The following is a 1,000,890-nucleotide window of genomic DNA, read 5'->3' on the forward strand; positions in this document are numbered from 1 at the left end:
CACGTGAAATTTCTCAGACTCTACTGCTTCATAAACCTTGCAGGTTTACAAGAACAGACAAAATTGCAAAACATCAGTAGACTGCCTTTAATAATAAAAACCTTCCTAGGTTGCTTTCATCCCAGTTTCAGTGAAGGTGGGATTAAATCTGTGATGTTAAGATGGAGTTTTAAGATTGTCCAAAGCAGCAACTTATTCCTGCCTTCCCTTGCTTTTCTCCCTCTGTAAGGACAGCACCCAAAAGCCAGAATTTTCATGTGCTCATGTAAGCTAGAAAGCCTTGTTGTGCCCATTTGTCTGTTATCAAACTTGGCTGCTTTGTTTCTTGCTCTTGCAAGAGAACACCTTATGAGACTTCTTTTTCCAATAAAGAAATTTTTCTCCTTGAAATTGTGTAATATTACCCATTTTATAATTTTATTCACATATCTCTGCTTTCATCCGTCATGTCCTTTTGAAAATGCTCTAGTAAAATCTTTTGTATCACCATATGAATAATTTTCAAAGCATATTTTTTGCCAGATTCAAAGCTATTTTCTCCCTGTGAGACTGTAAAAAGATCTAAAGATGATACCACAGGTGGTAAAACTGGAACAAAGCTACTTAATTTGACTAATATCCCTTTCCCTAATACATAGTGTTTAGGACCACACTGCATTCATATCCTATTCCATTCATGAATAAATCATGGGCCTACTGGCAGTGTTTGTGGGTTTCAGCTCACAGTATTTATTTCTGAGAGTGACATCCAGATTTAAATAATGCAGCATACCCCGTGTACTGCCAGCCCTGAGTGGTTTTGTGGAAGGAACAGCTTCCTTCTGTATGGAGCTGGAAAGGGCAATTGAACTGGTTTTGCTGGAAAGGAGCAAGGCTGTGATCAGGCAGTTAATTAAGCAATCAAACTGTTTTGTTTATGATACTGCAGGGGCTGTCAACGCAAATTATTTGTTAGATTCGTTTCACTGGAGATGAGTTGAGACCTAAGGGTTGGTTTCTGTTTCTCTCCTGGAAACCAGCAGCAGATAGCTGGTGCAGAGCAGTCTTCTTTTCAGGCTCCTGGTCCAGAAGGCAAGGGAAGGGAACTGCAGTGTTTTAGCACTGACGCAAGGTGTGCTGCTCATCAGTCTAAGCTTTTCTCTCTCTGATACCTTGGCAAAGGCATGGTTCTGTTTCTGTGCATATCTATCCCAAAAGAACCGCCCCCTGCAAAATGTGATTATTTTTAGCTTAGAGCAGTTCCCAGCTCTGTTTCACCATACTGCCCTGGCAAATGGTTAATTTGGCACACTGAGAGTTGGTGTAGATAAAGGAATGGGGGTGAGAAAAAGGGGTCAGAGGCTGCTTAAACCAGCAAGAAAGACTTGTCACTCTGTGCCCATGTGTGGGGATAATATAAAATCCTACCTGTGGCCTTTTAGAGGAACTACAAGTTGAGTTTTCTTAGAACAGGAGCAATCTCTGAAGTATGAGATACAGAAATTTTAGTAGCTTCAAGAGAAAGGACCGAAGAATGAGTGAAGAGAGAAATAAAAGAAAATTAATTTTAAAAAGTGAAAGATAAGATTATACCGATATTTCATGTTAAAAATCTGCAGTGCATGAATAATTTAGATTCCTACCAAGTAATAGAATAAGTTTTAGGTGCAGAGACACCCTGCTATGAAGAGTGATGAAATATAATCTACATTAATCTTTTGCAGCACTATACTGTCTCTCAAACAAGCTTGTCACAGTGCTTGAAAAATATCAGTTAATAAATTCTCCCAGTTTATTAGCCTGATAGAACTAATCACATTTTTCCTAGGAGGAAAACTGAATATTTCAGATATGCTTAGGTCATACAGGAAGTCTGTGGCAGTACAGGATACAAACCAGACCTTCTGAATCCCAGCCCTGCTATTTAGCTATGAATTCAGCTTTCCTATGACTTGACTTGGTCTCAGTCACCCATACTCACCCCACCACCAAAAGAAAAAAAATATTTGCAATTCAAAAAAGGATTAAGGGTATGATTTTTTGTGGATTTAGGAGCTTTTGGTGAAAATATGCATGGAGGCAAGCCTCAAATTTACCAGCAGACCAGCTGGCTTGGCGTTGATAAAGGAAGAGAGAAACAGAAACTTCAAGAAAAGACATTTTTGAAAGTTTTAAATTGCATGTGAAGTGTACTAAGATGAAGCATGCTGTCATTAACACCGTCTGTTCCCTTTCTGGATGACAACAAGGTCAAATTAGCCATTTGTCTGCCAATTTTCTCCTTTTCAAGAAATATGTACAAGTTTACTAGAACCTTTGGAGACAGCCCTGGTCTATTCTTGTGAAATCATTCTGGAGGGAATAATCTGCAACATGATTTTCTTGAGAGATGAAAATTCTTAATCTCCATTCCTTCCTTAACTGCTATCAGAGTATCAGCATGATGAAGTCTCTCAAATCGTACATTACTCAGACCTCTGGAAAAAACATAAGACCATAACATTGCACTGTATCCTTCAGTACAGATGGCAGCAATCCCAGAATCTCCTCTACATTAGATTTCTTGATCTTTTACTTCTCATCTATCTTACTTATTTTTTTAAATGTTAATTTTCCACTAAAGCTTGATTTTGTTTAAAAACCTCACAAATGTTTTGTATTTTATGGCACACTTAAAATTAAAAGGTCTAGGCAGATGCATCCCAAATCCTGTCTGACTCAGAGTCCTATCCAGCTCTTTCAGCATCTCTTTAAGTCAAAATTAATCTTTCCTGAGCACAGGCTACCACAGCTGTACAAAGTGTCCCATTTGGAAATCCACATTTTCTCAAATAGCTTCTTATTTCTACAGGAAATACCTTACCAAACACCTTCTGGGACCACAAGTTCTTCCTCATAGTAGCAATGGCAGTTCATAGTCAGTGATGTGTCTAATAAACGACCCTCATTCTTTCATTCATTCTCATAGAAACATAGAAATGTGGTTGGAAAAGATCTCTGGATCCCTGGTCCAGTCCTTTCAGAGGGAAACTGTTGCCACCCTGGTTGATGACAGCTCTAGCTTTGTCTAGCCAAGCCTTGGAACCTCCAAAGATGTCACTTTGGTTCACAGCCAAAGTTTATAGTAGCAGCCCTTTGCTCAATGGGCTTCCATCTCATGTTATGTTTAATCCCATTTCTAATAGCTTGATCCTCAAATGCCATGTAACTATATTTTCTTTAAACAACAGAACCCTCTATAAGGGTAATTTTTTGTGACTTTGTGTCATCAGCAGTTTTCATAAATAAACTCCTACATTTCTGGACTAAGGCCTTATGAATTTAGTTCATGATTACTGTTAAATAAGATTAGTCTCAAGACTCAAGGATTCCTGAGAATTCCTCTGGTATCTCCCCCACCCTGAATAGGATTGCCTGCCATTTCAGCTTTTTTCTACACTGCTTATACTAAGCCTCATTTTCACTGCCTAACACATTTTTAGGCAGTCACATACCAAACATTTTGCACTAATTCAGGTACATGTAGCACTCTCTTTGCCTAAGGGATCAGCTGTTATCAAACATGGATATTGGATTTTTCAGCACAGATAGCTTCTTTTTGATTTCCTCCTGTATTCTATTTATTCTATCCCTTCAGTTACTTCTTCCTTTAAAATAATAATAAAAAGGGTGTTTTAAAGCTTTGCACCCTATTCAAGTCACACTACTCCTGTAGCTGTCTGATATCCTTTCCTTCCATATATATAGTTACTAAGTCTGCTGTTCTCTAGATGTGATGTAAGTTTGGTGCTTTGGACTATAAACTTTTTACTAGAGGACTTACAGTTTTGTGTGACAGCTTGTGATATGAGTTTGTAGTCGGCACTGTCAATGGCAAGTGACACTGACCTTGGGCTGAGTCCTGTGTTGATGAACTAGTTCAGACAATTTAATGCAGTTATTCAAATCTGTTTCCCAGAAACATCTATGGCTACATACTGGTAACTATTTAAATTACTAGAAATGCATTTGTGCTTCTTTTCTGGCCATAAAAGGGTCATTTTTTAAGTCTCTAGCTCCATATTCTTTTTTATAGAAACCAATGGAGATTTCCCTGAAATGTGTACTATTGTAAATGAGGAGAGTTGGTTTACCAGTTCCTATGCAGCTATGGCAATGGGAGCATTTTGCTGGAATACTTGAAGTGTGGCAATGCTTCTGGCCCTTTCATGTGGTCAAGAGCCATGAGTAACATTCCACATACTCTAGATAACTAAAAATAAGGAGGTCTCAAAGACGATGTGAATGGGTGACATAGTTTCCATGGCTTCCCCTGTTTCCATCCAGTCTGAGGCTTTTCAGGGTCCTATGACAACATCATGGCTGGTCCCACTGGCTGTGACTGGCTCATTTCCACTCAAAACCCACTCAGTTTATCTGCCAGGCCTCCTGGCAGTACCATGGGGCTGTCCTGCCATGCCAGCACACTCAAATGATTTGCTGGCTATAGGCAGCTTGAAAACAAACCTCATCATTTTTGAAAGTTCCGGTTAGAATTTTAAAAGTTAATTGAAATAGTATTTGAATGTCAACTTGTCCTCCTTTTCTGCTTGCTTCAGCTGGAAAATATACAGAGCTCTACCTGTCTCCAAAAGAAGCAAAGTCAAAGGCATGTATGACTGGTATGCACCTAGCACAATTCTCCATGACAGTGCAGCCCTGCAAAGCAAAGTGGGGGAAACTGCAGGGCATCACAACATCAGCTAGTGGCTGAGCTCATCAGGGTACCTTTCCTGCATCTTTCAGAACCTCCTTGACTTCTACTCTCAGTGGCTTTTCTCTGCTGGTCATAGTTGACCTTCACAATTATGCTGGACCGGAGGCACGGTGTGGCTGACTTGGCAAGCTATCTGTGAAAGGGACACATTCCAGCCTGGAGAAAGCAGGAGTTCATTATTGAAGGCTTGATAAATAATGACTTCCTCATAAATAACAAAAATGGAAGTAGAATAGCTTGGAAATTTATGAGCATTTTGAAATGGCAGGAGCCATGTTACCCAGCACCTAAAATACATTTAAATTACTATAAATGTTGCAGATCAATGATTACTAAACTGCATATTGGAAGGAAACTAGTGTTGTAGAAGGGAATGAGAAAAGCCAGAACTGAACATTAGTAATTTTCTTCATAAAAAGCAGTTTTCCATGACTCATCATATACATGAATTACATGTGTTTAGAGGCTGAATTTTAAGATTAAAATAGTCAACTAAATTTAACTGTGCCATTATCTTTAAGTTCTTGCAGAATTGTTTTGCCTTGGCAATTGCAGAGAACAGCAAGGTATTCTGTGAGCATCAGTTATGGTAGCATCTGCCCATAAACTGCATTTACTGCTTATAAAAATGTGTGGATAACATTGAGGGGTTTTTCCATTCTTCTAAATATTTGCTTGCCAAGGTGACGCTGTTTAATTCCCATCTCCAAAGAGTTTTATTTTTACACATGCATTATTAGTCTTTTCATAAAGATGTTAGTTATGTGCCAAGCAAACTGAACCTCCTAATGTCCTGGACTGTGATGTTTAGAGATGGCTGCAGCCAGGTCGGCTCATGCTAGGCATCATGGTTTTCACTTCCTCAGTCTTGGTTCATGTTCACCTATGAAGAACTTCTTGGAGAATAAGAACATAAATGCTGTACTATATCAACTCAGAGATCAGGTGATCAATCTGTCTCTGGCACAAATTTGTAACGGATGAAGGGGGGAAAGTGATGGGAAGAAAACAATGGATAAAATTATTCTTTCCGCTGTGTTTTCTCCTAGTTTTCAGATGGGATATTAGGAAAAACGTCTTCACCAAAAGGGCTGTCAAGCACTGGAACAGGATACTCAAGGAAGTGATTGAGTCACAATCCCTGGTGGTATTTAAATATGGCACTCAGGGACATGGTTTAGCAGTGGTCTTGGCAGTCATAAGTTTACAGTTGGACTTGATTTTAAAGATCTTTTCCAATCTAAACAATTCTATGATTCTATGAGTCAAAGTTGCATCCAGCAGCTGCTTACTACTTAATACTCACTCTTAAATTTGCTCTCCCTAAATTAGATTGGACACAATTACACCTTTTTGACTGCCACAGCATCCTCAAAGTCCGAGTACTACAATTTCACTATGCATTTTATGAAAAAGTAGTATTATGAGAAGGTGTGAATAATGTTTCCCTTATTCCCCATTTGTGAGTTGACTCTAGGGTACCTCTCTGTGGTCATCATCCTTCAAAACCAGAAAGCACTAGGATATTGTCCTGGATTTGGCAGAGGTAGAGGTAATTTTCTTCATAGCAGCCTGTAGAGTGCTGTTTTGGATTTGTGACTGAAACAGTGTAGATAATACAGGAATGTTTTCGCTATCGCTGAGCAGTGCTTACACAGTATCAAGGCCTGTTCTCCTCACCCTGCCCTGCCAGTGAGTAGGCTGGGGTGCACAAGAAGCTGGGAGGGGACACAGCTGGGATAACTGACCCCAACTGACTAAAAGGATATCCCACACCATATGGCATCATGCTCAGCGATAACAGCTGGGGGAAGAAGGAGTAAGGGGGGATGTTCAGAGTTACGACATTTGTCTTCCCAAGTCACCGTTACGTGTGATGGAGCCCTGCCTTCCTGGAGGTGGCTGAACACCTGCCTGCTAGTGGAGAGCAGTGAATCAATTCCTTGTTTTGCTTTGCGTGTGCATGCAGCTTTGGCTTTACCTATGAAACTGTCTTTATCTGAACCCATGAGTTTTCTCACTTCCACACTTCTGTTTCTCTCCCCCTTCCCACTGAGGGAGAGTAAGCAAGCAGCTGTGTGGGTTGGGTCTGAGCTGCCTGTCGGGGTTAACCCACAACAGCTATTTAATCTGTCTCAATATGGTAGATGCTCTGTCCCTCTGATCGTGTTCTTCTTCCCTCTTTGTATCATCTCTAGCTTTGCTACATCCCTTTTACAATAGGAATCAGAGCTGTACAGCGTGATAAAAAAAAGTGGGTGTACCATTGATTTGAACAACTTGGTGATGATTTCTGTTTGTTAAGAAATACATATTAAAGGATCTTAACTAATGATGATTATTTAATATTCTCTTTGACTTTTGATCACCCCTGAGCACCAAGACAGAATTTTCATGAGATTATCTAAAGGCAGCTTCCTGAGTGGCTATGTCTCATGTATGTGTGGCTATAGCCATATATACATGCAGTTAAGGGTTTGATTCCCCATCCTCAGTCTTCTCTCAGTGACAGTATCCAGAATAAAAATGAATTAAAGCAAAACAAACCTCAGAAAAGAATACATCAGAAATCTGTGAACCCTGTCGATAAAATTCAGTTTCTTCTTCTTAGAACGCCCTACCTTGAAAGCCTTACAGCACAGAAGTCCTATGGATTTACATGAAATATTTGAGCAAATAAGAATTGTTGAACATGAATCTGAACCCTGCTATCAATCAGCACTATATTCTCTTCTGAAGCATTTGGTCTCTCTTTTCATTACATGGCATAGCAAGAGTATTTTCAGTTGATTGAAAAGTAATTTATAATCAGTGGAAAACAGAACATAAAAAGCTGAATATCCATTTCTTTTCACATTCATCTCCCGATGAGCTCTCACTTTTTTCTCACATGATTTTGCTCCATCTTAGGAAATACTGCAATTACTGTCAAGTAAAATCAGTGCAGCCCTTAATTAGAATAAGTTGATTCCTAAGGAAATGGGGGAAAAAAATACCACCAATGCCAATAAGTGAAACCAGTTACTCCTGCTACGGATTTTTGGTATGGCTGTATTTGGACAGCTTGTAACAGAACGCCTTTTCCTTCAATAGAAATTGTTTTATCTAAATAAATTAAAAAACCCCAAAAATCCTAATTTTCAAATATTATCCATTAGTCCTTTTACTAACGGTCATGCTCAGAAATGGCTGAGAGATGGTGAGAGGAATTTCAGTTGAAAGGAAGTAATTTCTGTTAGTTTATCATGGATTATCAGAACAGTTGATAAAATGGGAAAATATGAACAGGTGAATAATCACATGGAATTTATTTTAATTAAACAAGGTGAATAAAAATAACCTAATGAAGGACTTCTCTGGACACACATAGGGTAAATGGTGTTAGGTCTTTTAAACCTAACAGAAATCCTACTGATTTTCTCTTTACAAATATGTAGCCATTTACAGTAAATAATAAGGCTATGCCTTATCTTCAGGAACATCTGAGAGCCTAAAGTAAGGCTTTCTAAGCTCAGTTTGACTGAATGACATGATCAGCTTGAAAAATATTATGGTACATGAGTGTCTGTGGTTGCTTCCTTTCTCTGCCAAGTCCTGATGCGTCAGGAGCAACAGATACCTTTGGAGACACTGAACTGCAAAAGCCAGCACTGACGTGGATGAGGAGATACCTCTTTAATCATTTTTATTTTGACTAGCCAGGATCCATCTTGCCAAGTCCTCCCAAAGACTGGTTTAATAATGAAAATAGTGGGTTTCCCATTCTGTTTCTGTCTTCCCCTTTTCTTCCACATTACAAATTCTTTCCTTGCTCTTTCTTTTTTCCTTTATCTAGTACTGATTTGATGATCATTCCAAGATGAAATTCCTATAGCTATTCTGACTTCGGCTTTTTCATAATTGCCATGCATGTACAATTATGATACTTCATAATTTCAGAACTTGTGAAGAACAAACCCACAATGATGGAAAGGTCATTTTCTGCAGGAGCACTGAGGGGGATGAATACAGACTTTATTTTCACCTCTTTATATAGTTGGCTTGACAGTTCAGGTAATATTATTTGGGGACACTTCAGTCATTTGTGGCTGTTATTTCACTGTTTGTTGCGTATTTTGCCATTGTACCTACAATTCAACTTCTAACAAGACAAGATTTTAGTACCATATACCCAAGTGACTCTAAATTCTCTGGTTGTGATTTTCCCCACACCAGATGATTTTATACTGTCTTTGGCATTGTGATAAAAATCCTCAAAGCAACTTTATACTGGCAGTTTTGATTTATCTTTTAGTCACTTGACTCTCTGTGGTACTTCTTTTGTTTCTCTGGGGTTTAGCAGTGGTTGTGGTATTTGTGGAACAAATCTGAATGCTATACTGATGCCTTAAATAAAATGGAATTCCTCTGGTGTACTTAAGTCTTTTTCATGCCTAATTATTAAATAAAGTCTTTAAATCTCGAAAAAACATAACCAAAAAACCACTGTTTCTTCCAACATGTCCCTGCAGGCCTGGTCTGCAGGCAGAGGGTCAGGGCCCTGCAGTTTGGCAGCTCCCTGTGGAGGGCATTTGGGGGCCACAGGGCAGGCAGGGCCTTGCAGGGCCCACGGGGCAGGCAGGGCCTGACAGGCAGAGCAGGCAGGGCTAGCAGGGCAGGCAGGGCTCATCCGGCAGAGCTGGGCAGCACCCATGGGCAGCCCCAGCCCCAGGCATCAGGCACCTCCCTGAGGCCAGGGACAGCCAAGACACCCCACCCCCCCCCCCCCCCCCCGAAAGCCCAGGGACAGGGACACTCCCCCCCCCCCCCCCCCCCCCGAAAGCCCAGGGACAGGGACACTGGCAGCCCCAGGCAGCAGCAGCAAAACCCCTAACACAGGGCCCCTTTCAGAGCCATGACAGCTCATTTTTTTCTGGATTTAAGTAAGGATTATTCTTGAACAATGCCAGATAATAAATTTCTCTCTTAATATAAATTATTTGTAACATTCTTCATTAAGAACCACTCACAGCATTCAAGGCCCATTCTCAGTTGCCCATTAATCATGTATTACGCACATAGCAAGAGTTCCCCTGTGTGGGTTTGCTTGATGAAGATTTCCATCAAAATGCAACGTGTTTGTGAACGTATTCTCAGCAGACATTTATCTATGAATATTAGCAGGTCGTTACTCCAAAAGTAATCTATGAAATATCTCATCTGCTGAGTACTTCAATGAACTAAGTCAAGGCATAAATTGTCAAAGTAAATAAATCCATTCAGATAAATCCAAATCTGCCTGCTCTGATAGTTTTGAAACAAAGCCTGTATTTGCAGTGTCTTGCTGTCTGCAGTTGTGTTTGTTGCATGCCATTTGCAGAGCAAGTAATTAAATTGCTTCATGGATAGTCTCAAAATTTGCTCAGTGAGTTTAAAACAAAGCTTGGGCTTATGATCATTTCATACCTCAGCATTAATAAGATTACTGTGAGATCAAACACCAAGGGAAGAAAAACCATGCATAATTTTTTTAAATTTATTTAATTAGCTGCCCAAAGCAAGCAGAATATATGGATTGTTAATTTCACATTCAGTAGCTCATATGTAAACTGATGCATCCCAGCAATAAAAGTCCTAGTAAAACACACTAGTTTGTAGGGACACCAGGGATAACTGACGATGAAGACCTATGCAATGCCAGCTTAGCTGCTGCTGGGTTGCTACAAAGCTATTTAAGTTAATTTAATGGCACAATATCCCTGGTTTAGTGTATTCGGTGAATTAGTATTGAATTAGTTCAAGTTACAAGGAAGTGCCTCAGAAGCCAAGCAGCATAAGATAATTACCATTATGTGCTGACAGGATAATCTCTGTTTTTTCATAGACCTTGACTGAGCAAATCACTCATGTGCCTGCTTGCCTGGCAAAACATTTATAGTTGATTAAGAATCCCATATACATGAAGCATGTTCCTGAGATACAGTATTGACCAGTCATCACCTGTTTTTCAAGAGATTTAAATAGACTTTGGATCAAGTCCCAGACTGCAGTGGTCTAGCTCCTTACAACACTATTAACTGATAGAAACCTCAAAAGGTCCTGAAATTTTCTTTTATAAGAGCAACATAACTCAACAGAGTGAAGAGAGGGCATACAACACTCCATAAGGTTAAGCATTAACATGCTACTTCCTGGTCCTGCAAATTATTATTATGTATTGCTAAAAATATTATCTTCCATCGGTTCTGTTTTCCAATTCTTTGTGCTCATGGTTTGGTACTAAAAGTAATACTCAAGAAGAGGCTTAAGTGTTCTTTGGGCACAAATATTCAGCAGTGTATGTGTCACTCAAGCTGGGATGTTTTCAGGCTGACCAGGGAAGTCAGTTCATAGTTATAATACATGTTTTTGTGTGTGCTACTGCACAGTTTACATGTGCAAATAGCCACTTGCATAGTTTACATGACTCAAGGTTGAAGGTCTTTGAAACTGACCTTCATAGAGCCTAAAATGAAAGAAAAATCAGAGTCGCAGAATGGCATCAAGAGGTTTTCACTAATAAGAACTGTGGTATCGGCTTTCTACTACAGTGAAATAGCAAATGCAAGAGTTATTTCCTTTGTTATCCTTCATTTGAGATATATTGCTAACACAATACTGAGGATATGTGTGAAACAAATCATTTCACACACAGCAGTCACTGAAGTGTCCATTTATTTTATCTTGGTAAGAAGTACAACCCATATCCTTATGCTGTTGAATTAAATTAATTTTGTTTGTCTCTTCATCTTGCTGCTTTTATGTTTGAGATTTTTGACATCCACAGGGGTGGATATCTTTAGGCAAGATGCATCATTTAGTGTTCTATAATGAAACAGCACTGACCGACATACATGCCATCAATAGCATAAGGAACGCTATACAAAGCGTATCAGAAGTTAATTTCCTCCAAATATTACTTAATGAGTTGTTTGAAAATGTTTGATATATTGTTGGTAGAGGCTTATATGTATGTGAAATGTTTCATAATTTACAGGGAGAACAGACCTTTGACATTTGTTTCTGCAGAATGTACTATAACCAAATAAGAGGGGCAGTACTGCTTAATGCAATATAGTTATACTCAGTATTAAATGCCTTTTGGTTAATATACTAACAAGCACTCCACACAGCCTTAGAACAGTGACAGAGATAAGAAATTTGTATCCGTAGCAGCAATTCACAGTAACCAGTCTGTTTCTACTTACTGTCTCTTGTAAGGAAACTGCATAAAATGTTCTGCTCAGCAGGGAGGAAAGAAACTAGCATCCCACTTGCTGATTTTGTTAATAGGAACATGGAGTGATTAATCATTAGAGAACAAAATGTAATATATTTTGTGGGAACAATGATGCTATCAGTAAGAGCAACACAAAGGGCACGTACACAAGTAACAAATCCATGCTAAACAATGCTGGGGGTTTTGGCATTTGGGATAAAAATCAAGACTGAATTCCTAACCATTTTCAAATCTGTTAACGTTTTCCATTTTTTTAAGTTCTGTGAAAGTGCCTTGAGGTACAAAGAACATCTTCTACCACCTCTGAAACCAAACTCTCAAACATGTTTTGTGATATTGATTCCCTCTTTAGAAGAGAGGTTTTACCCTGCAAAGTAATAATGTTCAAATGATCTTATTCAGCTCGCCACTTTACTCAGCTGTTCAGTCCAAGAAGAATATTTCAATTCCATACTGTTAATGTGTCTTTTGGTTTTGTCTTTTCATTACTTCTTTCAATTAGATAGAGTGTTCTATGATTATTCCTGCAACAGCAGACCAAACAGACAAAACCCACAGGCACTTAGAGAAGAAGTGGAAGATATACCAAGACAGTAACTTTTAGTGCAAGAACCCAGGTTGTTAAATTAGTTTTTTAGGTTGGAATCATGAAGATAGACCAATGGTCCCTTTTTCTTTAACCTAAACTAGAGACTGGGATGTTAATCACTTTCTGAAAAGCTGCTTTCAAATATCCATGTAGAGAGAGGGAGAGGCTTTTTTTCTCATTCTCTGCAAGAGAATTCTCTCATTCCCTTTTGCAAGGCACAAAGAAAGGCTAATAGAGAAAATAAGATGGAGACATATGTTTTAGAAGTTATCAGGGCTCCAGTCCTGACTCCCACTGCTGCTCATGTCTTTTGTGCTGAAGACCATTGACTAAAAGACATAGGTGATTAAGTGTCACCATACCCCAAGTCTCTTCTCCCAGAAAGACTACTCATCCACAAGCAGCACTTTGGTTCCTGTTTTGTGACTCTCCCTTTCCATTTCAGTCTAATGGCTTAGCTTCACTAGTAGGGATGAAGGGCTGACACATTTTATAATCTGATGTTAGTCTTAAGAGAATGATAGCACTTATGCATGTGACTGAATTGTCTAAATGTTTAATTAAAATCGAGACAGTGCTGTACAAAACAGCTTCCAAGTGTTGCACAGTTATAGCTCCTTCTGTAGCTGGCCTGGGACAGAAATGACAGGAAGACTGTGACTCTAGGACTATCTCCTTTCTGTTGTCCTCACGAAACCAGGAATCCATGGGCCCCTCTTTTTCTTCATGGGACATTACAGATCTTCAAAGAAAGTCTGTGTTTATTAACATGCATTGCACTCATTTCCATCCTCCAATTATACTGAATTCTTTTGCACCCAGGACCACCATTTCCTTGAGCAATGACATCTACAGTTTGATAGAACAAGTCACAGGGTTTAAAGCAAGTACTAGCTTGACACGTTTTCTTCCTTTCCTAGAAAACTTTGGCTTTGGAGTCTCCAAAGCATGGGAAGACATCAGGGATACCTATTCACTATACTGATCCGGTGCATGCTTAAGAGACTTGTTTAAATTCTAGCAGCCTGGGAACTGGTTGTGCTATGTATCTGAAAAGATAGAGTAGGGTCATTAAGTTTACAATGGAACAGACGTATCTTAGTTGTAATATTCTCTGGAAAAGCGCTTCAAAGAGCTAATTCCTGGAAAAAGTGCATGAAGTCACAGGCGATAAATACAGCTAATGTTTATAAAATCTGTAGAGTTTTGAAACTACTGAATAAAATATGCTCACAGAAAATCAGACAGAAAGAAGACCTTTTGTTCTTGGCCTTACAGTTTGTTTGGAAGTTCAAATGAAATGTGAGGTGAGGGACACTCCCACTGTGCCAAGGGCAGGAGGTAAAAAATTCACTACTGTAGGCGTGGGCTGTCCAGCGTCATGTCTAGGGCATAGAGTAAGAAGATGAGGGAGTTAATAATTGTTTTTTTCTGAGGCCCATAGCCCTTCTCATTGGTCTCAAGTAGTTCATTCTGTTCCAGGTCCTTTCTGAAGAGGTACAAATTCCTGAAGTTTTTCTGTTAATGAAAGGTCAGAGAAAAATTTTGCTCATTGTGTCCTTCTGAGGTCTGAGAGGTCACTCTCTGCCCATACTCAATTTCAGCAGACTGAGACATGGCAGGTCCAAAAAGAGTGAGAGATCACCAAAAAGTGCTGCCCAATGAGCCAAGGCTTGCTGTAGACCAGAGGAATGGCAAAACAGGGTTTTCTCCATTTTGTCTAGAACAGTCCTGTACTGGATGTATGGGACCAAAACCACTGTGGCCATAACTGTAAGATACTGGCCATGGGAATGTTTTTCATTTCAGCCTTTCATAGGGATCTTCTTTTTGAAGGACTTTTAGCTGTTCCTGACCCTGAGGTTGTCTAGCAATGGTCAGCTTTTGAAATCGCTGTTTCATTGTGGTCTTTCGGTGTGTTTTTGTTTGTCTTTTAACTATAAAAATCTTTTTTCTTCTTAATAACCTGAAAATAAAAAATTATTTTGGTCACTACCAGGCAAGTCCTGTCTCCTGGTGCGAAGTTGTGGCTTCTTAGCAACTTTGTTGATCGAGCCATTTGGCATGAACCTGTAGAGACATAAATATGTTATCAGATGCCAGTAGATGACTGGGACCACAGAGAAAAGACTCATCCTTCCAGATACATAGGTACCACTGAGGACAGGAAGATGCTTTAGAGAAAACTGCAGCTTCAAATCACAAAAATAGTTCTGATGGAATGTTAAAATTGCAATATATCATCAATGAACACATTGCAGGGGACTCCAACCTGATCCACGTCAAACCCTGCCATCTCTTTTCCCCAGAACACCCAACAGTTAAGCCTTGTACTCTACCTGAATCAGGACACCCCACACTTAGCAAGGACATTGTAGTACATACCCCATGGGGACAAGATAAAGTCTATTATCCATCAAGGCCATGCAAATTTCTGTGCATTTAAGTAAAATATTATTATCTCAAATATAATTTCCATAAACAGCTACAGAAACACCATCCTTTAAGCTCCTGATGAAAAGTACTCTTCTACTTCTATTTATACATACATATATATTACTGTGTATTCACATTGTGCACACATACATGGAAAAACACCACCTACATGCAACAGATGGTTTCTTAATTCCTTTTTGTTTAGTAAAATGTCTATTCAAATAAATAGTAAAGCCTATTGAGTCATAATCTCCAAGACTTAAAAAAGGTGGCATCATAGTCTCTATTAATTAATAGAAATCTTAATAAAATAATGCAGCATCTTTAACAGCAGAAAAAGAATTGAACCTAATAATCAGTTGTAATTAAATTGAGGGCCACATAGGAGATTTTGATTTGGAAATAACTTTTATATAGAAAACAGAGTAAGTCAAGAAATCAAAAGAAAGAGAAACTTAGTACATAGCTCACAGTTCAAGAATGTTTTCTGCAGTGATCAGTGGTAAATGTTTGTTCAGAGATATATCTCTCTGCAGGAGGGAAAAACATCTAATGGAATATATGCTGCTGTACAGAAAATTAGCAAGTAAGTAACATGACATATATAAAAATTAATCAGCATATTGATACATCAACACCATGATATTAGCATTAGCATATATATGTAAGAAAAGAAAGAAAATTTCTTAATTATATTCACACTGAACTCTAAAAAAAAATCCCAGAAAGATTATTAGAAAATTTGTTCTAGTCCTAGAGAGTTCTACCTTGTAATTTTTAATTCTTAACTTTTCCTGCTTAATTCGACTGGTTTTTTAAATAGATCATAGAATCATGGAACCCCCAACTTTTTGTAAGAAACCAAGAAATCAATTTGCAACTTCTGTTGTCAAGGATCAACTGAGTCTAAACCATTACTTCAGCATCATTGTGGCATCAAGATTGACCAGGACCTGTCCTGATAAACCTTGCTAAACAATTTCTGAAGCACATTGTCTCATCTGTACTCAAACTTTTCCATTAACAGAAATTCAGAGCCACAGGGTAACTGCTAAGCAGCCTTTTTCTTTTTATTCTGAAGTGTTCGATATCTTTCAGGCTATCAGTCTCCTTATAAACTATTTTCTGCTGTAATAGACATAGCAGTTTACAGACATGACTTTACAATTAAATTACATTTAGGGAGTCCAGTGTACAGCTCATTTATACTTCATTCTGAATTTTTACAGAAATACCATGTGGCAACTGCAATAGAGGAGATGGAAACCCCTTCTTAAACGATGCCATATTGTCACCCCATAATATTTCCCAGGACTTCATAGTCCTGCTTGCTTTAAAAAGCTCAATAGAAGAGGGAAAAAAGGAACAAATGATATCTTAAATTCTCACTGCTTAATTACTTTCACTGACATTTACATGGCAGTACTTTTCATATATTTCAGTTTCCTAAATAGAGGACTTTGAGAAAATCACTTAAATAATCATTAGATCGTTATTACCATTCAGAGAGAAAGCATTCAAAATGTCATTGCACCGCTTATCCCATAAATAAAGCACTCAAAAACTGAGTACAGTTTTATGAGGCCCAAGCAGTATTTTGCAGTTAGCATGCTTTCCTGACAATGAAATATAAGAGGACAGCCCTATTACAATCAGAGGTAGCCTCATTTTTTATAGGAATATGTTCTGTATCACTGCCATAGCTTGACTATTCTCTAATTTAAACTCAACTCAACAGTGCTTTCTTAATGACTGTTCTCTATTTGTTATACTTTACAGTTTGCTCTTGGATGTAACAAACATGCCATATATCTTGCACAGCACTTGAAGAAATACTACACTTCCCATGCCGTCTTCCAGACTACACAGCTCTGTAGCCATGAGCTGAATACGTTTTGTCTTTCTGCTTGCTTCACTTAGTTTTGAAGTTTTCCCTTCAGAGTTAGAGCTCAGCTAGTCAGTACCACCAATTCACCCACTCACTTGTCCTCTGTGCCAGAGATGCTCCATCCATTTGCTGTCTCATGCTCATGTAGAGGTTGTTTGCATTTCACAGTTATTAGCAAGTCAGCAGGTTGTGCTGTGAAAAATTGCTCCATTGGGTATCATTTACTATCATTTCAAGTAATATCAAATACTAATTTCTGCCTTGTGCTCTGCCTCTGTTTTTCTGTCACATACTTATTTAAAGACGTGATACAAGAAATAAAACTCATGTTGGAGATGACAGCTTCCAACATTTTTCATGGCTGATAGTAGTAGAAAGCAAAGAGAAATTTACATTTATGTATTTTGCCTACCAGAAAGAGCACAAAGATGCCTCTTCATCACTGGTGAGAGCAGAGCTGATTTCAGCTGGCTCTGCCTCCAGCTCCTGACTGCCCATGCTGCTGTTGTCTCTGACACAGGGTCTGGGCTGGGGTTACCGTGCCCTATGCTCAGGGTCACTCTCTGTGGTTGGGGTAAACTCAGCTGTGGGTATTTCCTTCCAGCTTTGAGTGCAAAAGCCCAAGCCCAACCGGACAACCTTAGCACATGCAGAAGTATCCCTGTGAGTGCCCCTAGTCTCAAACTAAATCTGGACCTGAGTGCATTTGCACGTTAATGGTGTGGATGGTAAAGGAGGCTGGGCTTTAGACCAGGCTTGGACATTCGTTTAATGAATGGTGTAAGTATATGGGAGAGGAAGATGAGCAGAGAGTCTGGTCTAAGTAAGTTTGAACATGAGGTCAATAAGATAAGTGCAGTTTGGAACAAAGAAACAGTAAAGAAATCTTTTCCAGAGATGGAGTTATCCTCATTTTCCCCACAAGTTTGAAATTTTATTTCCCCTTCACCTACTGAGGTGATAATTACTTGGGATGGCTATCAGAAGTTGAGCACTGATTTTTCTAGATAGTGCTCCTTTCTCAGGAAAGTAGCTGCACCCATTCTGACAGCACGCTCCAGTGTCATTAAGGACAATCAGCTCAGCAAGAAATAACTGTTCTGCCTAGTAACAAATCTTCCATTTCCTTTGTTATCCAGACAGCTTCTTTCCACTGTGGCCAAGGACTGTGTGTTCAGCCATGAACAGAGAGCACAGGCCTGCAGGAAGGGGAAGATGCATAATTTACGCTGCAAGCCAGCAGTGTCTCACACACTTTAAAACAAGCACTTCCTATTTCATGACTTCAGCCAACTCCACAGCTGGAGAGGGTTTCTGTCCCATTGCACGTAAGCCTCTGTTCCATATTTCAGTGTCTTAGTCCTACAGCAGAATTTCTTTACTTAAAAGGAAACGAAAATTTTCTTCATTCTGCCAGCAGTCTCAAGATAAATGTCTTGTCTTTTTCAGGCAGCTGCAGAGAATGAGCGCTAGCCCAGAAAGGGAAGGATATACCTCTGTTATGGGCACAAATTCTAGTAACTGGAGAAATTATGCCCTCATCTTTGACAGCAATTAATCTGTGGGAGGACATAAGTGTTTTATTTTCCTCATTGTTCTGTTATATCGGACGTCATTTCAGCCCCCAGCCGTGGTACATGTAACCCCTCTTGCTGCCCAGTGAAGCCAGTAAAGATGTGAGCCTGGTCAGTCATTCAGATACTGAAATGCAGACATGTTGCATTTCAATCTGCCTTTGCAAGTCTATGCTACTTGAAAGACGCTGTCAGTACTTAGGGAAGAAAACAAACCAGGATTAAATGGTAGCCAGCATACCTGAAAGACTGGTCCTTTTTCCTCAACAGGATCCAAATAACACCACACAGACTGATGCCATGGAAGGTTCTTGCTGGACAGGAACAGTAAGAAGGCAAAGAAAACCCAGGATAATTATTTTATGAATTGTCTTTTCATTAATAATATATTAAGTGGTGCTATATTACTGGCAGTGGATCAGTCCATGACAGATTTCCTTTGCTCTGTACTCAGTGAGAATTGTGATGGGAATAGTTAACAGCATTTTGAAATAATTTTATTTTCAGTGCAAGTCATTCCACATTTTCATTCCCTTTATACAGCTTAATTTATTTAATGGAGAGTTGTTGCTGTAGTACAGCATTTTGCTTTGGACATTTCACTTAATGTTCTAGACAAATGAGAAAATTTAGAGGAGAGAAAAAAAACCCCAAAACTTCTAAAACCTTCAGCCTCTTAGAAAAATTTGGAAGAATTATCTTTATTCATTTTAGACCAAAGAAGTGCCACAGAAACGTAATAGTCTTCATACATATGCAACATTGTTACAGAGTAAGATAACCCATGTTTTTCCATCTCCACCAACGCAAAATAAGATTGAATCAACTACATTTGCAGTCAGAGGAGTCCGGGTTATGAAAGCATTTGTGCTGTAAGAACTGATAGATCTTACTGTAGATCACCAAGGGGGATGAAAGAATCTCCAACATGTAAATATACACTAAGATTGATGGATTATACGTTGTGTGTACATGTCTTAGACATATACCTGCTAAAGATGTCCTGGTCTTACAGATGCAGAATGGGGTAATGAAATTACAGGCCTTTCCCAGTCCTCCTTTCCTAATCTATTTGAATTTATAACAGGGAAACTCAAAACAGAATCCAGCCCACTCAGCAGTTAGAAAGGCACATAAATTACAATAAATCTTCTAGAGGAGATTTAGAGCTTTCACTCTTTAACCTATCAATGCCTAGACAGATACTGAGTGATCAAGAAATCAGCTTGCTGATTTTTTAAGCAACATAAAGACATGAAAAGGTTGTCTGTGCTGCAGCTCCTACAACATTTACTCTAATCTGATTACTCTACTTAGGGCTGATGGAAAGGTTGAGAAGGGTGGGTTGCTTTTCCTAAGCTGAAGGGACTGACTCATGCCTTGGTTTCCCATCTATCAACTGCAACAGCAATGGGCATGTCATAGAGTAGAAGATGAGCCCCTGAGTAACACCTTCTCTCTAAACTGTTCCAGGTTATCTCAGAAAGTTCAAATTGAAATCTTATGACCATTGAATTTGATGGGAAGTTTTCCATTAACTTCACCAGAATCAAAGTTTTCCTCTCACATCTGGGTTGAATACCTTCCAGAACAGAGGATGTTTAGCTGTGAACTGTCTCCAATAACTCCATCACTTTCAGCTGTGGGAACACAATCTTGCTTTAAACTAAATGAATAATCTGAATCTGTGGAGTCTGTAAAGGCTCATCAGATCAGACACGACAGCTGTGAAGTACTTTCACTGCTCGAGATAGGGAATACCAAGCCTGTACACTGTACCATCAGGTTCTTGTTTTGAATGTAACCAAGCTGCCAACTTTTGTAGGTAGTGGCTGCATTTGGAATAACTTCAGAAAGTCAGCGGGAACTAAAAATCCCTGGAGATCCTCCTTAGCTCCCTTACTGGCCTCTAACATGCTCATTATATAACACAGCAGCTCCATGCAGGTTTATATACTTCTTTCATCCCCTCTCAGTTCCTGGTACCTGCAGCTCTCCACTATGGGATCACCTCTGCCAAATGACCCGGCCTGGGTTTCATCCGCCCCATATACAGCAACGATGCAACTACTAAAACAGCAATGCAATGTACTACACCTACCACTACCAGACATCTATCTTCCTTATATGTGTGAACTAATGATTCATGCATGAGACAATGGTACTTTCCTTCACTGGATATAAATTTACTCGATTAATCTTCAATGCAAAACGTGCTGCCTGGCACTAAGTATGCCACTGGCCTTTAATTCCTTGCCTGGCATTCTTTTCAGGATTTCACCCAGCATTTTCTTTTCTTATCAATTCCAGATATCCCAGAGCTTGGAAACAAGTGTGATTGCCAAAATGTGCAGTTTAATCAAACCGCTTTTGAAGCTAGAGCTATACCATGGTATTCACCTCACTGACTTTCTGACTTTCTTAAACGTTCCTAAGAATCTGCTAACAGAATATATGTATTCCCTTCAGCTGCATTCAGTCAGTCAGTAATTGGTGTCAGACCCAGTAGGTACCTACGAACAATTCTTCTACAGTCCTCCCAGCATGTTATAGAAGGGAACATTTGAAAAGATTATTCCTTACTTTAAGACTCCCCAAGATGCTGTGAGGTGCTCAGAAAGCAGACTAACATTGTAGTTTGTTTATGAGTTTCTCAGGAATATTTTACTGACTCATTTTCACATGTAAGCTTTCTATGGAGTATACCTATCCTAATCATAATCTCCTCTATGTTGTTTGAGCTCTTGACTTCTGCCTAAACTGGTATGCCTGCATGCAGTGATGTAAACTTTAATCACCCTTTCCTTTTCCATTACTTACCATTGTGTATTGAGATGTTCATAGCCATTGCATTATTCTCTTGAGTAACTCTCCTTAAAGTCTACCTGCACTATGATTACTAAAGACAGTTTAACAAGAGTTTCATAGATGGAGTCACCATATGTTATTTATAAATTGCTGTTCTAATAACTTCAGGTACTGACATTGTTTATGAGGTATGAGATACTATTTTTATAATGAAATATAATAAATCTTCAAAGGTCAGCTCGGCAAAATAGTGTCTCAACAATGGAAATCACTAAAAAGAAATACATGAAATCAAGCGAAGCAAGATAAAACCGTAAACAGCATTTTGACAAATAAAAATAACCATCCAGGGCTCTAGTAGATATGCCAGTGGTAGAACAAAGTAGGAGGAGCAGAAACCAAGCCACGTTAATAGGAGAGTATTGCTGCTGATACTGGTTAGCAACAATGGATGTAAGAAACCTTCATAAAGGTATTTTGAAAATAGCCAGACACAATAGAATAGTATAGAACAGATTTTTCATTTTAAAAGTTGTTACTGCACTTTTGACTTATAAAAGAATGAAAAAGAAGTCCTAAAGAAGTATCTTGCAGGACACATATGAGTTATGAGTTCACTTGGTTCCTATTCAAAAACTGAGAAGCTCAGAAAAGCTGCAAACCCACACAACAAAATTTAAGCTAGCCTTCCCATCCCTTTGCTGTAACAAGAAAAAAAGAATTGCATCAGTAAGAGGAAAGAATTTGCACACCCCACTGTTTCATATTTCTTTGTTTGACCTTACTGCATTTTCCTCTGGGATGTCCTGTCATCATCAGAAACTGAGCTACTATTCCCCGGTGCTGCACTTGCTTTTTGCTTACCTTAACTGCAAAGTTAGCTTAAACCACCCGACTTCTCTCAGCACCTTTGGGACAGTCCAAAAGTCAGTAAACAATCAGTTACAGCAGCTGAAATCTGCTTTGCTGCTTGCAGCTGAGGGTGTAATGTGAATAGTTCTTCTGATGCAAGGACTGTCCAGATGCTCAGCATTTATGACTTCTCATACTTGTTTGAAAAAAGGCATATGCTTAGACTATTTTTCGTATGTGAGCTCCCTTGTTTTTAACCCTGAGTACAGCCCATCTACGAGAGTTGAGCAGTGTTGTTTCTCCTGCGAACAGTCCACACAAACTGCCACCATGGCTACCAACAATAAGTAACAAGAGGAAGCTTATCATAACACTTTAGCATGGGCACAATTACACAGAGTTAACTGCTTTGTTCCATCATGCTGAAAGACAACCAGCTTTGCACCAAAACCGTGGCCTCTTTGCTGTCCATGTATATGCTGGTTCACACTCAGGCTCTTCTCTGACACAGGTCAGATAGCTTGAGGCAAGGAAATACAGCTGGGACTGGTGGCTGGACCTTTCAGAGATTTCTGCTCTACATGTAGCATGGGTGTGACCAGTGACCAGTGTACAAAATCAGCTATACTCAAGGAAAGGACCAAAGCCACCTGGCACAGATTCAAAGATCTAGCAGAGATTTAGTTCTTAAATAGTGGAGAACAAGCAATGCTTCAGCCACGCACTGCAGCACATACTTGCTTTCAAGTGAATGCTTAAAGCCAACCTTAGCCAAAAAAAGTTTAAGTTTACCTATGGTTTGGTGAATCTTTACCTGAATCAATGTCAAAGAAAGCCAACTCGCCTCTAAGGTCTCAGAAGGAGTTGGAGAAAAATGTGTTCTCCCTTCCTTCTATCCAAACCAATTTTTGTGCACACTAATAATGCACTGCACTTTAAAAAAGTGATTGATGTGTTACACAGAGCAATCCTATCCAGGCATTGATTGTGACAATCTAACACTAATATGCAGACATTCAGATTTAGCTATTTTTCAATTTGTAACAATGATCAATAACTGTTACCAACCACTGAAACCCCCACGTCTGAAGGGGTATTTATGCCCTGCTGGGCATTTACACAATGAACATCACTGTGTATATGAGTGTGTGTGTTGTGTGCAAACTCCACAGAACTGACAGCCAAATCAAACAGAGCTTAACTTCACTCCCTGACTCTGCAATGATTTCATCCTTAATAGCTCGTGCTGAGCTTTTCTAGTTTTTCATTCTGCTCTGATATCATCAGCCTCCAGAGGCAGCTGATGGGACTATGAACTTTGTTTGTGTATTTGGGTTATTTCTGTTCTGCCACAGGAGCACCCAACATTGCATGCCAGTTACCTGCTCCTGGGAGTGTGTGGGCTGGAGGAAGAAGACGGACAGAAGTTCAGACACCAGCAAGAATCAGGAGCACCATGCTGTGCTCTTAATAGCAAGTGTCAAAAGACATTTCAAAGGATACTTCATTCCAGCTTGTACCGTGAGGTGGTGAAAAGCACTGAGCTGAAAATGAGTGGGATGACCTATGTGTTGTTTTTTGCAGAGGAAAGAATTTCAGCACTCAGCGGCATGTCATGCAGTGGTTCTGCATGATCGGTGGGTACAGCACAATCAAGGCCAAGAGGGATGGTGATGACATGGGCAAAATAATTTCATTTATTACTTCAGTATATCAGCAAGTGCTGTTCCCAGAGATGAGCAAACGGCACACTCGCTAGCAGCAAATCATGTACACGCAAGCAGAAGTTACTAATTCCACTTAACCCCACTTCCCCAAAGGAAAAAACATTTCTGAGTTTCATTGGACCTGAAATCAGAGCCACACATGAGTAGCCTGGATGACTACGGTTTGGATGAGAAGTGAGATTAGCTGAGTGTAGCCACCACACTCCAATGGTGACTTCCTTTGCTGTGCTCAGCTCCAGAGTTACTCCCCCATGACCAGTCATCAAGTCAGGTCCTGCCTCTCATCATCCTCTGTCCCTTGGGCAGAAGTTTCAGAGAAATAAATCAAATCACAGTCTCGCTGATGGAAATCTTAGACGCTGATGGAAATCTCTGGAATTGGCTTCAGATTGTACCTACAGATTTCAGAGGTCTTTCCAACACTGCTTACCATCACCTGGCTTGCTGCATTTGTAGAAAAACTGAAAAAAAGAATCCTCTCTTTCTGGCCATTTCTCAGAAATCGTTTGCCCAAATTGGTCTGAATTTTGGGTGACTCCTACTTGCTGTAAGCTTTGTGAAATAGAGGGTACATTAACCTCAGTACAATAACCGCGCATTAGCCCTAACCTTTAGTTTTTATCCATGTTGATGTTCACTTAGTGAGACTATTATCTGCTCCATTTTCCAGCCTGTCCAAAGCTGTTAAGTAGCATTCTAGCAATTTAGGGTCACATCTTCATTCTTGTTTGTGTTATCTTGGCATTTTGGTTTCCATGAAGGTATTGAAAAATGAAATAAATGCAATTTGTAATTAAAAGGTTGCCCATACTTAGAGCTTCACAAATGCAACCTGGCCTGTGGAGGGGGGACTCTGATCTTACACATCTGAGACAGAAGGTGAACAAGCTTTTGATTGTCAGTGGGGAGATGTGAGAGGACAGTTTGTCCCGTCTTAAAAGAATTATTGAAGATAGCCCCTCCCTTCCTCACTCCACTTAATAGGATCCGTATTTGTGTGCTGTTAAGGGTTTTTTTGCAGCGCTTTGTTCCACCTGACAGTGGAGTTGCTCCAAGTGGCATGGTTCCACCCACACACAAGTGAGACAAATCAAGGAAATTGTGTTATGTGACTCTGATATTACCAAAAAATAAGCTGCCTGCAGACAGATGAGGTTAGATGACAGCAGTTGTCTTCTCTGTAGCTGTATTTTTTAAAGGGAGAGTTCTGTAGAACTAGTAACACAACACTTCAAATTTTATTGCATATATATAAGAATTTACTTTACTCTCTTGTAAAATTTAGGAAAACTGTGAGCTGATTTTGGCCTTGCAAGTGGCCAAGGTGAAAGAATAGCAGAATAACTTTCTCCTGTGTGCACAAAGATGAGCTGCAGCCCCAGCACAGTGCTATCCCTTGGGCCCAGGAGCCTTGGGCTGCTCTCCTGACCACTCACTCCAAAATGAGCCCTTCACTTCCCAAATCCAACAGAGACACCAGAGACTACAAGGATCATAAGCTAAAAAAGACTATTTCAGACAATCTAAGTATAGCTGCTACTGCCTTTCACCCTCCAGACCCATCTGGAAATCTGCACATAGCCGTAAATAATGCCTTTGCTGCTGGAGGGTCAGTGCTGGAGAAATCACCATCACTCAGGCACAATATGCAGTAGCCTGGCAGACGTCCAGAACCCTCATCTGGGACTCACACCTTACACAAACTGAGAACAAGGCAGTTTTCTGGCTTACACATGGCATGGTTCGCATGAACACATTTATTTTTAGAAACAGCCATAAAAAGACTGGCTCGTTATTAAAAATAAAATAAATAAATAATGAATAGCTAGAGCATTTCAATTTCAAAAATAATTGAAATAGCATTTTCCAAACAGCTAAAATTCTCCTTCTAAGTCCTGACCCCTTCCTGTTCTATCCTAGGTGGCAGACAAATGGTATTTAATTTGCTCTATTTGTTTATTTGGAGGAGCAGTGCATTACAAAGTGTATGATTTATAAGTGAATGGCAATTTTTTACTTATCAAAATATGAGTAACATATATTTTTGAATATTATTATTTATTCAAGACTATTACCACTTATGTATGCCTTTTTCTCCCTTATTTATAGTGATATCTTCAGACATAGCACATATAATAGGCATTAATCTCTGGGATTGAGTTCAACCTTGTCATACTATGTCCCCTCTGGTTATGGTGCTCAGAGGAAAGTCCTGTACACCTCACCCTTTGCCATATAAGTACAAAGGTCTGGTGCAGGGATGATGTAGGTAAAGATCTCAAAATTCAGCTTTCCTAAATGATACCATAAATCAAATATCTTTTTTTCATATTTTAGCACTGCTTGTGTTTGCAGGAGGGTGAGGAATGTGTGATGTCCCCCACCACACATTGGCTTTGGGCCAACATGACTGCAGCCACTGGTGTTTTGCTGATGCCAGTGGACACCACAATTGCTGTGATTCCTTCTCTTAGCAAACCTCAAGCTATAAACTCCTTGTTTCAAATGCCAGACAACTTTCATCGTGAGATAGGTGCAGCCAAGACATGACACAGCAGCATTCTAGGTGCAAAACTAAGTTTAAAAGTTTTGAAAGTGACACTTGAAGAGAGAGTGGTTTGTACAGGTGCAGTAGAACATACTGTTAGGTGACTGTTGGTATCTTGACAGGTCTGCACACATCTTGCAATTTTCTGAGCACCAGTGGCACTTTTAAAATGGCACAAAAATCACTGCAATGTTTTTGAAATTTCTACCTACTTTCCCCTGCCCACCTCTTGTGATTTCCTGTGCTCAATGAAAATGCTTTCGTTGCCTCTCTCCAATTTATCTTTTTTTTTTTTTCCAGTCCCAAGGTCATTAAATGATAGTTGTCCTAAATATTGAATTATAAACCTGTTCTGCTGACTCTGTTGTCAGCTGCTACTCCAGAGTGGCACTCAGTGCTCTTGCTAAAACAGAAATAGATGGCAATAACCCAACTGCAGGCACCGCAGGAGGCACTGCAGGAGCTGGCACCCACCCCCTCCCAGGGCATGGCCTGCCAGCAGGCATCACGGTGGCCTCTCCACCCCCTGGAAACACCTCCATTCTCAAGCATTTGAAAAATACGTAAGAAGCGTTATTGTGTACTGTTCACCAGCTTCCTTCTTCCTCCAAATCAGCTTGTATTTTTGAGGTAATTTCATCACAACAACACATTTAATTATTTCAGCCATTTTGGTGTGTCACTTTCAGCACAATTAATTGCTCTCCATTATTCGTTATTCATGACAGTGACACAATTTTTGGAGATAAAAGGTTTTCAATCACAGTTTATTAGGTAGGCAAGTGCAATCAAAGAGCAGCTGTCATCAGAAAAAACGAAGCACAAAGGCCGCCCGGCTGGGAATGCAAATGAAGCAAGCCACACGTATGAAATGCAGGCGCCATCGTATCAGACCACGAAACAGCCCCTCCCCACCCACACGTGCTGCTTCTCCCTCAGTGCTCAGCCCGCAGAGGCTGGGAGGAGGAAGACACCCATCCATCCGAGGGGAGTTTTCCTGCACGTGGCTCTTTCCCTCTGCGTGGCTCTTTCCCTCTGCGTTCGCTGACGACGGAACCATTGCTGGCCCCAGAAGCTCAGGACGGGTTTGCTGGGAGAGCAGATAAGGGATAAAAGCATTCTGTAATGATTTTGAAGTTAAAAGCAGGTCGTGACTACCAGGATAATCCAGACCTGAAGCACAGCATAGATCATGTCCATGTCTTTGCTGAACTCTCCCTCCTGACCCTGCCATGTGTGTGCAGGGAAGCACTGCTCTTCAGCATCCCCTGAGCTGCCTCCCGTTGTCCCTTGTCTCCTTCCTAGGCACCCGCTGGGCACAGACTGTCCCTGACACCTTTGCAATAGCTGAGCCTGGGAAACTGCCCTCCCCCCTTAAGGACACACTTACACACCATGGTACACGCTTTTCCCACAACTCCAGCTTTCCCCACACCGCACACTTACAATTCATCTTCCCGGGAACCTTAATAGCTGGGACATACAAGCACAAACTTCTTTTGTGAAGGACTTTTAATTAGTCTTTCTTTACTTTTGATATCACAAGAAATGAATTGGATCCAAGCACACACCCATGCGCCAGTTTTGATTTTAATTTATTTAGTGCCTGATAGGACCCGTGTTTTCCTGTGGAGTTTAACGTTCTCCCCCCCACCCCATCCCCACCCCACTGAACTTGTTTCTTGTGTTTTTTACTGGAATATTTATCTTCCCCAACTCATGTCAGTTTTCTTTGGCTGGGCCTATCATCGACAAGTGTCCATCTCCTCCTAAAGGCTGTGCATTTGAGATTATAACTTTTCCCCTTTCTTACAGATGGAAAGCTGAAGTGATTACCTCATTTGGGCTGCTTTCTTTCTCCAAATAAACCTTGTCAAGGAAAATGAAATGAAAATGCCTGTGACTGACTTTTGTCCCTGAAAATCCTGCAGGGTTGGTGTATTAGGAAGCGTGGCATGATGTAAATGGTATAGAATAAGGGATGGATGCCATCCTGGTTTCAGCTGGGATAGAGTTAGTTTTCTTCTTAGTGGATAGCTGGGGTTAAACCAGACAAGAAGAAAGGCTGGCAATGGAAATGGGGTGTAGTTACATACAAAAGGTATTCCCATCCGCTCCTCAGAAAGGGCACAACCCCGCAAAGCCTCACATCCTTTCCAGCAGCACAGACGTGCGGGCAAAGCTAGCGTGGTCCGTCATCCAAGGATGCCCAGGTGGGTATTGCAATCCCAGCAGGTACTTCTATGTAAATTGAGTGGAAAAAGGTCAGTAATATCTGCAATACTGATAAGCCATTGGATTGTGGCACTTCATTACACTTTCACAGCTATCCCAAAGCCTTTAATATTTTATTAGCATTTTAATAAATGGAAATGATGCAAACACAGGCAAATTCACAGGTGTTAGGCAGGAGGGGGTTTTTTCTGCACACTTTTATAGAACTAGCCCTTAATCATGATGATATATATGTGATATCCATGATGTGCTTATCTCCTGAGGTTGTAAGGCTGAGCTGGCAATAGCCAGTTTTTTGCATGAGGTACCTATCACTTACTATTTCCATTCAAGCTCAAAGTGTCACAGCAGGAGCTTTCCTGTGGCAGAGCAAGCAGCAGTCCTTGCCAGCCTTCACTCAGTGCTGCTGGGCATTATTTCTGAGAAAATTACCAGGAGTATATTGTGAACTTCAAACAAAAGTCGTGTTCAAGCTTTCTTCAATGGCCCAGATGCAAAAGACTACTGCCATTGCTAGCTGAAGTTTCAGGCATAAGGCACAGCTAAATCATAGCAGATCTGAGGTGGGACATAGATTTCACTCCAGAGCTGGGTGTTGTGAGCTTGTGTGGATGCCTAAATGTTAGCTACCTGTAACCTCAAGGCAAAGCAAAAAGGTACTCAGGGACCTTTTTAGGTCAGCAGGGACTATGTGATATCAAGCCCCAGGTGGGATGAAGGTGGGACTCACATTCCAAACCTTTTTTCTCTTAACATTTAGTAGGACTGACTGTCTCTGGTTCCTAATTCATTGCAAAGTAAATCAGTGTGACAGATAAAACTCAGAGAAATGAAACACCATGTGTGCTTTGCACAGCAAAAAAAGCTCCCAGTTTCTGCTCCAACCTGCCTGCTTTCCACACCAGCCCGCTACATGAGGATTGCACCATTATCCTTCCATCGTCACCACTTATTTCAAGATAAACAAGTGCCACTTTGGTGAATGACACAATCCCTATCCTCATTACTTTTCTAATCAGATAGACTGTCACCATGCTATCATTTATGGTATTATTACTCTCAGACTTTTTTTCAGCACCCTCATCATAAATCTTTGTAGCCAACGCTTTTGGACAGCTCTAATAAAATGCTGGAGATTTCCGGGTTTTGCAAACACTGCCTCTGCCAGAGGTTTGGGTTCTTTTAGGAAATTATTCTCTTTAGGAATAAAAATGTATTTTACCACCTAATTTCAGGCAGATGTGAGCATCTACCACCCTCTTCTTACTGGAATAAAGGCTGTTGTGCTAGAGCGTGTCTTGTAGTAATTGCTAATGTCTCCATGACTGCATGTATTTTATCAGTGCTAACAAGATTGCGAGATACTGTGTTTGGGGATGAGAAAGTGGCAGAAAACTGAAAATCTCGAAGACTTATTAGGCATCAACACTCTAACATTTAGAAAATTCTGGGTTTCCTAGTGATTCATAGTGAGGCGTGGATGTTTTATCTTTACAGTTGTGTATTGAAAAATACTGATTCCCTGTTACGCATTTCAGCAGCAGGATGAAAGCACCGGCTTTTCATCGGGGTGAAAAAAACAGAAATTGTGCATATGCCATTTGCAAATCAGAATGGCAAGTTCAGAAAGGGATTGCTTTATTTCTCCCTTTTTATAACGTCAGAAAGTATTTACCTCACAAATGCTGCATCATCCAGCACTCAGGAACACTTTTCCTTTTTGCCCTATTTAATTTACTCATCCATTTGTTGTTATTGAGGTCAAAGTAATGGGAATTGAAATAACCAAGATCCAAAACAGTGGGAGGATATTGTCACTGTAGGTGTATGGAAGAAGAGGACAGACCATATCTTAGAGGACTGTAGCCCTCATTTAGACAGACTGATTGTGAGGATGCTTGGAGGATGCTGTGGAAAGATGACTGCCAGGTCTGGGGCCAGCCAGACAGGTGGGACAGCGGTACATAACGTGCTGCTGTAAGGAGGTGGCCAAGGAGAGTGAAAGGTGGGAAGCTTAAAAGGAAGGCAAATTAATGAGTGTGAACACAAAAAAAAGTGCTGTCCAGTTGAAAAAATAATAGGTTCCAGCCCATAACGATATACTGAGGAATTAGACAGAAGAGCTGAATCCTGCCAAGCCCAGCACCCAGCCCCTCTCAGGGCTCGTGTCCTTCCAAGGCCACCAACAATAGGTCCCAATCTGTCAGCTCCTCACACCTTGTCTGGTTCCTTTGAATGCATGCAGAACTAGAGGAAGAGAGGCTGCTAGAATTTTATGCTTATTTTCTTATTTCTTATTTGTAGGTATTTATAGGTAGATATTTATTATTATATCTTACTTACAGGTATATATGTTCTTATTTGTAGGTATTTTATGTTCATTTTCCATGGTGCAATACTTAAATTTCTGCTGTACATCATTGCAGCAGCATAGCAGTATTGCTCTAACACCTGTGCTGAATTGTTTTCACAGGGTAACAACTGGATGGTCATCCTGGGAAACTGGATTAAATCAGCAAGGATGACTGCACTGTTCTATATAAAGTCTTTTAAGGCAGTAGTTTCCATGGTGTTTAAGCATTTAATGCAGCAAGTGAGATTCCCACAGCTCCTTGCAAGGCTGCTGGGCCGTCACTGCAGTTAAAGGTTGAAAACACATAAAGACTTTCATTCACATGGTGCTCAAAACTTGATAAGGCAAATGGAAAACAAATGGTAGTAAATCCGTGATGTTTTTATGCGTGATCCAGCATGACAGTCTGTTCAGTCTATGAATGTGTCAAGACATATTTCACTAAACTTCAAAATTCCCTGTGGGCATCTTTTTACTTTTGGATATATCTACCTACCCTTTAAGCAAGCTGCGTATAGTATCTCCCCTTTCTTTCCTTCCTTCTGTTGATGATTTTATTCTATCTTAGAAGCATTTTTTAACAAAATGTGAAGTGATGTTGTTGCTACTATTGCAAATTGATATATGTGCTATAATGCCAACAGCCCATGGGACAGTCACTGCTCTTTTGACTACATTTTGAAGGCATCACAGTGATTGTTAAGTAGGCCATTATGGATGTTTGTCTTTTTAAAATGTATTGATTTAATTTATGTATGTTAATGCACCTATCAACATTATAAATGTAGTTTGAAGCAACCTACTTATAATATATGAATGATAAGCCATAAATAATAACTATGGCTGTAAATTAAATTACGTGGTTATGCTGCAAAGATGCACTCTAATTTGGAATGGAGAATTACTTTGAAGTGATTTCGGCAGCTGATAATGCTTTTAGAGCAGCAGAGCTATAAGCCTCAGTCTTCAAGTCAAGTATCAAACTTTCGGATGGTTGTTGCCTACTAACCTGGTTTGTTGGGTATTGTCATGCCCTGAATGCAATGGATGTGACAGACTGACAGACTGATGAGTGAAGGCATTTATTAGCCAACGGAAGTGCTTTAAATCAAAAACATGAATGCTTTTCTGTTAGAAAGCAAACAACCCTGGGTCAGGTATCAGTGAGAGCTACCCTCTGAGAAGGGCCTTAATTTTGAGAGGCAACAGAGACCCATTGTCTCTAAAGGAGTTACAGATACCTTGGAATTTTTGAATATGCACAAAGAAATAATAGTATTATAAAAAAAACGATAGCAGAATTTAATATGAGGCTCTGAAACACAAGCTGAGCAGAAATGCAACGCTTCAGCACTGCTTCACTACCTCTATCATGTTTTACAGATTCTGGATGAATTTCAATAGATAGAATAACCAAAATTAACTTACCAAACATGGACCTCTGTACTCAAAAGCTGCTTTGGTAGTTTGCATGTACCTAAATGGAAAGGGATGAGGTAGCAGGAAAGTACTGGAAAGCTTGTAGTCAAGGAGCAGCAAGCCTCTTCTGTATATCCCAGGTGAAGTACTGCAGCTGCCTTAAAATCAGAGGGGAAAAACCTGGGATTATTAAGGCACATGGTAACTGCTCAGAGTTTATGTGGAGTTCAGGACAGTGGTAGAACTGCTCTACACCCATAAGGACACTCCTTTTCAAACCTTCTTGGTACTAAGGACTCCCTAGACACTTGCTGGGGCACATATCTACGTGCCTTGGGGATTGATACGCAGTGTGATAGTGGGTTTTGTGATTTGTGAGCTTCTCCTTCGGAGTCACCACTAAGACGCATTAGGCAAGGGCAAAACAGCAATGATTCATCTGTGCTGGACGAGCAACCAGATTTCTCGTTACAAAGTGACAACAACTAATAAACAGAATACAAAACAATTCCACTTTAAGCCTAAGAATTGTGGGTATCTCTAGTTGTTTAGTGCATATATTTTTTTTCTAATCCAGTATCTCTGAATGTCCCAGCTATTAAAATTAGGGTTTGGGGTCCACATCTTCCTTCTGAAATCTGCCACTACATCTGAACCTGGACACCTTTTACTCTGAAGCCAATTACTAAGCACTTTGGGTGCGGGTTGGTTTTTTCCCCTTTAATAAATGCAAATGCTGGAAGATGGTGTGATCATACATCACAAGATGTTGAAGCATTCAACAGTGTTTAAAGTAAATGGGAGTCATTTGTTTGATCTCTCAGCCTGATGTTATAAGACATTCAACAGCAAGATTTGGTTTTTTAATTATATTTTGATTTCTCCTCTGCATGATCTGGTTGAGCAACATCGGTTCTACAAAGGAACAAATCAGAAATTTGGAAAGCTTCATCAGTTAACCATTTGTGGGTTCTAGTTTGGGCAGTTAAGAGCATATGGGCAAGATGTGGAAACGTCTGGTGTGAGAGAAGAGAATGTGCAGCACAAATATATCCTCTCCATATAGCACTGGCTTGCCTTCCTGCCCCTTCCTCCTCACCAGCTCCCCAGCTTCATGCCGTTCTTCATCAGTAGCAGCTCCCCAGGGTTCCTCTATCCCATGGAGAGGGTAAGGAGGAGAAAGTCCCTATGATCCTGATCCCCTTTGACAGCAACAGGGGCACCTTTCCTCTCACTACCTCCTGCCATGCCATGTGGAAGCTTTGGCCTTCATCTTTACCATGGGATGAAAGAAGTTAAGGAGGCAGAACAGATGCTTTAGGCTACACCCTCTAGATGCACCCCTGTCACACCCTCGGGCCTTCAGCCGCTTTCTCAGCAGCCACTGCAACTGTATCACTGACACCGGTGGCCCCAGCAGCCAACCCCGCATCCTGAGATTCCCCTCAACAAGCAGCAGTACTTCAGGCAGCACTTTCAGAGGACCACTTTGCCAGCTGTCTGAACAGAGGTGCTCAGTCTCAGAGCTCCCAAGGTGCAGTCCACAGGTCACTGGCTGAAGTGTTTTCCAGTGGGATTCTAATGCAAATGCCCTGAATCTGTGCTCATGTTTTATTCCACTTCTGGGACACAGTAGCACCACTTCCCTCCTCTGTCATGCCCTGCAAAACCCATGTTTTTTAATGCAGTCTGTTAGACTAGTCATGGGGGTGATGAAAATACAGATTTCAAATCCAAATTCACACAAAGGAAGACATTTATGAAATGTACGTACCTAATTTTGACTCACTGTTTCATTTAATTTGAATCATGTCACTTTTACTAGAAATTTTTCACGACCATTCTTGGAGATCAGACATTGAGATCCCCTGGGAGGGTGTGTTCCAGGTCTCACTCAGCTGCTGAATGATGCAAGTTATAGAAATGTTGCAAATTAATACCAACAGCCAGATCTGCATAAGCCTGACGTGGCAGATTTTCCTTTTGTTAGCTGTCAGCCTTTTAGATGCCCTCCAGCCTATTTGCTATATGTACCTAGAGTCCCTGCCCATGGGGACGGTATCAGCTTCAGCCCAAGCTGGCTAAAAGGCAGAGCAGCGAGCAGCTGCGTAGCGCTTTTTAAGGCAGTGTCCATTGCTCTGCACCTCAGTATTATGTGTTTTATCTCTATGAAATGTGTTACAGAGAAACTACAAAAATCATGTTTCAGAAACTGGTTTCAGCACCTTTCCGTGATTGAATTTTTATTGTGGAACTGCTGTCTTGTCTCTGTTGTTTGAGATCTGGAGGTAAATTATATCGTTATAATGAATTCCCTACTCTGTCAGACTGACAATGGGTTGGGGAGAGTAGATTCCAGATCCGCACTGACATTGATAGAGACATTTATAAGATTTACAGTGACTGATATTGCCTCAGTCTCTCCTCATTTCGTTTGAATCATGTCAATTGTACCGTGCCACTAAAAGCTCCAAGAAATGTCACAGAGTAACATTTTTCTCCCTTTTTGAAATATATCACCCAAAAGTCCATTACCTTGGGAGATTCCAGGAACATAAGAGATGGGTAAATCCTAAATCTGGCTTGTTTTGCTGGTATTATTTTGCATAAGTGGCACCTCTTGCCTGGCAGAGACACCAGTAGTGCCTGTCCCTAACTCGGAGCTGAGGTCCCTTGAGTAAGGAGAAGCTTGACCGTGACCGGAGGGAATGGCCATACAGCATGTGATGCCTGTGTTTACAAAGCATTTTTTAAATTTGAATCTAAGCAGGTTTATAATCTAATCTAGATATCAGGTGTCTAAGTTTTTCATACAGAAAAATGTATACATATACATATATATATTATTTAATTAGCATTCATATTTAAAACTTCCATTGATTGATTTTTCCCATGTTCCTTTCTCATGTCAATATTCTACTAGTGTATTTGAAATTGTGTTTTAAAACCAAGATGAGTATACTTTGTCTTTGGTTCTTTCTTAGGAATTGAATGATGCCTGTGTTCTCCATGACCTTTTGACTTCAAAGACCAATATTGATCAATACAGACCAACAAATTGTGGGTTTTTTTCCTACAATTTCCTACAAACTGTTTAAGAGCCAAGAAAAGGAGAATTGCTGTCTTCTATAAAGTCAAAGATAATCTGTTTCTTTCTAAATAATCACAGCTTTTCCAGTGCATTATGCAGAGGACTCATTCTCCCCACAGACTCTAGCAAGCCTCCTATAACTAGCTCAGTCTTGGATATCCATTTAGTTTTATTTTTGCACTTTGAAATGGAATGTCTCTCTCGAGACATTGAAAACCAAAACGCTATAAGTACACACACATTTATAGTTGTCAAAATAAATCTTTCTAACAGTCAGTCAAGCAGTCGGCACCTGAGACAAAGATAGTCCATCCTTTAACAGATGAGCCCTACTGGATACACGTACAGCTATGCCGACAGACCATCAGGAGTCACAAGAACCTGGAGTTTGTCTGTCCCTGAGGTGTGTGCAGATTTGGATCCTGCCACTTAAGAGTTCACAAGCCCAAAGTTTCCACTGGATCACAGGGCATTTGTTCTTTGCCAGGTTCTTTGTCTAAGGACGGTAACCTCTCCACTCACTTCAGCGGTCACTTGTCCTGCCCCAGCTGCGATGTTCCCTCCCTTCTGCTCTGCTTTGGAAATCTTCAATCTCTAAATGAAAGCTAGCTTTCTCGTTTCTCTGGGGGGATCAAATGGTTGACCTACCACATCACTAGCCTTACTCAATGCCAAAATATGGATTCCTTATTTTAAAAAGTGACCACTTTTAAAATAATGACGTATTCTGTTACTGACCTTTACTGGAGTCAAATAAGCTACATCTACATTGTGCACAGGCTGAAGCTCCCAGGCTTCGCTTGTGGCTGGTTTCAACACACACCTACTTTCCTTATCTAAACAAGTGTCTTTGAAGCAGGGTCTGACACAATTTACTGGTATATCCAAGTGTTACTGTTACTAAAAACACCTTTGTATTTGAAAGTGAGAGAACATTTGAGCCTAAATTGTGCTTTAAATGCAACCCACCTCAACACAGAGATGAATGATGAATATTTGGAAGAGTTTCTCTATGTGGAGTCATTAATAGAGATAGTATGGGAAATAACAATTTCCCTATTTATATCCGAGCTAAAGTTTCCCTTTTCAGATAATACAAGATCTAGGGCGTAGTTAATGAACTGATCAGCTGGTAGGCTTAAACCAGAAGCATTTATTTACACAATGTAATTATTTGGTGGAGTATATTGCTACACAATTTTTGGAGGCCAAAATAAAAATAGTTTTTAAAAGCTATTGGATGAATTAATGGGAAAAAATGCCTGTCTTTCTCTTAAGCGCTGTGATCTGCTACCATCTGAGTCAGAAAATTCCTATGCCATAGATTGCCAGAAGCCTGGAAGACAGACCATACTTGGAAGCAAAGTGTCATTGCATGCTTCCTGTGTTATTATCTATTTCTTTCTTCAGCATTTGCTGTTGGCCTATGTGGATGGGATGAGATTGGCCTGCTGTCTGAATATGGGTATTTTCATGTATGGAGAGATTATTTTAGACAGACCTTAAACTTCAGGGATCAGTAAAGACACTAAAGTGCAGGTTTTTGTTTTTGAAGACATGGGTGTAAGGACATGTAATGTAGTATATGGTGAAATCCTTATCTTTGTAAAATATGAAAAGAATGCAAACTGGAGTTTAGACAAATGTAAACTACTCAATGTCTTTGAAGATTGTGGAGAGGTAGTTTTCAGACGTATCTGTACAGCATGGACCCCATGCAGCCACAACATAATTTGTAGTATATTTGCTTAATTAATTGACCTTGCTGAACTGCCAGAATGCCAAGTATTGAGCAAGTCAACTAAAAGCCTAGGAAACTTAGGGAATCTACAGTAATGGACAGTCTTTCTGTAACCTAGGTCCTGCATTCCAACCCCAACAACCCCAGCAAAGGAAATTCATTATACTCACTGTGAATTTCATCATTTTGGATAAATTAATCTTTAAATGAGGCCCTTTGACACGGTCTTATAATGTGAAAAATAGTTGGATATCTAAAGTAACCTCAGTATTCATTAATTTTCTAAATGAAGGTTAGAAAGGCAGTTTCAGATCCATTTTTTCTTGATCCTACTTTTCAGTATTAGTCTGTTCTTTGACTCAACTGCATAGGCATTAAGAGTATTGTCTTATCATTGCAAATAAATGCGGCAATCAAAAAAAAATATCTTTTCCGCCTATATCATATATGCTCTGTGAGACAAATACTCTTTTCTTGGTCACCTCAGTATAATAGAACTTGACTCCCAAATGGTTGTCAAAACTTTTGTAGATGAAGGAAATTTATTAAAATTTTCTCTGAATTCTTTGGTCAGAAAATACAGCATTTGAAATCTGCAGTACTGAGTGCAGCCATGGTAATTCACATCTATATGTAACTCATTGTAAGGGTTCACTGTTTGACTCTTCTATTTCAAAATGACAGCAAATATCTGATTATGGACTATCCATCCTCTAAGCCTCTAGAGGATGTCTCTAAACAACTCTATTTTACACAGCTCTCTGTTTCTCCGTCTCCAGAAGAACCAACTGAATTAAAAATGTGGCTTTTAAATTATGTGTCTAACCAGCTTCTGTGCTATGTCTTTTTTCTACAATAGAGAGAAAAAACATTTCAGTTTGAGATAAGAGGCAAGTTATGAAATCCCTAATGTGCCATAAATGCGGTCTAGATGAGTTGACCAGTTGCCTGGTCACAAGACAGACAACATAAAAGAGGAATAGCAGTGAAATTATCGGCTGGTAAAGCAGAACTTCTGGCTAAGAGGAAAGACTTCTTAAAGAACACTGTAGCTGCCTCAAGGCTTGACTAAAAAACCTAATAATATATTCCAACTGCTTTTTATTTATTGTATTAAATCTACTCAGCAGCAACAGATTGACTGACCTGTGCATGGGATTAGTTTCCAATGAAGCTGTCATATTTCAGATTCCTAAAAGCAAAAACCACTTGACATTGGGAGAAAAGGGCAACAAATATATTAAAAAATGTAATGAATCCAGTAGAAGCAAGGGTTCAACTAAAGGTGAAAAATAATCATGTTATAAATATCAATGGGTAGTATAGGCTATTACAGTATTACTTTACTCCTGCTTTTACTAGGGTATCATCGCTGTTTTCAATTGGGTTGCACCAGCGTAAAACTGAAAAACTGAGTGTGGGGGTTTTTTTAATTTATTTTTTTTATATATTTTAATTTATAATAGGAGATAAATTATCTGGAGCTGAAATTCCATCAGTTTAATGGCACAGTGTCGAAAAGTTTAAGTCACATCCATGAAAAATAGAGATTTTTCTAACTATGTTAAAGCATTACTTCTTTTATTTATGTCTGACACAGTGTCAATAACCGATACAAAGAAAAAAAGCCATGTGCTCAAAATCAAGCTCCTCAATGCGAACGCAGTCGGGCTGTAGTCTATATCCCTAGTCTGGTCTGATGCCCTCAGGCAGTCTGAGGCCAGTTTAACTAACTCAGGCCCACACTGCACCAAGCCACTGAGACTGATAACCCGTATTTTGTGAAGAAGGTGTGTTTCTGATTAGAAATGGCAAATGCGTACACAACACGGCTCCTGGAGTGCCTGAACTAGCATTGTCACAGAAGACACAATTAAACCTGTATTTTGCATGTTCTCGTCCCCAAAGCAGATTGGAAGGAAAGCAGGATGCTCTCAGCTGGCCTTGTGCTGCGAGTGCTCAGGGGCACCAGGGTCACACTGCAGGGCAGCGGGGCAGGAGCAGCGGGGGACAACCTCTGCCTGCCTGACCAGGGGCAGCCTGTGCTCCCGGTAGCACGGGCACCTTTGAGAGGGATGGAAACTGAATTCAGATCTCATAGACCACTAGACTTCCTCATGCCTCATACTAAGTATCCTAACAGCACGGGTAGGCGACAGTTTTCAGGACTCGGTGTAAATCACCATTGCATCCAGGAGAGAGAAGGACCTCGAGTGCAGAGCTGGCACCTCAGGAAGGCGGCAGGGTGGCCAGGGCTGGCTGCTGTTAGCAGCTGGAAATCGATTACACACACACACCTGAATTCTCCTCATTACATGCCACTCAGTTCGTTCTGAGCACTTTACTGGGTTTACAAATTACTTTCTTCAACACTTACTTCAGATAATTTTTTTCCACTTAAACCACCTTAAACCACTGACAACAGATTTGAGTACCTTTACCTCTCTCAAAAGGCAGTTGTGGGCATCAAACCAATATTAATGTTGATCATCCAAAATAAAACAATAGTTTCTGAAAGCAAACTGAAAAGTGTGTGTGTTTGGGGGGTGGGGGCAGCAGGGGACGATCAGTGCCTATAAATACATGCATGTAAATACAGGAAAAATAAAGACCCACAGCAAGAAATTTACTTTCTCTTCCTTTTCAGGGTCTGTATAGGAGAAACAGGATATACATGGAAACGTTTCAGTTTATTTCAGTTGGCTTCAATTTGGTCCACGAGGTATAAAGAAATTACTTCATTATGGACTGGTTCACTACTGAAAGCTGTCAGAGACAGAGGAAGCCTGCATCGCTACTGCCAATGCAGGATCTGCTGTGGATGTAAACTTCCCCAGCTTCCAATGCCAGCCATCAACGCACTCTAAACTGCTCAAAAGCTCAAGGGATCTGATTAAGGGACATCTTTTCATCCCCAGTATAGTGGGCTTGGTACCAGTGGCTGCAGAACATAAAAAGGAAAGGCTGAATGAATCACTGAGCTTGAAGGGAAAGGCTAAGGAAAATACTGCAGGGAGCGAAGAAAGCACCTCCTTCCTCCCAGCCATAGTTAACAGCTACCTGCATAACCGCTTTTGCTGACTTCTTCAAAAATAGCTAATGCTGGGCATGGCTGATCTAAATAAGAAAATATTTTTACCACTAAGAGTATATGTAAACACTTCCCCTTTCATGCTAAGCTTTTGCAAAACATAATCAGAAGTATAATTCTGATAATTTATATGATTGTATTTTGCTTGGATTGGTTTGTTGGCACTCTTACTTCCACCTGTAAAACACTGTGGGATCTAACAATAACCATGTTAAGTGAACTTCGCTTTCGTTTTAACAGCTTAAAGAATGGCAGATGCTGTGAACTACACTGCAAATGCTGAGGCATCAGACATCAACCATGTATCTTTCCCTTCATAAAGGGGATGTGGTTGGTAACTGCAAGGACTGGGTAACCCTGTAAGAGTGAGTGTCTTCAGTTTCCCTCCACAGCAGCAAGCAGACACCTGTATTCATTTCAGTACAGTCTGAACATCCAGCTTCCAGCACGGGGCAGCCCACACCTCTTCTTCACTATTCATGAGTATCACGAGAGGCGAGCGGTAAAACTCCGTCATCATGCTAAGAGGCTCTGGGTAAAACAAGAGTCTAAAATACAATCTGTATTTAAATAATTCCAGTGGGATATTTCATGTAGCGTTAAAAAAAAGAAAAGGATAACTATTTCCACATGCTGCTCAGTTTTCACAGAGCAGCGCCTAAATCACCACTTCCTACATTGTAGCATCAAGACATAGCCCCCCTATAGCAGTTTGAACAATGCAAGAAGAGGCCTACACCAGGAATTAGAGTAAGAGATTTTATATCAATATACGTTCTGAAATCTTCAGGAACTGCTAGTAAAAGATAAGTTAGCTGATTTTTTTAAGGGGAGCTGTAAATATAATCACTGTCTTCCTTCTCACAGGTGAGGAGGCTCAGAAACACATGGACAAATGAGCATTTGTCTATAAATATAATTCTGGTAATCCTGATTGAAAATTAAGCTAGCAATGAAAATACGGCTCATTAACCATGTTCCTGTCCCAGTATCTTCACACCTTTTCCTGGTTTGCATGCCACCAAGCATGCCACTGATGGCCAAATTCTGGTTACTTCCTAAGTAATTTTACATAGGCCTATTCCAACAGCCGGTGTAATTCAATGGCATTTCAGTATTTGCTTTAATCCAACCAACTTCTACACCTAGAACAGACCTAGATGGACTTTCCAACTCATCAGGGAAAAAAAAAAAAAGCCTGCCTCTAAAAAGAATAACTATTTTTATGCTTTATACGTGTTCAGCTAAAAATATTGCAGCTAGTAGAATATTCCCTCATTGCTATGGAAGCTACAATGCTTCTGTATCCTTCAACACGTCTTAACTACATGACAGTGATGATTAATTAAGGCAAAGTTGCATTGGGTAGGACGGTCACCTTCAGTACAATTAAAAAGAAATGTTCTGGTACGAAAGAAGAGTCATGCTATTCCTATGCTCCCAAGCTCTACTGCAAATATAGGCTGACAGGTTGATAAAAGCATTTCTTAACAGTTGTAAGAAATCAGCCATCTGATTCAAGAATTCTGTTCCTCAGTTAACTTATTATTCAGCTACTGAAAACTTCATTTTCACATCTGTGATGACAAAGTCCAATGAAAACAATATTAATATTTATGTTCTAAATAGAAAAAGCTTTCAAAGCATGTTCAGAAAGTGGAAAATAAAAGCAGTAGTTTATCCAAAACCTTCTGGCATTTTGCATATTTAAAATTTTTAAGCCTTGCTGCCAGGATTTGCTGGCTTAAGAGCAAGCGCTTATATTTTATAATAGTTACTAATATGGGTGGACAGTGAATCAAATTTTCTATCATTTGAATGGTAAGTCTCTGTTTTATGGGTCAGTTAATTTTAACTACAGTTCATATTGTTAAGAATATGTGTTCCAAAATTTCCCAGAAGTGGGAAAAAATGTATTTATTTGGGCTATTTTAAATGTTTCATGAGGGCATTTATGTTCTATACAAAGATCATTCAATAGAATGTGTGTGTGTATGCACACATATCAGAGCTACCGGTAGAAATTATATGGATATGAAAATCATTTGGAATTAACAGTGAACTTTTTTTCTTTCATATACAGGGTCTGATTTTTAATAAATCATGTTGTTGCTTTCTTATGAAATGTGTAAAATCCAATACCTTAAGTTAACAATATAAAGTTGACAATTATTAGAAGTAGCTGATGGAAAATCAGCTATGTTCTTTGAAACAATCTGTAAGTCCTTACGCACGGAATGCTTTCGTTGTATTGCAGCCTACCAATACTTCTCACTTCTCTGGTCAGATACATGCTCAAAAATACACCCAACTGCTAAGCTTATATGGAGCATCACTCTTAATGGTCTGCATTTACCCAGTAATGCAAAAGAGCAGCAACTTCCACACGTCTTTGCCTCACATTCTCGTAACAGCAACCGTCAGCACAGGATACATTTATATTATTACATTAGTTCGCAGTTCAAGAGAGAAAACTCATCGTTTAGGCAAGAAACATAGGCCCAGTGCAGGAACTGGGAACACTCAGGTCTCCAGGAAGTATAAGCAGAACTGGCATAAAATATTTGAATCTTTGAATTCAATCATACCTACCAACAGCAGCTCAAAATTAGCAGATACTTCTGTGTGCAGGTTGACACCATTTTTTCCTTTTTGCATACTGGAAAAGCCCCACCACCACTGAAGACGGCGCAAGGCAGAAAAACCCCCAACCCTCTGCTTCCATGCACAGAAGTGGGTGCAGAAAGAAAATTCAGGATGGTAAATTGTGAAAGTGATGACATGTTAATAAGAGAGAGATTTCTTCCAGAAGACTACTATAATTGCAAAGCTTAATTTTGATATTAAACTAGGGGGAGGGAGTGGTAGAGCGTGTGTCTCTGAGAAGGAAAGAGAGAGAGATTTGCATTTGGTTTTTTACTATGGGTTTCAGTAGCGATACTTTGCCAACTCACTGCAAAAAGTACCTGTCATTTCTAACCTGATTACTAAAGCTACTCTAATTTACCTTACAGTGTACATTATTACCATATATACCCAACAATGAATATAAGAACAGTCATTTGTGTTTATGCACGTAAAAAAAAAACCAATATATGGCTGACCAGGGAACTAGGATAGTAAAAATTGTCTCTGAAATATGCACCCCTCTGACAGTTCATCGGGCTCTCTCGATTGCAGCCGCTGGTTTTGAGGAAAGGGGAATGTGCAATGGACTACAACAGGTTCACTCTCAAAGTGGTTTACACTGTTTACATCAGGCACTCATTTTTTACTGCTGTGACTTGGCACCATCATGTGGCGACTCTGAGTTTGCTCAATTTCAGTAACAATTTACAAAGAAAAACGTCTGCAATGACTTAATTAGAATTTATAAATTATTTCAGTCTATTTTAGAAAGAGATGGTACATATCTTAAATATAGGTTCACTAAATTCTAAACACAGTCTTCCAGTTGCTTTTTTTCCCCCTGAATCTGTGCTTGTTTCATGATGGTTTTCCTCATGATCTTTAAATCAGAAGTTGTTAAGCCATGAAAGTTAAAGACGTTTTCAGTGCTTGGTCTTGGTCCAAACTTTACGAAGAATGTACAAAAATTAGTATCATATTATAGACAACTATCCTCTTCCTCACTACAAGAGCTTTAGAAATTATTTGCAGAATTAAACAGGTGAGTATTTACTGTTTTTCATGAGAAATCTCAAAGGATCCAGAATTTCAGTAAATCTCACGAGCATATTGTTTACATAGTTTGATGCAAACAGGTAGTGTACATATCAGGACAACTGGAGTTAGTTAGGTATTCCTTTTACAACGTTTAAGAGTCAAAATCAGAAGTGATGTAATTTTCACGTGATGTAAATTTGTATTCTGGTATGTTTGCATAATATTTTTAGGTAGATATAAGAAAGTTTTACCAAGAGTGTGTAAAAGGCCCAGTGCCAGAAATCTCCATATATTCAGGCTGCTTATACAGAGACACGACTTTATGCTCACCAAAGGACTGCTATCATTTACTTCAGAGCAGAATAATGAGAAACAGCAGTGTAATTGATAGGAATATATTTTCAGTATTTTTTAAAAAAATCTATACATCTAGAGTACTTTCAATAACAAAACCAGTTCATCATATTCTTTAATACAATAATGCTAAATTTGGTTCTGTCATTTTTACAATAAAATATATCATTTCAGCTGAAATACTGTATTGATTTTCTTTAAAATATATACAAGTTACATACAAATAGAAAATTACAAATCTTTTAATTGCAGTCAAAAATAACCTAAATATTTTGCAATAATTTGTACACCCAAATAGGTGTACTGTTTCTAAAAAGACTGCGATAAAATCAAATGTAGTTTTTCAGATTCCTGAGGCTGAGGTAATGCCCACTTCTTCTTTACAAACTGAATGTCTATCTGTCCAGATTCTTTAGCCAGTGCAATGCCCAACAATCCATTTGTTTTTTCTGGTTCTCCCAGAACAGCCATAGTTACAACACTGAAATCAAAAGAACAGGGGAGGTTTTTTTAATTGAAGCATAATTAATATAACAAAAATAATATAAATTGGTGTTTCCAAATGTGTTTTTAGCAGGTTACTTATAGTTAACTAAATTATTCCTTTTTTCTGCTCATCACAGTGTAGTATTCCTCACTATTTCAAGTCCCAGCATGTTCAGCTTTTCACCAGTTGCAATCATTTAATGCAAATGTAACAGGTAATTCTTCCCCTGTTCATAGATTCCATCATCAATTTCTAATCATGACTAAAAGATAGTTTCAAGCCTGTAAAAATGAACTAAGTTTCCTGGCATTTTCCAGTACAGTATAACAACTTTAAAAATTCTATTACTTTCTCCCCAAACTAGCAACACTTTGCTATTGTTTACAAGGCTACAAGGAAAACTTTTAGTTAGAGGGATAATCACCAAGACTAACTTAAGCCTAGGGAAGACAGAGTTTCCCGGTAGGACTCCCACATGAGAGGAAAGGGAATCCTCAAGACTATAATTCAGAAAAGCTAAATTAAACTGCACTGCTGCATCAATCTGCAGGATTCACAGGTCTCTCCTGACTACAGGAACAGTATCGTGAGACCCTGATGTTAGTCTTGGTGATATGTGCTAGCCAAAAATACCCTTCTTTACTTTGTGACAATGAACACGATCTATTTCTTTATATTGGTAACAATACTATATACAGGCATTTTAAAATGTTGTCCAACACCTTGACTATTTTAGGGGTCAATCCTGATCCAGCAAAGCGAACTTTGAACTTAAACAGTCCAAATGATTTCAGGGGGAACAAAAATTTTTCTCTTCATATAAACAGCAACTGCTCCATGTACAAATATCTGCCCCACGTGATAACATTATTATCAGATTTTGACTTATACTTCTTGATTATTTGATTATTACTTCTCCTTTATCAGACTGTATAAATAAGTAAATAAGGATAAATTATAGTCTCTTTCCACACCTCCAACAGTTTATAAAATACAGTCAGAAAAGCAAATTCTAATGAACAGTTAATGCCAAGCAAAAAAAACCCCACCCAAACTCTAATCAAAGTGTAGAACGATAATAATATCAATATTTTGTTAAGAAGAGTAATGTAATGTACTTACTTCTCTGTTGGAATAGTCTGCTTTGCAACAGGCAACAAATCACTTTCCAGAAGATCCCAAATGTAAATATTAGATGATGCATCCAGGACAAAAAACACAGCGGGTCTTGTTAAAGCCCACTGCAGAGCAATAACTGGCCGGCCGTTTGTGCTGTCATTCCACTGCATGAGGGGATACTCTGATGTCATTTGGTGTAACCTAATGCTTCCATCTGAACAGCCAACCTATATCATAGTCAAAAAGAAAATATTTCCTGGGAATAAAATAAACTAGGCAAGATAAAAACTGCAATTCAATTCTTCAGAATATCAAGCATATAAAGTAAGTTCTCTGACTGAAATGGCACAGATCTCTCATATCTCACTCTCCTGGATTTTCACTTTTAGTGTAATTTTGAGTTCAAAGCAGTAACTCGGTACTAATGCATACTAGATAATCTAATCTGCTAATCCTGCGTTGAAGTCCTAATTTCCCATTTTACAAAAACTCTCAGACCATCACCTTCACTAATATTATGATCCAGCACAACTTTGAACTGGGGTGAGGCCAGAGCCTGGAGACCAATTCAGACGGCTACTTAGGGACATGTGATCTGTAAAAGCAAGAGTAGCTTTTGATAGCACAGGCTGCGCCTAAGATTATAACAAATTAAACTGATTCATAATGAACAACTAAATCCAAAGACAGGCAGGTATCACTCCTTCCAGGTATTTTCTTAGAACTTCTGTCCTGCCTAGCGTAACATTTACTAGTTTCCTCTAGTCCAGATAAAAAAAGAAACTTTTCTATGAAAACAGAAAATAACTTACTACCCTGCGCCGCTCCACATCAGGAAGACTTCCTAGAATTTTCAAATTATGATAACTTTTTACAGTGCCTCTGCAAATTGTGCTTACATGTAAAGACGTTATACAGACACAATCATATAGAAGTTTGTATCGCTCTAAATAAATGCATTTGGGAAAAAGGTAAGAACACGCACACTGGTAAAAGTTCTGACTGTGCAGAGGCAACACAAAATACATACACTGTAGCCAAACACGTTTGTTTTATACCTTAGGCAATCCCAATGAAGTTATGTAAATCATGGCGAATTTAGGAAAACAGCATTTTAAAGAAAGGATCAAGCACAAATATATGCAAAGATAAGCAGATGGAAAATCCTACCAAAGTTAGATTCAACTTCCTTTGAATAAACTTTCACAAGGAAGACAGGTAAAAACAGCGGGTGTGCCAATATGAACTGCGGAGGGCAGATCTGAACACACCTGACTACAGGGCACACTGCCACGCATCCCCCAGGGGTACGCCTGACGTGGAGAGGAAAGCAGAGAATACCCAGAGCTGCTCCACAGACCTTTATTTCACAGCAATACAGACATTTTGTCTCCAAAATGACTGTGTCACTGTATGGTAAGAATGAGAAACAACCGCGGCTTCATTAACAGCAGAAGACCTGCTCTCAATGCTGAATTTCAGTAACAAAGAGAAAGTTACAACGCTGAAGTGAGATTGCCCTTTGTTTCTGTGAGCCAGATGGTCCACCTTTCACATAAGCAAAGCCTGAACACCAGGACACAGGATTTGTTGTCACCCTTCACGGCAGATTTGAATTAGCGAGGAAATCAACCATCACATCGAGTTAAATAAATCAAATTAGAAATCCTTCTTCAGCAAGTAATTAAAAAATGAAGCTTGTATTATATTACATACCAAAAATAGCTGCTTTCCAAAAGGGAAGAAATCAATTGCATTAATGCTTATAGCTCTCAGTCCACTCTCCCGGGGTCTGAATAACTTTGGAAAAACTTTTAAATCATGTCTTGTACCATGACCTACCAGCCCCTAGGAACAAAATAAACTAATTAAACAAAAAAAACCAAAATTTGTATTCTCAGTATTACAAGAAAAAGTTAAAAAAATTCACAGAACTGCTACCTTACAAGATCTTTAATAGATAAAAAGTTTAATAGCTAAAAGATATTAATTACAGTCTCAAATTATAGATTTTATACACAGTCTACTGGTAAAATTCCAAGTAAATGGAGCAGCTTTCAAAACAAAAACTAACAATGACATGAATTTCAGCACATTACTCACAATGTTTGTTCCAACAATGAAATGATTAGGATTAGAAGACAGATATTTAATAGTCAGTGTCTGGGGTATTCTCTGGCGCACATCCTTTGGGAAAAGGCTAGGAAAAATGTAAAGGTAAAAGATGACATAAACACAGGAAGTTATCTCCTAAACTACTCAAGCACATACAGAAACTCTTGATCTAAAATGTCTATGACTAGCTCCAGGAAGAAGTGTATATTAAAAGAAACCCAAACGACTAATGAAAATATTGTTAAATATATCTTACATAACAGCAAATTAATAAAATATAGGAAAAATTAGCTTTGTGAGATACACGTGTAAAATCTAAATGCCCCTGTTTTCTCACCTGTTATTCAATTCCATAGTGGAGCTATGTACTAACTTCACTTTCCCTCCAGGTATTAAACCTAAAATTATATAAAATAATTATATAGACTGATTTAAGCACTTTACATTAAGAAAGGGCTATTTTCAAAGTACAATCTAAGCTAGTAAGTAAAAGGATATTTCATAAATAAATTGCCTATAGTAGCTATGGCTTTTGATATGTAAGAATCTTACATCACTGAGAAGTATTTACTTCAGAATTCAAATCTGAAGAGTTGTAATCTGACAGAAATCAAAGAAAAAGGACAAAGGGAAGAGTGATCATACATTTCTTATATATATATAAGAATATATATATATATATGTATATATACAGTATGCATATAACATCCTGTAATATCACTCCATAAACTCCAAATCTGTCAATGGTGAAAATGCACACTTAATTGTCAAAGATCGAAGTGACATAAATGTAATAATGAGAGACTGTAATAATGCTTCCTTAAAGCTGGCTTATGTTACTTGTTAGTAGAGAATCAAATCCTTCAAACACAAGAATTTTTTGAAGAGGAGAGAAATGAATGCTGCTGGCAGTCAAAATGTGTCAACACAGGACTGTAGCTTTAAAAGGTACCTCTCCACAGATATGTTAAGCTTCTAAAGCTGTGTATTATAGACAGACATTACACACAACATTATAAATTTGAAAATTGATCAAAAATTCTGGTTTGTTAGCATTACTTCATTTTTTATATATGTGTTTTAAAATGTACCAGGATTTTAATCACAGCCTTATCCAGTTAGGTAAGTATGTAAGTCTACATCTGTTTAAAGAACAAAAAAATTAATTTTCTTCACTCACATAACTCAGTAAGGGCTGAATGAACTTTGTTCTTTTATTTTTTTCATAGAAACTTTTTTTCTCACACTAAATTAAGTACCGTACCCAAATGAGAAATTTCAGGACAATTATCAAAATGAAGATACAGGCAGCAACAAAAGCATTATAACAGATTTTGTTAGAACTAAAGGAAGGAGGAACAAGGACATAGAACCTCATACTCTTTGAAAAAAAGCTGTTGAAGACACAGAAACCTGCCTTGACATTATAAGAAATGTGTCTGTCCGGTGGCAATTGCCAATACAGAACTAGCAGATGAGACTCAGATAGCAATGAAAATAATTCTCATGATACCTAACCAATAACCCCAAATATCAGATATATGTCCTATTCAGAATGAATTTTTTCCTTGGTAATTTTTCTGCCTTCTCAGCTATTTTTTTGTCATCATTGACTCTTCCTCTCTCTTCTAACTTCATAATCTCAAAACTCAAGCACTTTATTCTACCTCTAATGTACAGTACTCACCTAAATCAGTTTGTGAACCAGCTAAATCCACTTTTTGTAATTCAACAACTACCTGAAAAGTCAATATTTAACATTAATAAGCAATATTTACCAGACTTTAAAGGTTTTTTTAACTAGCTCTAACAATGTATGACATATCTCTAAAGGAACATTTAGATAGGCAGATCTAACATTACAACGATTAAGGTAGATCTCTACCCTGTCAATGTCTGCAGGGCTAAAAAAAGCTTCACATGGCTGCTGGGTGTTCCCTGCTGGAAAACAAGGTGTGGAAAAATACATTCTACACTTACTAGCCAGTTGGCATCTTGTTGGTTTGGTGGGTCACAAAAAACCACCCTAAAACCCCCACATAAGGAATTGTAACACATTCTCTGTGCTTTTCACTATTCATGAGATAGAAGGGTTAGATCATTTGGCCTGAATCCGTTGCTACTAAAGTTAATTAGAGCTTTAAGGGACTTAGCTAGCAATACAGAAGGGAAATAATGCTTTTATCCCCTTATTATTCACTGAGCCATTCAGTTCCTCAAGCAAGACCAATTCAGATGCAGACCACAGGTTCAGCAGCTGGGCTAAAGCTGCATCAGAAAAAGACAGAACACCTGACAGAAAAAGAGTTCCAAGGACAGTAATTAAAAGAAACAGACATGGTGTTTATCTGACTGTCATATTTTAGGCAGGGTGGTAGCATTATCCACAGATTTTCACATTTTGACTCTCGAACATTTATTTTATATAAATTATGAATGTCACTTCTCACATACATTCAGTACAGTTTCTGACACCACTATGATACAAATAAAATAAAGTAGGAGGGTGAAAGAGGACCAAGTTGTAATATTCAATTAATATAAATATGTGAGCATATTCCTATGAAGCAGAACTACTGATTGCCTGTTTTCATTAATTCATGTACCTGTTTATAGTTTTGCCTAATGGTAACATCATGGCACTAGGGATCAGGTCAAAAATTTTGAAGAGAATTTTAACAGAATGGCTAGTGTTGCTGTACTTTTCAGGGAGGAAATTCTCATCAGAAATCCTGGATTTAGGTTGCTATATTTGAAGAAGTATTTTCTTATTCCAAGACACAAAACTCTTGCTTTTCATACATGTAATACTCACCCACATATTGAGGATTCCATTTTCATCCATTGAAGCTATGTGGAATGGAGGGCTTGACATGTCTATGGAAAAAATAGTAACAATTTATATTCATACACTGATCATCATCCTGAACAATATCAAAAGGATTTGAAACATTGCCTAGGTTAACATTCTCCAAAACTTCTATGATCCTCTCAGCTGCATAAAAAGGGAAACTGCTCTAATTCTACCGAAGAAGAAAAAGGCATGAAACTTTCTTTACCAAGAGGGTGGTCAAACAGTGGAACAGGCTTCCTAGAGAAGTGCTCAATGCTCCAAGCCTGTCAGTGTTTGAGAGACATTTGGACAATGCCCTTAACAACATGCTTTAACTTTTGGTCAGCCCTGAACAGGTCAGGTGGTTGGACTAGATATTGTTGTAGGTCCCTTACAAGCAAAATACCTTATTCTATATCTCTGTCTATTCTAGTGTGTTTAGTTTGTCCTACCAAAGAGGCAGATGATCTCTGCATCTTTTAAAATGTCTGGATTCTGCATGGACTTTGGAATAGAACATAAAGTGCAACAGATGAAATCTCATAAAGTCTGCGATATGCAGCACATTTCTTTGGACTATTATGAATTCCAAACTGAAAAGCTGCAATGGAATAATGTCTCCTCTAGCACACTGCCTGAGAATTTGGGGGCACAAGATTAAGGTTCCTTTGCAAATGTTGGTCAAAAAAATTATGCAAAAGGCACAGAAAGAGCCATCAAAGTACAGTCACACATTTTAAGTGTTTTCAGACATAAGTAAGTTGTTCCACCGATTTAGACAGGGCTTTTCGGACAGTTTAGAAGCAATAAGACTTCTCTAAAGGCAGTTTTTGAGTGGTAATTTAAATCATCACAGAAGAACGAAATATTGTCTTGAAAACACATTATAACAAGCATGCACCCACATCCAACGTGAAGCTGCACTGAATGAATACATAAAAATGACAGCAAAAAATAAACATGAATGTTGCATGCAATTGATACTACAGACAATTAGAGAGGAAGAACAGAATTATAAACCGGATTTTGACTAAGATATATTTGTTTCACTATATACGTAAAGAAAGACTCAGATGTATTGATGCTTTGAAGAGCAGTTTACATACCCTCCTGATAAGGGAGGCTTGAGAACCCATAATTCTGATCAGTGTAGAGAGAGGTTGAGACGGGTTCCACTGCTAGTATAGGAGAGGTATGGTTGACTGAGTTTAGAATGCCATCTGTAATTAAGGATAATGAAAGTTAAACACTCTTGTTATTTTGAACAAAAACAACAACAGAACCCTAATCACTTTTCAGCTTATGGGAGAATGATGATGACAAAGAATGAATGTCAAATAATGAACTTGATGAAGAATTACTAAGTCTCAAATACAATACTGCAAACTGTTTCCTAATTTAACAAAATACTATTAGAAAAATTGGTGTTTCACCATTTGTATTTACTTCTCATTTTCCAAATGACTGCTGCACCATTTATGACACTGTACCAGACACTTCATTAAAATCTGCCATTCCAGGGTTACCATGAAAAGAATTATGTTGAGTTCAGGCTCCATAAACAAGAGAGATAGAAATAAATCACTGCTTATGACACAAAAGACAAAACTGGAGAAAAATTACTATCAACAGAAAGTAACTACCTTGAAACAAAAAATTCACCACAATATGTATTTACCCTTTAATAACAGTTTAAAACAAAAGTATATTTAGAACAATTTCAATATGCATTCTTTGTCAGATACTCTTGATTTCTGGACTTGCCCTGTGCACTGAACTTAATCTCATTTAAGACTAAAGACATAAAGCTTCCTAAGTATACAGCATTAAAACCTGCTTGCTCCATGAAACCGTATACATACATTTGAGTACTAGCCCATTGTGCAACACAAGACCAAGCATCTGATCTACTAAAGAAATTAAAGCCTATCAACAATCAATTAATGTTTACTTTTACGTGGCTACTGCAATCAGACACACTTGTGAACAAAACAGGATTCTGTGCATGCGTGTGGTGGATTTCTGTAGAAAAATAGTATGTCAATATAAGTTAAATGGTAGCACCCAGACACAAAAAAAAAGGAAAAATACATAAAGGAGGACTTATTTTGCAATAATAAAATTATTTATAAAAATACCGCTGTGTGTTGTTTTTCACTTCAGGGTACAATACAGTGCCAAGAAAAATGGCACCAATTTATAACTAAAATTGAGAAAATGGTGGTATGTAGACCTTGTTCCCAGTTTCTCAGCATACAACTACATACAATCAAAGCTTTAATGACTTGTTCCTCTACAACCCTATTTAGATTTGCAATGACAAACATCAGTTATGGGCATAAAGATCTATTCATTTCCATCAGATTCATAAAATGTTAAGGCTCTTGTACACCAATTCAAATGCAGAGTGCAGTACTTCAGATTGTGTCTTCCAGCATGTCAGTTAGACGCCTTAAATAAACTTTAACTGTTAAATTTGTCATACATGAGTTTTAAGAAAATTTACAAATTTACAAAAAACTGTTGATCATACGTCACGATCAAAAGAGATCTTTTGATCTCTTTTGAGAAAAAAGAGAAATCCAATGACAAGAAAATGTGAGAGGATGAAAGCAGGTCACCCACAAGCACTTCTGAAAAGTAAACTTTCTTCTGGCTTCCCAGTATATATGCAACACTATCTAAATATCTAAACAAGGCAACAAATTAATTCCACGTTATTTTTTGTTGCTGTGCTTCTCCGTGTGGAAGGACCATGCTATAGCTCCCACCTGGCCCCAATGCCAGTGATTTTGCTCATGTGACAAGCTAGATGACAGAAAAATGTATGTCCAGTTTTTGCTCCAAGATGCAATTGATACATTTCTAGAGATACCCAGCCAGAGAGCTTTTGGGACCCAAAGTTCAGTCACAGCTTCCCAATTTCTTCAACAAAAGGCTAAAAGTAACTGACTGATGACTGTGAGTTCGCATTCAACTTAATTTTATATAGATCGCCTCTGACATTTAACTTTCATACACTACTTGTTTCCAACGATGTGATCCCCATATATGCTGTACCAATAGTATCATAAAAAGGCAGGTGTATATGTAATGAAAATATGAGAATTTCCTAGATCTTAATTTGCTACAATAATTGATAAACTGGCAATAAAAAAAACCACAATCCTGACTCAACTTTCAGTGTATCTAGATAGAATCCAGAAGTGATAAAGTTACATAAGTGGATAAATGCATAAGGTAAGATTCAGACCAAAGATGAAGACACTTAAAATGGTATCTACATGTAAGACAGCTGTACAATATCCGTAAATGAACTAAAGCAAACCAATACGATCAGTCCAGCTAACCATATACAGATATTAGGATGAGAAGAATAGCTCTCTAGATCCCATGGAGTAGCACTGCACTAACAGAGGTTATACATGTATACTCATGGATACATATCTTGCATGCAACCTTATAAAAACATCAAGACTTAGGTGACAATTTGTACAGACTACAACCTCTAAACGACATCTGAAACCCTGTTTTTTACAGTCTTAAATGACTTTGATTTTTTTTAAAAATACATCTTAATATATGTGTTCAGATGTAGATAAAAAAGAAATGTAGGTTACATTAAGGGAGATAACATGATTAAAATTGACTAACCGAATGATTTCAGGTTAGGTAGCAGCTGAGTAGTCTGGTTTAATATTACAATTACCCTTAGGTTCTACATCTGGTCCACCTCTATTCTCATCACTTCATGCATACTGAGCTGGCATACATTTCTTTACAGATACTACTAACTGGCAATTTTTACTAGACTAAATATCATCTCTGAACTGGCTAAACTAGGCTACTGAGAAAGCATGTTCTAAGTAAGAAAGAAGAGTTAGTAGTGGAATTGTTTCACTGCCCTCAAAATGGCTAATCAGAATGCATAGTTACTAACCAGTGGAAAATGTTGGAACTCTTAATGTCCAGTCAGTTTCACCGATCATCATACAAGGGTGCATTCTTGAGTCTTCTCGAAGATCCCACACCAACAATGAACCATCTATTGTTCCAGCAAAAACTAATGTTGTTTTATTGGGACTAAAGCAGCAACATAACACCTGTTAAGCAGTAAAAATATGCATGGTTGATATTATGATAAAGGCCAATGATTCAATAAGCCTGAAATATGTTTGTTTTTCCTAGGCATGCAAATCCAGAATAAGACTGATTACAGTGTTTGTGGCAGAAGGCCAGCTTATTTAAAAGAGAAGTAAGATACAAGACTTTCAGTAGGCCTTCCCTTTTCAAGACAATTGTTGTGTAAGCTGCATCTACTACCACAAAGCTGAAGGGGGTGATTCAGCTGCAGCATAGTGACGGGTAGAGAGAAGCCCTGACAACATCTGAACCAGCTGTTTTACTTCCATTCATTCTTTAATCATGAAACAGAGTCAAAATATAAAAAAAAAACCAAACCAAAACACCATGACCATCCCTTCATCCTAGTACTGGAACACAAAACAGAAGAGAATAGTGTTCTGCTCACTAGGCTTAAATGTGTTTTTCAAAAGATGACATACCTTGCAACAAGACAAGAAAACACAATACACATAATAAAGCCTTTTATTTCCTGGGCAAATATACAATGTTATTAAAACATACCTCTGAGTCACATATTAAAACTTTCTGCGGACTGGAGGGCTGCCAGATGTTCCAAACACATATGAGGCTCTTTCTGTTCAGTAAACCAACACCTGCCTTTTCAGGTAATCCATGAGCAGAAAGTAGTATCTGCCTCTGAACTTGAGAGACATATAGGCAGGATATTTTTCGGTCTAAGCCATTTAACAAAAAATCAAGAAAGAAAAATAAATAAAAAAGTAAACTCACTGCAGATGAAAAAACATATTTAGCTGCTATAGCAACAACCAAAGAAGCTAAGACGTAATTATGAAGAATATTTCTATTAACAGCGAGTTGCTTTTGATGTTACACAAGAAAAAAGGAGGGAGTAGAGAAAGAATACAAAAAAATAGAAGTAAGTAGAAAGCAAAAAGGAAGAAAGCCAGGAAGTTAGTACAATAATTACTCTGGGCATAAGCAAGCCAATCTGATCTGACGTCAGTATATATACTGAAAATTAGGCTGTCTCAAGAGGAAACAGCACAGGCCAGGCTTTTTCTGGTTCATCACATGTTCATGTTAGAATACGTATGGTTTTGTGTTATAATAGATCTTCCTAACATAATTACAAATGCTTTGTTTTTATTTTCATCTGAACATCCAGTGTTTATATGGGGAATATACAATGCAGTTCAGTTATATCAGGCTATATTCTCCCTGTTCAACAACCTGGCTTTATCTGCAACTTCAGCCCTACCTGTCAGCATAAAGAGCCTATATAAAATTACACCCCTTGGAATGGCCCTTCAACAACAGGGGCAAGAAAATATATCCAGGGCACCCCTATATCATGCTAATTGCTGGCTGTATTTCTCGTTTCACAGCAGCTAGGATGCTCTGATGTTCCCTGTGCAAAACCAATCTGCACAGAGTTACAGCAAAAATAGCACAGTTAAAAAGCAAGCTTTACATCACCTATATGTCCTGATATGTGCTGTTTGCACTTCAGTCATGACAAAGAGCATGGTATTCTGCATAAGGAAGAAGAGTTCACACTGTATACTAAAAGGTGTAGAATAATGTTCCCTTACCATGGAGGAATGGTTGGTTAGTATTTAACTGGAAACAGCTATCACTAATAGACAGACTGGTTTGTCGAGATCTTAGTTTCCACCCAGGTTGTGTTGCGACTTGATCTTCCTCTAGCAAAACAGCAATCACCTTTCAAACATAATTACATTTATAGAAATAAAAGGGTCGTCTTATCTTTCAGCTTTGCTATTTGCAGCTTTATAAAGTATATGGATTAATTTAATAAATCTTTATCAACTCTCTTTTTAGTTTTATATCTTTGCAAGTACAGCTTTACAGACATAAAAATGTTGCACAGCTCTGGTTCCATTCCTTTGCAGAGAGATGAATCTCAATGATAATGCATATTATTTAAGTAATTTACTTAAATTAGTCAGAACAAGTACTGTAAGTGATCTATCACACTGTATATTTATGCACACAACTCATAAGGGATACTAAGTACTTAAGTTACCTGGCAAGCAGACCGGAGGAAATTTGCTAATCTTTGTGAATCAACTTTAGGTGTTACAGCTCCATTCACTGACATATCATGGCTGTTTATGGGACCTAAGAAAAAACAAAAACCAGACCCAAACTTGACACTTCAAAAGGGAAACAATCAAGAAAACCGTAAGAACAATGTAATTATTAAGCATAAAGAAAGTGGTAGGAATCAGCTTCTCTTCAGCAGAAATAAAAGTACCGAACAAGAAGATCTGTGGGAGAATCATATCTGCTGCCAACAGAACCAGCAATCCAGAAAGAAGAAACTATTTCTGCCACTTATTCTCCCTCTCCGCAAGGGGATTCAGGATGCATACAGCAGTTTGCTACCAATCCAGCCTGCCACAATCCTGACAATTAACGGGTACAAAAGAGAAAGTTTACATGCATACATCCATATATGGATAAGATCAGAATGTTCTTCACCTCCAGATACAAGGGCACTTTCTCCTGGATGTTGTGTCCATTTCTCCAGTGTCTCAACTTCCTCAGTCTGAACGTCTCTCTCAAGATTGTCCTCGTTACACTGAACATATGCCTTAAGTAGAAAGATAAAGTGGTCAATATATGGGTGACACAGCTAAGAATGACAGCACATAACTGAATAAAACGTAGTCATTTTAAAATTGATGTTCCCTATGTGAAACCAATCTGCACAGAGCTGCAGCAAGAATAGCACAATTGAAAGAAAAGTGGGCTTTACATTTTGTAGATTTTTGAATTTTGTAAAAATTCAGACCTAAGCATGCTTACACAGGGTCATTATTTTGTACATGCATGTTTTACTACATTTCACACAAAAGTGCTAAACCTACTGCAAAACTATGGAATGTCTTACATGCCGTGAACACTAAACCCAGCATACTCGGGACAGTGAGCCACAGAGAGTGTTCTCTTCTAAAATGGAAGGCCATGGAAATGGCCTTTCTGGCCAAAAATTTTTATATCATTGCTTTATGGTAATTAAGGCTTAGAGATGAAAATTATTAATTTATTACTTCAGTGCCCTATCAGCTTTAGTAACTTTCTTTTATAAGAAAAACTATTTTCCAGAACAAGAATCAGCACTTCGAGGACTTCAACATTATCTTGTATTTGTTACCCACCTGCTTAGTGTTCATTTTGCCAAAATTCCTGATATACATGTCGTACTCATTTACAGGAGGCAAGTCCAATAAAGAAAAACTAACTGAGAAGTCCAGATCAATTAGTCGGAGAAGTTCTGAACTCCGTTTTCTTTAGAATGAATTACAAGAGAGAAACAAAAAATAGTTAAGACCAAGTATTTGGTATTCCAAAAGAAACACAACCTTATTTTGTACAATACCAGAGATCTAACAGTCCATTGATCTATGTGAATTGAGGCTGTACCAAAATTAATTGGCAAATAAAAATAGAAAATACATAGTTATGTGTTCTCATTTAATGTTATGCTGAGATAATTACCATATTTAAAAATAGAATACAGATTGCAAATGGAAAACTTATCTCGTTTATTATTAAACCAAAACTGTCAAAGTCTGGCACGATCATCTTTCCTAAGTATTTAAAAGCTGTTCTGAGGTAACAGATGAATGCCTCTTCCTATAGTTAGGATGGTGGGTAATTCTCCTAAACTAGTTTTATTAACCTTTATCACCTATATGTGCCCATGCTTTTATGAAGATCATCTAGATTACCCTGGGTTTGTTAGACTTATGCAAATGTATTTTGAATGACCTCCACTGGTAACAGGCTGACTGAATTGGTACCTCTCCACATCACTAGGGAAACAAATAACAATAGCAGTAATCCTAAAATATATTCTAACTAATATACATGAAATTAATTTATTGCTGATTCATAACCTGTGGACATGAATACTGGCCTCTTCCCCAAAAAGAAGGCCTCCAAACCCCATCAGTTACTGGACTACTGGAGTTGATTCACATTTTATGAAAACAATTACTTGAGATTGAGGTAGAGTATGTATTCTTCCACTTGTATTTTTTGTTCTGTGTAAGATTAGCACATTGTACAGTATTTGAGATACCTGGATCTCTTTGTCCTATGAAATGCCAAATCTTTCCATCTTCCAAAAACCCCTTGCTGGAATGATAAAAAATACCCTCAACTTCCTTATCCAGCTCAATTCTTTTACCTTCTGCCTATTTAAATTCTTAATTTTTTCATCTTTGCTCACAAATAAAATGATACTTTGATTACTAATTCAAAAACAAATCTACCTTCATATACTGTACCTTTCTCTGGCAGGTAAGAAACATTTATGTGATACTACTAATTATCACCAACTACAAAGACATTCCTACCACTCCACTTGTATGGATGTGTGGATAATGAAAAGTCAGTCAGTCTTTGTCACAATTCACAGAACTATCTATCTACTTAATGTCATAAACCCGTTAAGATATTTTAAGAGTTAACCACTTGAATTATATGCAGATGTCTGTTTACAAGTTAATTTCACACTCTTGCTATAGTACAGATTCCCTGACAAGGAGAAATTTTTTGTAGTTTCCCTTTCTCTCTCTTGCCGTTTCAGATTTTTAAAATATATTTAATATAAATACAACCCAGGTACAATTATGGGTCTGTATCAATTCCATATCTAAATAGTCTTACGGATGCATATTATAGTTGCAGTTTCTTCTCCAGTAAGATAGTGTTTGAAAAGGGTGAAGACCAGAGCAACATGAGCTGGAATTTCTCCTCTGATATTTTAGGCTGGATTTTTCTTCATGCATAGGGACAATTTTCACACCTCCTTTTTGCTATTTTATATTATTATTGCATTTTCTTGCCCACATTTTATTTGTACTTCTATTTTCTAATACACCACCTCTTCACAAACATTGTGGGCACAGATTGCTGAGATCTAATTCAAATATATGAAAGTTGCTTCCTAGTTACAAATCTTAATGATACATGCAGACAGATCCTTAAAATTATAACTAATAAGACTCATACTAATACAGCTCCAAAGTACCACAGCTCATTTATGGGATGCTTTCAGACTATTTATTGGTAGCCTGTATTACCACAGCATTAAATTCCACAAACCCTTTCTCTAGCCATGAAAATGCTAGTTATCTCCACAGGCTACATATGTTAGCATGTACACAATGTCATATACACAGTCATAGTCAGTCATGGTACAAAATCAGGAGAGGCCGACAAACATTTCAGAAGGCAATTCTTCAGGGATGCCTTCCTGAATTTCCTCATCTGTCTCCACTGTCTAGAGAGGAAGCCTCGACAATGAACTCACATAAAATTTGGGCAAATTAAATTTAGGCAAGGTGAGTTAGCCTAGACAATAAACATTTCCCATATGTGATGATTAGCCACTTATGTAGAGTCACAAAGCACTGCAAATCCAGTATTATCAATAATATTTAATATTCTTGCTTTATGTGTCCAATTGATGCAACAAAACATAGGAGATATATACACTGTTTCAGATAAATCTGGATCTCCTGGCAAGTTTCACAAGAAACAGGCATCAATTTGTTTCTTTAATACAGAGTTGTCCTAGATATCTCAAATCTAGATCAATTTCAGATCAGTAATAACATGTTTTTACACCAACTGGTGTTATCCCTGAAAGGGAACATGCTATTTTGGCAACAGTATGTAACATATAGAGTCTTGATTATTTCAAGAAAGTACAGTTCAGCAGAGCCCTGAGAGCAGCTAAAAGGCTTGCTCCTCAGTACTATAAGTCAATATCTAATTAAGTGACTGAATAATCATACAAAGAAATTACAATCCTCGCAACTCTTTCTGTAATGATACACACAAACTGGTATATATATAAATTTGCTTCAAAATGACATGTAGTAAAGCCTGTAAATTATATTTACTTAAGAACTAATTAGTGTTAGATTACAAAAATAATATTTGACTCTAAAAAGCATCAAGTTTATAAACTTCATATATTTCAAATATAATGAAAAAAATACAGTCACACAGTGGGTTGCCATTTTGTGTGGGTTATTTAAAATACACTTACTTCTGCTTACTAGCCATACTTCGGCTAGTTTGTCGTTGGTTTGCCATTTGAAAATCCATGAATATTCCACAAAAAGAGTTTCTGACAGAAGGGTATTGCTTTTCTGTGATATTATAAAACATTGTTAGTGTTATAATTCACACCTTACGGTGCATTTAAATGTAAAGCAGTAAGTCTAAAAGCAACAGATTTATTATGACACAGCTATTAGAAGTCACTGGTCTGCACATAACACAACATGCTCTAGCACAGTTATCAGTACAATAAGCTTCTTAACTTCAGCAGCAGGCCAGCATTTTTCCCTTACTGTGGTCCTTCACCAATAAATTCAAAATTACTGATCATTGTTAATTTTTATTTTAGAAGACTATGATGCAGAAAGTATCTCTTTCTTTCTGCTGCCATTGGCAGCTCCCTTGTTCCCCTGGGTACAGTAAAATGCTCTATGAGCAATTATAAAAATCATATCAAATTCACACAGACTACGCCACATGCATGCTACACCACTGAATCAGAATTCACCACTACATCTAGTGGAGAAGCTCATCAACACAAGCTTAACTGATGCCTTTGGATGGATAAGCAAAACATTGAAAACTGTTGCTTTAAAAATCACAGTTAATGGAACAGCTATAATATCTGATGTCATGTCAATGTTACTCCCTTTTACCAAACGATCAAGAACATTTTTAATCAAATGAGATCAAAACTTCTTCAAAATAGTGTTGTGTAATTTACCATAAAGCACTAAGTGCTACAATTTGGAATTTAAAAATCGGATTCTATATTAGAATTCTATCCTGTTCATTAGATCTATACTATTAATGGAATTCTTTTATTGATTCCATATTGTTTATCAGGAATACAATAATAAATGCATAAATCTTTTGCAAGAAGAAATTCATATTACAGCATACTGGTTCTGACTTGCAATGACTCTTAATCAAAAATTTGTTGGTACTGTAAGGACTTACAGAAACTCTATGCTATTCTCCCGTGACTGTACTAACTTTGCATGAACCAGAGTAAAAAGCTGTTTAAGGTTCTTTTGCACAATTATTCTACACTGCTATTCACATGAGTGAAGAGTGCAAAGAGGAATCACAACTGTAGTTACTTAAATAAGTAGACCTGACACAGGTATCAGGTCAACTGGACAGTCACATTTCAGAAAAAAACGCATTTTAAAAGTGATACAGAACGGTATATTTAAGTAGTATCTGTATTTCTCACCTTCCCACCCAGAGCAGTGGCTTCAACTTTGTTTAAAAGAAAAAGGCAAATGAATGTCACCAGAAACCTCAAACTGTTCTAGCACTTCTCCAGGTTTCAAAACCCAGACTCTCATATCCTCCTCTTACCCAAATTAAGACATATTAAATGTCAGTCTGTAAATTTTTATACTTCACATTTTAAACGATTAGTAATGACTCTGAATCATGCTTTAGCAACGTGAAAGTTACAGTACTTACCCACAAACCTAAGTGATTCATCCAGAGGACCAGATTTCTGCCTTTAGGCAGACTTCTAGAAAAAGTGGCTTGTTTACTTGTACGTTGTATGTGTTATTCATACATTTAATAAAAAGAGACTGATATCTAGTCACATACCCATGATCAGTTCCTTTTGTTCAGTTTCAATTTTCTTTGGCAGTAAAGTACAAATTCTATCATTTTCTGCACTAATTGCTCTTTGAATTTCTTCAATTTCTGATGTTCTGGAAAATGGAATCTCTCCTGGGTCTTCTTTTGCATCTCTTTCTTCACTACTTTTGTCTTCATCATCATCAAAATCATCTTCATAATCCTTTAAAAGTAATAGGACTTTCAATAACTAGTAAACATGGATTATAGAAGTATTTTTCAAGATCTTTTTAAGAAGTTATAAAATGCTATCAAAAATAAAAATTCTCATACAGACGTCTACAAATCCTCTGACTGAAAGAAATTTTAAAATAAAGAAAATGGCATGTCTTGATTGTGATGTAATTCTAATCCAGAAAAGACAACCCTACATTGTTCTCCAGTGTCCAAAATAGATATCTTCTTTTTTTTTTAATATCCTAAAGTAGAAACTAATGTTTAGGTGAATTATGTGTTCTTTAAAGAAGTAACATGACAGTGTTCAGTGGCATAAATGCTTCATAAATGTATGAAGTTGTTTATTTGGTAGTTTTAATCAAAGATGTCCTTCAACAGCAGGCTCAAATTTACTAAACTACCATACTACCTGTTTGCAAGTCCATGCATGAGGCTCATACTTTAGCAGTTCTCTTAACTAAGATAATTCATCTCATGCTAAAATAATGACCCTAACACAAATGATATGAACAAGTCTTAAAAGCGCCCGTTTCTCTCCACTGAATGGCAAGGACTACTATAGCGAACAGCTCAACAACGGACATCACTCCTAACGTTAAGTGGAGGTGAATTTGCGCTTTGCTGAACAAAGGTGTAGCTGGCTCAGCCAGCAATGAAAGTCCATTCAACACACTCTTCTATCTTAACTTCAAAGTGAACAAAAGAGAGCTAAAAGACAGTTCAATTAAACAAATTAATAAAGGGACTGCTGTGTGTCAATTCTTTTTTCCTACAGCATTTTTGTAATTAAAAACAATAAGGCTTTTTTTTTTCTCCTGAAATTGATTATTCACTCCCATTATTTAAAAAAATCAGCATTTTTCACAGAAAATCATTAAAATAATTGAAATCCAGGAAGACAGAAGGAGCATCTCGTGAAGATTTCAACTCAAACCCAAAAGTTGGTTCCCAACCCCTGATGAAAACTGATTAAATATACAGTAGAGTTTCTAAATAACATTTTAACTTATTATTATCTACTGTTAGCCAAGTTAAGGTCACTGTCACCAAAAAAAAAAAAAAAAAAAAAGAGTAGGTAAAAACCATGTAACATCCTTTGATACTTCAGAATTACTTCAAATGGACAATTGTATGTTTTTACTTACTTCAAAATCATCTTCGTAATTTGCTGAAAAGTTATCAAATCCCATGTCTGAATTATAGATGTGTGTATCTTTCATTTCCTAAATAAGAAAACAAATGAAATTGTTAAATAATCTTACAAAATATCTTTATCTGCCAAATCTCAGCATAAAGATAGGTGAATAGCTGTCCTCCAATATTTCTACATTTTCAAGCAAACATACTACAAATTCAGTTTAGAAATATAAATAAAAGTGTATTAACAAGTGATAATTATTGACTTAAAATAATAATACAGGAAGGCAGAACAGAACTCAACCCTACCTTGGGACGACAACTGTTTTCCCACCAGTCTGTTACTGCGAAAGACAAAAACTTCTGTGCTGCCTATAATTTCAATAGCTCTTACAATGGTGTAACAACAAAATAAGACTGTTCTACTTTTTTGAGGATTAGACAAAACTACCCCTATACCTAAGGCATACTGGGGGACTCAATCTGTTAATGAAATACTGCACATGTTGAAAATCCTGCACATGTTGGAACCAGGAAAACAGAGGCATGGATACAACAGGAAAATAAGGTATTTTTATACATAAATAATTTTGTTAACATTGCATCTTCTACTGTATTAACATGGAATAAGATTTACGGCATTCCTGAAATATTCAGAAAGAAACTACCTTTCTCTAGCTTATTGAACTTGATTAAAATAATGCCATTTAATTGCCCCAACATGTACCCTGAACAAACATTAAGCTTAAAATGACACACACCAATCTACTCAGTCTTTAGCCAGCCTTTTCCCTCAACAGACTCCTCAGAGTCACACACTAAATTATACACGTGCAAGGGATTTCAACAGATTTCAAAATGGAAATAAATGTTAGGTTTTATGAAAAATATCCAGCGTAACAGCGCACCTATTAACTGCTTCTACCTTTACAAGCTGGTTGTCGAACACCAAGTGAGACACACTTTTGATCCTTTCACAACTTGTTAAGAGCTAGAGCCACTTAGTTTTCACAGAATGTAGTACTGTCAAAAGTATTACAGACATTATATAGCAGTTAACAGCTTCTACAGATACCTCACTTTTCAGTCATCAGACTCCTAGAACTAGGACTATAGTACTTCAGTCTTTCCGGCCGCTGCTTTTTGTCACTCCTCAGATCAATCTTTGGATCAAGAATATATTATATTAGTCAGGTTGTCATCTGAGCAAAACTGGCCAAAATTGGGCAAAATTTCCCCAATTTGTTCTTCCTGCAAGGTTGCAGGTACCCAGCAGTAACTAATTCATAGAGAATTTTTTAAAATCCTTATTCCATTTAGTCAAAGACACATGTAGCAATACACCCGTGAAGATGGTTATAGTCCTTATTAGCTTACTGTAATCATCTCTGAATACACTTAAAGATCTGCCATTTTTATTAATAACACACAAATGTTTTTAACATTACATCTGTTACACATGTAGTTTTTACACACTAAACCCCTCCACTTGTCAGTAGTTGTCAAAATCATACCATCCTTGTAAGAACCTCCTACATTCCCACAGGAAATCAGAATCACCCTATCACTGGTATTTTCCTACTTTAAAGGTTATATGGAAAATATATTGTCCATACAAAGCAGGATTAGAAGTCATGTTGGAATATCTGGATAACTGTGGCATTTGGAGTAACAAATCGATGATGAAATCCAACAGCATAAAGTGCAAACCCATGGAATTTGATTTAATTAGTCCTGTTGAGTCAGGTCTTAAGTGGGGATCTCACCTTCCTTGGTTGCTGCCTATAGCTAACGAAGACAGAGAAGATACTGGAAAAGGAGGTCAAATATAAAAGGACTGAACTGCCTACTTCTCTCCAAAATCTACAAAGGAAATTTAGGTCCTCACCACAGACAATTCACACCTACAGGTGGGCTCAATCTGGGCTTTACAGATTAGCATCAATGCCAGCTGCTACCTGGAACCTCAGCTGTTAGAAACAATAGAGGAAGAGAACAGTTTGAACATGTTAATTGATCCAGGATGACTGCTGGCCACAGTGGTAAGAGCTGTGCAGACTAAATCTAAGAGTATGTCAGGAAGCTACTTCGCTCAGGAACATATAAATATTTATGTCATGAGGTGCTGATGAAAATTCGCATTCAGTACTGTGTTCAACTCTGGTCATCCATATAAAAAAAATAAAAATTAATGCCAATTGAAACAGAGAAAGAGAGAGCTGCTAGAATGATGACAGGAATAAAGAATGTGGCTTGTATAGGTCAGCAAAACTAAGCCAGAGAAGAGACAAACGTGCTTTGCATAAGCTCATTAGGGGAAGAAAACCCTAAAAAAGTATTTGAGCTAAATGCTAGCACTAAAGCAAGAATAATGGAAGCATACTGGAAATTAAAATTAAAAGTTGAAAGAGAAGTACTTCTGGTATGAAAACAGCCAGGTTTTAAAAGAAGTTAGTATGGTTTTGAAAGATACATATGTGAAAGGTATGTGGCTGCTCATAACATGAGGCTATGGAAAAGGATGTCTTCGTAGGTATTACTGCTTTTTCCTAGATCAGGACCATAATCCTACAACATTCCAAAACAGAATTTGGATTTTGGGGGATGGTTATGAACAGCTGAAAATATGACAAAATATTTTAAAAGTTTTTATGGTAAAGTTAGACTGTATCTGCACCGACTGGTCCACATCAACCCAAGTCTATATAGCCTGCACTTCAGACTTGCTGAAAACTTGGTTCTGTCTGCATCTGTCCATTTAAACATACTACAATACTTCCCTCTTTCTTACAGCAGCTGTTTTAAGAGACATATATGAACTACATTGCTAGCTGCATTTACTCAGCTTACACTACATATTATTTGCCTATATCAGATGTTTATATAAAGAAATAATATACTTTAGGTATGTGTAGTTTATTTGCATTACATTTATAAACTCTTCCCACTTACTGAGAATTATTTTTTCAAGCACAGACAATATTGAAGTACAGTTGAATAGATGGCTACCTTCAATTCTTAGCGAATTTATAGAGAATAAATCCATTTTCTAATGCTGTATCCAGAAAAAAAGGTCAGGAGATACCTGAAGACCAATACACGTACATCTTATTTTATCTTAGAATGCATTATATTGAAATACATATTGTAATTAATCCCAAGAAATTAACACAACATTCCAAGTTCCAAAACCAAATAGTTTTACCTCTTGTTTTGTGTCCCTTTCCTCTTTTTCAATGAGTTTTCCTTTATCTTTTGCAGTCCTGTTGAAGAAGAGAACATCAACTTTATTGGTTAACTCAGAAGGAAGCATTAGTTTTGGTTTGGTTTTGTTTTCTGGGGGGGGTTGTTTGTTTTTTTAAAAAAAACAGCTCTTTTTTCCTGAAAAGGAAAAAATAGTTGAAAATTTCCAATAAACAGAAATATTTCTACAAATACTTTTATAGATCTACATTTATGATACAAAATGATAATGAAACAGCCAAGTGATTAATCAGCTAAGAACTGCAAAAAACCTTGTCCAAATTTAATGCCTATAATTGCATCAAAACAGAAGAAAAAGGAAAATGGAAAAAAAACTATTTAACCCACATACCCATTAGTTGTATTAATATCTACAGCAAACTGGAGATCAAGATCAGGCTGCTGTAATGCGCTCTAAAGCTATAAATCATAGACTGACATTCAAACCTGGTTTTTCATTCAGGGGTTTTATTTATGAGGACAATAAATCAGGGTCAGACAGCAGGAGAAAATAAAAAACCTCTGCTCCTTAACAATCTACTTAATTATTTTCTAAGTAGAGTATCAGACTTCAAGAAGAGAATGTTCTACTTTTCAGGTAAGAGGGTATTCATTTATACTGCCGTTGGGACTGATGAACATAAGAAAAGGCAACAATAAAAGCAAAAATATGGCTGCATCCTCTCATAACAAATCAGAATGATTCAACATTGACAGTGCTTGATGCTGAACCAGTTTTGTGATATCCCAATAACCCATATTGCCTTCCTTGCCATTGAGAAATGGCTAATTCCTTTTTCCCAGCTATGTACAAGCAATGACTCCCCCACAACACCCCATCAACAACAGCTTCAAAATATAACCTGTGTATTTGGCACTGCTTGACACAGTTAAATGCAGCTGCTAGAAAGAATCTCAACATACATATTCTGAAATATTTTTTTTCCTTTGTACAGAAATACACTTCCACGAAGACCAAATCACTATGACTAAAGTGATCTGTCCCATGCTTAAGAAACAGTAGTAATATTTCGCCAATAGTGGTAGTGACTTTATCTCTGCCAGTGTGCCCAGTAGCCAGCATGCCAGTCTTCTATTTAGCTTTAGCTAGGAAGCTAAATGAGGGTTTACAAATAAGAATCATGACTGACAACATACTCTGAGAGTTACACTTCAGAAAGCTGCATAGGAATTTCACATAGCTAAAGCACTGAAGAATGGAAAAAGAACTATAATATATGGAGATCTTCTGTAAGATTTTATATTTGCTAGTAATAAAACTTAGAAATATAATCCTTAAATTTTACTGATCCTACTGAGAATTAGCTGGACCTTTCACTTTGACATATAACAGTAAACTTGCTATATATATCTAATGTTTTAAAGACCATCCAGGGTAGAAACTAAGTAGAGGTACTAAAATTAAAATAAGCAATATAAGAGAGTCCTATGTAGCTCATCATGAACCTTACGTGTGTCCACATGACTGCTTAGTGAATTTCCAGGTGGTACATACAGCATTTCTGCATCCCAAACTATATATCCAGATTAATATATATGTAGTTTGCAAGGACTGCAAAGTATCTTATTATCCTGACATAGAAAAACAAATGAATACCAACACATAATTTTCATATGAATCCTCTTAGAGACAAAACACAAAGGGCCTATGAAAAAAAACATATTCACCCTAGATATTTGAGATCAACAATTCATGCTTATTGTTTTGGTGGTGACTGAATCTTAGTAACTACCATACAGTATATACTTATTTTAAAGCTCTGAATTTACCTTACATGCTGATGGCTCACTACTTCTTGAATCCCCTCCTCTTTTTTGTATTCACTGTTCTGTAAAAGAAGTCATGACAGTCATGTGTCAGAAATTCTGGGAGGAAATATGTATATGAACCTGTATTAGCAGCAATATTAAACAGTAAGAAAGGTTTCTAATCAATTATTTCAATGACATACTATTTTTGTATCAGTCATTCCTTGTAAGGAATTCCTTGTAAGAAGTTCTCTGTATGAACTAAAATGAGAATAATCTCCTTACAAATATAATAAGCAAAGAAAATAAACACCCATAAAAGATAAACACCCATAAAAGATACACTGTGTATCTTTTATGGGTGTTTATTTTCTTCTGAAAATATTAAATACCCGGGAGTGAAGTTTGGCTACAATCCCCTTCTGCAGTGCATTTCAGAAAGGAAACAAGAAGGGATCTTGAGACTTCTCCTTTGCTCACAAAATCTTACAATGCTTTACCAGAGTAAATTCCAGCTTTTTTATAGGATACCTTCACATTACCATATTAGTAAAAAAGGTTAAAAAATGCTTTGGGCCCAGTGTATACTGCATAAATTGTGAGCACAGAGTACTTTCCTAAAAAAACCCTAGGTATGGCTGAAAAAATGATTGGAACTAAGGGCTGACCTCAGTAGGCTGTGGCCAGCCTGTTTCAAAGAATGGTATTTTCACAGTATGGACTGTAACAGTTTATACCAGTTGGACCTAGGGAGAGAGAACATTGTCAGGTGCTTTTAGTCTCCAGTATAGGGACTTGACTCTTAAATTCTGTAGTATGAAGGTTTGGCTAAGTCTGGAAATGTATTCAATAGATTGTTTAAGATAAAGGTGCTTTTCTTTATCCATGAACATCAGAAAAACAAACGTAACTCTGAGAAAGAAGCATCAGCATCAGTGCGTATGTTCTGTAACAGCTACTTCAGTTAATTTCCAAGGAAGTCAAACCTTGAGTAAGCTCCTGAAAGACTTTTGAATTCTGCTGCACAAAATCAGTTACAGCAATCACTTGCAGTGGACTTCTACACTGAAGGTGCCCAGTATTTTCACTGAAAAAGTATTTCTGAACTTTTATTTGAGAAACATGTAGATCTTCACTCCTTAGGCAGCAGAAGAAACTACCCCAGACCATCTGAATGGCTCTATGTTCCATAAAACTTACCTGATTTTAAGAGTTACAAATTACATTTCTTCTCTCATTCTGGTAGAATGAGTACTTGCATTATAAAAACCAGTTAAAAATTCAAAGTTCTAATCAAGTTTCTAGGATGGAACATCATGCTCTGTGTTAGGAACATGGCTTCAGAAGTACAGCCAAAACCCATAAATATAAGGGAACTACACTCACATGCCTGCTTCTCAGTTAGATATCCATGCTCTCTTTGTAGGCGACACCCAAACCAGCTTCTATTAAAATAATATTTTTTTCCAATAAAGGCAACCAATACATTTTAATAGACCTCCAGCCTAATGTCATCTCCACTTCAAAGTGTTAGTCAAAATTTCAAAAGTCATAGCAATAAAGAATTGTATGAATAAAAGACATTTCTAACATATAGACAAGTTTCTAGTTTAAATTTCACAGAAGGAATCAGCTGTGGGTTACGATACTTAAATGCAGGTGTAGTATTTTAATCTACCACTTTACCCTCAAATTTAAGAAAGTGTTGTCTTAAAATCCTAGTATTTTTATTATTCACCTTATTAATGACTATGTATCAATAAATAAAGTAAGTTATAAGGTAATGTTTTGAAGACTTAACAAAACTAACCATTAGATCACGCTTCTTTCTTTCATTTTCTCTACTTTTTACTCTTTCATTAGCTTCTGCTGGTTGCCCTTCTCTGTCTCCAAGGGAAGATCGCTCTTTAGATCTCTTTGTTATTAGTTTTTCTTCCTCTTCCTTTTCGTAACGTTTATGACTTCTGTCTTTTGAAAGCCTCTCTTTTCCTGGTCTAACAGAATGTTCTTTTTTTTCTCTGTGTCTTCTTTCTCCCTCTTTATCCAACTCTCGATCTTTCTGTAACTTGTGTACACGTTCAGCTTCTTCAGCTTTGTAGGCTAAAATTTTGTCAATGCTCTTTTTGGTATCATTATCCTAGAAAGAGAAAAATAACATTAAAGAGTTAAAGAGTTCTCCAAGACTGTTTTATCTTCACAGATTTATCCATTGTTGGCCATAAGTACCTAATCTCTTTCTGCCACGTGGATCTTTCAGGTATTTTTTAAAAACTCTCCTACAATGGCAACTTTCAAATTATCCTATCAGTTGAGATTCTGATATTTCTTCTGGGACATCGCATACTTTGCTAGAGAAAAGTCTTTGGATTATGTATTCTTCACACAAAAATTTAATTCTTTGTTTACCAGGTGGTCTAACATAAAATAGGACGTATACTTGCCAATATCCTTGTAATAATGGCATAAATGGAAAACTTTTATGTAGCTGTACAAAAATAAAGCACTATATGTTATGTAAATATGATTTTACCTCTTACTTTAAAAAAAAAAAAGAAGTATCTCCTTAAAATAGAATGGTTGGATATATTTTGTTGTGTTTTGTATACTTGTTATGACCTTACTATATACACATCTTGTTTTCTTGGGAATAGGAGACTGATCCAGTTTCTTCATTACACAATTTTATCTTATTCCATTATGAAACACTTCCTTCCTTGCCCTTCCTTTACCTTCTTTTCTGTATGTCTTCTTTCTTGATCTTCACTTCTTGTTTTCTCTTCCTCTAGAAAACATACGTATAAATTAATGAACAAGTTTTATTATACTCAAACTCTGTACATAATTAACACTAGCATGTAGAAAATACGGGTTTTCTAAAATAAGAGCTTTCTAAAAAGAACTTAATATTCTGTTGAAATTCTCTCTCCAACGCTGGTTGCACCTTTTTCTTTCCTAATGAATCCCTCTGTTCTCAATTGTTTGTGTAATGGTAAGAGTAATGACACATGCTAAGTTCAGCCATTACCATACAACTTGGAAATTCAAGTGCATCGCGCAGTAGAGAATGTCTAGGCAGGAAGGTATTTACTCTCTTCAAGATGACTGACCAGCAAAACCAGTGACATTCACCCTCTCTTCAGAGGAACGGAAACAAGCACCAAAGCAAAACTAGGTTACCAGAAGATTTCATGAAGATATATATTTCAGTAGTTACTCACACCTGCCTGTCTTTATTTTCTCTGTACAGATGGGGTATGGTTTCAGAGTATTTCTAAATATCAAATATATCAAAGTACAACAGCAACCCAAAGTAACCTACCCAAATGATGCCTGCTTTCTCTTCTTCTGTGATGTTCTTTACCTCTTCCTTCAAATGATTTTAGATTATTTTGTGTATCTAGTTGCTTTATCTCATGTCTTTTATGCTTTTTGTCTCGTTCTCTATCCCTTTCCCTGTCTTTGTCTTTTGATACGCTGTATCTTTCCTTCTCCAAACTTGACTCTTGAAGCTTATCTTTGTACCCCTCTTGGTCTCCTCCTCTCTGGTGCTCTTTCCCCCTTTCTCTCTCTCTCATTTTGTCCCTGTCTCTTTCACCAGATTTAAATACATCTCTCTCTCGCTTTCTTTCCTTGCTCTTCCCTCTGTCTTTGTGCTCGTGTTTATGAGTGTCTGTGCCATGAATAGAGTTCTCTTTCTGTAGTTTCTTTTCTCTGTGTTTTTGGTCTTCATTTTGACTATCTGGTTGTGATGCCTGAAATAAACATTTAAAAAAAATTAACACCTTATAATTCAGCAATCTATTTTGATACAGTATATTCATATAAAAAAAAAGTTAATGGCTTGCTAACTGTGAATTTAATTTCCCAAATTGTATTAAAATGCTTATATATTTCTAGGCTTACTTTGTAAAATTATGAACATTATGTCTGTACTTATTTTTTAAAAAAATAATAAATGAAATAAATAACAAAGTGTATTTTCTATGTATTTGAAGATAATTTGGTAAAAAAAGAAAATTTACTGTGGAACTGTGCATTCTGCTTAGAGCTATGTTGAAAAATTAACTAAGCATCTTAAAGATGTTAACTCATGTAGACAGAAACTTTGCCATCTTGTAAAATACATTGCAGATATAAACAACATGATAGATAACTGGGCATCCTGCAGCTGCCTTTAGAATAGAAGATGAGCTTTTACTTCAACAGAAAGTAGCATATAAAAACTGTGCAAGAAAGTTTTTGGCCTAGATCCCTCGACAATGCAACTATTGATATATTTTTCTAAAGTCATAAAAATTCATATTTTAACCTTCCTGAAGCAAGTAGCACAACTCCCACTGATTTCACTACATCCATGATTTCAGCTATTTTCTCAATGCAGAACAAACAGAACTTGTTTTGATTAGTCAGTGAGTAAAGTGAATTAAACTTTATCCATCTGTTTCACTGCCACAGAAATGAAAGTCCAACTTCACCAGTTCTGTTGGAACTAAAGCATTTCAACTCAAATTTGTTTGCTTTAGTCTACATGGAAGTAGTGGAAATGTTACTGAATGTCTACAAAATACAAAGTACTTATACTGGCACTGAAATAATGGGGAGCTTTGAAATGTAATTGATAGAAAGCCATGTAACAGATTAACAAGTAGGATGTTTCAGCTTACCAAAGGACTAATGAAGATCTGCACAATACATAGAAAAGAAGATATGTATTGGAAAACAGCATTTTAAAAAATATAGCACAAAACTAGTATGAATATCAATGGTGTAACTGACTGGAGCCTGAACGTCTATTTGACCAGCAGATAAAGTAATTAACCAGTAGAAAAGCACATGACAATCATGATAAGATGATGATAACAAATACAATACATAATATTCATGTAGGAAAGTGGGTAAGCATAGATAAAGCAAAGCTGCAACTTGGATTTGGGCAGCCAGCAAATCAGACCCCATTGCGTGCTGTGTTATTACCATAACAATGGCATTTTTTTCATTTACCTAACTAAGAAATCTGTTGAGTAATCTTATGTGATTTGTATAGCTAGGAACAGTTGAGCAGGCCAGCCTCTCAACACCTTTGGACTAGACAGATTCCAGAGCTGTGGCAACAAAGTTAGCAGGTAGACATTAAAGATCTGTACTGTTTATATTCAACGATGCAGATTTAAAGTGTCTGGTGTACCAAAAAGCCTTAAAGAGCTACTGTAGATCCCACAAGGCAGAGTTGCTAGTAGAACAAACAGCCCTGTATGTCTAGACCATCAATAAATACCACTGCTATAATGTAACTTAACATTAAAACTAGCAGAAATAACGTAAAGTCACCCTAAGATGTTTCCTAAGTTCTTCTGACTTCCAAGTATCTTCTTTGGTTCTTCTCTAGAACAGAAAAAAACAGAGTAATCAATTTGCAGAGAAGCAAATAATTTAAAAACAAATAGTTTTCCAAAGGAAAGCATCAAGGTGTGTATATATGGCAAGTACCACTGGATTTTGCAATGTAAACATGAATTTGATTTTGCCCTAATATGCTTACAGCATACCTGATCTGACTGGACCTGAAGGAGGCCTGAAGCTCAGACTTCTGCTGGGTTATCCAGCTCTGTACACACATGGCAAGCAATTTTGAGGTCAGTGCCTCCGGTAGATAACAATGTGTTCCTTCAAGAAAGACTTAAAATTGGTCTTCCAGTGATAGAACAAATGGGTACACAGAGTCAGGCCACTTTTGGAAAGTAATCAATGTATCAATGTCATTAGGTTCAGCCTCCTGGCTCTATTAGATTCAGCTCCAAAGTTCTGGTCCAAGACTTACATAGGTGAGGTTTTTAGTATCTCTGAGGTTGGAGGTTTTCTGGCCAACCTGGTTCCTGGGTTTGACCACTCCCAATGAATTAAAAACACTTTCCTTATACTAACTCATCATCTCACTTGCTGATAGGGCCGCTACCTTCTGTACTTTCACTGTACTTCTCAAGGAGTGTGGCTCCACCTTTTCCACACGTCCTCTTTAGATGCTGGAAGTCAGCAGTTCGATCCCCTCTGTTTTCTCTAGCCTGAACAGCTCCTTAGCCTTCCTCCCAATACATCAGGGCACCAGCCCCACAGCCATCTCAGGGCCTCAATCCAGAATCTTTTTAGTACTTGGGGGCCTTAACACCAGACATAGTACTGCAGACAAGGCCTCACAAGTGCTGAGGAAAGGAGAACAGTCTTCCCTACGCCTGCAGCTACAGTCTTCATGATACATGTAAGCGGTATGTGGTTAGCCATAACCACCTGAAGAGCACACTGATGTTTCTGTCCACCAGGACCCCTAGATCCTTTTTCTGCAGAACCACTCCCAGAACCCATCCACACGGCAAACAGGAAATACAGTATTTTCCCCGTAGACACGTCATTTGAGTCACATCAGACTCATCCGTAAGAACAATTTCAAGGGATAAATAACACTGGCAGTGAATCTAAAAATACCATGACAAATGTAGTATTTTTTTTTTTAAGCAGTACGGATCTGACATAGCCACAGCACAATTTTGTTAGGCTACAGCACAATTCTGTTAGGCTTTTAAACACTAAAAGTTAAAAATAGATTACTGTGCATTTCAAGTGAACTAAGGAAGCTTCTGGCTTAGTAATTGCATGCATCTCAAAAGATGCTGGCACTATTTTTCAATCAGCTGTCAGTTAATATTCTACAATGGTTCAGACAACATGTGTAAGCTGACTGCTATATGAAATATTTGTATGTAGCACTGAAGAAAAAAGTTAAAAGATAATGAAAATATCTTTTTGGGTATGAAAAAATGGAGATTGTTTCACTAGACTTCTCCCTAGTTAAATAGGTTATATTTCTGCTTTCGCATGTGCAGAGTTATTGCCCTTAACTGCTTGGCTGCTGCCAAAAGATTAGACTAAAAAAAATTGTATTTTTTGAGATCACTAAAGTAAATGAGGAATTTTAATCTATGGAACATTTTTAACTAGTTCACTGAAGGATGATGACTATATTCAAAGTGACATGACCAGGCTATACTTATTTGCAAATTTAGACTTGATGACTAAAGATTAACAACATAATCACCCATAAATAATTGAACGATGAGCTGCACTGGTGGAAGAAAATAAAACATATGGTGCCCATATTTTTTTTTTAATTCATTCTATGGAAGCAGCATTTTAGCAGCATATTTTCTTAATTATTCTACATGAAAAAATTGTCTTTTCAAAATTAGATCTTACAGAAGATTGTAGTGGACTGGTAAACTTCATCCAAAGTCAATCAGAAGTACCAAGAAGGCAGCTTTTGCAACAAAAATGAAGTGCCCTTTCTTCTCATCTTTAAGTAAGACAAAAAAGCACAAATATTTACTGCTGCAGAATGCCAGATGAGAAAGTAAAATCAAAGATCATTTTCTTGCGTAAAGCTTTAACACAGCCTAAGAAACTCAGCAGAACTTGTGTGAGGGTAAGATGGAAGGATAGATACGGATGGGAAAAGAACAGAATGCTGTATTATAGTCTCAAATAGAAACCTATTTAATATTCCTAATAGATATATGATTATGTTTTGGTTTTAGACAGTATTTAGGTACATATCAGCAAAGACAGACAGAATATTAATTATATTAATAGCCTAAATCCAGCATAACCAATAGACAGTACTAGCTACGGTAGTCTGAGATTTATTTCAAAACTGAGGCAAAAAGCATGCAGCCAACATGTAGAGATGATTCTCTGGTGCCCAAAAAGGTGCACCTGCCAGTTTTCTGGGGTCTGCGGTTTTCACCTCACTAGAATCTGCTGGTTTTATACATGATGTTTTTCCACTTAAGTCTCTGCTTTTGCAGGAGATTAACAAACTAACAAATTAAAAAAAGAGAGATCTTTTATAAAGCTTAAACAAACTCAATACCTTAAGACCACCGTCCCTCTGTAAGAAATCAGTCCACACAAAAAATGCTTAAACAAACTTAAAAAATTTTATTGAAGTTTCTCACCTGTCTGCTAATTTAGAACTCCTAAAAAATTTATTGAAGTTTCTCACCTGTCTGCTAATTTAGAAGTCCTTACATACTCACTTAAATCCAGATTAAGATTAGTTATTTAAACCACACTGGGGTTTAACTTAATTCATCCACTCAAGAGCACGGGGAGCTTATCAGCTGACACAAAATGCCACAGATTTACTAAACTCAAAAAGTGCTATGAAAATTTTTAACATTTAGGAATCTGTCCTTTAAACTAAACAGTAAGTATGCTGTTTTATTAAGTTAGTGGAACAAAAGATCTTCAGATAAACTCTTCATGACAGATCAAAAGGGGTTTATTCACTCACAACTAGAAAGATTGGAGGTTTTCAGAACTTAATGTTTTGGTTTTAACCAAGTTAAGAACTTGGTTAACTATGATTCTAAAGAAACAGATGTAGAAAAACAGTAAGAGAAGTTTCTGTAGTTTTTAAGCCAAAGTACTTTATTGTTTACATATAAATATTTGTCTTTTTTTATTTCCAGTAAGAGTTGCCTGTTTGGAAGCCCTCAAACAGGTAAGCAGCACAAGTGATAGACTTGGTTTAAGAGAATTAGAAACAGCAAAAGGAGGCCTCTCATACAGTGTGGCTGTTAGTATGACTGCCTTTGGGTCTTTGGCAGTCTTATATCAACGCACCTGAAAAATTTTAGATCAAAGCCCCATCACAATTCACTAACTCACCTCTTTTCAGTGAAGAGTTTATTCATGTACCACAGTTAGTGAAATGGTATCTGAATTAAAAATTTTTAGAGTGGTCCTAACATACTCCTTCACATATCCTGCCCAACCACTCTATTTCCTACTCCATGTTCTATTCAACAAGACCACAAATTGATTAGCTGTGAAAACCAGATCCACACAACAGTAATAAAAGTGATCCAATACTTCTGCTTGTCCAAATGAATATGTAACACAATAATTGATGTTAGCATGTCTATGTGGTTCCGTTTCCTTTATTTTGGAGCTCTAGAAGCTTTAGGTCTTTAGGAACCCACATAACTATTGTGTAATGGTTCTTTTTCATAATTTAAAACCATTACACAATAGTTACATGGGTTCCCAAAGACCTAAAGCCCAACAATTAGCGGTTACAGGAGTATCAATTAGTAAATATATTTCACCTACAGTCTGAAATATTAACAGCTTTGGCTATTTTCATAAATCACCTATCATCTTCTGCAGAAAGACCTGTGGCTGGTGCAGCCTCATCCTTCTGCTGTAGAGACATGAGGACTGACTTCCTTACAGCCGCTACTCGGTGGGTTTCACCGGCGCCCTGACAGAACAAGGGGCCTGGGATTGCCCAGGGGGGCCCCCGGGCCGGCAGAAGGAACCCCGGGCCGCTCCCGGCCTTGCCCCCGCATATGGGCTGGGTAAACGCCAAGGAACACGGGCGGCGGGCGGGTGAGGGGACGGCTCTGGCAGGCGCCCAGGAACCCAGGGCGTCAGGGGTCGGGGGAGGCCTCGCAGAGCAGCCCGGGCCGGGCGGCGGTCGTGCCCCACTGCCACCGCCCCCCGTGCCGCCTCAGGGCCCTCCCGACGCGGCGGGGCAGGGACGCGGCCCCCGGCGCGATGTCCGCAGGCGTCAGGCCCGGGCGGCGCTGCCAAGCTCGCCCGGTTCCCCTTCAGCGCAGCGGCCCCTCACCTTGTCACCCTCCATGGCGGGGACGGGCAGGATGCCGCGTCCCGCCGCCACCGGCCGCCTCCAAGCGGGCAGGAAACCACGGCAGCAGCGTGCGGGCCCGCCTAGCAACAGGCGGCGAGGGGGAAGCAGCCGAGCGGCCGAGCGATGGATGAGCGGGGGGGCCCGCCGGGCCGGCAGGCGGCTGCTGCCGCGCGGGGTTGTGGGAAGGGGAGAGGCTGCCCGCGGTGGCGGGGGGGGTTGTACCGTGGCGCAGCGGCATGGACCCCGGCCAGCTCCAGTGGGTGCCCGTATGGCAGCGGGAGGGTTTTCCTCCTCGAGGTGGTGTCCGGCTGAGTTTCCTCAGGTGGCGGGGCGCTGGGGAGGGCCCGCGGCCGCCGGGCGCCATCCTGTGAGGCGCGGACAGGGCGCTCCCCAGGCTTCCCTTAGAGCAGTGTTGTCTCCTGAGCACTGCTGACCTTTGTAGGTTTAACTGTGTCATGAAACCATTCTTAATCATAGTTGGTTCCCTTCTAGTGAAGGCATGCACAATTACTCTGGGGAAAAAAATGGTAAGGATAAAGATGATGATGCGTAACCTAGTCTGCCAGATTACCCAGATGCTAGGAAGGTATGAAGAGTAGTTGTGGAAATAAAAACGTTAATAATATTACCGCAGTAACAAATACCGGAGCTGTTAACACCCGTGAAACGACGTAAGCGATGATTGCCTGCAGGAAAGGTGTGTGCTGTTTTCACAACAAAAACAACCTATTAACGTGCAATTTAAAAGACTGGGTGAAGATTCCTCTTGCCAGTTTTAACTTTGTTGCCTATTTTTTCAAGAGTTGTTTGGGTTTTTTTGTTTGTTTTTTTTTTAAAGTATGTAACTGTTACTACTAATGTTTTGGTAAAACGCAGAGGCATTTTTGCATTTGAGGAACGTTCCTCCTGCCTTAGTTCAACGGGAATTTGTCCCACTGACTTCAAAGAGATAAAGTTTAACCCCTTACACTTAGCCTTAAATAGTCAGTTGCCAAATACATACAAAGCCTTCATACAGTTGCTTCTTACTCAAGTTTCCAGAATAAACTAAAAATGCTGTGAAGTTGCTTCACTGTCTGGACTGTGAAGTATTTCCCTTCTTAACAGAGCAGAAAAGCAAAGGCAAATTAAGCATGCAATCAGGAGGGGAAAAGAAACCCTCGATATTTTGTTTTGAAAAACCAATATACTGACAAACCAGCCTTAACTGTAAGTATGACCTTTAAGGACTAAATTGCATCCACTAAATACAAGCATCTATGAATATTCATTTATAAGTATTCTTATGAATTATTTAGCTGCCTTTGGCAGAGCAATAATAATCTATAAGCATTTTATATCTTCTTCCCTGAAGAAATAAAAATGCACTTACAAGCCATCACGGATTAACTCAAAGAGCTCTTTAGGCAAGGGGATGATGGCATTATAAACACATGGAACTAGGCATCTGCTTAGTAAAGGATACTCTGCAGAAATGCTGTCCTACATATAGAGGCGGAAGGACAAAAACTACCTTCAAGTACTCTAATCCAATTTTGGTTTTAATGACAATATAGCAAATGCATATAACTAAAACTAGCAAATGTGACAGTGATACCAAAGATCAGACAGGAGAGAAAGGTTTTTTTCAAGTGCTGGCCCTACCATCTACTCTTTAGAACATGCGTATGTATTAGTTACCAAAAATCCCGCAAAACCAATTTTGGCTGCCAATAGCTTTTTCTTACACCTATGAAGAGTCAGGTAGCCTTATGGCAAGAGGAAGTATTACAGATCTGGGAAGGCACCACTAGAGGGTCTGGAAAGAATTTTTCAAACCTTAAAGCCAGGGATCAAACTGAAGTTTAACTGCTGCATGAGAACACAAGCTGGAATAACACCTTTGGAATAGCAGAACTGAAATTTGTGCATGTTTAAGTATTCCCACCATGTATTAAAATAAACTACCGTTTCTCACCAATGTAGGGGAAAAAGATCATCAGTTTTACTGTTTTTCTAAAAATGGGTGTTAGAATCATATGAACATAGACAATAAAATGGCACATATCTGTTGTATTACTAGCATAAAAGGATGCCCTAGCTTTTCTTGTAAAGAAAAGTATTGTAAACAAGGCTTTTGGTAGCCCTGGGAATTTTAATACCATTTTAGCTTCTACATGCTTTTCTCTTCTCTGGCTTGGTATATGTACCTTCTTCTTCTTCACCTGTACTGTTATCTGAAAAACAAGAATATAAAATCACTCAGCTTTTTACATTCTGTAGTAATAAGCTATTTTTTGTCTTTGGATGTTCCTCTAAACCCTGTGAAGCAATACTGCGTTTTTCTTCGCCCCTGTATGGAATGACTCACCACAGCATTACACCAAAAAATTACTGGAAAATATCAGCCCTCATAGGGACAATATGACAACCCTCCACTATACTTAAAAATTATGATTCTTTTATTATTATTAAAATAAAAAAGAAAATAATGCTTTTCTTGTATGAAGGAAGAGGCTTGTTAGGATCTACACTTTGTAGCTATATTCCCTTTTTTTAATCAATTCCTGCTGAGGCCTTATGAAGATGAGATGCATAAATGACCACTTGCAAAGTGTTCAAAATCCTTATGTTGGTCAGTCCTCCAGGTTTGTAAATAGAAACTGCAAAACTGTGGATCTCAAGTAAACTGTGCCTTTAGTTTTGAACTATAACTTGTAAGAATCTCATTAGGGGGGAAAAAAGGAGATGATTATGATTATTGTGAAAACTTACTGAGAAACACATTTTAGTGGAAAGTATTTCAGGAACAATAAATATTTGAGGATCTTGTCATTTGAGTACAATTTATGCATTCAGTGAAGCTGAACCCAGATTGGGTGATACCAAGGATAAGACACATACGGTTTTGTTCCAAGCAACAGAAGCTCTGTATACTGAACAGGTATGGTAGTCTTCTGACTCCTCTTTGTGCTATATATTAGATAGTTTGAAGCAGGCAGAAAATATTTGTGCTATATAGTAGACAATCTGAAGTGGGTCAAGACAGCTGGATAAAATCAAACACAGAAATAGTGAGTATTCCATCATGAGGATTTACTAGAATGAAACTTGATGTAAACTATGTTTCCATTAATAATTCAAACATTTTTAGGAAAAAAATCCTGAGTAAACATTCTCAGACTTGTGTTCAATAAAGATTTCTATTCAGTAGTTAAAAACCTGTAGAGAGAAGCATCAGTCTGAAATAGTGCTGTTGGGTAAAAATAAGGTATATTATCAAATACTGTTCTTCAGGAAGATTAATTGTTACTGAAAATGGTCAAGAAGCAACAATTGAAATTTCTTCCAAAATATGTTTTCATGTGTGAAACCCAAAGAAGTTGTAGAAACTTTAGATTTTCTGCTTCACCATGTAAACTGAATTTTGTGAATTTTTCTCATCCTTAAAACACAAGATGTATAAGTAAGATCTTTTGGGAAGTTATTCTGAAGAATAGTAATGATACTGGAAAGAAATCATCATGGCAAACTGTTGTGATGCAAAGATAAACATAGGACAACACTATGATTCCAGTGGAAGCTATTGATTTTGAAAAAACAAAAAATGAATCCAATAAAAAGGAGGAACAAACACATACGGCTAAGAATGGATATGAAGCAATACTGCAAACAAAAAGTATTAATTAAAATTCTAAGAAGGCAACAGACCTACAAAGCAAGATATGAAAAGAATAATTATTGTGTAAATGAGATAAATATTATCAGCTCTGTAGTTGATACAATTCACTACAGGATATTTAAGGAAAAGCCAGAGTAATCTCAGTGCCATAAGTGACTTTCCAAGACTTCCTGATGCATTGAAGACTGCTATCTTAAGTATTGAAAAATAGGATCAGGGAACACATGAATTAACAATTCCAAGATTCTTGAGCAAATTGTTAAACAATTTATCAGTACCAAAAAGTTTAGAATAAACAAATTACTTGTGTTTATCTAGAACATTTTATGAAAACCTTTATAATACAGAAACTGACCGTAGTTTATCCCCTAGCAGCAGAGTTTATGTCTTGACACTTTAACAACTCTTTTATCCCTATTATAATAATGGATATGATAACTTCATACCACCCAGTTTCTTCATCAAAATACTGTGTGGGGCCAAGTCAGTTATCTACGGAAGTTCTAAGAAGTCAGTGGTAACATTATTATCAGAACTTTCTATTGATGTTACGGATAAATGTTACTGAATTAATGCTACAAGATCTTGCTTCTCTTCTCCTGTTTGATTGGCACAGTACTACTGACCTTTAGTTCTGATTCATCAAACTTCTTTATGAACTAATAAATTACTTTGCCCAGGATCAATGCTAGGCTGTCAGGCCTACAATTACATGTTTGTCATCCTAAATGCTACTACAAGATTAATTTTTTTCTCATGTGCTTCTCCAGTGTATTAATACTGACTGTATTGGGTACTCCTCTACAAATTCTATATCCAGTTCATTTGCAGAATACACACTGAGACATAAAGGAGAATAAGGTGCAGCATATGGTAAAGTGTTGGTTGGCAAACATCATGTTAATTCAATCACTTTGTTTTTGTGGGGTTTTTTGTCTTCTTGTTTTGAATTTTCATTTTGGTTTGTGATACAGTTGTATTCTGCTTCAGATACTGTGAAGCCAGGTAGGGAATTAAGATGGGAATAATGGAGTCCGACACTGAGGATATCAGGCTGAATTCAAAAAATGAGAAAATGTTAATAGCATTGGTTGTAATAGAGGGAGCCAATGTACAATATGGCCATTTGTGCATCCTGAAACTCAGGAGTGAATTCACGAGGCAGTCTATATAAGCAAACAAAGTAATTAGGAGTACAATAAATACAAAAAACCACCCACATCTACTGTAGTTTGATATTATTGGTATCCAAAGGGGTCACAGTCACACTTGACGGTCCTTGTTTAACGGAAGAAGTGTATATAGGGTCTTATGCTGCCCTTCAGTCCCCTCACTGTTACAGCCTGTATATGTTGTGAGTTCTCTAGAAGTAAAGACCCTAAGTAAATTGGCATTTCAAAGGTTGGATTACCATGCAGTTGTCACTTCTATTTGGTCATTCTGAATTTTCAGCCTAACTAACCTAATTATACAGGTGCAGAATGCACACTGTCAGTAGTAAACGGGGAGTAAAGAAAAGCAGCATGAGCCTATGGCCAGAAATTGGTTTTGTTTAGAGTGGTTCATTTGATTGCACGCTTGGAGGGGATCTGGAAAGATGATAAAACAGAACATGACATTCAGTTGTCAAAATACAGATTCTTTTTCCAATTCTGCTGTGCAGCACTGAGCACACAGTTTCCTTTTGTGCTGTTGTCTTTCAGATCCTTCCATTTCTCTGGATAATTGAGGTGAGCTTGCTCTCACTCCTCAAGTAAATAAAGCTTATGCAGGTTTCCCATTTGTCTGTTTATATGCATTTTCATAACTTTTCAGCCTATTGGCTAAAACCATTCTCCCCTCTTCCCTGCCTGCAAATACTAGTCTGACACAGTCCCACAAATTGACAGCTGAAAAAGAGGAGAATGGACTCTCACTCCCACTAAGCAAAAGGTTAGCTATTTAAAGCCAGGAGAAAAAAAGAACTGGTAAATGCTGAGTTTAATCAGAAAGCACATACCAGCAAAGTGATTAGCATGGAGCCAAGGACAAGCAACAGCTGCCCCTTACAAAACTGGTGGTTCCGTTAAAGTTATTGAAAAGAGAAAGGAATGGTTGGAGGAATGATGTAGGAACCAGGTGTTAATCTAGTAAAGGGATACAGGACACAAAGCCTGTAGAAAATCAACTTTTTTAGTTCCACAGATGAGGGCTCATGTAATTCCAAGAGCATGGGTGCCACCCTAGGTACTCCTGTGTGCCAGCAAAATGAGAAGCCAGCTGTATCTGAGGATGTGTGAGCAAAGCTTCAGGAAACACCTGTTGTAACTAAGGAGTAGCATGACCAGCCTCGGGTTCCTCTGAGCTGCTGATGAGCTGGTCCTTTAATAATATCCCTCAATGGAGAACAAAGAAAATACGAAGCTTGTGACCGAAGGACGTAACAGGCAGAAACCATTCAGCCGTGCACAGGCCTGAAGAGCCTGGGGAGATGGTGTGGTTCGCCCGTGAGGGGAGCGCAGGCCAGCACGGTCGCGGTCCGTGGCACCTTGGCAAGCAGGTTCTGCTCCGGGCCACCACCAGCAGCCGCTTCCTCGCCACAGCCCCGGCCCCGCACTCCCGCCTCTCCCCACCTCGTCGCTGCCAGGCCAAGCAGCCATGGCCGGCGGGCGGCTGGGCGGGATGGGGTGCTGAGGCGACGGAGGTCCCAGCGGCTGCGAAGGGAGCCTGGCGAGAAGCGACGACGATCTTCTCTTAGCCCGGATCCCGTCGTGCAGAGCGAACCGGCGGTTCCTCGAGCAGGCCTGGAACGGGAGGCTGAGCGACACTAACGGCGGCGCAGCCGGTGCTGGTGGCTGCCCGGGGCGGGGGCAGAGCGCGGCGGGCGGGCGCGTGGCGCGGCGGGCGCCAATGGCACTGCTGGGGCCGAGGCGCCTCCTCGCGGCAGCACAACCGCGCCCCACCCGCCCCGCGGCGGCGGTTTGGGCCGGGCCGCCCCGATCCCGGAAGCGGGCGGCGGTTGGTGTCGGTGCGCGGTGAGCGGGGCCGGGCGCAGGATGCGAGGCGCTGCCGCCCTGCCCCCCTGCCCGCTCGCAGCTAGAGCCCGAGGAGGAGGAGCAGCAGCAGCAGCAGCGGGAGGAGCCGCAGCAATAGTAGGAGCCGCCGCTGCGAGAGCATGAGCGGGGCCGCGGCTCGGCAGTCCCCCGGCGCGGGGGCCGCCACGGATCCCGCCGCCGCGGAGAAGGCCGCGGCTGGGGACTCGGTACCGGAGCCCCCGCCGCCGCTGCTGAGCGTGGACGTGACGGGTCTGGTGTCACAGTTTGCGAGGAGCTTCGTGCTGATCTTCCCCGTGTATGTGCTGGGCTACCTGGGGCTGAGCTTCAGCTGGGTCCTCATCGCTCTCTGCGGGCTCTTCTGGATCCGCAGGCACCGCGGCGGCAAAACCTCCCGCCTGGGCCGGGCGCTCGCCTTCCTGGAGGACGAGGAGGAGGCGGTGCGGCTCAGCGTCTCCTCCGCGGATCTGCCCGCGTGGGTGAGTAGCCAACACCCTTCGGCGCTGCCGACGGAGCACCCGCGCCCGGCGGGCAGCGGGCTGGGGGCCTGTCACCTCCCCGGGACCTGCGCGACGCCCGCACCCGGGGCGGCCCCCTCCTCCCCGGGTGCGGGAGAAGAGGCTCGCTACAGGCCGGAGGCCGGAGCCCCGGAGGCGGCCTGGTGGGAGGGAGCGGGTGAGGAGATGGCATCTCCCGCGCCCCAGGCTACTCGTCGCGCTGTGCCGGCCTCTTTCGAGACTCGGTGTCCAGTGGCGGGAGCGGCGTTGCCGAACGCGGGCAGGCGGTGTGACCCTCCCTCCGCCGGGGTGGCCTGTCCCCGCGTCCCGCCCGCCCGCCCCGGCGCGGCCACCTGGCTGGGTGGCACCCGCGGCCGCCGTGTGGTGACAGCCCCGCGGCGCTGCGAACCTGTCATGGCCGGGGTTTCCCTCAGAAATAAACTTTACCTCAGACTTTGGGTTTTCTTTCCCCTCGGATGCTGGTGACGCACACCTCTGGGATGTAGCGAGGTCTCCATGGCGCGCAGATCTCACGACTTGGGCGCGAACCTTTTCTTAAAAAGTTGAGATCAGAGGCAGACAAAATCGCTCTCTGAATGGTTTTACGGTTTTCAGTAAAGCATTACTTAATACGGAGCGACATAAAAATGAGGTAGTGTCCTGGCTGGTTTCAGGGCTGTGGTGTGAGGGCTGAGGTAAAGGGGCAGTGGTGGCTTGATTTGTGCATTGCTGTTGGTTTTAAAGGCTTTCTTTGCAAGTGGAGTCTTCCTTTGAAAGTTTTAAATAAGTCTTTAGAACTACCTTTTTTATTTCTGAAACTCAGTTTCAAAGTTGAATGCTGTTTCTTCCTTATTTTTATTTTGGAAGGTTAACAATTTTTTAAACACAGCTGATAGCGAGCCACCCGACAGGGTCAGTGCTCATCCAGGCCTCCCTATGTCCTGCTCTGCCCTGGTGACCTGCTGTGCAGAGCTCACTGCTCTCTTAGTCTCCATACGTGAAGTCCTGCGGGTTTCTGCTACACCTTTCCATGTCATTTCTTTGTTCACTACTCTGCTTCTCGGTAACAGCCACCCACATCTCTGCTAGGTAGGCATTGCAGTGGCCCTGCGTTGGGCAGTGTTGTAAGTATTCAAGTAGCTGTTTTCATGTGATCAAATTGCAGTACCTGGTGTGACCTGTCCTATCTCTGCTAAGGAAGTTATAGGAGTTCCAGACATCTGGAGAGAATATAGTCTGTAGGTGTGGGATGGGAGTCTTTTTTACTCCTGGTTTTTCATGTCTTTTACCCAAGTTCTAGTGGAAGATCAGGGTAATAATGAGGACAGTATTTTAAAAGAGATGAAGTGGTTTTACTGCTTAAACAGGTGTGACTCTTAAATGATGCGGTTAATAGCTCTTATGTTAGTTCTCCGTTGGGTTTGGTTTTTTTCTTGTAATCGTGCAGCAATATGATGGAAGTTTTCTGATTTGATGCATTTGAAATTAATTAATTGGAGCTAGGTTTGTTGTGGAGGGTTGTGTATAGTAACCATCTGCTGTTAACTAAGCAGTAGATAATCAATCTTAGTGCTGTGTGTAAATTTTATTTTAAATCACAATTTGTTTACCATTGATGAAATGGCAGTTAATATCTGAGTGGAGTTCTCCAATAACAGAAGGTTTAGAAAGGGGCCTCTTGACCCAAGTTGTGGAGCGAAATAACTGCTGGCTGCAGGCACCTGCATATCCTATAGTATTATGAGAAAACAACTGATCAATATGCAGGGTTTCCCCAAAAGCGTGACCTTCTGATACTCTGGTTGACAGAAGTATTGTAAATTGCTGTTGGGTTTTTTTGTGGGTTTGAAAACAAACATTGTTTGTTTTCCCTTATAATAATGTTTTCAAATTTTGACGGTCTTGGCTCTTTCTCCTGAAATATGTTATATTCTGGGAGTATCATTTTTCCAAATGAATGTAAATATAAGCTTTATATTGGTCTTCTTGCTGCTTCCATAGTGTTTCTTGGAAAACTGCTATTCTTCCTTTTGCTTTATGTGTGTTGTCTTAGAGATTAATGGATTGCAATCATATTTCAAATAAGAGCTACTGGATGGTATGTGGAGTCTGACGTGTCTTTAATAGGTATCAAGTTTAACCATCTTATTGTGAACTTCACACTGGAGTATGTTCCCTTGGTTTCTGGTCAGGGAAATAAACTTTAAATCACTTGAGTAGGACAGTGCCATGTTTTAAATGTAGGAAACCTTTACTCTTTTGGGACTGAAACTGAGGTGTAATAAACCATTTTTCAATTAAAATTATGTAAACATTTACTTGGCATGTTGTATCTTTCTGGGCTCTTGATTGGAAAAGAATTTCAGCTGTGTATGCAAGGTGTGATTTCCTTCCCCACCACCACCTACCTTGGACTGATAGCTGCTTTAGCAATTCATTTTAAGTATTCAGTAGTACTGCCCTGAGTTATATATGTTTTAGAAAGTGGCTATTGCAGGAGAAGATTTTTCTGCTGGCAATATGCTCAGTTATGATTTGAAAGTGATACTGTTGTGCTACCACACTAGAGTTCATAATGTTAATTATTAGTTTCCTAAATTACCTCTTCCGTAAGTAGTTATACAATAGGAATATTCTGTGCTGTGCATGAAAAATGAATTAATTCAACATGGATACAAGTTATGTTATTTAGAATATCAACACTGAATTATTTAAAAGAAATACGTATGTGCTAAACAATATTTCATTTACTGTCTGAAAAGAATAAGATCTGTACTTACAGAGTTGGTAACATGTCGTTATAGCTCTGCTGGGTGTTTGGAAGATGTCACTGATTATATGGGGTGGGAGGGAGCAGAGGTGGGTGCTTTTCCAAGTAATTTAGAACTGTGCAGCAGAATTTACAATGAGAAAGGATTGGAGATCAAAATGGTCTTCAAATAAAATTGACGTTTCCCCTTTGTTAGCAACATTTTTATACACTATATGTATTTTTATGCTGGAATTAATGCAGTTAAATTGCAAACATATATAAGGAAAGTGGTAATTTTAAGTATCACTGCTTAGAAGACAGAAAGTATGAACCTAGCTAGGACTTTCAATTTTTAAAGGCCAGGTATCATGTTGCCTTTTATTTTTAAAACAGTAATGGGATTTCATAATCGTAAGTGGCATAACAAATATACTTCTTTCTCAGAACAACCAAAAAAGTTAATCTAATTTTGCCATTGTAGGGGTTTTTGGTTGTTTAATGTGATTTTTATAACATGCCAACATACCATGTACAGCATCTTTTTTGATAAGTGAAACTGTGACTCCTGTTTTCTTCAACATAGAGATAAAAAGCCATGCTGATATTTTTTCTCTGGATTAGTTGTAAACTTGGTCTGTTACCAGGAGCTGTATCTGCATGAAGTCTGTCAGCCATCAGCAGGAGACCGAAATAGGAACAAATCTTGGCATTTTAAAATAATTGATTCTTTGTATCCCTAACTGTGTATTATACAGAAACTGAAATACTGCACATAATTGTCATATAAGTAGTGCCGTATGAAAACATTAATTACAAATCTGCTGTAGCATCTGGGGTCCTGCAGACTTGCTTGAGTTTTTGGTCTAGTTTAGAGTGACTTTTAGGGTTTTGTTGTTGTCTCATCTACTCAAGGTAAAAGGAAGAACCTGCCTGAACCTGCTGTCTAGCCACCTTTTTAACTAAACTGATTTACAGTCCTATTATAAAGAAATCTGGTAGATCTTCTTTCCTTGGGAAGCTGTATGAAATTCTTGCAGACTGTGAATTACCTATACCACCACTACATCCTATAGGGAGGAGATAATGTCAGCATGTACCCGTTTTGCTAGATGTAGTATATGTATGTGTAGTAGATGTGGTATAGCTACAATAATCAATAAAATAGTTATCAGCCCGTGTTCAGTTGAGTGTTTTTGCAGTGGTGATGTTCAGAAAAGCTTGATTTCAGTGGTAGTTGCATATTTCTTAATTGAACGTTATGATGAATGTTGAACAAACTGCTAGTGTTTAACGGATGAAGAACCGTTCTGAGTAAAAGCAGAGTTCAGAACACATGTCTGAAAAAGGACATTGTGATTCATAACTATGAAATTATTTGTATTTAGTCTCCTGTGTTAGAATAAAACATGCATACATGCTTCCCCCTGCGCCCTTTCCTCCCAAGCCCTTGCATGAGCTTGTCAAATACTTCAGTTATATGGCTAGAGCAGCAAAGACTTTGGTTTTGACTGATATTGGGAGGGCAGACCCAGTGTTTGTGGAAGAAGAACGGTTATGTAAGTCTAACGACAGGGTCATATCCTGTACTGAGTGGCATCTGTAGAGAAGGTTGAGGGGGGTTACACTCTTTGGGGTATTTGGTACAAGGACTTCTTCATGGTGAACAAACTTGCTAGCTGGGTCTTAGATTGGTAGTTCAGGACAGGAATCTCCAAAGAATCCCTGCTGATGGGTGTTAAGTATGTACTCAGTAAACCTAATGAATAAGTGGTCTTCTGCAATACAGTGTATGTTTTTAATTGCCACAAAACAAAAAGCTTTTTCTCTTTAACTTATACCTTTGGTTAATACTGTTATTACTGTAGCTGTAGGAATCGTGGGTGAAGGTTTTATACAACATATTAAAATATGAAAAGGAAGATTGTGAGGCATTGTGACACATTCTTCTGATCCTTTCTCCAAATGTTAGTTGAGCATGTTAGATTGAATTTACCGAGTGACTTATAAGAAAAATTACTTCCGTATATGGCTACTTAATGCTAAACTGGATCTAATCAGTTTATATGGCCATACTGCAGATGGCCATATACTCTAGGCTGCCAGCCTGCATCTGGAAAGCATGAAGAGGTGTGAGTAAGAATAGAATAATAACTTGCAAGTATTTAACAACTGATGTCCACATCCTTCTTCTGCCTACTCTTTTAAAAAACTGCCTTCTGTTCTAGGAGCCTCTAGTGTATGTGTACATACATACGTTTATTGAGGGTTGTGTGTTGTCTTGTGGTTAGGTTTTCTTTTTTAAAGAAGAAATCTAGTTTGGTTCAGTATTACTTATCGTAGTTAAGGTGACCTGGGTGACTTTATGAGTACCCCATAGCTCAGACACATGTGAATAATGGTTTTAGAGTTGGAGAACCAATTAATCATATCTTCCTGTTTCTGAAAGTTTTCAAATTTAGTAAGTTAAAACTATGCTGAGATGATGTCTGTCCAATAACATATTCTCTCACATAGTAACGTGGTAACTGTCACTATGGAAAAGGATCTTTACATATGAATCCCAGAATATTTATGGTAGAAAGCCATGTGATGAACTGATGTTTATGAACATGATACCAAACTGCTGAAGAAAAAATACTAAACTGAAAGTATTAGTATGACAGGCCTTCTTAATATGTATGTGTAGTACTTTTTTTTGTTTGTTTTTTTTTCTTCCATATAATGAATGATATTACATAACGGTTATTACTGACTTCTGGGACTACTGCAAATGTGTTCTTGAAATATGCTGTTTTTTTGAATAAGGAAGATATGTACAAAATTTTTTTTCTTCCTTTTTTTTTTTTCATTTACATTTCAGTTTGCTAGTGTTGTTTCCATGCCTAAATAGTTTTGCATATAAGGGCTGGCCCAGCTTTAGCCATATCTGAAAATTTGGGAGTCATAAAGACCTTGTCAGCGAAGAATGAAGTTTTATGGAAGGAAAAAAAAGTCTAGAGCAGCAGTCGACCTTTTCTGCCTCTTTTACAAGATCCTTCTCACTTTAAATTACTGTTTGAGATTGTTGGCACATCAGAGTATATTTGGAGATGCATTCTATATATATATTTTTTTTAATATGACAGCCTGCTGGGAAATAGGAAGATGAATGAAGGTTATTGTCAAAACATTTTCATTGTAGCTTATAGTAATGAAAGCCTTTTTTAGGAATTGTAAGTATTCAAAACAATTCTTTGGAGTCCTGTGCTTGTTTTTTAAAATGAAAGAAGAGGCAGCATTTTGTTTCTGGTAAGATAAAAATCTTTGACTTAAACTGCAATATAAATAAAATTTTTTATCACCCGTTTATCAAATAATCACTGATTATAGTACTGAAAAGATTCTCTGATCGCTGAAATTGCCTTTAGCATAATTTCTTTTGACCTTTGCAACAATTTTATGCTGACCATATGCCTGTAGTGAATCTAAGGTATGGATTTGTGGAAGCCGTTTTTAAAACTTATTTTAAAATACGAAGTTTTAAAAGAATGCTAATTTTTAAATATACTCTGTAGTGCCTGAAATTAACATATGCCATGGATTTGGTATGTTTCAACATGTAGATAGAAGGGCATCAATAAAAGAGTATGGTCATTCTGGAAGGATTATAGAAATAAGAGGTTTAGATAGATTTTTTTGACCTGTGAAATCTCATCTTTCTCTTTGTTTTTCCTAATCGTTGGACAATATAAAATAAACCTGATACTACGCTTGCCTAAGGAAGTTTAGGATGGACACCCCACCAGCAGCTTTGGAGATTTCCTGTGGCCTAGCAGGGGTCAGCTTCTAAGTTTTTTGTATCAAGCTTGAAAGGCCAGCAGAATTTCACATGCAGTATATGTAGAGCTGCTTTTGCATATTCAGGAAAAATACTGTACCACTTCAACGAGGAAAATTAAGTCCTTATCTTTGGCTGGTATTTGTGAGCACTTAATAAAAATAAAGGATATACAGAGATGGAGTATTCAGTGTAGAATCAAATGTGAATAAGAACAGTGGGGAAGCAGTATTTTTATAAGAGGGGAGAGTGTTTTTGTTCTAAACAGTTGTTAGAATTAAATTATGAAACAATTATTTAGAGAGATCTGGCATTTTATCATTTGTATAACTTCTGGATCATGTGGTACTTTTTTGTTTCTGAGTAAGATTTGTTTCAGTTGAATGAGAGAGTTGTGTAAAGTTTAGAAAGAAAATGTTGGATGGGGAATAAGAGGGAAGAATCAAATCAAGAATTTGCTAAAAGTGACCGTGTGTGAAATGGTGGAAGCCAGTTGCCAGTTTGATGTGAGTTTGTAGTTGGCCAAGACGTTGAGGACCCTTCTTCAGTCGCATCTGCCATGCACTAAATGCTTTTCTCATTTTGCGCCAGAAGAAAGAGGATCTGGACGGCACTTGCATTTCTTAGACAGTCTTAATATGTTTGTTGAGGAAGGCTTAACTTCTCACTGGATGAGACCAAGGTTCTGTTGGGGCAAATAGGAAAAGACCATAGTGTAATTAAAGATGTGCGTGTCTTTTTTGAAAATGAAGAACCAACTTAGATTTGTTTTCTTTCTGGTACTTGCCACCTACTCTGTGTTTTGATTTAACAGATGTTGTTCATTCCATTATGTTTTTAATATAAGTTTTGTGACTTTTCTTATCTGGCAATAATGGATCATTGTAAAGCCTGGAAAGTTAGGTTATACAAACTTGCCAAGTCAGCTAGTGGAGTATTTAATGAGTTTCTTCTCTATTGACAAATTTAGGCCAGATTAAACTTGTTTTATAAGGAAGTTTGATTACAGAAGTGAGGTTTGAAAATCCTGAAGCCTTTCCTGACTTTGAGGGCATGTGTTCAACAAGTATGCTGGCCTTGCTAAGTCCATTCCCTTTACCTCAGCTTCTCAAGACACTTTGTTTTGATCCCTTTTTCCTTAACATAGTCCTGTATAGTCTCTGTCTTTATGTCAGGGTTCAGGTGAGGAGCTGTGTCCCATCCATCCCATTGCCTCTTGAATCCCATTGATATGGTGCCTGGGACAGGGAGGAAGAGAGGTGTTCCTCATCCTTCTTGCAGAGTCATTTGATCCTCATTCCCAGCCTACTTCTAGGTTTTTTTATTCCCAGTAGCTTCTACCAAGCTTCACGTACCAGTCTTCGTTAGACTGGTTCAGTTCTTATTTTCATTGCAGTTTAGATGATGCAGCCCTTTTTTTGCTTTTTGGTTTGATTTTGTACCCTCTATGTGCTTCCTCTGATACTGTTAAAGTTATTAGAGGAACAGTTAGAATTTTAAAGGTTCTTCCTACTAACGGCTCCTTAATCATGAGAATATATATACATTTTGTTTCTAGGCTTTTCTCTGCATTCAAATACGCTTATTGCAGAGAGGATCAGGGGGTTTTGTAGTTAGAGACTGATTCTGCAGTTTCAAAACAAAGTAAATGTGCACTCCTGACAAAATGAATGTTTTGCATCCAGTTGCATTTTCCCACTGCTTTCTTGTGCCAGCTTAGAATTTACTTGGCCATCTAATTCTAAGTTTTTTGCCAGGTTTGGTGTTCAGCTGGATCAGTTCCTTGAGTTAGTTTACTGTACAACCACAGAAGTGCTAGTGCCTACAAAAAGGAGGTTATGAAAGCCTGCGGACAGGTTTAAAGTGATATGAAACAATAGCTTGCATGAAGAGGACTTTAGAAAGATGTGGCAAATAACACTGCTGAGGTGTCTTTTTGGGGAAAGCAGAGCTTGAACTTGAACAGTTTATAATGTCAAGTTGCACATGTAACTTAATTTATACTGTTTCAACCTGTGTTAACATACTTAATCGTCAAACATACAAACACTCAGTACTTTGATCCAGCTTAAAAGGTGGCCCTGTTTTTAGTGTGTGTTGGATCAGAGGTCCCTTTCAACCTGAGTTATTCTATTGGTTTTGTTTTGAGCTGTCATTTAAACTAGGTTTCAGTCTCCAGTTTTGGCTTACAAATGGTAAGAAGCCTTTTCTGCATAAAATACCAGTATTTGCTTGACTATTAAGTGTACTAGCAAAAAAAAGGGGGGGGGGGGGGGGGAATTGATGGCTATCTTTAGAGAGGTGTTTTGTGGGAGGTAGTGAGACTTCTTAACACATTCAGATGCCTGTCGGCTATATAGCTAGTATTAAAATTCTGTGCAGCACGTTGCTAAAACATACAGTTTTTCAAATGGAACTCCTGTTACATAAATAACCTTTGGAAGACGCATTCCCATATAATGAGTCATTGCACAAAGTTTTGTCTGCTACACCCTGATGTGACTGTAAAATTCTCCTTAGGAGTTGAACATCTGAAACGGGGCTAATGGTTTTCAGCCAAAGCAGTCTAGAATTATGTACCCTGAAGTTGTTACTAGAAATACGAAACTAGTTTTACTTGGCTGAAAATAACTGTCATATGACAGACAAGCATTACATTGTCATCTGGCTGTCCTTATCATATAGCAGCATGGGTCAAGTTTACATTAGTTCAATTGCAAGCACTTTCACCTGAGGGATTTATATTTGCAATGTAAATTGCATATCTTTTTGCATCTGTTTTAATGAAGACTTTAATTGAGAGAGTCTAAGTACAGACTGTGGCACTGTTGTTTTTATAACCTTTGTTTGCATTCCTTTGGTTAGATACTGGCGCATATGGATTATCCAAACCAGCTGAAATAATTTCCTTCAGGAAAATTTTGCAAGATGTAACACAATATGCAAAATTAAATGTATTGATAGTCCATTGTCTGGTATTCTATCACTGTCTACCTTAAAAGGAAGGTGGGAAGAAAGCAGGTGAATCTCTAAAATTGCAGTGTCGTCTTCATATTTAAAAGTAACCACGAGATATGTTGAAGCATGAAGGTAGCTATAAAACCTTAATTGTTCTGCTTTGAATGAATTGTGCAGTGTTATGATCCACACATCTGCTCTTAAAGTTTGTGTTCATTTTTAAAATAGTGTGGGGAGGAAAACATTGGGGGGCAGGAACTCAAGTGGAACTTAAAAGCTCTGGAAGCTTGTAGTTTGCTTTATATTTAAGCATGATTACTGCTTTTTTGTAATATATGGTTCTTCATGCCTTATTTCAGGTTAGCATAGCTTGATATAAAAACCGTGTACCTATAGTTTCTCAGATGCCCTTCTTCACATAGCATATTCCATAGACTGTTAACTTAATCAGCTTTGGAAAACAATAGTGAATAAGTTTACAACTTTATATCAAAAAACTCTACAAGAACTCTTGTGGCATTCTTCTGCAGGGAAGAATATTATTATAAGACATGCTGTGAGTTTTTGTGCAGGCTTATAGAGTAAGCTCTCAGGACTTGTTGATAGTTAGCAAGTTTGATCTGTCTGCATGTTTCAAGCAGACTGTTAATGTAATGAATGTATGATACCTCAAATGAGGAAATGTCTTTTCTTAAATTGTTAATATTTCCTATTACAGTAAACTCGCTGGTCTAGAATTTTGAAAAATTGTAATTTGTGTTGAGGCAAGTCTCTTCTCTCCTCCCCCAGTTGATTGATTCATCTTGTTAATTGTTAGACTAGAGTGCTAAATTCTCTTGTATGTGTGGCTAGGAAGTTGTCTTAGTCTAGTAATCAATATGATGCAGACAAAATTTATATTTTAAACTGCTGTGTTCCTCACCCGATGACTTTCTCCTAAAATACGTGAACTAGAAAAAGAATGCTTTTGCACCCACCCACCCTCTGCCAGTTAAATGTTAAATAGCAGCCAGGAAATAAGAGAATGGGGAACAAAAAACTCAGTGTACAGTCATTGTACTTGTATGTGTTTTAAGAATATTCAACAGTGATTGATACATTAGCTTAAATAGTAGTAATTTCTTGTTCTCTAGTTGTTCATGGTAGTCTTTATTTTTGTTTATATTTTAGGGAAAATATTTGAGCTTTTGAATGTGTGTGGGGTGGGGTTTTTTTGGTTGGTTTGTTTTTTTTTTTTTGGGTGTGTTAGGTATGAGTACTGTGTTGATATAAATGTGCCTAAACTGTTCATGTTCCTTCGATAAAATAAGTTTCTTATTTCTGTCTTGGTCATGTCTGCTAAATTTGGATATGTAGAAAGCTTTTTAAACAGTTGCATTAAATACTGCATGTTTTATTTTCTGGTCTTAACATAGATGTATGATAACAGAAAACATACTTGCCAAGAATTTTTTATTTCAGTTCCTTTGTGTTCTGAAAGTTTTGCAATTATGCTGTGAAGTTTCTGTTCCATTTGTGTCCTATCCTTCATGAGCTCTCTAAAGTGAGTATCAAAAGCATTACCAATCCATTCACTTTGTTACTTTGATTTACCAAAAAAAAATCCGATGAAGTTTGGGTCGTTTTTTTCCATTTTAGTTCATTAGAGTTATCAATTACACATAGAGCCATAGTAACAACCTGAAAATAGATTTGATTTGGAAATCGCTTTTTTTACAAATCAATTTCTCAAGAGAATAAAAGCTTTAATTCTACTATATGAGAGATGAAGAACTACAAAAGTGTTCTTTTAAAACAGTAATTCAAGGTTAAGTGGTTTTCTTCCAGCACGCACATGGTGTTACTGGTGTACCTGGTCCTTTATGCTGAATTTTTTGGTTTTTCTGGCACAGCTAGGAAGGAAGTCCGTTGTACTGGTACGGCCATAACAATGCCTCTGACAAAGCTGTCAATGGAAGTACAAGTGTGTATATGTGAAATCAGGTATTTTTCCTCTTGTGTTAAAATTTGTTGGTTGGGTTTTTTGTTTTTGTTTTGGTTTTTTTAATTTGTTTTTTGTTTTTGCTAGTGTTTGAAACTGTTGGGTTTGGGGAGAGGGTCTACATAGTGTTGTTCTGGATATTATGCAGAGGAGTGGTAGGCAATTGTAGTTGGCAGTTCCTGTCTCAGAGTGCAGACAGGACCATTAAGGCTTGATGAACAATTTTTGCAGTTGTTCAAACATTTACTTGAGAAATGGGTAATAGAAGAACTCTATGAGATACCAAGAGACAAGGAGTATTGGTTCTGGCTGAAGGCATCTGAACTTTCATCTTCACTTCAAGTGTGTTTGGTATTTGGGGTGTGGAGTATTTGGTAGATATTTTGTAAAACTTCTTTTGGGTAAGAAGTTGAGGTGTTTGTGCTTGATGTGCAACTCTGCTAAAGGGGTAAAAGTGATTGTAGCTTTGATTCCAGTTGTTTCAAAGCATTTATGCTTGGCTGTAATAATGTTGATTCACATCTGTGTCCTTGGGGCGCAAGCTGAAATACTGTAGAGTATCATTTAAGTTTCATTCTATTGAAAAGTAATAGAAATGTATCCGCTTGCCAGAGAGAGCAGACAAGTTCATCAGGGTTCCTAGAATTAATGGGTTTTAAGCTCTGACAAATCACTTTGGAATTTCTTCTACTGTAAAGTTCTGATTCTTAATTCCCATGAAACACATAAGCTTCTAGTTTAGATGTAACCTGTAAGAACTTACAAGGTCATTTACTTTCTTGCTTGAGACTTGCAGTGCTTGGGGAAATGGTTTTTCTTTTTATCAACCCCAGTTGTTCTGTGGGTTTTCATTTGTTCTAGTTTTTTCTTTCAACCATCAGAGTGATGAACTCCAGCTCTGCTTTCTGCTGCTGTGATTGTTTGCATTGCCAGGCACATGGAAATAACATTCTGTCTGTCATACTGTAGTGCAGAACACAATGTATAAGTAAAGCTGTTACATTGCGAACTCCCACTAAGTGGAAGAAAGCCTCTGATTTGGAGCAGGTCAGATTAGGCAATGACGTGGGATTTGAGATGTCACTATTTTAACAGAAAGTAACTATATGATCTCCTGAGGAGAAAAGAGAACATTGAGAATAAGCCATTGAAATTCATATCTCAAAGAATGTTCTAATTTTTTCCAACATAGTTTACAAGTTACTTTTTGATTGCAGACATCTCCATAGGCAAACAGATCTTCAACTGTTTAGTTAAAACAAAAGTGTTCAGTTTATTTGATTAAAAAAGTGTTGTAGATGAATGTTAAACCTGCTGAATATTTGATGTCTTAAAAATTTTTCAAATACATGGAGCAGTCAGGACTGTATCAGATGCAGCAAATCATAGATGGCAACAAGAGTGGTGGATTTGATTTTAACATCCCTTTGATGTTGGAAAGAAATAAGTCTTCTGTGGTTTTTTTTTTTCTTTAGAGGCTAGTTGTACGTGGAAAAGCCTTTATCAAATTCTTGAAAGTACTTCAGCTGGAATGATGCAGTTGCAGATTAACTGCTATTTATGCAGATCTCTGAAAATAACTGTGGCATTTTACTCAAGGGGTTTGATTTTGCTTTAACTGTCATCACTGCATTCTTCTAAACTCAAGTGACATTTTTTGCAAGAAAGCTGTTACATGTGATTAAAAGCTGTGTACAGATCTTAGACTGCTGAAAATATCTGGTAGTTGTACTGGGCTGGGATTCAGGCCTAAAACAACACAACAGTAAAAGCCATAAAAAAATCTATTGCCAATTAGCGCACACAATGAAGTTTGCTGTAGCAAACTGAAATGTAGATACATCCTACTCAGCTTGGGCACCTCATTTCAGAGATGTCTCTGCCATCTGTCTTTAGTCAGTGGGAAGGAATGAGCCGAATTTTTTGCAGGAGATCCCTTTTCTCTGTATTATAGGAACATAGAGTAATGAGTTCATAACTTCATTGCTACTTTTTACATGCTAAATTTAGCAAGGAATAAGGGGGCCATAGCTGTTAGATTTTAATTAATACATGTAGTAAATATTCTATTGTAGAACTTGTAAAACAATTATTAGCACCGTGCAGCAGCATTTGCTGTAATATCTGCTGAGAGTTTAGGGGCTAACAGTGACTTGGCTGCATATGGTACTCCCTGCATGTGCACAGACATTAACCTTTCCTTCAGGAGAAGTGAAAGCCAAGGAAGGTTCTGCTTAGGAGCAATCAAAAAAAGTGGCATAGTTATTCTGGCATGGCCTTGGGCAAAATTTATTGAAGCTGGATTTTAGGGAACTGAGCAATGAGGTGATTGACTATTCACAGTTCAGGCAGTAGTCTTATAATTGACAGAAATTTCTTCTCACTCATAGCAGATTGGTTTCAGGCACAAGATGTTTGTTTTCCATTCAGAGCTAGAATTTGCTGAACTAAATAGAGACATAGAAGTCCAAATTCATTGGAGATTTTCTTTATGATCAAATATGGGCATCTCCAGAGGACTGTATCTGGCCATAGAAGAAATATTTCAAGATGTCAGATGTATCTCTCCAGAGGCCCTTATTTCTCTCTACTAACAATAAAGCAGGTGTAGAGTGACTACATTATTCTTGGACATGTAAAAGATAGAAGTTTAAAAATTAAAGAAGAATAATTCAGCAATTGCAATTGCCTACTGATCATCAATATTTGAATCTTTAAAATTGGAAACTTTTGAAATTGCTGTGAAGCCATATGTAGGTAAAAACCATTGCTGACATGCAAAAAGAGTTGTCTTGTTGTTATTAACTGCAACCAGGATCTAGTGGGTATGATCTGATTGTCTCTGTTCCAGCTATACACTGTGCAAATATCCAGAGTGGGACAGTAGGTGTGGATTAAAATGCAGAAATGGTGGGCTTACATGTCAGTTACAAGCAACTTCGTCTTTTAAGACTCTATTGTGTGCCTTATGTTAGGATTCAATTGTAGGCAGTATGTTTATAAAGTGACTTACTACTTGTCATTAATTAAAGTAGCATTGATTTATGATGGCTGTTTTTACTGCTATGTTGGGAAGTGGAAAAACATAACTTGTTTGTAATGGTTGAGTTTGGTGTAAAGAATATTCAAGACATCCCTGAATGCTACTTGGGTTATCTTCAACATTGATGGTAATCAGTAATAAGAGAGGAGAGGTGACAATTCTTGCTACATTTATAGAAGCAAAAGTGTTATCCAACTTTTCTTTCTTCACTCTTGCTGCCTCTCCATCCTGTCTATCAAACACTCAACAATTCCAGCAGTCTAATGCTGGAGGAGGAGGAACTGGAGGAACATGCCCCCTCTGTGTCCAAGAAAATACTGAATCTTGATCACTCAGCTACTTGCTATCCATCATTTGTTTGAAGGGCAGTAACTGCCTTTATACAAGGGCTAGTTTCAATTGGGGGTAAATATCTTCGTGCAGGCACTTGTTGAGCGTAAGTAATGGCTGTGTAAATAGAAATAAATTGTTGTCCTTCCATCAGCAACTATGTACACTTGGGCATGCTACTAGAAGTAAATTGACGGTATTACTGAAAATCTTTAGATATACTTGATAGCAGTTTTCCCTACAGTTTATAGTTCCACTGAAGAGCTGGTTTTCTAGCTGTTTGTGTAAAACCTGGTGTATATTCTTTTGAAAAAATACAGGAACTCCTCTCTGAAGATATGCAAATAAGTGAATTTACATTAAAGGCAGAGAAATTAATTTAAGATGCATATGGCCATCACCAAACATTAAACTTCCCAAAAAAGAGGAACGCAGATGCTTTAGTTTCCAGTATTGCTTTAAAACATAGTTTAGCTTAGAAAGTGATCAATGGAATCAGTGATGGTTTGCGGTCATAACATGAGAGAAAGTGTCTCTGTCTGCATGAAGCTGGAATCTCAGGGGATGTTTCCTGGAACCAGGACCTGCAGGAATTTTGGTAGGGTGAAGGGGAGCATTGCAAGCTGATAACTGGGCTTTTTATTTCCATTTAGTCATTTGTATTTTTGTATTTACTACTGGTATCTTAAAAGACATCATCTTCTTGAAACCTGGTCGCCAATTTAAAGCAAACAACTCTAAATGTTGGTTTTAAATTCCAGATTTCCTACTTCCTCTTTGCTTTGCTGATTTGTAGATACTTGCATGGAAGGACAAGTGTCTGAACAAATGTTGTTGTGTACACGAGTGAGAGGATCAGCAGGACTGTCAAATATCCAGGTGTTTTTTAACTAAAATGTACAGAACGTAGTAGTAAGTTAGAGAAAAGGTACTGCAGGCCCATTGGTAGTAATTTACTCATTTGCTTCAGTTGCACTTGAGGGGCTTCATCTTACTTTGTGCTAAGTGTGGACTTAATGTTGCAAACTTGGAGGTGCCTGCCAGGCAGTATTCATGTGTTTGTGGATGATTGTGAATCTTGTAGTTCTGTAGATGGTGTATTTTGGTATAGATTCACTTTCTGATGAAGATTATTGTGCAGTTCAAGAGAGATGCTGCAAGCACAGTGTGTCCTCCTACTTGTTCTGTGTGTAGTTTAGAACAGCAGATTCTGTAAGGGTGAAATTCTGTTTACTTCAAATTTTAATATTTTTAATAAAAATTGAGTTCATCAGTGTCAATGTTAAGTCTCAGTGCTGGGATGTCAATTGGTTTTTAATGTTGTATTTGTATTAGGCACTGTATCCATGTTCCAGAGCAAAATTGTGTATGTTGTACCCACTTGCTTAAGGATTATTCCTCTGAGCCTACTGAAGTCATAGGAGTTTGGGAGCTGACTTTACTTGGACCAGGATTTTACCCACTTTTCGAATTCCAGAATGAAAAATTATAACTCTGCATTTGTATGTGAAAAGCTACTGCTTCTGACTGTCACAGAAGATTTTTCTGTTGGTGACTGGCTGGCTGACAGAAAGTATTGGGCTTATAGAAGATCAGTGCCTTGCTGGATGTTACACTGTACAAATGTGTCAATCCAGTAGCATAAGCATGCATGGTTTCCTCAGAGGATACAGTTACAGTAGTATCTGTTCCTTCTGTAGGTTTGATATAAGTACGCTTCCTCTGCTTTTTCTAAAATAGCTTCTTGGATAAGAGGTCCTAAGCTCAGTCATTGGACAGATGTTCCAGCTGAAATGACAATTTGTATGAATACAGGAATTACAAGCTCTGGGCGCAGGTTGAAAACATGCTTGTAAAACCTTTTCGATATATAATGAAAATACCTTTTCTACTTCAAAACCAAGTGATACTACTGGTTGGGGATTTGGTGTTTTTTTTTTATTTATGTTGAACATTATGTTCTGTCATTTGGTGAAGACTTTTTCCGTTAAAGTATCCTTTGTTGATGACATGTAGAGTCAAAATAGTAAGACTGGTATTTAAGGATGAGTATAATAGTTAATTTAGTTGGGAGTCTGTCTGGGTTTTGGTTCCACCTTATAACTCAAACATATGATGTAGCATACCCAAGTTTAGAAATGTGGTTTAGCAGGGAGTGCTTCAGTGTCTTTCCTTAGCAACCCAGCCTACCAAAAACACACTAGAGCTGCCCTTCCTGGGCTGCACTGAGGAATGGTAGGAAACTGCATGGTTTTAAGGTCGAGTTTATAAACAGAAATAGGATAACGATGCCTGCAGTCACAGGGATTGGAGTTCAGTGGTCAGAGTGTTTTCCAGTTATGTATTTCATTTGTCTTGCATTTTCAGGATAGTCGTGCATGAGGATAAGGGCTGCCCTAAAAATCTAGAGCATCAACTTTGCCTTAAGTAAACTTATCTGATACAAGGGAATTTGTAAAATGGAACTGGGTTTTTTGTTTGTTTTGGTTTGATTTTGGTTTGTTTGTTTTTTTGCAAGGGGCTGAGCATTTTTGAGTTAGAAAGAGTGATGGAGGATAACAACAGCTGCTAAGGGGTTAGAGCCAGCCTTTGCAGAAGCTGAGAGGATATTCAGGGAAGGATAACTCCATAGTACTACTTTGTTTTTTCTTTTTCCTTAGACATCGCTTCTGGTTGCTGTGTTAGTTGGACCTTTGATCTTGCCTAGTGCAGAAGTTCCTATATTATGTGTTGCTGATGAAATATGTGATATATTTTGCATATCATTTTCTAATAACACCATACTGTATTCTGTGCTGAAGTACAGTCCGTCCGGGGGGATGACGGAGACGTTTTAGAGAAAATAGAGAAAAAATGTTATAAATACTAGAAATTTTAGTGTGCACATGATTATTAGAAATACTGAGCTTTGTATAAGAACCTGGTGTAGGAATCTGGTTAAATGCTTGAATGGAAGAACCAGGAAGGGTTACACATATACGCTGTTTGTCATCAGATATCTGATGCTATCAGGTGAACTAGGGCTTTCCTCCCCACCGTTCCTTGTCACTATGTTAACTGAGACCCAAATTAAACATTACCACTCTTTTTGGTTTCACATCATTAGGATGTTCTGCATTCTGTTACTTTCTTAGCAGAGTTTTATAGTTTCAGAGAGAGTATATCGCTGAATATTTACAGGTTCACCAAAACTGCCAGTCTGTCTATACCCTTTATAGTCTCTGGATTTTATATAATAAATTTCCAGTGTTTCAGCTAGAAATGATACAGGGGGATTTTAAAATTTTAAACTCAATGATTTCTGATTGAGTTTAAAAAATGTTTTAATATTAAGAATAAACTCTGGCTGGATGGTACTGGATGCAGTGCAGTTTGTAGAAGTTACACACTTTTGCTGTTGTTGGGAGTCAGATTCAGTTGAAACATCAATGTGCATATATTTTCTTTTTGTGCAGAACTAAATAATAAGCATATAAGAGCTAACTAATGAGCATATTCTACAGACTTGTTTGACGACTTAGGATGCAGATTAACCCAGCTTGAGTTTGCATGCTCTGATACTGTATTTTAGCTTGAATACCAGCTTGGATTGGAGAATAAAAGGGTAAAGTTGATAACATGTCAAAAAGTAGTACTGTATGGGATTTTTTTCAAGTGTTAAAATTCAGTGAGTCCATGCAGCTGTGGTTCATGCTATGTCTTTCAGCAGTTTAAACATTTACAATCTGGTTCTCTGATTTCAGTAATGATTACAATGCTTGTGGGAATTTGGAGATGTGCTAATATGGGCAGTCATTTAAACTTTGGTTACACCATGTCTAAAACCTGGTGTGACAGCAAGACTGTAATCAGTATAAATCCAGATCTTGATATTTTGCTTGTGTAGAGTGTTACACTGTTCAGTTTTTGATTATTTTTTTTTAACTCTACTTGTCCTTGCCTTTCATTGGACATCAGCATTTAAAATGTAATTGTTATTGATGTGAATACCCACTGAAGGTGAGATTGGAAAAGGGCATCCTGCTGTCATAACAGTTGATAATGAATTCTGGCCTTCTGAATAAGGATGTTGTGTAGATGAAATCACCATGTAAACGTGGGTAGTTACCTATCCAAATGTTAAGCCTAAGTTCTTATGTTGCCTCGCTTTAAGAAGCTCTCAATATCACTTCTGTTCCAGTTCCAGCTGACAATTGAGGAGAATGGGAAACCATTAGATGAAGAATGCCTTGAAGTATTTTTGTTAGGAGTCTTCCACTCCCTGTAAACTTGAAGATTGCTGTCTTTCAGTGAGTGTTTATTTTTGATGGGTTCTGAATGATGGATATGAACTTCAGTGGTGTAGTTGAAGGACTGGCTTTTGCCAAGTCTGCCAGGCAGCAGACACTAGTCAGATGTTGGGAACATGTTCATATAGGTGACTTGTTAGGTCTTGGTGGACCTGCATGCTGAACATAATCGTGGTTTTAGTCCTTGCATTGCTAGTATATCAGTGATTTCATGAGTGCTTTTAAATTTAAATCCCTTTATAGGAAATATATAGGTTATTTTATTATTAAAGAGGTTGTCAAAATTAAAATGAAAAGCCTAGCTATCAAATTGTGAGAAACATAACTTCATTTCCTCAGCCTATGCATCTATCATGATTTTTTTTTTCTTGTAGAGAAAGATTAAGGCAAGATTAATCCTTTTATCTAACTAAATTAGGTTCTAAAGTCTCTGTTGGTTGTTTGCAATAACTTGTTTTGAGTCTTGGGAACACTTCCTGCCAAAATTGACATGCTGTGCCACATTGCTCAAGTTACTTGTTGGAAGTCTCCCACCCTGGGAAGCAAAGGTATTCTTTTAGACATGATCCAGAGACCTTCATTATATTCTAGAGGAAAAATACTGGCTAGGTGTGAAAAAGATGTCTCTTTATGTGTCAGGATATCAAACTTATGTCAGAGGTTCTTCATGTGGATCCTTCAGAAAGTGGAAACCATTAAAAGGTTCCTGCAACTTAAGGCCCTGTATACCTTCTATATTTTTCTTTTTTTTTTTTTACAGTCCTGTCCCAGTCCAAAATGATCACTGAAAATTTACAATACTTTTCCAGCAGGAAAGTGGAAGTGTGAACAGAGTGATTCAGGAAAAATTACAAGATCTTCTTACACTGCAGTGAAAATGAAGCTGTTTGGTTAGAGTTGACTTTATCTCTAGATAGAAGCCTGAATTACGGTATTTAGTACTAGTATACTAGTACTTGAAGATAATTTTAGGCTGCACTAGAAGATGAAGCTGTGGTAGGGGACTGAAGGCTAAAAGTTTTGTGTTTAGAAAGAAGCAACAGATGAGCAAAGGAAAGCTATGTGGTTCCCTCCAGCAGACACAGTGGGGCTAAATTAGGGTGGATTCTGCATCCAGATATGACAGAAATCCATGCCAGTGTATTTGCAGATGTTTGGAAGGAAATTGTGTAATCCCTAGTGTTAAAGCAAGGAATTTTCGTTTTATGTGGTGCCTCAGATGATTAAGCCAGGATGCTTCTGGAAGTTAATGATGCTCAGTGTTTAATTTCTAGGCTGAACAGCTTTCCTCGACTTGGGGTTGCAAAGGCTGAATGTCAAGCTAGAAGCAGGATTTCCCCATTCCTTTACTAGCAGACTACTGTTCTGTCATTCTTCCAGAGCAGCTGCTTATAATGTGTATCCCGGAGGATTTTATTACAGCAAGCTGCAGCTAAGTAGGAGGTTTCTGGGTAACTTCGTATTGCAGCATGCTTGCTCTATCTCTGCAAAAATAGCAGCACTTAGGCAAATTTTTATTTAGTTTTTGTACTGGTGAGTCAAATTGCTGAAAAGGAATGTAGTCTTGACAAGCCTCGCTGCCATTATGAGTGAAGCCTATTTAATAGATGTTGAAGTGAAAGGCATGCATGGAGAAAATGAAAGTGTTGTGCTTTGTAAGGTCTCGGGATCCTTCAGTTCTGAATTGCATGACTCGCTTCTGGGCTGCCCTTTCAGTCGCAGAGCTCTGAAGCCTCTTTAGCCAGGGCTTTTCTGTTGCAAATAAGCGTGTTTTGCATTGCCAAAGACATTGTTTGCCTTTGAAGTTGGGGGTGTGTGTCCAGGTGAGAATGTTCTGGTGGTATTGCAGGGTTGCAGAGGGATGGATTCTGAGCAGACAGCTGTCAAAACTTGAAGCTGATGAGGTTTTTTGCTAGGCTGCTAGCAAAAACTGGAGTATTGTTAATTTTCCAAATGCTGTTACAGTGAATTCTGCAATGAGACGGAAAACAGAGGGACAACTTTTGAAGTCTCTTTTTATAATATATATATCTTTGTATTATTTAAATGAGAAGCATAAAGACAATTATGGTCATTGGTAAAATGAATTATTAAAGAAGTATTAAATATTTTTAATTTAGTTCTATGTTTTAATTCTGGCACAGCAGAAAGGGTGGATGTGAGATCCTTCTTGTGTAGTTTGAGCTTTAGTTGAGTTCAACAGTGTGTCTATGGATAGTTGTGGCTCTTTTTACAGTGCTGCTACCATTTGCAGCATTTTATGAAGACCTAATTTATGCTAGTTTTGCCTGACTTTACAAAAAACGGCCTATGTGCTGCTAGTCATTTTCCTGTCTTCCAGATATATTGTCTGTGGCCTTTAGGGCATACCAGAATGCTGAAGTATCCTGAGTATGTGAGCTACTGTTTATTCGAAGTTTGAACTGGTCAGTATATTAGACCTTTCTTTAGACCTTTAGGAAGAAGAGAGGAACAGAGGTAACAGAAGGCTGCAATGAAATAAAACTTTGTGTCATATAAAGAATCTCAGTTTTATTACTTGAGGTATATTAATTTTATTATAGATGCTTTCCTGTGTTCGTATTGAAACCCAGAGGTGTTGAAAAGCCATTTGTTTCAGACTTGCTACAAGTGCCAACTTGTTTTGTGTTTAATTGCTGTGTTGTTGAAAGAATTATTTTTCACCTTGATGCTCACAGTGACTGAAGCACATAGCTTGTGGGGCAGTAGAAAATACATAGAGATCACATTGGAAAACGTGTGCCGAATAGCTGTCTATAATTTGTTGTGGCAGCTCTTAGGACTTGCTGAACTGATAATGGCGGTTCACGTGGGATGACAGTGTTTGTGCTGGTGGAATGTTTTTAGGAACATTTGGTGGGATACCAAGTATGTGTTTCTAATACCACTCTTGTCTCATAGGTGCAAATCTGACTCAAAGGGCATGTAATTACTTTTTTTTTTAAAAAGGCTTATTTTGTTTTCCAGTGTGTTGTCCAAGTGGCTTATGTTCCAGTTTATAAATACATACAGTCCTTAACCTTGCTTGGCATTACAGCTGCTTCTTCCACTTAGATATATTTCCACTTTTTCCAATATTTCCGTTTTACTTTCGGGTTATATAGTGATGGGAGAGCTATGGCAATAGCTCTAGGGCCCTTCCCCACCTCCTTTCTCTCTGTATCTTACTCTGTGTGTGTGTGTGTGTATGTGTATGGGTTTAGGGTTGTTTGTTTTGTTTTGTTCTTTGCCCTGGCCTTAATTTTCTAATGTTTGATTTATTTATTTATCCATTTTTATGTGTTTATGGGCATTTATTATCAAAGCCTGTATAGCTTATTTTATATAGCTTTTAATTTTAGGTTAATCATACTGATATACGTGGGTCCTTCTAACTGCCATTTTGTGAAGTACTTTGTGGGCTTTCATAGTGTGTTTGACAAAAGTGATTATCTGTATTCAGCCTTGCTTCTGGATCTTCCAGATGTTTCTGTTGAAAGACATTACATACATAACACGCCCCGATGATTCTCAGTGAAACTGTTTCAAGAGTGCTTGCTTAATCCCCATACTGAAAACATACAGCATTTGTAATACTGAATACAAATTTTGCTGTGCAAATCATTTAAATATATTTAAGACTGCAAACACAACATGCATGCCAAAGTGTGCTAAACAGAAACAGATTACCAAAGAATAATGGAAATAGCAGTTGTTTGCTAATTTAGTGGCAAGGGCGTGCGGTTAATTGCAGCATTTTTGAGGAACCCTCATTAACAATGTAATGTTCTCTTTCAGGAATACTGAACCCTGCAGTTCTGCAACGGTAGATATGTACTGTGTTTTCCCTTGTAATCCAGAAGATATGGGAGCTACGGTGTTTCTGGGGTTGGTAGTTGGGAAGATTGCTAGGATAACCCTGGGGGTAGATTATTGGAGTAACAGAAGACAGCCTGGCTGCTTTGCTTTCCCTTCCATCCCCTTTCCTTCCTGTTAGGAACAGTTGTTCCCCCAGTCTGTGTTTGAGGTTAAGGCTCTTCAGGTTGTGTTGAGTAGCAGAAGAGTGCGCCGATTCCTTTGTGGAAAGGAACAAATACTTGACCTACTGCTGCCCCTTGTTTCTCCAGGGAGAAGGCATTGTTGGTTGGAATACATGGGATCAAGCCATGAGCCCTGCTTGCCTCTGTTTTACTTAATATGTTGTTAGGCCAGCCTGCTTTACTGACTGGAAAACACTGAAGTGAATAGCTTGAATATCACTGTACAACACTCTTTAGTCATGCTAGGATTCCTCCTTAATTCTTCTACTAAATTTCTCTGGCCTTTTTGAGTTACAAGTGCAGTGAGTTTAGAGTGGGGTTTTTTTTTGCCACACCACCTAGCTTTAGGTTTAGTAGTTAAATAACTGCTTATGCATTGTGCGAAATCACAGAAGGTGATTTAAAGCACCCAAGTTGGGCTTCTGTTCTGAATTCCTTCTATGGGATGCTGTCACTCTCCACTGATGAGACTATGGAGACTAATTGCACTACCCTTTTATATTTTTACATTTAAGGTAGGCAAATATGCTTTTGGTAGAGAGGAGAATTTTGTATGTAACTAGCTTTCCAAAGTAAGCAGAAGGGATCAATATCCAATACGAGATATTTGGGAAATAATTGGAAAACTGTTCTCCAAGAATGCTTAATTATATTGTAACTACACCAAGAAACTTAGTTATATTGTGTGACCTTATAATTAATCAAGAAGTTACTGATATAGTGTAAGATTTCTATCTAGAGCAACAAGTAAACAGTGCAAATGGAAGGGACTAGACATAAGCTAAGTAATGCTGACTCAAGTATCTGTTAAACATAACTATTGTAACACATTATTTTTAATGTAGTCTGAAATTGTATTCTTACCTTTAATCCTTGGAGGGGGATAGATGGGGAAAAAAAGCCCATACATAGTGGTGGTGGTGGTGAGGGTGGTTGGTTTTTTTAAGCTAACTGCTTTTATTGCTTCCTTTACTGTAATACACAACTAATGAGAAAGTGATTAGTTTGCAGCGAAAAAAGTTTTCACTTCATGGAATACTCTGGTCAATAGCAGTAGTTGTGTACTTTGAATATAGGTGCGATTTTTGATGTTTCAGTTTATGTAAATGATGATTAGGACCTATGTATTAATCATAATCATTAAACAGAAGTTAAATATAACAAGGGCTGACTGATAAATAGCTTTGAGGGTGGAGAAGGCTACAAAGATAAGTGTTTTAAAGTGAGGGGATCAGTGAATAACAACTGCAATTTATATTTTATAGTAGATTATTAACACCTGTAACTTGTGATGAAAGCAATTCACTTATTTCCAGAAGGGTGTTGTAACTTCATTCTTTCTGATTTTCTTGTCAATACTTGCTTTTAGTGACATTTTGTATATATGTAAAACCTCCCTTGTGTGAACAAAAAATTATATTTAAGGCAGCAATTTTATTATTATTACTTACACTTTGAAAATCCTTTGATATCATTTGCTGATTACTGTTTGACTTTTCAAAATTTCCCACCAATCCTTAGTCCCTGGGGTTTGAGTTTGAGGATTATTACATTTTGTCTAGCCTTGTCCTTAGAAAGATGCAGATAATCATCTGGGCAGAGAACTGACTTAATTTAGCCAATATGAAGAGCGTATATAGAGAAGCTGAATAATAAAATCATTCTGGGTAAGAAACATTCTGCTGTTACTACAAAAATAGGAGCTTGTTAGTGGCTTTCTCTTTTTTTCCTTTTTTTTTTTTCTTTTTCTTTTTTTCTGGGTTTTTTTATTGTCTTCCAGGACAGAACAAGGAACTGCATTCCTTGGGCTCTTTTGGGTATCTTATTGATCATTACAAAACATATGTTCTGAATTGAGGTTTTGACAGTGCAGGATATGAGCACACCAGAAATAGAAAGTAAACGTGAGAGCTGTTTAGGGCTGAGCACAAGCAGTTGTGTGAGAAAGCTAAATTATGTATTTTTAATGTGCATAAATGCATCTTTTGAGTACTTCCAAGTATTTTGCAATGTAATGTTTAATACTAGAGTATTCCTGAAACATGTAATATTATAATGTTTTTGGTGTTGAACATGTTTGTTAGGGTATTTCTTGCAGTAGTTCTCTCTAGTTGTACTTTCCTTTGAATAATAAATAACTACACCAAGCAGTCGAAATGAGACAGTACTTGCCAAACCTGCATGAGCAATTTAATAACAGAAGCAAAGTGGAAAATGCTTTAGTCTTTCGCTGTCTTTGCTGAAGTCTTGACTCTTTGTCTTTTTCTGTCATACTTGTCTAATACATTTTGTACAGGAATTAACAGATACTACACATCGGTTGGTCTGATTTCAACTTCTGTTTCTGGCCATAAAATGTTTGTGCAGTTGCCTCAGTGCTCTTATGTCTGTCCTGACTGATTTAGAGTACCAGCTTCCATCCTTCAGGCTTTCCCCAGTTTTTTTTGTGTAAGACTGTGTTTGATATCAAGAATTCTTAAAGCAAAATACGATTTTGCCATTAATATCGCAGTCTCATGCAGCAGGCTAAAAATGTATGGAATTGGTAGATTGATACATGTGTATGTCTTGTTTTCAGCCTGTCTGGTTGTGGAGCATCTGAAGTTTAAATAAAGCTCAACTTTTGATTCAAGATTAACTGGATTAAAAATTTCAGAGTCTTGAAGATGGAAGGTTGTGTTCTGTCTGTTTGAGGTATCAGAATAGATGCTGAATGCAATGGAATTATGTTACAAGTGGACGGGGTGGAAAAGCAAGGATGGAAAAGGGATGAGGAACAGGAATGCAATATGTAATTAATTGTATTATTTTTTTTGCCTATTAATGTGTGCAGCTGTAGAAGTAAACTAGGCTGATATAACTAAGGAGTTGCTCTAGTACTAACTCAGGTAATGGTAGGTGTGGCACACGGAAGGACAAGTAATTATTAAATCTGTGGGAAAATTAAGAACCATGTCCTGTTAGGCAAGGTCTTAATAAAGACTGTATAGTAGATAAAACTAAAAATCAATAAATTAGTGTATATGAGTAGATATTAGTGTATGGTAACCTCTTGCAAATTGCCCAGCCTATCTCAAGTGATTCTGCATAATTTGGGACGAATGGGTACATAATTTGGGTGCTAAATGGGTACAAGAGACATGCTACCTGTTTTATTTGGGAAACGTATTGAATGTCAGGCATGTGCATAGTGTAGGGAATGTGGCCTGTGCCTTGGGGAGTTTATACCCTGGGTCTGGGAAGTCCGATCATGCAGTGGAGGAAGATGAATTTCATCTCGACTGAGGCTGTATTTAGAATGGGAAGTCTTTCTCAGTCTAGTGTGGCTCTTCAGTTGATGTCAACTGCATACTTATACAAAAGACTAAAAATCAATTGTGAACATAACTGCTACATCTTGCATGACTTGCAGCAGACAGGTTTGCTTTTGGTATTTCCGTGAATTTTCTTTTCCTTTCCTCATCTATGTATTTAATTTGTTGTTTCTTTTCAATGTATTTTGTTGCCATTCATTACAATAGCTGTAGTTCGTATTCTTCCTTGTGTGGAACAGCTCTTGAGTTCCCACCCTGTGAACATCACTGACCACTCTCCTAAGCAAATGACAATATTCATGTTGATCCATCATCATGCTTAAGAGATAATTAATTATTGAAAATTGGCACATGGTCCGCCTGCAGATTCAGAAGTCAAGTATTTTATGAGAAAGATTAAAATATTCCTTATTATAATTAGGGTTAACATAGTGTTCATTCTTTTTGTTTCTTTAACTTTTTACCAGTGGAAGCAACTTGAGAACCCTGCAAGGCAAAAATTGAGTGTAAGCTCTGTTCAGCTATGTAAATTCATAGCATACAGTAATTGCCTGTATTGCAAATGCAAAAAAAAAAAAAAAAAAAAAGTATTTTTGTTTCTAAGAAAGAAAAAAACCACTCACCCAACCCTCTAAATACAGACCTCAGACATTCTACCCACCATAATTTTCTAGGAAATTAGTTATAAATAAATGTAATATGGTTCAAAAACTGCTCCATCTATTATTAATAATTCTATTGTTTGAACTCACAAAGTAAAATAAATGCCATTGAATGTTTTTGTTACAGTCAAGCAGATCACTGGTCATTTTTGTGCCACTTGTAATGGGTTTGATAGATGTGTGATATATATTTAAAAAGTATTTTAAAAAGGCTTCTAAAAGCCTCTCTTGACAGTGGAAGATGGCAGTGTTTTTAATTCTTTAAGAATCTGTAAAAATGTATAGTTTACTTTAGTTTTGAACCCTGGAATATTGAGGAAGAAATAGACCAGAGAAATAACTAACAATACAGATTTTGCTGTAGGGGCCAATCCTCCAGCATAGCTAAAACATGGATGCTTAAATGAAATTATTAAGGACTTCTCTGAATCTAACTTGAGCATATTCAAGGATATATTAGTGCTGATTGTTAATGCATAACTTTAATAAAAAATAAATAAAGAAATCATTAGTGGAGTTTGCTTTCAAATCCAACCTGTTGAAAGTAAAGTTTTAAAGTACATATTTAACTGACTTTTCACATTTAGGATATGTGTAGAATAAAAATAACCAGTGGGCACTGTTGTTAAAACCAGTGGTACAATCTGTTATGCTATGAAGAGATTAAGACTTCGCAATTCAGTTGAGACGTTGCTTCATGAAAGTCAGTATATGTAGGTCACAGTTTTTTAGTGTGTTCCAAAGCTCTTTGTGTTTCAGAAGTGTGATCTGCATCTTGTTGTAGAAGCTGTTAGTTTCTAAAGAAATGTTTAACTCTGCTTCTGCTGCAGTGCTTCAGGTTTTTATCTTTTTGTGTGTGTAAGATGTAAAGCTACTAACTGTGTTCTCCTTCTGTGTCTGGAAAACTGCATCTGTTCTTCCAGCATTTGATTGGTGTTTTCCTGCTGTGATAGGTACTTCCCATACCATGTATATACCATTAAACTTCTGTCTCATTGATTTCTGCAGTTGCCTGAGAAAAGGAATCGCTAAAAATGTTAAGGACTTTTGTCAGAAGTTAAATCCGTATTCCTGAGTTCAGCTTCACTGATTAAATATTTCTAGCCATGATTTGTTGATATTGCAGAAGTTCTGACGTGAATGAAAGGAAGTAAAAGTACAGTCAGGACTCTGGCAGTCACGTGTATCGTGTTAAAAGCCCCAGAAACACAAGAGTTAAATTCAGTTGACATTAGCTGTGTCAGCTATGCTTTTTTTTTTTTTTTTTTTTTAATGGTGTTAAAGCAATACTTTATTTCAGGTGCCACTATTAAATCTATTAAATGTATGCTTGGATTTACGTATTTATGTAATTTAGAAATGATTTCATATTTTACCTGCTTGAATTCTAATATTCTTGTCAAGAATGTTAACTGCTTAGTATGTTGTTCACTGTATGCATTGCTTGTAGGGCAATCCTTAAGCTTTCCTGTTTCAGCAATGACTGGACATGATTAAGTAAAAAGCATTTTGTATTTCTATTAATTTTTTTGTTTGGGTTTTTTGTTTGGTTTTTTTTTAGGTTCACTTTCCAGACACAGAGAGGGCAGAATGGCTGAACAAGGTAAGAGTAGTGATTAACATTGCTCCTAAATGTGAAGGGAGGGGAGGGTGATCTGAGGTGAAAAAAAGAAAAAATGGTGAGGCAGGAATCTGAGATCAGAGGAGTTTCAACTTTCTTTGCACTTTATACACTTGAACTTCTGGTCGTTGATCCATTTAGTCATAAGAAAGATTAAATCTGTTTTCATGGTCTTGAAATTGTGAGTTTTGAAGAATGACTTGAAGTGACATTAAAATAAGGACAGCTGTAATTGTGTGGAAGTCATAGCAGCTCTAAACACAGTCTTTTATGTTCTGCTTGTCTGGGATACTTTCCGGTTACTGTAGGTTCCTGACCTACAATCTAAAAATAAATAAATTTTGCAGTTTTGATTTGTATGTGTGATAATCTAAGGTATAGATCTAAGTAGCCTGGGATTTTTTAAAGTATCTTGTATTCAAAGAGCATAGAAGAACATGAGTTAATTAGAGAATAGTGAGAAAAAAAATAGAATATAGAATTTTCAGATATGACAGTAAAATACTGTATTTTTTACTTTTATAAACTTTATGTATGTATTTAAGAAATGCCTTTGAGCCATTTTTTCTTACCTCTCTTTACATGCAAATAAACTTAACCCTCTTCACCCTTGTCCCCAACATTCAGCATCAGTGCTGAATGCATGGGCATTTGTGGGATAAAAGAAAATTCTTCATACTGTTTTTGTCCTCCTCCAGTGCTTTAAATCTATGCAAATGTGCAAAACACACAAATTGAGAATTCCAGAAAGCTTTCCTGTATGTAAAAAGGGGAGCCGGTCCTTCTTATGTCTGTAATGAAATGTATAGAAAACTTGTATGTTTAAAATTTTGTACAAAAAAATCTTACGTATGCCTTAAAGAATGGGGTTTAGTTGTGTGCAAAGTTGTGTTCCAAGTAGATTGATTATTTATTTATTTTTTCCTTAGACTGTAAAACAGATGTGGCCTTTTATTTGCCAATTTATTGAGAAACTCTTCCGGGAGACCATAGAACCAGCAGTAAGAGGAGCAAACAACCACCTCAGTACCTTCAGTTTTACAAAGATTGATATTGGTCATCAGGTCAGTGTCTGGTGAGGGTTTTCCAAGAGCCTCTGTCTTACTTGCCATTCTCATGTAGCCTGTTTAAATCTACACAAAAACATTTCTCTGCGACACTTGATGGTAAGCCTTATTCTGGTTTCTGTTGTAACATTAAAATAAAAATGTGTGGCTTTTTTAGCAGAGTGTGCATTATTATTTTTTTTTAATGTTTTTCCTGGGGTCTCTGCTTTGGAAATTTGCCTGAGAACTGAGAAGTCTCAAAGTATTGTAACTCTAGTCATGTGGAGAGCTCATAGCAATATGATTTTAATACCGTGTATGTAATGCTGTACATTAAGTGAGCAGGGACCATTATACCTTTCTTGCCAGATGATGCAAGTGCAATTACCTTTCTTGTAACAGATGAACTTTTAATCGCCTTATGTACGGAGTCCAATGACAAAGCTGCTGGCTCAGCTTTCCAAAGGACTGCACATAACACAGTATCAAGGAGCAGATAGGTGTCTATCTTCTATTAGGTCCCCTGAAAGAAGGGGTCATAAAGTATAACTCTTTCATAGCTGCAGAAGAGCCTGTTTGACCAGTCCGAGCTAAGCATGTTACCTCTGCTTGCAATAAGTTTGGCACTGATTACTGTTACCAGTATCAGCCAGAACTTGTCTGTTGAGATACGGCTTAACTGTTTTTTTGTAAAGTTGTCTTTTGTGTTCCTCTTGCTTGTCATAAATGAGATTTAAAGTAAGGATTTAAAAATCAGTGCCCCCCACCCCCTTCCCCATATGTTAGAAAAACTGAAATTAAGTTTCGGGTGAGATGAAGGTGAATGATTTTTCTCTTTGTGACTCTTATTTCATGTATATAAGAGTTCATTACACTTTACAGAACCTTTTGTGTGATTGTTTTTTTGGTTTTGTTTTGTTTTAAAGTTGTAAGTCCTTTTACACAGGGGTCTGCCCTGCCCTAATACACCTAATACACAGGCTGTAGAACTGCATTCCTTTTAAGCCATACTAATTTTAAGTAGGTTTTAAATTAGCTTCCACAGCTCTTTATGCTTCTGCGGGTGAACTGTGTTATCTCAGACATGAGAAATAGCTATTCTTACTTTGTATTGCAGCCTTGATTGAGTTGCATCCTGTGAGGTGCACAGCCACACACACAATGGGAATCTGACAGCAATGAGGTTTCCATTTTACTTAAATTACTACAAGATATAAACAGAAGTATGGCAATTTTTCCAGAAAATAAAACCTCAAAATGTCACAGGAGGTGATGCTAAGTAAGGTCATCCTTCTCCCATCTGGTGTTTGATGAGTGTTTGATTGATATCTGTTGTTTCTGTGTGAGAGGGAGAGGAAAGGAGAGAGAGAGAGGGGGAAAGTACAAGTACAACAGTTTAGATAAAGAGCACAGTGGTTGAAACAACTTTTTGGGGGGATTATGAGTACTTTTCCATCCGTTCTGACTAAATTCCACTTAATTTTTGTGAATTAAATTTAGCTTGTTGTTTTAGTTGTCTGGGGGTATTAGGCATATACTAGTACAGAGAAATGAGATGTTTACATTCATACAGATGGGGGAGAGAGAAAGCTTGATACTAAATTTTTGTAAATCTTGAAATCTAGTGGCCTAAACACAGGGTAATTGTCAGAAGCATGGTTGAGTGAATCCTAGCAAGGTGATTTTTAACTTTGAGCTAAATTGGTAGCCTTGCTTCACACCTTTTAATAATGCTTATAGTAAATTCTTAACTTCAGGCATGAATGTGTGTATTTTCACCTTTATTTCAAAGTTAAGAGTTTAATATGATATAGTTCAGTAGAAAGATGCAACTTTTACTTGCTGCTTTGTTTCAGCCTCTGCGGATAAATGGTGTGAAAGTGTACACCGAAAATGTGGACAAAAGGCAGATCATTTTGGATCTTCAAATCAGGTAAGTTTATTTCTATATTATGATGATGTCCATGCCTTATAATATATGCTTTGCTTGATTCAGCATTATGTTGTCCTGAAAGGAGAATAATTGCTTCATTAATGCAAATGTAGTTAGTTCCAATTGTGTATGAATGGAGGAAGGAACTGCATGCTGTAAATAGCATTTATCTGAGGGAAATAGCATATTGACTCAGTATGACTGCATCATTAATGTTGGTTAATAAAAAAGTACTTTCTAAAGCCTAAAGCACTATTTTTTTCTCATGTATTAAAACTTTTCCTTGCAGTTTAGTCTAAAATTTAAGGTACAGTAAGATGCTTGGGATTTTTTTATTTTTCTCCGTTACTTAAATATTTTTTTGTTTATAAACACAGTGTTAGAAAAAGAGAATGATAGCTACCAAAGGACTTGTGCTCATATGTAACCAAATTAAATTTGTTTTTTATAATGCAAGAGCGACTGCAGTCTGCTGCTTCAGTTTTCTTTGCCCCTTTCATTATGACCCTGTTGGTATAGGTTTATGAATAGATCTACCCAACATTTGCCAAAGTCTGCACAGTCTGCAGTTACAGAGTTTTGAAAGTACAGTCAGTGAACCCAGCAAAGGTTTTGTATTTGGCCTTAATTGATATGTGTTCAAGTGACTACTTTCACTTGTTTGTAGGTTGTGGAAAGGCCAGATTTGTCAGTCACTGATGATCCAGCAAACCGCAGCCTTCTGTGTTTCTTGCTGCTACCCTGCTGGTTACTGCCAGGGAAATCAGGCCTCTCAACTTCTCTTTTTCAGAGTTACTTCCAAAGTTTGAACTTGGTTATTCTTAATTTCGAATTATTTATGTAAATCTCAGCTATGTTGAAGACTGCTTTTTTTTTGTCAGAGCTGGGTGCCAGAGTGAGAAGATGCTGCTGCTGCATTCTTTCCTGGGTTTCAGGGGGGCTACACCTGTGAGCAGGGACCAATCTTTATTAAATCAAATCACTTTATTTCTATAGGAAAAAGACAGCTATCCAAACCAGGGATTGGTGTTGCTGGACAGAATACAGCAGCATTGTGTCTTGAAAGTGTGTTTCACTGGGGTGGATGCTGTTAGCCCTAATGGAGAAATTTCCTTCTGTTTTCTCCTTGTGGCTGCTTTGGAGAGCAGCTGTGAGAACAGCCTCACCTTTTCAGACTTAAGCCCTCAGGAAAACAGACTTGTCTGACCGCTATGGACACAGTAAAAGACTTGTTTTTGAGAAGCTGTTTTTTTCAGGCGTTTGAGAGGCCAAGTCTCACAGGACCACTTCTTCTCTTTAAAGCAGGATTACTCCCACAGGAGGAGAGGGTAAATCTAGTGTTTCTTTTTTTTTTTTGTTTTTTTTTTGTTTTTACTCCTGCTCATTTTCATGAACTGGGTTGGGACAGATAAACGTAAAAAGGACAGAAGATTTGCACAAAAATTTCAGGATTAATGTCCTGTTACTTAGACTGGAAGTAAATCTTGGCCCATATGTCTCAATGCATTACATTGCAACCTACTTGAGAAGTGGTAACAGCTAGAGTAGAGTCCAGTCTAAAAGACTGAAATAAATTCCTTGAAGTGGTTTAAATAAAGATGATAGTGCTGAGTCAGTTAGGTGCCCATTTACCCCAACAGTCTGCCCCTGCTGTCAGTGGCATAAGCTTGCAGGAGGAGCATGGAAACAAGAGTGCTAGAGAGTGACTGTCATAGCTTCTAGCAATTAAGGCTTAAACAAAACCACCATCAAAAGAAGTCCCATTTCATATTTAAGACTTGTCCTTGACACCTTCTCATTGGGTAAGGGCTCTTTTTCAAAGGCTTTTATTTCTACAAGTTTTAAATAGATGGCACTCCAGTATCATGTGTGACTCTGTGATTATTTTTTTTGTTGTTGTTTTGTTGTTTATGTTCCTGAGGGGTCCATTGCTAGGATATTTTAGTTCAGTTTTGTAAGATTATCAAGAACAGGTCAGTATTAGAGAAAAGTCTGTCCTTTGGAGTATTTACCCCTATAGATTTAAATCTCCAGTTAAATTAGATTGTTTTAATTTTAATTTATTTTTAATTTCAAAGTTAGGAGCTTTCTATAAACCCTTAATTCCCTAAACACATTTGAGAAGGAAAACAGTCTCTCTCTAAGCATTCATAAGAATAGCTGTATGAAGTCAAATCCTTGGGGGGGGTGGCAGGGGGAAAAGAAGGAAAGATTTTATTTTATTTATATTTTCAAATTTTTAGTACATCCATTCTTGTAATAATCTCCTTCTGTCCTGCTGTTTCACTAGTGTGGCATCCTTTAGCCCTTTCTACTGTCAGTTGTTTGTGATTGGGCATATGTATTGGCTTTGGACCTTCCTTACAGTACATTTAAGTAGTTCCAATGTGTCTCCAAAACACTTCTTTAGCATTTCTTATATTTTTTTTTTCTATTTTTTTAGCTTTGGGGTTTTTTTTTAGTATCTCTTCTTTGAGTTTTTTTGGGGGTTTGCTTTTAATTGCAAAAGGAGTGTGTTTTGGTTTAGTTTTTATTGTTTCTGCAGGGGTATCAAGTGCATTCTGATCATTGCTTGAGAGTGTTTTTCAGAACCTTTTGAAACAGGTCCTATGCATTGCTCAGGATACAGTGAGGAACTTTACTCTTGTAAGCCGCTTGACTAGATAATCCACAAAGCATTCATTGGAAAGTGTATTTAAAGATTCAATTTCAGGACCATGTTTGCAAAGGGAACACTTTACCTTTCTCTTACTTACTGTGAACTTTATGTTAAAAAATTGTCAAAACTCATGTTACAATTTAGAAGTTACTTTCTGCTGACAAAGATGTGTGAGGGAAAACTTTTAACTACTTGGGCCAATTAAGATAGTCTAAATAAATTGATAATAAATATAAATCTTACATTTGCTAAAATGCATGACTGTAGTAAACACTTGAGGAAAATTTAAAGTTATGGATCAACAGAAACCAAGATAAACTGTCAAATTAAATGTGAACTGTAGTAAAGAAAGCCAAAAAAGACTGAGAGATTGAGGAAATACTTGTTAATAGCATACAACTGAGTTGTTTTTCACAGTCTCATGACACACAAAAAAAGAAAATTTTAGGCTGCAGATTTAAACTCGTGGAAGTATTTTTTTTTTTTTTTCATGTGGCATACTTGAATGGAGAAAAATCACTACCATTGTACTGGCAGATGACAGTTGTAAAAATGCAGTCAAAATATCTTGTAAAAATAATGAAGGTAGCCCAGAGTACAGTATCACAGATCGTTGTAATCTGGGAAATGTTTGTCCTATTTTTGTTTGTTTGTTTTGCTTCTGGGCATCTTTTATGGTCGTACAGTGACCCCATCCACAGTATACTGTGCTTTTTATCTGATTGAGTACATCTGCTATTATATTCTTACGGGACTGCCCCCATTAAAATGTAATCTATCTTAGTGTTCTGTACATTACAGGGGTCATAAATATTTCTGGGATATTATGATCTGAATGTACAGAATTTACTTACTAAATGAGCCTTCAAGTTGTATGTTATGTTACAGTGGAATTCTGTAGCACTGACTGTTAATGGACCCAGCCAAATATCTTGGGATAAAACCATGTTTAACTTTATTAAAAGGTTAAAAGCAGTTGACTTGTTACCCTCAAATGCAGTTTGTTACTATTTTTACTTCAGTTTGTCATCATGTTATTACGGATTTTCAAACAAGCATATTGCTTCCCAGTCTTCATAACACAAATAGTTCTGATGCTACGAAGTGCCAAGATTGAGGTTTGAGTTACAGGTTTTAATTGACCTTGCTTCCCTGTGTCATGTTGTTACACAATTACATATGTGTGTGTATATTTATATATATATCTACTATCTCTCTATATATAGTTAGATAGGTAAAAATAGAACTTACATAGTTTGAAATGATGCATTAAAAAAAAATATTCCTATTTTTAAACTGTACAATCACACTACATTCATTCCGGAGAAAGCAGTGGTCGCTTTCCTTTCACATAAACCCTTGTCATGTTGCTGTCTTCCAGTTCCCCAAACTGGTCATTGTACCAAAATGAGTCTGTGTATTGTTATCTTTTGAATAGTTGAAAATACATTCCAGTGTTGGATGTTTACAAGAATGTCTCAGCACTATTGTTCATTCAAGGGATTGATAAGATTTGTGTTTTCTTGAAATCCCATAGGTAGCACTATCACACAGAGTACAGGTGGCTACAAATGATTTGAATAGTGGATATTCTGAATGCAGCAACCATCAGCTTTGCTTTCTTTTGAAAGTACCTTGTGGCCATCAGTTGTCAGAGGAGAGGGGGCAGGAGTCCTGCTGTTCTGCTTTTACTATTACAGTTATTTATTCTACCTTGACTTGATCCTAAAATGGACCTGTGAGGAGAGCCAACTCCATTTTCTCCATAACTTTCCAGACATTTCTGTAATAAAATTCCATCAAACTCCTAAACTTGGCTGAACAGTTTCTCATGGTACAGGTTAGGTCTGAGGAACCTAATCTGAGGAAGCCTGAGCTCTACTGCGGAATTTGGAATGGGATGCCTTGTAAAGGAGAAAATTTCCCCTGCTCGCAGCAGTATCTGGCATAGTCTGAGCTGCCCCTTATCTCCTCCCCACTTAGTTCTTTTTTTTCCATATTTTTTTAATTATTTTTTTTTAGCTGGTAGTTTGTTCAGAAAGCTCTTCAGATTTCATTTGTCCTTTTGTTATAACCTGTATCTTCTCAGCCAGGTTCCTTGTCTAGCCACTCTCTCCCTAGCTGTAGCTTGAAAGTCAGTCTGTTGGTTTTTGGTTTTAGCTCTTACTCTGTAGAATCATTGACCTGTTCCCTTGCTAGTCACAAGCTTTCTTTCTAGATTCCTTTTTGAGTCTCAGAATTAGTTTGTTTTCAGACTTAACGTGGCTTGCAGCAGCAGCAGTTCTTAGAAAAGATCTCTTCAACTCTGCTGGTACATGCTTGACCTGCATGGAGCTTTGGGAAAAGCAGCTGCTAAAATCTGAGTCTTGAGTTGCATTCAAATAATCTTTTAGCCTTGTAGCATGGGCAAAACAAATGGGCCTTTTTTTACAGTCTAGTGCAAATCTCTCTCTGGGATACAGAGCAGCATCTGCAAAATTTCAAGCCCTTGACCTTGCATCCCCCAAAATGGGATGCAAGACCTGTTCAGGGAAAATATTGCATTGTTTTAAATATATTATTTTCTAATTTACTCACTACCTCCTCTCTCCCTTCCCCTTGGAAGGGGCTTGACTGTTTTTGGCATAACCCTTGGTTAGTGGATCATCCATCTCGGCCCATTCAGCTTACGGAATTTCTAAATATGACTGGCTTTGCAAGTCTCTGAATATTTCAGACAACTTTGATTTCTAGTGAAATAACCATCTCTGTCTAATGCTTCTCATGATTATATTAGATGAACATGGGTTTGGGTTCATGTACTGTCAATGATACCAATGTAGAGCTTTCCTGAAGGTGGGGTATGAATAGTGTCCGTTATTTCCTAATAGTAAGGGTACTTGCATGTTTTATCTCATGTATGCTTCTGGAGATGATAACATACCTATGTATGTATTGGAGTGATTTTAATGACAGTGGTGATGTTTTGAAGTGGATGTAATTTTTTTTAACAATCTTGACTTTGTTATATGCTTCAATGTTTTAACATTCATTTTTTGTTTATAAGCTGTGATGTATGAGTGAAATCACTGTCATGATAGTGGTATATTGTACTAATGGTATATTGTGGTTTAGTCCATAAAATTAAATATATACTTTCCTTTTTTGTCTTAGTTTTGTTGGAAACTGTGAAATTGATTTGGAGATCAAGAGATACTTTTGCAGAGCTGGTGTGAAAAGTATACAGGTGAAATTAAATTTTTTTATTTTGATATTGAGTTATCACTGAGACATTATTTTCTAATGAAATAATTTATAAGAAGGAACCAGTAATGGTGTAGTTTTATTGGTTACTATTTTTTTCTCAGTTGCATTATATTGATACTGCATGATAATTTCAGTAACATGACTTAGCTGAAAGGGTAAATTCCTTTTAGATTTAGAGCTGTTTTAAATATGTATGAAAAAAGATGGAGATCTAATTGCACATCAGTCCAGTGTTCATGTGGTTTGTAAAGGGACCATGGAGCTTAAAATTTTGTTTTATTGAATATTTTACTGTGAGATGCAATTACTAGTTCAGGTGCAGTTACTATTAGTAGCCTTGCCTTCTGATACTGTCTCTCAAAATTCCTTAATTTTCTGGTAACAGATCTCTCTCTCTCATGAGGAAAAACAGTACGCTTTTTTGTGTGTGTGTGTGGTGTATCTTGACATACCTATAAGCATTTGCCTACTTTTGTTCTAGTGTCTGTGGATGCCATTGCATTGTTTTGTGCCACACTGGTTTACATTGAGCTGTATAGATGATCTGCTTCATATTTTGGCAAAATTACCACTAACATGACAGAGCATCATGTAGAAGAATATAATGAATTTTTAAGCCCAGCTGTTTAGTGCCTGTGTTAAATATTTTGGGTTTGGGCGACAGGTAAAGCTATATATGTGAAATTCTTCCATAATCAAAAATTTAATGAACTAGGAAGTGTAAGCATTGCCAGTGAATGTGTATTTATTTAATACTTGAACTAAAGTAAATTAATTGCCTTTTTTTCCTCCCCTTCCACAGATCCATGGCACTATGAGGGTTATTTTGGAACCACTGATTGGAGACATGCCCCTAATTGGAGCACTATCTCTTTTTTTCCTTAGGAAACCTGTAAGTACTTTTATCTCTGTTTCTGCTCTTTCTAGAGTGCTGATGACAGTAGTCAGAAAATGATAGAGGAAGAATTAAGCAGCAAAAGGAAAGAATTTGCGAAATCACTTCCATTTGGTTGAGCTTTCCTGGAAAAATAGTGGACAAATTTTATGAATACTAGAAGAAACCAAGATGAATAATAATTACTTTGGAATTCTGAAGTGTATTTTGTCAAAGCTGTCAAATTTTTCTTGAGTCTTCTGGATAAAGGAAGATCAATAGATACCATCTAGGTTGTTTGTAAACTTGTTACTGATTCTTCATGACAGTCTGTAGGTGAGCATGGTGTAAGTTAAAATTCCACAAGATCTATGCAAAGTTGTTTTGAAAACCATGCTGATGTTACCACAAATTAAAATCAGAATGGGTGTTCTGAGATCACCTGCTAAGATGATTGAAATTTTTATCCTAAACAGCAGGTAGGCAATTTCCATTATATTTACCAATGACCCAAGGATGAAAATGGATGAAGCACAGTGTGAGATGGAATTGGGAGTCAAAATTATCATGACAGTAGCAGAAGTTGGCGGGAGAGAGGGTGTCATGTAATTCAACTGTAATATGTGCTAGGGCAAAGTAGACATTTGGACAGGAATACTAGTGAAACGTAGCTAAGCCAACAAGGCCTTGCTGGGATGAAACTGAAACAGCCAGACTGACATGTGTAAACAAGAAAATAACCCACAAATGCTTTCAGTTTTAGGCACAGCCCTTCAAAAAAGATACTGACCAGCTGGAAAGTGTGCAAAGTAGGGAGATAAGAATAAATTTGACCCTCGAGAACAGACCAAAAGAATGGGAATTGTTTAGTTTAGAGTGAGGAGAAAATGTCTTAAAAAATGTGAGAGGCTCTTGCGGAAGAGAAACATGCAATCTATTCTGTATATCAATGGCAGATAGGATAACAAAGAGTCACAGCAAGGAAGATTCAGGCTAGACAAGAGGGATGAGGGAAAGCCTGTATGGTAGTGGTAGTGAAGCACTGCAATAGGCTGCCTTGAGACACTGAATCTCTGTCTCTGCTGGCTCTTAAGAACAGATTGGACCTGCATCATCTGTTAGTATTGATGTAAGTACAGCTTTTCCAGAACCATTCGCTCAGGTGGGCTCTTGAGATTGTATCCAACCTAGTGAGTCTTGTAGAAGGTGAGATTCTGGGCATGCTCTAACTGGAAAGGTTGATGTTGACTTAATAAGAGTTAAAATACTAATTAATAATTAAAAAATGTTTTAATTTTAAATAATATAACTATGTACAAACTGAAATTAGTTTCAAGGTATTATAGCATTTGTATGGGATTCTGCTGCGTTTTAACACCTTTTTTGTTGAAGTAACTGATTCATTTATCTAAATGAAACTGTGATGTACTTTAGAAGTCTTTCGTAGGGTTCCCCTGTTCTTTACTACCCAAACAACAAGGAAAGTGCCTGGGGATTATTTGGGTTAGCCAATATTAATTTGTATCATGGAGACTGGCACCAAAGTTATGTGCATTTTTGCAGGATTCAATAGTGTTGCAGTTGTTACAGACTTATTTAAGTACTCTTGAATTAGGAGAATGGTTCTTAGCTCACTGAAGAGGAAGAAAACTTCTGCATCTGAGTAATTTGTAGAAAATGAGTTAAGGAAAGTTTTCTAAGGCCAAAAATTTTTCTGAATTCTGGCCTATCACAAATCACCTGATAGTTACTTTTTATGAGCACCTGTTTTATATGCCTGTCTTGCCTTTTCATGTTGAACTTACTATATTTTAAAAAGTTCATATTTAAGTGCAATGTTTGAAAGTAACACAGGTTTTGAAACCTGGGAACGTGGGTGGTGTAGTGATACAATTTCAGTTCAACCGTTTCCTCTGTGTTAAAATGATAATGTATGTAATTGAAGTTTGCACTATAGATGGTGGATTGTTGCACCTTGGGGTGATTGTTTCACTTCAAAAGCTGTAGTCTGAATCTCGCAGGTAAGATTGGCTGACAAGCACCAGTATGTCTGTTAACTTGGTACAGCACTGATAGAACAGGATAGATAGCAAATGTAATTTTCACTGTCTGAAAATGAGTAATAAATAACCTATTGAACTAAATATTATCAAATATGACAGAAATTCTACTCTAGATTTTACTACTTGCAGGAAATTTCTGGTTTAATCTGCAGATGCATCAGGAAATGCTCACAGATGTTGCAAACAACCTTATTTTAGACAAATATAAAGGAGAACATAATACAAATTGCACACTTCACGTTGGAAAATATTTTGATGTTGTGTGTGTGTAAGGCAGTTTCAGTGATTTGAAGTTTGTTTGTAGTAAGTATCAGTGAGAGAGCTTAAAAAATGAGAACATCATGGAAATCTGTGCTGCACAGACTTCTTTGAAGAAATTGATTCTGTCTCTTACTTGGAAGTATATTTTCCGTTGGAGGCTTTTGTTTCTTGGATATGTTCTAATTAAACAGTAAAACTTGTGATGTTAAGATGTACAGTTTCAGATTATGCTAGATCATAAATTACAAGTGCATGGGTTTAGGCACTTTGAAACAGTCTCAGATTGATCGTTGTGGTTTCCTCAGCAATCTGCTGAGTTGATCTAGTTTTCAAGGTTTGGGAGGTGGGAGTGAACTCTTTACTTCAACAGCTTTAGAAGGTATGTTGTTGTTTTCTTCAATGACATCACATTCTTGTAACAATTCTTTTGAACAAATGTCCTAAGATAAATTTTTGTGAACTTGCTGAAAAGATAGGTTTGTATGGGTGTTTGTGTGGCCTAGGAAAAACTTAAGGTGTCATTCATGTGTCTTGTTTCATCTCTCTAGAGAAACCATGTGTTTTTGTGTAAAGCAAATGTGAACTTAAATCTTGGTAAAACGTGCAAGAATTTGGAAATGTTTTGTGGATAGTTTAGTCACTTTTTTTCTAAAAGTGAAATAATTCGTGCAAACTGATAAAACATCATTGGTCTTATTTGGGAAGGGTTGGGGAGGTACATTGAGATGAACCAAATTTGGATTTCCACTTACTACTTTGAAGCGAGTCTAAATATTAGGAGATCTCTGGTTGTCTCCTTTTTACCCACTGGCTGAGCAGCATGAGTCTAGGACATAATGTTTGTATTTATACTAACAAATGAAGCAGGGCTGTGACGGGCTGGACACTGCCTTATGGTGGTCTGTGCTATGTAATTGTTAGCATACTCTGATGTTATTTTGCTATTTAGTGCTCTTCCAAACAATTTCCAGACTCAGTACTGCACCCAGCTCATTACAGGGACCACCTAGTAAACGAGTTAAGTGCAAACACTATTTTAGAGGCGCAGGGAGAAGGGTTTAGTTGTGTGGACACAGGCCTTACTTCTTTCGCCCACCCCCCACCCCCAGGCATGATCTTTGTGTTGTAGATGTGGTTTGTGTTCTGTCTCTCAGTTCTGTTTTGTATTCACTGAGAAAGAAACCTGTGTATTGTCCCTCTGCAGAAGCTATTCTGCTGGAGCTATGACCCAGTGCAGCACATATGGGCTGCTTTCCTGGGGTTCCTCCTGCAGCCACAGCTTCTTTGGTGCTTTCTGAGGGAGAGGTAGGAAAGCTGGTAGGGGATAGCAGGGGAGAGATCAGCAGCAGGCATGCTTGTAAGCTGATCCTGACACGTCCTCTGTTTCCCAGCATTGTGCTCTGGTAGGATTTGTTTGAACCTTTTATTTCTGGTAGTTCCAGATACCTCTCCAGACACCTTTTAGCTCTGGTAGCTGTGGCCAGTCCTTTCTGTCCCAGATCCATGCTAAGTGCCATGCATTTGTGAATTGGTTAACTCAGTCAATCTGCACCTGAGATCGTAAACTGGAAGTATATCAAATGAAACACCTCTCATTTGTGGTCATAGCTTTCTGAACTTTGGGAGAGACTTTGTCCAGAGTAATGTTGTCTTTACTTCTATCCCCATGCCACTTTATTAGGGGTCTGGTTGACTTCGTGGGACAAAAAATGACAGGAAGTAAACTGGAGAATGAAAACTAAAAAGTCAAACCCTTCCCAAAAGTATTCAGTTACAAAAATATTAAAAGTGTTTTTCACCCTCCTTTCATTTAAAAGCTAGTGGTCAAGGTCCAAGCAAACTTAAGGGTTGATTGTCCACAAAATATCTTTGAGTCAAATTATTCCATAATTCCATAATTAATTCATATTTTTTTCCAAGCAGACTTTTCTCCCCACTGCAGTGTGTCTTGGTGTTTTTCTAACCTCTGTAGAAAAATGTAAAATAAAGCTTATTATAGCAATAACCAAATTCTGTCCACTTACTAGAGAGCAAGTGGCTGCAGCCAAGGAAAGCTTTTCTTCAATATTTTTGTTAGAAGGGAAGAGGAATTAGTTGGCAGCTAGCATTAGGTTTTGTTCTCATACTTTCCAGTCCAAAGTAACTGGCAACAATTCCTCTTGCTCTGTATCGTCTGTTTGCTGGCTTTAATGACTATATAAGGCAACGCTGCCTAAATTGATAGTTCTGAACATACTTGTTTAATGAGTTTACCAGTCTCCAGTTTCTGAGTAATGCATGAAGTTTTTGATACTGCAAGAGTTCTTATGTTATATGAAACTTTTTAAATACTGTATTTTGTTGTTACTATTGTGAAGAAGGTGCTGAAAGTTTCATCAGCTTAAAAAATATGTCTGAATATGTAAGAGACTTCAAGGGAGAAATATGTGCGTTCTAATGTTTTGAAGTAGTCTTTTAGATCTCTGAGCTTCAATGCTGGAAAGGTTAGCACTGTGTAAATAGGATGTGTAGGTTTTTTTGTATTACTTCTCACTATGTTAACATTATGTATATTTACCATATATATTCTGTTTCTCTAAGTGAAGTTATCTTTTCCTTTTAGAACAAAACACCACATAGTTAATGATTTTGATTTTTGATTAGTTACAGAAGTGTATATGGCTTACAGCTGTACTGCAGATTAGTAATTTTCAAAAGCTTGTTTAGTGGCATACTTAATATTGAAGGCGTTTCTTAACCCAACCCTTTTCTCTTGTTTAAAACAAAAACAACAAAATAGACATATGAAAATGCCTATACTATTCTAAAAAAACCATGGCTGGAAAACAGGATGCCTTCCAGGAAAAGTGGGCAACTCTTGCAAAGCTGCAATTTCTATATTCACAGTTTTGTCCTCTACTCACTTTACAGATTTGTTCTGTTCTGTAGTTTTGCTTTATTTGATACTGATTTAGTTTCATTTAATATTGGCTGCCTTTGGAAAATTCAGCGCTGAATGTGACTTTAAAAATTATGAGTACTGATGAAAATTAGACTCAAAAGGAGCACTTGCACCAAGAATGAGTCCTAGTGAAATGGCTGGGGGAAAAAAAAAAGTCATTATGTGGAATGCAGAAGAATGTTGTTTTGGTTTGCTTTTAGTTGGTCAAAAATGCGTCAGAATGTATGAGACTGTTGCTATGTTTGCTTCAATTTTTTTTAATCTCTTTTAAAGGGGTTTGTGGAACATGTGGATAAATTCTGAATTTACGGTTATATTTGTTAAGAATTAGTGTTATTGCTTACAAGATGAGTGATTTGCACTGTTACTTTGTGTACTTATAATTTTCTATAACTTAAAATTTTTATAATTTAATTTTGATAGCTTATGGGATGTTTTTAGGGCCATTACAGTTGATGCTTCCACTGTACCATATTCTTCTCTCCCTGTGCCCTCCCATTCAGTGTTATTGTCTCTTTCATACCAGTGTTGAAGCTTCTCCTCCTAAAGGAAACCGGTTTTGGGACCTAAGCTGGCAAAATATTAAACACATCAAGAAGTGACTAATTTCCTGTCCTTCAGATGTATTTCAGCATCTTGGGCTGGCTCGCTAAGGAGGCAGGAGAGTGTCAGTACTCATATGAGGGTGCGAACCAAAATGTGGAACTGGTAGAAGGGTAGAAAGTAGAGAGAATTGGCTTGAAATGAAACTTTGAATAGTTGACACTGTGGAGAATAGTGAGGTGCACAGGATTTTTACAAGACTAACTGTGGTCCTTCTTCTGGTCACCTTAACTCAAAAACTTGCCTGTTCTGTCTCTTACCTCCACAACTATACATCTTCCATCTTCAGCATTTGTCATTTAAATCTTTGGACAGTTACAGCGGAAAAACAGCACTGTTAAACGTGGCTCCCATGCAGAGATATGGTGTGTTTCCTTCAGGAATGATGAAAAACAGTGTCATTGCTACCTTCTATGGTATTGTATAGTCAAGCCTTGCTTGAGAAGCTGAGTTTATTATATGTTTACTGGGGAAATACACTCGATAATGTTATTTATTAAATAATTACAGTAATGTTAGCACTTTAGCATTGCAGTGGTAATGGGTTGTGCTCTACTAACAGGTTGTACTGTTTCTGCATGACCGTTCAGGAGTAAGGAGAAGAGGGCATGTTAGTCCCCTTCTTACAAAAAAATTCTGAGAAGAAACACAACTTATCCCATGGAATTGTATCATCATGCCCTGTAGTGGGTCTTGCAGAAGACTCATACTTCCATAACTTGATTAGCAGGAAGTTGTTCGTTAGCATTTTAAAATACTTTGTGGCTTCGCTTCTGAGAATTAGTAGTGTTTATGGCAGCCAAATGAAGCCACAAGACTGGCAGTGTTTAGAGGCTGCCTTTTGTGCTGCTGTGAACTTCAGTTGTGGCCTGTGTGTTCTGTGTCCCAGTACATTCTTTTCCCTTTTGCATCCTAACACATCTAGGGTATGGAGAACACCAAATGCGTAAAAACGCTCATCAGTTTTTAGCCTACCTTTTCTTACAGGCCGCAGGGAGATATATATATATATTTTAAAACTCAGTGTAAGTGTTCATTCGTTCTCAGTACAGAGCCTTGAGAAGACACACATTTCTTGGTTTTCAGGGAGGAAACGTAATCTGTTTTCACTACTGTGAGCAGAGGAAGAATTGAAAGAGCTTTGAGTAACTTGACACACATACTACTTCATTGGAAAGTCTCACTGGTGTCTGAAATCCCGCCCACTCCAGGCCAGTGAGCTGGCTGGTAAGAAGTCTCTGCAAGGCATATCACCTCTCTCAGTTGCACTGTGTTGTATAAAGAGACCACATTGTTTTTGGCTCTTGGCAGAGTTTCACTTGGTGACAAATACTGAACACAATCTTTCCAGTGCCCTGTTAGTTCTGCTGTAGAGAACCAGTTGGCATTCCCTGAATTTAGCTGAACTAAGAGAATTTTGCATTGCTCAAAGCTGTGATGAAGAAGGAAATAATATTGTTAAGCTATTTTGGAGATTTATAGGCCAAAACTTTCCTTAAAGTATGGAAATTTTTTCTATTCAGTACTTCATAAAATGATTCATCAGCTGGCAGTCTTTTGCTTGCTCCCTTTTTCTCCATAGGCCTTTTGAGTTTTTTAGGATGGTGACGTTGCTTTAACTTACTGAGAGAACTACCTGTTGCGGGGGTGGGGTGCTTGCAAATCATGGCATGGTAATGCACAAAATGTAGAATGAAAATCTGTGTTTGGCTGGACTATGAACAAAAAAAAACCCCAACATAAAAAGAAAAAAGCATTTGTCATTATATCTGTAGGCTAAGATTAGAGTGTGTATTCCTGCAGTGATATCAATATCAATGCTTCATTACTGTTGGGCTCTTCTGGTAGAACTGGAAAGGAAGCACAATGGTGGGTGAACATAGCAAAACTTGTTATGTGAGGAGAGCTTACCTTCAAAGTGCAAATAGCAAAAGCTTGATTTATGCCAGGAGTTTGAAGGCTTGTATTCCTTCCAAAACGTTTCATGGCTTAAGGTTTATTTGCAAAGCTTTTCTAATAATCCGGTAACATGCTTAGCCTTGGTAATGATTTTTAATTTCTTAACTCCAACTTTGAATTGAAAAGGATTTGTCTTTAGCACTTCTGAAATTGACCTCTGTATTTGTGTTTATTCCTGTACAATAAATAGATGAATAAAGTTTCTGATGTTATATGTACTAATTGCATACTAATTGCGTTTCTTGTCTAAATGGGCCACTCTTAGTAACACTATTTTTTTTCAGTAACTTTGTGTGATTATTTTTTACATGCCTCATGGTCTGAGGACTGATGACAGAATGAATCAATGTAGCCTTGTTTTTGAGAAGAGGTGTGTAATAATCAAAGTATTGATAGTGAGTGGTCACAAGCAGTGTATGTGGTCTATATGCTGTGCTGCAACCTTCTGAAATGCTTTTTGGTCACATAAATTGAAAAACCTTGCAGCTCTCTGTGCTATCTCATAGGTTGTTCTTTGTTTTGTTTTGGGTTGTAGCAGTTAATATAGAAACCACTACAATACATGTTTCAGTCTAGTGTAGATGGTGTTTTTTCATGCTGAATTTTAATGTGCATTATGTTGCCCGATTCATTTAATGTGGTTAAATCTATTTAGGAGGCAGTACAGGACTCTGCCATGTTAATTGCTGTATGCAATATACTAAACAACAAAGAATGAAAAAATCAAAAGGAAATGCAAATATTTTCTCATTTTCTGTTTACTCTGAAAACATTAGCATGTAAAAATGTTAAATATGGGATGCAGGTATGAACACCTTAGGATAAGGACCAATTTTTTGAGGTATTTGTGGGGTGTATTTGCCTTCTAATTCACCTATGAATAAGGAAAAAAGGGAATAAATCATCCAATAAAATGGATTCTTTGTCTTAAAACACTATAAAATTACTTATTCCAGAGCCTCAGTAGTCTGCATAGATTTTTGAAGTGTCATATAATATAATGCCAAAACTTGTGATTAGAACATGACAACCAGTGTGAAAACACAAGTTGTCATTAATTTTATCAGCTGCTACCAAGCTATTTGTATGTTACATTACTTAAACATTTGTGGGTTTGCAGGATTGAGGAAGTAGTACAAAACTGAAGTTACTTGTGCTAAATTGGACTTTTCATCCTGGTTCAGTTATTTATTTCTTAACTTTTTTTCAGAGTTAAGATGAGCATGAGATTTGAAGAACGTATAATTTGCACCGTTAATTTTCAAAGAAGAATACACTGAAATTACCTTCAGCTTTCTTATATATTTGTTCTGTGTTTTCTAGCTCATAGTTTGTTATTGTAGAACTAAGTGTACAAGTAAAGCTTACATACCAATGTAAAATAACCCATTTTACAACAAATAATTTCTAACAGTTTGCATTTGCTAATTAAAAACCTGATAGCTTTAAATTTACATTCATGTAGAAAAGAAATCATAACACTTTAAAAAAACCCCAAAAATAGGAAGAAGTAAAAGGCTGTTCAGTGTTCAGACTGTATGAGTTTTTAGTAAGATCTCATCCACTTCTGGAAGGTCTTACTGCTACTTAGCCTTGCTAGCATTCCATAAATAGATGTGCCTTAGCAAACTGAGCCTCCCACCTACCTGAAGATCTTTTCCAATCCAGTTGTTAACTGTGCGTTCCTTTGCTGAAAATGCTAATTACAAAACTGTTTTCCTAATGTGTGTTCATCTCTTGTGCACAACTTCTTGTAAGTGCTTGGCTGACAGCCTGATCTATAGTTGATAGAGGCCTTGTATGCTAATGGAAGATAAATTTGAAGGAAGAAAGGCAGAATTTTTGTGTAAACACTGACTAGAGCAAACTAAATGAGTGGGTTTAACCTTCTTTTTGTCCGTTTGAAAATGAGTCTGATAACCTAAGTCTTTCAAAAGCATTTTCTAAAAATTAGTGTTTTCAGAAGTATAGGAAAGTTTCACATGTACTAGTTGAATCTTCAATGTGTTTGTTAGAATCTGAATGCATAGTCAGATAACAGCGTGGTAAGTGATGATGCAAATTCCACAGCTTTTGGTTCCTCCATATGATTTGCTCAAATACATACTTTTTCTTGTGTAAGGTAGGTTAGCCTTTTCTCACTAAAAATAATCCTGCTAGTACTGTAACAGAAAGTGGGCAAAACTAGTTTATAGTGAGATATCTTTAGAAAGACATTGAATACAAGATGGTACTGGACCAACAATATCTTCACACTTTCACGTGAAGAATGATGAAAGTCAGCAGTCTCTGTACTGGGCTCTGTATAGCTGCTAATGATAGGATGTTTCACTTTAGATTCTGATAGTCTGTTTCAGATGTGACTAATGTATATGAACAAGTAGTGGCTTAGGCTGAATTTAGTTACCCTCACATATGCATCTAGTGTGATTCTCTGTAGACGGGACATCTGAAACAGGACCTCTGACCTTCTGGAGACACCACTGGAGCCACAGCAAGTTTACTTGCTTGAAACTGGAAGAAGTGGTTGATGCAGCAGATAGTTGTGCTACTATTCAGAGGGACCTTGACAAGCCGGAAAAATGTGCCAATAGGAATCTCATGAAGTTCAGCAAAGGAATATGTAAAGGAAAATGGGAAGGAAAATATGATTTTGGAAACCTCTTAAAAATCAGCCTGTGTTTTTACAGTAGCGTCAGTTCTGCAGTATCTTGTCAGAAAGCTCTTGTTATTTCTAAAGCTGCAGAATTAAGCTTACAGGAATCATATTACTCATAGTTCAGTGAAGGGTCTAAAGCTTTACATTCCAGTTCTCTGTACTGCTACCGCTTTATTGGGGATACTTTGGGGAAAGTGCTTTTTAAGGGTTAGAGCAGAACAATAAAAATGTTGATTGATTTTTTTTTTTTTTTCCCCCTGCTATCATAATGTCATCATTATTGTATCTGTTGAGATATTGAATATAATTCCTGGACAAAAATGAGTACATGAAATGGATGGATGAAGGAAGTACTCTGTAATTGGCGAGGGGAAAAGTGTGCATGCAAAGGTATAATTAAATATAGTAAAATACATACAACTGGCAGAAATTTGTTTACTGCATTTTAACCCACACAGTATAAAATTATGTGAAGTAAGAAAATGAATTTAACTAAATCATGATGTTTAACTTATTCTGAGAGTTATTGTTGTCTTCCTTATGCTGTAATGACAGAACGAAAAATTGTTTTGACTTTCATTCATTCTTTCAGAGTCTGGGAAACATGAATATCCTGAAGGGTTTAGGAAATTGCATTTAGGAGAAGCAAATGGATAGACTATAATGATCTGTATGAATTTATAATTCTTTTGTTCTAAGTGTGTTGGGGTTTCTTAATGTTGAAACATAGCAGATCTCTGTTGGGCTCCTTTTGGTTGATGGAGTTAGAAAGCAAGCTTCTTTCAGTCGTCCACCAGAGTTTGTTAGATTGCCTTATTAGAGGCGTCTCTGTGTCTGCTGCTCTCCTGACTATACAAAGGCATAGGAGTGTAATACAGTAAAAGGAGGTGAAGAAAAATCCTGTAGCAATTTGCTGAATGGGTATCAGCAGGGAAAGTGCTAAATTTTAAGCATTCTCTTGAAGTCTGTAGGTTTAATCACCCTTCTGAATAGTATAGTTAGGAAGACGCTAATCTTACTCACTGGGTAGGACCAAATGTTTGTTTTCTGTTCTAGTATGTTCACAGACTCATAGAATAGCTGAAGTTGGTAGGGACCTCTGGAAGTCATCTAGTCTAACCCCTTCCTCAAGCAGGCCCATCTAGGGCAGGTTGCCTAGGCCCATATCCAGATGGCTTTTTTAATGTCTCCAAAGGCAGAGACTCCACAACCTCTCTGGGCAGCCTGTGCCAATGCTCTATCATCTTCACAGGAAATAAATGTTTCCTGCTGTTCAGAACCTCCTGTTTTTCAGTTTGTGCCCTTTGCCTCTGGTCTTGTCACTGGGCACCACTGAGAAGAACCCGGCTTAGTTTTCTTTGCACCTTCCCTTCAGGCATTTATGGACATGTATCCCCCCCGAGCCTTCTGTTCTGTGGGGTAAACAGCCCCAGCTCTTTGAGCCTTTCCTCATAGGAGAGATGCTCCTGTCCCTTAGTCATCCTCATGGCCCTTTTTTGGACCTCTGTCCAGTATGTCCATGTACTGAGGAGCCCAAACTGGACAGAGCACTCAGGTGTGGCCTCACCGCTGGTCAGTGGAGGGAAAGGATCACCTCCCTCATCCCATTGGCAATGGTTTTCTTAATGCAGCCCAGGATAGTGTTAGCCTTCTTTGTGGCAAGGGCCATGTTGCTGGCTTATGTAGATTCTTGCAGTATGTCCCATGATACGTCTTGCCTTTTGTTTTGGAATATTTAGTTATTAAATCTTGCTACCTTTTCCATTGAAAGGATAATGATTTTTTTTTCTGCTTGATTGTTTGTTACAGATAGGCTAGGTGCTTCACAGGTAACGTTGAAATAGTTTGCCACTATTACAAAAGTATATTAAGTAATAGTGCTCCTTATGTAAGTAAATGTAGTGTGTGTTATCTTTAGTCAAAAGTATTCACAAAGGAAATCACTAACTAAACTATTAATAGATCCTTTTAAAAAGAATGGTATTTGCTAGGGTTGTTTCTTTTAATAGCAAATGTATGTAGGGTGATCATTCTTGCCTGTTTGTGGAAAGATGCAACATGGGTTCTTGTAAAGATTTGTTGGTTTGTTTCAGCATTTAACTGAACCACCACGATTAGTTTATTATCTGAGGGATCTCAATATCTCTAACTTTTTCATGCAGCTATTCTTAGGTGGATTAGGTTAGGTGGATTTGGAAGCGTGGTGGTAGTTGGATGGGTTTGAATTTGTTTGCTACTTATATTCAGTTTACTTCTATGCAGTTAATAAAAAGTTTTCAGTGAGAAGGGAGATAAGGAAACTTAGGGTTTTTTTGTTAGTTTTGTTATCTAGAATAATATTATATGATTGAAAAGAATATGGGGAATTAGTTATTAATGCCGGCAGCCCTGAAACAGCACTTGTACATCTAACATTCTGTAAAAAATTTCAGTGAAGGAAGTACATATGATCTAGTAATGAATTATCCCTATTAATTATTTCTGAGGATTTTTCTAACTTTGATACTTAATCCTGTTGATACCTTTCTTCTTTACTGCATCCATGGTGGAGTTAATTTCTCTTTGTCATTAAAAACAGCCTCCTCTGTTTGCAAGCTGTTGTCGTGTCCTCCTTCCACCTTCTTAATCCCAGTCTTTTTTTCTTTCTGTAGTCATGCCTTCTAGATCTCTTATTTTCCTGGTCTCAGATGGGATTCTTCATCAGTTTATTATACTCTGCAAATTCATGTAGGTTAGTTGTCCATCTATAACAGGTCAATGGTGAATATGAATATATTCCTCCAGAAAATAGGATCACATATCATTACTTGATACTGGTTGTATGTAGTAGATACTATGTACACATGTAGATTGGGGCGTGCATGTGTGTATTTGTATGTACGTGTGGAAGGGTAGGTAAGAAGATGGTGAGTTGTTTTTATAACTTTAAAAGTTATAATTGGATAAAAATTATTTAGAATGGAAGAAGTTTGGGTTTCTGTTTAAGAAAATCCTGGAAACTGGTTATTAACCCTCCACTGATCAGAATTTATAGTGATCAGGTTTATTTCTTCAGTGTTGTGAATTCTAAGTTGCTTTTCTCTCTCCCCCCCACCCCCCCCCCACCCCCCCCCCCACCCCTTCTCTGTAATTCACAGCTTTTGGAAATTAACTGGACAGGACTGACCAATCTTCTGGATGTTCCGGGACTGAAGTGAGTATATGTAAAGCAGTGTTTGATATTCTTCCACCCAAGTACACCCCAGAAAATCTGAAGACCATCAGCTAAATAATTTTAGGTTAAATTATTCCGAGTAGTTATCTCATGATTTAGAATTACATTAAATTGCTCAACGTGCAGAAGGTAGTGATTTCACTACAAGTAAAAATGCACAAACTTACAGCTATGGAACTTGTTAAAAACATTTCGAAAAAAAATTTTAATCTGCTTTTTTTAGTGTTCTCAGCCTTTCCAGATTTCCAGAATCTTGTGAATTTCCTATCTGCTATCTCATATGGCAGCAGAAAGACAGAGAGCCTTATTTTTCATGTCAGTGGGTTCACAACATCTTGGCTCATGGCTTTGTATGCTGATATTTCTCTAGTTGCTTGCATAAAGGTAGTTAGAAATACTTAAGACACTAATTAAATTAAACTTCCTAATCTCTTCAAGTACTTACTTTTTAAAGCTTTCAGTTTATTATGTGAAGATCAAATGGAGTAGCAAAAATATTGACCATATATAGCTAGAAAAAATGCTTGGTTTATGCAGAGCTTGTCAAAATAGTACATGATAAAACCCCAAAGAAAAAAGCAGGAGTAGAGGTAAAAACGAAGCTGCTTTGAATCATTGCAATCCTGATGAGGTTAAATCCATTAGTATATTCATAATTATCTAGTTGTAATAGTTACCCAGGGTCTTTTTAATATTGAAACTATGGCTAAGGGAGTAAGGGTGGATCTGATACACACTTGGATTTTGTGACTAGTCCTTTTATTGGATCCCGTACTCTCAAGAGCTGGCTGACTCCAGAATTACTTTTTTATTGTTTAAAAATGAGTTTGAATTTAGGTATTAATCCTTTACTGCTCACTTGCGTGACTGAAACAGATCTTGCTTTGCTTAGACATGTGAAACCATTGCACGGAATCCCAGTTGAACAGTTCAAAATTAGAACTTGCATTAAGTAGGTTAATGGCTGCAAGAATTGCTTATCTTTCAAGCCTGCTTAAGGCTGCCTCCAAGGAAAGAGATTTTCTTGATGAGTGAGAAAAGGGCTTCCAAAATACAAGTACCGAGTAATAATTTGCTTTTTTGACATAACACTAATAAACTCACATTTAGTACCTAAGCTTACTAGGCTCCTGAGATTTATACCACACTACATGTTTGGCTGACTGCAAACACAAAACCTCAGATGTAAACAAATTCTAGCTAAGTATCTCAATTTTATGGTTTCCAGAGCAACCAAGCTTGGCCACACATGCATAAAATCATGCCATCTAGATGTGGTATAGTTTCTATAGAAACTGTAACCGAGGTGACTCATGTTCTGTTTTGCCAAGACATTTCTTCAGTGCTGAATTTGTTTTTCTTATCTATATAGATAGATTGTATGGTTTGGTAGGGTAACTTGACATATTGTAGTAAACAGTGCTGAACAATGAAGAGATTGTTGCTGCCACAGGTACCTTTTTTATCTTACTGCTGTTGCCTGCACGCAAAAATACTTGCTTGTACTCTGTTTGCAAATGCCTTCTATTAAATGAAATTCTGCATTTGCTGCTAGAAGCTTCCCTGTGAGCTGTTAACAACTTCTGTTGCTCTTAGTATATGACTCCACAAGGAGAAGGACATACAAGTAATTCATGTTCCATCATTAGTATAGCTTACAGTGGAGTGGAATTAAAATCTCTGTGTAAGGAGGAGCCAGGCTGTGAGAATACTAAAGTGCTGTCAGGAAGGTATGTGGATGATGGGAAGATGAATTATATTATAGTTGCTTGAGATACAGTAAAAACACTTTATGTAGTCTGAGATGTGCTGTCTCTGCAGTGTAAAGACGATGCAAGAAAAATACATAGCTGCTTATTCTGTCACTAAAAAATAAGTAGAACTAAATAGCAAAGAGTAGGTACCTGACAGTTATTTTCCTACAATGAAATTGAGCTCTTGAAGACATGTAAAATACGTGAAACATTTTGCACTTGTCATTTCTGTGAACTGAGAAAATAATTGTGCTTATCATCAATGACTTAAGAGTTTTACAGTCTTAAGAAACTGTTTATTGGTGATGCATCAATGTAAGGGTTTAAATTGATACATCTTTCTCTGTAGCTTGATCGGTGATTTGTCTCTGTTTTCCATAGATCAGACCTCTTAGTTTAATAACATAATGGCAAAAGGTTGTTACTTTTGCCGCGTATTCCTGAAGAATACTTTCCACCTGGGAGCATCCCAGTTGGCTAATATTTGGTTCGATACATTTTAAACAGCTTGAAAGTGTCATGTTGTTTTTAGAATTAATTTAATTCATTACTTAGCGAGGGAGTATCTGCTGCCTCCTATGAGTCCAGTTTCTTTGTGTGAAATTCCATTAATGCTAGCTCATTCTTCATATTAATTTCTCGGATATTTTAGTGACATTCAAGCATTTATATTGATGTAAAATTGTGAGGCTGACCTTTGGAATCACAGAGTTGGGGTTTCATCTTAACAGAGAGGATTGTGAATCCTCCCAGTGACTGGACTGTGTAGTGCTTCAGGCTCTTTCTTTTATTTAAGGAAATCTGCTCTAGCACCATTTGAACATTAGTCAATCTCTGAACCTTTTGCTACTCCAGGATAGGTTTGTTTATGCCTGTAGCTTATTTCATAATGTATGTGATCTTAACTAAGAGCACGATAACCTTTCTTTCAAGGCAGCTCTGGTACCATTGCCTGTCCTGCATTGCTCATATGCTTTCTCTGACCTAGGTCAGTTAGTTTTTTCCATTAATCATCTGTTCTTAAGGCATGTGCTGTATTGAGCATAACGGCAAAGCTTTCTCTTCTTGCCAGGTAGGGACACTTAACAAAAGCAGGAACAAAGCAAACTTACCTACTGGAGATTTGTTGTCAGATTTGTATTTTGAAAAGTGTGGTTGTTGCTTGTGTAGTTACTATCACCTCAGCTTTTTATTATTTTCCTTGTAATGTTAGACTGGTGGAGACGTTTATTTTAAAATTTTAAGTCAATTCTAACAAAACAATGGGGTCTATTTTCTTGGCTAATTTTAGAGAAACTTTTAGTATACACAAGTTGAAAACTATGATTACCAACGTGGAACTGAAAAAGTTTGAAAAACATGTTACAGTGATGACTAAAGGAAGCTACTTATTTTCAAACAACATGATTATCTTCTTATAGTAGTTGTCTTAATTACTGAAACTACATTTGTAGGGTTCAGTGTTCATTTAGAATGAAAATCTTTGTTAATATGATTGGATGAGCTCTGCAAGCAAGGACGGGGAATGAAGACTCCTCCTTAGGACAGATGTGAATTAATTCACAGAAGTGGAGAGGAAATTTTTCCCCTGAGCAGTATCTTAACATTGTCCACTGTTGCTTCTTTCAGAGAATAGAGGGGTTTGCACAGACCTGTCCATTGATCTTGATGCAGCCTTGAGTTTCTTCTGTTCTGTCTTACTGGATGACGTTAAAAAGTCAACCATGTTCTGTCGTGTATTGTAGTTCATCTATATTTTCTGTGGAAGTGGGCAGCCAAGGGGTTGCAGGCTGTACTGGCATGAAATATTGGTGTGAATCAGTGGGCCAGATTGTATTTAATTCTGTTACCCATCTCCACCATAATACCTTCATTGCTCACTGTGAAATTTTCTCCCCAAATGAAAGTGTGTGTGTGTGTGTATATACACATATATATAGTATATATATTTATTACATTTCATTGCAGCTTTTGTGTTTTTATAAATATGCTAACTGCTGAGTCAGAGCTACTTGCAACTACTTATCCAGTCTTAGAAAAACTTCTCAAGGTGATTACACACATGTGCTTCCTCTGAAAAATGTTCTAAGTAATCAAATATTATTTGCATTTTAATTTCATAACTGTAAATGGAGAATCATAAAGTGTATTTAGGAGGAGAAATCGTTCATCCCTGAAGCAGCTCCACCAGCTTTAGCAAGAGTGCACAAGCAGTTCAAGTATTTTTGTAATTTTCTTTCTGAACCTTTGTGCATAACCCTAAAATCTTCCTGGATACTTGTATCCTATAGCGAATTGTATCGCTGCAGCTCAGCCTTTTTGCCAGTGTAGGCAATATGTGTAACTGTTGTATTGGTCTGACAGCGTACTGCTTTGTTGTCAGTTCAGACCCAACTGGGTGAACTCGTTGCTTAGGAAATCTTTCTCTCTTCTGTGTTTCTGGAGGACTGTGGGGTTGGGTTTTTTAAATGATTCATTACCAGTGTGATTGTACTGCCACTCCCTTTTTGCCAGAACAAAACCTGTTTTGCTTCCCTAGGCTATATTTTATTCGGAGCATGTTTTCTTTTGTTTTTCTGTTTTAAATGGTGGTCCTCCCAGCTCAAGAGGACAACTTGTTTCATAACAATACAGGAATGGTTAGCCAGACTTTCAGAGACAGTTAAATCATTATTGAAATACAAAAGTAGATTAACAGTTAACATCTGCTTGGTTATATGCAATGCAGGCAAGAAAACTTATGCAATAGCCTTTTGCCCTGGGTGGCTTTAAAAGGCGAGGGTGAGGGGAGAACTTGGTGGTGGCAAGGAAATGAGAACTTTATAGTCATCTCTGTGGTTTCTGCTATTCTGTGTCAGCTGCTTCCACCTGGTGGCCATTTTGCAAGAATCCGTTATTTTAAAAGAAGTGTTCAAAAAACAGATGTGTCTTTACCCCCCTAAAACGACAAATATATTCTCCATTTAGGTTGTTAAGCAGCAAAAGGAGTATATTAGTGTGATGTAACATGGTTAATTCTTATGAAGTAACTGAGGGTTATTTTCTCCAACAGTGGTTTATCAGATACAATAATATTGGATATAATATCCAACTACTTGGTCCTTCCAAATAGAATTACAGTCCCACTTGTCAGTGAAGTGCAGATTGCTCAACTGCGGTTTCCTATACCAAAGGTAAGCATGTTTCATTTAATACTAAGAATTTCACATTTAGCTTTTTGTGTAGTAGTAACCGCTAAAGATATGTACATCTGTGTGAATTTCTAGAGTTACTGCAGTAGTACAAGTTATCATGAATCCAGTCACTTAAAATAATTAATTTATAAATAATTTCTGTTGAGTTAATGTTTCATAATAACGCCAAGAAGGATTTTTTTTAGTTTGTTAGAATCTTAAACATATTACTTGCTAAAATCTAGTTCAACTGTATAAACTAAAAAATAAGTAGCATAAGTTTTATTTTATCGCTGTAAATCATTGTTAGTGCTTTTCACTTGACAGTTGTTACTATTTATTGTTACTCACTTCGGGTAGCATGGCATTTCTTGATATAACTGGCATGTTTCTGCTTGTTGATGAAATCTTGTTTTCAGGAATATCTTGCATGCTAGGTCTGCTGTGTATGTGGATCATCATTGATATCTCTCCATTTACAGTGTATCCAAACTAATTTTCATGTTAAGGAAATCACAATGGAAATGATAAGACACATATTGCATAAATTGTGATGACACAGAAGCTTTCAAATTGCTACCTAAACTTACCTTTTCCTTTTTCAGGGTGTTCTAAGGATACACTTTATAGAAGCTCAGGACCTGGAGGGGAAAGATACTTACCTAAAAGGGATTGTCAAGGGAAAGTCAGATCCTTATGGAATCATCCGTGTGGGCAACCAGATTTTCCAAAGCAAAGTCATAAAAGAAAATCTGAATCCAAAATGGAATGAAGTTTATGAGGTATAACCAATAAAAATATCTTTTTTTGCATTCTGTAAAGTTGTCTTCTAGAGTTTCTTTTGTTGAAGGTGATACTCTGGGGACTTCCTCGAGGAGCTTCATATTTCCCTCTAAAAGCCCAAAGTTCTGTAACAAAACAGAAATTCTCCATTGATGTATACGCGCTTTTGTCTAGACTAAGCATCAGTAATTCTGAAGAGCAGTCTAGTCTATTAAAGCCAACATTAGCAAATCACATCAAAAAAGCTCTTATGCTTGCTCTACTCATTAATTGCATCTTTTTAAAGCATTTGCTCATTGATAAGTTTTAATACACAAGTACACTGCAGTTCGATGTTTTACTGTTACTATGCCATTTAACAAAGCTGATTAGTTTTACTGTTGACAGTGCCATCTTACTGTACTTCCAGGCCTTAGTATATGAACATCCAGGACAGGAGCTGGAGATTGAGCTCTTTGATGAAGACCCAGATAAAGATGACTTCCTGGGAAGGTAATGGATATTTGTTACATAACATAAAGGAATGTCATGGATAATATGTTTGTAGGTATTAAAAGAGGTGGAATATTTTCATCTAGTCTTTATTATCGCAGTTGCAGTTCTGCTAAATTACTGTATTATCAAAATTATGGCAGTAAGTAGTTCCCTAATTGCTTCATATATGTAGATAAAAATGTGCTTGTGTGTATATATACACATCTGTATGTTCACATATTTTTTTAAAAATATGGTAAGTATTGTGGGTACCCAGAAAAAAAAAAGATTGTTTTTTTTTTTGTTTTGTTTGGGTTTAGGGGGATTTTTTTTTTCGTTAGGGATTGTGCCCTACCTGCTTTGACGTTTGTAAGCTAACACTAAGTCTTAATTATTTCTTCAGGCAGAGTTGTAAATTGTAAAACTGTGTATCTTCCTCATCTTCATAGTTTTTAAATAGCTATCTTGCAGTTTATTTTTCTCTAAAAGCTGATGTTAACTATTAGATTAAAGAAAAAAATTTACTGTAATGCTTTTGCAAACATTACTCACTCTTAAATTCCATAGGCCTACCTTAAAGGTAGTAAACTTAGTTGGTAAACTAAGTGTTTACCCATAAACGTTTCAGGGTTTTAGTCAGCTTCTTTCTCCAGTAATTTGTCACCTTTATTTCTTGCAGAGTTTTGGAGCTTCTCATTGTTGCTTTCCATACAGAGTAGAACTCCCTTATCTTTCCAGCTCCTTCTCTCTTAACAGGAGCAACAGTACCTACTTCTCTTCTCATTAAAATAAAGAAGTAGGTAGTACAAAGGCTTCTTTTCTTTGCACTTCTGTAATCTTACACTGAAGTGGTTGGGGGGAGGAAGTGGCATAGCGTGTACATCAGTACTGATAAAATAAAAAGCCACGACAAATGTTCATGCTGTGGCATGCAGTTGTCTGCCTTGTTTAATTTTTAGCAGATTCCCTGATACATTTTTAGCTTGTGTGAACAAGCTCTCTCCCAGACAATGCCAAGGCATGAATTTGGTCACAGCATACGTCCAGGGGCTATTTCCAGTGGGTAGTTTGGATGTAGTCGCCATTTTGAGAGTTTGGCCAGGTGTATGGGAGCCGTACTGTGCCAGTTGCCCTCGTAGCTACAAAATGTTCTCTAGTATAGGCATATTTTCTGTTACCCTGCATTCATCTTTGTTCAGCCATTTCATTCCCTACTTATTCCTCTCTTAGGAGCTAAAAGAATAGTATTCTGCTCTTTTGATCTCAGTGGAAGCCTGGAGACTCAGCAAGCACAGGGTGGGGTTTGAGTTCTGTGTTAGGTTTTTTGCTTCTTGGCTAAAATACGTATTCTTTTTTTTTTTTCTAGTTTGATGATCGATTTAATTGAAGTTGAAAAGGAGCGTCTTCTAGATGAGGTAAGTGTTCAGTAAGCTTTGGTTTTAAAAAACCCATATGTTGTATATGTAGTTATTGTACTATTTTCCGGGGATAGTTCCTGTATATACGTGAATAACCTTAATGCTATAGAAATAGATTTGCTGATGATCGGTACAGTGGTTTAAGAGATACCTGAATTGGTGAAATCTGAAGAATAATGCCATTATTCTGTCTTCGGATTTTAAGATTACTAGTTGATAAATGCAAAAACCAGTAATCTATGTATTTGGTGAGAGCTCTTTCTTGCAGGAGATAGTTAATTGTTTGGTTTAATTATTATCGGACTTAACAGACTAATTTTCATCCTGTATGTAAGGGAAGAGAGATTTTATAGTAACGTTATGCAGGGTTTGTATTTCCAGAACATGTTTACAGAACTTTAAGAATTCTCTCCATAGTTAAAAAAAAACATTTTACAATATAACATAGAGGTTTGCATGGCAGTTTTTGTTATTCTGTGTTGTTATATTTAGTGTGAAATAGGACAGTTTAAACAATCAGATCTTTTCAGGTTATGCAGACTTCAGCTCTATGTGATTTCTAGTGGAGTTAGCATTTCCTTAAATGTTCTGAGCTGCAATTGCAGTTGTGTATCTGTCTGGTTTCAGTTTATTTCACATTACTTTGCTTAACTTTCAGTGGTTTACTTTGGATGAAGTGTCCAAAGGAAAATTGCACTTAAAACTGGAATGGCTCACATTGATGCCAACTGCTGAAAATCTAGACAAGGTATTAAAGGAACACATTACTTTTATCCTAATCTTAATTGTTGTGGGGTGTTTTTTGTTGTGTGGGGGTTTTGTTTTGTTTGGTGTTGGGTCTTTTTTTGTTATTGTTGTTAACTAGTATAATTCTTTAGTTGTGAATTTGTATAAACCTGTAACTTTATTCCAAGCTATTTATCTTTAGAAATCTCAAACCAGTCATGACTGCCAATGTACTCTTGTGGCCAAGGGATTTTAAAATGCTTTTGTCGTCCTTTTCTCTTAATGTTAGGTTTGAGAGTATTAGCTAATAGCTCATTAGCCTGAGAGATGAAGTGAAATATCATATCATAATCTGTCCAGTCTAAAAAAAATAATTAGGAATTGGGTTTGAAATACATATATATGAATTTTGAAAACTTTGGTTGTATGCTTCATAGTGTGCATTTGTGAATGTTTGCATTTTGGGAGATGTTTTAAAAATATTTTTCAGGAATGGGAAAGAAATAATAACATTATTTGATTTTTCAGAAAGGCTTACAGTATGTTTTTGGTTTAGGTGCTAACAAGCATTAGAGCTGATAAAGACCAAGCCAATGATGGGCTTTCTTCTGCATTGCTTATTCTCTATTTGGACTCAGCAAGAAACCTGCCTGTAAGTTATATTCTGCTAGATACTCTTTTGTCATGGGTCTCTCTTGTGTACTTCCAGCATGTCTTGCTTGGTAGTATGGCACGCTGCTCTACTAACACACATTATGTCATGTTTTTTATACTTTCTCTTATTTCAAAACGTGTAATGTAAGGTCCACATTTTTAGTAGTATAGTATTACAGAGGTATCTTTAATAAAACATTACCCTTTAATCAGTGTGTTTTTTCTTAAAAGAATGCTCCTTTCCTGGACTTGAAAGGCTGCATGGTTTTATTACACAGTGTTTTCCATAAATAGTATGGGACTAGCATGAGCATTTTTAAGGAACTAACTGGGAAAAGGCTCACTTCCTTGAGTTAAGGTAAACCTGCTTGCTTTGGTTTAGGGTATCTGTGGTAGGTAGACTTGAAGGTACTGAAGTTCTCATCATGAAATCAATACTGTGCAGTTGGTGTTATCAGTGGCAGAATACTTGTCAGAGATTTCTGTGAAGTTGTCGTTTGGAGTATTGTTTATTTGCTTGTGCAAAATACAAAACAACAAAAAAAAGATGGTTCTGTCATTATATGGATTCTATTATGGGACTGTGAAATAGCTTGTTTATGACAAGCACAGACTGTTTTGTAGTTTATTTCAGGTTAGTACTGTTCCTGGTTGTAAATGGTAACAGTAATAAATTAAACCCTACCACAAATAGATATTTGAAGCATAACACTGAGTTTTGCTGTTTTTCGGCATTGCTATTAGATGAGAAATTCTGGAAGTGATGACTAAAATACACATCATAGAATAAAGTTTTCAAGCCTCAAATTTTTTTGCATGCATTTTGCAAATTTGTCCCCTCATCTTAAATGTCAGTTAAAACACTGCATCAGAGTGGTAACAAATGAAACTTTAATAGCCTAAACAATTTACATCACTGATTAGTGATTTCATGTCTGTTCCAGGGTGTACAGAACAGTGTTTGAGTGTTTGGAAGTAATATTTATAGGTTATCTTAAAAGCTAAAAAGATGCAGCTCATTTGGAATAGTCCTGCATCATCTTTTTAACTTCACTGTACTGAATTCAGTAGAAGTCTGTAACTTGGCAGAAAAAGAGTAGAATTACTGTAGTACAGAGTAAGCAGATAGAGAATAGAATTATGGTGTGCTTAACATCAGTTTCAGAATACTGCAACACACAGGAAAAGTCTGTCTGCCATCTGTTTTGTGAACTAGATTAATTTGAACCCATTTCTGTATTTTCTTGTTCAACTACTGGATTTTATGCAAACTGTTACAAGTTGAATATATCAGTTAAAATACACTAAAGTATCCTACTTAACATGGATAATTTAAAGTTCTGTCATCCACAGTTTCCAATTTTTTTCCATACAACTCTGCTTCTTTGTATTAGATTAGCTTTTGCAACAAATAGAGGCTTTGTCATAAGAGTAGGTTTTTCCATTCGAGTTTTAAACAAACATTCTGTAACATTGTCTCCCTCCTTCAGAAAGGTTAGGCTGCAAGTCTTGAGTTACGCCTACTTTTGGGGACAGTATTTTAATTTCACTGTCTTAATCAGTACTCTGATCAGTAGATCTCTAAACTCTAGGGCACAGAAAGGGGAAGTTCCTTGCACAAAGCTGACCAGTTAAGAAATTTGGGAACAGGATCCCGAATTTCTTATTGCTGTGTCAGCTGTTCTCTCTACAGTACAAGATTGCCGGAGTGGATTGAAAATAAGGATGGTCATAGTGTAGGACTTATTTAACCCTCTTTTTTTTTTTTTTTTTTTTTTCCCTCCTTGCTCTAAAAGCCCAGAAAAGCAGTTGCTGCAAATGACTCAGTATTTAACTGCAAGTCATTTTCTTTCCAGAAGCGTGTTGTCAAGAATATGATAGACAGTAACACTGAACAATTGAAAATTCCATTTACAAATTTACAACAGTAAAATAATACAGTACTGTGTTAAATTCAGGTTGTCCAAAACCAGATACAAAAAAGCTTCACAGTTAGGTGGGGGGGGGAAATATCACAGGAAGACTTCTTCATGCAGGAGGACTGAAGAGATTCCTATAGATTCTACAAAGACAACGCTTAGATAATGTCATGGAGCTGCTAGACAAACTGCAGTGAATTATAGCAAGTACAACTTTGTCCATTTGATTCTAATATGGAACAACATTCACAGGACTAAACATGAAAGTCATCTGGCTTCTCATGTTGTGTCATATTCACTGCTGGGGTCATGTAGCATAACAGCAAAAGTAATTGCTCTTCAAGATTGCTTGTGTTTATGGGGAACAAAAAGTTCAAAGAGAATGAAATATTAAAATTACACTGACCTTTATTAATAGTTTTGAAGACTTTTGTCTACAACTTTTAATGTTACAGCTGAAATATTTCCTAGATGAATAAGTACTTTTTATTACCTTCAAAATGGATTTCTTAAGTTAATGCTTATCACTGGTACACTGTAGATCTTGTCATCAGCCTTGTTTTGTTTGAGTTATAGTGGATAATCCCCAGCACAGGGATTTCTTTCGCACAGATATATCCTATTTGTGGGTTTCTGAGACACTAGGATGATTTATCTGACATGTATTTCAAGTGAAATAGAAACAGTGTAGAAGGCTGGTCTCTAAATCTGCTTAGTTGGATCTGCCATATAAATCTTAACTACCAAGAGTAAACTTGGAAAGTGGGTAAATATCTTTGAATATAAATAAAAACAAAAAACCCCTTTTCACCTTGCTGCACTACTGAAAGTAATTTAACAGATAAAACTATTTGAAATGGCAAATATTTACTTACTTTTTGTTATCTGCTGTTTTCTCTGGAATCTTTTGACTGTTTTCCTTAACTTTTTTGTGTAGTAAAGCTGCTTATGCATTCATTCTGCCACAATCCCATCACTCTGCTTTCTCCTTCCATTTCCATCTTCCTAAGAGTATCTACGAGGGAAACTTTGGGTGTGGATACTTAAAAGAGAGGAGAGCATCGGGACTAGTCTTTTGTGAAAACACTACCTCACTCTATAGAGCACTATTTGTGAGTTCTCTGGTATTATTTGTATTGTACCTTTTATCTGCCAGAGTGTGGATTAGCGCTACTAAAGCCACTCACTCTAGTGGAATGAGAGCATGCAATTTGTTTTGCTGCATGGTTTCAACAAGTGTGCATTGTTTTTGTGCTATTCTTATTGCATTTTAAAGGCTACTTAAGTTTCATTGATCAGCATATCATTGGGTAAGTAAATAATGATAAATATGATAAAAACCCAAGATGACTTTGTTGCAAAAGCTTTTACATTTAACCTAAATTGCTGATTCATTGAGAAATGAAATGCATACTATCAAATGCATATTATATTAGCACACTGTATGCTGGTGAATTGTTGGCTTTTATTGCAAAGAAATGAAAATAATAAATCTTACAACCAACATCCTTGTAGTTGCTTTAAAAGGTGATGCACTCAATGTTTGTAAGAACTTGCAACCCCTCCACAGTGGTTCAAGTACTGCTTTAAAAATGGGTGTGGTTCTTTGTGCTCCCCAAACTATAAATTCCCTTGTAAATTCTGTTTCACTCCATGGTGCTCCTTGTTTTGCAAATTCCCAAGCTCCTTTTCTTTTTTTCAAATTAGTCTGTAGTTAAGAAAATCCAGGCTAGGCAGAACCATCAATTAATATATTTTGCTTGAATTTAATGTTACAAGATTATTACAAGCTAATGAGCATCTGAATGTCTTCAATCTGTAAACACAACCTTGGTATCCTCAATAAGGATGAGAATTTGTTCAGAATGAGAACTCCTTTGCCACAGAGACATGGGTATGCCGTTGTAGATTGTGCAGATAAATTTGTTGCTGGCTAGCTACTTTTGGCTGATAACATAAACCTGGATTTAAAAAAACCTTCCCCTCTGCCTCCCTCCCAAATCTCTTTTCTGTGGTTCTTTCAGTTGTTTCTGTGTAGAAGTTAAAGTATGGAAAAGTTACATCCATTACCAAAATTTGTTAAAATTTAGTAAATAGTGCAGTTCACAAACTATAGTTCAGTTATCTTGGTATTATACTGATATGTAGTTGCTGTTTCTTTAAGTTGTAAAAATACTAGATACATCCTAAAAATAATAATAATTAAAAAAAATTCTTGTTAAAGAGTGTAGCCCTGATGTTTTTGTTGGTCTTTAGGGTCTTTGCATTAGTGCATGTCATCTGCATATAATAACATCTATTTATACATTGAACAAAACTTTCAAAATCCCTGAAGCGATCTGCGAGTCAGAGTGGAACAGCAACCATTTCAGGATAGCCAGGTAACAGCACTCTTAACTGCCTTGCTCTGCAGTTGCATGGGTGCTAGTCCTGCAACAAGCAAGAGGATGAGATTTGGCTGGAGGCCAGGAGTGAGGAGAGAAGCGTAGTAGCCCAGAGGTAACTTCAGCAGTTATAAAACTCCATCTTGTTTTCAGGGCATCTTTAAACATGAGGTATTAAGCAAACATTCACACCTGCAAGTTCAGATATCTACTGAGACTGTGACATGAGTTACTTGAGGGGGGTGGGAAGTATTTAAAAGAGGGTTCACTTTATATGGAGAGAGGAAAATCCAGTGCCCTGAGTGCTCTCTTCCTTTCTAGACAGTTTTATTGACTCCTGGGAACCTAGGTTCATGACACCTAATTCAGACATTTACCCATCTAAATTGATTTATCTGCAGTTAAGGAGTATGAATAGTGTTCTTAGTATAATTTCTGAAAGTGAGTAGCACTAGTTTTATTATGTGTTATGTTTAATCATACATTTTGATGTATTCATAACATTTTTTCTTCTAATTTGTTGTCTATATAATATATAAATTATCCAAATTTTAAATCAGCTCTTACAGATAAGTGATTGTCTTCTGGTTATCAATTGAGGGCACGCTCACAGATTTAGAAACTTCTAAAGCCCCATTTCAATCCCAAGCAAGACTTAGTGAGTCAACAGAAGTAATGAGTTGTACTCCAAAGCATATTGAATTAGGACCTAGCTTAATAAGGAAACAGCTTGTTTGTTGGTGTAATTTATTGGTTTGTTACTAGTGTTCACTGCAAATGTCACTGGCTGTTACAGAATGCTAACCTGAAATCTGGTTTATTCCACTGTGTCAGTTATCAGTGTAGTTCTTGGATACCCATTCCCTTTTCCTGTGACTGCAGACACACACAAAACCATAGGAAGACAATTCTGTCACCCAGGGGAAGACCTTTTCTTGGCTTTTTATATTGAATACTCCCTTTTCTTCTCCTAGTCTCCTCCTGCCCAGCCTTTCAGCCACCATCCTCATGGACCTGAAGCTCCTTCCCTTGAAACCTCAAGTCTGGCTTAAACATATTTGCCCCAGCTGATGTCCCTCTTGGCCTATCCTTGCTATGATTCCAGAGGAACTGAGACATGTTCATTATCCAGGAATCATTGGTTGTCTGCCTTTGTAATTGATCACATAGGTTTGTTTTTGACTTTTAAAATTATTTGAAATAATAATATAGGGGGGGAAAACCGTGTACTGAATATACAGGTGCAGACATGAAGGAAAGATGGCCAGTAAGTTAAGGGGCAGTTTAGGATTCAAAATTATCTTGATGAATTACAGATACGATCTAGAAAAATAAGGTACTTTTCCATAGAGTACAGTCATTGCATCCATATAAATATGGGATGGAAATAGTTGTCCGATGGATAGCCCAACAGCGACAGATCATGCTGTATCATATTGCTATGAAAGACAAACACCCTCCTGTATATAGAAGAGAGGAATGCAGCCTCTAAGATGTATGGACTCACCCTTCCGGTCTACTTAGCCGTTACTAGGCCCCGATTTTGGCTGCAGCAATTTAAGGTATGGTGGACAGCCGTAATGATAGTAAGAAAGCCAGAAAATGTGACTAGCAGAGGAAGAGAATTTAGCATTATGAGGTAACGATGGGGATGGAAATGATACAAGGCTGCTGCAAACAAAGTGGCTTTTTCATGTTTGTCAGAAAACAAGAAACAGTGCTTAAACTCCAGCAAGGAACAAACCCATTGGGCATTAAAAATGTTTCTAATGAGAAGGATATTTAAACATTAGGATTGATCTGTCTAGGGATATTGTCCAGTCTCCATCTTGGAAGGTCTTTAGGTACAATACAGGTAAATAGCTGTGGAATATTCCTTAATTTTATTTTAAGACAAATAATTATTTAAAAAATCCCATAAAACCAGCCAAAACTTATTTCTGATTTTTATCAGTTTCACCATGAAGTATTTGTCCTGAGACAGAAATTTTTAAGCTAAATGCTGGGAATCTTGCCATGTATATTGGACAACTTGAGGATATGGACATTCCAAAAGAAAACATAAAAAAGTATTTCTGCATAAAGGTTACATCTCTCTTCAAATTATAGTCGCTTTTGGATTTGAATTTCAGAAAGGTATTTCTTTTGGCAGAGCACTGATAGTACCAGTTCCTGTTCATAAACCAGCATATTTTAAAAGGCCATTATGCAATTTTTTCTGTTGCCACACGCTACAGCTTTTAAAGTAGAATTCTCCCTTGAAACAAAACTTTGTGCTTAAAGAAAAAAACAGCTATAAGTATAGTAACTTGAAATCTGTTTTATTTCAAAATTCTGTTCTCTGAAATTATTTCTTACGACTTGAATGAAAATTTTATGTAACATTTTCGTACTTTATATGTATCACTTGAAGAACAATGTGTTATTCTTAAGCAGTTTTTTCTATTTTATTTTAATGGAAGGTAGTCAGGAGTTCTGTCCTGCTAAATCAGTTCAAATTTCTGTTGTTAGTTTATTTGCTTGTCTTCATTCAAGTAAAGCAGTAGACCTTCATTCTAGTTAGCGTGCTGTTTGTATCACTCATCTGCTGAAGAGGCTCGAATGACTTTGACTTTTATAATGATCTAAGTCCTGTCAGTACTTTCAGCATTGTAATTTCTCCCATAAGAGGACTCCTTTGCATAATTACTTGACTTACCATCAGAGAAGCTTCTATGTTGCGAAAATAGACCAAATTTTATAAAGGTTCATTCAGAGGGCAGTCCATAGGACGTCAGGCATTCAATAAAACCAGTTTTGTGAATTTTCTTTATTATGGTTAAAAAAACACTGGTAAGGGAAATATAAGTGGACTGAAAGTGAGTATATGAGTTTTAAAGCAGAATACAAACATTCAGAGACGACAAGAGGAAGAAAAAGAAAGCTCTGTCAGACTTTTTTGTTGTGGTTCCTTCATTGTTTTGTTTTAAAGATTTTTGGGGGTTTTTAGGTTGATTTTTTTTCCTGCTTTGCCCTATATTGTCATGTCATAATTAACCTAGTGAGATTTCTTCATTGCATGACTTATTAACCCTGCCTATGTTCATTCTTTCCTGACTTAAAAGCATAATCCATTAGAATTTAACCCTGATGGCTTGAAGAAGGCTGCTGTTCAGAAAGCCCTGAAGGTAAAACTAATATAGTTGTCCATTTAAGGTCACAAAAGTAATTGGAAATGCACAAATGCCTGCAACACTTCTCTTACAACAGTGGATGGAATTTCTGTTGCCAGGTATCTATTTAGTGCAATTCCGTTTTACTTAAATTTGGTTTCAAGAAGCAATCGGGACATTGGTAAAATACTGTGGTGACTTCAGTTGTAGATCAGCTGAGTGGAGTATAGACTGTTTTTGAAGACTGGGGGGAAAAAATAGTCCTGAGAGTTAATTTGAAGTAGTGACTTAAAGAACAAGGCTGACATGAAAGCTAAGACATCTTTACATACTGAGTGATACTTTATTAGTCAACTCTGAATGACTAACCAATAAAATAAATCTTTGACATGTTTTGAAATAATCTTATTTCTGTTAGATGTTTCCAGAAGGATTTACATCTTTTATATAGATGCTAAATAAATTTAGTCCAGCTTTTTGATATGGAAGACGTAGAGTTGGGAGGCAAACTTGGAAGGCATAAGCCAAGTTCTCAGCTGGAAGAACTTGGACAAGAGGCAGTCTCTAATAGACTGTCAACAGCAAATCTGTCAGCAGCAGGTGTTAAGAGGTGCGTTGTGTGTGTAAATATTGCTGCCTATTTAGCATGAATTAGAATTACTTATATTTATGTATCAGCATAGGCAACAGAGTCTTTTTGTCAACTTCTGTGGTTTCATCATTTTATGAAGAAAAGGGAGTTTTGGGCACCTTTTTATGGACAAAATAAAACATATGTCACCTAGCATTTTTAAACACCATCAGCTGGAGTGTAATCTCACTTTCTCTTCCCTAAACGTTTGTATTCTGTTGTCTTTGATGAAAGCTAAATATTTTGGATTAGAAATAATGAAAAAAATGCGGCATTCATCCAAGAAAGGAGTGCTTTCTTAACAGTGTTTTTTCTAAAGTAAATTATGGTTATAAGCAGTGTGTCACATAAAAGTCAGGTAATATTAGTGAAAGTATGATGTCCAAAATATAAGTTCAGATCCAAAACTATCTAAAATATGCACATTCTTAATTTAAAAATGTAAAATATTTGAATCACTTGGTTGTAATTGTGACCTTACATGCATTAAGTAGATTTTAACTAACTTCCTGTTTACATACCTGATCTGTACAATTTCCTACATGGTAGAATTCAAAGTATATTATTAACCATGTATACGATATTTTCTAGGCCTTTTAAACTGCATTAACACTTGCTTGAGATGATTAACTTTCATGTCTATCTTTTCTTTCAGACTTAAATTATTGTTAGGTTAGTTTAACATTTGTGAAAGAAACATGTCGTTGGGAATGTTCCTTTTGTGTATATAATGTGTTTCTAAACTGATGTTTATTTTCACAGTTTGATGTAATGATATACAGTTGGTGAGCAAGGCTCAGATATGGCAGATGGTTGATTCTCTAATAAAGAGAATTTGGTAAACTGTAGAAATACACATCAGGTACATTATAGTGCATCTTCTTTTTCCCCAAACTGAAAAGTGGGGAATATCAATGTTCTGATATTACATGCAGTTTAATAATACTACTGCAATGTAAATAAAGTAAGCTTCCTGAGTTTGTGCTTTCTCCATATCTCCCATCTGCATGCAATATTCATTTTGCACTTTTAACTATGCTTCATTAGCTTTGGGGGTTGTAATGCTCATTAAAGGCTAAGAATTTGCACCTCAGCAATTTAATTCAAAGAAGATGGAAAGGACTCTAAAACTCATGCCTCTTTATAGCATTTTGCTTCAGCATATTTAGGGTAGTTGGATGCCTTCATGTTAAATGTGTTCACCAGTTACTAGCCAGTCTGCTATTGAAGTCTGAATGAAAATGAATAAAATACTGAGGATAATATAAGCACATAGTAGAATGCATATGATTTGTATTTTTAAGATGCAGACACTTAAATTTCAGCAGAGAGAGGTTTTGCTTTATTCTGAAGGCAAAGTTTTTGCTTTTTCTTCATCAGTCAGGAAAGAAAATAAACAGCAATCCCAACCCACTTGTTTTGCTGTCAGTTGGACACAAGGCGCAGGAAAGTAAGGTAAGTTCCTACTCTTTATACTCTGTTTACAAACATTTGGTGGTTCTGTGGCTTGGCATTGGCTTTCAAGCCTTTGAGTGTATACATTGCACTAAAAGTTACCACCAGAACTGAAATTGCCAACAAGAAGCCAAGGATCAAATGGGTGCTTAATCAGTCTAAACTGTGAGTAGAGATCAAGTTTTAACTATTTGTAGATGTTCTGATCTGCAGCTGGGATTCCTACAGTGGTGATTATACAAATAATAGTGTGGGCAAACAGCAGGCTTCAAATCTTGATCAGTATTTTGAAAACTTACAGAATCACAGTGTTAGAGAAATGCCCAGGTTGAAAAGGGCTGCTGAAGATCATCTGCTTGAACCTTCCACTTAAAGCAGGGCATTAGATTAGCCAGTGCTGTATAGCTCTCAGAACTTGAGATCCAAGTTCCTCACAGACTCCTGAATTGCTTGTGCACCGTTGTGCTGCTTTCCTAGAAAACATTAGCGTAGTTGAAGCTCTTGGTGAGAACCTGGTTCTGCAGACCTGAAAACAGCTTTGAGTTGTCAGTCATCTCTCTCCTAATCAGGTGGTCTGTAACAGATGCTTGTCAGGAGGTCGATCTTGATGGTGTTCCCTCTGATTCTGATGTAAGGCATTCAACATGCCTGTCATCTTGTCCATTACTAGCCTCTGTGCATTCAAACAGCTCTTTAAAATAAAATAGCTATAGTGAAGCGATACCTATATAGGTAGATATATACAATATGGGTATTTTGTTTGTTTGTTTTTTAAGTAAAAGTGTCAGTGAGCGAAAAGGAGAGGACATCTAATTTTACTTTTTCGTACATTGTCAAAAGTTGTCAAAAAGCCTAAACCAGATGATACAGTCTTAATTTTGATACCTATTAGAGAACGGAGATAGAAATTCAAGTCCTTTGTTCCTGGAGGTAGCGCTTTTCTTCTCTCTCCCCCCACCTTCCCCTCCATTAATGGCTTGCTGAAAGTAGTGAATTTGGCATGGCTATTTGGAGATTAGAGGGGAAAATACGAGTTTCTAGGAGTTTTATTGATTTAGTTGAGCCCTTTGGAAAAGTACGAGAAGAGAGAATGTGCCAGTCTGAAGACACTGCGTTTGTTCATAGACTGGTGTGAAGTAACAGTTCTTTAGGAGGCGTTTTACTTTACATACAGCAACTTCAATGCAAAACATACCCTATTACATGTCCTGGGTATAGTTTTATATGTCATATTATATATGCCTTGGGTAGATCCCACTTGGCCTTTGTTTAAATATGTCAGGCTTCAGACATAAATTTTGCAAAGCCAAAATGAAAAATGTACTCAACTCTTGATACTGGCTTTATTAGACAAAACTGTTTTATAATTGTATGCTTCCTGTTTTCAAACTTTAGATTCGATACAAGACCAATGAACCAGTATGGGAGGAAAACTTTACTTTCTTTGTACACAATCCCAAAAGGCAGGATCTGGAAGTTGAGGTATGTTGTCTCACTCTCTTTAGATACCTTTATTTTCTAAGACGCTGCAGTATTAACATTCAAACATTACAGGCTGTTACAAAATGAGACTGAATATGTTGTGAACACCATAAAATTATGCTTAGTGTTTTTTAAGATGAGGCTATGAAATGTTCATTTGCATTGACGTCTAAAAGGAAGAAAGACTATAACCAATCAGTCACCAGAAGAATATAGTTGATTGTTGTCTTAAAAGATAAAAAAAGTATGTTTTGATACCTGTTTCAAACCTTAACAGTCTTAACTGATAGCAGAAAATACTGTTATGTATGGCTGGTTTGTTTCCTTTCTCATCCCAAGGAAGTCTTTGCTTTGCCCAGATACTGTATCCCTTTACACTGATGACATGTATTTACCTAGTTCAGACAGACTGAAGTGTAAATGAGGACTGTTCTAGTTACTATTCCTCTAACAGTTGTGGGAATTCATTTTTAACACAGACCGTTTGGAAACTGTGTAGTTATTTTGATCAAGGGTCAGGTAGATGTAGATGTGATGGTTAGTTTCCTGTCTTGCTTATGCTGTAGAAGATAGGGATGAAGAAACTCGGCATTCCATATACTTACTGTTTCCTTCTTCAACGTAAAGTTGTCTTATGATCAGGGAAATTTTGTTGAAGAACAAACTACAATCAATATTGTTTTGGTTTTTTGTTCTCAAATAAAACTGTAATCTCCTTTTCTTTCTCTGAATTCTTACAAAGCAGATGATATAAAATGACTTAGCTTCTGTGTTCCTTCAGGTGAGGGATGAGCAACACCAGTGTTCTTTGGGGAACTTCAAACTGCCTCTAAGCCAGTTGCTAGAGAGTGAAGATTTAACTATGCATCAACGGTTCCACCTGAGCAACTCCGGTCCGAACAGCACTATAAACATGAAGATTGCACTCAGGGTACTCTAAAGCTTTTCCCATTGTAAATATCTGAAAGCATACTTAAGACTGTTGTGACTTCTGGTCTTCTAGCTTTATGAAAAAGATAGTACATTCCCTTGGGTTCACAAGGCTAGTGATCTGAAATCACCTTTATCTTTTCTAGAAATGGAACTGAGTCCTGATGGTTTAAAAAGAATAAAGTTTATAGGGAAAGAAAGTACCGTCCTAGTAGTAGAAAAATTCGGTCCAACTTTCAAGCAAATTGGAGATTTGAAGACAAAAATTGGTACCTGAAAGTTGGTTTGTCTTTTTCCCCAGCAAAATAATTTGGGTTAAGATAGTATATCTCTTTGCAGACACTGTCAAACATATGTTAACTTTGTTATTTGTTCTTTTCTACAGCACTTTCTTGCTTACTTGTTGTTAATAAATCAAAGTAAAGTATAAAAGAGAAAGTAAGGATAATGAGTAAAAACATGTGATGTAAGATTAAATTTCAAAAAATTAGAAGAAAAAGATCATAGCATAGCTTTCCAGGTGGCTAGAGCTGTAAAATAAATAGCACTTGCACCAGAAATGTGTAGAGTGTGGAAAGGGAATAATGAGGAGACTAATTCTGAATGGAGAATTTCACATTTTTTTTATAGTTAACTGCAGTTGCCACAAAAAAGATGGGGCTATGTTTTGCTGTGCAGAAGGTTTCCTGTTATAGAGTGAATGATAGTGTCTGAACTTAATTTGTCACCAACCAGTACTCTTGTAGAAACAATTTTTTTCCTGTTTTATTATACTGGAAAATAGTTAATACTATATGTATTTTTATGGTATCTAGGTCCTTTCTCTTGAAAAGCAAGCAAGATCTCCAGATCATCAACACTCAGCCCAAGTAAAAAGGCCATCTCTTTCCAAAGATGCAAGAAAATCATCTTTTAAGCCTCAGGTTCCTGTCTCACCACCACCTGATTCAAACAAACCTGTTCCAGCTTCCCCAGTGACTGATAGTGACAAAAAGACTGATACAGCTGAAAAAAGTCAGCCTCCCAATGCCAGCCCTCACTGGCCAACAGATCTCAGCCGAAGTTCCTCCAGTCTTCACGCCTCTAACTTTTCTTATTCTCCCAGCCACCTCTCAGTCAAAGAACCCACTCCTAGCATAGCCTCAGACATATCTCTGCCTATCGCCACACAGGAGCTACGGCAAAGACTACGACAGCTTGAAAAGTATGGTGTACATTGCTTCGTTTTGTAATACATCTAAGTTAATTTATAAAAAATGCCATCAGTGCAGCCAAAGAGTGCTTAGTTTGCATTTCAGTAATATTTTTTACTACTGCAGTTTGAGCCTAGCATTTGAAAATCAGTCGTGATTTTCTGTTTCCTCACGGTACCTCAGTTAGATAGATCTTGCAATAAGAAGTTACTTTACCATTGCAATAATCTGCAAGATTTAGTCCACCTTGTTTTCATAACTAAACTGCTGTAGTGCTAAAAAGAGTGGGATGGTAAGAGGGAAGGATATTTTTCGATACAATATTAATAACTTTCATGGCAATAGTTGCCTGTTTCACCACTGAATCCTGTTAGCATTAATAATAAGCCAATTGAGCTGAATACAGCTGGTCTTTTTAAATTAGAGGTATAGTTGACTATAAAGAATGTTAAATGAAAGTCAGTTACTACTTAATTAATAAGGATTGCTGCAGCTATGCTTTCTTAAATTCTCTATTAATTTTTGGTTTTTACTTGCCTCAGTGGGCAGCTATACTCACCAGTAAAGATAGCTGAGTAGCCAGTCTGCTCTGAATAGGAGAATGGTAACCATTAATTCCCTATTCATGTAGTTCTCTGTGAATCTAAGTAGAAAGATTTCAATTTTTTATTTGTGAGGGACTGAAGTGATTCATCTCTTTCTCTGTCAGAGTTCATAGAATCAATAGTGTCATACAGCTTGGAAGGAACTTCTGGAGGTCAGTCAGCCCTCTGCTCAAAGCAAATCCTACCTCAATGTTAGATCAGGTTTCCTGGGCCTTGTCCATACAAGTTTTGAATATCTCTTAAGGGTACTAGATTCTATAAACTTTCTCAGCAATTCCACTGCTTAACCACTCCACCATGACAATATTTCCTTATTTCCGACTGGAATTTATCTTGCTACAACTTGACTGCAGCCTCTTGTTCTTTTACTGTGCACATACACGAGGTGTCTGTCTCAGTCTTCTCAATAATGTCTGTTTTAAGTAGTGAATCACTGCAACTGAATCTGCTCTTGGCAGTCTCTTCAATTTGTACAAACCCATTTCCTTTACCATCTGCTTATGTGCTCCAATCTCCCATGTCTCTCTTCCAGCCCAAAACTGTGTTAGATTGATAATTTTGATAAACGTTGAAATACTGCTCCTTATTTAAACCACAAAATTTCATACTTTCTCATTTGGTTAGAATGGTAAAGCTACAGCTAAGGAGATCCTTTATTGCAGCCCCATGTTTTTGGGTGCTCTTGATTTTTTTAGATATTCTTATTTTAACCAAGAAAATACTGGACGTGAAGCACTTCATTCTAGTTTTTAAAGTGAATGACTTGAGAATTTTAATGGAGCAATCACTTTTTAGTAGCTGTTCACAAAAGATGCCCACACTCCCTTGAAGTAAAGATATCCTTCAGGTATCTGAGAAATGCTAAACTTCCATATACTGTCTTGTATGGAATGGAAAACACTTGCAGTCAGTATACACAAACTAAAACAAGCATTTCCTAGAGATGAGGGAACTCTGCAAATATTGGCCATTCTTTAAAACAGAAATTCTTAAACACAGTGCTTGCTTTTTATTTAAGCGTGGCCTGTATTTATAAGTGTAAATTGATTCTACTCTTCTTTTTGATGTGGCATGCGCTACAGAAAAGTGAAATGGCTGTGTTTATACCGTGATTTGAGCTTTTAAGACAGTAAGTGAGTTTAAATATCACTATTTTAATCCCAAGAATATCTATATTTCTACATTAGGGGATTTAGAAAAGAATGAGCTGGCCTTCTAATTGGTTCCTAGCCATAAGTAAGAGTGGTCCGTGTCTGAGTTTTTCATTGCAGTTTGCATGATTATTCTTTCCAGTCTCCTAGATACTGCTTTAAAGTTTATTTTGGAGTAAGCAAGTTCTTTAATAGTAGTGGTTTTCAAAGTACTGAAGAACAGATGATCTCTAAGCTGATAAGAACACCTAGCTTATTTTGGAGAGTAGAGGTGTTGCACAAGGAACTGAAGTACCAGAAACTGGTGAAGATACGCTCATACACTGATGTGTGCTCTCTTCCATGTTGGTCTAGTAAAAACTTAAATGGATAATACATGATTTCTGGAAAAACTTTTTGGCATGTATTTCAGTTAGGTCTTACTTCAAATCTGCATTGTAAATACTAAGCGTAACATTCTACTTTTTCCTGCAGTGGAACAACTCTGGGGCAGTCTCCACTAGGACAGATTCAGCTAACAATTCGTCATAGTTCACAAAGAAACAAACTGATTGTGGTAGTGCATTCCTGCAGGTAAGCAGAAAATAACAAATTTCATTTCTGTGCATATTTCTTTGTAAACTTTGTGATATCTTGACTTACCTTCCTGAATTCGTTGTCTGGATGATCTTTGTCATTTTTAAAACAACATAGAGATTGTAAGTATGTGTAAATACAAAAATATACAGAGCTATGCTCAGAATCAGTAAAAACTTCATTGAAGATTTTACTGTGATTTTTGTCTGAATACCCTGTCAGATTTTAAATGAAAAAGGCATGTAGATTTTTATCAGTAGTGTCTAAAACATCGTGAACAGGCTGAATTTTTCCTGGGATGACAGACAGAATTTTTGGAAAGCTCAATCTAGATTTGAGTTGGAATTTAAGAAATCATGGGCAGACAGCAGAGCTAGGAATACAACGTTTATTTGATTTTGTACAAGTCACTGCTTGGCACTTTTTCCAATTTTTCTTTTCCACTGCTGTTTATCTGTGTGCTCTGTCCTGTGCATCATACTTTGTGCAGGATATCCCATAATTGATTCGTGTACTAAATTAAATGATAGTAATGTAGACGCTTATATTCAGCGATGTCTCATTCATTTTCTAAGTGGTTCTCCTTGTTTTTTGCTGGTCACAGAAATCTAATAGCGTTTTCAGAAGAAGGATCCGATCCATATGTGCGAATGTATTTATTGCCTGATAAGCGACGATCAGGAAGAAGAAAAACACATGTATCAAAGAAGACATTAAACCCAGTGTTTGATCAAATGTATGTTTTAAACTATGGGTAGTAGGTTTATATCATGTAATTGCAATGCTGCTGAATCAACGCTTCTGTTTACCTGAACGGATGAGCTGTTGAAACCTCTAGTTGTCACCAGACTTGTCATACCTTTCTCTCCTGCTATAATAGCTCTTCCCATCCTTCTATTCCCTGTTATGACTGTAGACCTTCTCACTCTTTCACCAGTTCTTTCTTCTTTTTTGCCTTATCCTATGTCAGTTGCATCCCCTTTGGGCTGGTAGCTAAAAAGCAGTGTGCACCTTCTGGCAGGTGGTCAGAACATCAGTGCTTGCAGCTGGCGGGTGCCGTTGGTATCCCTTACTGACAGAAAGCATGTTGTCTGACTGGCTGATTGCCTGGCTGATAGATGCTGCCTCCTTGGCAGGACTGGCCAGCCAGTGTCTGTTTGTGATTGAATTGTTCAGTTGATCAACCCAGTAGCACCTCTCAGCACCCAGGGACTCAGGAATTTTCTTTGTAGGTTAGATATAACCTATAGAAATATAACTTGCCCACAGGTTGGAAGTTGTGCAAGATTGTGCTGCATAAAAAATCCTTATCTTTGTAGTCAGCTTTTTCATGGTAGTTTCCCCTCACACTTGTACCCATCACTTTTCAATAAAGGTGACCTTTCTCTACAGACAGTTAAACTGGGGAAAACACGCTTCAGTCCATTCTGTCCAGGGGGAATCTGTAAATCATTGGTTAGAGGCTCTGGGAGGTTTTCCTGATGGTACAGCGCTTTCCTGTTTATTACAGATAATAGACTTGGTTTTGTCATGGTTTAACCCCAGCCAGTAACTTAAGTACCATGCAGCCACTTGCTCACCCCCACGCCCTGCCCAAGGGATGGGGAGGAGAATCGGGGAAGTAATGTAAAACTCAAGGGTTGAGATAAGAACAATTTAATAATTAAAATAGGAAAAAAAACCCCTAATAATAATAGTAACAGTTATAATGAAAAGGAGGGAGAAGGGGAGAGGAATAAAATCCATAGGGAAGGGATTAAAAACCCAGTGATGCACAATGCCATTGCTCACCACCTGCTGAGTAGTGCCCAGCCAGTCCCTGAGCAGCAATAGGCAGGCCCTGCCAGCTCCCCCCAGGTTTTATACTGAGCGTGGCATTCTGTGGCATGGAACAGCCCTTTGGCTAGCTCAGGTCAGCTGTCCTGGCTCTGCTCCTTGCCTGTGCCCCTCCAGCCTTCTCACTGACAGGGCCTGAGACACTGAAAAGTCTTCGACTTAGTATAAACATTAGTTACCAACAACTAAAAATATCTATTATCAGTCTTATTCTCACACCAAATCCAAAACACAGCCCTGCACCAGCTACTAAGAAGAAAATTAACTCTATCCCAGCTGAAAGCCAGTCAGTTTTACTGTGCCTTTCCAAGTAAAATGTACTGCAAAGCAATAAAGCTGCTGAAGAACTGTAATGACAAATAGATGTAGATTGTGGTATGGTCTTGCCCTCACTTTCTGTAAGTTTCTGACCTAGAAACAAAATGCATTCTTCCTTAAAAGCTGATGGGTTTCCTTGGTGTGCCAGGAAAGAAAATGAGCTCTGGTTATCAAGGACTGAGGATCAGTAAGACTAACCAGCCTTTCCATTTTGGAGACTAGCAATACTGAGCTGGCAGTATAGTAGGATTCCTCATTCTGCACTCTGTAGAGTCAGTGGCTGACTCTTTGTTTAGTTTTGTGTTGTTTGCTTTTACCAGTGGCTTCTAGAGACTAAAGGTAACAAAGTCTCAAACATTGGATGTTGGTACTGATCAATATCATTGAAGAAAAATTTTAGTCAAAAACATTGGGATCTTTTTCTCCATTATCTCAGACCTTCTTTTTTGTTTTGGGAGGGGGGTGGTTGGTTATGATTTGAATTGTTATTTAGCTGTAGGAACTGAACTTGCACTTCAGGTACAAAATTTTCTCTAAAGCATCACTTTGCCTGTCAGATTTGATTTCAGTGTTTCCCTGCCTGAAGTACAGAGAAGAACACTAGATGTAGCAGTGAAGAACAGTGGTGGCTTCTTGTCCAAAGATAAAGGGCTGCTTGGCAAAGTAAGTTGACAACAAGCAAATTCTGTTAATGCAGCATGTTATTATTATATTAAGACTAAAACCCTCTTGTGATATGAGCTTGTTAGTGTTGACTGAAGCACCTGATTCACGTGCAAAGCTTTTAAAAATTATAGATTGGTTAGATGTTAAGCTTCAGTAAGAAAGGAACAAACTGCAGAGACAGGTATAAAAACATGAGGCATCTTCCAGAGAACTGTAAGTTCTGAGGCTTGCAGTAACAAAACAAACCTGCATGTCAGACTTAGTAGTCATACAGTCAGAGAAACAAAATAACCAGTAGAAAACAGGTGGTATCTCAGAAAATGTTCAAACAAAACTGGAAAGGCAAGCAAGAGTACTTAGAGAAACACACGGAACAAATGTGTGTTTAGTAGTTGTAATTCCAGATTGTAGAATCCAGGAGAAAGAACTGCTACTAGAGATGTACCCAATGCCAAAACCAGCTATTGAATTCACTTCTCTGCTCTGTAGGCACTCATTAAATCATTCTATTTCCTACACATATGATTTGGAGCATGCAAAAAGGAACAGTAAATTCCTGCATCCTTGCAAATTGATGTGTTTGAGCTCTGTAAAGCATGAGAGATACCAGAATCATGGTCAGTCCATGGTGAGCGGTGTTCTTAATTTTCCTGTTTATTAGGAAGGCTGTTAGCATAAACACATCAGCTGACTGCCATTGCTGAGATAAGCCATGTTCAGAATTTAAGGCTGTGAGGTGCTCTGGGACTGTATCGCTAAAGGGTATATAGATTTTTAGGTCAAAACCAACAACTTGAAACTTTACTACAAGTCAAACAGCAGATAGCTGTGATGTCAAGGATGTAAAATAAATTGTTTACTAAGGGCATTACTTGTACTGTAGTTTACAGGATTGTGAGATTTGATCTTTAAAAGACATAGAATGAAAGACACACACAGTGCATTGATTGCTCATTTAACTTTCCACAGTTATTAATACCTCTGGCATCTGAAGAACTTGCTAAAGGCTGGACCCAGTGGTAAGTATATTATTTCCTTTATTAATAATACTACTGCATACTAATAATAACACATACTGTGTTAATAAGAGTTTTAATAATACATGCTAAATGTAAAAAACATTTCCTTTGTTTTTTTCATTTTCAGGTATGATTTAACAGAAGATGGTACAAGGCCACATGGTGCAAGTTAGGCCCATGGATACCAGGAATTCCCCATGCATAATTTTGCCAACCTTTATATATTTTTTGAAGCGTTCTTCTCACAGATGTACCAATATTATTTTTATAGCTTTACTGATTTAGTTCTTAGACACATCCCTAATAAATTTATAACACTTGGTCATTTTATGTAGACATAGCCTTTCCCATTGTCAAACTTTGTATTTTAATTTGGTAAACGATTGTATGTGTTACTGTAATGTGCAATAGTACAGTAAAGTAACTTTTGTGTTTAAATTGATCTTTATGACGACTGTACCTATTAGAAAGTGAAAAGGTTATGTTCTGCTGTTTTCCTGCCTCGTTTTATATCTCACCAAGGTATAGTGTACCATGTAAATATATACTATTTTTTTATAATTCTTTCATGCTGGTTTGAATTCAGAAGAAAATTAGATAAAGGATATAGATATTTTCTTCTTAAATGCATGTTATTTCTTCAGATGAATCTCTTTCGTCTTTGCAGCACAATGGTCTTAATCATGTTGTGATATTCTTCAAAAACAACTGCAGAAAAACATTTTTACTGTATTGTGTTTCTGGCCCAGTGTGGCTAGCTTAAAATGTACAAAACATTAACATTTTAATATTTATATATAAATGTATTATTCAAAAGTCAAGCTATAGAATATTATAAATAAAAATGAGAATTCTATACATTCTGTATACATAGAGGATGAGGTCCATGAATCACAGTTTCTAAATCTGAGTTTTCATTTAATGGAATAAACATAACAAACAGTACAGTTTTATTTTACAGATTCACTTGGATTTTTTTTTTTATTCCTGTACTCTATAGTACTAGACATGTGACCTTCTGAAGGTATGAGAACATGGATTTTTCTGTATTATAAAAAAAACCAATAGTATCTATAACCACATAAAACTGTCCTTACTGCCATTTTCACTGATTTATAAGGTATCCAAATCAGCTTGCAATGTAAGTTCATATAGTAGGCATATGTACAAGACATATGTTATTTTTATTATACAATACTGTGCTTAAATAGTGTGATATGCTATACCTTCTGTAATACTAAAATGGAACACCAAATAAGGAAGTGTGGAACTGAGTTGAAACTGACTGTCTTTGCAGTTGCTTCATTGCAACTTGGTGTGCTTGGTGCATGAAAGAAATGCACTGCAGTGGTCCACACAGCTTTCTTGAGAAATAATGGCATTCTACTGAAGCATTGCCATAGTCTACTGCAAGACTACAGCAGTGATACACTTAGCACAAACTGATAAAAGTAGGCAGTTGAGAGCTGAAGGGAGAGTATCAGCCTGAACAGCTGAGCTCGTAACTCTTAATTTTATGAATTTGGAGGAATACTTTTTTGTATTCAGAGCTGATTTTTCCTTTTCTGGTAAGTTTTCTCAGACTGTTATAAAAACGTGCGTTAAGTATCCAAGAGAACAGTTCAGCTCTTTCAGAGCCAACGCCCTCATTCTTGGATAAGTATGCAATTAGACAAAGTATATTATTTAGCTAAGATTCTGGCACGATGTCTCAGCCAAGAAAGAATTTTAAAGCAGAAGAATAAACTCCTAAAATTAGCTTTATTGTAAATTACTGACAGAACCTTAATTCTAGATGTAGAATATGCCTACATTACTAGATGTACCAAAGTGCCTACCATAGATGTAGCTTTTTGTCTTTTTCAAGTTTAAGAATTGACTCATTTCAGTTTGTCTAAATTCAGTTTAACATGAACATTTGTCACGGATGTGTGTGACATGCATGCATACACCTCTGTACAGTGATGGCCTTCTTATTGCCACATTTATTCAAGACAATTTTAACAAACAAACTTTTGCATTGTAAATTTTGCTGCTGTAACTTTCTGATGGACTGGGCAATAGAGAGGTTCTTTGTAAGAAAATATTTCCGTTTGAAGGCTTTGCTCTATATTGGAATGTATTAGTATCTATATATATATATACACTCATCTATTCATATAAAATGTAATATATTATGAAATACATATTTCCTTTACTAGTTCTTCATTAAAATGTTAAGAATGGAAAGGCAGAGAATTACTGTTAATGCAATGAAAATGCAGAAGGTGAAAGCTGATATAAATCAAGTCTAAGAGCAGCAGTTTAGCATAATTTTATTTTGCCTTGGTTCAGCCTGAGGTTGAAGGGCTTTTTGCTGTACATCTCAGCTAGTGACTCCCCAGAGTTTGATCTGTAGCTGACAAATGGGCTGTTAAACTGATACGGTGTTTCAAGTCTTAAGATTTTAGAAGACTTTGCACTTAAAAGTGCATATTCTGTCATCTGAAGTCTCAAGGGGGAAAATAATGCTGTGTTTGGGTAAATGTGAGACAATAACATGAAGTGAATAAATGAATAAAGTATATAGGACAGGTTTCCAAAGTAGCTCACAACCTAAAATTAAGGATAGATTCTTAAAAGAGCCTGGTTCCCATCTAGGAATCTAAAATGAAGAAACTGAATTACTATAATTCAGCAACAGTAATTCCTGTTGACTGTAATCGGTCCTGGATGCCAAACTCTTTAGAAACATTCTCCTGAGTTTGGATCAGAATATGACTGCCTAGATGAGACTGATTCTTTTTATAACGGAAACAAACCTCTGTATCATAGTTAATAAATTCTGATTGTTCTGTTCATATGGAAGTAGGAAGGCCGAACATCATTTTTCCTCTGGACAAAAATTGCACCTCATTATGAAGTCAATATATTCAATATCAACTGATAGCTTTTTATGTAGTTCTTGTTTATTCTGTGCCTTAAAATATGAACAAATGTTTAAGAAATGGCTAAACCCAAGCTTTGTTACCTGTATGTACCAACACATGTTCTCTACTGTTGAAACTGTTTTTAGAATTACTCTGCTTCACTGACAAGAAAACCAGCTTTCTTAATTATAGCAGTATTATAACCCAAACTCAAATCCGCATGCATCTCACTTGGATTGGGATTAAAAGAGTTTTAATTTTCTGTCTTGAATCCTTTATCAGAGCTGCAGCAAATGGTGAGAGTTGAAATGAGAACAAAGGGTAATCAATTTTGTACAGATTGCCTTTTTTTGCTCATGTAATTCTACATTATGATGCATGTATTTATTCAATAAATGGTTCATATGGAAGTCAGTGTGTTGCTTCCCTCTACACACACTCCCTTTTCCTCTCCTTTGCATATATATCCCTGTCCTAATTGGTAATACGATGAGGTGAATTTTAAAAATAGTCATGTATGTTGACTACTCTAGCCTAGGTAGCCTTGCTGTAAGGTGTGTAGGCAGATTTTTGCATTTTACATGAGAAGTGCAGTCACTTCACTGGGGAGTTCCATGGCTGTGCATCTGTTCCGTCTGGAACAGATTCACGTGTAAGAATGAGTAGGTCCTTTGTTCAACTTAAGTATCTAGGTGGTTTTTTTCCTCTTAAAGTGATCAGTTGAACAAATTGCCACCAATCAAGCACTGACTAATCAATTGTCATTAATTATGTTTTCAAAAGGACCTAGAACTGCATGTAATTGCCTTTTAGATTTAGAACCAGTGGATTTCTGCATGTAATTGCCTTTTAGATTTAGAACCAGTGGATTTCTGCGTGTGGCGTTCTTTCCTGTACTTCCACCTGCTTGGCAAGGCAGATACTGATAGAACATACAACTGCGTACTGCGTAAATAAGAAAAGGGGTATTGGGTTCTCTATTACAGAAAAACAGCCATAGAAATTACGCTGTTTGCATTAAACACTAATTTATAATTAATTATAACATAATTAATTATGATACATCTTCCCTTAAACAGCTACAGCTTGTCTGAATTATTAATACTTAGCTTTCATCAGCTATAAATAAAAGCTGCAGAAGTTCATCACCCAGTTGCTATCATGTTTAGAAGGAACCCCACTGGATAATCTTTATTGATGTTAACTACAAAATTATGTTCAGTTGGTTGGTTGTTTTTTTTCCTAGGGGAGATATCTGCCTTTTTTAATGGACTAAAGGGCTTCTGCTAATCAATGGGAAGGCAGCTAAAGCCAAGTAGAACGCGTGCCCGCCTAACTCCCTCATGGCAGGGTGTTTCGGGATGGCACACTTTCTGGCAGTGCCGGTGCTGATCAGGTGTTTGCATTTTTCAGACTTGGATCAAAATCAAACCTCCCATTCAGTCCTGTAAGGCAGGTGGTAACTGGATCAGCACCTGCAAAAAAAATGCTGCTTATATATTCACAAGATCTTGTTAGAGAGCAGGAAGAATTGTGCAAGACACTCCTCCAGATGGATTTGGTATTCATTCCATAGGCTCAGCCAAGCCTAGACTTTCTTAATGTTTGCTGTACTGTTTAAACAGTTTAAACATTTAAACTGTTTAAATGGGCCGTCACTTAGTTCATCCAGTCTCCGCTGAAGAGCAGTTTGCCAACACAGTTACCAGTAGGGTTAATTTAGGTAATTTCTCAGCTAAGAGCTAAATATAAAAATTGGTTTCCTATGAGGTTTATGGTTTAATCAGTTTATATTTGCCCCCAAACAAACTCTGATTGTTGGATGGTACCTTTGGTATTTGGTAAAATGAACCAAAACTTCAGACAGTCCCAGACCTATTTGTGGCTGTTGCTGCAGGAGTCAGGCGATTTAATCACAAATAGTGGTTTTATATATCTTAACAAAGTGTCTAACTTTGTCATTGCATGCTCTTCTAAGGCCATCAGGCTCAACATTCTCAGCCACCTTTTGAAATACATTATTTGAAAAAGGCAAAGCAGCTAAAGTAAAAAAAATCTGCTTGTATTCCTTTCAGTGTAACGCAGTGAATTTAGCGGCTAGGTAAGGTGGCAGCTCTGGGAGGCAAGTTCTCTAACCTGTGTTCACGTGACGGGGGTGATGCTCTCTGTTCTCGCTGCCTGCAGGGGCTATTGCTTGCCTGTCACCTACAGTAGAATCCATTGAGCTGACTACCCCGTATCTGTTCCCTCAGATGCTACCGAAGCGAAGCCAGCCTGTCTTCCCCTGTTTCTTTGAGTCCTCGGTAGGTGTAAACTTGATTGCAAAGGAATTAAGGGCTAATGGCGATCACTCTTCCCTTTAAGATCCGCACAGGTTCGGGGACAGAGGAAGCTAGGCAAGATTCCAACCTTTCACGCTCAGGCTGTGGTAGGGCTGGTTCGTGGCTTGGGGACCGCGGGGTCTGTTCCTGCCAGGACTGGATAATCCAGCTGCCCTCAGAGCCGGGCATGCAGCATCTCAGCCTCCGTGCAAGGGATGACACGCAGCAAAAAGCTGTGATGTCCCAGCACCCCGACTGGGCTGTGACTTCATCCATCAGCTGTCTGGCAAGAATCCCATGTGTGACTGACGATCGATTTTACTTATTTTCTAAGCAATGTAGTTCCTTTCAGCAGGAGGTTGGACTAGACGACGTGCTGAGGTCCCTTCTTACCGGAATTATTCTGTGAGTCTCAAGTATATTTTTCTAAAGGTTAAAGTAAAATCAGTCAATCTCCTGAAACTCTTGGCCCGTGCAGTAGGTCCTGCTGGGCATTTTGCTGCCTGACCCCAAGCTGTCAGGGCTGGACATGTGGCAGCTCTGGCTGGGCAAAACCAGGGAGGCATAGAGCAGGAAGTTGCAAGCTTTGTTAAGTCAGGATGCAAAAATTGTGTAGCGATTAAAAATACATTAATCTATGCAAAGAACTTGAGTAGCCATGTAGATAATGCTAGCAAAGCAATAATTATCTGTAGGTGCTGAATGAAGGTCATTAATTTCACCAGATCGCTGTGATGAGATCACTAAAACAAAAAACAGTGCACGCATTTAATGGCAGTTCTTTCCAGCATGGAATTTCAAATAAGGTTTTTTAATCCTCAGTTGGATTTGCAAGCCAGTGTGGTGTTCTGCAAACTCTCAGAGACTGCCAAGTGGAGCTTACTGAGCATTTCACAAATATTAATGATTTAATAAAGAGTATTCTGCAAGACAGTTCCAAGCAGACTTCAACATGGGAGAAACACTTCAACTCATAGGCTGAAATCCCTGGCATATTTTGCATGGGGTTTTGTTGCTATCTGGAAGTTCAGTTGAGGTTACTGTGTTGAATTTTTTCAATCCTAGAATTTATAGGAACCTTTATCTGGTTTTGCATGAATCATGGAACGTTCTCAGAGCTAAAGGTAATATGCTAACCACTGAGTAGGTGCTCTGTTAGTAACCTTCAGCTTTGAGCACAGTTGGATAAATTTGACAAACTGTGACAACAGCATCCAAAGAACTGGGATTGTCCCTAGACCTGCCATGCGTACAGGTGATGGAAATGAAATGAAAGCTAATGAAAATGAGTTAATGGAAATGGCTGTTTGGGACTTGTAGAAGGGTGTTTGTAGCAATGCCAGTTCTTTGTGTTTTATTTGGTAAATCATTATTTTGCATGTAAAATAAGTTGGAATTGAAGGTTTAAAATACTAAGATCAGCTTGCTAAAAAGAGGTGTAAATCTTAGTTTTAGTCATTTGTTCTAGGTCATTTTTTTATGTAATATGCTTTTTCAAATTCAGATTATTGGAAGTGTAAAAAAATGCTTCATTTGTAACGTTTTTTTATAAAGCGTTTTTGCTTCTCATATCTTTTGCAATGAGACTTTAAAGTTTTAGCATTTGTATTCATTACTGCACAATTTTTGTTTTCTGAATACACCATTACATGCCACTAGATGGTAGTGCAGACTATTGTGGAGCCTTTTTTGCTGCCTGTGCACATTTTTTTCTTGTACAATAATGAAGCGATCTGGATTCTAGGCATCTTTGGGAGTGGAGCTGGAAGTCATCCTAGCTTAAAAGAAGTGAAAAACAGGCATGGTCCCCAGGGCACTCCACTCTCCCCCTTTGCTCTGAGGCACAGGTGATACTAAAAGAATGGAGTTTCATAATGGAGGTTAAGAATATCTGGATTCAATTTACAAAAATGTTTTTGTGAAAGCATTTAGTCATGAGGCAGCAGGAAATACACAGCTGGTCCATGATTCAAGGAAACATGAAACTTCTGGAAGATTAAGGTTCTAAGTTCATTTGAAACATCATCATGCTTTAAGTATTTATTTCTACTGTTGGCTCAAGCATGAGGCTGGAAACTTGGGATATCTAGCAACAGTGAAATACATCATGGAGCAGCACAATAAACACAGGGTGGGGAAAAGGAGCAAAGATCAAATTCTACTAGAAAAAATACCTCACACAACAATTTCCTTCGTTAAGAACACGATCAGAAATTGTCTGCCAAATCACACTGTTGCAAGGTCTTGTGATAGTCAAACTGATGCACAGAACCGTAATAATTGACAGGTATGTCTAAACTAGTGAATGTGTGAGAACTTTCAAGTGCCTGAGTCCAGATGTATCCCCCCACTCTGACACTGCGCGGAGCAAGCACTGCGCTCGCTCGGTTCCCGATGTGTTAGTTTTGCATGAGGGAAGCTGGACATGCAGCCCTTAAGAAAAGCATGATGGGCTTAGGTTAGGTTCCTGGTCCGGATCGGCAACAGGGGGAACACCCACGTCTCAGCCTTGACAAAGCCAACACTGATGTGAGAAACAAGTAAATGGTGGTACATTCTCCAGGCAATGTAGTTTGTTGTGTGTTTCTGTACAGATGTACATGTACACCCCCACCCCCACCCCCTATATATATAAACTAATATGGATAAGCCAATCATGTCCATTCTGATATTTATACAGTATTTGCATGTTTCATATTAGATGGAACAGAGATGGTGTCATGTCTAGACGATGCATGTCTATCGTAATTAAACCTTTAAGAGCACTTGTAAAATTAATAACAGTATTTTTGTACTTTAGAAACAATTCTTCTCTTTGTCCATAAAGAGTAAGATAGTGTGAGATCTGAGAGGAGGCAGAACACTTACAAGAGCTGTAAATCTCTAATAATTCAGAATGTTAAATTGAACAGGGTTACAGTAATCTGGACATGGCAGATATAACTGGAGTGTTTATGTCTGAAACAAATTAAATTACAAACTAGTACTATAGATCTACTCATTGATACATAGTATTCTAAAAGATGTCAATAACTTTATACTAGAAAATGTTTGCTGTAGTGATGCTTCTTTTATTTACAGTGGGATGGATTTAGCTATGCAAATATTGTTATTGTAATTTCTTTTTGTAGGCATTTTATAGCATTTCAGACATCTTTCAATTTTCATGGTACTACCAGTGAGCAGAGAAAAATTACTGTGATTTATAACAACACTGCCTGTAAGGAAACACCGATAACAGTAAGAGCATAATGATAAAGCAAATAATAGAGTTACAGAATGGTTTGGGTTGGAGGATTCCTTAAAGATCACCTAGTTCCCACCCCCCTGCCATGGGCAGGGACACCTGCCACCAGCCCAGGTTGCCCCAAGCCCCGTCCAGCCTGGCCTTGGGCACTGCCAGGGATGGGGCATCCACAGCTTCCCTGGGCAGCCTGGGCCAGTGTCTCACTGCCCTCAGAGAGAAGAATTTCTTCCTTGTATCTAATCTAAACCTGCCCTCTTTCAGTTTAAAGCCACCCCCACCTTGTCCTATTGCTACTTGTCCTTGTAAAACGTCCCTCTCCAGCTTTCTTGCAGGCCCCTTTAGGTACTGGAAGGTCTCCCCGGAGCCTTCTCTCTTCCCCAGGCTGAACAACCCCAGCTCTCTCAGCCTGTCCTCACATGGGAGAGGTGCTTCAGCCCTCTGGTCATCTTCATGATAGAATAAGTGAATATTTTATAATAAAGCATAATAATAAACCAAAATGAATAAAGTTGCACTGTTCCCATGCCTTCCATCAGTGTGCCCAGCATGCGAGGCACCCAGCAGTACTGGTGAGCGCCCACGCAGCGGCACTTCAGGACTTCACCAGCATCCGCAGCCCCTCTGGGCAGTGCCCCTTCAGAAAAGCTTTTGCATTCCCTCTGCACATTTTATTTCCTTATTTTTTTTCCGACTTAACAAGGATAATTTTTTTTCTTCTGTGGTGAATGGGGTTTTTTCCTACTTAATCTCTTAAACTCTGAAATTGTTTCGTGTTAATATTAATAATTTAAGGGAAATAAGCAGTTTCACAGTCTAATCACACCACCACTGAAAACTGACAGTTGCCTCTGAATAAAGGCTGGCATGATTGGCAGTATTACCTTCAGGCAAGGGGGGATCTGGAGAAGTGGAATAGTGTGAAACTTCATCTTTCTCCCATGCTGTTCGGATTATTTATCAAAGTATGTGAGGATCAAAAAAAAAAAAAAAAATCAAGGGAAATTAATGCATGTAAATTATTAACAGCCTGCCTCAGAGGATGAGCAGATTTCGTGGATCCCGTATTAACTATAACAAATTTTATTACATATTCAAATGAAAAGAAATGGGAGTAACAATTCTAACATGTTGGTAGATAATGCATACAATGATCTCATCAGAAATGATTATCTAGAAAATATCATTGTAAATATGAAAAAAATGTGTCAAGAAAACATCTGATGTTCAGGGAATTACTTGTTTATTTTTTACAGTATTTATAATGTTGTATCATATAGGTTAAAACAGAGGACTTGCCGTTGTCCAAACTACAATATTCTTGTGGGAGACATTTGCAATTGAGATCTCTTATACAGGCCACCAACAAGAATAAAGACTAGTTTATGAAGCGGTAGCACGAAAGCAAATCTTTATTTGCTGTTGCTCAGCAACCATGTGTGGAAGGCCCATTTTTCATTTTTGCCTTAACGTGACTTGACAGGAAAATGATAATAAATATGAGATTATTATCACAGGGTATAGATTATTTTGAGCAGATGAACAGATATGTCAAAAAGAGGCATGTAATTGGGTACTTTTGAAAGGGAGAACATTGGAGAAACTGAAAATAGAGTTGTAGCTTCATTACTAGCTTGCAGTTCATGCACAATTCCTGAAAAAACCTGCAAAACACTATTCTACCTCTCTGGTTTCTCGATGTGGTCCTTTAAAATGAATCATTTGGCATTATTCAGTCTGTTGTTATCTGTGTCAACTCGTAGTTTCAATACTATGAAAAAATCATTCTGTGGTTGCTATGCAACATAAATCATGAGCTAAAATATGTTTTAGTATGTTTGCTAAATGGGTATGTGCCCGACTAAATAAACAGTAACCAGGTGACTAATGTAGTATCTAATTAAAAGACTAATCAACATATTAATGAAATAGTCCACACAGGACATGAAAAATAAATCCATCAGTTTGGACCTAAAATGTCAAAGATTTTTGATATATGCAGAAAGGGAAGATGTTAGCACAATGTATTAAAGTCAGTTTTCATATTTTTTTCTTTGATTTTACTCTTTTATGAGCGTGATGATTGCTCACACAACTTACTTCAAGCAAACTGTTTCACAGGCTTCTTGCACTTAGCTGATCATCTAACTTTAGAAATTAAAAAGGTCCATGGGATCGGAAACAACCCTAATTCTTCATCCTTCTTTAGTGTAAAGCAGCAAAATGCTCCCTCCTTTGGGCAGTCTGCTTCTGGAAGTCGATGCCTGCCGGCTGTCACAGTGTGGGGGTTAGGGCTGGAGGACAGATGCTGTTTCAAGCGATTGTCCAGGGGTGCATCTCTCCTGGGACCTTCCTCCATGGTTGCTGGTAGGTGGATGCTGGTAACTGCTGGATTACCTGTTTCACGCTTCAGAGGAGACAGGCCTTATTCTAGGTGAAAATACAACGTGAGGTATGTGTGTGTGTGGGGGGGGGGGGGGGGGGGGGGGCTTCAGGTAGGGCCAAGGAGTGACACTGAACTACCGGTACCTCGTTATGTTGCCCAGCAAGACGAGTTTATGGCTTCTGACTCCTGCTATAATGCCCCTGCCTTGGGTATGCGACTATCTCTATTACAACTTGTAAGTAATGGAACCCATTCTCCTGCTGTGCCTGTGGTACTTTCTATGTGGCACATGTTTTAAAATCCAGTTATTTCAGAAGTTTCATGTGGCCTCTGTTGATGATGCAGGAATTGAAAGTTTTTATTTTTGTTTTCAGTAACATTAGTCATCTGTTATGTACATTATTAAAGCAATACAGAATAGCATTATTTATATAGGGTAAGCATATAATAAACTATTTTTCATCCTATAGTCTTCAAACCGTGTAAGAAAAGAGGTAAACAGAACAGTTTACTCAAGAACTTTAACAATAAACCAGGAAAAGTCTGTAAGTCAAATATATATCTGGCAGAAAATGAGACAAGTTTTAATTTTGAATATAAACCACCACTGTGAGAGGTCAGGTGATTAGAGTCTATGTTAAAAATTAAAATATTAGCAGAAGACATAAATACTACTTTAAAAAGTAGTGAATTTTTACATATAATATTAAACAAAATCTGAATTACATCGTGTTGTTAAAAATTGCAATCCACAAAAGTCCAATCAGATATGAGAACTTTATGGAAATTATTGTTGGTCTTCTGTTTGTTTGCATAGTAAACTAGCAAATGCTGTACTGCTATCACGGACCGAAAGTAAACTATTTCAGTCAAGCACCTACCTCTTCTGAACAGCCAACAGCGCTGAGAAATACTGAGAAATATGCTACCGCAGATGCAAAATCAAAAGATATAAATAAAGCCCTTCACAAGACATACTGACTGGTTTTGGTTTGCAGAAGAGCTCAGACAAATGGAATGGGGAATAGTACAGAATTTGAAAGCTGATTATGCTTCATTCAAGGAACTGAGTCCAGCTATTTCCGAACACTGCAAATTAAGGATTGAGAAGAAACAGAAAGCAGCATTTCCTGATATATTAAGAAGTCCTTAGTTATCAAAGTGTAAGTATCATCAGGCTTACATAGTCTCCTATTACACAATCTCCTATAAAATCTGGTGAGCAGCCTGTTGAGCTCTCATCATTTTGAATGAAGAGCGCATAACGTAGCATTCACCATGGCTGAGGTTAAATGCACAGCTGTCAAACGCTAGCAACAAAAGCATTCTTGGAGAAAGAAAGTCACTGGTGTAATGCAATGTATGATGCAGGCTCTGTGAGCTAGCATAAATGCTTTGTAAGAATATGTCCTGGTTTCAGCTGGGATAGAATTCATTTTCTTCTTAGTAGCTGGTGCAGGGCTGTTTTGTATTGGGTGTGAGGGCGAAGTTGATAGCACATTGATGGTTTTAGGTGTTGATAGGTAGTGTTTATACCAAGTCAAGGACTTTTCAGTTTCTCAGGCCCTGCTAGTGAGAAGACTGGAGGGGCACAACAGACTGGAAGAGGACACAACTAGGACAGCTGACCTGAACTATCCAAAGGGATATTCCATACCGTATGACGTCATGCTGAGTATAAAAGCCGGGGGAAGAAGGAAGGGGGGGAACATTCAGCATTATGGCATTTGTCTTCCCAAGTAGCTGTTATGTATGATGGGGCCCAGCTTTCCTGGGATGAACACCTGCCTGCCCATGGGAAGCGGTGAATGAATGCCTGGTTTTGCTTTGCTTGCATGTGTGGCTTTTGCTCCACCTATTAAACTGTCTTTACCTTGACCCACAAGTTTTCTCACTTTTACTCTTCTGACCCTCTTCCCCCATCCTGTGATGGGGGGAGTAAGCCAGTGGTTGCGTGGGGCTTGACTGCTGGCCGGGGTCAAACCACAGCAGAAGAGTGTGTCCACCTTCCCCGAGATCCATGGAAGGCAGCACACTGTTCCTTAAGCCTATACATGAATTTAACTAAAGCCGTCTTATCCCTGTTTGAAGTCACCGAGACTTCAGAAGTAGCCACAGAAAGGTAACAGTAACTGGTACGCAGGTTTACTCCCTGTCAGCAGCACCTGGATGCTCCTCCACGGAATGCCGTGCAGGCCAGCCAGCCTTCACTGCTGAGGGGAAGCGGTGGAGAAGCGCTTCAGGGCTCCCAAATCCCAAACAGAGCAGCACAGCCTGCACCGCACTGCACCGCGGCCCACGCCCGGGCTGTGGATGCCCAGGCCTGCCCGCAGCTGGGTCTGCACCCCAGGCAGCCGGCACCCCCGGCAGCCAGGCCCCCCGCAAGGCAGCCGGGCCCCGGCTCCTCAGTCCTTCGGCCGCCTGCCCGGCAGTCCCCCCCGCCAGAGCAGGTGCCCCGCGGGACGGGACCAACGCCGGCCCCGGCGGGAGGCGGCTCCGCAGCTCCCACCCGGGCGGGGGCGGGAAGGCCCGGCCCGTTCCTGGGACGCGGCCCCGGCCCCGCTCTAACGGCCGCGACCGCGCGCGCCCCGCCCTCCCCTCGGTGGCGCCGCGCGCCGCAGCCCAGCTCTCGCGAGACGCGCGCTCGACGGATCCCGCCCGCGCCCAACGGCCGCCGCGCGAGGATTTGAAAGCGTCAGCGCGGGCAGCGGCGCGTGGGGTTGGGCGGGCTGCGGCGCGGCCCTGGGTGCACCCGCGGCTCCTCCTGGGCGGGCTACAGCCCTGCCGCGTCCCGTCCGCGCCGCCGCCGTTCGGTGTCCTCCGGTGCGGGCAGCCCCGGCCGCTGAGAAACGGGGCCCGCAGCTCCGCGGGGGTTCCCTCCTGAGGCAGCGCCAGGTAAGCGGCCCGCCCGGCCTCAGCCTCCTGCCGCTTCGGGCGCACCCGGTGGGCTGTGGGGCCCTGCCCGGCGGCGGGGCAGTAGCCAGCGCCCGGCTGCTCCGGGACGGGCCCCCCAGCCGGCCTGTCTCTGCTGCCGCCCCGCACGCAGCGGAGGCCGGGTGCGGCGGGCTCCTGGGTGGCAGGTGCGGGAAGGGCCTGGCTGGAAGGAGTGCTTGGGGACATAGTCAGCGCTCGGTGCCGGAAAGCGGCCTTGCCCGTCTGTCAGAGCCCTCCTTGGCAAGAGGGAAAAGGACCGAGTGTTTTGCTTTTCGTGTAAGTAAATGCTGTCACTGGGAGTGATGGCTAGCTAAATGGGCGGTGTGTGCTGGATACACTGTTAGTTTTAAAAATCGAAGTAACCATTAGAAGTTCTTGTTTTAAGACTTGGAAAGTGAACTAAAACCAAAATGTCCCAGTACTGCAGCCTAGTGCTGTTACAAATCTAAGTGCTGATTCAAAAGTATTTTGGAGGGGAAACATCATTTATTTGTAACCATGTAGATGAATCTAAGCTCATATGCTCTTCATTGAGGCCAATTGTGATCTTGTTTTGAGAGACAGTACTTTCTCTAACGTTTTGTCTTATTTCATTCACAAAGCAAGGAAAAACAAGACCACCATGAAACGTGAAGCATTTTTACAAGTTGTGTCTAAAGAGTCAATTGAAGGCTTCTTGTGTTATACTCAGAATTCTGTAAGTAAGACAAGATACATGTGTAACTAATGAAATTGTAAGTCTGTTATTAGAGCAGAAATTTTGTGGTGTAGAGACAGAAACTATTTCTCTGGTACCTGCAGATGTGCTAGAATAATTGCTGTAGAAAACAAGTTAAGGGAACACAGTCGAGAAAGTTGTAGAATCTGAAATGTTGCTATTTATAAACCAACTAATTTTTTAACATTTGGTTGTTGTATATACAGCTTATGTCTTTTAAGAACAAATGGTAGTACCATGGTAATACTGGGGAAAAAAAAGTATTAATGTAATGTCAAAGTATTGGGTTTTTTTTAATATTTCAACTTATGAAAGAGTTATTGCTGTGTAATTGAATACACAAACATAGCAGAAGGATGTTTCACTAGTATTTGTTAATTCTTTTAAATCGTTTAGGCTGTCCACTTATTCTTTAGTCCTTGTGTAATTGTAGTTGATAGTTCTTTTATCACTGAATGTTTTAGGGATGGGGATAGCGTGCTCTCTCTAAATTTAGTGTGGAGAGAAGCAGGAGGAACAAAACAAATCCATCAAAATCTACTAATGCAAAGTTCATTCTCATGTTGTATATATGATATTGCACGGTAATCGGATATAATTTAGATTGTTGTTTTTTCTACTAAGTTTCAGTCTATGTGGTATTAAGATATACGCAGTTTCTCCTCAACATCCTCTGATAGCCTCAATAAATGGTATTGTCAGGTTAGTTTCTTAAGCTTTCTAATCAGTATTATCCTAATATTACCTGTATCAGGATAAAAGAAGTGGATCAGTTGACTTCTTATGTCTACAGAGGCATAACTTAATTTTCTAAAGTAACAAAAGTATTAAACCTATAATTTCTGTGACAGGGATCATGTTCTGTGTAGTAAGCTTCGAAATGTTTGTCTCATAAATGTCACTGAATCTCTTTATCCCAATAAATTTGCTAGGTTTTTCGTTTGCACTCCTGTATGTAATTATAGATGACAACTTTATTACCAAATTGCCTTTGCTTGAAGTCTTTGTCCCATTTTCACCCAAATATAAACACTTTAACAAAAAGCTATTCTGTTTAGGATAACATACAGTACTTGCAGCATTTCCTTTTCAATTAATTTGGTCATGTTGTTTCTGCCATCTTCATCTAAGTAATCTGTTTTAACATATCTTGGTCTATTTGGATTAAAAATGGGGTTTTCATCACCAGTTCACATGACTTGTCTTAAAACAGTTTTCAGCTGTTGCCAATACCTCTGGAAACAGTATGTTACCAGCTATAATGAGTATATTGATTAAAACTGTCTTCATGCCTTCATAGGAAGGGATCTTGAATATCCAAATTACTTTTTGATTGTCTGAGAGACCTGAGTTATTTTATTCATTTCCTTTTAAACCCTCCCTGATAGGTCTTATCTTAGGATGAAGATCCTCATTTTAAGATCTCCTTTGAATAATTCTTGATTGTTTTTCTGGAGGAGACTGTGGTATTGTATTCCTGTCCTTTAGAAGTAGATATATAAATGTAGAAAGAAGAGGAAAGTGTGGTTACAGCCTCACTGCTTTCCTTAGTTCTCATATTCTATTTATGCCCTACTTTTTCTACCTATTTTGTGCTCTAGCCACAGAATTTTCCATTTTAACTTTTCTTAAAGTTCTGTTCTTAGCTCTGCTACTTCTTTGAATGTCTCTCATTTCCACCTCTCCACGCCCCATTAATTTTCCTTTTCTCTTCTCTCAATGTTTTGCTTCATTTATATCTAGGGGTTTTGCTAGTTTTCCTTCAAGATTTGCCTTGGACTTTTCACCTTTCTTTGTAATCTTTTAAAAATGTTACAGTATTGTGGTGTTGCTCTTTGAGGTCTTTATCAGGTGGTGTTAAATTTTTCCACTAAATCCATTCCAATTCAAGAAAATACATTATTTCATAGGAAAACAGAAATCGCAGATACGACTATCATTCAGTGACATCCTTATCTCTCATAGGTTTTGGAATAATTCTATACCATATCATGCCAAAGGAAGATCAGAAAGCTCTAGTCTTATTATGAATTCATTCTTTTTGTTCAAAACCATACAATCTTAATATCCTGTCTTTTGGGTTTGTTTGAAGCAGAGGTCTGCAGTACTCCCTGTGTGGCCTTTGGTTTATTATATTTGTTTCTAGCTGTAGAATAGGATAGAAGTTCTGTTATAAATATGTAACAGGATCTTTCTTCTCATGCCCTTCTGTGAGCCTTCTAATACTTAGTGCTGCTTCTTTCATTATTTTTCTATTTTTATTTTTCCCTTCAACTTTCTTTCTTTTTGGTTCCTGTTTTTGAGTGTATCTGCAAACTAAAAATATTTTTATTTCAAGATCATGGACATTCTCCCTCTTTCCTCCAAAGTGGTTTTGATCAAGTAAGTCTTCAGTATTGCAAATTAAATCTCAAAAATTATCTGTACTTCCTCTTGGCTGTGTCTGTTTTTCCTTCTGTTCTTTTCTCTGCACATTCCCTTTCCTAGCAGGTTGCCAACCCTTCTTTGATGCTAACAGGCTCTTTGTGTCTCTGAGGTAAATTTTTCTGGTAAGGTTCTTCTGACGAAATGGTTCAGATCTGTCTTTTAGTGAAGTCTGTTACAGAGACTAACAGTGGCTTCCCATTCAGTAAAGCATAAGAGGGAAGCGTGGGCTTAATGTAACTCCCTCATCACACCTAAGTCCGGAGTACAATAGTGCCATATACAGAGCACTGTTCTGTGCAGATTGTATGCCAAAATCTGTAGTGCTGCCCCTAGGGCTGTACTGACTTGCATTTCTAGTCCTTGTGTAAAGATTTTCTTTTAACAGCCGTCATCAATCTATATTTAAGATAGCAAAGATATGATCAGGGACTTTAATTCTGTGCAGTTCTGAACTTCTTAGCTAAGGGTATGGAATTGTCTCTGTTGGGAATGAAGTATTTGGAACACGTGAGAGACAGAAGTTGATGTTATGGGGATGTGATTTATATTCAGTGGTATTGCTGGCAAGGGCTACCGACTTTAGTCTTAAGAGAAGCACTCTTGTTTCACAATGAAGAGTTAAGCAGCAGGATTTTTTCATGCTATTTTTGAAAGAAACACAATTTCCAGAAGGTATTTTATCTCTATCGCTGCAGAGGAATGGAAGTCAATTCTTAATGCAAAAAAAAGCTTTAATCTTGGGAAGTATGATGATGAAATATAAGCTACCTCACTGATGTGGAATTGTGTGATATCTTCTGTCCATTCACAGAAAAATAAATTTGATCGTTTTGACTTGAATGAACTACTTCAAGAATTATCAAGAAAGCAAAAAGTAGTGCTATGGGAGAGACTGACGCAGCTGTTGACAGACAGCTTGATGGAGAACCCAGTGGAAAGATGGCAGAAGCGTGAAGATAATGAAAGTGATGATGACATGGAAGTTGAGTTAGTTCCAGAAATGGTAAACATTTTGTAAAATAAAAATGTGATGAGTATTTCATATTTTCTGGGAAGTGGAATGTTTTCATAGCATCTGAAAACATGCAAGGGTTATCAAACAACATAAATTCTAAACTTCACCTCCCTGCACCAGTCTTAACTGACCTTGTAACTGTCCTGCTTGGGTTAAGGTGAACTCATTACTGGTCTATACTATAAAATATTACCTCTGCTGAAATTTTAATTATGAAAGATCAGATTTAGTTTTTTCACTAGTTGAGTGGGCTTCTCATATGTCTTATTTCAGTAAATAAATCTTGATATCTCAGATGTTCCTTAGTTATCTGGCATATACTATAAGAAATTCACTACCTGTTTTATTATATCATTTTATTGAATGAAGATCATGAAGTCTAGATTTGATCGCCCCTCCCACAAATTTAGCTTAACACAGAATTTCTCTGACTCAGACCCTTACATACTGCCTTCTGCACTGTAGTCTACATAGTCTTGAGACTGTTGGGGGAAAAGATTATTTCATTTTGGAAGAAAGAAAGAAATGCAGTGGGGAATTCATTGGGGACACCTAGAGGTTTGTAGAAAATCAGTCATACATACAGAGGCCTATAGTATCACATACCTGGCTCTAAAGTGACCAATCTATGTGTTTTTGAGTTGCACAAACCCTGCTCATTAGGGTCTTTTTGAGTGGTTTTGTTGCGGATGAAGTTTTTAATGGAGGGATGGATACACTTGTACAGTCACAGAGTTAGCTGGAGCTGAAAACCCATTCCAAACCTTTTGAAACAGATGTACTTTAAAAATATATGCTTTTGGCTCTTATTTCATGGGTTTTGGGTGCCTGTATACCCTTTCTTCAGAATGGAAGCGTAATAGCGATTCAGCTTTGGTGTCTGTTGCTAATGTTTATTTCTTGTCATAATTATCTTCTGAACATAAAATAAACTGCAGAATTGTTTCCTAAACATTGCTTTCTTTCAGAAACAAACTGTAGCTGTGATCCAGGGAGTGACAGCTGTAGTTACTGCTTCCATACCTGCAGTGGATGAAACCATAAACTACGAAGCTCTTCTAGAATGTGTTTTTATATTAAACGGTGTGTATTTACCTCTTGCAGAATATAGAATTATACTGCTTCTTTTTAGCAGATGAGTATACTAGGCTTTTTGTTGACCTGACTGGCCTGTGGAACAGAATCTACAGGAGAGAAGTTGGTATTGATGTGAGTTTTTCTTTATGACACGAAATTAAGGGAGCATTTATTTAAAAATCACTTAATCTAGAAGCTGGATAGATTTCTTTCTCCCAGCTGTTCACCCAATGATAGATAACCTTCCTTATGCTGTGGATTATATTATTTTTAAGGCAAAACTTAAGATTCTGTTATTACTGATCCAAAAACTTGGCTAGACCCTTAGGTATTTAGGTAGCTTTGTTAACTCTATAGTGAGAATAACCTATTAAGATGTGTAAACATTGTGAAGTGTAAATAGTGTACTAGCAGAGTGGTGTTCTATAGGAATAACTTGGTTCATTGCAGTAAATAATTATTTTATTACTGTTATAGGTATTCTTCCTGCATTACCTGAATCTGAAAAAACCCTACAGGGTGCTATCCAACGTGTGTTTGAAATGTGGTGGGAGAAAGGACTGGAAGGGAAGGAGCAGCTAGGGAAGACACTATTTATCATTCTTCTAAGAAAAAGCCTGAATAAAGCAGCTACGGTATGCTGAAGCTATATGAACTTTTAGATTATTACTGAATATTCCAAGATTATCCCTCAAAAATACCTTTTATTTCGAGTTAGCTTGTTTTCAATGTCCTAATGCTTCTCAGTTAATGAAACCTAGCATATGTGTTTACAAAGTCTTTTTTTTGGTGTTATTGTTTGCATAAGCAATATGTTACAATGTTGCCTTCTCTAGAATAAACTAAAGATTTTTGGAGTCAATTTCAGGAGTCAGTTGGGGTTTTTTTTGCCTCTGTTTTCCTTCACCCATTTGAAAAGTTCAGTGACCAATGCTTCAATAGCAACTCTTTTGATTAATTTGGGTTTTAAGCACTATGTTCAGGTACTCATAGAGACTTTTTATGTGGGAAGCTTAATTTTATGTTACTCTGTATCTGTCTACAAATAACTTATGTCTCTATTAATGGACTGAAATTCTTTTCTTAAATGTGTAAGTTAGCTTCTTGCATACTACTTTTGCACTAACCCAATAAATTTCTCCTTTACTTATTGTTTTCTTTTATTTTTCCCTGTTAACTGCTTTCATTGTATAATGTTTCAGGTAATACAGTTTTCATCTATTTTGCATGAATATACTTGAGCATGTCTTCAGATGTTGGAAATTAGTATTTCTGCAGTTACTCATATTTTTGTAATTTTTCCCAATGCTGTGGTGAAAGTAAAATAATGTTCAGAATTTTAAAATCTGAAAATCTTCTGTCTGACAGTGCATTCCAAATTCATTATTTAAAATCTCTTAAATAATGATTTGCATTAAAAGCTATACCTACTTCACTGTAGTGTGGGCTTTTTTTTTTTTTTTTTTCTTCCTGTCAGGGTGCGGATGTAGTTCGTCTATGGAATTTACATCAGACGTTACTTTGTTTTGATTATGATTCAGAGGAGAGTAATGAAGTCAAGGACTTGTTGCTTCAGTGTTTTATGAGTGTAAAACACATTAAAAAAGAAGAGGTAAGCAAACTTTTACTGTGATTTCATTTGAGTGGTCTTTGTTTATGTTTAATGGTTTTACATTAAGCCTTTTTTTCACAGTATGGTAGGTAGCAATATGAGACAAATCAGCTCTGACTCATGCTATAAATGGCTGATATTCTGTTTCATCTGGAAAACCCTTTATTCCTATTCCAGACTGAAGTGTAAAACTATATGTCAAAATAATCATTCAAGTTCTTGTATCCTGAGGTAATAAGAACTAAGTGCTTTGCTCCATTGCATGTACCTCAATACTTAAAACCATTCCCTGGTATAATTCTATTCTTTTATAGCGGTTTTTCTTTTACTGGAGACAGAAATTTGTAGCAAAATAATTTCCCTTCTAAGTGATTCCATTTAGAAGATTGCATTTCCATAGTCAATTTTAAAAGTAGCATAAGAAGAATGCAACTTTACAGCAAAATAGGAATTATTTTGACTAGCTACATTTCTCAGTGAAGAATTGCTGTATTGTAGCTTCTAATTTGTGCCTCTGCACCAAGATAGTAGTATCCAAGCTTTTTTTTACTGAGTAGTTGACAAGACAACCTGACATTGGCTCTGAAGTTCTAAATTCTTGCCTGTTTAACTATATATATTCTTTTTCTTGTAGTATATGAACTTTTATCATAAAATGAGCTCTGAGATTGCTGTATGCTTATGGTGGCATGGAGATACAGCATTTTAAAAATGGTGGTAGCAAACAAATTAGGTGAAATGTTTCATAGACCAGGCTTTGGATACTTGACACTAAGTTTTGGGGGGTTTTTTTGTTACTTATGCATTGTATCTTAAGATGTTTTAGTTTTGACTAAAATTGGGATGTACTAAGGCAATGTGAGAGTTGGGAAGGGAACTTTTGTTTGTACCTGTGTGCGTTCATTGGTACAGCACTTGAAATGTCTTGCTGTATTTCATTCTGTATTAATTATTTTCTTCTGTTTTATTTGAATCTACTGCATTGCTTTAATATTTCATAATCCTATAGACACAGTAAATATTTGGGAACTATATATGTTAAAGGAAACTGCTGCTAGGCTTCAGAAAAAACTTCTTGTAGTTATCTTTTTCTTCCATGTCTTGTGAGATTTTTAATACATCACATAGTAATTACCCCACTGATTTTTCTAAAGAGAGTTTGTACTCCTTTGGCTTTTTGTTTCTTTGGTTGGTTTTTTTCCCTTTTTTTTGGGGGGGAAAAAGCAGTAATAATAGGACTTGGTACTGAATCTTTCTCCTGGCATATCAAAACACATCCCCTTTGCCCCACAAGTATATGCAGATTTGGTCACAATTTGCACATTTACTTTTCTGCCTAAGCTTTTGTTCTTCCTTCCTCCCGGTGACTTCTGGTCTCTTGACATTTTGTCACATTTTCAGTTTTGTATGCCTGTCTCTTTCTAGGCAGATACAGAGAGTGCCTTACTACACTCTTTGCTCTGGCATGTGATCATTAGTGGTTTAAATCCTTAATCTTGAATCCTTAGCTTTGTAGCTAGAAGAATTGACTGAAAGTAACAGCTCCTGGCTGGGAGTTGAATTTGCATTCTGTTAGTCCATCCATTCCTTTCTGATAATAGTGAAAGATCTAGACCACTGTTTGTAAGTATAGGCTCTCATTTATTATGTCCAGTCTTATCCATTTTTTACATTTAACTACTGTTCTGGTTTCAGCTGGGGTGGAGTTAATAAAACACCTTCTTGCCACTCCTCCCTTCTGTCCAGGCTCAACTTCACTCAGGGGTTCTCTATCTCCTTCTCCCCTGAGCAGTGCAGGGGATGGGGAATGGGGGTTTATGGTCAGTTTATTACATATTCTCTTCAGTTCCTCCCTCCTCACACTTCCACTGCTCCAGTGTGGGGTTCCACCCATGGAAGACAGTCCTTCACAAACTTTTCCAACATGAGTCTTTCCCACGGGCTGCAGTTCTTCACACACTGCTCCAGCGTGTATCCTTTCCACGGGGTGCAGCCCTGCAGGAACAGACTGGTCTGGCATGGGTCCTCTGGGGGGCCAAAGGTCCTGCCAGCAAATCTGCTCCACTCAGGGCTCCTCTGTCTCCACAGGTCCTGCCAGGAGCCTGCTCTAGTCCAGGCTTTCTGTGGGGTCATAGCAACCTTGAGGTGCATCCCCCTCCTCCAGGGTGGTGTCTTAAGGTGGATATCTGTTCCACTGTGAACCTCTTTGGGCTGCAGGGGCACAGCCTGCCTCACCATGGGCTTTACCACAGGCTGCTGGCTGCTGGGAATCTCTGCTCCAGTGCCTGGAGCCGAGCTCCTCCTGCACTGGCCTGCATGGCTGCAGAGTTGTCTCACAGGCTCTCGCTTCTCTCTCCAGCTGCTGTTGCACAGCAGTTTTCCCCTTTTCTTAAATACATTACCCCAGAGGCCCAGCCAGCAGCAGGTCTCTCTTGGAGCCAGCTGGCATTGGCTGTCAGACATGGGGGACACTTCTAGCAGCTTCTCACAGAAGCCACCCCTGTAGTTCCCCCCCTACCAAAACCTTCCTACGCAAACTGAATACACAAGTCGCTTTACATCTTTGAGGAAACTAGTTCAAAATAAAAGGGGAACCACAACCCATTCTGGAAAGACCCCAGGATAGGATTCAGTTACATTAGGTGTCTGAAACCAATTTATCCATCTATGCAGGAGCCTAATCAGTACAGGTCCTGGGAAAGCTTTAATTGCTTAAGTATAAGTGAACGACCTAAGTTGCTTCAGACATCCACATGGGGCTGGCACATAAAACACAGGATCTATTGCAATCTCTGCCTTCTGGAAAACATTCTAGGGACTTAAATATCCAAATTTAGATGTCTCAGTTTGTGAGGTGAAATCCAGCTTCGATATGTGAATTGCCAGTACAGATCCAGAATGGTAACTGCCTGGGATGTTTCTAGCTCTGCAGATAGGAGCTTGTGCCTTGAAATTCAAAGTATTCAAACGATTTTCCTGTTGCTATAAGACCATTGCACTTCTGTTGCAAGTCCTGCATGGGATTTTGCATTTTGAGGGAGTTTAGTTTTTGTGACAACCTACCTTGTGTGTTGTCTAGTTTCCCTGCCTGGCTCATTTCACTTATGGTAGATTTCTTGTAGCAATGTGTCTGACATGCCCCCAGTATTTCTGCTGGACCTTTTTTTCACATTCTGTGTCTATTTCTAAAATGCTAATAGCTGTACCAATTGTTAACGTGATGTATGAATTGCCTTGAGATGAAAACAAACTCCTATATATCAGGGCTAATATTCCCTTTAATGCCTGCAGGTTTGTTCTACAGTTCCTAAGAAAAGCATACATAATTATTTTCAGAGTACACATTTCGGAGTGTAGCTCCATAGCAGCTTAAGCTGATGTAACTCCGGGTTGCAGTGATCCTGTGTTGCCAAGGGCTAGCATTCCTATTTTCCTTTCTGCAGTATGAATGCTCAAGCAGCTGTGTCATGGATTGATCAAAGGAGGTAGCTGACCAAGTGTTTTTCATAGTAAGATTATTTTTCAGCCAGATTAACTGCCTGGGCTGGTTCATTGTATACAAGGATGAAGGGAAGGGAGGAATGTGGTTTTCTGGTTCTAGATCAGATTAAACTGGTACAGAATTTCACATTGAAGTCTCATTGCAAGTTCAGGGAGTTCAGGTTTTCTGCCTTCCCAGATGATGCCATTCAACACAGAGTAATATTTCTCAGAGGCTTATTTTCAGGGCGCATTAGCAGAGTGATCCTCTGAATTTATGTGTCTCTGTGATTTATGGAAACATTCTTGTTCAGATGGGGTTTCCAATCAAACAGCTGGAGAGCCCTGCAAAGCATATCTTATTGTGTTTTAGAGGTAAGCCTGTTCTCTCTTCTTCCTTGCTAATGTCAGAGTGTGTGTACAGCTGACAGTCACAGGTCCTATGTCCACAGCACAGCAGTACTGGATAATAAACACTGTTAATGCATTAACCCTAAAGATGACAAGTTTGTAATCTTATTCACTTGTCGCCAGTTTACCTTTCATGATACTGAGAATGTTGATAACTAATCATTTCAGATCCAGTGATTATAAGCAGCTGATTAAATCAGAGGCACTTACTATAATTTTCAGGGTCAATCTGCTGAAATCTAGCTTTCATGAATTCTTTTTTGCCTAAATTTGTGACTTTTCTTCATCTGCCTTGCTGTTGGGACTGTAGAAGAGATGAGTTTGCATTTGTTCTCATCTTTACTTTGCTGAGGGAGGGGCTGTAGTTCAAGACTCCATTGACCTTTTGGTTTGTTAGGGATGTTGATGGAAGAGTGCACCACTGGCACTCCAACGTACATATTATGCCACCAAAGTTGGAGATAACTGACTGCATTCAATTTTTTCTTTCTTGATAGAAGAAGCTTTCATTGACAACAGGAAGGATTCCATCACACCTGTAGACAAGGATCTTGACGTTGTATTTTGCCTTTAGGTCTTGATTTTTTTCAGATCTTCTGAATTTCTTCTTGACATGAAGGCATTAAAGCTATCAGTTCCATTAAAGGGCAGTGTCTACCTGTATATGCTTCCTTCCCTCTACCCCTGCTCTATGATATCCTAGCTCAAAGTGTCTGGTGTTCTTAGCCGTATTTTCTCTATTTTGTCATAGGTGCAGCTCTTGATGGAAGTGCCTTTGAAGCTCTGCTAGTTGTTCAGTGCACCTTTTGAACTTCTGCCAATGTGTTCTTTATTATTGCAGTTCCTTATTAATTTTCCTGACTTATTTTTGGCTAGAAAGCTAACGGGTACAAAGGACCCTTACAATTGACTGACTTATCCTTGTGTGATCAAACTTTTCAAAGTCTCAGAAGGTGGATGCCTTTACTTCATCTGTAAGATGAGCCAGAGTGAGGCTGTCTGTACAGATACTGCGTAAGGCTCTAATTCCATGGGCAGATCTTGCTGATTCCAGAAGAGCAATGGTTTATTTCTTCCATCCACAACCTTCCCCTGCCTTTTCTTGCAAAAAAATCTGTTGCTTATCAGATTTGTCATCTCTATTTCTGGCTTGCTAAAATGGAAGAAAACTGATTCAGGAAAACTTTTTTTTTTTTCCTCTGTTTTCATGAACTGGAGCAGCTCCCTCCAGGAGGTTTGCAATATTACCTTTCATAAGGCAGTAGGAAAGGAATTGTCCTTGCTAATCAGAATATTTATTGTACTTGGTGGCCCAGCTGTTTTCTGTGGCTTTGTTCAAAAATGTTTCCATAGCCAATGCTGGCAGAGTTGTCATGCTATTTTATTTGTACCATCACCATTAATACAGTGTCATCCTGGAATGATATTGTACCTTCACAGAGCTCTGATGATGCAGCCTTGATGAGGGTCCTGAGTTGCACAGTCCCATGTCATTATGGAATGCTACTTAAAGTCACACCAAAGCAGAATGGATGTTGAAAAAAACGCAGGCAGATATATAATCCACATGTTCATTTGTTTTGCGTTTTCTCTACAGTATAAATAACAGTAATGCTTGAATTCTGTTTAAAAATTGAGAATCTCTTTTTTTTCTGCAACAATTTTATCTATGCTTTTTAAAATTAAAGGTGTAATTTCTTTTAATCTTTAAGCTCTGTATTTACTGATTTTTGAGGTGGCTTTTAAATTGTGTATTCTACTGGAGTTTGACTTTTTTTATTATTCCTTTTTTCCCCTTCTAACAGGGAAGAAGATTCTTGAGCTTTTTATTTAGCTGGAATATAAACTTCATTAAAATGATACATGGAACTGTTAAAAACCAATTACAGTTCTTTCCAAGGTATGCATCATAGCTAAAGTTCTTAATGATCGTTAAGAGCTTGGCTAAAATCTTGTTTATCTCGCACTCTAAAGTACCTAGTATATGATAAAATATATCAGAATCCACAGACCTTCAAATCTGCTGAATGTAACTACTGAATTGTTTCAGCAACTTCATTTAATAGTTGCTCTGCACATGCCTATGTGTACAATTATAGGTGTATCAAAATGCTTATTTAGCATTAACTAAAGCCAATGAATTTCATATGAACTGTGCTGCCTTACTTGCAGTGTTTGTATGAGAATTGCATGTCCATTTCTCCTTCTCTAAGGTGTTGTTATTTTTTCCTATGAGCAACCTCTAATTTAATTCAGTAAGATTCTAGAGACATTCTAAATAACAAGTGACTTGCAGGATCATAGCCTAAGAACTTGACTGACAGATGAAAAATATGCTTATAACAGAAGTAATTCTTCATATTAAAAACAGGTTTTCTAAATGCTTTCAGTTAGAATAATGTATACTTGTACATCATTATAATTATAAAGGCATTCATTATGAGAATAATGATAAAATATCTGTGCTGATATTTTGACTTTCCCACCATAAGAGATATTAACTTTTTTTTTTAATAGTGCTTGGGTTCATTAACTAACAGTTAACTTTGTCTATAATAATCAGTGTAGACTTTAAAGATAATTTCTTCTAAAAATAATGTTGACGCACAGAATTAATAATAATAATATTGGTACTTACAAAAAATGTCATGTTGTTAACCCTATCTACATACAATTCATAAAGTTAGGATGCTTGCTTGAAAATGTTTCCCATATGTTAATACAGATACTTGACGGAATACATTTCAGAAGTTTACTTCAGGGCCTGGAAGAAGGTGTCAGGAGAATTCATAGAGGTAATACTGTGCTTGAAATTTCATTTGGATTGTTTTGAATTTCAAGGTGGAGAAGATACATGACTTTTCAACCTCAGAAATGTTCGTAAGCAAGCATCAAGGAATGATTTTCCTAAGAAAGGGCCTCTTCAGTGCCGTCAAAGAATAACAGCATGTCATACTTTGAAAGTTTGCCCACTGTGATCAGCTTTGCTGCATTTAAACACCTCTAATTCTGCTGCTGAAATATTGGTTTGCACAACTATGCATATAAACAATGTTTTTTGTAAACACTAGTTATCTGACTTACTGAAGCTTTCATTCAGTATGTGCAAGTCTATATAATTGATAGCTTATGTATTTATCTAGGTTTTGTGGATTTCCATGGAGGTGATTAAAAGCATAATTACAGCATCATAACAATACTACAGCTAAATTTCAGATACCAAGTAACTCTTATTTATCACACAGAGTTGCTGTTGAATTCCAAACTTGGTTCTGAGAATTGGATTAATTGCGTATTGTGAAACTTTGAAAATAAATTTAAGCAGACAGAGGCCCCTAGCATGGAGAAATTGGGCCAAGCAGAAGCCAAGTAAGAAATAGTATAAAAAACTATTTTCAGTTGTTTGTTTTAGGGAAAAATGTAAGATGTTGCCCAGTCTCCTGTACTTATTATTGTTTTCACAGTAGCATGTGTGTGTTTGTACTGCAGGAACTTGAACATAACTGCATTCAAGATTTCATGCATCATGGTATTCATCTTCCCAAAAGTTCTTCTGTTCATTCTAAAGTTAGAGAGGTAAGCTCCTGTAAAGCATGATGTGAACTAGTAGCATCAAAATCAGATCAGTTACTATAAAGAGGAAAACTTCCATTTCATACTAAAATACTATACTAGATCTGCCTGGAATGGAATTATTTTCTTCAAAGCAGCCTGTATGGTGCAGTGGTTTGGATTTGTTGACTAAAACAGTGTAGGTAGCACACCAATGTTTTGGCTATTGGTCAGCAGTACTTCCATGATTTTCTCTTCTCCACTCTGTTTCCATAGGGAATAGGCTGGGGATGAGCAAGAAGTTGGGAGGGTCGGAGACAGCTGACCCAAACTGACTAAAGGCTTATTACATGCCATATAACATCATGCTCAGCAATAAAAACTGAGAAGTGGATTTTGGGGAGGTAGTCATTGCTTGGAGACTGGCTGGGCATTGGTGTACTTGTCGGAGGTGCGGAGTGATTGCATTTGCATCACTTGTTTTGGTTTTATTTACTTATTAAACTATCCATCCTAAACCCATGAGTTTTCTTGTTTTCTTCAGCTTCTCTCCCCTACTCCACCAGGAGGGGAATTGGTGAGTGGCTGCGTGGTGCTTAGCTGGTGACTAGGGCCAACTCACCACAAATACTGAAAAACAGCATATTCAGAGAAACAGTATTAGAACAAATTTAAGGAGGAACCTGCTTATAGTTTTGCACCAATTTTAGCTTTGGTGCTCAAAAGTAGAAATAAAAGGGGATTTTTCCAGAGTGCTGGAAATAGCTTTTGCAGTCCGTTGCTAAGGTTTTTTTTACCTAGAGAACTGACCTTTCCATAGCTGATCACAGGGATGAAAAGTCTTAAGCTCCTTAAGGCAAATTTAATAGATGGGTCTGGAACTAAACGTGGTTTTTTCTTTTTGTTATATATGGGTGGGTTGTATATATGTTTATAGGGACAAGCTTTGATTCAGTTACGGATTCTAGTTTTCTATCTGTGGCTTTTATTCATGAGCAGAATGTGAAGCAGAGTAAGTGCATAAACCTTTTTTAAGACAAGGCATTTGTATTTGATCTATGCCCCTTCACCTCCGGTGCTTTCTCCCAAATGTAGATGCTGGAGTGTATAGTATATGAAAGGTATACCTCATTATATCAGTATACGATCCGTGATTGGTTTTATTTTAGTTTGGTTTTTTAGGTTTTGGTTTGTTTTTAATCAAATGTAAATAGATTCTCATACCTGTAGTGTTCCCTTGTCATGTGATTCCTGATTGATGGAGTAGGCTTCTGACACAGCATTTCATCTTTTTCAGGTTCAGAAGCTCATGATCTTGAAAGAGGACAGTGATAGAAATAAATCTGTCTTTGAGTTGTGAAGAGAATGACTCTCAGAATAAATTTGAATGATGCATTGTTTTTCAGTATGCAAGAATTTGATTTTAAATGGTCCTTTAGAATTGAGAAGTTCCTATAGCACTTAGAGTAACCAACCCCAGTCACCTGAGCAAAGTTTGAGATATTTTATTGAAAGAGTGGGGAGAGAGGGGAAAGCAACACATATACCTCTCCCTTCTGAATTCAGAGTTCTGATTATAAAACCTTTGTCCATTTTGCCAGTATCTGATACTCGCTGTTCTAATATCATCTATTACAAAACAGTGATGGATCTAACCCGCAGTTAACGACAAATCAGTATTTTCATGTAGAAATAAGAGCTACATAGTCTCTTACAAATAATACAATGTCTTTACTTCAGTATATTTCAAAAAGAGAAAAGGGATTCTTCCACTATAGCATTGCTTCCTTAGATGCTATTCACAGGCTTCCCTGTCTAGCTGTAGTTGTGAATATCTGAAGTATTGATTAGTAGAGGGTCAACTTCTTTGCAAAGATCAGTGTTTTGGGTGGAGGAATTACTTCTTAAGAAGTTACATGATGTCCTTTCTTATGGTCTTCTACTTTCCTTTTTCATCTGCTTAATTCAGAAACAAAAGTAAAAGGGACTTTATCTAACTAAGCACGGTTCTGAGTCACAAACAGTGCTGATACTTGCTTTTCATCAATGCATACAAAATATATTAAATTTGTAGATTTTTATTTGGATAACTCCAGTTACCAAATAATGTTTCTTTGTTTGTAACAGAGCAATGGCTTATTTACCTGTAGTTCATAATTACATGGTTTTGAAATATTTCTGCCAGGTACATTGAGTAGGTTTTTACTGTAACAAAAATGAGTGTGTGCTGTGAAACTCGCTCTATAGCCATGACTTCATTTCTAAGTTGAAGAACTATATATAGATTTATTGAATCCATAAAGGTATAAAATGTGATATTTATTAGATCTATTTTATGATTTTTGAGAATTAAATAAATTACAGGGTCTATTAATACATCTAGTTTGGGGTTTTTTTTGTGTAGTATGGGAATGGCTTTGGTCTTTTATAAATGATAAAATGATGCAACTATGACATTTCTTGAATGTAGAAAGTACTGTTAAAAACGGGTTTTGAGATTGGTTGGTTTGTTTTTCTCAGATGCTGAGTTATTTTCATAAACAAAGTAAAGTTCGTGAAGGAGTTGAAGAAATGCTCTACAGATTGTATCAACCTATCCTCTGGAGAGCACTGAAGGTAATTATACTTTTCAGAAAATAGGACTGTCTTTCTCAAACTACTACATCTTGAGGTCCTGCCACAAGTTCTGTTTTTAATAATTGCTTTTACAACAAAATGGCTATGGCAAAAAAAATCTGTGTGTTTAGCATTTCTGCTGTAGCAGAGTAACTTCGCAAATTGTAATTAGGCATAGCTTGCAGAAAAATATTCTAATTTGTTAATATAATTTACTTCTGAAATTCAGTTCTGTTTATAGGTACACAGTGTACTTTCCAGGACTGCAGTAGATAGCGGCACTAACACTAAGTCTGGTATTCTGGTCGTCTTCGCAATTCAGGAATTTGGCGTAATATTGTATTCTGTTTTCCAAGATCTTTGGGTCTTGGAAATGGAGTGATGAGTGCTTTACTCCATCAAAGCCAGAAACGTTCAGAGAATGGTTCAGTCTCAACTTCTGGTTAATTACTGGCCTTGGAATACAGCTCAATTAATTTATTAGAGTAGTATTTTAGAAAACATTTTATTCTAGTTTAATAGTATGTACAGACATTCATGCTATGGATGTGCTTTTAATCAAGCATTCAGAATGAAATTTCTGACTTCTAGTACTTTTAAGGTAAGTGTGTATGTCTTCCTGTGGATTGCATGCACAGATGAAAGGGTACCTGCTGCAATTTACCTGCTCAGTTACACTCTGTGATTAAGATAGGCCAAGCTTCTTTCTTTGTGAACAGCTTTTATTTTGTCTGAAGTTATGAAATTCCTTTAGTTAGAACATACACATACATTTTTTTTTTACAGCCAAATTAAGTGCTTTTGAAACATTCATTCAATTTTCTTTGTTTAAAATGAATTTTGAGTTACGGGAAAGAGTTGAGAGCTGTTTGGTTTCAAACAAGTAGAAGTGAGAGGGTGGAAAGACTCATTGGTAGACCAATATCTTGTTTGGCCTTACATTAAAGGTTGGATCCTATCCCTTTAGAATTAATATAAACAACTATCATTCTGGATGAGATATATATATATATATATATACATTCTCAGTGCAAGAGAGTAAGAGCTACAAAGCATGGCTTGTTTTAATTTCTACATTTCTGTCTCTAAAAAGAATATGGTTTTAAACTGATTTTTGATAGCATAGCAAAATTCCAGACTAGCATCTCAGAAACAATTTCAGGGTGTTTAGCAAAACATGGTATTCCATTCTTAAGGGAGCTGCTATTTGTAAATGAAGGCTAGTTTTCACTTTCCAAAGCCCAGGACTCAACTCAAATACAAGATTAGAGTACTTTGGAGGAACATTCTGTCAAACCTTACTAAATCTGCATAGGCTTGTTTGGAGAGATGTAACAGAATGGTTTGACTTGAGGAAAAAAGATTAATTATTGATTTGCAGCAAGACAGTGGGAGAAATTCCCAGTTCCAGAAGTGGTTCAAGTTTTTAACTGCAGCTATTCATAATTTGCACATCACTAATTGTTACATTGCTAGAACAAATTTGAATTTTAGGGATGTTTTGGTGGTGTTTGGTTGGATGGAGGTTTTTTCTTGGGTTTGGAATTTTTTTGTTTTTTTATCTTGACAGTTTCTACATATGTAGTTAAGCACTTCAAGCTTAGATGTTAACAGGCGTTATCAAATAGGTCATGGAGAATTTGTTTTAATACAGCAAAGCAGTCCAACTGTTGTGAACATAGATTTCAGAATGGTAAAGGAAGAATTGTAAAAAAAAGTAATGCAGCAGTAATATGAATCCTCTAATGATTCAGTGCAAGGAAAGATTCTGAATTCCAAATGATTTAGTACCATATTTGTTATTGATGAAAGGAAATATGTGACTGAACATCAAAATTTGGCAATTTATTTTTGGGTAGGCCACTGTCTTGCTGTGTGGCTTTTGTATAGATAATTTTTCTTTTTCGTAGAGTACTGCTAAGTATCTGGCATTAAGATAACTGTTGCTGTGACTCTGAATCACCAGTAGTTTAAGACACAAAACTAAGAAGGGAAGCTTATAATTGTCCTTAGTGGTATGGATTCTGCTCCAAAGCTTGAAATACCAGTTTAATTTCAGATAACCCGTTTGGTGCTCCTGTTTTAGCCACTGTACAAATCAGTAATTTAATAGTGAAGAATAAATCTTGTTCTAGAACACTGGTTACAAAAGAGAAAGGGAATTCATAGAAGGACCTCTTTAGCCCTCCTTGCAGAAAGGAAAAACACTTCAGTTGTAAGAATACAAAGGATTCCAGAATTGTTCATGTTGAAGCGACTTGATTTCACCTCTGAAATCCTTAAACTAAGAATGCATATTGGTAATGCATAGCTCTCTCTCTCTTCTTAAATTGCTTGTTCTGCAAATACCATGATCACACAAGATTCCTTTGTGGCTTTTACCTACATGTCTTTTATAAGCCTTTATGCAAGTTTAGGTTTTTATAATATAGGCCATTGTATAACTTCTTGATCTTTTTTTCATGTCTTCAGTATGAAAAGTAAGTTTCCTGCAAACATAGCAGAGATATTTGTGCAGCTATTGGTTATTAGTATAAAAAGCTGTATCAAGACAAATATATGGATATTTATTGTGAGATAAATAGTGATTAAGGTATTTCTTTTCAAGCTCAAAAAGTCAAGAACCACTCCTCCAGGAATTCAAGCTGCTGAAGGAAGTGATTCCTTTAAAGTGGTGTGTTTGGTTGGGTTTTTTTTTTAACATCTCCCACTTTTAAACTAACTTTTACTTGGGGGAAAAGTGTTTTAAATAATTGGAGGTGAATTTCAGGATTGTAAGACTAGATAAAACTTCAAAGAAAGCTCTGAAAATTAACTGAACTAAAATAATATTGTTTAAAAAGGTTGTGAAACTTCCTCAGGTTTTTTTTAAGTACAAGTTTAAAGAAACAAAGTCATTTAAATAACTGTAGGCCCCTCTTGCAGGGATAAGTCAATGTGGAATGAAATAGGATATGAATTTGAAGTCTTACGTTCTGCGTCTGTGAAGACATTTACTCTATTACAAGCTTGAATATGCAAATAATTTGGGATAAATTCCAATTAATTAAAGGCAGGAATTTAAACTGTGGGTACTCAGTTCAGAATTATAGTGATCCTAATGGAATTCATATAAGGCACTTAAAGTTTATGAAAATTAACTTTCTGGAATAGCAGTGGTAGGGGGGGTCTAAGTTATTGCAAAAAACCCACACTTGATTTAATTTTCACATGAAGTATTACCACAGAAGCGTTTATTTCACCCTGTATTTACATATTGACTTGTTATGCATTAATTCTTCAATATAAACAAGCTCAAAGTTAAAGGATTTTCTGTAGCTTTATAGGATTGAATTAATAATTATAATCTCTTCACTTTTAGACTTTTTGCATTATCCATGATAAATAAAGTAGAACACAAGTCCCGAACTAAAGAATGGATATATGGGCTGTGTTTGCCTTCATAGCATTAAATTTAGATTTACTATTAATCTTGTTAGCTTGAAGAATTTAGAATTTTTTGGTTGTACTCAGAGATGGGACCCACCGTATGAGGATCACCCAAAAAGGGAAATACAAAACAAATCGTAAATGAAATAATTGTTGCTCTTTTGCATTTTTCTGGTTTTACTTGCCCTTAGTTTACATAGTTCTAAATATTACTTGATTATCCTAACTTTTCTTTTCCCTGCCTTTCATGTGAATGTCTCATGATAAGGGAAGAAGAAAATTGGAATTTGGAAATTAAAATAATCAGGAGATTCCCTGAACTGTCTCTTATCTTGCTGGTAAAATTAAGCCTACTTTACTTGTTTTATTACACTGTACGTACACAATCTCATAAACACACACATATATATATTTACTTGTTTTAGCTTGGACCCAAAATCTGAACAATTCTTCCTTCCCTGTTCCTTCCAAGAGAAGTCAGCACAGGTTCTTATAATTTCACTGCTGGCTTTGATAGATAAAATGTAGTCTGATGGATAGATTTCAGATTTCTCCCAGAGATACCTTGAATTTCATTTTTTCTTCATTTCGTTGCCTGCTCTCTCTTTCCATCTTTTATGAGTCCACAGGGCCAATCTATTTTTCACTGACCGAGTGTCTAAATATATGCTTCTTTCATTTTTCTTTATATTTCTTTATATTCCTTATATTTGCAATGAGTATAATGTGTAGTGTAACACACTGAAAACTATTGCAAATGGTAAAATGTCTGAGGGTTATGAGGCTTGCCTTAGATTTTTGATGAGCAGCCTGGAGCTCAGAACATGGTCCTATTACTTATGTGCCTAAATGCAGAACTGAGTATGTTTATGTTGGATAGGTTAGTCTCCAGGCTTGATGGTACTTAGTTTCTAAATACTGTTTTCCTGAAGAAAGAGGCTTGAGCTTTTCATTTAAATCATGTCTCTTGACAGGCAATTTAATTAATTCAATCTCCTTGCATTGAAGATTCATGTATTCTGAAGAGGAGCTTTAAGGTGACCAAGAGAAATCCCAACTGCTTTTGATTTATTCTGCATTACAGAAAGCAGAAGGGCTCTGACTATGACTCTTCAGGGTCATTGAAGTTGCTATGCTTTGAAAGCTGATTGTACTAATAACTTGGGGTTTACTGAATGGGCAGAAATGTAAGGTAAAAAAAAATTAAATCATATGTTACTATAAGTTCTTCCATTATGTTACCGTAAGCTCTTCCAGGCATTTAAAAATCAATGTTTTCAATCTACTTAATCAAAAACACTTACTTGCTAAAAGTGTTTGGAGATTAGCATTTGACAGGTTATGCCTTTTGATATTAACAGTCTGTACTTTACTGAAAAAATATTTTTTTCCTTCATTGGAACAGGCCAGGAACTCAGAAGTTCGATCAAATGCAGCATTTTTGTTTGTTGATGCTTTTCCTGTTCGTAATCCCAGTTTTAACACTGAAGAGATGGACAATGAAATTCAGAAGCAGTTCGAAGAACTCTTTGTAAGTTTTTATGAAACTAAAATGTTAGAAATGAAACTTCCACCAAAGTTAACTCAAAAATAAGCTGTTGATGCAATCAAAATGTATGGAATTTCTGGATAGTACTCATAGGGAAATACAGGGCTGTGATGCAAAAAATATATAAATATAGAAAATATAAAAATAAACTAATATTTTAAATTCCTGTAGTATGTTGACAACAGATGACATGCACCATTTTCAGCTTTGAAAATGAAATATTTGGTATTGTTATCCATTAATCTGTGAATGAAAGAAGCTTTTGAAAGACTAGATGCATAATGAATCTTGGTCCTTACTTAACCTAGGACTGGTGAAGAGAGCTTTACATTTAATGTGTGAGCATTCCATGGAAGTTTAGTATTTAATGTGTAAGCATTCAATGGAAGTTTAGTACTGTATTACTAAATACTTCTGAAATAAAGTATAATGGAGAAAAACTAAAAAAACTCCTTACTGGTCTCTAGATGAGTAAAAATGGGCATAGTATTTTCATTAAGAAAATGTTTGGGAAATCCTGAGTATGGCCTTAAAATGTAAATACTGGGTAATTGAATGAATTTCAAAATTTTTATATTGTTGCATAGGAACAGTGGCCAATGTAAACTCATATGTAAATAGAAGTCTGAATATTTTTAATTAAGCCACAGATGCGGGACTTAATGTGAGCTATTTAAAAAACCCAAACCTTATTTCAAAAGTCCAATTAAAAAAAAATGTCCAGTGTTTTTCTTAATTTTGCTTCTGATTTAACTTTTCTAGTTTGCTTTATAATAAAATGACTTGAGGAACTATTAATATTACAGTTCTTTCATAGTATGATAATTTGCATAATGATTAAAATGTAATGGAATGCTATTTGTTCATGATAGGTTAATGTCAAACAGCAACAGGGCCACAATAATGCATATACTCACATTGTTGTTATTCTGGTTTTTTTTAGAGTCTCTTAGAAGATCCTCACCCAGTTGTCCGCTCTACGGGGGTACTTGGAGTTACTCAGATAACATCCAGATACTGGGAGATGATTCCTGCAGCAATTCTTGCCGATCTTTTAAAAAAACTAACTGGAGAGCTGGCATATGATACAACATCTGCTGATGTCCGATGCTCTGTTTTTAAAGTAAATCCTTTTTTCTAAATTTAAAAATTATTAATGTCATTTTTATATTTTACTGGATGCACAGATTTCTAGTATAGGCCACTTTAAGTCAAGGAGATGACTTATTCTGCAAAATGACTTAGGCAGTAAATTTCCTAATACACCCAAGTCTTACACATATTTTAGAACAGCCGCACATTTGGAATGAATAAATGCCTTTTAGAATAGTGACTCGCTTTGTGACTCTCAACCACTTTGTATTTCCAGTCTAATATACATTGTTTGGACCTGATGCAAGTTATTTTAGCTGTTAGAAATTATGTTTAGACTTGAAAATGTATGCAGGCAGGTTCCAGGCTGTTTCTATGTCACTGGTTTTAAGCCATGCCAAGACATGCCCATCCCAAGACGGTTATATTATAATGTCGTACCCCACTTTGTGTTTCTGAGGTTTGGGTGAATATAACTACATACTGTTTCTCTGGGATTGTCAGCCTTCCATGCATTGTTCAATATGGTAGGATTAGTTCACCTACATCTTTCTGGCATCTGGTAAATAACTAATAGCTTGGACAGAAAAATGAACTCCCTAAGTAGTATTTTCACTTAAAGATTTTGGGTTTGTGTCAATTCAGCCTTAAACTGGAGCTGTTTTCATGTTAATCCTCACTTGTCCCACTGTAGCTGCATGGGGGTCTATACTGGGTAAGCAGACATTTTAAAAATGTTTTAAATTGCTGGTTTAAAAATAACTTAGCAAAGAAAGACGTATTTTTAATCTGAAATTAACAGAGTGTAGGGAGCTGGTGGTGTTACCACAAAAAGTACACTGTACCATCAGGTAGAAGGCAAGACCATGGCCTCAGTGTAGATCTGAAGCTGATTAACTGAAAAGAGTTTACTGAATACACTTGACTGGCAATTTGAAATAACAGCAATTTTTACTAAGAGTATTATAAGAAAAATACGCATGCACGGTGTCTGTCCCTACTTAATTTAACCTCAGAGGTTTCATGGTCCATCTTTTTTAAAATCTACTCTTTAATTACATTTTTTTAAGCATAATTTTGTTATTTTGCAGTGCCTACCGATAATTTTGGACAACAAGCTAAGTCATCCATTACTGGAACAGCTCCTGCCAGCAGTCAAACACAGTCTTCATGACACCTCAGAGAAAGTACGAGTGGCATTTGTTGATACACTGCTGAAAATTAAGGCTACCAAGACTGCTAAGGTAGGATGACTGACACCTGATAAGTGACACTATAAATATCAAGAAGGAGATAAAATCAAGGCATTTATTTAAAAAAAAAAAAAGTGCTTTTTGAGACTACTGCAGTATTCCTAAAGGCAAAAATTACATGCTTTGATGTAGTAATACTTGTAATTTCAGTACATTTTCTCTGTACATTTAAGTGTGTAACTGAGTTTATTTCCAAGACTTGTGGATTCTGTTGCTGTTAGTCACTTCTGTCCATTTAAAAGATTTTGATCCAAATGTAGATAGTAGTATAGAAGTACTTTTTTTTTTCCAGTGATTTTTCATGAATTCTACTGAAATCATGGTATCCATGAAAAACCTTTTGGAATAAATAAATAAATTGTGATCAGTCCTGGTGAGCTTTCAGCCTTTCCTTAGCTGTTCTTCACGGAGAAATTAACCACAGGAGAGAGCACTGTGTCTGGATACTACTACAGCAGTGATTTTATAGGCATGCTGGAAAGTTTGCTTTTTCGTTGAGCCAAGTACACTCTTCTCCTTTTCCACTCTTCCACTTTTGACTAGTTTGGGACTATTGGCAGTCCAGTAGCATCCCGGTGCTTGCCAGCTTTTTTTCTGTGCCTGCTGGTATCAAGCCCTCAGCAGACCTTTTTCCCAGCATGTTTTTGCCTTCTGCTCTCGTGGCCATGTCCAGGCAGAGCAGGACGTACAGCCACACTTCCAGCTGGCTAGCTCAACTCTGGCCTCTCTTACCTTCTAAATGCTTAATGCCTTTGCAGGGTTGTTTTTTTACTTTTATTTACCTAATTTTCTAATTTCTATTTGTCTTTTGTTGGCATATCCTTTGGGATTTTGGCATCTTTTCATAGGATTTTGAACACACTTTGTGTTCTGCTGTGGGCTCTTGTTTAGGGGGTGTCACGGTCCACTCAGTGGACTCGTGGTGCTTCGTTTACTATCATCTTGAAGCACAAAAATCAAGGTGACCACGCCAAGGGGTTATGCTTTGATAAAACTGCACAATTTTATCGTTTGCCCATAAAGCAGCAAGTGATAGTGACAGGGAGAGAAGGAAAGGTAAAGTAAAAAGAAAAGGAAAGAGGATGATAGCTACCACCATGGGTCCAAGGCATCCCTATGGTCCCAGGTCCAGGCAGCGTCCCGCTGATCTTTCTGATTGTCATGATCCTTGGTGGGGAAGATCTCCAGAGTTCAGTTGCTAAGGAGCCATCTTTTATGCCAGGCAACACACCTTGCTTCTCCTCTGGCCCATGGATTGTCACCAATCTCTGCTTTCTCGAGCAAGGTTACAATGCATGTCCACAAAGGGGTGCCCGAGGCTTGGTTTGCCTTAGGGGTGGGTAGCTTCAGACCAGGAGGTGTGTTTTTGTATTATAATGACATTAAAATGAAGAAAAGTTCACCTGAAGTTCAAGTTTTCTGGTTCGTTGCTACGCCAGTGGTTGTGATCCATCTTCTGGACAGTGGTTATGTGGCCTTAGCGAAATCGTTCCTTTCAATCCCAGGTGGCAGGGCATGGCACAGTACTCCTCGTGCCATGCAGTTCTTTCCCAGGGTCTTTGTGTCTTGGTGTCCATGCAGACTGTGTTCCATCTCCAGGTTTCTGTTGGCAATACTGAGACAATATTGTTCTCTTTGGACCGACTCTTACAGGGGGATACTGTCCAGCTTTAGGCATCATAGCATCTTTGAGCTCTTTCTTCGCTTTCTGCTGTTAATTGTTTCCTAATTTCAATTTTATACTTTGTTTTAATCTTGGTTTTGTCTCTTGCTAAGCCTAATTATTAGGACATGCTTATCTTGTGCTAGGCACATATACTGTGTGAAGTCAGAGGTATATATCTCTGTTGTTCAGGAAAGAATTAAATAAATGTTTGATTTCTCAGATGTTTAAGGCTTCATTCCCCAAGGAGCACCTCTAACCCTAACAGGAGAGTTACCTACTTGCCAAATGTGTGCATTCCAGCTTAGATGACAGGACCTCAAAGATATTGGTTGAGATTAGACTAGCTCAGGACCTTCCAAATTCCCCAAAATATGCTCAGAAGACAAGATAAATGGGAGGCAATTTCTGAACTGAGAGCTTTTGGTTTCTTGCACACAGGTTCAGGATAAGAATTACATAAAATCAGGATAATAATACAGCAGCAAATTTAGTGCTTCCATAATACATACCTTAATGTGTTGATTAGGCAAGTCCACAAAAAATGTGAAATGGAGACAAACAATGCAAGGACAAGATATCATTCAGACTGTTGGTACAAAAAGTTTCCAGCAGGGTCCTAGTAGTGTTTGCACATCTCTTTGTTAATTTCAAGTGCAGCTGTACCTTTACTTAGACAATGGGTTCTGGTTGTTAAGATTATTGGAGATAGTTGGAGGAAGCAATTCAGAATTATAAATAAGTGGTAGTACTCTAAAAGGCAGCTTTTTTTTTTCCCCTGAAGTTTCTGCTTCAGCGGGTTTTAAAGCCAGGCTTTACCAGGTAAATCTGAGGTAGAATGGCAGAAGCAAAGTATCACTGACACTGGACCTCACACTGATGGTGCCTGTGTGTTAGGAGATGCATCACTTGGTTCACAGAATTAGCAGAAACAACAGAACTATTCTGCAAGTGTTGGAAGCTAGAATCTGAATCATGATTTCTATCGTTTTCTTGTGGTGTTTATTATTTTAAAAATACTCAACAAGCATGTTCTCCTAATAATCAGATTGTGTCATTTTCATAATCTTCCTGTGTATTTTTTAGTATTAATTTCTACATCACTTTGTAACCTCACAGCCACTCAGCACTTCTTGTACTGAGTTCTTACTCTTCATAAGATACAACACCTATACTTTAAAGGATTGGCACCTACAGTCATGATTTGATCTGTCATTATCAGTTATCTGTATAGTGAAATATAACCCAGGTTTTTTTAGCTTGTATTCAATATCATCAATGCTTCAAATTGATTTTGTAACATTGTTATTTTGTGTACAGTCTTTTAAAAAAAGTATTCATGCTGCTGTTAAATGTATAAAAAATTCTTGTTTGAAAGTTATTTGTTATTCAGTATGAAAGTTCAAGCAAACTATCTTTTCAGCTTTCCTGAATTACTCTGAATTTCTGCCATTAAAGACAGAGGAAAGAGATAATTCTCAACTGCAGGGATTGTTTTTTAGGTATTAATTAATTTTTTAGGTATAATGGGTATCTTCAATCTACTGTGAGCTTTATTTTTATGTAGAAAAAGATTCAGATCTCGCAAACAAAGGATCAGATTTACATAAAAGGAAAAAAAAATACTAAAAGTGTTAAATGTTTTGTCAGTAACTTCTCTTTATTTAAATGTCGCAATATAGATCTCTCTGGTAAGTCCTGGGAATACTTTAATGCTTTGCTCAAGGACCTTCTTTTTATGATAATTGTAGTAGGAATGCCCATGGTTTGAAATCACAGGATAATTAGCTGCTCCAGCCATTTCTACTCAATAATGAAATTTTCATATTTTCAAATATATCAATATTCAAATATATAATTCAATATTTTTCAATGCCATGAAACTTTATTTTTTGGTGGTGTGTCTTTTGTGTGTTTTGGTTTTTTATTACCTGAAAGTACACAGTATAATTCAAGATCTCACAAAAATTACAGATGTGAGTATCACTCAGCATACCATAACAAGCTATTTATTCTTTCTGATTTTCTTAGCTTTCAGTAACTGTTATGAATAAGCTAGAGCTCTGCTAATGATGGTATGCACTTATGGTTTGGGATGGTTTTGGAAAGGGTCTTGTTCTATACAGGTTTTTAGGGTGTATATCATACTTGTAGGTAGTTTGGTCCTACTTTGTCCTATCATGAGAATATGAAACATGACACATAATGACAAAAAATTATATTTTGTAGTGATATGCTTATAGAGTAAATAATTTTCCCCTGTACCTATGGAATTGCATTAGCATTGCAGGAATATTGAGCTGGAATTGCTTGAAACAGAATTTTACCAGTCTATCAGAGATACTGGGAGACTTAGAGGTGTGTCAGAACAGTAAAGTAGTATTGTTGCAGGAATATTTGACCTCAAGTGAGTGCTGGTGTTCTGATAAAAATTAAAAATGTGTATGCTTTTTTTAAAATGCTGTTTATATTTATTGACACTTTTGATGTAGACGACACAATAAGGGTGACTTGGTTTTGTTCTGTTTTTTTAACTCCTTTGATATCTTTTTTTCATTCTTAAAAGTTCTGGGAAATCTGTCCCATGGAGCATCTTCTGACTCGTCTTGAAGTTGATTCACAGCCTGTGTCACGACGCTTAGTGAATCTCTTATTCAACTCTTTCTTTCCCATTAACCAACCTGAAGATGTGTGGTGTGAGCGCTGTGTTACTCTAATCCAGATGAATTCAGCAGCAGCTAGAAAGTTCTATCAATATGCTTATGAATATACTGCCCCCACCAATATAGGTAAAGCACAAAACCTTGTAAGTCTTTGGATATACTAATATCATAGCATGTCACTGGTTTTTATACTTTTTCTCTATCATGTTGTTGCTAGATCTGTTGGTTTTGGTATAATAATAGTTTGTAGTTTTTGAAATTCTTGACAGCAGCAATGAACCCTGATGACAACAGACATAAGCTTTTTCAACAATGAAGAGACCAAAGCTTTTCATTTCTGCTCTCGGGTGCTGTACTCTGTAACCAGTGTTGCTATCTGATCTCTTTTCCCCTTTCTCCTCACATGTATGTACCCTAAAAGTATTAGTTATTTATAATGCAGAAATAGTGAAATGAAATACCCTGGTTCCTCAAGTGATTTGAGATCTTTACATGGAACATTTTATAGCAGGTGAAAAATATTGTAATATTTTTTAAGTTGCTCAGAGAAAATCTAAAAAGCCCTCCTTCCTGTTAAAAACTTCAGAAACCTTCAGCAGAAGGGGTATGTACTACACAGAGTATAGCTGCTTTTTGTAAAAGTGCTATTGAACCAGGAAAAATTGGGAAATTTTTTTTCAGAGGCGTTCTGATACTATAAAAACAAAGTAGTCAGGATGGAGTGACCTGGGTAAAACACCCAAGTCCTTGCCCCTTTGCTGATTAACTGGATAAGGTAGTTTTGAAATATGTGCTAGTGTACCTCTAGTCATACCTTCACTAGAGTGGACATAACCCTTTGCCTTTTATCCAGAGATGAGCTCTTCATTACGGACTACGATGGTTAGGCTACTACATCTTTTATAAAAAATTGGAGTTGACATCAGAGGGGATGTATGATTAAACACAGGTCATTAAATTAATAGCTATGCTAGATGAATGTAGGAGTTGAGAGCTCCCTCTGATCCTGGTTTGGTAAGATGGTGGTTGGTTGGGTTTTTTTTAGTAGATTTCTTTTTTAACAATAAAATTATAGGACCTGATTATGATGTTGCCATTTCTTCTTCATGCTTGCTGGGAAAACGTGAAAGTGTTTTATATAATTTCCTTTTACTAGGAAATGTTTTCTTTTTTTCTCTATAATTTAATTTTTATAAGTAATAATAATAAAAAAATAAGTGTTTCTGGTTCTATTGCCTGCTTTTTCATACTGACTTTCCAGCATTACACTTAGATGAATTTACTATCAACATTCTTAACAAATAGTGAATGTCTAATTTATTCTTATTATATTTAAATGTAGCTAAATTGATGCTTACTATTCGGCGCTGCTTGAATGCCTGCATCCAGAAAGCAATGAAAGAGAGTCTTCGTGATAGTGATGATGATGATGATGAAAAGGAGAATACAAGCGTAAGAAAGTCCACTTCATGATAAATTCTGGTGACTTTATTCCTGTGGTGCTTGATTTGAGACATGGGCAGTTAATGATATGACAGAAATGTAAAGGAAAAGTCCTTGGGCATCTGTGGAATTAGAAGGGGAGAACTGCCATTATGGTGGTTTCCTGCCCTGCAACAGCAGAAATTTGGTGAAGTAGCTAGAATTAGATATATGAAATTAGTGTGAAGCTTATTTTAAATGAATGCTTCCCAAATTCCAGTACTAATTATAAATTGGTTTGGTTTTGCAATTAAATTAATTAAAAAAAATAACATATCAAGATGACTCAAGCTATATATATAAGACTGAATTATGGCGTTCATGTTCTACAACAAACATAATACCTTTGTGAAATGAAGTTTCATGTTTTTTTCAAACTTTATTATATTCTCAAATGCAAATTTAGATTAAAATAGGTAGTATCATCTAAATGTTTGTATTTCAGGTGTTGAATAATGTGTTGTCGATAAATGATGTGGCCAGCATGGCAAGTTTATTGGAGGTTACTGTAATTCTCTGGAGAAGTATCCAGAAAGCACTAGATCACAATGAAGGTGCCAAATCTTATGCTGTCAGAAAATTTGCTTCTGTACTTCCTGAATATTTTAAAGTATTTAAGGTAAAGAAAACCTAATTTTTCCTGTAAGTGCTTTGTATTTTCTTCACATGCTTTCATGTATTGTGTCTTTTATCTGTCTTCATGGCATTAGGAATTCTTTTTCATTGTTGCTGTAAGTTATAAACAATAGCAAGTCTTTTGGAATTGGATAGAAGCTATTCTCCAATTGCAGTATCTGACTGATGAACCATTATCTAAATAGTCAACACTGAAATACTTACGCAATAAATTGCTCCCCGTTTAATGTTTTTATAGGATTCTATTCTTTTGAATGTTTTTGAAACTTTTAGGAATCGGTAACTGAAAATTGCGCCATAAATAGCACAATAAATTTAGCAGAATTAATACTCAATGTATATGACAGTCCTCATGTATGTTTTCTACTCACTCCCCCCCCAAACTCATCTAGCACCACCACTTACTATGATCTGGCTGCTGGAACAGACAGCTGAAGCAGCTGAGGCTCCTTTTTTGCTTCCTTGTGATTGATTTCCACTAATTTGATTCTACTCCAATGATTTTTTGATGCACGCACTTATTGTTTGGGCTTGATATAAGCAATTAATTAAAGCCAGTCATTTTGTATTTTCAGTCTCCTAGATCTGTTTAGTTTCAGTGTTATTCTTCAGGATGCTATCTTTTAATAGTGGTTAATAGTATCTGCCACACCCTGTAGAGCATTTGGAAGGCTTATCTACTGGACACCATTTATGTTTATGGCTCTTGTACTGAAGTATACTGAGTTACGCTGGCTGTTATACTTAACATTCAAGTTTTCTTTAGATAATCAGGGACTGGAAAGCAATTTGCTACTACATAAGATTCTGCAGCAGATACACCACATACTGTCTCTACCCTGAAAGCATTTGGAAGTTGTCAAAAGACATTCTGAATCTTTTTGGTAGAGGATGTAGCATCCCTCTTGAGAGTTTCTGGTGAGCATATGAGATATTCAGCTTTAGCAAGCAACCTCTTTGACTTTGATATTCTTACAGTGAGTAATCAGCTTGGATCTAAAAAGACCTGTCATCAGAGGCTTAGTTTCTAAAAGCTGCAGACTGAAGCAGCATGTCTCTTTCCTGAAAAGCTGCAAATATATTTTTTTAATGTTCTTCAAAAATCATCTTTAAAAGGTTTTAGATCTTGAAATACCCATGTAGGTAGTAATTTCATTTGATTGTATTTGTGAAGCTTGGACATACAGATACACTATTTTTGGAGTCTTTCACGTAGATTGGTTTCTATATAATCCAAGTGAGACTATGTTGTGGTCCAGACCTTGTATTATGATGTGTTGTAGTGACTTACACTGTATTTTGCATTACCATTGTTATATAAACACCCTTTCCTTCAGAGTATTTTTTATAAATTTCTGATGTGAATGAATATTCATTTAAGGCACTAGTTACTTGAGAGGCGTTAGATGGTGTTGTGATTGTGCAATTGAGTATTAGCCACTACCAGAAAAAATATGAAGCTAGAGCTGTTATTTCTTTTGCAATGGTTATTAATCTAATGGAACCAAAATTAGTCATGGTGGTGTTTCTGACAGTTTGTCAGAAAGCTGAATGATAAGATAATTGATAATTGATCTCTAAGAAAAAGAATCAGAGGCTTCATATTGCAAGCCACATGTTGTTAGGAGCTTCTTTCAGTTCCATTTCTAGGGAAAAAAGGAAGTCCTTAAGGTGAGATAATTTAATCATACTGAAAAAGTACTTTCTTTAGTTTTGTGTGCGTGTGTGTACCTGTATGTGTGCATCATATAGTATACTTTTTTTTTTAATCCTAGGATGAGCGTTGTGTGACTCCATTGGTTGTTCTGGCATCCTTTATGCCCCCTGCTGCTATTCCTACATTCAGGTACTATTCCCAAATCCAAAATACGAATGACAAGAAATTTCTTGTTGACTGTAACTATTAATTTTTCACAGCTTGATGTATTAAATCCCATTTTTATAAATTAATCCACTAAACAAATTTGATAAGTTAGTAAAACTTACGAGCTGCAAGTATGTCTTTGAGCCATTGGTGAATCTTTTGGTACTATGCTAGTTGATTTTTCTTTGAATTATTTCTTCACTTATGGATGTAAAGCTAATGCATCTCTGTTTGTTTGTTTGTTTGATTTTTAAGCTGCGGTGTGATCTCCAGACTCAGAAATATTGACATTGGAGCTGACAAAAGCAAATATTCTACCCTGATAGACTGCATGTGTCGCTGGGGTCAAGTGGGACATGTTATGGAATTAGCCTGTGACTGGTTGTCTGACAGGCTAACCCCAAGAAAGGTGTGCATATACATACATCAAAGAATTAAGGAATTGCTAGATTACATAAAGGCATCATGCTTTTTTGTTTTTTTTCTTTAGTAAAGAAGCCTCTTTAATGCCATATTATTCTGCTTTGGAATTAGTTGTAAGATACTAACAGTGTTCTACTGGTTTTGTGCCTTCTTCTCATTTAGAGTATTAAAACATCTGAACGACGAGTGCGTATCCATGTAACACAGGAATCAAAGCCAGAATTAGCAGTTGATTACATTGAATATTTATTGACTCATCCTGTTAATCGTGGTTACCTGCTCTCTGTTCCTAAAAAGAAACTGAAACAGCTTTTGAAAATTCTCAGTGCTGCAAAGGTAGTATTCTCCTTACCATAAACAGTGCTTATAAAAGAGTGCCTAATATCATATATTGCCTAAGTCAAACTAAAGGCCCACAGGAATAAATATTTAAGATTCATGATCCTAGTTTCTCTTCTATAGAAAGAGATCCTCGTTTCTCTTCTATAGAAGATTTTCTTTTTGAATTGTACTTCAAACCAATATTCTAAACTAGAAGTATATTAGTTCAGAATTGTTTGTAGAAGGTAGATTTTAACCAGCTTGTCATTTTTAGGTGTCTCAAAATTGATGTGATCTAGTGTTGAGAGCATTAAGGGACCTGACTTTATGAACATACATATAAGAAATAGTCTCAAAACCAGTTATGGCATTGCAAAATGAAATGAATTGAAAGTATGCTTATTGGTTTGGGGGGGTTAGGGATTTTTTTGTGGGTTTTTTTTTTGTTTTTGTTTTTTAAAATCTCTTGTTTAAAGCTGCTGAGAAAAGAAACATTTGAAAGGATTTTCTGGGAAATATAAATATAGATTTTGATATTTCAGGAGGTTCTTGGCTCAATTCTGAAAGGAACTGATGCAGGTTCTCGTAGCTGGATTCAAGCAACTGCCCTAAGAGCCTTCAGCCTCTTTTGCAGGTTGAGTATTCATCTTCAGAACAAGGTATGGTTATACCTTTCTGTATAAGCTGGAGTTGCAGCTGAAAGTATAAGGAAATTCCAAAAGAATTGGAAAGACAGTTATTAAACAACTTCTGTTTGTTTGGGTTTTTTTTTCCCCTCACAGTTTTCTGAAGAAGGAAAAGATTACCTCCCACTTCTGAAGGAGACAGGTGCTTGGGTGGAAAGTCAAGTTGTTCCTTTTGTACTAGCAAGGGATCAAGAAGATGGCATTTCAAAACACAGTAACGTTTCTGAATTAATTATCCAGGTTAGAGGTCTCATAACATAAATTAAACAGCTGCCAATCTGAAAAACCACACATATATATATTTATTTATTTATTTATTTATTTCAATCGTATACTGACAGAGTGCACTGGCATTTTTGGAGCCCAGCAAGTGAATGAACTAATGAAACAGGCCTGATTATTCTGAGGTTACAGTTTTGTACTTTTGCTATTCCTTTGATTGCTTAAAGTCACACTTTTTTCTAAATTGCTTTTGATTTTGTTTGAACCTTCATATTTTTTAAATATAAGAATATGTAAGTATAACTGTGTGTACCCTAGCAATTAAATCAAGTATTTGGCATCAACAATACCTTTTTCTTATCTAGACTTTTTCCACCCACCAGTGCATAATATATATTGTCGTCATATCTGTTGAAGTGAGGATGGAATATGTTTAATGTTTCACACTTGTGAAAATGCCCACTCAAGAAACTTGTGGCACAGCAGGTGATGTAACCTGGGTGTCTAAAATCTTAGGCTTCTAACAAGTAATTCTTGTCCTCGTTCTCTCATCCCCCATACTAAATGAAGGTAATACTTAACGCTGTTTTATGAAAAAAGCATTAACATAGAGTTAAGATTGTCACTGAATCTCAATTCTGAAAAGGAGAAGAAAATTAGTGGCTGAAAACAAAGCTATAGTTGCGTGGTATACTAGCACTTAATAGCCTGCTCTTCTGTGGTATAGAAGGTCCTGGAAATGACAGAATCACTGCAGCTGCATACATTGTGTTGAATAACACAACAGAGGATGACTTAAAGGACCAGGAAGGTGGTGTGATTATAAAAGAGGATTTAGATCTAATTGCTTGCTTGCTTCCTTTCTTTCTTTCTTTCCTTCCTGCTTTCGCAAAAGAAATGGGTAAAATTATACCCTGGGGAATTTGCTATGGGACTCAGCACTAGAATGAAGCATAGAACATATCTTTGGAAGTCAGCAGAGAGGTAGGGTGTGAATTACCTGGCAATTTAATAATGAGGTCAGTCTTGTACTCTAATTGTGCTGCAGCAGCCAAACGGCTTCTGGAAAAGTATAAAGAGATAGTAAACTCAAACAGGTGTTGCAGCTGTGCCCGGTACAGGTAGCTTGTGTGTTCTATATGCTACTGTCTGTTCTCTATGAATGAAATATTTAGTATGCATACCAAAGCTCTTCTGTTTATCAAAATTTTAGATGCACAGAACTCAACTTTCTATAATAGAAAGACAAGACACAAAACAGGGACACTTTACCAGCATTATCAGAATGTTTATGATCAAGTTCCTATGTTTGAAAATGAAATGAACACAAACTTTATTGATAAGCAATAAGATAGGCAGCTGTCGCCTGTAAACTCATCTGACATATTACTTGGACTTTAAGATCTACTAGTAAAGATCATTGTGTTTCATTATTGGCTATTCATTTTCATCATTATTTCCAGAGGAGAAACTGAGGTGTAAAAGACTGATGTGACTTGTCTGGAAGTCAAGAAGAGAATCCAGGCTTCTTGCATCTCCTGTAATAAGCCACATGCTTGTTAAGCAGCTCCTATTTGTTTCTCACCTTTTATACTGTTTTTTGTTGGAATGAGGTATTGATTGTGCTTTTTAATTGTTTGTAGTGTATATTTGGTAATAATGTTGGCATTAAAAGCAGACCTAGTTTATCTCAAAATATCCATATATCTAAAAATTAGTTGCTTCTTTAATACTGTTGTATATGAAAGGGGACTAGAGTCTCTCTACTTTTTCAACTTACATTTCTCTGTCAGTTTCTCCACGACTTATCCCATTCTTTCCCATTTCACCCTTCCTCTGCTTGGCCTGTTACTCAGTTTAGCGCTTACTGTTACAGGCAGAGCTTTACAGGGGGGCTGTTCTCATTAGGCCACTGCTCTGCTGTGTGAGGCTGATGGGCCCTCTGACACAAACCCCAGTGTCATCACTGACAGTGTCCCTTACCCCTTACCTTCATCTGCTCTTCACAGAAAGCATTTGATTATATAATGTGTTTGGTTGGTTTTTTAAGTGTAGTTCTGAATTGTTTCCTCTTAAGTGTCCCTGACATACCACTTAACCCAGGGGAGATTTTAATGTTGATCTATGGGTCCTTTCAGATTTTGGTCAAGGGAAAGATTTGGCCTAACTTTAGTCACAGTCAGTGCCTTGAACAACCCAGCTCATGTATACATAATAGGATGGTTAAAAATTCTCTACTCTGTCTATACATTAGTACTGTAATCTCTTTAGTATGTAGCATTTGTGTGTCTGTAGCGAAAAGCTCTTTTTGGATGCGGTTTTTAATTTTGCTACTCAAGATAGATAAAGACTTCATATTCTGTTTTGGTAAATGTTAAGTATCAATGCTTCTGATCTGAGCCTGAGTAAAAAAGATGGAGGATTTACTGCCTTTTGAGAAACTGTGTTTGCTGGAGGAAAGAGCTACGGAGAAGTGTTTGGAACTTCTGCTTTTCAAAGGTTGTAAACTGAGTAACTCCAAGTAGATGCATCAGCTTTCAGGACAACTTTGCTAAGATTTCATGGTTTTATTATTTTTAGATTTTACTGAACAGTTCCTTTATATCAATTTTCTTTCTCACATGCTTTTGCATCTGTTTCCTAGGCCTACCTGACAGTGTGTAAAGATGTCATAATGATTGGCCTTGGAAATCTCACGTTTCAAGCACATGTTTTAGGTATCGCTCTTTCAGTTATACAAACAGGTACAATATTTTGCACTAACATAAACATCTCCACGTATACTTAGCTGACTTACACTAGCAGAACTATTGCTCTTAGCATTTTGGAATCTGTTTGTCAAAAAATGTCTACTGCTTATGCTAGCTAATACCAACAATACAGTCAGAAGTCACGGCAGCTTTTCAGAGGATTGAAAACAAGCAGAGAACTGGCCCAGAACCATGTTGTGTTGATAACTAGTGTTTCTTCTTTGCTCTTAGATTCCAGTTATTACTATATAATTCAGGGGGTTATATGTATGTGTATATATGCAAATTGGTTTTAATATATGTATAAAAATATATATATATGAGTTACATGTATATCGGCGTGCCTTGGAAGGCGTCATTGTAGCACTATTTAAATTTGGCTATTTATGGTATATAACTGAGTTCCATTCTAAGCTTGTACCCAAAGAATATCTCATTACAGTTTTTTTATATTGTGGTATTTATCTGTTTCTCTAGAGAGAGGTGACTTTTGTGCCCCAGTGTTACTGATGGCTCTAAAAGAAATTATTGAAGCTTCTTTAACTCAGAATACTGAGACAGATGAAGTGGCAAATCTTTTTCACAATGTACAGGCAGTCTTCCAGAAAGTTTTAGAATGTGTGGCACGCAAACTCAACAAACAGCCAGAAGAAGGGATTCAGGTATCAAATTACAATTGAAATGTCTACCTAATGTGTAGGTCAATCCATACTTTTTATGCAAATGTGTTATAATTAGACACTTTGTGGTGGTAATTTAATCAGATGTTGACTCAAATATTCAGGTAAAATTTCTAAGTTTCCTAGTTACCAATGTTTGGATTTTTTTTTCCATTGTTGGTTTCATCATGACAGAAAAACTGTTAAATTGGCGAACAATGCGTTCTGTTACCAATGATCCTAAGCTATGCTAGTACTCATAGGTTATTAATCTTACCTGCAATTAAATGAACTTTCTCAATCTAGAACAAAAAGTTTGATTATATAAATTATGGTCTTGGGAGGGAGGAGGAATTGTCTTATTTTCTTTGTCTGAATTATATCCAGTTCAAAATAATTAAGATGTACTAAAGTTCTTCAAAACCTCTCTTCACAAAAAAGTTAGCTTCTTTTATAGCGGAGCCTAGATAGTAGTGAGAGGGGTGGATCACTGGAAAATTTTATGGCCTGCTTTTCAGGACTTCTGAAAAACATTCTGTTCTATTTTTCATTACAAGAATTGTTTTTGTTTCTCTCAAATTTGAGTAGACTTCCCAAACATGTTGCTGATTCCCTATCTGATCCCAGGTGGCTTAAATACCTCAATAGCTTTCAGGTGTGATCTGCATTTCTTCACAGAGAAACTTGTTGAAGTATTTAAATTATACTCAAGCAATGTGAAAAAGCTGAACTGTTTTTCTTTGGTTTTAGTTGATTCAGTCTGTTCAAGTGCCTCTTGGAGAATTCATACAGGCAGTCCAGTGCTGGCATTCATCTTGGCCAGCAGTTCACCAGGGTGTGCTTTCTACTCTCCTAGCTGCAATAGTAGCAGAGATAAATCATGTGCTACAGAAGGTAAAGTTAGTTTTTTGGGTGGTTTTTTTATGAGTTTATTTTATGTTATTTTTTACACTTAACTGCTTTTAAAGTTATGTTGGAACAACAGAGCAATGATCAGAAAGTGTGATGTTTGTACTGCAGATGAAGACTTTGTGTGTGTTGGTATGGAACAAACAGGAAATTTTACTTGTAATTTTGTATTATGGTGCATCGCTCAGATTTATGAATACAGCTGTGTAAGAGCAGAGTTATCGCGGTGCCTAGTTCGCTATTTGCCTCTGACAGAAGAATTTAGAAATTAGGCAGTGTTGGAGACTAATGACATTTTTTGAGATCTTCTGTCTATGTGGTTTTGTACTGGGTCTGGCTGGGAAGGAGTTAACGTTCTTCACAGCAGTCTCGATGGTGCCACAGTTTGCATTTGTGGCTAAAATGCTGTTGAGGACACATCACTTAGTTTGGCTGTTGCTGAACAGTACTTGCAGACTGAATGCTTGTATCGTCTCTTCCCTTAACCCCTTGCCCTAAAAAAAAAAAAAAAAAAAAAAAGGCAAGCAGGCTGTAGGGGACACAGCTGAGGCAGACAACTCAAGCTGACCAAAGGCATATTCCATCCCATACAATGTTCTGCTCAGCAATAAAAGCTCAGGGAGAGAGGAGGAAGGGAGGTTGTGCTAAACCTACCTCACCTTGTCTCACTCAATGTTAGGGAACTTAGGAAATGAACCACTGATCTCTGACAGATTCCAGTTCCCTATCCTTGGAACTGTCTCTTAGGGTTCTGTAATCCTGTTCCAAAATGGGCTGGTGTCGTGCTTGGCACTGATCACTTACACATTCTCTGCTTCAATACAGATCCATTTCTCGTACTGCATCTTTTTTTGGTTTCTCTGCTTTTTGTCTAGAGGATTTCCAAATAACTGATTTGAGTTTCTTTGTAAAGAAAGAAGCTCTGATTACTGTATATGCTAAAAGCCCCGGCTTGGCTTTTTTTTTTATTGTCCTTGAAGGGGGTAACAGTCCCAATGCATAGTCCTCATGCATGTAGTGTTAGGAGCAAATATGACAGGTAAGACTGGAAGCTTTGAGAACTAACAAGGAGGAGCAGAGTTTCTGTGGCAGAGGCTGTACTTACTGTGGTTGCTAGATATGTCGGAGAAAGAGCAATAAACGGTTGCCAGAAAGTACTGAGTACAACAGAGCTGCTTCTAAGATATTCTGTGTTATGGAAGGAACTGAAACAATACCAGAGATTTGCCTGCAAATATTAGTAATCAGCTGAGGGGCTGTAGAATGACAGCATGCTTTTTACAGATGCTGCGGGGTAAAGGTTTATGGTCTTGAATGATACTGCAGATTCGTACTCACAGATTATGAATGTTCATTACACTAAATCATCTGAGCTGGGGTTTTCCCAGCCCCTAGGTTACTGTACTAGTAAATCCAAATTCGGTTCTAACTAAATACTTGCCATGCTATTCAGAACTTGATACCAAGAAGAACAGATAAAGGGAATCAGGAAATCACTGTCACCTACATTATTTTATTAGAAATTATGCAAGCACACTTAAACTTGGAGACACAAAGGGTACTCATTTGTACTTAATACGCTGTGCCTTTATAAATAGTGACCAACAATGTAGTTTCATGTAACTTCTGTTCAGAACAACAGAGGAGAATATTTGCCTTGATACAAATACTGTTTATTTGGTTTAGTTTTAGCCTTTCTAATTTAAATTTGTTTTGTTTATTTGGATGCAACACAATTGGATTAAGGCTAGTCAAAGAATACATTGTGAATATTTCTTCTCTTTTAATTATTTAAGGGATAGGTTTTGGTTAGTATAATTATTGAAATACAAATTTGCTTTGATATTTTCTGCATAGGTGTATTTCTTGATCTACTACAGTTGTGGACTTCTCTTTTTTAGGCTTCCAATGAGAAAGACTTAACTATACCAAGGACTATTTCAGGCCTTCCTCCTCTTTCAAGCAGTCTAATGGCCATAATTATGAAGTCAGTTAATCTTGTCAGGTAAATGTTTCTACATTAATTTGTCCAAGGTTGTGGTTAATGTAGAAATCTTGTCAAGTGTTTTAATTTCTAAATTCAAATAAATTTTGAGGAGCTAGATACAAAATTTACCTGCACTCCTTCATAATCCCTTTCTCCTGCCGTAATGCATGTCGCTATTGACTGGGGGTGGTGGTGGTTCCATTTTTTTGTACTGCTTTTTAACTGCTTCTAAGAGGGCTGCTTATTTACAGGACTGCTCATCTAAATGAGTTCTTTAATCTTGCATCTTGGCTTGCTTCTTTCAGAAGATACTTAAACATCAGTCCCCTCAATATAGAAATCTTGAAATGAGATAAAATATTTACCAGAAATAGCATTAATCTTTTAATTGAACATCCTCAATGAGGTGACAAATGTACTGTAGCTTTATTAAAATCACAAAATTCAAATTAGCTTTAAAATATCTGAGTTCTAAAAGCCCCCCAAAGTAGGGTTACATCATTATTTTTTGTAAGATTTAAACTTTTTTTTAATTTCCTCTATTTAGTGGCTACTCTGAATATCTTCTAAAATTGTCATAAGTTAATTTCATTTTGCTTAGTTTGTTCATACTCAGTTTTTATTTACATGGCTATACACATCAGACTTATTTTAAATGATCAAGGGTCTAATATGTATTCCTTAGAAGTCCTGTTATTCTCCACGACTTGTCACAAGTAATGCCTATCCTTAACTTCCTCATCTTACAGGCATTGAATATCGCTGTCTCTGCTGTCATAAGGGTTTTTTCTTCTCAATCCTTCTCTACTAGCTGAACTTACACAGCAAAGGAGTCCAGAGAGTCCAGCAATAGGTTTCCTAACCCAGATCTTGTTCTGTGAGGCAGCAGCTGTCCATTGAGGTTCTGTCTTTTAGTGAAAATTATTTTACACACATCTTTTGAGAAGAGATGCAGAAATTCAATGAATTCTTCTGAAACTTTTTCTTACAATGCTCAAGGAGGATCTTGTCCAATCTTGAGAGAGAAAACTGCTAGCTTGGACCAGATTGTTTCTATGAATACTTTAATAAACATGTGTCTTCTAGTATTTATCTTTTTGGTGCAAAGATCTAAGTCAGGAGATGATTTTCATCTGGTTTCACTGGTGCCTCAGGGCTGAGACTGCTTTTAAGGGTGTTTTCTTTTATTAATCTGTAATGATAGGGCCATAATCAGTCCATTAGCAAATCATTCAATATCTCAAATTATCATCATTCCCCACCAATACAAAAGTCTATGGCATTACAGAATCTGATGTGAGCTTCCATGCTGTGAACACACAATCAGCTTGCACCAGGTTCTGCAGCATCTATTATGTTTTGAGTTACTAATTGGTCATTCTCTAGCACCAAGTTTCAGTCCCTATACCACTGATAATGCTGAGTGATTTGGCAATATCTGACCAATTGTGTGAGTATCCTGCCCTTTAGTAGGGAACTATCTGTACAGGAACCAACTAGTTATCTCTTATTTATCTGTATTTGTAAGTAGCTTACTGTTCAGTTCTGTTTTATCTTTGCATGCAGGCTCATGTGACCCTAGTTGAGAGGGAGGTGGGGAAAGGCAGCTGTTTTAAGTCTGCAGTGAGTCTCATTACAGGTTAGTAAAATTACAATATTCCTTCATGGAACTAAAGAGTATGCTTACTAACCTAAGCAGTGGTAAACAATAAAGTCAAAACTCTGAATGGAATACTGTCAGTCAGCAATTTAAGAGCAGTATGAAATGGAATCAACACTTAGTCAGTTGGTCCACAATGATACAACAAAACTAATGCAATGCAAGAGCGACTTCATAATACTTATTTCAGACCCTAAGGAGGTTTCATCTTTCTCAGCACTCTGAAGCAATATTTGAGCTACTACAAAGCTTATTTACTGAGTCGCTAGTGGAGGTTAGTTCTTGTCTTAACAGCGTATTTCATTTTGATGTCTTGCCACCTGAAAAGGCCTGAAGAACAGTTAAAGACAGAACTGGGTATTTATGGTGTTTGGTTTTGGTAACAGATAATATTATTATCAAAGGTATTTTGAAATGTTTTGGAGAAAGTTACTGTAACATCTACTGCTCTGTTTCCCCTTTTACTTTTTACACAGCATTTAGTTTTGTGCTCTGAGTATGTGGGTTACAGATCTTGTCCATCTCCTGCTTTATCCCTCTTGTTCTTTTATTTTTCTCTTGTTTTTGAGAATTGCTTCTGAGATAAATTTGTTATTTTTACCATAAATACTATAATGATCAATTAGTGATTTCATTCTGTAGTATTGCCTTATTCCCTACTGCAGTTTAGTATGGTTGCTAGACCTCTTTCTTCACTCTCGTTTCGTTTTTCTTAACTCAATATATGTCTCAAAACACAGCTAAAGTTTGCTGACAATACTATAATCTCTTGCTAAAAGTGAGTCTCTTAAGGTACATATTGAGTTAGTATTTATCTTAGACTTTAAATGAATAGTTGTTTTGGTTCTGTTAGTCTCTCCATACTTTCAGTATCTACAATTTAGTTTGGAGGTGTTTTGGGGCTATGTTTATTTTATAAACGTTCTTCACTGTTTTGTGGTTGGAAAGCAATCTCTTTTAATTATTGAGATTCTCATTTTAGACCAAAAAGTTAATCAAACTCCAGTTTCTGATCAGGCTACAAGTAGTAATAGTTGTAAGAGCATGAGTAGTTACTAACAAACCGTTGGTGTTGTATAACATATTTCTTTTTAAACTTCAGTAGAAATTTAAATTAGAAATTTCAGTACAAATTATGTGACTTGCATTCCAGTAGAACCAGTATTTTTTTCATGGATTGACTTTCCCGAAATAGTTCACAAGCTATTCATTTCTCTTAACAGCTACTTACTCTGTGTACAAACTTTTTTATTTTCTTCCCAAGCAATTTACCATTCTGCTAACTCAGATATTCTCAGTTCCAGAAGCAGCATGTAGTCTTCAATTACCCAATAACCATTGCTTTGTCATGCATGGTATCTCTGAAGCTATGGTGGCAGGGTAGCATAATCACAAACTTGTTCTGTTCAGTCCTATTTTGAAAAAAACATGGTTCATAATGTATTCTTGCTTTATTTTTTCCTTAGGTCATTTTTAAATGAATTAATGGAATGCATTCTCTCTGAAGAGATTGAAGGGATTTTTAATATAACAGCTGTTGTCTGCATTATGATCATAATTAAAGGTCAGTCAAACTATTTTTTTTCTTTTTTTCATATGCTGTTTTGAAAGTGGAGTTCTTGTGCAATTCAACAAGCACTGTTAAGTTACCATTTTCCTACAGGATTTAAGCTTATATCACTCAAATTATGTTAAGCTTGGACATTCAATCTTTGTATAGTGAGTTCAAAAACACAACTGTCTGCTAATTTGTATGGTTCATCTCTGTATTCTGTTTTTCTGGAATAAAAGGTAATATAATATCTAATATTTCATTAAACTATCTGTTACGTTAAATACTTATGGAAATAGGCAGGAAGTTTTTTTTGATAAATCATTATTTTTTGTCCAGCTTTTCTGCATAATCTTATTTCAAATAGGTAAGCACAAAACTTCACTTCTAAAGGATATTGCACCTGCCATTCAAAGGAAACTGATAACATGCAAGGATGCTGCCACAGAAGAATCTAGCAGCACTGGAAGGTAAATGTGCTGTTGGAAATGAACACTAACCTCTTCTATACCCTCTCTGCAATAAATGGCTGCGTTTTGTATTTACGTAATATGGTTAGAGTGTTCTGAATGATTGCAAGGTTTGAAATAGTGGGTGAACAAAATTGTGAGGTATTGAGCCCAGCACAGTATTATATTTCCTGCCTGTACATTTGCTGTGATTGCAATCTTTACATATATAGTTTGGTTTTCTGCATTTAATTTGAATGTGTTATGACTTGATGCTGTATATTGCACGATTCAGTTCTGTTCCAGGAGGGGGAAAAAAAAAAAGCCTGATATCCAGAGCAATACAATAGAGTAGCTGTATTGTTGATAACGAAATATGTATTCATTCATTTAAATCTGCTATTATATCAAAGCCAAAACAGTATTGTGTAACTCTCTTTAAAGAGATATATAATCTTAAGATCTAGACCAGAAAGTGTTATGATATATACGTACCACTTCAGTTGTGTACCATGAAAAATTATATTTAAAAAACAAACAAAAAAAAGGGGGGGGGGGGGAGGTGGGTAGTCAAAACTAGTGTGCCCTTCACTTCCATTTCCTGTCTGGCACAAGTAAATACAACACAGAAATTTTGCTGTCAAGACTGAGTGGTTTCCACAGAGGACACTGTGGTCATGTAACATAAAATTGAAAAAGAACCAAAAAAAAATCTTATTTTTAAAAATCACTACATAATTGGACTTCTAAAACTAAACTAGGACTCTGCTTCCTAGATAGACTTTTAATTAGTTGCTTGGCTGTGAACAAATTTCTTTTACTTGGGACCTAGCTTAAAAACAAAATCAAACAAAGATTTTTTTTTTTTTTTTTAATTTGCCATGAAATCATTTAATGTTGGGTTGCTAGGTGTTCTACTAAAACATTTTAAAAAATAATAATAATCTGGAAAAGAAGGGTGAGCAGTAGAGTCTCATGGTTTGGTTTGTATTTCTTTTAATCAAGACAGTAGAAAGGCTGAGAAATTAAAGCAAATCTTAACATGATTAAATAAATGGGCACATTAAATTGAATAATTGTTGCCACCTGAGTGCACTACTGACTATAAATTTCAGTAAAGAACACAGGTAATTGCTCTATGAATCCATATGATCATCTCTGCCCAGTGAACAGGGACAAAGCAGCCTAGAAGTTGGGGCAGTGAAGAGCATAAGAACCTATACAGTGTTTTAATTTCATGATACATGAATGGCCACCTTTTGTGTAATACAAAACCAAGAGGTAGTTGCAGATAAAGTTAAAAGATCATGAATATGAGCATGGTGATAGAAAGTTGGTTTTTTCAAACATTAATCAGAATTGTAATATGATAACAAAATTCAGAAGCTCTCTCACAGCTTTGCAGAATTTGGGAGTATTTGTATTTGTACAGGTATGTTGGGGATTTTTTTCTTCCTAGAAGGGTAAAAGAATTCATGCTGAAAAAAAGGTTAGGAGGAAGTTCTTCAGTGATTAAGTTTTGCTTGACTAATTTAAAGTGTGTTTGCATTTTCTCAGATAGACATAGTGTTGGACCAGGCTGAGCCTCTAGTGTCTTCTGACAGGCTGTTTGCTCTGGTACAAGTGTGCGAATATATAACCAATATGTGATTATATACAGTCTAAAATGTACCCTGCTGTTTGTGGACTATTTTATCATCCTATTCTACTTGCCAAACACTGAAATTTTAGTTATGCTATGCTGCAAGCTAGATCTTTGATCATTACTTTGAGCACAACCTTATAATACAGTGCTGCACTGATGCTTGCTAAAATAGATTACTGTTTTTTTAACTCATACTTAATAGTATTATTACTTTTTGCTTCTGAATGCATTATCTTATAACAACTCCGTGATGGATTAATTTATTTAATACCCAGGTATACCAGGAAATAGTGGCATTCTTTAATTTCCCAAGAGGCTTGGCATTCTGTGCCAGCATCTTAAATTTAGACTTAGAAGTAAACTATTACATATTAGCAAAGAAAGAAAAAAATAAAAATGCTGTCTGGTGTAGTAATTAAAGTGCTGCCCTTAAACAAGGAATTATTGCACTAATTCAGAAGCAAAACTTTTCATCGTAATTTAGTCTTCCCTCTTCAGCTGAGTTAGCACTTTAAGATGGCCCTGTGGGTCTATTATTTTTAAAATGCTGTTCAGTGCACTTAAAAATTCTGGACAACATGTTGTATGTAGAGAGAATTTCCTCAAGTGTAATGGCACACACATTAGTTTATAAAATGCAAATATTTATGTCTAGACAAAAAATGCGAATAAAGCTGTCAATGTAGTGATTTGGAGGCTAGAGAAAAATGTTGCATGCTCTATAAAACCAAATGTGCTATAGAATAATACCTTTTACTTAATATTTTGTATTCGATTAGTATTCTGATTCATGAGTATTAGAATTCAGATTTAGCTGATAGCTGTGCGGGAAGATATTTCATTAGTATAATCATCTAGCTTCCCAAACTCTTTATTACACTCTCATTGCCTCTGTAAATAATGATTCTTGAATTGTTTTGTGATCTAACTTTGTGTATGACTTGTCTGCCACCTGTCTAGAAATTCACTAGAAAGGTACCTGGTAAAACTGACTTCAATTTGCCTGTTTGGGGAGGCATGCAGTTGTTCTGAATGACGGTTTGTTGTGTGTGGCAGGTACCTGGTCCAGCATTGCAGATCTATTGGTTTATTAGCCATAAATTGTAACAAAATAAAATTTATAAAAAGTAGCATTGTGTCTAAAACCACAGTGCTTACCTAATTAGACTAATTTTATAGTATAATACTAGCTTATTTTGGGTTCCATCATGGCTTAAAGGATGTAGCTCTATAAAGAGGAGCATGTGACGCAGCCATGGCAGTCTGAATTCAGGGAGCCCTAATGTTCAATGCACTGCTGTGAAATTGCAGCGTTGCCTCTTGTATTTCAGGTCTGGGTGACTCATGATGAATGCCCAAACTTAGCGTCATTAATGGCTGTCTAACCCTGCTTCCTTGGGGCCATCAGTCTAGGACTATAATAATAAAAATATGGAGGAAAAAAATGCTTGAGAAATACAGGTGACAGAATCTGTTACTGAAGTTACATGAAGGATAAAGTTTATAGTGGTTAACAGTGAAATAATGTTTTGACAGAAGACCAAAGTGTCCATTTTTGTCTTCTGAGGATATTTTAGAGCAGTGTTAGAAGTTGTTGCATGAGAATGCAACTAGGAAGGCTGGGTGAGTGACTATGTCAGGGAGTGCAAGAGAATGAAAAGGGCCTGCCAAATGGAAATTTCAGGGCTGACCCTGGAGATTGTTTAGGGAGTAATGTGAGACAAAAGAGAGTCACAAAGGGACTGAGATGGGCATACCTGCAGCTGAAGAAGGCAGCTGCTTAATAAGGATAAGTTAGAAAGCTCGGGCTTGTTAAAAAATTGCCACAGGTAAGGAGACAAATTATGAAGACTGAAGAAAGTGAAAGAATGAAAACTGACCTTTGTATGAATTCTTGGTAAAGGATTTGACTATTTTTTTGAAAAAAAGAGTAAAAATGCTGTGAAGAAAAGTGGCTTCTTTAAATAGGTGATGAAATATTAGAAAATGTGCTTGAATTGACATAGTAATTTAAACTGGCTTGCTGTAGATTATGCTCTAGCTAGAGATGATTAGCAGAAAAATGGAAAAGTTGAAAGAAAAAAATGGCTATTTCAAAACTAATTTGTAAAGGCATATTTAATATTTAAACTAATATGGAATAACGGATCAAAGAAATCATGTGGTAGCTGTACTCTGAGAATCAAATAGTAAATGATTGATTTAGCATATCTAATCCTGTTATGCGTTGTTTTATGCCATTTCAGAATCCTGTATGAATCATCTTTGAAAATTTTGGATGAATTTTTGAAACCTTGACCATGTGGAAGCTTTTGTCATGAAAATTACAGGAAGACATACCGGTTTTAAAAGAAAGATTATATTTTAAACTTATAGCTAAAGTTTATTTTCTTTTATTTGTATATATTTAAAGCAGATAAAATGTATAAAAGTGTGTATAGAAATAATGTAATAGTAAAGATTTTTTCAAACGGATGTGAAGGGGTTATTCTGTATAAAAACACCTTAGGGGCAGGGGGTATGTAAAATCAGTATCTTCGTTTTTATAAAATAATAGTTGTATCTGATACACTTTGAAGTGGCATGTGATCTCAGTCCCTCGAAAGGCTGCATAACCTTTAGGAATACGCTTTGGAAATTTATTTCATTTTGAGACACGTGAAGAACAACATGGAGATTGAGAATAGCTATCACAACTTTACCCAGGGCAAACTACCTAACCAACCTGATTTCCCTCCCTTTTGTGGAAGAAGAGAGAGCAGAGAATGTCATCTTTCTTGTCCTTGGCAAAGAGACAGGCTTATACAGTGTCCTTATAGCCCAACTGGAGAGAGGTGGGCTTAGAAGGTGGGTGGGAAACTGACTGGGCCATCAGGCTTGAAGAATAATGATGCTACACAGTCGCATTGAAAGCCAGTTACTAGCGGCATTCCTCAGGGCAGATACTGTTGCCAATGCTATTTAATATTTTTATTAAAAGTTTGAGTGGTGGGATGAAATAAGTGGTGGGATGATGCCACCCTGGGAGCAGTGGTTGATTGATACACCAAGGGATAGGGGTGTCCCATTCAGTGGCGTCCTGAGAAGCGGCCATAAGGCTCAACTCACAAACCCCACCCCTTCATGGGGCAGGGAAAAAGTGTAAGGGTAAAAGTAAATTTGCCGGTTGAGATAAAAAGTTTAATAATGAAAAAAAAAATATTTAAAAATTATAAGGAAAAAGAGGAAAAAATTTCAGAGAGGAAAATAAAACTCCAGAAAAAACAATTGCTCACCACTGCCCAGCCCGTCCCCAGGCAGCAGCCCTCCACCACCGCCCCCCTTCCCCTAGGTTATATACTAAGTGTGACATCCTATGGTATATAATGGTATGGAATGTCCCTTGGGTCAGTCGGGGTCAGCTGTCCTGGCTGTGCCCCCCCCCGTAGCCTCCTCACTGGTGGGGAGGGGTGAGGAGCAGAGGGGGCCGTGACGCTGTGTAAGCACTGCTCAGCGCTAGCTAAAGCATCCCCAAATTATCAACGTTTTCCAGCACTAATCCAAAACACGGCCCCGTGCTAGCTACCATGGAGAAAATGAACTATCCCAGCCAAAACCTGTACCGTTCATAATGACATATTTTTGTCTGTTTTAGGAGATCTAACAGGAATCCCCAGAAAATTATTCAGCCACAGACTAAAGGTAGCATATGGTGACCAGCTAAGACCTGGACATCTAACAGTTGTCTACAATGAGGTGACGTGACTCTCACTATGTGCTTGTGCAAATGGCTTATTGAGGTCCGCAGTGTTACTGAGTGGCACTGAAATGGAAACTAACAAATGAGTGAAATTAGCTCAGACTCTTTGTTCTCGATGAAGATTTCTGCACAGTGCTGTACCCCTATCTATCTAAACAGGCATCTACTGTGCTGGTTTTCTTTCTGTGGTAAGAGATTGTGAGATTTTTTCCCATTATCTGCTCTGTTAAGCGCAATGCACTACCTTCATCCTGCTTTACAGCAAACATACTTGACCTTAGTGTATAAATCTTCCCCACTGGATAAAAGCTTATTTAGCTTGAATGTTTATATTTAAAAGCAATCAAATTCTTTAAATACAACTGTCAGGCTTTGCAACAGGGAAGTCAGTATGTGTATGGATTTGTGAATTCCAGATTTACCTTACCCACAACAGCAGCCTGACCAAAAAGACTAATGCTGCCACAGCAGGTTTCTGTAAGTCTGCCAACTGTTTATCGACATCTTTATAAAAATTGTGTTGTTTGGCCTTCATTCTTCTACATCTGTTAACAGGCAGGTGTTCCAGTAATGACCTTTTAAATCTTCTGGTTATACAAATTACTTAATGAATATGTAAATGACAGTTTCTTTTTCCTGCTTCTCAGTCTTTCAGTATTTGCTGATGTTATTAATTAGAAAAGAATCCAAATTTACTGCCACGTTTTCCCTCTGTGTATAATATTGCTTTTTCAGTTTTCACTTTTCATGGAATACTTGTTGCAGATGTAATATCCCTGAGCCTGAAAGAAATTAAGGTAATACCAACATCAGAAATCTGCAGATTTCTTCAGAAGAACTCAGAGGTGGTGTTGCTAGGAAGGGTAAGAAAATTTAAAGATAAACCTTTGTCCTCCTGGTGGCTGGTACTCAAGTGGTTCTCAAGCATGTTGAAATCATTTTGAGTTAGTTGTGCAGCTGGTATATAGATTTCAGCTCAATTTCTAGTCCAGCTTTACTGAACTGCTTTGACAGATGAAAAAATGTTGGCTTTCTGCAACACAGATAATTATTTTCTTAGGGTTCCTTGAGCCAAGGTCTGTCAGTGCTTTCTTTTTGGGTCTTTGTAACAAATTTCACAAAAATATCATGAGTCCCAGGTTTTATTTGCTGTTTTCATTGCAAACTAAGGTTGCCAAAATGCTAAATCCTAACATTTTCATTCTGTTTTGAAGATAAAGAAATAGAAATTTAGTAGGGCCTGTAGTGATAGAACAAAGGAGAATGGTTTTAAACTGAAAGAAGGTAGATTTAGATTAGATATTAGGAGTAAGTTCTTAACTGTGAGGTTGGTGAGACACTGGCCCAGGCTGCCCAGGGAAGCTGTGGATGCCCCATCCCTGGCAGTGCTCAAGGCCAGGCTGGACGGGGCTTGGGGCAACCTGGGCTGGGGCAGGTGTCCCTGCCTGTGGCAGGGGGGTGGGAACTAGGTGATCTTTACTGTCCCTTCCAACCCAAACCATTCCATGATTCTATGAAATAGTATGTTTCGTAAGCTGAGTTATCTTTTGGAAACCTGTAAAACAGACTTGTTTCATTTTAATAATTGAAAGTGCTGTTAAAGTTCTATTTGGGGAGAGGGGTTAGTCTTCGGGTTTTGTTACAGAATATTCAGTGGAATAATAACTCAGCCAACTGCAGTATCCTAACTGTATATCTGAGAACTTCCCAAAATTTTAAAACAGACCCTTTGAGATCTGTTTCGCTTTTTCAAGAAGTTGAACTTGGCTTTGATTAATAAATTTGCTTGAAATATGAGCAAGGTAACACCATTATAAGATATGCTTTTGAGCAACTTGCACTGGCAGTCACTTAATGTACAACTGCTTCGTAAATAAATTTCTGAGTCACAGTTGTACCTGTAAGCGGCATGTCTATAGCTCTCCCCTTCATGCATATATATTCAGTATAATTATTACTGAAGAAAGCCATAGCTTTGAATTATTTGCAGTAATCTTCTGTTTTAATTTTATTTGTAGGGTCTTGGTCCCTTTTTGATGACAATATTAATTTGCTTTGTTGTCTGGCTGGGAAACAAAGTCCAGCAGTCTTCCATCTATCACAGCTTCAAATTATAAGCTAAAGAAAACCCAGAAGCTCTCAAGTTTCTTCCGTAGCAAATAAATGTCTTCAGGTATGGATTCAAGCACACAAACTTTCAGACCTGCCAAGGAAAAAGCAGCACACTTTGCACCTGCTGTTTACTCCCATGATAGCTGCAACTCACCTTGCATTTAAACTCATGCGTACTGCTGCTGTCAAGTGCTTTGGGGACTTCTGACTCACAAAAGGAAATCGGCGAGACCAATTTTCATAAAATCTTTCACCCCACTTGATAAACGCTTATTGAAGAATACTTATGATAATGACTGCAATGCGAAATCACGAGACACACCATCTGCCCTGTAGTATTATTTGCTGATTTGCTTTGATGTCTTGTGAACCAAGCCCGTTGTACAGTGTCCTGCTGTGTCTGCATCAGGAGTACCTAGAGTGGGAGCTGCCCATTTTGGACAGAAGCACGTGGCTTAGCACTTACATCTTGACAATTAGCTGACCAAGGGCAGATTTCAGGAACAGCTGCAAAACTTTCTGCAGCCAGCCAGCAGTTCTTCAGTTTCATTAAGCCATTGCAGATGGGCAGAAATCTTGCCTAATCTACTTCAGATAAGACTCTAGTCCTGGGCTCTGTGTAGCCGTACTGCTGCTTGTCTGAGCATGACCCTGGCTTCAAAATGCTATGTAATTTTAGCTTTAATTTACTCAGCAATCGTTGGCATTTTTTTCACTGGGTTAGGTTGCTCAGCATAGATGTGTCCTTAGTCTTCTCTAATAACAGTGGGTCATTTATCTCTGTCCAGTTCCACATCATGGTTCTATAAAAGCTGCAGAAATTATATACGTTAGTACTGAGGAAACTTTAGAAATGGAAATTCACATTGTTATATCTGTTAGCATTTTTTTAAAACAGTATCATGGTAGGAGATCTGTTACTATTATTTCCTTATTGCTTATGACTCTAGGAAGTAGAGACTCTTACCAACTTTTTTCTCCTGTGTGGGTTTTTTTTTAACCAGAGGACCATCTTGTTTTCAGCAAAATAACTTTCTCCTCAAAAACATGACTTCACACTTACTTCTTTCACGTTTCTTCACATTACTAAATTCTTCCTATGTAAAATTCTACACCTTTGCTTGATACTGCTGTCAACTTTGTCCCAGTTTCAAATATACTTTCAAATTTATTAGTTCATGCTTGTTTTTGTACTGTCATTAATGAAAATATTAAATAAGGTGCCATTCCAGAACATCACTAGTAATTCCTTTTCAGCCTAATCTGTTTCCCTCTTCTGTTCAATTAGCTCCTTATCTAACTATTCCAATAATAATCTTTGCCTTGGGTTAATAATTTTTTTGTATGCTGCAGTAATGGATGCTTTGCTGTAAAAACTTACATTTTAAATAGGTACCATTTAGCAGTTCTTGCTGGAAAGGTATGTGGATCCTGTACAGCCATTTGCCTGCATCAAAAAATAGAGGCTAGAGCCAGCCCAGCCTCCTCTTGGGTTCTTTGCAATGTGTAATGACACATGCTTCCTGCCTTTTAAGGATAATTATTAAACTGTTTGTGCTAAACTTTCATGGTAATAAAGAATATCCATTTGACATTTTTTTTTCTTTTGTTTCTTAATGTAACAATCCTGACTTAACAACTGCCTCCAATTGTACCTGAGTACCAGCTTAATAGCAAGAAATGTAGGCTTCATGCACTGACCTTTCTGAGATCTTGCCGTGATTATTAAAAAAAGGCAAATATTTGAAACCTTATTTTCTCAGAATATCATCTAATGGAAAAATACAGCATCTATAAGAGGCTACAAACCCAAACAGACCAATCCAAGAGAATCCTTAAAAAACCTCAACCCAAACCAAACAAAAAAGAGTGAATCTAGTTCCTGCTCTAGGCTATTGAGTGACGGTGTGACTGAACGTCTCCCACTGCTCCACTGAAGGAAAAGCTCCTTTCACTGAGGGAGCTCATTTTACTGATCAGAATGGCAAAAGCTGTGTCCTTTCTTACACTGTTCTCTAAGACTGGACACTACTTAATACAAAGAAAAAGATTTTACTCTCAGTGTTTTTTCAGTTCCGCACAAAGAATTTTAAGGCTTGTCCTTTAAGTGTTCTTTTACTAAAAGTGACCATCCTTCATGACAAAAATAGTTACCTTTCTCTCATCCTCTGTGCCCAGATTCCTTCTCATGGACCGCTGCTCTTGATCTGCAGGATGGCTGTTTTCATCTGGCTGTCCACCCACTATGTGTAAAATACCTGTTTTACAGTGAAAGCTGTTTTTATCAAATGCCTCAGCCAGACACCAGGCTTAGCAGGTGAATTTGCCCATACAGGAGCTGCTAGGGGAATGTGCAGTTTGATTCCACAATAGCCTATATAGTCAAGCTCAAGGACAGTAGCAAAAATGTGAGACTTATACTGCATGGAGACTTACATTACATCTATGACACAAGAATCTGATTTTTAAATTAAAAAAATTAAAGGTGGGGTTACTAACTTGCAGTATTTGTCAGATTATTTTACATTTTGAGGTGTCTGCTATTGTCAGAATTCTAAAAATTAGGACTGAAAAAGAAGAAATGTAAAACTAGTCCATCTGCAATTAAATTAAGAATTGTTTGATGCAAGAAAATGAGAGAACTTATCAAGGGATCTGATTACAGCTTCCTGATTCCCTGATTTGATCTACATTGGAATCGACAGCAGTATTTGGGTCCTGGGCCATCCATCACAGGTCAGCCAGCCTCTGGGGAATTCTTATCTTCCCAATTAAGATCATAGAGCCTTAAACTGCCTGAGCAGCATATATAGATCAGGGAATCTAGCTTGCAGTTTTTAATTTATCCGTGTATCATGATCCATTGATTGAATGCTTAAAAGCAGACTTGTTTCAATGTGATCTAATATTAGAAAGCACTCTGTGCTATCTGGTGAAAGACTCTCCTGTGCAGTTAGCACATCTGAACAGGTGTGATGCTTTTGGCTCTGGAATTACATTGACTTTGTGGAAAAAATTATATATGGAAACAGTTTTATTTTTGTGAAATTATAGGGAGGGGGAAGAGGAGAATTCTTTTTTCATTAATCTGTTGTGAAGACCATCTTTGTCCCTTTAGCTCTCAACCTTCCTGTTGCAGTTCCAGTTTAGGACAGCTCTTTTACCTCTAATTTCATTCAACTGCTAATGAAAGAAAATGCCAGTTACAAGTTTATTTTTGCCTTAGTATTCTTTCTGTGTTTAATGTAATTTTTGCGAGTAGAATTTTGTACCTTTGCCACTTTTTCACTGTGATATTCCTTTTTTCATTGGTAATGTAGGAGAATTAATGATAGAAGACTAAATATCCATCATAAACCTCATAGTAGGAACCCTGTTCATCTATCTTATGAATCACCTGGAGAAATTCCCCTTCAGAAGGTGGAACTTCCACACCTGTCCGTGGATTTCTTTTGATCACAGTGGGGCTTAGGCCAGGTCCAGGCGCTAGATAGTTCCCCAGTGAAGCACACAGGAGGGCTGTGTGGGAACTCACTCACCCTGACAATCCCAGTCTGACTTGCCTCCCCAGCCCTTGCTAAGCCACTTCTTTGTGACGGCTATTGCGCAGCCACCCACATCCCTTCAGTCAGCGGGTGGGACCCCAGCACGGTATCTTTGCTTTCACCTGTTCCCTTTGCTTTATTTTTTACGGGCGAGGGGCTGCCAACCTCTTCTTGATGTTCTCATGCTAAAGAGGTTAGCTGTAGATTAGGATGGCATAAGGAGATACAATTTTTTAAATAGTAAGATTTTGGCAATAGTGGCCTGCTTTTTCAAAGTTGGTAGTCACTTCTTGGCTTTACCAAGAGCAGCGCATTCACGTTTATTAAAGCTATTGCATAAAAAAAATAAATATCTGTATGACTCAACCCACTTAGTCATATACAGTAGAAGCTCTATTATACAAAGCAGAAAAGCTCATGGAACACGTTCAGCCTAGGAGGAATATTCCCTTGAGAAGTCAAGTAACTGTTTTTGTTCGGTCTTTGATGCTCTGTTGGAACACTGTGAACTACAACAGGGAGCAAAGGCAAGGTTTTTTAAAGTAGTGATTCAGAACAGAAAAAGAGCATCCTGTCTCTTCTATTACTCAATTTCTAATACTTTCACCAGAACCTAGGACTATTCTTAGCATAATCTTGTACTTACAAAGACACATAATGTAATTTCAATGTAGTCCAAGCAATGTTCCTTTCCCCAGCTGTCATTACCATGAACTTTCCCTACTTTTTTTTTTTTGTTGTTGTTTTTTGTTTTACGGTCACAGCATGCCCTCAGTGACCTTCCTTTAAAAGAAACACATCATAGGCAGTGGTCCAAGCAGCCTTGTATGCTGAGATATCAGAATGCCTTGAGGAAGATTTTATAATTTTTCACACTAGAAATTATGTACTTAATTTTTTTTTTCCTATTCAAATTAACCCATGTCAATAAGCATTAAGCTGTAAAACTGAAGTGAAAATGATCTGAGCTCAGTGGCTGTTGGTCCATTCTGCATTGCTATCAAACATATTGTTCAATTCTAGTTTTCATCCCAGTATATTTCTCAATGATACTCCAAGTTATAGTCATAAACCAGCTATAGCAAATATTCTAGCCTTGAGGTCACCACCAGGTTTGCTTTTGTCTATTGCAGTAAGCAGAACAGCAGTGTTTCCTGGGCAGAACATACAAAGAGGATGAGCTTAACCCAAAAGCATATTATGTCTTCAGTAGCCAAAGGAAAAGAGATGCTGGAGAAAAAATGGAGAGGAGCACAAGCAGCTTCTTGACTGTTTGCTGTCCTGCACTTCCTCTCACCACCACAGCAGCTGGAAAATGCAAGAGTCTGCACTTTGGGGCTTTGTGAAACCAGACCCTCCCTCATATGTAGCACATGAAACCATGGTGTAAGAACACCGCTAGAGCTGAAAATTAAGGCACTCAAAAGTCAGGGGGTATCAAAATGAAGATGTGTTAAAGAAGCAGTTTTAAACCTCCCCTTTGATTATGTGTCGAGTGACATGATATCTTTAATTACATTAAGAAAAGTTACTTATTCCACACAAACTGTTCCCTACTCAGTGCTGTCTGTATCTGCTCTCTGGATGATTCAAAACCCTTGCTGTTGATGACAGCAAATACTCAGTGCTTTTTCTCCACTTGTTCAATATACAGCTCTACACTTAATCTGCTGCGTGCTATTCATACCCAGCTCTGAGGACAAACCTGTTAACTTCCACCATGGCGTTACTATGGTACTATTCTGCAGTCCCAGAATTTCACAGTGAGTCATGTATCTTTCCAACTCCCTGTAGATTTACTTATCACCATTTTACAAATGTACAGTGAGACCAAGTTAAAAAAATTCTCTGAATTTTGGGAACTCGGTGTGAGATGTCACATTGTATAACACTTGTCACCTCAAAGCACCCATCTCCAGCTGCAGTTGTGGGTGCTTAGTACTTGAATTAGACTTCAGGTTCCCAGGTCAGACACAGAAAGTGAGGGACATGTAACCAGAGCTCCCCAGCAGCTTTAATCAACTACAGGCCTATTATTTCAGAATGACAAAATGTGGTAATCTCATTCATCCTTTAATTTAGCACAAGAGGAATGGATATCTCAGGGAATTAGTTATTAGTTGCAAAATCCATTCAGCAAGTATCAAATCTTACAGATTAGCAAAGATGGATAAAAATAGAATGTTGTACCTGTTTCTGAGCTCCCTCCTATTGAAAAAAAGCACCTAATTAATTTAAAAATTTGGTTCCCTATTGGCATTTCAAAACAATTTTTATCAATGGCAACCAAATATAATTATTCATTGCACACCTAGGTGTTTCAACCTGGTTTTTGAAGACCAAGAACCCATTTGCTGAAATCATTTAGTAATGTCTAATTGTTTAATCTGGATATACCATCTTGCTATGCTCAGAAGGTAAGTTTTTCAGCTGTGCTGATATCTCTAAACACTCATGAAAATCAGTAGAAATTCAGGTGGTTTTGATTTTGAAATCTGTCTCCAGTGACTTCAACATAGGCAAGTCACGGTTTAGTCTCTGTTGATCTAAGATGCTGGCAGGCATTAGCAAGAAATCGAGACTTTCTCAGTTAAAAGGGGCCAACTCCAGTGCAGGTCAGTGACCTGTGCTTGTTCTCAAAGAGGCCATCCGTCTCCCAGTGAAGCCCAAATTCCTCTTCACAGCCTGACGCTAGATATAAAGATGTCAGAAGTGGCCTCAGAATTGGGATTCATCAGTTATTGTATCCCCATCTTGAGACACTGAAGATCTGTTCTGCACAGGTTCTGAACATCCATACATTGTTGCTTGCAAGTTGCTTCACGCCACCTTTTCTTTCTCTTCAACCAATTTTAAATCAAACATCAGCACCCTGTTTAATGTAGGTATCACCGTAAGTGGTATTTGAACAAGTTGGTTAGAATTTTAAATGAATCTCAAACTGATTTGGGTTCAAACCAGACCTGCATATGCCTACATTTACAGAAGCTGATCTCTCCAACATCCCTAGCAAACCAGCAGAAGGGATATGGAAATTTCCCCCACAAGCCCCAGCTACCATGCACACTGAAGTGGCTGGTCTGGCACCAAGGGTTTCTACAGCCTTGGAATTCAACTCAAAACATGCTGCCCTAAGCACTTGTATACGCGGATGTTTAGGTCTTCAGTTAAGGTAAGTCACATGTATAGTTTTCAGTTAATCTAAGTCACATCTGCTATTCTCACAGGTAGTTTTCTCTGGCTGCATTTCATCTCTTAGGCCCTGAACACTCCATTTTAGGCTCCTTTCCAACTGCTTTTTTCCAGCAACACGTAAAAACCATTATCATTCAGTTACAGCATAGGGAATAAAAGACCAGCTCACAGCTTACGAGACATAACTAAAATCAACCTACTTTTATTTCCCTTTTTTAAACTCTATCAGTCATGCAGTTGCACAGTTCTCAAGGATTTTTTCTTCTGGCTCCGTGTTGAACTCCTGTTCCTCAGTGATGCAGAAATATCCAGAGTAAAACTTTCAGCATGATCCAGAGTAAAGACATTTTCTAATAGACTTTGGAAACAAGAAGAAAAGCTGTAAAATTGCTGAAATCAACTGTACATTAAAACATTATTCCTAGATACAACACAAACATAAAATTAATCCTACCACAGTCTCCATCAAGTAATGTGACATCTTCTAGACCCTGCAAATGTTTATTTTCATGCTAAACTGAATTCAGCGTGAAATAGTTTTAAAATATCAAAGGCTCTGCTAGTTTTGTAGATATGAAGTAACTAATACTGAAAATCAGTAATTTCTTTATTGAATGCTAGAATGCTTTCAAGTACTTCTAGTTATACTATGAAATGTGCAATAATTGAGAAAGACCACAACCACTGCTGATATGACCTGGAGCTACACTTTTTTACACCAGTTAAATACTTCTCCCATTAGGAACTTTCTATTCCTTTAATAAGTCTAGTCCCTGAATGTAGGCTACAACCACCAAACCAAAATTTAAGTGAGTATTTGTACTGCTATGGAGAGAGTTATATGACTTAGCTCTCCGTAATCCTGGCTTTTCTATAGCTTCACATCCTCTAAACACTCTTGGTGTCGCAGGCACTGGATGGCTTTCTAGACATATTGCTTATCACTATGGCAGGATAAAGTCCTTCATTCTTAACTGCTTTAAAATATTAACTACTTTAATTCTGTATTTTAAAAAATGTGTGCATGGAATAAGTCACGTGTTTTCTCTTAATGAAAGGGTTGAATATACAGAGCTACCTAACTATGCATGTACTTTTTTCAAAATACATAAGTAAAAGAAACTAGTTGTAAGTGCAGTGTAAAATTTCTGTTAACTGTTTTGATCATTTTTCATCCCAGACCTATTACAGCCTCTGCAATACAGCTGAAATAACCCTGGCCCTGTAATTTAAAAAGAAATGTTGTCACTTTAAACTTTCCATCAACAATAGTGAATAAATAGAATCAAAATATTCCAAAATATGCATGTGTGAACAGTTCTGCAGTCACTGAAGAGTGTCTTTGCCAGATCATCCTGAAGAGGGTCCAGTGCTCATCAGCCTCCTGAAACAGAGTTTATGACTGCTCACAGCAGCAATATACAAAGTGGTAACTGGTACTGTTCCTCTTGTGACCATGGGACTCCAAGATGTGGCTCTAGAGATGGTTTTTCTGGCCTTATTTTTCACAGAAAGAAGTCCTCAGGTCACAAGCAGGGTGCAGGAGGATTACTGCTGCTCAGCCAGCTCTTTCTGCCCTCAGAAAAGCGTGGTGGAGGTTACATGTGCAGTGCTGAGCCTCCAAGAGACTCATTTTCTGTCTGTATATACAACTACAGGCTTTGAATATTTTACCGATGATGTCCTCTAGAGCCAGAAAATGTAAATAATAAAACAGTCTAATTTCTGTCTTGTCTGGGCACAGATATAGCACAAAACTCTCTATCTCTTTCTCTCCTCTTTCGCCCCTACCCCCCCCCCAACCCCATACATCTTAAAGCTCTGCCAAGATATCTGGGTTACTGAATCTTAGATAAACTGCCTGATAGATATTGTTCCCTGTGGATTTTGGACCCATTAACAGGACAAATGAACTGCAATTAACATGCTCAGAAGCCATGATTTGGAGAAGGGGGGGGATGAGATGAAGAAAGAAAATGAAGAAGGTAATTTTAATGCTCTTTTTGTTTGTTTTTCTTCATGGTGTATTTGCCTATGCAGGTAGACTGCATTTAGCATAGCTGGAACTGACCTTTTGTTCAGGCTCTTCTTTATACTTGGCTAAAACGACAAATAGGTCTGTGATCCTTAGATGAAACATGCAGTTCTATCCTGTACAAATAAAGTATACATACATAATTTCTACAGTCACGCAGGTGTACCTATGCTTGTATATATAATTCCCATTTGTAATTAAAAAACAGATCTGCAAAGGCTTATACACATGACCTCAGTAGCAAAGTACACAGTAAAACTCAGATGCTACCTTTGTGTTTTATAGACCTTAATATTTAGCTTTTAACTATCATGTCGTATTTTAATCTTGTTATAAACATTTTAATCATATCACTTATTTACTTATAAGTATATAACTATTAAGAGTATTTTCTCTTTGTGTATTTCCATGCCTAAATTATTCTCTGGCAATGTTCTACTTTAACTGAATCCTGTGTTTATCTTCTTTTTCATCCCCACCCAATTTTTGGTTCATGTAATTTAGGCACCTTTTCTTCTGGCATCTCCGAAAATTCTATCATTAACTCAATTCCCAGCTTATTAATTCATTACTCTTATTATTTCATTCTAAGCAGTATTAAATCAACAAAATAAATCCTATACTCATCTTCTTGCTTCTTCCATGGTGAAGTACTTCTGCCTACCAATGTCTTTTCTAGCAGGGCTGTTTGCTTTTACTATAATCTTGAATGACCCAGTGAAACAGAGAGAGAGAGAGAGAGAGAGAGAGAGGCTGACTTTATTGTCCAATGGCCAGATCTTGTCTTTGAATCAATCAGAGAAAAATTTGAACATTTAAAATCTCAGGCCATGCATGTGTCATGGCTACTGGGCAATCAGCCTTTCTGGAATAATATCTGGCTCTTTCTGGATCTTTTTCTGGTCCTTGCTAATGGATTTTGGATAAAACATGTATGTTTCTCATGAAAAACCTTAGAGAACACAGCATTTTCAAACAGAAAAGCATTTCCTTGAAAAACTCCTTTCAGCTGTCGTTACCATGGATAAGGATGCAAATCTTTCATAGATAAAAAATCATAGATTATCCAGCTCTTCTTTCACTTTGCCTAGCATGTTTTTCACACCTATAAGGCTATCATAAAAAGACTCAACTTCAGCAATTAAGGACAATTAATTACTTTTTACAAGGGCATGTAGTGACAGGACAAGGAATAATGGTTTAAACTAGAAGAGGGTAGATTTAGATTAGATATTAAGATAGAAAATAAGATATTAAGAAGAAATTTACTGTGAGTAAGGCACTGGCACAGCTTGCCCAGAGAAGCTGTGGCCATGACAGGGGGTTGGAGTAGTTGGTCTTTAAGGTCCCTTCCAACCCAAACCATTCTATGATCCTACGATTCTATGACATACTAAACTTGGGTATGTTATTCACTGTGCTGAAATGTTCGGATCTGCATTTTCCAGTGTCATTCTTTCATATAGCCTCACATTCACCACCAGACACATTGACAATGGAGACCTGATACTCTACCCTCTCAGCCACCATTCCGTATTGTTACTAGTTTAGATTCCCTTACCAAAAAGATTTAAATATGCCCTTACAGAAACAACTGATACCCTCTTCTATTCCTTTTTCGAAACTATCAAATCCTACAGTTTTGTTTGAGCCTCACAACATCCCTGACTTCAAAAATGGAGTAATTTTTTCTGATCTTTCTAGTAATTTTCACAAATTACTTATACCCTTTAGGATTTTTTCTCCCGCAGTTCAGAAACCTATTGAAAACTTTATAATAAAACCCACAATCAAAACAACCTCACAAGGCTGGTAGACCTAAAGATGGATGCTTAATTTATTGCAAAAACTATTAAAAACCTTGGCACTGAGAAATGTCTTGAGAAAATGACTGTGAACCAGCAAGTAACCTGCATGTGTCAGAACATGTTATTTACACTGTGATACTGTTATTCATCTAATTTACACACAGACTCAAGTCTTGCAGTTTTTACACGTCATTAACAAAATTCATTATATGCAATACCACTGACTTCAATCTGTCTGTTCCTGGAGCTTTAAGACATATCTGTTTATTTTTGCTAGGTGCAGCCTAATATAAAACTAAAATATGACCAGGTAGGGAATGCTTTATACTTTCCAGTCCTGAGGATTGCTGCTTGAGTCCTTTCCAAATGCCCAATTCACCTACCAATTGACTCTTTACTCTTTCCTTGACACTGTACTCCTGTCTTTACTAACCTTGTGTAGTCAAGGTTCTCTTCCTGTCTTCTGTGAATGCCTTTCTTGATTTTTCACACACATTTGAACAAATGTCATTATTTTGCTAATCCTCTGCATGGAGTGGCTATGAGAATTTTAATTTCCTTTTAAAATCTACATAGTATTTGATCATAAATTCACAGGAGCTATGCAAATCACTCGTTGCAAAGCTGCAATGACTTCCAGTAATATCAGTGCTATTTTGTGTTTTGACGAACAACTTGTTCTCTTGCTGTGCCTGCCATTTGCTCCTTTCTTACCTTCAGTTGTTTTGCAGTTCTCTGCTAATTCAGATGACCTTTTTCCTTGTTCCTACTACTAGCTCTTAAAACCAGATGGTTTGCACAACCCATGAGAATATACTAATTTGTTTCAGCACTTTCATTTCTCATCTTGTCCTTTCCATAGAATGCTTTTCCCTCCTTTTTTTCTTTTCCCGCTTTCAGTGCTTAGATTTCTTTCAGAGTTGTCAAATTGATTTACCTGAGTTAAAGGGACCTTTTGGGTTAGTGAAATCACTCCCCTGCAAGATGTAAAAAAACATGTAACAGAACTCAAGTACAAAAATGCTTGAAAAGACCATCCTACCCTTTTGCAAACCCTGGGCCAACGAACACTTCCCAGTACCTATATTTTTTTTAAAAATTCTGTTTTCTGAATCAAATATTGCCCTTTTTTTTTTTTTGGTATCTGAGTCACCAACCTTAAACAAAGGAAAGGAAGTGACTTTGCACCAGTTCTAGAAACTAGGACTCCTTTTCCCCAGTGCAGAGGCTGACACTTTTCCCACAGAGCAAAAATGAGAGAGTAAGAGGAGTCTGCAACCGTCTGTCGGGGCACCAGGGGCCATAAGTGCTTGGTGTGCCCCGCACGAGCTCCTGTGCAGCCCCTCTGCCCAGAGCCTGGGACAAAGCTCCAACCCGGGCCCCCAGGCTGGTCTGACCACCCCATGGCAGGTCCCAGCTGGTCCCAACATGGTGGCTGGACATTTTGCATCCACCCTGGTCTGGACGTGTTGCAATTGTATTCTCTGCCACCTTTGAGGTGAGCGAGGAATGGCTGTGCGCTTCCAGGGTTAGTTTGTTCTGTGAACTTTTGTTATTTAGTTTGCTGGCCCGCGGCAAAGCCTCTTCACATATTGCAATTTTTACTCCTTTTAAATACCTTGAATGTGAGCCTGTCATGATTGTACCTGGTTAAAGCCAGGGATGAAGCATGTCAGGGAGTACAGTTATAGCTATATATATTTTATATATTTTTTTTTTTTCAAGTATGAAGAAGATTGGGAGAATCTGAAACTTCAGAGAGGAGTAAAGCAGATGTTGGGGTGACAGAGGGGCAGGTACCAGCCATCACTCGCTGTGGCATGGAGCTGGCTGTCCCAGTTAAAAACGCATCCCATGCTGGGAGGCACAGCAGCTGCGCTGTTTCACCTTGGTGACTGTGACTGCCGAGTTAAAGGCTGATTTACACCGAGTTGTGGGAAAATGAGACCTGTGAACACGGACGGAGTCCATGGGTTGGTGCCTGAGACTCCCGCTCTACCTGGCAGCCCAGGCCAAGGGCTCACGCTTACGGGCAGTGGATCTGGGACAGGAGGTGGAGGGCAGACATGTCACCTTGCGGACGCTTCCCAGGCCAACACCACACCTACGTGAGGTGTTCACCTGAGGGCTTGTAAGATCCTTCAGGACAGCAAGTAATTTTCTGCAGAAAAACTGGCGGGAAATAAACTGCCAGTGAGGAGGCCGCAGGGACAACCCACCGAGCTAGCGCATTTTTCAGGGCAAAACGTTGACAGGCGCTGAATTGGTTTTACACACAGGTGTGTGGAACAAGCACGTTTATTAAGTCCCTTCCCATTCTCAGCCATCTTTACGGGGGATTCCAGCGAACAGGCTCTCTGGCCGGCAGGGTCCCCCCTGCCCCTCGCCCGGCGGCAAAAGGGGTCGGGCCGTGCCCGCAGGCTCGCTGCCCGCCTGAGGCGGAGCCTCGTCAGGGCCGGCGGCGGCGAGGCCGAGGGACATCCCCAGCCCTCACCTTGCGGGAGCGGGGGGCCGCCACCCCGCCATGGAGGGCCGGGCAGGCGGGGCGGGAAGCGCGGCGCGGGAAGCGCGGAGCGGGCGCGGGCTGCCCCCCTGCGGCTGCCGGGCGGGCGGGCCGGGCCGGGCCGGGGCGGGGCGGGGCCGGCTCGGGGGCGGGCAGGCGGCGCTGGTCGCTGTCCTGGGTGTTGAATCTGCTGCGGCTGCCGCTCGCCGGAGCCGGGGAGCGGCTGCGGGGAGCCAGGGGCGGGCGGGCGGTATGGAGTGAGGGCTGGCGGCGGCGGGCAGGGGAGCGGGACAGCCGCCTGCGATGGGCCAGGCATGATGGGGGCGCTCAGCTCCGTCCTCCCGTTGCTGCTGCCGCCGCTGCTGCAGGTCCTCGCCGCCTCCCCGCGCACCCAATCGCCCTCCGCCGGAGCCACCGCCGAGGCGCGGATCGGTGAGTGGGGCGATGGGCGGGGGGCTGAGGGGAGGGGGAGAGGGGCCGCGCCGTCCCCTCGCTCCCTCCGCTGCTGCCCGAGAGCCTCCTCAGAGGCAGCTCGACAGGCCCCCGGCGGCCGTGCCTGCACGGCTACCGGCGAGGGGCCCGTCCTCCGGTCCCTCACGGCCGGTTCCCGCGGAGCGGCTCCCTTCTCCGGTCCTTCGCGATCAGCTCCCGCTGAGGGGCCACCTTCTCTGATCCCTCAAAACCCCGCTGAGGGGCTCCGTCATCCGGCTTCTTATGGGGCGGCTGCCCGCTGAGGGTCCCTGTCCCCGGCCCCTCGCACCTCCCGCGTCCCGCCGGTCCCTCCGATCCCCGGTGAGCCCGAGGCCGGCCCAGGGCCTCAGCGGCGTCTCCCCTGGGGGTCTGTGGGGACGCCTCTGAGGAGCCGATCTCACCGGCTGTCCCCACCTGCTGAAAACTTCCACCGAGACAATCACGAGCCCCCTAAAGCCGAGGTACACCAGCGGCGAGTCACCCAAAATACATCCAGCCCCCGCGTATGCAACCCTCCTCCCAGCTGCATGGATTTAGCCCACTAAGCTGTCCTCATATTTGAAAAACACAGGAAATTCCCAGGCTACGAGCCCCTGGGCGCAGCTGGTGCCCACCCCTAACTCTTTCTGCTGGAGGTGGCAGGCAGCACTGGCTCCTGCAGGGTTAAAGCTGTTCTAGACCTGCAGAAAAATACCCAGTGCTGCCCAGCGAAGACCATTAAGCAGCCTTTCTCTTGAGACATTCTCCAACCAACACCTTCCTCTTTTAGAAGATATCATCTGCAGTAAACATCCCCACCTGCTGAAATGACCCCCGCTAACATGAAGGGATCCTGAAAACAAACTCTGTGTTTAAGATCAATGCCATTCACCTGTGCCGCTGTCCCTGGCAGTCCTTTCCTTGCACGGAGACAGTCATGACTGTGCTCACCAGAAGTACCCCCAACAGTATGTACTAATACAGTCATTCTCATTTCAGTTACAGTATCTTTCTGAAACTCACTTTAAGTCAAGAAGGTCATAACTTGGAGAATTTTGTATTTCCCGCCCCCCCCCCCCCCCGCCCAGTGTAATACCTACCTAGACCAGTTCTGGACATCAGAGAGTAAAAGCTAAACTAGCTGTCCCCAAGAAATCCTTTTCTAAGACAAAAAATAAAATGACCTTAAGAAACAAAGGAAGCCTCCCACAGAAGTATCAGTGCAGTATTCCTCATGTACCCTCTGTTTATTAAGGAATTAATATCATCTGACCATGTTTTTAATGGAGCTTCAGTCAAGTGGCAATCAAAATGAGCTATTAAATGCTTGCTACATTGAAGGTAGTGATGCAAGGTTTTAAGGAGAAATGGTTTGGACTGGATATATCCCTCCATCCTCTCTCCTGGTTGCTATAGATATAGACTGTTTCTACTAATCTGCTAAGGAGAAAGCTTGCATAAAAATATTGCAAGTAATAGCTGTAATTTTTACCTTTAATAGTGCATTATACATCGTGCTTTCAAACTAGTCAGATTTTGATTCTTTCTCCCAAAACATAAGCTGCAAATCAGCCTGGCTCACTAAATATTTTTCAGCACTGCTGTAGCTGAAAAAACATGTTTGTGTGTCAGTTTCCTCTGGCTTCACTGTGCCTCTGCCTCGGTGAGGATGTCTGCCTGACAGTTAAATCTGTCCTTGCATGGAAGGGAATGGGGGAAGAGCAGGCTTGATTTTATAAAGCAAATCCACTCGTCTGGGATGTATAATTCAGAGACATTTCAATAGCGGTATAAGAAGTTGAGCCTTTCTGCTTCTTGCTTGGATAGAGAACTGATATCTCACTGATATCTCACAGATCTCTCTGAAAGGTGGGAAAGAATTTATTGTGTTTGACAAGATGCAGGCAAATGTTTGCATTGCTGGAAGTGAAACAGTTTTAGCTGTCTCTTCCCTTTAGAGTTCCTTTATTTCTTTTGAAACAATGTTTCAGATCTCATTAATCTCGAGCTCAAACTATTATAATAGATAGTGTTCAATTTTAGACTACAATTTTTAGACACAATCAGGAGATGCAACTGTAATTTTACAAGATATCTGAGTTTTGGGATTATTTGTGGTTATAGGTGGAAGATACTCATTTGGTTTCTTCTTGAGCACAGTCTCATCTTCTGTAATTGAAGATTGAACACAAATGCATTATGAAACTTCTATAATATGTGCTAGAAAACTGCCTTAAAAGCCATGTAATTATAGAAACAGGTTTTTGTATTAATTTTTTCTGATTAAGTATTTCAGAAATTCTTCCTAAAAGCTGATTCAGAAGTAGAAGTTCATAACCTTTACCGTTTCATACATGTTTTCATCCAATTTCATTCCTCTTTTTTTGGTCAACTTTTGTCTATGCTTTCCAATATAGTAATGACCTCCAAATGGTGACCTATTTATTTTGTAACATGCTTACAAACTTGTTTAAGAAATTGGAAGTTTTAACGTTACAGTTAAATAAGATGCAAGATTTTGATTTGTGCTTCTCCTGCCTATTTAATTCATAAGGCTTTGTAGATTGTTCCTGTGGGAAGGTGTTTTTGTAAGATGTTATTATCAACGAAGGCACATATTCTTCCATTTCCTGACATTTATAGTAGCATTTAAATGTGAACAATGAAGAAAAGTATAGCTTTTCCCCTCTCTCCACCTTTTGCCCAGATTTAGCCCAGGAGAGAGGCTCTTATCTTTTCCACAGAAAAAAATCAGCTGAGTACATAGTAGGATGCATTAGCTGTTGGTGAAACACTGGGGCTGGGAATTTAGTATGTTAAATAAATCTTTAATTGTTTGTTTATAAGACACAGTCCATTTAAGATTATGGAACTTCATTGTAAGTGTTTTACAAAGTAATCATCTGTGAACAATGTATCCTGATCATGTATGGTAAATTCCACAGATTTGGGTTATACTGCTCCTGTAGTGTAGGTTATATGGAATTTGATTTCAGTGAAACATTTTCTTATTAGAAAATAATTATACTGAGGAAGAAGTTAAACTTAAAAAGCTTTCCAATAACACTAAGCATTTACTTCATTAAAAATTGCAGGTCTAACAAGTAAAGTATTTTCATGCAGTTGAACAGGTTTTTGAGTAGACTAATCATAGAATCATAGAATTATTTAGGTTGGAAAAGACCTTTGAGATCATCAAGTCCAAGTGTTAACCCAGGACTGCCAAGTCCATCACTAAACCATGTCCCTAAGCACTGCGTCTACATGTTTTTTAAACATCTCCAGGGATGGTGATTCCACCACCTACCTGGGCAGCCTGTTCCAATGCTTGACCACCCTTTCAGTGAAGAAATTTTTCCTAACATCCAATCTCAGCCTCCCCTGGCACAACTTGAGGTTATTTCCTCTTGTCCTGTCGCCAGTTATCTGGGAGAAGAGACCGACCCTCACCTTGGTACAATCTCCTTTCAGGTAGTTGTAGAGAGCAGTAAGATCTCCCCTGAGCTTCCTTTTCTCCAGGCTAAACCGCTCCCCCCTCCTGCCCCACCCCCAGTTCCCTCAGCTCAGCTGCTCCTCATAAAACTTGTGCTCCAGATCCTCCACTAGCCTCATTGTCCTTCGCTGGACACCCTCCAGCACCTCTGCGTCCCTCTTGCAGTGAGGGGGCCAAAACTGAACACAGGATTTGAGGTGCAGCCCCACCAGTGCTGAGTGCAGGGGGACAATCACTTCCCCAGTCCTGCTGGCCACACTGTTTCAGGTACAAGCCAGGATGCTACTGGCCTCCTTGGCCACCTGGGCACACTGCTGGCTCATGTTCAGCTGGCTGTCAACCAGCACCCCCAGTTCCTTTTCCACCAGGCAGCTTTCCATCCCTCTTCCCCAAGCCTGTAGCCACTCTTCCCCAAGCATGGGGCTGTTGTGGTCCAAGTGCAGGACCTCGCAATTCTTGTTGAAGCTCATACAGGTGTCCTCAATCAATTGGTCCTGCCTGTCCAGATCCAGCTGGAGAGCCTCCCTACCCTCAAGGAGATCAAAATTCCCTCCCCCAGCTTGGTGTCATCTGCAAATTTACTGAGGTTGCACTCAATGCCATCATCCAGATCATTAATAAAGATATTAAACAGAACAGGCCCCAATACTGAGCCCTGGGGTACACCACCTGTGACCAGTACACCACCTGTGACTGGTAAATCTGTTAAGAAATACTGGTAATCTATTCAGATTATTCTGATTATATTCAGATTATTCTAATTATATTAATATTCTATTGTCTACCAATAATCTATTCATACAGTTGCAGTGGGATTTTATTTTTATGTTAGGTAGTCTGGGGGAGGTAGAGGACTTGGGGACAAAGTAAACTGTGAACATTTTTAATCACATTATTTTATTACTCCTAAAATGCCGATACTTTACAGCAGAAGTAATCCTCATCTCTTTGAAAAGAGTGTGCTTGCTGCAGTGCCTTCACATTGCCCTCTAATGTGTAACCTGATGCTTATAACCTTCAGGGAATATGAGTATAATTTTTGCAATATAATTTGATCTTTTGTGCTTCATGCAATCCCATTCTTCAGTATGCATTTTTTTCTTAAATGGGTACAGTAATATGCTGTGGAAATTTCTAGAAACAGTTGTTCTATACACCATGTAAAAGTTCCTTCAAAGCTGTATTCAAATCATCATATGCAGAATTTTGCAAGTCAAATGACTGTGAATTTAGTATTTAACTAACTAACAAAAAGACAAGTTGGTCACATTTCAGCTTATAAACAATAAATACTCTTCTAAACCTGTAGCTGTGAGTACCTGACACATACGGTGAGCAAAGGTGGTGTCTTACATTTCACTAGGGTTAAAATGTAATTGAGGATAGAAACTTTATTTAAAGACTTTTTAAAAATGTTGCATGTTAATTGTAGGACTTTCATGAAGTATGGTGTGCATATTTAACAGCTTAAAAAATATTTTAGGAGTTTCAAGTGATTAAAGTTGATCAGAAGTAAGAAATTATAAAAGCAGGGACTTCCTTTACCATTGGTGGAAAGCATTTTTCCAGTGTTGATTCTTAAGTTGCAAGAGAATGAAATAAAGGGTAGGACAGATGAAAAAACCCACAAATTTTTTGGCTTTTTGGTCAGTGCTTAAAATACAATCCAAAGGAAGTAGTGACAGAGAGCTTTTGTCTGAGTGTTTCAAGGGGAACAGCAAAAAAAAGTCTGTCTTGGTTTAGTTCTTGTTGGAGATATACTACCATAAAAAAATCAGCATAAGTGTTCTTCTCAGCCTTCATTTTCAATGGCCTTGAAAATCCATGAGGATTGAAATTTTGCTTCTTGCAGCAATTCTGAGCTGAGCTGAAGCTCACTAGAGTCAACGTAACTTTTCCATTGACTTCGGTAGTATTTGGATCAAAATGCTGATTGAGGCTGGTAACAGACTGCCTGAAAAAGTGGGGGAATTACAGTGTTATCGTCTGTTTAGTAGATAATATTGCCTGACTTTCCAGTTACATGATTTTGGAACTTCCCATAGGCACTCGGGTATTTTGATACCTTGTTGATTTGATGTTATTATTGATGATGGAGTGTAATTTATGATATAATGCTAGTAAATAAAAATATCAACACAGTAATTTAATTAAGACAATGCTATGTGGTCAGAACATGAAGGATTCAGTGTAGGAAACTGCATGTTTCCCTTCATCAAAAATATTTTTGTATATTCTAGAAATGTTTCTTAAGTAATTAGTTATGTTAGAAAACAACTTGAAAGTAGCTCAATATCAAGGCATGTCTGTTAGTTCCATTGAATTGAAGGTAAGAATATGCATTAATGTTTTTGGCATCATTGCATGACTGTTCTACAATATTCTTTTACTATCTAGCTTGTTTTTGTTCAAAGTTTCAAATGGACAGGAAGTGAATTATTTCTCTATCAGTAAAAGAAAGCGTGTAGTGTACTCTAAAGGATGTTCATAGGATGGGATTTCTGGGGAGACTTTTTTTTCTATTTGTTTAGTTTACTAATTGAGAGAAAACAGACAAGTTTTTGAAAATATAAGTTTGTTTCTGCTTCCTACCTGAGTGTACCCCAACATTTAACTGTATTTAGTGAAATTTAAAAAAAATATTTCTACTTGTCTTTGAATAATACCAGTCCCCAAAACTTCATCATACCACACCATCATCATAGCATGCTATCAGTCCTATCAGTCAGCCCTCTGAGAGGAAGTTAGGTTGCCCCTGGTCCTTAGATCCTGGAATATTCAGGCAGTTCTGCTAAACTACCAAAGGGTAGTTAATGTTGATACACTAATGTTAAACAGGCAGTTGCTTGTGTACTTTGTGACAGTGAACAGCAAGGCTTATAAACATCAGTGTGCCATTAGTGAGAAGAGGGCAGCTGCAGTCCCAGGAGGTGCTGGAGCCCAGTGATAAGAGGGAGCCGTTGGTCAGATTTCCATCGGCTGGAAAGAGAGCGTAAGAACACAAGCTCAGCCGTAGGTGATGATTACTGTCGATCATATGTATCCAAATCTGTAAGAAGACCTGTGAAAGACAAACAGCAGTGTATATTCCAGCTTCCTGAAAATAATATATATTTTGTCCTCATCCCACTTACACTGTAGCCTAAAATGTAGATAAAGTCTCTGAAGTTATTCTTACAAAATCAGTATATATAATGTCTTGCTAAGATCTGTGTTGGTGTTTACAGTCTGATTTAGGAGGGCATTCAATAAAGATTGGAGGAAAGATGAATTTGGTTTTGATGATAAAATGGGCAAAGGAGGGAAAATATCTAGAGGCAAAGTCCACTCCTAGTCTCCGTCAAAGACAGGATGCTGAGCTGGATGGATATTCGGTTAGGCTCAGCATGGCCATTATTAATAAATATAGGACGGCAGTAAGTAATATTGTTTCTGATCAAACAATTTTGTGTTTGCAAATGATAAATGAGATGGAGATGCATACAAAGAGCACATTTGCAGGGCAACAATCAGTTGTCAAGGAATAGAGGCATGTTGGGAATGTGGATGTTTGAAAGAGGGATTGAGAAATTAAATGTTTAGACAAGTAAAATTACTGGAATTGGAGATCAGGAGTGGAGATTAGTGAGTTGTATATGATCTGTAAAGATGTAAACTTTGGGTGGAGTTACTTTTTCTCATGGAAGAGACCAGTCAAATGCAGCAGCAAAACTGAGATGTTCAATGGACCAGTTTGAGGCGTGAGAAAATGAGGCAAGTTGACAAGAAGGAAAAGGGGTTCACAAAACAGAAATGTTAATTCATTCATTTAGACCAAAGCTGTGGCAAAAATGGAGTTACAAAATGCATGTAGACTATGAGGAACTGTTCTGGGAGCAGAAAGGATTTATATTTCTCTTAATGTAAGGGGTGGGATTCATCTAACTAAATGTAATTATTTGAGCTAATCACTCAAGGCTCCTTTTAAACTTTATCTAATTTATGAATTTAAATTAATTTTACCCAACTGTACATATCTAACATAGGTCGGGTAAACGTCTCCCTGAATGCAGCTTTTGCTTTCAACTTAGAATTGTCTTAATACATTTCCTGGGCTAGGGTGAGTATCTCGTGGTGGTAGGTACTGCACCTTAGCTATTTAAAAATCAGATGCTCAGGCTAAACCTGGGGATAGGTAAGCACGTTTGGGGAGTGATTCACCTGCCTCGTGAGACTAATGAAGTAGCTTAAACTAAGGTTAGGTTGGCTGAGGATCACCTACTACTTCAAATTACTTCAAAACCACTGGCATGACTTTGAGATATAAAGGTCTTGAAAGTAAACTGTTTAGGAAGGTCCTGTGAGTAGTCAGGCAGGTTTGTCACATGAGGGACTGAAACAAGTGAGATAGCTGAAGGATATTAGCAGTCCTGGAAAGAACTTTCTCTGAGAAAATCACACTCTGGTATTCACAAACAAATGAAGGTGACCTTTGAATGAGACAGAGAAGAAACGGGCACAACGGAATGAGCAAGCAAAGGGGAAAAAGCAGGTAAATTAGCAGGAGGTCTGCAGGAAAGATAGGCAAATGGTAAGGGAGTCTGGTATTGGAAAGCTGAAGGAAGGGAACCATGAAGACTAACTAGTTTTGGACAGTCAAGAGAAAGCATGAAGGGCATGGAGGTTAATGTGTACATAGGATTACTGAGTATTCTTATGTAGTTTTAGGGGCTTTACTTGTGAGGGGGAGCCGAAGTCTCTATTTTTATCTCAACCATTTCATAGCATAAATGCACTATAGCATTCCCAATAACAATATGCCATTGAGGACAGTTGTGCTCATCAAAAGCTAGGGAACTTTTTTTCAGAAAGTATTAGAGGGCTTAACTTTATAAAATGTATTCCTTTTGAGAAAGATATTTTTTAGAAGTAGCTTAGTAAATTACTGCATCTTACTATGGTGTTTTTTCCTATAATTTCTTTCAGTGAAACACACTTAAATACTAAACGTAGTTTGTTGATGCACAGCCTCTTTGAACAGAGAGTTAGCAATTAACATTGCATACCTATTTTGTTTCAAACTAATGCACTGATAAAACAAGCTATTTCAATGTATAAAATCAGTACTAGAAGTTTTATGGGAAGTACAGCTGGTTGTAGTGGGTGTAAGGTCTTTTCTTTCAGTCATAGCTTAAGAACATGCAATGATGTTACATAAGGTTGAAATCATAGCCAACAGGTATAAGGTAATCTGCAAAGATATATGTACCTCTCAAAATGTAACATACTTCCAGAAGTCCTCATAGAAAACAATGCAACTGAGACCAAATACACACTACATATTATAATAAACTTTATAAGTTCAACAAAAGTCAGGTAATATCTGTATATATGTAAACCCCTTATTCCCCGCCCTCCCCCCACCCCCCATTAATCTTTGATCTCTCAAGTTTGAATCTCAACAAATTCTACAAAATACCTTATGAAAATAAATCTTGCATGCTGAAAATTGGATAGATATTCTGGATTTCTGGCACATAGAAATCTGCTGTCATTATTCTGCAGGAGATAATTACCTGTCTGTCTGTTGCTGTCCTAAAAAGGGTAAAGATATAACCTCTTCTTTTGTTAATATTCTGCTCTACACTAGGAGGGCTATCTTTTTTTCTACAACTTTTTTAGTTGGTTAATAAAGTTCAGTTAAACTCAGAGCAGTTGTTTCAGACAACTACTTTACTTCACCTAGAAGGTCATGCCTCATCTTCAGGTTTGAGGAAGTTTTTGTGTTGAAAAACTGTGTTTTTTCAACTAGTATCAGGCTGCACCTTTGCAGTACAGAATGTTTGACAATAACAAAAGTTTATGGTGTTCCTGCCAATGACTGCTTGATCTTGCCTTTGTGGAAAGGGTGTTGGTTTGACTGAAAGAAACAAGATATGGATCTAAATCGCAGCCTTGCTCACAAGCAGTGAAAACAGTGCTGGTATTTGTGTTGGTATCCATGAAACAGCAACAGGGAGATGGGTTTGGGGACAGGAGCAGTTTATGCCACTATTGCCCCTGAGCTTTCCGTGGCATGATACTTTGACTTGTGTCTTTATGAAAGATAGTCTCCTATTAACCTGACCTCTCTTACAGAATTGTTTCGTAAGTTAGACATTAAATTCTATTTACTCATCAGTGCTGAATTAAAAATGTGGCATCAAAGATTACAACCCTTGATTAATGCAGGTAAGTCACCACCAAAGAATGTGAATATCTATTCTATTTTCTAAAGAATGTATACATTATGGTGTACTTTTCTTGGCAAAATGATTTGTTATAATTTTAGTTAAGATTCTGGAATACTTTTTATACTTGCTGTTTATATTTCAGCTTTATTTGATATCTGATATGATAGGTGTTAGCTATCAAATACCTTCAGTGGGCTATTACTCATAAAATCTTTCTTTTCTAGGTTTTAGCACAGCTCAGTATTCTCAGTATGTAGTCAGTGCAATGCCTTACTTATACTAGCAAAACATTATACCAAACTTCTGTGACCTGGTCTCACCTCTCATCTCAGCTTCTTGGCAAAACACTGTTTCCTACTTTCATGGTATCACCCTGTAGATTACAGCAACTTCCATTTGTTGGAGAAGGCTGTAGTCACTGGTGATTATCCCATTTTTTACTTTTTATGTTCTAAAGGAAGAAAAAAGGAGGGGAAAAGAGAAATTTGGGAATTATACATCATGACTTTCTGGAAATAGCTGAATAGTAATGAAAGTGAGAGACAAACGTGAATATCACCAAGCATATAGGTAGGAGAACATATCTTGGAGTTAGCAACACAGCTGGCAGACATTAAGCCCCCCAAAATCGTTTGGCACAGGGTATTACTTTTAATTTTTTTATTTTTGTTTGATATATTTTTAAGAAATGTTTGAGTTGGTTTTTTACCCTTGAAGTCTGGAGTCAGATTCTGTAATATTCCTTTTCTTCAATTATGAAGTGAAATCTCAAAATTGTTAAAATATTCTTGTTAGTACTACCTATCTGGAGGTTTATTTTGGTTAACTAGGTCAGCTCATAATTACAATTTACCAACATACATTACAAGCAGGGGATGTTTTCCAAGGACAAATGGGACCTATAAAAATTGCATAGTCAGATTAAATGCAACAATAATGGAAACAGGAACTTGGAAGGAAAAATTAAACTTAACTGATGCTATCTGGTGAATTTCCATCTTAAGAGCTGCAGAAAAGTAAAGCAATCATGTTCTTTGGGAGCAATCACTCATGCTTTTAGACAGTATAAATTTTATAATGCTGTAATTAAATAGCATTTAAAAAGCAGAATGGGAAGGTTGTTTTAATACTGTATATGTTTGTCTTTATGCCGCCCAACAAGACAAAGATTTACTGTTGAGGGCTTTTTTTTTTTTTTCCTGTCCATTTGCTTTTGTTTCTCTGAGTAACACCTGCTCTAACAAGTTTGTAATCTGAAAGTAAATAACTGAGAAGGGAGGAGGAAACAGACATAGCACACAGGCTTGTGAATAAACATCTGTCAAATGGCTGACATTTTAGAAAGTAGAACACACAGCTTTTATGAAGGATCTGAATTGGCTTGAACAAGAGAGCTGATCACACCGGGTTGTCAAACTTTCCTAATTGAAGAATTACTTGAGAGCATTTTAGAATAATACTTTATTATCCTCAGATTATGGAACTATTTTCATAGTCTAGCAGACAGGGAAGACCTCTGACATCATCAGCTACCCAGAGACGGAGTGACTTTGCAGGTTGTTAAAAGCAGCACGGTTGTGCTTCTTTCTCTAAACTTGCAGTTTAGGGAGGTTCAGGCCAGAGAGACTGAATTAAATAGTTGTGCATGTAAAGGGGGCATAAGCCTCACCTAAGCCTCTGCATGAAGAATCTGAATGTGGGTGTATGTATGTCTGGCCACCTAAGACTCTTTTACCAGTGTGGGCTTGTAAATAATTATCTTTTGCCCAGCTAGTATTAGAATAATACTAACTTGGTTACAAATGAAAGTTCATCAACACACGAGGAGACTCTGCTGTCAACAGAAGTATATAAAATGCAACCTTTCACGAAGAACTTTACCAGTTTTCCTGAAGTTTTCGTATTCGGTGTAAATAAGAACAGTTCCGGGTTCATTTCCTTCTGATGTGACTGATATCAGCCCAGGGATCCTGGATTTAAGGTGATTTAAGGCATCAAATACTTGAATGGAGCTTGCCTAGAGCTGATTTTATAGAATATTTTCAGGTCTATTTAAGACAGAGTATTAGCATCTAAGTATTTGAACATTTTCTTTCTAGTCAGTTTTCCCTTGTCTCTGTTGCAGTCTGGAAGATAGCCTTGGCTCAGGAGCCCCCACGTTTTCCTGCTATTTGACAAAGATACTCTTCTTAACTCTTCTCAGTTGAGAGAATTCTTTTTGCCAAAGAATGGGTTTTGGTTGTTTCGTGGTGCGTAACTCTGATCCTGTGGAATGGTGTGTGAGTTACTTTATTTGGGACTGCCACTCTCTGGAGAACAGAGGGATAGTGTTCTGTAATTTGCCAGGCACAGCTAAGTCACTTCTCAGTGTCTGACAATGTTCATGTACAACTGAAAAGAAAGCAAGTATTCCACTCTTTGCGGTAAAACTTTTTAAAAAACTATTAAAACACACTTTTTTTCAGTAAAACAACTATTACACCAAGAAAGACGTGGAGAAAAAGATCACATAACATTCTTATACCTGTAATCCTGGTTTGGCTTCACCAGACTGTCAGATTAACCTCATTTTCACAATGCTTGATGAAATTTCCCAGGGACAGATTATTTTTGGTCAGCTTTCATCCTCCAAAATGAGTACTGACTTGAGTTGAAGAATCTACCTTTCTACTGTGGTTTCTGTTGAGTAAAGACTCTTCCATGCCTGGGATTTTTTTCCACCTTCCAGTCCCTTTAGCTTGTCAGCCGTGCTAACAGAACTCTGACCAGCCTGACCATTGCCATGTAACCTTTGGAGAGTCCTTCCCAGTTGTGCAGATGTCAACTAAATACCAGTTTGTAAAAAAAACAACCACCCCACCCCCCAACGTTTACGGACTACAAATACAATTCCTGAATACATTAGATAAAATACATAACCTTCTTAAAAAGTAGAGCTTCAGAAATTAATTACAGAAATGTTTATAAATCAAAGCAATGAATACTGATAGAGACCAGACACGATGGGAATACAAAAACAGAAAAAAGGGGGAGAGAGAGTGCTGGGAACAAATAGCCTTTAAATGTGGCAAGATGGAAGCTTGCATACCATAATAATCTCTGTTATGCTGGAGTCAGTATTCATCTCTTTTTCCTAGTCTTTGTAAATAAAAAAATCAGTGAACTGGCAGCTCTGTTGGAAATAGGTTAATTTCATTATGTAGTTTCTTAACGTTAGTTCATTCCACAGTATCTTACAATATATTTATTCATAATCTATTTTTAGTCACATTTCATTGGGGAATAACGTTATGTCAGCTATTATGATGACTTTGTTTTCATGTCATAAATCACAGGAGAGCTGTTTCTGTAACATTTTATTAGCTGAAAGCTATACTTAAGCCTGTCTGTTTAATTTTGGTTCTGATTACCAATGCAAATACTTAAGCATGAGCTTAACTATAGGTAGGTGCTGTTGTCGCTTAGTAAACGGGACTGTTTACCCTCTTTGCTTTCAGCATGGGGAAAAATAGGTCACAGCAGTTTTGATTATACCTTGAATTTTTGTAGAATCAGGACTTTTATTTCACTCATATCCTTGGTAACTGAGCACTTCAATGACATCAAAATTTCACACAGTAGATAAGTGCGTAATAACTGTATAGTGCTGTCACCTGTGTCTGTTTTTAGGGTTAGTTAAATAATTTGTCACATTTCCAAATAAGATAATTAAAAGAGAGTTTTTAAAAATGAAACTAGATAGGAATTTCTAAAATCACTTTGAATCTGCTATTTTGAGTGCCTTCTGCAATAACAATACTGTGTGTGTTTACTTTTCAAAAATTTATAGGGCACACCACTCTAGTATGAGTTAAAAGATTTGGTTTTCATTCTTCTCCAGTGAGTAGGTATCTGGTGACATCTGGGAAGGACTGTAAAAACCTGCATTTGAGAAGATGCAAATTAACTGAATATTTCTCTGAAAATGGATTGGTGCCAAAAATCCACTAACTTATTCTTTACAACTGCATGAAAATTGAAAAAGGTTGTTCCTCCTTTTCCAGAGATGATCCTCAGTATGTATATTGCGAACTCTCCCCAAGAATGACTTTAACTTTGGACCTTAAAGATCAGTGAGAGAACACCAAATACTATGTAGTTATAGAGGAAATAAATATAAATTCCTGTTATAATCCCCAGGTGCCTCATGAATGAATTTTGTATTCACTCTGCAGTTTCTCAGTTCATATATTATCTATGTGTAGTTATTCTCCATATGTGACAAATTGGAAATAGCTTTTCATTCTTGGTCCCATCTCAGGAGGTGCAAACATAGCTGCAAATGTATCTTTTTGAAAATCTAAGTTGGTTTTTTTTTTTTGTTTGTTTGTTTTTTTTTTTTTTTTAATTAAGATGATACTTTTCTATAGGATAAAAAATTATTAGGAGTTTTCCCTTAGAGGCAATTGAAAATTCTCTCTTCAGAAGAGAGACTACTGGGTGGCTAAGGGGAAAGAAAGTAGGACAGACCACAGCAAGTGAGAAGTCATTATGGAAATAACTAAAAACTTTAGTTCACCTTTTCTAATGCATTCTTACCCATGCTGAATATAAACTTGATTCCTCTGAAGAGCTTGTCTGTGCTTTTTAACTTGACCTAGAACTCTCTTAAGACGGTGTGTAAATTTAAAGGGCTTATTAGGAAGATGTTACTGTAGCAACAGTAAAGTAATATTTTTCAATTTGATAAAAAGCTTTAGTGTCCTTCTTGACTGAATCTTTTCCAGATTTCACAGTAATAATTTTTTCCAGAAGTCATATATGGTATTTGTGGAATGTTTTATCAAAAAATAGTCAAGCAGTGCAAAGATGAATAGGATGATTTCAGATAGTGAATTTTATTTTTAAAGATCATACCTACAGTAATATTTTGCCATTCCATTACCTGAGCCTTTAAAAAAAATAGAATGATGATTCCCTTTTTCTGTGTGTCTGCTGAGGGGCCCATCTCTGTTTGGGGATCTGCGCTCCAGGCTGATATGAGGTCTGATGGATCTGAGGGTTGTCTGACAGTGGCAGACAGCTGGCAAATGGGAAGGTCATACCAAGGTGAGTGTCATGGTGTATTGCCCATAAAAATTGCTGTATCAGCTTAGACCAAAACCTGTCTCTTGACACTGATCACTAACAGTTGCTGAGGGAAAAAGGGTAAGAAACTTTTGACTAGGGAAAACAAAGTAAGCACAAATAGCATCCCCCTGAATAATGCTTGTGTTCCCCTGTAGAGCGATGGGGATGAGAGACTTGCAGTGCTAAAGATATTCTGACAAATGATATAACAATTCTGAAGCAGACAAATCTTCTAGATGCAGATACACACAAACTGTCCTTAAAAGAAAAATAATGTATAGTCACAGTAATAGTGAATCAAAAATTATGCTAGTATTTGCTTAGGCCTTCAATAACTAATATTTTGTAAGAAACAAAATTAAGTGGATTTTTGCTAGTAAACTGCTAATACAGTGCTAAGAATTTCTTGCCGGTGTGGGCAGGAAAAAACACTAGGTTAAATGTGTTTTTTTAGAACTGTGTTCCAGCCAGGAGTGTCTATATGAAGTGCTCCTGATGGGTTCCGATAGCTGTGGAAAGTATGTAACTAACTTTGGTAGCAGAAAAATCCCATGCCTGTGCATTATACTTTGGATTTCAGTACAGATGAGAAAGTGTGAATGGAAAGATATTACATCAAAGCAGAAAGCGCATTTCAAGTATTATGGGCTGTTGAGCTGGAACATTCTACCCATCTCTGCACTACTAACACTTCAGCCTTCTGCCTGTTGCAGAAGGCAGTGATTTAAGCCTGCGTGGCAGTTCTGTATGGAAGCATGTGCAAGCTATTGAAATCAAGTTACATGGACTTTTGAGCAAGCGAATGTAAGTGGGATTTGGGTATGCTCTTCAGCTAATTTCTTTGCTCTTAGAATTAGGAAGGAAAAGGATTTGTTTTACTTCTTGTTTTTTTTAAGACTTGTTTTTCAATAATCACTTATTCTTCGGTCTCATTTTGGAACAACAGTCCAGTACTGTTCTAGAAGGATGTGTGTCATTTGTAGAATTATGATTTCTGCAACCTGTGTAATGTGGAGGTTTTATGTGAGTGCTGGTGAGATCCATCCCTATTCAGTTTATGAGAATTGTTGAGCTCCTGATTGAGGGTACTGTATTTTGCCCATAGAGAAATATATATATATGTAATTAAAAGAAGAAAATTATTTTATTTTTTCTTCAAATGGGTGTGAAATAATAAAAGTGCACCTTTGTGCATGGCATGCGCGTGAGAGGGAAGATTAAATTGCAAGCTAGCTGAATTTAAAGAGAAAATAGCTCTATACTGCACTCAGAAAATATGTGATTGAATAAAGTAGAAAGAGGTACAGTAGGTATGTATTTTACTGATTTATCACGATCTTATACCAGATTGGTGGATATTATAATCTCAGCTGAACCCATTTTTTCATTGCCTTGGTTTACTTTTACAAATGAGCAGTCTTAAAAAATAGTCGGGTGTGGAGACAAGCAAAAAAAAGATGATAATATTGATGACAAAGACGATACAGCTTTGGGAAGATTCATTAATATTTTGTAACCTTAAAGTCACACAGTTTAAAGAACCGTAACTTTTGAAGGCTTCTTTAAAGTAAGGTGAGAGATTTTAACTAAAATGAAGCATCTTTGTTCCTTCTATTAGAACTTCTAGTTATCTGAATATGCAGTTTAAAACAGAACAATTCCTTGAATCTTCCAGCTATCAGAATAGGTTTGTTCTTCTAAAATAAGCCTATAACTATATATTTTCACTTTCTTCAAAATAAAGATAATGCAGGAGAATAAATATATTCAAGTCTTCACCAAAAATTACTACAGTGACAAAATGTGGCTGTTGTTTTTCTCATCTTTGGCTGTTGTATTTTTTTTGATTATTTGAGCAATGATTATGAGTTTTTGCTTGAAGAGCAAGAGATATCAAATTGCTCCCAAGTTCTATATGGCTGTTAGATACCTTATAGCTCCTATTTTTAACTTCTTGAGCCATTAGTTTTGTGTGATCATTGGATTAAAACTCTAAGTGCAGCACAGTACTAAAGCTATGTTTTACAGAAGCCTACAGAACAAGGAAATAAATGATATTTTGGGATGGTTCTGCCTCTATACTTTTTTTTTCTTCATTATTTCACTCCTTAATTGCAGCAGAGAGTGTTCCTTGAATCCTTGTAGAGATTTTAATTATAACTGTTCAACATTTGGAATTTTTTTCTTATGGGAGCTTCTCATATTTCAACATTTGTTTTTGCTTTGTATCAGGACAAAAATGAAAAATTAGGATGTTCTAATGGAATAAAACATTTTTTACAGAAATATATTTGGAGAAGGAAAAATACTGAAACATGAAAAAAAAATAAAAATTAAGGTAACACTGGACTTTATCAGCCTGAACTGCCAGGTGCTTCAGCCTGAGGGCAGAGAGAAAGTTTTGCTACTCCTGGTGCTAGAAATTACATCTTCAGACCCTCATATGCTCATGATGGGCAGGAGGGAAGTCGCTGAGCTCCTGCTGTGTGGCAGAGGCCTCAGTCTTGTCACTGGATCAGGCTTCCTTGTTCAACTCATCCATGAGGCATTGCCACATTTTAGAAGGAGAATTTGAACCACCATTCATATCTGGCATATCAGATACATTGCAGTGTTAAATTGACCTCAAATTAAATATTTTTATTCAATTCACTGGAATATTTTGTTACAGTTTATCCAGTGAAGTGTTTGATTAGAAGCATCCTGTAGAACCTTGATTTTCTGAAAACTACATTTTTAATTGAATGACCCGTTGACAGTGTCCAAACAACTTAAGTTTAAGCAAGGACTGGAATGTTCAGAGAAGTTAGTTTTGGTTTGTTGTTTTTTTAAAAAAAAAAAACCCAAAATAAACCAATCTTTTAATATTGCTTACATAAGAGCATAAGTGATATTTCTAAGCTTTTAGTTCTTCTTGAGGTATCAGCTGCCTGGTCTTTTTTCTTATAGCAGGAAAACCCCATTTTCCAACTGTCTTCAAAAGATATGCTGCTTTCAAGAAAATTGGTGTGTTTTTACATACTTTCAAAAGCTAAAGCTTTTTCAAAAGATCACAAAATGTGTAGATTTCGGTCTTCTAGAGGGAACCACAGCCAAAATGGGTTCTGCTCAATTTTTCAATTATTTCCTAATCCCAGACAGACTCGAAATTATACCTATTGACAAACACTATGAGAAACAACAACATGCAACAAATTCGTTTTCAGGTCTAGCAATTTAGGACTTTCTCCAAAATTAGACTGTATTAAATTATATATTTAAAATACTGTCTTGGCTTTCTTTTGTTTAAATATCCTTTGTGTAAGTGTATGGTTAAATGTGGAAGAGTGGTGAGTAGGTAGGTGATGGAGGTCAGTACAGCTATAACCCAGATTCCTCATAATGAAGCCCTTTATGCTTTGTTAAGGCCGTAGGGATCATTATTCTACATTGTGATATATTTTTACTTACGTTGTCCTTGGTTAAGTTTTCCCAAACATGTTAAGTATCAAGCATCTCCCATAGCTAGCCATGCGCTTTTTGCATGATCACTTGCAAGGATGCTTAGGTAATGATATAACACTTAACGCTCATGCAACTCACATAAAAGCTTCAAAACCTCCCACCCATTCTTCTCCACATGGACCGGTGTTCCGTAGCACCAGGGACCTCCCCACTTGCTGCTTACTTTGCTTGGGAAACTACTGGGGACCCCCTGGTGGGATGCTGAGCTAATAAGCACCTTCTGACCATCTTTGCATGTATTGTGTTTGTGTATCTGGCCCTGCCTGAGTCTGGATTGGCATCGCTGCTGATGGAGGCCAGTCCAGTGCTGCCACCTGGACTGAAACAGTAACAAACATTTCAACATTATTTTATTGAGAAAACTTTTGCAGGACAGTTAGTCTTGGGGTGTGGGATTCATCTCACTTCAGAAGTCTGCAGTTGAGTCAGACACACTGTGGCCCATTTATAGTCCTTGAAGAGAAAGAGATACTTACGGGACAGAATTAATCTGACCTATTTTATGTGTCTGCCTCAGGAGGAGAAGAATGGTACTCGAGGAACATTTGGCTAAACTGACCAGATTTCCACCAACTACAGAAGCAGCATGATAGAAACAGAGGCTGCATTTTAGACAGAGGAGTGCAGAGGACTATAAACTCCGGTCCAAACTTTGTAATATATCTCCATGAAATTTTTAAACTTGAGAACTACATCTTACCTTCAAATGGTATGGTCTGCAAATACTGACTTAAGAGTACTTTTTAATGCTAAAAGTTGTTATCTTTAGCAGTGCCTTTGTTGTACCTAGAAACCATATCGCACAAAAGGCAAATATAATCTCTTGCAAGTTTTTAAATCTTAGAGAATGATAGTAATAGGAACTTTGTAGAATGATAACATGATCTTCCTTCTCTTGAAGTACATTGTAGCTCTACAGCAAAGGAGTATATTATAGTTTGGGATTAATTTTTATTTTTGAAAAAGTAATTATTTTCAATTTTTAAAATAATCTTCTATTTTTGTTTGTAGATTAATTCTTTGTTTGAAATAGGCAATTAAAATGTAAGAATTTCCCAAGTAAATTCTAAGCATTAACTCTAAACCGAAAAGATGCAGTTAAATTCCAGTTTGTTTCTAATCTCAAAAAAATTATTTGCCTTGAAATATAATCGTGCAAAGGTACTAGCACAGATATACTTGGCTGAAAATACATCCCTTCCTTCTTGTTCTACAGTGTAACAGGATCCCTGATTTTTGATGATTAGTTGCTTCATGATGCTTTGCTCATACTCAGCATAGTCTTATTTTCTGAGTACTAACTTGATACTGTGAGAAGCGCAGAGATACTTTTAAGGGATTTTTCTTTCACCTGTATTCATTAGAAAACAAACCTTGTCATCACATCTGATGTAGACTATATATACAAATACAGCTGTTTTTTCAAATTTCTATAATGAACTATATAGTGCTTATTTATTTTTTGCTGCCACCTAATGCTTTGGGAATTTCAAAGGCCTTTGAAAAGATGCATTTCCAGCCTGAAGGGGTTGATGAATTAGGTAGACAATGTAATAAATATAAGGATTTAGGAGTTGCATAAATGAACAGTAATATAAAAATGGTTAACAATATGCTGTTTACATTAACTTATTTTGACAATGAGTGCTTTTCTGTAGTAAGAAGAAATTGTTTTTAGCTCATTGGAGTGAGAGCAATATGTAGTTTCTGTGTGCTGGCAACCCAATTGCACTAGGCTAGAGGGGGTGGAAAGTTGTCTGTAAATATGGGTAAGGACCAAGAATTGGTTACACACATCTTCTGTGATGGTGCATGACAGCCATGAAGGACTGTGTTTTAAGCTGAGCATTAATAAATACAGGAGAATTTGTGTCTTGGTTCAGAAAGGGAACTCCAAATGTATTAGCAGCATGAAAGGAAACAGTGAAGAAGAATACAAGAAGTTGGAGGACTCAAGTGTTGAAAGAGGAGACGGTGATAGGAGAGGAGAGAAATATTAGGAAGCAAATTATGAAGGGCTTTGAATGTCAAGTGGTCATATAAAAGGATTTGATTTCTGTATTCTGCTATGTGATATTAGGCAAATCCTGACATTTCTCTATTTTTTATGAGCAGAAAATGTGGATAATGCTTGCATACCAAGTAGAGAACTGTGGTGACAGCTCAGGTCTTGGTGCAATGTAAACAAAGTATCTATACTGATTTTAAAAATTCTTGAATAGATATGGTGATGTAAAAGCGTTAGATTTACAGTTAGTTTCCTTGACCTTACACTATATATTTCAGTAGTACTCATTAACATATTTTGCTGCAATCAAGATTTCTGCAGAGCTTCATTTCTGTATATAAAGCTTTTTATTTATGGCAAGCATGTTTCTCGAAGGTGATTTTCTTCTAATCTGTAGCCATATTGAATAGTTAATGAGAAAGAGTCCTTCTTTTTGGACTTCGTGATCCTAAGCTTTTACTTAAAATACATAATAAAAGATTATATTGTATCACTAACAAATTTAGTGTCCCTATTCATTACGTAAGAAGAACATGTGAAATAATATTGTCAGCTGCAGGAGCAATCCTTGCATCAATGATTTTATGATCTTGCCACATAAGACATGTTTATAGTGGTACATTTTGTAAAAGCAAAATACAGTACAGAGGAGAAACTACATCATTCTAAAGGGAACACTTAGACCATTTTTATGTCAAATGAGGAATTTGTAATGGTTCAGGTTTGCCAAAGGCAGGAGAAAAATCAACTGTTTTCTTGATAAATTGCATAAACCCAATAGTTTATGTATGGTTGGTCAGCCTCCAGAATACAGCACTGAAAGAGGAAAATATTCTAACGGTTTAGGAAAACAATGAATTCTACTGATGCTTTTGTCTGTTTCTCATGTGCCATTTTGCAGTGCTCTTAAGTATACTTTTTGAATTTATTTGGAAGATATGCTCACAGTTACACAAAATTCTAATTTGTACCACAGATAGAGCTCAGAAATTGAAGATGCATTTAAGAGTTTCAGCAAGAGATTGCTGTTCCTTCTGTTGAAGGTGAAAAATTGCAAAGAATTAAATCTGTCTGAAGTTCAAGAATGGTTGTGAGCTCTGTGATGATTTCACACAGTACTGTCTCTAAGGATTCCTGTTTACCACATCCAGCTGGCTAAAGTACTGTGTCTCATGCTGGGGGATGATGACCAGACCTGGATTTTACACATTTTCACTGCTTCTCATCTGGATTTCAGTGGGGTAATACACTGTGGTTTAGAATTACTGTTTCTTGATAAAGAACATAGCGGTGATGTATTCAGCAACGCAGTCAGAGGTAAATACATTTGACTTGTTTTCTGCTCTGAACACTAGTCATCTACAGATTGAGCTCAAAACCTATACTCTTGTTTACTAGACACTCACTAGCTATATTCCTGATCCTCTAATAGTAAACTACTTGCTGTTAATACTCCTGGCACTTTTATTAAAATGATACTTAATATGATTATAAGCCAAAACCTATTTATGAGATCCAATGCAATAAAAGTTCCCTCTATACTTGCACAAAAAGTAGATTTTGATACATGGAGGTTTCAACAAGGAGAACTTAGAGAGTTTCCTTAATGGCAGCTGATGAATGGTGGAAAATGAAACCTGAAGCTGAATAAATTCATGCTAAAAGATGAGTATTTTTTAATCACTGGGATGATAACCCACTGAACTGATTCAAAGGGGGCATATGATGCAATACTTTTACTCAGGTAGAAATTGTGAACTGATTGCAGTGACCACCTGATGATACTTGATTACATGCTCTGATGTTTTTAATGTAGAATGTGGTCACCATGGTCTTTCCTGACCTTGAAATCTATCAGTCACACTTCTGTTTATCTCATATGTTAGAGTGCATTACATGACTGTGAAATATATTCTGTATAGATTTGTCCTTCTTCACTACTCCTGTACTATTCACGCAATATGAATGGTGGTACCTATTACAGAAAGAAATGATTTTATGGTGGTTTTATGATTAAAACAAAACAACTTTTACTTATTCTAAATAATGGGGATCTAAGAAAATCTAGCCAATCTTACCAGCATACCAAGACAAAAGTGCTTATTAGCTTCAGTTAAGTTAAAATCTTATTTAATTGAAAAATGTTGTTTTATTTTAATGTATTTTGAAATGGGTTCACGGAAGTTGGTGTGGATGGATGACTGTTATGTATTCATAATTTTTATATTGACTCCTTTTAGTCATATAACTAAGCATATCTAAATGTCACTCCCCATTTCTGTACAAATTGCAGAAGAAAAGGATGGGGGTCCTCATTCTATATTAATGAGTGCTAAACAGATTTTTTTTTTATCCCCTTTGTACTATTTTTCAATTAGTGTTTGAGGGCTTCCTCATGGAACACCCAAGTCAATAGGAACAAGATCAAATCTTGAAGTAATAAAACATAGATTTTTATTATTTTTTTTTTAATAAACTCATCAGACTACTTCCTCTTTCTTTCTTTTTGTCTGGACAAGTCTTGGAGAAGAGTGGATTCTTCCAAGCACAGCTTTTCTCTTGAGAACAATGTTTTTCATCTTTACCAGGACCTTATACACTTTGCTAAAATATTTCATTGTTCTGTCTTAGTAACATCGGATTTCAAGCAGAGTTTCAACAAAACAAAACCAGTATGAGTTATTTACTACCAAGATAGTACTAAGTTGAGAGCATCTGGCTGGTTTATGTTGAAAACCAGAAAAAATGAACATTACCATGTAGCACTTTCTCACATGTCACTCAGTGCTCAGTCTAAGTTGCTGCATTTTGGGATAGACAGTGAAATTCTCAATGTGTAACAATTTTCCATGTATTTGTGTACATGTATATATGTATATGATATTCATACTGAAATCAAGGCCAGAGTTCTTATGCATTCATGTACTGGTTCAGTAGCAGTCACTGCTACTCACTGTTTTCTTAAATACTCACTGTCTTACAGATACATGCACACTGACCACCGGTATTAGAAAGCATTACAACCACCACCGGGTTCTTCTGCACTTGCCTGTTTAGTTCCCTCTGCAGTGTTTGCAGTCAGATAATCCAAATATGGCTGGGTGATTTTATGCTAACTGGGAATTAAGTTACACATACTAAAACCTGACTAATCTGAATTTAAAATATAGCAATAATAGCTTTTGACCCCAAAGCACTGAATGAATTTTTATTCTTTTGATGGAAAAGGGATCATCATTCTTTTCGGCCTGGTACTTTGCTGCAGTGCAGCTTTCTATGCCTTCTTTTGCAGCTTTTTCTGGTGTGTTCTCGCTGAAGAAATCGACTGAATCCTGTGACTTCAGGTCAGTACAGGATCATGCCCCAGTGGGCACTGTATCACTGGCTCATATAGACTTGTAGCCTTCTTATGTATTGCCAAAATCTACATCAAAGAAAAGGAAGCCAGCAGGTGTTCTGCATATAGCGTGGAGAGAAACATATCTGAGCTTCTGTCTCCTAACATTCTGCAACTGCTGCAGAGACTTTTTAGGGAAGAAGCAGAGGCTGAAATACGGTCATCTTTCAAAAATGAACAGAAAGTTTTCTAGACGCTACTTTGTCCATTACCACTCCACTACACTTTATGATTAAACAATAGAAATTTTTTAGTTTTAGAAATGACTTTTAATTGCTCACCACTGCTGTTGTGTTTAAGTTTCATGCAATTGACAGGAAAAGTAACTGGCAGACAATACAGTAATATTAAAAAAAAATAATCTGTGACCATAGAAACATGACAGGATCCCACTTGCCCTTAGTTTTTTTGAATTAAAATCTTAGATGTAAGAACAAAAGTCTACCTGGGAAAAAAAAAATGTGTGTTTTTAAAGATATTTTCCTTGAAACTATCTGTGCTGTCAAGACAAATGGGATATGAGTCATTAGGAGGCGTGGTCTAATTTACATGCCACTCATGTCATGTTTTGCAAGACTAGATTAAATGCTTTTCAGTAGCACTAAACTTTTCTTGTTGACAGCAGGAGCAATTGTGGTTTGCATAATAAAACTGGAAACATAAAATAATTTCACCATATTTCGCTTCCATTTTACAATGCAGGAATTTGTGTAACTGAAAATGTCAATAAGGAGCTAAATTACTGGCTTTCACAGTGAAAAAATAATAGTATGATTTTCTCATGGCAAAAGATACAGCAGGTATCCGTAAAAAAGTAAGACAACAGCTATTTTTGAAGCAGCAGAGGTTTCTTTTATTCTGTGTTCTTGCACATATGTTTTCTAGCTATTGAAATGTTACAAATATTTTTCTAGCTGTTGAGGTAATGAAGCTACTGAAATACTTCTGTCCTTTCCAAATTATTAAGCTGTGATAGTTAGGAGGTACTTCAAAATTGTGTGCTGTTCTAGTGTTTTGTCCTAAGGAAAGGTGTGTCCTTATAGACTGGGAGTCTTAATGTATAGCCAGCTTCAGCTTATGTAAGATAATGGTGCCTGAGTGTCACAGCTGTTTTGCTAAATGACAAAAATGTTGTAAGCGAGCCAGAAAATGTTTAGACAGTGAAAGCAGCAAAGAAACAGTACATTCAATGATCACTGAAGAAGGTTGCTATCTGCTATCTGTAAGTGCTTGACTGAAGCTACAGAGAATGCTATTGTATGTATGTCTGGAGACATATAGTATTGGTGATGACCCACTTTGTCATTCAAGTACTGACCTACCTCTGTTACTCTTGGTCAGACAACTTGCTTGTTCTTTTCTGAGAATTTTTTATTTCAGCTAGTAAGACTGATTCTTTCATTTCTTTTGAAATATTTCTTTCATTAAATTTTACCAGCCGCATAAGAAATGTCAATATTTAGAAATGATTGCATGCCTTTTAGAAGGTCTTCTGTTTTAGGAACTTGATGGACACACCTCAGTGCATCACACATCTGAGTACTTTGTGCGACACAGACTTATGAAGCCAGCTATGTTGATTCTGGATTTGAGAATTACTGAAATAGTGAGGGAATTGTTTTGCTAGGAATGAGGTGATTGAATAGTTGGGAGATTTCCCCTCAGAATAATGGGGTAGTTTTACTGAAATTTTATCTGACACTCTACTGTCACAGCTCAGCAAATGAAAGCTAGAAACATGATATAGGGTAGCTTAGGAAAAAAGAGAGAACATGAATGTTTTTTTAATCTGATATATGGAACACTAAATTATGGATCATATGTGTACAGTTCTATCTGTGTAGTTATGGACATTTGAAAACTTCCCCTATCTAGCAGTTCTAGTCGACACTAGTGAATTAAATCCAAATTCTTACAAGACGTGTTTACCTATATCCAGAATAGAACTGCCCTGGCAGTGCATCTACCTGTGATGGAAAGTTCACATTCTTGGCAGGGGTGCCACTAATTTCTAAAAGGTTTCTGGTTCTGGTAGACAAGAATTGGAGTAACATTCAAGGTTATATCAGCTTATGTAGGACACAAGATCACTGGAGATGCAAAACTAAGATTTAAAGGTGGGACCTTGTTTGACTAGAATCCTCTACATAAATTTGGGATATAGAACTGCTTCATCTGAGCCATAATAAAAGGCAGTGTAGCTAGACTAACGGGAATTATTGGTGATTGAATTGTGACAAATTTATGTTGACCTGAAATAAAATTGTTTGATTTTTAAAGATCCTTTTTTAGATTCATTTTTAGGAATAAACACAAACATTTCATCAGTAAGAACAAAAGAAAGGTAGAAATGAAGAGCTGGACTACAAAGGGCCTTTAAGCATAATGTCTAAAATGGTAGAGATGGTGCCTTCTGCCTCTCTCATCAGGCTACTCAGCTGATCCATTTTATTCTGAGCTCTAAAAATGAGACTGTTGAAGCTGTCCCATTCTGTATAAAAGTAATTAGGTATTAAGCAGGCTGTAGGAACAGTTTGGGTTGTCCATGGAAACTGGGGTGCAGGTCTTTTGTCTCAACGAGACTGCAAGGATATTTTTGCTCAAATTCCTTACATTGTCTTTGATAGACCTAACTGCTAAGGTGCAGCATAGCAGAAAATACCAACCACATTATGCTTTCTCCATCAGGATTATTAGCAAAATTCTGCACAGATACTGAACTAGGTTTAGATTTATGTAGTCGAGATTGCCTTGAGGTTATATCTTTGGTGAATTAATCTTCAGTCAAACAATTCACTAGATCTAGTATTTAAAAACAACTTTATTGTTGTTTTTGGCTTTATTTTATTTTAAATCAAGTAAGAAACCCATGCTTTTCATACAGATCATATTTCTGCTGTGCAGCACTAGGATGAGAGTCTAGGAGTACTACTCAGATAAGACAGTAACAGTTCATTTTGTCCAGGAGGGAGAATGACAAGCATCTATCATTACTAGAGGCAGATATTTTCATTTTTCACAGTGGTTGTAACTATTTTTAATTGCTGACAGTTAACAATTCCCTGGAAAATGGAAACACCTATAGCCAGTAATTACAGCCTCTTCTTACTCTTCAGCCCTGGAGGATTCTAGCCCCTGCTAACAATTATGAAATCTGGCACTCCTGGACCGTGCTGTGTATTAGGTTAAACCTAAGTAGCTGTCAGGGAAGGGAGATACCATGCCCAAGACAAGCAACCAAAGTAGGGTTACATTTCCAAAAAGTTTGAGAATTGCTGCTTTACACAGTCCTAGAGGCATAGATTGGAATGAGCTGTCAAATACAATTTTTTCACAGACTATTATTGAATTTATATAATGAGGTGGAACCTACCTGCAGAACAGGGTGAAGAAAGAGAAAATTAAAAGAGACATTGAGCTTCACTGGCTGAACTCTACAACAGCAAGAAAAAAGGCGAATGAGATTTTTATACACTTAGCTGAAAACTCTATATCTAGTTATTTTACAGGTAATAATAATAAATGTCTGAGGTTTTGTTTTGTTTTCTCCTTTTTCCAAAGCTTTATATGATAAAGGCAGAAACCCAATAATGGATTATTTGAGGTGGCCTTACAGAACAATTCCATCTTCTGCAGATTACACACAATTCTTTGATGAGCTGGTAGCATGGACATAACTAATTTGAGTGTGATGTCCAAGCCTGATGTCTAAGTAGATTTGCTTTATACTAAAGACCAAGAGTTTAATTGTATGAAAGTAGTACATGCATTTTTTTACCAATAGTTATGGCTCTTTTAGCTTCCAGGCAAGATTTTGTTACTCTTACAGATCTACACTCATAATTTCTTGTGATACTAATAGTGATTTACCATCCTTGGAAAACAGATGTCCGTTTTGCAAGTGTAAAGCACAGAAAGAGATACAAAAGAAAGAGGCAAATAGAGATACAGTGCCTGGCTGGAGGAGTTATATTGGGTTGACCGATTCATGAACATACACTGAACGAATTTAATATGTGGCAGTCTGAACCATTGATTTGTAAGATAACAGATGTAGCAAGAAACACCTTACTGGTTGAGAACTGAACATAGTGTTTCTGACCATCTGAAAGTGTTGTTATAAATGTCTACTACAGAATATGTTTTCCTTTGCTCAGACAGTATGTGCGTGTCAATTATTCTGATTTGGTTAAAATTGCAAGAATCCATGTACAACGTGGCTTCCTCCACCTTCCTCTTCCTGCAGGAAACATGCTCTTCATTCAAATATTTCCTGTCTTCTTGGAGTGAGGGACAGTGAGAAGATGTAGAAAGCCAGAACTAGCAGTTTGGACTATCCATTCTCTTTTGCTCAAGGAAGACATTTATCAGATGGATTTTGATATAGATTTCTGGGGGGTGTTGGTGGGATTTTTTGTTGTTGCTTTTTTAAGAGTAGAAAAAATGCAAAATACAGTCTGTCAAGCTGTGAGAGCTAATACAAAAGAATGTGAGACAGACTGTTTTGCATAGATTTTGGATTCTTACTTGACTGGCTAAAATCCCAAAAAAGTCTCCTGTGATTTAGTTTTAACTAGTTGGCAGATGTTGAATGATCTCGGCAAGTGTCTTTGTTGCTGTTCCATAGTAAATACATAGCAGACTGACTTTATAATCTCTGTAATATGGGATTTGTCAGTCTTTCTTTATTACCTGTAAAATGGATTAGGAAAATAGCAAGATTGCACTGGTTCTCTTAGGAACCTAAGAGAGCTAAATGCCCGTCCTTATAGGGGATTTTAATAAAAAATATGTCTTCAGTGATTATATTAAAAGCATCAAGACTACTGGCTCTGGTTCAGCCTTCTCTATTTTTCCTCATCCAACTAGATCATAGTACTCTCACAGTTCCCACCCTTTCTAAAATTACTAGGAAATTGCATTCATCTTTGGACAGAAAGTGCTGAGCATCTTACTAGAGCCAATTTATGATTTAAAGCCTGTTTTCGGTGATGTAGTAGTAATGAAGATGCAGATCTGGCTGGGCAGATATAAAAGATTTATTTTTCCACAGATTTATGTTTTTCCATCTCTTATCTTCACATGTTTTTTCTTTGCAGGCTTTACTAGAAATGAATTGAAAAGATCAACATTGACACATGTGATGTCTCTCTGATTCTAAACTGGAAACCATTTCTAGCTTCCTTGCTGTGGAAGCACATTACTGTTCAGCTCAAAAAAACCTTCAGATAACTGCAGTCAAATATAAAGCAGTTGCATGAGAAAATGTACATTTTAATGAATTGATTTTAAAACATAACATAGCAACTGGGAAAACCCACACAATTTAAAATGAACAACTAAACCACAAATAGCCATTAGGCATATCTGATCAGTTAAAAGGTACATGTTGTGTTGGACCTAAAGTAAATACATGTAAAAAAAGCGTATACAGGAAAAATAAAGAACCTGGTAGACCAGTCTGGATAAATCACATCGTTAACAGTAAAAGAGACACTCAAGATTCAGGTTTTCATTTCATCAATGTGAACGAATCATCCTGTGGTTCTCCTTTGGAATCTAAAACAGTTTGTCTTTCTTACCCCCTGCTACTAATAAGAAAAAACTGTGCATGAGTTCATTTATATGGTATAGTAAGAGAACAGAAGACAATCAAAATAATTTATTAGAATGAATATAGTCTCCTTTTCTCAGAAAATAGCTCAAAGTGAAACACCAGAGTAAAACCAATGCTAAGACTACCTTGTGAGTAAGGACACTGATTAACTGTTTATCTGAAGAGACAGTCACAGTTTCATCTCCTCCAAAGTAGCAGCTAAATATTATTGCTGATACATTGAATCAGTGTTGTCTGGGAACATAGAAAATGGCTGTCAGCCAGTATGAAGTAGAAAATAACACTGCTTTATTTACTGAGGTAGTAAGCAAACTTCAGCAATCATTGTTAATGCTTTGGATAATATCCAAGGCAGAACACAGGACTCCTGTTGGCTCAGGAGTCCAAGGAAGCTTACTGGAAAACACGAAGGTTAATTAAAAGACTTCTTATCATCCATACCAAGACTTGAGCAAAAGGATAGAACGTCAGATAGAAGTTCAACAGCTTTTTTTTGAGATGTTCTTTTTTTCAGGGAGGTTCTGACTTCTTTTGGAGTAAGGTGGCATAGGATTTCGCTCATACCTATATATTTATTCTTTAAAAATAGATGAGAACTTTTAAGTATGTTTGAATGGTTGTAAAAAAATCAATTTGAAATATACCTACAAGACAAATATATCACAGTCATATCCTGAACTTGGTCAACATGTTTATAATAGTCCAAGGTAAATAAGACTTGAGGAAAGGCAGATAAAGATTGTATCTGGAATAAAATGTGAGTGCCTGGAGGGTTTTGTTAGTAAGTTTCCACTTAAAAATGCCCAAAAAACCCAACTGCAAAAGTAATCACGTTAGTAACCAAAACTCATGTGAAAATTTGGGAATCCTATACCTTTTCTGGGCAGCCTGGAATGCTTAGAGACTTTGTGGAAAAAGGTAAGATTTATAGCATTTTTAAGCCCTAAAGTTGAACAGGTCATTTAAATGATTTGTGCAAAATGGTTATGTGTGAATGCTGGGTAGAAGGCAGCTCATGAAAACAATTTTATTGCTAGTTGTCTTGATGTATACTTCTCTGAAATGCTTCTGTACCACAGGGAGATATACTACTAATTTAGCTCATAGATGGTTCAAAGGGGATGAAATGAGCCCCATCCCTCCAGTAAAACTTGATTGGTTTAAAGTTTCATTTGGTTTTGCCCAGCTGCCCCAGAAATCCCTGGAATATATTTATATTCCATTTAAATTAGTTGCCATCCACTTCAATCAACAGAACGTTACAAAATTTCTTTAGCTTACAGAGGTTCACAACAAATACATGCTACATGGTAAATTCTGAGATATTTACAAAATAAATGTGTGTAAGGATTATACTGGTACCAGCACAGTAATACCAAAACTACAAATTCCCAAAGGAACTTTCATCATACTCCTTTATTATTTTAAAAAGCATTTTTACTTGCTTTCCAGGTGTCATTCTGTTGCTTTATTATATTACATTTGTTTTTCTGTTCAGGATTTTAGCAATGCTATCAGGTGCAGATTTACATGAAGGGCTGAAAGAGTCTATACCCACTACTAAATCCAGCCACCTCCACGTGATACCCATGTGCAGATATGCAGCTTCCTCATGCAGATGGGCTGCATTTGTTCCTGAAGCTGAAAGGAATATTGTTCTCATGTGTTGCTCTATTTCCTTTCAAAGTTTAATTTACACTAAAGGGAAAAAAAAAGTTTTTAGCTGCAGTTCTAATGTGGATATTATCTGTGATTTAGACTAATCTCCATATTTAAAGATAGTAGAAGGTTAACTGGCAACTTTCTGCTAAGTTGCATGATGTAGTTGCATACTATGGGCCGTTGGACTAGATGATCATTGTTGGTCTCTTACAACTGAAACATTCTATCCTATTCTATTTATTCTACTATTATAAATTGCTGAATGTCTATTTCCAATATGCTATCAACTTTAAGTAATGCAAATTTTGGAAGAACTGGTCAGAAAATGACAAGAGAGGGCAAGCTCAGAATAGCAACAATACAATGAGGAGTGTGAATGTAGAGAGAGAATAGAAGGATTGAAAAGAATCTAGTAAAATTGAAAATATGAAGATTGTAACAATATTGGAAAACGAGTAGAAAAATCTACAATTATTTCAGAAGAGAAATGTTTGTGTCATTAAAATTGATAAGGAATATTTTTTAATATATGTTACTTCCTTGAAAAAGTTTTCCTTCTTTTTTAACAGTAATGGTATTACTGACACATTTCCTTCAGCTAAATGAGATGCTGTTTATTCTTAGCTGGAGGACATAGTCATTTATTTTCTTTGACCATACTGCTCTATAGGCAAGCTATCCCCTGAGCAAAATATACTATTCTTAATCCACTAAAAATTAGCTAGGTATTTAATATTAAAACAGTTGTGGAAGTGAAGTAGGTATAAAAACAAGTGCCTTTCTATAACTGCAGAGAGAACAGAGGATCAGCAAATGAGGGTTAGTGGTAATTATCTGCTAATGATGAAATCCTGTGCAAAACCTGCAAGTGAATGGGGTTACAGATTCATCAATACCCATGAAAGGTCTTCTGTAGCTCATTAAATAAAAAACTAAAAATGAACTGAGAAATGGGTTCTCAAATATGCAGCAAAAACATAGTGATTATGGTCTGCACTAATAAACCAAATGTCTGACCCATTGTCTGACCCATAGTGACAGACTATAGACAATTAAAACAGAATTTATTAATTTCTGTATTTCACACAAACTGCCATTCTCATTTTTGAAAGTAGAACAGATTGATCACTGCACTGTGGAACAAATCCAATACAAAATCAAACTCTGAATAATTTATGACAATGCTTGTAAGCCTATATTAAAAAACTCCTCAAATATATAAGTCCTCCAAAGGCCAAGGAAAAGTAATGAGTTTATATTTGTCTTATTTCTGCCATGTAGACTGGTTCTTCAGTGTATAGTGAGAGACTATTCATGACTTGAAATCACAGAAATTACTTTTTAAAATAGAAAATTGCTGAAACCCTATCTTTCTTACATCATTCTTTAGAATTTTTTCCTGATTTTATCATAATGCTTGACTAAGACCAATGGTATTCCAGGTGGTTTCCTATTGTTATTGGCATATGTAGATTGAAAAGGACTGTTTAAATGAAAACATCACCAAACCTTAAAAAAAAAACCCAATGTAAGTAGAAGTACCTCCCCCTCCTACTAAATTTAGGGCACTAGATCTCATTCTAGAATGGGGTGTCTAGCTATATGATAAGTTTCTAGTTATCATGCCACCAAAATACAAACAGCGTAATGAAAAAAGGACATAATACCAATTGTACTGGTCAGTTTGGCAGTACAGTTGTGAATCAGGATATATTTCACCTGTGATTTTGCCAGAAATGCATATATGCTATTACACTAATGAAATACATCTATGTGAAGATGGCAGCATAAACCATAATTCCTTTAATGATTGTCACCATCTGGTTTGCAGGTGAGATCTGTGGCTATTTATTTAAGACTTACTGAAAATATCAAAATTTTACCAATAGGTTTTATCATTTTCTCCACCCTTGGAAGGAAATTACTCGTTGTTTTGTCTTCTATTCTCTCCCCCATGCCCCACCCAGAGTCAGTACAATTCTTCCATATTAAAAAAATTGAGACTAATACATATTAGTGATAAGGCCACTAATATTCATTATGAACTTGCTTTGCTGTGAATTATTGACAAAATCAGGGGAAATTAGGAATGCTGCCTAGTTTTGCCCTGCTGAATTCTGAAGAACACAAAAAGCTATAAGAATATTAATAGTAAGCCTGTTCCACTCCCTCAGGCCTGCTCCTGCTAATAAGACCCTCAAATTTTGCCACTGATCTATCAAAATTTCTGCCGGCTCCTTCTCCCTTTATTCTATTTGGAAAACAATATATAATTTCTGCTTGGAGCTGAGAAAGACAAGGAAATCCTTTGGGTAGTGATATTAAGGGTTGCCCTTTCTTGCCTTCTTTTGGCCTATATTTAATATGCAGAACGTGGTACAAAGTTGATACATCAGAAGGAAGAAGGATAGAAGTTGAAAAGAAGATAGTGCATCCTCTGTTACTTTTGCTCATCAAGAAAAACTAATTTATCACCAGGTTTATTCATTACTCTGAGAGATAGATGAAGGCTTTCAATTGACATCCTCTTTTAAACGTAGTAATAATTCTGGTGTTAAAATTCGATTTCTGTGGTCATAAGACTAACTTTTTCTAAACTGGATCCCAACTGACTTTGGAAACTCAAGAAAATTCTCATGTCATGTGTCACCTTATTGTTGAGTTCTGGAAGTTTGCTGCACTGTGCATATATATTTAATGTCTATTTTATGGTAATACATCTTATGAGCCCAAATGTAATATAGATGTCTTAAATCCATTATTCAAAACTTTGATTTCTGTCACTGCAGTAGATTTGTGGTGAGTAATTCCAGTATTTTGGAAAGTAGCCATCAGCTGAATGACTCGGAGCAAAGGGTTTTACACAAACACAGATCATAACAGTATAAATTCTTTCATAAAAAGCTTGAATCATTGACAGTAAATGTTCTCCATAAAGACATATTCCAAGGGCCCAATTAACAGGGTCTTTTTTTATGCAACCTTTGTGTTGTGAAAGGAAGAACTTGTATTAAAAAACTTGTATTAAAAAACTTGTATTAAAAAACAAAATTACCTGTACTTTCTAATTTAATCTAATTTTTGCAAAAGTATTCTGCATTCTCCATAATAAACTTATGGAGAAGAATAATGTGTTATTGTACGTGAAAGGACAGGATGTCTTTAGAGAACCATTGAAGCTTTCCAGGTGAAGTAAACTATTAGATGCTTGTATCTGATGTTTCCATTTTATTTGTAACATCTTTGATAAAAAATTAGTTAAGAACAACAGAAAGGTGTGACAATGAAATAATTTTTGCAACAAAACAAATTAGTGACTGTACAGTCTTTTGAAGGGATGTTGAAATAGGAGATGTTGAAATAGAGCTGAAACAGCAAAAATATGGAAAAATGTAGATAGTAAGAGACAAAACAGTATTTCTGAAAGTATTAGACTGAGCTGTTCATGAAGTTCAGATCTCAGTATATCTTCACATTTTAATTATGAGGAGTGCAAGTGGATAGAAAGTAACTTGTAAGTAGTAGGAAATAATGGTGGCAACTGAAGAAGACTAAGATTTTCCTAGTTTATATTTGTGTTCCATTATTTGTCTCCATGGTGTCAATAGAACTAAACCAAGGAAGAAGTAGTAAAGATACTGAAGAAAAACTGGAAAGGCATGTTTTCAATTTAAGAATAGAGACTGTCGCTTTGAAGAAAGTCTCTTTAGAAAATGCATGTGAAAGAAGGAAAGCACTAGAAAGTGCTAAAAAGGAAATTGTTAGACTCTTGGGAGATGCTTATTAATAAAGGAAAGCGATTATACTCTCCATATTTCCTGAAAGGTTGCTAAGAGAGAAAAGAGAAAAAAAATATTTGATTGTATGATTACAAAACCCAAACCTGCTTCTATCATAAAAGGTAGGATTGATACACGCTATCTAAATAAAGAAGTTAAGTCAAGGACAATAATGAAAGAAGCAAGAGCTTTGTGAATGTGGTTGTTTCTCAGATGTTAAAAGCCAAGTGCTCTTTCAGCGGAAGTAAAAGTCTGAATGAAAAATGGCTCGAAAAGAACCTGCCAGGGAAGAGCAAAGGAAAGTGAGCCTGAAGCTGAGGATGGAAGTAGCCTCACCAGCAAGGACCTCATCCCACTCTACCTGAGCAAAGCAAGCAAGGCAGATCTGGTGACCTTAGCCAGGTTTAGCTGAGAGTAAAAGGCTCTCAGGAGCAAGGCCATGGAGCAAGCCAATGATGGGAAAGACCTGACATAATGCTGGGATATTAAGTTTGAAAGTCTGGATCAACAAGGCAAATGCCCAAGCATCAATGTGGTGGCAGCACAGCTGCAGTGCAGTTTGACCTGGGGCCTGGGGTCTCAGCTTAACAGCGGCTCCCAGGAGACAGAGGTGGGCAGCCCTACTTCCACCTCTTTTTTCATAACAGCTCCTATCAGTGGGAGGGCCTTAAGCTGCCTTGCTTCTAGGAGGAGAGGAGCCCTGGGAACATCACAGTAAAATGGTGGTTTGCATAAGGAAGAACTCATAAAATACATGATCTGGGTATATGGAAGAGGATTAGGTGAAGGATAAAATCAGAATGTAGGACAACAGGTGATTTTTTTAATGTGTGGCAGAAGAGACAGATAATAGAGCTAAGACAAGGAAGACCTTTCCCCCAGAAAAGTTACAGAAGAAAGAAAAGAGGTCAAAGGGAGGACATGAGATAATGCAGCATGTTGTTTAAGGAACAACTGATGTTTTCAAAATGAGAGAATGGAAACCAGAGAAATATGAAGGGACTGAGAATGAGAATGGCATAGGAGAAGTGGAAATGGTATCTGAATTAGGCAAGAAAAGGTGGCAAAGATGTTGAGGACCAGATCCAAAGAACTTGGTCACTGATCGCTTGTGCCAGCAATGGATATAAATTAAGTGTTTGGCTAAGAAATTTTGGTTTAGGCAACAGAGCTTTCCGAACAAGAAACAGGAAGAGTTAGGCATCTGATAGAAACGGAACTCTTAAGAGCATGCAAGGCACCAGGACTGGAAATACACAGCAGTAACTGGGAATGGAGAAGAAGCAACAGTCTAAACTCTCTCTCGTCTGGATTTGGCACCTGTCTCAAAGTTGTAGTTAAACTTCCATGTAGTTGAGACTGCAGGTCTTCACCTTTTAACTTTGACACTTATACTGAAGGTGAATTGAATAGATACCTCTGAAAACACTTTTTTAGGGGGGTTGTTAAGGTTGTCTTCTGAAACTCACACTGTCAACCCTTGGCAAAGAGAGCCCACCACACTAAAGAGATGACTAAGTGATTTTTGAATTATTTCTCTGTTTTCAGAGAATGTCATCACATCTTCAGGCTAGGAAAGGACAGAGAAAGCTACATCCCCAGGGAAGAATATAACTGCTTTGGAAAAAAAAAAGTCTTCAGTGAAACGTATGTGTCAAGAGATCTATTTCCTCTTACAGTTCCAGACTAAAAAAATCCAACTGACACCCAAACTGCATCATATTTTAGGAGCATGAGGTTATGTCTTTGTTAATAAACTAATAACAGAGAGAATTTGGGCCTAAGCACAGGTAAATGATCATCCAAACTTCTGAACTGCTAGCATGGTCATGACCATGGCAGAGTTTGGAGTGTTAAGCACTTTTCCAGACAATACCCAGGCAAGGTCTGGGGAAATATTATGGGCCAAAGACCACTGCAAAGAGACAGGTAGGGTGCAGCTGTTCTGTTTTGGAGGGCAAGGGGATAGGAGTAAAGTGAGAGAAGTCAGCCAAGTGGATGTGAGCCATGCTGTGCTAATCAATAAAAGGGTCAGAGAACTGTTGCTGGCCCATTTGATTTCTTTTTAGAAGCAGACTGAAAGAACATGTTCCAGCATCCCAGAGTTATCTTGACATTTGAAGTTATGTGGTGAGGAATCCTTAGACTGGCTAGCAAGCTTGTAATGGTACAGACATCAACTTTGGTTATGGTCAGGTAGCTTCTTGATTTAAAAACAGTCCTTTAAACCATGCTTCGTGTCAGTGATTACCTGCTGTCTGTATTGAGTCAGAGTTGCAGAATCTGAAAGCTTATACGAGTAAGATAAGGAGTTTCAAAGAGTTAAAAGCCCAGTTCCTAGTGATTGCTAATGAGAGCTGAGAAGTCTAATCCTTTAGGTCTGTTTGAAAATCCTATCTGAAAATAAAAATTGGATGAAGTGTGGGATTTGTTGGTTCTGACTATAAAAATGAATAGTAGCAGCAAGTTTTCAGACAACCTGCAGACTAGAATAACAGAAGTAATATGAATTTTCTAATAAGATGTGTCAGTTTTCCTGTTCTTATTAAGAAGAACAGAACATCTGCAAATGGGGCAGACATGATCTTGAAAATAAGCCCTATATCAATCAATTCAGCAAAGAACAATCTGTACACATGATTTTGGTTTTGGCAAATCATCAAACACCTATTAACTGGAAAGCTAAATGAGGTCAGCAGTCAAAGCCCGGCTGGAAGATAATAACATCATAAAAGCATTATAATATGCATTACTTAAATATGAATAGTCAAGGCACATTTGAATTAAATGTGGCAGGATTCAACCACAGATTAAGACACCTGTGTTTAGACGTCCCCATGCAGGTGTCTATAGATGAATTAGTTATCTAAGCTCCCATTCTAGTCAGTATAATCTGTCATGTCCAGAGAGTTTTTTAGTTGATCAAATGTAGGTACATTTGTTGTTACAGTGAACAGTATAGCTATTGGGTTTTGTGCCTATGGGTTACCTGTCACAGCTCTTTCATTTTTGTGAAGAACATGCCTTTAGTCAATCAAATGAATCACAGGAAACTTCTGCAATGCTTGCAGAACAAAGAATTTAGGATTATTTCCAAAATATCTTGGTCACCCTACTGCCTATTTCTTCAAATTAGACTATATGTCCCTTCAGTGCAGTGTCTGTATCCAGCTGAACATCCATAACCATATGCTACAGAGAAATAATACCTGGAACTGAATATCACGTGGGACTTCTCTATCTATTTTTGGCTTCTATTTACTTCTGTGTAACCTTGGTTCTACTTTTAACTGTGGAACATCACTGCCTGACAGTGAACCTGATAAGAGTTGTTCTAGGCCACGCTCAGGGTCCATACAGCCCCATACTCTCTCTTTGCCCATTGCCTATAGTCACGTTTCTCTGGTGTACTTTGCCAGCCTTCAGAAATTTTCAGCTCAGGGGGGTCCTAAATCAAAGATTACATAACATTCTTGGGCACTAACTTCTAGAGTTTTATAAGAGTAATTATTTTTAAAAAGTGTGCTTATTGTGGTTAAAGGGATGTTGAACTTGGTTCTTCCTATTTACTTTTTTTCATGCTACTTACAAATTTTTAAGCTTTCTGTCTTATCCCCTCCCTCTACTCAGGAAGAAGCTGAATCCTTTCACTGTTTTTTCTGGGTTTATTTATTTGACCATGACTGAGGACAGAGATGATGTTTTCATGGAACCTTGTATCATAGGTCTAAGATCTGTTCCCTAGTCATAATAGTTAGTTAGAAGGAGAAATGAGTCCCTATTCATTTAACCTCTATGGTGGGAAACACCATTTCCACCCCAAGTGCTGTTAATCTAATCTTAGTTTGCACTAATGTCAAATGAACTTAATAGGAAGCAGGTTAATAAAAGCAATTCTTCACAATAGTTGTGGTTCTGCCTTTTGGACTTTGCTAAAATCAAGAACTATTTTGTATTCATACCTTGTCAAGGGGGAAGAAAATTAAAGGTAACAAAAGTTTTCAAAATCAATAGGAAACAGATGTGGTTCCCTGGAAAACTCTTGCATTCAAGCTTCTTTACTATTTTGTCTGTAACGTTACAGTGAATCAGCTCAAAAAGGAATAGTACTGTAGGGCAGAGGATACCGATAGACTACTTGAGTTTGGAGGACAGTACTAGTCAAGTATCATTTTGTAGGCATCAGGAGGAGTGGAAAGTTTCAGCTTGTTTCAATAGCAGCAAGAAATCTGCGGTTTATTTGTCCTGTAGCAATATATACTCTACCATGTAGTTTCGTTTTTAAAACTATTTATATAACTGGAGAATATTACTTTATAGTTTAGTTTTGGATTTTGCTTAATTTCTCTATTAGAGTAATAACAAAAGAGCAGTCGTTTCTGAGATTACCCATAGATACTAATTGTAACTAAAAAGTGATGAATGTGATACACTTTGAAAAATTAAATTAGAAGTTAATGAAATGAGAAGACACTTGCCTGAACTAGTGTGGTTCTAAATCTCCAAATTATGCTGATAATTGGGAAAGTTAGGAAACAGTAAGTGTGTGCTATTTGCATAGAATTATATTAATTTCTGTAGCTTGGAAAAGCCTGACACAGACAGCATGGTTGAAGTAAAAAAGCTCATATAAGTTGTGAGGCCTTTGGGTGGAAGTGAATGGGAATATAGCGCTGACAAAATTTTCATCACAACTAAGCCAGCTTTGTAAGTGTAAGGAAACAATATCAGCATGACAGTTATATTTACTAATTCTCTTTGTTTAATTGTGCTTATAGTTATGAATAAAAATTGTCAACAATATTAACTGAAACTCAATTAGAATTTTATGCTTCTATTTTTAAAATGTGACAAAATCTAGAAGTATTTTAGACAAAAAATGTCAATTTTTTTTTTTTTTTTTTTTAAAGAATTTTTTACTTCTTTCCATTGTCTGTTAGGCTTAGTTTTTTTGTCTGTGTTTTTTTTTTTTTTTGCCTAAGCAGCCAATTTTGCACATAGCCTGGAGAAGGGCTGGCAGCTTTGAAAATAAAAGTTTTAATTGTGGTGATATACACTAGTTGTTTCTGAACTGAGGTCTTCTGGGAATTTTTACCTTTCATTTTGAGCCTTGATGAAGTTTGATCACCCCAGAGAGCATCACTATGGCAGGATACCAGATGCTCTCTGTCCTCCTTACCTGTCCCATCCCATCAGATCCCACTTTCCACCTGTTACAGCACAAACTAGTAGGCTGCAACAAGGCTTTACCATAGGCCAGATTCTATTGTCTGTGCCATTTCTCCTTCCTCCAGAGGTCAGACCACACTACTCATCTTCCTCACACCTCATTGCTATTTAACCACTTAGCGAGAGCGAGCTACAGCTGCACATCGTCCATGTCAATCAACCCACTGCCTCTGAGGCAAGGCTACAGCTGCATGTTGTACATGTACAATGCTAATCAACCCACTGCCTTCATTCCTCTACAGTTACCCTTCATCATCACAGGGCCTGAGTGACTGCTTTGATTTTCATTCTGCATGAAGTATGTTGTGATAGAATTTGGCCAATAATTTGTTTCCACTGAGAAATAGTAGAACTCTGCATTAGAACTTAAGACAAAAATTGCATTAATTATGAAGTGGTATAAATGTTATATTTAGAGATTTTTTTTTCAAAGTGGAGATGCATCACAGCGGCAAGAGCAGCTGCGATGTAGTGGTGTGGAATAACTGATTACTTATTGGCAGACAGAGCAGTGATTTACTGGTGAGAAAAATTCCTCCTCTGTTCCTCTGACAATCACCGATAAATTACTGTGTCTTTTCCCTAACTTTAAATATTTACATGGAGCCCAGGAGAAAAATGTATTCTTCATTCTCTGTACATATTTCCTGAGTCTTGTATTATCACTTGTTAAAAATATTGTGACATGGTGCTGTTTAGTACCTCTCAGAATCCACAGCTTTAAGACATCTCTGCTTTATGTTCAGCTGTATCATAAATAAGGTGACACGATTATATTTCCTTTTAAATATTTCCTGTGGATGTGTTAAATTTAGTTGTAGTTAATGGAAACCCAGAGTTGAGTTAAACCACTGATCTCCTGCAGCAAGCAGTTACCATTCATCTTGCAGTTTTGTGAATACCATGTTTGGTTACCGAACTGCTTTTAAAGCAAACTGCTCTGGATTTCTGCTATTTACACTCTGGAATTTTAAAGGTTTATAAATTTGCTAATCTGCCACTCTGACTTGATTATTTGAGTTTCTAGATTTGGAATAATGTTTAATTTTGACAGAAACTGTGTGGCCATTTAAAAATTTAATTTAGCATTTTAGTAAAATTTGAGGCCTAGGCTGTAATTCATTCTGTCGTTCTGTTTCAAACAATGCTTGTTCCTGTAATCTGAGTCCTTTTTACGTTGCTGCAGTTTTCCCACATCCAGTTACTTTTCCTGTGGCTCATGCATCTTTACATTTTAGAATGCCACACAGTTTTTAAAACATTATCTACTTTTCTGTGAAATAATTTTTAATAATAGTTTCCAAAAATAATTGGAGATAGAGACTTGCCATGGTATGTTAGGAATTTAGAAATGTCATTCTAATAAATACAAAAGTAGAAATGTTGCAGAATCTTAGAAGATTTGAATAGGCATAGCAACTCAGTATTGCAAAACCAGAAAATAATGAGATGCTTTCTAAATTCACGATCCACTTTTTTGTACTCTAGATCATGTTTTATAGCTTTCTTCCATAATCTGGAATAGTGCAAGTTGATTGTCAAGTTTGTTTTATTTTCTTAATTTTAATTTATTTCATTGTGAGTAATAAAATCTGATGGGTTGGCTGCACTAGTAACCATTAGTTTGTCTTGATTCAACCTAAACTGCCTTAGATAACTGTGATTTTTGCCTGATTTCTATAATGTATATAGCTGTTTCCAGAAACTGAAAGATGGCATAGATCACATTCTATAGTTTAAGAAAAAAAACACTAGAGAGAAAGCTTTTAATGTTTTGGAACAGATGTCTATTTTACATCAAATTCACATTCATGCAGGAGGGCTACAAGCTAGTTTAACTTTTAAGAATTTTATCTCTCAAAAAGTTTTCTAGAGTGAAACTTTTGACAAGTTACTGTTTGAGCCAGGGAGTGGGCAGGGAGTGCTAGACAATTTTTAAGAAACTGGAGAGCAGATTTGCCCTCAGTTATTTAAAACAGCAAAATTAATATTACTTTCCAGAGTATACATATGTTCCCTTTAAAGTGAATGCCTGTGTTCTTTATATTTAGTAGAAAATTTCAGAGAACTACGCAGAATAATGAAAATTCTCAGGATTAGGATTGTTTGTTGATCCTTTTGGACTGTCACTGTCTTGAAAGAGTAACAATGGCAGCTAAACTTATTCTAGACAAAGATATCTGCTGCAAAGAATGACCTTGATTTGGAAACGATAGTTATTCAGCACTGCACAAGGGCTGGTCTGCAGTAAGGGGTCTTTCCGCGGGAGCCTCTGGCAAGCAGCAGGAAGCCACAGGGCTTTCAGGAGAGATAATTTGGAAGGAATACAGGTGCTGAGTCGTGCTTCAGTTTAGGTTTGACCACAACCTCCAGTCAAGGACTTGGAACACTCTTTCTGCAGAATTCCAAGGTTTTTATAGGAAGCGGACTACACAACAAAACAGTACTTTTCACTTCTGGCAGCCATGTAAGTATTAACAGTGTAGTTCCATGCTCATGTTAAGCTAGCACAAAGTTACCCTGCTGCCAAACAAGCTGTCCTGCTCATCTGCCGTCTACTGAGCTGGCAACCATACCCTGCTCCCACTATGCTGCCCTCACACTGCCCCTTTCCTCTGCAGGCTGGGAGAACGCATCCTAGCTAGAACCAGCCGGAGGTGAAAGAGGCAGGAATGAATAGTCAGGGCTGTGATCATGCCGCTGTATGCCAGTATTAAGCGTTCATGGAATTGCTATTTTCCAGAGTTTCTTTCCTTCTATCTCAGCAGTTAATTATGTCCTCTTCTTCCCAAGACGGAGCCGCAGTAAAATCTCCTCAAGGCTACTCATCATCAACGAGCTGCTATATTCTAGTGTCATAGCAAGATTTGCTCCAGGACAGGTATTTTTTCTTAGAAAATGAAAGTAGCTGGAGTTGGTAATGGGTTGCAAATGACTCAATTAACTTGTCAGGTGTCAGAAGTTCAGGATGGTTGTCAGGTCTAGTCAGAATGAAATTTCTACCAGCTATAAGGATTTTCTGCCAACGGTGTATTTTTAAAGTTCTTAACAGCATATTTTTATTGTATAAACCTATCAGGATTATTTTTATTTTGCCCTCTGTCCTTTTATCTCTTTTTACTGCTTTATCACGCTTAGGTTGCTGTGGTTTCTCACATCTACAAGGCTGTTTTCAGTTACTTGTCAGATCAACATATTGTCAGGCTTTGTTACAATTAATGCATAAAATTAGTAAAACTAATTTAAATACTGGTTTTAACTACAAGAAGGCAGAATGAAGACAAAAATCAAGCATGCAGCACTAAGATTTTAGCAAAGGCTTATTTACTTTAGCCCAGTGCCTACACCTATGGAATGGGCTTTAACAACGTGCTAGTTGGCTTCAGAAGCAGGGATGCAGGCAAAATGGCAACACTACTCTGACATGAGAAAACTAAGAAAACCATTGTTAAAACAGCCTCCTAGTGAGAAACACTGAGTCAATGAACTTGGGTATCTTCTAAAAGCATTTTTGTGTTGAAAGTGGAGCCGTATACTCCTGATGAATCATGCTGCATCTGTAGTATATGCACGTCTCAATGTGTCACATCAATAGGGGATTCAAAGAGAATGACAAGTAAAAGCGCAGAGTAACAGTGTGATGGAATGTAAGTAATGTTAGAGCGTCTTTTTTTTTTTTTTTTTCTCCCCAACATGCTATTTAAGAGGTCTATGCTTTGATGTATAATACAAAAGGGCACTAGTGGAGTGAAATGTGAAGGATGGGTAGGCGCTAGTGATGTGCAAAATAGCAAACTCACTTTTAAATGGATTGGCAAAGACCTAGTTGTGAAAAATAAGGCACTGTTGACAACTTGGAATCCCCCTAAGTGTGATGTCCCTTCCCTTAATATAGTGATATGCTTTTAGTTATGTGCATTTGCCTTCTTGTTATTGAAAATAAGTTAGGAAAAATTCTATGAACTTATGTAAGGAAAAGCTGAAAGGATGCTTGCAACTTGAAAATTATGTTTCCGTTTTAAAATAATGAAGGTATTTTATTTACATGTATACCCATTTTAAACAATAGAGGACAGCAATTGCAAGAATTTACTGTGATTTTGTTTTATTGTTGCAACGTTTTATGACAAAAATTAGCTGACAAACTCTTGCACTTCTTGGCACATGCCTTTCATGTTGCTTTAGCTTAAATTCTTGTATGTAGCTTATAACTTCAGGTAGAAAATGTTTTTAAGAAATAACATGCAATCATGCTACTCAGTATTTTTTAAAATTAAAGTACTAAACTGATCTGCTGCCCCAATTTGTCCCCCATATTCCAATGTTAGTAATCTAATTAAACTTTTAGAGAGAAGGAATTGTTATATTTTGATCTGAAAGTGTTCTTCACTTTTATCTCCAAACTGGAATAACACAATGAACCACCCAAGTATAACTGCACACCGCCTTTGTAAAAATGACAGTCCTTGCAGAAAAAAAGCCTGAAATCTGTTAAAGCAGTATGAGGGGAAAGAGTGGACTCCTGGAAATAAATTCCCAGTTCAATGTCAGCTTGATACAGTGCCAGTCTCGCAATCTTCTACTGCTTTTAGCAAAAGGTATAGTGCTATAGGTTAAGCAGTAAAGACCTCTTCCACAGAGCAGACAGCTGCTGATGCACAGTTGCAGATAATTAGATTTTTTTCCTTTAAAACAAAAGAGTAAAGAAAACACATCCACAAAATATGAAAATACTGCTTCTTAGAGTTTTCCTGCATATGCACACACAAACAAGATAACCTGAATTATTAAAACTGTGAATTTAAAGGGGATTTGCTGTCCCACCTTTGTTACACACCCACTCTGTGTGGGCACTCAGAAGTAAAGTGATTTTCTTTGAATTCAGCTTAACTGGTGAGTTAGCATTTTTCACAGAATCACAGGATGGTAGAGGTTGGCAGGGACCTCTGGAGGTCATCATGCCCAATCCACCTGCTCAAGCAGGGTCACCTAGAGTCCAGGACCGTGTCCAGATGGCTTTTGAGTCATTGTCACAGTAAAAAAGTGCTTCCTGATGTTCAGAGAAAATCTCCTGTGTTTATGCCCATTGCCTCTGGTCCTGTCACTGGGCACCACTGAGAAGGCCTGGCTCTGTCTCGTTTGCACTCTGCCTACACATATTTGTAAATATTAATGAGATGTCCTCCTGAGCTGTCTCCTTTAGGATAAATGGCCCCAGCTCTTTCAGATTTCCTTATAGGACAGATGTTCCAGTCCCTTAATCATCTTCATGACCCTTTGTTGGACTCTCTGATATGTCCATGAGCTGAGGGGCTTGGCACTGGACCCAGTACTCCAGGTGTGGCTTCAGCAGTGTTGAGTAGAGGGGAAGGATCACCTCTTCAACCTACTGGCAGCACTCCTTGCACGTAGCTCAGGACACCGTTAGCCTTCTTTGTGGCAAGGTTATTATATGTGGCCAAGCCTTTGACTATAGCATTTGCACTTTAAGCTGGAAAACACCTGTTTTAGATTGCTCCCTTTGCACATATGCACTGTGATAGTTTTATAATTATGTACTCAGAGACAATTTTCCCGCAGATCTCTCTCAATCGTTCTCTGTTCAGCGAATAAGTCTGTAAGGTTATGTGGTCACATCCACCACTCTTTAGCTTTCAAAAGTTTGATTTAATGAATACCTGGAACTTAAATTTACAGAAATCCTAATGTATAATTAAGGTATATATTTCTCTGAGGCATGCTTGGAAGGGGCTTACTGTTATTGGGTTCTTCCCTGTATTGGAACTCCTACATGTTACTTTAATGGAAATAATGACATGTTCTTCAAAAGGCTTCCTCGTTCTTTTCTGGCTTGGGGATTAGCCATCTGGTCTTCAGTCAAGTGCTGACTTCAGCCAACCTGTGAGAACAGTAGGAGAATATGGCATTTGTGTCCGAACCGAAACAATTAAGGTTACCTCCATTGCTGATAATTCAGTGCAATTTACCTCTCTGGCCTTCCCGGGTTGGTGTTCAGTAGTGTAATCTGAGGGCTGAGACCTGTGGGCTCTGTAGGGCCTGTGGTGATCCTTTGGGCTCATTCTGAGAGGAAGCACCATCTCGGGCACTTGTATTTATCCTTGTAACCATTAATGTCTGAGGAGACTACCCTTTCCTGTACAGCAGAGTAGCTCAATGGGATGAGCCTGGATGCATTTTCCTTGTTAGTGCAGCAGCGGAGGTCATTTGTCAGAGCCATGGATGCTGTCTCAGAACTGCCCTGCTCTGAAGCCCGGTGCTTACAGGATTGTGGCAGCTGACTAGGAGACAGCGCTTTTTTTGGTTAATGTCTTAATGACTTGTCTTTTCTGTAAAAGAGTCACTAAAGCTGAGCTGTTGTTCATGAGGTCCTTATTACTGAAGAAAATTGTCCTTACTGATGACTTGTACATATTTATACAAATTTAGATGTTTTCTCTCCTAAAAGAAGAGGGGCTAGTCTGTGCAGAAGACATTGGTATACAGTCTATCATCCTGTTAGCGTCCAAGAAACACAAGCGTAGGAGTTGCAGGTGATTGTTTTGGGTATTTTGAATGGTGCCATGACGACTCTGGGGCTTGCTGGTAGACAAAATGTCTTCCCTAAGGCAACCAGACTGTCTATAATGTGTTCGTATGCCTACTCCGTTTCCCTTGTGCTCCATCTTTTGGGGAGTTAACCTTCTGTGGTAATTCAAATATTTTGAATATCATTCTCCACTCTTTGCAGTGAGCAGAGTGGGAACAGGAAATTCAGTTTAAGCATATTGCAGCTGGGGGCTCAGAAGGTCTCTCAAACTCTTGGATGTTCTGTTAGATATGTCTTTCAGATGACATGTTGACTCTTCTCTTTATGGATAAAGAGTACTATAATCAAATGCAGAAATTATTGGCCAGCTTGGGATTTGGGAGCAGTCCACCTACATGCTAACAAAGTGCACGGGCTGAGGTAATTTATCAAGCTTCCAATACACAATCTAGCACCAAAGAACCCGTAAAGACATTCCTGGCAAATTAAGGTGGTTGTGTTAAATGGCATATGGCAAACAGGCCCTCTATATCCTTTTCCCTAGAGGAAAAGATGTGTGCAGCCAGATGCATTGCCACCTGACAATTTAAGAACCTACAAGGGTGACTGGTGAAGGTTTATTTAGGGTGCAAATATTTTAAATACCTTGGATTGATTAAGCATTTCTTTCTCTAGCAGAGCAGAGAACTTATCTCTATATTTAGGTATTAAGTTTCGCTCTTGGCATGAAAAAGTAATTGAATATATGGTATCTAACTTCTTGCACACTAGAAAACTATATAGATTAATTAAATTAAGGTGAGCTTTCAACATTTTGTTTACAAAAAAGTTAACACTAGGAACTTCTTTCAAAAGTCTCCTTTCATGCCAGGACGACTGGAAAATGTATAGTGCATATTCAGTTTAAACATAGAAGCCTACGATAAGACACTTTCTGACTAGTGCTCCAAGTATGTGTATTATTTATCATCCTCAGTGTTTTGTTTCTGCTATTCTTAGCATGTGGCTTTGTTTCATTGAAGTAGTATATTGTCTGAGAGGACTAGTTAGGAGAAAACTGTACAAGGTAATGAAAATATTTAAATTTTTATTTTAGAAATCAACACTTACATGAAAAAAAATATAAGGTGTAAGAATGTCCAGTCCAAAATTTCTGCATTTTGGTTATGTATTTATGAAGAAAAGAAATATGCTAGAAATATGAGTTCATAAAATCTTACATTTTTCTGTTGCCTGTTTGCCTCTGTTTGCATAGATGAGGTGTGCCATGCAATGCAACCAGTGTGCAGGAAAGTGAAGGTAATATAGCTGTAGGATGGAGAAAAGATCTTCAGTACAGCTTTCTAACTAATAGTAAACTGAGTTTTGTCTGTTGGGTTGGTTTCCTTTTCATTCACTAAATATAAAAGCACATTAGTTTTTTAAGCTTTTCTTAAAAACTGTAACTGCTGCAGCACTTAGGATTCTTACACAATGAGTTTGATTATTGGTTTCAAATTTCTGGGTGCTTATGCTTTCTTCCGAAGCACAGAATAATACACTTGCTTAAATTTAACACTCCTCCAGACTCCTTTTTTTTTGATTTGCTAATTTTTACTTCATTACAATCTTATCTACTTTGGCTTCTGATCACTTGTATACAGTTATTACAGGGAAATTAACATCAAAAGTTTGTGTTCTGCTCTTTCTGTAAAGCAAGGTCCTCTCATGGTCTGTTTTGTTTTCTGTATTATGGCTGTCACCTTTAGTGGGTTCATGCTGTTTCTCCTGTTCCATTTCTTGTTTGTTGAGTGTCAGGAATTTGGTCTTGTTATCCTAGTGGGGATCTGTGCTGCTGATTAGCACAAGTGGCTAAAAATAGGTGGAGTTCAAGTAGGCTTCATTTGCTGATAATATTGTTTTATGCCTTTTATGCCTTCTGTTCTCAAATGTAATTCTAGTCAGGTCACAAAATGACCACTAATACTCACAAAATGAATGAACTGTTTTATCATTTTCTTAGTCATCCCCTGCAGAATGAAAATTTCTTGTGTAATGGGGAAGACACAAACATGTTAATCAGTTTAAATGTTATCTGCTGGTTTTTTTCTGCCATTGGTGAGAGGCTCCTGCTGAGGGAGGCTGTTGTGAGTGTTGTGGAGAGCACCAGTTGTGAACATCTCTTATTCCTTTTTCAAAGTGTGAGACTTGCCTGCTTGTCTCATAAAATATAATGAGTTTTGGTTTCATTTGCAATTCTGAACTTTATTGAGCAAATGTATGTGTAATGAAGACACCAGTCGTTACTTTGTTGCTTAGCTGGAAATACACTTTCTGATACTTATTTATGTTTTTTCTAAATCCATATGTAAGTTGTAATTATTCTTGCAATGAAGTTTACAGTTATGGTTGTCATTAACCATCATGTGGAAAGCTGAATACATACAACTGCAGGCAGCTATCATATCCCTTGGCATTTTTCTTCAGTACTACTACAGTTAGGTGAACTGTGCGGTTTTGTAGGATAAATTGTCTTTCCAAAAAGTGATAGACCTCTAGCGCACTATTATAAATATTACATATTATGCTTTAGACATAAACTGGAAGTATTAATTAATCCTCGGATGTATTGAAAAGATTCTACTCACATAAAACTTGTGAAGCAATGCAGAAGAAAACTGAGAACTTTTACAGGAGAGCAGGTGGCACAGGTTATGTAGCGAGTATAAAAAGTTTCTGATCTTGCCCCCTTTTATCACATGCTAAAACATTTCCAAAAGTTTCATCTCTAGAGCTTAAATTTGCAAGTCTCATTCTTCCCAGAAGATTCATGTGCTTAGGAAAACTGTGGCAAGTCCTTTCAAATGTTTTAATTAGATGTCTATGTTCATGTATTTGCCCACTAGAAAGGAAAATTCAGAAATTTTACAGTAGCTCAAAGAGCAGTAAAACTCTAATATATGAACCATAGATTTTGTGTTTTCCTTTGGATACACATTACTGCTTGGATAAATGAAACAATAAAATTCTTCTTTTTTTAAACACTCAAGATAAAAATATTGTTTGGTGCATAAACAAAGAAAAATTCATTTGCATGAAAAATGCTCTTAGTTGAATATAATCTCTGCGTGTTTGCATAACTTTCCTCATAAACACAGAATAACATATCCTGCCTAAATCTCCTTGGCATTTAGATCCCAGAAGTCTACCTCTGAATTTATTGAATGTAAAAATTGCTGTTCAAAGGTAGAAAGATTAAATACACTGAAACCTGATTTCCAGCCTAGCCTAAATTCTAGTATTTGAATCTTTTATACCTTAGAACTTATTTTATGACTGAAGAACAGGAAAGTAATATTATCTTCACTTTACTGATGATTTAATTGGACTATAATGAAAATGGTCATGCTTGATGGCCTGTAAATTAGTTTATTTTCTGCTGATGGCTTAAAAAAAATGTTGAACTATTGCATGTGGGAAAGGTAATGTACTGAAAAAGTAAAAAGAAAAACAGGTAAGCATTGTGGTGTAACAGCGTAGTACCAGATATTAGGAACCAGAAAGCCTAATTCATTAAAAAAGAAAAAAAGTCACCCACTCCCATATTTAATAAAAATAATAACCACCACAACAACAACAACTTTACAAAGTGTCAGGCTAGACACTTCTTCTGTTCTGCTGTAGTCTTTTATGCCATCTGTCTAGACTGCAAGATCTTTTAAGGCAAAAACAGATACACAAGTGGCACATAGACCACTGCTAGGACTGTTAATTGCTTACTTTTCACATCTGGCACACATTATATAACACATTTTCTTCTGCCTGTTAAAAGTAGATAATATTTATTTACCTGCCTGTCACTAGGGCTTTGAAGAGCCTCATGGAAGCCAAAAAAAATAAATGAGCTCTGAAGGGAAATTGATACTTCTCAGACATCACAGTTCAGATACAGCCTCTAACTACGTTTTTAAACAGTGTGTTCTCTCTCACTGGAAAGGTTTTCTGATGCTCTCTCCCTGAACATCTGCTGATGGCCACTTTCAGAGCCAGAATCCAGGTCCAGACAGAGCTTCCCTGATGCAAATGGGCAGCCTGATGTTCTTAAAATTTGCATGCTATTGTGGGACGCATTAAGTTTCACGCTGGTGATTTTATTGTGCTATTGGTGCCACCTCAGTTGACCAAATGGCAGCTGTCATAAAAGGGGAAGAACAACATTCCATCTTCTGTTGCCTGTGTTTCCTTCTGCTGAGCTGAGGAGATATAAAAGACCCCTTGGAGTACGGACATTGAAAAGGTCTTGACTGGAAATGGTCGACCGTGCTGCCTTCTATGGAGCAGAAAAACAGGAAACAAAATGGGAGCAAAAAGTTCACTGCGCAGGAATAGCATGTGGAGAGTTGAGCTTCAACTGGGTCATGTAACAGGAATTTATTCTTTTTTCCTTTCTCATTATTTCTCCTGGCTTTGAATTATTTCCATTAAAAATGGAACTTCTTAAGTTAGTCATCATAAATTAGTCATCCACCAGTGTTTCAGGTATTGGCCCCAGGTGAACTAGCCTACTACAGTAAAGGACAATTCAGATCCTGTGTAGCCTTTCTTTGTGAACTGGGCAAATGAGCTTGGATGCAGTCCGTTTCTTTGTGCTTGGATTCCAGCTGCTGTAACTAGTTATGGAGGGCTCACACGTTGCTGTTCTCTCTAAGAACCGTACTGTGGAAAGTAACCTGCTGGTGCTGTTCCTTACATCTTTCTGACTGCATGAAACATCCTGATCCTATCTACCCGTATTTATATGCATGAAGCTACAGAAGCTATAAAGTCATCCCACGGTGTTTTAGCATATGTTGAAAAATGAAATACTGTCAAACTCCTACAGTGCTTGAAATAGACCTGAAATAGCCTTACATTTTTGCTTCTTCACACTTTTTCTGTAGAGATCATTCAGGGTTTCAGATGCAGTGGGGCACAGAAATAGAGAATGAATCTCTCGCTTGTCAAACTAAAAATTAACCTGCTGAACTAAGATAGTTATAGATAACTAGAATCTCTAGTTTCTTGCCTACTTTCTGTGTCACACAGTATTAGAAATTCTTATTGTTCTGTGCAGAATGCATAATTCAGTAAGTGATTCCCAAGTTTATGTTTTGAAAAGAGAAAGGTCTAGAAATCCTGTATGAATGAGATCTCGTAATTTCTTTAAGCTTGATTACTACCAGCATAGATGATGGTCTAAAATTATGCTATTTTCTATTCTATCGTACCTATTCAGTGTGTCCAGCAATGAATTTTTTGCTCTGACCAGTAGTATAGATCTGCAAAATAACATGCTCGGAGCCAGCTGCAACAAGTGGGAGTTTGCCATTAATTTTAAGGTGGCAAAATTTCACTGCTATGTGTGCAGTTAAAACAACTTTAGAGATTGGAGAAATACTGAATATCAATGCCTTATCATAAACAGTTATGAAGCCGTCCATCCTGGCTTGAGGGTGGTGGGTGCTGTCCTGCTTGAATTTTGTAGTTTATCTTGTGTGTGCGCATGTGGTGACGGTCTTCTCTACAGACTGGTTTCATTACTCCATTATTTTACGGTGATGAAATAGTAATGCAAGGAAGATTGAATCGTTAATTTCCTTTATCCTATCGTTCTTTCAGCAGCCAGAATAAAGTTGGGTGAACTCCATTAAAACAATTTCAGCTTTAATATTAACTGCAGAAGTACAGAATGGAGTTTTACCTTACTGTTCAGTTGAAAGGAGAAAAAATACAAGCTGAAGTTTCTAAATCATTGCCTTACTTCCTCGGATGAACATTTTTAACTTGGCAGATGTTTCTAGAAAAATCTTAGTGCTTCTAGAGGTGTTGCATTTTTTTTTTTTTTTAGTTTTCTAAACTGCCTTTTAAATACTGCTTAAGCATACATGACACACACAATTAAAAAATTATAATCACACATAGGCTAGAATGTTCTGGATTTTTTCATGTATGCAATGATTATTTGAAACCATTCCTGGATGTGTCAGTGGATGATTTTTGGGCTGCAGCTGTCTTGCTGAATATTCATTATGAAATGCTTGTATTTAAAAATAAACCCATTAGATTTGTTTTCATCACACAGACTTGTCTTTCACTATGTGCCAGTGACCTGGCATTGTGTCTGCATCTCTGAGCCTTAGGTCTTCATGGAAAATCTTCACGTTTTAGACTTTTTTTCCCAAAAATATTCAACAGTATTTAGACACTTTCAAGTATTTTTAGAAATGGATCCTAAAAATACAATGCAAAGTTACTTAGCTGTTGCTACCTTCTCCTTTAAAAGCCAAGGTGGGCCTACTTTCTCTTGTGCTAGGCCTCCATCTCCACCATAATACTTCCAGGCAAAATGGTGTGCTTTTCAGTGTGGAGTTATTTCTGATTCAGAGTTGATTATAAATAACAGAAGACATTCTGTGCAACTAAAGCAAAATACAGGGAAGGGGGCGCATATCTCTCCTTATTCAAGTAGAAAGAAAGGTTAATTCACTTTTCTGTTCCTAGTTTAGTGGAGGAACAATATCTCTTCTGTAATGCAGCAAGAGCAATTTTCCAGTCTGCTTTAACTCCTATTCCTGCCTTGAGCATTTAGGTTCCAGACTTGTTATTTCAAAAATCAGTGAAGGCTTGTCAGTGCCTGTACCGGGAACAAGATATTCCCCTGGTGACTGTTGCACTCTATATTGTGGAAAATGACCACCTGCAACACTGGAAAATGAGGCACATAGGAGCGGGCAAGCCAAGGTTACAATGCCAACAGAGCTAGTATCAAGTAGAGATTTTCAACAAACCTTGACACCGCATGAAGAAGTTAAATATAATGTACAGTGCCTCCTTTTCACTTCTTCCTTGCTATTGAGACCTTGTATCCTCTAAATCTGTATCTTTCAAAGGTTTTCAGATGACTGAGTTTCAATACCAGTTTTGAAGAACTAGACTTCTGGTTTTTGACATCTCAAAGGAGACAGTGGAAGAGGGGTCTTATCTCAGGCAATTGTAGTACTTGGAAAGCTGACATTTACCTCTAAGACCACTACAGAGAAACCTGCAAGACAAATCGACAGAAATAGTAATTTTATGGCATGGCTCACCTAAATTATTTTAGAAAGCAAGGCTGAATTCAGTGCCTAAAGAAGGGTGCCTTGTGTTGGTTCAAGTCCTGTGGGTAGTCTGCTAACCTTCCTAACACTCCAGAAAAGACTACATCTCCCACAAGTCCTGTACTGTATCTCTCAGTGCTGTGTGGGTATCTTAGTCTGTGGTATCCCAGATGGCACTAGATGCCAATGTTGTGGCAATGAATTTCATCCCTCTTTTAGCATAGTAATAGTAATAGTAAAAAATTTCCTACGTATATATAATATATACATGTTTAAGATATGTATATTCATACATGTGTGGTACAGATTTGTACCTGTAGTTTTCAAGGAGAAACATTGATTCTGTTTTGCAAAGTGCTTGGGACTGACTGAAAGTGGGAGAACTAACAATTAGCAGTTAGTAAGATTAGCAGTCATCTTTGATCTGTAATTGCAGCTGCGTGGTTAGTGTTTTATATCTGCCATGCCCCTGCTGATACAGGTGGTGCACATTCAGCAGCGTCTTACGTAAAGACGCAATGTACATTATTATACTTACAAAAAGAGAAGGTAGAAACTAAGGATAAAATAATTGGAAACAAAAGCAAAGTACTTTTAGCTTCCCCTCATCATAAAGAAAAAAAATACACAGGAGAAAAATAGCTTCCATATTTTTAGGCAGTTGTGAGTCACCTTAAATCTCTTAGGATATTTTAGTAAAAATTCTATTGAAAAAGCTTCTATGTAGTACTGAACTAATAAGTTTTTCCTTCTGATATATTTCACTTTTTTTTTTTTTTTTTTAACTTATTCAGGGTATAGAAGCAGTTATCCATCTGGGAATGCAAATGTTGTGAAATGAGCTGTATGGATTGTAAGAGGAAAGAAGACTGGGTAATCTTTTCTGAGGCTGGCTGTTAGCATTCTATAATTATACACTACACTAGTAGTAGCAATAGAGTTGTCCATACATCTGGAAAGGTAGTGGTTGGAGGGGATAATCTAGGGCCTAAACTCACTGTCCTGACTATAAGGTCCTTATTAGTAAACTGTATGGTCCATGAGATTAGGCAGGCTGTGTGGAGGTGTGGTGGAGATCTCAGAAGAGAACCAATTGAGCAAAGTTATAGTATTGTCAAAGAACAATGACAAGGGAATGACATCCATAGAGAAGGTTATATTGACAGTGCAGGTAAAGGGTTGGGAATTCTGGAGTGACAAAAGGCTTTAGTACCCAGCTGTAATTTTGAAAGTGTGCAGACACTTTCATATCTCTTTGTAAATACAGCATTACAACTAAACGCAAGAGTAAATGTGTAGTAATTATACTTCATATGTGTGTTGTACCTTTAACCCAGAATTACATAAATTGCATGCTATTATATCATCAGATGTCAATGGACAGAGCTGCTGAGTATAAGGAAAGCAAGTTTTTTCTGGGAGGTAGAGAGGATGCAGGTATGTTCACATACTGTCAGACACAAGCAACCTTCTCCTATTCCATCAGAGTTGTGCCCTGTCCTCATAGTCTGTTTAAATTGGGAAGATGAAGAGCTGGGTCACTGATGTAATATTCCAGCAGACTTGGGCCAGTCTGAGGACTGCTTTTTCATTGAACCTACACATGTTAACTACATGTTTTTAGCTATGTGAAATTGTTAAAACTGTTTGTGGAGATTACAATAGAAAGTGGTGCAAAGTATGTTTTGTTTTAGTTGTTTTGACATTACATTAATAGCTAAAGGGAAGTTGAATTGATAGACAAAACCTCCTAGCTGTAAAAATCCTGAGGCTATCCTGAACCAAGTTCCAGCCAAGAGTCTGCCAGTGCATGTTTTTCAACAGAAGAACAACAATGCATCTCATATTCTGTGAACATCATTTTTCTTTCCATGTGCCCCTCAGTGAAAACATTGCAGGAAATAATACAAAAGGAAAAGAACTGTAGATACAGTGATTGTTGTTCTGGTCCTTGACCTGATACTCCTCAACTGCCTGCAGGAAACTGAAGCCACCTTCTTGAAAAGACTAGTACTTGATGTGAATTTGATAGTTAAGTTTTCTTCTCAGCAAAGCTAAATGAAGAGATGTAGCCGTATATTGGTTTCCTTGTACAGAACAGTATGTAATAATAACAACACATCACTCTTCCATGTTTTGCATTTTTTGACATATCTTTAATGAAATAATTTCAGAGCTTTCAGACATTCCTGTCACAATCTCTTGGTTTGAAAGGACACTTCAAATGAGGTTACACTGTAAGAAAATATTAATTTACTCATTTAGGCATATTTTTAATATTCTTGTTCCTATACTTCTGCTGCATAATGTATAATTTGTAGAACAGAGGATAAAGGTCACAGAGCTTTGTGTTGTTTGGGTGATTTATTTGTTGTTTTTTTGGTGGTTTTCCTTGAGTCTTATAATTAGGATTTTTTGTAAACACTATATTGATGTACAAAATATTGCATACACGTTGCTCTTTGCTGTCTGCACTGTATTAAATTCTGAGACAATGGAAGATTAGATTTGTAAGATTTTCATCAAATAGAAACTCTCCAAGTATACTTTTAAAGATCATGGTTTAATGGTTTGGCTGAAGTTCAAATCCTGAAAGAAAAAAAAATATTTGAATAATACTGGTTCATTAAAATAATTTAAGAATTCTTAAGAAGGCTCCCATATGAGGTGCCAGACTGACTCTAAACCTCATTGATTATCATGTCTCACAGGATTATGCAAATGCCAGTCAATTTACAGTCAACTGTAGACTGAAGACTCATGTCTGGAACTTCCTGAAATATTATCACCAAGCATTTTTTGAGGGGAAAAAAAAAAAATCCAGTCTTGAATTAATGAAACTTTGTAACAGGCTTGCAAACTATCAATGAGATTATTGTAAACCAAATTCTGTTCTCAGCATGCCTGCAAGAAATGCCTGCAACCCCCTTCTGCTAAACTCTCTGCAATCCTAAGGCAGTACTCCAGTAAAGTTGGTGTAACATACTCAGGAAATCTCAGGTCTGTTCTTATCGCTGCCACTGGCTTATGTCTGTACTTTGGACTTTTTATCACTTTTAACTTATGCATTACAGACATTTCTGTGAAGGTTATTCTCCTTCACTTCCTTTCTCAGACTCATATATTCTCTCATTTCCTCTTTTCTTGTACATTTTCTTTCTCCACTGACTGCATAGCGAAGTGTTTACTACTTCCTCTGTAAAATCATGGTTCTCCAATGTTTTCTTCTAAATTTCTACCTCTTACTGTTTCCAGGTTCCTAAGTTTCCTCATCCATCTTCATTTGCTTTATTAAAAAACAAAACAAAACAAAACACAAAACCAATCCATTGGTGAATAGTGATGTGAAAATCTCCATTCCCTTCCCTTTTCTGTTATATGCCTTCTACCTGATAACTCCCAGGAACAAAGGACATCCACAGCAGGATAGGGAATGACCACAGAGGAGGCTGTAATGATGGAAGTAGAGACTGCTGTGTAAATGCAAGTAGTAAAAAGTATTTGGCTCTTTATAAGACATGCTGTTATGATGAAATGTGTAGAAATTCAGTGGAGTGTCTACACAGTTTTGTGGGATATGTTGCCTTCTATATGGAATTTATTTTCAGCAAACATGATTTAGAGACTTTGAGTGATGCTAAAGAAATGCAAACACCCTTGACTTCAGTCTTCAACTTAAATTTAGATAGGAAAATGAAAAATACACAACACTGGCATTCACTTGTTCTCAGAAGTGGATTGTTGTCCTCAGGTGGAACATGAAACTGTACAATGCAGTGCGCTACACATAATATGCATAGTACAGGTTTTAAGGATTGTAACTGCAGTGTAATCACACTGACTGCAGTTCCTGTTCATCGAAAAGGAGTATGATAAAGGATGGACACAAGATTCAGACATACTTTTTCGTTACTTTATATATATGCCTTACTTTCCCTTTCATTAAAATCAAATGGTTAGGTAAGTCAAACAGTAGAAAGACGTAGTCTGAGCTGAGACTTGAAGAACAATCTGTTACTTCATTAGAAGTCTCTGTATAACAAGTCAGGAAAGAACGACAGATAGTGCTCCTGAAGCCATACAGATATTTGTACAACTTTTCACCTGAGGCTTGGAGGTCTCTTTGCCTGTCTGATACTTGGCCACTTCAGGGCCCTAACTAGAATTCATGTCCCCTGCATAATTTTGAGTCCCCTGCCATCACCTTGTCCTGCTTCTCCAGGAATATAAACTCAAAAGCTCATGTACTGTAGAGTTCAGTGACAGGCAAGGAGCTGTTTCACAGTCTCTGTTGAAATCCCTGCAATTTTTGAAAAGTTAGAGGGCATTGGTCTTACTTAAATCACCATTACAAAACATACTGTCAGGAAATGCTTGTTTCCATTGTCCTGATACTTCCCAGTACCTTTATGCAGCTGCTTCTTTTTCTTTAAGGTTGAAAACATTTCTGTGAGATGTGGAGAAGTTAGATAAAGGCATACAAAGGTTATTATTTGTATTACAATGATCATTAGCACTCCACACTTGACCAGATCTCCGTTTTGGCAACCACTTGTAAACACATGATTACAATCATTATGCTTGAGTATTTAACATGACAAGACACACAAAATACAGAGGGAAAATTGTGCTGAAATGATTTCTCCAGGCCAGCAGCAAAAATCAGGGCCAAGTCTGCATTCCAGTCTGCTAATCTTGCTATAGGTCTGGTTTACAAGCAGCTTGGTATCTCCTATGATATTCAGGTATTCAGGGGACATGCAACATCAACGGTTTGTTAGCATCTTTTTCTTATCTGTTCAATAAAAGTTCTAAAACTTTTCTTCCTACTGCACAAGTTTTGCACAGACACTTTGGAGGTTATTATTTACAAAGGAAAAATAACAAAGATAATAAACACAAACAAAAAAAAGTAAGCATTTGGGCCCTAATTCACAAGGCTGTTCAGACACTTCAGTTCCATGTAAATCAATACACATTAGAAGCTAAGCTAATGAGAACTGGTGACTATATGGCTATAATATAGTAATGGATTTTGGCTACTCTTAATGGTGAAACGCACCTACATAAACTCCTGAATGCATCCAGGCCTCAGATTGTTTTTCCTAAAGAAATGGATTTTCTCAAGGGCAGTTTTCCCTCATTGTTCCTCATTGTTTATAGCAGTCTAACAGTTAGACGAACTTTTAGAATCTGGGAGGTTTACTCTTCTAATAATCTTTTTTTTTTTTTTTTTTTTGAGAGAGAGAGAAAAATTGTCTTTTTGTGTACTTTTTAGGAAGGAACCAGAATATGAATTCTGGTGTTACTCTGCATGCATCATATTTGTCATGTTTCAGCATTATCTCTGATTTTCTTGGCTTCCTCCCCGAATTGCTTTAATCATTAGCCTTTTTCTTAACTACTTCTCTGATATGTGTCATTATGGTGGCTGCCTCTCAACAGCTAGCCTGGGGAAAAAAACATCTTATTGATATCACGGGGTAGATAGAGCTACTTCACAGAGACAACAGCATAATGTATTCTGGGACAGCTGGCTCTAATGCCAGCCCCAGATACATCAGGGTGAGTCAGGAGTAATTAGAGCACAATTACTGGTCAAAATCAGGACCATTCTCTGAGTTCCAGATTTTCTTAGAAATCGGTGTAATTTCACAAAAGTAAGTAGAAGCGGATCATTTTACTCTGTGATGAATTTAAACTACTGTCTGGAATGAATTTTGAATCAATACAGGATAGATTTGATTCTTTATCAGCATAACAAAGTACTGTCCTAAGTCTACCCCTTGCCATCATGATGACCATGTATGCAGTTACATACGCTACAAGTCCTATAGGACTTGAGCAAACCACAAGGTGCTGCCCATTGATTATATGTCAAGAGTTAATTTGTATTGATTGGAACAGCTGAGTTCTTGGTAGATTTAAAAAAATGTTGAGTACATAAACATTTCTAAGATTCTTTCATTTTTCTGTGGAAAGGGAAAAGTTTTAGGCATCTTCACTAAGTACTGTTAACTTTGATGTGCTACCAGTATCCTTGTATGACCTGTTTCTCATAACTTTGTCCCATACTAGAGAATGCTGCAGCCTCATTTGCAATTCAAATTCTCAGGGTAAATTACATAGATAAATCTTGGTGCCACAGTCCATTGAATTTTACCTAATATTATTCTTTTTCCTTCAAGAACTTTAAGAGACTATGACTTTCAGCATTGACTTTCATTATTTTTCTCCAACACATGAATAATTAATGTGGATTACTGTGGACTGTTTAAACTCTTTATTAAAGAAATTACCAAGTGTATATAATAGTGTCTTTTTCATGAGATGAACTCAGGTGATTTCAGCACTCTAAATAAGCATTATAATGTGATTCAAAATTGCATGGTAAAGGTGTGAAGCTGTTTTTTCAAACACAGACCCAATAATAGCAATTTAAAGTGTTTTCATATCCAGCAGGGCTCAATGTGGATACACAGAAATAGAGAGACTTAGAGTACTGGCTGGGTCCTGTCTCCCTGTTTGGAGCTCATCTGTTAAGCGTAGCTCCAAAACCCATGTGTGCTGTTGTCCAGATTAGAATTACTTTCCTGCAGTAAATGACTGTGGACCTTCCCCTTGCACTTCAGACTCCACTGAGCTATATGATTCCTTTTTTTCCTTCCCAAGTTGTTTTTGCCAAGTTCACATTATAATTTACCCAGCTCAAATTAACTGTGAAATAGAGATGGAACAAAAAGGAGAGTGATTTTCTAAGAAGAATGAGGAAGGGAAAAAGAAGGGATTGTATGTGACAGGCACTGGCCGCACTGCAGCTGTTGATACAGACGTCGTCAATTAAAAGATGCTGCACTCTTTTCTAAATAAAACAGAACACAAAAGCCAATCATTCCAAAGAGGTTCTCTGCAAAAAATTGTTTCTTCCTTTGAAGTCTGCTCAAGACAGTGTTGGGAGAGGCGCATTACCCCTAAGTATCGGGTAATTACTTACTTTTAGAGGCAATATAACTGGGTAAGAATTACTGTGAATTCCACTTATGCTTTTTAAGCACCAAGGAGATACTCATTAAGAATCTTTGACAAATAATGAAAAGAAAATTTTGGTGCTTGTTAGAGGAAAATGATAAACATATCTCTTTTCCTTCCTTTGATTATGCAAATAATGGGAGTTTTCCCAAAACATGAGGCACAACTTTAAAGAACTTTTTTTTTAAAAAAACCAAGCTGTCACAACGTGGCTCTTGGAGACTGATCAGCTTCAGTTGATGGGACATAAGGTTCTTTACCATGTAAGTGTTTTGAAGTATTTTGTCTGAAAGGACTACCTTCCAAAGCACACAACCCCCAGACATAGTTCCCATTTCCTCTAGCTAATGGTTCATTACTTCTCTGACCCAGCTTGTCTTAACCCTGACTGCGGGAGAAGGGTAGAATTAAGTCATGATTAGGACATAGAACTCACTCTTTTTCTGTAGTTTTGTAAAATTAGTATACAGGAATAGATGGACAGTTACTGATGGGTAAATGAGGTTGACAGACATAATGATGACAGTAGTTCTTTCACAGGATATGTATGACAGAGGCCACTGAACTGCAATGCTTGCTGGCCTACGTGCAATAATATTGAGGAAGGCTTTGCTGGTAACATCATACTCTTCTGTAGTAAGCCTCAGTTTAAGTTTTTAATATGGCTATGAATAATACTAGAAGGCTTTGCTGCCCACAGATTTTGTGGGGAACGATACTGTACAGGCAATAGTAGGTAAAAAATTGAGGCTGGCTGTTGATATATTTAAACAGCAATGTGGAATTATTAATTTAGAGTCATGGTATTCATCCCCCAAAGTCTCTGCTAAGTCCAAAAAAAGTTTTGCTGAGTCACAGTTGTGATTTCAGTGGGTGTCAGGTGATTTCAGTTTACTGCTCAGTAAGGAAATTAATTTTAACAACTGTCAACCAGAAGGCGGCATTGAACAGCAGTTACTGAAGGCCTGGTCTGGGTATTTGTGACATTTTGTATACAGCTTGTGAGCATTTCAATTAACATTTTCTAATTTTGAGGGAACAGGTAATTTTGTCCCAAAATGGGCTACTAACATGGCAAAGATTTTTCATTTGGGGCTGCGTTACTTGAGCAAAAGCCCATTTGACCCCTCCTGCAACTGTTAATGGGCGTGGGCAGAAGATTTCAGTTTTGACCCTAAGAAGTAATAATTATAATGTTAGCTTTTAAATGATCTTCTATTTGTTCCCCAATAATGGGTTTATCTGCAAATTTTTTATTTAAATGGAGAGTGGTTTAGTGTTCAATGTAACTGTTAGTAGAGCTAATTGTCAGATTTAATCTGTGCTCCCCATTTACTGTGAGAGCTAGTGGTGGTCTCTGCTAGAGAAACACAGTTGGAAAATCTAGCATTGAGAGAATTGTAATTTTTCTGGGGAGACAATGTGAGTTCTTTTAATATTTACTGTGCAAAAATGACAAAAAAGCACACCAAAACACACTTGTCCTGTATCAGCCACCTTCTTCCTGAGCCCTGGGCAAAGGCAAATGCTGTTCTGGAGCTTTCCCAGTGATAGCCTTTCCCTGTCTTTTCGCCTTGTGGACTATTATTACTGCTCACATCTTCAATTATTCTTAGTAGTGACCTTTCCTCAGTGCTCCCCAGAAGAAAAGCCCTACATCATCGCAATCATGGCATTAGTAATCAGATAAGTTAATGTAATTTCACCACAAAGCAATTGCTTTCTTCAGTGGTGGACAGACTCAGGACTAATTACATGCAAAACAAAAGATGCAATATTTTTTTTCCCTAAATGAGGAAAGGACAAAGTACAGGTCTTACATAGTGAGAAACAGTATGATACATCACAGCACTTTTGTACTATTTTGCCTATTTGGTGCGTCAGTCCACATATGTTGAAGAGCAAGTGATACAAAGAAGGTAATTGAAGCACTAACATGTACTGTCACTGAGGCTTCGGGGAAAATCTTGCCTATGAATTTAGTACTGACATTTTCCCTTTTTGAATGAAAACTCTATTGCATGGTGAAATATTCTGGCTAGGGTCGTATTGCAATATACAAAATCAGTGTGTATGAAAAATGATTGAAAGAAGGAGTAATTCTGAGATGAGGAAGTGTTAACACCATATGGTAACACTCATGGGAAATCTTTCCTTGCTTTACTCTGGAAACTTTTCATGTAAGAGATTGCACAGTCCTCCAGTTAACCACTGTAGGGATTTCTTTTGCCATCTTTAGGACTATTAATTTGGATTACAGTAAGGCCTGGATTCCTCACAAGAGATCAGTGCTTCACTGTACTAGGCTTTGTACATGCACACATTTTTATTTCTTTTTTAAATAATCTGCTTTCAAGAGTTTACAGTACTACAAAAACATCAGACACCTATTACACTCAAAAACATAAAAGGCGGAGTAAGGGAGAAAGATCAAAGCTCAGTACTTACTAAGCTGTCTCACTCCCTTGTGAGAAAGAGCCCCTTCAGTGTTATGTGCTCCTTTAACGTTATTTTTGACCACATCGATTTACTTTTCTTTCATAGTTAAGCTACTCCACGCGGTTGTTGATAAACCATCACAGGTTCAGATGTCTTGGTAAAATACCTTTCTCAATGAAGAATATTCTGGATGTCCTAGGATCCTGAGGAGAAAGAGAGAATGTGGCTGAACCTACTCCGCTCCTGAAAAGCTCTGAATGGAGGGGAGCAAGAAAAGCAAATTCTGTCCCTCTGTTACCTCCTGTCTCTTTACCTCTCTCCTAATCAACACACCAGAAGGGAGATAGGTGAGGAAGGGCTGAGTGTGCTGGAAGAATGGAAGTGGAGGGCACCCGTGGAAAAGGGTGAGAGTGGAGATCTAGAAACTGCCAGTATTGAGTAGTGATAACAAGGGGACAGACTTGCTGTTTACCTGCATGAGAGAAAGGAGAGGGCACAGGTGGGAAGGGTAATGCCTGAGTATGGCATGCATGTGCCTGGGAGGTACCGAAAGGGGCGACTGCATTCTGGTGGTGGAACAATGCTTTCTTGGAGAGTAGAGGAGAATGGGTAGAGTTCGAAAAGATACTCCTCTGAAAGAGAATGGAGGAGTTTGGAACAGGAAAAAAAGAAGCAAAGAAAAAATGGATAAAAATGAAAATTTAAAAAATAGGGCCAGGGAATATTCAAATTTATTATCAAAGTGAATGCCAAAATAAAACTAATGAAACAGTAGTTGATTTTTCACATGCAATTGATAGGTTTTGAGTAAAAAGTAATGCTTATGTTACACTTGTACATACACCTGTGGTACCTGTATAACCACAGGGTTCGGGAAACCAAGAGGAACTCTGCTTAAAACTCATGATCAGCTTAAAGTACATTTTTCTTAACCATTCTTGCAATTTTGTGTAATTCTAGACTTGCCAGGCATACATGCATGGCAGACGGATGAGAATGTGTTGGATGGATCACAGCTTTGGCACCCTGAGCAAAGTTTTCTCTCACCTCTATTAGTGAGAGGAATATGTCTCTCTCAGTCAGATGATTTCTCCATTCAGCTTTCTGCACGAAAAACCTGTTGACCCTTCCTACCAGTCAGTTCATGTTATCATTCCTTATTGCTGTGTACTAGCTTGATTTTTTTTTCAGTCAGAGCTATCCCAGTTGTGTGAGCTGAACACTTTTTAAAATATTCTTAACCCCACTATAGGAAAATAAACTTATGCTCTCCACTTAGAATTGCTCACAGTGGGTGTTAAAGACCCAGTGAGGCCCATCAGGCATGCCCAGTTTGGCATACCCAGGTGTTTCCTCTTTTGTTTCATTAGCAGTGTTTAGCAGTACTTACTCTTCAAGGTCTTCTTAGAGGATAGCAACTAAATTTGAAAGAAGCAGGTAAATGTGGAGTGAGCTTGTGTTCTAGACTATTAAAAATCCTATTGAGCATCAGCATATTTTGGTTAATGAAATATACTTGCTAAAACTTTGTGATGAGGTGAGTTTGTTACAGTCTGAGAACGTGAAGAGATGCGAGGTGCTCACATGGAAAAAGGTGAAAGAAAGAGGCGGAGAACCCTCAAAAATGGAAAGGATTTTGGAGGTTTATGTTTTCGCAGTTTCTGATTGATATGTATAGAAGAAACTTAGCTGTTCTTGCCTATTGTTTGTTTTCTTATTTCGATAATTCTAAGACAATTTTTGATGAAGAGTGGCTATGGCTTATCTATTGTTGTAGTTAACAAAAATGCATATAGGTTTTGGGCATTCTTGGAAGAGATTTTTAATGGAAAATCATTGTAAACTGTTGGTTAACTGTGGTAAAGGATAGAGAGATAAATGTAATCTATTTTATCAATGGATTTTTAAAAATAGTTTATCTGATAAATTAATTATTACAGCTTTTTCTTAATGTTTGAGTGATTTCAGCTGGTGCCTTGACTGTTGTTACCTTCAGAGGCACCTCTTATAAATCCGAATAAAAGGTGTGTTCAAGTGTGGTTAAAACTTCCGTATTTTGTCTTTAGAGAGGCAGGACTGCTGTTGATGAATGGAGAAAAAGAATAGTTTTATTAGTGTTTCATGAGAAAAAATATCATCACAAAGAGTTTTAAACTTCTAGGTCCTGTACTTGCAGTGGTATTTTGTGACTATGTTGTGCTGACTTTCTGAGAAACAGTATTGGAGATCTAGGGGAGAGGGAAAGAAAGGGAGGCAGAAGATTTTGTGAGGCCCTGTGGAATCTCTTTTCCTGGCTAGTTAACAAAGAATGCACCATGTACATGTATTGTAATACACAGCATAGATCCCTACCGTTGTTTTAAGTAGCCATAAAGTTAAAAAACATTGAGGAAATGTCTGTATATTTAAGTGGGTTCAATACAGATGGTCCTTGTGCCCGATGCAACTTAGTAGAATTGCAGGCTACAAAAATCTGTGTTTGGAATAAAGGATAAAGTTAAGTATTTATTTATTATTCTTGACTTCTTTCTGAGAGATGCTTACCTTGGTGTATGGAAGGTCACTATATTGGCTTATATTACACAGTCAGCCTGGGCTTTTCTGACCTGTATTGAGCTTCACTCATGTAAACTCTTCTGGAATTCACTGTAGTAAACTATCAAGAAGATAGTGTTTATAAATGCATGATTTATGTCAGTAGAAGGGTGGCCATATACCACAGCTTACATTTAAGAATGTGAAAAAAACCATATAGTTAGCCAAGTATACAGGATGATCCTTACTGCTGTGCTAACTGCATTTTAACTAGCTCCAGTGTGTCGGGGAACTACTCTCACGATGTTCGGAGCTGCACAGCACAGACCTGCGGCTTTCGTTACATGGGTGGAGGAAGAGATGAATTTAGATAAAATAATAAAAAAATTATTATGAACTGTTAATAGATGAATTTAGTTTGATGAAGCGAAATGAAGCTGTAGCCTAATACTAGAGGCTAAAACCTGAGAATAATGACTCGGAAAGGAGACAGTAAAATATAAGAGCTGTTTGAAGCCATACTAGACATATGAAGACAGTGAGTGATTCTTAGTTAAGGTTTCAACAAAAGTTTATTTTTGACAAGACCTGAAGGTTAACTGCTGCCTGAACAGAAACATAATAAATATAAGTTCATAATAAATATGATAAAACAGTTCATCAGTGGAACTGCTTGTGGCCACTGGTGCACCTGTGCGCAAGTTGTTGCTCCAGCCTTCTTTGTCACCAAGATGTGGGGACTGTGCAAGTGTTAATAAAGAGGTGAATCTTTCATGCAAGTTAAGAAAGCTGTGTTTAAATTCTAGGTTAAGCAAAGCAATACATGCATACCTGTGCAGTTTTAGTCTGTCAGCTGGTTGAATACTAAATGGAGAATTCATTATTTCAGGGCTGCTGTATGAAGTAAGATTGGGGTTTTGTTCTTTTGAGGTCTCTTTCTGTGGGATTTGAAGGTATTTCAGCAACCGTTCATGTGTTTTAGGAGATGAACTCTGGTAAAGAGATTGTTTCATAGGAAATGAAATGTAATTTTGATCCCATAAGGCCTGAAATGTATTAAGTGCTTTTCGGAGACGATACCACTTCACTCTTCAATGGTGACTTATTACCACCATTACTATTAGTAGGTAGATGGTATTTAAAATGAAATATGATGCTTCTTAATGTCACAGCAAGTAACAACAAAAGATAAATTAGTAGTTAAATTAGCATATTGACTGGTTGGGTGAAATACGCATAACAGTCAACTCTAGCAATAAATAACTTGAAACAAAATATTCTTCAAGGAGTTCTGGAGGTCCTTGTCTGTTTTAAAGTATAGATGCATATACTTTGCCATATATTGACTTTATTAACTTGCTCTCCAAAACATAAGCTTCCAAGGCTAATTGCATCAGATGCCTTGCTGCAGTGAGCATCAAATAACCAACTATTATTAAAAGAGAAACTTAACCATGATAAAATCAGTTTTATTTGGTTTTTTTTTATGGAAAATATATTAGGTGACAAAGCAAAATGTATCAGGCAAAATCAGAGTGTGTCTCAGTTCTGTAGAGAGGTAACCTGGCTGTTTGTACCTGAACATATAAATTTTGTTCATTTTGTATCTGGATTTTTCTCCTTCTCAGAATATCTGCATATAATAGAATGGTCTGCCTCTAGCAGGTGGCCATGGGCAGCAGGTGATCCCATCTCCCAGGTGCTTTTGAAACTAGCAGGGTCTTGGTGAACCAGTATCGTGGTTTAACCCCAGCCAGCAACCAAGCCCCACGCAGCCACTCACTCACTCGGCCTCACCCAGAGGGATGGGGAGGAAAATTGGAAAGGAATGTAAAAATTGAGGGCTGAGATAAGAACAATTTAATAGGTAAAGCAAAGCAAGGAATTCATTCCCCACTTCCCATGGGCAGGCAGGTGTCCAGCTATCCCCATGAAAGCCACGCTCTGTCATGTGTAACAGTTACTTGGGAAGACAAGTGCCATAATGCTGGATGTCCCCCCATTCCTCCTTCTTCCCCCAGTTTATGTACTCAGCATGACACCATATGGTATGGAATACCTCTTTGGCTAGCTTGGGTCACCTGTCCTGGCTGTGCCCCCTCCCAGTTTCCCGTGCCCCTCCAGCCCTTCTGCTGGCAGGGCCCAAGAAACCGAAAAGTCCTTGATTCAGTATAAACATCACCCAGCAACAACTGAAACATCGGTGTCCTGTCAACATTGTTCTCACATCAGAGCCAAAACACAGCACTGCACTAAGAAAATTAACTCCATCCCAGCTGAAACCAGGACAACCAGTCACTGTTTTGTTGTGCGACTCCACTAAAGCATTGCTGCTTGAAACATCTTGCCTGGCACCTTTTGGATCTACAGCATAGCTGCTGCACAATGTGAAATCAACTACAAAACTGCTGGCCTTCCCTCCATCACTGGACGCCTTCTGCAGCCCTTCCCTGGATGCACGTATTTCAGGCTTCTGGTTTTAACTCTTTTGTGATGTGTCATGAAAACAAGACAAAGAGATTTGATCAGGGATTTTTCATAACAAGGGAACATTTTCTTTTAGAAGAGATAACTTCAGATTTCTGAAAACAGGCATATTGAACTATACTTTTGTCTAGTTTATATTAGCACTTGAAGTCTTTCACTTTTTTATTATTTTTCCCTGCAAGCATTCTTTTTCTTTTTTTTTTTTTTTTTTAAGTGATCACTGCTATGCTTTTAATTATGGCTCTTCTTGTGCTGTATGTTCTGTGCTGATGTGTTTTGGTCACTGCCTGTCATTGTTCTTATGTTCTTTACAAGTCAATTTATAGTTAAGGCATCCTTCTGCTTTGCTGGGTCAGTACCAAGGCTGCAATCAGATATCCTCGGTGAGTTTTCAGACACTGTTTCAGGTCAAATGGCTGCTAGAGCAGACTTGTCTGGAGCAAAATTATATGCATCTCAAAAATATGCCACAAATCACAGTTTGTGGATCGTGTAGATGCATTTTGTTCTACTATACTCTGCTTGCAGAAGCTTTCCTGGTATGAAACTTCCTCAGCCTTCCAAAATCTTCTGAGTGTATACCTACAGTTTGTTGGTGCATAGGTAAAGGATGAGGGAGCGCTTTTATCGGTGTGCATACTGTAGGCTTTTGTTATCTGCTTAAGGTTATGTATGTGTGGTCTTTGCAGGCAGTTGTGGGCTAGATGTAAGGGATGGTACTTGTTCTTCAATATGGCTCAAATTCGCGTAGATTTGCTTGCCTAGCTGACACCTAGCACTGTGCTAATAAATCCTGCTGAGGGACACAGTGTATTAGTTCAGGCTTAATGATGTGTTAATACAGTTACCTGCTGAAAGGCTATGCAGGCATGCATAAGTCACTCTATCCCCCTGAATTTTTCTTTTAGCAGGGTTAGGGCTCAGGTAATTTATAGGCAGAGAGTCTTGAGCCTTTCAGTCTCTTTTATGAGAACAGCCTACTTAATCCATTTGACAAATACAGATGCTTGTACTCTGTGCTTCTGTGGAGACAGGCACAGCTGGGGGGAGAGGATTTGCTGCTGTATTTAGACATGGTGAGGTTCCTGGCATTTTTTTTGATGCATAGTGTGAAACTGTTCAAGAACTCTTAATGTTTATAACACCCTGTGTCATTTTTAAACTTAAGGTACTTCCTAGAGAAGTTAAAAGGCTTAATTGTAAAAATGTGTTCTCTAGGGCAGTTTCAGTGTTCAAAATACAGCCTCATTCCTTGGATTTTATCCAGTCCTAGCTCTTTATCTTTTTCAGAAAACAAAGAAACTGCTGCTTGGGTTAACAGAGTGCATGCCCTTAACAGTACCCCAACATTCCATACTGCTTCTGTACTTGTTCCTTCTCCCAGTCCCCCAGTGTGGAGTGACCAGAGCAGAGGCACATCTTGCCTGCTTCTTTGCTGTCCTTACAAATATCAGCATAAGTTTTTTGAATTTGAAGATAAAGGGGATAATAACTAGTGTCTCATTACCTGGTTAGGTGATACTAGCAACAGGGAACAGAATACTTAATCTGTGAACAAGTGGATGAGCTGGGATTGCCAGCCTGGATGCAGTTTCTAGAGTGAGGTACGGAGCTGGTGTAACAGGGGCCCATAAGGCAGCATGTTTTGGGACAAATTTCCTGCATTAAGTGGAATAAAACCCTAGGATATTTTTCGTAGACCTGTACTGATTTTCCAGCTGTCTGTGGAGGTATCACAGTGTTGGTATGGATGGTTTAAAAATTAACACTTTCTCCAAAGAGTTGGTGTTCCTGAGGATCTATGGCTGCAGTTACTAAATCCAAGCCTGATTTGAGCAATTTATACCTGATTTCTAGGCTTGTGTCACTGCAGTAAACGTATCTTTAGGAAACTCCTGATTTCTTGATATATGTTTTTGTCGTGTATTGCAATGTGAATGTGCTGTGGTGTAATAACATACTCAAAACTGAGAGAACATAAAGTTCCTCAAATTGCTGAATAAGAGAGATGCATAGCAAAACCTGAACCGTCAGTAGTTGAATGATGGGAAAGAAAAACGTCAAAGGTTATTCTGGACATAACCAGGTAGCAAGATGTGCTCTCTAACCAGACCTGTTTCCACATTCTTGATTTTCTGTACTGCCTAGTTTAGACTCCTAAGGCCAACTAAATGCCTGACTCTTGCTGAGCATTTAATAGCCTGAGAGGTCTTCAGCCTGCACTAATTATCCACAGTTTGAAACCTGTATTAATTTTTACTGTTCTGTTGTGTTTTTAGGCTGCCTGTTTGAGGATGACCTTTGCAAATCTTTTGAGATCTGTGTAAATGGTAAGTCTTCAATATTTTGTTTGCTGACTACTTTGTCCTCTGCTGTGTAATTGCTATGTGGTCGATTCAATAAGCCAAATCTATATATGAAGGAGAGGAAAGAAAGGACGGTGTGGGGAAGTACCAGGTATGACTATTGTAGTGAACAGTTAGGGGAAATGCAATAGATTAAAAATAATAATAATAAAAAAAATTATCTCAACCTTGAACAACATCATCTCCTTTTATGAGAAATAGATTGCAATTAAATTAAACACAGTGAAATATGCTGACATTTAATTTGTCTTAATACAGGCTGAAAATAATGGGTTTGTTATTTTCAGGTTGTTCATCATTTTAGTGGATGATATTGAGTAATTATCGGTCTCCTTTTCTTCAAAAGGTTGATATTTATTACAGTAAGTAAGAAGCAAGTCTCAAAGCAAGACTTAAATTGATCTTGATTATGCTGCTTCCTTTTTCTGATATTTTACTTGAACTATGCAGAAGCAGCTTGCTTCTGCTCTCCTTCACAATTTCTTTTCAGTAAGTCAAAAAAGCCAATGCAAATATATGAATGAGTCTCATGAGTCTCATGGAATAACAGGAAAGAATTTTTCTGGCAAGAGTTGAAGATTGGCAATGTGCTACATGAAATCATTTAAGTCCTGATGAAGGGCAGACCATGTTTAAAGAACTTCTAAAGACGTTACTTTTGTGAAAAATATGGATCTGTAATTAGGGATTTTTATTTTTAAAGTATTATATATAAATTTCTCTTTGTGAATGTATGGCACAAGGAAGTAGATTTGTTTTCCATCAAACAGAGGAGTCAATAATATGGGTCTGCTAATAGATGAAGCTTATTAATATCCTAATTTAACAAACATTTAAGATGAAATAAGATTAAATGTCCAGTATTGTTGAATGACAGACAAATGCACGCAGGAGAGGGAATAAAAGACAGAAATATGGTTGAGGAGCTGGGAGGAATTAAAATAGGTAGGTTAGAAACAGTGCATTCATTAACATCTCCAAAGATAATTCTTGTGTAAATGTGTCACTTGAAGTTGTTCCAATAACGTGCAAACATTCTGCATTGACAATTTCCATGATTGACACCAGGAAGGGTAGCACCAGTTTTCTACAGTGGTGCATTTTGCTGACTACCCATGATATTCAGTGCCTAGCTGTAGTCTTTCCTTCCCATCACAAGTATTTTTAATCAGATTGTATGATAGGCCACTGTTATATCTGGCAGACAGTGTATAATGAGGAATTTATGCAACAGATGATAGTAAAGAAATGTACGTACTTTAACTGATAGCAAAAAGTTTTCAATAGAGATGCTCCTGTAAAGGTTACTTCATAGCTTCATGCTGTAGGTGTTGCCTTAATTGAAGATGTGCTTTCTAAAAACTTAACGTGACTTTTATTAGCATGCAGAATTAAACTATGAAAATGGTATCTTAGAATTTAAAATGGATTTATTCTGTAGATCTATTCTTACTTTGGCATAACTAAGTTAAAGGTCACTAATGATTAAGCCAGTTGATCAATGACATTGCCTAATGGCTGATCTTAATTAAAAAAAAAAAATACGTTCAGAGATTCTGTCAATGTGTTTAAGGTCACTACATAGTATTTAATTTTTTTTGCCCTAACTGGGCAAATGTTACCCAGAGTAGATATTAAGTGCTATCCTTGATGCAAGTAAAAATACACCATTCTTGAAATTAACAAAACCTTTGGAAGGTCATACTTTGAAGTACTAAAATACCATCAGAATTTACTTTTTATACATAGAAGAAAAGAATAGGGCCACTTGCTTCTGAGTAGTCATTTCCATTTTTCCTGTCCAAACTGCTTCTGGTTCAACAGTATCTCTGAAGTTCTTCAGAAATCCTGATATATTAAAATGTAAGGGCTTTGGTGGACTGATAGCTCAGGAACTTAAGTCTGTGGAGGTCACTATGCTCAGGAGCAGAGCTTTGTGTACTGCAAGGTCATGGAAACGTTTGCCTCCTTTGCTGTCACACAAGTGCATGTTTCTAAAGTACAGTGTGAAAGTGGGTAAGAAACAGCAGCTGCTTTTGGGTAGCATCTTTGAAGCATCTGTGATCTGCAGATCTGAGCCTGACTCCTGCAGGAAGGCTGATAATTTTGATCTTTCTCTCAGCCTCTAGCAAAGTAACTGAACTGACCGCATTTTCAAAAATGAAACTGGGTTTGCCTATTGAAGTCATAAGTCACAGTATTTGCCATCTCATGTCATTACCTGGAAACTTCAAGTACTTTCATGCATCAGACTTGTAAAAGGATAACCAAACCCACCAATAACTGAGCTGTTTCATAACTTTAGAAAAATACTATTCCTTCTCATTTATTTGGAAGAAGAGATTGGCCGAAATATTTTGAGAAACGTTCATTTGTACAAAGAAAAAAAGGTCAGTTAAAAGCAATTTCTTTTATTGTTAAAAGCAGTGTAATCCAGTTGTAAGATCTGATATAACCAGCATAACTGTATCGGTTGCAACGCTTATATTTGTTTAGGTCTGCCATTTTTGCAGGGCAAAGAACCTGCTGTAATAATGATTGAATTTTCTGCCACTTTCCCTCATGATATAAAGGTCTCTTTTGGCTTCAGTGACAGCTTCTCGTTTATGTTTGTTTAATAGCTCCAGCAGCAGTCATGCAATATTAATTTATTTCCATAAACCTTTTATCAGTTTCCTGAGCTGCACTGACTCATCAAGTGGTTAAAAAGGAACATATTGTTTCATGTTTGTTTTAGTGGCATAAGGATAAGCCAGGCAAAAAGACTGAGTTAGTTTTCCTGAACTCTTCCTTTACAAAGGTAGACTGTTGCGGTGTGAAGTTGCTTAGGTGTCATTTATTTAACTTCTGGTACACCATTACCTCTATTATACAGTTAGAAGAAATGATATTTTTACCCACCTAAAATGCTTGAAGCTTGAAAGGCTGCAGCTAAAAAACTTGGTACAAAAGGTGGATATGTATATGAGCTGCAGACCTTAATAGAAAATGATCTGGCATGCTATAAGCTTGGCAATGCTTGCTCCCCAATAAGTGCTGATAAGCTGCTATAGACACCAAAGGAAGCAAATAACAATATCTTAATTAAACAAGATATACAGAAGGGAAAAGAATAATATAAGGAATAGGATTTGAAATGAGGGTATGTGTAGTGACATAGCTGTGGGTAAAGAGGGGTATGGCATTCAAATGTTCACGTATGTTTTGCTGCCTGGGTTAGAAGTTTAAGCAAATGAGTTTGCCTGTATGTGTATTTTCTTTTTTTCTTAACTGTTATGCCTAGAAGGTGTTTGTATGAAAAAGAAAGAAAAAGAAGCATCAAGAAGGAATTTTTAGATTGCCTCTGAGGCAGAGATCTACTTACCCTTGAATGGTCCTTGTAATTATATATTAAACCTAGTACAGTTGGATAAGTGGGAATAGGTCACATTTTGCTTTGCATTTTAAGTGATAAGTAAAGCAGTTCAACATCAGCTCACATACCTTCCTCTTTGGAAGGTTTAAACAAAGTAGCTCCTGAAGATAGCAAAGCAAAGACTGGTTCTTATCCTTTCTCATGAAATCATGCTATTGAATTCTGGTAGTGCCACTGGGAAAGACGCCATGTGGTATAGATAAAAGCATTCATTTTGAAATAACCATCCCTTATTGTCCTCATTCCTCCCTTTATTAAACTGTTTGAACTGCTCATTTAGAAGGATGGCATTCTTTCCTTTAGGTTTAATCTCCAGATATTTTGCTTCAGAAAGAAGCTTTGTGCTGTGTTTTATCCATGCGTGGATACCATGATATCTTTACTCCTTATCATCGGAGCCTTTATAAATCAGGGCAGTTCTATTTATGAAAGATGTTGCTGCAAGCCCACTGCCTGCATGAAATTGTAACAGGGTTCATGCAGAAAAGATCAGATTGTGGAAAACAGCTCTGTGAGGCCAACTGAAAAAGTTAATTAAATACTGTTGTTGGCGCAGTGTGCATCATTAAGTCAAGCCTCACTGACAAACACTAAACTTCTCTTAGGAAGGCACGGTCTAATGTCTGCAGTACTGTTTGAAGATGCCCGGCTTCTGAAAGGCTGTATAAACAGCTATGCACAGCTGAATCAATATTGCTTTATGTGTGCAAGCTGCACTTGTTAGGAGAGACTTAGGTTAGCATGGTGTGTCAAAGGCGTCCAAGCATTGCAGTACAAAGTCATGAGATTTTCCAAGTTTGGATGTCTCCAGACAGTTCAGAATATTAACGTGCTTTCTTCCTCAGCTACAGAGCTCCTCAAACAGTTGGAATATAAGTGATTGCATGTGCTGGTGATGAACCATAAATGGTAAACATGTGCCACAGACGATAAGGGAGAGGAGTCAGGATCCCTGAAATGGTTTCTTGAACTTAATGTGTTACGCTTTGAGGTTTTCCAGATCATTGCCTAGTAGGATGGAATTAGAGGGAGATGCACCTCAGCATTGTTTAGCTAACAGATGTCTGCAGCTACATCTGCGTTTGCAAGGCACTGCTCTTACAGAAGCTATTGAATTTTTGTGAAATGATGCTATAAATCTCTGCCTAAGCTTCCTGAAGCTTTTCAATAAGCATCCGTGCTTGTTATAACTAAATTCAGCCTTCTAAGGAGTAACGCTAAGTGGTACCTCTACATAATGTTGCTTTATTGGGTGAAGAGAGAATTTATGTGCTTTCCAAGGATGTGGGAATTCTTCACAAATAACTGAAGTCCTAGTACAACCCTATGAGGTAAACCTGGTGTATCATTTCTAATCTGAATTCTGAGGTTAATGGGGATATGTGTATGTTTGGAGTAGAAACCCAACCAATTATTTAAATACAAGGATTAACTTTCAGTGGTCCTTCCATACCAGTTCAAGGAGATCAGAGGGTTAGTTTTTAAAAACATCCTTTGAATAAATATGTCAGATGAATGTAAAAATCCAGTGTGATATTCAAGGAGTAAACTTTAAAATCTACCATTGTATAATGGTATTCTGAAAGCTGACATCTTCAGAAGTATTTACACACTTCATTCAACTGAAATCTAGGGTGAGTTAACACCTAAATATTCCTGAAGATCTGTGGTTATAAGGATACTGCCTTAGTTTTTAGGAATATTTTACATTTCTTAAAAAGCTCATACATATCTTTTGAAATAATTATGTGGAAATAAAGATTAAAATTTCCTCTCTTTTTTCCCACACTTGTTCTCTATTAGGTTATGTGACACTCCTGTAATAGGAGAAAAAAAATGATACAGAGTTTGGGAGGAAGACTCTGGTTTCCCATTAGTCTGTGTAGTCCCTCGTGTTGGCTTCTCCTTCCCCTTGTCTTATGAAGCTCTAAAGACACGTGTATTAATGAGGGTGTCAGAGCTCCTCAGGATTAATGAGCAGAAGAGACATTGCAACACAACTTCTGCTATGATTAGCGATAACACAACAAAAGGGAGCAGGAGATGATGACTGGAGGAATTTGAGGGTTTCTCAGCTCTGCTCCACCCTGCCATGCTACTGCTTTGCAAAGAAATTGTACCAGCTCAGTTTCCAAACTAGGGGGGTCTTGTTTGCTGCTGAGTATACGCAGTTTTGACCAACAAAAACACTTTCAACATTGATGCTGAGTGTGTATGAGCTAATTGAGGTAAAAGAAATAGTGATCAAAGGTGAAGTTATGATCTCCTCATTAGGAAAAGATGCTTAGCACGATAATGCAACTATGGTTTAACCACTATCCCAGCTTTCATTAAAAGCTTTATTATGGGGATTTTTTTGTAGAGAATCTTAAGTTGTAGCACCTGCAGGGCACAAAACCATCACTCAGCCTTCACTGACAGCCTGCTGTTCAGCACCAAGTGAGAAGAACGTATGTACAACAGTAAATCTACCATCAGCCATAGGTAATCCTCTATATTCCCGTGGCCTGTGCTAGTAAATAAGTCTTGGAGCTGCTGAGTGTTGCACAGTGTTATTTCATGTGAGCAGACATTTTTCTAACAGCTCAGGCAAGAAAGCTGCTGTGTTGTCATACAGAAACTTTCATTTCTGTCTTAGTGCTGTGACTTGTGGTAGTGTCTTTTCTTGCTCCAAACACCAGCACTGAGTTTCACAGAACCAGGCAAGCACTGCAAGTAGAATTGCTTAACGAGTGTATGTTTGAGTGATTTTGGGGAGATTTTGGTGTTTGGTTAAAAGATTCCACTCCCGACCATAGCGTAGATGGGGGCTGCTGGAGGAGCCTAGATCGTTGGAGCATAATTATATAGTATCTATCTCTCTTAACCAAATTGTATATTTGTGGTGATAAGGTGGATGAGTCTACAAAAAATTAATGTAACAATCTGATATTAAGTAAATTGAAGTTCTGGAATGTTTGGATTAGCTTTTTTGCCCGCCTTTAAATATTGAGTATTTCTCCATGCAATATTTGAGTTGATCCAAAGTCCGCACACTTAGAAGATATTTGTGTGTGTTTATTAGAACGAAAAACTAAATCCTATTTGTCTGCTGCTTTTTGGAACTGGTACTAGGTGGTTTACATACATTGTAGAGTAACTTTGACAATGTATGTTACACTAGCATATTAAGTGTTTCATGAAAATATGTTTGGGTATTTGAGAGATTGTACCATGTATCTTATTAGTGTGTTGTGGGCCTCTTCATTAACTCTTTTTGGGTAAAGTATGTAGCAGCTGTTGGCACAGGTGTTGGACAAGTTCAGAGATGTTCGCTATTTCATTATTTTATTACACTCAAAAAAAAAAAAAAGAGTAATTGTAAACAGTTGGGAGGTCATGGAAAAGTACAGTATCTGAAAAAAGGCATTAGGGAGTCTTACTAAAACTTGTGCCTGATGAATCGTGAAACACAGGAGCCTGAAAAGGACAGCATGGTCTGTAAAGGAAAGAACACCAAGGGATATTATTCTGGAAATGAGGTGGAAAGTAAATGAATCCTCGTTTGGAGTAACACTGCAACAGTGTGCCTCCGCTGAAAATCCATCATACTTTGTCCCCTTCTTGTGTCAAGTGGCATTCCGAAGTGTTATGGTTTACTTCATGATTAAGATGTTTTGGTTTTGGCTTTTGAAAAAGTAAAATAATAGGCAGGGTTTTTTCTTTAGATTTTATACCTCTATTAAAAAAAACCCCACACAAACAAACAAACAAAAAATACAACCCCAAACCAGACCCCCCCAAAAAACTGCATAAACATATTTATGAACAGAGTAGTAATAAAATTGCCAAAACTAGGAGAGGTGAAATTGGTGAGTTTTCAGGGCAGTGACAGCTACACAGCCATATTGCAATTATATGGCAACTCCAGATTTGAATGAGAGAGTTTTGGGGTTTTTTTGTGGTGTTAAAAGGGTACTTAGCATGTTGATTACTTACAAATGTGTAACTGCAAAAATGAGGTGCATAACTTTGGATCTACTTGCTTATTTTGGACTTCACCTACTCTGTTAGATATATAACTGTGATATTTGCCTTTGTCTCCCTGAATATCAATAAATGAGTATTGTCTCACTGCAGCAGTGGTTAATTGGGTCAATCAGATTAATTATTATCGTTAATTATCAAGTTACTTTGATGATTAACAGAGGCATTGACAGGACTGTCTAAAAGAGGATCAGCTAGAAAGGTTTGCTCAAGAAAATTGTATTTTTTTTAATAATCATAATGCTTTTATATTTCTTTTTGAAAAATTCAGTAATCCCATCTAATAGTACATATGCTTAAAATATGGAATCATGAATCGGACTACAAATTTTCAAAATATACCAGTTTTCCAAGGCCGCTATTTACTGTGTATTTTCTTGAAGATGTGGGAGGCAAATCTGTAGACTTCTTAATGAATTTCTCCTGAAAAACATCCTTTTGGATGTTTCTTTATAGTTACAAGTTTCTCTGTGCTTAAGATGCCATACATATATATTTATTTTTTTTTCCTTCAAAAGTTCTGTCAAAAATCCTTTTCCAAGTTTGCTGGCCAGACTGTGCATCAGTTTACTGCTGTTGTATTGCAATGATCACTTAATGAACACCTTTTTGTTGTTGATTTCATAGCATTTGACAAGCACTAAAAGCTTTTTGACTCTTGCCTGCTTTTAGACAGTAAATATAATAGGAAAAAAATAATTTATGGTTGGCAGTGGGGAATGTTGTCATCCTGGGTAAGTAACTTCTCGAAGAATATGAGAGAATTGAGCAGCAAAACCTTATGACCTGGATCACCTGAAAGCGTATCTGCCTCAGCAGAGCAAAACTCTGCCTACTGTTTTTGCAAGACATAGTGACTTTCTTGTCAGAACGTAGCTTGTATGTGAAAATATATTCAATAACATTTAACCTTCACGATGTCATGTAAGAAGGTAAGAAACAGGCAATCACTTTAGAATAATCTAAATATGAGATGCAAGTTCACATGCATATATTAAATATTTTTTTCCATATATGAAAATAACTTTCAGTGACTGTGGTTGTTCTGAGCTAATGAACTACACAGAGACAATTTTTCTTTTCCTTTTTTTTTTTTTTTTTTTTTTTTTAATAAAGAATGTAGAAGCTTTATCCCAAGTTGTGTACCTATTTCTAGAAGTCCTTATTTTTGACTGGTGGGGGTCCAAAGTAGAACATTCAGCCAAAGTGAGCTAGAAAAGATATACTTTTTCTTTATTCTAGTGCTTGGAATAAATGCTCTGTAATAAAGAGCAATGGGAGGCTTTTTTTTGTTCTATGTCCTCATTAAATAAATGAGAACAATCTGAAACCGAACTAATCATAGTACTACTGATTAACAGGTAGACCTGTTAATGAACAGTTATTCCCCATTACAAGCCATTTGAATCCTTTAATTGAAACAGAGGGGTTTTTTTGTGCCCTACAACCTCCATGGCAACAGCAACAACAGTTGCTGTAGAGGTAGACAGAACAACAAATATATTTTATTGTCCCAAACTATTGTAATTTAGTCCTTTACTTAAATATCTTTCACTGCTCCTCTGCATAAATTGAGAAACGTTTGGTTGCTTTTGCTGCTGTGTCAGCGTGTTCCTCTATTGGCCCTAAGGTAGGGTCAGCATGATTTAAGAAGGTTGGTAAGAGCACTGGATATTAAGGAAGAGTAAGGAAATACAACATTTAATGCCTGGACTCTAAACTCTTCAAGGAAAGATGTCTTTTAAAAGGAAAAGGTTTTGGTTTTTTAATATAATGCAGCAAATTTTTGTGTTAATGTTGACTTTACAGTATTATGATAAGGCTGAAGAAGTATACCTAATTTATTCTATTTAGTCTTAGCTCTTTAAAAATTGTATTCATCTTTCAACTGAGTTATCTCACTGATTCTTTCAGATATTTGACTATAACACCACATTTTTTTCCTGGAAGTAACAGGACAGGTATAATTGAGCAGTTACACCCTATGCAGTTTTTCAATGGCAAGATTGTCTTTTGTTAGGTTTCTTTATCTGTTATTGAGCTGTAGTTGATTCTTTCTTTATGGTGAACATCTATAATAGATAAGAAAGAGGTGTATTATCTAGCCAGAAACTATATAATGTGCTGGTGGTGGTGGGGGGAAATTGAAGGTAGAGTTGAAAACTAATGAGACCTTCCCTCAGAATTTTTTTTTCCTCTGTCCTGTAGTCCCCTCTCTTGATTATACATCATGCTGCTCTATCTTTATTCCTGTGAAATTCAGATAAAAAGGGTATTAGGAGTAGATTGGCAATAAGATGGATGGAAATTTGTAGGGCATAATTGCCAATAGTTTCATAGTCTATTGGACACTTATAGAAGACAACCTGCGCTGTGCAATCACAGTGGAAGCAGTTTAAATGAATTGTGGCTTTCCAAAATAAAATCAATTCATTTCCTTTGGAGGTGGAGAGGTTTTTGAGGTGGCGGTGGGGTGCTGGTGTTTGGTTTTGTTTTTAAATTTCAATTCATTTTCTAACTTCAAGTAATAAACTTGAATGCTTCTTGTGTTTATTTTAACTTAAATGCCCCCAAAACCTTTCTAAATTATAATAGTCTCCTGGTACTCTTATGATTTAATTTATCTTTTTAGGATGTTGTTTTATTTCCCTTAAATGTTTCACTTCTGAGTTCAAGTTGTAGAAGTCTAGTAAGTCTTTACAATAATTACGAGTTCCTACTTTACTGACAGCCTGCTTTCATTTTAATGGAATTTTGCTGATGGCTTATGCCAGGCAACTTAATGGAACAAACTTTTTTCACTAACAGGAGCTATTAAAAAGTTTCTTCCTGAAATTTTACCTATAATTTTGATTGTTTACAAGTGTTTAGTGAATGATTGTGTTCTGAATATTTGATTCTTCAGTGAGGTAATCTCTCTTTTCTTAAATGTTTTCACTTATTTTTTACTTACGTCAAAAATTCCTGTGCATAATGGTTGCATGCAAATGGACCAGTATGTTCAACAAAACATAAGATAATGTAATGCTGATACACAGTCCTATTCCATGTCCGTTCTCTTTTATTCACTTCAATTTTGTTATGGTAAATCTAACTTTAGATGCCAAAGTTCCACTCAAAGTTTTTGCTAAAAATGTTTGAAATTGAGTCTAATACTAAGATTACCTTTTGTTTTAGTAGGTCAGTCACTGTTTTAAATTGGGTCGCTGCTTTTGCTTTGAAAGCCAAAGGGATAGTCTTTCTGCTCCTCCAGTAGTTAAACTCACCCATACGAACACTTGAGTCAGAAACTGTTATAACTGAGGAAACAGAAACCTCTGAAAGAAGTTTGGGCAGAAAAGATTCCCTGTTTCAGCTCTGTATCAGTAGAGTTCTCGGTGGCAAAGGGTTGATGGACATGTTTAACATTGCAGTACAAATTACAAATCGATGTTCACTACAAAGGTAATCAGCCAGTTAGTGCCCATTTCATCTCTCTAGATCTATGCATTGCCAATTAAAAGTCACATCTTCTTGCTGGGCTTTATTTCAAATTATCTGAAAAGAGATTTATCCTAGCCCCCAAAAATTTTTCTTTGTTTATTCCCCTCGCCCCCCCCCCCCCCAAGGAATTAGGTCACTGGGCAAAATTATTTTGTTATTTCATGAAATAGTACCTTCCACAAATTATGCCAAAAAAGATTTACAGGTTTCAATGTATTTTGTTAGCATGTTTTGAAAATAAGTTATGACTGGAATGGAGTTTAATGGCATATTTTAGAATGGAAGACAGCTGAAACTTCAAAAAAGATTATTCCACTTCAAAAATTGGTAGAAAAAAATCAGTCTACCACTAAGCATATTTTTTTCCTTCCTTTCTTTTTTATGTAATCCCTAGGCATCTCTTGTCAAACACATTAACTAAACCTCTTAAGTTCTGGAGATGCCATACTGTGTTGGTTTCAGCTGGGGTGGAATTAATTTTCTCCATGGTAGCTAGCACGGGGCCGTGTTTTGGATTAGTGCTGGAAAACGTTGATAATTTGGGGATGCTTTAGCTAGCGCTGAGCAGTGCTTACACAGCGTCACGGCCCCCTCTGCTCCTCACCCCTCCCCACCAGCGAGGAGGCTACGGGGGGGGGGGCACAAGGAGTTGGGAGGGGGCACAGCCAGGACAGCTGACCCCGACTGACCCAAGGGACATTCCATACCATTATATACCATAGGATGTCACGCTCAGTATATAACCTAGGGGGAAGGGGGGCGGTGGTGGAGGGCTGCTGCCTGGGGACTGGCTGGGCGCTGGTTGGGTGGTGGTGAGCAATTGTTTGCATTTGCATCACTTTCATTGGGTTTTATTTCTTTCTCTTTGTTAGCATAGAATGGGTTACTTTCCTTTTCATTGCAGTTTATTATTATTTTATTTCAACTATTAAACTGTTTTTATCTCAAGCCATAAGTTTTTTCACTTTCACTCTTCCAATTCTTTTTCCCTCATCCTGCGATGGGGGCTGTGAGTGCGTGGCTGTGTGGTGCTTAGCTGCTGGCTGGGGTTAATCCATGACACGTACTTTCTCAGGGCTGCAGTGGCTTGTGAAGATAATGTAGTGGTTCCTGCTTTGCTTAAACAAATATCCCACAAATGCAGATCAGCTTCCTCAAATAGTACCTTACGATTTCTCCCCAGTTATGGGGAGATGACCATGTTAGTTTATGAAAGGAAAAGAATTCAGAATTCTAGGGCTAAGGGTTTTTCATGGTACACTTCATTCATGTACAGTAGTACATGGGTAAATATTTCCCTATTTTTAATGTGAATGTCTCTACATTCAGTATAAATGGGAAATGGGCGTTTGTTAAATATGCCGCAGTAAGTGCAAATTGCAATGCCATTGCAAGCTGCTTTTTAGGAACCATGACAATGACGTTAAGCATTTGCTAAACAAAATCTGCTCCTGTATGTCATGCCATTTGCATCCTGTTTGCTATTAAGAAGTTGTTGGCACAGTCAGAAGACATTTTGTTAAAAACTATAAACAAACAGAACTTTCTTGGTCTGAAATGAGCAAGTATTTCAGAAGTATAGTTTCAGACTGGAAAAGGAGGCATAAATAGTTTTCTTCCTACTTTTTTGTACCTTTTTTTATGAGCTGGCACTTGTACATCAGGTGCTATAATTTTATAGAGCTGCCACCTTTCTTATTTCTGTGGTTGAAGATACAAGTTCACATAATACTTTCTAACCACATGAAAGTACAAATCTGTTCCATCCTCACAAGGCAGGGTTTACAAGAAGCAATATACAGAGGTCTCCTGCAGGACACTGGGGACCGTGGCTTTGGGTTCCTGTCTGCCTCTGAGGTGGAAATGTTTGCTCTTACCCCCAAAGCAGCGACCTGGGATGATCTCTGCCCTCCCCGTGCAGTAATGTGGGGACATATCATGCAGCCAGGAGAAGAGCTGCAGGGAGTTTAATCCTGTTGCATGGAGTTTGGGATGCTCACCTGGATGTCAGTACATATACTACAGAGAAAGATTTTAGCTTAAAAAAAATTAAAAAATCAAGAGATAATACCAAATCCCCTGAGGTGGAAAACTGTACATAAGTTATTGGCTGTGTACTGCCTGTTTTTCCAAAGTGCTGCAAAACTTAGTCCCATCCTCAGTTCATATCTCCTAGACTGTTCTTTATGTTGTTTCAGCTATGGAGGAATTGCTTTGCAGCCTGTGAACCCCAAGCTAACGCTTTTGCTGTAAAAAAAATCACACAGTAATGGCTATAGAATCAATGACATAGTCTAAAACCATTCCATTAAAGGAGAAAAAAATGCAAACAATGTGAGAATGCTCATTTGTCTGTTGTATAGAAAGATGATTATAATGATATGTGAGGTTTTCCTGGTGGAAAATACAAATTAATGCAGGTCATTGATTTTAAAAAGCATTATCCTTTGCTAGACAAGGAGATTTTGTAGGCAGCCTAACATACTTGCAGAGGAGCAGAGCCATATGTCACTGCAGCAGGGTTGTCCTTTGGCTTCAATAAAATGAGAATGTGAAAGATTTTATTGCTTTGGGTGTTAATACTGGTTGTAATCAAGATGAAACAGAGTTATCCACAATATCAGCGTGGGAGATGCTGCAGTTCAAGTGGCAACAATTTTATGGGGGAACAGATTGATTTATTTCTACTTGTTTACTGTCTGTGCCCGTGAACCGTGCTGTCTGCACGGCTGGCTCTGTGCTCTGCAGAGGTCTGTGAGCTCGTGTGCCAAGTGGCTGACTCTTCCCCCTGTGAGCATCTTGGAAACATCTTACACAATTGCGCTTGAAGAAACTCTGAAGAGTATTGATTAGTGGCCAGTTTTACCGAAAGTGGAAGAGAATCTGAGTGGGGCTTTAACAATTCATAATTTTGTCTTTTGCTGTAAACAAGATCTGAATCAATTTCAGACTCAACTGAAGAATGTTGTTGTCAAAGCTGAGAAGATGATGATGATGAGATAGTCTGCCTTCAACTGCTCCTTTCAGCAGCTTTGGTGTGGGGGACAGGGTCAGCAAAAGCAGAGGTTTGCTCTTCTTTCAGCTGGGCCACAATAAACTTTGTTTTCCATAGCTTCTCAGCTCTGTTTTGTTTTTCCATGTCTGGCCATGCTGTCCTTATCATACTGGAGCAGAGTATGGTGGTGACCTGACACCTTTGTTCCTTGCCGTAGCCTGGGATGCCCTATATGAGCAGCATTTGCTGCTTGGGGGAAGGGAAGCTGATGTTTTTTGTTTGTTTGTTTGTTTTGGCAAATCAGGTGTGGGGATGCTGAAATGATGCTGAGTGGTGGGTGAGAGATGCTTCAGGGTGGAGGGAGGCTGGAGGCATGTAAGAGTAGGAGGAAGAAGTGAAGAAATCCCAAAGGTGGTAAAGGGCTTGGGGACACCTTGGTTGTCCCCCAACCCCATCCATGACTGAGGGATCTCCTAAGTAATGGAAGGAGCTGTAGAGTTGGGTGAGCAGAAGGCGTGACTCTGGGTGCTTTTCTGAGAAGGACACCTATGGAGAAAGCATGATTGTGCAAAGCTATGGAGCTAAACCAAATAACTTTTATTTTTGATTTGTCAGGACTGGTATAAAGAAGCCATTTCTGTTGGGCCAGGCTCAAGTTTAACTGGCCTGTTGTCTTCTGCAGCAGACAGCTGGGTCAAAATCACAGAAATTGTTTAGCCTACCAGATCTCTACAGAGAAACCGTGTTTCTGTCAGCACTCCCTTATACCTCTACTTCTATCCCCAAATCTGTTACTAACCCAAATTAATATTAATCTTAAATATTTCTTTAGAATCAAGAGAGTCCTCCACGTATTTCACTGTGCTAGGTCTTTAGTTCCGAGTCAAGTGTCATGGTGTGTTGGTAGCTTAGGGGCTTCAAATAGCATATATGAACCCAGGAGATGCGTAATGTTTTGGTAAAGCTACACCTCATGAGCAATTTTGAAGAGAAACAGTAAAAAATAGTACTTAATGAGGGTTATCGTATATATTCAGAAATAACATGTAAATGATGTTTGCTGTCGGTATGTTTTGACTTTTATATGTTTGAATCAATCCATAATTCAGTACAGTTTAAAAATACAGTAAATATTTTTTTAAGAATATTTACTTTAAAAATGGAAAACTATCTTTTTTTACATACAATGCTCTTGGGGAAAAATAATTTATAGAGTTGGTCCCTAATTTTGTTCTATGAGTCACTTGTTCATTTGCTTTAAGAGTCCTTGTGTGAGGAAAGGGCTGAAAGTCATGGTTTGCTTGAGTGCCAGAGGTCTAGAAGATCATAGCCAAGATGGGGACATATAATGATATATGGGGTAGGATTTTGTCTCCCGAGTCTTCCATATCATTTTTCAGTCCTTACTCACAGAAAAGAGAAAGGGGGGGGGGGGGGGGGGGGGGGGGGGGAAGTAAATTAAATATTTTGTGTAAAGTGAGAGCTTATGAAAGTACATGTCAGAAAAGGCTGTAAGACGCAGCACTTGTATGGCGATCTCTTTTGTTCTGTAGGTGTTGTGAGAGTTCAGGTTTTTGGGTATTTTTTGTTTGTTTTCCCAAGTCAGACAATAAAGGAAAAACTCTGTGATGGACTGATGTGATTGTTTGTATTTTAATAACTCTTACCTGATATTCCTGAGCAGCCGAGAGTCCATTTGTCACTACTGCTGAATAAAGCCAGTAGGCAGGCATAGCAGGTTAAGATGTCTGGCTGTTTCTATGGAACACTACACCTGACTAAGCAGGTTCAGTCTGTTAATCATTGTCTTGCCCTAACCAACAGTAGGTCGACAGTAACAGGATGAATTAGCTAATCTCTAAAGCCCGTTAATATTTGTTTTGCCTGCTACATTTGCTAGGATGCTGGGTTAGGATGAAATGTGCTAGCAGTGTAGAGCTGTTAGCTGGACAGGCTCGGCTGACAGCCCCACAATATCAGGGTCGTGGTTGAAACTGCTGCAGAAAGAACCATAACTGGAGCAGCGTAATCTGTGATTCTGCAAAAAAAATACCATTACTTAGAGTAGTAATGTGATCTGTCAGGGGTTTGTGCCAGTGTGGTATATGGGGAGTTGTGGATGGGTGCCATAAAGTCAGATCAATGTTACGGAAGATTCTGAATGAATGGATAAAGCCAGATGCCAAGTTCTACTCCAGAATTACCTAATAGACCTCTTTGTGTGTCCGTCATTATTTCAATGGCAGACAATGTGAAACTGGTAAGCAAGGACATTACAGAGATGAATTCACTACTCTAACAGGTTTTAGTCTCTTAAAAATACTTGCTTTCTCTGATGCGAGCTTGAGAAACAATAATGTGGCTTAGAAAGTATGTTTTAGTACCGGATTTCAAATACTTGATGCACGTTCTCTTTTTGTTCCTGTGAGATAATTCAATTATCAGATATAGTGGTATTATGCATCATAGAAAGAAAATCCAAAGAAATTGTTTTGCCTGAGATTAAGTCTGAGAGCTCTAGAAATACTAGTTAATTTGCTGTATATTCATCCACGTACCTTTTCCTGTTAAAATTAGTTGTCAGAGAATGGAAGAGAATCGGTGAAACTGGTGCGCAGTAACAGAGAGTAACAACGTCATGGAGTGCAGAAAGCTGATGGATTCAGGACTGGTTTTGGTAATAGGCAGTAAAGGTAGCAAAAAAATCCATAACTGCAGAAGGTTCAGGGAATTTGATAGAGCTGGCAGATACCAAAGAAAAGGAAGAACGAAGATATCAAAGCTTAAAGGAAGTATTTCAAGATAGAAAAGTTTTTCAGTATTGATGTGAGTGCTTGCAACTTTGCAAATCTTTGCTGTTCAGAATGATCCCACATCAGCCACGAGTGGCAGCAACTGATACTTTATCACTTGTTTAAAAGTTTTAGGGTGCTCTTAGTAAAGCCAGTGTTATGTCAGGAAATAGTTTATAAGTTTTCTGATGTCTTAAAGTAACTTGTTGAAATGTTGTTTGGTTTTTTTCTTTGTGGCATGCAACCTTACAGTAGCGTTTATGTGTACCTGTAAGCAACACAAATATGGTCAAATGTGATGTGCAAAAGGTCTGAAAGAAAATTGATATTGAGATGTTCTCCTACTATACAAAAGTTAATTATTTTTTTTGTATTATCCATACCTGTGATATAGTTTCTACAGGTTTTGAAAACTCACATGCTTAAAAGAAGCTGCCACCTAAATAATAGTAAGGTGTTATGGTCTTGGGCATGGCCTCAGCAGATATGTCTTTCAAGTCTGCCTTGTTTGTGCTGTTGTGACAAGGATGCCCCTTCCAAATCCATTTCAGACTTTCTGGAATTTCTCCCCCTCCACTGGCTCTCTCCAGCTTCCAGATGCTCCTTCCCCATCCTCCCAGCATCTGCACAAACAAAAAGCAGCCAGCCTGGCTGTTCTGAGTTTTTGCCTTTTCCTTTCCCTTCTGTGGTCAGAAATACTGCTAATGTGTCTTTTCTGTTCCCTGACTGTTGTTACTGGATCGTCTGGCTCAGTGTCTGTGGCTGGTGCTGGCAGGGATGATGTGCGTTCCCCTTTCTCTCTGGTATCCCACAAGGGTCATGTCCTGTGTGGGCTCTGTAGTCCAGTGGGCATTAGGATGGAGAGGGTTGCCTGTTGGGCTGGAGTTGTGTGGAGACACAGAATCACGGAGCAGTCAGGGTTGGAAGGGAGCTCTGGAGGCCATCTAGCCCGAGCCCTTGCTAAAGCAGGGTCTCCTAGAGCTGGTTGCACAGAGCCATGTCCAGGCGGGTTTTGAATGTCCCCAGAGGAGACCCCACAGCCTCTCTGGGCAGCCTGTGCCAGGGCTCTGGCACCCTCAAGGTAAAGATGTTTTTCCTCATACCCAGATGGAACTTCCTGCATTGCAGTTTGTCCCTGTTGTCCCTTGTCCTGTCACTGGGCACCACTGAGAAGAGCCTGGCCCCAGCATCTTGACATTTGCCCTGAAGATAGTTGCAGACATTGCTAAGATCCCCTCTCAGTCTTCTCTTCTGCAGGCTAAACAGGCCCAGCTCTCTTGGCCTTTCCTCATAAGGGACATGCTCCGGTTCTGTCATCTTCATAGCCTTCTGCTGGACCCTCTCCAGCAGCTCCCTGTTCCTCTTGAACTGGGATCCCAGATCTTATAAAAACCTGTCTGGCCTTTGGCATGTGCATCTTACTTTCATCCCAGGAATACCCTGAGTTCAGCTGAAGAAATGTTTTAGGTGCATTAGGGAAGACATGGGTATATGCCAGAAACAGTGTTCTCTCTGCCACTCTAAACAGGCAGGTGGCAGGAGGGACACAAATGTTCCCCAAGGCTTTCATCCCTTGGTTTGTACAGAGAGAAGGTGGAGAAAGATTGATTATTTAACTGGGTCGTGTCTTCTGCGTGGCCAGAGGCGCGTTAATCTTGGCCAGATGTAGTCTGCATGTGACCTTTGTGCAAACAGAAAGTGGTCTGCCGGAGGCTGTGGTGCAACGCCCTGCATGCTAAGCTCAAAAATCCATAAAGCACAGAGCTAAGGTGATACTGGGATTTAAACCCAGCTTAAGGAGTGTGCCCTGTCCTTCACACAGCTCCATACCCCACTAAGGATCTCTTCCCGGATAATCAGAAAATCCATAAGCAGAAACACAATCCCCATTTTTGCTCTGCGAAAGGTCCTTCTGACCCAGCAAGGACCCAGGCTCAGCCTATCACCGGGCACAGCAGTCTGACTGCTGCGTGGGATAGAATTTGTGCTGGGGGTCTTGTGGCTGGAGGTATGGAATTGGCTGGCCAAGTTCCTCTGGGTTGTGCCAAGGCTGTGCTGCTGGTGGGAGGTGTCTCATGGCCCGGCGTGATCTCTGACGGGCTGGTGATGTGGCTTTGTGAGATCCTTCTGTGTCTGGAGATGAGCCCACAGCATGAGGCCATGATAGCTGCATAGATATTTCTCCAGGCCCTTTCAGTTAAGAACAGAGCAGAAGTGGCAATTTTTATTTATTTATTTAATTTTAAAAAACTGAAGATGAAAACCTCCAAAAAAGACTTTTGCTGAAATTGCTTTGGGAGCGTAATTTGGACCACGACTCTACCTAGTGATAGTCAGTCAGTCATTGTGTCCCTTCTGGGGAACAGTTGGGATCCTTCTTCCCTTCTCCCATATGTACACGGGTTTATTTTTCTGTAATAATCACAGATGCAGAAATCAGGAAAGTTCCATTTTCAGACTGTCCAGGGATAGGCAGTGTTCAAATTCGAGGGTATGGCTGTAACAAACTAATTTATTTTTAAAGGAGAAATAATAGCAGTACTCACTATCTGGAAAACGTACAGCTGAAAAGATGTATTTTATAATGAATATATATATCTCATAATGTATATCTTGTATGTGATGAGAATATTGTCTGGGGAATAGTTGCAGCAGCAGAGCTACTGTTTGCTTTGCAGTTCTCTGACCTGCTTATTAGATTTCATTCTTATTAAACATTAATTTATATGAAAGGTGTTTAGGGGGACTGTTGTTGTTATAGGTCAGTCAGCACTTTTGTTTTAAACACTTTATGAATATACACAGATTTTAAACAGCTGCTTATTTTGCAATTTTATATGAGAAATAGCTTCAAATAAAAGTAGGAAAAAACCTTAAAAGTGCTGAAATACATCATTTTTATCTAAAATTAAAAGATTGTACATTTCAATTATGCATTGTTTTGCAGTTTCTAATATTTTTCTGGGTAGTAGTAAAGGGGAAATAAAATGTTCCATTAAAATGAAATGTTTTGCCTTATGACATAAGTATTTAGTGGGGGTTTATTTTATATGTTTTATTATAAGAGGGCTACTTTTGTTGAAAGGGAATAGGTGTTGCAGTACTATTGCATTGGGGGAAAAAATAACAATTAAGGGAAAATTCTCAAAGTCCCATGAAATTTCAGATAGCAGTCTGTTCTTCCCCAGAACGAATCGCTTTCTTCTCCCGTTCCCTTTCATTAGTCCCTCCTCGAGTTCTGACCTTTTATTTTCCTGCATTAATGCAGTTCTCTCTCTTGACTCCTCATCAACCTCTCCTTCTTGTACCCTGCTGAGACAGGCATCCCTCAGAAGCAAGTGCAAGTGTACAGGAGCCATAGCTAAGGATCCAAATATGCCCTGTGAATGTCACTGAAGGGTGCTGACAGGTAGGGCTGATCAGAAAGCAGAATTCATATTCTTGGTCATTGTGGTAAATCCTGAAATTTCACGAGGAAAGCAAATTTTGAAACTCAAGTTTTCAAAACATAATAAATCAGCCCCTTTTCCCCACAACTAATACAGCATCTTGGTTCAGTTTTTCAAGAGAAGACTGACGACAACTCTTTTTTTAATAGAAAGCAACCTGTTTGAAGACTCTGGAGCTGAGTTCTTAAAACTAGGATTGCTGCAGCATAATAACTGTAACTAGCCTAAAATGTTATGCTTCAGTGCCAGCTGGAGCAAATGGTAGCTGGTAAATCCTTTTATTATATGATGTGGTTGGCATTTACACGTGCAGTATAGCTAGGGAAGCCTCTCAGTAATACTTCTACACTTTAGGAAGTCTGTAGATAGTTTCATCTTAGTACTGATGTATTATTTATTGGTAAGTTGGAATGAATAGGTGTAAATTACTTTGATGTAACATTGTGCTGACCCTGCTTATATCATAGATGAGCAGATGGTGCAGAAAACATTTTGTACTTAAGCCAGAGAAAGGCTATGAGACTGAGAAGTAAACCTTAGGCTGAAAGTCTTGGGCATGATGAGCTCACTGTTAACGTCTCTGGACGAGCTGTCTGGAGAACAGTCCAGGCATCGTGACTGTACAGCACCTATCCTCAGGAGCAGCAAATCCTGCAGAAGGCACCAGCCTATGGGCAAGGAACTGCCTTGCCAAAAGAGTTGGAAAAACCATTGGTGAGCTGTGGCTGGTATGTAATAGTGTGAGGAGGCTGTTAATCACCTCCCCATCAGTTAGTCACAAGTGCAAAAGGAGGAGTGGATTCAAGAGGGTTACAGGTCATTTTGGGCTTGCCCTTTTTTCCCACTATTTTTGTTTTGTCTGCATACAGTTGGGTTTGGGAAAGCCAGGGAATGTGCTGCTGAGTGAGGATGGTTTATTCGTCTTGATGCCCTGATGCAGTAATTGGGTTTTCAGGTTTTGAGGTGAAGATTCAAGCTGGTGCTTTTTGTTAGTAGTGTGCAGTGCTAGAGATTGAAATGCAGTTCTCTGACTAGCAGTCAGTTGCTAGGAGAGCACAACTATAATACAGAAATTAGTAATTCAATTCATACTAGCACAAGTGTGTAATGGGACAGGTTTCTGGAGTGCCTGTATATTTTTATAAAAAAATTATTCAGGCGTATGTCAGCAGAAAGTTATACCAAGTATATGTCATATAAATCAGTGCAAATGTAGTGTGTCATAATCATTAGAGACCCAACTCAAATCACATATAGAACCGCAGGAGAATATTTACTGCTAAGGCTATGGGAATTGTAACCCCTGGTTATACATACTCATTTATGGCTGCATCTCACACTTTATCTTAGATGCTATAGCAGAAAACCACAAGGAAACAATACTTTTGAATTCACAACAGTTTTTATTGAACAAGAAATCTTTTCATGCCTTCTATAGCCACAGATCGAGATGGGTAATGATGAGCCTTCAACCATGCTATGAATAGGGAAAGAGTTCTATAGGGGTAAAATACTCTCTGTCATAACACATAGGTACAATGGAATGGCTTAAGGAGTGTAACCTATATAAATTTTATTCTTTTTTATTCTTTGCACATAGAATTTTTAGGCACAATGTTGTGTTTCTGAGAGATGCCTTGAAAAGCAACAGCAGTCATATTACCATCTATACAGTAAATGCTTTAATCTGCAATGCCTGTTCTTTTAGCAGAATAACACTTTTGAACTGAATGTAAATGCCTCACAGGTGTTTGATCTTCCAGCTTCCTGACTTGCTTCATAAATGTCCATACCTCTGAGGATTATAAATCAGTTAATCACCCACATATATGGCTTCTGTGTTCTGGAGAGGATGGGAAAAACCGTATTAATAAATGAAAACAGCTGTGCAGACCTCAAAATTCCTTAGATTGCTGCTGAAAGCACCTGTTGGAAAGGCAATTGCCACAGCTGCATAGTGTGTCTAAAATTGGAGATGTTTTAAATATTAGTTTGATTTGTAGCTGTTATGTTTCACAATAAAAAAGTGATACAGTAGCTGTGGAAATACGACTTTCATGTGTATGAAGTTGTAGATTTGTACTATCCAGTGCCACTGATGATGTAGTTTGAAAGATTTCCATGCAAGTATCTTTCAGGCGATCTCATGTAATGAAATGAAGTGGATCCATGTGCACAAAAATACAACATGACCTGTGGTATGTGGCACAGTCTCCAACAGGTGAACATAGATCTGTATATATTAAATGTTTTACTTTTATTTGGGCTTCCTCATATTCAACTAGTGATACAGTTTCCTTTCTGAAACTCGAATCTCCTTGACAGTATAGGGGCTGTTCTGACATGGATCAAATCTACACTAGTAATTGTAAAAATTAGTCCTCTTCTGCAGTGATTTGGCAATGTCTGTCTTCTCATTGTTCTCTTACCATTTAGACTGTAATGAGAAGTATGATACTTATGATTGCTGAATACTTCTCTGAATGTCCAGAAAGGTTCATAACATGAAGCAAAAACAGCTTCAAAAGCATGTCCTGTTTTAAATTTTTGATGAAAAATAGTGTACAACGTTGGAAGTTGATGTGGCATGGGATTATTGTATTGCATATGAACAAGAAAACTGTAGAGCCAAAGTGAGGATGTGGCTTGCACTTTTAGCATGAATAGCATACATTTATAAAGTCTGGTAAATACCTTAACTGAAATAAATATCTTGGATCGATCCATCTGAATTCATTCTTCTTAATTTGAAATGGAGAAATGAATTGTGCTAAGGATACAGCAGACAAATTTAGATGTTCACTCTTTTTTTTTTTTTTTTTCTTTAATGGGAAAGTGAGAGTAATGATTTCCATAGAAGCATGTAAGTGATTAATTCCCTGTCCATTTTATTTTATAAGTGGCATAAAAATTGACTCGAGGAAATACACAGTGCACATATGAGGACAAAATTCTTTTGTGAAAGAAATTTCAGCAAAGAATCAGATTAAGCACTTTGCCAGAATTCTGGGAATACTGTGCTACATCCACTAATTTCAGACTGTCCTTTAAATTTACTGTTTATCTTTGCAAAGTAAAGACACTAATTTAAGTCTGCAACACACAAAACTTCTTAATTTGTTTTATAACAGAATGAAGCTCACCATACAGGTCTTGAAACCTGTGCAGCTGCATAGTGTTGTACTTGGTCTCAGAGGTGAATTTTGGGGTGCAGTTTGTTATAGTTAAGCCAAACAGATCACCACTGGGGTGATTCCTGTCTCTTCTCCCTCCCTAGCCACAAGAACCTGCTTCTTTCCTTGTGTCAGATCCGGGGGTTTCAGATCCGTTTGGGTTTCAGTAAATCTGGAGGATAAGTAACATGCCTGTACAATTATGTGAGGGAAGGAGATGGGGAGAGAGGACTACTGTGTTTGCTGTTGGCAATTTTGCCTTACCTGTGATGCAAAGCAGCTGCCTTTATTAGCTCAGTTCCAGAACTAGAATTATTTTTTCCATGCTTTGTGGGCACGTCAGTTTGTCTGGCCCTCGCTGCAGGGGTCTCTGTGCCACAGCCTCTACCCCTGTGAATCTGCCACCTAATCTGAAATAATGGAGTTTAATCAACTTGTCATGTCCATTGTGGTTCACCTGTTGCTAGGGGAGGTACGGTTTTTGAAATGGTCTATTTATTATTTTTTTTTTACTTTAGAAACTAAATAGTATAAATGAATAGTGTCAAAATGAAGTTAGTTCTGTGTTTTTTCAGAGGGCGTGATCAAGAGAGACTTGAGCAACAAATCAAATCTTTATGATCTTTTATTAAATGGGTTTGAGCCAGTCACCTGAAACACAGTTTTAGTTGGGAACATGTGGAAGAGCTCACCCTTATCTGTAATAATGATGTATTTTAACTGGATTGCATTCTTCACGGAGTAAGCTTGTCCTTTTAATGATAGCATTAGCTAATAAGTGGTTGTACTTTTAAAAAATATCTAGATATTTCCAGTACAAAGTGACTTCTTCTAAAACTGATTTTATAAATTGAAGCAGAAATCATGCATAAAAATAACCAAGAGCTGAACTTTTTTGTTTAGAAACAAGGTATGGGGTTAAACTTTCTCTATTTTGAGAAGATGTTGTCATTTAATAGTCACTAAAAATAGATTCTTGGTGGTTTGGGGTTTTTTTGTTGGGTGTTTGGTTTTTTTATTTGTTTTGGGGTTTTTAAGATTTGGACTTAGGTATGCAAAATGGAAGATACCTGAAATTCTTTTGAAATTCTTCACCTCATAAATCTTAGTCTTAGAAGACAAACCAATGTGTGCTATCTACATAACAAGTGTTGGAATTGTGGCACTGCTCTGAAGGGCACTATGAGGCTTCCAATCTCTAAAAGCCCATCCTGACCTTAAAGAGATTATCAATGGTGTAATTGAATTAATAAGCATTGTGATGTGGTTGACTCGCTGTAAGGTGTGCTGTGTAGAAGGTATGCAGCTGCTTAGCTGAATACTTTTATCTTGTAATGAATAAGGCTTGTAAAGTTGCAAGTTCTAGTTCAGAATTGGAATTCATGCGAGCTGCAGCATGTCCAGAGTTTGGGCAACAAAATGGCCCTGAAACTTTGGCCACATTTCAAGTAAAACTTCAGTAGTGTTGCAATAGGTAATTAGGTATATATTTTTAAACTGGATTTTATGGCTTCATTTGAATTCCTAAGAATTTTTCCAGGACAGCTGAAAAAGGGTTCAGGCTACTTTGTTGAGTTGGGTTCAGCTGAGTGTCTCATATTGGGAATGAAAAGATAAACGAGTTTCCATCCAGGCTTTTGCTGACCTCACTGCTACCCACCCACAATTCTATCCTAGTTGGGATTTTTACATGCCATATGAGGGGCTCATTGTTTCTGTCCCTTAAAGGCCAGACAGGGCTCATCAGATCACTTTGCCATAAGGGAGAACTCTTAATGTTAAAGCTCTGTAAGTGCCAATACAATGATCTGATCAAAACCTCAAAATCCAGGTGTCTCAGCATTGGGAGTGCCCAGCTGTGCAATTTCTTTAAACTCTTGATGCTTTCAGTAGACTCAATCATTTCACAATAGTACAAGACACCACTGCCAAATATAAATATTAAACCTTGACAAGTATTTACAGGCTGGTAGTCTTTAGGCTTCTTTGGAATTGTGCTTTTCTGAAATTAACCTGTAATAATTTAGTAAATAAATAAAAATCTTGTTTAGTAATGCAGGGGGCAGCAATGCCAAGGCACAACCTTTCTGGAGTAAAGGGTCAGCTTTTCCTCTCCTTGATTTTTTTTTTTTTTTTTTTTTTTGAGGGGGGAGATGACTTCTGGCAACAGAAGGAAGTATAGGTGTACAATATCATATTTACATTTAGCAGGTTTTGCATATTGAATGACCAGGTGTGAGAAACAAAAACCCCAAACTCTACCTAAAACTCCAAATCTATGTATAAATACATACATATGTGTATATAAAAAGGAAGAAATTTTCATTATGGTATGGAAACTCAAATTAAAAAAAATCTCCTTAACTTCTTAATTTGTCCTTTCATTTTCAGTGAATTAAGCTTCCATATTGGAGCTTTTTTTTTTTTTTTCTTCCCAAACATACAGCAAAAAGCTCAGGTTCATGCATAACTCAGAAGGACAGGGATGACACTGAGCCAGAGCTTAGTTCTGCTTTATTGATAATAGAGCTGGCAGTTAAGAACAAATCTACAGAATGTAATTGCAAATCCTTTAACCAAGCAGCGTGCTGAACATCTGCAATGGAATTAGCACCTAAATTAAAGTTAAGCATTAGTTTAAGTTCTCAGAAAGCAAATTAGGAAGCTAACTAGATCTGTAATTGCAACAGAGATTGTAATGAACACAAAGCTGGACTTGGGGATTCATTTGTTTATTTAATTCAACAGTAAGCGATTGTAAACATACTAATTTGCAGGTATGGTATGTGTTTATGTAAATGAATAATCAACATATTTTGTACGTCTTGCACACTTGCATGTTTTCACTGTTTATATAGCTACAGTAGCAAGGAGCTCCAGTCATGTAGTAGCTGCAATACAAGCAGAAGAGAAATGAGCTTCCTTGCCCGCTTCCAATGGACACAGAAACCAAAAAGAGACAGATGGGGACTGTGAGGATGTGGAAAATATAAACAAAACCAAACAGTGATAATCTAATATCCAGAATACTGAATACATTGATCTAAGTGTACAATTGTTAAAACCAGAATGCAGTTATATAGAGATTTTGTTGAATTTTTTTTCTCTTAAGTTCTGCTTCTTTAATATATTAAAATATGTTAATTAAATTAGCTTAAATTAAAATACTAATTACATTAATTAAATATATTAATGAAGTTAAATATATTTTTCCAGTTATGCAGAATGTAATTATCCTCTTGTGCTCTGTGTTCTCTCTTGCCCTCCAAGATCTCTTCTGAAGGGAGAAAAACCCCATCTATAATGTCACTGTTGTTATTAAGGGAATAATAATTCCTTAAGAGATTTAAGGCCATGAATCTGGTATAACTATCAGGGGGAAAATTCTAGCCGTGGTATAGGTTCATTTAACAGGCGCATATGTATATCTATTTTTTTAAATACTGTCAGAAAGCCAAAGGATGTTGAAATAGAGCCAGCAAAGAAAGCAGGAATACAGCATGGTTGATTTGGCCTTGTTCTCAGCCAGAGTCAGACCAATGTCAAACTCGTCATGAACTGGATTTTAAAGTAGGGTTCAGTTTTACAAATTATTAGGGAAAAATGTGTAATTTCTTTCCCAAGATAAATAATTGCAAATGACACAAGGAGTGGGAAGAATATTTTTTGATGAGTGCATGGCTGCTTTTGTGCTTTCAAGCACAAACAGTTTTGGTACACCCAAACATAAAGACGTACTTCTAGAAGGGGTGAATACATGCTCTGCAAAACAGGGGAGGATGGTCTCCCAGACAGTTTCTCAGTAATGAATATAGGTGGAAAGCAACTTGATATAGGTTTTTCCTCTGGTATTACAGCAAAAAAAGTTAATATAATTCATGATGTGATAACATAAAGTAACTTGGGTATGTGGAGGATTGGCTTTGATTTAACCTTCATCAAGTCTAATGGTAAGGCCACTATGAGAATGCTGCAAAAAACTGTCATGCCAGTGTTTAAAATTATTGTCAAAAATTGGAATGGAGACAGAAGAGAATAGCTGAAATGATTTTAGGTCTGAGAAAATATTAAGGCACATGAGACTCAATTTGTTCATTTTCTCAAAGAATATTGTGAGATTGCATGACTGCAGTGTGCTAGTATTTTAATGCTCAGCAAATACCATGCACTAGGAACCTTCAAAGCAAGGAGGCAGTCTTAATATGAACTGGTAGGCAAAACCTGGAAGTAGGTAAATGGATTTGTCACTTCAAATAAGACAGTTTGTGTTTTTTTTAAAATTTATTTTTAGTTGAATTTGTTTTTCTGTAGTAGTGGGTAGTTGATATGAACAGAGGAATGAAGCTGAAGGCTGAGGGGCATGAACAGTTTGGTTAAATGGCCAAATGATCTCTTCTGGCCTGGACTCTGCCTGTTTAACATTCATAAAGCCACAGATCAGTTTAGGTCACTTGCTGTATCAGTGCATAGGAGCACACAGACTACAATTCAGGAATAAGATTTCTGTAAATGCACTAAAAGACATTTGGTTTATAATTTGGGAACCAGACAAATCATGCTTTGCACTGTTTCTGGCTTGTTTCTGAAATTCCTGCTACTGTGGGAACACAGCTTGTCATGATGGAGTTTGAACCATCGCTAAATTTTTAACACTGCCTTAATCGGATCTGACCATCTCAGATCTAAATAACCCAATTCCTAGGGCAGGTACTGCTGCATTAATCATAGCCTTGCCATTACTTGCAGAGCTGCACTTTATAATAATGGCAGTGGAGGAGGATTTTCATTAAAATGCTCTGAGCAGGGAAGGTTTGAGAAAGACAGAGAATTCGATCATGGGTCACTTTCTAAATTAATTCTTAGTTCACTGCTTGCTTTGTAGGGAACATTTCTTTTATGGCCCACAGTTTAGTGCTTCACTTTTGGAGGCATTCTAGTCAGGTTTCTTAATTAATCTTTTCTGTTTTAATTTTGTCTCAGAATAATTTAGGGATTTATTTCAGCTTTCTTAGACCTTTTACCATGTATGTTATCTATGACAGCCATTCCTAGCCTTGTCCATCCAATTACACTTCTTTTTGAAAAGAAATTGGCCCTGAAGAGAATGTTCTTCCAGAACATTGATGGTATCAGCAAGGTACAATCTGACATTTACATTTGAAAAACATCTTCTCAAAGTAGGTGTCTGCATGCTTAATTTCCTTTGCAAAACTAATGATTGGCTTTTGGAAAGTTTTTGTTACATCTGATGGGTGAGCCATGCTCTCTTCCCACCCCACCCCCTTTGGGTAGTAGTTGTGGATTTAAGTTTATGGTTGTACTGAAAATTTGTGATAAGTACTTGGACCCTTCTGATGATGAGTTACTTTAATTTACTATTTAAATGAGTGAGAGTTTAATAGGGACTGAGGTATGGAAAGAGAACCTCTAAGTTCTCATAAGGTTTGATCTAATGCTTACTAAAGTTGAAACCTACCCAAAGCGCTATGAAATAACCGAGTGCGTTCTGGGGATTCTGCTCTGCTCCTTTAGCCCAAAGCAGGATCGTGATCAGTATGTTCACATCAGCATGTGGGAAGCCAAAGGCTGAAGGCAGAGGAAGCTCTGTTTCAGAGACGTGTGGAGCGGGATTCATCAGGCTTAACCTTGGGTATTTGCAGTTGGATGTCAGTCTGAGCTGGTTGCCCAAAGTTTGTTCCTCTATGGTTGAGAGTAAACCAGACATTTTTAGGTGATGACTGATCTTACATGCTTTAGATCTTTTCTGTAAGAAGAGATAAATTGCTCCCTTGACTACAGCTCTGCAAAAGCAGTGGATAGGATGACTACATGTGCTCTATACATGAGGTCGACTCTAACCACGTGAATCCCATCCATGCTGACTTGGATAATGGCCAGTTTCTGGTACTGGCAGGAAAAACAAAAGAACTGGCAGGTACAAGGTACCTAATGCAGTCAGTGCTCCCCAGGATAACCGCTGTCCCCTTTCTTTGATTGTCTGAAAGGGAAATCGAAAACCCACCCCCTGGGAAGGAAGCTTGCTCTAATTAGGTAAAGCAAGTACCAGTCATGTTGGGCAGGTGAAACACAATGTATCTTTGGCTCAGGAATGTGATGCCACAAGAAGCCAGAGAGGATACAACTTTGCTGGCACTAGTAGCTGTTGTCTTGCACCTTTCCCTTCTAAAACCATGGTTGATTAGACATGTCATCTGTTTAAAAATGTCAGCAGGAACATCCACAAGTACAGCCTAAGATCTTACTAACTCCTAGGGGCAGCATGATAATTGCTAAGCTACAGACTGTGTGGAGCAAAGACAGACTTTCCTTTTTGCTAAAGCCATTGTATAGAAAAGACTACAAGATTTGCAGAGCTGGAAAAGGGGACAGGGGAGCAGGATTGTACCTTTGTGGTTATGCTGTGATTGAGTCCTGTTCCCAAGACTATGTCAAAATTTTCACAGAATAGCTACTTAACGCACAATGCATTAACAATCTGGGGAGCAGAAGCTGGAAATAATAATTGCACTCTCTCCAGTCAAATATCCTATTAGGGTGCAGAGTCATGCTTTTCCTTTTGCTCTTTTTCTGGCTTCATGCAGCTTTTCAATTCTTTGGCATGGCTTCAGAAAAAAAAGAAGAGTTTGTCCCGGCCCCTCTTAAAGACTAATAGCTAGGGACTAGCCTGTGATATGGCAGATAAGGGAGTGAACAATCTTCAGACTGAAGAACTGAGATTTCTCATTTCCTGAGCAGAAGTGCTAGTCAGTAGATTATATATGAGTGTATATTTTTATATATATGCATAAATGTAATTCCTTCACAGTTCCTACTAGCCAAGAGCTGCTTTTTAGAAAGATACTGAGTATACCTTTGAGTACTTGGATCCAGCTGGTGCTCTCAACACACTGAGTACACTGGGGTTCTGGCTTGTTCAGAGGCAGTTCCAGTTTGTTACCAAGAATGACGGGACTGGGGTTCATATTTTTTAAAGCAGAAAAGTACAGGGCTTTACTGGTATCTTCTGGGCATCGGCTGGACTTTCACTTGCAGTCTGGCTCCTGGTGACTTAGTATTGAGGATTAATGCTAGCACACAGAAGCAGAACTGCAAGCACTCATAGACTCTCAGGTCAATCAGGGCGATGCTTGTGCCCCAGCTGCATAAGGATGTATGTTGTGGTTTTGGTTATCTGGTTATTCCTGTGATTCCCTCCCTACCAAGATACAGAAAAGCAATGTTACGCCTTTTTCTGAGTGTGCCCATGGGATGTGAGTGTTTGGTTTGAGCATTGCTTGTACACTGCAACTTACTGTTGTGTTTTGGGATTTTAAGCTTTCTGCAGCCTTTTGCAAGGTTTGGTTTTGTATCACACATTTGGACTGGAATGCATGATTTCAGATCTGTAGTGAGGGTATTGTGAATAGACTGGTAGTCTTATCTGTAATTCTGATTTTTGTACTGAATGCAGGTTAAGAACAATTTAACAATTAAAGTGTTTAAATTAAAATCTAATCAATTAAAATTCCTTTAAGAAGGAATGGCTTAGACTGTGTGGCAGTAGGCTTTATTTATTCTGAGGTTATCAATATCTTTTTGCAATGCATTTTATGTTTTAATATAAATACAGCTAGATTATTATTTTTTTGCTTCTCTGTTCTGCTTCTCACACAAGTACACAATGCACCAGGTGACACTCTTTAAATGAACTATGTAAAGCTAGTAAAGGAAATACATTTTCCTTTTAGTGACAACACACAATGGTTCTGTGATGAAGTTTTCATTTGTGCGCAGGTGACTGTCACTGATCTAAAGTGATTAAGTCTGAGGACATTTGATGATGGAGCAAGGAACTGTGTTCCACATATCATATTAAAATTTATTCCTTAGCAGAGCGGTGCCTTATTTTGGGATTGCTCAGCAGACTGATTTGGATATTGGTGAATGTACATAGCTGATTCAAAAGCCTTCTCTTAGTTTTAAAGAGCAGCAGTTACAACACCTAGTAGCACACTTGTTTATGAATTATTGGACTTTATCATCACTAAATACTCTGGCGTTGCTGTTGTGGGAATTGTAGCTAATGGTAAGTGGGTTTGTTGAAAAAATGTTGTGCAAATACTGAAGCATTTTGTGGAAACCTGATATTTCTGGCTAACCTAAATTATTTTGTATTTTGAAAGTGGCTGGATTTAACCTTAAGTACTGCAACAATTATCTGTAGAACTTGTCATAACTCTCCATAAGATTTTATAACATAGCGTTAACCAAAGCTTCTGTTTAATTTTTGTATTTTCCTTCCCTCAACTACAATCTCCCATCATTTTTCAAAGGCTATAAAGTACTATTTCTGATACTGTTGCCACGGTTCACAAAATGCTACTTTATAAAATATTTCCTTTTGCCTTACCAGCAGTAATTAATAGAACATCAGACTCCATTAAGTTCTGTGTTTATTGATTTAAATGAATGAGATCTACTTTCTGTTTTAACGTGTGACTTCCATTTCAGTTTGACTTTTTCACAATACTTTGTACATTAGTAGTGCTCGTCCATCAGTGGTCTGAAAACACCTAAGAAACTGTATTATGTGAAGGTCTGAATTATTGCCAGCCACTCCCATAGAAGTTCAGCAAGCTTTCGGGGGTAACTCCAAGCAGGAGAAGACTGAGCTCTGTCTTCTACCAAGAATCTGCTTCTCTGCCACATAAACACAAGAATTATCCTGCCTATGAGAAGTAAAGCAAAAATAGCCTTCACAATGAGAAAAACCTAAACTCTGTTCTGTTACTGGAACAGTTCCATTAAAACTTGGTTGGCACTGTACTAGGTTCTGTTCAGAAACCTCTGCCATATCATTTTTTTTAAAAAAAAAAATCACTTCCAATGAATCTTTAGGCATTGCATTTCCTTCTTTGTTTGCTGTAGGTGATAATGCTTTGGCTTGTAAACCACTTGAGGCGGTGGCTTCTTTGAAGCCACTGAACACCACATTAGCCTTTTGCTTGGGACTTGAGTACAAGGATGACTGAAGCCACAAAAGCTGGAACTGTACCAAGCTAAGACAGGGCCAGCTTTTGTATCTCAGGCGCTGCAGGTGGCAGTATCCCTATGCCCCTTAGGAAGGTGGGTGTAAGTAGTCATGGGTCATATACATCTCGTAATTGAAGATAAATGGAAATGAAAGCACCTGCAGTTTGGTGACAGTTTTCACCTTAGCCAACATTAGAACTGGGAGCTGGATGTGTGACACCCTGCAGCTGGGATTGCCAAGCCAGCGTATGTGGCTGGCTGTAATAAATTTACATCCTTTTGCAGATATTTTACATAAGAAATTATGGGAATCTTCTTTTAGTTTAATAAATTAGAGTAATGAATTTGTGTGCTCAATAGCAGGTAACATACAAGGCTCTATTTCTATGTACTGTGGGAAGGTCTCAGATCTTGAGCTATATTAATTCAATTTCTTGCTCTTTAAATTTTACATGAGCTTAATGTACTCTATGAGTTAATTGAAAATGTATTGCCAAGTTATATTAAGTTACACTGGGGGCAGTTAAATTACAAGTTCAGTTCTTCTTGTTAAAGTTGATCAGAACATCTTTTCTGACACCCCCTGCTCCCTGTATTTTCAACTAGATTAGTTATATTACAGAGAACCTGTTTTCTACAGAAGGGTGCTCCATTAAAAAAACAACTGGCTAGGTTGTCAGAAAACAGAATAGGTTTCAGTTAAAAGAAAAATAAAGGAAAAAATCCAACCCACCCAGAGGTGGCTGCTGCTGATTGATTGATATGCTTGTATTAAAATGATAAATAGGAATATAATACTTCTGATGGAAAAAATGTAGTTAGAAGGTGGTTCAGTATAGTGTGCTTATATTTATGAGAACTTTTATGCAGCTAGCTGAAAAAAAAAAAAGTCAAGATCCATGTGAAAGAACAAAAAAAAAATCTAGGCCCACTGATGTAACCTCTTAGATGTGGGACATTTCTTGAAAACGTTTAATTTAGCATCACCTGAATTTAGCATCCTGCAGTCAGGCTTTGCTTAATCTGGTTGTCATCAGAAGAGTAATGGACCACTGCAATTTGGATGCTTCCTGGCTGCAACAGTAGGAACTCTGTTAAGAGCTTTTTTGTTTTGCTATCATTCTTGTTGGCAAGCTGGGCTTTTCTGTTGCGATAACATTTCTCATGCTCAGCACAGCCAGTGTTTCACATGAAGCAGTCTTTTTCATCAGGAACGGATGTCATGGGCACTACTATTCAGGTACCAAAAAGCAGCAATTTGAACATTTGAAGTTTGTGGGTATGTCAGATATCTTTAAGATTCTGTTGGAGAAAAGTACTTATTTACCGATGAATATTACGTATATTTTTTTCTACATATTTCACCTTGGAGAATGAATGGCGTTAAATGTAGTCATTCAAACATTGCTGACCAGGTTACTTCCCTGAGAAAAGGGCTGGTTGCACAGCAGAGCATGTGAAGTACTCTTATCCAAAGAGCCTTTATAAACTCTATATACTTATTTGTAATTAGCTAAACAACCTGATATCAACCAGCAACTAACTTGGCTTGAAAGTCCTAAACCAGAAATATTAAGCTTTTTTCAGATACGGAATTTCTGCACAAAGATTTTATTACTCCTGTTCTGCTGTATGTTGTATTTTATCTTGTATATCAAGCTTTCATTTTATATGTTTACTTCTTAGAACTTGGACTTCTGTTTTGTTTTGGTTTTTTTTTCACTTGTGATTTATTTTCCTTAGCTGGAATATCAATAAATGCACAAATGAGTTATTACTTGTTATTATACTTAATATCCCAGAAAGCTTGTATATATCTTTTGTGATATTATTAACTTGTCAAATGTGCAAGGACTGCCTGATATGATTACTGTTATTAGTAATGACCATAATGTGAAACTGCATGGACAAACACACAAAGTTTCCAAAAGGAAACCATTTAAGTTGACGTCCAACATCCAGTACTTCAGTAACACTATGTATTTGCCGATAGCTAGCTTTTACATGTTGACATACATTTTTATTTAACTTTACCTGGAAATGTAAGAAGAGCTCAGGGAAAACAGAAGAGAGATTTTTAATTAATATTACTCATGGTGGGACACAAGCATTGTTTTGGTTTCAAATTAGAGTGGTGCTCGCTCAGGCGTGTGCTGCTAATATGTTATAATTAAGGAGTTGTAGAGCAAGGAGAAATTAATGGACAGCATCTCTAATAATGATGCCGTACTTCACTCCTGAGTTGCGTTACAGCAGAGGGAATCAATAGTGCCTCGTGGTTCATCTATCATTTGCCTTTGCTTCAGATTCCTCTGTGTGTGTGGGTGTGTGGCTAGTATATATATATGTGCATGATTAAAACTCACCAAAGGCCAGAAGGTATGAAAGGTATAGAGATTTCCTATATATGTATGTTCATTAAATGATCAAAACGTGCTTTTAAAAGTCTAGCTGCATGCTTGCATTTGATATTCTGCAGTAATAGCAAATTTAGCACACTTGTAAAGCTTTTGTCATCTTACATCCCCAGGTTTAATAACAGATTAAAATATTCCCTACAAAATCTTTACTATTCTAAAGAATCCTGTGTGTTTTAATTTTATAGGTAGGCAGCTAGGAGGAATATTGGTTGTGGAAACTACTGATATGAGAGCTAATTTTATCACTTTTGCTACTCTCCTTGGTCTATCATTAAGTCAAGATTAAACTGGTACTTCACAGATACATATGTAAAACTGTAATCATTAGCTGCTATACAGAAACAATAAAAATTTACTGTGGAGAAAATTCCGGTTAAGGGAAGCTTCATGGAAGTCACAGAAATGTATTTATAAGCATGGTAATCGTAACAAGAAGGATCCAATTTGACTTACTTGTCATAAGGAAGATTATTTAAATCTTTGATCTCTTGGGTTGTTAAAAATTTTGAAATAATAGCTAACCAACTGGAAGCATTTCTTCTCATTTAAAAATCTTCTTGCAAGAAGTATGCTCATGTTGTGTTTGTGTTATGGACCTGAAGATGGCATTGCTGCTGTGAAGGTGGGAAACTAAGTTTTGCATTTGGTTTGAGTTATCAACTTAGTATATGAAATTGCTGCGTCCAGATGGCTAGTAGCTTCTTTTCCATCTACTTGTGAAAAGAGATTATCAGACCTTGTTTTGGTGATGATTCATCCCTGACTGATAGTTTTACATAAGTATATGAATCTCTGCCTGACATGAACCTGGTATTTTTCTGTTGTGGAATAAATACATCTTTTGTGAAAAAGATATAGTTATTATAAAATTGCAATTTAATTTCCACCCAAGGATTTCCAAATATTTTGCAAACTTAAACACATTAGGATTTAAAACAATATCTCTTTTAAGGAGAAAAAAAAAAAAAGACCTTAGATAAGACCTCTAAGGCTGATAAGAGTCTGAATCAACCATACAGACTGAATTTTGAAAACTTGTTGATTCCCGATAATAATTGTACATCAGTTCACAGAAAATGTAGCATTAAAAATCCACCCCACCCCCGAAAACTAATGGTCAAAATAAATTTGCTAAGAAGTGAATTTATAGAACTTTCACTTCTAATGATCAGTTTCATGTATATATATATATAAAAGAGGGTTAAAAGTTTGTTTGCCTGGCATTCTTACACCAATATAGACTTAAAATAGTAAGTGGACCTACCCGAGTTCCAATTACTAGATTCAACTAGCACATGAGGCCTAAAAGCACATGACACTTTTCTGGAAATAATATGAGCTGTGCATATAGTTATTTTCATTTCAAGATACCAAGTTCTCAGTTATTCTGAGAGAGCTGTCATAGTGCAAACCCAATCCAAGTATCTGCGACATTTACTGTTCCACCTCACCCTCCACAAAAGACACACCATGGTAAAGCTGCCTCTCAAGAACGTGTATTACACAAAACCAGAGTTTTGGCAGTACCTACCAAATCTTAGCACAGAAGTAAATCTGGAGTGAAATCCTCAACTGGCACAAATTAAAATGAACAGAACTTGTACTAAGTATTGTTCAATTCACATACGTGTTGTGGAAACTCAATAGTCTCCTGCGGTTTTAGGCTTCACTTGAAGTGTTCGATCCTGTCTTGCAATTGGAATAAAACTTTGATTCATACCAACTTTGACTTTCATATTTACCTCATTTATTTGTTTATTTCATTGCCCACATAAATGTGATGATGTGAGGCTCGTAGGAGACTTCTAACAATCTTGAATAATATAGTGCACCAGCATTTCCTTGTGCAACTTCTTTGATTCATGAAATATACTCATATTTTTGTTAGCGATCATTTTGAGGTAAGAGAACTCCCAGATGTTTGTATGACTTTAGTAGATAATGCCTATTATCTTCCCAGTAAAAAAAAAAGGTGTGGTTTTAGATGCATAACTTAGTCACCCAAGTTTGCAGACAATTATCCTTAAATCTATTCTAAAGCCCAAGAAGGCCTAAATACAAATGTTGCATTTAATAAGCGTTTGCTGGTTCCATTGTCTAAATGACTAATGAAATTATTGAATAGATACTACTAGACCCAGGACAGACCCTCTGCAAAATCCTACTTGATACATCCTTTCCTGACATCGTGTTCTGACAGTTATCCATTGATAGGTCTGAATAGGGTTTTCAAAAGAGTTTTACCCATTTTAAAGAGGGTTCAACTAGAATTGCTAATGAAAATATCACGTGAGTCAGTACCAAAAGCCCTGCTAAGGAGAACGTTAAGATACCTACTGACCTCTGCCTTCACACAAGGACTTTCATCCTGTCATGGAGAAAATCAACTCAATTCATTAGTCAGTTCCCTAAAAATCCATGTTGACAGTACTTATGTAACCTGTCCTGTCTTCTAGGTGATTTTTATTTGCTCCAGTGTTTTTCTGGAACTTCAGTTTAAACAGAGTAATCCACATTTCCTAAACCTTTCAATTTTCTTTCATTCTGAGGATAGGTATTTGGGTTTACTTTTTCTAACCTTCTAGAGCCACGCTTCTTTCCCATGAGTCCTCTTAAGTACTAAGTGCTCTAAATTTCCTCTGGTGTGCTTTCTAAGAATTAATTTCATCAGTTCTGTGATTTAAAAATGTAGAATTTGGTTAAATGCTCACTTATCACATTTTAGCTTCCATTTTCTTCTTTTTCCTAGTGTGTTGTGATTAATTGCCTGATCAGAGTTCTCTTTCTAATGAAAAATGAAGCTAAAGTAATTTGAATGTTTTCTCATGGTCATCTATTGACAATTCTCCCGAGTAACATGCAGTTCTTATTTTCAGCATATACTTATTTTTGTGGGGGAAAAAAACCCAGAGAAATCCATGCACATTGCCTAACATTTTAAAACAATCAATATTTTTTTCATACAATGTAACTGTGATGGGGTTTACTTGTGAACCAGCTGGAGGATTTTACTACCTTTTCTTTACTCCCTTGTTTCCTAATAAGTCCTGCAGAAAGCTGTACAATTGTTTTCAAAGTGTATGTGGGTCTTTTTTGTCAAGAATCACAAAATGGTGTGGGTTGGAAGGGACCTTTAAAGGTCATCTAGTCCACCCCCCCCGTAATGAGCAGGGACATCTTCAACTAGATCAGGTTGCTCAAAGCCCCGTCCAGCCTGGCCTTGAATGTTTCCAGGGATGGGGCATCTATCACCTCTCTGGACAGTCTGTTCTGGTGTTTCACCACACATAAAAATTTTCTTCCTTACGTCTAGTCTAAATCTCCCCTCTCTTAGTTTAAACCGTTACCTCTTGTCACTTTTATCTACTGTTATATTTGAACCATCTTCTGAGACCACAGGTGATCTACCAACCATAGATGGAGAAACTGGGGAGGATTTTACCATCTATTTTCTGACTCTTTTCATACTATTTCGGTGTCTTTATAACATGTCCCTTTTACCTTTTCCTTTATGTTATATACTATACTTTGATCTTTCTGACTGACTTTTGTCCTGCTGTGCTCTTGCTATTTTTATATTCCTACTTCCTAACTTGACTTCCAAAGTGGTTTATTTTGAAGAGCTTGTGATTTATCTACCTACCAGATTTCTAGGCACAGTGAACCTGGTCTTTCTGGAATTTAGTCTTCACTTCGTCCTTTTTCTCTTAGGAAGGATTCATGACCATTGCCATTTTACCATCTTTTTGCACCCATGGCTCCTTTGGCAGGTTCTGCTGCATTCTGCTTCCAGTGAGCATTTGGTAGTTCTACTTTGTACTTAGTGCTGTCGTCTTTTTTTTTTGTTTGTGTGTGTGTAGTTGATGATAAAACATATTAGACATCTATAAAATGCTGTTCAGTAGTGTACACAATCATATAAGTATATTCATATACTTATACATATAAGTATATATAGATAAATATATATACTGAAATGTATATGTCTATACAAAGTACAGACAAACTGCAATGAGAATGTTGATTTAGTTTTTGTTTTGCACTCAGAATTGGCAAAGGTTGGTACCTGCTTGGCAACACTAATAGTGTTACTTGAAGACTGTGTTATTTTCATAATGTCTAGCCAAGTTTTATAGAGTTAAACACTAAGCCCCTGTAATTTTAAAAATCTTTTGTGGTACCAAAAGTTGTATGCTGACAGTTTGCCTTCCTCTAAATGTTTTGGGTTGCTTTTTCAATACGATTTCTATACAGCTGAGTGAGGTCTAAACTCATCTTTTCACAGTAAAAACTGAGATTTTGGTCTTGAAATATAACAAGACTTCAGGTTTTGACAGCACCAAAACATTTTGGGAATTTCTGGTAAAAATCACAGTTTTCAAAGAACTTTCTAAACTGGGCAAACTCATGTAACAGTAATTTTATAATGAAAACCAGTAACTCCTCCAGGTCACATTACACAGAAAAATTTTACCTTTGTCTCCAGAATCGCCCTGTGCTGCTTCCGTGTTTCTACCCCAACCAGATACAGTAGCAACACTCTTTTTCTTCTATTTTGACATCATCTGTTACTGGCTTTTGTGGCAAGAATAACAGAATTTCAGTTGTTGACTAGTGCAGATAACTGGGGGAAAAAATAATTGAAACCATTAGTATTTAAAAAATCATTAATGTAGGGAAATTGGATAGTTATAACTCTCTTGCAGCTATCATGAAACCTCTAAGAAATAGTGGATTGAATATCAGGCAAAAATGATACTATTGCAAAGAGGATTCCTAGTTGTTGGTTTTCAAAATCTAAGCTTCCAGATGTATGGTCAGCATTTGAAATAGTAAATTATGTCTAAACCTAATGATCTTTAGGAAAGAGATATTTCCCCCCCCAGAAGTCATATGACCTTCCACATGTATACTTTTTAATTTTGGGGGGTTTGTGACCCAAAGTGCATACCCCATCAAGGCTATCAACAGTGGACAAATCAGTTCCGTGCACACAGGGTGTCTGTTAACTTGTAGAGGAATTAGCATTTACTGTGTAGAAATGCTGGAAAGCTCATCCTTAAGTAATTTGCTCTTTTAGACAGATTTATGCCAGAAGATCTTACAGCTTCATGGAAAACACAGCTCAGAGTTTTTTTCCTCTATGCATCCTTCAGGTGGCAAAAAGGGAGGGATTAAGAGAAGCGTAGGAGTTTCCTGGAAGCTGTAAAAAGCCTTCTCCAGTTTGCTTTCTTCCTGCAACATGATCACCACCTTTCTCTATAGATAAGCCCGTTCGCCTGTACTTGTCTTAAGGCTTTTCTTCAAAATAGAATGACACCCTTCTTTAGCACTGCAGTTGTTTAGTTGCTAATTAGAAATTCTACCTATTATGCATATGTTTCTCCAAAGACATCTAGCAAGTGTTGCTGAGGATGTTGAAGTTGCTAAACATTACTACATTTTTTGCTTTTTCTTCTTTACATGAAGGGAAACACCTTAAGTATTCAGTTTTTCTTCCCAGATTTTTAGTGACATACAGAAGACAAAATTAGAAAAAAATCATGTCAGGGACCCAGAATTTATTCTTCTTTCCATTGATACTGCTTACCTACAGTATTTCCATTCAGGTAATCCCTGCGTATTAACATTTGAATTTATGTGTATATCCTCTGCATCAGCTGCCAGTTGTCCTGTTTGTATAGAACAAATGCATTTTTGCTGCAGCAGAGCCTGTTTTGGCTCCCTCATTTTATTTTCTTGCTGTTTTGAAGTTGAACGCATTTCTGAGGTACCAGATGGCCAGGTATTAAATGCATAAAGTACGTTATTTCCTCCTTCCCTCCCCTGCAGCAGTCTGTTTCTGTTTAGCTACGCAAATAGGAGTGGTTGAGATTAAAAGCAGGAGTTGCAGCTGATATAAACTCCAATAAAATCAGGTGGTGCTGAATATGTCTGAAAAGTAAGCAACTTTTTAGCATTCTTAAGCTGCTTAGAATAGTGTTAAATAAAATTGTTGGCTGAAGAAACTATTCATTGTGTTTCATGCTGACTGCAGGGAGTGGGGAGTCTGGAGGAAGAGGTCTTCTTATAGTTGGTAATAACACCTGTTACAAACAAGCTGGAGTGGTTCAAAGTCAGTGTGATAGATTGTGTGATAGAAGTCATTTTCGACTGTTAATGAGCTGAGGTGAATTCTAGTGTGACACTGAAGAGCATGCAGGGAGTTCAAATAGTTAACCAAGCTGTTGTGGACTTGGTAAGCCTACAGTAAGAAACTGTTATTCCTTTATGCTGATTTAAAGACCTGGTGAAATGCGAATAAAATTAAACTCCTCACAGCTCATCTTATCTAATATCCAGAGTTAAGCCTTGTATAAATAGGATGTGTCTGAATGATAGGTAGGTATACGTAACATGGGTTTCTGGTGTTCTATAACTTAGTTCTCAAATAGTAGTAGACATTTTTGCAGACACACTTTGATGAAGCTTGTCTCGGTAGGCAAAGTTGCATAATGTTCCAGCTTTGCCAGATAGTCTGTATCCTCAGACCCTTTTGCTTCATTGGGTTACAGCTGTAGACTGCCTTTTAGCTCTTAAGATTTTTGCAAGTAAGACAATGTCACATATAGAGAAAAATGAGTATAATAACTTTAAGATTTTTAAGATATCTCGATCTTTCATAAGAAAATATGAGGTATATATTTTTTTTTAGTATCTGATGTAAATTTCACAACTTTATGTATATTATTACTATTTCCAAAGTATTTTAGCTCATCTCAGGGAAATGCTCCTGTAAAATATGGGGCTCGCTTTTATAGCCACGGAGGCTGTAGTATACAGGACTACTGACATTACTTGTGACCTTGCCCGTTATTTGTTAGTGAATGCAGCAGACGCATTAATCAAAATATACTCATTGGAGAATTTCCATCTATAGCATACTGCTCCCATAACTCTTCCTAGTGTTTTTCCTAGTGTCAGCAAGATCTGATGTTTTTAGAGCAGATGTGTAATTTCTGCAAATATTTTTAATTCCCTTTACAGGACATACATCACATAATAGATGCTATGATATTTAGGCTTTAACATGTACAACATTTTATGGTTCTTGTGAGCTTGACCTCAATTTATTTGCAAAATATTTTTTTCGCATACCAGCACAGAAGTATTATAATACAAGGTACATAAGTCTCCCATACTAAGCTGGGTTAGTGGTCTGCCATAAAATAGCAAACAATACATTTTAATCCGTGAAAATTACTCTGTGGAAGTTCTGGAGCACAGCAATTTGAATCTAATTGATGCATAAATCCTACTAATTTCAATGAAGTCAAAATATCACCTGATATCTTTTTCACCCTAGTGACTGTCATGCTTGGCTGTGAGACCTCAAGTCTTTTGAATCCTGGTTCTGATAATGTGACCAGGCTGATGGGTTTTTGCTTCTCATCCTTTGTGTTTGTTCCAGCACCTCTCCTCTGTACACTGAAGTATGTGACAGCATTTCATTCTTATTTTCTAACAAAAGTAGGTCAAGAGTAGGTACATGTCACCTGCAGTCCACACTGGTGGAAGGAAATCTCTTAGCATCTCTCTAATTAATATCTCGCTATTCTTACTTTTACCTCTTGCTCTCTGTTTGCAAAGAATGAAGTCTTAAATTTCTAATGTAGGGCTGCGTTTAGCAGGAATGTTAAAAATTTGCTTCTTTGGGAGTTTATTCAGGAAAATAGGTGCATTTTCTACTCTACAAGAAATCCTTGTGATGGCAGCCTTGTGATAAGAATGGTAAGAAATGCGAATGGAAAGCTGTCTGGTCCATGCCACTGCCCCTGAGGGATACATCTGTGCAGATGGGAGTGACTGTTGTGGAAACAGCGTGTTTGTAGCTGTTGTGCTGGGTTGTTCTTCCATGTATCCTACCTGTTCCTTGATTGTAAGCCAGATGCCCTGACGTCAGACAGTGCTGAGCATGTTACATCTTGGTGGTCATACTGCTGGTTAGTTCCTTTGATGAAACGTGAACAAACAAAAATTACCGTAATGCTTAGTTTACTGTTCTCTGCAGTCATGTATGTACATACTGCATCGTACATTGTAAAAAGGGGTTTTAAATTCAAATATTATCTTGCATTCTCTTTTGTAACCTCAATTCTTCTCCCACAAGAGGGAGACATAAAATACGATCGAATCAAAGGAGGAAAGCATCTGGTATGAAGAGACCCTAATTAGCAAGCAACTTTACCATTCCTGAGAGAACGAAACTCACAGAACAAGTAAATATCAATAGTCTGGGAACATTTGGTATGACAGAATGTTTTCTTGTAAAGGAGAGAGAAAGAGACTGTGTAAATGTGATTATAGATTTTGAAGGAAGGCAAAATGTTTCTCAGCTAGATTCTGGCTGTGTTTATGTTCGAACATAATGTGGTGCAATTGGAGCAGACCTACTAAGCAAAACATTTGATTTGAAAACCTGACATCCAGGCTTTCACAGATATCAGGAGGTGTTTTCCCTTGGAAGACCTCTAGTCCCATCCTGGGACTCAAAGGCCACTAGTGCTCATTTCCATCAAGAGTCAACATGTGTGCTCCACTATGGGAACCAAAGGGTGTTCAGTGAGGGCGAAGCAGAGATTTGCTGCAAAAACACATGACTCCTGAAATAAAGCACTACTGTAAATACACCTTCCTCCTTCCATTTTTGTAAGTCTTCATGCCAAAGATGGTGTTTGACATGTGAAATTTCATATGGAAACCCTGTCCAAAATGAAGTTTTGTCTGAAATATGTTTCTTAGTATGAAATCAAAAGATTTTCCTAGAGAAAAAAGCAATGAAGCTGGTAGTGTTATACTAACACCACCTTCTGTTACTGAAAAGCTTACCGAACTCTGAAACATATAAATGAATATAAGACCATTTTGTAGAAAATGAAGGCGGAAGAGATGAAGTCTAGTTTGTTTGTTTGGGTATTATTTTTTTTTGTGATGATACATAGATAGCAATGCTGACAATCTCCCCTAAAAACAAGCAGTCCTATCTATCCATTCACCTGCAGAGGTGCTTTCAAAACCAAGTTATTACTGATGGTCACTGCTACATTCCTTGGTTCCTGGGGTTTTTTTTGTTGTGACCGATATATTTTTCAGCGGTATTCCTCCTTCTCAGGATTATTGATTGGTTCCTGCAATCTGAACAGCACTGCTTTCTGCAGCGCCGTCTTCAGCTTCTGATTCTGACTGCTTTTTTTTTCTGCAGGTTTCTACATGAACAGCCTGATTTCACTTTAACCTTTATGTTCTGTTGTGAACAGCCTGCACAGGCACTGCAGTAGCAGGGACCTGAGATTGTGGTAGATCATCCAGAGCTGCTTTTTTTTTTTTCTTTTTTTTTCTTTCCCCTCCAACTTGCTTAAGGGCACTCTTTCTCATTAGGATTAAAACCAAAACTAAACAAACTCTTAATTGTAATAAAATTATGAATTATATGAGAAAAATGAGATTAAATGAGAATATTTATTTCCTTTTCTTGCTGCATCTATTGCTGCGTGGACTAATGAAAAAGTTGTTTCACTACCCAATGGATAGATAACAATGGACTATTACTGGGAGGGCAAAAGTCTTTTGTGTTTTATTCTCCCTCCTTTGATGCTATGTCTGTAAAAAAGATTAGCTCTGCATAGCTGACACAAGCAGCAGAGGAGTTACAACTGCTGGAACAGGGAAGAAGCAAAATTCACAAACCATTTAAGTGAGGTGGTTTGAGATCACCTCACCCTATTTCCAGCTTCTTTGCATTGAAATTTATTCAATCCAGTCTTAGACCAGCAACCTTAGAGAAGTCATGGAGAGGATCTGTTGTTATGGGAAAAAAGAAGTGTGACATAGAGCTAACTCAAAAAAGGAAGATGCGAGACAGGAAGAGGATGTATTCTCAGTTTAACTTAAATTTCTGGAAAAATGCTTCACATGCCTGTTTACAAACCTCTATCTGCTAAAAAAAAAAAACCAAACCCAAAAAACCAAAAGAAGTGGTAAGTAACAAACAAACAACATAGATTTCTCAAAAAAATCACCCCAAAAGGATTTCATATGAACTAATTTAATCCTTTGATGAGGTAACAGGCCACAGGGCTAAGCATACATAGTAAACGTGATTAAATCAGGACTTTAAGGAGGCCTTTGGCACTTGCATTCTCACATGTAAGTTGTATAGACACTATCCATATGAAAGTCCCTAACCTGCTGCATGCATCACTAATGGTGCAGAACCCACTCCAGGATGGGACCTGGTACTGGTGGAGACACCATGGGCAGCAGGTTTGCCTGGTTTTGCCTGCACTGAGTCCTTTCACCCTGTGACTCTGGTAAACACCTCCATGGGGACAGTTCCTGACCATCCACAGCTGCTTGTTTGGGATGCTTATTGGTGCTTTTCAATGTTTTCCCAATGATTTACATGATACAGCTGAGAGCACGCTTATGAAATCTGCTGGTGATATGCAAGCCAGGAGAGCCTGTCATGTTGAAGTACAAGCTTGAAATCAGTAATGACTCAGGAAAGAAAAATAATGGGGAAATGGCCTGAAATAAATGCAGTGCAATCCAGTGAAGTGTAAAGTACCACATTTATCCATAGTGCACCACATGTGGAAGGGGCAAGGACAGCTAAGAAGCAAAAATTGCTCTGGGATATAAAGCACGTTGCAAAGTCTGCTCAAGTCAGTCCCATCACCATATTGCACAAATACCCAAGTATCCTACTGGTATGTTTAAGGGGGAATGTTATGTTATAGGTATGGGAGATAATCCTTCTACTCCTGTTAGCATTTTTTGTGAGGCTTGTTATGGTGAAATGCCTAGTTTTGGTGCTGGAAGGGGTCTGTTTGGAGCAATATAAGAATTACATGAAGAACGACTGATGAACGAATCTATGTTCTCAATAAGAAAAGCATGAGAGCAAAGAAAAAAGGTTTCCCTGTACCGAGAACAAAACCTTATAGTTTAAGCTACATCATGGGATATCAAAACAAAGCGTGAGGAAAAATGTCCAAACCCTATAGACAGTGAATACATAAATAGATTCTTAGCAAGATTTAGCCTATAGGAATGGTTTAGGGATTTTTGCTTCTGCCTGGAGGTGGGTGATGGGCTGTCTGATCTCATAAGGTCTGAATGCACATCCTATTTTTCCTGAGATGCCAGCTTGCCTGGGTGGAGACCTCAGACAATCAAGAGCCAGAGGGACCGTGTGGAAGAGAAAAAAAATGGAAGCAAAATATGTTCAGCTTCCCAGGACTTTAATCTTTGAGTAGAGAAAGACACAGGTGCAACCAAATGATAGGCAGTAACTGAAATGTGCCAGAATACAAGGGTATGCTGCGCTCTACCATCTGTTATATTAGTTACGATTCCCATTGCAGCATCCTTCAGGCCTTGCTCTTGCAAAGGTTTTTGCCTGCCTACACGCTCGTCTCGTATGCCAGCCTCAAGCTTTAAATTGTCTTTAAACTTTGAGACATGAAAGTTTTTTGTCACTTTGGTCTTTTATATTGCAAATCATTTGAGGTATCATATGGCTTGTGGGGGAAGTATTTGGATGGTATAGAAGCCTTCCGGATAAAATGGTGCTTGTTAGGATGCCTGTTGCTGTCGCAGTGTCTTCCTTGTCCGTTCTAAACTGATGTCTCAAGTAAGTACCGTACATCTAATTTTCTAGGCACTGGCATTCTTGTTCACTAGTCACCACAGATCCTATTCAGTTGGATGCTCCAACTTTAAATATAGGGTTAATTTTGCCTAATTTCAGCAATTTAGAGGCTTAGGTATTTAACCTAAACAACTCTAGGCTTCCCTAGGCGGTGAATGGCAATAGGTACCTTCGGACAGGGATTTAGTGGTTAATGTTGAAGGAAAAGACTTTGTGTATGCAAAGAAAGGGGAGTAAAAGCCTTTATTAAAAAAAAAAAAAATGGGAAAGCATGACTTTTCTTTGATGTGGAAAGTGTCTTATTTTTTTTATTAACTAGTCATTAGGGTGATAAATTTTGTGCTGTATGGGTTTTTTAGTTTTGGAATATGTTTTGTTTAAAAAGACGAAAACCACTAAGGAGCTTTTGTAATATAATTCTGTTTTGACTTAGTCGTACATGTGTTTTAAAGATATTATGACTTATTAAGACTTAATTAAGTCACTATTACTCCTGTGATGTGAATGCAAATGGGACTGCATTGAACTTGTATTTTGTTGTGGGGTCAGGTATGCAACCTGCAATTGAGTCATTAATGTGTAAATAAGCCAGATGGAGGTTAAAGCGGAGTCAAAAAGTAGCTTTTTAGGTTCTCTTTCCCCCAGGTTTCCTTATGACATCTCTAGTTTAATCTTTTTCTCTGCTACGTGAGAGTCTGGAAGAGCTTTTCTGACTTTGGTAGGTAGGAGTTACAGAACATGAAGTCCATTCACAGTTACGTTTCTATTTGCGTGCAAACATTTTGCATATTATTTAAGGAGGAAAGTAAACTGACTAGACCTTTACTTTGCATAGTCTCAGGTACTCAGCAGCGTCAAAAAAACTTTACTGGGGCTTAGTATGACCAGATTTGTAACTGAGATCTGGATTGTAGCTGCTCCCTGTAAATTGCAATATAGCCATACATGTATAAAATCTGGCCATTTATGGGAAGAAACACTTGTTTCATTCATTTTTGCATGGTAAAGATGTGACTGGTTCTTGGGTGATCTCATATATATGTATTGGTAAGTTTTACTTGTAAATCTTGGTTGTGGAATGGTAATCTGCATTTTTGCCTTTGGAAGTAAAGCCTTTTGAGAAGTCTAGATGGAAATATACAAAATATTTCCCACAAGCTCCTTTTAATATGCTTTTCTCTTAATGAAACATGTTTTTAGTTTCATATTTACTTTTTTGCTATTATTCATGATGTCTGTGGTTAATCCATATAAAAAGGTTGGTAAAGTTTGGACTCTTGCAGTCCAAGATTTAATGTCACTATGATAAGGTCCCTAACCGTTGGAGGTGATTTGGGAACTTCCTATTCCCTTTTGGAGGCTGCCATCTTGTGTTCTGAAATCAAAATTTCCATTACTATTCTCTCTCTCACTAGCCACTGCTGTTACAAAAATGGCTTTTAAATTGTGACCACAGTGCAGATAAATGCTTCAGTATTTATCTTGATGTGTAGATAGTTAGCTATATATAATCATTCGTTTCTCTTAAAACTATGTGATCCTAATAATCTTTGAAGGATGTTTACTCTGAAACCATTGCTGGTGGTTGAGATGACAACTGATATGAAGAGCATTGCAGCAGGATGTTGGATTTGTACTAAAAGATTGTTTTCTTGTAGACTTTACATGAGAATGCTAGCAATATTTTTCCTGTAAAGTTCTTAGTTGGAGATAAGCTAAGAGGGCCATATGCAGGTTTTAATATTAAAGAACACGTTTTTGGGCTACCTGTTCCAACTTGCTCCATGAAATTTTCTTTTTTTTTTTTTTTAATTAAAAGTAAAAATTCAAATGCAGATTTAAATTTCACTAAGCTTCTTCTATTGTATTCTTTTTTTTTTTTGCTGTTGTTGTTGTTTTAGACTTGCTTCTAGTTTCAGGTTAATTTTGTCTTCTGCAATGTTTTTTGAAAAACTGAATGAGCAAATACAAAAGTTCTCTCATGTTTACTAGTAGATTATCAAATTAGGGTCTTCCAGAGCTTTGGGCATTGGGGGGACCTGAAGTGAGGTCCCACAGGTAAGAATGAAGTAGGTTTGTATCCTCTGCCATTTAGTGGTAAAGGTGATGAGCAACGTTCTGTAATTTATAGCATGAACTGAGTTACATTCGGAACAAATTCAACTCAGGAAAAATGTTTTGGGAAGTTTCAGTGTATCATATACACAAAAATGAAAGCTAGAGCTTGACTTTATTTAAAGTTGAGGTGAATAGGAAAGTTTTGGTTTTCTAGTCACATCAAAATTAATTGGCCTTGTGCTTCTTTGTAATAGTGGTGTATTTTCCCAGTATCTTTACAGAGTGAGTTAACCATTTTTTTTGGTGTGTATATATACATATATATATATATATAAAAATAACTTTGCTGAAATATCTACTGCCTATATTTCTGAAATGAAACTCAAAGGGATATCTGGAAATTCACTTCAAAGTGCTATTTTCCCCACCTGTCAAGATGTAAAGACTCTGAATTATTTTTGATTTGCATACAAGGAAAAAAGAAAGTATATATGATACACTCAGCAAAGAGGTGTTGCAATTGATCTTGATTCATCTATGCTCACAATACAGTTATAATTTTAATATAGCTGCTCCAGTGTATGATGTACCCTTATGACGCTTTGCTTATCATGTAAAGCCTTTCATGTTTATTTTTAGCACAAATTTACATTGGGCTGAACATGAAAACATATCTAATATTATGGTCTGTATTCTCAATCATTAAGTAAATTAAACCCCCTTGAAGCAATCAACAGCAGGTAACAGAAACGCAAGGCATTTCAATTGTGAAACCATTAGAAAGCATGTAAGACTGCTCGAATGCAAATTTAAACCGATCGCTGGAATATGAATAAAACATAACTAAAAAGCAGTTAGAAAAGATGCTGTTTCTAGAGTTAGTATACAGACTCTACAGCTACTTTTAGGCTAATCTGTGCAATTGCTAAGATTTGCTGAAGGAAAGAAGAAAAAACAGTTCATAGTGCCGGTTAGTGTACATCCCTAATCCAGCAAAGCAGAACAGGCTTGTTGAGAAAGTAAAATGCAGTATCATTTATTAACAACAAGAGGAGGGGGAAAAAAAAAAGCCAAAACAAAAAACCCCAAATAAATAAAACCCAACACCCCCCCCCCCCCCCCCCCCCCCCCGAGAGATTAATATCCCGTGTGGTTTGTGTCCTAGAAACGACTGGGCCATTGGAGGTCTGCATGTTATTGTGTAGCTGCAGATCCCCAAGGGCCAGCTGAAAGCCAGGATGCATTTGTTTATCCAAATGCAGCAACTTTCAAGCCTAGTTAGATAGGAAAACAAGGGCTCACAGTGTTGAAAATATCAGTAGCTTGTCAATGGTGCTGCATAAAATGAAGACACAACCACAGACACAAATACAGAACAGGTTGAAATTGGGTACTTTCCCACCACACGGTCAAATATTGCTGTATGTGTTAAAGGTGCAAATCTGTTATCAACAAAAGTACCAGCAAAACCAAGAAGTGCCCAGCTTGCTGTTATGCTGGAAGTTCAAGCAGATGGAAGAAAATTGCAATCATGTATCACGCTTAAAGACAATGCTAAAGGAGAAGCTGCCACAAGGTGTCATCTTCAGATGTCAGGGGAAGGGATGGATGACACTGTAATTAATTTAAGACTACTGTTGGGCTGCTTCAAATTGGTTAAGCCTGTACCTTATTAAAACAGAGAGTAATGGATGGTGCTTTTCAAGGAAGAAATGAGTAGTAGTCTGGAAAAAGAAAAGGTGGTCGAGAGGCTATAGAAATGAGTAGTAGTCTGGAAAAAGAAAAGGTGGTCGAGAGGCTATTGGCTTCCATTGATTCCATTTGGATAAATCCAGAAATGGATTTTCTGCTAGAAAAAATGTTTCTTGCTACCAGCTGAATGTAGCTACCAAGTCTGTTACTAAAGGACTAGAAATATGTTATGTTACCTATACTGCAGAAAGGAAGGACTGGACCAGGGCTATCATTAGCATATTTTTTTTCTCAAGTTCAGTGGTAGAAACAGCATTTTCATTTCTTTGGATTAGATAAAATACAGGAATTGTTCAAGTGGCTGAGCTCGTTGAACCCTTATCCTTGTCCAAAACCTAGGAAAAAAGCAATTCTTTGTTTTTATCATGATTCTGAAACTAATACAAGTTCTTTCATTCGGTGAGTAGCAATTTTTTTTCTCAGCCAAAGCAAAGAGATCTTGTCTGCAATATCAGACAGCAGGATAGAGATATAGTAATTTTAATGTGAAAAGTCTTCAGTTTCATAGGTAGAGAACAAGGGAAAAAGGTTGAAATTAAACCAAATTCAGGCTATTAATTGATGCAGCAAGAAAGACGTGTCTCCCCACTGGCCTAATAAAAAAAATAGACTTCATGATTTCAGTGAGGATCAAAAGCATCAAGATGGAGTCTTGTAATATTCCCTTCCTGGGGGAAAGAACCTGTATAAAATCTCTGGTAGGCTCTGCGAAGAAGACTCCTTGTGGTGTTATGCCAGAAAGATTTATGTATGATCCAGTAATCTTTGCTTGAAGAAACAAAGTTGATGACTTTTTCTGAACTTTAGAAGTTCAGAAATTTCCCACATTTTCCCCAAACTTCTGCCCTGTAGTGCCTGTGGCCAGGAGCAAAAGGAAAGGGATGGAGATGCAAGCTGCAGCATCCTGGAGTCTCCCCATCACACTGTTGTAAATAAGCAGAAGGGTGCTATAAGTAACCTGGGTAAAATGGCGATTCGGCTCATTCTGAAGCTGTTGCTAATCCTGTGACTGCAGGAGTAAACACACACAGGAAGGGCTATGGGACCAAAGATGGCAAACGTCCATGGAAACAAGCTTTTCTTTTAGGGCCCATGTTGCCTCAGTTCAATTGTTTATCAAGTCACTGTTTCCAAGTTACTCTGTATCTCTTGAATACCTGTTAGCTTGAAAAGAAAAGGAAAAATAAAATACCTCCTGAGATGACTTTCTGCCTGAGGGCAAGAAGTGCTCTTTGATGCAAGTGTGCTGCCGGTTTGTTTCTGGTAGCATCCTGCTTTTCGTTTGCCTTGTGTACAGACAACTTGTTCCTTGAGCAGGAGGCCTGAAGATCTGTCTGACAGAGCTTTCCGTCTGTGGGGTTGTGTGCTTGGAGGCGCATCACGCTGCAATTTTCCTATAAGACTGGCACAGGCAGTGTCCTACCTGCCACGAACTGACTGATGATATGGTTTAAAAATTCAGCCAATTCTTCTTTTCCAACAAGGTATAAACTGCAACTTTTTTTTGGTAGCTCTTAAAGAGATTATAACGTGGAAATGAGTAGCACTAAAGCTACTCATTTTTATAGCGTTTAAGGCTTTTCACAATGTTGTGTAAGCTTCTGCCACTGGGACCCTGCATGTAATTGGCACTTGGTCTGCAAACGCAACAGAATGCTGGCAGCTAAGGATTCAGCTGCTTACAGGCTTCCACCAGCATCTTGGGAATTTTAAAGCCACTGAAATTATCAGGTGTTCTTTCTGCCATCCTGTGGCAGTATTGATATACTGCAAAGGAGCGGTCATGCCAAGTTTTGCTCAAGCATGGCCTATAGTGTGATGCTGGGGCTGTAGTGAATCGTGCCCTGATCCTTGTTTGGAATGGAGTTATTGTTACTCCTGGTGTATATTCATATGATGCGCACTCAAAGGTGTAAGATGAACGATATAGAATTCTTTCCCCCCCTCCGTATACGCAATTTAGCATATACTGCAGCTAGCTGCAATTGTTACTTGCTAGTGAGCAAACATTTACTGTGTTTCTACGAGAAAAATGCAAAGGGCATTTCTTCTGAATACTGCTTTTCAGATAACTATATTCTTGACATATTTCTGAAATAGAAAGGAGTTATATCAACTATATATAAATAAAAACCCACAAGTGATTACTACTTAATAAGCTTAGAAATAATTACTCTTTAGCTTTTACTTTGAAAAGAATAATTTTAATGGAATTTCTGGGAAGAAATTCTCTTTGGTTTTGTGTTCTCAGATAAGCCAGCATTATTGTTATTACAGTGTCTTCATCTTTCTGCCCTGGAATGGCTAATTTCTGTAAATTATCTTAATGACAGCTAGATAAAATTTGAATTTTTAATGGCATTTAACACATAAGGACAATATGACTTAAATCAGAACTTAAATTTCTTAACAATTTGGTGGAATAAAACCAAAATATGTAATGAAATCATGAGATGCAGATGATTTTGTTCCTCAATTACTGTTTTCTTAAACACATTTCTATCAGTTGAAATTGTATGAGTTGGAAGAGTCTGAAGCAGAGAGAAAGTGTTTGTGTCAGTCCCTACTAATACAAATTGAAGTAGATTAGAGGGATTTTTGCATTCAAATAGTTCACTAATATCCATCCTTAAGAACTAATTTTAACTTTTTTAAAAGCTGAAAATTGTACGTCTGTTTATGGATAATGATGTTTTGTTCTGTGGTTATGCATGGGCTTTGGTGCTCTCTTAGGAGAAGTGTTCAGCTTTCTGGGGGAGAGGGAGAGATTGTGCGCACTAAATATTTAAACAGATTTTTGATATAAACTTGGAGAGGTCTTTCCATGTTCTTTGGCACAGACAGTCTGTGACACATGTGCTGCATGGATGCTGCCTCAGGAGTTGATGTACTGCAGGCTGGTCTGGCTTTGTGGCGTGAACAGGTCTTCATTCTGGGGTACTTGGCACAACCGTTTCAGCTTGTTCAAGGTGTGGTCTCCTGAATGCCTTTGGTTTTCCAAGTCTCTTTAGGTAACTTGGATTACATAATTTCTAAATGAAAACTTTATCTTGAAAGATTTTTCCAGCCCAAAAGAAATGTTAAGCTTCCCAGTCCTGTTAACCACCTTACTATTTGCTATAGAGACATGGTGAAATCGATGCATGATGAAAATGAGAGCCATTTTGGATCAAGACAAATTCTTGGTATATAATAGAAATAGTAAAATACAGTCAGAACAAAACTATGGCTGAATTTGTTCATTCATTCTGTTATCCTTATATTCAGATATTTGTATTTTGACCCGTCTATGCCTCATCTGGGCATTTGACCCTTTATTTTCTAATGTTCACTACAAACCTAAATAATTTAGGATTATTATTGTCTTTGAGGCCTAGGCACCTATATATGTTTGTACCTTAGTGTATACATACTGTTCGTTTGACCTAAGCCACGAGTAACTTTCCGTTTGGTGGATACAAATGATATTTCTATTTTCAGCAAGGCCATTCTGGAAAAGTGAATTATTTCTCTGGTTTATGAAACCTACCTATACCCATGACCTGTTCATAGTTTAAATATGTATATATGTGCATTGGGCTTTATGTAACAGTGTGTATTGTACAGCAGAGGGAGTATTTTGTCAGGATTCGAGAAAGCTATTTGTCACTGTGTACTTGGCACATCACAGCTTTAGCAAGATATAGTTGTTTGGGTTTTTTTAATCAGAAACAATCAGGCATTAGCATGTTAAACAGTTTACAAGTGCAGAGGTTGGATGGGATAAGCTTTGAGTTAGTAAAACCTTTCATTTTGTCGGCTTGTACAGAATAGTTATTGATATTTCTGAAAATGGAGTGGAAAATGGATATGCATATTAAAGATTAAATGTTCAGTTGCTATCAGTATATCTTTTCTATAGGCTGGTATTTTTAAATGTTCTTTATGAATTAATTCATTTTGAACAAGATTTCTCCTCTTTCTGTTCCCTAAAATGGTATTTCCTAATGTCTAAGGTTTTATGCTCTTTATGACTTTTATGCCTCTGTGTGTAAATTTGCAGTAGTCCAATACCTAGTGGGCTTCATGACATTTGCCACTTTTCTGCTGGAGCTAAAATGTGGTATTTTAAGCACTGGTAGGGGGTCCAACCTGTACAGGGAGAGATGTGGGCAATGGTCTGAGTGTTCTTTCTTTCGTGGTTATAAACAAAATTAAAAAATGCTTTGCAATGAACAGGTAGAGCAGCAATAAGGAGTGAGACCAAATTAATCCCGATATTCTCGTGACTTTTATTACCATTTTGCCCAGGATTTAATATTTTGGACTAGTATATTTTGAACAAGGCAGGTAAGAACTCCTCTTTGGCTGTGCTGTTACAGAAGAGGTGTTCATTTACAGCCTAGTAACCACAAAGGTAAATTGACTTTAAATTGATGATGTCTTTCTGCCTTGTCCCTGTGCTCCCCTCATCAAAACTGATTGTTTAATTCTATTGGAATTCTAGGGAACAAGCTGTCATTGCAGCTCTGGTTTTTTTTTTTTTTTTCCCTTTCATTTTCATTAGAAGCTATTATGTGTACTTTCAAATCTTTATACTGATAACAACTGCCAGTTAGAAAAGGAAGTGGATACAGTACGCTAATGGCTTAAAATGTTACTCACATTTCTGTTATTTCACATTTCCTATTAGAGTGTCTTTTGAAAACTAGATTTATTGTTACCCAACATCACAACAAGACCTGGACGAAAACACTGTCCTTAATGGAAGGCTCTTGGCAATTCAGTCTTATCACAGAAATGTGTGTCAGCGATGCAGGGCTCAAATCCTGGCGGAGTTTATTAAGTCTTCATTCCTGTGCTTTACTCTGCTTGTTAGAGCTATGTCAAAACAAGATGCATTCAGTTCTGTGGTGATGTGAGAGACCTCGCCTTGCCTTTTAATTTCAAAGATTTTTTTTTTGTTGTGTTTTCATAAGAGGATAGCTGAATTAAAGATACAAAGAAAACTTTCCTACTGGGCAAAGGGGAAGCTTTCTGGCTGCCTCACACAAAAATTTTGTTGACTCCTCTATGTATATTTTATGTAAAAGCACTGGTTTTACTTTTATACTAAATGTCAAGTAGTTTCTTCTTCCCTATCTGATGAAGATCATGCTGTTGCTTGTTTCAACCCTCCTGGTGCACAAGCCTTGTCTGCAATGCAGCCAGACTTGGGACCTAGAGTGCTTCCAGGGCAGCTGGCTCCAGTCCCAGCCAGCTTGTCATTTCTGGTTTGGGCTCTGTAAGGCCTCTCGTTGACACAGATTTGCTATCAGCTTTTGCATCTGAAACAACAAACTCTCCTAAACTTTGAAACTTGCAGTAAGACATCCCAAGGAAGGTTTCTCAGTTAACTGTGCTCCATGCTCCATCGCGGTACCGGTACTCGGGTTTACACTTTCATTGTGAGACCTGCCTGGCCAACAGAATAAGAAACCTTCTGTTTTGCTCTAGCTTTTACTCAAAGCTGGTCTTTTAAGAAAACCAGCAGAAGTCTAGACCTTCTCTCTAGCCTTTACTTACCTTTTTTTGTTTCTTAGGGCCTACTGAGGGTGGCATGCACCTAGTGAGATGATTGTAGCCACTCTGGACACAGTCCTGGGATATTTGTTCCCTTCAGTCCAACTTTTCTCTGTGGCGCAACTGTTGGCCTGGTAGTGGAATTTCCCATTTAAACAAAGATCTCAGTGCATAGACATGTTAATCCTTCATTTTGATATCCTTGATAGATGAAGCGAGACAGTGCAGTGCATCATGCTGCTATCTCAGAACAATACATCCATTTCTCATGATTCTGTTTACAATTTTGAATGCAGCGTGGGGCAGAGATCCCTGAGCTACTGCTGAATAATCTAGCTCCAGAACCTAGAAGCAGCAGAGTGATATCAGTATGGTGCTGTACTGGGAATAATTAGCCTTGCTTGAGAGGCAGGCCTAATTAGCCCATGCACAATGTTGCTCTAACGAGGTTATATTCTCTCTGAGACCTTAGCTAATATCCCTGCATGGTGCTGTATAAATGTGCTAGTTTGGGTAGCTCTGACATGGTGTTGCATTGCGTTGGGTAAATATGCATTTGAAAGGGTAAATGGGAGTCCAGAAAGAACTTTTTATTTTTCTTTCTTTTTTTTTTCTTTTTTTCTTTTGTTGTTGTTGTTGCTTATCATTTGAAGGATATTGTATATATATCTGCAGGGTACTGTTCTGTCATCCTTGCTCACTAGGAGCATCCTACAGAAATCAGTGGAGCCACTTGCTTATAATTCACTTAGAAAAGAGCTGTGTCATTCAAGATCTTAGAGTTGTAGCCTTATGAAAATGTTACTTCTCTTGAAAACATTTATAAAAATGACTGGCTTCTAATCATGCAAGTTATCAGATCTCTATTAACATGCCTCAGTGGCAGCAACAGACTTCTTTTTGTTAATTCTGTCAAAATGTTAGACAGATGTGATTTAGCCAATTAAGAAACTTCCATTAATTTTTCTTGTGCCAAGTTGAAAAGTATTGCTGATGACCTAGTCTCGGTGCAGCCTGTCTTTCATTGTTTTCAGTTTTTAGTCCTGTGGAGTCCTCCTTTCTCCAAAACGTTCTGGCACAGACTTTTAGGAAATAAGTCTTAATGCTTATTGATTATCAGATTAATTTGTGCTTCTTTTTCAGCATTGTTGAGGCCGATTCGATTTTAACTTTGATTTTGTAATTCTTTTCCCTCTGTTGCTGATACATGTGTCTAAAACATTTAAAACTAGTCCCAAAGCATGTGATATGATGTGCCCTGAAAGATGTGATGACCCAAGAAATCCCCAGATATTTACCTTGTGAATTTCTAAAGCTTTAATTGGACAGTGTGAGACATTTGATACTAGAATGGTGCTGTGTCCTAAGGCTGGAAGCTTCCCGTGCAACGAACAGCACAAGCATGGCACCAGCCTGAGCACTGGGCACCATCCAGGTTGTGGGTGCCCAGCTTTCTACCAAGCTGTCCAACGACTGCTACACAGAGAAGCGACTCTAAGAATAATGTTGGCAAAATTATTTCAGAAAGGTAGGGAGGAAGATAATACTTCTTGGTACTTTTGTCAAGATCTGTGTCCACTTCATGGACAATTTCAGAAGGGTAGGGAGGAAGGTAATACTTCTTCGTACTTTTTTCAAGATCTGTATCCACTTCATGGACAATTTCATAAAACTTATGACTTCCACTGAAGTGCTGATTGCACTGGACCGGTCCTGTCCCCTCCTCTCACCCATGTGGAAGTGATGCTGCTGGTCCTAGCACTAGGAGAACTGGGGGTCTCTTTTGATTCCTCTAAAAAAATATGTCCTTTCACATGTGCACAGAGTGGTTGCAACCTTACAAAAGTTGGTCTTTTATAAAGAATTTAAAAAGAATGAACTTGGATTTTATGGGAGGTGAACAGCTAGGGCCATTAAGAAAAGAGGGTGACAATGCCATAGCATGACAGTGTCTGAGATGTGGGGGCTGACTTTGTTTGTTATAGTAGGAACTGCAAGTGAAATTACGCAGTATTTGCAATGAAGACTTGATGAATGGTGAGAAGGCAAAACACAAACTGGAAGTGATAATGAAATAAGCCTCACCCTAACTTTGTGGCTCTGCTTGGGAATTCTGAGTTTATCAATTTGGAACGTAGTAGTTTGTCAAATGGAATGTTTTTTTCCTCAAATAATGTTTAGTGAGGTCATCTGAGAAGGATGTTCTGAACTAAAGTTTTAGACAGTAAAATGGAAACCCACCATGGCTGCGTATTCCGTGACTGAGATACAAACACTGAAGGCAGACACTCTGTGAGAGTGGTTTTTAAAGAACATAGAACTCTGATATACAGTACTACTTATGCTGCTGAATGCTATGATCTCTTTGGTGATATATGAAAATGTTTACTTACTATTAAACTATTAGTAGAAAAATTGATTCCATGTTTAAACTGTAATTTTTGCTTTAATGTTGAAGGAATTTTATAAAATACCAGTATAAAATATCCTTTCTTTCTAGTTATAATAGAAAGGTATGAAATACCTTATCACATAGTGAGCATAGTTATGATCTTTGGGTTCCTCCTATTGCATTCATTGCATATTTTGATGTTGTTCTTCCAGTGAATATTTGTATAAATTATTACTGGTTTCACTGGGGATCACTGAAAGGAAGAAACGTGGACTCTGAAGCATAAAAATATTGTGCCTGTTCAATGTTTCTCTCTATTCTTATTCAAGTGTGGTTTTGGGTTTTTCCCCCCCTACATCCAAAGTTGTTTCATATGTCTTTTATCTCAAATACTTAAACCCTTCTGAGATGTTCTTTCATTCTTTTCTTGGTCTATTTGATTATGTTTTATGTCTGTTTTCAAGGATAATTTTAATCTAAAAAAAGCCATGGTGTCTTACTGTGAAACATGATTTATTTATTTTATTGTTGATAATATCATTTGTGAATTCAGTCACACACTGAGTGCACCTTGCCAGAATATTAATATCCTACAAACATGAGGGCAAATAGTGAGATGTACTGTACATTTTGATCATGAGGTTAAGTGAATTCAGCTTATTACAGAATGGAATATCGCTCCACAATTGTAATTTTGTTTCTTCCTGTCAATTACCATATTTAGATGTAGAAGGAAGCTTTTCACAGGAAAAAAGCTGGAGAAGGTATCAGAGAGAGATTTCAGGGTTGGGGGGAAAGGGGAGAATTGCACAGTAATTTTCTTACACAGGAACTAAGCGTGTTAAATATTTCAATATTCACTTTTTAAAAAAATAGATCAAACAAATGGCTGTACTTTTGATCTGTTTCAAAGGCTTCAGACCCTTTTGTCGTAGTATTTTTGTTGTTTCTGGTGTTGTTGATGCCTCGACTTTTAACAGAAACAAAACAGCCCCCGAAACATTTCTATTTCTAAGCCGGAAGACTTAAACATAACTCAAGACCATGGCTGTATTGACACCTATCCTATGGAACAAACACATTTACTTTTTAAATAGAAGAAAGCTAATTGATCCACAATGTCACTGCGTCTGCATTGCAAGGTTAATGTAGACTTTTATTCACTGAGTGCCCCATCATGTTCATTGTCCAGATACTAAAACCTTTGTATTGAGTTTGAAGGTTTTAAAATTTAAAATTTATCCTTGCTGGAGGATGCAGGCTAGCGTTCACATGACAGGTAAATGGATTAGGTTGCAGTGTACAATATATAGTGAGTCTGCACATAACCACATTCCCACTGTATCTCCCAGCACCTGAAGAGAAATGTTATATTGCAAATCATTTCAATATCCTACCAGGTGATGGAAGGTTTGATGCTGGATTTCCATGACAGCTCAGTGAGAACAGTAACAGGGAATGGCCTGGGTGTGTATCAGTGAACTGGGAAAAGAAATTTACCCAGCAGAGAACCATGCAAGGAACTGTCTTTAGCAAAACAAGGATCTACTGAGCTGTAGAAACATGAGGTGGGTAAGTTCCAGATAAAAACGTAATAACAAATTGTGGGTGACCTGATGGTGCTCATCCGTAACTCTGTCACCAAGAAGCAGGAACAGGCTCCTCATACAAAAACCTGTAGGTCACTTTGCTTACAGAGGTTTTCAATCCACTGCAGGTGGTTGTGCTCCAAAACTTCCAGGCTATACAGGGCGTTATTCTTCTACAGGTCTGCTCTGTCAAATCAGCATGGGTTATTCTTAGCAGAGTATACTGTCCCATCCTCAGAGAGGAAATAACGCTGTGCTATTGCCACATGCTCCTTGTGTCTTGAGCCCTAGAGTGGCAAGGGATGCTTGCATTAACATAATTTTCTGCCATAATATTTATAATTCTTGGTGACGAGGTAAAATTCAGCTTGAGAAACACAGTAGCCAGAGTCTGTTTCTAGACCATTTTAAGGCAGAAGTTGTTAACTGAATTGGTCAGTAAAACTTTCAAATTGTAGTGAAGAAGATGAAAAAGGATTTCCAGTAGCCGAGTTATGTAGCTGGTGCCAGTAGCCTCAGGATAATTCACTGGAGCCTTTGCATATTGGACAGTTGGGTGTGGAACTGGAGTGGATATGAGCTGAGTGTAGATGTGTCTTGGGGGTATTTTCACTAAGCTAAGACTAAACTGGATGTAGCTCTAAAGTTAGCTCTACAATGAAAGCTATACTTAAAAAATCACATACGAATTTGGTAATTGGAAGAGGAAAGAGAGTCAGCAGCATGTCAGAATCAGGGAACTAGATTGAGAACTTGAGGGTCCAACTTTGAAGCTCAACTAAATTATTATAGTTTGATCTCCCCTGCTTTCTCCTTTGTCTTTTCTCATTTTGCTTGTGCTTTTTGCTTTTGGAACAGACTCAAAGGAAAGGTGTCAAACTCATGACAACACTAGTTTGGAGTTGCCAACTGAAGGGAAGCGGTTCCCCAGAACTCGCATCTTGCTATACATTTTAAACTGCTTCTGTTTTGGACATAGAAAAAAAAAAAAACTTCAGAAAGCTAGAAAACACCTGCCAGCCACATCTTTTGAGTCTTGCTTAGTGGTTACCCTTTGGTTTTTGAATCGAGCTAATGATTTTTTTACAATGTATGTATCTTTTTACACAGGAAACTTTTGTAAATAAGTAGTAAAAACAGAAGGGTAATCATACGGAGAAAGCCCATTCTATGTGTCAGTCAGTGTATGTTGCAATTTGTTAATAATGAAATTGTAAATGGTAATCTAAGTCAGTCTTCTAGATGTTCAGTAGTTCTAGTATCTAGTCTTAAGCCTCAGCTAAAGAAGTTGAAAAAAACTAGCACAGGCTCTTTCAGGAACACTTGTAGCATTGCATATTCTTATTTTGATTTGTTCTACAGGAATGCTTTGATAAACAATATATGCATTACATAGATCTAAAAATAAATAATTTTATAAAGTATAATAGCTAGGAGGGTGGTCTCATGGTGGGATGAAGGAATGTCTCATAATTCAGCTCAAAGTTGTGACCTGTCATATTAATTAATATCTTAAAAATTTAAAAAGTTCCACAGTCTGGTGTTCTCCATTTTTCAACCAGAATTAATTGAACTGACAAGGTATGAAGAAAGCATTATAAATCTTTTTCTAACGAACTTACGTGTCTGAAGCTTAGACCAAAAGCTATAGGCAGTTTTAATCCAAGTTATGTTTGACTTCATCTTGGCAATGAATTCACTAGTATTCTGCTGCAGCTATTTCTTTTAAATTTGATATTTTGTATGTAGTATCATATACTTTTCACATCACAAGAATAACTATGCCATGCCAATCATTGTACTCTGTATAGGAGAACATAAAAAAAGTGCAAGGAGGTACAGTAAATCTTTGGCAGAATGGTTGGCTAGTAGAATTCCAACAAGAGTTAATTTCCTTTCTTCTGCTAATGGTATTTTATGTACAATCAGCACAAATATTCGGTCTTGGTTGTTTTTGGTTTATCCCCCCCACCCCACCCCAGAAACTGGTGGTTCTAGCATTTTTACCTGTGAAGTTTAGAGATGTTTGAAATAAAGCATCCCAGGCAGACATGATCAGTAGGGTTTTTTCTTCTTTTCTGTGAATAGCAGATGCCATAAATTACTGGCCATCCTTGAGTCAGTTGTCATCGGTTTGACTAACACTGTGTAGTTATATGAAAATGTTTGGAGCTGCTGAATGAAACCAGCTCATTTTCTTACTGTAAGGATTTTGAGGAAAACAGAAATGATAACTGTATCACTAGTGAGCTTTTGGCTTTGTATGGAATTAATGACTGTTTTTTAAATATAAAATATGGCACTTTTATGCCAAAGTCCTTTTAATGACAACAGTAAAAAATTTCCATTTATGGTTCAAAACCTATGGTGATTCACTGCTGATGCCTTCAAATCTACTGGAAGCTATATTCCCACTGGAACTTAAGTCGCGAAATGGCAAATTTAATTTGTGCAAAAAAGTAAGTAGATGCATTAGATTTTACACTTGTGTCCTCAAAGTTGTTTTGCTTGCTTTTAATGGCATTATGTGAAATTAATAAAATTATGCTGAATATAGTCTTTTATTTGGGAAAGAGGAGGATGAGAGAAAAGTGGTGGAAATCTATTAGATATTCAGCAACACTATTCAGGTGTATGCTAAATTCTCAGTGAACTCTTGATGGTGGAAATCCATAGCTGTACAGCTGTATTTGGTTTCAGGATTTTTCCTGAACATTTAGTGTCCATAAAGGAATGAGCATCCTGATTTTCATCCTGAATCTTGATACAGATTTAGAGTTTTGGGAGCATATCATGCTCAGTCCTGCTCACATTCCCTCAGTGGAAGTACTCTTCAAGACTGCATAAGGTGCAACTTCACCATGTTGTTTGCTCTGAGTGGCTGAAGAAATGCAGATGTTACCCCATATGCTTTGTGAGTCCATTAACAGCTACGAAGCCCCCAACCTCAACACGCTTTATAAATAGCAATTTAAAGAATAGTCAGAGGGGAATAAAAGAATTAATTCCAGTGAACATTCATATCTAGTATTGCAGAAAATACAGGGTTATTTTCAGGGGGAAAAAGAGGAAATCTCAGTAGTACCACAGCAGTTTACTATCAGTAAAAATAAGTCAAAAGCGAGATGTAACTTTATGGGCAAGAAAAGTCAAGGGCAGAAAAGTCAAGACCAAAATATAAAACTTATGCTCAGATCTTTTCTCTTATGATTTTCATATTTTATTTTTTTTTTTACCTTAGAAAAGTTTTCAGGTCACTGAAGCTATTTCTTCTATTTTTTTCATGATTCCTGAACTGGGTTGTCTCAAGGTAGTCAGGTTGGTGTGATGAGAAGTGCTGCTTCTGTTTGGAAATATTTCATTCTTTTGTGCATGTTAATCTTAAAGTGTCTGTGCATACCATTCCTCACTCTTTTAATTTTTGTTCTGTTTGTCTTCCCATTTATTTTTCCCACCCTAACTGCTCACTGGGGAAAAAACAGCAATTACAAAACCCTGTGCCCTTGTTTATTTTCTAGCTTATGAAATTATTTAATCATTGGAAATTGACAGTTGCCCAACATTGCCTATTGGAAAGTGAAGCGATTCATTCACCGACAATGTAGTAAACCCTTTCTGAGCAAGAATACACAGGAAAAGAGGTTTGGTAGCATTTAGATTAATTTATGTTGAGTTACAATACTGACACTTTTTTAATAGCTGCCATGCCTTTCATTAAGAGTGGTTTAAATTTAAGAGAACTGTTTTGATTGTCAGAGAGGTCTCCTAGTTACCAGAGATTAATTCTGATAATTAGGGTCAAACTTATTAACCAAAAAAAAAAAATAATCCAAACAACAAAAGCCATGGGGGGAAAAAATGGAACCGAATACTCTGCGGCTTAAACTCCAAAATCTTGAATTTCCCCAAATCTTCTATTTCATACCTATATGCAATATCATGAAAGTTGATCACACTTCCTCTGTGTTTTCTCCTTGCTGATATAGTTTGGGGTGAACAGGACAATTTCTTTATTCAACTAAGTAAAAAGCCAGTCTCTATCAAAGCGATCTTTGTATGCTGTGCTACTCTGTGACTGTTTAGTGTCAAGACCAAAACCCAGAAGCATTTCAGTACTGAGTATTGTTAGACTCTCACTTGAATCCCACAGTCACATCGAACGTGAACACTACTCTTTTGTGAGTGAGTTTGGTTTGAGGGCTGGTACTATAACTTTTAGTTGTCAAGGTCTAAGATTCTCAGGAGAGGAAATTGCAATAAACAATGTAAAGTCAAATAGATGTGCCCTGGGTGCTTTGCTGTAATGAATATTGAGAAGAAACACAGTTAAACAGTTCCCAAATCCACTTTATGCACTGGTGACCTGCTTTTTTTTTTCCTTGGAGATGTTTACTTACTAGGCATACACCATAGTCTGGATCTATTTCCCTGCCAACATACATAAAGCTGCAATATCTATTTAAATTAAATAGGTAGCAATAATGTTTCTTTGTTTCAAAACCACAGAGGGTTTTATAAATTGAATTTTTATATTTCTGGCTTCCAAACCAGTTTAGTAGATCTATAATTTTAAATTTTAAAACCACTTTTTTTTTTACTTTTTTTTTTTTTTTTTTTGGCTTTCAAGTATTTATATGCTGTTGATGAAACCAAGGCATTTGCCCTTTTTTTAAAGATGATCAGGTGTGTAAATCTAGTAACTCAAAACAAATGTTAGCGGATGTGTATGTTGATACTGGTTGGGATGCAAGAAAATATCTTCGAGAGGAAGTTTTTCTGCTAATATTAGTGTTCTGGTTTTCACATGAAGACATTTAACATATTCCCATAGGTCATATTTGTCCTCCATGTCTATTCATATAAATATAAATCGCTTCTTACCCTTTAGGATGATGTCACAAGTGATATTTATGATCTAACATTCAGAAGTGACTTATGTTGGGCATGAGTGGGAGAGAGAATTGCAGTCTTCTGCCCTGTGGCTTCATACCTGAAAGAGGCTGAGAACCAGAGGACCAAATCCCCAAAAGCACTTATTAATGTGACCAGACCTGTGCTTATGCAAGTTCACATTTAAACAGCTATTTGAACATAAGCATCTCAGGGTGTCTCATTGCGCTCAATGAATAGGACCTATTCCATATTTATTTTTATTTTCATCAGTGTGTGTATATTGCACAGCATATCCACACCCTATGCTAAATACATAATTATTAATTTACTCTTAAGTGTTTCAGTGTCAGTCACTACTATACTATTTACATTTCTCAACCAGATTAATGAGTTTACTCAATGGGGAAAAGTGGTATTTCACCAGTTGGGAAATTAGAGACGAGGGAGAATAAGGCTGAAACTGTCAACACTGAGCATGTACAAATGTATTTTTTTTTTCAACTCTGCAGCTTATAGGTACATTACATGAAAGTGGATTTCCACAAAAACAATTCTTGGATTTGCGAATGCTCATCTACTTTATTCTCATCTCTCTCAAAAGTGTAGAATTGTTGTATTTGGGTTTTTAATCTTTTAAAAAGTATTTACATATGAGGAGGCACAGGGAACTGAACTGCTAAATCAGCTGCTTGTGGGACAGTTTCCCAGTGAGGAGCTGAAAATGGACCTGGTAGTACCTGCTGAAGATGACATTGGACTGTGCAGCAATAACGGTGATGTGCCCCAGGGTGCATTCCCCAGCATGTGCTGGACCAGCCACCCTGTCACATCAGAAGGGAGCTCCAGATAGAGGATTTGGCCATCCAGCTCTCAGGATGTCTGCCTAGTGGCTCTGTCGGGGCTGAGGCTGACAATGATGTTGGCCTTACCGGTGAGAGATGTGCTCTGCTTGAGGCACTGAGTTGCATAGCTGCAATGCACAGGAGCTATAGGGGACAGTGTGCAGCCTATGGAGATGAGCAGGGGTTTTGCAGAGACTGTGCAGGGCAAAAGCCCAAACCCTACACTGCAGGGAAGGAGGATTGGCTGCACCTTGATGAGTGGAGGCTGGAGACTCCTGAGATGGGGGAGGCTGGAATTTTTTTATTTCCAGGAGGAGGAACGATCTTTATCTATTCGCAGAGGTACCCTACAGAATAGATACTGGTAACAGGTGAAGGGGAACCAGTTCCCTCTGGAAAGATGTCATGTGAGCCTGAACTGCTTGAAAGCACTGGTAGGAAATGAATCCTTTCTTGTCATCTCCAGGATCTTCAAAGGGTGGTTTGGCGAGTGTGGTGCTCAGACACACAGACAGGCTGTGCACAGTCTGCAGGGGGCTGATGGTGTATCTTCACTTGGGTTCGAAACCTCACCTGCTTGCTCCTGCCTTGCTGGTGAGGACCATGTTAGAGCAGAAATGCTGCTTTAGCAAGGGGAAAAGGTGTGGCCAAGACTCATCCTTGGACAGGTCACTTGGCAGATCTGCTTCATACAGTGTCTCTGTTTGCTCCCTCTCTGTATATAACCTTGACCTCTATGTTATCAGACTTTCGAAAACAAAGTCCACATTTCTTCCTTACTAGTAAACTTTTCAGTTTGAACTGTACATGCTTATGACACAAAATATGTAACAGAAAATTTGAAATGCATGCAACTAACCTTGTGACTGAGCTTTGCAATTATGTTGAGGCCCTTTCTTTCCCTGTTTATTGCTTTTTGAGCTGTCTTTGAGGTAGCAAGAGTTTGTTTATCCATTTGCACTGACGTGCATCATCATTTTCATCTTTCTTATCTTATTATTGATACTTATCTGAGATGTTTTCAGGCAAAATAACAGATTCTGTATCCTTTATCCAGAAGAATAGATGGTTTTTTCTCCAATGGTTGCATGCATTCATAAAATATACTATCACTAGAAGACCAAAGGGCATCCTTTTAGACAGTAATTTGTGGCAAATGACTATTTTATTTTTATTATACATGCATGTTTTCTCAGTTTCTGGAAGTTTTGATAATTCCTAGGTCCTGAAAACATTTTCCTTCTGTTTTGTCTTACACATCTATATTTTGCTAGCTCTTCTGACATTAGTTACTGCAAGCACTCTTTCTCATTTTTTGTTGTTGAATAAAATGTCACTGGGTGGTGAATCCATGCTTAATTCAGACTGTTATAACTTAATAGCACTATTATGAACTAAAGCCCAACTCTAAAAGCTTTCTCATTGTGATATTAATTCTTACTAATTTGTTTTTGAGGGCTAACGGTTATATGTCTAGCCATAAACATTGCTGCAATCTGGTTCAACTCAAACATTGAACTTTGGCTTATTTATTGCATCTCCTGTCCTATGTCCAGAAAAAATAGGTTTATTCTGTATAAACATCTATTGGTAATGCTTACAGGGGAGTCAGCATGGCTCCTTCTCAGTAACATGGCCTGGGTGGCAATGGGGAGGAATGCAAAAGCAAACAGTGTGCGTGAATGGAATACCCAAAACTACCTCAGAGAATGTTTACCCAAACCCTGGTAGTGCTAAAGCAAAAATTAAAATGAAAAAAGTTTGCATAACAAGACTGTCAGCTGGTTTAAATGGTAACCAGAGAGTTACCCAGAGACTTTTGGGAGCTTATAAAAAACCCCCAAAAACCAAAACAAAACAAAAAACCCCACACAACAAAAAAAAACCCAAAACAAACAGAAAACCACCAAACAAACAAAAGAAGAAAAAAGAAAGAAGTAGCTTGCAAAGAGCTGCAAAAGAACCATGAAAACTTGCTACAGCAGGGAGAAATGGGAACAGGACAGTACCGAAATGGGGTTTGCCAGTGCTGGAGGCTGCACCACCACCATTACAGCCTATGTCCAGGATGGTGCATTCTCCCTGCCAGAGGATGGGTTTATCCAGCACTGCTGGGACCCACCTTGGGCATTCGTACCTGGCTCTGGGAGATCTAGTTCACTGCCTGCAAATTATTCAACCAAGGGAAGCAGAATAGGTATGCACAGAGCTGAAGCCCTCGCATCCTACAAAGGAGGTGCTTATAAATGGGAACCTGCACCCCAGAAGAGGGAGATCCTTGTACACGGCCTGTGAACAGGTTGTGATGTGCAGGTGACTGTGAGAACATGGCCATGGGGATTAGAAGGTTTTGGGGCTAGTGGCAGAAGGCTGTTTAGAAAATTGTAAGCATTTGCTCTCATTTTGTAAATGCCTGGTATTGTGGTTTATCTGTTCTTTTGCTGATATTGATCCTGAATATATAGCTCACTGATTGCCAGTTAATTACATACCATTAATAAATCAATAAACCACTTCAACCCTGATTTCATTTAAACCACGTGACTTGGCCAATTTTTTCCTGTGACAACAATGTATGTAAAATAGAGGTAAAGGAAGAGAATATCTCCAGAAAATACATAAATAAATACTGAATGCTTACTTTATTTCGCACGTCACTTTAGGTCGTGTGGGTTTTTAGCATGGTGGCTCAGGCTAGCATGTTGTGAGAGCCACATGGGCTTTGTTCCTCAACTGATCCTGTTATTTTGGTATATGTGGTTGGCTCCAATAGCTCCCTCAGTGTGGCTATTTTCATAAAACCAATATAAAATAGCCATAATCTTTCTTTCCATTTAGTTTTGATCTTTAATCAGAAGTATACTCTTTCATAGTATTTTAGCATTTGTTGTCTTGTGCTTCAATCAAATTCCCATTAAAACTTCAAGTGCCTCTTTGGATTGGAAAGCACACCTGGGAACATGCTATTCTGATCATAGCATAATCACAGCTAGCCATAATCACTTTCCGCAATATCTCAGTCTAAGCCATAGCTCTGGCAATCACTGCCTATGTTTTGTCTGAATGTGGCTGATTTAAAAAAAAAATAATAAAATCTTACTGATATTTATAGTACCTGATGATAGACTTTGCACTTTTACCAGATCAATTGCAGTGCTTCACCCATCATGTCTGTCTCTGTATCTAGCTTGCATAGCGTACGTTAATAAAATTGAAAAGTGTTTCGTCAGTCAAGGTTATATATAAAGGCCAAAGAATGAGGAAAGCATTCAAAAAGTACTTACTCTCTAAGTATATATGCTATTTTCAAATACCCAGATTTAAAATTACAGAATTAATGGCTATTTTCAACTCTTACTGCTGTTACTGGCATTATGCTTTGTGTTTCAGCTATGTAACTCGTTTGTGCTGTGAACTTTTTCTCCAGTGGGGTGATGTTCAGAGATATCTATGAGACAGCATTGTGTAGAGAACTGCTTCATTAAGTTTGTCAGTTCTGGCTCTAAATGAGTGCCTTGCAAATGAATTCCACTCTAGGATAAGAAAATGCTTTTCAGTATATAGTTCATAAGGACTGTTTCGGCAGGTGTGCGAAGCTGAAGTCATCAACACGCATGTTTTGCTGTCTCTAACTAATGACTTGTAAAGGACGTGAATACGGGAATTCTAACTTTCATTGCTAGTGATAAATTATACTCATTAAATAATTTCAATAAAATTTTTCAATTTATGTAAAATCTCTCCCAGAGAATACCAGAATAATTTTTGGTTGACAAAAAGCTCATGTTGCTCATTTGCAGGCTGTGACTTCAAAATAAACTAATAAGTTAGAGGGGCAAGATCTAGAAGGAGAGGCAAGGTTCAAGTCTTGTTAGAAGTATATGTGAAAAAAAACCATGATATGCAGGCTTTGGGATGGTTGTTGAAACATTTTTATAGAAAAAACACCCATTTAGAGTTAAAATATTGCTCAGAGGTAAGTTGGAATTGTACCAATATAGATGCTGTCATTTTGCTTAACATTTGTGTTTTAGCTAGTGGAAGCTAATTTCCTACAAAAGCTGCAGATTATTTTGAAAGTGGAGAACAGTATATGCAGGTGAAATTTTTGTCAGCATGGTGCTTTTGCTGTTGCAAACCTTCAGACTTGATTTAGCAGTACTCTGCCTGGAAAATCAGTGTCACTCTGGATGGTGTAACATTGGCATGTTCTAAGAGAAAAGTCTGCTGTGTTTAATTTTATGACCTCTACAGGCTATTTCTTGTGCATCAGCAGATTAATCTATAATCAGGTGCACTTAGAAGTTCTTTCTGCTGTTGTGTGTTTTGTGACTGCTCCGTTCTTACACGCCACATCACAAATTCAGCACAACCTTGTGCAAATGATTCAGAGCTTCACAGTTTATGGAAGCAGAACTGCCCTTCAGTGACACTGGGAATAAATTCAAGCTTGAGGCAGGCTGTTGATAGTTGTACAAAGAGGGCTTTCTTCAGCTCTGTGGAAAGCCGAAAGTTTGTAGTCAGGTCTGCCTGATAATTTCTGAAGCACTTCACAAAGCTGCAGCTTGAGCACGCTGCCATGCAGGCTTGGAAGGTGGTTTGTGGGGACTGCGCAGGGAAGTCTGTGTGTTGATAGATGTTGTATTCATCTTGGCAGGAGCTCTTCAAGCTCAGTTATTTGTATAAACTATAAGAATTTTCTACAAAGTTAATAAATGGTTGTTATGGCTCAATGCAGATGGCATCAGTACCTGGTTTTGCACTTATGAAATGCATATATGTATTTCCATAGATAACATTTCTCAGAGTTTAACAAACTATTAGGAAGAGCATTACGGAGGATTTGTATGCCGTGTACGTATTTCTGAGACCTGAATTCTGCCCTTGGGGAATTGACACTGCTACTGCTCAAAGGAGAAGCTATCAAGGGAAAAAATATTGAAAATCCAAACATGAGCAAATAAGAGATGTTTTATTTCCCCTTTTCCATTTGCAAAAGATTGGAAAATAACTGATATTGCAACCCTAGTGGCAGAAGCCACTGAAAAGAAAGAAGGATCTGAGAAAAAGCAAATAATATTAGTGCTTTGCTTTGTATTATATCTTCATCCTAATCTGCTGGAATTACAGTTGTATCATGGCTCTGACAATGCCACGGTTGGTTTTTTCCTAGATTAATGTGATTTTTCTTTCAATTGTTACAAGCTATAAATTGTGTATCTGCAAATTTTCTGTAAGGTGCTGCCAAAATGACTGAAAATGTATTGTTACATTGCATGTAATTGCTGTTACTTTGGATTTCCCCACCCTATAAGATGAGTAGATCCTGGATCCCATATATGAATATTTCTTATTTTTAGAGATTAATTCTCACCATGTCCCTAGAAGATAGAAAAAGAACATGCAAAAGAAGAATCATTTACTCCATATTCAATTAAGTGAGAACTTTGAATTTTCATGAGAATATTTCTCCCCATTTCAAACATTACACCAAAAGGCCTTGGTCCTGCACATTTGTCATTTTGTCAATACAGATTATTTCTTTTTCTGAATCTTTGTGTGTTGAGCAGTCATACCTTTGTGTAACAAAATGCACAGGTTGTTTTGATCATAATTACTTGGTGGTTTGCAATATCTAAGCATTGCAGTCGAGGTATTTATTTTCCTGCTGCAAAAGGTGTACAGTAAATGGATTTTTTGGCAGGACCTTGGCATTTCTTGCCATACGTAGCGATATTCCTTATTGTCAGCCCTTAGTTACGGTTTGCTGCTCACCAATTTGCAATTAGTCAGCGCCTCATCGAAAGCCTTGATTCAGCAATTGCAAATGGGAATCTGTATGATGTTTTGTTGGCTTTAAAGGGCCTTTGCTCAAATACAGGAGTTCAGTAGCACAATTGGATTAGAAGGTTTAGGATGGAAGAAGAAAAGTCAGATGACTGACATAGAAAGGAAATACCCCAAAAAAGGAACTATGGTTGTGGTGATTTTAAGCACAATTCTTACTGGTTTAGTTATTGAAAAGAAAACTTTTTTTTTTTTTTTTTTGCCAGCAGCCTTGTCAGCTTCCACGTTAAATAGCCCTCCAGTACCCTGTTCCTGTGGCACCTTGTAGATTGAAACCCATGTGAATAAATAAATGGCAAGTCAGATGGTATCTGGTTTAATCCAGGGTGCTAGAAATAGAGACATGACTTTTAATGCAGGCACAGGCACGGCCCCTGGCCATAAAGGCTATATCAACTCCTGCTGCTTTCTTTTTCTCTCCCTGGCCCTCTTTCCCATGAATAAAGTCATGATGGAAATTGTGCCACAGCTACATCTTCACTTCGGTGATTTGTTCTCTTTTGGCTGCTACTGTAATTCTGGGATGCAGACAGAAAGCTCATCCCAAGTGAATGTTGCTAACCCATGTGTTGCACCACAAGCTCAGAAAATGCGTTACAGAATGTTGCTGAAGAATTCATTATCATTGTGGGCCTTAAAGTTATTAAAAATCTAATGATAAATATTTAGTTACTGTATATTTTACAATCACAGGCTCAGAATCATTAAAATTTTCAAAAGTGCATTTTTAAAAAATATACACTGTAAAGATTTGACATCTGTCATCTACATAGGTCAGTATGTCTTTTGGATTCTGGATATCTGTGGTGTCCAGCTTAGCAGGCCCACTAAGAAACTGATTTAAGTTTTTCATTTTCACATGTAGATAGTAGCTGCTGATGCTGAACTGTTATTTCCAAAAGTGCTATCATTTGAATGTTAGCTTGCATTATGATAAAGGTACATAGAATGGCATAGCTACAAATACTGTATATATGCAATACGTAACGTACGTTTGTATAGACAATATCATATGTCATTAATATGTACATAAAACACTGTATGTGAACATTACTGTGGCAGATGTGTTTGAAAGGTTAAGCCTGCTTATAAGGCTTACATACAAATATTTTGATTCCAAATATATCTCAGTGTTATAGGGAGAGCATACAGGGGATCCAATGAGAGTGGGGACCATGGCAGTATCCTTGCTAAAGTATAAAATTGTTTCTTGAGATTTCTGGAACTGAAATAAACCAGCCAGTATTTCTGAATGCCAAACAACTAGACAGGAAACATCCAGAAGGCCAGACATTACAAAATCCCTTTTATCCAAGAAAGCAACCTTCACTTCTTGTAAGTCTTAGCTCACTGATGTTACTGCTAGTAGAAGCAGAGATGGAGCTAGACAGCTGCTGAAAAACAGATTTAAAGGACTCTAACAAGAAAACAATAACATGCTTATCCTCCCGGGGGTGGGTGGGTGGGGAGGGTGGAGGTTTTTTTCTTTTGCTGTTGCCCCTTTCCATTTCATTTGTAGGTATGGAAATAGATGGTAGCTAAGATGAGTGCATGTCTTGCTGTGCAAGGCACTGACTGTACTTGTGATCTGGCCTTGAGTCACAGCCAGTTTTTCAAGACCTTTCCTTTCCAAGGGCAATGGAGTCGGAATTCCCCACAGCACTGCCATTCCACTTTTGCTGGCAGCAATGCAGCGTACATCATGAATTCAGGGTCAAACTGCAAACGTCTTGTTAAACTTACATTGCACTGCATTGCGAGTAGTTACCTGGAGAAAAAAAGTTTTTATGAGTTCTTGCTTTAGTATTTTCCTTTCTTGGTATGAGGTCCAAATCTTCACCCCAACTGCCAGTTTTCAGGTTCCAGTCTTTTTCTGCATTTTGGGATCTAAATCTGAGGAGCACACATAGAAACATATACAGTATATTCATACACGTATCCGATGAAAATAGATTTTTAAGTTAATTAGTAGATGCCTTTTCAGTTTGTCTGGAGTGCCCTGATTTAGCAACTTTGCACTCATGTGAGTGACCTCTTCGACTTCAGTGGGAGTCTATGAAAGCTGTATGGTCAGGAGCCTTTTGCCAGCAGCTGGCATAACTTAGAAGGGAATTTCCTTCAGTCTTCTCTGGCAGAACTTGCAGAACTTAGAAGGAAATTTCCTTCAGTCTTTTCTGGACATATGAGAGTGAAAAACCATCTGTATCTATGAGGCAGTGCCCTGGAAACCTCTACACCTTCCTGAGCTCAGTCTCTCTGTCAGCCTAGTTAATAATAAGGCTGCTGGCATTAGAGAAGCACAAAAAAGCAGCCTCACACTTGTGGGCTCTACTAGTGGTAGACCAGTGAATTTGGGCAGGATATGAATTCTGATATCTGTTTCTTTTTCTTCTTTAGAGGCCTCAGGCCCCCTTTAGGAGCTCTGTCTACATGCTATTAAGCAGTAAAAGTACATGTTAATAGAATCATAGAATTATTTAGGTTGGAAAAGACCTTTGAGAGATCATAGAGTCCAACCGTTAATCCAGGACTGCCAAGTCCATTGCTAAACCATGTCCCAAAGCAGCGCATCTACATGTCTTTTAAACACCTTCAGGGATGGTGACTCCAACACCTCCCTGGGCAGCCTGTTCCAATGCTTGACCACCCTTGCAGTGAAGAAATGTCTGCTAACAGCCAATCTAAACCTCCCCTGGTGCAACTTGAGGCTGTTTCCTCTTGTCCTGTTACTTGTTACTTGGGAGAAGGGACTGATCCCACCTCACTACACTCTCCTTTCAGGTAGTCTTAGGGAGTGGTAAGGTCTTCCCTGAGCCTCCTTTTCTCCAGGCTACGCCCCCTTCCCCCACCCCAGTTCCCTCAGCTGCTTCTCATCAGACTTGTGCCCCAGACCCTTCACCAGCTCCGTTGCCCGTCTCTGGACACGCTCCAGCACCTCTGCGTCCCTCTTGCAGTGAGGGGCCCAGAACTGAACACAGGGTTCAAGGTGCGGCCTCACCAGTGCCCGGTAAAGGGGGATAATCACTTCCCCAGTCCTGCTGGCCACACTGTTTCAGGTACAAGCCAGGATGCTACTGACCTTCTTGTCCACCCGGGCACACTGCTGGCTCATGTTCAGCCACCTGTCGACCTGCCCCCCCAGGGCCTTTTCTACCAGGCAGCTTTCCAGGTACTCTTCCCTAAGCCATCCCTGAAGGCGTTTAAAAGACATGTAGATGCGGTGCTGAGGGACATGGTTTAGTGGTGGACTTGGCAGTGCTGCGTTAATGGTTGCTCATGATCTCAGAAGGTCTTTTCCAACCTAAGTGATTCTATAATTCTGTCTTACTTTTTGATCCTCAGTGAGATTGACAAGTTCCATCTGGCATACGTAGAAGTGCTGTAGTGTGGGAGAAATTAGAAATAAAAAGGGAGGGGTAAGGGAACAACTTCTTTAGAGTTGCAGTCCTTGCATCCCAAGACCTGCCAAAGTGGCCATCTTGTTCTTTGTGGGCTCCAGCCGGAGAAGCGTCTGCCCAAAATTACAGAATCACTCCTCTCTTTCAGCATCACAGATGTGATACTGCCTGTGTCAGAGCCAGAGGCAAACTTAAATAGCTGTAGATATATAAAGGAACAAAGTGAAGGAGTCTTTTGAAGCCCAGAAACCACTTTGAATAATTTAGGGATCTTCCTTATCCTACTGTTTTTGTTGGCAGTTCAGATGTACAGATTCAGTGGCTTAGTTTGTCAGAAAGAAGGCAGAGGTTAGGTGAATGAAAAAGATCAGGTTTGTAGTTCATTATTCCCAGCCTCTTTCTCTCTCTGTTGGAAATAACTAGCTTTTTCTGAAGATTTTAGGTATTTCTGAATTAGGAAGAGCGCTTAACATAAAGGTAGTTTTTTTTTTCCTGAATATCTTTATTGTAATGGTGCTGAGCTATTGGCAAGGAAGTTTATGACTATAGATTTGCATTTTGCAGTTTCATGCAAATGTCTCATTTCTTGGAAAATACCTTTACTTACAGTCTGTATTTTGTATTTAAAATTAATAATCTTTTTTTTACCAAAGTGAGAATGCTTTTGGAAAAAAGGTGCATAGAGGTTTGAAACATTCATGAAGGTCAAAAAATTACTACTGACTTTTCTTTACTATGGATTGCATTGGCTTTTGTGGAGACGGGAATTGGCTTTTAAAGAGAAACCCAAATCCCTCGAACATTTTGTTTTGGGAAGGAGGGGGAGAACCGACACTGTCTGATGATTTGTTTTCATGAGATGTCTGCATTAGCTCTCAAATTACAGAGCTGATTCGATGGAAAATTGCAAGAGGCTGCTCATTTGTGACTGACCCTGCCATCTAACAAGAAGATAGACCTTAGGCATAATTGGGTTGATGCTGATTTGATCGCACACAAAAAAAAGCTTAAAATAAGTCTTAGATCTGCAGAAGCAGGCAATGCTCCATCCTTAAATTGCCCCTTTTGTTGGTTGTCACAGGATTTTGCTACACTGGATGACTATTTATTAGAAATCGTATGCTTGTTCAGTGGATTGAGGATAAAGTTATTTTTATTGGTGTTTTGTGCAGCTATATTTTGTATATATGTTTGGAGAACGATATATTTGCCCAATAACCTAACCCAAGAAATGCTACGCACCTTACACTGTGTAACTTAAGTGGAAGCAATAAATCTAGTAGGTTAGATTCCATGAAAACTTCTCACCCACATGTTTTGAGTAGCCTTGCTTTAAGAACTGGTAAAGTACCAGATTTGGCTAATGAAGGTAATGTGAGTCTTGAATAATTTATGGAGAATTGATATTACTGGTTTATTTCCTTTTTCACTGGAAATCCAAGAAAGCATGAGACCACCCAAAGGGACAGTTTTGTTGGTTTTAAAGGGCCTCTGCTCAAATACAGGAGTTTTGTAGCACAATCTGATTAGAAGATTTAGAGGGGAAGAAGAAAAGTCAGATGACTGACATAGAAAGGAAATATTCCCAAAAAGGAACTATGGTTGGGGTGATTTTAAGCACAATTCTTACTGGTTTAGCTACTGAAAAGAAAACTTTTTTTTTTTTTTTTTCCTGCCAGCAGCCTTGTCAGCTTGCACGTTAAATAGCCCTCCAGTACCCTGTTCCTGTTGCACCTTGCAGATTAAAACCCGTGTGAATAAATAAATGGCAAGTCAGATGGTATCTGTTTTAATCCAGGGTGCTAGAAATAGTGACATGACTTATAATGCACACACAGGGAGTTTGTCTGGGAAGGAAATACAGCGCAGGAAAGACCGTGTGTCTGTATACACCTTGGAAGGTAGATCTGGATATTCTGTGCTACCCTATATACATGAAGGTGGCCAGCATAATCTAGAGTGTCTGGAAAACTTGTGGAGGCAGGGCTGGTTTTATAAAGCAGAGAATAAGTAAGAACTGCGAAATCTGTGAGATGTGTTAATTCGGCACCTCTCCAAGCGAGCCGTACCTGCCCCTGCGGAGCACGGCCAGCCAATTAAACTGCCTCCACTCGGCCACCAGGTCTTGCTCAGATGCCCATGTAGATGCAGAGGATTGTAATTTGCAACTGCCTATACAGGTGAAAATTTTATCCAAACACCCTGCTGCTAAAGAACTTAGATTTCAGGCTTCCAAAAAGGTTCTTAGTTATTTAGGAAGCACACTACTTGTGCTTATAATGGGCTTGCAGAAAGATATTTTGCATGAAGCTGAGTATTTTGCTCAGAGATCTGGTTCAAGATATATATATATATAAAAATCCCTCTAAATGTAAAAAATGATATTTTAAATAGCTGTTATTCTGAGGCCTTATATATTGCAATGCAAAGGATTTTTTTAGGCTCATTCTGACATCCCAAACGATGCTGCAAATAAGTTCCAACTATATTTTAGCATAGTTGCAGCAAGTGTTGCTGTGTTTGTGATGGTCTTCTTCCTTTGATAAGGGAGTAAATTTTCATGGCTGAGTTAAGCCCTCTGACAATGAGGGCTTACAATGAATAAAACACCAATGTACTGTACCCCTTTAATTATCATAGTTCTAAGACAGCATAGTTATAACATGTAATTAAATTTCATTGTATAAATGGAACATGGGCTGTAGTAGACACATCTTTCATCTTTTGATGTATAATGACATTCAAAATATTCTCTAGTACTCAGTTGATAAACAACTTGAAGAGTCAGGGTCTACAGAGTAGCTTGTTTGATTTTAAATTTGTAAAATTGGCACGTGGTCTCTTTTGACGATACTGCATTCTGATGTGATCCATTTATCTAATGTCATTAACAGTACATGCTGAATGTACAATTAAGCTTGAAACTGTCAATGTCAGTGGCTGTTAAAAAAGGGTTGATAAAAATGAGAAGAGGAACCGCTGTTTTGTAATAAGCATCTGTGTTGCTTTTAAGTCAAGAAAAAAAATCAATGAATTTCAATATATTGCTGTCTTCATTGCCAATGTAATTCAATAAATATGTTAATTCACTTTTCTGAACACTGAAGAGAGTTGAGAGCTTTTTGTGTTATTTATTTTTGTCAGTTCTGTTTTTCATGGGTTTTTTTTTGTTTTAGTTAGACTTCAAGCTTAAGTCTAGTAATAAAAATGCTATTAAATTGAAGTAGAGGAAATAATCTGTATTTCACGTTTTTAACAAACTGTGGGATTTTTTCTTTATTTGTTTTTTATCTTTGAAATAGCAAGCCGGAAAAGAATGAATGTATGCTTTTATCATTAACAATTCTCTTCCTGCTAGAACAAAAAGGAGCACTTTGAGGTTCAGCAAACAATACAACTGTCAGTGCAGAAATTTGTTCCCAACCACATTGCTGGTCTTTACTATGAAACATGATAGATAGACTTCATATATTTTAATCCTGTTTAGGAATTTACACATTCTGTACTTGCATGAATAAAATCTGAAGCATGTAATTAAGAACTATGTGATATAATACCATTATTTGGTAGTGAATTATATGAATCAATGTGAGAAATACCTGTATTTATATCTCTCTACAAGTGTTCCCTTGTTTTATACTTGTTACATCTGTTTTCTAAAGAAAGGATTAAAATATTGTGAAGTGCAACTATATAGGAAAGACAAAGAAATCATGCTAAATATTATAATAATTTTTGCCATTGTGGTTTCCAGAAAAGGTTGTATGTGTGCAAATACTGGAAAGGAGATGCCTACTTATGAGTGTGCTGAGCAGCAAACTCCTGTGTATCTTCCTATCAGCTCAGCTGCTGTATCTTGGAAAAGACTGAGAGGTGACTGCTGAATGAGTAGGAAAGAGAGTTTGCATTTCAGAAGCACAGAATGCTCCTAGGGGCATCTATATATTAGTTTTCTTTTAGCATGTCAAATCTGTTGAAAGGCACCGTTGTTACTGCCTCAGACCTCTTCTGATTCTTTTCTCTTAATGCTTTTCTGATTAATGTTCTAAATAAGAGCCAAGAAACTTAATATAATTAAAAAAAAAACCAATCTATATATTTTTATATATATATATATATCTATATATATATATATATCTTTTCTTTTTACCAGTTAACAGCTGTGGATGCTTGAACCATGTGTTACTAAAATACTCATCTGAAAGTAACTGTTCAATATGTGGTCTTGTAAATGTACAGATGATATACAAACAAAGCTTCAGTTCATAGAATTACCCCTCACTGGTTAATATTCCAGGTAATAAAGTAGCAACAGATTAGCCAGCCAAACTGCTTTAATGCCAGTGAAGATTTTCAAAGGAGACAATCCTATGATTTTGTTAATATTTTGCCTTGATTTTTATAAGATTGATGTTAAGTGAGATGAGTAATTATTAACAAAAATGGAAATTACTATAACTAAAGTAAAACCCATTTAAGAAATTTGATGCTGAATAATGTCCATCCCAGTTTCTTGAAAGAACTGGCACACCAAGAGGTGGGTCTGGCAGCAAGTATTGTAAACGCAGCAACAGAGAGTGGAGAAAAGATAGTATTGCTTGTGTTTAAGGCGGCAGAGAGTGCGAAGCAGGCAAATTCAAGCCTGTGAATCTGATCTGAGTTAAACAGAAGACAATAGTATAAATCCACCCAAGATGCATCGTACCGGTGGCCTAAAAAGGTTTGCTTTGCGTTGTCCTGGTTTTATTTTTGAAGGAGAACTAACTTTCTAGACGGGAAATGGAGGCAATAGAGTCAATCAGACATCAGTAAAGCACTTGGTTGGTCTCTTAAATAAAATATTTTTTTTATTTAAATTTCAGAGTAAAAAGTCTATGAAAGCTCTTGTAAAATGAATGCAATGCCTTAATACAGTATGGCAATGGGTAGTATTGGTGAGAGAAGTACTTGGACTGAGCTTTGTAAAAGAATTTATGAAAAATTGATTTTGTAAAATTTCACTTTTTATTTTTATCAGCAACTTTAAGACAAATTTTATGATAGTGCTGACAGAAAACTGAGCTACTTTCTTGATAAAACGAGAAGAGATTTATTATGTTAAAAAGAATGTGCAGATCTGGGACATACAATGATAGAGTCATGTGAATAGTATAAAGTGAAAGGTCAAGGACTAAAAGCTCAACTATTAGAACATTCACAGTTGGAAATGGCAGAGGCGGAGAAGGGCTTGAATGTTTTTTGCAGCTGTGGGATAATTGTGCATCCTTACCATGACGTTACCGTGATAGACCACAGGCAATTTTAGTAGGCATCTATCTAGGACATGGAGGAAGAGATGGACAAGTAGTGGTGTACATAGCCTTTGACAAGTCATTGCCTGGAATACTCATATGGGGATTTGCTTTTAAATGTGTTGAAGAAGGTTTAGTTGAAACTGGAGGGTGTGAGAAAAGGTTGATAATAAGATCAGTGAATGAAGTCTCTCATCAGTGAGGAAACTAGAGGAGGCCATCCTATTTAGCCTTGCAGATTAAACCAGAGAGATGATACCTGATATACATATGATACCTGCTGATGCCACTGATATCTGTAAGTATGTTATTGAGAAAATAACTTGAGGGAGAGAAAAGGGCTATTTAAGTTAAAGGCCAGTATTAGCATGAGAATGGATGGGTACTAATGACTCATGGGTAGGTTCAGAATCAGACTTAGAGGATCCTTCTGAGACTTTGGGCTCTGAAGCTGCTTTCCAGATAGGAACTTTGAAGGAAAAAGTGAGAAATGTCTTGAAGGTAAAGTCTGATGTATTTTTATCAGAGGAATTTTGTGACGTGCAATGCAACACATATTAAAGGAAGTTCCTGTCATTCTTCTCATCCTATACTTGGCTTTAAACTCAATTGCTGTGCTGCCCACTACACAAAATTGCACTTCTGTTAATGGTGTCAGATACTTGTGATATGCAGAGGTGTTTCAAGGAGGAAAATAAAAAAAAGGAGATCATCAATATCCACTGCTGTTTATGCTGTTTTCTTAAAAATATGTGGCTATGTGGGCAGAGCCCACTGTCTGGCCTACACCTGAGCCACATAGAGTGGTCCATCTCTGGGTGACAGCCAGCCAAATGCACACTGCCTCCTGTAAGGGGGCCTTGAAATGTTCTAAGCTCATGAACTATCCATATGGTTACTCTGGAAGCGTATTAGTTGGGACAAAACCACATGCCAAAGACCTTTCTAACATGTTACTTATGCAGCTGATATGCCAGCACCCAGGAGGATTCTGTAGTGTGGCTTAGTTTACCAGTGTGTACGGAGCTGTTGGGCTCTCCCTTAGACTGGTACTGTGGCTTCATAATCACAAGAAATATAAATTGCATTACTTTATGTTTCTCTGATGTAAAGCAATAAATAAAATATTAATTTACTGTAGAATGAAACAAGGAAAAGTTTTTATTCTAAAAAGTCTGGTAAGATGCTACTGAATAATATTGTCTTTGGAATCATAAATTCCTGGAAGGTTTTCACTGTTTGTCTTTGATTCCACTTTACTAAGCAAAAGAAAATAATGTACTGAACAGCAAGGTTGTATAAGAGTTTGCTAATTTGAAAAAATACGATTCTTAAATTTTGAAATTTGGTAAAATACATAGCAAATTCAGAATCTCTGCATTTAGACATGCAATCTGAGAATTTTTCTCATCTTGGATACAGGCTTAGAATGCATTAGGCTTATTTCTTATAAATAATGCAGGTTTTAATTCCTGTTTCTGTTTTACCAGTTACCTCAGGATTTATCTTCTTTGTGTTCATTTTCAGATAAGCACCTTTGCCCTTCTCTCTTATATCCCCATGTTTGACAGAAGCTGTTTGTAACCATTCATAAGCCAACTTAAAGCTGTCCTTCAGATTCCTTCTTGAAATTCTCTTCCATGAAGCATACAAAGTACGTTCAGGGAACTGGACTGTGTTTAGTATTGCTTGTCATTCTGCCTGGTATACCCAAGCTCTTACTTTGCCTATTCATATCTGAATGCCATAAATACTCATTTATAAATATAATCTCCTTGGAGGAGTGTTTTTTAAATATCCAGTTATGTGTATATAATATTAAAATATATGTGTAAATAATATTAAAATAATATATATGCACATACAAAGGATATTTATATGTAAATATATAGAGATGGATTTTTTCGTTGTATGTTTGCATTTCAAACATAATCCCTGAACAATTATTGAGGATGCTAGGCACTGCTATAATAGCAGTAATTAAAACTACTGCTGTAAAAGACATGCTGAAAGTCTTGTGGATCTTGTAGCACGTTCCTTTCCTTTGGTTCTTGGTGCTATTTAAGATGTGCCTACTGCCTTCAAGAACAGTACTGTATGCAAATTTTTGACATTGCATATAGTATTATCTGTCTGTGACTTCTACTTTGTTTTGATTTATTTCAGTTCTGACTTTAACCATCATATTATGACATTTGCCCATCCCCTGTAAGGGATGGACTGACGGCCATTATTAAATAAGTCTTACGTTAAACAAAACTATGAAGCTCCTATTTTTAGCTGTTATTTTTTCTATAACAGATTATAATATTTTTATCATTATTTGAAAGCGATATGATTATTTGAAGGAGTGTCCTCAATTTCTGTATTTCGTGTTCCCTTATAGTATCAAATGCTCAGACCAATGGATCTTATTAAATCAAGAATAAACACTTGATACACAAGTATAGCGCATCCAACTGATTCAGCTGTAGCACGTACTTCTCTGAAGTGATTTAAAAATTAATGGTTAGAAATTGACTATGATACAAATCACAAAAAAACAGTTCTAGTTTTCTAAAAATAAAAATAAGACTTGAAAATGTATTTAAATACACTTAAATAACTATATTTAAGAACATCCTGCTTAATGCTAGGAAATTAACCGTCGTTTTATTCATTTAGAATAGAAATGCCTTCAACCTTTTAGGGAAAGCAAGAGCAAATTACAGCCAAATTTTCATTTCACAAGTCATCTTCATCCAGGATAAGCCAGGGCCCCAAGGTCAATTCTTCAATTTGGTATCCTATTTCCATAATGTTATTCTGCAGTGTACTTTCATTATTACTGGAGCAGTGCTCGCTTTCCTATTAGTTTTATAAATGGCTATGTTAATGCGTTTTTGCAGACAAAACCACCTTTTGTTAATATCCCAGTGGATTTCTTAGAATTAAAATATATTTTTAAGCAGGCATTGGTTCTATTTATATTTTTTTCATTGATGATTAGCCCTTGTCACCTACCCAAAAGTGGCATTGTTCAAACAGATATCAAAGCAGTTTTTAAGAAGATGTGTTGAATGATTGGCTTGATGGACAGAAAAGAAATAATTAGAAGCTGAAAATTCTAAGAATCTTTGTGAAATTTAGTAATAGCTAAAGCAATGTAACAGTAGGGGGAAGCGGGGGTGGGGAATGTATTCTGGCCAAAGAGTAGCCTTTTGTTAAGATGTGAAGTTTTGCAGATAAAACTGTTTGCTTTGTCTTTCCCGTGCCGTTAGTGGTGAAAAGATAACAGTTCAGCTCAGCTGGGGTACAGCTGTTACCCATAAAAACTTGCCAGTTTTGTTTTAGCTAATTAGATGTTTACTTCTACAGTTGTAATATACACATAAATTATTATATCTAATATCTTATCCACATCATCCACCCATTTCTGTCTGCAGTGTTCAATAGTGTGCATTCTGGCTAGGAGGATTTGTGTCTACTGTGCAGCCAAGTATTGAGTAAGAACTTCTCCTCAGACCTTAGATACAACGGGAAGTACTGGTTCTTGGGTGCCATATTGACTAAATTTGTTTTTCTGGGGTGTCTTTTGAAAAGGAGATAAGTGATTTATGTACATAAAATATAAATTTATTCAACAAAGTATGATGAAAAAATCTGTTGATGGGTTACTCTGATTTCCTACATATCTTGTAAATACTGTACAAACATTTTAGTAAATGTACAACAAAATCCTGTTAAAGAAGGATAGTATTCTGTTTTGCTTAAAAGCTGAACCTTAGAATAGTATATTTCTGTTGGAAAGGGACTTGCAATGACCATCTAGTCCAACTGCCTGACCAGTTCAGGACGGACCAAAAGTTAAAGGATGTTGTTAAGGGCATTGTCCAAATACCTCAAACACTGACAGGCTTGGGACATCAACTGCCTCTCAAGGCTGTTCCAGTGTTTGCCCACCCTCTCGGTAAAGAAATGCTTCCTAATGTCCAGCCTAAACCTCCCCTGGTGCAGCTTTGAACCATTCCATGCATCCCATCACTGGATACCAGGGAGAAGAGCTCACTCAGCACCTCACTCCAGTTCCCCTCCTCAAGAAGCTGTAGAGAGCAATGGGGTTGCCCCTCAGCCTCCTTCTCTCCAAACTAGACAAGCCCAAAGTCCTTGGCTGCTCCTCGTAGGCCATGCCTTACAGACCTTTCACCAGCTTTGTTGCCCTCCTCCAGATGCATTCAAGGACCTCCATGTCCTTCGTAAGCTGTGGGGCGCAGAACTGCACACAGTGCTCAAGGTGAGGACACACCAATACTGAATACAGTGGGATAATGACCTCTTTTGACAAGCCTATTATGCTGTGTTAGGTCCAAGTTATTACGTCTTTAAAGTGGGTTTTTGTAACAAAAGATATGTCTTAACAGGAACTTTGTATCCCTAAGAACAGCTATCCAAATGGCTGTGTTTAATTTCTGAAATCAGATTGATAAATGTAAAATGCCTGATCCTGACCTGCTGCAGCTGGAACAAAACCAGTAGGCTTAGTACCATCAAGACAAAGCAGTCCTTGCTTTGTTCAGCATAGCTCCCTCCTGTGTTTTAATAGTTTGGTGTTGGTTTTTTTTAAAAAAGAGAAAGCTTTCTCAGTGACTTTTTGTACATCCTGACATATTTGTAGGTCTTGAAGTTGTATGGTCTAGTAATTTGTCATGGAGCTGAAGCACCTCTAACATATTGCTTCTGATAAAGTTATTTAGGTTGAAATGTTCAAACTTGAATGTTTAAATATGAGTATATATGACAACTTAATAGCAGTCAGCTGAGTATGGTTTGCTGTTGTGTCAATGGCAACTTGAGATAAGCAGACACTTCAAAAACAATACAAAGACCATTTTTATTTTAGTACCTAACACTGATTCAGGTTTTCAAGGTATGCTGTACTCTGATTTGGAGCAAAGTTCAGAGGTTCTTGAAGTGTTGGAGGCTTGAACATCCTACACTGTACAGATGGGGCCAGTTTAGATCCTAAACATATTTGCATAGTCTCAGAAAGGCTTATTAACACATGTGAAGGAGAACGCTATTCTAGTTAAATTGCTTCAAGACCTCTGCATACACTTAGCAAACTCCAGTGCATCTGTTTTTTTGGATCTCCTCAAGTGTCCTGTTCCTAATTAGGTGCTGGTGTGAGCACCTGCTCTTGGAAATAGGCTCTAGGTTCACCTGACCTCAGTTTAGGCACTCCGCTGAGTGTGAGTGAAAAACTGACAGTCTCTCCAGAGTCAATGTAGAGAGGCACTTCTGCAGAGTGTAATTCATCCTACCCAAAATTTGAAACATCTTCTAAATGTATTCCCCTCTCTCTTTCTCTCCTGGAGAGTGTCCTTTTGGAGGCTTTCCCTGCAGTGTTCTTCATTTCTTCTAAAAATCTCCATAGATCTTTTGGCTTCCAGTATATATGTGCTGTCTATTAAGATACTTTATATTAAAAACTGTCAAAGAAAGGAAGGCAATTTCATACGGTTCCCAAATTAATGACAGTCTGCTCGCACATTGGTTGCTTTCTGTTGGCATCTGGGTCCTAGTACAGACTGCCATTCTTAATCATATTTTAATTTTCAAATAAATTGCTTTCATTATCCTTTCATTTACAATACCATGTGTGCATTACTGCTCATTAATGTTTGTCATCTACTTTGCTGAGACTAGGTTTTCAAATAGCCGTGGTTGCAATGCAGTAATTAAAGATGATCCATGTTGGTTTTGTAGAAATTATTCTGAAGCCTTCTTACAAAAAAAAATTAAACCAACAAAACCACCACCAAAAAATCCAAACAGAAACCCAAACCCAGAGTGCTGTTGAAATCAATTCCCTACATGTATGGAAGAAGCTTAGCGTAAGACTTTGCCCCTAGGTAAAGAGAGGGTACTTCTAATGGTTCTACTAGAATGATGCCTAATGATGGATCTGTATGAAAGCTGTATTTCTCTGTAATTACTGACAGGCCTGTTGTTTTGAGTGTAAGATATTATACTCAATATAAAGTAAGACTTCTTTCATTTTGCTTTGACAATTTTTATTCCAGTGTCTGTTTAGCTTCTATTCAACCAATTCCTTCTTCCTTTTCTCCACTCCAGATATCAAAAACATGAAGGGACAGAAACAACATGAGAGGGACTTTAAAATTACAGTTTTGGAACAGAATCCTCACGGGACAGAAGTCAAAATGAGAGCAGTAACCTCTGCCCTTATTTTGTCCTAGCCATCTTCCATAGGCTGTACATCATAATATGGGAAAGCTTCCTGTGTCTGCACTTGCAGTTAGTAGCTGTTTGCATATGACACAGCCTGTGCCACTGATTTTATGCACATACAAAATTATGGATCTCCATACCTGAGCCTATCTGATATTTTTATTCCTCTGCTCTTTAAGTGTATGTGCTCAGCTTTGAAAATCTGGCCCTTAGGGATCCCGATGTGAATGTTCAAAAGTAATGTCACTACTGATATGGCACAGGAGTAAAGGAACAATTATAAATTATTCAGAGAAATTTAAATGGATTTTTGAGATATGTTCCTCTTTATGAACTGCCAGAGAATTAGTTGTTTTTCTTGTACTAATATTTTAAGAAGCAACTTCACTTAGTGGATACATCTTAACATAACAGTGCTTGGCCCCAAGAGTTGGTGCACTCTTCTTGATGGGACTTGAAATTTGAGTCCTGCAATCACCTTCAGTTCCCTGTGTTGCACTACATGGATGTGGCTGAAGAGGCCTTGCATTTGTATCAGGCTGCATTGGCTTCTGGGACGAAAAGATGAAATACATTCTGCTTCTTTTAGTCTGTGCCATCAATTTGATCCTTATGAACCTTGTCACTTCTCCATGACTAAGATCTCAGCACTATTTCCCTGTCTACGAGCAAAAAGCAAAAGTCTTAAGAACCAAAATTATTGATGTTCCCAGTAGTGAAAGCAATATAATTGCAAATACAATTTTTTTTGTGGTGTTTTCGCACTCTGGTGAAAATAATGTTCCATAAATTATTATAATAATAATAATTTCAGATAGATTCAATTAATGATAAATCAATAAATTCAAGTTAGTAATACATTTGTAAAGTTAATTATCTGAGCACTAGAAGAAGACTCAGTATGTTTCTATTTAAACCTTTTCTTCACTTCATTATTGTACTCAAACAAGTTGAAATAGGTGTAATGCCTCCTCTTAAGTGTCCATTAGCTGAAAAGCCAACTTGGGTGAAAATTGATAGTAGCACATCAGCTAGGACTGAATCCACAGATTATTTTACAGTTTGTTCTTTTACTAAGGCTAATCCATTCGTCAAAGCCTTATGACTTTATTTGTATTCAGATACGCATCTGTGCAGTTTAATGACTTAGATTTTAGTTTAGCCAAATCACCTTTAGCATGTGCCCTCTTCGGTAGCTCTGGAGGAAACCTATCACGACTACACTCCTAACTTACCTATCCAATCTGATACGCATGGTTTGCTGAGCTGAATCAGATCTAAAACCCCTTTTTCCTAAAACTCACGCCATTTAGTATGAAAAGGAAACATTGCCTTTATTTGTTGTTAGAGATTATACTTTCTCTTATTTGAAATTTTTCTGTTCTCATTAATGGTGAAAAATGGAAGGGGATGAGTAGATGGAGAAGTTGATAACCCTGCTCTGGGTCATCTAAATATATTATCTAGATAAAACTGCAGGTTTACTAGTGAGCGTGTGGCGAGCTTTGGGAGCATAGCTCAGAAATTATTTTTCACTGAAAGAAAGAAGACAATTATGCTTTTGTGAAATGAATTAATCAATCCTATTCTAAATGTAAGAGGGCCCATAGCCGTATCACACTGTATCATGATCACATAAGACATTTCAACCAAAATGAAGTGCAGTCATATGAGACTGTCTGAGACACACAGGCATAGGAAACTTCAGTGCCAGAGAAAGGTGTGTTTCTGCTTCAGTAGATGATCATCCTATAGACTCCATATTACAGCTAAGCTTTAAAATTTCCTGAAGGGTATGATACTATACCTGCAGAATTTTGCAACTGCTTTGAATTTTTTCAGCTTTTCCTAAAATCGTGGAAAATCAAGACAGCCCTGGAAGACTGAGGCTGCAGTAAGGACAATTGCTTAAGCAAATAGTTATTTTTAAACATGGAAAAATTCCCAGTAGCATCTGGAGACTTGCAATGAATGTAAATTTAGGCATGTCCTTAACAGTAACTGAATGCATTGGAGTTTGTGCAGAAAGAGACTGGGTAACACGACATCCCTCAGAAGTACTTGCAGCCTCAAATGTGTATAAATTTTTGCCTTAAATCCATACCTGAACTTTGTGTGAAAGACAGAGTTCTATGAGTATAAAATTTGTTGCAGGATATTCCTTCCATTTTCTGAGCATGTGTAAATATATCAAAGACAAAACTTTGATGGGTCGTAGCTTTCTGGATATAGTGGCTTGGGGATGGTTAGTCATTCTTTGGGGTGGAACAAAGGTAAAAACATTTATTTACCAATTTGTGAAGTATATCATTAGGTTCTCTGATACGGTGAATGTGTCTAAGCATGTTCTTTTATTTACTGCTTTTTCTTGTGGTAGGTAATGATATAATTCTGTAACAATGGCAGTTACAATTCATCATGATTCTGGATGGCCCCCAGATTTAAATTTTAGTAAATTCAGATATGCAGAAAAGGTGATTATACTAAAAAAATCATAATCAGAAGAGGTGCAATAAGGCTTTGCTCTTCCTGTTCCAGTACACTAACAGTATCAGTATTCAAACTGAAAATCAGAATCTGTGCAGAGACGAAGACAGGAGAGAGAAGTAGTAATACTGTTAAAGATACGTAATGTTATCAGTTTTGCATAGATTGTCTTATTCTGGTCATAGTTATCAAGGTTTGAGGAATATCCTACCTACCGTGAGAAGACATCCCTCAACGCATTAAAGCAGCTGCAATAGCTTTAGAATAAGCAGCAAATGCTTGCTTTTCAGTAATGTGATAAGGATCTATGCAACCCTTGTCTTTCTGTATAAGAGGTATCAGTAATGTCAGTGAATTGCTGAGGACCTGACAACAATGTTTAAAAAAAATCTTGTTTATGTAGATATATTTTTCTGTTTGTTTTGTGATATTAAAATAAGCAGAGCAGAAAATGATAGATGATTTTTTTTTTTTTTTTGAGTAACAGTCACTGTCCAGATAAGGTGAGGGCTAAAAGATTTCTCTTCTTCATACCACATAATATGCCATTTTCATTTTGTGCTGCTTATAACCCTGAGTGTCACAGCTTTCTATTCTAGTCTGAATAGTCAATGAAACATTATGAAGCCGATAAGAAAAGCTGGTCCCTGTTACTTGGCAACGGCTGTTAAGCAGAGCTGAGTGCTGTTGATTGAGGAGATTAGCTGCCATAGATAAACCTCCTCTTTTTGCTGCCCTGCTGCTTATCTTTCCACCCGTAACAAGTTGCACCAAATATGACAGCAGTCAGTGGTCTAGACAGAATATGAACTTTGCAGCAAATGAAGTTTGTGCAAAAGACTTAGGGTGCTGACTTTAGAATCTTGAATGTATTAAAATTTGCAGGTTGTTTTCTGGACTGTCCTTTCTTGACTTTGGGGTGAACATTTTTATTTGAAAGGTTGATGCTCCAGTTGAAGTGGGATGTCCTGTTCCTAAACTGTCCATTCATGAACACTGAAAACAGCAGCAAACAGTTTTAACAGTTGTCTCTGGCTCCTGCTTTTAGTCTCTGGCTAAGAGTCTCTGGCTCCTGAAGAAATAAATGAAACATACTGTAAAATTACTGCAGCTACTATGTATGCAGAAGTTGGATTACAAGATAAAAATTGACTATTTTGATTGATGCCTTTGAGAGAAAATGCTATAGTGGATTAAACAGAAACGTCTGGATGCATCAAAAAAGGTTTATGTCTGTACATGGCTTGGAAATCTATCTAGTTTTGGTATATCCAAATTACTTTTCATCACAGAAGCATTTTATTGACTGGAAAATTAGAGCTGAAATATGGCTAAAGGATAGAAGCTGGTGGCTTTTTCCCTTCTTCAGTTTTCATGTTTCTTTTTCCTCTAACATTTAAACAGTACTGGTTTATCTCTTTGCTTTCATTAGTGAGTGTGCAGTTCTGTTTATGGTTTTGTTTCGGAGAGGCCTCCAGTGATGTCCATACCAGCACCCTGGAGCTGGCCTCCTTTTGCAAACCTTTCTGTTGGCCAGAACAGGAGTGTAGGCTGGGCTGGTTGAGTATCTGGGGAGTAGCAAAGCACTGGCAAAACAGTGAAACTTTGAGGTGATATGTTTAAGAAAAGTAGTCTTTGTGTAGAGAACCAGGTGATATTATCTGTCTAGTAAGTGTCATAAATTCAGCAATATTATTTAAATGTGTGTTGTTATTTTCAGTAATCCAGAAGAATCTTCAGAATATATTATTTTAAGTAGAGGCATTTTTCTCCACTCAGGATTGAAATCTTTTTTGTTAGTTCTATCAAAACATATTAAGAAAAAATGGTGTCCACCTGTAAGAGCATTCAGCTGGAATATAAGAAGAGATAAGTGTACGTACTATTTTCTGTGTAGTTTTGTTATCCCCAGCAAGAACCTGGCCTTTCATAAGCAATATAGTTTGAGGGAGAAATTTAGAAAGATACAGTATGGTGCTCATTGGTAAACTAATTTCAGTGGGTATTTTTGCTGATCTTGTAGTCCTGGCTTTCAAGTTTTTTAATTTTGCATCTTTGATGAACTGTTATTTCCTCCTTTTGTGGCATGAATACTTCGTTCAAAATTATTCTTATTTATTCTGTCTTCTTTTAAGAAGTATATATGCTAAGTATACAACTTCTGCACTTAACCACTCAAATTATAGCTTACATTCAGCTCCCAAACTCCTGTTAAATAATGACTTTTAATTGTACACAGTATTTTAAAAAGCAGATTACAATTTATCAGTGTGCTCAAATGTTAAATATTTTCTGTAAGTTGTATCTATTCTGTGAATAAAATAGTAAGCAATTTGGGGCTGCACATTTCACATGCATTGAGGGGTCTCCGCCCCCATTGCAAAAGCAGAAAAATCTTGCTTTCCAGGACCATTCTTCTCGTAATTTCAGACTTTACAAACCATAAAAGTTGCTATGAACTATAACAGACAAAACCAGGAAGAATTAAATACTTCTGAAACTGCTCCCAGTCCTGTTCCAGATCTCTGTTCCCATATCATTTCATATCTCTGCGTGCTTACTTAGAAAGACACAAGATCATCCTGTATTCTGGACTTCTGTGCTGGAAAAGGCATTTCTCCATAGGGCTTTTTCCAGCCTGTAAATAATCTCTTTTGCTTCTCTCAATGTCCTTTCCAAAATTTATCATTAATTTTAAAATGTGGACACCAGAACGCTATATTCCCATACTGACATCATCAGTGCTGCAAACTGAATGATGTCACCTCCTTATTCAAACTTATTGCTGTCATGTTCCTATATCCACAAACCTTATTAAAGCTTTTGCCCTGCTATTGTCTCAGACTGAATGCTGGGGTCTGAACCAAGCAAGGAGGACTGTAATGTCTCATGCCCTTCACTTATTGCCATTAGCAAAGCTGCGGGCAGTGCTCAGGCTCTGTCACATGGGGGGGATGACAGCTATGTCCAGAACTCTAATTCATTTTGATAGGAAGAAATTTTCTGGTTGCAGCTCCTGATGGGTGGTCCCAGGTATGTAACATCATATTTAGCTATTTTAAAGCACAGTTTGCTTGAAAACTGTCAGATTGTTCATGCTTTCCAGACTCTTCAGCAGAAACTGTTAGCATCCCTCTTTCAGTTTGAGGTGAGATTCTTGGCTGTTCCAGTGCCCGTGCGTAAGCTGCCAGAGGCTTGATGTACTGTGGCTTCTATAGGCATGCCTATATTTCATACCTGAGCAAGGTGCAGAGATTTCTGAGATATCTCCAAACAGTCTCAATCAGTCTACAGGGTGCAGCACTCTGTGAAGTTATCCTAGTTTATAAGTTTCCGCTCCCCTTCATAATGGAATGCATTTAAAATTTCTGCTGATGTGTTCAGCTTGGCATAACATAATTTTTCATAATTTCTGTAATACTTTGCAGCTAGGGAACGTGATAGAGAACTTTATTACTATAATTTCATGTATGTCTGAAGTAAATTCCATTAGGAATAAATTCAGTAGCTCAGATTACAAAAGTAATCTGCTGTCTCAATATATATTGTCCTGGAAAGATCTAGAAAGCTGCAAGTTTGGCAAAGGTCAGAAATAAACCAAGTTTTCTCTGTTAGACACTGCAACTGATGAATATGAATGGAATGGTCATTAGTCATGTTTTCACAAGAATACTGTCTCCTGCAAACCTGTAATAACTAACTCTTAAAATATAAGCTCTTGACACTTAGCACAAGTTAAAACTTTCATTCCTTTGTTTTTAACACAAAATTAAAATTAATGCAGAAATCCATTTTGCTGAACATGTTTCCTTGTAGAATTATTTTTACCTTGGGAATACAGATGCAGGAGCAGCTACAGCCTGATCACACAGTGAAGACACTGCCAGCACCAGAGTGATTCTTGGCACCAACCGAAAATGTAATGGGGATCCTCGAAGTGACTGAAGTACATCTCGGCGATACTTGGAAAATTAGTGTGCATAAATAAGCATTAGTATATTTGCATCTCATTGCTTCCATAAAAAAATTCCTAGTCCCTTCAGTAACCTCTGTTCATAAATGCATATTGAGTAAAAAAAAAAGAAAAAAAGAATTGTTCATGTTTCATCATTCCTCATTGCTCTGGCTTAATTTTAAACAGTGCAAGCAAATAGGAGCTCCATTACTCTTCCAGGAGGGAGTTGAACAGCTTCAGAATAGTTTCTCCCTGCTTGAAACTTGTTCGGATTCACAGTGTTCATTTTTGTCTTTTCACTCCATTTCTCCCAATAATGTCATAAATAATTAATCAACCAGGTTGCATAAACTTTTCGTCTTCTCCCATAAAGAACCAGAGTTCAATGCTTAAGGATCTATGTGGCTACCTCCTTTCTTTCCCTTTTCTCTAAATTTCTGTAGTTTATTTGTATCTTTCCAGTAATGTTGTGATCAGAATTTGGTGCAGTATTCTGTCTTTTGGAAATATTTTTTTTTTCGGGGTGTGTGTGTGTGTGTGTGGTGTGTGTACATGGCTCAGATTTCTCACTGATGAGATAGCACTGTAAAGTATAAATTTACATGTTAATCTTAAAGTCCAGTGACTAAATGAGCTAAAGAAAAGGAGATAGCTTCATTGTAAGCCTACTAATACTTGACTTACACTTCAATTTAAAGTATTTCTCCTCTTGGAGGAGGATTTATATGTTTAAGCCTTTCCTTCCTTTTCTTTTTAGTAGCAGTATTGACAAAAAAAGGAGCTGCCGTTCAGATGATTTTGATTGCAAGCTCTTTTTTCTTAGAGACATCATAGTTAATATTGAATATGCAGTTTTTCTTAGAAAAGCCCTCTTTAATATATTGCAGTTAGTTTCTGGGGGTTTTTGTCAAAGTTTTTCTCAAGTCTGGATCGGTCTCTGTGACCAGAATTACAGGCAGATGATTTCTGTGTATTACAGACTATAGCAGTCATCTGGATGTGGAAGATGTTGGTTCACTCGTTGCTTTGTCATCCTTTGTTGTCCTCATGATGGAGACAAAAACATAGCCTTCATTCCACATAGTTACCTAGGCTGTGGAAAATTGAAATCTGGTTCTCTGAGAAGTACCAAGTTATTCAAGCATTATTCAACTTGAACATTGGCTCTAGCAGTAAAAATTTGAGACTTGCTTTCTTTTCATCTCTACTTTTTCCTTTCCTTAAACTCCCTCCCGCCCTTTCCTCCCAAGGCATGGCCATTATTTCTGTGGTTGGGAGGCTGACGTACGACCTGTTGAGACTGAGGTTCATTTCTGTGCTCTGAATCGCGGAAAGGAGGCGTTGAAATCTGAACCTCTCATTCGCTCAGCTGAATAACAGGGGCGCTTTGGAAAGTGGGCAGCACTTCTTTTCATGGAGAGCCTGCTCTCCTCTTGCTTTGTTAAGCTGTAGCTAGTTTTTTTCACAGTCCTTTTCTTCCCTCCTTTTGCTGTATTCAAGAGAGAGCAGGACTTTTTAGTTAGTTTCTCTACACTTTGCATATTTCTGCTGTAATGTAAAAAAACCCTCTCAAGTGAAAGTGTGTGTAATATTTTGGGACTGTACAATGCACCACTTAAATTAGCAGGTTAGTACAGAAATAGTTCCTGAAATGATATTTCCCCTCTGTTGAAGGCTGTTATCTTTTTTTTTTTTTTTTTTTTTTTTTTTTTTAATGAAGGAAGAAGGCAGTCCTCTAGAACTTGCTCCCAGAATTACTCCTTGAGACAAGGGGACCGTAAATCCCCAGAAGAGCTATTTGCTCTCAGGCATGCCTTGGGATGATACGAAGTTTTGCAAATCCCAGTCCTATCACAATGTTTGCACAACAGCTGACCAATGCTGCTGTTAATGTGAACGTTTATCTTTTAATATAAGCACTTTTGTAATTACTAACATGCTATCCAGTTCTTTCAGTCAGCAGAAATATTCTGGTGGTTTAGGTTTTGGGTTTTTTTTGGTTGAAAACAGGCTGTCCATCCACTTTTTTCCTTAAATGTGTTTCCAGATAGGTGAGGAGGGGCATTAAACCTTGTCAGAGGTCTTCTATAGGACTGTGAGGTGGTCTGGCTTTCAGCAGAACTTAAAAAGTTGCCTTTGCCTTCCAGGGAGCAGTTTATTTAGTAGCTGAGGAAGAGTGTATTTACTGCACTGTTAGTAAGAGCGTCCATGGCATGGTATTTTCTTGTGGGATTAATTTTTTCTTCCCCCAAGGTTAGTGTATTTTACATTCTTGCTGTTTTCTTCTTCTGGTGTTTCTACTAAATCTACCACATAAATCGACAAAAAAACGTGTTTTGTGTTTTACTTACGGTTGAGAATGTATTTTTGTTGCATAATGTGCTGTGCCTTACACGCCAGCAGCAGCAAATGCCACCACTGACTCTGTTTCAAGCAATCCACACGCTACTTTGCTCACTTGTAATAACGCATCCCTTCTAAAAACAAACATCCTGGCCTTTTATAAATTTTATTTTCGTGTGGTATTTCTTAATTCTAAACAACTGCCTCACAAACTCCCAGGCACGTAGCAGCCGCCCGGGGCCGGTAAGGGCAGGGTGGCCGGGGGGCCCACGGCAGGGCGCGGCGGCGGTGACCGCTAGGTGGCGTCATTACCGCTCACAGGCGGCTGCCCGGGCGTGGGCGGGAAAAAAAGGCGCCAAAGTGCTGGGAGCTCGCGGCGGAGCGGCCGCGGTGCGTGAGGCTGGTCTGTGAGCGTTTGCTGCCTGAAAGCGCTGAGGTAACGTCTGCAGAACACGGCAGGAGAAACGGCGCTGCGGAAGCCGCAGTTGCACGCTTTCTCTCTCTGTGGTCTCTGTAAAGAGAATTTGAAAGTAGATGCATAAATTATGAACAAATCTTTTTAAATAAATGGAATATGAAAAATATGCTGTTTGCTGAAGAGCTTACTTGTAAATGTTGAATGTGGGTCTGTGGACTGTATCTTTGGAAATAAGCCTGCCGGTATGCAGCTCGATGTCCTCTTCAAGGAACTGCAACACTTAATTTTTAATTTTAAAATTTTTAAAAGGGATTTTGAAAACAAGCACCATACTGGAGGGGAGTAGCAGGGAGAGAAGAGTAAAATACTTCAATAACCTGCTTCGTACTTCTTAAAACATTTAACATCTGTGGACCTTGAAGTCCAGTATCATGAGACTTTTGAGATGCAAATATTGCGTTTCCCATTGGAAAATGATTCAGGCTTCCTGGTAGGCAACTGGGGCTCTAACTGTGGCTTACGAGACCTCAAGTACTGGCCTTTTCATTAGTCCTAAACTACTCTTGGACCTTACAGCACCTTAAACTAGAAGCTGGGGGAAGGAGTGTGAAGCAATGCCCATACTCAGTGAGAAGAAAGAATCCTTTTGTTCCAGGAGGTTAAACTGCTGCAGAATGGTGCCCACTGCAAACTGCAGAAACATGAGAGGAAGCTCCCTGATTAACTGCAGGAGCACAAACGATACAGTCAAAGGTGGCAGCAGGTGCTGTTTGACACACCGCTGGGTCCGTGGACTTTCTGGTTTACAACACAGGAACATAGCACAACACCTGCAGTATGGGGCAAAACTTTATTTTATACAAAGCTCTACTTTATGTTATTTCAACAGTTGTCAGGTTGTTAGGGCAAGGAAGATGAAGTGTTGGTTGACCCACCTGTGCGCGTACCACCATCCAGAGAGCCACTGCCTTTCTGGCTGCTGCAGGAAGTTTGAAGAGCAGAACCAGGTGCTTCAAAGCATCTCTTGAAGGCTCCTTTCAAAGGTCACTTGTCAGCGCCATGTGAAAATTTCACTGCATGTAGGTCTAAATAATTAATTACTGCAGAACACAGTCTTTTAATTTACATCTATCAAGTTTTCATCAGCCTGCAGACAAACTCCAGTGTCTCTACCAGTCCTCATAGCTTTGCCCAGTAGCAAAATACTCAACACAAAATCATTCTTTTTTTTTAGCTGGTGTTATCCAAAACACCTTAGTTTCTGTTGTTGGATTAGCCATACTTAGTGATTCCAGGATGGGATATTTTTCTGTAGCCAAGGATAGCTTAGTATACGCTGGGGTGGGGTTTTTTTTGTTTGGTTGGTTGGGTTTGGGGTTTTGGGTTGGTTTTTGGGGTTGGTTTTTTTGTTGTTTTTTTTAATTAGGAAACACTATTTTAAAATAATTGAATATATCAGCTGCCCACAAATAGTCCCTTCAAGGTCCCTTCAGTGCAAATTTCCATAGACTTTTCAGTATCCGTCAAGCATGTGATGTCTGTCTAACTTAGCAAGTGAACCTGCTGGTGCAATCAACTCTTCAAAACTGTTTTAAACTGCAGTTTGTTGTGTTCTCCTTTTAATCAATTCAGTACCTAGATGTCATGAATGCAACATGATGCTTCCTTCCTCAGTAGGTAATAGAGGTCATAAATATCTACTAATTCATGGCAAGTAGGCAAAAATAACGAATGAAGATGGGACTTCTCTGTTTGCTTCTAAACCTCTCTCAAAAATCACCCTTCTAGAACTTGTATTTTGACTTGTTCATGGTTTAATCTATCAGTTGTAATTTTTTCACTAGAAGTTGATAAATATTCAGTGTAAATAGATGTTCTGTGCTCCGGGGTGTTGTCTTTAATAAAAGAGGTTCATCTGCCATTATTTGAGATCTTACTGGGCACCTTGGTTAAGTTAAATTTCTGTCTTTTAATCTTGGCATCTAACTTTGCAATATATATTTGTCAAAATTCAAGATTTTAAATAGCAGCTTGGACAAATTTATGCTTGTATTCTTTCTCTAATATTAAACCTATTAGCAAAACGGCCAAATAGAAGCATCTTGCTGTCTCCTTGGGTATATTATTCTTCTGTTTTAGTCTCTTCTATGGAAACAAATGTAGAAGCCATCTAAAAGTCAACATCACCATGCTGTTAACGCAGATGTTTCCAGGTCTAAGTATAACTTTTAAGATATTACTATGGAAATTTCAGATACTCCTTTTTGCTAACGGTTAGCAAATGATAGCACTTTAATAGCAACCATATGTGTATATTGATCGGTTGTCTCAACCTTCCCTCATTCTGTGCATGTGTAAAGAGCAGATGTCTTTTGCATATTACGTTCCTTCTCCGAATACAATTTTAATCAAAGTTCAGTATGAACACACTCTTAACAGCTATAGGCAGTGGATGGCAGTTATTAAAGCATCACTCATGCTTTGAACTTCCTCTGCCATATGACATTTACTGTAGAATCTGGGTGGCTTTTCCATTTTCCATTTTCCTTTTTGCTTCCTGACAAATTTGGGCAATTTGCTTGTTGGAGGCTATTAGAGATCAAATGGGTGCATGACAGGGTGCTGAGACACCGACTGATACACTGCAACAGCCACACATTGCCCTGTGCTGAAGGTGGGTGCACCTGGTCTGGAAAGGTATGCCGTGTATTTACTCACTGTAAAGATCACAGTGGTTCTGGATAGTTCATGGCAGACTAAGCTGGACAGCTTTTAAACATCAGCTGTACCTTAAGTGAAAATTATGTTTATGCTGGACTAAAGCCATTTCTGAATTAGGGCTACATCTGCTAAATAAATTTATTGGAAAGAAAAACTAGGGGAACTTTTGCAAATGTATTTTTTGTACAATGGCTCCTCCTTGCCTGTTTTTTTTCCATGATCTATGTAACTTGAAGTTTAATTAAAAGGTACTCTGAAAATTGAATGCTTAACCTAAATTTAATTTTTTATGTTTTAAATCTTGCCACAGAAACCTTGCAATAAAAAACAAAACAAAAGAAAACAAAAACCAAAAAAAACCCCCCAAACCAAACCAAAACCCATAACCAAACTAACCAACTCTAACCAAACAAACCCCGGCATCTCCAGAAATAGAAAAACCTAGGAAAATTCCTACTTTTTAAAAAAATGCTACTGAACCGAGCTATGAAATCTACTGTTTGCACAACTCCAGTCCAGCTATAATCCCCACTATAAAGATCCTCTGTACTTTAGAGATGGCATTTGCCAACCACTCCTTGGGGCATACTACTCCTTCTCCACTCTCCTAGTACTGCATTTAGCAAAGCAGAGCACTATTTGTGATTGCAGACTCTTCAAAGCTTATTATGCCCATATTTCAAATACAAAAGCCAAAGTAACTTGCAGTTTCTCCCTAAGCAGTCCCAGTGTTTTTGGATAGATTGTGTAATGCAGCTTGAACTCATGTGCTAATTGTTAATTTTAGGCTTTAAATAGGTTTTGTTCTATTGAAAGGCGGTAGGCTAAAGGTTTCTGTGAACTCTGGTTTTAGAAAAAAAGTTTAGGGCTCTTTTAGAGTTTGTTAGTGAATCAACTTTTGCATCTGTGGTGATATCTTTAAATGATACCTAATACAAAATAAAGTATGCCAAATGTGTATGCTTTTCTGAACTCTAAATGCAGTATTAGTTGCTTATATAATTTTGTCCTAATTATTTGTAGCCACTAATGGTGGTATTCTGAAATGGATCTGGCGAGTTCAAATTATGCTTCATTTTGAATGGTCTTGCTCTTAAACACTGAAATGTTCTTCTGTTCCTTTCTGAATCAAGACCTTATTTATTCCTGTTATCCATCCATTTACAAGTGACTGCTATTAATATACCTTGCTTGTTTCCAACTGCAACAGGTTTTTAAATGGAGATAAATATTTTAATCTGCTGTTAGGCTGCTTTATACATTATTCGGCAGAAAACCAAACCAATTCTGTGTCTGTGGTTTCTAAATTAAACCTAGTTTCCAATAACAGAATTAGACTCAGAGGTAAGTTTTTAATTTGGATTAATTTAATTTGGCAGTTGTAAGTGACAGGAGGATTGGAAAGCCAAAGAAAGAAAAAGTTGCCTAATTTCAATGAGGTATTTGTGTTTAAGACTGAAGGCTAATAATACCCTTTTTTTCTGCATCCTAGATTGGTTTATTTTCTTTTATGCCATTATTTGTGTTTAGTGAACAGCTGGGCCAGTAGTTCCCATTTGTAATCTTTTAGGTCTGTGAAGTAGCAGAGAAAGTAATGGACATTTGCAAATTAATACGTACTGTTATTTTCTGCTAATCTGATGTAGCTATCCTTTTTGAGCGCAGAGGTAATATCAGAGCAGACGTAATTACCGTGTTAAATCTAGTACTGCAGTAGAATATTTTGCTAATTAAACTTGTTGCATTTAAATTGCTTCCTTTGGATCACTATATAGAAGAGAACTGTTTTGAACAATAAATGAAACCACGTTCTTTCTCAGAGGCCTAGGATTGCAGATGGTCAGATTGCATGTGAAGCACCTAGGCTCTGAATTAGTCTTTTGTATGAAAGAGAGAAAGGTAATTTGAAAGTTTGAACTCCCTGTTCCTCCCACACATACACAGGAAGCTTGTCTCAAAATGAACAATTTTCTAAATAAAGACTAATAAGAAGCTAAATTAATTAGAAGGTGTGATTTGAAAAGACATTGATGAGAAGAGTCTGTCATTTTAGACAAATGGAATGGAGCTAAATAAATTAGGCCACATTAATATCTCATTGTTCTGTGAGCAGCTTTCTTTTATTGCATTCATTAGAGGGTACTTCTTGAAATGAGCTTTTACTAGCCATTACGGATTCAGTTCTCATTTACCAATGCCTAACACACAGTGCCTGCATTAAAAATGTTTCAGCAAATCCTCATAGTTTCTGAAAATTAATATTTATATTTCTGGATGCTGCACTTTTCATCTGCAACATAGTAGGCACCGAACATTAAGACTTTTCCCACTGAATTGTCAGTAAAGAAGTCTTACATTAAAAGACTTGGGAGGCAGAAATCAGAAATTTATAAAATAAACTGTATGCATAACTTGTACAGTAGAATCTTCCTCCAACTAATATTCTTTCCAGTATTTATTTATTTTGATAGAAAATACACTGTCTCATGACTTCAGTAGTCCTTTGATAGCTTTTTAAAATGTCTTTTAAAAGATTCCCTCAGTATATAATTAGCATATATTGGAAATGCGCATCTTATCACGCATTTCTTCCTCTCAAAAAACAAAGTCTATATTTTTCCTTTTCTTCTTCTCTCTCCTGCAGATGGAATATTTGGGCGATGTCAGCGAGTGCCAGTAGTAGACATATATAAATATGACATTTCACCTCCTGTTCTTCAGCGCCTAAGGATCATCCTGGAGAAGCTCTCACACAGAGGTATAGTAAAAACTGGAGTAGGGTTAGTTGTGCTGCGTTACAATTATCTTGTGCTCCCTCTGAGGTGATGTCTTCAGAAGTTTCCAAACACGGTGCCTTTCAGGCCCAGTAGTGCAGACTTTATACAAGTATAAAGCCGCCTGACTCACTGAATCTGCGACAAGGACTTGGTGAAGCAATTTCAGGAGACGTGCTTCTTCCCTTTGTAGTGCATGTCTGTGACTGACACTCTGTACAATGAAAGTTTAGTGTCTATGAATGCTGGTGTCATATAAATAAATCGGCAGGAAAGGAAAATAATTTACCACGTATACTTTTGCACCAGAGCATAGTTTAGGGTGCACGGGCAGAAAACACACAACTTACAGTTAGGTAGAAACAGTTCTTAACTTTCAAATTAATTCAGATAAGCAGAACTGCTCTGATTTCATTACAAGCTGCATCTACTCTGTTTCTTTTAATTTTTATTTGGTTTTCTGAAGTTAATTTTTGTGCTTTTTCTAAAGCCAGAAAGGATGTTAGAGCTTCTGAATGGCATAACTTGAACTAACAAACCAAAACTTGCATAAAGTGAAAGCCAAAAAAGGTGAATGAACTTTCTAGGTACTTACACATGAAATAAAGCTGTTAGAATAGCTGCTGGACCAGGAGATCTTTGTAATCTAAATTGTTCCAAGAGGACTTTTGGAATGGTTAATTTTGCATTTGCGTCATTTGTGTGGAGGTTTGTTCCTAAATATTTTCCACTTCCAATTTCAATTACAAACTAGTAATGTTATATTAGCATGATGCTAGTTTAATTACTAGAAAAAATTGATTACTTGTGAGTTCATGTCTATACTTAGGGGCTGGACTTCTAGTTTGGAAACCACTTATTTAGAGGATCAACAAAATTTTCAGAGATTTATTTCCTTTCCAGCAGCCCATCCACATGAAGCAAACTCATAAAAACTTGATTGTAGTAACTCCTGACTGATTTAGTTACATGTGAATAGTACTTGTGGCTCTTTAACTTGTCATTTTCTAAAGGCTAAGTTATGCAAGCAAATTTATGAAAATACTATTTCATCAGGGTAACATTGTACAAGCAGAAAAGCTAGTATCTGCTTTATGTTTGAATGTAGTAAAGAAGGGGGGCAGATTCATCGCAATAAGACAGCTAAATTGATATCTAAATTGATCATATCATAAATTGATCATGGACGGTCAGCACTCATTTACATTGCCTGAATATCAGTGGTGAGTCCTATACATGTAAAGCTTCCTCCATGGGGATGTCAGAGGTGAGAGACGTGCAGGAGACCCATGCCCTGCTGGAGGGGCACATTCAGAGGCTGGTATGATACCCCAGGTCATCTCAAAAGTTGCTTACCTGTCTCCATTTCCCTGACTACCATAAGTTTTTAGTTAATTCCACACAACTGATGTGACTTCCCCCTACTAAATGCTTCTCTGATCAATAAACCAACCCTTCCTAGGATCTGTCATGAGCAACCCACCTCCCTGGATGTGCCTGTTGCAATAAACTGCAGTATTCCGTCTTTGAAGGAAACTTAGGCCTTGAAACTTGGACTTGTCTCCTACTTTTTCATAGCAAGACAATGACAAAGAACACAGAGAATGAAACTGTGGTGGAGAATGAAAACACTTTAGCTTTTATCGTTTCTTAGACATGACATTTAGAGGTGCATACACAAATGTGTATATGCTTTGAACTGATATAAAACTTTTGTAAGCATTTTTTGTGGCCTGTGGGTATCCCAGTGAAGGGAATCCTAAATATGTCTGTAAAAGATAACAGAATGTTTGAATGCTCTTGTTCAAGTGATTGATGTGATAAAATCACTTTTTTTTTTTTTCCCCTCAGTATCCTTAAATTCTGAACTGTTTAGTGAGGACAGAAATATGGAAGGAGTAGAATCAATACAGTCTATCAGATTAATGGATTACTGACATCAGATTGCTAAAAGAAGACTCTGCTCTTTGCTAGTGCTATCAGATGTAATACACCTAGACCTTAGGTCATGTTTTTTGGCTGTGGTGGTCACTTGCACAGTTTCCTCCTGTAAATTGTGTGCAAACCACTATGACCACTTCTGCAGTGTGGATAAGCAAGATGTCAAGACCACACAAATGTTTCAGGTAACCTCAAGAAAGGGCTTAATTTTTTCAGAAGTCTTATTTCCTTTGTAGTATTCCATTCTTGTCTGCTCCACAAGATACTGACTAACTCCACATGGTGATACTCACCTTCCCTGGAAAGGATAGGGGACAGCATCTCATCTCTCCTTTTTGTAAACTGCAGGACAATTTTCTTTTGAAAGACTATATAGTAGGTCCTATAATAAACAAAACTTTATTAGTAAAGTCTATATTGAATACTTTCTATTTTTATTAGATGCATATACAGTTAAGGACCAGATATTTTGGAGGTTATTGACTTGTTAACTAGGTTCTTATTTATTTATTTTTCTAATGTGACTTGTTTTTTCTTTTTTGTTTCCTTTCTGATGTTGTCTTGTAGTATTACTAATCACCTCTTTCTTTCTAGCAATAGTCTGTTGACATCTATTTCCACAGAATTAAAAATAATAATCCATAGAAAGCCTCATAAAATTTACATCCTCTTTCTTTCCTGTTTGCTGATCACTTCTAAGTGATGCTTATGTTTGAATCATGGTCTAAATGGAGGTTTGTATGGTCAGGTGCTGTAAAACAAAGGACAACATGATATGTATGGCAAATATAATTTGTGATTCTGCCAGCTTGAAATGTTTACTACAATAGGGAAGCATACGACAGAGGCTTAGATGAGTGACACAACTGATGGTAATCTGTTTAATAAAGGACTTTGACTAAAATTGAATTCAGGTTTCATAATGATATAGTTATTATGTCTTCTTTACACATTGAGTCTATCTTTGTCTACATTATCTACTAGTAGGTGATAGAAATGAATGCCTTGGAACATTAGATAGTTTCCTACAAAGAAATGATCTGTTAGCATTCAAATACCCTTGTTAACGGCATTTTCACTCACACTGTCCTTGAGTCAATCAAATCTTTCTAAATACTCTTCACGAAGATTTTCTGAAGATTCACTTTATAAATGTGACCATATGGGAAAAGCACTTCCCATAGTTGCTGAAACATGATGAATCACTTTCTGAAGTTGGTAGTGCTATAATTCATAATTTATGAGGGCTTGAAACATTTCTCATTGATAAACAGGACAATAAAAAGGATGCTGTTTAGATAGGACTAAATCAGTGGAAAAAGGAAATGAAGTATCAGGATGGAGGGGTGAATAAGCAGTGCCTGAAGGAAATGGAAATACTTATCCCTACGGCTGGTCTTCTACGTCCTCTTGTCCAGCTTGGGAGAAGACACTTCTTGGAATATACCAACAATGATAAATCATCTATGCACTTTCCTGTTTGACCTGAAATGCACAATTATTATTTTTTTTTTACTTAAATGGATTAAATAGATTATAAAATGTTTTCTTTTCTTGTCCCAACAATATTACTGTGAAGACAAAATGATCGCATCACTAAGATTCTTAGCAAGCCTGTGGAAACAGTTTCACACTGATTATTTACCTATAAGACTAGAAGTACAGAAATTGGGATAGAAGGACTAATCATGGTACATTATAACTCAAGCAGTAATGCATAAATGATACTTGAAATAGTAGCATAAGCAATCATAAAAGAGAACAGTAGTATTTCTCAACTTGTTTACTCCAAGAAGGACTTATGTTAGTTTTATAGAATAGTTTCCAACTAGTAATTCAGACTAGGTGATAACATGGTACTAAGTCTGTGAAAGCGCAGCTGCCATAGCAGTGAGCGTTATTGACAAAAGAGCTCAGAGATGGAGCCTGGAGGACACACTTCTTAAAGGTATCAGAAGAAGTGTGTTCGCTCAGAGTCACAAGAAATGCCCATCTGACTTAGAATTCTGCCTCTGGGCGTGGCCACTGTGCCTGTTTAGGGAAAAAATATAAAGAAAGTTCAAGCATACAGAAACATTTTACAGCGTTCATACTTTCTCAGTGTTACGTGCTTGGCGGCATATGGTTGTCTTGAACTGGAAGTCATGTTCTTGTGTTTGCTATATGCCCTGTGGACACTATTTCTAGCACAGTTTGACATAACACTGTGTATTAGAAACAAAGCATGTTAGCTAATAATCAGTAGTTTAGCTTCTGTCTCATGGTTCACTTAAATATTAACAAAGTTGCAGCTGTTGACACTTTACTGCAGGAACCATGCAGCATGAGTATGACAAAAAAAAAATCAGATAGATGTTTTTTTGTTTTTAGTAAGTTGGAGTCATTACTAAAAGATTCTTGAGTATGTTTGTTGCTACTTAATTTTTGCTGTAACACTTTCTTGTTCAAAACTTTACTTTCAAAGAAAGTTTCACATTATTATGAAGAAAGTCCCGCTTAAAGACATTTAAATATCGACAGTGTTATTAAAAGAACCGAAAAGAATAGGATATAGGATAGACTTTTTAAATTCATGTAGCTCAGGTCAGCAAGATGTTCAGGAGAGGCTCATGGGCTGTGAAAATAGGCAACAGATTTACAGACTATTTGAAAAAAAATAGCACCTTTTTCCTCTTGTTTGTTTTCTTTGCAACCCAGGAAGCTCTTGACAGGGAGGAAAAAAATACTTGTGCTAAATTAATTCTAAGCAGTTAAGTGTAAGGTGATTAATATAACTTTGCTAAAAATAATTTTATACTCTTACAGCAAATTTGTTTTAAAAAATAAAATGATTTACAATCAGTTAACTTGAAAATTGAAATGGATGTGACTTGTCACATGCAGCATGAATTACGAAAGGGTTGCTAAATATTTCAGTCAGGACTATTTTTCAAGGAAAAGTATCATTTGTTACTACAACAAAGGTAACGGACTTGAAAGTAAACCTTTATAAGCTCAGTTTTGAAATAAACTTAAAAGGAATAATGCAGTTCTTGCACATATTTGCAAGGTGATTATCACATCATTATGGAAGTATATAGAAAGCTGAAACCAGGAGAGGTGGGAGACAGCAGGTTTTTCTTTGAATTCAAATATTGATATAAAGGAAGGCGAACTCTTTTTTTGGCCTTTAGGAAAAAAAAGTATATTTGAAAAGAGCAGTGCATTTACATCAAATTTCCTGGGTATCAGCTGGGTCCAGACATCTGTGTATGGAGCAAATTCTTCTCCTAGACGGTGCTGAAGCCAGGAATTGAAGCATAAACCCCATGACATGCTACACTGGAGGAACTCAGCCGGGACTGGACATACTTACCTTCTGCTGGTATCACTGTCATGCTGCCTTAACTTTGTGGCTCAATGGACAGTAATGCACTGAAAAGAAATTCTTGCCTGTATTAAGTGCTAAAGCACCACTGAAATTTTTTGGTCCTTAAAGACCTAAATAGAACTTCAGAAAACTAAGAATGAGTTTCAGCAAAACCAAAAAGATTTATTTATAAAGCAGAAAGAATACATTTTGAAATAATTTTTGAACACCTGTGTGTTGCACAGCACAGAACAAAAAAATACAGTTGTTTTTTTTTTCTGTTTGGTTTCTTGTATGGATGCTTTGCTTACCAGACATAATCTGGCATGATGTTGCCTTCCTCTTTGCCATATAAGACATTTGTGAAAAATGTTCTTTTCAGGAAATTGGTATTTATGAAAAATGTGTTTTCATTACAAAAATTTATTATAGGAGCAAAGCAGATCCTATGTATTTGGGGAAAGATATTAGAAATTATAGAAGAAAACTTTTAAAATATATATTTAATTTTATCTGCATCCATAACTGTTGTGTAAATCTTTTTGATCTTGTATCATTTCAGTATTGCTTTTCTGGAAGATATGTATGTCATCCCAATAGCATCATATTCCTTTTGTTTAAAAAGAATGATCAATCAGAGCTTTTACTTGTGTTTTTGATAAGATAACACATTAACTAGTATGCTTGATAGAAAGCAGAAATGGTCTGCATGTCTCCTTTGTGTCATGTTTCTGTCAAACAGCAGTGACGATTGCTGACTAAGACCAGGAAATATTAAATTCTTTGTGGCCCAGATAACTTTAAAGTTCTTCCAAAGGAAGCGAAGAAAATAGTGATAATATAATGCAAATACCAAAGGCTGTCGATCAATTCCTGCCTTGCCTCCTTTGTTTTGAAGATCTCTGTGGCACCTCATGGATCTTAACCTGTGCATTAATGCTTAGTCTTTTCCATGAAGTTTTCTGTGCTGGTTCTTCCACAGTTTGTTCTTTTTCTTGTCTTTGAAATTTGGAGACTGCCTCTGTTTCCTCCCTCTCTGGAAAAAAACTAAAGAAGTCTTTTCTTGTTCCTGTTGGACAGCACTGAGCAAGGTCACCAGGCTTCCCTGGATGGCCTTGTTCTCAGCATTAAACTGAGCAACAGCTCAACAACAAAAAGTCTTTGGATTTGGGTTATTCATTAACTTGTTGCTCTAATAATGTCACATGTGGCTTGGAACATCATTCTTACTCTCTTAGGTCATTCTTTAAAAAAATTAACACGTTCCACAGGACCTTGGTCTGGGAATACACTAAGCTTCAAGTGGTGTGGGTACACAATATGTTTTTAAAACACACTCGAACACACAACAATCAAATTGCAGTTCATTGACAGTTGTTCCTATACTTGGAATGTCAGCAAATGTCAGCTCAAGCATGAGATTACTTCTTTAGCTGCTGTGTTCTCCAATAATGCTACTCTTGGAAATTGTGAGTAACAGTATAGCATATCCAACCTAATTATGCTGTTTTGTGTCCTTAATTATAATATATTTACATATTCAACATAAGACTATTTTTTTATCATTGCACTACTAGTGTTTTCTTCCTTACTTGTTTATTACTAGGGAATTTGTTTTCCTTTTCTATTTCTGTATTCATTACATTTGTCTGTCTGCAGCTTTTATCTCTATCTACATGGCCTCACATTCTTTTAATATATCAACACTTAATGACACCTAATGCTTGACGTATTTTTAGTTTTATAAAAGGACATTAAATTCTGAAACATTTAGGCTTACTTTTTGAAAATCATGATTTTAATTTTATTCATACAGAACCTCAATAGGGAGATCAGGTCCCTCACAGTACACCATGGTATGATTTGAAGCTTTAATTTGTTTTAGTAATCAGTATGAATTCCTACAATTTTTTTTCTCCTTTGCTCTACAGAATATATACACACACACACACACACACACACGCACACTTTTCGCTTAAGATGTTTTCATTCTTTATCTTATGGCTTTGTCAGAATGCTTCTGATAAATGTAGCAGTTTCTGCCAAAGGCTGGCTGATATTAAATCTCTTTTTCAGTTCCACTTGTGTTTTCTTTCATGCTGATTCTTAGCATATACTCACTGTATTTCACAGGTTCTCCTGTTTTGTTTTGCTTATATATGTGTATGGTCATGGATCAACAGTGCAGTTCATGATAATAAAATCATACCATCCCCCAAACACTTGTCAATTGCTCAGTTTCTCTTTTGAAGCTTCTCATAGTCTTAAAATGGCAAAAAGGACTTTCCCCTAATTTTTAATCTTTTATTCCCATTGCCGTTTGGTTTCTAATTAAGCATTGCACAGCATATTTAACTGAAGTGTCTCAGATCTTTTAGGAAGACTTTAAATAATCTTCCTCTGACTTAGCGTATGTCAAACAGCTATCAAATGACTTTCTTATTCTTGGCCCCATTTTGGGGTTTCTGTGGGGTTTTTTGAATGCAGTATTTTCACATTTCTTTAGCATGGTCAAAAAATTGACATTCTTTTCCTTATTTTACCTGTGAGCTACCCAACAACACAAAATATCTGACTCAGTAAGTATAAGGTTGCTGAGTCTGCAACATTTTAGAAACTGACCTGTTCCTTCCTTTTAGGTTTTTATAGCTCCACTTGCTTTTGTGAAGAGGAAAAATTCCTGTCTGAGCATCCTCTAGTCTGATACATTCCGAGAAAGCTGGTTTATCTTCAGGTGCTCCTTCACGTTTGCTGTTCTATTACTTTTTTCTCGTCTGATAAAAAAATGCTGTTAGAGATGGTAACACTCTCTGTGCATCTATCACTTTCCCTTCTAGTAGTTTTTCATCTGTCCCCAGTTTAAACAGTATTTGACCAGACTTGAGCTTTTCTTGTGTAATAAATATCATGAAATGCTTTTCTAGAAAATCACTAGCTATGTAGAGGAGCAAAAGAGCATTAGTGTCACTGCTGGGCTAAAATCAGCTGTTACCCATTTGTTCAGAAGCAGCTGGCTCTTGCATACACATTACAGCCAATGCATTATTTTTGTGTTTTGGAGCTGGTCAGACTCAACCTGCATTTTACCCAGCTGATAGGCCAAAAAAGGTATCTAAGATGCATGGAGAGGGGACACAGATACTGCAGAAAAGTGCAGGGAGTGTGATATCAGGCAGGGGGAGAGCATGCAATACAAGGGAATAGCATAGCTGCTCTTCTGAGCTTGAGAGGGTTGGTCCAGAAACTTGGGCTCAGGGTGCTAAGAAACTTTTTTGTAATGAAAGGAGTTGACTAAAAAGGCAATAGGTGGGGGAAGAGGGACTGTAGATTTTTTTTCTCTGTCAGGCTCCAGCTAGCTGACAAGCAGCAACTGATCTGAGTCAGTGTCCCAAATCTGGCCCTTGAGGGAGCTACTTACCCTTAGAGATACCATCACACTGATTGACTTAATTGATGGCACAATGAACATGGTAAAAATATAGAACAATCTACAAATGATAAAGATATGTTAACCTTACCCAAGAATTTAATTCCATAATCACTGAGTTTTATTTAATCATGTTTTGTATTAATTTTTTTCTCACAGTAAGTGCCTGGTTTATAACACATTGGAATGTCTTTGCTGTGCTCAAATGTTAAGAAATAACCATGGTGAAAAAAAGTCTCTGTTAGTTGTAGGAGTAAAGGAATGGAAGGAAGGTCACACTTAGTCACAGATGTGACCCACGGTTGTTTCTGTACAAGCACAATTGCACAACTTGAAACTGACTGCAACTTGTATGATGTCTTGGGTATTAAGCTTTGTGAGTTTCCAGGCAGTTTGCATTTGCTGAGATATTCCAATGAATACATGTTTTGCGAAAAGATCCCCTCCGCGCCTCCCCCCCCCCCCCCCAATTTTTCAAGGAGCTATTATGTTGCCATTTATTGCTATATTTGCAAGATGACATCTTTTGATGGAGTATTTTTTGCAAACTTTAAATTCCACATTGGTCCTCATTAGGAGCTGCTGGTTGATTTCCTTCATGGCAAATGACCAATATGCAATATTACATATCTGTCCATAGTGAAAAAGACTTTCTGAGAAATTGTTAGGGTATATTACAAATTTCAAATTTACAATTTCCTTTGGTGTTGTCCTTATGTGAAAAATTTAACAACTACAGGTCAAATAATTAATGTTAAATACATAGAAATGCTTAGAGGAATCATGGAAGTGCTGATTAGGTGGACATCTGGGAGTTATCTAGTTCAGTCTCTGTCTAAAAGCAGGATAACTGGAAACTGTATCAGATTGCCTGCCTGAGTCTTGAAAACTTCCAAGGAATGGAATTTTAAAATCTTTGTGTTTTACCCGAAGTTTGACCTGTTTGGCTAGCCCCTGAGAGAAGGTTCTTGCCATGTGCAACATAATCCTCCCACACTACATCTTGTGGCTTTTGTTCCTTGTTTTATTATCAGTCAAAAGTAAGATGAATTTGACTCTGTTGTGTTTTAAACTACCCTCTATGCTGCTGTAGGCTGCATTGCTGCTGGCTAAGGTCCACTCGTAGTCGCTTCTTCACAACACAAAAGTAGCCCCTGTGCCATCTCTTCTTGCTGGTCGTATGACACAACCAGCTTGGTAACCCTCTGGTGGACTTTCTACAGTGTCAGTTTCTTTACTGAACCCCTGTTCAAGAAATTGTGTCAAAAAATGGACACAGTAATCTAGATGTGCCCACACTGCTGCTGAGTAGAGAAGGGTAATACTCTCCTTTAAGTGCTGTCTATTCTCCTAATGTAGCCCAATATAGGCTAATAAAATCACTTCTATTTTATTATTTTTTAGTATGCCAGGAAAGCAAACCAAAAGGCACTCCTTGGACCACATCACCTCTTTCATAAATTATTCTTTGAATTTAAGTACTGAGTTTGGAGCATTACTTTTCTTCATTGCTCAGAGTTGCTTATGCATTTTGTACAGATGCTTTCTTTCCCACTCTACCCCTTCCTCAGTAGCAGGAGAGTAAGCAAATAAAAAGACTTAAGCATTCCAGCTCAGCTTTTTTGAATAGTTTGATGAGTTTAAGGTCTTTCCAGGTAGACTGTAACCAAGCTATGTTCACTTCTGATAATGTTACAGTTAGTGACATTCAATAGTGTCAAACATTGAGGTTTTCATTCTGTTTGTAGTTACTAGGTTTTAGCAGCCATCCAGCTAATAGTCACATTCAAGATGTTAGAGGGATTTAATACTAGCTGCAAAACAATGTAAAAAAATCCCTCCTTATTCAAAACTCTACATGATCAAAAGGTCAGTTATTTTGTTCAGTTGCATACCTTTTCTCTTTGCAACTCCCCATGAGATAGGTCTGTTCTCTGTAAAATTCCTAATTTCCCATTTAAGCAGCAGTAGAAATATATAAGCAAGATATAATTCCAAAAGAAAAAGACACTTTCTTTCATCTCCCACTTTTTCTGCCCCCAAAATATTAGCTGGAATTGCTGCATCCCTGCCTCCGTGGGGCCACCCTGCTGTTGCCCACTTGCCCTTGCCTCTCCACAGAAGCAGCTGGCTGTTTGTTCCTGTGGAGACCTCAGCCGGTTACTCAGCACACAGAGACCTGCTGAATCTTTGTTTCACTTTTCTCTGGGGTAGTTGCTAGACAGCAATCCTCACTGTCAGGCCCGTGACCCCACCATCTCCTCCAGGTTGCTTGCAGCTCCTACCGGCTTTTCCATCAACCTCTTCTTATCTGGGAGGAGAGTTAGTGCAAAGTACTTGTGCTAAGTGGCCCCTTGGGCCTCTTCCCCTCAATCTCCTCCTGGTGTCTCTTGTAGGTTTTCTTCTAAAAAAGGCAAAATTTTAAAGGTTTGGACTTTTCCTCTGTAAAGAATAATATTTAGGCTCTTCAAACAATATTTGATATTCATCACCAATAAATTTCTAACCTAAGAGGTTTATGACTTTATAATAAAACTGTACATATACTAACTTTAATGAGTATCACCATGCACTGAAAGTATTTGCTAAGGTCAGTTCTATGTGACTTGGGCCAGTCACTCCAAGTGGAAAAAGAAACAGAGATTAAAAAATTCATTAGGTTTAAAATTGTTCACCTAAACACTTCATAAAATATTTATGAATAATGAATACTTTTACAGAAGTCAGAAATTAATTGGAAACATAGAAGAAGGGTTGAACTCACCATCTAATGAAATCATGATGAATAAGTCAATCAGCCCTACAATAGGAAGAAAGATGCATTATCTTATGTTCTGAGTTATAGCTCCAACATTACCACCAGTCTTCATTGGAAACTCTCTACAAGATCGAGCATTAGCATTTTTTTGCATTTATGTGGGAGAGACAATTTTAGAATATTCTTCCCTTCCATCAAAGTGAACTTTGTTCAGACACTGCCTGTAGGCTTGAGCAGAGGGCAGTGAATGCTTAGAGAGCCATACACTGAATTTAAATTTAAAATTGAAATGTTCATCAACACTGAAAACTTCTTACTACCATCTTATTAACTTGTGAGGTAATTCCACCAGTCAATAAATAAAAAAGGAATGTGGCCCTCAGTGTGGGTTGCTTAAAATGGGAGTATTTTCTTTAAGCTGAGAATAACACTAGAAAGACTGGATACAAAATTCAATTCAGAAATGAGAAAAATACACTTCAATGCATCGCACTGGAACACAGCTTTTTCTCCCTTGTGGGCAGTGCAAAACCTGTCTGCTTTTAAATTTTAATTAAAACTTAGATTAGTTATGACCATCTAATCCTTCCTTTGCACTGCAGTGTCTGATCACTATGTATAAGTATCCAAAGTTTAATCTACTTCTGGTCCTCCTAGATTTGACAGTCTAATTAAATGCTCAACTTTAGCACTTAGTATATAAGAAATCCCACTTCACGTTTCGGTAAGATTTTAGATAAAATTGGTCACTTAACTGTTCTGCTGGAATCTTTCTGAATAATTTTATTGTTTCATCTTTACTACTGCATTCTTCTGCTTTAGGAACCAACAGATAACCTTCCTGCGTTATGCTAAAAATTTTATTTGAAGGCTTAGCTAAGCATTAATAGTAAAGTGTTACTGACATCTTACTGGGTTGTCTTAAAAACATACCTTCAGTATCAAAATTAGTATATAAAAATCTGTGAACATACAAACACTGGTTCTAAAACTAATGGCTCATTATTTTTTTTTTTATAAAATCCACCCTATTTTTCTCTGTGGGGAGTGATGACCTAAGGAGATGTACAAATATCTGTCTCAAATATTTCTTGCACATGACCTTGCCCTTCTCTCTGCTGTTCTGTTCACTTTTCTTCTGTCTGGGATTCTGCCCTTCGCCTCATCCCAGGTTCCTTATGACTAATTCCTCTCCTTTGAACTTAAAGAAGAGATGATGTTCATCTCTCATTCTTAGGCCAGCAGCTAATCATTAAAAAAAAAAAAAAAGCAGCAAGCTCTAGCACAAGTCTACTGTCTCCTCTTAAGTAGATCTTTTCCCTTATGCAGGTTTGCTCAATGGGTAAGCAGGTGAACCATGTTCTGGTAATGCCAGCACATGTATGGATGGAGATGTTATTTCAGTTGTTCTTAGGAAGTTTGTTGACAGCAGGTTTAAATTTGCTCTATGGGGGGCCATATTGACTAAAAAAATATATTTAAAGGGTTGCAACGTTGCAAAACTATTAATCCCCTCCCCCCCCATTCCCCCCCTCTATTCCATCCCATTCTTAATGACAGTGAGTCCCAAGATGGTGCTTCAAGCGCTTTGCCACCTCGCCTTGACTCTGCTGTTGCTGAACTGAAAACATGTGCTCTGGTTGTGTGGATGGCATCTGTCTCACACAGCTGTGACTCCACAACCTCCATATGCTGGGGCTGTCTTTGTAAATAAAAGACCAACAGGCACTTTTAGGGTGTGATTTATCTGTGTAACTTAGACAACTGTAGGATAAAGTGAATTGTATCCTAGATTTCACTGACCATGTTACTTAGCTCTCCATTGACTAGGGAGTCTGTGGCTGATTGCCTCTGCTCTTCCATTTAGTCACGTGAGTTTTGTCTTTTGTGTCTCACTAAATACAATATTAAGTTCAACCAAGTTCCAGGCCCTGCAGAGAGGTGTTTAGAGGAGTTCAGTTGTACTTTAAGGGTAAGTAAGTAGCTTCTGGTACAGCTTTAATATCATACATACTGAACAGAACCTGAGAAACAATTTCAAATTCCCAGTGCCAAGGTCACTGAAACAAAATAGCCTTTGCTGCAGTTTCTCTGGCCCATACTCTTGCAACATTTTAATTATTTTTCTGATATCCTCTGGGTACCCATCAGCTATCCATGAAGCAGCATAAACTAATCAGTGCTCAAATTCTGACCTTTGTTGAATAGCAAGCACTCAGGCAATTTCTAATCCTGCTGTGTTATTTTGGCATAAACTTTTTAATGTAACTCATACTAGAATAGGTCCTGGTTTTATCTTGAACTTTAGTTTGACAGGTCATGGTACAGGCCCTTGCCTGACAACTGATAGTATGAACTCATCTTCATTGGAAGTTACTCAACCTTTAGCCTTGAGAATATTCTTGTGATCTTAAAGTTTCTGTTGTTTTATACTTCACCACTTCTCTTTAGGGCAAGACAAACCTATTTACATGTCTTTTATTTTCTGGTAACTCCATCATGTAGTATTATTTTCCATTTTCTTTAAACAATAGTTTAAATGCAGTAGATTGACCTGTGTCTTTCAGAACATTTGTCTTTTCGGGGGGGAAGCTATTGTACCTTTATAAATGTCACAAATGCTGTGGTAAGATATCTGTTGAAATAGTCAAACTGCAATATTTTCCCTCTTACAACAGAAGTAGGTCTGGAATGTCCTTATTTGAAACTATTTCATTAATTTCAAAATGCAGCATCCATCTTGATTTCTATGTTAGTCACTCTTTGCTAAAGTTACTGAAAGCATCAATTTTTATAATAAAACCTGCCATTTTAGAGGCTTTCACTTCCCTGCTGTTTTACTGAGCAAGTTACAGTTGAGGGTGGGTGGTGCTGCGAAGGAAATGGGATTGTTTTTTCTACATTTTGTCATACAGGAGTATTCTGAGATGTTTCTTTTTGTTTTCATTTTTCTGTTTCAAGGATTAAGAAAATAGAAGAAAAGTACTCAGAAGTACAAGCCTAGGACTGTGAAATCAAAGCATGCCTGAAAAAAACAAAACCCAAATGTACTGATTTTCTGGAGGATTTGTGCTAACCCATTGAAAGGCTTGGGTGAACTAGGTTTTCCAGACTGAATTTTATGATGGTACAACTACCTAGGACTTGAGAGATCAAAGGACGATAATTAAGTCTCTTGTTTTCCCACATGGATGACTGAGCAATAGGCCAACAAACTCTTCCTTTAAAATGAAACTTCTTGCAGAAGTGTAACAATATTCGTTCTGGGAAGCAGCTTATTATTAAATCAATAATGACTGTTTGTTATTGTGCTACTGAGGACTAGTGGTATTAAGGACAGTGTTTGCATTAAGAACAAGGTATAAGTGTAATAGCTTTCCTTTATTTATTTTCACTGATATTATTTTATCTATTTTAAAAGCTTTTTTTAAAATCTGATTTCTTTTTTAAGTGTTTTATCTGCATAAATAATTTGACAAATGTAAAGATCTGATGAGCTGACTACATCCTTGACAGTGTACTTAGGTAAGTTAGTGAGTTGCTTTTACAAGTAATTCTAGGTATGAAAATCAGGCACGATGTCAGAAACCAAGGTGAAACTTTTTATAAGAGTCAGAACATTTATAACCTCTTATAAGAGTTTCCAAAACATCCATCATCACCCTGCACAGATGCTGCAACTTTAGCAATGCAATAAAGACCAAGCAGCAGGTAGAGCATGCATATTGATTTTTGCACTGCAGGACACTGAATCCCACAAAGGAGAATTTAACCAAAATACAGGAACCCTGAGAGTAGTGTCACCAGTTCTGAGATGGGAGAAAACATCCTCAGGCTATTATCCCTGTTATAAATGATAGTGCAAACTTAGAATTTTCTTTGTGGTGGTGCTTGCTGTATTACTCAGTACTCTGACTAATCTTAGATTTTCCATGTGCTCTTTCAATTTTTGGAGGATTCATCAGGTGTCTGTGTCTACTTGTGAAAGAAAAATTATCAGTCTGGGGTTGAATCACAGATACATAGAGAAAAATCAACCATCAGTGTCATTACCTACTTTGCTGGGATGCTGATTAATGGATTTAAGTTCAGTGTTTCTAGGTTTAGTTCTTATATTGAGTACAGTCCATTGTTGCACAAGTGTTGCTTACATTCTTTAAGATTTGTGAAATGCCTACTAGAGCTCCTGTAAGTAAGAGATTTAAGGAACTTTAGATCAAATTAAAGAGGATCCTTCATCTCCAGGCTGCGGAATTGCTCAACTTTCTCTCACCAAGTTAATTAGGCAATAAAAAGTCAATCATTGCAGAGTGTGTATATGTTCATAGGCTGCGGTGTTGGAAGGACGCTAATTTTTATCAGTGGGTTTACTGTAATTGGACCACATACCATGAGTGAACCGTATTCACTCCATCTGGATTGGTCTTATACACCACAAGTTTGGGTTACATGGCTCTTTGTGCTAGTCAATATTTTGTAACTTGTAGCTTTAGAATTGTGAAAATTACATTCTCAACCTCAGTAATAATTGTCATTAATCTCTGTATCTATTTGCTTTGTTTGCAAGTTAAAGATGAAGGGTCATTGGGACTTTGGCTATTTGCTTCAATTGTCCACCATTACATCCAGTGTTTCTCATATTGAGCATTGTGAACTTGAACTGTAGTAGGGCTATTCAAAGAGAGTCTTTGAGCTGTTTGGATGACTCATTTCTCTTTTGCTTCCCTACTTCACATGGGGTGCAAAACAGAATCCCACTTGTTTTCACATATTGGCAAAGTGAGGTGAATACTTTGTCAGGTGATACCTGGAAGACATAAAAAGCACAGTCCCATCATGTAACTAGCTTTTTTGGTTACAAGCTGAGCTTTGTCTAAAGTAAGCTTTTATTTTTATTACACCATGGCAGCAAAACACTGTTTTGACTTTTTACATTTGTTCCTGCCCTTCCCTTCAAGCCATTCGTTTTGCTAGCATATTTCTGCAGACTGAAAGAAAAAAATCCAGAAACAATTGTCTGCTTTAACCAACTAGCAAGTCTGGATAGGTGTAAAAACCCAGTGTTCTGGGCTGATAAATGATGAAGTGCAGTATTAGCTCACTCAGATGATTCATCTAGCTGAACATCCTGCTCTGACAGTGATTGGTAGCAGATGTTTAAGGATATAGGGAAGAAGTGTAAGATACTGAGAAAGTACAATGTAAGTTTTCCCCTTGTACAACTTCTGATTCTGTGGTTTAGGGACTTCACAGTTCTTGTATATAATTAAGGAAAAACTATTTGTAATACATGCAACAAGTAAATACTAATGTTACAGTGAAGAAGCCATGGTCTATGATGAAATAGAAGGGAAGATGAGGAATAATTGCAGCTTTTCAGGGCAGGCATTGCTCCCTTAAAGGTCCTTTGTAGATCAGTAAGATTCAGTCTCTTTCTGAAATTCAGTCCATGAATATTAGAAACTTTTTTTTGGAATATTGTCTTTCCTCAAGCAAAAAATCCTTATTAGTCATAATGACTCAAGTTCTCTCAAGAAAATGATACAGCAGATTTCTGGGATGGCTGTCCTGTTTTTCCTTAAAATAACTTCTGCAATAGTTAATAGTTTCTTCTTTTGGCCAGGGCTTCCAAAGCTGGCTGAGAACACCCCTTGGCATGCTTTAAAGGAGCCTGAGTTATTTTGAAGTAGAGCCACAATTGGAAAAAGTTCTTGCATTTGCAAGGACAAACGTTGCACTGGTGCCAGAGCCCAGGGAGAGCATGCTACTACTTTGCCACCTCCATCAGAGGACACTTTCTCCTTAATTGTAATTCCTGGAGTATGGTATAAATGAAACCTGGATCTAGTATTTTTATCCTAATGGGAGTAGAGATTAGTTTTCTAATAAATGAAGCTAACTGGTTTCTTGATGTCATATTTGTAAGTGACGATATGCATGCTATGATACGTTTTATAGGAGGCCTGCTTTAGGTTTTCACAGTAAAAGGCCATTGGGCTACTGTCCTGTCCTCGCTTTTTGGGATATCGTATAGATACTTCCATCGTATCTTCTGTTTTCTTACTTTGGCTGTATCGCCACCAATTCTCATGATGAATTTTTCATACATCATGCATTTGTGCCTTTAATGGAAAAGGAAAACATCAGCACCCTCTGGTTTGAGTAGGGAAACAAAAGAAAGGATTTTGCTGAAATGATGTTGCAGAAATGTACAGGAAAGTTTAAGAGCAAAGCCGAATCTGCCATGGATCCATTTAGAATCCTGTCTTGGCACCCCAAGATTAACTGTGATCCAGCTGTGGAAGGGACCCAGTTATTTGCCCCTTAATCTTTTGCAAACTGAGTTCCTGGAAGCTATGTTCCATCTGCCTTGAAATCTGTGTCTTGGCTGATTTTTCACTAAGAAACGCTACAGCTTCTGAAGATGGACAGCTTTGGGATTCAGAGTGACTACGCCATATGATACATCATTTGACTGTTAGACAAGCTGTTTCTTTATGGACAGTATACTTAGTAGATCATCTAATAGGTCCATTTACCCTTTAATTTCTTACATTGCTGTTAATTAGTATCAAATTCTGGCTGCACTGAAACACTGCTGTTGGCCCAATCTCCCTTTTCTATCTGTGGGATCATGTTTCATTTTTAACATTCTATGGTGAATTTTTATTACTATAGAATAAAAAAAAAGGATTTTTTACTACACAAAAAAAGTTGGATTATTTTTTCGTTTTCTGTATGCTTTTTTTTCTTTCTATACAGAAGCAGTGTCAAGGCTGGTGCTCAGCAAGAATTATGTTGAAAGTCTAATATTAACAGAGAAGTAGTGTTGTGATCCTGCCAGAAAAGTGTGCCAGTGTACACGAGATGCTGCCTCAAAACAGTTTAGCAGGATCTGGGCTTGCTGCTTCTTCCTTACATATATTCTGTTTGTGATCGTTGCTATGGGGTGTTATTTTGGACAAGATGCTTTTTTAAGATACTTTTGGTTATCCAGTAACTCTCTAGAAACCTGGATACATGTAGTATGCATAAATTGTATCAGGTACTTTTGTAGAAGTATTTTCATCTGAGTTTTGCTGTATGAATTTTTGAAGCTGAGCCAGCTAAAGAACAGGACTTGCTGCTGGCATACTCTACCTCAGCTCTGCGGAGAGAAATGATGGAGAAGGTGGCATCAATGCCCTTGATGCTGTCCACAGCAGAGCATACACATCTTGATGGAAGATGCCCGGGTATCTATTTGGCCTGAGGAGGATTGTTAAGCATCTCTCCCTTATTCTCACAGACCTCAAAAACATTCCAGGATCTCCTAAAAACATGTTGCCAGGCAAATAATGCAAAATAGAATTAGGTTGACTGTTTTGCTTCTGTGTTCCTGTTGAAGAAGCAGGTTCATCTAAATGAGGCAGCATAAACATGAAACAGAGTGGTTGGGCTTAATGTTACAATTTATGAAAAAATCATAACTGTCAGAAACTTAAAAGGTTCAGCATCTGCAGTATCATATACTGCCTGCCTCTGCAGGGGGATTCAGGGCAGCATATTCCAGAAATGCAGCAATAAGTTAAAGGCACTATTGAAGTTAGAATCCTTCCTTTGCATCTTCGAAGGTTTACGCTTAAGACTAACACACGAGCACACCACTGAGTCCATCTGTGTTTCCCTCCCTCCTTTGATTTAAGGCTTTCTCCCATTTAAACTTTGGGTTTGTTTGGTTTTCTGTTACAGTGAAATCTGAACACCTTTTCATTGTCGGTATTTGTGTTCTCTATCTTTGGTAGATACAGAATTAATGTTAACCTCATTTTACAGATAGGACATGGAAGGATTAAAGGGTCAGGTTCACAGATATGTAAATGTTTATATATTCATTGATTTCAGTGGCAAGTCTCCTACTTATATAAGATGCTTAAATATATTTTTGGTCATGGACCTTAGTGATTAGCTGAAATTTTACAGGAAACCAGTAGTGACACAGGGATCTGAACACTTTAGTGTTCTTTCAGTTCATCAATTTTGTTGTGTGCTTGCTGAGACTGTGAAGTCTAAGCTTTCCATTTTCACCAAGCTGGTTTTAGCATAATGGCACAGAGGTAGAGAATGCTGCTTTGATAACAGTTTCCCTTGGGCATTATAAAACAGGACTGACTTTAAAAAGGCCTTTACAAATGGCCTAATGCTTGCTGGGAAATGTCCACTGCTGTTGGATCAAAAGCTAGAGGAGATACAGCTTCAGGACAGAAGTAAAATCTCTCTGTACTGTTAAAAGAACCAGTATCAGAAGAATTGGGTGGTGGTCGTGGTGGTGTGAAGCACAGAGTAGGTCAAAGCAATAATTTCTGAATATTTATAAACTCTTTTGTGCTACTGCACAACTGAAAACAAAGGAGGTGGAGCCTGTGTTCATAATTAAACTCTAATTCTCCAGGTCAGAGGGTAAGGTGATCTGTTTGTGCTATCTGCTTTTCCGGACAACATATGGTGTGATTGATATTGGCTCTAAAAAGCAGCTCTCATACAGCTGTAATGTTGGCGATGTGAATATGATATCAGTCCTCTAGGGAAAACTATAAATTTAACATTGGGGTATAAAGTGAATACAGTATCAATAAAAAGATATTGCTGCTATTTTTGTCACTTGTGCGCTGACACTGGCAGTATTGGCAATAACATGCAGGTCAAAACACCTTCCAAAATGTGATGAAGAACTGTTACTCTGTTCCTCAGTTTTACCAACTGGGAGCACAGATCTGATTTAAAAATAAATAAATAAGGTCTCTTGCTTCCACTTTGATGTGAGGGCTGTTGATACGGTAACAAAGGTTACTTGAATTAATTCTGGAGAGGAATGTAAATACCAAAAGTAGGATAACAGGTTAATTATATTGATTGTTACAGTAAGGGTATTTTCTTCCTCTGCATGAAACAGAATAGTCTTTTCTGTGTTAAATATAAAAAGAAAGAATAAAGGAAAGGTTGTTTCAAAAACAGTATAGAAAAAACAAAAAAAGAAATACGAAAAGCTGTCTGGCATCAAATATATGATCTCTGAGTTCAGGAAGGTAATACGTGATGTAGGGCTGCTGATTTAGATTGAGGAAAGCTTGCCTCTAAGAACAACATTTTTATAGTCCTTTTTCTCTTAAAGGATACAGTTAAAGATAGTTACTTATTCAGTATATATATCTTTATAGTACTTCCATTTCTGTGGTGAAAACAATTGTGAAAAATAAAGCAGCTTTCTGTACCTACAGATTAGGCAGATCTTTTTTTTTTTTTTTTTTTTTTTTTTTTTTATGTTAAAGGTGAGCACAAAATGAACAATCAAGTTCCAAAACACTGAATTCTGATTCTTTTAACCAAACTCTACGGTATTAGGCCAGTACTTAGAAGCTCTGCTTGTGGACTTTGTTTTGGTTACTATACTATAGAATCAGTACAGACAGCTTCTAGAGAACCTGTGAGTTAAGAGACAACAGATGGACCCTTAAAGAGCACAGTACAGCATACGGAAACTATGAAACAGTATGAGTCAGTATATAGACAGTAATTTTGCTGTGGCAGGAGCCCTGCGGAACTGAGGGAAGGGTGGTACGTCTTTGCATGAACAATTCACTCTGTCAAGACTTGAGAATACAGCTTTAGGCAAGAATGTTAGATACCTGAAGTCTGATACATATGAAGGCACTTTTCCCAGTTCAGTCACTTCTGTACTTTCCAAATGATTGGTGAAAGGAAATCATTAGGATATACCTGGAGTTTTAGGCTAATTCTTCCTTCCATTGAAAGTCCAGGAGAAAACTGAGGACTTACCTGGGTATTTTAATGGTGAAAATTCAATACTGCAGCCGCATTATCATTCTGTTATGGATTCCCTTCACCCAGTATCTTGATATTATCACTTACAGTAGTAACATTGTTTCAGTTTATTAAGCTAAGTGTTTAATAATGTTGAGTTGGAGAAAATCAAAAGTGCATGCTAATGTCACTGTATTGACAACCCTTCACTGTCACCACTGAACTGCATCTATTTATGTTACCGTTCGATGGGAGGTTCTCTAAATTATTGAGGCCAAAGTGGTAGTGAAGACATTTCTGTCAGGTCACTGCTGTTTAATTAGACAATGTTGCTTTCAACAATTCTGCCCAATAGTTGTACTCTTTAAATAACAGACTTTACAAATGACTTGTGTACATTATGCCTTGTGGAACATGGTCTCCAGTCTGAGTATTTCTAAAAGTTCAGTATATAAATATTCAGAATGATTTGAGAAGTCTCCTTTTCAGTTAGAAAACTGGCAGTATAAAGAGTTTTCATTTGCCTAATTTTGTAACATGTTTGCACATGTTTTTTTAGAAATAAGATTTATATGTTGCTAACTAATTGGCTGAGGATTGATTCACAGACCAAAATATTTTTAGCTGCAAATACTAAATCTAATTTAAATCTCATTTCATCTCTTCTAAAGACTGATTAAAGGCATTTAATTTCATTGCCATGCAATGGAAATGATCTTAGTGCCACCTTTTTTTAGCTGGCTTTTCAAGGCCAGCAGTGGAAGTGAAGCCTGTAGCTCTGAAGAGAGACAGAGAGTTACAGTATTCTGAGTACAAAACTTCAGTGTCCCATCCACAAATATCCATGACTTTAAAAAGTTGAATAAGGCAGCTCTAGTGCTGGTCTCCTTTAAAAATACACCTTGAAACTAACTAAATAAAAGTTATCATCATCATAAGGGTGAGTGTCAAGATAACATCTGTTAGAAGAACAGATGTTTTAGAGTGATGATGGCAAGAATGCAACTCTTTAATCTCTGGACAAAACAGCTTAGATTTACTGCAGGTTATCTGAAGTTACTTATTGTCATATGGTTTGGGCAGTATGAAAGAAGTTAAGTTAATACCAGTTTGAGTGATGCATGCTTCAGAGGGGGAGGTAATCTGATTTTTGTAGTAGCTGATGTACTTGTAGAAAAATGGTTTCTTGTAGAAAAACTAAGTTTCTGATGTGTCAGCCTTTCTTCTAAAGTATAAAGGACAGGGGTTGAACAGGCATAGGAGCTGAACTGATTTGTCCATAGATGGAGGCATTTTGTCAAGGCCTTTAAGGATTTATGCTTTACTATTTCCCATGCATTAATTGTTTTGTGAGTGAGGTCTTAGCCTCTAATGTTGATAGTCTGTTAGAAGTCACATGAAACTTTCTATGGAGGAAGGAATGGCTCTGTGAAAGTGTTAGGAAAAAAATTTTCTCTACATGGGATAAGAACGCAGATTGCACATGGAGCAGAGAAATTGACTGGTTTGCATAAATCTGTGTACTTTCATTGTCCAAGAAGGTGGGAAAATTCCTGTTCCTTATCGGTTTATCTAAGTCTGTATCTTATTTCTGTCAGTGCCAGGACAAGATACATGAAGGAGACATTGGACGTTCTGTAGACTCTATAATTAGGACATTTTCCCCCTCCTGTGTTAACTAGTAGTGGAACAGTGCTGCAGGATAGCGCTCTTGTATGTTACAAGGGAAGTCTGTTGCTCCTGTCTGATAGAACTTTGGATATTTTTGTGTTTACTCAATCAAATACCTAATATTAGGCTCCTACCAGGTTCTCCATGAAGTCAGGTGTCAGTGAGTCTCTTTCATTTATTTATTTACCTGATGTGAGTTTTTTGTTGGGCTTTTTAATTTGTTTTTTTTTTTTGTTGTTGTTGTTGTTTTGTTTTGTTGTTGTTGTGCTTGTTTGTTTGTTTGTTTGTTTTTTAATGAAACATTGTAAGGATGGGCACTGCCTGCCCATTGCATTAATTCAGTTCAGTCTTTCAATAATTTCTGATTTTTTTGGCTAATTTGACGGAAAGGCAAGGTCTCAAATACATTCAGTATCTATGAACTTTGTAGAAATATGTGGCTCGCTCAAGGAGAGATTTCCAAGTGAATACCCCTACAGAGGGAGAGACCATTCAGTGGTTTGGGTGATATGCAGGTATTTTGAAACCAGCCACAAGATGCAGGGAGGCAGCTGAAAGAGGATGAATATAATTTTAAAAGAATGAAAAGAATAAGTAAAAGTGAGAAATATAGATACTGGGGTATTACCTCTGGTGACATAAGGAGAATGGGACAGAATTTCAGGAGAAAGCAGCAAAGAATACTTGAAGAGAGTTGCTATTTCTGTAAAGGTGGGACATGTACCTGAAGGAATGAAGGCTCCAGGCGTAAAGGAATAGATGCTTCCAGTGTGAAGGCATACATGGCTAAGAAAAGCTATTCCAATCTTTCTTCATAAACAAGCTTTCTATTTCTTTAATCATTCTCATTGTCTGGTGTTCTTCCTTTGGTTTTTGACAAGCAGGGCAAAACTGCTCAGAGCATTTCAGTGAGTGCATTCAGACAGTTTAATGTTTTAGGACTAGTAACCGCTTTCCTGTGCTCCTCAGCATTTGTTTTTTGTCTGCAGCTGCATGTAGAGAAGCTTCCCATTTATTTCCTTCCCTAAATGAAGAGAATTAAATTGGTTCCCATCAAAGTATAGACATAGATTATTTTGACCAATCTATACAAATCGGCATTTCTCAGCAGTTGACTTTCTGTTTTCTCAGATTCCAACATGTTGTCAACAACCTGATTCTTCACAATGTTGTCAAATTTTCCCTAATCTGAGGGTATATATTATCGTACGAGTATGTCCATACCACCTGTCACACTTCCTTTATAGACCATTACTGTGTAATCCAAAGATCCTAAGGGACCTTATATGTAAGCAAGAACACTGAAATAGTATCATTATTTATATTGTTGTAATTGCAAGGTGAAAGGGGAATTCTCCTTACTGCTATTTTATGTTAAATATCCACATTTTGCATAATATAAGTGCTTATTGGTAGCAAGTGAAAAAATTGTTGATGGATATGTTTAAGGTAAACAGCAGGGACGAAATGCTTGCATGTGACTAAATGTAATTAGAATATTTTTGGTCAATCATTTCTTGAATTTATTCTCTGAAAATCAGTGTTGTCACTGCCTACAGTCCAAGGAAAAAGAGAGGCGGCAAGTGGGTGGCAGTCATAACTGAGAGCTTGTGAGAGTCAGTGGACACTCCTCCTGCTCCCCAAGCTGCCCAGTTCACCTTTTATTGCCTTTGCTAAAATTGCCCTGCACGAGGAAACCTCCTGGAAATGGATACTGGTAGGAGTTTCCCGACCTGTATGACTGCAGCAGACATATGCTGTGCCAGCAGGAGAGAAGAATTTAACCCCTATTCGTATAGCTCCTTTCTTACTAAATGAAGATGTGCTTTGAGGAATAGAATACATTTGACACTGTATTTACCATTCATGTCTACTATGAACAGAATTATTTTATAGACAGACACATTGTTCTCTCACGTATTAATTTTTTTAAATGCATTTCACTTCTGCTGACAAGCCATTAAAATTCAACATTTAAATGTCACGCTTTGGCATGTAATTTGCTGTCATGAAAACAACTATGGATTTATTTTCTGGTGAGATTCTTGTTAAGTATTGAGCAGTATGTCAAAACCAAAATGTGTTGTGATTTCTTAAAGGGGGGAAAAGAAAAAATCCAAAAATGCTATGGAATATTAAAAATAGCTTGCACTGACAGGAAAAGATTTAACAGCATTGGCTCTTTTTTTCCAATATGGAAAAGGCAACATAATTGTTCTGGTGGGTTGGAGTTTTGATATAATTCTGAATAGGTCAGACCAATAAAAATATAAAAGTTAATTATTGAAGCTGAGTTCAGTCAATTCTTGAATGGGAGACCATCAGTGATAAACTGAGATGATATACAAAGGAGTTGTTTTGTTGCTGTTGCTTTTTATCTTTTCCTTCTTTCTGAGTCTGTTTAACGTTAAACCAATAATCCAGCATGGCTCTAAAGAGGAGTGCGCTGTTTCAGGCACAGATGTCACTGTGGAGTACAATGCCTTGATCCCCTCTGGATTTTAAAGATGATAGACACCTTTCGCAAGAAGAAGAATATAGATTTCAGTGACTGACACAAACTTAATTTGGACAGTTTTCCTTCCTAAATTCCTCCCACACCCGTATAAAATCCATTATACTTATTTAATCATTGTCCTTATCAGCTGTTCAGTTTGCTTTATGCTATCAGACAGGCACTGTATTCCAGCCCACATAGGGCAACATATTAATCACAGATGAAAAAAAAAAAAAAAAGGCTATAATTTTCCAGTGCTTTCATGATAAAAGTTGTTGCTAGCAGTAATAAAAATTATTTTATGCTTGATACTTTTTGATTTAGTGATATTTTGAAAGTCCATCTAACAGCTTATTTTTCATTCCCACATTATCCATAGAAATTGCTTTATTCCTTTCATTTTCTTAACACTAAAATATACATGAAGTGAAACCGCATAATGTATTTTTTATTTCAAAATATTTTCAATGTAAACTATTTTCCATGATGTGCAATAACATATTTAATAATAGAGAATGTGATTACTTTCTTAGATAAATGTTATATTATCTTCCAGGCTTCTGTAAACTTCCCCCCCCCCCCCCCCCCAACTGATTTATCTTTTCTTTCTCTTCTGTTTTTCATTTTTACTGGAAGCTATAACAGTATGCGTAGATTCAGTGTGGCTACACAACAGATTTTCACATGAAGAGTACTTTGAAAGATTTTTAGTAACATTTTCTTTCTGTCATGTTACCCTTTCTTTCAAGCAGCCCTTTTAGAAATTCTGTTAAAATGTGCGTGTCTCGTGTCAAGAGCATCAGATACAGGCAGGCAGGGATGGGCAAGCGTTCAAAATGACCTGTCATTGTGAGAGGGAAGTGGTAAAGAACATTATGCTGCTTTGAAGGAAACCTATCTGTGCTAAAGACTATAAGAGCTCCTGTCTGGAAAAACAGGGGGAAAAATTGCACGTCTATAAAATTTGTAAATGCAATTGTGAATTTTATCTTGAATATAGAATAATTTTTAGAAATAAAATTAATACTATGGCCATGGTTGTTACAGAAAGCTCCCAACCTGGATTTTGCTTTTAGAAGTCCTTCCACACTCTGTTACAGAAATCAAATATTAAACAGAGAACAAAACCTGTCTCGTGTAAGGAAAGATGCCTGCATTATACAGGCACGTCAGCTGTCGGTTGAGATGGGGCCCAGGGATTCAGCACCAAGGGCACTAACCTCGTTACAGTAGGCAAAGAGGTAATAATGTAGCTCTACAAAGAAGTTATAATTGTAAATGGATTTAATGAAGAAAGCTTCTTCCCAAGGCCTCAGTGGCATCCTGGTTGCTTTTACAACAAAATTGCTTTGCAGTTCTAGCAAAGCCTATGTTCTTTGAGAGCCAAGACTGGTACTGGCTGAATGGAGACAGAGATCCATGAAGGCGAAAAAGTGTCATACTCTGCTTTTAACAAGGGAAGGCAAATATGATAGACTGAAGATGACAGCTGGAAAGCACCTGATCTCCTTCTTAATTAAAGCTCAGGCTTAATTGAGGCAGGCTTACCTGGACAGGATGCTCTGCCTGGAGCGGCAAGTAGGAAGGGCAGGGTGGGAAGCAGCAGCAGGCTGTATGGAATCTCACCATGACTGCAATAGGCTATTGTGCCGCAAGGTTTATGGGATAAATTCTGCTGTTGCACTTACCTGGTTATCCTGCCCACAAAAAGATTAGCGTGCTAGCTTAAATCTGGGACACTTCATGGAAAACTGACTGGAGTGTTGTCCTCCATTTAGAGACTTCAGAGATCAAACCACACTATGACTGGGCTAGCATTGGGTGCTTTCCTGTGAATGCCCTTCAAATGGGAAATGAGGGGTAAATTAGCCTTATATCACCCTTTGCACAAGGAGGAATTTTAACTAGTAGATTTAGGAGGAATTATACTGAGACCAAAAGATAAAGTGGTGTTGGTGTGTGTGTGGGCGGTGTTGGTGTTTTTTTTTTTAGAAAAGTGATGAAAAAGTTTTGCAACTGGTAAGTGTTCTTCTGTCCATATCTCCAAGGATTATAATGTTATTACTAGATAATTGATCCAAGCCTTTGCACTGCCCATAGTGGATCTGAAGTGCTCACCAGGGAGATGCTCTGATTAGAGGCATAGCCCTTTTACTTCTCACAGAACGTTCTGCATCCCAAAACACAACCTCTTTCCTCCCATTTACATGGCATAGACTGATCATTAGTGCTGTCTAAATGCTGCAAATGAGCTTCTTGCTACACTAACAGTTTCTAGGAGTCATAGATTATATTCCCAGGCCTAAAGCTGTTTACTGCATCCATCATCAATACCATTAAATGGTAGCTCATCTAATCTGCCTTAAGGGACACAAGTGAATTTTGTCAAGGTACTCTCAGACAAATGATTGTACAATATACATTATTTCTCCACAGCTATTTATAAATACATTTTAAGGAAAAAAAACCCAACACCTGTGGGAAAACTGACTGGCTTCACAAGAAGTAACAAATGAACATCACATTAGCTGCAAAACATCACATTCATTCAACAACTGTGCAAGCAACAAGTAATCGGGCACTGCCAATGTGGATGTCGCATTCAAATTTTCCTTCTACACCCATGTATGTCTAAGTGCATGCATGATAATATCTAACTGCATGAAAACACAAACATAAGATTTTACTAGTTTACAATCTTAATTCAGAACTAGACATCTATTTCCTCAGCTGAGAAGTTATGGCCAATTCAGATGACTGGAACTGAACAAGACCTTGTTTCTGAAAGGTACAGGGTAACAGAGTGAAGAGTGCCAGCTCCTTTCAGAAGTAGCATGCCATTTTGCAGGAGGGAGCTTCAATGCCTTACACTGAATTATAGAAAACTGTGTCAGGAAAAAAGGTTCTTTTCTCCCACGGGCATAGCAAGAAAGTAAATTTATCTAAACAAGTTCTTTGAAACATTCCACAGACTTTTCTGCAAGATTGTACATTGTTAGATGAAAGAACTGCTCAATGCCAAATTTTTTTCAAAGATTTACTAGTAAGATCAAATTCAAAACAAAATTGCTTTCCATACAAGAGTGCAATGGATCATTCTTATTTCCTATTTTCAGACCTCAATTTTTGTAGCTTTAGTACTGTTCCAAAGAGCAAAGCATGCATATAAAAGTAAAGGTGGGATTTTGAATTTTTCTTGAAATGCCAATTAGGGTACTGAAATTCTTTTTAAGGAAGAAAACCACAATAATCTTAGAACCCTAAACCTAGAAAACATTATTCCAAAAGGAATTGGTATCTTGTGATATGAGGACAGGGTAAAAGCCCAGAATAGAAATTATTATGTAAGAGAAATGGGCCTATATTGTGCTGTTTCCTACTAACTTTTTCTAAATTAGGTGAATTTTTGAGGGTTAAGCACATGGGAAGAAAGGGAAGAAATACAGAGAAATGTAAGAATCTGATAGGGATTTAAGCTTCGCACTGGTCATTGTTTAAAATTGTCTTTGAAAATATTTTCCCTGAAATAGATTGTGTGACAAAATGTGCCACTTTTTTATCTTAACTTGGAATAAATTAAAGAATGTCATAATATAAAAGTATTGGGCCAGAGCCAATAGCAGGACAATAAATTTAGAGTAGAACTATTCAAATATCAGAAATTCTCATCTGTGAGAAATTCTAACATTCGAAAGGTGTTGTCTTGGGGGATATGGATTGATGTATAGAGGGAAATTTTGGTCATTCCTAAATAAATTGTATATAACTCGTTATTTTAGAATTCCCAGAGGCTTAAGAAGCACCATCTACTGGAAGTCCTTGGTTTCAGTTCCTGTGGATTGAATAATTGCTGGGAGGGACTGCTTGGTGCTCTGCTGGCAGGCTGGAGCTCCCAGGGTTTCTCATATAGCTTTTCTTAGGCGAATGGATAGGAAAACAGTTTGCTGTAAAATATTTTCCAGAATGTTTGCTAAGCAGAGCCCCTGTCTCCAAAAAGTTCTAAGGTGACACTAGATTCAAATTATGCTTCCTTTTGAGTAGTCACTGTTGCCCACTCAAAGCTAACAGCAGTACCATAAAGTGTGGGCTTTACTTTTCCAATATTTGGTTTTTTCTCAGTATGTGGAATTGTCTCATTAGGTGTCTTACAGATCTAATGCTGTAATATGCTCCAGTAGCACTGAGGAATTACCCCAGGTATGTTATACCTCTCTGATAGAAAATCACTGCTTCAAATGAGATGGAAAGAAGAGATTGTTGATTGTTGGAGTGGGGACAGAAAGCATTTGGATGAGGGAGCATTAAACTCTAAATTGCATTAATATTGATTAAACTATTGTGTCTGGAAATTGAGCAAAACAGATAATGTCCTGTATGGCTTGGGGATGTCATTAGAAAGAATGATCATACTCTAGTATGGCCAGTGATCACCTGGTGATTGCCCTTGTGATTTTCTGGTAAATTTGATGCAGTACAATTAGATTTTCAGTGACCTGGGTGTGGGTCATGTGGTCATGTGTCTGTGGTTATTTGCATAGTCAGTTACTCTTGCATGGCAGTATTTGACAACAGTTAAACTAGTGAACCACTATGATTACTCTCTGGCTTTGATTAACAGGAGGAATGTCTTCCTGTGACAATATTCAAATATCTACCTGAAATTTACCATTTTATGGTGATACCATTCACCAGTAAAAAGATTTCATAGTCCCCACTGAAACAATACTGATTTCAAAGTTTTGTTTCAGAATCTAAGATAATTAAAATGAAAAAATGAAAAATCAGTTGTCATTATTCATTATGTAAAGTCATGCAGGCACATGAATGGAAAATAGGTGATTGTGAATATTTTTTTTTTTTGAAGTCAAGAGAACAACAAGGCTAAATAAGATTAAAACCCCACCATTATTTACAGTGAATTTTACCACTTTTATCTGTTTTCCTATTGAGATGGATAGGATAATGTTCATAACTTTGCAAAGAATAAGAAAAAATAAGCTTATAAATGCTGGAGGAAATGGTAGGTTACAGTTTTGCTGCTACTGTAAATAGTTAATTTTTGCATGAAGATGGGACCCTCTTGGGTTGAACATTGTTTAAACACATAACAACAGATTGTTCCTCCCCCTTGCCTGAATCTAAGAGAACCGTATAACAAATAATGGTAGAAGGCATAACAGTAAAGTTCCAAAAGCCCACAGATACTCACTGGTGCTATCAGACACACTACCCAGGTCACTAATACCTGGGTATTATTCAGTGAACAGCATTCCCTCCTGTTGGTACCTATTTGAGATCTCAATCAGATGTTTCATAATGAAACAGCCTGATGACAATCCTGGTTTTGTACTTTCTGCAAGGTTATGTTCCCAGCTAATAATAAGATGTTCTTCTGATTCCCCAAAGGATAATTGTCAGGGAGTTCAAGTTGTCAAAACGTATTATTAGTATCATTGGAGGAAGAATATAAAGCTTTGAATAATCATTAGGTGAAGCTGGCAAAGATATGTACATGGAGACACCTGTTCTAGTGCAGAAGGTGAGAGATGATGGAGAACAGTAAGATACAACACTTGAGTAAGGCTGTTTGCTACATGCCCTTTTCTAAGGATGCTCTGAATCATCTTAGCACATAATGACCTGTGATCTTGTAACTCCTCTCAGCTCTTGCTGTGTGCTGTTGGTGACTTCAGTGCAGTGGAGAGCCAGGCTGGATTACTGTGAGCAACTGAGTTATAGAGGGAACTATGTGGTTTGGGCCAAGAATAATAAAAACCATAGGAAGACAAAGCTTCTGACCTGCAACTGGGACTTGGAGAGAAACACTGTTTTTGAATTGTCCAGTTGCAAGAATTAGGATTATGGTGGGTTGAATCACTGTGAGTTTGCCATTTACGTGACTAAGGTGGATTGCATTGTGCTGTTGATGTGCAGAAGATGCTGCTGAATGTGAGGCTGGCTGGGTGTTGTTTGACAGTTTACCTTTTTGCAATCGCTCTGGAATCAATGGACTCTTCAAGTATTGCTACATGAGTTTCAGCCAAACGTTGGTAATTATTACAGCCTCTATTCTAATAATCAGTAGTTTTCTTCTGTTGTCTGTTTCCTTATTGAATGAGCTTCTTTGTAGCCATTGTGCCAATCAATACTGTGGAGACTTAAAAAAGGGGAAGAGGAACTGAACGTAATGCCAGTAATCAGAAGGGTGGTTGTATACAAAGGGGATGAAAACCAGGTCTTTCTCCATGATCCCTGTGACAGAATCCTCCTTTGTGTTCCTGTGCTTTGTTCTTACTATGAACTGGAGAGTTGGAGGTGAGAAGTTAGTGACAAACCAAACATGCCGAGCTACCACACACTGTCTATTACCTTGGTGAGGAAAAAAAAGCCAAAAAGACTTTGACCCCAAACTGTAAGATACATTTTCAGACCTACCAGGCTTTTCTGTTTTGTATTGTTGGGATCATTTCCTACTGAGGCAGATACAGCCAGAGAAAAGAACAAATGTTTTCAAGTATGTTACGCTGTCTTTATTGCTTCTGCTATGCATTGAGGTAAATGCTTGGAGTAAATTGTTGATAAGTTGAGAAACTTCTACTGGTCTCTTGCTGGGACACTGTATTTGGTCTGGCTGAGCCCCACAGCAGCCCTCACAGCGCTGTGCTTGTACTGCTGGCTAGAAGGGTGGTGATCACACAACAGTTTTGGCTGCTACTGAGCAGCGCTCGCGCAGCATCAGGGCTGTCTCTCCAACCTTCCCCCACACACACACCAGTAGGCTGCGGGTGGGCAAGATCCTGGGAGGGGACACAGCCAGGACAGTTGACCCAAACAGACCAAAGGGATATTCCATACCGTATGATGTCTGCTCAGATAGAAAAGCTAAGAGAAAGGCAGAGGAAGAGGGGACATTACCTATTTTTTGACGTTTGTTTTCTGGAGCAACTGCTGCATGTACTGAAGCACTTTAGGGAAGTGGCCTAACATTGCCCACTGTTTGGAAGTAGAGGGTAACATCTTTGGTTTTCCTTTACTTGTGTACATGCGACTTTTGCTATTTCTTCATTAACCTGCCTTTATCTTGACCCACAAGTTTGTTCTTACTTTATTTTCTCCAGTACCACCATCAGCTCTGCAGAGGAGGGGAGTGATAGAGTGGCTTGGTGGGCACCTGGCATCCAGCCAAGGTCAACCCACCACAGGCACATAAGATTCAGCTCCCTTGAACTCCCTGGTTCAAGGCAGTCAGGAAAATAATGCAGAAATACAGAGCTATTCAAAGGCACAGAGGAGTGACAGCTTCAGAAAAGTAACTGAATTAAACAAGACTATAGTCTAGATTTCATAGTGATGTCCTTATAGTATAAACAGTTTAGTATGTGCACATGAGGCAGTTACATAAAGGCCATAAGATTCATTCTGCAGGATAAGCACTGTTTATCAAGAGAAAATCTGAGCTACTTAGCACAGAAAAGTCACTGAGAATCAGGGAAATGGAGAAACAAAACAGGATCTAAAAGCTGTAACACTGTGATTTGGAGCAAGACGGCTCTTTTGAGCAGAGTTGCACCATAAGCAGAGAAGCAAGCAGGGTCTGAGGACAGCACTCTCTTGCACATCTATAGGAAGGAGCCTGCAAGATGGGGTGAGGAGAAGACAATAAAATTGCCTTTGACACGTGTATTGTGATAGGCATTTGGGGCTGAAGGTGTGGGGGAAGGGGGAGGACAGAAGTTTATTTCTTGGGAAATGCTTATTTAACTGGGAGTTGAATGGGAGTCTCATACAGAACCAACATCCCAATCAACCAAATTAAAGGCAATCTGTACATTAAAGAAGTCAAGAATATAAACAGGGGGGAGGGAGAGATAAGATATTTCAAACACTTTAACAATTACCCTGAAACTAGATTAGAGTAGAATCCAAAGAGAGATCTTTTATCCTCTGTGGAGCAGTATGAGTAATTCTTGTTTTCATTAAAAGTTTTCATTTTTTTAATGATGTTACATTTGCATTTTTTTCCCCTAAAAGATAAGAGTTGATTAACAGTGCAGTGAGTTCTACTTCTGTCGTCTTGTGAGTTTTTTATGCAAGTTTTATGAACTTGACTCTTCAGCCATGTTTGGCTGTTCCAAAGACCAGGTGCTGTGTTCAGATTGAAACAACAGGGAGAAGGGCAAAGTGCTGAAGGTAGATCCATGTCCTTATGTCTGGGCCAGCTGTGCTGTCTGTGGTGTAGCTTAGAGGATCTTCAGAGCTGCCCTTGTTTGCGTTCAGGAGATGACATTTCCCAAAGAGTCATAATGCAGAAAAGGGTTTGCCAGAGAGTCTTGGGTAGTTTTGCATCAGATTGGATAAACCATCCAGTCTGTGCTTTTATTATTGTGTTAACCTACTATTAATTTACTAAGCTGGGAAGTAAGAAGGAATCAAACAGTTTTGATCTCCACCTTGCTTTCTTTCACCCTTTTTGACCTGATAGAAACCATTTAGATTTTGAGAACACACTGGATAACCTTGCTTGCAGCATTAGCAAGTTGTTGTGACATTATGTACTTTACTGTCCCTTCAGAAAATAAGTTCAAGTGAAACAAATGTTGGAAAAAGACATATGGCTTATGGGGACAGGTTTACTCTCTAGTGAAGAGTAAAGTTATTAAATGAGCAGTGCCTGCCAATTGCAGAAGAGCTGGCAGGGAGATGTTGGCACTGTATTTTTTTATTTATTCTTTAAAAGGCCTCATGCAGGACTTCTGAATATGGCCTTAAAATGCTACGCAGTGTACAAACATACAGGGTCGAAGCACAAATTATGTGTTGTGTTCTGAGCAGGAAGAATATACTACAAAAAAAGTCTCAGAAAAATGGGTAGATATAGTAATGAAAAGATCTCACCTAGATCTCACCTACAAAACCATTTTTTAAAGTTTCAAATGATGTACTAGGAAAGAACTACTTGTCTAACCTTTTCTGAAGCCAAAGCAGAGAACATTCCTTATTTTCCATGGTAGTTACTGCATAAGTTAGTTGATTAGCAGCAGAAAAAAACCCAAGTCAATTGATTTTTTTTAAATTTCTTAGAAACAGTTGTCCTAAAAATCCAGAATAATTAAGTTAATTTTGGAATAGTTTTAAGAATCTTAGATTGGTAAAGAAATCCATCACACTTCCAAAGTTTGATCTGGTTGCTAATGCAAAGGTATCCTGACATACATTACAGCAGGTACTTCAACTGAGAATTCAGTTTATTTTTAATAAGAGTGGGATTATGCAATTATCCCAGGGAGCTCTTACTTACTAAGATCCAAAACACTTTTGGGCTGATAGACTTAAGTAATGCTTGATTCTTCTGAATCTCTGAATAAATCCAACAGAACCAAATATTCTTTCAAAAAATTAAATGGTTCTGTAGAGATATACTCTCTACAATATTAATGGTATAATAAGTTTAATGTTTTTGACACTGAAACTACTGTGTTTTCCTGGAAAGCAATTTTTAAGCGTGCAACAACTGTAAGTAAAAGCATGTGGAGGCAACTTCGCATAAGGAAGTTGCAACTGGTATCCCATGCAGAAGCTTTCATGGGTTTGTATCTACAAGATCTTAGTCAATGTTCAGTACTGCTGAATGATCAGAAGCTTTGCCTGTGATCAGCTGCATCCAGAATCACTCTGTTGGCATGAGGCCACAGGAGCTGAGGTGATAAATACAGTAATCTGTATATGGCCGTCACCCTCTTTGAAAATGTTGCACTTTGTCTTTTTTTCATTTTGTTGCAAATGCTCAAACCTATATTTTTTTCCCTCATATTCATTTGACTTCATTTTAACCTCAGATAAGCTGTTCCCTGATGGTTTTGTACCTTGTGAAATATTTATTTATCATATTTTTATGCTAAAAGATTTCTGGAAAAAAAATAATTCTAATGCTGAGCTTCTGTGTAAAAATAACACAATAATATAATTTGTAGTTTACTTTTAAACTTTTGGAAAGGGTTGCCTTTGTACAGAGGAAGCTTCAGCTCTTTTGCAAAGCCAGAGCCTTCACTTTCAGTGGAACAAAATGTATCAACATTGGAAAAAACTGAGTCCTATTTAAAGCTGAAAGCCTACTAGATGGGACAAAACCCTGCATTTTTAAAGGGGGAAGGAGGGGGGAGAAAACCATTCATGAGAAGTATAAAATGTAATTTTGTTTTAAAGCTCACTAAAAGCTATATAGGTCATGAGGAAAATCAGTCTTTTATTCTTTGAAATAATTCACATTACAGCCCTATGGATTACCACCCTTATCACAGAAAAGCCTTTAGATTTGTGTTGGCAGATAATTACAAATTGATTTCTGGACCCTCATTTTGACAATGGTTTTGAAAACGTTTTCTTCCCCCCCCCCCCCCCCCCCCCCCCCCCCCCAATCCCTTTTTAAAAGCCTCTTATGATATCTACTGCATCATACTAGAGAAGTACTGTCATGATGAGCTGGCCAGGAGTACTAACCATTTATACAAAAGAGCCATAGAGTACAAGACCCAAAATATTCTGGAAATGAACTGTGAAATGCTGCAGGTAACTGCAGTATACTTATGTCTATCTTCATCTTTCATATCATTCAAACTTTAAATAATTTTACAAATAGATGGTAATTTAACAAGTGGCTAACCTAAAATTTTACAATCTGCAGCTTGCTCCTTTCTCAACATCACCTAAATGTGTTTTTCAGCGTTTAGCACTGTCAAAAAGTCTTCAGGAACCAAAAAGCTTAACCCCTTATTGCTCATATTTAACCTTGTCGGGTCAAGTCTGTCTCCAAAGATGCCATTGAGTGATTACCAAAGTCTTAGGCTGGAATTTAGCTTGCAGTCTAAGACCTTTTCCACAGGTAGTAACCAAGTTTAGAGTGATAATACCTGCCTTTAAGAGTCTACAGTGTAAAACTCAACATGTTACAGCTGAAAAACACATTTAGGTAAAGTTGATGAGTAGGAAGGGAGAAGATGAGTAACAAAAATAACTAGATATCTTGGCATAGATTTGCTGTATGCACAATCTGCAGTCAATCGGTGACAGCAAGCACAGTAATCACTACTCACCACCTGCTTAGCTGTGCTATTTTTAAGTATAACTGAATGACAGCAGTAGTGGGTTTTTTTTTAATTGTTTATTATTCCAGAGAATTAAATAGCGTTATCTCAGCATTTGGGATACATCTAAAGGATTCACAGCCCTAAGAATATCCTAGGCAAGCAGGTATGTGAAGTAGTCTGTACAACATGCAGTAAACACTGACATAGAGTAACTGGAGGGTAAACTGAAATTGTTTAGTATTACAGACTTTATTGATTTGGTTTTGAGTTGTTTTCCTTTCTAACTCAGACTTTATGTATTATTAAAATGTTTGCAGAACATCAAATATGATACCATTTTTTTTAGTTTTATTTTTCTTTCAGGGGAAAAAATAATCTTTCAGATATGTGGGAATGGTGGCCATTAGCTTTAGCTAATAACCCACGTGCATGCCTTTGAAGTACAATTTTTATTTCTGCAACTCCCGGAAGGATGTAATTTGTAAACAGTATTAAGAAAAGCATATGGAAGTGCCACTGTCTTCAGTAATCTGTAACTATCAAGGGATGATACATTTTGATCATGCTTCTTTTTGAGCTTGAACCTGAATCTGAATACTATAAAATTTATTTTTCTTTTGCTGTTCTTTATTTTTTCCCTATGTATTTATAAGTCATTTCTTGCATTAACCATTTCAACTTCCTTTTACATTTCCACATTCTGTTTCTCTAGCCTCATTTGGATAAAGAAAGTGTTTCACTTTAAAACAAATTTAAAAAAATAATTATTTAGAATGACCAGTGGAATACATAAAATTATGTGAAATAAAAATAATAGATCACCTAAATTTTTGTGTAATTAAAACAATTCAGGAAAGCAGGATATGAGCAGGCTGAGAGTGGTTTTCATTTCTCAGAAACAAATCCTTAACAGAAATTAATTATCAGAGTTCCATGTATGTCAGTGGGCATTTAACAATTCACACAGCTTGGAATCTCTCTCCTCATTTCCTCCCTTTTTTAAGATTATCTGTCACTTTTGTCTGTTCTCCGTTCTTTCCTGTGCCAGAATGTGTGTGTTCCTGTGTATATTTATATGTGTATGAATGATACTTGCTATAAGCAGTCTTTATTTTTTCTAGACAAGACGGTTTCGGATTCTTTTGGAGTATCTCTAATTTGTCTCCATGACAATGTTGCTGTCCTGTTGCTGACATAAACTGCTGCTATAGACGTTCCAGCAAAGGGCAAGAATTTATGCCTGCATTTGAAGTATTTTAAATCAGGGGAAAATATATGAGAGAATGATTGAGGAATGAGGGAAAAGGCAATTAGGAGTATATTCTTCCATTATTCCTTCAAATAAGATCAGAAAAGAGATGTTGCAAGTGACATGGCTTTTTTTCAGTCGAAGAATACCATTTGAAATGAACAGGAATCACGTTTTCTGAATTCAATTGTGTGTGTTCTGCTGTGGACATGTATCAATAGAGTAGGGATTGTATATACTGCCTAATCCTGCTCAAGTCTCTCTGTCTCTCAATCAGAGGGAAGAGAGCAGTATAGCTCGGGCTGCGCAGAGTGATATTCTCTTGGACCAGTTTCTGCACTCTGGTAATGCAAATGCAAAGACTCATTTCTTCCCTGAAAAGCCAATGCTCAGACAATATTGCAGAACAAACCTTTCCTTACACAAAGGTTATTTTCTCTCTGGAGCATTCCCTTTTTTACTGAGAGGCATTGTAGACTAGAAATTCTCTGAGAGTTCATGACACCCTGAGAGCTTTCCTTTCAGAGACAAGCTGTATAATAATAATGCAGTGACAGAAAAATCGAGGAGAGGTGGCTTTCTCTGATAGAGAATTTGCCTTTAATTCTACCCTGAAGAGATTGCAATGGAGCACCAACCTTTGTTCTTACTGTAGTGCTTCACTGCTATATCAACCATTTGTTAAATGAGAAGTAATTGAGGTTGAAAAAGAATTGAATGAATAAAGCTTTTGGCAGGGAAGGGGAGGAGGCAAAGTATGGGTTAAAGGTTATTCCTTGCAGAAATTTTGTAAAATGAGAGGTAATGCAGCTTTTGAGCTACAATTGTTTGTGCCTCTGGAGGGGGGTTGTGGAAAAGAGGGAGGAGTGCAGGTTGGGGGGGAGGGAGACCGAACCTGCAGAAGCACAATGAGAATAATAAACTAGCATCAAATATGCAGCTTTGTGGCATCTTACTGATTATATTACAAATTCCACCAAGACGTGCTGCCTTGGCCATCTCTCTTGGTGAGCAAAGAGCAAAGGAGGAGGAACTGAGGAGGAGTCCGGAGTAGTAATGCAGATGTCCCTTTAGAAGCTTTCCTATCCAAGAAATATTTTAGCATTGCTCTAAGTTGTATTTGTTGCTTCCAGAAAGATGAATGGGCTTCACATTTCAGTGTTTTCCTGAATTCTGGTGTTATGGTAATTTAAAAATATTTGAAAAGATACTTATTTTTTTTCTATTATGAACTTGCATCTGCTTTCAGACTTCTTCCTTCACAGCGAAAAAACATTTTTCCTCTGCCTTCCTCCTCACCCTGAAGACAAAAACTCTGTCATGAAAGTTAATCTTATGTTATTTTGGGCCTGGACACTCTGGGGACAGGCAGAAAGGATTTATATCCTTGACAGAGCCCATGTTGAATAAAATATTACCATTATGGAAGTCTTAGTGTAGTTCCATCTAGTGTGCTTTTCATACTGTATTGCAGTTATTTGTTGGTTTTTTTTTTAATTCCTGTCTTTGTGGTCCAAATGTGTATAAACGTGTGCATTCTTTATTTTGTACAGTAGTATTCTGTGTTCTTCTAATGCACATTGAAATCTGCAAAACACAAGGTCTAAGGATTTTTGTTCAAAAGAAAATTATTTTTAAGGACCACTGTTTTTGATAAGTGCATGTTATTTTCATATGTGTCCTTTACATTTCTACATAATAAAGTCCATCATTTGCTATGCCTTGGAAAATCTAGCTTTCCATATCTTTTAATATATGAATACTGCTTCTTATTTGGATGAAAGGGTGCTTTACACTCCCAAAATAATAATAAGATTTAAGTAAGATTGTTCCTAGTGAAATTCCTTAGGGATAGATGCTGGCTCAATTCTTATCCACAACTTTTTGAGTAAGTTAGAGAGACACATTTACTAGCTGCCAGTAACAAAAGTTCCAGATGACTTACAAACTATTGGAACTGTGACCAGTAATTAAGTCCTATCAGGGAATTTAGGATGATTGCCAAGATGGGCCATTAAAAAAAAAAAATTATAAAGAGAATGCAGGCTGGGGGCTGCAGTGAGGATCTCTGTTCTGTTGAGGACTTGTACTTGAGAAAGGTGTTTGGATCATACCAGACAAGCAGCTCACTGGGGCTTTATGTGAGAGCTGGGGCAAAGAAAGCTAATGTAGACCATGGATATACAGATTACAATAGTGACTTGGGAGAGGGAAGTGATTTTCTCTCTCTATATATTGCATTAGTCAGGCAGCTACTAGAGTATCTTGTTTAGTTGTGTGTCCGTATTTATTTAAATTATGTTGGCAAATTGAAGAAGGCAAACGAATGGGTCAGAAAAATAATTTTGAGAGAATGCCTTATAGTGAGAAGCTTACAGCTCCATCTGTTCTGCTTTCCTCAAAGACAGACAATTTGTTTACAGTGCAGAAGGGCCTTACTGTGTCAAAAATATTGGTTACCTCTATAATCTAGCAGAGAAAAACAAGATTTGGCTGAAGTAGACTGAATTCAAATGGGAAAGCAGAAACAAACAAATAACAAAAGAAGCAACCTTAATTACGAAGTAATACTTCATAAAAGATGAAAGTCAAGATACTAATTTTTTCCAGTTCAAACAAGGCAGCCCTCAACATGTATCACTACTGCCAGACCAGGTAAATAAATGGAGAACAGTGCAAGGGATTATCCTGTGTTGGCAGAATACCACCACCAGTAAATTGTTGAGTCACCAATCACCAGAAGTTAACTCTGTCCCAGCTGAAACCAGGACAATTGTGAGAAGATCTAGACTCAAATTTTGAATCTCACAGTAATCACTGATAATACCAGACCAGCGGCTGCTAGCACCAATAAATATGATACTTTACCATTTTGAACAAGCAGTATGATAACAACCCAGCTTACTCCATACTATTGGAGCTCTGCTGTTCCCTTAAGCAGGAGATGGCCTTTGGATTTAACTGCTTGGGACTGTTTGGAAAGGCTTGTATTGTCCAGGAAAGGTGTCTGTAATCTTGCAGTGGAGCTAGTGCTCCAGCTTGTATCCAACACTACAGCTTCACCCAGGTAAACAGTTACTGCAGTACCTGCTAGATACTGAATTGAAAGTTACATTAGTGCAACTTGGACTGTCAATTTAATAGGAACATTTCTTAACGTGTAGTGTTCAGGAGTCCCTACATCACGTCACAGTCAGCAGGTCAGGATGTGAACCTTAGCATGAGTCCAGATAGCTGGGCTTATGTTAAGTTACGTGCCCACTTGAAAGTGCTCCATGCAGGGGCTTGAGCAGCCAAAGCCTGTCATTGCTTCCTGCTGCTTCTAGGAAGGCTGCACTCAGAGAAACTATTATTAAAAGAAAAACAACTCACGAATCACTTGCAGCCGAAATAACTTTTTAAAAGTGGGGTTAGCAGATAGATACAAAAAGTGTTAATTCTGTAAGTAATGTGTTACAATTAGAAACCATCATTAATTAATCACACTCATTGACAGAATGAGGTATTTTCTTTGTGTCACATCCGGGTGTTCTCTTACTTATATTTTTATAACATGCAATTACAATTTATTACTTTCCATAAAAATTATGATTTTCAGGCATCCTAAGTTAAATGAATGATTCAATAATTTAAAACTGAGTATGTTATCTTTGAGGACTGTGAAAATGAATTGCACATTGTTGAATTTATAATGCCACTCTTGTGGATAACTCGGTCCCTGGGGAAGCTGTGAGCAGCACTGTCGCAAAGAGAGGAGAGGAGAGGTTGCAGGGTACAGGTATTTACTTCTCTTATATTTATGGCCTGATAGTCAGGGAGGCTGAGTGTTTGAAGGTTCAGCTGAAGTGGATCGAGTTGAAGGTGCTTCCCCAAAATCAAATCTTCATATATATGTTCACAGTTGACTAGAGGTAAAGAAAAGTTAAAGCAGAGAAATACGGGCAGGGAAAAGACTCAGGCATGAGAGGAGTCTTGAGTTGTGTGAAGTTAAATGTGGTCTGGCTTTTTGTATCCTGATTGATCAGAGAGATTCCCTTTTTCTCTGAGTGGAAAATTTAATGCAGGTTTTGGAGAGAAATGACCTGCTGTCCTAGACCAAAGTCAATGCCAGGGGGGTACTGTGTGACAGCTTGGATTTAATCTGTTTGTCTGACTTTTACTCCTTATGCAGGAGGTTTAGATGCTTTAGCATCCTTGGGGTGACAGGCAATGTATAGATGTAGGGTACTGTGTTATTAGCAGTAGTATTGCTTCTATTACTCATTTGCAGGGATTGTTCTGCCATTCTTGACCACTTTCTGATGATTTTAGGAGGTGAGTTAAATGGAGTGCATATAGCATATGGAGCAGTTTCACTGAATTTGGCGGAAACAGGACCAGTTTCTGTGTAATTTCTGCAAATTCATTTTGTTGTCCCTGATTTTTTTTCTCAAACCCTTCAACTAACCCAAAACATTAAAAATCAGATGCTTTGTCATTATGCTTCATGTAAAAATCAACAATTATGTGTCAAATAGGCAAGTATGAAGATGTTGTAGCATGATGACACACGAGCTATTAATTTTTGGTGATCGAAACACGTGTGCCCATACATATGTATTTAATCTCCATGTTGTTTCTCAGTTCATGATCACATATTCAGGATTTTTTCTTTGTTCTTTAAGAGAAAGGGAAAGCTGAGGCTTTTGGCAAGGGCTGGGAAGGTAGCAAAACTAATAATTGAGGGGCTTGAATATGAAAACTACCCTTGTGTCTCCTCCTTTGTCTAAAAGAGGAAGTGAGAAGATTTTTATCACACATGGATACTGTCACCTCCTTTGTTGAAAAGAGAATAAATATCCTGCCTAAATTCTTTTTTTTTTTTTTTTAAAAAATTACTTCAGCTGAAAAATATACTTTATTCCCTTTTCAAATTAGTAATTTCTGCTACGCATGGCATCTCCTGCTTTTCAGTACCTTAATTGAAACTCTAATAATTGATGCCACCTTTACATATTTATTTCCTGTAGAAATAGTTTACACAGAGTCACTGATTCGGTAGATAAAAATAGCATTCTGGTCATGGGCTTCTCTCCTCGACTCGTTGCGATGATAAAAGTGATTTCCTGTTAAACAGGCAGCCCGGGACTGCAGTCACATGTGCATGAAGCTTCTGATTTACAGGGGTGCTTAGCACCCTGAACTCTGGTTTAATTCAGTGGGAGCTTTAGCACCAATAAATTAAAGTCAAGTATGTGTTTGAACATATTTTATATACTGTATGACAGGTTCTGATTACTTTCATTGTTGGATAAACTCAAGCCTGCATTTTTTTCCCCTTACTAAGTACTTTGTGATGTTTCTCATGCGTATATAAAGTAAGGAAAAAACACAAAAGCAATTCCCCTTCCCTAAAGCTCCTGCCCTTCTTATTCTATATAGGTGATTTAGCCTTTGCTTTAATGCAAACAATAGCATAAGGTACAGAATGTTTTTGATAGGTTCAGCAGTGTTTATCAATGCATTTAACTTAGCGAAGTGGCACTGGTTTACTGAATTGTAACCAAGCACAGAAATTGCTTAGAGAGTTATGCCTATTTTTGATAGTGCAGATCTTGGAGCCACAGAAAATTCTTGAGACATCAGTGTTTGTGATAATTAGGTTAAACAGGGTATGTGAGGCAATCAAATGGTCATATGCATGAGTGAGCTGATATACAGAAGATATAATATCATTAACCACCGGAATATCCATGTCCAAGTAAGAAAAATACCAGGACAATTAATGAGCAGGAGCTGCACACAAGAAGTCTCATTATTACCCAGTACTGTATCATATTCTGTGTGTGTGTTATAGACAATAGTTATGATTAAGAAAAATAATAATAATAATAAAAAAACCTTCTGAGGACTGCAAATCAAACGTTCAGAAGGCAGACAAATGTAATTCTGGCATTTCCTGCACTGCCTTCATTCAGCAGCTTTGTGCTTGTGTGTTACAGTCCAGAGTCTGATTATATGATCGCATACGATTTTTTTTCCACATAATCCCTGCATCGTTTAGTGCACAAGGAGAACCTATTCTTTGGATCACCTGGGATCTGAAATAGCTCCATTTGCAAGCTGATAGTTTAAACTCCTAGCAACCCAGACATGCCTACATAACCACCAAGCTTATCTAAGGTCTTCTGTCTCAGGAAATAAATTAACCCCTTCAATCCGAATAGCTACCCATGAAAAAGAAGAGAAATCAAGTCACACATTATTTTTATTTAAAAACATTGCAGTTATTTACTGTTTTTCTACAATTTGAAGTCTCATTAATCTCTTACATATTTATTGGCAGTAGAGTGTGAGCATGAATGAGTGAGATGTCATAAATGGATTGCTGTCTATTTTGTTTCCTCTGAAAACTGTAGGTTTTATTTATTGTTATGAAAAAGAAGTGATTCCATGTCAAACTTGGACTGCCACATGGAATACATGAGCACAACTGCCTTTCTGGGAACGTGTTAAACCAAAGCAGTGTATATTCCTGAATTGAGATTTTTAATAGGAAATTTAAGTGGTTTTGAAACCCTAGTTACTGTGAATGCTGGAGGGAAGGAATGTGTTACTGTATCTACTTCTGAGCTGGATTTTGAGAGAGAGTCTGCATGAGTCGTCAAAGGTGCCTGTGTAAGATGTGACCTTTTCAGTTCGTATTTATTATGTCTTCCCAAATACACACCGTAGCTGTACAGTGCCTGTCAACATTACATTTGGTGAAACTGGCTCTTTGAAGGGAAAAGTTCTCTTTTAATCCTTAAATACTATCCTTCTGAAGCTGCCCCCCCCCAAAAAAAAACCAACAACAACAAAAAAAAAAAAAACCCACACCGTGAAGAAAATTGTAAGAAGGAGGGGAAAAATATGTTGGAACCTTCTTTCCCCTCCTTTCTTTTCCAAAATCCTTCCTCCTATTACCTCATACTTCTCCTTGTGATCTATTCTTTTTTATTTCAGTTTGTTCTTTTGAGGGCTTTTTTAATAAATGAAGTGCAAGTATCCCATCTCCAATAAAATACAGTGCATTTATCCAGTGTTGTACCAACACTGTGTAGTGCATCTCCCTTCCCAGAAGTGTCTTAGCTATAGCATCTGGTTGCTGCTGCCCATGCTGATTGTGAAAGAAGGTATCAAAACATTTTCAGTTGTTCAATACTTTTGGTGTCTCCCTCTAACTTCCAAGGCTCTAATTATAGCCCTTAAGCTGTCACTGGGCTTGGGTGTCTACAGCAGGATGAACATAAAGGGATCAGAACCATGGACAAGAAATCATGAAATGTGTATTAAACCCATGGAAAACATGGAAAATAACCTGTGGTATAACCCTAAGTACCTGATCAGCATGCCACCCTATTCCAACTAGTGACATACACTTGTTTGGTGAAGACTTGTCTCAAAGCTGAATTCAATGGCTTTATCCCTTCTGAATTGAATGGGGCATTCCCTTCTCTCTCTGCAATTTAAAAAAGTAAGCAGTAAGTGTAAATACAGGATATGACATTCTGTGAAGTGAGTAGTCAGGATTGGCTAGGTTTCGATTCTGAACAGGAACATTATGGAAACTAGCTTTTAACAAATGCTGGTAGGGAGTGTGAAAACTTACTACATTTATCTGAATGCTTGAAAGGAAATAATATCAGATGGTCTGACTTGTGTCATTGCAGTTTCTCAAATCATTCATTTACATCAGGCTATTGACATGTTCACAACGGTGCAGTTGGTGTTTATGGTAGTGTGTCCTTCCTAAATCCCCACTGCAAAAATAGTTGTCCCCAGGTGGGCTGGATCTCATCTTGTCTTGAGCAACCTCATCTATCTTACTGTCTTGCACTGCTGCAGACAGGGTGGAACAGCTCTGAGCACGACTGGACTCTGATCAAGGCCTTTGGGCAATCCCATAATGTTTCCAATAAATCAAAATAAACTGGCTGGCTGCTCTTTCATGTCCTCTCATTGTGCTGTATGTCCTGCTTGAAATGTGAGAAAATCTTTTATGGATTGAATATTTTGGCAGGGAAACAAAAATAGCCTCCAGACCCCTCAGGTAGCAAGTCTGAGTGATGGGACAACAGCTGGAAGGGATTAAGCTTGTGGATGGCTAGGGAAGCTACACAAATGCTGGGGGAAGAAGGAACCATAAAGGAACACAAGTTCTTGATCTTGTGACTACAGAGCACATCCTCTAGTGTATGGTTCCAACAGGAGTGCTAGAGCCACCTTTTCTGTTAAAGAACCCTTTTTGCTCTCCACAAACATCACCAGAGAGTGGGGAGACCAATGCGCTGGCTACAGCCTATGTGACTTTGGTCTTCATCTTTTATTCATCTATGAAAGAGTGACAATTGGCCACCTGAAACATCCTCCGTAGTCCTTCTGGGCATACTTCAAATGGGATGTTAGTGCAGATAAGTAAGCAGCAGCATCTGTACATTAAATGCTCTGTGAACCTCATCGTTCTTTGCTTTGCATGGGCTTCACACTGTTGTGGCTATATGGGGTGGAAATTAGACTGCTCTTATTTTCTCATGTATGAATCAGCAGATAGTCCTATTTTTCATCTCTCATGGAGCAACTGGAAAGAATAAATAAGTTCTCAAGTAAACATTCCCAAACTTCTTTTTTGTGTTCTCACTTTCTGCAAAAATTTCTGCAGGTCTAACAGCTGTATAATGTATAAATCATTATAAAAAAAGGCTTGAAAGGAACTTCACTGTTTATACTATAGCTTCCCTGCCCTTTAGCAGTGATGAAAACTGAAAATACCAGTGCATCTTGAATTCAAAGGAGAAAAAAAATAGATGAGAGATCATAAAGGGGTAACGTGGTTCAGCTAGACTCAACGTTTGGAATATTAAGCAGATTTGACCCATGCTGAGAAGGGTCTGAAGAGCAAATTCTTCTCAGCACCATCTCTTATGTCAGGACCCTGATTAACAAAGACATTTAAATAATGTCACCGCACTTCATACAGTCTGAGCCTATTTTCTCTTTTGTATAGCTTGTGAATGTAATTTTTTTTTCTTGCCATATTTGACCCCTGTCTACTAATAGTGGCAGGCAATGATACTTTGAATTATTATGCCGAATATGAATGTAAGCTTCAAACTAACAAAGCTTTTGCTCCTTTCCTGATGAAAGCACAATTTTGCAGTTGCTTTAAATATTATAGTTCTAAGTCTTCCATTGCTACTTCTACTAGGGATTTCTCAGTGAATTCATTAGGAGTGTCTGTTTTCATAGCCTGGCTTGTACAAATAAGAAGCAGGGATTTGAAAGTTCAGGGTATATCTTGCTGTGCTTAAGCTGCAGCAGTGTTACATATGCTGAACCTGTTTTTATGTTACTAGTGAGGAATAATGCAAGCTGAACTCTGAATTTCCTCATTAGAGGTTTAAGTCACTAAGGCTAAGTTTTGATATTTGTTAACAGAATCCTGTGTGAATTAATATTTTCCAGGGGGCACACAGAATTTTGAAAGAACAATTCTAGAAAGATAAAGGTAAGGAAAAGCCACATGTGTTTTCCAGGCATGTGAAAATAATTTCAAGGGTCAGTGGCTTCACAGTTGGAATTAACGACATGGTAACAGAAAGAGGAAGAGGAGAAAGCGACTACAATTTTTTTGTGTGTAATGCGGAGAACAGTGATGTTGAGGGAATGTCCCTAATGAAATAATGATGTTTCTAGAAACACTGGCTTTTCCTCTTCATTACAGGGTGTTTTGGTGTTTGGGGGGTTTTTTGTTTGTTTGTTGGATTTTTTTGTTGTTGTTTTGTTTTTTCCTTGCAAACCTACTTAATTTGATCTGTCTCTAGATGGAGAAGAGGTAGAGGAGAAATGAATGGACTAAACCCGTCAGGTCTATTTCAAACCATATCTAGAGATTCAGGGCACAACAAACTTCCTATGATGATAATTTCATCTTTAAAGTGGTTTTCTACCTCTCTGTTTTTGGAAGAATGGAAATGAAACTACTGTTCATTTGATTGATACATCTGAAAATGGAAGTGATTTTAGCAAGAACTTGTTCTTCCCTTACTGAGTATCTAAATCAGAGTTCGCCCAAAGCCTCTGTGCTACATTTCGAGGTAGTCTGAACTGTAGTGAGTGACTGCCAACTGTCCAGATGGAAACTCTAAATCAGGCAGCAGATGAATGTGGGATTGCCTCTGCAAAAAATAACATTTTTCAATTGTTTTGCAGATTAGGAACCTGTCATACTTCATCTCTGTCACACAGCCCTAAACATGTTGTAAGGAGTTACGGGAAGGAGACTGAAGAATTTAAGATGACTAAACACAATATGTAATAGGAAATTGCTCCTTATTTAGGTTTTGTTGCAATTCATACTACAAACAGGTTGTGGTTTTTCCCTCAAGCCTTATTCTAACCCCTTAATTCATTGCACTTAGGGAACATTAAAAAATTCCCCAAATTATTTCAAATAAAGGCTGTCAGATATAGTTGTATGGAACCAGAGCCACAAAGTCTGAGAAGATGCATACAGAGAATCATTTCTTCTAACAGGTTCTCACTTCATTGTCACCTAGCGAGAGAAAGTGGGTGAAAGGGCAGGTTTCCAGCATCTTGACACCTGCCTTTCAGTAGTTTTCAGACTGGGGGGCTGGAATCTTCCCTTTTATCAGTTGACCTGTCTTCCGAGTTGGTGGATGAAAAGAAAGACTCTTTGCATTACACATTTGGAAACTTTTTTACAATGTGTGATGCTTTTGCCAATATTTAGTGGCTGCCTATAGTCCACCTCTCCTGCAAAGATCCAAAATATCCTGCTATTGTTGCATTAAGATAGCTATTTAACAAAGTGTACAGGAATTAGAGAGAAAGAAGTGGTATGTGTTTAAGTATTTTTTATAAGCTTTCCAAATCACTACTACAAATGCAGACATTAAACCCAAATCTAAATTGTGAGAGTGGTGGGTTTATCCTTTATTTAGAATAAAACAATGCTGTAATGTAACATTCACATTTTCCAAAGTCTCCTAGAGCACAATAAATCTCTTCATACCAACTACAACATACTGTCCCCAGGGATGTTACTAAATAGAGTAAATTTGCTGACTTAGATTATTCATCCTACCTGTATGTCTATCAAATACTGCTATAAAGAATGGGGAAAGCATTAGAACTGCTTTTTGTTTGGTTTTTGGTGGTTTTTTTATTCGTTTTGGTGGTGGTTTTTTTGGTTGTTTTTTTTTTGTTTTTGGGGTTTTTTTGTGAATGTTTTGTTTAACTTGAAAATAAAAAGTAGCAAAGAATCTTATAATCTTTTTGTCCTCCATTTTCCTGGATGTGTGCTTGAGAAGTCCTTTTTTGCTCATCATCACCATTTGGGCTGTGGAGTGGGGTTTTTTTTGCTTTTGAACTATTTCCATTTCAAAGCCAGTTTTCCATTTTGAGACAATTTGGCAGCCATCAATAGACAGAGAGTAATTTTTGTTATTTTTTTTTTACTGTGATGACTTTAGCAATAAGCAGAAGGTCTTGATATGAATCAATTTTTTTTCCATTTCACTTTGTATTTTATCAATGAATATTGCCTCAAGATTTCATCTACCATTAAAATGTCATCTCTGTGACAAACTCTGCCAATTATTTTATGTTTAATTAACATGTTCAGCACCATTTGAGAGTGAAACAAGTGTAGATATTGCTAAAAAGAAAAGAAGTGCTGGTTAGAGAGGGAGGTGCATGGAACATAGGTGTGGATCAAGTCAGGAGAACCACGTGTCCAGTTTCTGCCCAGAAAAGATCCTTATAGAAGTGAGCGGAGGTTGCGGCAACCCTGACTGTCTGTGGCTGGTAGGGTGTAAGGTGCTGTGGGGATTAGAGCTCTGAAGGAGAGACATTCTCTGTTCTCGGTCTCCATGGATTCTCTTTATCTGGTCTTTTTCCTTGCACTGTGCTGACAGCACTTCTCCTTAGGGAAATTCCTCTGACTGAGAAATCCACCATGGGCAAAAAGATGATATACCTGTGGTTCTGCCATAGAAATGTGTCATTGTACTAGGCCAGTTGATATGCTCTTGAAGAATACTGTTCGCTCTATAATTCAGAACACTGAATAGACTACCCCATACTCTTTTAAACCACGGCTGTTACAAAACCAGCTGGAAAATGAGGACATTGCAATGCTTTCCTTGGAAAAGCATTTGAGTCGTGTCATGTCAGGCATGACAGCAAATCTGGACTGTGCTGGTTAGCAGAGCAACTCTGCTCTTTGGAGATGGGCATCCCACTGACACTGAGCAGACTGTTCCACAATTCACTGGTGGCATTCAAGAAGTTAAAGTAGATATAATTTTTTTTACTGTATTGCTCAGTTTTTGTATTTCAGTTCTCTTTGAACTCAAAGATATAATAAAAAAAAAAATCAGAATTATCATCCAGAAAATGAAGAGTGCGTACTTAGGAAACACAAACAAAAACACAGCAGACAGTTTTGCCTGATGTTATGCCAGATTAATGTCTAAAATTTTTTTAATTAGGTATTGTAAATGTATATTTTGATTTTTTAATTTATTTTATATTGATACTTATTTCAAAAGGTGCCTAATGTAATACTGGAACCATGTCAAAATCAACTGACAGCTTTTAGGTAAGATACGGAAGACAACTGCAAAATATTCCAATGCAGAATAGAAGTAAGTTAATGGGCTTTGAAGTACTGTATTTGACACAGCTTACAATCAAAGTCTAAAACAACAATAGACAGGCTTTCCTGTTTGTATTTAGCTTTTGACTTCAGAGTAACTTTTCCTTTCTTTCCTTGGTGCTCCTGGTAGATTGCATGTGTGCTTTACACCACATGTGTTTCTGAACAGGTTTTTAGAATTTGGACTCAGATCTAAACACGTAAATTCTTCAAGGGCAAAGGCAGCATCACTTGTCATTGATTCTGCTGAGCATTTAAGAAGAAGTGACATTTACCAGGGCTTGTTTTGAAGATTTATAAATGCAATATAGATTTGGCAAGAATAGCTGCTTCAATAAATGTTGTGCTGTAGCATGTATGCATGGGCTTTACCACCAGCGGGTTCACTAGCACTTTGTCATCCAAGTAAAAATAAATATTCAATAAACAATTTATTAGGGATGTGAGTTCACTTCTGCTTCATTCCACTTGGAAAGACTTGACATCTGTTGCCTACATAGTGTTATTAAGGACACAATGAAATGAAGACAAATTAATTGTGGAATTGTCAAAACTATGTCAGGGAAACTTTTCCCTGGCTACAAAAATAATGCAAAGAATAATAGAAGAAGGGGTATGTCTAGGCTGTATATATATGAGGGTGTTTGGCATAATAGATAGGGGTAACCAAGTCATAATACATGAGTGGAAGGTATTCTTTCATGAGCCTGACTTCTGTTTTGACAAAAGTGCTTTGCATTTCTTAGGTGGCATTTGAAGAACTTACAATAAAAGTAAATAGGATTTACAACCATTACAATCCTCATTTGGACTACCAGATTTGTGTGACATGGCATTAATGTGAATGATAACAGGAGTAATGAAAAAATTATGTACTGCTTCCTATTTCTGTTAGCAGCACAAGTCCAGGTAGTGTGAGGAGAGTGGGAAGGGATCTGTTTTACCTTTGGCAGTGCAACAGTTACTTGAGTTCCCATGCAGGAGTGTTTCCTTCCACCCGTCCATCCAACCACAGCTTGCAAAGCCCCATGCCATCAAAGGCTACACAAAGAACTGGAGCAAAACCTGTTCTGGGCAACTGTCTAGCTAAACTTCAGCGGTACTGATGGAGAGGGAGCTTATTGTAGCATGTTTACCTACACAGAATAACCGAACAAAATAAACTGCTCAGTCTCTAGGAGAGCCATGGAAAATAAGGGGCCTTGCTTCTGTGTCGGGTACCCTCATGGGATTCTGGGTGACATTTGAATGTGTAGGAGAGGTGCTTTGGCAGCAGGGATGCCGGGCAACTGCAGCACACCTTGCAGCCTTGCTGCTCGGGCAGCTGAAATCTGGTGTGTTGAGACAATCTTATTTAGCCTCAGCTGTAATGTGGGATCACAGATAAACACACACACACACACCACACCACCCCCCCCCCACACACCCTCCCACCCCACCCCCAGTCAACAAGACAGATTTTTTCCTAAATACAGAATGGATGTGGAAAGAGAGACTTATTTGGTTTTGATGACATATCAATGTGGTATAGGACTATCTTTGTGGCAACCTTGGAAATCTTGACCAATTCTAATGTACTTTCAAGCAAACAGGGTGATCAAAAACTATCTGAGAAACACCGGATACCTTTAGTTTTTAAAGCTATAAAAGCTTCAGGGGCATACCTTGGTACTGCATATAGCGAAATGAATCAAACCTGACTGACTGCTGAATATAATGTAAAGTACAAAACTAGTCTTATTTGTCTGTCAGAACAGACGACTTCAGTTTATATGTTTGAACCTTTGGCATTTAGTAAAGAAGTAATTGACGGAAGAAAATACTTTCATGTCTCATATAATGTAAGTAAAGTAAAATCTATATCTATAAACATAGTTTATCTTATATAGAGACCTAGGAGTAAATGGTGACTAGGAATAGCAAATTAACAATAAATCATTGACTTTTCAATGCCCCATATTTCTGTTTTATTTGTTGTAGTACATAAACCAAGTTAATCCTAGCTTCTACTCTACTCCTTGCAACCAAACCAATAGTCCTGAAGTATAAAATAAAATGATTGTTTTTCTAGAAAAAAGATATAATTTTTTTTTCTATTTGAAAGTGCTAACACTGTGTGAGTTACTATGAATAAGGAATGCCAGATTAAGGTCAGATCTGTAGCATGTAAATGGGTGAAGCAGGCCATTTTCAGTAGTTTATTCTCTCATTCCTTTCCAAGATTTGTGCCTTTTGGGGCCATCAAATCAAACATTTTCTAAATAGATTGCCTTGCTGAGCTACAGATTTGGGGAACTGAACAATGAGAATTTTGGAGTGAGAAAAGTGCAATTCTTCTAATTTTCATTCTGATATTAGGAACATCTAAAGAGGTGTGTATAGAGCTCTTGGATACCTTAGCTGTTGGATACACTTACAGGGACATTTGCTCATAATTTCATGACTAAGAAGCAGAAATCTGGTCAATGGAACAGAGATCTTGCATTAAATAACAACATACTTGTAAAACACATGGATAGCTTGGCTTTTTAAACTCTGTGTCTTTTGTTGAGCATTAGGTTAAACTGCTATGAAAGCAATCAGGTTGGTTGCTGAGATTTCATTTATCATGACTGTTATAAACAGAGGGATAACACTGCTGATAATTAAGGCTGCATTACTTTTACCAGTATTATTTATATGTCTATTAGAGTAGTTTATAGATGAAGAGAATAACCAATGTTCCTTTCTTACTTATGCATCTCTTAAAAAGAATTAATATGCAGGTTTTGTTTTCTTAACATGGGAGAAAAATGCATGTGACATTTAACCAGGATACCCTGAGGAAGTGGAAAATAAGGCACATGAATGTTCCACCACATCAAAAGTATGGTAATAGGTAGCAGTTGATTATCTAGAAATATATCAATATTTCTTAAAGCTGGCAGCCACTGATCAGGAGACTTATCTTCTGTAATAATACTAAGTGAAAGAAATATGAGCTATACCACCAATGTTTTTGAAATGCTTTTTATTGCTGGTTCACTTCAGTGTTTGCTCTAAAGGAGGTTTGCTGCTTTGTATGCTGTTCAGAACTGCTGATGGACAAATTTCTGGAATGAATGGTATTTTTGAAAATATTTTTGGTTCCTTGATATTAGTTGCTGATCCTTAAATAGTAGAAATACACTGAAGTTAAGAAAAAAAGCACCTCCCTGCCACTTAGGTAATGACACATTGCTGTAGCTCTTGGTGAACTCTATTCTTGTCACTGCTTGCTGTTTATGCTGGCCAAATTCTACAACATTCAAATGCTTCACAAAATGCAGTACAACTTTAACCCTTGAAACTGGGTTTTGTTGTGTCTGTGTTGCAGGTAGAGTCAGTTTGTGTCCCATTACAAGTTGAAGGGAAGATTCAAAAGAAGGAAAACATGCTTTTGGTCCTCCCTCCTGGTGCTTGCTCCTCTGTGGCTCAGCCTGCAGGTCCAGGCTACACATCAAACTGTGGTCTTTGCCCCGAGGAAGTTCACTGTGGTTCATATGGAGCACAGTGGGCATAGCAGTTCTGCACAGTTAACGTCAGACCTTGGTGGCACGAAGTTAGTGGAGCTATTTAGTGGAACTATTTCAGAACATTCAGGTTTTAGCTGAACATAGAACATAGAAAGGTAAAGTTGCTCCCAAGAACAGTTGGAAACTTATATTCCCTCTGTATGTTTTATTTCACTGTTATGTCATCATTGCATGTTTTGAGGCATTTTGTTAATGACAGTTTTTAGTAAATGACATTTAAACCTAGCATCTCTTGATGGTGATGAGCAAAAAGTGATGAAGCTTTTTGAAGTGATTTGTTATGAATGGGCATCAGCTGGAACCCTGCTCACAAAGACTCGAATTTTAGGGGCTCTAAGTTCATATCTGATTGTTCCAGATCTTTCAGTGTCAGTATTTTAATTCATCAATGGTCTTGTTCAAAAACTAATTCAGAGATTTTAAAAAAATCTGCTTTTTAGTAGCATTGTGATACATCGTGGTAAAACTGAATCACAGCTCATAGCATGGCATTTTTTAAGTATTCAGAGACATCAACCCCAGAAGGCAGTAAAGAAGCTAGAAAGAACTAGAAATCAGAGTGCATGTAGCTGACAAATCATCAATGTGACTTCGTGAATCAGCATTATATGAATTGTCCAAAGATGTTATTAAAGCTTAGTGAGGTATTATCTCCATGAAACAAGGGAGGGAAAATGAACACCAGGTAGGAAATCATTTCAGTCAGAGCTTATCTAACTAAATCATTTCTATTATTGGCTAAAATAAGTTAAATTGCCTCATTTTTACCCACGGACACCAGCTAAGTACATGGGCAGACACTGTACCTTAGCTGACGAGTGGTGCAGTAATTTGTTAATTGTAATCAGCTTGTAAATCAGAGCCCTGAAATGCAAAGACTAAAAATGCTTAAATGAAAAAAATATCTGTCATGCAATGTAAAGTGCCTTGCTGTTGCAGTTGTTGGAAGGTCAAAACTCAAAAAGTTTATGTGCACAAGAGAATAAAAAAAAGATAATTCAAATACTCCTCTGGCTGAAAATGCCTTTCAGGGCTGCACAAATTCATGGTGTATTTTCTGTACACGGGGGGAATTAAAACTGAAACCTGAGGAGCACTAATCAGGTTTTTGGGAGAGAAGTGTGACCTGCAGATTGTTCATCATTGCTTCAGGCAAACAGGCTTGGCTAATGTACTTCCCTGGAAAACTCCTGGCTTTCAGCCACCAAGATCTTTACAAGATTCCAAAGGGAACCCTAACTTCTGCAACTGCTGTGCTTTTATTAATAGTAATAGCAACAATAACAATAATTGTTATTGTTGTTACTGCTTTAGAAAGAGACTGTACAAATGCATGTGATATATGGCCTTTTCCTGGAGGAATTTACAGTCCAAGAGAAGTGGCTTAAAAGTGGAAAATGAAGGCTATGGTTCCAAACAAACTATATAGAGGCTTTCTGCTTATCATCTAAAATAAAAAAGTATTACCTTTTTCCTGCTTTAATTTGTATTGCTTTTCATGCAGAACAGAGCATGGTGAGTAGGAGACCAAAGGCCCTCGCTAGGGAAAGTGTTTCAAGTATGTCAGATTTCCCTGCGTGATACGCTGTGAAAATCCTGTAGAAGGCTTTGCTCTGACTCATTCTAACGTTCCCTCTGTACTGCTGGTACAGTGGTCTGTACATCAGTCTTAAAGACTTATATTCAGAACCAAATGTGGAGATGCATTTGCATCTGCAGCCTTTGCTGTGCTGCCCAGTTTGGCACTCCCCTATATTGACTTCACTTGTGCAATTGAAAGCACTCCTCTGACAGCTGAAAATTGATTTTTCACAAACATCAATGAGAGTTCAGCAGTTACACAAAATGGGGGTGAGAACCAATACGTGGAGCTGAAAGAACACTTCTGCTTGTAGACATTTAAAAATACATGAAGAACTGTAGATCTGAGATGAATTTGCTAGAATATGTGTAACCTGTATATCCACTTAATTTTCTATACTTACTGAAGTGCCAGGACGTTTCTGACCAATTCTACCTTGTTACAGGTGATGTTTTAATTCCCAGACTGAAGGCACTTCAGAATTCCTTTCCCAGAAACTATATTTTTCATGAAAATAAGGCTGTCATCCTACTGTTAGCATGAAATGAAATGGATAAAATAAAATGAGAAGGAAGACCTGCTGATTTTATATGCATTGTTAACTACTATTTGGACAATATCTCCATTCTTAGCATTGTACAGTCTAGCATTACAACCAATTTCTGCATACTAAAGAGATCCTGCATTACGAGATGAATGAATGATAGTTTAGAGTGGTGTACAACATCTCAGAAAGGAATAATAAGGTAGAAAAGGAAGGAGAAGGGAACAGAAAAAAATGAAAGATATTTCAACAGAAAATGAAACCTCACCACTTCTTATTCTAAAAGGAGATTTCAGAGCATTAATGTAGTAAAAAGAGCTGTCTTGCAGTGTAGAACTAACGTCAGGCTTTTGGAGTTAAATCTGAAATAGTCACATGCACTTGGATGTGATTGTCGGCTAACACAGGTGGGTTCAAAGCTCAGTGAAACAAGCAAAGCAGTCTCATCTTTATTTTAGTATCACTATTTTGGGTGCATGTGAATATTTCCTCATGTTCATGAAAACTCCTTGGGCTGAAAGCGCTGAGGAAATGTCTGTGCATAGTCCAGGGTCAGAAGGAAATTGAGAAATAGAAGCTGCACCTTTATTGCTCACCATGTATTACATTTGATTGGGGTTTTTTTATAAATATTTCACAGCCTAGACATCACAGAGAGCCGTTCAAGTTAAAGATGCAACTGAACCTGAGTTAAATTAAAGTTGAACAATAATATAAAGTAACTACTCAAGAAGCCCCCTTTTTGCATATCTTCATTCCTAAAAAGCATTTCTGTGAATGGAACCATCTGCTTTCAGGTTGAGGGTCATCAATTTGTGAAAAGGATTATATAACATGGTGAATAGCATGGGATTTATCTCAATGATTTGGGAAGTATTTTCTGCGTATCCATTCTGTTCTAGTCTTTGGAAAGTAGCCTATTCTAGTTGGTAGTTAGATGATATATTTTGCATTATCATATTATTCTTTTATTACTATCAGCTCCAGTGGCAGAAAAATCTTATGTAACACTTAGAAAATTTCTCTTGTATAAACCAATTATTTGTAGCTGCCTACAAGAGCTGAAATAAAGGTAAGAAAACATTGCATACTGAGTCCTGTGAGAGCATTTTATAATCTCCTTGGCAAATGAAGCACTCATTTGGCTTTTTCAAATAATAGAAATTCCAAAAAAACTGAAGAGAAAAGCCTTCCCTACACCTTCTGGGATAGTTACTTAGAGTAAATTAAAATCAGAGCTGTAAGCAGATCATGCTGGTAATTTAATTCTATGGAGATTATCACTTTTATGTATAATAAAACAATATATGAAAATTTGAAACTGTAATCCTTAGGCAGCCCTTTCATCTGTTCGTTCAAATGGAAGCTATTTGCCTGTGAGTGTGAGTGAATCGCTGCTGAATGCAGCGACTAAAATTCTTGCATATTATAAAAATCTCACTAGAAGCTCCAAAAGATGGCAACAAACTCACCGATGCAAATCTGGTACTCAGAACTGCTGCTGGGGAATGCAGTGGAAAAGAGAAGGAAAAAACAAAAGCTCCTGAGGATTTCCAGGAGAGAGTGACCACAGTTCCTGCTGAAATGGATTGAACAAGAGTGGTGAAGACTGCTTATAATTCTCAGTTGTTCTTCAAATACAGTCTATACCAGATTTTCTTTTCATCTAGAAGACAATACAGTGTTTAACCAGAGCAAACACATTTAATTAGAGTAAGTTTTCGTGTAAGTGTAGTGCAAAACTGTCTTGACAGATTTTTTTCCAATTTTGTAGAAACCATCCTTAGTCTCACTTTTCAGAACAAACGAATATTCCAAGCCAAAGTTACAGGGGAATAAAAGGTTGTGGTTTAAGAGGTGGGTTTAACTTCTCTCTTACTATTTTTTCCATAACCTGCCATTGCAAATTGTATTGCAAAATTGCTTTGGGAAGAAGTTATGGTTTTCTTTTCTTGTAAGAGGAAATGTCAGGATTTTATCTTTTGGCTGCATTTTTAGGTAGAAAATATAGCAGTTGAAAGAATTAATTTTGTTATACACAGAGCAAACTCAGCATTAAAGCTGCAATTTCTACTTAGCCAGTGCTGAAACATGTGAACCTTATTGGGTATGTCCTTGAGCTCTGAAAATGGAGGTCCGGGATGAGAACAAGTGCAGCTCCTCTGGAGAATGTGGAAAGGCAGCTTGCAGAAAGGCATGTCTGTATGTTGACCTGTCTGTTGTGAAAATAGGGAAGAAAGCAAATCATTCCCAATTCTGCAGCCGTTCTGACAGCTAAAGTAGGCGTTAACAATTTGCAACACATGGCATGGGGAATGAAAGTCTCTGAGCTCTACAACTGAGAGTTTCCTAGCTGAAATGAAGTAGCAGTTGAAGGTAGTTCAGTGAAAAAACTATTGTATCATCCACCGTGTAGGGACAAAATAATGTTACCAAAATTGGGGGAAAAAATAATGTCACAACTCAAAAATAGTACATGTTCTGGCTTCAAGTCTGAAAACTTCTGAGGTTTTTTGGCCTTTATACAGTGATTTTCCTGACAAAGGCAGATCAAGTTTTAATATATAGGTTTCTGCCAATATATAATAATCTCCTGCCACTTTGAATGGCCTTGGTACAATAAAATAACTTTGTTGCTAATATATTGATGCAGAAAAATAATGTTGGATTTCAGTCTTATAGTGTTAGCCTGTCAGACACAGGTTTTGCTAGATTTGCCTGCAGAGCCCTATGCAGCCTCAGCCAGGAGAGTCAGGAAAAGGGTCGACAGCACAAGCAGGAAGATTTGCACAGCCAAATATTTGGGCAGTGAGAACTGTTGTTTCTGTAAATTGGGCTCTACTGATTTATACCAGAACTCCTTTGCAGAGTTAAAGAGCTGATGTTTTTCTTGCTTAGCCTTCAGAGGGGGTGAAGATTATTTGTATGAATAATTCCGAACTAAAATAAGTTGAGAGAGAAAAGCAGCAGATTAGTGTTTTCAACAGTTGGTAATACAATTTACATGCATGAAAGATGTGGTCAGGTACATTTGAAGAGACATCGAGTTTCTCTAAGATGAAAAACAGTCAAAATCAAAGGAAAGAATGCCATTACTTAGAAAAATTGAACAGCCAAGAGAAGGAAATACATATTTGAATTCTGATTATCTTTCAATAATTCTGTGTAATTGGTAGAGCAGCAAAGCTAATTAAGCAAGTTAAAAGTGAAATTGTATGATAAATGTGAAAACAATTTTGACTTTCATTTTGGAGAAAGAAACTAATATCACCTTCACCAGTGTGAATCTGTGAAAAATATTTTCTTCACTATTTACACTGCTTGCTTTTGATTTGATATCAATTAATAAAATAATTCCTATAGTCTGTGTTGGCATAGTCATTGCTAAGTGTTGAACATAATGGGGACCTAAACAATAATAATTTCATTATTATTTTTGTAGTCATGGGTAATAATAATAATTAATTTTGCTGTAGAAAGAAAAGATCCCAGGAGATACATGATGATAATAAGGAAAGACTGCGTTGTATCTGGAGCACCTCATTGGTTTTGATGTGCAGGTTGGGTTTACTAAAGGTCTTAACGACTTGTCTTCACTGTCTCTACATCAGTATTCCCTTTCTACATAAGTTTAGATTATGGAATATCAATTACAATTAAATTAGAATTAAACCTTGGGCTCTGACACCACTGAAAAGTGCTACTTTTTTTATGGAAAATTTGTATCAATGGCAATTTTTGTGGAGTCCACTCCTATCAATGCTCTTCAACTGAGAGCAATTTTATATCTGCTGCTGTTGTTGTCGTAGTATTTGCGTCACTCCCATGTCTGCTGGACTCCTCTTTTTCCCTGGAATTGCCTGTCTGTGGGAATTCACGGTTGGGAGACACAGGTCCAGGGCAGACCTGCAGCAGGAGGGATGGTTAATCAGGGGTTGGACATCCCCCCATACCGTTCCCCGTTAGTGACATGGAAGTAATGCGTGTACAGGAGCACTGCTGTGATCCTGCTCAGCCGGTGGAGATAAATTGTAATAATTGGGTCGTGAGCCAGGAGCTGGCGCTAGGTGTGACGGCAGAGACAAAGGGAACAGGAAATCGCCATACGGCGTCATATGCTCCTTCTCAACCTTAATTCTGATTGCAGCTGTCAGTGTGGCATTATGGTTCCTGAATGTGCTGTTTTATTGAGCTCAGTGTGTGGGAGAGATTTTTTTGAAGCTGGAACAATGCTGGAAAATGATTGGCATAAGGTTAGCTTTAGATACATTGTCGTTCCTGAGATAGCTGCTTAAGAAACAGGAATATTAATTTATTGACAAGAGGATTTTTGAATTAGTTAAAATTTGCATTTTTCATCCATGTCTTGTTCTAATTCTTATGTGAGTTAGAAGTGCTAGCAGATACAGTTGAGAGGGCATATTCCCTTAACTCTAGTTTCTTAAGCTCTGTAGCAAGTATTCTGTTTCAATTTCACCTTTTTTACTCTCTTTTAATGCAACGGTTGTGTTCTTTTACAGTATTAAGGATGGTATACTTGCACTGGTTTCAAATACATTAGGAGAAAATGTTAAAGTAGTGCTGCAGGAGACAGAAAATACACCAAAGTTAACAAAAGGTACACCATCATCACGACCATTGAGAACTGGGATTGCAGTGGTTTCTTATGTCTTTTTACCAAAAGCTTTGTTTTGTGGAGGCATGAAAACCTAAGCATTGAACCCTCTGTCTGCAGCCAGTTATATTGCTCAGGACTGAGAGAAGTGAGCATCCTGCCTGTACACAGGTACCTCACATAACTCTTCTTGCTTTAATTTGTACAAAACTATTCAGAGTAATCCTGTGTATTTTTCTTCAAAGTTTATGTTATGTATTGTGTACTTTTTAGCCTTTAATAGTGCTAGCATTGGCTTAGAGTTACAAAGTAAAATGGTAGTGATTTTGGACACATAGTTAATAAATTAGTAGCTTTATGGCTATGCTAATTATTTAAATATATATGTATTTTGGCTGAACATCTTTTGTTGCACATTCTTCTAAACTTGAATGTTATCTTAGTTTCTCCTCCCACATGAATTTATAAAAAAAAAACCCAGAAATGTGTAGTGCTAGGCAGCAGAGAAGTAAACTTGAACATAAACTTTCATGTAAAAATAATTTTAATACACTACAACAAAACAGTCATAGGTACATGTTGACTCATTTTTGGGTATTCATGTAAGAACATACTATGAGCATCCTTAGATTAAGATTTGTAAAATTATTTGAATCCATCTACTACATGGGACATTTGAAAAGGTAAAATTTGCATTTGGAAAGGATGAATCCGGTCTAAAAATAGCTTAGATAAAGATTCTTCCACCTCCCTAGGGTCTGAAGTAATTTACTGTAGCCATTAACATCTAGCATGATTTCAGGTGAAGCGTTTCATCAATAAACTTGAGTAACATTTTTATTTAAGAAAAGGAGAAAGGAGGAGCAAAAGCAGAGTGTCAGAGAGGTGTCAGAGGGCTTTTTTGTTTGTTAAAGCCATTCTAGACTGTTTATTAGTAGTATTTTCATTAATTTAAAAAAAAAATAATCTGAGATGCAGTCCACCTAAATCCTGCCCAAATGGGAACTTTATTTCCTAAAACTTGTCTAAATCTCAAAGAACAGCACAGTTTGAATTCTTCCTAGGCCTGTCTAAATCTTATACCCAACTTATTTAAGTATCTACTCCTTAGGCTTAAAATTTGGTAAATATTTATTAAATAAAGTTTTATTTCTGCATTCTCAGAACTGTCTGCTTTGGCAGAATGGACAAATGTCATGCTTATAATTCTTTTTTACTTCTGGGATTAAGTAAACAGGCAATAAACTCCACCTCAATAGGGTGAAATAAACTGAACACATTCCTTTTTTTTAATAGCCCACTGAATACAGCACTCATCCAAGGAGCGAGGTGGCCAACTTCTGGGTTCTGCTGAGACTGACTCATGATGCTTTAGCTGCATCTGAAGAGACTGCTCTATACCAACAGATCTGACGTTGGCTGCCAATGGTGATTAAATTTATCACATATGTATGAAATAGGGACTGAACCAAAAATCCCCTTTCTGAGGCTGATTCTGGCAGTGAGATACATCCCCTTTCATCTGGTGCTAGAGAGGATTTTGCTTTAAGTGGTTTCTTACAGGAAGATAGAGATGGCAGGGTAGCCATCTCTAGAACTTTTACTGAATCGAGTGTTTTTTGGTGTTTTACTGTGCATGGCATAGAAGCAGAATTTCTCTTCAATTATGTAATATTTAGTTTTTCGATAATTACAGATAATTGCATGGGAAAGTTCTATGAACTGAAGTGTTACCGTAACATCTAAAATCTACAAATTGGGTAACAATTATGTTTGGAGTTACACCATTATTTCAAGTATAATTACTATGAGATTGGCAGTGCATGTAATTAATAAGTAATCACTGGAATTTGTCCTCACAGTTGCACTTCCCCCTTGTTGTAAAGTTCTTTGTCACATTATAGTATAAAGATAACATCAGTTGACCTCCACATGTGTTATACTAAAACTCAAAATAGTATTTCCATTGCAGTACTAGCTCCTTAATGTTATAAAAGCATTGTTTCATGGAGAAAACAGAGAAGGTACAGTGTGCTGTGTATGGGGAAGAAGCAAAGCAACCTTTCAACAGATACCAGCTAGTGAGATAACTTTTCCATAGCTATCCAAAGTAACCCTTTTTATCTACTGAAGCTGGTTTGTAACTTGCTAAAATTCTATTGAAAGTTTTTCAGAACCTCCTCACATCATCTACTGCCTGCCTTCCATTGTAGGGAAAGTTTGATTAACATAATTTCACACAGAAGAGAAGAATTTGTAGTTCATTCTTGGGTTCCACTTTGTCCTGATTTCAGCTGGGATGGAGTTAATTATTTTCTTAGGAGCTGGTACAGTGCTGTGTTCTGGCTTTGATGTGAGACTTTTCAGTTCTTCAGGCCTTGCTAGGGAAAAGACTGGAGGGGCACAAGGAGCTGGGAGGGGACACAGCCAGGTCTGCTGACCCAAACTAGCCAAAGAGGTGTTCCACACCATGGGACGCCATGCTGGGTGTATATACCTGGGGGTTGGCCGGGGGGGCAGGTCATGGCTCAGGGACTGGCCGGGCATCGGTGGGTGGGTGCTGAGCAGCTGCCCCGTGCACTACGTGTTCCTTTCTTCCTTTCCCTCTGGATTTTATTCTTTCCCTTCCACTTTTCATTATAACCGTTACTGTCATCAGTACTTTCATCATCAGTACATCAGTACTGTCATCAATTGTTATTATTGTTCTTTCATTTATTTTTCCTTTTTCAATTATTAAATTGTTCTTATCTCAACCCTCAAGTTTTACATTCCTCTCCAACTTTCCTCCCCACCCCTCTGGGTGAGGGGGGAGTGAGCGAGTGGCTGTGTGGTACTAAATTGCCAGCCAGGGTTAAACCACGACACACTTGGACAAAGCTTCTTTTTTCTTTTTTCTTTCTTTTAATATTATTTATATAAGATACATTTTTGCCAAACTTTAATAGTTTTGATTCTGTTTGATTGTTTGTTTCATTATTTATCAGGTTTTACCTGGCGAGACGATTATACGCAGCATGTGATTGGTCAGGAACTCTCAACCATTCACAAAATACACACCAGGCACCCTGATATATTTGCATCTGAAGGCTCTGACATGGGAAGGTAAGTCTTCAATGGTGGTTTTGCCTGGTAGGTTTTTGGGAGGATTTGTGAATGATAAGAAATAGATAGGCACTGAAGCTGAATTAAACACATCACCAAAACCACTATCTATATGAGAAAGGAAAACCAGTTGTACAACAGCACAGAAAACACCAGACAGAATGAATGAAAACCCTCAACCCTGTTCTTCTGATTATCAGCAAATCAGGAAAACACACCTTCTGTTAATTTAGGTGTCAGAATTCAAAATATCAGGTCTTTTATCCCGTTTATGCAGTGTCTAGTGTCAGTTCAGCCTACTTATGAGCTCTACTTATGACTGGCTTAAAAAGGCAGACTTGTATAGTAGCTCGACCACAGGAGACATTTTATTCTGGAAAAAGCCAACAAAAAGAAACAAGAAGCATTGAATGACATTCTGGGCAAGTAATTATATTTTCAAACTCATAGTCTTCCAAAACATAGCTGTAATTGATTTGAAGTCCATAGACTCTAAGCTTAGTTGCAAAGTTTGTCCAGGAAGGAGAGATTCATGCAAGTTCCCATGACAGAAAACAGTGTTGGGACATTTTTATCTATTCTTTGCATTATAGAAGCTATTTTCCTCATGGCTTGAAAGATATTGAGGCGTGACTTAGCAGTTACTGGTGGCAAGAGGCACGTCTATAATTCTGTAGAATGTTATGGCTATAGGACCTGCAATTATATCAACTTGATACACAGATACACATATGTATTTTGTTATGTCTGGTTTTTCCTGCAGGCTTTTAAGTGCAACTCAATCACACATACCCAGAAGAAAATTTTAAAATGCATAAAATTTTAGGAACATTAAAAATGGTAAATTTTACTTTCTCCTGCATGATTTTAAGAAAAGCAATCTCAAAATTCATGAAATTAAAAGAAAGTGTTTTTTGTTAGAAAACTTTCTTCATAGTGGATCAAAGCTGGAACTTCTGGCTTTGATGGGCAAGATAAATGTTGGACTTTAGATATTCCGATACTGCAGTATGTATTTTGCATATACCGCAAAAAATTTCCTTTTCTAGATTTCTATTCTATGGAAATAAAAATGCTGTTTAATTGATACTTCAGTGGCTTCAGCTGTGTTTGCCTCTTTTGTTTAAATTCATAGAATCTGACGCCATATTTCACATTTTTGCTGATTCAAAAGCATTCCTTAAAATTACAGCACTATACATTTCAGGAGTACAGTAGAATAGAAACTTAACTTCTACAGAAGATACTGATCTATAGATTATCATAAAGGTGACAACAACATGCGGTTGAATCCATAAACATGTTTCTGCTGCTTAGATACACAAAATCTTAGGTACACAAAATGCTGTTACTGTATGGATTACTCTCTGTACATGGTATCAGAAATGATTCTTAATATCTTCTGGGGGATTTTTTTTAGAATAAGTGTATCTGAAACTTTTATTCATGAGAGTAAGATAAAATAGGCCAGATTTCCATGAGATCAAGCCTGTATTCTGCAGTGTTCCAGATTCATAGTTACACAAAAATAAAAAGTACAAGAAGATATAAGAAATAATTTAGTTTTTAGACTGAGAACAAACAGATGATCGCTTTTAGGACTTCCTGTTGTGATCAGGTTTGAGCTGTTTTGCATTTTAGCTAGAACTATATGTTAAAAAAATAACCCATTTTGTTTATTGACACTTTAGGAACATCAGAATTTCAAATGTGTTCCACTTATAGCCATTCCTATTGTGGATAGATTTTCTGAAGTTACCAAGCTGTGCTTCTGAAAGCATTATCTTATGTGCCAACAGTTTAAAGCATTAATTGATTTTTCTTGTTGCCATTTACAATATATTCTGTAGGTCAGGGAACAGTAGGAACTTTTCCTCTGGCACCTTGTAGATTCTCATCAAGTTTGCTATATGCTCGGTGTGCTCAATGCACTTGCTAAAATGTTATCAGATAATAATTAAATAATTAAAAAAAGCAACTTGGTGTAGGTATCTAATTATCAAAGAAACATTATGGCAGGAAGACCTTTTATTAAGGGTAACCGTGTGTAATAAGACAATATGAAGTCATACTAATGAGTCATTAATCCCCACAGAGCTAGTGAGAGCGAGAAAATAGACTCAGACACTTGAAAGGTAAATTGACTTAGGCTAAATTAGTGCGTATGAAATCTGATGAAACAGAAGACATGGATTTCATCTTAACAAAATGCTAAAACTGGGAGCTTGATTTCAAGATGAAAGTTCTTTCTTTGGTGGCTAACTGGAGTGTACACGGTATTTCCTGGGCCCTTATTAAATTTCAAAAAACCCCCACTCTTGAAAGAGGATCCAAGATAAAGGAAAAGAGTCCATTCTGCACACAGGGAATAAATGTCAGCTGTGTTCATTGGTGCAATTAGGCAAAACCACAAATGTTTCCAGCAAACTTCAATGTATGAAATGGTGTATAGCATTATTTCCATAATATAACCATCATTAAGTCAGTAATAAGATTCTCACAGCATTTTAAAGGGAGAAACATTATTCTAAAAAGTTTGGTATTTATTGACAACATTCTAGAAATATCTGAGGTGCAGTGATTTAGATATTTCCGCACAAAAGCTCCTAAAGTATTGGGGTTTTGTAGCAAATATAGAATTATTTCTGTGGCTAAATAATTATATATGTTATTGTCTTTATACCCTAAAGTTCATTGTATGCAAAGTCCTTTTTCAGAACAAATTTAAACTGAAAATGCTTCCAAATAAGTGCACAGGAAGAACTCATTTCTTCTGTTCATTCATTTTCCAATATCACTTTATCAAATTTAAAAGAAATGTTTTAATTTGGTTGCAATAATAGCTCACTTAATGTGTTTTTGTGTTAATAAGGTGAACAACAGTGATATACTAGTGAACTACAAATTTTTTTTACAATCTTTCAGATGTGTTAATAGGATTTCATGAAAGTTGTCATCAAATTAAATGTAATGCTTTGTTAGACTTTTACTTTTTAAATGTCTAAAAGTTTACAGTATAAAATACTACAACTGATGTGGAATTTAGACACAATTTGAGTGTAATTACTGTCTCCATAAGAAAAATGAGAAGTCTTTGACCCCAAACTTTGCTTCTATCACCGGTGTGATTATACACTGTAAATAAGGGCTTGAAAATCTAACCTGAATACTGACTTTTATCTGTGCATTCATTTCCCATTAGCTCCAGTGGAAATCCTCAGGGCAGAATTTGGTCTGGTATTTCCATTCTCCTTTTCTTTTCAAAGTTAGCAAAGAACGGAGAAGATAGGTGTTGGAATTAATTGATGAATGAAAGATGAGGTTTTGAAACTGGGAAACTTTCACCTCTTTGGATTAGTTCATCTCTATTGAAGCAGAAAGCACACTGTCCAGCTCTTTCTAAAACTGTAGAACAGTTTTCCTCTGGCTTTAAGTTGAAAAGGAGGTGAACAGTGTTACCTGCCTGTCCACAGTTCGTCATAAGGCAGAATTTAAAGCTCTGGAATAAGAGTAAAAAGTATGAAGAGCACGAGGACTAAGCAAGACTGATGGTGAATTATATCAAGATCACTATAGTCCTCTTTGCAGTAAACCTTTGTTTTCTTGGCGTTTGGTTACTTGATGGGTTGTTTTACACTGGGGAGAGGTGCAGGTTTTTTCTGGTACGTCAAAGTAAGCAACCCTCTAAGCACTATTGGTTGCAATGCTACCACTGTAAATTAGATTATTAATTACATTTATTGGTATTAAATTAGTCAGGACACGCATTTGATAAATCTGTAAGCATGGAAGGAAGGACATAAGAGCACTCTCAAGCTGTGCCCCTACATAAGCACCATGACATGGGCTGGTAGAATAAAACTTTGCTTACAGTGGCATGGACATGTTGAAAGTCAAATGATGACTTGTGTCCCTGAGCTGGAAGGCTCTTCCACCTGGAGCTGTTCATCACTGAGGAAGTGTGTAGGTGTGTGGGTAGGAAACGGTGACACAAAAAAGGTGACTTCCCTCAAAACAATGTGTCACAGGGAAGAAAGCAGACTTGGAACCCTCTCTGCTTTCTTGCACAAGGAATGAAATAGTTACTGGTGTTGACATTCAAATTATCATCATCATTGACATGTTGTTGAGATAGATGAGGAGAGCCAGTAATAATTCAGATTCATTGCAGACACTGCTCTGAATCCCATATAACCATCTCTACACTGCTGTTGTTTAATCACATTTTTAGCTTTTCCTTGCAAACGTCACCAAGATCTGTCTAAACCACTCAGGAAACACTGCCATCCTGTGAATCGAGGGCACCTGAGGAGAGCAAAAGAGATACTTGTTCAATCTCATTATTCCCTTTTTAAGCTGTTTGCTGGAGCTGACTTGCTCAGTTATTTCTGCACATCCAGTATTCTCACTGTATTCCATAAATTGGTGCAGGGCCAAATTGTTGTTGAATCTCATCATCATTCAGCAATTTTTTTAAATCTTAGAACCATCTCATATTTCTTTGGGGTGCAATTTAATGATCCATATTTTCTTTTTACAAGCATTCTCTTTTCTTCTGAATATGGCTTTGCCTTGATGTAAGCATTATATTTGACTTCCTGTTGGATCATTAACTTTGATTCATGGAATAAATTGCTAATAGTGCAAGATTTTTTTTACTTTTGCTGAAACATTGAATTTTCTATACTTTTGTGGTTGCTAAGCTTTTGAGCGACTGTTGTGTATGGAACTAACTTCAGCGGTTTGCAGTGCCTTTTTAGTTGGGCACTTTGTTATGTTGTACAGGCTGGTAACTTTTTTTTCCTTGCTTTTTCTGTGCAGGACTGTGGGGCTGAATGCAGATAATGGAAGAAATTATGATCTGGAAAATGATGTTGACTTGGCCAATTCTCTTCAGCAATATCTTAAATATCTCGGTATTCTCTCCCAGTCTGCAACTACAAATTTATACCCAAGGAAGACAAATGACAAAGCTTCTATCAAGGTAGTGTTTCTAATGTGGTTACCACATTATGTCATTTTGGCTTCCCTCTCTGAATTCTCCTTATTTTTCAGTTTTCCCTTCTGTCTCAAGAGCAGACATTGTTTCTTACTGCCTCCTCCAACTGATTATCGTAACTGCACTAATCAAGTTCTCTCTGAATGACCTGAGTCATCTTCACCCTTGTAAACAATACAGCTTTTCTGAACTGGAGTATTTAATCTCAATTAGAGATGGATTGTATGTGAGGAAGGAGGAAGAGTGGGATAAAGGTGGTAACATCTTCACTGACTGATCTGAAACCATTCTTGCAGCATCTGAGTGGCTCCTCTCCAAAAAGCTGGCTGAACTACCCTTTGAATTCTTGCTGGAGTTGATGGTGCTCAGAGTACAATTAACATAATCTTTGAGCAGATTTTGAGATGAATTGTGCCTCAACATTTCCTCCTTATTGATTATAAAGAAAGCCTATCATGACCAATTACGGTTCATATGTATACATTAGAAATATGCGGATAGCTAGGAAGATAAATCACAACCATTAAATCTTGAGTATTGGCTATTTTTTAAAAAAACACACAAATGCCTGTTTGAGAACTAAAACACTTTTTTTTCTTTCCTAGAGAAAATCTGTCTTGCTCGAAGATGGAGCTTGATAAATTTATAAAACTGATTGGGTGGAGGGGTTGCTTATGACAGACCGTTACAGGCCTGTATCTTTTGCTCGAAAATTGTGTTTAGCCAAAATACTCTATTAATTTAAAGAAATAAGCTGTTATTATAGCAATCCTTTAAAAAGAAATTGTATGTGCTGTTTGCATGAATAAAGTGCAAATGCAACCACCTTAGCTAAAAAACATACTGAAGTTTTAGGAAAAAATCAGGTAAAGAAAACATAGTGTTAAAGCCAAACTTTTTTTTTCTAGGCGCTAACTCAGAGACACAGAACTACTGCAGTGTATCTGCAACACCAGTTCCCAACAACAGTATCAGTTGTATCAACTATATAGTGATGGCATAACTTGAAATGTTACTATCCTTGTCAGAAGCTGCAGGTTTCCCATTTCACTGATTGGCATATATAGAGCTTATGATTTATGGCGTGTGTCATTAGGTGTTCATCAGGGGTAAGGAACCTATAGGCAGTGGCAAGGCAGCTTTTGGGATGGATGAGTGACCGCTTTCATGGTACTTTTTCTGCACTCTCTATTCATGGGCGCTGACTGCAGTGAGGATGCCCGGCTTTGAATCACTGGCTTTCAGAGACAAGAAAACTTGCTCAAGAAGTATTTCAGTGGGTCTGGTGCTGTCATGCAAGTTCATAAATAATCCATATGGTTGAGACCTTCTGTGGGGAAGCCTGCTGTGATAACACCACCCACCAACCTTATCGAGTGTTGCCATGGAGATGGGTACTCTGAAGCCTGGGGGAGTGGGATAAAGAGGAGAAAATCTGGAAATGAAGCATGTATAGGAGCAAACTGTACACTTCTGTTTACTGAAAAGCGTTTTAAAACAACAGACACTGAATCAGATGTGTTACCTGTAATATAAAAAATATATATTTACAAATGAAAATTATTTTAAAAATTAGCACTCAGTCATGAATTTTAAATAATCCTGGAGACATTTCTCTGTCCTCTGCAAATCAAATGCAACTGCTGTTCTTTAAAAAGAAAGAAGACGGCCACTGTATTTGTGCCTTGATTCATTGGATCATTAATGAAATAATATTTAAACAAAAGAGAAAACAGGATTTTTGCTACTCCAGAAAGCAGAAAAAAAATATTAAATTTAACAGTTTGAAAAGAGTAGGAAGGAAAGTAAGTGTAAGAGCTGCATTTGATATGGTCATATCACTTGAAATTGAAAATGGCTCTTTGGCACTTTAATTGCATGCTTCAAAAAATCTTAGTACCTTTGTTTGTGTTTAGATTAGTTATGACCCTACATTAAATAACTGAAGCAAGATCTTATCTTTTTAACTTTCTTGCACTTTGCTGATTAAAAATAAGGGTAGGATAGAGGTACTTTACCCTACTTAAACCTAAAATTGCAGCTTTAGAGCCTTTGTCCTTCTTAAAAATAATTTTCTTTCAAGTATATGTTTATCTCTGTCACTTCATTTTTGTTATTGGGGAGCAGGAGATGTAACACTGTTGGCTTTGATACCTTACTTGCTATGAAGCACAGCTGAATCTTGCAGAAATTTAGTGCTTCTAGGCAGGCTTCCTGAGTGGATTCTGATTTATTCCAAAACAGTCATCAGAGGACTCTGGCCAAGAATAAAACAAAGGAAGAATAAAGGCAAAGATTTAAAAATATTTGTTATACTCCAAAAGTGTTATTTAGTATCTGAACATGAATATTATTAATCAAAGTGTTTTACAAACTTTTGGTCTTTAGTTTTGGTACTATCTTCCACATGTATTATTGGAATAAAATTACAGAGCTTCAACATTAACAAGTAGACAGAATACATACAGTTATACATAAAGCTGTAAAATAAGACACAGCAAAACCTAAAACAAGTAACTTTTTCCTATTTCCTTTGTTCAAAGAACTATCAGCTTGAGGCTTGATACAACAGTGGCAGAAATAACACTAATTAACTTAAATCATGTGATGGATCAAAATTCCTATAATGCCTACCATTTATTGCAAGAGCTTCTCTGAGTGATTTTTGAAGCACTTGAAGTTCACCACCAACTTAAAAATTTTTCTCGGTATTTAGACGGTATCTACGGCAGGCTGTAATCTAGCCAGTTGATAATGACTCTGCCAGTGGATAAATAGCAGTAAATCAGAAGATTTGGTGGGTCTGTTTCCCGAGGATTACAGCTGTAAAGAGCATTTCACTTTAGTTAAGCTGAAAAGAGTTGTTCAGAAAATGGGCACTTGGGGGCATTTGTTACTTAAGCATTAGCTAGTGGGTTTTTGTTTGGTGTTTTTCCCCTCCACTTGGGCTTAATGAAGGTTTTACCATTCACAAAATGCTGCATTATCAGTCTTTTTGATTCCTTTCTGCCAAACCTGGACTTAGTATGGGAAATGACATATAGCCAGGCACAAACACATAATGAGATAGCTTGGTTTATCTTATCTACTGAGGCAAGAAATGCAGAGGCTTCAAATCATGTGGGAATTCCCCTGCTCTTCTACCCTCTGGTTAGGAAAAACTCCTCTCATAGAAAAATACCCAAACCCAACCCCCTGAAAAAAATACTGTACTATTGACATTCGTACAGAAACTGAGAAGCAGGGTTTTGTTGGGTTTGAAGGGATAGCATGCAAATGGTATTGCTAAAGCTAGTCAGCTGTAAAAGGAGAGCTTGCTTGCTTTGCTGCTGATGGTAGCCCTGCTGGTGAGCTCTGTGTGTTTGCATAGCAGGGGCATGTGGGAAGCCTGGAGGAAATCTTTAAATAAAGGAGATGGAAAAAGGGAAAAATAGCTATGTCCACAGTGGCTGCTAAACAAAGCAAAAAAGAGAGGCAGCAAAAGTGATCAGTATGGCAGCAAATACTCCTTTTGTCTACCATCACCAGCTGTTAGACAAGGCAGTGAAGAATGATCTTATATTTTTTAAAAAAAGTCCAAATGCCTGCAGTTGAATAGTTACAGGAGATTTCAATTATGCTGCCTTCATCTGACCAAGAATAATTTTTTAGCCATCACAGAAAGAGAAGATTTGAAATGTGATACAAATGTACTTAGAAGTCTCAAAATCAGAAGGAAAAAAAAAAACCCCAAACCAAACAAAAAACCCTGTCACCTGGAACTGTTTGTTTTTTCCTTGAACTAGCTATCAGTTTAACATAATCTCTTGCCTTCTGGTAGCCTGACTTGTGAATTTTTTAATGCCTCATGCCGGCAAAAGTGCACTGCTTTGGTTAACAGCGCTGTGCTGGGCTCATTTCAGACACAGGGGCTATAGCACACAGCAATCGTGTCCACCACACTGCATGACCAGTGCCCAGTCACACTTCTGGTCTCCCAGCTCCACTCTGGGGTTGGATGCTCCTTTGGCTCCTCCAGGAAACCTTCTGGACAGGCTGTAGGAATAAGGAAGTTGCCTGCTGTACTTGTGCTAGTGCTGCATTTCTTGTTGCAGGGGTCTTTTATGGTTTAGGTTTTAGGGCTAGAAGATTCGTGTAACTGCTCTATATACCTTCCTCCTGAGTTAGCCTCTGAGGTCTTCAGACATGGTCCTACCTGCTGCTAAGGTCTTCCTTAGGCTCATGTGCCATTCAGGCCCTTATATGTAGTATAGGGAGGAAGAGAAAATTGCCTCCGAGTCCTCAGGGAGTTTCATCTATTTTCTGCTGTTTCTGTTTCTTTGGTTTTTAATTACTTACGTTCATTTCAAGGTATACTTTATGTATAAATATTGTGATTGCAGAAATCTCCAAGTCTGAGATATTATAAATTTTAAACCAACGAGTCTGGGAAAAAACAGAACGCTTACATCAAAGAAGTAATTAATAAAGGTAAAGCTCTTCATAGATTTCATGAAGGGGAACCGCATGAAGTGACTGGTTAGCGACAGAGAGGTATGGCTGGCTGTTAGACCAGCAGTACAATGGCGCTGAAAGGGAACAAGGTGCAAACAAAAACTGTTGTGGCAGAGTCAGTTTGCTGGAATCTAGAAGGGTACAAAGGTTAGACAAAGCATTTGGTAAAGCTTATATTTTAGTCCTTACTGCAAGAGGGAACCTTCCACCTGTTTTCCTCCTTCACATTCAGGGAAGATGACTCATATCTTTGCTGGGTTGAAAATCAATTGTTTTATGCTTTGTAATTGATCTCCTGAAAGAATTAGGATATGTGGTAATTTTTAAAAAGGATTATTATTTATTTTAGAAAATCTGAGTGCACAGGTGCTCAAAGATGTACTCTGAACTTATCTGCAAATAATAATTACTGTGATTAACTAGTAAGAAATTACGCAGTCATTGCTCATTTTAATCTGGAGCTTTGATGCAAAAAAGCAGGACCTTTATTTAGCTAACACTGATTAAAATACAGTACTGAATGAAGTTCATCAGAAATTGATTTGAAGGCTGACTGCTGAAAAGTCAAAAAACTTTCTGTAAAGTATACATTTAAACTCTGCTTATATAAATGTTAAGTTCATATTTCATTTATGTGGAATTATGTATACATAAGAAAAATATAATTAACCCTATGCATAAACACTTCCATACAAATATCAGGAATAATTGATAAAGGAGTCTCCCTGAAACTACAGAATTGTCCATCTATTGGCATATCTGTACAATGACCATTAGAATAGTATCTGAATGTCTCACAAGTTTTGATATATTTATTTACCTTATGCCATTACAGAGTACGGAAGAACTAATACTCTGACATAGACAGATTGTATAGCTTTTCTGAGGTAGTGCATAATTTTTTGGTACAGTGTACACTAAAAGTTAAGCCTCAAATCCCAGAAAAGTATTTTGTCTTTTGGATCATTCTCCTCTCCATTGTTCTTTTCAGTAAAATGAAAACATGACAGTCCTTTAAAAAAAACCAACAACACAAAAACAAAGAAAAAAAAACCCCAAACCCAGCAAACAAAGAAAACTCTGTAATTACCAGAGTAGAACTCATTTGACCAAATACAGTTTTTTGTATTGGTGTGAGTGAAACTAAACTCTTTATGATCAGTGGAGTGAAAAAAGGAATTTCCAAGTTGTGAATCATCTATTCTAATACATATATATAAAATAAGACATTGTAAAATCTGTCTTGCTGGCCATCCTGCATGAATCTGGTGTAGATAGCAATTTTTTTCTGGGAGGACTAGTACCTCTACGTTTGAAGATCTAGCAGACTCATGGCTACAAAGCCTAGTAAAATTATAGTTGTGGCATAAATACACAGTCTGGTGATCTAATGTGAACTGTGATTTAATTTTTTAATTAATAATTTGGTAAGTGAAGATTCTAGTGCCAATATCATGCTTTTCAAGTCTTAGACCTGACACCTACCTTTACCTACCACCTATCAGTTGTGACAGAATTTCCACATCTAACATAGAAATCATAATTTCCCTTATTGCACAGCTGTCTTCTAAAGATTAATTATTTTAACACTGATTTGAAGATACATGTACTGTAGAAATTATATTATAAATGATGTGTGTCAAGTCTGGAGGCTTATTTAAAAGGGCAGTTAATTAATTGCTGGTAATTCCCAGATGAAACATAGATTGTTTTAAAACCTCAAATACAGACTGAACAATAAGCTTTGCTTTTTTTTTAGATCCCTCCCCACCCCTTCAAAATCAGCTCTTTTTTTTTTGCAAAATACCATGTGTCTTCCAAAATACCATGTGTTTAGAGGGTTTGCTTCTGTCATTTCTCCTGCAAGTTTGCTATTTGTCTTGCAAATATTTACTCACTGTTCTTTGGTACACTGAGCTCAGTAAATAGAAGACAATGGAGCTGGTACAAATTTTAGCGTATATTCCGTATTTATTTTTAGATCATACTCATCAAATGAGAGGGTAGAGTTCACAAAAATTTAAACTTATTTTATCTAACCTCTGTGTGACTGTGCTGGTGTATACATTTCAGGACAGTGCAACAACAATTATATTTTTTTTTTAATGAGGGGAAAAAACCTCACCTTACCTGAAGCCGTTGTCCAGCAAATGGTTGGTTGCTTTCAATGGAGTTGTAAAACAGTGTTGTAGGTGTGGATCCTGAAGATCTCTAATCGTTTGCATTTCTTTGGGTAAAAGTGTTCTCTAGATTCATATGTTAGAATTATAAGTATATTGAAATGGTGCTAATGTGCTCAACTCTTGGCAGATGAAGATCTTCATGTTTCTATGTAAATCATCTTTAGATAGTGAGATAGCTCAATATACCAGCATATGCCTACAGAAAATGTGTTTAAACATCATTCACTGAAGCCTTAAGTAACAGACTTAACTGACATATGAGCAAACTGTTCTTAAACAAGGGAAGCTGGTACACCCTGGTATATCTATCGGCACTGATTGCCATGCTGCACAATTTCTACCTTTCACTGGGGGCTGACTGTGACTTTTTGGTTCCTACTGGTAATGTTAAAGAGCTTCTGAACGTGGTAGCCTGATAGTCTGTGTCCCCATGTCTAACCAGTAGCCAAGTGGAGCAGGTACTGCCAATAGGCACCATGGGACCCATGGTCTGACTCTGGATATTGGCACTCAGACCACCATACAGACATGCACACATAATAGAGCTTCTCACCCAGAAGAATAGTTAGAAATAGAGTTTATTGAGAAGATGGGATAGACTGTGGTGATCAGAGACAACGTATGGTCAGACTTGTGTACTAGCCAACCTGCTTACATGTTACTGGTTCCCTTTTACTGCCTTTTCCTGCTGTTACACCACAGCTGTTCCCCAACCCGCCCTGATTTCTGGTCCTTTCTCTAAACATCCTATTATATGCTTTGTACAATGACAAGATGTTTTTCCTGGCATCCTGTAAGGAGTCCCACAACCCTGTAGGCAGTAACTCCTTCAATCCGCAGGGTGATCCAGACAAGAGTCCTGGACATCATGGCTGATGGCTTACTGTGGTGGCCCAGGGAGGAGCTGGGGCAGGGGCCTCTTGGCATTGATCAGGTTATTGGGGTTCATTCACCTGTCATTTTTTTCTCCACACATTTCACCCTTTATATGTAAAGACAAACCAGGTTATTGCATAACCCAATGTGTAAAACTAACATTTTTTGTTTGATGAGCTGATGATGAATGTCAGAGAGACCATCCAGCACTTCTATGCCCAAGGGAACTCTGGTTTAGCCCATAGGATGGAGATTTGTCAGAAACAGAGAGAACAACCAGCAGTTAGTTATGAGAACTAAAGGTAGTGAGTTCCTCAGCAACACAAGAAATGGTGACTAAAGATAAAAATTATTCATGCAAGAGAGTCTGTTGGAGAAGGTTGAAGGGTAGGCATGCAGGTAAGATCATCCCAAAAGAGATCAAGAATGGCTGGGAACATTTGGACTTAAAAGTGAATTTCTTAAATAGTAACATACATGAAAGAAGCCAATGTATTTATCCTCTCTCTTTTTTCATCCAGTTTTGGATGATTTTTTTTTTTTAAGAGGAGTAGAATATGCTGCTCACAATCAAATCTCTGTCAACTGAAATTACAGCGGTGTAGATTATTGGATGGTATACAGTCAGACTCCAGAAAATCCTGTTAACACTGCAATTTCACATTAGGAAGCAAAGTCATCACTAGTTTTGATCAAAGGAGACTCTGAGGACCCCTTTTGCTTGATCAAGCTTTTGACATTGCAAACTACGGGGTGTTAATTAACAAACTTTGCCATTTTTACTTCTCTGATGTAGTTCTTAAATGGTTTCAAAGCTGTTGTAATTCTCAGAAAGAAAATAGGAGATAGTTACAGAAAATTATTAGTTGAAATAGTAGGTCAGATGAGATGACTGTGATGGTGCCTGTTGCTTTAAGCCTATGAATCTGTCAAAAGACCATGGCCTGATGCTATCTCATCACTGCAGGAGACACTGGTTTGACCTCTTTTTCAGTTTCTGGATTCTTACTTAGTCTTCCAGGTTCTTGGGGTTTATGCAGTGTTTTCTTGCCATGGTATAATGTCATTATACATAGTAAAAAAAGGCTGGTAGAGAAGGTTTTTGCTCCACTATTGCTCAAAAAATTGAATCTTTCTTTGCCTTTACCTATTATTTTCAGACAAACGTAACACTGAATTTGGTGCAGAGTGTGTAACATCATGTCTACAGCACGCAGTGGCTTTTAGGACTTCCCCTCTTTCAGTGAGCTAGAACCTAGCTGTAAACCTGCTAAGATATCCTCCTGACAGTGCAGCACTGTATGAAAGCAGCAGCTCACCAGCTGAAAGAATTGAAACTTTTTTAGCACAGGCCTGGCTACTTTAGTTGTGGTACCCAAAGGACACAGCTCCATCCCAGGGACTTCTGGGCCCTCAGGTTTCAGTGCTGGCTGGATTTCTCTCCAAGTAAAGGTAAATCGAGGTGTACAAATTCACAGCCCAGACTTCGATCTTGCAGTCAGGCAGTGCCACTTGTGCTCCTGTTAAGTTACATGTTCACATGAGTGCATGTGTTTCCCACATCAGGAGTTTATATGAGGCAAGTGCCTGAGTGTCACAAAATATCCAGACTGCTTCTGGTAGAAAAAGTTACGCTTCTTTCACTCCTCACAGTGAGTTAAAGTATGAGATGATTTCATTTTTGGTAGCCTTTGGAAACTTTTATGTTATCACACCATTGTTGAGGGAGAGCCTGGTTCCAGTCTTTGTTGTGATTTTATTTTCTAATTTCAGTAAGCATACTGCCCCTATCTCAAATAAGAACAACAAATGAAGTATTGTAGGTGTAATCATGACCCAACCAAATTTAGGTGGTAGCAAACATAAATTAATCTGTGAAAATGCATCAAACAGAAAAAGCTAAATAAAATTGTGGGAGGAAGATTTCTCCTTTTTGCATTCCTAAGGGATTTTTTGTTAGCTTTATATGACTTCAAGATTTAACAAATGTATCCTCAAGAAAGTAACTATTTTGTCATAAATTTAATTCCATTCTTTCTGCACTTGGGTGAAACATTTACATCAATCTACCCCTTTGTGGATAAATTGAACAGCATTTACCTGTGCCTTGGGTTGCATGCATCTAATCCAGTCCCCTTTTTAATATATTTAAAAAAAAAAAAAAAGAAAAAAAGAAAATGTGTAGTCCGTAGACTATTGCACAGTGCATCTGCACAGTGTAATTTATTGTGCCCTTCTGTGAACTTTCATGCAGAAAATGTCAGTTACTTACACACCTAAACCATACAAGACATTGCCCTAACAATTTCAACTTCAGAAAGGTTAGTGTGTGGGCTTTTTTGATAATGTGTGAATTATTGAGATAGCTTATTTGAAAGGTGGTGAAGAAGAGGAAAATCCTGTGCAGATGGAGAAATAAGATTTTTTTAACTGATTTTTTAAGCAATTTGGAGCATTTTTTAAAAGGTGTTGTATCAGTGACATGAGATAATTGAGCAGTATCTTACCTATTTTTTTAAAAAAAGAAAAAAGTTCCTGATAGTAATAGGGACTTGTATTCTAACCCTATTCAGTATAAATAATCTATAAGGTAGCTATGGTATTCTTTGTTAGTTCTACATATTGCATTAAATGTTTGTCTTTTTTTTTTCTTTTATTATTGTTGGCAGTTCTTTATATTAAACCAGTTTAATCATTTTCTCTTTAAAATTTCCTTACTCCCTGTTTCCTTCTGCTTCTCCGTAATGTTAGCAGCTTCTCCAAAGGCACCAACAAGGAAATTTGCAGATTCTTTTCACTGACCATGGATTATGCCATTTAACTTTGAAGTAAGTCAAACTAGCAATGTCCATGCTCAGGAGGTTTGATTGCAAAACCACTGCAAATAAGATTATCACATTGCTCTACAATTGTTACTAGTAACTTAAGATTTAAATCATCACTGGATTCCAAACTACATATAACAGATCTTTCTCATATCTTTTTCTGTAAAAAATAGATGTTTTTTCCCATGGCACTTAGACAAACCCATAATCTAGTGTTATGTTTATCTGTACTGCAATTTTACTTGGGTTTCACCTTGCATATTTCATTTGGCACATGTACTTCAGGTGCTGTGTTTTGTTTGAGATGGGGGTGGCAAGGTAGGGTTTTTTTCTCCTCCAAGTTGAGGATTGCCATGCAGCTGTGAGATCCCTTTAATTAAGTCAGACTAAGCTACATCAGATGGGCTGGTATCTGAGTGTACTGTGCAGACAGCTGAGCTGTTGGTGCTATACTTTAATTAGAACTTTTAATATTTCATCCCTTACTGCCCAAAGTGTGACCTGTCAAGCTGCTGAGAGGCTGCCCCTTCTTGATAGAGGTGCAGCTCTGAGCTCAGGACTGGCACTTACTTATATCCAATTTGTGAACAATCACCTGGTGGTTTTGTTGTGTTTTCTTTCTTGATGCCTGTTGTCTGCAGGAGCAGGAAATCACAGATCTGTTAATGTTAAAGGGTATTTGGACTTGTTAAATATCTCATCAAAAGCCAGCCCACATCTCCTGAACCTAATCTTTCACACGTGGCTTGATGTCTAGCAGTTTTGCTCCCCCGAAGACTTGATTTATTAGTAAAGCTTCAAAGGCTAAAGAGGCAGCTGGATATGGGACAGAAATCGAAATCGTGGTATAGTCACATAAACTGGATTGAGCTGACAATGTGTTTCCATGGCTGAATGGGGAATGTCCTTTCCCCCCAGTCATGTTACTCCCTTTCCCAACTCCCTGTTCTTCCTTCCCTTGTCCCCAGAAGGTCATCCAAAAGGTGGCAAGGTTGAGAGTACAGGGGCTGGATAGACAGACAGCAGTTTACGTGAATTCTCTATAAACTACTTGGTGTGTCTGGGACTGCTTTGCATCAGCCTCTGCAGTTCCTTCTAGGAATCTAAGTGTCATTAAAGAATTAATTACCCCATGCAAAGATCTGTTGAAATTAAGAAATAAAAACATACAACTAGTAGTTTTCACATCTAGGATTTGCTATTAAGTATGTAAACAGTGTTGAACTTGTATTTTTACAACTGGCTCCCCTCTTGGTGTTGATCAGAGCAGTGCACACCCTGCAGCTGGTGCACCAAACCAGTTATATTGCTGTTGTTTGATACAGTTCCCAGGGGACATCAAAATATTTCATACAAAAAGCGGCTTGATCTCTAGCTCTGTATTCTTTGACACTGTCTTACTCTAGCCCAATTTCTTGACATTAACAAAACATGTTTCTATGTTAAAGACCACCTGCAGAAGTCAAAAGCCTTGCACTGGTGGATCACAAACCAAAGAAGCCAAAGTGCATTTTTTTCTGTAATAAAGTTGCATAAGCCATAAGTCTACAAATCATCATATGGAATCATGGAATGAACCTCTTCAATAATTTCTCAGGGGAGGATGACCCTCTTGGAAAGCAAGGGTTATGAATATATATTATAAAATCAACTGACTTATCAGAAGAAATAAAATTGTTCAGAAGGAGAGCAAAATTATTGTCTATAAAAAAAGAACAGGATAAAATCTAAAGTTTTTTATTCATTTCTGGAATAGTTTATCAGCCTTACTTATTTTGCCTTTACAAATTTCAGTAGAAAATATATAAATAATGATTTTTCTGGCCTAATTCTACTAATTGCTCTCCTCTGGGGTATATAGTCTCTGTGCTTTATGTATTTTGCAGCTCTTTCTGTCCTAAACCATTATGCTATCAGTGCACAGGGACACTAGTGTTCCATTATAATTTATAGCAGTGAGAGTTGAAATAATCCCTGCCCTAAGTTTCCCACATTGTAATGTAGTTTGTTTGACAGTTTAACCAAGAAACCACAGCTGAGAAGCAGGACTCATTCTTCAACATACATACAGTATGGGATGCAACTTAGCAAAGTGTCCTGAAGGATTTAGAAACAAAGAATCTAATTGGAATCATTCTGAATATAAGTAAACGTCTTGGTTTATATTTGTATTTAGCAGAGAATGAAGGAAAATGTTTTTTGAAATTGTTTAGGAGGGTGGAACTGGTTTGTTAAAACCAAAAACCAAAAATGTCTCTACAATTAAATTATAGTAAATGTAATACTAATTAATGAGTCTATTGTTTCATATACTGAGGTAAAGGATTAAAGGACTTAAAGGCAATTTAAAATTTGTCCTCAAATCTAAATTTTGTCATCAACAAAAAGAAAAAAAATCAATGAAAGCTATGGATGTTGTCTTGCAGTTCTAGATTCCCATCTGGTGCATCCTTGAAAATCTGAAACTGAAAATAGAAAACTCTAGTGCCAGCCCACCTTTCCACTTTTTACCCAGCTCTTTTTCAATGAAAACATGGTTTTAGCTTGATTAAAACATTTTTTACATTCTTGCTTAGTTTGCTGAGTTATTTTACCTGAAAAAAACTAAACCAAAACAAAATCAAAACCCAAATGGAAACCCATTTTAAAGGCTGCTTTTATTTTTCTTTATACTGTCAGAGGGCATTTTGGTTAGAGGTTTAATTTAGGGAAAAAGCAAAACTATTTCCTTTAAAATAGAACAAAGTATTTAATATATACAAAATATTTTTTTTTGCTTCCTTGGTGTTCTTTAAAAAATGACATTGTTTATTTGACTTGCTAGGTTTTGGTAAGTAACCTAACAAAACAAGTTACTCTCTCAAGTCTAGTAAAAACCAAAGGGAAAGTGGCTTTACTAACTTCCCTGTGTCTGACTGAATGCAGATAGTGCATAGATAATTAATATCAAGTTGAAGTTGCATCATTCTCTCTCTGATCTCTTTCTTTTGCTTTTTGATAATTTAATAATCTGGTTTACAAAATTTGTACCTAAGCGATAGTGCCTCTTTAAAGCAAACTTACCGGTTTGAGGTTTGCTACCTACATATGCATTACAGATTCTAATTATTGTTTTCCTGGTCGGTAAAACACTAAGGATTATGTCTGTGATCCTTGTGTAACAATAATCATTACAAAGCAATGATGACCCAGTCCTTTTTTCACCCTTTTACTCTCTAGAGCTACATCTATAATGATCCTATCAGGTACTACATGATGCAAAAACCCAAAGAAAGATCATCTCCTTTGGCCCATACATCAATATCCCATCAACAGCATGCTGAAAATCTCCATGGGAGGTCCTTCAGCCAGCCTCAGCCAGATAAATTCTCGCCAGAGTCAGAAACGGCGCTTGACCAAAAATCTCTGATGGCTGCACTGCATACGTACATCACTCAGAACTTGTCAGCACAAAACAATGATAAAAGCTCTCACAGCAGGACTAAGGGGCCTCACATATATGCTGATAGATTCTACTCTTCGCAAGTCAGTCCTTTTGATGGAACTTTTGCCAAAGGAAAAGCAGAAGATTTTAAACTGAAGAAACTGTTCAAGCCAAGACCTGCATCTGGAGTGCTGGGGCCGACCCCTGAGATGCTGAATCATAAATCCGCTTCCCAAGATGATCCAAAGGACCCTCTGAGTGTAGTGGATGGTAAAGCTGATATTTACTTATTTTAACTTATTGGAAGTTTTCCTTGTATTCACTGAGTATTTTTGCAAAAAAAACGGGGGGAAAAAAAAGTAGACATTCTGATATATCTCCTACTATTGGCATATTTATATCTGCCATAATACAGTAAAAATGTTCATCATCCTAACTACTTTCTCTGCAAACATCTACCCACATTCTTCAACCCACCTTCCATATGCATGCAGAAATATATGGCACTCAATAAGTTGTAGCATTTATGTAACCTGTTATATTTTTCAAAGCATTTTACAAACAACATGTGATTATGGGTATATCTTTCCTATCAAATCTGGTTTTATGTATACATCCCACACTATATATAGGTAATATAGAAATGCCTGGTTTTGTTCCATTTCTCTGTATTTAGCTAGAAATTCAAGGACCATGGATAAAATTCAAAGTTAGACACAGAAGTTAACATTGAGATAAATTCTGGTACAGAACAGAGAGGAGAGGCATCCGTCAATTGTGTGGCTAGGTGGACACAGTATAAATCAAGAAGGTGAGGTTACATCTAGTTTTGGATAGACATTTTATAAGAAACAACCCATTTGCTGGATTTCCATCTTTTTTTGCTAATGCTGTTTAACAGTGGCCAAATTCTGATTTCCTTTGTATGTGATAGTTTGACTAATATTTAAATGAAGATGGAGTGTAACTTCTCATGGGATGCTGTGATACACTTTATGTGCTGCTTTGTGAGACATGATGGGTCTCCACATCATGGCCAGGGATCAGCTACAGTTGAGGAAATAACTCTCATTGACTTTATTGTTTCTTTAAACTCATCTAACTATTGATGTTATTCCAGTGGTTCAGAATGCCTGAAAAATGAAAGAATTGTTCCTCAGCCATCGCCAAACAGTTACATCTGTTACACCACAGTCACCACTATCCCAATGGATTTTGGTGATATGTAAGAGGGTTCCTTTGAATCCTTTCTGTAGTTACTATAATCCATAAAGTTTTACATTCTTTGATTTATATGGTTGGTTTTTTTTAAAAAACAGAATACACAGAAATGTCAAAGTTGCAACAGAGGAAAGATAATGCTTGCAATCAAGGGATGCTCAGAAGTGAAAGCATTCTTGGTATGGTGCCCAGAGATAACAGGTTTCAAGGAACGAACTATAATGTAAAATCAAATCCAGGTGGCACTGTAAGTCTCTTGCACAGGTTAGACAATTTTGTTACTAGACTCAAAACAAACTAGGCACATGCTGGTTTCATTATCCTCCAGCTGTTCCACTTCACCTTTCCTGGTAGGAGCCAACCGGGAAAAAAAATGCTTAACACTTAGAGGGAATAACATGTTTCACAATTCATTGGGTTGTACTACTATGACTTCACATACATAATGTGCCCTGTGGGAACTTCTTCCATTGCATTAGCTTTTAAATGTTGCATAGACTAAAATTATGAATCATTTGAGTAGGAAATAATATGGTTTCCTTTGTATTTTTGAGCCACTTAATAGTCTCATAAGGAAGTGGTGAAGACAAATCCCAACATATTCGTTGTTTAAAATGATGTCCATTGGAATGATGATGGTTTGGATTCAGATTTTCCAGGCTGACTGCATCATCTCTTTCTGCTTTTAACCTTTCTCCACTCTCTCTGGTGCTTCAGGATTTTTGTACACTTGTGGGTTGTTTCTCTCTTGCACCCTAAAGCACAGAATGTTTGAAAAACTGGAAAGCATGGGGTGCAGTCACATAAGCTCAGTTCTCTACTACATCTTATACAGAATTAGACAAAGGAACTAGACTGGGAGAACAATCGAGAAGGTACTGAGCAGATTAGCACTGAGAATTGCTGCAAAACAGTGGCAGGTAAATTAGCTAACAAGGCACCCTGAGGAAAAAATACAAGAGAAGGAAATGTGGAGCTATTTTCCTATCAGATTTGGAAACTACTACCTCTAGGAGTAGCATGATGTGTGTGGGTACTGCCTTTGTAGTCACTGTGCAATAGCAGAATCATTAATCTGTCTTCTGCACCAGCCATATTTAGAATTTGGCTCAGTTTTAAGTGATTTTTTTCTAGTTACTCATTTTTGGTGTATTAAATATTATAGACTACATCTCTCCCAGTTTTAAGTGATTTTTTTCTAGTTACTCATTTTTGGTGTATTAAATATTATAGAATACATCTCTCTGTTGCTTTGGAAAGGTCACAAAATTGATAATTCAGATATTTTTATTTTATTTTTCCCAAAATAAAACAAACTCCCATGTTTATAGAGCAAAGATATTTTTGTACATCCTTTGTCTGCAAAGCTGTGGTCACCAATCTGTATGGTGCTTAGCTGCTGACTACAGCTAAGTGTGGTCAGTAGGGTGATCATGTAGAAGATGACAGACCACCCTGTGAGAGTGCGAGCAAAGTTCCTGCTGCCATACACCGCGGTCGGTTCTCAGGCAAGCTGGCTTTGGCAGTTGTGTCAGTGGAGTTTGGGGCATGATTTATACGCTGTACAATAAACAGCTGTTTTCCCTTGCTAAGCTGCTATTGTTACCTACTAGGGAATTCTACTGGTGAAGCTGATATTAAAAATTACATGATCTAACATATATGTGCCTTTACTGTTCAGGGCTGCAAGGTAACTATGAAAAGCAATTTGCTGCCTTCATTGCAGAAGCTGGAGCTGAGGGAGAAATCTGGTTTGCAGTACAAGCCCTCTGAAACACGGCTGAGCATTGCCGATTCTATTTAGAAGGCATCAGTGGGAGAGTATAAAAGCTCTGCAGAGGTCCATGCATGTTCGAGTACACATGCTGCTTAAGCGATATGCCATTGCAGTATCCATCTGGGTTTTGGTCTTTCTCCAGCAATATTTTGTGATTTCAATAATTTCATCATAATTTCCTTAAATTACCCAAAGGTGTTTGTAAATAGATGCACTAATATCTATTTGTGTATCAGCCTTATCCAATGACATGCAAATTATATACAAACATGGACAAGTGCCATAACAAGTGGAAACATCCATATTTAACATGGACATTATATTAACATCGTATCAGTAACCTCATGAAGTTAGGAAGACTCTATTTAGACCTTCATTTCACCAGGCTGTTACAGACATTTTGGCAACTGTTCCTCCTAGTATACCGAAAACATGATGTTCCTCATGCTAGCTTTGGTCCTTGACATTTTAAGTGACACTTGTAGCTGTTCAGTAAAAGTAGCATATAATGACTAAGTTGTACTCACATTCACACAAGTGTTTAGGAGTTTGATAAACTGTGCCCAGGTGACACTGACCAGGGCAGGAATAGCAGCGTCAGAGGGGCAGGAGGCAGCTCCGTAACAGGTCTATTAAATGACCTGCAGTGAGCCAGTTAGTGTTATCTGGAATACGGCCTGTAGCCATTCATTTCCTTGTGTGGCTCCCTGCCCTGTTCCCCCATTTCCATTTTGTTTGAGACTGAGACTGCTTTGTTATTGACTATGAGTCTGTGGAAGTGGACTAGAGAGATAAGACTTGGCTAAGGTGATAGGTACAGAGAGAAGTTAGTTAGGAAAAACATAATGGAATGGAGATGACAGGGCTATATTGACTGTGTGTAGTTGAATAGCTCAGTAGTTGGCCTTGACAGCTGGCTGTGAAACAACCGAAATAAACAAAAATCTAGTAGTGCTACATTAATATAGCTCTTTTAATTATATATGTTCTGAAATATAATTCTCTTTTAAGATTTCTTTTCAAATATTGATGTTTTAGTTGAAAAGTTTTAGTTTTGATTTGGAACTGACACATATTCTGTCTTTTCTTTGCTGACTTTATTAGCTCTGCTTCAATAATTTAGATTTTTCTGTCAGGTTTTTGTCCGATAGTTCTATAAAACACAAGAACAAAAATGATACCTAAGCAGACACAAGACTTCTAAGGTAATCTGGCAGTGCTGGTGTTTCCTAGTTTAATTTCCTGCATTGCTGCTATGTGTAACATCTTCTCCAAATGGCCATCTTCCAGGTAGCTGTTGTGCTTCTTGAAAAAGTTTCTTGAACTAAGTTTGCTCAAACCTAGTGAAAACGTTTATTGCAGTTTGGATCAACTTGCTCTTGTAGATTACCTTCCTAAACAAAAATATTTGGTTATTATTTTTTTACTGTATTATTAAATTTGTAACGAGGATGGATACAATACAATGAAATGTGGAAATGAAAATATTCAAAGTTTTCTGTGAAGTGTTGCTCAGCTTCCATCAAATGCCAGTCCTAATTTTGCTGCCTCCAAATATCTTGGCCCAGAGAGTTTGGCATAGATTGTGAGATTAAGTCTTTGATTCTTGTAACTGAACATTGGCTTTCCTGTACAAAGCACCCTGCTGTTTCATTGTGGTACCATAATCTTTGCTGGCTGCTACAGTTTGAACATCATAGATTTAACTATCTTTTTTATTGTTAGTCACACTCAAGTATGTTTAAAACTAAGCTTTTTAAAGTAAATTTCAAAAGTTCACAGCATACACCCTCAGCTGAATTTTATAATGAAATCAGTAGAATTTTGTATTATCATCAGGGTGGATTATTGGAAACATGTATCTTTTTAACCTGGCAAAGAAAGTACATCAACAAACCACCTTCCCCATGTGTCAAAACCCTCTTTGACTCACAGTAAACCTACTATTTAAGCTGCTTAACTTATCTTGGTCTATATTGACTAATTAGTTTGGGGAAAACTGCATTAGTTTATTTGGTCAAGTTAGAGGACATTAATCTCTCTCTTGAGATGGCATTGAGAAGTTGATGGTCAGCTGCAAGCTTTAACCTCTTCAGCTAACACTGTGTGGTCCAAAAAATGACAGATGTTTCTCAGGTCTTGGCCTCTTTTTTCTGATGAGAAATAATCCTTGCTTCTTGTCTCCCTGCAAAACCACAGATGTTCTGCTGCCTTTTCCCAGGAGCAGAAGAGTTTCTACTTCTTCTTTCCTAGTCTCTAACTACTTCTTCCTTTGCTGTGAAAAGTAAAACCTCCTCTTTAGCCCTTTTTCCTGTAGTGTTTTCCCCTTTGCACATCTACTTTTTAATTCACTTTTATGTAACTGACAGCATGGTCCCAAAGTCAGTCTTGTTTACAGATGATGACAAAAATGTCCAACCACAGGCCTTAACAGGGAGAATGTTACTATAAGATAAAAGACTGGATGTTGCTGTCAAACTGCTTATACATAAATTCATACATTCAAAAGAGATTTAAAAGTGGACCATATCTTCCTTTTCTTGCACAATACTACCTATGTGACAGTTTTCTTGCATGCATATGCATATGTATGCTAAATTCCTGATCAGCATGAATAAGCAGAACAGAAGCATGATTGAAAATTACTTTGGTATGCTAGAGTAAGCCCTACATTTAGTGTCTCATACTCCAAGGGACATTAGGCTGAGTTTTGCAGAATAGTACTGAAGGATATATGCAATATATGCAGTCAGTACCTTCCCTGAAGAGCTGTTATGCTATATCTTCTAACTCACCTTGAATTTCCACTGTCCTTGAATTTCCTCATCTTCAAAACTTTTTTCACATCAAGGTTGTTTTGTGGTTTTGTTTGGTTTCTGTTGTTTTGTTTTGGGGTTTTTTTCCCCCTGCTAAATGTAAATCCATTTGCTTTTCCTGGCCTGGAATGTCATCTAAACATGTCTTTACTCAATGTGACTGGTAAAACATTCACAGCTGACAGACCAAAACAGTGAAGTTCATTTTTGACAAAAGATATTTTTGACAAGAGAAATCAATAAGATTTAAGCTACCTTAACACTTGTTTTCAGTATTTTGAGTCATTTTAGACTAGGAAACAATGTTCTTCAGGTAAAGAAAAAGTAACAATTTTATACACCTTTCTCTAGGACAACTTGCAGGGTTGTAGCGGCATACATCCCCCAGCGTCTGATATAGATTCACCTTGACATAAACCCTAACATTCATTTATAATACTGTGGGTTTTGTAAAAATGGCAGCATGAATGTATACACAGTCCTTCGGAAAACAGACATTCTCTATGAAGGAACATATCTTTTAGGGAAAATGAAAGATATTGATATAAGCACATGTACTTTGTGTATGCAGCTAAATCTTGTGCTTGTCATTTTGTGATCTAGAGACACTTATTAAAGATGTATTGAAGGACCTAAAGAAACATCAAGTGAACGTGGAGAATCTCAGCTCAACAGAACTGGATGAGATCGCTGATACTATCGCCAATGCAATTCAAACTGTTGGCATTCAGAAAGAGACAGAAGAGGGTGCTGGAAAAACTAAAAACAAAACAGAAGCGCAAATGAAGAAAGGAGAAGCTCAAGGAAGGGCAGAGGTTCAGACTGGGTTAATGGAAAACAGTGTTAATATACCAGGTATAAAACCTAAAAGTTAAGCACATGAAAAGATAGCTACCCTTCTTTTCCTTTATTGTTTCACATTAGTGCTAGACTTTTCAAATTCAGTTTTAAAGACAGGAGGGGAAGCTTCTGCATTTTTTTGCTGAAGGCTGCAGGATTTTACCTTTGTGACTTTCTTTTACAGCAGATACTTTATTTACCAAAAATGCATCTGTTTGTGAACCCTTGGTCTTCAAGCTTCACAAGCATGATAAACCTACACACCCAATTATGTTGAAATACAAATAGTTGTATGCCGTGGGGTCTTAATTTCCCTTTCTTGAAAATGAGATGTTTAAACAAAATGATAATGAAAAATCATTATATTCCAAGAATTTATTTCAAAATATGTGGGGAAAAAATGTTTTACATATAATCATTCTTTAATGTACCACAATTACTTGCAGAAGAAAGTCTTAGACAGACAGGTACAGGTAGAAAACTACTTCCCTTTCCTGCTTTGAGAAATAAAAGAGTAATTTGCTTCTATCTGGACACATATTTTCCTGGTGATGCAGATTCAGGAGCTACAGTAATTGCCATTAATAAGTTGACAACACAGTGGGACAGAAGTTACCACTCATCCATTCTCTATTTTAGGAATATTACATTATGTAAGACATTAAAATCATATGCTGTAAGTCATAAGCATAATTTACTGTCCTTTTTCATGGTGAGATACTGAAATCCTTACTAGTTAGGGATATTCTGGTTATTTTAATTGCCAATTCTTTTTTGTAAATTAGAATGAGCAGGCTTGAGGGTTTGTCCTGAATCATGCTGGAAGACATGAATAAAACTCAGTTCATAAATGAAAAAACAAGCATTATTTGACTGAGGTTAATGATGTGACTGCATATCATCACTGTAGTTAAACTGTAACATGGTTTTGGTAGATGATACCTATTGAAATAAGTCATCTTCTTCCAGCAAAACATGTATGTGGGATGTATATGTTTGCTTTTTCTTTAATGTAAATATCTATTCAGCTAGTTAGAGCCATTATATTGGGGGGTTCTTAGATATTGATAAACAGATATGAAGATTGGACACTTAATTAGCAAAATAACACTATTACATTGGCTCTTGAAGTAGTCTGTCCATTGATCTTGCGTTGATTTGCTATTGAAGTTGGGTTAGAATAACCATACTGAATTATACAGTGCTCTTTACTTTGCCCTTTCAGCTTTGATGTCTTAATGTTTAAATTGCATGAAAAGGCCACTCAGCAGCCTATAAGCGGTGTGCGTTTCATGTATGATATTTTCCCTTCCTAACTATGTATTTGTGCTTTTCATATCCTACAGACAATGGAGTGCGCGAAGGCAGTGTGAGAACTGATAAAAAGGTAGAGTACCAGTATTTTAACAAAACAAGTATTCAGTCTCAGAATATCAGGTTTATATGCAGTGAAGGTCAGAGGCACACTTTGAAATATAAGACTTGTTTTGTGTCTTGTGTGAATATAATTCAATATCACAGCATAGGCATGTTGTGTTGATGCATTGAAATGTTAAAGGAACATTTATTTAAACCTTAACCAAAATGAGTTTTGCAGTTCAAAAAACAAAATCAAGTCCTATTTCGCCTTTCATTTGTAAATATGAATTCATATTTACATAACAGAATTCATAACAGATCCCAAACTTCAGACTAATTCAGGCTTTTCCTGAAGTTGGTAAATTTTAAGTATTGAGGTATTCTTGAAAACACCATTCCTTCACCTGTCATTTGGCTCTTAGTTCTGGGGAATGCAAGCATCCTTCCTCAGACAGTATCTAAGTTTCAGAAGCAGATGGGTAAACATATTCCCTCTGAAAGCATGTGTTTGTGAGAAGGTTCAAAATTCCCTTTTCTTCCATGGGATTCGTCATTCTTCACTTTTTTACTTTACCATTAGTTCTTCAAAATCTTTGAATATCAGAGGTATTTCAAAAGCTCTAGGCACTAGGGGATAACATAAAATTTGAGATTTTAATCCAGATTACTTTTACAATATTCCTTATGAGCTTTGAATCACATCCTCTAGACTTTTGTCCAATATTCAGCCATTTTTCAGGTATATCAGTCTTTCTTTTCCTGGGTTACATGGAGCAAAGAAAAAAAATCTCAAAGAAATATTTTTTAAAACTACCGTGAAACTTATCCTACTATATACTCTATCAAAAGCTAACACTACAAGACTCACACATGAGCAACCCTCCTTTTGTTCACAGCAAAATCTCTTTAGTAGCTACCCTTCAGCCAAGCAAAGAAAACACAAAAGTGGGCAATGTGGCAGGAGCTTTAACCACCCACATGAAATTCTTCCAGGAATGAAGCACTGCATTTAAAATAGACTTACAGAGGATACCATGTATAGATTTCTTATTGACAGTTTGAATAGGGGATGTCATAGAAAAGAATATATTGTGGCACAGAGTACAAAGTGCCTATTAGCCATCATTTCCTTCCAAATGCTTGGGTGCAGTAAACTCGTATAATGAAACTAGCTAATGAATTGTTCCAGGCATGTGTTTTGACTTTGGTCATTTGCTTACCGTTTCAACATATGAAACAGATTTTTTTACGTGATCATAGGTTTAGCTTAGTGGATCATTCACAAACAGTTTATCAGAATTTCTGGACATGAAATATAATTCATCACATAATATCTCTTCCCTTTCCTGTGTTATGACTTGTAAGACCCAAGAGGTATGCACGTTTCCAGTCCCAACACTTAGAGTACTGATGAATATTTCTATTCTTTCTCCTTTTCTTTAACTTATTTGATAACAAAATTTTATTCTCACTAATACTTAAACACATAGACACATGAAAATAAACTCCATCAAAATCTCATCACCATTTTCTTCTAGCTTTTCAAAACAGAGATAAGGCTGTCTAGTTTCTGTGATAATTGAAAAAAGAAAGTAATTGTTAACTATAGAATTTCTTTGCCCTTATTTGAAAAATACAGTGGCGTAATTTAATGCTGTTTTATTATTACTGGATGAACATGTTCTTATATAGTCTGGCAGCATATAGAAATTAAGAAAATGACCATGTGACATTTCTATGAATAGGCTTTACCATATCAATAACAGTCTGAAAGTTTATATCCAGGTTTGGTTCAGTACAACATTCCTGTGTTTAGTTTTTAAAATAACATTCTTTTAATACAGGAGAGCACTGCAAAGCTAGTAAATTTCTTGAATGAGAATGCATTACCTGAAAATACACCTAAAGACCTTATACCTGAAGAATCTACTAAGACAGAAACCAAGAAATCTGAAGACACTGACTCTTCTTCCTCAGAAGAGATAAATGCTGGTGTGGAAAATGTAAAAAGTGAGACTTTTTCAAGGGAACTGACAGCTGCAAAGAACAGTGAATCTGACTCCAAAGACCCAAGCGAGGCTCACTACGGGATTAAGAATGCTCTAATGCAGGATGGAAACTCCTATGAAGAGCCTCAGAAAAATATGGGACAAGGCTTACAACTTGAAGTGAAGTCTTCCGAGCAGAAAGAATACGGCTATATTGTGACAGTGAAAGAGTAAGTATAGCAGCCAATTTGAATGGTGTTTTTAACTTGAGAAAAGATAAAGTCATTGCACCTTATGAAATATGAATGTACAAGAGGAAAATGCCACAGGCCTGATTTTTAATACATCTGAAACTATTTGGAACCTGTTCAGTACTTTGATGAAAATACACGAAAACAGTTCAATTTTCTCACAGTTGCCTTTCCTCCAGTGCAGAAGATACTTAGTTTGTAGGTCTTTTATGTAGATGTCTCTCTGTCTTCTCATGTTCCAGTGACCTTCCGATATGTCAGTAAGTGTGCTTATGGTTAGAATGTGGGCTTTAAATATTTGACTTGAAAGTAGCCTAAATATCAATGCCTGAGTCATTCTTTAAAAAAATGACACAGTGAAAAAGCACAATATTTTCTCTGTGGTTTCATTTTGATCTGAAAATAACACATAGAGGAATCCAAACATCACATATGCAGCTAGTTTAGCAAGAAAGACCTAATGATTTCAGGTCATGTCACTAATGAATTTCACATTTAATACCATACTTTCAAAAGACAGCTTTTTTCCCCTAGTGAAACACAGTTTATTACAGGAACATTTGGGAGTTTAGAACAATGTGGGCAGTTTTACATACTTTCCCCCACTGCAAGAATGAGAACAATTTGGTTAGGAATCCAAACCATTCTTCTGTGATAAATTAGGGATTTCTAAAATGGGCTTACAAATCTCTGCCCAGCACTATAGAGAAACTGAAACTTTTGTAGCACGGATTGATTTTTTTTACTATCTCAAACTTATTAATGGGATCGAAGGCAATAGAATTGTGGAGGATTCTTTTTTTTATCACACTGTGTTGCTTTGAAATGCATGTGGCTGCATTTCAGAGACAGCTTCTTTTTTGCCTTCTCCCAGGGGCCACACTTGAGAAAGATGTGATCATGAAGAAAGGATGCCATTTGGGGGGAAGAGATTTTATACAGTGCATGGAGGGACAGAGAGTGAAAGCTGAGGCTCAGCAGCCTGCAAACACTAGAGAAAGACAGAGACTTCCCAAAAAGTAGGGGACAAGCACCCACTCCTCAGAGATTATGGAAGGAATATATTTCATAAGGACTCAGAGGTTACCCTGCAGAAAACAAAAGTTACTTAGTTACTGGAATGAGAAGCTGAAGGAAAAGGGCTGACTTTATGAGGACATAGCAGGAATAAGAGTTAACAGATCCTTGCATTGCTATCGTGTCCCATCCTAAGTTTTATTTTTACCATTTTAGTGTTACATTTTATTCATTTTCTAAAGAAACCCAGCTCTATAGTTTAGAAAAGACCTTTTGGGAGCTTGGGGGTACTTGCTTTAAGGCAAGTCCCAAATGATTTGAGGTCCTCGTACTTCTGTTAACTTGTCTGTGTATCAATAACAATTAATGTTATTGATATATATAAATATATTGTTAATTAACAATAATGTTAATCATTATTTAATGAATGAGTGCTTTGGATTTGATTAACCAGTTTTAAACTACTTTTGCAATTACACTTTTCATTTGTTTTCCTGTAACGTTCATTTTTGTCGACTGGTTCTTTTAACAGGCTCACTACTCTCAACCAGGAGAAAGCCAGTTATTACAGAGTATCTTACAGGTTTTTTTCTAGATCATACCATAGTCCTTCAAGTAGGTTACATTTCTGTTCATTTTTTTGCCAAGGAACACTCAGGAGTCTCCTCTGTTTTTGAAACCAGTCTACCAAAAACTGGTGGGATAACCTAGCTCAGCCACACCTCTTGGCTTCTTCCTATGAATGCTAGGTGAAACTATAGAAGCTGTTTTTTCCCCAGCTCAGTGCTACTTCCCCAGACTTTTTCAAACATCAGTTTGGAAGGCACCTTTATATCCAACAGTATCTTAATGACGCTATCTCCCTTGACCATCCAGTATTATTTGGCCCATAAATTCTCTAAAAGCTTAGAGCTTTCACAGCTCTGTGTAATGGGAGACATTCTGGCTTTCAGTCTTCAAAGCACATAGATTCTTCACTGTGTCGTCTTACCCAGTTTTCTTCCTAGCTAGTCCTCCACTGATGGGTTTTCCAGGAATTATGCCTATTATTAATAATTCAATGAAACTTGCTGAAGAAGATAATTTGTCCAAAGGTTCTTGGTCCTAGAGGACTCCACATACACAAATATTATTTAGCATAGATTTTTTCATCTTCTTTATCATTTTCAATACCAGAAAGACAAAAAGTACTTTTCTTATATACAAGATTATCACAATTTTAGTAACTTTTGGACAAAATGTTTTTACATAAACATTGGAATGTTGTTAAAAATGCTCAGAAACAATGAGAAAAAATCTGCAATTAGTTAGATGAAACTACTTCAAATGGTTTAAATTAAAAAATATAGTTTTATCAAAAAAATTTTAGTTTTTAATAGTAACCAGCTCATTACAGAAAGCACGTACTGTCAGTATTCAGAAAAGTTAACTGACAACTTCTCACTTAGCTCTTCGAGTGCAGCTAGATGTCATCTTCTCCAAAGTCACCACAGAGAAAAAGAGAATAAGCTTTCATGGGGTTTTTTCGGTTCCTCATCTAGAATGAGTTAATTATTAAAGAGAATTAGCTGATTGAGTTGAACTAAAGAAAAATTCCTTTTGTATCATGATTATGTTGCATTTGATCTTCAGTAAACAGATATTTGTCTCAAGGTTCTTAGCCAGTGACTTATAACTGTTCAGTGATTTGGCCCTCCTCAGCATTTCAACTCCAAAATATACTGGTTTGGTTTTTGTTGTTGTTAAACTTGTTTGTTTTGAATAGGTCTATCTGAAATGTGAGAGTAAAATGAAACCCCTGTATTTCACAAAACAAAATTTGTATATTCTGGAATTCTATAGGAATAACAAAACCTGTTCAGGAAATTCCACATGCTAAAAATGGACTTGTCCACTCTGCAGGAGCGGTGAAATACTTTCTACAGCAGCTGAGGGATCTGTAACATACTAGTATGTCCCACAACCTTCTCTTTAGCACATAAAGTGGCCTTAGAGAGCAATTGCATCAGTGTAGCTGAGTTTCAGTAAGGACTTGTTTTCATGAATTTTGCGCAATTGTATTTTTTCTTGGGGGAAGAAGCATAGACAAAGGAATATTTGTTAACTATCGCTGCACAGAAGGTAAATATTAATGTCCTTTTAAGGAACATATCTTTAGTAAACTTCGTGTATCATTATGGGTTTGTACTGAAGATCTTACTGGCTGTTTGCAGTAAATAAATAGTATTGATAAATGGTTTAGGTATATGCTACATATTGATATATAACTGTACATGCACGATATTTTCATACAGTGAAGGGGCTGGAATTATTCCTAGTCATATCTTTAATCCATGATAGTCTAAAATCACTCCTGTTTGAGAGGTGGTTGTAGTCTCTAATTACTCATGAAATTGATTTCCCAACTGATCTTTGATATTTTACACTTAGACTCGATGATCTTGTAGATCTTTTCCAACCTAAATGATTCTGTGATTTTGTGTTTAAATATTTATTCTTTTCTAAAGTTCTCAATTTGAAATAGGGAGAAAGCTGAAGCTAAAGGTAGGCATGAAATAAACCTTCCTAAGACCTTGAGCATCACACAGATTCATAAGTGAGGTATCTTTCTTGCAGCAATTATCACATTGAAGATTACAAACCAAAAATTATGATCTTGGTGTTTTTTTTCAATCCACCCTTAACTTGTGCACACAAAATGAAATGCCAAAATATAATATGAGAACCACTTATTTATTTTCCAGTACTACATCTTTGTATGGTTTTCTTCTTCCTCCATAAAGCAAAAGGTCATAGTTTCAATCCATCAGTTTTTATTGGCCATGAGCTTTTTGAGCAGTGAAGCTTCATTTCTACAGCTGAAACAGTGGTCTTTTGGTGAGAAAGGGAAGTAGTCCAACATATTTGTACACTGGGGATAATAGCTGGAGTTCTTTTCACCTTCTGATCTGAAAATGGAACTGAAAAGAATGTACCCAGTGGTAAAGTTGACAGATGTCAGGGGTGATCCATTCAATATTAGATTCTCAGGCTTCCATGGCTTTGCAAGTGTGATCCAAGGAGATATTAGGACTGCTTCAGTGAACTCCTAAGATGCCAGCTTTTAATTGTGCCACAAAGCAAAGATAAACATTTCCGTGTAATACTTGAAGAAAAGATTTGTGATAGTTTAAAGACTTGTCAAAATGGCAGTCCGATTGTCAATGGCAAGAACAATAGGTCACTCCTGCTGTGTTTGTTGAGTGACCTTTCAGATGGTTGGAGCAGTGCAATCCATACCAATCCATAATATCCATCAGCACTAAGCTTCGGAATGAATTGACAGTTTCAGTGTAGAAAATTGTCCAGCAAATCCTCCACTGTGCTGCTTCAGCACTTTATTATGCTGAGAAACCAATCAAATTGGGTGATTTGCTTTGTTTACTCTTTTCTCCTTCAAAAAATTGGTATTCTACCACTGCAGGATTTGTGTCAAAGAGGTTTCTTTCGTTCTCAGTGTAACTGCTTTGAACTGTTTCTACTAATTTTAGCTCTGAAATTCTAAAGTAATCTTACAAAACAGTTAACTACAAGATGTTTGGGGTTTTTTTTGTATGCTACTTTGGCCATAGTTATAAAATACCCCTCCATTATAGCGAGGGTACAGCAGTGTGAATTCCCAAATCAGAGAAGTCTTTGCCTTTGGACAAAAGAATTCTTCCTATTTTCTTAAATTCTAGCTCTTCATGTACAGAAAACTTTTCCTGAGGGTTGGAAAAAAATGCCAACGCTCCCATTTGTCTAGCAGGATATGCTCAAAGCCGAGGACCAAGATCCCACAATAAAAACATTTAAACAATGTCTAGCCTCTCGTGAGGAAACCCAAAGCCTGACTTTCCAGAACATGTAGTTCTTACCACCTCCAGTAAAACTAAATGCAAGCTGCTGCATGCTCAGCAGTTTAAATAGTCAAGCTGGTGTGCGATTTCTTATATGAGATTGAGAAGACTTAAACGTGTTCAGAAAAATCCCAGTTTGAGAGTAGAAAATTCATCTCTTTTCACTGCTTATCGCAGTCTTTCAAGCTTCAAAGTCAAGTCATGCTTTTCTGAAGTCCTTGGACGCCCAATGCAGAGAAACCTGTCCTGTTTTGTGATTTTTCAGAATGCATGTGCTTGAAGTTCTTCCTATAAATCCAAGATCACAGACAGCTCATGGCAGCTCTGTTAGCTTGTGAGCCAACATCTGGCATTGTTGTATTAGTCAATTCCTGGGTATCTCATGTTTTGTCATATGTTAACTCTCAATTCAAGACTGTCTATGTAAAACTCTTTAGGCTGTAAATCTGTTCACAACGTTAACTTTATCGGCTCGTACATGCATTTCTGTGCATTTAATTTGAGGTAGCTGGTATTCTGATCAGATGCTGTGGAGAAGCTGAAAATGGATCTTGTGTTCATAATATAAAATTGCTATTGAATATGATTAAGCTGACCCGTTCAACGTGCTGAAGGGTTAGGTTAATTCCAGATGCTTGATATTTTTTCTCCACCTTTACAAAGGTGATAAATGATGCTGCTTTGCGTATAATGATTACTTTCCACAGTAGGGTGTTCAAGTTAGGACCCTGAAGCTGGGTTGTACAGAACTCTTGGTTTATTCCCCAAATTTTCTGTTTTCCTAGACAAGTCATTAAAGAATTGCATTTTTATGATCTTCATCATTTTCCCCTACCAGGTTAAAATATTTAGTGCATTTTAATTACATTAAAAAATGAAATTAAAAATAAACAGGAGAAAATGTATCACAACATCTACAGCAATGAAACAGGGCTGATAGGTTTTATTGTTCTTTCCTTGGAAAGAACCTGGAAGGTCTTGATGTTTCTTAGAAGCTGAGCTTTTCTATTCCATGAGGCTTTTCAGCTCTTTTTTAAGAAATAATAACAAAATATTCTTGTCCATTAATAGACATATACAAACAGAAAAGCTGATTGGACCTTCTCTCCATATCTCAGTGTACTCTTTGAAGTTGTTATTCTACCTGCAAGTGCAGTTTATCAAGGGAAAAAGATTCGTGCGTATTCTTCACTTACCTTCTACAACTAGCTTTAAAAATTATAAGAAATTATAAACTTATATAAAACAGAAAAGCTTTTGTTACTAAGGTCTGTTATATCAGTGAGGGATAGCATTGCTTATATTAAGAAATTAAAGGTAAAATTTTTATCTGCATTTTGTCACTTTCTCTAGCAGTCTTTACCCTTGTATAAATAAGTTCCATAAATGTCCATCACTGGTTTTAAAGCCAAAAGTTTAGCTTCTGATAACATACTTTGACCCCCTACCTAAATAATAAAGATGGAAAATACTTGCCTATGAATTTATCCAGTAGAGACAATTATGTCATTTTGTCTCAGCACCATAACTGGTAGAGAGACATAAATCTAGAATCTTCCTTGGCTAACTCTTCACATGTAATATTTATACTCCCTAGAGTTTTCTAGACATAAAATAATCTTCCTTTCTTTAATCCTCCAGTTTCCTTGTGATACTTAGAAAGTGACAGAGATCATATCCCCCACATTACTGCTTCACTGCCTTAATTCTGATATTGTATATTCCCATAGGAAAATGATAATTCCTCCTTCTTATTCATGCACAAGAAAATAACAGGAAAACAGTAGTTACAGTAGCTTTGCCATAGAGAACAATAAATACTGGCAGGGCTTTTTTTCAGTACAAGAGTTCAGTTTTGAATTTGTCTGTTGTATGTGCAGTGTTAACATGATCATCTGTTCTACTTCTGTTGCCCTTAGCTTTTGTGCTTCCCGATATATTATCCCACAATATGAGTCCCACCTCCTAATGTAGATCACTTTACAAAAGAAGAGCCCTTCCAAGGGTACATCTTTCCCTCCTCTTAGGGCTTCACTTCCCCAGGTGTTTTCCTCTATTTTCTGTTGGGACCAGCTGGGCATTTTTGCCTCTAGAGGAGCATCCAGAACAAAATTTTGAATTGATGTAGCTGGTGACCAGCTGATCATCACAATAGCAACAGTACTGACAAGGAATCACTCTGGTCCCTTGATGAAAGGCAACTGGTAATTGTAAGAACATGCCTGGAGTCCCCAGAAGTGCCACAAGGACTAGCTCACATTTACATCTCTCCACTTAGCTGAACAGATATGGCTGTCAGCCTAGTTTCCTGGAACAGGCATTCCCAGACACTCATTTCTGTCTTTCCATGCCTCTATGTCATGTTAGCATCCTGTGTTCAGGTCTCACACTCCATTTCTTTCAGAAGAGCAGCTGGTGCAAGTACTCCACAACCCCTTTGCGAGCAGGTTCAAGTTACTCTGCTGACTGCAGGCTATAGACCTTTAATCACTGAGGCTGCACTTTACATCCCCCCAAACCAGGAAAGGGGCTGGTAGCTGTGCTTTGTTTTTATAAACAGTGATAGTCATTAAAACCCCAAGATGCTGCAATATCTCACAATACCATATGGTCAATACTTTTACTATGTCAGTGTTTTGGGGGTAATTACCATGTAGTTCATTATAAAAGAGTGATGAATCTTAAGCTTTTGAAATGAGAAAGGAGGAGAAAGCCAAAGATTGGGATTCCTGGGAAGGAAGCACACTGGATCATGACACAGTCTATTACCTACCAGTACTTTTTCACCAGTGCTGTTCTGCCCCGTCCTGGGAAGTTCAGGTATTAAAACGTCATAATTTAATTTTCACACCAGAATTTTTTTTTTATTTCCTAACTCGGATAACGTACACAGTGTAAATGCCTGACCACTAAAAATTAGAATGAAGTAATTTTAATCACACTTTAAATAATTTTTATTTCAATCAAATATAATTTCATAAGTAGAAAATCAGTGAGGACTAATTCAGAACACAGAGAATAAATCAGAACAGAGAAAATATTTTAATTTTTATTTCAAGTAGATATTCTGGTTTTCCACTGGCATTTGTTTAAAGAAGGTATGCCACAATCTCAAGACTAGACATATCTACTATAGAAATAAATGTAGAGTTAATTTCTTAATAGTGTGGAGAATGATACAAAAAGTCAGGTTTTAAATCTTTGAAGCTTAGATTTCTTATGGAAATATTTTTTTTCTTTAACTTCTTTTCTTTAACACTAAGTTGTTGGATATTCTTTGTCATTCTTAAATTATACCATTTGCATTATAAATTTTTCTGGGCTTTAAGCTGCCTTGAAGGAAGAAGGAAGATATGAAGGAAGGGAAAGAATGAAAAGTTGGAAGTGGGTATCATCAGTTGTCCTCAATCTCATTTATTACTTCCTTGTATAAAAGAGTAATTTGATACGAAAGAACAATTTTGCATTTTCAAGGCTTTTTTTTCATCAGAGGTTCCGGGTTCACGACAAGAGGACTGCAAGTGCTGTTTCTAACATTCAGCTTAAAACACACGAGCGAGTGCTTTGGTAAGGTCCATTTCAGCCTCAGAAAGGAGGATGTCACAATTGTGGCACTGATTATTGTCACTATTTCTGTGCTTCTGCTTATGACAAAGCATCTGTACGAATTTGTTGCTGTTAACCCAGCTGGAGGTAGTGCATGTTTGAAGTAATGCAAGTACAGGCTGGCACAGTGTCACACTTCCATTATAACTCTGGAGAGCTCTTCCCTCTCGACTTCTCTATCACTCTCATGTTTCCATGATGCCGTTATCTCCTCTGACCTTCATAGCCTGACCACTGCCATTGATTTTTAGGAAGTGTCATTTGTGTTACAGATTGGTCTGGACTTGAATCTGTCTGTATTAAGAGGTTTAAATTCACACTTACTGGTGGTGGGAAAAGAGGGGAAAAAATGACAGAAAGTGGGAATTTGCTGAGCTGTCAAAACAGAAGTAAGCTTAAAAAGGTTTTATGGCTAATAAAGCCTTTGAGAAAACAAGCATAGAAAAATGAAACTGCAGCCCAATGCAATAAAAGTGCTGTGAAGTCAGGCAGCTCTCAAACAATCCGGTGAGCAGCTCTGTGCTCGGAAGCTATTTGGTTGCTTTCATTAATCCATAATAAATGTGAACCATTTACAAAACTGATCATTATTTAACTAAATTTAAGGCACACATGCATTCAAATAAAAATAAATCCATCTAGTGCTGACACACATTCCTCCTCAAAGTCTTTACTGGAGAAGTGTGCTTCAAGGTGTATGAAACTACACTGAAACACGGACAAAAGGCTCAAACTTGGACAGACAAGGCAGGCTGTTGTAACTCCATGGACTTGAAGCATCAGTGCCCAGGACTTTCATTATAGGTTATCGGATGAGTTAATCTCAGGGGCACTTCCAGACAAGAGAAATAAATACAATTTCAGTGTCTAAATGTTTTTTTAGGCTTTGTGGGCTCAGAAAGAATTTAATGGCAACACTATAAATTGCTTTGATGTTAAAATGTTCCCAGTAGTCCTTGCTATTTCACTTACCTCCTTTGTGACCTGGAGAAAACCACTCTAATGTCTCCATTTCTTCTCCATTGTATGGTTAATATGCGCCTTCTGATGAGTAAGAGACATCATTTGTGTCTAGAAAAAGAGAAGTAGGAGCTGAAGAAAACTGGATGCAATAGCTTTGTACTGGTGGTTGCCACCCTGATGAGAATGGAAGAGGCATGTCACTGTGTTGCCATGTCTTCTTTGACATGCCATGTGCTATCTAAGGTGGCAGGATCGCTCACTCCTCCCATGGGCATGCATAGATGACACCATACACCATTTATTCCCTCCTCAGGATGCGACATCTTTCCTCTGGATTGCAGGGCATGTGGCTCAGATGTTGGTAGCTAGCAGCTAAATCAGCCAGGTTTGGTAAGTGACCTTTCAGGTCAGAGAGTAGTGGTGGTGGTGTGCTAGAAAGTGCTATGCAGCCAATTCCCAGAAGACAGGAGTCAGTGGGAAGAGGGGAGTGAAAATCTCTTGAGGAATCTTGGTAAAGCTGTGTCTGTTCTTTATGATGGCATCAGCAGCTCTTCCATATTTCAGTTACTACTGAAATTTGCACACAAAGAGGTTTACAACCTTCTATTTCATACTTCAGTAGCTGAGTTTCCCATTATGTTGCTTGTTAAAATATTTACTAATCTTAGCAGAATAAAAAAGAAAGAAGAATACGAAGAAAAAAGGGAAGAGAAAAACAAAAAAAAAATTAAACTGTGTCCTTAAAATAAAAGCTTTCCTAGTATTGTTTTCAGCTTCCCTGAGGTGGAAAAGTGCTGTGATCACCAACTCCAGGACCACACTCATGATAAGCTACTATTCACATTTTACATCTTGGCTATTTATATCTGAAGGCTACCGAGCCTGGGCCTCCAGGAGGCAGTGCCAGGGACCCTCTCTTCTCCTTTGGGGCAATACCATGCCTGGAAGACCCTCAGGAGTGAAGCAGCTACGGATGAGATACATCATACTCTCCTGGGAGAAAAGCTGCTGTTGCAGCGAAACCACAAGTTGTACCTACCCTTCAAATCAACAGGAGATAAACGGGATGCTCTTCATACTGACTTTAAGGAGAGTGAGTCACAGAGCAAGGGCCAGGGTGTCACTGCGGATTAAGAACTGGTTATGAGATAGGAGAGAAAGATTTGTTATGAACTGATGCTTCTCAGCATGTAGAGAGATTAGTGGTACCCCATGGGCAAATTGTCTCTGTTAGGAAGAACTGTGGAGGATTTAGAAAAATTCCAGATGGATTTAAATACATTGAGGGATTAAAGAGCACAATGGTAGATGAAATTCAGCTGCAATAAGTGTGACAGAATAATAGACATTAGCAAAAATAGTCCTTTTTTAAAAAAAGAAAAAAGAAAAGGAAAAGGTATTCTTAGAACTCCTTATAGTCTGGGCTCTGAGGCTGTGGAAAATTTTGAAGAAAAGGTTTGCTGTGTTGATACGTGAATCCTGCCCTTGGTATGGTAGCACATATTTCAGACTTGAAAATTTAAAAGGCATGCAAATCCTGAAGTTGGTGGCCCAGTTCTCTGCCATGTATTTCTAAAACACAAACTAGTCTAATATGTATCACTGAGATCAAGAGTTCAGCAGGGGATTTTTTAAAAAGAATTTTTGTGAGTAATGGCAATATACATAATCACATTAACTGTTTGTAGAATTATACCATAATCTTATTTATTTATTTTCAGAAGGAAGGGGGACTGATTTCTAATCTCTGTCTGTTCTTTGCCTAGGCTGCAGTGCAGTGGGTGCACGTGGAAACAGTGCATGAGAGATTATCATTCCAATCTGGAAACATGAGGTTCATGTGCTTCATGTAAGGATAAAATGGCACCATTCTTCTGTCTGACCACTGGAGCCAGATACTGAATCAGTTGGAATCTGGTCTTCTCATGTATAATATTGTAATTTATTATGGTCTGGTATCCCTAGTACTCCTGGGACAGAATATATGTGGCTTGCTACATTTTGACTGGGCTTTAGGCAACTGCCTGAATACTGGCAATTTCATAACAACCCTCACACCTTTTAAGTTTTTCCTCAGGAAATTGAGGGCAATGTTGAATATTGTTACTGGACAACTTTTTTTAACGTCTGTCTTTCTCGCTTTTCAGCAGCGTGAGCACAGCACTGCCCAAGACAAAAAAATTAAAAGTACCTGTGGTTTCTGTCTGTCACAGCCATGTTTCTCCCAGGGTAGACTCCTCCTTAGGTAGTCCTTACAGAGGTGTATCTCAGCTGACCACTTCTCTCACCCTCCTTCATAACTTTTCCAGAATTATCTTGGACTTCATTTTATTTCTTAGGTCTTATTTTTGGACTCTTCTGTATTTACTGCTGGCTTAAGTAAACCAAAGGTGTTTTAAAATAACCTCCAGTCTTGTGCTGGTGGTTGATGCTGAGAATTGACTCAAGGTGTAGGGTTACTGTGTACTGCTGGGGATGTGCACCCTTCAGCAGTTGCTCTTCTTGCTCCTTCTTGATCCCAGCAGCAGGAAATGGAAATTGCTTTCCCCCTCTTTACCCTTTTCTCTTGACTGCTCTTAGCAGACAAAGCAGCCATAGCTGGTATGCACCAGCCCCTCGCCCATGGTGAGGCAGCTCTCTAGACCTGGTATTCTGGCTCTTCCACTTCTCCTGTCCAAGCAATGCGCTGAGAGTGGAGATATGGTGTGAAAGGAATAAGGCCTGATACTGGCCCATGAAGGTGGGTGGTAAAAAGTGCTGAAGCTACTGTCACCTATTCAAAGAGACCCTCTCTGCTGGGTTAATCTTTTGTATTTGTTAGAACAAATAGTAAGCAGCCAGTCCCTAGCATATTTGTAAGACATTTTAAAGAAGCTCTGAAATACCTCCACACACCTCAGAGTCTCACCGCTCAGCCTGAGCCCTGTGACAAACATACCTGCTCTTTTCCAGGTATGGAGGGAGGCTGGCAGCTTGTGTTGGAGCTGGCCGGGATACCTCTCCCAGCTTCCCGTCAGCAGGCAGTTTGCCTGCAGCCTAGCCAATGTCCATGCTGCTGCCAAATGGTTTTAGCAGCCACAGAAAACTCAACATTAGTCATCTTAAAGGTGGCCTCTTTATTTGACTTTCTGCAGCATTCCTTATGGTATTCCAGACTCACATTTCTGAACTTTGTGGTTTTGGGGTTTTTTAAGTTTAGCTTTTTATCTGTAGTACTAAGGAGACTGTGCTGCATATTAAGAACGTGATGCTGTTATATACTGTTGCCCTGTCAGTGAGAGGAAGCCAATTTGATGTCAATGCACAGAGACATTGTTGAAAAATGGCCAGGTGGATCTTTCTTAAATAATTATTTTAAGCTATGGAATGCATCTTTCTTAAAATTAAGTATTTAAAAAGACGAGAGAAAAAAAATGTATCTAAGATTAGTACTAAAAAGTAAAATCTTCAACATGGAAGAATCTCCTGCATGTGCCTACTAGGTGAATGACGGGTAAAAAAATCTTTGATATAAACACTCAAAATAAATACAGAGGTAGGCAGGACCAAGAAAATTATGTTTGTCAGCTCAAGACTCAGATTAGCTTCTACACTAAAGTACCACCACTAAAAGACACTGATCTTTGATGAACATATCCAGGTGATTGTCAGACTACGTCTTCTGGTAGATTATTCTTGCTAACATGAATGTGTGGGTTAAAGACCCAACTGAGAAAGAAACTTACAGTTCTAACCCAATGCTTTCATCTGCAAGGCATAATCTGCATGTACCTCTCATTGTTTAGTAAAAATTGATTACTGAAATTAAATTCTTCAACAGATTTAGTCAATTCAGCTCCTATTTTCAAGAGCATTGGGTGTCCGTCTTGTTATCCATGTGGTTAATACCTTTTCCCTTTAAGGCATATTTCTAGGTTTAAAGATTATTTCAGAATTTAGAGTGAAAGCCAAACTGCCTCATTTAGGTGCCAAACTTAGAGCTGCTGGACGCTGCACATCTTCCCCAAGGATGACAAGGATGACCCACTTCATTTGACATCGAGCTCCCTGAGAGACAAGTGAAGACATACCCACGCAGGGGAGTTAGGGACCTCCTTTCCTCCATTGATTAGAAGGGACTTTTTGGAGACTCCAGAAGACAGCCCAGACTGCAAGGTATCTCCTTGTTTCACTAAGACATGCCAAACAAGTAGGATATTCTAGGATACAGTGTGTCCAGTGCTTCTCTGCTGAAAGGCACCATGTGTACTGTCCTCTGCTTATTACTGCAGGGGTTAGAAAGTGAAGCAGGAGATGGAAGAGATCTTACCAAAGCTAGTCCAAGACGTGTTGCCTCCCACATCCTAGGAGAGTGCTCTATGTACTGTCCTGAGTGATAGCACGGTTCATCATCCTCTTGATGGCCCAGTAGTTCATCTTCAGGAATAAAAGCAACAGAACATAGAAAACATGCAAGAGTGGCTCTTAATTTGCAGGAGGAAGGAAGACTGCTGGTCCAAAGTTACTTTTTGAGCATCTGTGCGTTTCACATTAGCAAATATTGAAAGTGTTTTTAAAGTAAACAGTCTAAAAAAGGTCTTCTTCCCAAAGGACCTAGGTGGCACGTTCTCAGGTTCTGCCTTCCTCTGGCTGAGATGCAGATTCAGTACTATTCAGGCTGAACACAGGTGTAGCCAAACTTTTGAACCTTCTGCAGGGGAAATAAGTAATAGATAGAGTGGACATGTCACTGTGCTTGAGTTTGGATAACAAAGAAAGCCTGGATGTGAGAGACTGGCATTTACCTCTCCAGAAAATACGCTTTCTGATACTTCTGGGAGGACTGCAGTTAAGCACTCAGGCAACTTTCAGGCTGTAGACAAATGCCTTGCAACTTTAATGCAGTGCTTAGCACTCTTAAAAATGGGCAAACTGGCCTTCATTGCCTTTGGCCCAATTTAAACAAATTTTAGGTGGATTGAACCCTACCTTACTTAAGATTTCACTGAAAATTAGACTGACATTTAGGTTTAAGGAGTGCAATTCCCAATGTCATGCCTATTTCTGTACTGTAGATTATTCTTCATTTTTGCAGAAAATGATTCAATTGAACTAATCTGACAGGGCTGACTGGATGTCCATTATAGTGCTGCATTACAATTGCTAAACAGAGTATTGGAAGGACACTAGGTACAGGCTGGTAAAGACAATACATAATTTGAATGACGGTGCTAAGGGAGTATTTCAGAGTTCAGTAAGTGGGTTTCCGAAGACACTTGGCAACTGGGAGGAGGAAAAGCAAATGAGAGCAACTGCTTACGAGACTGACATAACCTCAGCGTAACATTGAGCTACATGTTGCTCTCCTTGGACTGGGAGCAGGCTTGGCAAAGAGTCGCAATCAAGCCATCTGTATAACTGGATCAGATTTTTCACTGCAAAAATGGATCAATTTATGGGATTGTTTTGACAGGCATGTTGGGAAATACAGAACATATAGTTTTCATAATTGTTTGCTTCTGTTTTTCCTCTTGTTCCCTTTGACATTGCCCACTGGCTTTTATTAGAGTTTAATCTCCATTTAGCTCAGCATGCAGAGCCGGCCATGCTGCCAGTGTCACTCCCTGCAGAACTCCCCCTGTTCCTTCATTTACATCTTTCCTTCTTGTTCTTTAACCAGAAGGGGAAGCTTTGAGCCTTGAATGCATAAATCATTAGGTCCAGGTCAAAAATAGACAGTCCATTATTCAAAGTGGTTGTTCTCACTCATTAGATTTGTAGTTTATCTTGGGAATTTCTTGGAAACGTGGCATCCATTTGTAGCATTGTTTGAATAATTGCAGCATGGAGCTGAGCTGGTCTTGAAATCAGCACTACTCTTTTTTTAGTGGTCTAACTGGCTATTCCTAAGGAACATCTGTTCCATAAGACCCTTGCCTCCTACTCTGTTTGCCCCCAACAGGCATTTAGCAAGGCTACTAAGTGACCAGTGAGGGAGAAGTTACCTTCACCTGGATCTGAGTACACTAAATATGCTCTAAAATCAGACAGATGTGCTCTAAAACCAGTCAGAGCCCCTTTGCTTAAAAAGTTTGAAACAAAAATTTTGGTAGTGGAATGAGGAAAGTTTTTATTATGACTAAAAGATAACACTCGGGTCACATGGTATTCACTACTACAGTTTCTCCATATCCGGTAGGAAGAAATATATCTATATATCTATATCTATCTATCTATCTATATATATATATAAAACCTTTAGGGACAGCCAGTAGTGCTGCTTTTTCTATTCTTAGCTCCAGAAGGGAAGCAAGTCAAATAATAACAGTCTTTTATATAACAATACTAGGCATCTGACAAAGAAAGTTGGTATCATTGCCTTCATTTTATGGAGAGTGAAACTGAGGGTCAGGAAGATGTCTTGACCAGGGTAACCTGATAGGCCTCTTCCATATGAAGACATATTCTGTTCCTCATTGGTAATTCATTGAGCAAGAGATACTCTTTCACTTATATATGAAACCATTGAAGGCAGTGGGATCGTATAGGCAGATTAAAAAAATGGCTAGCAAATTCTATACATTTTGTAGCAGTGATTGAAAAGAAAATCACTTAGTGGTATTCTAAGTTGTCCCAACTTTCTGCGACCAGATTTTAGAAATGACTCTTCATAATGGATTTTTCTTGCAAATTGAGTGAGTGAAAAGTGAAATCATTAATAGACAATAGCAGAGGAAGGTTATAATCCAATGTTCTATTTTTTAAATTACCTTTGTAAGTGGATTGTTCCTTAAAATATTTCTGTTTTCAGCTCCTTCACTGAGAGGGATTTACATACTGGAAGGCACAGAATATTATTTTTCACCAGGCAAGCTAATTTTCTTGTATGCAATGTCCAGTACACTTTGTGAAAACGTTTTAACAAACAATTACATAAAGTTGGGTTCCCAAATCCACTCCTGAGGATTTAAATGGATTACACTAATTTCCAGAAGGGCTTAGGAGCTCACATTAAAGTTAAGAGATATTAATTCCTGTATTTTCATTTCAGATTAATCTCTAAATAAAATAGCTTTATAGACTAGATCTGTTTTGGGGGGTTTTTTTAGACAAAATTGATGACTTTATAGGCAGCTGATTGGCTCATGATTATTTCAGCTCAGACAAGTAGATACAGATTGGATTATTTATTTTTACACGGTTAAAATGGGTAGGGAAGTTTTCATGTTGTTAAATCATGGCATCAGAGTCTTGCACTGAGCTGGGGAGCCATTTCATCTGAAAGGATAATGTAGTACTACCATATAACATTGGCTATTTTTAGCAGAGATATAAGCCATATGCTCCAGCAGGTATAACTAGTTTAGTGCAAGAGCTGTGCCCTGAAAAGTGAAATTAAACAAAAGCAGCAGTGAAATATTTTGCAGATGATACTCTGCCAGACTTTAAAACTATATATATATCTACATAAGCCCCAAAGGAAATACAGGTATTTCATTCCCCATTTATTTCTTCATTGTCATTAACCTGTCAAACAAAGTATATTCTACAAATAATATGAGATAGAGATTGGCATCTGAGTGAGACAGAGTTCTGCTTCTGGTTCAGTAGGGCCTGAATCTGTGAAATGAAAAATAATATTTAGGCTAGCACTCACTAGTGAGTGATGAGATGGCATTAGAAGATAAAGCAATAAGTTGGTTATACACGAATTTTCTATACTTTCTGACTCTCTTTTCCTCTTCCAAGTTGTAGAGAACTGGAGATGGAAACCTAAAAAGGACCTAAACCCAATTATTTTTAAACTGTGAGATGCATCACACTTTGTTTTAGCTACAGTTGTGGTATTTTAACACAGGTAGCTTGAAAGAAGATGCAAAAAAAGAAATCTACAGCAAGTGAAATGAGAGCAAAGGTAGGAAACCCAGTGACCACTGTCTCAGGATCTCAGCTGGCAACAGCTATGTCATCTGGAAAAAAGGTGCTGTGCCATCCCACAGTTTCTTCTTCTAACACCAAGATCTGGATCAAAGCTAATCAAAAACCTTCAGGGCAATCAAAAAATGTAGTGATAAAATAAAGAAGGACTGTTAAAGACACTGCAGGAGCCATTAATTTTCTTTGGCATAAGCAGGGTTAGCCAGCCTCAAGAAAATTTGCAAAGCCTAAATAGCACCCATGGGTAGGCATTTTTCTGCTGATGTTTTTTCTAGTACATGCTTTGTATCTTTGAGGCCTATGTAGGCTGTGATTTCTCTTTTAAGGGTTCACCGTTACTGGTGTGCTGCAATGTGTTATCACAGGCTCCTGAAACAGAATGTATATGGGTTGGGTCTGTGTTGTAGCATGGGAACCGAGGGGCCATAGCCCAGTGACTCGCTGTGTGCCGTGCTGCTCTGAGCGCCAGCAAAGCCCATCACAAAGAGACTTCCCTCTCTCCTCCCCCACTATAGGGAACCAAAATGAATGTCTTGGCAGTTCAGACAAAGCAGTGTGAACCTTACCCCCACCCTCAGCTTCCCTCCAAGTCTTTGGCCTTGATAAAATAGTTTCATTGTCAAGATTGTCTGAAGACAATTCATCCTATGATTACAATTTCTGCGTGGAGTATCTCACTATTTGTTCCTTATCTGAACAACTAATTTTTGTCTGTCTTTCCTGGTTTACATAACACTTTAAATTAATTCCATAGTTGTTGAACCCTCACAATCAATAGATGAATCATATTCATAAGAAAAAGCCCGCTCCATAATACAGAAACTTCCCATACAGGACTGAACCCAGCAAGCTGAAAACCAGGCATACTACATGAAAGCTCACAAAGAGCTGTTCCACAAGTACTGTGTGCTTGCAATGGGGACACGTGGGAGGACCACGGGCAGGAGGATAGGTGGTGTTTGCAAGTTGTCTTCTGGCAACAGTCCCTGTGTAAACCTGAAATCAGATGGGTGATGTCAGTGTACGGTGCTGTTGCAAGGCAAGCTACTTTGCTTGACACTGTGCTGGTGGGAGCAGTGTATTCTCTCTGCGTAAACAAAGCTAAAGGCAATCACTGAACAAACCGTACAACACTAAACTAAAGAAAAGCAGAAACAAGGTATGGAGAATGCAAGCTTTTGAATATTCAGCTCCCCTAAAATACACGCATCACAAAACTGCAATGAACAGTAACAGTACGTAACAATGCTACAAAACTGGAAAAAGTGCTTTGGAGAATATCATGATATAAACTAATCATTCTTCATTTAAAACCTCAAATGTGGCAGTGGGATCAATAATAGCACAGGTACCAGAGTACTGGTGCTGCAGCTTTCCTGTGCTGTTATGAATGATCATTTCTTGGTCTAACTGCATCTGAGTTTGTGAATAGCTTGGTATTGGATGAGAGTTACTAAGACTACTCCTGGATGCTCAGGCTTGTAAGAGAATGGTCTTCCAGCACCATTTTCTTTCCCATTTTCTCACCAGCACTCTTGCTGGGGTTTAGCATTTGAATGCTCTGATTATGCCCCATTACTGTTGTTGCATTGACTTGTAGCAGCATACCTTGTTTTTGAAGCTGAGGAATGCTTTTTCAGAGGAGGAGGAGTAAGCAGAGAGTAGGAGGTTGAGCTTTTACAAATGAGACTCCATTGGACACCAATGTATGCAGCAGCCTTTGCCTGCACTGCTGCGTAGACTTGCTATTACACTAAAAGCCCACTTGCTGACACCAATCATTTCCATAAAATTTAAGCCAACATCTTTGGGAGAAAAGATTTAATTAACACATAAGCCCCTGAGTCACTATGACAATCTGCTTTCATAGCAATAGGAATAATCACATTTCTGCCCGTTGTCAGTCCTTGAAATATAGGGGTTTTATGAATAATCTATAGTGCATTTTTTTTCCTTACAGAAACAATCAAATTCTTTTGTTACTTTCACACAAGAATATTTCTGTCAGACATCTAGAAAAACTCCAAATTTATCTGGTGCCTTGAGGGGCTACCTCTGCTTGTGTGACAGGAGGTCTCTTGAGCATTTTGGGTTAGTGGCATGAAGGAAGGCTGAGCAATTCCATCCTAACCGAGATCCACATGAGACATCCCATTATTTAAATAGAGGTGCCCATAGGGCAGTGTATGCAGAAAGCAGCGCAATAAATAAATAAATAAATAAACAAACAGTGCTCATTGCAGACAATAAATAAAATTGCAGCAATGATTACCGTGATATAAAATTAGATTTAAAAACTTTCACTGTGAAGCAGAAGTAATAACCTAGGTACAGAGCTTTGAAAAAAAAAAAAAAATCTTTTTTCCCCTTAATCCAGTTGAAAAGATCATGTCTAATAGTACATAAATTTTTTGACACCTCCTTCTCCTACTTGTTATAAATCTTTGAAGGAAAAAGTACAGAACCTTTTTTCCCCAGGGTTAATCTCATCAAAGTTGTTTCTGATTTGCCATGGCATAAGTTAGATAAGTATCAAGCTTGTAAGGTTTAATTTTATGATCTTTGGGGCTTTAACAATGTTGAGGATTATTTAGAGAGAGAATGTTCTGTTGTTCTCACTGGACACTGTTATATTGTTTCCTTATATTTTTGCTTAATACTTTTGTGTTTGGTTCCACAGTACCAAAGAACAACTAAACAAAGTATAATCTGTTTATTAGGGACAGAATGTTCTTAATGCATCTTGAGAGTCGTAACAGCTCTAATAACCTGAAATTCTTGCAAATACTAATTTTGCATGTAGGTAAGCGCTTTAAAAAATGATAGTGGTTGTCTTCTGTTAGCCTTGATTGCAACCTGTTTTCTAAATTAAAAAATGTAAATGTGGCATTGGCAAAGGTTAAAAAGATTTAAAGCAGGTTCTGTCAGCAGACCATGCACACACCAAACTAAATTCTATGTATCTAATCAGTGTCCTCTGGACTATGTGCCTTGCTCCATTGTTTACTTTCGAATCCATAATAATTTTGTATCCCTTTACTGGGTGAAGATTCATTTTAAAAACTAATGAATTTAAAAGTACGCTTTTCCCTTGTCCATTTGATGCCGAGCCTGCAATTTGACTTTCATTGTTTGTTTCTCCTCCTTGTCTTGTCAATCCTTTTCTCTCTTTCTGTCCTTTTACTTTATTACATTTTTTATTGAGGACTGAGATGAACTGGTTGCTGCATCATGGGCCCATTACACTTCCTAACAATTCCATTTACACCTTATTGTTTGTCTTATTGCTGGAAAATTCAGGTGATTCATCATGCCTGGAGAAGCACCTGATCCCAATTCCCTTGATATCACGATCACTATGTGACAGGAATACAGTTAGTGGTGGCTTTCAGACTCTAAGAGGCCAAGGTGATAACTCTTTTGGGACTTTTAGCCTCTCAAGTATTGATGAGTTCCATTTTCGTAATGTTCTGTTTTCTTGCTCCCTTTCAACAGCCCCCTGAGTGTGGAAAAGGGCTTGGAGTTAATAAAGGAAGTGGCAGATCTCCTGAAGCTGCAGATGAGTGTCTTCGATGATGTCAAGTACGTACCTGGAATTTGCCGCTTTTTATTTTATGGGATATCTCATGGGTTTTGAGTAGTTTGTCTTACAAGGAAATATCTAATTTTTAATGCCAAAATTAACGAGAGTGTGCAAGGCAAAGAATATAGTGATGATCTATATAATGTCCCATATACACAGGAATAAATTATTTTGAGAAAAAAAAGATGATGACTGAAATTTTCCTACCCTTCAGTAGGGAAAAATAGTTTGCTTAAAGTGCTGTAAAAATATTACCAACCTTATTTAGCAGTTTCTAGGTAAGGAAAGTCTTGTGAAGGGTCATTACACCCAGCATTGCTGAAACGGAAAATGATGTCAGAGATGAATAAGAACTTGGGTCCCTGGCATTGAGTCTGGCACGTGGTACACTGGGTCGTGCTGTTTGGTCAGCTACTCATTTAACAAGTCACAGGGAGTTCAGCTATGATGAGGTACTGTTTTTCTTCATATGATTCATACTGATGAATGCTCTTCATATTCATCTCCTGAACTAGGAGGTTACGATTTGCCATATCTGGTAAAAAAAATTAAGTTGGGGATTTTCTGAAATTATTTTGGTAGGAACATTTACTTCACAAAACTTAATTCTTCCTTTATAAAACAGAAAATAAAAATAGTTTGATAGAAAAGTAGTGGAAAAAAAGGGTCAACTGTGGGAGGGTTTTGACAGTTTGCTGTAAAGAAGTCACATCTTGGCACACAGAAAATAGCTGAAGTCTGGGTAGCATCCAGTTCCTGCCTATGTTTCAGAGGGTTTGGGGCTGGTTATTTTGGCCCATGAGTCAGGTTACTGAAGTGCAGCATCTTTCTCTGCCTTGCCTGTGCTGCCGTCAGCTTTTCTTTAACCTTCAGTTCTAGTGAATGCAATTCATCATTTAATACTGTGTTTTAAGCTGTAGTCTGAAAATGTTCCATCTTTAGTGGAAGTATTTATTATTATTTAGAATAAAAAAATCTACCCCTTCCATTACTGTATGTGTAGGGAGAAACAGACTACTGGTGAGAAAATCTTTTTTGGGAAACTGACAGATACCAGTCATATTGGCTTTAGTTTTTTTTAAAATGAAAATATTCCTATATTTTGTTTACTAGAAAATTCTTTGTATTGATGAATGTCTTTTTGGTTGTATTTTACGAAATGCATTTTTTATGAAAACTTGAGTTTTGAAATTTTAAGAAATTTACAATATTACATGGTCTTCCTTGTAAAAAGAATTTGCATCCTTGATTTTGAATACTAGCAGATAAAGTCTGCTGCACACTTAAAGCAGTAATCCCATGGAACAATTTCTCTGCTGGAATCAGCAGGTTGTGCTTCATTAACTGCGTTCATTTACAGTACAAGAGCACTTTCACCTACCTTTCTAATAGTTAGCATAAAGCCTTTTGGTTACTTCTTACCATTTGATAAAACACAACAACGTTGCAATTGGCAGGCTGTAGATTCATTCTGTAATGAAAAGTATCCCTCCAGTGATAAAGCTAACTATGAACAACCTTTTTTTTTAATGTGTGACTTTAGGGAGGCTGGTTATTTTGCATCTATTAATATGCAGTCATATGGCTGTACTGAAAGTACTCATGTGGTCAGTACTTTAAAAGTGTGTTATGAGTTATAGTAACTCCAAACAGGATTGAACATTGTCTAATACAACATTTTTATCAGTCTTTGCCTTTTAAAAAGATGTATAGATCTGTGAAAGGTTAGCCCAAATCTCAAGTTAGTGAAGAATTCATCCAGAATAAATTTTCTTTATTCAAGAAAATGAGATTCTTTCAATCACATTAAACCCATGAAATGCTAAAGAAAGGTGGAGCTGGCCGGTAGATACACCAGTAGTAGAAGCTTTAGAAAGAGGCCTCACCAAGCAAAGAATTAATGGTTTTTACGTTTGTTCTTTTGTCATCACTGCACAATTATCAGCAGAAAGCTATATGAGTTTGAAGGCTCTGGTTAGCTTCTGAATGGCCTCATGGAGAAGAGGTTCAGGAAAAACTTGATGTAATGGTTATTCCTAATCTACTGTTGACATATCAGTGTGAGAGTGAGGCCTCTCAGGAAATATGCTTTTTTACTTGGCCTAAGGCATCTTGGGTAATTGAGATCATTTCACTGGCAACTAAAAGTAGTCTTTTTTCTTAAGAATTCAGGTGGTGTTCTTTTAAAAAAGGGGGAAATTAGATAGAAAAAACTACTCATAAACTGGAGCCCAAGGATTTATATAAGGTGTGGGAATATGACACCCTATTCTACTTCGAACTCTGACCTGAGAATTAGCTTGGTGTAAAATTCTCAATTCTCTCTTTTCCCTCCAAGAATTCTGAGTGGTAAGAAAGTAACAGTGTAGGCCTAAGGGTTTTTTTTTATTATTTTTTGCAAAGATTTCAGAGTAAAGGAATGTTAATGAGACTCACTGGGTTAATTTCACAGTATAGACAAAACCATTGCATTAAATAGGAACAGTGTAAAAACAGAGGAGAGAGGGTGAGTGGTGTGTTCTCCTAAAATTCATAAATTCTCAGTTAAGAGTTTCTTGTCCTTTTCTCTGAAAAAATAATTTTAAAGGGACTGCTTCACAAATATATTGCTACCTTTAGTTAGTTTTGTCTACAAATATATTTTGTTCTTCCCTATATTTTTAGTGTTATTCTTGTACTTTGCCGTTGTGTAAGTGAGCAATTGCTTTTGCTATGGATTCCTACCAATTCGTGACTCCCCTGTTAGTTCTTGATTAGGTGATGCATGGTAGTAATCAGTTTATCTTCTCTCTTTCACAACCCTGCCAACTTTAACAGATAGCCTGCAATTCACAGTGTAGCCTCAGGCTTGGCTCCCAGAGCTTCAGTCCACTTCTACAGTTGGTTTGTTGTCAAGTTTGCATTGACATAAACTTTGCTCACCCTGTGAAGCAGATGAGTGGGAATAGATTTTGGGAATTCGTAATTAGAAATATTTCAACACTGAAGAAAAGATCCAACATGTTAGCTGTCACTTTTGGATACACCCTGAATCTTTATGGAAGTAATAGTTATGCTTAATATGTTTTGTTAATGGTTATGTATCTGTCAAATAAATTCCATTATTTCTTATTACATCATTAGAGACCATTAAAAGGATATTAGCATGCTGATGTAATTATGCAAGCAGACGTAAAATGACTATAGTTATGATTTTATAATCTAATTATGGGTGTCCAATGCCCCTGGTGATTGATTATTGGACTGTTATCATGGATTGAAGTCAGATGTGTGGTAGTGTTAGGAGTGTTTGTATTTATTTTTAAAGAAATAATTTTACCACTCTGCAATCTGCAACATTGGCCGCCTTCATGTAATTACAGTTCTTCACACATTATAGAGTAAAATTGCAAACACAAGATGTTATTAAGAAACATCCAAATATAATAAAAATATGAAAATCTGTAAACTCAGCAGTAACGTCAGTGGAAAGGAGACTCAGAATCCATGGTCAAAACCATTGATTAGAAGATAAATGAGTTATTTGTTTTCTGATGAGAATACAAATGATTTCTGAATTTTTAATGTTCTCATACTTGGGGTATTTACTAAGAACCTTGCTAAGGGAACTTCTCAGGTCTAAGCTTAGCTAAATACCTTTGTATGGAAAGAAAACAGATTATTCTGTTTTCATAGCATTTCAGACTGCATATCCTACCATTCTCAGCCTCCAGTTAAGAGTGAGATTTTCAGCTGAATATTAGATTCTCTGATGGATGCTGCACTAGTGCTGATTTTTTCTCTTCCTTCTTATTTCTTGTGTCTAATTTTTCAATGGAAAATGTGTAGCAGAGCACTCTATATTCATGCTATAAAATAACATTAATCTCTGCTGCTCTTGTTTTGAAGTGTAACAATAATTTCCTATATAAGCATATAATACATACATATATATATATATAACATTGGGGATGAACAGGATACTCATGCTAAATTTCAAATGCTAATATGAATAGATTTTTTCCAGTTGAAAAAACTGATTCTGGTTGTCTAATATAATGTCCCTCATTGCAAAGCCATAAAATTGAACCAGTATTCCCCTATCATGTATGGTTGCTTGCATCTATATGTTATGTCTAAAGCTAAGTTAAAAGACAAAATCACTGATCTTTCAGAGTCTGAATCTCAAACTTCCAGGCCTCAGGTTGGTTGTTCAGCTTTCACCTGACTGCTCTCCCTACCCACGCTGAGACTAGAGGTGAATTCAGTGTTTTACTTGAATAGTTTATTATACGAAAAACTGAAAATTCAGGATAACTGAAGGTATGTATGGAAATTGTATGGAGGCTGCAGCTGAAAAACGCCTTTCCAAATTTGTAGTAGCCCAGCAGTTGGTTTGACATTTTGAAAATAAAATGCTATAATTTTTAAATTCGAAGTAATAACTATTTTAAAAATTTAACCAAATTTGACTTATAAGGAAAATGCTTTTATTTTGGTGATAATTATAAACAAAAAATATTTTGGACTAAACTCAAGCCATTATTTTTTTTAATTTGTTCAGCTGACCAAAAATATCAATCTTTCAATAAAGGTTAATTATCATATAATCTTGAAATATTTGATCATATCTATGTATTTTTCTGCATCCCTCTGTCTTATTCCATATGCAGGAAATAAAATGCTCAGTTAATAAGCAGGTCTTCAATGTTTCATTTTATTTTCGTTGTTCAGTGTGTGGCTGCAGGTTTTATTTACTGCACATTATTCAAACCCTGTTTTGAGGTCAGAAACCCCATCTCCTCTTATTTTGGTTTGGGTTTTTGTTTTTGTTTTTCCCTGTGTTGCTCTTCACTGCACTATCAATATGCTTGACAAACTCACATGAGATGTGGCATATTATTAGGATCATACAGAGCTGGAGGTATGCATGAAGAGATTAATGTCAAAGCATTTGCTAGTATGAGGTGTCCAGTCTGATGTCACAGAGTATAGCTTATTCAGCTTCTTCTGTGAAAAACTTCACTTATTGAGACAGATCTTACTGGCTTCAATTACCATTCTGAGTGTTCAACAGTCCCAGAAGTCAGCTCTCAGTGCTACTGGGGGGAAAAAAAAAAAAGAAAATAAAAGAAAAAGAAAAAGCAAAAAAAATGCCTGAAATGACTTGGCTTCAATCGAGCTGAGTGAATCTGAATCCAAGGCAGAACTGGATGGTACCCGCAGAATTCAAAGTAACGGTAGGACCTTTACATCTTTATAGGTCCATACCTTATTTGCAAGATACTTCCTGAAGTCTAATAAAAATTCAGGCCCCTGAAAATATTAGTCTTCTCTATTACTTGACCATCATTCATCCTTGGATGTCAGGGATCCTACTGAAAAAATATTTTGAAAAGAAAAACTGCATATCTAGATACAAAGTAAGTCAAGATTGATTTTTCCTACTATACTGTAGTATGTCCTTAGTGTCAACTATGGTATTTTACATATTTTTGTGTAAAGACTGGTCTAACAAAAGCTTGAATTTGGAAGGCTTATCATGAGGACAGCTACAAGGTTACATTCTTACTCTACTTCAAATCTCTGTTTTCAAGCAGTGGGATTAGAGACACTTTCCACCTCCTTTTCAAAGAAAAGGCCGTACACAACAAAGCTATACCTGCAATTATTCTTGTTTTTAGGAAAGGCTGAAACGGTTGGGCTGGAATAAATACAATTTGAAAAGCCAGCCAACCATCCCAGTGAAAAGAACGTGAAGTGAAGAAGATGTCTGAAAATCAAACCAAAGTGGTGAAAGTTTGGAAAAGCTTTAAATGCGTTCAAATCGGAAGTGTCGGGCAGGCACACTGATGAGCGGAGCTCACAGCCTCACCTATTATGAACACGTGCATTGACTGCAGTGTCCTCATCATGCTGTATAGGTTTTATTCATTGTTTGTCATGTTATTTTTCTAACACCTGAAAAACTCAATCAGCCAGTTAATCATTCAGTCATCCAGAACCTAAACACTCGAACAGTACTTGGTATTTTCACTTCATCATGCTGATGGATTATGACATGTGGTATATGTATGCTCTAAATGTGAACATCTCAGGAAATTATCAGTAGCTTGAGAGACAGGATAGTGTGAGGGAGGATTATTTAACCACTGAGCAGTAGTGGGACAGGTAGCACAGTGTCTTGTCAGGTTTGTATCTGCAAACTTCCTTCTGCTGTACAGATTCTCCATGATTCCTTTCTCCTTGATTCGGTGTAATTAATCTTCTCTTGCATTGTATGTTAAACATCTGTGGACTGATATTCTTGCAAAGTTTTTTCTAGGCTGGCAGATTCCAGATTCAGCCATCTATGCCATTTAGATTTACTAAGATAAATATTTTAATATTGTGCTTATGAAAAAACATATAGTCCTCCTCCTCTCCTTAAGGTGCTGTAGTATAAACTAGCAATAGATCGATTTTTTTATTTCCATTCCATTTATTGTCCAGAAATTAAGCAACATTTTTATCCCAGTCTGAACTGTGCTGTGCTTCATCTCAAAAGATACGCCTTTCAGAAAAGTTGAGCAATATTTGTCATCTGTTCTTTGATTTTAAATAGCAAACCAACAGGCTAAGGCTATTTGGCATAATCTTGTTTAAAATGTTATAAAAGCATAACTCAGAAATAATGGAACCACTTTTATTCAAACTTGACTTCTTCCACAGATTTAATGAGTCTGGAAAACAAATTGTCTGAAAAATGTACTGCTGTAACTCATCGCATGCAGGCTTTTATAAGAAATTACACTGTGTTTTCTGGTACATAATGTCTTATTTGACAACTAATTTATAATATAAATATACATCATTTTTTTAAAGGAATGAGGATAAGGAAAACAAAAATAAGGTGGAAGTTTCAACCATGAATTTCTTTACTTAAAAATGAGTGATTTCTCAACCTTAGCATTACATTAGTCTTGTGGCTTTTTCCCCTGAGGTACAATATATTTTGTGTGCTTTTCTTTAATAAATGTGCATATAACCAAGATCATTTTGCCTTCTCCACTGTAACTTTCCTGCTGGAAAAATATAAAAATACATTAAAATAACAAGAAGGATTTTAGCCTGCAGCATTTTATGAATTCTAGGTGACAAAACAGAAAGACCATAAAAATCTAGGGAGAGTCTTATAAATAAAAATGTACAAAGTTTGGCTTTCCATTACAATATTTCATCTCATTAAATCAGAGGATTTGTACCTTTGTAATCAAAAGCAGAATGAAATCCAGTGTTATAGATACATCTCCATGTACTCACAGGTCCCTGCTCAAGAGGTTTATACAGATGTGTGGGCTTCTGAAGTTTATCTATCTTTTTTTAAACTTCATATTTCTCTACTACTCATCCCTCTATATGACTAAGAATGCCATCATATTCCTTTTTAAATAAAATTAAATTTTATAACATTATAAGGTAGGCAGGCTATACTTTGTTTCAAGGAAGTTCTGAATATGTGCCATTGCATTTAATTTATATAACATTGTACATATTATTAACAGGTAATCATTTCCATTCTACAGATGGGTAAATTGAAACTCAAGATGGTTTGCTTGATTTTCCCTAAGATGGTACAGAATTTGGTGACAGATATGAGAATAGAAACAGAGAACTCTGATTACTAGTCTTGAACTAAAGCTTGGTCCACAAATAGAGTAACTAGTGTTAGAAACAGAAAAAGATTATCACATAGAGATTTGTTTAAAAGAATAGTCCCTTATAGGAGTATATCTTACATCTATGTCTTGATGCTCCTGCCCTTGGCTACCTGGTTCTCCTACATACACAAACACACACTTTTTTTTCTCACTTTTTGTCACCTGGATGGATGGGTGGATTCAAGGAACATTACAGACCTGCTGGCCTGGCTGAAAAAGTTAAATAATTATTCTGCACATACTTTTTTACACTCTAGCCAGTAAATACTGCATGTCCAGGCGTATGAGCTGCGCCACAGCCTGCCTATGGAAGGGTTTGTATTTCCTTAGGAGCCATAAAGGCAGTCAGAGTAAATTTGCATCTGTAGGTGGGACTGAAAGAGCTCAATGAATTCCACTTGTAGTGACTCCTTTGCAAAGCAAATGCCTCTGCTTCACAGCTGGCAGGGGAAGCTCCAGAACAAATCTTCTGGTTGGTCTCCTGAGAACTAAAGGACAAGGCAACAAGTTCTTAAGAGTGAAAACAGGAGGGCTCTGGCTGTAGCACTCAGAGATTTGCAGCTTTTTTAATTGAGGCTGCAGCAAAGTCTGGGTTTTTTTGGTATTTGGTTGTGCTGCCTAATCTTCATCAAAGAAATCTGTGACCTATCTGGCTCCTATCAAAGGTGTGAGTACTCTGAACCTTTACCTCTGCAAAAGCCCTAACACATGAGTCATGCTCTTCATTAATTATTAAATGATTTGTGCAAATTGAGCATAAGGTGGCTATCATCCCAGTAGACTAATTTTACATGGGATTTCAACAGACTCCATTAACAACACAGGTGTGCAGGGGGTAAATAGACCTGAAGTCAGTAAAATGCATTGAATGCTTACTGGCTAAAATTAAAACTGTCTGTTCTTTATGTACCAAGCAGACTACTACAAGGTATAAAGAACAGAAATGTAAATAGAATACAATTATATATTTTTAATGACATAACTTTTTTATCCTTTACCTTAATCTTTGAGGAGTGAAAGAAAAATCACTGTACATTTAAGCAGAATTTTGAGACCATTTTCCCACTCTCTCAGTGTCCAAGCACTCTTTTGCTGTAAAAAATTATAGCACTTGTAGGGTTTGTTCTTTTAAATACTGTAATTAAGAACCTTATTTTCATGGCAGACAAAGCTGGCAGCTTTCATGTACTCAGCATGGTGAAAATGTCAAGCTCCATGGTTTGTGACAGATTAATAGAAAAATTATTTTAAAACTCTGCAAATTATTCATAGATATTGAGTAATCATCAGAAGTTGCATTTCGTGAAGAATAAAAATAGGACAAACTGAGTGTAGCATCATTCTCTAAATTGAGCGTTGTCTCTTTTTAAAATCATTTAAATTGTAGGCTTAGCAAAATAATCTTTACCTGAGATGAAGCGAGTTGTAAAATCTTTAAAATACTCTTTCATCGTCTTTTGCACGGTAAATTAGTATCAGTGTACTTAGCAAAATTTTGATGCATATAGATTAAATGATTAATACAAAATTAATGACTAATGTAAAATAATTAAAAGTCCATCATTTAGTATATTGGGTGGTACCAGAGACCCACCAAACATGGACTGCTGTTGTTGGAAAGCTTCTCTTTTTGCACCAGTCCTCCCTTTTCTGTGACTTGGCTCTTGAAATTCTTTCTAACGACAGTAGTGTGTCAGTCAGAATACATTTCATTATTTGCACACCTTGTCGTGCCCTTTTCTTTCCCCCTGAAATGGTGTTCCGTGTAGTCGCTCTGCAGCCCTGATGGTTTCAGGGAGAGAGAAGAGGGCGGTACAAGGTGGCCAAATAATGACCTGATTTATGAAGACTGTAGATGTAGCTTGCAGAGGTTAGTCTGAGCTGCAACCATCAAATCCAGACCTAACTTTTGTTTCCATGTAGTTACATTTGCAAGATGTGATTGCTCTGAAACTGTCAATCTCTCTAATCTTTGTGGTCTATCTGTTACACCTCACCCAGCTGCATGGTGTAAACCACTCTAATGAAATGCGAGTGGTGACAGAAAATCAACCACTAACTGGTGAGCACTGCAATTAACGTCCTTCCCTTAGCAGGGATTTTGCTTTTTCATCTTTATTACTTGGTCATTGTCAGACATAAGGTGTGATGTTAATACAACCAATGTTTGACTTTCTCCGTGCTAGCTCTGTGTTCAGTACAGGACCACATTTCCATAGAGAGTGTTGCAAACAGACAGTTCCTGCTTAGTGTATATAAAGGATATACATATAAATAGATAATGTATTTTTGGCTGTATTGCAGCATGTTGTGGAACGCTGTGTGTCCTTCTGCAGTTTAAGAAGCATGTTAAGGATTTCCAGAGAAGGGCTCAAGAAGCTCAGTTTACTAAAACTGGGAAAGATTTTTAAATTGATCACTGGCTTTAAGTACATACGTGTCAATAGTAATGTGAGAATATATTCAGCTGTACATTGACATTTGTTTTGTTCAGGTGCAAAACAAAGAAAGTCTTTGAAGAGAAAAGAAGTTAGAGAGTAAAATGTGTGCCTTTTTTGTATTAAGTTTGGGAGATAATCAGTATTCTCTACTCACCAGTTCAGGGAAGTTATTTTATAGTAGGTCAGCACAATACATCCTTCTCAGATTTCCTGACTCTTTGAACTTTAGTCAGGTACCTGCTTTTGTAATATAAACAGAGTATGATGCAATGCTTCACAAAATAAATTTTGGTCAAAATTTCTGGTTAAAAATGTTGGTGAAACTTGAACCAAGTGGTCAATGGATTTATACTTGGTCTGAGTAACAGAAGGAGAGCAAAACAGCCAGTGTACACTTCTTAATCCCTTTATGTTATAGGACAATGACCAGCTGCAATTTTCTGCCTTTGCTTTGCTCTGTAAATCACATCATATAAACATACTGTATTACAAAAATGCCTCTTTTCATCATGTGCTTTTCCTTATTAATTTGATTTGACATAAGTATGTTTATATAGCTATGTATATAATAGATAACCCATTTACAGCAGTATGAGCATTTTATTTTTTCTAAAATTGAGGTGAAAAGACTTCAATGCAATATAAACAATGGGCATAAGCTTCAAATTCCTAAACACAGTAAGCACAGAAATGTGTACACATTGCAAGTCATTAGTTCAAGCCCACCAAACATTTCCTGAGACAATTACCTTCACTGCTATAAAATTACTTCGCACAATCCTCTGGAGCGTTACTAATTGCTTTTCTTAACCTCCAGAGATTAAAGGATTTTGAAATGAACATATACGCAAGTGGTGACTCTAATTTCAAATCTAAGCTTTATTAAGGCAAGCTCTGTTTTACAAAATAGGGTCATTAAGAAAACGTTTAATGTTGGAAATATCCAATCCTAACCTCCTCATCTTCCTCAAATCTTGAGAAATTGCACTCTGTCTGTCTGTTTTTTAAAAATGCAGTACAACCTCAACTCATTTCCATCTGGCATCAGCTCTATGTGTCATCTTCAAGAGTACACGTAACCACATTGGCACTTGTTTCTCAAATCCTTTTCCACTAGGGGGTATGATAGACTGTGACTGTATTTCACAGTAAACCTTCTGTATGATACTGTAATGCTAAAGTATATACACTTGAGGGAGAAGAACAGGCATGCAAAGCTTGGTACATAATTTATGGAGATTTAAATCCTGTCATTCATAAACATAATTATAACCTACGGCTTGAAAGTGATACGGACCTTGCCATATTGATCATGCTCCAGCTCTGTTTATTCAGATGATTCATTTGTTGACAGGCAAAAAAATAATAAGAATGTTGTTAGTCAGTAAAAGAAAGGAAATACTTATATTTTACACGAAGAATATTGTTTGTTTCTGTGCATGTTGTACACCCTCACACTTTCAGATGGGAAGTATAAACCCAAGGGGAGGGGATATTATTAAATCAGCAATCAACCTTCAAGTCATTTTGGTATAAACACTGTAATTATTTCATCTCTAGTAAACAGAATATAAGACAACAGCACATAAGGGTGACAATTTGCAATATGCTTTGAATGTCTTTGTTAAAAAAAAACTATTATGGCTGAAAGCAACATTATTGAAATTAAAAAAAAAGCAGAAGTTGTGACAGCTGACAGAGGGGGTAATTACTCAGTAAATTTTGAGTAATAAATTTAGCAGGTCATTGCAAAAGACATTACATTTTGCATGGGGAGAAGTCACTGTTTATTAGCCTTGAAGCCAGACCTGCTTACCTTTATTCAAAAAAACTGTCATAGCAAAGTATTAGAAAAGAATGATAAGTGCAATTATAATAATATAGTCCAGATGCCTCCTGAAACTCACAATCTTCTCTTATTTGGGTGGAAGTTCATGTCAGAAGAGTCAACTACAAATTTTCAAAGGTATAGCTGTATCGGCATTGATGGGGATGGGGGGGGGAGAGTGGGGAACAGTCAAAAAATCTGATATAAAATACTGTCTTTCTAGATTAAAAGTGTTACTACCTAACATTTTTAATCTCAGGTGCAGCAGATGCATGTCTTAGATGCAGGCTATGTTTCAGCCTGGGTGTTGCGCTTTAAGCATTTTGGTGGGAACATTTCTGATGGTTTTCACCGGCACACCTGGCTGAGTGCTGGTGTGATGTAACCTGCCAGCCAGGAGGGATGCCTCTGCTAACAGGCAGCACCCTCCCTCATCTGTGGGAATGGTTTGTTTGCAATTCATCAGGTCATAAACAATCGCGTGCACTTCAGTGAGCCTCCGTATTTAGAGTGATGTAAAGACAATTGCCATTAATATTAGCTAGGCTTCAGAGGGTTTGACAGCCGCATGAAAAAGCAGTCTCATCTATCTAATTTAAAGTTCCTGGTTAGGTAGTATCAGGGGTGCATTTTATACATCTTAGAACCTTTTCTCAGGCTGGTTGCCCTCTTATTAAAAAGTCTTTTTAAAAAAACTTTGCAGTCATATAATTACTGGTTTTGTTTAAATGCTCTTGTCCAACACATAATGAACAGCGAGGAATTCCCCAAAGGGCATCTATTGTTATTGAAATGTTTATTTATTGAGTGCTTTTGCCAGAAGCCCCCATGAGAAAAATCTCATTTTATGAGCTCCTGAAGCAGTCAGTTCCCAAAACATCAAGCAGAAATGCAATTTTGACCAAGTAATCTCAAGGTCTTTTGTTTGCTTTTAAATAAACAGCAGAATAACAATGTGCATGAAGTTGTGACAAGAGCTGCTTTATTTTCTGTGTTTTGTAAACATTCCTAGTGAAGCTGTGTTTATGTAGTGCTCAGGTGATTCCTTACATTCAAGCACTCAGTTGTTACAGTAGAGAAAAGCAATACCTCTCACAGAAATATATGAGTGGGTATTTTAAACGATTCTGAGATCTCTTCTTTCTTGCAAAAGAATGCTGTTAACCCAATATCGTCCCACTTGCATAGGAACTTCTTTCCCATCCTGCATTTTGCTCTTTATTTCCCTAAATTGTCTCATCAGTGACAAGAAGTGGCAGTGCTTGTGGCGATGCCTACATGGGCACAGCTCAAATCCTGTCCTGTTCCTGGATTATCCAGGTGGAGTCACTAGAGAATAGTGCGATGGTCCCTGCCAGGCTCCACTTTGAAATCCTGGCCTCTCACTGCCTGGGCTGGATCACTGAAGTGATCCAGGTTTAATCTATATGTTTATAATGATGCCATGAAGTGCATAGCTGCATGGAGTGGGGCAGGAGGACAGCTGAGGGGGGAGTGAGCCCTGGGGCAGAGAGAGAAGCAAAAAACCCAGGCAAGGGGAGAAACATTTTATGTCTTTGCTGGTAAAGCAAAAGTATAACTACGTTGTGCTTGAAAGTGTGTATTGGTTCCAGGTTCTCAGCTATAATGGACTACGCAGTGTAGATTTGTGGGGGAATACCTAAAGTTATTTTCTTCACCCTGTCTTTGTCATGGGACAGCTATATACTGGATTGGTGCCTGCTTTTATTTAAAGCAGACTGCTAATTACACTGTAAAGGTCCCAGCAGCTAGGAAGGAATCATCGTGTCTCTCAGGCTGGCAATGCAGAAAGGACAGTGCAAGATTGGTTATGTTCAGGGTATGGTATGATGAAACTCCCAGGTGACTTTTATGGTTGATTATCTCAGCGTTAGCGACAGAATTGGGGAATGGTGTGAGTTTTTCTAAAGCAGTTATCTCAAATAAAGTACACTTCGCAACTCTTGAGTATGATAACCTAGAATATTATTTAAATGATGCTGATAAATACTTTATAATTACTTAACAATATTAAAATACATTTCTTATACATTAATGACTTGGCATCTGAAGTGTCCTTTAGCAATAAAATATCTGTTTTCTTTTTCTCCTCCCCCACTGAAGAGTATTTAGAAAAAAATGATTGATTAATGACAGTTCCTATTAACTCCAGAATAAAATGTGCACAGTGCATACTTTGCTAGTACAAGACTGAAAGGATGCATCTTAGTCTTTCTCTGTTTCCCTTTGTAGAGCTTGAAGCAAAGTCTTATGGTTAATAACATTTTTTTTCTTCCTGAAGTGGAAATAGTGTAAAGGTATTCCTGTCTAGGATATATGTAATGCAATTAAGCACACTTCATTAAGTGATCTTTGTTGTTCGAATGCAAAATATTAACTTGTTAGTAAAAGAATAATTTAATATTTCATTTCAAGCTCTGCAACAAAAATATTTTTCAAGTTATTTCTTTTATGCAGCAATTTTTCAGACTTCATTCTTTCATAAGTCGCAACTGTTACATGTACAGTTCCAGCCAGTGTATTTCACCTTTTAAGTAGGGTTGTTTTAGTATAAATGTAATTCTTTTCACTGATTATATGAATAATGAAAACTAAGGAACTCACATAATACGTAGTATGTAAGTAAACTTTTTTAATAGTGACAACTTTTGTCTTTGCTAACCCTTTGCACTCTTCTTCTCTGTAAATTATTATTTTATAGTTTCTATAGTCTCATGTTACCTGGATATTTATTTATTTTTTCAAAAGGCATTTACTGTATCTGTGTGTGTGTATTTGTTTCATATATGTATGTACTTCAGTATAGTTTTAAGGATATCAGAACAGAAATTTCTTTATTCCTTTCATCAGATGTGTGTGTAAGTTGGATATGATTGGGATGGGTGGAGAATGAATGCAACATTACATATATGGATTTATTTTTCTTTAAAAATGCACAATTAATTTTTTTGGTGAAACCCTGAATAATTTACTCTGTTGTTCTTCATCTGGCTGATCAGTAGCTTTCTCTGTAAATGCCTTACAGATTTTAATGCCATAAAGGACCATGAAGCTACACCCCAAAAGGTCACCACAGAGTCAAATCATTCCCCCTCATAAGTTATTCAAAGAAGTGATTACCTCTCTTGTTAAAAGATAAATACTTTGTGGTATCTTTCTAGTCAAAATCACCCATTGGATCAAATATGTCCAAAATCTTTTCCCCACACATTGTCTTGCAGATCGAGATAAATATAAGGAGGTTCTTCGTTGTCCCTCTGGCTTTCAGTTGTACCAGCAGGGCTAAGCTTGTACTGATGTCAATCATATAAAATTTGAAACTACTTGTAATCTTCTTTGGATGCTAAATTCCAGTGATGATCTATGCTGTACTTGTGTGAATAACAATTTTAGTGCCTTCATTTTGCTGTCTCCATAATAAGAATAGTATTTACAGGAGTGCTCTGAAGTTTAGTTAATGTCATCGAAATCCTTTCAGATGGGCAGAAGATACGCACAAGAAACCACAAGAGGTATAAAAATGTATGCAAATGTAGCTAATGAAGCAAAAGGAAGAGGGCTAAATGGTGTCTTAATAGGTTCTCTTTAAAAACCTATTTTGATAAGGAATATTATGCCATGTCTCTTGATTATGAATCTTACATTTTTTAATAATCTCTTCCAGCGTGCTGGGACCAGCTGTGACCTTCAGAGTGCATTCAAACCTCCAAAATATTTCAACTGAAGATGTTGCTGAAGCAGCAGGTAAGTCCTTGTCCTCCATGCCCAAACCATGACTTCCTCCATGCCTGTGCAGTGGGCAGTAACACTGCAAACAGTGCAGAGACACCCTCTTCTCCCAGGAGGATGACATTTAAAGAGGGAGACAATTGAGAGGTGAGTGGCACATATGGGAAATTGAAGTGCAACATCTCTGAGTCAATTGAAACTGCCTGAGAATTCCTTGCTTAAGGATTTCTTAAGGATAAGGGTTAAATAGACACTTGCAGTCAAGGTCTAGCATGGTGAAAAACTCTTCAGTGTTGACATGAACTTGCAAGAACCAATTGGCCATTTGTAAACTTTCACTTTTCTGATACTTTGTTTCAGGGATCAAAAATGTTATTACATCTTTGCCTTAATTTCTGGATCAAAAGATAGTAGAAATATACCTGTGTTGTTGTACTGTTTAGGCAATTTCAACGACAAGTTAATCTTGGGAGTAGATGTATTCCTGGAGCTAAACTGCTTCCAAATAACTACCACTGTTCTAAGGACTTCTGTTGGCTTCTTGTCAATTTGGCTACTAATTGTATTATGGAGCTGTTGACTGCGAGAAATAATCTCTGCAAAGTAACTGAGTTGGTAACTGGTTTGCTTCCAAATTACCCAATTGATAGGTTTTAAAAAATTATGAGTAAACAAGTTGCAATGTTGCTTGAAAATAGAAACAAAAAAAAAAGTTTATTTAAATAAACACTGGGACCCCAAATGTGTTTGCTTCACCGTGGATGAATTTAGTTGTAGAAAGAGCTGGGGTAGTTCCTATGCCAGAACTTTCCTTTGCAGGACCCCTTGGAGAAGGGTCTTGCTAACTGGTGGTGAGAGAGTAGCAGATGGGATACTGTATTTCTTATAAGGGTTTAACATGCCAAAAAGCTGTGGATGTCTACTGTCAAAACTAGGAAATTACAATTAAGTAATTATTGAATTATAGGACACCTGAATGTGCATGATATACCTGTGAAGAATTCACATGGCTTTTTATATCAATGCCCTGCCTTGGAAACCTGTTGAATCCCCCTGAAGGGGCTGACAGATATGATGCAGCTGGCAGAGCCTGCCTGGATTGCCAAAGACTTTTGCCAAGGTCTTTCACTACACATTTCTAAGGAAACTGTTTCTTAGAATGTGGAATACGGAACACACAAATGGTGGATCAGTAATTGGTTAAAAGGCAAGAAAGAGAGATTAGGAATAAATTACTAGTTTTCTAAAAGGCTCGAGATGGCAGAAAAGTGGAAGGATGTCTGCTGGGACTGTTGCATTCAACCTACTTAAAAATGTGTTGGCAAAGAGAGTGAGCAGTGTGATGAGAAATCCTGCTAATAATACTAAATTACTCACGGTATTAAAGGTGAAGGTTTATCTTAGAAATGTATAAAAACCTTACCAGACTCAGTGACTGGACTCAAAATGGCAAATGAAATTCACTGTAAATTAGTGTAAAAGAAAGAGAAATATAAGGAGAAAAAACAGCTTTACATGTGAAGTTATGGGTCTAAATAGACTATGAGTGCTCTGGAGTAAGATCTTAGTGTAGTAATAGGTAATTTAATGAAAATAGCAATTCAGCCTCCATTATCAGTCAAACAAGGAAAGTGTTTTAAAGAATTATTTTGAAAGGAATAAAAAACAGAATTATATCATTTGTTTTTGCATAAATCTATAACTTGCCTATATTTAAATATGACATACAGTTCTGCTTCTCATACCTCAGAGAGGTTGGAAACTCCAGTTGAAATGGAAAGATTCAGAGAAAGGCAGAAGGTATGACTGTAAGTATGGAATATCTTCCATATAACAAATGGGAAAATGAGGCAGGGGGTTTTATTTTAGAAAAAAAAGATGAATACAGTATGAGAAAGTTCTGTCAAGTCCCGAGTGGCACAGTGAATGTGGACAAGGTTGTGCAGTGGCTTTTGCAATGGAAGAACAGATTAAACTGGTAGAAAGCAGTAAAATAGATCAGAATGCAGTTTGTAGCTTTGCCTGTTGTGAGTAATGAAGCTTACATGTGTTCAAAAATTTACATGTAAACAAGTTCATGGAATAGACATCCCCTGAGAATTAAAAAGTCCACAGAAACCTTTCCAAGTCTGGGAGGTGGCTGATGTGCCTTGGCCTGTTCCTAGCAAGCTACTCTGAAAAGTATAAATGTTGTGACTAGTTTATTTCAGCAAAATTCAAGCAGTAACAGTAGTTTTTTTCTTACCACTAGGATCAAAGTAATTGTTCTCAACTTCCTTGAATATTGCTGACAAAGTTGGGAGGTTTTGGGGACCAAAAAAAGTCACCCCAGAGGAAGTTGTGCAGATTCACCAACTTAAATTATTGTTTTACATAGTCATTTTATCTGATCTATATAATCTTACCCAAAGTATTTCCTACTTTCTGTTTGTTTAGTACATTAAAATTTTCAGGGTCTGATGGTTGCAGAAAGTGGCTTGTAGGAGTTTTACATCAGCTCTTCTCAGTACATCACCAGGTTATAACTAAACCTTGTGTTTGCCTTTAAAAATAAATATGCTCACAATTCTATCCAGCCATCAAATATTTTAAATTTAAAATGTATCTCATTTTTCTTTCCTAAATGATAAATATGGTTGCAGTAGCTTGTCAATGTACTTTGGAATCAGTTCATTTATTTTAAGGAAACTTCTTACCTGCAGATCTCTAAAGCCAAAAATAAATTCAAGTAAAAGATCAACAGCAGCATACACTTACATAAAAGGTTTTCTCAGGCTTTAGTTGTAATTAAAAATTTTAAAAGCCAACAGTTGTCTAGCACAAAAGCATTCCAAAAACTTAATTTACCAAAGGAAACCAAAGCAGAATAAATCAATGCAATCTTCCAGGGTAGGCACAGGTAAGTGCGTTGCTCGAGGCTGTATGCTATTAGGTAACTTGACATCTAGCCAGGAACTTTGAGAGCATATCTCGTTTACAGAAAATAGATAGACAAAAATGACAGAATTTCACTGTCCATCACATCCTTAGAAATGAAAATAATTTAGAACTGGAGGTAATCAGCTGCTGTAATAATTATGGGAATGTAAATTATGCAGATTTGCAAAAAGGAATCTATTTGTGCAGATGTTATGTACATGCACGTCTCACCGATATCCTCAGGAACTGTCTCTGCTGCAGTTTGATCTTATTATTCACGTGGCATATATTTTGTAACCAAAATAGATAAACTTCATATTTTCCTTGCATTATTTAGGTTTAAATATAGGGAACTGTTTAAAGTTTTCCATCCTCTCCTGTGGAATTTGACAAATGTGCAGGTTAGAAAAGGCATGGGACTCTAGCAATTAACTATACAAACAGATGAATGACTTAGAATATCTACTAAAAAATACAGATTTGAAAGTATGACAATAAAAATGGTTTCCTATGTTTTCTTGGAGTTTGAAATCCATTCTTCTTGGTGTACATGAGACCTGGCCTGTGGAAACATAAAATTCTTTGAAATCCTTCAGCCGTGTTCCTGCTGATAAAACTTTTTCCTAGTAATCCAGAGTTCCAATTCTGTGTGAATGTTTTGGTTACTTGTTTTTGCAGTTTCTAGGGCTACATAAGTATATAGGAAAGCTGACAACAGAGTAATTTAAAATTGTGAATAGCTTGCTTTCTCACATTAGCAATACCTTTATTTGTTCTTTGACTGCAGAGCAGGACAGCCAATGTTTTGCCAGCGCCACATACTTTGACATTCATAATATAGAACATATCTTAGATCAAGTAGCTGTCCTCTGGCCTATTTCTGTTTAATAAGTCAGGCTCAATGGTGCAGTGCAATTTCATCTCAATATTTCGAAGAAATAAACTTTCTCTAGACATAGATGCCCTGCTCTAGAAGTAATTACACTTGGCACATGACATCGTTTAGACAAATGAATGTGGATTTCTCTTCTCTTCAGTTTAAAGGTTAGGAGAAGTCTAGCAGAGAACAATTATCAGTAAGATAACTCTATATAAAATTGCAGTATAGTCAGTATGGTAATGAACAATGAGTTTGCTTTATAGGTACTCTTGAATCCCACTGTTTATGCAAATACATGGATAGTAGCAGTGATAATTAGAAAACAGGAATCTTCAGAAGTTTCAAAGCATAGGTTTTTAGCATCAGGTGGCTGTAACAGTCATATATATGCTGCACACATGAAAAAGAGATGTGGGAGAAAAGTCTTGTGCACAGATCCTCAGTATTGCCAAAATGAATTAAAAGAATTTACTTATGTGTGGCTACAGGCTTTTACTAGTTAGAATCATGCTTATGTTTTTTTGGTGTTGTATTAAAATGCAACATTTTAGGTGTTATAAAAAATGGAGATTGAAGGAGCAAAGGGATGTATGCATAGTGTAGGCACATTAGTGGTAGGGGACAGATAGCACAGCAAAAGGCAATGCATAACCAAATACTAGGGTGTTGGTCTTGTGTGCAGATCCTCGTGTGTAAAATATATTGTGATATACACCATGATGAAAAGCCAGAAACCTTGATATAACTTTAAATATATATATATATATATATAATTTTTTTTTAATTCCCTAAACTTTTAACGAAGCTATTGAATTTGTTTGGGTTTGGGGTTTGGATTTTGTCTGTTGAGAGGGTTTTTTTTACATTTCTGTTGCCCTGCTGGTAAAACCTGCATTTTCACATGTATGGTTTGATACCAACCATTAATCCTGACTTCGGGAGTAGGGTGTTGAATCATATAACTTTCTTGTCTAAAATCTTTTCCTCTGCCAGCTTTCTTCTTCTGAAAAAAATGCACTGCCGAATTAATTCCCCTGAAGAAAAACTACAAATGAAAAAGTACTATCTTATCATTAGAATGTAAGAGTATAAGAAGATAATTTGAGTAAAGATACTGCCTCAAAAGTATTGGAATAGATAAAAAAAATCATCTACAATTTCTTAGCAGTTTTAAACAACTGCAAATGTTTAAATTTCTAAACTTTCAGATTTTGAGATTTGACACCTACAAATTTTGGTCATGTTCCAGCTGTGGTGAAATATCCATGGCAACAAATATTGCAATAGAACTTTTGACATCTAAACTGAGTATTTTTGCTAAAATTGGCAGCTTTAAACAGACAAAACGTGATACTTAGCTTTTGGCATTAAACAGTCCTTTTGAGATTAAAACTATTTCAAAACCCTTAGAGTTAACTTACACTGCCTAGTGATTTAAGCTGATTGTATATTATCGGTGTGGAGTGGTCCAAGATGTCATAGTTTTAATCTTAATTACGATGACTAAATGGCTGGTCATATTAGTGGCCCTGGGTTCAATTGGTGAAGAAGTTATTTATGCTTTATTCTGTCTCCAATATTTTTCGTTTGCTTGGTAGGTCTCAGGTGTATTTATAGGCATCAAAACTTAATCTTCTAAATATGTAGGCTTAAGTACATAAATTAGTGGTCTAATTTCAAAGGCTTTTAGTTTCTATCACATCCTACAAACAAAATGTCCTTGGATAGCAGGACTGAAATACAGAATTTTCTGATGATGAAGAAATTTAAAAATTCAAAGCTATGTCAGATAGTGAAGCAGCCCACCTGCACTAAAAGATGATTCCAGATTCCTCTTCAGCTTGAAAATACTGGTGAGGAACCTGCCTTAAACAGTCAATGAAGAAAACCTTTATTGCTCCCTTTTCTTAAGCACAGTCAGCAGGATTGCAGTTTTGTCACACATCCAATCTTAGCCCACTTAAAAAGAGCTGAGACTCTGACATGTACACATTTTGATTTCCTGATAAATTCAGTGCTATAGATATATTTTAAAAGACTTAGCTATGAAATTACAAATAATCAGTTAAAGCTATAATGTTTAGATGCATTTTTTTTTGCTGTTTGCAGCAATTGTTTGTATTAACTTTTGGTATAATTGAAATACATTTCAACTTTTAGCAAATCAGATGAAAGTCTAAAATGTTGCAAGTTATTTATATGGCTGCTCTCTTGTATTCGTTCTAGCCATGATATGTCTTCTGTTGGCCAAAGGGGTTATCTTTACACTTTACTGCATAATAAAAATGTAATAAAAACACATTTATGGAATACCTCTGTAAAGGGTGCACACCTCTTAATTTCATGGTTTGCATTTTGACAAAACAAGGCCCAGAGGGAAGATAATTTACTCAGCATTAGAGAGTCAGCTGATGAGGAACTGGTACGCAACTTAAACTGACTGTTTCTAGGAATGCTGCAGAGGCTCACTCTGCTTTCTAGCCAGTAGGTATTGACCATACCAGCACTGTTGACAGAAACATGGTAGTTCTATACTATTATCCATTATTAGGAAGAAAAGTTTTCTAGGAGGTTCTCAGGAGAACAAAAGAGAGAGAACTGTCCTCAGATTTATCTTCATGTAACTTTGGATCTTAATAAAATAAAGCTACTTGTAATATGCATATGTAAAGAATGTATAAATGTAGATAAGGGAGACTAGGAGAAAGAAAGACACAACGAGGAACAAATTGTCAACACAACAGTAAGTTTATTAAAGTTTTATTTAGCTATCCAGGTACTTAGTTAAAAGCATATTTAGAATAGATACTACTGATTCACATCTTAAAAATGTCATAGTCTCACAGAGGAATTGGAACAAAACCTGGAAAATATCATTTAATGCAGTGAGTTTGGAATATTGCGCTTTTATCTCTTTTGGAATATTGTGCGTTTATCTCTCTGGTTATTTCAGCTTGTGGTTAAACTGTCTGGCCTTTGATGCTTTTTAGATCATTGTTGGTTAATTGTTAGAAGTTCTTTGCATAATATATATTTCACTTAACTGAGTGTAATCTAGAAATTTATTATTCTTCATACTGCTTCTGTTGCTGACATAATGAAACTTGGCAATGTCCATTGTATTGTTTCAGGAAAGGCAACATCCATCTTCTTTTTCATGGTGACCGTCAATGCAGGAGATATGAATTGTTTATCATCAAAAGCAGGACACTTCAATTTCTAGATAAAAAGACTTCCTCTTCTCTAAATCCTTGTTCTTTCTAAATGGCTATAACCAGCCTTGGTTGTCTTGTTGATTTTTGTCATAAGCCTTGTGTGTATCCTGAGAAGTCTCAGAAAGATGAACTCTGTTGCTTCAGCCACAAATGTTATTGTCTTGGTTTCCTTTTTCTAAGCCCCAACCATGAGCAATAGTGGTTGTTTTGAAAGTATTCATTGGCCAGTCATTCTAAGATTCATAATTCAGATGAAGTGAACAGAGTCTATGGCTGAATTCCTTCCCTCTATCTAGATTTTTGTAGACCATGCGATTAGATGTCTTGCTTTCTGAGATGGTAACAAGGAATGTGTCTATGAATAATTTGAAGTTCATTTTTGAAGTGTACTGACAGCTTCTGTGTCAGAAACTTTGAACAATATAGCCAGGAGGCTCTGAGGTCCATCTGCTTTCACTTGCCATTGCCCTGTTTAAGGAGGATTACAGTTCTTTGGTCTATAATGTGAAATGTAGAAGTTTGACAGCTCTTTTTCTGTTGCTGGCTCTCTTAAGTCTTTTGGTGCGAATCCTGGTTTCTTCTGCTCAAGCCTCCTTAGTTCACATTGTCATTTTTCACTTCTTGAGCCCTCTGTAGTGGATCAATTCCCTTTCACCTACTGTAAAGTCAAGTCTATCTGAAGTATTTTCCTCAAATCCATCCATTGCTGAATAAGGGAATCATTATATTTTTCTAATATTATTCAGAATCTGAACTGTCTCCTGCACTACTGAATGTCTGATACAATGATTAATGAGTTTTTGAGACGGCATTTCCTTCCCACCTTATTTGTCTGTTGAAAATGGAATGAGTTTTAGCAGTTGTGGTGGGTGCTACCATTAGGTAAATGTGCCTCAGTCCTGAAGAATAGCAAGTATCTTTGGTTATGACTCCTCTCTGGTGACTTCTAATTATGATATTAACTGTTGTGGTTAGTAAGGATGGACTTTTTTAACATACACCTCTTTCCCCTGAGAATATCTGTGAGGTATCTAATTTTACAAGAAATCTTTTTGCTTTAAAACCACTTTCTGTTGTAAAGAAAACTTCAGAATTTCCTCCTGTTCACTTTATAAAGTGATGTAATCTATTCCAGCATAAAGCCCCGAATCAAGCTTCTTAATTATTGGGAACTTTGGCTAGTTAATAATTCTGTAGAACTGAGGAGAAAAACAAAAGCTAAGCAGCATTATGTAGCCGATGTACTTTAATTAAAGTAATGATGGTTCATGTCATTACAGTCTGACGCCTCTTATTAAACACCCATTCATAGAAAACCACCAGATTGGTATTAAACTGAAATAAAGTGTAGTATATATAGTAGTATTTTAGAATACAATAGCTGATACCTGAACCAGAAAGTTCTATCAAAGGTTCAATGGAAAGACCCAAACTGAACCTTAGGTTGATTTGCAGCTCCTCTTACATTTCTGTTAGTTCCTTTTTCTGAAATCTATGGGCAGGCCTATGAAGACACATGAAAATAAGTCCTCTATTAAAGTAATTTACGTCATGATTTAATGGTTAATAGTGATTTTAAAATTGACTTTTTAAAAGAGCTTTCTGGTAATATAACCGAATGCATTGTCATAGTGAGGGCAGAATTCATCCAACCTGGTTGCAGCTGCCTAGATGTTAGGCATTTATCCAAAACTAGTTGTCTAGATTGCCTTTACGTTCAAAGTAAAAAAAACACCATTGTGTGAACTAGCACTTATGATAGGTGGCTAAAGGTAGGTGAGAGAAAACCATCGCTAATATCCACAGAAATGTATAGATATTGTTGATGATAGGACTGCCATATATAAATACTGCAGATAAATCAAGGGAGATTGACTGAAGTCAGGACTGTAGAATTTAGTACAGTGGAAAAGCTTTCAAGATCTTCCTGTAGTCCCTGCTTGGTATTATGTTCAAAAATATTTTTTATGTTGCTGTATCTCCTAAAATGTTCTGGTGCAAATCCTCATTTCTTCTACTTAAGCCTCCTTCATTCACTTTGTCCTTTGGTAACACATTCAAAGATCTTTAAGAATTCAAAATTAATTTAAGACTGAGTAAATTTACAAAGATTTCAAATTTGATAAATATTACCATGTGTAATATTATTAAACATCCAAATTCGTTCAGTCGGTTTGTTCACAACGGAAGCTGGTAATGCAAGATGAAACTGTCATTTAGTTGAAGTGCAAAGTGTTTTTCTTTCAAGTCCAAGAAATCTCCCAGTACATTTTTGACTATGGACAAGTCTTTATCCATATTAAAATTGCTACATATTTCCTTACATAGATGCTTCAAACTGACCTGTACATTTTAAAAGGACTATTTTCAGTTTATGTAAATAATAAAAAAAAGCTGCACTGAAGTCCCTGCGTGTGACTGGAAGAGAACAGCATTATTTTTTGTATAGCAGCAATACTATGGGGTCCCACTCTGAACATGGTATCAAAATGTCCCTATACTAAAATATTGCAGAACTAAATTTCATTCTAATTTAAAGCAAAGCAAGCAGAAATCCCCTAACCCAAGACAACCTGCTTAATGTCATATTTCATCATATTATTTAGCAAAATTGTTTCTGTTTTGCATTTTTGTGATAAGCAACACATTTTCCAGGATAATGGAAACGTAAGCAATATGTTTCCTTTTTCAACAATAATACTTAAAATTCCAGACATATTTAAATGTTATATTCTTTTAATAAATTTTTATGTATTTTTGTGCAGTACACTTAAGAGACTCTGTTTACAGCAGATCCTAAGCATATTAAAGCAAATTATTTAGGAATGCTACAGTTAGAAGAAATCGAGTAAGGCAGTTAATAGAATGCAACTTTTATGTAAATAATAGGTAGGCTGATCTAATATTTTCTGGTGAATGTGTAACTTTTTAGGTCAGCATAAATAAGGGAATTAAAGAAGCCTTAATTTCAGTCCGATAGTATTGTAACCTAACCTTTACCTAGAAAATGTCAGTACATTTTTCTCCACCCGTTAGACAGACTGATTACAACTTTTCCAAAGGCAGCACAGCAAGACAAAACCTAACAATTCTGAACTAAGCATGCAAATAAACACTAGGCACCATGTGGAACAAGGGGTAATGTTTTATTTTAGTTGGTACAAACAGGGAAATGTTCTTTATCTGATGTAAATAAATAACCTATTTTTAATATATTAAATGGGATGATTAGCAATCTTGTGATTTTAAGTGACAGCTTTCATAGACAAATAATAAAAAATTGTGAGGGAGAGAGGTGCTGCTTCAGGGCTCTATGAAAAATAGTTGTTATTTAAAGCACAAGAGAAAACACAAAATCAATTACGCACAGAATCATTTTAGAATCAGGCTGTCATCCCTTTTTGCTGGAGAAAAGTAATAACACGAAAAGGCACTTCTCCAGAAGTGTGGTGTTTTGGTAACAATGTGTAGGGGCAGCTGACCTGAACCGAGTAGCAATCTGTTTACTTGGTAGAACACGATTTATGGGATGACAGCTTGGGAAGGAGGCACAAACATGACCTGGGATGAAAGGGCAGGTGGAGGGTTTCTGGCTGAAAAAGGCTTAGTGTGGAGGTCCGGAGGATCCCTGTATCATCCGTCTTGAGAATAGTCACTTTCATGACCTTTTACTGCTGATGGCTTATGGAGGGATGTATCTGAGAGGGGAAATAATGAGCTCTTGACAGTGGAACAAGGAATTATTTGAGAGCTTTGGGAGACTTTTTGAAGATAAGAGAAGTTTGTTGGCAGTACTCACAAGGACACACTTGTCAGCAGTATGCAGTCCTGTATTTTAACATTGCCTTCATTTTTAGCGGTCTTTCTCCTACGGATTGAAGGCTACTTCAGCAGCTGCTGATGCTGCCTGGTAGCCTGCACAGTTGTTAGGGAATGTTGTGACTACAGGGCAAATGATGTGATTTTCAAAAATTGTTTGTTTTCTGGACTATCGATGGTCAAAGAAGGTTTTTCTGGTTTCTTTTTGGTTTGGTTTGGCTGGGGTTTTTTATCCTGAGCTTTCTCGAACCCCAGATATCCATTCTAACATGCAAAGTAAGATGGAGTCCGGTTTATAGATCTTTGATCTTGTTCCTATTTGGAGATGATGTTTTCCATTGTCTGACAAAAATTGTATGCAGGATTTAGACATGAATGATCATTGCAATAATCTGCAAATACTTAGTCTTTCTAGTATTATCTAGTCTTCAGGAAAACATATCAAATCCCTTTGTTCTCTTTAGAAAGTATTTTCTGTAAATTTGAACATTCCGGATTAAAAGAAATTGTATGGCTTTATGTTGGCTGCAGTCAAAAGACATGCTAGATTTAATCTAGCCATAAATTTTCACGAAGTACTTGGAAATTATTGGTGCCTCTGTTTTCTTATTTGTAAATCTGAAATACGAATAGGAAAAAGGCTTTTTTATGAAAAGAAAAAAAAAACCAGCTACAACATAATGTTTTTTAAAGATAATACAGAGGATTGACAGTATGGTGTTCTATAGTGTAATTATGACCATTTGTTCCTGTGCTGCTTCTGCTGCTTTTTTTTTTTGTTTTTTTTTCCTGGTTGCATCAGTGCAAGAAAATCAGGATGACAGCAGTCATAAAATCATTTTGCTTGAAAGATCCATCTAGTAGGTTATTTAGCCTGTCCCCTGGAATTGTGATGGGATTGGCTGGCAGGAGATCATATAGCTAATATTTCATAGTCTGTAAAAAAAAAAAAAAGGCAGATGAGAAAAAAAATGTGTATGCCAAAATCCAGAGGGTGCCTCTTGGCAAAGTTTTATAGACATTTTAGATCAGTAACAAGAAAAGGTAGGTAGCTACACCCCATTACTCCTTCCTAAACAGCAAGGTAATTACTTCTGGCATTTTGACAAGTGTTTGCTGGAGTGAAGGTCAAAGCTGTCAGCAGAGAAGATCTATGCTAATCTGCTCAGCTGGAGAAGACTCAGGTAGCTAATGTTTTGTAATTAGAAGTTGTGGAAACTGGTTTTCACTGTAGTTTTGTGCTGAGCATAAGTGAACTAATAATATGGAGTAATTCCATTTATCATAGTTTACAAAATTGGCTAAACAGACGTTTAGGAGTAAGCATATAATGTGAAATTGGAGAAGTATGGGAAAAATTATATTGTGGTACAAATGAATTATATATTTATATGCACATATATGTAGGTGTTGTATTATACATACATGCATGTATGTTATATGTGTATGTTATGTATGTATTGGGCTGTACATATACACAGAGATGCATAATGTTAATACTTTTAATTTACATTAAAATATTAATCATAAAAAGAAAATAAAAGAAAGAAATAAATGTACTTATTGTATTTGATAAGTCTGCAGAATTTTGCTGGAAATTTCACATGCAAAAATTCAAGGCATTCAAAAAACTCCCATTTTTCTTGTGGGAGTTATCAATATCCCTTCATCCAGCAATAGTCTATGAGTGAATTCCTATAACAGATTTTCAATTGATAAAATACTTTAGCAAAAGATGAGAAAATAAGGAAAAAGCCCAACCAAGTAAATACATGAAAACATGATGAAGATTTTTATAAAAGGTATATTTAAAAAAAAAAATGTTGACTACCTTTTCATGGTATTTATTCCTGTTTTTATCAGACTACACTAAAAATTACTTTTCTCACTTACTGTACTGTTCTTTGTGCTACAGAAAGTGTGTGCTTGTGGATATAGATAAAAGACAGAGACATAAATGGAATTTTTCAGAGGACCTCAAGGTGTTCAGCTATGTTCCTAAACCCCAGCTAGGACCTCAAGTCTGCAGTGGTTTTACACATATGTAACTGTTTGTTCCCTCTGATTTTTCTTCTTGAACTGAAATACCTAATATAGGTATATGGTGACCATGACATTCTTACTGTGCATGGAGAAAGAATGCAGACCTTCAAAAAGTAATGGTTTGGGGTAAACTGGTACATACCATAGAAATGCAGGTTGGGATTTGATGGCCTAACCCTAGACCTAAACCTAATAAGATAAAGTTCAGTGTTTCAGTGGTTGCAGTTGGAGCTGGACTGGAACAGTTAAAAATGACAGTTTTTTTATGGAGTTGTTTTTAACCTTGATCAGCACTGTCAGACAAACTGGTGAACTCCCACCAACAAAAAGCCACAGAGATGCAGCTCTGATGAAAATACTGCTCTAATTCTTTTTGACTTTACATGTAATCTAGAGCATGTATATAAATTGGGGCGGGGGGCGGGGGGAGGGGGGGAGGGAAGAGAGATAAAGCTTTAAATCTAGGTCTAAGGAGCAGAAGGTCTGTCTGAAACAAAGACCTCCACTGAGAAAAAGATGCTTTTTCCTTCTGGATTTCATGATTGTGGTTTTACAGGAGACTGTTAAGTCTTTCTCAATTGTTGTATCCTTTCAGGGAACCCAGAAAACATCTGATTTTGGAAAGAGACCGGGACGTGGTTTGTTTTTTGGGTTTTTTTTCTTTTTTCCTCCCCATCCTTCCTTCTCTGAATGAATTTTGTGTATTATATTATTCTTTCTGACATTTCTTTCTTTGGCATTTTTCCTCTTCAGGGGAATCACCACATATGCATTCTCTTCTTTCGTTGCCATTTAACAACTTGAGGGTATATTCTCTACCCATGTGCAGCAATATAGCTGTGAAACTCACATTAACATTAATGGGAAATGTGCAGCTAAAATCAACCACACTGGGTGTAGTTACTACCCTTGGCTGTAAAATGGATTTGCATGTTCAAACAGGAATTATTTCCACTTAAAAACTGAGAATTCAACCGGGTTATTACATTATTTTATGTTAAAGTATTTTAACATTAATTTTTTAATGTGTTTCAAATTGAGAAATCCACCTGCTGTGGAACCTGTTATTTTTATGTTACAATATAATGTTTTCAAAGTTAGGTGACATTTTAAGCAAGTAGGCTATCTTTCCCTTGGCAGCTTCCAGTGCTCTGCTTTCTATAAGCCTTAGGAAAATATGTTAACAATTATTATTTGATGGTGAGTTAATATTTTGTTAACTTAACTGTGAAGAATCAGATGCCCCCTCAAGTTTTCTGATTTAAACATGGATGAATTCAAGCATTTGCAATGCCAGTTCTCCAGTGATTCTGCTTTTCCATTCTGGTCCCTTTTCATCTCATACTCTATCCATAGCTCCTTTTTTCTACTGGCAGCGGAGGTCTCATGGCATAATTAAACATCTGAAATCAGCAGAGTGGACAAAATATTGCTGAAAGCTGGGAGATGTGGGGAGCCTAGAATATCAAAGGTACTATCAAAGTAGCTGTTTCCAGAAGTGACGGCATGGATGAGGAAGCTGATCCTCTTCTGTTGTTATTAAACTGGTGATGAGGCAGAGTTTGCATATTCATCACATTTTTTTCTACATATTGCTTCAGTTCTCTGATACTCTTTGCCAGTGTGAATAAGCTTATCCATCTTTCACATTATATTAGTGTCTTGGTACGTTGCTTGTAGGTAAAGAGTGTCAGAGAGTTTAAGAACTCTAAACTTGTGTCTTCTGTTATACTGTTATACTGATAACCTGTTATAAACTGATATCTGTTACAGTGCAAGTGATCATAAATGTTAGAATTGGCATATATTTATGTGTAGAGGCGTATGTATTAAAATGAATTATAACTTGCCCTTAAGCGCTTTAAACAAACTTAGTGGAATATTGCCATACAGTTAAATAACTTTGCTTTAGACAGAAGGCAATAAGTATCTAAGACTCCTCATTCAAAAATATGTTTAAATCTCAGATTTCTTCACACGAAAAAAAAGAAAAAAGTGTAAATGGAAACTCTCAAGACTGGATGGTTAGTAACAAAGTTCACAGTCCACAGCATGTTTGCACTATCACATGTATACTTTCAAGTTCAAATTCTGGTACCCCTAGGAATAAGTTCAATTTGGTTCTTAGTGTGTGTCTAGTAATGGCTATCAGCTTTTCACAGAATGTACTGTTACTGCTGGTGAGCATCCTTCATCCCCCTAGCTCCTCTTCTGTACAGATGCAATTCACACATGTTCATCTAACCACTGTTAGTGGTGGGTAATCACAAGAGCTAAACCTGAGTTTGAGGTAGCTCCCTGCAGAGATGTGAAAGCTATTGCTGGTCAAGCCCTACCCTTATCCAGGCAGTTACATGGGAGAGGATGTCTGTGTTGATAAACACGCTAAGGCTAGATAGTACATTAATACCTTTTATATTTAAAGATACTCTGGACTCTTTTGACACCTTTATATCATTAAAGAGGTAATACCTAGAAGGCAATGTACATATTTTTTCAAAAAGTGAAGCCAGTTATATCTGATCTCTGTAGTCTTTTCCTTTTGAACACTGATGGAGATACAATACATGACTAAAAGGAACCAGATATGGCCATTCATATAGAAAAAAGCTCCAGGAAAACTTCACCTTCTACAGCTTTTAAATGTACTATGACTTTCTCTGTATAGATCTCACATTCTTTTTCTCATGCCTGAACTTCTGCCATAAGAAAATACAAGGAATTCCATTAGATTTCTATTCTTCACTATTTTATTCAGAAATAGTTGTACCTGATAGAAATCACACTGAAATGGTATGATATTCAATGTTTTTATATTTCTAACAACTTTGTGCATTCTGCACTTTTAATGCATTGTCTATTCAAAAAACTGAAAGAGTTCTTGAAGTGTTCCAAGATGCAGGCGGGTTCTGCTCTTACACTAAGGGGGATGGAGTCACAGGTCTCCACCAGTGTGCCATTGTGCCTAAGCTATTGTAGTGACTCTTTCAGCACTTTTGAGAGGCTGGTATTTGTCATGATAAATCAAAGTATCAATGATTTATGGTGAAATAGTTATTTTTCATTCTGAAAGTTGTCCAAATTGCCTAAAATATTGGCAGACAGGACCTCTAACAGTAAATGGGGTAGCACACAGAGGCAAATCATGCCTGCTTCAAGAATCTTCAATGTTTTATTTCCAAGGATGTTTAAACTTTCAAAATGCCATGTATCTATGGGGCTGGCAGTTATCTTTTCTCTAGGAAGATTTCTGCAAAGTTTATATGAACAAAAAATCACTTTAATATTTTAGATTTCTTAAAAATCCTGAGTGAGTATTACCAAACTTAGATATGACATTTACTTTGATTGTTAGCTTAATTCCTATGACAGGAATTTTGTGTACAGAAGTGAAAGATTTTCTCTGCACTTGACATGTCATAAACCAATCAAACTTCTTATAAGTATGCTTGGCTAGTTCATCTTTTATTCTAACCCTGAAATATTTCTTTTGAAAACATTGCAAGAAAAAACGTGACATTCTAATTTCCTTTTTTCATGTATGGTATAATTTTAGTTTATGAACATCCTTTACTGCTTTCCAACATCTGCTCCATTTTTAATTTTTAGGGCATAATTTCCCACATTTTAATAGAAGATATTTCTTTTTATCTGTAATTAAATCCATAACTTGTTATTCTCAGAAGGTTATTATGGATTGTGACTTGACTGTTACAAAAAATTAATGACTTAAAGAGGCTCCTAATATCAATTTAGTGTAAGGATTTAATTTATTATTCATTAATTTTGTATTCATTGTAATAGCAGTAATCATTATGAACTCATTGGGTAGGTATGGGAATGTCCAACATGCAATTCCATAGGAATTCAGTTTTTAGTCATCTTTAGCAAAACATGAAATGCTGTTCATGCATTAATGCAGTCACTTGTTTCTCTTTACAATTTTATGCCTGTTATTTTACATAAATATCTTCATATGCATAAACTATACTGGAATTTAAAAGTTTCAATACATGTAAAAACTCCCCTGTCTGTCCTTATGGCAACAGAAATGTTGCTGTTTTAAATCAAGATAGCTTCACTCAACTTATGACCGTATACAGGCTAATTTCCACACCTTATTTTAAAGAAATCTTTTCAAATATTGTCAGTTTATTTTGGGAAAATGTGTCAATTTTTTAATTCATACAGTCCTGCTTTTTTAAAAAAACATTCAGTTTAGCAGTGCTGAATTCTCATTTTTATTTCAACACTTAATTCATGTGTTCACCAGAACATATGTAATGTCCCTTTTAAAAATGGGAAATAATATTTTATATTAATTAATACTGCATATTTTAACGTGTCCAGAATAGAATCGCAGGGTTTTTTTCCCCATAAATCCCTCAGGTGCATCATTCTTAACTGTCCTATGTTTCTGAGACTGCATCCTTTGACTGGTAAATGATTCTGCTCATGTTAAAAATGAGTTGACTGAACGCCTTGAAAAAAAACAAGTTGTGTTTAGCACCATGCCGACTAATTACAGTAGCTGCCTTGCAGCTTAGTGTTGAATTGTAGTTGTCCTACTGTGCACAGACCCAATCAGTCATGGTCAGTATTGTGTCAGCTAACTCAATTCTTTGTAATCAAATTTAAACGTAAGAGTGAATTTCATCTCCTCTAACTCAGGTGTCCGTCTTCTAGGTACTTTAAGTGTAAGCTAGTCAACCTCGGCTCCCTCTACAATCAGTTGAATGTAATAAGTGCTTCCAGAGGGTAATTCATTTCATCCCATGAGAGGTGTCTGTCTCATCTGTATCTCCTATCTCTCATCTGTCTCATACATGTCTATCACACATATGATTGGTGTCTAAGATAGGTCGAGTATATCTCATTCCCTTGAGGATCCTGTTATTCTCCATTAACTACAACAGGCATCTTGCTTAAATTTAAGGCCAACCAAGATCTCCCAATGAAAGCAAAAACCTTAGATCTCTCTGGAACACCTTTAGAGCACATTTCAGAATGAATATGGACAGAGAGATATCTTGTTGAGGGATAGTCAGCATTTTTTGGAGCAGAGTATTCCCTTGTGCGCAGAAGATGGGATGTAGCTCACTGAACAGCGTGGTCTGGTAGTGGTTTGGGCACTGAGCAGCACTTGGTGTGGCTGCCAAAGGCTGCTTCAGAAAAGTGCTGGTTTCTCATGGCCCTGTGTCACCTCTGTCCACCCCATGCTGATATCTTAGGTGCTTGGATCTTCTCAAAGGGTGTGTGCTGCTGTATTTACTCAACAGAATAAATAAGTGGGGGAAAAGGGGGAAGGATAACATTATTGGCAGTGGCTTTTTTTTAAAGTTATACCTGCTTCACATATCCTTCTGTCTATGCATATGACATGAAGTCAAAGATGACTGTGAGGCAGTGAAAATGTTCTTCAGTAGCTGCGTAGCCCTATCTACGATGTCAAATTCCTTAACATATGGAAGGGCTTGATTTCAGCATGCTTGAATCTGAGGAGACTTCCAGCCCTACAGAGCTGAGCTGTGGCTCTTTCCTTTCAACTAGGATGTTACTGAATTGTTAATGAAGTTCATAACTGCAAATTCCCTGGAAGACATTGACATTCTAAGCACCACAACTGTGACATATATTTTGAATTTTAAACATAGTTTTTATTTATGAAAGCCCATACTCTTTATTAAGAAAATTGTTCCAGTCCTTTAAAAATTAAAGAAAACAGTCTGAGGGTAAAAATTACAGCCATAAGTACACATCTGGAGATGACTGTTGGTGGTTAGGTAGGTCACAGAGTTCATCTGCATACATTTGCTTTTATGTTACATCATTACAGTGTTCCATAGTTTTAATGGCTTTCTAATTCTAAGCACCCTGCATGTTCAATAGGAGATGCAAGTTATTTTGTAATGGTTCATTCTATTTCAGTACATATCTAGCTTCTGCTAACAGCAAACTCCATTCACTTAAAAACAACTGAGTAGCACACTTAACATTCTTCCTATCAGATTCTGAGAACAGCCCAAATGAAAACAAGTTATCCTTTCCGAAATGATTGCTGCCATTTCAGTCCTCCTGTGGCAGCCATTGGCGTTAACTCTGCTCCAAGGAGGTTGCCATTTTTTGGCAAGAAGTGGCAATGTGTGGTGAAAATAGAGTCACCGGTTTGCACATCAATTCATGAGAAGAGCAGGCCTTTTTGAAAGATGTTTTCTGTTAGGCTGCAATTGATATTGAAATTTATTTCTTTTAAAGGTTAGATTGGCTCTAATATAAACTGTCGCTTCTTTTTACTTTCTCCACCACGCTGTCTTCCTCTCCACCTCTGCATTATTGTGGCCTGGAGCATCTCTGAGTGATCTTCTAGAAGCCACTGGTTTTATAAAATTGTCTAATATAGATAAATAATGCTGTTTCCTACACAAACTGCATATGTATAACTAAATCTCTAGCTTGCTGGCAAGAACAACAAAAAATAGCAATGAAACTCAAAACCAAAACCATATACATTCCTAAAATTTTCCTCTCAACTTGCCCTTGGTTGCTGGTAAAAGCTCCTGTGGTTTTCAAACAGGAAAAATCCTTATCTTGTCCTTTCCTGACAATATTTATATCAATAAGGCAAGGACACCCTTTCAGGGATTAACTAGACTGTGATTTGAGTCTCTGCTCATCATTACATCATAGCCTCCCCATCATGCTTGTTTGCCCTTTTAGGAGAAATTTTAGTTTCCCTATCCCCTATCCTGGATATTGGAGAAAGTCTGGGCACAAGGCGTGCCGCCAAACAAACCTGTTCTTAGTTCATTATGAACCTGCTAGTGTCTACGCCAGCCTTTGTTAGGGAGACCTTCTGGAGGTCTCATTAGGCACATGATGGTTAAAAAACCCCTTGGAGGCATAGGTGCTTCAACATTGCCTGCACACAGCCCGGTCCATTTCATCTTGTCTTATTAGATAGTAGTCAAATGCGTTTTGGCACAAAATGAGGGGAACCATTTGCTGAGGCAACAAAGAAACTTCTAACATGTCTAGATATAACAGAATTGTAGTCTTCATTACAAGAGATTCAGGATGTGTAGCAGTGGAGCTGTTTGAAACAATGATTGTTATTCCCTCGTAATTAATTAATTTATTTATTCCATGGGAAGTGTATATCCCTCCAACATTCATCTCTGTTAAAGGATTACCAACATGTTTTAGCCTTGCCCTGGCTTTTTTTGAAACCATTATCTCACTGCAGTTTGGACTTGGTAAAAAAAAGAAAAAAAAAAAAAAAAAAAAGGAAAGAAAAAAATGTTACATTTGGGGAGTGAGGGATAGTGATGTTCTGCTTGGAAGAGAATACTTCAGCATATGTAATTCTACCAGCAATTAAACTTACACCAATAGCCTCCTCAAGCATGCAATCAATGTCTTCTCCCTTTTATTTGTGCCACTTCCTAATCAAATAACCTACTGTGTTATTAAACAATCTTTTCTTATTTTAAGAATAATTTCAGTTTTAGTTGTGTTATTAATAAAGAATTCAAGAAATCCCATTTTGGACATATCTTAGCAGCTTTAAATGTCATTGCCATATGCTCCTAAATCACAGATACGTTTTTTGTCACTTTTACTCAATGTGATTTTCAATTTTTCAGTATTTTCCTGTGATTTTTCTCAGCTCTAATAGGGAGAATATTACATGCGTTGTTGGTTGAATTGTGACTTAATCGTTTCTCTGTTACAGAGTCTGAAAGTCACCGACTTTTATAGCACTGATGTTAAGAGAAACAAATTATACAGCTTTATTAACAAGTGAAAGATGTTTTTCTCTAATGAAGTGGGTTTTTTTTGGACATTCCCTTTTACATACAGTAAGCTAAGTCTTGATAAGTAGAGAATCTGAAATGATATATTTTAAGGCACAGAATATGCAATTTCACACTACTTTGAAAAAAAATCACTCTAGAAAATTGTCTGTTTGCTTCTTTTTTGTAGCATATCTATACATTCTTTTAGTCTTTATAATAGTGGGGTTTTTTTCTCTCAATAAACCAATGCAAAATCTTTTTTCATGAAGTATAATTGGATTTATTCCACCATTGTTACAATATCTGATGATACAATCTTAGAGAATATCATATAACCTTTCTCTCAAGCAGCTTGCATGGGACAAGTTACTTTATTTCCTCAGAATTTTCCACGTAATCACATATTCTGTAGTTTATCATGTACGTGAATGGTCTCTGAAGCACAATTTGGCTATCATTAGATGAAGGAAGTGTTTAGGTGTAACAGGGGTTTTTTTTGTATGATACAATCTGAATGACTAGTTGTACTCAAAGCAACCGTCAATCAAAATGCTAATGATTTGAGAATGTTCTCCTGCCTTTAGACTTCTGTCTTTTCTTTCCACGGGCTTGATCCTGAAGTATCTTATGGGAAGAGAGGAGGGGGCATTTCACATGATACTTGGCTGAGAAAGATACATATTTAGGTGTGGAGTTTAAGTGCCTCCATTTGACCTATGTGAGTAACCATTCAGTATAGGAATGGTGGGATTAATTTGCCTGATGGAGACATCTGGCACTACTGGAAGTGCTGTAGCTGTCTAAGCTACTTGCCTGGGACCTCACTTATGGGGGGTCCACATCTTTCCGGACTCCAGGCAGGATAACCAACAGCACTGACAAGGGCACTAGACATTTTGACACCTAACTCTTGCTCCAGGTTCCTCATCCATGTGCAGTCAGCAGAGCCAAGGGAGCGGTTTAGGGAGGTCTGAATAACCCTCCTAACTGTATTAGCATTGACCTTTATGAGCTACATTGGGAGCATAGGCAACCAACCGACATGTAGGCATGTCAGTGCAGGCACTTAAGTTTAGGGGTCTTAATCTGAGAGCTGAATTCCACCCATAGATTCCACTGAATTTTATGGCCTAGCAGTCGTAATACTCCTCTAGTTCTAAGTACCAAAAGAGCTATTAAGTATAGGTTTTGCTTGACTTTTCTGCAGAAAAGGTGTGAGACACCCTTCAGATTGCAAGTTGGTCTTAAGCAAAACTTGGGGAAAGAAAATCATTATTTTTGTTAAAAGAAGAACTTGTCTATAGCTTTCTATTAATAATAATTAATAAATATATATTAATATAATAATATTAATAATTAATAAAAATCATAGTTACTTGGTGTTACTAGTGATAGATTTTCATAAAGGGATATGATTCTTTTTTAGGAACAAAAAAGAAGCAAAAAGTTTCCTACAGGTGATTTTTTTCTGTGATTGTCCAGTAACATTTTTTTTGTACTTTTATTAAGCATCTGTACCTGGTTTCCAGCAAAGATAAAATAAATGGGTAGGCAGTCAATTTGAATTCTCTAAAATAACAGTTTTCTCCTTGCTGTAGCATTTGAAAATTTTACATCACTTTTCACTGTCAGTATTACAACGTCATCCCTTTGGCAGCAATTAGAGCTATAACAATAAATTTCTGTTTTCGATTTCTTTTAGAACATTCACAATTCATATTGCTATTAATATAGACTGAAGGTTGTGATGTAGATTCAAGCTTTTTAAAAATATTTCTTCGCTTTTGGGATAAAAATTAAACTGCATTTAATTCTGTCAATAGTAATTCTGGCAAAGAACAATCTAAACTGCTGATTTTAGATACTGGGAAATGCAGAAATCTGTTCTAAACTTTTTATATAGTAAATGAAGTAGCAGTATATGGATTTAATAACAACCACAGACACATATCAATTATTTTAGATTAAATGAGACCTGTGTTTTTGGTAATGTCAGTAACAAAATGCCATTTCATTGTCCTGATATTTCTATTATTTCATTATTTCAACATCCTAAATTTATTTTTAAATGCCCCTCAATCATTTCTTATTTCAGACTCTTCCTTGAGTGGTGTAGTTCATCTTTCTGTACTAGAATATACAGAAGATAGAGGCACCACAATGGTGATGAACATATGCAATCTGATAGATTATCTCATGCTTAGAAGACACAACATTGCTCTGCAGAAAATACCTCCATGCTGTGTATTGTTCCTGCCATTGCTCTTCTGGTTTGTGTGAAATCAGAAGCAGATGATATGGATGTTTATTTACATGTGGGACAACTTTAAAGTCAAGGCTGTGGTGGCCTATTGTTTTTCAGCCATGCTCAGTGGTAACCTAATCCAATTTTTCATTGAAGTCATTCAAAAGATTTGACTTCACCTAGAATTGTTTGCAACTTTCAAACATATCTAGTCATACACAGGGGGTTTTGTCATTTGTTCTATGACTTGCTGCTTTCGTAATGTGTTGATACTCTCTGGTCTGTCCCGTAAATGACAATGCAAATCTGTATAATCAGTCTTGCTGATTAGCTTCCATAGATGAAATCTCAGTCTCCTCTCAGAAATGCCCTTGATAAGGATGAAGATCTGAGTTCACTGTTTTCCTCTGACTTAGGGAGTTTGAACCCATCTCCTTAATCACGATGCTAGTAAAGAATTGGGAGGCGGTTCTCAGCCTTTCCTGCACAAGCTGCTACACTTTGCATGGAATAATTGAATGTTCTCTGACCTAGGGAGCACGAAACCAAAGGGGACAGTGCACTGTCGCCTAGTACATGACTGCTGCTCAGGAGTTTGATGACTCATCTCCAAGTCCTTCCTTCATCGTGTATTTAATGTAAATTATTGAATTATTCACTGGAGAAAGAACTGAAACTGGGGTATTTGTGGTTAAGAACAGTAGCTACAACATCCACTTAGTGAGTACAGTCCTTTATGATTGACCTCAATAATTTTTCCACTTAGGGGGAATTAATTTGATCTATCTGGCAACAGTGTAATTTCTTCTACTGTTTCATGATGTGTGCTTGCATGAATGAGTCTTCAGAGGTTTTGGTTGAAAGCACATCATCCATGCTTCATAGGGGGTGCGTGTCACTTGTTTGTTTTTCAGTTGCAAGGAAGGTCAAAAAGTAATGAATAAATGTCAAGAAAGATCACGGATGAGAACTGGATGCTCTGCATAATAAACATTAGCACGTTTAACAAAAAATTTCCTTCAGTAGAAGTCATTCCCATATTAATTTAATCCTGCTGTCTAAGATAATACAATCTCTTTGAAACAGTCTCGATTCTTAGTGCATAGGGACCTTTTCTGGATCAGAGGCCAAATTTCCATTACCTGATGAGCTAATCTGACGTGACAGCCTCATATGCAGATGGGGAATCTCTTGTCAATAGTTTTCTTCAGAGACAAAGAGAGACAAATGTCTATATTCATTCTCTCACTTCATGCATGAGTAACATTACCTTTCTGTCTCCCTTTCACTCTATTCAGGTAGTCATTGAGAATTTAAATATAAGCTTTTGTGTTTCTGAGTTAGTTTATGCATGCAAAGCTGTTTACAGAAGACTGGCATCCTTGTCTGTTTGTTTAAGTACAGTATGTATTTTGACATGTAAATTTACGTGAGGCATATTTAATCAGTCACAATGATATGCTAATTGGATTCCTGTATGAACTGCATAAAAACAACATTTGAAAAAAAATTATGAAGGGGACTTATTACCAGATGAGACACTTTCTAATCAGTATTATGCGTCATCAAAATGCACAAAGATAAATGTGATAGATTTTCAGGACTTTTGTAACCAATAAAGAAAATATGGACTAATGAAAAAAATATGTCTTTCTCTGAAGGAGCACGCTGAAAGTTAGAAAACAGCAGCTGAAATCCATAAATTAGAATGCCAAAAATCTCTGAAATGCCTCTGCAGGTTTTGGATGTTGTTCAGTGACATAATTCGTGTTCTGATAAGGTTATAGGTTGATCTTGTCTCTAAAAGAGCAGTGACATTTAGACTTCAGCTCTGTCTGCCCTGGGGATTTGCTCAAGTATTTTAAATATAGGTTTTTTTAATACATATATTTTATAGGCAAATCTCTAACTTGTTCAGGTGCAAGTGGCTCACTCTCAAGCAAAAACAAACCATGCCAGTGTAAACCAGCTCCTATATATGCATATGTATAAACCTACAATACTACCCTGTTCATTTTCTGGCCATTTGCCACTGATGCCTGAAGTTCCCTGTTAATGAAAGTTTCAAAACCGTTAGTCCTTATATATTATTTTTTTAAAATGTACTCTGGGATCCATTCTATGGTAATCATGTCAGACTACTTCTCATTCTAACTTCTCTTCTGTGGATGGCTATACTTAGGTATTTTCTATCATACCACAATGTATAAGTTTAGTGTATTTAGGTTCCATGGCTGGTTCACTAATCATTTCAGGGCTTTATTGAAAGTAATATCAGTTTCTAATATTTTACTTAGATTTTGACTGCACAAGAAACAGACAATTGCAAACATAGGTTAAGGCCATAGGATCTCCAAATGAAATTATTTATTCTGAAGGGAAAGGTAAGCCTTTCCCCTAAATTTAGTCAAAGCAGGGAATGGGAAAGCAGTGGAAATGATGAAAAACATTTAAACGGTGAGCTGGAAGGCATCTATAGCTAGCCAATGGGAAAAAATGGACAAACAGAGTATGTCAGTTTTCTTGTCTTGGTAGAGTTTAGTCACCTGGATAGAGCTGAAAATTAGGTTTACCGAGGATCCAGGGATCTGAGGAGGGTACTCGGCATTTACAGGTGAAAAGAAGGGGAAAGGAAAGGGTCTTTCCTCTCTCTGCTGTAGAAACCTGCCCCATGTGTCTGAGAGCTGAGCAGCGCTGACTGCAGAAGTGACCAGCCTGGTGGCAGCCAGACGCTGGCCTGGTGGTTGGGGCTCTGAGGGTAGAATAGGAAAGACTTCAGAAATTTGATTATATGTCTATTTTTGCACCTTTCAGTGATGATGGAGTGGGAAGGGACCTTTTTTCTCTGTTGTTGGGTGTCCTAACTGATAAACTGGGAGGGAACAGGAGATTTCAATGTACTTGTTCCTCCCACATCCCGTCTTACATTCATATTGCAAGTAATTTATGTATGTGTATGTTTGATCAGAGTTTAATATATATTTTAATCCAGGTGAACGTATGTGCAGCCTTCATAGTAATGACCCAGTTATAATTAGAGGAATGTTTTTACTTTATATACTACTAAGAGAGAAGAAGGAGAAGAGTTGATAATTCTGTCCTTTTGTGGTTCAGAGAACCACACTTAGTGTTTTCTGGCAATACCACTGATATCTTGTGCTGATACAGGAATGAATATTTATGTATACGTTGTAATTGTTCATCATAAAATTTTAATTTTCTTTGGTTGCCTTAATTTACTCTTTATCCATACATTCGTTAGGAGAGTAAAAGCCTGCCTAAAATATGAAATATGGAAGTAATCAGTTTAATTCATATTCATACTAAAATATATATTTGTATATATATTTGTATTAAGTATTTTTAAAGTTACCTAGTTAAGCTGATGTGAATTTCACTGTAGACACTACTAGTTTGTTTACAGTAGCTCATTTGTTTCCTTTTTTTTGACTGAGGTCAGAGGAACTGAGAGGACAGTAAGTGTATAGTGGTCTACTCACAATCTTCTACAGATTAAACTCAATCAGTTTGAAACACACCTATAATTTAACCAATGCCATTTGTGTGACCTTAGTGAAGTCCCTCAGATCTTCTTTTAAGTGGGAAAAAAACCAAAAGGCCTACCACTGAAATTGTTCTGAGCTTTGATAAAGTTTGCAAAGACCTGTGCGATCCTCAGAGGAGAAAAGTTCTGAAGCAGAAACCACCTAACACGTGGGGTGATGAAAAACACCTCTGGTTGCACAGTTGCTTAATATCCACCCACAACTGGCTTTTATTCTACATTCCTTACTGTCTGTGAGCTCTGTTAGTAAATGGTTACCTTTCCTTACTCACAGTAGTCTACATGATGCTCCTGTTCCCTGTGTATCAGCCACCTTAGGAGGCAGTATGCAATTCTTTGCATGCCACAGAGTGTGGGGAAGGTTTACTGCACAATTTAGTGTTTTGAGGTGAAGATTCTGGATCTCCTTCAGCATAGGCAAAAACAGAACATGTGTGCATTCTTTCCCTTGAAATGTGAGGCTACTTAAAGGATGGAAAATTGAACATCCTGTGTGCATATATAATCTATGGGAAATATATTTTACCATTTGGATCTTACTAAGAGTTCCACAGCATGGTAATAGCACAAAATTGCTCAGCCTTCTATGTATTCGACACCTCTGCTTTGGCTTCTGCATATTTGTTGCCTGCCTGCAATCTTATTAAAGTCTCTGTGTATCGCGCTATCGTTCTCTGAACTGTAAATAGTATTTTAAATGTTTCCATTGATGGATTAAGTCTAGATAAATGGCACTGATATGTAACATAATCTTTTAATGATGTTTGATGTTCTTCTCATTCTGTAAATCAAATATTACGTTATCCATAAATGTTTCTCTGTAGAGTCTGCAGTGTCCTTTTACCAAAGGTAATGATTCCCAATAGCTACACCTCCATGCTAGGTCATAGAGTTCACGTAGTATGCTTTGAATTGCAGGCTGCCCCAAAAATGCATCATCAGTTCCCTTCCCTCTTCCTACAGGAGGTCTGTAGTTGGCTTGCGCTCAGGTTCCCTGCAAATTTGTATTTGCCCAGATAAAAAGCTAGGAAAACTTTGGGTCACCTCGTCTGGGCTGTGTGCAAGAGCAATGTGCATAGACGGAATCCCAAGAGTCTTCCTTGATTTAAGTACAAGCCACAGAACCTAACTATTGACATAAGAAATATATTGCATATTTGGAAAGAAAGCACCTGTATCAGGATACAAAATGTGGAAAGGACAGTGTGTGTCCCTTTATGAATCTTATGGAATTTTAGTTTCAAGGTTTTATATGTTAAAGAATGCTGACAGATCAGATTAGCACATCATGCAAAACCACTTTGGTGAGTTATGATTGAAATTCCAGTTCCACACAGGGAAAGGAATACAGAGTACTGAATAAAAACACCACCACCAAAAAAAGAATTCGATACAGTAGGGGGAACATGGTAGACTTACAGTGGATGCAGTGGCATGCTGAGTGAGATTAGAAAGGCCATGTCCTGTCTGGATGAATTGCCACAAACTATGTTTTTTGACCCCGTTAAGACGTGTTTGATGGAACCAGGCAGTCAGGGAAACTGTGGGAAGTAGCACCTTGATCCTGAGCACTGGTGAAAGACTTGACTGAAAATGTTTCTCTCGGTAGACTGCTTTGTAACAGAAACCACATTTTGCTTAGATCCAATGTGCCAGCAAATGCACAAAAATCCACTATTTCTGTGCTTTATTTTAAAAACAGAAAATACATTAAGTGGGAATAAATACAGTTAAAAAAATACAAAAGGGGCTTTGAAAAATGTTATGTATGTTCAATTTTTATGGAGATCATTTAAAGACATCATATTAGGAACTCCATCCAGATTCGTGCCATGTAGTACAAAAACTTGAGGAAGACCAAAATCAAGCCAACATGGCAAAACAGAATAAAAATGGAAGTTACTAGAAGATATGTCAAGATATCTGAGGTATGTTCAAGACAGAAAAATACAAAGAAAGGTAATGGCAAGTAAAGTATAAAAATGTAGTAAAGTAGGCCAAAAAGACTGGACAAGCAACCTGCAAAATTCTTTAAAACTAATAATAAATGATTTTCAAATTAATTGGGGGCAGGAAGCCTTTCACAAAGTCCATAGAATCAAAGATACTGAAAAATAGCTTTGAGAAAAAGACATAATAAGTGAAAAAAAAAAATTCATAAAGGTATGCTCACTATTCAAGAATTTAGCAAGGTTTCTATGAAAGAATCCTTCATTATGGGAAAATCATCAGATGATATCTGAAATTGAATCTATGGAACAAATACACAAAATTAAGAGTAAGAAGTCAGATGATACTTAGTCAAGATCATTGAAACAACTCTCCAGAATGAAACAGCTGAGGCAGCAGGTGTGATGGGAAAGCCTCATCCTAACAGATCGGAAGATAGTAAATATAAAACTAGTTTGTAGAAAAGGCCACAGTGAAGATTGACAGAAATGAAAAATCACTAAACCTGATGTCTATATTATATAAATTAGTATAAATTATTCTAGGTACAGAATTGGTGGACGCATACTAGGAATGGCTCAACTTTTGAAAGTCCTGCCTCTCAACTTCAGACCCTTGAATTCAGTAACAAGCATGCGTAGGAGGGAGATGCTGTTAATATGGGTCCCATGGAATCCAAAAGACTTTTGACAGCATCTCTCAACAAAGCAGCTAAGTTGCTCTGGGATAATAGGGAGGTCTTCACGTGGATAAATAGTCAGTAAAAAGAAAGGCAGCAGAGGGTAAGAATAACTGTTCCATTTTCACAATGCAGACATGTCGCCAGCTGAATTCCACAGAGGTTTGTGCTCTTCAACAGATTCATAAATGATTTGTAAAAAGGACAGAATAGCTTGCTAAGGGTTTTGAGATATTCAAGATATTCAAGACAAGAGCTGACTGTATAACATTGAAGAAGGACATATGAGTGACTGGGCAATAAATTAGCAGATGAAATTCAATTTTTATAAACGTTATGTGATACTTAAGGGTGAAAAAACCCTGAGTCCTAACATTACATATACAGTGATGGACACTGAGCTAACTGTAAGTACTCAGGAATGACATTTGAGGTTATAATATATAGTTCTGTGAAAATGCCAGTTCAGTGCTCAATAGCAGCAATGAAAGCAAATTAGATGTTAGGGAAGCAAAGAGAGAAAATCCCCAGAAAATACCATTATGTCATTGTTAGAAAACCATGTTGTGCCTGTGTCCCTAAACACGTGAAGCTCTGCTCCCCTCCTCTCTGAAAGGTATATTATTATGGGTAAAGATATAGAGAGGCGTGACAAGGGAGATCAAAGGTAGGGAACATCTGGTGTACAGGGAAAGATTAAATAGAATAAGAGTCTGTTTAAAGTGATATGACTGATGGAAAGATATGATGGAGGTCTGTAAAATCAGACTGGCATGGAGAAGTTGTGTAGGATTTGAATTTTTTCTCTGTCTTCAGAAGAGGAACTAAAGGCCATCAATTTTGTTATGTTTTATGTAACAGTCCTTCTAACACTGCATATAGAATGTTCTCATTGCTGACTACTGGGAAACAAGCTGACAACAAGAAGAAAGAAGTGGCTTTGCAAACAATGCAGTACCAGGCGGACAAAGTCCTTGTCAAAGTTTGTTTTGAACACTAAAGTTTATGGGGATTAAAAAAATCTGATACACAGATTAGTGTAAGAAAAAAAAAACATTAATTTCTTCAACACAAAATACCACTTCAACCTCAGAAATGTCCTGACTTATTTTGCAGTACTGATCTCTAAAATATTTCTACCAATCTCCCTTTCTGCATAGGCTTCCATGACTATTTAGGATTAGTCATTGTTGGAGACAAGGTTTAAAGTAAATTATTTTTGGCATCAATTGTGCCATCAGGTGGCCTTTTTTTAGCTTTTTACCACTGTATTCTTGCATTTAGGGCTCTGTATTTAAGGGATGTTTGCATTTGCAGCTTGATGTCATAATAACAATTTAGAACTAATTACTAAATTCTTAAGTGCTTCTAACAGAATAATGTGATCTTTAATGCTATTGGTCCAGATTTATCTCTAGTTGAAATTTTCTGAAATCAATGAAGTAACAAAGGTAATAAAGTCTGCTTTAGGAAATTTTTCTCCCTCCATTGGTTTCAAAGACTAAGGTGTTACAGACATGTGAATGTCAAAACTACATCAAACAAAGTAGCCACAAGGCAGTTATATATTTCCAAATCATCTGACAAGCATATGTAGCAGAGAAGGAGTATGTGCAGAGAACACATCGGAGGATAAACAGCAGTGAGAAATGTAGAGGAAGGAAATTTGGAGCCTCTCAGTTTGTGCTGGCAGATGGGGCAGAACATTTGTCTTAGGAGTCTTAATACAAAAATAGACATTAAAATTATGCTGCTTTTCCTACTTAAGACAAATCATATGCTACCTTTTTTCCAGGGAAAGTATCACATGTTGAAGAAATAGTGGAATAAATTTGGATATATGTTTTTTGTATGTGTGTTTCCTGGGTGTGAAGATTTAATATGCTCTTCTTTAAAAGCATGATAAGGCTTCCTGAGTTCACCAGCCCTGGTCTCCATAAATCAAAACTTCTTTTGGGCTATATGAAATATTCAGTTTAGTTGGACCATCAACCAAGGTATTCAGAGAGATCACAACTGAAAACATTTGGACACTAGTCAAAGGGAGTAATAAAATGCCCAAGAGTGTAGCTAGGGTTCTGTGACTCCAAAACTGTGAATATTAATTGCTGCAATTTTATTTAAAAATAATATTTAAATTTATAATAGATTTATAAATTTATGAACTATAATTATAGTTTTGTTACGGATAGCACTTGATCTAGTCTGTTGTAAATGTGTCAAAATACTTGTTTGATGCATATAGCTACTACAAATGAGAAAATACGGGTGAAAAGCATTTTTTCTAAGGACTTAATCTAAAAAGTATAGAAAGACCACTGAAGGTCCTTTTACACTGGAAATAAAAGGTTTGTCGTGAAATCATTGGTGGAATACTCACTTTTTCTGGACTATGCTCTGTTGTCTGAGTGGTGGACAAAGAGATCACATCTGTCCTTGACACTAAAAATTATAACTTACAAAGAATTTCTGTTCTTTGGCACTGACATAAGGGTGCAGAGCACAGTTGTCACAGGCAGTGAAAAGATTACCTTAAAGCTATTGAAGAAAAGCCACCGAGGCTTCAAGGTAATGCAAAGTTACATGCTATTTTAGCTTACTGAAAGAAGTCACAAACACAGAAAATCTTCCATAAAATAATGAGTGCCAGAGCCCATGTCTTGGGACTTCTTGTAATGAAAAGTGACTACTTCTTTAGACTCTAGAGATGTGTGATTTGTGTTTGCATGAATGAATGTACTAGCCATAATTATTAATAATATTTAGTATTCAGGCTTGAAGTGGAGTACACATGGATGTAAGACAGAGTTTAATTAAGTATGATAAATATTAATTTTAGAGAGAGAAGATAACAGTGAGCATCCTTGTATAGTAAATACTTTAAATCTTAGTTTGGTTTCTGGTTTTAAATGTAGAACATTTAGGTTTTATTAACTTTCAGATGGCTGATTATTTTTTTTTTCTTATCTTTGGTGAAATACAAACTAAATACCCATTTTTTGTGTTTGAGACATAGAAAACATTGCTTTTGGAGGGACAGCGGGAGCAAGGCATCATCCCTCAGCAGTCACATCCATACACGAAGCGACAGCTCTGCAGTGCTGACTAATGCAAGGGGCCAGGCCTGGACTCCCTTGCTCCCCTGAGAAAGGGCAAGCCAAGTCATTGAGGTTTCATTCTTGAGTCTTACCACAAGCAGAATTGTCCTGTCTAACCTGACCTTCACATTTAATTCCTCTGTTGCTTCATTTGGTATGTTGGTTCCTGTCCTGATGGGGATAGGGCTCTTGGGAAGGTGTTCAAGACCCCAGAATTCAGGCCACCTAGTTCATATGGCTAAATAAGGAGGAAAATCTCCTTATGTAGATCTCAGACTGAAGGAAGATTCCCCAGAGGACAATTCAGAGCATCTAAGTTAAGATGCAGCTCTGAATCACCCTGTGTAGGAGGTTCTTTCTTTCCATTCTCTTACAAAGGTCTTTGGAAAATTAGCCTCTTTGTACAGGCACCACAGGTTAGATGCCTAAACTTAAGGAGTTGTCCAGTGGTAAAATGCAGGCTGGTGAGACATGAAGCAGCTGTTACCTTCTTCTTTTGAACGTGCTTTTTACTAATGGACACTCAAAACTGTTAGTATCTGTTGGCTAATTTTATAGAAGAAAATCTGAAGTCTTCGTATTATTTCCAACAGATGTGTCCGCATCCCTGTAGCCGTTAATACAAAGCTGGCACTGCCAGCAAAGTTAGAGCAGTTAACCTCAGTGTGCTTTTTTTGAGCTCATATATGAGGGTTTCAGGAGTACCACAGCAGGACAACACAGAATTTTGTACTGCCCCTGCCTGGATTTCACCTCTCTGTGGTATTTTGTTCCTAAGTCTTTGTAAAAGCAATCAATGAATAGGCTTGTAAAACTTTTATTTTTTTCCCCCCTTCCTTTTTAGCATAAAGCTTCTCTGACCGCATTAATGCAGTGTTTCCTGAGTGCTAAAACTGGAAGCCTGCACATTCCCAGTGGTATTGTGTTGTGGCTGGGAACCTGACATTCCTTCCTTTCGTTTAATACTAAATTAGAGGCAATGTGAGCCAGTTTATGTAAAAATGTTTTAATTAACAGGACTCAGATGAAGCATCAGAACTTCTAGTGGAATTTAAAAAAATATACCTAGGATTTAGTCCTCTAAATGGTAGGTGGTTTAGAGCTATCTAAATTCCTCTAGTGTAATGCAGGCTAGTCCTGTGGTTTCTGCCTTGTTGCCTTTTTTTTTTTTTTACAGTAAGTTATGCTGGGCCATGATAAAAGGATGCCAGCGTTTCAATTTGAAACCATGGAAACTAGAAGTGGTGATTTGCATGTTTGCATGACAATGTGATCGTGTTATCTCTGGAGATAATGCACATAATATACACAGTGGAACTGCTCTACCTAAATCTATGAAGTGGGAATGGAGGAAGGGGAGGAGGATCACCTCTGTTGCTGCAGGAATCATCTGTAAGAAATGAAGTTATTTTTTTTCCCTTGGGTGATTTTGAAGGTTGAGAAACCTATGAATGTGCGTGAGATCACCTTTTGATTCAATAAATTCAAATACTGAACTCAACAGCAGCTTCCAGGGACACTATCGGGAAGTCAAAATCTCCCCAAACTCTTCTTTTTCTCTGGATTCCTCTTCCCCACACACAAAGAAGGTACCACTAGAAAATGTTTCCTACTATTGATATAACTTTTGCTAAAAGGATTGTCCGAGGCTATCTGGAGAGAAAATCAAGTAATAGGATATGAAACTGAAATTTTTAGTTTCAGTTTTAAGAGCAGATTTGAAACCAGCCCTGACTCCGGCATTGCTGCCTTTGCCTCCATAGTATAACGGAAGCTGAACTAGGTGACTGCTCGATTAATTTATGCTAAAGTCTGGCATATATTTGGCACAACTGACTGCAGGGTAACCTTCAATAGATTAAATCAGCCTTCCCAAATAGGAACCAGAAACTCTCCCAGCATCAGCGAGTCTCTCTGCCATGAATTCTAAAGACGAATAGCAAGAGCAGGGTATGATTATTTTTTTTTTTCTCTCATTAATGGTGGAACAAACAGAAAAAGGTCCCTTGAAAGTTAAAGCTTAGCTACTGCAGAGTGTCCTCATGTATTATGAGTGAGAAACAAAGGAAACTGAGAAACTTCAAAGCTTCCTGTGGCATTCAGAGCTTTCCATCTTCAAAGCACCTCTCTCTTTTGTAGTTCTGCTCTGGGTTTAATTAATACATTTTAAATATTGTTACTGTAAACAGCGTCATCTTTGTTTTCTACTCAGTTCTTTTTCAGAGAATTTAAATTATTTTATGAAGCTATCTGTCATCTTTATTTAGTGCCTCTTAACCTCTTTTCTTTTACAAATGAGTAGTCACCTCCAGTTGAGATTAAAACGACACTGGGAAGGGGTGTATGTGCATGTGAAGTAGTCCAGAAAAAAAAAAAAAAAAAGCGCCTGCCTTTTATCTACATTCGCTAATGTAAAAATAGACAAAACCCTCTCAGTTCATGTATTAGCAATATTTTAATATTTTAAGATGGAAAACAGATATTTAGAAGTCATAATGTATTTTTTCCCTTTAGAAAGCAAAATCTAGACATCTGCATGAGAAAAAAAAGTGTGAAAATTACACATCTGCATACTTGGAGTCTTACTTTTTTGTTCATGCTGTCATTAAATTTTTTCACATGTGTTTTGGGTATTTGGAGATGGGAGAGAAAGAGAAAAGAGGTAGACTAGAGAAAGCCTAACATTTTGTGTCTTATTAAGCTCTTTTTGTCGGTGGAGAATTTAGAAGTTTTACCTATTAAAATCATATATTTCTTCCCTTACAATATCTTTCTAGTTCTTTCTTTGAAATATTCATTGATGAGAAAAGGTTGAATGTAATATTGAGGAAATGTCATTTTGCCAATTAGTTGAAATACCACCTGGTAGTTGACATTGCTTAGTTGCATCAGTCTAAATGGAAAGATAGTTTTACAGAAGTATCACAATACTAGGCAGTTTAATATTTTTTTCTCTGCTTAGTTCACTAACAATAGAATGAAGAGGGGCAAAAAAAGCTAGCAAGGTAACGAGGAAAAACATAATATTTTTCAAATCTGGTAAGTGATGTGAATGCAATTGTGCTCTTGGGACTGGGAGTCTCAGTTTCCAGCCTTATTCCTACCCCCAGTCACACGACTGAGGCCATGCCACACTTGAGGCCGAGAAGAGGCATTTTTTAATGCCTGTGTAGCATGATTTCAGTCTCTCAGCTTTCCAAAACATAATCCTTCCTGCCTTCCAGAATGTAAAAGAACTCGAGTCAGAGGGCACTGAAGCTAATGAAAGCTTTCCTTTTGACGTCCCTGGCCCTCAGTTCAGGCTTAAAGCACACAATGATTGCTGTTACCCTTAATTCCTTTTTAAGTCCTCTTTTCAAATCATGACTCATCTATTCCATCTCATATCTGAATATCCACTTTTATGGCCCCAATGCATGTAAATGGAAGGTTCCCCAGTGCCTGGAAAGGAGTAGGATCAAATTTTAAATGCAATTTAAGGGTCAGTAGTACTCCTGTTGCTGATACAGGCTCACTGTTGCTTCCCCATGGCAATAATTTATGTAATATTAATATTTGTAGAGTTAGAAGGGTTTTGTGTTATACAAAAAAGCAAACATTTTTGCATCTTGGCTGTCTGTGTTTGTATGTGCATGCAGATAGTGAATTTTAACTTTATGTCAGCATTACTGCAAAGAATGGAAGAAACACATACCAAAAATGTAATATATAAATATACAAAATTCAGTCATTGTTTACCAGACTTGTGCAGGCAAGCTTTTATTAGTCCTACCTGCTCCTGCAATGTTTTAGGGAAGATATAAATGAATACTAAAAACTCAACACATGTTTCTATTACTAATGGAAAAAAAAATAACACAAGTATTCTGAGCTGGGCTTGACTGTGAATGTCATTTATTCACAATTTATTCTGTCTTTCTAGTTACATAGCATCTGGTTTGTATTCATCTCTTGTGTGTAACTTGAAGTTTCATGCAGGCTTTATTCAGACCTTCCATTTTAATTCTGCTAAGTTAAGGTTCTTTTTCTTTCTTTTTTTTTTTTTCCTTGTCTTAAGATATTCCGTATTTGTGATGGATGCTCTATTTTCCATTTTCCTTTCTCTTCTCTTAAAAACTTCTTTCCTTTAAATCTTTTTCACCTAATTTCTATTTTTGTCTAATTTTCTGGTTCCCCAACTCACTATTTTGCTGATGTATTCTGATCCTTCCTTTTTCATAGTCCATTTTTCCTTATCTTTCTTTCTACTTCCCTATCTCTTTACGACCCCTATCCTCACTCTTTCCTCTCTTTGGATCTTGTTCTTGTTGTTTTTGCTGTCTGACTGTCATTCAAAATACTGCAGTAACATAACAAGAAGATCCCCTGAGACTCCATGAAAAATCCTGTGAAAGCAGATGTTCTTGTGATGTTTTCAGCAGGGAAAGTGCACAGAAAAGACCGGCTAGACCTGGGCCTCGTATTATGATGCTGGTGAGATGTTCCTCCAGGGTCTAAGGATGGAACGGGATTTTCTTCAGTCCTGACTTGCCCATCTCCCCAGCTGTTACTTAGAGCACTATGTTCAAGATTTTGGCTTGCTATCAGAAACGTTCTCCCAGTAAATTTTTGCAAAGTTCTGATCTGTGTTTATCTGTGTGTGTGTGGCAGGATTGGGAGGGTGTTTGGTTTGGTATTTTTTTAGACAAAACGTGGTTTAAATTATATTTAATAATAAAACATAGCTTATTTAAAATTTTAAATGCCATTTTGAAATTTTGCTTGATATCAATTCATTAATTTAGCTAAGGCCTTCAAGGGATTTCTAAATTAAAAAATGGATAATTGAAAAGAAGCCACTATAGCAACATTTTTTTGCATGCAGTTCCCCAGTAAAATGTATGCTTTCTGTCTATTTGTGCACTTCTATGTTAGGTTATAAATAAAAACATCTCTAATAAAAAGAGAATCCTAACATGCTTTTAACATTCTACTAAACATAGATAATCTTTACATTTTTGCCTGTATATATAGTTGTATATACAACTATAGATATGTAGTTGTTTACATGTTATATCGGTGGTGATGATGCTTGTGACAGGTGTAGTTGATTGTTTTTACTTGAAAGAACTTGTCAGGTGAACCATACCTAATTTTTAAAGTCTACTAAATCCTTACTTAATATTTGGTAGAAAGATTCAACAGGAGACATTTAATTTGTTTTTTTGAAAAGGGCTCATTCTGAGAAGGTTTCAGCTCTCATAGGCTAGTGTACAAGAATCATCCGCTCATGTGTGTTGGACTGGAAGTCGATGTTTCTGCGCTACTAAGTCAAATAAGTGTTTCCATATGAATACATTTATTTGCCAGCTTGTTATCTGACATTGTGCAGTGTTTCAATTTGGTCTGCGAGCTCTTACTCACACAGTAATCCTTTTGATACTAATCCTGTTAATTAAGAATGTTTCTGTACAAACGGCTGGTAGTTCAGAATCAGAAGGAACAGATGAACAGAAGGGTAACGGCTATCTTCTGAAACTTTAGCATTTGTCAGCCGTTTCCACATGGCCTTGTAACATTCCACAGGTTTGGTAAGAATCGCAAAATATGGTACTCTAAACAGCAAACTATATTCAAAATATTTTTCAGTGGCATCTGAAGGTCTCAGCTTTTTCTCATGTTCATTTCTGCACATATGAAGTCACTCATAAAATACTGCATAAATTTTTGTGATTTCATTTTCAAGTTCAAGATCCAGCCCCAAAAGAACATTATCTGTATCATTTATAGTATTTTTCAAAGGAAGTAGGACTATGCAGAACAAATACATTCATTCCAGTTAAGTTTTGAGTCTAGGAACCTCTCTGTCTCTCTCCATTAAAGACATGTTAGGAAAGTGTAGAAATAAAAGCAAAACATTGGGACTTTAATCCAAGCTACTAAAGTAAACATTATGATCTCTTGTGACCTTTCCATTCTTTCCTACCTTTGTGTTCTTCTTTTGCCTTTGCCTGCCTTACTCTGTGAATTTTAGTGTGTTTGAATATTAGAGAAATTCCCGATTAGTTGTCTCCAATCATTTGACATTCCTAGGTATTAGAATCAGTGGAATTTTTGTGACAGATTTCTCTAGTGTACGTGTTTGGGATCCAAGCATATAAGACTATTTTTCTTTGTTTTTCGCAACATGGTACTTTTTCCAGGTATATTTTTCAAGTTGAAAAAAATAGATCATCACTAAAAACCATTTTCTTGGTAGCTACAAGAACAAATAAGTCGTATCATCTATATCTCTTTGCTTCAGAAGTAATTTGATGTACCTGTACTGAATGCAGTGATACAGATTCTATAATTTTATCTAAATAGGCACTAACTTCAGATGAAACTATGAAAGCTAAATAATGCATACACATCAGAAAGCACACTGTGCCCTTTCTATCTTCCCCAGCCCTCTGGTTTCTATCTAAATCAATATCTGTGTACTGCTGTGATGGCTCACAGCACGACGTGCATTTGGCATACTGAAACTGTTACATGCTTTAAAGCAACACAGGATCTTTTGGAAAGGCACTTTTTCCCTTAAAATGCCAGTGCCAATGAAGCCCCATGCAAATGGTCATTTATTTGTAGGGGGGCAACAACCAATTGCCTCTGTTACAAAAGTCACTGAAATGGAGAAGTAACCCATGCAACAGAAAACAAACTGAAAGGAAATTTTTAGTCTGGATCCATAGGAGGTTTTCTTTTTCACTAATCCAGAAAGCTTAACTTTGGTAATATACGCTTCTCTCTTTATTTGCATTTCTTTCCCGTCTTTCCCTTTATAATATGATTTTTTTTTTTTCCACAGCATACTGCATCTCTACTAGAAATAAATGGATTTGGTCTGCTGAATTATTTTAGTCCTTGGCTTTTGTTTTGGGTTTTTGGGGGGTTTTGTTTGGTTGGTGTTTTTTCCTTTTCTGGCAATGTATTGAAGAAATACCCATATCCACAGCAGCAATTTAATTTTGAGCCAACATTAAAGGTATAGTTACAGATCTATTCCTTTACCCAACAGCAATCCTGGAAATACAAGTGAGAAAATTTGAATTATGATATTTAATACTAGAAATGAAAACTGGGATATAAAATGTAATGTCTGGTGACAGTCTTACAAGATGCTGCAACAGATTTATTAGCCAGTCTGACATTCAGGGATTGATGAGGGCTTCCTAATTGATAAGTGACTATGTTTATTTCAGCCAGGGCTGAAAATGTATGGGAGACAAAACAAGCTTGAAAATGGCCCCTCTGGCAAAATATGATCATTATATCATATCACCGTGATATGCAGTACTTTCCAGGTAGCAGCTTTGTAAAAGGTGAAATAGGTTAGTTTCCTCTTTTTTAAGTCTTCCTGGGGTAGATTAACCTGGGGTAGCTATTATATCTCGAAGTACTTCTCAAATAATGACTCAACTGTTGTGATATTTCTCTGCTTTTACAGGACTTGTTTTTTGTGTATAACTTCAGGTTCCAAGTACAAACTTGTGAATTAGAACAACTTGTTTTCTGCAATCCAGATTTTGAATAACCTGTCCTGACTATTCAAAAAGTATTCTGTTCTGTGTCAGAGGACATGTTTCATCTTTCAACCTTGAGCACAGCTGATGTGCAGCTCCAGTGCTCTGGGAACATACAATTTTCTTCTGCTCTAATTTCCCTGGGGAGGGCTGTGATCCCCACTTCTACCCAGGCTGGGATATAGTGGAACATGTTGGAGGTGAAAACACTTTTGTCAGTATGTGTTTCTTCCCAAATTCTGGGAAGCCCTAGGAAACATCAAACTTCAGCCAATTTGTGCTTACACTAGAGTAGTGGAACTGTAGCTTAGTCTTTATTATAGTCTTGAAAAGCAAATTGAGGTCTGTGAGTCCAAAGGTAAAAATGCTGCCTTAAACTTTCGTCTGTAATTTGTGCTCACAAAGTGATGGTATTTTTTTGTCATATACAAAGGTCAATCAATACACGAAATGTACCATACACCTCTTTTGTTTCTGCTTCTAAAATCTCAGGACCACTGTTAGAAATGCATTTGCAACTTTTGAGCAACGACTCTGGCAATCATGACTATATACTGTGCTGTTATTTGAGAAGGTATCTTTAAAAAGAATGAGAAAAAAAGGAAAGAAAATTGTGAAAGGGAATTGTTTGTCCTTTTGGCTTTCTTTTTAGCTTCTACATCTATCTGTTTTCTGTATGCTATTTGAACATTATGCATTTCCATTCTTTCATTGCACTGACATTACTCATCTTTCATTAGTAACATTGGGAGACTAGAACAAAAAATATTGGGGTTTTGTATATTTAGCATTACAGATTACTAACTAGAGTAGTTCTGAATCTACACTAAGGATTCCCACTTTATATGTCATACATTTCACTCTTCTAAGTTACGTTATGATACATAAGGTATGTGCAGATTCAATAGCTACAATTCTATTTAACCAATGTATTTTAACTGAATCTATTATAAATTAGTTTAAAATATCTAACAATACTCTCTAAAATTAGGTCAAAGCTTTTCAGTGCAAATGTAAGCCTTCAACACTAACTCCTGAACAAATATGTTTCCAACTTAATTATTGAGGTTATCTGTGGTTTCCATTGTGAAGCTTGGGGGGTTTTGCCTTTGTTTTCTTACCTGGTTGTTTCAGCACAGTGAATCCACACAACCAAATCACCAGGCTTGTCACATGTGCTGGCAGACCCCAGCAGCGACACTCAGGTTGGACTTCGTGTTTCCACTCTTCTCCAAGTTTGTTTGCTCCTAAATCTTCATGTTCGCAGGAATATCTGAGCTAGCTACCTCTCTCCCCTCAGTCAGTCATACCATGACTGCAGGTCAGCGCTGTATCGCTTTGTATATGTTTTTATGTTCCTAGAGTGGGAAATTAACATCACACACTAAAATGTTTCTGCCTTTCAGATTCTTGATAAATGACATAGTCTTCACATATCATGTGCATATCAGCTTATTTTTGACTTGATAACCATAACGTTTGGAGTAATGAAAGGCGTAATAGTAATACAGGTCTAGGAACACAGATTAAGGGATGTTCTTGCATCCTCTTTTCATTTACTTTTAATCATTTTAATCCACAAGTGAAAAATAAAGCTCTTCTATCCAGTGGGTGAATGTTGCAAACTCAGCTTGTGGAAGCATTGCAGGAATAAACCAGGGCTTTATTTTCCTCTGTTACTTCACATCACTATAGATTATTTTGGAAATCAAAAGAATACTTTACTGCTTTGTATTGTAAATTATACTGTTCAGACTCATCCTGGACTTTGATTTTACTCTCTGTGGAGGCCTCAATGTCCCATAGAGAAAGAACTGTTCCATTTCACAGAAGGATTATGAGAACTTTTTAGAGATAGTAGTAGTAGTAGTACTACATGCATATACACAATAACATAGGTCAGACTAAAAATCCAAACTTTCCAATTCAAAAAATATTTTTCAAGGTATACAGTCTTCAGCTCTTCTTTACAATTTGATGTCCAGCAGTTCTTTGAAGGAATTACATACCTTATCAAATGAATTGCTCTGACACATTTTGGACATAATCTTATAATTCAGAAAATGCAAATGTTACTCCATGTAAATCAGAATTCAGGAGAAGCAGAAGCAACATGGCAATGGGATTTGTCTTGGGCCAGCAGAGTGTCTAGGTATTTTACTTACCAGGTTTATCATGATTATATTGTGCTATATTTTGTAACCTTAAGAGACTAGAACCCCTACAGCTACCATAGCGTCTGGACTTTGAGTCCAGAGCAATTATGTCAACTGTGTATAGAAATCTGTTGAAACTGTCTCAGTTAGTAGAAGGACAGGTACGATACTACTGACTCATGCTGATGTGCTCCAGCTCTGTGATACTTGCATTTCAAATGCTTGTTGGCAAAATGACAGTGAGTTTTCTTTCCCTACCATTTCCATCCAAATTTTAGTGATTTTATTGGCTGTGGCTTGCAGAATGCCGTGTTCATATCTTCATTCATCTCTCTGTAGACAGGGCTTATCTTATTTTTAGTGCTGCAGTCGCCATGGTGCCTGGGAGGAAGAAAACATTTCTGTATAATAATAACTTGGAGAAGTTCCCTGTTAACATAGTAAAGATTGTCATCTGTGATATCACATCTTAAAAGTAGCAATGCTGAGAAGAAAATATTAAAAAAAAAAACAAAACACAGATTTCCAGTACACTCAGAATGCTTTTCTACTACCAGTTGTGTGTGAACCTACTTTGTTATGGTGGGATTGCAAATGCTGGAGCAAGATGAAACATCAGAGTTCCAGCAATAGAAAAAAATAGTGTTGATTTATTCATGTCCTAGATATTATTGTAGCCATACCTTTCTCAGACTTCTTTAGGAGGATGGGATGTCTCTTCCTAAGTTGGGTCACTAAGGAGATTTTTTTTTCTGGGTTTGAATCCTTTCTGACACCTGTAAAAGCCTGGCTAACTCATATCAAGAATGAGGAGCAGTACATCTCCAGCCAGGTGGAAAAGCCAAGTGTGTTCAAGGATAGTCAACAGTGTCACAAAACTGCCCAGTTATCCTTTTAATGATTTTTGTGTTTTCAGTCTCACCCTTTTCCTTCTTTCTTGTCTTTTTAATATCAATCAGCCTTCAAGGAAGAGACCATCCATCCTTCTGTGTGTTTGTTGAGCACAAGTATATTCTGAATGTGGTGGTAACTTTATTTCTACATTATAATTTTAAATGGCTGGATTTCTATGGGTCTTGTGTGATGTGCAGAACAGCATTTTCATATTTGAAAAAAAAAAAACAAAACAAAAGCAAAAAGCAACAAAACATGTTTGAAAAAGGAACTCTGAAAGATTATGGTTTTAATCTCAGTGATCTTCTGGCCTATATTGTTTCCTTCAGTTTATTACCCTGAGCATATCAGTTCTTCTCAGCTGATGAATTGAGCCTTGGGAAATGTCCTGCATCTTGCTTATTATAACTGTAAAATGATAATTTGCAATACTTGCTTTATGTTCTAACCCTCATAGTTGCCTTCTGTTGCCAAGTAGTCTTATTCAAAAGTGATGAGTTTCCTTATACCATGATACTGGACTGCTGTTCATGAAATAATTTTAAAATTATATTTCTTTCTCAAGACACAGGGGGTTTGTTGCTCAACTATCTACAACTTCAGGGATACAAGGCAGATCATAATTTTGCTATTCATTGCAAAACTATCTTTTTTCCTAATAGCTCTGCATTTCCAACAATTTCCAGCAATCTGATAGCTTCTTTGCAGAGATAATCAGTCAGATTTTTTAGGGCTTTGTAATCTTCACTAACAATTGTGTTTTGTTATCCTTTGATCGTTATCTCAATTACTTTAATTTTTCTCTTTCTCTTTAAGCCCATGATCCAAGGTCTTCAAATTTGTACTTTGCAACAATTGAAATCGAAATGATTTCTGGTCACTTTTGAATAGCTACTAAGTTCTTGCAAAACAAATTTTACAAATCTGTACCTTTTAACATTACGGACAATGGAAGTGAACAGACCTGCAGTAAATGCCTGATTAGAAGAAAACTCTGAAGAGAATTCTAATCTTTAACTCTCGGAGGTGTATATGGCAGCGTTGTTGGATGTCTTTAGCATCCTGTGAATCAACCGAAGAATATGAAAAGCCGAAGTAAATAAATACACAAAAGAATGGAGAGAAGCATGTTGTTTAGATGCAGTTCATTTCTGACATGACCCATCTGTCTTCCAAAGTGCATAAAACCTCATCCCTTCTTATAAGCATTTTATCAAGTCTGACAGAGTTTCTCTTGCTGTCTTAATGCAGTACCGATCAGGGCTAAGCACACTCTGGCAGCGGTTGCGATTCAAATTTGTATTTTGTCTTTTGCTGGAAAATAGATGATTGATTGCCAGTGCAGTTCAGAAACACATGGGCCATTCATTCCTGGCTAGTTTTCTTCATGCACTTTCTGCAATTGTCACTGTTTCACTCAGTTCTTATTATAGAGCAAATCATTCCCTTGCCCCTCATCCTGCTGTGCATTCAAGGTTCCCAGCTGTCCTCATTTTCTCTATTCTTTTAGGAAAATCTCTTCAAGAATCTGCTCTTCAATGCCTTTTCCTAATTTTCAGTGGGTTTAGGATCTCTTGTAGTACAAACCCACATGGGATATGGTCATTTGCATTATTCAACCCTATTATCTTGTTACTTGAAGCCATGCCACTTTCAATTGAAGTTGTCTAGTGTATTACTCTAGTTATGGTTATTCTTTGCAGCATTTACTTTGATCATCTTCTCTAAATGCAACATTTGAAAACCCTCTCTGCCTGATGCTTTTCTTCTTTATCTAAGTGTCATGTATATGTGATTGCTGACCACAAAATACATTAGTTTAGCAAATATTTGTGTTCTGCAAATATTTGTGGTGCTGCATAATTTGTCTTCTAAAAGACAAAGGTACTGTCATAGAGATAATTTTATGACAAACTAATTGATGACAGGAGATTTCATATCTCTTTCTAATTCTACATAACTGACACAATTAAGGAGAGGCACAGAAATGATCTACAGAATGGTAAAAAATGTACTTCTTTTTCTCATAAAGATTCAACGAAGAATTGATTAAAGTTTGTAGAGCACTTAGGGACACATGGCCCCTAAAGTACTGTGGTCTTCATCACACCTGAAGACAACTGTACCCACTTACTCAAATGCCTTTAGGACCTTGTTTTGATTTGCCATCACTGTTTAATTTAATTAGTCACAGGAAACAACTAACTAAATACTGAAGGTACTCTGTACTTCCAAGTGGATGAGATAGTGGTAGTGGCAGTGTCTGTGGTTTAGTGACAGTTACTGGCAAAGTTTTTAGGGGTTCTTTCTGTTCAAATATTCTTCAGGCATGTATCAGAAAAGTGATCTCATAGTTTTATGTAACAATTAAACTTCAATGTCTCATTTGCAGGAGAAAAAGGTAGAATATTGATTTATTTTTTCTTTTTCCATACTGAAAAATCTTTAAGGAAAAAATAAAGTTCAAATAAAATTTCTCTCTCACTAGGTACTGCAATCAAAATGACATCAAAAACTTAATTGAAGGATTTAATCTATCTACTTTTTTCTAAATATTTCATCGTTAAGTGCTCCCCTAACTGAGTTTTATGCTTGGAGAAATAAGGCTTACATTATGGGGAGGTCTAGATACAAAACCCATTTTCCTGCCCTCTCGTATACAGAATTATAATACCTGAAAATAGATAATATTTTAATTATTTTTTAAAAATGATACTGCATGCTTGGACCAGCTAGATATAACGTCCTACTTATAAGCCTCTCTTCAGGCTAAAGTATTCCCAAATCCTCTCAGCAATCTGCGGTTTTATATATTTGACTGTCCTGCTGTTTGTAAATTATCTAGTAAACCTCTCCATAAATATATATTATCCAATTTTCTTTAGGACTTTTGATCCAAGCATTTTCCATCCTCATCCCTTTGGATCCCTTCCATCCATTCCCTTTGGACTGATTCACTCAGAAAACTTCCTACTCATTAACATCTTTACCAGTCTGTTTTACCGGGATGATTTTCATTCGAATTTAATAGATTGTACTTCTCTTTGTTTTGTAGCAAACGTATATTTTCTTTAAAAAACAAAAAAATCAGGAAAATCACTGTTTGGTTTTTACTAAAATAATGTGATTGCTTTCCTTGTTGCCCATATCTAATTTCCCTGATTCCTTATGTCCCCCAAAATTCAGAAGGGTGTACTAAGATCTGCATTTTCTTTGGCTGTAAAAATTTATGGGCTATTTTAATACAGATTAGTGAAAGTGCAATACCAAAGCACTGTAGGTGGTAAAACCCAGTTATCATTTGTATGATTAGTTTCACCTTGTAGCCGTGTCTCTGAAAAATGCAATTAACAGTTTCATATTCAGCATAGCTGGCTTTTATTCCTGCTGCATGGTGTGCAACATTTGCATCATAAAAAAAACCCTAATTGGTAAACACAGCCTTGCCAGATTCTCTGCAATTCACCCAATTCTCGTAACGTTAATTGGCTCAGCTTCAACACACGTTGGATGGGTTTTCAAAGGCAGCCACAGATTAGAGAGCTTGCAAGCACTTGTGTTTCACAGTACTGACTCCAAGGAGACTGAGGGAGGAAAAAAAAATATTTTAAATTAATGCTGAATGCAGGCGAGCTCTCTTGTCCAATGGTTGCCATGGAAACTGTTTTGTCTGCTAATCTGATAGCAGAGTGTATGTTTATTGGTACACATCTCTAATGACCTTCAGAGACTAAACTCAGCTGGAAAGTAGTATTCTGCCGCTGTGGTCAGAGACAGCAGCTAAGTGATTACATCCTAAACTCTATTACTGTAGATTATACTGTTGTGGGGATTTTTTCCCTTCATTATTGTTGTTCCCTGCTACGCATTGCCCCAAAAATGACAATTTGCAGTGCTAGATGCATATCTTTGGTAACAGATACAGTGTCAGATACAGTATGTTAAGTTTTTATGGTGAGGTCTTTAAACTGCAAATTCTTCTATTGCTGAGCTGAGGGAATTTGTCACTTTTCTTTCTCTAATAGTGGGTCGATTCAAAATAGCTGTGATTCTTTAAAAAAAGGAAAAAAATAAAGAGAAATTTAATAGGATGTGTTGTCCTGGAAAAATAGAGGTAAACCCAGTATTCTTCTTGACGAACAAACCCATTTATACTCAATCTTTTAAACCTGAGCAATGTTTTTTCTCATACCATTAGAAAAGATAATTCTCAAAATTCAGGAGTTAGGCCTTTAAGTCAGAAACATTAATTATAACTGCTTTGCTAACAGTTTTTAATTTTGTAATAATGGTACACAAACTTATTATTGGAACAATTTCTAGAAGCGTACAAAACCAAATTGTATCCTAATTAACCAAGCAATCTTTCTTTAAATCTGGGGGTGTATGAGTGTTGACTCTGCCTTAATTACCAGCTCTGCATGCATGAATGCCATACGATAGCAAACTAATACAAGAACTGTCAGACTCATACAGGGAAGGATTGTGGGTTTTCAAATCCTACAAACCGAATGGCACCTCGTCCTTCCGCAGATTGTTCGTATCAACCTCCACTAGGTATAATTTTGGCCTTTACAAAATAAGCGTTGACTAGTAAAAAGCCTTGGCTTTCAGGTATAATAAATGGGAAGGTGCTGCGTGGGCATCACCGAGGCAGTGCATCTCCTACCTCCTGGGTGCGAGGGCTGCACAGTGTGGAGGACATGGCACAGTGCGGAATGCAGAAGAGGAGCTGGCTGCTGCCTTGGGCCATTGCTGGTCCTTGAGGTTTGCTGCTTTCTGCCTAGAGGAGAAGTGGAAATGATGCTGCTATGCTTGCCCTCCTGCCCTGCAAGTGGTCCACAGGCAGGAGCTACTCGGAGCTGGCTCCTTGACAGCTCCCAGGCTTCCCATGGTGGGAGACGGAGGGTCCAAAGGTAGAAAGACCTTACAAAGAAACACCTGAGGAGTAAAAGCACAGTAAAAAGTGAGAGTTAAGGGACAGGAAAGAAGATGAAAACAGGCAAGGAAAAGAAGCTGAGCCAGGAAACAAGAAATTACTTTGCCATAATTTGGAAGTGATTTAGCTACCTAGATCCACCTCCAGCATTCAAGTGAGAGAACAGTGAAGGCAACCAAAAAGAATGAAAAAAGATCTTGAAACAGGGGAAAAAGTATAGGAGAGACTAAAAGGGAACTGTTATTAAATAAGGGAACTATCTGAATTATTTTGCCTACCAGGATTTTTGAAATTTTATTTCCTTGCTTTGAAATCTTTGATTTCAAAGTTTTGAACCTCGTCGTTAATGAGGAAACAAGAACATTATCATACTGGGGGCTATGCCCCTGTTACCATGATCCCTTCTGTTCTTTTATTATTGTTGTCAGAGCTTAGGACACATCAGAAACACTATAGATCTGCAAACCTTCCTAGAGGCTAGGTGTTGAAATCTGCAAATCTTACCAAGTGGCACCAGCCTAAGCCTATGGTCCTGCAGGCTCTCGTCTCCTGCTGCACCTCTCCCACAGGGCCACAGCACCAGCTTCCTGGGGAAAAGGGATGAAACTTGTCCACGTGCTAAGATACCAGGTGTCTCCTTAGCTGGGCTGCAGACATGTTTATGTCAGATCTTCAAACTGTGTTAGTGCAGAGAATGTAATTTTAAACCTTTCCAGGAATGAGCTTTCAGTCCCTCCTTGTCATTCCCTTCCTATTCTCCCTTGCCAAAATCTGGTCATTTGGAATTGTGTGAAATCACCTGGTCCTCAGATTTCATTTCGGAACCTTCATTTCTAGGCTTGACCCTCTCTCCGTTCCAAGCTTCGATCTTTAAAATTAAATAAATTGGAGATTAATATAAACCCTTCTTTTATTTTCATCTATATTAGCTGTTATTTTCTTTTGAAAATATCAATCCCTGCATTTTATGAATTTGATTTGAACCGTTGGCTGCAGCTGCTTCAGCCTGACCGAGCGGTGTGCTAACTTAGCAGCGGCTGCAATTCCAAGCTGTTTATTTTTGCAAGGGCTTCAGGAACAGACCCTGTGATGTGTTATTGGAACAAAACAGGCATTTTCATGCAGGAGTTTGATTCTTCTCTTGATGAGATAGAAAAATGCATAAAGTAGAGGGTAGCGTTTTGGGGGGGGTTATCCTTTTGAGGTTCTGCTGATCTTTACAAGAGTTGACTTACGTTCACAAAACCCAAAAATCTTCCAATCACTCTCAGGTACTTCTCTTTCACCAATTAGGTTATTTATCCTCATATATATTTCAAAAAATAATGACAATACTTTCTGTTCTTCTGTGTGAAGAGTATTTGAGACCCTTGGTTTATCCAGAAATTGATTTTCTTTTTTTTTTTTCCTTTTTTCTTTCAACAGGAAGAAAGGCAGTTGCAATCTTATTCCTTCATTTCTGTCATTATTCCTTGTATGCACTCCTCCAGTCTGGTTCTGAAAGGTGCTTGAGAACCCTGATTTTTTTGCCCTAAATTACCAGGTTATTAATGATCAGCTTTGTATCTGAGTAAGAAGTGCAGATAGGGCTACTTACTTAGTAGGCTGTTCAAAGCTAATTTCTACATCTCCTTTAGGGCCCCAATCCCAATGCAAGTAAAGTCAATTGAAAATCTTCAGTGAGGAAGGACAAAGTTCTAAATTGTCCTGTTTCTCTTAGTTATGGTTTGCTCTGAAAAGACTCCTTTTTCAAAAACAATCCATTGGCTGGTTTCTGCTTGAAAAGCATGGTTATGGGAAATGTATTATTTGCACTTTCAAAGAGATAAGGGAGCAGAAATGGAAAGCTGAGTTTTGTCCCCTGAACTAGAAAAGATACATGTGAATTATTAGTGCTTTTTATAGTTTGCAAGTGTATTGTGTCTCAGTAACAAAATCTTTCCTTAATATCTGACTCTAAAATATGTGGGTACTATGTATTGCTGTGCATATTTGTGCTAATGTTAATTGAACAGACCACAACTGAACCATTTTTTAAATATAAGGATGCACCAAAAAATATTGAAGTCTCAGCCTTAGATCTTTATAGAAGATAAAGTAGATCAGAACAAGAGCATAATTAACTCTTTCATTTGATAAAAAGTATTTTATTAAAGTCACTTTACACGGCATTCCAAACATTTTCAGTTTTCAGGCATTAAAAAAAAAAAAAAGCCATGTTTCAAATTTCAGAATTCTTTTTCTTCCTTTTTCATGTCTGATCTACAGAAATAATGAACCATTTTTGTAGAAGAATTTATGTCAAATTTGTCATTTATTATTCTTGTGCACGTATGTGTTGACACAACGGATTTCACTCTTCCAGCAGTCTGGGTTTTTAATAAAATTCCATAATAACTGGGGAGGGAAAGAAAAAAGACTTTTTCTAGTCCGTCTGAATAGTCTGTGCTGGATACTTCTTATCGTCTTAAAGGTATATAAAGAATTTGACCTATTTTTGCTTATGTTTGTAGATTGATACCCATCATTGAAACTGAGTCATCTGTTTGATTTGTCTTTCGCTTTGGTTAGTGATTGTAATTATTTCTAGAAATCTACTTAGTGTAACCTTTCTGTATCTAACTTTCAATCCAGTTTATCTATGGAGACAAAAAAATAATCTGTAAAAGGTCATTTGGTCTTTTTTATATTTTATACATTGTGGGGTTTTTTTCAGAAGACCCAAAATAACATATCTTTTTTTTTATTTTACCCATATTGAGTTAAAAGACATTATGACTTCTTCCTTCCAGGAGTACTTGAATATTGTTTTCATCCCTTGCTATCTTGATAACTATTTCTGTGGTAGTGAATCACTGTGGAGTCATTATTATTGTCAGTTAAAGAGTGCTTTACTGATTTTGTCCAACTAATGCATGGGGGTTCTGCTGCCTTTCTGTGCAAGGGTGAGTTAGCTGATCATTACAACACCCTTAGAGCAGGTAAATACCACAGGTATCAACCTTGTAATTGTTTCAGGAAAAAGTGAGATGTCCTGTAGTGATTTGAGAGACATGCAGAAGTTAAATTGAAGAGAATCTGTCTTAAGAATGTGTCTGACCTCCAGCTGGGTTCTAACATGTCTGTTTAGTCTTCTACATACATACCCAATTTTTTGCAAATACCTTGCCAAAAATAATGGCTTGTGAAATAAATACACTAATAAATAAATAAAAATATTATCTGATTCCAGTATTTTAGGATACTATTCAATGATGTGGAGGGCTAAATTTCCCCAAAATCACATTCTTAAGCATGTGCCTAACTTCAGACCATTGCTAAACACACGTGGGCTTTTGGACAATCCAATTATAGAAAAAAATGGACAAATAATTATCTTATTTCACTTTTTTCAATATTCACTTCTATGCTCGGTACCTTCTCCATTATTCTGTAACAGTTTGTGTCAGACTCTGTCGTGTTGTCCAGTTTGTACTGATTCCTCTTTGCAATAAAAAGAGTAATTAAGGCTGTATCAGTGTAGGATGCCTCTTCCAACAATTAAACTGTATTTTCAGGACTTGAATTGTCTGCTGTAGAGAATTTCCAAATAATTCCTTGTTTTACAAAAAATACTTAAGATAAAAAGAAAATCGTTGTGTTTTCTTCATCTATACAAGGCAAAACTTTTGACGTACACACTGAAATGAACTGAAATTCTATTCTTCTTACTACAGTCCATCTGGAAATAATATCATGTGTGATTTCAACACAAAATTTGTTTGAGAAACAAATTCTGGCTCAAACCTTTGCCTATCTATACATACTTAAAAGTGTAAGCTCAGCATGAGAAAATGGTCCAAATGTTTTAAAAAATTATTTAAATTTCCTTTTATAAAAGATGTCATTCTCTGTAATAGAAAATTGATAAATTAGTAGTATTTATTATTTCCAGTGCAACGTGGGTAATTACGTCCCTTAATTCTGTATTTTAAAAATATGAACAAATGATCACATAAGTCCAACAGCAAGAGCAACTTCCATTGCTTTATGACTTCAGAATTTCTAAAATAGATTAACCTATCCCCTAACAGTAAAAGGTCTGTTTCATGAAAATACTTCCATATTGTCCTTTGCTCAAAACTTATTCTACCAAACAGATCAATTCAACAGTATCACTGTTTGCACAGTTACCTTCAAAGCTGATCCTCCACTCAAACAACAAGCCTATTTTGAACTTAAAGTATAAAATATTCACATTAAAATTCATGGAATTTGGCTTATCTATATGGTTGTGAACATTTGGCATTTTAAATAATACAGTAACATCCACAAAAGGCAAGACAGACAAAGAGTAATGCCAAAATGTCAAGATTATGCTGGTGCTTCCACTTTGTCATCACACAACACAAATACTGTAGGCAAGATACTGTAAAGCTAAAGGGCCACACAACATGAGAAAATCACAGCAAAATAAATATATGCAATGATTCAGAATCTATGACATGCATATTCTGTTGACATATATATGGAAATATCCATATAGAAACACAGTTTCTTACTGATTTTTCTTATTAAATTTTTACCTTTTATTCATGCTATTTCAGATAGCCCCTGACATGCATCTCAGAGTGCATTTCTGGTTCTCTGTCCCCAGCTCTGTGTATTGAGATCAAAATATAAGTTTATCCTTCCCTCAGATCTTCTCCACAGCCTGAGATAGTGGAGACACTGGCAGCAACCAAATAATGACTTGAAAACCATTTAGAATTTGTTTAGGACAAAAGCATGTCAGGGGAAAGAGATATAGTTTTAAATTTAGGCTGTGTCTAAGTTTTCCCCAGCCTGGACCCAAGAATGAGCAGTGCCTTTGGACACACTTTGCAGAGTTCTAGTTCGTTTGTCCCTTTGCAAATTTGCCGATCCAGATTGCCTTCAACAGGGCTTCTGTCCTCTCAAAGTTCCTCTAACTGGAACACTTTCACTATCCAGTGCAAGTTTGTATCCTCCTTGGATAGCACTCAATTGGTAATTTAGTACATCACGCTAGAGTCTCTTCTTGCCATCGAATCGTCACCCTGCTTGCTTTTTCAATCACTTCCAGTATAGGCTTGGTCTACAAAACGCAACATACAGTAGCTTCTTTCACTGATCTGGACAAGTACAATTTTCATAAAATTGTTGCATATAGCATTCATTACAGTACTAGATGTCAGCTCCACTGTCACAGATGTATTCCTCAATGACGTGTTATAGTGCTCCAGCCTTGTACTTTAAAAAGCTTTATTCGGTTTGTAAATATTTATTTAGTGATCAAAGTCTGAAAGTAGCTTTCTTTTCTGAATTTGGGGTTATTTTTTCTCTGTCTAAAGAAGGTTTCACAGTGAAATGCCACTTCTAATCTGATTTTCTGTGTCTAGAGTATATTTTATTAACCCTTTTTTATTTTCTTCAGTGATGGATTAGTAAATTCCAAAGTAGCTTAGAAACATTGCTTAGTGACCTTTTTGTTCTTTGCATTTTTTGAGGAGAAATCAACAAAAGACAACAATAGTAACCTTTCCATATTCATTACCATAAGCTGTGCTGACCTTAAGGAGCAGTCTTACGATTCCACACTTGTATACAGGGTACAGCTGCTGTGCTGATTTCAAGGACTTGACAATTTTTCTCTTCTTAGGGCTGTGAGGGACAAAGAAATTAGGTATGTTATGGAATCATAGAATAGACTTATAGAAACATTTAGGTTGGAAAAGACCTTTAAGATCATCAAGTCTAACCATTAACACAGCACTGCCAGGTCCATCACTAAACCATGTCCCTAAGCACCACATCTACACATCTTTTACATACCTCCAGGGATGGTGACTCCAACACTTCCCAGGGCATCCCATTCCAATGCTTGACAACCCTTCTGGTGAAGAAATTGTTCCTAATATCCAATCTAAACCTCCCCTGGCACAACTTGAGGCCATTCACTCTTGTCCTGTCGCTTGTTACTTGGAAGAAGGGACTAACCCCTACCTGCCTACAGCCTTGCATGATATCTATGCATCTGCACAGGATGGAATGACAGGCGAATCTCCCAAACCTCACTTTGCAAAGAGTAACCTTTTGTGAATATTTCCTCAAAAATGAACTTCTATAAAAGTGTAAAGGTATCTTAGATATCTCGTAAGAACAGGATCATTTTCATTCTTTGTTTTAATTTATTTAAAAAGAAGCTTATTATTATTTGTATTTAATTTTTGAGAGAATGAAAATTAATTTAAAAAAATACTTTTTTCTGTCTGTTCCCTGGAGAGAAGGATAGGCCAGATGAGGAGTATTGCTATTTAAAAGACAAAAAAAAGATAGAATGTGTAAGATCAGCAGTGATGAACCTACATTATTGGGTTAAGCTTGATTTCTGGAGTTTCTTGATATTTGATCTTATTAGCTTAGAGCTGCTGCTAAACTCCACATTGTTTTCTGGGAGATTTTCCAAAAATAAAAAAAGGAGAACAGAAAATAAAAAATAATATGCTTAACTTGTGGGCTTATCTGGTGAAATCAAAAGAATTTCTAGCTCATAAATAATCACATGATGATAAAACAATTGTATTCTATATTGAGCAGCCCTGTGGTTGTAAGAATATGCTAGTTGGTGATAACTCTAAGACAAAATTGTCAAAAAAAGACAAACCTATATTCTGGCAAAACTGTGAACTCAGTGTTCTCTATGTCCTGAATAGCCTGAAAAATTACTATGTGCCTGTTTTGCTGCCTACCTGCACACCATCCCTTTCTAGATTATTAATGAATCTATTAAATAACCAGTGACCTAGAAAGTAACCACGAGGTGCCCTGTCATTAACCTTTCACCATGATAAAAATGCACCATTTAATCATATTCTTCGGGTTTTTTTCTCTCCTAGCAATTTCTTGGCCTGGGACAGCGTTTTCATACTCATCTCCTATAAGGGACCTTGAAAAATCATTTTGGTGATCTGAATAAAGTATGTCAAAAGGTTCTTCTTTATTCACTGTTTTATCAACATATCACAAGGTTTCTTTGATTGTAGCTCTAAGACTTATCTTCTTCAGCACTAAACCAAACTTAAAGAATATCTTGCTTGTTTTTTCTGTTATGCCACTATCGGTGCCTCCTTTGTAGTAAACACTATAGGAACTGGCTTATACAATCTTATTTTTAAATATATTATATAATTCTTAAGCAAATTTATTGTACTTGTAATTTAATGTATAGAATAATTCTCAAACAATTATAGTGGCACAATTATTCTAAGGGAGTTAGAAAATATGCAAGAGGAGAGGTAATCGGGGTTCGGGGGCATTGATGATGGCTTTTCAAGACAATAACACATAGACCTACAGTCTTGAGAGACAAGACATGGTGTTTCTTCACAGAAATAGCACTGATTAGCCCCCTTGTTATCATCATCTTCTTCCAAGTGTTTTGTTTTTCTGATTTGAACTGTCATTTACATCCACTGGTCAGTAATTCCCTGGAGTGATTCTGTAGTTCTGGATTGATTTTAAATACAGCTGCAGTGTGGTGTGCACATCAGAAGCAGCAGTGAATGTGTATTTTATAAACAATTCAGATAACTTGTAGGTGAACTTTTGCAGAAGCTTTGGATGCTTGCTATTTGTTCCAGAAGGCCTGCCACCACCATTTTGATAGTATTTCATCTTAATTAGTGGAAAGGAGCTAATTAGGAGCTAATTCCTTAACTGCTTCATTAACCTTTCATGGTCTTGAGCAAATTTTTCTCATTTTCCTCATTCTGATGTCCTCAAAATATTTCTTATTCGGTTTTCACTTCAAAATAGTTTTAGACTCTCCAATTTTCCTCTTTCAGAGGGAAATGGCTGTGGCTTATACTACCATTGGGCCTCTACCAAACACTTTAGTTCCAAATGTTAATTAATTTCCATCTAAATTAACTGACCTCTTGGATCTTGCCATTAAGAATTTATTCTTGTCTTCCTGTTTTCCTCATCATGCATTTTGATACCATCTTAATTTTTCTCTAAGTAGAACCATTCCTTCCTGGGGATTTAATTTCATTTCTGTTTTTCAAATTCTTATTAGCATTTGGGCTATCATTCCTCCAAATTTTTTCCTTTGAAAGTTTAACACTTCTGGCACTTTTTTTTTTTTTTTTTTTTTTGCTAAAAATACCCTACAGATTGTATCTGGCATGGGAATGTCTGTGGTAGGACCATAGGAGCAGCAAAACATTATAATCAGCATCGCTACATCTTCAATTTCTCAGACTTAATGAAATAAACTCTCCTTTGCTTTTTATGGTTTTTGAAGGGTGAAAAGAAAACAAAACTCTGTCAGAGAAGTAATTGCAGTTTTACAAGATTATTTTCTATTAAGAAGCAAAAGGTCAGAACAATAATGCTAAACCTTGGCTTCTGTTTGTTCAAGGAAATCCTGGGTCCTACACCAATTCCACTAAAATGCGATCTCTTCTGCATACTGGAGCAATATAAACAGCCCCTCGTCACCAGAGGGTGTAATAATAGTGTCATCCCTCGAGGTGCAGTTCAACAGAGTGAACTCTAGTTAGAAATTAGCAGTCCCTCTGTAGTCAAAGCAATGAACGTACCTTCAAAGAATAATTAATAAATTCTGCTTTACAATTCATGTATTCTGCTCTAGACATTTATTTTAAGCAGCACTTCTGGAGCTGCCTGTCTGCCTCTGTCAGCTAGATAGAGACTCCAAATGGCAGGCACGTAGGTGGCAAGGTTAGGTGTCATCAGTCCCACCCTTACGGTCATTTTGGGATTGAGTGAAACCTGCAACTTCCAGTACCACCACCGGCCCCCTGGGCAGTTCCTGCTGTGTCCATGGCTTCTGTGGCAGAAGGGAAGAGCGGCAGGATTTTCCCCTTAGATGTTTTATGCTGTGTATCTAAAAAGGTCATGGTGTTATATCTGTTTCTTAAATGTTTTTTTCCTAGATATATATATAAAGGTCATCTTTCACCACAGCCTGAGGTGTCTGTCCTAACCAGGAAACTGTGTTAGCCTGTTTCTATTTCCAATCTGTCATTCGATACTTGCTACAGCATAAATTGTGTACTTAGTTATATTAATGTAAACTCTGTTGTTTCAAAAACCTTAATGCATCCAACTGTTTCCAAAATGTTGGTAGGTATTCTGCATTCATAAAGCATGGCTAGTGGCTTTCACTGTTTTGGGTTTTCTCTCTTGAAATCTTGTGACTATGTGATAATTTCAGGGTGGGTTTTTTTTCTGTAAAATGTCTCCAGTTATTGAGGTTGCAATGCAATGCAATGTATTCTGCTTGCATGGATTTTAGATGCTGAGCTATCAGCTATGCCAGGAGTTTTTTCAAGGTTCTGGGTTTAGGAAGGATAAAACTAAAATCTCTAGCTGGGGACTGGGTCTCATTTTTCTGCTTTTCATAAAAACATCTAATGAATCCACATTAATAACACTTTTGGAAAGGCACCTGTAAGGCCTCATGACTGCTCACGTTCTGGTTCTTGAGAGGTCGCCTCATGATATGTCTACACAAGATGTGAGAAAACTGCTATTTTCTTGTTATCATTGCCATTACGGAGATATATGGCTTTTGCTCTATCACAGTTCAAATTTCCCTTCTGTTTGGGTTTCTGTGTATGATGGGAATGGGAATGTAACCATAACTTCTCAGTTATTCAACCTGGCTTCATCTTGAGAGGAAAACCCCCGCTGTAATTACCCCCTAGTAATATTCTATCCCATTTCGTGGCATTGAGAATATACTTGTAAAGCCTGATAAACATTCACTGTAAAGGGCCAGTGCTGTAGTTCCACTAGCTGGATTTTAACAAATGCAAGGAGAATCAGCAGCAAGCTCTGAGAAAGTAATTGCAAACAGTAGATCTTTCCTTTGATTTGATAGTATGGATTGGATAATTTTCCAAATCACTAATTCCTCAGTACAGCATACGGCACAGGTGGCTGCTGATAACTCAAGCCTGCAAAGAGTCACAAAGCTGACTTGTTCGTGGCATTGCTGCTGCTGCATGTCTTGTTATAAAATACACAACAATGCTCCTAAGGAGGAAAAAGAATGAGAAATGATAACATTAAATCAATAATCTTTATTTGACTCCTTTTATCTTTGTTCAGCTCAGTAGCACAAGAAAATGAAAGCAATGGGTTTTGTGAGAAATTTGGATAGCAGAGAGCGCTCAGCCACCATGAAAGTAATTTCATATCTGGAGATGAGCTGTGAAAGCAGCTTTTCTGTTTATTCAAGGGATAGAGCAGAGAGGCCCAATATGACCAGGAGCAGCCTGAAAACAGCAGAAAGGAGTAGCTGCGTGTTTCTAAGTGTCTTAAATCTCTTTCAGATTAGGAAAGCGATCTCATGAGGTGGCAATAAATATGGCACATTTCAACCTGCTAAATGGTGGTAGCACTGCCATCATTAGCTTTGAGTTTATTTTGGTAGCATGCAGAGATCAGATTGTATAATTGCTACACTGGCTCTTGCAATATGTTATTGGCTCAAACCTTGGCAGACACACAGTAACTGAGCAGACTGATCAGGTTCAGCCCCAAATAGTCTGATTTTTCAGGATAGGCAAGACATATGACATACAAAAAGCAAGGGGTTTAAAACTTTTTACAAATATCAGATACGAAAGGAAAGACCTTTTTTTCTCTCTCCGCCCACCACAGCATCCTTCTCTTGTTTTTTATTGTAGACCCAATACCTGAGTATCGCCACCCCCAGAACAAGCATATTTCATAATAGAATTTGGAGCTCACAGTCCAGCCATATTATTGTCATTATCTCTGTGGTCATTGTTAAATGGATGACAGCACTTCACAGGCTGGATAGGGAAATATCTGTACATGGATAAGGAATGAATGCCTGTCTTACTTTTTGACCACTACTTCAAATCTTCCTGTTGCAGTACGGTCATGTCTAAAGGGAAGTGGAAAAGGCCAAAGCAAAAAATCCTACCAGCTGAGACTATTTAACCTACCATCTGTTTCTGAACTGCCAACTAGCCTCCAGTTACCGAGAAAGCTGCCATCCAGTTAACCTTACTGAGCAATGCATGCCTGGACTTTGCCTAATGGAGGCAACATAGGAAGAAATGCATAGGGTTTAACTGCTGTGCTTCTTTTCACCAGGAGCTTGTAGTCCGGAGTGCCCTTATGAAAGTAAAATCACAGCAGCAGTATTTCTGAGGTTTTCTCATGGTGCTGCGTATTGCAGCTTCTGTGCAAGTAGTAAATGTGCCGTATTACGATGTCACACACGTTGGAGGACTGTACATCCAAAGCAGGCTTGTTCTGAGCTGGGGAGATTATTTCTTATAGCTGTAGTCTTAGTAAATTTTTCAAACATCTCTTTTGTTTAGCAGCTTTGCTCTTACATTACTTTTCGTTCCAGTTAATTTCTTGGCTCTGAGAGCGCTGCAGCTTGGATTTGATCTCACCAGACTGTGCTAACTAAACATCATCATAGATGGTCTACAAATGGAAAGGGGACCTAATGTGTTGAAGTAAATATTCCTAGCAATTCTGTAGGTGGCACTCTTTGCTCTGCATCAATCTTCAATCCAGGCCTTTACACAGTGCTGGTTGTTTTCTATGCAAGACGCTGGGACTGGTATCTTTGTTTACATGCAATTTCAGTAGGCAGACTCTATGCAAATGATACTTTTCGAGTCAACTGTATAATCTCTGTTTGCTGTTCTAGATTATCACATTGTATTTCTGTGTGCTCCTAAACCCTTAATGGCTTGTGGTGGTGGTGATATTTGTTGCTGTGTTGTATCTTTTGTGATAATGGGTACACACACAGTTTTACTGAATGAAAAATTGGAGGGTTAATTATTACTCTTGATGTGATCATTAATAGGAGCTCTGGGTTGAGTTCTGCTATTTTGGCTCACACCAAGTGCTACCTGTAGCTGAAATAATCCCATTGACATCAATGAGGTAATTCAGAAAAGGTGGTTCAGCCTGGTCGGGAGCAAGGATGACTGACTCTGCTCCAGTGCTAGGAGGCTGTCAGCTCAGAGAAGTTAAATCTTGGACTGTTTTCACAGACTTGAGCAGTTTCCGAGGCTGAACAAGGAGTGGGATGTCTTTCCTCACAACCGAGCATTGTTAGACTATATATGACAGAGGAACACTGTATCATGCTTGATGTTTCCAAGAAAGAATAATCTTTAAAAGAAGTCTTACCTTTTCATCAACATCTTGCTCAGATTATAGGTAGAAAGAGGTTGCCATTTCCTCTATTAAGAAAAAAAAAAAAAAAAGTAGGTTGGGAAGGAGACAGTTTCTCCCTCTGCTGATGGCTCAGTTCTTGCAACACAAAGCCCCTTGTTTGTGAAGTTCCTGAGGAGTGAATTCTGCCATTGCAGCCCACTTACCACATCTGAGATACAAGACCTTAACTATCTGGCCTTAGTTGAAGGGAATGCCTGAAAAAAGAAACCATGGGTGTGAGTCTTCTTGAACTAGTAACAATTTTATCAACTCACTGACATCAAGAAATATGAGACACTGATGCCACCTTAAAGGCTTCCAGCTTGTTAGCCTTTTAGGTAACCTATAAGGATGCTCCTAGTCTAGCTCATTGGGTAAATTCAGTAATTGTCTTTAAGAGACGTATAGAAATCTGAAAGGTGTCTGTCAGCAGAGCATTAGAAGCTGCAGGCTGGTTAGTAAAAGGAGCAGAGAGAAGCTGAACAAAGTGAAACCTTTACGTGCAGCCACAAACTTTTTAAAATGCCTCCTCTGTTTTGGGCAGTTTTTAAAACATTTACTGCCATAATTATGTATACAAATTAACATAAAAGAACTTTCAGAATAGTTATTTCAACCGTAGATGCAACAGAGATCTTTGGGTGAATATGGTAACTAAAGTTAGATTGTCTATTTCTAAAGAGATAGGTGAGAAAAAACATAAAGGCACCCAAATTATATGTTCATGGCATTGCATTGTGGAGTGAAATAGTCTTATCAAGTGCCTCTCCTGAGGTGAAGCAAATTAATAAGAAAGTAGAGAATTTTTTTTTTTTTAAATTAAGCATCCAAATGAGTAGCAAATTTAAAAATTCATAATGAAGATGTAAAAGATACTTGTACAGATCTAACTGGGGGAAATCTGCTTTTCTGGAAGAATTTAGAAGGTAGGAATTTCCTTTTTATCTTCACTAAGTAAAGTTTTCCTTGTTATGTTTTCTGCGAAGATGAAAATTAATGTATCAAAGAGTCTTGTATCTTCTAGTTTGCTGGCTTAAAGCTGTTCTGCAGTTTGTAGGGTTTTATTATATTTCAAATATAATAAAAGCAGAAGGCTTAGAACAATTTTACTTAATTGATTTTCTCTTCCTTAAATAAAGATAAATCAAAAAGCTCTAAAATAAAACACCTGTCATTTTGTAGGTTTTGCTTAATACTGCCTACTGGCCTGATTCAGCTGGTTCCTTCCACTTTTGTTGACATTACGTAGTATATTGCTGCTTAAAGAAATTGTACTGAAATAGCTTCTACATCTAGAACTATTCCTGCAGAGGCAGGTTTTGGCCCCTAGTATTAAGTCTCAGCTAACAGAGGCTGCAGACGTGGATTACTGGCTATATGACATCATTTATTTGATTGCTGATCATAGGTCTACTTGTATAATGCAAATTCAGCTTCTTAAATGAGCCTGAGTATGAGCTACTGAATACAGGCTTCTGAATACACGCACCGAGATCACTGAATGCCCCACTCCTCATCAGTGTGTGTCCACTTTTTGCATGGTGTGGTGTTGCCTTATAACATGAGATAGCTGGTTGCACTCGCAGTGCTGAGAAAATAACGCTCCAGGGAGCATAGAGATAATTTCAGAAAATTTCTCCTGAGGGTCTGGAGAGCCTAGTCTATCTTTTATTCACAGGATTAAAGAGCAAGATTATAGTTAGACCAAATAAAAACTAATGCAAAAGGTTTAGCTTGATATTGCTGGATGATCTTCTCACCCTCTGTTCCCTCTGGACCTTTGCAGGAAGTTTCTGAGTGGAATGTGGGTGACTGTCCTCATCTGTCCCCAGTCTCCTTTGAGCCAGGCTTTGGAGGGAAGGGTGGCCAGGCTGCTTTTCTTCCAGGAGACAGCGGCTCCACATGGCCCCCGCGGGGGAGTTATTGTCAGCCTTCACAGCCGTATGAACCACAGGCAACCTTTTTTCTCAGAATGGCTCTCCTTTTCCCTCCCAAGTGCTCAGGACCCCACCAGTATGCCAGCCAAGACCCACCTGTGTGGGGTTTTGGCTTCACTGTCTGCAACTCAGCTAAGCTGATTAAAATTAAGACTCACAGCAAAAATTCATGCATTCCTCTTCATGCTGACTTCATACCATGATCAAGCATAAAAGCTGTTCCCTTGAGTCTGCAAACTGATTCTGGATATCACATCTCCATCCGTCTTTCTGTCTCCTCAATGCCATTACTAAAAGTATTTTGGGATGAGTCGAGAGGCAGAAGTTTGCTGGACTGTTTTCCCTGGCCAAACAAGGAAACAGTGCAACACATGCAATTTGTTTTCAAGAGGAGTTTAACACTTCTGAACCAAAAGAAAGACCTATTAAAGTCTGGCTGACAACACTCATATCCTTACAGTATTCAAATCAGTTTGTTCATCTGGAGAAAGACATCTGTTAGGACTTGTGCACTGAGAAAATCTGAGCTTATCAGGCATGAAAAATAACATACAATTGGAAGGAAAACCAGATTTATGAAGTTGATAGGTTTTGTTTACCAAACTACCGTGTTACATACAAAGAAAATTTTTTAACTTGGTTCTGTGTGCTGTGTAATATAACATGACATTTCTGTATATGACAGCAGAAGATTCAGTACTCGAACTTCTCACAGCATGACTCAACACCTCCTGACAACTCAGCAAATAACACCAACAAAAAAATCTTTAATCAATTACCCAGTAATCTCAGTTGCAATCAGATAGAATTACCCATTAGTCTCTACTGGGATCACACAAAATCACTCCAAGTCTTTCATGACTTCATATTCAGCTTTTTCCACCAGAACAAAAAATATATGCAGCTAATGAAAAGGTAAACTCCTTGCACACACATTGACATAAATGTCAAATTTTAATGATTACCCTCTTTGAACTTCGGACAACTCATACATACTGTGGGATCCTGCATAGGAAACAGTAAATGTCATCAAGACAGTGCATGGGATGTAATATATTATAATAAAAGGCCAAATGACTTGAAAGTCAGGTTTTCTTGCATTTTTTATGAAAGAAAAATTGACCCATTTTTGTGAAAGATGTCACTAAGTCATAGTATAATTTTTGTTGCAAAATTGAAGTCAGTGACCGAGACTTGTGTTCCTAGAGACAGCTAGACACTTTTGGAAATGCTTCTTCTAATTAAAAGATACTGGCTGATTCAACCAAAAATGCTTTCATCTTTCATCCTGTAGAAATTGGTACATGGCCATGAAAACTGATTTTTTTTCCTTCTCTTTCTCTCTGAGCTTTTCTTCAGCTGCAGTATGGAAACAGACTATATTTTTGGCTGAGCAGAGACCCTTCTGTTGAAAATAGCTTTGATGTCTAGGAAAGGATAGTGGATGCGTCTCCGTGTTTGACATTTTTCTTGAAATTAAATCAAAGAAAATCTTTATTTCACTGCCACTGTGTGTGTGTGTATATATATATATATATAAAGGTATGTATGTACTTGGCAAAGAATGAGGAACTAAAAGACAAAGAGATTCCATTGAATTTTAACTTTTTCCTACCTTAAATGGCTATCATTAATGCTCTCTAGCAAAGCACCTCACTCCAAGAAAATACGTGGTAATACTTAGTGTAAGCCAAGAAACTAATCTAACATGCCATTTATTTTACATTACCAAAAAGATTGAAAAGTTAAAATGAGAATGAGGCATAAATTCTCAATAAATTCAATAAATTCTGCATTAGATAAATCCCTGGACATGACTAAATTCACTAATTGATGTTGTAGTAGTATCAGTTATCCTCCTAAAATAGTATTTTTGTCTTGAAGTCAGCATTTTCATGAAGTCGGAGTTAATTTAATTTATGTAAAAATGCACAAGTAGTAAGATTTTGGAACTTGAAGACACACACACACACACACCCCTTTGTTTCACGTACTGTGAGTACACAAGCATCAGTGGGATACAAGGGAAAAAGGAGGAGGGATCAAATGCAATATTAATACTTTCTGAATTCCTTGTCATGAAATTCACAGCAGAACACAGCAAATTGGCCATGAACATTGGAAAATTGTGTGCAGGATGCTCATTTTTAGAGTTTGCCCTCTGTTTTAGAACATAATATATATGAAATTGCTGTGGAAGGAGAAGAAGAAAGAATGTGACACAAAACAGCAGGGAGCCTGTTTAAAAACACAGTTCAAGCCTCCCACGGTGGTGCAGTTTAGTTGTGCAGGGAGAGGAAGCGTTCCTCGTGAATCCAAGCAACAAAAAGGGCATGACAGAACTGCAGGCTTGATTTCAGTGCCAAGGGCTCAGCAGAAGCAGATCTCTTGGCTTGGCACCCTTCTCCTTGACAGGAGCAAATCGAGTTATCCTGACTTCCCTGCGGGGAAGACAAGCTCCAGAAGCGTACAGGCTGGTCTTGCAGCAGCAGCTGAGCACTTGGAGCAAATTAGGATGTCGAGTCGTACCAGTGACTTCCCAGCCCTGGTGGGGGAGGGTGCCCAAAGGCAGGATGCTGGAAGAGAGAAAGTGGGCACAGAGCTTTTGAGGACCACAGGGGCATGAAAGCAAAGTAGGGAAGCCAAGAGTTCCTCAAGGATGTCTTAACATGATATTAATTTCTTCAGTCTCTTGACCCGTTCCTTAAATGTAGTTATTCTTCATCTGCCATTCTTTGACTGTTATTTGCTGCTATTGGTAGCATATGTGGAACCAGCAGTGTATGCGGGACTGGACACGTGGGCAAACCAGAGATAGCTGTGCAGCATATACAATTCTCATAGGCATATACTGATACCCTGTATCATAGGCTCTGCTAATGTGCAAGCCAAACTTCACACTAAATAACAGTAAATGATTTTGACAGGAGTGGGAAAACAGATGCTGGTTTCAGGACAAGCCCCTCTGACTCATTTCTTTATCATTTCATATTGCTGAAAACTTTGCCACAGAAAAAACCAAACTCATGTGGAAAGTAATGCTTGCAAAATTAAGGCAATTCTCATATTTTTGTTTATTAAAGTCCTGTGGTAATAATTGCCTGTCCATATTATCTGGAAGTAAATTATCTATCATCAGGCTTGACAAAGTTCTGTGGATTATCTGTAGGTTCATTCTGTTCATGTTCCTGTTCAGGGTCAGTCCAGTTCAGATGGTCTATACAGATGGTACCGTTTACTTTTTAAGGAACAGCCAACACAAAAGGAGAATGTTAAACAAACTCCAAAATTAAAAATCCTTGCACACTTTTTTGTATGAGACTAGTCTCTTCATATTCAGTTTGATAGTCTTACAGTTCATTTACTGAAATTAAAAGCTTACATTTTGAATAGCTTTTGTTTCAGAAAAACTTTTCCTCCCCAAAATATAAGAAATATACTTAAGCAAACAGAAATGTAGGCAGAGAACTTCCTACAGTGAGGGTAAAACATATTTAGGAAGATACCATTGCCATTCCAGAACAGTTTAGCAGTTTAGGGGATAAATTAGGTGTGCAGAATGCAATTAAACCAAAGTGATTCAGCAGAAATTCAGGGGCCAAGGTCTCCAGTGTTAGCAAAACATACCCAGAGTCACTCATGACTGCATAATGATCGGGAGCTTTCATACCCTGTGTGAAAGATGGCACTTCTATTGATGTGCTCTTCATTAGCATCTTCCTGAGGCATTGACTTCAGGGACAGTTATCTGCTATTTCGAGCAACACTTCATGTTTTTCTTTAAGTTATACCACTCAAGTCCCACTTCAGCACCTCCTTATCGGAAGAAATCTATTTTCAGTTTCTTTTTATAGAGAAGTAAACTGCTTACCTTGGTGTTAATTTCATAGTACTAAAAGTTATTGTACATTTAAGATAAATTGCAAATTAAATCATTCTGCATTTATATTAAAGTTCCATAGTAAGAATTTCTATTTTTTCCTAATATTTTACCACTTTAATTGTAGGTAAATGGCTTGGCCTAATGCATCTCAGTAAAGTATAGCCTTATTTTCAGTTTGGTTAAATATTAATGATTAAAAGTACACAAAAGCTATTACAAAATAATAAATAGAAAATTCTTCCTTTAACTTCACTTTGTAACACTGAGCTTTTAAAAATATTTCAGTACGTTCACACTATCCTCCACATTAAGAATAGCTGCTTAATGTTCCTATGTAAACTTGAAGTAAAAAAAGGAAATCTGCTGTCATTTTGCACTGAGTATCAGCTTTGGTATTAAAAGATGTGAAGAGCTGAACTTTCTGATTGTCATGCAGGCTTAATTCATGCATGAAATGACTGTGCTTACTCATATTGTAGGACGATATTCATACCGAGATCCTCCTAATGCTGTCTACACCTGCACCTTGACACACAACACAACATTGGTTTTTGTATTCCAGTGGACAAGGGCCACAGCCGTGATGGGGCCAAGAGGTGCAGGTAACATGGGATGATGGTAGTCCTTGGATTCAGGAGCTTTCACATCTGACTAGAAGAGAGCAACTGGAAGTGGGCAAAGAAAAAAGAAGCCCTCGCTGTGCTGCTAGGACGCAGAGTGTTTTCAGAGGCTGTGCCCAGACTTCAAAGTAGTGCAGGCTGCTCCCGTTCTCCAGTTTTTCATATCTGAGTTGTAGCCTGAACATGCGATAGCTCTTTTCTGCACCGATTTTGTGGGTTACCTTCCCCTGGAAACCAAAGCATCCTTGTGGGCTGATGAATACCCAGGGTTCATTTTATCAAATGAAGTCAGATCTCCCCGGTGCAGTGTTTTTTCTTCACATGTATCTAAAATAATGTGACCGGTTGTGTTAAGGAGCTTGGGCACTTGCACATCAGGACTTTTTATATGTCACTCCAGATGTTTATCAGATTATAACACTATTCTAGGAAACATATCTTAAGAAATTTCTATAGTGAAAACAAAAATTAGTTGCTGTACTGAGGTAGATTTGCTATGTCTGCACGGTTTCACAAGTCAAGAAGTAGCCTAAAAGAATTATACATATACACACACACATCCCTGGAATTTTGTACGTGCTCATTGCAAATACTACCTCATTCCTTGTTGACTGGAGTAGAAGTTTCCCAAATGGTGTCTCTCCTGCTGGTGTTAAGACTGAAGTAACAGGCAGATGTGAGGGCCTTCAGCCTACTCACCTGTGGGGGAATGCCAGTTTCCCCTCCTTCCTCCACAAGAATAGGTAGCTCCTGTTGAAAGCAGTGGTGATGGAAGCAGCAAAAGCAAAGGCTTGGGAGCTCTGGCTCCACCACTGTTACCTATTTGTGTTGCAGCAGTGCACAGGTGTCAAGGCTCCGCTGTGCAATGCATAAACATGACACAGCAATGGCTCTCTTGAGTTGTATGGAAATGCTCTCTCTTTTTTAAAACAAATTCAGTACAGGGTTGTGGATCTTGCCCACACTAAAAGCTGCTCTTTGTCCACAAAGCATTTGGTGGTAGAAGGTGATGTTTTTTTCATGCTATCTTTACCTGCTATATCTGTGATGGACCATACAATATTATTCATCTGCATTAAAACTGCTTTTGCTGTGCATTTATTGCCATAAGTAACCGTAACATTTTCTCAGATTACCCTCTGCTTTATTCCTTTTCTGCCTTGCATTTTCTTAAAATCTTCCTGTTGTGCCATGTGTTTTGTGTTTGCCAAATCATCATCATCATCATTCCTCCCCTACTCTATCAGGTGCTTCAGGAAGAATCCTGGCTGTATTGTGCAAAGAAATCTTGAACTTTTCCATATTCCTACAACAATTACCAAAATGTAATCATAATGCTTGTTGGGGACTGTTGTCACAAACAAGTGACAGAAAACAAAAAAGGATTTAAATAAGTGAGTCTTTTTGGTCTGGTTAGAACAAAAAAAAAATAGGTATTAGAATCCTATATCTAAATATATTTATACTCTGTCCAGGAGTTTAAAATCGCTTTGTTCTATCCCCAGACAAAAATTTTTGGATGAAAGAAGCCTCCTGATGCTTGTATCAAAATCAAAGAAATCTATTTATCTGTATCTCACACTGTTAGTTAAATACCTGGTTAAAATCCTGGAAGGAATTGTAGTTCTTCATGGATCTTTCATTGCTTGCAAGGTGATCGGCCAAATTAGCAAGAATAGCCCATGTGCTTCTGATTTCCTGATACTCAGACAGAATTGAGTGAGGAGGTTCTTTGAAATGTTTATTTGTAATCAAAATATTATTAACTATGTAGTTGCTTTACATATTAACCTGCTGAATATTTAAAAACAGTTGTTTCCAAAATATGTCACTAGGGCTGCAATATAGAAGGTGCCTAGTCGTTGTTCACGTCCCTTACCGTGTTTTGCTTTGCTCAAAGATGTGCACGTACGTGAGAAAGAAGAGAAAGAGCATTTACTTTTAAAGTGGGAATTGTATTTTCTTCCTAATATTAGTAAGATGCCAGGTGAAATACATACATTATATGTTGAGATACATACTTGGCTGAAAGATTGCAGTTGACTGTTACGCTGTTCACGTGAGTTTGTTGTCATACAGCCTCACTATGAAAACGCTGTTTTCATCGATGCTTGAACATTGAAGGGCTTGGATACGGGTAGCAGAACAAAGACCCATTAAAGTATTTTTTTTCCTCTCAATATTTAATTGATCTATGTAATGTCTTCCTGATACTCTAGGAGTATCATGTCTACATTTACTCACTGCTTATTTAATGTATATCTTTTGGTTTCATGTGATCCAAAATAAGTGCAGTCATAAACTACTATACAGAGTCAAGTAATGTGGGGCTGAATCTTCACATGGTATATACTACCACAACTCAGATGACTTCAGTGAGTCCGTGACAATTCGTGCCATCTGGAGTTTGGAATGAGAAATTTGCACCACTGCTTGGTCCTAAGGTCTAAGGTACAATTTTTATTCTGCTCTGATCGGGAAAGCATAGAATAATGATGTGAAAGATAGGGATGTTTAATTTATTCAGCATGTAGACTTAGGGTTGGTAATTTTTATGAATAAATTCTTAAATATTTTTTCCCTCTTCTGGCTAATCTTCTCTCTGCCAAACAATGGAATTCATCAAGAGAGGATACTTTTAATCTCGTTTGCTTTTCTTTTCTTCTCGTGCTCTAAGTAAAAGTTACTTTTATTTCCCTTAGTGATTGAAATAATTTTCTTCGCTGTACTAAACTGGGTTTGTATTTCATAATTTGCATGCAAATCTAGTGGAAATACTTTGACAAATTATAAACCTCATGAATGAAACTGCTTCAAGCTTTAGAAAGCAGGCATGTTGGTCTGAAATTTTGAAGTTACATATTTGTGTTCTCTCAGGCAATCAAATTTAAAATGTACCTTAAAGCCTATCTTCTCTCCCAGTATAACACCTGAACTTAATGCTGAAATGGACTTGCTCAGTTCATTATAGGAAACTTGCATTTTAACTTGATTCCATTATTTGCTGATATATGATCTTCCATGTGGCCTATAATATATTTTGGCAAAGCGAGTGTCAGCTATAGCAGGTATCAGAAAATAGAAGGCTGCAAACCAGGGTGAACAGTAAAACAAGGAATTCAGCAGTAATCTTTCCCACAACTTAATATGCAGGGTTTATAAGCAGTCATGGCCTAGTCACAATATTAATTTCTTTCATATAATAGCAAAGTTAGTAACAAGATAGGACTTCCCTGTACTGTGATTTCCTTATCACAACACCAAGATGTAGTGAATTGCCAAAGTACCCCCAGTCTCTTTCTTCCTCCAGCTGAATCTGTATTAACAGGAAGGATCGATCCTCCCCCTGGTTTCCAGTCTGTGTGAGTAGAGGTGGACAGCCTCAGTGCAGATACAAGTCAGCCAGGTCCTACCTCAGGTTCACCTGCTCACACCTCCTGCCCTGGACGTGGCAGACATGGTGGGGATAAGCAGTGAGGTAAAAGCCAAGCTCCAGGGCAGACCTCAGCCTGCCCAGCCCATCTCATGGACCAGCCAAGGTGTAACAGCCTCTGAGCTTGTGGGCTGAGAAGCAGAGCTACACTGGTGTCCTCGGGCATCGACTGCTCAGCCATGCTCTTCCTGAATGAACGACTGAGGCAATGGGGTCCTGTCCAGATACCAAAGTGGGTATTTTCTCCCCGCAGGAACATCTAGTCTTTATAGAGATAGGTGAGGCAGGTCTGTTTCCGAGGACAAGATTGAACGCAGCCTTTCCAGACAGCCAAACTACATCCATCTGGATGTTCATTCCAAGCCACATCAATCTGGACATCCATTCCCAAATCCAAGACATTAACCTGTATCAGATTCTACCTCTTCTACACCTGTATAAAACATGGGGTTAGATTCAAACTCCCTTTCATCTGTCTTAGAAATGGGAGAGGTGATAGATGACTGGATTCTTCTCTTCTTCACGTAAAACTACCATATACATTCAAGTGCTTCTTAGAAGCAGATGACGCCAAATCTACATGAAAACAAAACCAAGCCCACATAGAAATTACATAATTCCAGGGCTGAGGTTGCTTCTGCCAAACTTAATTTGGCCCCTCTGGGTGCAGGCACTCTGACATTCTTTTAAAAATGAATACTGGTTTTTTTCCACATGACCCTGCTTCACTGGCAGTTAGCTTGTGTTCCCTTCCATCCTCTTCATGCAGCATGTGGCCCCAGAGCTTTCCTTACCACCACATCATTCAAAACCTGCACTGAATACAAAATTATTTGTTGCTTCATTGTTCTCACGGCTATCATAACTGAATGCTTCACACAGTAATGAAATTACCTGCTTAATACCCTAGCCATCCATGGGTTTGTTATCCCTACTTCACAGGTGATGGACAGAGGCACAGAGAGAAAAAGAACGAAATAGCTGACAATGTATCAGCTAATTTATAAATCTTTTTTTCCATAGCCTCTATAATTTTAACCTATATTTATGTGTATATAAATACAGTTTTAATCTACATCATTTGCAGATATAAGTGTTCAGTAGCTCAGCTCAATTGTCTCATATAGAGGCCAGAGAACAAGGAACATCAAATACTGGTCATCTGTAGGAAATGTGATTTGTCCTACATCACATAGGAACTCTGTGGCAGATCCAGAAATGGAATTCACTTCTTCAGTGGCAGCTGCCTTAACCATTAAATCTTATTTTCACATTCTGTAGTCCCTTGCTGGTTCATTATATACCTTCCAGTTCCTGAAACAAATGAGGCAGAGAGAAATGAAAACCTCATTCACTACATAAACCTGTTTCATTTCAAGACTACCATTCCTCAGAATACCATCCACAGTCCACACAAAAAGAGCTGCAGCTATGCCATGGAAAAATAGTCTGTGATCACATAATTGGAGATGGTTTCTTAGCAGATATGTTCAAGAGGTCTGAATTGAGTTGCATAAGCAATTTTAATCTGGCATTTCCTACCTTTTGAATTCTTCTATTTAAATGGGGTCCTTAGTAATTGTTTCAGATACTTTGAAAAGAAATAGTAAAACAGAATTTCTGCTCTGTTGAACAATACTGACCTCGAGCTTAGATGATCAGAATTTATATCTTCATCTTTATAGAAGAGACAACTAGCACCTGAGCTTGTAAAGTAAACTTTATTCATAGATGGCTACTTAACTGTTATGAGAATCAATCGCTAAAGTGAAAACAAAGTGCACATCCTTTTCACAAAAAAAAAAAAAAACCAAACCATAAAGTACTATATCTCTTCCTTCACATAGACATCTAGAGGGGACTTTGATGTATGCAAGGAAGATTTACCAATCCCTGTATGTCTAGGCTCTCTTTCCTTCTTTGTGTACCCGTTTGTCCCTTCACATGTTCTACACCTTCTCCTCTTTTGCCATCACACACTTCAGAACAGACTATTTTTCTGCAGCTGGGTGTGTTTATGGGTTAGCAGGCTGAAAGAACTGACAAAGGGAGAGATGGTAAAAGGAATGCCCTGAGTAGACACTACAAGTGATAGCCATGTTTGGAGAAGAGGAAGAGCAGTGACTTGACCTGAAGTGCTTTTAGGCTGTTGAGGACCTTCAGAAGGCTGGAATGCAAAGGGGACGAGATGAAATTGATCAGGTTGTGGCTCCCACTGTTATTTCTGACAAAGGGGTGCAGGGTCCCTTATTTCTTGACCAGAAAATCAAAGATACTCACTAGGAAAATATCCCAGACTACCTCAGTGTATTTTGAAGTTCAATGCAAGGCAGTAGTTGCAGGTGAAATACGCAGCAGCCTGTTGCAAGCCTGCACTCCCCATGGCACAGTGCTTCCTTCCATGCTTTGGCTCTTGGCTTTCTGGGGCCAGATGACATGTACATTTGCAGTTGTTTACCAGTGGGACAGAGCATACTGTTGGGTCAAATTTCTCTATGAATGTGTTGTTCTTAAGTGAATCACACCTAAGTGACAAAGCATACCCTTTCAGACACAGATTTGTCTGTCTTTTTCCACGGTGTTGTATGAGCAGTTCTAATGCTACTATGCAGAGGCTAAAAGTCAACGAGGACTCAGGCTTGGGTATGGATAAAGCTATTACTTTCCTAAAGAATTTTGGCTTAGCTTTCTCACTTCACTTGTTAGTACATTTTTCACCTTCTGCTTTCTTGGTCAGGAGCCAAAATTTCCCCTCCTGTTGTATGCTGCCATAGGGGAAGGGTAATCCCTGCAGCTTTGGTAGGTGCCGATAATTTCTGAAGGGAAGTAGCTTTTGCAAAGATGTATTGTGACAGCAAGCATTGCTCTATAATTCATTCCTATCCCATTTGCCTATCATCATTCAGCTGTGCAGGACCAGTTCATTTGAAAGAGCCTCTCATTTGTTAGCTATTACTGCATGTCAGATGGCAAAAGAAGCCATGGCTTGTTTGCATATTGTATATTTTCCCTCAAACTTACCCAGATTTCTCAATTTGACTACTGCAGCTGTAGCTCCAATGCAAAGAGGATTTCTTTTACATTTTCTGGTAATTCTTAATAACCTTATTGGCTTTTTTAAACAGAATTTCTCCTGATTTATGCTCAGGGATTAAAACCACAGGGGTTTTGATTTCTACTGTGCTTTTGACACCTGTTTCATTGGTTGTAATCCACCCACAATACATTTTTAGAATGTAAATTTTGCAAAAAATTATTTTAAACTTTAGTTTTAAAAAATACCATCACTTCAGACCTCTTTTAGGGCTTGGTTCTGGTCAAATTAGAAATATATCTTTTTTTCATTTTGGGATATGTACTATAAATGCCTTATAAATCATCAGGAAAATGAATGGTTTGCATAGAAATTCCCTGTCCCCAGGGAAGAGGTAGCACAGATATGAGAATAAGCCCCTGGCAAGCCCCCAACACTTGCGTCCCATTAAGTACTATTTTGAAGATGCTGTGAAAAGAGGCAGATGATGTTCTGGTTGATTTTTCAGTAATAAAGTTCATCTTATCTAGGAGTAGGGTTTATCCATTTGAAGTCCACAGATTGCAAAGCACACATTTTCTTACATGTAAGTAAATAAAAAGTTAGAATAACTACAGATTCAGACTTTTACCTATTTTCAGTTTGTTTTTAAATGAAAACCATTGTGATGATTCTGTACAGGGTGAAACAAGATACTTTCTTTAGAAATGGTTTGAATAATTTCTTAATTTACTTGTATTTTAATTTCAAAAGATTATGAAATACAAGACTAGGGACAGCAGTTGGCCAGACAGGTCGATCCGCAGGAGCCCGTGCCGTTGACAACAAAGCCATACAGACAGCCTATTCCCTCCAGATCAGAATCTGGCCCTGAAAGGTCAACCACAGAATTCAGATTCATCAGGTCCAAAATAATGAGTCTTCCCCTGGTTTTGATATTCTGCCTTTATCCATGGTAAAAGCTTTCCACCTTTACTGTAATGGTCACCTCAGATCCTGGTTCTTCTGCAAACTTCATGCTAGTGTACTGTGCTCTTTTTTTATAAAGCTTGTAATCTTTCCCATTGGATTATTGCAGGTTCTAGCCACTGGTTCTCTGGAGGTTTGGTTAGTTTAGTCTGTCAGCATGTTCAAAGCTGTGGGGAGCACACTGTCATGCAGAAGGTATATTGCTCAAGGCCAAATGCAAATGTTCTGGTTTGCATACATTCCCAAAGGTTTTAATTGCTGGAGCAAGGCCTTGCTCTTAATAAACAAGTATTGGCAAAGCTCACATCTGGAATAGCTAGTTATGTTACTCCTTGTGAAAAGAAAAAAAAGCCAGTTTTTTTGGTTTTATTTTCAAACTCTGTAGGAATTTCTTTGGTTGTTTGGAGCAATATACTTATTTATTTAGTCCCAAAGTAATCATCGCGATTCTCTGTTGTATGCCACACATCTTGAAAGATTTTATAGGATGTTTTGTTTCACATGCCATTAAAAAACTGTGGGAAACATTTCTTATGGACTAAGTTTTTTAAATAATTCAATATTCATGAGGACGAGAGTAAGAAATTTTTATAAAAATTAGTAGTATTCTGGGCTGTCCAAGGCTCTGTGCAGATCCATGCCTGATGCTACCACTGCTTGTCTTGAGCTTGTGTTGTCAAGAGACTGCGGATGAGAATTAATATTATTCAATGTTGCAGGTAGAGATACTGAGCTGTTAGCTCCAGGTTATGTGGTTCAATCTGGGGCAGAGCAGGGAATGAGACTCCTGAGAGCTTCTGAATCCAGGTCCACTTTTTAACCACCACAGCACCCTAATATGATGCCATGTTTGTCTAGATACATTTTGTCCTGCCACCAAAATAAATGAATAATTGCTCATTTAGAGACTGTTTCCTACAATGACAAACTGAATGAAATCAAAGAGGAGACATACAAAAATCCTTAATCCACATCCTGGGTTTAAGGAACTATTTATTCAAGCCACAATGACTTATGAAAATTAATTGGAAAGCTAATGATTCTTTTTTTTTTTTTAGATGAAAACCCAGAAGTAAATTTTGAGTGTTGCTTAGATGTGGTGTTCTGTTTATAGCCTTGGAAATTTCTTACCAATTAAAGGCGAGCCCAGAAGTGCACAGAGAAGCAAGACCTTCATTCTCAGCATTCCATTAGGTTGTTAATTAGCCATAATGTTTATGGCTTTCTAAAGTAAGTTGCTGGAACGGGCTTATGGTAACATCCACATTCTTTTGTGTCCTGGCAGTTTATAAATTGCAGCTTACTGTAAGGTATATCAAAGTGTAAAACTTCACAGAAGAATGTAATGAATATAATTTGTTAAGGAAAAATTCCTGTTCTAATACATGTATTTCTTCGGTTAAATATACTTGTGCCAAATAAATTTTTCTGCTTGCAATTGAGTGGGAAGTGACGGATTTCTGTTTCAATCTATGCAGGGACAGCTTCAGCCTATTGATGGTATTTATGAAAAGTTTTTATCCTAGCTAACTCTGTATGTTGGGGTATACTTTTTTAACTTCTCTTGAGACGTCTCCATATTTCTTAAATTACCCTTTTTTCTAGTTTAAGAAATACATGTAGGGAGGAGGAGGAGTGTGTGATTTTTTTATGAAGAGCAAAGCAGTTCTTAGTCCCAAATGATTCTGTGATTCTATGATTCTAAAGACACATACAGTTGCAAAAATGATCATAGTAATCTGATAGCTCGGAAGAAATATGTCATTTGGTTCTATGTAATACATTTTAAATTTTTGAAAGTAAATCTATTTTTTAAAATATTGAAGTGAAACAGATTTTTTTATTTGCACAGATTGCTCAAAAATTCTAACTTACAAACATTGTTAAAAATACCTGGTTTAGTTTTTTGCAATGTAAGACTTGGAAAAAACCTCATAGCACAGATTTTATTTAATAAATAAAGCAAGAGCTCCTAGAACAGCTATGTAGCTATTTTTGGTGACGTTTAGTGAAAGGGTGACAGCACTGACCTTTAGAGTGTTTGTTGAGTACGAGTGATGTGCTTGAACCATTCACTCCAGTGATGTAAAGCTGCCAAGAATATAACCTATGAGAATAGGTGCAAGTACAATAATAAATCTTTATAGACCTAAGGTTTTTTCCTAACATTTTAAATACTGTGTGTGGTTTTCCTTTCTTTTCCTATCACACGTCTACCGATGGTAGGGTTAATGTATAAGCTGCATTGTAGTATGTCAAAATAAAAGCTGAACTGCATGGCAGTACACTAATATACAGCATGGAGTTAGTCTCATGTAATTTAAATTACGGCCAGAGGTAATAAAAATTCCTATTTCTAGTTTATAAGGGAACAACATGAACCCTAACAGCTGTAGAACAGTTCACAAGAGACAATTTACCCACAGATGTGCTGAGGATGGTTTATAATGTATGATGAGCTGTCACAGGCTGGACTTCTCATTTTTAGATTGTCCTATTTTTTTTGTTGGGAAAGTTAATAGTTGAATAGGACTGCACTATTTCAGATAGGACTAATAAATGTATTAGATAATAATCTGAAAATATATAGATAAAAAATATACATCTTGAGAAAAAAATAACCTATCAACATTATAGTTGAATGGAATATACCTATTTTCACATTCTGAGGTACTGTTAGCACTGACAGGGATTTTAGTGAAAGGGCAAATTTCTAATATATGAGAAGCTAAAGAGAGATTGTATTTAGACTTGACTGAAAATCAAATACTGGTCCTTCTGAAGGCAAAGATGAAAAAATATTGTCTTAGACTTCAGAAAGAAGGGGTTAACCATAAATGCATTTGTTTCAAGAAAACATGCAACTGGCACAGATGTCTGAATGGCAAAAAGAAGAACTAGAATACTTTCGAGAGAACAAAAAAGCAAAAATTTTAATCACTGTAGGGAGATAGTAACTCAGACTTCCATGGTCCTGCTTCACTATAGAGTGAGTTAGCAAAGTGCAAAGTGCATTGGGAAGAAATTAAGAATCCAACAGGGCATAAGTGGGAAGCATAATCGAAAATAGTTAAATATAGATATGGGGCATGAAATATCAAACTTTTACAAGTGAGCTTTATGTTTGAGTAATTGAGATGAAATTTTTATTTGTTTGGTTTTTTGTTTCCTGGTCGGTCTCATCTGTTTTAACCGTTTCATAAAAACCTTATAAGATCCCCTCTTCCTCCTCCCTCATGTAGGTCAATATAAAAATGAATCATTTTCAGCAGCAAAACAGCTGCAAAAGTCTGTAAAGAAAAAAGGAACAATAACTTTTTTCTTTCATGTAACACCTTTCATCCTGTAGACCCCATATCTTTTTATGTTCAGATAAGCTGTTTGTGATTCTAAGATGTGTTTTGACTCACCAGCTCTCAGGTGGAAAGCTATGGGGTTAAAGTGCATAGTAACAACTGTCCAAAAGTCCAGGCCAGAAAGAGAAACCAAATCCCTTTCTTTTTGCTTAGCAGTGAGAATTTTGGTAAGCAGAGTGTAATTGGCCAAACTAGAATTTTGCCATAACATTTGGGATGATCCCCAATAATTTTGTTCTTATTCTGGGGCACTATTGCAAAATGCATCTTGAGATATTTGACAATGATAAATAGTGAGCACTTGGCTTTAAGGACTTTTTTCTTCACTGAAAGCAAATCAGCTAAGCCTTAGTATGATGCAAAATCTCATTCAAATTACTGTGCTTCAGGAGATGTGTCCTGAAGCTGCTGAAGGACTTTGAGTCTGTGGGGACTCATGGCAGGAGAGTATTTATCAAGGGTGGGAGTGCATCCTTTGGGCAGGAGGTCCCAAAAACTGGATGGACCCAGATCTTTGGTTACCAAGTCTGGAAAAGCTGGGAGTGGGAACTGGCAGTTGGCTGGACAGTTTAATTCCTCTCACTAGGGTCTTTGCCAGCCATGCTTTGCTTCTGGCTAGGAAGATGCCATCTTCTGAATTGCTGGTATCATTCCTTGCAGCTTCTGGACTTACAAGGAGCTCAGGCTTTTGGCCTGATCTAACCAAAACTTACGTTTGTGCAGAATGAAGCCATGTCTACAGTCAGGCAGTGACAAGAGTCTGCACTGATAAACACACACACACACACAAAAAGCAGTTGTCCAAGTTGGTCTGCTGCGAGTACAGTAAATATCTTTACACAACATGAGGGCATCACTACCAAAAAATCAGTGATATTTTGTGCAAGGTAGCTGGCTGGTAAAGATCAGCCTCTGAAATATTTTTCAAGAAAAGGTGCTGTCCCTTATGAAGAAGAATTAACAAGTAGAGAAAGAATAAAGCCATAAAGGTGGTAGTGACAGATCAGGGGGGCGAATGAATCTGAAACACTATACATATTTCTTCTCCACCAAGGGATTCTTATGGTGTAACAGTATTTTTCATCTCTAATCACTGGTGCTGCGTGTCAGTATCTCTTATTCCTTTCCCGATTTGAGTGACACAGTGTGATATGTCTAATGACAACTAGAACAAATTTCAGTAATGAGGTCACCTTGGGCCTGTATTACTGTCTGACTGCTGTTTTCCATAGAAATTATTTGTGAAAGCAGACCACATGCTCTGCATAACTTCCTCTGCTATACTGAGAGTGACGAAAGGGAGATATGTTAAAACTTGCAAGGTGCAGATGGCTTGCATTGATCTATTCCTGATTTTGAGCTGTAAATTGATATGTAATGAGAAAGCTGCCACTTTGGTCCCTCAAAAAAAAAGTTTATGCATTTGGTTGAATTGCTTAACTTTTGTTTATAAATATAAAATCATGCAGATTCTAACTGACGATGGGCAAACATATGCCAGCAAGGGAAATAATGAGTGTTTGAAAGATGAGCCCAAATGAAAATCGAAAGTCAAAATCCTAACTTTGCCTCCAGCTCAAGTTGGACTGAGGTTTTGGAAAACAGTGCAGTAAAGTAAAGATTCTGAGAGACTGTGAAATAACAAGAGTCCAGTTAGAACTTCTCTAATTACATTAAAATTCCACTATTTGCTACAATGCAATTTGAAGCTTATTAAAAAAAAGGAAAGTATTTCTGCTTCTGGTGTGTCGCAGAAAAGGGATCGTTCAGAAATTTTGCTCAGTGTTCCCAAAAGGGAAGAAAGAACTACTGTCAAATCTGCAGAGTCTGTGGTGGTCTCAGGACATTATTATGTTGTCCAGCAGGCAGAAGTGAATCAGGAACACTTGGACAGCAATATCATCTAGTTTAGATTGAATTAATTTCAAAGACTACAAGGAATTTGAATTACAGCAATGTAAGGGAAGTCAGACTAAATCCACAGGGTATGCACTAGTTTTCATCTTATAGACATCAGCTGAGGAACTTTATTCACCCTAAAAATAGGATTTCTGTGGGACTAGTCATAAAAATACTCTCTTGTGTGCAAGATCAGACTTTGATTAAGTTTTTTAGCTAGATTCACAGGGAGGTAAGGAATCATGAGTGGATACAAATATGGATTGAGTGCTTCAAAATAGAACTTTATTGAGGACAGGTCTAATGAAGAGAGAATATGTCTTTGAAAATATTTTTTTTGTATTGATAGAATATTTTGGTGTGTACTTAGAGTCCAGTACAAAAGCCCAATTTCAGCTTTCCTTTTGCCTTTGACAGGAATCCCCTCCAACCCTATTTTCTTCCAGAGGTAGTGATAAATAGCAAACTCCTGTCCTTTACAATGCCACTGTTCTCTCATTATTAAATAAGATGGTGCTGAAATAACAGACCATGTAATGTTTGTGCAAGAATCCCCACCAGAAAACTAGCCATTTATCTTTAAAATCTGCACCATTTTTCATGAATTGACTGATCATTGTTTTATTAGTTAATGGATTTCATTACATATTCGTGTGCACTTCACATTCACAGTACACTTACAGAGCTACATAAAGATGATCACCAAGGCAGGAATCAAATTATAACTAAATCAATACATTGATCAGAAAGAACATTTTTAAATTAGCTCAATTAAGGTGTTTTTACTAGTACATGGGCTTATAAAAATCCATGCAAAGCCTATGCTGACGGCTTAGTGCCTTCCACAGAGAGGTATAAAATATTCCCTAGATTGAAAGCTTTTTCCCGACAGCTAATCCTGAGAGTTTTGCTGGCTCCTTGCAACACTTATGCTCATTGAGGCTAATTGGTCCTGATTCTGTTCTCTGGTTTATAGTTAATCAGAAGGTTAAATTAATTGAAATCAATGGAGCTATACCAGTACGAGATGTTCTGATCTCATATTAAATGCTATGAAGGTAAAATCAAGTCTGGTGTTTTCTCATCTGTAATTCCATTAATTCAGAAAAGCAGTGTTATTTGAAATTACTTACTGTTTTTACTAGTAATGAGACATTGAAGGGAAAAGACATGCCATACAGTGTCACTATACTCTTTCACTGTCTGTTTTCTCATTCTTGTATTGTAATGTCAGTCACTGCTTTGATTTGGAAAGATCTGTCAGATCTATTAACTCAGAGCCTCGCCTGGTGTAAACAGTGTCCTGCTGACAGTTGGTATGGCCTTAGATTTCACTTGAACTATGTTATGCACTCTTTCCAAGGGATTCCATCTCAGTATTTGTTGGAAAATTTGTGACTCAATCATCCTATTTAATTTACACAAACTGTATCCCAGAGATGAGTTAATAATTGAATAGCAAAATTAAAAATTTATTGAACTTTTTTTTTCTCTTGGATGTTGGACTGTAACTTGTAGAGACTAAACATATGTAGCTAAGACATATTGCTGAGGACATCTTCCCCATCAGCCTGGGTGCCGTTTTCTTTTCCCTTGTTCTTTTTTCATTGATAGGTTGTGCACAAGTTTTGCTGACTCTCCAACATTCTCCCTTTGCACCTGCTCTCAGTTCTGGCCAACTCAAACATAACTGTGACACATACCAAGCGTAGCTGTTAGGTTTATTTTTGTAGCTTGTGATTTGACCATTTCAATCCTCTCTTTAAGTATCCCTACAGGCTTCCTTTGTTCCATTAGAGATTTATCATTCTTGATCATGTCTTCCCTATTTACCCAATTGTAATATTTTTTCCCGCATATGGTAATGTTATGTCATATTCCTTACAACATTCCTGATGTGGCTTTCTCTGGACTGTAAGCAGTCTTGCTTCTTACTTCTTTACTTTAGTAATCTACCAGGATTTCTAGTCTTTTTACTGTAAAGCTAAATGTCTAAAATTAAGCTTTCAAATCCACATTTAGGTCCACAACTAAAAAAAATCTTTCTTTTCTGAAGAGCTGTGTATTTGTAGTGCCAAAAAGAACCAAGGCTACAGAAGGCAGGTGAACAATTTTCTTTCTTCTTGCTGATTAGAAATAAAATATTTCATTACAGTAAAATTTACTTTCTTGAGAGTTAATTTTGCAGCAGAATGCTAGATTAAGAATTGTTGGCAATATGACTCGTAAACAGTGATTTGACTGCAGTGTTCTCAGAATCCCAGACATTATATGCCGTATAATCTACATTTGGATGGTATAATCATTCTTTCCAGGCTCTAGTTTCTGTGGGAGAGAATTGGTGCAAAGAAATTTCAGCTAAAGCTCTTACACTATGGAAATTGTCATCAGAGTATCTTTAACTTCAGTGACATTAGACTGGATTTCAGACTGCATCCCTTAGTTCATGTATTTTCAGTTCTCTAATGATATATGCAGCCTATCTTGGATCCTCCACCCCTTGCAGAAAGGTATGTGGAATGGAGGTAATGGAAGTAGTTTATGTAGGTTATGTGGGCTCCTTATTTGGGGACTCATGCCATCCTACTCCTATCAAATACTAAAAATCTGATTTAAATGCTCATTGTATTCCTGCTATTGCAGGAATGACTAAACTTCCCTCTGGAGCTGTCTCTCTCACTGACAGAGTCCAGACAGCTCAGACTTAATTCCTCTGCCCAGCCATTGATGGTTTTTGAATTGGTACTTGATACTTGCACATGAATTGTCAGGTGTGACACAGGATATAGAAAAGATCTGTGCCTTTCTGCGGTGACTGCAGCAGGCCAGACAAGGTGCCCAAGGGCATCTCAGATCGCACTAGACATCAATGAATAAGCAATCTAAACTATAGTTTAGACTGGAGATGGGAGATGTCACCCTAGACATGCCTACACATGAGATTGTTATTTGCATTCCTGCTACAGTCCATACAGTCACTTGTATTAGCTGAACATAGTGTGGGCATCTACCTTACATAAATGCAATAGCTCTTTTGCCTCCCTTGGCCTTGTTGGGTGGATCAATGTGTAAGTAAAAGATAGACACCTATTTTTAGTTGTCTTAATCCGAGATTCGACACCTATGCTGAAAGTAAACTTTTAGATTCTATCTTTGATGTTTAGTTACCCAAAGAATTAAATATTTCATTATGAGTTTACTTGCCCTATAGATTATCTAATTTCTAACTGCCTTTACCACACCAGAAACTAATATGTTTATCTGTACTGCCAGGTATATTTTTTTCCTACTAAATAAGACATGGACAGAGAGCAGTCTTGACCAGTGGATTACTGACTATTGGGGTCACTGTATTGTGTATCTGCTAACATGATCCAGAACATAGTTCTGGCCCATCCCAACTAGGAATTTTCCTCCCTGAGGATGGCTCACAGAACAGAGCACTCCAAGGTCCGTTGCCTGCAGGTAACAAGACTGCATGAGATTTTGCTTTATTTATAACACTTCAGCACTTTTCCTGAAGGCTTTATGGCATCAAATACCCTGTATGTGCACTCATTACCTACTCCAGGTGAATCAGCATACATGATTTTCATGCAATAGAAATATTTCTCTAGTGAGCTACAACACACTGTCCAGGAGGCTCCTGCAGAGCATCAGTGATAACTTTCTGACACAGGTCATGAAGGAGCCAGTGGGGTGAAGTGTGCTTCTAGACCTAGACAAATAAAGGACTGTTTGGGGTTGTAAAGGTTGGGGGCAGCCTTGGCTACAGTGATCATGAGATGGTGGAGTTCACGATCCTGCGTGGAGGAGCAGGACAATAAGTAGGACTGCAGCCCTGGCCTTCAGAAGAGCTAAGTTTGGGCCTTCAAGGACCTACATGGAAGAATCCCATGTGTTAGGTTGCTAGAAGGTAGGGGTTCCAGGAGAGCTGGCTAATATTCAAGCATCACTTCCTCCAAGCTCAAGATCAGTGCATCCCTATGAGTAAGAAATCAAGCAAATGGGGCAGGAGACCTGCATGGATGAGCAAGGAGCTTCTGGCAAAACTCAAAGAGAAGAAGTAAGTTTACAAGGTATGGACACTTGGCCACTTGGGAGGAATATAGTGATGTTGTCAGAACATGCAGGGAGGTGATAAGGAAGGCTAGGGTCCGTTTGGAATTAAATCTAGTAAGGGAGGTCAAAGACAACAAGAAGGGCTTCTTCAAGTGCATTAGTAGGAAAAGGATGACCAGGGAAAATGTGGGCCCTCTGCTGAATGAGGTGGGTGCCATGGTGAAAAAGGACACATAGAAGGTAGAGTTACCGAATGTCTTCTTTGCTTCAGTTTTTCCTGCCAAGTGCAGCCCTCAGGTTTCCCAGACCCTGGAAGCAAGAGAGGAAGAAGACTTTCCCCTGGTTGATGAGGATCAAGTTAGAGATCACATAAGCAAACCTGACACCCACAAATCCATGGGCCCTGATGGCATGCACCCAGGAGTGCTGAGGGAGCTGGCAGATGTTACTGCTAAGCCACTCTCCATCATCTTTGAAAGATCATGGAGGTTCCTGAGGACTGGAGGAAAGCCAGTGTCACTCGAGTCTTCAAAAATGGCAAGAACAAGGACCCAGGACACTACAGACCAGTCAGCCTCACCTCCGTCCCTGGAAAGGTGATGGAACAGCTCATCCTGGAGGTCATCTCTAAGCATGGGGAGGAATAGAAGGTTATCAGGAGTAGTCAACATGGATTCAGCAAGGGGAAATCATGCCTGACCAGTCTGGTAGCCTTCTACGATGGAATGACTGGCTGGGTAGACAAGAGGAGAGCAGTGGATGTTGTCTACCTTGACCTCAGCAAGGATTTTGATTGTGTCTGCCATAACACCCTCATAGGCAAGCTCAGGCAGTGTGGTTTAGATGAGCAGACAGTGAAGCAGATTGAGAACTGGCTGAACGGAAAAGCTCAGGGTTGTGATCAACAGTGCAGAGTCTAGCTGGAGACCTGCAGCTAGTGGTGTCCCCAGGGGTCACTCCTGGGTCCAGTCTTGTTCAACTTATCCATCAGTGACTTGGATGAAGTGACAGAGCGTAAATCTGCTGATGATACAGAACTGGGAGGAGTGGCTGATACACCAGAAGACTTCACTGCAATTCATCCAGACCTGGATAGGCTAGAGAGTTGAGTGAAGAAGAACCTCATGAAGTTCAATGAAGGTAAGTTAAGACCCTGCACCCGGTGAGGAACAACCCATGCACCAGTACAGGCAGGGGGATGACCTGCTGGAAGGCAGATCTGTAGAGAAGGTCCTGGGAGTTCTGGTGGACATCAAGTTCCCCACAGGCCAGTAGTGTGCCCTTGTGGCCAAGGAGGTCAATGACACCCTGGGTTGCATTAGGAGGAACATAGCCAGCGGGTCAAAGGAGGTGATCCTTGCCCTCTGCTCTGGCCTGGTGAGGCCACATCTGGAGTGCTGGGTCCAGTTCTGGGCTCCCCAATTCAAGAGAGACAGGGAGCTACTGGAGAGGGTCCAGCAGAGGGCTATGAAGATGATTAGGGGGCTGGAGCATGTCCCTGATGAGGAAAGGCTGAGCGAGCTGGGCCTGTTTAGCCTGGATAAGAGAAGACTCAGAGGGGATCTTAGCAATGTCTGCAACTATCTTCAGGGTGAGTGTCAAGATGCTGGGGCCAGGCTCTTCTCAGTGGTGCCCAGTGCCAGGACAAGGGGCAACAGGGACAAACTGCAATGCAGGAAGTTCCATCTGAATATGAGGAAAAATGTATTTACTCTGACGGTGCCAGAGCCCTGGCACAGGCTGCCCAGAGAGGCTGTGGGGTCTCTTTCTCCGGGGACATTCAAAACCCACCTGGACATGGCTCTGTGCAACCAGCTCTAAGAGAACCTGCTTCAGCAGGAGGTTGGGCTAGATGGTCTCCAGGGCTCCCTTCCAACCCTGACTGCTCCGTGATTCTGTTATTCTGTGAACAGAGCCCTTATTTCAGACACCTTCAATGCCTCCCTGCAAACATTTACTAATTATACCTTATGGTCACAGAGTAGTGCAAAGGGCCAGAGAAAGACCATGGCCAAGTGTGGGATAGAGTAGAAGGGGCAGCAACACTAAACCTGAGCCACTGGCTGTGTTTTATTTATCACTATTGGAGTAGCCATAGATTACAAAAACTGAAGGATCAGGATTCTTAGGATTTATAAGAGTATTGTTGTTTGAAAAGAAATTTGATGAACAAAAGGTGGTAAATAGTAAGTTTGAGTTATAGACCATAGATGTTAAAGTAGTAGATGATACTGGGTGGGGAGCTGGTAAATTACAAATAAATAAATAAAAATTTTAAGTGAGTCCGTGTCAAAAATTGACAAAGTGTGGATTGCAGGACAAAAAAAAAAAAAAACCATGCAAAGGAGATTTTTTTTACTGCAGAAGATTGGGATAGAAAGCTTTACTTTGTGAAGAAAAAAGTGGGAAGTTATGAACTGTTTTCCCGGCACAGTGAGGGTGGTCAGAACGGTGGCAAATGTTGGCTGTTTTTACATTTTGATCTTGATGGAAGTGGAACAGTTAGGGTCCCAGGAGGTCCATGCTAGTGCTGAAGAGTCCCAGTAAAAATCAGAAGGCTAAAGAACATTGCTGAGTCACTGAATCCCCAAACTTGACTTCCCTTAGTAAAGTTATAGTCACACAGCTGAAGAAGTGAATGATTCTTCTATTTTCTCCTGATCAGTGACTACAACCAAGGAACACAGGGGGCAATTATCTCTGATTTTTTGTCTAAGGCAGTAAAAATGAAAGCTCTCTGTCCTATATATTAAGACAAAAAGCAGACAAGCACAGATCCCTCTATTGGAACATGAAAATTCAGTGTCATTAGGCTATTCCTAGACTATCAAAGAAAATTATGATACAGTTGTTGAGAAATTTGTTCATAGATACCAAAGCCATGAATGATTAAAACCAAATTGGAGCTAAAGGGAACAAACAAAAAAAATTCATTTTATTCCTTAGTGAGAAAAAATGTTACAGACAGTTTGAATAGCCACAAATGTTAAGAAATTATTTGAATATCAAGGGCAATTACAAACACTAACATATAATGCTATGCTGCATTCCTAGTGATCTTAAAATATACTTACTCTCCTTAGGCTCAACGGGAATTTTGCTTGCTGTTGTGTTCACAGGGGCTTATACTGTTCTATAATGATTGAATAATCTTTGCTTGAAGTTCAGGATTGGTTTTGGCTCTTTTTATTTTTCAGTGGAATTCAAAACATTTCTTGAGTTTCTGACTGTTCCTGTATGCAGGGAATAACTGAGGCCACAATATCTGAACCGGCAGCACCCATAGTTTATATTGTTGGGTGTTTCACAATTCACTAATCAACAGTGAAATTCTAAGCTCCTTAGCACACTGATCAGGAGCAGGGGTTGCATGACATGTCCACATCTCATATCCTTCAAACCTAAAAAGGAATGGTCAGGGAGATCTAATTATAAATGTGTCATTCTGTATTTACTTTAAAAGAAAAGCTCATTGAAGGACTCTTAATGTAGATGACAAGTGAACAAACTGAAACGTACACCAAGCTGATTGCTACCAGAGAGATTACAGGATTAAAAGAGCTGTGTTGCTTTTCTCATTGTCTCTTAAAAAAAAAAAAAAATTAAAAAAATCCACTACGCAGTATATTTCTTTAGCCTTTCACATTGTATTTCTAATCATAGAAAGGTACTTAATATTTAAGGGAAGCATTATAGTTTGGATGAATGAACACAGATAACGTAGATCTTCCTCCTTTGCTTTATTATTTTGCTATTGTTATATTGTTAGCATTATTCATTTTGAGGGAAGCATAACTAGGCACTAACTGCAGGATACTTGTTCCCATGCGTAGTGCATCTCCTCTGAGTAGTTCAGTCTGGTGTGAGGAAGTAATTTTTGTCCAGTTACTCTGCAGTGCAGGTCTCTTTTTATTTTCTTAATGTAGGTCCTGGCTTTCTCCCAGGGGGTGAATTCCGAATATTTTTTCCATCCTTGTTAAAGGTCTAAAAATATTACTCCTCCTTTCCCCCTCTGATTTGACCCTTGCACAAAAAAATGATAAGGCTTAATCAAAGACACCATCTTCTTTTCAGCTAGAGGCACTGGCTTGGTTTCTCTCTGGAGCCAGACAGGCTATTTCTGAACTGGCTGAAAGTAGCACTGGGGGGGCACGTGTGGCAGAACAGCCCCTGCGCCGGGCTTTGCCTCTGTTTGTGCATCATACCCCTTCTGCAGCGTTAAACACCCTGTAAGGCCTGAGCTCCTCTGACATGGTTTCCTTCTTTCCGTGCTGCCCTCCGCTGCACATTATCCCTCTGGGAATACTCAAGCCCTGTTTATTTGCATTTTCATGTCCTTGAATACCGGTCAGCAGTGCGGTGTCTCGCACATTGATTCTGGCTTTCATCTTTTCCAGTGTGGGTGTTATTTGTTACATTTCAGATGCCGGTATGAGTGATTGTCATCCACAGACAGATGTGCTTTTGAGGTAGCAAAAAAAAAAAAGATTGACATGACTTCTGACATGATTTTTGTCAAGACTTTAGCATGCCATTTGCTGGAATACCTAGTCTAATGAATACCTTTTACTCCTCCGAGATGTGCAATCTAATGTATGCTATCTTTTTTCCTCTTTGATATCTAAATGTCAATCATCAGTGGGAAAATTATGTTAGTGAATAGGTAGCATGCAATTTATCCCATAGAAATTAAATATCTATCTGGGTTAGTGAAAAGAGTCTTTTCCACACCCAAATGTGATTTCTGCATATAATTTTGTGCTTGCCAGAATCTCATTTGCACATATGGAACATTGTTTTTATAAGTCATCTTGGAGTGAGTGTTTAATACATGTGGTGTTATTTTTAAAATAATTTTGTACATGTGCTGCTAACAAAGGGAAAATTACTGCCAGCAGTGGAATTAAGGCTTCTTGTTTCCCCAGGGAGTGCTCTGACCATTGAGTTAAACTAGTAGCTATTGTAGCTTGAGGCAAGAAAAGCCTTTCTGTTTCACTGTAGACTTTCTTACAATAATGCAACGCATTTTTTTTTTTAATTCATTTGGGGGTTGTGTCTTAATGCAGTTGTGAAACGTACAGTCTTTCAGCTGATGCTAAAAATTCTGATACTTTACAGTCACTTAATGCTGAACTATGGTGGAAATACTATAGAGGTACTCATAAGGAACTCCTTGTTTACCATAAATGATTTCAGCATCACAAATGCTATCGTAAGAAACTCCAGAGAGCTAATAACAATTTTAACAACTTCAAAGCACTATAAAAAAATAAATATTAATTGTTATTACTTTCTATATATGCTTTAAAAACTCAAGAAACATTTATTCTATGTTATGCAGCATTTTGTCTTTTGAGAGAAAGAGACAGTGAAGCTTTTCAAATTAAATCTCTGCTCAGTTTGGAGAGCTTGAATAGTCACCAGCTTTACCTGAGAAGATAAACTTTTTAGATTCCTGGCTAGATATATGTTGAGGGTGAATGATCCTTCCTTTTTTTTTTTTTTTTTTAGAGTGGGGGGAAGGGTGTGTGTGCCCTTTTCCTTTTTTGTTTAATTCCTAAGGATAAGAACATGAAATTTGGTTGAATAAAGGCAGAAGAAAAATTGCTGCTCTGAAGGATGGGAGGGTTTGGCTTAATACGTGTGGAGTTTTACGTTTCAAAGGCAAAGAAAATGAGGTGACAGAGCTGTCTCTGTGTGTGTTGTACCAACTGAGCCAGGTCAGTGTGTATGAACCTTGGCAAAAGCATGTGTGAAATGTGCAGCTTTCTCCAAACATTATCGGTGTTTGCTACCTAAGATAAAACAAGAATCTGCTGAGGGATTTAGTATTTCCAGGCAAATGGTGAGGTCTCATCCATTCATCATCTTGCCTGCTCAACAACTTTTCACCTCTTCTGACCAGGGAATCAATCACTTTATAATTAGGCTATTTGACACTGTTATTGCAATATAAGCAGTGCCTAAGACTACCATAACATTGCATATTAATGCAGAGATCACAAGAGACAAACTACCTCTGTTATTCAGTAAATGTAGCTGCTTTAGCTATAGCAGATCAATAATACTGGAAAAAATTTGGCTCCAGCATCTAAAATATTGCTTAGAGAGTCAAACTGGGAGGCTTTCTACAATGGATTTACCCAAAGTTTGCTTAAGGTGTCACACTTCACAACTCATTACAGGAGGTATAAAATTGGGAAGGAAACATTTAGGCTAGCAAGTAAATGTATAGTGAAAACCTCTGTTAACAATAGTGCTTGGGATGGGTGTGACTACAGAGATGTACACACCAATGCAAATATATGTGTGATAGCTATAAAAAATTTATTACAACCAGATACAAATAGTTTCATTAAAAAATCCTTTAAGCAAGAAAACCAGTGTACAGACTGAGGGTAATTCATATTGGAACCTGTGTATGTGGAAGTTTTCATGTGTGTATGCATTTCAGAAGACATTGAACTACCTGTATAGCAAGAGAGACACTATATATAAAACTTTCTACATGAATTTTACTACTTATCTAGTTATTAGACATTTGATCAAAAAAATAATATTTCTTCTTCATGAAAATACCAATATTTTAACTCCCTTTCAATCAGCATTGAATTGAAAAATTTCAATTTAAAGTAGAAATTCTGATAATAAGTTTTTAATTAAATGTATTTCTAAACATCTAGACCATTGTTATGAAAAATTTCATTTCAGCAACGTCAAATCAGTTCAGCCTGACAATCTCAGCACATTAGAATATAATATTGAATTATAGGAAACAATATTACATTATTTAGAAATTAAGTATTAAAACAAGTGCAAAATGAAATAGAACAAGATTGTACCATGGGGACAAAATCAAGTAAGAAAGCCCAATGTTCACTTTTTATTTGAAGCATTTAAATTTTTCTGTCAAATACCATCAAAATCAACATGTTCACTTAAAACTTTCAATTCCAGTGAAACAGTATGACCTGATGGAGGATGGTTCTTTGGAAAAATGCTACCAGCTCTATCAGATAAATGCCTTGAGATAGGCACTCTTCTCTGAAAGGACCATTAATTTTGAAGGTGACAATTTCTGCAGCAAAGGTATAAGGTAGACAAGGATTGACGTTACTTCATCAAGAGGGAATCCAGATAACTTTTTCCTTTTAAAAGAGAAACAGACTATGCATTTGTTTGCTTCACTGAACTGTTTGCTGCCGCTTCATTTTGGGCTGGAGCAAAGAGAAAATTGGATCGAGTGAATGCACGTGAGAGACGGGGGTGGGGGGTGCATAACCATCTCTGTTTGTGTCTCTCAGTGGTCATAACAGTGTTAGGGCAAGAGGGGAGTTGTGTGGTTTTCCACTGTCGTGCTATTGTCTTCATGTTGTATCAAAACAGGGGAGCAGGTTTTGAATGCCCAACGCTTGGAGACACCGCTGCCAGGCAAACGCAGACACCTGGCAACTGCAAACTTGGTCCCTCTCTGAATGAAGCTGATCTCTTGCATATAAATTTTCCATCTCCTGTCCTATCCTGATGAGGTAACTTCTGTAACTTTTCCCTGAACCTAGAAAAGAAAAGCATTCTGCATCTTTGTCTTTTACCTCAGTCACAAAAGGCAAGAAACTCACTGTTCCTCCATTCATAAAAGCCCATACCCCTGTAGCTGGACAGATCTTTTCATTCATGCACACGTGGAAGAGGGGAAAGTACTTTGAAGAGAAAAACTAATATGCATAAAAGTGGTCTCCAGAGTATTTTTTCGAAGAAGTGCTCAAATTCACGCACAACTTTGGTTAATGGAATTTCTGCACCTATCCCCCCTGGAGGGCTTTCGAAATGTATTCCGTTTATGAGCAGCTAATTAAATGTGCTTTCTGGTATGCAGGTAATTAGTTGTTTTTAACAATTATTCAGGTCCTGTAAGTAAAAAGAAACGATGAATTTTAATTTTAAAATGTTGATTCTTTTCCCACACTGAAATATGTTTGCTGTATGCTAAAAGGCAGGTGACACCATCTTTCCAATTTCGCAGTCAAATAACAAAAAAAAAAAAAAGAAAAAGAAAAAGAAAAATGCATTTCTATTTTTCGGAACTGTCAACCTTAAGATCATATCCAATCCATAATCCAGTGGATTTAGCAGACCTGGGTTTAGATCAGTAATTTTGTTGTCATAATTGTACACAGTCAATCTAAAAAATATGCATATATACATATAGCGTGTGCATACACGCACACACTCTCGGCTTGAACTTAATCAAGAAAAATGTTCTTTCGTTTATGAGGTCAGATTGCACGATCATAGTAGTCCTGTCTGGCTTTACCATCCATGGGGTTAATTTATTGATACAACTGAAAAATAATGTATAACTGTGCAAAATTAAATTTGATATATGAAGACTGATAGCTGCTAAATAGAAAAGGTAAATGAAATTTCATTAATAGTGACAGGAAGTCAGAGTTGTTTGTTCTTTTAAATTTTATTTTCCTTATCACCAGAAAGAGTGTATTCTCATGGTGATGGTTTGAGGCATTTTTTTGTTTTTTACCTTCTATTTGCTTCATTTTCATAATTGTCGCTCTTGTTACTTCAGCAAAGCAACTCTTCATATTTTTCAGTCTTTACAAGGTCAGCAGGTACTCCAATAATTGTGAGGAATTTTGACAAATAGAGAAAAAAAAATCTTTCGCCTAATTTATGTTGTCATCTCACGTATCTTAAAAAAGAATTAATACCATCTACACTGCATAAATTAACATGTAAAATAAGCATTTGTGTTTCTGTAAGGGCTGCTGCACTACAGTGTTCTGTGGAAGGCAAACTCGGTTTACCTTGTGGCATCAAAAGGCACCAATGGATGCTTTGTTTCACCTTCACAGTGCAAAGTAATCAGCATTTCTTGGTGATTCCATCCTATTACTCCAATTAGTGCTTTATGTCCTGTAATTACTCTCTATTTAGAATAATATTATATAAGCTGATCTGTGTTTGAATGCTTTTCTAATTCTCAAAGAGCAGTGTGGTATCCTCACATTCCATTTCAGACCTAGTAAATCAAAATAGCCAAGACTAGAGGTGGTTAACACAAATGGCTTGTATATACGACCAATACCTTGTTTAGGATGAAGTGAAAATCCTTGAAGGCTATAAATGATTAAAAAATATGTTTCAGACAATCCAAATTAAATTTTGGAAAGTGATGAAGTAAAACCCAAAGTTTTTCCCAGCCCAGGGAAACGGAGTACAGCTGAACACATCCCTAGATCTTCAGAGCTGCTCTTTATCCATAAGCAGAGCGTTGCTGATTTTTATTGGCATTCTGGTGTTATTATGGTGATAGCTTGTGAAGACAAAATTCGGAATTGGCAGCAACACCAGCTAGTTCTTTACCTTATATCTTTTCTCTGTTGGGAACAGAGGAGACAAAATTCCTAAAGATGAGGACTTTTGGTGAAGGAAATGCAGCCCTGGAGAGCTCGTTCAGTTCTGGTGGAAAGGAACAATTGGAGCCCCAACAGTCTAGGGCCATTAACAGTTATGTGGTCAGGTATCTTGGATCTAACCTCTTCAAAGCCTTTGCTAGGAGTGCTGGGTCCTACATTACACTGCTTAACTCAATATAAGAGTTCCTCAACACTAGTGGTTATGAAAGGAAAAATGGAAATAGGATTTTGTGTTTCAGAATGAAGTGTAATTTTGTTCAATAGCATGATACTGCTGACTTACATTCAAGTTTTTGATGCATTTTTTACTACACTTGTGCCATGAAGCAGGGCTTCTTGCTACTGTGTCTCACGGATGCTGAAATTTGAAGGTGTATCGTGGCCAACCATTTGAAGATACCTGTTATTTCCAAGTGTCTTCTCTTTACTGGTGATACTGCACTTAAAAGGGAGAAACACATTTTTACACATCCACAAATCCATTTGTTTTGTAGTAGAGGCAGTGAGGTTGATCAGGCATGTTTTACCTTTGGTGAATTCCTCCTGATTGTTCCCAGTTGTCTTCTTCTCCTTCATATGCCCAAAAAAGTGTTCTAAGAAGACTATTAAAGTGACAGTGTAGTACTTTTCATATCAGAAGACTAACTCCCCTTTACTTAATACAAATATTTTGAGTATTTTTAACTTCCAAAGACTGAATAAACATTTTTACATTGTACTTACCTGTGAGAAATGTCATAAACTTTAGAACATCTCACTCCAACATTGCTGTCTGAACCTTTCATTGCTATTCTCTCCATCTTTCCCGACCTCATTCTGTTAGATCACAAATATTTTTTTTAATTAATCTGATGGCATAAAATTAAAAAACAAACAAAAAAACCCCAAAACAAACAAAAAAAACCCCGACCAAAACTGCTTCCCCAGTTTGGGTTTCCATATTTGTTTGTTTTCTTCTTCTTTTGCATGGCTGGTTGTTGCTATAATGTTTGTTACCTCTGGTTTTGTGGCAGACTTTGCAAAGTGACTGATTCCTCTGATGATTACATATTTTATAGAGCCACTTCCAACAGCCAGAAGTTCTTATTCACTGTTTGGTTAACTAAACCCAATATTTATGGGAGGAGAGCATCCCTGAGAAGGTTTTGCAGGGTATTGGAGAAATGACATATCGTGTTTAATCTGTGAGGTCAGCTGAGCCTTGATGCCTCACACATTTTCAAATTGATCCAAAGCACCTGTAAGTAGATCTGTAAACCTATTCCTTTGAAGTATATTGCCATGAGAAAGAGCTATATTACTGTGACTTTGGGAGCACCTTTACTCCCACTGCAGTACAAAAGATATCCACATGAATACTAAAGTGGGAGGTTGAAATTGGAATTGTATGGTTCACAGCATTTCAGTTTAGAGGGACTAAAAAGCATCCTTCTCTCTGTACAGTTTTTTTAATTTTCTTCTGCTGAGTATCACTTGGCCTTTAGTTAACTGAAGGCTTTTTAGGCTGCTAGAATTAAAATATCAACTTAGGTTCAAATAGCTGCCTTTTTATCCCAGCAGCTGCAGCTGGCTTCCTCTCACCTGGAACCTCTTTTAACTTGACACTAAGAGGGAAAAATCTCTCCCCCCAGACCTCATATAATAACTTTTTCTACCTTTATCTGCTTTTGTGTTCTGTGAGAGATGTCATCCCTAGGATGTGAGGTCAGGGGATGAAGCATGAACACGTACACCCTATTGGGGAGCGCGGAAAGTGCTGCTCCTCAGCACCGCTCCCTGCAAGCCGCTGAAAAAGAGGTAGATGGCAGCCAGGTGTTGGTGACGGGGGTGTCCCATGGGCCACCAGCAACCGGCAGGGCACAGCCACCGCTGCTGCTTGTGGTCACTGGAAGCGATTCCCACACCACCACTGATCACTGCTCTTCCAGGCTGCTGATTTTGCTCTCTGTCCAGAAAATGCTGAAGAACCTTTTTGTTGTCCTCTCCATTTTGCACAAACATTTTTCCATTCTCAAACAGATGGATTTATCCTCTATCTTTTCTTCAGATTCCACTGGGAGCCAAAAAAGGCTACAAGCCAGTATCTTCCACTTAAAGTGGGTTTAGAGAGTTCGTTCTGAATGTCACTATTTTGGGGTTTGTGCTCTTGTTTTTCTTACATATTAGATTTCTCACTGAAGTCCCAGCTGATTTCTCTTATCCTTTCTCTATGGTTTTACAATAAAGAAGCTGATGATAAAGCACAATCCTATCAGACATGTGGCAATCAGCGCACAAGAACTGAAGTGCTGGTTCTCCAGCGTGCTTTACTGGCAAAGCCATTTCTTTCGCTTTAATCAGTATTTTTATTGGCTTTTTCATCTGCACTGAAGCTTATTGGACTCTGCAGTTCTAACAAATGCAGGTTGTTACAAGGGCATGCAGAAGTGCATTTTTTCTTGTATCCCATAGGAAGAAATACAGAAGGGATTGCTCAGTTGATTGCAGAGATAGGGAAGTGGTGCATGACTGTTTGGAGTGGATGTTATGATTTGTCTGGTTAACTCTGATGCCAGCTGAGATTGCCATGATGACTAGAGGTGCAACTCCCAGAAGGTCAACCTTCACTTGAGCCATTCCTGTAATGGACTTACAATATATTTTTGTGTTAAGACTTGGCTCAGTTTGAACTCTACACTGATTGAATACTTGATGAGGATCAGCAAACGCAATGATTCCTCATAGGAGTGTGTGTTTGCTAGCACCCTAGTCTCTAATTTACTGTGTGCATGTGCTAGAATGCAAATCATTCTCACAGGGTTGTATAATCACTGTTTATCCTGACCTGTTATTTGAATAAGTACATTATGTAATTACTCTGATTTTATAATATCTTTTTTTCTGAAAATAATAGTTCTTTTCCTTAGCTAAATGGAGACTTGGGGCTTCTAGAACTGACCTGATAGCCAATCTTTTCTTCTTCAAATGACTTTTTAAAACCTGCCTTTGCCATCACACGTCTTCTCTGTGTGGTAATATTCTTATACTTCTCATCCTTAAGGATGTGAGAGAAGGAAGGACTTTAACGATGAAAATACTTTTTTTGGATCTGCTGTTATAGCTGGGAAAAGCAAGTAAAATGTATGATCCATTGAATAGAAGCTCTTGCATTCTTTTACAAATCTTGTCTCATAATATGTATCAACATAAATCACTTACCAGTGGGCAGGTTTGGGACAGATGAATATAGATGGTGTTTACAATTCTTCTTTTATAATAATAAAAAATAATGATGCGTATATTTGATTGTACTCTGCTCCATCCTTCTAAGTCACTTTTTCTTCTCACAGTATGGAGCAGATTTATCTGTCATAACCTAAACATCAAAAGTTAGCCATGTAAGTCTGAGGTAGTCACTTTATATTCCCTTGTAGTCAGTACAGAGAGGCAGATACCTCCGTTTGCCTTGTTTTCAGATAGGTATCCAGGTTATGTCAGCGCTTTTCCTTCTAGATCTACATATGTCTTTATACAGCTTATAAAGCGGGGCTTGAACATCTAACTTTTGAACATTGATTTGTCAGGAAGCCATAATGCAGATTTTCTAGTTAGGGATTTTTTTTTTTTTTTTTTTTTTTGTCTTTGCATAACTTAGCACAACAGGGCGTTGAATCTGAATGCAATAGAAATAGATGATGGAGGCAATATTTTTTCTCTGTGAAATAAAACAGTTAGTAGAAAACATTTAAGTAAGTTTAAAATGTCAGCCAGGTGATTATCAATTAGGGCCAGTGTTCACATGTGGTCTTTTTATGTCTTGCTCCTTGGCATGAGACACAACCTGCACATAAATGCGCTTGCCTTGATCACTGCTAGCTTTCCTCTTCTGCCACTCCACATATCCTCTGTTTGGTGCCAGAGTAGTGCCAAACATGCTCATAACTCATGCAAAAGCTTGAATCAAAGGCGATCCATGGAAAGCAAAGAGACAGAACCCTATGCTCTCATGATACAAAGTTTTCTTTGCATCTTCTGAGTTTGGAAAGCACAATACTTTGCTACTAATAAATGTGTGTTCATGGTAATATTAATAAGTGAAAGCATGCAACCTTATTGTTTGAGGTGTAAAGCTTGATCTTTGGGGAAGCATTTAGAAATCCATAGCATTTATATTTTGATACTACAATGCCCTTTGAAGCAAGGAATTACATACTGTGACAGATACAGATTAAATACTACTGTTCCAGTGTTGCACTTTGAGTTGAACTGTAGTAGTAAAATTATAAAAGCATTTAGGAAGTGTTGGACAATCTGTGCATGATATGTTTCATCCACATAACTGAAAAATATGGACAAATAAGCAGACTAGTGAGATCCCTAAAATAATGAACAGATACCAAAATAACCAATAAGAAATAGGTCCAGATTTTGTCATGTGGTGTCACCCTGTTCTGACAAAATGCTCAGCAACCCATTGTTTTGAGCTAATGATTTTCTGTGACTGTGAAAGTGGTTAACATTAATTTAAATCACACAATCTTACAAGCCCCAACACTTTATTAAAGAAATAAATAATGAGTATGCCAAATGCAGAAAGAAAGTGAAGAATTCCTGAGCTAATTTAACATAAGATCAGAACAGGACAACTTTACCACACACAGCTATCTCCAATACTTTGTGTTTCCCTCACACCAGTATCACACAGGATGCTTACATTTTAGATGGCTGTGGTTATGTTCTAGAAACACCCTTTTAGTACCTCTTCCTTTCACCTGTCTCTTTAGAACTAGAGATAGTATTCACTTTATTAACTGTATTTTTTAAGTTTAAGGTGGTATTATTCCGAGCTAATGATATCTTTTCTTTTATGTATGTTCATCATTTACCCCACTGTAACTTCAAAAACATTTACATCCAGCCTATTTTCTTTTAATGCAATTAAATAACATTGCTAGAAGGCGTATTAGCTAAAAGATATTTGAATTTTTTATTCCATTTCTAGAATATTTTTCTCCGTTTGTTGGCCAGCTTTCTGTGTAAATTTGAAAAAGCAGCATCGTAAGCCAAGAAAAACTAACAGTAGTGCTAAGGCCAGAGTCATATACCTGAAAACATAGGACCTATGGCTATTTTTAAAATAACTCTAGTGATTTTCTGGGATAAATAATTTACATGCCCATGAAATGTATTCATAGAGCTTCTTGCACTGCTTTACCTTCATATACCTCTAAGACTTGAAAATAGCTTTGTTCTGTCAAGAGGTTCATCCTCATTTTCTATTCAAAGTGAATGATATTTTTGAAAGACTAAACACAATAGAAAATTAAGTTTCTACTTCGTTCTGTCCATTCCCATTAGCTCACTTCCTTTGCCTTTTGGTCTGTGTGCAGATTACTTGGGATACATCACTAAGTAATATCTCACAATTGCAGCACCTGAACAGATACCTAAGATAGCATTTGGCAAGTCTGCTCAGGTACTAGAAGCAGGTTGGTTACATTATGATGTTTTGAACTTGATTTACCCATCTTCTGTGCAGGGCCAATTAGCCCAGGCAAAGTGCCAGGTTAAATGGTTCTGCTACCCAGTGTAGCCTGTTAGAAGATACCTCACGTACCTCTGCCTGCTGCCAGATTTGCTATGAGAAGTCATCTGGGCTACCAGCTCCCACCAAAGTCGTGTTGGGGCCCTTGAGCTGCCACGGGGAGCCAGGCTTACAGAGCGAGCTGAGCTACGCTGAGATGCTTGGCTATAGCACACTCACAGTGGACCAAAAGCCTCTCAGCTACCTCGAGGTTGCATACTGGGTAATGTTACATTCCCTGTTCAAACAGATATGTGCTTTAAAGTGGCTACTGATATTCAGCCCAATTTTACATAAAGTATCCTTTCATATATGGATATAGGCTTTTTTTCCCTTCAAAATTATGCTACTAAAGTGTAGACACCAGTATGCAGCAATGATAAATATCTGTGTTTCTATTTGTGTGTATTTTAGTAGAATAAAAATTGTCTGTATGGGATACTCTTGTGGTTAGTAAAGGATATGAAGTGTTTGAAATACTAGTGCAGCAAAACAGCCATATCGGGGCAAGACACAGCAGTCACAACCCTATAGCAGATCTGTAATTTCTGTTGTCATTAGCAGCAGTTACATATCTGCCATAAGAGGAGAACAGTTCCTTGAGAAATATATTTCCTGCTTATTCTGCACCAAATTACATCTCAGCACTTCAGGTGTTGTCCATTCAGGAAAAATGAAACATACAAATTGCTGAAGACAATTTCATTCTGATCTTTGCTCTCTGAAGGAAGGAAAAAAACTCCAAACTTCTATAACATAAACTATGCATTTTCCAATTCTTCTCTTTGCCATCTGTACAAATAACAAAAAAAAAAAAAAAAAAAAAAGCAATAAAACTGTTCCCACTGGTAAGCAAAATAATAAGAAACATAGGGTGGGTGATAAAGCGAATATTATCTTTTGCTTCTCTAAGCGTAGACTGCTTGACACGCACGTATAGCAGCAATTTTTTGAAATGGAAATGCTTGCTGTTGACAGTGTAAATATAATTCCATGTGAAGGGTTTGAATGATATAACCCAAATCATCCTGCTCTCACTACTTCCAGCAGGATACTGTTCAGCAATCTAATAGATCTCACCATTAGAATATTATTTTTTTTCTTGAACTTATCTTAATGCTTCTTATCTGAATTCCACCCCAGTACTATGTAGAAATCCCTATGGACTTCCTGAGATAATTCCTCTTCTTAGTAATTTACATCCCTCAAATTACTCGCAAAGGTTCTCCTTTCCCAAACCTACCTTGTGTTACCTTCATTTGTTGCTTGAGGTAGGACCTTTTGCTTCTTCCCCATCTGGCTTGTCCATTCAGGCACAGATTCAGCTGTCAGGACGGTGCAGTGGAGGCAAGGTCTGAAGGGGACTGGTGTTTGCAAAGTACGGGCAAAGCAGAAGATCAGCATTTAACAGATTTCTATTTAGTCCATAAGAAGGGCTCCGCGTAGTTTCCTCTAGAACCAGCAATGCTTTGCATTCTGGACATATACGGAATTCCCAACTGTTCATTTTATGGGCTTTAAAAAGAAATAATAATAATAAAAGAATTTCTCTTGTCTTACAGGCCCTTTACCTGTGCTTTTTGATTAGCTCCTTATACAACTCTTCTCAAAGTGTTTAGTCCCAACTGTCTAATGAAAGGCTATGGGAACTACTAGAACATCAAGGTTCACATGCTGACAACTTTAATGATAAATTAATTTCTCAGAAATGCTTTAATGACCTCTTGGCAAATTTCAAGTAAAGAAAGACCAAAGGAGTAATACTTTTGCAGTTCCTTGATGTCCTCAGAAGAAAAACATAGTAGTTGCAATAAATAAATAAGCAGATAAAGTTATTCAAAATGAGAAAAAGTCATTTCAGATTCTGACCCTGCATGTTCTAGTAATAAGGTCTATCAGCAGAGGAGTTACCAAATCTAAAGCCTTTAAGATTAAGGAAAGACTTAAAGAGCTGAGATCAAAAAACCTGGAGCTTTGGTTCCTGAAGACCGAATGATTTTTTAGATGGACAGAATACTTACTTGAACACTTTGAAATGCTATGAGATGAGATAATGCTGTAAGACCACAAGAGCTCTGAGGCCTCAGACATCATTGCCTTTGCTTTTTTGGGTTGTTTGCCTGGATTAATTTAGAGTATGCTGCACTTTAAAAAAAATAATCTTAAAATCTCCCCAAGAAATACCTTTAAGTTAGGAAGAATGAAGTCTATGGTGCCCAAAATATGGTGAAAAAAAAATATTTGAAGCTCTTCAGAAAGGCAATATGGAAAAACTCTGTGAAGCAGTGAAACTTAGGGTAGACTCAGCCTCACTAGGTTGAAAGAGATTTTCCAAAATTTAGATACCGGTCATGATAATATTGTGTTTCATTGATTTGATTCTCTCCTGCCTCACATCTAATTTATAGCTGTGCAGCTGATATGATTTAGAAGCAAATATCTTGTGGAAACTGTAAATGACACCATGTGATGCCAAGGTATGGGCTATTGCAATTTATGAGCCAGAACATTGAACCAAAGAGGGACTGCAATCAGAATTAAGGAATATGTTCACAAGGAGGGTGTTTTTAAGGCAAGAGGATATTATCCCAGGCCAATATCCTTGTACAATGCAGATAAGTTACACGAGGAACCTGCTGTTACAGCCTGGTGGTTCTTCCTAAGCACAGGATTCTCTAAAGCAGTCCAAACTTACATATTTTGAATCTAGGAGGAAAACTGAAAATCCAGATGGAAGGAATTAAATTATGTTTCTGTCCTTATATCAACATATATAATTGTACTAAACATATGTTAATTAGTGACCATGAAATAAAGGTGTTCAAGATTTTGAGGGGAATGAGGAGGGCTTGTATGTAGCCCTCAGGACATCAGACTTTGGCTTTTCGGGAAACTGGTAGGCAAGATCCTGTGAGAGGCATTTCTAAAGAAAAAAACAACTCATGACAGCTGTAGGTCTCTAGGGACAGAAAGCACAAAAATACTCTTTCCTGGTACTCAGGAAAATGAGAGGTACCAGGAAACTGGCTTGGCATGTCAGTGCTGAGTTCCAGTGCAAAAAAAGGGATGTATACAGGAAGGACAGGCTGCAAAGGAACAATATAGAAAATACATAGAAACTGGAACAGTGCCAGGAAAGCCAATGTGCACTAGAGTTTGAACTGGCAAGTGACATCAAGGGTAACAAGGAAAGCTTCTACCACTGCATTAGAAGTAAAAGAAAAAGAGAAGAACATGGGCCCCCTTCTGAATGCAGCAGGTGATTTAGTGACAGCAAATGCAGCCAGGCAGAATTGCTCCGTATTTTCTTTGTGACCTGCAGCAAAAAGGTCTCCCCAAGCATATATGTGCAGAGATGTTTTTCAAGGAGAGAAACTATGATCTAGTATAGTAGAAGACAATCGAGTCAAAGATCTCTTAAAAAATCTTGACGCACGGAAGTCCATGGGTCAAGATGGATGTGTACAGGGTAGCTCAGAAAGGTATCTGGTATCGCAGAAAGGGCACTCTTTGAAAGTTGTGAAGATTGGGAGTTAAGGCTGGAGAAAAGCCAGTGTTGCACCCATCTTGAATAAGAACAAGAGTAAATGCACCAGGAAACAAGAGGCTGGTCAGCTTCACTTTGATCCCTGAAAAAATTATGGAGTGCATTCTCTTGGAAGCTATTACTGGGCATGTGAAGGACAAGATGATGACTGGGACTAGCCAGCATGGATTAATCCAGGGATAACCATGCCTGACCAACCTTATTCCCTTCTACAATGAAATGAAAAGCTCTGTGGATAAGCGCAGAACAGTGGTTATCTACTTTGACCTAAACAAGAGTTTTGACATGATCTCCTGCAGCATCTATGAATTCAAGTTCAGACATTTCAGTCTCAATGAGTGGATTAGTACAAGGGTGAAAACCTGCCTGAATTGTTGGAATCAAAGGGAACTAATTAATGGTTTGTACTCTGCCTGGAGGCCTGTTATGAGTGAAATAACACTGTGCAACTGGCAATATTTGCTAGAAAAGCAGAAGATGTCTCAGCCAGGAGACAGTGTTGGAATTCATGATCAAGATGTACCCCTGTGTCAGCACGTTGCCTGGCTGTCTAGATGCTTGCTCATATTTGAGATAACAAATCCGCTTCCTTTAACAAAGAAATAACAAATGAAGGTGGGAGACTTGCTGCAACGTTGAGTTCTTTGCCACATGCAGAGAGAGAAGTAAAGGCATCTTAAATATGCAGGTCTACCTAGTGACTCTGGCAGGAGACTTCAAGCCTGTCCCTGTGAGGATTCCTTAGGGAGCATATTAGAATGAGGATGGTGAGGGAGACCTGTCAGGAATAGGAATAAGTTATGAGGTGATGTGGGGACACAAGGTAGTGCTCCAAGACAGAGCCATCCTGGAGGAGGCTCTGAGGCATAGGAAGTCCCTCAGACCATGGCAGAGTTTCCTCATATCTGATGGTTCCTAGAGTTTAAAAGGAAAAGACAACAAACAGTGCAACATCACCCTAGTTTTTCCTTTTGGTGATGTACTAAGGCTCACTTTAGGATGAATGTTTTAAATATGTATCAATTTCCTCTCAGAAATCTAAATATTCTCTCTCCCACCACTCAACTCCACTATAATGACCTCTGGTATATAGGCTTTCATTACAGCATTATCATCTTTCCTTGCTCAATAGAGCATAATTTGCAGTTCGTTGTAATAGGTCCCGTTTCAGATGATGTATAGCCCACAGCATTCATCTAAACCTGTCACTACTTACAGGAAAGATATTTCTGAATACACTGTTCCTACTGCCCAAGGCACAGAAGTCATGGCTGTAAGTCATGTTCTCAGTCCTTAACATGTCTTCAAATGTAAAAAAAAAAAAAAAAAAAACCACCAAAAAAAAACCCCAAACAACAAAACAAAACTAAACGAACCACAGCTAAGTTTTGATCTCAGTCAAGTCCATGGCAACATTTCTGCTCTAAATAATGATGGCAAGATTTTCCCTTCAGATCTGGAAATAAAAGATCCCGCGGATGTCAGTGTTTCAAAGGATTTAAACTACTGGGGGTGCTGCTAGCAGCTTAGCTGTGGCACCTTGGACCAGTGCCTGGCGTTGGCCTCCACACTGCCACGATGGCATGGCAGAGCTGCCAAACTCCCTAGGTTACCCCTGGCTTAGCTGTGTTTGCACCACATGCCAGTTATTTACACTGTCTCTGAAGTTACTGTACCCATAAAGGAATATAAATATTGCATATTTAATAACAAGAATGCTTTTTCAAAAGTGTATTAATGACAGTCTGTAAAGAAAATAAACAGAACTAAGAAAATAGACAGAAAAGAGGCAGATGAAGAATGAGTAAGAAGCTGTTTCCCTTGCTACAAGAGTCTTACTTCTGCCTTGTGCTATGGCACGGCAAGTTGAGAACCTGTAATTGTGCTCGCTGACAGGCTGTCTCGAGAAACAAGCATTTGATTGTGATCATCCTTGACAAAGATATAGGGCACAAGCACCCATGGACACCTAATTTATGGATTTTTATCTTGTTTTATAAACTGTCTGTAGGGTTAAATTGCTGAATAGGAAATGCAAAGTGAGCTGGAGACAAGGTATTTGAAAAGCAGAACTCAAGGAAGACTAATAATAACGATAGACTGAGAAGATCAGAGCGCTAAAAGACTACTTCAGGTAAATAAACAAGGAAGCCTCTGACCTCTCTGAAATCCAGCAAGCTGATTATCAGTCTAAGAAATAATGTTGCTTTATCAGCTCATTTTTAAATGGTCCCAAAGTACCAAATACAATGAATTTTTAGATGTATTTATAATGAAGGACCCTTCAGTTAATCTATGCTTTTATTGTTGTGCACTGATTGCTGCTGTTTTCTCAAAGGTGGCTTCTCCTTTTCCCTTTACCTTTCTTCAGAAAAAGGCAGTTAGCTGAGAGTAAAAAAAAGAAAGGGTATTTTCTACTTGTTTCTTTTTAACCTAAACACCACCATGGTAGTGTTTGATTCCAGATTCCAGGCTGGGGTCAACATGTTAAACCATCAGTATTTATAGAAATATTATATTTTTCACTGCTGAGCCATGGGATGAAATGTAGTGTCACTGAGTTTGGCTTCAGGACAGTGAGGAATTTCCATTTCTCGCAGTAGGCTGCTGGGTGACTTGCAGCAAATCACTTTTATCTCACTGTTTTACAACTTTCCCATCTCATATGGAAGACAAAGACTTTCACTGATGCAGGTATTACTGTATAAAGGGGATGTGTATACATATGCAATCTCTTTCCAATCACAAAGCAGAAGTAGCTCCTTGTGACTTTTATGTCTAACTGAAATTGATGCACAGCAGTTATATTTTGAGTGAATTGAACGGAATGCCTATGAAAATGTGACCCTATAAAATCAACAGGGTAAGGTTCTCATTTGACAGCGCCCATATGGAGCACGACAGTGAAATCAGTGAGGCACAGAGCAGTTATGACCTCACACCAAGATTCAACCCTAAATCAAATTCTGAATTATGACCTGAGAATTATGCACAGAAAGCTATCCTTCAAATTAGGTCTAACAAAGCCATAACACCAAGCTGTGTGGAGAGAGCTTAGGAACATGTAAAAGAATTTTGTATAAATTCATATTTATATTTGTATGCTATTATTATAAACACAAATCATTCAGATATCTTTGCTCTCATCAGCCAGGTAACCAGCACTGTGCCTAGTTAGCAAGTGCTCAAACCAAACTGCAAAACAGGAAAAAATGCAAGCTCAGTGGGGAAAATATCCTTTTTTTTCAGAGCTGAATTCTTAATAAAGTGAGATTAATTGGGCTGTATTTAGATGCAGGGATGTACGGGGGTGGCTTCAGCTATGGGACTCAGGCAGACATGCTCTGATAGCTTTAGCTGCAAGATGTGAAATGTTCTGTACGGCTCCTACTCATTTATTTTGCCAAGGGCTATCATTGCCATGGCAGATCAACAGTTTTGGGCATGTGTCCAGCCGTCCCCTGCCACTGCCAGGCCCAGGGAGGGCAGAGCATGCCAAGATGCAGCGTTTCCCCTTGGCAGCTCAGACACAAACACGTATTCTGCTCTACAGTAGTAATTTCTGTGAAAGGAGTACCAGCTGCAACTTTTATTAGCACCACCTTAGGTTCCCCCAAGTATGTGCTCTAGACTTTGCCAGGGAGCTTGCCTGGCCATAGACCAGATGATAATTATATCAACGGTGGCAAGAATTTTATTAATTAGAGAAAAAAGGTATTTTAAAATACATTTGAAGGAAGAGCTAATAATGGAAGAAAGAGATAGTTGTCTACTTATTTAGTTCTCACTTTTCATAAAACCACTTTCTCTGGTTCTCCCCAAAAAAATTTGTTGAGCATATGTGCAATGTTCCTTTCCATACTGGTGCATCTTTATTCAGTTCATGAAAAGAAAGACAATTTTTTACAGTGTCCCAATTTCAGATAAAGACTACTCCAAACAAATTCAGTGAAATTGCCAAATCAAATTATATTTCATTTATTATAAATTTAAACATGTTTTGGATATTTGGAAAGAGTTGTATGGGGAATTTTTTAGGCAGTATTATGTGGCGGGTGTTTTTTGGGGGGCAGGGGGATAACCAAACCAAATCAAACTTTAATTTGAATTGAGTAAATACCTAAAGAACATTTTTTTTTCCCTCCATCTCCTTGCATTATTTCCATCTAAACTAAGTATTTGGTTTCAGTTGTACTTTAAGCCCTGTTCTGGCCTTTTCAGAAATCCGTTTGAGAAAAATTCAAAGCAAATGACAACCAAAGTAAAAATATAAAATGTTTTTTCAGGTCAAACAATGCATTTTGGTTTGGGGGTTTTGGGGGGATGTTTTATTTCGTTATGTTTAACAAAATTATTAGCTGGACTTAATTTGGGAGGCTTAACCCAGCTCTAATCTGGAACCAAGAGGGCTTGGTGATATAAACGAATATTGGGCTTGTGCAGAGCTGTAGGTTACTGCAGGATGGTAGTTTAGTAACTGTCCCAGTTAATCAGCTTTCCATCTCTGGATCAGTTATGGAGATTGTTCATCACTAAAAAAACTGAGAAATCGTTAGTGGAAAATGTTTTTAAACTATTTATGTTGCCAGATGTGTCTAACCCCACTTCATTTCCCCTGGCTTCATGGTTTTAGGTTTGTTGGCTCTTGCTTGGTTTTGCCCTGACTAGATAGAACATTTGAAATATACATTTATATGGAAAGTGCTGTCCTAATGGCCAACATCCAGATGTCATTTGGAGAAAGAAATCTAAATACTGAATACCACACAGAGAATATTCTTGGTTTTCCTTTTCACTCTCTTCTCATATGTTATTACCTAGCACCTAGGATAAAATGGGATCAGCATCTTGAATATGACAAGAAACTCTTGATTTTACTACAAGTAAAATATTGAACATGGTCCATTTGAAAATCAATATTAATTAATAATTTATGTAAACGGTGAATAAAATTAAAAGCTGCAAGTGTGAAAAAAGACCTAATGCCAGAATTAAATCCAGTAGTCAGTTTAATTGCTTTGTGGCTTGTCTAAGGCTGAAAACATGCTGTACAGTGTTAACAAGTAGAAAAAATAGGTTATTTAAGTATTAAGTATATTATTTTAACATAGATGATGTTAAAAAAGCAACCTCTGCCTACTCTATAACAGATATTTCAAAGTAGTTTCTTTTTCATAGTCTACTCATGGTTGTAAATACAAGTAATATTTGTAGCTTTTATAATCTCTCTGGTACAAAAGCCCAATGTGTCATATATCTGCCCCTGAGTTAGCACCCTGTTTGTTGATAACAAGCATGATAGAATAACTTGTATGTCCTTCTTAAATATTACATGTTAGTTAAAGCAGGATTTAAACTCATTGTGGTCAGTTCAAACTTCCATTGAATCTGCTAAATATTCAAGGTAAAGGAAGACTTTCAAAATATGAAATCAATACATGTGTTTTGTGGCATCAGATGGCTGGTCCTCCTTTGATGCTGCTCTGCTCTTCTATCCCAAGTACTTCATGTTCCACACCAAAGGCAACACTTCACTTTGAACAACTGGAGTTCAAACTGTGAATAGAAAACATATTTAGATACTCTGAGTGCTTTTCCCTCCAGGTGTATTAGTCTTTATAAAAATGCTATTTTTCCTTTAACTCTAACACTACTGCTGCTGAAATAGTAGTTTTTGAATGTGGCATCATTTATTTTAAGTACATCGTAAAATTACACAAGTAATAATATGGTAGTGTAAAAGAATGAGGTAGCTGCAGTACTATGATTGATATGATAATGGAACTGTATTTATATGTTATAATTAACCAAATAAGTGGTATATTTTGATTCCTTTTAATGAATTGTCAGCAGTGCCTGCAGTTTGATTTAGATAGGCTTATATCCTTAAAGTATTCTAACTACTAATATAATTTCCACAGAGTAATACAGTGCTATATTTAAAAGTTAATTTTATATTAATTATTATTTAAGTATTAATATATTTGGGTTTAATTTAAATATTGTAATTGAATGCAAGGTTATAATGCATTATTAATGCCTATTATTTAATGTTATTTATAATATCAAACATCTTGTTGATATTTTTAAATAAGAAAATAGATGGGTAGATCATTATACAGTGTGAAATTAGGAAAATGAAAGAGATGCATCTTCTCCCTGTTATCTCTGTTTCTATTCCTTCTTTTATTGCATTTTACTTCACAAGATATTGAAGATCTAATGAATATTCAGATATATGCAAATCTTATTCCAGCATCATACATCATGCACACAGAACACATACACTTTACATATAATTACATCCTACATATATCTCTATTTTACAAGACCTTGGTGCTTTTATCTATTACAAATGAGTTTTTGTAAGAAATGCGTTCCTAACTTGACCCAAGGAATTGTCCAGTTACAAAATCTAATTAAGTTGGCTATCAAAAACAAAAGATGCAGCAACCTGTTAATTATCTTGCATTCATCTCGTCACCCATCCTACATGTGAAAAACTAGCCTCCTTTCTCCTTCATAGCTTCACTTGCAAGACAGCAGGACGTTCAGATTCTCATTCAACCTTTGGTGAAACTAATTGCTCGAAATTGTTCATTTTTTATATGTGGCACAATGTTACCTGAAGGAGCATCAACTCTTCCTGCTCTGTGACAAGGTAATACAGAGAGCTGTGCTCTTTTGCTGGTGCCTCCATTTATATGAATTCCCACAACAACCAAATCCTTTCAGGATAACCCTGAAGGCACTTGTTCCTCCTAATAATTTGTCAACTTTGTCTGCTCAGCAAACTTTTTTTTGGAGGGAGTTTTTTTATATCTTTCTTGTCAGAAATTAATCAAAATTTATTCCTACAATACACAATTTTTTTTCAAATGAAAATATAAAAGCTGTAACATTTCATTATTTTGAAAAACAGACTACTGAGTACTGAATGAAATAATTCATATATTAAAGTATTTAATATAACATAATTGCAGCACAAAAAAGCAATTTAATGATTCAGAAAAAAAAAAGATGCTATAGTGTGTACCTAGTGAAAACTGCCTTGATATTTTAAGATTAATGAAATATTGTACAAGTATCATTTTACCTCTTGCTTTCTTTTGCTAAATTAAATTATCACTCTATGTCAGTATTACTCACTATTACAATATATCCTAGGTTATGTAAAATAATACAAACATATGGATGGAGAACAAATACTGGATTCAAATTCATTTTTCATTTGAAACTGCAGTCTCAGAATTATGGGAAAATATCACTGTAGAATTTTACCCTTCACGTTACAGCCTGGGTGACAAAGACTGTGGTTAGCAGGGACATCCCATTCTTTCCATCTTGATTTCTTACTCATTAATTTGGTACCCCCCTTCCCTGTGACATCACCTACCTATTTCTGTATCATGCAAATTAGCTCCTTGAATCTTTGCTGCAAACCCCCAACTGCTTTTGGCATATCATGGCTGTACAACAAATGGGTGGTGAAATTTTATTTACATGTGACTGATGTCTTTCTGAGAGAGGATGAAGTGCTCTCTGGAAATGCCTCTCTATATATCAGCTATAGGGAAAGCAGGCGAGAAGCTTTCACTAAATGCCTGATTTTCAGATGTCTAAAATTGCATTGTGAAACCACCTTTGGAATACAAGTTGTAAAATATAGGGAGTAGCCAAACCTAATCTGAAGTCCTGGGTAGTTTTTCCTTTACCCTCATCCCTTGTTATTTCCATTGTCCGGGTCCATTTCTCTTCCTCCTCTATATTTGTGTCTGTCTGCCTCATGCTTTGGCTGCAGCAAAGCTCAGTTCTGTCGTTTAATCACCTGTCATCTATGCAGTAACATTACACTGCTTTACGAAGAGACCTTTCTTCACACTTGACCAACAAGACTTATTATTCCTTTTCTTCTAATTATCTTTTGCCTTTTCTGATAGTGTTTTTTCTAATAAAACTTTCCTTTTATTTTTCCATTATTCACACAATGTTCCATTTTCTAATCTTTTCAATGTCTCCAGTTTTGCTGACATAACCTAGTTCAGCTCTGTTGTGATGACCATGCAGATTTGTATGCCACAAAAAATAAGCAATAAAACCCAAATGTTAGTTTGGTTTGAATTTTCCCAGACTTCTGTGTTTCCCTTCTTCACCCCATTCCAGTGCTTTTGGGCCATGATGCATCAGCTGAACATGTCTTGAAGTGTTTTGCTGCATAAGAACAAACTGAACCAGAAATAAAAATGCTTTGCTGAACCCGGGTCTGAGAGATGATGGTACTCTTGAGGACAGAAGCCTTTCCTCATAAAAACATGCAGCACCTATTTCAAGAAAGGGTTTATTAGTGTTTCAGAAACATCAGGATGGAATTATACAGTCCCTTGTGAATAACTGTTGTCTTTAAAGATTTTATATATATATATATAAATATATATATATATATAAATATATATATATATAAAATAGGAAAATTTAAGTTGGAAGGGACCTCAGGGGGTCATTGGGTTCAACAACCAGTGTAAAGTAGTGCCAAATCCAAAATTTGGCTTCTTGAGACCCTGCTCCACCTGAATTATGAAAAATCTCAACAAATAAAGATTCTACAGCCTTTCAGAGCAGCTTGTTCCAATGCTCAACCATCACTTACTCAGTAAGAAAATAGTTTTTTTCTTTCTGCCCAACTAGAATTTCCTTTGTAGCAATTTTCCTGGAATCCTTTTGCTATGAGTCTCTGCAAAAGTCTGTCTCCAGCTTTTTTATAATCCTGCCCAAGCCACAGCCAGTAACAGTTAAATCACCAGTCAGACTTCGCTTCCCCGGGCTGAACAAACCCATCGGTCTCAGCCTCTCCTTGAATTCATGCTCCAGTCCCTTTGGTGGCCCTTCTCTGGTCTCTATCCAGTTTGCTGATGTCTTTGTTGTGCTAGAGACCCAGAAGTGGACATAAAGAACCTGAAACTATTACACGAGTCAGCCACCACGTAAAAAATCAGTAGCTGCAAAACACTGCATCTGGCTATATAAAGCATAATGCTGGTAAAGTTCTGCAAAGACAAAGAACAACAAGAGAGAAATGCCCTCCATCCCCACAGTGTACAGCAAAGCAACAGAAGGGCACCAGGGAAATTCAAATTATGAAACATTCTTGATGAAATATTAATAAAACCATACTATGGTCTTAATTGCTATAATTTAACACCCTGTATGGTATAAATATTTTAGAAACATGGTAAAATGGAACATTAAGAAGGGGTCAAGGGATAATAATATACATTAATCTTGATTGGCGGAGATGTATACCTCATACTTAATTTATGGTTATACTACTGTATTAATTTTTGAAGAATAGTAGGTGGAATAAGCTGTATGTATGTATTCTATATTGAGACATATGTGCTATGTGTTTATGCATAGATTATTGTAGGTATTTATAAAGTAAAGGGTTCAGGCATATGAGATATATATATATAAAGGAATTTTAGAATAATTTCACAACAGCATCCTCTTCTTGAGAAATCAGTCACGGATCCAGCAGTCTACAAAAGCAAGGGGGTCAGGAAATATGCAAACCACTTTCTCACAAAGTTCTTTCCTGAGGAAGTCATTATCTGTACTGCCCTTGTAATAGCCACCTTTCTTTTTCTGTACCAAATATTTCATCTAAGTCTTCTTTCCATGTATTTGCATCAAGGGGAAGCTCTGGAAACAAGCCTGTGCTATGGCCATGCTGTCAGGGAGGGGAAGGTGCTGCAAGGATGACTTCATGCAGAGCCTTGGGTGTACTTACAGCCTGTCTTGGTAGGAGAACGTCTGCCTGCCCAATGGAGCAATCAGATAGAAGTCAGAAAACATTTCACCATGCTTTTAACGCTCCTGTAGATTTTCACCCCATAAGGAAGCTATTGTGCTAATTTTTGCAGAAAACAGCATGCAGAAATTGCTTGAAATTGCTGGCACCCTAATAGTGACCTATGCCCATGTATGCATAAAGTGGATAGGCATTTCATTTACATTTATCGTAAATTGTATGCAGTAATGATTTCTATGTGTTAAATTGCATAATCTACAAGTCTGACAGTCTTATAAAGGCTGTGCTGATGTCCCCTTTTGAATGCATCAGTGCCAATGAATGAGGTTATATATCGTACCCTTGACAGAGGTTACCGCTGTCTTGTACCTGCTGAGGGAACTGCTCCTGTGATCACTCTGAACCACGTCAGTCAAAATTTACCAAGTAAGCTCAAATGGTTTAAATAGCAGATTTTTTGCTAATGATGCACATTTTGCCAAAAAAAAAAAAAGGATAAGGGACTACTCAAAAGAGTGTGTAGCTGGCATTTTGATAGACAGTAAACTCTTCTACCAGCAGCGCTAGCTCCTGATACGCAGAATTAGTCCACAGACTCAGACTCTGTCAATTCACCCATCTTCTTTAGATCTAATATTTCTCCAGTTGCTTATGATTTCTTTAAAAAAACCCAGTATGACAGAAATACTTCTCATTCTGAATGTAGAATTCTCCCACAAAGTGCAGAGATCTGAGAAACAGAACGGCATTTTGCCCAATGAAATGTTTATAATCGGATTTATAATCCACTTGGATTGAAGTGGCACCACAGGGGGTGGGACAGTCCAGGTATCCTTTTTTACAGTTTGTAGGGATGTCCTAAAAAAATGTTTTCAAAGCATTGCTGGAGGAGAGATGGTGCTGGCAGAAACTCATGCCAGTAAGTACTGGGCTGAGCCTACTGTCCACCACAGCAGGCACGGAAAATGAAAGCCTTGCCTTTGCTTCCAGCAATTCTGGCAGCGCTGACCCGAGTGGTCTTTCCTGCCCTTTCTCTTTATTTCAAACCCTGCCAATAAGCCTCTTCTGCTCCTCTAAATGGGGAAATGGTGAAAGTGCTGCAGCTTTTTAAGGATTTGTAAGGCCTAGCTGATCACATCACTCTCTGTGCAAAAATAAGAGGAAGAATGGTGTGGATGGGTGCTGCTTTGGTGTTCAGCTGTCATGTTGCCTAATATAAATTCCTCGTTACTTGTACTCCTCTCCGCAGCCATTCACTGTCTCCAGCGGTTTGGTCCCTTTTGCACAGGAGCTACTTTTCAGTTGTATGTTTGCTCAGTGCCTTTCCCATGATGGTCCTGGCCACAAGAATTTGAAGGTGAGGTAGTAATAATCCTAATATTCTGGGTAACCCCAGGATCTGCAAAGCAGCCATTCTTCACACACTTAGATCTTTCCTGTTAAATCCTTCTCCTCATTCCCATCAAATGTGCAGGCCTGCACACACCCACGTGCATGAAAATTCTGTAAATGCACTTAGGACACAGTTTACACTATAGAAAAGCATTTACCTTCCTTATTTTGCACTTCACCCATCCAAGGATAAACATAATGCTTTTTACTATATGTTTAAAGCTTATACTCTTTAAAAAATATTGGTCCTATATTTCTGAATTACAAGCAGGCTTCACTGATTCTTCCACTTTTGGCTGATTTTAAAGAAATTCTTTTTCAAAGTAACCTTCAAAGTTTTCATTAAGGCAGAATTATGAAAAATTATCGTGAGAAATTATAGGCAAGTTAACATCACCCCAATTCACTCTCACCTGAAAGCTTTATTGTGACTCCTGTTACTATTGGCATCCTCAGTAATAAATATTTTCATTTTATTCTGAGGCAGTGCAAATAAATTTTGTTAGTGAATGACCTTGTGCATTAGCTGTGTTATTCATGATTTAGTGAGCCAGTCAGCTGAAATATTGCTAATGTTTTCCCAACTCAGTCTTGTTACATTTGTGCCATGAGGATGACATTAAGTGTAGTTGTAGATGAATAACAAATAACATGGCTTGAAGTTGTGTTTTGGATCATTAAAGAAATGAACCTACAGGGTACTGTTTTATTAATGAGGAAATGACTGAAAAAAAATGACAGTTCTTGAATGTCTATTTATTAAAAATAACAGTTTGGCATGCTGAGAATTACTGGTAGTTCCCCTTACATTTTTCATATACCAGTGGAAGCACACTGCAGGGTCCATCCCAAATTTTTGGACAGATTTTAAATAAAAGTAAGAATAGTTCATACATTGCAGGCAGTCTTTATGAGAAGACTCGAAGTGGTGTAAGCAGGAGAATGCTTAAAAGTTACAGCATTAAAAAAATGAGGATTAATAATTAGAGGCAAATGTGTGTATTTTTAAATTTTATATATTATATATGACAGAAGGTCAGTGTAGTATCCAGGGAGACTCTCAGATGGAGTGGATCATTTTTTTTATAACTGCAATAACTGTTTTTTTCACCTGCACCCTTTGGTTTATGTTAAAAAATAATAGAAGCTATAGAAAAAGTAGCTGGTAGTCTTCTGAGAGACAGTTTAGTCCTTTCCTTTGCCCCAATAGCACATCATCTCTTCTAAAGAAACCATGAAAGGTCAGTTAAATTCTAGGTAACTGGGGTTCCCGAATTTCTACAAAGCTACAACCATAAGTAGCAACTTCTGGATCACTTCAGTGGTTCTTTCTACTTATAAACCACCCCCTTAATATTGCTAGGAAAGCAAGAATGGGAGAAAAAATTGTATTTTAGATACTACTAGTTCTGGACACCAGGGAGGTAAATATTTTTGTTCCTGTTAGATGGAGATAGCCATAGAAGCTTATAATTTTTCTACTTTTTCTAAAGTATTAAAAGGACAAGGAACAGATCTTACATAAAAGTTTGTGTTTTTAAAGAGGATGGACAGTTCTTATTTAATAATAAAACACAAAAAGGAGATGCAGTGGATATCCTGAGGGATCAAAATGGAGTATATGGAAGGAGAGATATTCAAATAGAAGGAAACAGCAGATAAAAAACCTAGAATACATGGCTACCCTTGAAAAGCTGAGCAACTGCTATTATCTGTTTGATTTTTTGGTAGTACTTTCATCACAAGAAAATTAAAGCAATCTGTTGAATTCTTGACTATAAATAAAAAAAAAGGCAGCAAAACTCTTGTTAAATAATGTTCCAAAGCCCTGTCTATTTAAAAGGAAAGAAAAGAAGTTGTGGCCTTAAGCTCATTTTATGGAGTGTTAGTTTCCACAATGTTGTGAAGGTGAGGAAGCAGACTTCCCTGCACCGGAAAGGCTGAGAGAACTCTGGGTTTCCAGCCCATCCCCTGGGACCGTTAATCTTGCCTTCTCATTTGTAAATGTTAAGACTGAATAGATGATGGTGAACTTTAATGTTAAGCTAACTGGGACTTTTAAAAATGAAATTTACAATTAAAAGTTGATCTAGACAGTAGTGATCAGCCCAGAAAGAAGCTCACTGAGAAAAATTGCCTGCACTTGCACCGTTAGTCATGCCACTTTGGTCTACTTGAATGTATTCTGCTCTAGCTTCAGCTCAGTGTACTGCAGGTTGTTTTATCTGGATTTTTTTGTACAGAGCTGAAGCTTGTCAAAGAATATTTATGTGAACAAATTTTTATGTGAAAGGTGGAATGACACTTTTTTTCATTTTCTGCTAACACTGGCTGAATTGGTATACCTTTAGCTATAAATAATGGATAAGTGTTTTAAGTATGCAAGCAAATCGTTACACATACATGCGCTGCACTCCATCAGGTAACGTGCAGCATTGAATTGTCACTGGTAAAATCATCAATAGTATTAAAAATTGTCACTGTTAATAATTCATTAAAATAGATTCTGTATTTGTAAAAGATACATAGCCAAAGCATGGTTATTTTTGTTGGTGGTACTCAAACCTCTTCTATTGATGAGCATCAACTTCCTTATATTATTGAGGAGAATATTTTTGATAATGGGTTTCTGAAGCTCTGCAAGAAAGTATGTAGAATAGATAAAGGGTTTTTTCATTTCTACAGTTCTAATTCATATAAACTTGATTTGGTCATACTTTGGGAGCGGAACCATCACATTGACACCACACCTTGAAAATTCCTCTCTGTAGCCATAGGATTGACTATAGGACTGGTTTACTGCTGAAGTATTTTGGAGCTTGTAAGCTTGTATACAGATGTTTCTTACAAGGGTATGCCTGTAGGGAAAAAAAAAAAAAAAAAGAAATTGGATTGATTGACCCAACAGGCCTTTCCAGGCCTATATTTATATATGATGAATAAATGAAACCTGTCTCAGGATGGAATAAGTCAATCTCTAGCAATATCTATTTACTTCTCTTGACTAGTGAGGGAACCCTGACTGATTTCTTAGTTGAGACAGCAAAGTTAGAAGAGATGGATCCCACCATTAAGAAAAAATCTCCAGAGAAATACAAAAATGTTATTGCATATATCCCAAACCCCTTTACTACAATTTAAATACCACACTTTAGAATAGCAGTGTGCTTATTTTAAAGGACAGTTAAGGGAGAAGGTACAATTGAGCAGCTATTTATTAAATAACTGAAAATAAATCAATGCAAGCAGTCAGGCAGAAAGAATGTGTTTAAAATACCTAATCTATGCAAACAGACAGCTACATGAGGTCCGGACTGATCAGGTCTTTGCTGCTCTATCCTTGAATATTATCTGACCAATGGACATGAGGGACATGGGAGGTGGATAGTTTAAAGAGGGGAAAGTGATGGTTTTTTAAGTGAATGGGTTTAAAAAAATGGACAGTTCTTGCCAGCTACCCAACTAAGGGGCAATTTTTCTCTTACTGCAGCATGCGGTGCTGTTACTTGCCTGACAAATTAAAGGCAAATAGAGATGGAAAATTCCTTGATGGTGTGCATGGAGATTTGGCTGTCTTACACCAAAAACTCTGAGAATGCAAAGGTGCACTCGGAGTGGTGAGCATGGCCTGGATTTCCATCTGCTGGTTTTCTTGGCTAGAGCAGGTTGTAAAGGATGTGTGCCCTCAAAATCGGTGGAGATGCAAACAATATTTTAAATTACTCCAGGCAGCAAGGTGCTCCATCTGAGCAGATTGAATGTTGAAATGTTGATATCAGAAATTAAATTAATGCACATGAGACTGAAACAATATCTAATTAAAATAATTTGAAAAACGACTTGAAAATTGAATATGACATAATATTTATCAGGTTGTCTCAGAACAGGCAAAGCTCTGTGGCTTTGCCTGTTCTGCAACCATTTTCATTCCAGGCCTGGATGCCAGTTAACTAGAAATTACACATGAAGCAACTATCTCATGCTATCACCCAAGAAAGACTGGAAGACAAAATACCTTTTGACCGCAGCCTGTGTACTTCACTAACTGAACTGTAAAATTTAGTAAAGGAACCCTTCTCCTTGTATCTGGCCACTTGAGTTAGTCATTTTTGTTTCAAGCTGGAGCATTTTGAATGCTCATGTTGTGATTTTGACTTTACTTGCAGCCTTATGCTACTCCTGCCCAGGGAGATTCACAGGCTGTAGACCCTGGAAGAAGTGCCCAGGGCTGGGCACAGCATCACACACCACCCTGTAGATACATGCCAAAGACAGGGAGAGTTTATCTCATATTTCAGAAAGTCTATTCTTCTGCACATGGTTATACCGAAGCATCTAATTCAAAGTTAATTAAAGTACTTTTAATTACTTTTCAACAAAGGAAAGTGAGCGAGGTGGGAAAAACCTATGGAACATTGGGTGGCTCTGTAGGGAAAAGACTCAGAGAACGTGGAACCGACTGTGTGGTTTTCCTCTGTCCCATTCTTGTTTAGTGGTGTGAATGCCTCAGCAGTTTCAGGAGGTGCACTGACTATTCAAAGGCATGTTTACTCTGGGACTGTGGTGTTGTCAACAGGGAGAGAGCCCAAGTGTTATGGAAATCCATTTTCATTGAATTGCAATGGACAAAGGTTTTAGTATCTGCTACGTATATGCATGGCATGGTGTGTGGGCCTGTCAAACATAAAGGCAGTCTTTCTGGTCCACCCTGTGAAGAAACTTCCTATATAATCAGGGGATTCTTTGTAGGGGAGGAGAAAGCAAAGACTAACTTGAAGTAGATCTGCTTGTCTTAGATTTGGGAAACTTGTTAAAGAGTTAAAAGCTGTAATAAATGCTTACCATCTCTCTGGATTTACCCTTTCCTCAAAGAGGGTATAAGAAATGAAATTCTTCTGAATGTGACTCTGTGAAAGGAGTTTTGCAACTAGCTGATGGGAAGAAGATGGTTCTTGTAGAATTCATATGACAGCCTACAGTAAATCTGAATTAATTGCCCTCGTCACTTTATTGACTGGATATCCAGTCAATATAGTTAGTAAGTCTAGGGCATCAATTGGCTTATTCTAAAATGGGCATGTAATAGAGGTCAGGAGAATCATACGTCTGTAAGTACTTTTTTTTTTTTTTCTTCATTTAATTACGTACAGCACACCCTTAAAGTCAGATTCACAGCAGAAAAATAAGGTTTCCACCATCTTCCCACAAATGCTTTTTTTATTTGAGGATGATTTCTTCTCTGGAGCAGGTAAATCCTGCAGCAGCACAGGAGGCAGACCGAGGAAGCCTCCTGCACAAACCTCGCTTGCGCAAGGTTTGACACAAACTGTCTTGCTTGTGCCAGCATGCAGTCCCATGAGTAAGCTGGAGGGTGAGGTTGTGCTTGGCAACCTGCTTTATAGCAAACCTTTGTAAACCACTCACTCATTTCTCAGGGCTTCCTTCCTCCAGAAGTGCTGTAATGAGGCTGGAGGTCTCCTCGAAGCCCTGTATAACTTGCTTCACCTAATAACTGACAGGCTCTAAGGTTAAACCTGCCAACGACAAAACTAGACACTCCAAATTCCTGACTGTGCCACTGACAGATAACTTTGCTAAAGAAAATAAATGTTAGCTCTCAGAAAACACATCAGAGCTCCCTCAGGTTAGTGAAGCCTACGAACGGTAACAATCCCTACCCTTAAACACTCAGTAACACCCTCATCATGCCCTGTAATAGAGAAAAGCCATTAAGTTGTCCCCATTGTAATTTAGATCACAGAAGAGACTTCCACAGATTCTTTCAGGTTAAAATAACTGGTATACAGAGAGTAGGCAAAATTATTCCACTGTAGCTACGTGCTTAATTATATGGAATACTGCATAAATTGTCAAGTGCAAAGAATTATTCTGATAAATTAAAATACTAATTAAATAGGCTATTGCAGAATTTTGAGAACATTATAGGGCTCCGCTTCTTCAGGTAATTTGCATATCCTTCATCTAGTGAATTTAATTTAAAGGCCTCCTTTTTTGTGTGTTTGGAAGCTCTTTTTGTTTCAGTGGAAGATTAAAAAAAGGGATTTATATGTTGCTAACTGAGTTAGTCTGGAGATTTTTGCCTTTTTTTGCATAGCTGTTTTTATTATGCCTCTGTGCTGATGAGTTTGTCAGGTCTCCATTAGTATTTCAGGACTTTAAACTGTGGCCATAAAAAATCAACTTTGATGGAATGTGCAATATACCGTGTTACCCAGAATTATCATTTCCAGTTCATAAAATTTGAAACAGAAACATCATCTGCTGTATATTTGTATTGGAATAAAAGCTAGCAGGTTGTAAACTAAAATACTTTTTATAAATGTTGGCCAATTTTCAAAGGATTAGTGCCTTGTTCTTAATATCTGAATTGGTTTTCCCACCACTTTTTCCTCACCTATCTATAGGCTATCGACTCTTGTTTACTGTCTTAAATTCTCAATTACAGTTATGCACAGAAAAATTTAAATAGTTACATTCACTGTTCCCCATCTTGAGGCAGCTGCTTGATATGTAGTTGATGCTTCAGCTTCAGCACCACTGTTTTTGACAGAATTTCTTGACCTTCCTGAGCTGCTTGTGGAGTTCAAGGTTAGCTACAATGCGCTCCTGTACATGCCTGGAGTGAACATGCCGGAGACAGTCTGCTCTGTCTTTCTCTGCAGTCTGACAGTGCCCGAGCTTGACCATTTTCAGGTTATGATTTAATCAATAACATGTCGTTGTCTTCGTGGCTCCTAATTTTGGCAGGCTTTATGTTAGCACGGCTGGTAGAGCTGTCCTTTGTGTTTTAGCCAATATCAGGGTGGGAAGGGGGTGTTAAGTAAACTTTTTTTTTGTTTTTTAATATCAAAGCTTCAGTAATTAAAGTCTGCAGGAAACCTATAAAAAGGAGGTCAAATATGTGATAGTAATTATAAAATCTGGTGATTAAGCAGACCCAATATTTTCCATTAACTGTTCATGTGGTAGGAAGTTACACACTGGGATTTAAGCCTTGTTGCGTACTTATACCCATTCATTTTGCAGCCACTCTGCTGTGTAGTTTTCTTTATCTTAAGCTACCAAAGAATCATTTGTTGGACCACTTGGTTTCTTTGAAGGAGGCTATGGAGGTTTCTACATATTTTCATTCAGTAGAAATCTACCTTTAAGTTGTATGCTGGGTGTGATGTGGTCAGTGTGGTAGCATGGCACAACTTTGCAGCAAAATGGCACATCCAAAAGGGATAATGCTGTTAGACATGGCAGGTCATCAGCCATCAGTGAAGTAACATAGTCCAGAGTCCATTGGAAGGCTGAAAATCAAGCTTGCTGGCAAAGATTTACTTATGTTTTGGAAATCCATACTGCACAACATATACAACACAGTGAAAATGTAAACTCAAATTGCCTGGTCCAGGCAACTCTCCTCATGTGGTCCCTGTGACTCTGAGTGGAATAAATGTTTGTAAATATGTAAAGCATGGCATAAGTGTTAAGTATGTGAGTATTGTGTAAGTTTTCTAGGCTGTCATCCAACAAAACATGCATTTCAGCTTTCTTAACTTGGGACTCCATGTTCCTATCTGCTTAATTGGTAGCATATTAAAAAGAAGCAAAAGTGAAGCTGTGCAGGGGCCTAAAATGTGGGCAGGACTTTCCTCTCCATTTGAATCACAGGCAATGTTCATCCCTTGCTGAAGGCAGTCAGAAAAGTTTCTCTGTATTACAGTTTCACTTCTCGAGTCTTTGCACTTAAAAGCACTTACCAAAATCTTTCCATATTTTGGATGTATGAGGTGAGATCGAGCCCTAATAATACACCTCATCTCTGAAATAAATGTGAGTCATTTGTGTTGCACTTTAAACAAACTGAATTCTCAGCTCACAGTAATATTGCTTCTGAGAACCGTCTGCTGCACTCTGATCTGCTATGAATATGTCTCAAATGCCAACAATTAAAGAGCATTTTTTACAAATGAAAGAAAAATATATTAATCTCTGTTGGTATTTTTATGTAAACTTACAGTGTACAATATGTTCTAGCATACTTCTTGTCCTTTCTGGTAGGAATGTTTCTTTTAGGCAACTTAAACTGAAAAGCTGAGTCTGTCCAAACTGTGTCCATAATCAAACGAAAGAGATAGGTGCCTGCAGATGCGTGTAAGATATGTGGGATGACTCATCATATTAAATGTTCATCCCTTTCCATTGACTGCGGAGAGAACCTAGATGACTCACTTGGGTTACACAGTTAATGACTAGACTGCTGAAGGGAGGAGAGTTTAACAAGGCTACAAGGCTTCATTTCTATTCACAAATAAATCAAGCCATCTGCCTGGGTTTTGGCCAAGAGTCCCACTGTCACAATTTGCATCTAGAAGGTTAAAGTCCTCCCATCCAAAACTGGATGACCTTACCTATACCCCTAGGTGGGAATAATCTCATCCTTGGACTGTCCCCAGAGCTGCGGTTGAGCATTGTTTTGTGAGAATGCTGCTAGGCAAAGGCCAAAATCTTGTGAAGACCATAGCAATGACTGAAAAATATGGGCACTGGTAAGATAGTGCTCAGCTTCATGCCCTGGGCATGTTTGGGTTTTCAAGTATAAGTGTAGTCTTAGTGATTACTACCTCTGTTTGTGTTTAGCTGATTTATGCTGGATTGCTTTTTTTTTTTTTTTTTTTTTTTTTTTAATGCTTTTACTGGTATAGAAGCTCATAAATAGGAAAAAAACTAAATTTCAAAAAAAGAAAACATTTTGAGTTGCATCCCAATGTTGTGAAATAAACTATTTATCTTACCTGCTAGATAAGGGTCTATTTATTGTGAAATGTCCTACACAGTGACAGTGCTGTGGTAATGGCAAGGTGCTGCCCTGCTCTTCACTGCAAGCAAAAGAGTGGGAAGTTTCCACTGAAGAGAATTTCCCAAACATATTGTATATAAGTTTGTGTGGTGCTGTGTATGCAAAGGAACTAGAATCAGTTTGGCTTTCTTTTTCACATAATAATGAACAATTAGTGGCATACCTGTCCATTTATAAAACTGACTAGCAGAGTTGCTATCAGTGAAAGATATTCCATAGGTGGCATAAGAAGGAACCCTCATGAATTTACTGATGGAGGAAAGCAGGTCAGTTACATCATAAATGCTGCAAAAACATGCATATTCCAGCTTTCCTGTAACTCTTTCAATCTCATTTTCCTTACAGCCATAAACAAAGAGAAGCTTGAAAAAACAACTGGACTGAAAATTCTGCAGACTGGTGTGGGGGAGGTAAGTGGCTTGGGGGCTTTTTACACTCTCAAAAACATTTTAATTGTTGGTTTTTTTCAAGAAATCCTGGAGCTCATGAACATTTGTGAGCTACCAGTCTGATAGTGCTAAGGGCCTTTTTATGATACAGTTGCATCTGTCAAAATACAATCTGCTGCACAAATAGAACTGTATCCCACAGAGAAAAAAATACCATCCTTATAAGAAAAGTGCAGCCGGCTTTAAGAAATGCGGGTTTTTGCTTTGTTGTATCACAGAAACAAAATCCCCAAAGATGTGCACAGCAACTGAAGTCATCGTATTATTCCCCTTGGTTTTGATGGAGTGCTATCTCGTCTAGATCAATGAAAGTTTAAATTTGGGGTAAAGAGTCTTCAGATGTTAGAGGGAATCTGACAGTGAATGACTTGCTTATTTTGGATGTAACTTGAAACATAAATAAAACATGTGTCTGTTATTATGGTGATATCACTAAGCAAAAACTCCACTAAGCAGTTCATCATTTATTAATAAAGATGATGCTATCTGCTAAGAACCTTGTATGAACTACAGTTGATTGCTAATTCTCGTGCTAATTTTGTGTACACAGTTATCTTTTTTCTCCTTTTCATTTAAGTAATTTTGATAGTGGTGAATGCTCACAGGGCTAGACAAATGCCTTTTTCTTGTGATTACATTATTCTCGGTGTTAAGAATAATGAATTACTAACTTAATATACTGAAAGAATTTACTTTTTTTCTTTTTTTACTGATTTTCATTTTCTATATTTCTAATTTTTATCAGTTCATGCCTAAGAACTTAACTTGCCAGGATTTCTGAGGTTCTTTGTGTAACTTTATTCACATTATTAAAGTGTAACTTTATTCACATTATTAAAAGACTTTGTCCTGAAGATTTACCAACACTGAGACCTGCTGAGATGCCCAGGGTCAAAGCTGTAAGAACTAGAATGTGGAAACACACATAGGTGAAACCATCAGAAAATGCAAACCAGCATCTCTCCTTGACTTGAGCTGATTTAACTAGTCGAGGTTCTTAAAGGTGCATAATTCAAGAGCTGGGAAGTGTATCATGGAGCGTGGCTGTGCACCTCAGGCTGTGTCCTGATTTCAAGCCAGATTGAAGCCTGTTTGTGCTGTCCACAAGCCCTGGCTTCTGCTAAGTGACAGGACGACCAGGACTGTGGCACAGACTGTGGAAGCCACAAGCAGTAAAAGTTTACCTAACAGGATTTCTCATGCTAATGAAATACCTCCATGTGTTTTGTCCAATTCCAGCCATTGAGTGAATTCCAGCTGGCTTCAAAGTCAGCTGGAAAGTGAAAGCCCACTTCACTTCATACACTTACTCTTAAATGAATTGTTGTCTCATATGTGGTCAATGGAGAAAGCAAGCATTTTGGAATACTTGAAATGCAAGAAGTTGTCACCTGCTAAATGCATTATTAATCCACATTGTAGTACTAGCGTTGTTGTAACGGTGGTATTCTAAGGATATACTGGAGACATAGCCTCGAGGACTTTAGCTTTTTTTAAGACCAGCTAATAGAACTGGAGAAAACGAACAAGTTTTTAGGTTAGCGATCTCCCTGATCTGGTTCTTGTGCTTGGTTTAGTAAGCAGAACTCATCTCCCATGCCTTTAGGCTATCATAGCTTTTTAAAAAACTGGTGATACTACTTGGATTAATAAAGACTTTGACAGAAGGTTGTGCTTTATACTCTGCCAAATATTTATTTTTAGAAGGCAAAATTTGAAAATCAATTAACTGAGGGGATTTTGGCCTAAAGATATTCCAGGTTACATCTGATAATTGGTGATCAGCAACGAAAGAACCAAGTGGTTTGGAGCATTAAGGTGATGGAAGAACATTTATCAGCTGCTTATATATTTTGTTGCATGTGGATTCTCCCAGCTGTGTACATTCCCCTTTCTAAGACTTATCAGATATGATTGTGTACATAATGAATACATTTCTGCAGTCTCACCTACATGAAAAATAATGGAGTGCTGTAACCAAGCTGTTTCTTTGTTGATGGGGTATCAGATTCAGGCTATGTCAGGTTAAATCTAACTCTGTTAATCCAGTTTTGCAGTTTGTTTTTTATTCACCCTGGTGTTTAACAGTGTTAAAACAATAGAAAGTACATATTTTAACATAATGAAGGAGCCTTTTGTTGAATAAGGATTTTTTTTTTTCTTCACAAGTAGGAATAGAATTATATGTAAAGGTAACTGTAAATCAAAGTCAAGATGCTCAAATCAGAAGTACTTAGAAAAAAAATCTTTTTTCAGAATGAGAAATGGCCTTTTTGTTTGAATAGTGGGTCAGATTCATGGCAAAGTTAATGGATATATAATCTTTACTTGCAGGACTGCAAAACAAAAAGGATTAATTTTGCATGGCAACGTTCTTATCTGAAATAGCTCAAGAGAAATATAGCTGAGATACTAGTGGCAAATGGAGCAGCTGTATAAACAAATGCAGGAATTGTTCTAAGCTCAGCAATAATTCCGGTGTTGCTCTGGACAGTAGAATCTGGTTTAGGTGTTGGTCTATGATGACAGGATTTGTGCCTCAGTAAGGAATGTGTAGACACCAATGACTACCCAGGCCTTGGGTGCAGTAGAAGGAAACTGCCTCTTTGTAAAGGTAAATGCTTCTCAGAGCTTCTCAATCTCTCACTTTCCATCTCAAGAAAAGCATTTCAAAACCAACAACAGATTATAAAATTCATACCAAATTTACTGAGCCATTCAGTGAAGTCCAGGGAGGGGTGATGAATTGCTTTTATGTCACTGCATAAACATGTGCTATGTAGTCATTAACAACACGGGTCTGGAGTCTACCACAGCTACAATACAATTCATCATCTTTATGTCATACAAAAGATTTCCGCAGCTTCAGTGAGTTTTCTGGGATAGAGCTGAGGTTAGCTGCATTGCATCAACATAGGAGAGGCTCTGCTTTAGCAGGATTAAAAATGAGTTCCTGAGCTGCAGTGTCAGAAGCTGCTCATGTGTCAGGATGTTGACTTAAATGTTCTATATGTTTCATGGGAAGGTTTGGATGATATAGTGCAAAGCGTTGTCTGGACTGTGGGTAAGCAGAGCTTCCTTCAGGTCATAGTGGAACAGACCCATACTGGGACTTCCACAGCACATCCACCTCAACATCCAACATTTGCTGACAGAGTATTCAATAGACTTGGACTGGAGCTCAATGTGCTGTGTATCGCTCTTAAAGTGCTAATTATTTTGGCACCTATCTGGTTTGAAAGAAGGCTGTTATACTAGAAAACCAGGAATAACTCCACTGTAGGGAAAACCACTGCCAACATTGAAATCCTAGGGATGTGTGCATTGCTGTAGTGCTGACTGCCTCTGGAATTATATTTCCTAAGATGTTTATCTTCTGTTTGGAGTTTTCCAGCACCTATAACATCTCTAAAACTCCATACAGTAGCCTTCCAAGATTTGAGTCATTGTCATGCATGATGTTTGCACCAGCTAAATTCATCATGAGCTCTTTCACACCTTCTTGGTTATTCAGATACAGTAAAGCTGGTGTCGTCTTTGAGGTATTTTCTTTTGATCTCCCACACATGAAATAAATCTCTGAAGTCCTAAGGTCATCTTTAGAAGTTCAAGAACCTCCTCTAGTTGAGCATATGTGAGTGTATGAACGTAAGTGTTATCTATGTGTATATTTGCATAATACCGTAAGAGGCATAGTACTGGTAAAAAACCTGAAGAGCTAAACAGCATTTAAGCAGGACCCATAACTCCATTTTCCTATCTTCCAATTTGACGTGGACCATTGCATTTTGCAGAAATACATCTTGAATTTGTTGCTTTGCGTGGCTAAGCACCCCTATGATATCTTTGGGACAGCGTTCGGTCTCACACGGAGCGAAAGCCTCCTTAGAGCAGCACAGCTCCACCTGACTCCCGCTGAGTTCAGGATTCAGCAGGGCTGGGATCCCCAGTCCCAGGCAAACACGATTCCAACTGGACTTGTATCCAGGAGCTGCTCTCCAGCCCAAGGGAGCTCGGTAAGCACCATGAACCACAGCCCCACACAGAGTTCACTGGGTAACCTGGAATTCCTTCCGCATCCTTTAGGAACATAACCACTTCTTCCTCATCACAGAAGACTTTTGAATTACTATAAAAGTGCAGCAGTTTTCTGTTCAATTCCATGCTGAGGTTGGCTGTAACTGGAGTTTGTCTGGTTCAAGTCCAGCTCCAGTTTAAGAAAATTTCAAATAATGGTTCAAATGCAGTTGCTGTGGCATGGAAAAATAACTGTTTATCCAGCTGTTGGCTGAAATTTGTTTTCCACACAATTTCAGAGTAACAGGTTAGGCTCTCCAGTGGCTCGAGAAAGTGTAATGATTCAAATCAGGTTTTGGAGGCTAAGAGTCTGTGAATAATAAATGTTCTGAATCAAAGCCTGAAACAAGCTGAGGCAATGGCACTGTTTCTGTCTTGAACTGTTAAAACAGTACCCACTCCAGAAAACATTATTTTAAATTAAGTCTTTCAATTTCCCAGTAGGGCTGCATAAAACAGAATCATCATTGGAATTGTAACTTTGTTTGTAAAATTTGAATCATAGTTCTCATATAGCAGACATAAGAATTAGAATAGTTTTCTAAACCAAATGGAGATAACCCAAAATATATGCAAAATGAACACTGCCATACCTCTAGATGTTCTAAAATAGAGTAGTGATATTTTGACATGCTTCAGGTTGTTCTCATTTATAGATATCTTGATAGTTGTAGAATTACATTGATGTTGCATAAAGTGATGTTACTACAATAAAGAAGTCTGCATTTAAAAACTCTAGAGAAGCTAGAGGACATGATAAGAGTTTCCAGGGTTGTGCAAGCATCTTTGAGGCAGGAGTTGGATTTCTAACTTATCTGCCTTAATGTTGCCAAATTTTGTCATTAATGTCTGTGTATCCACATTTTACCCAGTATGACATTGGAAATCCATAAAAAATGGGAGTGAGTGCAGAACTTGACAAATCATTTGCAGTTCCTGTAGAATAAGGTGTCAGCTTTTTTCTGATCTCTGACTACTAGGTAGAATGCTGAGGGTTGGATTTTGGCTTGTAAAGACCAAACTAACTCCAGCTGCCTTTCTTACAGTGACATCTGGGCACTCAGCAAACACTCCTGATCTGGAGCACCCATCATGCCCAGAGGTAAACTGGGATGGGAAGGGATGCTGTACCCAAGGTCAGTTAGGGTAGCTCTGGTACTGACCGCAGTGTAGGAATAGCAGCAGTGCATGCATAAATATTCCAGTTTTAGCCCGTCACAGCTAAGTTTTTCAACTTTTGTTGAAACCCACCCTCCTCTTGGCAGAACTAATTGGGCTGAAGCTCAACACAGGTGCATATGAGGGAATACACCTCTGCATTACAGTGTAAGCACTCCTGCACCAGGGCACACCAGGGAGGGCTTTTTCCATGAGTCTGCTTTCAGTATTTTTTCCTACAAAACCCATGGCTTTGAGATCAACAAATTAATTTTTTCCTGTAACGTGAGATGTGGGATTGGAGATCCTGCAGACAGCCCTTGCTGCTGGCTCTCGCTGATCACTGTGGCTGTGTTGATTAGCAGTTAACAGAGATTTCCAGGAGGACAGTGTTCTGGAGCAGCACACATTGCTATGGGCAAGGCATGCATCAGGTCACAGAGGGGGTCTTTGCTTTAAGGCATGTAACTTGAAGGCTATATATATATAAAGAAGAAAACATGAAATGAAACACTTTAAGGAGTACAATCCTAGAAATATTCTTGGTGAAGGCACAATGAGGAAGATTCACCTTATCCCACACACACAAATTGCAGCATCTAAAGCTGTGTAACCCTTAAAAATTCATAGACTATATTTTACATAGAATGTTACTACTGATATACTACTTTTATGGAGTTTTACTGACAGTGAATAATATCTGACTATTACAGTTCTGTGAGTATACTTGTATAGTAAAGTGATGCTAATCAGAAGTTAGTCATACAGTAACGTTTAGAAGTAATGCTTCACAAGCCTTAAGGAATAAAACTAAACAGAACATTAAATTTCTCCAAAGAGAATGATGGAGCTCTATGGCTCATTTATTTAAGATCTTGTATGTTTTTGCAAAATGCATTTTAGTCAGTATTTAGAGATAATGGTAATGCTATTTATTAACTATTCATTATGGTACACAGCCCACTAAAGGGCTGCTTTTCAAATAAATTGCATCCAGAGTGTTAATAAACAGCAAAATAAAAACAAAAAATATGCAGCATGAATATGTATATAATTTTACCACATTATTTTGTCATATACCTTCTGTGACTGCATGTCATATACGGAACATACTAAAACAACATAAATCATGGCCCCAATTCTGCAAACATTTAGAATATGCTTTATCTTTAAGTATATAGTTAGACTTTCCTTTTAAGCTACTGCTAAGTTTAAAGAGATGCCTGGATGCTACTGAGACTGTCTTCTGTCACATATCACACTGTCTCTGGTTGTGGAGGGGCAAAGTTCCAATGTTTATCCCCTGTATTTGATTTGAATACTGCATAGCAGAGGTATTTTGACATCTGAATGACAGGTCACAGCTTCAGTTTGGAAATCAGGTGTCAGTAGTAATTTCTTTCCTTGTGCTCTGATTGTGACAACGCCCTCCACCTTCTTTACAAATTTTTAAAGATCACGACAAGGAAATGAGGAGATTATAATGTTAAGAAAAATACAACAAACCTGATTTTCAGAGACAACTATCAGTCTATATTGATTTATGTTTTCCTCCTGAAACAGTATAAAAAGCACAAGTATTCAAGTGTCATGTTGTTTCATGAATTCCTTTACAGTAGCACTGTGTGATTTAAAGGAGCAGAAGTGCCAAGTGATGTGGCAGTTGTCATGGCAACTAAAGCAATTCAATTTTTATTCAGAATCATGTAAAATGAAACAAGATACGGTTTGCCTTGTGGCTTCAGGAACTTATGCATCCTACCAGTGTTGTTCCTTTTTGTCTTTGTTAACGTTGTTCTGTTAAAAAAGTAGCATATGATTGTTTTAAGGTTTTGTCTTGGTTTTAGGCCGTGTCATACCATTGTTTTTAAAGCAGTTTCCCTTACAAACCATCATGGATATGTAGAGAAAGGAGATTTAGATAGTAGTACTGACTACATAAAGCAAACTGCAGGGTAATTCTGCTTAAAAATCAGTTATCATCTACCCTGTGATTTGGCATCCTGCATTTGTTATATATATAAAGAAGGCATGTAGGATCTTTACATAGGAGAACATGATTGTTTGTACTAGTTATCTCACTGATTCATGAAATTCAGCATCCTCCCTCTACCCGCAGCCAGTTCATTATGACTCAAAGGAAAACAAAATTGTTAGTGGTGTAATGGGTTGGCTGGGTAAACTGTGGATTAAGATTAAATTCTCTTTAACCATCTGAAGTTTGAGTGATAGAACTGGTCAGAAATTGTGACAAGGGAGATTCTTCCACCTCCAGAGGCAAGAGCTTGATCCTGGCAGGAACACAGGGATTTCAAGCTATTTAACTATTTACATAGTTATCTACACAGATTTAACTGTTGGAGAAGAGGAGGAGGTAGCAGATCCCGTCCCCTCAGCCCTCTCTCTAGCAGTCCCTGGGAAGCAAATGCTCCTCTCCAGTTCAACATGGTAAGCCATGTGCCAGGACCTCTGCTCTCGTTCTGTAGGCATTAGGAGGGTAAGTGTCTTGAACTAAGATTCAAGCTGTGAGACATCCAACCTTTGTGTATAAATCCCTGGCATCAGGGGCCTTATATCTATGTCAGCCTTAGCAAAATAAACAAGAACAGGGCACAGAGCCTGTCATGGTCCTACATTCATCTGTACTTGTAATTGTTGGCATGGTCACTCACATCGCGTCCTGTGCCAGCTTGTACTCTAGGCTGTTTTGCTTCTAAATCTAAGCAAGATCTGGGCCAGGGACCGTTCCCAGCAGGCAGTTCCAGAGTGGTCTGCCTTGTAGCACAGGTGTTTAAGGCATGTGTTTCCCTAAGAATTAAAGCTTCAGCTGCAGCTAGTGACTTTTTTTTTCCTATCTACTTACAAGAATTGCTGTGCCATTTATTGCAGGTTTTTTAGAACTAGGCTGCAAAACTTTAGATCAGATGTGCTTTCTGGGAAGGCTGAAGGTTTGGTAGCGCATTCTCCTTTGTCCTGCCCAGAACAGTTTTGCACCTGTACATCACTGAGTTTCCATCCTTAGAGGCAACATTGCTATAGTGCTGCTGCCCGTCCATCACTTCAGCATCCTTCAGAATGCAAGGCTTTATGTGCTGTACACATGACATCATTTCTTAGTCAGAATATTTTTAACAAGGTTCCAAATTCAACCATGAGAATTCCTATTAAATTAGTTTTGTTGCAGCTGGTTTGTTACTTATTTCCATGAATCAGCAATATTTATCCTAATGAGATAGTTTTGATGTTTGGTTAGGTAGATGTTTGAGTTGCTTTGACTAAGCATAGTTTTAGGATTATTTGCACTTTGACTGGTATGAAAGGGAGATGTTGGGGCATTTTTTAGTAGAATTGCAAACCTACTTAACTCAAAGCTTCTGTTGAAACAGCAATGTAATGGTGGCTCATGAATGCCACCCATAGGTCTCTATTTTCACTTTGGTACATATAGGTATCTCTGATTTGCATTGCTGGGAATTAGGCATGAGCATTGAGGAGATAACTGATCCATTATATCTGTATACTGCAGCTCCAGCAAAATACCCATTTCAGTGAAGAATTATATGTGTCTATGTACTGCGTGCCAAGACCTGGATAGGGTGTGAGCACAGCACTTTGGCATGCATGAAAACAGCTCCTGGGTCAGTATGACTGCTTTTACTGTTACTGATAGATTTATGATAGAGGATTTTTTCAATGTGATCTGATTATATCAAGTGTTTGAATATCAGAACCTGTGACAAGGAAAAGGGACATGATTCTGTGCCACAGAAGAATGACAGTCCATTCATGCCCAAAGACCACTGGGGCTGACAGCAGCTCACTGTGCACCTTGCTCTTGCAAAGGGATGCCATTTTGCAAACTGTTTCTCTCTCTGGATCTTTACCTTTAGCAGGTAGAGTAACGACTTCATTTTACAAACATCAGTGCCATTTTTATGGTATGGTTTTCACTGGATTTTTAAACTGTTAATTTACAGATCTTTACTAAGTGAATGCAAACAAATTCTATTCCTCAAAGCTCTGCTAATGCACAATGTTCGAATTTTAATTTCCAGTCCATCTTAGATTACGGTGATGGAAAACAATATTTAATCCCTCGTTAACACATGAATAAGCGGAAACTGTCATTTCCCATCAAACAATAACGGGATTATCTCAAGAACTGTCAGTTTATGTGAAAACATTATGTTGCCCAAATTTTCATAAAAATTAGCAGTGGGTAATATTCAAGATCAGAGCAATGGAAAGAGGGAAATCTGCATTCATGGTAATAAATATTCATAGTTGTCTGCTCAGGAGATGAAAATCTAATCAAGGGGCTATTGATGCACTGGCTTTTTTTTTTTTTAAACCAAGATGTTTCATCTAAATTGGGTTTGATATGGAAATTAGTCTCACTCCAAGTCCTCCAGGCCATGAGGATGCTGGGATAACACTGGACGTGTCCAGTACATCAGATGTTGCTTCTGGCATCTGCCTCTACAGACAACAAACACAATAAAATAAAATAAAAAATTGACAACATCTCAAGGGTCAAGCTCCCAGTGGCTTAGGCTGTTATGGGGTTTTTTTTCCCCCATAAACATTTTAATTTTATCCCAGTTAAATCCCCAGTACTCCAGGGTTAAAACTGTAGGCATTTTTTGCTTTTGTTGACAATTACCATAAATCAGAAGACACTCTGCATGAAGCTTAATGAAATATGTATGATCTAAAAATGGGAAGAAGATAAGTGCACTATGTTGCTTTAGGGTTTTGCATGTGTATCTATGTATCTGTGTGTGCATATGCACAACCTGAAGAGGTAACTTCTATTTTGTGTACTGTGCACTGAATGGAAGAGTCAGGCAGTTGCCAACTGCAGGTATCATGTGAATAAAATGTACCTTAGTTTATCCAAATGTGAGAGTAGTACGTTTTCTATATCAGTTAATATGTTCAATATACTTGTCTGTTAAAATAGTCAGTTAAAAATATTTCTTAATAACTTTTTTTCTACACTAGTACAAAAATCTGGTTAGTCCTAAAAGAAGTGTTTGCCTTGAAATACTTTTCTTTTAATTATTATTACTGAAGCCAGTAGTTGTACGTAATCTTGTGTCCTTCCTTGTACTTCTTGGGGGGTTTATGACCTTTTTTAAAAAGTAAATATATCATTAAGGTTCTGATTTTACAAGTAACTGCATGTATATATATATAAAAGTATATATGAGCACATCCTTTTTTGGAAGGGTATTGTGTTTTCTGAGATCCACCTACAAGAGTTGTGAGTGCTGCTGGACACTAGACGGTTTCATCTAGCTGCTGATAGCTGTGCACACACAAGCAATGTGACTTAGTCCTTTTAAAACGCAAAATACCATCAGTGAGTTTATTTAATACTTGGGGAAACTGTCATACAAAAGGTATCTTTTTTAGATTTAGAATGGGACAAAAATCATATCAGCAGCATTCAGCTATATTGCCTGTAGCAGGAGAGAGCAGAGAGGAAAGATAAGCAGCAACTGCTCCGAAAGAAAGGATATTCTCACTGACCAAGAAAAAAGACTAGCTAGAATACAAATATTGCTTGTTGAGGAGGTTGCATCCTTGCGTTATCAAATCTATACCAAATAGAAATATGGAGATATGGCTTGTACTATTTCAGAACTCCAGTAATTTGTGCAATAAATCATTGAGAGGCAAGTATAAGCAGCCTGCAGAGTGTGGTGTGCATGTACTGGCAGACCTGATATCTTTTACTGTACAATCTGTGCTGGCATCTTTGTCCAAAATGTTTTTCAGAGACTTTATCTTCCTAATCAACTCCTTTGCCAAGCTTAAAGAAAAAGAAAAGAAATGCATGTAGCATATATAGCAGATGGGTGTTCAGCAGCGTACAGGTGTCTGGCACACAGGTGCCAGATAATGTAAGGTAGTTAGAAATTTTCTGGGAAACCCCATTATTCCTGTTGCCTGTTCTAGTGCTACCTGCACTACCAAGATGTACACCTGAGAGTATGAATGGCCCCTCTTAACTGTTACCCATATGACCAGGGTGTTCCTTAGAACCAGAGCTGCCTTTTTTCTTTTTGCTTTTTCCCAGAACACTAAATTGACCCTGTGAAGTTCATCACGTTCTACAGCAGAACAGCAGCAGTCTGCGCTGAGGTTAACCAGCACTACTTAATCCAAGTTCTTCTTCATTCACTCACCTTCTTACACATTTTGCTATTAATTTTAACATAAATAATGACTGTTTCATCCTGGAGAGAATTGGGAATTCTTCATATATAACAAGTAACTTTAGCTACAATAGATGAATATTTAGGAAAAAAAGATAAAATCTGTTACAGTAGCTTCCACTGAAATGCTGATTCGAGTTTGTCTTAAGAGGAGAGATGATGATGATGATCTGTTGATTAGAGAAGCATTAATCCATAAGACATCTCAAGATAGTATCTGGAAATAAGCAGTGCATTGCTACTTGTAAGCAATATATCCAATACAGTGTGAGTACTCACACCACTAACCTCTGCAACCTGTTTTAGCTGTTTACGGTACTTTGTATTATATAATGTCCTTGAGCTCTTGCCACAGGTCAGGAAGAGGCTTCAGGTGTTTCATGGCCCTCAGCTGTGGTCCTGGGTCCCATTTCCAATCAACTTCTGCTGCTGCTGGGAGCTTCTGCTTCACACTGCTGAAGTATTACAGGCAGCTTCAGAACACACACTCTGAGTTTCCACCAAAAGTGCCCTGTATACACCTACTAATGTTCAGCAGGATACGGCTCTGTGTGCTGCAGAGCTTTTTGATATTGCGGAGCATCGCTGGTTTCCCGTTTGGATGAAATCCTACTTTTTCATGATAGAAGCCCAAGAGAGACCCAGAACAGAATGGAGGTGTAGGTCCTTATGCAGAAGGAGGAATACCCTGGTTTTCTGCACTGCTTTTCTATGTGGGCTAAACCTCATCAACTACACAGGGTAGTAGCCTCCTGGAATTGTTTCACTTTTTGTAAATATTTTAATATTCCAGTAAGTTTATGAACCTGGGATGGATAGGAATTGTTCAACACAGCTCCTTGTTCATACAAAGATCCTTGTTCTGAGTCAAGCAGGTGAAGTTTCCCATAGGAGTGCTCTGATACTAAACTGTAGATGGTGGTAAAGCTTTCTGTCATCTGAACTTTAACCAAAAATCATGTCTTTTTCAGGAAAAAAAAAAACTATTTAAAGTTTCCTGAAAACTTGTGTGGATCTATGAAAAAAAAAAATCATTCTGCAGGAAATTGATATTTCTTTGCATAAATCATTTGATTGAAAAAAGGCTGAGTAGTTTTGATTAACAGGGGCATTACAGTAATGCTTTCAAGACAGGATTGGGATCTCACTGGGTGCCTGCCCACACTAGACTGATAGGAAAACTGCCTTTGAGTGATTACAGATAATCACTCAAAAAGACAAGATTAGAAAAGAAAAGCAATAAAAATTATCATTTTTCTTATTTTACAAATAAGGATCTGAGTTACGGAGATATTGAATGAAATTGTCCAAATTTGAAAGGAAGCTTGTGAGAAATTTGGGACCAGACCCAAAGCCCAACGTAGTGCTTGAACCAGCCGCTCACCTTTCCTGTCCATTAGTATGCAATTCCAGGAGCATCAGGGTGAAAGCTTATCTTCAGACTTGACTTAACAAAATATTTTAATAATCCTGGCTATGAAATGCTCAGAGCTGATCTTGGATTTTACAATAAGAGACAAAGTGGTTGTGATACAGTATGATATGTAAATTATATGCAAAGTATATTGGCATGCAAATTTGAATGCTAAAAGGAAAATCATTCCTTTCTAAACCAGAGAAGAGAGTTCTTCACCCATAGAAGCCAGAATCTGCCACTAATTTTTTTTTAAACAAATTGACAGTATTTCATTACATTTTAAAACATATTTGTCTTGTCATGCAAAATAATTTTGTCTCTTTTCTAAACAAGCTCAGTTTCTTTACTTTGCTGATACCAAGTAGGCAAAAATGCTAAAAGTCTGTCAAATAACTAAGCTCTTATGAAAATGCCATAACATATTAAAAAAAAAAATTAATTATCAATGTGTGAAATTTTGAATTGTCATTTTAAGACTTTGGTCTTTTGATTTCAACAGTCAAAGCTTAGAGTAAGTCCAGGTGTTGTCTGTGACCCTGTTGGTCAGTAACATCCACAGTGGCTAATACCATATTGTTATTGCTGGTTTGTATCCATTAGACAAAGAAACTTTGCTCCATCTATGCCATGGTGAACTTTGGAAACACTAATGGGCAGATACAGAGTATTTCAGGAATAGGTAATATTCATAGGGCATGGCAGGATACACCTTGTTGTCTCCCTGGCACACAAGTAACACAATGGTGCTATTAAGCACTTTTTGTTAGCTGTGACAAGAGAAAGCAGAGCAATAGCAGCTGTGTCTGCTGACTTTTCTCTGTTTTATCTTTTTCATTTTGAGCTTGAGTTTTGTGCCAGACTAATAGCCGATGGCAATGGGCTGGGGAAATGAAACTTTCACTAAGATTAGGGAATGTGCAGAAAACAATGTGTGAAATCCTGATTTGACAAGGATGAACAGACTGGTGAGGGCACAGAGACATTTTGTGAAGTGAAACCATATATGTACCCAACGTGTCTAGAAAAAAACCTGTAACAACTGAGATGGCAAGAGATCCCACCCAGGAGACAATAGAATGACATCCTCATTATACCAGTCAAGGAATAAAGAAGGTGCGGAGTTTATTTTGCCCTTTTCAATTACTGGCAGCTTATATTATTTTAGGGTAGTGGAGCAATGTGTGTGTTGTTGTGCTCTGGGGTGAGTATCCTTGTGAGACTGTAAGTTCAACAGTTGTCATGCAATTTGGAGTTGCAGGCTGGCAATTTTCGTAATTGAATCTCAGGAAATAAACAAAATATGGCAACTTGATACATTTCAAGCAATTAAATTTCTACTGAAATTTTTCCTTCATCCTGGGGACTCCCAAATTTGCTCAGCCAAATTCTTTCTCTGATTAGGAATGCAAATAATCTCCAAGAAGGTGGCAGTCATCTTTATTATATACAGTGGCACAACAATATATTGTATTGGCATCTGCCCTTAATTTAAAACATGGTCTTATAAACCTGCCAGCAGCCCACAAGTCAGGAGAGCAGACTTTGAAAAGGTGTGTCAGCTGTGGCTTTTCTGGCTCAGGAGAGGTGGAACCACGGAATTCCTCTGTTGTAAAATTACTTATTTGCAGGATATGAATTCAGTACTCCTACCCAGCCCATTCAGGCTGTAAAGCTGAATGAGGAGCAAGGTCTCCTCCTTGCTGCGTGCCCACAAATACCTTTACTATTAATTACCACAATGTAGCAGGTACAGGGAACCACCAGTCTGGATCCCCTCATGCTAAATACCTGAACAGATTAGCAAATACTCGGAGATTTGCTGGGTCATTTTCCTAAGATGAGTGATATGTGCAAGTTACTTCCTTGGTGCAGTCCTCTTCATTTATAGAAATTGTACACCAGCTCTCTTTCGTGGGACACTGGAGGAGCAGCTATTTGCAGGCATGCAGTGTCCAGGCTCCCAGTTCACAAGACTGGCTCTGGCTTTTCCCAGAGCTTTGGTTGACTGGCTTATGGTTCCCAAGACTTCCCTGCACCCTTACCTGCTCCACTGAGATGTAAGCCCACTGATTAGAAAAGTCTATTAGCAACTAACATCATCCACCCCTAACTTAGTTGTACAGGCACTTAACTGAATCATCTGTGATAGGAGTGCAGTCAGCTGAGCTTTATAATCAGCAGAGTCCAGCTATGATTGGAATTGCCTTTTATTTCCCACCACTGATTACAGGGAAAGCCAAAGGCTAGGGCTGCATAGTTAAATGGAATTCAGTTTAAAAGCTGAGATTGAATGGGTTTGATCTCCACTGGACCTGAGGTGTCAAGATGATTGTGTCGTCTAAATGACTAGGTAAATCTGGGATATCACAATCTGCAGTCTTGGCTGAAGATGTGAACAGTAAAAATAATGTTCATTGTACTCCATGTTGGTCTGATAAGCCTGTCCGAGGGATTCCCAAGCGTGATCTTCAACTGTTTGTGTCCATCCCTGACTGTCTGAGCACAGGCTGTGTTCATGGAGTGTGTGAGCACACTGAGCTGGAACAGTCAGATAATCAAAGCCCAGCAGGTGTCCCAGCCCTGGACACTTGCAAGAGGCCATGCAAGGCCATTATTGGGCCTGTCCTACACTCCATGTCCCCAAGAGCAGGTTGAGGTCATTTCCTGAAGTGGGGCTGCAAAGGCTCCTGTTGTTGTATGGATTTCCCTGGAAAGAGACTGAGTGTGAGGGGAGATGAATGTTCGTACCAGGCTGGACCATGTCGTTCTGGGCCTGGCTGGATCCTGATGGCCCAGTGGTTAACCTACCTTCCAGGGCAACCCTTTGGGACCTGATGGCCCATGCAGTGAAGAGTCTGTAGTCTACATTAGTTCCATAGCTGATCCCACCAGAGGAAGAGTCTTTTCCAGTGGCCTGAAGCCCTCTCTTTACAGACAACAAATTCCCTAGTATTAACTTCTGAACAAAAACACAATAAAGATCTCATTCTTTTTCAGCTGATGTTGAAAAGTGGCATGAGGTGGGCCATGCTGACAGGGCACTTTGCAAGGAAAGGAGGTGTCTGCTGTAACTAAAGGATGTTTCCTTATTTTCCTTTCCTTTTTACTTTGTTTTAAAGATGTATGACTTCCCAGTCAGCGCAGCTTGCAGTGCGCCTTTGTTTTCCAAATTAGAAAAACAAAACAAGCTGTTTCTCAATATAGTTGTCGGGCAGTTTGTTGCATCAAGCTGTGAGCAATGTATGCCATGGAAAGAACCCTGGCTGATGCCAGCGGAGGAGGTGTGTGATTGGGATACAAAAATAGTCATTCCGCTTGGAGTGTATGCAAACAACTGTGTTTCTTTTCTGGTAGCGTAGAAACCCCTGGTGTGTCCCCTAATCTCAAAGCTAACTCAGAAAAACTATAATAATGTCATCTCTTATGTTCTTTCTTTCGTTGCTTGCTCACCCCTTCCTAAGGGATGATAGGTAGTCTTATCATGGAGGACAGAGTGCTTACCATGAAAAAAATGTCCCATTGCAAGTCTGTACCTGTGCTTGTAGGTACAGATATTGCAGTCTCCATATAAACTCACACAAGGGAAGCTGGCTGGGCTGTGCCAACACCAGACTTCATGAGTTTGAACAGTTGTAGGTTCCTTGGGTTGTCTGGATCAGCCAGAAGAGGGAGACAACCCAAACACACTGTAAAAGTCATAAATTTAGAAGGGTGAAATAGCTTTGAATTTATCTTGATTTCTTTTAAATAATTTGCTTGAGAGTGCCTGATTTTCCAGGGCAAGGAATAATATTAAGACTAATTATTAGAGATATAGCAAGTCTTTTTTCCCTGCAAAACAGAACAGTTTGCAGAGCCCATATACTATACTTAATGCTAGACAGTTGGGTAAAAAAAAATCAAACCTATTATTTTCTGCCAGCGGTTTCTATATAGTTCTTCATTTTGAAGATGTCTTTTGCTTTTCTGTTTTGTTTTTAGTCTTGTTTGTGTTTTTATTTTATTCAGAACAAGTGAGGCAGTATAATATTTCCTCAAAAACTGTTTACTGAATTGGCTTAGCATTCATTTCTATTTAATATTAACTTGGTGAACCAAAATAAAGAAAAAAATGCTCAAATAGAATTGAATTTCAGTTTTCTATCAAAGACATAACTGTGATAGTGTGAAACAGAGAGTAAAAATATTAAAAAATTGTAAAAGGGCAACACCGCTCAAATGTAGGTATCTGTTCCTCATTGATTTTCAGAGTTAGCTTCCAGTCATCTGACTCTTTGCATCTTATGAAATATAATGCAGTACATAAAAATAAATCAGTTGGAGAACTCAGGATTCCAGCATGAAGCGTTGTGATGTCAAGGGTAAATGAACCCATTGAAAAAGTAACAAATGCACTTCAGTGATTGCATTTTTTTAGATTTTATCACCTAGCGTGCAGATTTTGGCTGTCTAAACACAATGTAGTCACCATTTATCTCCTGTAAAATCAGTCAAAACAGAAACTCCTATGTAATCAGTTTAACTCAGAGGTGGTGGTGGTGGTGGTGGTGGTGGAGGGAATCACTTTTCTCTAGTAATTCTCGGGAAGCCAATGCACACATCTTATCAGGAGTTACCTAGCAACTGTATGCTGCCATTAGTTGAAGTATAGCGATTAGTTAATAGCCCATGACTTCACAGGTTACTTTTTTTTTACAGTTATATAGAAGTATTTAGCATTTGATTTCTTCTGAAAACCCCTTCTCATACAGAAATTAATATCAGGTCAGATTATGACTGGCACTTATCTCTCCGGTATATAGTTAGCAGTAAGTGCTTCCTTCCCTCCACCTTCCCCGTCATATTTCATGTCTGCCAGGCAATTGCTACAACTTAAGCAATTACCAAGAGAAAATTATGAAGTGTCAAAAAGAGATCAGTGCAATTTTCTGGAAGTTTGTTTATATTTTAAATAATACCTGGGGATTGCATGAAGAACAGACTGTTCACATCTCCCATGTCATACTAGGATCAGGCAAGAGGAAAGACCTTTCAGATCTGGCAGTGTCACAAGTGCGCATTCATGACCCACTGTTTCAGGTTTTACAACATAGTATAAAGGGGGGGTAGCTATCACACACTTAGCTCAAGTCTTCAGCAGCACTTAAGTGTTTTGATGCAATCCTTGGCATAGTTATTTTTCCCTGGGCTATTTTTTTACCTTTTTTTTAACCTTATAACTTTCTACTAAAAACATGCTTTTTTTTTTTTTTTTCATGACAGAAGTGATCCTGTCTGCAAAGATCAGTTAGCTTTCAGCATAAGGTTTTCATCTAATGCCTAACAAATCCTCCCTGTCTTCTGTACGATGGTTTTATGAAGTTTGAAAAGGTGCATTCCTTAGCTTAGCAGGAAAAGCAGATGTTTTTACTGCCCAGGTGAACCAGACATCCATCAGATGTGCAGGGTTTGGTTCTGTATGAAGCCCATAGGCCAAAAGAAGGACAGGAGTGAACTGTCAGCTGTCCCTCATTCTTCCTGCAGCCCAAATAACCAAGACTGCGATGCCCATCCCTGGTGACCTGCAAGGTTGTTTCTGAGAAGTGTGGTCAAGTTCCCTCATATTACTGTCATATTTCAAAACCTGTTGGCTCCTGGAAGCATCTGGAGGTGATGAAAATGAAAATCATAAAAATATTGGCTGAAAGAACCCTGGAGTTGCCTTTTCCCATCTCCTGCTCAAAGCAGGGTGGGTGCCAACAGTGTATCAGGCAGATTTCCTTTCTGTACTGGCAGTTCCAGCTCCAGTGTTAGAAAATAAGGATGGATTTTTGAAGGCAGAAGGAAAAGTCTGGGACTACTACCTTATCTGTAAGAAAATTTTGTCCTTTGGATGCTCACAGTACTAACTTGACTGTGCAATCTGCCTTTTCCAAGGACTTGTTTTCTATGCTTTTAGTCTTTTGCTGTGTGCTGGAGATCATGGTGTGTCCCTAGGACAACCAGCCTGATCCTGGCATTGCTGCCATCTGGCACATGATAAACAATAATGAGTTCTCTTTGTCTTTCTTCACCTGCTCAAAGTCCATGCTCAAAGCCAGTATATCAAAGGCTCTGCATGTAATAAATATATGTGCCACAGATGTCTTTAGGGTGGCAATCACCAATGATCACAGAGAGCATCCTTTCCATTCCTACAAGGCCAGGGTGGGGATGGCTTTGTACCCCTGTGCAGGGTGAGGAATGCCCTCCTTTTCATGGCTTTCCCTATAGCTTGTGGACTGGCTGGTATGGGCTAGCTTGACCAACAAATTTAAAGTTCCCTGCAGGTATTTTCCCTCTGTGGATCACCAGAAGCTTTGGATGAGTGTGCTGAGTCTTGTTTGGCCCTAGAGAAACTTTTAGAATTGACTGGAATTGTTCTGGGCATAGCTGCTACCAGACCTTATTCCCCTGTGTCTTCTTTCAACACTGAAGCAGCTCAGGACCATGCGCCTGCAACAGTTCTGATTCAAAACACAGTGAAATCAATGGAAGAACTGCATTGATTTAGGTCTCACACAAATGCATTAAGATCGTTAGGATGCAAGGTAAAGCATAGATAGTAGAAAGTCTACTACACCTTACTGTCCCTGCATACAGAAAGACAAGGGAAATGAGGAGATTTTTCAGCCACGCACTTCCTTGGGTTCACTTCCCTGGCCTGATGCCATGCCAAAAACACCACCGGGCAAATTTACCAAAAGGAAGAGCACAGCCTTGCTCACCACCACACTACTCAGCAGAACTGGCCCCTTTGGAGGGCGGTGGTGTAGCTGTCCATGCCATGTTGCATTGCTATGGTCCGTCCTCCGGGGATCCCCCTGGATGGGATGATTTTTCTGGTGTGGACTCACTGAATACAGCCTTAGCCTGACTTTCAAACACCCACCACATAGCCTTTGCTAGTCTTAAAAGCATGGATTATGTTTCATATAACTTGCTACAGATTCAGAACTTCCTGAAAGCTGGAACAAATGTAATTATTATCTTGTGGACCTTCATAAACCATCCTTACAGGCACAGGGAAGAGAAGGCAGAGCATTGTTCTGTTTGTACTTTTAGTGAGAATTGCTTTGCGACTAATAGTGATAAGGACAATGTAAATTGATAAAGAGATAAACATACAAAATAATTTATTTCTACTATGAACTCAAGATAAAAATATATTGCAAGTTTTATACAAACTTTATGCTCCTACTGTAATTCCTATACCAGGCACTACATATATCTATGCATCACATAAGCCCAATTCATATTGACACATATAAGTTAGTTAAAGAACAATCCATGTATAGTTTTGTAAAATGTGAAGTGCTTTATCAGTGCAAGGTTGAATTTTGGTAATTGTAACGGAACAAGAATTACCATTGACTGGTATCTAGTAATTTTAAGCTTTGATCTCATTAATAGGGTCAGATTTTGTTACTGTTGGGAAGGACATTTTAAAAGACAGCTGCTGTGATTTCTGAATAGAGGTTGGATTAGAATGTCACAATGATTTATGTGACTTCCAAGATATTTTATCGTACAGTATTAAATATAAACTGCAGGTAGAACAGATGGATTTTGCTATACAATCCATCTACGCTTCATTCTGTAATGTGTGGTTATGACTGCATGTAAACAAGATGTTTTGTCTTGCAGAAGTTTTTCTAAAGGATTGCAGCAGGATTTGTGCCGTCATTTATTAAACAGGAACTCCAGACCATAGAATGATGCTATACTGTGGCAGTTGCTGTACTTCACAAGAACAGCATTTTTCACGTGGCTGACTCTCTCTCAGTCGGCTCCACAGCAACTTTAAATCATTCATCTCTTTCTTTGTGTTTTGAGGGGTAAATGTAGCTGGAGATTGACTTAAGGACCATTTTCGTATGCTTGGGCCTCACTTAAGGAAGTACCATGTTCATTTGTAAAGTGGTTGATCAGTTCGGTGAAAGGAGCTGTTGCTACATCCCTGCCTCATTAGCTTTTTAACTGACTGTATTGGATGCCAGCCCTGCTTGAAAGTACAAGGAGGTGGTTTGCTTCTGGTCTCATCAAAAGCGGCTTTCAAGCAGCAGCATGGAGATATGTGAAGTTATTTGTTAAATTAAGCTGATAAGAATGAGACCAAAATTGGGACCAAAGACTCCTGTCCCTCATTCCCATGTTCTGATACCCTTTTTTATACTTTCCTAATAAATGGTTTTCCGATCCTAGCAGGCAGATTTGGAGGTACTAATGACATTTTGAATGGAGCCTCACTGTCCTCCTCAGGAGAGCGCACACAACCCCGGGCAGTGTGCTGGAGGAGCGCTGCCTTCTTATCTAAGTGACAACTTCAGATGCATGGCTCTTTTGGCACTGGTCATATTATTTTTCAATTTGTTGTGAGTATATGATTTAATGCTGACTGCATTAAGGGGTTTTAGCTCCCAGAACAGTATTTTACTGCATGTTTGATTCTCCTTTATTGCGACATTTCACAGACAACAAAACCTTTGAACTGAGAGCCTCTGCATCCGTTGGCATTGGCTTACAGCTGGTTTCATGCCTTTCCTTTAGACACCTGCTTTACCAACCTGAGCACCTAAGTGGGGAATTTTGAGAACAGAGGCTATATATCCAAATCCTTCCAAAATCCAAGCCATCCTAGATACAAATGACAGCTAAGTAGTGAGTGGTTTATCTGCAGCCTGTATCATGCACTCTGACACAAGCGCTTGGATAGCCGGTGTGGACAGCATCTGCCCCTGACATCTACATCTCACATTCACTGGTGAGCTCTCTGTGGTCTCTCTTTTGAAAATTGTATTCCCCGTGAAAGGACTTCTCTCAAGCTAAATTGTCTGTAAGATCACTAACTCTGTCTCCATCCTAGTGTTAAATTCCTAACAGCTTCTATCAACCCTCAGTATCAGCAATGATGTTTAATAAAAATCTTATTAAAACTGCATCATCTCGGCATGTATGATGATGAGTCAGAGGACAGCTCTGGATCATTCCATTAACTATCAAATAAACAATTCCTACTGGAGATGTCCCCAACTGTAGAGTTAGTTTACTTTTGCTTTCTCTTCATTTTTAATCCAAGTAAGTAAATTTAAGGATTTGTCTGAACTGGTATTCCTGTTGCAGTGAAAGATGAGTGACTGCATCCAGGTCTGGCATTTATTTCTGACAGTATGCTTACAGGTCTTACAATAAGGTATTTTAAACTAGGCTTACAGAAATAAATAATCTTATTTTGCAGGTCACAGTACAAATATTTTTCCTACTGTGGCATTTATTCTCCCTTATAGTTTCATTCTGTTGTTGTGTAATTAAATCCATCATTTGCATATGCCCAAGGTGAAAAAGAGAGCTAGATGCAAACGCTACCAGTATTTTAACAGACCGGGTTTTTTGACTAGAGGGAAAATGAATGAATACCCAAAAGTTCAAAATATCCAACAAGTAATTTAGGAAATTTCTGCGAGTAAATGGCCATTGTCCTAAATTTACTTCCATAATTTATGAAGACATGACAGTGGATTCTATGTACCATCTTTTAGGCATCTGCTTTCAGCCTTGCTCTACAGTATGTATTTAAATGCTACATCTTCACCATCAAGGTGCAAAAAACAGTTCAAAATTGACACATAGCCCAGCAAAAGACAGGGTGTCTCTGTTCTCAGCTCGGTGAATGTAACAGGGTGGAAGCTACTGGCTCATCACAGTTGCTCTGCAGAAACAAAGATTGAATTCTGGTCTGCGGAGCAGGTAGAAGACAGACTTTTCAGTGTTTCTGTGTGGAAGGGATGCTGAGCAGCTGGCAAACTGTGCACAAGGGCTTTGTAGTGCAGGTCTGTGAGCAGAAAAGATCAAAATGAAAACTTTTGATGACCAGTGCAAAACAGAGCTAAACAAAGCTGTCTGCAGCCTCAGCAGTGACACTTCCAGAACCTCTAATGATGGGGCACTTCAGCGTGCACTGATTCCAGCTCAGCCTCTGTCTTCACCCAACCTGCTAATGGAAAGAGCATGTTTGATTACTGACTCAGGGAGCAGATATTTGCCCTGCTTCCTGCAGTTTGGTAGTTAACGTTTAAAAACATGCTATTTTAATAATAATAATAATAATAATAACAACAACAACAACAGTATCCATTGGGAATAAACATTATCCCTTAATTTCTAAAAATAATTATGATATGCATCTTAAAATTCAGAAGAGTGTGGCTCATGAATAGGAATGTAATTTCATTATTTAAATGCTGATGGTACAGCTAGAAAGCAACTGAAGTACAGTGTACACCAACCTAAGATTCTCACATTTTTCTGCAATATCAGTTCTGCATTAGCAACGCTAAGCCACCTGCTCTTTCCTTAATAGAGCATGAGTTATTAAGACCAATGTTTCAAATTATGTTTATGCTCTAATAGAAAGGATCTGGTTTCTTAATTTAAGAGGTGATTTAGTTTACCTGCTTTACTTGGCATATTAATTATTAAGTCACTGTGTGAGTGTCATTTAAGATTAAATCATGCTGAATTGCTTTGAAAAATACAAACAATCAGGAAAGATGGGTTTAAGGAAAACTCAGATGAAAGAAATTAGCATACACTAAAGTAGATCATGACTTAGGGGGGTAGGAGTAGTCTCATGCCCATGGTTGAGCATTTGTAGTTTGAGGACTCAGAAATTCTTTTGTGCTGTGCTAATAACTTTATTTTCATCTTTTATGAAGACTCTTATAACCAGAGTTTCAAAAGAACGTTTTAATTCTGAATTGTTTAGATTTGGGGCTCAGCATTTAGCATGTGTTACTGTGATTTTCAAAGCTAGTGAATACTCAAAGCTACAATTTGAATCAGGTGAGAGCCAGAATGTCAACCATTTTTAAAAATGAGGCTTTATTTTTGGAACTTTACAGCATAAATTATTTATACAGTAAACTGTGGGTTTAGGGTAGAAAGTTCAGTAATCTGATTTTCCATCTCATGCATTACGTAATCATATTAATCAAAACATTTCTTTTCATGTTTACCATTGAAGAATGAATTCACTTAAATTAATTTGAATTTTATTTTTAAAAAGTTGAATCAAGATGAAATGGTAATTTTTCTGATTTTAAAATATCTAATTGGAAAATCTGAGAATGTAACAAATTTTCTGAAAAGGAAAATTAATTGATCTGACTATTTCTGAGTGTTGTCAATGGCTCTGATGCCTGGAAAATACTTGTGCTGAGGAATTTCCTTTCAGTTCTAGAAGCAGAATTTTCTTGATGTTGCATGTTTGGCAAGGCAAACTCATCAAGATAAGGGAATTCATTTTTGTTGAATTTATAGATGGTCAGAGCAAACCATCTCTCTGTTGGATTCATTGGATACCTTTGCATCATGTTGCAGGATGTGGATAAGGAGACAGACAACCACTGCAGAACTGCCGGAGCGATTGCTTTGGTGGTTCAGCCTTTCCTTACACTACTCCAGGGAATGTGCAGTTATTATGCTTGGGAGTTAAATATTTAAATCAAGCTCCTCTTGATAAAGCTTAACAACCAAATCTCCACCCATACCATCATTAAAAAATTCAGACCTTCCTGGCCCTTTTACTAGGCAAGATCAAGGCCAAGGCATCATAACTTTCTTTAAATCTTCTTGACATCTTTAGCTTAGATACAGTTAGGGTGGTTGTGCCTAGACTGGAGATTCCCAAGCTTTGGTATATGAAGGCAATTTAAATGGGGTGCCTCTGCAGAGCGAGGTACAGTAATGCACACCCCCACTCTGCTTAGAGGCATGAATAGAGGCACTTGCTCCATGGGGTGCCAGAGTGCATTTCACATCAGGTGGCGTCCACAGAAGAGCTCAAGATCCTTCAGCCTCCAACCTAAATCCTGCCACGTTACAGAATGGAGACTGGGAGAGAATCATCACACGGCCAACGTGAGTGCAAGTGTCAGGACCTGCTTCTCCAGCTGTTCTTATACTGTTTTCCATGTGCCCACTAATGGCTGCTGCCACAAGCAGGGTGCTCAGCTACGCACATTTTTTGGTCTAACTCAAGTATGGTCTCCCCTATACTCAGTATGGTCACCCCTATGTTTTTAAAGAGTGAGAAACTGGCATCTCAATTTCTCTTTGAATTCTCAAATTCACTTTGGTTACTAGAAAATAATAGTTTCCATTGTTGATCTGATCCCATTATTGTAGATAGTTGCTTATGTCATCCTGTGCAAATGTAGGAAAAGACAACACTGATCTTGCAGAATGCAAAATAGAAAACTGCTGGAGATTTAAATGATTTAAACCGCATCTTTCTTGTCTCCAAGTATCACCTCTATCCGTGTCAAGCAGAAGGAGCAACAATAAATTTTATTTATGTGACCCAAACTGTGACGTCAAAGGCCCGCAGAAGTCCAGCTCTGTGTAAAATCAGACAGGGCATGTGTTTGCTCTCAGTGGTGAAGTTCAGTGAAGCCGTTTCTATGCCAAATCAAAACCCGATCCTGTCCAGCCCTCCCGGCAGCCTTGTGCCACTGACTTCGTTGGGATGACAGGGCAGTTGCTGTCTCACACGGTGGGTCACAGACCTGCAGCAACAGCAAAATAGAAAATGAATGATCTAGAAACATCTAAATTATTGTAAGACTCTCTAGCTTCCACCAAAAACAGCCCCAAACTCGTAGAGGGAAGAAAATGCACTGCAAAACATTGCAGTTCTTCCTCTTCTGAAAAAATGTTGGATTCTCTCTGTGCAAGTGGCAACCCTGGGACTTCGACCCCTAGTATGATGGTCCCATTCACTCTGGTGCCACCCTGTCGGTATATGAAAAAGGCCGCAGCAGCCGGTGGCTGAATCAGGCTGGATTTAGGGACTCCAGGGCTTACTAGATGCAAGTGGCTATTTGATCTAAAGTGGCTACTGCTACCCAGCCTCTCTCCAGTTCTTAACATACAGCTATCTGCAAACACCATTTTCACATGTGATACTAATTCTGTGTGTCTTATAGCCACCGTCACTGCCATGGTGTGAGAGCTCCCAGCCATTAATGAGGGGATGCTGGGAACCCCTCTGAGGCACAGCCAGGTATTATAATGACTCTTATAGCTGGGAGCTGGAGCGTAGAAATGAACTGTGAGTGTCTATAAGCCCACATGGAAAGTCAGCAACTTGCAAATTGGCTTCATTTATTCTCAGTCTCATTTCTGTCCCTTTTCTTTGTCCTGTCTTGGTGGGTTTTTTCCTTCCTTTGCTCCATTCCCCAACTGAGAGTATTGTCTGGGAGCTGAGGGAGGAGTTCAGCTGAGAGCAGAACTACCTGTGAGCAGCTCAAGTCCTGGAGCACCATAGCTCACGGACCTTGTGGGAACCCAGCCTCTGCCAAACTTCTCATAGAAAGAGCTTACATTTCTAACAGTGGCACAATTTACAGGGACTCCTTCATTTTTTAGTTTAAAAATCTCTAATTTGCTAGCTGTGCATTTTTTAAAGCTTCTATCTGTGCTATTCACCTGTCTGCTCTTACTATAATATCCAACTATCTGGCAATGTCTTGAAGGCATTTTATTTTCTAAGAGTCCATCAAGACAGAGAAGTAATGTGCATCCTTCAATTGCAAACAGAGAATCAAGTCATGGAGAGGCTGTGTTAGCCCTGAGGTAGCCCAGGTCTCTCCAGTCCTAAGACAGCTCCCTCACCACTGGGCCATCCTCTTTCTTGAAGGTTATTGAACGATGGGACTCTGCTGTCATAAAAAGATCCAATACTTTCATCCATCCTTTATCTGTCATGCATTGCTATTGCATCTAGCAGCAGATGCACGCATTTGAACCATACAAGAAAAGAAAAAAAAAGGAACAAAGACCACTGTTTACCATAGGCTGGTTTTAAATCTTTGTAGTTGGAAACTAAATCAAAGGGATGCTTATGTTTTGATGTACACCAGTCTTAAATCATTTGTAATTTTCTATCACCTCCTTTTATCAACAAATTAACATCTTGATATATAAGATCATCAGTAAATTAGCAATCATCACCAGAACACAAATTTATTTCTTAATGTGTGTGCAAAACAAAGGACAATTGATAATACGTGGTGTAGCACTTTACATTTTAAAGAGAAAATAAAAATATTTATATACGTTAACATAGTTGTTAATTTATTCCAGCACCTGCAATCGGTGAATTTCTCTGGGCTTTGTGTCATTTTGATGTATGTGCTGTACAAACTCTTTCCCTTGCAAAGTGTCATTTATTTTCATGAACAAGAGAGGAGGATGGGGAGCTATAGGAAGGAAAAGGAAACACATCTGCATCTCTCAAGGAAAATGTTTTAAACGTAATATTAAAAAACCACTAATTTCAAAGATAAATTCTATGAGTAAGGGGAGGACATTTCCTGTAAACAAAGAAAAGTAATAGTTTAGCATGGATTTAAAGCTAACATATAAAATTGCAGATCAAATCCTCCTCCCTCCCAACAATCATTAATTCATTAATCCTTGAAACCATGACTGCATTGTTTTCTGGTAATTATACACACCTCATATGCTGGCTTTTTAAGACATTAATTGCATGATTAGTTTTATGATTTCTTCTGATTACCAATTAAGTTACCTTTTTCTCTCTTTTTTGTATTTCATACATACCATTAGACTTTATAGTGCTTCTTTTTTAATTTCTCACCTAGCAGGGGTTCTCACACATTCGAAGACTGCATTATCCACTCAATAAACAGAGAGAGAGTTTAATTTTCTGTGTAAAGTATTGCTGTGGACTTGGAAGGATGATGTTTCAGATATTATGCTATCAAGAGTGACATTTAATTTTACAGGGAAAAAAATCTTGTTTTTCCCTGTCATAACAATGTTCACAGAGCATGATTTTAAAGATGTGCAGAGACCAAATCAAGTGATTCTGTCTGTTGGCTTAGCTGAAGTTGTCACATCTTCCTTTTTTGCCCAACATGTATTGCCAGCTGGTCTTAGATTCTATTAGTGTGATTTCTTATATAGACTTCTCTGGGTCTGTGCATGTACATAAAAGTAGCACCCCATATATCATCAATCTGATACACATGCATGATGCTCTCAAAGACTGGGAAAAAAGAAAATTGACCAGTGGGACTACATATTTGAATAGCAAATCCCTAGTGTAGGTGCATCCCAGTTATCTTGTAGCCTGTGTCCTCCAGATGCTGAGGAATCTCAACTTTTTTGATACATATATGACTTTCAGCAAATGAGACTCATATCAGCTGCAATGGCAATATATTAATGCTTATCATTAGGTGAAGCTCATGTTGGTGTTTTTAGAGACTTATAGATGAGAATATTGCACAAAACAGAAATTAAAAACTACATGCAAAAACTACATGCATATTGCACATACATGGACAACAGCTGTATGTCTTCGTATGTGTTTATGTGAACATATTTGTATGCTTGGAATATCAAATATTTGTGTGGGATTCATATACATGTTCTGCATCATCTTTGTAGTGTAAAAGCAATTACATTTAATAATCAACATCAGAGAAGATGCCTAAATGGAAATTATTGAGAAAGGCTTTCATGTAAGGAAAACGTAGAACTGACCCATAGACCTTCTTGAAGAGAAGAATACAGTCTGTAGTATATTGTGTGTGTGTTTTTAAGACAATCTGGTATCGATTTAAATGAGTACACACTTCCAATTTTCTGACAGCTATGTCAGGTCAAAGAATAGAAAGACTCTGGGAGTTCCAGGGTAAGTCTAATTGGACCGCCACAGAAAATAAACTCCCAAGTTTTCTGTTGAGCCTTAAAATGCTCTCTTGCCAAAGCTGTGCTGTGGTTCTTTAGTAGGAAAAAAAATGTCCACACTGTACCATATGCTGTTCTACAAGCACCCTGCAGACAGCAAGTCAGCATGGAGAAATGTGCAAAATTGAAGGTGTACCTGTAATAACAAGTAAGGACACCTCCAGCTCTATGAAAGCTGCAATTTTTATATAAATTATAGGAAAAAAATACCAGGTTCTCTGATTAACCTTTATTTTTCTGTCATGGTTTTCCTTTTTAAGAGATCTTTTAAATCTGTTTCGTTGGGTCCTGCTTTGCCTTGAATAATACATGAGGCAGCAGCAAAGTCTGTCATTCCAGAAAACAGAAGACTCCAGGAGTACGGGCGCAGGCTGTCACTGGCCTGACAAGGTCAGGAATGGATTTGGAGTGCCCAGAGCTTTCCATTTGCTTTAGTTACAATTGATAGTAACTTAAATATTTCACTAACCAGGTGCATTTATCTTTGATCTCTTTAGAGGTATTTTGTAGGCATAATTTGCATATTTCACTCATCTTTTATATTGAATAACCAATATGAATCTTTTGAAATATTTTTTTCCAGCACCACAAAAGGTGAATGTGTATTTATGCTGCTTCTGTCTGCTTTCTAGGTTGTGTCAAACTCAGTACTCTAATCAAGGCAGAAATATTTCCTTCTAATAGTCCAATTTTTTTTTGGTAATTGCATTCTTCTGCTTTCAGCCATTCATAAAAAGTTATACACAAAGGAGGTAATGAGGTAACACCAAATGTTGTAGCTAACTTGAAAAAAATAAGAAAAGACATAGCATGGATTTTCCCGTTTCTTTATCTTTGAAAAAAATTACTTGGCTGCTGTTTTTAAAGAAAAATTATGAGAGATTTGGAGGAAAGGCAGAGGGGAGAAAACCCATAATTATGGCTTGCTCTTGTATAAAGCTTTTATTGGCAACAGGATTCTCAACATTTTTCTCAAAAGATATTTAGAATTTGGTTTGTTTATTTTTAATTCTGTTTCTTCTTTCCAAAAGTGTCCAAATCATCATTCATCTTTCCAAAGGCTGAGGCCATGACAAATACGTGCTTTCACTGTATGGAGACAGTGCCTACAGGCTATCCCTCCTTCTCTTCTGGCACTCTGCGAAAAACTTATGCCTTCATTCCTGAATTAAGCTGTTTAGAAGTCAACAGATCTACTTTATTTATAGCATCTTACAGTTTGAATCAAATATTACAAGATCAAATTGTGGTGCCTTTTACAACTTTACAGCACTGTGGGAAGATATGTTCCTAGACATCAAGGACCATTTCCAAATTAAAAAGAAACCACCCAAACCCAATAAATAAATGAATGCAATTAATAAAATAAATCAATAGGTGGTTTGGTTAGTGTAGAAAAAAGATACATTATACATCTTTTCCTGTGGCAAGTATTATCCCCAGTGGTTTTAAAATCAGAGCAACAGTGTATTTTAGAAAGAATAATTATAAAAAAGGATATTATTCTGCATGGTACTGATGTTGGCTGTGTGATGATGGGCCTCAAAGACTGCCCAAAGGCCTGTAACCTGCAGAGCATCTCTGCATCCACATATTTTCTCTTCTTATTATGTGATAAACAAAGTTGTTTGCAGCTTGGATTTAACAGAAGAGTGTTGCCCCACAGCATGGCTGGGATGATGTGGCAACGCAGGAGTCTGCATTGCGCTGCCACCGCTCAGAGCCACTACAGCCCACTCACCCTCCACTTTCTCCTTTACTCATTCCATTGGTAGGTTTATGTGTGCATACAAGCCTCCTGAGCAAATTCCTCGGTCTTTACCACTGACCCAGTATGTGCCCTTGGATAGGTTGCCTAGTACCTCTTCTTCAGTAAACCAGCTGTATATGTGGATACTATCAGGAGGATGATACAGGCTAAGCAATAATAATAGTACTGTGCTGAAAGTGTTTAGTGCTGAGAAAATTAGTTACTGTCCCCAGAGAATGCTATGAGTTTTAGAAGTTTCATTGGTGTATCAGAGAAGGTGCTTTCAGAGCAATATAACACATCCTTGAAACTAGAAAGTACAGACAAGCAGCATGGAAATACTGTCAACACACTCCCTGATAGCCTCCAGCCTTACTTTAATAAAGGATGAATAAATGAACCAGTAACAATTCCAGATACTCCATCTTGCAGACTGATGTATCCCAAAAATTTAACAAAAGTTTAGTAATATTCAAATAGTCATTTGAACAATATGTTTTCATCCTCTTGCACTTCCTGCATCTGTGGGTTTAGTCACTGGATACATGAAGTGCTAAAAGTGTCATGAGAGGCTCTTCTCTTCCTAAGATCGTTTGCAGTTGCGTGTCGTGTAAGCCCAGGAGGTTTGGACAAGCAAATGTGTGGGTCCTTTTCAAACCAAACTGCACCTCCAGAATTCCAGTTTCCCCGTCACTAATGTTCAATCAATTCCATGTTTAAACTGGGAACAAATCTATCCCCAGTTTACAGAAATGTAGCCATCTATAGCAGCCCAAAGGGACTAGGATTGCTGCATCAAAGAAGTTAATTAGTGCAGTGTAACGTACATCTGCAGTATAAGCCATTTCAAAAAGTACATCTGCCTTAGATCAACGTAAAAATATTCTCTTGCTTCTGAAAACACAACATAAAAATGCACAGCAGGCTACAGGCCAGGTATGTCAAGTACATCTTTTCTAAAAGTGGACCTTAACCCATAAGAGTCATCATTCACTATTAAATTTCTGCTATTCTGCTAGTCTTGATACCAGCCCAATATAAAAAGGTGCTGAAGGCCATGATGGACATCTCATCCACTTCTCTCTGTTGAAGCATCCAAGGAGCTTGATACATTCATGCTGGCCTCATGTGTCATGCACTGACCTCCCATCAATGAATTGCATACAAGCAGGACAAGAGCAGGCATCAAATGACAGGAACCATTTGATGGTTGGCAATCCTGGAGTATATTATACAATCGTTACAATGGGGGGGTGCCAGAATTAGAATACTAGTATAAAATTTCTCATTTCTTTAATCATGAGAAGGAGCAAACTAGCCAGTCTGCTTACTCTTGTAACATACTCCTTTCTCTTTGCCTCAGTGTTCTTTTGTTGCAAGGAGGGGGTCCCTGAGGAAGTCACCCCAGCCTGAGTTGCATGGGTCTGCCAAGAAAGGCTGGTTTTCCTCCACGGTTTTCCTCCATTTTTCCCAGTCATCAGGGGATGAGACCCTAACCAGTGCTGAGGAGAAGGGGGGCTGATGGGCAGGATCTAAGGAAGATGTACAGCAGCACCTGGTTTCTACCTGCATTAACATAAAAACCTAAACCTCTTGGTCCATGCCTATTCAAGCATAAATATATTTTTTCTTGCTGGTATCAGTCAGAATGGAAGGACATAACTGCATGGCATAAACCACAGTGGAAGCTGTGAACCTGAGAAGTACTGTTCCCATCAAGTACAGCTCCCATCTGGAGTGGAAAGCAAAGCCGTTCCGTTTTGGAAAATATGGGGCAAGTTTTCAAAGAGGCAGGACTGAAATGCCACACTAAGCTGCCCTAGTCAGGCATCTCCTTTGAGATCCTTTGTCTCCTACCTCCGTTTTGAATAAAGTAATCTTGAAAAGTTCTTTCTGAAGACAGGATCCCCATTTATAGGGAAAGTTGTTGCTTTTTTTATATTTTGCAGGAGCAAACTTTCATATCAAAATTTTTTTGATATGGAAATACTTGCTGCTTTTAAGCCCACCTACATGCACACCAAGTTTCTGAATTACCAGTAAAAATCTATAGGCTTTTGTGCACAAACAAACTCACCTTTTTAGTATGCACCTGCTTAAGCAATTCCTTTGAAAACAGCATACATGATTTTTGGGTTTTGCCTATAAATAGTCTTGCTTTCTAGAATACAGTTTATTACAGGCTCTTCTAAATACATTTCTAAGGGGAAATAGTAGTTATCCTTATTAAAAATTAATTTTATAAATCAAAATTAAAGTTGTTTGCAATAACGCAACATTCTTTTGCATCTTGTGCTAACATTAGCACAACCAGTGGAAAACATAAAAGGACGTATCCCATACACATTTGAAATTACAATTACAATGTCAGGGAGGGGCTCTGTCAAGTCACAGGGTCTTTTCCTAAGAACAAGGCTGATTTTCTTAAGGACTTGTCTTTCCCACAGACCCCTGGCTCCAGCACGTCCCTCTGAATCAGCTTTGGAGCAGAAGGCTGCAGGAGGAGCAAATCCTGCCTCATGCAGTGGGAGATACCATGAGGCTGCCTAAAATTACATGATATACTAAAAAAAAAAACAAACCACAAAAAAAACCCAACACAACCACTATAAAATAATAATTATAACATTATCTTTACATCACTTTTGAGACGGAAAATAATTTTTACTACTGGAATTAACTTTCTTAGCTTTTTTTAAAGTGTTTTGCAGATAAAATTGACTTCTGGGGCTATTAAAATAATGCTGTGTGAATATAGTTCATATTTTGCTGCAGTCAATCAGGAATACATGTTCCAGGAGACTGATAGATCCCTGCTACTTTTTTCAATTTCTCACAAAAATGATGTAAAGCTATAGATTGTTGCTTGGATAAGATCTGAAAAAGTTAAGTGATGTGATAATTGGGTTCTATCTTCATAACTCAGTAATTCTCTAGTAATCTTGTAGCAATGATCCAGAATTTTGGTCTCTTAGTCATTCAATTCACATCATTTTCATGATACAAAAAGTAGTTGATAGCTGACAGACTACTTAGCAACACTGGTGTTTAAGGTTCCTCCCTGCCTTTGAATGGGTGTTTGAGGTACACACGGGCATCTCAGAAGGCAAGTTTTATGTAATGCTGTCTTATTGGGACCTTAGTCTTTCTTTTTTCTTTAATGTTTTTCTCATTTCTAGACTGTCATGAAAATATTTCAGCTTCCCAACAGAACTGGATAAGTAAGCCTATGATCTAGTGCTGATAGACACAACAAAGTTAATCACAGCCTTAATTTAAAAGAGACAACCCAGAAAGTATAACCAGTAAGTAGAAAGCAAGGTTTGCACCCATTTTGAAGCAAAAATCATAACTCCATTATCATATTTGTACTACCAACCAGGCTGGTACCAAGGCCCCACAAAACTGAAGTTTCCTTTTTTTATTTTGGGACTGACATAAGTACAGGTTGATGCTTAGGCGTGCTGTGATCTTCCTTGGAGCTATCTCTCTGCTGTCCTGGGAGCTTAACAGTGAATCATGACAACTGCTTTTCAGAAATGAATTCACTTGAATATGAAACAGTGCCACATATGAGCTTAAAACTGTAGCCTGTGCAGTTATATTGAGTATTTGCTCATTTTTGTAAGGTTTTTTTTTTAAGTTTCTCTGCTTTTGGAAACAGAACAGAGGATACATCTGTATGCTGTGTGTTTTCTCTTTGCGAGATGAAAGGCACTTTTGATGGAGGTACAGTCTGTATTCACTCATGGTAACATTCAAGGTATGGTGAAAAGACATCCCATATAAGCATACTGAAATTTCTTTCTTAGGTATTTTGTTTACAGCTTATACCTGGTGGCAGGTTGGACAGCATTTCCAACCATTACAGTTTCTTGGCACTCCCTGTGAGAAATTTCAGGGGCAAACTTTAATAATTTGAAAATTTCTAGCATCTACTCTCTGGCTCTGGCAGAATTTTCCTAGGAAAATTACAACACAAACAACTCAGTCATTTCTGAAACTGCACTGCAGAAAATTAACCTTAAGCCAGTGTCAAAAAGTTATGGTGTTTTTTATTTTTCAGCTGTCGCAGTGATCCATCCCTGCTACTTTTGCTTGGTGGTGATGGATAGTACATGACAAGGATTTATCATTTGCTCTTTTTAATGGAAATGCAGGGAATCTTTTCCCAAGTAGTTGTAAACCTGTGTATATGTATGGTTTGCACATGCCCTGAAGAAACTTGCAGCGCTTTAGCATCTGCTAAATCCATCCCCATGGATGGATAGATGGGGATGTATAGAACGGACAAAAAGCTTGCTGAAAGCCTGTAGCCTATGATCTGGAGAGTTTGTTACAAACTGCATGATCAGGGTGAGAAGAAGAAGAGATCTTTTCTAAACAAAATTAAGGAAGAGGCTGTTAACACAGACCTGGTTAACGGCGGGGACTTCAACCTGACTGGCTGCATCAGCAATGCCACAGGACACAGCAGTCAAGAAGATTTGGGGAGGGTGTCAGGGATGATTTCTTGGCACAGGTAACGTCTCCAGAGCCAACCAGGAGTGATACATAGCTCAGTCTGCAGATATGGCTGGGGAAGCTACACCAAGACAACTGTGGAGAGAAACTTCCACACTGGGACTGGGTAAGTGAAGGACACAGGGCTAGGAAAAAGATGGGTTCAGATTTGGAAGACAGTAGTCACAAAAGCTTTGCCTAGAGTACCTTCCTTGACCATGTGGTCTGAAGCGACTGGTTTTCATCTGAGAGCCCCCCTGCCTCGGCACAGGGATGTGGAAGCAATGCTAACACTTCCACTCTCCTTCGCCACTCATACCTAATTCCAGTAACCCAAATGGTAGAGGTCTGGGTGATGGATATTAAGTTATGTGATGAGCTATACTGGGGTCAATATGAAGACATATATTCAAATTACAGCAGGGAAGGCTGGGGTTTTTGTGATTTTTTTTTTTTAATCAAAATCTTGTGGATGTCATTTTTTATTCTGAAAAAATATTTTCACTGCAAAAAATTGCAAAGTTAAGCCCTCAAAATGTAATACCTGACATATTGTTTCTGCACATTTAATTTGGTCCATTTTTCCATGTATATTAAAGTAGAATGTTTTATTACAGAATCCTGTTTCATTCATATGCAGAAAGGGTCAGGTTTGGCAATGAACTAGGACTTTTAGGTAAAACAAATGATTAAGAAGCCCCTATCTGGTTTGTTAAGTCAGAAAATATAGAATGACACAGGATAGCCTCTAGATTAAAAAGGCAAAATTTCTTTTTCTTTTTTTTTTTTTTTTTTTTTTTTACCAGGGTGTCTTTATATGTAGTTAGGTAAGTTTCTTACAAGTTTTGTCAGAGACTTCTATTTCTTTCTCATTTTCTAGATATACAAGACCTTCTGTGTAGTGCTTGACCCATAGGTTTGGCGAGCACTTGCGCAACAAAAGTATGAACTGGAGAGTGTGTGAGAACATATGAAATACTACAAAGAGTAGAGCAGAAATGCTACACAAATGGAGACAGCTCAAACTGTGTACCTAAAATTAATGGTAACTTTTTGACGTAAATCTTTCTGTGCCTGAAATCTGCTTTTTACAGAGGGAACAATATCCACTCATGTCCTAGGCAGGATATGAAATTCATTAAAATTTTGTAGGGTTTGTATACTGGAATAATAAATATCGAAGAAGGAAATGAAAATATTGAAAATTATTTGTCTATCCTTACAGCTGATGGCTGTCATCACAGAAGGGTTTGTGTAACGTGAGGTAAATAAGGCAAATGGCCAAATGCAAACGGAGACACAAAAACCATGGGCCACTCTGTGCCCTGCATGACGAGGAGTCTAGGAAAACACAGATGCAAAATATATGTGTGGGGCAAGACTGAGTTGAGCCAGCAACCTTAATCCTGGCTTTTCCTGACACCTAGGGTGCTTGATTTTCCAGCTTCGGTCCAGTAGTTAAAACAGGCTTCCCAGGACCGCTTTGCTCCAGCTGAGAGCAGGAGGTAAGCCCCACCAGACACTAAACACCTGTTCCCTTGAGGCACACAAGTTGACTTAACCAGCACTCCAGACACAGGGTGCAAAGTCAAGTCCCTCCTCCCCACTGCGGCACTTGACCCATGGGCTTGGCTCCTCCAGGCTGCATGCTAAGCTGAATGCTGTCGCATGTTTGTTCCAGTAAATCCTTCACAGGAAACCCTTCATCAGTGCAGAGATGGGAATCTCTCCCTAAGGACTGCCACAACCGCTAAGCTACAGTTGGTGCTCGCTACTCTCTGGCCCGATGAATATTTAATTGGGCCATGCAAAGAGGAAGAGTTTCAGCAGAATGGACTGAGAGGGGCCTCAGTGGGGAACCCCAGCTCTGGTGGCTTCAGCCATCCGGCGGGAAGGAAGAGTCCTGATCCCTTAGGTGCAGGAGCTGTTTGATCAAGGTAGGGGCCCACATCATATAGACAGCTGCTCTAATTACTGAGCTACTGGATGAAAAGGGGCACAACTATCTTGCCCTTGTCCTTTGGAAAGACCAGACCTGCTTTGCTTATCTAAAAAATGCGTTAAGCTACACAAACCCTAAATGCAAATAAGTGCCTCTGTGCAAGTGAGCTCCCGAATGAGGCAGGGCTGAATCCATATCCAAGCATTTGACATCTTCAACTGGGTAGGCTGGGCTGGTCCAGTGGGGTGCTTGCTGGGAACCCTTCCAGTCTGGCCTTTTTCTTACCCCAAAGCACCTACTTCAGATTTGGGAAAAGCTCTCAGCAGCACAGTGCCCGAGAGGTAGTTGTTGCAGTGGCACTACCAAACTCCCTTGGGTTACTCTAGCCCGGGGCGGGGGGGGGAGGGGAAAGTGATATTTAGGGATGGCAAGATGTAGTCCATGTGTTGTTAGGTAGCACCTGCAGGTAGATCTGCATAATCTGAGAGAAAAGCTTTTCATTAAAGTGAAATACAAGTTTGCTCCTGAGAAACCTTTTCTGAAGTATGTTTAAACTATGCACTTCAAAGCATGCTGGTGCTTCTGTGAGCACTGGCTTCACAAGAAACTTTCCCATAGATACAAAGGAGGAGAAAATCTCCGAATATATGGAAATATGAGGAAAGGCTGTTGGCTTCCTTTGCATGAATGCACCTGACTTTGACACAAGAAAGGAAACAGTAGACAAAAGAAGCGCAAAGCTCCCGGTTGCAGCCCTTTTATAGTAATAATAAAGTATGGGGTTTAGCCAAAATTAAACTTTCCCCATCAATTCAGTCTGCTGTTTTCTTACTCGTGACCTGCCCAGCCTGTATCCCAGAGCATCATACATGTCAGTGCTTTAAAATGCCGCAGACATACCCTTCTCAAGATAACTGAGTGCTAACAGTAGGTGGAGGTACAATCCAATTGTTCTGTAATGTTTCCAAACAATCTGAAGCCAGCTGATTTGCTATTAATTTTAATTAAGCTTTGCAATAAAACCCAACAGAACAGTGAGAGGCATGAGCAAAACTAAATGCATAGGTCACACCTTTAGTTCCCTCTGTGCAGTAATCTGATAGTTTATTCTGGCATCACAGGTGGAATACACAGACCTGAGTTTAATCTCTGTTGTTTTTCTCTCAAAAATCATGTCTTCTGCTTTTCGTTTGCCTCGATGAAAGAAAATTGTAATAAAAGATGGTTCTCAGACCAGTTCAAGCATCAGAATACAAGCTGATTTTAGAAAGGTATCAGCTTATTCAAGGTTCCTAGTTTGTTCATCTTGTTTTTTAAAGGAAAGGCAATAGGAAATGCTGACATTCTTTTAATTAAACTTTTACCATAACTGAATTTGAAAGGATGTCTCTGAACTACACTTCCTCAGAGCTGAAACAAGACAGTGATGGTCTTTCTTTGTGGGTCTAAATTTTGGGGAATGAAGGGCACAACCAGTTTTTTGCTCATGCAGCTACACCCAGTTTGCTCCCCAGGCCATAGGCAGTAAGTGTTGATGGGCACTAACAAGAACTACTAATCATGTTGCTAAAGTGCTCCCAGACATGTAGATCTGTAGAAAGAGCAAAATACCACCCACGGGAAGATTAGCCCTGAAGACTTTATGTCTGTCCATTTTGATCTTACCTGCTGCCCAGGTTTTCAGATCTTTGCAGACTTAATGTGTTAAAATCCACCTTCAGTTTGCGTCCTTTTCACTTGCAATGAGTCTAATCCAGCTAGATATCAGGGAACAATATTTTCTTCTTTAAAAATCAGAATTATATCCTATTTGTGCTATGAGACGGCCTCTCCTTCTGGAAGCCTCCAGAAATGCAAGACCAGGAAATCCAGCCAGCACCAGACTGAGGAGTGGCAGAAAGATTGATGTGGATTAAGGTGCAGGGAAGCACTTTTCTAGGAATAAATCTGTTTGCTGAATATAGCTGCCATTTTGCTTTGTCCTTTTATGCAATTTGTTGTATGCAGCATTTATCCTGCCTTCTTTTTCATGCTTATGAAATACATGATGCTAAATGCAGTGTGGTTTATACCTAGATCTCCAGCGGTGTTATAAAGCAGCTCTAACTAAAGTTAAAGATATAAGGGAAATAGAGAGATGAGGTTACTAGGCACACAGCAGACTGGGGAACATCTTAAGGAGGTACCTATAGGTCCTGAAAATTATTAGCTCCTCTCAGCAGCCTCTCCCAATTCATGATTCTTTATTCCCGTGAAAAATGGTCAGATATGTCACAAAAGGTTATACTAAGATGACAAAAAATGATAGTGAACGGAAAGCTATTTTAAAAAGTCTCTGTCTTTCATATCGTTACTTTGATGAACTTGATTTTCAGAAGAAAACACCAGAACACCAGAAATTCACAGTGAACTTCAGGGAAGATGCAATTACCTCTCACGTGAAAAGTAAGTCACATATGCTTTACCAGTGTTTTTTAAACCTCACATGAGATAATTGCTGCAGCTGGAAAATACCTGTTTTTCAGTGCTGCATATCATATTCATCCTACTTATAGGACTTCTGTCATTAAAAATTACATTAAAACATCACCCCACTCATGTTCTAAAGCAGCACTCAAAACTTAGCAATTACTAGATTTTTAATTACATTATTTTGTTATTTCTTCACTTTCTTTGAGTTCTTTGCCTATGCCCATGAAAGCTGGGGTGGGGTGAGGGGTGGAATTAAGCACGGAATGAAAAAGCACATGGAGCTTGTGTGTAGTTATTACTATGTGCCTGCCTTTCATCTAACAAATTGAATCCTAAATGAACAGAAAGAGAATGTGAAGAGACAGTCACATCTAGCTGACACCAGGCTTCTAGAAAATTATGGTATGGTTCGCCATAACCCAAAATCTTAATAATGAGATGCATTACTTCCAGCAACTGTGTATTGCACCATTTGGTAGCATATTTTGATAGTAGAACCCCACATTTATGCAACCTGCCAGAAGTCCTTAGTGTCCCCGCAAAGCAGAACGAAACCTGGTTTCAAGTGACTTCTGTTGATCCTTGCTGTCTTATGTAATTACCCATTTTCTAGCATCGTGTGTATTACTGTGATGTAGCAGATAATGATAATTCATAGTGCTTCTCGCACATCAATACAAACTCAGCTTACCTTAGGCTTTGTCTCCGTAGGAAAGTAGTTTTATAGTCACATCGATATTTTACATCCATATGCTTGAAACAGCATGAGCCATTTCAGGATCTTTGAGTTCAATTTTACAGGGTCTCAAGTTTTTTTCAACTTGCACGCAGGGAAATTCAGCTAAACCAAGAGATATTTAGAGGATCATAAGGGTGTTCAACACGCAGGTCTTATTAGGTTGATTCCCTTAGTCTAGATCTATGCAATGGACCACAGAGGTTCAGCTAGGTGATGTCCTGTAAAGCAGGGGCTGTGACTCTGCTGGGAATCTGATCCCACAGTCCCATAAGATCCAGTGCAGAGAGCAGTGAGAACTAAACCTTTGTTTGTCACTTTGGTGAGGGTTTTTTTTTTCTCTTTCATTTATTTTGCTGATAGCCATCAATAACAGCTTCAGTGTATGCTGCCACTGTGTGCCTGCCTACCTGTGGCCTGTGCTGCGGATGTGTTTATAAATTGAATCATTTCTGACACGACAGACTGTGTTTTAACAATAATTAGAGCATATGATGATGCTGAGTCGGAACAGAAACAACTCTATTGCAAAGACTTCAGGCTGCCAGTAAAGGAAATCTGACATTTATGCAGGCTTTGTGGTGTTTGAAGCTACTGGACATTATAACTGAATTGCTATGTGGCTCCGCTCAGCCGTTCTGTTTCCCAGAGGTGTTTCAAGAGCATGAAGCCATTTCTTTTCCTCTTTTTGTTTGTTTGTTTGTTTGTAAAGGGCCTTGTGAGTTATGTAGCTTTCTCTGGGAAATAAAAAGACTTGTAAACGTAAAGCTTGCTCCTCCCTGACATTTCAAACCTATGTGTTGGTGCTTAGACATTTAGTTACATGGCTATTTTTGTAATGAACTACCTCACTTAAAAAGGAACTCTAAAATGCCAGTCTGCCTTAACAGCTATATTATGGTCAATTCCCTGGTGAAGTATGTGTAACTTGCTGGCTTCAGTGGGAGCAACATACATCTGAGGGCAAAATTAAGTCTCACGGATTGATTGATTGTCAGATGCTTGGTACTATGTGCCAGATATTCAAAGGCACTTAGCTCCCAGCAGCTCTGGCAATGAGACCTCTGGCTGAATTTTCACAGTCTTTTTGTGAATCTCACATACAACGTGTAAATAAAAATGGGTCTGAGTCGTTACATTCAATGGGAAGTAATTTATTCTCAGGAGCAGTCCCAACGTGTATCTAGATCCTGTTGAGATGATTAAATACTTATTAACATGAGTAAGAGTTACAGATTACAGCATTCTGTTGACTATTTAAAAAATCATGAGGCACAATTTATATTAAAGTCAATGGGCAGAGACAGGAGGAGCAGAAAGCATTCATTAGAGACGTGGGCTGCAGTGGGGACCCCGTGAGCCTGTGCTTGTCGAGCCTGAGGTGTGATTTTTAAATTGCATCTTTGGTTTTGTGGGTGCCACTTTACACTTGCAACTAATTGTGCCCACTGTTCTGAACCGAGAAGGTTTCCCACTTTCTCTCTGCTTCTTCTTGTGGGCGGTAAATCTCACTTGCAGAATCAGAATGCAAGTTAAGAGTAAATTTAAGAAAGAATACTGTTTTCCAAGCAGATTCTGTTGTCAAAACTGATTTTCTCTCCAGACTACCCCACTATCAGCAAGATATCTATGTTGTCCTTCCTCGGGTCTAAAGCTTAGGGAACGCACCCCAGGGTACTCAGTACTGGTTTCTAGTTGCCTTTCGGGATCACACTTTCTGCCACATTTCATGAGGGGTCTAACAAGTGAGAGAATCCATGACTGGAAAGCAGCGTTGTGATTCCTCCCCCCCGTGCTGGTGGTGCTCTCCAAGACAGTCCCAAGCCTCAGCTGTCTGCTTTGGATTGAACCTAAGAACAATACTCAGACTCCGAGGTGTCAGCTGCATTTTGAAAATATTTCCACATACATTGAACATGTTTAACAATTGTTTAGAGTAGACCTTTTAAATGACAGTCATCCATCTATCAGACCTACCACCCAAACTGAATAGCAGGGCATTTCTGACATTTTGGGCTTGTAAATTAATTTATTTGCTTGATGATGAACATTCACTATTTTTTGTTGATAGGAAAAACAGCATACATTGATCATCAGTTTCATCTTGTGTCTAGTCATCATCCATTTACCAAATGAGGTGCCGCTTGTATGTTGGTTGAGGGAGTCACGCAGATTTGTGAGCCAGACGGTCTTACACACTGGAAACAGCTTACACCAAAAAGAGGTTTGCTCTACAGAAGTCATTCACACACTCTTATAAACAATCTTACTGATCATCTAAGAAAAACAATCCAGTTCCTTATCTTGAACTAGCGATAATCAAAGCTGTTGAACATGAGATCTTGGAGCTCAAAAGTTTTGGATTTATCTGAAGAATATGTGTGTTTGTGCACATATAATTATGCAAGGGTGCATTATAGCCCATGACTTCAAGCAAAATACCTTGAATTTAGAAGGCATCTGACATTTGTGTATCTGTTGTATGTATATGGGGGTGTGTATATATATATATATGTTGTAAAGAAATTCAGAGACTTACAAATCTCATACAGCCACAGACTATGTTATATCAGTCCCTTGTGAATATAGCTCAGTTTATGCCAGACATAAAGGCTAGGGCTTTTGAAAATCAAAAGAGTATCATGTGGTTGTTAGAAGACTTAAATTAGCCCCTTCTACACATACGGTCAGGGAGAAAGATGCATAGATCTGGGCAACAGCTGAGTGTATTATTTCAGAGTTTAAGCATAACAAAAGAGGCCATCATGAAACCTTAGAGACCTAACTTCAAAACAAAATTATTAATAGCCAAGAGGGTAAAAGCTTCAGTGAAATTCAGAACCCAGTTCTAAATAGGATCTCCACTTCAAGAATGAATAATAGATGGAGTCCAACTGTTCTGTGGTTGAGCACAAATTAGTGATTCATTGATTGTAATCAAAAGCAGCTGCTTGTAATCAAAGCATAGGTTTTGATAGGTCATTATCAAATGATATGCTAATTTTCTATGTATATAAAGAGCAGAGATGGAGCTTGTCAAGAAAGGTCTTGATGATGCAAAGTACAGATCTTGTGAGTTTACCTCAGTGCTTTCTTTCTTTCTTATCAGTCCTTTTTCCCAGTCAGCGTTTCCTGTCCCCATAATCAGTTTTAGTTTTGTAGCAGCCTGTTGGAAATGTCACCAGCATCTGGATTGGTGCATCACAGCACAATAATGCATTTATAGGAAGAAAGCGGGTCTTAGCCCTTCCTTTTATCATGATTAACTTAAAATGAATGCTCCTTTCTATGGACATAAAATTAGTGAGTCCAAATTTTGTGAAGTGCTTCAGCAGGTATTTTTAGATTCACCTGTTTCAAGTTAAAAGACCTAATTAAATGGCAATAGTTAGCCAGCAGTAGATAGTGAATGAGAGTTACAGCTATCCAGAAACTAAAAATCAGATCACTATTTAAATGCTTAAATTTATACACACATTTGGAAGTACCTTGCCCTTAAGTCTCACAGTCTTGAAGTTACCTGGGACAAAGCTCCATGTAAAATTAGTTCCTCTAGTGATAACAAAGATCTCATATTTAATCACAAAACACCTTTAAAGTCCAAAATCCCCGTGGCATACTTCCATCCTTTGGGAAAAGGAATACTGTCTTGCCTGTTCATTGCTAGGAAGGGATTGTTCATGTCAGGTGAATGTCTGGCTATGTCCTTGCTTGCTCTGAAGCAGCCCTATGAGCCAGAAGGTCATTCACTGGGTTTGAGGTGAGGCTGTGGAACCAAAGAGACAGTTGCAATCCCTACCTAGTCTGAATTCACGACACTGTAGCCAGTTCAGTGGAAATTAGGCCAAGCTCGGCATACTTCAAAAGGAGACTGTAACTACCCCTTTTTACCATACTTTTCAGTTGCCATTGATCCTGGCGTTTGCAATCTGTAGTTATTGTTCCCTCCCTAGCTGCTTTTAGGTGCTCAAGAGGAGTTTTCCATATCAATACAACAAGGATTTTTTCCATCTCAGTATTGGCAGGAAAGTAACTTTTTTTAGCCTCAAACCTCGCTTCTATAAACCATTCCCTATGTCATTGCTAGGTGGTCTGGCTGTGGTTGCTATTTAAATTGATTTGGAAACTAAAACTGCTATACGTCTGTAACAAAACTGTCAAGCTCAGCTAGTGACCACTGGATAAGTATTAGAATAATGTGAATATGGTGGCAAACAGACAGCTCTCAGGTGCCCTGTAGCCTCTCAGTCTGGCTCATAAAGTTTGTAGAAGCACTGGCAACTTGGCACATTAAGTTGGGCTTCTGCTTCTGTACCATCAATTTTTGTAACTGGTGGGATTTTTGCTTGGAGGATGCTTTTGTTTAATTGTTACTGATATCAAGACATGGCTGCAACATGGCAGCTGCAGTAAAGAGGAAATCCCAGCACCCTTGCACTGACATGTAGCTTCATGGTACGTGTCTGACCTTTGAGCCTAGATTTGCAGAATAAATCATTGAAAGGCTTCAGAGGGAGGTTCTGTCCTTCCAACTGTAGGATTTTGCACCCAGGGTGTTGAAAGACGTGTCCCATAGTGACAAAGTTGACCAGTGACTCAGGCATTGGTACTGTTATGTGAAGATCATACCAACATCCCCCGTTATCTACAGTAATCTGCTGCCCTTTTCCAGCCCCTCTGTGGAAGAATATGATCACAACTGGTCTTCAGCATCTTCCTAGTGGGTAAACACCTCTCTAGTTCTGTAACTAGTCCTAGTAGCGTAACAAGCATTTTTAGCTTATCCTCAGCTTTTCCCCTGAAAACAGCCCAGGTCTTGGAACCATTCTCACCCATCAACATGTTCTTATAAAGCAAACACAATTCTGATTATGCCATGATTTCTGAATGGAAAACCACAGGAAAACAGATTCTTTTCTCACTAATCATCAGTATTGTAAGTAAGACAGCAAATGCAGAGAAAACCACTGACTGTTGCTGTAGGCTAGGTGGGCTGCAGGGTTTTTTTCATTTTCCCTTTTAGAAATTGAGGGATGGTTTTCTTCAGTGAGGCAATTTAAGGTCATTCTTGTTACCAAATTGTGAATGGATTAAAACAATACCTTATATCAGGTTTTAATTTGATCCACAATATTTATAAATGTAGATGGACAGACAACAGCAATGTCACAAAAACAAATAAAAGCTCAGAGAGCTAACTGTCTTTGCTTTTTGTCGAGCAAACTCTCTGTCTTCATCAGAAATATGTCATGATCTAAAGGACAGTAAAATGTTTATATTATTTCTAAGAGCTTAGAGAGATCATTATACTATTAATATTGCATTTTTAGAATGGCTGTTGTGTGTTTTTCAGTTTGGGACAGTATGACTGGGAACAGTCTTGGGTTGATTCAATATTTCATTTACACAATGAACCAGTAAACACACAACAATATTTTTTCATTATATTTTTTCAAAGTAGAAAAAAAGTTTAATGCAGTTATTGTCTCTTCTCACACTCATCTCCCAACTATTTCTCACCTTTTACTCTCCTATAGCAAGTTAGGGGTTTGATTATCTAACTCGGTGAAAATTACACGCTCTAGTTTCCCTCTGTCCTGTGCATCAGAGGTTAATATGGAGAAAACAGATCCATTATTTAGTCAAAACTTTAAATTATTTCAATTAAAAAAAAATAAATTTTGCTAGTCCAGAGTCCAGAGGACAGGCAAGGCATATCAGAGGGATGGAGAGAGGGGAAGCCTTTGCTCCTGAGATGTGAGGAACAGATGTGGAGACAGTGGCAATGGTGTACTCCAGCCTTCACCCCAGCAGGAGTCACATCCTAATTTTTTCCCTTCTGGACAGCTGTGGTGGCAGCCAGCTTGGATCATCAGTGCTCTGCCATGGTCAAAGTGGGCAGAGGAACTAGCAGTAGTTGACTTTACTGGCTTTGCCTAGATGTAAGACAAAAATGTGTACTCCCACAAGGGATAAATAAGAAACATAAATTCAACGTAAAAAAAAAAAAAACCAAAACAAACAAAAAAACCCATTACCTTTCTTTTACAAAGATTTTCTTTGGGAAAAAAAAAAAAGAGAAGATAAATGATACCATCTCTCTTATTTTTCCAGGCTCAGCCTCAAGACATTATAATTGCTTGAGCGAAGGTGAACAGCAAGCCAAACCAAGCCATGCATTTTGGCTTCCTATTCTGCTGACTGATGTATTGTTATTTGAAGTGTTGCATACCTCATTATGTGCAGTTAATAAACTAGTATTGTGGGCAGGTCTGCAGTGCCCTCAGATCTATGGAGCAGGTTAAAAAGTGGACCAACACTTAAAGGTTGTGAAGCAGAGAAAATGATTGCAAAATTCACAGTGAATAACAATGTGTGCCTTCCATCAGTCAGTGTTGCCCCCCTCTTTTCTGCTCTTAACTACGGCCAAAACAGCCCATTCTCATTTTTCTTCTCCTTATATATTCTTCTTGGTGCATTTCTTCATCTATTTGTGGGATTCTTTCAAATAGTCACACAGTGACTGCAAGGCTAAAATGTCATTTTCATTTTCTAGATGAAAATGTCTTTGTAATAAACAGGACAAGTTAAAATTTGCACCTAACTTTGTAGAAGGAGGAAAACATTTCTTGTGAAACTGGAATTTGATAAAACGTATGCTACAAAACACAACATTTATTTAATTGGTAGAGAGGCTGGGGGTGGAATAAGAAATCAAAATTTTAACAATTTTCACACAAGATTTTAAATAAAGGGATTTCATGTAAAGGTTGATACACAAGATTCTGAGCTTTCCACATTTTAAAAAGAAACATTTTAAGCAAGTAGAACAAACAAATAAACCCAAGAGATTTTTAGTTCATAGGATCCCATGTCTACTGCGATTGTGGACACACCAATTATCAGAAGACTAGTAGCAAGGCTGGGTGTGTTGGAAGATGTTGATTTTGCCTCCTTGGCCAATTCAGTTATAAACTGTCCTCTCTGTACATAATATGCTTTTACGCTTTCTGCATGCGTGAAGGTGCAGAAGGGGACAGGGACATTCCTGCAGCAGATCTCAGAAGCACTTGGATGCTCAAAAGCTCTCCATCCACACACACCACAGCAGCTCTTGCTGTAGGTTTTGACATCTTCTGCCAGTGGAAAGCATGCTCTCACCAGTGCTAATTAGTATGACAGACAAGTTGGAGCTTTGCCTCCATTTTTGCTGTGGTCCCTTTGAGGGGCACCTTTGCCCCTCCTGCACATACTGGCACACTCACCCAGCAGTAAGCTCCAGCAAATCCAGATGCTTTCAGACTTTGTACCACCAAACCATATCTAAAAGGAGCAAGTTCATACATGCTACAAGCAATCCACATCTTTGAAACTTTGAAGGGTTTGTAGTTGACCTAAAATGTTGTAGTGATCCAGGTTGAAAAGTTTGAAGCCACCAGTTGGATCCAGAAACTTAAAACGGGCAAAAGCGATACTGGCAGAAAAGAGGAAGATTTCTGAAACAAATAGGTAAAAAAGCGCTCAGCCATTCCTCTATTTACAGGAATATGAGCCTTAGCTAGTGATTTTACTTCTTGTTGGTCCTACAGGCCTCCTTTATGGAGCAGAAAAAAGGTAAGGTATGGGCAATCAGTTAAACAGAACTAAATTAAAGTTGTTGACAAAAAACCATAATGTGCATTTGATTATTCAGCTTCACTGAAACAAATATTTCAGGCAGCATTCAAGCTTTCATTGTTTTTATGACCAGTATGTTTGCTGCCATGAACTCAATCATGGCACAATAGGAGGTGAGACTAAATGGTTTGACACATAACAAGTAATCATGATAAAAGAATTGACACTCTATGCAGTGCAGAGGCTGTTACATTTTAAAATGCAAAATTAATTTCAAGATTGATTGAAGTCTTCTCCCTTTCTTCTAGCAGTGGAATTAGCGTATTATTGTGGGCCTTCTGCAGCTCTTTGTCTAGTGTATGGCATCTGCAGTGGGTTCAGAAGCATTTCAAAATGCATTTAGATTTGAGCTTTAGAATAACCTTTGCAAGTACTTTTCCCCCTTGAAGCTTCACAATGAATTTGTATGGGAGGTGGAGGAGGAAAAGGAGGAGGAGTTGGCATTAGAGCTTCAGAGGATACTGAAGGATTCTGTTTATCCACAGCCCAGGTAAATTGCTGGAGATTTAGCACACAGCTCATGCCATTTGTCTGAACATGACCTTGAGAGGACACCTTTCTGGTTTGAGGGGGGTAATTTTGTTTCATGCACTTGTCAATCTTGTGTCTGTTTCTCCAAAAGCAAGCAAGCGTGCTGAAGGAAACATGTGATAGTGCTGAGAGGTGGCCCACAAAAGTGTAAGGGCTGATTATTAATTAAGCTGCGACTGCATCCAAGGCTGCAATGCTACAGTGCAAAATTATTTCTGTTGTTTTGGGGAGGGGTTATGTTTGCTGGGCTAGCACAGTCTTACACACAGGGTTATTCACAAACACAAACAAGCATCTAGATACAGCAGTCCACATTTTTTTTTTTGCAAGTCTTCTTGCTAAAGGCGCCGATGAATCCATGCTTGCTGGAGGGCTGTGTTGGAACAGATATGAGTTAATCAAGATGAGGTTTTGGCTCTTGGGTATTCCTATGGTCTCAACCAAAGCAGACTTGTAGGGTACTCCTAATTGCTTCACTAGCTTCAATATGCAGCCACAAATGAAAATGGTCTGCCCTAATTCCTACGTTGAATATCAACAAGTTGTGAAGTGTTTGTGTGTGAGAGAGCGAGCTGGCGCTATCTGGATGGTCGGTGCTGGCAGGAGATTAGCTTGAGGCTGCAGGGGCACAGCGACAAGGGAAGTTCTCCTGTCGTTGTCTTCGGTATGCTAATGCTCTTGTTCATTAAATGAACACTAGCACTGCTATTAAAAGCAAGAAGAAAGAGAGTAGCAATAAATAGTGCAATGTTCAAAATACTGAGTTATAATACATCCTGAATGTGCTCACCTTTATCAGTGAAAACTCAGATTAGCCAAAATCTGCTAACATTTACTCATGCTGGGAGAATAATTTCTCTGGATTTCAATCATTTTCCCAAATTGGATAGATTTCTTTGTACTTCAGTTGAACTATAACAGGCCTATGGGGAGAACGGAGATCTTACCACATCAGTGATATGACCAACAGAAGTTATTCTTCAGGGTATGTCCAGCCTGATTTTACCACAAATCTGAAGAAATGAGCACTGGGAAGCCAGGAACTGAGCACTGGGAAGGCATGCTCTGGGCAGCTTAGGAAACCACCAGGTCCCTGTCACCTCCTTCTTAACCACCCATCACAGGATATGACCCACACAGAGGAACTGGCAGGAGATGTCACCATCTCTCCAGTGCCAAGCCACAGGGTTAATATGAACCACTGCTCCCTAGCATTAGAGCTCTGGATTTAGCCAAGGTGCAGACAACTTTCTGCCACTTCTGTCACAGACAGGTCACCTCAGCAGGAGGACAGAGGAGACCCCTGGCCAGAGCTGCAGCTTCACCCCTTCAACGAAATTTCCGTCACTTTTCTTATCACCCAGTTAAACAGTGAAAAATGATTGTCAGGAGCTATAACCTTATTGCAAGGAGCACTCCTGCTAGTAACAAAGATTCTTGTAGGGATGATGCACAGTCAGGTGTTGCATCTTCAGTTGACTTCCCAGGAGGCAGGACATGGATGCAGAGGTACCTACTGCAGAACAAGTGCATGGCAGCTTGTCATGTTGGGAAGTGACTGAGGTCCCAGCCAGGCACTTCTAGATGTCTTAGCCAAAATAAATAAAAATTAAAACAAAATAAAATAAATACCATTATAAAACAGTCAGAAATTTACTCTCCAAGCTTAGTAAAAACCTAGAATTAATACTTAGGTTTAAGCCAAACACATACACTTTATGGGACTAGTAAAAAAATGTCCTTTTAAATTGTTATACAAGATGTTTTTAAAAGATTTATAAAAGGAAATAGTTTCAAAGAATTATTTTAATTTAAGTTTTTTTAAAAGTCAGCTTTGAAATGTTGAGATGCATGCTTGGGCATGTTTTTGTAACTGCGCTATCATTTTTTTCTGAATTTTTAAAAGAAGTCTATTTCAGAACTTAAAAATTGCCAAAATGACAGTGAATCATTTAAAATTATTTAAATAAAGTGTTTACAATGATTTGAGTAATTTATTAAAATGTGCTATAGGGTAAAATTCAGATTGATCCAATGGATACAATTTCTGTTTTTGAAATCCTTTAATTTTTCACAAGGCAAGAATGAGTTTCCAGCTCAGCTTGGTGGTTTTGTGTGTGATATAGCAAAAAATGAAGTACTAAAAAGAGTTGAAGCAATTTAGGGCTCTGTCTTCTTTCTTACTAATGACACCTTACTGCAAATCAAGCCTGAACTCCATGCAAGTCCCCCTACTCCTAAATTTTATTTAGAAATTCAGTAACGCTGAAATGAAATCTCTACCTTTCTAACCGCTTTAATGTGCGCAGTATTTTGCCCTAACTAACCAGGCCAGTGAGGCATTGGCATAATCAGTAGCTTACGCTTAGTTCAGCAATAATAATTTCAATTATGTATGGATAATTCTTTTGTATTCATAAAGACAGCTCTAAGCCTTCAAAATCAAGCAACCTGTATTTACTAGTTTGAACCTATTTCAATTTATCTTTTACTTTCAAATTATTTTTATAAAATTATCTCTCCCCATGAAATTTCTTTTCTGTGTTCACTGAACGTTGAAAAGCAATATGTTTCCATTTGAAAAGTCTTAACGTTCCAGATTAAAATAGATCCATTAATAACGTTTTTTTTCCCAAATTAATTTCATCTAACTGCCTCTATAGGTCTATGCCTGTATCGTACCACTTGGATTTAATTATAGGGAATAAATAAAAACAAAATATTCAAGACATTTAATGCATAGGGAGAAATGGCAGCACCATCTACCATTACCATTGCCTAAAACTTCCAGAATAAGATCATCTTTGCATTTTTCTGTAAATAAACAGTCCTTAACTTCTTCAATCTGAACTCTTCCCTATAAAGAATTTTTCAGGCTGAATTTCATCAATGATTACTTAATCTATTTGGGTGATCATAGAATCACAGAGCAGCCCAGGCTGAAAGGGACCTAGAAAGATCACCTGGTTCGACCTTTCATGAGAAAAGAAGCCTGGATGAGATTTTCTGGCACGCTGTTTGATCACATATTGGAAACCTCTGGCAATGGGGACTCCACAATGTCCCTGGGGAGGTTGTTCCACTGAATGATTGTATTTACTCCAAAACATTTCTTTCTTACATTGAGATGAAACCTCTCCCACTGCAACTTTTACCCATTGCCACTTGTCTTCTCCATGTGGCTCCTTGTGAAAAGAGAGCCTCCATCCTCTTTACATCCACCTATACCTACTGGAATTCTGTGATGAGGTGCCTCCTGAGCCTTCTTTTCTACAGGGAGAAAAGACGTATCTCCTTCAGTCTTTCCTCATAAGGCAGGTTCTCCAGCCCTTTGATCATCTTTCTGGCCCTCCTTTAGACAGTCTCCAGTTTGCCCATGTTCTTTCTTAACTGTGGGGACCAGAACTGGACACAGTTCTCCAGGTGCAGCCTGTCAAGCGCCGAGTGAAGTGGGATGATGACATTTCTATCTCTGTTAAGAATGCCTCTGTGGATGCAGTCCAGGATCTGATTTGCCTTTGTAGCTGTGGTAGTGACCTGCTGACTCCTGTTCAGCTTGTTGTCCACCAGGACCTCCAGGTCCCCATCAGCAAGGCTACTCCCCAGCCATGCAGATCCCAGTCTGTGCTGGGCTCTTCAGTTATTTCACCTCAAGTGCAGGACTTTTGCACTTGTCTTTTTTAAACTTCATGTTGTTCTTGCTTGCCCACTCTTCCAGCCAGCCCAGGTCTCTCTGTAAGATGGGTCACCTTTGTGGCACGTTCATCTTACCACCTGGTTTGGTGTCATCAGCAAACTTAGTGAGGGTGCTTTCAAGCTCATCATCCAGATCATTTATGAAGACGTTGAACAGCCTGGGGCTCAGTATCAAAATCCCTGGCGGACCCCACTTGTGTCAAGCTGATACTTTCCAAGTGCAATTAACTAGGTAGGTAACAGAAAAGTTACCACAACTGAGCAAACAAAGCATGTTCAGCTCCTTCACGGCAGTGGTTCCCATAAGTACTTTGACTGCATGGATAATGCAGGTCACCTTCTCTCATGTTGTCCCCAGGACTTAAGGCAGAAACTAAATAGTGGCAATAAAATATTCAGCAGTTCCTCACTGAGGGAGCACCAGCTGAGGACTTTGTGAAAAAGTGGTTTGTGACCATGTAATTAATGACAGTGGCAAAATACATATTCATGAGACAGATAGAGTCTGGTGTTTCCTAATTTTGGGGGTGTTTGTCACTGTAATCTTAATATTTAAAACATTTCTTCTGAGTGTGTAGCACGTCAGTCAGGGTGGGCAACAGAAGGCACAACTGACTCCCAAACCTGCTGCTTCTAAGAAGCTTCCTTGGCTTCTGGGCACCAAGTAACAGCCACAAGTGCCTTTTTGCCTCTCTACCAGGGAAGTCAGTTCATGGGCACTGTCCTTCCTGATGGAAGACAAAGGGAAGAGATTTGTGGGTTTTTTACCCTGTGATCCAATTCACAGGAAGACTTGGGTGTCTTTCCACTTGCATGCAGGTTATCTTACAGATATAGGTGATATTAAGAATTCAGAAATTAGAATTGAAAAAGACCATCTAAAGCATTTCAAAAACAAAAGTGGGCTGGCTGTCACCAGATTTATTTTAATTAATAAGCTGAATGGCTTTATATATCCAATAAAGGTCTTCTCAGATCTTAATCACTCCAGCTCCCTTTATTCAGGTTTGCATATTCACTCCACAATGGTTATTTCAGCTGTAGTAAAGGCAAAGTACTAGAAACAGAAAAGATGCAAATAAAATTCCTGCATGTCCTTCAGACACTGTCTGTGCAGCCTGTAATTTCTAGGGCAAAGGTTTGATGTCTGATACTTCAAGTGAAGTTTGAAACCGAAACAAACCCTGGCTCCTGTGGAGAAGAAAATGTGTCAAGGAAGTTTGTCCTTTTTAATCAAAGCACCTAAGAAAAAGTGTTAGATCTAAAATATATAGGTTTTGTCAGAACAGGCTTCTATAAAAATTGAAGCCAGAGAAATATTTCTGTGGTTTGTTAATAAGATTTACATTGGAAAATAAGTTTTTAGAGGACTCTTTCTCAGTGCTACCAACCTATACAGTAAAGGAACCAGGAAGGCAAGATCGCTTAGATTTGACTAAATAAAAATATGATAAAAGCTGAAGGTAAGAGAAATGCAGAAACACTGTATGTACCAAAAAAATATTTTAAAAGTATTCTTATAAAAGTATTTTGTTATTAAATAGTTTTGTTGCACTTCAGAAACAAAGAGTGCCTTAGTGTCTGGGATAGTTTGTTACAGCACTTTCAACATCTCCATCCCTCTGTAAGACTATAGTAAAGAGGTCCAGGAAAAAATTTCAATAATTCCTAGAGGGAGGTGTCCAAACAGAGCACTCACTATCAAGTTCCTGTTATATCATTGGTTTGTTATGTTGAAATGAACATTGCAAGGGCTTTTTCAGTGGGTTAAATGTTCATAAGCAAGGACTATTTCAAGGTAATATCTTGTAATGTATATTAGGGCTTTCCCATACACATGTGCTTACAAGTGCACGTGCATGTGTGTAAATACATACATAAAGTCTTCTGGGAAGACAGCATCTCATCAACGCTCTTAAATGCTAAAGGCATGATCACATGCCAGAGTTGCAAATTTAAAAGGAGAAAAATTATAGCATTGCATTAATCTCTAAAAAAACCCCACATTATTAAGTCCAGGGGCAGCAGTCATGGAAGAAGAGGTGAACCTTTCCATCAGATTCACTAAATGCTAGCTATGGCTGTCCCTAAGACAATATTATGCATTGATTGCATCATGTAAAAGTATAGAAAACATATGACATTGTATAGAAACACGCAAAAAAAAAATCTTACCTGTGTATGAATATTTGGTCTAAGTCTTTGAGCTTCCTTGACCTCACGGCTGCTGAGAGTTAGTATTTTTGTCAGCCGTTTCATTATTTGATGCCTAGAGGTAGGCAATTACATTTTGTATTTGAGTTTCAAATATCCTCTGAAAATCAAGTGATTTATTTAAGTGCTTCAGTGTGAATTTAGCCTAATTTCTGTTACTCATGCTGGAATATATTGGCTAGCATTCTTCAAAAGTTTGTCTCAGAATTAACAGGCATATGTAAACACATATTTTGATCTGCCCAGGTTTTGTGTTCCTGCTTCTTTTAATAGGTACTCAAACATCACACATAACCTTTTGTCCATCTCCTTCTCCACAGGGCTATATTTATAAATGGTTTCACCTTTAATATGGCCCTGCTTTCCTATTTTAGAGAACAGAAATGACTTATCAGCCTGGTAGCAGATCCTTATTTTGTCTGCCTCCCACAATCCATCAGGAGAGGGTTAAGAAAAGGACCAGTTATCTCATAGCAGTCAAATTCTTTGTACATCATTGAGTTTTACATTGAACATCTCTGTGTGCTGTCAGCTGCAGAGAAAGAAGATTACACTGTGTGTCTGCTACATGAATACCCTGTAAATACTGCTTCAGTCCAAAAGGCAGATTTCTAATCGGCTATGAAATAAACAGAAACTGCTAGTTATTTTAGCATTCAAATAGTCAAATTTGGTTGCTTTAATGCACAACAGCAATTTACTTAATGCATTAACAGACATCTAATAGCACAACAGCCAAAACATCCAAAGCAGTAAAATGAACCCCACAAATGAGAGAGGTTATGAAAATATTTAGCAAGAGCAGTCCTACATACTGGGCTTCTCACCAGTATTTACAGCAAACAGTTCTTTTTGAAGCTATAAATTCTTTTGAATCACTGATCCCCAAGTTGGTGGGGAATAAGGATAATGGGGATGGGGAGATGAAAGATTGGGGGGTTATATTTGGGTTTTTTCCAAGACAACCTTATACATGATCTTTCCAGGCTCCACTGAATATAGTTAAAACAAAAGCTTTTACCTAATTTGACAGGAAACAACTGCATACGGGGAAAAATGAAGATATAGGTTTCGTTTGACTTTTTAAAATACCAGGCTGCATCTTTGTAAGCATACACATCTTGCAGGTCAGCTGTTTATGGAGAAGGCAATGGTCGGTGCAATCAGTAACCAGTCTTGAATGTATCTTGTCACCTGAAGCATGTCTGGATACGGGAATACGTAAGGCTCTAGCACATTCTAGAGGAGAAAAAAAATCTGAATTAGAGCAGGGTAGGTTTCTTGTAGGATGCTTTTGTATCTTTGGAGAAATGACAGGGATCTTTATGAAGTGATGCAACACTTGCAAAATCACAGCAAATGTGCAGATTGCTCATTCTGCTGCTGGTGGGGATCGTAATAGTATAGCCTGCATGGGGCTTTGTTTTCACAGTCAGACACAGAAACAAATCCAGACTTCCTAATTAGGGCATAACCCAAATCCCAGGCTTTTAAAAACCTCTGTTTAACTCTGCTGTTCATTAGGTTTCCATAAGGACTCAATACTGACCGATAGCTGAAATCTGAATGCTGGCCATAGGGGGCTTTTACAAAGAATGGCTCTTGTAAAGTCCATAGTGCAAGAACAACCTGGCTATTACATATTTACTGCTTCAGAGATTCCTACATTTAGAAACTCCTTTCTTGTGGCACTTGTAAATATTATTGTTTATAAAGAGGCTGTTTTAAACTTCACAAAGAAAATATCACCTTCTATATGAAATTATCAGGTTTTGCAAGTGATATGATACAGCAGAGAGACAGCCATCGTGATGGTTTTATGTCATCTTCATTTATTATTAAATTAAGAAAATTCTGCATGTCAGTAGCTATTCTTTGACAGTTTTTCATTATTTCTTCCATTTGCATTTCGGTACAAGGGGAGTCTTCAAACTTTTTAGGTGTTTTAGTTGCCTTCATTTCTTACGCAACACTGGGAGTATTAAAAGGGTCTGCTTACCAACGGGACTGCCCTCCTGCCTAAGGAATGAGATGCTCGGTTGGGCACAGGGATCTTCATTCAATTCCCAGCTCTGTTACTGGCCTGCTTGCCTGTTAGCTCACGTGGCCACATCCTCGGTGGACACAATAGGTCCAGGTCAGTGCCTTTAAATTAAATGAGTGGAAAATGCAGCTTAGGTATTATGGTTTAATTTCTGATCCACATTCTTTAAAAAATGCAAACTTGCAGATGCCAAGGACTGTAAAAAAATAGATATTTTTCTTAGGTATTCAGTCTCTCCTACTGTTGCCAATTTGAATTCTACACGTACTTTAAAAATTATACCTCTTCAAATCTTGGGCATGGTATTTTATTCCAGCCTAGCCTATAAGGGAAAAAAGGGCTTTGAACTCTTAACCAGGTTATTTTAAGAGGGAAAGAGGGAAAAAATCCTTTCATTCTTGAAATCTGGCATCCTTTATTTTTTTTCTGAGCTTTGAATTACTGTTTTGGGGGTATTTTTTTATTTCTCTTTTAATGAAAGTGTTGTGGAGAAGAAAAAAAAAAAAAAAAAGAGTCCTTTCTAGTATGTGACATAAAACTAATAATAAGTGAAACTGAAAATAGCTGGAAGAAATATAAAGTCTTTTGGTCTTAGCTTTCTCTTGCTTCAGTTTTCCATCTCTAGCCTTGCCTGAGCAAGGGCAGTCACATTAGAATTAACTTTTCCTAAATGCATTTGTGAAAACACTTGTTTCTTCAACTAGTATAGAATTAAACTACCTATTTTCTTCTACAGCTATTAATTTGTTTTCTTCTAGACCTATTTGTTAGAGACTGAGGTCCTAGATTTGCTAATCAAACCTTCTCTCAGACACAGATATACACTGACTGGATCCAATAAAGGTCAGGGTTTTCATGTGAAAATAATTTACAATTTAGACACATTTACAATTATTTTCATTTTCAGGGTAATAAAACACTTCAAATAATAAGTAACCTCTCATGCAACTGACTTTGCAATGTATGCTGGCTCCAGGCTTGGAGTCAGTTGCAGATCTAGAGCCTTGTTTTTTACTTTCAAAACTGTAAGCATCCCATTTCCCACAGTAGCATATAGGAACATTGGCTGCGGCTTTGGTCTGTTCAACCACAGATAAGCAAGTCATTCCAAGTTTAAACTAATAAGAACTTGAATTGTTGCCAAAAGATGTGTTAAAAGTACAATAGCAAGTCTAAAATTCAAAATACATCATTCATTCCCTCTGGAATGGATTCCTGATGCTCAAAGGCTTCATTTCAATCCCAAAGTAAATATGAGCAACTTTGAATAGCTGTGTACCATCTTTTGAAGTCATTTTTATTAAAAAAAAAAAAAAAGAAAAAAGAAAGAAAAGAAAACTTTTCTTACTATGCTGTATCCTCAAATCTTATTAGTCAATAAAGCCTTAAAGTGGCAAGTCAGTCACATCCTCCCGCTAGGGTAGATGATGGTTTAAACCCTTTCTAAAAATTGCTTCCTTTTTTCCTCTCTTCTCCATCACAACATTTGTTTTGTTACAGGCTGCAAATGGGCTTTTCTGGCTGCACTTTGTCACCCACAGTTTCCACAGCACAGTGGGTGGAGAGCTGGGGATTTGTGTTCTGTTTTCATGCAGAGCCATGCATTAAAAAAATGTGCTGCTGCTGTTGTATTGCGAGTGGAACATCTTACCAAAACAGATTAATGATAGTCTTACCAATCTAAATACAGCTAAATAAACCAACCTAATTACTTTCTATTCAGAAAATAAGAATACAAAGAGAAAAGGAAAAGGAAAAAAAAAAAAGGCAAAAAGCTTAAATCTGTGATGATTCCTATGCATGTATATTTGGTTGTGGTTCCATTTATAATAAATTAAAGTCTAGTCCTTTAATGAGGAGACAAGAGGCATCAGTGGTGCCCCTAATTATTAGTTCAACTTTTCATTATGAGTAATTCTGACCTGTATAATGAAATCAGATTATGTGTGAAAAATGAAGCAACGCTATACTGAGATGCAGTGTGAAGGTCAAATGTGGATTTTGTAGCTGTGGGAGAGTAAGAGACAACTCACATTTTAATAGATCAAGCAAAATATTTCTGATTCTGAAATACAATTCAAGAGGGAGATAAAAGGAACAAGTAAAGAGAGGTGTGGCTTGAACACCAAAAAGAGAACAAGGAACTGGAAAATATCATTTCCTAAGACAACCTCTGACAGAGCTTGATTCCAGTCACTGACTCTCCTTCTTCTGTTTTGTTTTGTGTACACAGGGAATTACAATACTCATCAAGGGTCTGGGTCAGGCCCCTAGTGTTGTGAATGAAAACATATCCACTGCCTGTAGTAGTAGTAACTCACCATTCAGTGCTTCCAGAGATTCATGCTTATTTATAAGCAGATTGCTCCTGGAATAATTTTTATTATTTAGAGGTGAAAAATGTCATATCGATGCTCAGGAAGTGAAGCTGCATGACTATATTGGCTCAGCATTTAAATGTTTAAATCCTGTGCAGTGCACTTTAAGTGAAACATAGACACACTGAGAATGATTATGGCTTTAATCAAATACCATCAATGTGTTTGGTATAGATTTAATACATTTAAAACACAGTTTTGTGAGTTTGGTTTTTCTTTCTCTCCACAACATGAATTTTGCAAAAGTGCAAGAAACATTGAAAAACCTCTGATTTTAATAGTGTTGAATGTAGGTGAAAGTAACAAAGCTGATAAAGAACAAAACATATGTCTAAATAATTATTTCAGGATGGAAATGTTTAAAATACACAAATGTTGTCACAAATTATCTAGCTTGGTGTAGCAAATACTCACCTGTGAAATTGATGCTTCTCAAAAAAAAAAACCCATTCTAAATGCACGTACAATAAAGACTGCGGATCTGTTTAAATTTAGAGAACAGAATTACACAAATTCAGAAATAATTCTAAATGTGTGGAACAAGCAAGATATGAACTGGAAACTCTGGCTCTGGGAACCTGCAGCCTACAGAATATGAGGAACAAGGTTTCAGATACACATCTTTGTCCTGGACCATCCTTTGTTCATAAACCCTGGGAAAGGTCAATTCCCATTTTGATCTTTGAAAGACAAAAATAAGCCACATCCCTCTGGCAGCCCAGGTTTGGCTTCCATTCACCCTCTCTGGCCACAGCTGCCTTCCCTTTGCAGAGGTCTATAAGGCTGCCACTCTCCTTCCAGGTGCTACTTGTTCCATGTGTTGGGGTATCCTGGTCTCAGTGGGAGAAAACAGTCTCCATGTGCATCCCACAAAAGGTGGAAGTTTCATCTATTTTCCACCTAAGTCAAAAGAATATGACTCTTACAAGGGGATGTAAATTCTGGTAAGGCAGCAATGACTGGATTTTTTTATTTTTGCTGGTATTGATGTCTCAATTTATTTCATATTTTTCAACAGACTTTCCTAAGTGCTTGCCTTGTGCTCTAACAAACTCATCTTTTCCTATTCGTTAGTGGTTTATTACCTTTTGCAGCAGTAGGTGTGAAAGAACAAGATTATTTCATAGTTACTGTTGTGTGTTGTTAAACCAATGCTGACTTTCAGCAAGGAATTAGTGTTTGTCTCTTTAGTTTGCATATTAGTTTAAGTTTGTGAGAGTCTTTGAGATCTTTTAGATGACAGGCAATATGTAAAAGTGAGTTTTATTATGCAGATAAGCAGAATAGATCCTAAAAATGCTTTCACACAAGCCCACACAATTTCATGTGTTAATATGAAGAACTTGTAAATTGTCAGCACTAACAAAATAATTTGCTGAGCTGCCTCTTTAGGACAGTTATGTATTACTGAGGAATTTGTTTTTGTTCTATAAATACAAGTCTATGTAAAGAAACATCTATGTCACTAGATACCGCTGCAGAAGTGACATTTCTCTATTGAAAGTCTCATTTTATAAAGGTGTTCCAGTTTTTAAGCTTAAATAAGATCAAGATAAAAGAAACACAATAGAGAAATGATTACTACTCATAATCAAGTTTCAGTCTCCAAAGTAAATCACAACACAACAGGGGAAAGATTAATATCGTGGATTGGAGGGTATTGGGGGCTTTGCCAATGTTTTAATTAAAATACGGGGAGTGGCATGTAAAGCTTCAGGAGACAGTGGAAGAAGAGGAGTGCAGGCCACCTCGTTCCATGAACGCTTCTCCATGGAGGAACACTGGTTTCCAGCAAAGATTTTGCTCATGCAAAAGTTTGCCTTTCCTTGACCTGAGCTTGTCAATTTGTTCTGAGATGGAGGACTCTTCATTGGAATGTCTGGATAATTGTATGTTGTACTACCTGATCCAGCTGTTGACTTCAGTTAGCTGTCACTTATCCAAGTTTATCCGAAACTGAATGGCAACTCCTCGGCAACTAATCCTTTATTACATTACTTCAAAGAGAAACACTGCTAAAGAAAAGATCTGAAGTTTGTCTCGCTCTGGCAAAGGTATAATTAGCTAGTTTATTTGTTTGCAGGCTGTACATGTTGTATGCTTTAAGAAAAAGAGCTGGATTGCAAGCCAGAAGGCTTCCTCTTGGCTCTAACTTCTTTAAGGAAGAAGGCTGCTTGCCTTTCCTCTGGCAGAACTGAGGACACCAAACCTCAGGAAACCTTTGGGACTGCAAACGGGAGCCTGCACTGTGAGGGTAGGGAAGGAGAGATGCTTGGGAAGAGCAGGAGGCTGCCTGCCGCAGGGGCAGTCGGAGCACGGACACTTTCCCTTGTGCCCAGACGTGAGTGTCAGGCTTGGTTTGATCCAGCAAGGCACTGAAAGTCACCCTTTCCAAAAATCTTAGTTTCACCATTTCTGGGTTTTCACTACATAATAAGTTGTTATTGCATTCACGTTTAGTATTCTGTCCTGTCATAGTAATTAGTCTTGAAAAATATGAAGACTTTGGTATGTCTGCTCATCTCGGTGAAAAGGTGGTCCCTTTACTCACAGGGCTCCAGCTGCCCAAGTGTCCCATCAAACTTACCTTCAGGGTGAAGTTATAAGTCAAAGTTATGTAGCTCAGAGGGGCAAAAGTGTTCCTTTTGCAGTGAAAGGGCACAAGATCACTCTGGGCTGCCCCATTCACATGTTGTCTTGTTGACCTTGCTTCTGGTTCCATGTCCCAGCTTGGGCTGGTTGTTGAATGGTCGTGTGAGGGAAGCTCCAGTCTGGAAGGACACAGGGATGTCACAGGGCTTTGAAGTCCTGGACTCTATTTCAGGAATGGCAGGTACAGCAAGTTAGATTGATGCCTCGTCTTTGAGAACCAGGTGGTCCACACTGGAGCTGACTCTGGACTTAACATTACCCTAGGCTTTCTCAAGTGTGGTGGAATGTATACATATTTAGTATTCAGATAATTTATTTTACAAGTACAGACTAAGAACCCAGTGAAGACAGGTCGCATTTGTCCGGAAAGTAGCCCAGACTTCTCCATTCTATTGATTCACACTCAACAGTGCACGGTCTACAGCTACTGAGTCTTGGCAGCGCTTGAAAAGCCTGAAGTGCGTTGTCATTTCCATAGCATCGGCTATCCTGGGCAAGGTTTGTGTGGTCCACCTAATCCTGCATTTTTAAGATTACTTAACTTCAGGACTATAGCTCTATGAAAGCTTCTGGGACTGAAGATTGCTAATCTTGCATGACGCGCTGGAGTATAATAGTTCTTTGTGAAGTCCTAATCCAGCGCTACTCGTGCGATGATCATAACAGAGCAGTGCTGGAGGAGGCAGCGGGCTCTGGAGAGAAGGCTGTTTTACTGATACAGAATCCTTACTGCTCCGAATTCATCTATTTCCCGAAGTCGGAAACCAGCAGAACGTTTCTCCAAGTTTTTTATCAGGCATCTGTTGGTGTTTAAACGATTATAAGCGTGTTATGAAAATTGATCCGTGCTTGACTTGCTTTATAGTTGGAACTAAATGATTATTGATTTTATATTTTTCTATTAAATTATATATCATAGCTTTAAAGTGCCAAATGCATGAATAAATAGAATGCATTTTTAAAGTGGGTTGTTACACGTATTCTCCCAGAAGGTGGCAGCTGGGGAGCTCATACTACATATATACACTCAAGCTCTTACAGCGCTAACACTTTGTGTAGGGGAAATAAGATTGTGACAGAGCAGAAAGGGAGAACCACACCTCCACACAACACCATTCGCATCATTGGGCTTGAACTGGGAATTGCATCAGAATATTGTCCTGAACACTTTTAATAATACAACCATTTTTTTCCATAGAAAAAAATAAAATCTGAATTTTTAAGATATCTATTTTTATTTCTTATATCTGTGTGTGTATATATATAAAATAAAAAAATAGAAAATAAATATATATGAAGTAAGCAAAAAGTCTCTGCAGAGGGAAGAGTTGAGCAGCCAAAGCAAAGTAGAGCAGGGTAGGTCTAGATGACTGAAATCCAAAGAGGACATTGATGTGGCTGTTAGGTCTGGGTTGAGAGGCTCCAGTGTAAGGCTGTAGGACTTGTGTCAAGGGCAAAAAGACTCCTGGTGATCCAAAATGATCAGAACAAACTGGGAAATAAACATGGGGAGAGTGGGAGTCTGTGATGGTGGTAGATACAGAATTTTTGGAATGAAAATGGGGTTTGGACTGACTTTTGAAACTAAAGGAAAGTTTGCTTGAAGTGATGACATGGTATGTGTTAGAAGGTGGGTGGCAGCTCCCAAAAGCTGAAAAGCTGGGGCTCGCCGGGGTCAGAAAGAAGAGTTTTGCAGCTGTTGAGACTGCAGGCAACTTGGTGATTACATAGTAGGGTAGTCTGGCTTTTCCTTCTTCTGTTCATATTTTGAGTCGGCCATGATACACTTGCAGCTTTACAGGGATGGCTGTTCTTTCCTGGAGTAACACCTGATCACATATTCTTAAGAATGCCTTTTAAAAAATTGAAAATGCAATATTTCAGAATAAGGGATTTTTTTAATTATTAAAAAATAAAACCAGAAAGGTTGTAATTTCTAAAAGTGAACTATATATTTAGGAATTTAGGTTAAGAATTCACTGTATTAGATCAGTTTCTTGAACACTTAAAACTGTGAACAATCAGAAGCATACCCATTTCAGAAATAATTTCAAAAGGTCCAGCAGAATGGTCTGTGCTTTGCATCAAAATGAAAAAAATACATTTTGATGGCCATTTCCAGCCCCCTAATGCGTGTGTTAGCTGGAGATATGAAATACCACATTTTGACAGAAATTTAGTAGTTAAATAAAAATGTCATGCATTTCTGTGCACTGAAAATCAAAAAATAACCTTGCTTGTGATGAGCAGTTTTGGTGTTGCTGGAATATTAGAACGAATTTTAAGAACAGTTTTTATCAACAAAGCTTTATTAAAAGACCTGCTAAATCAGCAGCAATAGTTTCAAATTCTGGTTTCATTTGTGCTCCCTCTTTATTAAGAACAATTATAATTAACAGTTTCTGTGGGAGACTCTCAATTTTAGCTTTAAACCTTCACAGGAATCTCCAGAAGAGCACAACTGTTCTCAGTTCTGTGAAATTTAATTGGCTTTAACACGGTTCCTGCTAATAAAATAGAAAAGTAATATATCAGTAGGTGTCCTCCCTTGTTGCTTTCTCCTATTACAGCAATCCCACATTGGACTGCGAGTGCAATTTGATTCGCAAGTAAATCAGAAACAGTTTCTTAAAGGGCGATTTGTGAGGCGCACCACTGCTGCAGAAAGTAGCTTTGATTAGTGAGTAGCTGACATCCTTCCCTGGAAAACTTCATGTTACAGGGAGCATTCTGCAGTACTTCAGGTGAAGAAATTAAAAGGCTATTGATCTCTTGTTCGTTAACAATCTTACAACACTTTTGCCAGACTGGCTGCCTAATGCCCTGTCAAAATTCACACTTGGCTGCCTGTCATACATCTGCATACTTTCGAGCATCAGCCCTGTAGGATAATATGACGTTTTTTACTTTGTCTCAAACTGTTGTACAATCTTGTCCTGTGATATTTACACTTATCTGGAAGCAGTTGCATATCAGCGCTTAGTGAGAGACTCCCTAGACACACTTGATTTGTACAAATGTTAGGGCCCCACACTTACAATAAATATTCTAACACTCATACAGTATTAATAATACAAATTCATAATATTTATAATACATCCCAGGGGAGAGGAAGGGAGGTTTGCTTGAGTGCATTACACATCATTTCAAAAAGATTTGGAAACAGCTGCTTTCTTTCCTAGCTCGTGGCAGCTGATGGATGCTGCTGCTGTTGGAGACGGTGCTGTCTGACATCAGGTAATATATGTGCTGCCAAGGAGCTACAGCATCCCTTGGGATACAAGGAGCCTTGTGGCATGGTCGTTCAGTGTGATCCGACACAAGAGCAAGTCATTAGCACTGTAAGAATAGCAGTTGTAGGAAAGCCAGTACACCCATTGCCAAATCTGATGATGATTTTGTTTCTAAAAGTTCTTTGGAAGAACACAGTTAGTGAGTCACATCTGTTGGAAAATACTATGTCATTCTTATTTCCCTAAGGAAGATAAATTGCGCTTTGATCAATGACAAATCAGAAACATCAGCCACTTTTGAGAGCAAAATCTTTGTGACCAAATGCCGTGGTTTTATTCTGAGTTCTATGATATTAACTCAAACCTCAGCTCTACTGCCTTTGTATTTAAAAAAATAGTAACGATACAGTAACCAGTGAAATGTCCCATCAAATGACTAGGATTAGGGTTTATGGAAAAGATCCTAAATGGGGTTAGGGTTTCAATCCTTTGAAAATCCTAAGGCTACATGAGGTTTCAGCTTCCAAAGAATGACATATGATCATAAGCGTTCAGGGCATCTGCTAGGTGATCCAGGGGAAGACAGCGGTCTGTATAAGCACAAGTACAGAATAAATTCATGCCTTTTACTATTTCAAGATGCCTGTCCTTTTCAGTTTATAGGGAGGGTTTGTGTTCAGGATAGCAATATTCCTTCTGATTTTCTCTAACTTTTCACTAAACAATCTAATTAAAATTGCTTTATTAGGTTCAAAAAGTATTTTAAAATAAAAGGTGTTCTGCTAACTACACTCAAATTGGCTGCATGCTAGTTCTTGTCCGTAGGGCAGGCTGTAACTCAAGGATGTCTTAAGTCCACCTGCAGGCAGTTTTAGACCTTTTAGCTTTTTTTGAGTGCCTCGTGTTCCTCCTAATCCCCCCATTATGCATTAGTGTGTGCTTTCAGAGTACAAAGAGTTGATGCTGCTTTATTTTTAGCTAAACTAATGGTGTCCAGGGTAGGATTTATTTGATAATGGTTACAATGCAGCACCTGAGTCACTTTGTCAAAGAGGTATTTTAAAATCCACCAAAATGCAATGTGTGATATTTAATTACTTGAAAACAATTCTAAACTATAGGCCACCAGCAAAAGTAGCTGTAGCTTCTGAGATATCAATGAAATTGTAACCTAATTAATATACCATTGCATGCAAGCGTCACAGGTAAGAACTAAACCAATGCCTTCATAATATGTGTTATGGACTATGCCCACATGAGTTGCAATGGCTGAGTCTTCTGTATCAAAATTGTAGTTGTGTTTTGGTAAGGATTTAACATGTATTAAATATATTTCTATGTAAGTTGGTTATGTGTGGCTGTTTGTCAGTAACCAGCAGCTAACTCTGAAGCAGAGTAGAACAATTTAGCTGTTGCTGTTGTGGGGAGGTAGATTTCTTTGGGAGACACGATATGCATCGATCTTCCCAAAACATCAGTGAATATGCAGCCTACCAACAGAATTGATTGAAGCTGAGCACAGGGGTTAAGTTTGTTTGATTTTGGTGCAAAGACTCTGCAAATTTCTGTTTGCCCTCCCTTTTAAAAGAGTATAAACATGTATAAATATTGATAAAGTTGATATACTTTTTTTTAAAAGAGAATAAAGCATATAAATATGGGTTTTTTCCATTTTGTGAAGGGACTGATGCACTTATCCAGTTTTTTAGAGAGACTTTGAACAAGGGGAAGGAAAAGGGGGAAATAATTTCCACTGGTGAAGAGAAGTATGCTGATGCTACTTTTGCTGATTTTATTATATTGCAGAGTGGGAATTACGTAGCTAGAAATGATCAAGATACCAAAACAACATCAGTCCTGCAAAATGCCTTAAAAAGCCCCATTGCTGCTGTGTTTGAAGGACAGGTTTCAGAAAAAAAGGTCTGAGCATTCTTTTTACCTAGATCAACATGACACAGTGGTCCGCCACTGGAGACTGGGAGCTTCCCATGCAAATCCACTGCCCCAAACCCACAAGCAGGAGTGCAGCAGATGCTCTTGCAAGCAGCAACTTGGTTGTTCTTTTTTTTTTTTTTTCCTGTGTTAGTGGGAGATGAGAAGACAAAGGTGATGAGATCATAATTTAAGAAAAAAAAAATCCAAACTGATCTACTGTAGTAAGATGATATTATTTATAGCACCTCCCATATGCATGTGTTGAAAAGGGAAAGCCTGGGTCTGGCTTTCATCATAGCGATAGTCCTGGAAATGCCTTTGTATCTTCTCAGATTTATCACTGGGAAAGTCCCCTTGCTCTCATTTTGTGCTAGTCTCTGGGCTCAGCTCTTAATGCAGCCCTATAAAAACACAAACCTTAATACATGCCTGATTTCAGCTGTAAAAGGCTTTTTGTGGCCTCCCTTTGCTGAAAATCTGCTCTGCGTGAGCTTTCTCAGTGTGTAATTACTTGAGGATCTATAGGTAAGACTTTTCAGTACTTAAATAACTGGTATATGAAAACTCCATGGTGAGGCCTTTCATAAATCAGAGGAGGCTTTGGTGCAATTGATTTGATGATGCAGTTCACTCTAGGGGCTGTGGATGGTGAAGTCTAATGAAGAATATTGAAAAGGTTACAGAACTTTCTCTTGCTTTATGTGTTTTTTGTCTTGAGGCTGATGCCTGAATGGTGAAACAGGCAAGTTATTGAAACCCACAGCTTTCAGTACTATTTAAAACACAAATCTCTTTAATTTTGTTTCGAAACACACACTTGCCCATGTTTTTTTTTTTTCTTTCAGCAGTGCAAAAATTATTATTTCTGGCTAACCATTACCGTTTTCTCTTTCTCAGACTAACGGCTTCTCTCACGCAATTACTGCAAGAATATGCAAAAATGCAGTTTAGACGTGCACTGTACTAAAGGTGTTCATGAAAGAACATACTCCTCGGAAATACTTTGGTTGCTGTTACGTATTCATAATATTTTCCTTCCATCCTCCTTCCCTTGCAAGGAGTTGCCATGCCTTGCCTGAGCTCTGTGCCGCGTTGTAAGGGCAACGTTTAAGCCCTGTCAAGGATGTGTTGCAGCAAAATAGCCAAGAGTAAACAATTCTCAATATGGCATTTTAGCATGAAATTCTCTGAAGGCCTCTGTTAAGAGAGAGCAAGCACAGTGTGATTCAAGATCAGGCCAGTGTTTCCACAAAGTGTCAGTGAAGCCCTTTCTGTGGAGGACAGGGCGCGTAACTCAGCAAGCCTGCAAGCAGCAAAGCTTTCCTCTAGTGCATGTGTTTGTTTTGTTTGCTTTTTTTTCCCCTGTGTGCCAGTCTTTCTGGAATCATATGCTTGGAATTACGTAAAATATACAGCAACGTTAACTTGGATTTCTTAACTTAGTCAAAAAGATTTGTATTTCTTTCAATCCTTCCTTTGTTGTTTTTTGGTTAGGTTTTTTGTTGGGTGTTTTTTTTTTTTTTCAAAAGAGCAGAAAAGACTAAGGCTGTCTTATTCTGATTTGGTTAAAGAAATCTTTAGAGAGCAGCGTTAAGCTTATGGCATAAAGGCAAATGCCATGGCACTCATACTGCTTTTATATAGCAATCACGTTGTACCAGAAATAATAATCTCTTGGTAAGCTAATTTCAAAATGATGATAATGACATTGATCTCCTTTCTAAAGTGCTTTGAGATTTACTGATGAATGTCTCGATGCAAGAAATAGATATAAATTATCATCAAAAGCATTCATGTACAGAAACTCCAAAGAAAATTATCAGAAAATTTAGGTTCCAAAGTTTAGTACGGCTATGGAAATTCTCTGTTCTGCCATTACCATCAGGAAGGAGTGAAAATGAACATGAAAATATGCCAGACCAAGTAACCCGATGTGTGAGCCCCCCCTGCTGCCTGTCACTGCTGGTACCTCACAAGCCTGTTCCCAAGGTCGCTGCAGAGCTTTTGTGAGCTTCAAGGAGAGGCAAAGAAGCTGTGGGAGACATAGTGGTTGGGATGAGGATTAAAGTCGCTCAAAAGAGGCGTCAAACTGGGAAGGGATCTCTCTCTTTCTTTTTTTTTTTTTTTTCCCCCCACCCAAAACTCTAAAATACCTTTCTGAGAAAGGAAACATATGGCAAACTTTATTAGAGCTAATAATATTGTTTGCTTTCAAAGGTGTAACTGTTAGTTTCATCAGGCACAAAATAATAATATTCAAAAAAATATATAGGGTCCTTTATATTTATGCAACTTTAATTGAAAATTTTAATCTCGCTGTCTTCAAAAATAACTTCTTCTCTGCTAAGATTTTATATACTATGTTTCCAACAGAAAAGATTTGTTAATGAAAGTGCCAGTGTAAGGATTTCTACTCGGCAGCCTTGCAGCTTCTTTGCTCATTTTCACCTGCTCAGCAGGAGAGGAGAGTGGGAGTGAGTGCTACAACAAGAACTATAGCACATTATACCTTTTGTGCAAAAGTATCGATATCTAGGCAAGGCGGTGAAGGATCAGGTCCCCTGGGAGGTATCCAGGAAAACAGACTGCACCAAAGGTGGTGATCCTTCAGCTGAAGTGGGAGGTGGGTTGCTCGTGAAAATTATCTTTCAGACTACATTTAAAATTTAGGATCTATGGCTGGAAATGAGACCGTGACACATTTTGCAGTTCTTAGATGTGCTGTTTTACAACTAATGCCCATGTGAGCCACAGTATGAGTGTAAATTCTCTGGGTCTGGTAATTCTGCAGTTACCTTTTCTTTATACATTTGCTTTCCTGGTTTAATTCCCAATATATGCTGAAGAAAAAATAATTTCTCATTTTGAGCAAGATATGAAGGACATTGGAAGGAATTCCACATATAAGTACATCTGTGTCCAACATCTGTCCTCTGATTTGGTGTGGATGAACTACTACTGCAGGAATGCTACAAATGAAGACGTAGCTAGGCAGGCAAAGAAATGATAAACCACTTTATCTGAAGAACGGAAAGCTGTGGAGCTGGGCTGCCCGCTGCCACAACTAATGCGCTGCAGTGTTAACACCGTAGAGGTAATGATGGCAGATTTGGGGTAAGAAGATGAAACTGGGAAGGCCATAGGAACTGAACAAACACTGCTGCTGCGTGCCAGCAGACTGAAGGTGCTGTCTTTCCTGGGAAGCCTGTCCTGAACTGCTGTGTCATTCCCTGAAGGCTGGAGACCTTACCTGAAGTTTAGAGACTTTGTGGTGCACTGAGAGCGCTGTGGGAGAGCAAGGTAAAGCTTGTTCAAGGACTAGCTTTAAAATAATTTAAAAATTAGGTCACATAATGTTATATTCTCAGAGGGACTATATAGAGATACAAGGCAAAACGTATGCTGTTAAACTGTGAAAGCAATTTCATTGTACCTACATAAGATAACCCTGGAAATTCTGTTTTAAAGTAGACTTCACATCTTCTGCCAAAGACATGTGGGTTTGCTCTAAATTGCTAAATAGTTGCCCTGTACCAGTTTGAAATCTGCTGAACTTCAACAGTGTATGAATGTGTGGAATGCTCAAATAGCCTTCAAGATGAAAAGGACTTTATGAGTTTTATCTGGAAGTCAATGGTAATATTTGTCAAGACTTTTGTGGGTTTTGGCTTAGACTAAGCTGTTGCTTATAAGTAGTCAAAATAAGGAAAGAAGTGCCGTTGCTTGGCAAAATTTAGCACTCCTGTATGACTTGGGAACCCCTTCACAATGTAACTAACATAGGTACCAAAAAATGAGGTCAAGGTTCTGTAATCTCCTTCAGATGTACCTGCTGTTAGCTGAAACCCTTGAATTTTTTATGCCGTGAAACTTATGGCAATAAAGTGTCAAGCTGTCTTGCGTAAAACTTTCAGCAAATCGGGAATCCATCACAACTGCTTAAGAAAACTCTTTGAAGGCTACTGTTGACCTTGGATTTATAACTGTCATGTTTTTGACATTCCCTTTCTTATTTAAGGTGTATATCCACTTTGCACTGTCTTCATCACAAATACAAGCTGAGATTGATAAGCCCCAGTCATTAATCCCAGCTTTTTTTTTTTTCATGACACATCTTACACATCTCCTGTCCCATCCCCAGCCTGTGATTTTTATATTAAGTAATAGCCTGAAGTTCTGTAAAAGCAATTGGCTTGCAGAGATACAAGGGGAACTTGGTCTTCCTAGATAATATATCTTAACCTCGTGATTTTTTTTAATGTGATTCCTTTCAGGGGTGCAAAGTGCTGATATTCCTATTTACATGCTGAAAGTCATTTAATCTTGTGCTAAATTTAAGGTGGTGCCTAACCCCTTTGAAGGGCTGAGCTCAGGGTCCTCTGCCTTGCCAGACTGTCTCCAGTAATCTGTGACTTGATTCCTATCCTGTTTTGCACCTAGGTAATTGAGTTCAGAACTGTTATTCCTCTTTTAAACTTGTCTTGGGCATCTGTCTTGAAGCCTCAGCAATTAGATAACTGAGCTGAAACAAGAGTCCTTTTGTTCTACCTGCTGCAGGATGCACTGTAGGGTGTGCCCACATAAGGAAGGTCTGATTACTCCTGAATTTGGAAACAAACAAGGGATCCTATGCAAAGACCATCAAGAAAATAATATAGCAGTCAAAAAGGCAAGCTGTCTACCTTATTTTAGCCAAGTCCTGGGAAGAAAACAAATAATAGTAATTTACTGACATCCTCATCTTAATCACACCACAGAATCTGAAGGATGCTTCTGGAATAGGTTTAGTAAAGGATTGTGGTTACAGTTGCTCTAGTACATTCAATCTGCCATTTTTGCTTTCTGACCTGTCAATAAATACTTTTTTGTGAAAGCTGATGGGAAGCAACCACTGTGCTGTTAGTGAGCTAGACGTGCTAATAGTGGCACAACCTGCTAGGCTGCTGGGCAAATAAAATGCTGGTTTTAGGAACGCGTTCTTTGCCTTTCCCTTAGGTGTAATAAGGAAATCCTGGCTGACCAGAGCATAAAGCAGGCGAGTGTAGGGAAATTGCTTTCATGTCACCTCAGTTCACCTATTTGATATTTTTCTGCAAAGAGTTAAATAAGGCCTTTAGAGGAGGGAAAGGGGAAGTGGAACAAGGGAAATCAAGCACAGCCTGGAAGGGGTCACTGGTGATAACAACAGGGTTGCTATTAATTGGGGAAGCCCTCTAGCCTGGCGTTCTCTAGCCTGGCAAATTGTAATCTCTCCAGTCTGAACCTATAATCATATAAAATACTAAAGCACATGTATGTCTGAGTAATGGCATGAGGCTGGGGGAGCTGCCAGAAGTGGCCAGTCCTTAGTCCCTGAGAGCACATTGAAATTTTGCATCGCACAGATAGAGAATTGTGTGGAAAGTTAGGCAAGGAGAAACATGCATAGAGAGCTTTGTTGTATTTACCCCCTTGACATGCTGTTGGTAAGTACTTGTCTTTTCTCATAAATGTTTTTTGGGGGTTTTTTAATTGTCAAAGAGTTTTTAAAAATGCTAGATAGATTGGTAATTCATAGAAATGTAACATGGAGAGCTGGTAGCTGCTGCTCTGGCACCCAAACTAGCCACCGGTTGTGGAAACCAGGTTGCTAAGTGAGGACACTTAAGGTCCTATGGACACTTAAGTTCTACTTAATTTTAGGGAATCTCACAAGAGTTTTTAAATTTTTTAGAGGAAAAATGGATATAGTTCTCCCTCTGCCTCCGTTGCTAGCTAAACAAAACAAAAAATGTTTTACTTTGCAAATGAATGATTTTTATAGGTGCAATTGATTTTGTTTCTTAAGATATGTTTTCCAGAGGTGTTGGACATCCTTTTGGTACTTTAAAAGGAAGGAAAGGAGATGGGTGGGTGTTAAGGGGAGAATTAAGAGGAAAGTCTATATCCATTAAGGACATAATACCATGGCACTAATCCTGCCATTGGCTATTTGTGTAGGACTCAGGGTCTGTGCCTGTTCAGAGCCACAGGATAACCGTCAAAAAGTATTGTGCTTTGTTGTGTTTGTAGACTGCACCTGAGAGATATATACTTTTTTTTTTTTTCCCTCCCCCTAATTTGGACTCTTTATCTCAGGGCTGTTGTCTTTGGTGAGCCAGCCAGGCTCTGCCTGAGCTGAATGCTGGGTGTTGCATGTGTGCATAAGCACGCAGCAAAAGCTTAGTTATTGTCTATATTATCTCTGTGCACTGGGCTGTGATTTTTCATTTCGTAGCTCTGTCACAAATTGGTGTGCTTGAACTGGTGACACAAAGGAAAGGATTTGGACACATATTGGCATGGGTTTCATTAGCCACTGCACTGCCCTGGTCTGAGCTGCTTTTACAGATAAATCCTGTATTCTTACCCCAGAAGTAAGCAACAGAATAATTCTTTAGGGGTGTATTTTGTGTAATCCCCATATGGGAACAGTCACATCTTATTTCATTTTACAGCAGGCACTTTGTTCTGCTAAATGCTTTCCTTTCCAGGGAGGTAGGAAGGGGGGAAATAGCTGTTCTTTGGTTTTTAACCTGTGCTGCATGTCTATGTCAAGTTACAGAATCAAAAAATAGATTTGCAGCCTGCAAACCCTGCTTTGGTTTAGCTGCAACTTCAGTGGCCGTTGTTTTGATGCCCTTCGGTTTCCATAATTTCAGTGAAAAAGAAGAAGGGCTCTTCATACCTTGTAGGATTTGGGGGTATGGGCCAAGTGAAAGGTCAATGTCACGAAAGGAGGTTTTCCAGCTCGGGGCAGGTCAGGGAAGCTGAACATCCTGATAGAGGGAGAAGAACATAGAAAAAGCATCATTAAATTACTGAGCTGCCTGCCCGCTATCTGAAATGCTTTGGATGTTCATCTCATCCTTCAGCTATTTTTATTCTCTCTGGTCATTATTATTTATATTTTTTTAGCACAAAGGCCATATTTTCTGTATTTGTGCAGATATTAACATACTTCCAAAGACAGCTCAAACTGGGAGCTCTGAGGCTGCGTTTCTGCGGACATCGCTCTTGGCATCAAAGGCAGCGTGAGCTGTTCCCACTCTTCTCCTCTTCAACTCCATCTGTTTATTCCATTTATCTCCAACTGTTCACTCCAGGGGTGGCTCCTCAGTTGTGCCATTGCCACTTTTTGCAGGGCTAGAGATGAACTGGTTGAGCTCAGCTGAATTAAAAATATGCTCAGTCGTTTTTCTAATTCTTTAGCAGGATTAGTTGTGCGTTGAGTTTCTGTGGATTGAGTTCATTACAAGGCTGCACAGACAAATGGATCAGAAGGACTGAGGGATGAAGGCAGGAAGAAAGAACCACATTGGCCTGTTCTGCCTCCCAGAAATGCACCCTGAAACTGTGACCTGAAGCACAGTCAAGTGTCATTACAAGCCTTGTGCCCGAGACCTTTGCTTCCCTTATCAGGATGATTAGAGATAAATATGGGACCAAACTGTGCTTTCTGATGCATTCTTAACACCTTCTCAGAACTGCAGAGAAGGTGAATGGGTATTTAAGGATAGAGCTTAGCTTATTGTTAGGTGCGGCTTTTAAATTGCTTTCCACCTTCTGTGCAATATATTCTAATTCTTCTTTATTTATATTGAGTACTTTGTGAGGTTGCCTTTATCATCTGATTGTTATCCCTTTTCCAGCCATGCAGGAACAAATTTTGGCTTTCTTTGCTGGCTCACCTTTTAACTTCTCTTGTTCCTGTGCTTTTTGTCTTTTTCACACTGAATGCTGATGAGGTACTATTTGGTCTGTCTTCAGCAGTCATTTTCTGGGTAATTTCTTTAAGCAGCAAACACTAATTCCTCCCACTCTTTAAAGTGCCATATGGGATCAGATTACCAGATTAAACATGAATCCATTTTTGGATGGCATTTCTGTCCCATGCTAATTCTATTAAAATTATTGACTATCTGGCCAAAAATACTGCCTTCTAAAGAGTGACACGTGGCTATTTTCAGGCCAGAGCAAGAAGGGCAAAGGGCCATTTTCAAATGTTGTTTCTTACATCCTTATCCCAAAGTTTGCACTTACACAAACATATTGCCAACTAGATTCCATTTGTTCATGTTAACAGGCACTCTTACAAACACAAAAATATGTTTTTAGCAGTTATCCCCATAAGAAGCATTTCCAATCCCAGCTGACACATGCAATATTTTTGAAAGATCTTGTGGGGGACCTCAGCAAGAGAATGTGGCCCTAGAGATTCTTATCATCATTCAGACAGTAAAGTTGCACACATTTTAGGAGTAGATGATAATTCACAGGCTGATATTTGATAGCCTTAACGGAGCTAAATGTTTGTTAAAAGAGCTGGTATGAGGAATATGTCCGAAGGAATAACACTGTTCTCCTGGATGGGCATTTCTGATGCATTATTACATTGCAGGTGGACTGGGTTTGATAGTCAGGGAGCAGCAGCCTGGTAGTAACTGGGTACTTTGTGTTATTCTCTCTTCCCAGTTTTATGTTTATTTGGTGGGCTGAGTAATGCATGTCTCAATGGCATGGTTTCCGCTCTGGGAAGGAAGAAGACTGCACTGCATTTAGTCTGTAGCTGGAAGGTAGCTGCCCGATTTCCATACTGAATCCATTGGCTCTCCTCTCCCCTTCCCCGTAGGTGTTATGGTGCAGTGTATGGGAATTCCTTCACCCTGGAGGCTTCTGAGGGACAAGGGACTACTCCATCAGCCGAAAATTGTAAATGAGATTTAAAATCATTAGCGTGGCTTCTGCCATTACGTTCTCAACAGATTTTGTAAACTTGCAGGATTTGATTCATCATTTGCATTGGTGCAAAATTGGCCGTGACTGCCAAAAAACAATTGACTGTTCCTTCACAGCTGTTTTCTAATTACATTAGAATACTGCGGCGTCTAATGCAGCCGCTCAGCCATGGTGTGGACCTGCCTTCTGCCAGAGGGACCCTTCAGAACAGCAACACTTGCTTTGAGATTAAATCTATAGCAGGGATGGCTTGTGCACAGGTAGTGGTGACTCTTCAGTCGTGGCAAATTCATTTCTTTCCTGGGAAGCCATCCCGCAGGACAGCCGACTGCAGAGAAGTCAGTGTTTAGAAAAATAATACTGAAAACGTCGAGTCATCTCACATCACACTGGCATGCAGCCCAGAAGCTTGTGAAAATGCAACTTCATCAAACAAAAAGGAGTTACCAGAAAAGGAATAGAACAAGAAAGAAAATGCCTGCCCAGCTCTAACTTGTGACGTTCCTGTGTTTTGTACATTATGTACAGGTCTGACTCCAGCGGGATGTGATAGAGCTGGAGGAGCTGCACAGGTGACAGCCTGAGCAGAGGAATTGAATACTTTATGTAAAGCAGAGACTGAATGCACCACATCCCTTCACTGTGGGGGAAAAAGGAGTCTCATGGTGCACACAATACTGTAAACAACAAAGATGTACAGAGGTGTACAAAATTATAAATGATCCAGAGGATCCAGAGAGGAGATGATCATCTTCTGTTGCCATAGAACAAGAAGTAGGGGCACCCTGAAATTGCTAGGCAGTGGGAAAGCACTTTTTCTTCATAATGCAAAATAAATTGAGGATTTCATTGCTACAAGATATTTTGGATACCACATGTTTAAAGAGGTTTAAGAAATTATTAGACGAATTCAAGACAGAAAGAATCATCAAAGGTTATTAAATACAGTGGTCTGAATACAACTTCCAGTTCAGGGAAACACAAGTCTTTGACAAAAAGCAGAAGATTACATTAGGGAAATATCATCTTACAGCTTTGGGCTAAATGAGGATGGATATTAGCAAAAGGATCACTTTTCGGGTTTCTTTAGTTATCTGGATATTTTACATGCTCTCTTTCCTGTGAATGGATCACTGAGACTCAAGCTTGGAAAACTGTATTATTATTATTATTTTATTATTATTATATTAATACCTTTTCCAGCTTTCTGCAGCAAAGAGGTTCCCTCCATGCACACCGTTTTTCAGTGTGTGTCCTGCTGGTAAACCTCAAGAAACACAAACTTATTTGCCCTCTCCCCATCTTTCTGACTTCCCAGACAGCTGGTTTGGGTCTTCTTTCTATCGCACTCCCTTGGGCACTTTCTGTTAGGCTGAGGCTTCTTGAAAGACAGCTTGAGGCAGGAATAGGCATATCCTCTGGCAAGAGCTAAAAAGCAATTAAACTGGCTCAAGTAGCAAACACCAACTGGTACAACTCTAGAGTTGGTTATCTGTGAGGGAAAACTTACTGGTCCAGTAGCCTGGGTGCCTTTGCCACAGTGCCTTACAGTGTGGTCTGGCTTCCCCCGCCCAGACAAAGACAGACTAAAAACTTCTTAACCTATAGAGTTCTTTGTCTGCAGAGAGTCTTTGGTTATGTCCTGAGTTTCTATTTAAAGTAAAAAAGATGTTGTCATTTTTTTTATGGTTGAAAAGATAACGAGGAGTCAAATTAAAGTGTAAACCAACCAGATGAGACTCTGAGTCAGAAGATGGTCTAAAACAAGACAGAAGCAGACTGCCTTCATTGCAGTGATGAGTTACTCGATGTGCAGTTGCATGATATTGCCTCCTTTACTGCTAAAGGAAGACTTTAAAGCAGAGAGGTAGATAGTATTTATACATAATATTTGATAACATATATAACACAAGTGCCTGCTACCATCCACTGCTGCTGTTTTGGCATAGATGGGAAAGTGCAAAGCAAAAAGTTCCATACATAAATCATTCTCTGGCATTGTTGAAGCTGTTTTAACTTTTATATGTGTTGCATCTCTTGCTATTTACTGAATCATACGAAGACACCAAACAGGGAGCATAAAGATTACTTGTGCATATTGCTTCTTGTCTCTAAATAACATATATAAGAAAAGTCACAACTCTTCTTATTTGAGGAACATGGTTAAAAAGCTTAACAACATTTAAAATAAAAAAAAAAAAAACCAGAACATTTGACAGAGCATAATTTAAAGAATTCTAGACATGTTTAATGATGTGATGGAAAGAGTAACCTGAGTTAGTTTTTCTAAAGGCTTTCAATATCCTCTGGGTTATGTTGACAAAGATGATTCATGTACCTTCCTAAAAATAATTTGAAATGGAGGGTGGGTGTTTGTTTTTCTTCCTGTCCTACAGAGATTGTTGTAGAGGATGGCACCGTAGATGTCAGGTGAGAAAACTAAATACTAGGGCAGGTAAAATGGCTTGACTTAGTCCATCATTTCAACTGAAGTGATTAAACTGTTTAGAATTAGGGATTTTGGGTGGGGTTTTTTTTTTTTTTTGCTAAACATGGCTGTCTGCTGACTTTGGGTGCCACAGGCTGGCAGACTCACCAGTGCTTATAAGAAGTAGAAGTCTTATGCAGACCTGGTTTTTGGGACCACACAAACGCAGCTGCAGCTACTGACATCCCAAAAAGTGCTTCTGTAAATACTGAATATTGCCACAGGGATTGGAGGAAGACTGCTGGCATCCTTTTAAAGACTTGCTGTTTGGTACAGAAGGGTTAAAAGGGAAAAGTACTATGCACAAGGGTTTTAGATAAACCAAAACAGTTTGCATCTGGGTTTGTCAGTGCTGCTTTTCCAACTCTGCAGAGGTTTTGTACATCCATCATTGCTGCTAATGATGAAGATGACCCCATTTCTGTTTACAATGGAAGGTCCTTTGATGTTTCTCCTTCTCACTGATGAAAAGTTAAGTGAGGTCCTGACTCTGGAATTTTATCTGGTGAGGTAGAGGTGAGTAACGGATAATTATGCCAGTTTTGAAAGGATCCCAAGAGGACAAACAATTCAATGCGATATTTATATCTTAACTGATAGCTAAAAATGGTGTCACTGAGACATATGGGCTAGTAAAATGAGTGAGCCCTTTGAAGAAATAAAACAATAATTTCCACAGACAGAAAATGGGATGGACTGGCAATCTGCCAATTTTATACCACTTTCAAATTTTTATGTTTTTCAGACCACTGATTTTTTTTACCCACTGTACATATGAGTTGCATCTACATTTTCCAGCCCAGACATCTTACCTACTTGAAATAAGACCTGGATCTGACTGGTAAATTCATGCTACAATTCTTGTTTATTTTTCTTTACAAGAGAACTGCAAATGTGAGTAAGGTCACCTACCTTCTAAAGAAATTACTCAGTGGAAACAGCAGGTGTACACTTAACATTTTTCTAAAACTAGTTAAACTATCAAACAGGAGAAAACCATAATTCAGTTATGTTGGTGGTAGTGTGTTAGAGATAAATAGTAGATTTGTTTCACTTGTAATTTCATCAGGATAAGAGAAGAGTTACAAGCAATCTTTGCTCTTTAATTAGTATTATAGTGATTTATTATATTTAGGATTTCAAAGATATATCAGGCCTCTCGTAAGATAGGGAAAAATTTGATCTCTTGCCCAGGTAACTGCATATAGTACAATGCAGAAACTAGGACTCACAGATGACATTGAGGGGGAGATATATGAGAAGGATATAACCAGATGACCATGACATTTTTAAAATCTTTGATTTCTATTGTTTCTTGCAGATGAGATAGACTCCTTTGGAGAAAATTGCTATAATAAGGAAAGTGTCTGGGAGTAGAAGTAGGATGTTGTGCAAATACTATGGAAGGAACCTGTGAGAAAACACAGTGAGGGCAAACAGGCTGCTTTCAGCAGCAGTGCAGGGAGGATGGGAGCAGTCACAGAGCGGTTAAAGGTCCGCGATAGGAACAAGCACTGATGAAATCTGTTTTGCTGTATGGTGATTCAGAGTCATCTCTTTCAGCAGTAAAATTCTGGAAGGTAGGAGGAGGGAGGTGGTTCTCTGAATCTGGAAGATTATTCACTGAAAACCTCCTGTGTTGATGATTTCTCCCTGTTATCCTGCACGCACTTCATAATTTTATAGACAGCATAAGACATAGTAACAGCATGACACCTAGGGTCTATTGACTAGCAACAAATAAGTTGAGACATTAAACCTCATACGGTACTGTAAGAAAACCAAAGCAGGAGATTAGAAAATCATCATTTTCAAGTAGCAATGATATTATCCTAAAAGTGGCAAAAAGATATAAGGGTCTTTGTAATTTTTAAATCCTAGATTCAGAATGTAGGTGTGAAGTCTGAGAAGCAGTTATTTACCAAATTCATGGTTTGGTGAGTTTTAAGTGAATGATGAATGTTTTGAACCTGTGTATGATCTTGTGCATTTAAGTAATGGCTCCATTAAGCTGTTTTTCGGTAGCAGTGAATATGCTTATCTGCCAGTGCTGTTTCAATAGATATATAGATTCCTGTTTCACTACTGGGGATATTCAAACTGATCACACGTCATCATTTAAAGAGACTCCTGGTCTGTGGTACATCTAGCTTTGCACTGTCAAATGGCATGCCATCAAGGGCACTTGTTTTTAAAAGGTACCTAGCCCAACAGATGAAAATTAGTACCTTTTGTAGTATCTTTTTTTTCTTTTTGAGCACACAGAAGTAAATATTCTGAAGAACAGTTTTGAAGACTAAGGCTGGCAGATTATCCTTTGAATAGTAAAGCAATTAAAACCCAAGAATATGCTTGCTTTTGTTTGCTGTAGTAAGTTTTCAGCTTGCCAGTGGAACTGTATGAGTACAGAATGCTTCCATTTTATGCTCATGACTGCTAAAAGTATATACGGCTCTACAGAACAATGTTTGATATCAGTATTGTATGCCTTTTCACTTTCTGTTACAGAATGGATAATTTAAGTCTAACTTGAAAGAGCACTTGGCTCCAATGATTCTAATAATTGAAATGTATGAGAATTCTGTTTAAATACAAATCTAATCAGGATATCGCTGGTTGCCCAAGTGGAATTCAGAGTGATCTAATACTTTGATCTATGAAGGTCTTTTCTAACAGGAAGGGGAATTAGTCTTGGTTGCTAAACAAACCAAGTTTGCTTTCTTTTATTTTCCTTTGCATCTAAAGTTTGTTTCTGTTTGAAGATCTCTCCAATTTTATTAATTTTGTTTTTTTCTCTTTGTGTTCACTTCAAATGCCCTCTCTTCCAATTCTTCTGTGTGTTTCCTCAGATCCCTTATTTCCACAGCAGGGACTTGCTACTGCTGCCTCACTCCTGTCTTGCAAAAACCTCAGTAGAAACATTATTTTAGAATAATAGAAGGCAGTTGCTTCTAAAAATTGAGCCAGTTCAAACTGTGCAGGAAGTGCAGTCTCAGCAGCACTGGGTCTGACCACTTGGTAGATTATTCTCTGAGAAATTCCTTTTTTGGAGGAAGAGTACCAGGATGCCAGATCCACAGCTAACCAAAACTGATGACCTCCAAATTCCTAAGATGCAGAAGGAAATCAACTCTGATTTCTTGACAGTCTGTTCTTCGATTCACATTGCCTCCATATGACTAATGTGTCCCTGTATTATATTTTAGAAGTCTTTGCTCATCATTGTGTTTCTTTTGTCACAGGGTCTATCATACCACACTTCACTAAAACACCCTAAATTTGTTAATGACATCTTTTGATGCATGTATCACTTTAGTGACAAAAAGGTTTTACACTTGTGCTAGCAATTCCCATTTATAAGAAGAGAAGGATAATTCGATGGCGGTGATACTTTCCATTATTCAGAATGACATAAAATTAGTTCCCTGCTCTATTGCAGGTTTTCAGTGCAACTTGCTCTCTTTGACCCAAATTTACAAGGCCTCAATTTTGCCAAAGTCCCCATGTTTGCTACTTACTCTTGACTGACAGCTTTTTATCTGCCTAGATGTTCTGATGGATATTCAGTAAAACAAGAGAACCAAGCCAGAGCTACAAATGAGTGGATATTTCCTTGCTTTCTATGTTGGGGTGCATTTACATGGACATGTTAGACATGATCAGTTTAGCTCAGAATGGGACAACATAGGGGCTTAAGTGGAATTCAGGTCACTTGGTTCTCATTTTATGGTTGTATATACATTCTTTTATTATTATTACAACAGCATAAATAAGTACTATATCATGTTCCTTCCTTCCTTCCTTCTCTTCTGCCTGTGGTAGTAATAGACCTTGTGGAGTTTTCCAGTGAACCAAATCAGAGAATTTAGCCTTATGTAGAAATGTCAGTTTTATTTACAGGGCTTCCAATCTTCCATGTAGCTATACCACATCAGTTTGGTGGCACCAGATTACATTCTTGCCGTATAGATACATTCTAAGTTAGAAGATAAGGGAAGTGTAGATTTTTCATACGCAATCTGAATTTTGTAGCTCCCTGCTCTACATTTTTACTTTTTTTCCGCTTTACACCAAGATTTCCCAGTTCCTCAGCAGATGAATATCGAGGTCTATTATTGGAGACAAACAAGATCTTAAACCTAGATTTTTCTTCTTTTCTTGTTATCACTTGTGGCTCACGGTTACACCATATTATTGTCATTACTGGCAGGCTGCTAGTTCACTTTACCTGAGCTGTTGTGCACAGGCGGTTTCGCGTAAGGTTTATGGCATAGTCTGACTAGCGCCATTTTAATGTCTGTGTCAATAGGGTCTTAATCACACTGAAATCTCTGGATCTCTTAGATTTACCAGGAGTTCTCAAAGGAAATCAGAATTGCAAAGGCTGGAGAAAGCCCCAGAGGCTTTCCAACTTAATTAGGAGTGAACTCCTTCCCTGTAAATGAAGTGATTCTTTAAAATGACTTGGAGTCTCCATTGGCATCCTCTGACAGTGCTATGATGAAGTACAAAATATTATTAGAATGGTGTTCCCCTCCTGTGACACTCTCTCTCATGTATCTTATGGAAATAGCCATATTTTGTGAGTACCCATAGCATTATTTTTCTTGCACTGAGACAGAGACAAAAATATTAGATAAAATAGGTTTACAAACACTGCACAGCTCTCCATAGTATTACAGTCTGGACTTCTCTGGTTTAAAATATGACATTGTGAATGTGAAACAATCACTGATAGAACAGCTCTTTAATGAATGGATGAGATAAAATGATTCATAATAGACTTAATCCTATAAAGTGTCACTGGTTTGCTATATTACACATTTAAATGACACTGCTGTAAAAAGCAAATGATACATTCTAGTATTTACCATTTTATTAAACACCTTTATCTGCAAAGATGTGATTTTCCACACTGGCCAGGTATTCTTAGGTGTCCACAAAATTCGTAAAAAGCTGGTTTCCTTCAGGTTAACTGAGCAACACCAAATTTGAAGTAATAACAGATAAACTTGAGACAAGCACAAGACAAGTAGTTCACATTCTTCAAAATTGGCTCTAAAACCTCTTATTTATGGCTGATTTCTCTATCATTCTTCCTCTCATGTCATTTAACAAGAAAAATATTGCCAAACCTTCTATTTATCTATCATAAATCACACAGTATGACTGAAACACAGTTTTTCTGCTTAATTCAAAATGGGCAAGAGCCTACTTATGGTTCACCAAAGGAAACATGAAAATGCTGAAATATCTAAGATTTACTTTGATGTTGGGGCTTTTGCTTCTAATAAGGTATTTCATGTTTGGAGAATCATTACAGTGTAAAAGGTTTTGTATGTTAATCAAATCATCACAGTAAAGTTTGGGAAATATTTTTAAATAGAGGTTCTGCTCTGAGGAAGAAAAAGGCCAACAAAAAATTATCTGAAGGAACTTGTAACGCAGCTGAGGGATGTACAGAAAGGCAGATGTGGGGCCCAATTCTTTTTGGTTGTTTTTTTTTCCTGGAGTTACTCCTGGTGTTTGGGCTGTGTGACTGAGAGAAATCAGTCCTGAAGATTTTTTTCTATGCTTTTCTTTGTCTTTTTTTGGCAATAGGAGAGAAGCTCAAGAAAAGGGAGAATGTGCAAGTTGTTGGGTGGTGTTAAATGAGGGCACCAATCATTTTGCAGGGTAGATTGCTATCCACTTTTATAATTAATTCCTTTTACATTAAAGGCCTTTCTGAATATTCTAGCTTCTCTTTCACAGTGCTGTAATTCACTGTGCAATTTGGTGATGCCCAGCTGCAAAAATCAAGGAGGCCTCCATCCCACATTTGGCCCTGGTGTGCCACCATGGAAGTTCTGCAGTTGAGCCAGTGATCTGCTAATGAGTCTTTTCCAATTATTGATTCTTTTCTTGAATCAAAGCTGTTTGGAAACTAACATTAAACTAGAGTTTAAGTGTGAAATATAAAGGAATCTTATGATCTGCTTCTGAAATAACACCAAACTGTACACGAGGTTCGTCTGTTCTCTCAGTGCAGTTGCAGAGAGAAGGAGATATTACTTGCTTATTTCAGGGCAAGGGTGTTTTAATAAAAAGAGAAGAATGAAACAGGACGAGTTTAGCCATTATTGCTTTGATTGCTGCTGGCTCATTAGCATTGGCCACGCTCCTTCAGATTAGCAGTAATTAAACTGTGAAATCAGACCGATTGCCTTAAGCTGAGACACCATACCAGGCTGTCAAGAGAAATCACAGGGGATAAATCAAGGGCCCTGTGCATCTCGGATCACCCTTGGCATGGGTGAGAGTGTGAGAAGCGGAATAATGAGGACATTCAGTTTTTTGTATCTGGTGAACTCTCGGCAGACAAGCTTTGGAAGCGTTGTCATGACGATGACAACAGCAAGGATAAACTCTTACTCCCACTAGCTGTGGTTAATGAAGATGATAATGAAAAATTATGCCAACATTACTGCAATTTTTTTATTCCGACTGGCACTTGTAACCTTACGCCTAATGACACAACACAATAGTGACAGTAATTGTGCTTTGATAAATGGGGTAAAGATGCTGAAAAAATGTCTGACTCAAAGATATACAAGTTTAGTTAGCTGAGTAATTTCTTCCAATAAGCATTTGCTTTGTTCTTTGAACTCTCACTAGGTGGTTTTGGACTGTGCATGCCAAAAAACATCTCTAATCACTTTTCATTGTTTACTAAAGAATAGGCCCAGCAATTAAAGCAAAGAGCGCCTGTGTTTCATTTCTTCTAAGCAGAACAAACGCGATCAAGATAAATAACAGTAATAAAACAACAATACTTTTTACACATTCTGAATGGGTTTACAAATTCAGTGTTTGTTTAACCGCTGGTTTCTGGGACATCCAGTTTGTCCCGCTCAAAATGTAATGCTTTGATGGATAAATCTCCAATTATATTATGTAATGGCTGTCTCACCCCCACACTGCCCCTGCCGAAATGCCACCATTTATTCAGATTGCATTAACGCTTACGTGTCTTTTTCAACCACAGCTCCTGAAGAGTTGCACATGGGGAAGGAGTTGTTTATAGAGAGATAGATAAACTGAGGGTATGGTTTAGCAATGTAGTTAAACCACTGTAAAACTTTCTTCTGTCCTACCCCAGCCATCTGCTTCCATTTTCTTTCTTGCATTAAGCCATGATCAATCATGGTGAAACAGTTCAAGGTGCTAAATGGGCAAAAAATATTTACTTCATATTTTTTATAGCCTTTTACCAGTTCAGCTCCCTGATCCAGATCAAGAGTGGTGATGGCACAAGAGAAGCAGCAAGAGCGTGTAGGCAGGAATGGCAGTGAAAGCCAGCCTAACCAAAAACTCAAGTCCCACCTTGAAGAATGAAGGGTGCGCTTGACTCTGGGGATCTGCTCTTGAAACTCTTACTACCTGCTGATTAAGCACTACGGGTTCATAATCCTGGAGAGGCTTATGGAAGCTGTTCAAAACATGCTCATAGCAAGACCAGTGGCAGCCACCAGTGTTTTTGCGAACGCATCTCACAATGATTCCCAAAGGGCCGTGCAGCATGTCAGGAATCCCTCCTGCTCCCCAGGCTACCCACTTCCCACTGCTGAAACGCTGGTGTTGTTTCAGCAAACAAGCATGATACGGACAATACAGAATAGAAAACTCTTTCAATTTATGTAGTGGATTCCAACTCTGCTGAAATCCAGCATCCACATTCTCACTTTAGAAGCCGCAGCACTTGGCTTTAAAGAATAGCCCAATTGAATGTGAGTGTGCTGCAGCACAATAACCTCTCTGGGATTAGACAAATAAATGCAAATGAATCATTTAATGCAAACAAATCACTTAAAGGAATAAGTGTTGTTTTATTTACTCCAAAACTACCTAAAAGAATAGCTCTTTTGATAGCTTTAGTAAAGTGTTTAGGGGTTTTTCTATGTAAAGTTCTACTGTTGCCCACCAGTGGCCTCATTCCATCAAAGCTTTAGAAATCTGGATTGTTGGATGTGGGATTTTTTTTGTTGTTCAACCAGTGTTTGTATTGTTTTGTTTGTTTTTAAGGAAAAAGATTAATCACAGAGCATTTGGAGGTGTATCAGATATATGAGGGTTTCTCCTTGACTAAGTGGTATTTGTCTCTTCAGTTCCTGAAAGGGAGTATTAAGACAGCACGGCAGTGTTTGTGATTCATGGTTGCAATTCTCTTTTTATTGCTGAACACCAGCAGTGAATAGGAGCTGCAGAAGGACACATTTCCAATTACTCTCAGAGTTCTCCATTGCTTCTTAACAGAGACTTCTCTCTTTCTGAAATTGAGTGCAATGCAAAAGTTTATTTTAAAAAGAGAGAGACACACACATACACCAGAGAAAGATTTCTTTGCTCTTTTGGCTACATTCTGTCTTACAGTTGCCTTGGTCTCTGCTGCCTTGTTGCCACTCTTCTCGCTAGATGAATAAAGACAATTCAACTGTTAGAGAAAGGTATTCCATGAAGCAATGTTCAAAGAATGTTGAAGTGGTTTGGGAAGAGATGAGATGACTTTTGAATCTGAAGTGGTGGTCTCCTTGCACAGCGTAACAGAACTGGCTTATCAAAGCAAGATCGTAATTCCCTCCGCATGCAATATGAGGGATGAAGTGGGGCATCCAAGTAGGAAATGGAGAGATTGGTTTCTGATTACTGAAGGGAAACTTTTTACTGGACTATTGTCTTTAGTCCTTGGTGAGTTTGTGCCCTTATTCTGTAGCAGCGTGGACCAAAGTCTGTTCCTGTGCACAGGTGCAGAGCTTGATGCAGCTCAAATGGAATTTCTGGCCCATCAACAGTTACTTCACATATTGGGAAGGGGGCAAGGGGTAGGGGCTGGAGAGGAAGAACAAAAGCCTCAGTTACATTATCCTTGAGTGTCTTTAACCTTTATCAGCAGCAATTTTGAGAGAGATACTTTTTAAAAGCGAGACAGGAAAGCATCAAATTATGCCATCTAAACATTAACACAGGGCACAACTCCCAAACTGACAGAGAAATCTGTGCTGGAGAGAAGTCTGGAATAAAGGATCAAAAGCAGACATGCTCTCTGAAGAAAGGAGGATAACAGTACAGAGCACCAGGTACTGAGCGATTTTGATTTAAAACATTTTAAAAGAAAACTCCATTTACTTTAGAGACTGACAAAAGTTTATACATTCATGAATGACTTCTTTATGTATTTAAGAGGGATGACAACAGACAAAGGGAATATTTGATGAATGTTCAGGCAAGATTCTGAAAGTCAGAGATTATTGAGAGAGGACATAAGGTTTTGGCTTTTTCTTACACATAGCTGCATCTGTTTCGTACTTTGTGTTTCCATTCTGTGTGCTGGAATTGTGATAGAACCAGAGAAGGTATTTGGGAGGTGACTGAGGAACTTAAAAACTATAAAAGGTTTAGCAAAGCTGTGACTTGCATCCTTTCATAACTTTCTTTTTCATCTTGTCGCGTAATGGAGGACCCTGGTTAAAATTAGTAACTAGCAGAGACAGGACAGTTGTAGAGAAACAAGGCTGTGACTTGAATTCATTGTAAGAACAAGTAGGAGAGAAAACTGAGATAGTTTTGATACATTTTTGTTTTCCCATCCCTTTTCTTTTTTTTTTAAAGCTTCTGATGAAGATATCTTTTTCAATTTTGCCCTGTATCAGGGTCAACAAAAAAAGACTGGATGCCTGTACTTCAAGGGCATCACTTTGCAGAATGATATCTCAGCAGTTTGAAGGGGCTGTGTGAGATACAGGCCCACATTTTAGTTTGCTCTTCTGTCCAGGGGCAGTAACTTTGGCAGAAGGATGGGAAAAATAACTGAGAGCAGTAACATCTAAACCACCTCAGCAAAAATTGCTGGAGTTCAGCTGTTACAACCCATCTTTTCTGCTAAATCAACAAATCTTGAGGTTTCAGAGGAAGTTCTTAATTACTTGTGATGGAGTTTAACTTGCAGAAGAATAGAAGACCCTACAACAAATACTGCAAGTAAATTGTTTTATATGATGCCCGGTATTATAATGTGTTCAGATCCTCTCTTGGTTGGCAAAGTATTTATTTCTTAAAATGTTCCTTATGACTTAAAATACACAGAAGGCAGAGTTACTGGTGAATGGATTATGTTAAAGAAGCATAATGGCACTGATGGGACCAGGTAAGAAGACTTCAGATAGCAGGTGTGGAGACCTCTAGGTCTCTACAGTAGCCTAAGAACCAAAGGTTGTAGCTGGATAGTAGCAAAAGGGCTCTTAGTGCTTTGCTGAAAAAGGAGCAACCAGGTGGCACAAATCAGTAATTACCCTATACCACACTGCACCAGTTCAGAATCAGTAACAAGTAAATAGATAATATTCCTGGCTGGACTGATGTCAGCAGACCTTATGCCAGATTAAGTAACATTTGCCCGTGCCAGAGTTTTACCGCATCTGCCACTGTTTCCACACAGGTCTTTCCTTCTGACCCACTTTCTCTTCTCACAATGTAATTGCTGGAGTCACTACGCAAGGATATTCTTGCCCCTCGTTCAATGCAAGTCTGTCCACATAGTGCTACGGCATCCCCTGGATGTTACACTCTTTTTCAGTGGTCTGAATATGTGGGTTTTGTACCCAGTGCAGCAAAGCATCAGCCTTTGGCTTTTTCTATCTTGAGTTGGCAAAAGTAGTTGCACATCAACACATGGGATACCTCCGAAATGAGAAAGACGTGATTATCATGGCCTTCTGCTTCTACTTTCTGTGGTGTGGAGCTGCACCTGTTAACAGGGCAGATAGTCCTTGTGTCCCTTCATGAGCCAGGACAGTGGACGGTAGGCAGAAGTCACAGTGCAGGAAAGGCACTGAGGTTGGAAAGAAGCTACGTGTGGAGGAGGAGCCACATCTGCAAGCTCCTACTAGTAGCCAAACTAGAAATCAGGAATACACCAACATCTTGTACCTTAGGCCTCAGCTGAGAGCATGAAATAACCCCAAGCCACTCTGTGCTTGTCCATGGTATGTCAAGGGGAGGGATGGCAGCAGTGGAGGTGTGCTCTGTGCATGCAGTGCTAGGGCTTGAAAAAACACTCTGATCCTCATTGCTGTTATCAGTCAGAGATCATGGGGGTGAGGAGCCTCTCCAGCTACAAAGAGTGACTGTTGTGTTGGCAAATGAAGACCCGTGCTCTTTCTGCTGCAGATGAGGTAGTTCAGGGCTGCTCTGATGGTGCTGAGATGCCATTGCCAACATGGCAGCAACTCATCTCAGACACAGCGGGCAGAAGGGGCTGGGAGCCACTCAAAACAGCTCACGGCTGGCAACCAATGATCTGCAGGGAGGGCAAGCAGTGGCCAAGCTGGCAGGCACTCTAGGATGTCAGCACCATGCCCAAGGCTCATGCCACTGTGTAAAACTCTCCAGCAGATTTCCACATTTGGCAACGGCCGCACAGTGTGTGACTGTGTTACCAAAGCCACGAGATGTCTCTGGCCGTGTCCCATATCAGGCTGCTTGCCCACTGCCAGCACTGACTTTGGACATAAGAGAACAAACAAAACAGTAACTTTCAATGAGATTTAAGCCTTGCTCACATTTCAAGGTTGTTCCTTTTAACGTAAAAAGGCAGCTCCATAGGGCTTAGATGCATCTGCTTTGGTGGAAAGGTTTGGACAGGAATTGCTTACTCCTTCCCTAGTGATTCCAGACTGCTTAGCCTGCATTTCTTTCATCCATATCACTCACTCCATGTTATACCTAGCATTTAGAAATCTAACTCAATGCTTTTCTGATTATATAGTAATTCTTATTATTTAAGGTATATTTGATGTTCAGATTACTCTGTTAGCTTAACTTTCAATGCTCTCCATCATGTGACTTGCATGACCCTTGTGAACTTGTATATCAAAACTTCGGTGTTGAAGGATATGCCCAAACGAACATGTTTGGTAGATGACATGGGAATGACAGGGAAAGCTCCTGTCACCCCACAGAAATTGGACAACTGTGTTATGCTTCTGAAATGTAACTTTGAAGACAAACAAAAAATGACAAATCATGATGAAAATTATAGTTTATTGCTTCTATATTCGTTGAGCCCAATGCCAATGTCTTTAAAAAACTGGTTCCTTGTTTTCGATCTCAGATATTTTCCTCCTTCTAGCAGAAATAGTTTTATAGAGACATTAAAATTATGTATTTTTATTTCATATTCTGGAAACCACCTTAGATTTTTAGTTGTTATAAATGCCAAAGGATTGAAGTTGTGAATTAATTTAAGTCACTGATAGTTTTGCCATTAACTTCACACATATCCGGGTTTTGTCTAGCCATTCCTAATAGATTTGAGTCAGATTTTCTGTATTATTTATGCTGTTACATATTTAGGAATACTGCTCCCCCCTCCCCCCCCCCCCCCAAAAAAAAAAAAAAAAAAAAAAAGCTAAGTCATAAGTTACCCATGACAAGGAAGTATACCGATATAAAAAGCATGTATTTGTTTTGTTTTCCCCTATTGTCCCTTCCTTCCAGTAGAACTCAGCTGACTTACTGGAGGTTTCCAGCCAGTCCATTGTACTACAGCATACAGACCTTTGCCCACTTATAGCCAACAACTTATTTAAAAAGTCATCTGAATCTACCCCGTAGGACTATTTGTATGGCTAGAATCAAGCAGTTGTACAAATGCATGGAAGGTTAGGCCTTCCTGTTGGGATGGTTTTGTTCAGTTTTAGCTGTTTTGATTGTTGTAATGCTTTTGCAGAGTTCAGCCCTAGAACTAAAAATCTCAGGCTTGGAGGTTGTTTTGGCAAGGATTTCACTACTTTGTAAAGTGGGTGGCATGTTGCATAAAGCAGTCACTTTCTAACACTAACAGTAGTTACCTCTCAGGTGTCAGTGGAAAAAAAATATAATTGCAGCATTGGTCAGTTGGTCCTGTTGGCAGAAAATGATCAAAACTACACATTGCCTTGTAGCTCTGTGCCTCTGAACTAATCACTCCTGCCTTCCTTTACGGTCAGTGGAGAGAAATAGGCACTTTTCAGATGTGATTCTTCTGGCCTATTTTAGATATCTAGTTTAGGACAAGATGAACTGCAGCCTAGAAGTGCCTATTTCTCATTGCTGATTATAAAAGGAGTCTAGACATCTCCCAGAGAAGTAGGCAGCCAGATTGCAGATGTTTTTATTTGGCATTGTGTGTCTTCATGTGGCATGGGTGACTAAAAAGGCTTCTAAGCTCTATTTTGTTAGTATTATTCCAGTACAGTAAATTTAAGCCTCACTACTGAAAATGAGAAATCTTTTTATAGGTTATTATTTTGTAGATAGCAATTAACCACTCAGAAAAGCTTCTAGTTTTGACACGCACACACTCAGACACTTCATGCTTTAATGTTAAATTATATTTGACATTTAATTTAAGCTCATATTGCCTTCATTCAAAAATAAACCCTACTGCATTAGTAGTGAGAAGGTGGAGGGATTATTTTTCTCCCCAAATTCATATTCAGTGAAATCTAAACTGATTCTTCATGCTTAGTTTTTCTAATATATTATGTGCATTCTTCTGAATATAAGTATGTGCAATTGCTTCTCAGATGTGAGGGAAAGAAATCAATGCATCTATCTTAGTAAGGAATTACAACATAAAAATATATTTTTAATAGGTGCTTTGAAGGTTGCACATACCTGTGAGGTTTGTTGCCCCCTTGAACCGATTGTAATCAGAAACGACATATACCATTATTTCCTGGACAAAGCAGCACTGATTTTGTGGTTGTACCAGTGTGTTACATGATCTCGTTAGCTCTTATAAATTAAGCAGGATGAAGGCTTAGCTGCCTGTCATACACGTAATAGCAGGGTACAGGAGGAGGTTCTGCCTGGTGTCCTGCCAGGGATGTTTTTCTTACACGAGTGGGAACAGAGATCTGTCCCACCTGGTCTCTGCTACAAGGCTGGACCTGAAAGGAGGCTGAAGGGACATTGCTTCTTCCTTGGCATGGTCTGGCTAGTGTGAGCCATAATTTCGTGCTTTGCTTTGTAGGCTTTGTTTCAGTCCTTGGGTGCATCCCTCTTGCTCTTAAAAGAGCCAGGCCATATTTTACATCTATCTACCTTTTACTTCATAGCTATGCATGCTGCAAAAAATTATGCTATTCCAGGAAAAGGAGCAGAGTCTTTCCCCTCTGGAGCACTGCAGCACCACTGAATGAAGTTTGAAGTCGGTATCCTGAACACTGGTTTCTGCGAAAGACCATATGGGACGCTTTGGCTCAACAAACCATGCTCCTAATTAAAACTAGGCCACCTACATTCTCTTCATCGTTTAGCTCTTCAGCCTATCTTGGCTGCTTCAGGCTTTCTGTGCACACCATGACCAAGACCTGTTGGGAAAACTGAAGTCTTCAGCAATGGTGGAACTATTACCAGCAAGGTTTGCAGTCATGCGAAGTGGATGGTGATTATTCAAGGGAGCTGGTCATCCCTGGGTATGGCTTTACTCAAACGTTTTCAATGACCATGAGTCTCTGGGTCTTCTAGACAGAAACAAAACAAAAAAAAAAACAAAACAAAAAAAACCAAAAACCACCACCACTAAAACGAGAACCTCCCAACATCAAATAAGCCAGTGTAACTACAGCTCCTTTGCACATTTGTCTTTGCTGTTAAATTGAGCGATTTATCCACCTTGCAAAAGACATTAGCATTAAGGGACATAGTCTTTCTCAGATGTAATTCATTATTAATCTTAATGGGATTATGCTTCAAAGACCACTAAATGCACGTCTTCAAAGTACTTAAATTACTCCCTATTATTACTTCTGACAATAAAATAAATAAAGCTTAGTTAAATTCTACATACTAAACCCAAATTACTTTTTTTCTTTTTAGTGTGCCAACTAAAGCAAAACAGACCATTCTAAAAAAAAGAAAAAAGCCCCAAAAAATTCCTCCACTCAAAACCTTAAGGTTTTAATGGATTGTGATTAACAAATAATCATAAAACCAGGTTAAAGACATTTGAAAATGCATTTTTTTCATTGTAAATGTATGCAGCATCAGAAGTATGATTACAGCAAGAGAAGAATAAATAAACATCAAGCAAATTTATTAATAAAATTACATAGTGCAAAATGCATTTCCTAATATTGCTTTAAAATAAATTCTAAAAATTCATATTGCACAGCTAGCATTATCAACACCAGAATCTAGATAATAGGTAAATAGCTCTTTGGGTGACATTTCCCTTAAAAACAGTAGCAAAAGCCAAAATTTCCATTTGTCTCTGTTTTCTAATGCAAATTCTCCCAAAGCTTTGCACAGAACAAACATGTTCAAGCTGTGCCCTGGCTATATGGAGTGGTGTGATGGGGAGACATTTCCTGATGTTTGCGCTAATTGCATTGGATCTGGACTTTTCCTAGGGGTCCACTAGGTCACTGCACGGAGTCACACGGAGGGAGAAAAGAGAGTATTTTGGTCAAATGATGTAGAACGTTGCTGCGGATAGACATGCCAGATGCTCAGGTCACCCCCAGACAGCTCCAGGCAGGGGTACGCCTCAGCTGCCTGTGCCGTGGGGTCTCACCTGCAGCCATCACCCCCTGCCTGCTGGCTGTGTCCCTCAGCACACTGCCTTCCTCAGCGCCTGGGGCCTGGACTGGGCAGCGAGCACATGCAGGGCATAAAAGGAATACATCTGCTTCCAGAAATGATAGGATTAGGGCTCAGGTGCCCAGCTCGAGTCCTGCCCGATCTTCTTCTTTACTACAAGCCGAAACAGGCTCCACCACTCCATCAGCACACAGTCCAGTGCACTGTGATACTTTGCAGGTTGTTCAGAAACGGAGCAATCTTCTTTACCCTTTTAGCAAGTCTCCACAACGTGTTATTTGATTCTGCACCCCCTGTTAGAGGGGCTTCAAGGAGTGACATCTCCTGACCCTGGGGAGATATACCATCTATTGGGAGGTTCATCAATCAGGGCATCTGTCACCCAAGCTCACGGCCCAGCTCAGGGGCTGTGCTTTCAGGCCTCCTTTGCTTATGGAGGCCTTAAACCTTCAGCTTTCCCTCCGTGCCTGGGGCGCTGCTTGCTCTGTGGTGTGTCTAACCCACACAGAAGACACATATGCTGTTGGCTGGGGGAGCTCTGTGTGTTTTACTCTGGTTGTCCCCTTTTCTCCCTCCCTCAGTTACTCCAGTGGGCTCTGCAGGTCCCCTCTTGCCTTCCCTCTCACAGGGTGCTTGGCCTTCTGGCCTCTTCCCACCGCCACCATCTTCTCTGACTAGAAGGCAGGTCTTTTGGAAAGGCACTACCTTAAACTTTATGGGGAGACACTCACACCGGGATATTGCTGTTCTGGAAAATGTCTACTGGTGTCATCAGTCAGTTCTCTGGCATTCAGGCCATTGCAGAGGTACTTGAAGCTGTGGCTCTACTAAGCAGATGGTAGGAGTCCTGCCTTCAGTTTTCCAGACTCCCCCCAATAAATACAGTTGATGATAAATGTTGATGATGATTTTCCCCTGGCTACCCGAGAACATAAAAATATCTTTCTTGGACCATGTAAGTCTGCATCCAACTGCAGGCAACAGCAGGGTGGAGTGGGGCCGGTGTGCAGTGACACTTTGCTGATGTATTTCCCCAGCTTTCAGTGATTTGCAGTCCAGAGACTTCCTGAACCACAGATGGTATCTTTGTGTTTAATAGCCTTTGATACATTTTTCTTCCTTCAACTTGCCTCCAACATTCCCCTTTAAATTGTGGAGGAGAGCAGATGTGCCATTCCCAAAATTCATCATGTTACATTCAATAAAAAAAAATGACACCGAGCAGAGTGTAGAGCCTCCCAGTCTCCACAAGTTTCTTTTATGTTTAGAGTAGTCAGGCCTTTCAAACTTGGTGGAAGCAGATGCAGCAAGCTGTAGTCTGACTCAGTTTGTCACGACTGGGATGCGGGTGGCCCTGCCTGTTGGTTAAACTCAGTTGAATCAGAGTGAAGAAGTCATCAAGGCAAACCTTGACAAAGACCAAGAACTGGAGAAATCATGAAAGAGTCAAACGAAGGGGCAAGACAAGAACCTGGTATGAGGTCAGGATTTTAAATACCAGCAAGATAGGATGAGGCCTGGGAACAAATGCAGGCAGTGCAGGAACAAACATGAGGATGGTGGCACAGAAGACAGGACAAGACATAAAAACCAAGGACACATGAACAGGGACACCCACAATAGGAAATGTTAGGGTCTGAAGCTAGTGGTTGAGGCTTCATCCAGCTCCAGAGCTGGACAAAAATTCCTAGGGTAATCTTCATACAGTTACTTGTTTCCTGTTTGTCTGCTAGTTTAAAATTGTGTTTGGGTGATAACCACTCCACCTAACTTGGTAGAGAGTGACTGTTCACCTGGGAAGATGTGCAGGCAGCCCTGGGTAGGCAATAGGTTGCTGCTCACCATCCTTACACACAGCCTTTATGCTTAAGTAAATCCCCGTTGATCTGGAGTGCAGTTTTGTCTTTTGGGCTGTGGCTTTGCCAGGCCTGATCAGTGGGGTTTACAGCTACAAGCCCACATTTGTGACTGTGGCAATCAAGTTAGGCAGCAAGGCTTGTATTGAAGTGTTAAAATAGGTATAGTTCTCCAAGTGCTCATTACCCCATGCCCCAAGTTAGGATGGGTATGAGTTGCATGTGACCACCAGCCCTTTAAATCAGGATGGTTGGGCACGTTTATGTGAGCTTTGGTGCTGAGATCAGACTGCTGAGATTGAACAGTTTAGGTATGGCACATGAGGCTTGTCTCTGTTTACACAGATTTTATCTGAACCGAGTGACTTAAAATGTTTTAGTAAATGTATTAAACTACCCAAGTGCATCTATTAGGAGCTGCTGTGCCAAGGCTGAATGGAAGTATTTAAAATTTTCATGGATGCCTGTGCAGACTTTGGAAGACAGTTGCAGTGGCTGAAGTTGCTGTAGAACAGAATATGTCAAAGTATGCCCAGTATAGAGAACATTTGGGATTTTTTTTAAAAAACTTACATTCTTACTTTGTAAAATTTTAAAAAATATTATTTTTATTATACATTTATTTTTTATTTTACAATGTTTTAGCTGAAGTATGAAAAAAAAAACCCAAACAATTTTGGTCTCCTGTACCAGTTTTGCCTTTATACTATAAGGGATTCCTAGGAGGGAAGCAGATCCCGATACAAACATCAAAACTGGACTATTTTGTATGAGGTCACCTAAGAATTTTTATTTTACAACATAGAAAGTATAACTGAGGTGACAAAACACAGAGGGAAAAAATTGTTGTTAAAGGGCTTCACTGGAAGTTTTGCATTTATTTTGGGTAAATGGAAATGTGCACAATGACTGCATAGAGCTGAACAGCTCTTCGATAGCTCTTGTTAGCAAGTTTGAAAAAAACTGCATCATTAGGAAGACAGGAAGTAGGAAAGCAGGATCTAGCTTTCTTATTTCTGGATATTTATGGCTTGTATAAATGTCAGAGGCCAGATAACTGGCTTTTATTGGTAATAGCCTGAACTGTGTTACAATGTGTATACGTAGTTGTTACGGCGATATATCAGCAAGTTGCCACACTAGGTCAGACCTGGTTATATGGATTATAATGGGGTAATATACAGGCTCAGGAGTTCTTTTCGGATAGAACCCTTTGTGTCCTTTTCTTATAAAACATTTAGACTATATATATATATATATAGTCAAATGTTATATAATAAGGAACCACAAAACATCTAATCCAGCAAGACACTTAGCATCTTCAGTGCCAATGCAATCACTATTCAACAAATAGAAATTGAAAAAGAGACTTTCCTCTTACCAGAATTTTGTTTTCTGATACATGCCTCATCTAAGATCATGTAATGGTAAGCCAACAGTGCAAGAACTTTATGCAGCTTAGTTAAAATCATGCCATATTGTGGTCTGTGCTGTAGTTTTGCTGTTATTTCGAGAGTCAGGGCAATTAAGATTGCTCACTTCTGTGTTTAAAGATTGCTGCTCTCCACTGTTAAAGACAGCCTGCTCCAGTAAAGCAGTCCATACGCTGAGGTTTTTCTATACTGTTTTTTTCCACATTAATATTTTCAGTATGCGCTTAAATGTTTCTCATAAGAAAGTACACATATACTTCTTAATGCTTCAAAACCTATGGTACTGGTGCAGTTATTAGTGTTTTAGTACTGCATAACTTCTTTGATTTGTTATTTCTAAGATCTTCCACTGCATAATGCTGGGGAGCCTTACTCACTGGAAATTGCAGTCTTTTCTTAGACATGCTTTAAGAAACACAGGCTTTCTCTTTGTACCTTAGTGTTTCATACTTTTGGGGTATAGGAGCTGAATACTTTCATTTTAAAAAAGCCTAGGTCTAAATGAGGAAGCTGTCAGATAAATCAGTATAGAAAGCTACATGATCAGAAACACAGTTTCTGCGGTATCTAGCAAAGCAAAAGAAATTCCACAGATGTATGGTAGGAGCAAGACTGTCAGTGCCTTGGACCTATGGGTACAGTCACAAGTAGTTGATGTAACCTTTTGGGCTTAGAGTATGTTGTGGTTTAACCCCAGCCAGCAACTAAGTATCACGCTCAGTCCACCGTGCCACCACCATCCCACTTGCCAGCAGCACGGGGAGGAGAATCAGGAAAAAAGTAAAACTCGTGGGTTGAGATAAGAACAATTTCATAATTTAAATAAAATAAAATATTATAATAACAATAACAATTATGAAAAGGAGAGAGAGGTGTATAAAAAAGCCCAAAGGGAAAAAAAAAAGAAGTGATGCACAATACAATTGCTCACCACTCACTCACCGATGATGCCCAGTCGGTCCCCAAGCAGCGATCGACAGGCCCTGGCCAGCTCGCCCCAGTTTATATACTGAGCATAACATTCTATGCTGTGGAATATGCTTTTGGCTAGTTCGAACTGAGCTGTCCTGGCTCTGCTCCTTCCCAGTTTCTTGTGCACCCGCTCACTGGCAGAGTATGGGAAACTTGAAAAGTTCTTGATTTAGAATATGCATGACTTAACAACAACTAAAACATCAGTGTATTATCAGCCTTATTTTCATACTAAATCCAAAACACAGCACTGCACCAACCACTAGGAAGAAAATAATCCCAGCTGAAACCAAGGCAGAGTTCAATACCACATCCTATGCAGGAAGGAAGGCTGTGAGAATAGAGTAGAGGCTAATAAAGGAGGAGGATTCCTCCATCTCTGTTTGTCTAGATATCTACAGAATTGAAGTTAGATCCAGCAGACCCAGCTGATGGATGATCGTACCTGAAAGAATTTGAGAAGCCATTTTATTAGAAAGAAATATTTTGTCTTCAATGGTAAACCACATTCAAGGCAACTGTCAGTTTTAAGGAAAATTTTACAGCTCCTGATCTACAGCAATCTAGACTTCTCATTTCTAATTATATATGCTCTAAGTACAGTACAGTGTATCTATACAGTTTAAAATTAAGATAGATTTTAAATCTAAAAATAAAGATGAGGTTTTGAATAGTCTCAGAAAAGAACAAGTTATTTCCAGAGCTCATTCAACTTTTATGATCGCTTCCATGTAATAAATGAAAGTTCTCCTAAAAATACTGATGTACCATTACCTAATTAAACTATTGCATGCAGTACAAACTCAGAAGCCTGGATGTTTCTAGATTTAATCCCTAGTAAATGTACTTTCCCACAGATAAAGCAGGGAGTCATGAAAATACCTGATTTTAAAAAGAGCTGCAACTGAAATTATACTGTTTCTCATGCTAATACAGATCAGTCAGTACGGACGAAAACACAGAAGTTAACTCAAGAAAGAGGGAATTTGTCTTCTTGCCACGGGCCTTCATTTGCATTCCAGTTGAACCTAGTTTGAAGATTTTTTTTTTGTGGATCTAATGAACTCTTGTATGGACCTGTGTAGAGGCGTGAATTTCAGAAATGTCTGGAGGGATCAGTGGAATAAGAACATCTTCCCTGGGGACAAGTTTCCAGCTTTCTTAAGGACTAGACAGAGGAGACCCAGTATCTGGTTATGTGGCACAAATTCTCATGTTTAACTTGCCCTTTGAATCAGGTTCCCTCTGTGATCCTATGGGCTGTTCACAGAAAGGATGGATATGGGGCAAGAATTCTCCCAGAAAAAAATGAGCTGCACCTTGATGTAAGGGTTACCTGGCCGATTTCTCCTAAACTTTGCTCTCTTTTAGCCACAGACTTGAAAGGAGGTGTAAAGGCATCCAGGGAAGGCATCACTGTTACCACACAGCTGTCAAGGTGCTCACCAGCTCACCTGCAGGTGACACGGCAGAGTGCTGCACCCCAGGTGGGACGTCACCCCGGGTGAGCTACCACATCCAGCCATGCCATGTGGTCCATCCAGCCTCAGGCACTGGTCAGGAGAGAGCAGGTCTGGCCCTTGGCACCTGTACAGCTGAAAGAGAGGGCGCGCCTCCCAATCAAAACCTACAAGGATAGTGCTATCATTCTTTTAATTTTAATTTATATTGTGTTTATAAGTAGTCAATGGCAGGCAAGGATTAATGCTCAAAACAGCATATGCTGGTTGATTGTTAGGAATAATGATATTAAATGCTATGAAAAAGTGATAGTGCTCAAGCTATAAATGGATGCAATCTGATGGATAGTATTAGTAGCAGAGCTGTTCAGCTGAAGCCATGGCTAAAGGGACTCTGGTTTAATAACTTTCTAATTGCATCTGTATAAGCTGGGTCACTTAGCAGTAAACTGACAGGTTTACATTTCCTTATGCTAGGTATTGCTCTGTGTGTTAGATGTACAGTAGAATTGCAAATAGAAAATAATTGGCTTGCTTTTTAGCTTCCCCAAATGGTTTAAATTAATGGCAGTGCAGATCAACACAATGCCTTCATGTGTGCGATTTTAACCTTCATTGATTTTCTCAGTTCCAGGGCAGCCTGACATTGGCTAGAAAACCATGCTGATGTGATGGCTATAAAGCCGAGCGGTGAAAGGAGGTTTACGCAATATTAAATTAGTTCCCGGTATTCACAAGCACACATTATAGAAACCTGAAGGCTGTGTTCTCCAAATTACAAGTGTTCAGTATTATTCCTTGGTGCAGAGAAGTTTAGTATCATTCTGTTTATGAAGGTCTGGCAGTGGCTCTGCACAAAGGTTTGAAATCTCTGAAGACAATCTGATGCCTGGCTGAGATGCATCAGGCAAGTTTTCAGCCGGGATAAGCAGGAAGGCAGGAGTGACTTTAAACAAACAGGCTCGTGGAGGTTTCTACCTAACGTCTTCCACGTATAGCACACTTTGAATTTTATTAATTGCAGTCATGCTTGTTACCATGACAGCTAGGTGCTGCAATTACCTTACACCTCGGGGAATTTCACACTTAGTACAGCATTTGGAGTCTACTTCCTCCTATTTTGTTTTTATTTTGCAACTTTTTTGTACTTTGGGGAAGTATTGTAGGAAGCAGAGATGTGCCATGAAAGAAAAATGCATCTTTATAGTCCCAAGGCACCACAAGCCCTATTTAGCCATGGCCTGAGGAAACAGTAAAATGTAATGATCTCTGTGGGGATTAAATACAGTGACTGTGGCTGGTTTTTTCCTTAACAACTTCCCAGGATGGACGGGACTCACTGAGAAGAGCTCCTCAGTGAGAGCAACATGCTGCACTGTAAAATGACTTTGACAACAAGCTTTACAGGGTGAAAGCCACAACACCCGCATCCAGAGGGATTAGCCTGAGGTCTTGCCATGAGCTTCTGCATAACCTAGGCATTTCAGCTATGGCAGAGGCCACAGCAAAAAAACCCTGTATTTAGGAAGAACGTCCTTTTCATTGGGATGCCTTTGAATTGGAGAGCTGGTTGCCACAAACAGGTGTGCTGGGCACTGGGGGCATCAAAGCAGGGCAGGGACCACAGTGCTGTGAATCCTGAGGCAGAAGTGAAGGAGAAGGAAGGAAGCTCACACACAGTGCTTGAGAAAATACATTTGTTAATCCCTTCTTTAAGGTGTTAAGCAGGCTCAGCTGTCATGCAAGCCTTGTGCTGGTGATCCACTACAGCATACTTTTTCTAGAAGTAGCTGATTTGAAGCTCACTTAAGGTACAATATTAGTTTGAAGAGTATTGTAAACGAAGAAATATAGGCTAGGCAACACCCTCTGGGCAAACTGGAACCCTTTACACTGAAGCTATGGATTCAGACACTTACACCCCTCCAGTAACAGTTCATGGATCAAGTTTCCCACCTGATGTAGCAGCAGTGCCATTTTATTTGAGTCTGTCAGCATTTTCACTTCATAAACCTCAATGTTGCAGTATACCTCAGCTGTTTCTAATCCCTGAGAGCTGAGACTTGGCATATAAATTGCTAACCCATGTATTAATTTGAATAGAAGAGGATAAAGCTATGTCTAAGTTATGCAACAAATTCTGCTGATTTTTATTTCAGTTACAGATGTGCTCTCTGCCAAACTCTTGTAAAACGTTTTTCACTACAAGGAACTGCATGTTCATTATGTTTTACATGAATCGGTATCTTTTATATTGTTTCTAAATGCTTTTGAAATAGTTATTATGTTTACACCAAATAAGCTTTAGCTAATATTCTGTTTTGTACATCATTACTCCCTAACATTAGAATGGTGTCTGTGAACCAAATGCAGGATCTTTGGCTTTTGCGTTGTTCTTAATTTATGTAAAGGTTTCCTAGAACTTTATTTTGAATCCTAAAGCCATGTATTACAGTATTTGCTAACAAAAATGCACATCTCAGAGGCAGAAAGATTATCATTGTTCAAATGTCAAGGCATTCAAATGTTGGAGAGATTTCTAACAGCATTAATAAAAATACGTTTATTTTAATCTTGGGTATTTACAGAGGAATGTTAGTTATGTTTTTGACCTTAATCCCGTTGCTGGTACAAATTTATTTACCTGTGTGCTGGGAGGGGACTTGATTGATTTTTTCTTTTAAAAAGGGGGAAAAAAATAAAATCCCTGGCAGTTAGAAAATAACCTTCTGCAAATCAAAACGATGTACCTAGGATATGCAAAACACAAGTGCACTCCATTCTCTATGTAATACTGCACTCACATGATAGCTTGACAAAATCAAATTTACTTCACCTGCCTTCTAATGAATTCTGAGCATTCTAAAGAGACAGTGCTATTGTAGCTGGAGTGAATCTTTGGCATATTAGTATATAGTGGTCCAGAAGTCATTTTCTCATTACTAAGGAGTTTTTACTGAAATGTTAATCTAAACTTCAAAATTGTGAGACAAGTCAGATTCTGCTGATTTAAATCAACTGGGTGCTTTCTTTTCCCCCCTCAACCCATACTGCCCAAATAGACTATCAAGAAATAGTGATGTTCAGCCAATAAAACACAAGTCAAAGTCTTTGGAGATGAGCTGTTGAGTAATTAGTGATCCTGAGCTCAGGGTACTGTTACTTAGCAACTTCTGAGAATGGATTAACCTTCTGTGAGCATCTCTTGCACTGCATGTATTACAAGACTGCTTCTTACACTCGTTTGTATAGTCAGGTATAAGTCTTCTACAGATCTTTCCCTGAAAGAAATACATGCATTGCATTGCATTGCATGTGCAGTGAGCTGGGTGCACTTGAGATAAACGGAGTGGCACTATCAGCACAACATAGTTGATCTGCCCATCTGCAATAATGCACATGTACATCAAACACTGTTTTCATGGATAGATCAACTATACAGTGCATAATCCAGGGTTTCACTATTGTAATAATTCATAGGTCAATGTGTTTTGATATATGTCGTAATATATTTGGTATAGCACATCAAACAGAATAGGCTGGCAGAAGTGCAGTGACTTTTTCTCTGAGATTTCTAGGCAATGTTGTGGTCAGTCTCACAGCTGTTTAAAAGTCCTCCACAATAAGCCAAATTCCCCTTTCTTCTTCTGCACAAAAGGGAGTAAACATGGGAAAGTCTAAATACTTGGGAAACTTTGTTAGACAAGTGAGTGCAGTGTGGAGATTCCTTTTGAAATAAGACTTATCTGTAGGTGAACATTGACTATTATTTTGTGATTTGTTCTTCTGATGTAAATATAAAATCCCTATGAATATTAATGGTAGTTTCCTGTGAATTTTCTAAACAGGAAAGAACAGACACTATAAAAAACAATTCATTTCACGTGGCTGGTAAAAGACCTTATGCTGTAATAAATTGTCAGAACCATTCTTTAACCCTCTGAACAAAATTATTGCTCGCTGTACTTTTCATTATCTTTTGTGTAAATAGTTATATTCACTGCGTTAACTTTCATACTCAGCATTATATAGGATCAAAAAAATGGTGATTGGAAGGAATATGAGCAGGTCTAGGCCAATCTCCAGCTCAAACTGCAGCAATTGCCAACAGGTCAGTTTTGGTATGGTCCTCCTAAGTCTTGAAAACCACCAGGGGTGGAGATTCCACAGCCTCTTTGGGCTATCTTCATCTCCCAGGCCACAGCTGATGACTGTTGTCCTCAGTATGTCATCTAAAACTGCTGCAAAGAGTTTGGTTCTTCCACCTCTGTAACTATCCTTAGGTAGCTGTGCACTGCTATAGATTGCCCCTTCAAGTCCTCTTTACCAGACGCAGAATTAACTTAGAGTATGAGCATCTGCCTAATATGTTTTTTGTTCATGTGTTATTTCTAGCCTGATTGTCCAAATGCTGTGTATGCTCTACTCCAACCACTGAGGGATAATTTTCTTTTAGTACAGCTGGTTCCCACAGTTTCCTGTGCTACATCTTTTCTGCTGCATGCAGGGAGGAGAAGGCTAAAAGCATCTGTACTATGAAAAAGTTCCTCCACCCTCTGATGACTGATTTCAGTAGGTGGAGATACAAGATTTCAATGATAGCAAAGGGCAAGACTAGGCCCAGGTTGTAAATGATCTGCAAGTTAAGACAACGACCACAGTAATATTTCTCTCATCTGTTTTGGCACAGAAGCAGTCAAGAAAGATTAGGCTCAAAGGCATCATGCATTTATTTTTTTCTCCCACTTTCATTAACCTGGGATGGCCAGCAGGTGATAGCAATTTATGCAAATCCTTCTCTCTATAAGACATTTTACCTTTTGACAATAGGCAACCAAGCAGATGACACAGCTACAGACAAGAGGGTTTTGAAGACCCAATTTAAAATCTGAGCTACCAGATTTTTTTTTGAAAGCTTTTATAAGGATAAGATAAGAGTGTAATCCTTTAGTTTGGTGCAAATGTTTTAAGACTTTGTATTTCTAAAATCCAATTTGAATTAGCCTTGAACTTTAAAGCTGTTTATGTCTACTGAACCAAAAGGCACCATGTGATGCATATAATATAAAGTATTGCACAGTCTTTGTTTTTCTCCTCCCCTTCTGACACTGGTCTATAGTATTTGCCAAGAAAATCATCCAAAGGCAAAATGTCATAACTTTAGAAAAAGAAAATGCTAGTCCCTCTGCAGCGAAGGACTTACTCCTTTTCTTTAGGCTTCTCTAGCCTTATAATTTATTGGGAACTCTTGCCACCAAATATGCCTAGGATGAACGTGACATCGTGTGTGAAATTAGTTCCAATAGCATGTTGTATAAAACGCTTCTTGATACTCATAATGGCTTGGACAAGTATGCTGCATCTCTGGAATCAGCACTTTGGGAATCCGCATGCTGATGTGACTGGTGAGTGGAGGGTCTATCAGATAATGAAGTGTTGAGTTGCTCTGATTTCAAATTTTTTAAGAAATGAGAGGAAGTTTGGGCAAACTGTCATGAATTCCTTCACTCCTAACATCAGCCTGCCTGCCTATACTTTTGCCTGAAATAGGCATCTTTATCAAAGTTTGCATGCTTTCAGAATTTGTCAGTTTTTTTCAAAAGTTCTGATACTTTGGGCCTTGGAGTAGGTTACTTATTTGTGACCTAGATTATTCCTTCAGATACAACCCATTCAAGGTGTATCCTGTTTTAGCCTTAACTCACCAACGTGGTTAGAATAACTGGGACATGATTCATAAGCACTATTTCTGAAAGTAACTTTCTTCTACTTATTATTAGTTAAAAAACTCACTGTCACACTAACTAGCTGATTAACCAAGTCTATATGTGTCAATATGGAATTTCCAAAGGGCAAGGATGGATAGTCCTTTGGTTATGACAGTAGCACAGTAGTCACAAGGCTTGGATTCCAATGTTGCTCTGACTCAGGGAAGACAGTTAAGGCTAACCCTATAAATTGACATAAGCCTCCCATTTTGACAGGTCTAGTACCTGCACTTCTGGGTACTGTTTGGCTGTCCGCTGCCTCAGAGAAGTTCACCATACAGGTTACCCATTCAATGAGCGGGGGGGGGGGGGGGTGTATATAAGAGATCCTCCATAAAACTAGCATGCTGACCAGGGAACTGCCTAAGGGGCACAGAGAGGATTAAACCACATACCTATCAGGAAATGCAGAAAATCAGGAGATTTGCATGTGAATTAAACCCCTGAACCTTCTACTAGTAGCTTTTTATCCACCATACAGTTTTCAAGAAAAAGAAAACAGCAGTAGTTAGATTAGATAAGACAATGGCCAATATCTTGCCATCTGTCCTGTAGATCACCAAGAACATGCAATAACCAGATTCAGTTTGCATGCTTTGAGAATGATACTGACACAACCAGTCACCTGGTAGACGTTGTAACTCACCAGCACACTCTCAGATGTGTTCTTTCAAGCTGTTCTATTAAATTTGTTGCATTGTACATAGAATAAATAATTGTTGGGCTAGAAGGAGGTAGCATCATAAAATCATAGATTTATGGAATGGTTTAGGTTGTAAGGCATGTTTAAAGATCATCTAGTTCCGACCCTCCTGCCATGGGCAGGGACAGCTTTCACTAGATCAGGTTGCTCAAAGCCCCATCCAACCCGACTGTGAACACTTTCAGGGATGGGACATCCACAGCTTCTCCAGGCAACCTGTTCCAGCGTCTCACCACCCTCATCATAAGGAATTTCTTCCTTCTATCAAATTCAAATCTACCCTCTTTTACTTTAAAACCATTACCTCTTGTCCTATCACTACAGTCTGTGGTAAAAAGTCTTCCTCCATCTTTCTTAAATGCCCTCTTTAAGAATTTAATTAAATTAAATTAAGAATTAATTGAGAAGAGGCCACAACAGAGTCTTCCCAAAGTTTTCTGTTCTTCAGGCTAAACAAACCTAATTCCCTCAGCCTCTCTTCATAGGAGAGGTGTTCCAACCCCCTGATCTGTATGTGTCTGTTACTAAACAAGTATGCAAATGGCTAGACCACTATAAAGTACAAGGAAACTGGCAGCAGTGCCTTTGGTAGCCTCTATAGTGGGATCTGCCTAAGTATTTAGGTTGTTTCAAAGCAAATTTAATTTATTTTCGCATTAATAACAACGTGGACCCTATCCTAGGTTGCATGAAATCCCTTTTAAAAGGTGCAAAGATCCTCATGGCAGAGTAGAAAGAACAAACCTGCCATCTGCTTCCTACACCTGTAGGTGATGCTTATGTTCAAGGGCTAATACCTGTTACAGCTATTTTGGATTAAACTGCAGAGATGACCTAAAAAAATGGTGGTTTAACAAAAGAGACACTTATAGCAAATGACAAATTGACAAAGGTTTATTTACAGGCTATCAGGCCATTATATTAATGTTTTAAATACCTGGGGGTTTGTCTCATTCATCTGTGCCTGAGTGAGAAAAAAATCCATAACAAGTGCAGCTTCCTAATGAAAATAATATGAACAAGAAAAATCTTCTTAGCTTTGAAAGTAAATGTCACAATCTATGTAAAAGTTAGTCTTTTGATACTGTTTGTGAGACCAACATCTTATTGAATTACCTTTGTGCTACTTTTCCACTTTCTAAACCCCACTCTTCAAAGCTTTATGGCTGCACATTGCTGTGTGAATAGGCTTATGAATGCTATGAACTCTTAACAAAAAATCCATTATAATGATACTTTGCTGTTTCAGGGATATTCACTGTATAACAATCCTAATGGTTCTGGTGTAGTAATAGGTATGGAATTGCTGGGTAGAAGGTAGCTTCTCCCTCTTGAGTTGCTATATGAAAGGTTCTGGCTCTAGTTATCGACAATCTGAACCACCTGAAGCACTTAAACTTGTTTTTTATTTTTGTCCCCAGCAGTAGTCCCATTGCATTCAGTAGGACTGCATACATGATTAATCTGATCAAAGTCTAATTAGTGAGAGAAGTGCAGCCGTCAGTGCTGTAGACAGCAGGCTATGCCCTGAGCCTGTGGTCCAGCCCCATTTTTAACCCCTGTTCACTTACCCATGCATCCACGCATTGCTTGGATGTATCTGCACGCAGAATGTTATTCTGAACAAGCATTTAAATCCAGATGTAAATTAGTTTCATATTTTGAGTCCTCTGGAGAACCAGACTAAAACTATCCATTTTGATTCTCGACTAGTTCAGAGGCTTATTGATTCTCGACTAGTTCAGAGGCTTAATCAGGAACATTTGGTGAATGCAGAGATCCCTTTCAAGGGGCAAGTTGCAAGTGAATATTTATTTGTCCTGCTTTTAAAACAACAAGGACATCTTCAGTCAGCAGTTACAGGCTCGATTTCTCCATGAAGTGATTAAAGAGCAAAGCTGCTCTGGCCCTGTGCGTAGTCACTGCAGAAAGAGCAAGATGTGACTCTTCCAAACATTTCAGCCCACATCCAGAATTGCCCTATAGAGCAGACTCGTTACTTTCTGTAGCCCCAATAGCATACAGAAAGTAATTACTAAATTTAACCAGTCAGGAAAGGTGCCCTAGGTGGGATAATCTCAATCTTTCAGGTCTTCTGCTGCTAAGCTCCATTACAAATGCATACTGATGTTAATGATTATTTGATATATTTAGTGATACATGTTTTGCAGAATACATAGATTGAGCTTTGAGGTCTTTTTTTGTTAAGACAGCCAGAGTCTGATGTGTCAAAGATGTCTTTGTTAGATTTTCTAATGTAACAGGGATATAAAAGGCATCAAAGTTCTTGGGAAATTATTGAATGAATACTTTAAAGGTGTATTTTTTTCCTGTAAACACTAGTACTGTTTAAAAAATATGCCCACCCAAGTTTTGACCAATCATCATGCAGACATCAATTAATTGAATTAGGTAAGCACTGGGAGTAAACTGGAGAACTGGCTAAGGGAACAACTGGGAAGTAGGCAAGCTGACAAATGAAGTCACTGAGACTGACTCCATAAATCATATTGTTCATGAAAATGCTGGTGAGTCCTCAAAGCACTAAATTTTTGTGGGCACTGAAAAGTCATACTAAGCGAATATCAATGATTCAGTGTTGACAGTGACTTTCCAACATTTGAAAAATTTCACTCATTCAGTCAGGAGAAAGAAAATAATACTGTGTTAATTAAATGCCAAACTAAATGACACAAATTGTGAGTATGTAATAATTAAAAGGAAAAGTTCACATAATAGTTCAGATAAAATTTTTCAGATTCTGAATATTTGGCAAATATTTATGAATTATAAATGAACAGCTAGAAAATTAATTATTGACTTGTGAATTATTTACTAACCAGAACAGATGTTAAAGTTCTGCATTATTTATTATGAGACATTTATTTCAGTCCTGAATATAATCTATGAAGATAATAGTGATATTATAACTGTATTATTTAAACAGGTTGATCAGTTGTAATTACTATCCCTATTTAACAGGGAAGTCAACTAAAAAACACAGGAAGGGAGATTTTCAGAGGACCCAAGGGGTGGAGTTGCACAAGTCTAATGAAAATTAATGAGACTTGCATTTCTAAATCCCTCTGGTGCTTATGAAAAATCTTTCACAGGGAGGTTAAATTGCATGCCCAAGAGACGTCAAGAGCCAGCAACAGAGCCTGGGATTTCTGGTCCCTACTTAAATTTGCTAGTGATTGTATACAATGTCTCCTCTCTTTTGGGGCTGGTTTTTTTGTCATGATACTGGAATATAAAAGTTTCATTAGACACCAGGTCTTCCTAGCAAAAGCAAGCAGTTCATCCACCTGACCAGCCTGCAGGTAACAAATTCATTGTCCAAGTATTTGGGGGGTGCCAACCAATTCATATCTCTCTGTTTTTCCCTCTTTCTTGCCAAGACTACATTGAAACAAGAGGTTATTGTTGTTGCTTTATGAAACTAACTATACCTTTTCAGCCACCTCATTAAACTCTAGATTTTTCATGTCTTATGGGTGGAGCTGAAATACATTATCTGACTTCGCATATCCATTGCATATTAAAAAATCCTAGGAAGATCGTGAAATTGCACTGTTGGCACTGCAAACGATACAAATGAACTTTGAGCTATTCTGAAGATGAGTTAGAGGGTTTTTCCTCCCCACAAAAACATTTTTTGCCACTTATCATTGTATTTTTGTCATTTTTCACAAAGCCACCTTTGTTTATTCCTGCTTTATGGCACTTGTTACAGGAATCTGTCTGAACATCTGTCTATCAGTTGTGATATTTAAATTAACTGCATTGTGCCCCTCTTTCTTATTTTTAAGCCAGGGCAAAAATACTTCACCATCTTGTTTAATTTCTTTTTATTTTTTCAGTGCCTGGTCTGATTTTTAAATTCTTGTTAGCAGTATTGTATCAAAGTATTGCAGGAGGTCTGACCCCATAGTCAGCGATTTCTTGCTATTTCTGTTAGCTAGAAACCTACATAGTCTGGAGGCAGGTCTCTTTTGGTGGTCCCAAAGGAGAGTCAAACCTTGTTCTAAAAGCCTGTGCCATTTGTGAATACCTACCTATAACTTTTCAGCTTGGGCAATAAACAAAAAGATGGAAATGCCTATGGTACCACAAGGAAACCTGTATACAAGATTTTTTTTTTTTTTCTGTTTTGTATTCAGCTGTGTAGGCAAACAGATGTTAGAAGCCTTGCAATTTATACAGCAACTTTTGGCTAAAAACTTGAATGCATCTTATAAATTTTAATGAATTGAACTCTACAACAGCCTTGTGAGGCACTGAAGTTCTGCTATGTCCATTTAACAACTAAGAAAACTTGGGAACTGATAAATGTAATGTCTTGCAAAAGATTGTGCCAGTTGTTGTGGACAGACATGGGAAGAAAACTAGAAACTCTATGCTCACTTATCACTTCACCTTCCCAAGGTCCAAAAATGTATGGAAAACTGCAGAGCAAAATGCTTTGCTGTTGTTGTTAGCTCTGGAGGGCTTTGTATGCTGCTCTGATTAGATCTGGCATGAGTCAGAAGATGGAGATCACCCTGTCCTCTTCCCACTCATCCTCTCATTTCTGCCTGCTCCATTGTATGCCAAAAAATATTTTAGTTTGAAAAGGAGGGTATTATGTACTGAAAATAAATTGTTCAATTTGGCGATGAGCACCTTGGAGGATTCAGAGGTAAGCCCTGTAGTTAGGGAAGTTTTGGTTGTCACACTCACCTGCAGTAGGTGCACTGATACCAAACTCAGCTGTGGGTGTACTGGTCCAGCTTGTGAGGTGGTTTATGTCAGTGTGATTTTCCTTGTGTGGCCAGGCCATGAGAAGATGAACAGGGCTTTCCTTGAAGGTGTCTTGACCTGTCCCCAGACAAGCATCTTGACTTCTCCTCTTAGTGGCCCAATCCTCCCATGAAACCCATAATTCTCCTCCATCCCACCTGCTGCCATCCTCCCAGCTGGCAGCCCTAGCTTATACCTACCATTAAAAGCCTATGATACTGACTGTGTTAAAAATCCTCTAGGCTTTAAAATAAACCTTTTGTAGTTGTTGTTGTGTTTATGATCTTATTAGGCAAATGTAAGGAAATAAATAAAATGTTTGCATCTTTTATTTTTCCAGAGGTCTCTGTAATCCTATTTTACTTCAGCTGTTTGAAAAAAAAAAAACAAAAAAAAACAAAAACAAAAAAAAAACACAAAACCTTCTTTCCTTTAGAATCAAATTGAAGTCTATTCTTATTGAAATGAGATGCATAAATCATTCTGCCAGGACAAGTTATCCAGATCTGATCATCAGAAAAAATAATAATAATCATCTGGTATATAGAAATTAGTGTGAGCACACATTTTCTACTGTAAGGGGCAAAAAGTGATCTATAACAAGAAAAAACACTCTGCTGGGATCCTTTTTAATAAAGAAAAGCAGCAAGCCGCTGGAGAGGTGTCAAAGTCAAAGCACATCTTAGTCACAGAGTTTATAGCTGAATTCCAACAAAAAATATGTCAAGGTATGGTTTGGTGTTCCTGTAAGTAAAATCTGCTACACCACACATATTTTATAACCATTTAGAGTTTTGCTGACAAATAGATTCATATTAATATTTTAAATTCATGTATAAGTAAGAGTGCTTGATTTTCTTCAATGATAAATAATCCAGCAGTTCTGTAGATGATGAATGTCCCTGCTCTTAGAAGCTTGAGAGCTGACACCGAGCAAAAATGCATAATGCAGCTGCTGCACCTGAAATCTGGGGCTAAATTCAGTGCAGGGTTTAGGGGCTTGCAGTGAGAAGTGCCTACATCCAAAACTGCAGCCCAACTGTCCTCGTTTCTCCCTCCTTCCATTACTGCCTGTTGTTACACATCTCTATGTGATTATGAAGGTGTTCTAGCACTTGGGTTTGGTTTTGTCAGTGGTCACGTGCAGATCTAGCCTGGTGAAGGCAGACAGGTGCCCGGCTCCAGCCAGCGCCCAGAACATGGGCTTTGCCCAGGGACACAGCGTGTTTTGGGAAAGCTTGTCTGCAGCAGCCAAGAGCATGGCATCTCTGCATCTGTGCATTTATAAGAAAATATCAGCTTGTATAACTCCACCAGCTGCAATTATTTGTGTTATCCACATCAGGTCTATCTGCAAGTAAGCCTAGCTGGCCAGCTTGCCTCATGATGGTCACGCAATGTTTCTGCAAGGAGGTGGTGATGGGCTCCAGTGCTCAGGCATGGCCACTTCTGTGTGTAACAGCTTGAAGATGTATGTGCTAAGGCACAGGCTGGCTACCAGCTGGACCCAAGCTCTCCCCACTCCACACTTACACAACTTTGCAATGCATGAGCCTTAGCATGTAAAAAATAGTCAATTCTAGGTCTGAGCATGGGCTGAGAGCATCTTTTAGAGGCACACAGGATGGCGCCCAGGTGATCCTTTGCTTGTCTGCTCCAAATGCCTTGATGTGCAGGGAGGAGTGGGCAGGAGGCTGCAGACCCTGCCTTTATCCCTGCTTCCTCCAGTGTTCAAAGTCGTGTTAATCTTAGGTGTGCGAGTTCCTCTCCCTCCAAGAGGCATCACATCTGCTTCCAGCAATGCTCTCTCTCTCCTGCAAAAGGGCACAGCTTGAATATCTAAGGAGCCCTCCCTGTCCAGACATTGTAAGGGAGCGGAAAGGAAGGAATGCCCCCCAGCTCTGAGCATGCAGGAGGGAAAGCGCAGCATCACTCTTCATACCTGCAATTAGCAGTGACCAGCTGATGCAGGGGAGTGACAGCAGCTGATGTACTGACACTGTCAGTCTGGGCATGTTTCCTTAGCATGCAGCTGAGGGACATGGTCACTCAGCCTGTTTTCTCCATTCAGGGAGTTCTCCCTCAAAAATTATGATTTGTAATTGTAGCCCTAAACCATACGGTGTAACTGTGAAATAGTAGAGTCACCCGATTTCTTCTCCCATAAAGAGGACTTCAGATTTATTCCCTTTCTCAGTCACTGGAAAACAATTTATAGCATTCTTGTTCTCTAGCCCTTGATTACAATGAGGTCCAGCTCCCTGACAAAATTTAGTTTATTTTGTTTAACATCCATTTTGTTAAATGTGTTAACAAATTGCAATCAAAACTGTATTTTGTTAATACACTCTTAAGAAATTTTCTTCCCTTCCTTACCACATGTCATCAGTGGCACTCACGCAATCGGGACTAAAGCCAAAGTTCTGGATGTCTTCTTTTAGTGTTGTAAAAGGGTATAAAGCAACAGAGCCACCTTAGTCTCAGATCCATGGTCTTCTCCTTAAACTCAGTGCTACACAGCAAAAGAGAGCAAAAGTCAGGGCTCTGGGGGAAGCCCACAGAAAGGAAGCAGCTTAAAAATAATGATCTTGATGATCTGTTTGTTTGGTTTTCTGCTCATTATCTATCCTTCAGGCAGATGAATTGCCTTTTAAAATCCAAACTGGTATGGAAAGGTTGTTTCAAAGACAGAAGTGGTGAGACAGAATGGGGACTGCAAAGAGAAATTAGAAACTGGTCTGATGTTAGGGCAAAGAGACAGAGCTTGTTCCTAAGCATCTCCCCTCTACTGCTCCATCAGCTGAAGTAACCTGGACTGCAGAGTAAACACTTTGGCAGAACCGAAGTGCTACCAAGGAAACAGGATAATATGCTGCATTTTAACCCAAGTGTGCATTTATTGCAGGCAACCAAATGCAACAGGGAAAATTCTTGTAAAATAGAATTTGAATGAGGAGTCCTATTGAAAAAAGTGCCAGATTCAGTGGCTGGGACAAGAAGTAATTTGCAGCCTTATTCCAGCTCTTATTTCCATGTGGATGAATGCTCAAACTTGTAAAGAGCGTACAGGATTCATCGGTTGTCCCACATGGATAGGACAGGACAGCTTTGGTCAAAAGACATTTGCCCTTTTGAGGAACCACTCACCCAGCATCACTCTAATTGAAGTGAATGAGGACCCTCTAAAAAGAAGCTTGATGTTCTTGTTTTAATGCACTCATGTTGTATTCTCATCCTGAAGGAGAGGACTTTCTACAGAGGCTGGGAAGAAACAATCCACAGCCACTGTTCTGCCTGTTTGATGCAGGAGAGTGCTCGGGGACCTGCCCACCCCAGCCCTGCAGCTGCTTGAAAACTGCCAAGTGTCACAAAGCAACTTGAGCAGGCCAGGATCCAACCCTCACCCACGTATGAGACAAACTGATGTAGAAAGTTATCATTTTTCTCTGGCATACATATGATAGTCGTGTTTCCAAACCCTGCAATTTCAAAATTGTTTTAATCTTCATATAATGATAATCATAGTTATTACACTACTCTATGTTATGTCTAGGGGGGAAAAATGAGTGGGAAATTTGTTCTGCATGAAACTACCAGACTGAGGTATACAGCAGACACATGATCTTGTGTCTACATTAATTTAACCACTGACTGCATCTTAAATTTCATATCTGTTCTATCATACTCTTAATTAAGCCCCAAGTAATTTAAAGCTTTGAGGTGGACTACTGTTTTATTTCTAGCTGTGGTGCATGGAAGTGTGATTCATACATGTGAATAAAAATAGATGAGGACAGACCTTCCCCAGTGTAAACTGTTACAGCTCTGGCAACTTGTCTTTTGGAGAGCAAGCCAGCGAAGTGGCATAGATTTTTGTCATGATTTTAGGGCAAGCTGTGTTACTCATATGTGAAAAAGCTACAGGACAATGCAGGAGGGGTTTCAGGGCTGAACCTAGGCTTTTGTGTTGGTCCTCTTTCACAGTTGTTCCTACCTAAAGCCAGATGAATAATGAGGTGAACATGGAGAAATTCTCACAATAAAGTAAGTACATCCTGCTAAAGAAACAAGGTGAGGAGGTCTACTGAAGAAACTAGCACCTCCCTTTAGCAAACTTTACACTTCACATAAAAATAGCCCATGCTCAGATGTGTGGTCAGTGGGGAGCTCTCTGCCAGGGCAGGATCAGCACATTAACCACCTGCCTTTGATATACAGATGCAAAATCCAGCTCTCATGGGCACCCTGTAATGTCATGGCGCCGAGTCCATGGACCGATAAATGTTTTGCTGATCCAGACAACGCTGAACAACTCAGTTTTGAAACAAACAGATCTATTTCTATGTGAAACTCCTTCTATGGCACTGAATATAAACATGATTACAAAAGATTTAAAGTCAGCTTCTAGCTGAAAAATTGCCATGGTATGCCTGTGGTTCATACCGAAGCCTTTCCCTGCACTCCTTGCTGGCAATGGTACGCTTCTGCCTCTTGCTAGATGTCTACGGAGCAAAAACTTTTATCGGTGTGGCTGGGGTGTGATTTGGGCTATGTGTGGGAATACAGACCAGTGTTGGCGAGAACTAATATGTTTCCAAAACCTGCTCTTTCTTTTTAGAAATAGTAGGAAATTAAAGCAGAAGCGAGCTATCAAAGATACCTCAGTTACAGCTGTACTATGTACTGCCCTTCCTGGTTTTAGGAGGAAAAATTCTACTGGTGTTTATCTTTGGCAGGAAATTTATAATCATCTATAAGTTAATTTAAAATGTGTTGTCACATCCAGAATATGTTTTTCTGTTAGAGCCTTCTACACACATCTGTCCTGATACTGCACCTCTCCTCACCTTCACATAGTCTCAGTTTAACTCCTTGGGTTTATTTTTCTTTTTCAACTTCATTGAGTTGAAGTGGGAACAGAAAACACAATTCTGACAGCAAAAAAATTAAAACTATATTTTAACTATCAGAGTATGATGATCATATAAATTAATGTGGCTAAAAATTTTGATAAAATATTGTATTTGAAATTTCTCTTTAATATGGAAAATGTTTGCAGTATTTCTGATAAATCTAAATATGGCATATTATTTATTATTAAATTATTAATAATTTAAATTATTACATAAATCCATTATTAAATAGGGAAATAATTGTTTGGCTTATTTTTTAAAAAGCTGGATTTATTGGGTTTTTTCTATCTGTTCTTCAATGTTTATTTATCTCCACGAATAAGTGACAAACAGGAGGGAAAAATGAAGGAAGAAGGATAAAAAAAAAGGAAAGAAGACTAAGCAGGAATGGGGGGACTTCTACCACTAAAAATTCAGAAGCAAATTTCTAAGGCTTCTTGCATTAAGAAAATGAAAGAAATAAAACATTTATATAAGAGCCTGCAGAACAAAAATTAGTTCAATTTTGTTGTTTTTCTTCATTTTCAGGTTGGCTCTACTACAAAGAAAATGAGAAAACTGTCTTTATTTTCATTAATCTGGTTCCATTCAGCCATGCTATTTATCTACAGCAGAGCCAGTAATGCAAAGGGAAGGCACAATGCCTTTATATTATAATCTCCTCTAAATATGCAAGAGTTTATGAATAAACTATTTATCAGCTTTCTTTGTGACCAGTTCTGAATTTTCTTTAAATTTGCATTATTATTACTTGTGGAGCACCTTCCACTTTGACTCCAGCATATTTGCTTTTGCTTCCGTATGATCAAAGTGTCTTATGCAGATGGACCTTCTTCTGCTCAGCCAAAATCTGTTAGAGTTTGCCAGTTATCCCACAGAAGAAGGGTGGAGTAGAAAAGTATGTGATATTAATGTTATACTACAGATTTTCACAAAGAAATAGAAATTGACTGACATAGCACAGTACCGTAGCCTTGATTAGTTTAAATTAGGAAATTTCTCTATTTAAAATTTTCTTACTTTAAGGTACAATATTAAAATTCTCTCTCTGTGTAGAGAATGTCTCATTTCATTTCTTTCCATTCATCTTGTCTACTACCATGTAAATATGTATTCAAAGTTATTCTTCCTCTCTGACTAGCTTTTGCTGGTATTTCTCACATTCTGTGTGTTTTGTCACTCTTGATTTTTGTTCTTTCCTTCCTCAATCAGGTGTTTGAACAAGAGGCAACAGTGTTCAAGTTTTCTCTGGGGATGTAAAACAGAACAAGATAAAATCAAAAGTTGGGTCATGTCGTGATACATACTTACTGAGACAAAAACATCTCTATCTTTGAAATCTGTATGTTTACGGATATATTTTTAAACTAATGACTCACTGGCTTTGTTGCAGTTTTTAATGGTGCATGAGTAATGCCTGGGAGTCCGTATTTAAATGCGAGGGAAATCTTGACATTTTTAAAGGGAATTCTCCAGTGTTGTTTCTATGGTAACTTTTCTAAAGAGATGATATTTGTTTCAGTTGATTTTAAATTGTGATCAACAGTAGAGTAATGAATATATCGAACATAAAAGAAAAGAAATTACATTTGCTACGAGCCCTTTCAGACCAGTAGGAGACCAAGGGACTGGTGGCACCTGGCTTAAGCCCTTAACTAGGGGCCTAAAGGACCTTCTGTGGTTCATGGACTTGACGGGTTTTTAGAAGCAAGAAAGCAGGGTGAAAGGCACAACAAGCATCTACCAGGGAACAGAAAGAGCGGGGTTACAGCAAAGTAGTCCCCAGTAGTGCCAGGTCAAATGTTTGGGTTAGTGAAACAGAAGACAAGATAATCAATCCCAAGGCTTAACTTAGCTAAAGAAACAAAACTATTAAAAATAGTGAGTTAGAGATAATCATGTAGGAAAATGAAGACCTCAAAGGATGTTATCACACGTTCTTTTCTCAACAGCATCTTCTCCATTTGCTTGGAGAGCTGAACAGCAGAATGTTTCTAGTAATCATAACTCTAAAAACTTTGATACATTTATGTTTTAAACAATGCAATACTTTAAGGCATACTTTTCTTTTTCCTGTGAAGGTCCTAGTGTGCTTTTGTCCTACAAGCAGGGCTAGGTAGTAGGAAAAGGTGTAAGCTTTGATCGTGGCACTCATTTCCTGGCCTCAGAGGTGCCCGAGGGAAGAGTTACACTTTCATGCACAAAGCGATTGATCCAAGTGCCAAACCTGCAGCCCTTCCCTGGGCATGCTTCAAGTTCACCCTGAGATTCCCACACTGCCTTCAGGAGCTCTGAGGACAGGATCGGTGGGAGGCTGGAAAGACTTCCAGAGGAAGTTTTTCTATAAGTACTGTTTCTCATTAGTTTCCTTAAATTCACAGGGAAATGTAACGCGTAAAACTTAGGAGCAGCTATGTTGGAGAGTATCTAGTTAATTGCAGAAAACTACATTTTATACATAGTTTGAGATGGTGCAAGAACCCCTAAATTTTCCTGAGCTCTGTGTTTGAAAGGGTTGTATCATCAGTATTATTGACAATTTAAAAGTTTATACTGATTTAAGAGAAATCTTTCACATTTATTGGAAAATGTTTTGAACAAATTTATCATATGTAGACTGAGAGACTAAAAGGGGGAGGGAGAGTCAGGAAGGTCTTTTCTTTCAAAAGCCTGAGCAAATCACCAAAAAAAGTAGTAAACAGAAGATCTGTTCAGAAGTTCTGACTTTCCCCCTGCAATTAGCTTTGCATGAGAGGCTTGTCACTGTGCGTCTTATCAAGCTCTTGCGTGACCCCTTAATTCTTTGCCCTTCCAAAACTCTGACAAAGTTATGGGAATCCAGTGATAGGCATGTGGACATAGCTCTCAGTGCCACTTGTAAGACCACTGTTTGAAGGTGAAAGGTCCTGTTTGTATAAATCAGCACACTTGCTTTTCTTCCATTTAAAATATTGAGGCTTCAGTGATAGTTGTTTCAAACACCAAGTGTCTGAGTATAGGTAAAAGCTTACAGCCCATACCTACATTTAGTGTAAATTGACACACATGTGTCTGTAAAGCAGTGTGTCTAAAGTCTTAAATGGACTACTAAAATCTATAGAACATTGTCTTGAAGTTAATTGACAAAATCTATTGAGTGTGTGTGTGCATGCCTCATTACATACAAGACATAGGATAAGTACTTTTTCAACAATCTTTCTGATTTCATATGTAATCTGAAGGCATAAATTTAAGGCATGTATTTTTAAAATGGCTGTGTGATACATTCATTTTAGCATGCTATCACACATTATTATTTATCTAGGTTTTATAGCTTGTGGTTGCATAAACCAGTGTAATCACCTTCCTGCTTCTATAGCCAGAAAAGGCAAAATTTTTCCATGTTCTTGAATGCTTGTATGACTCAGAGAAGAAACGGGACTTTCTGAAAGTTATCTAGCCTCTATCCTCCTTCCTGTAAGTGTCAGGGTCTTCTTTCTCTTATTTTGGTAAGTGTTCATACTTGTAGGAATCTAATTGTATTAAAAATGCCACACACATAGTGCCTATTTGCTTTACTGACCAAGGGTCTGCCTCCACTCCATGGGCATTTTGTCATTTCTTCAGCAGGAGGAGAAAAAGAAGAGGAAAACCCTGGCAAATTGCTTTCTAAAAGAAGGAATTAGGGTGGGAGTGGGGTGGTGTCTTTATTAGATGTAGTGAAAGTATAAGAAGGATTTTACTGGGTGTCTGCCATCTTTGCCAGTTTATCTGTTAGAGCCCAGCTCCAGGACTGGTGATGCTGCTAATGCTGTTCAGACTTCCAGTTTCTATGTTTCTATGTGTCACAACGTAAAGGCAAGACCCTTATCAGGGACCCTAAAGCAATGGTAGCACCATGTTGAAATCTTAAATAATGTGGAGTACTACTGGTGCATGAACTGTAATTGGTTAGTAATTCAGTAATTTAGTGCTCTGTAATTCTGACCTTTGTTAAAATTTTGTGTACCATTTTCAATGCTGTCCTCATTTGTTTTCGTAAGAGGCATCGCCAGTTGTCCACAAAGCCAGTCCTTCTCTGTGGCCAGAAATGGGAGGCTGGTGCAAAAAGAAACTCGATGGGACTACACAAAGCTCATAAGAACTTTGTAAACCACCTGCTTTAGAACTTTAAACTATAAAAACATTTTGTTATTTTAAATTTATAATGCAAACAATTTAAAGCTAATAAAAATGTTCTAACATCAGATTCAGGTAGGCTGGAAGTGCATTTCAATCAATATAATGAAGGACAGTTTTCTAATGTAATCTATGTTTGTCCTGGGGCTACCAGTATTCGAAGATAAGCTAGAAAGAGCAATATTTGTGTCAAAGGCAGAAAAAACACATCTCAATTCCAGATCTCATACAGATTTGCAGCACTGGCTACTACTCTGAAAATACTTTCTCACATGTAAACTGTACTGTTTCTTTTCATCTCAGAAAATGACAATATTAAAATAGCACTTTAACAAAACTAAACTGCTGACGTTACATTAGAGAAAACTGATACCTAACAGTTCTCTGAATTCTTAGCACGTACGGTACTGATGCGTAAAATAAGTCCAGCATTTCAATGATAGCCACATTTTGTTATAACAAGATCACAGTGTAAAATCATGCATTTCTCATAATGTTTTACCATTAAACAGGTTTTGAGTTGGCACTTTTATAGAAGCTTCTTGATCAGGCTTTCATAAAAACAGTATTTAGTCTCATGTTAAAACTTAAATTAACATTTTATCTCTATTCTGTTAATATAAACCTAATCACAATGTAATTAGTTTTAATATTGCACGTATTTTTTGTGAAATATAGATTTACACAAAGCCTGACCCCGAAAACATTTACTATTGTGTTCCAGTTGGTATTCTGATTAGTTCTGTTGATTCATAATGAATTCCTCAGATTGAGGGGAGCAGGATTGGGCCCTAAATTACAAAGAGATTCAAACTGTTCAGAAATGTATAAAGGGCATGTTTCAAAACACCTGCTGTGTCTCCCAAGGTATTTTGAACGTTTTTCTTCAATATTCAGTTTTTCTTTAGCTGCTGCTGCTGCTCAAATATTTGAAGGATAGAATTATTACTGATTTAGGTAGAATGGCACTTTTTTTTGACGCAGCTACTAACAAGACTGCCTCTGTCCTGTGCTTTATCTCAAGAAAGGTTCACCTGCAAATCTAGAACATGTCAGCTTTAATTAAATTGAATATTAAAACACAATTCATCCAGTTGTCTTGTAATACCTTGTCTGTGGATCAGTAAGCATCACAGGCAAGTGGATCAGAAAGATCAAATAGGTTTTTTTGAATTTACCTGTGAAAACGTAATAAAAGAAAATCTTCATTTGTTTAAAAAAAGTCTGTAAAGGCATTCCATCCTATATCACTGATTACCTTTATAAGCAATACATTATCAGAATGCCAATTTTACAGGGCTGTATCAGCCTCCTAGAAGGCTGAGCTGATCTTTTCCGACCGCTGGACCTCATTTCACTAATGGGAACCCCCAAACCTTTCTGCATCTCTTTCCTATTTAAAAGTAAAGAGCCAAAAGGACCGATGTGAACAGAGAACTAATCAATAGAAAAATTTGCATTCAAGTTTGTTTGATTTGATGAAGCATAGAACTATTTTATTTATTGAAACTGTATTAATGTAATTAAAATAAATGGAAAATGCACTCTTTAATTAATATTTTAAGCTGTCTCTGAAGAAATGTATGCAGCTTGAATTTAGTTATCATTTTTAAACCGCAAGACAGATTAATTAGATTCAAATCTTAGCCAGAATGAAATAATTTTCTTAATAAAGCTAAGAGCTCTAGAATTTACTTGGAAGTAGAAAGTGTCTGGTGTTGATCTTCACAGATGAGCTTAAGAAGATAAGATGTACAACTCAGGGAAGTGCAGTGGTTAAAATACTGCTAAATCCATTTTCAAATTATGGTCCTAGGTGTTGGTTTTCTTTATAAGAAAGGTGTGGTGGTTTCAAGACAGGGGGGCTCTGCCTCTTAATACATGTATTCCTAAAGTTAAGGTAATTTGCAAAAACTTGGATAGGAAGTTAATATTTGGAAAATAGTTTTTGTTCATAGGAGTGAAGGAAATTCAACTTTGATCTTAAGATCCTCGCAGACGGAAAATCTGTGGAAAATCCTCTGCAACATACTTAGATTTGTATTTAAGGAGTGGGGCTCCAGAGGATGTGAGATAAAACTTTTAAACAAAACCAACAAATGAGATTAAATGGTGGTTTAGCTTTATCATACATCCTTTAAAAGAATGAAAATCTATTTCATGCTATACATCGTGCACACAGTTGCAGAAAGAAGTGACTAAATCTAAAATTGCAGACAGAGCTGTAGTCAGAAATCAAGGCAAAAAGGTCAGTGTGGTTTTCAGCACCCAGTTATGAGGACAGATTTTTAGGGAGTCCTGACAAACATTGCTGGTTCTCAGACAAGAGTTTTGTTCTGTGCAAAATGGAAATATGTTTCAGCATCATTCTCATTGAAATGGCAAGATTCAGAATATTTTGCATTTAGGCATAGTTCAAATAGAGCTCTTGAATTTGGATGAATGTTAATGCAAATTTTGGAAATACTGGTATTTTAAATGCACTACAACCAGAGAAACTGCCTCAAAGTAATTTTTACTTTTGATTTCAATTGGTATCCAAGAAAAAGACATGAAACACTCTAGCAATTCTATAGCAAAATGCTGCTAGTATCAGGGATGTTTTGTTTTTCCATTCACAAATGCATTGAATCCTATGAGAAAATGTATTTAGATCACCTAAATGTAAGTTATTCAATTGAAAATGAGATTCTATCAAGTACCAGTAAAGCTATTCACTAGTAATGGCTGAGAGTAACAGTGCTATGAAAATTTTGTTCAGAAGGTTTTGAAGTTTTAAATTCGTAAACTATTGGAAATTATTTCTTCCATCTGGCAGCACATCCTATGTTTTTAATGAATAGCACATTAAATAATCTATGTTTAAATAATTTTTCCCTGTGACGTAACCCTCACAGATATTCGCCATGCCTGCAAAGGTTGTGTTTAGCACGTGATAGAAGTAGTGAAAATTACATAAAAATTTTAAAGTATTTTAAATTTCACTACAAATGTCTCAAAATTTCACCGTTAAAAAAAAAATAATGTATTTTAAATTGTATTCTGCTGTGTCTTGACACCTGGACAGTCATTTGCATGTTTAGCACCTGACAGTTCTGAAAAGGTGCAGTATTTGCCCAGGAAATGATGATTAATTTATTTGTAAATAAGAAATACAAACTACAAAGCTAATGGAAGTATTTATCAGTTTCAGACAGTTCATTAGAAGGATCAATATGCAAACACACGTGTCCTTTTAATGAAATCTCTTGGCGGGTTCATTTATCTTTCAACTTAAGTAATACAGGTTAGTGAGCAAATTATGTATGCTATCGCTCTTACCGGAGCAGGATGATATTAGACGGAAAAGAGTGCTATCAGGCTGACAGACTGACAAAGTAATAAGTTCATACCGTGCGCTAAAAATGTAGCTGATTAAATGTTTGGAGAAGCCAAGTTTGTGTTAATCTGTGGGAACGTGAAGGATTTTCCATGAGCAGCAGCCAGGTAGGAGCACGAGGGGTACCTCTTCCCCCTGGAAACCTTGCCAAAACTGGTGTTGGTGTGAACAGCATCTTCCTCAGGGTGACACGGGAGGGGGCAGCGCGGGTGGGGGTGCAGGGGAGCCGGGGGCACAGCCACGGCAGAACGACCCTGCACGGAGGGTGCCGGTGGCACTTTTGGTGCTGTCCTGCAGGTTTAAGTGCAGCGTGGCGCTGGGGCGGGGGAGGAGGGACGCTGGGGGGACACAGGCTGCCCTTGCCCTTCCTTGGCTTCCCGGGCAGGCCCCTGTGCTTGCCAAAGCGCCGGCTGCGGGGGGTGGGGGGGTGCTGCCGGGGAGCGGGGACCTGCGTGGGGTGGCAGCGGGGCAGCCTCGGGGAGCCCGCCCGCGCCCACCGCGAAGGCGAAGCCCGTCGGGGCCGGCCAGGCTGCAGCGGGCCGAGCCCCCGACGGCTGCCGGCGCGACAGGAGCGGCCCGACCCACCCCATCCCACCCCATCCCGCCGTATGCCACCCCACCCCCGCACGCCGCCCCCTCCGCACCGTCCCGCCGCGGGTGGGGGGGTCCCCTCGGGGCGGGCGGCGCGGGGGGAGCCGCTCCCCCGCCCGGATTTGCGGCTCTCTCGGCTCAGGAGGGTTTTGCCCCGCGTCCGCGCAGGGACTGCCGCCGCCCGAGCCGGGGGAGTCTGGGGCACAGCGGCGGCGGGGGGGGCGGCATGGCTGGGGGCTGCGGAGGGAAAGGGGAAGCGGGGTGCGCCCCCCCGGACGGAGGAGGGCCGGCCACCCCAGCCGTAGTGGCAACGGGAAACAATGGGAAGAGAGAAGCGGGAGGGCGCTTCATCGGGGAGGGGGTCCGAAGGAGCCCCCCAAGGCCCTGTCGCCTGCAACCGGTAGTCCCTCCCACCCCCCACCCCCATTCCCGCTAGCTCTGGTCCCGCTCCCGCAGCCGGGGCACCCGTAGGCAGACGCTTCGGGGGTGCCTCCGCTGCGTGTTTGCCGGCGGCATGCTGCAGGCTGCGGGGACGGGGAAGGCTGCGGGGTCCCTCTGGGTTGGAAGAGTCAGTGCTGCCCCGGGCACCTGCGCGGAAAAGCGGCTCTAACGGGGAGCGCGGGGCGGGCAGCGCCGGGCACAGCACGGCGCCGCTCGGCCCCAGCGGCCCCGCACCCGCTCTCGGCAGCCCCCGCCGTGATTTATTTAACCGGGCTCCGCCACTGTCCTATGGCTGGTGGCAGCATGCTGCTTCTGCCTAATTTCGTGTGTTATTTGGAGAATGAGGACGGAAGGGGGAAAAGTTTGTACCTCCGTTGCTGGGCACTGTGTGTGGGGTTTTTTTTTAACAGAGGAAAGTCTTTTCAGGAAGAAACGTTGTGGACTTCTTTGCTGTATTGTCATGTAAATTATCTTAGGCTCTCCTTGTTTGATTTTATTTTTGGCTTGCCGTCATTGTTCCACCCTTCGCTTCCATCTTGCAAGAGTGGCACAAAAAAAAAAAAGGGGGGGGGGGGGGAGTAAAAGCAAAAAGATGGGGGGGGCGGCGTAAAAAAAAGATCAACAACAACAACAACAAAAAAAAAAAACCAACAACCAACCCCACACACACGCATCCACAACAGAAACCCCAAACAGCTTCTGCAAATGAGTGACACAGCCCGTGTCCATTCACCGCCTCACTCCGGCGAAGGGTTTCTGAACAGCCCAGACCTCCTTAGCCAATTGCTGCCAGCAACATGTGGAGGGGAGGCATCGCTATAGCAACCGGTGGATGGGCCATGTGCGGCAGCCGGCAGGGGCTGCGAGCGGCCCGATATAAGGAGGGCAGCGCCGGGGCGCGCCAGCATCGTCCGCCCGCGCCCCGCGGGGCCGCCCGGGCCGCCCGGACCCGCTTCTCCCCCCGCCGCGCCGGGAGCGGCTGCGGGCTGCCGGGAGCGCCTGTGCCTGCCGCCGCCTTTGTCTCCGCTGAGGAGGGGAGGGGTGGGCGGGGGGGGGAAGTTTTGGCCCCGGAGGAGGATTGGTAGAGCCCGCCGAGGTGCGCGGAGCCCTCCCGGCAAGGAGCCCGTCCCGGCACGCCGGCTGCAGCGCCATGGCAGCAGGTAAATGCGGCGGGGGGGGGGGGGGGGGGGCAGCGCCGTCTGTCGAGGCGGCCTGGCCAAGGCTTGCGTGGAGCCGGGTGCGCGGCGGGCGGCGGAGCGTCGGGCGGGACGCGGGGCAGCTGCAGCCACCGCCCGCCCCGTCGGTCGAGGCCGGGGTCTCCGCGGAGGGAGGGCCGCTTCGCCTCCCCCCGGCCCCGCGGTTCCCGAAGCCCCGGGCGCCCCCGGCCCGGCGGTGCCCCGGGGGTGCCCCTGGGGCCGGAGCCGTCGAACATGCGGCGGGCGGGCGGGCGGGGACAGCGGGCCCGGCGGGGTGAGGACGCACTTTCGCCGCTCCCCTCGGGCCGCTGCCGGGTCGGGGCCCCGAGGCCGGGCCCCCCCCGCGGCGGGTTGCGCGGAGGCGGCCGGCGGAGCCCCAGCCCCGGGCGGCGGCGGCGGCCTCGGAGCGGGACACGTCCTGGTTCCCTGCGAGACGGGGCGGCTGCTCCGCTGACGGGGCCTCCGGCTGTGCCAGCGCGTTACCGAGAGGCGGATCGCTTGCTGGCACTCGGTTTGAAGGGCGCTTTATCTAATCCCTAAATTATGTGCCTTCAGCATCAGCATTAGCTCAGCGCTGGCACTACGGCTTGTGTTTGTCTTGCTTGCTGAAGATACTTGATTAAGCTCGGCTATCGCTGACCGTCCTCTTGGCTCGGGCTCTGACACTGTGGGACTTGGACCTGCCGAGTCCCTCTGTTCATCTGGTTCACTCTGGTTCACAAAGCCTGGGCTGAGGAGGAAACCTGCTTCCCGGTGCTCCCATCCTGCTGCTTTCCCCTAATTGCTCCTGAGTCCTTAGAGCTGGGAACTGAAGTTTCCTCACTGCAGTGCCTCCGCACCCTCTTCTTCTTGCTGCCACCCCAGAGGCGTGCTGCGGGCTCCGGGCAGGACAGGCCGCACTCTTCCAGCTCCGACTCGCCTGCCTCCTCCACAGGCATGGATGTGGCTGTCCGTGCTCCTGAGTTGTGCCTTATCCCTACAATGCCTCAGTGATGCTGTAGGCTCTTGGGCTGTATTCTTCAACTAAGCGCTGACTTAAAAAAATACCCAGATCCTCAGGAAAATCTTGAAGCTCTTTAAATTTCCTCTTTCACAACCTGACTCCTTCCACACCACAAACTTCTTTGGGGTTCTTGGACATTTTGCCATTTCAGCATCACCTTGTAGTGGGATTCAGACTAACAGGTATAATTTCTTGTAACTCTAACCAGAAACTTCACTTCTGTTTGCCTTTAGGAAGCCAGCAGAAAATATCTACCATTTATCAAGGGATCTTTGAACTCGCTGAATTCTTGATTGTATTCAGTCATTGTTCGTGGTATTAATCCTACTAAAAGGTATAGAGACGCTCCAGAGTGCTTTGTGGTGTTGAAGGTTGCGGAAAGATCATTGTACCCCTACAGATGAATAGATCTGTGGCTCTTGCAGTGACCTTTCTCAGTGATTTGAATAAGCTGCAGTTCCCAGAAATCCATCTGCCTTTTGTGTTTGTCGATTTGTCTAATCTTTCCAACCCCTAAAAGAAGCAAAAAGTACCTTCCCATCCGATTTCATCCTCCTGAGTAAAAGCATTACATTGACCTCATTTCAGGTGATGAACTGACATCTGCTGAAAGTGATCCTGGCATCAGGCGAGCTTTCCCGGGGAGGAGGGGGGGAGTCAAGAGGGAGGCAGAGAAAAATCTCATACTAACTCTAAAGATAGTACTTTAAAACGCCAACAAGTAGCCCGGACCATACCCTTTGGGAGTGCAGCGCCGAACGCAAGGAACATTATATGAACTGAAGGTGAACATGCCCAGGCCCTGCTGCCCCAGTCTAACCTGACTGGGAGCACAAAGTAGGGGAGGAGAAGCAGGAACCAAAACCAAAGGAGATGCTGTTTTCTCTTCTGTTTGCTTTCGTATTTTACTAAAGGAAAAAATCTTATCTGTAGGTTTCCTGGGGACAGATTAGGGTAGCCAGGCTCCTCCTGATGTGAAGTGTTCCTCTGGTTTTCAATGGTCTATCAAAACTTAACCAGCATAGTGTATCTCAACCTATGTTTCAGATAAACTTACAGAGCAAAATCACTGGAAGTGAATTTAAGTTTAGATTATTTACGCAGGCAGACATACACAGATGTATATATGAATACATATTATATATCTATATATATCTCCATACACACCCACACACATCCCTTTCTTCATGCTTTCTATATTAAGGAAATAATACACATATGTTTTATGGTTTGTTTTAATGTCAGTGGCTGTGATTATTAGCATAGGATCCTCTTAAAAAAAAAAAAGCTAATGAACTAAAACTTATTTTAGTGAAGTTTATTTTTAAGAATAATTATTTTCTTGTAGAATTCTTTTCTTCTGCCTAGGCACTTTTTTCCCTCCTTGAATGGCAGATTTGCAAGTACAATTTCATCTGCACAGAGGAACAATAGCTTTCAGTTGCACAAAGGATTTCTCCCACCCTGAATCCAAACCACAATGCCTCTTGCTCTGATAATAGCTTCTGAAAAGATTTTGTAATGCACAGAATTAATACATGATTATTTCCGCCTCACTTCTCTCATTTATTAGATTCTATAGTGAATTCCAAATTAAAAATAGCACCTCTTGAGTTTTTTAACATTCTAATATTTTGAAACAAATCATATTCTGGAGTTCCTCTTTTTGCCCATGTTTACTAAGAAATCTGCAGTTTTTTATTATTGCTCAGAAACAAAACTGTAATATAAATGTAAAAACCAAGACGTGCAAAAATTGCAAAAAATTATGATGTCTTGTTTTAAAATGAATTGTAGTGTTTTTTCCTTTGCAAACTGGAAGAGAGGTTGGGTGCAGTAACTGGCAAACTGAGTTTTAAATCCAGGAATATCTTTTTACATTTACAAAGCAAAACAAAACCTCAACTTCAGTTAGAGTTTTGTTTCAGCAAGGACCAGAATCAGGCCCTGGGTCCTAAAGGAAATAATAAAGTGTAATTCTACTGAAGCATCTGGAAGGTGAGCTTTTACATGACTGCATGGGGAGCTCCTCTCTGCTCTTACAAAGACTTTCTCCCACACTTGCAGCATAGGTGTGAGAACTTATTTACATGAAAGCATACATTAAATATTTACTGACATTTGCCTGGAATTCGTTTGAAATGTCGGCTGTTCTGCTGCATCATGGGATGACACCGCGGAACGGGACGCTGCTCTGATTAGAACAGTGATTTGTGACTCCAGCGTTATGGCTGCTCTAGTTACTGACTCACTTTTGGGTGTATGTAAAATGTGTTCTGTCGAGGGACCAGGAAAGCCTACATGAGATCAGATCCGAAGCATTTTTTCCTCCCTCTTCAAAAAAACAAACCACCACACCCCCCCCCAGAAGCGATGCACTTCAAGCAAACACTGTGGAGTGTTAAGTGGTAGGTGTAACGTTCTTCTGAGACAGGGTAAATCTTTGCCTTCTAGTATTTAAATGCAGGCCAGGCCATTTCGAAGCAAGTAAAGACTGGCTGAGCATCTCCAGAGCCGTCGTATTTAGAGTCACATCCTAAGCCATCCGTTCAGGCATTAGTTGTTTCTCCTTCACTGGGGTTCTGTGACACTACACAATTTTCCAAGGAGAAAATCACTCGGAGGAACGTCAGTATATTCTGTTCTATAAAGTTTAGAAAATGCATAGTTATATGTAGCTGAGTTTAATGTTTAATTACGTGTAATTTATGTGGTCTATTTATTTGTGAAGCTGGGGGGTAGGGGGGGTGTGCAGGGAAGAGGTGATTTGTTTTTCTTATTATGCAACAGCCATTGTTCCCCTTCCACCCCGGCCCCCACACCCGGCAGCCCCAGCCAGCACAGGGAGAGGTGCTCTGCTTTAAAAGACATCCGACTGTAAATGTCAAATTCATAAATATTTAAACATTTTTCTTTCAATTTCAAGTCAAGTCTGACAGGACGCCTCTAATTAACCCTGGGCTCGGTTTCAGGCTGGGGCCTTACTGCGGGGAGGAATGAGGGGTTTAGGTGAAGTGGGGAAAGCTGCGCTGCTGCTGGAGGGAGCGGGGGAGGGGGGGGGAGCTGGTAATTATCTCGTCAGGTTAATTTTTACCCGTTTGTAATGTGGTGTTTGGTCAGACATGAAGCAGGAGGAAAGGGCAGCCGGTGTCTCCAGCTGACCTGGGGGCAGTGGGGCTGTTTCCTGACCACCCCCCGACAAGAGACGCCCGGGGCTGCTGGGCCCCGCTGCCCTCCGCGGCACCGGGGGTGCCCAGCCCGCTGTGCCACGCGGGGGCCGGGGCTTCGCCGTCGTCTTTGCTCGGTGCTTTACGCGGGGCGGTGCAGCCGGCAGCAGTCACCGGTGCTGCCCGGGGCGGCCCGCAGCACCGGGTGTCCCCGGAGGCTGGGAGGGGAGAGGGGAACCCCGCGGGCCCCGACGGCAGCGGCTCCGGTGGTGCTTCCCGCGACGTGGGAGCGAGGGAGAGCGGGGAGAGGGCCCGGCGGCCCCGCGGCAGAGCCCCTCTCCCTTCCCCGGCAGCCGCTCCGACGTGGCAGGCACCGCCGGGCGGGCCCGCGCAGGCGGAGGGCGGCGGGCAGCGGCCGTGCCCCTCCGGCCCTTCCCGCCCGCGGCGGGGCCGGGGCCGGTTTGCTGCAAGCCTCGCCTGCCTGCAGCCCATCCCTAGGGACCCGGCTACACGGGCTCCCCGCCGAGGGTGCTTACCGAGGTGTAACCGAGGCAGAGCACCCCACGGGGGGGGGAGGGGGGGTGGGATCCGACCCGTCCCCGTGTATCACCGTCGCGGGGGACATGCAGGGTGTCTCGGCGAGTGCTTTTGTTAAGGGCAGCCAGCTCTGGGGATGGCAGCCCCGGCTTTGTGGGGACAACTGCCTGGCAAAGTTGGAAGCGACATCGACAGTCACTGTAACTACAAGGGGAGAAAGGCCAGCGCGCCTTCTCTCCCCTGTGTTTGCTCGGGGCATTTGACAGCACTTGGCTCCCATCGTTTTCCTGGTTTCTCTCGTGTAGCCCTTTCCCGGCGTGCTTGTGCGGCTCTCACACGGCAGCCGGAGAAGGAAAATGGTTTAGAGCCGTGGTTGCGAAAGCAAGGAACCGAGCGACTCGGGAGCGGTGCCCGAAACTGCCCGCCCACCTCTCCCTTCCCGGCGGCGGTGCCACTGCCCGCACGCGCGGTCCGAGCCTGGGACCGCGGCGGCCCGGGGGGTCCGGAGGGGAGTGGGCGCTTGTCCCTACCTCGCCGATGCGAGGCCGAATACCGCGGCGAGGCGGATTAACGTCCCGGGGCGCAGCACTCGGGGCTGGGGGCGGGGGGGGGGGGGGGGGGGGGGGGGCAGGGAGAGGGTCGGCACTTTCGCGGGAGCTGCCTATTTAGATGCAGATTGCGACCTCTGGCCCGGGGGGACGGCGGCCTTTCACGGAGATGCTAATGCGGAGCGCAGCGGCCCTTCACCCCCCCGCCCCGGGCCCCCGGGACCGCGGGAGCGGGGCGCAGGCGGCGGCTGCCGTCGGTGCTGCCCCTCCCGGGTTCCCTTCGCAAGCCCCCCCCCCCCCCTTCCCCCGCCCGGGGCGGGCCGAGGCCGCGCTCCCCCCGGCGCGCCTGGGGCAGGTGCCCGGGTAGGGCTAGGGCTGGGGCGGGGGGGCGGCCCCGTAGCCCCCCGGCGCCGGGGCGGGGGGGATGCAGCCCCATCCTCCTGGTGGCTGTTGGGATTTGGAGGAGGGGCCGGCCGCCGCCGAGGGGAGGGGAGGGGAGGGGAGGGGAGGGGAGGGGAGGGGAGGCGGCGGTCCGGCGGTGGCTGCGCGGGCGCGGAGGCGGGCGCACATGCCTGGCCCCGGCGCCCGCCCCCCGCCACCCGGGGTTTACAAACCCGGCCGCCCTCCTCCGCGCGGCGCATCTAGGCACGAAAATCCGGGAGTCTTATTGAACCTGCGTTTCCATTAACTCAGCCTCAGCCCCGGCTAATCCGCAGCACTGAAGGCAAGGAGGCTAATTAATGACAAGCATTTACAGTCAAGACCAGCGATAATTGCTTTGGTGGCCTTTATGATTACAAGATAAAAATGGACCGGGTCTGACATAAGAGCCACTGTGTACACTGCAAGACAGGAGGAAATTAAGAGCTGGCTAGCTGAATGCGGAGCAGAAAATTACTAATAGAGGAGAGATAATGAATAGGCCGGCTAGGCATTCATGGGGAAAAATCCATTTTGTTACCACGCGAAATTAGGTGGTGGAAAGGAGTTTGCTAATTGTTCTCATCTTGTAGCAACCAGGACTGAGGCAGGGGCGTGCTTTTCAATTCATTTCCCTGGTAATTGTGAAAGGGGGAATGCAGGCCAAATGAGTCTTGCTGCAATTTGCGCGCCTGGTCTTTTCATTTTCATGTTGCGTTTTTAATTGTTGCTAATATAGCTTATAATGAAGCTAATGAGGGGAAATTATTGTACAACTTTTTAGCACATGGAGACAAGTGAAATGCACTAGAAGGATTCTCTCCTATTGCTGCAAAAATAATAGTAATCTGGAGGAGTTTGGAACTATCGGGCTGCTTTTTATCCTTTTACTTCTACAACAGACAAAAGGAAGGACCGCCACCTACTACTACTTCTTCTTCTCCTCCTCTTGGTCGTTCCGTGTTTTATTTTTCACTCCAAGGAAAAAAAAAAAACAAACCACGCTCGGATTTTCCCTTGCTGGCCCTGGACGCGCTGCTGCGGGGGGGCGCGGAGCTGCGCGACGCGCCGCGGTGCTTGCGCGCAGTCAGCGCGCCCGCCTCCGCCTCTCGGTAGTTAAATGCCACCGCCGGGAGGGGAGGGGACGGAGGGGGACATGCCAGCAGCGCTGTCCCTGCCCCTTCGTTTGCCTTCAGCCTTGGCTGAAAGTTAGCGCTGCCGGGTGTTTCCCTCGACGGGGTGCCCCCTCCCCCCCCCCCCCCCCCCTTTTCCGCGCAGCTCCGCGACCGCGCAACTCAGGCGCTGCCTCTCTCTCCTCCCCTGCAGAAAAGCAACGTCCCGCCGCTCCCGCAGCGCGGGGAAGAGGCAGAGTCCGCCAAATTCCTCCTCCTCACCCTCCTCTCCCTCGCCTGCATCGCCGGCGTCCTGGCGGCATCGGGGGTCGCCTACTGCCTCCGCCACCGTGCCCACCACCGCCTGAAGGAGAAGCTCTCGGCCCTGGGGGGCGACGCCGGCTCCGACGCCCCCGCCGCTTACCAGGTAAGGAGCGATCGTGCCTCTGCCGGGAGCCCGTACCCCCGAGGGGACCCTGCCCGTGCTGGGAGCCGGGGGGGGCGGGTTGTCCCCGCCGCTGCCACCCCCCGCTCGATTCATATTCCCGCGGATTCACTGGACCGGCTTTTTACTGCTGGGTGTTAATCTTGGCTATTCTGGTAGTTGCTGTAAATTCGTGCCTAATTAGAAACATTAAAAAAAAAAAAAAAAAAGCCCTTGCCATTGAAATTCTCTGAAAAATAACATTAATATCCATAATCTGTCACCCTTGCCACTATTAATAATGAAAAATCTTTAACATTTATGAGGAATGGATTGCACAGTTATCTGAAGATGTCTCTCTTTTTGAGTAATCGACTTCTTCGGGGTCTGATATGAAAAGAGCCTTTGACCCGATCTGTTGCCACCTTCTGCCATTATTCAGATAAAATGAAATCTAATGCTGATAGATGGGGAGGTAAACCAGGGCTGGTTCTGGGAGAACAATGGTAGCAGATGTGTACCCAGCGATACGGGAGGACTACGCTCAGATTTCCTGAAATAAATCAGAAACCTCGGGCTTTCTCTTTCAGTTTCTGAAGTGTTGGGTGGAGAGACACTCTGCATCTTCCTGAAGTTTGTTTTAGATCGTGGCACTTATTTCTTGGTGTGTTGGCGGTGCGGTATGCATGTGTTATGGTCATATACCACACAGCCCTGGTCTGCTATCCCAAAATATTTGGAGTGTGACCAGGAAAAAGAATTCGAGAATATGTAAACATGGTTGCTGTAGTATCCGGTTCTGCTGTGCGCCCATAGGGTCTCCCTAATGGCACTCTTCGGTCAGGTTTTATTTTACCTTCTTGTTCTGCTGAGGATCAGACATTATGGCCTTTCTGTATTGTGGCGCTGAGACAGAGTCAAATTGGCAGCTGGAAGTCATGCAGGAATAAACTCAGATTTCCTCACAAAGTTTGGGTCTGTCTGTACCTCTTACGTGTTAAAAGATGTAATGTATTAAGTATGTCTCCACAGGCAGGGTCCAGGGAGATTTGAGTAGAGAATGATAAATACGAATCTTTCTGTAACGGTTAGTATGTTCAGGGAAGGTTTTGGTTTTCAGCTTAAATGGAATGTTTACTTAAAAAAATTACTTTACATCCTTAAATTTAATTGCTACCAAAGTAAGAGAGTTGAGAGCAAGAGCATTTCCAGTGCAAGAAAGGAGTGTCCTCCAGGGCAAAGTGTGAACAAAACAGCAGTTTGTCAGATCAGTTTTGCTGGCCAAAGAGACTGTGGCCGTAAATATTTTTGTTTGGTTTTAATAGGGAACTTGCTGTTGGCTTGTTTAAACCACAGAAGTGATAGGTAGTCTTCCTCTTCCGTTAAACGTGCATAGAAGAATTCTTAATTTAAAAAAATAGAAGCCCTTCAGGTTCCAAAATCACACTTGAAACTGAATTTGTGATAATTAACAGGACAATCTTCCTACTGACAGCTCTAATTAATAGTATCTGTAATTAAAATCATGCCCTTCCAGCAGGAAAATTGTTTGAATTTCTTGGAGTGACCTTTTTTGCCGTTTCTCCTGGGAGTATGGTGGTTGATATTGATTTTATAATGAGCTCTGGTTTGTTTAATAAGAATCTGTAATCCAGGCACTAAATGAAATGTATGCTTCATTTCTTCGTCCCAGATTTATATATATTTCAAAATCTTCTTAGTTAGATCCCAGAGTGACATTTTCTGTTTAAAAACAATGACGCTTCGAGGATGCTGCGCAGTTTTGCAATAGCAAGACTGTATTTGTATTCTTTGTTCCTGACCTTTGGGCCCAGTCCTAACCACCTGACTTCTTAAACATTTCCATTGGTTTTTCAGGGGAACTGTAGTCATGAGTGGGAGGAAAAATTTTTTTCCTTAAATACAAAGGTTTCTAAGGGCTTGGCTCTCCTCCCGTGGAAGTAAATGGGAATTTTGCCATTTGTTTCAATGGCAGCAGTAGGAGGCCCCAGTATAGGCAGACAAAATACTCAGGCAGTTTTGATGCTGCTAAGTAACGTTTTACTGAAATGAATCACTGAGCCTGGTTCTGTATATAATAAACTATTCATGTGGATTTGAAGAGAAATAGGATTGAGCCCTATTCCTATCATCAAAATCGCCTTATGTTGAGCTGTGTTAAATGTAATGGATATCTGGTGTGATGCATGTTTTGGATAACATCAATTAGGTCTCAGAAAAGCATCAATTATCTTTTCCCTCATCTTCTCTGATACTCATAGGGGAATAATGTAACCCATATTAATACAGGGGGAGGAAAAAGCAGATAGCTTTCAAAATTGTACCTACTTTGTTCTCTTCTGTTTCCCAAGTATCTACTCAGTTAACTCAGTGTATTTTAAAAATATGAAATATTTCAGCAGCTGCTGCCACTAGACCTTAAAGCACGATACTCCAATATGTTGCTGCTTACAGTTAAGTGATAATTCAGATTTATTTTTTTAATTTGAAGGGGGAGAAATTGATTTGTATAAAAGGGCCTGGTGGCCCAATGCGATTCAGACAGAACACTGAAATATTACTTTGATTCACATGCTTCTCAAAATGTCAGTGGTTTGTATCTTCACATAAACAAGACTGACCTAAATTTTCAACATTTAGCAGAAGTATTTTTCATCCTAACCCAGTTCAGCTAGTAGAGTTCATCCTGGGTTTTACTCCTTCCTTACTCACCCTGTGAACTTCGAAGTTTTTTCCCACAGCTTCTAGTTTGTTGTTCCCCCCCACCACCACCACTTCTTGTTTGTGCTGCAACATACTGGCTTGAGAAGCAGAAAACAGGCAAACCACATTGTCAGGGAGATAAGAGGTTGGCTGCTGAGTGTCCCCCTGCACCAGAGGCATAGCGCCTGTCATGCGATGTCACCGTCCCTCGGGCACTCACCTGCCAGCACAAGCAGTTCTGGTGTGAGCACACATCTACTAACACGAGTATTTCTTGTGTAAGTGCGTGCAGAAGTGACCAGTCTTAGGTGGGACAGCCAATACCATGTAAAAGTTGAAGCAGGCAAATGAAATCTCCGTGGTGAGCTGCCAAACAGCCCAATGCCACTTGAGGAGGTATCTTGGCTCTTCAGGTGTTTATAAGGCAAGCAGCTGGCCTGCACAGTGTTAAAGTAAGGTCTGGGAGGCTAAACCCGGCCGAAGGACTGAGTAACACTAGGAACTGGAGAGCACAAGTGCAACTTCACTTATCTTTCAATTGCTAAACAGCAAAATGCTAGGATGGTTTAATTAGTGGCTAAGGAGCTTTTAAAAATTAATGGAAATAGTGTATCTCGTAAGATGTTGCATGTGCATAAACCACATTTTATACATAAAGGCAGACAGTTTTTTGTGTACCTTACAAACACGTCTCCTGTCCTTTCAAATCACACGTGTAATGATTAGATAAGTTAGCGTTAGCATTAAGGGATGACTAAAAAGAGGTTCTTAGTGTCTCCGTGGTGCCCCTGCACATGCGCACACCTGCACCCGTGTTTTTAATTGTTGCTCATGTTGCTTTGATCTTCTTTGAAAAGCAAGTTTAGCATTCTGCAAGCCCACTCTCTGGTCCAGGAGATTAGGGCAGAAGTGTTTTAGGAATTTCCAGCAGACACTCTTTGATTTATTTCACAACACTGAGCAGACTTTCTTCATGCACTTTGAAGCCTTTGGAACATAACCCAGAGAAAAACGGGCAGTCAGATATCAGGGGCGGCCTGCAAACAGGGCCACTAAGTGCACATCTTACTTGTCACTGCTCCCATTAGCGAGCAATTTATTAATGTAATGAGTGTATGTTAGCGACTGCTACTATTTAGGGATGCTCTGTTTGATTCAGGGTGATATATTTGTGAGTCCAGCTGAACCCTGGCTTTTGACCCCCCTGTGGAGAACGCTGCATTGTGCGAGATGTTAAATCATCAGCATATTTTATACTTTGTGCTGCAGAACTTTCCTATGAGCATAGCCTTCTGCATCACTGGTAATGCTCGGCAAAATGTGGCCCATAATGGAATTTAAAGGCAAAAGTTAAAATGCACTGAGGCTGGCTTCAGAAAGCCTGTCTTTTAATATTTTATGTCAATAATGTTCTTTTTAATTTTCCTTCATCTGAGCCAAAAGAACTTCCTTTAAAAAGCAAGGGGGCAAAGACCAGGCAGTTTACACCGAAGTTCCTTCTTAAACTGCCTTAGTATTCAAGGTTACGTGAGCTGTGCACTGTCAGTGCAGCTGGATTACATCATCGGCTGTTTTAAAAACTTCTTCAAATAATTTGATTTGTCAGGCATATAATTGTAAATTATATGTTAAATTCTACATTATTACATGTATTATATATAAATTATATATTTCTTTGTTAAATACAGTCTTATTAATTATATGATCTTTCTGGATTCAAAGCCAGTAAGAATTTCTCTGTGCTTTTATAGATTTGATCCTGCTGGTATTTTTTATTAGAGATTTTAAGAACACGGTATTTTCAACAATTACGATAAAAATTTTGCTGCACATATTTTAAAAGGCTCCAAGTGAAAGAATCCCCTGGAAACACATTCTCTATTTAACCATCACCCAGTTTGTGTGTTTAAATATAGGTAATTCATTACCTCTAATATAGCTTCATATTTTACACTTTAGACGTTCATAAGCAAAGTTGTTATTACAGTATTAGACCTTAGTGTTACATTAGTACCGTATATCAGCTCCTTAGAAAATTGATTTTTGTGAACCAAGTGAAGGGGTGGGGGAGGAAAATTTTGCTGTTCTTATTTATCAGCTTCTCAGTAGCCCTCCAATATACATCAGGATGGGGACCAAGGAAAGCTGGTAAACTGGGGACAGTCAGTACCATAAAGTATTACCTCCTGCCTATGTAAAACCTCGTTTTCAAGGACCCTCCTACACTTAAACAAAAAAGGTAACACTGAAGACTAAATGTATTCAGTACATGAGTATTTAGCAAGCATTTCAGTAAGAAATACATTTAGTAAGGATTTTGGATAGATTAAAATGTTGCCATAAGGCTGGATGCCATGAAGGGCTTGTTTGTGTCTTCTTCTAGGAAAACAAAGGATATAACACATTTCTAATCTTTTCCTGTGTCCTTATTAAAAGAGAAAAAAAAAGATATCTCACGTGACTCCGTAAAGCAACAGGACAAACTATAATGGCTTGTAATAAAGCATACAAGGGGAGGTATATGTATTAGAAGAGTTCTTGTCCATTTAAGTCTGCTTATTGTGTATTATGTGAACAGTTTTCTCTATTTTTAATTAGACTTTCGCCTTAAAAGAAAATTTCAGAAACCCACAAATACATTTGTTGTTACATAAACCACTGTACTTTAAGGTGAGGCAGAGGTAGTTTTCACAATGTGCAAAACATAGTACAGAGTAGTCATGTATAGAAATAATGGGAGAGGAAAAGAAGTGGGGTCTGTTTTAAGGTGATTAGAGGAGAGTTTACCTTGTGCTTAAATACTTTATTGAAGTCAGATAGTGGATGGCCAAAGCAGAATGAGGCAAAACAGGAGGTGTGCAAATATGGATTTAATTTCTAATCTGTTTTTTATCTGATTAGTGTGCAGAACAATCCACAATTCCTGTGGTGCAGTGGACTATTCCCTAACCTTGCTTCCTGTGGTAGCCATAAAATTGAGTTAAATGGTAGTAATATTTCAGAATAGTCTATGAATTATTAAATCAGCAGAAATTTACCAAACATGTCCGATTGATAAGTCGGGATATCAATAAATAAATAGGGGCATGTTTGCTACCATAGCCCTAGCATTTAAAATCCACTTCAAAATACTGCTTAATGAGAAATGCTCATCCTAGGTGCCAAAGCTCGATGGCACAGATTTCAGAGGGTACTTCAGGAAATTATTTGAGACTGTCGTGCCTGTCTGTGAGGAGCAGTGCCTCCCCATCTCCTCCTGCCCTGCTCTGTCTGCCGCTCCAGCACGCGTGGCCCTGGCAGTGGGGCAGCCCTGGGAGAACTGCACCCGCTGGGTGACAGAGGTTTATTGGGCTTGTTACGAATGGCTCTCCTGCAAGCTTTTCCTCTTTAAGAAAATAACTTTTGTAAATTACTCGGTGTTGGAGAAATAGACTGGCCCTGACCACAAGAGGTTTTATCCTCGCAGCCCAGGTCGTGGGCTGCTGCAGCAGTGGCAATGCAGCAACACTTTTGAGTAAAAGAGTCTTTACATTAGAATGGGCAGGTAGAGAGCGAGTTTTTTTGCAGATATGGAAGGAAAATAAGCATAGATGCAACTCCTGGAGTGCTTGGATGAGAAGGTGCCATGTGAGTTTAGGTCTGAGTAATATAAACCATCTTTTTCAAGTAGTTGGCTGTTCATCTGCATAGGATTAGTGCAGAGTGGCAGGGGGAAGGTGATGTTGACCCTCTCTTCTTACTCAGCTTTGTTTATTTTTCCCTGTAGAATATGGTGTTTGAGTTTGGTGTTTTGTGGAACAAGGACAAATGTGCTCCAAGCGTCTTGCAGTATAATTTCTGTGTATTTCAGATGTAAGAAAATGCTAAGAAAAAAATAGTAGGAGGGGAAATAAAGTTGGTGACTCATTTTTAATTACTGGGAAATCCAGAGTCCTTACCCAAACAGGCATTATTTTTTTTTTAATATGCTGGAGGTGCTCTGGACTTGCAGGCTGCATCTTGCCTGGTAAATTAAACTAGTAAATTGTTTGAATGGCCCTGGCACCATTTCAGGCCAAGCCACCCAACCTTCTCCCAGACAATTTCTCAGCACAGGACAAGAAAAAGACATACTCATTCACTAGTCAGTTTTCTTACTAACTTGGCCATGGCCACCCGATTTTAGAGGGTGTGAATTACTGTTGCTTCATCTGTTCTAACTGCCCGTCTTGGACCGCCGAGGTCCATGCTTCTGCTCCCAAGCATACCCACTCCCACCTCAGAGCCCCTGTCACCCATCCCTGCCATGCCGCGGGCTGTTTGCCAGCTGAGTGTGGGCTGGTTCTGGCTAAGTACAATGGATTGTCTCCCCCTGGTAAATTGATTATGTCCCAGTGCCTGTACGTTACAAAGAAGCCAAAGATAACCACAGCCTTGCCTAATGGGCTGGAGAGTATTTGATTTGCAGTCTCAGGCTGTACGTCATTTCAAGTGTCCCGATTTCTTTTTTTCCTATACAGTCTTCAGTGGCATTTTTTTTTTCTGATGTAATGTCGAGGATAATCAGGCCTGTCTTTCCTACACATTTCTGCCTTTTTTTCTGTTTTAAGGTTTTCCTTTTTCTTTTGGAGCAGCTCTGTTACCATGTTTTAGATTTGACACATTCTTCTATTGTATATTCACTGAACACTCAGCAGCTAACACTGCAATCTGACTTGCTGAGCCTTTCATATTCCTTCAGAGTGCTGCACTAGAAAAAAAAAATATTTTAAAGTTTTTAACTGGGAAGGTTTTTTCATTTGCAGAATGAATCTTGTACCAGGGTCACATTCCCTGGGAGAGAGTAGAAGTTAATTTTGTGTATGTGAAGAACTGTTGTAGGTAATGTTTGTTAGTTCTTGTAGGACCACATTGCCTGCGAGCAGGAACAGGTCGCAGTTTATTCTTTGAAGTCTGTAAGGTACATTAAAAGCACTGTTCTTACAACTTTCTTCTGGGTACATCTGTTCATCCTGCACACCGGTCTCATGCAGTGAAAGGGAGGAAGAGTGGGGGATGCAGCATCGCTTCCATTCCCCTTCTCGGTGCGGGCAGGGAGATGCTGTGCCTGGTGGCGTGCTGGCCGAGCAGCTCCGTGTTGTGCCCAATGCCAGCGAGAGCTCAGCTGCAAATGTCTGGGTCCTTCCTGCACCGTGTGTCTGTGCTTAGCCTCAGTGAAGGATCTGAGGCTGACCACAGCCACCCAAGGTTTTACCCGGGTAAACCCATACGGACTTGGCGGTTTGGTGTGACAGATGATTAAAAGTAGGTTTCAGTTCGTCAGCTTTCCTCTGCCTGTAGCCCTGTTCTGCAGCTCTTGCAGGAATGTCGCCAAGTGGAATATTCTGAGTGGACTGTGAGGTGTTTGCTCATTTTGTTTTACTGTGGTATAAACTGTAGAAGAAATAGTTTGGGTAGAGCAGATTGGAGCTCTCCTGGGGTCATGCTGCTCAACCACTCCAGTCTCGCCAAAGGCCGGAGTGAGAGGTGCTGTCTCGAGTGGCCTTGGGAGCGTGTGTGACATGCGAGGGCAGGGGGACCCATGGATGACCTCTGAGCAGAGCTACAACGAGTTAAACATTGAGGATGTGTTTTGTGTTGGCTGGACAAGAGGCCTCATTTCATTCCTCTCAACCAAGGACAAAGCTCCAGCTCCAGTGATGAAGACCTCCTATCCAAGATGTTTTGCTTTTTATGTATTTATGTGCACAACAGAGATCTAAATGCTTTCTAGCAGTTTAAAAAACTGTAAAAGAAAAGTGGAGTGATTTAATGCCACCAGCAAGGTATGGTAAAGGACTGAGACAACTCACCGGACTTCTTTGTACTGAGATTTTTGCTATCACGGGTTCTGAGCTCTCACAGCACCAGTGTGTGTCCCTGCAGTGTAACTCAGCTGGGGCATTCCTGCAGCTCGTCATATTCCAGTCCAGGCTCTCAGCTTTCAGCATGCAGATCCAGTTTTCATCACTCGTATTCTTACCAAACAACCAAACCAAGACTGAAGAAGGTAGACTGTAAAAGGATGCTCCTAGAAGTTAAATCATTCTAAGAACCAGAATTAATGTGGTGGGGAGGGTGGGAGAGAATACCTTTTCAACTGGAGAAAATCAAATTTAGTGTAGGTGGCTTATCCAAAGGAGAAAGTGCTTGGGGTCTTCTCTAAGCTTTGCTGACCAGTTTCTACACTTTTTTGTCAAAGACAAATGAGTGACATTTTATTGATGTTTGCTGGGGATGACCACATTCTGAACAAGCACAGATTTTGATCAGGGAAATGGTTTGTTGAATTTTTAATATTTCTGGTAAATCCTATTAATTTTTGGTACAGTTTTTATTTTTCTGTTTTCCTGTCTAGCTAACATAGTTGCAGGCTTCTTGGTGATTCCTTCTTTTTCCATCTACGTAGGACTGCTGCTGTTTTGCAGAACCAGGTTCTGGCAGCATCTCAGAGATCTCCAAAGTGGCTGATCTTGCCCTCCAAAGTGGGAACAGCTAATCATTGTGTGATAAAACTCACTTTTGGTATTGGTTTTGCATGCATACCTTGGCTGATTAAAATCACTCCCTTTCCCCTCCTGGAAGGCTACCTAATTGGAGGTACATGCATTTGACGCAGGTGCAAAGGCTTTGCCTTGGTTGTGCTGTCTGACAACAGCAGTGGTATGTGGTTTGAGGTGGGTTGCAATAGAGCCATAGCTACAAGCCCTACCCATTGTCCTGTACTGCTGGTCTGAACATCCCCCTAATCTTCAAAATTGTATGGAGGGGAATATTCATGTCAGAGAAGTATTGATCTTTCCCACTAACTACTAACAGAAGAACGAGGGAAAGATGAAAAGAAAAAATTCAGTATGCTGCTGCTTTTCTGACAGCTTGGAGGAAAGAAACTTGGATTTTACCTTTTTCCAACTTCTCAACTGGAGTTCATCCTGGCTTCGTGGGAAAGAAAAATGTCTTGTGTGGAGTGATTTGCTGGAAGAGATTTCACTGCAGTGGACCACAGCGAAAGCTGCCAGTGGCTGGCTATCCACGTAAGATAGGAGGAGAAATGTGATGGAGCTGAATTTAGTTTTGGGAGCAAGAACAATTTGCATATGTAAATTTGTGTTGTATAGTGAAATTATGTCATATAGCATCTCCTTCTGTACTCTGGGAAAATAATATGTACAGTAAAATGGGAATGTAAGCATGTACATTCCATATACTGTCACCCACAAGAGTGAAATAAAGAGCTGCAATTCCTAATTAACCACACCGGAAAGCACTTGGATATGAAATTAAAGCATACAGAAGGGTTGCCTAGCAAGCTGGTCCAAACTTCAGCTTCTTTTTGAAGGTCTGGGTTAACCCAGTGGCTCTCCAGGCATTGTTGACTAATAATTTTATTTGCTTGTTTGAGGGCTTTAGAAGTTAATTAAGTATAAATCAATGCTTGAGGTTTCTGTGAGTGCTGGTCCCGCCATTGCTGAAGGAACAATGCCAAAGTGGAGGGAGTGAGGAAAAGGTGACAAGGATAATTAAGGGCATGAAAACTCATATGAGAGAGATTGAAAAGACAGGTTATTTCTTCTAAAACAGTAACAAGTGGCCGTGTAGAAAAGAAGTATATAAAGTGAAGAACTGAAGAAAGAGTGAAACTCTTACTCTGTCTTCTGCCTAGTACCAGGGTAAAGACATTCAGTTAAATATATACCATTAAGGACTAATAGAGGAAAATCTGTCTGCATAATACAACTGCAACACACAGCACTGTTTCTGCAGCATGTTGTTAGCAGGAATCTCAAAACCCAAAGAAGCGGGTGAGAAAAAATCTCCCAGGTAATAAAACAGCTGATAATGTTTTAGAAGATGTCTGTAACTTCATGCCCTAATTCTTAAAATAGTCCAAAATTAAGATGTGACCGTTTTGGGAATATGCCTACCTTCCTTGTGTTCTCCTGTGGTGTTCCATGGGGCTTCTTGCAGACAAACTAGTGGAGGGGTCCAAAGTGACCCTGTGCTTGCGTGAGTTGGCAGAGGGAAACCCAGGAGCTTCAGTAATGGCCAAGGAAGTTCTTTTCTTTGAAAGAAAACACACACATTATCCTGCTGCAGGATGGATTGGAAGCGATGCTGTGGGGCAGGTCAGGGATAGCAGGGAGGTCTGCAGCTCCGCTCTGGGCCAGCAGTGCCAGGGCAGGACCGCAGTCTTGGTTGAGAGTACGGTTGTACGGAGAGGCAAGGGATAGCCCAAGAGAAATGGGTGTTTTTGCTGGTGTTGCTGTTTTCTCCAAAATACAAAGTCTCCTTCTATCTCTGACCATCAGTACTGGTGGCCCCTCTTAGTTTTGCCAGTATCTTGTGTAACACTAATAAAGTGAATGTGTAGAAATACTGACCAACATTTTTAATCCTTGCAGACTTTTGTGGTGTGTGATAGAAAGAATGTCTGTTCTCAGAGACATGATGGAACTCAGAGATACTATTTTTTCCATAGTTTAGTATAGTTTCCTTATATTACTAAAGATGTGGCTTGCAATAACCTGCTCTGACTTAGTGGCAACTTTGTGCTTTATAGATTCTTTTTTTTACAGTTTCCTTTGTTCACAAAGTTTGTGTTTGTTCCTCCTAGTAGAGTTAAAGAGTGATTTCATTTTTATTTTCAGTGGGGAACAGGTGGAAAGCAATGACTTTAGTTTTCAGATCAGGAGAGGGTAATGACTGGCAGTTTCAAATGTCATGATAGATGATGTTCTGAAAAAAAATATGTTGCTGATGGCCATCCTTGATAAATAGTTCCTTATCCAGCATCACCTCTTACACGTATGGTCATCTTCTGTGAAAAAAAGTATTTGAGGTTTTTAGGACTTATTTTCATATTTCTCTGACTGGTTTTAGTACCTCTCTTACCATGAATGTAGTTACATGGACTTAAGGAGAAGCAATAATAATCTTTGCAATGGGGTAAAGTAACATTTTTAGACATAAACTTGTAGCTATATGTTTGTTTCTTTTCAGGCTGGAAGTGCATGCTGAATTCTGCTGGCAGCTGGGGATTCTTATTTCTAGCAGAAATGATCTCCCATTTTTAATCCTGCAGGGCAATAAAATAGTGGACTACACAGCCTTAATGTATAGCTTTCCTGAGAAACTACAGCTGGCTTGGGACTGCATTTTTTGCCTGCTTTGGGCCCCAGGCAACTATAAACACTGGGAGTGGAAAAGGAAACATTTGTGGCAGTTATCTTTTAAAGCCCTGGCATCTGCTGGAAGCTGGTCAGGCTTTGGGTGGGTTAGCCAAAGTCAAAGTACATGATGAATTTGCACATGGTTCTGCATGGCCTTTCAGGTTAATTCAATCGTTACTACGGTTTATTTGTAACGCATACTGTGCTGTATGGCTCTCACTGTGCTAGCGGTGAATTTACTGTGCAAATTCATATTAAGAAGCAGCTGTGCCCTCATGAGCATCTATTTGAGTTAGTTAAGATGGACAAAGTATGGAAAAGGTGAAGGTTTTTTTACGCCTTGTTTTTCTCTGTCTAGTTACTCCTTAAGAAATCTTTCCTCTCCCATCTTCATACTTACTATATACGCTACATGCAATGCAATTTGGAAACCAGCATTGGTTGAAACCACCAAAAAAATACATGCTTTTTTTCTTTTCTTTTCTTTTTTTTTTTTTTTTGGAGGGGGAGTGTGTGTGTGTGTGGCAGGTAGATCAGTCTCATAGCTTGCTGCTTCCAGAATTAGTTGTCTGAATTGCAAGACCAGTAATGCTCAGACACTGTCAGGGACACCCTGAGAAAAAAATGGGTGTTTTTACACAAGTAAATCTCAGCTGACTTCAGGTTTATGGCTTGCAGATCTTTCCTGTTAGAAATAGTCCCTGGTTTCCTTGGAGGCATCCAGATAGTCTCTTTAAATCCTGAGAGAAACACCATGATGTCGTTATGACCATGATGTCATTATGCAGGGAAAATACCAGTTCAAATCTGTTTAAAGAAACATGAACTTTCTTCATGCATCTTCTATCTGTGAAGTCCAGTGCCCTCCAGCCACGTTAAGGCAGGCATTGTTTCATAAAACTCTTGCTTTTAGAAATCAAGAATATCAACTGTTTTATAAACTCATACACAGTTCCAGATAGAGTGGTCTTTATATTTTTGTATGGGAAAAAATTCCTCAGTAGAGTAACCTAAACATGGTCTTCAAATGTCACTGACCCTCTGGAAAGCAGTATTATCCCCAAAAATGCCTGTGCTTTGCTGGCATGGATAGCGGGGAAAACACAGTACCATTATTTCAGGGAAATATCGTTAGACCTATGGTGTCACATCTTCCTTGGTGACATGAGCCACGTAAAGGACCTCTCCCTCCTTCAGGAGCTTCTGGGCTATTTAGATGTCTACCTCATTGATGAGAGGTTACTGAAAGAATTAAAGTTAAAATATTTCCTTAAGCTGTATTGCATAGTCAGTCCTGTGCAAGCCAGAAATTTTCTCGTCTGCTGGACTTACGGAGATGTGTACAAGACCATGATGGCTTTTTGTTTCTTAGATTTAGTAGGATAAGACCGTGCAAATGCTTGAATTTCAAGAGAGGGAATAAAACAAATAAATAGAAATAAAGGAAGAGTCATTTTCCATGTAAAGATGCCCATGTTTTGTTTGCCTCTCCCCTCCTGCGTGACCTCTGCTTTCTTTGTGTACATGAAGAAAGGGGAATCGTAATTACAGGAAACACTTGCAATGCTAAAAATAATTAAAATTTTTAATTTCACAGACCATAATCAAAATTGGGGTTTTTTTAGGAAAATTAGTTTCAAGCCTGTGTTTGACTGCAGTGCTCTCAAAGAGAAACTGCAGCCTTGCCTTTTAGGTCATTTAAAAACCAAACAAAGCAAAACCCCAACACCAAGACTCCGAGTTGTATCCAGATGTACAGAGGGTACTGCAGTGCGAGAGGGCAGACGATAAACTGAACTGGACAGACTAAGGCTGTATGGACAATCAAATAAATACATCTTGCTTTGTTCTTTTTTTTTAAATTTTTTTTTTCTCCCAAAGGCTATCACATACAAGTCTAGATAAATACGAATTGTACAGAGCATGGATATGTAACGATATGTTTGATGCTGTGTCTCTCAAAATGTTACTCTCAAACATTTTTCCATTATTTCCCTTTGCTCCTTTTCTGAAGGCACACTGATCTCAGCGGTTGCCTTTTCTGGCAAGGACAGAGAATAGATGTACAGCTGTGCGACCTATGTAAACAGCTCTTTTACTCCTGGACAAAAAGTATGTTAAAATGAAACTAAAGCTTGAAAGTATGTTTCAGTAACTCAAAAATAAATGGTAATAAAGCTGTAATTATCCCCAAAGCTACAAACACAGTAAATAAGTTAAAGTTAAATTTATAACACCTGCAAGCGTATTAAGTATGCAAAAGCAAAACAAAGGCAGCCAAATGACTTTAGCTTCACCCTGTAGTAACACTAAGCAAATTTAGTTAGAGAATAATGATGTTTGTAGTCCTAGATTCATTTGTCTTAAAAAATGAGCTTACCTTATTTTTTCATTTTTTAAATCTCACTGTGTTATGACTGCATCCATAGCAGAACAGTTGAATCCATGCTGTATGTGCAGACCTCAGCTCATCCTGTGAATAATGCCACCTTAATGTAAAGCGAGGCTACTATTTAATTAAATGTATTAAAGCTGAGAAGAAAAGCACTTTAAAGATCTCTTGTTCTTTCATACCTAGCATATAAAAGGTTACGTATATTCTTAGTTTTCATTAGATTTTGTTACAGACTACAGCCTTGAATCCTTTCGAATAGTGAGCATTTTTAATTTAAAATTTCTACAAAACAATTTTGTTTTGCATGTAAAGTGAACACAGTGCTATTGTGATCATGCCTGCTTAAGCAGATTTGTTTCTGATAGACTATTGGGCAGGTCGAGTTGAAAGGGCTTGGTGAACACTCAGCTATCACTTTTAATAAACAGTAATTTATTTGTCTATTTGTCTGTCTTTGCCTGCATTTTCTTAATAATTATGCCATGGAAGAGTTTATTCTCTCTTATATTTTGTAAATGCTGAAAATAATTGTGCCACACTTGTTTCTGGACTAGCTCAGGTGATTTCCATTTGAATTTGTTAAGCAAAAGATTTTTAAAAGTGTGGAAATGTTAGTCCTATTTCCTGGAGTTTATTTTTGGAGTTATGTAAATTTGGGGTCAGTTACAAAACCATATTATTTTCATTAATATATAAGAATGAAATTATATTTCTTTTTTTATATAGTAAAGTATACTTTATATAGTAAACTGGAGAGTTGGCATTTCCCTCAGATCCCAGGCTCCTGTTAAGCAGATCTGAGGTAAATGTGACTGGGGAAGAAGAGCAGTATTTTCGATACAAAACTGTTTTCATTTACTTTGGACTAAACAGCTCCATTTGTAATGCACCTGGTGTCAGCTAGATGAGAACTATTCATGGGCCATGGTCAGTAGCTGGACTTGGACTACCTGAAGGCACTGCATAGTGCATTCACATGAAGTAGGTGTATTTTATTAAAGAGCAACATCCTGACCGAAGGCAGCTTTGCGGTGGAGTGGCTCATTTTTAAAGAGTAATGAGTGGAAAGCTGAGGTGCGTGTTGGTCATCTCTTAAGCAGGATGCTCAGATCAGGTCTCCCACTGGTAACTTGCCACCCTGAGGTTTTCAGATCCCATTTTTGCAGCTAAAACGGGAAAAGATTCAATTTTTCAATTGAATTCAATTTCAATTCAATTCAATTTTCAATTCAAGCCTTAGTTCCAGATGGTTTTAGTTCCATGCTTGCCTATACTCTTAGTCCTTACCAGGGCATATACACAGATTTTTCTCCAAACCCAAACATTTGAGTAAACTATGTGGTCTTGGTGGATTTTCCAGATAGCTACTGTATTAGTTGAACTTGACGGAAGATAAAAATTCCTCTGAATTGTTGTGTGCTGTCTTGCCCTTCCATGACGATGGCTGCTGTGCATCACAAAGCCAAGTGGCAGCAAATGCTGCTGCTGTCACTGACTGGGGGCATCCAGTAGAGGTGGCCTAATGCTTCTGCTGTTGCATCCCTAAACCAGACCTGGGCAGGTATCTGTGGGGTTCATTTCTGAACAGTCTTGATGCCTCCTTGGTTGAGAGGAGAGTTTCTTACTCATCTCTTCAAGTTCAGAAACACATCTAACACAACACAGTGGTAAGGCTGGGTCTCCATCCATGAGGGCTGTTGTCCTTTTGGCACAACACATCCCTTGATGTCCTTCTTTAAACATGGATAAACTCCATCTGTGCTGCAACATGGTTCATTCACAAGCGGACTGTATGGATTTGAGAATCCATTTGTTGTATGTGAGGAATTAATTGTTGATTTGTGCATCTCCCTGTCTCCGTGAGGACAACCAAGTATCAGGAGCACTTTAAAACCTCATTGGAAGAGGTCCAGGGGTTTTCTGAGAATACTGTTTATGGTTTGTTTAAGGTTATCAACTATGTCTCAAATAAAAAGCTTTCTACACATGATCATTGTGCTGTACTTTGAACTCATTTAACTGGACATTATTTACAGAATATTTATCTTGGTTATGGCAGTTTTTGTCACACAGCGATATTACTTTTCCATTATATACTGCATGTGACCACCGCATAAGTTTGATAATAAATGTTGGGAAATAAAAAACAGAGTAAGTGCCTCAGTATGATAGCAATTCTCATGTGATGGGAAATAATGTCATAAACTTCAAATTACCTTTTAAATAAATGTTTATGTCCAACCCATCCATTAGATCATAGCCTGAAGGGTCAAAAGGATCATTTCTTCATATTTCACTGTATGCGTTATGATTGCTTTTTTAGGTGTAAATGATGTTTTTAAATGAAGAATGGCACTCAAACTATACACAAACAACGGCTAGACATTACTGAGTCGCAGTACAGCAGAAATAGCCTCAGCCACTCGGCTAAATATAGAAGCGCAGCATTAAATTGAATTCATTCTTAGAAAATATTTTTAATGGTGTACGTGCCGAGACGATGCAGAAGTACAGCTCGTGTCACACTCACAGCTTTGACATTTTAGTCAAGTTTTGCAGCTTTGACATTTTAGTCAAGTTTAAATTCTAATTGTGGTTTGGTAGATGGCTGATTTGCTAAATGCCTCTGAGAGCAAAGATTTTGGAGAGCGGGGAAAAGCTTACCTGAGCATGCAGAGAAGTGTACAGGTAACAGATATCATATTAATGAGGCTCTTGCCCATCTAGGGCTTTGTGTGCTTGTAGAGTGATGCCATCCCTGCAAGTGCTGGGGGATGGTGTTTCCCTGGGAGCCCCTTGTATGAAACACCCCACCCAGTGAGACCCCGCTATTCCCAGCACCTTTTGCAGGAGGGGGACATCGCTGACCATCTCAAGGATGAAGCAAACCCAGACCCCCCATTTAGACATTTCCCTGCTCTGAGCTGGACCTCCCTAGTCTGTATGTCCTGGAGGAACCCATGTTGCTCCCCAAAACGCCCCACATGGTTAAAGCTTTTGTATGTGATGGTGTTAACTGTGTTATCCCTGGAGTGCTAGGGTAAAAACCCAGCTGGGGGTTGGGATGGTTGGGCTAACAGGGAGGTGGCTTTGCAGAAGCAAAAGCTGTAGGTGTCCTGAGACTGCTGACCTGCACGTGGGGATGGGGCAGGTTCCTCAGGCTGGGCTGGCCTGGCTGGTAGTGGGGGAAGGAAGAACTGTCAAGAGCTGTTAAGACTAATCTGGAAATAAATTCAAGAAAAAGCTTGTGTTTACAGGCAGGGGAAATCCCATTGTCTTGGAGATTTAAAACACCAATCAAGAAATTCCGTAGTGTTTTTGCTGCAGCTATGATCTGACCTTCCTGTTTACATTAAACATTTTTTATGGCAGTGTGCAGTGACGTGGTTGCTTTGTTTAAGGTAGTTGACAGTTACAGCAGTTCTGGGAATAGTTGTTTTGGTTCTATATATGTCAGGAAAGAAATACGTTAATATTTGAGATCAGATTACTTTTTTCTTTTTTAAACGTATATTTATTGTGTTTCTCAACCTTCTTTCATGAGGACCACAAAAGGGTTAAACTTAGTTTTTAAAAAGCATTTCTTTGTAGCGTATTAAGTATTTTATGTCCAAAACATTGGTTTTAGTTGGAGGTTAATCTACCGAGAACCAGTTGGCTGTAATATTGCTTCTTCTGTCATTATCATTTGCGTAAAAATTGTATATTAATTTCTTAGAGTTCACTTGATCCTGATTCTTTTTTGTTAGCAGAGGTCTATAATCCTTTCCACAGCAACCGCTTGTAAAAGCAGAGGATTATGACTTGAGGCAGGATATGAACAGCAGGAAGAGATCAACTTAAAAACAAAGATCCTGTTTAAGTACAAATGCTATTGTTAGCACAGAGTTGGGGTGAGTCAAGTGGCAGGATGTCTATTAGAATATAATAAATTTGTATCTATGCCACATGGAATGCTAGCCAGAAGACATCCTTTGAGCAGTTATGGGATAGACTACATATTTTTATACCTTTACTTATTATACTTTTCCCTGGTCCGATAAACCATTCCCTCTGAGAATGACTGAGATCTAGACATCTGAACAGCTTTTTGGTTTTCTTTAGATTTATTTTTTCTGTCTAAAAAGTTTCCACACTGTTCTACTTTTCCCAAAAACTGCTAAAAGCAGGGATTTGAAATTACACTTACTGCAAGGTCATTCTGAGGTTAGCAATAGCCATTTTGGACTATTGCTATCTTTTCTTATGACATGTGTGATCCTTCAGAGGAAAGGAGAAGGAGAGATTTTTTTCTTTGCTCCTATATCTAAAACCAAGAAATACAATATTTTTTTTTCCTTTATTAAAAACTCTAGGGTTTAATACTGGGAGTTTAATTGACCTGTTTAACACAATATATGTGACTCAATTTCAAAGTATTTTTGAAGTTTAATTTTTTTGCCTAATATTTTTCCTGTAAAGTCAGTAGGAAGTGATGAAGGTACCAAGTGACAGAAAATATTCTAGTCAAGTGTGGAAAAAACCCTACTTTTTGTAAAACATTGAAAAAATCTTACATGGCTTGGATGAAATTAATAAACATACAAAATGCAGTCATGGAGTCAGATAGCAGCCTTGGGACAGTCTGTAAAGTTATTCCAACAATGGAGACCACATGCAAGGAGTAATCTGTGCTTCCCAAACCTCTGTTGACTTTATTTTTGTAATAAACAACAAAATATATCCTGTTTATATATATATATATAAATTTTGTCTCAGTGATTCTTAATTTGCACGTTTGTGTGTGTGTGTATATTTTTATGTATATATATAAAATGCATTGCACACCACAGAATAGTAAAATTCCACATAAGCATCTCAAATGGCAAGTCAAACAGAAGCTTTGGTAGAAGAAAATGTTTGAAGGGGTCTTTAATCATTGCCATGTGGTGGCAAGAGGAGACCCAGTATAATGGTTTCAGTGGGTTTGTCTGAATGCTTGCTACTGCATGGATTAGGATCCCTCTTCAGTGTCCTAAAGTCTGCAAGGTTCAAAAAGAAAAACATAGTCTTAAAGTTACTTTCCTAACTCCAGTCTGAAAAAAAGATTGTATTGCACTTGATATATGGAGGGTTTCAGATCATCCTACTGATGGCACTTGGGCTGCAACTATGTTATCAACGAATAAGAAAACAGAAGCCATGGCATTTCCACAGTATGAATTCTTCAGACTGTATTATTTTGTTAGCCTGAGGCAAGAGACTGTGCTCTTAGTACTCAGATGAGTAATCTGAGACAAATGTGTAACCACACCGCATGTGCAATATGTCCAGATACTATGGACTAGCTGGTCTTGCTGTGCACCATAGGCAGCTGAGTATTTCTTACGGACAATAGACATATGTTTAAAAATGATAATTTTATAATACTGTCTGGGATTTCACCACACGTAACTGATTCTAAAAGCATTGTATCGATGACAGTGTAACTGGGGGTCTGTTTATCCCATTAGAGTCAGAATTTTATGCTGTAAGGAGCTGGTTTTGCCAGCAAGATTTTCTGTTACCTAACAAGAATTCTGTGGTTTTGCCTGAATTTTTTGCATGGGAACAACTGAAAATACGTATTCCCAGCACGGTCTATTTTGGTGTTTTAACATGGCTTGCATTAGGGTGTGTGATAGCTTGAGTTTTCTTTCTTCGCCGAAGCTGCTTAAACAATACAGCGACAGATTTCTGCTTTTATTCTTCGTTAATGTCATTCTTCATCCTCTCTGCCCCACGTCAGGGAGGAAGTGTTGTGAGTTTGCTATTTTAATGAAGAGAAATGAGGCATCTATCAACTAGGATTTATACTGGAGAGCACATCAATCCAGTTGCCTTGAGCTTGCTGAGTTTGCATACCCAGGGCCAAGCACCGCTCTCAATTACTCCTGTGCAACCCCATTAGCTTCAGGAGGTTGTGCAGTTCAAAAGTGGCTTTGCAGAACGCAGAGTGATGTTAGGGGGAAAAGAGGCCATCTGTTAGAGAAGTCAAGCTCCAAAATACTGTTTTCGGTTATCTAAAAGGAGATGTGTGTGCAGTCATAATTAACACTTTTGAAGGGTTGGGGTAGTCACCGTAGAGCAATTTTCATTGAGTATTTCTTTGTAGACGCGCTTAACAGAACAGACAGCTTCCCAAAAATCACTGCAGTGAAGGGGAAAACACTTACAGCCCTGGAAACATATTGTACATCATATGTCTTTAGTAGACTGTATCCTGTAATTACTCTTAACCGTAGGTTGTTTCTTCCTCTCTCTCTCTCTCCAGGAGCTATGCCGCCAGCGCATGGCAGTGAAAACATCTGATCGCCCGGAGCCCCTGCACGCCTCCCGGATCAACAGCATTTCTTCGCAGTTCAGCGATGGGCCCATTCCCAGCCCCTCGGCCCGGAGCAGCACGTCGTCCTGGTGTGAGGAGCCGGTCCAGTCCAACATGGACATCTCCACCGGTCACATGATCTTGGTAAGGTGGTTTTGTCTTCACGGCATGAGAAATTTCATCATTATTTAAGGTACCTGCTCAGCTTTGGGAGAGGGGTAACTTGTAAGGAAAGGGAAGCTGTCTTTTCACAGGTGAAAAATATTCCTGAGCTTTGCTAGTAATCTTAGTTTTGTTTAATTAAAACTAAGGGGATTTTTATTTCCATTTCTTTTTCATTATGATGCTTTTTTTTTTTTCTCTCTGGGGAACGTTCTTTTATCTTGGACATACGAATTGCTTGTCTGCGTGCTTCAAAAAAGATAAGCCCCATGTTGTCCTTTTGTCCTGTTAATTTGTGTTTACCTCAGCTTGGACAACTGAAGAAAACTGCTAAATTTCTGATCGGCTTGCTGCTTTTTCTCATGTATCTTTGGTGTGCAGAGGTGTCTGAGCTGGGAAGGCAGCAGAATGCTAGTGATTCCAGTAGAAATGAGAAGAAAAAAAACCCTAGAAAACAGAGCAATTTGTTTTCCATTACCTTTATAAAAGGGGTCTGAATTTTGAGCCTTGCCTGAATTTTGTTGTCCTTGGCCGAATTTCTTCCAAGCTGGTTCTCTTCTATGTTTGAGATGATCCAAATATATTCTGTTGATGGCCTCTGCATTGGAAGGCTTGGGTTACTTCCAAACACAACTTGCAACAAGTATCCGTGTAGAAGATGGGCACAAGAAGGTCTGTGTCTTGTAATGGAGCCTAGGGGCTGGGGCTGGCTGCAGCGTGTTTCTGTCTCTCTGTTAGTGTCCCGCTGGGAGAGCTGTAGACTGATCCCCCATTTTTTGTACGTTATTTTCCTCCTCCTTTAAATATTTGCTGGTTTTGTAGAATGCATTGAAATGAGCTGAGAAGTTAGGTGATGGTGAAGACGATGGGTCAGGTGTTGTTTTGCTCTCTATAGTTGATCTCTGCTATTTATCAGTATGGTTGGTCATAAGTAAGCACCCTCTCCAGCTGGTAATGTTGCTGTGCTTTTGGAAACTTCCTTCTTGAGTTATTTACGCACCACTGGGAGGACTCACCAGCAGGATCTCTTAGGAGAAAACTTCTCTCCACTGTGCCATGCTTCTGGGTCATAATTTTTCAACTTCTTTCTTTTTCTGGACCTCTATTTGAAAGTACTGTCTTCTTCTCAGATATTTCTCAGGTCCTTACAAGCCACCTCACATAATGGAGAAAGGAATGAAGGCAGGCAAACCCCAAAGAGCTGATTTGACCTCAGCCAAGTTACTGACCTCCTTCAGCCTTGATCAGGTCAGCTATAAAACTGAGCAAAAACAGGGCAGGATTGTAAACCAGATGCTTCATCAGAGTATGTCATCCTGAGTAAATAGTTCTTCCCCTGCCCTTGCCTATTCCTCCCCAATAAGGAGTTACTTAATTATTATGTTAAAATTTAGTTTACAAGTACAGTTTGGAAGGGTTGCTCCCATGACAGAAAATCATTTGTTATAGTTTTTACTGTCCCACTTTTGCCTAACCAGAATTAAAATTCACTTGATTTCCTAAAATTCACTTGATTTCCTTTCATAGTTAATTGAAATGCTTGGGGGAAAAAGGAATGTCTGCAATTGCCCAACCGCAAAATAAGTACCAATTCCCATTGTAAGGTTCTAAGGCAATATTTTTATATGGAAATAAGAGCAAAATTTCCTATGTAGATGGAAATATACATTTAACATTTGCAAACAGTTTCAACTACTTAAAATTGAGCAAAATTGTTTTCAGTTATATTATTGGGGAAAATAGAAAATCACAAAATCAAGCTTAAAGGAGAGAAAGTTGCGTATGGGAGCCACTTACTCTGGCTCTGGGAATTTCTGCAAAATTACAAGAAAGAATTGTCTTCATATGGCGATAAATGAACTTTAAAAAATAGTCAGATTGGTCAAGATCACTGTTACGGTGTTGGGTGTCCATAATTCAGTCAATCCTGTTTAACCCTGGATGAACTCATACATATGTTAGCTATCTAACAGCATGTGTTACATCTTACATGGTGAGGGTTCAGAGAAGGGTAGAAAAAATGCTGTAGTGTCTGGAGAGCACAAACCACACAGAGAGCGTAAAAGCAGTTAATTTGTTTAGTCTAAACGGAACAAACAAAAATCAGTGATTCAGGGGAGTCTGCCTATGCGTTTTGAAATACAGGATGGGGAAAAATTGTTCTTAATGGATGCAGATGATACAATTAGGAAGAAAATATGGGTTAGAATCGAAAGGATCTATTTAGCCTGGATATCAGGGCAAGCCTAATAGGAGGGTCAGGCAGGCAGTGGGATGTTTACTTAAGGGAAGTAGTTAAACCATAAATTTAAGATTTGCTGAAGGCAAAGCTGGGTTAGGTTTACATGGGAAGATCAGCATGGCTCAGCACAGCGCTGAAGCAGATGATTGGACTTGATCAGAAATGCTCATGTTTTGTGTCACGGTGGGTCACACTGAAACCGGAGAGCTGACCCAATTTATGTTTTGCTCAAAAATAAATGCACATTATCTGTAATACTTATTTGCCTGAATTTCTCTCCCTCTGGAGATGCTGTGGCTTGTTGGACCTCAGCAACAGAAGAGGCTCACCAGAGGTGAGCTGTTCCTCTCCTTGCCCTGCAGCTACAGGTGGAAGAGGGCGAGGGGCCACTTTGTAACTTTTATACCATTCAGTACAAGAAGTTTTCCAGGTCTTCCCATGTCCTGCTGCCACAGTCCTCTTATCTTTTAAATTTTGTAGATGTTTTCTGCGAAAAATATCTCAGTGCCTAAAAAAGCAACGAGAAATATTAGCAAGGGACCTGGTAAGAATGGCAAATACCATCTGCTTTGCAGGGTAAATGCACTTGCAGGTCTGTAAATGTGTTTTTCAGCTCCACAGTGTGCAGCGAAGTAGCAGTTAGCTGAGCCGGGGCTCCTCAGTCTTTCTTGTTCATAGGTGCCAGGACCTCCCCAGAGAAAATAAAACAATGGATTACTGTATAAAGTGGCAGCAGAAAATATTTTATTTTGATTTATAAACAGGATAAATCTTTAATGAAAGTAGCTTAAAAGAAATGTGTGTGCAATTGCTGAAAGACTTCATGTAATCTTGCTCAGAGGTTGCGTTGGTCAGAAACATTTCTGTAAAGCTGTTTAATTTGTGGCAGGGTCATACCTGAAGTGATCTCCAAGCCACCTCAGCTTTGGGTTTATTGGAGCTGGTGGTTGGGCACAGGTACTGGTTTTTTGGAGGACTTGCGACTTCTGGTTAGCACATCTTTTATAGTGCTGGAGGTCTGGAGAAACCAGGAATCTTCCCAACCCTTGTGGCTGTGGGGCGGGCTCCTCGCTTAGACTGAAACCAGCCTTTCAAAGGGAAAAATCCTGCATTTCTGCTGCTTCCCTGTACATCCACAGCAGTGTCTGTGCTGCTGGCGGTAGCATGAGGTGGTTTGTGCTGTTGGCAGGAAGAAGCAGGGAGGACTCAGGAGGCCCAGAAGGACAGCGATAACAACATTCAGAGCTTGCCTTTTTTTTTTTTTTTTTTTGCTTTTTTTTTTCCTTTTCACGTTCTTTTTCCTCACATTCATAGCAGGAGGATGGCGCATATGGCACTTTTTGCTTCTGTCTTTCTAAAAGATCCAAGCACCTTGGAAAGTGTAATTAGAGGAGCTTGGTTTATGCAGTCGTGTCTGTGGGGCTGGCTGGCTGGCTTCAGCGTGAGCAACAACAAAGAGGTGTCCTCCTTTTGGTCACCCGTGGTTTTGCAAGAAAACAATTGTTTTGCAGAAGGTCACAGCAAGGGAAAGAGTAGGAACCTAGAATTGGATTTCACTGTATTCACATGTGTACATCCGTATTTCAAGTGCCAAGAGAAGTCCTGACAAAGTGTGGCACTTCTTGGCAGTCCAGCAGGAAAACCAGTGGGGGCTTGAAGGTGTGCAGGAGAGGTTCAGTCTCCCTGACTCGGGCTCCTGACTTACACCCACATTTTAGGCACTTAATGAAGTGGTGGCGTTGACTGGAGTCCATAAATTCCCTGTCTAGCTGGTGAAGTGAGCGGGTGACCGTGAAGGTCTCCAGACAATAAGCCAGAGGGTGGATTTCTCCCTGGAGGTCTCCTGTGGTGCCTGCACCATCCCGTTGACATCTGCGGCGTAGATGAAGGAGCCTCTTTTGTTCATGCTGAAACACAGGTTCAGCACGTAAGTTAGGTAGATTGGATCCCACATCTGCTTCATATATTACCACGCTTGTTTGGTTAAAATAATTATGATCTTTTATGAGGTTTTAGATGAAGAACAGTACTGCAGGAAGGGAGCGTGTGCTTTTGATGATAATGTTTTGAGGTTGTTACCTGAATACCGTATATGAGAGGGAATTTGCAGAAGCAAAAGTGATTTTCTATGTTTTGGGGTTGGTGGGTTTTTTTTTTCCTTGTAAAGACAGATGTGCAAAATTTGGAGCATTACATATAAATTAGAGTTTCAGAAAGTGTGAATTTACAAAAGGTCCTCTACAATGCTTGTTTAAACTGGGAGTCTGAGGAGTCTTCTCCCGGAGGGTGTGAAACTGCTGTATATATTGGAAATAAGAACGATCTGTGATAGTTTGTGCATACTGGTCTTTTCAGGAGGAGAGGAAGGTTTTGTAAACTGGGCTGAACGAGGCAGTGGGAGCAAATGAACAAGAGGCTGAAATCTAGGGCTTCACATCTAGGGGGGGTGTAAGTCCTCTTGATCCCACTGCCCTTGGCGATATGCCTGCAAAACCAAAAGGACTTTCTGCACAGAGAAGTGAAGATGGCCTCCTGTGAGAACTTTGTGTCAAAAGAAAGTTCTGGGACGGGTTGTGTCACCTTCTGAACGGGGCAACGTGGGATGGAGACCTGCTACTGGGAAACCAGTCAAACCCAAGATGTTGAATTTTGCATCCACTTCAGTTTTGATGCAGGATCAATGGGAGGATTGCTGTGGGATTGAGAAGGGTAACAAGGAGAGGATAGTTTCCAAGCTTGAACCTGGGTTTTTTTTGACAACATTGGTATCCTGTAATTTCTGCGTGGTAACTTTTTGAAGCTTTATAAGCCATTTTCCTTCACTCTCGTTTTTTAAAATAAACTCTGTTTGAAATGGACTCTATGGGGTAGCTGCTATAGATTTTCTCTTAATTGAATATGGAAGAGTGTAGGACTCAGTGATAGAAGACACATTCCCACAAGAAAAAGTGTTTGTTAAATCTTGCACCACATTTTGCTGAAATTCCTTGGTTTTATTCTTGAAGCTGCAAAAAAGCAGGAGCAGAAGGAAGCTAAAAGCACTTCTGAATAAAGAAAGAAACTCCAGCATGTGAGGGCCGATAGCACTGTGCTAGACGTAGGTATACTTTCCACCTTGAGCTTAATCCATGTACACACAAAACATTTCCTGAGCGAAGGAACGTGATGCGTGGTATGAGTGCAGTCCGCTGCCTGGGGACACACACCACAGAGGTGATTGATACTAACAAGGACAAAGGTGAGGAGTGCAGGTGTGGAAGACAAGGTCTTTGTCACAATTATGGCATGCTTGATTATTTAGTGGGTTTTGAAATTCTTTTCTTTTTCCACCAATTCCTTCTACCACCATTAATTTCTCTTTAGTTCTTTATGAATTTCAAGAATATGAATACTCTGTCTAAAAAAGCACTTACAGCTGACAAAATGAAGAACAAAGTCCTCCTCCACATGGGAAGGGAAACAAGGCAGTGGCAAAGTTTAGCTGAAAGCATAAAGTCCTTACACATGTGCTAAGTGGATCTAAATCTCAACTTACCTTTCATCTGTGCCAGTATAAATAGTTGTAGGAGTCTCATGAAATGTAAGTCCCAAGAAGGCTTTGGCCCTAAAGGCCATTTCATCACCCTCGGTCAGATGAGAGGAGTCACAAGGGAGAAGGCTGCCGTGTATTGCATTTGTCAGTGACAAGATAGCTGATATCCCAAAAAGACATAAATACTGTGGATAGGAAGATCTTTATCCCTCTCTCCCTGAGTTGTCATGCTCTTAAGGGACAAGTGGAGCTGGTTGCCTCCTGAAAGGTATTCTGCTGTTGAAATGGTGTTTATCCCTTTTTAGGTTTTTGTTTCCCTCCCTGAATGTTTAAGTGATTTTTAAACATTTGCCTCTGTTTAAAGCCAGGACTTGAGATACAGGAACAAAGAAAAGCCTCAAATTAAAGTGCAAAAGATCTTGTTGCATATGAAAACAGCTATACTGATAGAGCCATAAATCGCATAAATGGATGTATGTACTACATAGATTTCATCAATAAAACTCAGGAAAAATATTCATGAACAGGTTATCCTTTGATTCTTCCATTTTTATTTGTTTCATGTTCAGTTGCCTCCCTTTTTCTATATTAATCTTGTTGAATGGGCCTTGGGAAATAACAGCAATTACAGAGTCAGTATTAAATCAAGAATAACATTTCTCTTGAATGCAGTATGAAATTAATTTCAAAATCTTCTTTTTCCCCCTAAATTCTTCCCTGTTGGTTGTTTTCCCCAAATGTATTCATGATTAGAAATAACTCACCGAATTTCTGTGACTACGTCTTGGTCTGTCTTTTGACTGTGAAGTGTTTATTCCAGCTTTGTTTAAGCTGCTTTGGTTGAACACTTTCAGCCACCTTATATCATTGCCTAAGGCTTTTAGTAGAGAGATGAACAAAACATTTCTATTAATATTCTGGAGTATTAATTTTTAAAGCATTACATTGGGAGAAATATGTGACTCAAAACTAGCTTATGCAACTGTGTGCACAAAGTAAAAAGAAAAGATCATTGCCATGGCTGAAACTAAAACTTAGTGGCTATCTGAGCTTTTTTGTGTTTCTCCCAGCTTTTTTCCATTTCTAGAGAACATCCAGTTCATGTCAAGGCAAGATAAGTACCAGTTGTAGCAAGCAGCAAGAGATGCTAGGAGGTCGTCTAATGAAAAAGATCTGGGTTTTGGTACTTCAGATTGAAGACGAGGGATGTTACTGGGTCCTCAGCTGCTTCTGAGAGTCTCATTAGTGGCAGAAACCAGATGAATTCTCATGCAGGAGGTTACTGGTTTTGTCTTTTGGCTCCAAATGTATCGTCAATAATGAAGTGCCCTTCACTGTGTTTGTCCTGTTGTGCCTGCTTATATCATGCATTAAGTCATTGATAACTCATTGTAGCAGTTGATCCTGTTGGGCATCTAACAAGTGGAAATGCCTATTTAGAAGGAGAAGGATACTAGAAAGAGGGTGGTTCACGAAGACTTCTCAGGCAGGAGGCCTGAGATGACAATACGTGTTACAGAGTATTTCTCTGAGCTGGTGGCAGAGTTCAGACGTGAGAAGGAGGTGCATTTTGATTCACTGTGGGATAAAGAAATGGTTGCAAGACATGGTGCACCAAGGAGATCAAATGATGTCTGGTAAATGGAACTACAACTTCAGAGCTTCTGAAAACATGAAACAGTTCAGGATGAAGCTGGAACTTGCTTCATGGTACTTACGAAGAAGGGACACCATACTGGCACTGTGGTTTTGCACTGTTGTACCAGTTGCAGTTTAAGACACCCAGGAGAACTCCAGTGCTATTTTGGAAAGCTCCTTTTCTTCATGTGGACTGTGCCAGCAAAAGTTACTGGAAGTGGTCTGGTTAAGATGGTGCTGATAATGAAGACAACTTAATCCCTCCATTGATTCAACAAAATCTGTTTATGCTTATTTTCAGGACAAGATTAAAAAATATTATACCTTGCTTTCTGCAACTCTTTGTGGGATTATGCCTTAACTTGGCAGTGTTTTGTGAGTAAGGTATAAGAATTTGGGTGGTATTTAGAAAATCTAATGTGTAGGACACAGACAAAATGCTCCTGTGATGATCACATTTTGCATATGCACCCACAACGCAGCTGTGGAAACATTTTTAAATAAGGAGATAAACATTAAAATAATCTGTGAAGTTTGCTTGTGGATGACAGTATTTGCTGTTCCATAAGGAGGACTGTGTTATTTCTTGGTCAAAACCAGATGAAGTCTGCTACCCTCAAATATTATATCCCTCCCCCAGTATCTCTTCATGAAATAGATAATTCTACTATGAATTTGTCTCCTTTATGCAACTCTTATTTCAGACTGGAGTAATACCTTTTCTTTCTTTTTTTTAGTTGGTAACTCTCCCTCAATGCTGCCATGTCTCGCTGATTCTCTTGTCCTGAACTCATATGCTAATGGTGCTGTAGGTTGCCCAGCTGGCCAAGAAAACCTCATTCGTAGCAGGGGGAGAATTACTATTTGCCTCGTGTTTCTGGCTGCTTGCTGTACCGTTGCATTGAACTACGAATAGAAGGGAAGGGTGACAAACTGCTCACAAGCATCGCCTCCTCCAAGCATGACCTGTTATTGCTCTGGCAATTATTCTCTGCCCTTTTTTTTTTTTTTTTTTTTTTTTTTTTTTTTTTTTTCTATGACTATGAGTGCTAGCATCCAGGTCTTAAAATCTTTCTGTCCTCTGGTTAGTAGTAAATCCATTAACGTCTGTTGAAGATGGTTGGTTTCTGGATTTGACATGTCTTTAAGAAATATTTCTCTGACTGCGTGTCACAGCTGCGTTATTTTTAAGATGACTTGGTGAAGGTTTGCCTCCTTCCGATCAGGCTGTTTGTACTAGCTCAGATATGCCCATGAACATCCAGTCACCCTGCTGCACATAGCAGCTAAGCGCTGGTAGCTGTCAGTGTGTAATCAATTGAAGCATGTTTCTGTACTTCTTTTATTAAATATGTGCATATTCAACACATTGCTTTAAAGAAAAAAATGACAATGCCTCCTTATTGGATTCTTTGTATTTATACTCTAAGCATTGAAGAGAGTCTGGTAATTATAAAGTTGTTTAAGCATTTTTGTTTTAAAATTAAAACTGAACTTGATAAAACAAATACAGTCAGTTGTTTAGTACTGACTAGTTCTTACATTCTTCTGATACTCAATTTAAGTGGACTTTAGCTGGGTGCAAATAAAAATATTAAAGGACTAGCAGTGCACACCATGATTTGTGTTCTTGCTGTCATCCAAATTCACAGAAAGAAGGAAACATATTAAAGAAATTTGATAAGACCAGGTGGTCTGAGTAAATAATTTCCCTTTCATTAACATATTCCCCTTATTAACTCTGTAATTAATTGTACGTAGCTAAGGAAAGCTATGGAAATTGCATTTTGAGATGTATCAAAGCTGACTTTATGCTTCAGACTTCCATGCAATTTACTATTAATGAAGCAAGAGATGGAGGCCCCAAATCTATAATTATTACTTACTATTTGAATGACAAGCAAAGAATTTTATCAGCACAGTTTCAAATGAAAGGGGATTAGCAGCTAATGTTGAAATTGTTAATCTTTCTTATTAAAATAATTTTGACGAGAGTGTTTAGCCTGAAAGAGGTTTCTGGAACATCATTTACCATTAAAACAGCTATTTTCTGAAGCTCGGTATGAATTTGTCTAAGTTTGACAGCAGGGTGCAAATATTTTTTAAATGAATGAATATTTTATGGGAGCTAAGGCTGTTCATGTGTGAGCTGATGCTGAGCTGCTTGCTGTGTGCATATTCCTGGAATGTGTAGCAGGATGGGATTCAGTATCCATCTTACCAAAGCAAAGATGTCTACTGAGATAACCACAGAAGAATGCTACAGCAGAAACATCTGAGAACTGGAAATCGCACCCAAGGCTTTGCCTGCACATGGCTGGTGAGCAGGTGGGAGCCGGGTCGGAGTGGGGCCCCAGATCTTGTTGATATTTTTGTGACACAGAAATAGCCTGTAATTATATTTGGTAACAATGTTGCTTCATCTTTAAATAGTGGTCTATTTCAAAGTAGGGCTACCTAAACATGAAGCAACATTGTTACCAAATATAATTACAGGCTATTTCTGTGTCACAAAAATATCAACAAGATCTGGGGCCCCACTCCGACCCGGCTCCCACCTGCTCACCAGGTGTTAATAAAATATGCTAAACATATTTTCAGTTTTGTATATTTTTATTAGTGTCATGTGCCTTGAGATGAATATTCAGCGGTGGGTGCTTTGTACCCACATGTATGCTTGTGTACAAATACCATTTACAGCAACAGTATCCTCATAGAAGTTTAGATAAATATTTGTGAGCAAAGATACAATATACGCATCTTTGAAGTGTTAACAAAAAACTGCTTGGCATTTTAAATTTTAAAACTTTTCCTTGCAATATTTGCAATTTTTATTTCTTATAGGAGTGTACAAATGAAGCTGACAAGGCTGTTTTCGCTCCTCGAGCTGAGGAAATTGTGAATATGTAGTGACATGAATGGTGAAAAGCAGAGCAGTGATAATTTACGAAGTTTAATTTGCAGTGGTCTCAGCCACATGAATACTGGAGATGTATGTTAAAGAACATTATTAATTTGCTTGTGTCCCGTTATAGAAAAAAGCTAATGTAAGAGATGTCACGACTTTGCCAGTGACAAATCTTACCAGCAGAATAGAGAAGAGATCATTTAAATGCTTTGATTAAAGCATTATATGCATGAGTAGATGGACTTTGTATCCATGCAACAAACCCCCACGTACCTGCTCTACCATGAGATTACTCCAAGCTTTACCTGTGTGTGGACCATGTGGGAACTTCATTGGGTTTGTGCAGAAGATTATGGGTTACGGAACTAACCTTGTGTCTGCAGTCCTCCAGGCGTTCCTTTGCAACGGTCTTGCAGGCAGGGTGGTGGTGTAGCAGAAGGTGCCACAGGCTGTACGTTCACTTCAGTCATCGAGCAGAGCCAAAGGGGTCTTAGCTTAAACATAGCAGTTGTTGAATAGCGTGCAGTAACAACACCTGGAGAAGCAGTTTCATTATAAAATCATGTTTTGTGTGTATTATAATTATTTGTTAGGTCAAAGGCATCAAGGGTCTGTGTTAATCTATAAGAATCATAACAAACCATGTAGACCACAACAGGAAGAGACAACCCCCAAACCCCCATGCCAGCATGGTAGGCTGGTGTAGTTAAGAGGTGGAATTTGTCGAGCATGACGCTAATGCAGAATCCAAACCCAAAGCTTTTCAATATGTAGGAGTATTTCTGATGCAGGTATTTATCTACTGCTTTAGTAGGAAGGTGCCCAGAAGAGTTGGTGCCCACAGCGACCACCCAGAAGCAGCAGCATAAAACCCCCAGGCAGTGCTGGCTCGCAGCAGGAGGGATGAGCTGCTGTTGCTCACACGGGCATGTGTGATACCTGAGAACAGTGCTCTCTTCTTTCCTCATTGCCTCCTTTCACCTCTCAGTGTCTTCGCATTAGACCAGTTTGACTGAAAGCATTATAGTAGTGTCTAATTGCTAGTGAATATACTCATGGTGCCTACTACGTTATTTCTTCTGGAAGTCCTATAATTATTTTTGTGTCATTTAAAGTTCTGCTGGAGTCAGGAAAACTCTGCAGTATCTGAGGTTATGCACCAGCCATGGACACACCATATGTGTATCCTCACAACTGAATTTTGAGAAACTTTGTCCTTCAGGTAGGATTCTGGGGCCTGATATAAGAAATTTTGATTAAAGTCACCCAGAGCCTTTCAACTCACTTCAGTAACCAAAATAATAATAAGCCAACTCTTACATAGCACTTTTGATCAGTAGGTTCAAAGCTCTTTTTAAAGGTCAATATCATTATCCTGTCTTTTTAGTCCAGGGAGCTCAGACACAGACAGGGAACTGTCTTGACCAAGACTAACCTTAAGGTCAGAAGCAGAGCCAGTAGACCTCCATTCCCTGGTGTCCCAGTGCTCTGCTTTCACGACTAATCATATTGGCTTTAACAGAAAAAGGATTGTATCGAAGGGTAATATTTTTGCCCTTTTTTGTCCCTCATTAGTCTTTTTTAAAACATGAAAGTATAAAGGAGTTCTGCACCTGGCTTTGTCAGATTTGATTCTGCAGGTTTAGTTTTGGCCTCGTTATCTAGGAGCAACCTATTCCATGTTTGGAGAGCCGGCTGAAAGGTATTAAATACACATTGGAAAAGATTGTGAAAACCAAACTGAGGATGGGCAATCTATGGTCTGCTACCTTCATGATAGAAAAGGATGCCATCTACTCACTTTTTTAGTCTCATCTGAATTGGTAACAGTTTTCTTCAAGAATATATTGCCAACCTGCTAAATCCTTAGCCATTGCACACACACACACATGCTGAATTTTAAGTTCTTTTGCTTTTTCCTTCCATTTAGCAGTAAGCCGTACTTGTACTGTCTCCTGGAAACTGCTGCGGTCGCCCTCTCAATGTTTCCTCCTTGGTCAGCATGTGAAGGGAAGTGTTCCAGGGAAAAGAAACAGCACACGAGGAAATGCTGACAGTTACCAGTTATGACCAACATTTGCTTCTTCCCATAGCTTTTTCTTCATTTGCTGTGTTCTGGTTTTTGTTCTTCTGATTTTCTTTCTTTGCAGTACAGTGTCATCATTTGCCTTCTTTATTGACCTCTACAGTCTGTTCCTGGCTTCTCTTTCTGTCCCCTTTCACATTGTCTTTCTCTGGTTTTTATTTTGCCCTCTGTCACTTCATATGTTCTCGTCTGTGGATTAGACCAATGTTCCTCAAACTTCTTTAAAGTGTTAACCCTTATTGGCTTCCATGGAAACCCAAAAGTCCCAGGAGCAGGTAGGATGTCTTCAGCTTATGCACTTCTAAAGATTTTCTACCATCTCTTCACAATCCCTTTTGAATCCTTTCATGAGAAAAATACTTGAGAATCACTGAGCTAGGCCAGCCTCATCTGAGAGTCCCAGGGAGCACAGATAAAAGGTTACCTAAAAAATGGGACGCTTCCCCTAGATTTGGGAGCTGGGTAGATGCCAGCTGCATCTTTCTCATGGCCAGCGTTGCTTGGTCTCCTGCCACACTCACAGCCATGTTGAACCAATGTGCGACGTGGAAGGGATAGGGCAGGAGTCAGGCATGTCTTCTCCCATAGTCGTCTCCATTAAGTCCTGAAAGTACATCTGTGGAAAAAAGTGTTCCTTCACTGCTCACTGTCCTCTTTGGCAGCTACTGTAATGGATTGCTTCTCTGCAGCTTGCAGCATGCAAATATGGAACTTCCTAGGTCAGGTATGTGGTTCCAAAATGGTTTTGAGTGTGAGGATTTGACCATTGAAGATGTTCATGGAGTCTAAAGTTTCCTGTCTCTGACTGTTATGGATGTTTTCTAAGGAAAAGGCTGATTATCCAGTCTGTTCTTTCCCTGCTTTTTCTCACAGGTGACCATATGTTCACTTGTGCTTATGCATATTCTGCTGCTAGGCTGTGGGTATGGCGTGGATTGCAAGAGTTCTTGGATTTCGTCTTGCATATTCTCAATATTCACACAAACCTCTCTGTGTGTTTGTGTACAGACTCTCATTATCAATTTTAATACCTTTTTTTTTCTTTTTCCCCAAAAACCATTGAGAATCAGAGTGGCTTTTCTTTATGAGTCATAATTTGTTCCTAGAGAAGCACCTTTTCACTTTCGTTCACATATTTAAGAGTAGTAAGAGTATTACTGCTTATCCCTTTGCTGTGGCAGGGATGTTATGTCTGTAGAAATAATATTTTCCTTTCTGCCCTCAAGATGGCTACTGTCTAGCAGAGGCATAATTTGCCAGACTATCTATAAATCATGTGCTGAATCTCTTTGATGTACTTGGTCATGGTTGCCTGGGTTTTCCTAGTCTCATTATCTCTGAAGAACTTGACCAGGCTTGAAGAGATTATTTTTAAACATGACGTTTTCAGAATTCTATATTTATCTCTTGGTAATTTTTATATATAGTAAATGAAGATGACTGTAGAAGTGCTCTGAAAAGAAACACAGACTTTAATTCATTAAATTTTAAATTTGCAAATACAGTACCCAACCGGGAACCCAAATTTAGATGCTTAATTGAGTTAACGGGGGTTGGAGAGGAAGAAGGCAGGGAATTTGGTTTTGTGTTTTCAGCTAGATAATTAACATGTAGTAATGTATTTTTAAAGTTTTTGTTTCAGGCACACAACATCATTAGCAGGCATATAAATGAATCACAAATATGTCTTGGATTGTGGTACGGTGTTCAAACCATTTGTAAAAAAAAATGAATTGAGAAGAAGGATCATCTGAAAAATAGGTTTAATGTGTAAGAAGAAAATAGCAGTTTCCTGTGAGAATGGAATTGGGTGTCAGTATTTATGACAAAGAGGCAAAGGACTTGATTTGTATATTTTTTCTGCAGTTTTTCTGCTGGTTTTTATTCAGCTGTGTAGCTTGTGCTTTTACTTTTTAACAGAGCTACCAGAAGCCCTTACCAAAATGTCTCAGTTGACAAATTCAGCTGACACTGTCCTTGGCATCAGTTTCTATACTGCAGAGTTGTCTTTAATGGGGAGGTTTGGGGTTTCTTGTTTTGGATTTATATTCATTTTTAGGAAATGTCAAGACTTATCCCATGCTGTGAAATAGTAGTATTTGGCTAAGAGGTTTAGTCCTCTGTTTTTTGAAAGAATATTGTTTCTTTATTTAAAGGTTATTTATTATTTAAGATTTTTATTGTGAAATCTGTTGTGAAATTTTGGCTAATCCATCATTTAAATCTTTTTTATTTCATTTGGCATGTCTTTGTATAAATAGAATCTTAACATGTGTGTAAATTAAATTCCTCTACTTCTACTCATCAACCACTTAAACCCTGCATTTCTAAACAAAACCCCCAAACCAAAACCTGTTCTAATTCCATTAGAGTCAGAACATTTGGTGCGGTCTAATTACAAAAATGTTATCAGATAGGGATTCATGAAGGTTGCACGACCTTCAGTCCTGTCTCTAAAAATTGTCATGGGAAAAAGAAAAACCAGCGGTCAAGAAGACTTGAGTTCTGCGTTCCCCTGAAAAATAAGTGGTTTAGGATCATATTCTGTGACCCTGAGAAATTCACTTCGATGTTTCTGCCCTTTCATTTCCCATCTGTAAACGGTGATGATACTTGGCCCCCCTGCCCAGTAATGTGAGTACTTTCAGACAGTGGGACAGAAGGAGCTATAGAAATACAGAGACTGTAAGGGGGCAAATTATATTCGTTTAATGGTAATCATCTTCTCCTTTTTCTTGAGGTTTATTTCAAGCAAAGTAATTGCAGGGGTGAAACTTCATAGGCATAATTTAGATTTCAAGAAAGGGGGTAAGGAGGAGGAGATGGGGGTGGTTGTATTTTAAGACCTAGAAGACACCATTAAGTAGCTGATAATCCTTGAGAAGGAGTTCTTCGTAGAGTGAATTTCTTTATCTTCTGCTAAATTTAGAGAGCCAGGTAGAGTAAATATTTCATAGTTAAGCATTCTAAATTTTTTTAATGTTTAATTTCTTGGCTACATTTCCTTTCAAAGGCATATCTGCCTTCATCATTCCAATTCTAGCAATGTTTAGCAATCACATGTATTTTCCAAGATTTCCTCCAGAGCTGAAAACCTGCGTCAGTCCACACCAGGTTGTATCCAGTCATTTCATTGGGATTTCATTGAGCACCTTTGGCAGCTGGGAGCTGTAAGAAAAGGGATTAGCGAGTGTTTGTCTGACACACACTGATCCCAGCACCTGCTGATTGGATTGAAGTAATCCTTTTACAAGTTACAAAACTCTATTATCAAAGCATTAAGAGAGGGGGAGGCAGTGTTATACGCTACATCAAGGGTATATTAATTTAGGTAAACAGAACATAGGTTGCCATTTAATGTACTTGTGAATTACAGTCATTCTTGCAAAAGTTGCACAATAGTCTAGTCTGGTAGATAATGCCATACGCTGCTCGTGCAAAGATGACGCTTCTCTAGAAACCCAAGGACAATCACTTAAAATTATTTTAGATGGCATGCTTAAAGCATGACTGCTCTCTGTGCACATGCTTAGTTGTTTACAATAATCTTTACATCTAAAAATGTAAAATTGAAACTATGGAATACCATTCTTTATTGTTGGCTGACATCACCATGGAAGTTAATTTATTTCTGGATAATACAACCTATTTGAAACAATCTAGGGATATTATTCTCAACTAGGCTGAATAGCTGCTTTGTCAGAGAATTGCCTCCCTCTGTTTTCTTTAGTTTTCCTTCATCACCTACCATATTATGTATGATATTAGTAGCGTTTTACTGCAAATTACTAGTAAAGTTTCATTGTAGTTTTCAATACTTAATTGAAAAGACTTCGAAACTGCTCTCTCACTGGTGTAATCAGGTACTGAGAAATACGAGAAAAATTAGATGAGAACACATTATGGTAGTAATGTGGCTGCAAACACTGAGGAGGAAAAATAATTTCTCGGTGTTATTTTATAAAGACAAAATAAAAATTCCCAGGTTTTTATTTCCTAGATTTTTTCATTTCTGGTTACCTTAGACAGTTCTTGCTGATAAAATCAGGAGATCCGGGATGGCACAAGTTAGAAAAGAAGAAGGAGCCTTCAGCCTGAAACGACAGACTAACCAGATAATGAAATCCTGGCCCAGTAAAGTCAGTACCGTTGCCATAGGCAGTAGTGGATGCAGAATGCTCCCCAGGAGTGGAAGTATGTGAGGCTTTATAGACAGATGTTAATTTACTGAGTTTTCTTCCAGATAACGAGTTTTGTGAGATAATGACAATGAATTGCCACAACAGAATTTTTATTTTTATACATATATATAAACTTCATGTAACTAGCTCAATAAAATCACTTGACAGTTAGCATTGAAAACTTGAATGGCTGTGTTAGGACCAGAGCTAGTGCTTTTAGCAGCAGTTACGCAGTGACATTTCAGAGATGGGGCTGGTCTTGGTTAACAGCTGTAGGCTCTGCATTACTGCAGGTTGGTTGTGTCAGAGCATCAGAAACAACTGTGGTGCTTCCATAGAACTAGAACTGTTGGAGAAAACTGATTTTCTTAACATGTTAGTTGATCAGAAGACTTAAATTGTTTTGGGATGGTGCATCCTCTCTTTAAATAAAGTATGCTTTGTGAAGGAAGAAAGATAGGAAAGGTATGGGCATAGTTTGGCTCTGCTCCTGTGTTTTCTTCTACGTAGGCCACCGCTGAGAGCATTCTTCTTGGAAACACGGGTGATGAGCTCCCAGCCTTCGGTCTTTGCAAGAACACCACAGCAGCTCAGGGAGAAAGACCAACCTTCTGTAAACAAGGAAGAGCCCAAAGTAACCTCAGTATTGCTATGAGACGGTGTTAGGAGATGTGAGAAATGCTTAGAAGATGTGAAGAAACACTGGGGTGCACTGCATGATCTGGCTGTGGCTCAGGATTCTAATAGTGACTAAAAACTCTAAAAGCTCAGGGACTTTTATTTGAGCACGTCTGGACAAGTGTGGGTGCACCAAAATAGAAGAATAAAGTAATCATAATTTTATAAAAGAGGAGTGGGGAGAAGGAAAGAGGAGAAGAGAAATGAACCTTTCTGTTGCTATTCCCTGAGTCCAGACTCCAGCCCTAGAAGATAATGGAAGTACATATTAAAAAAAGAAATTGCTGATTATCTAGCAAGAGATTTTTCAAGGGCATGAAAGGGAGATAAGTGTGAGGGTCTCATTTAAGAGGATGGGGAAGGCTGGAGTCTTTCCTTTGTGCATTTGCTAATCTCCTCCATCCTTTCCCTTGGATAGCTGCACAATGAGTAAGAATGTGCATAATTTTATGAAGAATAAATCTTGCCTGGACAAACTTGATTGCTTTGTATTTAACTAAAACTACAAAACCAGTAGATGAAGGGAAAACAACAGAGGTGATATATCCAGATTTTAATAAAGCCTTGAAACTGTCTCATGAACACTTAATTGATAAATTAATGTCCATTTTTTAGTAGACAATTAAGTGAATTGAAATGTGGCTAAAGGATGATATACAAAAAGTAGTGATCAAAAGCTAGGCATGGGAGTGTCTGGCAGAGTACAGGAATTGCTGTTAGATCCAATTATATTTGACTTTTTAAATAATGATCTGGAAGTGAATGCAATTGACAGTGGCTTTTACATATGGTACCACAGTGTAAAGTTCTGCACAGAAGTGATGACGGAGTAATTAAAAAGTTTGAAAACCTTAGACCTGAAAATACGTACAACAAATAACTTATCTTTATAGAAAAGACTCACAAGAAGAGATGTCTATAGTTTGCATAGATGTATCAATTCATGATTTGTGAAGACACTGAAATATATACAAGCAGAAATTATACAGAGCCGCAATGGTCTGTATAAGCAGACCAGGGATGAAGTAAATGGATTGTTAACAATGGGTAGCAAATTAATTTTGCAATAGAAAAGCAATACTATTGGCATCCCTGTGAAAAAGCCATCTCAAATGAGGACTTATGTTCCTTATTGAAAATATTTAAGTATTTCCAGGAATACAGTGTATAGTTAGAACAGTTTGTATCCCGAGAAGTAGTAATGAATGGTGATTTAGGCTTCTCCATCAGATACAGGACACTTAAATGTTAGAAAGTTTCATAGTGAAGTACAAGAAACCAGACATTACCTGAATCAAATAGGCTGCTTCTGTCTCTAAATTCTATAGCACTGTGAGTACTGTGAGTGAGAACAGAGAAATTTACTGTGAAGCCACTAATGATAAGGTATTAAGCCAGAAAAAGGAAGGAGAAAATCATGTGCTGTGTTGAAAGTAAATTGGATTTATGCAGAAAAGTATTCCTCTTGCATATAGTCAATGCAATATGTGCTGAAGAAGACAAGTTTAAGCAGAATAGCAGAAATGCTTGGGCGTCCTGTGCCAGAGCAGTGTAGCCTACAAGTTAGCAAGGAACAAAGGAGAAAAAACACCCTTTACTTAAGTGAATTGGAGAAAACAGCAAAACAAATTTTCAAGTATGGTCATTTAGCACACAATTTGCTATATAGTAGCTGGGCTAGTTCTCTGCTTTCCAAATTCCTTCTGAGGAGTCCAGTGAAGCACCAGAACACTGCATGGCCCTCTGCATCTCTGGAAGAAGCGGCAGCAGTTTGGCAGCAGTGGCTGTCACACTGTAAGGTGATAGGTGTGGATTGGAGTGGTCACCATTCACCAGGATTAAGGTAATGTCCCATCCACTTCTTCAGATGACATTTGAGATTCGATTAGACCTGTCAAGGTCTGTCAATTTAACAGTTGCTCATCTTTTCATTAAAAGAGACATCCTCAGTCACGAAGAGTGTCTGATCAAGTACTGTATTGGAAACGTTGTCAAAAATAATTGCTTTTTGTGATAGCTGAACATCAGGAAATAAAATAGGTGTTTAAAAAACAAATATCTTGACAGATGCAAACCATACTATCTCTGAAGAAGGTATTTGGAGACCAACCAGACAATTAGAATTTAATTGTTAAATTTGTTAACGTTAATTTAGTCACAGAGCATGCACTGGATGCCACTCCTTGAGTGAAGAAAAAAGTAAAGAAAACCAAAAGTGGTTTGACACCATATTACAACATCAGTTCAGAAAGTTTTTACCAAAGCCAAGCCAGGCTGCTGTGCTGTGTCCTTGTGCCTGTGTTCGGGCATGCTGTCTTAATATTTGCTGCTGGACATGGTTCTCTTGGCCAGAGACTCATTGTCCTTGGAACAGTTTTTCATCCTCTGTCGGAAAGCTCATCTTTTGCCTTATGACTGGCATGATAATTATAGGTTACAATCACACAATAATAATAGATTTTACAACATAACACACACCCCCTCTACGTAATGTCGCTGCATCCTCATCTCCATAACACGTTTGGTAGCAAGAGTGTCTCATCTGTGTGTAGAAGAGTAAGTACGAACTGGGCTGCCAGTTATCTCTGCAGGTGAGGTGCTGTGGAAGGAAAATTAAGACTTAATGAAATTTAAGATACATCAGGAGATTTGTCCAAGCAGACCGTATTTGTTTAAATAGTAGCATATACTTGGGATTACAGGACTTGTCTTGATGTGGGCATATTGGTGAGACCGGACCTCTATCTTTTTCAGCAGTTTTTGAGGAGCATTACAACGGTGGTGACAACCTCTATTTATTTTACCTGCTGCTCTGGGACATGGAAAATCATGTGCATGTTTGACATGTTGGTAATGAATTTCTTTTGTACCAGGCAAATGCTGCAGAATGTCTCATGAAAACATCCTAATTGAGGAGTGGATTTGAGTAGACATACATACTCTAAAATATCAGAAGTTCCACTCAATTTAATGTACATCCAGTGGCTCCCGAGAGAGTGTTTCAAAATCACTAAGCTTCTGTTTAGCAAAATGGGGATGAGCGTAGGGGCTCTGAAGGACTGTAAATGAAAGATTACTTAACTCTGAGGGAATTGTCTGACTCCTGAATGTTTTAAAGTGAGCTTCTTTCTCGGTATCTTTTTTTAAATGTGTGTAAAGCAGATACTTACATTGTGCAGAGCCTTCCATGGGTCTGTTCGTATAGTCGAAACACCTTTTCAAGATCTGTCAGGAAGTGCCCTGTGAATCTGATCCATGCAGCGTAGGTGTTGAAACTGCATGAAAAGTCCTTGTCTGGTTAAAGATTTTAGTGTGTTTTCGTTTGAACATTAATCTTTACGCTCAGGATTCCCTGAAAAAGAAACGTAAAAGTGAAAAGGGTATTCCTTTTTAGAGGAAGATGAGGTTTTGAAAAATTTGTGTGCGCTAAAAGCAATCAAATAACCTTAACTTTGTCACATTTGATGATTTTAAAAGAAAGTATTTTTTTTTAATACAGTCCTTGAAATCATTAAACAGACAAGTTGGAGCCAACAAGAGGCTCCTTGCTACATACAGCCCTGCCTTAGCAATCAAATGTTCATGCCCCTTTTCCTGCAGCTTCATGGATCTCTGAGTATTTTGGAGAGATTCAGTGTTGGCAGATCTGTATATTTGCATAAAATGTCCCTGAAGTCTATGGGACATTGGTGATGGGCATGTCAAAATGAATCAGATTATAAAATTGTGGTTTAAAATGGCAAGATGCTACGGGCTGGTCCTTGACTGCCTGCTCTCTGCCTGCTGCATGCTAAACAGCTTCTCTGAAGCCAGGATTCTTGGCTCAGTGTTATTGTAAGATTTTGCTATTTTTCGCCTTGGCCTCATAAAAATTCTTATATACCAACTAGTCTCTGCTCAGGAAGGATTATCTCTTTTTTTGTTAAATTCAGTATACATATCCAGGCACAGATTTGCTGGGAGAAAAGAATGGGATCTTTAGCCTCCCTCCTTTCCACAGTAAAAAGTCTTTTGGCAAGGACAAGGAAACTATCGGAGGATGGTTTCCTCCCATTACCTCGCAGGTTAAGGCTGGGAACGTGTTGGCTGACCTGCTCCCCTAACACATGACGGGGCCGCCCAGCTCTCCCAGCTCCCCATCCGTCAGGTCACGGCTCTGTCCACCACGATGCTTTTTCCTTCATTATAGAAAAGAAGCAATCACACAGTAGGTGTTTTGATTGTATCTAGGCCACCATTATTTTTTACCTCCTTTAGAAACCTTTCTTCTAACACAATATATTTCTATGTCCTTAAAGATATCCTTTCTGGAAGCGTCACTTCTTGAATTGCTTTTCAGTAACAGGTTTGATTTACAAATCTCGTGTAAAGACGCACACACCCGACAAACCCTGCACAAAACAAAGCTGTGTGTCAGGGGCTCTTTTATAACCGAAAAACCATTCAAGCTGCAAGAGAGAGCAGTATCCTGCTTCGCTGGTGGGGTGGGAAGCGTGGTGGAGCGACAGCTTTAGCAGAGTTCCCATTTGGTGGAAGACAAGCTGCAAGCTTTTTTGCACCTTCTGTTAAACCTGCTGAGAGGGCATGAGAGCCTTTCTTCTTTAAAGCATGTTTGGGAAGAACAATTTGACATAACAGAGATTGTCTGTGAAAAAGGTTTTCTAAGCAATTAAACTGCTTTTTATACTTTTCAGTGAATCCTTTCCAGGAGCTTTTTCTAGACAAGTGTTGCTGCAGATTGGGCTGTATTAGTGAGTGCTCCAGCAGGAACCTCTTTGACGGATGGTTGGGCCAGAGACACCCACAGTGCTGCTCCTGACCCCCATCCAGACCCTGAGCCTGTCCCCCTAAACAGTCTGTTTTGATCTGGTTAAGGCTGTTAACTTCAACCTACCTTGTAAAGGTAGTAGGGATGTTACAAATATGAACTGGATGTAATGTGAGATTATTCTGCTGTTTACTCTAGGAGCAAATGACAGTCTTTGAAAGGAAATTTGGCTGTGTAAGTAGGCTTAGAGCACCAGGTGATCACTTTCTTAATTTTCATGTTAAAGGGAAAGGAAGATTTCTGGTTTTCCTCACCCTTCCTCCTATCTGCTCTCTTCCCCTCACTTACCTGGATGATTTTCAGGTCCGTGGGGTGAAGGAATAGGGTTTTAGTTCACTTTTGGAAAACCTTTGGAACTGAATTCCCAACACAATACTGAATCTCTAGCTTTGGGAGCTCTGCAAAAACTGAAGACCTGCACCAGTGACCTGCACCAGTATACTCCAACAGACAATTCCTGCCACAGCCAGTTAATTTTGCTTTGGTGATGCTTCTCCTAACACTGTTGACTTTACTGAATGCCAGTTACAATCTTTAACAACGTACATTAATATTAATTAACAGCACCTTCTCAGTTCAAGGCACCCTCTGTGCCAGTCCATGTGCAGGACGAGTTCCTAATGACCTGGTACTTGAGCCATGACAGTTCAGCCTGGCAATTTTTTAATTCTCCTCAACAGCTGTATCGTTGTTATGACTTGCATATGTGCTTGAACTTCAGTTTTAAAAGCCTTTGGTTTGACGTGAGCTGTTGTTGTAGTAAGTAGTTTTTATCAATGGGCTCTTGTTTCTTTTTCATTGCCTGATGAAAGAGACATTTGGGCTTACATTTTCTGGGTGCTGAAGAAGAAATAGTTCTCTCCTGAAGCTCGGTAGCTGGGGTTTTCAAGCATTTCTTCTGTGTTAGCACTGGTACATGTTAGCATTCTCATTTTGTATGGCACAAATAAGCTTGAACTCTGTTAAGTGAATGAATTAGCCATAAGACTGAGTGTGTTTTGTCCCCAAAGCTCAGGATTCTCATGCTTTCTATCCTGAGATACATGCCTTTAGCTTAGCTTTGAGTCTGGACAAGTCAGTGCTTAATACAGTATTCTTTTAATTCCAGTCCTACATGGAAGACCATCTGAAAAACAAGAATCGTCTGGAGAAAGAATGGGAAGCTCTGTGTGCTTACCAGGCTGAACCCAATGCCACCACCGTTGCACAGCAGGAGGAAAACATCCAGAAGAATCGCTCACAGGCTGTAGTACCATGTATGTATGCTTAATTTGGATGATTGCATTGTAAGTTCTTAATACATTTCTCAATATCTTGTGCGCAGGGGTTTGAAAGCTGCAGATGACAGGCAAACAGAATACAGAGTAGCTTATACGTGTACCAGAAAACTGTAGCTACAGCTGTGGGCTGGGTGCATGTCCTGTTCTAATATCAGATGCTGTTTATCTCCTTGTAAGTTGCATATATGTTACAAACATGCAGAACTATGTCACATAGCACTGCTGCTGCAGCTGTGCTGTCTCAAGAAATTCAGTAGCCAGAGTGCTTTTCAGTGCTGGAATGCACTTTCTGCACAAGAGTGGCATCTGTAGCCATTCAACAGAAAGAAGTTTGGCTTGTGTTTAAAGTTGGTATCATGTCCATCCAACAGTAATACCAGCAGTCTATAATCAGAGCTAGATGATCTGTTTATCAGATACTCAGCTGTACTGAATGAGCCCCTTTAGGCTTCAGTGGATAAGCTTGCAAACTGGCTTCTCTCTCTGCTAGGCTTAGGATAAAAAGAGAAAAAAAAAAAAAAAGGAAAAAAGCAGTCAGTGTTTATATTCCTAGAATCTGCTCTTTCCTGTAAGCAGCCACCTTTCTGAGCTTGAAATAAAAGCAACATATTTTTCCTATGCAAATATATGTATCTCATAGATTACATTGGTAATCTATGGCCACACATTTTATTAAGCAACCAATGAAACAAAACTGGAACTGAGAATATATGCACAGACCACAGCAACAAAGATGCTCTCAATCAGTGTGCCCACAATCCAGCTGGGTAGCTTGGCAAACTTATGTAGCTATTTTAATTTTTAAAGTGCCCTGAAAACATTAATTTTCCCTATGAGAGCCTTGAGTAAGTACTATTCCTCCTTTAGAAATGGGGAGATGACAGGTGACACGTTAAGTAAATGTCAGAGCCAGATTTAGAGTAAAGATTCTTTGGAAGTACATGATAACTTAACTGAGCCCATCGGTCCTTGCATATTACCTTCAGCTGGGTTTTGCTGTCTTGTTTATGTAGTGGCTCTTTTTGCTATACTCTGCTGCTTAGGAGAGGACTGCATTGGTTTGGCAATACAAATTCTCCTGAGTAAATACGGTGCTGGTTGAAAGCCTTTTGGGGCAACAGCAGCAGTTTGCTGACTTCCATGTGTTTTGGGATCAGGTCTGTAGAAAAGTTCTAGAAGGAGTCACAATGAAAGTTAAAGGAGTGCAAGTTCTGTGATCTTTTCCATCCTGAAAAAATAGCATTTAACTGACATGATAGGAAGTGAAAATTACTCCATGATAATGTGTATTGATCCAAGTTAATCTTCCTGCTTAAAACGTTCTTTTCAATGTGGGCTTACAGTCAGACCATCTTGAGCTATTCCAAGTCCCTGCTCATAAATTAAGCCGGATTGTTTCTGGTTGCTGCCCTGGAGACAGCATGGGAGCCATAGATGTTGCCAGAATTTGATGTTGGTTATTCAGGCGATGTAGGAAATGAGTCTGCATGATACAACGAGCAGTGAGATAGGGACCCTCGGACTAGACAGTTCTAGCTCTGAATCCAGCTGCAGCAGTGCTAAAGAGCAGAGGTTTTTAGCTTGGGTGTCACGGAAGTATTTTCAGAGCTAAGATAGTCTGTTTCTTTTCTTTATATTGTACCATGTGGATGGAACAGCCTACAGTGATCAGCCTTCAGCTGACAAGTCTCTGCCATTGCTTCTTCCATGGCATATTGTTACGCCTGTTCTTCCCATGGCTGAGCCTAGACTGAATCAGCACTGCCTGGGAAGGTATTTGGACATGGACAGGCTGGCTGCAATTTTTCCTGAAGCTTTAGTTAAAAGTATTTTGCCACATTTAAAAACCCATAGTACTTTTCCAAGAGTAAAATGCTGGGGTTTGGCTTTGTTACAATGTGGAAGTTTCTCTTATAGCCGTTAGTGGACTGGGAACTTTCCTTTTTGACTGAATTGCACAAAATTACCTGGCCTCACTTTCTGAAGTTGCTGCACACTGGTAAACAGCTGTCATGTTATATCCTTAAAACTACTCAGATATTGGGTGGAAAGTGTGGCATAGAGTTTAAACAATATTACGTTTTGATAAGGTGATGGTTATTGTAGACTTTAAGATTAGATTGAGATCAGGGTCCAGTTCGCCCATTTTTTTTAACTATATTTGACAATAAAACTATGGCAAAAACTCACAGATTTGCTTAATAATAAATTAAGAAGCAAAACTGATATGCTTTTGATACGCTACAAAGTTGTTATGCTACATGCAAAGTATTCTCACAGAGTAATGCCTTGTTAGCATTTCCTTATCCCTTTCATATTCATAATCACCTTGACAAGGTAGAACAAGATTGCCAAGTCATGTGAAAGATTTCGTCTTAGGAAGGCTTCAAAGAAGCTTTAATATCACGTTGTATTTACTTTGCATTTTCCTTTCTTAACCAGTCTTAAAATAATATGACTTTTTTTTTTTTACTGATTACATAACTGATATAATTTCTAGATTAACGTTATCTTTAATCTCACAGTTTTATCAGAGTTTACTCTTATACCTATCTTCTCTGTTTACAAATAGCTTTTAAAAAAATTGGTAGCAGAACACCTTCACACTGCACTTAAATGACTAGTTTGAAAAATTCTAACTATTGAAGTAACTTGGACCTTCTAGATTAACAAAACTGCATCCTTTTATCCAACCAACAGGCAGATTGATGCAATTTAGGGAAACGGGATACCTTTTTTTTTTTCATCTGAATACATGAGCAGCTCAATTTGTTGATGCCCAAGAAAAAGCTTTCCAGACTTTATTTTCTCTTCTTGCATCTCTGCAAAATAAAGCCATCTCAATAGAGTCAACACTATATGGTTTTACTTATGTATACCATTAATACCTGTAGGTATTTTAAACATTTGGCAAACAACTGTTTGCAGTGAACATCTGTCAAAAGCTGTCTACCATAGCAGTGTCCGTGGGTCATGGTATACATCACAGCAACACGCTTACCTCTGTGCTTTGGTTGTCCTCTAAAGGAAGGCAGAGCATTTGTGGGCAGAGTGTGAGCCCAGCTCGGAGGCTGGGGTGCAGTTCCAGCAAAGCCAGGGGATGTGCCGAGGATGGGAACACCTGAACAGGGGTGCTTGCTCTGGGTGTGTGCATTATCCGTGTCGGTAACGCATGTACAAATAGTGCTCTGGAATAAATGAACTTGATTTCAGTTCACATCTAAGAAGAAGAGTTCCGTTTTGTGCAAATAACCTATGGGCAAAATAATGATAACCAACAAATATGATTCTTCACAGTCTTCAGACTGCTCCTCTTTTGCTCCTCAGTAGTTCTTCACTTTCTTAGTGTATTTCTGTACCATGCTTTGTATGGGGGAAAAAGAAATCTGTCTAAATCTAGAAGCAATGATGATCTGGGCAGAATGTGCCAGGTTGATTGTTTTGAGATTTGCTCTGCTCTGTGATGCCTGGATTCAGACCACCCAAAGTCACCCATGTGCCTTGTTTCCAGCCTTTGTTAGTTCTGTCCCTTCAGAAGTATCTGACTGAAAGCAGGCAGAAGACAGAGAGAATTAGATGTGAGGAAAAAGATGTGAGTCTTATTTTTCCAAGCCTTCGACCTTCATCTGAAAAACAATACAAGTAATAGATCTTCATTGAGTTGCAGGGCCACTGTGAGACTGTGAGATGGCATACTGCTCTAGTGTTGGTCACTGTTTAAATAATCCAGATAGGTATGGCCTTTTGTGCCCAACTCGGTTGTTTACACACAGGAATCCAGTGCCATTTGAGATGCCTAAAGTACCGAAGGTACCCACGCAGAGCCAGTAGGTATAACACAGACCCTGTGGGAGACCTGTGCCCCCCTAGCTGCTGTCCTGAGAGTCCTTAGGGAACCTCAGATATCACCAGAAACCTACAGATATCACCTCAGAAATACGGAGGCATTGAGTCAAGTTCTCCGGGCATGATTCTGTGAACTTGTAGATTAAGATGCCTAGATGTAAGTGTTTCCATGTAGCTGCCTCCATACGAGCCAGGTGTCAAAGCACTTGTTACAGCCAGTGAAGGGCTAGTCAGTGCAGTGGCATCAGGAGAGCTGTGCAATGGCCAGAAGTTGGTATTTGGTTTACAGGGAAATTAATAGCTCTAGGATGCCCTTGTGTATCCTGTGTGAATTTCAGGTGCTGGTCCAATAGAGTGCAAGCCTTTAGGTCTTGTGTCGTACTCGTTAGCCTTGTGCAGTGCCTCACCTACTCTACAGTTTCTCAAACAGTACAACACGTTCATGTTTGGCCAATTAAATCAAGCTCCATTAAGTCTAACCTGGTCCACATGAAAATACCTGTATGTAGACACCAAAACTTAGGTTTCTCAGTCTAGAAAAAGAGTTTTTATATAATGCTATAAAACTCATTTGTGTTTTATATTCATATAAAAACTCATGTGTGTTTGCTTTATATTTTGTCCTTTACCCTCTGTTCTTTATATTTTATAGTTTATATATATATAAAATATGGTAGTGCTACATTTCTCCTCAGCTATAGGTTAGCACTAGCCTTCTTGTTTAAGAAGCCTCTCTCTGCCGCACATATCCATCTATACGTTTTGCTTTTCTTTCAGCTGTGGCTTGGCTGGAGCAATAGCAAATGCAAAGTACTTCAGCATTCAGCAGTAGCTGTTGTGGGTATTTGAAATAATGTCTAGTTGTAGCTCGGCCAGATTGCAGTAGCTAGTAACATCATTTGTCTTTTCTCTCACTTCCTGATTACCGTCCCTCTCCTCCTATTTCTTCATCCATCTTTCTTTCTCACTTTTTAGATTGATCTTATATATCTTCCTTTTCTGTCACCCCCTTCATTCTTTTTATTTCCTGCTTCTCCTGCTTCTCTTTCCTTGCTTCTAATGTAATCAATATGCAGTTTATAAAAAAAATAATAATGTACATTCGGCATTTTCCCTGTAATTTCTTATTGTTAAAAAACTGGTGTCCGTGGTATTCCTTTTTTGGTTTTTTTTCCCTTCTTTTTCCGCCTGTTTCTGAAGAGCTATTATGCTAGTTCCTAGAAGCTTTGAGGTGATAACAGGCATAGACAAGCACAATCTGTTCATTGTCAATATGAACGCTTGATGCTGCAACTGAAGCACACATGGGTGCAAACTCTTGATATATGCAGAAAACACATCTACAACCCTTTTTTGCACACTTTTTTTTTCCTCCTGAGTGGAAATACAGTCTCACCACCTTTTCACTACCAAAGCCTTAACATGTCTCACCCTCTGCTAAACCCTCCAAGACAGCAGGATGATGACATGGCACACTAAATCAGAGGGTCTGGATAAACCATTGTTTTTTTTAAAAAGGATCCTGAAGTTACTGATCTGACACTTCCATTGGAGAGTCACACTGGCATTTGTTTGCTAAATGTCTGCTCTCTCTCGCTCATCCATTTGAAAAAATTTCACACGTTTTCTTTGGTGATTAGTTCAAACACTTTTGCTGTCCAATGAATGAGGCTTATCCTGAGCGGTTACTGAGGTACGTGAGAGACCACATTTAGTGCACATAGCCAAAAGGTTTCAGAGCTGGAGTTCTTCAAGCACTCTGTGACAATGCTCATTGTAAAGCTTTCTGTAAAAACTCTTGGGTAGCCCCAAGATCTCAGATGTCACAGGTTCATTTTTATGTTTCAGATTTTTTGTGCAGTGGTGCTAAAGTAAAGTGGAAGTGAATAATGTGCATTGAATGTGTTTCCTTTCTCCTCGTCTTCATCCTCCTATTGCATTGAAACCTTATTAGAGGAAATAATTTTATTTTAATAGTAAAGAATGGCTCTTCATTCATTTGAAATTAACTTGTTCACCTCTAATCTTATTCCAGGAGAAGGCTGCTCACATGGGCAAGCTAAGTATTGCTGATGAGATTGAGTGACTATAAACAACCCTTACACAAGCACACCTTTGTCGTGCTCACATACTGAACTGCCATGACATTACTGGGCAATAAAACTAAGCAGGGCCCAAATCCTCTGTCTCTCCTGTGTGGTACTTACAATGTTTGGTGGCTCATTTATTGCTCCTCGTTATTAAAATGATGATCGGTTCTTAGTAGTTTAAAAAAGCCAACTTGTAATTCTGCTGGTGAGGATGGTGCCACAGGCCGCTAGACAAGATCCAAAGGGGGACAGGGTGTATTCCTGTGCTCTTATTTTGTCTTTGAGTAATTGGTGGAAAGATCCTCTCAAAGCATTGGTATACATGTTCAGCTGTAGATGGTTACAGAAAGGGCAGCTCCATAATCTCTCACCACTATGTACTGTGCAGGGTAGGTTTCCTGAGAATTGTGCTGATTATGTAATCAGGTACAAGCTGTTTAAGATTCATATGTAAAGACAGACATCTCTCACATAAAGTAGTCTGGTCTTTCTTTAGTCAATGGAAAGAAACAGGCACTTCTCGAGTGCAATTTGGCCCGTTTGAGACAGCTAAATCAGGATGAGATGATTCATGACATAGAAATACTTCTTTTCTCTTAGCGGAAAGTGAGTCTAAATGACTGGAAGAAATGCAGACATCTGTATTGTCACTGTCTAAATACAGACAAATAAAACCCATCCATTACATATGTCCTGAAGTAAAAAAAAAAAAAACAACAAACAACTAGAGTTTGGGGTGTACCAGCTCTAAACACAAATGAGCTAGCACCAGTAAAAATGCAAGTTAAAAAGTGATAAAAGAATCTTGTCAATGGGCGAGAATAATGAGTAAGTCTCCTATGTCTGGAGCTGCTGTTTTCTTTACTAGTTGTGTCTGAACTAGCTACATTACCAGCAGTGTAAGATATATGTGCTGCAGTTGTACTTTTAGATGCAGTTATTCTCAGCATTTTCTCTCTCCCACGATCGTGTACAAGTCATATCATCACCCCACGTCACTAGCACCACACAGCACTGGTCTTTGATCAGGGCAGATTAACTCGCTGTCCAGCTCTCATACTTCAATGTTTCTGCTTTTCATTTTATAGAGAAGCCAGATGGACCAAGTCCATCAGCTTACTTCTTCCCTGACCCTGCAAATACAGGAATGCTTTCCATAATACTGGTTTTTTTCTAGTGATTTGCCTAGTTTAACTCTTAAACTACCTGAGCAGCAGAGATTCCTCCTTTTCCTGTGAGAGGTTCTAGCACATTATGGTGCATCTCATAATGCGTATCTCTCTGATACTCAGCCTCTGAGGTATCTTCGTGTTTCGTTCCTGAGTCAGGCTGTGACACTGTGGCTGTATGAAGGCTATGCGAGGTTGGGAGCCAGAAGGAAGTATCCTCTCTGATATTAACTGTTGCTGTCTTAAAATGCACATTAATCTGACTTTGAATTCTGTAACATAAAATGAGTAGAATACTTGTATAGAAACTTTCTCCTTTTATTTTCTCCTTTGCAGATGATCACTCCAGGATATGTCTAAAAGGTGAAAGTAGCCACGACAATTCAGACTACATCAACGCTAGCCCAATTGTAAGTATGGTAACCTATGAGAAATAATCAAAATAGTCAGTCCCTGTCTTTCCTTGTTGTTAAAAGATGCTAACCTGAAGCACCTCACTGCTCAGGTTGTGCAGCCGCAGACTGTGAGCACCTCACAACTCTGATGTCTCAGGCTTTCCTTCCAAACCGAAGAGAAATGAATCTTCTACATGTACATGCAATACCCTTGAAGTTTATGTACTAGGAGAACAAAGTCAATAGATACTATTATTAGATATTATTAACTTACAGATTATAAAATTCAATGATATACCCTTAGCAGAGCTTTTCCTTCTCTGAGGAGGTAAAACTTGCTTATTCTTTATTGCTTTGTCCTGCCAGCTGCAGTTGTAGGAGGAATGGTTTCTGTAGGCGTGGAGAGCTGAGCTCCACAGGCTTCTGAACTTCTGCATCAGGAACTGAAATTTCCTCTTACCTCTCTTCCTCTGTAGCCCTCCCAATGCATGGCTTGATATTTCTGTAGCTCTCCCAGTTCTCAGAGCTTGCTGTTTTGAAAGCAAGAATGAGGTCCCTTACCACTTGTGTGTTCATTCGAACTGCAAGATAGGTCAATCCAATTTTTGCATCCAAATACTCCAGTGTGGCCCAGCTGCCCTTTCTCACTCTACATAAGCTGTGTATGAATCCTTCCTTGTCTTTGAAAGATGATAGGGAGAAAAGGTCTCTATTTTTAGACACAAAGCAGGTATGGTACAGCCAGAAGCATTGCCCTGTCATAGCGTCTTAATGGCAGTGTCACGATACCCATCTGAAGGGGGAAAAAGGCACCGCGTCCTTGACCTCCATGAGACTGCTAGTATCGGAGTCACTTTTGCTCATGGTTCTTATTCACATTAATTAGGCCCTAAAAAGTTATTACAGGGAAACTATGAGAAAGAACTTAGGATGGAAAATTAGATCTCACTGCAGTGGGCTGTATATGCCATTACTGGCTCATTTTCCTGGGGAGTATCACTCCCCCAGTTAAATCACTTTGTGTGGGCAAGGCAGCTGACAATTTGCAACAGCATGAAATTACAGGCTGCTTCCTTCCAATGTTGTTGACAATACTTTTTTTCTTAAAAAAAACCACCACAACTACACAGAAACTGTTCTCTAAGCTTTGTTTTTGTTACTTTCAGTTCAAAAGCTTTGTTTCCTTCAACATAGAAAAACGTTTTATTCAAAGAGTTAAAAGTACACAGAACCCAAAAATATCTTGGGGATGCTTTTTTCTTTGGCTTAGGGTAGAGGGGAAACCAAAGGACCTGGATGCTTCAGGGCTTGCCAGCTGCCATTTTAGAGGATGGGGTAGATGCGCACAGACTGGAGCAGGTTTTGGACCACTTTTAAGTATGTCTCTGACTGGACCGGGCTCTGGATGGCCCCTGGATCGGGAGATCAGAATACCTTGGTCCTCCAAGGAATATGTGTACTGCTTGTAAAGTCATTCACAGAGGTCCAGCTCCAGGGCTTCAGTGCTCTTGTTTGCCTGTCTTCAGAGCGCATTTGGTGAGTTATGGTTGGTCAAGCCTTAATTTGATAGTAAAAGCTGAGGTTTTGTGACAAGCAAAGGAGTAGGAGGTGTTAAGTGGAAGTGAGATACTGTATTCTTGAAAGAGCTTGGTTGTAATTCACATGACTACAGTATCGTGCAGAAGTGGAATTACAGCATCTGTAGACACGGCTAAGCCAGGTTCAATGCTGGCAGCAATACCAATACTGTGTTTTTACCAAATAACCAAGATGGGGTTCTGCAACCTGCACAAAATTTGGTGTAGGCACAGCTTAACTTTTTAGTAAACAAATTTGTTTGGGGAAGGGGTAAATTCTTGCATGTGTGTATATGCCTGTTGCAATTGTAATTCTGGATTATAGTGTATCTATTCCCTTAATTATGCTGAAGTGAGAAGTATTACTTTAAGTAGTGCTGGAGTTGGAGAGACAGGACCAAGATATACCCCACTGACATAACTGGGAAAGATTTGCTTTGTCATGATGCCCGAAGCTAATGCAGGCAGAGGATCTCTGCTTCTGCAGCTTTAATTCTCATGGTTTTACAGGAGATTGTAATCTTGCCTTTCCATCCAGCACTTAATAAGGGTATTTTCTTCTGCAAGGTTAGAAACTTTCTTTTTTGTAGCTTTCCCAGACTCAAAAGTTTAGTTCAATAAAACAAATCACGTTGATGAAGCAAAAAATCTTATGGTTGTCTCTAAATCTTTTACAGAAATATTTCTATGCCCAGAGATAAGTGGGTGCACAAGTCTTTCATTGGATTGGAACAAGCATCCAGTATCTTGCAGAGCCATGAAAAACTGCCCAGAGAAACTCTTGAGTTCCTCTTCTTCATGGTAGTATAGGGACCCTATTGTGTGGGAAGGAGTGCCACAGCCCACATTTGTGTAGATGACCTGCTATTCCAAGGAAAGAGATGCTCCAGATGGTTTTGTGAGTTCATTTCACTAAGTCAATAGTCATTTTGCTATTTTGAAAGCAGTAGATAAAATGTGTGTTTCCTGAAGGTGATGCAGTGGGAGGTTAGTAGGAGGAAATCACTACTTTGCAAGTCCATAGTTTGGAAAGATTCCCTGAAAACTGTTTCCTTTCAAAACAGATTAAATATCTTCAGGTTAGTGTAAACATATTTGTTGATCTGATACAGTTTTGTATAATGAGGTAAAATATAGGAGTGGCAGACACATTCAGTCTCTGTTTCTCCCACCACAGAAGCCTACTGGAATATTATGTTGGGCACTTGATTCTGCAATATTTACTGTGGCTGTACAGCTGTTGCAGCCTGAGCTGGACATACATGCTATTACTACTGTGGTTTATTTGAGATTTTTTTCTGTTAGCAGACACACATTTAATCAACATCTTTGTAAGTGTACGGTGGATGTGGAGTACCAGTAAGTGTGCCTTTATTCGCTCTTGCAAAAATCCTGCCATTTCTTTCCTTCAGACTGCTGCCTTTCAACTTAAATAACTTCAGTAATTATCATGTCAATACAATGATGTTCCTGGTGCATTTGCGCCTTGCAGCGCCTGGGTTAGGAGCGAGCATTGTAGTGAGCTGCAAGATGGGCATTAATAGCACAGGATCAGTATGGTCTGTACTGACTGGAAGAGGCTTTTTCCTCCCTGCGTGTGTGAGCTGTCTGGTGAGGGAAGAGTGTAAAATAAAGTAATTATATTTGAGCTTCGGGAAGGGAGGCTTCCAGTCGTGTACATGTCGCTGGGTATCTCCAGCTTCTGGGTCAGTGGTCCAGTCTCCAGCTGGGGCTCACTCAACCTTAACTTAAGTCTAAATGAGTGCAGCAGTACACCATAAAAAAATCTCCGTGCTAGACAATGAGCTGGCGACCTGCCCACATGTTTCTCCTTTTTAAAAAACGCTACCCCCCTCAAGACCTCCTTTCCCTGCAATGTGCTGTGAAAAGTGGGGTTAGATTGATGGCCTCACCGTGGCTGAGAGTAGGTGAGGAGAATCAGCAAAGATTTAGTCCCGAATTCTTCCCGTAGGTCTTTAATTTCACTGTAGCGTGAGGCCAGGCAAAATGAGTCCTTGCGATAAATTTGCAGGGTAGAAGTGAGGTAGAAATCTGCTTCCATCCTCTCTGAAATAACATAAAGTACTATGATAATAACTCTGCTATCGGCAGCTGAATGAAAGGCTTGCAATTACAGCACGAGAAGACCCTGACTGTGCAGAATAAAACTGTGATAATTACTTCTGTCATATTTGTACTTAGTCCTCATTAAATTTCGGGAAAATCATCCAGTAGTAAATAATGTGCAATCTTTGCTTTTAAATCAGAGGTCATGAAAGTAAATGGGAATTCTGTTTCTCCTCATAGGGTGTCTGAGAGAAAAAATCCCATCAACTACATTTAAAAACTCGGTTTGCTTATTACTGAAGACACCAGACTGAGGAATGTCATTACCATGACAGTTTGTTCAAACACAGCATACAAATTTCATCACCAAGAATAGACTCTGAAATTCATAATGGCATTCACGACCAGATTTACTTTTTTCATTCCATTAGGGGTTTTAAAGGAAGGGTTTAAAAATTGTTTTAAATTTTAATTCAAACATGAAGATGAGGACTGGTCTACCTTTTTAATGTTAATGCTGAGATGAATGTGATTACAAAGTTCATCTGCATTTGCTGGATATGCTTTATTTTACAAAAACAAATACTCTCTTTAGTTTTAGAGACTTCCTTTACTGTGTAGTAAATACATGCTTGAAAGTAGATTTTATCAGTATTACAAACACATTAAACCTGGAAACCACACAGTACCTTGAATCCGTACAAATTTTTCAGGTCTTAATCGGGGTTCAACATTCTTTCTGTCATATTTGGTCTACGCTGGATCTCATTCTGATCTCGTATGATTTAGGAGTATTTCAGCTGGACTCAGAGGATTTAGATCAGGGTAAATATGGTGTGTCAGACCACATCTCACCCAGCATTTTTCTGTGTGGGAAGTAAGGATCTGACAAGCTGAGAATGATGGTGAAGGGCAGGAGTGAATCGGTGTATCATTTACATGAGATTTCAGAATGGTCATTGATGCCTATTGACACTTCTACTGTGTACGGTTTTAGAAGACTACTTAACAAGAATCTGTATGTACCACTCTCAAGTCCAAATACAATAAATTCGAGGATTTGCTGCCAGAATGTATTGATTTTGCTGTATTTCATCAGTGTTATCAGTGAAATCATACAGCAGCACAATCTCTGTAAAAACTCAACACAATTCAGAGTTCTTCAGGGAATCAGTGCAAAGTCCTAGGGTAGGGCAACGGGGCAGTAGAACTCTTGAAGGAAAAACCAAAGGAGTAACTTTTATTCTCTAGTAAAGCAAAGTTGGAATGGTGATCTGATATTAATTCAACAAAGGTGGAACTAATTGTGATACTGTGATCTTTATATATTTTCCTACTGGAAGATACTGTAAGTCAACTTAAGTTACAAGTTGTGCCATTAATGTTTTGTGTAGTTTTTCTTTTCCAACAAGAAATCTGAATGCTCCTCCTTTTTGTTTCCATTTGCTTTTGATATTAGTGATGGAAATTACCACAGTCAATTGCATGATCAGTGATAGTAATCCTTAATCCCTTTCTTTTCCTAATAGAAAATCATGGGGAAAAAAGATTGAAACAATCATCTCCAGACTTGCTTTTGTTGTACTTCAGCAGAAAATGAGAATTTCACCATAGCACAACAGTTGTAATAATTGCAGGTTTTTCTTTCCAGAATGGCTGTTCGATCCAGTTCTGATGTACGCCTTGCGAACCTGGTGCTTTGATGGGGACACAGAGGGGAAAATCTTGGTCTTTTTGAACAGCTGCTATTAGGGTGATTTCTGAAGGTTGTTCCAATGTAAAATGTTAGCAAACAGTCGATTTTTATTTTAATACTTGATAGTATGGAGCCTGCTGTTCTCTGTTCTCTGGAGAATACATTTTCTGTTTTATTTTCATGAAGTGAGAAATCTGAGGGATCGTTGAAAGAAGATAATGACTACTGACATTAAAAAAAAGCCTTTTACTTGATCCTTGATTAGTTAGTTTAAAACCCATTACTGACTTTATTTCTTTATTCAAACTTTTGTTAACTTTGATAGATTAAGATGCCCTTGGTGTTCTTGGTAACCTTGAGAGAATAAAAAAGAACATAAAAACATCGTGAACTGTCCCTTGCAGTCACCTACTCGAGTTAAATTGAATGTGACCAGAGTAGTGATTTTTCACACTGTTCTTGAAATATGTGGCCTTTAAAACAGTACATATAATAGAAAATTGATGAAACCAGGAATTTCATTTAATTAGTTTAATCTTTGCGCTTATTTTTGCTCAGTTAAAGATCATTTAATAGTGTGATAGGGCTTTCTGCCATCTTCTATTTGCTTCAAGCAAGAAGAGTTTCTGCTCGTAATTGTTTTCAGTGCAACACAATGTGCTTGAAATGGAATAATTGTAATTGTCTTTTGAATTATTGTTAAACTGCTGATACACTTCACTACTCTGTGCTTATTGTAATGTTTGCCACGTTCCAACTGCACCTTTGTGACAGAGGTTGATTAATGCTGAAATGCCGAGATTGGCCTATTCCTGATTTACCAGTTGAATGTTGAGAAGTGTTTCCTCCATGACAGCGCCATTTACATCATCCTTGATTTCTTCTGCCTTTGCTTTCTGTCATGTCTACATACAAAAGAATTTAGTTTAAGAAGAAATTAAAAGTAAATTATTATTTTTCTAAAGTTTGGTGTATTCACGATTGGTTACATTTCCAAATCGGCCTCTCGCCAGTCAGACAACTGACATCATCTTCGAGTGGATGCAGCCTGCAATGCTTTCCGCTGGGAGCAGCAAGTCCTGCTCAGTGCAGGTCGATTCTCCTAAGCTAAGATTTTTCCAGCACAGTAAAACCTTTAAGCACATGATTAAATCCTATAGATCTCTGTGGGATTCAAAACAAAACAACGGAAATTATTTCAACCATAATGGAGCAAAAATAACCCCTTTAAACCTGACTTTGCTTAATCACATTTGCTGTTGTTTTCAGCTGTCTTTGTTTCAGTGTCTGGATTCTTACAAAACCAAGAAAAAGTTACCCATTTTGAAATGGTTCCTAAGATTTTTTTGCTAATACTGCTTTCTGAAGAAAGCTAGTTTTTCCCTGATCTCAAAATACCCACGGTAGTAAACATTCTGCTATCAAAATTGCTTTTATCAAAAGGCAGAGAAAGGCAGGTTGAAATTTGTTGTGAGCAATTGCTTGTTGTGAAGAGTTATTTGCTGATAAGAGAAGCATCTCAATGAAGTTCAGAATAAAATGATGGTATTATAGACATCCTGGTCAAGGTTTTTTATAACCAGGGGTGGTGAATCAGAAGTAAGCTTTTATTCTAAATGGGTTCAGTGACTTCATTTTACCTGTGTTGTGTTGTCATGGAGAATTTTAATATTAAGTCCAGCTTATTATACATCAGAAAATTAGAAACATAAAAGTGTTCTCTTCCTTTTTGCAACATTCATCATATTGTTGTTCTGTTAGAATAACTTACATCTGTTCTTTTATAGTTCTTCCCTCTTTTATGTTGCACATAATTATGAGGTGCCTTCTTTTACACTGACATGTACCATCACTGAAAATTTTGATAGGCTATGAATAAATTCAGTAGATGCCTGTTAATGCAAATGTGACTCACATTCATTCTTATTCAGATCTTATAGAACAGAATCATGTATTGAGACAAATTCTGCCTTCAGCTACACGGGTATAAGTTAACTCTCGCCGACTTCAGTGTCAGTGAGGCACACCCACTCATCTGAGAGCTGAACTGGGTCTCTTTTCTTTATGCTCAGTTTTGTCTTGCCCAGTTCAGGGTTAGAATGAGTTTGTTTGTTTTTTAATCCTATCAGCAGATCTTCTTTTTCAGCAGAATGAGTCCTAAGATTTAGAACCAAGAAAACCACCCATCAGTTCGAAAACATTCATTGTAACACACTAATCCTATTTACTCTTGATGGCTTTGTTTCTTAGCTTCTTTTTTTTTCTGCTCAGTGAATTTTCTGCTCCTTGAATTAAATGTAATAATTAAGGTCTTTAAGCAGAACTTCCTCTATTGAGGCCAAATCCATGCATTTAGATAAATCAGCTAACCAGAAAAAGCCAGAAACTGAATTTGTTCCCTATTTTTGCTGTTTTTTAGTTACATGTGCCCTTGACTGGCACAGTGGAAATGGAGAACATATTTAGATGTGTGGAGCATTCTTAACACTCAGTGTAGAAAAATGTTTCAAATGGCTCCTAGGTTGCTATGAGACCACGAGTACTGATCTCAAATAAATGCCTTTGTCAACCACCGTAAATGATCTTATGCTGCATATTGAGGACATAGGACATTGCTTATCATGTGCGCCGATTATCATCTGGTAGGATCAGTCTTTTGTGGAAAAACTTCTCCTCTGAGCTTATAAATAGAAATAAAATTCTTTGTTTGCCAATAAAGGATGGAGGGCCATGACAGTCCTTTAGGAAGTCCCTTGTTTCTGCTCTCGCATACTTTCTGTCTCTAACACAGCAAGGGATTTTCTTCTAAATAAATCCAGTCTGTGTTCTCTTCCCTTGTTCCAGATGGACCATGACCCTCGAAACCCTGCATATATTGCCACCCAGGGCCCTCTCCCTGCTACTGTTGCTGACTTCTGGCAGGTAAGTTAAATATCTCTTTGAAAATGGAATTTATGTGACAAGTCAAATGTCGTGTGCTTCTAGAAATGTAAGATGTATGAAAATATGTTGTGCTTGAGTCACAACAGGTGGAAAAACCTCCATTCACATGTCTTTTTCAAATCTGGTGCATGGATATTCAAGCCATTTATGTATACGACAAGCCCTGCGAAAGAATACTTGATCTGGAAATTATATTGAAAACCTCAGGCTGAAGTATTCGTATAATAGTGCCAGGTCTCTGTAATTAAGCTACTGCCAAGGACTGGATGATTTTCAGAGGGCCTGACCTTCTTAAGAGTGTAGCCAGAATTCATTGTCACTCTCCAGATCAAAAGGACCTAACACTATGTGCCATGAATTTTTCCATTGAAACCTATTTCTCACATGTCCCAGTTCCCCAAAATGCTTAAATTCGTACGTATTTTCCCTACCACAGGTAGCTGAGTTAAAGGCCGAGTTAAGACCCTGCTGCATAAAGCTAAGGAGGTGCATAACTTTTTGCAGGACCGGGGCTGAAGGCAAGGATTGCTGATGCAAATATGAGCTTACTTTGCATGGAGGTTTTTTATGTGCTTACGCAGCTCTCAGATTTGGACATACACACACACCGCCGGGCTGGGGTATGCAAATTGTGTGATGGATATGCTGCGTTAAATTCCTTTGTAAGTGTGAAAGTGCACCTGAAAGCTTGCTGAAGCTTACTGAAGGGAAGAGGCCAACTGAGGTTTATTATCAAGACAAACGTATGTTTTTATTTCTTGGTTTGCATTATAAATGTAGAAGCATTTGTTCTGAAGGAAAAGAGTATCTGTGTAAAAATTTCAGAAGTGCCATTGTATTTTAGGGGCTTGCATCAGTTGAAATCATCATGTCTCTTCATCTGCATCATTTGGTCTATGATTAGAAAGTCTTAACTGATCCCTATTGAAGATGCTTTTCATGTCACAATTTTCTACTGTTTCTGATGAGGAATCAGGACATTTTCAAAAAGGTTGTTTGATTTTGGGTGCCTGGATATTCAGATGCTCAGTCTGAGATATTTTGGGACTGGTTTTTAAAAGTGCAAAGCAAATGCTTTCTGCTTCAAGTCAGCTGAGCTGTTGGTCTGGCCTAAATTTTCAAGTAACTTGTGATTTTTATCTTCGTTATTTGGTAATTAGACACAATTGAGAACACTGATCTTTCTTCCCTTGGCAGGAGTATTCCTTATAACAGGCATGATGCTTAAGAATGTGTTTCTTAAGTTAAACGTGCAAAATCAAAGACCATGTTAGCTATTCTGTAATTGTATTTTATGATTCCGAAGGCCCAGGGGTTTTTAATTGTATATTTTTGCATATTTGTATATTTAGATTTTGTGTATTTTCACTTGTTACTGCACCTTTTACATGTTGGAAAAAATGTATGTTCTAATTTTTAAAGGAGGCATTTAAAGAATCATTGCTGCTGATGCAGAAATCAGAATTAATCATACAAACATAGTATGAAGGATATATTTTGTTCTTCTCCCATTCTAATTTGAACAGTTAGGCAACCTGTTCGCATAGACACAGAGATAGAACATTATTTCTTTCTTCTGTGATCCAACCGTCTTCATTCCAACTTTGTACTCAGAAGGTCTCTTTCTTGACTTTCTTTCTTCATGCTATTTGTGAGTGGAGAGTCTTCACTTTCCTTCACTTGCTTTCTGCTCTTTTTAACTATTCCTCCTCCCCGTTATCCTTCAGTGAAAGTTCACTGCATCTCCCCACCAGATTTGCTGTAAACAGAAACCATTCAGCAACCATGGTTCAGCTTCTGCTCAAGTGTGGCTACATATCCATTTTTTACGTGATATTCTTATGTGGTTTCTTCTATTAGGTTCCATACAAAAGTTTGTTTCTTACATTTATTTTGATGGTGCCTGTCACTTCAACATAACAATCTACCTGTATCAGTTTGGTCCATCACCCACTTTTCTTTAAGTTAAACTTCCTACAGATCACATGTCAATGTGCCAGCTCCTGTCCCAAGCTTTTTACTTGGCCCAGGGTATCAGCCAGGTGTGATGAGCAGGCTGAGAGAGAGATTAACTCCTCACAGAACGCCACATCCATAACCACTGAAATGTAGTAGGTCCATTGTACAAGTCAAAAGCCATGGCTTGAAGTTGTTGCAGTGTATGCCCAGATGCATGAGCAATGTTTATACCTGTTTTTCACCTGGTAGTACCTATATTAAGGTAAAGCATGGGAAACCTGAAATTGCTATGGAAAATGGAGTATTAACTCCTGTCAGGGCGGAATCCTTTGAATACAATTCTTGAATCCTCGAATACAATTTTCTGTAGTTTATACAAGACCATGGTGCTTCCACCAGGGATTGTTTAAAGATTCAATTATTCATCCTTGATATGTCTTCTCAGTGGTTCTCCTCCCTCTCCCTCCTCCACTTAATACCAGCTGTTGCTGAGCTGTGTTGTTTTTTTCCCCTTTTGTGTGCTCAGTGAAGCAGTGTTCTGACTGATGGAAGAGTGACTGCCTCCAGAGAGACCTGGGACTATTCTGTTCCTTGTCTAAATGCACAATGTCATGCTTTAGCAAGTCCAACAGAAACTCTTGGAGCTTGGCATCATCTTCTATGGCAATATGTACTAGATTTATTGTTTCTTATTTTTGCAGCAACTTAACTGCTAAGATTCCCAAGAGCCTAGTTGCAGGGTGGACATCAGCCAGGCCATTTTACCTTGGCTGAAAGGCTACCCCAGGAAGAAACTCTTACAAAATGTTTCAACTCCTGTAGGCTTTTCAAACTGATTCCTAGAAAACACTTGTCTACAAAGTATTTGTTTTACTTGAAAGTATAAGATAACTTTCTTGGCATTTACAACACAGCTGGTATCCGCAACAAAATCCAGACTGCTTCTGATTTGTCCTGACTCTCTAGATTCTGTGCTCAGGTTCCAGAGACACTTTCTAAACTTAGTTTCCCTTAAACTTGCATTAGATTCTTCCACCCGTCAGTGACTACATCTACATTAGCGAGCAGCGTGGCCTGCTAGGGATAGATTTATAGTGTGTCACAGTACTTTGTAGGTTTTACTCTCGTTTTAGGATTTACTTTGTTGCGTGGTCCAATGGACCAAATGCCGCTTGGTGGGGGAGAAGGCTACAGACGCATCTGGAGGAAGCTTCTTCCAAAAGGAACCTAGTTCCTGAGCTCTCTAACACTACTCTGCAGTGTCTGCTGCTCTTTATATCTGTCATCTTCATGATCATGTGGTCATATCTATTATCTCTATTTAAGACCAAACAGATGATTTAGTTTTGGATAATCTTTTATTCCTAGTTTTATTGGCAAACCCTTCTAAAACCTGTTATGTTGATCCAGTGCCCAGTGTTTTTGTGCAAGTGTTATTAGACACTTAGCAATCAAATTCCCATTTACTGTTTTCGAGTTGCCCAGATCTGAACAAAGATCATGGTTAGCTCAGTATCTTCTCTTTCCCAAACTGGGTAAAGCATTTTCATAAAGCATTTATGATGCTTTGTTCAATCTCATCTTGTTTAGCATTCTTACTACTTACTGTTGAGCAAACCCATGCCTAATACCACTATGGGACTGGAGAGAGACCAGTTTCAGTCATCTCACTAGTGACCACTTCTTGAAAGATTATGTCCTTTTTGGTAAGGTGAGGAAGAAGAGCAAATACTGCTCTTCAGTACCACCTAAATTGAGCCACTAGAGCTGGCCATTAGACTCAGCATTTTCTGTACACCTTTCTAGTCATTTGGGTTTTCATATTGACTTGAGAGAGATCAGCTTGATGGAAGTTTTTCTTTCAAAGACTTTGAGCTGGCGATAGTCCAAACTCCTATACATTGGTCATTTTCAAATTGTGTTCAAATTTGTATATGTTGTAAAAATAAGAATGATAAAAAAGGCAAGAGTCTTAACTCTGGCTTCTCTAAGGGCGTAAGACCAATTCCAGGCATCAGACTTCCACAGTTGTCTGTGTCCCTCCAGATTACTTCTCCGGCTCCTTATATTTTTGGCATAGCTCCTCTAAGTCAGCAAGTGCCAAGTTAGTTCCAACTTTCCTGGCTTACCTATTTCTTTGAAAACTTTCTAGCCTGCAGGAGTTGTGTTGTCAGTCATCTCATTGATCCGTTTTGCCACAGGGCTTCCTAATCTGCCTGGTTACTCTGTGTTTGCGGCTCAAGCAGAGATTTCATCTCTGCCTGCATGTCATCTCTTAGACCGCTCTGGAAATTCTCCAGCTACTACTTTAATTAATTTTGAAAAGCCTCCAGCTGATTTAAGTCTTCTTTTAATTTCATCTGGTCTTGTTTTCATCTCTTTTTACCAATTACTATTTCTGAGTGATACATCCTTCATTGATTCTATTTTGGTTCAGTGGGAATTCCACCTCACAATTCCCTTTCTTGAAAACTGGATGCTTCTCCTCACATGGTATTAATCCATTTTTACCTGAGTGGTTAAACAATTTGCCAGGTTGTGGGTTGTTTTCTTCTCAGCTGGAAAGAGAATTCATCCTGAGGATAGGGTTTTGCTTTGATATATTTCCATTTTATTTACAAAGAAAATAGAGAGTTTTATTTCTTTGAACAAAGACAGAATCAAATAACAGGGAATAACTTCTTTATTCCAAACCTCATTCACCCAGTGTTTTACCCCCAACCTCTCTTTCAGCTTTTCTTCTAGCAGGATCACAATGCTAGTTTGTTGAACTGTGCTGGTGGTTTCTTTATTCCTTTTACACGTTTTTGCTGCTTATCTGGATTAATCATCTTGCCTTGATTAACGCCTCTCTCTCTGCATTAAGCATATCAGTTTCTAGAGAAACTCATGGGTCCGTATGCTTCACATTTCTCTTGTTTTTGATGCTAACTTCTGTAATTTCAGTTATCAGGCTCCATAAAAGAGTTTGCTTGTTTCTTACATTTATCTTGAATGAAAGGTGATGATTTTGTCCAGCAGCTTCAGTGAGATTTCACTCAGCTCTTCCACATAACGCTATTAAAATTCAACATCTCTTTGAACATAATTCAAAAGAAAGAGGATGTAGAATATTTCTGATCTATAACAAGTTTTCGCAGCAGGAGTTCTATGTTGTGAATAATTCTGGAGGCATAAAATTTTATTATTTTCCGTATGTGCTGGGTAATAATTCTACGAAGTATTTGACATGAAGTACATGTCTTAACTTGCAGAGTATTCTAAGAAGCAAGAGATGATAATATGCAAGAAACTATTCCTTGGAGTTAGGATATTCAGAACCAACTGTCCTTGCAGTGAAAAATTGTTCTTAATTATGCCATTTTATAAATGGCGTGTCTGCTAAGCGCATTGTCTCCAATTGGAGATTTCTGTAGGAGGCCATAATTCTTCCCTCCAGAAAATACCCCAAGATATGTCTTGCTTTCATAAATCTACCGACATCTGCCCTTCTTTCCACTCCCTTTGTGGAAAGTACATTTTTATCTTTTTTTATTTTATCATATTAAGTGAAATAGAGGGAGGGATCAGGGATTTCCTGCCAAGTGACTTAAGAGGATACCCTTTAGTTGCCTTACAAAATGAAATCACATGTGACATATATATTTTTGTATTTGTTGTGTTTCTGTGATGTCCTCCCTACCAACCCATTAATTATGACAACATCATTAATAAGTATATGAGCATTATGTAACCTCTACAGAAGGAGTAGGTAAATACAATTTTCCTCATTTTGCAGATGTTCAGTAAGGTTTAAAGTACCTACAACAGTAAATCATGAGATTAAATACAGTCAACACTTGTAGTTTGGACCAGAAAATTCCCTGGCTTTTGCCTGAATGTATGTGTAGTTCAGGCTAGGTAAGTTCCCAAGTGCCTTAGTCCCTGAGAGGCTCCATTCTGGCAAGGGTGATGAAGCAGATACCACTCATGAACAGCACTGTGTCTGACACAGGACCAGAAAGACAGACTTCAGATGCTGCCCCTTCATGTTTAGGATGCTCCTCTGGGAAGTGGGAAAGCTTCATCCTGTGTGTTCTGAATCAAACCCATGCTTTCAGTACCCCATCTTCCCTTCACTGTTCACCAATACTTGAAATAGTCTTGAAATTGGGAACACTCTTCACCCTTGTTAAAACTAGGTGTCTATTGCCCACAAACAAAAAGAATGGAGTGGAGGTTTACGCTGTTGTGATTATAGGGCGTCATGTCTGTTCCTTGGATTATTTTCTATTTTTATTGCAAGACTGTTAAATGCAAAGTGCAGAAGGATCCCAAGAGTAAAGACTCGAGCCCTAATGTGAGCCAGGGAGTTCAGTTGACTTTTGCTTTTCATTGTCCTCAGTCCTGCATTTCTTAATCTATAACTGTTTTTAGAATAATTCTTCTCTACCCATATTTAGGAGTGTATTACCAGCATCAGTTCAAAAACTGACTGTTGTTTTCCCCCCAGATCACACCAGCATGTTAAGAACCCCATTTCTGAGTTGCGGTCTTGAGGATGTGATAAATCTTTGCACGTCTGTTTGGCAACACTTGCTTCTCTCTTGCAGTTTTGGAATTCAGCAAAAGAAATACAAAATACTGTCAGTTGATTGTTTCCTGTGTAAAAAGGGATTAGTCATCAGTGATCTCCAAGGGCAAATCCCAGTGGGCAGGAGACCACGTCCCAGTAGCTGAATTGAGTCTCCCTGCAAAATCAGTGTTCCAAGCCCATGGGCAGAGTAGGAACAACTGTACCAAACCCTCCTCTGCTCTAATTGCTGGTTTCTGTGCTCCCAGTTCAGCATGTTTTGTGAGTGCTGAAATTAATTTACAGACTAAATTATTTTCCTGCATTTTGTTCTGTGCAGAACAGAGTGCTTTCAAGCAGTCTTGATTCCCAAGTTTTATTTTCCTTGCCTGGAATGGGACTTCCTGCATGTCTAATCAGTTCTCACCTTCAGAAAGAGGAGCAGATGAAAAGCGACACAAAGCAATTCAATGTGTAAAATATGCATATTTTAATTTAATAAAAGAAAAACAGCAAGGGAGAGAGAGGCACAGAACAGTAGCCCCTAGAGCTCTAGTAACTTGTCAAGCCATGTGAAATAAATATAGCATTAGGAATTCCATAGGCGTTCAGTAAAGGAGTGTGCATTTACCATGCTCACTTCTAATTATGGCTTCTGTTGAGGAAGGTACTTAGGGGTGATCCTTTTTAAATTTCTATCCCTTTATTGTTTAGGTTCCACCTTTCCAATACTAAGGTGAAAACCTAATTACTGGCAATTCTGGTGGACTTTCCCTCCTTAACGTGGTTTTGTCAGCACTGCAATACTAAATAGGGCTCATATTTAAATTATTTAATAATAAGGCTTGAGTTAGGAGTCTACTGAGAAGAATAAGAGCATTTTATATCTCTCTGAGAAAGCAGAAGTTATTGCAGCACATACAGTCATCTTGAGTTTGCCTTTCCCGTTGACTTCCAAACAAGTGTTGCTGCAGCACCAGGGACATAACACATGGAGCCAGTCTTGATGACCACGTATTTATATATGGTCCTTTCTGGAGACGTCTTTTTAAGTGCAAGAGTCAGACTATTTTTTTAATTAAATACAGATTGTTGATAGTCACTTTTTCAACCTACAGATTTGCTTAGCGATCCAGCACAGTAGTGTCTGCAAATGGCAATTCTGACTTTGCCAGATTTGACCCATTTCCTATCAAGATGATAAGTCATTTTCAACCAAAATGTTTTGCAAAAGAGCTTGCTTTTTGACTGGCATGCATAGTGAAGTTCTAGTTAACGACAAACATCTAAATGCCCCTCCAATGTTTTTTTTTGTTGTTAGTTAAAAGATTCCTCCCTCCCCTTTTTTTAACCCATTAAAACATAGGCGTTTGGTTTTAAAATATTCCAGAAAATACCGTTTGCTGACTCTCTCCATTCAGTACAGTGTTTCCTATTTCCAGTGGAGAATGAAAGAAGTCACGGTTGTGTTAATTACTTCCAAGACATGTCATGGGATGAATATTATCTGATCCAGCAAGAGTTAGTACCTTGCTTTGTTGTGGCTTTGGGTGTTGTGTTTATTCATGTTGAGGTTTTATTATCATTAGAAATTATTTGGGTTTTGTTTGCTTGTTTGTCTGCTTTTCCAAGTAGTTGCATTTACCAGTTACTTGGGAAGCCTAAAAGACTGAAAAGGTGAATTCTTTAGTTTGCTGGAGATCTCCCCCAGAAAGCAGCTGGTGTGATTAGCCTGTTATTTTTAGTGAACAGGCTGGATTTAACTGATTATCCCATCTATTTTCTACTTTGAAATCATCACATTTTAGAAACTTCTCCACCAGTCCCCATCAAAAGAAGTGTCTGGTCAGAACATGTATCTTGTCATTTCCCCATCACTAAAATAAAGAAGAAAATGACTGAAAAGAGGGTTCAGGAGAATCATTCATTATAAAAAAGAAGCTTCAAAATGATGAAATGTCTGAAAAAAAAAAAGGGATCCGTATTAACCATTTTATTTACAAGCTAGTAAAAAAGGACATCTTAAAATACAAGCTTTCAAAACCTGGTGCTTTATCAGTTTTGTGGCAGTGTTGCAACACTGTTTCTCCTATTTATGACTTTATTTTTCTCCTTACTTGAAAAACCAATTCTGTGCTCCTTTGCAAGTAATTCCTATTAAATATAATTCATCCCAATGTGGAAGTCCTTTGTATAGGACTGACATACTGGATAACCACAGCATGAGGTCTCTACACGTGGCGGATTTCATCAACAGGGAATCCTGCAGATGTCAAACGCACTGCTCATCTTTGGGTTGCAGGATTCAGCCTTTCATTTGCAATAAATGGAATGGGATGCTGTTATTCTTGTCTAAGAAATGTTTTGAGAATGATGCATACAGCAGAACCTCATTAAAGATCATTAACATGTTACTCTCTAGGCATATAGGCTGAAGGTAGACGTGTCACACAAAATTATACGCTACCTTCCCTTTTCAGCAAAGCATGTATTGTGAGCTCTGTAGTGAGCTCCTATATGTAACTCAGACTTTATCACTTCCATTCAGGAGACTCCATTCAACATTTCTTCTTCTCCTGAAAGCATTACCATAAATTACAAACATGAAGCTGCCTGGGCTAAATGGTCTAAATAAGTTTAGTTTCATATATTAGAGAGCTATATATGTATATATTATATACTAAACATAATATGTAGAAAAATATATTTAGTTTTTATGGACACATAGAGTTTAAGGCTTAATTTTGCTAGGCTGTACCTAACAAGAAAAACCTCTGCCCTGAGGACCAGATAGTCTCTTTATTCTTATATCACATGCATTGACTCACTTTCTACTGTGCAAGCACACAAATTTCAGAATTACGTGCATTATTGTGGATTTGCAACCGAACTTCCTCCTTTGTTCTCCAAGCCCAGCTGAAACGTGTCTTAGGTTACCAGAGGTGCTTCTCCAAAGGGGTTGTGCAGGCCAGGTCTGTGCTACCTGTTCCTTCATTACAAAGACGTGCTCCTTGGGGCCACTTTCTAGCACGTGGCCGTGTCTGACAGTGAGCACAGCAAAGTGTTAGGTGCTGGGAGCAGCGGCTTCTCAAAAACCCATCAGCAGGTTAAAGATGGAGTGGTGAACCGGCAGCAGTATAAAACTTTGTGAACTGCCTTTGACTCATCCCACTTCTATGTTATTTGGGAAGAAATCCAGGTAACAGCCTGATGGTCTAACATTTAAATTATCAAGGAAACAAAGAAAATGCTGTACTCCTCCGGTCACAGGCTGGGAGTTTTAGTGAAAATCCTGTCTCAATGGTAAGCGCAGGAGATGCAGTGACAATTGCATGTAACAGGGATGACGGCACTAGATTGTATTGCCTTCTTGATTTAGTAGATTTGACTTCTACATTTTCACACAATGACCTAAAAGAAATATTATACCCCAGAGTAACTTTGAAATTGTTTGTTTAAATTAACTTTCATTTGGATTTATGCTTAATGAAATCTTCAGAGACGCAGACAGCCCCTCTCTAATGAAATGCTGTATCTTTGAACCAATGAACAGGGTTGCCAAACTGTAAGGATTCCTCTCTAAATGAGTGGGCTTTTATAATGTTACACTTGGGTGGCACAAGCAGAGTGCTAGATGATTAGTTTATGGTCTAGATCATTGTATTTTTATTACACTCATAAAAACTGTGTTTCTCCTCATTTTCGTAATGGCTTCAATGAGCTTCTATACCTTCTAGAGGCACATTAAATCGTTATGTGATGAAAGTACTGATTTAGTGGGGCTAGTTTTAAAGTAAGATGCATGTTTTGAATTCTTATCTTAGTCTGATTGCTGACTGAAAAAGGTGAAACTATGTTAGAATGAATGAAATCTCTTATCATCTTCCTTACATACAAAGAAGGTTCCCAGCTGTGGCCTAAAACAAATGCAGGACAAAAAAGATACAAGTGATAAATCTACGTCTGTCTGTAAAATAAGCTATCTATCAGTTTAATTTTGCTGGTTTTGTGGCATTATGAGTTTTTAACAGGAGGATGGGTGGATTATAGATATTTTTATTTTTAAAATGTTTTTAAGGGGAGAAGAGAAAGAAGATAAAGATTATTTTTATTCCATATAGGCAACTGTAATTTTTTTCCCCACTTCTGTTCAAAATTATAAATAACCCTATTCTGTGCAAACCCTAGATTAATTTCTCTAAATAATTCTAAGCTTGTTTTAAAAGTTGTTTTAATTATGTTGCAAAATGGAAAAAAAAAAAGGAAGAGAAATGTTATTTGTTTCTCTATATGCAAGCTATTCTTAAAAGAGAAGACAACATCATTATCCATGAATGGGAAACCTTTTTATTTGATATGTAATTAAAAAAAATAATCCTTGAATTGAATGTATCATCTCATCTTTGCACAGTTTAGACAAAGGCCTTTTTTGTTTACAAAATTTACATGTCAATACAGTTGCTTCTAAATATTTCTGTGAAATAAACATAACCCTTCACAAAAAGCGCAGTTTACTCTTCATTCAGTAATTTTATATGCTAGCAAAAAGACAATGAAAGTTGTATGCAAATATAACATCAATGTACAGCATAATAATAACAGTTTTTAGCGATTATGCTGCTTGGTATTAATTCATAGGAGCCTTTTTGTTCAGCCATGGGCTGTGTTTGGAACAGAGATACGCCAGACCAGAGCATCTCTGCTTGTTTGCTGTTTGTGGGAGGCATCCACAAATCCTTTAGTTGAGGATGCACTGGATTCCTGTATCCTACTTTGTGGCTGGCCTCAATTATTAAGTGATCACGCTGGTGGTGAAGATACACTGTTTTCTTCTGCTCCTGCTGTACCTGTGCTCTGTGAGTGCACAGTCTGCAGCAGGAGTTGGACTTCTACCTCCAGAGAAAAAAAGGAAAGTAAAAGGGGAAAACAGAGCTAGACAAAGAAAAGGAAAAACAAAAAGGAAAAGAAGAAAAAAAGAAGGAAGGGAACAAAAAAGGAAGAAGGGGAGGAAGAAGAAAGAAAATAATGCACATTTGCAACAAATCTTTTGTAAATGTGCATTTGAAGGGACGATTCCCCCATCTGAAATGTTTCTGGAAGGACAGATTTGGTTTGGGTTTTTCCTGCTTTTTCCTCATTACTGTTGTTCAGATGCAACTTCTATGATTGTTTCAGCAATGCAGCACTTTAATAGCTTTTGCTACATGGCAAGCTGTAAAAAGACACAGGGTTGAGGACACAAACAGGTTTCAATACATGTGACTTCAGTAGGTCCATGCTGCTTTAGTATTAAATATCAAATCCCAAATATCTGTATGTTCTGCAAGCATAGTTCAGTGTTCCCTTTGTGGATCTAAAAGTTTGACAGAAAAGCAGCTGAACATGGTACCGGGAACGAGGAGAGATTTTGTGGAAGACCCGAATTGAAATAGCAGGATATTCTTTAATATTTCATGGACGCCTGCAAAATACGGTGCCAGTTTATTCAGGGATTTGAAAGCAGCTGCAGAGTAAAAGTGTCTAATGAAAATGAAATAAATTTCCTGTGAATGGAATAAATTTTGATTGTGTGTCTGAGTGCAGTAATTATACATGTCACGCAGTAATTAGGCAGTCACAATGTGGCCACGGTGTCTTTCTTTGTCTGCAGATGGTCTGGGAGAACGGCTGTGTCGTTATTGTCATGCTGACACCCCTCGTGGAAAACGGAGTCAAACAGTGCTACCACTATTGGCCAGACGAAGGGTCAAACCTCTACCACATCTACGAGGTACCTAAACAAAATATCTGGTTCTAAATGTGACACTAAGTGTACGGGTTGATTTTATACAGGGCAAAATGGGGTTCAAGCTGATCTAACCTGGAGGTTGAGCTGAGGGCTCTTAAATACACTTCGTGTGCCTTCGAGTAGTTTTAGGTTTGCAGAAAATCTGAACACAGTTTTAATAGCCATGTAGTTTCTGCTGAATAAGATCTCATAAATAATGAGCCAAGTATTACAATGAAAAAAGGACAATAATTATGTTTTTCAGATGGTTTTGCAAGTGGTTGAAATATGAAAAAGTGTATCTATATTTTATAGGTAAATAGTATTTTTAGAACTAGTGAAATTTGCCTTAGGAAAGCCATATGTATCTCTTTGTAGAAAAGCCTGTATTATCTTTAGTATCTTTGTATCTTTAGCAATTAATGCTATCTATTTTTACCTCTTGCCTCAGTCACAACAGCAAATACATATTTTTCTTTTCTGCTTTACATTTCTACTCCAAAATTTGACATCACCAGTTTTGTTGCTATGTAACGTTGACAATGGCTGTTAGATTTTCCCAGTTGTCCAGCTGAGTAGAGGGAGAAAATAATACCACAATACAAAGAATAGGAAAACGTGAGGAAATACTGTTATTTAAAGTAAAATGGGAACAAACTAATTTTCTGAAAAGATGAACTGTGCAAATAAGCTGCATTTTTTAATGCTTATTTTTCTACGTAGCAGAAGAAGCTGACTTTTAACTTCTCATGTGAATTCAACTCAGATTTTTAAGACCTCTGCGAGTGACCTGGGCAATGCATTCTGGGCATTTCCAAGTAGAAAGCGACTGGAAGTCTTAACATATTTTCAGGCAGTGTCTTTTGTATTCACATAATGATATGAAGTTTCAACTCAGTGATTTTTCCTTTTGCATTAAAACTGTCAAGAATTTTTCTTACATTTTCAATAGACTAGCAGGGACAGCTAACCCCTTCCTGACAACTACACTGCTTGCTAAACTAAAAAAAAAATATTTTCCCAGCACTCGCCAATTTGCTAATAAAAATAAAACTTTCATGCAATTCCTTCATCCCAGACATCTTACACTTGCAGTCCTGAAGATGTAGCTAGCAACCAAAATTGCTGATCTCCGTTTGTTTCTTCCTGTGGCGTGTAGGTAAACCTTGTCTCTGAGCATATCTGGTGCGAGGATTTCCTTGTGAGAAGCTTCTATCTGAAGAACCTGCAGACAAACGAGACCCGCACAGTGACACAGTTCCACTTCCTCAGCTGGAACGATCAGAGGGTTCCTGCTTCCACAAGATCACTTCTGGATTTCCGCAGGTAAAGCACAAAGTATGACAGTTTCTTTAAGACAATCCGGATCTGAGGAACTAAACTAGTCCTTTTACTTGTCCTTTAAATATTTCTGGTTTGAAAGGGGGTTCCTCAGCCTGTGATGCCACAATGCTAAACTAACACCAAAATCTGCAGTAGGTTGATGTTGAGTGTTGTCTCACGCGTAAATGTTGCCTGGTTTTAAGACGTATTCATTTCCCATTTAGAGATCGATACCTTTCCTCCCTCTGTACAGCCCTTTGGTGCTTCTGTATCCGTTCTGCAACTTCCAGGCTTTTTTATATGTCTCCCCTATGATCCTTATTGCAGGAATCTCACAAATAAATAGTGTAGTATGAGTACACTTAAAAAGAAAAAACCAACGTGGTGGAGTCATATGGAAGTAACAGCATTCCCATGGGAACGTTTGCTCGTAAGGATGAGACAGTGAGGTCTGTAGACCTTCTGTGGCTGCAGGAAGGTGGAAATTTGAGAAAGCAGATGAAAATGTTGACAAAGCATACCCTCTGGAATTTTAAGGGAAGTCAACGTGGCTTTAAAATACAAATATACAAAGGCAAAACCTGTGAAAGTCCTTGCCACCTTCTCTAATGTTTGCTGTGTCTATCTAAATTTTAATTTGAAAATTAAAGCCATGCATGATAAATACTGGACTGAAATAATCTTCATTTGATTGCAAACCGTGCCCAGTGCATCGTGTGTAGGTGTTAGCGTATGCCAGCTAATCCACAGTGATGTGCTTATGGCTAATGAAAAGAATCTCCAGGAGGTTTGGGGAGTTGGTTCTCAATCCGCAAGCGGCCTGTGGGATCGCGTGTTTTCCCCTCTGTACTACAATATTATATACAACCCCCCAAAGTGATTATACGGGGCTCAGTGCTCAAAGGGTCCAAACTTGTTTCTTTCAATACATGCTAGGAGCTCTGACTGATGCCAGAGTTGTGCATCTGCACCTGAGCGGAGAAGCTGGTTGCCTGTTGGCAGAGTTTTACCCTTAAAAATTTAGGACTAAATGCCACTCTTCATCCATCAGTATTCTCATACATATTGCAAGGCTTCTCAAAGCAGAGAGTCATCTGACATGGTGCAGGTCAAGTAACGGAGTACAGCTGTGCTGAGTCACTAGGAGCTATGGCTAGGTAAGAATATAAGGATATGCTACAGATTCGCAACGCAAAAGTGATAGCAGGGGAAGGAAGCATGGCCATAGGATGGAGTTGAAATTGTAATTGAATATTCAAGGTTTTCTTCTCTGAGTTCAAACTTTAATGTGATTTTTATAGGTTGATTTCCCTTTGCTTGTGGTACCGAGGAAGTTGCCTGTAGTGAATTTCTGTAGTGAAAATTCTGAATTGGTTCTATCAAGCCATGTGAGGCTGCAGCACGGAGCCAACACAACGTCTGATTTTGCTCATTTTGAAGTTAGTGGGAAAGCTGCTAGCAGTTCTAACTAGACAATAAATGAGCCTGTACAGCCAGGACATCTGAAGTTCGGAGCACCTCAACTCCGACTTGCTACAGTAAGAACTGAGGACCCTGCATGAGCTGCAGGATTAGATCCACAGTAAGTCACAGTTCACATCACCAGGAAAGCACTTCTTAAAGTGACATTGTGTAAGGGTTAGATAGCCATGTTGAAGAACTGTTGCAGATACTTTGAAAAAGAAAATTTATAAGTAGATAGAGAAAAGTAGCGGAGCTGCCATTCTTTGTATTTAAAGCCAGTATGGGAATGAACCTGTTAAGATTTAATTGAATTCTGAGTGTTCATTTCATATGTATTCACAGTCCAGTGTAGGGTACTGTAATCATTTGCTACGTGCAGATTTTGTACAATGAACTCATAATACTGAATGCATAGTAAAATTCCGTCTGAAAAGGAATTTTGGCATGCACAATAGCTGGTCTATGAATCTCAGTTTTCTTGGTCATCTGATGTTGCTGTTTTTTTAATGACAAAAAAACCTAATGCACTATTGCTAAAATAATGTATTTGGAATTCATTTATACAATACATGTTTTGCACCTGAAGCTTTCTATTTAAAGTACAAACTCCGCTGGATTACGACAGCTGAGTCATAAAGCCCCCAGAATAAATGTCTGGCAGCGCTACCATACTCATAGAGGGTGGTGCTAGGAAGGGGCTGCTCTCATTTCTTTTAATCTTATCTATGTTTTTATGTGCATTCAGTGTGTTTGTATATATATATGGATATGTGTGTATATTTATATATTCACATACATATATGAAATTAAGCATATACATAACCAACCCTCTATTTTTTATAATTCATCACCAAGAAAAATTGGATTCCCAAAATTACCTTGCCCAGAGTCTGTGGAAATATGGACCTTAAAATTTTTATTGAAGTAAATTTTGCAAGTCTCTTTGAAAACTTGAAAGCTTACAGTTCTCTTACTATGTATCAGTGTTTTAGATGATTTTGCATCTAGCAGATACATTAAACCTTATGGAATAATCTATCGTACTTTCAGAATGTAGGTATAAATTGCCAAAAAGAGATTATTCTATATATTTTAAAAATCTGTACAAAAGACAGTCCCTGAGAGGTGAGGCTACTACAGAAACGACTGGTCAGTTTTAAATGCTTCTGGAGTCCTAATTTCATTTTGAACAATAGACCAATCATTATTGCTCTGGACTAGCTTGTTAGTCATGCACTGATATGTGTAATTAAATATTTCTTGAGCCCAGAGGGAGCACATTTACACTTTAAAGAGGGACTGCTAAGCTAAAAGATAATTAGCATCACATGTGAGGGCTTTGCTTAAAATATATATCTATTATGCTATCACTTCTCGCTGTGTGCAATGGCATTTACTAACACTGCTCACTTTAAAAATGGACAAATTCTTATTTTGCCAGCTAATTAGCGGTTGCCAGTGTCATTTTTGTGATGTTGCAGCTAGTAATATGAGCCCAGTTGCATAGTCACAAAAGTGATCATTGGAAACTGTGACTCTGCTGCAGGGACAATGTGGGAAACCCCTTTTCTGAGCCTCTAACGACCTCTGACCTTTGCTTGCTGATGGTTTGCATGATGATTTCTTTTTCACTCAATGAGCCAAGGGTTGGTTTGTATTACTAATCATTCTTTCTAAGTTAATTCTTCCTGTATATGTATATATATATATATAAAAATATATATTTTCTTCAACATTCAAGAACTTTGCTTACTGATGAATTTTCAGCTCACTCTCATTAGCCAGAACTAAGAACGAAATGAGATGTTGCTGCACTTCTAAATATTTTCATAAGCTATATATAGACAAAGCTATGAACCAGCTGGATTGAAACCCTTTGTTTTAATGTGTTTCCTGAAATGTGTGATAATGAAAATGTTTGAAACGCCTTCAATAAAACTGACAAACATAAGGTGTCTTTCCCTAACATGTGTCTCTGGCTGTCTGATTTACTGAGAGGTCTGATTTACTGAGAGGTTTAGATCGAGTTTGTCATTGAAATTATATTAGGACTTTGGTAGATGGCTAGTCACAACATGCGAATATCATATTAGTGGTGCCATACAAGGAACAAAGGAACCACACAAGCAGAAAAAGAAATGGTAAATACCCTCCATAGTTACTAGCTTTTATTTAAGATGTTAAATGCAGAAACAACTTTGCTAATGCACATGGTGGGAGGTGGGGGGAGGATGACCAGCTGCACTGCACGTACGGGAATGCAGACTGACTGTGTCTGATGTTGTTACAGACATTTCAAATATAATTTACTGTACAATACAAAAAATAAATATCAGGGTTTATATTGTGTAGAAGGAGTTGGTCCTCAGATACGACCATCAAGAAATGAATGGTTCATTCATGTAAAAACTCTACTGCAGCTTAAGTCATTGAAATTTTGCTTGGTAGTGCCTGCGTATATATGCATTTATGGACCTACAAATGGTCCATTTAACTTCTAAAGTCAGGTGCTTCTCGATGACTTACCACTTATTTCATAGAACATTGTTCTACTGCATTAATTACTTATATCCAAGCATTATGAATAAAGACAGAATGTCTCTGTAAGTAGGATTTACATCAGTAAGCAAAAGAGTAAGAATTGTGAAAAATTCCTGAATTCAAATGTTTAAAGAATTCATTACAAGAACTTAATATTGTTATCAAGTCCAGTTAGAATCTTAAATAATAAAAAGCAGAATGTGATAATGCAGTTTCATGGGACATCACCAACATCTCTGTAGCCTGTTTGGGTTGAGTTCCAGGTATCCTGACTCCCTGTCAGATTTAGAAGTTTAGGCATCTTCAGGCTATACTGTAAGCAATGTTTAAAGATATATGCATGTTTTCACAGCACAGATGTTAGTGAATAGATGAACAGCCAAGAACTAAATGATTCAGTAGGTTAGTTATGGTTTAAAATTCATAATAACATTGTACCGCAGTTGCCAAATTCCAGCAGCTCACTTCAGTTTAGCAGTCAGGATCCTGTGTAACACTTGTGCTGAGCTGGGGACTATTAGGGGGTCTGGGCACCCCTTGGAAGCTGCCCTGTGAAATGGTTTCACAGGAGACCTTCTAGCTCTGGTAACCTCAAACATCTTACCAAATAAATGGAATGAAAGGTTTTGATTTCTTGAAGCAATGCTTTCCCATTTTAGCCTTTATTCAGCTTGCCTTGATAACATATGTGTGCATATTTTATGGGTTTTTTTGGGCCTGTAACATACTTGACATGCAAAATATATCCTAGAGCAGAAGACAGGGTTTGGGATTTGGGTTTTTGTAAGGCAATTTAAATAGATTTAAACCAATTTTGTGGGCTCTATTCTTAGACTGAATATCTTGGGGTTTTGTCAGCACTGGTTAATTCCTTCCTTGATTTTACATATCAGCAGACCTGTTTGATAGCTGTACTTTCATTGATTGACTTCGGATATATTCTCTTGCCACTAAGAATGTTTAACCAGGAAGCTGTAGAAGAGAATAATTTGTAAATATTAAATATACAAGACTTCTACACTAGAACCAAAGCAGTAAAGCTTTCTGATGGTTTTAGTTATTTTTATCACAATAGATTACATTTTAGGATTTTGTGAGAAGCTTTTCAGGAGATTTGGTATTTGCCTTTCTGAGGAGAACTGGCTTAACAAATCAGCACACATTGCACAAAGTATAGTGACATAGCCAGTTTTGATTTTGGATTCAGTTTGGTGCCCCTCGATACTTCTTTGAGCAAGCTCATGAACTCAAAGATGGCTGTAAAATTAAAGCATCTCAAGATAATCTTAGTTTTGGAGCTAAGATGAGACATTTGAGAAAAGAGATCGTTTATTTTGCCTAGCCAACAGTGATAACTGAAAACAGGGATGTTTTTTGGGATTTCTACAGTGGCAAAATTTCTACAGTAGCAAACTTTAAAAACGATCATGTATGTAACAACTGCTTGTTGTACTAGCAAATTATCAACCTGACTGTTTCTTTAAAGACTGTTAATATGTACTTTTTCTTACTGCGTATTTTTGACAGTTGGCTAAAGAAACAATAGTAATATGCTTAATTAATTTTTTGTGTCTGTTTTATTTCAGAAAAGTAAACAAGTGCTACAGGGGTCGCTCTTGTCCAGTAGTTGTTCATTGCAGGCAAGTACAATTTCTAAAATAGCTTTAGAGAGATTTGTATGTGTAAGAATTTAATTTTTTTTTTAATGGGCAAATTAAAGCTTTAGATGAATCACTAAACAGATAGTGAGGTAGGCTGAAGGTATTAAATATAATTCAGTTGTTTTTAATGCTAATTAATACTGAGGATCTATTTTAATAACAAAATTATCTTTTCCTGTGATTTCATAGATGTTGTGCCACAATTTAACAATGTATGGCTGTCTTTTCCAATATAAGTAGCACCTCATTTTCATAAATCTCCTTCAAAATGATAGTGATTCCTTGCATCTCCTCCCAATTCAGTTGTCTTTATTTTATTAACACTCAGTTACGTTTTATTTCTTCTTTGCTTGCTTTCAGTGACCATGGTAAGAAGAGGGCAATGTCAGGGAGTGGAAATCTACCCAGAGATCAAGTGATCCTTTAAGCGTAGATTATCTTTAGGCCTGACAGTCTGATAGATGCACACAAAAGCTATCAGGCAGGTCAATGGAAAACTTTGCCATAATGACACTAATGGTTGGTTTTCTTATTGGATGTTCTGACTTGTAAGGAGAATGTTGCACTTATTTGTCAAAAATATTCTTATCGATAAGGAAGACAGAAAAACAACCTTGCTAAGAGGCAGGTTGTTTAACATGGGGTACTCCACTTTGGGTGGGAGTGAGAAGAAAGGGGACATGTTTCACATGTGGCTCAGCAGAATTACCTTCCACTGGATGCTAGGAAGCCCTCTGCAGAGGTGAATGCTCTGGAGCAGGCTTGTTTGCATTGCATTGAGGAAGCCTGGGAAAAGGAACATTCGATGCAGAATGAAGAACCTTCAAGTTTCCTGCATTTTCCTTACTGTGATGGATGGAAGTGCCTGCCATCAGCTCAGTAGTTTTTGTTTTTATTGGGCCTGATCGCTGCTTTGTCTCTTATTATTCAGTTTAACTAATAAGATTGTGTCTTTGTTCCTTTCATGGACGCAGAAAAAAAAATTATTACCATTACCTCCTTTTCTCTAAGCAGTGATCTAGTAACTGAAAGAAAAAAACCTCTGTCCACAGAGACTTAACAAAAATTAAGTTTCAAAGCCTGCCTGTAAACAGAATGTAATAACCCGCTTCACGCTGTTCTATTATTTTTCCTTTCATTAATTCTTGTACACAAATTGAGCTATCAATAAAAATAATGGCTTAATTAATAAAACTACATACCAGTCTAATTGGTCACACATGCACCTTTGTAAAAATTTTAGGGAGGGAAAGAAAAAAAGCTTTTACTTAAAGTCTTAATTATGTTTGCTAACAGCAGCTCTAAAAGAGCATCACGCTGGCAATTACACATTGCTCTCTGAAAGGGACACAAGCTGCATTCAGATTAGGGAGCTTTCCCCCTCCCCAGGCTTGGTCTCACATCTCTGAGGAAGGGCTGATGACACACAACAGTTAAAGCTGTTTCTTGGGAATTACATGATAATATTTTTTCTGGTCATTGCAACTAAGGAAGAATTCAAGGGAAAGGTAAAAAGAATAAACAAACCACTCATGATGTATAGTGAAGGAAGACTGCAGTCCCTCAGTAGTCAAATATTTTGGTTCTCAAATGCGTGTCGGTATGCATTGCCTCTGACCACTGTGTTCAAATGCAACCCATGACATTTTGAGACCATTCTGGATAATGTTCTGCTCTAGCTTATTCTGTGGTTCTTGATGTCACATACAAGTGACTCTAAGCTCATTGTATGTGCACTTCTTGAACAGAAGGGTATCCTGTTTTAGGGTTAATGGCTTTTCCACTGTTGTTTAAAATGCTTTCTTGCAGAAACACAACTTGGCTTAAAAAATCAAAACAAAGCCCTGTTATCCGTGCAGACTAATACTTAATCTTCCACAAACAGCTTGCATTAATTCAGTGCAAGCTTTCTCTCCTCTCTCAGTACCATGCTTTAGCCCCTTGTTCTGTCCTCTCCCCCCCATGTGTAAAAGTATAAACATTGAGGGCAGGTACCTGCATGTTGAGTCTAGATACACATTGATAGGCTTTATTTTTTCTTTTTCCCTTTCTGTTGGCAGCAATGGTGCGGGAAGAAGTGGAACCTACATTCTAATTGACATGGTTCTCAATAAAATGGCCAAAGGTGAGAATCGAAAGGCTTGTTACTTCCTCAGTACTGGAAGATGTGCTTGTGTTGCCGTGGCAACGCGGGGAACAATATTCACAGAAAATCTGAGAATAAATTAAAGGCAAATTGTACTCCTTCCTGAATGTTCTTAAGTTTTATTTTCATAGCGATTTCAAACAACAAACCCAAGCACAAATGCTTTGTGAATGAGCAGGTGGATTTGTGCTGCTGAGGAGTATTTGAATTTTTAAATTTGTAATTTAAAATAGTTCTTAGAGTTTTTAGAAGATACCTTGGGACTGTACAATCCTTATTTGATGGTTACATGAGTTAGGTGCTGGACTGCTTCATGGCTGTTGCCTGGTTCTCTGTCACCTGGTCAAACAACCATTAACTCTTCATTTTGTGGCTGCCCATTGCCACTAAATTGCCTAGAAGACCTGGTACCAGACAGGGCCTCCTGCGCTGCACAGGTTTGTCTCTTAGGAGGAAAAAGACTGTAGTGAACAGGACAGAGGACTGAAAATAAATCAGTTAATGCTCTGTTCCCGGTTCTGCTACTGCCTGTTCAATATTGAATAATTTATTTAATTTTTCTGTTCCTTAGTTTCCTTATCTGTGAGATGTAATTTTATGAAGTGGGGAGTTATCTTTCAACATAAATCTATACTGTTGTTTGTTTAAAATGAAGTCTGTAGATTCTTTAGAGATTGGGACCATTCCCTTTGCATTTTATTTATTGTTAAATGGTTCATGGTGGGAAGTACTTGAAATACCCTGAAATAATCTTTGTATGTTAGAACTAAACCAAAATTTTTATACTGATACTGTGTCTTCAAAAGGAAGAGGGGTAAAAGTGGGCATGTAAACCTGACCAAGGTCAAGACATCATAGTCACTTTATTTGTGGATTATTGTACCCATTCTTTGTGCCTTCGGCCATGTTTGTATCACAGTTTTGTAGAACATTTTAAGAGGAAGAGAAATCTTATGAGGTTGAAAGTAAATAGAAAATAGTCATTTGCCTTTCTTAATTCTTAACCTGTGTTCTTAAGTCACCTTGATCTGGCATTATGCACATATGTGTATTTAAAGAAAGAATTAGTTGTAAAAACATATGTTAATTTATACAGAGAAACAATATTTAGTTCTTTGAGTTCTAACCACTTTACAGTTGTTTAAACTTTTCTAACATAGACATGTTTGTATATTAGTTTAAAAATACACTCCATGCTTTGCAGTCATCTGCTTTTGCATCTTGCATGTCCCAGTCCTGTGGGGCGTAGCAGGGTCCCATCCCTTTAGAAAGAAGAGTTTAGCATTTTTTTTCTCTCCAGATTCTATTAACATGTCTCATCAAACATGGACTCAATTTTCTGCCCGCGAGCACCATGTGGAACTGGCTGCTGATGTTAAAAGAAGTTAGGTGTTTGCCTTCTCCTTAGCACTGTACTGAAAATAAATTTTTCAGTGGGATGAGATTAGTTTTTCATGCTCGTTGGAAAACAGGTTTTCTCTCTGTGAAGGAATATGGAGATATTTCCAATGCTTGTTACGTGCCACGTGACAACCTAGTCTTTAAAAATAGAAGCAATGGTACATCGTAAAATTAATGTAGACCTTTGTTAAGTATTTGTTCGGCTCATTTCAGTCATCAGCAATGAGAAGCCATGATGAAAACTAGATTTAAAGTATATGCAATTTACTCGCATAAAGAAGTAAATGAGAAATATTTTCTAGCTTGGGGCTTTCAGGCACTTAAGGGAGGGTTGACTTTGTTGTAAAAGCACTGAAGAATGCCATTTATTGACTCCATTGTACCATGTAATGTCAAATTCCATTTTAAGTGTGGGCTTAGCGCTTCACAATACCAGACAAGTCATGTGAAACTGGCCAGAGAAAGGCGTCACAGGGCTTTTTGGAGATCGGTCACCCCCATTTTGTTCTTGACCTGCTCCCCTCTGCCCATGGGGGTGTGCGACGCGAAATCCCCTGACCTGGTGCTTTGGCCGGGGTTTAAATGAAAGATCAAAGGGCAGAGCGGGCATCTCAGCCCTGCTGAGGTGGGCCTTTCCCAGGCTGTCACACTGTGCGGCCGCCAAAGGTTTTGTTCGGGCGGGAACCGAGGCCCAGCCTGTGCGGCCGGGGCCCTCTTTGTCTGGCCTGAGAAGCTGGAGGCCCAGGTTGAGGATCCAATGTTCATCAAATGATCAAAGGCCTGAAGCCCTGGACATGAAATCTTTCTTTCCATTTCCTTTTCTTAGAGAATGAATTGCACGAGTGGCAAAGAATGCCCTTTCCAAAGCTTTTATGTGGAGTGCGAGGGCTAACTTCAGAGTCCTTCAGCGCTAAACATAAAAATGTAAGTGCACTTTCAATCTGGGCCCAGCTGCAAGGCCAGCATCTAGTAACATTTCTTTCAAAAAGGCTTTTAAGGATTAAGGCCTTCAGTCTTTCAAAAAAAAAAAAAAAAACCCAAAAAAACGGACTTTTAGGAATAAACTTAGAATAATTTGAGTTTCTTGTTCCACTGTCTGGTTTATTAGAAAGTAGACAATAATGCATTTTTAAATCAAAGTAAATAGAGGAGTACTTAGTTTCGGCAGTGGGAAAGTAGAAAGCAATCAATAAATGCCTTGGCTCTTTAGTGGGGGTTTTAATAGGGTGGGTTGAGAAAAGGAGCTCCTTGTTCATGTAATGATTTACTTCCCTGCATTCTCTTAGACAGTTAACTGTAAATGCCTTTGTCATTTACAATTTCTTCTCCTACTGCTCATTGAATTAATGCTAACACTTAGTCTATTAAACACGTTATAAATTCATATCTTCTACTGTCTTGCCTGTTGCTGTCCCTCGTATTATTTTAGATGCTGAAAAACACCGGCCAGGGCTCTGTTCCTAGAGCATAAAGCAGGGGACATCAAAATGGGGAGGGGGTTGTGCTCGACACCCACCATGTCAGTCTGATGGCCCCAGCCCCTTTGAGAAAGCAGGAATGAAATCTTAAAAAAAACCAAAGCACCCTGTGTCAGTGCACTTTGCAGGATGCTATAAGTTGGTGCCAAGGGTAGAAGTGCCCCCTTGGTGTACTGGGAGGGGTGGGTGTGTGTGTGTGCGGTGAGCTGGCAGGAGGGCACACAAGGGCTGGCAGGAACCCTTGCTCAGCAAACACTTTTCTGGCCCCCAGCTGCCTTTGAGAGCCACACAGCGCCGGCCTGCGGGACTCCCTCCGGCTCTGCGCAGCATCAGGAAGGATCTCCTCTTGGGTTGGGTTTTTAATGAATTTCACTGTCCTCTGTGTAGTAAATGTAATGTCTGTATCTGTGCACATTCACTCCAAGCAGCCACATTAAATAATCTTATTAGTTCCTGGAGCAGTCAGAGAACAACAGTGTCTATTCAGTACTATCATTCTTGTGTTGTGTCAGCAAAAAGTTTTAAATGCAAGTGTATCCTTTTGTTTAGTTGTTCCAGTAACTTCATGCTGCTATTGATCATGTAGTTTATTTCTAGATTTATTTTTCTTGCTAGATTCATATGCAGAGTAGTTACAAAACCCTGATCCTGTGCTCATCAAAGTAATAGCAAAAACTAAGTGGTGTTGAGTATGGCCTTACAGTAAGACATTTAAAAACTGTTTGACATGTTTTAGCTATGATAATGAATTAACTATGATAATGATTTTTACATGGGTGTTACAATTTTAAGGCAGTTACCAAGTCACCTCTCATTTCCCTGACAGACAGCTTAGGACAAGCTTTAGTTTTAAATGAGAAGTTGAGAAGTGATTTATTTTGACTCCATGTGTGCTTCCATGATTTAAATAAATGCAGAAAATGGTATTGGATTGGTTTTGTAGATAACAATGCTTGCTGGATTTTTGACAGACTGTTTTTCTGAGGCTGATTTCTGCTGAGAATTTCAACATTCTTGTATTTACAAGTTTTATCCTTTGTTACTAGGGAAGATAAGCTGATTTAGATTTAGTCTACTTGATATTCCTTCCTCACCCCAAACTCACAGTAACTCTGAGCTGATCAGGTTTTTTTCTTTTTGTGTGAACTAGAGAAAAATTGAGAATTTTCTCATTTCTTGTCTTTCCTGCAGGCTTATTGTAGTGACTAAAAGTTTGATGTATTGCAAGACATTTTTATTGAGTGTTTCTGGCACAAAAAAGAGAAAAAATGGGATTATGAGTCTTCCTACTTTCATTTTTCTGAACTGAGAAGCTAGGATAGGGTAGATAATAGTTTGATTTTTAGATATTAATCCAGCCAGCAGCTGCTTAGGGTTTGCTGACCATCCATTTTCTTGTGTTTGAACTAGCTGGAACGAGATGAGTCAAAGGGAAGGCGAATATGAATTTTAAAATCCTTTTAAAGTATTGATTTCCGAATTCTAAAACCCAGCAAAAAGATTCGATTTAGTAAAGCTGAACCAACGGTTTATTCTCTCGCATTCAAAAGCTGGGATTATAATTGATGAGCACACACTCTGGCCTGGGCTGGCTGCGGAGGTTATCTCCCCAAGTCCTTTCCTTGCCCCCGCTACCCTATTGTCTGAGGGTCTTGTGAGTCAGCTCCTGAGCAGATGCAGTTTATACCGTGACATTTTAAGGCAAAACAAAAGATTCCTTAATTCGCCTTCTGACTCATCGTGATCAAATGATTTTGGCTAATCTGAACCCTTGCTGAGGTTTTGCTTATCTGCTGTGTGGATTTAACAATCATAATGAAGTTGTGAGGTTAGCTCCTCTCTGAAAGGATTTTATGAAAGAAAATGCTGGCCCATATTCATGTTAAAATGGATTCAATCTGCTTATTTTTGAGTCCTTATGCAAAGTCTGAGAAAATTCTGTTGTTCAGTTGTGCTGATACAAGTCTAGACCAGACTATTTCTGACATGCTCTTGGTGAACAAGGGGATATTTCTTTCACTGAGGATCCAGCTTCTCCCATGAAAATAAAACTTAACATACTGTGTGTCATCCAGTGATTGAAAAAATATGTAGTATAAAAGAGACATTACTGGTGGGATTTTTTTTAATGGTTAAGAGAGCAAAAAGTGGGATTAGAAATAGGTGGTATTCTGGAGAAAAAATCAGGACTTACAAATTCAGTTGTTTTCCTGTTTTAAGTTTGAATTGATCATATAGATGGTCTTTGAGATTTGGGTGAGATAGATTATCATCTCTAGGAAAAGGGGGGGGAAATGCAGGCCAGTAAAGCCTAAAAATTAGGGTTTGCTTTGTGCACTGTTTTGCTGTCCACAAGGCTGCCTCAGTTCTCAGCAGCAATAATGCTAACCAAGTAAATCTGAAATGTTGCTATTTCAGTTTCTGATGGAAGCTCTTAGTGTCCATGTAAACATATCATATGTTATAAGGCCGGTTTTTCAAATGAGCTGCATTTATGTATTGTAACTTTTATGTAATGAGTTACCCTGGAAACACAATTAGGCAAATAGTGCTCATTCTTGCAGCCTTTCCCAGCAGATAATTAATCACAGTGAGAGCTGGGCCCCCAGCTACATGCAAAAGTGTATAGGGAATGTGTAAGACAGTTTTTTATGGTCCAGCCTGTGATGCTTAGCGAACTCTCACGATTTAGAACAAGCTGTATAAAACAGTGTTTATTTCCTTCGCAAAACACATTTTTGATTTATAAAGCTTTAAAGCTTTTGACACATTATTGACACTGTGGAGTCATCGATTACTGGTTCATCAAATGAGGATAAAAATGTAGCATGTTCTACAAGCTTCTGTTGTGAAATGAATTAGTGACCACGGGGAAGGTGTTGGTTGCCTGGTGTATGCTGTATGGACTGCATTTTCAGATGGTTTCCTTCATGGCATCTAGAGATTTCAAACAAAAAGAAAACAAGTTATTAATGTAATTTCGTTGGCTTCTTTCTTTTTTATATAGTTTAGTGGTCAGGGATTACTCTAAAAGAGGCATATTTCATGAGTTATTTGCTGTTCTGGGATTTTATTGGAAAAGAATTGGGATTAAGAAAGTGTGGTTGTAAACAATCCTAATTATCCAGGGTTTGGGGCAAATGAATTGTGAAGACAGACTGATCAGACATGGGCTATTCCTTGGGAAAGGGAACACGAAGGGGGGTCCCCATAGAGTATTAGAAGACCTTGAAAGGAATGTATTGATGTCAGTAAGCAGCTTGAGATAGTCACTAATTTGAAAACAAGAAGTCATTGACTGAAACTAAGGAGGAGACAAGCAGATAAGGAATTTGGGCGGCATTTTTTCACACAATGGGTAGGTTAGAATATGGAAAAGTGAAAAAGCTGGTCATAGAAGTACTGTGCTATCGGTTTGAGAAGCAGCTAGACAAATGTTTGGAAAAGGAGGTTTATATACAGAGCAAAGAACTACTTTTTTTGTAGCTAATCTCATGCAGCAGTCCATAGAAGGATTTGAAGTATTTAATTGACCAGATGGTAGTCTTCTGGCTGTAAAGGCTACAATGTATGTATGACCTAACTGAAGTGTAATTATTCCACAGCTTCTATAGCTGGACCAGTTTAATCACTTTTAAGGATAAACTTCATTAAAGAATGAATTCATCTTTTGTTTAGGTCACTGCATGTACTGTCTTGTGAAAGCATTGCCACCTACGTGCAACGTAAAATGAAAGTACTGTAAAATGTAGTTCTTACCATTTAATAGATTCATGTGAGTGAGCTACTTCTGTGTCCCCGCTGAAGAAAATTCACATTTTCCAAAGGGGACTCCAAGAATTTTTAGGGCCAGCTGAGGCACGTTTTCAGAAATGTCATCTTTGCAAGCAGCATCTTAACTTTATTCATGTTTGATTCAGCATGTGGAGATGAACTGCCTTTTAGGTAATTTGCCAGTAGTTTCTGGAAGAGGTAGTAAAAGAAGGAAATTGTGTAGAACTCTTATGGGAGCTGATACTGGGGAACACCTTTAAGTAGGCAGTAGCAGCACATCCACAATTCTTGCTACATGTAGAGTTTGTATGTTGTGTGTATGTGTGTGTGTGCACGCCTGTGTAAGTTGAATTTAGATGTGTGCACTGGTATTTTCTAGAGTGACAACAGGTGATTATGGGGTATCTTAGCCTATATAGAATATAACTCATTAACTTCGATTTCTTGCATGTAGTAATTTAGGCATATTCTTTTTACTTTTAACTTGGGGGAGGATGGAGGAAATCCAGATGTAAAAGAGAAACAGTTTCTATACTGTATGGAATGTGATGTGACATATTCTCATGCACAGTGGAAGTGAGCAAGGACTGGTCCTCAAATTAGCATCCATTTGCATTCAGTTACAGTGAGTGGTTTCTGCATGTTTTTTCTCCATTGACAAAGGATATTAGCTTAAAAGCTGAAATGGCAGTAGTGAATTTCTATCCCTGCAAGACTGTTAAAATTAGTGTAACCTTAGAAGCATTATTTTCCTTTGGAATTTTTTTTTAAATAGGCTGTATTCCATCTTCCATATCACCTTCCTTAGGATTGTGTACTGACAAAGCGGTATCACTTACATTTATAAATCTATGACATGCATTTTTCAAGTATTAATGTAAAATGTGTAAACAATAACACACAATGTATACTCTGTGTGTGTATGACTGTCACAATAATTTTCATTGCTTCACTTTCATTACTGTAAGTACTCCCTTCTTCATAGATATGCTTGCTTTGCCCATTGAGTTCTTTTGTTTTGTTTTAATAAAGTAGTGAATTTTTAATTAGGGTCATTGTTAGGTGTATAAAAGCACTTACGTATTTTGTCTGAAATTACAGACAGTTCACTGATTCAGGTATGCATTGGGTCAGTCCCTAACTGCATACACACATGCACACAAATTTGTTCATCTCAGAGAGACAATAAGCTTTTAATGAAAATGCCAGCCTGAATACATTTCTCTTTTTTGTTATCTTTAAAAGTGTGTCCCTCACTAGGTTTTTGCTGACGCTTCTCTCTTTCCATGAAAAGCATCAAATGATCCTCCTGGCCAATAGCAGAACTCCAGCAGCTAGAGCAGCAGACATCTGGATAACTACAAATGAAAATCGCTTTTATTTTTGTAGGTTTTAGCTGTTGTTGAGCTCCCTTTTTTAACTCTAATATTTACAAGTGTTTTTATTTATTGGGCATTCAGACAATGTAAGTTGAAGGAAGAAAATACTCATTTCTTTGCAGCAGAGCACTGTATAAACAGCGGTTACTCTTACAGCACGTTTTTCACTTCCATGGCCTTCCCTACACAATACTGCAACTGGTTTATCTTTTCACTGTGGTTGCACATAGCTTTTTCTTTTGTCTTTTCCATCAAAATTGGCAAACTGGGCAGGTGAGGGAAGAGGGGAAGGCAACAGACACAAAACACAGATCTCAAACACCATTGGATTTGGCAGATTCTAGCGTTCGTGAGCCCGAAACTGCAGAGCAAAAACTCCGCTTTTTTCAGCCCAGGTTCATTCCAGCTAACTTCAGCCATATAAACCATCTAGCATTGAGCATCTCTCCTAACCTAGTTGTCCAGGTCTCCTCAGTCATCAATGGAGAATGATACGCACCTCTGGAGGGTAATTCTCAGGCAAATGAATTGCCCATCAGAGCTTCCCCTCTCTCTCAGCTGTTGGGAGAGAAGATGACTAACTCCGATTCGAACTTCAAGGATGGCTGGAGTAGATGAGATGAGGCTGGGCCTTTGAGACTGAGCTAGTTAGTAAATATTACCGGTATGCCATTAAAACTAATGGTCAGTGAAGAAGTGGTGTTACACTCCCCCTAGTTATGACCCTTTCTTCTTTAATCAGATTGAGTTTGCCCCTCATATGGTGTGATTAAATGTTTTGCTGCAACATTAAGTACTCAATGGGGCTAACACTTGCTGGAGCAGCTACCCGGGCCGTCCTTTAGAAGTTGCCAGTGGGAAGCTGGAGTCATCTAGGGCTTTAGGAGCACTGCAGATCTAATGGATATCTGTGCTACATCCAGCTAGCTTGGGCACTGGAAGCAGCATAGCTACGACAGCATAATAGTCCATGAGTGCTGATTTACCCTCCTAACTCCCCAGGGAGCCTGCTCCTGTTTCTATAGACTGTCACAGCCAGCAGTATAGGTGGGCCCTTTTTGTGTGTTAAGCTCCTGGCAGACCTGGATCTAGTCATCGCCTGTCCTCCTCCGGCCGGAGCCTTCTGTCCTTGGATCTCCACAGCTCAGTTGTCTACCTCCTTTCTAAGGCAAAGCTGAGCATGGAAAAGGGCCAGAAAATGTTGTACTAAACCCAAGAAAGCTTATTTGTCAGAGGCTTTACATGGGGAGGGAAGAAAGGCAGCATAAAGCCGCTGTGCGGAGTTTGCTTTGACCATGAAGCACTGCTTTTAGGCACGAGTCATGCAGTCATCACCCAAACATGAATAACACTTGTAGTCTTCCTAAACACAGACGCGCTGTGATGAGACAGCTCATTGTCCTTGCTGACACTGTGGTTTATGCCCTTAGTTTTTTTCACATGTATTTTTGCTGGTTCGTAATATTACAAGTGATTCGTCCACAGCACTCCCAACTGCCTGCGAATCCTGCACCATGTATGACTCTGAGACTAAAGGGCTGCCGATCAGCAGCATCTTGCAAATAATAATTGGATCTTTTTCAGCTTGTAGCAACGGGAGTGGAAAGAACTGTATTCGGGACTCTTCCTTCGAGATTTTAACAAGCCAGTTTTTAATCTGACCTAACAAGTCCCTTTGCCCTTCAAGGCCTAATTCAAAAATGTATACAATATAATAAATATAAAAAGATGCATCAAGCAGGTAATATCTGAATGAATAGAATGAAACTGAATACTTACTGCTGCAAAAAGAGGCACTTGACAGGTCACTTCTGTATTCCCCTTAGTACTCCATTTTTTTTCTGTTGGGATAAATGTTATTCCCATATAGATCATCGTCATCTCCTTAAGGAGAAAAGCTAACAGTGCTAATAATCCCACATTTACAACTGCTCGGCATGACTCCTACATCATATATCCAGCTTTGTGATCACTTTATGATCGAGGGGAACAGAAAGAGGGCTAAGGAAGGTGCGAAGGGTACTGGGGAGAAACAAAATAAGAGTATCTATCTAGGTCCTCGCCTCTCTAGTGTCCAAATACCTTGTAATCGTTAGTGGATTTGCCTTCATAACAGCTTACTAGGTAGGAAAAAATGGTGTGTTTTATAAATGACGGTGTGAAACGTAGGGTGAATTTAATGATTTAACCGAAGTGGTGCAGGAAGTCAGAGTCTCAGTCTGAAAGAGAATCTAAATGTGTCTAAACATAGCCCTCTAATGACCAAGCCATCCTTCAGAACTCACAGTAACAAATTCATAGCTGTTCTGCAGAGTTATAATCATATCTTTTTGAGCATATATGTCGGTAGATTTGAAAGTTGTTCCCAACTAGAAAAATCCTTTTTAATTTAATATTTATGAGTGATATGTATTTGTGAAACATTCACAAAGAAAACTCTTCAGTTTGGGTTATTCAAAAAGAAACCCCCCACAAATAACTTCTTTGATGAAGTATTTAAGAATCATTTTATTTTTATAAATATACAGAAAATTCAGAGCATCTAGCATCTAAAATATTCCTTTTAATACAGTGCTTTAATATAAAATTCTATCAGTCTCACAGAATCTACGCTGCAATTTTCATTAGTAGTGAATAAAATAGGACTTTTGATTTTGCTTTCAATGCAAGTATGTTCAAGCCTATTACATAAAAAATAAAATTTCAGTGCTTACTTTAATTAAGCCAAAATTTTCGTACATTTACGTAACAAATGCTGATTGTTATTATAACTGAAAATAAAAACCCCAGCACGTATTCAGGTGCAGAAGCTCTGTAGTTTGCTGAATCTGAAACCCACTTCTTAATGATATGCCTTCATTTTTTCTTCCCAGCTGATATATTAAAAGATGTTACACCTCTCGACAAACTTTGTCTGTCATATTCCTGTACCATCACAGTGACAGCAGCGCTGCTACAATCTGGAAGGGATTATCCTCCACAGGGTGTTTCTCATGTGTCTTGTGCTTATCAAAATAGGTCCCCTGCCATGTTTAGGGGGATGAGAAGAGACAGAAGTTTCCATTATTATAGTCATAAAACTAACATTAGGTAATTCATGATGGTTTTAAATAGTGCGAGCTGCTGGTCACCTCATGGAGCCTATTGCAGAATTTGGCTAGCTTGTTATTTATTGCAAGAGGAAGAGGGAATTCAACTTTTACCTATGTTTTTATGACATGCTGGATACTCCACTTATGCGACTATCTAAGGGCAAACACTTTAACCCCTTGAGATCTGCTAATCAGGAGCACCAGCTGTTAAGTGCCAGCGTGCATCCTGCATTGGTGCCTGCGGGGAGAGAAAGGGTTGCAAAGGATATGACCCTAAACTTCAGAAACCACTTCTCTCCTTGGGGGCAAAATATAATTCAGCTTGCGTCTTCTCTTGTTTTCTTTTAGTTTATCCAGTTAATGTTCCTGATGTGGGTTGCTGTGCACTTACTGTGAATGCTTCAAGCCTTTAGGAATATGATAGTTAATTACTGAAGTTAAAATCTGGCTTGCAGTGGTGTGGAAGTGCTTTTGGAGGTATTTACTCAGCTAGCTCACTGAGCTGCTGAGGGCAGGGGGAAGGCTAGTAGTATCTAGCTCACAGTGAATTCTGCAAATGCATGTTCTGGTTAAAAAAAACACCACCGCACATTGCACAGTCATTTTTCACAATACTGCTGGTACAACATTAGCTCAGTCTCACACTAGGCTACATTCGTACATTCATTTAAAACAAGCAATGAAATCCATTGTGAAAAAGGAACCTGTCACAAGCACGAGCCAAATTTATTCCCTGCAGAGTAAAATACAGTCAAAAGGTGAAAAGGCAGTTCTTTATTCTTTAAATGCTTCCTCTTTTATCCCCCTCTTCATTTTCAGTAACCAGTAGCACTGTTAAGCAGACAGATAACGTATGTACTGGTGGGGAGAAAAGATAGAAAATATTGCCTTTTTGACATATTTTGTGTTCTTTTTTCCAATTGTCAGTGTTCTCCAGCCTAGTATTTTTAACGTTTCCCCTAGATTATTTGTTGTATGACAATAAATGTATGTGTCCATCTATTTACTGGACTTCATAGTTTAGTAGCCTGAGCAAAACCACTTCCAATTATGGGATATCCTTAGAATCAGTGGATCAAGTTCTTCCAGCTTTTACTCTAAACCACTGCATCAAATTTAGTTTGTATGTGGGCTTTGCAGATACGCAATGCTTAAAATACCTTAGCAGCGTGTGAATATTTTGCAGCCATCTCAGTAAGAGCATGATTTGACCCTAATGTCCTTAGCTGCAATATCCCTCTCTCCCAATGTCATGTAGTATATGCTGTATTTTTTGTCACTTGAAATGGCTCCAAATCATAAATAAAGCATTATTGGGTACTATAGAATGTTATGGCATACTGTTGTATGCTCAGATTAAAGAGAAAGCCTCAGTGTGGTGAAGAACATGTTGAGTTTGTGTCAGATTTCAACCAAATAATTCCAGAGTTGAAAACTCATGCTGCAAGTAGACACTGAGCTCCTCTCACCTGTGAAGGCAGGTTGGGTTCAGACCCCTCTTTGTGCCTTGAGAATCTCTTCCTTTGTCTGTCTGTGTCACCGGAGAACTTTCTACTATCGCACACATCAGTGGAAGTGAGCTGAATTTACATAATATAACAGCAATCTAGCATAAGTTTGAATAGAAAAAAAGCCCTCATCACAAAATGAGATTTAATAGTGGACTAGCAATATATATTTAAACTCATTTGTTTTAGGCACAATAAGGGAGTAGATGCAGAATAAGTAGCAAAAGGGGGGTTGTTTATGTAGAGAGAAAACAAGTCATGCTGGCTTTATCCTGTGCCATTGATTTCATCCCTTTTCCTGTGAATTTTCTTGTTCAAGATATTTTTCTTCCAAAACAGCTGCCTATCTTTGCAGCACTGAGTTTTGTTGGTCAGCCTCTCTAGGCACTTAGGTAGTTCCCATCACCATAGTATCAGAGGCATTCAAAAATGGAAAAAAGGGGGGTAGCAAACTAATCTCTGCCTCTGACCCTCTGGCCTCTCAACAAGACACGTGATTTGGGCAAAATCATACTCACTCTCCTTTTCCGTTTAATTACCTATGGCTGTGGACATCAGAAGTGCTTGTGGGTGACATGCTGGGGGTCATGGTTGGGGGACAGCAATCAGTAAGAACTGATGTTTCAAGGACTTCCACTGGCAAAACACTTCAAAACAAGCTTTCCCTTAATCACATTGGCCCACTAGAACTGTTCCTATGTTCCAGGGAAAGCATATGCTTTGGTGTTTCACAAAATCAGGATTTCATAACCAGGCATCGTTCATACTATTAGGCATGTCATTCCATTAATGATGATGAAAAAGCAAGCATCAGTTCACTAGTAAATGCCCGCAATCTGCATCACAGAAATGGAGGAATTAATTCTTTCAAAGGTAAGCTCAGAAGCCTGTCTGGCCATTAAAGTGTTATTAGGTCTTGTCATGAACCTTTTCCCTTTTTGACCTGAGGCTAAAGTGTTTTCAAATAAAGACTGTCCCTCACTGCAGGGGGGATGTACTCATTTGCAACCACAGGGAAGCCCACGTGGCACTCAAGCCTGCCAGCTCCACTGGGGGATCTCCAGGTTCATCCTCGCAGCACACCTTGGAGGCCAGCTCAGGACTGTGGTTAACCTCATCCATGGCTGTTGGTGTCTTAAATTTTTCTCGTATCTTAATTTCTGAAGGAGAGAATGCCTCTTACACTGAGCCAGGATGCTACTGGGACATTCAAATTCCTGGTAATCTAATGAGGCCACAAGTAAGGCTGTTAAGTGTATACAGTACTCACACAGCTCTGCTCCCATGGACATCTGTGGTGGAACAGGAAAATCCCACCTAATGGCAAATGCATGTGTGATACTAAGCACTGAAATGAGCTACCATGTTACACAAGTGCTAGGGTTTACAAAGAGTTTACCTTTACTGATGCTTTCCAGATGATCTGCCACTGCAAAACCTGCAACAGACTTAAGGTGTAATTACTGTCCCTGTTAGCAGACTTTACAGCATATATGAGTATGTATTGCTTTACTCTGTTGTAAGATCTGAGGGTTTTTATTTTAAAATAAAACTTTCTATTTTTTCCAAAGCTCATCCCAGTAAATTCCTGTACAGTTCAGGGGGGCAGTGGAGGAAGAAAAAGCCATACAATGCCCCAACCCATGGTAATCATCAAAAATATCTGTCAGATACTTCTTTTAAATTGTCACTGTTATATTTACTGAATGAATTCATTCAATTTCTGATGCAGCTGAAGAACATATTTTCATCGATATGAACAATGTATTGCAAATCAGTTATTCTTGTAGAGCTGATGTTATTCTAAAATATCTTCTCATATCTTATATCAAAGGACACCAAATTAAATCGTTCACTATTAGTTGCTTTTCTGGATTTTTTTATAAGATGATGCTGAGTTATCAAGCTGAGTTGGGTAAATGAGGAGGTGTATGATGTTTACATTGACATAAACGTAATTACAGTTAGACTCAAGCCCTTAAATTGCAAAAGTTGTAGGAAGAGTGGTAAGCATTGGGCCAAATCTTGTCCTGGGAGCTAAACAAGTGTATGTTCTACATGTGTACAAGTTAGCTATTGCAGCAGCAGTGCTTTAGGTGCGTGGCCTACAAGTTAGGAACCAAGACCCGTGTGAATAGTTGGGGAGATTTAAATACCTCAAGAAGGAAGTTCCAAATTGGCACAGGCTGGGCCAGGAGATTCCTAGGGCCAGGCAATGGGAAACAGCTGTCAAAGTTCTTATTGAAGGGCCACGGTTTTCTTTGGAGCACACCATTGCGTATCCTTTAAAACAGAGCAGATTTCAGAATTTTAGCTGATCCCTGTCCTTGATAAACCATCTAATGATGAAAGTGTATGTACAACAAAGGAGGGACCTGAGGTGTGCATCTTTCTAAGCTTCAGAAGCTGTGGACCCACATCTGCCCTCGGAGAACGCATGGACTACCAGGGCAGTAGGGTATAGGGGAACAGAGATGGGGCACTTGCACTTGGGCTGGGATGACCCTCTGCCCATCTGCCCGATGCTTTGGCACTGTGTGATGTTCTTGAAAGATGCAGAAAGGGAAGGATGCGAAGGAGCCAAACTCTGTAGCTGGAGTGTAGCTCCAAGGATTTCCAGTCAGTTTTCTACTCATGAACTTCATACAGGAGGCACCAAAATCCGAATTTCCTCTCAATGCCTTCAAAAACAGGTTTCAAGTTAGGCAGTTGAGGAAAATGAGGAGGGTTGTTTTGAAATGTCTTAAACCGGAGGAAATCGAGCAGGAAACCAGCATCCCTGATTTCCCCTTTGGTTCTCCAGGGTCTGGGCTATTTTAAAAAAGGTGAGAGGCACCAAGGACTTGCTTTGATCTCCACAGATCATGTCTTAAAAGAAAACACTCTCATTTGCACCAAGAAGGGAGCCGGGCCCTGCGGCAGTCAGGCTGTGCATGTCTATTTTCTGCATCCTGGTGCTGCTGATCACTACACAGCAGCGATGTCCAGACAGCCAAAGTATAACCTAAAGAAAATGCCATGGATTTGCTGGCTGAAAGAGTGATCATGCAGCAAGATGGTCTGGCACGTCCTGATCTAGGAAACCACAGACAGGTTTTCTGGATCTCAGCTGCAAATGACAAAAGTTCACCTAAGTCTTGTTTTAACAGCGTAAATCTTTGTGTGGTTCAGGCCCTTGGTTCAGTGCATACTCTTAGAAGTGACAGAAGGGCACTCGGTGGCATTGCCACAACTGGCCCTTAGGTTCTGCAAAATGTATTCTGCTCTAGGTGCAGAGGCATTTTTAAGAATTTGTTTTTCTCTGGCTTTTCTTGAATTAATGTTAATAAAAGCTGCCTCAACCTCTTATTTTTCTATATGAACACAAAAATTGCAGCTGCCTGCCAAGTCTGCTGAGAGATGGATGTAATAATTTTCAATTGTACTGTTAGCCCAAAGGGAACCCGATAGCAAGAGATTGACAGATGCAGCATGGATTATCTTGTGCTCTGAACTCAGCCCAATTTGTGGTTTGTTGCAGGTGCTAAAGAGATTGATATTGCTGCTACCCTGGAGCACTTGAGGGACCAGAGACCAGGCATGGTCCAGACAAAGGTACTGTCAATAAATCCACTGGGATTTTAAATACATTAAAGGTCTTTCACAGTAGTTGTTTTCATGACAGAAGAGAGAGGGTATGACCTAATTTAACGCAGGTCGCTTGCTGATTACTCTGTTTGGCTCCCTACCAACTGAGGTTTATTTATGCTGAAGATTTATCTAGGCTACTTTCTTTGGTGTTTACTGCTCCTTCTTGTAACATCTCCAGCATCTATCTTGATTACCATATATGAAAGGCAGTCAAGACAACAATCTATAGCCTACTAAAGAAAATGTGCATTTGAAAGAATGTTCTTGCTTTCATCCTGAAATATGGATTATTTTCTTAGAGTATCTGTTCATAACTGTGAATGCAGTATTTTTTTAAAAGCTTCAAGTTATTAAAGAGAATGTAACTGCTGATTTTATTTTTTTTGTGGAAAAAAATATTTACAATTAAAGGAAATAGGGTTTTATAGGAAGTTGTGTCATTTTTAGTATCTTTGAACAGAAGAGCTTACATCTTGCATAAATCCATGTCCTTTATGGGTGTAGCATGGTAATTATACTTGTACCCTTTGGTAAGGTGATTATCTTGCTCTATATTTCCGGACAGTTGTAATAGTTTTGACACGATGTAAAACTTTTAAAGATAGCTGATGGTGTGATTGTAGTCCCTTAAATTAGAAATGAAACTTTCTATTATTAACAATTTCAGTGATGTATGGAATTATATTTGGGGCTATTTGCTGCAAGTTAAGAGCTGCAAGCATGACAATAGAGAAAATCGTTCATGGCATGGAGACCAAATAAATCTGTATATGACGATGTAAGTATCGAATGAGAGTTACAGCCCCAAACTGAGTAGCAAGGGCAATGTGGCAGCACTCTGTCTTGGCCAGGCTGAAACTGATAGGAGAGTCTGCAGCGTTTATGGAGTTGAAATTGCTGAGGGACGAAGGTGAAATAAATGTGTGTTGCAGGAATCATTGGTTCATAACTTTTCTTGAATGTCTTCATAATCATTTTATCTTTCCACTAATACTAGGAGAAGTGGTGCTGGAGAACAGTTGGGAGGACATTTAGTTATTATTTCAAATAGACTAAGTGCATGAAAAATAAAGATGAGCCAGTCAAAGCTAACTAATCTTTATCTCTATGCAGGACATAGCACTGCACAAATCTTTCTTCTGCTTTGATTATTCAGACTGGAAGAAAAATGCATATAGCACACAGTACCCAATGTCACATATATTTACTCTGAGGGAACATGCAAGTCCTGTAAATGCATACAAAATACGTGGCAGCTCTGCAAAAATATAGAGCTCAGATTCCAGTTTCCCTCTAAGGGCAGAGAAATTACAGCTTGTTGCCTTCAACAAAAGAAAAAACATAGCTCCAGAACCAAAGAATGAGTTTATGTGAACAACTTTTCTTACTTAACTCAGAAATAGTTACTTAAGTCCCATGAAAATCTCACTCAAGATGTGTTTTTCCCCTTCGGCCATTTATCTGGAAGAGCTCCAGAAAAGAAATGTATCCTGTGTTTTCATCCAGGATGAAAAATTTTCTCAGGATATTGCTTATCTCTCCTCTTGCTCCTTCTTCCATCATTGTCATTTTCTCAAAACCACCCAAATCACTTATTCAAGCTAATGTGTTGCAAATTATAAATATCTGGTTACATGCTAGCAATGCAGAATCCCCAGAGAATTTTTCTGATGGATTTAAACAAACCCCTGTGCTCTCCCAACTGAATACAAATGAGGAATATTAGACTCTTGGAGTAATTTAAAACGATGGATTAAAAGTCAGGTTAGAAATGCCAATTACAGAATATCCCTAGGCAAAATAAACACCAACTTACTTCAGCAATGTTATTGTGTTTCCAGCAGGCAGCGCTCCACATTTTCAATAGGCATGTGAAAGATTTGTTTGCAACATTTTGTCTTCTGGAAGGGATCTTTAATTCAAAGGCACTGTATATAATAAATGGTAATGAAATTATCATAACGACATTCTACATTTCTGAGAAGCATAATAAGAGGGCTTGTGGTTTTGTGGGGTTTTTTTGCAGGGGAATCATAAAATAGAATTGATATGCCACATGTGAGAGGAAAAAGTAATGAAGGCAGAAGTGCATTCTGTGTGATGGGAGGAATATATATTTCCTTTTTTTCTCTCTTCTCCTTTATCTTTCCTCTTGTAATCTGTAATAATTAGCTAAGGTTCTTTCATGTATGCTACGTGTACTCTGTTTGTTTTCTTAGGAATTTTTATTTGTAAACTTAATGAAACATAGCTTATTATTTTTTATTAAATATATTCTTGTCACCTCTGTGTTATATATGGACTGAGTCCACAAAATGCCTGTCCGGCTCTGTTTTCTAGGCAAAGCTAGACGTTAAAATTCATCTCCAGTCAGTCTTGTATAGGCAAATATCATATGTGAATGACAGTGTGGCTGTACAAAACAACAGACTGAGCTCCTTGAAAAATATCTGAAATTAATTTGCTTTAACTGTGGTTGTTCTCATGGAAGAGTGCAGAAGGTGTGTCAAGGCTTTTCTTTGGAGGGTGGTGATACACATCGGTGGAAGCTGCACTATCTGTGTTTCACCTGTGCATATTATGCAGAAGGAAGGAAAGGGAAGAGCTGCACCATCGCAGAAGGACCATGTCCTCACGTATCTCATGTGTCTGCTCTGCTGTCCCCTTTACTGCAGTGTTTGGCAGTCAGTGTTGAGCTTTGGCTGTAAAGATTATGCTTTGTAAGTTGTTTTGCCTCAGTAATTTAAGATCACACCTAACTTTCGCTGGTGGGATCCACCAAACTTGCCTCAAAATCCATACTGAACTTTGGAGTTCATCTTGATCAGTCTTTCAGTCTTCCAGGGGAGACAGACTTTTTCTTAGGCAATGCAGTGATACCCTGTGCTCACAGGAGGGGTACCCCACCGTGAGGGGCAAAAGCACTCGCAGGTCAGAGGGCTGACAGATCTTCACAATAAGGTGAACACATCTCGGAACAACAAGGTCAAAGGGCAGATTTGCTCAATGAATAACTTCAGAGTAATAGGAGTTGTTTTCGCCAATGGGACTAATATCAATGTATTGTAGTCCCTGATCTTACAAACTTTTCCTGACTATGAAAAAATCAGATGAAGAGCACATTAGGTAGCCTCTTTACCATGGGCAGCACCAGTTTCTTCCGAACTGACGCCCACATCTTGGAAGAGGCATCTGCACATCTCTGAAACTTGGCTGCATCACCATGTCAACCCCATAGTGCTCAGATCAGCCTCTTCTGCTGTTGTGCTCCCCATGCTCTAAGGACTGGCAGCAGTGGGGACCAACTCTCCCACTCATATCTGAACACCAGCATCCCGGGAGCATCTGCTTCACCCTGCTGCTACCAGCCCCAGCACAAGGGTCTCCAACCTTCCAAAGAAGCCAAGGTTCTTTTTCCTGGAGGCAATCACTTCTCATGCGTAAGCCCGAATTTCCTTTTTCCTTCCAAATTCCAAATTTCCAAATTTCCTTCCAAATTTCCAAGTTTTTTGAGCTAGTACAAGCACCTGGTTTGGTTCTGGCACAGCATGTCCAGATGAATGCCCTCTCTGCCTCCCCTGCCCTCCAGCTCCTCTCACACATTCAGTGTACTCCAGTTAAAGTACAACCGATGGTCCCGGGTGGCCACCAGCATTTCCAGTCTTTTCTTTAATTGCAGAGACCTTGTGGAGTGTAGGGAGGCATAGGCAGGCATAGACACCATTTTCTGTGCCTAATGAGGATGAGTCCTACTCTTTAGGGTGAATTGATGTCTGATTAAAAGCTATTGGCTGCAGTCCAGGAAATATACAAGGATGCTACTTTGACAGCACCAAGCAGACAGCAAAATTCTTGAATGTCAGTGTCTCTGAGAAATTATTCTGAGCTTTGTTCTTCTTTTCTGCTCAGGAACTGTGCCCTTCGTTGCTTCTTTCTGAGGCATCTCCACATGAGAGGTGACTGCAGTGGGGTAAGAGAAGGCAGAGGAGACTGGCACTGAATTGCAGGAATTAGAAGTCAGCTGCCTTTCTGAACTCTGAGTTGCACATTTGTAGTTTGTTCTTTCATCCTTCCTGTAGATTTCTGCAGGAAGGTGAGACACTTGGAAAACAAATGCTGTTTAGTCCAGTAACCACCTTTGGGGGCTGGCTGTGTTCGGCAGCCATCCACCGCTGCTGCTTACATGCCTGCAGCCGTCCCACGCAGCCTCTGGCAGTGCAAACTGAGGGGCTTCAGGTACCTACCAGACCACCAGTTTTCTAACTGGAAACACAGACAGTATCCCAGCAGTGATCTCAGGATGCTTTGCAGGGTGTGTCTCTGACCTTCATTCTCAAAGTCAATTCTTCAGCAGCTCTTGAGCCCAGCTGGCTTAACCCACTGGAGTACTTACAGAAAGTCCAGAAACATCTTCACAGTCCTTGTCTGGTATCCTTGATCTGCCGCTATTCTGAGTAAACTGTCCACATATCTTTTTTCATCTGAAAAGTCATAAATGCCAAATCATCCTGTCAGATATTTCAGTAAGCTAAATTTCTGGGAAAAATTACTTGCCTAGAAAATACAACACCTGTTAACCTTGAGGAAGTAAAACTTGTCATCCTTCCATAGGACTATACTGTTCAGGAGCGTGTTAGGGTTGCACTTAGAAGAGGTGGCCATACATGGCTATGTCCTTCCCATTTCTGCCAACCCAGCACAGAAGCCTGTCAGTAATTTTGGTTTTATGCTTACAGTAAATTAATAGCAGGGAGAAGCTATCCCAGGTATTTCTTAAATAGGAGTGGGCTAAAAATCATTAGGCGATTTGTAGGTACAGAAAGGCTGTTAAAAAGGGAGACTGAGCAAGAGCAATAACAGGCAAACCAAAAAGCAGATACTGTTCTATATAATAGATATAAGGTGAGGAGGTATTTATTCTAACTGATTTCACCTAGAAACAGTCCTGAGAAAAGCCAAAGGCTCTGCTTTGCAGCATCTCACCTATTTCATATCTCAATTATGTTAATGACTTTCCATCTCTGTGTCAGAAGGAAGTGGCTGGCGATCAACTACTCCCAAACCCTTCTGACCACGCAATTGCAATACATCATTGTGTCCCAATAGCTTAGTTTCTGCTACCAACATTTTTCTCCATTAAAATGACTCCGGCTTCAGGATGCTGTCAAACATGTTATATGGCATCAATAATCCCAGAACATTTTGTTCCTTTCCGTTGCAGTCTACAGTTCATCCTGCATATTCATATTTTTAACAATGTCTTGAGGATTCTCGGCTGCAGAATAGTGCGCTTTGGAAAGTGTTTTGTTTTATTATTCAGAGTATGTGTTTGTTCTTTCTGCAGGAGCAGTTTGAGTTTGCTTTGACAGCGGTTGCAGAGGAAGTGAATGCAATACTCAAGGCACTTCCCCAGTGAGCAGCTCAGTCTCCCGAAGGTTCCCACAGGATCCGTCCCTCATTTTCCTCATCCTCAGTCCCTGTGAATGTTCTTGGAAACCGTGACCTGACCTTAACTGTGTATCTTCTGTTGTAACCACATAGTGATAGGGTCCTTAAAAACTCCTTTAGCTGGTAAAAGTTCAACAGTTAAAAATGTGTATTCTGTTTTTTGGGGTTTTAAACAAATTTTTAAAAGTACATCGAAGCCTCGGATTAAGTGACAGAACAATCCATCAAATGCCTTTCACATCCTCAAAGCCCTGAATGTCAGTCACACTTTGAAAGCACACATTCATGTTCTTAATAGCAAATATACAGTATTGTGGGTAATTAGTGCAGTCAATATAGTCTCAGAAAACAGTGTTCTGTTATATTTCGTAACTTCTCAAAGGCTGAATGAGGCGGGGGGAGCTGAAGAGTATGGTGATTGTTCCTATACAATGCCAAGCTAGAGCATGAAACAGTGCTGAGGGTGTGAGTAAACACAGGTCCAGGCTCAGGCAAAGAGAGCTTGCACCTCCTCATGCTGGGCTTCGGCAAGCAAATGTTTTCTTAACTGTTGTTTACTTTTCAGCTTTGTGCCGTGAATGGAAGAAAATCTGAACTATAAGTAAATAGGCCTGCACAGTTGTTGCAACTGGGGATAACAAGTTGGTCACATTAATGGGAAGCCAGGGGATAAGGAGCACAACTCTGACCGTGTACCTACCACTGACAGTGGAAAGGAGAGCATAGACTCACCTCGGGTGATGGGGAAAGGCCCTGGCAGCAGTCAGGTAAATGTCCAGAGCTGTTACGGAAACAGATTGTTGATGTTACGGGATTACTGAGGAAGAAAATGAGACTTTCCTCTTTATATTTTTGCATTTCCCTCTGTAAAACTGTGCTGTGCCATCCTTTGTAGCCGGGAAAATATATTTCTGTAAAAGCCTGGCTGAAGGAGAAATCTCCAATCTGCGTTTTATGATCCTCATCGAGTTTGTCTGATCCAGACGTTCGTTGCACCTTTCTGCAGAGGCTCTGCTCACTCCTTGTTCTGAATGATACCTATTTTAATTAACCATTAAGGGATAAAGAAGCACACAGGTTGAATTTCAGAGATTCTTGTGTTCACAAAATCCTAATGCCCACTGTTGCAAAGTAATGCTAAAATATGTCCATAAACAGTTTGGTTTTGCAGTCTTGCTTATGTGAATTCACAGGTTTAGTTGTGGTACTCTTGTGAAGGAATTTCCATTATTGATAAAAAGTACACTGATACGTTTGAATGAAGGGTCTGGGAGTAAAATTCTACAAGTTACCTAAGTGATCTAGGCTTTTAATTTCATTTTCAAAACTGAATATGTGGACGCTTTTTTATGCTATCCTACATCTCCATGATGTAAGAATGTGGGGTGCTTTTTTTCCAAAAATCTTAACAGTGTTGTGGGCTTGAAACCATATTAGGTTAATCATTTGAATTCAGCACTGGGAAGTATGTAGTTTAATTTAATTTGGGAAGGGGAAGCTTTTATAAACTTCTAATCAGTGAAATGTTAGAACAGTATCACAGATTTTTGCTGACACAGAGGTAACAGGCATCTATCGAAATCAACCATGTTGCAATTTTGTGTTGTAGGTGTGGATATTGGTGATTTCTTCTTTTTAGCAATTAAAGAGTTATTTAAAAAAAAAAAAAAAAAAAAAAGCAGAACTCCTGTTACTTTTTGCCATACGTTTTTGTATGCTTTACTTGGTATGTGCTGTTGCTTAATTCATGCATTCCGTTACTATAGCAGTACAGAGCAGTTACTACAGATGCCATCATCCTCTTAAGTACACATACTGTACATTAAGCCACATGTTTATTTTATGGCCTAAGCATTTTAGAGCTTTCCTAGCAATAACTAAAAAACTAATGGAGTATAAATGAGAAAATTGCCTTTTTCATTTGATAATTTAGGTTTAGCAGGATTCTTTTATTACTTTAGCTAACACAAAATTGCAGATCCGGGCAGATGAGATCAGTTTGAGCAGTATCAGCAAGTGTTTGAAGTAGATTTACTGTGAGCCATGTACTGCAGTTTTCTGAAAATACAGGTAGTTATATCCAAACAAACTGTCCAAAGAATCAAAAATTAGGGCATCCTAAGCCAAGCCCTCTGATTACCAGGTAGAATTATTTCCCTGTGCAAGACGCTGTGCCATTACCTGCTGCCAAACGGCTGATGGGTTTTTAGCACAGATTTCTGCCCTGGGATTCATTAGCGTTCGCCTTGTGACTGTCCCTGTGCATACCACAAACAGGGCTGACGAGCCTCTCGTTCGCACTTCAGGAATATTTTTTAATTGTTCTTTTGCAAATATTTGCATTTCATAATAGCAATTTCAGGGTAATCCCTATTAATTCACAAGCAGCTGAGTGTACGACTTAAATATTGCTCTTCATGCTTCGGAGTTTATTTAGCGTAGATTAGAGGGCATTAATCTTCCCCAAGGCTAATGGGGCAGGGATGTATTGTTTTATTCATACTTGTAGACCAGTTTACACAACAGAAAGATGCAGTCTTACTCAGAGGGTTAGAGTATCTCCCACTGAATGTCATTGACAATCCTGTTATTTCAGCCATTTTTTGTACAGTTCTTCCACAAAGAGGTGCCAGGCTTGTTCTGTTGACTGTAAACTATCACACAGAGTATTTCGTCTGTGCAGGTGGTATACTGTTCACACCTCTCAATAAACGCCCTGCTTCTGGGGGTGATAATCTTCTGCAGGGCCTAATAGGGAAATGCAGGTTTCAGTTGCACCAGGGCAATCCGGAAGGGGTTTGACAGGCCGTTTCCTGGGAAGATGCCAAAGCCATGGATGAAGCCACAGAGATGGATTTCTCATGCAGGGCAGGTATTTCTTTACCCTTTTCACTGCAGTTAACTTAATCCTGGTGATTTCATGAAGGACGTTGTTCAGGCCAGCCACAGCCACTTGCACTGGACGTGGGTCCTGCTCCATGTTCACTGACAGGTGGAGTTGAGCTTCTTCCTGGAAGCCAGGATCACCTGAGAGCCCAGAGTCAAATGAGACCTACTGTCTTTCCCTGTCCAATATTCTGCTTGATCTTTAGTAAACTCATTGCGATTGAAGCTTGGGACGGTGCCTGATCCATAGCCATAAACAGCATGTGTTTAAAATTGACCATCCTCATGTTCTTGATGAAGACAAATTGAATCTACAAGTGCTTGTGTGGTTGAATCTTTAAATGTCATTTAAAGGGGGGAGCTGCGGGAGGGTGATTTAACTCCAGTGCTCACAGTTTCCTTCCTTGCTGGTCAAAGCCTGCGGCAGAGGAGAAAACTCTCTTTTTCCACAGGCACGGCAGTGTGCACAGCTGCTGGCCACGAGCAGGGCAGTGAGCTGGCCAGACCCCGCGCTGACATAGTCACAGTGCAGATGTGAGGGACGGGGAGGTGGCTGTCAGCAGCACTGATATAGCTCATGGGACTCTCTCCAGCCTTTGCCCCTCCCATGCCGTGGGCTGGAATTTAGGGGGGTGGAGGGGCAGGACAGCACCATTCCCCAAACCCCAGGTCCTTGAGGTTCAGCCCTAGACACAGTGAAGACAGCATGGGATTTGCTGTTGGCTTCACGTGTTTCAGGTGTGAGCTCCAACCATTGCTGTTGACCACCATCTGGGGGACCTGGTGCAGCCCAGGGAACATCCAGTGGAAGTCCTTGGCAAGTGCAAAGGCCAAGAATGAATTTCAGCAGAAAATCCCATATCCAGATCTCAATCCAGTAGCAAAACAAGCAAGATTATTTTTATAGATGCTACTAAAATCTGAAGTATTTTAAAATATTTTTAAAATCTATGCCAATGACTAAACCTTGTTCCTGTCTCTAGCGTGCATGCAGAACCAATCTCCATCCATCCCCAAGGGAATGACAGCTATAGTACCTGGAAGGAGTTCATGCTTTATTATTCAAGTGGAACATTAATAAAACCCAGCCCACTTCATAATTTCCAGAATAGTAATTAATTAAAAAAACTGTTTATTGGAATAGAAAACAAGTATTTGATTAGCTTTGTTACAGAACAATAGCTCTCCTAATTTTTATTCTGCATATTTTATTCTTTCTTTAGAAAATTCTCTTAAGAAGCAGTTGAGATAATTCGCTTTTTAAAACTGTACAGTTTCTATGGTTTTGCTTTTTAAATGAGAGTACACTTTGTAGATTTGATTATTATATTTTTCTGTTGAGATTACATTGGGCATTACAAAAGCATTTCCCACCACAGTGAAAAGAAAGCTATCCTGTTGGTTTATTGTAATAGAAAAGAAAAAAAAACTAAAACAAAATTGCAGAGCTGTGGCATACTCAATCCAATTAGAGCATGACTCTTTACTACTCTTCATTTACCACATTAGAAATAAAATGAAGTTACACCAGCAAGATTTCATTTGAAGCTGTTCTTGCATGCTGTTTGTACTGTATTTGATGGCATAATATTGTTTTGTTTACAACCTTTTCTTTCTTGTCATTCTATTATATTCTTTATATGTATATAGTTTAAAAAAAAAAAAAGATGATACAAAGTATTTTGTTCTACCTCTGTAAAAATCATATTTGTGAATAAAGTCACGTTGTCTGTGGAGTACGGTATTGTGAATACAGCATTAACAGCTGGTGCTTTGCTTTTATTTGGGGGGTGGGAGTGGTACCTCCGTCTGTTGCTGGAGAGCTGGATTGTGACTACCCGAGGTGGGCTCAGGGGGCTGACGGAGAGGGCACAGACACCTGCTGACAGCTTAGAGGTGCACGTTTAATCTGCTCGGAGCAGAAGTCATTGCAGCCGCCCCTGGCTGGGCTGTGTGGCTGCGGTGGTGCAGCTTCCAGGATTCTGATCAAGGCAGACTCTTGGGTTCAGACCAGAATGTGAAGCAGGCAAAAAAATGACTAAATTACAGTGACCCTCCTTGTATAACCGGGAAGTGAAAAAAATTGGCCTGTACTGTGTGTCACAGAGTGTACCAGTTAATAAACGGAGTAAGTGATGCCCTCTTTCAGGAAAAATAAAGGCAGGAAAATGGTTTCGGGGAGGGAAGGCTGGTGGTTCAGCATCACATAATGGGTGGTACAGACTGCCCAAGAATGTATAGTTTTAAAATAGTAGCTGTATTCACAGAAGGATTTGAACGGGTGATGGAAAATACTCACTGTTATATTAAGAGGAATAAAGTCTAAGGTTCCTACAAACGCACAGCATAAAATAAACATTCTTTTCCCTGGAGGATAGGAAGTAATTTTCCCTTAAGCACTGCCCGTTACATGAAGGTTTATATTTTTCCATGAAATATCTATTGTTAGCTGTTATCAGAGGCAGTCTTTGGGATTAGACAGCCCTGGTACGGCAATTTTCATGGTCCTATATTGTGTGTTAAAATTTCATTTGTGTTTTGAAGAAGACTTCAAATAGTTTGCTGCTTACCTGGAAATCACTAGAAAAATGTGAATAGAGAGGTAGAAAACGTCCTGGTCCAGCTCACTCCCTTCCCATCAGAAGAATCACATTTTACATTCTTTAACCTTGTTTAAATAGTTGTGCATTTTAATATCTATGCCTTGCTCAGTGTAAGAAGGTGACTTTCATCTTGGAAGTGGCATATATGCACCATTACCACTATTTTCCTAGTGGTGTAATTTAGGAGGTCTTTCATCTCCAAGATAGCTTTCTGAAGCCTCTGGTAACATCAGATGGAGGACAAAAAGAGAAATGTATTTAACTATGTAACTATTGGAGCATTATGTATCTTCTAGGCCAAACACGAAAGCCATCAGCTGCTCATACGTCGATTCATGCAGCCAGCACTTGCTTTGCTTCATGCTACACAGATACACGCAGCTCTCCAGTGCTCCGACTGCATGACAGCGTCTCAGCTGCTGCTAGGGGCATTACTTTGGTGGCAGTGTTCTTGGTTTGTATTTTTGGCTCTAGCTCATTATCTGGGTACTGGCTTCTGGTAGGGCTTGGGAAGGAGCTGGGTGTATGAGCCTGGAGCATGCCTGGCACACCCGAACATTCCTGTTACACAGCCCGTGCTGTGGTAACACACTTCCTCTGAGCATGAGCTGAGCGTGAGCAGGGAGACAGAACCCAGCAAAGGGGGTGAGGAGGAAAGAGCTGCCCATCTGCTGCTCTGCTTGGTGCCAGCGCGAAAGGGAGAGACTCGTTTCTGCAGCTCCTAACTGAACCACTGCAGCCCCTCACACGGTGTAAAACCCAGTTCAAGTTGCCCAAAGTTCCTCGGGGTTTCATTTTTAAAACTTGTTGTAAAGTTCAGTGTGGATGAGATTGGTGCTTCTGTTTTGCATGGTGGACAAATACAAAGAACCGCGCACCCAGCGGGAGGGGTAACTGGTATGCTGTGTTTATTCTTGGTTTAGTGACAGGACCAGCACACCGTGTGCTTGAAACAACCAAATCCTTGGGGAAATTCTTACTGCAGTGGAGTTAAGCCAAAAATTAATTTCCTCCCTTGAGAATGCACCAGTTATCCCACACACAGAAGTAAATCAGCAACACTGAAAAAAGGGTCTACATGGACGTCCATCCTGGGAGACACAGACTTAAGCTAAGTTTTGGGCTATATGGCTCATATATTGCCCTGCACCAGATTTTTCCCTGCAGGAGCTTTGGTCACAGTTCTCAAAGATACAGGAATGTGTTAGTCTGTTATTTCCAGCAGATGTTCGAGGTGGGATTCATCTTGACCAACCTCTGAGTAGCTTTTGCATGGACTTCTGCAGACTAGCAACTCATCATAAGGTTCCTTGGTAGTCAGTGAAGGAAAACGAGCATTTTTAGGCTGCAATTTATCTGATCTAGTTTAGATGTCTGCTTTACTATAAGGTGATTCATCCTATTCACCCCATACCTTGAAACGGGGAGTTTCAAAATTTAACTGTTACATAGAAAAGCATTTCCTTTTGATATTGTAAACCCATTCCCTCATAACTGGGTTGGATCACTTGTGAGAAAAAGGGAAGTGTAGGGGAAGTGTAGAGGAATGAAGGCAGGTTAATTAACATTGATAATGTACAGCTGGGGGCTGGCTTCAGGGGCGGTGGGTCGGCTGACGTGGACAATGTGCAGCTGTGGCCGGTTCCTGCTGAGTAGTTAAATAGCTCTAAGGGGGGTGGAAGAGGAGCCCTGGAGGAAGAGAGACCTGAAAGAAGGAGAGGGAGGAGAGACAAGAAGAGGCCCCGGGAGGAGCAGGGTGGACTGGCCTGGAGAGGATGGAGAAACTGTGCAGATGGTAGGTGAACTTTTGAACCTTGTGGGGCATTGGTGGCTGTGCTGGGGCAAGGTGGGGGAACCACTTTTTGAAGTTAACCTGGTATGGGATGGTGAAAGCCTTGTTGCAGCCAGCTAGTTTTGATAGTGCTGCAACAGGGAAGTAATTTCTGATTTTATGGATGTACTTATCCTATTCCTCCTCAGTTCTTCCTGTTCCGCACTGAAGACCTGTTTCTCCTCACAGAAGTTGTCCCCTGCCTTTGGTCACGTTTGCTACCTCTCATCTTATCTTGTCCATTTCTGTTTCTACTGTGTGTGCCCTGAGGTGCACAGGGGCCAGGCTGCAGCCTACTGTCAAGTAGTGTAGTTCTATATTTTTTCCTTTTCTTTGGAATTTCTAACACTCCAGTGCCCTTCTCCACTGCTGAGCACAGAGCTGGCGCTCAAACCACCTTCATCCACAGCAATACCAAATCCTTTTCTTCAGGGCAATAGCTTGCCTGGAGGTCATCTTTCTGTCTTTATTGTTAGGGATGTGTATTTCGTGATGTGCATTACTTTGTGTGTCATCAGTGATTCCATCTGCCATCTTCACAGTTCTGCATTATCGCAAGGTTTCTCCATGACACTTCATGGTTAAATTACGTTTGTTTTTATGACCCTACATAACGTGTTATTCACACTCTGCTGCCTTGCTATCACCTCCTCCTTGTTGGGGAACCACTGCCACTGCAAAAACTGTCTCTTCCCTCACAACCCGTTTCTTATCTCTTAATCACTCATTAAGCTTCAAAAAACTTCCCCCTAATCCAATGGCAGCTCAGTTTCTGTAAGAATCTTTCATGGGACAGCCTTTGCCAAAAGCTTTTAAAGGAAGCCAAGTACAAAATATCAAGTAAATCACCCACATCAACGTGATCACTGATTCCTTCAAAGCCTCTTAGTAGGCTTTTCAGACATGACCTCCCCCTGCAAAAGCCATGGCCATGTTGCTCATCCCTCTGCTTTATGCCATCAGTTATGTAGGATCTAGACAAGAAGGGGTGGATGCAGCTTACAGAGTAAGATACTTACTAAAATAGCTTTGGTATCCTTTCAAAGTCAGTGGAGAGCTACTGAATGGTCTTTAAAGTGGAGCTCTGCAGCTCAGATAGTGCAAACACACCCCCCCAGTACAGCACACAGCTCAGGGTCATCTCCAGACAAGTTTCAAGTGTCTCCAGAGATGCAGATTCCTCTGCATCCTCTCTGTTAAAAGTATCTTTTCAAGACCTAACTGAAGTTTCCCTTGATGCAGACTGATTACTAATCAGCTTCCCAAAAGGACGCACCTACAATTGGACAGATAAATCCCTCTCTAGGCTGCACCAACAAGGTTGTAATTTGCTGTAGTGGACACTTGGCCATGTAGCGCACATGGAAGCATTTATATTTAAGTGTCTTAATCCATGAGCTGAATCCTATCCTCTGGGCAGGATTCAGTGCTTGTCACTGCAGAGGCTGTGAGTATCCTGCCTAGCCTCTGGCACTCATGCCACATGGCTGGGACCAGTCTTGTGTTTTCTTTGCCAGCCCTGTGCTGGCGGCTTAAATCTCCTGAGGTGCCTCACATGACTTTGGATACCTATATTCAGGGAACTGACTCCCACATCGTGTGCCTACTAGTTGGATTCTATAGCTTCTACCAAAATTCAAGGTATGGGAGGGAATTTCACAGGGCAGTAGTGTCCCAGGTGTAACCCGCCACTCCCAAACGGGCAGCACCGTTTGAAACCCCTCATTATGCCAGTCTGAACATCTATCGGTACTGGATTCCAGGTAGGGCTATAACTTCAGCAGCAGATAGCATTGCTTGAGCATATGCCAAGCCTGGGCAGGAGGTGCTGCGGTGACCACAGCAGGGCATAACTGGAGAGTAGCCTTGGTGCTGGGTAGTGCTTAGTGGTTTTGTGTGCCTCGCAGCCAGTGACACTATTGTGTGGGAGAATAGGCACTGTTGCCTTCCAGCACAAGAGGGGAAAAAAGGGAAAAGTGGCCAAAAACATGGTATTTAGACTTTTGAGTTCATGTAAAAAAAAAACCTAGTGAACAGCAGTGTTCTAGTAGCACTTGTTTCTAAATGTGGCATCCATTTCCTTCACGCAGGAAATCTGCTCCATTTTCCAGCAGATTTCATTTGTGTTGTCCAAGTCAGAAATGTTTGTTCCTGCGCACGGATATTACGATAGAGTGAGAATGAGCAAGACCAGTTCTTGCGGTGTTACTGATGCTACACCTAATCTGCTGGGCAGAAGCCAAAGTGGACCCACAGCTTTGCAATCCTGATAAAAGCATTGACGAGGCTGAAAAGAAGCTCTTGTAAGTGGCTGAAGGGGAAAAACAAACCACCACTTTTTCCAGAATTACCTTTTGATTATTTATAGATTTGTTTCCATGAACAGGAATACACATGTCTTTTTGAAAAGGGAGGTTAATTTAACATCTGGTGTGTTTAGCCATGCATGGTTGAAGGAGCTGGGTAAGTGACCTGACTCAGAGATGTTCCTTACAGAACAGAAGGTCTTTATCATTGATTTTTTTTTTCTGTTCTACTGCTCATTCTGAGAGCCTGCATTTTTATTATTTTAAAAAAATAAGGTATTATAGAAGGTGAAGTAACAAGTTGGGATCTATTAAGATTAGTCTGAAATGAATTGCAGTTCTGCCCATTGCATGCACTTCCATTGTAAGGACCCACAAAACAGGCAACCAGACCAAGTTGTGCTCCTAAGCAGTTAGATAGGATCTGGCATTCTGTACAGCTGTAGCACTGAATGCTGAGCCCTTTGGAGAAACCCTTAGGTTATGTCTGTTATGTTAAATCACCTTCTTTCTATTTTTCATGCAGCTGAGGGAGTAAAGACACTATAACAACATGATGAGATAATGAGATGACTTGGGAAAGAAAATATTTTTGATGCACTGCTGGTTCATACACTTTCAAGTATTTTGTTCTGAAAGATTTGTTACAGCTGTGCTTGCTGAAACAGACTCCATCCCATGTCTTGCCTGGAATCTCAGTTGTGCCAAATTCCTTCCCTGATTGACTTCCACCTCCCTTATCCCCCATGGCCGAGATGCCAAATAGAGACGGACATGGTTTGTAGGCTGGTGCTCCTCTGACATGAGTGTATATGGCATAAGAATAGAAATCTTGAAGATAAGCCTGCTGTTAACACGCTCCCTGCAGGAAAGGTGTGGGTCCTTGCTCTAGAGCAGAGTGGTTACAGCAGTAGCCCTGTATTGTCACATTCACCAAGGAACGGGATGGATGGACACCTTTGTAGTGATCTGCCAGTATTGTCATCTCACTGCTTGGACATGTTCCAGTCTCTAATAATCTTGTTCTTCTCAGTGAGGAAAAAAAAATCCCGTAATTTTTGTCGGTGTTGTGGGTATTTACCCTGGGAGACCTTCCCAGCATTGCCTTTTCTGCATCCACCCAAACTTGCTTTTCTGAAAGTAGCCAACACAACACCTGATGTGCACAAAACCACATAAATGTTCACAAGGCTTCTTTTTAGCAGCATGCTGGCTTGTAAAAGCTTTTGCAATTTTCCTTGGTGAATTCCAGCCCTGCAAAAGCAGGACTTATGTAAACGGCAGGCACAAACAGCCCTGCCATGCATAACCAATGCTTCCCCCCGCCCCATCCTAAAGCAGACTCCTGCACCTATATATACAAGTCTAGCTGGGTCTGACCCGTATGTGTCACTGAGACAATTTTAAAGGTTTGTTCTGAATGGCTGGCTGATGCTGCATTTGTTACACTACTTCTAATGTATGTCAATGAATTATCAATTTAGTGCTGGCTGAAAATGCCATTACAGCTTTTACTTTTGGCATCTGTGAAAACTTATTTAATATTATGAAGTTTAAGTCAGGGGAAAGTAATTTAATTAGTTGTCTGAGTTACCCTTTAATATACAGTGAGATATGAAGGGTTAGGCAAGAGGGAAAGGAAGCACCACGATCTTGATATGCTTCTCCTGCCCGTACCCAGGACCAGGGAATGCCTGATGCCTCAGTGCGGGTTAGACCTCCCAGGAGAGAGCAGATAACAGTGTGGCAGTGTACCACTAACATATTTTGATAAACCCTCTAAGTATTCACTTCTACACACACTTTCCTCTCCTGGTCCCATCTGCTCCCAACTGCTCAGTCTCTAATGTAGGCATAGAGGGTGGGATTTGCTTTCCCTAATCCAACCAGCTAAAAATTAAGTGGAAGTCCCAGCTAATCCTTTCAGCTTCCTCCCAGGTCAGCAGAGAGAAGCAGTGGTACAGTATTTAGCCCAGAATTGTTTGGGGCTGAAAGTGGAAAAATACTGTTTCCAGTGGAAAATACAGGCTGGGTGTTAGGTAGGCAGGACATTACTGAAATAGCATCTCTTGCAGAAAGGGAAGCATCACAAGATTTGGAAGGACTCCCACCTGGCTGTGGGCTTTGGGTCTCCCCTGAAAGTTGCCATTCCCCAGCGTGCCTGGGGCACTGGTCAGGGAAACTGCATCCCTCATGGGAGTGCTGGGCTACTGACAGACAACTGCTAGACCCAGCTCCCACAGACCCTCTGTGATGCACCAGGAGGGCTGCAACACACAGCTGAGAGCAAGGATTGCCCATGCCTAGGCTAAGTTTGTGTGAGGATTATGAAGAACAGACATTCTGAAGTTGCATAGGAAAAAAAAATACTTTTGTGGTGTTTTTTTAGCCAGAGACTATAAAAACAATACCAGACTGTATTCCAGCTCTTAGAGCTGTCCCACGTGCTGGGTCACAGGTTTACTTCTCTGCTGTATTCAAACTTATGTTTGCCAGATACTCATGATGGGAGTGCAGGTGGTGAGCTGGATGCCCAGGGTCCTGAGCCAGATCTGTGAAGCTGCCCTGGCATGGTGTTAAATGGCTCAGAGAACGGTGGGGATGGAAGGCAGCCTGTCTAACAAAGTTCAAAGCCACCTGACTGATGTTGTGGCCAGGTGGATTAGCTCCCTGTCCACACCAGAGATGCAGAATCACATCCTGGCCCAACAGCAACCGAAGTCCAGCCTTCTTTTGACCATGTTCTGGCCAGAATTTCACCTTTGTTTGACCTTTAGTTGAAGGACTGGGGAGGCCATCCCACTTGGTTTGCGGAGCTTTTTGCACTGTAACGAAGTAACAGCTCTTGATCTGAGAGAGGACAAATGGGGGGGTGGGGGTGGGTGGTGTCATAGCACACTGTGGTCCCTCCTGGCCTTAAAGGCTCTGAGACAGGGCAGCAGCCCTCAAGCAGAGCAGTGTCCAAGCTAAGTGATGACCTTCCCGCTTATAGCGCCAAGCACAGGAGGAAGGAGAGACCAGCACCAATGAAGCCGAGCAGGGATTTCTTTCCCTGCCTCTCCTCGGCATGAGATATGCTGATAATGGCATCATTTTGTGAATGACAAGATTTTCTCCCTCTAGAGAGAGGGGCATAAATTCATTAGCCAAATGAAGGGCTTGGAGGTGAATCATGGCAGGCCTGGTAATCTGATAAAAAGAAATGTTTCCTTATTAAAATACAAATGGAAAGTTTTATTATTGTTATTTAAAAACCCTGTCTTCTCCAGCGAAAGGCCAGCAGATAAAGGATGTGGTACAGATCACTTCTGTTGGCTATAGGAAAAAGTGAGCTATGGAAAGGAGGGGACAAAACAGGTTTGCACTTTTCACCTGGCTGGTCTGGAGACTTTATTGCTCCTGATCCTTATTGCTCCTATTCCTTATGTCTTTTCTCCTTCCTGTCTGCCAGGCTACTGTAATCTGGTCTCCTTTCCTCCCGTATCTGAGTTAACATCAATAGCTCTGCTGTCTCTGAACACCTTCTGGCACTTGAAGGGCAACAAAATGAGTTTTTAGTGCCTTGTTAACTTTCTTCCTGATATCTTTTTTTTTTTAAGCTTTGCTTATTTTTTTAAAAGGCATTTTGCTGGAGCGTTGCAAGTAATAGGACTGAATCTGTGACTTTTGACTGCAAATTTATGTTAACTTCTCTGCTAACACAGTGAGTCTTCCCACTGTGGACCATACCTTGCCTACAGATGTTTATCTGTGCAACTGTCTCTGGAGCTGTGAGATATATCACAGCTCTATATATCTATATATACATAAATAACGACGGGGCAGGGAATAAGAGCACAGCTATGTGGACAGCCAACAGATGGATAAGTGTACCTCCAGACATTTGTACTGGATAAAATAGTGTCACAGCACTCCTACCAGGCACATGTTCGCTTGCTCATGGGTGGGCATCCATAGCTTTCGGTGTAGGAGATGTCCACCCCTTCGCTACCATCTTGGCTCTGCTAGGAGCTGGGAGTCATTTTGCTGATACTGGTGTCCCTGCACTTGGTTGGCAGCAGTGCTTCTCCCAGCAGTTCCCTCCACTGACTGCACCAACACAAGGTGGTTCTAACTGGTTGGAAACTGCAAACCTGATAGCCTTCCAGTAAGCTTTCTTTCGTTGTAGCTGTGATTTTTGATGTGTTTAATAAAAGGGAGGTGTTTAGGGACAAATTTCTAAGGAGACAGTCAGATTTGGGTTCCTAATGGAACACCAAGGATAAATACTTTCATTATGCCACCTATAAAATAGGGATGGTGATGTTCATTTTCATTGAGTACGGGAATGTGCATGTAGATAATGGCAGTCTGCAGTTGATGCTTCTCCATCCCTTGTGTGGCTCTATAGAGTGGCTCAGGGTGCAAAATACGTAGTAGAGATACCAGAGTTGCTGTAAGGATGCCCAGAGTTAATTTAAGGTGTAATTGGAAAATTTGAAATTGGATTTTTTGAAAAAAAAACTGAAGATGTCCACCTTCAAACTAGCTTGAGAGTCAGCAGCAAAACTGACAGATTTCTACTAAAAAAAAACAATATTTGGTGGAAAAAGATGGAAAAAATTTCACTGAAAATTTGCTCTTCATGACCCTCTACTTCAAAGGACCCTTTTCTGAGACTTTGTTACCCCAGACCGAGACTTTAGCCCAGTCCCTGCAGCTTCTGGCTTGAATAGGAAACTCTTCATTTTCATTTTCAGTTTTCACTGCATAAAAAAAATCAGGCTGGATTCTGTGCATTTCCCACCTGCTGGGTTCTGAGGGAAAAAAATTTCCATCTACTATGTCCAGAAACATTTAATCATAAAATCACCTCAGCTTTTGAGGAGCTTCATGGCTGCAGGGACAGTCACAAATACTTTGCCTACTATTACCCTTAAAGACAAAAACCAGAAGGTAATTCAGAATCCAAATGGGTGTTCAAAAGGTTGTGATAGGCATCATTTTAATTATCCATATCCTTGGGACTTCAGTCCCAATGGTTCCATGCCTGGGGGCTGACGTATTCCCTGGGTTCCCTGTCCCACATCTGAGGATCTTGTGCCACCTGCCATGTCCTGACAGGACAGCAGTGGGCATTAAGCACATCAGAGATCTGCTCGCATCCACAGCTGGCTGTCGGGAGGACCATACCCCAGGCAGGGTGTGAATTAGTTTTTCTCATAGCATCTGCCACAGGAGGGTCCCAGGGTGGTTGTCCCTGAAGGGGCTCGTGCCCCCCAGTGCTGTGGCTTCACCATGAATGCAAGAGGGAGGGGGGAGGGGTACTCTCTATGCCATCTTCCTTTTACCAGATTGCCTGTGAGACATGTCTACTGATTATTTCCCTCTTTTTTTCTGAATGTTTAATAGAAGGTTAGGATTCACTGCAGTACGTGCTGCCTCTGGAGCAGGCAGGACGAAGAGCTGCTTTACTCCAGACCCAGTCCTGACACCACCTAGCCCCACGGGAGGGGCGTTAAGTGTTCTACTCATACAGCCACACAGTACAAGAGGGCTGGCCTCTGCCCCCATGCAGGTTTGGGATATCGGACTCTTTTTCCCTTGCCAGCCTTTGCCTGCCCTGGCTGCCTGCCCAAAGCCCACATGCTCGAACCTGGCTGTGTATGTAGGGTCATCCTTCCCCGTGCTCGTGGGCAGCGTGTGCTTGCACATGCTAATGCCTTGCAGTCAACACTTGGAAAGTCGCCCCTGCCAGCTCCAGGGACTGAAGTTCTTCATCTGCAGCACAGGGATGGGAGCATTTTTATTAAGGCTGAAAGGACATCGCCCTGCCTCTGAAGGTGATCCACTCTCCTTCAGCCCTCACCAGGCTAATGCTGCAGGTGCCGTGGGAGGTGTTTGCACTGGCTTCTTCATGTGTCTAAATTACAGGCCTGAATTAGCAGCTTGGAGTTATTAGCGCATCAGTGGCTGGAGGTAAATGCGGGAGCCGGGGGCTAAGCAAACCTGCTCCTGTTGCTGCAGCGGGAGCTGAGATTTCACCTGCAGCATTTAACAGAGACACCAAATTTTGTGTGAATGCTGCCCCTCTCTTAGAGAGAGGTGAGCCTTGGCATGTCCCTGCCAGTCCCCTGACCAGGTCACATTGGCTTCGCTGGCCTCAGTCCCTCCCTGGGGAGTGCAGGGGCAAGGTGAGTGGGAGAATGAATAATTTCCACAGATTCGGTTAGGAGCTTTCAGACAAATTGCTAAGACATATCAAATGTACATGATGGAAGACTAAAAGGTGAAACTCTGAAAACATAAAATTATTCTTGCTTTTAGCTCCCCTGGGCCTTCTCCAGTGAATGCTTGACTTGGCTTTTCCATATACTGCTACTGGTTTCAGGAATGATGTTCACAGCATGTTGTATGGAATTGGGTCCTTATTTTATCCATCTGCATTTCTCCTCTAATTTATTGACTTCTCCAGTTCTGATGATTAGGTCAGGCGGTGTCACATGCTTCAAGTACCAAGGCCAATTAACACTCTTTCTGGGTGACCAGGATTGCTGATCGATTAAGCTGTTCTGTCCCACTGAGATTCCTTGCTGTTGCAAAGACAGACGCATGGTCATATAAAATACATTGAAATAGAATTAATGAAAGGGCAGGCCTGAATGACAGCCAAAATGTTTTGGGCTTTTTTATTTCTGGAAGGAACCCAAGGAGGGGTTTCTTTGACTTCTCTTCCCAGCACCTGGAAAGAAATAACAGCTGTTATTAAAAAGAAAGCCTTTTGGGGAGGGGGGAGGAACTTGGTTCAGCAAAATGGATAGAACCAGCTAAAATAGCCTCTGAACCAAATATCCCTCTTCCTTCCAGAAAATGTTGAAAGTAGGAAATCATATCAATAATCAAAGTGATGCTTCTTCAAAAAGGTATCCACATTTTGCATACTCCACCTATCCAGAAAAGATGCACTTTTAAACAGTATTCTGAAGCTGTACAGCTCACGCTCCTCAATTTTTCAACACAGAAAATGAAATTAACTGGGTATAAGCATGTACATGACTCTGAAGAGCTGTGCTGCCAACATTTCTTTCTGGAAACCCAACTACAAGATGGACCCCAGCTTGCATGATGCTATGAGGCACAAGAGTCTGATGGATCCCTTTGTAATGGGGGTTTTGCCTCTGGTGACTCAGCCCACATGGTACTGTCTCTTTCTGAAACTGTACCACACCAGCCTGACCAAGCCCCAGAGATGTCCCTTGGGCATCAATCCAATTTATTGTCACTCACAGCTGGAATAGCCAAAAAGCAATCCATATCACTGCATAAAAAGCAAACTCTCCTCATTTTCCTGACTAAATACAGCTTTAAAAGACCACTGGGCAGTTGAAAAGCCAACACTTCAATGCAAGTGAAACTTGAGTGAATAGCCCCACTAACTTCTAGTCTGCATCAGAATCACGGAATTGTAGCATAGTTTGGGTTGGAAGGGACTTTTAAAGGCCATCTAGTCCAACCCCCCTGCAATGAGCAGGGACATCTTCAACTAGGTCAGGCTGTTCAGAGACTCGTCCAGCCTGGCCTTGAATGTTTCTGGGGATGAGGCATCTATCACCTCTCTGGGAAACCTGTTTCAGTGTTTCTCCACCTGCACTGTAAAATATTTCTTCCTTATATCTAGTCTAAATCTACCCTCTTTTAGTTTAAAACCATTACCCCTTATCTTATCACAACAGGTCCTACTAAAAGGTCTGTCCTCATCTTTCTTACAAGACCCCCTTTGAGTACTGAAAGGCTGAGATCAAGTCTCCCCGGAGCCTTCTCTTCTCCAGGGTGAGCAACTCCAACTTTCTCAGCCTCTTAGCCTCTCTTAGGAGAGGCGTTCCACTCTGATAATTTTTGTGGCACTCCTCTGGACCGGTTCCAACAGGTCCTTGTCTTTCCTCTGCTGCGGGCTCCAGAGCTGAACTCTGCACTCCAGGTGGGGTCTTGGAACAGCAAGTAGAGGGGCAGAATCACCTTCCTCGACCTACTGGCCACACTTCTTCTGATGCAGCCCAGGATACATCTGGCCTTCTGGGCTGTGAATGCACATTGCCAGCTCATGTCCAGCTTTTCATCTACCAGTACCCTCAAGTCCTTCTTGTCAGGGCTGCTGTCAAATTCTTCAACTCCCAGCCTGTATTGATATTGGGGGCATGCCCCGATCCAGTTGCAGGACCTTGTGCTTGGCCTTGTTGAACCTCATGAGGTTCCCATGGGCCCGTTTCTCGAGCTTGTCCAGGTGCCTCTGGATGGCATCCTGTCCCTCAGGCTTGCCAGCTGCACCCCTCAGCTTGGTTTCATTTGCAAGCTTGCTGAGTGTACACTTGATCCCACTGTCTATGTCACTGATGAAGATATTGAACAGTACTAGTGTCAACATGGACCCCAGAGGGACAGCACTGTCACTGATATCCATCTCGACATTGAGGTGTTGACTACTATCCTCTAGATGGGACCATCCAACCAATTCCTCATCCACCAAACAGTCTTTCCCTCAAACCCACATCTCTTCAATTTAGAGTGAAGGATGCTGAGGGAGACCGTGTCAAAGGTCTTTACAGAAGTCCAAATAGATGACATCCATAGCTCTTCCCTTGTCCACTGATGTAGTCATTCCACCTTAGAAGTCCACTAAGTTGGTCAGGCAGGATTTGTTCTTGGTGAAACCATGCTGGCTCTGTCGAATCACCTCCCTGTCCTCCATGTGCCCTAGCATAGCTTCTAGGAGGAACTGTTCCATGATCTTCCCAGGCACAGAGGTGAGGCTGTGTCATGGTTTAGTGCTTGTCGGCAGCTACACCCCACAGAGCCACTTGCTTGCTCCCCCCAGTGGGATGGGGGAGAAAACTGGAAGGGTAGAAGTGAGAGAATTCATGGGTTGAGATAAACACAGTTTAATAGGTAGAGCAAAAGCCACGCATGCAAGCAAAGCAAGGAATTCATTCACCGCTTCCCATGGGCCAGCAGGTGTCCGGCCATCTCCAGGAAAGCCAGGATCCATCACGCGTAACGGTTACTCGGGAAGACAAACACCATAATGCTGAATGCCACCCCTTTCCTTCTTCTTGCCTCAGCTTATATACTCAGCATGACACCATATGGTATGGAATATCCCTTTGGCTGGTCCAGGTCACCTGTCCTGGCTGTGTCCCCTCCCAGTTTCCCGTGCCCCTCCAGCCCTCTCGCTGGCAGGGCCTGAGAAACTGGAAAGTCCTTGACTTAGCAGCAACATTACCGGGCAACAACCAAAAACATCAGTGTGCTATCAACATCGTTCTCACACCAAATCCCAAACACAGCTCTGCACCAGCTACTAAGAAGAAAATTAACCCTTTCCCAGCTGAAACCCGGACAGGTGAGAGGCAGAGGAGGCCGTGACGCTGTGTAAGCACTGCTCAGAAATAACTAAAGCATCCCTGTATTGTCAACACTGTTTTCAGCACAAATCCAAACCATAGCCCCATACTAGCTACCATGAAGAAATTTAACTCTGTCCCAGCCAAAACCAGCATGAGCTGACAGGTCAGTAGTTCCCAGTGTCCTCCTTTCTACCCTTATTAAAAAGGAGTGCAACGTTTCCCTTTTTCCTGTCACCAGGCACTTCACTGCCATGACTTTTCAGATATCACTGTGGCTTGGCAACTGCATCAGCCAGGTCACTCAGGGCTCTGGGGATGCATCTCATCAGGTCCCACAGACATGTATATTCAGGTTCATCAGGTGGTCACAGGCCGGATCTTCTCCAGCAGTGGGAGGGACTTTGTTCCCCCAGTCCCTGCCTTGTGGTCCATCCACTAGAGAGGTGTGGGAAGAAACGTTGCCAGTGAAGACTGAGGCAAAAAAAGCCCAGATTTCTCGTGTGTTGTGAGTCACCCCAGCAGAGCAGGGCCAGAGCCATGGGGGAGAGGGAAGCTGAACCACGGGATGACAGCAGCTTTTATCAGCTTTTTCAGGTAGCTGGAGCCTCAGACCTCCAAGAGAAGCTCAGCATAGGCACTCTACCACATTCACATTAAATAATGCTTGACTTCCTATTTTCTTTTTTGTAAACTGCCAAGAGATACTTCTCTGACACTAATGTGAGCCGAGCTGGTACTGAGGTTTACAGACTCTGAATAAAAACATTCAGTGAGAGTGCAGTCAAAAATGAGGCTTGGGAAAGGCAGAGCAGAGCCAGAGTAAAAGGTGGGCAGAGGCTCCTTCCTCCAGAGCAGGGTTCTGGGAGCACCAGGGTGGAAAAACACAACACACGACATTTGCATTTACCTTTTTGTTGAAAAGTGTTATTTACACTGTTAGCACCACTCGGATGCAACAGCCCCACGCAGCACGTTGTGAAAACAGGATTGCATTGTCTCCAGACTTTCTCTTGGATGTGTGGACCATTTCCCTTGCGATCTATACCTTCTAACTCCTTGGCTTGGATGGTCTCTGCTGCCAGTCAATTCATCAGCTTTCTGCAAAAAGAGAGTAATTTTGGAAAGCTGAAACATGGTCTTAATTAACATCCTATTGTGGTTAATCTGTTTTACCAATCCCTTAATACAGAGAATCAATAGGTAGAGACATCAAAGTTGATGAGTTCCCTCATAGGAAAAGAAAAATCCATAAAACATAGATGGTTACACTTCTCAAAGCTGCAAATTAAAAACAATGAGTTCCACTAAACCTTACCCCAAGGTGAAAATTGCTGGTGTTTTAACCCAGTATACGGCTTGCTCCTGGGCCAGAATTGTTATTCAGCCCTTTGAGCTGCAGGAGGATTGTGACAATTGCCTTCCTAACCGTCCTAGCCTGAATGGCACCTCAGTGCATAACTTGGTGGATTTGCAAAAATAATAATATCTTTCCTACTACAGACCATCCAATTGTAAGTGGCTGTGGTAATTATCTGAATACAGTAATAGAAACATTCAGTCTTTCAGACTTGTTGATAAAATTTACCAGGCATGGTAGACTGGCCTTACCTGACTTTTACTGTAATTGATTAAAGTCAAATGAGAATCATAAGGTACTTACCTTTCAAAAAGTTCTCTGCCATGAAGTATATATTTTTCAGTTTCAAAGCATGCAAGAAATATATATCCCTGCAATAATTTGATGACTTCTTTAAAATTCTACAGACTAAAAAAAGCTGAGACTGGCCAACTTCTGCCTGCCTTGGTGGAGTGGAAACCTGGCCACTGGGGGAAGAGCTTCAACCATCTTTGCAGGTGGTTGTTATGGTCTATATTAATTAAATAGCTCTCGAGTTGTTCATCTGTATAGGGCTTGCTCCTTTGCCTCTGATAGATGTGTGAGAGAAAATGGCCACATCACTCAGTAAGATGTTCCTATAATCTTATATTATATAAGATTATATGCATGGCTATTCCTGATGTTGCTAATGAGTAGTATAAGTTCAGGAGGGCTAACTCACATGCCGTACTGATAGGATCCATAGAAATATTAGATACAATGGAATGGCCAACCCGTTAGGGAACATCCTTTCAGATAGCGAGCCTAAAACAAATCTTGACTGACACTTCCTTAGATGTTGGTGCAAGGGGTATACATTAGCCTCAAAATAGCATTCAAACAAAAACCACGCTTTGTCATAGCAACCATCTGACTTTGCATCAGAGGAACGACTGACTACCTTGTTGTCATGTGGAGGGTACTATAACGTGACAGACACATGGAGACATGTTGAGCTGCCAAAACTTGTGAGCTCAAGCTGCAAGTCCTTCAGCTCCTCCAGGGAGTAGCTGTACAGTATGTGTCAGTGAGGCACACAGCTGGACACAGTCAACAGCATAGCTTAAGGGAGGAGAATGACTTCTCCCAGCCTGCAGGGAATATGCAGGAATTGAGGCTTACTGCCTATGTCTAATCACATTTAATTTTACACTTACAATTTATTTTATGATACTTTCCTCTACAGGTCTGCTACAAAAGGCTAAAAAAATGCTCACACTTCTCAGACAATCTGAATATTGGGGCATTTACTCAGGGGGAGAGTTGTAGTGCTGACTCTGGGAAGACAAATAGCCATTGACCAGCAACTTGCAGTTTCAGGGCCAAAGTCTTACTTCATTCCTTGTAGCTGCCCTGTGCTAAAATCCATTTCCATTAGATGCTTACCACTCCCAGAAAAGAGAACTTAATCAGGCAATTTCATTTATGGGCCATCCAATGGAACACAAGGAGTCTGATGGTACCTTTCCTTGGACATTGGCATTGGCTTGATCCCTTTGAGTGTGAAACAACCAGAGTACAATTTACCATAAAAGTCTAGGCTGTAGCAAGCACAGTTTCTCCCTTGTGCTTGATACTTATCCTATAGGAATATTGCAATTTTCTAGCCTTTAAGGTACATTTTTTCCTTGAAGCATAAATTTTACAGCGATGCCCAAATGCCACCAAGAATAGAGTAAGGAACACTGGGTCTGTGTAGTAGTCAATCTCTGCTTGGAGGAGCTTTAACAGTCTCAAATACCATTGCTTATGCCTTTATTTACAGCTGTAGCTGCCTGAACACAGTTTTCAGTCAGGAAGCTGAGCAAAGAGGTACCTCCTCTGTAAACAGAAAGCAGTCTTTGAGGTCTCCGGGCCTCTGAGTAAATAGCTACATTCATGGCTGGGATTCTGGCTGCTGCACAAGGGGCATCCAAGTACTGCAGCTTTGGCTGCGCATCTGCCTGCCTGCCTCAGGAGGACATGCGCGGTGGGTAAGGTGCACCACTGTGAAGCCAGTTATCAAAGCAGACCATTTACTGTACATCTCCTGTTATCACAACTTGTGTGTCAGAAAATGTTCTCTTCCAATTTTCTGATAAATCCTGACTGCTGCCGGCCTGAGTTACTGATGTGACTTTTCACCTTTTCAGCAGGTCCTTCCCAAAGTGGTCTGTTTTACCGGACTTGTATAAAGATCCTGGGTTTAGTCAAACCTCAGTACAGTGTGCCTTGATCCACAGTGTTATTTCCTGCGCTTCTACAAAGACTGATGTCATTGTGACAGCATCTGAACAGGGAGTCCCAAGTGGTCTAACTCATGGGACTGTGTTGTCACTGGAGTAATCATAGATGTCCAAAATGAAAAAAAAAAAAAGAAAAGAAAACAAAAAAGATTTAAATACCATTCCTCCTGGCACTAAGCAACCAAATTCCCAAAGGATTTTTGTAAAGCATCCTCCATAATATCTGTTTCTCCATCTGATTAAAACCTCTTCTTTGTTTAAAAACAAGTCTCCCGTTCTTTCAGTTTTCTAAAAATATTCACACTTCTAGCTGAGATGCTGCTAATTGGTGACATCTTTGTATTCTGAGTCTTTCTCATTCCTCATCAAATAGAAAAGTCAGGCTTCACTGATTCTTTGTGTTGGTGTTAAAAGCTTTACACACTGGACGTACCTTGCCCATCTTATGAAAAACAGAGCTTGTATTTTTTTTTCCCTTAATGTGCATGAAATTTTGAAGGTCATTTCCTGCTAGGGCTCCTGAACTGCTTTATTAGTGCTTTCATATGTTGCTGTTTTCTTTCTATGGCATCCTCTTTGCAACAACTGAGAGAAGCTGCTGCGTATTTTGAAGGTCTGCTGGTGAAACAAAGCCCTGTCCATGAATAACTGAGCCCCAACCCAGCACTGTAATCTATGTGTGCAGGATGAAGATCCATTAATTCCGTTAGCAGTCTTTGTGTAGGACAACCCTGCGAATAAACCCAGGGAAATCAATGACTTCTGGTGAGTTAAATTCATTGACAAGAACAGGACTTGCATATGGGTTGGGAGTGACAGCACATACAGGATGAAATCCTGGCCTTGTCCATGTCAGGGATGGGAGTTTTGAGTCAGTACTTTAGATTCCACTCATGTTTGGTGTTTTCCTCCCTCGAAGTTTTAAAGACATGCAATTATTTGCACAAGTAGAACAGGACTGGCAAATTCAATAAGGTATGTTTTTGATAAAGGTCTTTTGCTAATTTAGTACCAGACTTGGAAACAAAATACATAGCCTTAGGTTGCTGAGATTAATAAAGTGAATTTTGGAGGTGTCCTGAACTGGATGCGTTAGCAAATGTATCTAAGCCAAGAAAGCACAGGCAGACAGCACCAGCAGACAGATCAAGCAAGATGCTTGATTTAGGGACTCCAGCAGCTGAAGAGCACACTGAGGAGCCAGAAGTAAAGCCACAGTGCAGTAGGGATGCAACGGGCTGCTAATTGCTGTGAGTTGAGCAGATACAGAGCACCCTACATGGGAAGAGAAAGAAAATGGGAAATCCCTCTAGAAGATGCCAAGCTGACATTGCTTCTGTACAGTAGAGCGTGGATGAGCAAGCCACCTCTCATTATCACTTCCATCTCTCATGCTGGGTGTTGTAGTGTGATAAAGAATTAGGTTTAGCAAATTAGGTAAGGGAAAGGGAATTTGGAAATGACACCCCCAATGATTGATGATACTAATAAGTATTGTGCCAAGGAGATCTCCTTCCCCCATCAAACCGAGCACATGCACACACAGCCTTGCACATGTCTGAACATAAATATCACTGTATACAACATATATTTAGGTATTTAGAGAGGGAAAATAAAAACTAGACACAACAGCCTTTATTCATGCAGTATCTGTACAATGCTGCTAAATATACACACACTATTCATCTAAGTAGAAGCATGCAAAGGAGTACAGAATTTATGTGCACAGAAATATGTATATTTTAAAAAAAAAACCCTGCACACATATCTCTCTTTACAAAAAGATAATGGAACCAAACCATGACAGATGATTGTTAATCTTGTGCTGCAGGAAACTCTAGCTCAGTTCCCTGTTTTTGCTTCATTTGAGGCAAAATTCAAACCTTTTCCCTGGGGGGAAGGTGTTCTGCAGAGGAAATGTTTTTGCTTCAGCCTGTTCATCTAAACAGGGAGAACTGGAAGTAGGGTTACGGTAGGATGTGGGAGAAGGAGGTGTATTTCTCTGTTTCAAATGGTTCTGAGTAAAATATGAACCCGTCTGCAACACATCAGTGATTTAACCAACAAGCTGTACGGGGCTGCCAAGATGGCAACACTGACAGATATAGAAATTAATATATGCCCATACTTGTCCCTAAGCTGTCCACTGGGTGAGCATTCAAGTGTCTCCCCATGGTGTTTCCAAGGCACTGGAGAATCAAGTGGGGAAATTCTCGCTTCGAGGATCTGTCTTCAAGTCCTGTTTTGGCTTTAAGCTGGAGCCCTTAGCAGCTTCTCAGCCATGGGCACCACCTGTATTCAGGCACCTCGGACACACACAGAGGAGTGTGTGGAAGCTTAACAATATTTTTGTGACTGCCATAGCACCCAGTTGGTAGATTTGGGTGCTGAAGGGTACCTAAATACCTTTTGAAGAGCTGGACCTTTGTTGCTATGGTGATGAGAACTGTATAAAAAGCTACATGGAATGGAATAAAATATTGTATTTAAATAGATCTGTGGAGATGTACAAGTTTATTTCTTTTTTAGATTTCATATCCATGCACACTGATGTGTGCCTGCCATAACTTCAATCTGCTGCTTTGGTTCGACACACAGGATTAGGTGAAATGGCAGTGCTTTCTTTGCTCTCCATGCAGCAGCTAACATATAGGGTCAAAGGCTTGTCTTACAGCAAAAACTGGAAATGCTACTTTTGCCTGCTCACCAGGAATATGTTAATCACATAGGAAGTAACTGGTGAGTGGTGCTAGAAGGTGTTTGAAAGATGGTATAGATACGTATGCGCGCATGCGTGTGTGTGTGTGTGTGTTGACAGCAGACTTCTTTGTTGCAGACTAAATTGGTGGCTATTGCTACATGGATGACTGCAAGCCTGAGACTTAGGTATTACTCACTCCCAAACCCAGTAACAGTAAAATTAATGCTGACTTCTTTCCTCAGGGTATTTCCTTCTTTCTTCCTAACATGTTAATCCAGAGCACTACCACTGTCAAGAGTTGGATGGGGCTCCCCACACACAGTAGCTCCTCAGTCTCTATAAGAATCATTTCAGAGCATAAAAGGACTTTGTTCTGCTGTCAGCTGAGAGGCAGCTTTTCACCACTTCAGCATGCAAAGTTTTCTTCCAGCAGGTTCCTTCTGAAGTTATCCCCATCTCTTTGTACTACAACAGGAGACTCACAGTCAGCCCATTCAATGCCATGGTGAACGCACAGCTCTTCATCTTTTACCAGCATAGGGAAAAAATTCTTCCAGTCGTCTGGTGTACTGGTTTTTAGAGGAAAACTTTTGCTCTGAGACTTTTCATTTATTCTAGTCTCCTGGTCTAACTCAGTCTTATTTCAGAAGCCTGGAACTGCATTTGTGCTATAGATAACAACTACAAAAATTCCCAGAATTTCTGTCTAAATCACAGAATCACAGAAATGTTGGTTGGAATGGACAACTAGAGGTGTCTAGTCTCCATCTTCCTACTCACCTGGACTATGACCCACACGGGACCAGAAATGTTGGTTGGAATGGACAACTGGAGGTGTCTAGTCTCCATCTTCCTACTCACCTGGACTATGACCCACACGGAACCAGATCCGTGAGTTGTGTAGCTGAGACTCAAATGATGGAGGTTGCATGACAGTTCTGGTGAGTCTTCCTCTGTTATGCCCTCCTGCTGAAACATTTTTTCTTAATGTCCAAACTGAAATTCCAAATTGCATTTTGCGGCCTTTGCCTTTCTTATAGTGCCTGGCACTACCAAGAAAGATTTAGGTCTTCCATCTTTGCATCTTCCCATCAAGCCATTTTTGTTACAAGTGTGTCCCTTAGCCTTCTCTCCACAAAGGCAGAACAGGTCCGACTCCCTCAGCCTCTCCTCGTGAGCCACAAACTCCCAGCCTTGTGCCATTTTGGTAGCTCTCCACTCTCCATTAGACCCGCAGCTGTTTCTTCCTGTCCCTCTTCAGCTGAGGGCCCAAACCAGACACAGTATCACAGATGGGATCCCACCAGAGCCCAGTATTCTGCTTGTTGCTGGTCACCTGCTGGCCATCAAGACATTGATTACTCCCCTTTGAGAAGTGTCAGTAAAGCTATTTTCCTGAACTCCAGTAAGGATCCTGTTAAACTCTGCCACTGTCATATCTAGAATCCTCCCACTCTAGCTGAGGAGAGCTTCAGGATGGAGCATAAACACCATGGTCAGCTTTATCATAGAACTGTATCCTGGGCTGCATCAGAAGAAGTGTGGCCAGCAGGTCGAGGGAGGTGATTCTGCCCCTCTACTCACTCTGCTGAGACCCCACCTGGAGTGCTGAGTTCAGCTCTGGAGCCCCCAGCATAGGAAGACAAGTACCTGTTGAGCAGGTGCGGAGGACAGCCGAAAAATTATCAGAGGGGTGGTGTAGAGAGCTTTATGGCAAGTGCTGGAGGCCACGATGCCTGTGAAGGACCTTGAAGGCTAAAGAAGAAAGAAAGTAAGATAAGGTTGGCTGAACGCCCAGAAGAGAAACGGGATATGAAGCAAGGCTGGAGCGGATGCACCATGCCACATTGGTGGCTGGCTGAGAACATAAAACTCACAGAGATAAGAAGGAAGAGAGAAAAAAAATGCAAGAAGTTCAGTGTGTTTGTAGCTTAGTAATTAACCAACGAAATATAGCCAAGAAGCCTGTGAACAGTATTGATTAATTGATTATATTTTAGTATGGTGCATTAGGATATATAAACGCAGGTTTTGGGCTAATAAAGAGTCTTCTGGTCGGAATCAGGAGTCCCTGTCTTCATCTCCTCAGGGTGAAACACCTCCTCTAAGAGGAAAGGCTGAGAGAGTTGGAGTTGCTCACCCTGGAGAAGAGAAGGCTCCGGGGAGACTTGATCTCAGCCTTTCAGTACTCAAAGGGGGTCTTGTAAGAAAGATGAGGACAGACCTTTTAGTAGGACCTGTTGTGATAAGATAAGGGGTAATGGTTTTAAACTAAAAGAGGGTAGATTTAGACTAGATATAAGGAAGAAATATTTTACAGTGCAGGTGGAGAAACACTGGAACAGATTCCCCAGAGAGGTGATAGATGCCCCATCCCTAGAAACATTCAAGGCCAGGCTGGATGGGGCCTTGAGCAACCTGATCTAGTTGAAGATGTCCCTGCTCATTACAGGGGGGTTGGACTAGATGGCCTTTAAAAGTCCCTTCCAACCCAAATTATTCTGTGATTCCATGATTCGGTGACAGCAGAGCAAGAGATGTTGGATTAGGAAAGGTTTTGTGTATCATCACTCAACAAATGAATATATAGGCTGCTGCGGCCACTTTGGAATCAATCACTTCTGTGCCAGCTAAAGAGTAATGCATTTATGCTTTCTGTCAGCGAAAGGGGGTAAAGTGCTTTGCTTCAGTATGGCACTGATGCAGCCTTTGCATCCCAGAACCCTGCCAGATGAAGGAATGCCCCCCCTCAAGTCAGACAACTCGGCTCCTCACACAACACCCAGGAGCCCGAATGCCATACTCCTGTAACCCACCGCTCACCACGACCGGGCAGTGAGCAAAAGTGGGGAGCCGTCACGGTGGAGGTGATTCCCTGTGAGCTGCACAGAAATATTAAGGACTTATAGGCCCACACCACGACTGAATTTTTCTAAGGCTTAAGGCCCCAAAAGGTGTTACCCCCAAAAACATTCCTTCATGAAACCTGGTGGCACCTAAAAATCTGCAGGCATCACAGCCTCGAGCACCAGTGCTTCTGAGGCAATTAATGTTTTATTTTCAGACATGCCCAGAAGTTTCTCAGTTTTAACAGGTCTGAGCAGCTGAACATCTATTTTGGACATGACTCCTGTTGGTATCCACAAATTAGGCATCTGTCTTGCATGCAGGGGAGCTTAAGCTAGTAATTCAGGAGCAAAAGACCAGATGATACGCAGTGAGAAAGACAGCAAATAACCAGCAAAGTCTACTGTGACAACTCACTGCCAGTCCCCTGTCAGTGTCCCTGCAGATCTTCTCTTTTGCAGGATATTGGCTGCCTGTGACATTTTTTCTTCATCCAACATTCAAATTAGAGTGATCAGAGGCTGACCCGCAGAGTCTAGTTCATCATGAATTTTTTCCTACTGATTACATAAATAATCACAGGAAGGAAAGCGCCTTTTACATTAATACACAATTGCACGAGCTTTTGTAAGAACATAAGAAGTGTGTGGAGTGGTAAAGCCATGCTTGAATTGTCTTATTTATCTTGTGAGTCTAAAGACCTGTCTCTGCAAAGTGACAAAGCTGTCTGTTTAACCTAAACTCATCTCCATTTTGTAACCTATTAATGCATTTGGAGTGCATGGGTAAACAACAGCGTTTAGCACTGATGTTCCTTGTGATACTTGTTTCTCTGGGCTCTGGGAGGCTCTGTACATTTTGTACCCTTTTTTTGGTTTGTTTGTTTGGGGTTTTTTTAGGGCTTAATGGCAGAATCATGGGAAAATTCAAGAGATTAGGATGGGATTCTTTGTTAAACAAACTAGATGTGCAGAAGCAAAGGAATAGGCAACCTGCCATGCAAATCAGAACTATGGGGTCAAGTAGAAAATAGATCTGGAATTGCCTAGAGGAATAAGATGAAAAGAGGCCCAGATCTGTGAAAAAATGACAAGGGTAAGGTTATCGGCTTCCTGCATTCAAAAAAATATGGAGACTGTACTGTCAGGTCAGAATGATGGAAAAATCTGCCTTTTGGGTGACATACCTCATCTCTGGTCTTCAAGGAAAGATGGACAAATGCAGCACAGAAGTTTCTTCGTCTCAGTTAGTGAAATTTCTGAAATAAACTCTCCCAATTTCATCCTAATGATGTGACTCTCCAACAGATGATTGAAGGTCATAGGAAAGAAGATTGGAGCCTCTGCATTTGGTTGTGCAGTTGGGGTAGCAAATAAAGAAAATGACTCACAGGTTTTAATATTAAAGATAGTTGTCTTTACATTTCCCATAAATTAGTCTCTGTACCTAGGCAGCCACTCATCCAGCTGGAACAAGAACCCAAGACACCTTTTGAGCACTCTTTCATGTTGTCATGGCAGAAGTTTCCTCTGTTCCCTTCTCTTCTGGCACAGCTTCGAAGCCTGCTTGTGGCTGGCCAGAGTCTCTTCAAGCTTCAGATCTGTGTTCAGCATCACAGCTGGGTCCTGCTGCTACCAGAGCTAATGAGAGTCCTGCAGGTCACTGCCTTCATGATGATGTTTTTGTTGTTCTGGTACTGAATACCCTGTTCCTTTGCTACTGGCACTTATCCTGCTTCCAGCACAGAGCCCTAAAGTTCCAAGACACCGGTGAAGACAGATTCTCAGTACAATAATTAGGCTCAAACAGAAGGAAAGCATTCCATTTTCTCCTGCCACAACCAGCACCACTTCTTAGGCACTCCCTCCCATCCCAGATTGCTTTGCACTAGGTGCAATGGTAGCATGCTCTAATTAAGGTATTTAGTTTGTTGCATCTATGCTAGACAGGGAGCTCTGCTGGAAGGCTTGAGGGCTGGATCACACAGAGGAATGACATCTATTCACCTCTAAGACTAAAGTTTCACAGGCAGATGGGGCAAGCTCACAGCTCTGGGGGCAACCCCTGTCCCTGCGCATCCTCCCACTGCTGGCAGCACTGCTCCACTGTGTCCCTCGCATTGGCTCAGCTGGGAATACGGAGAGTCAGATCAGTTCACTAACTAAACTTTCATTTCTTCTTTTCTTTCCCCATGTTAATCCTTTTTCTTTTTAATGATACAGACTGGTTGCTAAGAGGTCCAAATAGCAGAGTGAACACAATGGAAACAGACCACAGGATCTGTAGTGAGGACATTCCGTCCGTGCAGACTACGAGCTGTAAGGCTGAGCTGTCTCACAAAACCTTATCCTAAGAAGTACCTGGGCTGTCACTCATTGGGGGTTCACAAAGGAAAACAGACTCTGGTCTTAACATCTTCTTGAGAACATTTAACATTAAAAACCTGCATGCACTAAGCAAAGATCCAGTCCAAAAAGGAGCTGTTGTGCCCTTCCATACAGTATTTGTGGTATTTTATTAAGGATGTTACACTTACCTGCCATATCTTACGTCAAGAAAATGAACATTGACTATTGCACCCTGAGCACAGGTAAAACCAGCCAAAGACTAGCAAGGAAAGAAAAGCTCTCTATCTTCTCTGTGAATTGTGAAGCCTTTAGATCTGCAGTCAATGTCCGAAGAGGAAACATTATGGCAACAGTAAAACAAGAGAGAGACTTTCTTCTGCAGGCATATGGATTAGTCTGATGACAACACTATTACCTGATTAGGTAAGGAACAAATCCCATTCTCAAAGAGGCAAATGTGAAATGCTGTTCTGCTGATTGACTTCAGTGATACTTATCAAGAGTTGTATCAGTGCAGCATCTAGAATTAGGCCCTTCGTGCTTAATTCTCAGGGAAGGCAAAAACCTTTTTGAATAATCAAAATATGTGAATATGGATTGAACATTGTGCTGAAGCCTCTGGAACTAGATTGACTGGGGTGCTGGAGATATCTAACTGCCACTCCATGTGCTAACTTCCAAAACAGCTATCCTCCAGACCTCCTCGGTACCTAAATTACATAGATACCAGGGCTCTCCCCTTCTCTACAGAAATCCCCATGGCCCCTGAATTTCAGCTACTGCTGCTCCCTATCTCAGGCTCACAAATCAAACATTCTCCTGCTTGCTGTGCTCATGGGACCTGAGCTATTCCATGCTGCAATAAAGACATAAATATTCATTAAGTCATAGGGAACAAGAAGCTGTACAGATTTGATTCTGCAGCTTTGGGGGTTGGATCCTTACCTGCGCTGGGGGAGAGGCAGGGCTGGGTCCCTTAGTCTGTGAATACTAAATTGCAAATGCAAAGGAAAGGGCTCCTATGAAACTGGAAATAACTTATGGTATTGACTGAGACAGCTACATTTTATCTCATTCAGTACCCCACCGGTGGAGTCTCCAGAAAGAGACAAATCTAGCTGTGAGTTTCTGCCCCAAAACAGACAGAGCAAGGATTTGATCTCAAGGATTATCAGAACCGGTAAAAGGGTGTGTAGCAGGGAGGAGCGTTTGGCTGCATTTTGTGAGAAGATGCAGGGAGGTGGAGGGAAAGCAGGCTCCAGGTGTGGCTGCAGCATCCCCTCCTCTGGGAAAGAGAGAACATTCATCAGTGAAACAGATGCCAAGAAACTCAGAGTCATCAAATTGCAGGTGAAGGTGTATCTGTGCAAGCCCAGTGCCATTGCACCTAACAAACTTCACCAGTGGAAACTTTGGTATTTAAAGAATTAAATGTTTCCCATAAGGGGAGAGGAGAGAGTTAGAAAATTTACATTTGGTCTTAGAACATAAAATGGCTGTTAGTATCCTGAGCTGTCTTTGTAAACACAACCCCAAAACTGTTTCTCATTTTTTCATTCTGTTAGTGTTTTTAACCGCTTGCTCCTTCTTTCCAGATTTTTCTAAAAATAGTAAGAATAATAATATCAGGGGAAAAACACAAGATCCAAAGACCCTATCGGGCAGAGCCAGCAGCACACAAATGATCACTCCCTCCCCTGACTGCATGGTAGGCAGTTATCTATGTCAGTCTAATTCCTCGTCTCAGCTCTTGTGATATCAGCTAAACAAAAGGGGCCAAGCAAGTCCCTGGTGTCACTCCAAGGAAGTTGCTTGAGCTACTTCAGGCATGGGTTTGCCCAGTACATGTACCAGTGCAGTGTGTGCTAATGCATGAGCATCGCCCTGGGTGGATCTGCACCTGGTCTGTGGTCTAGACAGAGTAGCTGTCTGTCACTGCATTTCGCTACTTGTCTTTTGGTTTCCTATGAAATATATTCTTGCCTCTTTTTTTTAACCTTTGTCTTCCAGTTTTTGTCTGCCTTGTGAATTCTGCCTAATTAGGAACCTTTCAAATTCCCTTGTGGCCTTGAGTTTTCTCATGCAGAATTTGGAATTAGTGCATTTTTGTGCCTAGTTTCCAGGGGTGGGTTCATGCTTTTAAAGTGCTAAAATAACAATTAACTATACTTTGCACTTCCATACTTTTTTTTTTTTTCTTTTTCCTCCTCTGGGGATCTCAAAGCATTTTATAAGTGGCGATTAATTAAGGTTCAATATTGTGAGGGAAGGAATTTATAGGGACACATTTCCTTGCCACTCTAGGAAGGCAGCCATCGCTGAAGTAGATGGTAATAACTGGTTTAAGAGAGTTACTACAACATATTGGATACCAAACAGCAGTTTTTAGGTTGGAAAGTAAAAAAAAATACAATACCCAGCTGAACGTGCAAAAGAGATGTATAGAATCCGAATGAAATGACAGAAATGAATTTTAACTACAATGCTAAGGTAAGTCCTCCTGCCATCCGAGGGTAGAAACGCAGCTTCACCGCTTGTAGAGAAAGAAGCAGCCCTGCTAACAGGCGGAACCGGGGCACTGCGGCCGGACGGCTCCCCGCACACGGCGCTGGGTCGCGGGTTTGGTCCTAAACCAAGAGGAAATAGCGCCACCTACTGAGCCCTGCCCCGCGGCCACCGCTGCTCGGGCCGCTGCTCGGGGCTTCCCAGCCGCGCTCAGCACCGAGACCCGCGCCCAGCATGCAAAATCCAGCGCGCCTTCTGAGCGATGGATATAAACGCATATACAGAGGCAGACAACGGAAGAGTCAGTATGCCGGGAAAGATGCAAACTTGGCTTTGTGCAATTATAACACGTTTTTCTTACGGTGACTAGAAAAGACCTGAGCGTGGACCGCACCAGCTGGAAGCTGTGTATTTCGAGGCCCCGCGGTAGCTAGCAGTCATGTCTTGCCTTTGCTCCCATAGTCTTCAGAATATTAATGAGGGAAAGACTGTTTATTATTTTCAACACTCCTTCTCCCTACAAAGATAGTATTAATGATGTAAGGAAGTAAACAATTCACTGAGCCACAGAGCTCTAACAGTTATTAATTTCCGAGGAACTATCCTCACACCAATCTAGGAACTGGAACATTGGAGAACAGTGTGAATAAATACGAACACAGACACATTCTGGTTTACAAATATCAGACATTGGTCCAGTCTGTCAAAACTGATCCTTTTCAACTATAGGTGAATCCTCACAGGTTTACCCTGAATCTAGCTGTAAGAGTCGGTCTAAAGAGAACAATATTGTCTCAACATTGCCAACAGAGACCTGGAGATGGAATGCGGTCCTCATGGACACCAAGACACAAAGACCCTGGGAAAGAGAACTGCACGGTACGAGGAGGAGTACTATGCCGCTCCCTGCCACCTGGGATTGAATAAGGCCACATAACAGCTGTCCAGAAGATGGATCGCAACCGTGGTCATAACAACGAACCAGAAAACAAAAAAGAACACGCCTCCTGGTCTGAAGCTACCCGCCTCTGGGGCAAGAAAACCTGGCTCAAGAGGGTGGAGACTGGTGGAAGTCCATGGACCAGAGGCGGAGCAAGGTGTGTTGCTTGGCACAAAAAGATGCCTTCTTAGCAACTGAACTTTGGAGATATTCCCCACCAAGGATCACGACGATCGGAAGGACCGGTAGGACGCTGCCTGGACCTGGGACCATAGGGACACCTTGGACCCGTGGTGGTAGCTATCATCCTCTCTCCTTTTCTTTTTACTTTACCTTTTATTCACTTTCTGTCTTTCCACCTATCGCACACTGCTTTACGGGCAAACAATAAAACTGTGCTGTTTGATTGAAGCATAACCGCTTGGCGTGGTCACCTTGATTTTTGCGCTTCAAGATCATAGTTAACAAACCATCACAAGTCCACTGAGTGGACTGTGACACTTGCCCAGGCTCTTTGCTGCAGCTGCTGGTGCAGGTGGCATGGCTGGGGCTACCGATTCTAAAGCAACCCAAGTGTAGGCTAACAGGCACCTACACCCTGCCTCAGTTTCCAGAAGAGTCAGAGCTTCTGATAACCACCAAGGGGGTGCAGTCATTCCCCTATTGCTGTTATGGCTGCAGCATGCTGTGGCATCTCTGTTGTTATAGTTCAGCATCACTGGATGAAAACCAGGAGAAAGCCACAGCAAAACTCAGCTCTGCTCTTGCATGCCCAGTGAATGCCTGGCTGCTGGCTGGTTGCATCCTCCTTGTTGTCTCTTCCATGTGACGCTTGACAGCCTGGCTGTACCATGGCTTGGCTTGAAATGAAGAGCCACACTAAGTCAGTGCTTGCTCTACTGCCACATAGTTCAAAACATAAGCAATGACACCATCCTGTACTACACTCCTGCCTTTAGAAAAGCATGACCAAGCAGATTTCGAAGGCATGAAGACAACTATTTCCAGTGGTTCCCCTTTGCTTTCCTTGCATCTCACAAGTAAGGGAGACAGGAGCAACCTCTGCAAGTCTTTAGGGTTGAGTATGCCTCTGCATTGACTGGCAAAGAAATTTGGGTAGCTGTATCCTTCCCAGGCCCCTAAAATTTCAGCCATGCATGCAGATTAGACAGCCTGGGTTCAGATGCTGGATCAGGTGAGGGAGGGAAGGGACAGAACTGGACTTGCTTCTTTAGTTGTTACTGAGGAGGAGGAAAGGGGGAAGCTGACCCCCCAGAATAGTGATCGTGGTGTCCTACAGTCTCTGCCAGCAGCTGTGCCAGACTGGGGACTGGGGCAGTGCCATGTCACATACCTTGTCCAAGCGAGGCAGTCAGCTGGCCCTTGCTACTGCAGCAAACCACCAGCCATGCCTGTCTGTAAAGGTGGCCCTGGAGGAATGGAGGCAGAGCAGTAAGTTTCTCTCTTGGAGCACGATTTTTCCCAAAAGCTCTGTGTTGGTGCAGAGATTAATCTTGCTGGAGCCTTATGAAGATGTGGGACCTTCCTAAGGAAGCTCCACTGCACACCATGGCAGCTATCCTTCTCAAGCACCACCGTCATTGCTTGCGTTATCGACCTGTTGGGAGGGGAATTCAATTTTTCTGAAAGGGAATGGCTGGTTTCATTTTCTTATATATGAATCCACATTCAATTGCAAGCTGTTTGTACATGGTACTGAGCACAGAGGCCCTAATCCCCACCAAAGCCCCTGGGTGTGCCCTTGCTACAGGAACAAATAAAAATAGTGATTGCATTAGGTATCCGTTCATCAAACACAGGTGCCATCTAAGGATGTTGCTTCTTACTGTCCCTCTGTAGTGCATTATCTTCCAAACAAAAAATAAGTTCAAATAGTAATTTAAGTTTCAGGTTGCTCAAAGCCAGACACTCATATGGGCAGGCTGTCAACTTTCTAGCACCAATTAATGTATTGATAAAGCTTCTGCAATAGTGACATAAACAGCATCTTCTTGCAAAGATACCTGCAGGTAATATCAACCCAATTACTATTGAATCTGAAGTGGGGGAACTGCTGAGCCTGCCTTAACAAAATTACTAAAATACATTGAATTATTTCTATCAATATGGAAACTTCTATAAGAGTGAAGCACTGAGTGAGACATATTTGTCTTTGTTGAGCAAAGTTGAAGCACAGATGTTCCCCAGGCCATTCTGGCCCATGTTGGTGATATATTCAGAGCTCTGGATGTTTCAAGTAAATACATCCTTAGCCACACTCCCTCTGCTGTCCCTACTGATTTTGATTAAAGGAACAGATAATTAAAGAAAGAAAGAGAGAGCCACCAACAGAAAGGTGATTTATATCTGAGACACCACAGCCAGGGAGGAGGTTTAGCACCAAGGTGGAACATTAAAAGACGACGCTTTAACCAAGGTATGGCTTGCCACAAGCCAGTCATCCACTTTCAGTCCTGTAGCAAAACCCAGTGGCCAAACCAGTGTTTAATGTCCTTTGGACTTACTCCAGCCACTTCAGAGATGTCAGCTTCAGGGTGAGAGTGGGGAATGTGATCAGACAGGAACAGTCACAGGGCATTCCAGTGTAAACAAAAGGAAAGGATGCTGGATGAGAAAGTTGGAATGTGTCCATGTTAGCCCAGTATGTCACAAATGCTTCTTCTCTTTCAAAATTGGAGTGCACCCTTTAAACAGATCCTTTAAAATCCTAATGTGTCCCAGCCATGTGCAGTCACGTTCTCACTTAATCCATATATATACACATATATGTATCTATGTACATATACAAATGTACATTTGTACACCTAATACATATATATACACTTAATACATACAAATATACACTTAATTTTTAAAGTGTATATTTGTACATTTGTACACTTAATACATATATACACTTAATACATACAAATATAGTGTCTATTTGTATGTATTAAGTGTATATATTATTATACGTATATAATTTTTATTATTAAGTGACCCATTAAAGAAGCACAGCAGCAAACAACACACAAGGGGAACAGTCCTACTCAGAGACATTGCTTTCACTGTTTCATTTGCTTTGGTAGATTGTTATATTGTGCAGTGATGTCTTCTCACTGTTTTCTCTTAATTATCCTTAATTCTATTAAACAGACAAACATCAACTGCAAATATCGCATGCTTAATTATGCAGTGTTGGTGGTTGATACTGTATTAGCATCAGCTTTTCTTTTAATATTTTGGCAGAACACAAATGAAACTGCTACAATATGTTTAAGTAGCCTCTATCAGAGTAAAATGGTCATGAATCCATCGTATGCACAGTAATCTCACCTCAGCCCATAGAAGGCCAGCAAGGATAGTGAAAGGGAGCAGTTCCCATCCCAAATGAGCTTCCAGATGCCCTTGCTTGATATGGATCTGATGGCAGGAGGCTAGCAAATGGTTGCCAGGTGACCCCAGAGATAGGCGGGAAGCGCCCTCATGCAACAGAAGACAATCACTTTCAAAATAAAGCAAAAATTCTCTGGGTTTTGTCATCATTATTATTTGTAATCGCTTCTGAGGATGGAGAAGGCTTGTCAGACCAGATGGGACCAGCATATATAATGAATGACACAGTACACTGCACAGGAACCAGAGGTAGCTGAGAGCAATAGGGCCCCAGGACTGTCACTATTGCATTAGTGACAAAGAGATCCACAGGGAAGTCAGTAAAAGATGCAGCCATTTTCACAAAGACAGTGCAAAGATGCCATACGATGGACAGCATTTTTCACCAACAAACACAAAAAACTTGGCATGCTCTGGTACAGTGACCACTGGAGCCACTCTTTACCTGTGCCATGGTAGACTTGGACTGGTCCTCCAAGGGTCTAGGATCTTCTTGAGTCTGGCTTTGTGTGGCTTATTTGCCACAGAGTCTGTAATTAAAACCAGAATAATTTGTTTTATATTGAAGATTTGCAGGAACAGATCTAGGTGTAAAAAAACACTTGTTCAGAAGGGATTTATTTTGCTAGATGCTTTACTCTGCTCGATTGTCTTTACTGTCTTTTCCACCTACATACTGCCTATGCAAAAGTGGTACATTTTCCTGCTGTTACACAGCAGCTAAAACAGATCCATGAGCCATGTCCCCACTTCAAAGGCCGCAAAACACCTCAGGATGGCCCTGTACTCCAGCCTGTCCCTTGGCAGCCTCCCATCATTTGCCAGTGTCCAGGCAATGAGAAGCACTTGAACCGATTCCTAGGCTGGATGGCAGTGGGCCCAAAGGATGGTAACTAGATAGGGCAAGCCTTTCATAGTGAATTGATCAAACTGTTCCAGGCAGATTTGTCCTTATGCTAATTTACAGGAGTACTGCTTGAAGACGTTGCATTTGCTTGAAGAGACTATGAGAGGATTTGGCCCTTAACCCATTGAGTACACACCATACCAAACGCAACATGCCAGATGATGTTCTCCTTCCAGACGGATCCAAAATATTTCAAATGGGTCTTAAGCCAGTGCTGGCCCTGCTTGAAGTGGGAGTTTGGCCTAGGTGGTCTCCCAAGACCCTTTTCTTTGTGAACAATGCTGGGACGGCACGGTGATGTGGAAGAAACCTGGGCACATGAACCCCATTCAGAGGTCTTGAAACATCCTAAAGCTCATATTGCCAAAAGTGCCAGGAGTGGAGATACCCTTCTTCAGCGTCTTCATCCAGCGGCCACTAACCGAAGCAGTTAAGAACTTAAAACACCCTCATGGAGCAGAAGCAGCTCCCTGTATTAACATGGCTGAGTCACGCAGGCCAGAGACAGCCTTCCGCTAACGTGGGACTGGCACAAAAGCTGAATAATGAAGAGAAGCTTACGCTGCTGCTGCTGCCGCCTTTACTCTGGGACTCATTTTATTCTTGCAAGCTCTCAGGCAGTCACCATTCATACACAGGTGCAACCATAAAGGGGCCAAATGTGGAAGGCAGGGTGTGACTAAGCCCAAAAACAAGCGACACAGATGCATTATTCATGCAGAAAGCTTACAATGCTCCCCGATTTCTTTCTTCAAGCGGATCACTCCGCTATCAACACCAGCTATGCGATTCTTTACTTCTGACACCTGCCTTTGTTTCTTTTCTACCACGGAAGCGAGATGACCTGGGTATTCACACAAAATATTTGTTCAGGCCAAATTTCCCAGCGATGCTGGGTAACTCCCTGGTACTTTAAGGGAGTAGCAGTGGCACAAGTGGCAATGGGGTCCAGCTATCTTATGCCATCAGCCCCTCCGAGCACAGGAGTCAGTGTGTTGTCAGAAACTTTGCTAGAGAAATGTATTAGAGGAAAAGAAGTGTAGAAAAAAAGAGAGAGGAAGAGGAGACTAGACAAAGCAAAAAGGGAAAGTAAGAATGGGAAGAGAGAGGAACTTCCAATCAACATTAAAAAAGCTGGAAGCTTGACTTGGTTGTTGAAAATAATAGGGGTTTTAACAGTTAAAAGGTTTTAAAAGGTCATTATGCATTTAGCAGCAAAAGAGCAATATGAATTTCTAAGCAGCAACATCTGGAAGATCAAAAGAAATCATACTTCAATCAACATGAAAATCTCTGCTCATTACATGCAATCATATTTAGTTATTAATAGACACCGGCTAGACACTGACATTTTACACATTTCATCCCACGATGCGCCAGGGACACTTCTGGCATTTAGTTTATCATTTTCATCAGTGTCATGGAAAGAGTGACCGATATGACCCTAAAAAATCTCACACTGTCAGTCATCGTAAGTGAATTTATCAACACATACGAAATCGGAATCCACATGAGAGTTTTAACTGTTTGCATACTAAATTACTTCATTCTTCACGCTTCAAAAAAAATTCAGTTTTGCATAATAAAAAATGATAAGGGCCAGTGGACAATTATATAGGTGGAAACAGTATGCAAAATACTCAGAATTCAAATTTGTTGTGTGAATATATCTAGAAGTTGCTTAAGTAATCAGCTCAGCGGCTGTATTATCCATTGTTAGAGCTTAATACAAAAGCTCTTCAGATTATATTAAAAGCAGCCCAACTTAAACTGCAGTTGGCACATGTCCTATTAGTATTTTCCTTCTGTTAGATGGCTTCCAACTGATTCAGATGTGCAATTAGGTCAATATTAAAATTAAACGGTCTGTTGTTTTAATTCAGAAATTGAAGAGGTCTTTGGGAGGAGGGAGTCGGTCCAAAAATAATGTTGACTCCAACACGGGCACAAAAGGAGAGTGCTGTAAGGCAGCAGCCCTAGAGCCTAAAGCTCTACATCGCAGTGTGAGGGGGAAGGCTCTTAGCTGAGAATGGTTTGCTAAACTGGCATATTCGATTTCATGACTGATTTTTGTGTATAATAATTGCATTAAAAAAATAATGAGAGTGGGTTTCTTTCTAGTTTTACCAATCACTATGGCAAACATGCTGAGACGCTTCAGACAGAAATGTGATTTTACTTCTAATGACAATTATTTTTGGACTGAATTGTAATTTAGTTCGTTAATTAGATCTGTCACTGCATTTTCTAACTCGGTTATTGCATCCTTTGATGATTTTACCAGAATTATACTTCTATTTCTGCCACTTTGCATTCTATGCTTTAATAATTCTTCAGACAAATATGCTAGGCAGTTGATTACATTTTGTGGCAGCAGTAATGTAAACCCTCTCCTGTGTTACATTGATTCAAAAATCATGTTGATCACTGAACCAACAAGCTAACCCAATACCACACTGAACGAGTGAACTATTTGGAGGAATTCAGCCAAGGACAGATTGTGGACATGCTTTTTTAGTTATTAAATGGATATAAACAGTTACAAGCAATCACAAATAAAAACCAGATTAAAAAACACAAAACAACCTTCAGTGTTCTAAAATTCATTTAGTTATCAACAAAATGAGATCTTATCTATCAAATTATTTCAAGGCAAGTTGGCATGGGATTATTATATATTAATGAGCTGACATATTTTTAAAGATCTTGTCATTTTGACAACTTTAAAAATTAGATTGTTTATATGTGAGTTGTGGCTTTTTGCTGACCCAGAACTGTGGGTGTAATTAGGAATTCACTTTTGGAATAAAGACAATATGATCAAAAAAGTAACGTCCACACAATCCCCAGCACTTCCAAGCTACTGATTCCTCCAAGCCTTGCTGTGTATCCAGACATCTGCCAGTCAGGTGCTGTGTGACATGGATTACAACACAAAATCCTGATTCTGAAAATAGCCACCACTAAACATAGCTGTTATGGCAGTGAGCAAGCCCACTAGGCTATGCTAGGTTTTCACTGTCTGCCTGGAACAGGCGATGGCTTGTAGCTGCCCCACAGCAGAGGCAGGACAGGGAACGATCACAGTTTCCCTCCTCTCTTTGCTTACTCAAAGGAGAAACATTTGCTGTGCCTCTTTTCCTGGAATTAAACTGCTTCTTTTCTCTCTCTCTTATAAGAGAGGGATCATGGAGCCAGAACTCCACAAATTACCTAATTTTGCCTGCCACCTTCTTATTCAGTTTAGTACCATCCCTAATAAAATATATCTGATAGAAGATTTTCATGGAACATATTGAGTGAGATTTTTAATGCCAATTTAAGAGCATTTTCATGTTTATTGTAGTGTTGGATTTTTTCAGAGTAACTGTGCGGTGTCCAAGGAAGATACCCTGTGATCCAACATCCAGCTATTGGGCTTTGGGACGCTATGAATTTCCTAGTAGTGCACTACAGGACTTCCGGGACACAAGGACCAGCTAATCACTTCCCAATAGCCTTCCTCCTGCCTTTGATTTAATTCATCCAAGTAGGCTCAATTTTCAATCCACTAACCAACAGCACAGGGTAAAAATATTTTTAATTGTAGTAGTTAATTTGTAATTATTTCTTAACTTCCATGGATTTCTTTTCCGTAAGTGGATGCTTTCTTGAAATGTTGGGCTGCAAAACAGAAATGGATATTGCATTGAAAGGCTCTATAAGACCTGGAAAACAGAACAATGCTCATGTACCATGCTGGGGCTCAGAAAGGCAGTACTGGGGTAGGAAGGAAACACTGAATGAACGCAGCCCCACGAGGAGGCTGTGTATTATTCCATAATCCAGGCACTGAAACTGAGCACTAATTCTCTGTGTTTAAATCCTCTCCCATAGGTTTATGCATCATAAAAGTGCACTCCCAAATAACTGGACTTTATAATAACAGATTTGCATTTCAATTGTTAAAAATTCCAAGAATCTCAGTAAAAATAGCCAAGAATTCCTTATAATGGTGCTTTCTAGACTGAGGAATGCACCCCAAGCAGGAAATGTTGGTGGGGATGAGCTCATGGGCTTGGAAATGGAGTTGCAAAAGAGGACGTCTGGGAATTTCTGCCTTATCATTTTCACGGATTTTTGTAATGTTGTCATGGTTTGATTTTGGCAATTTACCTCCTCTACTATAAATGTAGTTAAAAACCTAAGACAGTGGTCACTCATGGGTTTTTTGAGCCAGGATTTTTCTACGCTGGTAAACATGCCATGCAAAATACCGATACTTTAATGTCTACTGTGCTCTGTGGAGCGGGGAGAGAGGGTAAGAGGAGAAGAGTGGTTAAGTATGAAAAAAGGAGAAAGTTAAAGCCCATGGTCATGTGGAAAAGGTGGGACATTTGGCCAGTTATTGCAAAATTAGACACTTTGAACAAAACACAGCTGTTAAAAGTATAAAGCTGTAGGAACACCATATGAGCAGGCCAGGATGGGGGTGGGTTTGAAGGGAAACAGTTAAAAAAAAGAATCACTGATCTTATAATGATGGCTATTTATACCTACTTAAAAGTTTGCAAAAGCAGATGCAGAGCTTTAGGTAGAGGGAGCAGCAAGAGGGTACCGTTGTATTGCATTAGTGCCACCCATGTTCCTTGGATGTAGTAAGGTGCTGGCCCTTGTCCCCACAAGTGCTTTCCTCCCACATACGCTGCCCCAGACACTGATAGGTCACAGCAAAGCACTGATTAATTCAGCGAGGACTGGACATGCTCTTCTGGGAGAGAAAAAAGCCCTGATAAATCCTGGGCCATGGCATCCTCACTGGGTCAGTAACTGAGTGGGAGAAGGGAGCAAGGGGAAAGGAGCAAGAGGGGTGTCATGCAAGCAGAAAAGCAAAGGAGCCAAAGCGATTGCCTCTTGGCATGAAAACTGCCCTGTGACATCTGGTCAGGATGCTTGTAGAGCAGTAGAGTTCATGCAGGTTAAAAAACCCCAGACTGATGGAGGCCTGAAGCAAGGCAAGGTGGGCTAGCTGTGGGAGGACTGTCAGAAGGGATGTAGTCACTCTGAAATAAAGATGCCTCCGCACAAAACTTGTACTAGTGCAATTCATTCCAAAACAGAGTCATGCTGCTTCCAAAGTGGTTTAATTAAAGCAGAATCAAAATGTCAGCTTAAAAAAGGGAAAGAAAAAGAAAAGAAAAGAACTTTTGTATGAGGACACATGGCAGCTGATGCCAAAAAACAAAAGTTACAGGCGAGGGAATAAAAAAATCCCAACATTTCCTTGTTGCCAAAGACCTTTCTCACTGAAGGGAACTTCAGTTGAATAGTTGCCACTGCCAGCAGCTGGAGTTGCAAACTGAGCAGGGGAGCAGCAGGGTTCTCATTCTCTCACCTTGCTGACCAAGGGCTCTGACAATCCAGCTCATTATTTTCAAAGGCACAGCTCAAAGCAGAAGGCCAGCGCTTGCTGGGTCCACATTAGTCCATTTACAGCATTTGTACCTGCCAGTGACCAGGATTCTGGCAAGGACCAAGATAAAAACCATCTCAGAAAAGAGGTTTGGTGAACGGGAGCGTTGAAAAACACTTCTGTTTTCACTGGAGAGGGGGGGAAAGGGTGAGAAATTTGACAAGAAATCCAGCACAAGGCTGCACCCAGCTTTGGTTGGGGTAGGCGCCACTGCAGGGGGTGGAAGGAGAGAGTTTTACCCAGAGAGGAGAAGCCATAGGTGCCCTTCTTCCACTGAAGGTTAGCGGCAGGTTTATGGACATCCACATGCACTTTGCAAGGGGGAGGTGAGGAAACTGAACCTGTGATTGCTGCTTTTGCCCCAGACTGGCTTGGACATCTGAGCAGCCCCTTAGCTGCTAGTAAACATGCCATGCAAAAAACCAATACTTTAATGTCTACTGTGCTCTGTGGAGCAGGGAGAGAGGGTAAGAGGAGAAGAGTGGTTAAGTATGAAAAAAGGAGAAAGTTAAAGCCCATGGTCATGTGGAAAAGGCGGGACATTTGGCCAGTTATTGCAAAATTAGACACTTTGAACAAAACACAGCTGTTAAAAGTATAAAGCTGTAGGAACACCATATGAGCAGGCCAGGACAGGGGTGGGTTTGAAGGGAAACAGTAAAAAAAAGGAAGAATCACTGATCTTATAATGATGGCTATTTATTCCTACTTAAAAGTTTGCAAAAGCAGATGCAGAGCTTTAGGTATTGGGAGCAGCAAGAGGGTACCATTGTATTGCAGTAATGCCACGCATGTTCCTTGGATGTAGTAGGGTGCTGGCCCTTGTCCCCACAAGTGCAGCAGCACCCACAGCTTTCACCCACCTCCATACACACTGCAGACAGAAGTCCAGGCAGCACCTCGGGAAATGGCTTTGGAAACAGCACCTCAATGACAGACCGGGCCAAGCTGTCTTATGACAAGAAACTCAGAAAACCTGCAACAAAGGTGATTATTTTTGTTAGACATTGTTACAGCTTTTCAGTCTAAAACCCAACAGTAAATAAAACCTAGCAAAAATTCCTCTAACTAAGAAATTCCACCACGGACCAAATCCTCATGCCTGAGTTATAAACCCAATGAATTAACAACACTACAACAGAAATGATAATAAAATCCATAATACAATACTGCTATTGGAAATGCCTAATTCTGGTGGATGTTCTTCTCTTTGTCTTGTTGCGGTTCCTTTCTTTTGAAGCTAGAAGTAAGTGTATAAGTTGAACAGAATAAAAATGCCCACCTAATTGTGCAGATGCATAGTTAATTAATCACTTAATTTAACCCACTTAGCTTCAATAGGAAAGAAATGTAATCTGACAGTCAAGGCAGCAATATTTTTCCATTCACTGTAGTGTTTGAAAACATCTACATTTTTTAAATAGCGCCTGCATTCAATGGATTGATGCTAATGTTTTTGCTTAATTTGGTTTTAGAAAGGTTGTATAACATTTAATAGGTAAAGCATGAACCCTGGATAAAAATAACAGTGCCCATTATGTGTCTGGTAAATATTATCACATGTTATTAAAAACAAATATATATATTTGTGGATAGATAGATTAGAGAGCTGCTTAGCTGAGAATATTTGCTTTGGGCTGAAACTTGATCAAAAAAATTACATGCTTATGACTCCAGAGTATACAGTGCTACAGAACATTGAATTGTGTGGTTCATTATATTTTAAATCTAAGATTCCCATGTTAATGGCTCTCCGGTATGCATTAACATAATGCAGCATTAAACAAGCTATGCTACACTGCCTCCACAACGCATTTCTGTCCATCAGTGGGGAGCTGGCCACCGGGGACCTGATCTGTAGCTCTGTGCAGCCAAAGGCTGATCTGCTTGTTTTCACTTGCTTTCCAGTCACCTGCAGACGGAGGTGGCACCTGAGCCCCGATGGAGCGCTCACATTAGGCACTGCTGAGCAGGCTGTGCTGGCCTTGCTGCGCCCCTTGCTTGACACACACTATACATATATAAAGGCAAAGATGGCTCAGTCTGACTTAGGGGGCAGGCAAAACTGAAATTTGGCCTTGAGGATGAAGGATCAGGGCTAGGTTGCTGCATCCATGCCCACCGTAGAAGGCTTGGAGCTGAATTTACCGAGGGCAAGTACACCTCCTCCAAGCTTGAAGAGCTGTGTGTTTCACCTCAAATAGTAACTACTGCGCTCAACACCGTTAGCACAGCGGTAGGTCTTTTCTCTGAGGCATCTGGAGCATGACTCTTACACAGCACACTACAGCCCTGCTTCTTTTGTCTGCTCCTAGAAGTGGTCCTGTTTGGGGGAACCAAAGAAACTGGGATCCAAACACTAGCACATCCAGCACACGAGCCTAAGCTGCATACACACACGTCATGTCATGGTGGTTTCCAAAACAGAAGAAAATGAGAGATACTGGGGACTGTTAAAAGGGTTAGCAACAAAATTCCACACCGTATATTCATTGACGACTTTTGGGAAAGACTTAAGGAAAACTTTCAAGCAAAGCTCAGTGCAATTACTGATATACTCGAACATAAGTATGTGCTTAAATCTTGGACTGGATCCAAGCTGTTAAGAAATAATATCCGTAACAATGCAGACCGCATGCCTCTCCATAAGCTATATTGAGCTACTATCTTTGAGGGCAAAACTGCTACAGCAAAATGTACTTGTTTACAGATATACACTCACACATTCATATATGTGTGTGTATATATAAACACACACACATGTATATATATATATATATTATCTATATATATAAGTGCACAGCATCTAACATCAAAAGATCATAAGATGCTTTCAACATAATATTCATGACTTAGACTGTCTACTCTGAGCTTTACAGATAATGGATTTTTGTCTCACTAGTAGCTCTAGGAAAATGTCATTGAAATAACTGTGTGTCATTCCAAACTGGTTTGTTAGCTATCAGCAAACAGAAATATTTTTAAAATCACTGTGTCAGGTAGAACAAAATGTTTCACGTACCAAAATAGTTTATTTTCCTTTTGATGTTAAGGATCTAAATCTTTTTTTAAATAAATTTTCACGTCATTTCTAGCTGAAGTTTCCAATAACAAATAGAATATAACACCCTGACAGTATTAAAAAGAAGCATACTTCCCATGAAATTTTAAAAAAAAATATTCTCAGTGAGATAAAATTTGTTCTGAAGTAAATGTTTAGTATGATGGAACCTTCCTGGTTCACCAGAAATTTTACATAGAATAGTTCATCTAGTTCTGTCTTTTGGGCCCAGCACCTGGTCCCAGTTGTAATTTTGCAGCGGTAGACAGACTAGAGGTTTAAGGTATGTCCCTAGTCCCCCAGTCTTTATTGTGCAATTATATATTTTGTGCTGTTGGGGTAGGAGACAATAAGGGAGGGAATGCATATGTAATGTATGGCACTTGGGCTGCATTAGCACTGGAAAATCAAATATTTATTTTGGCAATTAATATATTGATAGGAAAAAAGTGAAAGGAAAGTTGTTACTTGTCCACAGGGTAGCAAATTATTTTGCCAAACATGCTTCTGACATGCATCATGGCCAACAAGTTCCCGCAGGTTTTCTCCATGCAGTTTTGCCTTTGTCCAGAAGACAACTCTGCAAACCCAGCCGGGGAGCACGTCCTCCTGCCTCTGTCCATGGCAGTGGCAAAAAGGCTGCTACCCGCACGCTGCCACACCACTGCAAGGAGGGGAGGCATAACCAGATGTGGCCCAGCTCCCCCTGGGATGCTGCCCCTGCCTCTGGCTCTTATTCTTCCACCTTCACTGAGCAGCAAGGTGAAAGGGAAGGGTAGAAAAGAGAGAAGCAGCTCAAAACAAAGATCCACTTCTGTGGCTACTGTGACCTACAAAAAGCTGTTTATCTCCTGCCTCACACATACTGATGTCTCGTTTGTCAGAGGCATCCCTCTCCTAAGATAAAAATTGGGGTCCATGGTTAGTCCTAGCACTGCTGGAGTCTCCCACTGCCTGCAGTCAGCAGGGCCTGACAGTCCCATGTCTAGGGAACTGAGAAGGAAACCAGCCTTCAGGAGCTGGAGACAGGTGGAGGAAATCAAAGAAAGCCTAAAAATTGTTATTGTCTATATGCATAGCAATAGAATTTAATGACTATCCAGCTGAAAAGATAAGCATGAGCATGTGAAAGAAACCCTGGGCAGTAAATAATGAGAAAGGCCAGGCTACGGTATGATTTGTTTAATCAGAACTGTAACGGATGATGGTGAAGGAAAAAGTCTTGCCAGTAATGCAGTATAGCTGGATCCTTAGTGAGACATAAACTTTACTCTCAAAATGTCTTTCTTGAAAAATAAATTCATATTGGCTTGAATACGGACATTGTCACACAGAGTGACAACTGCCTGAGTGGCTGTAAACAAAAGGTAATGATAAATGACACTGCATCAGGTCGGTGTGTCTGCGTGCAAGTGACGGCCAACGAGATACCATCAAGAAGAGGCTGGGGCTGTCAGAGAGCTAGCCTGGTTTTACTTAACATCTTTGCTAATGATCTGGAAAAGGAAGGAGAAATGTACAGTATTTACTTCATTTGATTTTCAAGAAAAGAGGCAAGACTCTCACCTGCTCCTGGGAGACCCCTAATATCAAAGCACTGTTATCCTACTGTCTGCAGAGAGATGGATTGCTCCGAGGCTGCGCAGGCGATTGTTTGAGAAAGTGCCCGATGGTGGAGGTGGTAGCAGCAATACAAAAGAGTATGTAGCAATTATCTGCCTGGCAAGGGGGCTGTACAGGAGCAATCCAGCTCTTGACATAAGCAAAATGCAGCAAAGCAGATAAATAAATCTGTATATTGGGGGCTGGCAGGGTAGGGGGTGTTTTCAATAAACCCGCAGGGATTTTTGCTCCAAATTATTTTCAGTATCTGCAATATTTCCATGGGGGATTTCTTATCTCCTCCTTCCATTGTCAGTGGGTTCATTCACCTCACAGAAATATGAGTAAAGAGAAAGAGGTGAGATGGCATTCATTACCTGGATGTGGAGGTTTTACATGACAAGGGGGGCGGGGGGGGGGGGGGGGGGGGGGGGGGGGCGGGAAGAGTAGCAAGAGGAATGTTTGAGTGGGCAGACCAAAGGAGGAGCTAAGGCAGAGGAAGTGAATGGTGCAGGTCAGGCAGAGATCCCACAAAATATGCTAAAGCCAAAGGGAAAAAGGCTGTTTTCTTTCTGTCTTTCATTTGAAGTCAGGCCTGGCTCTTCTGTGTCCTGAACAACTTTCTGCCAAAAAAGAGAGCAACACTGTTTAAACGAGAGAGGGAACACCTCAAGACAGGGAAAATAGAGTAAATGGCAGAGAAAAAGAAGACACAAACAGCCTTTCATGTTGGGGGAAGAGATAATCCCTCCACGTACCAGGCTCAGGGGATTGAGATTGCTTTGGTCCACTCCTGTGGCTAGAGGAAAGAGGAGAAAAAAAGCAAGCAAACTCTGCTGGATTTCTCTGATGCTGCGTCTGACTTTTCTCATTCATACAGAAGATGGCTCTTAGCAGGCTGCTCAAGAAGCAGATCACCTAACCACTCCCCTTATTTCTTGATCATTTCTGGTGTATTGCGTAGGTGGTGCTATTGTCAGATGCTGAAGGCCATTAGGATTTGAGGAAGAAAGACAGAGCAAGGCAAGGAAAATGAATACAAACTATTCATAATATCTTCAGGAATTCTGCAAGTGACTTTAGAAAATAGTGCAGGTCTGCGGTTCTGTCCAGGTTTTGGCAAACAGTGTACTGTTGCCTCTTCTCAATTTTGTTGTATTTTCCTAAAGGCAGTTTAAAAGTACTTTTTCCTTTACTGCTGCACTATAAGCCAGGGACTAATATGCCCATACACAGGGAAGTGCTGGCATTTCACTGTAAAGTGCAAGGAGAAGGTATGTCACAGGTAAAGATCAGTATGCTTGCAATACCTTGAATGCTGAAGCTAAGAGGTGGAGGGATGTTCGCAGCAACCTGAGTCACATCCTCAGGTTGCACGAGTAGAGCAATGGCTGAGGTGAACGGACACTGTTCCCTGGAAGTCAGTCTTGTTGTTCCCACATCTGCCCTTAAGGCTGGAAATGACAAACTTGCAAGTAATGTCACCCTTTATGTTTGGACAGGATACATGAATCCATAGGTGCTGTTGGAGTACAAATTATTAATAAAGATGATCAAGACTGCGTCTAGTAACTGCTTCAGCCAAGGAACATCAAGCATCAGTATGCAACAGCATTTTTTAAACAAATCTTTTCACATTGCCATGATAAACTAAACTTGGCCCTTGACTCTTTAAATTATTTCCCTCAGCTCTGAGGGGTATAAATACAATATGATTTCCTTACTTTAGACGTGTGGTACTGTCCAGAGCAGGCTGTTCTGCATCACAGAGATGCTAAAATTTGGCTAGCAGAAGTGGAAACACAGCAGGTAACAACCCAGCAGAGGCAGGCTGATGAAACTATTTCATTCTGCTCTGCGCTGTGACCCATGTTACACCAGAAAAATATATCAGATTGCTGTTGTCCCCTTGCAAGCCAAAAAAGAAAGGAGAGTTGTCGCGCCTCCTTGAGACATAGTCATGATCCCAGGTCAAGAATTACTGACATGATGGTCTAATAAAACTCTTCTCTTTGACTACAGCAATCAGATCATGCTGGGAAACTTCCACCTCTCTTGTCATAAGAGATTCAATAGTCAGAATTCAATCCTATTCCTATTCAAGGGCAAAGATGCCACTGGCATCAATAGGAGCAGCACTGGTATGAAAGAGTTCAAAAGTCAAGTGTGTATTTGCAGAAACTGATTCCACTGAAGACTATGCAGATATAATTATGCTGCTCTCTTCCCCATTGCTCTCCTTTTATATTATCTAAGGCAAAGTGCCCACAGAGGACACAGATGCACTCTATTAGATGTAGAGTGAGTATTGTTAAAAATACCCTCTCTAATACCAACTACATATTTACTCCTTTGTAACCTCATCAACTGTGACACTATGTAATTACAGATTGTTCAAGAGTCTTGTCTGCCCACTCAGTGCCAGAATGAAAAACAACTACAAAAAACAAAAAAAGCAAAACAGACAACTGAGCATGAGCCTTCCACCATGTTTCCAAGAGGCTCAGTAACCGAATATACACTTCACATCTCAGGGGAGATAATGCCCATCTACAGCATTCTCCTCAATGAGATGCTTTTACTACACTTAAGTTGCTGACAGAAGAAAACAGCAACATGTGGGAAAGTAAAGGTTAGACAGAATCAACATGAATGAGTCACTTTTGACTTCTTATTCCTTTTGCCCAAGCTTTCAAAAAAAGTCTTTTTCTTTTTTTCCTCTGAGTAATGATCTCTTCTCTCATGCTCTGTTGGTGCACGCCATGCTATGCCAGAAGTCAACCTAAATGCCCTGAGAAGTGCTGTCCCTGTTGCACAAACCTCAGGCCTCGTCCTGTAATCAGCCCTGCATGGGCAGAGCATCAGTACATGCAGAGCTCTGCATGGATGAGACAATCTTCCCACACAGATCAAGGATCCAGAGCAAGGCTTAAGAGAAAATAACAAACAAAAGGATAAAACCCACTGTGAAATACTGGGTAATTTTTTGAAATGTAATTTAGCAGGTGTTTAGTTATTACCCTGAAAATAAGGCACGAATATTTTCATGTATCATATTTATGCTTTAGTTAAATTCTCTCTTCCACGCTATAGCTGTAATTTAAAACACTGGCTTCATCCTGAGAAAAAAAAATGAAGATGTTTGAAATAAATCACTGCTGTAGTGATAATAAACTTACCCCCATAGGGTGCACACAGAAACTGCACCACTGGAAAATGTTGAATTCTGATCATGGCTCCTCCTTGGGGAGGATCTGTACTCACCTTCTTGTTTAGGATCCCTTGTTCCTTCTACACTAAATGCTTTGATCTGGTCAGCTATAAATAGCTTATGTTACAGTCCCACAGGTTTACTGGGATGGGGACTGCATTACATTTTTGTCCTGACCTAGTGATGTCCTAGACTGGCATCTATCTTGATGTTTTCATAACATAAGTGGTAATTAAATATATGAATAACTGGACAAGTAGGGCAAGAAACTAGACTTCTCAACAGAAGATTGCTAGTGAAGTTTTTACTGTTCCTTTATGTTTAACATGGACTTGCTACATCAAGTGGTTTCACCAAGATTTCACCATGACTCCACTCTCCACCCAAGGTTTGAAGGGCCCTGTATTTTTACTGCAGGTAGGAGAATTAAGGGCACTGAGCACCTACAGGATGCTAGAGGTTATCACTGCTTTAGCTAGTGTTCCTTAACATCCACATGCCTCTTTGTAAAGTGCTTTCTACACCCTCAAATGATATAAAGAGCGACAGCCCCACTGGCAGGAACTGACCTCCCAGGAGGTTGGCTGATTTACATCAGGCATGGTCAAGTACAGGGCACTGCTCTGCAAACTTCTAGTATCAGTATTGTAGAACTGAGCTGATGGCCTGTTTGGGGGCAGGCTGGGAATGTTTAGCAGAGTTTTGCTTTTCAAGAGAAAATACCTCTTCCAAATATACAAACAGAACAATCACCAAGGAATTCCTTTTGAACCTCTCCTCTTAGATATTTCTTCCTCTTTCCTCATGACTTGCTAGAATACAGTACTGGTTTCTGACCGTGCAGCATATAGAAGAAAGGAACCTCTGTCAGGGAGATGTGGGGAAAGCAAGAGTTGGGAAGTGCTTTTTAGAGGCAGAATTTCAGGTAAGTTATAGAATGACTCTATCAGTTTATATAGGTATTTCCTGGTGGAAAAGATACCTAATAAAGGGCTTTCAATCTTGTTGACAAAAGCTTGAACAAGATTGAATGGCTGAAAGTTGAAGTTAGACAAATTCAACCTTGAAACAAGATGTAATTTTCTTCCAGACAAGGTAATTAAACACTAAAAGATTATCAGTGAAGGTGAAGGTCTCACTATTGGCTGGAGGTTTCAAGGCAATACCACCTATCTTCCTAAAAGATGTGGTTTAATACAACCTCACAGCAAGGCAGGGTAGGAAGGTTTCCCTCTCATGCACAACTGGCCAGGTAGAGATGTCTGGGGGTTTGGAGACAGGGATTTTTTGTTTCTGTACTTGTTTGATGGTTTGGGTGGGGTTTTTTCTTTTATTTTATTGGGTTTTCCCTTTACTTACAGACTTACCATAACTGACAAAAAGGCACCAAACTAGATCTGAATTCTGAGCAGATAGAGACAAATATTCCTAGATAGTACAACTTGATTTCTAGCCTACATGCACAGAATCATATTGATCAGCAGATTTAAAATTGGGAATAATTTCTCAGGTCAAATTGGAAAGAAATTAGTTAAAAGATGGGAGAAGGTATTACTTTCACTAATTGCAATCAATTAGGCATGACCTATTTAATAAACTCTCCATCATCGCTGGGGCCTCACCCATACTTGGCACTGTAGCTTGTTCTTTCCGTTCCATGCCTGTGGCATGCAACTGCTACTCCTAAAGACATTAATCTAATTAAAATCATCATGCTGAAAATGCACGTGAATCATGGAACTGAATAGACAGTGTTATACAGGTGATCAAACTAGATGACCTTACTAGGTGCTTTCTTAGTGGAAATTACTCTTAAGAAATCAAGGCTCAATGCTGTTCCCATTGATCACAATATGAGTTTTGATATCAATGCCAACAACATCCATATAAATTCAAAGCTAGCATAGGCAGATACAAACTTGCCAACTTTGTTAATAGCTGTGAGCTCAAGACCTTCTTGAAAAGCTCAAACAATATACAACACAGCAGCCCACTGTGTTACACAGGGTTTGCTGAAGGGGAATTGGAGCTTTTACTGCAAATAAACTGAGTAATATTAACTATTACATGCCAATTAACCATGCTACTTTTATTCACACACCTAGCTACGTATCAACTTCTCTTCAACATGGGTGATTACTCCTTATGAAACATCCACAATTCTGACATCATGATTCTTTCTCCAGAAAAAGTCCTACCCGTCATGGTACCTTTTCTTCCCAGGTTGTACATAATAGAAGCTATTTTTAAACCAGTAGAACTATGGCATCCATATGGGATCCACATACAAAGTCCCATTATTCCTCTTATGTCATCGTTTTATCTGTTTTGGATAAATGGCAACATTTTGATTGTTTCTATTTGACCACAGAACATGGACAAAACAGAGTGGTGTGTCACTATGGTAATCACTGCAAATACAGAGGCTTCTGGAGATGTATTAGACATCTCACTGTCGGCTGGCTTCAGCTTCCCAAGTCAGCTGCCAGCTGACTTGGAAAGCTGAAGCAGCTACCAAGCTGCTTTTAAGCAATTTCTGTGGCTACACTTGCAATGATCCTACCAACAGCTGCTATATGAGGAGTGAGAAGGGAAGGCCAGTAACGAGTTGCTTTAGATTTGCTGTTCTTGGCTCATTCACAAAAAGGCCCTTTCCAGGCTCAGAAACAAGTTCTGTGTAGAAGAGGATTGTGCGGCAGAGAGCAAAGACCAGCATGACTGATACATTTCACAGAATCATAGTATCCTTTACGCTGGAAAAGATCTTAAAGATCATTGAGTCCAGCCGCTAACCTCACACTGTCAAGTCCACCACTAAACCCTGTCCCTCAGTGCCACATCCACACGCCTTCTAAATACCTCCAGGGATGGTGACTCAACCACTTCCCTGGGCAGCCTGTTCCAATGCTTGACAACCGTTTTGGTGAAGAAATTTTTCCTAATATCCAATCTAAACCTCCCCTGGTGCAACCCATTTCCTCTTGTCCTATTGCTTGTTACTTCGGAGAAGAGACTGACACCCAGCTCGCTACACCCTCCTTTCAAGTAGTTGTAGGGAGCAGTAAGGTCTCTCCTGAGCCTCCTTTTCTCCAGGCTAATCCCCCGCCCCCAGCCCAGTTTCCCAAGCTGCTCCTCATAGGACTTGTGCTCCAGACCCTTTACCAGCTTTGTTGCCCTTCTCTGGACACGCTCCAGCACCTCTACATCCCTCTTGAAGTGAGGGGCCCAAAACGGAACACAGTATTCAAGATGCAGCCTCACCAGTGCTAAGCATGGTTGATCAACACCCCCAGGTCCTTTTCCACCATGCAGCTTTCCAGTTACTCTTAACCAAGCCTGTAGCCTTGAATGGGGTTGTTGTGATCCAAGTGCAGTACCCCACACTTGGCCTTCTTGAACGTCATACAACTGGCCTTGGCGCATGGGTCCAGCCCATTCAGATCCCTCTGTAGAGCCTTTCTACCCTCCAGCAGATCAACACTCCCCCCAACTTGGTGTGCCAGATCCCCTTGTCCAGATAACAGGACTGGCCCCAATACTGAGCCCTGGGGAACACCACTTGTGATTAACCACTAACTGGATTTAGCTCCATTCACCACCACTCTTTGGGCCCAGCCATCCAGCCAGTTTGTTACCCAGGGAAGCATAAGCCCATCCAAGCCAGGAGCAGCCAGTTTCTCCAGGAGAATGCTGTAAGAAACAATGTCAAAGGCTTTACTAAAGTCTGGGTAGACAGCATCCAAATCCTTTCCCTCATCCACTAAGTGGGTCACCTAGTCATGGAAGGAGATCAGGTTAGTCAAGCAGGACTTGCCTTTTATAAACCCACACTGACTGGGCCTGATCACCTGGTTGTCCGGTACAGAACTCTTTTGAAGGAGACATGAAGTAAGTTTCCTGAAGAGCCTGTGTCACCACAATCCATCATGACAGCATATTATTTTGGGCTTTGTGATCCCAGCACACATACTTCCAGGACATGTGTTTGTTTCAACCTAAGGAAGACAGAACTAAATAGATCAAATTAGTTATATGCAAAAGGACCTTTTTATCTCCAATGCCTGGGCTAGATCTACTATAGATGTCTATTCTGTAAGTATCTAACATATGAGATAAATCCCATCAACATGAAGAGCAAGGTTTGGATCCATAGTAGACGACACCACATTGCTGTTCTTTCTCCATCCTGTTGCCAAGACACAGGACAATTACTCTGCAAACTGGACCAAATCTGAAACACTGCCTTGCTCTAATAACTGAAAAGCTCTGCGGCACCAGCAGGGTCTGAGTCACTCATCTCTCTCTTCCCAGTCTGTATCTCACAATATCCACTATTCAGACAACACAAATGTGACAACATACTTGTATATTATGACAATATACTGTAATGATGGATTGTGGTGACATAGGCTCTTCAGGAAACTCACTATGTCTCCTTCAAAAGAGCTCTGTACCAGACAACTGGTAGGCCTCACCAGTTTGACCCATTCCCTGGCTGAGTGTACAGACTTTGCACTGAATAAATTTGTTTCCTAGCGCTGTATCATAAAAATGTATAAGCCACATCCCACAGCATGTTAATAGCACACATGTTAGGAAGTACATTGCACAGTGTTATATTAGGCTTTTTCCTCTGGTATAAAACATAGCATTCAAGGACTAAACATGCATTTAGGGGATCCCTGGAAATTCAGAGATGTTAAAACCATCAGTAAGGAAAGAGTTAAACCATGCTGTTAAGCTGCAAAATTCTGAACAATCATTGCAAAATTACTTGTACTTCACAGCAGACTTGGTGCACACCTACAGGAAATTAAAATACAGAAAGTGCCTATTATGGCTCTGAAGTTACAGGGCCAAACTCCCTTGCTGTTCATACCTGAGTGGAAGTCAACACTCTTCCAATTTTGCAGCACCTTGCTGGGGACATTTATCAAGCAGTATCAGCATGTATCATGTTAGTTCTCCCAAACCAGATCCTCTACTTCCTAGTTACATGAAATAGTGCCCCATTCTCCATGAAAGAGCTACCTATATAAAGGTTGCTCAAGCTATTCACCTGCCTACACCCTGGTCCTATTTCTTCAGGTTTCACCTGTCAATTTAGCATTGTAGCAAGTAACTCCCTTAATTGGTGATAAACAAGGTAAACTCACCACCCACCATCTAAACACTTCAGAAAAGTACTCAAAAGCAAAGGTGTGCAAAATGGAAATGAGCTTGGCACAGGTACTATTAAGTGCTGTGGTGGAAAAACAAGGGGTGAAGAAAGAACCTTGCTGTCACGGAAAGTTAAAAAAAGAGCAGCTGTCCACTGTTTTCTGCACTTTCAAGGCCTGGCAGTGCGCCCACGTCTCCTAGGAGCAGGATTTTCACTGAAATCCTGGCCTTTAGCAAACCTGATGGAGAACATTAGAAAGACCAAAGAAAGTATTTTTTAAAACTCCCAGCAATCCCACAGAGGTGAACCCAAATGGGATGGATTCGTGTCTGGAAAGCTAGAAGGAGGCCCAGGGATAGATTAAAAAGGACTCGCCATATCCTTGCACATACTAATAACAAGAGCTGCCTCTCTTAGGGTTTGCTAACAGAGTGTTCCCAGTGCCCTTGACCTGAAACTCACTTTACTTTTGACATTTCCTGAGCATCTGGCATTAAACAGTGGGTTTCTTTATCTGGGCTGCGATACTCTACTTTATCCTTTGTTGATTCTCATCAGCTTCATCACACTATACAACGTTTGTGGATTTAATGTAAACTCTATGAAGATTACCGATAGCATAAACCAGTGGAAACTACTTCAACAGAAAATGTTTCAAATTATAGAAGGATCTTTGTGAATAATATGTTTGTGCTAAAGCCCAATTTTAAAACTATTTTTGTTAAAAATGCAAAGCTTTTTTTGTTTATACAGTCCCTAATAGAAAAGGACCCTTAGAAAATTTTCATTCGTTCTAAGCAAACTGAAAGAAGCCCTTTGTTTCTAAAAGAAAGAAACTTCTACTGAAACAATAACACTGAAAACTTGGGGGGGGGCGGGGAACCCAAAACTTTGATATTTTCTGTGGAAACAGATGTGATTTTTTTTTTCACTCAGATGCTACTGATATAAAGACAAAAAAAAATACAATTTCCTTCCTCTCCTTCCTTTCTCATAACCACTCCTGCTTTCTGAAGATTGCCTCCTGCTCCACCCTGACCACACACCAACCTCCGACTCATCAGGCACCAAAAAGTTCCCTTTCCTCATTCAGCGATCTCCTTAAGAGCCGCTTCTTTTGTAAAAGCTTCCTGAATCATTTTTCTCCCTGTTAGATGACTCCAGACCTTCTCACACTTGAGCTATTGTCCAGTATGTATTGTATCCATTTGAGTCAGGTGGTGCAGTCCATACCATAAAGGCCTCTAGCCCCTCCTTTGCCCCTCAGCACACAAACACAGCAAAGGGAATTATAAAATCTTAATCAGGAAAACTCAGCAAGGTTCCTCCTGAGGAGTTACCTACAAAATGTCCTCAGATGCAAGGCTCACTGGAGTTGAAGCCTCTCTGTCCTGTAGCTTCAAGCACTCTTTTAGTGAAGTTGAGACCAATGCACAAAGACAGAAGCTGTGCTGCAGACGTTGTCAGGATGCCCAGCTCTGGGAGTTTTCCACAATGTGACAGCGTAGCTACAGAAAGAGCTTGGCTGCTGCTGTTTGAATTTCATGTGCCTCCTCAATATAAAGCATAGAGAGCTACTAACTCTGTACTATTATACATTTATAGCACTAGAAATATGTATTTGCTTAAATTGCATATGTGCTTAAGAAGTCATTTGCTGCCTCTTTGCTGACTATTTAAGCTGTCCCAAATATCATGGTGTATGCTGTATTTATATAGGTGCAGGAATAATCATCTTCCAATGGGTTAGACACAGACTATTATATATAAAAATAAAGATCACTAAATGAAAAGTTGAAAACACAATTTAGTTCACAAAAACATGACCTACATTTCCTGCAAGTACAAACTATTAACATATTTTTCATTTTAATGTATGTTGCACAGAACCACTGTCAGGAAAATACCCAAATTTAACACATCCATATAAACAAATGTTAATACTGTGTTTTCAGCAAACTGCATCTCAGACATTTCTGAGCTATAAGCATCATTGGGTCTCTAATGACACATCTATAGTCTGAATATTTTTTTTTAATGGAGTTTGATGAATGCTCTGTCAGGAATGGGTGGGATAGGCAATACAGTTTTGCCTTAACCATGTTCTTCAATAGAAAGCGTTTTAATAACAGGAAATAATAAAACATATGGGCCATTGCAGCTGAAGCTCTTAGGGACTGCCTGATGGCCAGAGCTGAGCCTGTTTTTTCTACTCTTGAATGCAGTGTTTCAGACTTTCTTAAATTATTTTTTTTTCAGTGCTCATTGGTTTTTACACAACAGAACATTTTGTTTAATAATCCTAGAAATAAGGTATCATTCTCTGAATCACAGGAGGTTGGATATATTTCATCTTCATCTCAGAGCTCTTGCTTAAGCCATTTACTTCTCCCCGAGAAAGAACTATGAACTGGTCAGGATTTGAGGTGTAAAAAGTGTAAATTCCACCATACAAAATCTATAGGAATCAATCTAATTACCCAGTCATTTCCTTGCTGAGTAAATTGCTTAGTGTGCAGTTGTCTGAAAAACAGAGGTTTGAGGAGGAGCAAGCCTGCGCTGTCCCTCACATCAGTCATGAACCTTCAAGGTACCAAGAGACCTCCACTGAGGTCATCACTTGGACAGCTGAGGATGTCCAGCTTGGCTGAGTCTGGCCAAAATCACGCAATCTGACTCAAAATAAGGATCAGGCTCATTATTTTCTCTAAAATTCATAATTTTTCAATTCACATTTGTCCACAGAGGCTTGACTCAGAAAGGATTGAAATAATTTGTCACCAGTATGAAAAAAAAAAATTAGAACTAAATTCTGCATGAGCACAAGAGAGGTGTCTCTTTTGGCATTGGTATTCATTAGGAATAGGAAAATATTAAAACTTCTGTAGCATAACATCCACCATACTTCTTAATAGATGAAGATTAGGGAAATTAAATGAATTGTAGCATCCTGTTTATTCAGGTATGAAGCATCAGAGGCTTTGCTCCTGGGGGAGTCCAGCTGGGGAGTTATCCGTGGGTAACAACATCCCATTTTGCACTTGTGTGAAGCGGGGATCTTATTGATGTGGCACTCACAGGGAACCTCTCTTCAGCCAAAGGCTATTGAGACCATTAATGAAGGCCCGAGCAGCACAAACTGTGCCGACAGAAGGTCTTAGGTCATATTTGGGAAAAAATATCTTTTACGAGGTGAGAAAAGCTAGTGTGCTGGCCAGCCTGGCTGCTGGATTCCTACAGCTCCATCGTGCTCCAAGGGGACAATTTCCTCTCCAACTGTTAGAAAATACCACTTCTGGTGTTTGTATCCTATTTTATCTCTGAACCAAATAGGGGCAAAAAAATAATACCCCAACAGGTCACAGAGTTCAGTGAAAATCCTACAAGCTTTTCCTGAACAAATAACAGACAGTGACCTCTAGCCCTGTCTTTGCATAAGAATTAACATCAGTATTCAGGAGTCACTGCTGTGACTGGGGACAACGCAAATGCCAGATTCTGATTTAAAACTCAGATTATTTTTTTTCTTTTTTTTTTTTAATATATTTTTTTAATTATTTTTTTTTTAAGAACCCAGAAGAAAAGGGGGGGCATGCAGCTAATCTGCATTACAGATCAGGCCTCTTTGAGAAAATCAACCATCCATAATTCATTACATGTTTCCTGCAGGGCCTGGAGACGGCCGAGGCCCTAGCAACAAAGTCATAGCAACAGCAGCCGGCCCCAGCCAATCGGCGGCCACCTTTCCGAAGCCGCTTAGCCAATCCGGCGGGGCGGCACATACGAGGCGCCGGCGGCGCTTCCCGGCGTGCGGCCGGCTGCGAGCCTGCGCGAGGCGGCGCCGTTAACGGCTGGTCCGGCGGCGGGAGGGCGGGCGGCGGCGGCGGGTCGGGGCCGTGCCGTGCCGTGCCGTGCCGTGCCGTGCCGTGCCGTGCCGTGCCCGCGCCGTGCCGTGCCGTGCCGTGCCGCGCCGGGGCGGGCGGCCGAGCTGGTTTGAGGGGAATTGGGTAATTCTGAAAGCCTGTCCAGCCAGACCTTAACAGTGCGTGTTGGCGCGGAAAGACGGGCTGGTTTGTAAGCAGCAGGAAGTGGGAATATGATTTATTTATTTTTTTCGCGGCAGGCAAGCCCACTTGTACCTTGAGAAGGGCTTTTGTGAGAAAAAATGCCTTGTACCTGCCTAGCACAAAACCTGCATACATTTTTTTAATTTATTTATACCTAATAAAGATCGTGAACTGCAAATAGCATCATTTGAAAAATGTTTATATTCTGGTGGTCTTTACTAAGCAGAAATACTCGGCAACAGCTCGCTGTAAATGGCAGATCACTTCTTAAAGAATCGGCACAAATATCAGATATTTTTCCCTCCCTCAGTTGCACCCTACAACAATAATTACTGTTTTGTGACTGTGCCCCTTCATGCCAATAGCTTGTCTTACCTCATACAACACAGTCATTGTTCTCAAATGACATAGGAGAGAACAAAGCAAAAATGCAGTAAGTGTGGAAACCGAATAGTTGCAAAAACTGAAAAATCCCTGTAGTAGAAGCCAGACTTGGAAACAAAATTGCGGAAAGCATTGACCCTTCCCGTTCCATTCTTTTGTGAAGTTTTGTTAACTCTTAATGTCATAGTACTGCTACGAACAAAAATGTGTAATTTCCTTGCTTTGAGGGGCAGCAAAGGTACTGAGCTTTGTTTAGACTAAATAAGTACAGTGAAGCCAGAAAAGCTTGTTGATGACTAAAGGCAGATGATGGTGGTTTACTGCAACCATCGTGTTCTGTAAAATAGTGTCATTTTTCTCAGAATGGCATAAGAAACTACTTGCTTCTGCAAGATTTGTATTTAATGTACATTTTAAAACAAATACTTGACGTCCATGTATATGTGGATACAGAGGTCTATAAATCCTCGTATAAAACTATATCTTTTATCATTTATCTTTGGAGAAAATGAAAAGCAATCATTTATCCGAACCTGAACATTACACTTGAAGCCAAGATACTGTAGGTTATCTCAGTAAGCGTTTCACCCCTCAACCTAAAAGCCGATCCCAAATTCCACTCTAATGCATATGTTGCTCAGATAGTGAAAATGGAGATTAGAAGATTTGCTATGGATGCTTCAAAGTACATTTTGGGACCCAGTGCCCCATATTGAACTTTAACAGATGAAGCATAAATTGACTAAAGCCATGAAGGCTGCCAGGGGAAGATTGAAAAATACAATGCAATCTCCCCTCATATATTTTATAAAATGTTGCAAACGACCTGCTTTGTCAAGGCCATGCCTTCTGAGATTCCATGGATGAAAAAATGCCCTATCGCTAACTTTTTTGATCAGACAAATGGCTGAGAACTCTGCTTCATCATTCATTTCTTTCAACAAATTGGTAGGACTAATTAATATGTTTCTGTTTATCAGTGGCAGTTTTTCCCTTGTTTGAAGAGAAGCCATGTTAAGATTTTTACAGCAGTATTTTGCAGCAGTCAAACCTGAAATCAAAATGCTTATTTTACCTTAAAAAAAAAATATTAGTCAAAATTAATTTGAAAACATAATTACGGACCATGAATTAAAATCTGTATTTTTTTCCTTGGCAAGAAAGATCAATTTAGCAATTTCATATTTTGCTTGCAATTAGACAAAAAATGAAGATTTGAATGTCAGGCCTATGACTGTTCATTAAAATAACGTCATGAACCCTGTGGTCTGCATAGTTAAAAATAAGGAATTGCTTTCCAAGATGGTTAAGTTGTCCCATACCTTTATCCTGAACTTTGATAGATTTTTTGATAGATTCCACACAGGGCTGGAGGCATGCTTACTCTGAAAAGCACAGTGCTCTCTAATGAGCTGTTACAGTCACACAACTTAAGCTAATGAATTTCTTATCCTCTTACGCGGATAAAAGTTTCTGTTAGAAGTCAAAAGATCTCCACTTTTCAAGTGGATTTGTATTTTGCATTTAGGGAAGGAGGAGAGGAAGGGATACTACACTGACTTGCATTCATTGTGTTCTTAACAAGCAGCACTGTGTGGCAATAACAGAATCATCACAATTAATAAAGAATCCTCGTATGCTCCGTTGGAAGTGTGGAACACTCCAAGGCAGAGCCGTGGATCCGTGGGCACCGTTGGAAATAGGAGCTCACGCTTGAGCGAGTCATGCCTCTGTGCAGGGGAGTGGACCCTGTTCCTCCTCAGTCAGGGATAACTCTGGGTGTGGGCAGAAAGGCTCAGTGCTGTGCAGGGCGCCGGTGTGCTACCCAGGGTGTAGAATATGTCACTGCTACTTGCAAAGGCTAAATACTTCATTTGCAAGCGGGGTCATCTGAAGCACTGATGAACGGCATCAGTCCTGAACTCCACAGTGGTGAGGTGCTGTAGAATAAGCATATTGCACGCTTACACGGGGATCTCAAAGCATTTTGTAGCCATTTACTGCCTCACAGTGCATGTTTTTCACCTAGGGCCTAAAAATGACGTTGTTCCCCATTTAAGTGCTACTGCTTCTATAGAAACAATGCATTATCTCAAGAGCTGGATGGGAAAGTCTTGAGCTATTCCAGCATGCTGAAATGCGCAAACTGCACAGTACCAGGGGTCAACATCTGCCTTGAGAGAAGTCATTCTGACTTTGCAGAGGGAGGGGGGAGAAGGAGAAAAGAAAGCAAGCAAGCAGTCTTAGCTACGGTTTGTTCTCCTGTAAATGGTCTTGCAGTGTGTCAAAAGGAGCTTTGCATCTTGCTGAGGAGTTCACACGGAGGTTCTGGGTACAGGTTAATTTATGCTGCCGAATTAGTTTCTCTACTCAGTCTTATGAGTATGTAGAAAGTCTGCACATCTTTTTTGAGCAGCTTGGTGTGCCTGTCATTTACAATAGCAAGGCTGAAATAGTAGGATGCCTTAATGTAAGTGTTCTACTTTAATCTTAGGGCCAGATTCTTGTTCCAAGGTAAGCAGCCACACAATGCTTATTTCCCTTGGCTCTGTTTTGGAGGTGTTGAAGACCAGCTCATTGACTTCAGTGGGAGCTGCAAACTCTTATCTCAGAACAAAGTTTTCCCCCCAAGACTTGAGAGAATCAGAAAACCATCTGTGAAAAGGTAGCTTTTGACAAGAACTCTTAATTCCATATTAGCGCCTTAAAGATTTTTCCAGAGACTAATGTGAAGAGGAAGCCTGATCATGGCTTGACCCATGTGAAATTCAAAAACAGAAACAGAAAAGCCAGAACGCTTGCATTATTTCAAAGGATCTCGCTCAGGCCCTAAAGGAGTGACCTGTGATAATTCAAACTCCAACAATAAGCAGGATAGGTGGTTTTATTTATTGTGCCTAATCTGATAACAGAGACCTGAATTTTCCAGTGTATGTCACATGATCCTTGCTTTCTTACAGTGCCTCACAGGATCTTAGTGTGTTCCCCAAATTTAAGGCTGGCGTGTTACCCAGAGGTCAGTAGAAATTTTGCTGTGGATTTGCAGCTGCACTGGGCAGCATCACCAAAACCTCCAAGTGGCTCAAAACCAATACTTCAGCATTTCCCTTTTAATCTGGATTGTAAAGCTTTGCTCAGCTAATTCTACTATGCCCCAGCAGCCTGAAAAATCCTCAGAAAAAAAACCCCAAACCCTAGGAACTGGCTTTTTGTTATTGTCTCTTTCCAAAAGGGGCCCAGGTAGTGACTTGTGAGTTCTCCCCTATACAAAGCGGAGAGAGGAAAAAAGAACTAATCTCCCCTGCCCCCCGTGTGCGAGAGAAAGCAAGCGTGTGCGTCTGCGGCGAGAGCAGGGCTGGGGCAGGGGATGACCTCCGGCTGCCTATCCACCACAAAGGGACCGTGGCATTGACACAGCCTAAGTGCTCGCCTTCGGAGGGGACAGATTGAGAGGAAGTGACCCTTGGTGCCCCCCTTCTGCGGGGGACCTTGTGAAATAACTGTTGCTCTTCTCTTCCTTCCTCAGGCAGCTCAAAGAAATTAACGATGAGGAATCTCTTTTACTTCGGCATTCGGAAAGCAAGGGAAAAAAAGAGTCTTTTTCCTTGGAAGGGATGAGGAGGAAGTGTAAAGGTGCTAACCTGAACTATTTGCTTCTGTCTTGGGCAAGTCCAAAACCGGTCCAGAGGGTTCGTGGATGACAGGGCAGCAGGCAGCAGCGGCAGCAGCTCCTGTGTGAGGCTGTCTGGGTTTGTTTTCCAAGGAGACTCATAAAATGATACCTGCAGCTCCATTCCCAAGAACCAGGAACACTGAGAGGTTCAGAGCTGTTCAGCACCACTCCCTAATGGCATCTGGTTAATTCCTAGTGAAACCCAGATCTGGGAGAAGGTGAATCCCAGGACTCTGGGAAGGAGAAGGCTGATTTCAGAGATAGAAAAGGAAGCAGAAACGGTTAGGCCCGCTTTACAGCTGTGTGAGCAATTTCTGCCCATCCCTGATGAAGTTCACAGAGCACCAAACCTTGAATTTGAGGCAAGGCCTGAGTAGATTTGAGAGTCAAGGTAAATGGGGAGCAGCTGGGAGAACTGGGGGTGTTTAGCCTGGAGTAAAGGAGGCTCAGGGAAGACCGTGTTCCTTACAGCTACCTGAAAGGAGGGTGTGTTGTGGTGGCTGTCAGTCTCTTCTCCCAAGTAACAAGCAATAGGACAAGAGGAAATGGGTTGCACCAGGGGAGGTTTAGATTGGATATTAGGAAAAATTTCTTCACCAAAACGGTTGTCAAGCATTGGAACAGGCTGCCCAGGGAAGTGGTTGAGTCACCATCCCTGGAGGTATTTAGAAGGCGTGTGGATGTGGCACTGAGGGACAGGGTTTAGTGGTGGACTTGACAGTGCTACGTTAAAGGTTGGACTCAAATATCTTCAAGGCCTTTTTCCAATCTAAAGATTCTATGATAAACATTTCATGCACAGCCCTGGTTCACATCTCCTGGCTGTTGAGGGGTAGTAGGTAAAGCACATGGCCTTGGTCTCTCCCCTCCCTCTTCAAAGCTGTTTTAAATGTCTCTCAGATGCACTTGGGGTGAGTTGGGGTGGGAGGGAATGACCTTTGGATTCTCCCTCCAGAGGGAACCTGAGAAAATGACCTTTTGGCCCTTAGCTCTGCGGGGGCTTGGGGGAGGTCGGGAGAGATAACTCTTGGTCCAATCTTGCTCTCCACAGGAGCTAGGGGGGTAAAAAAAAAGAGAAAGAACTCAAAGAATATGGGATCACGAGAATTTTTGTCTTCTTCTGAAAAAGGGGCATGTTTACTTCATAGCCCCTGTAAGAAAAATAACCTGCCACTGAGAAACAAGCAAGTCCATTTAAAGCAAGAAAGAGCCTCAGCTCAGTGACCTAGAAATCAAGGCAGAAAGTAAAAGCTAATAAATAAATAAATTAAATAGATAAATAAATAAATAAATAAATAAAATAATCAGGGATGTCGCGCAAAATCAAGGGGTGCCCTCTGAAGAGGTGTAATCAAGGCTCTGAGCCATCAGTTATAATGGTTTTGATTAAAGAAAGCTGTGCAGAAGTAATCTATTTTATTTTTAAATGGCCTGATTTTCCCTCGCTACTCTCTTGGAGGCTGAACCTAGAACAACTTGAAAGAGGACATGGAATGTTCAGTGAAAAAAGGCAAGTGGAAAAGTAGGCATTTAATAAAAAAGAAAACCCGCATCTATTTAAGTTACTTTGGGGTTTTGATGGCACACATTAAAATTGGCTGAAAATAGCAATGCTTCAGTGAAATAAAAACATGAAAGACCTTCCAAATCATGGCTGATCAAGCCACAGTTCTGTGCTTCTTCCACAAAGCCTGCAATATAATTACAGGAGCAGTTGCCACATTGAGCTGGGAATGGGGCTCGTCATATGCTGTGTACCTAGAAACACAAGGGGTTTTATTTATTCTGTGTATTCTTCACAGTGTAAAAAACTTAAAAACTTCTTCCTACAAACTTTGTATTTATTCACAATTTTGAACTTCTTCACTTGTTTCCATTATAGCTGAAAGCTTCTTTTAAATCTGGAAGTCGTCTGTTTTTATGTAGGGTCAAACATATTGTCTTTGCTTGGTAAATAAAGACAAATAGTAGAAGAGAACCTCAAAAGAATCACAGCTGGGGTGGGAGGGGAGGGAGGTTTACATTTTCTTCCTCAAGAAGGTCAGATGTTTATTCAAGCCTATCCAAGCCTTTTGAACAGAGCGTGGACTGTGCTGGAAATCTCATGAGAACAGTGTGTCCTGGAGAATGGAAGGGATAGCTGGCTTCAGAACAGCTGGCCACAGAGTGCTCTGCTGGTTATGGAGTCGGACAATGCCAAAGGTGCCCAGAAACACAAGGTGCAGAAACTTAGCCTATTTTCAAAATGGTGATTTGAATAAAGCAAGCTGAGTTCTTGTAATAACCTGCATCATGACAGTGAGAATACAGTGTGCAGTATTTCCTGCCAGCTATGCTCTGTGCAGCACTGGGGCTGCCTCCCAAACGATTTACGTGCTGGAAATGGAGGAGGCTGTGCCCTTACCTAGGGTTTTGCAAGGCAACAGTTTCAGTCACGGTGGTTTTTAGGAGAACTTTGAAACATACAAATGCTTACTTTTCCCCATTTTTTTCAGTTGTTTAAATTAAGCCGCATAAAACATTAAAGCCTGGAAAAGCAAAGGGAAGCCAAAACTTTTGCTAAGTGTGCAACTTTGGTTTGGTAAGTTGCATGTTTGAGAGGATCCGATCACTGCTGTAAGCCAGGCTTCATCTGCACTTGTCTCTGGTCAAATTTTTGGGAAGATAAAGCAACTCTTTGCAGTTGGTTTTGTTCGATGTCTTGATGCTTCAGGCTTATAACTGCATTATTTTCACATTCCAAGTTTGACATACAGGCTAATATACACAGAAAGAAGTATGTTTTCATTAAAAAAAAAAAAAAACCAAAACAAAGCAAACAAAAAAACCACCAAAAACAAAAGCTGTCATGTAATTTGGCCTATAAAAGTGTTAACAGTACATTTACAACATTTACAACATGGCAGGGCTGTGTAAAGCTGAACAACTTAACACTTATTCATAGAGAATGGCTGTGAACATGAGCACAGGCAAGATGCTGATGTCCTCTTTGCAAAGTTAGGCAACAACGTTAGACAATGCCTTCAGCCACAGCTTCCTCTGCAAGGACTAGGAGCTGGAAATGCTGCTTTCCTGATAAAATACAAGAATCCCAACAGACCTGAAAAGTATGATTTTTGTAGAGGCTTGGAAATTGTCTTTGGCCACAATGAATGGGCAAAAGCTTATTGTGTTCTCCAATCCCGACTCATAATTAACATTTGATTTCCAAAAGCGTGGCAATCTTGTATGTTCTTTTCAGTAACAGCATGTGTTCTCTATTCATAAGAAATCAAAGTTGTATGATGTTTACATTTTAGCAGCGTGCTTCAGAGAATGAATTTAGCCATTCAAAGCAGAGCTACTTTTAACTAATATTAAGATAACAAGAAAGTTATGGAACAGAGGACCAAATGAAGTCACATTCCTCACCTGCTAAAATTACATTCTTAATATACCATCTGTTGCCTTACCTTCTAAGGTCTTAGAGGTAAAAGAAGTAGTGGTCTAAAAGAAAGCTGCTTAACCCATTTGTGAGGAATAAAGTAAAGGCACCCTGTGGCCTTGCCTGTATCTGGACCATCCCTTTCCCAAAGTGAGACTCCCCCTCCCCCCCCCTATCTGGCAGCATCCTAACCAGCAGCCATGTGGCACTTTTTCTGCTGGGAGAAAACTTTAGGTCCTTTCAAAAAACATTTTACGGGATACTCATGCATTGATATGCTGCCCATTCTGAGTGACAGTTCTGGGAAAACACCCCAGAGGTTATTAATAAGGCCTGTGGTACCCTAAAGTACCTTGGTTATCTCTGCATAATACTGAACTGTTCTGTGTAGGTACACTTTTGTGTTGCTCTTTAGGAGAAAATCCACCCCTTTAACCATAAGGAGAATCTGGACAAAATTTGATTTATCCAGAAATAATGCTTTTTTTTTTTTTTTTTTTTTTTGTCCTCTTCAGGTAGCAGTTTATGTAGCAGCAAGAAAACTCTTTTGCAAGGTGTACAAAGAAGGAAAAAACAGTCAGTTCTAAGATACACAGTCACTTTAAACAAACTGGAATTCACCACCTAATTTCTCACATCAGCGTGGTATACAAATGCACTGCACAAATCCCTGTGTTTATTAACACAGAGAGGTTGGTTGTTGTGTCACCTACAAAGCTAGGACCTGGCTCCAGCTAATGGTTCTTCTCTTGGTTTGTGTCCCAGCCTTAGTTCATGCAAACTTTTTACAAGTTACGCAGGGATCCCTGGATCTCACATCACATGTAGATGAAATGCAAGTCCACTTAGTTTCTGCCATTGATGATTGAAAGCTGTGTTTTGTACATTGTTATTAAGTGAGAAAAGGCAATGCATGCCAGGAATCCATGCCTCTGGAATCAGTGAAGTTCTTACTGTTAATGTTGATGGGCCATGGTTGTAAGTATATATGCATTTGTGTGAACAAGGTAGAAAATAATCAGAAAGGTGACTGGAATCACAGTAGTGTAGGGATACAACTACAACTGTTGTACAAGGATTAGTTGTATTGGCATGTGATTTTTTGTCAAAACACCACTAAGCAGTGCATGTTTGCTGGGTATATATTATAGCACATGCTAACACGAGAAGGGGAGGGGGTGTTCAGTGACACAGTCTGATTAATTGGTTAACAGGAGCTTCCTCATACTCATTACAGCTATTCAGCCATATCACTTTCTAAATCTGAAGACACAATTTTATCTGAGAGTCCATATGGCTTATCAGGAAACTGCATATAGAAAACTACCACAATCCTGAACCAAGATAATATTTATCTAATAGACCATAACAGCTCGGAAAGAGTCAATATGGTCTCTCATTTGAGCGTGCATTTTGATATGCATTCTACCTATCCAAACACAAGTCATTTACATTGCAGGCTATCTGCCTGGTAAATCCATGTTTAGGTAATTCTTATAACGGTGGATTTTTTTTACAAGATAGAGTATAAAGATCACTTGAATGTATTGTAGTCCATGGACTAATTTGGAAATTACTGAGTATTTGACTGATAGATTGTAATGGATTCTGATGGAGCTGTTGGCTTGTATCAGCTAAACCCATATTTTGGTATGTAAGCAAATTCAAAAAAGCAAAATATTTGCAGAATAATCATCCAGGCTGCTCTGTCTGACTTGCAGCATCCTGCCTGCTTTGAGTCACCAGGTTGATGAAAGGAGCGGGCTATCTGCTACCAGGGCCCAGATCTGGCAGAAATGAGCCATTACCGTAAATTCTGTCTTATCCCTTCAACTCAGAGAAGCCCAGGAGCATGAAGAGCAAATTTGTGGGGGTTAATGGCTGAGTAGAAAGTGAAGAGGTAACCCTGCTCACCTAATCCCATACAGCTCTGCAGAGAATATCCTATGGTGAAGCCATACTTGCCCTGAGAGTCCTGAGCAGGTCCCTGGCTGTGTGTTCAGAACACCTTTAACAGTGTAGTTAAACAGGCTTAATTTTCCTCTCTCTCTGTATTTTCTGTTCTGTTTTCCCTCTGTTGGAAAAGCAAAGGAAAATAAAAAGAATGGAGAGAAAGCATGGAGCACTGGAACATGGAGAAAGAAAATTAGCAACAAGACATTGTTTATTTCAGTGTTTGGATACTGTTCAAAGTGAAGGATCAGCAAAATTTCAAAGAACACAGGGGTTTGTGAAAAAGACACTTAAAGAGGAAATTTTTGTCACTATTTTCTTTTTCTAAGGCAACATTTTTGGGAAACCACAGCCAAAGAAAAGTAAGTCTTCCTGAGGAGGGGCTGTCTGAAATCACAGTGGTCCCTCAACATAAACTGGGAGAGCCCACAACAGGAGGGATGAAAGTGTCTCTCCACTGAATGCAGAGGGACCCCACGTGGCTGGTGTACACTATGTGCCTGCTTCCTAAATGACTCAAGTCAGAGAGATGAAACATACTCAAATTCTGCTTTTTCACCAGATCCTGTCATTGAAGAAAAATGCAAAAGCAGCCAGGCAGTACCGGCCTTTCCAGCAATTTTCCATAATTTATCAAAGCAGATCTCCCCATATGTCAAGGTTTGCAATGCTTTTAATTAAATTGATTTCAATGATGTGTTTACACCATCTTCGAGTCATTTGGTGGCATTTCCAGAAGAGGCAGGAGGTGCTGACACTGAGTGGAATAGAGAGAGAGAGAGAGTTACTCTGTGTTGGCACCACACAGAGAGCAAGTGGCCTTGTGTGCTAGAGTTTTGGTAGGTCTGTGCATAGAGTTGCAGTTACTATCATTGTGAGGCATTTATGAAGTCATGCACAGAATACTAGAACTAAAATTCTGATACATAATGTAAACTGAAATGCAAATTTTTATCAGATCTCACTTTTTTGGGAGTAGTACAAGTAAAACGGCAGCTGACACAGTGCCAATAAGATAGTATAATGAAAGGTAGTATTTAATTTCCTTAAAATGCATTTAGATTTGTTTATTGAGGATCTGTCATCAGCTATTAAGCTGCTAGAACAGCCATCAAGACCTAATAGAATGACTGCATTACCCAAACCCTTCCTACAAGCTAAATAAATATATAAAATCCGTACTCCATTTAAGTTATTGAAGAAACAAGTTGCTGTGTGGCAGAAATGAAGGTGGCATGAAGAAATGAAGATTCTGGTCATTGAGCTTGCACTAATCACTGCAGCTCTGACTTAGATTTTAAGAGGATTAGAAAGGAATATACTGAAAACTGGGCTGATTTCTACCCCACTGTGTCTTGCCCATCTTGCAGAGTGAATGAGGGGAGAAAGTGAGCCTTTCCCCAGTATCCCCCACTTATGTTGATGCAGTATAAGGGTATCTAGGAAGCCCCAAGCTTGTTACCACGTATTCTGCATGCTAAGTAAAAGTGCTATATTTAGTTTCCATTGAAACAGCAACACAGATTCAACAACGCATCTTATTTGAGGCTTCCTACATACCTTCGCATCTTGTCCCTCACCTACGAGCCTCAGCCCTTGCTCATCCTCACTTATTACTGCCATCAAACAAGTGATAGCTGTGCTGATATTCTTGACAGTACTCCTATCCCAAGCCCATCTCTGACCAACTCCTGTTGTGGTCTTCAGCCATATGCATAGCTTTTATCTCAGCAAAGTAAGCATATGCATGTTTCTAACCATAGAATAATTCTGAGTGTAGTCATCACATTGCCCCTGTTTTGATTTGATTTGAGGAAGGATTTAAGACAGTTACTAAGTTCAGGAAAGCACTGTTTGCTGTCAGTGAGAATGGGCCATGTTTGAAGCATGTATTCAAGTGCTTTGCAGAATCAGAGCCCAAATCACCTGTGTGCCTCAGTTTCCCTATTATCACTGGGGGAGGTGCCATTTACTCACATTACATTTGCGTGGTGACTTCCCACTGATCGTATGCTCGTGATGCACTTGGGGAAATGCCATTAGCTTTTCCAAAGGTCTGAATTGCCTCTCTAATTTTAACTGGTTTCATTCATAACCTCCAATGTTCTTCCCCTGTAGATTGTGTCTGTGCATGATTCCTTTATCGGTAAAATTAAAATGCATCAGGAAAGTTTGAATAACAAAATGCAGCACTCCAGCCTCTTGCAGTTTAATTTTATTTGTATGCCCACTCCTGCTTCATTGACTCTTTCAGAGGTTCCCACTCACAACTGCAGCTTAGCGGGCACATCTTAAGGTGACAGATTGAGAATATGCGTTCAAGTACATATATAAACTGTATATCCAGATTTCCATTCCTTTGTTTCTCCCTCCCACTCACCAATGTTAAAACCACACACTTGCAATTTAAACCCAGATACACACATCCCTCACCTTTCACAGAACTTCACACATTATTTCTCTGCTTGCTCACCCTCGTTCCTGGTTTGACAAGGGGCTCCAATAAAGGGAGTGATCCTCTTCTTTGACCATCTCCTTGTCATCCCAGCAGAAGTATTTCCCACACCACAGCATTCCCATCTAGGTCTAAGCTGACAGTTGACTAGGAAAGCTTCAGATCCAAATCAGACTTTGTGACACAACTGATACATTCCAAATAGGACTCTCTGGAATCTTATGGCTCATATCACATTATATTTACCTGAAAAACCCAGAATCTGGTCAATACTGTAAAGCTGTCAAAGTTTAAGGCACTCCCACTGGCAGGGCAGGGGGAAACCCTGATTCTGGGCTTATATTTTTACATCTGTTTGCTTCAGCCACACTTGTGCTGCTTTTGTGTTCACTTTCTTTGAATATTCATGCAATTGAATTCTGTGTCCATTAACATTCACAGAAAGTGAACCTCAGAGCTGCACATATATTTGCAGAAGCAGCAGTTTACATTTGCACACTTAGGTATTCATAGCTAAAAGCACTCACTTGAACAAAATCGCTACCATTTAGCCAGCCAGTCTCATGCAAAACTGTTTATTACCCACAAAGAACTGATTTTTGATCCTGCTATAGAAAATTTTTTGGCTTGCTCATAGAAAAAAAAAAAGTTTATTTAAATAATCCAAGGAAAACGCCACTTTCCATAGATTTGTGCAAGTAGAAGAAAAGCTTAGAAAGATTATGCATTATAAAGTATTTGTTCAGAATTTGGATCCTCCTGCCACAAAAGCATGACCGCTTGTAGGTATTACCAGTATAGAAACTATGACACACAGCTGAGCAGATACAGGCTTTTCAGCAGAGATGTTACACATCCACCTGACACAGTTAATTAAAATGTCACTTCTATAGGAGTAAAGGGAGATGAATGTGAGCCAAACAGCTGAGCAGAGAATTTTGTTTTGCCTTTGAGCAATTCACTGTAATTTTGTTTAAACACAGGGTGGTTTTTTTCCCATTGTATTGATCAATATAAAGCTACAAAATCTACGCTAAGAACCGCTGGAATATTCAAACCATTTTGGTCACAGCTTACACTTATTGATCTTAAACTTCCCAGCCTATTCGGTGTGGTGGCCTAGCGCACTAACATCAGTGCAAAGACACCTTTTGATTTCAGTGGGAGTTATAACAATCTTGCCAGGAGGATGTTTAGCATCAAATGCTGTACTAAGTGACAACGTGGGGTTAAGTCATCCTCCATCAGGGTACATGAAGTAGCATGTGGTTTGTTGAAAAGGTAGCCTAAGTGCAAATGCTAAATTGGCACAAATGTCAGAAGCATGTTGATGATGTGTGTTGATGGCACAAAGCTGGGAGGTATTCCCAAACGGAGAAGAACTGGTACGTTCTACAGAAGGAATTGCATGGCACTTTGGATTGAAATAATGGAAAGAGGGTGAAATTCATTCAAGGTGTGAAATACTAATGGATACGTCTGGAACTAACACCCAAAACACCTTCTGGAAGATGGGAGCTCATCATTGGGAAATGACTGAAAGGTCATGAGTTGATTGTAGGGCAGCTGTGAGCCACCAGCCTGGGGCACTTGTGAGAAGGCTGTCTTCAGTTATACCAGAAGTAATATATCTAGGAGAGCTAAGGATGTTTTAAGCTAAGTACCATGATTTGGTGGGCTGATCTAATGGCTTGCTATTGCCTTACAAATGGAGATAGGAGTCTTGTGCCCTTTCCCTACACTCGGTCGCATGCTCCCACTGTCTCCTGTGCACCATCTCTAGCTTCCTCACACCCTTCTCATGGTCTTCTGCTGCCTGTCAGTCCAGTTTCGTGTAATTTTTGGTAACTGAGGAAAAAAAAAATTATTTTCTGAGTTAATGAGCTGCATCCATTTGCAGAGGGATCCAGAGAGACCCAGACCTGCCACATGGTAAATGACAAAAGTGTGTAGCAGAGAGCAGAGACGGGGGAAAGGGAAAGGAGTAGGTCCTTCTACAGGGGAGTGACTGTTAGGTCAGTGCCTCCCATTTTGGGAAAACTGCTGCCATAGTTTCTTTTGAGTAAGGCTTTGAGTAGCAGCTCATCTGAAGCATTGTGTACACTGTGTTGATCACACAGGGATAGATCTTTTGGTGGTATCTTTGCAGAGCAGCCAGAGAAACAGTGTTCAGGTCATCTCACTGCTCTCCAGAGATGCTCCTGGAGAAGTCAGAATTGAGACTTCCTTGCTGGTTGAAAAATGTATACTGCCAGGTGGCAGCCACTGTGAGAGACTTATTCCTAGATCTCTAGTCTGTGATAGCAACTTGCTGACAAGAAGCAGACAGTGCCCTACCTCCAGGAAAGACTCGGACTCCCTGGAGTCTGGCATGCCAGCACACAAGTACTGCAAACACCATTATATGAACCTTTTTGTAAACCTATTAGGGTTGTGGGTTTTCGCCTCTACTGAAAACCAGGTCCAGAAACCGATTCCTTTACATGGAAGAGGAAAATCCACCAATTTTCAGCTAAGTGTATTTAAGACCAGTGTACACAGGGAATCAAGTAAACTCAGTGGCAAAACAAGAGGCAATTAGCAAGATATATGGCCAGGCTCTTAGTTACCGAATTGAAATCAAATAGTCATGAAGAAACAAATTCAAAAGGCAATTCTGCTTGGGGATGGCAACCAACCTCCAGCACCTCCCCAAGAGCCTTTTCAGTTGCCACACGTGGGAATCAAGAGCTCCCGGAGACACCCTGCCTTCCAAATGACTCCCCCATTTCCATTTCTACTTGTATTCCTGGTGTTTTACCAGCTTGAGGAGCTGGTGACCTGTTTTTCCTCCAATAATCCCTTCCTGGGCATCCCTTCAGCATCAAGAATTGTCACCATACAGCCGCTTACCTATCTTTGTCAGAGGCGCTTTGGCAGGTGTTACACTCTTGGGACCCAAATCTGGAGTAGTGGAGGGATCCATTCATCCTTTCCCATGTAATCACTGTGTAGTAGCCATGCCATGCACCGCTGTCTTCCTCTGCAAATACTCCTTTACTGCTGTGCCCAAGTCTGCAGGTCTCAGCATCCTTTAAGTGATGCCTGAAGGGATACAGCACAGTGATGGGGTGTGCTGGGAACCAGGTCTGACCAGTGCAGGGCTCAGGAGAGCAGGAACATGAGGAGGCTGGGCAGAACATGAAGGACGAGGGAGTTTTTTGTCTTTCAAAAAAGGAACAGGGAAATACGTCTGGAAAATACAGCGGGAGGTGTAACAGGAGACATGTGAGAACTGGATGATTTATGTGTATGTACACATGAGAGAATGAGAAGCAAAGTTTCAAACTGGCAATTGGTTTGGGGTTTTTATTGATTATAAATTGAAAATCCAAGCTATAATTAATAACCTGAGCCTGGACTGTACGTGTTATACAGAGTTGCTAACACATCTCTGTGAAATATCTTGCAAGGCAGTAGCTAGACATAAATTCTGTGAAGCTTATGATTTCCAGCATGTTACCAACTTTCTATAAAGATGGTCCATTGTTATAAAACATTGCAGCAGACGTGGCCATGAAATGCTGCTTGGAAACATCTTTTCCAGCAGCTGCTTTCCCTTTTTTTGTTACCTTTTTAAGGTTTCTGTGGCCCATTTCCCCCACCTTCCCCTTTGTTCTTGAGTAAAATAAATGCAATAGTCATATGTGAAAGTATGTTCAAAGGCCATTAATGTTATTTTAATTTCACTTTTTATGTCATAATTCACACTTTTTGCTTTGGAGACAGTGATTTATACCCATGGCTGAAAATTCAGATTTGGGCTTGGGGCTGTGTGATTTGGGTTGAGTTGGCATTGCCATGTTTTGACTTTGTGGATGGTGGGGGTTATATAAAGTCCTTTCAACCTGACAGGCCTAAAAAAGGGGCAAAAGCGCCCAAATGCTTTTATCTCTTCTCTTACACATGACTTCAAAAATAATATAATAATTTTCATTTTAAAGTGCACTAATGCCATTTTCATCATTCATTGAGCAGCTAACATAATACAAAGGAAAGGATAAAATAGAATATTTGTGGTTGCAGAGACAGATATCATTATTCAAGGGTAGAAGCATGTGAAAGGGTAAAGGGGGTTTAAAGAGATACTCTTTTGTTGTACTTAATACTGATAAATGACATACAAGTCAGGATAACAGGGCAGAGCTCCTGTCAGGGAGACAATGATAAATGTGGAGGCTGGGACAGAAAGGTCCACTAAACAGAAATCTGTATATGACACGTTGTACATTTGATAGACTTGTCTGCATGGTCTGACTAAGACACAAAGCGTTCCTCTTGCCTCAAGTTGTGGCCCTCGAGCACATCTTATACAATCACTGAGCTCATGTTTGTTTTCCCATTTTCGTATGGCAGCAAAGATCAATTCCCCTTAATCAGTGCAACACACAGGGCTGAAAACAGTGAGGAAAAATATTCTTAGACAAATATAATTGATACCTCTTTCAGGCTAATCACTGTATAATATGAAACAAAAAGCAGGCAGACCTTTTTATTATTACTGCTGTCTCAAAAAAACCTGCACTTCTTTAAAAAAAATGCCTAGCATCAGCCTGTTAATCAAAAGATTCATTTAAGAGAAAACAAAATCCCCAATTATTTCTTCTTTATGAATAGAACAGAACGTCTGTGATTTGTGCATTAAGCTTCCTACATCCCATGCTCCCATGCAACATGACCTGTACTTCTCAAATGTCCTCAGTGTCAAAGACGAAGACGGAGGAGTGGAGACAGCCAGAAAAGGCATTCATGTCCTCAAGAAGCAATTTCAACGGTTCACAAAGAAAAAAAATTCCAAGAATACACTCACATAACATTCACTGTACCCTCTTAACAGATCACTAAGGCACGTGCTTTCAATAGGAGGAACGTGCATGAAGGGATAAGTGTGATATCGGGTAAGAACACAAAGGAAGATTGAATGAAAGTAACTCAGCAAGATTGGGGGAAGATTAGAGGCTGATGGTCAGTCCCTTGTGGATTCCTTTAAGCACACTCGCATATACTGCCAGTCTCGCTGATCATTTCTAGTCTGATGGCATAGTGGAGAATTGCCAAGTTCTAGATGGAAACACTTTCTCTGTTACAGCAGGTTATGAACATAGCAAGTATCATCTCATATGTTAGGTGAAGCTACCGTACATATGCCTGGGGGTGCCAGTATGTGCTGACAGTCTAACAAAGACGAGTCACAAGAGTAGCGCTGAAATCTGAATTTCAACGTTATCTGGCTCCACATCTAAAAGCTCTGGCACCACAGCGTCGGTTCAGAGCCACCTTCGGTACCCTGGCTGCATTTGTCCCTTCCCATCTCCAGTACAGTCCTGGGGAGTGATGTACCAAGTGCAGAGGCACATCTGCACTCCAAGCCTCTTGCATACTGAATTTAGGACTGGGAAAACAGATGGGACACAGCCTAGTTCTCTGCCCCAGCACTGTGCAAAAGAAACAGAGGCAGCACCATAGGAATCTGTGTTCACTTTTCTGCTGAAAACTCCTATCTTCCAAAGTCTGCTGGGACTGTGGGAGGAACCATTGATGGCACTGTTAAAAATGTTTTATAGGGAAAAATATGAGTCCTTCCACATAGGTGGCTTCGCTTTCCAAGCACTCAGTAAGTTCAGGAATGGGTTCTCCAGCCTGTTCTGTAAGAGGAGGTGGGGCAGGGACAATCTCTATCATCCTACATCTGAGGAGAGATCCCAGAGGAGGGTCCCGACAAGGATGGCCAACCCCAAGACCCTCTTATCACTTAACGGTGTGGGAAGTGTCAGGAAGAGCCACAGTTTTGACCACAGTGAGGCCAGGCAGCTGGGTGCCCACAGAAGAGCTGCAGATCTTGGGGGGATCTTAAGTAGAAACACGTCCCTTAAATTCTGGCGTGTTGGGGACCACTGCTTTATAGAAGCTGTATTTAACAATAGTATAATATGGCCTCAGCACTGTTCTGATGTACTAACTGCCTTTGCTGCTATCTACTCACGTCCTTTGCCTCTGGATCTGATACATCCTCTGTACACTAGAAGCAGTGGCTGGAAAGAGCGTACTTGTTTTTAATGTGACTTTCCTCCTCACTGCAGCTCAGCAGCACTAGCTTTTGCAGGGAGAAAGGCTTGTTTAGGGTGCATGTTTGCACATGTATGCTGGCTTGTTCTGCATCATGTCAGTACTGCGCAGTCAGTAAGCAACAAGGGTCTGTATCTACCCAAAACAGCTTAAAAATACCCCGGCAAACGGATGGGAGCCCCTTCAAAGCAACCCTTTCCGTAATGTGATGCCTTGATGCTGCAGCTAAAACTGGTTCAGTCTAAACATTGATTTGGGGAGGAAAGAGAGAGAAGGGAGGAAAATAGTATGCTATCCCCCACATGCTGCTTTCTGTCTTAATTTGTTACCTCTTGTAGTGCAGGGAAGAGTTAGCATCCTCATACAGAAATCTCCTGTGAGTCCTTGGAATCAAATACTGCATTGAAATAACAGACCTCACAGCCATGATTTTAAAACTCTATTACAAGAGTTTCTCCAACTAAAATGTATTTCTACTACTGAGTCTAAATATTGATTTCAGGCAAGAAATGCTGGCACTTCAGGATGGAAAGAGGGAAATATATTGCATTTTCCCTTTTTTCACTATTACAGTACTTTTTTTGGTATTAAAGTAGTAAAAAGGGAAGAATTTATTAAATGTTAGCTGTTCATTATGTGTCTTGTTTTTTCCATTTTATTCCTGTAAATTTCAGAAAAGAACTGAAATAAACTCTAGGGAGATTTTTGGAAGAAGAAAAGTCTATTTAATAGTAATGAAAAATGCAAATTAAATATTTGTTCAGTGTTTAGTCATTCCTCAGAGACTAAAAGAAATGCTTCATCATGACCTCTGTGCTGACCTTCAGATCAAATTAGAAAGTTTTTTTGTTTATGTAGAACCACATACGTTGTTCCTATAAGCAATTGTAAAGAAGAAATTAATATATTTTAGAGCAACTGCAATTTTTTTCAAGGATCACTTTGTGAGATATTTGCTTGCTGAAGACTACAATTTACCTTTTTACAATTTCATTTAATGATCTGACATTTGAGACACTTCCTAATTAATTCTGTCTCTGCCTAAGCCAGCTGTGATAAATATAACCTGTGCATACAGCATTACATTGTTGCTTTTAGAAAATGCATACAACAAGAAAAGGTGAAGCTTCCATAATAGGACATTTATATCAACCATATTGTAAACTATGAAAATCTTATTGTTAATCTGGAGTAGCTACTGTACTAAATAGCTAGTGTGAAAGATTGTACCGAGCAAGGGTGGGAGCATATACTGCTTAATATTTTACAGAACATTTTTCATGGTGAAAGTTGCATTTTTAGCACATGAAAACAGTTATTTCAGAGTTTGGCATTTATAGGATGCTTGTTAATAAAAAGTTTACTCACCAAAATAGTTCCAATATTGAGCGCATCCGCATGGCAATGGTCAATGCAAGTCAATCCAGCAGGAACATGGTGTGTGTAATCCCCTTCGTAAACCAGAGGGAATGGTCCCAGGCAAGGACGGGGGGACGCTGTAGTTAAAGAAGACACACTACAATAATGGTGTACTGCAAATCAGTGGTGGATTCATTTTTTAAATGGCTTTATAGTAGTAGCTGTGACAACTGTTGACATGATTTTACAATTTTAGAGAGACCACTGCACCACCAGGCAGAGCAGACTCTGTGTTAACTGTATACAGATAGCCTGGATCCTGCTTATTAATCAACACATTAAAAAGCATTTTTAAATCTGACAAACAGCCCTGGATACTGCCCTAAAATTATGCACTGCAAGTTCAAACTTCTTCCTTGCATCTTTACTTCCAGGGAAATATTCTGAGGTTTTTTTCTCTTTTTGTTCAGTAAATGAAAGCGGGGATGTGAAAGGGCAGTTTTACATGCCACAGAAACTGGGAGTTTTTCCAGCAAAGAGAAAAAATCTCTAGAGGAAGATCATAAGAGATCTTAAGTTGTTCATTATTTGCTGTATAACAGAACATGCTGTGGAGGAAATAGTAATTGTAACAACTGGAATAAGTCTAACACCTCTAAATTTCTGTTTCTATGGTGATGTTAATAAATATTCTTTTCAAGATAAATTCAGATACTCAGGAACATAAATGTTTCCTGCCTTCTGTTTCAGATAAAAATAAAATTGTTTTTGCACAGAGGTATGCCTTAGACACATTTGGCATGTCTTCCCCAGATTGCCGTTTTCTTGGTGATCATTATTTTTTTACAGAAAAGTAGCCGATAGCCATGAATATTAGTTTATGTAGCTTAGAAAAAATGGTGGTTTGGCAAGAGTCAGCTGGCAATGACAGTAGGCTTGCTGTGGAAAAGGGTAATTCCGCAGCTCCTGGGGACCCAGGTATGAGACAATTTCCGCTTTGCTGTGGCCATCGCTCCCCCAAATCCACAGCAGCCAGAGGAACAGGCCTGCCATCGGGGATGACTTGGCTGCCTAAGCGTGTCTGGCGGCTGCAGGCTTGTGCTATGGCTGTTTCTGGCCCAGTCTTGCAGCCTTTGCTTGTGTGAGCCAGCCCCACTTCATCTGCAAGCTGGGCTTTGCAGGACAGGCCGCCTGGCGTGTCCCCCGTGGAGTTCTGAGCCTTAACGCTGGTCCAAAGTGACAGTAGCATTTTTTTTCCATTCTTTCTTTTCCTCCTGCGTCTATAGAACGAATAACTTCAGGTCATGTTAGGTCTTTGATTAAACCAGAAATAATTTGTAGCCAGCAAAATAATGTCTGTTTGGACTCTTCCACCCAAGAGGCAGCAGGAGCGGAGGAGGCTGGAAGCGCTGGAGCAGGTTGCGGTGGGTTTAGTTTTGTAGCGGCGGTGTCCCTCCAGTGGCTTCTCCAAAAAATGCAGCATCGAACAAGCAGCTGGTGGTTTCTACTGCTGACTGAAATGAGGTGCTTACACGTCTCCCAAAGCTAACAACATGCCATAGTGCCTTCGAAAAACTGGCATTAAATTAGGCAAAGTGATGTCACCACTCATGGCTCCTAATGGCGTCCACAACATCTGACCGACAAGAAATAAAGGCACGTCCTTCTCTTGAATGAAGAAGAGTTACTACCCTCCTTTATTTATCCTTATGATGTATGTATGTCTTCTCTAATAACAAACCCCTGAATGTGATTCTTACCCCAAAGAGCTCATAATCAAAGTATAAGAAAAAATAATACAGGACATATGGGAAATCAAGAACAAATATATCATTTAGTCTAATATACTCTTGCAGTTTGTGTAATGTTAAAAGTAGCTGTTTTATTCTTAAGCCTTATGTCAAGGGAGAATTTAAATAAGAGATTTGAAAGCAGATACTGATGTAGCTTTGTGGCTGTTTGCGAGAGGTCTCTCCCAAGTCCGAGGGCCTGCTGGAAGAAAGTATACAGGTTCTTGTTGGAAAAGTTAACAAGGGAACGATGGCACCCAGCAGGGAGCAACTGCCTTGAGAGGCAATGAAAGCTGATGCAGATAGTAAGGAACTGGCCAGGCTGCACCAGGGAGCCAAGGCAAGAAGCTTATGTTCAATGTATTTGAGAAAAAGGTGTCAGCATGGGAAAAGAAGGGTAAGCGATCCAGGCCAGAGATGACCTCTGATAGCCCATGGGTAGGAGCAGAGTAGGATTGAGTTTCTCAAGGGCAAGGGAAAGGAACCTGCAAGGATCTAGGTATGAAACACTGGGTGTCTGGAGGAGAGGTTTACCTGTGTGCATTGCTGGGAAGGAGTGGCTGTTAGAGAAAGAACCATGAGATTTCAGTAATCACAGCTCAGCTAAATCCCAGCTAATATGATGGCCAGGTTGGGAGTCTGAGTGACAGGTGGAAAAGCTTTATCACCTGCCATGATTAGGAAAGGATGCGGAAAGGAGGAAAGATTAGAAACTGAAGCAAAACCAACTGGGGACTCACAAAGACATGCCAGGATTTTAGTCTGGACAGCAAAGGTAGGATTTAGCTCCTGCTTAGGACACAGAAGCCAAGGTGTCTGCCAGGGTAGCTGGTATGTAGTGCCCCATTACAGTGGTCAGTCTGACCACTGGAGCCCAGAGGGCAAGTCATCTGGCCAAAAGTAGGTCAGTGCTTTAGGATGAGCTCAAATATTCCTGGGAATCAATGGTTTGCATTAACTGGAGCTGCACTGTCTGCAATAGGTGATTAGACAGCAGGCTCCATCGAGACTGCTCCCTGCAGGTGCTTGCTACCCAAGGGATCCAGTAATTCAGAGAGTTGTCAGGTCTGGGGATCAAGACCAATGATGCCCCAGAGAGGGATGGGAAGAGAGCTGAGAAAGGAAGAAATGGACATATAAGAGAAGAATCAGTAGAGGACAATGTCTTGCATAGAGTGGGACCAATTTCATATTTAAAAATATGGTTCTAGGTCAGCAGAGCTTTGGCTATCAAAGGTATTGAATATTTGTTTACTTTTATAATTTTTATGTAGTCTGAGTAAGAGTTTTTGGAGTCCTATGTGGACTTCTTTGAATTGTAGCTTTCTTCTTTGTTTATCTATGTATTAAACTGAAAATATACACTTTAAGCCAGAGGCACTGTGTTCTCATCATGGCATGGCCCCATCACTAGCCATGTGAAAGAAATTTTGTCCACAGTTCAGCAAAGCACATTGTATGCAACTGAAAGATTAGTCCATCCTAAAGCCAGGAAACAACTCACACACTTACATGTACCTAAACACTTAATTTGGTTTTAACCAGAAATCACAGAAAATTATTCATTTAAATACTACCAGGGATCATAAATCTCTTCCCCAGTCTCACTGACTTTTACAGCACTCGAATGTTTATCATTTAATATTAAAATATAAGTGTTACGATCTTTATTTTTGGATGTGGTTTTATTTTGCTATAGAGCTGCTTAATTCTCTGCCATATCTGGAATGACATTTGCCGTGGATGTCGGCCAATAAGTTTGTGAAAGTTTTTCTGGTTCCCTGGAAACCTTCCCTAACATCCCACCCTGCCCAAAGTTTAGACAATGACACATCTCAGCGTTACATACTTCCCATGCCTCAGTTCTGAAAGGATTTTTCCCCTCTGCATATGAAGAAGAGCTGACATAGCCTAGATCGGCTTTTGAGACATTCTTGGAATAGTCAAGATGCTCTGTGTTTAAAAGAAATATTTATTCTACGGTTCACAGCCAAGGGCAGCTGGCCTGGCTCAGAACCCATGCACTCCATTGGGAATTGGGTCAGGCTGATAGGAACTGCTCTCAGCCAGCCAACACATACATGACCGACCAAAAGTGTAAACCTGAGAAGTGGAGGAATCGTGCTACCAGCTAATAAAAAAAAATAAATAAAATGAGCTTATATATATATCACACAAAGTGAACAATGTTTGGTGTGCGATTTTAGGAGGATTTACCTTCGCCCAAGCCTTAAACAGTTTAGAGAACTACTGAAATGCAGATCTGGGCCCCAGTCCAGTGCTCCGTGGGAACAGAAGAAGAGGTGCATCTCAGTATCATCAAGTACCAGGCTCCAACCTAAGAGACCTAAGCAGCCCCATGGCAACACTTCCAAAGGGAGAGCACTCAAAATGAATTAAAATCAGAATACAAGTTGGTTTACTGTAAAAAATAACAACCCGCAGTCTAATAACTACTCCGTAATAATATTCTTCAGGCTCTTTTCTCCATATAGACAAGTCCTCCAGCACTTCCTCAGCTATCAGATTGCCAGCAGATTTCCCAATTTCCAGGCATTTTGTACTGTCTTCTATTTGCAGAGCATCTGTTTCTTCCAAAATAAGCAGGACTTACTCCTGCTGACATTATCCCTTTTAAACATAAAATAACATGGGTAGAACAATAACAAACAGATGTGATATATGATATATCATAAACTATAACAGCAACATCTCTCTCCAACCCAGGAGGATTATTTAATTCATCAGGTTTAACGAGTGTTCAAGCAGTTTATGGCACGTACTGATTCATGCAATCTAAATGCAGCTATGTCATTAATATCAGATAAATCTTTCAAGCAAGAATCTGTGCTTTCACACAAAAAGATGGTAGCTGTGCTACACCAAGGGCTCATGTTTCGGCAAATAAATTCAATTGGGATTTAGGCTAGTGGTTTTAAATAAAATTATATTACACTAGCAGTGAGTTTAGTGCTGTCTAATATTAGTTCTGCTCCTGTGCTGGGTCAGTAGGAAGGTGCTGAGATCATGCCAAGAGTAACTAGGTCCCATGAGAAACCTAGCAGACAGATTGGTATTTGGGGGTGTCATGCTAACAGTGTGATTTTATTCCCAGTTTGTGAAATCTGTAACCCATACTTTGTAATAAAGCCTGTACAGAACATGTATTACAAGTAAAGAGGAGAGACAACATGAGACTTGAATTAATAACATAGTGGTTTTCCAGCCAGGGGTGAAGGTCAAAGAGCACACTGATAGCAAAATCAGCAGCCGTTATTTTCATGCGCCTATTTCGTGTCCACAGCCATACATTATGCTGAAAGAGCCATGTATACATCATGAGCAGACTGATGAGAGCGTCTGGCAACACTCCAAAAGTAGGCTATAAGGAGCAAATGACAGTTGGGAACTGGCAGATTTCTGGTTTTCTTCTAAGTTTTTAAAATATGAATGGATTTTTTGGGAGCTGAGGAAGGTACCAGTAAAATATTTCCCCGATATCAGAATTATTCATCTGAAATAATTCAAGGAAAGCAGTACTGGTCTGCAAAATCCTGATTAGAAGAGTTTTTAAAACAGGAAAACTAGACAGAGGAGGGGTTATGGTCACTTTACTAACAATATAGAACAATACATGTGTGTTTATTTTGAAAGCTTATCATTAGCACCAGTCATAATGAAATGCCTGAAGATAAATGTATAAACTTGCAAAGATATGGAATCCATTTTAACCACATATTGAGCAATGAATTCTGTACTACAGCTAGCCTTGATACAGCCATGTGTAGATTAACAGCATCTTTCAATACCATTTGATAACATAATGTTCATACACTGCGGCAATTGTATTTAGAAGTCTTGAGATTAAAAAGGGTTGATGTAAATTCAAACTGGATTGATACTTTAGCTTCAGGATAAATTACCTATTTTAACTTGAGTGAGTGAGATTTATAAGCAGAACTTGGGCACTCTAATACCTAAAAAGAGCACTGTTGCAAGTCAGACACCTCAGGAACAGCATCCAGATAAGGTAAACTGACCTCACAAAATATTGTAGGGGAAAGGGCTGAGAAAATTCACTTCCATATGAAGCTGTCCTACAGAGAGGACTCTACTGATGGTAGACATTAAGGTCAAGTGTACCATTTTTACAAAACGTGACATCTGTAAGGCAAGGTTACTGCTGCAGACCTGTGGGGCCCATTACATGGTGCCCACAGTGCTCACGGAGTCTTACTCACCAGGTCTGGAATCAGGTATATTGTTGTGCTGAAGTTTTCCTACACTGTATGAAATCCATGGATAGCTGTTTTAAAGATGCCTAGTTATTCTCCTCCCTCCAAGAGGAGAGCCTTGTGAGCAGGAGATAATGCTGTGAAGCCTTCGGGTAGCTGAGGGCTGTGAACCTGTAACTACTCAAGAAGGCAACAGGAGGCAAGAGGAGGAGGATGAGAATAAGATGGGAAATGAGGACCAGGGGGAGAACACAAGAAGGCGAAAGATAAGGAAAAGAATGAGGATGAACAAAATCAGAAAGAAGTGTTTAACAAAAAAATAGAAGAAATAAAAGCTGGAAGAAAAAGAGGAAGAGGAGGAGAAGGAGCAGGAGGAAGAACAGGAAGACTGGGAGAAGTGGTTGGGCTTGATGATTTTAACGGTCTTTTCCAGCCTAAATGGTTCTGTGATACTATACTCCATCCCAGCAGAAGGTGTCATCTGCTAAGCACAAATTGAGACCATCCTTAGGCACATGGCCCTTTTCAGGGTAGGCTCTGAAGGTGAAAATGGGCACAGAGCACCTTGTTAGTGACTACCAGCAGGAACACAGGTTGCTGCCTGGACTTGGTGGTTGTGTCTCTCAATGCAGAAAATGTAGGGGTTTTTATAGAAATCTCCAAGGAGAACCTGAGGAGGCTCCAAGCTTGACACAGTCAGGTTTAGCCAAGGAAGGGTGGTGGCTGAAGGCTGGCTAGGTAGACTTTGAGCTTTGGCATTGGAATTTAATTTTTATCGCTTCACATCCTGCCTGTAGGAAGGAGATAACAGTTTTTCTCCAGCTGGCAATAGACTGGCAAGGAAAATAAAAAAAAAATAAATAAAAAGAAAGGGAGACAGTTATTCAGTGGCAAAGGCTTTGTAACTAAAAGCTAGACAGAGAGACACATTACCTCAACAGTATCAGAATCTGAGGCTGGGGGGAAAAAAAAAAAAAGAGAGAGAGAGAAAATTGTGTCTGTCCTGACTTAAAAACTTTTAGAAGAGTGAGTTGAAAGCCCAGAAGTAGACTCCAAATTAAAACTGTATCTGTTCTCTCTTTAGGGGAAAACTGGTTAAAGACAAGAAGTGGGAGCAGAGCCAAATCACAGCATGACAGTGAAGGACCAGTCACTGAACACAGTGCACCAGCAAGTCTGAAGATTGGTAAGTGAAGATGCCCAGTTACCCTGCCCTGGCATACTTTACTATAAAATGACTGTAGGACTCATGTAGTAAAAAAGGCAAGGCACACACCAAATGGAGATGAGCTTCTCTGTACCCCCTGAAAGCTGCCACCAGCCCAACCTGAGAAGCTGCAGTGTCACAGCACTATCAAAACTAGCTGGCTGCAACAAGGCTTTCACCATCCCATACCAGGTTAACTTCAGTAAGTGGTTCCCCCACCTTGCCCCAGCACAGCCACCAATGCCCCACAAGGTTTCAAAAGTTCATCTACTGTTTGTGCTGTTTCTTCACCCTCTTCAGACCAGTCCACCCTGCTTCTTGCCTCTGCTGCATCCATGTTCTTCTTCCTCTGGGCTCCTCTTCCAGCTGGCCTCTCCTCATCTAGGCCCCCTCCTTGTCTCTCCTCCACCCAGGGCGCTCCCTCTCCTTCTTCTGGGTCTCTCTTCCTCCAGGGCTCCTCTTCCATCCCCCTTAGAGCTATTTAACTACTCAGCAGGAACCGGCCACGGCTGCACATTGTCCACATCAGCCAACCCACCGCCCCTGAAGCCAGCCCCCAGCTGTACATTATCAATGTTAATTAACTTGCCTTAATTCCTCTGTAATTCCTCTACACTGCAGGACTGAAGAAGAGAGGACTGGGGCTGGACTGACCTTAGAGGGGACAGTGTGTGGTAGGACCTTGTAAAGAGGAAGAGAACCAGTGCAATGAGATGACGTGCCGGAGCTGAGGACTATACAGCGATCAATCCCCTCCCCTCAATGCTTAGTCAACTACACGCACGAGCAAAGGCACACTTTGAAAAGCTGAAGACTCAGTGAAAAAAAAAAAATGAGTTTTAATAAAGAATTATTTGTTCACACTCCAGCAATAATTTTCCATCTTCTGCTACTTGTAAATACAGTCACATTGTCTTGCAGCAGCAGGGAGACGGTGCAGAGGGCGAGCACAGGGCTCCTAGCACGGAGCAAACAAGCTTGTACCATGTTCTCATGGTGGAGGCTGCACTAATGTGAGTATGCTCAGGGCATGCATGGTATTTTTGGAACACTGAGCAGATTCAAAATAGCTGAGTGCTGATGTGTCTGGGATCAGGAGCTCAGGTCAGAGGGGATTAAGAGGCAGGATTTGTGGTAGCATAGCTGCTTCCAGCTCTCCTGCATCAGACAGCACCCAAGACCCTTCGTCACCAACTACATCCTTTCCTTCTCACAGCCAGGCCAGCTCACTCTTGTGTTGAGAGCTGTGGGACATGGGTCTTCATGGATGTAACCAAAAGTATAAATGTTTCACACTGCCTTTGGGGTCAGTGTGCAAAACGGAGCAGTATTGTAATTGCTAAAGTTGATGGACCTGGGAGGAGGACGTAGGCACTGGTTCCACTGGAAAGGCACTACTTTACGGACTGTATTGTGTGCATTTTTTCTTCCAATCTTTGCCACAGCTGGAAATGGAAAAAAATCAAAGCCCAAACCCCACCACTTTCTGTTTAAGTTGCTGTAAAAATCCAGTCCATGCATGCTTTGATAGGAGATAGCCTAATCCTTTCCTTGCTTGAGTGGTCTCTCCAATTTCTGCCGTAAAGCTGACAAGTCCCTTCAGGTTTATGGTGAGGGATTTTTTTTTTTTTTACTTCTTTTTTTTTTCTTTTGCTCTACTGATTTTACCTCAGGGGAAATCACTGAGATTTTTTTTTTCCCACGAGCAATAGCTTCTTATTTATATAGCTAAACTATCTAATTCCATTAAAGGTAGCTGGTTTGGGGGCCTTTTAAACATTTCTCCTTTTGCTCTGGATTCTTGAGATCTTAAAGCATCTTTTTACTACACTAGTTGGCTTGGATAGTTACGGTTACATTAAGTTTGTCTAATAAGCGGGCAAATATATTTAAACTCCTCACAGAGGACAGTTACAGGGTCTGTTCCACGCCAGTGGGACCCAGGTCCAGCGTGCTGGTGGCAGAGCTAAAGGAGATCCAGGAGAACTGGTTACATTGCCCCTGCGCTAACCTGTGCCCCCAAAATATGAGTACCTACAAAAGAGCAGGTTACAAAGGCGGAAGGCAAATAACTGAAGGAGTTTAATAACTTTTCCTGTGACAGATATGCTGAAATTTTCCTCCAAAGCAAGAAAGTATCTTCCTATAGCCCTGCTCTGTCTCATATCCCAGAGTGGTGGACAACATAGCACACCAACAGCTGGATAAAGAATTATAGGCTGAATTATGCCAAAGGGCAGGAATGCGTCATTCTTCCAAATACCATTTACGCTATTCAGTTTTGTTTTTTCTTGACAAACATAGGATAAACTAATTACATTATTTTGCAGATAGCTGTGGATGGAAGTGTAATAAACCCCCTTATCTCTGGGAAAGCCCTCAGGTATGGCTGTGTTTGTGCAAATACTTGCACTGTAAATACAATTAGGCAGAATGAGAGGGGATACAAGGAGAGTCACCATCAGAGGGGTGGAGCGGGGCACTTAGCCGACCTCACCCATCTCCATCTCTGGTATGTCTAGATTTCAGGGAGAGGGAGAAATGTGTCATCTTGGTATTGGTAGTAAGGGGGAGTACCCTGTAGGGTTGAATTTCATTTTTATAAGCTACAGGACTGTTTAAATCTGCATTGCTCCACTTTATTTCTCTCTGTGCTTGCCTTGTGAAACAGCATGATTGAGTTCCTGGTCTGAAGAATTAATGAGCTAAACAGATTGAATGAAGTGCAGGAGAAGAGGATTGAATTAACTTGTTTTATTTTATAGACGGGGAACAGAGAGATTGTCTGGCTGGTAATCATTTTAAGATTAACTCAAAAAGGCAGGAGCAGAGTCAAGAACTGCATGCAGATCCTCTAGGTCCCAGGCTACTCTCTTAATGATGAAAGCCACCTTCTCAAGTACAAAGCTATGTTTGTAAAGTGGCCATGCATCATACATCAAACCATTTTCTGCCTCCAGCCCACCCTCACTCCAGCAAATTTCCAACTTCATATCTGTAAGGGCTGATTCCTCCAGCAAAAGTTGTGCTTCTGGATTAATACTCTTTGCAGCCCCAAATGCTTAGGAATTGCAGAAAACCGGGACTCTGAAGAGGAAATGGTAACAGATTTTTTATAAAGCTAATGTGCTAGGAAATTCAGCTGTATCAAAAATGAGGATGAGCTGTCTTGCAAAACAGAAAGCTCTGGGCTGATACCAAAATCTGGTTTAGTAACGGTTTCAATTTGATGAGAGAGTCAGGAACACAACAGGGGAAAAACAAAGAACTGCTTTATTTATGAAGTCAGGAACCTGATGGAAGTACATTAAGCTTTGTGGAGCACAGCTCCTTCTAGGCTCACAAATGGTAGAAGGATCTGGGGGTTTACTGTGTAAGTATTGGAGTTAACTCATCACAGTAAAGTGCTCCACGTTTGGAGCAACACAAATTAGTTGGCGAAGGCTACTTTAGCATAATGTGGGTTGATGGGATTTCTTCACCACTGCCCCTTGGAAGGGTGCATCATGATTTACTTCACTGAATATCAGTATATATTAATGCAAATAGCACAGTAACTGCCAGGGCTAAATTAAGGAATGGCTAGTTCCATTCAGAAAAGCAGTGTGCAGTCCACAAGGTTTACTTTAAATAGGAAGACCTTTTCAGGATCTTTTATAGAGGATGCATCCTGATAATATCCTCAAATTATGACCAGATTCTGAAGTAGCAACATGGTACTAGTGTTACTTGGCTAGTCAGTTTCCTGATGAAAATAAAATGTCCTTGAAGAGTGAGATTCAGTGTAATGATACACATAGCAATAGGTTATTTACGTTACCTATGTGAAGCCGTAAATAAGTCCAGAATTTTACCTCAGATTATCTATGTTGGTATAATTAACGTCTAACACCTCTTCAAGTTCATGTGTAATTATCCCAGTGAATGTACTTACCACTAGAAATACAGTGCTAAAACACACAGTGCTGAATCCTGCACCAACAGCCAGGTAAACACACACAAATATGTTCTCTACAACGTGGGACAGCAGGAGAAGCTGCATCTGCAGTAAGTACATCCATGGGACACAAATCCCAGACAGAAGGAAAGAGTCTGATACAAAAAGTATGGTATTTATTTTAAATTAATCTTCAAAGTACAAGAATACGGCTGTGTCTTGGGGCTCTGATTTCAGATAAGGAAACAAAACCATGGACTCCCTTTGACAGCTGTTTATCTCTGTACAACTCTTGCAAGTCAAAGAAATAAACTGCACCAAAGTCCCTTTAACAACAGTGTAATTATCTTTACCATCATCTGTATAGTTTTAGCTACCCTGGCAGCTGTATTTATGCTATTTTACCCGCTGAAACCCATTATTCCTTGGAGCTAACTCGGCACAAACTCAATGTTTAGTCCTGGCCAGAGATGGTCCTACCTGTGTAAAGACATTGCAGCCAGCCAGGCAGTTGCTTGGAAGAAGCTGCTGTTTGAAGAATTGAGTAAATGGAAGTACTTTCTGCAAGGAGTGATGCCTAAAAGAGATAATTATTCCAGTTGTGGCTGGGTGTTTCTCTATGAGATACACTCTGGGTTTGCCGTGAGATCGTAACTTCAATGCAGGCACCATTAAGTGAAATTATGTGGCCCCATGTAATGTAGCAGATCCGATTTTCATAATGTTTTCCTCCTGACCATAAAACAAAGGAGTTCCACTGAGCAGACCCAAATCAGGCTTAGATCACCGCAGTGTTTGGCCCTGCCTGAACATACACTCAGAGGCCTGAAAAATAAAGGCTCTGCACAAAGGTTTTCAGAAAACTGCTGATTACGTTGGTTTAAGACTGATAAAGGTAATTACAGTTTGCTTCAGCTTCCTAGCTAGTACAGTATCCATCCTCTTGGCCTAAGAAAAGTAGCTAAAAATATCCAGAAGGGTGCTAAAGGTACATACACATACATATATGTATGCATGCATATTTATTTCTATGGAGAAATAAAAAACTTTCAGGTGTTCACTTCAGCTTGACCAGAAATCAGCCCCAAAGCAGAGCAAGGCGGCTGGCAGGCAGGGATGGTAAACCATCTCCAAAATACAACTTTTACCTGACAGAAAATTGACTTTTTAAAATTAACGATCAGCCTCTTCCCATCTGATGTACCTGCTTCCTAAGGGAACATTTGTCTTTGTCAAAATACCTTAACGAAAATCTCTCGCTTCACTATTTTTCCAAGCAGCTCAGTTCTATGCAGAGAAATGATTTGGGCACTGTGGTTTTGGCCATTTGTGCAGTAGGAATAGGTATATATTCAGCGGTCATCCTTTTGTGTGCAAACGTGCAGATGTACATATTTTGGATGTACTTTTTGGACACAGGGCCTCTTTTACCAGTGATTGCACAAAAAGCGTGGCCCCTTACGCAGCATGTTGTGGGGCAGAATCATTTGCTGAGGTTAAATTTGATTCCCAGAGGTGAAAATTTCCACTCCGGACTGGAATTACTTGGGTGGCTTTCCAGCATCTGGGTGTTTGGGGCATCGCAGCTCTCCCAAAGGATCTCTCCGTGGAGATTTGGGGTCCCCGTGCCTAGCTGAGGAGACCCATAGCTCTGCTACCCTGGGGGCTGTGCCCACTCTTCCTTGGCATGGGAGATGCAATTACATGGAAGAGCTCAGCATTTGGCTTCAACTGCAGTTGCTTGCAGAGGTGCTGATATATGCACTCAGCCAAACATCCTCTCTCTGTGTAAATATACCATAAGTGTAGCTTAAATCACTGTTAAGCCTGGAATAAACCAAAGAGTTGAGGGGACTGGACTTGGAGACCACATGTATTTTTAATTTAAAAAAAAAAAAATCCAAAGCGATGAGGACTTCCCTTAGTTCCTTTGCCCTAAGAGAGGCACAAAATATGTCCCCAAATAGGTAAGTTCTTTATTTGCTAGTCCTTCAAGAAGCAGAAGACATATTCAGCACAGGCATTAGAGGAAGAGGGCCCACAGCCGTGCTGTCCAGGAGCAGAGCTGGCCCACCACAGCTGAGGCCAACTGGAAGGCAGCAGAGAAATTGCTGCGAAAGAGCAAGAACGAGCAGAAAAGACAGGAACAGCCTCACAGGCCCCCCCAGATGTCCCTAGGCAATGTCTTGCACAGCTATCAGGTGAAGCGGTTCTGCTTCCCTGCAGTTCAAGTGGTCCATTTTTAGCTACCATTATTGTGGGATTTTAATAATAAATCCTCCGTGCTGACCATCGTCCCTTCAGTGAGTGAAGGGAAATGACAGCAGGTGGTCAATGGCCAGCTTTCCCCTTCCTCCTCCTCCCTCCATCACCTCCACCACCCACAACATGTCCTTCCCTGCCAGCATGCTTAACTCCAGCACCTACGCAACTGCTTTCCACATGGGCATCAAACCATTAAAAAGACCACAGATGTTTTCTTTATCATCATCTTTAAAAAAAATCTGAATCAAAACTGAGTTAAAAAATTTATATTATAAATTGCTCCACAGCGCTAGACAAACAGCCTTCACACTCCAAAGGTGCCTTATTTCAAGAAAGCAAGCACTCTGACGGCAAGACACAGACCACTATCAATTTCTGCTCCCATAAATCACATTTATTTTCCAAATAATAGGAAGATTCATTGTTTTCTGCCAAGCAGTGTCATCCGGTAATAGCAACCAGTCAAAGCAACAGTAATTTTTGCACCATAAAAACAGTATCAAGCCTGTTCACTGAGTAGGATGAATGCTATTGATCAGGGGGAAAAAACCCTATAAAAACAAGAGACAGAAGCAAAGAAATTAAGTAATGATGTATCGGGTGTGTAATGAAAGGTCTGTTAACATTTCCATTATTCAGCTTTCCTCCCCAGATGCCTTTTCTGAAGCATTTACAACCCCGCTAGGAAACCTCCTCCTCCTCAAACCAGGGCTGCAAGGGGTTAATGGTGCGAGACCGAGGAGTTCAAACCCTAGTATAAAAATGAAGGGAAAGGTCCTACCCTGGCCTCTGTGTATTGACACAGCAAAAGCCCCAGGGCATTTCACTGAATTGACTTTTTCTGTGGCAGAGAGACATAGAGCTGAAGGGACGGGGACTGCCGAAGGGTCACAGTCAGGAGAAGGCACAGAGCAGGGGAGAGGAGTCACATATACCTGCCCCAAATCTGCCCCCTGGGTGAGGGCTCCCCCAATGAGTCTGCTCATACTCAAAATAATAGCACAAGAAAAGCTGGACTTATAAATCCTTATTCTCAAAATTTACCTAAGCTTTTACAAAAGCAGCTCCTCATCCAGCATCACCATAGCAGATGGTGTACACCAGGTACTTCCAGGCTGCCCAGCTGTGTGGCTCTTGGCTTGTGCAGCCTTGGCAAGCCCGTGGGCATTGCAGCAGGAGGCAAAGTCATCAGCTGAAGGTCTCACCAGACCAGTGGTGGAGAGGGACTGAGACCATTGGTCTCCACCAATTCCATCACCCGCATCCCACAGACACAACTTCATACCCAGGGCTGCTGCAATGTCCTGAAGGGTCCTGCGTGCTTCTTCTTAATGACCGCCAGCAATGCAGCCAGCAGGAATGGAAATGACAAGTCTAACTTGAAAATCCTTTGAGTTTTTCTGCCTGTGTCAAGGCATCTGTCACTCTCTGGATTAAATTGCGAAGTATAGGGCCACTCTCTAACCTGCAGATTTTCCAAATCACACCTTCGTATTCTCAGTTCTACAGCAGCAGCAGGCGGTGGCACCATTACCCCCTTCTAGTCAACGCCAGCGGAAAGTAGCCCTCAAATAAGGGCAATCTCACAGGCTTTCCCCTCTGCCAACAGAGACAGTCTGGTCCTGATGACTGGAGTTTTTGAGCAAGGTTAGCTATTGCTAATGAGACTGATGACTTTTCTGGGTGGAAAATAGATTCTGAGGCAGCCTATTGTTAGCAACTTAAACAAAACATTGCTAAACAGCAGACCTAAACCTAAACTAGCCTAGGAAAAACTTAGTAATCTCTGCATGAACCAGCGGTTGTTTCATAATTGGGTTGGTAGGAACACCTATAGCTCTTTAGCTTTCTCAGCTGACACATCACAATAAAGCATGATACGAAGTGACTCATTTTCATCGTGTTCTATCACATCCCATCTCCTAACGCAACCTGAGACTCACATTACACATGAACTGAATAATATTTTCCTAAGTATTCGTGGTAGAAAAATCTGTGGTTCCGAGGGAAGTCATTTTGTTGACTAGAAAACTGCCCCCACCAAACCTGAATCCCGCTGAGAAAGAAGAGGCCACAGGCTCAGGCGCACCCAAATGGAAAAGCCTTCCCGCAGGCGCGGCACGGCTTCTGCTGGGGCAGGGGCACCGCGGGCAGGGGTTACCTGTCCCCCAGGCCTGTGTCTGCGCTCAGGTCGAAAATCCGTTGGGCAAAATCGTATTTAACATGGAGCTGGATGGGTACCAGAACTGCGGAGCCAGACACGCTCTGAGCTTTGACAGGTCCTGACACAACGTTCTGGGGGGTCGGATCAATGGGCCGGTTTTGAATTCTCACTGTCAGTGTTCGATGCCGTACGCCCGCCCGTCTGTCTGGATCCTCCTTGCCACCACTGTTGTTTCCTCATAACTAACTCCCCAGACGTTTAAGATTTCCCAAATGACGCTGGTGAGTGAACACTTGCATGCAGCTGCCCCTGCACAAAAGATGCTGAGGGGAATAGGGAAAGTCACAGCCCAGATCGCTACAGGTGGGAAATACCATCTGCATACTGGACATACTGGGGGTGGCAGTGAAACCACTGCAGTGCTGCAGGAATCAGGGACACACGTTGTCGCGCTGCCCCCATCTCCAGGCAGTGCCCACAGGGATGCGTCACACCGTGAGCAAGGTGTCTTCCCAAGGTTACTGGACCTGTCTCCCTGGTCGGCAGGGATCATACAGCCAATGCCAGTTTTCCATGGGAGCAGGCAAACTGGCAGCAGGAACACCAGGCACCTCTTAGAATAAAGCACCTACTCCACTGACTCCACCGTCCGCGTGCTGCCAGCCAAGCAGAGTTACAGAGTTAGCGCTTGCAGCCCGAGGGACGAGCGGTGGCAGGAGCTGTGCCTGAGTCAGGAGGTGCACGTCCTGTCGGCTGCCAAGGAATGCCCCGTGACGCGGTCTCGGCTGAGGGGGTGGGAAGGAGGGTGAAGGTGTGTGGGACCACGACGCTCTGGAGATACCATCACTGCCGTGAGCTCATGCGTTCTCATTCCAGAGCCCGTGAGAGCCTGGTGAGACTGAGGGCATCGGAGGCAGGTCTCAAGCGCTGCTCTGCTCTTCCTGCATCCTGGGCTTGGCGCGGCCGCCTTCT

The 1,000,890-nt window shown here is 38.7% G+C and overlaps 4 protein-coding genes and 1 long non-coding RNA gene across 9 annotated transcripts; 4 read left to right on the plus strand and 1 right to left on the minus strand.

Annotated features, from left to right (window-relative positions):
• Nucleotides 1-44,386: 44,386 nt before the first annotated feature.
• DYNC2I1 (dynein 2 intermediate chain 1) lies at nucleotides 44,387-78,898 on the minus strand. 2 transcript variants are annotated; one of them, XM_056337041.1, is made up of 25 exons: nucleotides 78,770-78,785; nucleotides 76,333-76,429; nucleotides 74,416-74,469; nucleotides 72,407-72,839; nucleotides 71,817-71,869; nucleotides 70,898-71,224; nucleotides 69,109-69,167; nucleotides 67,280-67,337; nucleotides 64,083-64,160; nucleotides 62,728-62,923; nucleotides 61,118-61,220; nucleotides 58,212-58,341; nucleotides 57,532-57,643; nucleotides 57,074-57,168; nucleotides 56,619-56,748; nucleotides 55,567-55,739; nucleotides 54,860-55,022; nucleotides 52,026-52,139; nucleotides 50,902-50,963; nucleotides 49,774-49,825; nucleotides 48,424-48,484; nucleotides 48,075-48,171; nucleotides 47,688-47,819; nucleotides 45,975-46,198; nucleotides 44,387-44,846 (listed from the first exon to the last, which is right to left on the minus strand). In XM_056337041.1, the coding sequence occupies exons 2-25, from the start codon at nucleotides 76,360-76,362 to the stop codon at nucleotides 44,675-44,677; spliced, it is 3,108 nt and encodes a 1,035-aa protein (XP_056193016.1). In that variant the 5' UTR covers nucleotides 76,363-76,429; nucleotides 78,770-78,785; the 3' UTR covers nucleotides 44,387-44,674. The 2 variants fall into 2 exon arrangements, with proteins under 2 accessions (XP_056193016.1, XP_056193017.1); XM_056337042.1 differs by lacking the exon at nucleotides 76,333-76,429 and having other exon boundaries at nucleotides 44,388-44,846; nucleotides 78,770-78,898.
• A 6,562-nt stretch (nucleotides 78,899-85,460) lies between these two features.
• ESYT2 (extended synaptotagmin 2) lies at nucleotides 85,461-169,863 on the plus strand. Of its 2 annotated transcripts, XM_056335283.1 has the most exons (23): nucleotides 85,461-85,962; nucleotides 114,728-114,769; nucleotides 115,717-115,851; nucleotides 117,690-117,766; nucleotides 123,579-123,651; nucleotides 124,474-124,563; nucleotides 138,169-138,224; nucleotides 143,052-143,172; nucleotides 143,778-143,954; nucleotides 144,365-144,447; nucleotides 145,796-145,844; nucleotides 146,506-146,595; nucleotides 147,130-147,225; nucleotides 154,635-154,697; nucleotides 156,694-156,768; nucleotides 158,164-158,250; nucleotides 159,032-159,181; nucleotides 159,996-160,384; nucleotides 162,604-162,702; nucleotides 163,310-163,441; nucleotides 165,417-165,522; nucleotides 166,495-166,544; nucleotides 166,672-169,863. In XM_056335283.1, exons 1-23 carry the CDS (start codon nucleotides 85,606-85,608, stop codon nucleotides 166,715-166,717), a joined length of 2,643 nt encoding a protein of 880 aa, XP_056191258.1. In that variant the 5' UTR covers nucleotides 85,461-85,605; the 3' UTR covers nucleotides 166,718-169,863. The 2 variants fall into 2 exon arrangements, with proteins under 2 accessions (XP_056191258.1, XP_056191259.1); XM_056335284.1 differs by lacking the exon at nucleotides 154,635-154,697.
• A 10,291-nt stretch (nucleotides 169,864-180,154) lies between these two features.
• Nucleotides 180,155-228,615, plus strand: NCAPG2 (non-SMC condensin II complex subunit G2). 3 transcript variants are annotated; one of them, XM_056336421.1, is made up of 28 exons: nucleotides 180,155-180,299; nucleotides 180,941-181,035; nucleotides 184,295-184,486; nucleotides 185,467-185,581; nucleotides 186,053-186,210; nucleotides 187,053-187,187; nucleotides 192,884-192,978; nucleotides 193,804-193,873; nucleotides 194,568-194,654; nucleotides 197,151-197,246; nucleotides 202,081-202,206; nucleotides 203,168-203,347; nucleotides 204,408-204,560; nucleotides 208,799-209,021; nucleotides 210,238-210,347; nucleotides 210,823-210,996; nucleotides 212,789-212,859; nucleotides 213,133-213,286; nucleotides 213,463-213,636; nucleotides 214,164-214,280; nucleotides 214,404-214,547; nucleotides 217,174-217,273; nucleotides 217,757-217,941; nucleotides 218,689-218,832; nucleotides 220,749-220,852; nucleotides 223,961-224,058; nucleotides 224,414-224,516; nucleotides 228,387-228,615. In XM_056336421.1, exons 2-28 carry the CDS (start codon nucleotides 180,961-180,963, stop codon nucleotides 228,436-228,438), a joined length of 3,435 nt encoding a protein of 1,144 aa, XP_056192396.1. In that variant the 5' UTR covers nucleotides 180,155-180,299; nucleotides 180,941-180,960; the 3' UTR covers nucleotides 228,439-228,615. The 3 variants fall into 3 exon arrangements, 2 of the variants coding, with proteins under 2 accessions (XP_056192396.1, XP_056192395.1); XR_008821483.1 differs by lacking the exon at nucleotides 228,387-228,615 and adding an exon at nucleotides 222,401-222,473 and having other exon boundaries at nucleotides 180,178-180,614; nucleotides 224,414-224,435; XM_056336420.1 differs by having other exon boundaries at nucleotides 180,191-180,614.
• Nucleotides 228,616-229,407: 792 nt separating this feature from the next.
• LOC130148161 (uncharacterized) lies at nucleotides 229,408-233,162 on the plus strand. Its single transcript, XR_008821484.1, has 2 exons — nucleotides 229,408-230,742; nucleotides 231,898-233,162. It is a non-coding gene; the product is annotated as an uncharacterized LOC130148161 (long non-coding RNA).
• Nucleotides 233,163-245,245: 12,083 nt separating this feature from the next.
• On the plus strand, nucleotides 245,246-908,782 carry PTPRN2 (protein tyrosine phosphatase receptor type N2). Its single transcript, XM_056337581.1, has 23 exons — nucleotides 245,246-245,509; nucleotides 315,969-316,019; nucleotides 416,936-417,049; nucleotides 480,825-480,942; nucleotides 485,764-485,926; nucleotides 499,539-500,013; nucleotides 506,161-506,412; nucleotides 507,744-507,784; nucleotides 509,601-509,974; nucleotides 530,872-530,958; nucleotides 546,593-546,672; nucleotides 668,797-668,861; nucleotides 800,860-801,072; nucleotides 821,669-821,863; nucleotides 845,083-845,230; nucleotides 852,696-852,769; nucleotides 860,939-861,016; nucleotides 873,199-873,318; nucleotides 874,475-874,641; nucleotides 880,230-880,283; nucleotides 882,365-882,429; nucleotides 898,603-898,676; nucleotides 904,057-908,782. The coding sequence occupies exons 1-23, from the start codon at nucleotides 245,392-245,394 to the stop codon at nucleotides 904,126-904,128; spliced, it is 3,198 nt and encodes a 1,065-aa protein (XP_056193556.1). The 5' UTR covers nucleotides 245,246-245,391; the 3' UTR covers nucleotides 904,129-908,782.
• Nucleotides 908,783-1,000,890: the final 92,108 nt, after the last annotated feature.

This window comes from Falco biarmicus, chromosome 4 (assembly GCF_023638135.1).
Source record: "Falco biarmicus isolate bFalBia1 chromosome 4, bFalBia1.pri, whole genome shotgun sequence".
Lineage (NCBI taxonomy): Eukaryota > Metazoa > Chordata > Aves > Falconiformes > Falconidae > Falco > Falco biarmicus.

Coding starts and splice junctions, on each gene's coding strand:
- DYNC2I1 (XM_056337041.1), bottom strand. CDS start 76,362: ATGAAGTTTACCAGTCCACTACAATCTTCT. Junction 57,644..58,211: donor GCAAAATGAACACTAAGCAG/GTGGGTAACAAA, acceptor TTTCTACTTAAG/GCATATGTTCAGTGTAACGA. Junction 44,847..45,974: donor CAGACTATTCCAACAGAGAA/GTAAGTACATTA, acceptor TTTTGATTTCAG/TGTTGTAACTATGGCTGTTC.
- ESYT2 (XM_056335283.1), top strand. CDS start 85,606: ATGAGCGGGGCCGCGGCTCGGCAGTCCCCCGGCGCGGGGGCCGCCACG. Junction 143,173..143,777: donor TGCGGTTTCCTATACCAAAG/GTAAGCATGTTT, acceptor TTCCTTTTTCAG/GGTGTTCTAAGGATACACTT. Junction 165,523..166,494: donor ATAAAGGGCTGCTTGGCAAA/GTAAGTTGACAA, acceptor AACTTTCCACAG/TTATTAATACCTCTGGCATC.
- NCAPG2 (XM_056336421.1), top strand. CDS start 180,961: ATGAAACGTGAAGCATTTTTACAAGTTGTGTCTAAAGAGTCAATTGAA. Junction 192,979..193,803: donor CAATTACAGTTCTTTCCAAG/GTATGCATCATA, acceptor ATGTTAATACAG/ATACTTGACGGAATACATTT. Junction 193,874..194,567: donor TGTCAGGAGAATTCATAGAG/GTAATACTGTGC, acceptor TTTGTACTGCAG/GAACTTGAACATAACTGCAT.
- PTPRN2 (XM_056337581.1), top strand. CDS start 245,392: ATGATGGGGGCGCTCAGCTCCGTCCTCCCGTTGCTGCTGCCGCCGCTG. Junction 530,959..546,592: donor AGTGTCTTCGATGATGTCAA/GTACGTACCTGG, acceptor AATCTCTTCCAG/CGTGCTGGGACCAGCTGTGA. Junction 882,430..898,602: donor TCTCAATAAAATGGCCAAAG/GTGAGAATCGAA, acceptor GGTTTGTTGCAG/GTGCTAAAGAGATTGATATT.